Consider the following 1,153,433-nt stretch of genomic DNA (forward strand, 5'->3'; position numbering starts at 1 on the left):
AAACCCAATTACAAAGTTTCTTAAAATCGCCTGGACTATTGATTTCTGCAAAAAAAAATTCACGACAGTGACACTTTAAGTCTTCTGCTCAAAAAATACAAAAAAACTATTAAACTACCAAAGAACCTCCTTACAAGGGAGAAGTATTTGAGCCAACCATAAATAATTAATAAATGATCAAGTTTATTGAAAACAATGATTCCACTCCAACAGAGTTAAAAATATACGTACAAAAAATGGGGGATTACGACAACCGACAAGACAAACACAAGGAAAGGGAGACCACACGACATAAGCATGAAGCGTTAGAGAGAATGTAAGGCTTGCTTTGGCTAGTTAGTATAGATTATAAAGTGCAAACAGTGCAACATGCAATATACCAACATAACACAGACAAAGCATGCACATGTAACCAAAAGATAAAAGGACCTATTTAAATATGGTTTAGTAATCAGAGGCACTGGAGGTAAAGTATATAAGTGCAAAAAGTGCTGAGTATTTAACTAGTAGTCACCTCAGATAAAGACCAAAATCTCCATGTAGGTTACATAGTAAAACACAGAGTACAACCACCATGCATGTCTGCCGTGCGGCTCCCTTACCCACAAAAACACCCAGGGGTGTCACTTGTGGGGGGTTTCCAGTATTTTGGCACCCCAGAGCCTCTGCCAACCTGAAGTCTTACAGTCAAAAATGACCAAATATAACAGAGGCGTTGAAATTCACTAGGCGCTCCTTTGTATGTGAGGCTTGTGGTTGCGTCAAATAGCGCATTAGGGCCACATATGGGGTATTTCTATAAACTGCAGAAACGGGGCAATCAATATTGGGGTGCATTTCTCTGGTAATAGGTTTATAATTATGAAAAATATTGAATTACAATAAAATCTCTGCACAGAAAATTAAGATTTTCAAATTTCTTACACACTTAGCTTTTATTTCTGTGACTCCCCTAAAGGGTTAAAAAACTTTCTGGATGTGCTTTTGCAGAGTTTGGTGGGTGCAGTTTCTGAAATGGGGTGCTTTGTGGGGCTTTCTAACATAAAGGCCCCTCAAATACACTTTAAACCCGAACAGGTCCCTAAAAATATCTGATTTTGAAATTTTACTGAAAATTTGGAAATTTGCTGCTTATTTTTTAAGCTTCCTATTGTCTAAAAAAGAAAGATTGTTTAATAAATGCCGCCAACATAAAGTAGACATGTTGCTAATGGGATGGATAAACTTCTGGCTCCCAGCTCCATTAACGTTCAACTGGCGGCCTATCCCAGTGGAAGATTTCTTCAGGTCCACAAAGTTAAAGACTTCGTTAGAGCCATTACTAACATAAGACCTAGAATTGTGAAACCAGTCACCAGTTGGGATTTGTGCCTGGTACTCAAATAGTTATGCCTTCATCCTTTTGAACTTGTGGGTAATGTCTAGATCAAGTTGACCTTTGAGGTGGCCTTTCTTTTAGCCGTCACCTCAGCCAAACGAATTGGAGAATTACAAGCCTTGAGAGCCAGAGAGTCTGATACCATTTTTTCTGAGGATAGTGACCTTCAGATTTCTACCAGATTTTTTACCAAAATGTGCCACTTATCAAAATATCAGTCTATTGTATTACCTGCCTTTGTTCCTGAGGTCCCTGAGCAGGACAGCTTTGACTATTCATCTTTGAACGTCTGTAGATGTCTTAAGATCTACAGTATCTACAAAGAACCCAGGGCATCAGGAAGGATGAGAACCTTTTTGTTCTGCATTGTGGAAGAAACAAAGGGAAGAAGTCTTCTAAACCTTCTATTGTCAGGTGGATTTGTGACAGTATCAATTTATGTTACACATCCAGAGGGTTTCAACCTCCTGAATTTACCAGGGCACATTCTACCAGAACAGTGTCCACCAACTGGGCTGAGAAATGTTCTGTGCTTTTAGATCAGATTTGTCAGTCTACTACGTGGTCCTCTTATCTGACCTTCATCAAACAATACAGACTTGCTTTTTCGGGTCATGGAACGGCCGGTCTCATACTAGGTGTGACCAAAGCCTAAATGTGCAAACTATCGATTTGAGGATGGGACAGACCCTCCCGGCATGACATTGCACAGGCTGTGCATGTGTAGTCCAAGCACTCATGATTCAGCAGCCATGTTGAAATTAAGCATGGTGAAGGGGTAACAAAAAAATAATAAAAACATTGTATAAACCTAAATAAGACCCTGCTATTATACATCAATAGGCAGTTATAGTTGTAGAAACTGACCAGCTTGCATGTGTAATATTCTAACTGCGTTCACACAAGGCATAAACTGTGATCATCCATAGACAACAGTGTCATCTAGTGACAAAAACGTGTAATGGCAGAAATAAATCAATCACACAAAAACACAGAGAAATGCAACAGCTGACCACAATTGCAAGATACAGACCTAATACAGATATGAAAATCACGTAAAGCAGCCGCCCTCAACTGCTAAAAAATATCTCCATAAAAATAATGAGGCTCCTGGTTACCATTTGCAAATAGTGTTAAGCATCCCACCAATGATAAGGTGGCCTCATGCTGGGATGGGCCTACACTGTACTATGGCTTCTTCATGGCATATAATAAGCCAATGCTCTGGGCATGCAGGCTCCATCTAATACTGGCAGAAATAATAACCATCTGCGTGGGATGGGTGGAGTGCACGACCACGACCCCATCTGGAATAAAGAAATAAAGATAGTCAGCTCTCCTAGAATACCATTTATAATGGGCAGGAGCAAGTTGCTATGGGGGGCTGCTTTTTGCCATTTTCATATCTGTAGTGGGTCTGTATCTTGCCATTGCAGTGAGCCGTTGCATCTCTCTGTGTTTTTGTGTGTTTGCAATTTCAGCCATAGAAATAAATCAAGATGCATTGCGGTGACCCAGAGGTATCCGGGTGGTGTTAGCTAGTTCTAGTTGCAGTACCACTGGGGCACTTGTCACAGGACCTAAGTGGTGTAAGCCTGGGCCACAGACACATTAAACAAATGGTCCCTTGTGGTGTGGTGCGAAGTGAAGAGTACCAGATTACTCAATCACATGGATAACTTTACTTGAAATATTTTCTTAAAGTGTCAGTAAAGTCTTTTGCACAAATAAATACAGTTAAATACAGTAGTGGTTTTGCACTTGAAGATGATTTCCAGTGACATGAGGTAACTAGTGATGACTGTAGTTATTTAACTTGAATAGGAACAGTCTTTTAGTTAGTTAGATTTGATTATAATATACTAGGACTAGGGGGCTACCAATGGGACCTGTCCGAGAAGTACAGAACTCTTTTGAAGGACTCTGGAGACTTCACATAAAAGAAGATACCCGTACTCATGGCTTTTCAATACCGCCTCTTGCCGTAGAGATTAGATAATGCCAGGTCCAGGAACATGGGCCCCTGGCTTTTAACAACTGTGTTGAGGTTAATCAAGGCGATCGAGGGCAGTGGGGCAAGTCGGCTACTTGCTGCTTCTCTAACCACTGGGGGCAATCCTTTGAGACTTTAGGATTTTCTGAGAAGATACTGAATCAGTCCCTCTAGATGTGGGCAGGTGTAGATGTATTCCTTTGCGCTGGTAGTTGCCCCTGCTTTAGGCTTAGCAGGCCATAATTTGTGAGACACACACAGAAACAAAGCATAGACTACCTCTCTTCTCCACTTCTAGTCTCTTACTATCCACCATGAAGGAAGTGGCTTGAGTGCAGGAAGCTAAGACTAGTCCCCCATTGGTGGAGGAAACCCTACGGTAGTACAATATCTCATTGGTTAGAAGGTTCTATGAGCTCACCAGACATAGGCTAGGACTTACAATCAGGCCTTGTGCTAACAAAGTAACAAGTAATAAGCAGGTGCATAACCTCTATCCATTGCAATGTGCTGGCATAATAAACAATATAATCTGTGGTGTCTTGTGGCCAAAAAAGAATATGACAATCTAAAAAAGTTTAGAGAAAAATACAGGTGCAGAAGTGTCAAGAGGAGGCGAAGAACCTTTTGGACAATACTTTCAATGCCAACTGAAAGAGAGTCAAAGACAGTAGTGGCACATTGGTTCCAGGATATCACAACACAAATTGTGTGACATGCTAAGTGCGATGCAAAGAATCCCCCGGAGCCCTAAGCAAAGGGCGACATGACTTTGGGAGGGGGGAACCTATAGCCCCAGCAGTCTTGTCTGTATAATGTTATACATTTAAGCACAGGTGGTTCTGCTTTAAGGGGGAGGGGTATATGCCTAGTGTATTGGTATGAGCAGGGTGAGGTTTAGGAATAGATATAACATCCTGTCTTTCTCTCACGTCCTCTCTTTCACTAGAAGATCTGGAGGAAAACATTTCTCTCCTGCCCTCCCTTTTTTTCCATCTCTAATTTAACACTAACTTTCTTTTGTAAGTGTAATAATGTATGTATTGTAAATATTATGTTTGTGTATGGTACCATATGCAATGACAAAATAGATTTTTGATTAGTTACAATTTGGCATTACGCCTCTAAATCCAATGGAAGGGCAATCCTTCAGCCATGGTTCCCTAGAGGTTTCCTCCACAGAGGGGGTTTCCTCTCCTGATTGCTGAAGGATGACTTTTAAGTTATACGTTCATGGCATTGAATTAAGTGTGCAAAAATGTGTAAAAGATTTTTAAAAAATAAAATAAAATATGCATATTTTATTATCTGTCATAGTTTGGTTAGGCTCAGGAGTCAGGTGGAAGTTGCAGGCAAGTTATGGTGGACTCCTTTTACCTCATAGAGGATGTTAAATGGTGGTGAACAGGCTGAGGTTTGGAAGTGGCCAGCCTTAACCCCTTCGTGCTGCAGCTAGTTTGGGTCTTAATGACCAGGCTCATATTTCAAAATCTGACCTGTTTCACTTTAAGCGCTTTAACGCTCAGTGATGCTTTAACGTATGCTAGCGATTCTGAGATTGTTTTTTCGTCACATATGGCACTTTATGTTAGTGGCAAAATTTGGTCACTACTTTGTGTGTTTTTTATGAAAAACATAAAAATATCATGAAAAATTTTAAACAAATTGCATTTTATGAACTTTGAAATTCTCTGCTTCTAAAAAAAAAAAAAAAAGTCGCAGCACATAAATTAGTTACTAAGTCACATTACCAATATGTCTTCTTTATTCTGGCATAATTTGGTAAACATATTTTACTTTTTTAGGGTATAAACACACACACCGTATAAGCAGCGTATTTACTGCTGCAATATGCAGCAAATACGCAACAAATACGCAGCAGATTAGATCTAAATAACTGAACACAGCATCAAATCTGCACCATCAAATCTGCTGCAGATCTGCTGTGTATCTGCTACGTATCTGCTGCGTATACGGTGTGTGTGTTTGTACCCTTAGGGTGTTATGGGGATTAGAAATTTATCAGCCAATTATCACATCTTTGTGAAAGTTTCCAAAACTGATTTTTTTTTAGGGACCAGTTCTATTGTAAATGGATTTAGAAGGCTTGTATCCTGAAAACTACCATAAGTGACCCCATTTTGGAAACTAGACACCTTACAGAATTAATCTAGGGGTATAATGAGCATTTTAACCCTACAGGGGCTGGAGGAAAGTATTCACCAAAAAAATGTTTCCAATAATATATACATTTAGATTAAAGTTTCTCATTTTCAAAAGGAACATGAGAGAAAAAGAACCCCAAAATTTGTAATGCAGGTTCTCTTGAGTAAAAAGGTACCCCATTTGTGGGCGTAAACCACTGTATGGGCGCACAGCGAGGCTCAGAAGGGAATGAGCGCCAATTAGCTTTTCCAATGCAGATTTTGCTGAAGAAGTTTCCGAGCACCAGGTGCATTTGCAGAGCCCCTGTAGTGTCAGAAGAATAGAACTCCCCCCAAAAGTCACCCCATTTTGGAAAGTTCACCCCTCAAAAAATTCATTTTGGGGTGTGATGAGCATTTTGACCCCACAGGTATTAGAGGAAAGTATTCAAAAGTAAACAGTAAAAATAAAAAAACTCAAATTTTTCCAATAATATGTTCCTTTAGTTTGAAATTTCTCAATTTCACGAGGAACAGGAGAGAAAATTCACCCCAGAATCTGTAACACAGGTTCTTTTGAGTAGAACGGTACCCCATATGTGGGCATAAACCACTGTATGGGCACACAGCCGGGCTCAGAATGAAGGGAGCGCCAATTAGCATTTCTGAGCGCCAGGTGCGTTTGCAGCGCTTCTGTAGTGCCAGTGGAGTGAAACTTCCCCATAAGTCACTCCATTTTAGAAGGTACACCCCTCAAAGAATTCATCTTGGGGTGTGGTGAACACTTTGACCCCACATGTATTAGAGGAAAGTATTCAAAATTGGCCAGTAAAAATGAAAAACTCAAATTCTTCCAATAATATGTTGGTGTAGTTTGAAATTTCTAAATTTCACAAGGAACAGGAGAAAAAATGTACCCCAAAATCAGTGGCAACGTGCGGTGGTCAGTGGTAAGGTGTGGTGATCAGTGGCGACGTGCAGTGGTCAGAGGCAACGTGAGGTGGTCAGTGGCAACATGCGGCGGTCAGTGGCGACGTGCGGTGGTCAGAGGAGATGTGCGGTCGTTGCATGCAATCTGGGGGGTTAAATATAATCTGGGGTGCTTACGGGCAACCTAAAGGTGGTCACTGGCAATTTAGGGTGGTTACGGTCAACGTGTGGTGGTTACGTGTAATCTGGCGTGATTATGGGCAACCTGGGGCAGTTACGGGCAACCTGGGGTGGTTACGGGTAATCTGGGGGGTTACGGGCAACCTGAGGTGGTTAGGGGTAATCTGGGGGGGGGGGGGGGGGAGGGGGGGTTAGGGGTAATTTGGGAGTAAACTGCAATTATTACTATAATAAAAAGTGAGTGTTTTATTTTTTTGTATGTTTGTTACTTTTTGCACTTTTACACATTCATTTTCACTGTATTACTATGATTACTGTGATATTTTCTATCACAGTAATCATAGTTCAGTGACAGAGACCAAATTGGTCTCTAAATTTTCAGAGATGACTGGTTTTGGAGCGCATGCACACTTCAGAAGCAGCCTGGACATCGAGGAGGAAGGACCTCCCTGGATCCGGTGAGAATATGGGGTAGGGGGGGGTGACTGGGGGACAGGGGGTGACTTGAGGGTGGGGGTCGACTTGGGGGGGACTGACACTTCACTTTTTATGGTGACAGGGGATAAAAAGTGCCGGCAGCACATGGCACAAGCGATCAGTGCTATATAGTATATACCACTGATCGCTTGTACCGGGACCCCATAGGGGGGTCCCCGATCACTGCCCCATGCTCTCCGCTACCTCCGGTGGCGGAGAGCATGGGGCTTTGATTCATTTTTACGTTTAGATCACTGTGAACAGACATAGGGGGACATTCATCAAACTAATTGCGCCTGTTTTTAGTCTAATATATCTAGTTTGCGCTCAAAATAAATCTGATATGAATTTATGAAGCTTTTTTAGACAAGACTAGCCAAATTAGATGCGACTTTTTGAATTAGATATTTTGTTGTTAATTAGATCAAAAGTGCGCCAGAATTCTTCTTTAGCTAAATTTATTAATTGCACAATTTTTTAAAAAGTCACATATATTGGCGCATCGCTACGTCTGCTCCGAACCAGGAGAATTTATTACACTAATTAAATGACCATTACTTTTAAGACACATTTACTATGCTATTAGACAATTTACATAAATTTGACTAAACACATTCGGGGATATTTATCATAATTTTAGACCAGTTTGTTTGGAGTGAAAATGTCGCAAAATTTTGCGCACCCGCATAGCTGCGCAAAATTTTGCGACATGTCACTGACTTAGACTGATCATGCCTACTTCAGCTTACGCTGAAAGTAGCCATGATTTATCATGTGCGACTATCTAAAATAGTCGCACATGGGTCGCAAACTCACTTCACACTAGAGGTGGTCTATTTCACCACCTATAATGTGAAGCGAGTTTGCTCCGTGGGTCGGGTGCAGTGCACCCGGTCCACGGAGTGTAAAGGGTTAAGTAGTGATGCAGCAGCATCACTACTTACCCCCTGGGGCTGTACAGTAAGGAGGGGTGCTTAGCGCACCCCTCCTTGCAGTACAGGAGCAGGGAATCCTCTTAATTAAGCCCGGATTCCCTGCCTACAGGGTTTCCCACCCAAAAGCAGAAAGCGTTCAGCTTCTGGGCGGGAAATTTAAAATCCCAGCAGAGAAGCTACAGTCTGGTCCCCAAGGACTTTAGCCTCTGGGAACCAGATTGTTCTGGCACTGCATCTGCACCAGCAAGGATGGGGGTTAAGTGCCCCCCTTCCTTGCTGGGGCAGATGCAGTGCGATCTCCATGGGGGCGGTTACCGGCTGCTGCTTCTTCCTCCTTCATTGTTAATAGCTGTCTCGGGATGTCCTGATAAGCCCCGCCCCCTACATGGGTGTCCCATGCAGAGGGCGGGGCTTACCGCCGCGGGGGGCGGGGCTTATCGGGACATCCCGGGACAGCTATCAACAATGAAGGAGGAAAAAGCAGTAGTAGGTAACACCCCCCCCCTCCCCAGAGCGCACTGCATCTGCACCAGCAAGGAAAGGGGGTACCCCCCTTCCTTGCTGGTGCAGATGCAGTGCCACAACAGTCTGGTCCCCAGGGGGTTAAGTCCCTGGGAGCCAGAGTGTAATTCCAATGCTGAAGGTCACCCAGCTTTCCCAGGATCCTGTAAGGGTTAACCTTACAGGATGCTGGGAAAGCTGAGTTACCTTCAGCATGGGAGTTACACTCTGGCTCTCAGGGACTTAACCCCTTACTTGTTGTTTGTTTTTGCTTTTGTTTTTTCTTTTTTTTTTCCAGATCCCGGCATGCAGAGGATTTCGTCGGAGTCTTTTTGACTACGTCGATGACCGTTGGACTTTACTGTTCAATAAAATGGTCAACGAGGGGCGTGGGGGTGTTTTTATTTGAATTAAAAAAAATTTCTAGGTGTGTTGTGTTTTCTTTCATCACTTTTCAGACTTAGTAGTGGAAGCTGTCTGATAGACGGAATCCATTACTAAGTCGGGGCCTAGTGTTAGCCGGTATAAAATGGCTAACACTAACCCCCTATTATTACCCCAGTACCCAATGCCACCAGGGGTACTGGGAAGAGCTGGGTGCCAGTGGTCCCGGAGCGTCAAAATTGGCGCTCCTGGATCGGGCAGCAGCAGGCTGGTAATATTTAGGTTGGGGAGGGCCTAAACCAATGGCTCTTCCCACCCTGGTGTTACCAGGCTGCTGTTGCTTGGTTTTTAACCCGGCTGGTTATGAAAATAGGGGGAACCCTATGCGGTTTTTTAAATTATTTATTTATTTAAATAGAAAACCGAGTAGGGTTCCCCCTATTTTCATAACCAGCCGGGTTAAAAACCAAGTAACAGGAGCCTGGTAACATCAGGGTGGGAAGAGCCATTGGTTTAGGCCCTCCCCAGCCTAAATATTACCAGCCTGCTGCCGCCCGGTCCAGGAGCGCCAATATTGACGCTCCGGGACCACTGGCACCCGGCTCTTCCCAGTACCCCTGGTGGCATTGGGTACTGGGGTAATAATGGGGGGTTAGTGTTAGCCATTTTATACCGGCTAACACTAAGCCCTGACTTAGTAATGGATTCCGTCTATCAGACAGCTTCCACTACTAAGTCTATAAAGTAATGAAAGAAAACACAACACACCTAGAAATTTTTTTTTATTCAAATAAAAACACCCCCACACCCCTCGTTGACCATTTTATTGAACAGTAAAGTCCGCCGGTCATTGACGTAGTCCAAACGAATCCGCCGTAATCCTCTGCATGTCGGGATCTGAAAGAAAAGGGAGAAGAAAATGCTCATTACCTAGGAAGCAAACCAGGGCCAATGAGACTATTTAGAGACAATTATGAGCCAAACAAATCTGCACCACAGAAAATAGACCAGGCTTATCCCTGATAGTAAATTGCACTTTAAATAGACCAGTCTATACTTGCCAAAGCAGAAATAGACCACACCTAGAAAAATCCCCTGTTAATAAATCTCCCCCATTAGATTGGAAATTATGCCAAAACATCTTTGACAAAATCGTGTTTTTAAATTTGTTAGTAAATATCCCCCATAGTCTGTTCACAGTGATGGCGGCGGCCATCTTGGATATGATGGCCACCACGGGGAGGGGGGTTAGTGATCGCCCTACTAGGGGGGGGGCTGATCTGGGGTCTGAGGGACACTTATTCACGGTGGGGGGAGATGAAAGGCGGTGGCGGCTCCGGCAATGCCCGTTACCGGCGGCCGCCGCTATAACGTTAATAGCGGCGATCGCCGGTATTGGGGGCGTCCGGGATGGACCCCACACACTGCCCCAACCCCTCAGCTACCTCCGGTAGCTGGGGGGATGGGGTGGAGGCCTTCCCGGCCCTGCTATCTTATTCACTGCCATCGCTGTAAAAAGCTGATGGCAGCAGAATAAGGCCCATTAGCGACCGCCGTAAAAAGCCGTATCGGCGGTAACTAAGGGGTTAATGATGTCATAATGGTAACATCCAGGGGCGGGCATGGTGGTTAAACACAGGAGTGAGGATCTTCAGTAGGGTCATTGGGGCTCTTAAAGTAGACTGGCTCTGCTAGAATGGCAGCCAGAATGTGCAGCCCCCCTTTACTGCTGTCTGGTCGAGTGCTGTATGTCACACAGCTGGGAATGAATCCCAGTAACCTAGCACTTCACCTGACTTCTGTAATTGTTTTAGTCCTGTGATTTAAATAAAGCTGTGGCCATCTTAATACCAAAAAGTGTGTTTTGAGCCTTCATTTCATAGTCTGTATTTATTGTTGTTGGAGTGTTTATTAAAGGGGTTGTCCGGCGATAAAAAATTATTCACAGAATAACACACATTACAAAGTTATACAACTTTGTAATGTATGTTATGTCTGTGAATGGCCCCCTTCCCCGTGTTTCCCCCCACCCACGCTAGACCCGGAAGTGTGGTGCATTATACTCACCGCATCTCGTGTCGTCCACGGTCTCCGATCGTCAGCAGTGACGTCTTCTTCGGGAGGCCGGCAGATCTTCCCGAGTGCCGGCCACCCTCTGCAGCGTCATCCGAAGCTCAGCCGCGATTGGCTGAGCATAACTCGGGAAGATCCGCTGGCCTCCCGAAGAAGACGTCACTGCTGAGGATCGGAGACCGTGGTCGGCACGTGACAGGTAATGTATAGCGCACCACACTTCCGGGTACACGGGTGGGGGTGGTGGGACACGGGGAAGGGGGCCATTCACAGACATAACATACATTACAAAGTTGTATAACTTTGTAATGTGTGTTATTCTGTGAATAATTTTTTATCGCCGGACAACCCCTTTAAGGGAAAGCGAGGGACCATCCCATATCCAAAAGTCAAGTGACTGTGTCCAAAATGCTGAAGTGCAGAAAGTGCTGCCCTGAGGATTTATGCTCATGTTGTTGGTCATTTGTTGTGCACCATACTATTTATTATTATTTATTGATTTCTGCAATCTCTATAAAACTATGTGGTTTGGATCAGGTTTTCATTGATCTTCATCACGGCCAGTGTTGGTTGGCTTTTTAAATGTTTTTGCTCTTTTTGTCCTTTTGTGCAGTTCATATTCATAGAGGACATGCCACAGTTTACGTCTTTGCACAGTATACACAGCTGTACTTCCAGCACGGCTGCATAGAGGCATTTATGAAAGGCCCCCACTGTAATGTAAATCCATCGGAAGCTTCCAGTTGCGTTACTGGACTGCTGATGAAGTAGGGGACACTGGCCGACCTCTTAAATGCCATGGTCATGAATTGACTGCAGAATTTAATGGGTTAAACTGCCAGGATCAGGGGTTTCTCTTGTTCTGGCAGGTAGTACAGCATGAACTCATATTGGTCAGAATAGGGCCCATTAGTGACCACTGTAAAAAGACCTATAAGAGGTCACCAAGGGGTTAAAGATTAGATCTTCATCAATAAAGTAAAACTCACTAGTTATTGTAAACACGTCATAGTGATAATTATTTACTTACCTAAGGAAGTGTTAGTGCTGTTATTACAGAGGCTCTTAAGTTCTTCACCTAAATATGTCTCATTGCACATTGTACATACAAGCCTGTAATAAACTGCAAGAAACACAAAAAGGTGAAAATAGACAGGTTTTCTAGCCCCTTAAAGTAATTTTGAAGCTTGCCTACTATTATTATAATGTAATCACTAGTGTATAAAAGATACAAGAAACTTTGTAATAAAACTTGTAAGGGAAGAATAGCATCTTACTTTCTAATCAGCAGCGAACTCTTCCCTACCTACCTGCAATAGCTAAGAAATCTACTCACTACACAAAACGCATCTAGAGGAATACAGTGAGCACTACACAGTGATAGAAGGGAATACAGCCTCAGTACCTGTAATAGATAACAATACAGGACCTGGGCACATATAAATAGCAGTACAATACACAGGACTTACAGTATACTTTAAGTACAGACCAGTGTTTTTGTGTATTCTTCAAAGTGATCCTGTCACCCCCCCTTACTCTTGCTTCATTTCATCAATAGACAATGTTGCAGTGTCCTGGTACGGGTGATCCACTAAGTTTTCTGTCACCCAGGTAAAGGTAACTCTGTCAGCTGTCACACTAGGCGATGAAGCTGCCTTTTTGCACTTTCACCACTTGGTGTCTCACTTTCCCTTATCTTTCTGTTGTAAGAGCACAGTATTTCTACTGTATGTTCACTTTTCAACCAACCAATCACAGGTGCAGGTGCAAACACCAGCCCACCACCAGTAGCGGATTAGCGAATAGGTCCTTTTCAGACGGTAGCCCGGGGCCCTGAGCTCTTGGGGGGCCCATGGCCAACCAAAAAGTTTTATACTTTCATTAGTGTATTGTCTTCTGGCTACAGTTCTGCCATGATTTGCAAAAAAATGCAGTTTTTTTTTACCACAATTTTGCACAAATCAGGGCATCGTGACATTGTGGTGAACCCCTGGTGGTGTTGGTCGGAGGAGCGGCCGGTCACTTACTAGGTGGTGAAGTATGATTCCACGCCGGAGGTAGTTGGCCAAGATACAGCCACATCTTGAGGTGTTAACTTTTGACGCCAGTGCCTGGTGGGCACACAGGTGTGATGGCACGCCTGTTTTATTTAATAAGGTCAGCTGTACCCTTTCCCCTGTGGTCAGTGTCCATCCGGGTTGCTACTGGGTCCCTTGAGATAATATCACGGATGGCCAGAGTGGTGTAATGACCCTACCGGATGATAGTACCCGCCACCCACAGCAAGCGGGAGTGTCCCAAGGTTGCAGTGTGTGCTGTGTAGGTGGGTTGCGAGTAATCACAGAATCTCTTGAGTATAGAATAGCTAGTTTACTATTTGGAGATGTGCGGCAGGTAATACAGAGTCAAAAATATGTGGTTTCTCTGGATAAAGCACTTGAAAACACACTTGACAAAAGTTCCCAATAAATACTTGACAATACAAAGACTTGATCTGTATGATAAGTGCAGTGTAGGATATAGTCGGGTTGGTTGAGTTGTGCTGAGTGATACAAAAGGCAGAGAAGCAGAGAGAAGGATGCCGTGAGAGTCTCATTCCATGTAGTAATGTGCTCTGCCGGGATATTGGAGGAGGAGGTAGAATACTTAGAAGAAGAAGATGAAGAAGAAGAAGAAGAAGAAGAAGAAGAAGAAGAACACCTGCCCCTGTGTATAGACTTTGAGTTAGTCTTCACACCACCTTATGCCCACTAGACTCGGCTGAAACTTCCTAATGGGTGCCACAGGCCCCAGGCCTTGTTAGCCATTATTTATCTTTCTCATCTCCCCCCCCCCCCCCCACCAAATTTTTTTCTTCAGATATAATTTTCTTATTATTATCCGTGACACTTCTTATAACTTGGATAGTAAATTCTTAAGAGAGCAAGCAGATTTGCAGTGGCTAGTCTGCTCCTTGAAGTCTAAAGGAACTTGTACGCTAAAAACTTGTACGCTGCTCTTAAATGAAGCCTTGCTGATGCACGCCTCTTAGTAAATTAGAACCTGCGCCTGTCCGTTTGCAGGCATTAACCATGATAAATTAAATACGGGAGTAGGACACGCCTCCTCTCTACCTTGTTGTCCCCCCTTACCCACCTGTCAGATTTTTCACAAACCTTACACCAGGGGTACAGATGATAAATATAATTTTACATTTCAGATTTTAGCCCCATTTTGGTCTTCGAGGTAGGGTGATCCGCAGACTTCAAAGGAACAGAATCTGATGTGGAGTATAGAAAAATGACCCCAAAGACAGGCTCAGAGATAAAACCAAGATAGCACACCAAGAACCAAATCATAGTCAGAAGCCAAAAAAAAAACAAGCCATATGGTCATACACATACAGTAGTGAGGTAGAAAATCAGGAACTGGGTGCGAAGTCTGAAGAGAGGCAAAGGTCAGAACACTAATAATACACAGGAGAGACAGGAAACAACATGAGTGATACAGCTGAGGACTAACTTAGGCAGCTGTAAGATATATAGTAGCTGCCCTTTTAAATCTCCCACCAGATGTCTCTAAAGAGCCCCAGCAACCTTTCAGGAGCTATGGAGCAATCACAAGTGGCCCAACGCTCTGGAACTCTTGAAAGGTTTCAGCCAGCCTAGAACTCTCCTTGAGGGTGGGTTCATACGTACCAAATCCGCAGCGGATTTCACGCTGCGAGTTTGCAGCAAAATCTGCTGTTGATCCCTCCCTATTACTTTCACCGCTGCGAGTATGTAAAAATCAGCCCCCTTAACTCCTCCGGCCCAGTGCATACATTACCGGGTCCATGCTTCAGCTTGCTTCGGGGGCTCCTGGCATCTCCCAGTGTCTGGATGTCCAGCTCAGCCAATCAGTGCGCTGCAGTAGGGTAGCGCACTGATTGGCTGAGCCCCGGAGCCCCGAAGTGAGCTGGAGCGCGGACCCCGTAATGTATGCACTGGGCAGGAGGGGTTAAGGGGGCTGACTTTTACATACTCGCAGCGGGATAATAATCCTGCTGAGACTATGAAATCTCATTGAACTGACCGTAAAGATATTCGCTGCGGATACGGTACGTGTGAACCCACCCTGATAATGACTGGTTGTCCGATAGCTGATTGTGATGGCTACACATCCGTGACAGCATGATCTATCTTGTGTCATGCTGATGGCGCTGGAATGTGGAAAGGTAAATTCCTGACTAGAATGTTGGCTTCCCCCCATTGCCTTTCCCACACATTACACAATGATAAGACTTTACTAACACTAAAACACTGCAGTCCTCCTATGGAATTGGGAATAATGGGAACAATTTATGCTACATCCATTGATGTCACATTCTGTGTGCTATGGGGTTAAGCATTAGACCTGCCCCGGTCATGAGCAAATTGAAACTTGGAAAACTTCCTGTGGAAGAAGAGGCATAATGTCTGCTGCATAATTCTGTAACAGATCTGCTCATATTGTATGTAAGAGCTATATATAATATGACCTACCCAAATATCCAAGAGCACCACAAAGGAGAACCACGATGAGGATGAGAACTCTGCTGAGACTTTTGTAATTGTACTTAGATGAGTTTTTTTTCTGACTCTCTGCAAAAAATAAAATAATAAATTAAGGATAGTAAAGCTGATCATACATAATAGATATGCATTGGCTAAATTCATCCATATAATGTGTATGAAGGCCCCCTTACTCTCCCATAATAACAGATATTGGATCAGAGAAGAATTTGGCATGTTGGACTTTACCTGTCCAATCCTTTTATATTCTGGAATATTTTTTTTGTAATTTTCAATTTTGCTATCTATATTATAAAATAATCCTTACACTTGTCATTATCACTACTAAGCTGAGACTTCCTGTCTTGTCTGTGATGATACATAGGAGGTTGGTGGAAAGAGATCTGAACAGTATTTGGCTTTGTTCAGACAGTATTTTGATCAGTCTTTTGGGCAGTATTTTTTCAACCAAAGCCAGGAGTTGGTTGGAAATAGAAACTGGGCATATCTTTTCATTATAGTTTTTTTTTGTTGGTTCCCATCCTAATTTTGGCAACAAATACTGACCAAAATAATGACAGAAACTTTGGCCAAAATACTATTTGTGAACATAGACTTACAGTGAATGGTGACACCAGTAGATAGAGAAGACAATAGCAGCTCGGCCTCCCCCTACCTGGGGATTGACCTTTTCACAGGTCACAGAGGTCACAGAGCATGCTTACACGTTTGTCCAATACAATAAATAGGGTTTAGAGATGTTCATTATGTCCATGTCCATGGGGTTTTCTGTGCAACATGTCACTAAATCATGTTCTAAATAGGCAGGAGGCCGCCCTCATAATAATAGGCAACACTTTCACCTTAAGGGTATCTTCACACGTACCTGATTTGCAGCAGATTTCACTCTGCGAGTTTGCATCGAAATCCGCAGCGAATCTATGCAGTGTGAAGGTCTATGGGGTTACATATCCGCATTGGAATTTTCATTCCACTGCGGATATGTAACTTGGCCCCTTTAACCCCCCCCCCCCCCGCCACCCGCAGCCCCGACCTGGAGCATACATTACCTGCTCTGCCCCGCGACTGTGTGAGGCTCCCGACTTCCATCGGTCCCCATTACAGCAGCACTGATTGGCTGACTGCAGCCGTGGCGCCGAGCAGGTAATGTATGCTCCGGACTGAGGGCTGCAGGCGGTGGGGGTTAAATGGGCCGGGTTACATATACGGGTTACGGATATGTAACCCCATAGACCTGGTTAGAGTTTCGCTGCAAACGTGAAATCCGCTGCAAATCCAGTACGTGTGAAGGCACCCTCAGCTGTGTATGTGAACTTACCTGGTTCTGGATCCTCTGCTGGTAAATGACATCGGGATGCGGCTGTCCTAATGTCAGCATACACTACAGTGGGTGAGTCTATGTAAATAAACAATAGACAATAGTTATTACTGGGATTGACATATTTCATCTTCAGTCACTGGATCCCTTCATTCTTTTTTTCAACCTTCTACAATTCTCAGGTAAAGGTCAGGGTGGTCACATCTGTGTTTCTTACCTTCAGCCACTTTGGGAGGAGGCGCCTTATTTTTCTTGAGGTTTAGTTTGCTGTAGGTGACCTGTTCCATATTTCTCCGAGGTGTCACTGCGCTTCTCTATACCCAGTAAGTGAGACTGTGATTTCCTAAAATACAGAACAGATACTATTAACAATCTAATATACAAACACACAAAGCTACAACTTTCTCATTTGGGGTGAGTATAACATGGCTGCATTTCTGTGTCCTTATTATACAAATATGTCAGTGCCGACAAAGGTGTTTCATTTGTTTCACATGTTATTCAGAATAAAAAAAAATCATTATTTTTGGGGTGTGGAACCAATTGTCTGCATATCAGTGATTTCTTATGGGAAGTTTTGCTTTGGTATAAGAGTGGATTTGGATTACAAGCGTGACTTGGTTTAAGAGCATTGCTTTGGTTTAAGAGCTCCCTGTTCTGGGTGGGAGGGGGAGTGGAGGAGGGGCATGGTCTGCATAGCGGAGTCTACATCCCTGTACTCTGACCCAGGAAGTCTCCCTCACCTTCCAAATCATAGCAGATCCACTTCTGGCTAAGGCTTACATCAGGGGACAGGACTGTGGAGGTAATCTCTTCATAGCTGTAACCCCTCTCTCCCCGGACAGAGAGTGCTGCTATACTGTGCCCACATATGTCCTGCTCATTCCTTCATGCTCCCTGCAGTCTCTGTCAGCCCTTGTGTTTCCCATCCTCTCCATTACTGTACAGTAACTTATAATATCACAGATTCTGCTGTTTCATCTGTTTTACATGTTATTCAGAATAATAAATCGTTATTTTTGGGGCGTGGAACCAATTCTCTGCATTTCTATGATTTCTTATGGGAAAATTTGCTTCGGAATAAGAGTGGATTTGGATTACAAGCGCCGTCCTGGAATGAATTATGCTCGCAATCCAAGGCACCACTGTATATATTTTGTTCCCCCAGATACAGTACATTCCTTTAGTAAATTTGCCTCTTTTCCCTCCCATTGTTGACTGTAATTTCTACCATTACCAACCAAAACATAGAAATGCAAATCTTAAACTGTGTTTGAGTATTTTTATACTTATTTGCTGTATAGTGAAGCCTAAGTAAAAAAAAAATAATAATAAATAAATATATATATATAATTTATAAATTAATCAAAAAAACAACAACAAAAAAAAAAGGATACATTAGGAAATATAGCTACAACAAATGCACACAGTACCTTCTTAGATATCTTGGCTGATGGAATGCTTCTTATGGCAGGGTGTCCATGTCACCAGATAGAAGACAATTGCTGTATAATGAGAGCCATATCACGGTGCTTGCAAATATAACACATAATAAAAAAAAAACTAGAAATGAGTCCGTACACAGCAGCTGTCTTATATATACTGTAGCTACATGGCTGATTCTGCGCAATTGTTTTGCCATAATTTCATGACACAACTTCCTCTGTGGTTTTTAAAAAGACATAAAGGGTCAGGCGTGTTACCTAACCTGAAGCAACAATGAGTGACACATTCTTTATCATAGAAAATAATGGTAGTAGAATGATATAGTGGGTAACATTTAGGACCAGAAACAATAAGCATGGGCTACACCATCCTTTTTTCCATGACATGGATTATGTGATCGCTGGGTGGTCCTGTGTTGATCATATTAAGTTGTAGCTAAGGTAAGTAAATGGGGTCATGTTGTGTTCCATGTGTCACCAGGACTGCAACCTATCTCAAATGGATTTCTTGCAAACTGTTTTGGCCACATACCTTACATTAGCTGCCATGCAACATGATCCATGTGGTACCAAAGTGATCTTTGGTCACATGACCCATGTCATTGTCAAAGTCATTGTGTAGCCCTAACCTAAAGAGGGAGTCTAGGCAAAACTAACAGGATAAGGGACAAGTAAGAGATCATGGAGGGTTCGACCTCCGTACATCCCTGCAGATCTCCTTATCGGGCCCTGGCTTCAGTGTAATGAATAGAGCCACGGGTATGGCACATGACCCGGCGGCTCTATTAATTTCTATAGAGCCGCCGGAAAGAGCTGAGACCTCTAGTTCTGTATACAGGTCGTGCTGTGATGTACCCAACATGAACATGCTGATGTGGTGATTGCTCGACTGGTCACTTGCTAGGTGGTACTGTGTGACGCCACTACTGTGGTGGTTGGTCGGTGGAGTATAGCTAAGCCAGGTGGTATGTTGTTGTGACGCCAGTGCTAACTCAGCACACAGTTCTTTGTGGCTGGCTATACCCTTTCCAAATGGTCGGTTACCTGCCGGGTTTTGATGTGTCCCTTGGGCACTTATCATGGTGGTCCAGAGTGGTGTTATTACCCATCTGGACTGTCGGTACCGCCACCCACAGAAAGGGGAAAATGACCCAGGGATGGTGTAGCCTGTGTATAGGTGCTGGTCCAATAACCGCTGAGTCCCAGTACAATAAATAAACTCTTTTTTTTTACTGACAAATCTGCTGTGGTAGAGAGAGAGCTGAGTGCTGAGAGCTGGTAGAGGGACAGAGTAGAATAGCAATGCTGACTTGGTTGCGTGCTGAGAAGAGTAGAGAGAGTCCAGAGGAGTTTGTCTTGAGAGTTCAGAGTAGTGGAGAGGAATAGGTTGTGAGAGTGCTGAGAATACTTGAAAGAAGAATACTTGTGCCCGTGTCTTGACTTTTGTCGCTATGCCACCTTTTGCCCTGCAGTGTCGGGGTACCCGTCCTATCAGGGTGACACAAGCCCTAGTCCTAGTTAGCTAGTTAAGTTGAGCGAAGTGTCTGAAGTTATACCGTGTCACCTGCGTTGCGAGATAGAGTACATAGGCTTTTAGCTGCTTTGTTCTATCTGGATCAGTTCCTCTAGCTTTTAGGATGCTGTCCTGCACTGTGTTTAAGTTGTTCACGACGTGGGTTGGGGTGATCCCTGGCTTGTCCTCTCTTTAGGTGTTTAGCACTGTATTATAGGTTGAAGTGTTGTGTGTGTGTGTGTCTTGCTCCTCCGAGAAACAGTAAAGAACTGACTAAGTGTTGGTCTGCACTTCCTCTCCCCATGTGACTACTTTCTACAGGGTGTATGTAACAACCCCTGTGAGTGGTGTAGAAGAGAGTGTGAGAAGAAAGGAACATAGAGATAGGCAGAAGGGAAGAGCAGCTCTCATTGGTGTGCAGACCAGAATCACCATTGCTGGTGCACGGAAGAAGGAGGGGCGTGAGTCATCCCTTTTGGGATGTTTGGTTATACCCAATTACTCTGTATGAATGTCTCTATCTGGCTTATCTAAATGGTGCGGTTGCGCCTAGAATAGCTGTCACATGTCACATTTTATCATGGAATATGCTATCTTCCTATATGCAGGGCCGTATTTACCACTAGGCACCCGTGGTCCGGTGCCTAGGGCAGCACCTTGCAGGGGGGCAGCACCAGGGAGCAGGTGAAAGAAAAAACATTTTTTTCTGTTTTTATTTTTTCAGTCTCCCACCTCCTGTTCAGACTTGCCAGTAAATCTGGTGTCTTTTCCAGGGGGTGGGGGGTATGGTGGTGTTGGTCAGGTCTGGTAAGGCCAATCGGTGCATGAAGATGGGGCATCTTCAGGTTTAGTGCCTAGGGCAGCAGCAGTTTTTAATACAGCCCTGCCTATATGCATAATCTGACTATTCTTGTATCTGTGACTGTCAGACATCATAGCTAAAGGAATATATATCTTATTAGCATAATAACATCAAGTACTTAATGGCATGACATGGATTGTTGACAGCATAGTGTGTGGATAAAGGGATGTTCACCTGCCACATGCTTCAAGCGTTTATCGGAGGTGTGGTGGCTGACTGCATCTATCCTCCAACACAACAAAACATCCATTGAGTCAAGATCATCCATAGTGGTACTCACTCAAAGGGGTATATATATATATACATCTTAAACCCCCCTTCCCTCTCTATATATATATTCATGTTTATGTTTATTTTTTTGATTATTTTTCCGTGATCTGCTTATCAATGTGGGGTCATCCTACCCGGTTATTACACCATACCTGAGAGTCTCCTGAGGAGCCCGGCCTATGGTCCGGGCGAAACGCATTGAGATGATATTGAGACAGACCAGACTGTTTTATAGGGCCTATTGGTCAATTAGTAATACTGTAGGTTCTTGTTTGTAAATATGAATCTGTGACCCGTATTTACATATCTGTATATCTCTCTGTGTGCCATTTTAGAAAAGGAATTTTTAATTGTAGAAATAAAAGTTAAATTTTAATAAGTGATTCTGTGATTTGTAAAAATATATATTTCACGTTTATGACAATACATTGTGCACAATTATCTGGTGCTACTTCTGTGATCCCCACAAACAAACAATAACCCTTAGTTTACTACAGCTGTGCAACATACATATATAGAAATACACATACTACTGACATCTAGTGGCAAAACTTATACATGACTTCATTACCACTTTGCTTTTGCGTTTCAGGCTCTTAGGGGTGTTCAAACTAGCAACACCCGTGGTGGGTGTTACCAGTAGGGTAACAAATTGAACCCCTTCCTAAAACTTCTGGGGGAACCTACAGTGGGGGTGGAGGGGGGCTTGCCTGAACTCGCCGTGCAGAGGGTCAGTACAAAATGGATGCTGTCTGTCAACAGTACTGGCTGAACCTGGGAGGAAGAGCTCTAGTGGTGCCTCTTGCCCATCAATCTGTGTATGGTCTCCTCTTCTCACACACTACTGCATATTCTCTAGCGATTGCTCGAGGTGAGGAGGACCCCCCGCTGGACATGCAGAGCTTTTAGGATATATGATAGTGCTAAGCTGCCCAGCAGTGTTGTGAGTGACTTAACATCGATAATGTGATACCCTCTTACTGCAGAACAGTCCAGAAGTGCTAAGCTGGGCATTTCTTCTTACCTCCTGTGACCCCCCCCCCCTGCCTTTCTCTCAGCAGTTAGTACCATCGTGGCAGAGGCACTCCAGCATATAAAGCTGTGATATGTAATATGGTAACAGATACAAATGCAGCAATGGCCACTTTTTTTTTTCCAAAAGTGCTCATCTGAATGTTCCAGTACAAAGTGTAAGATAAATATCCGACCACTGACCATAAGTCAGCTACTCCCATAGCATTACTGAAATAACAACTGATCTATTAACTTACTACCACCATAACCAGAAAAGGGTTTCATTATGTCTATGTCCATATAATATTGTGTTAGAAGTGTCAGAAAAACAGATTTTAAGTTAGCAACCATGTTGTGGAGACATTTCTTCTGCTTTATACTTCAGTTCTTAAAGTTATGAGTCTGAGTCCACACTTATATCTATTTATAGCTAAAGAATATTACATGAGAAAAGAGCCACGTCTACTCTGAAAAAGTTCTCCATCTCCTGTTTAGCATAGCTAAACCGACAAACAAAGCAACAAGAGATAGTAGCGATGAGCGAGTAGTGAAATATTCGACTTTCGAGAATTCAAATCAAGTAAGCACCAAGATTCGACTATTCGAACGAATGCTTGATCCCATTATAGTCTATGGGAAAAAAATTCTCGGCACTTAGAAATCCAAATTCGACCACTTGGAGGTCACCAAGTCCCTCATGAAACCTCCCTAAACGATGCCAACACCTCCGGAATGACACTGGGACATTAGGGGGAGCATGCCTGTGCGATGCCCTGGCCCCTGGGGGCCACTTCCGCAGTGCTGGTGTTATGAGCGGGCAATGACCGGGGCAGCTGCAGGGGTTATACTTGTCACGGTATAGGCCTGAGGGCGGCACAGCTGTAGAGCCGGTCTGTGGAATCTGCGGGTGATGATGGGCATGCGATTCCTCGCTGCACTTAGTCAGGGCACCAGTTAGTGGACACCAATGCCAGGGTTCAGTAACAGCGGTTTTATTAAAGTTGAAGTAACTTGTAGTAACGAGTTCATCCGGTTGCAACCGGGTATATAGCAGGCTTTGACAAATAAAGCAGGAGTGGTGCTGCATAGGCTGTGAGAATACGTGCCGGATGACGGGAGTAGGAGTATGAGAGAAATAGCGTTGCTGGGTGGATTAGCTTGAGAATAATACTTGCTGTGAATCCTTGTAGCGATGAGGAGAGATAGCGGAATGACACCCAGATGAGAGAGAAGACTCCGGACACTTGAGCAGGCAGATACAGCCGAAGACTTGAATACAGCAGAGCACTCGATCCACACTTCTAGTGGTGAAGTGGGAGCTGCAAAGAGTCCAACTCCTCTGAGGTAGGAGAGGGACGACACACACCCTCCTTGCTTGGAAGCAGGGGGAAGACTAACTTGTTAGGAGGAAGTGGGAGGTCACATGGTTGCTCCTGGCCAGAGCTAGTCGGCCATTGGAGGAACCATGGTTACAGGGCACTGGCACGGTCACGTGATCAACAGCCTTGCATACCACTGTACAATGTAATAATACACAGGAATACATGAGAATACACATGAGAATGCACATTACCAGAGAATACTAGGGGAAAACCAGCAGCAGTTGCAGTGCAAACACTTACCAGAACAGGCATGGACACAGCAATAGAAATGGCCATAATAGGAGTAGTAGTCCTTGCGTTCTGGGACACTGCATACCTCCCTGGCAAGTTTGAGCCGACCTCATAGACTGGACAATCAAACAACAGGAATGGATGATGAGAGTGAGTGTGATGAGGTGTGTGTTTCCCACGCCTAAGGCACAGGTGAGAAGAGAGAGAATGAGAAACCCTAGTGGCAGGACTTTACCTAGGGGTGCCTAACGTACTCTGGCGACCAGGTAGCTAGTGCGTGAACCATCTGACGTGTAAGCCAGGACAACTTAACTGCTGGCGGGTGACCCTCCATATTCCAGCCAGTTAGACAGTAGGTTTTCTGTTAAATGTGTTACCCTACTGGACGAGAACGTGAAGACCTGTGTACTACCTTGGCGTGTCTGAATAGTGTCTTGGATACCTGGAAGAGAAAAGAACAAAATAATAAAAGCAAACATACATGGGGGCCCCTTACATACCGGTCAATCATACAACACAATAATCCAATAGGCCAAACACACGAAAAGGTATCCAACGTGCGATATGTATGGACAAGTGTGAAGGTTAGGTATGACTATGTGTGATAACTACTGTGTTGGGACAAGACAGAGGTGAACAAATACTGGAAACAAAAGGAAGGGAAACACAAGGGACAACAAATACTGCGAGGTCTTGAGGAGAACTGGCTCACATGAATCTGAATGAAACCTGAGAGAAATTTGAATGAAAATCTGAGAAAAATCTGCATACGAACTGGCTCAACTAAATCTTTCCAGCTATAGATCTGATAATAATACACAATAATGAGACTGGATGAGAAAATACACTCCTACATAACTGGACTTTCTCTGAGGTATATATGGACTGACTTCTCTTACTCAGAGGAGGAGCTATCTGTCTTAGACACTGGAAAATATACTGTTTTACAAAAGAGGCGCTCTACTCTGAGGCAATCTATGTAACCTTCTGCTTACTCAGAGGAGGAAATATAAATGACTCCGATAACACTGGAATGCAATGGTAGAAAAAAAATGCAATAATGAAATAAGTGCAATAATACCCTGTGTGGAACACACAATCACAGGAAAGTGCATTAGGAAGGAATGGGTTAAGTGTCTCTGTTAGGGAGAGTCTCTTTTAGGCAATTAGACATCGTCCATGTAAAAGGCTCTGGGACAGGCACTAGAGAACCTTTTGTTATTGTAAGTGTCCATCAGCTCATGGCTGGTTAGTACAGGGAACTTGGTCAGGAGGACCAGGCACGAACCTTAAACGTTGCAGGAACTAGAAAAAAACAGTTAGACAACCATAAAACAGTTACAGGACTCTGGTCTTGGGAGGACACTTAGCAGAAATGTCCTGGAGGACCCCAAGTGGCCCCTCTCTTCTTTTCCCAGGGGTAGTACCGGGAGGAGGCCAGAGCAGGAATGTCGCTGGAGGCGGTGGTGACCACAATACTTGGGGTCACAGTGGTAACAGGAGAGATGTTAGGGGCCACATGATAGGTGACAGTAGTGGAGGAGACAGCAGCTTTAGCCAAGGCTGTAGAAGAGGCAGTGTTAGCTGCTGTGGTCTGCCCCGCTGTAGTGGAAGCTGCAGGAGCAGCGGTGGGCATGGCGGTCGCAGCTTTAGTGGCAGGCGGCAGGGCAGAGAGGGCCTGCTGAATCTTCTCTATCAGCGGCAGGATCTTTGGCTCACGCCCGAACACCCGTTGCGGAAGGGGCAGCGACTCACGCCCGGGAGGCCGCCACAAGCCCGGAGATATGGAGGCTTTGGTCGAGTTCTCCCCCTTAGGGCCGGGGACAGAAAACAATGGTGTCGGTCCACTTACAATCGCGGTGGCCTCCGGTGATGTGGTCCTGGGGAGGAGGCAGAATCAGAGGAGCTGGAACGGCCAGGTCCCGGTGAGATACTGGTGTCAGATGCGGGAGGTTCCGGTGGCACTGGTACAGCAGAGGCAGGTACGCACCCCCTGCAGGACGCCATCTTGCTGTGCCCTGGCGGGCTTTTCAGGAAGAGAAGGGAGGAGCGCAGAGACTGGAAGCCGGACTCGACAATCTGCCCAGCAACAGTGATGTCAGCGGCGGGAGCCGGCCAATCAGGAACAGTCAATGCAAAGTCTATGGTGCCGGGCGATTCCCGCGCTCTAGCAACATGGCAGTTAACCCCTTCTGGCCCAGAGTATGGCGTAGCAAGGAATAAGAGGAGGCAGCGGCCATCTTGGATACAGTTTAGGGCCTGGGGCACTTCAATTACGCCCATGATGATTCGGGCACAGTCTCAGGAGATAATAATAAAATGTAAATCTTGCACACCGCGTGATGTAAGGATCCTGTTCATGACGCCAAAAATGCGATGCCCTGGCCCCTGGGGGCCACTTCTGCAGTGCTGGTGTTATGAGCGGGCAATGACCGGGGCAGCTGCAGGGGTTATACTTGTCACGGTATAGGCCTGAGGGCGGCACAGCTGTAGGGCCGATCTGTGGAATCTGCGGGTGATGATGGGCATGCGATTCCTCGCTGCACTTAGTCAGGGCACCAGTTAGTGGACACCAATGCCAGGGTTCAGTAACAGCAGTTTTATTAAAGTTCAAGTAACTTGTAGTAACAAGTTCATCCGGTTGCAACCGGGTATATAGCAGGCTTTGACAAATAAAGCAGGAGTGGTGCTGCATAGGCTGTGAGAATACGTGCCGGATGATGGGAGTAGGAGTATGAGAGAAATAGCATTGCTGGGTGGATTAGCTTGAGAATAATACTTGCTGTGAATCCTTGTAGCGATGAGGAGAGATAACGGAATGACACCCAGATGAGAGAGAAGAATCCGGTCACTTGAGTCTATGACTATGACTAAGCGCGCATGCGCGAAACGCGTCAGTCTTTCAGGCCACACAGCATGAGTTGCTCAGCTGATTTTTAGACATGATTCAATAAAATTTTGATTTTTAACTTATCACTTGTAGTGCCGGATCCTTATCACTTCTAAAACTACCCATCTGCCGACGGACAGCCACCGCCAGGAACCGTGCACCCTCCTATATACGCTGGGGACCCCAACAGACACATGAGGAGGTGAGCTGATTTCCACCATTTACTTTAGATACAGCCGAAGACTTGAATACAGCAGAGCACTCGATCCACACTTCTAGTGGTGAAGTGGGAGCTGCAAAGAGTCCAACTCCTCTGAGGCAGGAGAGGGACGACACACACCCTCCTTGCTTGGAAGCAGGGGGAAGACTAACTTGTTAGGAGGAAGTGGAAGGTCACATGGTTGCTCCTGGCCAGAGCTAGTCGGCCATTGAAGGAACCATAATTACAGGGCACTGGCACGGTCACATGATCAACAGCCTTGCGTACCACTGTACAATGTAATAATACATAGGAATACATGAGAATACACATGAGAATGCACATTACCAGAGAATACTAGGGGAAAACCAGCAGCAGTTGCAGTGCAAACACTTACCAGAACAGGCATGGACACTGCAATAGAAATGGCCATAATAGGAGTAGTAGTCCTTGCGTTCTGGGACACTGCACTTGGGTGCATCCAACACCCCAAAATCGCAGTATAATGCCACTCTCCGCAGTTGCGAATGAAAAATATTTGCAAACGCTTTACGAACATTTACGACAATGTTCACACATTTCCTTCTTATTTCTTGAGCAGCGTTACATACATGATTCCAATGTGCGTCCGTAGAGTGTCATGTTATTTGCACGTATTACGCATCATTCAAAGAGGGTAGATGCTGTTTTCGCGCGGCGTGCGTACTCCCAGGGTCCCTCACGGCCTCCCTGCATGGTGATTGGATTTAAGAAAGCGCCAAGTGCGATGGGAGGGCCTTTGAATGTTTGCTGTGTATTCGACACACTACTCAATTGTATTCGAATCTTTCGAATACCGCAATATTCGATCGAATGCCATCTCGATCGAATCTTATTCGCTCATCTCTAAGAGATAGCAATGAAATAGAAAAAAAGGTTCCAGATACGTAAAACATCATACTAAGTGGGAGATGTTAATAGGTATAAATAGAAAGATGGTGAATGGAGATGAGCGAGTACACTCGTTCAAGCTGACTATATGCTCAAGTATCGCAGTACTCAAAAGTATTCAAAACTTGAAAAAAGTACCGCATAGAAATGATAGTCTCCTCCCATGTTTGGTGGCTTTAATCAGCCAATAAACATGAAGTGAAGGGGCTGCCATGTTGGCTGCTGTCATAGCAGTGATTGGCCGGCTGCATCAGGTGACCTAGGTGTATATAGACCCAGGTCTCCAGATGCTGGAATCACTTGTGGTCTGTTAGGTGACAGGAAGAGCTACTGGAGCAGGGACAGAGCAGGTGGAGGATTTAGATTATATAGTCAGGTAGGCAAATAGCTTCCAAACACACCCAACAGTCCTTTCAAGGGCTAGTGGCATTAATTGTGACTGAATAAGCTAATTCCATACAATATACTGATATAGGTAGGAATAGTGTAGTGGTATTTAGGTGTTAGTACTTGTCAGTTACCCCCCCCCCCCCCCCCCCCCCCCCCCCGACGTCTCTACCCCTGACTTGGCTTGATATTGGCAGAGGGCAAGGTGCAGCTGGAGACATGCAGGCAGGACCACAGCAGGACTCAAGGTTGGAACCAGGACAGCAGTCAAGGGCTGGAACCACAGGCAGACAGCAGGAACCACGGGAGAGTTGGGACCAAACACTATGGAAGCATGCAGAGGCTTCCGGCAAGTGCACTCATTTATAGGGAAATATCAGGGAGCAGGGACCAATTAACAATGTACTGATTCTTGAAATTTAACTGACCCAGGGCATGCGCGCTGGCGGCGGAAGAGAGAGCAGGAGCGTGGATCAGGTGAAGCACCCTGTTGGGAATAAGAGATGGTGACAATGGGCCCCTGCACATCAGGACGCTGCTAGGGCCTTGACATTGTCCCTTTCTTAAAAACAAATAAAAAAAATAATAATCTGCCATACAGTATAAGGCTTTGTTCACACTGCGTATGAGTCCGGCTGTAGTTCGTACGCAGCCGTACACGTGCAGCTGAAAGGACGGCCATGGGAAAAATAGACATGCGGCCGGATTGCAAACATGCGGGCGAACCGCGAACATAAGCCCGTAGTACAGTTATGCTCCCCGGCTTGTTTCGAAGCGATCTGAAACAGGTCATTTACTTGGAAATCTTCGCCCAGCCCAAAAAAACACACAGAACCTTTTGGATCTAAAAATCAAGTTCAATTTGGCTGAAATAAGTACTTCATACCGGACCGCATGTAAATCCACGGCCTTGAGTTGGAACATTTCCGTCCTCAAACAATGGTCTTGTTCATTTTTCACGGCGCCGTATACGATTCGCCTGTAAGCTCATATGTAGTGTGAACTGTGCCGCCGGATATCGTATACTTTCAAGCGAACGCATCAACCTCAAAACTACGTGCGTATATTCGTGGTTCGCACTACGGCCGGAAAGATACGTAGTGTGAACATAGCCTAATACAAATGTTATACAGTCTAACAAGTGCCCAAGTGCGACAGTGTAGAGGTGAGGAGTATAAGCCACTGCGTACTCTGGAGTATGCTTTAAAAAAAGAAAGGTTATGTGTTGTTGTGGTCTAGTAAAAAAAAAAACATGGACAAGAATAGTGGGAACAGAGACCGCAAGAATGCCAGGTTCCCTGACTGTGCCTCAAAGTTAACTGCGTTGCGTAGTACACAGTTATTGGGTGCACCGACGGGGATCGAGGATAGCACCTCCAGCAATTTGTCAACCACGTTTTCTGCGCTGTCCAATGTCCCAGCCAACGGACTGAAGGTGGCAATCCTCCATTTGATCCTACTTGCTCCCAACAGGGCCACTCAAAGTAACATACTGATTGCAATCTGGTGGACCCGGAACTGTTTTTGGGTCCTTTCCCTAATTTAGAAGCTATGTTTCAGAAGTCTCCACAAATTATTGTGTTCCCTGATTCACAAACCTTTGAGCTACCTCTGTGTTAGGGTGAGGTGGGATCCGATGATGACGAATCAAAGTTGTCAAGGAGTTGGGGTAGGATCTGGAAGAGAAGGGGTTGGACAACATGGTCTCTGACCCCACATGGGTCTCTGGGACGATGGTACACAGTGGTTTAGAGGGGGAGGAAGCTGCATTTCTCCTTTGGATCATGACGACCTTGTCGCTGTTTTGGAACCGTATTCTCCTTCACAGTCAAAGTATTCTCTTTTAGTTCAGTACCTACTTTTCAGTTTATTAAAAATTTTCATTTTCATTTTTTTTAGGTTTTAGTTTTCATGGGAAACACTGGACTTCCTGTGTTTAGATTCAGGAGACTGGACCTGGATTTCAGAAAAGTATACATTTTACATTTTAAGGCTATGTTCACACTATGTATGTGTGCGGCTGTATTTTATATGCGGCTGGAAATGTGCGGCTGAAACTACGGCCGTGGGAAAAAATAGACATGCGGCTGAAAACATACGGTCATTTACTTGGAAATCTGGTTCAACTAAAAATAACAAATAAAATCTTAAGAAAGTGATGGAAACACCTCTGGATGCATCTGGGAAAGCAGGGAAACAGTTTACATGAATCGCTATTACCGGGGTTTGCGATCCTCTGCACTATAGCCGATGCCTCTCATGTTTAATATATTTAATTAATAAAACACATTTTCGTTGTAATAAAGTCCCTTTTATTGTTCAATAATTAAATTTAAACGAATTTATCATTGTGCAATTAAATATACTGTTAAAATAAATATATATATAAATAAATGTATATTTACATATATATTTTTTTTTTGACAGTATATTTAATTGCACAATAATGGATTCGTTTAAATTAAATTATTGAACAACGAAACTGTTTTTTTTACAACGAAAATGTGTTTTATTAATTAAATATTAATTAGTACAGGAAGCTCCAGTAAGCCGTTAATTCATATTCCCGGCAATAGAGCATTCTGTACTAATCATCACTTTACTTTAATTAAAACATAAAATGTTTTTTCTAATTATGTTATCACAATAGCATTAATAGAAGAAACATTTAGAATTATATGTGCGCTCAGCTGATTGGCTGATCGGCTCAGCGCACATATAATGAGCCGGTCCGCAGTACAGTGACTTCATTGTGCTGCGGACCAGCGAAGAGACAACATCGGGGTGAGTATAGAGCTCTCCCCACCCCCTCCCCAGCACTGCACCCATCCCAGCAAGGAAGGGGGGTCACTTAACCCCTTCCTTGCTGGGATGGGTGCAGTCTGACATCAGTCTGGCCCCCAAGGGGTTAAGGGGGATGCAATACATCCTCCCTTAACCCCTTGGGGGCCAGACTGTAAGCAGCGATCTGTAAAGATGCTGCATACTGTAAGGACCACAACACCGCTCACAATGATGGGTGTTGCGCTCCTGTTTGTGTGTTTTTTTGTGTGTTTCTCCCTTTTTGTTTTTCAGATATCGGTATCCTGTGGATTACGTCGGATTCCGTGGACTACGTCGATGACCAGCGGTTGTTTGGTGTTTTCTTTTTATAATGATGGGAGGGGTGTGGGGGTGTTTTTATTTGACTTATAGACTTTATAGACTTAGTAGTGGAAGCCGTCTAATAGACGGAATCCATTACTAAGTCGGGGCCTAGTGTTAGCCGGTATAAAATGGCTAACACTAACCCCCTATTATTACCCCAGTACCCAATGCCACCAGGGGTACTGGGAAGAGCCGGGTGCCAGTGGTCCCGGAGCGTCAAAATTGGCGCTCCTGGACCGGGCGGCAGCAGGCTGGTAAGATTTAGGCTGGGGAGGGCCTAAACCAATGGTTCTTCCCACCCTGGTGTTACCAGGCTGCTGTCGTTTGGTTTTTAACCCGGCTGGTTATAAAAATAGGGGGGACCCTATGCGGTTTTTTTTTTAAATAAATAAATAATTAAAAAAAACGCATAAGGTCCCCCCTATTTTTATAACCAGCCGGGTTAAAAACCAAACGACAGCAGCCTGGTAACACCAGGGTGGGAAGAGCCATTGGTTTAGGCCCTCCCCAGCCTAAATCTTACCAGCCTGCTGCCGCCCGGTCCAGGAGCGCCAATTTTGATGCTCCGGGACCACTGGCACCTGGCTCTTCCCAGTACCCCTGGTGGCATTGGGTACTGGGGTAATAATGGGGGGTTAGTGTTAGCCATTTTATACCGGCTAACACTAGGCCCCGACTTAGTAATGGATTCCGTCTATTAGACGGCTTCCACTACTAAGTCTATAAAGTAAAGAAATAAAGACAACACACAAGTGAAAAAAAAAATTATTCAAATAAAAACACCCCCACACCCCTCATTGACCATTTTATTAAAAAAAAAAACACCAAACAACCGCTGGTCATCGTCGTAGTCCACGGAATCCGAGGTAATCCACAGGATACCGATATCTGAAAAACAAAAAGGGAGAAACACACAAAAAACACACAAACAGGAGCACAACACCCATCATTGTGAGTGGTGTTTTTCTCCTTACAATATGCAGGATCTTTACAGATCGCTGCTTACAGTCTGGCCCCCAAGGGGTTAAGGGAGGATGTATTGTATCCCCTTAACCCCTTGGGGGCCAGACTGATGTCAGACTGCACCTATCCCAGCAAGGAAGGGGTTAAATGACCCCCCTTCCTTGCTGGGAGGGGTGCAGTGCAGGGGAGGGGGTGGGGAGAGCTCTATACTCACCCCGATGTTGTCTCTTCGCTGGTCCGCAGCACAATGAAGTGACTGTACAGCGGACCGGCTCTTTATATGTGCGCTGAGCCGATCAGCCAATCAGCTGAGCGCACATATAATTCTAAATGTTTCTTTTAATAATGCTATTGTCATAACATAATTAGAAGAAACATTTGATGTTTTAATTAAAGTAAAGTGTTGATTAGTACAGAATGCTCTATTACCGGGAATATGAATTAACGGCTTACTGGAGCTTCCTGTACTAATTAATATTTAATTAATAAAACCCATTTTCGTTGTAATAAAATTAGTTTTGTTGTTCAATAATTTAATTTAAACGAATCCATCATTGTGCAATTAAATATACTTTCAAAAAATAAATATATATATAAATATACATTTATTTATATATATATTTATTTTAACAGTATATTTAATTGCACAATGATGGAATCGTTAGAATTAAATTATTGAACAAGGAAAGGGACTTTATTACAAAGAAAATGTGTTTGATTAATTTAATATATTAACTATTAGAGGCATCGGCATTCAGCATCATTGCCGGCTATTTTTGAAGTACTCCGTACGGACCGCCTGTCAATCCACGGCCGCATTTCCAGCCGCAAACAATGGTCTTGTTCATTTTTTACGGGTCCGTTTACGATCGGGCCGTAGATTCATACATAGTGTGCACTGTGCAGCCGTATATCGTATACTTTCCAGCGTACGCATGAACCGGAAAAATCCGGCCGATGATTTACCGCCCGCAATACAGCCGCACAGATGCATAGTGTGAACCTAGCCTAAAGCATGATAACAAAAAGAAAATAATGGAAGTAAATTTCAAACATGCTTTATTTTACATCCCCTGGTGATTTTGAAAGTTATAACTTCACTGACACTTTAGAAATAAAATATTTGTTAGCTTTTTCAAATAAAATTGTCTTTGTCAAATTATTTTAAACAATTAGGGAATTTAAATTAAATTTAAAGTTGTCTTTCAAATTGAACTTGCAATAAAATTTCAATAATAAAATATACTGTTTTCCCAGAGCGACCACACTTGCCGCCTAATAAATAGTCGTTAAATGATTGAAAGCGTAAACATTCAAATTCCAGGGCGTCTTAGAAAGACTTAATTGTTCATTGTTATTAGTAGAGATGTAGAGAGACTGTTTACAGCAGCGTTGGTTCCTGGTATTAGTCAAATCTAGTCAGCGAAAGTGAACGTAAAGAAGAGAGGGACAGCTAGTAGACAGAGTAGTCTTCAGGAAGGCCAAGGCACTTGATGGGTACCACCTGGCAGTGACAGCACTCAACAGTCCAGCAGTGCACCTGCTAAAAAAGAAAAGAGGGAGCACAGAGGCAGTATTCGTTTTCTCCCCGGAGACAGGGTCCTCCATCAACCAACCGCCCCCGGACCTCAGTCTGCTGCCAGACCTCCCCCCCCCCCCCTCGGCCGGCTGCCCGACACCCCACTCCTCCCCCCACCTCAGCCCAGTGCCAGACCCCCCACCCCCCGACCTTAGTCCGCCGCCCAACACCCCATTCCCTGTCCCCTCCCAAACTTCAGCCCGCCGCCTGATACCCCGTACCCCCAGACCTCAGCCTGCTGCCTGCAAGGAGAGCTGAGCTTGTTCCCTAGTTCTTCCAGGTGGAAGTACTACTACTCCCATTATGCCCTGCTCACAGTTCATGTGAGGGGTTATAGTTTTGCCACCTGCAGCCATCCAGATTGCAGAACTACAACTCCTATCATGTACTATTGGCAGGTCATAATGGGAGTTGAATTTCTGCAACAGATTAGAAGATGACAGTAAAGAAGGAGGGAGGCAGTGGCACAGTAGAACTGCCGCTCCCATCATGGTGTGTGGTTTTTTGCAGGACTACATCACATAATGGGAGTTGTAGTTCTGCAGCCGAGAACAGGTTGACACATGGCATGAGGGGGAGATGGTGACACACTTCACATGGGGGAAGGGGGCACAGTACACAAAGGGAGCACGATACATGAGGGGGGACGCGATGGCACAGTACATGAGGGGGAGATGGTAGCCCAGTACACAAAGGGGAGATGGTGGCAGGGTAGATGAGTGAGACGCAGTGGCAGGGTACACGAGGGGAAAACGGTGGCATGGTACACAAGGGACAATGTTTGTATATGTTGGCATACTAGACCATATTGAATACACTTATTTTTTTCTGATCAGGAAATCCTGAAGGTTTTTCCTGATGGTTTCCTGAAGGTATAAACTGATTACTGTCAGGAAAACCTGATACTTTCCTGATGCCATTTGAGGCCTCCTGATCAGGATTTCCTGACAGTACAGACTGACACGCACGTGTGAATGAGGCTTGATACTTTCCTGATCATTAGGAAATCAGGAAATCCTAAAGACACAACTGATGGTTTCTGAACATAAAAACGGATTACTGTCAAGTTTCCTGAAGCCTTTATTCACACTTCAGGAAAATCTGTCCGTTTTTCTTATCAGGATTTACTGACCCATAGGGCTGCATTGAACACTGACAGCCTTCAGGATTTTTTCTGAAGGATGTTCATTCAGGAAAACAAGTCGGGAAATTATAGAACCTGTCCTAATTTCATCAGGATTTCCTGAACGGGTGCCCCCATAGAAGTCTATGGGAGCTCAGGAAATCCTGATGCTTTCCTGATACGCCCCATTCATATGTCTGTGTCAGTTTTTACTGTCAGGAAATCCTAATCAGGAGGCCTTAGATAGCATCAGGATTTCTTGACAGTAATCAATTTTTAACTTCAGGAAACCATCAGGAAACTCCTTCTGGATTTCCTGATCAGAAAAAAAAAGTGTTTTCATTATGGTCTAGTATGCCATCATACATCACATGTACACACATTGTCCCTAGTGTACCGTGCCACCATCTCCAACTCATGTACTGTGCCACTGTGTTCCCCTCATGTGCCCTGCCATCATCTCCCCCTCGTGTACTGTACCCCCTTCCCCCCCTTGTGTACCGTGCCACTGTGTCACCCTCATGCCATGTGTCATCCTCTAATCTGTTTTTCCAGGCACTGGGGAGATACTGAACAAAAACCCCATTCTAGAACATTCTAGCCTTTCAAGCCATAATGGTTCAGGATCTACATCCACTGTTGGCAACTGTGGTACAAGTTGATGTAACTTTCCCACCTGAGCTCAACTATGGCCAAGTACCACAATAACGGTGAGCCAAGCACATGAAGCCTGTCCCTGGAAAAAAGACTTATGGTCAGGGGACCCTAGAGTGACATACATTGTGGTTACCCTGCCCCTGCCTAAAGCCTGATTGCTTTAATGTTCAAGAACTGTACCTACAAGTTCGATTATTTTGCTTTTCTTCAGTATAAAAACGTTAGGTGCCATAGTGTCTGGCTCCCGTGTTGCTCAAGGTGGGACCTGGAAGAACTACAAGTAACACCATTCTAAGTGCAATCCCCCTTTTACTGTGCTGGCCTACAAAGTGTGAAGTGTCCCAGGAGAAGCCTTTGAGTCAATGTAAGACAGAGGTCATGACTGACTTAAATACAAAATTTAGCCACCCCAAAAACTTTCTCCCTATTGTTTCATCTGTTCATGTTGTAATGTTGTGTAGAATATAATAGAATTCTAGTATGGACATGGCCAGTAGTCAGGCGATGAGAGGTGCAGTGGTTTTTATATAGAGTATAATAGAATTGTGTTATGGCCGTGGTCATTAGTCAGTCATGTTTGTAAGAGTAATGTTTTATGTATAGAGTATAATGTAGTTATATGTAGTGATTTATGTATAGACCATAATAGATTGTATTGTTACCATCTCCAGTTTCAGGTTTTGAAGTTTAGTGTTTTATGTTTCATTTCTTTTTAAAAGGGAAATTCTTGTGGCTGGAAATAGTTGTGGTGAGCAGGCTGTATACTAGAGTACATGGCTGATAATACTGAGGAGATCTGCTTCAAGAAAAACCACACCTTACATAGTAAGCCTCTATATTACTAATGAACAAATGCACTATACACAGGGCAAAATTACCAGTGGTACCATTACATATTGGCTCAATAATTCTGCTACACTGTTGTTGTTATTACTACTACAGTACAGACTATAGATCAGGGGTGTCAAACTTAAATACACAGTGGGCCAAAATTAAAAAAACTGGACAAAGTCGTGGGCCAACCTTGATAATTATTGATGCGCAAATGTGGTAGTGCTGGCACTGTCAGAGCAGTATGCGGCGGTCCTAGCACTGTCAGAGGAACATGCTGTGTTCCTGGCACTGTCAGTTGCCCTGTGCCCATATGGCACATTATGTCCACATGTGGGGTATTTTCGTACTCAGGGGAAATTACCCTACACGTTTTGTGTTCATTTTCTTTTTTAACCCCTTGTGGAAATAGAAAAAATCAAGGCTAGACCAACATTTAGTGTAAAAAATATGTTAATCTTTACACTAAATCATTGATCTTGTCTTGATTTTTTCATTTTCACAAGGGGTTAAAAGATTTAAAAAAAACACAAAATGTTTAGAGCAATTTCCCCTGAGTCCGTAAATACCCCACATGTGGACATAAAGCGCCATGTGGGCACAGGACAAGCCTCCGAAGGGAAGGAGCGCCATTTGGATTTTGGAGGTTGGATTTGGCCAGAATGGATGATGAACGCCATGTCGCATTTACAGAGCCCTCGTGCTGCCAAAACACTGGAAACCCCCCACAAGTGACCCCATTCTGGAAACTACACCCCTCAAGGAATCTAACAAGGGGGGCAGTGAGCATATGGACCCCTTGATGACGGGCACATTTGTACCGTGAAAGTGGAAAAATAATAAAATTTCCCTTTTATGTCACATTGTTCCACATTTGTGCCCATCACCAGTGGGGTCCATATGCTCACTGTACCCCTTGTTAGATTCCTTGAGGGGTGTAGTTTCCAGAATGGGGTCACTTGTGGGGGGTTTCCAGTGTTTTAGCAGCACGGGGGCTCTGTAAATGCGACATGGCCCTTGAAATCCATTCCAGTGAAATCCAGCTTCCAAAAGCCAATTGGCGCTCCTTCCCTTTGGAGGCTCGTCCTGCGCCCGCTTGGCACTTTATGTCCACAAGTGGGGTATTTCTGTACTCGGGAGAAACTGTGCTACAGGTTTTGTGTTTTTTTTTTCTTTTAACCCATTGTAAAAATTAAAAATTGAAGGCTGGAACAACGTTTTTTACACCACATTGTCCTGAAAATCTGTGAAGCACCTGTGGGGTCCAGATCCTCACCGCACCCCTTGTTACATTCCTGGAGGGGTCTAGTTTTGTAAATGGTGTCTCTTTAGGGGTGTTTGTTAGGTTTTAGCACCCCAGAGCCTCTGCCAACCTGAAGTGGTACAGTCAGAAATGACCAAATATAACGCAGGCGTTGAAATTCCCTGGGCGCTCCTTTATATCTGAGGCTTGCAGTTGCGTCAAATAGCGCAATAGGGCCACATATGGGGTATTTCTATAAACTGCAGAAACGGGGCAATAAATATTGGGGTGCATTTCTCTGCTAATAGGTTTACAAACAGATGTCTGGACCACCCATATTATAATCTAATGCGATGGCGGGCCAGATGTTGTTAAAACTCTGAAATGCCTGGTGGCCAAACCTAATGGCATTGCGGGCCAGATTTGGCCCTCGGGGCAGAGTTTAACATGACTAGTATAGATTATATAGATCACACAATAATACTATGGCATTGTACAATAAGATGGTGGCAGCAGAGCCTGGTACCCAGAATGACACTAGGGTGTAACAAGAGATTGTTCTATCAACTGCACAACATAAAGTGTGTAATAGGTGACGCTAATGTTATTTAGAGACGTTTCTAAACTGCATATGCAGCAGCCACTATATGCTGTTCACATGGGAAATGCTCTTACAGGGTCTAATGAGGAACTACCATGTGCAAGGTTCTTGACCTACAGAATTTCTCTGTATGAGACCAGCTAACATTCCCACCCTTAACATTGGAAAATAATAAGAAAATGTATATATTTATTTTAAGCTTGCAGTTTATAGTTTGTCTTTGGTTTTGCAGTCCACCATATTGGTGCTGGTGCACTCACCAGAAGGAACAGAAAGGAATTAAGTTGAATTGTAGCCAAAAAAAAAAAAAAAAACATTTTGCATGTGCAGTGTCCTGGCACCAGTATGCTAGCCTATAATTGTTGTGTTGCTAAGAAATGCCTTGCTAATTATCCTAACCTATATCTGAGTATTATATGTTTCTTGTATATATTGTCATTTTACTTTCCACACTGCTAAACAGCTTGAAGTACTGTATATTGGTAGTAAAAGGGTTAGCATTACTGCTTTGCATTTGCCACACCCAGTGGTCACATGTAAGGAAGTAATGGTCTGGTCCTATGACACTTCCACAGGCAGATCCCAAGTGAAGTGAGCTATGAGGGTAGACTCTAACAGGTCCCCTGGGCCCTGGCTTAAAGCGACTCTGTACCCACAATCTGACATCCCCCCCCCCCCAAACCACTTGTACCTTCGGATAGCTGCCTTTAATCCAAGATCTGTCCTGGGGTCCGTTCGGCAGGGGATGCAGTTATTGTCCTAAAAGAACAACTTTTAAACTTGCAGCCCCGTGCCCAACGGGAGTATCTGTGCCCTAACTTTGCACCACACCTCCGTCCCTCCTCCCCACCCTCTTCATCATTAGAAATGCTCCAGGCAGATTGCCTCCTATTCCCCACCTGTGTGAATACTGAACATGGGCTGGATCATTAAGGACCTGTGCAATGTTCAGCATGGAGAAAATATTTCAGTGGCATTCCTAATGATGAAGAGGGTGGGGAGGAGGGACGGACAGGGTGGTGCAAAGTTAGGGCACAGATACTCCTGTTTGGCACGGGCTGCAAGTTTAAAAGTAGTTTTTTAGGACAATAACTGCATCACCTGCCGCACAGACCCCAGGACAGATCTTGGAGTAAAAGCAGCTATCCGAAGGTACAAGCGAATTGGGGAATCAGATTGTGGGTACAGAGTCGCTTTAACTAAGTAAGAACACTTCTACTGTGTCCTCCAGTTTTTTTTGCTATAGCTTAAGCTTAGATGTTATCCATTTCCCTCTAAGGGCGGGTTCACACTACGGAATTCGCGTGGACAATGTCCACGGAATTCCGTCAGCTGTCCGCCCGCACATCTGGGCACCTTTCCGCCGGCCCCATAGACACCATTCTATGGGCCGGCGTATTCCGCTATACGCTGAAAGAAGTGTCATGTCACTTCTTTCAGCGGATCGCGGAATACGCCGGCCCATAGAATGGTGTCTATGGAGCCTGCGGAAAAGCGCGTGCTCGTGCGGGTGGACAGCTGACGGGATTCCGTGGACATTGTCCGCGAGAATTCCGTAGAGTGAACCCGCCCTTATAAAGCAATAACTAAACTGCAGCATATTCCTGTTACCAGTTCCAGTTGCTACATTTGCATCAGGACAGATTTGGGTCGCAACATGGTGGACCCATGACATCGAGTCAGGAAGTGTCACTCAAGATTGCCTACAATCCACGCTGAGAGTAAAGTTCTACACAAGTACCTATTCCTATTTCAGACAGGGGAACTTTCTAGTCAAGAGAAATAACAGTTCCTTTAGGACTCTCTTACCCAACACTTTGCCAGCATAAGTTGACATCGGTGTTTGGTGGCTAGATGACTGTCATTTCGGCATATGCCATACTGGTAGGACCTTGTCTTTAACATCATCCTTTCCAGTAGTGTGTAAGTTAACTCTATGACCTAACATCACTAATCTGCATATACTACACAAAGGACACTTACAGTGTCCCTGCTGTTATAACTTTCAAAATCTAAATCAACGTGTGTGATATAAAGCAAGTTTGCAATTTACATTACCAACGGTTCTACCCCAAGAGCAAAGAGAAGCAGGGAAAGGGGACAACCCAGCCTCGTCCCTCTACTAAGCTTAAAGGGGTCAGATATTACACCATTGACCATCACGGAAGCTCTAACATCCGTATATAATAGGCGTACCATTTTTATAAACCCTTCGCAAATCCCAAAGCATCTTAACACCTCCCATAGATAGTCACTCCCACCCCACCTCGTCAAACGCCTTAATAGCATCTAAGGACAGGATGGAGTGGGACCCTCCCGTCTCCCAACTAAATATTTATAAATAATCTCTAATATTATACCTTGTCATACGATTAGGCACAAATTCACATTGAACCTCATGGACAAGCTCCCTGATAATCTTGCCCAAGCGCATAGACAGAACATTAGCAAACAATTTGGCATCAATATTAATCAACGAAATTGGCCTATAACATCCCACTTCTAGTTTATCCTTGCCTGCTTTTGGCAGCAGAACAATAGTTGCCTCTTCCATGGAGGCAGGCAGACTACCTCTATTGCTCTTGGGCTAGAGCCGTTGGCAATAAAAATAAGAGTTGAGCCACAGATCTTGGTTTTAGGGCAAGGGGAGGAGCAGACAAAATCTCTCTTTATGCTGACGATTTATTGCTATTTTTTAGAAAATCTGGTCATGGCTATACCAAAAGTAATGGGTCCAGTACAAGTAGGTTAATTCTCCGGGCTTAATTAAATTAAATAATTAAATTAAAGTGACTCTGTACCCACAATATGACCCACCCAAACCACTTGTACCTCCAGATAGCTGCTTTTAATCCAAGATCTGTCCTGGGGTCCCTTCGGCAGGTGATGCGGTTATTGTCCTAAAAAACAACTTTTAAACTTGCAGGCCTGAGTCAAACTGGCGTGGCCTACAAAATCTGTGCCCAAACTTTGCACCACCCCTCTGTCCCTCCTCCCCACCCTCTTCATCATTAGGAATGCCACTGAAACATTTTTTCCATGCTGAACATTGCAAAGGTGCCCTAACGATCCAGCCCATGTTCAGTATTCACACAGGTGAGGAATAGTAGAAAATCTGCCTGGAGCATTCCTAATGATGAGGAGGGCAGGGAGGAAGGATGGAGAGGTTGTGCCAGCCTAATGCATACCCAATCTAAACCCTGGCCATTGGGCACGGAGCTGCAAGTTTAAAAATTGTTTTTTAGGACAATAACTGCCGAACGGACCCCAGGACAGATCTTGGATTAAAAGCAGCTATCTGAAGGTACAAGCGGTTTGGGGGGACAGATTGTGGGTACAGAGTCACTTTAAAGGGGAATTATCAGCCGGAGACGCTGAGGAGGAAGGTATGTGTTTTACCTTCCTCCTTGGAGCCGGTCCCATGCTGTTATTCGGGGTAAAGTCCGCTCCGGAGCACAGTTAGGATCACTGCCTCACCACCACGGTGTTATCAGACCTGGCCCCTTCATTATCATTAGAAGGAGCAAGACGGATGATGCGGCAATGCTCTTAGGAATGCTCCAGAACAGAGTTTACCCCGACTAACAGCACGGGACCAGCGCCAAGGAGGAAGGTAATACACATAGCTTGCTCCTCAGTGTCCTGGGGGCTATAGGGGGCTATCAGCAGGTCAGATTCGTCTAACCTGCTGATAGTTCTCCTTTAACCCCTAGGCGACCAAGGATGTACCGGTATGCCATGGGTGACTGTCCACAGACGACCCTGGGCGCACCAGTACGTCTTGAGCTATGAAGCCCCGCCCCGGAGCGCGCTTCATAGCAGGTGGGGGCTGGCTTCAGTGAGCAGCCCGGCCCTCACCGTTAAAGACAGGCTGCGTTTAAGTGTAAGTGACAGGGTCCTCTCCTGTCACTTACCGATCGCTGTATCGGACTGCTGGAGGTCTTGTACCTTCCTCTGTGCAGTCCGATCGGCGAACTGCTCATTGAGTCTGCCCCAGGCAGGCTCAATGAGCAGAATGCCTATAACACTGATCAATGCTATGCCTATGGCATAGCATTGTACAGTGTATGTAATGTAAGAATTGTATGTAAAAGTCCCCCAGGGGGACTTAAAATGTGTAAAAAGAAAAAGTAAAAATGTCTTTATAAATACCCCAAAGCCCCTCCCCCAATAAAAGTTAAAAATCACCCCCCCTTTCCCATTATATAAATAAAACATATAAAAATAAATAAATAAACATAAAATACCATAGCGTGCGTAATTGTCCGATCTATTAAAATATAACAAGCGTCATCGCGAACGGCGAACAGCGTACATGAAAAGAGAAAAAAAAAGTGCGCGGATTACCAATTTAATGTTACATTATATATAAAAAAATTAATAAAAAGTGATCAAATCCGATCTTCACAAATATGGTATTAATAAAAACTAGAGATCATGGCGGAAAAAATGACGCCCCATAGGTGAAAAAATAAAACCGTTATAAGCGTCACAATAGGCCCATTTTATTAATAATTACTTGCAAAATACAAAGGTTTTCATTAAAAAAATATATATATAACATTAGAGAATCTGTGTAACCTGTATATGGTTGTGTTCGGACTGACCTATAGAATAATAGTATCATGTCGCTGTTACCATATAGTGCATTACGTAGACACAGGAACCCCCCAAACGTTACCATGTTGCATTCTTTTTTACGATTTCACCAATTTATATCTTCATAAATAATATATTTGGAATTCCATCATACATGTTATGGTAGAATGAAAGGCACCATTACACAGTACAACTATTCCTGTAGAAAACAAGCACTTACATGGCCTGTAGATAGAAAACTGAAAGTGCTGGAGCTCTTAGAAGAGGAGGAGGAAAAAGAAAGAACGCAAAAATTAAAATTTGCGCGGTCCACTGGGTCATTTTGGGCCTGGTTCTCAAAGGGTTAAAGAAAGTCAGCAAAAATAAGTTTCATTCTGATTATATGGGCATCTTATTCTTTCACAGGAAAAACACATATGAAGTCAGGTGTTATCTCCAGACGACCACAGTGACATTTCCGTTTCTGACAACATCCACAGCAAGTTATTCACTGGCAGGGAATGTGGTGTGAGAAGTGTGTGTATATAAACCCCCCCCCCCCCCCCCCCCCCCAGACACACACAGGCATCTATAGATACTCACACTTTACTGATGGGTATTGACAAGAGGCCTAGTGAGAAATGTACAAGAACTGAAACACTATAGGGTCCTGCATGGTAATATAACAAAGACATAGAAAAAAAAAAAAAAACGACCAGCAATTTACGAGCTAGGACAAATTGCAGTTTGTGCACTGGCTACAGGACATGCTCCTGCCTTCACTGGCTTAAAAGGGTATCCTGGAGAAAATGAGAACCACACAATGAAAAAGATATGAAAAAGCCCACCCCTTCTGTGGGGGGGGGGGGGTATCCTTAAAGAAGACCTGAAACCCCCCATGCCGGGGTGACAGGCTCCTGACCCCCCGTTACAGCCCCCTATACTCACCTGATCCCGCTTCCTGATCCGGTCGGGTCACGGAGATGTCAGTGCCCGAAGCCCGGCGCGCGCTCTGACAGGAGAGTCAGATGCTCATAGAGAATGAATGGGGAGTCCAATGCTCCGTCATTTTCTATGGGCATCGGACTCTCCTGTCAGCTTCGGGAGCTGATATCTCCGTGACCCGACCGGCTCAGGAAGCAGGACCCGGTGGGATCAGGTGAGTATAGGGGGCTGTAACGGGGGGTCGGGAGCCTGTCACCCCGGCACGGGGGATGACAGGTCCTCTTTAAGATATTACTTCATATATGCATCAACATACCAAAGGACAATTTTTTTAAATATATATATATATATATAAAGGCAAACTGCCATCTCATGATGCAGACAGCGGCACAAGCTAGAATGACATAAAGTCCTCATGATACTGGCCGCTGCACAGGCTACAATAGCACTGACAACTGACCAGAGTAGAATCCCCATAGCGCCACCAGGCTGTACAAAGGTGGAGGAGCAAGCCGACAGAGCTTCGAGTCGATGTGTCCGCCCCCGGCCACAACTTGTCCCCGCTGAATCTGCCAGACAAACATTTTCGTTTTCTCCCTCATACAGTATAGGATTTCTTCCTTCCTTCTGTGCATCCATATAGTAGTTAGGCATCTTTGTGTAGGTAGTATCCCCCATGTGCTATACCGCCTCCAACACACTTTACGGAGGTGAACAAGCAAATTTCAAACCGTGCAATGGTAGCGGCATAGCACACAGCTTACATCAGGGATCGTACTTTGTCTTGTGGGGTTGGTTTCTTATACAGCTCAGAACGGCTCTTGATTTATACTTGTAGCACTTTGCATGACAGGCCCGATTTGGGGTTTGTGCAATAGAAACTTGGCTGGTACCTATAATTACAGCAGTGCCAGGGCAGCGGAGCCCTTGTTTAACTGTAAAGTATACACATCTTTTGTACTTTTGTTCAGTTCCCCACATAGGCAGACAGTATATTCTATGATATTTGTTTAACCCCTTAAGGACCGGGCCAATTTGCATTTTTGCACTTTGTTTTTTTTTTCTTCCTTAAAAGGCCATAGCACTTGAATTTTTTCACCTAGAAACCCACATGAGCCCTTATTTTTTGCGCCACTAATCGCACTTTGCAATGAGAGGCTGAATTCTTTCATAAAGTACACTGCAAAACCAGAAAAAAATTCAACGTGTGGTGAAATTGAAAAAACTGACTTATATGTTCCACAAGTCGTTACGATTACAACGATATGTAACATGTATAACTTTTCTTTTATCTGATGGCCTGTAAAAAATTCAAACCATTGTTAAAAAATATATGTTCCTTAAAATCGCTCCATTCCCAGGCTTATAGCGCTTTTATCCTTTGGTCTATGGGGCTGTGTTAGGTGTAATTTTTTGCGCCATGATGTTTACTTTCTATCGGTACCTTAATTGCACATATGCAACTTTTTGATCGCTTTTTATTACAATTTTTCTGGATTTGATGCCACCAAAAAATGCGCAAATTAGCTTTTTGGGATTTTTTTGCGCTTACTCTGTTTACCGTGCGAGAAAAGGAATGTGATTAATTAATAATTTGGCCGATTACGCACGCGGCGATAGCAAACATGTTCATTTAATTTATTTATTTTTATTTATAACATGGGAAAGGGGGGGGGGATTCAGACTTTTATTAGGGGAGGGGGCTTTTTATTAACAACACTTTTTTTTTTTTTGTTACACTTATACTAGAAGGGTTATTCCCCCTGTTGTTAGAGTTATCCCCCCTGGGGTTAGGGTTATTCCCCCCCTGGGGTTAGGGTTATTCCCCTCTGGGGTTAGGGTTATTCCCCCCTGGGGTTAGGGTTATTCTTGTATAAGTGATCTCTCATTAAGATCTATGCTGTATAGTTATACAGCATAGATCAATGAGACAGGCACTCGATTGCTTTCGGCTGCTGCAGCCGAAAGCATTCAAGTGCCGACCCGGGATCAGCGCCACTACAGCGCAGACCCTGGCCTGGTGAAGGCACGGGGATCGCTTCTCCGGGGCAACGTCTCGGGGGAGCGATCTCTGCCACTAGACCACCACCGATGGGCAGAAGTAAGTAATCAGATGAAGCTGTCAACTTTGACAGCTGCATCTGATTTCTTTATTAGCGGGCATGGCGATCGAACAGGCATCTCTAAGTACCTCCACTGGTCCACAGAATCACATCATACAAAGAAAGAGTAACCCTTTAGTGATCACAGCTGTGCAATACATATATACAAGTTTAGACATAAAACACTGACATCTGGTGGTGAAACTCACAAACACCTTCATCATCACCTTACATTTGAGTACAAGGCTTTTGTGACAGGTGCCAGACAAGTAACACCCGTGATGGGACACCACAGTAGGAATAGATGCTCTTGCTTCAGTATATTACAGGCTTATATTTTCTCCAGCACCTCATACCATGTTTCATGTACCTTACTCTCTTTTATATCCCGTACACATAGAGTTTTCTCTGTTACAAAGTAGTCATCCAACCTCCAAGTCAATCTCAGTCACAAGCAGATCTTCTGGCACACAGGATACTCACTGTCATATGCTTCATCTCATTGCTCTCAATGGTCCTGAAGATCCAGAAGGGATCAGTCACAGCACTTACCATCCTTGTCCTGTCCTTTCTACAGCTTTTTCTAGCACAGTATTTTATTTGTGTTCAGTTCTCAGGCATGTCAGGAGATGTAGTGTTCTAAGTATAACATATAACTGTATTATAGTAGCATCCAGTGGTCGCTCCAGTTATGTTGTGCTTTGTAGTGATCTTTGTATACTTCATTATAGAATTGGATTCTGGTCAAGTCCAGTGATCGGTCATATTGGGGTTGTAGTGTTCTATGTATAGATTATAGATGTATTGTCTTATTTCAGCGATGCGGGCTGGTGGTAGGTTGGCAGCCATGGGCAGGGGTAGCTATGCGGTGTTGTGGCAGCTAGGTGGGTGTAGGGTCACTTAGGCACTTGTCACCATAGCCTGAAGTGCCGTTGTTACCCACCCCTGGTCAGACGAGCTCTGCTTCCACAGGTTTAGATAGCCCAAGTATAACCAGAATAATGTCTGTTTACTTAGTGCTTCAGTGCAGCACACAAAAATAAATATCACTTTAATACCTGCAGGTGCAGGTAGGAGACTGAAGTGGTAGTCTGTGAAATGGAAGGAAAGTGGAGTAGTGAAGCGTCTTGAGGGCCCTGTTCAATGTAGCAATGTACTCTGCCGGGATAGGGTAGCTGAGAGCAGTAGAAGAGATGAGAAGATATTTGTACTCATGTTTACTGACTGGCTAATGCCCTACAGTGTCAGGGTACCCTACCTGTGAGAGTAGTACGAGGTCCCAGGTCCCTGCACTTCCCAGAGCTTTCCAGAATAGCCGTGGAATACGTAGGCTAACTGCACTTTGTTTCACTGGGGTCAGTGTCTAACTGGACACAGGTCACTGTTCTGTACTATGTAGCTAGTATCCCTGGCGTGGACAAGGTGATCCCAAGAGGACATCCTTTCCTCCTGAGGGGGTCTAGCACTGCATGCAAGTAGAGGCTGCTTGCTTAGGGGAACTTTACACAGGTGCTTAAGAAACTTAGTGCAGCACTATATTATGATTATGTCCGGCACTGGGGTTAGGTTCTATGCCCATTTTCAGGTCATGTTTGAAATTAAATGTTTTATGTTTCATTTCTATAGAACTTAGTGGCTGGAAACAATTGTGGTGAGCAGAGTGTATATATCACACTGACCACACAAGGCGAAGGAGACCGGCTTTATTTTGGACACCAGAGAAAAACACTTCTTAAATGTGACTGAAAAAATTCAGATCAACAAATTAAAAATATGAAGTAAAATACATTTAGTAATGAAACATTTATCAGGGAGGATTTTATACAGTGACCGAGAGTTACTAAACCTTTCCATATCTTAGGAAATACAAACTGAGACTAGACAGATTTATGCCCCAGATTTATCACAGGGGCTCAGGCTGCATTTCACATGGTCTAATCTAAGTATCAGTTGCTTACTTTATGCCAAATCATGATGCGGTATTGTTGGCAAATGAAAATGCATTTTAACCCGACCACCTTCTTCTATACACTGGTACTGTCTGGTTGACATATTTTGGTTATCCTTCTTATTCCTCCCTCCTCCTTCCCCCTCCCTGTTCAAGTCTTCCCTTCTCTCCCCACTTCCACCCAACTTTGTTTGCCCTCCCTTCCTGGAGCAGTGTTGTAGCTGTTATGACTGAGCATATAAGGCACATGTCGCCGTGCTACACAATATGATCTTGACATACATTCGTACTACATACATACATATATACATACTACATACATGCATACATACATGCAACATACATACATATGTGATGAGCCCCCGCAGTGCTATGGCGGAGGTACGGCCGGTCACTTACTAGATGGTTGAATGTGACGCCACTTCGGTGGTGGTTGGTCGAGATACAGCCGGGCCCAGTGATGTTATGTCGTGATGCCAGTGCCGGTTCCTCTACCCATGTGACTTCCTATCTCCAGCATATCTAACATCTTCTGTGAGTGGGTGAAGCGTGCATAAGAAGAAGTAAAGAAGAAAGTGATAGGATAGAAGAAGGAGACACTCTCATAGGTTCACCAATCCACGTGACACATAAACAAATGATAACCCTTTCCGCACTTCAGCCGTGCGGCTACTAAATGCATATATCTATAACAGTGACATCTAGTGGCGAAACTTTATCACTACTACATCACCACTGACTTACTATAAGTACAGGCTTTTGCGAGGGGAGTAACCAATAGCCATACCCGTGGTGGGACACCACACATACATACATACATACATACATACTACATACATACATACTACATACAGTGGTTTTAGAGATATAATGTTTTTTCTTAACAACTGAATTGAAAAAAAATGCCACAAAAAAAGAGCTTGAACTTATTTATGGTTCCTAACATGCAAAAAAAAAAAGAAGAAAAAGCTATGGCTCACATTTTCTATGCCTGCTGCACCAGGGTCCTTGCACACCGTGCGTCATTATTGTTTGTTATTGGTTTCAGTGTAAAAATAAAAGCGGCGCATTATAAGCCCAGATAGAATTGATGTAAAAACTTACAGTTACAGTTTGGCACATTTCTAAAATGTGTGAAATTTAATACAGACGGTGATACAAACTGTAACATGCACAGATATAGATGTCCGGTCTAACAGATAACTAGTGAGAAAATATAATTAGCAAATGTTCACCATGTGTGAAGGAAGCCTTACAGTAACTGCTGTTTATAAGGAGGAAGATTAGTTTTAAAGGTGTAGCTGCAACTTTGAACCAGCACCTTAGGCCAAGACACTTACATTAGCTGTGATACAGCACTGGCCTGCAACATGACAGAGTGATCACATGGCCTGTGTTGCTGCACTAGCTGTCGTCTAGCCGCAAAACGGCCAAAAAAGACGTTGTGTGAGCATAGCCATAGGGGAATAGAAATGGCAACAAAAACACCATTGGGGTAGCTTCACACGTACCGTACGGCAGCGGATTTTCTGCTGCAGATCCGCAGCAAATTTGGCTAAATGAATGAACACAGCATCAAATCTGCACTGTCCAATCTGCTCTGGATCCGCAGCAGATTTGATGGTGTGTTAATTCATTTTTTGTCATTTCCCCCCATTTCAATCGAAATCCTTCAATCACATGATGAAAAAATTCACATGACTGGTAATATTCAAGGAATAAAACGCTTGAAAAAAATGCTTATGCATTATATACTAAAATGGGAAAACTACTAGAAAAAAAGAAGAAAAACTTGCAGGCTGTTTCTGTGCAATTTTTTTTAGCCCCCAAAAATGCTGTGCAAAATTTATGCCTGAAGGAAGCCAACCCCTTTGATTTTAGTATAAGGGGGAAAAAAGTGCTCCATTTGTTGGGCCTATCTTTAGACAGTTTAGGTCAGTTGTAGGGAACATTGGCTCTCTAGCTGTTACAAAACTACAACTCCCATCATGCATGGACAGCCAAAGATTTAGATTTGGCTGTCCAGGCATGATGGGAGTAGTCGTTTTGCAATAGCTGGAGAGTCAAGGTTCCCCATCCCTGGTTTAGATTATTATAGTAAGAGATATTGTATGATAGTATCATATTTTATTCTGTGTTACAATGCAATGTTTGAATGATAACCACCATAAAAAAGAATATCAGATACATAGAAGAGGAAAGCAGAGAAATAGTAACAAAGGACCAAGAATTGGATTGAAGAAATGGAAGAATTGATGAAGTGACTGCCTCCTAGTGGCAGCTTTAAGTAGCTGCCTTGAGGAAGCAAAATATTGTAGTTTGCAGGTGATGGGTGAGATGGTGATATTGATATGGGAGCCCTGCAATTATTTATATGGCCAATAACTATGGGAAGCACTGTGCTCATATATGGTACCTGAACGTTATCCAGCTCTGTTTCTGCAGTCTGATTCTTGTTTGGAGATTGCCTCTTTATTTAATTTTAATAGTTGTCATTGAAGTACATAATAAAATTAAATATTTATAATTATTGATATTTATTATGCTATAGAGATGTGTTCACATCTGCGTTGGATTTACAATGTGTTGCAGGTTTTTGCAGACTGGAGCATCTCCTTGTATCTTCCTTTATACAGAGAGATCTGATCAGTATGAAGCCAACTCACAACATTCCACCGCTTTGCTTTATATAACAAAAAAAATATATTAAAAACATCTACATGTTTAAAGTACAAACTATACAAGTCAGTGATTTCAACCTTTGGCAGCTTTTTGATGACATTTAAATAGTGAATTCTTATGGCTTTACCATAAACTCCCATAGACATCCAACCAATTAGGGTACTAACTATTATATTTTAAGTATGTATTGAACAAATCTGGGAACTTTGATTGTGAAAAGGTCCCCTTCTGTTTGACCCTCTCAGGCTTCCATAATTTTGTAATTTCCAAAGCTTTTTGATTGTGCTTTAATTTATATGCTTTTTTTTATATTTTTAGTCATATTTTTAGCTATAATCTTGAAGAATTTTAATAGTTTCTTTAAATAATTTTTGGTTTTTACTTGCTGACAAGTTTTTACGCTTAGCTTAGGCATCTGTCAGGACCGCAGGTAGAGTCCGCCCAGGGATAGGACAGGGTGGGCATAGACCATGAACTCTGAACTTGGCCCGCCCATTTTCCCTGCCTACTTGCCACAAACAGTCCTAATGGACTGCGGACAACCACAAAGATGATCCCTTACCTGGGACAATGTGAAATACTAGACAGAGGCAAGACGAATGAACACAAAGAAGGTCACACAGACTGAGATAAATACCAAATGAGCAGCAAAGTAAAAAAACAGAATACAATAGAATAGTCAAGTAACAGTATATATAGGAGGCCAGGGGTCCAGTCCAGCACATGACCAGAGGTCCAGAATCCAGCCAGAGTGAGTGTAAAGAAAAGATGTCAATCACCTAAGCAAAACAGAGGTGTGTGTGAGATGTGAAGTGGCCAGAGGGAACTCAACAGGGAGGAGATTGGTGTGGTGCACTATAAATACCAGAGCAAAAAGATTTAAGCTGTGTTCACACTGGAGCAAATGAAGCACAGAATAAGCACTAATTCAAGGCCAAAAGCACAGTCTTATGTATCGTATCTTATGTACAGAGGACCGCACCAAGGCAGGTACAGTCATGAAAGCATTCTTTTAATTCACCTTTAAAGCGACTCTGCACCCACAATCTGACCCCCCCACCCCCCAAAAAAACACTTGTACCTTCAGATAGCTGCTTTTAATCCAAGATCTGTCCTGGGGTCCGTTCGGCAGGTGATGCAGTTATTGTCATAAAAATAACTTTTAATCCAGCAGCGCTATGTCTAACGGCCGGGCTTACATTTGTATATGCATTAGGCTGGCACCACCTCTCCGTCCTTCCTCCCCACCCTCCTCATCATTAGGAATGCTCCAGGAACATTTACTGCTGTTTGAGCTTTGCACAGGTGTATTAACGATCCAGCCCATGTGCCGGGCTGACACAGGTGGGGAATAGGAAGCAATCTGCCTGGATCATTCCTAATGATGAGGAGGGTGGGGAGGAAGGACAGAGAGGGTGTGCTAGCCTAATGCATATACAAATGTAAGCCCCGGCCGTTAGACACAGCGCTGCAGGATTAAAAGCTGTTTTTATGACAATAACTGCATCACCTGCCGAACGGACCCCAGGACAGGTCTTGGATTAAAAGCAGCTATCCGAAGGTACAAGTGGTTTTGGGGGGGGGGTCAGATTGTGGGTACAGGGTCGCTTTATTTCAACCATCACTGTGATACAGTGTTAAAACCTAAGTAGTGAGTCTAGTGAGTGAGTAGACTCCGGTAGGACAGGAAGTCACATGGTAACACAGCCTGTCTAAATCATTCTTACATCGTTACTACTATCATTCGTTAAGCTGTACACCCACTATTAAGCACCTTATTATTTGGGGATCGAGTATATAAGTATCCATAAGTTTTAAACACTTTTTATTGCACTATTTATCGCATTGCAGTAAAAGTAAGGTTTTAATATGCGATGCCCTGGTCCCTAGGGGCCACTCCGCAGTGCAGATGTTGGATGGGTGCAGGAATCGGGGCAGCTGTAGGAAGTAGTGGTCACGGTTTAGGCACGAGGGTGCTACAGCTGGAAGCCGGGCTCCTGACCATGCGGGAATACTGGGCATGCGATTCTTCGTTGTCCTTAGTCAGGGCACCAATGATCACACCAATGCCAAGGTTCAGAAACAACGGTAGTTGTATATTTATTGTAACGGTGGTAACTAATAGTAACAGTCTCTCCGGATGCAACAGGGAATAAGGCAATCTTGAATAAAGCAGAGTAATGGGTGATGCTGCAATAGGCTGTGAGAGTAGCGTGCTGAATGATGGGAGTAGTAGTGATACTGAAGCTGAGATGCTGGGTGGAATGAGACTTGAATGAAATACTTGCTGTTGATGATTAGAGAAGATGATGATGAGAGGAACTGAAGAATGACTGAAGAATCGACACCCAGATGAGAATCTTGAGACTTGAGACAGGAACACAGCCAGTGGACTGGAGCAGCAGAGCACACGCAGCCCTCTCTCTTAGCAGGAAGTCACATGGTAACCCCAGCCAAAAGCTCAATGACCATTGGAGTTACCATGGAAGCAGAGGCACAGTCACGTGACATCCAGCCATTGCATCATCACACCATTAGGCATATACAGAGAAATATACATGAGAAGTACCATCCTTGAACACCAAGAGGCGACATAATACCTTTAGACACTGATACCTGAATATACATGCAATAAATGAATGAAATAGCAGACCTGAATACTGCAGGGGTGACACAATAAACGCAGTTTGCAGTGGACCATAGCTTTCCAGAACAGAACTGGTTATAATAAAAGTATGAGCATGAGAAGGGCTGTTCTGGGACACTGCAAATATATTACTGGTCCTCTTAGACTATTGGAAATCGTGTGTGAAGTCTAATGTACCATCCATTAGGACTTAGGGCATCCCTTATGATAAAGGTTTTGTAAGGGTAGCACAGTGGGTGGGTGCAGGTGCAGAGTGTGGAAAGAGTCCACGACTTAATCATAGTATACTGTAGCTTTACTTAGGAAACTCTTCAGTGCAATACAGAGATGCGCACACTCACTGATCCCAGTAAATTGGTATAAGTCAATAGGAGTTTACAGTGCCCAGTGAGTGAATAACCTCTAGTGAGAAGCCTCTACTCCCCTGTCCAGATCCTCCACCACTGCTGCTCAGGTTCTGCCTGTCCTCTTCTTTCTGGAACTTATGATCTTTCATCTGGGAGGAAAATGTCCACTGAGCCCAAAAATTGGTTGTAGGATTTCCTGCACAGAGAAAACATTATAGGAACCAGGAAGAAGAGGAGTGTCCAAATGGCAGGAGTGGGGGATTGAGGCAGGTGAGTATAGCTTCTTTTTTATTCCCTGCAATGAGATATTAAATGGGCATTGACACTTTAAAAACCTTTTGATATGTTATAAAGAGTTTTCGGGATGTTCAGACTCCCATCAATCACTATCTCGAGAAGAAGAAGTGCATGCTAAACATATTCTCCCCCCCCCCCCCCCCCAGCTCTGTGCATGTGACCAAGGCACCTAAGGTGATTCTATGGAACCTTCTCATGTTATATGTCAGGGACAAAAGGGATAATCTCTGCACTTGTCCCTACTTGTTCTATAGATTAGTAGTTGTTTTAATAACCAGGCCATGTCCACATGATATGCCAGAAGATTTTCAAAGTGTTAAAAAAAAAAAACTCTTTACTTGGAAATCTTGAATGGCTTCCCAGCTTTTAATATGTCTTATTCAGAGATTTCAAATCTATTCCTCTACTCTATTCCTATACTACATATTACAAGGATAGTACAAGTTTTAATAGCACTGTCCCCTTACAGAAAGGAATATTGTTTTTAAATGCAATCCCACTTGTGACACCAAATGTAACAATGCCTGGTTCTTAGTGATCCTCGGAAACAATTCCATATTCATTTTCCCTTGGAGCATAAAAACATGAAACATAACTATCAGGTAGGGTACAGGGAAAACACGTGGACAGGTGCAGCCCTAGACTGGCACCCGCCCCAGCTGTCCCTACCTACTTGCCTCAGACAGTACTAAGGATTTACTGCGGACAACTGGTCGACAAACCTTATGGTACTTTTACACGTTGCGATAATTCGCCCGATCGCACGATTTACGATTTTGAACGATGTTTTTTTTTATAACGATCAGCATTGAGACGGAACGATACATCGTACGGAAAATTCGCTATGCGATCGTTTTGCGATCGCTTAAGCCTTTCTCACACATAGGGGAAATCGTTGAAAGAATGTTTACACTGAACGATCTGCGAATTTTTTGCGAACGATCAATGATGATTTAAGAACATGTTGAAAGATCAAAATGAACGATTTCTCACTCGTCGTTTGATAGATTGCAGCGTTTACACGTACGATTATCATTCGAATTCGACCGTTATCGTGCAAAAACGAACGATAATCGTCCCGTGTAAAAGGACCATTACACTGAATAAAGTGCAACACTGAACGAGACAAGACAAACAAACACAATAAGGGATGGTCAGGAAACAAGGTCAGCAACAGATGGGCAGCTAAACTACAAAATCAGAATCCAGGAAGCAAAGTTAGGGTACAAAATCCAAAAGGTCAGAATAACAGCAGCAATCAATCAATCAATCAATCAATCAATCAATCAGAACGCTTAATCCAGGCACAAGGCTCTATCACAGGCAAGGGAATGAGACCAGGGGCTGGGATTTATAGTGGACAGGAACCTAGGTCAGCTGTCAGTCACCATCAAGGGTACACCTGATGCTGATTGACGGGGGTGGTGAAGTCCCAGCCGCGACTACATACAAAAGAAAAACATAGCAGGCTGCTAGGTGGAGCGGAAGAAACACACAAGAGAATCACAGAAATCCAGAGGTGAGGAGACCAGTCAATCACAACACAGCAGAGTCAATTAGTGAATGAGCCACAGCAAGGAAAGTGCAGGGAGAACTGAGAAAACATGGACCGGATCACAGAAGACATAAGCAAAGAACATAATAAAATCAGGAACGGACTTAAGGCCAAAAGCACAGTCTTTGGCGCAGAGGGTGGCGCTGATCTCTTTTCAGGCACGATCAAGACAATAACTCTGTTAAATAGAAGCTTAGAGTTAAGTCTCCTAACAAGATTAGTAGGCAAATGTTTTTCCGCTGTAAGTTCATATCTGTATATTGGGATGCGGATCAGTCCTCGTACCTGCAGGGATTGGATGAAGTAACTGCATCACCCCTATTGACACCTTCCTGACACGCCTGCCATCACTGGTGACACCTCTTTTTCCTCAGTCATATACTGTAGCTTATATCGCTGTTAATAATTTTTATGACTCGTCAATTTGTAGCTAAAAAAACACAACACTTCACCCCCTTGAATTACTACTGAGTTAAAAGCCTGACTAACCACACACTTGTGGTTAAGCTTTGCTCTGCTGCTATGTTGTAATATTATGCTACATGTGTGCGCTAGCAACCATAAGATCAGAAGACCAGACAAAGCAATGGTTACTGCGCACCTGTCACCTAAGAAAAACTGATGACATGTCACAGAGATATCAAAGGTTTTTATTGGTCTTGGTTTAAGTGCTCAGACCACAACCGATCAGAAGAATGAGTGGGGGAAAAGGCTCTCTACCACACTCCTCTCTCCTCTCTGTATCTATGTAAAGAGACGGCTCCATCAGAAATGAGCGAGTAGTGAAATATTCAACTTTCGAAAATTCGAATTGAATAGGCACCGATATTCGACTATTTGAACAAATACTTGATCCCATTATAGTCTATGGGAAAAAAATTCTCGGCACTTGGAAATCCAAATTCGACCACTTGGAGGTCACCAAGTCCCCCACGAAATCTCCCTAAATGATGCCAACACCTCCGGAATGACACTGGGACATTAGGGGGAGCATGCCTGGGTGCACCCAACACCCCAAAATCGCAATATAATGCCACTGTCTGCAGCTGCGAATGAAAAATATTTGCGAATGCTTTTACGTTCACACATTTCCTTCGTATTTCTTGCGCAGCGTTACATACATAATTCCAATGTGCGTCTGCAGAGCGTCATGTTATTCGTGCATATCACGCGTCATGCTGTATGAACGTTACTGGAACAGTATGTATGACGTGCCTTTTTCTGAGCTACTGGAACAATATGTATCACGTGCCTTTTACTGGGAAACTTGCACACTGGGTATCACGTGCCTTTTACTGGGTAACTGGCACACTAGGTATCACGTGCCTTTTACTGGGTAACTGGCACACTAGGTATCACGTGCCTTTTACTGGGTAACTGGCACACTAGGTATCACGTGCCTTTTACTGGGCAACTGGCACAATAGGTATAACATTAACGTGCCCTTAGTGGGCTAAACCAGGGACACTATAAGTCACTTGTAAACACAGGGTACTGGAATGAATACACCTGCAGATGCTGCTGTTGTTATAATCTATTTCTTAGCACCGAGAAGTGCTTTGGATTCAGAGATGACTTTCTCGCTGGATCTTATCCCTGAAAAGGACTTTTGGGTTCTGTAGTAATCCTGCCTGACCAAAACGCTACTAAAACCTATCTCTTCCTGCTGCAAGATCTCTCCCTGACTAGGTTGAAAGCGCATCTGCGGTCGAGAGGCGGGAGCCAAGTATTAAATATTTGAGGTCATGTGGTTCAGCCATCCAATGAGGGTAGACGGCATTTTCGCGCTGCGTGCGTACTCCCAGGGTCCCTCACGGCCTTCCCTGCATGGTGATTGGATTAAAAATAGCACCAAGTGCGATGGGAGGGCTTTCGAATGTTTCCCGCGTATTCGCCTCACTACTCGATTGTATTCGAATCTTTCGAATACCGCAATATTTGATCGAATACCATCTCGATCGAATTGTATTTGCTCATCTCTAATAATAAATAATAATAATATTAACCCCTTAGCGACCCATGACGTATCTCATACGTCATGGCGCCGCGGGGGGTGTTCAGAGCGGGGTCCCGCCGGGACCGCGCTCTGAACGGCGCTGATCCCAGCTGACACGTGCAGCCGGGCAGTGCCTCTGTTAGCCGGCGCGGGTCCCGTTGCCGCGCCGGCTAATTAAGCACTTCAATGCAGCTGTCAAACCTGACAGCTGCATTGAAGTGCTTTATGCACAACATCCCTGGTGTCTAGTGGGTCGGATCTCCCCCCCGCGATGCGATCGGAATGACGCTGATCCCGGCTCGGCAATAGATTGCTATGGCCTGCAGCAGGCCATAGTAATCTATGACCGATCTGATGGATCTTTGCTGTGTATATACACAGCATTGATCTCCATGAGAGATCAGTGCTGTCTATATACAAGTCCCCCAGGGGGGCTTCTAGTCCATTAAAAAAAAAAAGTAAAAAAGTGTTTTTATTAATAAAAAATCCCCTCCCCTAATAAAAGTCCAAATCACCCCCCTTTTCCCATTTTATAAATATAAATTAATAAATAAATAAATAAATAAATAAACATATTCATTATCGCCGCGCGCGTAATCGCCCGAACTATTAATTAATCACATTCCTGATCTCGCACGGTAAACGGCGTCAGCGCAAAAAAATTCCAAAGTGCAAAATTGCGCATTTTTGGTCGCATCAAATCCAGAAAAAATGTAATAAAAACTATCAAAAAGTCGTATATGCGTAATCAAGGTACCGGTAGAAAGAACGCATCATGGCGCAAAAACTGACACCTGACACAGCCCCATAGACCAAAGGGTAAAAGCGCTATAAGCCTGGGAATGGAGCGATTTTAAGGAACATATATTTGTTAACAATGGTTTGAATTTTTTACAGGCCATCCGATACAATATAAGTTATACATGTTATATATCATAGTAATCGTAACGACTTGAGGAACATGCATAACAAGTCAGTTTTACCATAGGACGGACGGCGTAAATGCAAAACTCCCCGAAATCAAAACAAATTCGTTTTTTTTTCAATTTGACAGCGCAAATGATTTTTTTCCGGTTTCGCAGCATATGTTATGGAAAAATAATGCCGGTCATTGCAAAGTACAATTGGTTTCGCAAAAAATAAGCGCTCATATACGTCTCTAGGTGAAAAAATGCAAGCGCTATGGACTTTTAAACTTAAAATGGAATAAGCAAAAGCGCAAAAACGAAAATAGACTTTGACCTTAAGGGGTTAATCTCTATAAGAATCCAGCCAAGGGTTTTAAAGCCTACCTACAGTATGAGGAACTCAACTAGACTACATCTGCTAAACATGAAAGTTGTCAGGAGCTTAACTGGTCTAGCTCAGTAGGAGGCTGGGTTTAAAAATCCTTTGATATGGGTCTTTCCCGCATGCACCTACAAGTGGAACCATTAGATATAACTTATGTATAACTCTTGGTCTAATGATGTGCAATGTTGTTACATTTTTGGCAAGACTTTGGCTCATCTACTTTATGCGTTAATAATTTCCTACTGTTTATTGGTGACTACAGAGATATTTTAATGCAGAACTAGTGTTAAAAACCTATACATGGAAATGCAAATGACCATATAATGCCTATTCCAAGTAGCTGCTGACTGCTAAAGTGATAACAGATCTAATAACTGGCAACTTAACCAGAATAAGGCGCCTCTATGTCTATAGGTTGATATAGTGTCTGAAATATCACAGGAAAAAACACATTTCAAGTCAGTTGTGATCTATTGGTAACCACAGCGGCATGTCCACTCTGTGTGCTGCTATGTGAGAAAAGATTGGCACGTCCGCAAAGAGCGGCTCAATAAACTCTTTTTTTCTCCACCTCGATATCTGCAAAGATTATGTACAGGGTTTCCACCCTTCTATTTAGGGACCATGGATGGTGGTGTCTGTTATTTCTGAATTATAATTGAATTGAGTGAAATACTGTACATTAAATTCAATGGAATGACGCCCACCCAGTACACTTAGAGGACATTTATTAAGTCTAGCGTTTTTTGTGCCAGGCCTAAAAATGTCCCCACAGCGCAGAGGCTTTGAGGATTTATGTAGAGGTGCAACGCCTCCACAAAGTGAAACCTAGGCCAGCTCAGATGGTAAATGTGGCGCATACAGAGGCCGCACCCCCTATTCTGCCCCTTCTCTGCCACTCTCGTGCAAGTGGCACAGATGCGAATAAACCAGTGTTTGTAAATATTTTTACGTGCATCGGGCCCATCTGCACCATAAAGTGTCATTTTAGCTTTATAATAAATGCCCCCAGAGTGTATTGAATGAGAGATTGTAAGATAAATGTTCATGACAATTATTCACAGACTTTTTGACTTTTTTTTGCAAACAACAGACGTTATTTTTATCAACCAAAGAAAAAAATTGCAGAACTAATACGTGAATAAAACATATATCTTTATTTAAATCAATAATAAATTACATAATTATCACCATGAGATACACAAAAGTACAAAACTGGAGAGGGGAATAGATGTCAGTGGGGTATATGTGACTAAGGACAAATGATAAATAAACAGTATAAAGGGGAACACCCCGTGTAAGGCACAGCTATATATATAGATTAGATGACCTCCTGTATGTGCAGGGCCACTATACACACTTGTTTCTGCCCTGTGTGTTGGCCCTGCACATACAGGAGGTCACCTAATCTATATATATATCTGTGCCTTACAAAGGGTGTTCCCCTTTAGGCTATGTTCACACTACGTAAGCTTCCGTCCGTAGTGCGCTCCGTGAATATGCGGCCGGAAACTTACGTAGTTAGCGTACAATGCAAAGTATACGATCCCGGCCGCACAGTTCGCACTTCGTACGAATGTACGCCGGGATCGTATACGGCGCCGTAAGAAATGAACCAGACCATTGTTTCCGGCCGGAAGGCTGTAACTTACGCCGGTAGCGTATCGCGCGAATCCGTACGAAGTGGTGATTTCTTCATTTTTCCACTCTTTTATGCCGATCCAAAAGGTTCTGTGGGGTGTCCGGGGCTAGGCGAAGATTTCCAAGTAAAAGACCGCTGTCAGATCGCTTCGTAGGGGGCTCGGGAAGCGTAAGTAGACTACGGCATACGTTCGCATTGCGTACGCATTGCGTACACATTGCGTACGCATCCGGCCGCACATCGAATATTCGCACGCCCGTAGTTTCAGCCGCACATGTACAGCGCCGTATGAAATGCGTACGGATTTGTACGCAGTGTGAACATAGCCTTATACTGTTTATTTATCATTTGTCCTTAGTCACATATACCCCACTGACATCTATTTCCCTCTCCAGTTTTGTACTTCTGTGTATCTCATGGTGATAATTATGTAATTTATTATTGATTTAAATAAAGAAATATGTTTTATTCACGTATTAGTTCTGCAATTTTTTCTTTGGTTGATATTTAATATTTGAATTGCAAACATATTATTTTGTGGCAGACTTTTTTGGGGGGTTTCAGACATTATTTTTAGTCTTTATGGTTTTATCTATCTGGTCGGTTGTTTTGAGCGGTACAGGACATAACAGAAGTGGTCTCAATGGGGGTTGTAATGTTTTATATATAAAATATAACAGAACTGTATTACGATCTCGTCCGGTGGTCAGACCATGTTCTACCATTATGTCGTGCTTCAGGTCATCTATGATGTTTAGTTTTTAATGTTTTTTTTTTTCACTAAAGTGAAACTTCTGTGGTTGGAAACAGTTGCGGTGTGCAGGATGTATACTACTAGAGTACAAGGCACCGACCGCACAACTGCTTTATGACACACAACACCGAGGTTACGCACCACTTCTTACATCTGTGACCTGAACAGCAAAGGAAAAACTATAAAAAGAAATATACATCACCAACACTGCAGGGTGAGACCAAGTCCTGCCTATTAATATGGAAACTGTCCTCCAGCTGCTAATACCTGTTATTATGGCTATTATTGGGTTATTATCACAGTATTAGTACATGTAGTCCTGTTTATTTCATTATTCATGGAGATTTTTGACTTGTATAGGCTAAGTTCACACTTGTTTTTTTTTTTTTAAAGAACGAAAGAACGGATGCTGATTGCAATGGCCTCACCGTCTGTTCTTTACTGCACTGGCAGCATTGCATTGAAGTCAATGCAATGCCGCCTGCTGTGTTCACATATTGTTACTCTAACGCCCAGTTCTTTAATGTGCCTGTCAATTATTTCCAGATGTTCACACAATGCAATGTGCGGTGGCGGCCGTGAATGGCTAATTGATTAGTGGGCACACCCAACGGTGCCCGCAAATCATTTGTGAAAAAAGAATGTTTCTGCAGCCGATACAGAGGTATAAGCTGAAGGAACGGGCTGAGCGCAGCCCAGCGGCCGGATGTACGAGCATAGCCATAGACAGTATGACAAAGAAAAAGTAACTAAAAATAAATATATAGTAACTAAAAAAAAATGTATAAAATGGCATCATCATGAAGTATGGCTATTCAACGGATGACATTGTGTTAAATGACGAAACGTGTTGAAGGGGAATTTTTTTTATTTTTAAAGAGTATTCATTCCTTGTGTGTGACTAAGGGACTAGGCACTGAGTTGACCTCTAGCCTTAAATTATTAGACTGGTCAGATACACACAAAGAGGACTGTGTTCTTAAAGGGGAATTATCAGCAGGTCAGATTAATCTAACCTGCGCCGAGGAGGAAGGAATGTCTCTTACCTTCATGCTTGGCACCATTCCCATGCATTTCGTCGTTAAATCCGCTGCCCGTAAGCCTTTAGGAGCACTGGGGGCGGGACTACCACCTCCCCACTTTCGATCTGTCCTGCACTCCTTTGGCCTGCTCCATTGATAATCATTAGAATGTCATGTTGCAGGAACTACCTGCTTTACATGACGTCACGGAACGGCCAGTCTCATACAATGTGTGAACGAGGCCTAAGAGCGTAATTTAACTGGCAGAGGTAAGAAGCACTGGGTTCAGAGCGATCTTCTACTTAACTCTGTCTCTGTCCCCTACTAATCCCCAACCGAAGAAATAGAACATTGACTGCAGAAGACCGGATTTAATGGCCACAGTGAATGTTTATTAACAAATCAATAGAACAAGGATGATCAAATATTTTCAGTGACTTTTATTGATCTAACAACACGTAAGGATTCTCACACACGTACGCCACTATACCAGTTACTTGCATAAGTACAAAACTCCTTACAATACATTATACTGCCAAGCAAGGACAGAAAAAAATAAGATAAGTTGCCAGGTGTGAGGTGTCTTAAAGGGGTATTCCCATCCCAGCTAATATAGTAAGATTTGTAGGGCTTATAAAGTTAAATATTTTTTCAAATATAATCATTTACCAAACTTGTCTCCTTCTCCTGATATGCTGTTCTTACTCTCCCATTTCTGAATTGCTGACAGCTAAATGTCTAGGTTGCAGACCACCACTCTGCTCTAAAAGCAGCAGCGGTCTGGCTATCAAAGAGTGTAAAATATATACAGGTATAAACTGCCCACAGCAACCAACCACAGCTCAGCTTTCATTTTACCAGAGCTGAAAGCTGATCTGTGATTGGTTGCTGTTGCAGTTTACACCAGTGGATTTTTTGTACCCTTTTGTAAATCTCCCCCATAGGCTATGTTCACACTGCGTACGAATCCGTACGCATTTCGTACGGCGCCGTACATGTGCGGCTGAAACTACGGGCATGCGAATATTCGATGTGCGGGCGGATGCCTACGCATTGCGAACGTACGCCCGTAGTATACTTACGCTTCCTGAGCCCCCTACGAAGCGATCTGACAGCGGTCTTTTACTTGGAAATCTTCGCCTAGCCCCGGACACCCCACAGAACCTTTTGGATCGGCATAGAAGAGTGGAAAAATGAAGAAATCACCACTTCGTATGGAGCCGCGGGATACGCTACCGGCGTAAGTTACAGCCTTCCGGCCGGAAACAATGGTCTGGTTCATTTCTTACGGTGCCGTATACGATCCCGGCGTACATTCGTACAAAGTGTGAACTGTGCGGCCGGGATCGTATACTTTGCATTGTACGCTAACTACGTAAGTTTCCGGCCGCATATTCACGGAGCGCACTACGGCCGGAAGCTTACGTAGTGTGAACCTAGCCATAGTATGTATATATATATATATATAATACAGTGTATATATCTTGCTATACATCCACAATGTAGCTATATATACATGAGCCAGACCACTGCTTTTAGAGCAGAGTGGTGGTCAGTAACCTACACAACGTGCTGCCAACAATGGGAGAGATTGAGCAGCATACCAGGAGGAGACAAGTTTGCTAAATGAGTGTAATTGCAAAAATATTTTACTTGAAGAGACCTACAGGTATAACTATGTTAGTTGAGATTGGAATAAGAAAAAGTGTTTAGAATGTTCTGCCAAATTTATGACTACACCATTTAGAAACATTTGACTCAATCTGCACCATAAAGGCGATGCATTATATAGAACTACTGATAGATTCCCCCAATGTGCCTAAAATGTGACGGTCAGGAAAGGTATTCGTTTACCAACATTTTTTACAGCTGTATTTTCTTCATGTTGTGATTTTGTATGTGTGTTTGAAGAATATAGTATATGTCCACATTTTAGGGAGTACTGCCATTTATATGCTTTATTCCTTCAGTGATTACAATAAGGGATCTATTCTTCTTTTACCTAACAATATGTTATGTGTTATTATTACACAAGAAAATAAACAACACAAAAATAATAATAAGGGTCAGATGCTGACAGATTTCTTTACACATATCCATCTATTATTATTACTGCATTTGGTTGTATAATAATAAGATCTGGTCACTGATCCGCAGCCTCCTGGTGATGGTGTCTCTATCTGGATCCTGAGTGACAAAAGAATAAACCAGAGATGAGCGGTGATCAGGGGAGGAGAGACCCAGGTATCAGATGTATCCACAGTGTGTGCTGGGGTCAGAGGTCACTTACAGGCTGCTGTTATATTGTTCTCCATCCAGCCATCTCCATCAGGGTGAAGTCCTATCCAGTATAGGTCATCTGTCCGCTGGCTGAGACTTCTCTGTATAAACTCCTGGAACATATAAAATATTCATTTTTATTTGTTAATATTTGCTCCAATCATTCAACCACTGAAATGTGACGATTATTAATGATCAAGTCACTTATATTGTTCTCTGACCTGTCATTCTTATGTGCGTCACCCATTCACAAAGTGCTGTACAGTTACTATGGCAGCCGGAGGCCTTTTCTAGGCCTAAAATCCAGCTATAGCAACTCTGTTGAGTGCTGATCTAACTGATCAATGTAATGCAATAGTAGAGCATTGATTGGTATAAGCAATCTAACAATAGTGATGAAAAAGAAGGAAGTTCCGCAGCTCCAGAGATGTTAACATATATCAGTTTTATGACTTAATTGGAAAAGAATTGATAAGGAACTTAGGGTCTGGCAACATCATGCACCCCCTCTATAGGGGCAGTAATACCTGGTTCAGCTACAAACAGAGCCCATACCTGCTGCTCTTTGTCCTTTATTACCAGTAGATCAGATCCTATCATCTTACACTGATCCCGACTCTGCTCCCATCTTCTCTCTGTTACTGAGAAGTAATAACACTGATCTCCATGGAGAAGCCAATCAGGAGGACACAGGTCACAACCTAAGACATAAAATCATTGACTAAAAATTACTTATGTTCGGGCATGTTATTTTGTTGTCATGCTCTGTGTCATGATGTATAATTTTTCTGTTTAATAAAATTTGTTTGGGAAAAAAAAAAAAAAAAAACCTAAGACATAAAATCCACAAGAAATATCTAAACATTGAATTTATTTCAACATATGCAGCAAAGCAATAAAGTTACAATAAAAATATAAGAAGAGTCTGTGGAGCCTCAAAACACAGGACTAGCCAGACATCCCTCTGTCCAGATGTTAGGAGAATTTAGTGAGTTCATTTAAAATAAATGCAGTAATGAGATTAAACTACAACTGTCATATCGACTTAAAAGGGAACTCCATCCTTTTACATGTTGGATGTATTGTGCACTGAACATAATAATGAGACTATTCCATGCAGGAGGACCCCAGGGGGGTGTGAGGAGGTAAGAATAGCATCTTTATTATGCTCTATGAGTGTATGTATATATATATATATATATATATATATATATATATATATATATATATAGCATTTAAATGGCTGGAGTACCCCTTTAAAGAGGATATGTCACCACTCCTTCCCAGTCTGTTTTAGGAAAAACATATAATACCCATGAAGTTACAACTCTGAATAATATTTCCTTATATCTCTGTGATGTGCCAATTCTCTATTATTCTTACTAGAATTGTATGACTGTATAAAAACAGGGTGTTCCAAATTGGGGGCGTGTCCCTACACTGACTGACACTATCCAATCAGAGATGACAATGCCAGACTGTGTAGAGAAATGCCCCTTTAACTGGTAGCACCCAGTTGACTATTTAGTTGCACATTTCTAGTAAGAATAATAGAGGAACAGCCCAACACAGAGCTATAGGGGAAGATGTTCCAGAATTGTTACTTCATGGGCATGGCAGGTATGTGCTAAAACAGACAGCACAGGAATGGTGACAGGTTCTCTTTAAAGGGAAACTGTCAACCCTTTACCCTGCCCAAAGCTGCCTGTAAATGTTCAGAAAACTCTTCACTTATCCAAAATCAGTCTGTGGTAGAAGAATAAATACTAGAGAGGGAGGAGGGAGATGCGGCTGCATGTAGTAAGGGGGCTGACGGTGAATCCTGCCACCATCTCTCTACCTTAGCCTATATGTGACAATGTATGAGGGAGAAATGGGAAGGGAAGCAGTGATCAAAGACATCTCATGGAGAAGATGGGTTTTAATTTTGTAATAGGAACCTGAAGCAAGAACCTGACTAGTAAGTAGACCCTGGGTATATTTTATTATACTTACCTACAGATGTGTTACGGCTGTTCGCACACAACTCTTCTCTTATTGCAGAGCGCTGAGATTCCCAAACCTGATTATACACTGAAAAAAAAAAAGAGTATAGAAATATACTTATTGGGCTGCTTAGAAATAAAGGAAGTGTCTACAGTGTGTACAGCAAGAACCTGACTGGTAAGTATACCCCGGGTGTATGTTATTATAGCCACCTACAGATGTATTACTGCGGTTCATGCACGGCTCATTCCTTATTGCAGAGCGCTGACATTCCCAAACCTGATTATACACTAAAAAATAAAGCGTATACATCTACCTGCTGAGGCTGAATATAGTTACATAGTAATGAAGGAAGCGTCTACACAAGAGCTATTATTATTATTATTATTATTATTATTATTATTATTATTATTATTGTTATGAAAGCTGCAGCAGCCCAGGCATAGAGACCAATGGTGTCTGCTACAATGACCGGGCCACTAATAGTCATACAGTACCTACCAAATGCTTCAATGATGCGGAGGAGAATAATATTGACTCCTAAGGAGACAGTAATGATGGCTCCTCTCCAGGAAGGCGTCCAGATCTTCCGCTTACCTGAGGATTATATATAACAGATAATCATTATAATAACTGTGGTGAATAATACCCTCCTCATAGGGTTCTAATCCCCCACAATACAGGTTTTATTTTTTATATTTATTCAGAGTCTTTCAGTTTTCACTTATTGGTGCCACAGCCATTAGATTACACATAGTTACATGGTGACATAGTTAATACGGTTGAAAAAAGACACATGTCCATCAAGTTTAACCAAGGAGGGGATGGATGCAGGGAAGGGGGATTTACAAGGAGGGGATGGATACAGGGAAGGGGGATGTACAAGGAGGGGATGGATACAGGGAAGGGGGATATACAAGGAGGGGATGGATACAGGGAAGGGGGATGTACAAGGAGGGGATGGATGCAGGGAAGGGGGATATATGCATTTATGTTATGATTATCTGATTGTATCACAGATAACACAACATTACTGTATCCTGTCATTACACTAGATCTGCATTGTCCAGGAACCATGTCCCACTGTTGGGTATCTGTGTATGGTCAGTCAGCACTCAGATATTTTGTATGGGTTACCTATGCTCTCCTAAATTGTTTTTTTTTTTTTTTTAAACTGCACTTTTACTTTTTAGCCACAAGATGCCGCCACTGTGTATTTGTCTATGTATTGAAGTCTATTGGGAATGTTATGCCTGTACTGAATTGTATTATCCTGCCAGGAATTGATTGGCAGCCACGTCATACACTCCTAGCCTAGCAGGGATACCTTCTAGAAAGTTTCCACCAATGGGATGTTGTGTTACCCCAGTTCTCCCCCTTAAAGGAGAACTCTGGCCAAAAACTATTTTTTAATATGTTATTACATAAGCAAAGTTAGACAAATTCCTAATATACACTAATTATGGGAAATGAACATCTAGTGCTTTTTTCTTCAATTTACTAGATCAGGCAGGCTTCAATTTCTCTAAACAAAAAAAAAACAAAACAAAACAAAGGTGCCGTCATGAATCCCCCGTCTATACCTACAGGGTCCAGCAGGGGACGCAGTATATGTAGACATTACATGTAAGGGCCATTCCTGTGCTTTCTGCTCAAAATTCAGCTACTCGCCCGCCAGCTTGAAACCCCAGCTTTGCAGTTCTCAACACAAACATTGGTGGCAGCAGAGACACTTATGTCGCCCCTCACTCTTGCCAGTCAACAAAAATGTATAAATTTATTTTAATGAAGTTATATTACAAAGTAATATGACTTTACTAAAGCAATGTATTAAAAAAAATGGGAAAAAAAATCATTCCTCTCTGGAATATCCCTCTATAGCAAATCATTTTAAAGTTTTCTTACCTGCTGTCTCCATGTGTTTAGCTTTCGGAGTGCAGCTCCTGGGGTGTGTTGGTCACAATGCTGCTCATCCTGTCTATGGTCTCACAGTTACATTATGTTACAGATCAGGAAATGAGAGCAGTGGTCAGTAACCACAGTCCGCCCTTACACAGCAGGGAAGTCTGCAGGCTACAATGATTTATATGGGTTTAAACATTAGAAATCATCAGATTGTCCAAAGAAGAAAAATTGAGGCTGCGTCTGACTCTCCATTTAATAAAGTACAAGATGTAGAAGCTCTTTCTTTATATGCAAACAATCATAAAGTGCAACATTTGCCCCTAGTGGGCAGACCAGGAACTGCAGGGATGGTGGACGCAGCAGGAGAGTGACCAGCACAATATTTTATGCTTTATTAAGTTGTTCCACTAGGTGTCAGTATTATGCTGCTTTTTTATCATCTCATCTTTTTTGTATGATCACTTTATAATTTTATAATCCATGTTTTCTTTTATTTTTCCATTAATGCAGTTTGCCGTGTGGGATAATGATGTGTTACCTTTTTTTTTTTTTTTTTCATTATATTTTGTTAAACTTTTTTAAACTTTTTTTTTTTCTTAGTCTAACAAGTAGACTTTCACATGAAATCTTCTGAATGCTTACATATTACACTCTGCCACTATGGAAGACCAGCGACACCCAGTGATCATGTCGTCAGAATGGTGATTGGGACACAGAAACTCCAGAAAATCCTTATCCAGTATGTTATGGTCACAATTTGACTGTAGCATGTAAGTGGCTAAACTGATGGGATCGGAGACTTCTCTGGTCCTGGCAAGCAGTGTGGGAGCCCAACTGCCATGACCACCCAACAGCGCCCCACAATGGTGTCACAGGGAATCAGGTGGCAGATGGTTCCTGATGTGAAATTACCTAGATGCAGAAGTCACTACTGATCCAGACAACTAAAGGGTTAAACATTCAAGTTTAGAGTTATCTCTGACCGTCACCGCAGACACCACATAATGGAGCTCTGAGCTCACTCTATACATCCACCATTATGTACATGTATGACATGGGGCATTAAGGGGTTAAGGGATGTACTGAATTGAAACAATTTAATAATAAATAATAATGAAATGTAACTTGGTGAGGCCTTCTGTTTCAATGAATCTGTTTCTATAGTATTAACTCTTTTCATTTGAGCTCTTTTTATAAAGCAACTATGTATATTATTAGCTAAGCTCCTATTTATTGCCTTGCTTGTATATTATTTATATTTTTAGTATCTGAATTATATTTATTGGATAACCCTGATCAGGGCCAGGATGGGGCCTATTCCAGAAATGTCTTCTTGAATAAACATTACAACGTATCTGTTGTAGATACAAAATGCTTTTTTTTTTTTTTTCTTTTTACAATTCAGCACATTCAATACATTAACCTGAGGTGCTAGCAAGACTCTTATCAGGCTGCAACTCACATCCCGACCACTGGGTGGCCACGTACAGCAAATACTATACACTGTGATAAATGGTTGTGAACTAATGTTTATTAATAAGCTAGTCATTGTGGGCTATGTTCAACCATAAATAGAGAAGTCCGGCTTCAAGGGGTTAAAAAAAGGCAGGGACACGGGGGGAATTAAGAGAGTATGAACTGTATGGGAAAAAGACTGTGAGGGGAGGGGGACCTGCAGTATACCTGAGTTGGGCCTGTAAGTCTGGGGCTGGGAATTACTGTCACGTCATTGCCGAGAGATGAGATAATATAGTATCAGTGTAATGTATTATATGTACAGTATTTTATTATACCGGTGTTTCTGGCAGGTCTGGAGATGAATTACAACTGCGACACACCTTGCAGCAGTGCCACCAATGGTCACCTGGGTGTACTACATCAGTTAGAATGAAAGTGTAGCAAGGGGTGGGGCTATGCTAATGAGCTCCTCATGAAAAGGCAGTTGTTACCCTGATATATGGTTTCTACACCTGCACCTCACCAACACCAAGAACATCACCGCCATATTGTCACCAACCAGGCAGAAGTATCAGGGAGTTTGCCTCGGGGAACCACAAAGCACCTCATTGACTGCCGCTATTACAAAAGACCTGGCTGCACCAGTGACAAGGTAGTATCAGCTCCATCATCCCTGCAGGTCTGGGTATCAGTCTTCACTATCGTTTCAATCAAAATCCCATCATATTTGAGTTGAGGCGCTGTATACAAGTGGTGCCTTGGATTAGGAGCATAATTCGCTCCGGGACGGCGCTTGTAATCCAAATCTACTCTTATACCAAAGCAAATTTTCCCATAAGAAATCATAGAAATGCAGACAATTGGTTCCACACCCCCCAAATAATGATTTATTATTCTGAATAACATGTAAAACAGATGAAACAAACATTCAGAAACAGCAAAATATGTGATAGTATAAGTTACTGTACAGTAATGGAGAGGATGGGAAACACAAGGGCTGACAGAGACTGCAGGGAGCATGAAGGAATGAGCAGGGCAGATGTGGGCACATACATGCAGCTCTCTCTGTCCGGGGAGAGAGGGGTTACAGCTATGGAGAGATGACCCCCACAGTCCTGTCCTCTGATGTAATCCCAAGCCTGAAGTGGATCTGCTATGATTTGGAAGGTGATAGAGACTTCCTGGGTCAGAGTACAGGGCTGTAGACCCCGCTATGCAGACCCTGCCCCTCCCCCACTCCCCTCCCACCCAGTACAGGGAGCTCTTACACCAAAGCAATGCTCTTACACCAAGTCACAATTTTGAAAAACTGTGAGCTCTTAAACCAAAACGCTCTTAATCCAAGTTACTCTTAAAGCAAGGTAACACTGTATTGTCTACTTCCACAACCACCATCATCATCCCCTCTTCTTCTCTTCATATATCTGCTTTGCTGCAGACCAGACATTAGAGGAAGCTGTGGGCATGTGCCAGGCAGCTGAACTCACCAGACAGCGGCTCATAGCAGTAAGAAAGCAAGATATAAGGGAAGTACTATGTCTTCTATGACAGTGACTCTTAAAGGGGTTGTCCGGCGATAAAAAATTATTCACAGAATAACACACATTACAAAGTTATACAACTTTGTAATGTATGTTATGTCTGTGAATGGCCCCCTTCCCCGTGTTTCCCCCCACCCACGCTAGACCCGGAAGTGTGGTGCATTATACTCACCGCATGTCGTGTCGTCCACGGTCTCCGATCGTCAGCAGTGACGTCTTCTTCGTGAGTCCGGCGGATCTTCCCGAGTGCCGGCCGCCCTCTGCAGCGTCATCCGAAGCTCAGCCGCGATTGGCTGAGCATAACTGTGCTCAGCCAATCGCGGCTGAGCATAACTGTGCTCAGCCAATCGCGGCTGAGCGGCTGATGACGCGGCCACGTCATCAGCTGCTCAGCCGCGATTGGCTGAGCACAGTTATGCTCAGCCAATCGCGGCTGAGCTTCGGATGACGCTGCAGAGGGCGGCCAGCACAGAGGGCGGCCAGTTGCGTTCTTTGTTTGTGTCTTCTGTTATCCGGTCCATGTTTTTCGGTTTCCCTGCACCTTCCTTGCTGTGGCTAACTCACTGATTGTTTCTGTCTGTGTTCTGATTGACAGCTGACCTGGCCAGTTAGCTGTCAGCACCTAGGTTCCTATCCACTATATAATCTAGCCCTAGGCCTCAGTCCACTGCCTGTGAAAGAGCCTAGTAACCCTAGTGTATCTTGAGCTAGCATTCCTCTGTCCTGTTTATCCTGTTTTCCTGACCTCCGGCTTTTGGACTTCGACTATTCTTTTTGGACTCTGATTTTGTACTGTGGTTGCCCGTTTGTTGCCGACTTAGCTTTCCTGACTATTCTCCTTTGTGTTGTTTGTCTTGTCTCGTCCTGTGTCTCACTTGCGTCAGTTTAAGGAACGTCGACAAGTTGGCCGCAGTGTCCCTATTAACTGTCTGAGGCAAGCAGGTAGGGGTAGCTGGGGTGGGTGCGAGTTGCAGTTGTCTTTTGTTTCCCAGTACCCTACCTGACAACGTTCTTCTGGGCCAAAACCTTTCCAGGTTTGGAACCCTGTACCCATCGAGAGCTTAAAATCATTTCCACCTTGTACTCCAACTCACCCTGAATGATGAGCGGAGCAGGTGGAGGCGACGGGGTCACTGGAGGAACATACTTCTTTAATAGAGACTTGTGAAGTACACTGTGGATACATAGAGATACAGGGAGTTTCAATCTGAACGTGACAGGGTTAATGACCTCCAAAATAGTATATGGTCCAATATATTTGGGTGCCAGTTTACCGGATTGTACTTTATTTCTGGTCGAGAGCCAGACCTTATCACCCAGTACATACTGATGGCCAGATATGCGTCTTCTATTAGCATGACGCTAATAGATTCTCCACTCCGGGCAGTTTAACCCGTTAAATGCCCCTGTCAAAGCATGACAGCGGCATCTAACGGGTTCTGGTGGGTCCCGGTCCAGTCCAGTCCCCCGATGTTGTCATGGTAACTCCGGGGGCCTAATGAAGGCCCCCGGGCTTACCATACATATGCCATCCAGTACAGGCCGGACTAGGGGCGCAGCCTAAGGGGAGGCCTGCATGACTGGGCTTTGGTGGGACTGGGAGCAGGTGGCAGGGGTTTGTTAGTGTGATAGAGGGGGTTATTATGGTTAGAGCAGGAGTGGGGAGGGGAGGAGGGATGAGAGGGGTGGGGTAGCCGGGTATAGGGGTTTAGGGATTAGGGGTGGGGGCTAGAGGGTACGGCAGGCAGGGGATTGGGTAATAGTTAGGTTGCTAGGGGTGGGGGAAGGCAGTATATAAGGTAGGAAAAGGGTGGGTGGGGGGGTCATAGCCAGAGAGTAAAGAGGATTGCATCGGCCACAGCAGCCGTTTTATTAACAAAATAATAACATAACATGCAAACAATTTAAACCCGGACCTCCACCCTCTGAGGTCCCCCTCCCCCAACAAGAATCCTTACACCAAGAAGGAGGTCCTCGAAGCCCCAAACAGGCGGTCCCAAATCTAACCCCTACAGACTCACACACAGGTTCTACCTCCAACCGAGACGCACTTGGCTCGGAGGCATGTCACTGAAACCCCTGTGTGCCCTCCAATTCCACTAGCTGCCCCTCCGGGCCGAAGCTCCCCCACCAGACAGCCCTGGTTACCACAAAAAACCGCCATGCCCTCCTAAGTTAGGGAGTCCAGAACCACCCATTGGTTCCCCCCCTTTTTCCAGTGCCAATGTGCCACTCCGACTTCGAGGACCCCCCGCTCAATCCGACGACTGCTGCGAAAAGGACTCACAAAATCCGGCAAAGCAAGAAAAAACCACCTCCCCCATTGCAGCTGCTAACCAACGCTTGCCATGCTCCAACCACAACCCCCCCCCCTCCCCCCTTTCCCCGGCCCCCACCGTACCAGGGAGGGTGGGTGGGAGATTCTCACTCTTTGCTCTCTGGCAGAAAAACTGGCTATGACCCCCCCCACCCCCTTCCTACATATACTGCCTCCCCCCACCCCTAGCAACCTAACTATTACCCAATCCCCTGCCTGCCATACCCTCTAGCCCCCACCCCTAATCCCTAAACCCCTATACCCTGCTATCCCTCCTCCTCTCCCCACTCCTGCTCTAACCATAATAACCCCCTCTATCACACTAACAAACCCCTGCCACCTGCTCCCAGTCCCACCAAAGCCCAGTCATGCAGGCCTCCCCTTAGGCTGCGCCCCTAGTCCGGCCTGTACTTTACTGCAGAAGCAGTGCAGTGTATTGTATAAGGTGATCAAAAGTGTTACACTAGTGTACAGTAATGTACATTAGTGTAAAAGTAAAAAAATGTGCACCAAACACACAAAACACCCCCCAGCCCCCCTCCCCCATAATAAAAATGCATTACATTCCCCATACACAATAAACCATTAGATAAAACAGATCAAAAACACAAATCTTATACATACAGTATTTGGTATCGCTACATCCGTAACAACCCAATCTATAAAACTATATCAATAATTATATCGCACGACACACGCTGTAAAAAAAAATAAATAAATAAAAAAACAGTACCAGAATAGCTGTGTTTTATCAATCTGCTTTAGAAAATACGTCATAAAAGAGATCAAAAAGTCATATACATATAAAACTTGGTATCAATAGAAACTACAGATCTTCCTGCAAAAAATAAGCCAAAAACCAGCTCTGTGGCACAAACGATAAGAACGCTATGGATCTTGCAATGTGGCGACAGTTTTTGTGGGTTTTTGCTAGGAAGATAGTTTCTGTTACGCAAAAGTGGTAAAAGTAAAAAAAAAACTACAAAAATGTGGTATCGCCGTAACCGTAGCGACCCAGAGAATACATGTATTATGTTATTGGTGACCGCTGATACAGATTTTTACGGCGATCACTAATGGGCTCTATTCTGCTGCCATCAGCTCTTTATGGCGATGGTGCAGAATAGTGCAGCAGCACCGGTAATGCCCGCAGCCCCCTCCTCTCAGCTACCGGAGGTCGCTGAGGGGTTGGGGCAGAGTGTGGGGTCAGTCCCGGCCGGTCCCCGCACCGACGATCGCTGTTATTACCAGTATAATGACGGGCAGCGGTAACGGGCACTGCATGCTTTCATCTCCTCTCACCTTGAATCCACAGTGAGAGGAGATGAATGCCCCCCCCCCCCCCCCCCCCGTCCTTCCCCGGAATAACCTTAGTGTTCACAGTGATTAATTCCTTAGGGTACAAACACACTTGCCGTATCCACAGCGAGTTTCTTGCTGCGTATTCACAGCGAGACTCGCTGAGGATCCCGGCCCTGTGTACTCAATGGCAGACAAACTCTGAGTTTGCGGAGTTTGTCCGCAGCCCGCCTCATTAACCCCCCAGCTGCCGGAGACTATACGTCACCTCATCCTGACTCCGGCTTCCTTCGCTGATTCCCAGCACGTCCCACTCGGCCAATCAGTGTGCTGCCCCACCGCAGCGCACTGATTGGCTGAGCGGGCTGTGAAGACGTCGGGAGCCCCGAAGCAAGCCGAAGGAAACCGGAGCCGGGATCAGATGACGTAAAGTCTCCGGTGGCCGGGGGGTTAATGGGGTGGGCTGCGAACAAACTCACCATTGAGTACACAGGGCCGGGATTCGCAGCGAGTCTCACTGCGAATACGCAGCCAGAAACTCGCTGCGGATACGGCAAGTGTGTTTGTAGCCTTAAAAAAAGATCAAACTCTCATTCTCTCGGAGAGCATGGGGCATTGATCAGGGACTAGCCAATGTGGTCCTGGTACAAATGATCAGCGGTATACCACTGGTGACTGGATAAAAAGTCAAGTGCCCCAGATTACCTGTAACCACCCCGGATTACCTGTAATCACCCTGGATTACCTGTAACCACCTCGGATTACCTGTAATCACCCTGGATTACCTTTAACAACCCTGGATTATCTGTAATCACCCCAGATTACCTGTAACCACTCCAGATTTCCTGTAACCACCCCGCATTACCTGTAAACACTCTGCATTACCTGTAACCACTCCAGATTACCTGTAACCACCCCAGATTACCTGTAATCACCCGCATTACCTGTAACCACCCCGCATTACCTGTAACCACCCCAGATTATTTATAACCATTCCAGTTTACCTGAACCGCTCAGATTACCCGCAACCACCCCAGATTGCCACAGACTGCCCGTAACCCTGCCCCCCCCCCCCGCCGATTGTCCATCACCACCACAGATATCCAGTAAACACCCCCTCATTGTCTGTAACCACCCCAGATAGCCAGTAAACACCTCCAGCTGGCCTGTAACCACCCCAGATTGCCACAGGCTGCCCATAACCACTACAGATTGCCCCAGATTGCCCGTAACCACCACAGATTGCCCATAACCACCCCGGATTGCCTGTCACTCCTCCCCCAGATTGCCCATCACCACCCCAGTTTGCCTGTGCCCCCCCCCCCTAGACTGCCCGTCACCACCCCATATAGCCAGTAAACACCCCCAGATTGTCCATTACCATCCCCAGATAGCCAGTAAACATCCCTAGATAGCCAGTAAACACCCCCAGATTGCCCATAAACACCCCAGATTGCCCATAAACACCCCAGATAGCAAGTAAACACTCCCAGGTTGCCCGTCACCACCCCACATTACCTGTTATCACATTAAAAAAAAATTTTTTAGCAACTGCGCTATTCTAATAACCGATACTAGCTGCGGTTTTGCTCCAGCAAAATGACGCTCCTTTCCTTCTGAGCCCCGCTGTGCGCCCATACAGTGGTTTACACCCACATATAAGGTACCGTTGTACTCAGGAGAACCTGCGTTACAGATTTTGGGGTGTGTTTTCTCTCCCTTTAATTGTGAAGTTGAGAAATTTCAAACTAAACAAATATATTATTGGAAAAATTCAAGTTTTTCATTTTTATTGTCTAATTTTGAATACTTTAATACCTGTGGGGTCAAAATGCTCACCGCATACCAAAGTGTATTCTTTGAGGGGTGCACTTTCCAAAATGGAGTGACTTATGGGGGGTTCACTCTGCTGACATTACAGGGACACTGCAAACGCACCTGGCGCTCAGAAACTTCTACAGCAAAATCTGCACAAATCTGTCAAAATACTCACCGCACCCCAAGATGACTTCTTAGAGGGGTGAACTTTCCAAAATGGGACTTTTGGGGGTGTTTCTCTTCTGCGGACACTACAGGGGCTCTGCAAACGCACCTGGCGATAGGAATCTTCTTCAGAAAAATCTGCACTGCAAATGCTAATTAGCTGCACATAGCAACCGGGGACCGTGGGCTGCAGAGAGGGCTCACGCCGGGAGCCCTCTCTGTTTACCCTTAACGGCCGCATGACTGGTATACCCGTCATGTGTTGTTAAGGGGTTAAGCAAGATCACTTCTTTTAGAGCAGAGCAGCGGTCAACAAGGAGAGGAAGAGAGCAGCAATAAAATGTTGTAATAAGACCCTATGGCACAAATACATTTAAATGGGGAACTCACATAGAACTTTCTGGTTAGTAGGAATACAAGACAGGGATGTTCTTTTTCTACACTACGTCTAGAGGAAAGAAGGTTTCACCCTCAGTACAGATTGGGGTTCTGTACTGTACGAGTAGTGAGAACTGGAACTCTCTGCCACACCGTAACTCCCACAAGAAGGCATGGAGATTAGGAGTGACCGGATCATCCCGATCCCACAGTGGTGTTGCCAAGGCCTTCCCCTCAAGGAGGTTGATGACAAATGCCACCTTGGAACGCTCGATGGTGAATTGATTGGCCATGGGCATGGTACACTGAGAGACAAACCCCCTGCACATCTTGGGATCACCACCATGTTTTGACAGCAATGCCAGGCAAAGATTCAGCCCAAGGGGAGACGATACCGGCACAGGAAGTGATGGAGGTGCTGGTTTAACCTGTTGAGCCGAAAGGAGCTGCTGCAACATGGTGCAACTGCTGAAGCTGCTTTGACTGCTGTGCAATCTGGTTTTGCTGGACGACCACTGGACGCGCGTTCCGGGCAGAGGAGAAGCAGACAGGATTGGGGACTGATGAGGTGCCTGGGGAGGCCTAAGAGATGGCGGCACCAGTCCCTTGCACATGGGCTCTGGCATCCGCCTGACACTGACCGCAGGGGGAGTGAGTTCGGCAGCGGCCCGGAGCATGGAACGCCACCATATCACCCACTACTCCAGTGGACTGGACTTTTTAGCATGGAAACAGAAACATCAGAGATTTCTATCAATAAATTAAAAGTTATACTGAATCTTTGCCCATAAACATATACAGTTTATCAATCCACTCAGCTCCTTTTGCTGTGTTTTTGTGTGTTTGCAATTTCAGCCATAGCAACGTGCCCCTGCCTAGTGTGAATGGTGTTCTAGGAGAGCTGACCAAACTTGTCTTTTTTTTTTTTTGTAAACACAGAATACCAAATATGGACATTAAAATCATGGGTGTGTCTAGGTCTTACTGAGTCATGCCTTACTGAGATAGCGGTTGCCAGGTAACTACACCTACGGTATTTTACAGCCTCAGGGGGTGTAAAAACTTGTTGTGTTAGAACTTATGACTTAAGAATTTGTGATATGCAATACGCTTCTATACTTATTAATACAGTTAAAAAACAAAAACAAACAAAAAAAAAACATTTATCTAACATAACACACGATGACGTTACTGAATAGTTTAAACCTTTTTTATCATGACTGGGTAAAATTAATACTATAGAAATGATAATACTAAAACTATTGTACTATATGTTTTCAGGACATTTTGAAAATATATAGTCCCAATACACATACTGAAGGTGTCTTCCAAAAAGACTGGATTTGAGTAGGTAGGAAAACCTGATGTAATAAAGGGACTATCCTATCAAATGATTGTAATGGGAGTTACCTGTCTAGCACTTCAGTAATCAGACTTTGCTCTGGACACTCTGTTTAGCAGAGTATAAGGTAGCAGGTATACAGGGCCGTATTAACAGCTGCTGCTGCCCTGGGCACGAGACCTGAGGAAGCCTCTTTTTGGGAGAGTGGTTTCGGCCACATCCGTTTCTCTACATGGAGAAACATTGTCTGAATCGCGTTTTTCATGGTTTTTAATGACTTAAAACATTAACAAATTTCCACATTGAATCAATGATTAGAGCCGTCTGCATATTGTCTGAGGGAATTCTCACCACAGGATTGATAGATAGGTAGGTAATAGCTCCAGGCGTCACATTTACCACCGCAACACCAGACCTGACCAATACCGCCATACTGTGACTGGATAACACCGCCACACCAGACCTGACCAATACCGCCATACTGTGACTGAATAGCACTGTCATAGCAGACCTGACCAATACCGCCATACTGTGACTGGATAAAACTGCCATACCAGACCTGACCAATACTGCCATACTGTGACTAGGTAAATCCGCCACACCAGACATGAACAACACCGCCATACTGTGACTGGATAACACCGCTATACCAGACCTGACCAATACCGCCATACTGTGACTGGATAACACCGCTATACCAGACCTGACCAATACTGCCATATTGTGACTGGATAACACCTCCACACCAGACCTGACCAATACCACCATACTGTGACTGGAAAACACTGTCATACCAGACCTGACCAACACCGCCATATTGTGACTGGATAACACTGCCCCACCAGACCTGACCAACACCACCATACTGTGACTGGATAACACTGCCATACCAGACCTGACCAATACCGCCATACTGTGACTGGATAACACCTCCACACCAGACCTGACCAATACCAACATACTGTGACTGGATAACACCGCCACACCAGACCTGACCAATACTGCCATATTGGATAACACTGCCATACCAGACCTGACCAATACCGACATACTGTGACTGGATAACACCACCATACCAGACCTGACCAATACTGCCATATTGGATAACACTGCCATACCAGACCTGACCAATACCGCCATACTGTGACTGGATAACACTGCCATACCAGACCTGACCAATACTGCCATACTGTGACTGGATAACACTGCCATACCAGACCTGACCAATACCAGGAGAGTAAAACAATAAAAACAAACAAAAATTGTTTCCTTCCCCTTGCTCCCTGGTGCTGTCCCCCTGCAAGGGGCTGCCCTAGGCTTCGGACCACAGGTGCCTAGTGGTAAATACAGTCCTGCAGGTATATGTACCCTTTAGGGCCATACAACAATCTAGACTTTACTGTTCTGTATCCCTAGGCTGATGGCTAGCTAAGGGAACCTGGAACTCAGGATATACAACAAAGCCAAAACAAAATGCATATACATGAACAAGAGAAAGCTGCGTCAAACCAGGAGAGCTAAACAAAAACTAACGTGCCCAAAAAGAAAGTACTCTGGATGGTATATGTATATGCAAAACAACCTCTAAAGGGCCAAAAGCCCAAATCACATCCAGCAGTACCTTCCACTAGAGTAAAACATAACTTTTATTGGCTCTTAAATAACATATAACAAAAGTAAATGTTGTGAACTTAAAAACACACTGCTCCTAGTAGTCATCATATTATCACGTTATCCATCCCTATAGTGATAGTAGCTGCAGTCTACTCACTACCTCAAATGTATTACTGTCTAACTAAACTAATAGCGCAGTGAATTAAAATCTAGCCACAAGCCCCTCAACTAGTTTCACCCACACTTGGGCTTCATCAGGAGGAGGGCTTATATGGAGGCGGCGCCCATCTAGGGTCTTATTTATAGTACTCCCCTTTAATCTCATCACTAGGCGACCATTTTCAGCCAATACCAACGAGTATCTGCCAGAAACCAATCGGTGGTCGCCACCTCAGACGCTATGTTAGCGCCAAAAATGCATCATCCAACCCCTCTGGCGCTTAATGATGCAATCATACCCCATAACCAATCCACTCACCCCTCCAAAAATGCTCTTTCCAGCCCGCAGGTTACACTTCCGGGTTCTATCACTGTCATCATCTTAAGTCATGTGGCCCGATCACGTGACCTCACATCCTGCTCACCGGTCCGATCATGTGACACGTCACTCGCCCACACACACTGAGCTCATCGGTCCGATCATGTGACCACACCACGTGTCTCCTCAGGCCTACGTAACATCCATCATATAGTCACATGATCGCTTTATCAATATACTGTGTTTGATTTATTTATTTATTTATTTAAAATCACATAACTTATAGCAATCATGCTGTATCTAAATTATTTTATTTATTTATTTATTTAGAGTCACGTAATCACTTATACTAAGATACTGTATTTAAATTATTTATTTATTTATTTAAAGTCACATGATCGCTAATTTATTTAAAATCACATATTCATTTATAACAATGATGATGTATTTAAATTATTTATTTATTTAAAGTCACATGATCGTTTCTTAGTGATGTTACTATATCTCTCCAATATTTGACAGTTGGTAAGTATTGGTAAGTAGATAGGCGAGATAGGTAGAAATATCAAGTGTTATAGATATATAGGGTCACAAGGATAAATCCATCCATACTTTGAATGGCTCTCAGACATATATAGCCTATATTCTAGTAATCTAACCATAATTATTCACCCCAAAGGGACCATCTAAGATAGTACATACTGTCACCAAATAAACTAGAGCTGCTCAGAGGGGTAGGAAAAAGGGGAGGGGGGGGGGGAAGGGGGGAGGGAAAAGGAAGGGGAGGGAGAAAGGCAAAAATGTGCCATCTCTATCAGAGAAAAATTATTACCAGAAAATAGAAGAAAGAACAGGGGGAACATAACACAACATAATCATAAATGAATTAAAGAAAAGCCAAGAAGGAAAAACCTTCATTGAGTCCAACTGGACTCATACTAGCCAGACGGTGTATCCATCTCGCTTCCTCCCTCAACAGTAGTCTATCCAGGCACCCCTTTCGAGGTCCCAATCTCGGTTGGGCAATTCCAATGAATTGTATAGCATCACAACGTCCTTCATGGAAAAACCGGACATGTCTAGAAAGTGGGGTATCTTCGGCATTCCGAATGGTACTTAAATGTTTCCCTATTCTCCTTCTGAATTCTTGAATCGTTTTGCCAACGTAAATCTTAGGGCAATCACACCGTGCAATATAAATAACCCCTTTCGTTCTACAGTTAATAAACTGTCGAATCTGATAGATCTTTGCGTCACTTGGGTTAGTAAACTCTTTCATGGTAGGTATAAATTTGCAGAATTGGCATCTCCCACACGGGTGGGAGCCAGTCAATCGCGATCTCAGCCAATTTCCTCCACTTTCATGTTGGTAATGGCTGTGTACTAGTAGGTCACGGAGATTTTGTCCTCTCCGATATGTCACGCTCGGTCTTGGGGAAATCACTCCTTTGAGATCTTCATCACCCAACAGAATTTTCCAATGCCTTCGTAAGACTGTCATGATCCTTGATGCATTAGCATCATAAGTGCCAATGCACCTTATCACCTTAGGGGCAGAGCTCGCCATACTTATCCTCTTCTCTTCCAACAAGCTGACTCTATTCTCACTCATGGCTCGATGGTATGCCCTCTTAATAGGTTTCCTTGGATATCCCCTATCTCGAAATCTTTTCGAGAGATTATCACATTCTTGTTGAAATAGGGACTGCTCCGAACAGTTCCTGCGCGCCCGCAGGAACTGTCCAATAGGGATCCCTCTTCTTAGGGGCTCTGGATGCCAACTAGTCCAATGCAACAAATTGTTGGTGGATGTACTCTTTCGATATATATTGGTTTGTAAATTTAGGTTCTCATCAATCCTTATAGTCAGATCCAGGAAATTGATCTCTTGTGTCTGAAACTCTCGTGTAAAGAACATCCCCAAATCATTGGTATTTAGAATGTCAACAAAGTTATCAAAAGTGTCCCTATCCCCATCCCACAAAATCAAAACATCATCTATAAATCTCCCCCAGAAAAGAATGTGACTTGTGAAAAAACTTAAATCATCAGAAAAAACGTGCTCAGCCTCCCACCACCCCAAAAACAAATTAGCATAACTGGGTGCACAAGTGCTCCCCATCGCCGTACCTCGTGTTTGGTGAAAGAATTTATGATCAAAAAGAAAAAAATTGTGCGTGAGTACGTATTTCAATAGATTAAGTACAAAGCAATTGTGTTCCTGTAAGTGTCGACTTCTAGTGTTCAAAAAATAAGAAACTGCCCCCACACCAAGTTCATGTTGAATATTAGTGTAAAGGGACTCTACGTCCAGACTAGCTAGATGTGTTGTAGGTGTCACCGTGATATCAGAAATTTTACGAACTGTGTCTTTAGTGTCCTTCAAAAAAGACGGAAGTGAAGAAACAAAAGGGTGCAGAATCTTATCTACATATTTGCTGGCTCCTTGTGATAGACAGTCGTTGCCAGATACAATCGGGCGACCCTTTAAGGGGGAGAGTGATTTATGCACCTTGGGAAGTGCATAAAAAGTAGCAGTAGTGGGAGTGGGGTTAAAAATAAAATTATATTCGTCACAAGAGATCAATTTCCGTGTCTTAGCGTCATCCAGTATCCCCCTAAGATCATTTAAATATTCAGTAGTGGGGTCCCTATCCAGAATTTCATAGGTGTCCCTATCATCCAACAGAGCCATCACCATCTGTACATATTTTTGTCTATCCAGGAGGACAATATTACCGCCCTTGTCTGATATGATGGATGTTACGTAGGCCTGAGGAGACACGTGGTGTGGTCACATGATCGGACCGATGAGCTCAGTGTGTGTGGGCGAGTGACGTGTCACATGATCGGACCGGTGAGCAGGATGTGAGGTCACGTGATCGGGCCACATGACTTAAGATGATGACAGTGATAGAACCCGGAAGTGTAACCTGCGGGCTGGAAAGAGCATTTTTGGAGGGGTGAGTGGATTGGTTATGGGGTATGATTGCATCATTAAGCGCCAGAGGGGTTGGACTATGCATTTTTGGCGCTAACATAGCGTCTGAGGTGGCGACCACCGATTGGTTTCTGGCAGATACTCGTTGGTATTGGCTGAAAATGGTCGCCTAGTGATGAGATTAAAGGGGAGTACTATAAATAAGACCCTAGATGGGCGCCGCCTCCATATAAGCCCTCCTCCTGATGAAGCCCAAGTGTGGGTGAAACTAGTTGAGGGGCTTGTGGCTAGATTTTAATTCACTGCGCTATTAGTTTAGTTAGACAGTAATACATTTGAGGTAGTGAGTAGACTGCAGCTACTATCACTATAGGGATGGATAACGTGATAATATGATGACTACTAGGAGCAGTGTGTTTTTAAGTTCACAACATTTACTTTTGTTATATGTTATTTAAGAGCCAATAAAAGTTATGTTTTACTCTAGTGGAAGGTACTGCTGGATGTGATTTGGGCTTTTGGCCCTTTAGAGGTTGTTTTGCATAAACCAGGAGAGCAGAACAAGAGCACAAGCAAACAATGGTCAGCCAAAAGTCAACACCAGCAAGACAAACAAGGGTTAATCAAGAGGAGTAGTCTAACTGAAGCTGGGTCAGAATAAAGAGGAAAAAAACAGTAGAGCAGAATAACAAAAGCAGAGCAGAGGCATGCAGGGCACTATGGACAGCAGGAACTCCACCAGCACTCCAAACTTAAAGGGGTACTCCAGCAGGGGGCTACTTTTTTGCTGGCACCGGGGATGAGGTGGCTGAGGGAAAAGACGTCCACTCACCTTCCTGGTTCCAGCGGTGCCCGGTTCCCGGCCGCTTCCTGGTGTCTGACGCAGGCCCGAGACGATACGTCCGGGGAGGAGGTGGCTGAGGTCTCAGGTCCGCTCAGCCAGTCAGTAACAGAGGCGGGATCAGAGCAGATTTGAAACGGATCCCGCCTCCTTCACTGACTGGCTGAGCGGACCTGAGACCTCAGCCACCTCCTCCCCGGTCCCAGCAAAAAAGTGCCCCCCCCCCCCCGCTGGAGTACTCCTTTATTAGCTCCCATATAGTGGTGCTCTGCAAGCTCAGCAAACAGGCAATAGTCTCTCTAGTTAGGTATTCCAGCGGAAGAAAGAACCTGCATCATTCACTAAAATTTATCTCAACCAACTTTATTTTTTAGGCAGCTACAGATGTGCCTCTACCTAAATCCAGGCACACCTGAGACTGCCCATGATGATGGGGGATTACTTAACACCCACATATAGTGGGGTCCCGCCTCTGCCGCTAAATTGCTGAGCGGGCTTGAAACGCCATGACTCAAGCCACATCACGGACCAGGAATAGGCCAGTGACCAGAGACTGGAGCAGCGCAATGCAAGACTAAGCACTGAAACCAGGGAAGTAACAGGACGTCAGTGCTTTCATCCGCCCCCTCCTCGGCCATAGTCGAAAAAGCCTTTCTGCTCAGAGTACCCCTTTAAACAGTATTGGCCAGTTTACAGAAGAAAAAAAACATCCTTTCCTGAATATAGGAAACCAGAGTAGGCCACTTAAAAAGTGTTGGCCAGTTTATTGGAAAAAATGGCAACCAGAGTGGGTCTAATTTGTCCAGTGACCACAAACTTTGTCTTGGCTAAACTGATGTGTTATATCTGCATATTTTATCTTGTTAAGTTATGGACTGTATACGGAAATGTCTACAAGTTGACAGTATTGCCAAATCAATTAAATTTTAGATAAATGTGTTGAATGAATTTTAAAGGCAGCAGATGATGGTATGTGTCTACATTGAACTACTGGAGTGTCAGTGCCACTTCTAAAAGGGGCCTCAATGTTATAAGGACCTTGCGGACCATTCCACTGGGCCACAGCGGCCAATCCACTACCCAGGAAACTGTTTATCGAGGAATGTTCGGACCTGACATCTATTATCTGATGGTGCACCATCTTGCTGGAAGAACTCACGGAATGTTCCAGCTTCAGAGCACAGAGAGGGAAGCACATCATCATGTAGCAATTGCAGATAACCAATGGAATTTAAGTTTCCATTGATGAAGAATGGCCCCACTATCTTTGTACCCCATATCATCAGTTTTTGTGTTCCAACACATTTGGAGGGATCTGCGCAGTGTGGGTTACTGTCGGAGCAGTAGCGGTGGTTCTGTTTGTTAACCACTATTCACATAAAAGTTTGCCTCATCACTGAGCAGAACCTTATTTGTAAACTGTGGGTGCTGTTCCAGTTGTTGTGTTGGCTAGAGATGAGCGAATAGTGAAATATTTGAAAATTCTAAATTCTATTCGAATAGCTCCCGATATTCGTATATTGAAACGAATATGAAATTCCATTATATTCTATGGGAGAAAAATACTTGGGACCTGGAAATCAATATTCGACCACTAGGAGGTCAACAAGTGCACAATGACACCTCAGGAAATTATGCCAACACCTCTGGATGCATATGGGACAGCAGGGGAAGCATGCCTGGCTGCATGTAAAACTAGTGATGAGCCAACAATACAATTTTCCCAAGTGTACGCCAAAGATTCACAAACAAATTATGAACGTAAAGTCGAAGCGTATGTTTCGGCCTAATGGTACACACTTACGTATGTATCAGGTGCCGTGTAAAATACGTAATAACGAAAATTAACAATGACTACAAATCAGTAGTAGCAAGGAAACAGGTACTATCCCACACTCAAAGTATACCGCCGTATACCGGATATATAATTGGTTTTACAACAATAGAATGAAAGGGCTCTTCAACACCTTTACAGGACGCAGACTGTGCAAATCAGTAGTAGCAAGATAACAGCTATTATCCCACACTCACAGTATACAGCCGTATACACTATCAGTAGATGTCTGAACACACTGCCTGTCTCACAACAGCTTCTAAATCTCTAGTTTTTATACTTTTAGCCCTAACAAGAGCTTTTCGGGGTCCCTTCTTACCTAACTTCACCTAAAAGCTCTCTCTCCTTGGTATACAGCCTGTCCCTCTCTAGCTCCAACCAGCAAGTAACACAAATCTGAAATCACTATTCATTTATTCAGCAGGTCACATGGTTTAGCCAGCCAATCACAGTTAGATGTTTTTTTTTTTAAGTCCTGCCTATTCCTAGTGCCTGTACCTCCCCCCTGCATGTTTATTGGCTGGAAAAAAGCACGGTGGGGGGGGGGGGGGATGTTACTGCGTTTTTGTTCGAATATTCGAACGCAATCGAGTAGCTCGAATAGCATACTATTAGATCGAATAGCTGTTTGATCGAATACTATTTGCTCATCAGTAGTGTCGGCCACTCTCCAAACTCAACGTGCCGGTCTGGATCATCCTCGGTGAGATGTTGTAAGGGTGCACTCTGTATGTAGCCAGTATCAAATGGACATTGGACTGATGCCACACTTCGGGGACATACGTTGAGTACTACGTTTTAGCCTTTTGGTAAATGTTGCCAAGACAGCCATTGATATTTGGTCCTTGGTGACAGTTTTCAAACGTCCAGATTATCCAACATCGAACCAGTACCACACAATTTGGGGAGCAGTTTTCTAACTGTGGCATGGAAGATAAGTGGTCTTGCAGGGTTTCTTCCATTAAAGTCTGCTACAATGCCCCGGGTGGTGGTGCCTAGCCCAAGGCCAAGGCCTTCCTTGGAAAGTTCCATAGTGAATTAATTGGCCATGTGCATGGTACACTGAGAGACAAGCTCCCTGCATATTTTGAGATCACCACCATATTTTGACAGCAATGCCAGACATAGATTTGGCCCAAGGGGAGAAGCTACTGGTACTGGAAGTGCTGGTGGAGCCTGTTGAGCTGAAAGGAGCTTCTGCAACATGGTGCAACTGCTATTATACCTTTAATTCCACCTGGATAGTTACCAATAATCTCAAATTACCCCAGTTTAAAATCCAGGATATATCCAGTTTTAAATTTTATAGCAAAAACATAATGAGGCATGGTACAACTGCTGTAGCTGCTGTGTGATCTGGTTCTGCTGGACTGGACCACTGGACGTGTATGCTGGGCAGAGGAGAATCAGACAGGATTGGGGACAGTTGAGATGCCTGGGGAGGCCGAACAGATGGCAGCGCTGGGCCCCTGCACATGGGCTCCGTCGTCTACCCAGCACTAACTACAGGAGGAGCGAGTGCGGCATCGGCCGAAGCATGGGATGCCGCCATGACACCCACTACTTAAAGCTTGATGTTTGCCCACTACTGTTTCAAGTCAAGTCTAAAGTAATTTTCAAGTATTCTCTGAAGTACCCAGCTCAACCAAAGGGGTCTCAGTCAAGTCTGCACTATTGCACCTATTGAAAGAGACTGTTATATTGTGTACTGTCACTTTAAGATTATTCAAGTAAACATTTTCCCTTGTTAACTGCTGGACCCTGTGGTTCCTTTCGTTCTAACAAAGAATGTGTGTTGGTACATCTAGGGGTGGGCACATACCACTCCTGGCCACCGTGATAAGTACCCTAGCAGTACACTTGCCCCCAGCTTAATAGCACCTGGCTGCCTTGGGTTACCTGCCCTGCAGGTTGGCTACATGAAATCTAAGTAATGTATAATGTGTCAGTTCTTTGTATCATCGAATGTTTTTCCCCTTGCTTCCCTGTCTTTTTTTTTAGCACAGCTTGGACGGGGATCATATACATAAGATGGCTGGACACGGAGGAACTTGTGATGTCACTTTCTGTTCTCCATTTGCATCATTGTGCCTGCTTAGGGACATTTAGTTTTACTCAGGCTGAGGAATTACAGAAATGCAGTAAATCAGAGTACAAATGTCATACAAATTGTTTTTGTCAGAAAGCGTGCACGCTACAGACTTCTGCATTATTCTCATTCTATTGTGGATGTTTTTCACTTCTAATCTCACCACTTTGTAGCAGTTAACCTTTGTCCGGCTGACTAGGTACAATTGTACCTTTTTCGTTTTAAAATTGCAATAACTTTTTGTTCGAAAAGCCGTAGAGGGGTGAAATTTCGTGACATCTCTGCAGTTTTGGTCCAGAATATATTGGCCAAATTTCAATAAAATATCTCCACCCCCTTCCGAGATAAGGGGTCGAGATATTTTTGCATCCATAACAAGCTGCATAGGTACAAATGTACCTTCATATATTTTGAATGAAGATAATGCAAGGAAAAAAGAATAATATATTTTTTTTAATCATAATGCTATTTTATTATTATAAACAAGTAAAAAAACTGTTCATTTACATTATATGCTAGGTTCACACTAGGTAAGCTTCCGGCCGTAGTGCGTTCCGTGAATATGTGGCCGGAAACGTACGTAGTTAGCGTACAATGCAAAGTATACGATCCCGGCTGCACAGTTCACACTTCGTACGAATGTACGCCGGGATCGTATACGGCGCCGTAAGAAATTAACCAAACTATAGTTTCGGGCCGGAAGGCTGTAACTTAAGCCCTAGCGTATCGCGCGGATCCGTACGTAGTGGTGATTTCTTCATTTTTCCGCTCTTCTATGCTGATCCAAAAGGTTCTGTGGGTTGTCCGGGGCTAGGCGAAGATTTCCAAGTAAAAGACCGCTGTCAGATCGCTACGTAGGGCGCTCGGGAAGCGTAAGTAGACTATGGACGTACGTTCACAATGCATACGCATCTGGCCGCATATCGAATATTCGCACGCCCGTAGTTTCAGCCGCACATGTACGGCGCCGTAAGAAATGCGTACGGATTCGTACGCAGTGTGAACATAGCCTAAAAGAAAATGTAAGAAACTTTTTTATTGATTTTCTTCGCAAGTAATGCATGTTGTCTTTGCTACCGAGTGTTCATCGCAAATGGGTTTCACACAAACAACACAAGACTTTCTAGTTTTACGTTGTTTTTGCCTCAGGTCTGAGAAACTACCAACAACAGGGGAGGGTCCGCGACTACCATGAGGTACTTGAGGGCCAGCTGCTGCTTGCGATGCTACCACAATGCATCGTCCAAGCACCATTTCTACTGCACCTCGAAGAAAATGGTTTCTCATCATCATTCGTTTTGTACTATGATCTTCAATTGCAGGCATACACAGCTGATTGGCCAGATCTTTCAGGAACTTTCTTTGTTGATCCTTTGTCCTGAAGCTTGGATTGTGTTCTCTGTAGACGATGTAGGATGCTAACCCAGTGACGTCAATCATATTGTAGAAAAATGCCAGAGGCCAACGTAATGTTCGTCGTTTCACAGTGTACTCTCCCAACGTTTTATCCATAACATCAACTCCGCCTTTTGTTTTGCTGTAGTATTTTTTTATCTCTGGCTTGGCTGCTAGTGTCTCTTCAACTTCTCCCGTCATGTGTATAGATGATAGAAGCATGACTGATTTGTTCTTCTTTGGTACATATGAACAGACTGTTGCATCATGATTGTAGGCAAAATTTGTCGAGTTTACAGGCCTTTCTTTGGCCGGCTGCATGTTGCTAGGTAGGAACCTTTTGTTTGTTTTTTTCACTGTACCAACTAGTGTCATGTTCCAGGAGTTCCATACCTTAGCTAGTTCCATGGTTGTAAAGAAGTTATCGGTGGTGACATTTCTTCCAGAGCCTTTATACGAGCTCACTAGCTCCAATATTGTTCGTTCACCAATTTTTACCTGTCGAGGACCATCAGTTGGTTTCCCAGTGTAGAGCTGACCTTGTAATGGGTAGGCGTTTGACGAGTCACAAGCCCAGAAAATCTTTATGCCATATTTAGCGGGTTTTGAAGGTATATACTGGGTAAATTTATACTGGTATATACTGGGTAAAATATGCACATGAACAAAATAATGATTATATCTGGGAAGAACAGCACATTTGGAGCTGAATGAACTTTAGTTTCTAAAATCCAGTAAAGGAGAAAGTCTTCCCACAGTGGATTTATATGAAGGTACAATTGTACATCTCTAGCCTCTTAACGTTGTAAAATTATGCAGCCTGACAAGGGTTAAAGGAGTCATCCAGAATAAGAAAAAACTTTTTCTTGCAAAACACAGCACCACCCCTGTCCATCAGGTTGTGTGTGCAAAATCTGGAAGGGCACAGGTCACACAGAGATTATTTCTGTAGATCCTCAGACACGTGAACTGTTGATGTACTGACCAGAGTCAATGAATGTAAGCAACCAGGAAGTATGTTTCATTTTTCCAGGCATTGGGGCGTTCCTCTACACCATATGCAGGTATGTACAAAACGTAGCTCTCACTCCTCTTCTACCTCGGCAGCTGGGAAGGTTACCTGGCATATACAGCCATTACATTATATTTAGTAAATTGTAGAATCTTTTTTAAGTTATGCAGAACTCGGAAAGAGACAGCGCTTCTGGACACAGCGACACCATCAAAACTGGTAAGAGCTACAGGCTACACTTATGCTTTATATAAGTTATTATTACAATATTTTCCTTCTCTTGCTCTTTCTCCCCCCCCCCCCCCCTCTTGCTTTGCTTATTAGAGGTGCACCCCTTATAGTACACCTTGGACTGTCTCTAATATTCTGTCTCTAACTAATATACTGTCTCTAGCTAATATACTTATAGGGTTCGTCAAGTTCTATATTTTTGTATTCATGCAGCAAATGTGCCTCCTTCTCCTGATATTCTGCTCCTTCCCTCCCATTGTTGACAGCTCTTTGTCTAGGTTATCGACCACCACTCTGCTCTAAAAGCAGTGGTCTGGCTGGTAGATGGATAGATAGATATTATACAGTATATATGCACTATACGATCACTGTAAGAAAGAGGAGGGAAAGAGAAGCAGATCAGGAGAAGGAGACATGCTTGCTAAAGGAATGAATGTATGTGGCAAAATGTTTAACTTGACGAGTCCAAAGTATTACTGCAACTTTCAGTGTAGTAAATTTTCCTGATCATTGTTAGCATACCTCCCAACTTTTGCTCGGAGGAAAGAGGGACAGTCACGGCAATGTGACACGCCCCTATGGCCACGCCCCCATTACCTATTACCATTATATAGGAAACAAATATTACCACCAGATCTTCACCACATAGTAACTTATCCCCCCTTATACTATTACTGCATAACATCCACTATACACAATGGTAGTAATCACCTCCCCAGTTAATCCCAATGTAGTATTCCCCCTCCCCAGTTAATCCCAATGTAGTAATCCTCCTCCTCAGTTAATCCCAATGTAGTAATCCCCCTCCCCAGTTAATCCCAATGTAGTAATCCCCCTCCCCAGTTAATCCCACTGTAGTAATCCCCCTCCCCAGTTAATCCCACTGTAGTAATCCCCCTCCCCAGTTAATCCCAATGTAGTAATCCCCCTCCCCAGTTAATCCCAATGTAGTAATCCCCCTCCCCAGTTAATCCCAATGTAGTAATCCCCCTCCCCAGTTAATCCTATAGTAGTAATCCCAGTTCATCCCAATGTTGTTATCCCAGTTCATCCCAATGTAGTAATCCCACTGCAGACCCATGCCTGAAATAATAAATCCCAGAAAATAATAAAAACTACATATACTCACCTAGTCAGGAGCAGTCAGATCCCAGCTGGCTGTCAGTCTTCTCCCAGCTGGTCACAGGTCAGGGACACTGCAGGAGAGGAGCAGGCAGCCTGACACACAGCTCCTGCCCCCACAGCTCCAGCCCCGCGGTATCTGCTTTCCTCTTCTGTCCGACCTGTCCCTGACCTGTGACGTCACCAGCAGCAGCCGCGGCAGCAGACAGGAGAGAAGAGGAGAGCAGGTACCGCGCGGGGCTGGAGCAGAGAGCTTCCGGGGCAGCAGCTGAGCTGTGTGTGAGGCCGGCTGCTCCACAAGCTCTCTGTTTATGCAAACCACTTCCCTGAAGCCACCTGAAACTGTCAGCAGCCGCAGGAGCCGCTCACACTGTCAGATGGCTTCAGTGATGCGTGCGGGACACAGGGGAACCTTCCCGGGACAGCGGGACATCACCCCCAAATCGGGACCGTCCCGCTAAAACCGGGACGGTTGGGAGGTATGTTGTTAGTCATATAACTTCCCACTTAACATCATCTAGATATAGATCTATCTATCTATCTATCTATCTATCTATCTATCTATCTATCTATCATCTATCTATCTATCTATCTATCTATCTATCATCTATCTATCTATCTATCTATCTATCTATCTATCATCTATCTATCTATCTATCTCCTATCTATCTATCTATCTATCTATCTATCTATCTATCTATCTATCCACCATCTATCTATCTATCTATCTATCTATCTATCTATAGATAGAAGATAGATAGATAGATAGATAGATAGATAGATAGATAGATAGATAGATAGATAGGAGATAGATAGATAGATAGGAGATAGATAGATAGATAGGAGATAGATAGATAGATAGATAGGAGATAGATAGATAGATAGATAGATAGATAGATAGATAGATAGATAGATAGATAGATAGGAGATAGATAGATAGGAGATAGATAGATAGATAGGAGATAGATAGATAGATAGATACATACATAGATAGATAGATAACAGATGGATTAACTTTACCATAGGCCCGGGCTGTTCAAGCCTGGGCCCCCCCACCTCACTGTAACTATAGCAACACTAGCCTAGCGTTCATAGTACAGGATAGATAATGTCATGATGTCCTGATTTGTGCAAAATTGCCATAAAAAAAACTGTGATTTTTTGCAAATCATGGCGGAAGTGTAGCCAGGAGACAGTACACCACTGAAAGGATAAGTCTTTTTGGGTGGTCATGGGCCCCCAAGAGCTCAGGGCCGGATCGATAGATAGATAGATAGATAGATAGATAGATAGATAGATAGATAGATAGATAGATAGATGATAGATAGATAGATAGATGATAGATGATAGATGATAGATAGATAGATAGATAGATAGATAGATAGATAGATAGATAGATAGATAGGAGATAGTTGGATAGATAGATATAGATAGATATAGTTATATATATATTTATTAAAAAAAAAAAAACCTGGAAGACCTGAAAGAAGTGGCATATAAATATATATGCAAATGAGGTGTATATCATAATGTGCAACTGTTAAATGCCAGGAGAGTTGCACAAATCAGTATTTATTGTACAGTATTCTGGATCTGTTTTTTTAAGTATACAGTAAGTCAATATCCTGAAGCAATATCCTACCATACAGACATATGTATGCAATACCCATGATGGCAAACTGGTTACTTCTTCTTTAAACTTCCTCTTTTTCAGTAGCGTAAGGAGGTAGGTGGGGTGGTGGGAATAGCTGCCCCCAGTGTAAGGCTAGAAGAGTGTCAACAGTGCCAGGAAAAGGTGTATGTAGGGTGCAGTCACCAATACAGGACACTTATGGGTTAATTGCCCCTCTCCCTCCCTTTGCATTAAATTTTCCTACCACTTCCTCATAATAAACTGCTGCTGCTTCTGCTGAAATGTGACCCCGGCAGCACCGTCACAGTGACTCATAGGTGGGGAGTCTGTTTTTTTTACCCCTGGGGTGCTAGGTTGTGTTTTTAAGGGAAGGTGTTGCATTATCGCTGCGGCACTTGACACGGGACTTGGAGTGGTATAAGCCCTCTCTTGTTCCCAACACATTCACATTTAATAGGTTCCCTGTGTCCCCAGTAGTCTGCTGATGCAAGGCAGTAAAGTACAGAGTCCAGGATGAACTTAAAAGGGAACTCCGGATAAGGAAAACTTGTTTTCTATTAAAAGTACATTAAAAGTTATATAGATGTGTCTATATAATGTATTACTGTATCTGTACAGTTCTGCCACACTGGTAACTGATAGAAATCCAGGAAGTGAAGAAAAATGGCCTCTGTACCAATCCACATTGTTTCCTGCTCCTTCTCCTCTCCCACCTTAGGAGACAAATATTCCAGGCCTCTGTCTCACATTGTGGGTGTTTGCTAGACACAGGCTGATGATGCAGAGAGGGGGCAGGGTGGGATTCACCATCTCTGACCGGCCAGAAGCAGGTGTTTCAACTTCGCTGATTGTGCAAAAGTCTACAGAGAAATTAGGGCTGTGTTCACACATATTGGAGTGTCATTGCAGTAATGCAGTATCTGCACAAAAATGATGCAGTAGTACAAATAGATAATGCTAAACAGCACAGAGGATCAGAGCCAGCACTGCCAATCCCACCTGCACAAAAAACAAGGCATGAATAGTATATACCATGTAAGATAATATCAAATAAAGTACTATTTGTGGGAATCAGCTTCAAAGATAAAAGATGCTTGATCATAATATGTGTGTGGGAAAGAAAAGAAAAATAAAAAAAATAAAAAAGGTTCTTTGCTTTATTCCAATATCAGCATTACAGGTAGAGAATACAGCGCAAATACTGCAAATAATTCAGTAACACAATGAAACTGCAATGTGTGAACACAGCCTAGATGTTCTGCAACAGCTTTGGGCGGGGAATGTGCAGGGTGGGGGGCTGTGATGGAACAGCGGAGGGAAAGCATTGCATTCTGGAAACTGTAGTACTGAGTACATCTGCTCAACCAGGAAATACAGAAACACAAAACAGAACAAATGGATTTTTGGTAGTTTGAAAACTGGGATAGATAGGTAAGTATTGTTATATGTTTCTGCAGAAGTTTATTTTTTTTTTCCTCTACCCGGAGCTTCCCTTTAAAGAGAACCAATCATGGATGAAAATATGTATATAATTATTTTATTAATACTTGTAAATATAATTGATTATTTTTTCGGCCGCGTTTTTGAAATATTTACTTTTTACTTTCCTGTTTCGCGCCGGCTCTTTTCAAAAGAGCCGACGCGAGACAGGAAGCTCCCGTCATGCAGAGCGGCAGCAAGACCGAGCGCCGCCATCTTGATGATGTCACTTGCGTTCCACCGCTGGAACACAAGTGACTAAATCAAGATGGCGGCCCCTGGCCTTGCCGCAGTGGACAAGAGGATTGGGTAAAGGATAAGATACAGACTGCAAAGGCAGTCTGTATCTTCATAAATAGACTTCATAAAGATACAGGGGGAGATTTATCAAACATGGTGTAAAGTGAGACTGGCTCAGTTGCCCCTAGCAACCAATCAGATTCCACCTTTCATTCCTCACAGACTCTTTGGAAAATGAAGGTGGAATCTGATTGGTTGCTAGGGGCAACTAAGCCAGTTTTACTTTACACCATGTTTGATAAATCTTCCCCACAGACTACATTTGCAGTCTGTATCTTATGCTTTACCTACTCCTTTATTCTGGTGCAGTAATGCCGGCCGCAGCCATCTTGATGATGGTCACTTGTGTTCCAGCGGTGTGTTCCAGCGGTGCGTTCCAGCGTGACGTCATCAAGATGGCGGCGCCCGGCATTACTGCACCAAAGAAGAGGATTAGGTAAAGTATAGGATACAGATTGCAAAGGCAGTCTGTATCTTCATAAATAGATATAGGGAGAGATAACCTTTGATAATAGGGACAGTGAGTTTTAGGTGATAGGTTCTCTTTAAACAGAATAAAAGTTTCTTAAAGGTGAATTACAATAAATACATAGGGTGAGATTTATCAAACATGGTGTAAAGTGAAACTGGCTCAGTTGCCCCTGTCAACCAATCAGATTCCACCTTTCATTTTCCAAAGAGTCTGTGAGGAATAAAAGGTGGAATCTGATTGGTTGCTAGGGGCAACAGAGCCAGTTTCACTTTACACCATGTTTGATAAATCTCTACCATAATCCCTGTAATTGCAAAGTGCAAAAAAGTAGCTTGAGCAGTTGGCTGGTCAGGATCCCTATTAACGCTGGAGGTCCCTCTTTTTAGCAGGTATACTAGGTTTGAATCAGGATACTTTCTAAGTTTATGTATTTACTTTTATTAGTTTATATTTTCTCTGCAACCATAGAAGTAAAAGCAAAGAATACCATAGTAAGATAGTTACAATACACTCTTCCATATTACAAATTAACTATTTTAAAGGAGAAAAAAATTCAAAAGTCAATTTTATGTATATATCCACCCATCCCCCTCATTCCCTCAGGGGGAAAAACACACACACAACACAAAGGGGGACATTTATCATTTGCACCTTTTTTTGCGAATATTTTTAGCACTGTGCACTGGCTTATATGTTTGCAGCCTAGTGAGGTATTTATGAACATTCACATGTTGGTTCATAAATCACCTGCTATAGCTTCCCTGGCGCTGTGCATTTTACTGCAGGTATTCATGAATTGACCCTGGTTAAAAAAGTTCCGCTACCCTGGGACTGGAGTACAGATGCGAACGAAAATGCGAAAATTTCAAAATTCTCACATGATAAATCCCGGCTGAGAATATTCTTACGGATAACCACGCCCACAAATGTCAAGAAGGCAAAAAACTGGAGTAAGCTGTCATATTCACACATACACCGAGCTACACTGTTTAGTAAATCTGACGAAGGGCTGTGCACATCACACTTACGCCAAAAAATACTAAGGAGCACAAGGTACACTGCTTGATACATGTCCCCCAAAGAGTATATATATTTTACCTTACTATGGGCCCTACTACGCTAAACGATTACCGTCCATACTCGGTGCACTTGTTTGGTGCAATAGGTCATGTTCATGTTAAAAGACCACGATCAGCTGAGGTGCACAAAGTGGGTTAATCAGGTCTTTCAGCATGTTGAGACACAATGTTAGAGACAAAATCTCATGAACAAAGAAAAAACTCAGCTCACCATAGGTGGTTTGTTGTTTGATGGTGGACATTCAGGCAGGAGCAAGTGGAGTGGTAGCCGGCCGCACCCGGTAATAATGGTAAAAAGGAGGAGAAGATCCACAGGGTCCAAAAAAAGGTTTGTTGTCTTTATTATGAGGCATATAAAAAGTTACAAAATATAAAAACGTAGGCCTACATGTTTCGGGGAAGCACACCACCTTGATCACTGCCGTGATCAAGGGGGTGTGCTTCCCCGAAACATGTAGGCCTACGTTTTTATCTTTTGTAACTTTTTATATTCCTCATAATAAAGACAACAAACCTTTTTTGGATGCTGTGGATCTTCTCCTCCTTTTTACAATGTTAGAGAACAATCTGAACTTATGGCTATGAAGATCCATTTATTGCCGGTCAAGGGCACTGAGTGACATGACCAGTATTACAGTGAGCCAGCCGTCAGTATAATTCTTAGGTCTTGGTGAGTTGCAGCAGGGTAAGTTGGCATAGTTGCTCTTTCCCCGGCTTGATACTGAAGCTCCTGTTGAACTCAATGTGGATAGCATTGCACGCGAGGATGCACCCGCATCCGAATTCAACCGAAATGAACATCATCCGGTTGGTACTGCAGTACCGGCTGGGATGATCTTCATTAACACCTGCCGTTCTGTGATTCAGCCTGGTCACAGAACGGCTAGTTTCTTACATAGTGTCACCAGGCCATACAATGCATACACAGCTTCTTGTATATATTCTCACCAAGAAACATTGGACCTAGAAAGGAAAGACAAACACATTTACATCATAAGATACAATCCCTATGGGAAGTAAAGTCATTATTACTAACAGATACAAAGAATTCACTGCTATGCCTTCTACTGGTGAAATCTCTTTGTTTTCCATTGGAGAGATCACTGTTCAACCTTCATACAACTTGTCTTCACACAAGAAAATTAACCCTTCCTCTTCCATGCTGTCACACAGATTTTCCAATTATAGACCAAAAATACAAATCCTCCAAACAGCTAGACATTTCTTTCTGTCTGGGAGCTATAAATCTTTAACCCTAAGAACCATGCACAGATCATACTTTGTACTCAGGGCCATAGTAACAGCTGCTGCCGCCCTAGGCACTAAACCTGAAGACGCCACATCTTGGGGAGCGTGGTTTCGGCCACGTGTATTTCTCTATATGGAGAAACATTGTCTGAATAACATATTTCATGGTTTTTAACGGCTGAACACACAAACAAATTTCCAAATTAAATCAGTGATTAGAGCCGTCTGCATATTGTGTGAGGGAATTCTCACCACAGGATTGGTATATTGGTAGGTAATAGCTCCAGACGTCACATTTACCACTGCCACACCAGACCTGACCAATACTGCCATACTGTGACTGGGTAACACCGCCACACCACACCAGACCTGACCAATACCACCATACTGTGACTGGATAACACTACCATAACAGACGTGACCAATACCAACATACTGTGACTGGATAACACCGCCACACCAGACCTGACCAATACCACCATACTGTGAATGGATAACACTGCCACACCAGACCTGACCAATACCACCATACTGTGAATGGATAACACTGCCATACCAGACCTGACCAATACCGCCATACTGTGACTGGATAACACTACCACACCTGACCTGACCAATACCACCATACTTTGACTGGATAACACTGCCACACCAGACCTGATACCACCATACTGTGACTGGATAACACCACCAATGCCCCCATACTGTGACTGGATAACACTGCCAAACCAGACCTGACCATTACCCCCATACTGTGACAGGGTAACACCGCCCCACCAGACCTGACCATTACCCCCATACTGTGACTGGGTAACACCGCCATACCAGACCTGACCAATACCACCATACTGTGACTGGATAACACTGCCACAACAGACCTGATACCACCATACTGTGACTGAATAACACCACCAATACCACCATACTGTGACTGGATAACACCGCCATACCAGACCTCAACAATACCATCATACTGTGATTGGATAACACCACCAATACCGCCATACTGTGACTGGAAAACACAGCCAGACCTAACCACCACCACCATACTGTGACTGGGTAACACCGCCATATCAGACCTGACCAATACCACCATACTGTGACTGGATAACACTGCCATATCAGACCTGAACAATACCACCATACTGTGACTGGATAACAGTACCATAACAAACCTGAACAATTGATTATTCGATTCGAATTCTCGAAAGTCGAATATTTCACTACTCGCTCATCTCTAATAAGGATATATAGTTATTCATAAATGTGCTTAAAGGGGTAGTGCGGCGTTCAACATTTATTCAATAAATAACACACATTACAAAGCTATACAACTTTGTAATGTGTGTTATTTACGTGAATGGCCCCCTTCCCCATGTTCCCCCACCCCGGAATTGTGGTGCAATATACTCACCGCATTACCGTCGACCCCAGCCGCCATCTTGGGACAATGACGACATCATGGCTATGTTGCGATTGGGTGAGCATAACTAAGCTCAGCCAATCGCGGCTGAGCAGCTAATGACACGGCAGAGGGGGCCGGCAAGAGGGACGTCTAGGGCGGTTCGGCCGGCCTCCCGAAGATGTCGTCATTGTCCCAAGATGGAGGCCGGGGTCGACAGTAATGTGGTGAGTATATTGCACCACACTTCCAGGGGGGGGGGGGGGGGACATGGGAAAAGGAGCCATTCACGTAAATAACACACATTACAAAGTTGTATAACTTTATAATGTGTGTTATTTAGTGAATAAATGTTGAACGCCGCACTACCCCTTTAACACATCTCATTAACACATCTATTTAGAGTCCTTTTACACAGATTTATCTGACAGATTTTTTTTTAAACTAAAGCCAGGAACAGACTATACACAGGAAACAGGTCATAAAGGAAAGCCTGAGATCTCCCCTCTTCTAAAATCCATTCCTGGCTTTGGCTTTACAAATCTGTCAAATCTATCTAAATAGACCCTTAGGGGGAGATTTATCAAGGACTTTGCACCTATTTTTAGGTGAATAATTGGATTTTTCACCCATTTTTGGTCTAAGTTCTATTTATGAATCAGTATTTGGCAGGCCAAAATTTTTTAATCTGCCTGTTTTCAGTATTCAGACAAAAGTTTGCATAATCCGTGATTAGCGCCCCAATTTATCAATTGCGACTTTTAAAAAAGGTCGCACAAACAGCTGCAGGCCTATGTCATGTCAGTATCGGGTAATATGCTTGCGCAGCTGTTGCGACTTTTTACATAGATAAATTCTAGAGATGAGCGAATAGTGAAATATTCGATTAGATTGGATTTGATTCGAATAGCTCCAGATATTGAATACCATTATAGTCTATGGGAGAAAAATCCTTGGGACCTGGAATCAAGATTCGACAAATCGGAGGTCACCAAGTCCAAGACATCTTTAGAAAGTGATGCAAACACCTCTGGAATACATCTGGGAAAGCAGGGAAGCAGTATTACAGGGAAAGGTATTACCGGGGTTAGCAATCCCCGCCAATAATGCCGCTCCCTGTAATGGTTAATATTTAATTAATAAAACAAATTTTTGTTCTAATAAAGCTATTTTCGTTGTTTAAAGCGTAACCGTCATTTCAGGGTCATTTTTTTGAAAACATTAAATATCAACAGTTCAAGCGATTTTAAGAAACTCTGTAATAGGTTTTATGTACTGAAAGAGTTAACTTCTGGACTAAAAAAGCAATCTCCCAGCCCCCACCCTCACTGCAAAAGAAGCAGGATTTCTCTGTCCATTATGTGGCTATGGAGAGGGGAGGGGCTGTTAGGAGTGACTGAGCACGGAGGAGTCCTGCACAGCACAACACCCTGCAATCTTCTCTCAGTAAGTTCATAGATAAGCACTGACCTTTCTGACCCCTGAATCCTGCGGTTTAGGTGCCCAGAGAGTCTACAAACAGCTGACCGTCATGTCACCTCTTCCTGCTCCCTCATCTCCCTCAGCCCCTCCCCCCTTCATAGGCTTACAATAGAGAGAGCAGAGCCCGTCTTCACTGGCTTCTCTGTAATGAAGACGGATTTGCCTGATAATGCACAGATAAGAAGTCAGGGGGGGAGGCTGGGAGATTGCTTCTTGAGTACAGAAGGAGGCTTTTTTGGCTGATAAAACCTATTACAGAGTTTCTTAAAATCGCTTATACTACTGATTTCTGCAATAAAAAAAAACATGACAGTTACGCTTTAATAGCATAATTAAAACGAATCAATGCTTTTGCAATTAAATATACTCTTAATAAAAAAAAATGTATATATATATATATATATATATATATATATATATATATATATATATATATATTTACGGTATATTTAATTGAAAAAGCATAAATTTACTATACCAAAAAAGTGAATTAAAAGCAGATAGAGAAAAAAAGCATATAAAATAATATCGATAATGCAGAATAAATGGATTAAAACAATGATTATATATATGTGTGCAAACTGAGCAAGAAAAACCCCTTAATGTCAGTGGAGTATAACTCCCATCATAGATTGAACTGCCGGCAAATGATGGGGAAGTAGTCCAGTGGGGAAGTGATGAAATGATGATAAGTAGCAAACTATGAAAAATAAAAATCTGACTGACAATAAATAACCAACACCGCACTACTCGAGTAATATAATAGTCCATGCACATCAAGCGGATTCCACCAAATCCGTTATATAGCAACGATACTTATAAAAAGATGTGTACAATGTGCGAGAAATACCTTCAAGTTGCAGCTTTTCAGTGTTCACTCCATACGATCAAGGAGAATACTCACACAGATGCAGACTTTTGCGTTATTTTTATTTTTCATTACACCGGTATCTCGTACAGGACTAAATCCAATGCTCACAGGCTGGCGTGTTCCAATCTCAGTCCAAACCATCCAACCTCGCGGCGGACGTTTCGGAGGACAGGCTCCTCCTTCCTCATGCGCGAGGACGTACAGGTGAGGAACGCCTTAAGACTTAGACAAAGATCATGTGATCCAACACTACCTGGATCATTACGGGTGAAATACCCAATATATGTATACAACTTTATGATAATACACATAGTACAGACGCATGATGCATAATGGAGGAAAATACTGAGCTTAATAAGATATACGCATGCGCATTAAAGAAATGCTCTGAAGCTGCATACCTCATTCAGTCCAACAGGACTGAGAGTCTCCAGCTTCAGAATCCACCATGTTTCCCTCCGGAGCAATCGCTTACGATTCTCCTCCACATCGCTACAAGACTCAAGTTGTTCCAATATTTGCCATCTAAGGTCACATACATTGTGGCGATTTTCAAAGAAATGACGTGCCACAGTAGTTTCTCCGAATTCCTTAGTATCCTTTTTACCCTTATTGTCGCTGAACTTCCTAATTGCTGACTTATGCTCATTCAAGCGAATTTTAATTTGTCTGCTTGTTTGGCCGACATAGCCAAGCCCACAAAAATATGTAGGTAAATGTGAGTTCATAAATTGATCTTATTCATTCACCAATATGATGGCTGATATCGTGAGTTAGAAATAGCGATCAGTAGTTGGATTGTAGCAGCAGTATAAACAGGTATTATGGCTTGCATTAATTGAATAATTCATTAAGTGGCAATTCATGCAATTGATAATGAGTTCATAAATGATAAATAATGTTGTTTAGATAGTTAATTTATAGATACAGATAGATACATGATTTATTGTTCTGTGATACTTCCATTGACTTTTCTACAACACCTTCCAACATGGAATGTTTACTTTTTTTTTTTTTTTTTTGCAGATAACCCAAGGAAGTCATTGAAGAGGTTAAGTTTGATAGGTCCCTCCCTTTCGAGGAACAGTTCAGGTAATCCATTCATCCATCTCTTTTAGAACATGAGTTAGGGTTATGTTCCCCCTTTCTTTCTTTTTTTGGGTCGTGTTCCGGCTGTCATTTTTCGACGACTGTCATTTTAAAAGAAAGTAATCCTGATAGTAATTTGCATAATACAGACGTTACTTTGCCTCAAAATGACAGCCGTCCAGAGAGACTGATGTGAAACTGCCAAGGAAAAGCGATCTGGAAATATAGCCTAGATGTGTGGGCTGGCTGAGTACAACAGGTTGATCCCTTTAAGGTCAGTTTCACATACGCCTGTTATTTTAAGGGAAAATAGCAGGTGGTGAATAAAAAGTGTGACTATTATTTGGACGGTCGTAATCAATTACAATATTCTATATGGTGTGTGCACTGCCAGACAATTTCCCATTGATTTCCATACAGTACATTATTATATTGGAACTACAGACATATTTTACGGTGTGTAAACATAACCTAAAGAAAAGGCATCATCAGAAAATGACCCAATGTTTAAATAAAGTTTTTATGTTTAAGGTAATTTATAGGAATTGTTGGTAATGTTTTTCCTACTCTACCATAATCATGCCTGATACATTATATACATGTACCTTGTTACATTCGGGTTTTCCGGACCTAGGGAGGCGCAGACAACACCCAGGAACTTGCAGAGTGTAAATAGGCAAATCGAAATCCAAACAAATTTCTTGTCTTGAAGCACTCAGTCCCATAAAATCATAGTCCTTTATTTAAAATCCAAAAACAGTCCACGTATAGAGCATGTGTGTGCAGCAACGCGTTTCGACGTGTCTCTCTTTAGTACATGCTGTGATAAAGACACAAGTCAAAACGCATTGCTGTACACACATACTCTATATGTGGACTGTATTTTACTTATGGATTACCATATTTTCCAGCGCATAAGACGACTTTTTAACCCCGAAAAATTTACTTAGAAGTCGGGGGTCGTCTTATACACCGGGAACAGTCGTCATATACGGTGGGGGAGCTCAAAAATCCCCACTGTATGCGCCGACCCCTGTAAAAAACAAATAGTTAACTCACCTGTCACCTGTTCCCAGCAGTTGCGCATCTCCTGTCCTATTCCCGGCGCAGGCAGTGTAAAGCACACTGTCTGCGCTGGAGATTCCTGAAGCTCTTCCGGGCAGCCGAGCACCTCATGGGAGAAGCTCGGAGACGCTCGGCTGTCTAGGGGGGGGGGGGGGTTTGGGAGAATGATGGAGGCTCCGGAAGTCCCCAAAGCCTCTTTCATTCTCCCAAAGCTCTCCCGGTGACAGGTGAGTTAACTGTTGTTGTTTGTTTTTTTTACTTTAACTTCAGTTAACCCCTGCCTGACCGTAGCAGAGCTGCAGCGAATAAACCCTACTGCGGTCAGGCAGGGGTTAACATTTTTCATTTTTTTCAGACAATCTTCTTGAAAGTCAGGGGTCGTCTCATACTATAAGCAGATGATGGGAGGAGTAGTACTGTATATATGTGTCTAGCACCGAGCAGGGAGGGAGGGGGGAGGTAGATGCACAGACACCTCTCTTCCTCCCTGCTCGGTGCCCTCCAAATGTATTCATTGAATACATTTACAGGATACTTTGGGGAGCAAGGACACTTGCTCCCCAAAGTATTCCATAAATGTATTTAATCAAAAGTACTGTACAGTCATGGCCAAAAGTTTTGAGAATGACACAAATATTATATTTTCACATGATCTGCTGCCCTCTGGTTTTTATGTGTGTTTTTCAGATGTTTTTATCACATACAGAAATATAATTGCAATCCTATTATGAGTAACACAAGCTTATATTGACAATTAGAATGAGTTACTGCAGCAAGTCAATATTTGCAGTGTTGACCCTTCTTCTTCAGGACCTCTGCAATTCTCCCTGGCTGCTCTCAATCAACTTCTGGACCAAATCCTGACTGATAGCCGTCCATTCTTGCACCATCAATGCTTGCATTTTGTCAGAATTTGTTGGTTTTTGTTTGGCCACCTGTCTCTTGATGATTGACCACAGGTTCTCAATGGGATTAAGATCTGGGGAGTTTCCAGGCCATGGACCCAAAATCTCTATGTTTTGTTCCCTGAGCCATTTAGTTATCACCTTTGCTTTATGGCTCCATCATGCTGGAAAAGGCATTGTTGATTCTTTATTCATGGCTGTGTTTTTAGGCAAGACTGTGAGAGAGCCGATTCCCTTGGCTGAGAAGCAACCCCGCACATGAATGGTTTCAGGATGCCTTACAGTTGGCATGAGACAAGACTGGTGGTAGCGCTCACCTCATCTTCTCCGAATAAGCTGTTTTCCAGATGTCCCAAACAATCGGAAAGGGGATTCATCAGAGAAAATGACTTTACCCCAGTCCTCAGCAGTCCACTCCCTGGACCTTTTGCAGAATATCAGTCTGTCCCTGATGTTTTTTTCTGGAGAGAAGTGGCTTCTTTGCTGCCCTCCTTGAGACCAGGCCTTGCTCCAAGAGTCTCCACCTCACAGTGCGTGCAGATGCACTCACACCTGCCTGCTGCCATTCCGGAGCAAGCTCTGCACTGCTGGTAGCCCCATCCCGCAGCTGAAACACTTTTAAGAGACTGTCCTGGCGCTTGCTGGTCTTTCTTGGGCGCCCTGGAGCCTTTTTGACAATAATGGAACCTCTCTCCTTGAAGTTCTTGATGATGCAGTAGATTGTTGACTGAGGTGCAATCTTTCTAGCTGCGATACTCTTCCCTGTTAGGCCATTTTTGTGCAGTGAAATGATGACTGCACATGTTTCTTTAGAGATAACCCTGGTTAACAGAAGAGAAACAATGATGCCAAGCACCAGCCTCCTTTTAAAGTGTCCAGTGGTTTCATTCTTACTTAATCATGACAGATCTCCAGCCCTGTCCTCATCAACACCCACACTTGTGTTAATGGAGCAATCACTGAAACTATGTTAGCTGGTCCTTTTAAGGCAGGGCTGCAATGAAGTTGAAATGTGTTTTGGAGATAAAGTTAATTTTCTAGGCAAATATTGACTTTGCAAGTAATTGCTGTTAAGCTAATCCCTCTTTATACCATTCTGGAGTATATGCAAATTGACATTTTAAAAACTAAAGCAGTAGACTTTGTAAAAAATTTATATTTGTATCATTCTCATAATGATATATTTGCATCATAACATTTTTACATACACATCAATTGATTCAATAGAGTGTCCAGCAGAGGCGCACTATATATAGAAGTCAATGGTACTCATTGACATATATATATATATATATATATATATATATAGTGCGCCCCCTGCTGGACACTCCATAGGATTTACACCCTGATTCGTGACATCACGGTTTCTGAGAGAATTCTAACACTCCATGATCTACTAAATTAAGGGAAATAGCAGTATATGTGCATCTCCTATAATTAATGTACATTAGAAATTTGTCTAACTTTCCATAAGTAAGTACATATTAAAAAATACTTTTGGCCGGAGCTGTCCTTTAATCCAGGACGACTGTCTCAGGGTCCTATATGCTGTTACACTATGCATAGAGATTCACTGTGCTAATTATTTAATTGATAAAACCACACATAAGGCCTAATCCCTGTAGAACTTGTAAATTTGCTAAAAAAAAAAAAAAAAAAAGGCAATTTGGTAGACTGAAAGTCTAATAATATATGAGAAGAATGTCATTCATCCTCTCTACTCCACCACCCATGCTCCAGAAGTTTGGCACCTAGAATATGACAGGCAGCAGTCTCCGGCTCCACTCTCTTTGACCTTTACACTAGGCTCCTGCTATCTCCTGGTCTCACCAAGTAAGAGCCCATTCATTTCTCTGGGTGAGAAGCTTACACCACCTATAACTTGGCCAAAAGTCCACCAGAATTTTCAGCCAGATTCAGATGCATTTTTTGGTGCAAAGTAGGCCACACCCCTTTTCACAAACCATGCCCCTTTTTTTGCATCTGAAAGTGTCTAAAATGCAGAATAAATGAATATTACAGCCAAAATTTTGGTGGAGATGCATTAGTAAATCTGGCCCATTGTGTAAAACATAAGCCTAAGGGGCATTACCATCTCAGCTTGTTATATTCATTTCATTCATAAGAATTAGGTCCAGGCATGATACTCAGTGGGCGTTGTATAGTGGCTTTCAGTCCAGCGTGCGGATACGGCTCTTAATGTCGTAGCGTGTGATGGTGGTGTTTGGGGGGGTTGGTGGGGCACCAAACTAAATTTTTGCCCCAGGTGCAGGAAAATCCGCGCAGCTGTGTCACTACAGTAGTGGGAAGATTTGAAAAGGTTTGGAGCGTGATAATAATACATGATGCCAGGAGTTCCTGATGCCGGTCTTCAGCTTAACACTCCATAGCATCCATAATCTACAGACCACGAGCACACAGCCTTACATATCTTTCTGCTTCAGTCTTTAAACCTGTTGTATACAAACTCCATCAAGTCACATATGTTAAGGTTATGCTTGTAACAATGGAGTTTCATTGCAGTAATTCAAAGAACAACGGCCGGACGGCAGTCAAATGATTAGTTACTACAATGAAATGATGTAATAATGCAATGAAAATTCAATAAAAAAGCATGTGTGAACACAGCCTAACATTAGATTTTAGTGATTCTTTTTAGTAACTATCACATACTACATGATTTATTGTTCTGTGATACTTCCATTTACTTCTCTAAAACACCTTCCAACATGGAACGTTTACCTTTTTTTTTTTTTTTTTGCAGATTACTCAGAGAACCCATTGAGAAGGTTAAGTTTGATAGGTCCTTCCCTTTCGAGGAACAGTTCAGGTAATCCATGTATCCATCTCTTTTAGGACATGAGTTAGGGTTATGTTCAACAATTTTTTTTAATTTTTTTTTGACGGTTGTTATTTTAAAAGAAAGTAATCACGATTGTAATTTGCATAATACAGACGTTACTAAGTCTGAAAATGAGAGCCGTCCCAAAAGACGGATGTAAAACTGCCAAAGAAAAGCGATGTGGAAATATAGCCTAGATGTGTGGGCTGGCTGAGTACAACATGTTGATCCTTTTAAGGTTAGATTCACATACAGTAAAATAAATGCTAAATATGACTGTTATTTTAAACAGGACCTGTCACCCCCTGTGTCGGATCAGAGCCCGGCTGACCCCCCGCTAGAGCCCCTTATACTCACCTCGTTCCCGAAGTCCCGCTTCTTCAGCCGGTAACGGGATAGAGATATCACCGTGGGAAGCCAGGCGCGCGCTGCTGAGATGAGTCCGACGCTCATAGAGAATGAATAGCTCCATTCATTCTCTATGAGCGTCGGACTCACCTCAGCAGCGTGCGCGCCGGGCTTCCTGCGGTGATATCTCCGTCCCCGGACCGGCTCCAGGAGCAGGACTTCGGGAACGAGGTGAGTATAGGGGGCTCTAGCGGGGGGTCGGCCGGGCTCTGACCCGGCACGGGGGGTGACAGGTTCCCTTTAAGTGAAAATAGCAGGTGGTAGATAATAAGTGAGACTATTATTTGGACGGTCATAATCAATTACGGTATTCTATCCAGTGTGTGCACTGCCAGACCTTCCCATTGATTTCAATACAGTACATTATTATATTGAAAATACAGACATATTTTACGGTGTGTAAACATAACCTAAAGGGAAGGCATCACCAGTAAATGACCTGATGTTTAAATAAAGTTTTTATGTTAAACATAATGTTTTTCCTGCTTTTCCACTTCTATTTTTCATCTGTATTATAAAATAATCCTGAAGTCTTGCAGTTTGTATTCTGGCCACTAGGCTTAAAGGGAAACTATCAGGTTTGAAGTATCTAACCTGCTGATATTTCCCTATAGTGCAAGAGGTGCTGAGCATGAAGGTACGTTTTTTTACGTTCCGTGATATTAGGAGTTTAATATGTATGCTAACAAGTCATTTTGGTGCACCAAAGCCGACCCAGGATGGCCCACCTCTCCTAATGAACATCAGTAGAACAGGCCATGCGGGGTTGGTGCAGCCTGTGGGGTATCGGTGCACATGGGGGCACCTGCCTCCAGTGCACTATAATGACTTATTGGCATACGTATTAAAAACTTAATATAACAGAAACAGCGCCAGGATGAAGGTAAGAAACCTACCTTCATCCTCAGTGCTCCATGCGCTATAAGGTCATATTAGCAGGTTAGATTCATCTAACTTGTTGATAGTTTCTCTTTAAAAATAAGCTGACACTACCTATTCTGTAGAGAAAACTTTCTAGCATTATCTTCACTATCACAGGCGGGATGTATAACAGTGAAAGGTGACACCAATATATAGATAACATGCAATCAGGCCATTTACATTACAATATGTCACAGTTCCTCTTCTCTCCCTCATCCTGTCAGATATTGCCTGTGCTTAGAAATTACATATCTTGTAGATCCTGCACAATGGTTGGCTTGCCATATGTGTTCAATTGGTGAAAAATCTGGTGACCTGGCAGACAAGGAATTGTTGCAATCTGAAACCCTTGTGTGTGTGTTGAAGGAACATAATCCTGCAGCTGAAAGCCATGAGAGATCCAGAGCCTGGTTATATACAACACTGGCAGTGTTATATACAAAGCCTGGTTATATACTACATTGGCAGTGTAAGACAAAGCCTGGTTATATACAACATTAGCAGTGTTATACAGAGCCTGGTTATATACAATATTAGCAGTGTTATACAGAGCCTGGTTATATACAACATTAGCAGTGTTATACAGAGCCTGGTTATATACAACATTAGCAGTGTTATACAGAGCCTGGTTATATACAATATTAGCAGTGTTATACAGAGCCTGGTTATATACAATATTAGCAGTGTTATACAGAGCCTGGTTATATATAACATTAGCAGTGTTATATGGAGCCTGGTTATATACATTATTAGCAGTGTTTTATACAGCCTGGGTATATACAGCATTGGCAGAGTTATACAGAGCCTGGTTACATACAGCATTGGCAGTGTTATACGGAGCCTGGTTATATACAACATTGGTGGAGGTCCTGTATACCTGTTCTGTATAGTTCGGGGGGTCTTTTATACCTATAGTGTTTAGTACGGGGAGTCCTGTATTGCTGCAGTATATAGTTATTGGAAGTCCTGTATACCTGTACTGTATAGTTTGTAGGTCCTGTATACCTGTGGTATATAGTTGGTGGAGGTGCTGTATACCAGTAGTGTATAGTTGATGGAGGTCCTGTATACCTGTAGTGTATAGTTTGGGCATCATGCAATACCTGTAGTGTATAGTTTGTGGAAGTCCTGTATTACCTGTAGTGTATAGTTTGGGGGTCCTTTATGCTTGTAGTATATAGTTGGTTAAGGTCCTGTATACCTGTAGTGTATAGTTTTTAGGGATCCTGTATACCTATAGTGTATAGTTGATGAAGGTCCTGTATACCTGAAGTATATAGTTTTGGGGTCCTGTATACCTGTAGTGTATAGTTGGTGGGGGTCCTGTATACCTGTAGTGTATAGTTGATGGGGGTCCTGTACACCTGTAGTGTACAGGACCCCCACAGCCACAGCCGCAGCCGCTCACTCCATAGTGTGCACTGACATGTTTTTTTGCAGCCGCTATTCACTGAATAGCGGCCGCAAAAAACCTGACATGTCAGTTGTTTGCGGCGCCGCTAGGGGTCCCGGCCGGAGCATATACTATGTGTATACGCTCCGGCCGGGATCCCATAGATGGCAAGGTAATGTATATTTTTGTAATAATCATGGCCGTTGTACAACCGCCGTGGTTTTACGAAAACATACATTGTGTGAACATAGCTTTAAGTGACATGCTTTACAGCAAGCCTCAAGGACAAAGATGACAATAGACAGGACTTATACCCTAGAGATGAATGTGAAACATTTCTGAGCGTACTCTGTGATCTTTGAAGAGGTAATTCCACAGGTAGCTGCTATTGTCTTATACTGGTATTATACTGCTATCTACTGGTGTCACCTGTCGCTGCAATGCTATACAGATCACTTTACTGCAGCCTTCTCTTTATCACTACAGATAGAACAGGAGGTCTCAGAATAAACTAAAATCCTGTTGCTTTTAATCCAAATCCACTCTTAAACCAAAGCAGCTGTGCAGGAGAACAGTGACAGAAACTTTATATACAGCAGTGTGAATGGCTGAGTGTAAGTGCAGGCACAGTATAGCAGCAGTGTGTATAGCTGAGTGTAAGTACAGGCACATTATAGCAGCAGTGTGTATAGCTGAGTGTAAATGCAGGCACATTATAGCAGCAGTGTTTATACCTGAGTGTAAGTGCAGGCACATTATAGGAGCAGTGTGTATAGGGGAGTGTAAGTGCAGGCACATTATAGCAGCAGTGTATATAGCTGAGTGTAAGTGCAGGCACAGTATAGCAGCAGTGTGTATAGCTGAGTGTGAGTGCAGGCACATTATAGAAGCAGTGTGTATAGCTGAGTGTGAGTGCAGGCACATTATAGAAGCAGTGTGTATAGCTGAGTGTGAGTGCAGGCACATTATAGCAGGAATGGAAAGGATGGGAAACACAAGGGCTGACAGAGACTGCAGGGAGCATGAAGGAATGAGCAGGGTATACTGTATTTGGGAACAACTGCAGCACTCTCTGTTTGGGAAGGAGGGGTTACAGCTATTAAGAGATTGCCTCCACAGTCACTTAAAATCACCTGTACTATTAATTTCTGCAAAAAAAAAATAAAAATTAAACAACAGGTACACTTTGAGGCTGGATGTACATCCAATGTATGGAGCAGTCCCACTATGTATAGTCTCCTGCAAAGCAGTAGCATGGGCAGAGAATGGTGTAAAGTGGCAGTATTGTCACTACAAGCAGCCCCATGTACTACAGTATTAGGGATAGAGGAAGAAAGAAGTGGGGTGCTCCTTTAGCTTATTGCGCAGGCTCAGCTCAGCCAAACCAGCGAGCCAGTCTGCCTGTTGACTTAATCACTTACTTCAGGCGCCTCAGGTACAGTCTGTGATCAGTAAAATTGAATGGGAAGGGGCAATGTGGCACAGAGTATGTGTGTTAGCCTGGGGGTAAAGTGTCCAGTGACCAGTGGCCCAGTGAGTATGATGGAGATGGTGGTGATAGTATGACATTGTTCTCTATAGTCACAGTTAGTGAAGGCCTATGGTGAATTGGAGGGTTTCCAGGGCCAAGATGAGGATGTATTTGCCTGTAATAGACAGATCCGTCCAGAACTTCTTTAGCAGCTTATTCATGAGGAAGGCCACACGGGCTTTGTCTGACATGATAAGGTCTGTAAAATTATTTGATACAATTGTGATGACCAAAAGTCTTAAGAGGTCCGAGAGACAGACGTAGCCAAGGGATGAAAACTGTACAGAGGTCCAAAGCACAGGTACTAACATGTGACATTTCTTCAATGACAGACACCGGAACTCAACTAGAAAAACAGAAGTTGACAGGAGATTTATCAACCCAGTCCAGTGAGTCACAAGTTCCTTTTGGATAACTTTTCTTCAGAAATAAACCTGTAAAACTTGTTTCGTGTTTTCCATACAGGCTTTTTCATGTTTCTTTATGGTGAAAGTGCCCTAAGAGACCAATTAAAATCCATTTATCAATGCATGTGTGGTGTCCCACCACAGGTGTTTTGTGTCTCTCCTTTGCACTTTTCCAAAAAGCTTCTTACTCCAGGTTAAGTGGTGATGATTCCACGGGCTGAGGAGAGCCCAATCAACTACGTAAACGAGCAGCGATCTGCTAGATCGCCGCTTGTTTACTGGGCCTGTTCCACGGCCCGATGAGCATTGAGCGAGGGCTGCAAGCCCTTGCAGCATCATAGATTACCTGTCCAGGCTTCTTCTCCGTGCTGTCTTTGTCCCCGGGTTCCGCGCGCTCTATCTTCAGTATGGCCGGTCAGCTGAAAGGCCACACTCAGACAATCACAGGCCGCGGCGGTCCCGGCCTGTGATTGGCTGAGCGCTCCGTCAGCTGATCGGCCATTCTGAAGATAGAGCGCTTGGGACCCGGGGATGAAGACAGAGCGGAGAAGAAGTCTGGACAGGTAATGTATGCTGCTGCTGCTTGTCAAATCGTCGGTCGCCCGCCGCGAACCGCTATTCAACCGTAGCGATGCGGGGTGGGGGAATGATGATTTTAGGTCTGGCCCTAAATGAACGATCAGCTGATGACACGATCATCGGCTGAAAGTTCTCTCTATTTCACCGAACGACAATCGGCCGAGTCGGGCCAAATGGGGCCGATCCGGCCGATTATCGTTACTGTGGAATAGGGCCCTAAGTCTTCTTATTTCATGCACAGCCGAAGTTAGGAATGGGTTACTGTTTTATGTGTACCATGTGCTCTTGCTGACCTATAGAAGGTGCTCTTTCCTAACCTATTATCTTTCTTCTTTCTTTGCACACACTCCTTTCCACCACTCACAGGGTAGATTGCTTAGCCCTGTAGGAAGTAGTTACTTGGTGGGGGGAGGTGTAGCTTCAGTTTTAGTTGGATTCTTGAGGGAGAAGGACACACAGAGCAAACGTCCCTGCTGTAGCCCAGCCAGGGCCTGGTTTCTGCCAGGATCCTTGTCCGGGACAAGAAGTCAGTTGAGTCTAAGAGACGAGTGTGTATAGATGCAGCTAGAGACAACCAGTTCTTTTAGTACTTCTACTCTATCTAATATGCAGTGCTAAACACTTTAAAGTGAGAAGAGTCTAGGAACATCCTAGCCCACGCTTAGAACCAGTCTAAAAAGTGCAGGGCAGTATCCTGATATACAAGAGGAACTAGTCTGGATAGGACAAAGCTACCAAGAAGGTCTATGTATCATATCTTGCAGCACAGGTTACTGGGACACCCCCGTTAGCTTCACCCAGGTAACCACAATTAGAGCTTGTATTACCCTATGAGGACGAGTCACTTGACACTGTGGGGCAGAAGGTGGTCAGACTAAAGTCTATACACGGGTACAAGTAACTTCTCACTCTAAAGTATTCTCTCAAGTTCTGGCAGAGTACATTGCTACATGGGTTAGGACTCCCTCAACAAACTCTTCTCCTCTATGCTACTCTATTCTACTTTCAAGTCCTCAAGCACTGCTACAACTACTGTACTTCTACTCTATTCTACTTCTTTAAGCATCTCCTCAGCACAAACGAGTTCAAGCACTAAAGTTTGTGTAAAGATTTATCTATTTGCTACAAAAGTGTATTGTACTTCTCAGAGACTGTACAGTAAAGCTGTTATATTTTTATATCACTGGGACTCTTTTTCTACGCACCAGTACCTATACACACACTAACCGCACACCTTGGGTTCTTCTTCCACTTTCTGTAGGTGGTGGTATGGCTAGCCGGGTGGGTCAATTGACACTCAGGACTATAGGGATAAGAGCCCAAGGGACCCATCACAACCCGGCAGGTCACCGTACTGTACAGGGATCCAAAACATAGGTACTAATATGTGACATTCCTTCAATTACAGGCATACAAGATCTGCAAGTAAACGTGACATCCTCAGCGTCATGCAGTGCAATATCAACCCTACCCGGTGAGTCACAAGTCCCTTTTGGATAATGTTGCTTCACAAATAAACCTTTAAAATCTACGTACTATACTAATACTAATACTCAGTGCGGATTTTACTTAATAGTGAAAGTGCTCCTTAGGCCGCATTCACAGAACGGTGCATTTCCATAAAGTTCCCCCATTTCAAGCATCATATCAAAGATGCTGCCCGTGTGTGTGTGTGTGTGTGTGTGTGGGGGGGGGGGGGGGGGGGGGGGGCGGTGGTGCATGGGGCTCTGTTACAGGAGGTATTGTTGTAATATATAAAGTGCTAGGGCATACCCTATACCTACATATTGCAGAGATCCAAATAACCCCACACATAGTCTAACTACTATATTACCTCTGAAATGTGACACTATATTTACCAGGAAGGGGCAAAGCCATCCAGAGCTCTTCTTTTGCAGTGTTTCCATGAGTAAGGCTGCCTTTACACAGAGAGATTTATCCAACAGATTTTTGAACCCAAAGCCAGGAATGGATTTAAAAAGATGAGAACTCTGTCTTTCCTTTATGACCTGGGGAAAATGAACTTTACCATAGGCCCCGGGCTGTTCGCCAAGCCTGCCCCTATACCCCAACCCCACTCACCCACTGTAATTTGTGCAAATCATGGCAGAACTGTAGCCAGGAGACAATACTCCACACAAAGTATGTCTTTTTGGGTGGTCATGGGCCCCCCAGGAGCTCAGGACCCGGGGCTACCGCCTGAAATGGACCTTTTATAATTTGCTACTGTTTATGACCTGTTCTTTGTTTATAGTCTGTTCCTGGCTTTGGTTTCAAAAATCTTTCAGATAAATCTCTTTGTGTAAACACTAGGGATGGTCCGAACCGAGTTCGGTTCGGGTTCGTACGAACCCGAACCCTCAGTAATGATTCCCGCTGTCTGCCCGCTCCGTGGAGCGGGCGGATCCAGCGGGAGGACCACCTGGAAAACTGGGATACAGCCATAGCCATAGGCTGTATCCCAGTTTTCCAGGCGTTCCTCCCGCTGGATCCGCCCACGGAGCGGGCAGACAGCGGGAATCTGCTGCCGAGCGTTCGGGTTCCTGTCCGGCAGGTTCGGACCATCCCTAGTAAACACACCATTAGACCATGAGGATTCTTTTGTCTGACATGGTAAGTTCTGTAAAATAACTTGAAACACTTTTGATAGCATAAGTCTAAACAGGTTCTAGAGGGAGAAGTAGCCCAGGGATGAAATCTGTATAGGGGTCCAAAACACTGGTTTTAATATGTTGACATTCCTTCAATCACAGGCACTGAAGATCAACAAGAAAAAAAGACAACTTCAGGGAAGTCAAGCTTTGGTGAGTCACAAGTCCCATTTTAATAACCTTTCTTCACAAATAAAACTATAAAACTTATGTTTATTATTTTGCATAATAGTTAAAGTGCCACAAGAGACCACATAAAACCCATATATCAATAGAAGAACCACCGGTAAAAAAAGCAAACAAACAGCATGTTCAGATACACACTATGAATGCTAGAAGGCATGCAAAGATTTATCTTCAATTCAGTCCTTTGAATGCCATAGTTAGGTTTTAAATAAACAAATTTATTGAAACCATAGAGAAACATTGAATTAAATCATAATGAGTAATTTATGGTCCATCGGTGAGCTGTTTAAAGCAGAATGTATGGGAGAAGCAATGCCTGTCCTCAAAAAGGAGTATTGGTAGCACATTCCAAATGTGTGTAGTCTACCTTGATGACCCTAGGGATTAAATCATTCTCACCCATGTCATCCATTTAAGGTCAGAAGAACATTACAAAGAAAAAAAGTTAGGCTATGTGGGTACATCTGGTAAAGATAGGGATAATGAACACATCCGGAGAAACCCCACGGAGTGGACCTCTGAGCTCCTAGCATCATGAATAATTATGCCATGGCCTGGGTCACTGGATACTGGTGTTGAACCAGCCCGTGGGCTCTGATGTTTTGGGGGCACTTCTCACGGTGGCCAGGAGTGGTAACATCCACCCCTAGAGGCATGGGCACTGGACCTTAGGTAAAGCTAGTGTTAGGTGTAGGGTGCGGCGACAGAGATGACCCACTAATACAACGCTTAACCCCTTCCCACATAAGGGTGTAACTGTACGTCCTGATGCGGGAGGGGGCGTTCAGAGGGAGGCCGCGCAGCGACCCTGCTCTGAACTGCCGCGATCCCGGGTGCTGCTTGTAGCCCGGGACCATGGCAATTAGCGGGTGCGGTCCGAACGCCCGCTAATTATACTTTAAAATGTAGCTGTCAAAACTGACAGCTGCGTTTAAAAGTATGTTGTGCAATTAGTGGCGCAAAAAATAAGGGCTTATGTGGGTCTGTAGGTGATAAAATGCAAGTGCTATGGCCTTTTAAACACAAGGAGAAAAAAACGAAAATTTGCCTGGTCCTGAAGGGGTTAACTTTACTTGAAAATAACATTGCTTTGGTACTGACAAAAAACAAAAGGTGCAACAGCAACCCACAGGTGCAAGGGCTTACCGTATATACTCCTCCCAGCGTACACACGGTAAACACCTGCTCTGTAGATATTAAAAATAAAATATTATTTATTTATTTATTTTTTTTTTTAGAAAAGTGAGGATCTTAGCAAACTATTTGATCAAACAGAGTGTACCATGTCGCCACGTTAAGGCGTCCTCGAGACGTGGTCAATACTCTAGCATTTTTACACTAGCAATGGCCTCTCCTGGGCTGAATAAGCCTACAACTGGGCAGAAAGGAACCAAATGATCTTTTTTATAGTAGTCTTGGGACATGGGTGGAGTGCAGGCCAACAGGAGGTAGCCACACCCCCCACATTCAACAGAAAAAAAGGGAAATTTTGGCAGCACATCTATGACTCTTTTCACACTGCAGGTTGCACGCTGGTTGTGGCTTAAGTACAGACAAAAAACAAAAGGTGCAACAGCAACCCACAGGTGCTATAAAAAAAAATATATATATATATTTTTTTTTATTTTATTTTTAATATCTACAGAGCAGGTGTTTACCTTGTGTACACTGGGAGGAGTATATACAGTAGTCCCTTGCACCTGTGGGTCGCTGTTGCACCTTTTGTTTTTTGTCTGTACTTAAGCCACAAGCAGCGTGTAACCTGCAGTTTAAACAGAGTCATAGATGTGCTGCCAAAATTTCCCTTTTTTTATTGCTTTGGTACTGTTATAGTAGATATCACAACTGTGAAAAAATCTGTAGCAGTAGATAGGGGCTAGATAGGAGGTCTTTGCCAAATTAGCCTTGTACTGGCAGGGATTAGGTTGCCATGGACAGTTATGGCACAAAAATGTGAATCTTCACACAGAGTCTTCCTATCTACCTTCTGGAATGTTCCTTGTTCTGTGTATGTGCATAAGGCTAGGTTCACAATTTGTTTTTGCAATACGTTTTTTTCATCCATTTTTTTGCAAAAAACAGATGAAAAACAGATGCATTTGTGTGCATCTGTTTTGATGCGTTTTTCCATTGACTTCCATCATTTAAAAAAAGGGATCAAAACTGAACCCTACTTTTGTGTCCGCAAAAAAAAAAACAATGGAAGTCAATAGAAAAACGAATCAAAACAGATGCACCCAAATGCATCCTTTTTTTGCAAAAACGTAGTGTGAACCCAGCCTAAGCCGTCACTCCTAGCCACACCTGACACAATACACTCACTCAATAGGAAAATATTATAGCACAGTATAAATACATAAAACACAGGTAAAACAAGACACTGACTGGATGTTACCAAACAGAAAGTCTGCAAAGATGCCTGTGAGACACTGTAGATCAGGGGTGGGGAACCTCCGGCCCGCGGGCCGCATCCGGCCCCTGACACCTCCGGATGTGGCCCGCGGCTCCCCTGTGACATGCGCCGCTCTGGAGGAGAAGGAGCCGACACACACGGCATCCTCCTGTGTCTGTGACAGCTACCAGGAGGATGCTGTGAGTGCCGGCTCCTTCCCCTCAGAGCGGTGCACATCTTCTGACTCCTGCCCTCCTGTGACGTGCGCCGCGCTGGTGAGGCAGGAGCTGGCACAGACACAGGAAGATGTGTTGTATGCCGGCTCCTGCCTCACCAGCGCGGCGCAGAGCGGCGCACGTCTTCTGACTCCTGCGGGCCGCGCGCAATGACGTCATTTCATCGCGCGCCGCTTGCAGGAGAAGACCGGCACAGAAGAGAGGAGGGAGAAGAGGACCTGGACAGCGTGGGAGCGGAGGAAAGGTGAGTGGGATGTTTATTTTTTTCATTTGGGGCAGACACTGGGGGTCAACTAGGCCACCAGGGACATGACTGGGGGGGGTTAACTAGGCTACCAGGGACATGACTGGGGGATTAACTAGGCCACAAGGGACATGACTGGGGGGTTAACTAGGCCACCAGGGACATGACTGGGGGGTTAACTAGGCCACCAGGGACATGACTGGGGGGTTAACTAGGCCACAAGGGACATGACTGGGGGGTTAACTAGGCTACCAGGGACATGACTGGGGGGTTAACTAGGCCACTAGGGAAATGACTGAGGAGTTAACTAGGCCACCAGGGACATGACTGAGGAGTTAACTAGGCCACCAGGGACATGACTGAGGAGTTAACTAGGCTACCAGGGGCATCACTAAGGATTCAAATCAGGTACAAGGGGCATCACAGAGGGTTAACTACAATAGCAGGGGCATTAGGGGAACAATACTTTGCCTTGTTCGGGTGCTGCAAACCCCCGCTACTAACTGCCGCGCACGGTATAACATTGAGTGCGGCCCTCGAATGATTTTATTAAGGCCCGACCGGCCCTCGACATGGAAAAGGTTCCCCACCCCTGCTGTAGATGAACCTGGAACCTGCTCTGCTCTCTTCTTTGGGAAGGGTTATTGGAGGGTCAAGATGACAATATATCAATATGACAATTTACCAGGAGGGGGCAAAGCCACCCAGAACCCTTCTTCTTCAGTGTTTCCATGAGTAAGGCCATGAGGATTTAGTCTGACATGGTAAGGTCTGTAAAATAACTTGAAACACTTGTGACAGCATAAGTCTAAACAGGTCTGAGAGGCAGAAGTAGCCCAGGGATGAAATCTGATAAGGGGTCCAAAGCACGGGTACTAACATGTTACCTTCTTTCAATCACAGGCACCGGAACTCAACAAGAAAAAGTAAACAACACAACCTCAAGGAAGTTAAGCTTTGGTGAGTCACAAGTTCCATTTTAATAACTTTTCTTCACAAATAAACCGGTAAAACTTATGTTTATTATTTTGCATACAGGCTCTAACAGTTTTTTGATGGTGAAAGTGCCACAAGAGACTACATAAAACCTATATATCAATGGAAGAACCACTGGTAAAAAACAAAACAAAAAACAAAAAGCAGGTCCATGGAGGAGTAAGATCTGTTATGTAGGTCATTTTACCTAAACAGCAAGATTGCACTACATTAAATACTGTATAATGTGGTAAAATTCTGATTTTACCAACGTTGCTTTGTGAGAATCCCCCTTTACGTTTGTCAAGAGATTTCTGTGTAGGCGTGGTAATAGGAGATGATGACCTAAAAACATTTGGATTCTCTGCCAATACTAGTAGATGTCACCAAATATGTAAGTAAAAAATGCAAGACATGATTTCTCTGATGAGGTCTAGATGTGACTTTTCTTAACCAAGGTTGTCCCTGGTGAAAAAAATACAGTAGCAATTCCACGAGCCCTGCTTAGAATATTTGGGAGTGTATCTTTAGCAAAGTAACCCCTGTGTAGTAGTCACACCCAGAAAGAAACATAATCACTGTCTAAATTGCAATACCATTGAGCACAAACATACTCTCCAGTCAGAAGATTGTGGACCACATGCTAAACCAGTGCTTCCCAACCTTTTTCACATTGGGGCACCCCTATCAAATAATGTTGTACAAAACCCTTCAGTGACTCACAGGTGACGTCTTCTTTGATCTGAGACATCACTTTCCTGTTTCTCTCCATCTAGCCCAGACCACCATGATGACTTCTTGCAGTTACAATTCATCCCTTTAGAACCTGCAAGACAACCATTTAAGGCTCCTCACATTGCTATCAATTTTGTTTCCTCTCTCCCTCCTATAGGGTCTAAAGACCAGGAAACATGGCGCAATTCCGCGGCGAAGCTCTCCGCCGCGGAATCCCGTCGCGCTCAGTCTGCTGCTGTAAGTGAATAGGAGAGTGCGCGCTCGTCCGCTCCCTCTCCTCTCCGATCAAAGAACTAACATGTTAGCGCGCACTCTCCCATTTCGCCGCGTAATTGCACCATGTCTTCTCAGTGTGAACTGGCCCTTAAACTGTAGTAATTGTGCTGTTTGGTGTCATGCGCAGTCAAGAGAGTAGGTATGTGGGTTTCCCCCTGTATGTCAGTTCCTCAGCTGTTCCCCCATATACTAATAATGCCCCCTGCTGTGCCCTCGATATAAGAATAATTCCCCTGCTGTGTACCCCTATACAATAATAATAATGCCTCCTGCCATGCCCCACATATAGTAATAATGCCCCCTGCTGTACCCCCATGTATTAATAATGTGCCCTACTTAGCCCCCATATGGTGGTAATGCCCCCGATGTACCCTCCATATAGTAATAAAGCCCCCGCTGTGCCTTCATATAGTAATAATGTCCCCTGATCTGCCTTCATATAGTAATAATGTTCCCTGCTGTGCCTTCCATATAGTAATAATGCCCCCTGCTGTGCCCCCATAAAGTAATAATTCACCCCTGCTGTGCCCCTTATAGTAATAATGCCCCTTGCTGTGCCCCCATATAATAAAAATGTTCCCTGCTGTGCCTTCCATATAGTAACAATGCCCCTGCTGTACCCCAATATAGTAATAATGTCCCCTGCTGTCCCCCGTATATAGTAATATTGCTCCTGCCATGCCCCCTATAGTAATAAAGCCCTATGCTATGCCCTCCATATAGTTATAATGCCCCCTGCTGTTCCCTAAATAGTAATAATGCCCCCTGCGGTGCCCTCCATATAGAAATAATGCCTTCTGCTGTGCCCTCCATATAGTAATAATGCCCCAGCTGTGCCCCCATATAGTAATAATGCCTCCTACTGTGCCCACCATATAGTAATATTACCTCCTGCTGTGCCCTCAATATAGGAATAATGCCCCTGATGTGTGCTCCATGTAGTAATAATGCCTCCTGCCGTGCCCACCATATAGTAATAATATCTCCTGCTGTGTCCTCCATATAGTAATAATGTCTCCTGTTGTGCCCCCATATAGTAATAATGCCCCTGCTGTATTCCCATTTAGTAATAATGCCCCCCTGCTGTGCCCTCCATATAATAATAATGCCCCCTGCTGTTGCTCCACATAGTAATAATGCCCCCTGCTGTACCCTTATATAGTAACTGTCCCCTGCTGTGCCCCATATAGTGATAACGCCCCTGCTGTATCCTCCATATAGTAATAATGTGCCCTCTATATAGTAATAATGCCCCTGCTGTACCCCCATTTAGTAATAAGGCCCCCTTTTTGTGCCTCTGTATAGTAATAATGTCCCCTGTGCCCTCCATATAGTAATAATGCCCCCTGCTGTGCCCTCCATATAGTAATAATGCCCCCTGCTGTGCCCCATATAGTGATAACACCCCTTCTGTACCCTCCATATAGTAATAATGTGCCCTCTATATAGTAATAATGCCCCTGCTGTACCCCCATTTAGTAATAAGGCCCCCTTGTTGTGCCTCTATATAGTAATAATGTCCCCTGTGCCCTCCATATAGTAATAATGCCCCCTGCTGTGCCCCCCATATAGTAATAATGCCATCTGCTGTGCCCTCCTCATAGTAATAATGCTCTATTGAGGAGGACATTGTTAATAGATTGTGCATCCACATACTGAACAGATTGCTGGGAATAGACATATCTAATTTCCCACCCACCAAGTAACATACAAGTTCGCTAATGAAGGGGAAAAGTAGACGCCCACCGGGCAAACCTGCAACTACAAATAATAATAATAATGGTGGACCATAATAGAAATCCCTTTAATTGATCAGAACAATCACTGTATTTGTCACATGCATTCCAGACAGGTATAGTTTTGGCATGTGGTTTTGCTGTATACAAAGAGGCAAATCTATGTACAGTATATCTGGGGCATGTAACTTTGCTTACTGTCTTTGCAATTCTTTATAAATCCAGGATGTAAAGACACAAGTGTCAATCTTTACTTTTTTTATGCAGAGCGTTTGGTAAATGTTATTTTGCTGCTGGTGATAATCGGATTGATAGTAGTGGTCATTATCGTTGCCATTACTTCAGGTAAGTATCGATATTTACCTTTACTTTTAGCTCTGATTGATTCACTGTTTGAAGTCTGTACTTTAACCCCTTGGTGCTGCAGCTGGTGTGGGCCTTAATAACCAAGCAATTTTTTCTAAATATGACCTGTCTCACTTTATGGGGTTATAGCTCTGTGATGCCTTAACGTATGCTAGCGATTCTGTGATTTTTTTTCCCATGACATATTGTACTTGTATTGGGGCAAAATTTGGTCACTATCTTGTGTTTTTTTGTGTGTGTAAAAAACCTCAAAATATCATGAAAAATTTGGAAAAAATTATTTTTAAATATTAAACTTACATTATTCAGTATGTGGTAAAAATAACATAATGAATGTATTCTCTGGGTCACTAGGATAATAGCGATACCAAACCTGTATAGTTTTTTTTTTACTATTACCACAATAGAAACCATCTTCCTAAAAAAAAGATAAAAATGACAAAAATTTGCCACACTGCAAGATCCCTAGTGTTCTTATCTTTTACATGACAGAGCTGTTTTTGGCTATTTTTTTGCAGGAAGATGTCTAGTTTCTATTGATACTAAGTTTCACATGTATATGAATTTATGTTTTTTGACAAAATACAGAAATTTTGGTGCTGTTAGGTTCCACCCACCAGCATTTGAAGAACTAAAACTTACAGATTAACTTAGGCTACTTTCACACAACATATCTTCTGCATTAATCACGGCCGTTGTTGCAAATTGCCCTGAAAGTTGCAAGTGGCCTTGCATTAGTATTACTCCTCCACCGTGCAGCCCCTTTTTAATATTAGTCCCCCTCTGTGCAGCAGTGAAGCCCCCATAAAGTTTTAGGCTGGCGGGTATGCAGCGAGTCCCCTCGCTGCGTATTCGCAGCGAGACTCGCTGCAGATCCCGGCCCTATACTTTTAATGGCAGACAAACACGCAGCAGGGATGTACATCCCTGCTGCGAGGTTGTCTGCAGCCCACCCCATTAACCCCGCCGGAGCTGATAGTTCACCTGATCCCGGCTCCGGCGGTTCCCAATGTCTTCAGCAAGCCGGAGCGGGGACCAGGTGAAGTATATGCTCCAGTCAGCCGCCCGCAGCCCCGGTCGCCCGATCGCCCCCCCGCAGCACCGATCGCACGCCCCCCGCAGCACCGATCGCACGCCCCCCCGCAGCACCGATCGCACGCCCCCCGCAGCACCGATCGCACGCCCCCCCCCCCCCGCAGCACCGATCGCTTGCACGCCCCCCCGCAGCCCCGGCCGCTCGATCGCCCCCCGGCAGCACCGATCACCCCCCTGCAGCCCGGCCGCTCGATCGCCCCCCAGCAGCACCGATCGCCCCCCTGCAGCCCCCATCGGGGGGGGGCGATCGGGAGGCCGGGGCTGCAGGGGGGCGTGCAAGCGATCGGTGCTGCGGGGAGGGGGGGGCGATTGGGGGGCGTGCGATCGGTGCTGCGGGGGGGGGCGATCGGGCGATCGGTGCTGCGGGGGGGCGATCGGGCTGCCGGGGCTGCGGGCGGCTGGCTGGAGCATATACTTCACCTGGTCCCCGCTCCGGCTTGCTGAAGACATTGGGCGGCCGGGGCGTTAATGGGGTGGGCTGCAGACAAACTCGCTGCAGGGATGTACATCCCTGCTGCGTGTTTGTCTGCCATTAAAAGTATAGGGCCGGGATCTGCAGCGAGTCTCGCTGCAAATACGCAGCGAGGGGACTCGCTGCAGACCCGCCAAGTGGGTTTGTAGCCTTAGGCCCCCTCAGTGCAGCCCCAATACATGATTAGGCCCCTTTCCCTGAGTATCCTTCATATGGTTTTAGTCCACCTCTTAGCCGATACTTTTTAAATATTAGTCCCCTTTGTGAGTCCCCCTCTGTGCGTCAGTGATGCTCCTATAAAGTATTACCCCCCCCCCCCTCATTGCAGCCCAAACACATCATTAGGCCCCTTCCCCTGTGCATCCCTCATAGCATTAGGCCCCTCTGTGTAGCCCCAGTATAGTATTTGGGCCTTCAGTGCAACCTCTACAAAGTATTAGGCCCCCTCTGTGCAGCCCCAATATAGTATTAGGCCCCACTTTGCAGTTTCCATAAAGTATTAGACTACTTCTGTGCCCTTGTGTAATATTATTCCCACCTCTATGCCTCCATACAGTATTAAGCACCCTCTGTGCTCCAATACAGTATTAAGCCTCTCAGTGCAGCCCCCATATAGTAGTATGCCTCTTCTATGCCTTCATAACATTTTAGTTCCACCTCTATGCCTCCATGCAGTGTTTAGCCCCATCTGTACCCTCATACTGTATAAAGCTTCTTTGTACAGCCCTTATATATTAGGCCCCCTCTTTGCAGCCTCTATATAATATTAGGCTCCCCAATACAGCTCTACCGTACCGGCCAGGATAAACTTCACTGACACCAGCCGTTCTGTGACACGACCAGGTTACAGAACGGCTGGTGTCATACGTTGTGTGAACCTGGCCTAAAAGTGGCAGAACTATATTTTTTACAAGCAGTGAATTCCAAATTTCAAAAATGCAGAGTTTTCCAATTTGTCATGAAATGTGGGGATTTTTACAAATAATTGCTTAGTATGTAAACCACAAAGTTCAATGTGTTACAAAAAAAAATGATCTCAGACTCACTTGGGTAAGTTAAAACATGACAAAGCTATTAGCACATAAAATGAGATGGGTGAAATTTGAAAAACTGGCCTTGTACATTATAGTGGTAAAGCTCTAAAATGTATTTCTTGACACATCTACCCTTCCTGTATTGTCTATATCAGTGTTTACCAGCCTTTTCCACCTCAAGGCAACCCAACCAAATAATGTTCTAAAGAAAAGAAGAAAAAAAAATGTTATTCAGTGACTCACGGGTGATGTTTGCTTTAATCTTAAAGTTGTTCACTTTTCCCTTTTAATCTCTGTCTGGCCCAGACCATCATGACGATTTCTTCTAACTAGAATTCATCTCTTCAGTACCTGCCAGACAAATATCTTAAGCTCCACATATTTCTAGCAACTGCCTTCCCTTTCTCCCTCCTATAGGGTCCAAAAGTGAGTAGGTATGTGGGTTGCCACCTGTATGTAAGATCACCTGCTGTGCCCCCATATAGTAATAATGGCCCCCTGCTGTGCCCCTATACAATAATAGTGTCCCCTGCTGCAACCTCCATATAGGAATAATGCCCTCTGATGTGCCCTTCACATGGTAATAATGCCCACTGCTGTGCCCTCCACCGCCCTCTTCTGTGCCCTCCACAGTAAAAATCCCCCTGCTCTCCCCCCCCCCTATATATAGTAATAATGCCACCTGCTGTTCCCCCATGGTTCCCCCCACCATATAATAATGCCCCTTGCTTATCGCCCCCATAGTTTCACCCTCCATATTTCAGTAATGCCCCTGTCTGTGCACTCCATAGTATGATGCCTTCTGCTGTGACCTCCATATAGTTATAATGCTGTGCCTCTCATAATAACAATGCCAACTGCTGCACCGTCTATTATAATGCCCCCTATATTAATATTACACACCTGCTGTGCCTTCTATAGTAATACCTCCCTTCCTTGAGTGCCCTCCATGTTAATACTGTCCCCCCTGCTGTGTCATCCATAGTAATAATGTCCCCTGGATCTGCCTTTCATAGTAATAATGCCCTTCTTGTTGTGTCCTTCATAGTAATAATGTCCCCTCTACTGTGTCATTCATACAAATAATGTCCCCTATGCTATTCACCTCATAGTAATAATTCCCCTCATGCTGTGCCCCTCAGTAATAAAGCCCTCCTCATATGGCCTCTTCTTGTTGTGCCATGCATAGTAATAATATCTTTCATGTTGTTCCCTCCATATATTAATAATGACCCTTGCTGTGCCCTCAATAGTAATACTGTCCCCCCTGCTGTGCCCAATCATAGTAATTATGTCCCCTAAGCTGTGCCCCTCATACTAATAATGTCCCCCATGCTGTGCCCCTCACATTAATAATGTCCCCCATGCTGTGCCCCTCACATTAATAATGTCCCCCATGCTGTGCCCCTCACATTAATAATGTTGTCCTTGCTGTGCCCCTCTTAGTAGTTATGTAGTCCTTGCTGTGCCCCTCATAGTATTAATGTAGTCCATGCTGTGCCCTCCAGATTAATAATGTCATCCTTGCTGATCCCCTCATAGTAATAATGTTCCCCCACCTGCTTTGTACCAATAAAAACAAACAAACATCACAATCGCCTAATTCTGGCTGTGTGAATGTACAAAGCAGATCTTCTCCATCTTCTGTCCTCAAGCTTGTGAGCCCCTGGGACGGATCCTGCAGCAGACATGATGACGTCATATCATTGTGCCTGCTGGAGACATCATGTCCCGGCATCCCATAGGCTGTGGGCATAAAGTGCTGACAGCCTATGGGATTGAATGGAGGAGCAGGAAGCTGACAGTTTCTGCTCCTACTTTCTGTTCACTTCAATGTTAAGGCCGCTCACCCCGCGTTACAGTGAGCGGGCGGAACATCAAAGTGAAAGGTGCATCCCTAAAAGCTGCACGGCCACAACTTTTAGGGATGCTTAAAGTGACAGTGCCACAGTTCCCACCGGGATACGGCACACTTGGCAGGTTCTCGCGGTACCCCAGTTGGGAGCTGCTGGTCTGTATGAACAGTGCAACAGGGTGTGTGCTTTATGGCAGCTGGAAATTAACTGACAAAAGGTGGCCATACACTAACAGTCTCCAGGAAGTGATAGAGTTTAGTGCCCTTCCCCCTGACCAGTGGACCTGTATACAGAGCCTTATCTGTGTATGTGTGTAGTGTTATATATCCTTCCTACTTTGCTGAGCATCAGTCAGTAGAGAGTGGCTTGCTGGCACTGTGCTCTAATGCAGGTCCAGTCTTTATAGTCCTTGCCTTTCTCTAGGTGGATGACTGTTCTGTGTCTAGTTGGATCCAATAGGCAAGGGGGGAGACTCCCTTGTCTCCGGCTTCCCTGGAGGTCTGTACTAGTGACCTATAGAGGTTGGGTAAGTAGCTGGTCTGGAACAAACTATATACACGTTCTGCCTGGCCTGTAGCCCGGCACTAACTAAGTGAACTCAATAGAAGTTGTTACTATAGAAGGAGAAATGTGTGTGTGTGTGTGTAGCTGAACCTGGGGGACTGCAGCTTCTACTGTGAAGAAGTGTGACATCTAGCGGTTGGAGTAAGATACAGCAGCCTCTTGACCCAACTTGTGATGCTAGAATGAGACTTTTACCAGAGCCTTATCTGTATATAGTGTTAATATATATATATATATATGTACTGACACAGTGTTTGGTCCTTATTGCTTTCCCATTAATGACATAAATCACTGACGCATAGGGAAATATAAAATATACCTTTTATTCCTCTTGCTTTAAAATTGTAATCAAAAATAGAAGTGTATTCCTAATTAATCAAAAACACACAAAAAGGTGACCTACAAAAACAGAAAACAAAAGTTCATGTGTACTCTATTACATTATATTCTTCACGGCCATCATCTCACTACCAATTATTTACAGGTAGTAAAAGAGCGTCATATCACTGTAGTCTGGTGCGCCACTTGCATTCGGCTTACACCAGAAACACAGTATATTGCTGAATATCTCTATTGCACTGTTAGTTATTATCTTATTATTATTGCACTCTTGTATTTTTCTTATTGCACATATAGTTATTGCACTTGTTTTCTGTTTTCCTTATTGCACATAACCTCTTCTTTCATTGCAACAGATATAATGCTAAGGTGCAAGATCCATCTTTATATAATTTCATTATACGATACAGACAAAATAAATTCTCAAAAAATTTTTCTTTTTAGAAAAAGACTTCCCTTATTTTCATTGGAGTCCATTCATTCATTTGTTTGATACCCTACGCGTTTCCTGTGCGATAAATCTTCCGGGGTTAGTTGCGCTTTGTATCAGATGGATTCACTTGTGAACAGCACTGATGATGGCCGCACACTGACTTCTGCTTCACAGCCTCCTTTTATATTGTCCATGATCCCGCCTCTCCTTTTGATGGACGTTCTAATCAGCCACTCCGCAGTTACACACTCCTCCAGTCAGCGTGAACACGTCAGAGCGACGTTAATGTTCCGTCCGGGGTCCTGATCATGTGACTATTACGCAGTTTAAATCATGTGATTCTACCCTGGAACGCTATTTGCGTTCCAAGTTCCGCTTACGACTTGATGTTCTTTTACTCTGGATAGATCATGGTTAACCGATGAGGTAAGACTTCTCAATATATTTATTTTAGAGCAAACGTCCACAGTTTCTTTCATCCATTCAGTGGTATAGAGTTACAGTAGTTTTATAGCTTTTTGACACTTTCTGACACATCTCATTTAAAGCACATATATGATATAAAATCATTGAGGCCTTCTGGCTTCACCGTGTTCAGTCTGAAAGTCCATTGGGCCTCCTTCTGCAATAACAACTTGTTGTAATTCCCAAGGCGTCTTGTCCGCTCAATCACTTCCAACACCTGACATTTCAGTCCATCCACCTTTCCATCATGTGCCTCCAGGAAGTGTAGTGCAACTGGTGTCTCCCTTTTGTTTTTAATATCTCCTATATGCTCACTGAGTCTTTTCCTTAGCGACCTAAATGTTTTGCCCACGTATCCCTTAGGGCACGGGCACGTGAGCAAGTACACCACTCCTTCTGTGGAGCAATTCGCAAAATTCCGCATCGTATATGTTTCACCCGTAGTAGTAGATGAGAATGTTTTGCTCTGACTGACATATTTGCACATAGTGCAGTGTCCACACTTATAGGTGCCTCTCACTTCCACTTCTCTTCTTTGTTCCCCTTCTTTAGTAGGTAGATAGCTGTGAACCAGTCTCTCCTTCAAATTTCTCCCTTTTCTATACGTGACTTGAGGATAATCGGGAATAAGGTGAGAAATTACCCTGTCTGATTTCAGCAATGGCCAGTACCGTACCAGTATCTGTCTGACCTGTTCTGCCTTTTCATCGTATGTACCAATTATTCTTGTAGTGGCTTCCTGATTTGTGTCCACTATCCTTGGGGGCTGTAATAGTTGATTCCTGTCCCTCATTAATGCCTTCCAGTAGGCTGATCTCAGCACCTTTTTGGGGTACCCCCTCCTCAGTAATCTATCTCTCAGATCCCCTGCTTTTTCTTTAAACTCGGCCACCGTGGAGCAATTTCGCCTCACACGCAAATATTGCCCCACCGGTATGCCGGTTTTTTGAGACCTGGGGTGGCAGCTGTCCCATTTGAGGATGGAATTGGTAGCGGTTTCTTTTCTATAGACTGTACTCATGAGGTCCCCTCCTTCTCCAATCCAGATTTTGAGATCCAGAAAAATCACTTCTTTATCACTGATGGTCTGAGTGAATCTCAAACCCTGTTGGTTGGCATTGAGGCATCCCACAAATTCATGAAATTTCTCCACCGTTGACGTCCATGTTAGCAATATGTCGTCTATAAACCTTACCCAAAGGCCTATATGGCAAGTCCATTCCAGCATCTCCTCTCCGAAGACGACCCGATCCTCCCAGCAGCCGAGGTACAGATTAGCGTATGAAGGGGCGCAGGGACTCCCCATCGCTGTACCCCGCTGCTGGTGGAAGAGGTCGTCTCCGAAGAGGAAATAATTGCTGGTAAGTATAAAATCCAATAAATCAAGGACAAAATCATTATGGGCCATATATTGTGTACCTCTAGAATTGAGAAAGAATTTTACAGCCTGCTTTCCCCCTAAATGGGGCATGGAGGAGTACAACCCCCCTACATCCAACGAGGCAAGATACACTCCACCATCCACTTGTACTCCCTCAATTCTCCTGAGTACATCAGTAGTGTCCCTTATATAGGAGGGTAATGATTCCACAAATGGTCTCAAGATGACGTCCACATACTGGCTAGCATTCTGGGTAATATTTTCTATTCCCGCCACTATGGGACGTCCTCTTAGGGGGGGTACCCCTTATGAATTTTAGGGATGCTGTAGAAACTTGCAATTTTCGGGATATCAGGTTTTAGATACTTAAATTCATTTTCATCAATCAGTTTTTTCTGCTTGGCCTGGTCAAGTATTAAACCAAGTTTTTCTTTATATGCGTCAGTCGGATCTGATCTCAGCTTTTTATAACAGTTTTTGTCACTTAGTAGGTCAAGACACATAGCGTCATATTCCTCCCTGGCCATCAATACAATATTGCCCCCTTTATCGGATGGCTTATCCTCTCAATTCTCTTGTTACCACCTCAACAAACGCATCAATATATCCGTAATCGCCAATTGGTGGTGTTTTGACATTGATGGGCTTAAGAGTCAGAAAGTGTCAAAAAGCTATAAAACTACTGTAACTCTATACCACTGAATGGATGAAAGAAACTGTGGACGTTTGCTCTAAAATAAATATATTGAGAAGTCTTACCTCATCGGTTAACCATGATCTATCCAGAGTAAAAGAACATCAAGTCGTAAGCGGAACTTGGAACGCAAATAGCGTTCCAGGGTAGAATCACATGATTTAAACTGTGTAATAGTCACATGATCAGGACCCCGGACGGAACATTAACGTCGCTCTGACGTGTTCACGCTGACTGGAGGAGTGTGTAACTGCGGAGTGGCTGATTAGAACGTCCATCAAAAGGAGAGGCGGGATCATGGACAATATAAAAGGAGGCTGTGAAGCAGAAGTCAGTGTGCGGCCATCATCAGTGCTCTTCACAAGTGAATCCATCTGATACAAAGCGCAACTAACCCCGGAAGATTTATCGCACAGGAAACGCGTAGGATATCAAACAAATGAATGAATGGACTCCAATGAAAATAAGGGAAGTCTTTTTCTAAAAAGAAAAATTTTTTGAGAATTTATTTTGTCTGTATCGTATAATGAAATTATATAAAGATGGATCTTGCACCTTAGCATTATATCTGTTGCAATGAAAGAAGAGGTTATGTGCAATAAGGAAAACAGAAAACAAGTGCAATAACTATATGTGCAATAAGAAAAATACAAGAGTGCAATAATAATAAGATAATAACTAACAGTGCAATAGAGATATTCAGCAATATACTGTGTTTCTGGTGTAAGCCGAATGCAAGTGGCGCACCAGACTACAGTGATATGACGCTCTTTTACTACCTGTAAATAATTGGTAGTGAGATGATGGCCGTGAAGAATATAATGTAATAGAGTACACATGAACTTTTGTTTTTTGTTTTTGTAGGTCACCTTTTTGTGTGTTTTTGATTAATTAGGAATACACTTCTATTTTTAAATACAATTTTAAAGCAAGAGGAATAAAAGGTATATTTTATATTTCCCTATGCGTCAGTGATCTATATATATATATATATATATATATATATATATATATACATTTATTCAAAACTGACCTGTAATTTGCATATTTAGCAATGAATTCTTTTATTCTGGCCATAAATAGGTAAATGTACAGGACTAACTGAAACCAAGAGCCACAAATCTGCTCCATGTGATGGTGACTGGATACAGTACAGAGGAAAGTGTTATTACATTTCTACAGAATATGACACCTGGAGCAACAGCGAGAGATTCTGTAGCTCCCATGATGCATCACTGTCGATTATAGATAACAAGAAGGAGCTGGTGAGTAACTCACATATAATATATGGAAGAAACATGGAGTGATTAACTGTATTACCAGTATTTGTCCACACAGGATTGTATACAGTATAATAACTGAGATCTATTTTTATTATTGGCAGCATTTTTTGTTCCGGATTAAGGGTAAAGAGAACTGCTGGATCGGCCTCAGACGTACAGACGATAATAAGGCCTGGATATGGACTAATGGAACACTGTATGATGGGAGTTTGTAAGTCTCATTATAATTATACTACATAGGGCTAAACAATTTCCTTAAGGGTGGGTTCACACGTAACGACTCGCAGTGGAAATCTCGCTGCAAGTTTTGCAGTGAGACCCGCTGCGAGCCGAGGTCCTGGCAGGTCACAGTAACTACATACTTGCAGCGGTCTGATGCGAGTATGTAATGCAGCCACCCCCTTAACCCCTTCCTCCGCTCCTGCCTGGCTCCCGCTCCGCCCTGTATACAGTACATTACCTCTCTCTTGCTGCACTGGTCCCGGCGTCCTGCTCTGCCGCCCAGCCAATCAGTGTGTTGCCCAGCTGCAGCCACTGATTGGCTGGGCGGGAGAGCAGGACGCCGGGACCCGTGCAGCAAGAGAGAGGTAATGTATACAGACAGCGGGACCAGGCGGGAGTGGAGGAAGGGGTTAAGGGGGCGGCTGCATTACATACTCGCATTGGTCTTTCAGACCGCTGCAAGTATGTAGTAACTGTGACCTGCCAGGACTTCGACTCGTAGCGGGTCTCGCTGCAAAACTCGCTGCGAGATTTCCGCTGCGAGTCGTTACGTGTGAACCCCCCCCCCCCTAAAGGGGTACCCAATGCAGTTTAAAAAAAAGAATTGCAAAAGCAGCCCTGTTGTACTCACCGTGTCCCCCTGAGAGTTTTGACACTATTCTTGCATTTCTGCATGCTTCTGGTCTCCATATCAAAGTTTTTAAAATTCTGTCATGCTTTTCAATATGGCGCTGGCCAGGAGACTCCAACTCCCAGCATGCACCACACCTCCTATGTCTCCCTCCCCCCTCCACAATCAAGCCTTTACTGTCCTGTGTCTCTGCAGTGGGCTGGGTTAGCAGCAGTAAATATTTACACAACCCAGCCCAAAACAGAGACAGAGGACATGTGACCTCGTCTTGTAAACAAGACAGAGAAGTCTCAGTGTAACAGCATTTTTGTGCTGACATGGGATGAGACACCTAAAAATGATCAAAAATGGTGTAGGTACTTTTTAGGTACTATTAAATATTGCAAAGAATTTTTTTAGTGGAATACCTCTTTAGGCTATGTTCACACTGCGTACGATTCCGGCCGCATTTCGTATGCCGCCGTACATGTGCGGCTGAAACTACGGCCGTGGGAAAATTTGACATTCGGCCGGATGCGTTCGAACCGCGAACATACGCCCGTAGTACAGTTATGCTTACCTAGCTTTTTTCGAAGCGATTTAAAAGAAGTCATTTACTTGGAAATCTTCGCCCAGCCCAATAAAACTCCATAGACACCATTCAATGGGCAGGCCGATTCCACTATCCGCCAAAAGAATGGACATGTCCGTGCATAGAATGGTCTCTAGGGCACGGGCAGAGAAGCGCTGCCGCGAGCGGGTACGAGTAACGGAATCCACAGGAATTTATCCGCGTGGATTCCGTAGTCGGAACCCACCCTAAGTGTGAAGAAAGTCCAATGCTTTAGTGTTTGGAAATTGTGACACCGACACATTAGTACGTCTGGGCTACTGTTTTCGTTGACTTACCCATGACTATGATGACCACAGGGAGAAAATCAAAAGTTTTTGAGATCCATTGGGGTAATGGCATACAGTTCACTTTAGCAGTGGCAGGGACAAGACGGGGCGGAGCATGTGAGCGTAGCGTAACGTGACGACGCTCACCAGCGCAGCTCCGACATGTGGTGACGTACAGGCACATGCAGGCATGAGGAGGAGGTCTGGTCTGGCTGAGCGCGTACATTATGAGGTTGAAGGCTGAGGCGCGGGATCGGAGGAGGGACGGACGGAGTGGAAGGCAGGCAGCGCGGATTGGAGGAAGTCGACCAGGTGGCAAGAGGGCGAGTTCGGGACGAGCAGTGGAGGTGAAAGGTCGGCGTCCGGAGGTGCTTCCTGGGAGCAGAGTCACCGCGGAGAGGAAGGAGGATTGTTGGAACTTTGACAATACAACAATAAGGAGAAGAATTTGGGTAGAGCTGGACGATCCTGTAGGGCTGGACTAATGCAGTATATGGTCTAATTCATACCCAGGAGGGAGGAGGGGTGTGAACTGAGTCTGGAGGGCCGAATAGTTAGTACTGTGTTGGGGCAAAGGAGAATTAGTATATGGGGTGCCCCCATATACTAATAATGCCCCCAGAGGTGCCCCCATATACTAATAATGCCCCCAGAGGTGCCCCCATATACTAATAATGCCCCCAGAGGTGCCCCCATGAGCTAATAATGCCCCCAGAGGAGCCCCCATATACTAATAACGCCCCCAGAGGTGCCCCCATGAACTAATAATGTCCCCAGAGGTGCCCCCATGAGCTAATAATGCCCCCAGAGGTGCCCCCATGAACTAGTAATGTCCCCAGAGGTGCCCTCATATACTAATAATGCCCCCTGCTCTGCCCCTAAAAAAACAAACTTCCTACTCACCTCATCCGCGCTGTGTGGCTGCAGGCAGCAGCTCATCCTCCTCTTCGGGCTTCATCTTGCCTGCCGGAGAGGTCACGTCCCGGCGTCCCATAGGCTGCTGGTATGAAGTGCCGGCAGCCTATGGGAGGGAATACAGGTGCAGGACGCTGACAGGTCCTGCTCCTGTATTCTCATCGCTTTAATGTTCAGCCCGCTCACTGTGCAGGTGGAACATCAAAGCGATCTGTGCATCCCGAGAAGCTGCGCAGCCGCAGCTTCTCAGGATGCTCAGAGACAAGTGGCAAGGGGGGCCGTGCGGGTCCCCCTAGCGTAGGGGCCCGGTCGCCATGGCGACCGCTGCGACCCCTATAGCTACGCCACTGAAGGGGGGATATTTTTTTAATCAGAGAAGATCTGGGGTAAATAAGGGAAAGAATTGGGGAGGTGGAACAGAGGCTGAGTGACATGGAGGACAAGACCACTGGTATGGGGAAAGAGATAGAAAGATTGTCACTTCTACAGAAGCAGACTCTAGAGAGGGTGAGAGAGTTGGAGGACAGAAGTAGACGGTGTAATTTAAGAATTATTGTATTTCCAGAAAAAGTTGAGGGTGAAAACTGTTAAGTTTATGAAAAAAATTGTTTTTGGAAAATTTCCCCAATGAAGGATTGTCAGAAGTGTTTGGAATAGAAAGGGCCCACAGAGTTCCCTTGAGGGAGGGAGGAGGGGAGGGAATTTGGGGGGGAGGGGTGGGTGTGGCAGAGAAGGTTGGTAATGTTTTGTAGTTTCTTAGGGGTTTTGATGGAGGGAGGAGGGTGGGGAAGGAAGGTTGGTAATTTTTTGTAGTTTCTTTTTTCTTTTCTTTCGGGACTCTCTCCCTTACTTGTTCCTAATTTTTGATGGGGGTTGGACACTTGGACAGAAGCTCAAATATGACTCTAAGGATCACAAATGAGTATGCAATTGTTGTACTGGAATGTTAGGGGGCTAGTGGATAGGGTGAAACGGGCGGCAATTTATAAGGTTATATTGAAACATCTTCCAGGGATCATCTGTTTGGCAGAAACACACTTGGTAAAGGAGAAACGTAATCTGCTGGGTTGGAAGTGGATCGGCAGGGCATTTCACTCTACGTTTTCTTGTTGTGCTAGGGGTGTAAGTGTGTTAATACACAAGTGGGTTCCTTGTGAGATACTATCTTATAGGGTGGATAAAGAAGGAAGATTTGTTTTTTTTATATGTATAACAGATGGTAAACAGATGGTGCGGGCGTTTATTTATGTGCTGCCCCCCTTTTCTGCTGCCCCTATATTAGACCTATGTAAGTTCTTGGAGGACAAGGGAGATGTCCCAGTGTTGGCCTTGGGGGATTATAATTGTGTGATGGAGGAGGTAAGGAATAGAATCAGATTGAATAGAGAGAGTAATATTAGAGGTGAAACTCCTTTAGGGAAGTACGTTGAGGGATTGGGGTGGCTAGACATCTGGAGGCATTGTAATCCAAATGGGAAATCATATTCATGTCAATGATTGATCTGGTGTTGAGCTCTAGAGGAATGATCTCCTGGGTGCAAGAGGTAAAATACGAGCAAAGGAGTATTTCGGATCACTCCCCTATCCTGGTAAGGTTGAAAAGAGAGGAGAGGGGAGGAGTGGGGGATTTAGATTAAGTCACTACTGGCTGGAAGTTTGGGGAGAGGATTCCGAAATAATTAATAATATACATGTATTTTTTTTAATCAATCTGGGAACAACGGCAGAAGATATAGTTTGGGATACAGCAAAAGCACATCTAAGGGGAATCTTTGTGGAGCGTATAGCAAGGACTAGGAAAAAAGCTAGAGCAGAGGAGGAAGAGATAAAAGATCAGTTAGAAGAAGCAGAATGGCAGTATGTACTTACTAGGAAGGAGGAAGATAAGGTTAAGTGGGAAGTTGGGATTAAGATATAGGGAGATGATGGAGGCGAAGTCACAACAAACAATATTTTTCGACGATCAGCGGAGGTTTGCGGAGGGAGGGAGGCCGGGTAGGTTTCTGTCAAGGATGATAAAGGAAAACGAGGGTCAGATAGGTATTTCTGCAGTTAAAGCTAAGGATGGGGAGGTAATTAAGGAAGAAGAAGGGATCAAGAAGATATTCCTTGAGTATTATAAGAAATTATACAAATCGCAGCTGGAGGTAGAAGAAGGAGAGATTGAGGAGTATTTGAGAGCGATTGCGTTCCTCAGATTATCATTGGAAGCAGCAAATGGTTTAGAGGCAGAAATTAGTGAAGAGGAGGTTTGGAGGGTAGTGAGAGCGGCTCCTCGAAAGAAAGCGGCGGGACCGGACGGCCTCCCTTTTGAGGTATATAAAAAATATGGAATAGTATTGGTCCCTAGATTGTTATCATTATTTAGACTTATTCAGACACAAGGCAGAATGCCACATTCTATGTATGAGGCCACAATCTCGCTCATTGTCAAACCAGGTAAAGAGGCAGCAGATCCCGGGTCCTATAGGCCAATCTCATTGCTAAATACAGATATGAAAATCTTGGCGAAGCTGCTTGCAAATAGATTGGTGAAGGTAGTTCCCTCTTTAATCTCGGATGATCAGTGTGGGTTTAGGGCTGGAAGGTCGGTGATAGACAATACACGTAGATTGTTTGGTAAATTGGAAAATGGGGAGGGGCGGGACCGCTCCATTCTGTCGCTGGACGCCGTTAAAGCGTTTGACAGAGTGGAGTGGTCCTTCCTGTGGCAACTCCTGAGGGAATATGGATTTAAAAAAAAAGTTCATTAGTTGGTTGCAGCTGATGTATAGGAGTCCTATGGCCTCAATCCTTATAAATGGATCCCAAACTGAAAGGTTTCCTTTATTTAGGGGAACACGTCAGGGTTGTCCTCTCTCTCCCCATATCTTTGCCCTCTTCATCGAGCCCTTGGCAAATAGACTCAGGGCAATGGAAGAGGTGGAGGGGTTTGGATGTCAGGGGAGAGAGGACAAGATATCGCTCTATGCAGATGATGTTCTCCTGTACGTGGAGAATACAAAGAATTCCCTGGATACTATAATAAATACAATAGAACGTTTTGGAGCCTTGTCGGGACTTAGTTTTAACGGGGCAAAAACAGTCTTAATGCCACTAGATGGAGAGATTTCCAATAATAATTTGAGGTGTTTGAGACCAGGAGAGACCTTTAGATACTTGGGGGTGTTGGTGGATAGGGACACTCATAAGTATATGGAATTAAATGTAATCCCAACTTTACAAAGAATAAGATCTGAAGCAAAAGTGTGGATGGGTCTGCCAGTAGGTATGGCGGATAGGATAAGTCTAGTGAAAATGATCATCCTCCCACAGATCTTGTTTGTTTGGTCCAATAGTCCAATATAGTTAGGGGAAAGAATATTTAAGCAGCTAAAAGCTATGGTGAGGGATTTGATCTGGAGGGGCAGAAAGCCCAGGATAAAAATGGAGCACCTATATAAGGATGAGGATAAAGGAGGTTTGTCGGTTCCGGATTTTAGGATTTACTTCTTGGCTGCTCAATTACAGTATATGAAAAGATGGAGAGAGTTTTCAGATATGAAGAATTTGGTGGAGCAGAATAAATGGGGATTGAAGGATATATGGGAAATTGCGGAGTCAGGACAGTTTGGTCGAAGGACTAGAGAGAGATGGCCATTGTTAGACTTGTTGCACAGAGTTTGGGAAAAAACTAAAAAGGCACTGGGTTTGGAGTGAGTATTTAGGTGTACCCCAATGTTTAATAATTTTAGGTTTAAAGAGTTGGGAAGAAATCATGAATGGAGGTTTGGGGAAAAATATAATTTGAGGTATGTGACACAGTTTTTTAAAGAGGGGTGATTGCGCTCATTAGAAGAATTAAAGGGTGAATAAGGGATTGAAGGAAATTGTTATTTTTATTTTTTTGCAACTGAGGCAAGTTAGTATGGAAATAGACCACATGGATAATCTATTAGAAGAAGATTCACAGTGGATTGATTATATGATAGGGGACACTTCCAAAAGAAGGGTGATGGCTAGGATAGTTAAGTTGGTAAAGGAGGGAAAGGAGTTAGTCACTCATGCAAGTAGAGCTAAGCGGGAAGTAGATATAGGAGAAATTACATAAGAAGAATGGGAAGACATATGGGGTATAGGAAAGAACATATCACTTAATGGGTCGCACAAGATTACACATTTTTTTTTTAAGGGGGGGGGAAGTAGTATTAAGACCATGTCTGGGCACCTCTGATAATTAATATACAGAAAAGTGTAATAGGAGAGATGTTATTTGTAACCGGAGGGGGTGGCTCCTGAACGCCAATCTCAGGGCGGGAGGTTTGTGGGGGTCTGGACCTGTGTCTCATGACTCAGAGCCTATGTCGTGAGACTCAGGCTCCGGTCTCAGCTGGAGGAAGAGGATGAGTGTTGTTTTGCTGTGCGTTTTTTTTTCTTTTCTGTTTTTTGTTTTATTTAGTTATTATTTTATTTTATTATTATTTAAATTGGCGGTCTGTTGGTTGATGAGTTAATGTGAGACATCAAGCTGGAGCGGGAGCAATGAAGGGTTCCTTTGTTGGTGTCCAGACAGCCTGCCCCATAGCAACACCACAAGTCTATATAATATATGTGGGTGGTGGTGTTGGAGTGTTTGGGAAACGCTCCACTGGTGGCTCGGTACCCTGGAGGGCTGAGCTCCCAGATGGTATGCATTATGAATGAAGTATGTACAAGGCCGGACACAAGAAAAATACGGTTTATGGTTATTTATATTTTTATTTTATTTTATGTTTATTTGACGCTGGTGATTGCACTCCTTCTCGTTCTGGCGGAGGCAGGAGCCGAGGGGGGGCGAGTGGGACACCCGAGTATGTGGGGGCAGGTTCTGTTCTCCTGCGGTCCCCTGCACGGTGGAGGAGACCGGCTGGGACATGAAGGTCTAAAGTGCAACTAGTTGAGGGGAAGAGAAAACAGAGATGTAATGAATTGATGGCGTCCATGGATAGGCACCCTCCGGGAGGAGATATGATGTGTTAACTCTCTTTTGAATTGTCATGAGGCGAAACGCCTAAGATGTTTGGCTTAAGATGTAGAAAAATAGCGGTGGTATCCAGACATGGATGGATTGTTTTTTAATGTTTGTATGGTTAATTCTTTAATAAAAGGGAAAAAAAAAGTTCACTTTACCAATATTCTACACTTTTTGTTTGTTTTTTATTGGTTTAGGTGTTAAAGGGATGAGTCTTAGTGAGTGTCAGTCAGTAGAGAGTGGCTTTCTGGCACTGTGCTCTAATGCAGGTCCAGTCTTCATAGTCCTTGCCTTTCTCAAGGTGGTCGACTGTCCTGTGTCTAGTTGGATCCATAGAGTAGGCAAGGATGACGACTCCCTTGTCTCCGGCTTCCCTGGAGGTCTGGTCTAGTGACCCATAGAGGTTTGGTAACTAGCTGGTCTGGATCAAACTATATTCACGTTCTTCCTGGCCTGTAGCCAGGCACTAATTAACTAATGGGAAGTTGTTACTATAGAGAGAAGAGTGTGTAGCTGAATCTGGGGGACTGCAGCTGTGCAGTGTGACATCTAGTGGTTGGAGTAAGGTACAGCGGCCTCCTGTCCTAACTTGTGACACTAGAATGAAACACTTTTACCAAGGTGTAAGAAAAGAAGAAACACGTTGTGGGACACTAGAAATGGTTAGCCTGGTTACCTGGTAGTGTGGGAGTCCTGAAACCCACCAAGGATAACAGATTTAGCATGTATGTTTCTTTTTCCCCCATTGTTTGTATGGATTTTGAGCAGACAAATATGGACTGCAGTTAACAACCTTTTTTTTTAATCTATAAACCAATCTTATATCCACAAATCACATGAGATCAAACAATTAAAACCACTCAAAATATGATCAACTTCCTACTACTGGCCAAAGTAAGATGCAGTGTAGCCACGTTTACCTTACATGGTGTATAAGGAGAATATGTTCCACATATATGGAATAAACAGTGCAATACTACAATGTAATTCAGTACACAGCATGGAATGCGGGACAGCATTGTGGGCACCATCTTTCCCGAAGGCATTCAGCCTTAGCATAAGCTCAGATACGAAATATTATAGCATAGGGTATGATTACCACAGCCAAAATGGCAATAGCAGTAAGTATAGTAAAAATAAAAGGGAAAGAACTAAAGAGAAAGAGAGGGAAGGAAAAAAAAAGAAATATAATAAATGGATGTATATCAGGACGCATAACAGACATTCTGTAACAAACGGAGTCGTGGATCTGCTGTACCTCTGCTGGTGATGGTGTAAGCCGCACCAAGGGACAAAGTCTAAGGGGTTGCTGGTTTTCACCAGTGCCCACTGAAAGGCTGGATTGGAGTTGCTGCAAAGGCCGGTGAGGTGCAGCTGGAGACTTGATAGGCAGGCAGGAACACAGCAGGACTCATCTCTTGAACTCGAATAGCAGTCACAGGCAGGAACCACAGATAGCTGGAACCAGGAACGGCAGCAATCACGGGCAGGTATCATAGGCGATCTGGGACCACACACTTATGGGAAGCATGCAGAGGCTCCAATGGGGAATGTCAGAACAGGTGCAGCTTTATAGGGGAGGTGATAGGTTTCAATTAGGGACACACTGTCCCTTTAAATCTGAGACACCCAGTGCATGTGCCCTATGAGACGGGGCCACGCACGTCGGACCAAGACACGGAGCCGGGGAAGACAGGAGCCAGGGCTGGTGAGGTGCCCGAGAGGGCTGAGGGATGGGCCCCTTGTTTTAGTAGTCTGAATGCTTGTTGTTTTTTTTTGTTTTTTTTAATCATTTATTGCATCCTTAACAGATGTAGTAAACCACATTGGTTTTCTTCTATTTCTACTACTTTTATTCCCAATTGGTATGTGTCATTCACAGTGCCGGTCTTTGGCACCAAGCACCCCAAGCGATCGCTTGGGGCCCCCAACATCTAGGGGGGCCCCCACGCCCCGCTCTTGTGCTCAAGACCGCTGGACAGAGCCGCTGCCCCGCTTGCTGCTGCCATCTGAACTGTAACTATGAGCACTCGTAATGAGCGCTCATAGTTACATGCAGCAGCACTGACAGGGCGGGAGACATTGGCTTCCTTCCTGTCAGTCACTCTTGTGGCCGCAGGAAGGGTTTTCCCTGCGGTCACAAGTGGCAGCTTTGTCCTTGTGGTGTTGGCACTCCAGTGACATCACTGGAGCATCGGCGCCAGGACAAGGGGAGTGCGGCCTCTTGTGATCGCAGGGAAAACCCTTCCTGCGGCCACAAGAGTGAAGAGAAGAGGAGACGCCCAGACCCAGGTGAGTATAAGTGTTTGTTTTATTGTATTATATACTATATGGGAGAGGGAGCACACAGGGGTCTGTTTAACTGGGGGAGCGCACATCGGGGGTCTATATAAATGGGGGGAGCACACAGGGGAGCTATATAACAGGGGGAGCACACAGGGGGGCTATAGACTACTGGGGCTTCACAAAGGGGTCTATATACTACTGGGGGCAGCACACAGGGGGTCTATATACTACTTGGGGCAACAGAATGGGGTCTATATACAACTTGGAGAGCACACAGGAGGTCTATATCCAAGTGGGAGAGCACACAGGGGGTCTATATACTACTGGGGGAACCTACAGGGGGTCTGTATACTACTTGTGAGGCACACAGGTGGTCTATATATAACTGGGGGAGCACACAGGGGTCTGTATTCTACTGGGGCAGCACACAAGGGGTCTATATAATACTTGTGGGGCACACAGGGGGTCTATATACTACTGGGGGAACCACACAGGGGGGCTAAATACCCCTGAGGGAGCACACAGGGGGCCTATATACTAGTGGGGGAGCACACAGGGGGTATATACAACTGGGGGCAGCACACAGGGGGTTTATATAATACTAGTGGGGCACACAGGGGGTCTATATACTACTGGGGCAGCACACAAGGGGTCTATATAATATTGGGGGAGAACACAGGAGGTCTATATCCAAGTGGGGGAGCACACAGGGGGGCTAAATACCCCTGAGGGAGCACACAGGGGGCCTATATACTAGTGGGGGAGCACACAGGGGGTATATACAACTGGGGGCAGCACACAGGGGGCTTATATAATACTGGTGGGGCACACAGGGGGTCTATATACTACTGGGGGAACCACACAGGGGGTTTATATACTACTGGAGGAGCACACAGGGGTCTATATTCAAGTGGGGGAGCACACAGGAGGTCTATATCCAAGTGGGGCAGCACACAGGAGGTCTATATACTTCTGGGGGAGCACACAGGGGGGCTAAATACCCTTGAGGGAGCACACAGGGGGCCTATGTACTAGTGGGGGAGCACACAGGGGGTATATACAACTGGGGGCAGCACACAGGGGGTCTATATACAACTGGGGCAGCACACAGGAGGTCTATATACTTCTGGGGAGCACACAAGGGGGCTATATATAACTGGGGGAACACACAGGAGTCTATATACTACTGGGGGAAGCAAACAAGGGGTATATACTACTGGGGGCAGGACACAAGGGGTATATACTATTGGGGGCAGCACACAAGGAATATATATTACTGACAGTAGCGCACAAGGGGTATATACTACTGGGGGCAACACACAGCGGTCTATTGTTTTGGAACGCGTGTTGAGGGGGGGGGGGGAATAGACATAACTTCGCTTGGGGCCCCAGAAATGCCAAGACCGCCCCTGGTCATTCACAAGATCTACCCAGGATGCTGCTAAATGTGTCCCATTTCTCTTGTGCACTTTTATTTCTGAAGGCATTGTCCCACGTCCCCAAGGTCCTCTCTTATTTGATGGAAATTAGTCTTCCTGAAATGTAATGTTTTTGTAGCCCCTCTCCTTAGTATTTTATTAAATTATAAATGAAAACTTATTATGTTGTGGTCACTATTACCTAGGTGACCCCCTACCTCTACCTTTGATAATCTGTCCGGCCTATTGGATAAAATTAGGTCCAGAAGTGCTCCCCCCTTCCTTTGTTGGTCCTTGCAATAGTTGTAAAAAAAATAAATAAATAAGTAAAAAAAAATTGCTGTTTTTAGTATACGGCCATGTTCACACTATGTGTAACACCGGCCGTTCTATGACCCAGATCACAGAACGGCCGGTGTTACTGAAGATCATCCCAGCGGGATGATCTTTACTTCTGGTGAATTCGGATGTGGGCGCACATGGGTGCATCCCCATTCACCACTGCACACAACGGAGTTTTTCAGTTTATCAATGTCCGTTTTTTTTATACCAGGCTTACAAATGTCCCCGCAGCTCCAGAGCTCAGAGGATTTAGGTAGAGGCGCACTGCCTCTACATAAATCCCATGTGCACCGAACCTGTCCGTGCGATTCAATTGAAAACCAGTTTCACCCTACAAATAATATATTTTTGTTTTGCTGTACATATGCTAAAATTAAAGGCATCATTACAAAGCAGCTTTCAGCTCTGGTAGAAAATAAGGGGAGCTGTGATTGGTTGCTGCAGGCAGTTTACACCAGATGTATATTTACACCCTTTCATAAATCCGTGTCCAAAATAATTTTAGATGTTAAAGAGGACCTGTCACCCCCCGTACCGGGGTGACAGGTTCCTGACCCCCAGCTAGATCCCCTTATACTGACCTCATCTCGCTGAGTCCCGTTGCCGGAGCTGGTCCCGAAACATAGATATCCTGGTCAGAAGACGGCGCGTCCGGTGATAGCGGGGGGTCGGGAGCCTGTCACCCCAACACGGGGGGGTGACAGGTCTCCTTTAACAATAAGATAGCTACACAGTGAGCTTCACTTTATAACATCACCAAGCAGTTTACAATAAAAATAGAAATTATGATAGCATACAGTGATGAATGTGATAAAATGCGCTAATTCAAACTGTCTTCTTTTCCAGATTCCAAGTTAAAAGAGCGTTAAATGAAAGCGTTGACTATGTGTTTCTGAATTCTGATGATGTTAGAAGTGAAGAAATTGCTAAATATAAAGGAATATGCCAGAAGAAAAAAGAGAGAATATATTAGTATTCCAACACAGTTCCAGGGGCTGCAGCACTGGAAGAAGCTGGATAACTGGAGAAGGAAGCATTGCTGTCGGAGATATATTACAAAGTTTCTTATATTTGTTTGTTGACCTATGTAAAGTTTTCTGAAATGGAGGAACAGAATGTGGCAGCAGGCCTAAGCACAGGCCCGTATGACTGGAGTTTGGAGGTTGAGCCAGACACATACTTAGGGCTGGAGAGTGGCTAAGGGTGTCTAGTTATCTGGGGTCCTGGGCGGCAATCATCCTGGTGGGAGTCTTCAGAGCCATTCAACCGTCCCTTCCTTTTTGTATTGTGCGATATTTTGGAGTTGTAGGCATTTTAGTCTTGTAGGGTGTTCATAAGGGACCATACTCTACAATATCAAAGTGATGACAGCGACAAGTAATAATAATAATTTTTATTTATATAGCGCCAACAGATTCCACAGCACTTTACAATTCTGGGGTACATACATAGACAAAAAACAGACATTACAGACATACATATGTAATAACCAAGCCAAGCAAGAGGAGTGAGGGCCTAGACTATGAGGAGAGGTTGGAGACAAAAAGCACAGGGGGAGCCAGTGTAGTGACTGGCACAGGGGGAGGTATCAGTGTAGTGACTGGCACAGAGCACAGGAATCAGTGTAGTGACTGGCACAGGGGGAGGCATTAGTGTAGTGACTGGAACGGGGGGAGGCATCAGTGTAGTGACTGGCACAGGGGGGAGGCATTAGTGTAGTGACTGGCACAGAGCAGAGGAATCAGTGTAGTGACTGGCACAGGGGGAGGCATCAGTGTAGTTACTGGCACAGGAGGGAGGTATCAGTGTAGTAACTAGCACAGAGGGAGGCATCAGTGTAGTTACTGGCACAGGGGGAGGCATCAGTGTAGTGACTGGCACAGAGGGAGGCATCAGTGTAGTGACTGGCACAGGGGGGAGGTATCAGTGTAGTAACTAGCACAGAGGGAGGCATCAGTGTAGTAACTGGCACAGGGGGAGGCATCAGTGTAGTGACTGGCACAGAGGGAGGTATCAGTGTAGTGACTGGCACAGAGCAGAGAAATCAGTGTAGTGACTGGCACAGGGGGAGGCATCAGTGTAGTGACTGGCACAGAGCAGAGGAATCAGTGTAGTGACTGGCACAGAGGGAGGCATCAGTGTAGTGACTGGCACAGAGCAGAGGAATCAGTGTAGTGACTGGCACAGAGGGAGGCATTAGTGTAGTGACTGGCACAGAGCAGAGGAATCAGTGTAGTGACTGGCACAGGGGGAGGCATCAGTGTAGTTACTGGCACAGGAGGGAGGTATCAGTGTAGTAACTAGCACAGAGGGAGGCATCAGTGTAGTTACTGGCACAGGGGGAGGCATCAGTGTAGTGACTGGCTCAGGGGGAGGCATCAGTGTAGTTACTGGCACAGAGGGAGGCATCAGTGTAGTTACTGGCACAGAGGGAGGCATCAGTGTAGTTACTGGCACAGGAGGGAGGTATCAATGTAGTAACTAGCACAGGGGGAGGCATCAGTGTAGTTACTGGCACAGGGGGAGGCATCAGTGTAGTTACTGGCACAGAGGGAGGCATCAGTGTAGTTACTGGCACAGGAGGGAGGTATCAATGTAGTAACTAGCACAGGGGGAGGCATCAGTGTAGTTACTGGCACAGGGGGAGGCATCAGTGTAGTAACTGGCACAGAAGGAGGCATCAGTGTAGTAACTGGCACAGGAGGCATCAGTGTAGTGACTGGCACAGGGGGAGGCATCAGTGTAGTGACTGGCACAGGGGGAAGGCATTGGTGTAGACAAGAAGATTATCCTGGCTGCTGCATTAAGAATAGAGTGGAGGGGGGAGAGTTTAGAGTAATGCTGGGTTTACACAAAGCGATAATTCGCCCAATCGACCGTTTAACGATTTTGACGCAACAATTTGGTTTTTATAATGATCAGCGTTTAGACTAATAAATTGTTAGAAAATTCGTAAGAAAAATCGTTATTGCGATAGTTTTTAAGATCACTTAAGCCCATCTTTTACATAGAGTCAATCTTTGAAAGACTGTTTACACGAAGCGATCTGCGAATTTTTAGCGAACTATGAACGACGATTTGAGAACATGTTGAAAGATCAAAATGAAAGATTTTTCGCTCGTTGCTTGATCGTTTGCTGTGTTTACATGGAACGATTATCGCTCAAATGTGATCCTTATTGCGAAAATTCGAACGATAATCATTCCGTGTAAGCGCAGTAAGGAAGGGACGGATTTTAGAGATGTTTTTAGATGCAGGTGACAGGAACGTGAAAGAGATTGAATGTGAGGAGTGAAGGAGAGATCCGAGTCAATCATAACCCCAAGGCAGCGGGCTTACTGTGTAGGGGTTATGGTCGCACCACAGACAGAGATGGAGATGTCAGGTGGAGGTCGGTTAGCAGAGGGAGGGAATACAAGAAGCTCAGTCTTAGCAAGGTTTAGTTTTAGGAATAGGGAGAACTATAAAGCACTGCAAATCCTGTGTTGGGTTGAGTATGATGTAGTTTGAAGCAAGAATAACAAAGAATGAGCCCAAAGAGCATTAAGGAATTAGATGTCATGGCGTGCCCTAGGTCTGGTGTCTATGTGAATCATCGGTAGCTGCCCAGTGTACCAACTTTAGCTTGGTCTGAAGGAATCTTTCTTTTGCGGTCTTTGAAGGGGGATCAGCATGATATGTCTCCTAGTCTAGAAAGATAATCATTTACACAACTCAGACAACTTCTACCACTACAAGCCAACCAGCATGATTTCCATTACCCCAGGAACTAGTTTAGAATACCTACTGCTGAAACAGAAACCTGCTAAGGAACCATGTCTCCATCTGTGGTTGAATAATTTGTTACAAGTAAAGTAATATTTTGAACTACATCTCTTTCCTGGCTCATTCTTTCATCTCCAGGTGATCTGGCTACTGCTGCACTTACTTAAAGGGGAACTCCAGTTTAAGAAAATTGTATTTAAATTAACCCCTCAATGACCAAAGGTATACAAGTACACCCTCGATATTTGGGCTTTCCCGACCAAGGGCGTACATGCACGCCCTTCCAGTGTATAGTGCTATGAAGCTCTTTATAGTGGGTGAAAACCGGCTTCTATCAGCAGCCAGGTCCTCACTCGCAAGGATAGGCCGCCATAAACCCCTTAAAGGCATTTAAGGTTAAGTGTCCCTTAATGATCAGGACCTCCGAAGTGTGCGGGAATCCTAATAATCCTGGATCGGATAGTCCTGTATTTGGTGTTCTTTTCATATAGTCCACTAGAGGCATGCTCTATGAGAAGAGAGCTGGCATAGCACGATCAGTGTATGCAATTCAATGATTGCATATAATAGTCTCCCAGGGGGACTTTAAGGCTATGTTCACACTACGTACAATTCCGTCCGTAGTGCAAACCGCGAATATACGCACGTAGTTTTGAGGTTGATGCGTTGGCTTGAAAGTATACGATATACGCCCACACAATGCACACTACGTATGAACTTACGGCCGGATCGTATACAAAAACATGAACATGACCATTGTTTGAGGACGGAAATGTTCCAACTCACGGCCGTGTATTTCTATGTGGTCCTGTACGGAGTACTTATTTCAGCCAAATTGAACTTGATTTTTTGATCCAAAAGGTTCTGTGTGTTTTATTGGGCTGGGCGAAGATTTCCAAGTAAATGACCTGTTTCAGATCGCTTCGAAACAAGCTAGGGAAGCATAACTGTGCTACGGACGTATGTTCGCGGTTCGTACGCATCTGGCCGCATGACGATTTTTCCCACGGTCGTATTTCAGCCGCACATGTATGGCGGCGTACGAAATGCGGCCGGAATCGTACGTAGTATGAATATAGCCTAAAAATGTAAAAATAAATAAATAAATATGTCAAAGCCCCTGCCCTAATAGTAGTTTATATCAGCCCCCTTAGTAAAACACTAGAAAAGCTATGTAAAAAAAAAACAAGTCATCAATAGTATATCCAGTGTAAGGGTATGTGCACACTGAGGAATCCGGGCAGATTACCTGCAGCAGATTCCGCACCTTGCGCATCTCCATCAGTCCCATCAGTGAATGTCTTTTACACACATATCTTATTGGACAGTCAATAGAAGATTAAAGGGTTTATCCTAGAAAGAAAAAATACTTGAGAAAGGCTTACTTTCTCAAAGCCGAAATGTTGTTTTTTTGCATGCAATTGCCAGAACAAAGTAAAGAATCTTTTGTATTGAAGAGATGCTGTCCTCACGTTCTGTTTTTTTTGTGGATGAAATCAGTGGCAATACCACTGTTCTTGCCGTGGCCTGAGGTGCTGGAAATGTTTCTTTGGGGCACTTGTCACAGTGGCCAGGAATGGTGTGGTGCAGGTGCAGCAAGAAAAATTAGCACAAAGTCCAGCACTTAAACAAGGAACAGCTTTACTTGCAAACTTCAGTGCAATACAGGTTGGTAAAAGTGAACAGCTCGCTAGGTGCAGGTATAGATGAAGGGTGTGCTTGAGGTAGAGCCTTAGAATAGAAGGTTGAAGACATATGCCTGACTAAAAGGTGCTGTAGGCTGTCTTCAGGACCTTGTCTAGTTAGTACAGTACAGTACTCTGCGAGGATGGTGTGACTTAGTGGTTTTGTAGAAATCCTTGTACTCACTGCTAAACTGAATAGAAGACTGCCTTTTGCCAAACCAGTCAAGAGACAGGTGTCAGGTTGGCTAGCACAAGTCCCAGGCTTGAAGAACTGGGCAAAGCTTACTCCTCTAGATTACCCAAGGAGGTGAAGCAGATACCAGTAGGACACCTCACCTTAGGCCTTTTGTCCTACTGAGGATTAATCCCTTGACTATAGATTGTCCTAACTTAGAAAGAAGGATCCCAGGTATAGGCAAGGTTGACCCAGGTGACAGTTACCCCACTGTTGGGTTTAGCAGTGTATCTTTTGCTTAAACTCTCTCACAAAGGAAAATCTGTAGCTGTGTCTGTGTCTATCTCTCTCCACCATCCACTAAGGAAGACCCTCCCACCAGTAACTAATTGACTTATATAGGTGTGACTGGGTCTAACCTCATATTGGAGGGGAAAGTACTGAAGAGAGGAGAAGGAAGAAGCATAAAAGGAAAGACTGAGATTTCTCCTCTTTTCAAATCCATTCCTGGCATTGCCTTAAAAAAATCTGTCAAATAACCTGTTGGTGTAATAGGGCCCTTAGGATTTTTTTTTGTTCATGCTTGAGGTACACCATACATATCAGCTTGGCGTTCTCTTTGAAGTCCTTGTTATGGCTAGTCATGAAAATTTATAATGAAGCTATGACCTAATCAGCCTAGATACTCTTTTTCCAAGCTTTAAGCCCCAGGTGTCCTTGATCACGGGAGAGATAAGTTTACATTAGTTTATGAATATACATTCTGTTTTGTTCCACTTTATTGGCCTTATATGTGTGTGTGTGCGGTGAGGTGCAGGGAGTGTTTGCTTGGCGTCAACACCCTCTCGGTCAGCTGTTATGTTGGTATGGTAGCTGAGTGGGTCTTGGGTCACTTGGGCACTTGTCACGGTAGCCTGGAGTTAATGAGAATTAAGACAAGTGTTTGGATGTGTGTACAGGTGCGGAAGAGACACACCAGAGTCCAGTGCTTTAGCAATATTGAACAGTTACTGGCAGTAACCGTACTGCAGTATTAACGAACACTGGTAGCAACATTACAATCCAGTGCAATACAGTAGTTACAATCTTGTGATAACTCTGGAGCTAGTAGTTGAGGTATACATCAGTTGCTTGTAGTAAGGAGGTGTTCTGGAGTAGAGAGAGGAGAGGAGTTGCCAGAGGAGTCCTACCCAATGTAGAAATGTACTCTGCCGTAAAATTGTGTAGAAGAAGAGAATATAAACTGGTTTCTTCCGTTATCTTTTGGTTCTTCTGACCCCGGCTTTTTACCCCAACTATCCTTGTTATCTGGCTCTCCTGACCTTTAGCTATCGTGACCTGACTTTTCTGTGGATTCTGATTTGGCCCCTTTGGCATCCCTAGTGAGACGTTGACCAGAGATGACACCAGTTGGTGTTTATAACACTTGCCCATTTAACTCCTCCTCCTCACCTTCCTCAACCACCATTATTTCGTCCCTCTCCAGGTTCAAGTTCAAACGGTAGACCGTAGCAGTGCTCCTCTCGGCAATGATGTTCCTCAAAGCCGTCTCTATGACGGGAAGCAGGGGGATGATGCCACTTACACTGTAATTGTTGCGGCTGACCAACAGAGTAAATACCTTAAACAGTGCAAGAAATCACATCATCTGCCAATGAGTGTTCTGGAATTTGCAGTTCTGTGTGATCCTGCCAGAATGCGTGATAAGGAAGCCAGAGACCACCGATCTTGGTGGGTACAGCCGATCCAACGTGTGGAGAAGCGAGTTCCATGAGCGTCGACACATGGCATATCCGCCGATGTTGTTACAGTCCTGGCAGAGGGCGTTATGTGCCACTTTCCAATGGCTGAAGTGGCTAAAAGTTTTCCTTGCCATCCTCACGAGTCCATGGAAGGACAGCCTGACAGTGCAGAGCTTGGCAGCACTGATACACCACTGAAATAGGGTCTGTTTTAGCGCAATGACCAGACAAGGTGGTGGAGGCAGATGATGAGGTCTCTGGATGATGTCCACACAGAAATCTAGGAGGACATAGAGGTGGGACCTCCATTTCTTGCTGCTGGCAATGCAGCTTTCCTGGATGGACTGTTGTCCAGTGTGCAGTCACGGACATATACTGCCCCTGGCCATAGCTTGAACTCTAGGGGGGACATTTATGAAGCTTGCGCCCGGAGCGTAGGCCAGGGAGAATGTGCACATTCTCCCCTTCTCCCTGGTGTATGCATGCTGTACACCTCGCTTACCCGATGGGTGGGCTGGAATAGCTTTGGGGGGCATGACAAGGCAGGGAGGAGGCATGGCCTCCTCCCGTGCCTCATTTATGTGCCTCATTTATCATGATGCTCGCAGGCGTAAATCATGATCCAAATCTACACTTGCTGAAAGCGCAGGTTTGGGTGCCCGGCCGGCCGGATTCACTAAGAGGCGTGTGTCTCTTAGTGAATGCTGCCGGGGGAAAGGGGGTGGGGCCTAATATAAGTCTTCATAAATCCCCCCCTATGGCTTCCAACCAAGGCTGCATAATCCTGACCTGCAGAGATGGGGCTGCGCGATGGTATTTGCAGCCGTTGTTTGCAGGAAAAAAGTGGCATGGTGACCATGGTTCTTCCAAGCAATGGTGTGGTGGTGTTCCATGTGTTGAAGCATAGAAGCAGTACCTGGGTTTGAACCCAAACCCTACCCACTTTATGGTCACAGATGCTGCAGATAGTATCATCTTTTCTGCCGCCAACATGGAAAAACTGCCACACTACAGATCGCAGCGGATGGTTCTTTGTAGTAGGCGCACTGGTAGACTGTTGTTGAGTCCCTTTTTATCCCTTGAGTGCCTTTGCCTTCCTGAACAAGTCTGGCAACTAGCTGACACTGTATTGGTCCCCTTTTGACCGACGAGCTGTGGATGGGACCTGACGCTGGCTCAATGAAACAAATACATCATCATACCTTGATAATAACGATGCGGGGATCGAGACTCCACGTGTGGTCTGCGACATTATCATCGTATTTCGAGACAGTTATGCTCTCCTAATCTCTCTTCTTTCAGTGGCATGCTGTCCTGACTGCTTTGTGGCCTAGAAACCCCTGGAGTCTCAATGCTACATTCCAATCGCTGACCTTCGGGACTTTCCTCCAAAATATCTTCAGAGTTCATCGGCTGAGACTAAGTGCTAGGCTTAACAGAAGCTCTTTTGTTGTTTAAGAGATAAAAAAGGAAGAATCGGGGGAAAAAAGAGAAAGTCAGGGAGATAAAAAAAAGGCAATCTAGGAGACAAAAAGTGAGTCGGGGAGAAAAAAAAGGAAGAGTCTAGGTGAAAAAAAAAGAGAGTCAAGGAGAAAAAGAGAGTCCACTAGAAAAAAAGATAGTCGGTGAAGAAAGGAAGAGTAGTTAAAAAAAGAGAGAGTCAGGAAGAGAAAAAAGAGTCTGGGAGAAAAAAGAGAGTCAGAGAAAAAAAGGTCGGAGGGCAAAAAAGGAGAGTCGGGAAGAAAAAAGGAGAGTCAGGAAGAAAAAAGGGAGAGTCCGGGAGAAAAGAGTCAAAGAAAAAAGGCAATGTAGTTGAAAAAAGAGAGTCTGAGAAAAAAGGCAGAGTTGGTGGGGGAAAAAGTCAGGGAGAAAAAATTAGCGCTTGTAAGAAAAAAAAAGTCATTAAAAAAAGGGAGAGTCACTGAAAAAAGTCAGGGAAAGCCAAAGTTTTAAAAGCTTTATTAGGTACAAGGGATACATAGAGGAAACTGTGAGGAAAAGAGTACTAGACTCTGTGTAGCTTGGAAAATGCTGCAATCACTTTGTGTGTCTGTACAAGGTGTCCAGTGCTGTCCACAGATCTCCTGGGTGATTTTAACCCTTTGATTCACCAGTCAGGTCACATTCCCAGTCCTTTTCATCAAATTGTTTTTGGCAGTATAATACCCATGTAATAATATTTGACAAAGTATGCAAAGTGTTGTGAAAACAAATACATTTTGGCCATCGAATATATAGTGTCCCGGTACAGGCCCCTAGGTTCTGTTGCACCTGAGTAAGGTACCTCTCTCGAGGTACACACGTGGGATGAGGTGTTTGCTGTACTTGGTGTTTTTTCCACTAGGTATTACTACTGTGTTCATGTGTAACCTGTCTTTGGGCACAGCTGTCTTCCAGGGGTTAACTATTGTATGTCACATGTTGCCTTTTGTCCACTCACAGGTGCACATGCTTTCCTTACATTCTCTAACCTATCTTTTTTTACTCTCTTCTCTGCACACACAGCCCAACAATCACAGCAAGGGTTAGATAGATCCCTGTGGTTAGGACCTAGTTCCTGATGGGAGGAGTTAGTGAGTTCTCGTCTATGCAGTGCTAAGCTTTTGCAAAAAAAAAAAAAAGAAATCTAACAGGGATCACCTTGCCCACACCGTAAACCTCTCTAAACCGTGCAAGGCCTTTAGCTTCAGAGTAATAGGAACTGACCCCAGTAGAACAAAGGTACGGAACGTTTACATATTCCACTGCACAGTGCAGGACAACTAGGAAGACTCAGGAGTCTACTCAACCCAGATAACAAGGCCTGGGGCACTAACCACAGGGATCTATCTAACCCTTGCTGTGATTGTTGGGCTGTGTGTGCAGAGAAGAGAGTAAAAAAAGATAGGTTAGAGAATGTAAGGAAAGCATGTGCACCTGTGAGTGGACAAAAGGCAACATGTGACATACAATAGTTAACCCCTGGAAGACAGCTGTGCCCAAAGACAGGTTACACATGAACACAGTAGTAATACCTAGTGGAAAAAACACCAAGTACAGCAAACACCTCATCCCACGTGTGTACCTCGAGAGAGGTACCTTACTCAGGTGCAACAGAACCTAGGGGCCTGTACCTAGGGACACTATATATTCGATGGCCAAAATGTATTTGTTTTCACAACACTTTGCATACTTTGTCAAATATTATTACATGGATATTATACTGCCAAAAACAATTTGATGAAAAGGACTGGGAATGTGACCTGACTGGTGAATCAAAGGGTTAAAATCACCCAGGAGATCTGTGGACAGCACTGGACACCTTGTACAGACACACAAAGTGATTGCAGCATTTTCCAAGCTACACAGAGTCTAGTACTCTTTTCCTCACAGTTTCCTCTATGTATCCCTTGTACCTAATAAAGCTTTTAAAACTTTGGCTTTCCCTGACTTTTTTCAGTGACTCTTCCTTTTTTTAATGACTTTTTTTTTCTTACAAGCGCAAATTTTTTCTCCCTGACTTTTTCCCCCACCAACTCTGCCTTTTTTCTCAGACTCTCTTTTTTCAACTACATTGCCTTTTTTCTTTGACTCTTTTCTCCCGGACTCTCCCTTTTTTCTTCCTGACTCTCCTTTTTTCTTCCCGACTATCCTTTTTTGCCCTCCGACCTTTTTTTCTCTGACTCTCTTTTTTCTCCCAGACTCTTTTTTCTCTTCCTGACTCTCTCTTTTTTTAACTACTCTTCCTTTCTTCACCGACTATCTTTTTTTCTAGTGGACTCTCTTTTTCTCCTTGACTCTCTTTTTTTTTCACCTAGACTCTTCCTTTTTTTTCTCCCCGACTCACTTTTTGTCTCCTAGATTGCCTTTTTTTTATCTCCCTGACTTTCTCTTTTTTCCCCCGATTCTTCCTTTTTTATCTCTTAAACAACAAAAGAGCTTCTGTTAAGCCTAGCACTTAGTCTCAGCCGATGAACTCTGAAGATATTTTGGAGGAAAGTCCCGAAGGTCAGCGATTGGAATGTAGCATTGAGACTCCAGGGGTTTCTAGGCCACAAAGCAGTCAGGACAGCATGCCACTGAAAGAAGAGAGATTAGGAGAGCATAACTGTCTCGAAATACGATGATAATGTCGCAGACCACACGTGGAGTCTCGATCCCCGCATCGTTATTATCAAGGTATGATGATGTATTTGTTTCATTGAGCCAGCGTCAGGTCCCATCCACAGCTCGTCGGTCAAAAGGGGACCAATACAGTGTCAGCTAGTTGCCAGACTTGTTCAGGAAGGCAAAGGCACTCAAGGGATAAAAAGGGACTCAACAACAGTCTACCAGTGCGCCTACTACAAAGAACCATCCGCTGCGATCTGTAGTGTGGCAGTTTTTCCATGTTGGCGGCAGAAAAGATGATACTATCTGCAGCATCTGTGACCATAAAGTGGGTAGGGTTTGGGTTCAAACCCAGGTACTGCTTCTATGCTTCAACACATGGAACACCACCACACCATTGCTTGGAAGAACCATGGTCACCATGCCACTTTTTTCCTGCAAACAACGGCTGCAAATACCATCGCGCAGCCCCATCTCTGCAGGTCAGGATTATGCAGCCTTGGTTGGAAGCCATAGGGGGGGATTTATGAAGACTTATATTAGGCCCCACCCCCTTTCCCCCGGCAGCATTCACTAAGAGACACACGCCTCTTAGTGAATCCGGCCGGCCGGGCACCCAAACCTGCGCTTTCAGCAAGTGTAGATTTGGATCATGATTTACGCCTGCGAGCATCATGATAAATGAGGCACATAAATGAGGCACGGGAGGAGGCCATGCCTCCTCCCTGCCTTGTCATGCCCCCCAAAGCTATTCCAGCCCACCCATCGGGTAAGCGAGGTGTACAGCATGCATACACCAGGGAGAAGGGGAGAATGTGCACATTCTCCCTGGCCTACGCTTCGGGCGCAAGCTTCATAAATGTCCCCCCTAGAGTTCAAGCTATGGCCAGGGGCAGTATATGTCCGTGACTGCACACTGGACAACAGTCCATCCAGGAAAGCTGCATTGCCAGCAGCAAGAAATGGAGGTCCCACCTCTATGTCCTCCTAGATTTCTGTGTGGACATCATCCAGAGACCTCATCATCTGCCTCCACCACCTTGTCTGGTCATTGCGCTAAAACAGACCCTATTTCAGTGGTGTATCAGTGCTGCCAAGCTCTGCACTGTCAGGCTGTCCTTCCATGGACTCCTGAGGATGGCAAGGAAAACTTTTAGCCACTTCAGCCATTGGAAAGTGGCACATAACGCCCTCTGCCAGGACTGTAACAACATCGGCGGATATGCCATGTGTCGACGCTCATGGAACTCGCTTCTCCACACGTTGGATCGGCTGTACCCACCAAGATCGGTGGTCTCTGGCTTCCTTATCACGCATTCTGGCAGGATCACACAGAACTGCAAATTCCAGAACACTCATTGGCAGATGATGTGATTTCTTGCACTGTTTAAGGTATTTACTCTGTTGGTCAGCCGCAACAATTACAGTGTAAGTGGCATCATCCCCCTGCTTCCCGTCATAGAGACGGCTTTGAGGAACATCATTGCCGAGAGGAGCACTGCTACGGTCTATCGTTTGAACTTGAACCTGGAGAGGGACGAAATGGTGGTGGAGGAGGAAGGTGAGGAGGAGGAGTTAAATGGGCAAGTGTTATAAACACCAACTGGTGTCATCTCTGGTCAACGTCTCACTAGGGATGCCAAAGGGGCCGAATCAGAATCCACAGAAAAGTCAGGTCACGATAGCTAAAGGTCAGGAGAGCCAGATAACAAGGATAGATGGGGTAAAAAGCCGGGGTCAGAAGAACCAAAAGATAACGGAAGAAACCAGTCAGCCCCACATTCAAGTCTCCCTCCGGCAGCAACTGAAATTCCAGTTGAGTCCTATTTGGAGTGACCCTTGCCCCTAAATATTTTTGATCGGATGCCGTTCTATTTTTGATCTGGCTGCATCTGGCACAGTTCGCTCTGACCATGCTGTCTTGCCATAATCCACTAGGAATTACACATAGTTAATTGGCACACATTTAAATATTTACTGGCCATGGTGTAGACCAATTTAACAATTTTCAAAACAGGCATATATTTTCTACAACAGCTCAATGACTTGACAAAGTGCACCATGAGACCCGTGCCACAAAAACATTTTTACCCAGGCACAAATCTTCATGACTATGTTTCTCAAAGAGGACATTTCCCTTCTTGTTACCATAGCCATGGGGTTTTTATTCCCTGTGCCAAGGAATACTAGAATTCATGTCCTATTTTACTGACATGCATCGTGACTGGCTGATAAATGTTTTTGGCCACAGAGCAACCACAGACTGGATTCACGGAAGACTGGCTTCAAAGCACCCACACACTGGTTTGAATGGAAATTATCTTCACTGCAGATCCAGCAAGACAAACCTCCGCACATGCCTGTGCTCGGCTTAATCTCCACTGGGGGCAGCTGGTCGGCTTATCCTTCCACAGGACACTACTGGATGGTGCTTAGCCCACTTGAGAAAAGTCTCTGGATACATGCAATAAGAGCAAAGATGATGCAGCACTCATCCAATACTGCAAATCGGTGTTTGTTTTCACATGCTCGTGGATACAAACAAGTAACAATAGGCTACGATCACTTTGCGCTCTCACCGCGCTTTCTCTCGGGCCATGGGGGTATGGGCCAAGAGGAAGCGCAGTGAGAGCGCAAAGCGATTGTAGCCTAATGTTACTTGTTTGTATCCACGAGCATGTGAAAACAAACACCGATTTGCAGTATTGGATGAGTGCTGCATCATCTTTGCTCTTATTGCACATTATCTTCACTGCACCCACAGACTGGTTTGAATGGACACTGGCTTCATAGAACCCACAAACTAGTTTTAATGTACACTGGCTTAATAGCACCCACGCACTGGTTTGAGTGGACACTGGCTTTACATCAACCACAGAATGGTTTGAATGGATACTGGCTTTACAGCACCCACAGACTGGTTTGAATGGATACTGGCTTTACAGCTCCTACATAATGGTTTGAATGAACACTGGACTTATAGCACCCACACACTGGTTTGAATGAACAATGGCTTTCCAGCACCCATAGACTGGTTTGAATGGACACTGTCTTTACAGCAACCAGATACTGGATTCATAGGAGACTGGCTTCAAAGCACCCACACATTGGTTTGAATGGACACTATCTTCACAGCACCCACAGACTGGTTCGAATAGACACTGGCTTCACAGCACCCACACACTGGAATTAATGGACACTGATCACTTCTCCCACACACTGGTATAACTTGATCCACAACAGCCACCCACAATGGACTTTGCTATCCTCTCGTCTCTCTTCCTATCTCTCTTTATTTTTCTCCCTGCTTTGCCCTAAATGCCTGCTGTGATCCTTCTCTCCTCTGCACACACAGCCAACAGCCCACCTCCGGGAAGTGGATCACACACTTTATACAGGGTGAAGGGGAGGTGTTGACATAACAGTGGGGTTTGTAGGGGATTGGATGGCTGCAAGGGATTATGGATAATCCCTTTCCCCTGCCAATACTGTAACAAAACATGTGCGTCCATCGTGTTTATCGAATTTGTTAACAAATCACACGGAATTCGCTTCGCTAACCAAAGCAAATTAACAGCACGATTAGCAGGGAATCCTGCTTCGCTCATTTCTACTAGAAACTGCCTAGGCATATCAACCTATCATTAACCTAATTTCCACATGTGGTCTTCACTCTCTGTCATGCTCTTTGCCTTCATCTCTTTAATGCTTAGTTGTACAGATGCAATGCAGGGTTATTATTTGCAAGTTTTTATTTAATGATTTACAGTTTTACAGTAGCTTCATAAAAATCAATTATTAAGTGAGAAACCTCAGCACTTATAAAAAAAAAAAAAAAAAAAAAAGAAAAACTGGAGGGTGAACACTCAGTAGGACTTTGGGCCATATTAGATGGACCACTGAGCAGTATAAGCTAATGCTGATCTGCTAAATCGGCGTTTGCTTACTAAGCCTCAATAATTGTGCAGCAAGGGCTGTATATATATCATTAGTGATGTCCGTGCAGCCCTTGCCTTTAAATGTAGAATAATACACCTTATAATAAACCTGTTCTTCTAGCTTTGGCCAGCTCCTCGCAGCTGCCGGTGGAACTTCTGAGCCAGTTTTTGAAGTGACAGGCCGCTTAGCCAACCACTGGCTGTGGCACTGTCCCATCTCGGCCAGTGATTGGCTAAGCAGCCTGTCACTTCAGAGACTGGCTCAGAAGTTCTATTGACAGCTGCGGGGAATGGGCAAAAGCTAGGAGAACACTGGGGTTTAATAGTTTTTTTACACATTAATCAGTCGTTGTCTGCGTATGACACGTAGCAATGTGAGTTCAGCGGCCCATGATTTTTCAACAGCCGATTACCGTTTCTTCAGCTAATCGTTTTTATACGGAGCGATAATCTGCCATTTTGGCCTAATTGGGCAGATTATGGCTTGGTGTAATAGGGCCTTTTCTTAAAGGGTAACTATCAGCAGGTTAGACAAATCTAACCTGCTGATAGCCCCCTATAGCGCTCTGGATGCTGATAATCAATGCCATTTTCCCCACACACTTCTCTATAAGACAATGTTCAAACATATTTTCTTTACTGTATTTTGAGGCATTAAATGCTTTAAAAAATGAAACAAAAAAAAAATGACAGTTGTCTACCACATCACATTAAATGTCCGCAATTTACCCGTCCGTAAATTTACAGCAGAGACCTCGCTTACATAAATCATCTTAAAACGATGCTCAGTAATGTTGATGGTCAGATCCTTACAGCTTTCTTTAGACATATCCATCTTCTTGCAGACATACAGTTGCTCTGTAAACGACCAGATCTGGCCATTAAAACACAGAGTTCTGATGATGATAAGGAGGAGGATGGTGGTGCCTCTATCACGAACCTGAGCAACAAGAGAGTAAAATATGATGGAATCCCCAGAAATCAGCGTTTAAATGGAGGAAAGACATGTTATCAGATGTAGCCATAGTCACAGTCATGACCAATAAGTTAAAATTATGAAGCCAGCTCTCCATTTCAGGTCACTTGCTGTGCCCGTAACCCTACTCCAATATGTGACAAGAAATATCAAAAACATGCACAGGGGCTCACTGTTGCAGTGAAACCAATCTTGCTTTATTTGTGACTCAATATCAATTATGGGTGACATAATGACATACTATAAGGATGCCAATGGGTTTCCAATATGGAACGTACCCTTATTCATCATTATAGAAACAATGCCTAGTGCCCCTATACGCAGGGACTAGAGATAAGCGCAACTAGAGCATGCTCAGGTCCAATTGGTCTCCATTGGATGCAGCCCTAGGGAGTCCTGGAAAACATGTCATAATCCTTCAAATAAGCAGCAGGTCACCACATGGAACCAGAAAATTGGTTGCAAAGAGCATCGACCGAGGTTCAAGTAGCAAAAATGTTTTCTTGTCTGCCAATGTACCCAGACAAGGTGAGTGCTTAGTTGATTTGTAATGGATTTCAGTTTGGTTTTCAGGAGCCTGTACTTGAACCTAACATTTTAATACCATATTAAACAGTGCAAAGCAATACAACTGTGAATATAGACCACTTGCACTTCCCCCCTATTAAATTGTCAGGAGTCACTTACAGGCTACTGTCATATTGTTCTCCATCCACCCATCTCCAGCCATCTCCATCATGGTAAAGTCCTATCCAATATGAGTCACCTGTCCGCTGGCTGATAGTTCTCTGCATAAACTCCTGTAATATATAATTCTTCCTATTAGATATATACATAGTTATGTACATACAGTAGCGTGGGGCCGGTTCTCTATAATATCCTTATACACGGACACAGAGCCCATACCTGCTGATCCTTGTCCTTTATGACCAGTAGATCAGATCCCATCATCTTACACTGATCCCGACTCTGGTTCCAAGTTTTTCTTGTTACATCATAATAGAAATAGCAGTGATCTCCATGTAGCAGCCACTCATGAGGACACAGATAACAACCTAAAAATACATTTTAAAAAAAGCGCACCAACGTTTTTACTGCTGTATTTGACATTCATAAAATGGCTGAAATTTTGCGCCATCTTTTTGGATGGCTGCCATTTTATATTAAAGACTCCAAGGTCCCTGAATTAACCCCCCCCCCCCCCCCCTGATAAAGTCATATTGACTGAAATGGGGGCGAAAAGTTATGTAACACTCTTTCCTTAAAATTTACCTGTGGAGAAACCAAACAGGAAAACAAAAAGAAAAAAATATCCTCCTACACTCCTTAAAGCGTAACTGTCATGTTTTTTTTATTGCAGAAATCAGTAGTATAAGTGATTTTAAGAAACTCTGTAATAGGTTTTATCAGCCAAAAAAGCCTCCTTCTGTACTCAAGAAGCAATTCCCCAGCATCCCCCCTCCCCCCGACTTCTTATCTGTGCATTATCAGGCAAAGCTGTCTTCATTACAGAGAAGCCATTGAAGACGGGTTCTGCTGTCTCCATTATATCCTACAGAGGGGGGAGGGGCCTTGGGAGATGAGGGAGCAGGAAGAGGTGACATGAAGGTCAGCTGTTTGTAGACTGTCTGGGCACCTAAAACCCTAAATTCAGGGGTCAGAAAGGTCAGTGCTTATCTATGAACTTACTGAGAGAAGATTGCAGGGTGTTGTGCTGTGCAGGATTCCTCCGTGCTCAGTCACTCCTAACAGCCCCTCCCCTTTCCATAGTCACATGACCCGGGTAAGGCAGATTACGGGGTAGAAGAACAAACCCCATACCCAGCGTTACACCTCACTTTAACAGTTCCCTTTTTTACCCACCCCCACCCCAATAACGGACACCACACTGAGTAACATTGGAAAATACTGGCCACAGCAGCCTCTTTATTAAGTAGAAAACATAAATAACTGTAAACATTATATATATAACTTTCAATTGCACTTTGTAAACATAGCCACAAAATGGGGAGGTAACGGATAGCCCAACCAAGCAGTACAAGTGTAATCTATAGAACCCCCAGTCGCACCGCGCCGGCTCAGGGATGGCAAATATGCCATGTACTGCTATCCACCTGGTTCCTATGGAACCTCAGAATAACCGCTTAAGCGGTAACCACCTGCACCAAATCCCAAACCGAACTGCAGATAACAAAACAGGGGTTTCCCATCACTATAAATGGGCCCCTGAAGCCAACTCACTCAGGGCCATCCGTGACCACCCCTCCGCCACCGCGAGCAAGCCCGACTCCTTGGGGTTGCGAGTCCCTCCACACCTTTAACGCCGCCTCAATGCCATCCTGGAGATTAGACGACCAGAGGTCCATGCCGACCTCGTTGAGGTGAACACCATCCCCGTCCATAAATCCCCATTTTGGGACCTCAAAGTCCCTGTGCCGGACTACAATTCCCCCATTGCGCGCCACGAAGCGGGAGACTTCCCTATTTACCCGCCCCCTAGCACTATTGAGCCGATCCACGGACCGGGCTTGGCGCCACTCAAAACGCGCCGCCATCTCGGACCATACTACGATGATACCCGGGAACAGGGACCACAGCCGAAGCAGATCAAATTTGATGTCTCGTATGAGGTCCCTGGAGGAACGGGCACCCAAGTCGTTCCCTCCAACATGCAATGTTAAAATATCAGGGGCACGATCTAACCGGGCATAAAAATGAATTTCCGGTAAAACCCCCCGCCACAACATCCCCCCGATACCGATCCATCGAATGTGCGCCTCGCTTCGTGGGAAGCCTAACTGCCGGCCCCCGGGTCGAATGTCAGCGCGCCGGGCCCCACGACGCACATATGAGTGACCGAGTATCCACACCAAGCAGGCACCATCTAAAAAACAAAACACACAACACGAATACAAGTATGGGGAAGAAAAAACACAAAGCTATCACAGCAAATCCTGACGAACATACGAGCGGAACCGTGAAGATTCCCACCGCCCAATTCGCCGAACCACACACTCATCCAGACCACATCTGACTGCCTCTGTCGCCGCTCCAATCCGGAAGGAATGGGAGGCAAACTCACGGGACGGCAAGCCCAGCCGCTCCAGACCCTGTCGGAATACTGCAATAAATTGAAAACGGGACAGAGCCCTGCCGTCCTGATGGACGAGCAAGGAGCCGCCCCGCCCCCGGGGCCTCAACCCCAAGTAATCACCCACACAACGGACTGGGCAGGCGGGGGAGCCGTCAACCGGGTAAAGTACCACCGTCTTACCTCTCCCAGCCTGGTCAGTCTTGGAGCGGCGAAGCAAGCAGGACACCCGATCACATGCCCAGGAAACATCCGCACACAACATACCATTATCAGACAGACACGACCGGCTGATCAGCTCGCTGATTCTAAACGCCCCAAAGAAGGCTAAAGAAAAAGCGGCCCGAAACAACGCACTCTCAAAACCATTCGTACACAAGCCATCCAACACGCCCAGGAGACTCACCAAAATACTAAAAGACACCGGTCGTCTAACATCCCGCGACATTCTAGATTTTTTGTACCCGGCAACCGCTTGCCGCACCACAAAGTCCCTCGTCACATCATGCATTCCCAGCAAACGAAACCAATAAGACAGACCTGAAAGCTTTCGAACCAAACCGGAGACCGAAATCCCTTCACTAAAAGCATCTCCCACAAACATCAACAAAAGCGGCACAAGATCCCCACTCAGACCATCCGATCCCACCGTACTGCAAAAACGCAACCATTCTTGCCATGCCGACACACGACCCTTCCATGTAGAACTGCCAACCGCACGTTCAATCAGACAGAAGGCGTTCCTGAGACTATGCTCCACAGGCAATCCGGGCAGGTCCTCCCTTGCTGATCCGCTCCCGGGGCCAACTCGCGGAAACGATCCCACTGTGAACGAGAAAGCGAATCAGCAATGGAGTTCTGAACACCCGGCAGGTGACGAGCAGAAAGCCACGCATTCAACTCAAGCCCACGCAAAACCAAATGGCGCAATAAGTTAACAACGGGCGGAGAGGAGGCGGACAAGCTATTAATCGCCTGGACTACCGAGAGGTTATCACAGCAAAAACGAACCTTCCTGCTGCGAAACCGAGATCCCCACACCTCCACTGCTGCCACAATCGGGAATAGTTCAAGCAAAGTCAGGTTCCGGCTGAAGCCACACTCACGCCAAACCACAGGCCACTCTCCTGCAAACCATTCTCCCGCGAAGTAAGCACCAAAACCGACGGAACCTGACGCGTCCGTAAACAGCTCCATATCCACATTTTCCACCCAATCATCCATCCACATCGAACGGCCATTATAGCGCTCCAAAAACTCTGACCACACTTGCAGATCAGCGCGATGATTAGCTGTTAACCGGATGAAATGAAGGGGGGAACGGACGCCCGCCGTCGCGAAGGCCAAGCGGCGGCAAAATATGCGCCCCATCGGCATGATGCGGCAGGCAAAATTAAATTTGCCCAACAAGGACTGAAGCTGGCGCAAGCGCACTTTGCGCAAACCCAAAAAATAGCCCACTACCGTTCTTAAGTCCCTCAGCTTATCCTGGGGTAGGCGGCATTCCATTGCAACCGAGTCAATCTCGATGCCCAAAAAACGAACAACTGTCGCCGGGCCCTCGGTTTTGTCCGGTGCCAATGGAATGCCGAATCTAGCCGCCACACGTTCGACTGTATGTAGCAGAACAGAACACACAGTAGACCCTGCCGGGCCGACGCACAAGAAATCGTCCAGGTAATGCAAGACGGACTGCAAACCCGACTCCTCGCGTACGACCCACTCGACAAAAGTGCTAAAGGCCTCGAAGTAGGCACAAGAAATCGAGCACCCCATTGGTAGACAACAATCCACATAATACTGCCCCTCCCACATACAGCCCAACAAGTGAAAACACTCCGGATGCACCGGTAACAACCTGAAAGCCGCCTCAATGTCCGTTTTGGCCATTAGTGACCCTGGTCCGCACCGCCGCACCCAGGCAACCGCCCGATCAAATGAGACATATGAAACCGAACAAGTGTTGTGATCAATACCGTCATTGACCGACCCCCCAGAGGGGTAGGACAAGTGATGGATCAGCCGGAACTTGTTGGGCTCTTTTTTGGGGACCAAGCCTAAAGGAGAAACCCGCAGGTGAGGCTACGGCGGATCCACAAATGGGCCCGCCATACGCCCCAGGGCTACCTCCTTTGCCAGTTTTTCACTCACCAGGTCGGGCCGAACCCTGGCCGACTTCAGGTTTGGTGGGCAGAAAATTGGTGCTCCAGGAGAGAAAGGGATCCGGAAGCCAAACTGAAATCCTTCACGCAAGAGTAGGGCCGCCGACCGGTCGGGGTACCTACTTAGATGAGGCAGCATCGCCTCGATATTCACTGGCGTCCGACCCTTTGCGCGAAGCCTCAGTGGGCCGCCCCTTTGGTCTCTTGAAACAGCGGGACTGGGGGTGATTACCCCCGCAGATACTGCATTCATGTTTGAATTTACAGTCTGCGTTGAAGCGGCAGCGGCCCTCGTTGAACTGCCAGCAGCACCCTGGACGCTGAGAGACCGAGTTCCCGGCCGAAGTGGCCGGTCCCCCGGTCCCCCAACGAAACGGCTGGGACGGCGCGCGTGCCGCCGCCATGAGCCGCATCCATAAAGCAATATCTTTATGGTCCCAGCGCAGCGACGGGCGAACAGCTTTTCGTTGCCGAAACTGCTCGTCGTATCTCAGCCAGGCTGTACCCCCATAGACTCGATAGGCTTCGCCTATCGAATCCATGTAGCAAAACAGAGCCGAGCAATTCTGAGGGGCCCTTTCCCCAACGACACTGGCGAGGATGGCGAAAGCCTGCAACCAATTGGAGAACGTGCGGGGTATCAAGCGATACCGGCGCTTCTCCTCCTCCTCCTTTTTGCTTTCGTCAGCCTTGCCCTTGTCGATGTTAAACTTCTCCAGTGGGAGAAGGGAGAATATTTCTACATATTCATCGCGCCAGATTTTTTCGCGGACTTCTTGCTTTAGGTGCGCCCCCAAGGGGCCATCAAAGCAAACGTATACTTCACCCCTGGCCGAATCATCCAGCCGGAGTGAAGCATCCGCTCCCGTAGTTGAAACCGCGGGCGCCGCCGAAACCGCCGAACCCGGTACCGCACTACCCCCGAGCCACGCGGAAGCCGGTGTCGCTTGACTTGACACCGCCTGCCCCGAAGCCGCCTGTGCAACAGGACCTGCCTGCGTACTAGCCAACACCTGCGCCCTAGGCACCGCTTGCGTGCCAGGAACCGCTTGCGCGCCAGACACCGCTTGCACGCCAGGAACCGCTTGCGCGCCAGACACCGCTTGCGCACCAGACACCACATTCGCGCCAACAACGACCGGCACGCCAGGAATTGCTTGCGCACTCCCCCCAGGTACTAGCAAGTTAGCTTGAGGGTTAGCATTCTGCACCAATTCACGCATGCTCACCAAAAACTGAACCACCGCCTCACTCACACCCGGAAACAGACCCCCACTCACTACCCCCTGACCTCCTAACACACCACTGCCACTCATTCCAGACACAGCTGAAGACAAGACAGAAGACACGGACATAGGGAGACACTCACCAGGCTGACTCTGGACAGGAGCCGGAACAGCCGCGACCGTGGAATCCAGCAGCGGGACGGTACTGGGCGAAACTTCGCCTTCTTCCAGGCTCTCAGAGCCACTTCCATCGGATTCGGGCCCCACGACAACCCCGACTTCAAGCGCGACAGGAGAGGCAGATCGCCGCCCCTGCGCCTGCACATTTGGGCGGACGCTGACAGGAGAGCGGGCTGTGGGAGGTTGCTCTTGTTCTGCACAGGCTGCAGATCTGTGGGCCCCCCCTCGTGCAGGCACTGTTGGTAAGGGCGGAATATTAACCCCCCGGCTTTCAGGAACAGGCACAGGGAAGGTGGGATCACGTGACCGGGCTAAGCCCCGCCTCCCCTGCCTGTGCTGCTTCCGGGAGCCAGTCTCCCTGCGACTCACATGCCGGACTGCCCCCTGCTGGCGCTGCTGTGAAGGGCCAGCCGCAACTGCTCCGGGTGGTGATGCCGGCACAGAGGAGGAGGAGGGAGCAGGGTGAGCCCCCCCCCGCCGGCCGGAAGCCCGACGTGCTGAGGGATTCCTCCCAGCCTCCCTCCCGGGCCCAGGAGCTGCAGGCTGGTCAGAGGGGGCTTGAGGGTCCTGTGGAGGGCTCCCTACACGCCGGGAGCGGCGGGGCGCATCAGGACTGAGCCGCTCCGGCGGGCGCCGGCGGCGTGCGGGCGGTCGGCCCCCCCCGGTACCTGGACCTACCCCCGCCTCCTGAATGGCTTGTCTGAGCTGCTCCTGCAGCCAGGTAGCCCCGTGACGTGCCGCAGCATCCCTCAAGGATGCTTGGAAGGAAGTTTCCGCGCCGGATGGACGTGACATGGTGCTCCCTGTCTCGGGTCCGGACGCTGCTGACTAAGGTAACTCCTCCCCCCCCAACCTATTTCTACCCCCCAGCCATGGCCCTCCCCCACGCTCCTAACACTACCCCTATTGGTCCGTTCCTAAAGCCCCGCACTTCTGACCGGCTGCTGCCCCCTCACTATAGCAACCCTGCTCGCCGTCAGCTTCCTTAGCTTAACCCCTTCCTACCCACCCTGTCATGTACGGGCTGCACTATACTGCGCCCGTTTCGCCCTCCCTTAATGGACACAGAAATCCTGCTTTATCTGATGTGAGAAGGGAGCTAGAAAAACTGCTTTTCCAGTACATAAGGAAACTCTTTTGGTAATAAAACCTATTTGTCAGGATGGTATCTTTGCGGAGCGTTATGTGTCCCTCTGCTCGTGCTGTGCGGCCGAGAAGGCGCTGATATTCTCTTATTCTGTTCTGTGTTTTGTTTTGCTGTGTCTGAACACTGGTTTATTTGCTCTCTTTGGGAGACACACCCGACTTCACCTGCTGAGTTCTGTCTGGCCATGTCAGGGTTAATCTGTGTTCTGGTTCTGCTGTGACTGACAGATCTTCCTGCCAGTGGATCTGTCTTCTTCTCAGGTGTCTGTGCTTGGAGATCAGGGGGATGGTCCAATTACGTTCTGGACCAGAGCCCTGGTCTCCTATATAACAAACCTCAGCCTGTGCACTTATTGCTGGTTATTGACTTAGTCTCTGCCTGCTTGTGTGTTCTGTTTTCTCCTGATTCCTGCTTTGTATCTCTGACCTCGCTTGCTTGCTGCCTGCCCCCAACCATATTGCCTGTTATTTGACTACTCTTTTGGATCCTGATTTTGTACTTTTGCTGCCAGACTGTTGTGACCCGGATTGCTGACCATTCTTCATTGTGTTTGTTCGTTTTGTCTTGTCCATTGTTTCACGTATCCAGGCCAGGGATCGCCGCCAAGTTGTCCGCTGCCATTTTAGGGCAGATTGCGGCAATTAGGTAGGGACAGTGGGAGGGGCTGAGCTTAGGCTCACTGTCTCTGTTTGTTTGGTGTGACGGGTCCTGACACTATTACAGAGTTTCTTAAAATCGCTTGTACTATAGATATTTATTGTTTTTCAGAAAAATGACCCTGAAATGACAGTTACGCTTTAAAACCTGGCCCATCTCTCACCTAAGTTCTTATTATTTCAAACAACAATCAATGCCATAGACGAGAGGGAACTCAAACTACTCCCACCGGTTACTGTCATTGTGTGTGTGTGTGACATGGTCAGACCAATCTTGTTTAAATTTTGAAGTATGCCCCCATAGACTCCAAATGCAAGGGCTGCCAAAATTTTAAAGTAAAGTGAGAATCCCATACACCCTTCATTACACACGAAGGACGTCCTCATGTACACACTGTAAAAATTGTGTGCAAGAGCCTGGTAGTGACTAGAGATGAGCGAACCGGTTCGGCCAGTTTTTTTTTTTTTCTTGCAGGAATTGTTCCGAGCGGGAAAAGCGCTTTCACATGATGCCCGGAAAACATCCAATCAGCAGGGATCTTGCACTAGCTCACCCCCTGTGTGATGTGGTATTGCTTTAAGAGGAGCGGTCACATGACCGCACCACGCAGTCTGCAGAGAGAGAGGAAGGAGTCTGTTGCTGCACACAGCTCGTCAGTGATAAAACGCTGCTGCTGCTGTACGCTGCTGTACTGACTACTGAGAAGATATTTACAAAAGCAAAGACCACAAGATTATTAGGAAAGTGGAGAGGAGAAACATATAGTGATTGAGAGAGAAAAATAGAGAGAGCCAAAGATAGAAAGATTAGGCATAGGAGAGCAAAGGGTGCACAGAAGACAAACGTGCTCTACAGATACAGTATATAAGTACTATACTGTCACCCTTGTGAGAGTGTATATGACATAGGTGTTATCCTGAGGCACAAATATACCTCGTGCATTTGTGGAGAATAAAACTCAAAAAAAAAAAGTCTCTACAGATATTTCAAGTACAATAGTTGGCTCCTTGTGAGAGTGTATATGACATACGTGTTCTCCTAAGACACAAATATAGCTCGTGCATGTGTGTAGAATAAAACTCTAAAAAAAAGTGCTCCTGTACTGGCCTCAAATGACTTTTGCTGGACCTCCACTGGCCTCCAATGACTACTGCTGCTCCTTCACTGCATTTGTGACCTTTACCCTACATAGACCCTGTAATGGTGAATTTCCTGCATAGACCCTGTAATGGTGAATTTCCTGCATAGACCCTGTAATGGTGAATTTCCTGCATAGACCCTGTAATGGTGAATTTCCTGCATAGACCCTGTAATGGTGAGTTTCCTGCATAGACCCTGTAATGGTGAGTTTCCTGCATAGACCCTGTAATGGTGAGTTTCCTGCATAGACCCTGTAATGGTGAATTTCCTGCATAGACCCTGTAATGGTAAATATTGAAGTCTAAAAAAAAAAAATTGACTTTGAGATATTGAAAAGATAATGATGTTACTGACATGTAGAGCCCTACATTCAACCAAATACACTACCCCCGTATCATACAGATGCTTTAAAGTATGAAATCCGAAGAAATCCGAAATTCAGTCGAACCAAACTTTTCAAAAAAATCCGGAAGTTCGATCGGACCGAACTCTTGAAAAGTTCGTTCATCTCTAGTAGTGAACCTCCTTATAATTTGGGATGAGAGTCTGGTTGTGACCCCAATAAAAATTGTGGGTAAAAGCCTGTTGTTACCCTCCTTATATATGTAAGTAAGAGCCTGTTGTGAGCCTGTTAAAAATTTTGTACCAGATCCTTCTGCGACCCTGTTAAAAATTGTGTGCTAGAGCATGTTGTAACCTACCTTATAATTGTGGCTAAGAGCCTGTTGTGACCCTGTTAAAAAATGTGTGACTCTTATATTGTGGAATGGGGATATATCTGACGAAAAATAGCTATACATCAGTATACTATTCCTTACGTTTTTGGTACATTGTATGGAATTCACTTTTATTAACTAGATACTCAGAGTACTAGTCCTAAAAAGGACTTTAGGATAGTTGTGGAATATGGATATAACTGACTAATAATAGCTATATAAAACTATATTATTCACACTCACTTATTACTACTACTAGCCCTTAAAAGGACTTTTGGGTATTTTTATAAGCTAATCGCCTACCTAACTATCCAATTTAAGCCCTGCACCTGCTCTGTCCCTCCAACAAGATATATATATTAAATAGAGAAAATAGGGTACTAAGCCTAATAAGGAGTCAGAGAGCTCTTGGTACTCACCTCTAGACAGGTCAGTGCTGTTCATACAGAGCTCCTTCCTAATTGTAGAGCGCTCAGCATAAGAAAGTTCATGATAAACTACAAGAGGAAACATACAGTATATATTTATCCCGGGTAGGTTTACATTCCTGTACTATAAATCTACTATTCTTTCAGTAAAAAAAATCATTCGTCCATCTGGTGTTCTTTACCTCTCCTTTGCACCTCTCAAAAAAGCCAGGTTACTCCAGGTTAAGTGATGATGAAGTGCACTTTAAAGTTTCACCACTAGATGTCAGTATTTTGTATGTGTATGCTCCTATGTGCTTATATGCTGAAGTTAGGAATGTTTCTTTGTTTCTTTTACGCACACTCCTTTCCACCACTCACAGAGTAGATTACTTAGCCCTGTAGGAAGTTACTTGGTGGAAGGAGATGTAGCATCAGTTCTTACCCAGATTCTCGTGGGAGAAGGACACAAAGAGCAGACGTCCCTGCTGTAGCCAAACCAGGGCCTGGCTCTGCCAGGACCTTCGTCCGGGACAAGTCAGTTCAGTCAAGTCTGGTCTAGCCTCAGACACGTGTGGTCACATACAACTAGAGACACCTAGTTCTTTCAGTACTTATACTATATCTTCTATGCAGTGCTAAACACTACAAATGGAGAAGAGTCTGTGAACATCCTAGCCCAAGGGACCGATCACAACCTGGCAGGTCATCGACCATTTCTGGGGAGTACAGCTAGCCACAACATAAAGCAGGTACCAACATCACACCTGTGTGCTGGACTAGCACTGGCATCACGAAAATACCACCTTTGGCTGAGCTGTACAGCAAAACCAACAACCTAGTGCTACACCACACATCATTCTTGTAGTCCATCCTAGGACTATTTTGCTGATCACCTACGTTATTTAGATAAACAGGTGGATGCCGGGCTTTTCCCTGAGAGCACCACTTAGCTCGTTTTCTGGAACTTAAGGCCCTATTACACATAAAGATGTTTTACAGAAGCAAGCGCCAATCCGTCAGCTCAGCCTTCACTTCCACCTCGTTCCATGCTCGCTGCAGTGTGCTATTAGATGCACAGATAGCAGACGGAGAGCAGTGGGATTGTGCTTGATCCTTAGATCGTTCGAGCAGCCCATTGAAGTCAGTGGCGGTCTACTGCCACCACTCCTATTACACGGAGCGACACGCTGCAGACCATCACTGATTTTTCAACATGTTGAAGGACAACAATCAGCCGACGTTGTGCATGTCGGCTGATTGTTGCCTTTCAAGATGAGCTATTACACTGAACAATAATCTTCTGACTGGTCAGTAATTGTTCTATAAGCACTGCAGCATAGCTTCCAACATTTTAAAATTTTCTCAAAGGACACTTTATCATTGACAACAAGGGGTGTGATTTGCGGGGTGTGGCTTGTCACCAGTGGTTTTTTTTTTCCTGAATTTTATACTTGCAATTTTACAGTCAGAACAGCACAAAAAGAGCATGACAGAGCCCAGTATCAGGTCCCCAACATATTATACACCCCATTATCAGTTCCCCAGAATAATACACACCCCAGTATTAGGTCCCTAGTATATTACACACCCCAGTATTAGGTCCCCAGTATATTACACACCCCAGTATCAGGTTCCCAGCATATTACACATCCCAGTGTCAGGTCCCCACTATATTACACACCCTAGTATCAAGTCCCCAGTATATTACTCACTCCAGTATATTACACACCCAGTGTCAGGTAACCAGTATATTACACACCCTATCATCAGGTCCCCAGTATATTACACACCCCAGTGTCAGGTCCCCAGTATATTACACACCCCAGTGTCAGATCCCCAGTAGATTACACACCCTAGTATCAGGTCCCCAGTATATTACACACCCCAGTGTCCGGTCCCCAGTATATTACACACCTCAGTGTTAGGTCCCCAGTATATTACACACCCTAGTATCAGGTCCCCAGTATATTACACACCCCAGTGTCAGGTCCCCAGTATATTTCTACTGACTGACTATATATACTGGTAGTTTGTGCCCATATGATACAGCTGTACCCCATATTATCATACTACTACCCCCTTCATCCTCCTGCCCCTCTATCATCATACTACTACCACCCCTTCATCCTCCTGCTCCTCCATCATCAAAGTACTACCCCTTCATCATCCTCCTGCTACTCCATCATCATACTGCTACTTGCTTCATCATCCTCCTGCTCCTCTATCATCATACTACTACCCTCTTCATCCTCCTGTCCCTCCATCTTCATACCACTACCCCCTTCATCTGTTATTAAAACAAAAACAGCTATACTCTGCTCACCTGTATGGTTTCTCTAGTACCCCAGGAACTCCTCTCTTTACTTCGCATGAGAAATGTTACTCATTCGCTCATTAGTGCTTGTCACTCATTAGTGCTTATAGCTAAAAGCGTTGGAGGCGGATCATATTGGGACATGTACGGGACCTGGTTTTGCTGGGACTGTCTGGGGCTGGGATTGTCTATGCTATAGTTGTTCAGTGTAATAGGTCCTTTAGACGTCCCTCGACTAAATAGTTACATTTGCATAGCCCACACCCTGTGTGGACAGGGTAAAGAAATTGTTATGCGACACAGATATAATACTCTTGTTTGTACATTGAGGGCTAACCTCTACATGCCCATAATACCTTGGAGGCTAAAACTTAACTTTTATTTTACAAATAATTCAAAAATATATACAAGTGCTCAGACGTGTACGTGAAGTGCATTAAAAGTATGCTAGGGTACTATATTCCAAACTGTGCGGTAAATAGGACTACATACACTACCATGGGGATATAGAGCGGACGACTATCGATAGTACCGTGGCCGTGGGTAGTAAACTGAGAAACTCTTGTTCTATTGACTAACAATACGGGGTCAGTCAGTGATAACCTCAAGACACACTGCAGCTGTAGATTAGAGATGAGCGAACTTTTCAAAAGTTCGTTCCGACCGGACTTCCGGATTTTTTTGAAAAGTTCGGTTCGACCGAATTTCGGATTTCTTCAGATTTCATAGTTTAATAGTTTAATGCATTTTTCCAACTTTGGAACTTTTCTGCTTATACAGAAAATGGTTATGCCACATAAATTATATATCAAATAGCATTAGCAACATGTCTACTTTATGTTGGCTGCATTTATTAAACTATCTTTCATTTTTTTTTAGACAATAGAAAGCTTAAAACATTAGCAGCAATTTTCCAAATTTTCAGTAAAATTTCAAAATCAGATATTTTTAGAGACCTGTTCAGGTTAAGCTGGGTTCACACTACGTATATTTCAGTCAGTATTGTGGTCCTCATATTGCAATCAAAACCAGGAGTGGATTAAAACACAGAAAGGCTCTGTTCACGCAATGGTGAAATTGAGTGGATGGCCGTCATTTAATGGCAAATATTTGCTGTTATTTTAAAACAACGGCTGTTATATTAAAATAATGGCAGTTATTTACCACAATACTGACTGAAATATACGTAGTGTGAACATAGCCTAAAGCTTCTATATGATACGGGGGTAATGTCAGTAACATCATTATCTTTTCGATACCTCAATGTCATTTTTAGATGGAAAGATCTTTGCGGAATACTCTGTGGAGAACCTCCCGAATGAAGGATCTTTGAGCAGGAGAAGTTCCATATCCATCTACATGCTCCTCGCTAACTGCGGCCGCAGATACTGCAAACACAGAGACTTGGGACTGGTGAGAGGTGTACTTATACTGCTTTTATTCTATTTTAACTGTATTACCTCTGCATATACGAGAATAAGTGATATAATATATCTCAAATCAACTAACAGAGGAACAGTTCTATACTTACCATAAGCACAGTGACTACAAACCACTGCGACCTGCAAGGGCCCTGCAGAGTCGCATATGGACAAGATTGTACTGCTATAATCGTTTATGAAAAATTGTCGTTTATGAAATATACTACACAAAGATACTTTTTTTTTTAATGAAACATCCTTCAAGCTTTGCTATGTTTTTTATATGTGTTTTACACTTAGAATTTCAATATCCTGTGATTATCATACTATGAAGATATATACTGATATATATGCCTATAGAGCCTTATGAATCTTGATACAGGTGTGTTTTTTAATTTTGCTTGTATTTTTCACTGGTTAATTTTATTTTTTTATTTGTTTCATCTTATGAATATAAAAATTATTTATCTCTATACACAATTCTGACTTATTATAATCAATCATTTATGATATAACCAGAAACGATATATATCTAAGACTATACACATTAACTTGGATAATTTAAGGGGAGTTACGCTAGAGAGCCTACTACTTCTATTACTCATATTTGCTGGTTCTTGGTGCCAACCAAGTAGTGCACTCGCTGTACACCCCTCTTCCTAACAGTACTGTTAGGTTGAGTTCTTACACTAGAATATTTCATAGCTGTTATATAGCAGCCTTTAGGAGACTGGACCTGGATACATTAAGTAGAGCTGTTATTTAGCTGCCTTCAGGAGACTGGATCTGGATACAGGTAAGTATTGTAACGCCCGGAGTAGTGGATCCACTGGACCGGCACCAGCGATGGCACAAACCTCACCAGGGAGCGGAGTCTAAGGGGCCGCTGGTTTTCACCAGAGCCCGCCGCAAGGCGGGATGGACTTGCTGCGGCAGGCGACCCCCAGGTCGCTACCCCTGGCTTGGTTGCTGGTGTCGGCAGGCGAGGCGTGGCAGGAGATGGCACAGGCAATAGTCTGCAGATGAGAGAGCACGTGACAGGCTGGACACGGGAACAGGTGGAGTGACAGGGGAACAGGAACCAGGAACGGGGACTTGGGACCAGGTAACGGACAGGACTCAGGAACAGGGACTTGGGACCAGGTAACGGACAGGACACAGGAACAACAGGGAGCTGGGCCAAACGCTATGGGAAGCATGTAGAGGCTCCAACACAGGGAACAGGGCAAGCTGGGATTTATAGGGGAGTGATTAGGTGCAACTACCAATTAGGAGCGCACTGCCCCTTTAAATCTGAGACAGCCGGCGCGCGCGCCCTAGGAGGCGGGGACGCGCGCGCCGGCCGGCACAGCGGGAGACAGGAGCGTGGAGAGGTGAGGCGCCCCCCGGGGCCGAGGTGATAGCAGCGCCGGGTCCCCGACTATGGACACCGGCTGCTGCATGGGGCTGGAAGCGGTCGCGGCGGCGGCCCGGAACGCGGGCCGCCGCCGCGGCCGTGACAGTACCCCCCCCCTTTGGCCTCCCCCTCTTTCTTGCCTGCAGATGGCACAGGAAGCCACAAAGTCTTTGACATCTTGAAACAAACTGGACCACCAGTAGTGGCGAGAGATCCGTTGGCCGGTCTTACGGACTCCAGGGTGCCCGGCCTCCAACGAGGAATGACCCCACTTCAAAATACCTCTTCGAAGCGCAGGGTGAACATGAGTCTTTCCGGGGGGTACTCTCCGAAGCGAGGAGGTGACGACTGGTGCTAGGCGATCAGGCGGTAAAACATGGCAAGGGACTGTGGGTCTGTGGACGAGGACCTTCTGTAAGTTCTCCCGGTGGTGAGAGGACCCGACCTTAGTCTTGGGTACGGAGAGAGGGTACACCTCGGCAGAGAAGGCATCCGCCGAGTCTTGGTCTTCTGCCGGTAGGTCGGATAGAGGCTTGGCTGGGACAGGAAACGACATAGTACACTTGGTCTGAGGTGACCTGAGACACTGGTTGGAACAGTCCTGACCCCAACTGAGAATCTCCCCGGTTCTCCAGTCCAGTTGAGGGGCATGTTCTTGCAGCCACGGGAGTCCCAGGAGGACCGCGGGGGAAGAATGGGGCAGGAAGTAGAAGGATATCTTTTCTTGATGTAAAGGACCCACCTGGAGGACTAAAGGTGCGGTCTGGTAGTACACACGGTCGGTAAGAATTTCGCCTGTGACCGAGGAGATAGTCAGGGGCCTGGCTAGTCGGGTCACGGGTAGCCGCCATCTTTGGACCAATGTTGCCGCAATAAAACTGCCTGCTGACCCAGAATCGAGGAAGGCAGTAGTCTGATGATTTCGTCCTGAGAGAGTCCGGATGGAAACTGGCATAGACAGATTTGGAATGGTGGCATTCACACCTAGGGACACCTGTCCCACCGGACCTAGGTGCGAGCATTTTCCGGATGTTTGGGGACGTAGGGGACATCCCAGCCGGAAGTGATCGGAACCCCCGCAATAGAGACAGAGATTCTGCTCCAGGCGCCGGATTCTTTCATCAGGCGTCAGGTGAGCCCGTTCCACCTGCATAGGAATCTCAGGAGAGGGTTGGGACATCGAAAGGTCAGGATTCTGGAAAACCGGCGCCAGCTGGGGATGGCGACGGGAACGGGTTAGTAAATGTTCATGCGGAACCTCCTCCTCCCTCTCCGAAAAACGAGTATCAACTCGGGTGGCCAGTAGAATGAGTTCGTTCAGGGAGGTAGGCAGGTCTCGGGCAGCGAGCACGTCTCTCACACGACTAGACAGGCCCTTCTTGAAGGTGGCCAATAGGGCGGCCTCGTTCCAGTCCAATTCGGCTGCCAGGGTGCGGAACTGGATGGCGTAGTCACCAACAGAGGAGCTGCCTTGAGAGAGGTTGAGGAGAGCAGTCTCGGCTGAAGAAGCACGGGCAGGTTCCTCAAAGACGGAGCGAAACTCGAATAGGAAGGCCCGGACATTGGCAGCAACTGGATCATCACGGTCCCACAGTGGCGTGGCCCAGGCCAGGGCTCTACCCTCTAATAGGCTGATGATGAAAGCCACCTTAGAGCGCTCGGTGGAAAACTGACTACTCAAAAGTTCAATGTGCATGGTGCACTGAGTCAAGAATCCTCTGCACAACTTAGAGTCCCCAGAGTACTTGCTTGGGAGGGCCAGTCGGAGTGAAGAAGAAGCGTCAGGAGGTGGTGTGCGCTGGGCTGTAGTCTGCTGCTGTAAGGCGGCAGTGAGTTGCTGGATCTGCTGTGACTGTTTCTGGATTTGTTGCGTCTGCTGAGTGACCACTCTGGCGACGTCACGGAGATCGGGCACCTCGCCGGGATCCATGGTTGGAGCCTACTGTAACGCCCGGAGTAGTGGATCCACTGGACCGGCACCAGCGATGGCACCAACCTCACCAGGGAGCGGAGTCTAAGGGGCCGCTGGTTTTCACCAGAGCCCGCCGCAAGGCGGGATGGACTTGCTGCGGCAGGCGACCCCCAGGTCGCTACCCCTGGCTTGGTTGCTGGTGTCGGCAGGCGAGGCGTGGCAGGAGATGGCACAGGCAATAGTCTGCAGATGAGAGAGCACGTGACAGGCTGGACACGGGAACAGGTGGAGTGACAGGGGAACAGGAACCAGGAACTTGGGACCAGGTAACGGACAGGACTCAGGAACAGGGACTTGGGACCAGGTAACGGACAGGACACAGGAACAACAGGGAGCTGGGCCAAACGCTATGGGAAGCATGTAGAGGCTCCAACACAGGGAACAGGGCAAGCTGGGATTTATAGGGGAGTGATTAGGTGCAACTACCAATTAGGAGCGCACTGCGCCCTAGGAGGCGGGGACGCGTGCGCCGGCCGGCACAGCGGGAGACAGGAGCGTGGAGAGGTGAGGCGCCCCCCGGGGCCGAGGTGATAGCAGCGCCGGGTCCCCGACTATGGACACCGGCTGCTGCATGGGGCAGGAAGCGGTCGCGGCGGCGGCCCGGAACGCGGGACGCCGCCGCGGCTGTGACAAGTATAGCTGTTATATAGCAGCCTTCAGGAGACTGGACCTGGATACAGTAAGTATAGCTGTTATATAGCTGCCTTCAGGAGACTGGACCTGGATACAGTAAGTATAGCTGTTATATAGCAGCCTTCAGGAGACTAGACCTGGATACAGTAAGTATAGCTGTTATATAGCTGCCTTCAGGAGACTGGACCTGGATACAGTAAGTATAGCTGTTATATAGCTGCCTTCAGGAGACTGGACCTTGATACAGTTAGTATAGCTGTTATATAGCTGCCTTCTGGAGACTGGACCTGGATACAGTAAGTATAGATGTTATATAGCTGCCTTCAGGAGACTGGACCTGGATACAGTATGTATAGCTGTTATATAGCTGCCTTCAGGAGACTGGATCTGGATACAGGTAAGTATAGCTGTTATATAGCAGCCTTCATGACACTGGACCTGGATACAGTAAGTATAGCTGTTATATAGCTGCCTTCAGGAGACTGGACCTGGATACAGTAAGTATAGCTGTTATATAGCTGCCTTCAGGAGACTGGACCTGGTTACAGTAAGTATAGCTGTTATATATATATATATATATGTTCAATAAGTTTGGATATTAGTTAGAAGGGGGTGCTGGAGAGGCGGGGGGGGGGGGGGGCAGGCTTGGGCCTAGCGGCTTCTTGGTCCGGCTAGACGATGGGGCCTTTTGTCCTATGTCAGGATCTCATGTTTTAATAATAAGCTTTATGGATTACGTAAAGGAGGAGCATAAGTAAAAACTGGGGAGAGGATAGTATGTGGTCAAGTGAGTGGGCTGGGGCTGATATAAGTGATCAGTGTGAGATGTGTGCACTGTCACCGTAACGTGCCTCAGGAAGATACCCCTGGTTTCCACTGATTATGGGGACCAGAGTGTCAGAATGTATGAGAACTTTCAGTTTCTGGGGGGATGGGCCTTAACAGGGTTCATTCTCATAGGAAGAAGGAAGGACGGTATGGATTATATCTAGTAAAGAACACAAATGAAACCATACGGGATAGTTCCAACATATGCTCCTTGAGTTAGTTATAACGTATTTATTTTATTTTATTTTTAAATATGTGGGATGGTAGAATATGGGACGTGGGTTCCTACCCGTACTGGCGGGCTGGGGGGGGGGTGCGTGGTCCGGGCCTGTATCCCCTGCTGCCTTCTTCAGTGCCTCCTTTATCGAATAGATTAGATGGTATTATTGAGTCTTTTTTTTTTTTTTCTTCCTTTTGGCATCGGGAGGAGATATACCTCATTGTAATCTAATAGTATGTATTTTATTGTTGAAAAAATTGTGAATATTTGAGATAATTATGATATATCCTTATGGGGTCTAGGGGAAGGGTTGATTCTGAAGATTCTGCTATTTTATTTGTTTTGTATAAGATGGAATTGTTAATAAAGTTTTTTTTTTCTCTCAGAAAAAAAAAAAAGTATAGCTGTTATATAGCTGCCTTCAGGAGACTGGATCTGGATACAGGTAAGTATAGCTTTGTTATAAAGCATGAGAACTAAAATAAATAAAATAATAAATGTAAATTGCAATCCTGCTTTATATCACATATACTGCTGATTTAGGTTTTGAAAGTTATAATGACACTTTAATGCTTGTTTACTGTAATTGTATATACTGTTGTTGCTTGTATATTTTCAATAATAAAAAAAAAAAAAGAATCAGAGACATATTAATAACATCAAACAGAATCAGACTAGGAAAATCCTTCAATGTCTTCACCGCAGGCAGCAGCAGGGGTCACAAGTCCTGGCAGATACACTTGACTCAGATAGCAGTAATAAGAGGTACAAAAACACTAGTGAGGTACTTCAAAGCCTAATGGTCTGGCAACTTTGGATTCTAATTTTAGACCGGCTTCCCTATCTCCTAGTACAAGGGTAGGAAACCTTGGCTCTCCAGCTGTTGCAAAACTACAACTTCCATCATGCCTGGACAGCCGAAGCTATAGCTTTAGCTGTCCATGCATGATGGGAGTTGTAGTTTTGCAACAGCTGGAGAGCCAAGGTTTTCTATCCCTGTTCTAATGTGTCGATCAGCCCATAGGAATATCCTCCTCATGACAATATTTCTTTAAAAATGCACCTTGAATGAAAAAAAAACAAATCAAAACTGCATGTAATAATGTGAACCGACATCAACCTATGTATGACTCTCCGCAGTTTAGGTTGCTGGGTGGTACACTGCAGCCAGATGATTTGGTTGATCTCATTAGATGAGCTGCAGGTAACCTAACATTGTACTCACCTCCAGACATGTCAGTGCTGTTAGTACAGAGATCCTTCTGCATTGTAGAGCGCTCGCCATTAGAGAGTTCACGGCCATAAACTAGAAGAGGAAACATAGAAGCTCAGTAATATCATCAGTGACAGTGGCCGGACCCTCACTACCTATAATAGTCCGTACTCACCAAGTGCTTCAATAATGCGGATGAATACAATATTGGCTCCTAGGAGGACAGTAATAATCACAGCTTTCCAGGAAGGAGTCCAGGACTCTGTGTTACCTGTCAGCAGTATAAGGAATGAGGAGTATACATCCATATATAATTCTGTGGAAACAGGAGGGGCTCCCTGTTCTCGGACAATATATCAGCCTGAGGATTGAGTTAGGTGTCTAATTACATGAGTTCTGAACTTTTACATCCCCACCCCACCTGGGGAACTTCAGCTGTAGGTCAGCCCATGCATTGTCAATGGGAGCGTCGGAGATAACCAAGTCAGACCCCATTCTGAAGATGGGGGTGGGGGGGTGGTGGTTTCCTACCTTTAATCTGACCTGTGAATAGGTGGTTGAATTCTCAGGGACTGGAATATCCCTTTAGGCTATGTTCACACTACATTCACACTACGTAAAACTATGGCCGTAGTTCTCACCTAGTTATCGTAGTTTTGCGGGGTGGAACATAGCCTTATCTTCAATGGCATCCCAGCCGGAGCGTACACACATCGTATGCGCTTCGGCCGGGATCCCATGCGGCGCCGGAAAAAACTGACATGTCAGTTTTCTGCGGCCAGAATTCAGTGAATTCCGTCCGCAGAAAGACGCTTGCTTCACTGTGGGCTATGGGAAGCTCTGATGCGGGCGCATGCTGATGCGCCCGCATCAGAGGTCCGCGGCCGGAAAGATCACCCGGCCGGTACTTAAGTACCGTCCGGGATGATCAGGGCTAAGACCGGCCATTCTGTGACCCGGCCGGGGTCACGGAACGGCCGGGTGTTCATGTAGAGTCAACATAGCCTTAGGGTACATTCACACGTACCAGGTTACCAGTGGACATTTACACTGATTGCCTGAGTGGCTGTCAGTGACCCAGGAGCCGGAGAAGCAGATAGGAGCATGGGCAGGTTAAAGGGGTACTCTGGGCCGGGGGGTATTTGGGGGATCGCCGGGGAGGGGGTGGAAATTGAAGCCGAAGATGACTTACCTCCCCGGTTCCAGCACCAGTGCCTGGATCGCGCCGCCCCGTACTCCCGTCCCGCGGCCTCTTCCTCTGCCATTCAGCGGCCGAGATGGGACCCCGCTACGACCGCTGAATGGCAGAGCTGCCTTGAGACATCACGTCTCAAGCCGCAGCTGGGGGCTATGTTCACACTACGTAAGTCTCTGGACGTAGCGCGTTCCGTGAATAAGCGGCCGGAGATTTACGTAGTTTGCGTATAATGGAAAGTATACGATGTATGGCTGCACAGTTCACACTACGTACGAACTTACGTGAGGATCGTACGCGCCGCCGTAAGAAATGAGCCAGACCATTGTTTGAGGACGAAAATGCCGTAACTTATGCCCGTAGCGTAACATGTGGTCCCGTACGTAGTGGTGATTTCTTCATTTTTCCAGCTTTTTGTGCCAATCCAAAAGGTTCTGTGGGGTGTCCGGGGCTAGGCGAAGTTTTCCATGTAAAAGGCTGCTGTCAGATCGCTACGTAGGGGGCTCGGGAAGCGTAAGTAGACAGCGGGCGTGAGTTCGCACTCCGTACGTAGCCGGCCGCAAGTAGCATAAATCCCCGGCCGGAGTTTAACGCGTATGTGTCCGGCAGCGGAAATATGCGGCCGGACATATACGCAGTGTGAACAGTGTGCCCTAACCAGGAAGTGGCCGCAGGACGGGAGTACGGGGCGGCGCAATAAGGCACCGGAGCTGGAACCGAAAAGGTAAGTGACCTCCGGCTTCAATTTCCACCTCCTCCCCGGCAATCGCCCAAAATACCCCCCACCCGGAGTACCACTTTAAGCATTATTTTGTTTAAGGGCCAGCAGCTAATTAGTTGAGTAGACAATGTCTACATTCTTGCAGCAGAATAAAAATCCACTGTGACATCCACTGCAAACTCGGTACATGTGAATGTACCCTTAAAGGGAACCAATCAGTTAAAAAAAGGGAATACAGCTAAGCAAACGTGCTGATACATCAGCCAGTACACTTGGCAAACATATACAGTACAGGTATCCAGTGTCCCTGCCCGGTATAACCCGCAAACTTACTTTAAAGAATGTACTGTATGTTAATGCAAGCCAACTAGTCATCTAGGCATTGTTTGTGGGCCAAGTAGAGACAGTCACCGGGTCTTCCATCATGTCAGTGCTCTGACATCTTCATTACAGCATACACGTGCAGTACAGCAAGGATAGGACGCTGTTGTACTGTACATGCGGTGTCTCACCACGGGTGTTCTTTTTCATGTACACCTGTCGCAAAAGCTCCTTACTCGTTCAGTGGTGATGAAGGTATTTTATAGTTTCACCACAAGATGTCAGTATTTTGTATCTATGCTCTTATGTATTTCACAGCCGAAGCTAACAAAGGGTTACTGTTTTATGTGTGCCACGTGCTTTTGCTGACCTATAGGAGATGTTCTTTCCTTCTAACCTATCACTCTTCTTTTTTCTTGCACACATTCCTTTCCACCCCTCACAGGGTCCCTTATATAGCCCCGAAGGAAGTTACTTGGTGGGAGGAGGTGTAGCGTCAGTTCTACTCAGATTCTAGTGGGAGAAGGACACACAGAACAAACGTCCCTTCTGTAGCCAAGCCAGGGCCTGGCTAAGTCAGGACCCTTGTCCGGGACAAGTCAGTTAAGTTTAGTTGAGTCAGTGTTCAGTCCGGTCTAGTCTAAAACACACGTTTATGCAAATGCAGCTAGAGACAACCAGTTCTTTCAGTCTATCTACTATATCTACTATGCAGTGCTAAACACTACAGAGGGAGAAGAGTCTGGGAATATCCTAACCCACGCCGTGAACCACTCTAAAATTGCAGGGGCAGTATGCTGATACACAAGAGGTACTAGTCTGGATAAAACAAAGCTACCAAGAAGGTCTACGTATACTATCTCGAAGTGCAGGTAACCAGGATGCCTCGGAAGCTTAGCTTCACCCAGATAACTAAGGCTGGGGTTTATATCACCCTATTAGGATGGGAAGCTCGACACTGTAGGGCAGAAGATGATCAGACTGTAGCCTATACACGGGTACAAATAAACTTCTCACTATAAAGTATGTCATTTCAAGTTATGACAGACTACAGTTCTAAATTGGTTTGGGACTCCCTTGACAAACTCCTCTTCTATATACTGTTCTGCTCTGCTCCCAACTCTTCAATCTACTCTACTTCTGCAAACATTTCTTCAGCACAGTTTAAGCACTAAAGTCTGTACAAAGATTTATCTATTTGCTGCCAAAGTGTTTTGTACTATTAACCCCTTACGGACAGAGACAAGTTTTATGAATATGACCTGTGTCACTTTAGTCACTAATAACTTCGGGATGCTTTTACCTATCCGGCTGATTCTGAGACTGTTTTCTTGTGACCTATTGTACTTTACATTTCTGGTAAATTGGAGTCGATACTTATAACGAATCTTTATAAAAAATAAAAATAAAAAAATAACGAGAAAAAATGCATTTTTCCAACTTTGGAACTTTTCTGCTTATACAGAAAGTGGTTATGCCACATAAATTATATATCAAATAGCATTAGCAACATGTCTACTTTATGTTGGCGGCATTTATTAAACTATCTTTAATTTTTTAGACAATAGAAAGCGTAAAACATTAGCAGCAATTTTCCAAATTTTCTGTAAAATTTCAAAATCAGATATTTTTAGGGACCTGTTCAGGTAATTAAGGCTATGTTCACACTACGTACGAATCCGTACGCATTTCGTACGGTGCCGTACATGTGCGGCTGAAACTACGGGCGTGCGAATATTCGATGTGCGGGCGGATGCGTACGCAATGTGTACGCAATGCGTACGCATTGCAAACGTACGCCCGTACTCTAGTTGCGCTTCCTGAGCCCCCTACGAAGCGATCTGACAGCGGTCTTTTACTTGGAAATCTTCGCCTAGCCCCGGACACCCCACAGAACCTTTTGGATCGGCATAGAAGAGTGGAAAAATGAAGAAATCACCACTTCGTACGGATTCGCGCGATACGCTACGGGCGTAAGTTACAAGCCTTCCGGCCGGAAACAGTGGTTTTGTTCATTTCTTACGGCGCCGTATACGATCCGGTCGTACATTCGTACGAAGTGTGAACTGTGCGGCCGGGATCGTATACTTTGCATTGTACGCTAACTACGTAAGTTTCCGGCCGCATATTCACGGAACGCACTACGGCCGGAAGCTTACGTAGTGTGAACATAGCCTTAAAGTGTATTTGAGGGGACTGTATGTTAGAAAGCCCCACAAAGCACCCCATTTCAGAAACTGCACCCCCAAACTCTGCAAAAGGACATCCAGAAAGTTTTTTAACCCTTTAGTGGAGTCACAGAAATAAAAGCTAAGGGCCACATGTATCATCCGGCGAACGGATGATTTTCGGCGGAAAGTGCCGATTTGCGTATTATTTTATACGCAAATGGCCGATTTGCGAATAAAATATGCGCAAATCGGCACTTTCCGCCGAGTACGCCAAGGGGGCAGAAAGGGGGCGTGTAGTGGTCGGAACGGAGGGCGCGGACTCAGAGTCCGCGCGATTTACCATCCGTTCCGCCCAAATATACGCCGAAAACCTACTCCAGGTTTTCGGTGGTGCGCAACGGCGCGCACAGGATTTATGTAGAGGCAGTCCGCCTCTACATAAATCTCCGTAGCGCCGGAGCTGCGGAAGCATTTTTAAGTCCGGCGTAAAAAACGCCGGACTTAATAAATGCCCCCCTAAGTGTGTAAGAAATTTGAAAATTTTAATTTTCTGTGCAGAGATTTTATTGTAATCCAATATTTTTCATAATTATAAACCTATTACCAGAGAAATGCACCCCAATATTTATTGCCCCGTTTCTGCAGTTTATAGAAATACCACATATGTGGCCCTAATGCGCTATTTGACGCAACCACAAGCCTCAGATTTAAACGGAGCGCCTAGTGAATTTAAAAGCCTCTGTTTTGTTTGGTCATTTCTGACTGTACCACTTCAGGTTGGCAGAGGCTCTGGGGTGCCAAAACATAAAAAACACCCCTAAAGGGACACCATTTAGAAAACTGCACCCCTCAAGGAATGTAACAAGGGGTGCGGTGAGCATCTGGACCCCACAGGTGCTTCACAGATTTTCAGAACAATGTGGTGTAAAAAAGGAAAAATTCTTTTTTTTTATACTAAAATGTTGTTCTAGCCTTCAATTTTTCATTTTTACAAGGGGATAAAAGAAAAATAAAACACCAAACATATAGCGCAGTTTCTCCCGAGTACGGAAATACCCCACATGTGGACATAAAGTGCCAAGCGGGCGCAGGACAAGCCTCCAAAGGGAAGGAGCGCCAATTGGCTTTTGGAAGCTGGATTTCACTGGAATGGATTTCAAGGGCCATGTCGCATTTATAGATCCCTCGTGCTGCCAAGACACTGGAAACCCCCCACAAGTGACCCCATTCTGGAAACTACACCCCTCAAGGAATCTAACAAGGGGTGCAGTGAGCATATGGACCCCACTGGTGACGGGCACAAATGTTGAACAATGTGCCGTGAAAGGGAAAATTTTCATTTTTTCACTTTCACGGTACAAATGTGCCTGTCATCAAGGGGTCCATATCCTCATTGCACCCCTTGTTAGATTCCTTGAGAGGTGTAGTTTCCAGAATGGGGTCACTTGTAGGGGGTTTCCAGTGTTTTGGCAGCACGAGGGCTCTGTAAATGCGACATGGTGTTCATCATCCATTCTGGCCAAATCCAACCTCCAAAATCCAAATGGCGCTCCTTCCCTTCGGAGGCTTGCCCTGCGCCCACATGGCGCTTTATGTCCACATGTGGGGTATTTACGGACTCGGGGGAAATTGCTCTACACATTTTGTGTGTTTTTTTCTCTTTTAACCCCTTGTGAAAATGAACAATTTAAGGCTAAACCAACATTATAGTGTAAAAAATATAATATTTAATTTTCACGCCATATTGTTCCACATTTGTGCCCGTCACCAGTGGGGTCCATATGCTCACTACACCCCTTGTTACATTCCCTGAGGGATGTAGTTTCCATAATGGGGTCACTTGTGGGGGGGGGGTTCAACTGTCTTGGCAACACAGAGGCCTTTTAAATGCAACATGGCCCTCGAAATCCATTCCAGGCGAATCCAGCCTCCAATAGCCAAATGGCGCTCCTTCCCTTCGGAGGCTTGCCCTGCGCCCACATGGCGCTTTATGTCCACATGTGGGGTATTTCCGTACTCAGGGGAAATTGCTCTACACATTTTGTGTTTTTTTTATTCTTTTAACCCCTTGTGAAAATGAAAAAATCAAGACAAGATCAATGATTTAGTGTAAAAATTTTACATTTTTTTACACTAAATGTTGGTCTAGCCTTGATTTTTTTCCATTTCCACAAGGGGTTAAAAAAGAAAAATGAATGCAAAACGTGTAGGGTCATTTCCTCTGAGTACGAAAATATCCCACATGTGGATATAATGTGCCATATGGGCACAGGGCAAACCACCAAAGGGACAGAGCGCCATTTAGAGGCTGGAATGGAGGATGAAGGCCATGTCGCAATTACAAAGCTCCTGTGCTGCCAGGACAGTAGAAATTCCCCACAAGTGACCCCATTCTGGAAACTACACCCCATAAGGAATCCAACAAGGGATGCAGTGAGCATATGGACCCCACTGGTGAAGGGCACATATGTAGAACATGTGCCGTGAAAATAAAAAATACAATTTTTTTTTTCATTTTTACAGCACAAATGTGGCTGTCACCAGGGGGCCATATCCCGGCTGCCCCCCTTGTTAGATTCCTTATGGGGTGTAGTTTCCAGAATGGGGTCACTTGTGAGAGGTTTATACTGTCCTGGCCGCACAGAGGCTTTGTAATTGCATCATGGCAAACCTCTAATGGGAATGGCGGCCATACCTATTTAGCTGGGGAAAAGGTCCATCAAATTCAACCTGTGTTGATCCAGAAAAAGGCAAAAAACCCTCGTGAGGCAGACGACAGTAGTAGGACAGGTGTCACACTGGAACATGGTGTCCTTCCTGATCCCCCTGTTACGCCACACTCTGCACTTCTTTTGGGGTCTCCTGTTTTCCAGTGTGCGGGACGTCACCTGGAAAATGTTGCCCTGGTGCGATACGGGGTCCTTCATATTCAGAAGCGCTGGGTCCTCTCCATGGCTGCTAAATATTAGGGCTTTATTACTGCTTCTGATATTTTCGGATTGTGCCGCAAGCTACAGTAGCTCGGGCAGCGAGGGACCGGAAGAGGGGGCGCTGGTATAAAAGTTATCCCCGTACAGGTGGTAACCTTTATCCAGCAGTGGGAAGATCAGTTCCGGAACGATCTTCCCACTAACTCGGAGGATGGGGGGGCATCTGGGGGCTGGATATTCGGGTGTCCCTTCCTTCATACACTCCAAGGCTAGGTTCACACTACGTAAGCTTCCGGCCGTAGTGCGCTCCGTGAATATGCGGCCGGAAACTTACGTAGTCAGCATACTTCGTAGTCGCACTTACGTAGTCGCACTTTGTACGAATGTACGCCGGGATCGTATACGGCGCCGTAAGAAATGAACCAGACCATTGTTTCCGTCCGGAAGGCTGTAACTTACGCCCGTAGCGTATCGTGCGGATCCGTACAAAGTCGTGATTTCTTCATTTTTCCACTCTTCTATGCCGATCCAAAAGGTTCTGTGGGGTGTCCGGGGCTAGGCGAAGATTTTAAAGTAAAAGACCGCTGTCAGATCGCTTCGTAGGGCGCTCGGGAAGCGTAAGTAGACTACGGGCGTACGTTCACATTGCGTACACATTGCGTACGCATCCGGCCGCACATTGAATTTTCGCACGCCCATAGTTTCAGCCGCACATGTACGGCACCGTACGAAATGCGTACAGATTCGTACGTAGTGTGAACATAGCCTAAGGGTACGTGCACACTGCGGAATGGTGAAGGATAACCCTTTGTGCATTCCGCAGCTGCCACCTGCTGGCGGACTGATGCAGGCGCGCGTCTCCGCTCATGTCACACTCCATTCTATGTACGGGCGGATTCCGCCCTCTGTCAAAAGAATGAACGTGTTCATTCTTTGGACGGACGACGGAATCCGCCCGTGCATAGAATGGAGTCTATGACACGGGTGGAGACGCGCGCCCGCATCAGTCCGCCGGCGGGTGCCAGCTGCGGAATGCACAAAGGGTTATCCTTCACCATTTCGCAGTGTGCACGTACCCTTAATCTGTAAGTGTACACTGAGGTACTCTTACAGAGTTTGTAGAATTTCACGCCATACCGTGATCTCTTATTGGGACGGTACTAGCGGAAAAGACGTGTCTGGGGGGCAGCGTGCGCTACGCTACCCCCAGACACGTCACTGGATGATGAGGATGAATGGAGGAAAAAAGGATCCCCCCCCATTCATCCTCACTGGCTGTTTCTGTGTCGGAGGCAATAATAACGTATGCGTCCGACGCCAAAAACACCCTGGGGGCCATCTTTATACGGGGACTAGTATATGGGGTATGTAAATGTGTAGTGGTGTAGTGTAAGGGTATAAACACACACACCGTATAAGCAGCGTATTTACTGCTGCAATATGCAGCAAATACGCAACAAATACGCAACAAATACGCAACAAATACGCAGCAGATTAGATCTAAATAACTGAACACAGCATCAAATCTGCACCATCAAATCTGCTGCAGATCTGCTGTGTATCTGCTGCGTATCTGCTGCGTATACGGTGTGTGTGTTTGTACCCTTAAACTTTATTTTGTGTAGTTTGGTGTAATGTAGTGTTTTTACGTTTTTTTTTTCAGTAAGAAAAAAATATACCTACGCCAAGAAAGAAGCTGCTGATAAATGCCGCACTTATGTGCGCTACTTAGCAGACAGTGGCGATAGGATATAGGGGGGAAAAATTCCCCTACGCCAAAAAGGAGGAGTTGCTGATCAGCGGCGCACTTACGTGCGATGCTGATCTGCTCTCAGCAGCGTTAGGGCGCATAAAAAGGAAAAAAAACAAAGCAACTGATAAGTGAATGTAATTCACTGATCAGCCGCTAGGGGGCAGTAGAGCGACGCTGCCGAAGACTTCCGAAGCCTGCCGAAGCCTGAAGAGCCGAACATTTTCGAAGATTTCCGAAGTTAGACGACGCTGGACCCGACCAAACCCAGAAGCAACGCGAAGAAGAAACGAGGACACGCGGATCGCCGATCGCCGCTCCGGACGCCCAGATCAGGTTAGTATAGTGCACCTACACTAAACACACCTGTTCTGCACCCCTTAGCTACCTAGCTGAGGGGTGCAGAACCCGGGGACACTGTTTTTTAACACTGTCTCGGACAGCACCAATCGCCATTGCTTTCCGGGTCACTGGGTTACCGATGACCCGGAAAGCTGCATTTAGCTGCTATATGCTGATCCGTATTGATCAGCATATAGCAGCGACCGTCGGCACAGGGGGGGGGGGGTTAATCACCCCCCGTGCGGACAAGCAGGGATGGCCTGCTCGGGCGTAAATGTACGTCCATTTGCGATAAAGCCCACCCTGCGGGGGCGTACATTTACGCCCGATGTCGTTAAGGGGTTAAGAGACAATACAGTAAAGCTGTTATATTTTTCCATCTCTGGGATTCAGTCATCCTTTCCTCCGCACCAGCACCTTTACACACCAGCCACACAACTTGGGTTATTTTTCCCCTTTCTGTGGGTGGCGGTGCTGATAGTTCGGGTGGGTCAATTGCCACTCAGGACTACCATGACAAGAGCCCAAGGGATCCATCTAAGTCCAGCAGGTCACCGACCATTTCTGGGGAATACAGTCAGCCACTATACAAAGCAGATACCAACACCTGTGTGCTAGACTAGCACTGGTGTCCCGACAGTAACATTTCTGACTGTGCTGTATTATACCACTGATAAGATTCATCTACCAGTAGCATCTATCTCACTTCCATAGACCAACACATACATATCCAATGTAATGAAGATGCTGGAGCACTGACGCAATGGAAGACCCTCCTCTTGGTATCATTGCTGATACAGTGCTATCAATCACGCCCACAGGGGCATGATTAGACCGCTGGCACACCCAGTGACACAAACAACGCCCGGATAACTAGTTTTCCCGCATTCACATACAGTGCAGAAATTTTAAACAGTAAGTTTGCTGATGTCACCAAGATGGTGGTGTCCAATGGAACAGCAGTGGGACACAGGATTAAGTAAAGAACTAGATACAGACCACAAAGGCAGTCTGTATCTTTATAAATAGACTTCGGGATAGGCACACTAAGTCCGGGCACACTAGATTACAGATACTGATTGTCCAGGACATTGCCGCAAACCCACACCCACTGGGACCCCCTCGCCCCGCTGCTGTCCTCTCTCCGTGACTTCTGCGGACACCGTTTCTTTGATACATTAGTAATTCGATCAGGAAACAACAGTTTGTTAATGGTTTAGAGGTGCAAAGAAAATTAGATGTAAAAATGAGTAAATAAAATAGAAGGGACGATGCAACAGATGCTAAATTAGAAATGTACTTCAGGTGTCCCCCCACAGGTGTTACTAGTCTGAACACACCTCACAAAAGCCTATAACTCATGTTTAAGTGGTAATGAAGTCATGTATAAGTTTTGACACTAGATGTCACTATTATGTATATCTATGTCTGTACATTGCCCGGCTGTAGTGAATCAAGGGTTTTGTTCAATATCTGCACCACCAATGAGAACTGTTCTTTCCTTTTGCCTATTTCTATCCTTCTTTCTCTTTGCACTCTCTTCTCAACCACTCACAAGAGCTGTTGCACGCCCTGTGGGGGGTTGTCACATGGGGAAAGAAAGTGTAGTCACACACTTAGTGAGTCTTAGCCAAGTTTCTGTAGAAAGAGGACACAAGACAAGATGGTTCCTGCTGGAGCCCAGCTGGGCTTTGGCTCTGCCAGGCACTCCACTTAGTCCTTCCAGAGTAGTTTAGTCTGTAGTGTGGTAGTGGACAGATGCTCATAGGAGACTTTCTTCATTAAAGCAACACTTCTACCTCTAATGCAGTACTAAACAACTAAGAGAGAGAACAAGTCAGAGATCACCCCAATCCACACCATGAACATCTCTAAAAGTGCAGGACGGTATTCTATAGCAGAGGAACTGATCCGGATAGAGCAAAGTTGCTACAAGCCTACATACTCTATCTCGCGATGCAGGTGACACCAGGTCACCCTTGGATACTTTGCTCAACTCAGGTAACTAGGACTGGAGTTTGTGTTACCCTAGTAGGACAGGTCACCCGACATTTTAGGGCAACAGGTGGTTATAGCTACAAAAGGTCAAAACACGGGCTCAAGTATTCTTCACAAGTATTCTACTTCCGTCAGAGCACGGTCCTACATTGGGTTGGGACTCCCAAGACAGACTCCTATCCACTACTCTGGACTTTCACAACCTACTCTTCTCCACTGCCCTCAGCTCACTCTATTATTCTAAGCACGCAACCAAGTCAGCACTGCTACTCTACGTTCACTATTTCTTCAGTTCTTGGTGCAGAATTAGTCCAGTCAAGTCCAAAGTACTGTATCCTTGTATGCCAAAGTACTCGTCAGTAAAGGAAAAGGTTATTTATTCTAGGGACTCCGTGATTCTTGCAATAGCACCTACACAGCAGCTACACCGTCCTTGGGTCATGTCCCCTTTCTGTGGGTGGCAGTACCGACAGTCCGAGTGGGTCCTAACTCCACTCCGGACCACCATGATAAGCGCCCAAGGGACCCATCACAACCCGGCAGCTCACTGACCATTGCGGAAAGGGTATAGCCAGCCTCAAAAACCAAAATCAGGTGTGCCTCTATACCTGTGTGGTGATTCAGCACTGGCGTCACAACAACCTACCACCTGGCTGAGCTATATTCCGCCGACCAACAACCACAGTAGTGGCATCACACATCACCATCTAGTAAGTGACCAGTCGAGCACACACACCACAAACTGACCATATAATTCAATGGATTATTACAGCACATGCTTTTAAATGGCTTATAGTAAAATACAGTTTACCCAGTATACTGTTGACAATATTCTAGAGGTTCTATCAAATCACAGTTTACAATATTGTTACATGATTGGTAGAATAATAATCAATCTTACCAGGGTTCTCCATGTATACAGCAGGGGTGAGTGATTCATACAGCACTATACAATGGCGTGAGGACTTCAGTATATGATACTTATCAGGTCTTTGCACAGGATGCTCGCCTTCCCTGTGTTTGGTTTAAACCAAAGAACATACATTTATCACACACCTCTGTAAAACGACAGTGGTCAGTGCAGACGTACAGAGCAGGCAGCACATTGAAGGCTTCCTGACCACAAGTTGTTTCCACTTGTAAAAGGGTACTTTGCAGAAAAAAAAATTCTTTTAAAATTAACTGGTGAGACAAAGTTATTCTAATTTGTAATAAAAAAAAAAAAAAACAACAATAAAAAAGAACTCTAGTATTCCAGTACTTATCAGCAGCTGTATGTCCTGCAGGAAGAGATGTGTTCTTTCCAGTCTGACAAATCGTTCTCTGCTGCCACCTCTGTCCATGTCATGAACTGTCCAGAGCAGTAGCAAATCCCCATAGAAAACCTCTCCTACTCTGGACAGTTCCTGACATGGGCAGAGGTGGCAGCAGAGAGCACTATGCCAGATTGGAAATGAATGGTATATTGTGATGAATGGTGTATTCATATACTGTATATTAATATAGTTAAATTACAACATTTTGCTAAATAAAAAAAATAAAATAACTCAGGAACTGTCCAGATCAGTAGCAACACACCATAAAAACCCTCTCCTGCTCTGGATTTGTCTGCAGTAATCAGATGTATTTGTGGACATTTACATTTTACCTACACTTTTCTTTTTTAGAATATTTTTCACTATTTAAAGTGCAGTAATGTGCTGCTCACAACAAGCATGTGGGGGACAGAGGACACTTAGAGATTCCTATATGGTAAGACCTATTTAAAAATATACAATACAAAGGTTCAGTTTATGCAATGATACATACTGTATGTGTGTGTGTAAGATTTTACAAGATTTATTAACCTCTTAAGGATGCATGATGTACCCGTACGTCATGCGCCCGTAAGAGGTGTTCAGAGCGAGGCCACGCGGCGACTCCGCTCTGAGCCGCCGCGGTTCCGGGTGCTGCTTGTAGCCCGGGACCGCGGCTATTAGCGGCACGGTTCGATCGCCGTGCCCGCTTATACAGTAATCAGATGCAGCTGTCAAACATGACAGCTGCATCCGATTACCGGATGCAGCACTTCCCTGGTGTCTAGTGACGAAGATCGCTCCTCTGGGACGTTGTCCCAGAGGAGCGATCTCCGTTACTGCTGCCGGCCGGGGACCGCTCCAAGATGGCGCCGTCCTCGGCTCGGCACCAGTTTGTTTTCGGCTGCAGCAGCCGAAAGCAAATGAGTGCCGATCTCATTGATCTTTGCTGTATAACTATCTCAGTGAGAGATCAAAGTGTATGTCCCCCAGGGGGGCTTCTAGTATATGTGTAAAAAAAAAAAAGTATTGTTATTAGTAAAAAGCCCCCTCCCCTAATAAAAGTTTGAATCACCCCCCTTTCCCCAGGTTTTAAATAAAAGTAAATAAATAAGCATGTTTGCTATCGCCGCGTGCATAATCGCCCGAACTATTAATTAATCACATTACTGATCTCATACGGTAAACGGCGTAAGTGCAAAAAAATACCAAAGTGCAAAATTGCGCATTTTTGGTTGCATCAAATCCAGAAAAATGTAATAAAAAAAGCGATCAAAAAGTCCTATATGCGCAATCAAGGTACCGATAGAAAGTAAACATCATGGCGCAAAGAATGACACCTGACACAGCCCCATAGACCAAAGGATAAAAGCGCTATAAGCCTGGGAATGGAGCGATTTTAAGGAACGTATATTTGTTAACAATGGTTTGAATTTTTTACAAGCCATCAGATACAATATAAGTTATACATGTTATATATCGTTTTAATCGTAACGACTTGAGGAACATGCATAACAAGTCAGTTTTACCCCAGGGCGAATGGCGTAAAAACACATTCCCCCCAAATAAAAGAAATGCATTTTTTTTTTCAATTTCAACACACTTTGAATTTCTTTTCTGGTTTCGCAGCGTACTTTATGCAAAAATTCCGCCTGTCATTGCAAAGTACAATTAGTGACGCAAAAAATAAGGGCTCATGTGGGTTTCTAGGTGGAAAAATGCAAGTGCTATGGCCTTTTAAACACAAGGAGGAAAAACCGAAAACGGAAAAACGAAAATTTGCCCCGTCCTTAAAGGGTTAATGTAGTGTCCCACTATGTGTTTTTCTTTTCTTCTTACACGTTGGTAAAATTGTCTCATTCTAGTGTCACAGGTTAGGACAAAGGGCCGCTGTTTCTTACTCCAATCACTAGATGTCACACTTTCACAGCACAGCTGCAGATAACATTAGGTCTAGTTACACACACACTTTCCCTTATAGTGACTACTTCCCTTTAGCTATGAAGCAGTTAGTGCCTGGCTACAGTATATAGTTGTTCCTGCATCAAGCTACCCAACCTTCATGGGTTGCTAGACCAGACCCCTAGAGAAATTGGAGAAAAGGGAATCTTCACCCTTGCCTACGCCATGGACTTACTTGCTAAAACAGGACATTCGTCCACCTTAGAGAAAGGGACAGATAACTCAAGACTGGACCTGCAGTAGAGCACAGTGCCAGCAATCCGCTGTCTACTCACAAGACGCTCAGCTTTGTAGGAAGGACACTACACACCAGCTCCACCCAGAGCGGAGACCTGGGACTCGTACTACCCCAGAGGACGGGTTACCCAACACTGTGGGGCAGAAAGCGGTTAGGTGAGATAACTAAGACTCATCCATACATGAGTATGAGTATCTTCAAACACTACACTACATCCCGGCAGAGTACATAGTACATTAGGCAAGGGGCCCTCCTATCCCGTCCCTGACACTGACTTCTGTTTTTCTTCTATCAACTCGCCTGTTTTGCCTGTTGGATTGCTATTGCTGACTATTTTTTCACTAAGTACTTGAGCACTGTTTGTAACTGTTTTGCACTAAAATCCATTTGATAAGTAAAGTTTGGATGTTGCTTAAAGTAGGACGCTGTCATATTTGTTGCCGCACTTGCACCTACACCTCGCACAGGTTGCCATGTGTCCGGGGGTGGGTGTTACCACTCTTGGCCTCCGTGATAAGTAGCCACCAAAACCCACCAGCAGGTTCAACATCTGTTCCAGCAACCCGGGCCACGGCATTAATAAATTCAAGAAATAACTTAAAATCAATACTTGTAAATTACAATGGAAGATTGCAATAAGTGGCAAAAAAAAATAAATTAGATGAACAAATTTACCAATGAAGGAAGAAATACATGGCAACATCCAATAATAGTTGAAACCAACTGTGTTAATGTTTGATTTCAACTGTCCACATAATATTGGTGCAAATTGTGGAAATTGTGGACCCCTTTAATGTTACACTCCCAGACTCATAAGTCTTTACGTGGCCAAGGCTGAGCCAGGGCCTGATTCTTCCCCTACTGGGCTCAAAAACAAAAAGGACATCCAGGAGAGGGTATTGAAAGAATAAATGAATGGCCTTGATAAGTGTGATGGCAATCTCCAATGGGAGATGCTTGAAAGCTGGAGAGATGCTGGCAATCACCATTGTTCAATGAATAGTGGACACACAAAACTGACAGGTCAGTTTTATCTGTGGCCGCAAGGAAACTGGACGGAGTCTATACAGAGTGTATACACTCCGGCCGGGATACCATAACAATCAATGTAATCGGCAATTTCTTTAAATAACGGCTGTGGTTGCAAAACTGCAACTATGGCCATTGTTTAATGAAATTATATGTTGAGTGAACATAACCTCACTGTATAAGAGTAAAGTTGCCTAACTGGTGTACATTGTGCCAAATATATTGGATCTTGGTAAATATTTATGTTTAACAAGTTTATTTTGTGCCCTCTGCAGATGATGTGACAAGGAGGTGTGGCTTACCTTGAGAGCTCTTTGCCCTAACGGGGAGGGGTGTGGCCTAAACATGACATGCTTTTAGTTGTTGATTTTTAAGCCAACCTTAAGATGGATATAGCTATAGTATATATATATATATATATATATATATATATATATACACACACACACACACACACATACACAGTGGTGCCTTGGCTTAGGAGCATAATCTGTTCTGGGGTCCAAATCACTCTTAAACCAAAGCAAATTTTCCCATAAGAAATCATAGAAATGCAGACAATTGGTTCCACCCCCCCAAAATAATGATTTATTATCTTGAATAACAAGTAAAACAGATAAAACAAACATTCAGTCCAGGGAGAGAGGGGTTACAGCTATGTAGAGATTACCCCCACCGTCCTGTCCCCTGATGTAAGCCCCAGCCTGAAGTGGATCTGCTATGATTTGGAAGGTGAGGGAGACTTCCTGGGTCAGAGTACAGAGCTGTAGACCCCGCTATAAAGACCATGCCCCTCCTCCACTCCCCCTCCCACCCAGTACAGGGAGCTCTTAAACCAAAGCAATGCTCTTAAACCAAGTCACAATTTGGAAAAACTGAGCTCCTAAACCAAAACGCTCTTAAACCAAGTTACTCTTAAACCAAGGTACCACTGTATACAATGTACAGAATGATGGTTGGCACAAAGAGGGAAGAAGAAGAAATAAGAAGAAAGAAGGAAGCAGAAGAATTCCTTTATTTAAATACAAATTATTTTGTAACACTGTACATTGCATGTCTTCACTCAAATCAGTCACTGTTCCCATTATGGCTTACTATTAGTGATGAACGAATACTGTTCGATCGAATGAATAGTGAGATATTCGAATATTCGATATTCGTCCGAATATCCCGCGAATATTCGATAAATATTCGATAAGCGTTCAAATCCCCCAGCTTCCGGTTTCACCCTCCAAATGGTCAAATAGATGTTTTTAACTAATCGAATACTTGTTCCCATAGACTTTAATGGGATCAAATATTTGATCGAATATTCGAATATTCGCGGGATATTTGACGAATATCGAATATTCGAATATCTCACTATTCGCTCATCACTACTTACTATTTGAATTCCAAATTCACTTATCTGTATGTTTTGGAGTGTGGGATAAAACCAAAGTACATGGATGAAACCAATGTAGACGTGGGGAGAACATACCTAAAACAACAACAAAGCCTGAGACAGATGAAATATTTATGTACATCCAGGTGTCATAAAATATAATATTAAGCAAATACACCAAACACAGTCTGTATACAGAAAGTAACACCTAAAGGGAGATAAAGATCCATCCCTGCCTTATAAACCAGAAATACGCATATATACAATACAATGCATTACAAAGCCTCTTTCCCCATGTAGAATAGAAAATACATAAATATGACTGGTGAGGGCATCCACACCTCTGAACACAATAAAGATGTTACCAAAACCAATAAATCAATGATGAAACATAAATATAAACAAACATACAAATAAATAATGACGTACCAGAGTGCAATAATAGTAGTCTGATCACTGTACATGGATGACATGGTAGAGAAAGTATAGTCGCAGCACACAGAACAAAAATACATATAGGAGAAGGAAGAGCAGTCCTGGCACAACCCTTTCCCACGCGTTCCATCCGTCCAAAACTGACTTCATCAGGGGATTCTCCGTATTTTGTTAGGGAGAACATACAGACTTCCTGCTTACAACCCTGAAGAGGTTGTGTCATCAAGAAAACTCCAGGTGGTGTAAATTGATGAATTATGTGAAATTAAACACAATTAAAATGTCCGGGGGGTTGAGATAATATGACAGTCACATCTTCAATGAGTTCAATGAATATCGGATGTGGTGTTTCTCTTCCTGTTACATATCCATTTAGATGCGATGGTTCCTTCTGTACTTCTTATACTTTTATGAATCAGGCAAACATGGTCGATGTCTTCATCATTCGCTCTTCTAATTGTGAATCTGTAAAAGAAATCATTTTGTGTAGTTAAGCAGCACATCAGCTTTTATTATATTTTACCCAGATGTAAACTACTTGGCGATGTTATACACCGCCGCTCACTGTGTTACTATTTCACTGTTAAAGCGGTACTATAACATTTATGGGTAAATACATTTTCTATCTGCTTTCTGTATTACTTGATCCATAATTTCTCCCACTTCTATTTAAAACCTGTGCTATCTAGTGATGTATTTGTTTGATCCAGGCAGTTTTTATGTTGTGGAAGCATTTAAAGGGGTTGTCCAGATTTATAAAAACATGGCTGATTGGCTGATTTCCTCCATTCTTGTCCTCAGTTTGGGTGTGGGGTTTTAGCATCTTAGTTCCATTGAAGTGAATGAAGCTGAATTGTAATACCACACAAAGCCTGAAGACAGGGGTGGGGCTGTTTTTAGGAAAAAGTAGCTGTGTTTCATCTAATCCCAGAAAACATCTTTAAGATTTTTATTAAGCAAGCAAATTGGCTAGTCATGAACTGATTTAAAGGGGTACTGCGGGAAAAATTCTGCATTATAGGGGAAAAGTAGGAGGTTGCGGGGATCTGACGTCTAAACGCCGTGATCTCCGTATCGGGCCCTGCAGGCTCCGTTATGAATAGACCCCCTGGGCTGTATTAATTTCTATGGAGTGACGGAAAGAGCAGAGTACGCCGGAAGAGCGATGTACGCAGCTCTTTCCATTGCTGCATAGTAATGAATAAATCTGCGGGTCACGTGCCGACCCGGGGTTCTATTCATAACAGAGCTGGCAGGGCCTGGTATGGAGATCGCCAGGGGGTTTAGGGGTCGGACCCTCCGCGACCTCCTTTTTTTCACCTTTCCTATAGATAGGGAAAAGTTATTTTTTTCCCCAGAATACCCCTTTAACTTCAAACTACCTATAAAATTTGGGTAATTGAAATCTTATTTTTTGGGGGGGACAGGAAAAGAGATTCCTGTCAAAGGCAAGAAAACTTGCATTGAGAAGCAAGGCTTAAACCATATGCCTGCTAGTTAAAATTCACTGGGCTGGGCATGCAAAACCATTTTCATCTCCATAGTTCTCTCTCTAGTCCTCTCCATCAGGAAAATTAAGCCATTTTGTTAATATCCATTCAAGGCTCGAATGCCTAAGTGGCGTTTTCCAGCATGGCAAGAACCCAGGTAAGTCCAACCTTCTTTATTCTCAACCCACAACTTTATTATATCTATAGTCCTCATTTCGATGACAGATACTAGATAAAGAGAGCATGGGCTGGACTTACCTGGGCTCTTGCTGTGTTGGGGAACACCTCCTGGGCACTTGAGACTAATTTGCATATTAACAAAATGGTTTATATTTCACTCATGGAGAGGACGATTGAAACAAAACAGGGTATACCAAAAACCAGTGTACAGCGCTTGGCTCTCTTCTGCTGCTTGGTAGGATAGGATACCCCTTTAGTGGGTCAGAGTTTAATCCACCAGACTTAAAGTGTTACTGTTATTTATAATTATGATTCCTGAGACCTACAAACCTGCAATCCTAAGCTATAGCCAGGGGGAGTGCGCGTCAGTGTGCTCCATTCCCCAGACAGCCAAAGATTTGATCGTAGAAAGAGTCCATTATATTGATAAAGCGCAGTAGGAGTAAAGCGGTGTTACACCTTGCCACACCTTAAAGAGCTCGGGAAAGACTCTCTGACTCTTTTGTACTAAAGAATTAAAGCATTTTTCTACATTCTGGAAGCACAGACAGATATATGGAAGGTACCATCTGTCTCCTTGTGCTAACAGCATCTAACAGTGTCAGCATTTTGGAACATGAATTACAAATAACAGATTCCCTTTAAGGCCACCCCCATAGAAGATGAGTTTGTTGTACAATATTGGGGGGTTGTGTCAAAGAGGTTCCCCTGTGAATTTGAATTATATCCAATGAAGTGACTTACAGGCTTTCATCATACAACGTTCCATTAGTCCACGTCCAGGCCTTGTTATCCTCTGTTCGTCTAAGACCGACCCAGTGTCTTCCTAAACCCATATATCGTAGCAAGAAATCCTGCCAATGATAATGAATCTCAGTTATTATTAGAGATGAGCGCAACGCAATTATTCTTGAGTTCCTCCGAACCCGGAAGTCTCTGCATTTGATTACTGGTGGCTGAAGAAGTTGGATGCAGCCCTAGGGAGTCCAGGAAAACATGTGTACAACCATAGGCCATAGGCAATAGACGGTATCTATGCTTTCCAGAACTCAATAAGGCTGCATCCAACTTCCTCCGGGTTCGGAGGAACTTAAGCATACTCAAATGGTGCTCATCTCTGGTTATATATAATTCTGCATGGACAGAGAGTAGGTATAAAATCTAGATATATCATACGTGAGTTACTCACTAGCTCCTCCTTGTTATCTATCAGCGCCAGTGATGCATCATGGGACCTACAGAACTTCTCGCTGTCCCTCCATGTTTTCTCTATTGTAGAAAAGTAATAACACTTTCCCTGATACCAGATCCAGTCATCCTCACACGGAGCAGATCTCTGGTTCTTGTCTTTAACCACATCATCTATGGATACAAATAAATATTAGAGCTTGATTTGGTAAAACAGGGGTAGGGACCCTTAGAGAGGTGGAGAGCTACTGTCGTGAATTCGAAGGACTGTAATATCTAATTGGTTGTGACAGGACCATAGGGGGAATGGTGTATAAGTTTTCAGGGGTGTTGCTAGGACATTTGCTGTCCTATATATCCAGTACTATACTACAAATAATATGGACACCCAATAGGTGGTGTACTTTTTTCTTGTCAAACCAAACTCTAACCATGCCCATTTCCCACTAATTCCAAGAATTCTCAGTAGAGCATCAATGGCCTCTAAGTCTCCATCACATGTCATTATGGCACTCTCCTCAAGGAGAATTATCATCACTTTGTGCCATGACAATAGGCCTCTCAATAGACAACCAGCACCTGGCTCTGTATTCATGAGGGCAATAATAAATATTACTATCAGTATGGTACCATGACAATAGGCCTCTCACTAGCCAGCCAGCACCCGACTCTGTACTGAAACAGATGCCGACAGATGGGTGATCTCTTCGGATGGAGACACCATTGGCTTGGCATATACCCCCAGTCATGTTTTAAACTCCCAGTTGGAGGGAGACATTGACATTAAGGGGAAGACACCTTGAAAAGGTGGAGTGAGAGTTGCTTTGCATAGCCTTTCTTCCCATAGTTCCCAACCAAGCACACCCAATCATGCCCACAATGACTCTACAAATTGGGCAAAGAGTGAAGCACCTCCACATGTCAAAGGAAATTGGGGCTGGGGAATATATATGTAAGGGAGGCAAAGGCTAGGTTTTACATCTATGCTTCATCTGCTGCATTACCGTAGTATGCTTTTGGGTGGCATAGGTGATCGGGAAGGGTCTAGATATGACAGAGGTCATAGCAGCTCCTAAAAAGGTTGTAAGCCCTGTAGGACCATTTTAGGTGCATATGACTTCTATACGGCTAATATTGTCATGGTCTTTTCAGTGGCTGATCATATGGACTTCGTAGCTCACCCCAGGTACAGAAGTCATGTCATTGTCAGCCAACCCATACAGATAGTTACCAAGACATTTCAGCCACCATCATGTCAACCTTTAGCGCCATCACGTCACCTCCATGCAGCACTACAGTGAAGCCTTTCACTCACCAGAGACTCTCCCAGTACTGATTCACCAGAGCTTGGGTAGCTTGCAGGAGCTGGTGGCTTACAGCAAACCCAATGCAGTCGGTCAACAGAGGTAGAAGGAGAATCCAACTCTCTCTTGCTGATTGACAGTGCGAGTGATGCGGTCAGGACACTGTGTGCATCGGCCCAGCCATGCAACCTCCTGATGGACACCAGTGTCAGGACCTTCTCTCTTCTATACCCAGCATGGGTTAAGAAGAAGACAGTGATCTGAACAGGAGGCTCTTTTGCACCTTCAGCGTTGCGCGTTAGCATTGCCATATCTTCAGTTTTGTCAAACTTGAAAGAAGTAATGGGTAGATATTGACAGTTTTCACTGTGACAGTTTCATAGGTAGAAATAGGGTATATCAACCCTCATAATCGTCTCTTTATTTATTCTTCATCATTCATCATTTGATGGTCATTGCTTTCGACAGATGCTATGTCACGCTTCACCTCTGACGCAACCTTGTGGCAATGGCTCCCCCAGTGATTGCAGCGGGTACTTCACATTCACAACAGCTACTGAGAGGGGCATCTGCTTCAGTAAAAGGGGTTCTCCAAAGACCATCTCTTTACTATAATGCTCCTTTACCCTTATATATCTGATGCTTAGCTATCCTATATAACTATTCTCTGTTTTCACTGTTAATTTCCCTGACTAATGGCTGCAGCTAGAAGAGCAGAAAGTGAAGGGGATGGGACAAGAGAAGTAGATGGAGAAGCCAACTCTTCGTTGTTGAGGATTTGGATAAAGTTGAAAGAACTTAGATCTACTGGGACATGTAAGCCATAGACGTGTAGAATATACTTGACATATTGCTTATCTATGGGAAATATAGTTAGAAACACACAAAACGGTGTCAGTATGGAATAAAAAGACATGAAATATACACATTGAAGAATTTGTACATAACCCCTTTGGTTGCAGTTGGAAGGAGCTGAATTTTATCAAATGAAAATGAAATTGATAAGACATTCATTATAAAGAATATAAGATAATACAATACAGTATGTACATAATGGTAAGGATAGATAAGGCCTTCCTATCTCTATGTATGGTGTATCTAAAGAGAGTAGAACCTTTGAGGACAGGTGACCGGTGACAAAATAAAGTAAAAAAAAAAAAATGGTGATCGGGGCGGCGGGGGTGGCGATCAGAGCGGCGGCGGGGGCGGCGCAGGGGGCTGCGGTTGACCATGGGACCGGGCTGCGGATGAGCGGAGGGCCAGGCTGCGAGCGGGGGGCAGGCTGCGGGCGGGCTGGGCTGCAGGCGCAAAAGATTTTTTTGTATGATATATCGTACCGTCTAAACGCTGATCGTTATAAAAAAAAAAATCGTTGCTGCGAAATTGTTAATCGTACAATCGGGCCAATAATCGCCTCGTGTAAACTTAGCATTAGGGTGCGTTTACACAGAAAGATTTATTTGACAGATTTTGGAAGCCAAAGCCAGGAATGAATTTGAAAAGAGGATGGATCCCAGTCATTCCTTTATGACCTGATCCCTGTTTATAGTCTGTTCCTGGTTTTGGCTTCAAAGCTCTCTCATATAAATCTGTGTAAACGCACCATAGGAGTCTAATATTCATTCTCTATGGACCTGTGCCCCAGCAGTTAACCTGTACACTCCTTTAGTAGATCTATGTCTTTCAGCCAATCACCTAAGCTAGTTAATAGTACTCTCAAACATACACTTATTATATTCTTAAAGCGGTATGATGGTATAAGAAAATTATATTTAAGTAAAATTATCACCCCAATATATAAGTTACTAATATAGTGCTATATCACTAATAGTACTGGCTGCAGCTTACTTTACCACTGACAGGGGGGTGAAAATAGAAAAACTACATGTGTGTGTGTTGTCTCCAGCTCCCTGGAATCATCCTCTGATGAGATCAGGCCTGGATCTGGCCTCAGGGCTGGATCAGGACTCTCTGTGCAGGTAGCCCCCCCGAGTAGGCAGCATCCCCGTGTGGCTACACCCCCCTGTAAGTAGTATTTCTCCGCGTAGGCATGCCCATGTAGGTACTCCCCCTAGTAGTTAACCCGCCCAGTAGGCATCTCCCTCTAAGTAATCCTATATAGTTAGCACCCCCCTGTAAATATTTCCCCTTTGTAGTTAGCCTCCCCACAGGTATACAGTATCCCCCATGTAGTAAGCTATCTCCCAGTTAGCCAACCAGGCAACTCCTATCCTATTAGTAAGCAACACAACTCTGTGAACTCTGTGATCTCTGTGATCGGGCCTGTGGTCACATATAACAGAGATAGCTGCAGCTGAATCTCACTTCTGTTTCTTGTCTGGACCTAAATACATTCTATCATTTACAGGATCTGTCAAGCATTTTCTGTACAGCCATATCCAGTCATACTTACCTGTATTAGCCGCAGTTTCTGTGTTTCATTCTTCATTACTAGATACATCAGATTTATCATGGTGTAAAGTGAAACTGTCTCAGTTGCCCCTAGCAACCAATCAGATTCCACCTTTCATTTTCCAAAGAGTCTGTGAGGAATGAAAGGTGGAATCTGATTGGTTGCTAGGGGCAACTGAGACAGTTTCACTTTACAGCATGTTTAATAAATCTCCCCCGTTGGCTACAAATTTCAACCTGAAGCTAAGAGAATAAGTGATACCACTGATACATTGTCTTGCCTGCTGGAATGAGGCTGAGGTTCCGTTGACTTTGCTTATTACTCACGTCACACGATGTTGAACCTAGAAAGAAATGTATATGATCTTTATTAATATAGATGTCTTTCATCTTTTCCTATAGTAGCAGCCAGGCACAGCAGTAATGCTTCCTCTCGAGGACAGGAGTGGGGAAGCAACTAGTCATCTGGGCGGTCTGACCCAGATGATTAGTCGAAGACGGTGTCACGCCCACATGACTAGTTGCCACCCCTCTCCCATCCTCGTGCAGCAAAATAATACAACTTTTTCCCCGCTGTAAGGCCCTGTGCACACAAAGCAAGAGAGGCGAATTCGGTGGCAGAATTGTCTGACATGGAATGCCGCCAGCCTCCGTGTCATAATGACAGTCAACATGTTCATTCTCCAGCGTGGAGAGAGGAGCGGCGCGAGCCTACCACAAAGGGGGGGGGGGCGCATGAACCAATTGGCTACGGGGACCAGGAGCCTAAGATGCGTCTGGAGCATGGACCAGGTAAAGTATGCTCTGGGCTGCGGGAGGTTAAAGGGGCCATCATTTACATACTCACAGTAATGTAATCTTAATAACGTGACAGGGAAAGTATCAGCAGCGGATTTCTCTGTGAACTCGCAGTGTGAAATCCACTGTGGATATAGTAAGTAAGAACCCACCCTAAAGGGATTCTCCAGTGCTATAAAAACATGGCCACTTTCTTCCAGAAACAGCACCCCTCTTGTGTCCAGTTCAGGAGCGGTTTGCAATTAAGCTCCATTCAATTCAATGGATCTGAGTTGCAAAACCTGCACCCAAACTGGAGACAAGAGTGCTACTTTCTCTGGAAGAAAGTGACCATGTTTTTGTAGCACTGGATAATTCCCTTAAGGCTATGTTCACACAACGTAAGAGACCGGCCGTTCCGTGACCCCGGCCGGGTCACGGAACAGCCAGTCTCTGCCTGGATCATCGCGGCCGGTACTTAAGTACCGGCCGGATGATCTGTCTGACCGCACAGCTCTGATGCGGGCGCATCAGCGCGCGCCCGCATCAGAGCTTCCCATAGCACACAGGGAAGCAAGCGGCCGGAGCCGCTTGCTTCACTGTGTGAACTGACAGGGCTTTCTGCGGAAAACTGACATGTCAGTTATTTGCGGCAGCGTATGGGATCCTGGCCAGAGCGCATACGATGTGTGTACACTCCAGCCGGGATCCCATTGAAAGTAAGGCATTGTTCCACCGCGGTAAAAGTACGGCCGTTGTTGCAACATAGCCTAAAGATGTTATTAAGTACTGCACAACTCTTCTGGTCTTTTGCTTGAGACATTTCTTAGACGATATGCTTCTGCATAACAAATGTATAAATGCACATACTGTGTGTATATATATATATATATATATATATATATATATATATAATGTGTATGTGTGTCATATCAAATATCCCAAATGTTTAGAAAATTTCAGCTTGAGATTATGGATTATTAATACTTACGTGTAATCCTGACAGCGATGAGCACCGATATAGATCCGGTTACCACCAGCAGCACAACACCAATCAGGATACATGCTGCATGAAATAACGTGAAGACTGATTGATATTCATGGAAGAGAAGACATTTCCTCATACACAAATGTCACTGATACTACCGTGCAATATTTGCACAGTCCAGGAACATACTGTATGTGCCACTGCTGAGTGTACCGAGGTATTGTTTCACTTGTATTGCCTATGTAAACGTTTCCTATCTACTGTATTCACGTTTGAATATACACAAAAAGGTTCGGGATAGGGAGAATGGAGTGATCTATAAAGAACTGGGCTGCAGCACTAAACTGCACCACTAGATGTCCCCCTCTCTCTACTAAAAGAACCCACTAAGGGTAAATTCACACAGGTGGATCCGCAGCAGAGGCTCCCGGCGTCTTCACTTACCGTTCAGCCAATCAGTGGCTGTGACGAGGCAGTGCACTGATTGGCTGAACGGGAAGTAAAGACGCCGGGAGCCTCCGAAGCAAGCCGCAGCGGGGGAGAGGTAAAGTATGCTCTGGCAGGCGGGGGTTAATTGCACTCACCCATGCTGCTATACACCAAGCAGCCGTCCTTGGTGCTGGAGGTTATACTAAAAGTTTTTTTCACAGCAGCAGCACTTTAACTGAATTATAATTGCTTACACCTGTTCTATAATTTTATGTTTTACCTTGTGGTCATTTTTTAATAGTCATTTTTATTTCTAATATATTTATATATTATATATTATAATATATTTTTAATTTTGTAATTTTTAAAATGCATTATAAAAAGACTATTTGATTTGTATGAACTATGTCCATTGCTCTTTTGTGTACTGTAGAGATGAGCGAGTAGTAAAATATTTGACTTTCGAGAATTCGAATCTAATAGGCACCGAGATTCGACTATTCGAACAAATGCTCGATCCCATTATAGTCTATGGGGAAAAAAAATGCGGCACTTGGAAATCCAAATTCGACCACTTGGAGGTCACCAAGTCCCCCATGAAACCTCCCTAAATGATGCCAACACCTCCGGAATGACACTGGGACATTAGGGGGAGCATGCCTGGGTGCACCCAACACCCCAAAATCGCAGTATAATGCCACTCTCCGCCGTTGCGAAGGAAAAATATTTGCGATGCTTTACAAACATTTATGGCAATGTTCACACATTTCATTCGTATTTCTTGCGCAGCGTTACATACATGATTCCAATGTACGTCCACAAAGCGCCATGTTATTCTTGCGTATCACACGTAATGCTGTACGAACGTACTGGAACAGTATGTATGACGTGCCTTTTTCTGGGCTACTGGAACAATATGTATCACGTGCCTTTTATTGGGCTACTGGAACAGTATATATCAGGTGCCCTTAGTGGGCTAAACCAGGGACACTATAAGTCACTTGTACACACAGGGTACTGGAATGAATACACCTGCTGCTGCTGCTGTTATCATCTATTTCTTAGCACTGAGAAGCTTTGGATGCAGAGATGACTTTTTCGCTGGATATTAGCCCTGAAAAGGACTTTTGGGTTCTGTAGTAATCCTGCCTAACCAAAACACTACTAATACCTCTCTCCCTGCTCCAAGATCTCTCCCTGGCTAGGTTGAAAGCGCATCTGCGGTCGAGAGGAGGGAGCCAAGTATTCAATATTCGAGGTCATGTGCTTCAGCCATCCAATGAGGGTAGACGCCGTTTTCGCGCTGCATGCGTACTCCCAGGGTCTCTCACGGCCTCCCTGCATGGTGATTGGATTAAAAAAAGCGCCAACTGCGATGGGAGGGCTTTCGAATGTTTGCTGCGTATTCGCCACACTACTCAAATTCGAATCTTTCCAATACCGCAATATTCAATCGAATACCTACGCGATCGAATCATATTCACTCATCTCTAGCAATTACCAGAAGAGGGGACAACACCGGTCGATGTCGAGAGAGACTGATTGACTGTCTTCTCAGGAAATCCTACAGTTCAAAGGATTATCCCCAATGGTTGGAGAAGCAGCAAGTAAAGCCGGGTTGCCCCACTGATGTTTGCCCAATTGCCCGTGTTCCTGGATCCTAGCCCAAATTATTTCTCACCAGGGAGGGCCAGAAGCACACAGGGAAGGCGGGGAGGGTCGGCAGCACACAGGGAAGGTGGGGAGGGCAGGCGGAGCAGTCTGCAGAGGGAGCAGGCCAGCATCAGACATGCCGTGTGGATCAGCTTGGCACCTCCTTCTTTATAGTTGCGATGGCATCCACATTAATTACAATAGCACCTAGGGCAGTTACGGTACTGTGTTATTTAATTAAAAATGTTGCCATGCCGTGTGAATGCACCCTAAGGCTATGTTCACACTACGTAAAAGTACGTCTGTTGTTGCCTGTTGTTCTATAGGATCCTATACGCCGCCGCAAACAACTGACATGTCAGTTTTCTGCGGCCGGAATTCAGTGAATTCTGGACGCAGAAAGACCTGTCAGTTCACACAGTGAAGCGAGCGGCTCCGGCAGCTAGCTTCACTGTGTGCTATGGGAAGCTCTGATGCGGGCGTGCGCTGATGCGCCCGCATCAGAGCTCCGCGGCCGTAAGATCATCCGGCCGGTACTTAAAGTGACACTGTCACCTCCTTTTTGCATTCTGACATCTCTTCACAGGTGTAAAGGGTAAATTTAGCGGTTTTCATACCTTATTTTATATCATACGTTATGGTGCTTGTTCAAGTAAAAAGTCATCTTTTATCAACTGCAGATTGTGTTAAGTGGGCGTGGCCTCGCGACATTAGTGCCACTTAGCCCCGCCCACAACTACACATTTGACCCCGCCCCCTCACCGGGCATTGGAACAGGCTGGCCAAAAGGTGCCGTTGTGGGCGGGGCTAAGTGGTGCTAATACCGCGAGGCCATGCCCGCTTAATACAATCTGCAGTTGATAAAAGGACACTTTTTACTTGAACAAGCACCATGACGTATGATATAAAATAAGGTATGAAAAACGCTAAATTTACCCATTACACCTGTGTAGAGATGTCAGAATGCACAAAAGGGGGTGACAATGTCACTTTAACTACCGGCCGAGATGATCCGGCCAGCGACCGGTCGTTCCGTGGCCCGGCTGGGATCACGGAACGGCTGGTCTCTTACGTAGTGTGAACATAGCCTAAGGGTTAATAAATCACAAGGCAGATTGCAGGTGTAAGGATTAGGTGGTGACCTGTTTTGCAGGATGTAACTAGAGCCTTCAGGAGAGACATATAAGATACAACAGCTATTAAGTAAACATTAGCCTAGAACGTGTTTACCCCGGAGACGCTGAACACTCGGGACTTTCCGATGATTGCAATCAGCCCCTGGACTTTACATTTTTTAAAGCAGAAATGTCTAAGCGCACGCAACACACACATACGGCATTGAGCAAGGGCACCCTGAGGCGTACCTACACATATGGATTCAGGCTACAATCCAGACAACATGGATACCATACCCCAAGTTCTCCCCCAATAGCCACTTGTGATGTTGTCCTGATAATCAGCAACATTGTGCGGCTATTGGGAGGAGAACTGGGGGCGTTTTCCATAGCGTTTGGATTGCAGTCTAAGGAAGGGGGTATCATTAGTTTTATTCATTTTATTACAGTGAAAAACATGTTTTCAGCCCATTGAAAAATTCTACAGTCATCTTTTTTTTTTTTTAACCCACACCTACATATTAGTATCCTATATAGAGTTAGATACGTTAGATATTACCTTTATGCTTTTTCAGGAGAGGATATATCTTCCTCCATACAGTGTTTGAACCATCTGCCAAAAGAAAAAAAAGAAAAAAAACGCTGTAAAAGTTGCATATAGGGAAGGAGTTATACCAAAGAAAACACAGAGAAAACAATAAATAATAGTATGGTATAAAAATATTATCCATCGCCCATCCATGTCTTACATCTCTTGTGCCTGACATAGAGTTGCCAATTAAGGGTATGTTCACACTGAGTAAATCAGGCGGAATTCCACGGCTGAACTTTCTGCCGTGGAATCATGCCTGCCTCAGTGTGCCATAGCCTGTTTATAGGAGAGCTCGCGAACCTCTACTGCCGACGCTCTCCACTCAAAGAATTGACATGTTAATTTCTAGAGAGTAGAGCGGCGGCAGCAGAGGCGCGCATGCCTCCGCCTCCTGATTTACTTAGTGTGAACATACCCTTATACTGCATTTACAGTGGTGGTGTGTAAAATAGTAAAACAAACAAACAAACAAACAAAAACGAAGGCCCCAAACACACTATTAGGCTATGTTCACACTACAAATCTTTCCGCCGTAGTGCGAACCGCGAATATACGCCCGTAGTTTTGAGGTTGATGCGTTTGCTTGAAAGTATACGATATACGCCCGCACAATGCACACTACGTATGAACTTACGACCGGATCGTAAAATGAACACGACCATTGTTTGAGGACGGAAATGTTCCAACTCACGGCCGTGGATTGCAATGCGGCCCCTTACGGAGTACTTATTTCAGCCAAATTGAACTTGATTTTTCAATCCAAAAGGTTCTGTGAGTTTTATTGGGCTGGGCGAAGATTTCCAAGTAAATGACCTGTTTCAGATCTCTTCGAAACAATGCACACTACGTAGTGTGCACTGTACTACGGGCGTATGTTCGCGGTTCGTACGCATCCGGCCGCATGTTGATTTTTCCCACGCCCGTAGTTTCAGCCGCACATGTACGGCGGCGTATGAAATGCGGCCGGAATCGTACGCAGTGTGAACATAGCCTTAAATATACAGTCTGTGCATTGACAGTATACTGTGGACCAGGCCTGCGGCATCAGCATACAGTGTGATACCAGGAGCTCCAAAATGCTTGAATATTCGCACTACTGTACTAATAAAACTGCAAGGCTGTGTCAGTACAGTAGCGTGAAGATTTACACAGTTGCAGAGCTCCCGGCATCATACTGAATAATGATGCTGAGAGCTCGGTACGCAGTATACTGTCCGTACATGGATTGTATATTACAGACGTGTGAATGGCCCCTAATTGTATAAAAGTCTTACGGGTGCAGCCTCTGTTGTATAAGTTTATATTTAGCTTGTAGTCTACAGCAGTTCCAAAGTTAAAGGGGTTTTCCAGACAAAGTTTCTTGTTAGCATATCCTATAGAAAGGTCATCAGTATCAGACTGGTGAAGGTCAGCATCCACTGAAGTGAATGGGACACTACAGAGTGGATAGTGCTGTCTGCTTCCTGCTGAGTGTTACTGTATATACCAGCAGCAAAGCTCTGCCAAACAGGGGTGCGTTGGTTCTTTAAAATAGGGCAAGAATAAATTCTGGGTGGGGGTGAGAGAGAGACTGCAGCAAGTATGTGGAACAAGAGAAGATCAGGTAGAGGAGGAGACAGAGGAGAGGTACTAAGCATAGAGAGGGAGAGAGAAAGACACTGTAATAAGCAGTGACCTAAATACCATAGAGGCAGTGAAGGCGGATGCTATGGGGCCCGTGGAGGGAGGGGGCCCAGGGAAGATAAGAGCCTCCTGTGTCCTTTTGCTTAACCCCTTATTTACTGCAGTGTGTAAGGGACCCAGTGTTCTCATACATGCTGCAAAACAAAAAAAGGATTAATACAGAAGACAATTAGCTCTCTGCCTCACTACTCTGATAACCTCTGACCTCTGAGTTCCTGCAGAGGTCAGGGGTTATCAGTGCAGGAGTAGTGAAGGAGAGAGCTAATTGTCTCCTGTATTAACCCTTTTTTGTGTTAGCATGTAAGAGAACATTGGGTCACTTACATACTGCAGTAAATAAAGGGTTAAGCAAAAGGTAGTCTGCTCCTGCACCTATGTATATAACCATAGGATTCTGCCTCTGGCCACAAGAGAATTTATTTTTGGCCACATCAACATATATATGTTAGTGTGTAGGGGAGGGGGGGGGGCCCCATACAGTTTTTTGCTACGCTATTTTCTAGCTACGCCCCTGGTAATAAGTACATGGATTATAGGTGGCCATACACCTTCAATAAGGTTATTGGGGAGGGAAAGGCTGTCAGTGGAGTCCTGGGAGACCCCCATACACTTTATACTGATGGCTGAATCTGCCACAAACAGGTTTACTTATAATAATGGGGTGTATTTTTCGTGGCACTATAGAGGGCAATGGAAGGAGATAATCAATTCCACAAAAGCTATATTGGTGGGGTGAGTAACATTTGTACTTTTTTATGTAATCAGTAAAAATAAATCTAGGTGATACAATCCCTTTAAGGAACGTCAACATCTTCCTTCTCTTAACAGGTTTAAATAATCCACACTCCAAGATAAAACCTTCAATAAAGAAGCGTTATGTATCAGATTCTGGGGAGAGAGACACAGTGAGAAGGAGAGAGAATAAGAGAACAAAGAGAAAACACAGAGAGGGCAGGGTACGGCTGTGCACAACATACAGTATCAGGTCTCTTCTCTCTATGTTACTCTCGTGTATGTAGAACAGGATAAGAAATATTAGTACAAGTGTAAGCAACAGCAGCAATTAATAATATGGATCTTACCAGTTGGTTTATCAGCACTTAGGAATGGATCATACAGATGATCAGGAGGATTGTCTTCTGGAGTTTTCATAGTGTCAATAATTTTTTTTTTTCTTATAGAGTAGGGTGACGTCTGTGTTGTCCCCAGTGTTGATCTCTACTCAGTGACCAAAGAAGAAGGAAAGTGAATTCTGGGTTTAACAACAAAGCAGCTTCATAGCAGGAGAACGCCCTCACAGTGCAGGGGGAGTGCCTGGCTATGTACACACACTTTTTGTTTTTAAAGGGGTATGCTACAGACTCAGGCCATGTTCCCACTTTGTATGAAACCGGCCGTTCCGTGACCCGGTGTCAGAAAAGATCATCCTGGATGGCAATGCAGTACCGGCCCGATGATCTTTACTGCTGTGAATTTGCATGCGGGTGCATCCGTGCTCAGCTCGCCCGCATCTGAATTCCCTGCTGCACGCAATGGAGAGTGCGGCTGGAGCTGGAGCTCCATTGTGCAAACCGACAGGGTTTTCTGCGTCCGCTATTCATTGAAAAACTAACATGTCAGTTTCTTGTGGCGCCCCTAGGAATCCCAGCCGGTGTGTATACCATGTGTATAGACTCTGGCCGGGATTCCCTCAGCGGTAGCACTACGTAAGTACCGTAGTATTCGCGGCCATGATCACTACGGTACTAACGTAATGTGAACATAGCCTCAAGGTTATGTTGCTTCGTAATATAACTTCATTAAAATAAATGTATACTTTTTTCTTTATTTATCTTCTGTTGTGGCAGCAGTAAGGATATATCTCGGCCCTTCAGTTCCTGGTCCTCTGCCCTGATCAAGCGCTACTGATACAGAGCAGGGAACCTCCCGCAGTGTACTGTATATTCTTATTATATATACAATACCCGGGGGAAGGCTGCCCATCACTATCGCTGAGTGCAGCAGTGCTAGTGGCTCTGTAGTAGAGTGAGTGGAGAGCCTGCCGCGCTCTGCTATAGTGACAGGCAGCCCAGGGTACATATCGCTGTGCGGCAGTACATTATCAGAGCAGGGGAACTGCAGGGCTTAGAGAGTTACCCACACAAATGTTGGTGGCAGCAGAGGGATCCGGGTCACCCCTTACTGTTGCCAGTCAAGAAAAAAGTATTCAATTATTTAAAAAGTCTCTGTAGTACCCCTTTAGGTCTCAATTTGAGGCTCAGAAAGAGGCTGGTATGTCAGGCCTCATCTGTTTTTGAGAAAAAAAAATTTCTTTTAGTCCATCTTTTGACTATTTGGAACTGTTTGGGGCAGGGGCAGACACAGACTGCAAAGGGCCCCTGTGCAAAAAATGTGTTTAGGCCCCCATAACCCATTCGTTTCTCCATCTTTCTGCCTTGAAGGTGCACACATATGTACACCCGGGTATCCGGTACATGTCGTGGTTTCTCAAGAGGGCCCTACAGCACAGATGCCAGGGCCCACTAAAGGACTGTACTGCAGTCTGTGCAGGCCTTAGTGTGGGACTGGGGTACCTGCGGCCACCAATAAAACTGATCATGGGGGCAACCAAATAAAGAAGCCGTCAACCCGTCAGCAGCTTGAAAGACACACTGACAATAATCACTTACTGTCAGAGCTGCTGTTGTTGCTCCTCTTCAGCCATAACCCTGCAGGATCTCTCCAGCCTGTCACCATATGCTTTCTCTCCTCCTCACACAAGGTATGCCAGACAGTGGGGTACAGGAGGTGGTGTCAGCAGCAGCAGCATGCAGGAGGAGAGGAGAACCAGCCCCAACGGGGCACAGCATCCAGTCACTAAGTGGGCCCCACAGGAGCATGGGGCCCGCACTTCCCGGGTGCTGATGCTGCCTGGGGGGCCCACTACAGACAAAGGCCATGCTGAGCTGACACTTTAGAGTCTGAGCCTGGCGGGCCCCTCTATTTGCCTGGGCCCCTGTGCAGCTGAACAGGCTGCACAAGCGATAGGTCCGCCTCTGGTTTGGGGCTACAGCAAAACTTATAGCCCAAATGGGTACAGGGATAGAGGGGGAGCGAGGAAGCGGTACAGCCTTAAAGGGAAACTATCATCAGGTTAGACAGATATAAACTGCTGATATCTCCCTTTTGTGCATGAGGATGAAGGGGAGTTGCTTAAATTCATCATCGGTGCAGTTCCTGTGCAGTTAGTAGTTCCTTATAGTAACTCCTTATGCTAATTGGGTGGTTTGGAGCCCTGGGGGTGTGGTGCAGTGTCCCAGAACATGCAGACTACTACTCCTATTGTGCTCATTTCTATTGCTGTGTCAATGCCTGTTCGGGTAACTGTTTGCACTGCAACTGCTGCTGGTTTTCCCCTGGTATTTTCTGGTTATGTGTATTCTCATGCATATTCTTATATATTCCTGTGTATTATTACATTGTACAGTGGTATGCAAGGCTGCTGATCATGTGACCGTGCCAGTGCCCTGTAACAATGGTTCCTCCAATGGCCGACTAGCTCTGGCCAGGGGCAACCATGTGACCTCCCACTTCCTCCTAACAAGTGAGTCTTCCCCCTGCTTCCAAGCAAGGAGGGTGTGTGTGTCGTCCCTCTCCTGCCTCAGAGGAGTTGGACTTATCGCAGGTCCCACTTCATCACTAGAAGTGTGGATCAGGTGCTCTGCTGTATTCAAGTCTTCGGCTGTATCTGCCTGCTCAAGTGTCCGGAGTTCCTTCTCTCATCTGGGTGTCATTCCGTTGTTTCTCATCCTCGTTTCAATTCACAGCAAGTATTATTCTCAAGTTTATCCACCCAGCAACGCTACCTTCTCTCATACTCCCACTCCCATCATCCGGCACGTATTCTCACAGCCTATGCAGCACCACTCCTGCCTTGTTTGTCAAAGCCTGCTATATACCCGGTTGCAAGCAGACAGAACTGTTGCTACTAGTTACCTCATCTATAATAAAACCGCTGTTACTGAACCCTGGCATTGGTGTCCACTAACTGGTGCCCTGACTAAGTGCAGCGGGGAATCGCATGCCCATCATCACCCGCTGATTCCACAGACCGGCCCTACAGCTGTGCTGCCCTCAGGCCTATACCGTGACAAGTATAACCCCTGCAGCTGCCCCGGTTATTGCCCGCTCATAACAACAGCACTGCGGAAGTGGCCCCCAGGGGCCAGGGCATCGCACATGGATCCGGCCCAACCTGGCAGGCTGGCTCTGTTGATCTTCATGACAGGAGGCAGGGTGACTGGGGTGGATCGGTGCTCTGGGGGTGATAGTCTCGCTCCCAGTGCTCCAAACTGCCCGACTAGCATATGGATCTACTATAAGGAACTACTAACTGCACGGGACTGGTGCCGAGGATGAAGGTAAGAAACTCCCCTTCATCCTCAGCACCCTGTGCGTAAAAGGACATATCAGCTATTTCTCTTTAAGCACTTCAGGAGCTTAGGAACGCCTCTCTGACACCATAGAATAATAGCATTTTTCTTCTGGAAGCACAGATGGATATATGAAAAGCTCCATGTGTCTTTCTAACCTAACAGCACCTAACAGTGTCAGCAGTTTGGAGCCTGAAATACAGCAGACAGATTGCATTTAGGGTTAAGCCCACACATGGCTGATGCGCAGCAAAATCTCAATGGCTCAATTTTGCAGCGTTTATGTTGTGAATTGATCTGTCTTATAATAAGATTCTCCTTGTTGCCCATAGCAACCAATCACAGCTCAGCTGTGAGGAACATGAGAAATGAAAGTTTAACTGTGATTGGTTGCTATGGGAGCTGTGATTGGTCGCTATGGGCAACAAAGCGAATCTTACTATAAGACAGCGCCCTAAATCTCCAGAGTAAAGGAACATCACCAGCATCTCTGCAAAGGGGTCCATCAAGCTTTCCCATATTCTTTACACAAGATAAAGGGGGGGGGGGGCACCCAACTTTCCCAGGAATGTAGAAAAAAAAGACAAATTTGGTCATCTCTCCTAGAACACCATTCACACTAGGCAGGAGAAATGCAACAGGACCTGGCCTCGGTTTTTCCCTTGTCATTACATTGACTTAGGGCCACTTAATATGGTGGTTTTAGAAGTTTCCCTACAGGAGCACCAATAATTAAACCAATGCCAAGGTTCAGAAACAACCATAGTTGTGCATTTATTATAACGGTGGTAACTCGTAGCAACAGTCTCTCCAGATGCAACCGGGTATAAGGCAGACTTGGATAAGGCAAAGCAATGGGTGATGCTCCAATAGGCTGTGATGGTAGCGTACTGAATGATGGGAGTAGTAGCACTGAGGATAAGATAGTGGGTGGAATGAAGCTGAGACGAATACTTGCTGTGGATGATAATGGGAGATGATGAGAGGAATGACTGAAAAATCGGCACCAAGATCTTTAAATGAAATGAGAGTCTTTAGAACTTGAGAAGGAAGACACAGCCAGGTCCCGACTGGACCAGAACACTTCTAGTAAGCTGGAGCAGCAGAGCACACATGTCTCTCTCCTGACAGTGGAGAGAGGACACACACAACCTGTCCCCTTGAAGGTAGAAGACAGGACTGAGGTAGAGAGGAAGTCACATGGTATCCCCAGCCAAGGCTCAATGGCTATTGGGGTTACCATGGCAGCAGGGGCAGTCACATGACATCAAGCCATTGCATGATCACACCATTAGGCACGTTGGACTGAATATACATGAGAAATGAGTGAAACAGCAGACCCGAATACTGAGGGAGTAAGTTAAAATTCAAAAACTTTTATTAGAACATGTCTAAAAAACAGCTCGTGCTGTGTGGCCTGAAGGACTGACGCGTTTCGCGCATGCGCGCTTAGTCATAGTCTAGTGGCCAGTGTATGGCCGAAGATTTAAAAACAAGTAATGGCCAATAGGAAGTTTTCCTGTGCACGTGTGTGCAAGTGGGATGAATGTGTGCAATCAGTGATATGCTCCTGCTTGAACTATGCTTAATTGGCACTACGGTCAGTTCACATTATAAGAAATAGGTTCACCGAGTGTGATGATACGGTGTATGTATTATCAATAATGATGTAATGCGGGAATGAATAGTGGAGTGTGGTTAACACATGATCCACATTGGAGCGTGTTTGGCGGCCAAGTTATATGTGAATATAATAAAATGCCACGTTCTATCGCATGTGAAGCAACTAAGCCGCACAGTGTGAACACCGCTCCTGGGATAGAATCCACACAGGCCGGTTAATGTGCATGTCGCAAGCCCAGTACTTGTCTTTGGACTCGCCATGTTGGCGTGCATGAATGGCAACTCTCCATGTACATAAAGCTTTACTATGACCTGATAGTGGGATCTAGGGTATGTGAATGAATAATAAAGTGTGCACATGTCCACAAACACTTGAATATGTAGAAGTGTGGAGATGTGCACACAATAATCATAATATACTACTTAGTAATGAAGGGCTATATATACTGTAATAGTAATAAATGGTAATATTGTTATGATATGCCCATAATACAAAAATAAAGATGTATGCAAAAAAGTGGAGATGTGCACACAATGACTATAAAATACTACCTAATAATGAAGGATTATATATACTGCAAATGATAAACGACAATATTGTGATATGCACATGATGTAAAAGTAATGTAACAGTTAATGTATGTAATGGTATAAAAGATCATTCTTGTAATTAAGACCAAGGGGGCTTCTTGTGTCCAATTTAAAGATATATTCAGCTTCCTTGTTGCGGAGTAGTTCTTGTCTGTTGCCTCCTCTCTGGGGTGCAGTAATGTGTTTGATCCCGTAGAAAATGAGGTGTGAAGTGTTCCCATTATGTACATCTATAAAGTGCTTCGCTGCGCCGGAACAGTGTAGGTTAGAACCCTTTCTGATGTCAATTAAATGTTCACTGATCCTCTTTTTTAATTTTCTTGTCGTGCAGCCGACATATTGTAATTTACAAACTCCACACTCTATAATATAGATGACATGGTCCTTTTCACAATTAATGAAGTCACCAATGTTATATGTTTTTGTATTAGTACTGTTAGTATATTCTTTAGTGTTTTTGCAGTGTTTGCACATATTGCACCGGGATAAGCCACACTTATAGTTTCCTTTAGGTTTGTCTTTTTCATTCATAGGAGTCTTCGCTGTGGGTAAGGTGCTGGGGGATAACTCATCCCGCAAGGTGCGTCCCCTACGTGCTACACAGCGTATGCCTTCATCCAGTATTGCACTAAGTGTTGCGTCTTGTCTTAAGATGTTAATATTCTGTTGGACTATTTTAGTAATTTCCTTGTATTCCATCGAGAATCGTGTGGAGAAAGTTACGGGTATTTGTGTTGTTTGTTCTTTGTTTTGTTCCTCTTTTCTTCTTCCTCTTAATAAATCAGATCTGTTTTTTGTTTGCACAATTTTTTCTGCTCTTTCCAAATGGTTTTTTTTATATCCTCTATCTTTCATCCTGGCACAAGCCTCTTTGGATTGTTCAGAGTATACATCAGGTTCAGAGCAGACCCTCTTAATGCGGGTGAGTTCGCCCACTGGTATTGCTTTAACTGTGTGTAGAGGGTGACTGCTCTCGGCGTGTAATATTGTATTGCCCGCCGTGGGCTTACGAAATAGGGATGTATGGACCAAACCTGTGTTCACATCTGCCCTTAGATGGATGTCCAAAAATGATATACATGTTGGATTCGTGACATAAGTAAATCTGAGATTGTTATCATTTTTGTTGCAGTATTCAACAAAGGCGGCAACATTAGATGTTCCCCCCTGCCACACGATGAGCACGTCGTCGATGAAACGACCGTACCACCGTATGGCAGGGGAAAATGGGTTGGAGCTGGTGAATATGAATTTTTCTTCCCACCACGCGACGAAAAGTCCAGCCAAAGTGGGTGAGAATTTGGCCCCCATGGGGGCGCCCCTGATTTGCAGGAAGAATTCCCCATTGAAGGAGAAATAATTGTGTCGCAAAAGAAATGATGTGGCTTCCAATATATATTCTCTCAAGTCACAGCTGTGAACTGACCGTAGTGCCAATTAAGCATAGTTCAAGCAGGAGCATATCACTGATTGCACACATTCATCCCACTTGCACACACGTGCACAGGAAAACTTCCTATTGGCCATTACTTGTTTTTAAATCTTCGGCCATACACTGGCCACTAGACTATGACTAAGCGCGCATGCGCGAAACGCGTCAGTCCTTCAGGCCACACAGCACGAGCTGTTTTTTAGACATGTTCTAATAAAAGTTTTTGAATTTTAACTTACTACTTGGAGTGCCGGATCCTTATCACTTTTGCAACTACTTACCCATCGACGGACAGCCACCGCCAGGAACCGTGCACCCTCTCATATACGCTGGAGACCCCAACAAACACACGAAGAGGTGAGCTGATTTCCTCTGTTTACTCTTGTTCACCATACTGAGGGAGTGACAGGATACACAGTTTGCAGTGGACCACAGTTTCCAGAACAGAGGCAATAAAATACTGACTGACTCAGATATAAGAATACACTTTTGAGAAAAATAACAAGAGGAGAAACTCTGTTCTGGGACACTGCACACTTACTACTGCATCAAGGCTTCACTTCCTGGATAACATGGTGATGTCACTTCCTGGATAACATGGTGATGTCATGACCCGACTCCCAGAGCTGTGCGGGCTATGGCTGCTGGAGAGGATGATGGCAGGGGACACTGAGGGACACAGGGCACTGGAGGGACACTGAGCATCCCTCTGCCATCATCCTCTCCAGCAGCCACAGCCTGCACAGCTCTGGGAGTCGGGTCATGACATCACCATGTTATCCAGGAAGTGACATCACCATGTTATCCAGGAAGTGACATCACTATGTTATCCAGGAAGTGACATCACCATGTTATCCAGGAAGTGAAGCCTTGATGCAGTAGTAAGTGCAGGGAGAAAAGCACTTTATGTGCATTTCCCGTAATAAGTGTATATTGGGGATTTGTATAACTTTTGGGGGGCAATACAATACTTTAATTAAAATTTTCTCCGGACTTCTGCTTTAAGGTTCTCTTTCTTGAAAAAAAGAAAAGCTTGGATTTTCATGTATTCTTTACAACTATTTGATGGTACAAGCAGTGGCATAACTATCATGAAGGCAGGCCAGGCAGCTGTTATGGTGCCCGTGCGGCGGGGGGCCCGATAGAGTGTGGCCTGCCTCCATGGTACGGCCAAAGCACCCCCTCCCCCGGGAAAGAGCAGCTTTCACAGCATCCCAGTGCACCCCCTCCCCTGGGCAGTGCAGGTCTGTGAAAGCCGCTCGAGTGTCGCTCTGAGGGGAAGGGTGTTCTTTGATCGCTGTGCCTTTGGTGGGAGAAGTGCTCTGGAGGCCAGTACCATCCCTGGGGGTGAGAGCCTCTCTGAAGACCTGTTGCCGTCCCGGGGGTGAGAGCCACACCATTTGGGGGGAGAGGGGGTGGTACATACACCGCCCCCTAGACACTAGGATTCATGGGGTCCATACTGTGTTTTGCTATAGGGCCCCTTGAATCCTAGTTATGCCCCTGGGTACAAGATCAGAAATCACAGACAGAATATTATCAGAATTCCCTATTCCTTCTCTAAAATACCAGATACTATTCAGGGTATTGTGTTTGCGGTCAGCATTCCTTACTTCTAGTTTTTCTGGTTTTAAAACAAATAAGACAATAAAATGTAACTTTCCCACAAATTGTGCTGCAAAGCAAAAAATACTACTTTGTGGGGCGAAAAAAAAAAACAAATAACATGATTGTTCAATTATTCAATTTTGTTTACTAGCAATGGCATAGCTGGAGAAGTTGCAATAGTTGCACTTGTGACCGCCCCAACCCCCCATCACCTCATTATATGCAGCTGTACAGACCCAGCCATACAGGTAGCAGCTTGCCTGCTATTAGGAGCAGCCAAACAGGGAGAAAGACGGGTAGGATGGAGGAAGGGGCCACAGTTTCCGTTTGCCCTGGCAGCCACCCAGGAGACGGAACACAGCTGTAGAAAGGAAGAAGCCTGCCCCTTCTCCTCTCTTTAGCTCTGTGTGTCAGCCTGAGACCTGACATGCTGTTCCTGTTGGTAGGGACTTTCCAAAGCATGTAAATAATCTGCTGGACTTTTTTTTTTTTTTTTTTTAATTATTGTAGTCTTGCAAAATAAAAAAGAAGCAATGACGGTATGTGGAAGCTTGAGCCTTGTGCCTCCCATGTACTGTGCCTCTCTTGTACTGTGCCTCCCATGTACTCTGCTCCTATGTACTGTGCCTCCCATGTACTGTGCCTCCCATGTACTATGCCTCCCTTGTACTGTGCCTCCCATGTACTATGCCTCCAATGTACTGTGCCTCCCATGTACTGTGCCTCCCATGTACTATGCCTCCCATGTACTGTGCCTCCCATGTACTGTGCCTCTCTTGTACTGTGCCTCCCATGTACTCTGCTCCTATGTACTGTGCCTCCCATGTACTGTGCCTCCCATGTACTGTGCCTCCCATGTACTGCCTCCCATGTACTGTGCCTCTCTTCGACTTTGCAGTGTCTGCATACAGCCCCCACAACATTACAGCAGCACCAGTAAGCTGTAGAATGCATTGGAGACAAGAAGCCTTCATGTATCTGCAGGACAGATTGCATGGTCGGATGCTGCTGTAATGCTATGGGTGGTGTATTCAGTTATTAGGAAGCCCATGAAAGACACAGTACATTGGAGGCATGAGGCACCCCCACCAGTCAGATGTATAGATATTGCTGTAGTGAGTAGGCAGCAATATGAAAAGGGGGCACAGACACACCGGGCAGAGTCCTCCGTCAATGCCAGTGTACAAATGTTGTGCTGATAACTTCCGCAGATGAGACGCAGGAACATATTGCGGGTATTGCGTGGAGGCGAGGTTTCCCTATAGCTTCCTGATGTTGCCACAACAATATTAAAATCAGTTTATACACAATAGTTCCAATGGACACAACAACAGTATATTGGTCTCTGCCTAGCAGGGTTAATTAACCACATTAAGTTCTGTCCAAAACAAGGGGACAACCAGGTTCGATACATTTCCAACTATAATGAGAAGTGGGAGGTCATGCGAAAAATAATGGCTAAACATTGGGCAGTTTTAAAAACTGACCCAATTCTAGCAAGGAAAGTGTCTGATGCCCCCCTTATGACAGCCCGGAGGGGGAGGAATTTAAAAGATCTCCTAGTAAGGAGTCACTACAGCCCGAAGGTCACCAATCCATTTATGGTGAGTGGGAATCCACGCACAGGATGTTACCCATGCGGTGATTGTAGAGCATGCCCAAACATTGAGAGAACAGACGTGTTTGAGTCAGTAGATGGACAGAAACAATATAGAATTAGAGATTACATCTCATGCTCTACTCGTTATGTCATCTACTATGCGACATGTGGTTGCAACATGGTGTACGTAGGACTCACTTCAAGGGAACTAAGGGTCCGGGTAAGAGAGCACGTACGAGGTATTGTGGCAGCGAAAGAATGTGACGATATTCATCAGCTGAAAACAATTCCTCGTCATTTTAAGCTGCACCACAACAGTGATCCAAGGTCCCTGAGAATTAGAGGGATTGAAAAAGTTACGGGCGGCATCAGAGGTGGGAATCAAAAGAAGATTTTAGCACAGAAAGAATGTCGATGGATACATATGCTAGGTAGTCTGACCCCCCACGGGTTAAATGAACAGCGAAGCTTTGCTTCATTCTTGTAGTTTTCTTGTTGCATCTATTTTAATAGCATGTTTTTAACTTCTGTGTTTTTGTATTGTATTTTATTTTTAGTTATGTGGGAATTTGTGAAGCAATATGATGTGGATTCCTAATCATGATGGGGGTAAAGAGGAGGAATAAAAAAAGATCCAAGGCGAAGAACAAATGAATTATGGAAAGGAACTAATGTAATACGGTTATGTAAAGGGAAAATGTATTGACATGGGATAATGTGAGATTTACCATTGCGCCATTATAGCACTTTATTCATTCTCTAATATTCTCTAATATCACTTTTATGGTATAGTATATATTGCACTTTACATTTAACAATATAATCATGTATTGAATAGCGTTCACTTTGTATGTTTTTTGTAATTCGTGTTTTATTTGTGTGTTTTTTTGATTATGCAGTGAAATAAGTATATGGATAGATTGAATTTTTTCTTGCACATAGCACTTTTCATTATTCACATGTTTACATTGAGATGGTAATTACTGCACTTTATTTATGAATTGGTTGTTGGTTGCAATTGATGTAAGATGCGTCCCATCTGTACAGCACTGTGTAAATACATGGCCTCGTAACAGCATATATTACGTTCCTTCCTTGTACGCGGGTCCTGGGAGAATCGGGCATAGGTGCCCTTCCGACATGGCCTCAATAGTTCGCTGTGCGCATGCCCGCCTGCGTTCCACCGGCGGGCGTGCGTTCCAGTGACGGAGGCCGGGAGGAAGTTGCGTGATTCCTGGCCCCTCCTGTGACCTGCGTCGCCACCCGGAAGGAATCCCCATTCACATCATAAATAGAGCGAGATACAGGAGTTAGACACGCACCTTGAGAAAGCGATCTTACGCGAAACGTGCGTCGGGGTTACAGACACCAGAATCCACTATGGGTAAGAGACACTTACATTTTGGATAGATAGTCTCAGGTTGTGCAGGTTTGCAGTTGCGACCCTGAGGCCATGTGGATACACTGCATGTGCTGATATCTACATTTTGGAGATGCTTGCCCATAAACATGTAGATTATCATATTACTGTAATACTGTGGTTTCGTTCTGTCTTTGCTGGATTCCTTTTGCACTATGAAATGTTTTGAGATTTTTTAGTCCTGTTAATAAAATGTATATATTTTTAAATGTTTAGCCTTGTTGTGTGTAAATATTAAAATCAGGCAGCTATTGGTTATTGCCCACAATTTGCTCCTGCTTCCCTCTCGCCAGAAGTTATTGGCAAAGACGGGCGGTGGGAGGGAGTAGGGCGCTGGGTAACAAAAGAGGCAGGACCTTTTCAGCTTTCTGCTTTTCTAACCCCTTCAACAGCCCATCTGTGAACAAGGCCAGCAGGGCCAACTAGGAAGTAGTCAGACCACCAATCAAGGTTGTCAATAAGACTGTCCACGACCATGCATAAATTTATGCAGCATGTTGGGGGTTGAAATCTATGAGAGACTGTCCAAAAGGTACATTATTATTGTACCTTTTAGACAGCCTAGCATGGATTACAATACCTATCACGCTGCATGATATTTTATTGCACGTATAGTGCACCAGTACAAGTGTACCACTACGTCTTGTCTATCACCTGTCCAAAGGTATCTCTATCCGGTGTCACACATTGGGGTGGTGGGTGCCTTTTTCGCACTTTCACCACTTGGTGTCTCACTCTCCCCTGTTTGTTCTCTCTACAGCTAAAGGTCTAAGGATTAACTGCTGGTTACTGTATGTTCTGATCTGTCCAATCACTGGTGCAGGTACCACACATGCCGAAACCTATTACACTTCTTCCTTCTGCTCTTTTTAGTATGTTACCCACAATAGGAGGTTATACCCGGTCACCCCTATTTAAGCTAGTTACTTCCTGGTGGGAGGATCTTCTTTAGTGGAAGGTGAAGACACAGAGTTCCTGCTGCAGTGTTTACCCGGGCCTGGCCCAGGGCCCTTCTCAGGAGTCACAGCCTCCAGAAGATTTATGAGAAAGACTTTCAAGTAACTATCCACTGCTAAGCCCAAAGGTGGGGTAACTGCCTACTTCACAACTTTTTGGATGGCCAAAGAGAAACACTTGTGGTTCGGATGCAGTAGATTCTGTATGTGTGAATGCACCCTTATGTTCCATTCAAACATCAGTAACCTTGTCTGAACCCAACTGCGGAAAAGATTACGAATATGTTTCAGTAACTGTCCACATTTGCAAGGACCGCTGATTCAAATAGGTGACATGGACCGTACAATGGTTTAATCAATTTTTCATGACACGGATCATGTCCCCAAAATGGAACGCTAATACCTAGAGATGTGTGTATGGGGCCATAGAAATCAATGAGTCTGCATGTGTGAAATGATGTGTGACAGGGGCCATAATGTCATGATTCATCTGAATATAACAATTTTTAGGATCCAACTTGCACTATATGATGGAATAAAATGCAAGTTTGGGTTATTATAAAGTAAGAAACCAGACACTTTCTAAAGCAACATAGAAAGCTTATGTCTAGATCAAAAAGAGGGACATGTGAGGAGCAAAGAGGGACAGAGGGACGTGGGTCAAAAGTTGGGACCGTCCCTCCAAAAGAGGGACACTTGGCAGGTATGGGTAACTGTCACCTTGTTTCAACCTTGCCTACACCTGGGATCCTTCTAACAAGTCAGGACAATCTATAAAGTCAAGGATTGATCCTCCGTCAATAGTCCTGAGTCAGCAGAAATGACTTCCTGAAAAAACAGTAGAGCAGGGGTCCTCCCCTGGTGGGAGCGCACAGGGGGCTATATACTACTGGGGAGTGCACAGGGAGGCTATATACTACTGGGGGGAGCACACAGGGGCCTATATACTACTGGGGGAGCACACAAGGGGGCTATATACTACTGGGGGAGCGCACAGGGGGGCTATTTACTACTGGGGGAGCGCACAAAGGGGCTATATACTACTGGGGAGTGCACAGGGCGGCTATATACTACTGGGGGAGCGCATAGGGGGCTATATACTACTGGGGGAGCGCGCAGGGGGGCTATATACTACTGGGGGCGCACAGGGGGCTATCAACTACTGGGGAGTGCACAGGTTGGCTATATACTACTGGGGGAGTGCACAGGGGGGTACATACTACTGGGGGAGCTCACAGGAGGACTATATACCACTGGTATGTTGTTCAGCTCGGACCTTCACCTGACAAAAGACCCCGGTAAGTGGACCTTCACTAAAAGTTGTTGAATACCCCTGCAGTAGAGTAAAAAACAGTCTTCTTAGACATAGAGAGGTTTGAGTCCCCCTTTAGTGTTAGTTGCCCCTCTTAGTGTTTAGCAGGCCATATATCAGTTCAGATGCTTGTAGAAAAGAAACATTTTGAATGCACACTGGCACCTGGCTATATAAATATATATACATGTTTTTTAAATATCTGAGTGTCATGATCGTGCCTGAAAAGGCATCAGGGCCACCCTCTGCGGGGAAAACCCGACCTCTGCGCCAAAGACTGCGCTTTTGTCATTAATCCATTCTTGGTTTTACTGTGTTCTCTACTTATGTCATGTGTTCCGGTCCATGTTTTCTTAGTTCTCCATGCACTTTCCTTGCTGTGGTCTGTTCACTGATTGTGTCTGCTGTGTTGTGATTGACAGGTCTCCTCACCTCTGGCTTTCTGTGATTTCTTGTGTTTCTCCTGCTCCACCTATCAGCTTGGAGTCCGGGACTTCTGATCCCTTATACCTGTGCCTCTCCCTTCACTCAGTGCTCTTGATAGCATTGTTCTGCTTGTCTGTCTGCTAGATCCTGCCTTTCCTCAGATTGTCTGTGTTCCTGGTTTCCTGATCCCTTGAGTGTTTATTACCTGCTTTTGTCTTTTGGTTCAGTGTTCCCTTTAGTCCTCAGTGTTCCTTGCCTTGTCCTCTAGTTACCTGGTTATTGTCTCTGGTGTCTGTTTCACCGTGTACCTTGTTTACTGTCTGTTATTGCGTATAGTTCCTTGTACCTTTTCCTTGTATCTCTGTTCTGTGTTTATTAGTATTTCTGACCTGGATTTTGTGACCTCGACTTTGCTTGTGGATTCTGACTCTGTACTTCTGCTGCCCGTTTGTTGCCAACCTTGCCCGCCGACTATTTTTTATTGTGTTAGTTTGTCTCGTCTTGTTTTGTGTTTTGCACTTACTGCAGCATAGGGAACGCCGCCCAGTTGCGGACGGTCGTTTAGGACCTGCTCTGCAAGTAGGTAGGGACAGCGTGGGGGTCTTAGCCATAGGGCCCACTTGTCCTGTGTCTTTATTCCCTGGGGCCCTGACACTGAGGTTTTATTGTTTAAAGGTTCTTTGTAGGTTATTTACTTATAGGCTAAGGCTACGTTCACACATAGCAAAACTGGCGGAATGCCGCCAGACTCCATGTCATAATGAGAGTCTATGGGAGGCGCGCACTGCTGCCCTATCTGCGCTGAAGAATAAACATGTTTATTCTTCAGCGCGAAGAGATGTTGTGAGAACAGCAGCGCACGCCTCCCATAGACTCTCATTATGACATGGAGTCTGGCGGCATTCCGCAGCGGACAATTCCGACAGTTTTGCTATGTGTGAACGTATCCAAAGGCTGGGCTAGTTCCCTATTGATGGAGCACAGCTTGAGGTATCTCGGTACCTGATAGGTTAGAACTGGTAGGCTGAGAGAGCGGGAAGTTGCAGTCAATCATTCTCTGGCACTGACAGTGTAACATAGTTTAAAATGCAATTAACCCCTAATGCCTTCAATGTGCTGGCAGATGTATGAAGAAAATATCTGACATCTTGCAGTCAAAAAGTAGTGCTCCATCTCTCAGAGATATTTAGGAGAACCCAGAAGCATATATACCTCAGTGTGACTAATATAACAGGAACCTAAAATGGATGCAGCCCGAGGCTATGGTCACATGCTGTCTGAGACCGGCCATTCTGTGTCCTGGCCGGGTCACGGAATGGCCTGTCTCAGATAAGATCATTCCGACCGGCACTGCAGTACCGGCCGGATGATCTTTAGGGCTGCAGAGTTCTGATGTGGGCGCATCCGTGCGTGCCCACATCAGAACACCCCCTGCACACTATGGAGCAAGCGGGCGGAGCCACTTGTTCCATTGTGTGAACTGACATGGTTTTCTGCGGCCACTATTCAATGAATAGCGGACGCAGAAAACTGACATGTCAGTTTTCTACGGCGCCGCTAGGGGTCCCAGCCGGAGTGTATACTATGTGTATACACTCCGCCCGGGATTCCCTTAAAAGGCAGCACTACGGAAGTTCTGTGGGAATCACGGCCGTTGTAACAACGCCCGTGATTCCCACGGACCTTACGTTGTGAGAACATACCCCAAGAGTGCTTTTATATTGACTGTGTGCTCCGAATTACAAGTTATAAAGTATTATCTCATGTGCATGGAGAAGAATTACACTGACACCTCGTATAGAGCAAAGCAAATCTGATTTATTAAAACATAGTAAGCAGTATATATCTTCAGGAGGGGCGCCCCCCCCCCTGAGGTCCATATCATAGTTTCATCGGCTAAAGAATAACAGTAATCATTTGCTTAAGCATTCAAACTATAAACATTTTAGCAGGTCAGCGCCGTATTGTAATGGCTTTACAAAATATTAACCGCCCTTTGACGTATATCCCTAAGCTAAAGAGCTAGCAATCTGTTCCATTGTGTGTTCTGAGATTTTCACCATTTCGGAGACAACCTCTCTCTAGTAGATAGATTCCCTCTTAATGGACTTACACAAAGGAAAGTCAGATTCTAGTCTGTCCTTCCTTAACATGAAAGATAAGGCAGAGATCAACAACTTGCCCACCTCTGTCGTAACACGTCATCCACTTAAAATACGCCATAACCTCAAAGTCACCAGTTTTTGTAGAACTACGTCTAGATAAGTAACCGTACTTATCAGGGCATGATTGTTGTTTTTTACCAGATAGAAAGAATAAAGTTTAGGATTGCTGTAGTATCGTTGTATTCACACTTGCCACTGTAATGAAACAGCCGCGTTATTTTGGTGCCAAAAAAGTGTCAGTTTTATGCGAATTATGGCTGTAATTGCATTTTGGTGCCATTTTTGATGCAAAGGGGAAAAAAAACAGCGAAATGGCCAAAAAAAGATGTATTGAGAACATCACTATACTCTAATATATATATATATAATAGTCTATTATAGGTGTGTGTGTGTGGGGGGGGGGGAATTCACCAAAAAATATGTGTATGCAGGGTTTCTTGTAAAGAGTTTAAAGGGTCATCCCATCCTTAAGTGATTCATAAGAGAGAGGATTAAAGGGGAACTATTCAGCAGGTTAGACCAATTTAACTTACTGATAGCTCCCTATGTTTCTTACCTTCATCCTCAGCATCTTTCCCTTGCAGTTTTAATGTAATGCTCTGTACGGTAAGGCAGTTGGGAGCACTGCTCCACCCCCAGAGCACCGATCTGGCCCGCCCCCGATGGCGTACTCCATTGATAATCATTAGTAGGGACAAGCCGCCCGGTGGCGGGTCAGCGCTCTCTGGAGGCAAGGCAGTACTCCAAGCAGCCTTACCGTATGGAGCACTACATTAAAACTGCACAGGAACGACGCTGAGGGTGAAGTAAAGAGACTTATAGCCATCCTCAGCGCCTCTTGAACAATAGAAACATAACAGCAGGTTAGATTCGTAGTTCCCTTTTAACAAATATATGATATGATGTCTCTTAACATAAAACATAACTAGTTATGACTTATAACTACATATAAATTTTGTAGCAATAGTATCTGTTCCACTTCTTACATCTTCATGATTCAGATACACATAATCAATAATTTCGACATTCGATCTGCTGATAGCGAATCTGAAAAAGAAAACATTTATTGTAGTGAATCAGCACATCAGCTTTTATTACATTGTACCCAGATGCAAACTACTTGCCAATGTTATACTTTGCTACTTAATACTTGATTGTTAACACTTAAGGGGTGCATTTGAGTAGATACATTTTGAGTATCGATTTCATTAGTAATTATTTATGGTTTCTCTGTCATCATTGATGACAGAATATACATTTTTTTTCTCTGGATATGACAGAGGAGCTCTCCATCGTCTACTCTACTCATCATGCTTGGACAGCCAAAGATTTAGCTGTCCAGGCATGATGGGAATTGTTGGTTTGTACAAGTTTGTCATTTACTTTTTTCATGTCAGTGTTTCTCGATTTTGTGTTATGTTCTGCATGTGTAATGCTGTTACCTTTAGAAGGGTTATCCAGCAAAATATTTTTCTTTTTTAATCAACTGGTTTAGAAAGTTATATAGATTTGTAATTTACTTCTATTTAAAAATCTCAAGTCTTCCCATACTTATCAGCTGCTGTATGTCCTGCAGGAAGTGGTGTAATCGAATACACTTTTGACTTTATTGCTGCAACCATCACCTCTTGCTAAACCATTTCTACTTTGCTTGACTTTTTGAACGGTGGAAAAGAACATAAATACAGATGAGCAAACCTGGAGCATGCTGGAGTCGATCCGAACCCAAACTTTCGGCATTTGATTAGCGGTGGCTGCTGAAGTTGGATAAAGCCCTAAGGCTATGTGGAAAACATGGATATAGTCATTGGCTGTACCCATGTTTTCCAGACAACCTTAGAGCTTTATCCAAGTTCAGCAGCCCCCGCTAATCAAATACCGAACGTTCGGGTTCGGATCGACTCGAACTCAAACCCGGTTCTCTCATCTCTAAACATAAGCAAACTATAGTGCTAACATGGCATGCGGCTTAATTTGTGACTTTTTTATACTATTAAAAGTGTTGTAAATGTAATTATAAATACCTTCCATTATTCTGACAACTACAGAAAAATAAAAGGAATAATGTAGTTACATAAGGGGAAACCTCTCCAAGAGACGACCAGTTATGCCCTGTAATGTTACTTACAAGCTTCCATCATATAAAGTTCCATTAGCCCATCTCCAGGCATTTTTATCCTCTGTGCGTCTTAGACCGATCCAGTGATTTTCTAAACCCATATACCGGAGCAAAAAATCCTGCAAATAATAAAAATATCAGTTATCATATATAATCCAGTATATAGGACAAAAAAAAGGGGGATCTTGCATCAGGTGCTACACCAGGGAATAAAATAATATATAATCCAGAGTAGAGAGATACAGGTTACACAAATATCTACTCCCTGTTTCTTCTATACATTATATGTGAGTTACTCACCTTTTCCTCCTTGGTATCTATAATCGCCAGTGATGCATTATTGTTCCTGCAGAAGCTCTCGCTGTCGCTCCAGGTTTTCTCTATTGTAGAAAAGTAATGACACTTTCCCCGGTACCAGATCCAGTCATCCTCACACGGAGCAGATCTCTGGTTCTTGGTTTCAGCAACATCAGCTATGGATGTAACAAATGAAAAATTTGAGCTTGATTTGTTAAATCAGGGGTAGGGACCCTAAGGGGCCTTTTACACACAAAGGAGGACATTTATGAGTGGCCTCCTCCTGTGCCTCATTTATCATGATTTACGCCTGGAAGCAGATGTACCTTTCTTACACTGGGCGCAAAGTTGGGCGCCTGGCCGACCAGATTCACTAAGAGAAGTGCGCCTCCTAGACCAGTGTACACCAGTCTTGATAATTCCCCCCCCCTCCCCCCCCAAAAAAAAATTCTTTTCGGCTGTGGGGGAAGGCTTTACATGACATGGGAAATTGAGCCGATGGGCTGCATAAATGATCCTTGTATCATTTATACAGCAGAGGGAATTGTATTAACCCCTCAATGACTGCCCACTGTCTTTTGATGTTGTTGTAGTAGAGGGGGTTTTGCAGCTTCAACGCTTCTACTTTAAAAAGAAATGGAGTTGTCACATACAGGTCCAGTTCTTTGGCATCCTCCGGAGCACAAGCAAGAACCTCCGATCCTGTACATTCAACCCAGGGTCGGCGTCAGCACACAGGGCCGGCTCCAGGTTTTTTTGGGCCCTTGGGCGACAGAGCCTTAACAGGCCCCTCATCCATCCATCCACAATACACAATCACTTGAGACACCACTAACATACACAAACATTCATTGATACAGACACTGACAGGCTGACACTGACTGACTGACAGACTGAGACACACTGACTGACTGACACTGACACACAGCACTTACAGCCAGAGGCGTAACTAGGAATGGCCAGGCCCCATAGCAAACTTTTGATTGGGCCCCCCTGACTGACCACTAAACCGTCAAGTGTGGTCATAGCAGTTTAAGGGATATTTGCAAAACCCCGGAGGCCAGCTCTGCCACTAGGTGCTGTAAATGATGACGGCTCAGGGGGCCCAGTGTATTGCAGGAGCAGGCCATGGGGCGGCCCCCGGATGTGGTGGGCTGCTATGGCTGCTATAGTGGTAGTTACGCCCCTGCTTACGGCTCAGAGTTCTCCCTCTTCCTCTCTGTCAGGCTACTTTCCATACTGTAAGGTACAAGACCTTCAGGTCATTTGACCAGGTCCTTCACCCTTTTCTCTCTCTGTCCTGCTCCTTGTCCTCTGTCTTCTGATGTTCAGCCCCTCACCTTGCACTACAGTGACCAGGCTAAACATTCCCACACGGGGCCCTCTCCCTCTATGGGCCTCTAGAGGCACTGTGGGCCCTGGCACTTGGTACGCCCTGTCGCCCAAGGGCCCATAAAAACCTGGAGCCGGCCCTGATTCAACCCTTTGAGTCCATGACTGCAGCATGATCAAACAAGATTTCCTCTGGTCAGGCAATGGGGAAATGCCCTTTTGTCAACTCTGGGGACCTAGGAACTACCCAAGGGTTGTCTTTTTGCTGTGCCTACTGCTAGGGCGCAATAAGTATATATAGAAAAAAAATCCCTCCTCTTCCTCCAAGTGACATCGCTGCTGCTGTACGGGCTGGAGGGAGGGAAAGAGGGAACTGTCAGCATGCTCTCCTCACTGCTGATCTTCCCCGTACAGCAGCAGCGATGTCACCTGGAGGGGGAGGAGGGAACTCTCATCATGCCCTCCAGCCCGTACAGCATCTGGGGTAGGAGGGGGGCTTCCTATGTCTGGGGTCTGAATGAGGCAGCATGGGGAGATTGCCGCTCAGCCCCTACGGCATCTGGGGTATGTAGGGGGTAGGAGGGAGGCATCCTATATGTGGGGTCTGTATGGGGCAGTGTGGGGGCATCTGATGCCACTCTCCCACTCTTGTACAACTACAACTCTCAGCAGGCGCTCCTAGCTTCTGCTCAGCCAGCACAGGACAGAACGGGAGGGAGGGGGGAAGGTAGTTAGATGCATCTCTCTCCCCTGCTGCCCCTTGCCGTGCGGGCTGAGCAGCAGCCAGGACATAGGAGCCTGCTGGGGGTTGTAGTTGTACAAGAGTGGGAGAGCTGCATTTCCTAGAGATCTGTTGGAGCCTGTGTACATCTTACATCCCTCTCTCTATTGTGAATACATGCAGGCTCAGCTAGACACTACATTACACATTGACTTCTACTTATAAGGCGCCCCCTGCTGGACACTTCATAAGAAATACACCTGATTTGTGACGTCACGGTTTTTTAGAGAAATTGAACTTTAAACTTTAAATAAATTTATACCTGATCCCTTTATAGGGGGCAAACCATCTACTAGAGGAAACTACATACATGGGAAAATACATACAGTGGACATCAGCATATTGGGGGAATACCTACGGGTGTGTTGGTTGGGGCGGGGGGTATGGGATGCCGGCTTACTAAGGGAAACTACCTACCAAGTCCGCTCAGATCCCGCCTCTGTCTGGCTGAGCGGACCTGAGACGTATCGTCTCGGACCCACGTCAGACACCAGGAAGCGGCCAGGGACCGGAGCGCCACGATGCGGGACTCGCCGCTGGTATCGGGGAGGTGAGTGGACGTCGTTTCCCTCAGCCACCTCCTCCCCGGTCCCAGGAAAAAAAATATCATATGTGTGATGAGGTAAGTGTGCTGTGTTATATGTGATAAGGTTAGGAGTGTATGACGTGTGATGAGGTAGTGTGCTGTACTATGTGTGATGAGGTGAGGAGTGTATGATATGTGTGATGAGGTAAGGCGTGTGCTGTGCTATGTGTGATGAGGTAGTGTGCTGTACTATGTGTGATGAGGTGAGGAGTGTATGATATGTGTGATGAGGTAAGGCGTGTGCTGTGCTATGTGTGATGAGGTAAGTGTGCTGTGTTATGTGTGATGAGGTGTTGAGTGTATGATATGTGTGATGAGGTAAGGAGTGTATGATATCATACACTCCTTACCTCATCACACATATCATACACTCCACACCTCATCACACATAACACAGCACACTTACCACATCACACATAGCACAGCACACCTTACCTCACCACACTTATCATACACTCCTCACCTCATCACACCACACATACAGTAGCACACTTACCTCACCACACTTATCATACACTCCTTACCTCACACATACAGTAGCACACTTACCTCACCACACTTATCATACACTCCTTACATCATCACACACAGCACACTTACCTAATCACACATATTATACACTCCTCACCTCATCACACATATCACACACTCCTTACCTCATCACACATAGCACAGCACACAGGGCTGGCTCCAGGTTTTTGCGGGCCATTGGGCGACAGAGCCTCATCACACGTATCATACACTCCTTACCTTATCACACGTATCATACACTCCTTACCTCACCACACTAATCATACACTCTGTTAGGGTGACACGTAGAATAAAGTCTTCCCGCTATACCTGGGTGCTGCCTTATACTGCAGCTGGTCTGGTCTGTGGGTCTCTGAACCATAATTCTACCAGGTTTGGGTGTCGTCAATGCAGATATGATGCCAGTCCCATCTGGGGTGCCATTAACTGTGGGGGAAAACACCCACCCCCAGTCTTAGCGGGACTCTAAATTATCATTGGGTATTTTTACAAGCTTGGGAGACATGACACAGACACAGGATTCTGTGAATCAAGCTCATCATTTATTGGACAAAAACACATATTTATACATAAAGAAAGTTGGCGTCCAACGAAGAAGGACATGGGCAATGACCAAGCTCCTATTGGTTAGATGTTACATACATAGTAATTCTTGTTCTGATTGGAGTGAGTGTCAGTTATGTATCTATTACTCAGCATGTGAGGGGCGAAGATTAATTAAACAACTTCTTATTTTCAAGGGATCTGAACCCTGGGTGTTTACATATCTTGCAAGAGCTACCATGATATTTGTTTCCAGCTGTCCTCGCCCTTATCTATACTGGGGCTAGGTTCACACTTCGTAAGCTTCCGGCCGTAGTGCGCTCTGTGAATATGCGGCCGAAAACTTACGTAGTTAGCGTACAATGCAAAGTATACGATCCCGGCCGCACAGTTCGCACTTCGTACGAATGTACGCCCGGATCGTATACGGCGCCGTAAGAAATGAACCAGACCATTGTTTCCGTCCGGAAGGCTGTAACTTACGCCTGTAGTGTATCACGCGGATCCGTACGTAGTGGTGATTTCTTAATTTTTCCACTCTTCTATGCCGATCCAAAAGGTTCTGTGGGGTGTCCGGGGCTAGGCGAAGATTTCCAAGTAAAAGACCGCTGTCAGATCGCTTTGTAGGGGGCTCAGGAAGCGTAAGTAGACTACGGGCGTACGTTCGCAATGCGTACGCATCCGGCCGCATATCGAATATTCGCACGCCCGTAGTTTCAGCCGCACATGTACGGCGCCGTAAGAAATGCGTACGGATTTGTACGCAGTGTGAACATAGCCTTAAAAATCCTCAGACTCTAAAGTAAAGAACAAATTCTACTAGCCATAAACCTAGTAAATAAAAGAGCCAAGGGAAAAACAAGTTCTCCTTGTAATAAAGATGGTAGATAGACAGAGCGGGGGCCTCTTGACTTAAGGTATTGCTGAGTTCCTTCAGTCTACCTTATCCCAAATCCACCCACCTTGCCTTAACCCTTCACCACCCCCTTTCCCCAGAAACTGAGTACACTCCATTAGCGTTGGAAAAATTGGCCTCTTATTAAAGTGCTTCAATTAACAATTTATTAAATAACCATAAATAACAGTAATGATAATCTGTAATATATAACATGTCTAGGGAGGTCTGGCAGAGCCCCATCTATCAGTGCCAGTAACTAACTATCCCCCAGCCGCACCTCGCCGACTCGGGAGCTGACACCTGGCACCACACCACCTTCTCTCCACAATTACCACTAACCAAGCGGGGGAGTACCATCCCTCATACGGGTACCCCTCCGAGTAACTCCACATTTAAGTGCCCTGCAAGACCTCCCTACCGCAGGCTGTCATGACAAGAGAAAAACAAAAAAAAAGCCCACACCCGAACACCAAGTAACCTACGCAAAAAAGGGGCGGGCGGGCTGAATCTGGTCCAGCAGGAATGAAGCTCCACCTCTTCTCCACCTCTTCTTATATATCAGCGTCCGTTGGTAAGTGACTCACCTAGCAACTCCCGCACTTTCCTACAGCTCCTCTCCCCCTCCCAACTGACCTACACTTAACCCCTTACTGTCCCACTTACTCTTTACCTAAACCCCTAAGACTTACACTCCCAGCTAACCTAGTCATGCTGGGCCTCCGCTAGGTCTGCGCCCCCGCTCCGTGCCCGTCCTTTCCCAATAGTTGCATACACAGCATTATACACATTTTAAGACTATAGAATGGAGGAACAGAGACAAAATGTCCTTTCAACTCCACACACTCCTTACCTCATCACACATAGCATAGCAGACTTACCTCATCACACATATGATACACTCCTTACCTCATCACACACAGCAAAACACACTTACCTCATCACACATACAGTAGCACAGCACACTTACCTCATCACACATACAGTAGCACAGCACACTTACCTCATCACACATACAGTAGCACAGCACATTTACAAAGAAGACAGTGATTGGAGCTCTGGGGACGCACATACGGTGGGAATTTCAAGCAAAGATGGACCCAGAAGTGATGGTAAGTAGGGAAACTGTGTGTTGGTCTGTTTTTTTCTTTTCATCACATCAGAGTTGTCCTTTAAGGTAATATTATATATTATACTTACTTTGAGTCATTGATTACAAATGGCCAATATTTCTAGATAATGTAGTGTAGAAATTTAATATATAGTTAATTTATTTAAAGGGAACCTGTCACCCGAAGCCGTGAGCGCGCTGTATGCAAATTAGCAGAGATGAGTCCGATGCGTGATAGAGAATGGGTATCAGACTCATCTCAGCGGCGCACATGCACGGTATCGGGCAATGATATCTTCATCCTGGGAATGGGACTCGTCGCAAAGGGTAAGTATCCAGGAGTTGCACCGGGGCAATGGCGTAGCTAACATAGAGGCAGGGTAGGCAGCTGCTATGGGGCCTGTGCAGGAGGGAGGCCCAGGGGAGAAGGTAAGAGCCACCCTGTGTCCTTCTGCTTAACTCCTTATGTACTGTTGTGTGTAAGTGACCCAGTGTTTACTTACATGCTGCAACACAAAAAAGGGTTAACAAGCAGAAGGCAAAGAGATCTCTGCTTCCCTGCACTGATAACCCCTGACCTCTGCTCTCCAGTTCAATTAAGTAGGAAAATGTGCAGAGCTCTGTGCAGAGGTCAGGGGTTTTCAGTGCACCAGCAGTAAAGCAGAGATCTCCTTGTCTTCTGAACTTTAAGTCACTTACACACTGCAGTAGATAAGGGGTTAAGGAGAAGGTAGTTCGCTCCCGTACCTATGTATTTAACCATAATGACTCCTAATGGGCCTTTATAGTTAAAAACAGTGGACTGACAGAGCAAGCAGCCATTGGCTCTCTGCTCTGCCAGTCACTCTTATGGCTGCAGCCAGGATTCTGCAGTACTTTGTGTTGTCCATAGGGGAGGGGGGCCCCTCACAGTTTTTTGTTATGGGGCCACATGAATCCTAGCTATGCCCCTGCATCGGGGGTCTGGCGGGCTCTGTGCCCGCGTCCCCGGTGACAGGTTCCCTTTAAAGGGGTAGTTCGGACATTTAAAACATTGCTTTATGGTGCGTTCACACCTACAGGATCTGCAGCTGATTTTCTGCAGCAGATTTCAGTTAAATAACTGAACACAGCATCTTGATGCTGTGTTCAGTTATTTAACTGAAATCTGCTGCAGAAAATCAGCTGCAGATCCTGTAGGTGTGAACGCACCCTTAAAGGTATATTATGGTATAGTTTTCTATTTACATATATGTCAGAGTTCATTCTGTATGTGGGAATTTGGCTGGAAGAACCAGCCAACGCCCTATCTTTCTGCCAGGGGGTTGACACGCTGTGTCATGCCTTCTCCTGATTCTTCCTCTCTGGTGCTTTTGGGGTTAAGCCTTCAGGTGTTGCTGGGAGGGCTCCCTGGCTGCTATTGGTCTCCATCACTGCAGTCAGATTCCTTGCTTCTATCAGGGGCTGGGGCGGGAGTTCTGGCAGCATTTAAGCTGGTAGTCTACACCCTGTAGTTGCCAGTGAACCAATTGTCTGCATTTCAATGATTTCTTATGGAAAAAAATGCTTTGGTTTAGGAGTGGATTTGGATTACAAGCACAGTGCTGGAACAAATAATGCTCTTAATTGAAAGCACCACTGTACACCTGTCTGTGTGCTCTTTCTACCATCCTGTAACCCTAGTTACCCTAAGGACTGTCACCCAGTTGCTGCCCTAGGCAAAGTAGGAAGGGACAAGGGTAGTGGGGGTCCAGAGAAGGGACTGCCATCTTCACAGACCCCAGGACTCCCTGACATATATAGTTCAGTTGACTGGTGGCAGTAAGGGGCGACATTGGCCCCTTTGTTGTCACCAAAATTTGTTTCACTTAGACAGCCCTGCAGTTTTGATCCCTTGCTCTGATCTAGTGGTGCTGCACAGCGATATACAGAGTACTTTCCCAATTCCCCCTGTGTACTGTATATTCTGCAGAGGTAGTAGTGACTGTTACCACTGCCTGCTCTGCTAGTTCATGCACAGTGAGCAGTGACAGCAGTTACCACTCACTTTGCAAAGGCTTCTGAATGCAGCAGTCGTGATGGGCTTAGACAGCCCTGCAGTTCCCAATACAAACATTGGTGACAGCAGAGGGGAAGGTGTTGCCCCTTACTGTGCCCAGTCAATGAAAGTATAGCTGTAAATAAAACCATTACATGTATTTGAATAAAGTTATACTATAAGGTAATATAACTATTAAAACAATGTATTAGTAAACAAACAAGTCTCCAGAGTACGTAATTAAAATGAATCTATCAGTGGTGATTCAGATTCTAAACTCCTGACACTGTTAGATGTTGTTAGAGCAAGGAGGCACATGGTACCATTTATATATTGTCTGTACTTCCAGAACATAGAAAAATGCTTTTGGCTGCTGATGTGCTGCAAGCTGGAAAGGCTCCTTACTCCTCCTCCCATCCATGATCCTACTTGGAGGGCAGCTTTCAGCTGACTGTCAAACAGGGATAGTTGGAGGAAATTCCAGCTTGTAGCATGTCAAGAGCTTGGTTACACCTTTTTGACTGTAGGTACTATAGAATTAAAGCATTTTTCTACATCCTGGAAGCACAGTCAGATATATGAAAGGTAACATGTGTCTCCTTGTTCTAACAGTATCTAACAGTGTCAGCAGTTTGGAAAGTGAATTACAGCTGACAGATTCCCTTTAAACGATATAATAGCTTTGGCACAGGACACCTTGTTTTGTTGGTGGCAAATTACAACTTGAAGCTAAAAAAAAAAAAAAGAAACTGTGAAACCACATATAAAATTTTACCTGTTAGAATGAGGCTGATACTCCCTTTACTTTTCCCCTTAGCTATATCGCATGATGTTGGACCTAGGAAGACAAATATAAAAATAGTAAGGATATTGCAGGGAGTTTTATTTTTTATTATAACATCCCAAACAGAAAAAAATAAAAATTGCCTTCCTTGCTACAATCAAAGCCCCAGGCCCTCTGCACAGAACTTACAGGCTCATTCATACAGAGTCAGGCTATGTTCACACTACGTACGCTTCCGGCCGTAGCGCGCTCCGTGAATATGCGGCCGGAAACTTACGTAGTTAGCGTACAATGCAAAGTATACGATCCCGGCTGCACAGTTCACACTTCGTACGAATGTACGCCGGGATCGTATACGGCGCCGTAAGAAATGAACAAGACCATTGTTTCGAGCCGGAAGGCTTGTAACTTACGCCCGTAGCGTATCCCGCGGCTCCGTACGAAGTGGTGATTTCTTCATTTTTCCGCTCTTCTATGCCGATCCAAAAGGTTCTGTGGGGTGTCCGGGGCTAGGCGAAGATTTCCAAGTAAAAGACCGCTGTCAGATCGCTTCGTAGGGGGCCCAGGAAGCGTAAGTACGCTACGGGCGTACGTTCGCAATGCGTACGCATTGCGTACACACTGCGTCCGCATCCGTCCGCACATCGAATATTCGCACGGCCGTTGTTTCAGCCACACATGTACGGCGCCGTACGAAATGCGTACAGATTCGTACATAGTGTGAACATAGCCTAAAAGTGGCGGAAGTTCAGCGAGGAGAGACTAACCTCACAACATGGAAATCAGGTTGCTGAGGTAACATGTCACACCCAGAGAGTTTTGTGCACAACAAACCCTATTCTACTTAACCCCTTAGGGACCAAGCCTATTTGAGCCTTAATGACCAGGCTTATTTTTCAAAATCTGACCTGTCTCACTTTATGCGCTTATAGCTCAGTGATGCTTTAACGTATGCTAGCGATTCTGAGATAGTTTTTTTGTAACATATGGTACTTTCTATTAGTGGCAAAATTTGGTCACTGTCTTTTGTGTTTTTTTTTTTTAAACATACAAATATCATGAAAAATTTGAAAAATTTGCACTTTACAAACTTTGAAATGCTCTGCTTTTAAAAAAAGAAAGTCGTATCACATAAATTAGTTACTAGGTCACATAACCAATATGTCCTCTTTATTCTGGCTTCATTTCGTAAACATATTTTACTTTTCTTTGGTGTTACGGGGCTTAGAAATGTATCAGCAAATTATCAATTTTTCATGAACTTTCCAAAACTAATTTTTTTAGGGACCAGTTCTTTTTTTAAGCGTGTTTAGCAGGCTTGTATACTTGAAACCCCCATAAATGACCCCATTTTGGAAACTACACACCCTAAGGAATTAATCTAGGGGTATAATGAGCATTTTAACCCTACAGGGGCTGGAGGAAAGTATTCACAATTAGGCCAAGGAAAAATGGAAAATAGAAATTTTCAAATAATATATTCGTTCAGATTAAAGTATCTCATTTTTACAAGCAACAGGAGAGAAAAACCACCCCAAAATTTGTAAGGCAGGTCCTCCTGAGTACAATGGTACCCCATATGGGGGTGTAAACCACTGTATGGGCACACAGCGGGGCTCAGAAGGGAAGGAGCGCCAATTAGCATTTTCAGTGCAGATTTTGCTGTACAAGTTTTCAGGCGCCAGGTGCGCTTACAGAGCCCCTGTAGTGCCAGCAGAGTGAACCCCCCCCCCCCATAAGTCAGCCCATTTTGGAACGATAACCCCTCAAAGAATACGTCTTGGGGTGCAGTGAGCATTTTGACCCCAAAGGTATTAGAGGAAAGTATTCAAAATTAGACAGTAAAAATGAAAAACTAGAATTTTTCCAATAATATGTATGTTTAGTTTGAAATTTCTCAATTTCACAAGGAACAGGAGAGAAAAGGCATGCAAAAATCTGTAACGCAGGTTCTTCCGAGTAGAACGGTACCCCATATGTGGGCATAAACCACTGTATGGGCACACAGCGGGGCTCAGAAGGGAAGGAGCGCCAATTAGCATTTTCAGTGCAGATTTTGCTGTAGAAGTTTCTGCGCGCCAGGTGCATTTGCAGAGCCCCTGTAGTGTCCGCAGAGAGAACCCCCCCATAACTCACCCCATTTTGGAAAGTACACCCCTCAAAGAAGTCATCTTGGGGTGCAGTGAGCATTTTGACCCCACAGGTATTAGATGAAAGTATTCAAAATTAGAAAGTAAAAATGAAAAAAAAAAATTAATTTTTTCAATAATATGTTTGTTTAGTTTGAAATTTCTCAACTTCACAAGGAAAGGGAGAGAAAGCGCACCCCAAAATCTGTAACGCAGGTTCTCCTGAGTACAATTGTACCCCATATGTGGGCATAAACCACTGTATGGGCACACAGCGGGGCTCAGAAAGGAAGGAGCGCTAATTAGCATTTGCAGTGCAGATTTTTCTGAAGAAGTTTCTGAGCGCCGGGTGCATTTGCAGAGCCCCTGTAGTGTCCGCAGAAGAGAAACCCCCCAAAAGTCACCACATTTTGGAAAGAGCACCCCTCAAAGAAGTCATCTTGGGGTGCAGTGAGCATTTTGACCCCACAGGTATTAGTGGAAAGGATTCAAAATTAGAAAGTAAAAATGAAAAAAAAAAAAAATTTTTTTCAATAATATGTTTGTTTAGTTTGACATTTCTCAATTTCAAGTAAAACAGGAGAGAAAATGCACTGCAAAATCTGTAACGCAGGTTCTCCTGAGTACAACGGTACCCCATATGTGGGCATAAACCACTGTATGGGCACACAGCAGGGCTCCGAAGGGAAGAAGCGTCATTTTGCTGGTGCAAAACCGCAGCTAGTATCGGTTATTAGAATAGCGCAGTTGCTAAAAAATTTTTTTTTTAAATGAGATTACAGGTAATGTGGGGTGGTGACGGGCAACCTGGGAATGTTTACTTGCTATCTGGGGTGGTGGCGAGCAATCTGGGGTGGTACGAGCAGTCTGTGGCAATCTAGGGTGTTTATGGGCAATCTGGGGGTGTTTACTGGCTAAGTGGGTTGGTTACTGGCTATCTGGGGGTGTTTACGGACAATCTGGGGGTGTTTACGGACAATCTGGGGGTGTTAACGGACAATCTGGGGGTGTTAACGGACAATCTGGGGGTGTTTAATGGCTATATGGGGTGGTAACGGACAATCTGGGGGTGTTTACTGCCTATATGGGGCGGTGACGGGCAATCTGGGGGTGTTTACTGGCTATCTGAGTTGGTGACGGGCAATCTGGGGGGGGGTCACAGGCAAACTGGGGTGGTGATGGTCAATCTGGGGGAGGAGTGATGGGCAATCTGGGGTGGTTACAGGCAATCTGGGGGTGTTTACTGGCTATCTGGGGTGGTTACGGGTAATCTGAGCGGTTACAGGTAAACTGGAGTGGTTATGAATAATCTGGGGTGGTTACAGGTAATACGGAGTGGTTACAGGTAATGCGGGGTGGTTACAGGTAATGCAGAGTGGTTACAGGTAATCTGGGGTGGTTACAGGTAATGCGGAGTGGTTACAGGTAATGTGGGGTGGTTACAGGTAATCTGGGGTGGTTACAGGTAATGCGGGGTGGTTACAGGTAATGCGGGGTGGTTACAGGTAATGCGGGGTGGTTACAGGTAATGCGGGGCACTTGACTTTTTATCCCATTACCAATGATTTTTGGTGACGGGACAAAAAGTGCCGGCAGCATTTGGAACAAGTGATCAGTGGTATATAGTATATACCGCTGATCACTTGTACCAGGACCACATCGGCTAGTCCCTGATCATTGCCCCATGCTCTCCGCCACCTCTGGTAGTGGAGGGAATGAGAGTTTGATCTTTTTTTAAGGGTACAAACACACTTGTCGTATACGCAGCGAGTTTCTGGCTGCGCATTTGCAGCGAGACTCGCTGAGGATCCCGGCCCTGTGTACTCAATGGCAGACAAAGTCGCAGCAGGGATGTACATCCCTGCTGTGAGTTTGTCCGCAGCTCGCCCCATTAATTCCCCGGCCGCCGGAGACTATACACCAGCTAATCCTGGCTACGGGGCTCCCGACGTCTTCACGGCCCGTTCAGCCAATCAGTGCTGCGGTGGGGCAGTGCACTGATTAGCTGAGCGGGACGTGCCGGGAATCAGCGAAGGACCAGGTGATGTATAGTCTCCGACGGCCGGGGAGTTAACGGGTCAGCCTTTGGACAAACTTGCAGCAGGGATGTACATCCCTGCTGCGACTTTGTCTGCCATTGAGTATACAGGGCCGGGATCCTCAGCGATGCCGATGCGGCAAGTGTGTTTGTACCCTAAGGAATTAATCACTGTGAACACTAAGGTTATTCCGGGGGGACAGGGGGGGGGACATGTATTCATCTCCTCTCACTGTGGATTAACGATGAGAGGACATGAAAGCATGCAGTGCCCGTTACCGGTGGCCGCCGTTATACTGGTAATAACGGCGATCGTCGGTGCGGGGACTGGCCGGGACTGAGCCCACACTCTGCCCCAACTTCTCAGCAACCTCCAGTAGCTGAGAGGAGGAGGCTGCGGGCATTACCGGCGCCGCTGCACTATTCTGCACCATCGCCATAAAGAGCTGATGGCAGCAGAATAGAGCCCATTAGTGATCGCCGTAAAAATCCATATCGGCGGTCACTAATAACATAATACATGTATTCTCTGGGTCACTACGGTTACGGCGATACCACATTTGTGTAGGTTTTTTTAACTATTACCACTTTGGCGCAATAGAAACTATCTTCCTAGCAAAAACCCACAAAAACTGTTGCAACATTGCAAGATCCATAGCGTTCTTATCTTTTGCGCGACAGAGCTGGTTTTGGGCTTATTTTATGCAGGAAGATCTGTAGTTTCTATTGATACCAAGTTTTATATGTATATGAGTTTTTGATCTCTTTTATGACGTATTTTCTAAAGCAGATTGATAAAATGCAGCTATTCTAGTACTGTTTTTTTTTGTTTTTTTTTACAGCGTGTGTCGTGCGGTGTAATTATTGATATAGTTTTATAGATTGGGTCGTTACGGACATAGCGATACCAAATATGTATATGATTTGTGTTTTTGATCACTTTTATGTAATGTTTTATAGTGTATGGGGAATGTAATGCATTTTTATTATGGGGGAGGGGGCTGGGGGGATTGTGTTTGGTGCACTTTTACTTTTTTACACTAGTGTACATTACTGTACACTAGTGTAAGACTTAGATCACAGTATACAATACACTGTACTGCTTCTGCAGTACAGTGTATTGTATCATGTGACCATCCTGCTGACAGGCAGTAGCAGAGCCACCCCTGTCAGCAGGATGGCTTATCCATGGTAAGCACGGGGGCCTTCATTAGGCCTCCGGAGTTACCATGGAGACGTCGGGGGGACTGGACGACCGCGGGACCTCCGATCACGTAAGTGGACCTGCGGCGCCGTCCGGTACACACCAGAACCCGTTAGATGCCGCTGTCATGCTTTGACAGCGGCATTTAACGGGTTAAACTGTCCGGAGACGAGAATCCTCCGCTCCGGGCAGTTACAGGAGGGGGTCAGCTGTCATACTGACAGCTGATCCCCCGCAATGCCGCCGCCGTCGGGCGGCAGTTCGTTCCGATGCGTACGCCGTTAAAAGGCCGTTAAAAGGCGTACGCATCGGAATAAAGCCCATTAGTGGCCGCCGTGAAAAGGCAGCATGGCGGTCACTAAGGGGTTAAAGGGGTAATTTAGTGAAAATCTTTTTCTTTCAAATCAACTGGTGTCAGAAAGTTATATAGATTTGTAATTTACTTCTATTAAAAAATCTCAAGTCTTCCTATACTTATTAGCTGCTGTATGTCATGCAGGAAATGGTGTTTTATTTTCAGTCTGACACAGTGCTCTCTGCTGACATCTCTGGCCGGGACAGGAACTGTCCAGAGCAGAAGAGGTTTTCTAGGGGGATTCATAGAAAACCAACACAGAGTTGATGTCTCGGCCAGAGATGTCAGCAGAAAGCACTGTGTCAGACTGAAAAGAAAACACCATTTCCTGCATGGTAATAAGTATGGGAAGACTTGAGATTTTTAATAGAAGTAAATTACAAATCTATATAACTTTCTAATATCAGTTGATTTGAAAGAAAAAGATTTTGATTTAATACGGCTTGTGCATGGGCCTTGCCAGGCATGGGGTTAGGGTTAATTACTGGTTTTACAAGTTCTATGACAGATCCATTTCAGTCTTTTGATGGATCATGACTGGTCCCAATATGTCCCATTGATTTTTTTAAATTAAGGTACATTCACAAGTCTGCTATTTCTGTGCTCAGCTCCCATGCCAGGGCTGTGATCGATGCTGCAAAAACCGTGGTTTCTCACGAATGCCATTCACCTATGAATGCACATCCATAGTGTTGTCTGTAGCTGCAGGTCAGCAGCAATGGACAGCACCAGGGCCGGCGTCAGCACCCGGCTAAGTGGGGCAAATGCCGGGGCCCCCAGCTCCTCTAGGGGCCCACTCCCGTTTGTTATTACATTTTTTTTGTTAGTAAAAAAGAAAAAAAAGTGTAGTAACAAAGGGGACTGGGCCCCTAGAGGCCGCATGTGACAGTTAGGGGCCCACCGATCCATACTGGGGCCCCCGAGCACCTGTCTTCCATCACAAATCTTCCCTACAGCCGAGTAGGAAAGAGGACCTTTGAGTCTGAAGGACCTTTGATGATGTCACGGGTCATGTGATCGGACACATGACCTGATAGAGGGCAGCACAGTAGGCTCTGCAAACTAAGTGTCCTGTATGTGCTGGTTCTTCTACTTGTTTTGTGTATAGAGGTCCTGCTGTAATATATCTATATCTATTACAGCAGGATATATATATATATATTACAGCAGGACCTCTATACACAAAACAACTAGATATCTGTATCTATCTATCTATCTATCTATCTATTTCCCTATCTCCTATCTATCTATCTATCTATCTATCTATTTCCCTATCTCCTATCTATCTATCTATCTATCTATCTATTTCCCTATCTCCTATCTATCTATCTATCTATCTATCTATCTATCTATCTATCTATCTATTTCCCTATCTCCTATCTATCTCCTATCTATGTATCTATCTATCTATCTATCTATCTATCTCCTATCTATCTATCTATCTATCTATCTATCTATTTCCCTATCTCCTATCTATCATATGAACATGGTGAGACCTCTAGTTCTCCTATATTCAGGCCCTGCAGTGATGTGTGTGTGTGTATATATATATATATATATATATATATATATATATATATATATATATATATACACACTGTATATCACTGCAGGGCCTGTATATAGGAGAACTAGAGGTCTCACCATGTTCATATTATAAATAAATAAATATATATATATATATATATATATATATATATATATATATATATATAATGCTGGTGCTGCTAGTTCTCTAGTATACAGCTCCTGCTCTGTGTGTGTATGTATATACACACACACACAGAAGGAGCTGTATACTAGAGAACTAGCAGCACCAGCATGATATATATATAATCCTGTCATTGGGTCTGACTCCTCCAGAGTCCTGACTACTGCAGAGATCAGGAGATACAGGAGGAGAAAGATATGCAGCAGCCGCATGTTTCTTCTGCTGCAAATCTTTCCTCGTCTGTCTCTCCATGATTTGCTCCTCAAAGGGGCCCGCCGAGGCTCTGTCGCCCAAGGGCCCACAAAAAGCTGGAGCCGGCCCTGGACAGCACTATGGACATGTAAACTTGCCTTAAGTCTGCTAGGGGTCTGTTCTTCACTGTGGGTAAAACACAGCAGCAGGCTACATTATACATACAGTCACTGAACCCTGGAGCCAAATATCAGTCTGAACAAAAATTGTAACTACAGAGTAATTTCTGACTCTAGATCTAACTACTATAGAAAACTTTACATTCAGTCCAAGATATTTACTGCATTTTCCTGTGTATAAGACTACTTTTTAACCCAGGGAAATCTTCTCAAAACTCAAGCGTCGTCTTATACGTCGGGTGTCGCCTTATAGGGCGGGTGCTGAGAAACTTTGGAACTGGAGAATCTGTGGTCGCCGCATACGGTGGGGGAGCTCAAAAATGGCCACATACCCGCCATATGCGGCGACAGTATAAAGGGCAGAGCAAGCTGCAGGCGTCCGGGGTATGGAAAGAGGAGATACGGTAGAGTGGCGCTGTGCCCAGAAAAATACACCTCTTGTATCCTACTGATTTTACCACACCTCCTTCTATGCTTCTCAAATCTCGCTGCTGTCTGATGTTTTTCTTTATAAATTTTTATTTGATGTGCGTTGGAGGAGAGGTAGTCTTATAGGGCGAGTATATACCCAAATTATGTATTTTAACTGGAAAAGTTTGGGGTCGTCTTCTATGCTTATATGCGTCTTATATTTTTTTTAATTCAGTTCACTTTAGGTCCGCCGTGTATTATGTTAAAGGAGAAGTCAGGTGAAAAATTTTTATTATAGTATTGTATTGCCCGCCAAAAGTTATACAAATCACCAATATACACTTATTATGGGAAATGCTTATAAAGTGCTTTTTTCCCTGCACTTACTACTGCATCAAGGCTTCACTTCCTGGATAACATGGTGATGTCACTTCCTGGATAACATGGTGATGTCACTTCCTGGATAACCATGGTGATTTCACTTCCTGGATAACCATGGTGATGTCACTTCCTGGATAACATGGTGATGTCACTTCCTGGATAACATGGTGATGTCACTTCCTGGATAACATGGTGATGTCACTTCCAGGATAACCATGGTGATGTCACTTCCTGGATAAAATGGTGATGTCACTTCCTGGATAACATGGTGATGTCATGCCCCGACTCCCAGAGCTGTGCTGGCTGTGGCTGCTGGAGAGGATGATGGCAGGGGACACTGAGGGACACAGGGCACTGGAGGGACACTGAGCATCCCTCTTCCATGATCCTCTACAGCAGCCACAGGCCGCACAGCTCTGGGAGTCGGGTTGTGACATCACCATTTTATCCAGGAAGTGACATCAGCATATTATCCAGGAGATGACATCACCATGTTATCCAGGAAGTGACATCACCATGTTATCCAGGAAGTGACATCACCATGTTATCCAGGAAGTGAAGCCTTGATGCAGTAGTAAGTGCAGGGGAAAAGGCACTATATAAGCATTTCCCGTAATAAGTGTATATTGGTGATTTGTATAACTTTTGGGGGGCAATACAATACTTTAATAACATTTTTCACCAAACTTTTCCTTTAAGTGGTTTTCTAATGTACATTGCAGAAAACTCCCCCGTTGCTCTTTGCTGAAGAATACCGAAGACAATATGATTCTCCATCAAAGAAAAATATTTGACATGTTTATATCATTTCAGCTAAAGATTATAGATTATTGATACTTACGTGTAGTACAAACAATGATGAGCGCCACTATCAATCCGATCACCATCAGCAGCAACACAATATGCCCTGCATAAAGGAAAAGGTGAAAACAGAGTGAGTACAGTATTGTCATAACCAAGATCATTTGTTTTCTGTTATAGCCTGTATACCAGTTCCTCAGCACTTTCGCCTTGAGATACCAATTACACTGTTCATCCTCCCGGTCTAAAGAGACATTGAGGAAGTACAAGAGAGCACATACAGCATACCCAAACTATATTACGGGCTTCAAACTTTTTTCGCCTCTTTTAACATTTCCCAAAAAATCCCAACATATCTACCAACAAGGCAGACTCAGTACTCAGTGGTGACTTGTGTTGCAGTTACCTCTTTGGAGAAGCACATACACCACTATACCTCTTAACCCCTTTATGGCTGAAAGTCATTGATGCACAGATGTCCAGGTCAAAATGAAGCAGTGTTCTCCTCACCTTCTTATTTTTCCACCTACAGGGCTGGTTAGGGTGTCATTTTTTTGTGCCATGATCTCTAGTTTTTATTAGTATCATATTGGTGTAAAAGAAAAATTTTGATCACTTTTTATAATTTTTTTTTTCTCTGAAATATAATTTTAAAAAATCAGCAATCCTAATTTTTTTTCCTTTTTATCGTTTGCACCATTCACTGTGCAGGAATAATATTTTTAATTTTTTAATAGATCGGACAATTCCACAAGCTACAATATATAATGTTTGGGGTTTTTTAAATCCTTTTTTTAAACAGTGTCACTGTCATTATAACTTTAAAAATCTAAATCAGCAGTAAATGTAGTATAAAGAAAGTTTGCATTTTACGTTCATTTTTTTTTTTTTTTTTTAAAGCTATGGAAAACACAGAACTTCCTGTTTTCTCACTTTTTTTCTTCAAAAAATAGTGAGAAAACAGGAAGTCCTGTGTATCCCAGGCCATCTGAGCGCTCACAGAGAGAAGGCAGTCATGTGATTGATGGACACCTTGAGCTGTGACTCTCTGTACTGGTCGTTATTCCTGTGTTTAGTCTGTTTTTTTTTCAACCAGCACAAGTCAGAAAATCTGCCTTGTTTTACAGCTGCTTGAAATTCTTCTTGAATTCCGCTAGCATTCCGCTCGAATTCTGCTCCTATTCTGCCAGAGCAGAAAAGGAGAGGAATTTCAAGCTGAAAACTTTAGGGTACGTGCACACTACGGAATGGCGCCGGAAAACCCATTGCAGATTCCGCAACTCGTACCCGCTGACGGACTGTGGCAGGCGCACACGTCTCCGTCCGTGTCATAGAACTCCATTCTATGCACGGGTGGATTCCATTGTCCATCCAAAGAATGAACAGGTCTATTCTTTGGACGGACGACGGAATCCGCCCATACATAGAATAGAATCTATGACAAGGCTGGATACGTGTGAGGCCGACAGAGTCCGCGAGTGGGTACGAGCTTAAGAATGTTGTAGGAGTCACAATAGGACAATTTTAATCATAATTACTTTCCCCAAAAAAGTTTTACTGAAAAAAATAAATAAATAAAACATTAGAAAAGCTATATAAACATGCATATTGTTGTGTTCAGGCTGATCTAATAAAGATATCAGATGTCAGTTTTTCTGTAAAGTGCATTATGTAGACATGGGAACTTCACTGGCGGCTGCCATTTTAGAAAGCAAGAAAAAAAATAATAAATTCGGAGCGGACTTTCAAAAAATCCGAATCCGACCAGACTTGGACTTTTGGAAAAATCCGGACCGGATTCCATACCGGCCGAACTGGTTCGCTTATCTCTAATACATACATGTGTACATTTATCTGTAAGGTCTCAGAACAGGACAGATGTGATATAAAGCAGCGATTGTGGAATCAGAGAGCTTCCTGGACACTCTGTATGCATTCTCTCTAATAACCTCTGCAGTCAGCCTTTTTTTATTCACCCCCACGGCCAACAGACATACAGTATGTGCAGAATATATGTATTACCTTTATGCTTTAGAAACAAAGATCTTATACGATATTTTATACTTGAATTACCTGCAAAAAGAAAACAAACAAAAACAAAGCTTAAATTTGTAAATAGTTAAAGCATTGTAACAGAGACCACTAATGAAAAAGTTCCATATATAGGGCGCGTTCAGACTGAGGAATTCTCGCGGAAAATGTCCGCGGAATTCCGTCAGCTGTCCGCCCGCACATCTGGGCGTCACTTCTTTCAGCGGATCGCGGAATATGCCGGCTCATAGAATGGTGTCTATGGAGCCGGCGGAAAAGCGCGTGCCCCTTCCCGGCGGACAGACAGCGGAATTCCACGGACATTTTCCACGAGAATTCCTCAGTCTGAACACGCCCATATAGTTTATATTGGACCCTCTCTACTGGTTTTTTACCACCCAAAGTTACAAAATAGAAAGAGATCTTTGTATTTGTAGATCAGAACAGTAGATGGAATAGACTCACTGATCACAGAACACTGTCTCTTGCACAAGTAGAGGAAAAAGTTGCTAATGGAAAAAAGGATGTTTTTATAAAATTCATAAAATTATATTATACCTAAACAGACGGTGACATCATGAGAACAATGACAAGTAATAGTTAAAATACTATAATCCTGAATAATGAAACAATAAAACATCTCACAATGAGGCACCCTTACCGAGATAAAGTATCAATGCTATCGAAGGGAGACTACAACACTCATCACCCCACTACTTCTGTAGTTCAAGCCCCAGCTGCAAGAGTGGTCAGAGGCGGATTTACATCATTAACAATATGATAAAATAACTAAAACTCCTGTATCATATACGAACTTCCGCTATTATGTATGACTCATACAAAATTTAATTCTGTCTAACAATTGCTACTATCAATAATGGATATACAAATTAGTAGCAATATACAAATTCATAGCTCGTGCAGCCATTATAGTCATTCATAATCAACAGCTAATAAATTGTATGCAAGAGTAAACTCCTCTTTCCCTTACGTCCCATTGGCATCACAACATATGGGGTAAATTCGCCCCTGCGAGCCCCTGGGACGAAGGAATATTTAATGAAAAAATAACAATTAAATTTTAATCCCCTCCTCCATGAGGTATAAATAGGCTCCACCTCCCCCTAGACCTCAGTCTTTTTTTACCTCGTTGCTGTTAGCCCTAGGGGACTTTGTCCCTCCTCCGTTTTTATGCTTTGTTAACCTGTTGCATTCAGGTTTTCTCTCCAGGTAATGATTGCTGGGATGCCGCTGCCGGTGTCCAGGTAGTATCCTGATATTTGCTTCTGCAGGTCTTAGCTTTTAAGTTTTTCTTACCTAGTGCGTCTTGGAACGCACTCTGCGTGTCACCCGAGCCGCTGGCTTTTCTTCCAGTCGCGTTCGACTGTGGAACGCATCGGCGCTGCGTGCGTCTCAGCACTACGGCGTCGGCGTCATGTCACTTCCGGGGGCCGGCAGCGGCGCGTGCTCTCTGCATGCTGGATTAGCTGTCTATTCAAGGCAGAAGGTAAGCTGTTGCTACCTCTAGGTCTGGCTGTCTTCCTCTGGAAGGATTTTCTGTGGCTCATTTGGATCTAATAGAAAACATCTGAGTGCAAAGTGCTGTGATCTCTCTTCTATATACTTAAAAGTAAGTGTTGCTGCCACCTAGTGTCTCTTTCCGATATCACTCTAGCCAGGCTAGTGGTTTATATGTATTGTAATACATTGATTATTTGCAGATGTCTGAAATGGAGACCAGTCCTACTGCTGGCAAAGGACCTTCTAAGGAAGCACTTCATGTGCCGAGTGTGAGACTCCTCTACCTGACGGCTATGGATACCGCATGGAGAACATAAGATAGGAGGATCATTTTTTCCAGATAAGATTCCTCCTTTCTTTCATAAAAATATTTATGAATGCCTAAAAATATTTATAATGCCTAAGTACGCTGTCCTTCATGCAGACCTAAACCTATGAGGAGCCTGATGTTCAGGATGTAGTTGTATGGGTCAAGGACTATGTGCAAAAGACTTTAGCGGCTAATGAGAATCGCCGCCCGTGTCCTAAGTTAAAGACCAAATGGAGCATTTCTCTCGCTACTCCCAGCCTTTGAGTATATTACTTTATGGCTGTAGGATTATGGTCATTTTCAGTTTTACTGTGATTGATGAAGTTAACTCATCATCTTCTTCTGAAACCTCTTCTACTTCTGAAGATGAGAAAGAATTATTCAGGGGGTATTTCACAGCTGATAGAATTCACAAGCTCTGCTAAGCTGTGCAAGCTGAAATACACCCTGAGGAAATAGAAGAGGATAGGATTGGTCCTCCTCAAAAAAGCCTAGGGCTTTTTCTGTGGGAAAGACTTCATTGTCTATGTTACAGGCGGAATGGAAGGAACCGGAAAAGACTCCGGGTTTGAGCAAGAGGTTTAAGACCTTATATGTTCTCAAGAAAGAACAATGTAAGGATTGGATTGAGCCTCCAAAGGTGGACCCGGCCATAGCCAAACTGTCAAAATGTACTGTGCTGCCTGCAGAGGACGGATCCAATCTTAAGGATCCGATGGATAGAAGGGTGGAGGTAGCCCTCAAGAGATCATATACGGCAGCGGCAGCCCAAGGGGCAGTCTCCATTTCTTCTTTAAGGTTTCTAGAAGCCTAAGAAGATGGCTGACCAAGGTCCAGGAAAATTTGGAAGCTAGAGTTAGCAGGGACAAGGTCCTTCGCTCCTTAAAAAAGGTCATTATGGCCATTGACTTCCTCTGCGATGATGCATCTCAGGGAACCAGGTTAGCGTAAAAAAACTAGTACGCTCTCAACCACTGCCGAAGGGCGCTATGGTTAAAACCCTGGGTTGGAGATGCTAACTCCAAAATTCAGCTCTGTAATACGGAGTTCCAGCCAGGTAGGCTGTTTGGCTCTGAGCTGGATAAATTAATGGAGGAATTGTCTGACAAGGAGGGGAAGTCCCTACCATTGTCCTATAAGAGCGGTGATTCCTTTCGCAGAGCAAAATCTCCTCAGCGAGGCAAAGGGAGATACCAGTACAGAGGTCGAGGAAGAAACTATTCCAGAAGAGGTTCCGGGAAGCAGCAGAATAAGGACACCAACAAGAAACCAGACTTCTGACGCAGAAGCTGTCCAGTGGGAACACGTCTGAGTTTGTTTCTCCTTGCCTGGGAAGAATTAAGAAAAGATCACTGGGTGTTAAATATTATTCAAAATCGTTATGTCCTTCATTTATCAGCTCTTCCTCCTCCAAGATTTCTTCTGTCAAGAAATCTTAAGCCAGAAAGACACTTAGTCCTAGAGACAGAAATTCTTTACCTCTTTTCCATTGAGGCTCTAGAGGATGTTCCTCTATCTGAGATCGGTCAGGGAGTTTACTCCCCAGTGTTACTAGTGCTGAAGCCATCCGGAAATTGGAGGCTTATTATAGATTTGCGATATCTCAACAGGTGCATTGTAAAGAAGACGTTCCACATGGAGAACATAAGATCGGTAAAATCTATCCTCCAGGAGGGAGATTTTATGGTCACCATAGATCTACCGGATGCATATCTTCATGTACCGATTCTGAAGGCTCACAGGAGAGCCTTCGCCATCCAAATCCAGGGGAAGGTAAGACACTCACAATTCAAAGTCCTTCCATCCGGAATACCTCCGCACCCTTTGTTTTCACAAAGGTAGTGTCAACATGATGGTTCGCTTCCGTTTATAGGGGATAAAGTTATCCCTTACCTGGACGATTGGTTGATTGTGACTCAGACTCAGGATCTTCTGAGAGTTCAGTTGAACTATGTCCAGGACATGCTTCAACAATTAGGTTGGCTTATCAACATAGAGAAATCAGACTTAATTCCTAATTCCTCCTCGTCAGGTATCCATAAGAACATAAATGCGCTTTCTAGGGCTCCTTGCCTCAGCTGCGGACGCGGTGCCATGGGCATTATGGCACATGAGATTTCTTCAGAGAGAAGCACTAACAGTATGGAACCGAGAACTGAAGGACTTGGATGCGATGCATGTTCTATCGACTCAAACAAGACATTCTCTAATGTGGTGGAGACAAGTCAAACATGGAGTTTTATTTTCAGAACCACACTGGATAACCATCACGACAGATGCTTCAGGAACAGGTTGGGGAGCTCATCTGACAGTCATCACGACTGCAGGATCTTGGAGTCAACAGGAATCCGCTCTGCCCTCCAACGTGAGGGAGCTCAGAGCAATTTACCTAGCTCTTCTTCATTTTTCCTCCTATTTTACAGAGAGCAGTCAGAATCCGGATGAACGACATGACCTGTGTGGCGTACCTAAACAGGGAGGTACCAGATCCCCTTCTCTCCTCAGGGAAGTAGAGAAGATTTTTCTGTTGGACAGAAACCAGAATAACCAGACTCTCTGCGATTCATATCAGGGGTGTCGACAATATATTGGCGGATCGACTGAGTTGAGGCCTGACATTACCGGGGGAATGGTCTCTCTCAAGGAGAGTGTTCATTCAGTTAACCCAGAGGTGGGGGCTTCCTCAGAGAGACCTCATGGCATCAGCAAGCAACGCCAAACTGAGGAATTTCTGTTCCCTTTACAGGGCAGACAATCCCATGGTAGTGGACGCAATGACAATACCATGGACATACCAGCTGGCGTATATCTTTCCTCCCATAAGCCATGATTCCCAGAGTTTAACGAAGATCAGTCTAGATCAGTCGTCAGTAATAATAATAACTCCCTTCTGGCTGAAGGGGTCATGGTTCACCCTGCCCATGAATATGAGCAGAGGGGAATTTTGGAGATTACCTCTGCATCCGGATCTTATATTCCAGGGTCAACATCTGTGCAGGAATCTTTCCAGCCTCAGCTTGACAGCTTGGAGACTGAGAGGACCGTATTAGACTCTAGTTTTTCTGAGAAGGTATAGTATACTCTTTCTCACGCTCGTAGTAGCACTACAAATAAATCTTATGCACGTATTTGGAAGATTTTCAAGATTGGTGTGCAAGCAAGAGTATTGATGGACTTAAACCTTCTACTCCACAGTCATTGGAGTTTTTACAGGAAGGCTTCTATAAAGGATTAAAAACTAGTTCCATCAAGGTGCAGATAGCAGCCCTCTCTGCACACCTAAACTCACGTTTCTTTCAGATCTTGGAGGTAAAGAATTTTGTTAAGGCTAGACTAGGCCTAACCTGGTTAAGCAGGTAGACCCATGGGACTTATCCTTTGTGTTGAGACGCCTGTGTCTTCCTCCCTTTAAGCCTTGGGAGGAAGTAGACTTCAAGTTAACATTGAAAGTTTCTCTTTTACTAGCCATTACCTCTGCTAAGAGAGTTGGAGAACTTCCAGCCCTTGGCTCCGCACCTCCATACGTGATTTTTTTCCCAAGACAAGGTTATCCTTGGGTTCCTTTCAGGATTCCTGCCTATGGTGGCTTCATTTGCCAACATCAACCAGCCAATAGTATTGCCTGTATTTTCTCCTACTGGATCATCTAAAGAAGACTTGGATCTTTCTTTATTGGACGTATCCAGAGCTATCAAGATCTATCTACATAGAGTAGGTGATTTTCGTAAAGACGAGAATTTCTTTATCCCTTTCGCACGAAAGAACAAGGGGAGAAAGGCTTCAAAACCTTCAATATTCAGATGTATCTGTGACTCCATTGCCTTATGTTACTCCTCTGCAGATCTGGATACACCAGAATTTACCAGGGCTCACTCTACTAGAGCTGTGGCCTCCACTTGGGCAGAGCGTGCCGCTGTGCCACTTGAGGACATATGCCAGGCAGCTACCTGGTCGTCTTTGACTACCTTTGTGAGATATTTCAGGCTGGATACTTCTTTCTTGTCAAGAACAACCTTTGCAAGATCTGTTCTTAATGCGGACGTAATAAATAACCCGCCCATTGAGGATAATGCTTGCTAATTCCCCATATGTTGTGATGCCAATGGGACGTAAGGGAAGCTAAAATTATTATGTTAATTTGTTTTCCCTAAGACCCATTGGCATCACAAGACTCCCTCCCTGTGTTTTATGTTTCTTTATAATTAGACTGAGGTCTAGGGGGAGGTGGAGCCTATTTATACCTCATGGAGGAGGGGATTAAAATTTAATTGTTATTTTTTCATTAAATATTCCTTCGTCCCAGGGGCTCGCAGGGGCGAATTTACCCCATATGTTGTGATGCCAATGGGTCTTAGGGAAAACAAATTAACATAATAATTTTAGCATATACAACTAATTTATATACATTGCAATAAACATTCTTATATAACTATTTACAAAATTATAATTGCTGCACCTGAGCAAGACTGTGGATGTAAATAGAAGACTGGATATCTATTTTTACTGCTGCATTTTTTCTACTACACTGACCATTGTTTGCAAGGGCTCTGTAACTCTGGTCGGACTTAGGGAACTATTACACGGAACTATAATCGGACGATTATCGTTCTGTGTAATAAAGACAACAATCAGCCGATGATCGTTGTCATCGGCTGATCGTTGATATAGGTTCTGACCTATAATTGTTGGGCGCCGACCGCGCACCGCTACGTGTGATAGCGGTGCGCCGCTGGTGACTGACCATATACATTATCTATCCAAGCTGCAGGGCTCCTCTTCCTCTGTACTTCTCCTGCGCGCTCCAGCTTCAGGGTATAAACCCACACACCGTATACGCAGCGTATTTACTGCTGCGATACGCAGCAAATATGCAGCAGATTAGATCTAAATAACTGAACACAGCATCAAACCTGCTGCGTATGTGCTGCGTATTTGCTGCGTATCTGCTGCATATACGGTATGTGTGTTTGTACCCTTAGAGTGGCCTGTCAGCTGACAGGCCGCTTAGCCAATCACTACTTAAGCAATTTCCTTGTAAAATTTATGTGTACACAGTGTACGGCTCTGTGAGATGTTTTATCGTTTAGGATTATAGCATTTCAACCATTACTTGTCATTGTTCAAAATATGTTATTATAATTTTTACGATTATTTTATTTTACATTAAATTGAGCGCCAACCGTTTCTCCATTTGCAGCTTATAAAATTAACTGCTTGTATAAAAAAAAAAAAATCTGTTTCTATTGTTTGAGTTAATAGTTTGTATGAGACAGCAGTTTCATAAGGCTGGCAGAATAAGAGACGGTGGGGAGGGAGGAGAGGGAAAGACACAAACTGTGAGAGAGACACACACATAGACACCGAAATGTTCAGTGCAGCCAAGCATTGCTGTGTTTCCTATGTGGAGGGGAGGGTTAAACTGCAGTCAGACCTCTCTTATCTTTCTGTAAACAAAGGGGTTGGGCAGTGATTTTTCATCACATCAGATCCCTATCTCCGCCAACATCATCTGTCTTTGGACCATTGAGAGAGTCACAAACACCTTACTGACAGCCGGACCTGCTGCGAGCAATGGGAGCGACAAAAGAATAAAACGTATGGGGGCCTTAAGGCTGCATTCACACGTCTGTACTGTATGGTCCGTGCACAGCCGTGTTAGTACAGTAGTGCAAAGATTTAACTCTCTCAGAGCTCATGGCATCATAATAAAACATAAAAGAACAAAATAGCATAAAGGCATTTGTAAGAGTATAAAATTTACCCCTCCATTCATCGCCTACTTTTTAAAACTTGACGGACAAGTGTCTTTTTTCCCCCTCCTCATAGTAACTAACTTCCAAGTTCTGGTCCGTAGCATACAGTATGTGTACATACCATAAGTACGGCATACAAGAGTCCCTAAGGCTGTCTTTAAACCCATGCTAATATGCGTACTGCTCAATGTGCAGCTATGTCAACTATGATTTTTGGGGTGGAAACACACATTATAATTTCTCTTTGTCGATTCCACTCCTGATTTTGGCTACAAAAACTGTCTAAAATACTGACAGAAACACTAGCCAAAATACTACTGTATATGTGAACATCGGCTATATGTACACTCATAAGCCATTTTATGATTGTGTTCAAAAGAAATCAATTGAAAAACAGACAAAAAATACATTATGTGAACATGGCATAATATAAAAAAAAAAACTGAGAAATTGACAGAACAGGAACTATGAGGAGGGGGAGATAAGTAAAGAGAGACGGACATTTTGTGCCTTTTATGGCATAAAAAGTGGATGAACACTATAATAACGCCACTAATTGGAAATTTTCTCACCTGAACAAGTTTAAAGCCAGAATATGGTCAAATCTATACTAGTTTAAAGGGGTATTCCAGGATATTTTGACATTTACTCTACAGATTAGTCTTGTAATAAAATTAATTTGTCTCATTAGTTTCTATTACGAATTTTGTCTCTTTCTCGCAATTTTTACATGAGTCACGTGGTCCTGTGACGTCACCGAACCGGAAGAGTACTGACTTGCCGACTCAGCCGGCCTCTAGTTAGTTATTCACTTAGCAGGCTTCAGAGCCTTACAAACGGCCCTCCCTGAGCACGGGACGTCACATGACGCCCTGTTCCAGAGCAAGCCTGTCAGTGTAATCACCTCAATCCTCCCGGCCCCCCTCCCTGTGTAATGATTGCGGACCCCTCAGCCCCGGCCCCCCTCTCTCTGTAAATCATTGTGGACCCCCCGGCCGCGTCCCCCGACCCTGTGTAATAATTGCGCCCCCCTCTCCCTCTCTGTAATGATTGCGGACCCCTCCTGGCCGCGTCCCCAACCCTGTGTAAACATTACGATATACAGATCACTCACCCCCTGGTGTAAGCCTGTTGCATCGCTGGACCCGATTTCGGCGCCTTTTTCAAGCAGCTATCCTCAGCTGACAGGCGCTCTGTGTGAGGCAGGAGAGATTCCTTTCCTGCTCCGTACAGATCGCCTATAGATCGCCCAATACAACTCAGCTGACAGGCGCTCTGTACGAAGCAGGAAAGGAATCTCTCCTGCCTCACACAGAGCGCCTGTCAGCTGAGGATAGCTGCTTGAAAAAGGCGCCGAAATCGGGTCCAGCGATGCAACAGGCTTACACCAGGGGGTGAGTAATCTGTATATCGTAATGTTTACACAGAGATGGGGGACGCGGCCGGGAGGGGTCCGCAATCATTACAGAGAGGGGGGGACGCGGCCGTGGGGTCCGCAATGATTTACAGAGAGAGGGGGGCGCAATCATTACACAGGGAGGGGGGCCGGGGCTGAGGGGTCCGCAATCATTACACAGGGAGGGGGGCCGGGGCTGAGGGGTCCGCAATCATTACACAGGGAGGGATTGAGGTGATTACACTGACAGGCCAGCTCTGGAACAGGGCGTCATGTGACGTCCCGTGCTCAGGGAGGGCCGTTTGTAAGGCTCTGAAGCCTGCTAAGTGAATAACTAACTAGAGGCCGGCTGAGTCGGCAAGTCAGTACTCTTCCGGTTCGGTGACGTCACAGGACCACGTGACTCATGTAAAAATTGCGAGAAAGAGACAAAATTCGTAATAGAAACTAATGAGACAAATTGATTATATTACAAGACTAATCTGTAGAGTAAATGTCAAAATATCCCGGAATACCCCTTTAAGGTAGGTGTAGAATTCATTTTCTATATTTAGGACAGGTCCGAGATGTGCCAAAGTATTTAATCATAAAGGGGGTTATCCAGAATTAGAAAACATGGCAGCTTTCTTCTAAAAACAGCGCCACCATTGTCCTTAGGTTGTGTGTGGTATTACAGCTTAGCTCCATTCTTTTTAGTGGAACTGAGCTGGAAAACTACATGCAGTGTGTGTGTGAACATAGCTGTACGTGTCCTGGGAGAAAAAGTAGTGTGATTCTGGGGAAAGAGACACACAGGTAGAAGGAGAGAGAATGAGAGAGCAAAGACACAGAGGAGTTGACGATACTGCCGTGTAGACCGTATCAGTTCTGTTCTCTATATGTTACTTGTTATGTATGTAGAACAGTATATGAAATATCAGTATAGGTAACAGCAGCAGTCATATTAATGATTAGAGATGAGCGAAATTACAGCAAGTTCAGTTTTGCAATAAGACGGATGGAGCCCAAGAGCTGCCTGGAAAACATGGATATAGCCTTAGGCTTTATGTTTTCCAGGCAACCCTTGGGCTGCATCCATGTCTTTTTTGTCCTTATGGAATCACAAGAACAACATTAATCTTCTTCAGGCATCTGGATTCTAATTTATATGAACCCAAATTTACTGTAAATCCACTCATTTCTATTAGTAATATTAAAACACAGGATAAAGTTTATAGGTAAAGGTTCTTACCAGTTGATCCCTCATGATTTATGAAGGGATGACGAGGAGTATTGCCTTCTTCAGGAGCTCCCATAGTTATTATAAATATTTTGCAGACAATAAAGTAACATGTGCATTGTCTACAGTATAGATCTTTGTGAAAGAAGAGAGTGTTCAGTTTCACTTATAAAGCCTCAGTGCTGGGAACGCCCCCATACCGTCAGAGCAGGAAAACTTCTAGAAACGCTTGGTTATTTCTAGAAACGCCTGGCTATTTGTTTAGCTGGAGAAAAGATGTTGGTATACTGCTTAAGCACTTGTCACAGTGGCCAGGAGGGGTATGTGCCCAGCCCTTTATGTACCAACACACAGCTTTTTGAATAGAAGAGTTTGTAGTGCAGGTGCTCATGCAAAGAAAAGACAGAGCCTTATGCTGCGTTTACACGTAACGATTATCGTGCGAATTTGCGCGATAACGGTCGAATTCGAACGATAATCGTACGTGTAAACGCAGCGAACGATCGAACGACGCACGATAAATCGTACATTTTGATCTTTCATCAGGTCATCAAATCGTCGTTCATCGTACGCAAAAAATTCCATTCCGTGTGAACAGTCGTTCGCCGATTTAACCAATGTGTGAGATAGGCTTAAACGATTGCAAAACGATCGCAGTGCGAATATTCGTACGATATATCGTACCATCTAAACGCTGATCGTTATAAAAAAAAAATCGTAAATCCGACATCGCTAATCGTACGATCGGGCCAATAATCGTTACGTGTAAACGCAGCATTAGGCAAACTTACACAGGTGCAATACTTTACTGAACTTCTTAAAGTCACAGTACACATTGTAACAGTTCTCTTTCAATAAGGTGCAGATTATACAAGAAATACGTTTGTTCACAGTTTCTCACTGGCGGTATAATACTTTTACTGAACAGAGCTTCCTGCTGGCAATTACAAGAGTCTTAGCCTCTCACTGGTGGAATAGATACTGTATATACTTGAAAAGATCTCAGCTTCTCTCTGGTGGAATATAATAGACACAAATGGGAAAAATGTGGAATAGAACCAGTCTCTGGTTGCTTGGCTTTATGGTCCTTTTACACGGTATGATAATTCGCCCAATCGCACGATTAACGATTTTGAATGAACGATTTTTTTTTTTTAGAACGATCGGCGTTTAGACGGAACGATACATCGTACGGAATATTCGCATTGCGATCGCTTAGCCCATCTCACACATAGGGGAAATCGTTAAAAGACTGTTTACACTGAACGATCTGCGAATTTTTTGCGAACGATCAACGATGATTTGAGAACATGTTGAAAGATCAAAATGAACGATTTTTTGCTCGTCGTTTGATCGTTCGATGTGTTTACACGTACGATTATCGTTCGAATTCGACCGTTATCGCGCAAATTCAAACGATCGATCGTTCCATGTAAAAGGACCATTACTCTGTCATGAGACTCAAAGGTGGTGACATTGACAGTGTTCTCAGAGGTGGTTACACAACTGAGAACAATTGGTGAATGAATAAAAGGCAGTCATATTGCAGCCCTAATGTTATGCAGGTTATCTAACACATACAGTGGATAAAATACAAGACAATGTAACAAAGAAAACAACAGGTTTCAAAGGTGGACAGCTGATGACATCGTAACAAAATAAAGATTATACTTACCTCTTCTTCCCTGGTGTTCAGCAGCTTTTTCCCTGTGTTCTCTGCTCACCCTGATGCTTCTGCCCTTTTCCCTTCAGTGACAGGCCTGTGATTGGCTGAGCAGGCTGTCACTGAAGAGATGGGGGCCAGAAGTGTTAGGGTGAGCAGGGAACACAGGCATAAGGCTGCCGGAGACCGGGGGACAACAGATAAGTATAAGCTTTATCATTTTTCATGTGCTGTAGTATATTGGGGCTAGATATCTATTTGTGTGCATTGCTTTACCCTCTGGTGTTTTGCAGCATTGGTTTTCATGCACCAATCTCTATTTAACCAGCTAACTAAGATCACAGCCTCACATTCTACTTTAGCATCCTTTAAGCCCAGTGTATGACGTGGCCGCTTTATTAAATTTCCACTTCTTGAACACATATACAATTATTAAGCACTTCCTCTGTGTACAGCGTCTAAGGCTAGCTTCACAGCTGTAATGGAGGCTCAGTTAGCGGCCTCCATCACAGATTCCATTCAGCAGTCTGACCTGCTGCGCGACTGACATCAAGGGAAACCAACAGACCCCATCAACTTTAAAGGAGTCCAATCCTGTTTCCCACTGATGTCGAGGATCCCTTTTTGTTGTCATGAAGTCATATATAGTTTCATAACTGAGATGCTAAGTGTACAGATTTACATTGTCACTTCTGTATCTATGTGTAGTCTGGGACTGGAGTGGCTTTTGCACAAGAAACATGAGAAGGGTTTGTAAGCAACCACAAGCGAGTTTTACCTGTCTGTTTTACATGCTTTGTAAAAAATCTCAAGCATTTTCGCAACAAGTTGTGATAAGTGTTCACAAAGTGTACAACAATGATATATCCTCCTCCCCTTCTATGTTTCTCTGTTTGCTGCAGAATTGTTACAGTGCTTGAAAAATCCCTATATTGTAATCCGTATTCTTCTTCTGTTTCTTCCGTTTCCGTTTCTTCTTCCAGCCATTTTTCTTCGCGTAATACAGCCCGAACCGGTTTGCGCACAGACTTTATTCAAACTGCGTTTCGAAGCCCTCGGCGGTGTGTGGTGTGCTATCTATTTTTCGTTTCGATTGGAATTGTCGTTTTTAAAAAATTTACGTTTAAAAACCCCTAATTTCCCATAGAAAATAATGGCCCATTGCAAATAATGGCCACCCTCTAACCGCTGACAGCCAATCACAGCACATATGCAAATAGCTGAAATATAGCAGCCAATAGGAACTCTAAGGTCTCGTCATGCATTATATCACACCATCCACAGTCACATGTCCATTATTGGCCAATAGAAGATGTAGAAGATGGAAGGTCCTTAACGATTTTGTCTCACTGACATGAGTAAGATTGTCATGGTAACCGAGCAATGATCTTTACCATTATAAGTAGCAGAGGCGCTCTTAAAGAGACCCAAGTCGATCTTAAAGGGGCACCATCTGCTTTTAAAGGGACCCATGTTCCTCTTAAAGGGACAAGACAAAAGTCGCTTTTAAAGGGTCTCAGGTCGCTCTTAAAGGGACCCAGGTCGCTCTTAAAGGGACCCAGGTTGTGCTGTTCTCCTCACTTATCTGTATGTTATTCAGATGTTTTATAACTGCATTGTTTTCATTCATTCCTTGTTGTATTCATTACATGTATTCTTGTTGTGCTGCCATCTGCTGGCCAAGAGTTTAGACTCCCCTCCATTTTCACATTTTTTGGTTCGTCCCTTAGTGGGTGTGTCTTATAGCCCAGTCTCCACGTCACTTCCTGTAGCAGGCATTCTTCATCCTGCTTCTGACTGGAGAAGTAGTGCTTGCTTGGGCTTATCAGAGTCATAATCTTCTGACCAGAAATTACAAGTGTCAGCAAGGTATCTTCTAGGAAAGCAGCAACAGCACAATATAACTACTATACCACATCTGTGACTAAGCTGTATGTGACGTTATTAAACTACGTTCTGCTCAATTTCCTACTCTACCTGACGCTTATTCTGGTTCCTGTCTGCCTCATATGCTGGAATACAAGGTAGGAATCTCCAGTCAGGCCCACTAGTCAGATAAACCTTCACTCGCCGCATGTGGGGACAGAACAGTCAGAAGATTCACTTAAAAAGCCCAAAATCACAGCTAGAAATTGCCTGTAACCCAGACCAGTCAGAGGTCTCCATAGCAACAAGCACATGGTCAGCTAATCTGAGACAGCACGTCTAGACAGGCCTCAGGACAAGCACAGTGTGTGTCTGCTATATTCTACACCTGCATAAAGTCTTCCACAAAGCATCCCAAGCTGTTTCTCATATCTTACATGAACCTTTCATCACTCAGTAGAAGAACAGTTTGTGTGTGAAGCTCCCTCAGACCATACCCCTCCTAAGAGACTTGCTGCATACTACCTCCCGTTGGTCTGGCCACCCAGACTTGAAAACCCCACAAATCACTCAAATAACGCTGGGAATCATATCGGGGTGTCCTAAAGAAGCTGTGCTGCGATTTTCAGACCCCAATTCCAAAGTTAATTTTCTTAAAGAGACAGTACACTTCAAATCAAAATGGCCGAAAAGCATCCCGAGCAACTCCCCAGTGATAAAACACAGCAAGGACAAGTCGATAGTGATGATTTGGAACAGCAGGAAGCAGGACTCACACTTCCAACAGACCAAGTTGTCCGACCAAGACGCTCTCTCAAACCGACACTAAAAGTAATTGAAAATTATCATACTGCTAAAAATGAGCTCTGTGATGACCTGGAAGAGAGATGGGAACGAGTTACCTCCCTCATGGCAAGTTTTCAATCCTTCAAGGGTGACGCAGAGAGTCAACAAGATGCTGTTGCACGGCTGAATACAGAGCATGAAAGATATAAGAGACTGTTTGCAAAGTATATTACCTTCTTAAAAGCCTCTAATATCGATGAAGCCTTAACAGAGCTGATCAAGGCAGAATCATCAGAAATAGAAAGAGACGCCATGGTGCAGAATGCTAAAGACAAAGCGGAACTCCGTATCTCTCATCTACAAGAGACTAGATCGCACAGATCAAATTCATCTAAACGTTCATCACGGTCATACAGATCCTCGTGCTCAAGAAGCTCAGTCCTGAGTGACAGAATACTAGAGGCCCGCATAGATGCAGAGCAATCCAAAATAAGACGTGCCTTCAGAGGAAAAGTAGTAATGGCAGAGGCTCAGATAAAGATCCTTCAAACAGAGATGGAAGAGGAAATTGCATTGGCCAAAGTAAAGGTACTTGAGCAAGCAATGAGCCAAAGTCTCGATCCAGTTTGCTTGCCACAAGAAACAGACAATCCTGTCGATCGCACCAATGACTATGTGCTGAATCAGTTACCTGCAGCCCCCCTATTTCTAGCACCATTCAAGCTGACAACACTGAAATCTCCAAGTCAGCTCTACCTGCAGCTACGGTGCCACCTATAGCACCCGCACGAACTGATGATCATCACCCAGATGTGCCTTCTCAAGGACAACTATCACAGGAAGATGGTTACCGAGTGTTTTCTGGCCTAGTCGCGCAGCACAAGCAGCGGTCGTCAGAACTTATAGAGGCTAAACCACAGCTCAACCCTGCAGCGACATCATTCTACCCTGGAACATCTCACCCTTTCACGCCAACCAACCCATACGCCCAAGGGGTACAACGAGTTGACACGGCAACAAGAAGTGAGAAAACAGATATATCTGAGTTCGCAAGGTACATGGTTAGCAGGGAGCTGATCAACACCAGTCTCTCCAAATTTGACGACCGCGCAGAGAGCTACAGAGCCTGGAAAGCAACCTTCAAAGCTGCCATCGCCAACCTCAACCTTACCGCAGAGCAGGAGCTTGATCTCATGGTCAAATGGCTGGGCCCTGGCTCTACAAATCGCATCAAGAGCTTAAGGACTGTCTATGTGGGACAAGCTGAAGCAGGTCTTGCCGCTGCCTGGCAGAGACTTGAACGTACCTTTGGCAGTGCCGAAGCAATAGAGAAAGCCCTATTCAAGAGACTGCAGAACATCCCAAAGATTAATCTGAAGGAAGTCCACAAGCTTCAGGACTTAAGTGATCTGCTCATGGAACTGGAACTTGCTAAAAGAGATCCTCGTCTATCTGGACTATGCTATCTGGATACCGCCCATGGGGTAAACCCAATCGTCACAAAGCTGCCATACAGTTTGCAGGAGAAGTGGGCAACATCAGTCTCAAGATATAAGAGAGCACATGATGTCACCTTTCCACCATTCATCCACTTCTGCAGGTTCATCGACGAACAGGCCCAGATGAGGAATGACCCCAGTCTTGACTTCCTGGAGCTCAACATTCCAGCTGCATCATCATCAAGGTATGAAGGTGTCACACAGAAACACAGAGACTTTAAGAACTGTGCGAGTGTTAGAAAAACTAACCTGCCACCACCTGCAGCATCCACGGGTAAACACCAAACTAACTCATCAAGAGACAAGTCCTTTAATCGTGAATGTCCCATTCATAAAAAACCTCACTCACTAAATAAATGCAGAGGCTTCAGGTCCAAACCCATACAGGAACGCAAGAAAATCCTCACTGAGCTAGGAGTATGTTTCAGATGCTGCGCCTCATTGGAGCATATGGCTAAGGACTGTAAATCTGCCATTAAGTGTGAGGAGTGTCACAGCGACAGACATGTCACGGTTATGCACCTAACCCCACTCACCAGCGATTCATCGGCTGCAGTTACCAGTATCCCCACTACAAGCCATGGCGGGGAGCCTCAGAATCGTGCTAACTCTACCACTGATGTTTCCTGTTCATGCTCGGAGGTATGTGGGGAGAGCCAAAGGGACAAATGTTGTGCCAGAATATGTCTGATCAAGGTTTACCCAGAAGGACAACCAAAAAAGGCTCTAAAAATGTATGCAATCATTGATGACCAGAGCAACCGGTCCCTAGCCGGACCTAAATTCTTTGAAGCCTTTGGGATCGAGGGACCCACAAAACCCTATACCTTAAACACCTGCTCAGGCAGCATAGAGACTTGTGGCAGAAGAGCACAGGGATTCACCGCTTCTCCCATCAATGGAGACACAGAGATACCCTTACCTACACTGATTGAATGTGACCAAATACCTGATCACAGGGATGAGATTCCTACCCCAGAAGCTGCATTTCACCAACCACACCTAAGGCACCTGACCAGTGTTATCCCACCCTTGGATATGGACGCTGAAATTCTACTCCTGCTTGGCAGAGACAATCTAAGGGTACACAAGGTGCGTCAGCAGTGTAACGGTCCTGACTATGCCCCATACGCCCAGAGACTGGACTTGGGATGGGTAATCATTGGGAATGTATGCTTGGATCAACCAGGAATTGACTCCTTTAAGACTTACGTGCACAGGGACGGACGCACATCTTGCATCAAGCCGTGCCCTCATCACTATAAAGTCAAAGAGAAACCGCCAGACCTCATACAGCTGCCTGACGTCATTCCCTCCCCCTATGCTGACAACTTGGGGAGATCAGTGTTCCTCACAACGAAGGATGACGATAAAGTAGCATTGTCAGTAGAGGACAGAGACTTTGTCAAGATAATGGACAGTGAATTCTCTAAGGAGGAAACCAATCACTGGGTTTCTCCACTACCGTTCAGAGCTTCCAGGGTAAGACTCCCAAACAACCGGGAACAAGCTTTGCAAAGATTTAACTCTCTTCAGCGTTCCCTAAACAGCAAGCCTGAAATGAGAGAACACGTTGTCACGTTTATGGAAAGAATATTCCGGAACAACCATGCAGAACCAGCTCCATCTTTGAAGAAGAACGAGGAGTGCTGGTACTTACCTTCATTCGGAGTATACCATCCCAGAAAACCTAATCAAATTAGGGTTGTATTTGACTCAAGCGCCAAACATCAAGGTGTGTCTCTTAATGACGTCCTTCTCACAGGTCCCAATCTGACAAATAACCTTGTCGGAGTCTTGATGAGGTTCAGAAAAGAGCCTGTTGCCATCACCGCTGATATTGAACAGATGTTCCACTGCTTCATAGTCAGAGAGGACCACAGGAACTTCCTCAGATTTCTGTGGTACAAGGACAACGACACCACCGAGGAGATGATGGAGTACCGCATGAGAGTACATGTATTTGGGAACAGCCCTTCACCTGCTGTAGCGACTTATGGCCTTCGCAGAACCGCCAAAGAGGGAGAATCCCAGTATGGAAAGGATGCCAGAGACTTTGTAGAAAAGGACTTCTACGTAGATGATGGACTCAAATCATTACCTACTGAAGAAGAGGCAATTGATTTACTTAAAAGGACTCAAAACATGCTGTACCAAGCCAAACTACGGCTACACAAAATCGCTTCAAACAGCCTGGCTGTCATGAGAGCCTTCGAGTCAGATGATCATGCTCCTGGATTCAAGGACATAAACCTGGGACAAGACGATCCACCAGTGCAAAGAAGCTTAGGCCTGAGGTGGGATCTGTCCGCCGATTCCTTTGGCTTTCAAGTAAGTCGTGCGGACAAACCCTTTACAAAACGTGGTGTCCTGTCAGTTGTGAACAGCCTATACGATCCACTGGGATTTGTAGCGCCCATTACCATACAAGGTAAATCCCTACTGAGACAGCTTTCTGAAACCATCAAGGATTGGGATGCCCCCCTTCCTTCTGATAAAGAGCAAAAGTGGGAAGCCTGGAAGCAATCTTTGTATGCCTTGGATCAGATCCACATCCCAAGATGCTATGTCAAAGCCTCGCTTACTGCCAGCAAGGGAAAGGAACTCTACGTGTTCTCGGATGCTTCCATAGAGGCCATAGCAGCCGTTGCTTACCTCAAGGCGACAGAACCCAACAGTCAAGTTCATATTGGGTTCGTTTTTGGCAAAGCCAAGTTAGCCCCCAAGCCTGATCACACTATTCCCAGGCTTGAACTTTGCGGAGCTGTATTAGCAGTGGAGATTGCAGACTTCATACAGCAAGAACTGGGTGCTGACATAGACGAGGTCCGATACTACACTGACAGTAAGGTCGTTTTAGGTTACATCTACAATCAGACCAAGCGGTTTTATGTGTACGTCAGTAACCGCATTCAGAGAATCAGGAGGTCCTCCAAACCTGAACAATGGCATTACGTACCATCCGAGCTTAATCCAGCGGATCACGCCACCAGGCCTATGTCTATAGGTTCCTTTGCGAACTCTTCATGGCTTACAGGCCCAGAATTTCTGCTGGAACAGACAGAGGAACATGTTCAGGAGGTCTACAGCATCCAAGATCCAGATAATGATCCAGAAATCCGCACTGAAGTCGGCGCATTAGTCACTGGAACAAAGCCACCTTCCAACCTCAATTGTCAACGTTTTGAACGTTTCTCCAGTTGGATGAGACTTGTTAGGACTATTGCAAGGTTGGCGCATATTGCAAGATGCTATCACCATACGCCTGGAGATCACGATTGTCGCGGCTGGCATGTCTGCCATAAACCCCTCTCTGCTGAGGACATTTCTCATAGTGAATCCCTTATAATACGTCATGTACAGCAGGGGGAATTCAGTGCTGAGTGGAAGTGCTTGTACAACAAACAGCAGGTTCCAGTGAAAAGCCCTATTGCTAATTTGAATCCATTTATGGACAGTTTTGGTTTGCTAAGGGTTGGTGGTCGACTCAATCAAGTTGACCTAGGAGTTGCAGAACAAAACCCTCTCATCATTCCCAGCAAACATCACATTACCACCTTGCTGATCCGGCACCACCATGAAAGGACTGAACACCAAGGAAGGCAAATAACTGAGGGTAAGTTACGTTCTGCAGGCCTTTGGATTCTAGGCATGAAGAGGCGTGTGGCGCACTTACTGCATGACTGTGTACATTGTCGTAAAGCAAGGGGAAAACAGTTATACCAACAGATGGCTGACTTGCCTGCGGACAGACTAAGTACTGAGCCACCATTCACCTATGTTGGCCTAGACGTCTTTGGGCCATGGATGGTGTCTGCACGCAGGACCCGTGGCGGCCACGCTAACAGTAAGCGTTGGGCCGTACTATTCACTTGCATGAGCGTGCGTGCCGTTCACATAGAGGTGATAGAATCCATGGACGCATCCAGCCTGATTAATGCTTTAAGACGCTTCTTCGCAGTCAGAGGACCAGTGAAGCAGTTGAGGTCTGACCGTGGAAGCAACTTCATTGGAGCATGCCGAGAACTGAATATTGGCACCAAGCCCATCCAAGATCAGCTGGCAGAGAAGGGTTGCACCTGGATTTTCAATCCCCCTCATAGTTCCCACATGGGAGGCGCCTGGGAAAGGATGATCGGGATCTCACGCAGCATCTTGAACTCTATGCTTATGGATGTGAATTCTTCAAGACTCACACATGAGACCCTGGTTACTCTTCTTGCTGAGGTTTCCACCATCATCAACTCAAGACCCCTTGTTCCAGTATCAATGGATCCTGAAGCACCAGCTATACTGACTCCAGCTACTCTTCTCACCCAGAAAACTGGGAATCAACTGACGCCAAGTAGAGAGTACACTCATGGAAACATCTACCAAAAACAGTGGAAACGTGTACAACACTTAGCGGATTACTTCTGGAACAGATGGCGAAAGGAGTATCTTGTGATTCTTCAAGGAAGAAGAAAATGGCAACACCAGAAACCAAACTTGAAAAAAGGAGACCTCGTATTGATGAAGGAACAACAAACCGAGAGGATGGACTGGCCTATGGGACTAGTTACAAAAGTTCTTCCCAGCAAGGATGGCAAGATCCGGAAGGTGGAGTTGAAGATCTCCAGGAAGGGTGAGACCAAAACGTTTGCAAGGCCTATCAACGAACTGATCCTGATATTGCCTGTTGAGGATGTTCCTGGCGGATGAACAGGACTGAACTTTCTTTAAAGAACTTTATTCCTCAGTTATGAAACAGGATTATCTCACTGTTTATATTGCATATTAACATGTTTTGTTTCAGGTTTTGCACTATATTTCATAGAAATTAGTTTATAGTGAAATCCCCCTAAGGGAATTCCAGACGGGGAGTGTGCTGTTCTCCTCACTTATCTGTATGTTATTCAGATGTTTTATAACTGCATTGTTTTCATTCATTCCTTGTTGTATTCATTACATGTATTCTTGTTGTGCTGCCATCTGCTGGCCAAGAGTTTAGACTCCCCTCCATTTTCACATTTTTTGGTTCGTCCCTTAGTGGGTGTGTCTTATAGCCCAGTCTCCACGTCACTTCCTGTAGCAGGCATTCTTCATCCTGCTTCTGACTGGAGAAGTAGTGCTTGCTTGGGCTTATCAGAGTCATAATCTTCTGACCAGAAATTACAAGTGTCAGCAAGGTATCTTCTAGGAAAGCAGCAACAGCACAATATAACTACTATACCACATCTGTGACTAAGCTGTATGTGACGTTATTAAACTACGTTCTGCTCAATTTTCTACTCTACCTGACGCTTATTCTGGTTCCTGTCTGCCTCATATGCTGGAATACAAGGTAGGAATTCTCCAGTCAAGGCCCACTAGTCAGATAACCTTCACTCGCCGCATGTGGGGACAGAACACAGGTCGCTCTTAAAGGGACCCAGGTCGCTCTTAAAGGGACCCAGGTCGCTCTTAAAGGGACCCAAGTCGCTCTTAAAGGGACCCATGTTGCTCTTAAAGGGACCCATGACGCTCTTAACCCCTTAGTGGCCGCCATGCTGCCTTTTCACGGCGGCCACTAATGGGCTTTATTCCGATGCGTACGCTTTTTAACGGCGGACGCCTGGCGGCGGCTGCAGGACATGTGATCAGCGGTCAGTGTGACCGCTGACATCCTCCTGTAACTGCCCGGAGCGGAGGATTCTCCGCTCCGGGCAGCTTAACCCGTTAAATGCCGCTGTCAAACCATGACAGCGGCATCTAACGGATCCCGGACGGCGCCGTGGGTCACTTACGTGATCACGATGTCCCGCGGCGCCGTCCGGTACTCCGATGTCTCCATGGTAATCCCGAGGTCCTAATGAAGGCCCCCGGGGTCACCATGGAGATGCCTCATGCAGACAGGGGTGGCCGAGGCTATTGCCTGTCAGCATGATGCATGATACAATACACTGCAGTACATTAGGTACTGCAGTGTATTGTATCAGTGATCTAAGTATTTTACACTAGTGTACAGTAATGTACACTAGTGTAAAAGAAAAAAAAAGTGAAAAAAAAAGTGCACCAAACACAACACAGCCCCCCCCAGCCCCCCCCCCCAATAATAAAGATGCATTACATTCCCTATACCCAATAAAACATGACATAAAAGTGATCAAAAACACAAATCCTATACATATTTGGTATTGTTACGTCCATAACGACCCAATCTATAAAACTATATCAATAATTATATCGCACGACACACGCTGTAAAAGAAAAAAAAAAACAGTACCAGAATAGCTGTATTTTATCAATCCACTTTAGAAAATACGCCATAAAAGAGATCAAAAAGTCATATACATATAAAACTTGGAATCAATAGAAACTACAGATCTTCCCGCAAAAAATAAGGCCAAAACCAGCTCTGTCGCGCAAAAGATGAGAACGCTATGGATCTTGCAATGCGGCGACAGTTTTTGTGGGTTTTTGCTAGGAAGATAGTTTCTATTGCGCCAAAGTAATAATAGTTAAAAAAACCTACACAAATGTGCTATCACCGTAACCATAGCAACCCAGAGAATACGTGTATTATGTTATTAGTGACCGCTGATACGGATTTTTACAGCGATCACTAATGGGCTCTATTCTGCTGCCATCAGCTCTTTATGGCGATGGTGCAGAATAGTGCAGCGGCACCGGTAATGCCCACAGCTCCTCCTCTCAGCTATCAGAGGTAGCTGAGGGGTTGGGGCAGAGTGTGGGGTAAGTCCCGGCAAGTCCCCTCACCAGCGATCGCCGTTATTACCAGTATAACGGCGGCCACCGGTAACGGGCATTGCCAGCGCAGCTGAATGCTTTCATCTCTTCTCACCGTGAATCCACGGTGAGAGGAGATAAGAACATGTTCCCCCCGTCCCCAGAATTAACCCTAGTGACCTGGTCACTGACCCTCCCCTCCCAGGGCGGCCATCTGATCCAAGATGGCCGCCACCATCTCTGTGAACAGACTCTGTTCACAGTGATGGATTCCTAAAAATGATCAAAGCTTCATTCTTTCCACCACCGGAGGTGGCAGGGAGCATGGGGCAATGATCGGGGACCACCCGGTGTGGTCCCAGTACAAGTGGTCAGCGGTATATACTATATACCACTGATCGCTTGTTCCAAATGGTGCCGGCACTTTTTTACGCCTGTCACCAAAGTCAAGTGCCCTGGATTACCCGTAACCACCCTGGATTACTTGTAACCACCCCAGATTACCTGTAACCACCCCAGATTGCCTGTCACCACCCCAGATTGCCCGTCACCACCCCAGATTGCCTGTAACCACCCTAGATTGCCTGTAATCTCCCCAGATTGCCCGTATCCCCCCCAGATAGCTCATAACCATTCCAGACAGCCCGTAACCACCACAGATTGCCCGTAACCACTACAGATTGCCACAGACTGCCTGTAACTACCCCAAATTGCCTGTAACCACCCCAGATTGCTCGCAACCACCCGATTGCCCGTCACCACCCCAGATTTCCCGTCACCACCCCAGATTGCCCGTTGCAACCTCAGATAGTCAGTGAACACCACCAGATTGCCGTCACCACCCCCAGATAGCCAGTGAACACCCCCAGATTGCCCATCACCACCCCAGATAGCCAGTAAACACCCCAAGATTGCCCATAACCACCCCATACAGCCAGTAAACACCCCCCGATTCCCCGTAACCACCCCAGATTGCCCGTGACCACCCCAGATTGACCGTAACCACCCCAGATTGGCACAGACTGCTTGTAACCACCCCAGATTGCCCATAACCCCACCAGATTGCCTGTTGCCACCTCAGATAGCCAGTAAACACCCCGAGATTGTCCATTACCACCCCAGATAGCCAGTAAACACCCACATATTGCCTGTAACTAAAATGACACTTCTTCCGTTCTGAGCCCTGCTGTGTGCCCATACAGTGGTTTATGCCCACATATAGGGTACCATTGTACTCAGGAGAACCTCTGTTACAAATTTTGGGGTGTTTTTTTCTCCCCTGTTCCTAGTGAAATTGAGAAATTTCAAACTAAACAAACATGTTATTGGAAAAATTAATTTTTTTTTTTCATTTTTACGGTCTAGTTTTGAATACTTTCCTCCAATACCTGTGGGGTCAAAATGCTCACCACACCCCAAGATGAATTCCTTGAGGGATGTACTTTCCAAAATGGGGTGACTTTTGGGGGGGGCTCTATTCTGCAGACATTACAGGGGCACTGCAAACACACCTGGCGCTCAGAAACTTCTTCAGAAAAATCATGTACTGAAAATTCTAATTGGCGCTCCTTTCCTTCTGAGCCCCGCTGTGTGCCCATACAATGGTTTAGTACCACACCGTCGGCACTTGCTTGGTGCTCGTGGACCAGAGCACGATTCCAAAACAAATAAATTCCCGGCACTCCAACAGCACTTCAGATGCAAAGTGATTTATTCACAAGACGAGGTGCACATACATATAAAGTCAGGACGCGTTTCGGCGTTACCGCCTTTCTCAACTGCCTAATACACACTAGAGCGCTATCTCTACTTATGGGAATCCCACTCATAATGATGACGTATCACGCCTAACGTGCGGCGCTCCAAGATGACGTCAGTTCATGTCTTGACGACATATAAACAAGTCCAAGTACCCAGTTCCATAGGAAATTAAGTCATAACCGCAACTGGCAATGTGAACAAGGGTTAGTAAATAACATATCATATACAATATACACAAACAATAATAATGAGAATAAAGGCCTACCTCACAAATACTTCAGTCTCTTATAGTAACCTGTAATAAATAGATAGAAAAGATAATACTTAAAAACACATACAAAAGTACAAAAATTACAAAAGTACCAAAAATTCTTAATCTACATCAACTCAGTGTAAAACATAGATATACATAGTATCATAGGACATTCCTACATCAATGCTGAAAGCTCATATTCGCGGTTTAACCCTTGAGGCTCCAGGGTCCGCAACTTGTGAATCCAGTAAGCCTCTCTGCGACGCAACAGTTTTTTTTATATCACCTCCTCGTTTAGGTGGATATACTTTCTCGATCACCTGGAACTGTAATTGTGAGATATTATGGTTGAAGTCCTTAAAGTGCTGTGGGATGGGTAATAACATGTTGCCGCATCTAATTGTAGATTTATGTTTCGATATTCTATTTTTAGGGTACGTTCACACTTACCGGATCCGCAGCGTATTTTCTGCTGCGGATCCGCTGCGCAGATTTCATTTAAATAACTGAACACAGCAACAAATCTGCACGATCAAATCTGCTGCGGATCCTGTAGGTGTGAACGCACCCTAAATGGGCTGCATCGTCTCACCCACATAGAGCTTACCACATGGGCACCTGATAAGATAGATCACATTCTTGGTGTCACACGTGTGGTAACCTCTAATCTCATAGGATCTACCTGTCTGGGGATGAGAAAGCCATCTACCTTTAATGACATTACTACACTGCGCACAGCGCAGACATGGGTAAGTGCCTTGTTTGCCTGGAATCAATGTAGTCTGCACACTTCCACTCTCTCACACCGCTCTCTGCTCTCACTAGCGTATTGCGCAAATTAGGGGGTCTCTTGTTACAAATAAGTGGGGGACTTTCAAATTCCTCTATCTGTGGGTAAGCTTGTGTCAATATGTGCCAGTGTCATCTGACAACCTGGTCGACCTTATAGCTTAGAGAATGGAACTCTCTAACAAAAGGTATCCTATTCTTCTTACCTCACTGTTGGTGGTCTGAACCTGGCTTGCTTCTTCTAAAATCCTCTCGGGGTAACCCCTCTCTCTAAATCTCTGTTTCATCTCATCTATCCTGTTTTCACATATCTCTGGATTATTTACAATTCTTCTTGCTCGTTGAAATTGGGATCTAGGGATGGATCTTTTTGTTGATATAGGATGGGCACTTTAAAAATGCAAAATGCTATTTCTATCTGTCTTTTTTCTGAATAAATCCGTGTCAAGACCACCCCTGCTGTTCTTTTCCAGTAGGACGTCTAGAAAACTCACTGTTTTTTTATCCACCGTTACTGTAAATTGCAATTCCCTCCAAATGGAATTAAGGTGTTTCATAAACTCCATAAGGCTCTCATGTGGCCCACCCCATACGCAAAAAATATAATCTATAAATCTACGCCATATTCTGGCGTGTGTCTGAAATAATCGATGGCCATAAACAAAAAATTTCTTCAAAAAATGCCATATAACCATTTGCGTATGGGGGGGCCACATTCGAGCCCATGGCCGAACCCCTCCTCTGTAGATAGTATTCATCCTTATACATAAAATAATTTTCATGTAGGACCAACCGTAACAGATCAAGAGAAAAAGTTTTTTGTTCCACATTGTATGTACTTTGGTCAAGCAACCACTCAGTAGATCTATATCCCTTATTGTGTTCTATAGAGGTGTATAAACTTGTGACATCAATAGTCACAAGTAGATCCTCCTCTTTAATGTCAGTCAGACCTCTCACCACTGTAAGGAAATCTGATGTATCCACCAGATAAGATCTTGTAGTTTTCACCAATGGTGTCAATACGCTGTCCAGAGTCTTAGATAGTGGCATCAGGACCGAGTCCACTGACGCCACTATGGGTCTCCCTGGCGGATCAATTAAAGTCTTGAGGACTTTAGGGAGAATATAAATCACAGGTGTAATAGGATTTTCTTTTCTCAAATAATTAGCCATTTTCACATCTATGACCCCTCTCTCCACATTGGTTTTCACTAAATCCTCAATCTTTTTTTGTATACCTAAGAGAGGATTACCTGGTAATTTCTCGTAGGTTTCCCCATCCGTGAGCTGGCGCATGACTTCTCTGTCATAAGCAACGGCATCCATAACGACTATGGAGCCTCCTTTGTCGGCAGGCTTAATTACAATTTCAGTATCACCAGCCAGCTCACGGAGGGTTAACCTATTTGGTTTAGACAAATTATGGTTGATTTCAAATTCATTTTTACCTATCCTGTCCATAATGTTCTCAACTTGACTCTGAACAAGGTGTATATATGTTTCAGCAGGGTGATAGAACTTTGGTGGATTATATGTGCTTTTCAGTCTTAACCCAAACATACTAGGACTGAGTGCTTGACTCTCCACAGGTGCCTCATTCACACTCTCCGTTGAGGCAAAATGCGTCTTCAGGCGAATGTTCCTATAAAATCTATGTAAGTCCATGTCCAATTGAAATGTATTATACCGGGCTACAGGACAAAAGGATAAGCCTTTTTGGAGCAAGTTCATCTGATCAGCTGTCAGTGTACGGAACAATATATTAAGGACTATTGATGTCTCCCTACCTGGGATCCCTACTGTAAGAGACTGAAGTATTTGTGAGGTAGGCCTTTATTCTCATTATTATTGTTTGTGTATATTGTATATGATCTGTTATTTACTAACCCTTGTTCACATTGCCAGTTGCAGTTATGAATTAATTTCCTATGGAACTGGGTACTTGGACTTGTTTATATGTCGTCAAGACATGAACTGACGTCATCTTGGAGCGCCGCACGTTAGGCGTGATACGTCATCATTATGAGTGGGATTCCCGTAAGTAGAGATAGCGCTCTAGTGTGTATTAGGCAGTTGAGAGAGGCGGTAACGCCGAAACGCGTCCTGACTTTATATGTCTGTGCACCTCGTCTTGTGAATAAATCACTTTGCATCTGAAGTGCTGTTGGAGTGCCAGGAATTTATTTGTTTTGGAATCATACAGTGGTTTATACCCATGTATAAACACCGTACCGTTCTACTCAGGAGAACCTGCGTTACATACATTGGGGTGAGTTTTCTCCCCTGTTCCTCGTGAAATTGAGAAATTTCAAACTAAACAAACATGTTATTGGAAAAATTCTATTTTTACTGTCTAATTTTGAATACTTTCCTCTAATACCTGTGGGGTCAAAATGGTTATCAAACCCCAAGATGAATTCTTTGAGGGGTGTACCTTCCAAAATGGGGTGACTTTTGGGGGGGTTCTCTTCTGCTGACACTACAGGGGCTCTGCAAACACACCTAGCACTCAGAAACTTCTTCAGAAAAATCATGCACTGAAAATGCTAATTGGTGCTCCTACCCTTCTGAGCCCGTTGTACTCAGGAGAACCTGCGTTACAAAATTTGGAGTGCATTTTTTCATGTTTATTATGAAAATGAGATACTCTAATCTTAACAAATATATTATTGGAAAATTTCTATTTTCCATTTTTGTCCGGCCTAATTGTGAATACTTTCCTCCAGCCCCTGTAGGGTTAAAATGGTCATTATACCCCTAGATTAATTCTTTAAGGTGTCTAGTTTCCAAAATGGGGTCACTTATGGGGGTTTCCAGTATACAATCCTCCTAAATCAACTTAAAAAAAGAACTGGTCCCTAAAAAAATCAGTTTTGGAAATTTCATGAAAAATTGATAATTTGCTGATACATTTCTAAGCCCCGTAACACCCTAAAAAAGTGAAACATGTTTACGAAATGAAGCCAGAATAAAGAGGACATATTGGTCATGTGACTTACTAACTAATTTTTGTCATGTGACTTTCTTTTTTTAGAAGCAAAGAATTTCAAAGTTTGTAATGTGCAAAATTTTCAAATTTTTCATGATATTTTGATGTTTTTCACAAAAAACACACAAGACAGTGACCAAATTTTGCCACTAACATAAAGTGCCATATGTTACGAAAAAACAATCCCAGAATCGCTAGCATACGTTAAAGCATCACTGAGCTATAAGCACATAAAGTGAGACAGGTCAGATTTTGAAAAATGAGCCTGGTCATTAAGGCCCAAATAGGCTTGGTCCCTAAGGGGTTAAAGGGACCCAGGTCGCTCTTAAAGGGACCCATGTCGCTTTTAAAGGGACCCATGTCGCTCTTAAAGGGACCCATGTCGCTCTTAAAGGGACCCATGTCGCTCTTAAAGGGACCCAGGTCGCTCTTAAAGGAACCCAGGTCGCTCTTAAAGGGACCCAGGTCGCTCTTAAAGGGACCCAGGTCGCTCTTAAAGGGACCCATGTCGCTCTTAAAGGGACCCAAGTCGCTCTTAAAGGAACGGGACACAAGGGACCCATGTCGCTCCTAAAGGGACCCATGTCGCTCTTAAAAGGACCCAAGTTGCTCTTAAAGGGACCCAAGTTGCTCTTAAAGGAACGGGACACAAGTCGCTCTTAAAGGGACCCCGGTTGCTTTTATAGGGACCCTTGTCGCTCTTAAAGGGACCCATGTCGCTCTTAAAGGGACCCATGTCGCTCTTAAAGGGACCCATGTCGCTCTTAAAGGGACCCATGTCGCTCTTAAAGGGACCCATGTCGCTCTTAAAGGGACCCAGGTCGCTCTTAACCTTTGTCCGGCTGACTAGGTACAATTGTACCTATTCCGTTTTAAAATTGCAATAACTTTCTTTCAAAAAGCCGTAGAGGGCTGAAATTTTGTGATATTTCTGCAGTTTAGGTCCAGAATATATTGGCCAAATGTCAATAAAATATCTCCACCCCCTTCCGAGATAAGGGGTCGAGATATTTTTGCATCCATAACTGCATAGGTACAAATGTACCTTCATATATTTTGAATGAAATAATGCAAGGAAAAAATATTTTTTTTTAATGAAAATGCTATTTTATTATTATAAACAAGTAAAAAAACCCTGTTCATTTATTTACATTATAAAAGAAAATGTAAGAAACTTTTTTTATTGATTTTCTTCGCAAGTAATGCATGTTGCCTTTGCTACCGAGTGTGCATCACAAATGGGTTTCACACAAACCACACAGGTCTTTCTAGTCTTACGTTGTTTTCGCATCAGGTCATAGTTACATAGTTACATAGTTACATAGTTAATACGGTTGAAAAAAGACACATGTCCATCAAGTTCAACCAAAGAGGGGATGGATACAGGGAAGGGGGAGGGGTAATAGGTTCTATACATATGCATTTATATTATTTTGGTCTAAGAACTTGTCTAGCCCTGTTTTGAAGCCCTCTACTGTTTTTGCTGTGACCAGATCCTGTGGTAGACTGTTCCACAGATTCACAGTTCTCATGGTAAAGAAGGCTTGTCGCCTCCGGAGATTGAACCTTTTTTTCTCCAGGCGGAGGCAGTGCCCTCTTGTCCTTTGAGGGGGTTTTACCTGGAACATCTTTTCCCCATATTTCTTGTAGGGGCCATTTATATATTTAAATAAATTAATCATATCTCCCCTTAAACGTCTCTTCTCCAGACTAAACAAATGTAATTCTTTTAATCTCTCCTCATAACTAAAACATTCACTGCAAAGAATTTGTGGTGTGTGTCAATCTAAAACATAACTTTTACTAATTCATTTTAAAATTCATTGACATACAAGACAACATAAATTAGAAAACTCTGCCACATTACTCTCAATGACCACAAATAATTAATAACGCAGAGTAGGGATAGGGACAGTATAACTTACGGTTCTGAAGTTTTCAAGGTCAGCCGACCCCAAACTTAGTGATGGTCTGGGAAACAGAAAAAATCCCACAGTGAGTCACATTGATTACTGTACCTCAAAAATTAAAAGAACCTTGATAGATGGGAAGATGCCCTAGTCAACCCTCAATTAGGACCAGGCTCTCCCTTATCTGTCCCTGTCCCTGTCCCAAGACACAAGGCCACTGAAAAAAATCCTAGTAGGGCTAATGTAGATGGGGATCACATCACAATGTATTGATAGACTGTTACCCCATCTAGAACCCGTGTTTGACCTCTACGCGTTTCCCTCCCCAGCAATTATATCTCTGGGAGTTCATCAGGAGGCTATTCAAAAGGATATACGTCCCTGGGATAAGATACGGATAGCAATCCACACCGGGACCTGGCGCCATGGATGGAAGGCAGCCTCCTCATAACTAAGATGCTCCATTCCCCTTATTAGTTTAGTTGCCCGTCTTTGTACCGTCTCCAGCTCTAGAACATCCTTTTTATGAATCGGGTTCCAAAACTGGACAGCATACTCCAGATGAGGCCGCACCAAAGCTTTATAAAGCGGTAATATTATATCCCTGTCCCGAGAGTCCAAGCCTGTTTTAATGCATGACAATATCCCGCTTCTCCATCAGTGACTCTCCCAGAGTAACACCCCCAGGTCTTGGCAGATATGGGAACTACCAACAACAGGGGAGGGTCCACGACTACCATGAGGTACTTGAGGGCCAGCTGCTGCTTGCGATGCTACCACAATGCATCGTCCAAGCACCATTTCTACTGCACCTCGAAGAAAATGGTTTCTCATCATCATTCGTTTTGTACTATGATCTTCAATTGCAGGCATACACAGCTGATTGGCCAGATCTTTCAGGAACTTTCTTTGTTGATCCTTTGTCCTGAAGCTTGGATTGTGTTCTCTGTAGACGATGTAGGATGCTAACCCAGTGACGTCAATCATATTGTAGAAAAATGCCAGAGGCCAACGTAATGTTCGGCGTATCACAGTGTACTCTCTCAACGTTTTATCCATAACATCAACTCCGCCTTTTGTTTTGCTGTAGTATTTTATTATCTCTGGCTTGGCTGCTAGTGTCTCTTCAACTTCTCCCGTCATGTGTATAGATGATAGAAGCACGACTGATTTGTTCTTCTTTGGTACATATGAACAGACTGTTGCATCATGATTGTAGGCAAAATTTGTCGAGTTTACAGGCCTTTCTTTGGCCGGCTGCATGTTGCTAGGTAGGAACCTTTTGTTTTTTCTCACTGTACCAACTAGTGTCATGTTCCAGGAGTTCCATACCTTAGCTAGTTCCATGGTTGTAAAGAAGTTATCGGTGGTGACATTTCTTCCAGAGCCTTTATACGAGCTCACTAGCTCCAATATTGTTCGTTCACCAATTTTTACCTGTCGAGGACCATCAGTTGGTTTCCCAGTGTAGAGCTGACCTTGTAATGGGTAGGCGTTTGACGAGTCACAAGCCCAGAAAATCTTTATGCCATATTTAGCGGGTTTTGAAGGTATATACTGGGTAAATTTATACTGGTATATACTGGGTAAAATATGCACATGAACAAAATAATGATTATATCTGGGAAGAACAGCACATTTGGAGCTGAATGAACTTTAGTTTCTAAAATCCAGTAAAGGAGAAAGTCTTCCCACAGTGGATTTATATGAAGGTACAATTGTACCTCTGCAGCCTGTTGGGGCTATGTTCACACTATGTACGAATCCGTACGCATTTCATACGGCGCCGTACATGTGCGGCTGAAACAACGGCAGTGCGAATATTCGATGTGCGGGCGGATTCATACGCAATGTGTACGCAATGCGTACGCATTGCGAACGTACGCCCGTAGTCTACTTACGCTTCCTGAGCCCCTACGTAGCGATCTGACAGCAGTCTTTTACTTGGAAATCTTCGCCTAGCCCCGGACACCCCACAGAACCTTTTGGATCGGCATAGAAGAGCGGAAAAATGAAGAAATCACCACTTCGTATGGAGCCGCGGGATACGCTACTGGCGTAAGTTACAAGCCTTCCGGCTGGAAACAATGGTCTTGTTCATTTCTTACGGCGCCGTATACGATCCCGGCGTACATTCGTACGAAGTGTGAACTGTGCAGCCGGGATCGTATACTTTGCATTGTACGCTAACTACGTAAGTTTCCGGCCGCATATTCACGGAGTGCACTACGGCCGGAAGCGTACGTAGTGTGAACATAGCCTAACGTTGTAAAATTATGCAGCCTGACAAGGGTTAAAGGGAGCCGGGTCGCTCTTAAAGAGCGACCTGGGTCCCTTTAAGAGTGACCTGGGTCCCTTTTACCTCTTGAGGACGGAGCCAATTTTCGTTTTTGCATTTTCATTTTTTCCTCCTTGTGCATAAAAGGCCATAGCACTTGCATTTTTCCACCTAGAAACCCACACGAGCCCTTATTTTTTGCGTCACTAATTGTACTTTGCAATGACAGGCTGAATTTTTGCATAAAGTACACTGCAAAACCAGCAAAAAATTCAATGTGTGGTGAAATTAAACAAAAAAAAACACATTTTGTTTATTTGGGAGTTTTTGTTTTTACGCCATTCGCCCTGGGGTAAAACTGACTTGTTATATATGTTCCTCAAGTTGTTACGATTACAATGATCTGTAACATGTATAACTTATATTGTATCTGATGGCCTGTAAAAATTCAAACCATTATTAACAAATTATTATTAACCATTATTAAAACCGCTCCATTCCCAGACTTATAGCGCTTTTATCCTTTGGTCTATGGGGCTGTGTCAGGTGTCAGTTTTTGCGCCATGATGTGATCTTTCTATCGGTACCTTGATTGCGAAGATACGACTTTTTGATCGCCTTTTTATTACATTTTTTCTGGATTTGATGCGACCAAAAATGCGCAATTTTGCACTTTGGGATTTTTTGCGCTGACGCCGTTTACCGTGCAAGATCAGGAATGTGATTAATGAATAGTTCGGGCGATTACGCACGCAGCAATAGCAAACATGTTTATTTATTTATTTACTTTTATTTAAAACATGGGGAAAGGGGGGGTGATTCAGACTTTTATTAGCGGAGGGGGCTTTTTACTAATAACAATACTTTTTTTTTTACACTTATACTAGAAGCCCCCCTGGGGTTAGGGTTATTCCCCCCTGGGGTTAGGGTTATTCCCCCTGGGGTTAGGGTTATTCCCCCTAGGGGACTTCGAGTATATACACTCTGATCTCTCATTGAGATCTTTGCTGTATACTTATACAGCAAAGATCAATGAGATTGGCACTCGGATGCTTTCGGTTGCTGCAGGGACAGGGGTCCCTTTATGAGCGACCTCTGTCCCTTTAAGAGCGACCTGGGTCCCTTTAAGAGCGAGCTCTATCCCTTTAACCCCTTAGGGACCAAGCCTATTTGAGCCATAAGGACCAGGCTCATTTTTCAAAATCTGACCTGTCTCACTTTATGCGCTTATAGCTCAGTGATGATTTAACGTATTCTGAGATAGTTTTTTTTGTAACATATGGTACTTTAAGTTAGTGGCAAAATTTGGTCACTGTCTTGTGTGTTTTTTGTGAAACACATCAAAATATCATAAAAAATTTGAACTTTACGAATTTTGAAATTCTTTGCTTCTAAAAAAGAAAGTCAGATGACAAAAATTAGTTTGTAAGTCACATTATCAATATGTCCTCTTTATTCTGGCTTCATTTCGTAAACATATTTCCCTTTTTTAGGATGTTACGGGGCTTAGAAATGTATCAGCAAATTATCAAATTTTCATGAAATTTCCAAAACTGATTTTTTTTTTAGGAACCAGTTCTTTTTTAAGTTGATTTAGGAGTCTTTTATGCTGGAAACCCCCCAAAGTGACCTCATTTTGGAAACTAGACACCTTAAAGAATTAATCTAGGGGTATAATGAGCATTTTAACCCTACAGAAGCTGAAGGAAAGTATTCACCATTAGGCCGGAAAAAAATGGAAAATAGAAATTTTCCAATAATATATTTGTTAAGATTAAAGTATCTCATTTTCATAATAAACATGAAAGAAATAGCACCCCAAAATTTGTAACGCAGGTTCTTCTGAGTACAATGGTACCCCATATGTGGGCATAAACTACTGTATGGGCACACAGCGGGGCTCAGAATGGAAGGAGCGCCTATTAGCATTTTCAGTGCAGATTTTTCTGAAGAAGTTTCTGAGCGCCAGGTGCGTTTGTACACTCCTCAAAGAATTCATCTTGGGGTGTGGTGACCATTTTGACCCCACAGGTATTGGAAGAAAGTATTCAAAATTAGACAGTAAAAATGAAAAAATAGAATTTTTCCAATAATATGTTTGATTAGTTGGAAATTTCTCAATTTCACAAGGAAAAGGAGAGAAAACTCACCCCAATATATGAAACGCAGGTTCTCCTGAGTAGAACGGTACCCCATACTTGGGCATAAACCACTGCATGGGCACACAGTAGGCCTCAAAAGGAAAGGAGCGCCAATTAGAATTTTCAGTGCATGATTTTTCTGAAGAAGTTTCTGAGCGCCAGGTGCGTTTGCAGAGCCCCTGTAATGTCTGCAGAATAGAAGCCCCCCTAAAGTCACCCCATTTAGGAAATTGCACCCCTCAAAGAATTCATCTTGGGGTGTGGTGAGCATTTTGACCCCACAGGTATTGGAGGAAAGTATTCAAAACTAGACCGTAAAAATGAAAAAAAAAAACAGAATTTTTCCAATAACATGTTTGTTTAGTTTGAAATTTCTCAATTTCACTAGGAACAGAGGAGAAAAGCACCCCATCATTTGTAACGGAGCTTCTACTGAATACAATGGCACCGCATATGTGGGCATAAACCACTGTATGGGCACACAGCAGGGCTCAGAAGAGGAGTGTCATTTTAGTTCCAGGCAATATGTGGGTGTTTACTGGCTATCTGGGGTGGTAATGGACAATCTCAGGGTGTTTACTGGCTATCTGAGGTTGTGACAGGCAATCTAGTGTGGTTATGGGCAATCTGGGGTGGTTACGGGCAATTTGGAGTAGCTACGGGCAGTCTGTGGCAATCTGTGGTAGTTACGGGCAATCTGTGGTGGTTATGGGCTGTATGGGATAGTTACGGCCTGTCTGGGACGGTTACGGGCTGTCTGGGATGGTTACAGGCTGTCTGGGATGGTTACGGGCTATTTGGGGGGTTACGGGCAATCTGGGTGGTTACAGGCAATCTGGGGTGGTTACAGGCAATCTGGGGAGGTGACGGGCAATCTGGAGTGGTGATGGGCAATCTGGGGTGGTTACAGGTATTCTGGGGTGGTTACAGGTAATCCAGGGCACTTGACTTTGGTGACAGGGGTAAAAAAGTGCCGGCACCATTTGGAATAAGTGATCAGCGTTATATAGTATATACCGCTAATCGCTTGTACTCGGACCACACCGGGTGGTCCCCGATCATTGCCCCATGCTCTCCGCCATCTACGGTGGTGGAGAGAATGGAGCTTTGATCATTTTTAGGAATCCATCACTGTGAACATTGTCTGTTCACAGTGATGGCGGCAGCCATCTTAGATCAGATGTCCGCCCAGGGAGGGGAGGGTCATTGACCAGGTCACTAGGGTTAATTCTGGGGACAAGGGGGGGACATGTTTTAATCTCCTCTCACCTTGGATTCACGGTGAGAAGAGACGAAAAGCGTTCAGCTGCGCTGGCAATGCCCGTTACCGTTGGCCACCGTTATACTGGTAATAACGGCGATCGCCGGTGAGGGGACTGGCCGGGACTGAGCCCACACTCTGCCCCAACCCCTCAGCGACCTCCGATAGCTGAGAGGAGGGGGCTGCGGGCATTACCGGCGCCGCTGCACTATTTTGCGCCATCGCCATAAAGAGCTGATGGCAGCAGAATAGAGCCCATTAGTGATCACCGTAAAAATCCATATCGGCGGTCACTAATAATATAATACATGTATTCTCTGGGTCACTACGGTTACGGCGATACCACATTTGTGTAGGTTTTTATAACTATTACCACCTTGGCGCAATAGAAACTATCTTTCTAGCAAAAACCCACAAAAACTGTCGCAACATTGCAAGATCCATAGCGTTCTTATCTGTTGCGCGACAGAGCTGGTTTTGGGTTTATTTATTTTTTTTGGGAAGATCTGTAGTTTCTATTGATACCAAGTTTTATATGTATATGACTTTTTGATCTCTTTTATGACGTATTTTCTAAAGTGGATTGATGAAATACAGCTATTCTGGTACTGTTTTTTTTTATTTTTTTTTACAGCGTGTGTCGTGCGATATAATTATTGATATAGTTTTATAGATTGGGTCGTTACAGATGTAACAATACCAAATATGTATAGGATTTGTGTTTTTGATCACTTTTATGTCATGTTTTATTGGGTATAGGGAATGTAATGCATCTTTATTATTGGGGGGGCTGGGAGGGGCTGTGTTGTGTTTGGTGCACACTTTTTTTCACTTTTTTTACTTTTACACTAGTGTACATTACTGTACACTAGTGTAAAATACTTTGATCACTGATACAATACACTGCAGTACCTGATGTACTGCAATGTATTGTATCATGCCTCATGCTCACAGGCAATAGCCACGGCCACCCCTGTCAGCATGAGGCATCTCCATGGTGACCCCGGGGACCTTCATTAGGACCCCGGAATCACCATGGAGACATCGTAGGACCGGACAGCGCCGCGGGACATTTCAATGACGTAAGTGACCCACGGGGCCGACCAGGACCCGTTAGATGCCGCTGTCATGGTTTGACAGCGGCATTTAACAGGTTAAACTGCTCGGAGCGGAGAACGCAGTTACAGGGGGGGCTCAGCTGTCACACTGACCACTAATCCCCCGCACTGCTGCCGCAGCCGGGCGGTCATTTATTCCGATGCGTACGCCTTTTAACACATCGGAATAAAGCCCATTAGTGGCCGCCGTAAAAATATGTGCCGTGGTCACTAAGGGGTTAAGAGCGAAATGGGTCCCTTTAAGAGCGAAATGGGTCCCTTTAAGAGCGAAATGGATCCCTTTGAGAGCGACTTGGGTACCTTTAAGAGCGACCTGGGTCCTTTTAAAAGCCACCTGGGTCTCTTTAAGAGCGACCTGGGTCCCTTTAAGAGCAAAATGGGTCCCTTTAAGAGCGACCTGGGTCCCTTTAAGAGCGACTTGGGTTCCTTTAAGAGCAAAATCGGTCCCTTTAAAAGCGACCTTGGTCCCTTTAAGAGCGACCTGGGTCCCTTTAAGAGCGAAATGAGTCCCTTTAAGAGCGACTTAGGTCCATTTAAGAGCAAAATCTATCCTTTTAAGAGGGACCTGGGTCCCTTTAAAAGCGACTTGGGTCCCTTTAAGAGCGAAATGGGTCCCTTTAAGAGCGAAATGGGTCCCTTTAAGGGACCCAGGTCGCTCTTAAAGTGATCCAAGTCGCTCTTAAAGGGACCAAAGTCACTCTTAAAGGGACGGAACCCATGTCACTTTTAAAGGGACCCAAGGTACTCTTAAAGGGACGGGACCCAAGTTGCTCTTAAAGGGACCCAGGTCGCTCTTAAAGGGACAGGACCCATGTCGCTGTTAAAGGACAACTCCCGCGGGACCCCAAAAAAAAAAAAAAACACAGACACACACAGACACCATACTCACCATCTCTCCGGTGACGATCGCCACTCGATTCGCCCGCCGTCCGCCTCTCCGTCGCCGCCTTCCGCCATCCAGCGATGTCTCCAACTTCCGGGTCCAGGGGATGGAAAAGGCTGCCAGTGCGCTTGCGCACCGGCAGCCTTTTCATTGGCTGGAGCGCATCACATGGCTTCCAGCAAGCTCAGCCAATCAGGGCTGAGCAAGCTGGAAGCCATGTGATGCGCTCCAGCCAATGAAAAGGCTGCTGGTGCGCATGTGCACCAGCAGCCTTTTCATCCCCATTCACTTTGCATGAAGACGCCGAGGAGGAAGAAGACCCGGACCGCCCCTCGGCTCTGACGTCGTCGTCACCAGATGCCGCCCCGGAGAAGAGGACCGTGACGATCGTAATAGGTAATGTATACATTCCTTAACTTCCGGGGTGGGGGGTCGGGGGTCCGAAAGTGGGGGAAGGGGGCCAGGCCGGGTATTTAACCACATTACAAAGTTATATAACTTTGTAATGTGTGTTAAATGAGCAAAAAAAAATTTTTGTGGGAGTTGTCCTTTAAAGGGACCCATGTCGCTGTTAAATGGACCCAGGTCGCTCTTAAAGGGACGGGACCCGGGTTGCTCTTAAAGGGACGGGACCCAAGTCGCTCTTAAAGGGACGGGACCCAAGTTGCTTTTCAAGGGATGGCACCCAGGGTTAAAGTTTCTCTTAAAAGGAAATCACTGTTAAAGGGGCACTCTTTCAAGCACTATGTATTTTCTTGGAAATGCAAATCTAGTTTCCAATGGGCCATTATTTTCTGTGGGAAATTCAGGGTCTTTAAACGTAAATTTCTTAAAAACAAAAAATCCAATCGGAATGAAAAATAGCACACCTTAAACTGCCTATTGGCCAACAGTGGACATGTGACTGTGGATGTTGTGATACATTGCCTGACAAGACCTTAGAGTTCCTATTGGCTGCTATATCTCAGCTATTTGCATATGTGCTGTGATTGGCTGTCAGCAGTTAGAGTGTGGCCATTATTTCCAATGGGCCATTATTTTCTATGGGAAATTCGGGATCTTTAAACGTAAATTTCTTAAAAACGACAATTCCAATCGAAACAAAAAATATATCGCACACCTCACACCGCCAAGGGCTTCGAAACGCAGTTTGAACAGAGTCTGTGCGCAAAGCGGTTCGGGCTGTATTACGCGCAGAAAAATGGCTGAAAGAAACGGAAGAAGAATACGGATTACAATATAGAGATTTTTAAGCACTATAATTAATGTATCTTTGGGCAGCCTTACAAGGATTACAACCCCACAATGCATACTGTACATGTAATGCAGCCCCTGAATGAATATCCAATTCTTTCGGCGGATAGCAGAATCAGACAGCCCATAGAATGGTGTCTATGGAGTCGTCGGAGAGGCGCGCGGCCGTGAGCGCGTACAGGCAACGGAATTCCGCGGAGTTTATCTGCGAGAATTCCGTAGTCTGATCGCATCCTTAGAAAAGCTTGTTGCAATTTTAAAAACACCTCTAAGGCCCAGCTCTTACTAAGTAAACATGGGGGAATTCCGCAGTGGAGGTCTCCGCCGCAGAATCCCACTGCTTTGAGTGAATGAGAGGGCGCGCGCGTCCGCTTCATCCCCTCTCCGCTCAAAGAAGTGAGATATTTCTATGAGCAGCGACAGTGGACGCACGCGCCTTCTCATTCAATCAAAGCAGGAGTTCCGCCCTGTTTGCTCAGTGTGATCTGGGCCTTAATGTGTAAAACACCAGGACCAAGAACATTATTTGGACATGGTGTTTACCCCAAGCTAACAAATATGTACCTGCAGTGTTTTCTAGATAAAGGTTTTTTTTTTTTTTATGTTTTTTTTTTTTTAAAAATGAGCCTACAGCAGTTCTTAACCTCAGGCTTTCTATCTGGTAAAGAATTACAACTACAAGCATGCCCTGATAGGTATAGTCACTTTTCTAGTAACATGATTGGTAGGGCGGCTTGGAGTTGTAGTTCTATAAAAACTGGTAAACTTGAGGCTGCTGTAAATTTAAAGGCAGATGACGTGTTGCGCGCCAAACCTGCTACTTGCTGTAGACATTCACACTATGTATGTCATACAGCTGCTGTCTCTCTGCACTGTTCCAGGGCTTTTGCTCGGACGTCATTGGTCCACCTCATGGAATTAGGGGTGTTCCCTTCTCTATAAATAAGCTTCAAAGTGAAACCAATTTCTCACTTTGCGTCGTCTTCAGCAGAGAACATTACTGTGAAGAATCTACTGCGTAGATTATATTATACTGTAAAAACACTAGGTGATCTTTGTTAAAACAATGGAGAAGGAAAGCTGTCCTGCTGCACTCAAGGCCAATGAAGGAACTGGTAAGAATCATATACCTTACCTTCTATCTTCTACTTTTATATTTGTTACGTTTTTACTATAATAGTCATTGTTGATATTATTCCTTATACAATACCGTTCCCTCTTTCCGATGAACATATAGACAAAGTAATATCTTTTTTAGCCTTTCTTTTTACTCTTCTTTGCCCTGTTTGTATAAATCACATCTCTCCTGTCTTCTGTCTTAGGCTGCATTCACACGTTCCGGGAAATTGTCCGTGTTCACGGATCCGTGCGCACGGACAATTTTACAGCCTATTGCTTTCTATTGGGCTATTCAGACATTCCGTGATTTCACAGATCCGTGATCCGTTCCGTTTAAAAATAGGACATGTCATAACTGGGAACGGAAAAGGCCGTCTTGAAGCACTCAGGATTGTAATAAAATAATTAAAAAAAAAAAAAAAAAAAAAACACAAAAGAAAAAAATACTTTTTTCTTCTGTCTCCTTGTTTTTGTTTGCTTTGGGCGATTTAAGATTTACATCTGCTGAGCAGTCACTTAGTTATTCATTTGTTACTTGTCTCCTTTCTTTGCGTGGATGGTTTTATAAGGAAAATCAAGATTTTTCAAATGTAAAAGGGATGGGAAAAAAAGGCGCCAAGTATATCTCCCTTAGGTATATGGTAGTGTACGTTTTTGCAAAACAAGTCGCCGCACCTTCCTGACCCCTGCTGGTCTGTCTTGTAATCACTTAACCCTTAACACATTAAAAAGTTGTGTTATACTTACTGTATAAGTAGCTGTATATATGTCCCGTGCTGTGACCTTCCAGATAAATGTACACACACACACATATATACATATATATATATATATATATATATATATATATATATATGTAACTAATATCATCTGCTCCCCTTATAACAATGCTGCATGTTTTAAGACGCTTATTAGGTGCTTTTCCTTTAAAAAAGAAAAAAAGTTGTCTGTCTTGAAGCACTCAGGATTGTAATAAAATAATTTAAAAAAAAAAACACAAAAAAAAACAAAACAAGAAAAATAATACTTTTTTCTGGCCTCCTTGTTTTTGTTTGCTTTGGGTGATTTGAGATTTACATCTGCTGAGCAGTCACTTAGTTATTCATTTGTTACTTGTCTCCTTTCTTTGTGTGGATTGTTATATAAGGAAAATCAAGATTTTTCAAATGTAAAAGAAATGGGGAAAAAAAGGCGCCAAGTATATCTCCCACATTAGGTATGTGGTAGTGTACGTTCTTGCAAAACAAGTCACCGCACCTTTCTGACCCCTGCTGGTCTGTCTTGTAATCACTTAACCCTTAACACATTAAAGTTGTGTTATACTTACTGTATATAAGTAGCTACCTGACTCTTTTACACACACACACACACACACTTTTTGTAGCTAAAAATAAAAAAATGTTGAGCTTCCTGCACTGTTGTAGTTTTTCTCTTTTGGCTTTTTTTGTGTTTGTTTCTATTAGTTTTAGTACATGTGTCTTTTGTGTTGTTTTTTCTAGATATTTGTACATGTTGTTTTTATTTTAATAAAGATTTTAGGTTAATGTCCCAAGGGGAATTAAATAAATCCATAGAGTCCCAGTTACCTGACCAAAGCCAAAAATGCGTCACTTTGCCCACCCTTCAAAATAATAGGTTGGAGTTTGCCAGACAGAATAATGGAGACCGTGCTATTCTATCCATTTGGATACCACAAAAAAAAAAAAAAAAAAAAAAAAACAGCAATAAAGTATCATATAAATTTTTTGTTTTGTTTGTGTAACATGGGTCTCTATGTAGGAGAGATGCCATTATGTGGTATATATCCTGCACATACATCAGAGGTATACATCTGGGACTCCCCTTGACGTACACGTTTAATTGACACAAACACATTGTCAGCTTAGCCTAAAAGCTGCAGTTTTTTAAGTGCATCTATGTGGCTGGGCGAGGTTGTGTGTACCACTGAGGCACTTATCATGGTGGCCAGGAGTGGTGTACACGGATACATTGTAACTTGAAACAGTATCTTTTACTAACAGAGTCTTTTACTGAAATCTTTGAGGAGCAATGCACGTTATACAGTCTTTTCCAATACAAGTGCAAATGTTACAGTAGATAACACTTGTGCTGACTGAGATCCCTTGGATGGGGTTATATACTTGAATAGGCTTTAAGGATATGTTGCAGCTAGACACCATTAGGCATATAGGTAGAACTTCACTTTAAAGAGGTTGCCCAGGAAAAATTAACTTTACCCCTATCCACAGAAAGAAGCCATGGGCCTATAAGAAGATCCGCGGGGGGGGGGGGGGGGGGGGGGGGGGTTGGGGGTTACAGAGGTCGGAAGCTCCACAATTTTTTTTTACTTTTACCCTATCCTGTTGATAGGAGGAAAGTAAATTTTGGCCGACAGTAAATTTTGGCCGACAATCTGTTTAAATTTAGTGTGGCTTCTTAACAGAAGGGGGCTTATGCAGACCCGAAGGTACTCAACTAGCGAGGGCTCTGACCACCTTTAGAGTGACAAGGAACAGTACCTGTGCCCATGGGCACCAAGTGATCCCACGATTAGGAATGCGGTCCCCAAACCTGGGCTGACAGGCAAGTTCTACCAGCAGAGTTTTCGGCTCAAAGTTGCACTTCGCTAACTGCTAGCTTGACTTGACTTGTAATCCTCCTGGAAACTCCTCCAATAGCCCCTTTGTGTGGATAAGATGTTCCCCTACCTCTTTCACCTCATTAGTACACATGGCTAGTTCTGGAACTCTTTTCAATACTAAATATCTTACTCACTGGAACCTGACAAGTCTACTCTCCTTCTACTCCTAAGACTAGGCACTCGTAACTAGGTAACTGACCAAAGTAGAATTTACTTTTTCTCCTATATCCCCAGGGAGCTCTAGGATTGAGGGAAACACACCCTGTCACACAGGTAGGCTGGGAGGTAGCGGAGGGCTCTGCATTAGGTACCCACGACAGGGTTTGGATGTAAGTCAGCTTACAAATTATATATATATATATATATTCATAACAGTTAACCTTTAGTATAGTTTAGTATAGTACTGTGCTAGTGTAATAACACCAGGTGCCATCAGGTGGTGGGACTGGCACACTACAGACTTCAGACTCAGAGCATACGAATACATAGTACCGACCTATACATGCTTACAGAGAAGAAGTTAACAACCTGGGCTTATGCCTCCATGAACCGAAGCATGTTCTTTTTCTACAACCACCACCCAACCACCTACCTTGGTTCCCTATCTACACATTCACCTCCATATGTAATATACTCCAACCTCAAGCACCCTGTCTCCTACCCCACACATTTCCCCCATAAACTACAGAGTCTCTGCAATAGAGGTTCCTGCATGGACCCTCTGACACAGTGTGGACCTGGTCTGATCTGGCAAAAAGAAAAAAATATATATTAAAAGAATGTTTACAAATTTACTCCTTCCACATTGATACTCTGATCCTTTCTGTCATCTTTGTTCAAATGGCTCTTCTCCTTACGAAAAAGGGGTACTCCTGAGACCCAATTTATTTATTTTTGCTAAAACGCTTTTATTTTTAAAAAAATGTAAAAAAGAGAAAAAAAGTTAAAAAAAAAGTTAAAAAAGAAAAAATTAAGAAAAAAAGCCAAAAAAGAAAAAAAAAGACAAAGACAAAAAAGAAAACAAACAAAAAAAAAGAAAAAAAGTAAGAAAAAAGACAAAAAAAATGAAAAAAAAAAAAAAAGATGGAAAAAAGACAAAAAAAAAGACAAAAAAGGAAAAAAGAAAATGAAAAAAAAAAAAGACACAAAAAAAATGATTTTTTTTTTTTAATAAGAAACCTATATTACTTTGTAATGTAATTCATTAAAAACAGCAATCACAGCTGGCTTTGCAGAGGCTGCAGGACACAGCGATAGTGTCAGTCTTCTCCCTGGGTACTGTATATAAGAATACACAGTGTGTAGGGGGAACAGGACACTGATGTGTATATTGCTGTGTGGCAGCACTTAATCAGAGAAGGAATTGGGAATTGCAGACCTAGACAGTCCTGCAATATTGGTGGCAGCAGAGATACCGTGTTGCCCCTTTCAACCGAAGTGAACAGTAGATTAAAAAAAAAAAAAAAACATTTTAAAGGCGATCTCCAGATCGGTCCCCGGCTCATTTGTTTTGAATAGAGCTGCCGATACGGCACGTGACCCACAGCGCTATTCATTCTCTATGGAGCCGCTGAGGAGAGCCAAATACAGCACTCAGCTCTTTCCAGTAGCTTCATAGAGAATGAATGGAGCTGCGGGTCACGTGTCAACCAGTGGCTTTATTCAAAACAAATGAGCCCGGGACCGATCTGGAGATTGCCGGGGTGATCGTTGCGGACCCCCCACAATTTCCTGTGGATAGGGGAAAACTAAGTTTTAATCAGAAAACCCCTTTAATGCAATTATATTACAAAGTAATTTTTTTGTCTCTGGAGTACCCCTTTAATCCTCTTATTCAAGGGTTTTTCTTGTATCAGAAAATCCTATTTAAATGAAATTGTCACCTCAAGACATATAACTCTAGTATAACACTAATGACTCTAATAACACTAGTATAGAGCAATCTTTTATAGTACTGGCCTCTGTGCGGTATTTCATCATTCACCACTGACTGAATTTGGAAATAGAAGAACTACAGATGTGTATTGTCTCCAGATCCCCGACTTCTCTCTATCTCCTAGGAGAACATATCATCCAGGAGGCTTGGTTGCATCTTGTCTTGACCTCTAGCCCCACCACCTGAGTGACGTCAACTGAGAACAGCCCCTCCAGCCGACATCACCATCTCCCTGTCATATATACTTATCCATATATCTATCTTTATTGGGACATTTGAGTATACAACATGCTGCATGGTGGTGATTGATGCTAGAGAAACAGCAGACTTTTTATGTGATGTTGGAGTACACCTTTAACAACTTCTTCAAGGGTTAATTGGAAACTTTTATAAATTTATCAGACATTGAAGTTGGAAGTGTGAGTTACCAGAAGTGTTGCCCATTATATAAAGTTACACGATGTCTGCCCTTTTGGAGTGTGAACTGCGCCTTAATGCAAGCAACTTACAGAAGATGTCAGGAGGGAGCTGGAAAGGCTACAACCACATTGCTAGAAGCTTGGCTGTACATCAGTCCACAAACACTCTACTTATCTGTGTTATGTATTATTTTTGATGAATTTGTATGTGACTTCTGTACTACATACACTGCCCGGACATTTTCAAATAACAGAGAGAATAGTCCTAAGATTAAGGAAGAAGTAGGTGATCACCGAGGGAACACAGTGCTAAAGTTGTAATGTATTCATTGGTACTGTACATTTTATTTTCTGGTATAGGCACACTCAAACTATTGAAAGCTAAGGTTCCCATTTAGACTTCCAAAATGTCATTGAGACATGCCATAGAGTGGTAATGGTGCCAGACCCACAGCAACGTGAATATACTTTGGGGAACAAGTGGCTCTCATCAAAGGCCGCCCGCTGTACCCCTTCCTTGGTAGATGCAGTAACCCAGTGCTTTAATAAAAAACATATATTAATGCAGAACTCAGTGGAGGTGGAAAGCATTATGCTGCAGGTCATCTGGGGGTAGTAGTGTGGTAGTGTGTGGTGTTTTGGCACTTGGGTGATAGATACAAGTAACCCTGTGGTCCCTGGTGAGTCCAAGAAGCATTTGTCAAGGAAGCTGTTGCAGTGATGCAAAGTGCAGGAAACAGGTCTTTGGACTTGAAAGTCTTGCACATAGACAGAACAGCATCGGCGCAATAAAGCCAGTGCTGGGGTCCATCTTTTGAACCACATCCCGGGTCCCGTGTATGGTGCTATTCTATTCTCGGGGAACTGGACAGGGCTGAAGCACTGAGGGGGGCCTGCCCTTCCCCAGTGGGGGAAAACCCCCAACCCTCTATGACGTGGATCCATTAGAATCAATGGAGCCACATCTTAGACAGGCAGAGGTTTCCTCTCCCTTCGGGCGGGCCGGCCCGCCTCCAGAGCTTTAGCCTTGGCCAGTGCCCGGGTATAGAACGGCAACGTACGTGGGAACCGGGCCACGGTTCAAAAACAGGACCTCAGCATCGGCTTCCCCGCCCTGCTGCTGTTCTATCTATGTGCAAGACTTAAAGGGTTTGGCCACTTTATAGTGGAACGCAAGACCCAGGTGATGTGAGCGGAACGCAGGCCTTTCAATCACACCCCTCTGGGCGTGATTACAGCGCTTCCAACCTCCCAGGACCGTGACTAGATACGTCCACCATGACTACTTGCTAGAAATTTACATACAGTGCAGGAATTGATCAAAGTAAGAATACTGACTAATGGGGGGGGGGGGCACGGAGGGAACAGGGGGGTGTTTGGGATGCGTGCTGACTGATGTGCCAACACGTTTCCTTATCATTAGGGGGATTTTCGCCGTGATTGGTTCCCTTTAAAGCAAATGTGCAAAACTTTTCCCCTGTCCACGGGATGAGGGACAAGTATGAGGTTTGGGGGGGCTCCGACCGCTGGGTCCTTCGGGGATCTATACAGTGGCGCCCTGACTGTTTTGTTTTTAATAGAGCCACGGGTCGGCGCATGACTCCATTCATTCTCCATGGAACCACCAGAGGTATCAGAGTACACCACTCGGCTCTCTCCGGCGACTCTATAGAGAATGAATAGAATGATGGGTTGGGGTGCCGCTGTTGAGATCCCCGGGAGGCCAGATGTTGAGCCCACGCAAAAAAAAAAAACTTTTAACTCTTTACTGACAGTCTCTGTGTAATAATTCAGGCAAAACCTCTGTTACGGTACAAAATGTAAAGTACAAGACTTGCAGTGAAAAGTAAGGATTTGGTCACAGTTCCCTTTAGCATTTGCCATTCAAGCTGTTTTACTGGAATACAGACTATGAATGCTTTAGAACACTTAAAGCTATATACACATTTTTGACACATGTCATATCTTCATGAAAAGTCCCCCAGATGCAGGTCCCAACCCTGGGACATCCACCTATCTTCAGATTGGGATTCACTTCACACTGCAGCTGTCTGTAGAAGTGTCATGAGACCAGAGCTTTAGTTCCTTACAAGTGACCATTGGGTATGGTACAGATAAAGCAGTAATATTAACTTCTAAAGTTGAAGATACCCTGAAAAGTAACAATTGAAAAATTGAAAACAAACATTTCTTTATTTTTGTAATATAATCACCAAATGACATATATCCAGTGACTCACAGGGGGGGGTTTCTTCCCCAGGAAGCGATCCTCCCCGGTAGTAACCACCCCCACCCCCCTTTCCCCTGTAGGTAGTCCCTCTGGAAGTTGCAGGTAAATAAATAAATAAAAGCACATACTCACCTGGCTCCAGTGCAGTTTTCCAGCAACCCCTCTTCCTTCAAGCTGAGTGAGCGCACGAGTGACATCACTCTTGCCCAGGGAGCTGAAGGGAGCAGCCTCTTGTGAGCAGAAGCAGAATGCTGTCTATGGCCACAAGAGTGATTGGCATAGTGGGGAGTTGTTGGTTCTTCGCTTTGTCAATCAGAGCGCCGCATCATTACAAACCCCTTATAGTTAAAAGGCCGGGCGCAATACCCAGTGGTTCAGTGAACCCCCAGGAGGCAAGTTAAAACATTAACAAGATGATAACCAACCAGGGGATCCCAGTGGTTCACTGCATATTGACCCTCTGAAGGTAAGCCATCCTATGAGCTTTGGTTGAGTGGATGACAAGGCCTGTATAAGAACTGTTAGGTGCAATGCAATAATAAAAACAGCGCACAAACATCATGTAAATACTGTATGTCAACCAGATATAAGAATCTAACAGTCTTTGAGGTAAATTTGTAGAAGGCAGCCCATAAAGAGTCTCTTTGACATGCGACTAAAGAGGTAAGTTGTCTATAATAACTTATGCCTAGTGGATGAAGTGAATGTCTAAACTGCTGAAAATAAAATAGTCCACAGTCCATGAAAGGGGAAACAGATCTGATATGCATCGCAAAGAAATGTCTGTTCATGGGTATGGATAATCAGGCAAACATCAGCAAGCATCAGGGACAGTACCTGAGAAGCATCTTGGATGTCATACTTCTTACTGACCTCCACAAAGTGATGGCCAGGTCCTCGGCAGCAGCAAGCTGATTAGAGTCCATCTGTTCTTCGGGGCCAGTGTCAATCTCTACAGAGGATGATGCAGAAGCAGGTTCACCTGGGATAAGCTGAGGAGAGTGGAGGTGGGAATCTTCTTTATGGCAGCTGGTAACACATAGTCAGCTTTATATTTTTATTGTTATGTAGCTTTATGTTTTTCCAGGCAGGTTTACATTCACTTACTTTTGATTCTTCAACCACATCTGCTGGAAGTTTGTTTCATATATCTACTACATTTTCAGTAAAGTATTTTTTTATGTTGCTTCTGATTCCCCCCTCCCCCCAACTAACCTCAGGTTGTGCCCCCTTGTTCTTGTTTCTCATTTCTTATTAAATGGGCACCTTCACGTGTCATAAAGATAGACCAACACACTACAGAGACACCATCACATGTTTCTCAACGTCAGTGAGCTAGCCAGACCTTCCTCCGGAAAGGAACGACCGAGCCAAGGGGGAATCCAGTCAAAGAAACCAACTTCCAACATGCCACAATAAAAAAAGGACAGCTGTTTTGGGGTACTTGCCCCTCATCAGTGTGGAGTAGGATTCTAGCAAGTGAGAGCAAAGCCTAGTGCATTGAAGAGAATGATGGTTGACCTCAGGGAGATCAACCAGTGTTTTGGTTGATCTCCCTGAGATCAACCATCATTCTCTTGGATGCACTTACTAGGCTTTGCTCTCATTAGCCAGAATCCTGCCCTCACTGATAAGGGACAATCTCCCGAAACAGCAGTCTGTGGATGGATACCTAGCTGGGGTATTTCACAAGTCCTGCCATTTTTTGATGTGGCTTGTTGAAAGGTGTTTTCCTTGACTGGAGACCCCCTTGGCTTGGTTGTTCCTTCCCTAAGGAAGGTCTGGCTAGCTCACTGATGTTGAGAAATACGTGATGGTGTCTCTGCCGTATTTTTGTGCACAGACATGTCAAGACTTTTGACTGTGAACTCACAGCCCTTTGGTTTGGGGAGGTCGGCACAAGGTGAAAAGTTGGACAGAAAGAAAGAAAAATCTAATCTGTTATGTTCCTATAGTGCAGGAGATACTGAAGAAGAAGGTAGTTTTCTTACCTTTTTGTTCAGCATTTTCCTGCAATCCTGTATTTTATTAATATGTTAATTAGGTGGTTTGGGGCACCGGGGGCGGGGCTACAGTGCATTTGGGGCCGTATCCTCTCTCCAGTGCACCTAATGGCACAATTGATATATTCAAAAAATGGAAGGATTACTGGAAAACAGTGCTGAGGATGAGGGTAAGAAAACTACATTGTTTCCTTCTAAACCTTCTCTTATGTCACTCAAAAATGTTTTAAAAAGAATAGGAACCAGAACAGACCCTTGTGGCCACCACTTGTAACCAGTCTCTGCTCGGATTATACACCATTACCAACAACCGTCTGATATCTGTCCTTCACCAACCACAAATCCACTGAACTATCCAGAGTTTAAGTTCAATTTTCTGTAACTTCTCTATTAGCTCTTTATGGAGAACTGTATCAAAGGCTTTGCTGAAGTCCAGATGGGCAATATCCATAGCACCGCCTTTATCCAGCACTTTTGTGGCACAATCAAAGAATTCAATGAGATTAGTCTGACATTATGTGCCCTCAGTAAATCCAACCTTGGATTCATCAGGTTGTTGATTTTTAAAGGGGACGTACCACCAGGTACATCCTCTTTAACCTGACAAACGGATCGAATGGCGCCGTCACAGGGAAGCCGGTGACGCGGTCCATTTTTCAAACCGCGGCACGGTTCCCATGCACGGCACCGTTCTATGCGCTTGAACCTGCCGGTGCTCAAGCACTGGAGGCCGGCCGGCCCGCCCCCGGTGGGTGGGAATTCCCTCCCCTCTATGACGCGGCTCCCGTAGAATGAATGGAGCCGCGTCATACAGGTGAGGGAATTCCCTCCCACTGGGGGTGGGCAGGCCGGCCTCCAGTGCCTGAGCACTGGTGGTTCCGGTGCATAGAACGTCCGGTGCATAGATCCGTCTGTCAGGTTAAAGAGGATGTACCTGCACTCTTTAAGTGATCCAAATCATTTTAACTACTACAGATGTCAAGCTAACTGTCCTGTAGTTAAAGGGCTATTCTCTACTACCCTTTATGTGGATGGGTATAACATTGGCCGTTCTCCAATCATCAGGAACATTTCCTGCTAGGAAAGATTGGTTATAAAGCAATAACTGATCTTATTGATCTTATCACTGTAACCAAGCAAGGTTTCCTAAAACACCATCCTCTAAAGACATAGGAGCTGTACGTCTACTACAGAACTAGACTAATCTCCACCTTATCTCTATCAATATAGGTTCTATATTTAAGGCATTTCTCAATTACTGTTACTATTTTTTTATTGCCAAGTTGTCATCTTTCAGTTAATAATATACTGTAAATATCTGGAGATGGTTTTATTCCCCTCCATAAAAGGGTTATCCAAGCTTGAAAAAACATGTCCACTTTCTTTCAGAAACACCCCTCCTTTAACCCTTTACCAGTTTTGGTGAGTTATTCCTCTTTTGGGGCTTTAACAGCCTTTATAATCTGCTTTACCTCATTCTGTCTAATTTTATCCCCTCTCTGTAAACTACATTTCCTACTGTAAGATAGCGATTAAGGGATTATGTTTTGGTCATTCTTTGAGAGCCTCTAACGAATAGCAAAAAGTTCATCAACTTTTTGGATGCCTCTTTGAATGTCTTCACAGTCTAGGTAACAGACTTGGACTATTCTCCCCTGAAGAGATATAGCTGGATGTTTAAATGAGCAACTGTGATGAGGCATGGGAGGGGTCATTCATAAAGCTCCTATATTCTTCAATGGGAACCTTGCTGAAAAGAAGTGACATGTCACTTTTCAACAAGGGGGTTTGGGCAGTAATAGATGCTGTTTTGGATGCAGAAAATCAGCACGTTGCCCTTTTGATGTGTATTGCGTATAATATTTTATACACAACTATTTATGCGCACCCATTTATATACAATTCAGTCTACACTCCCAACCAGCATCAGATCTACTGCTAGACACACGTCTGTCCCCTCCTACAAATGGGGCAAATGGGCTATTACAGCACCCATTAAATAATTGGATGACCCCGTAATAAATGGTTGTGCTATGTTCTTCACAGTGAGGCCCCTGCTCTTTGCTATGGGTCATAATTTTGCCTAATAGAGTACTGTACTTATTACATTATTGCAGATAGGCTATACTCCTTCATGGTAGTGGGATTCCCTAATGGCCGTGGTTTTTTTTATCAGGATGTTGAGCCCTGTCACATATCAAAAACTGATCAAGAATGGTTTGATGAACATGACCAAGAGCCTAAAGTATAAAGAAACAAAAACTGTTGTACCATGTCCTAAGCTTCCAACAATGTCACTGGGTCAGCTTTTTTTTTTTCTTCTTCTCATACTCACATTTCTACACGCCAAGAATGAACCTCAAAGAAATTTGCCCCTTCCTGAATAAACAGGTTTGATGGGTGCTGTATATCTTTGCACCTACAACGCATTAGACTTTGTGCCTGTATTAGACAGGAGTATACAGGCACAGCTCTTAATGGACCACACTTTGTTCTACTATTAGGGTATGTTCACATGCAGCATATATTCTGTATTGAGTTTTTCATTTACATTGAGTTACATGGCATAAAGTTTGCAGTGTATATGCTATGTGTGAACATACCCAGCATGACCCAATTCCCTGCAGTGGTGCATAATGCTTACTGCTCCATAAGTAAAACAAGGACTAGTATCTAGTAGTATAGGGGTGCCACCAGGCAAATTTGGGGTTGTTACTGCCCTAGGCTCACACCCCAAACTGATGCTCCCCAGGAATAGGGAAGTGGAAGTGTTGGACCCACTTGTAGTTCACAACAACATGTGGCAGCCTCTAGAGCAGCAGAGGAGAGCATCCACCTTTCCTTCAATTACTGTGCTGAGTGCACTTGTGGAAGGTCAGGCAGCCATATGCAACGGTAGTTTGTGCGCTGCTGTGGCAGCTTGGTGGGTCACTTGGGCACTTGCTATGGTAGCCCTGAGTGGTGTTGAAACCCACCCCTGGACAAACAGCACTGCCTCCGAGATTTCGGATAACCCAAGTTTAAACCTGGTGTGTATGTGCAGGTGCAGTAAAAATAGACCAATAGCTTAACCAGAATAACGTCCATTTACTTAAGATCTTCAGTGCAATACAATAATACTTTGGCAACTGTAGGTGCTGGCAAGAGGTAGTAGTAGTAGTAGTTTGTAGGTAAGAGGAAAGTGGAGTAGAGGAGTGTCTTGAGGGTCCTGTCCAATGTAGCCTTGAACTCTGCCGGGATAGCGTAGTGAAGAACAGAAGAAGATACTCGTACTCACGTATAGATATCGTTGATCTGGCCGCCTTATGCCCTATAGTGTTGGGATACCTTTCCTGACAGGGTAGTACGAGGTCCCAGGTCCCTGTGCTAACTCAGGTATGCTGCCCTGTGTCATGTAGATAGTATCCATGGCGTGGACACGGTGATCCTCATAGGACATCCTTCCTCCTGAGGGGTCTAGCACTGCATACCAGTGGTGTTTAACAGCATAATTGACAAGTTCTCTCTCTCTTTCTTTCTCCCTGTTGCTCTCTAACTGACTCAACTAGAGAACTCCACTCACCAGGAACGCACTTTTATAGGGGCAAACTAAGCCTACTGGCCATTGGTGGGGCTTTGTGTGCAAGAAAAATAAGAGCTAGGATAGGAGAAAGAAAGGAGGGAAAATACCTGCAGCTATGATTGTATGAAAACAAATGTGATAAATACAGTTAACTCAATGCTTTCTTCAGCTGTGCACCATACAATAAATAGCAAAACACAGACAGTGACACCTAGTGGGGAAAGCAAACAGTACACTCCTCCTTCATCCCACTGTGAAAACTTGAGTGAGTCCAGGGGCATAAAGAACTTAGTGGCACACCTGTACTGGGACATTACACACTCCCCCACTTGAAATAAGCTGTCCACGGTGTAGCACCTATTGGATAGTCATAAAGGAAGGTGAGCACAGCATGGGTTTCTTAAATAAGGATATATATATATATATATATATATATATATATATAATACAAAAGCACATGAAACTTTAAAGGCAAAAGGCAAAAATTAAATCGTCCATAGTGCAAGGAGCTTGAAACTGGAACTTGGGTGGAACATATTTACAAGAGTAAAATGTCATTAGTCCATGGCTTATGAACAAAACTCTAACTAAGGTCAAGGTTTTCAAATTTCAAGGTGAAGTACGATTTAAAAATCTCTATAATGGACAGGTGGATGTCCCTTTGTGGTCTTTTTGGACCTTCTGAGGGGGATGTTTTCATGAAGGGTGTCAGAGTCAATGGGATACGGATCCGCCAGAACATTGTTGACAGTTGTTCTTGGCGAACTTTTGGGAACCCTTTTCTGCGCAAGAGCAGAAATGAACATGGGAACAGGAGAGTTTCCGCGCTGAAGAGGACATCTCCAATAGTAGGAATCCTGTAAGGTTCTGCAGCTTCCTGATTGTACACTGGGGTTACCATTGGTGGAGGTAATTCTTCACGGCAGCAAAACTTCAGCCGGTTGTGATGTACGTTCACTGGGGTTCGGCCCTGTTTCTTAATCTGGCACACTCCAACAGTTGCATGGGTTATAGCCGTAATTACATAGGGCTCTTATTCCCACAGGAGGTCTAGTTTCCCTGATCTTTTGTTGTTCTTCAACCAGACAAGATCTCCAACCTTCAGGGGTTGAGTGTTGGCATGCCTGTTGTATTCTTCCTTTTGGCAACAGCGAGTTTCCTTCATTTTATTTCCCACTATCTCTTGCGCCTCTTGGATTCTCCTCTGATGTTCTTGTACCCAGTTAGTTAGAGGCAAAGGTTTAGTGAGTCAGGTATCTGGATTCCTAGGGCACGGTCTTTTAGTAGTTGGCCTTGCCGCCCAAACGTCAGATAAAAGGGTGAGTATCCAGTGGAGCAGTGAGTGGTATTATTGTAGATTTCAATGAGCTCTCCAAGGAGTTCAGACCATTCACCTTGTTTAGAGACGTCTGCAGTTCTCAGCATGTTGATGACAACGTGGTTAATTTCCTCACACAGGCAACTTCCTTGTGGGTGGTATGCTGTGTTTCTGAGTTTCCTGCATTCATGGATCTGATAGAGTTCTTGAAAGAGTTGCGACTCAAAGGCTGAGATTTGGTAGGAGAGGACTGCTTCAGGGCAACCGTAGTGTTTCACATTGTGATAATAAAACATCATGGCGGTTGTCTTTGCTGTCAGGTCTCTCAAAGGTAGAAGAATGGTCCACTTGCTGTAGTGGTCTATCTTGGTAGGGCATAGCAGTACCTGGATCTGGTTGGAGCCAGTTTCACATGGTCTAAAGCCACAAGCTCGTTCGGCCTGGAAGTACAAATAGGATGCAAGGGTGCACAGGCATACTTCTTTCCAACCTTTGCAAGGTTGCAGGCAGGGCAATTCTGACACCAACTCTGGATATTTGCTCACATTCTGACCAAATAGAATCTTCAGATTTTGGATTCTGTTTTGTAGATCCCAAAGTGGCCAGACTGGTCATGATAGGCGTCTAGTATGAGCTTGGCGTCTCGCCTGGGGATAAGGATCTGCTGTTTCTATTCGCCTGTTTGCTGAAATTATCCCTTCATGGACAAATCAGTCTTCAGTCTTCCCACTGGTCTTTGCAGGGTGGTTCCTCACCTGTTTGTAGGCAGGCTAACTCATCAGTGTTGGTATTGGCTTCTCCGCTGTGGTATTTGATAGTAAAGGAGTAGTTCACCAGTCGAGAAGCGCATCTTTGCTCTAAGGCACCAAGTTTGGAAGTGTTCAGTTGTAACAAAGGGTTATTGTCTGTGAAGACTGTGAAGCTGGAGGCTGGCAGGTAATCTTTGGATTTTTAAGTTACAGACCAGAATAAGGCCCGGAGCTCTAGTTTAAAAAAGCTATACTTCTGGTGGTTTTTCTCACTCTCTATGAGGCTTCTACTTGCGTAGGCGATGACCCGCTCCTTATTCTCCTGTACCTGCCACAGGACAGCTCCAAGACCTTGGTAGCTGGCATCTGTGTACAACTGGAGTAGCTGTGTGTAGTCTGGGTACGCCAGAATTGGGAGTTGTGTCAGCAAGGCCGTGAGGATTTGGAAGGCTTCTTCTTGCTCTTCCCACCAGTCAATGGTGAGCTTCTTACCAGCAACTTTTCTAGAACATATACACAGCAACTCAGTCAAAGGTGCAGCAATCTGTGCAAAGTGCAGGATAAAGTGGCAGTAGTAGCCTGCAAATTCCAGGAAACTTCAGACATCTTTAACAGTTCTAAGAGTTGGCCAGTTTTCCACAACCGCAGTCTTTTCTGGGTCGGGTTGGATATCAGTCGAGCTGACAGCATGGCTCAAGTAGATGACACAGGCTTTTAGTAGGGCTTGATCTTTAAGCAGTAGCGTAACAACAGTACAGCAGAACACTCTAGAAGTTGACATGGCCCAGACATCATTCCATGAGGCATTGGAAAGTTGCAAGAGCATTAAACAGGCTGAATAACATTCCTGTGAACTCAAACAGTCCCATGGAAGTTGTGAACACTGTCTTCCCCCTGTCTTCTGGAGCTACGTGGACATGCCAGTATCCACTGGTGAGTGACTCATCTATGCATGGTAGAGGAAAGGAATCCTTGTTGTTGAGCTTCCGATAGTGAACACAGAAGCGAATGGCACCGTGTTTTTTCTTCACCAGGACTATAGGTGAAGCCCAAGGACTTTGGCTGTCTTGAATCACCTTTGCATTTTTAATCTCTTGGATAATCTTTTTTACTGGCTGGCACATTGCTGGAGCCAGACGGGCGATAACACTCTTTGATAGGCAAGTGGTCATTGGTATCTTTATGGTGCTCCAGCAGGATATTTTCCCATAATCCAAAGAGTTCTTGCTGAATGACTGATGGTGTTTTTTCACAAGGTTCAGGACTCCTTTCATGTGCTCTGTAGGAGTGTTGGTATCTCCTACGTTCAAGTCAGATCATCAGGGGGTGCCAGACTCAGAAGCTGAATGTGCTTTGGCTGACCACTGGGTTGCCTTGAAGCCCTCTGTTAACACATGTTCGGGGTTCAGCCGGCATAGCTCGGCCACCGGGTGGTACTTGGGTAGCTGGGCAGGGCTGTCACTAAGGTTGTCAAGTTGGATGGGTACTCACCCGTTAGAGACAGTGACAAGGCTGCGTGCTGCTTTCACCAATGGGTGTCCAGTCACATTAATGGGGTGAAGCTAGGCTTCATAGTCTTCAATTCCTATACCTGGTCATGCTCCGCACCAAATTATTATCTCGAGTTAGCCAGCAGAATCACCGGTGTAACGTCTGTGACTCTAACTCTGCAGATCTCTTCTTGTGGGGATTGGCAAACTTCTGTTGACCACTGAGCTTCCGGATGGCTTGTTGGACGGTACGTCTGGCAGAGGGAGGAATGGAAGAAATAGAGGCATGCAAAGCTTCAAGAAAATCAGAAAAATAATTACGTACAGTATATCACTCATGCCTATCACAATATCAGAATCAGTTCCACTATACGTTTCAGTTACGATAATACCTTGACCGGAAATTTTACTGCTACCTAACTGTATAGTGGCTTCCCACCTGAGGGATAGTAGTACCGTTACTAGCAATAAAAGACAAACCACCTAGGAGTCACTGGAAAGTTCGGAATAGTCAAACTCTGTAAAGGGTAAGACAGTTTTCTGCTTAGCTAAATCTCTGAGTCTATCTTGAGTGGAACTGGAATCTATGTCTTCTATAAACCTGTCCAGAATTACATGCAGGTGTGAAAGTGTCTATCTGGTGTACAGCTCTTAATGCAGCGTGTAGTGCAAGTGCATGCATTGTCAGACTGGAGTATCTGGGGCCTACCAGAGGACTAACAGACACCAGACTCTACTTTCTGTCCGGACCCTCTGCACTTTCTGTGTAATTGTGGAAGAGCCATTAGCTCCACTCTCATTACACAGCTTTCAGACCTGACCAGAAGAGGCCAGAGCACCGGAACAAAGCAGGGGATAAATATTATGAGGGCAGCTATGCAGGCTGCAGAAGAACAAACCCAACATGTTTTGCTGACAGTTCATGATGGGAGTTGTAGTTTTGCAACAACTGGAGGGCCACAGATTGGGTAACAATGAATTGGGTATAGTAGCATAGTACATTAGTGAGGACAGGGAACAGTTCTTTAGTGGGGGGAGTAGTATAGTTTGTTTGGGCATGGTGGTACATCATTAGGGGACAGTGGCACAGTTGAACTAGGGCTAATTCTAGCTTTTCTGCCAATTCTTCCCAACATTAAATATTATGAAAAAAAAAAAAGTGCAGAAAATCTGTAGCATAAAGGTTCTGCACCCTACATAACCTACATATTAGGCTACGTTCACACAGAGCAAAAGGGGCGTATTACGAATCTGCATGCATTCAGCGCTGAAATTCAGCGAGTATTTGGCGAGTAAACTAGACTATACCAGAACATATACTAGAATCCTCCCCCCCCCTTTTTTCCCCCATTTCCGCGCTGATTCATCGCGTAATTTCCGCTTGTATTACGCTTGTATTCCGCGCTGACACTGAAAATCAGAGCCCCATTGGTTTGTATAGGCTTCTGCTAGCGGAAGAATGAACATGTTCATTCTCCTGGCGGAAAGCGGATTAGTTCAGTGCGGAAATTCCACCGTGTGAACTGCAGAGCAGACTTTCCATTCAACACAATGGAAATTAGCTCTGCACCTATTTTAACAGCTGAAATTTCAGCGCTGATTCAGCGCAAAAAATCATGTGCTTTTGCTTTGTGTGAACGAGCCCTTAGTCAATCCAAAAGAATAGTAGGCTCTCTAAAAACACGTAACAAATGTAGATATTAAATTCTTAAATTTATGTTAGCAAAAATAAAATAAGGTAAAAATAAAATAGAATGGAATCAAAACATAAATGTTAATAGAGATATTAAAAATCTTTTTTGGCCCCCCGCTAGCCGCTGACATGTATACTCATGGAAGATGATCGATGTCCCGCGGCGTAGCTTCGTTCCTGTCCCGCGGTGCCATTCAAATCCTGCGCGCGCTCACTTCCGCCGCTGCTGTGACTCCTCTTCTCTCCCTTGTAATTTGAACACCGGAAGTCACGCGCTTCCATAGAGAATGCATGGAAGCGAGTGACTTCCGGCGTATAATGACAGCTCAGAGAAGAGGACTCAAAGCATCGGCGGAAGTGAGCGCGCGCCGGATTTGAACGGCACCGCGGGACGGGAACGGAGCTACGCCGCGGGACATCGATCATCTTCCGTGAGTATACATGCCAGCGGCTACCGGGGGGGACCAAAAAATTTTTTTTGTGAACTGCTTCTTTAAAGTAAAATACAAAAATGATAAACAAAATTATATAGAACAATCCCTAAAACAAATCATAAATCTACAAGTTAAAATACATACATAGTGACGATATTACAAGATGTAACAAAATGGAAAAAAATTTACCGATATTACTAGACATAGAATTGTAAATAAAATCATATAGAAATGTGAATAAAATCATATATAACTGGCCACTTGTTAAAATGTTATATTGTGGTGCATGGCCCTTGCTTGCCACCATTAACCCCTGCAGTGCACTCTTATGTCTCTACTGACATGAAGGGGTTAAAAAACTTGTAAGCTTTACTTGAAAAAGGGATCTTAGTGCAAACAATTACAAACAGTGCTCAGGTACTTAGTGCAAAAATAATTAATACAAAAGGCCAACAGGTAGATAGGTGAATTGATTGAAGAAACAGTAACAGGATATAGAGACCATATAGGAGGTCCCTTGTACAGGAGGGCCCTTGCCTAGTGTACTTAGTACTCTGCTGGGATGTGGTAAAGTGTTGAAGAAGTGTTCTGAAGAAATCCTCGTACTCACACATGGATGAGTCTTAGTTTTCTCACCTAACTGCCTTCTGCCCCCCATTGTCAGGTTTCTGTCCTATTGGGTAGTATAAGTCCCAGGTCTCTGCTGTGGGTGGAGCTGGCTTGTAGTGTCCTTCCTACAAAGCTGAGCATCTTATCAGTAGAGAGCGGCTGAACTTGCACTGTGCTCTACTGCAGGATCAGTCTTGAGTTTGTCCCTCCCTTTTCTAAAATGACTGTCCCGTTTTGTCTAGTCTAGACCTCAGCATAGGCAAGGGTGAAGCCTCCCTTGTCTCTGGTTTCCCTAGGGGTCTGGTCTAGAAACCCATGAAGGTTGGGAACAACTGAATACATGTCCTGCCTGGTCTGTAGCCAGGCACTAACTGACTAAAGGAAAGCAGTAACTGTAAAAGGAAAGTGTGTGTATAGCTGAACCTAGTGTTATCTGCAGCTGTGTTGTGAAAGTGTGACATCTAGTGGTTGGAGTAATGAACAGCGACCACCTGTCCTATCCTGGGACACTAGAGCAAGGGCCCTATTCCACGGAACGATTATCGGCCGTATTCGGCGGAAATCGTCCGTTACAGACGATAATCGTTCCGTGAAACAGAAGGCAACAATCCACCGACATCGTTCATGTTGGCTGATCGTTGCAGTTGTTTGTTTTTCAACATGTTGAAAAACAAATGACTGTAATAGCAGCGATCTCCTGCCGTCGCTCCTCTATGGGCTGCCCGGATGATTAGCAATCACCTGCTCGCTGTCGCCACTTGGAATAGCAGCAGTAGCGAGCAGGAAACGAGGAGCAAATGAGCGCTGACAGTGCTCGTTTGCTCTTCTAGGTCGCCCCGTCGAATAGGGGCTTAATACAGTTTACCTAGGTGTAAGGAAAGAAGGAAAAAAAACACGTAGTAAGACACTACAATACTATGTGCCTAAGATCTGTCTGTACCTATCCCTCCTCTTTCCTGCAGTAACCCCTCCCCATGCCTTAGAGGCAGAGAGACGGAAGCTATCAGTGTCTGTTTACTGGCTCCAGTGTACCTAGAGGAGACTGCCACAATCTGTATATACTGTGGCAGTGCAGGAGATCTATATACAGCACCAAGCCCAGCACAGTGTTAATGAAGGAGACTGCCACAGTATATACAGACTCTGTATATACTGTGGCAGTACAGCATGGTTATATACAGCACCAGGCCCAGCACAGTGTTAATGAAGGAGACTGCCACAGTACATACAGACTCTGTATATACTGTGGCAGTACAGCATCGCTATATACAGCACCAGGGCTGGTATAGTGCACATAAAGGAGACTGCCACAGTATATACAGACTCTGTATATACTGTGGCAGTACAGCATGGCTATATACAGCACCAGGGCTGGCACAGTGTACACAGAGACTGCACTACTATAGTATATACAGATTCTGTATATACTGTGGCAGTCTCTTTCATGTACACTGTGCTGGACCTTAAGTAACCTACAGGTTAGCGGCTGCTGATAGGGGTGCCGGCGGCCTAGAGATTTGTACCCTGAATCCTGGTAGCGGTGTCCCTGGCAGTGGGGAGAGAGGCAGGGTTTTTGAATCTGGCATGAAGGAGGATGATGGGCAGCAGAGCATGCAGGTGGAATGGTAGAGGTGTCTCCCAGGGCAGGGGGGAAAGCAGGTGCGGCGGTAGCAGGGCAGGGTGAGCAACGGCCGGGCAGAAAGCAGCGCCATATTCTCTTCCTGCAGGGCCCCTCCTGGGTTGGCACCTTCTCCTGGTATTGCATCTGAGCGGTGGCGGCGGCATGTGTGCATCACCTACTGCAAGCTGGAAGCCGCGGGTAACAGTGCCGCTCAGGCAATAAGCTCCGCTGTTCCCCTGCAGGGGGAGCAAGCACTTTTTTTTCTTTGAAAATCAAATCAATTATGAATATGAGAATCGATTTTCATATTCTGGACGAATTAATCGAATTAATTTGATTAATCGCCCAGCCCTACACCACACATAATACCAACATACTGTTACTGATCAAAACCCGCTGTACTAAGACCAACATTCGAAAAATACTAAATAATACTGCCACATAATGACAACATATTACCACCACCTACTGACTAAATATTGTCACCATACTGTTATTGAATGAACCCAGTACACCGGAGCCATTATTATTTTAATTTAAACAACTTACAGCATGGGGGGGGGCAGTATAGGAGGGAAGGGTGCAGTAAATGAGAGGAAGAGGGTACAGTGTAGGAGAGGAGGAGGGCACAGTAAATGAGAGGAGGAGAGAACAGTATAGGAGGGGAGTACACCGATTAGGGGAGAAGGAGGGCACAGTATAGGAGAGTTGGACACAGTATAGGAGGGCACAGAATAAGAGAGAAAGAGAGAACAGCATAGGAGGGGAGTACACAGATTAGGGGAGGAGGAGGGCACAGTATAGGATAGTTGGGCGCAGTATAGGAGGGGAGGGCACAGAATAAGAGAGAAAGAGGGCACAGTATAGGAAGGGAGGAGGGTACAATATGGGACAAGAGGGGTAGGGGCACAATATAGGAGGGGAGGGCACAGTATAGGATAGTTGGGCACAGTATAGGAGGGGAGGGCACAGAATAAGAGAGAAGGAGGGCACAGTATAGGAAAGGAGGAGGGTACAATCTGGGACAAGAGGGGGAGGGGCACAATATAGGAGGGGAGGGCACAGTATAGGATAGTTGGGCACAGTATAGGAGGGGAGGGCACAGAATAAGAGAGAAGGAAGGCACAGTATAGGAAAGGAGGAGGGTACAATCTGGGACAAGAGGGGGAGGGGCACAATATAGGAGGGGAGGGCACAGTATATGATAGTTGGGCACAGTATAGGAGGGGAGGGCACAGAATAAGAGAGAAGGAGGGCACAGTATAGGAAAGGAGGAGGGTACAATCTGGGACAAGAGGGGTAGGGGCACAATATAGGAGGGGAGGGCATGGTATAGGGGAGGAGGAGGACACTTTATCCACTATTGCCTCCAGATACCCAGTTTTCAGGTTGTGTTTTGTTTACATCTTTAATATCTTTGTTACACTGAATGTTGACATTATTATACAGTATATACATGTGTACATGCTCGATATTTCTGGGTCCTAGTCCCATTTGAGGAGTGTATATATATTTTTTATCTCTTAACAACATGGGGTGCTCATCCTGTTATCTTGGTATGTGCATGTATTTATTGTCTGTTTTTAGTGTTTTTAATCACCGAGCCTGATTAATAAAGTATTGTTTCACATCCATTGGTGTGCACAGTATTTATGCTCCAGTTCCTTTTCTTTCTTTGGTTGTTTAATATATTCTATATCTATCCGTGAGTGTCTGTAGCACCCTTTCTGCATGTTTTATATATCAGTGGTGCAAACCTTTCTATATATATATGGGAGGAGAAGGACACACTATAGGAGGGTTGGGCATAGTATAGGAGGGGGGCTGGCACAAAATATGAGGAGGAGGGTACAGTTTAGGAAAGGAGGAGGGCACAATATGGGCCAAGAGGGGGGCACAATATAGGAGGGGAGGGCACAGTATAGGAGAGGAGGAGGCAAAGTATAGGATAGAAAGAGGCTGTGCGCACCACCTCTGCTGTTTTAGAGGCAGCAGAGGACAAAACTCGGGAGCTTCTGTTGTACTGCGTCCCTCAGGGACTCCGCATTCTGCCGTCTGAGGCAAGTAACTCATCTTGCCTCATGTTGCCTTTGTTTTCTTCACTCCTCCAGTGTTTTCAGTGTTTGTAAATAATTATTCAAGGGGAAAGGGCTAAGAAATTGGGCTACACAAGAAACCATATACAACAATACTGTATTGTACCTTCAAAGAAATGATGCTGTGTATATTGTATTCTCTTCCACAAGTATCACTCAGTCTTTACATTTTCTTTTATACAGAGCTTTTAGTGATTGGTGTCTTGCTGCTGTTCATAATTGGATTGATAGCGACGCTCATCACTGTTAGTACTATGCGTAAGTATTGATATTTCATATTAATCTATAATCTATTACTTTAACTGAAATGGTACAATTTTGGGTGGGGGTTTACTTTAATTTGTAAAAAAAAAAAAAAAAAAAAAAGCTGTATTAAAGATATTTATTGGGCGGAGTTTACTAATAATGTCTAAGTCTGCAATTTAGGTTCCATAGTGCTTACCCTGTTAGGGCAGGACACATGGTAACTTTCATTTATCTGCCTGTGGCTCTACAATAGAGGATACATTTTTTTTCAATGTTCTGGAAGCACAGACAGATATATGAAAGGTACCATATGTCTCCTTGTCTTCACGACATCTGAGGCCGCATTCTCATGCTCTGTGATCCGCAGAAGCTATGGAGCGTGAAGTTGCACGGTGAAATAACAGACCTCCCCACAAGAAGCCACAAAGGTTTTTAAATCTTTGCGGGACAGTACTGACATAGCATGTGGGTGTGTACGGCACTCCTGGCATCTTATTGATACACGACGCCGGGAGGTCCGTAGCCTCCGTGAATCACAGAGCATAACAATTAGCGCAGTTTAGAAGTTTATTCCAATTATTAGTTGACTTCCTTTACACAAAAATGATATGCCAAAATGTTGGTACATTGAATCGCCTAATAACCCTCTCCCCCCATGCACTGTGCATAATAAACTGGTCTAAGATGTACACTACAACTGTGGGCCATTGTGTATACTTGTGTAATGTGTTTTAGAAAGTCTCTTTAAAGATGTTCTCCAGGCCACTTAAAAAAAGCACCACCCCTGTTCTCAGTTTGTGTGTAGTTCTACAGGTCAGTTCCATTTAAGTGAATGGAGCTGAATTGTAATACCACACACAGTGGACAGATAACCCCTTTAACTTGATACATGATGGATGTAAAAGAGAGAACTAATATTTTGAGCAAATATCTGGAGATGAACATAAAAAGGTTTTCTTTAGGACTGACCAATACAGTGGTGCCTTGGAATACGAGCATAATTCGTTCCAGGACCGCGCTTGTAATCCAAATCCACTCTTATACCAAAGCAAATTTTCCCATAAGAAATCATAGAAATGCAGACAATTGGTTCCACACCCCCAAAAATACTGATTTATTATCCTGAATGACATGTACAACAGAGGAAACAAACATTCAGAAACAGCAGAATATGTGATTTTATAAGTTACTGTACAGTAATGGAGAGGATGGGAAACACAAGGGCTGGCAGAGACTGCAGGGAGCAGGAAGGAATGAGCAGGGCAGATGTGGGCACATACATGCAGCGCTCTCTGTCCGGGGAGAGAGGGGTTACAGCTATGGAGTGATTACCTCCACAGTCCTGTCCCCTGATGTAAGCCCCAGCCTGAAGTGGATCTGCTATGATTTGGAAGGTGAGGGAGACTTCCTGGGTCAGAGTACAGTGCTGTAGACCACACAATGCAGACCATGCCCCTTCTCCACTCCCCCTCCCACCCAGTACATGGAGCTCTTAAACCAAAACGCTCTTAAACCAAGTAGTTCCTTAGAGATTACACTATGTGATCCCACTTTACTGCTTTGTTCACACCGATTGGCTGCATTTCTCCCCAGGTTTCCATCGTTCTATGATTAATGTAGCTTGCGGCCCTATATTCTATCCTATTCTGACTGTGGCTGCCAAGAATTGCTACTCAGCATCCTTTTCTGGATCTTGGACGTCACTGACAAAGTAAGTATGAGATCCAGAAAAGGATGCTGAGTAATGATTCTTGACTAGTGATGGGTGAACATGTTCGTACAAACATTACGCTTATTGTTCCTGTTCGTCGATCACAAACAATTTGTTAGATGATCGGAATGGTTACAACAATCATTTTCAAACATATTCGAACTTGCAAACGTACGCAACTGCGTAATTTATGCTTTGCATCTGATAATCTGTACCAGTGGCATAACTACAAATGGCTGGGCCCCATAGCAAACTTTTGATTGGGCCCGCTCCCAACTGACTACTAAGCAGTCAAGTGTAGTCATAACTGCATAACTGCAAGCGCTGTTCAGGAGTGCTCACAGTTAAAGGGACATTTTTAGCACCTAGGAGTCCCACTCAGTCAAGGGGTGCTGCAAATGATGATGGCTCAGGGAGCCCAGTGTATTGCAGGAGCAGGCCATGGGGCCCCCTGATCCGGTGGGCCCTGTAGCAGCCGCTATGGCTGCTACAGTGGTAGTTATGCCCCTGATCTACGTGTGTAGACCGAAATGTACGCTTCTACTGCAAGTTTGTTATTTGTTCTTGAATGTTCCAGGTCTGAACCGAACATCAGGATGTTCACTCATCACTATTCTTGACATCAGCACAGTCAGAAGCACACAGAGAATCCCACATGCGCCTGTCTTCGACCTGAGCTTTTCCTTACACATGCGCCGTAGCAAGCGACATTACTATGCATATATGAATATGCATAGTGGGTGGCGCGAGGGGGTGCCCCGGGAAGACGGGCAATGCCCATAATGCTCCTAAGGCAGCGATTACCATATGTGCAATTATCCAAACACAAGGTCATAGAGAAATAACAATTACACCACTGCGGACATAATGTAAAAAGCTGCTGGGGGATATCAGCAGATTCATTGGCCCAAACCTGCTGACAGTGCTGCTTTAAATCAACACACTACACTGTACTGATACAGCATCTATACTAATAAAGATATAACATATTGCTTTTTAGCTCCAGTATCATGTCCGGGAGATAATACAGACAAGAATACCAGTCACAGTCCATCAGGTAAGCAGTGTAGTTCCTTGCTCAGCACTCGCTTCCTCCACGTTCCCTCTGTAGAAAAGAGCGGCGGTCTGCTGCCGATGTTCCTGTTACACGAAGCGACGGCCAGCAGAGCGTTGCTATCGTTATCGTTTTGAACATTGCCTACTAACATCCTATTATACCACACAATTTTTGGCCGGAACGGCCTGTAATTGGCCAAGTACGGACGATAATCATTTGATCTAATAGGATCCTCAATATTCATTATTTGCATTTTTTTTATATTGTACTAACCTGTAATGTAATGATTTAATAAATCAAACAATAAATTCTTTTATTCTGACCATAAACAGGTGACTCTGCACATAAAGTAACTGAAACCAAGAACCAGACATCTGCTTCATGTGAGGATGACTGGATCTGGTATCGGGGAAAGTGTTATTACTTTTCTACAGGAAATAAAACATGGAAGGACAGCGAGAGATTCTGTAGGTCCCATAATGCATCACTGGTGATTATAGATAACAAGGTGGAATATGTAAGTAATTCACAGATAATGTATAGAAAAGACATGGAGTGATGAATGTATACTGTAACTAGTTTTTGTCTGCAGAGGACTGTAACTTTCATAGTAACTGGTTTTTAATATTTGCAGGATTTTTTGTTCCAGTTTAAGGGTTCAGAAAGTTACTGGATCGGTCTAAGACGCACAGAGGATAAAAGAGCCTGGACTTGGATTAATGGAACATTATATGATGGAAGCCTGTAAGTCACCTCATGGGATATAATTATTATTACATAAGGCTATGTTCACACAACGTAAGTAAATTATTAATCACGGCCGTTGTTGCCGATTTGCAACACGGCCGTGATTAATTCTCTACCTACGTAGTGCTGCCTTCTGAGGTATCCCGGACAGAGAGTATACACATAGTATACACTCCGGCCGGGATCCCTAGCGGCGCTGCAAGAAACTGACCTGTCAGTTTTCTGCGGCCGCTATTCAATGAATAGTGTCCGCAGAAAACCCTGTCAGTTCACACAATGGAGCGCACTGCTCCGGCCGCACGCTCCATAGTGTGCAGTGGGGAGTTCTGATGTGGGGGAGCGCTGATGCGCCCACATGCGAACTCAGCAGCGCTAAAGACCATCCAGCCAGTACTGCAGTACCGTCCGGGATGATCTTTTCTGAGACCGACCGTTCCGTGACCCGGCTGGGTCTCATACTAAATGTAAAAATAACCTTAAGTGTTAACAGTTAAAGCGGTTGGCCACTTTATAGTAAAATTGTTTAGTGTACATGACTAGGGTAGTTGCCAAGGCCCTTCCGCCCTACTAAGGCCCCCCTTTCTACCACTCTGTCCCCTTCCCTTCCCAATAACCACAGACACCGTTCTGGAATTAAATGGCCACAGCAGCCGTTTATTACACCAAGTAAAAACATATCAAACTGTAACATATTTATTTTGACGGGGCGGTCCTCGGAGCCCCAGAAATCCCCTCAGGTGGCTTATTTAAACTTGACCCCAACTGCACGCAGGATTTGCCTCTGGCCGACGGGCCCCATAACCCAGAGGCACCAACTAAGCACCTGTGTGCGTATAACTGTACCCCTTTTAATGGTGGCTAACTACAGCCGCCCAGCCCAATAATTGCATTTCCTTTTCCCGGGAGTCCGGAACCACTCCGAGGTCCCCTCCCACCACGACCAAGTCCACACCAACCCCGAGGACCCCCACCGCCATACAGCTGCCATGACGAACTCAACAGCCCCAAACCCCACCACCGCTGCTGGACACCCAAACCCCAGAACTCCAAACAAAAAAAACGTAACAAAGGGAGGGTGGGTGGGCGATTTCTGCCTGCTAAACCACAATGGGTGACCACCCCCACTCGTGGCTAACTTTTATACCCCGGCCCCTTAGCTACTCCCCCCTCTTCCCTCTGACCAACCACCTCCTCTGTTTACTTCTTCACACTCACTTTTTCTCCTCCCCCCTTGTGCACGTGCTCCCCACCTGCTCACCCTGAGCCTGTTGCCCCCTATCTGACCTGCTACTGGCCTGTCAATCCCTGTCATGAGGGACTCCCCTTATGCTGCGCACTAGTCCGTCCCCACTTGACTAGGGTAGTTGCCAAGGCCCTTCCGCCCTACTAAGGCCCCCCCCTTTACCAATCTGTCCCCTTCCCTTCCCAATAACCACAGACACCGTTCTGGAATTAAATGGCCACAGCAGCCGTTTATTACACCAAGTATAAAACATATCAAACTGTAACATATTTATTTTGACGGGGCGGTCCTCGGAGCCCCAAAAATCCCCTTAGGCGGCTTATTTAAACTTGACCCCAACTGCACGCAGGATTTGCCTCTGGCCGACGGGCCACATAACCCAGAGGCACCAACTAAGCACCTGTGTGCGTATAACTGTACCCCTTTTAATGGTGGCTAACTACAGCCGCCCAGCCCAATAATTGCATTTCCTTTTCCCGGGAGTCCGGAACCACTCCGAGGTCCCCTCCCACCACGACCAAGTTCACACCAACCCCGAGGACCCCCACCGCCACAGACGCCAACTCCTGACCCCTTAGGTGTTGGCGTCCCGCCACACTCGGAGCCCCACATCAATCCCGTCCCGGACACCCAGCGACCACATGTCGGTGCCTACGACGTTTAGGTGTACCCCATCCCGCCTCCAGTATGCACCAACACCTGCCTCCAAGTCCATATGCCGTATAGCAACCACCCCATTACGCGCCATAAATCTCCCCATGGCCCTGTTCACTTTAACGCGTGCTTTGTTAATCCGCGCTACCGGGAGCGCCCCCCCCCCCCCCCGCCACACCTTGCGCGGCACTATGTCCGACCAGACCGTCACTAGCTTCGGAAATTGAGACCATGACCGAAGAAGGTCAAACTTCATGTCGGCCACCAGCTTCCTGATCGGTCGGGCCCCTAAATCGTTCCCCCCTACATGAAGAAACAGCACATCCGGTTCCCTATCCAACCTCACGTAACGATGGAATTCCGGAAGCACTCTCCTCCACGTCATGCCTCTCTCCCCCAACCATCGGACCACCGCCTCCGCGCGTGAAATGCCAAGTTGCCGTCCGTCCGGCCGCACCGCTGCACGCAACGCTCCCCAGTATACAAAAGAATGTCCAAGTATCCACACCAAACGCGCAAAAACACACAAAACAGATAACCAACAACATGCACAACACCCCATAACCAAAACAATCAACTCCCCTTCATCCACCCCCATCCCCTAACTGCCTGTTCCCTCCAGCCGCCCGAAGCGGATGTAGGAACAAAAGCGTTCCGATTCCCATCGCCCAATGTGGCGCACTACCTCCTCACTCAGGCCCCACCTTGCTGCACCAATCCGGAACGAATGCCCACAATACTCCCCCGGACAAAATCCCGCCGCCCCTAGACATTTCCTAAATACTGCTATGAACTGCTATGAAAAGGTCTCAGTCCATACGCCCTCAGACATGCTACCGGGCAAACCCGAGACCCCGGGACTGCAAAAAGCACCACTCTCTTACCCCTACCCCTCTGGTCCATCTTAGAACGGCGAATCCGAAACTCCACTCTATCCTCAAACATCTCCACATCCTCACCACGCAAACCCCCCGGTACCTTGACCGACGGGCTAACCAGCTCCCCAGGCGGAGCGCACCAAAAATGCCAACGAGAAAGCCAACCTAAACAACCTAGCTTCACTGAGCGAGCGACACAACAACCCTACCTACCCCCCCAATGATTCCAAAACACCAAATGACACCGGGCGACGCTGATCCGCCACCCTGTAACCCCTCCGAAAACCCCTCACCGCCTGACGCACCAAAAAGGCCTTCGTAACATCAGGAGGCCACGCAACTTGCAGCCAAACGCTACCCCCGCCAACATCCTGATCAGCCTCGGGACCGTCCAGCCCTCCTCCCGGCAATTGCCAATCAATAACAAAAACACCCATTCCCCCTCCCCCAATCGTCCCCAGGTATTCTGCCACTCCACCCAATGCGACCAGGCCGCCTCCTAACCTCGCAGGTGTTCTGTGTTACCGACTCTCTAATCAGGCATTCAGCAGACCGAAGGGCAGCCTCCACAATTCCTCCGGAAACGGATCCCCCCTCTCGTTCGCGTCCGGAACCAGTGACTGGAAACGATCCCACTGTGAACGAGAGAGAGAATCAGCAATGGAGTTAGAAACGCCGGGCACATGCACCGCGGTCACCCAAGCGTTCAACGACAAACACTGCAATACTAGATACTGTAGCAACCGCACCACCGGGGGGGACGATGCCGACAACCCATTAATTGCTGAAACCACACTCATGTTATCACAGTAAAATCGCACTTTCTTGTTCCTGAACCTGTTCCCCCAAATGGTAACCGCCACCACTATGGGAAACAGTTCGAGCAACGTAAGGTTCCTTACCAGCCCCGCCCTCTGCCACGACTCCGGCCACAAGCCCCAACACCAACTCCCCTGCAAAAACGCCCCTAAACCCCTAACCCCAGCCGCATCGGTAAACAAATCCAAGTCTGGCGCCTCCACAACCAAATCCATCATCAGTGACCTCCCATTATATGACGCCAGGAACGACTCCCACACCCCCAGGTCGTCCCTCAGCTCTCGCCGCAGCCGCACACAATGATGGGGGCATGTGATACCCGCCGTCGCCTGGGCCAGGCGACGACAGAAAACACGCCCCATTGGCATGATCCGACACGCAAAGTTAAGCTTGCCGAGGAGGGACTACAACTACCTGAGCGTCACCTTCCGCAACCCCTTTACTCTCCGCACTGTCGCCCTGAGGTCTACCAGCTTATCCACCAACAAGCTGAACTCCATGTGCACTGTGTCGATCCGTATTCCCAGAAAGTTCAAAGCCGTAACCGGACCTTCTGACTTTTCCACCGCCAGGGGAACCCCAAAATCCGAAAAAACACCCTCCAATGTACGCAACAACACGGAACACACCCTCGAATCCGCTGGGCCAATGCACAAAAAATCATCCAGGTAGTGGATGACCGACCGGATGCCAGCCACGTCCCTCACCACCCACTCCAAAAACGTACTGAATGCCTCAAAGTAGGCACAGGACAGCGAGCATCCCATCGGCAAACAGCTGTCCACAAAATAAGCCCCCTCCCAAAAACAGCCCAACAATGGCATAGAATCTGGGTGGACCGGAAGCAGCCGAAAAGCTGCCTCCACATCCACCTTTGCTAACAAAGCCCCCCTTCCATACAGCCGCACCCACCGTAACGCCTCGTCGAACGAGGTATACACCACCGAGCAAAGCTCCTACGGGTCTATCCCGTCATTCACCGAGGAGACCTTGGGGTATGATAGATGATGAATCAACCGAAACTTGTTCGGTTCTTTCTTCGCCACCACCACCAAAGGTGAAACCCGCAGACCCGCACACGGGGGCACTCCGAACGGACCCGCCATCCCTCCCAGAGCCACCTCTTTCCCCAACTTTGCCGACACCACCCCTGGGTGAGCCTCTGCCGATTTCAAGTTACGCCGCCCCGCCGCCCCCCCTCGAATGAGACTCCGAAAGACGGAATACGAAACCCCACCGTAAATCCCTCTTCCAACAAACCAGCCGCAGCACGATTCGGGTATCTACTTAGAAACCCCCGCATTGCCTCCAGACGCACCGGCGTCACCCCCTTTTCCAACCGTGTCCCTCCCTCCTTGCTGTCTGCTTTTCTTAAAACAGCGCGTCGCCCCATGGGTACCCCCGCAGAAGGAGCACTCGTGCTTGAACTTGCACTTAGCTCCGTACTTACAACTTCCCTTGTTAAAGAGGAAACACAGCCCCCGTTGAGCCGCCATCGAATGTCCGGGCTGGCTAGGACTTCCGACGGACCCTGGAAAGGACTGGGACCCCACCCCCGTGCGTACCGGCGCCGTCACCCGCAACCACAAGCTGATAATCTTGTGATCCCAACGAATGCTGGGTCGCAAAGCCTTCCGCTATCTGAAACCCTCATCATAACGGAGCCAAGCCTGGCCCCCATACACCCTATAGGCCTCGCCTATCGCATCCAGATAGCAAAAGAGGCCTCAGCAATGCTCCGGGGCCTTCTCCCCAATAACACTGGCCAGGATGGAGAAAGCCTGCAACCAGTTAGTAAAAGTTTGAGGTATCAACCGATACCTCTTCTTTTCCTCCTTGTCCTTTTTCTCCTCATCTCCTCACCTTATCTAGGTTAAATTTCTCTAGTGGCAACAGTGAGAAAATCTCAACATAATCCCCCCACCATATCTTCTCCCGCACTTCCGGCTTAAGGTGCGCCCCCAACGGCCCCTCAAAACACACATACACCTCCCCCCGAGCCGCATCCCCCAATCTCACATATTCCCCCTCCCCGTCCACCTCCGTCTCTCTGCCCTGGGCCCTACCCAACCCCCCTCTTCCAAACCTGTCCCACTCCCACTAGGCCCAGCCACACTGCCACTCACCCCCCGGACCCCCGTCCACGCAGGTACTGGTGATCCTCCCCCGCTCACTCCCGGGCCAAACCCGGCCAACAACTCCTTTAGCCCATACAGCAATGTCCCCAAATCCCCCAGCTGCGCATTCCCCAACCCCCCCAACGCAGGCGCTGCTACAGCTGCACACTCACCCAGCTGTCTGGGACCGGCGGGCCCAACAGCGGCCGACCCTGGATCCAGACGCACGGCTTCTCCCCTCTCCTGGGCCTCCGGTCTGCGTCGGCTGGCTTCCGGCGACTCGCGGCGGGCAACATCCGGCATCACCTGACATCTGGCTTCTGGCGGCTGACCCCGGGGCACTTCCGGCTGAGGCTGATGACGTCGCTCGTCTACGTCACTCTCGCGACGCTCCGAACTCGCACGGCTCCGCCCCCTCACCTCCACTGGCGAGTGGCGCCGATCATCCCGAGCCTGACCATGGCTGCTGGCATCCGAACCAGGGGAACCCTGTTCGCAGTCCTCCCCACGCCGAGAGGCCGCCGACTGCGGCCCCCGCCTCCTGCCTCTGCTGCTTCTCACCGCAGCGGTCCCCCGCCGAGCTGGCGCTCTTCTCCCTCCAGGCCTCGCTGCACCAGCCGCTCCAGACCTCGATCCACCCGCGACGGCATCTGAAGGATGGGAGAGGACTTCTTCCCTCGGCTGCGAGTCCCGCCTTGTAGAGGGATTCCTCCTGGATCCTGCACGCCGGGCGTAAGCGGCCCTGCCCGCGGCAGAACCCGGAGGGTCCCTAGAGGGGCTCCCGATACGGCGCCGGACCCGGGGGGTCACTTCAGGGCTAAGGCGCTCAGGAGGGCGAGACCTCCTAGTCCGTCTCGGAGGGGAAGAAACTGGCGGCGGCGCTTCCCCAGACCCCAGCAGACCTTGGAGTTGGGTCTGCAGCCATTCCTGGCCCCGCTCATCGGCCATCCTCCTCAGCCTCTCCATCAGAATCTCTGAAGACATGAGGCAAGTAACACAGTGCAGCAGTACAGGTAAGCAATTTCTGCCTGCTAAACCACAATGGGTGACCACCCCCACTCGTGGCTAACTTTTATACCCCGGCCCCTTAGCTACTCCCCCCTCTTCCCTCTGACCAACCACCTCCTCTGTTTACTTCTTCACACTCACTTTTTCTCCTCCCCCCTTGTGCACGTGCTCCCCACCTGCTCACCCTGAGCCTGTTGCCCCCTATCTGACCTGCTACTGGCCTGTCAATCCCTGTCATGAGGGACTCCCCTTATGCTGCGCACTAGTCCGTCCCCACTGTATTAGGCTATGTTCACACTACGTACGAATCCGTACGCATTTCGTACGGCGCCGTACATGTGCGGCTGAAACAACGGGCGTGCGAATATTCGATGTGCGGGCGGATGCGTACGTAATGTGTACGCAATGCGTACGCATTGTGAACGTACGCCCGTAGTCTAATTACGCTTCCCGAGCCCCCTACGAAGCGATCTGACAGCGGTCTTTTACTTGGAAATCTTCGCCTAGCCCCGGACACCCCACCGAACCTTTTGGATCGGCATAGATGAGTGGAAAAATGAAGAAATCACCACTTCGTACGGAGCCGCGAGATACGCTACCGGCGTAAGTTACAAGCCTTCCGGCTGGAAACAGTGGTCTGGTTCATTTCTTACGGCGCCGTATACGATCCCGGCGTACATTCGTACGAAGTGTGAACTGTGCGGCCGGGATCGTATACTTTGCATTGTACGCTAACTACGTAAGTTTCCGGCATATTCACAGAGCGCACTACGGACGGAAGCTTACGTAGTGTGAACTACGTATATTTCAGTCAGTATATGTATATTTCAGTCAGTATTGCAACCAAAACCAGGAGTGGATTAAAAACACAGAAAGGATCTGTTCACACAATGTTGAAATTGAGTGGATGGCCGCCATTTAATGGCAAATATTTGCTGTTATTTTAGAACAACGGCCGTTATATTGAAATAATGGCAGTTATTTACTGTTATATGGCGGCCATCCACTCAATTTCAACATTGTGTGAACAGATCCTTTCTGTGTTTTTAATCCACTCCTGGTTTTGGTTGCAATACTGACTGAAATATACGTAGTGTGAGCGCAGCCTTAGTAAGTGTATACAATGACAGCAGGTCCCTATGTACTCACAGCACTTACTGACAGCAGCTCCCTGTGTACCTCATAGAGCTAATATCAGACTCCCCTCCTCCAGGCTGGGCTGCCCTGCTCTGTTTTGTTTCTGTCCATAAGATGGCTGACATGGAGGAGCATGTGACCTTGTCCCGCCCCCAGTGTCCTCCATAGACATATGCAGGCTCAGCGGTGGACCCAGGGGGGCGGACATGGTCACATGCTCCTCCATGTCAGCCATCTTATGAACAGACTCACCACAGAGCAGGACAGCTCAGTCTGGAGGAGGGGAGCCTGATATTAGCTCTATGAGGTACACAGGGAGCTGCAGTCAGTATATACAGTGAGTACACTTACTATTACTATACACTGAACTATTTTACTATAAAAAGGCCAACCCCTTTAAGAATCTGTGCAGTAATCATTGGTGTATAACTTTGCCAAGTAGTTTACATCTAAGTTAGTAAAATATGATAAAACCCATGCTGATGTGCTGATTCTCTAACAAAGTGTCTCCATTTCAGATTCCCGATTGAAGGGTCATCAGAAAATGGGAAGATTTACATGAAGTTGAGTTCTGATGGCGTAAAAAGTGAAGAAGGAATTATTCATTACAGATGGATATGTAACAAGACATAATGCGGTTGATGATATCAGGCACTGTTCTTATTTTATATGCTGTTTGTACTCTTTTTGGCTGAGAGTATGTGGGCCCGTTCAATTACGTGACCCATAGCTAAACATTGGGAACATTCTAAACTGTGTCCTGCCTTTCTCTCCCCTAAAAGAGGAAGTGTGGCTGGAGGGTTGTACAGTAACTACCGTACCTACAATGGTTCTTTGTGGCCTTTTCCTATCGTAGACCTTCACAGTTTTTTAAATTGGTGGATGACCCACAATGAGCAGGCTTGCCCTGGTGGCATCAACAATTGCTCCATATACAACAACTCCTGGCTACTATATAACCATTTGGATGTCACTGGGGAAACCGACAGCGGCATTTTAATGGCCTTAACTTACCTCATTGATGGCAGGATTCGTTGTGAATATGGACCGAGACCCCTGCTAGGCCTCCCGGCAGACTAAAGCAATAAAATACGGGTAAATGAATCAATGCATTACACATGTTCAACTGATTGATACTAGAAGTCCCCTAGGGGGAGTGCAAAAGTGTTAAAATAAAATATAAAATATAAACAAATCTATCCCCTAATAAGAGTTTAACCCCCCCCCCACCCCAACCCTTCGTATTTTTTAAATAAATAAAATGTATCACGAAGTCACATACCACGAAAGTGATACAGATAAAAACTACCGATCAGGAAGCAAAAAAACACAGTCTTCACACAGCAACATAGATTGGAGTCAGAATAGGGCAATATCAGCCACATCCATTAAAAAATAAATAAATAAAATAGCTTTTTTTTTTCAATTTCACCTTACAAATATATTTTTTCGTTTTCTGCTTTGGCGGTGCATATTAATCACCGAAAAGTGTTTGGTTTTTTTGTGTTGTATAGTTTATATTTTTTTTTCTATATGGTACACATTCAACATTAGATAAACTATTAAGCTATTAAATTATTTTTTTTAATATCCTATTTATTTTTCCATACGTGTTTTATTTAATGCATTTATTTATTTATAACATTTTTTTTCTTTAATCCAAATAAGGGATAACCGTGTTATAACATTATCTTGTATGCTAATACTTTATACTTAGTTTTATTTTGACATGGGCTGCGGCTAGGGCTACACTAGCAGCAGGCACAGCACACAGAAAGCCCAGATTAGCAGACAAATAGGCTAGAAATCTATGCCGCTCTGAGCTGGCATAGATTTTTTAGCCTGTTTTGCAGCATCTCCTGCTACACTGGATTTATTGTGAGGCGTGCATCTCTTGATAAATACAGTGGCGCAAAACCGGGGAAATGTAAAGTTAGTGCTGCGCAAATAAAGGGGTCATTGATAAATGTGTCCCTATGTTTTTTTATTCCTGCCACATGTGCATTCCACTTACTCCAGCCAAACCATGACTGTATTACTTGTAAGATTTTGTTTTATTTTTTAAATAAAAGACAGTGCTATATTTCCTTTACAGTTGTATCTTGTTTATTATCTGCACGGTTAACACTAAGGGGCGCCGCACATTATTGTGTCTTTTATCATTACCATTTTGCTGTCCCTCCCTGTACTGTATTAGCGTAACCCCTTAGGGACCAAGCCTATTTGGGCCTTAATGACCAGGCTCATTTTTCAAAATCTGACCTGTCTCACTTTATGCGTTTATAGCTCAGTGATGCTTTAACGTATGCTAGCAATTCTGAGACTGTTTTTTCGTAACATATGACACTTTATGTTAGTGGCAAAATTTGGTCACTGTCTTGTGTGTTTTTTGTGAAAAACATCAAAATATAATGAAACATTTGAAAATTTTGCACTTAACGAACTTTGAAATTCTTTGCTTCTAAAAAAAGAAAGTCACATGACAAAAATTAGTCCGTAAGTCACATTACCAATATGTCCTCTTTATTCTGGCTTCATTTCGTAAACATATTTTACTTTTTTAGGGTGTTACGGGGCTTCAAAATGTATCAGCAAATTATCAAATTTTCTTGAAATTTCCAAAACTGATTTTTTTAGGGACCAGTTCTTTTTTTAAGTTGATTTAGGAGGCTTGTATACTGGAAACCCCCATAAGTGACCCCACTTTGGAAACTACCCCACTTTGGAAACTAGACACCTTAAAGAATTAATCTAGGGGTATAATGAGCATTTTAACCCTACAAAGGCTGGAGGAAAGTATTCACAATTAGGCCGGGAAAAAATGGAAAATATACATTTTCCAATAATATATTTGTTAAGATTAAAGTATCTCATTTTCATAATAAACATGAGAGAAAATGCACTGCAAATTTTGTAACGCAGGTTCTCCTGAGTACAACGGTACCCCATATGTGGGCGTAAACCACTGTATGGGCACACAGGGGGCTCAGAAGGGAAGGAGCGCCTATTGCCATTTCCAGTTCAGATTTTGCTGAAGAGGTTTCTGAGCGCCAGGTGCGTTTGCCCCTGTAGTGTCAGCAGAATAACCCCCCTCCAAAAGTCACCTCGTTTTGGAAAGTACACCCCTCAAAGAATACATCTTGGGGTGTGGTGAGCATTTTGACCCCACAGGTATTAGAGGAAAGTATTCAAAAGAAGACAGTAAAAATGAAAAAATAGAATTTTTCCAATAACATGTTTGTTTAGTTTGAAATTTCTCAATTTCACGAGGAACAGGGGAGAAAACTCACCCCAATATATGTAACGCAGGTTCTCCTGAGTAGAACGGTACCCCATACATGGGTATAAACCACTGTGTGGGCACACAGCGGGACTCGGAAGGAAGGGAGCGCCAATTAGCATTTTCAGTACATGATTTTTCTGAAGAAGTTTCTGAGCGCCAGGTGCGTTTGCAGAGCCCCTGTAATGTCTGCAGAATAAAACCCCCCCAAAAGTCACCCCATTTTGGAAAGTACACCCCTCAAGGAATTCATCTTGGGGTGTGGTGAGCATTTTGACCCCACAGGTTTTGGAGGAAAGTATTCAAAACTAGACCGTAAAAATGAAAAAAAAATTTAATTTTTCCAATAACATGTTTGTTTAGCTTGAAACTTCTTAATTTTACTAGGAACAGGGGAGAAAAAGCACCCCAAAATTTGTAACGGAGGTTCTCCTGAGTACAATGGTACCCCATATGTGGGCATAAACCACTGTATGGGCACACAGCAGGGCTCAGAAGAGAAGGAGTGTCATTTTAGTTACAGGCAATATGTGGGTGTTTACTGGTTATCTGGGGTGGTAATGGACAATCTCGGGGTGTTTACTGGCTATCTGAGGTGGGGTTATGGGCAATCTGGGGTGGTTACGAGCAGTCTGTGCCAATCTGGGGTGGTTACGGGCAATCTGGGGTGGTCACGGGCAATCTGGGGTGGTTACGGGCAATCTGGGGGTGTTTACTGGCTATATGGGGTGGTTATGGGCAATCTTGGGGTGTTTACTGGCTATCTGGGGTGGTGACGGGCAATCTGGGGTGTATACGGGCAATCTGGGGAGATTACGGACAATCTGGGGAGATTACAGGCAATCTGGGGTGGTGACGGGCAATCTGGGGTGGTGATGGGCAATCTGGGGTGGTTACAGGTAATCTGGGGTGGTTACAAGTAATCCAGGGTGGTTACAAGTAATCCAGGGTGGTTACGGGTAATCCAGGGCACTTGAATTTGGTGACAGGCGTAAAGAAGTGCCGGCACCATTTGGAACAAGCGATCAGTGGTATATAGTATATACCGCTGATCACTTGTACTGGAACCACACCGGATGGTCACCGATCATTGCCCCATGCTCTCCGTCACCTCCGGTGGTGGAGAGAATGAAGCTTTGATCATTTTTAGGAATCCATCACTGTGAACAGAGTCTGTTCACAGAGATGGCGGCGGCCATCTTGGATCAGATGGCCGCCCTGGGAGGGGAGGGTCAGTGACCAGGTCACTAGGGTTAATTCTGGGGACAAGGGGGGGGGACATGTTTTCATCTCCTCTCACTGTGGATTCACGGTGAGAAGAGATTAAAGCATTCAGCTGAGCTGGCAAAGCCCGTTACCGGTGGCCACCGTTATACTGGTAATAATGGCGATCGCCGGTGAGGGGACTTGCCGGGACTGACCCCACACTCTGCCCCAACCCCTCAGCTACCTCTGATAGCTGAGAGGAGGGGACTGCGGGCATTACCGGCGCCGCTGCACTATTCTGCACCATCGCCATAAAGAGCTGATGGCAGCAGAATAGAGCCCATTAGTGATCGCCGTAAAAATCCGTATCGGTGGTCAATAATAACACATGTATTCTCTGGGTCACTATGGTTACGGCGAAACCACATTTGTGTAGGTTTTTTTTAACTATTATCACTTTGGCGCAATAGAAACTATCTTCCTAGCAAAAACCCACAAAAACTGTCGCTGCATTGCAAGATCCATAGCGTTCTTATCTTTTTGCGAGCTGGTTTTGGGCTTATTTTTTGCGGGAAGATCTGTAGTTTCTATTGATACCAAGTTTTATATGTATATGACTTTTTTATCTCTTTTATGAAGTATTTTCTAAAGTGGATTGATACAATACAGCTATTCTGGTACTGTTTTTTTTATTTTTTTTCACAGCGTGTGTCGTGCGATATAATTATTGATATAGTTTTATAGATTGGGTCGTTACGGACGTAACAATACCAAATATGTATAGGATTTGTGTTTTTGATCACTTTTATGTCATGTTTTATTGAGTATAGGGAATGTAATGCATCTTTATTATTGGGGGGGCTGGGGGGGGATGTTTTGTGTTTGGTGCACATTTTTTTTCACTTTTTTTTACTTTTACACTAGTGTACATTACTGTACACTAGTGTAAAATACTTAGATCACTGATACAATACACTGCAGTACCTAATGTACTGCAGTGTATTGTATTATGCATCATGCTGACAGGCAATAGCCACGGCCACCCCTGTCAGCATCAGGCATCTCCATGGTGACCCCGGGGACCTTCATTAGGACCCCGGGATCATCATGGAGACATCGGGACACCGGACGGCGCCGCGGGACATCGCGTAAGTGACCCACGGCGCCGTACGGGATCCACCGGGACCCGTTAGATGCCGCTGTCATGGTTTGACAGCGGCATTTAATGGGTTAAACTGCCCGGAGCGGAGAATCCTCCGCTCCGGGCAGTTACAGGGGGGTGTCAGCGGTCACACTGACCGCTGATCACCCGTCCTGCAGCCGCCACCGGGCGGTAATTTATTCCGATGCGCCCGCCGTTAAAAGGCGTACGCATCGGAATAAAGCCCATTAGTGACCGCCGTGAAAAGGCAGCATGGCGGTCACTAAGGGGTTAAAGCGACTCTGTACCCACAATCTGACCCCCTCAAACCACTTGTACCGTCAGATAGCCGCTTTTAATCCAAGATCTGTCCTGGGGTCTGTTCGGCAGGTGATGCAGTTATTGTCCTAAAAAACTACTTTCAAACTGGCAGCCCCGTGCCCAATGGCCGTGGCCTAGAATATCTATGCATTAGGCTGGCACACCCTCTCTGTCCCTCCTCCCCGGCCTCCTCATCATTAGGTATGCTCCAGGCAGATTGTCTCCTATTCACCACCTGTGTTAACACAGCACATTGTCTGGATCGTTAAGGCACCTGTGCAATGTTCAGACAGGAGTAAATGTTCCAGTGGCATTTCTAATGATGAAGAGGGTGGGGAGGAGGGACGGAAGGGTGGTGCAAAGTTAGGACACAGACACTCCGTTGGTCACGGGGCTGCAGGTTCAAAAGTTGTTTTTTAGGACAATAACTGCATCACCTGCCGAATGGACCCCAGGACAGATCTTGGATTAAAAGCAGCTATCCAAAGGTACAAGTGGTTTTGGGGGGGGGGGGGGCAGATTGTGGGTACAGAGTCACTTTAAAGAGTGTGAGATTACCGTGCGCCATGTGACAGAAGCTACCGAGACTGTGACTGACTGTGACACAACTGTTCCCAGCTATACTTTGAGCTATCCAAACTGAACTTTCTGAAAAGTTTAAAGATGTTTGGCAAGATGGCGCCACAAAAATAAATAAACATATTCTCACTTGTCCACTGTCCTATGGTGTCTTTCTGGTCCTGTCCTGGCGTATTGTGTGTTGAAGTCCCGCTCAGCCGGGATTTGAGAGCATGATATGATAGTATAGGTTGCCTAATATTTTCTGTGCAGCCCCAGCAAAAATAAAAGCTGCATGCCCGGAGTACCCCTTTAAAATATGTTTCAACAAATGCTGCAAAAATGAGAGAGAGATTCCAGAAACACACATCATACTGGTAAAGCATCTAGTCAGAAGGTCTCCGGAGCAGAGACGAGTACAATACAGCGCAAGATTTGGGTTAAAGAGTGTGTCTTGCCATAAAGAGACAGCTAAATGGCAAGACATTGAACATCTCCTGGAGAAGAAGCCAAGTATCACTGTGAGTAGAGTGAGTATCTGAGGAAATGGGGGGGTTGTCACGTACCCGGCTCTTCCAGCTGCAACGTCATAGGCCGGATGGGCAATTGCCCACTCAGCCAACCAGTCACTGGGGCGAGCAATTACTCAGCCGGGTACGTGACATTGCACCTAGAAGAGCTGCACAACTTTCAGTGCAAAGAATCCAAGAGGAAACTGAGCTGTGACTGACAATCAAGCAGGATCAGGGATGAGATGGGGTGAGGGGTGTTACAGCATGCAGTAGATCAGGAGCTTGGGAAAGCTTCTTTAACCCTTTGCACTGAAGAATTAGTGCATTTATTTTACATCCTGGAGGGACAGACAGATAAATGACTGATACCCCGTGTCTCCTTGCCCTAACGGCATCTAACAGCGTCAGCAGTTTAGAATGTGAATTACAGCTGACAGTTTCCGTTTAACTAACTACTGGAACATCTGAGTTATTCTGTTTCTCAAAAAGTCACGTCTTCTCTGAATGAATGAATGAATGAATGAAGACTTTAAGATGTTTTTACACCACCACAAGCTCTGCAAGGAGCCATTCTATACAGGGAACTATGGAGATGGTAAAACCAGAAACTGAGAAACATAGCTAAAGTGAAAAAACTAACCAAGTTAGACAATGAATAGTAAGCAATGGAAAGAGGAAAATGCTAATATATATATATATATATATATATATATATATATATATATATATATATATATATATATATATATAAAATCATGTCCACTGGTCGGGTTATGTTTCACCATTAGTGTATTATGTTTCATTCTTTTCTGAAAGGGAAACTTTTGTGGTTGAAAACATTGAGGTGTATAGGATGTATACTAGAGTACATGACACTGACCACACAACACTGAGGAGATCAGCTTCACTTCAGACAACACACACATTCTGCTATACATTCTTTTGTTCTTATTTTTTTTTAATGTCTGATTATAAATGTTTTTTTCTATTTTGTGTACATGATTATTGGGGCGATCATTTTACCTGAGCAGCTTGCATTTCAAGAAAATTTACAGCTGTTTTTTTCATTGATAGTCACTAGATTTTTTTAAGTTATAACAATAACAATGCACATCGAAATAGGCAATGTTACCAAAATCAATATATATATATATATATATATATATATATATATATATATATAGTATATATAATCAAGTCACACTATTCGCTCGAGTACCACGGTACTCGAAAGTACTCGATACTCGAATGAGTACCATGCGGTGCTCGGATCAATTTCACAGTCTTCAAATCACTTGCAGTCTGTTAGGTGACAGGGAGAGTGGCTGGAGTAGGGACAGAGCAGGTGGAGGAATTAGATTATATAGCTAGGTAGGTGATTAGCTTCCAAAACATACTCAACAGTTCTTTTAAGGACTAGTAGTAGGAATTAGTAAGTGTGACTAAATGAGCTAATTCCATAAGATATACCAATATAGGCAGGAATAGTATACTGGTATATAGGTGGTAGTAGTTGTCAGTTATATCCACATTTCACAACTACAGCTCTGTAGAACACTGATAGGTCCTGCTTCTCTGTTCCTCTTCTGATGTTCAGCCCACTCACCCTGCACTACAGAGAGCTGAACATCACAGTGTTGGGCCCCTCTTCCTCTCTGGTCCCCTGTGCAGCCAAACTGGATGGGCTTATGCTGTATGCCCACTGCTGGTTGGGGGGAGGGGAGGTGCTGTCGGTGGCATTCCATGAAAGCTATGCCACTGAGACTGCGTATAAGCGGCTGTATACTGTGGAGTACAATTTAAAAAAAGAAGGTTATGTCATGTTTAGTCTGATAGTAACAGAAACATGGGCAAGACTAGTGTGGAGGGACAAGGATGTGGGCATGGTGAGACATGGGCTGCTGCTGAGAGACCACAAGAACGCAGCTTAACTAGGATTCCTGACTTTGTACCCCAGTTAACAAGTTCATGTCGTACACCAGTATAAGCAGGTGATGACATGGGTGGCGGATAACACCTCCTGCAATTTATCAACCACGTAAACTTTTGCATTGTCCAATGTCCCTAGCCAACAGACTGGATATGGCAATAATCTATTTGATCTCCTTACTCCCAACAGGGCCACTCAGAGCAACAGGTTGATTCTATTCTGGTCAACTCCCTGGAACTGTTCTCGGGTTTTCCCTGATTCGGTAGCAATGCTTTAGATGTCTCTGCAAGAGGTTGTAGGTCCTGATGCACAAACCTTCCAGCTTCTTCTGTGTCAGGGTGAGGAGCAGGGCCGTATTTACCACTAGGCACCCGTGGTCCTGTGCCTAGGGCAGCACCTTGCAGGGGGCAGCACCAGGGAGCAGGGGGAAGGAAACTACTTTTTATTTTTTTTTTATTTTTTAGTCTCCCACCTTCCAGCCAGACTTGCCAGTAAATCCGGTATCTTTTCTAGGGGTGGGGTGGGGCGTTTATGGTGGTATAGGTCAGGTTGGCGGTGTTACCTAGTCACAGTATGGCAGTACTGTTTAGGTCTGGTATGGCGGGGTTAAATGTGATGCCTGGAGCTATTACCTACCAATCTACCAATCCTGTGGTGAGAATTCCTTCAGACAAAATGCAGACGGCGCTATTCATTAATTCAATGTGGAAATTTGTTTATGTTTTAAGCAGTTAAAAACCATGAACCACTCTCCCCCACGCTCAACAAGATGGGGCGTCTTAAAGTTTAGTGCCTAGGGCAGCAGCAGCTGTTAATACAGCCCTGGTGAGGAGGGGTCTGATGATGATGAGACACAGTTATCAGTCCCTGATTTGGTGGTTAGATCAGAGAGTAATGCTGGGTTTACACAAAATGATTATCAGGCGAATTTTCACGATAACGATCGCATTGAGCGATAATCGTTCTGTGTAAACACAGCAAACGATCAAGCGACGAGCGAAAAATCGTTCATTTTGATCTTTCTTAAATCATCGTTTGTCGTTCGTTAAAAATTTGCAAATCGCTTTGTGTACACAGTCTTTCAACGATTTACCCTATGTAAAAGATGGGCTTAAGCGATCTTAAAAACGATCGCAATAACGATTCTTCTTACGAATATTCTAACAATTTTTCTAACGATTTATTCGACTAAATGCTGATCGTTATAACAGCCAAATCGTTGCTTCAAAATCGTTAAAACATCGATTGGGCGAATTATCGCTTCGTGTAAACCCAGCATAATGGTGCGTTTACACAGACAGATTTATCTGACAGACCTTTGAAGCCAGAACCAGGAACAGACTATAAACAGGGATCAGGTCATAAAGGAAAGACTGGGATCTATCCTCTTTTCAAATCCATTCCTGGCTTTGGCTTCCAAAATCTGTCAGATAAATCTTTCTGTGTAAACGCACCCTTAGGCCATGTTCACACTACGTATGTCTCCGGACGTAGCGCGTTCCGTGAATAAGTGGCCGGAGACTTACGTAGTTTGCATACAATGGAAAGTATACGATCTACGGGTGCACAGTTCACACTACGTACGAATTTAGCGAGGATCGTACGCGCCGCCGCAATAAATGAGCCAGACCATTGTTTGAGGACGAAAATGCCGTAACTTACTCCCGTAGCGTAACATGCGGTCCCGTACTTAGTGGTGATTTCTTCAATTTCACAGCTTTTTTTTCCGATCCAAAAGGTTCTGTGGGGTGTCCGGGGCTAGGCGAAGCTTTCCAAGTAAAAGACCGCTGTCAGATCGCTACATAGGGCGCTCGGGAAGTGTAAGTAGACTACGGGCGTAAGTTTGTGCTTTGTACGTAGCCGGCCGCAAGTAGCGTAAATCCCCGGCCGGAGTTTAACGCGTATATGTCCGGCCGCGGAAATATGCGGCCGGACATATACGCAGTGTGAACAAAGCCTTATAAAGCAGAGAAATTAAGGAAGGACCTGGAAGAGGAGGGGTTGGACTATGAGCTCACTGAGCCCACCTGGGTCACTTGTGAGATGACGGTACACAGCGGTTCAGAGGGGGAAGAAACTGCATCACCGCCACAGGCTAGAAGAGGCTGTGGGGTGGACAGAGGGAGAAGGCAATGTAAAAGAACCTGCAGTGTCCCAGTACAGGATATATGTGTGTATAATATTGCCTATAGGTACTGGAAGGAGTTAATGGCCACTGCAAAGAGCTCAGCTTGTATTACGCCTATGTATATTAATTTGTATGTGTTTCTTTGTCACATGGTGTGATGATGCAATCGGCCTAGTGTCACGTGACTTCCCCAGCTGCCATAGTAACCCCAATAGCCGTCGAGCTTTTGGCTGGGGTCAGTTTGTCACTTTTCTTCCAGTTGCAGTTTCCTCCCTGCTCCCAAGGGAGAAGGTTGTGTGTGTTCCCCCTCTACCTACTCTAAGAGGAAGGACGTGTCCGCTGCTGCTCTTCAAGACAGGCCGCAAGTGTGATCCTCTCAAATATCTCAGAGACAGATTCCGGTCCAGTCCTGACCAGTCTCATCTTCAAGATTCTCCCTTCTATTCAAGATCTGGGTGCCGTTCTCAAGTCGCTATCTTCTTCTCATCCTCAACAGCAAGTATTCTATTCAGTATCATTCTACCCAGCACCATTCTCAGGGAACTACTACCCTCATCCTCAGTTAAGATTCCTCTCACCCAAAGTAACGCTATCACACTACGGCCTATTGCAACATCACCCATCTGCTCAGTTGTACCCAAGTTTGCCTATTACTGGTTGCATCCAGAGAGACTGTTGTTATTGACAACCACTGTGTTAATAAATGCACAACTCCCGTTGTTTCTGAACCCTGGCATTGGTCTAGTTATTGGTGCCTTGACTAAGGGCAATGAAGAATTGTCCTGGGGTTCCCCCTGCTCAAGTTCTCGTGGTCTAGCCCTGCACCCTCGTGCCATAACCGTGACCATAACATCTAACAGTGGCAGCCCGGGTACCGCTAACATCTACCTCCCCAGCGGGTTACTCCAAACCCCCTTGCATCAAGCTAATGTGCAGTGGGGTTGTTCTTCCTTGGTTTGGCACTTTTTTAGGAAAGCTACAAATATAGGTACATGGGGGGGGATTTAAATTAGGCCCCATCCCCTTTTCCCCGGTTCTTAGTGAATTCGGCATGTAGATTTGGATCATCATTTACACCTGCAGCATTGAAGGCCTCAGTCATGAAAAGGTTAAAGTGAAACTGTCATCACAACAAAACACCAGTGTTATAAAAACATGGCCACTTTCTCCCAGAGACAGCACCACTTTTGTCTCCAGTTCAGGTGTGGTTCGCAATTAAGCTCCATCTACTTCAATGGAACTAAGTTGCAAAACCTGCACCCAAACTGGAGACAAGAGAAGGGCTGTCTGTGGAAGAAAGTGGCCATGTTTTTCTAATGCCGGATAACCCCTTCAAGTACTAGACACATATATTGGAGTGGAAAGTCGTGATCAGCAATGTACAGTCTATTTATTGTTACCAGCAGCAACATCTCTGCTTTCATGTTCACTACAAATCATTATAATGGAGGGACCAAATATTAGCTTTGCAGCCTCCATATTATGTCAGGCAGCCCTCACATTAAAGGGGTTGGACACGTTATATTAAAATTGTTCAGTGTACAGTATTAGTAAGTTTATTCACTATATATACTGACAGCAGCTCCCTGTGTACCTCATAGAGCTAAAATCACACTCCCCTCATCCAGGCTGTGCTGTCCTGCTTTGTGGTGAGTCTGTCTATAAGATGGCTGACGTGGAGGAGCATGTGACCATGCCCCACCCCCAGTGTCCTCCATAGACATATACAGGCTCAGTGATGCTCCTCCATGTCGGTCACAGGGACCGATATAGAGGAGCACAGGGAGCTGCTGTCAGTATATACAGTGAATAAACTTACTAATACTGAACACTGAACAATTTTAATATAAAGTTTCCAACTCCTTTAAGATTTCCCCTCACAGATTGAAAGTGACTGTATATTAGTAAACGAGAAGTCAGTGTAAGTCACAGGGCTTTTTCTTTGGACAATCTAGTGATTACTCTTTTAAAGCCATATAAATCATTATAATCGGCGTGTAAAGGCAGAATGTGGTTACTGACCACTGCTCTCATTTCCTGACTTGTAATATCATGTTCTGACACCATAGACCGGATGAGCAGCATTGTGACCTGCACACCCCAGGAGATGTACACTGAGGAGACTGACACCCCAGGAGCTGTACACTGAGGAGACTGACACCCCAGGAGCCGTACACTGAGGAGACTGACACCCCAGGAGCTGTACACTGAGGAGACTGACACCCCAGGAGCTGTACACTGAGGAGACTGACACCCCAGGAGCTGTACACTGAGGAGACTGACACCCCAGGAGCTGTACACTGAGGAGACTGACACCCCAGGAGCTGTACACTGAGGAGACTGACACCCCGGGAGCTGTACACTGAGGAGACTGACACCCCAGGAGCTGTACACTGAGGAGACTGACACCCCAGGAGCTGTACACTGAGGAGACTGACACCCCAGGAGCCGTACACTGAGGAGACTGACACCCCAGGAGCTGCACTCTGAATGTTACACGGCTCAATTCATGGAGACACCAGGTAAGAACTGATAAATTGTGAAAAATTGCAAAAGCTTAGTTAAGGTATGTTCCCACACGTTTCATTGCAGTAACATAATGAAGAACGTCTGGATGGCAATTAATTATTATTTACTGCAATGAAATGATGTAGTATTGCAATAAAAATGTATGTGAGAACACAGTCTTAGGGCTCATTCACACGATCCATGCCACGATCCGGAGGAGAATTGCGGCACGGATCCCCTAGCCGGAGACCACCTCCACCGACCACCACAGATCTCCCCCCCCCCCGGCTGCAGAGATGACAGGATCCACACCAGGACATGTCCTATTTTGTCGCTGTGCGAGTCGTGGCACGGATCATGTGAATGGCTGCATTCACTTCAATGGTCCTTAAAATTGTTTGTGGTCGCAGATCGGCAAATTTTACGGGACACATGAATGCAGTCTTAGGCTAGGTTCACAGTACGTATATGTCCGGCCGCATATTTTTCGCGGCCGGACATATACGTATGAAACTCCGGCCGGGACTTTACGTAAGTTGCGGCCGGATATGTACGGACCGCGAACTTACGCCCGTAGCGTACTTACGCTTCCCGTGCGCTCTTCGTAGCGATCTGACAGCGGTCTTTTACTTGGAAATCTTCGCCTAGCCCCGGACACCCCACAGAACCTTTTGGATCGGAACAAAAAGCTGAAACAATGGTCTGGTTCATTTTTTACGGCACCGCATACGATCCGGGCGTAAGTTCGTAAGTAGTGTGAACTGTGCGCCCGTAGATCGTATACTTTCCATTGTACGCAAACTACGTAAGTTTCCGGCCGCTTATTCACGGAACGCGCTACGGCCGGAAACTTACGTAGTGTGAACGTAGCCCCCGGCTATGTTCACACTTAGTATGAGACTGGCCAGATGATCTTTAGCGTCACTGAATTCTGATGCGGGCGCATCCGTGTGTGCAATCTCTGCAGCCCGTCATTAACAGTGATGGCCTGTCTGCTGATAGCAGCTGGTCCTTACCAGCTATAAAGCGAGCTTAGCATCTGAGCTTGCTTCATAGCTACACAACGCTCAAGTGCTCAAGTAGAAAACCCCATTAGTTAATAGGAGACTCAAGCATTTTCTCAGAAGCCTCCTATTGGGCAGAGAGGAGGGTGTCTGGTGCACCTAAAAACCTCAGAAAGTGATAGAAACGCCATGGAAATGGAACAGCAGGGGGAGCATGCATGGATGCATTAAAGACTCTCAGGTTGCTGTATTAAAAGGACTTTTGGATGCGAGGGGGCAAAATTGTAGACCAGCCTGTGCTGGAGGACTACATAAGATCTGTGCCCAGAACCAATCAAACTATTATTGCCAGGTCATGGGCCACACCTTCTGGCATTACTCCTACAACACCTCCTTGCATGATTTCTCCTATACACTACAGATATGGCACATACTATATATTGGAATAACTTTTTAACTTTTTATACTGACGTATTGCTGCCTAGCATCAGGAGACCTGGATCTATATACACAAAGGTCATCTGATGCAACCGACAAATCACTGCCATGACAGCAGCCAACATAGGTGCTCCCATAGCAGGACCTCCCAGACGATTTCCCACATATTTATTGGCTGAATAAAGCCACCAAACATGCGGAGTGAAGACCATTTTTACTCGAGCACCACGCGGTACTCAGTCAAATAGTGCATTCAAATTCCCCAATACTCGAGTGAATAGTGAGCTTAAAGGGAATCTGTCAGCTCCCGGGCCCTACCTAAGGTGCTGACAGTGTGCTGTACCTCCCAGTCCCCTAGTGAAGTGTCAAAGAGGAGTTGTGTGTGCCACACTCTGGCACACCTCACCACTCTTTCCTCCTCCTTCTACTTCATGAATAATCAATGCTGTCCAGCCTCCTGCTCTCTCAGCTGTCAGCCAGTGTCTCTGATTGCAGATCAGTCCTCTGTAGGCAGCTCATGTCTGAAAGAAACACTCATGTATAGTTGAATCTCTGTGGTCTAGGAGTAACTCACCTGTCTGGAGACCTGCCAGAAGTTTTTCCTCTGGTAAAAAAAACTCCCCTGATAAAAATGAAATAGATGTCTTTATTAATTATTAATAATTTTCCCCTCATTATTGTGTCATCTTAAGGCTATGTTCATACATAATATTTTTTTCTCAGTATTTTGTTAAGTATTTTGAAACCAAAACCAGAAGTTGATTAAAAACAAAGAAAAGCTATGTTCTCACTCTGAAATTGAGTGAAGCAGCGTCATTTGATGGCAAATAATTATTTTAAAAACAACGACTGTTATTTGCCATTAAATGGTGTCCATCCAAACAGTGTGTGAACATCGCCTTTCTGTGTTTTAAATCTACTCCTGGTTTTGGTTTCAAAATACTTACCAAAAATACTGTGTGTGAACATAGCTTTAAAAATGATACAATGATGTGGGGAAAAAAATAAAGACCTCTCTGTCTTTTAGATCAGGGGATTTGAACCAGAGAATGAACTGCTGGGAGTTCTCCTACACATTTGGAATCAGAGATTCAACTATATCTGAATGTTTCTTTCAGACAATCAGACAATAACTGCCTACAGAGGACTGATCTGCAATCAGAGACACTGTCTGACAGCTGAGCGAGCAGGAGGCCAGGCAGCATTGATTATTCATGAAGAAGAGGGAGGAGGAAGGAGTGGAGAGGTGGAGAGGTGCCAAAGTGCGACACAAACAACTCCTCTTTGCCTCTTCATTACAGTAGGAGATGTGAGATTGTACATAATCCACTGCATGGAAAATTACCAAAAGGCACCATGCTCACTAGGGGACTGCAAGGTACAGCACACTGTCAGCACCTTAGGTAGGGTCTGGGAGCTGACAGATTCCCTTTAAAGTAGCATGTTCACTAATGTAGATTTTCTGTAGTGAGTCTACCAGAGTTTCAGCAAAGTGGATGAAACATTAAGAAACCTCCCCACTCATTGTGGGAAACATCAGTGCGGTGTTCAGCCTGCAGTGAGAATCCTACCTCCACACCATGGCAAGTTATTATATACTGTGGATTTGTTATCATTTTTGCTGTTGAACATGAATAACTCGACAATTATATTATAAGGTTTAGGATTCTGCGGTGGATTTTATCTGTATTCACTAACATTATCTACTCTAATAACCTGCAGCAAGAAGACGTCACCAGGCAGTGATGAGCAGTGGGGGGCTGGGCATCATCCGGACTGCAGAGGAGGGGAGCAGGGCAGGTGAGTATTCCCCATAATACCTAACAGGTGGTTAGTGTAATCCACTATTATGCCATCTCCTCCAGGGGAAAAGATGCCCCTTGTAGCTGCCCCTCTCACCGGCTAATAGATAAGGGTCTATCTTATTCCATAATGGATGTATACTCCTCATTTCTTATACTGCTCACAGGTAAAACAGAGTCCTGGACTCCTTCCTGGAAAGCTGTGATTATTACCGTCCTCCTAGGAGCCAATATTGTATTCATCCGCATTATTGAAGCACTTGGTGAGTACAGACTCTTATAGGTAGTGAGGGTCCGGCCATTGTTACTGATATTACTATAATAGCTTCTATGTTTCCTCTTTTAGTTTATAATCGCCACCTTCCTAATGCTGAGTGTTCTACAATACAGGAAGATCTCTGTCAGAACATCTCTGCCGTGTGCAGAGGTGAGTCCAACAATTATTTTGACTCTTCACTGTGATAATTATTATTAGAGATGAGCTAATTTTTCTAAAGTTTGCTTCAAAAGCCCTGATGCAAGGGGTTATCCGTAATAAAAAAACAAACAAAAGATAGGCGCAGCTCACTAATATTCATGCAGCAGATGTCGAGGTATATTGGTAGATGCACTACCCAAATGCCCAAAACAATCTAGAATAAAGAATAAGTAACCAGTCCTCCAGACATCATGCTACTACTGGCCCCATGATATGTAACAACTAATAAAATAAAATGCAACTGACAGTATAACATCATAAATATATATAACCCACAGGGCCCTTGTGGTCCACTGGATAAATTGCAGTGAAATGGCAACAATTCCCGGTGGGATAAGATTAATAAAACAGTGATTGTAAAGTGACTTCCGAATATACAGTTCACAATGAGTGGTATATAGCTCATAAGTCCCAGAGTATCAGTATTTTAACAAATGCATATAATAATAATAATAATAATAATAATAATAATAATAATAATAATAATAATAATAATAATAATAATGTTACTTGACTAATAAACTTTAGACTTTAGCTAGTGGAAGAGGACTGACAGCAGACTCTGGGTGAATGGGGCCTAAGGTATATAGCTGTAGGGGCTTAAGGAAAAAGTACCTACTCCCACGGGTATGAACATACACCTAATGCTGTCTGTGGGCACCGACTGACAAGAGATCAAGTGACGTAGGCCCCACTTAATGGGTACAGCTAGCCATCAGGGGGACCACTAAGGAAAGTGGTTTTCTGCATTAGTTTTCTGCTTTAGTTGCGCTCACCCAGCTACCGACATTTAAAGTACCTCCTGCAGACTATTGCAGTGTTTGACGAAGAGAAGACAATAACCACTCAGTGTGCATATGGATTCCTGTTGTCCCTTGTTACCGCAGGCACACCACTTTAGGACTCTAACTGGACATGACTGAGGTAAAGGTGCTTGGAAAGTCTCTTATATAGTCCCCACAATGGGTCCTGGATTCAAGGCCAGACCCTGGAATAAACTGCAGCAGAAACACTCCCTCTCTGAATACTCTCCCTCTTAATACTGTACTAGAACTGGCCCAAACTAGCTCCACCCCCGCTATATATCCCTCTTAGGGGACAAATCTGCAATTTTGTTTCATGTAATTCCACATGTGGTGATACCAAACATGTTTTTCTTTTAATTTTATTTATAAAATGGGAAACGTGGGGTCATTTAAACTCTTATTGTGTGATGGGATTTTTTCTTAATAATGAAAACTCCCATTACAGTAACTTTTAGTCCCCCTGGGGTACCTCTATGATTACTGCAGTTATCTATCATAGAGATCAATGCAGTATACTGTACTGTATATGTACTACATTGATCTATGACATCAGTGCTCGATTACTGTGGGCTAATCGAGCCCATAGCAAACGATTGCTGAGCCAGAATCAGCATCATTGCAGCGCTGACCCCCAGCCCAGCCAGAAGTAGGGATCACCGCTCTGTGATCTCATTGTGGTAGGACAATCCATACACTAGACCACCAGGTGAGGGGTTCTGGACAGCAGTTTTGAACAGCTGCATTTAAATGGTTTATTAGCTGGGCTTGGTGATTGGCCTGCAACTGTATGTCGTGGTGCCGGAAGGGGTTACATTTTTTAAAGCTTATACATATGTCATGCTGTATATGGACTGATAACAGAGTTATCTCCTGATTCAGGGTAAGAAGTCCTGTTCCACACTGCCTTTACTTTAGTCAGGAAAAAGCTGCTGACAGGTCTGCTTCATATTGCAGCCAGTGCTTGCTCCTGACCCCTAGACAGCAGGTCAGGGACTGCAGGCAATAGTGGAAGCAACAGGAGAGTTCCCAGGGCAAGAAATTGGAATCAGCCAATGGGGAAGTGGGACAGAGAATGTGGGCTAGAGATGGTGAGTGCCTGGACACACTGTATACCAGAGGGTGCCAACAGGACATGCACTATACTTGCAACTTCTAATTCATGACACTGTCTGTGTTTCTTTTAGATGTTCCCTGTCCATGTGAAGCAGAGACTGATCCGATGAATATAGTGAAGCAGCTCTGTGTGAACAGTGGTGACAGATCTTCAGGTAAGTTTCACACTTTAGTGCTACAGGATGCAGTACATGGAGCCATCACAGAGCGACGTCCTACAATACAGCACAGATGGATAATAGTGCGGGGAAACTAGAACACGTGTCCTTCGGTCCTTCAGGTCTAGATTACGATGCACATACAAATAAACACAGGAATAAAGTACATTAGTACCAAATGGTACAAATGTAAACTATAATAACTGCTCAGGTACTTGTTGTAATAAAAAACATGGTAACAGTGCCAGTAAAGGCTCCCACAATGTACCATGTACAATGTATTTACCAATGTATCCTGTGACAACAAAAAGGTAACAGTAAGAGATCAAGTAACCCAATGCCGGAATCCTACCTTGACCCAGACGCGCATTTCACCCCAAGCGGCTTCAAAGGGAATTAATCCTGTTAAAGCCATTTGGGGCAAAAGACGCATGGGGGGGGGGGGGGGGGGGGGCATGTGGTTTCCTGTCCAGGTGCCATGATGTAAAAACTATTATTGTTTCTAAGGCTATGTTCACACTACGTATATTTCCGGCCATAGTGCGAACCACGAATATACGCACGTAGTTTTGAGGTTGATGCGTTCGCTTGAAAGTATACGATATACGGCCGCACAATGCACACTACGTATGAGCTTACGACCGGATCGTATACGGCGCCGTGAAAAATGAACAAGACCATTTTTTGAAGACGGAACTGTTCCAACTCACGGCCGTGGATTTCCATGCGGTCCCGTATGAAGTACTTATTTCAGCCAAATTGAACTTGATTTTTAGATCCAAAAGGTTCTGTGTGTTTTTTTGGGCTGGGCGAAGATTTCCAAGTAAATGACCTGTTTCAGATCGCTTCGAAACAAGCTAGGGAAGCATAACTGTACTACGGGTGTATGTTCGCGGTTCGTACGCATCCGGCCGCATGTCTATTTTTTCCACGGCCGTAGTTTCAGCCGCACATGTACGACTGCGTACGAACTACGGCCGGACTCATACATAGTGTGAACATAGCCTAAAAGTTACTGTATATTCTGGGTTAGTAGCAGCACAGACAAGCGAGAAGGATGGTAAACAACTGGCGGGGGATCGGTTAGTGCACCTATATGTTTTTTATGCATTTTATTTTTCTATGGGATCACTGGAGTTCCCCTTTAACTCCTTAAGGACCCATGATGTACCGGTACACCAGGTCCTTGCTGTTAATTACAGGCCGCCGCAATCGTGCAGCCACCTGCCATTAACCCTTTCAATGCTGCAATGCACCATCTCAATGTTAGTGACAGGAGCTCAGCTCCTGTCACTGTCAGTTCAGGACCCCTGCAGTATAACTGCAAGGTCACGATTATTTCCCCTGATTGCCAGAGCTCCCTGACTTACCTCCAGGCAGTTAGTCATAGAGTATCATACATGCAAAAGAACACTGCAGATTCACCATACATCTACTCCATAGATTGTCACCCTCTTCTAAGCTAACTACTAAGCAGTTTGGGTCATCTTTTATAACGGACAGTTTCCCTTTAAAAGGCTTGTCTCTTGTTTGTAAAGGGATATTTACCTATGCTGCCAGGGCTGTTGGGACTGGTAAGTATACATCACTGACAGCCCATAGCAAACGATTGCTGAGCCAGAATCAGCATCATTGCAGCGCTGACCCCCAGCCCAGCCAGAAGTAGGGATCACCGCTCTGTGATCTCATTGTGGTAGGACAATCCATACACTAGACCACCAGGTGAGGGGTTCTGGACAGCAGTTTTGAACAGCTGCATTTAAATGGTTTATTAGCTGGGCTTGGTGATTGGCCTGCAACTGTATGTCGTGGTGCCGGAAGGGGTTACATTTTTTAAAGCTTATACATATGTCATGCTGTATATGGACTGATAACAGAGTTATTTCCTGATTCAGGGTAAGAAGTCCTGTTCCACACTGCCTTTACTTTAGTCAGGAAAAAGCTGCTGACAGGTCTGCTTCATATTGCAGCCAGTGCTTGCTCCTGACCCCTAGACAGCAGGTCAGGGACTGCAGGCAATAGTGGAAGCAACAGGAGAGTTCCCAGGGCAAGAAATTGGAATCAGCCAATGGGGAAGTGGGACAGAGAATGTGGGCTAGAGATGGTGAGTGCCTGGACACACTGTATACCAGAGGGTGCCAACAGGACATGCACTATACTTGCAACTTCTAATTCATGACACTGTCTGTGTTTCTTTTAGATGTTCCCTGTCCATGTGAAGCAGAGACTGATCCGATGAATATAGTGAAGCAGCTCTGTGTGAACAGTGGTGACAGATCTTCAGGTAAGTTTCACACTTTAGTGCTACAGGATGCAGTACATGGAGCCATCACAGAGCGACGTCCTACAATACAGCACAGATGGATAATAGTGCGGGGAAACTAGAACACGTGTCCTTCGGTCCTTCAGGTCTAGATTACGATGCACATACAAATAAACACAGGAATAAAGTACATTAGTACCAAATGGTACAAATGTAAACTATAATAACTGCTCAGGTACTTGTTGTAATAAAAAACATGGTAACAGTGCCAGTAAAGGCTCCCACAATGTACCATGTACAATGTATTTACCAATGTATCCTGTGACAACAAAAAGGTAACAGTAAGAGATCAAGTAACCCAATGCCGGAATCCTACCTTGACCCAGACGCGCATTTCACCCCAAGCGGCTTCAAAGGGAATTAATCCTGTTAAAGCCATTTGGGGCAAAAGACGCATGGGGGGGGGGGGGGGGCATGTGGTTTCCTGTCCAGGTGCCATGATGTAAAAACTATTATTGTTTCTAAGGCTATGTTCACACTACGTATATTTCCGGCCATAGTGCGAACCACGAATATACGCACGTAGTTTTGAGGTTGATGCGTTCGCTTGAAAGTATACGATATACGGCCGCACAATGCACACTACGTATGAGCTTACGACCGGATCGTATACGGCGCCGTGAAAAATGAACAAGACCATTTTTTGAAGACGGAACTGTTCCAACTCACGGCCGTGGATTTCCATGCGGTCCCGTATGAAGTACTTATTTCAGCCAAATTGAACTTGATTTTTAGATCCAAAAGGTTCTGTGTGTTTTTTTGGGCTGGGCGAAGATTTCCAAGTAAATGACCTGTTTCAGATCGCTTCGAAACAAGCTAGGGAAGCATAACTGTACTACGGGTGTATGTTCGCGGTTCGTACGCATCCGGCCGCATGTCTATTTTTTCCACGGCCGTAGTTTCAGCCGCACATGTACGACTGCGTACGAACTACGGCCGGACTCATACATAGTGTGAACATAGCCTAAAAGTTACTGTATATTCTGGGTTAGTAGCAGCACAGACAAGCGAGAAGGATGGTAAACAACTGGCGGGGGATCGGTTAGTGCACCTATATGTTTTTTATGCATTTTATTTTTCTATGGGATCACTGGAGTTCCCCTTTAACTCCTTAAGGACCCATGATGTACCGGTACACCAGGTCCTTGCTGTTAATTACAGGCCGCCGCAATCGTGCAGCCACCTGCCATTAACCCTTTCAATGCTGCAATGCACCATCTCAATGTTAGTGACAGGAGCTCAGCTCCTGTCACTGTCAGTTCAGGACCCCTGCAGTATAACTGCAAGGTCACGATTATTTCCCCTGATTGCCAGAGCTCCCTGACTTACCTCCAGGCAGTTAGTCATAGAGTATCATACATGCAAAAGAACACTGCAGATTCACCATACATCTACTCCATAGATTGTCACCCTCTTCTAAGCTAACTACTAAGCAGTTTGGGTCATCTTTTATAACGGACAGTTTCCCTTTAAAAGGCTTGTCTCTTGTTTGTAAAGGGATATTTACCTATGCTGCCAGGGCTGTTGGGACTGGTAAGTATACATCACTGACATGTACCCCACAGCCTTGGAAGCATAGATAATTATCACTATTGAGGACAATCCTTTTAATTATAATTATGGTTGTGCTGGATGGGATTATACATAAAGTCCCCTAAATGTAAAACATTCACACCTTACTCCTTACATAAATTGTTTCCTACTTTTACTAAAACTCTTAATACTTGAAATCTTGCAGGATGTCACCTGTGTCCCCCTAACTGGCTGCAACATGGAGATCAGTGTTATTACTTCTCAGATGTAACAGAGAGAACATGGCAGCTGAGTCGGGATCAGTGTAAGATGATGGGATCTGATCTACTGGTCATAAAGGACAAGGAGCAGCAGGTATGGGCTCTGTCTCCATGTATAAGGATATTATAGGACTAGAAGAGATCAACCTGTTTTTATAGATAATAAAATGCTCTTATTTACTACAGGAGGTTATAGAAAGAACTAAGGCAGTGGCAGCTCTGCATAACTGCTTATTATTTATTGCAATAAATGATGAGGATTTATTGATTGCAAAACAAGTTGTCCTTTTTAATGTTAGTCTTTAATTCATTATACAATGTACTGTGGATAAAAGGAATACATAAGTAAAAAAATATATAGATGTACTGATGCATCTTGGGATTGATAATATAGCACAGAGGGGCAGGGATCATGTCCGAGCTGTTGTTTGATCAGTAGCAGAGCGGAGGCTGATCTGCAGAGAAGTGACGTCCAGAGTGTGATAGACAATAGGACGGACAGCTGTGTTTCTCTGGAGGCTTCTTTATGTGACGGCCATCCTGTAACCTGAGGGAACTGCACTTGGTCTAAGATAATCTTTATTTGTTACAGGAGTTCATACAGAAGAGACTCACCCAGTGTACAGGTGACACATACTGGATAGGACTTCACCATGATGGAGATGGCTGGAGATGGGTGGATGGAGATCAATATACCAGCAGCCTGTAAGTCAGGGGTGGGGAACCTTTTCCATGTCGAGGGCCGGTCGGGCATTAATAAAATCATTCGAGGGCCGCATACCGTGTGCGGCAGTTAGTAGCGTGGGTTTGCAGCACCCAGGGCAAGGCAAAGTATTGTTCCCCTAGTTCCCCTGCTATTGTAGTTAACCCCCAGTGATGCCCTGCTATTGTAGTTAACCCCCCCAGTGATGCCCCTTGTAGTCTAGTTAACCCCCAAGTCATGTCCCTGGTAGCCTAGTTAACCCCCCCGGTGATGCCTCTGGTAGGCCTAGTTAACCCCCATCAGTGATGCCTCTGGTAGGCCTAGTTAACCCCCATCAGTCATGTCCCTGGTAGCCTAGTTAACCCCCATCAGTCATGTCCCAGGTGGCCTAGTTAACCCCCATCAGTCATGTCCCAGGTGGCCTAGTTAACCCCCATCAGGCATGTCCCTGGTGGCCTAGTTAACCCCCATCAGTCATGTCCCAGGTGGCCTAGTTAACCCCCATCAGGCATGTCCCTGGTGGCCTAGTTAACCCCCATCAGGCATGTCCCTGGTGGCCTAGTTAACCCCCATCAGGCATGTCCCTGGTGGCCTAGTTAATCCCCATCAGGCATGTCCCTGGTGGCCTAGTTAACCCCCATCAGGCATGTCCCTGGTGGCCTAGTAAACCCCCATCAGGCATGTCCCTGGTGGCCTAGTAAACCCCCATCAGGCATGTCCCTGGTGGCCTAGTTAACCCCAACAGGCATGTCCCTGGTGGACTAGTTAACCCCCATCAGGCATGTCCCTGGTGGCCTAGTTAACCCCATCAGGCATATCCCTGGTGGCCTAGTTAACCCCCATCAGGCATGTCCCTGGTGGCCTAGTTAACCCCCATCAGGCATGTCCCTGGTGGCCTAGTTAACCCCCATCAGGCATGTCCCTGGTGGCCTAGTTAACCCCCATCAGGCATGTCCCTGGTGGCCTAGTTAACCCCCATCAGGCATGTCCCTGGTGGCCTAGTTAACCCCCAAATAAAAAAAATAAACATCCCACTCACCTTACCTCCGTTCCCACGCTGCCCATGTCCTCTTCTGTCCCAGGTTCTCTGTGCCGGTCTTCTCCTGCAGGCGGCGCGCGATGAAATGACGTCATCGCGCGCGGCCCACAGGAGACTGAAGACACGCGCCGCTCCGCTGGGGAAGAAGCCGGCATAGACAGCATCCTCCTGTGTCCGGCAGCTGTCACAGACACAGGAGGATGCTGTGTATGCCGGCTCCTTCCTCCTCCAGAGCGGCGCGCATCACAGGGGAGCTGCGGGCCGCGGGCCGCATCGGGAGGTCTCAGGGGCCGGATGCGGCCCGCGGGCCGGAGGTTCCCCACCCCTGCTGTAAGTGACTCCTGACACCAGCACACACTGTGGATACATCTGTACCACGTGTCTGTCCTCCTCTGATCACCACTAGTTTTTGGTTGTTTACTCTTGTTTAATTCTCTTGTTAAGGCCTTATTACACAGCTCAACTGGTAAGTGACCTCAGATCTGTTAGATCAGCGCTCGCTTATTAAGTTTTATTACACGGCTTGATGGATATGTGTCAGGGACGGTGTGAGGATCTGATATTGACACTAAAATGTACAAAAAAATGTAATAAAATCTAAATATACTTGTGATTAGGTTTAGTACAGTATGTGCCACAGAGGACTGGAGTAGGTTTTCGGCGTACATTTGGGCGGAACGGATGGTTCCGTTCCGCCCACTACACGCCCCCTTTCCGCCCCCCTGGCGTACTCGGCGAAAAGTGCCGATTTTTTTTTTTACTCCTTGTGTCCTCTACTCCACGATCTCAGAGCACTCTCCTCATAGAGGAAACAGGAGAGGGGGAATCAGAGAACAAACACTGCTCTGTGTCAGACAGCAGATCAGCTTAGTCATCCTATGGTGAGGAGATCTCACCAGGCTTAGGGTCTTGTTACAACTGTAACCACAGCGCCCCCTATAGTTACATCCCTGCACACACCGGCCATTACTGTGACTGTGGATACATCTGTAACCTGTGTCCGTCCTCCTCTGATTTCTCATCATTTCCTTGTGTTTTATTCTCTTGTTACTCAGGTTCCGGATAGAGACACAACCATTAGGACGCTGCGTATCAGTGACCAGATCTTATTATTATCAGAGCAGCTGCAGTTCTGCATACAGATGGATATGTCTAAGGAAAGCTGTGAGGATCTGACTAGTACTATTGTCACTGTGGTAAAGAAACAGCACGGAGCCCGACAAGACCCGGACATTATACCATAAGGAATGGGCAGGATACCATGGGCGTCTAAATAGATCAGGTTGTCTTTGTATACAGGGGGATCTTTGGAAGTTGTCGAGGCGTAGTCTGGGGTGGCACAGGACAGCACATCATGCCACCCCAGACTACGCCTGGACAACTTCCAAGCGGGCCGAATACATCCATATACTATCTACCGGGACATTATCCCATTGGATCGTGAGAGCCGCCATCAGTAGGGTGAGAGGTGGATTCTCCACCACCACTTATTTTACCATAACATATCTGTTTACTAAAACAGGTATTGCCTGTACTGAATAAGCACCGCCTGACTGTATGGGGTCCGCTATTTCCATTACAGCTATTTAACTTCTTAATGATAAGAGAGCAATAAGACTCAATCATTACAAAGCCGTATGAATTATATAAGACGCAAAAGAAAGGATATTGTGCCGAGTTTTAAACGTGATCACGATAACCATATACAATTGATACGAGCTAATATCCGGCACAGGGACTCGAGAATAATACATACTGCAACTGTGTGGATTGTCTGCGCTGGGCCCGGCGCAGCCAACACCACTGGGCTCATTTCTTATTTTTCATTTTTTATTTTTATTGTTTGTATTTTATCCATTATGAATTTTATACAAAATATTTGTTATCAATTTCATTCATAAGAATATTTTAGTATTGCCGTTGGTCACCCAGATACTGACCAATCATCCCACATATGTTTTAGTACTATAATAAATGCTTTACATTAATTCATATTATTTACCTGAGTATATATTCTTTTTATATCACATCACCCTCTTCTAGAGAGCCTACTACATTTTTCTATTCACCAGAACTCAAAAAATAAATGCTCACATTTATAACTCCACAACTATTAAAGAGGCAAACACTGCTCACACCGAACAGACTTTACTACGTAACAATAGTACGGTAAGAACAAACAAGGGGGAAAAGAAGAAAAGGGGGAATGCCAAGGCGCTCCTCAGAAAACCAAAAGGGGATAACAAGGAGAAATACCAATAAGCTAAAAGCACAAAGTATTCCAGTGTACAGCTAAAGATTCAACATGCGATAGAACATAAGATATTCTTACTGTAATGTAACTAGTGATGAGCAGACCAGTCGATATTCAGGTTCAACTGGTTTATTCAAACTCGGAAAAAAAAGTTTGAAGACCCAGATTTTTATCCAACGTCTGCACAGACCTGAACCACATTGAAGTCAATGGTGACCCAAACTTTAGGCCACAAAAATGGGTTTAGAAAGGGGTTAAAAGCTTCAAATGCAACCAAAATGTGCGTTAACAACAGGACTAACTAACTAAAATTAGTACTCAAAGTACTGAAGCGAATACCGAGTGGCGCTCGAATGAAATAGATCCACTCCTCCCCTCCTTTCCTCTTTATCTAAAATGAAATTGATTTGGCAATACGGTCAACTGGTAGACATTTCAGTATACATAAACTTGCCAAAGTTTGTGGTCAATGGTCAAATTAGACACACTCTGGTTAGCATTATTATTATCATTTTGCATTAAACTGGGCAACATTGTTTAAGTGGGCCCCAACTCTTTTCCATTCGCCCAGCTGTATTATTTTCCTGCGCCATATAGTTTTTATTTGTAAAACACATGACAAGAATATGTAAGTGGCCTCCCGACTGTTTTCCATTAGCCTAGCTGTGTTACTGTCATGCAGCATAGACTTTTTTTTTTTTGGCAGTACACTTGAAAAAAACTTTGTTACTGGCTTCTGACTTTTCAATTTAAAGAAGAATCCTTTTATTTCTTGTCTACAGAGAAACAAATGATGTTTCTGGCCTCTGACTTTTCACAATAAGCGCAACTGTGGTTCAATTTAAAGAAGATCCCTTTGTTTTTTTAATTTAGAGAACCTCAATACCGACCTATGACTGTTAAAGGGGTTGGCCACTTCTTAAACATAATAACCCATTCAGACTTATTATGAAAGGGGTTATTACATAGCCCTATCTTCCCCTTCTGGCAAGGTGCTCCATCCATACATTACATTGTGGGCGTCCACACTGTGAAGAGGGTGGATACAGTGGGAGGACCGCCTGGAAAACTGGGATACAGCCTATGGCTATGGCTGTATCCTAGTTTTCCAGGTGGTCCTCCGGCTTTATCCACCCTCTCCACGGAGCGGGCAGACAGCGGGAATCAGAAGCAGAGAGTTCAGGTTCATACGAACCCGAACCTTGGCAGCTTCGCTCATCTCTAATGATAACCTGCTAAAAGATGCTGTGTGTCTTTCTGAGGTCAAAACCGTTATATACACATTTCACCCACCGTACAGACTCTACAGCTGAACCCATAAAATGGGAAGCTATGAAATGCATGGTTCACGCCTCAAGAAAGCAAACTTTTAGAAACTGTTTCAGGACTTGGCACTTTTAAAGGCCCAGAACAAAAAAACAAGCTAAAACTTCAAGCTAAAAATTCCTCAATACGTCAACAGATGCTCTCTTGCTTGGTCAAGAAGTCTTTGTATACAGGACAGAGTCCATTTGGGGCTTTTTTGAATATGCCGAAAAGAGCCGTTCCTGGCTAGCCAGAGCCTTACATTCTAAAAAATATCCTCTACATACATCCTGTCCCTGAATTCCTCTACTCTTATGGATATTTATACCATCTTAAAGGCAAATATGTAGAACTTTCACCTACATGCTTAAGAGATAAGATTCAGTCCTATTTCCTCAACAATAAACTCCCTACTTTGCCTAAAGATAGTTGGTCTGCCTTGGAGTGGCCCATGGACCCTGAGAAGGTGGAACTGGTCATTAAAAATCTAAAAAATGGTAAATTCCCTGGCCCTAATGGGTTTACAGCACATTTTATAAGGGGTTCTGTGAATCCCTTACGGCCCCACTGCTAGACATAAAACTCCATAACACAGAGCCCCCATAAGCCCTGGTAATTACAGCAGATTCAGGGGACCCCCACTCTGGAGCATGGTGGGGACGCAGAGCACTAAACCCTGGTTGGCTACACGCTACCAAGCCAGTCAGGGTTCAGTGCTCTGCTGCTAATAAGAAAGAGAGCCGGAGGCAGGCCGGGTATGGTGACGTCATCGGACCGGAAGGACAGAGGAGTCGCAAACTGGAAGATCACGTGACCGGACCGGAGATCTCCTTGGGGGGGACAATAAAGGACAGGTAAGTATATTAGGAAAGGTTTACCTTGGTTAACCCTTTCCGTTACCAATTTATTGATTTTCCCTGGAATACCCCTTTAAGATCCAATCTCATAGTATAAGATACTTGGGGGTAAATATAATTATTTCCCCCCATTGCTGCAAACTTTTGAGAAAGACCTGAAGACATGGTTTAACCTCACACTTTCATGGTTTGGTAAGATGGCAGCCTTGAAAATGGATATCTTGTGCAGAATCTTATAGTTCATGCAGGCCCTACCCATGGCTTTTCCAGGATCCTTTCTGGCTAAACTTAAGTCTTTGATTACTTGTTTTATGTGGTCTCCCAGAGGTCGTTGCATCAGATACCAACTCTTGGTGAGAGCTAAAGAGAGGCAGGGTAGTTCTCCCAGATTTTAAGTTTTACTACTATGCGGCTGCTTGTATGCGTATTTAAGAATCGTGCCATCACCTGACCAAGAAACAGTGGGTAGCTTTTGAAACCTCCATCTCTCCCTTTAGCCTTACCATCCATCCTTTAGCCTTACCATGTATTCATTTCGCAGATAGTCCCTACGCCACTGCACTCCCTTATATTACTCTTACCCATTTAGGACTCTATGTTCCAAAAGTTGGGACTATCTTTTAAGACAGGCGCCTTGACCCCATTTTATAGTAATCGCCAATTTCCAATAGCCCTCAACATACACTCTATTTTGGGAATACTATAACAAGATAGACCTCGCCTAAACACAGGTGATTTCTGGATCGAAATAACACTCCCTCTTAGAGGATTCCGCACCTCCTCCCGGGGCAGGGTTTATTAATGGTGGATTGCAACATTTCTATAACTCTCTTTTACCTAAATCTCAAATACAGACCTCACATATTTTTAACCCTTGTGTACTCAGTCCTCACCCTCCTCTCTTACTGTGTCCTTAAAGAGTCACTGTCGTATTTTTTTTTTTTGCAGAAATCAATAGTCCAGGCGATTTTAAGAAACTTTGTAATTGGGTTTATTAGCCAAATCTGCCATTATCTGCATGTAAAAAGCCTTTTCCCAGGTCCCCCCCCTCCTTCTTCTTTTTCATCCACTCTGAAAAATCTGAAAATTGTGACTTGTTGCAGGAGACGTACCCTGTCTGCTCTAGGGAGAGGGGAGGGGGGAGGAGGAAGGAGGGAGTTAGCCGGCAGCAGAAAGCAGATAACAGAGGATTACAGGCACGGAGCTGGGTGACAGCTGTAATCTGAGCTCAGACAGGTCACTGGTGACTGTCACAGGAGATATCCCGTGAGGGATTTGTAGATTAACTCTTTGTTGTCCTGTTTTGGTCTTTTCTTTAGCTCTCTCCATAGGAGAACAATGAAGACAGGGGGGGGAGCTTCAAACTGCTTTTTCATGATAAAAATGCATTTTTCGGATAATAAACCCAATTACAAAGTTTCTTAAAATCGCCTGGACTATTGATTTCTGCAAAAAAAAAATTCACGACAGTGACACTTTAATCTACGAAGCGCTTAGAGGTAGCCTGGAGGTGAACCATAAACCTTCCTATATCCTGCAGTGGTAAAAGGACTTAAACAGAACCTTCTCAGAAGAAGACTTGTCTAAGATCTTTCTACTCACCCATAAGGCATCCATCTTGTGCTGGATACAGGAACGTAACTTCAAGGTGCTAAGCAGATGATACAGATATCCAGAAAGGCTTCATGCAATGTTTCCATCTGCTTCCCCCACATGTCTGAGGTGTGGAGGAGCCATTGGCGCATATCTCCATACTTGGTGGGATTGCCCAATCATCCAGCTATTCTGGGCCTCTGTTTTCCAGATGTAGAATATGGTCTGCTTGACTTCCGTGGCTGCCACCCAGGAAATTACTCTTTGTCACTTATACTTGGCTCCCTATCTAAAGCTAACAAGGAGTTATTAAGACACTTTTTAGGCACTGCCAGGGCGGTTATACCATGACTATGGAAACAGACACAGTCACCTTCCAGAGTGAAATTTGTAGCGACTCTGAACTAAGTGAGGAGGATGAAGGAGATGGTGGCGGCTGACATGGACAGACATATTCCCTCTAACCATACTTTACGTACCTGGGATATGTTCAGAGAATCTGCTGACTTAATGGGATTGTCGAGTGATTTTTTTTTCTTTCAAATCAACTGGTTTTAGAAAGTTATATAGATTTGTAAGTTACTTCTATTTAAAAATCTCAAGTCTTCCCAAACTTATTAGCTGCTGTATGTCCTGCAGGAAGTGTTGTTTTATGTACATTCAGACACACTGCCCTTTGCTGACATCTCTGGCCGAGACAGGAACTGTCCAGAGCAGGAGAGGTTTTTTATAGGGATTTGCTACTGATCTGGACAGTTCCTGACATGGACAGAGGTGACAGGTGGAATTCTGTATAGGAAACACATAAAGATCACTGTAAATACATATAAAGAATATAATCAGCACAAAATATTCTACCTAAAATAACATTAGGATCAAAATTGTAGATTTCTGTTAAGGTCAAATGTTTTCTGCTTATTCACTGTGTGTGGATCAATCTAGGCCCCATATATTCTGTATGAATTCCTCCATTGTCATAAGAATGTTTTGTTTAATACTCTTCCTCTAACTTCCCTTTCGTTTTAGAGGCTTCCAATGACACGTACAGTATTTGTGACCTGCATCTATATATGTTGGATGATTCAGCTATTCCTTTTCTGTTGGGGCTGTCATTGGAGACTGTCCTACAACATGGTGTTAACTCATCTAAATATACTGTATGTTTAGAATAATCTTTATTGTGATGACCACCATACTGAATAAAAAAAAACTTTTTTTTCTCTTTCTTTTTTTTTTTTTTTACATTTTTTAACCCCTTAGTGACCATAGAGTGGTATTATATGTGGCATGTTTTATAGGTATTGGTGTAGTGGATATTTTATAGATAGTAATTGATATTTTATAGATTGAGTGTAATAGCATTTTGGTGCAGGCCCATAGCTGAACCAAGTTAATCATATGCAATTATTGATAAGCTTGGAGTCAGGCCGTCTGTTTACCCTTTGTAAAAGACCAAAAGGCTCTCTGCAGGGGGCAATAAAGGACATAGTCTGCATAGCGGGGTCTACAGCCCTGTACTCTGACTCAGGAAGTCTCCCTCACCTTCCAAAGCATAGCAGATCCACTTCAGGCTGGGGCTTACATCAGAGGACAGGACTGTGGAGTAATCTCTCCATAGCTGTAACCCCTCTCTGCTGCATGTATGTGTAGTCTCTGTCCGCCCTTGTGTTTCCCATCCTCTCCATTACTGTACAGTAACTTATAATATCACATATTCTGCTGTTTCTGAATGTTTGTTTCATCTGTTTTACATGTTATTCAGAATAATAAACCATTATTTTTGGGGTGTGGAACTATTCTCTGCATTTCTATAATTTCTTATGGGAAAATTTGCTTTCGTGTAAGAGTGGATTTGGATTACAAGCGCGGTCCCGGAACGAATTATGCTCGTAATCCAAGGCACCACTGTATATATAATCATCGACTGAGTTAACTGTGAGATCTATGTTGGTTAGGTACCACCAAGAATATGTATATAACTAGCTACTTATAGCTTCAATAAGGCTCCGTTCACACGTAGTAAAACTGGCAAAATTTTGCGGCAGAATCTCGACAGCCTCCGTGTCATAATGACAGTCTATGGGAGGCGCACAAGCCTCCCGTGGATCCCTAACAGAGCTAATTGAACCAATCCTCTAGACCAGCGCTTCTCAAACTTTTTCTACTGGAGCCTCACCCACTAGACCAAGGCAATGCCGGGGCCTCACCAGACTGACCAATAGGGCGCCGGGGCCTTACTTTCTGTGGTGAAAGTCCATTTAAAAGATGAAAATAATGCTAGGGCTACCTATCATCGTCCACTAAGCTCTATATACTAATATAGAAAGTACAAAACTTAATAATGTTGCTAAAATGGAGATTTTTGCAAACAGCAAAAGGACTGTGCAAATCCTAGTTACTTTTGTGTAAACTAACTTCCCTTCTGGGTCTCACCAACAACTAGGGGGCGCCTCACAGTTTGAGAAGCACTGCTCTATGGGATATATAATCTAATGGTATGTTTACACAGAGAGATTTATCTGACAGATTTTTGAAGCCAAAGCCAGGAACAGACTATAAATAGTGATCAGGTCATAAAGGAAAGACTGAGATCTATCCTCTTTTCAAATCTATTCCTGGCTTTGGCTTCAATAATCTGTCCTAAATCTCTCTGTGTGAACCCACGCTAAGAGGCAAAGTAAAGTAAAACATATTACCAGTCACATCTGTCAAGTATTTATGGCCATTAGGGTAAATTCACACAGACTGATCCGCAGCGGATTTTACGTTGAGAATTTGCAGCAAAATCCACTGCGGATCCTATTCCGATGACTTTCAATGAGAATACATACTCACAGTGGGATTAACATCCTGCTGGGAGTATGTACGTGACAACACCATTAACCCCCCGCCGGCCAGTGCATACATTACCTGCTCCGCGCTACGGCTTGCTTCAGGGGCTCCCGGTGTCTTTCCCTCCCGTTCAGCCAATCAGTGGGTGCGGCAGGGTAGCGCTCTGATTGGCTGTGCGGAACTTCAAGCTGAGAACCTCTGAAGCAAGCCGGAGTGCGGAGCAGGTAATGTATGCTCTGGCTGGCAGGGGGTTAATGGCGCTGTCACATACATACTCCCAGCGGGATGTAAATCCCACTGTTAGTATGTATTCTCAATGAAAGAAATCAGAATAGGATCCACAGCAGATTTTGCTGCGAATTGGCAGCGTAAAATCTGCTGCGGATCCGTCCATGTGAATTTACCCTTATGGTCTGTATCTATAGGAGAGGAAGAACTGTTGAAAATTTCCCTGCATGCAACAGGCACTGGATAAATGTACCAATGCACCTCCCTTATTGTAAAGGACTAAATCCTCATTAGGGCCCGTTCACACTATGGAATCGGTTTAGATTACTGCCTGCTATCTGTCTGAATGGGAGGCAATTCTTTGAGCGGCGAGGCGCAGAGCGCGGAGACCTCCCATTCAAACAGATAGCAGGCAGGATTCAGCGCCAAGTTCGCGTGTGCAAGTTCCGCACGGAAGTTCGTTGCTGATTCCAGGCCCTTATGGAATACTATATCATCAGTGCACTATCATAGCTTCACAACAATCAAGACAAGTAACCTGTAGAGGGAAGACATGCATGATACAGTATGTATTATCATAGGACATGGACATAGCCACATTACCACCTATCCCGATTCATAGAATTTCATAGTCATGGCCAAAAAGGGCCTAAGTGATCCAGGAGCACATAACAATCACAAAAAGCATGCAAAGGACAATTTTTCATTAAGATCCCTTGGTTGCACTGTTTTCAATGTCATAATCCATTTACTTACAATTTGTAACAAACATTTGATGAGATCACCTCCTCTAATGCCCAAATTTGCATGATCTATGCCTTTGACCTAGAGGCCTTGATGGTCGCTTTGGTGTTTCTGTCTTGCAATTGGCTTTAATTTCTCCACCTCCATGGTATCCAATGGCTTTGTCCATTTGATATCTCACATTTTGCAACATATGGACCTTCAACTGTCGGGATATCATTCCGATATACAGTATAGCAGCCTACAGGGGCAAGATGCTTAATAGATCACCCTTTCTATTGTAAATGTGATATGATGGATCGCCTTGTATTCCCTCTCTCCTGTTGAATCAGAAAAATCGTCACTAGAGCATATATGTGGACGTGCTGAGCAGTTTTTACAGGCAAAACAACCCTATTTTGGCCCCTTAGAGTCAAATAGGTATCTCGAACATGGTGCCCAGGACCGATTCTAGGTTTTATGCTGCCTGAGGCGAAACCTAAAGTGGCGCCCCCCAGTGCCCACACCATCCCATCAGACACGAGCCATACAGACCACTACGGGTACACACGGCAGGACCACAAATCCTTAGCACAACTACTGAGCGTAGCAGACCAGGCATGGATTCTTGGGCTCGCCCGATGTTCTGGGGGGCTACTCTGCTGGATTGATGCGGAGTATCCAAGAGGACACGAGGGGACCGATGAGAGGTGGACATCCACTATATTTACTATTTTTAATGCTATTACAAAGTGGCAAACTAAGATGAACTGCCATATAAAAGATTGCCAAGGTTATTCTATTCACATTTATTACATGGTTTTTGTATTTTTATATTTTATTTTATATTTTTTTATTTTACATTTCTTCATTCTTTTCTAATTTTATATATTTTCATTGTGTCTACAAACTTCTGACCTATTGTTGTTAGGGCCCCTGGGAACACAGAGACACAGGACAAGTGGGCCCTATGACTAAGACCCCCCCACACTGTCCCTACCTACTTGCAGAGCAGGCCCTAAATGACCGTCCGCAACTGGGCGGCATTCCCTACGCTGCAGTAAGTGCGAATACAGACAAGACACAGTACAGACGAACAAGGTAAATGGTGGAGCCAAAGCCAGAGATACAACAAGGTAACGGTGGAACCAAAGCCAGAGATACAACAAGGTAACGGTGGAACCAAAGCCACAGAATGTAGCAAGATGAACTGGGGACAGCACAAGGAACACTAAGGACAAGCAAGGCACACTGAGGACTAAACAACACACAGAACCAAAAGATAAGGATCACAGAAAACCAGAGGTGAGGAGACCTGTCAATCGGAACACAGCAGAGACAATTAGAGAGAAGACCTCAGCAAGGAAAGTGCAGGGAGAACTAAGAAAACATGGACTGGATCACAAAAGACATAAGCAAAGAACCTAAGAAAACCAGGCACGGACCTAAAGCCAAAAGCGCAGTCTTTGGCGCACAGGTCGAATCTTAGCAACAAAGTGTGGCACTGATGCCTTTTCAGGCGCCATCATGACAATTGTATTAACAAGACTAGTTCAAATAGCCACATTTATTTTTTTTTTATATCAAGTCCAACTTCTTGAGAGCCTACTTTATAGATAAATGTTTTATTGCAATTCTTTGGGGTGCAAAGACAAGTAGTGCACTCGAAGTTAGAGACAGACATAATATTTATCCCTATATACCATTGTTGAAGTTGGGAGCAGCTTACACAATGCATTACTGTATATAATTACGTGTTACAGATATTTCTCTGCCAAACTCAATGCAGTAAGTTTCTTTTTCTAGAAAACAAAAGTACCAGTCATGATTTCTTTGAAAACGAAACTTAACTTTTTATTAGCAGGAGGGATGACAAATGTGACCGTCACAGGAAACTACATGAACATTGCATAATGTTTACTAAAATAGTAAGGGGTATAAAAAAAATATTCTCATCATAAACCCACATTGATTATTGCTAGAGAAGAGTGAATTTACAGTATCAGGCTGCGTTCACACTATGTATATTTCAGTCAGTATATTTTAGTCAGTATTGCAACCAAAACCAGAAATGGATTAAAAATACAGAAAGGATCTGTTTACACAATGTTGAAATTGAGTGGATGGCCGCCACATAACAGTAAATAACGGCCATTATTTCAATATAACAGCCGTTGTTTTAAAATAACAGCAAATATTTGCCATTAAATGGCGGCCATCCACTCAATTTCAACATTGTGTGAACAGAGCCTTTCTGTGTTTTTAATCCACTCCTGGTTTTGGTGGCAATATGAGGACCACAATACTGACTGAAATATATGTAGTGTGAACCCAGCCTTATACTGTAAATTCGCTCTTCTCTAATTATTGCAATTCCACACAAATTTTCATGCAATCTGTAAGTATCAGGCTATGTGCACACTTCATTTAACACCGTCTGTTGCTATGTAACAGATGGTGTTATACACAACATTGGTAGTTGTCCAGCAGTAAAGGAGTTAACAGGCAGATGTGTGCCGTGCATGCTGGGAAAGAGGAGGGGCACAGAAGTATCTTGTGTGGAGATCCAGTCAGTGTGAGTGCTCTGAGGTAAAAAGAAGCAGGATTCTGTCTTGTGGGAAAGACAGAAATAAACAAGATCCTGTTGTGTTATGAGGTAAAAACACTGACGGAGAAAGTCAGATTTATATAAAGAGCCAGAAATAACATTACAGACCAAGATTTACCTCAGAGAGAGACTCGAGCTCAGTGGGAAGCAGAGGGTTTTACAGGATAGGACTGAATAACTCAGGCAGGGCAGGTTCTAGGTAATTTTGGCAACAGGGCAAATTGTGATAAAAGCACCCCCGGGACCTTACCTAGTTCAGCGCTGGGGAAGGAGGGGGGCTTTCATATAGATTAGGGTTACTAGGAAGAAGCAGTGTGTGTATTACACCATAGAACGGTGCAATGCCCCTACCAAATAATGTTCTACCAAATACAAAAACAGGAGGCGGCTTCTTTGCATGAATTGCAGGCGATGTTTTTGATATTATATTCAAGGTTGTTCGCTTTTCCTTTGGCTACATCTGACTCTGACTATGACTCGTTTCAACAGGATCTCCCCTGTAGTGTAGCCCCCTCTATGCAGCCTCTGTGTAGTATAGGCCTCCCTGTTGTATTGCCCCTCTCCGTAGTGTAGCCTCCTCTATGCAGCCTCTGTGTAGTATAGGTGCCTCTGTTGTATTGCCCCCCTCTGTGGAGTGTAGGCTTCTCTATTGTATCACCCCCCCCCCCCCTGTGTGTTGTAGAGTCCTCCCTCCTCTGTTTAGTACAGACCCATGTGCATTATAGCAACCCCCCCATCATACTGATTACAAGATTCTGGGAAAGCTGGGTAACCTCTATTATACTGAGTATAAGATGCTGGAAAATCTTGGTGATCCCAATATACTGATTACAGGATGCTGGGAAAGCTGGGTGACCTCCATCATACTGAGTATAAAATGCTGGGAAAGCTGGGTGACCTCCTTTACACACTAGCTGTCGGCTCCCTGTGTGGTGGCCCGACCCTAGAAACAGCCCTGAACTCAGGTACCTCAAACATACCCTCCCTATGGGAAGAAATCAGGAAGCATATCAACATTGTTCTCTGTGATGTTTTATTGCTGATGAAATTTTACTGTATGGGGAATGTACCAGAATAAAACCAGTTAAACTTCACAACAGTGGAATCCGCTTAAAGGGGTTATCTAGCGCTACAAAAACATGGCCACTTTCCCCCTCTCTTATCTCCAGTTCAGGTGTGGTTTGCAATTAAGCTCCATTTACTTCAATGGAACTTGAAACCCCACCCAATCTGGAGACAGGGGGAGGGGGGGGGAATTTGGCCATGTTTTTGTAGCACTGGATAACCCTTTTAACAAGTGTGCTATAGAGAAGATACAGTTAAAGTGTACCTGTCATTATAACATTAAAAATCTAAAATAACAGTATTTGTGATATAAAGCAAGTTTGCAATTTACATTCATTATTTATTTTTTTGCTGTTGATTTAGATTTTGAAAGTTATAACGACAGGGACACTTTAAGAGACCTGATGCAGACCCCCATTCAATTCCCTCAGAATCTCAAAGAACTCACATACCCCATGCTGCGATATCATAAGGGCGGTGTGTGGATAACAAGTAGTTTTATGAAGGCTACATTTTTTTAGCCAGATAGAAGGAATCAGCAGCACAGCAAGAAAGTTCCGAAACAGGTGTTGTCAGGACTGTACCTTTGCGCTCCTCAGTTCGGGCTGTGTGGCGGAGAAAGCGCTGAATTCCTGAACCTTGTCTAAAAAAATAAACAGCGCTCCATTGTATAGATCATTATGACTCATTAGGTGAGTACGGGTACAAACACACACAACGTATACGCAGCAGATCTGCAGCAGATTTGATGCTGTGTTCAGTTATTTAGATCTAATCTGCTGCGTATCTACTGCGTATCGCAGCAGTAAATACGCAGCGTATACGCCACGTGTGTTTGTACCCTAAAAGATGGAAACTCTCACCTGGGTCAGTTGTGCAAACCGAGGTACAATACTCTCAAGGAAGGATACCAAACAATGCTGAACCGCAGCCACTTCCGTACAATCCTCCAGGGATAAGAACAATAAACAACTCTCCTCCACACCAGTACGGGTAACGGACGTGGGTCCAGATAGGATACAGCTAGGGATGGTCCAAACCCGCCAATGTTCGGGTTCGGATGAACCCGAACGCTCGGCATCGGATTCCCGCTGTCTGCCCGCTCCGTGCAGTGGGCGGATACAGCGGGAGGACCGCCTGGAAAAATGTGATACAGCCTATGGCTATGGCTGTATCTCATTTTTCCAGGCGGTCCTCCCGCTGGATCCGCCCGCTGCACGGAGCGGACAGACAGCGGGAATAATTACCGAGGGTACGGGTTCTTATGAACCCGAACCGAACTCGGTTCAGACCATTCCTAGATACAGCATGTTAATTTAAAAAAATATTTTATTTTTTAGACACAACACTTTTCAAAGTTTCTCTGACCTCTTCATCAAATGTCATACACAAGTATAATAACATCAGTGGTATATATAAGAAATAGAAATTAAAAATAAAACCAATATACAACCCGCATCATATATTCACTTTGTGTTCTCAATAGATTTGTTTAATCCATATGGTGTTAGTGTGGACAACTTAAAAATCCAGAAAGAGTCTTCTACCAGAACATGTTCTAAAATAGTTGATCTCAGACAACTTGGATTGCACTGGTACACAGAAAAAAAAAGACAAAATTGGTCAGCTCTCCTAGAACACCATTCACACTAGGCAGGAGCGCGTTGCTATGGCTGAAATTGTAAACACAAAAACACAGAAAAATACAAGAGCTCACAATGGCAAGATACAGACCCACTAGATTGCATTGGAGGTTTAAAAATTAAGAAATGTTTCGATACAATTTAAAGCAAAAAAGCTTTATATTTATATTTTTTTTCAATTTGCTACACAGTTTATCGAAACATTTCTTTTTGACCCACCAATGCATTTCAAATGTCCTGCCTAAACCTACTGTATAATGTCCCTTTCTCTCGCTCTCTTTGTTCCTTTTTGCTCTACACAGTAGGGATGCACGATGCACCGAAATATCGATACTACTATCGATATTTCGGGCAGAAAAACGGTTCGATACCAGGATTTCCTGGTATCGATACTTTATGTTAATTTGCATAATATCGCAGTTTAACATAAAGTATAGAGCAGAGAACACGGCAGGCGGCTAGCTGAGCGCCCGCCGTGTTCTCTGTATGCCTCTCCCTGCTCCCGCCTGTCACTTCCTCCGCGCTCTCTCTCCCTCCGCTCCCACCAATTTCAAATAGACAGCACATAGCAATTGCTAGTGCCGGCTATGTTGTGTTGATGCCGCTGTCACACTGACAGTGGCATTAACCCCTCCTGAGCCGCTCCGTATGCAGCAGGGGCGGCTACTGTGTGTAGCAGACCCCCGCTGCCGGTGTCTGTCTGATAATAGAGTCCGGCTCAGCCAGACTCTGTTATCAGAGAGATGATTTATGTGGCATGTGGATCTGCACGGAGGAGAGCGGGAGGTCCGGGAGAGGAGGACAGAGAAGGCTGGAGGTGAGGAAGCTGAAGAGGGAGAGCGGGAGGACGGAGGAGAAGGCTAGAGGTGAGGAGGGAGAGCGGGGGTCGGGGAGAGGAGGACGGAGGAGAAGGCTGGAGGTCAGGAGGAGATGCGGCCACTCCATCTGGCTGCACTGTGAGGTGGGGGGCCGCAGGACTGTGACGAGGAGCGGCCGGGGCCCTCAGAACTCCCGGGCAGACATCAGTGGGGGAGGGGGGCTGTAACCTGCAAATTACCCTGCCGCCCAAATCCTGGTCACCATGCCCTGAAAGAAGGGAAAAGTGCAACTACAGCCCTCATCATCCCAATAACTGAAGTGTGTGTGTTACATGACTACAGCCCCCACCATCCCCCTGGTAGCTGGTGTGTGCTACATGACTACAGCCCCCACCATCCCCCTGGTAGCTGAAGTGTGTGTTACATGACTATAGCCCCCACCATCCCCCTGGTAGCTGAAGTGTGTGTTACATGACTACAGCCCCCACCATCCCCCTGGTAGCTGAAGTGTGTGTTACATGACTACAGCCCCCACCATCCCCCTGGTAGCTGAAGTGTGTGTGTTACATGACTACAGCCCCCAGCATTCTCCTGGTAGCTGAAGTGTGTGCTACATGACTACAGCCCCCACCATCCTCCTGGTAGCTTAAGTGTGTGTGTGTTACATGACTACAGCCCCCACCATCCTCCTGGTAGCTTAAGTGTGTGTGTGTTACATGACTACAGCCCCCACCATCCTCCTGGTAGCTGAAGTGTGTGTGTTACATGACTACAGCCCGCACCATCCTCCTGGTAGCTTAAGTGTGTGTGTGTGACATGACTACAGCCCCCAGCATTCTCCTGGTAGCTGAAGTGTGTGTGTTACATGACTACAGCCCCCACCATCCTCCTGGTAGCTTAAGTGTGTGTGTGTTACATGACTACAGCCCCCACCATCCTCCTGGTAGCTGAAGTGTGTGTGTTACATGACTACAGCCCCCACCATCCCCCTGGTAGCTGGTGTGTGCTACATGACTACAGCCCCCACCATCACCCTGGTAGCTGGTGTGTGCTACATGACTACAGCCCCCACCATCACCCTGGTAGCTGAAGTGTGTGCTACATGACTACAGCCCCCACCATTCTCCTGGTAGCTGAAGTGTGTGCTACATGACTACAGCCCCCACCATCCTCCTGGTAGCTTAAGTGTGTGTCTTACATGACTACAGCCCCCACCATCCCCAGCTAGCTAGTGGTACATGACTTCAATTTCTATTCTTGTGGGGTTTTTTATGTAATTTATTCAGTATCGAATTGGTATCGAGCATTGAAAAAAAAAAAGTTGGTATTGGTATCGAACTCAAAATTCTGGTATCGTGACAACACTACTACACAGATGCTTCTCTTCCTCACTCCAGCAACTGAATGACGACTTTCTGTACTCTGCTACACTATATTGAAGGGAAGTGGCCATCAATAGGGGGAGACTCTAAGCAGAAATGACACTGAAGAAAAGTTTAGGGCTATTCCCATGCTCATGCCGCTGTCCTAAAACATCTTAAAACGTTTTAAAACACCATTTTTTAAAGGTTCAATCGAACACAGGTTCAACAGGTTCGGTTCACTCATCTCTAGGGCTAACATGTGCTTTATCTGGCTGTAACTAACTATTGCTGGGGTCTTAGCACCTTTAACCCCTTCATGTCAGTAATATGTAGATATACGTTCCTACTGCACATACCCCCTGAAGTAGGAATGTATATCTACATTCCTGACTTCAGGGGCTGACTGATGTGTGCGGGATCGCTGCACTGAGAGCGGTCCTGCACACATCAGTATGTCCGAGACCGCTCTCTATGGCATAGCACAGATCAGTACATGCAATCTAATAATTGCATGTTTTACAGTAAAAAAAAAAAGTGTAATAAAAAAAAAGTTTTTAAAAGTATTGAAAAACCCTTATAAACCCACTCCCCAGGGCCGCTTTAACCAGAGGGCACATGGTGCACGTGCACCGGGCCCACTGGTTAAAGGGGCCCCCCCCCGAGCAGGCCGGCCGTTGCTATGTGCGACCAAGGCGGTCGCACAGGGCTCCGGCCACCAGCCTGTCAGGGGGGAGCGCCATGGATGGGTAATCTACTTACCCCTCCATGGCGCCCCCTGCAGGGCCCCCCCGGCGATCACCGCTGCCCCCGCCCGCTGCTGCTGCGGCTCTTCAGCGCTGCAGCAGCAGCGACACTGACAGAGAGAGAGCCATTGGCTCCCTCCCTGTCAGTCCCTCTTGTGGCCGCACTTCCTGCAGTCACAAGAGGCCGCACTCTCCCTCTAGCGCCCGACGTCACTGGAGCGTCGGCGCGAGGGTAAGGGGAGTGCAGCCTCTTGTGACCGCAGGAAGTGCGGCTACAGGAGGGAAGAGAAGAGGAACGCGTGGACCCAGGTGAGTAACAGTGTTTGTTTTTTTCAATGTTATATGGGAGGGGGAGCTATATACTACGGGGGGGGGGGGGGGGGGGGCACAGGGGGCTATATACTATGGGGGGGCACAGGGGGCTATATACTATGGGGGAGGACGGGGCTATATACTATAGGGGAGGACAGGGGGCTATATACTATGGGGGAGCACAGGGGGCTATATACTATGGGGGAGCACAGGGGGCTATATACTATGGGGGAGCACAGGGGAGCTATATACTATGGGGGAGCACAGGGGAGCTATATACTATGGGGGAGCACAGGGGACCTATATACTATGGGAGAGCACAGGGGACTATATACTACTGGGGAGCACAGGGGTCTATATACTATGGGGAGCACAGGGAATCTATATACTATGGGGGAGCACAGGGGGCTATATACTATGGGGGAGCACAGGGGGGCTATATACTATGGGGGAGCACAGGGGGCTATATACTATGGGGGAGCACAGGGGAGCTATATACTATGGGGGAGCACAGGGGAGCTATATACTACTGGGGAGCACAGGGGAGCTATATACTACTGGGGAGCACAGGGGAGCTATATACTATGGGGGAGCACAGGGGACCTATATACTATGGGAGAGCACAGGGGACTATATACTACTGGGGAGCACAGGGGTCTATATACTATGGGGAGCACAGGGAATCTATATACTATGGGGGAGCACAGGGGGCTATATACTATGGGGGAGCACAGGGGGGCTATATACTATGGGGGAGCACAGGGGGCTATATACTATGGGGGAGCACAGGGGAGCTATATACTATGGGGGAGCACAGGGGAGCTATATACTACTGGGGAGCACAGGGGAGCTATATACTACTGGGGAGCACAGGGGAGCTATATACTACTGGGGAGCACAGGGGGCTATATACTACTGGGGAGCACAGGGGGCTATATACTACTGGGGAGCACAGAGGGGCTATATACTATGGGGAAGCACAGGGGAATATATATTATGGGGGAGCACTGGGGAGCTATATACTATTGGGGAGCACAGGGGACTATATACTATTGGGGAGCACAGGGGAGGTATATACTATTGGTGAGCACAGGGAGCTATATCATATTGAGGAGCACAGGGGTCTATATACTATGGGGGAGAGCACAGGGGGGCTATATATTATGGAGAGCACAGGGGGGCTATATACTATTGGGGAGAGCACAGGGGGCTATATACTATTGGGGGGAGCACAGGGGGGCTATATACTATTGGGGGAGAGCACAGGGGGGCTATATACTATTGTGGGAGAGCATAGGGGTCTATATACTATTGGAGAGCACAGGGGGACTATATACTATTGGGGGAGAGCACAGGGGGGCTATATACTATTGTGGGAGAGCACAGGGGGGCTATATACTATTGTGGGAGAGCACAGGGGGGCTATATACTATTGTGGGAGAGCACAGGGGGGCTATATACTACTGGGGAGAGTGCACAGGGGGGCTATATACTAATGGGGGAGCGCACAGGAGGGCTGTATATAACTGGAGGAGCACATGAGGGTCTATATACTACAGGGACACCTTAAAACTATGGAGGCACAGAGGGGTGTAACTATGTAGGAGTACAGAGGGGTGTAACTACTGTATAGGGGTACAAGGGACCTAACTACTGTATGTGTTGGAGCCTAAAATATTTGTCTGGCAGATTCTGGAGAGAAGATTCACAGCCAGGAGAAGACTTCAAGGTGGCCCAGGCTGGATGGAGAGAAAAAGAAAAGGTGACAGACTCTGATTGGAGAAAACGCCCCCGGTGAGTCACTGGATGTAACTGCACTCTGTTATAGGATTGTAGTGTTAGGGGTCATGATGTGGCGGTATTATGTAATGGTATCATTGGTGATATCTTTCTGTTTTGTTTAGTGCAGTTTTTATGTAATATGTAATCACTGTATTGTGGAAATAGTGTTATAAGGTAACTACTGTTTGTATTGGGGCTCTTGATACAGTGTGGGGGCAAATTCAGTACATTATACAATGTGCGAAAGGGAAGGGGGGGCCCACTCTTGAGGGCTGTGCACTGGGCCCACCAATGTATTAAAACGGCTCTGCCACTCCCAATAAAGATTTAAAATACCCCCTTGCCCATTATAAAACTAAAAATATTTAAATAAATAAATAAACATATTATATATTGCCGTGTGTGGAATTGTCCGATCTATTAAAATATAACAATATATATAGCACGGTGAACAGTGTAAATGGAAAAAAAAAAAAAAAAAAAACAAGATTGCTGATTTATTTAAAAGTATATATCAGAAAATTAATTAAAATTAATAAAAAGCGATCAAAATTTTTCTGTACATCAATATATTATTAATAAAAAATAGAGATCATGGCACAAAAAATTATACCTCAACCAGCCCTGTAGGTGGGAAAATTAAAGCGCAATTGATCCGGACATTTGGGCATCAATGGGCTCGGTCTTGTAGGGGTTAGTGTAATTCCTGATGGTGGTCCTGAGTAGAATGATCTTCGCCACTCCAACAATGTCAGTTGCACTCAAACGTGAAAATTTATTCCATCACAGCAGGATACAAGGTGCAACACAAAACAGCATCACAACATTTCAGCAGTACATCTCATGATGTCTTTTTTTCCAAGACATCTATCTTTTTATAAAGACGAACGTCATTATTGATCATGACCATTAATGATGTCCGTCTTTTTAAAAAAGATGGACGTCTTTCACGTAAAAACGCTTTTTTTATGTAAATGAAGATGTAGTAGGGACATTGCCTTTCAATTGCATGTAGGCTGCTTATTTAATGTGAACACAGCCTTACCCCAAATATAATAAATGTATGTGTTATAACAAGATTCATAGATGAGGTGAGGGTTACAATTCTGTTCATAAAGTATCATAAAGCAAAACATGAGCCCAGATTCAGGTTATGTAAATGTTTTATTTTACAGCCATCACATTCTGTACAGCGGCATAACATGGACTGGAAAAACACCGAGCATAAGCACAGCCCATAAGGAAGTAAAAGTAGACTTGTTTGTCTAGCTCCTAGTGTCCTCCCCCTGTGCTGTATGTAACCTCATTGAACGAAGCCAAACACACATTTCTCTTCCTCTTCAGCACAATTTGTTACTTTGGAGGGTGATTTTAGCTTAAAACAATGCTGTTAACTGAAAAAGATCCTAAAGAAGCGTCTAAGGATGAGCTCATGTTCATCAATGTGGCGAAACCTGGTAAGAATCAGAGGCCACAGGCTTCATTTTTCATATTACTGTTCTTATGATGATTATTGCCATTATTATTACATACTGCTATTTCTCACTTATTTCCTATGCTGTTTTAATGAAAAAAGAAACATGTTTTCTCTTCTTGTTGTTACATTTATGTTTCATCTATCTCCCATCACAGGTTTCTTTCTTTCTGGTCACGTTTGCTCTCTTGCACTGTCCTTCAGTTTTTTCCCCATTGTTTTTCTATGTTGGTCTCTTCTCTGTGTAAAGCGATGTTGTTGACACTGTGTAAAAAATTACCAAATTCTAGTTGCTATTTTTTCTCCCTCAAAATAGTGTCCGTCATTTAATTTTTTTAACCGCTCGTCATTACAATGATGGTTGTGGTACATTATTCTAGTTCAGGCCCTTTTGGGTTTTGTTGGTTTTTGAATATCCATTGAATTGAGTAGGAAAGACAGTGAAAGGACGTTAAAAAGAAAATCTGTGTAAACAACTAAAAAAAAACATCCAACATGCAACATTGATTTGACATCCGCGCAAACAAGTTCATTATTTAATACACTGGATTGGGTGGATTGGGCGGCAGTCATTGCATTGACTTCAATTATAATTTGGTAATAATGAGCAATTTTTTTTTTTTTTTAAATGTGGACGCCTTTTATCTTTTTTTTTTTACTCAGTTTGAACATAGCCCATGACAATTATTCATCTACTTAAAGGGGTTGTCCAGCGAAAAATTTTTTTCTTTCAAATCAACTGGTTTCAGAAAGTTAAATAGATTTGTAATTTACTTCTATTTAAAAATCTCAAGTCTTTCCATACTTATTAGCTACTATATATCCTGCATGAAGTGTTGTTTGTTTACATTCAGAAACATTGCTCTCTACTGACATCTCTGGCGGAGTCAGGAACTGTCCAGAGCAGCAGCAAGTCCCCATAGAAAACCTCTCCTGCTCAGGACAGTTCCTGACTCCGCCAGAGATGTCAGTAGAGAGCACTGTTTCTGAATGTAAACAAACAACACTTCCTGTAGGATATATAGTAGCTTATAAGTATGGGAAGACTTGAGATTTTTAAATAGAAGTAAATTACAAATCTATTTAACTTTCTGATACCAGTTGATTTGAAAGAAAACATTTTTTCGCTGGACAACCCCTTTAATTTTGCAAACGACAGACGTTATTTTAGTTGTTTCCCCCACTGTCCTTTCACCATCTTAACTACTCATGTACCCTCAAAAAAGAACCACACCCAAAAGGGCCTGAACGTCTGTCTTCTGATAATGACGGACATTATTAATGATCATGATTATAAAAGGACGACCGTCATTATCAAAAGACGGAAGTTTTTCATGTAAAAAAGACGTTGGGGGAACATAGCCGAATAACGTACCAAGGCCGTCATTGTATGACGGGTGCAAAAAACATGAAATAACGAACATAATCTGGTATTCAAAACGACGGATGTCATTTTGAGGAAAAAAAACCTTCAGAAAAAATGTCTATATGTCTGTCTCTCCTTTCCTTTTTGTCTGTGGGCTTATTGTAGCCTCTGTCTCTCTCAGTCTCTTTCCCTCTCCCAGTACACAGGACCTCTCGTCTCTCCCCACTGTCTCTGATGTTTGCACATTGCTCTCTACTTTAACCCTTGGGACTCCTGTGGGCGCCAACCACACACTAGACCATAGACTTTTCTATCAGGTATTGTTCTACGTGACAGCTTTTTTCTTTGATACAAGATGATCTTATGTGCAACTTTTCTTCTTTTTTTTTTTTTTTTTTTTGCAGAATATTTAAAACATAAAGCAAACAAGACACATGGTATCCTTCAGAGATGTAAATTAGGTAATACATACAGGATACACAGTTTAAACTGTTTATGTTACTATTGTCTTGTTATTATATGGGAAAGGCCGGGTTCACACTGTGTTTTTGCTCTCCGTTCAACAGATCAGTTTTGGTTAGTTTTAGCGTAGAAGGAAAGTGGTCAACCATGTTTTCGGGCCCCCCCCCCAAAAAAAAAAAGACAGCAAACAACTGCATCCGTTTTTCCATCTCCCCCCCCCCCCACACACACATAAAACGGATACATTAAACAGCATGAATACAGTGTGAACCCGGCCTAAAAAAAATACTGAATGTGCTGTAGAGTTCCTTACAGGGCTGACTAACAAGAAAACCCAGAAAACACTTTCTGGGAAAACTCTCTTTCCCATGATCACTTCTTTATATGAGACATCTCCTGTGCTCTGAGCTTCCAGATAAATGTAAATGTATACATGTTTATATGTAGTGGATATCAGCTGCTTCTCTTATAATACCGGAGGGATATCTGGCTAGTCCTGTGTTTTGAGACTCTTCAATGAGGCTCCACGGGCTCCTCTTTTGCATATTCATGTTTCCCAGGGGGCAATGCACCTAGGACTTCACTGCATTGAGCGCTTTCACTAGCAGCCGGCAGTGTTGTCGTTTGGCTGGTCTCCCTGAGTTCAGCAATCTGTTTCTCTTATAATACTGACACATATGAGCTGCCTATTAGCTGCCGTCTCTTTAACCCCTTAAGGACCGGGCCAATTGTCACTTTTGCGTTTTCGTTTTTTCCTCCTCGCCTTCTAAGACCCATAACGCTTAAATTTTTCCACCTGCAGGGCCATGTGAGGGCTTGTTTTTTTCAGGAGCAGATTTACTTTGTAATGGCATCTTTCAATCTGCCATAAAATGAATGACGGAACCCCCAAAATATCATTTATGGTGTGAACTTGTGTCAAAAAATGTGATTCTGCAAATTTTGGGGGGCTTCCACGTTTACTTAATGCACTCTATGGTAAAACTGGCATTTTTCCTTTATTCTATAGGTCGGTCTGAACACGGCGATATGCAGGTTTACTAGGTTTTCTTACGTTTTACTATTTTTATTAGCAGTAAAAACTTTCTTTTTTTTTTTTGCAAATAGGCATATTTAAATGGCCCTATTGTGACTCCATTAGCGCTTTTATTTTTTCACCTACAGGGTCGTATGGGGTGTCATTTTTTGCGTCATTATCTCTAGTTTTTATTAGTTACATTTTTTTCTAGATCAAATGTATTGATCGCTTTTTATACATTTTTTTTATACATAAAATGTCATAAAAAAAAAGCAATCTCTGCGTATTTTTACCGCTTTTTTATCACGCCGTTCACCGTGCGGGAAAAGTATTGTTTTATTTTAATAGATCGGACGATTACGCACGCTACGGTGTATTATATGTTAATTAACTTTATTACTTTTTATGTGTTTTATGTGTGCAATGGGAAGGGGGGTGATTTTCACTTTTATTGGGGGAGGGGCTTTGGGGCACTTAGCAAAACTTTTATTTATTTATTTTTTTACACTTTTATAGTTCCCTTAGGGAACTATCACTTACATATATTGGATTGCTAACACTGATCCCTGCTATGCCATAGCATTGCAGGGATCAGTGTTATCTGTGATCTTCTGATTCAGCCTGCCTGTGGACTGCACGGAGGTAAGCAGCAGACCTCTGGCAGTCGGGAAAAGCTGCAACTCGCTGCGGGGGTCCCGATCGCTAAGTGACCGGAGATGCTCCGGTCACCTATACTTAAACGCTGCGGCGCGATTGCAGCGTTTAAGGGGTTAATGGCGGGCGGCCCGCTTTTGAGGGTGAGGGCCTGGCTGCAGAGGGCAGCCGGTCCTCACCCGGTATGGCGCGGGCTCAGTTCGTGAGCCCGGTCCATAGCCCGGGACCGCGGCAGGGCGTACATTTAAGTCATCCTGCATTAAGTCCCATGCAGTGAGGGCGTAAATGTACGTCCAATGTCGTTAAGGGGTTAAGGGCTGTGGGTGTGTACGTGCTTCCTCTGCAGGCTATAATTAGACCTGCAAAACAGGTTTTAGCTGGTCACACGGGTTAACCCTGAACCTAAACGCACCCATTACATTTCTGAACCTGGTGTTTGTCACACTTTGTCACCCCCCCCCCCCCCCCCCCCCCCGCAACTGAGATTAGACTAGCCTCACACTCATGGCTTTTTTTTTAAATTGTATAAATATATATATATATATATATATGGGTTTATCAAACATGGTGTAAAGTTAAACTGGATCCCCCCCCACATCCGGCACCGGCCGGTGTCTGCGCCGTAATGGCGCTGATCTTGGTTCGGCACTCGATTGCTTTCGGCTGCAGCAGCCGGAAGCAATCCAGTGCCTATCTCATTGATCTATGCAGAATAACTATACAGCATAGATCTCAATGAGAGATCAGTGTGCATATACTAGAAGTCTTCCAGGGGGGAATAACCCTAACCCCAGGGGGAATAACCCGAACCCCAGGGGGAATAACCCTAGCCCCATAGGGTATAACCCTAAACCCAGGGGGAATAACCCTAACCCCAGGGGGGAATAACCCTAACCCCAGGGGGAATAACACTAACCCCAGGGGGGCTTCTAGTATAAGTGTAAAAAAATAAAATAAAGTGTTATTATTATAAAAAAAATCCCCTCCCCTAATAAAAGTTTGAATCACCCCCCTTTTCAAATGTTATAAATAAAAATAAATAAATAAACATGTTTGCTATCGCCGCGTGCGTAATCGCCCAAAATATTAATTTATCACATTCCTGATCTTGTACGGTAAACGGCGTAAGCACAAAAAGATCCCAACGTGCGAAATTGCGCATATTTGGTCGCATCAAATCCAAATAAATTGTAATAAAAAGCGATCGAAAAGTCGTATATGCGCAATCAAGATAGAAAGAACACATCATGGCGCAAAAAATGACACCTCACGCAGCCCCATAGACCAAAGGATAAAAGCGCTATAAGCCTGGGAATAGAGCGATTTTAAGGAACATATATTTGTTAACAATGTTTTGAATTTTTTACAGGCCATCAGATACAAGAAAAGTTATACATGTTACTTATTTGACGACTTGAGGAACATGTATAATAAGTCAGTTTTACCCCAGGACGAGCAGCGTAAAAACAAATACCCCCCAAATAAAAGAAATGCTTTTTTTTTTTTTTTTTTATTTCACCACACTTTTATTTTTTTTCTGGTTTTGCAGTGTACTTTATGAAAAAAATCAGCCTGTCATTGCAAAGTACAATTAGTGGCGCAAAAAATAAGGGCTCATGTGGGTTTCTAGATGAAAAAATGCAAGTGCTATGGCCTTTTAAACACAAGGAGGAAAAAAACGAAAACGCAAAAATTTTAATTGGCCCCGTCCTCTAAGGGTTAAAGAACTGTAAACAGTTATGATTAAAGTATCTGCCATAGCTTTCCTGTAAAGACAGACTACAGGAGCAGTCTACTTCTCTGTTGAATCAGGTCAGTTCAGCAGATTATCCCTCTGTGCAATAAAGGCAACGATTAGCTGAGGACAACGATCATTGGCTGATCATGTCTTTTGATCCTACCTAAAAATCATCGGCTGCAGACCACATATCGCTACGTGTGATAGTGATGCACATCTGACGGCTGATGACTGTGTAAAATAAAAATAGTAAACTTTACATATACCTCTCCATGCTTCCTGGTGTTTTTCTCGCTTTTGCCCACTCCTCACTGCTGCCACTGAAGCTAAAATTGCTATTTTGGGGGCACAGGAAGGAGGGGCATTATTGCTATTTGGGGGTTAAGGAGGGGGATTATTGCTATTTATATGGCAAAGAAGGGGGATTATAATAGTGTGGGGGATTATAATAACAAAGGATCTTATTGAGTGTTAAGGCAAAAGGGGGGTATTTAGAGCATGGAGGAACAGAAGGGGCTAATTACTCTGTGGGGGTCAAGGAGGGGAAACTGTTCATGTTTAGGGCACTTTAGATGGGGTATTGTTCTAGCATTGGGCAAAGTCCCGGGCACCAATCACTGCAGCTCACCTTCCAGAAGCATCCGGGGCAGTGCCTGATGACACTGCTAGGGAAAGGAAAGAGTGGTGGTCATTGGTGCTCCAGCCACTGCTCTGGACCAGCCCGCCCTCTCCAGCCCCTCCTACCAGCCCAACTCCTTTATTACACAATATCCACGTATGTGGGGATACGGGCAGTGTACTCTTACCCTATGCCGCAGGGAACATACTAGACCGCATAAAGGGGCATACTAAACAGCAGAGGGCATACCAGACCTCAGGGAGACATATGAAATGGCGAACGGGGGGAGCACACCAGACCATTCGAGGGGAGAGGGTGCAAACCAAGCAGCAGGAGGGGCATACCAGACCACATACTGTGTGTGTGTGTGTGTGTGTGTGTGTGGGAGGGGGGGGGCATACAGCTACAGAGGGGTCATACCAGATGGCATGAGGGCATAACTGACAACTTTAGGGGGGGTATACCAGACCAAAGAGGGGGCATACCTAGGTGCGGGGGGGATGTTCGTAATACCAGATGGCAGGGGGTGGGGCATAATTGACCACAGGGGCATACCAGGCATACCTCACAACAGGGGGTATAGCTGGGTACAAGGGGCACATCCATGTTTAAGACACACATATGGTGGCAGGAAGCATACTTGATCACAGGGGGCATATCCAGCTGTGGGAGGCAAGCCTGGTTTTATGGGTCATACCTGGCTACTATGGGAATATCTGGCTGAAGGGGAGCACATCTGGTTGCAGGGGGCACACCTAGCTACAAGGAGCACATGATCTAAAGAGAACCACTCCCGTGACAAGCTTGTCTCATCGTTGACAGCCCACTCATCCAATAATTGGCTAAGATGGGACAGCGCCAGATAACCTTTTTTACAACGTGTTTTTTGGCAGTTTTTTCACTAAATTTTTAATGCTTTTTTATTTCCAAAATGCACCACACATTCCCCTATCCTATAGGCATATCAATAGGAAATAAACACCAACACCATACATACCCACAGCATGCTGCATTATGAAAATGTATTACAAAAAGTGATGACACATCTCTGGTATATATATATATATATATATATATATATATATATATATATATATATATATATATATATATATATATATGCCTTAATCTAACACAGTAGAAATTAATCACATACCACATATGCCACAAACTAAATTGCTTCATACCTCAGGTGCAACTAACATACCGTATGTGTCATTAACAAAAATATTATTATCTGCTGGGAGGGAAAGAATATCAGTGGCTGCATAAGGCTGGCTCCTCCCCTGCATTGTGCTGTCTGTGAAGTGCAGGGAGGTTGTGTAGGGAAAGAGGAGACTGGCCCATTCGGCACAGCGGCCCCTCTGGCATTTGCCCCAATTGCCAAAAGCCCAGTCCGGCCCTGGTCATAAGCCTGTAACAAGTGGAAAAAATATTTTGACGCTTATGAGAAGTAAACTAGATTTGCATTTCCAGGGAAATACATAGTGCTTGAAAAGAGCGCCACTTTACCAGTAACTTCCTTTTAAGAGAAACTTTAATCCTGGGTGCCGTCCCTTTAAGAGCGACATGGGGCCCTTTAGGAGCGACCTGGGTCGCTCTTAAAGGGACCCAGGTCGCTTGTAAAGGGACCCAATTTGCTCTTAAAGGGATCCAGGTTGCTCCTAAAGGGACCCAGGTCGCTCTTAAAGGAACCCAGGTCGCTCTTAAAGGGACCCAGGTCGCTCTTAAAGGGACCCAGGTCGCTCTTAAAGGGAACCAGGTCGCTCTTAAAGGGACCCAAGTCGCTCTTAAAGGGACCCAGGTCGCTCTTAAAGGGAACCAGGTTGCTCTTAAAAGGACCCATTTTGCTCTTAAAGGGACCCATTTCGCTCTTAAAGGCACAAATTTCGCTCTTAAAGGCACCCATTTCACTCTTAAAGGGACCCAGGTCGCTCTTAAAGGGACATATTTCACTTTTAACAGGGACCCAGGTCGCTCTTAAAGGGACCCAGGTCGCTCTTAAAGGGACCCATTTTGCTCTTGAAGGCACATATTTCGCTCTTAAAGGGACCCAGGTCGCTTTTAAAGGGACCCATTTCACTCTTAAAGGGACCAATTTTGCTCTCAAAGGGACATATTTTGCTCTTAAAGGGACCCAGGTCGCTCTTAAAGGGACCTAGGTCGCTCTTAAAGGGACCCAGGTCGCTCTTAAAGGGACCCATTTCGCTCTTACAGGGACCGAGGTCACTCTTAAAGGGACCCATTTAGCTCTTAACCCCTTAAAGACAGAGCCTGAAATGGCCTTAATGACAGAGACAAATATTATGACTATGACCTGTGTCACTTTATTCATTAATAACTTCGGGATGCTTTTACCTATCTGGCTGATTCTGAGACTGTTTTCTCGTGACATATTGTACTTCACATTTCTGGTAAATTGGAGTCGATACTTATAACGAATCTTTATGAAAAAAAACCAAATAACGTGAAAAATTGTGGAAAAATGCATTTTTCCAACTTTGAAACTTTTTTGCTTATACAGAAAATGGTTATGCCACATAAATTATATATTAAATAGCATTAGCAACATGCCTACTTTATGTTGGCGGCATTTATTAAACTATATTTCATTTTTTTAGACAATAGAAAGCTTAAAACATTAGCAGCAATTTTCCAAATTTTCATTAAAATTTCAAAATCAGATATTTTTAGGGACCTGTTCAGTTTTAGGCTAGGTTCACACTACGTAAGCTTCCGGCCGTAGCGCGTTCCGTGAATATGCGGCCGGAAACTTACGTAGTTAGCGTACAATGCGTATACGGCGCCGTAAGAAATGAACCAGACCACCGTTTCTGTCCGGAAGGCTGTAACTTACGCCCGTAGCGTAACGTGGGGATCCGTACGTAGTGGTGATTTCTTAATTTTTCCACTCTTCTATGCCGATTCAAAAGGTTCTGTGGGGTGTCCGGGTCTAGGCGAAGATTTCCAAGTAAAAGACCGCTGTTAGATCGCTTCGTAAGGCGCTCGGGAAGCGTTAATAGACTACGGGCGTATGTTCGCAATGCGTACACATCCGGCCGCATATCGAATATTCGCACGCCCATAGTTTCAGCCACACATGTACGGCGCCGTAAGAAATGCGTACGGATTCGTACGCAGTGTGAACATTGCCCAAAAGTGTATTTGAGGGGCCTGTATGTTAGAAAGCCCCACAAAGCACCCCATTTCAGAAACTGCACCCCCCACACTCTGCAAAAGCATATCCAGAAAGTGTTTTAACCCTTTAGGGGAGTCACAGAAAAAAGCTAAGTGTGTAAGAAATTTGAAAATTTAAATTTTCTGTGCAGAGATTTTATTGTAATCCAATATTTTTCATAATTATAAACCTATTACCAGAGAAATGCACCCCAATAATTATTGCCCCGTTTCTACAGTTTATATAAATACCCCATATGTGGCCCTATTGCGCTATTTGATGCAACCACAAGCCTCAGATACAAAGGAGCGCCTAGTGAGTTTCAACGCCTCCGTTATACTTGGTCATTTTTGACTGTACCACTTCAGGTTGGCAGAGGCTCTGGGGTGCCAAAAAGTAAAAAACACCCCTAAAGGGACACCATTTAGAAAACTACACCCCTCAAGGAATATAACAAGGGGTGCAGTGAGCATCTGGACCCCACAGGTGCTTCACAGATTTTCCTAACAATATGGCGTGAAAAAAGAAAAATTTATTTTTTACACTAAAACGTTGTTCTAGCCTTCAATTTTTCATTTTCACAAAGGGATGAAAGGAAAAAAAAAAACACAAAATGTGTAGCGCAGTTTCTCCCGAGTACGGAAATACCTCACATGTGGACATAAAGTGCCAAGCGGGCGCAGGACGAGCCTCCAAAGGGAAGGAGTGCCAATTGGCTTTTGGAAGCTGAATTTCACTTAAATGGATTTCAAGGGTCATGTCGCATTTACAGAGCCCTCGTGCTGCCAAGACACTGGAAACCCCCCACAAGTGACCCCATTCTGGAAACTACACCCCTCAAGGAATCTAACAAGGGGTGCAGTGAGGATATGGACCCCACTGGTGACGGGCACAAATGTAGAAAAATGTGACGTGAAATTGATATGTACCCCGTCATCCAGGGGTACATATCCTCACTGCACCCCTTGTTAGATTCCCTGAGGGGTGCAGTTTCCAGAATGGGGTCACTTGTGGGGGGTTTCCAGTGTTTTGGCAGCACGAGGGCTCTGTAAATGCGACATGGCGTTCATCATCCATTCCAGCCAAATCCAACCTCCAAAATCCAAATGGCGCTCCTTCCCTTCGGAGGCTTTCCCTGCACCCACATTGCGGTTTATGTCCACATGTTGAGTATAAACGGACTCGGGGGAAATTGCTCTACACATTTTGTGTTTTTTTTTTTCCTCTTTTAACCCCTTGTGAAAATGAAAAATTCAAGGCTAGACCAACATTATAGTGTAAAAAATGTAATATTTCATTTTCACGCCACATTGTTCCACATTTGTGCCCGTCACCAGTGGGGTCCATATGCTCACTACACCCCTTGTTACATTTCCTGAGCGGTGTAGTTTCCATAATGGGGTCACTTGTGGGGGGTTTTCACTGGCTTGGCAGAACAGGGACTTTTTAAATGCAACATGTCCCTCGAAATCCATTCTACCGAAATCCAGCCCCAAAAAGCTAAATGGCGCTCCTTCCCATTGGAGGCTCGTCTTGCGGCCGCTTAGTGCCTTAAGTCCACATGTGGGGTATTTCCGTACTCGGGGGAAATTTCTCTATGCGTTTTGTTTTGTTTCTTCTCTTTTAACCCCTTATGAAAATGAAAAAACCAAGTCTAGATCACTGATTTAGTGTAAAAATTTTACACTACATGTTGGTCTATACTTGATTTTTTCCCTTTTCACAAGGGTTTAAAAGAGAAAAAAAGCTCAAAGAGCGTAAAGCAGTTTGTTTCGAGTACGGAAACACCCTACATGTGGACATAAAGTGCCATGCGGCCGCAAGACGGGCCTCCGAAGGAAAGGTGCGCCATTTGGCTTTTGGAGGCTGGATTTGGCTGGAATGGATTTCAAGGGCCATGTTTCATTTACAAAGACCCTATGCTGCCAAGACAGTGGTAAACCCCCACAAGTGACCCCATTCTGCAAACTACACCCCTCAAGGAATCTAAAAAGGGGTGCAAAGAGCATATGGACCCCACTGGTGACGGGCACAAATGTGGAACAATGTGACATGAAAGTGAAAAATTTAATTTTTTCACTTTCACGGCACAAATGTGCCCGTCATCAAGGGGTCAATATCCTCACTGCACCCCTTGTTAGATTCCTTGAGGGGTGTAGTTTCCAGAATGGGGTCACTTTTGGGGGGTTTCCACTGTCTTGGCAACACAGGGCCTTTGTAAATGCGACATGGCATTCACCATCCATTCTAGCCAAATGGCGCTCCTTCCCTTCGGAGGCTTACCCTGCACCCGCATGATGCTTTATGTCCACATGTGGGGTATTTCCGTACTTGGGGGACGTTGCGCTACACATTTTGTGTTTATTTTATCTTTTAACCCTTTGTGAAAATGAAAAAATAAAGACTAGATCAATGATTTAGTGTAAAAATTATAATTGATTTTTTTCATTTCCAAAAGGGGTTAAAAGAGAAAATAAACGCAAAACGTGTAGGGTAATTTCCCCTGAGTACGAAAATACTCCACATGTGGGCATAATGTGCCATATGGGCACAGGGCAAGCCACCAAAGGGACAGAGCGCCATTTAGAGGCTGGAATGGAGGATGGAGGCCATGTCGCAATTACAAAGCTCCTGTGCTGCCAGGACAGTAGAAACCCCCCACAAGTGACCCCATTCTGGAAACTACACCCCTCAAGGAATCTAACAAGGGGTGCAGTGAGGATATGGACCCTACTAGTGACGGGCACATATGTAGAAAATGTTGTGTGAAGATGAAAAATACTATTTTTTCACTTTCACAGCACTGATGTGGCCGTCACTAGGGCTCCATATTCCCGATGCCCCGCTTGTTAGATTGCTTACCGGGTGTAGTTTCCAGAATGGGGTCACTTGTGGGGGGTTTCTACTGTCCTGTACTGTCTCTAATGGGAATGGCGGCCATGTCTATTTAGTTGGGGAAAAGGGACAATTGTTAATTTATTTGGGGGGTATTAGGCCAATTATTAGTTTATGAGGTTGAAAATGACAGGTGTCCATCAAATTCAACCTGTGTTGATCCAGAGGAAGGCAAAAAACCCTTGTGAGGCAGAAAACAGTAGCCTCATCACAGGGGAAAAATTCCTTCCCGACTCCATGATGCCAATCAGAATAATCCCTGGATCAACGTGACCCCTGAAATAAGAATAAGGGACACAATATTGAAAATTTAGAACTCCAATGACGTGTGGTACGCCTTGAAGCGATCCAGTATGCAGAGGCCGGGGTGATCAGAACAGGTTTCACACTGGTAAGTGGTGTCCTTCCTGATCCCCCTTTTGTGGCACACTCTGCACTTCTTTTGGGATCTCCCCTTTTTTCCAGTGTGTGGGACTTCACCTGGAAAATTTCGTCCCTGTACGATACGGGGCCCTTCATATCCAGAAGTGCTGGGGCCCGCTCCGTGGCTGCAGAATATCAGGGCTTTGATTACTGCTTCCTGGAAATCAAGGAATTTCCCCGGGTGGCCAGACATCGGTACAACACAAAAGCGTTGTACATCGCTGTCTGTACCAGATGTACGGCCACCTTTTTGTACCACGTTCTTGTTTTTCGAGTGGCGTTATATGGTTTAAGGACTTGATAAGTGCGTACGCCTCTTCCACCGAATACCGTTTCTGTGACATTTTTATACGGGGATTGTGGTAGGGGGGGTATGTAAATGTAATGTGGTGTAGTGGTGTAGTGTAAAGCTTTATTAGATGTATTGTAATGTAATGTGTGGTACCATGGTCATTGCTGATCACTCTAAGTGCTGATCAGTCAAAGTGTCTAGATGAATTAAGCCAGAATTGAACCAGAAGGGAACTGCATTCCATATACTCCTCTGTTCTACAAAAATGTTCACCTTTGCTATCACTTTTGCTTCCCTAATACTCAAACTCTGCTCCAAACCCCCAACTCCTATATCAAGCAATAGTATATTTATCTCTTCTTCCCTTCTACCTGCTGATCTAACCCCCCCTGCTGTCTTTTTCCCATACAATAAACCATTTCTTCCCATTCCCTCCAAACATCCTCCCTCCCTCTCTTACTCACACCTGCTATCTCTATCTCTGCTCCTGCTTACTGCTGGAGACATCTCTCCTAACCCTGGTCCTCCAACCTTTAGTAACAGCTTCTCTTCATCGGCCACCTACAGAAACCCTTTTAACCTGATTAAGATTCCCTGCATGCCAGACCCCATCTCCATTAACTGTGCTCTATGGAATTCTAGATCTGTCTGCAACAAACTCACTGAAACCCATGACTTATTCCTCAATAAATCGCTCAACCTGCTGGCTCTCACAGAAACATGGCTACAAGAGTCAGACACAGCCTCACCTGCTGCTCTGACCCATGGAGGTCTTCAATTTTCCCATACTCCTAGACCTGATAACAGACATGGTGGAGGAGTGGGTGTACTTCTCTCTCAGGACTGCACTTACCAGGTCATTCCCCCTGAGCCCTCCCTCTCATTCTCCTCTTTTGAGGTGCACACCATTAGACTCTTCCGGCCCTTTTCCCTGAGAGTCGCAGTCATATATCGCCCCCCTGGTTCACAACTACGCTTTCTTAACCATTTTTCTACCTGGCTTCCTTACTTTCTATCTTCTAACATTCCCGCCCTCATCATGGGCGATTTTAATATCCCTATTGACAAACCACTTTCCCCATCGGCCTCTCAGATTCTTTCCCTAACCTCCTCCCTTGGCCTCTCCCAGCATTCTGACTCTCCAACCCACAAGGGTGGGAATACCCTGGACCTTGTCTTCTCCAGACTTTGCCCAGTTTCTCGCCTTAATAACACTCATACCGGGCTCTCGGACCACAATCTTCTCTCCTTTTCAATCACTAATACTCATTCTCCTCCTGACACCCCAACCTTGGTCATGTACAGAAACTTACGTGCCATCAACACCCAACAACTTACAGACTCTGTACAGTCATCACTGCCTCCTATCTCTTCGCTCTCCTGTCCCAATCTGGCTGCCAAGTGCTATCACGACACCCTCAAAACAACCCTTGACAAAATGGCACCCCTCACACCTCAATCAGCAAAACGCAGACGACCACAACCCTGGCACACACCTTCAACTCGTTTTCTTAGACGGTGTTCTAGGTGTGCTGAACGTTCATGGAGGAAGTCTAAAACTGATGCAAACCTCCTACATTACAAATTTGTGCTTAGAAGCTACTACTCCGCTCTTCATTCTGCTAAACAATCTTACTTTACCTCTCTCATTTCTTCTCTATCCCATAACCCAAAACGTCTCTTTGATACCCTCAACTCCCTCCTCAAACCCAAAGTTCAGACACCCGTAACTAACCTCTGTGCTGAAGACCTAGCATCCTACTTCAAGGAAAAGATAGATACTATCCGTCAGGAGATCACCTCCCAGTCCCAAAGAAGTGTTGATCCCCTTCCCTCTTGTATTTCCTCCTCTTCCCTCTCAGTATTTGAACCTGTAACAGAGGAGGAAGTCTCCAGACTCCTCTCCTCATCTCGTCCCACCACCTGCCCTAGTGACCCTATTCCCTCACACCTTGTCCAGTCTCTCTCTCCTGTTGTCACTACTTACCTTACTAAAATCTTCAACCTCTCCCTCTCCTCTGGCATCTTCCCCTCGGCTTTCAAACACTCCATTATCACTCCCTTACTGAAAAAAAACTCCCTAGACCCCTCCTGTGCAGCCAACTATCGACCTGTCTCTAATCTTCCTTTTATCTCCAAACTGTTGGAACGTCTGGTCTATTCCCGCCTAACCTGCTACCTCTCTGACAACTCTCTCCTTGACCCCCTTCAGTCCGGTTTCCATCCTCACCACTCTACAGAAACTGCCCTTACTAAAGTCTCTAACGATCTCCTCTCCGCCAAATCTAAAGGTGACCATTCACTTCTCATCCTCCTGGACCTATCTGCAGCTTTTGACACTGTAGACCACCAGCTCCTCCTCTCCACGCTCCGCTCTATCGGCCTCAAGGACTCTGCTCTTTCCTGGTTCTCCTCCTATCTCTCCGACCGCTCCTTTAGTGTATCACTTTCTGGCTCCACGTCATCTTCTCTCCCCCTTACAGTTGGGGTTCCTCAGGGATCAGTCCTGGGCCCTCTCCTTTTCTCACTTTACACTTTACCCATCGGACAAATCATCAGCAAGTTTGGTTTTCAGTACCATCTCTATGCTGATGATACCCAGCTATATACCTCCTCCCGTGATATCACCCCCGCACTTCTACAGAACACCAGTAACTGTCTGTCTGCCGTCTCCAACGCTATGTCCTCCCTATTCCTAAAACTAAACCTTTCTAAGACTGAGCTTCTTGTCTTCCCTCCCTCTGCTAACCACCCTCCACCTGACATCTCCATCTCTGTCTGTGGTGCGACCATAACCCCTACACAGCAAGCCCGCTGCCTTGGGGTTATGTTTAAATCAGATCTGTCCTTCACTCCTCACATTAAATCTCTTTAACGTTCCTGTAATCTGCATCTAAAAAACATCTCTAAAATCCGTCCCTTCCTTCCTGTCGAATCTGCTAAAACTCTCATTGTCGCTCTGATTCATTCCCGTCTTGACTACTGCAATTCCTTACTAATCAGCCTTCCTTCCTCTAAACTCTCCTCTCTCCAGTCCATTCTCAATACAGCGGCCAGGCTCATCCCCATGTCCAGCCGTTATACTGATGTCTCCCCCCTGTGCCAGTCACTACACTGGCTCCCTGTTAAACACAGGATACAATATAAAGTCCTCCTGCTCACCCACAAGGCTCTCCACAGTGCTGCACCTCCATACATCTCCTCCCTCATCTCTGTCTACCGCCCTACCCGTGCCCTGCGCTCCTCTAATGACTTACGATTAACATCCACCTTGATCCGCACCTCTCACTCCCGTCTCCAGGACTTCACCCGAGCTGCACCAGTTCTATGGAATGCATTACCCAAGACTGTCAGACTCACCACCAATACACAAAGCTTCAAACGTGCCCTCAAAACACATCTGTTCAAACAGGCTTACCAGGTTCCCTAATTTTGACTCAACCCTCAACCCCCCCTCCACACACACACACACACACACACACACCTACACACACACACCTCCACCACGCACACAGACACATACATACACGCACACACACACACACACCAAGCATTTAAGCACTTAGACCTGTGCATGCAGGCATTGGCTGGTGACAGGTTCACCCCCCCTTACCCGCACTGCCTTATTTATAAAGATGGCTGGACCATAAGAACAACGATGCACTTTGCCCCTCTGCCATTTTGTCTCGCACCCCCTCCTGATAGTATGTAAGCTCATGCATGCGAGCAGGGACCTCACTCCTCATGTATGGATAATTATATGTATCTCTGTAATGTCGATTTTTTGTCTATGTATGTACCTCCAGAATTGTAAAGTGCTGCGGAATCTGTTGGCGCTATATAAATAAAAAATTATTATTATTATTAGTGTAGTGTTTTGTGTTTTACGTGTTTTTCACAGTAAGGGGGGGGGGCCCTACGCCAAAAAAAGAGTTGCTGATAAATGCCGCACTTATGTGCGGTACTTATCAGCAAACAGTGGCGGTAGGATATAGAAAAAAAAGGGGGAAAAAGGGCGAAAAAAACCCTACGCCAAAAAAGCGGAGTTGCTGATCAGTGGCGCACTTACGTGTGATGCTGATCAGCACTCAGCGGTGAAAGGGCGCAAAAAAAAAAAAAAAATTGAGGGAAAAAAAATAAATGCTATTTCTTCACCCCAAAGCCACTGAATAGTGTATGATATACACTAACCAGCCGCTAGGGGGCAGTACTACGTACCTGAGGGAAATAGCCGAAGATCTCCGGAAGAAAACGAAGTTACCCGATAAGAGCCGAATGAAGACGCAGAGAGAAGCGGACTCCACGGGATCGCCGATTCGCCGCACCGGACGCTGCGATCAGGTGAGTATGGTGCACTACACACCACACACACCTGTTCTGCACACCTCAGCTAACCGACTGAGGTGTGCAGATCAAAGTAAAAATATTTATTTTTACTTTGATCACCGCTATTGGTCGGCCAATAGCGGCAATCAGGGGGCTGGCACCGTGCCCCCCCCCCCCCCCCCCCCACTCTAAACACTAATGATGATTGGTGCTGTCTCGGACAGCACCAATCATCATTAAATTCCGGGTCCCCGGAACCGGAAAATCACTGTAGTTGGCTGATTTGAATAAATCAGCCAATTACAGCGATCGTCGGCACGGGGGGTGCCCCCCCCTGGAGGCTGGCTAGGCCACTCCAGGACCTTGAAATGCTTCTTAGGAAGCCACTCCTTCGTTGCCCTGGCAGTGTGCTTTGGATCATTATCATGTTGAAAGACCCAGCCACGTTTCATCTTCAATGCCCTTGCTGATGGAAGGAGGTTTGCACTCAAAATCTCACGATACATGGCCCCATTCATTCTTTCATGTACCCGGATCAGTCACCCTGGCCCCTTTGCAGAGAAACAGCCCCAAAGCATGATGTTTCCACCCCCTGCTTTACAGTAGGTATGGTGTTTGATGGATGCAACTCAGTATTCTTTTTCCTCCAAACACGACAAGTTGTGTTTCTACCAAACAGTTCCACTTTGGTTTCATCAGACCATAGGACATTCTCCCAATACTCTTCTGGATCATCCAAATGCTCTCTAGCAAACTTCAGACGGGCCCGGACATGTACTGGCTTAAGCAGTGGGACACGTCTGGCACTGCAGGATCTGAGTCCCTGGCGGCGTAGTGTGTTACTGATGGTAGGCTTTGTTATATTGGTCCCAGCTCTCTGCAGTTCATTCACTAGGTCCCCCCGCGTGGTTCTGGGATTTTTACTCACTGTTCTTGTGATCATTTTGACCCCACGTGGAGCCCCAGATCGAGGGAGATTATCAGTGGTCTTGTATGTCTTCCATTTTCTAATTATTGCTCGCACAGTTGATTTCTTCACTCCAAGCTGGTTGCCTATTGCAGATTCAGTCTTCCCAGCCTGGTGCAGGGCTACAATTTTGTTTCTGGTGTCCTTTGACAGCTCTTTGGTCTTCACCACAGTGGAGTTTGGAGTCTGACTGTTTGAGGGTGTGCACAGGTGTCTTTTTATACAAGTTTAAACAGGTGCCATTACTACAGGTAATGAGTGGAGGAAAGAGGAGACTCTTAAAGAAGAAGTTACAGGTCTGTGAGAGCCAGAAATCTTGATTGTTTGTAGGTGACCAAATACTTATTTTCCACCATAATTTGCAAATAAATTCTTACAAAATCAGACAATGTGATTTTCGGGATTCGTTTTCTCATTTTGTCTCTCATAGTTGAGGTCTACCTATGATGTAAATTACAGACACCTCTCATCTTTTTAAGTGGGAGAACTTGCACTATTGGTGACTGACTAAATACTTTTCTTCCCCCACTGTATACAGTATACTCCATATGTTTTTTTTTTAAGTGTGGACTTGAAATGAGAGATTAGTACATACAATTTACATAGTTTTCCAGGTTGTATTTTCTGATCACAGAAGTACCTATTATACTGTAGTACTATATAAACATTCATTAAGACCTAACGGGGCAGAATTATAAATTCTGTCTTAAAGTGTCGCTGTTGTTATAACTTTCAAAATCTAAATTAACAGTAGATGTGATATAAAGCAAGTTTGCAATATACATTTATTATTATTATTATTATTATTATTATTATTATTATTATTATTATGCTGTAAAACAAAGCTGAACTTACCAGAAATTTAAGTCCAGTCTCCTGAAGGCACCTACATAAAAGCTATACTTACTGTATCCAGGTCCAGTCTCCTGAAGGCAGCTATACTTACTGTATCCAGGTCCAGTCTCCTGAAGGCAGATATATAACAGCTATACTTACTGTATCCAGGTCCAGTCTCCTGAAGGCTGCTATATAACAGCTATACTTACTGTATCCAGGTCCAGTCTCCTAAAGGCTGCTATATAACAGCTATACTTACTGTATCCAGGTCCAGTCTCCTGAAGGCAGCTATATAACAGCTATACTTACTGTATCCAGGCCCAGTCTCCTGAAGGCAGCTATATAACAGCTATACTTACTGTATCCAGGTCCAGTCTCCTGAAGGCAGCTATATAAAAGCTATACTTACTCTATCCAGGTCCAGTCTCCTGAAAGCAGCTATATAACAGCTATACTTACTCTATCCAGGTCCAGTCTCCTGAAAGCAGCTATATAACAGCTATACTTACTGTATCCAGGTCCAGTCTCCTGAAAGCAGCTATACTTACTGTATCCAGGTCCAGTCTCCTGAAAGCAGCTATATAATAGCTATACTTACTGTATCCAGGTCCAGTCTGCTGAAGGCAGCTATATAACAGCTATACTTACTGTATCCAGGTCCTGTCTCCTGAAGGCTGCTATATAACAGCTATACTTACTGTATCCAGGTCCAGTCTCCTGAAGGCAGCTATATAACAGCTATACTTACTGTATCCAGGTCCAGTCTCCTGAAGGCTGCTATATAACAGCTATACTTACTGTATCCAGGTCCAGTCTCCTGAAGGCAGCTATATAACAGCTATACTTACTGTATCCAGGTCCAGTCTCCTGAAGGCAGCTATATAACAGCTATACTTACTGTATCCAGGCCCAGTCTCCTGATGGCAGCTATATAACAGCTATACTTACTCTATCCAGGTCCAGTCTCCTGAAGGCAGCTATATAAAAGCTATACTTACTGTATCCAGGTCCAGTCTCCTGAAAGCAGCTATATAACAGCTATACTTACTCTATCCAGGTCCAGTCTCCTGAAAGCAGCTATATAACAGCTATACTTACTCTATCCAGGTCCAGTCTCCTGAAAGCAGCTATACTTACTGTATCCAGGTCCAGTCTCCTGAAAGCAGCTATATAACAGCTATACTTACTGTATCCAGGTCCAGTCTCCTGAAGGCTGCTATATAACAGCTATACTTACTGTATCCAGGTCCAGTCTCCTGAAGGCTGCTATATAACAGCTATACTTACTGTATCCAGGTCCAGTCTCCTGAAGGCAGCTATATAACAGCTATACTTACTGTATCCAGGTCCAGTCTCCTGAAGGCAGCTATATAACAGCTATACTTACTGTATCCAGGCCCAGTCTCCTGATGGCAGCTATATAACAGCTATACTTACTCTATCCAGGTCCAGTCTCCTGAAGGCAGCTATATAAAAGCTATACTTACTGTATCCAGGTCCAGTCTCCTGAAAGCAGCTATATAACAGCTATACTTACTCTATCCAGGTCCAGTCTCCTGAAAGCAGCTATATAACAGCTATACTTACTGTATCCAGGTCCAGTCTCCTGAAAGCAGCTATACTTACTGTATCCAGGTCCAGTCTCCTGAAAGCAGCTATATAACAGCTATACTTACTGTATCCAGGTCCAGTCTCCTGAAGGCTGCTATATAACAGCTATACTTACTGTATCCAGGTCCAGTCTCCTGAAGGCAGATTTTCTGACTTGTGCTGGTTAAAAAAAACAGACTAAACACATGAATTCTGGCCAGTACAGAGAGTCACGGCTCAATGTGTCCATCAGTCACATGACTGCCTTCTCTGTGAGCGCTCAGATGGCCTGGGATACACTGGACTTCCTGTTTTCTGACTATTTCCTGTTTTTTGAGAGAAAAAAGTGTCCGAAAAAAGGAAGTGCCGCGTTTTCCATGATAACAAAAAAAAATGTACATTGCAAACTTGCTTTATATCACATCTACTGTTGATTTAGATTTTAAAAGTTATAACGACAGGGACACTTTAAGTTTGGTTGAAAAAAACTGGTGTCTTATGGTGCGTTTACACAAAACGATTATTGGCCCGATCGTACGATTAGCGATGTCGGATTAATGATTTTTTTTCAGAACGATCAGCGTTTAGACGGTACGATATATCGTACGGAAATTCGCTCTGTGATCGTTTTGCGATTGTTCAAGCCTATCTCACACATAGGTTAAATCGGCGAACGACTGTTCACATGGAATGATTTGCAAATTTTTTGCGTACGACGATTTGATAACCTGTTGAAAGATCAAAATGTACGATTTATCGTGAGTCGTTCAATTGTTCGCTGCGTTTACAGGTACGTTCAAATTCAATCGTTATTGCGCAAATTCGCACGATAATCGTTACGTGTAAACGCACCTTTAGAGTCTTCAGAGACTAATGGTGCGTTTACACAGAGATTTATTTAACAGATTTTTGAAGCCAAAGCCAGGAACAGACTATAAACAGAGAACAGATCATAAAGGAAAGACTGAAATTTCTCTTTTCAAATCCATTCCTGGCTTTGGCTTCAAAACTCAAATAAATCAGATAAAATTTCTCTCAGGTGAATCTCTCTGTGTAAACGCACCATAAAACATTGCCCCTAATGCGGCTGCTGCTTTACAATGTCTACTGCTGTCCTGGGAAAAGGACTCATTTTATGCTGCTGATCCACCAGCGTCTAATGATGCCCATAGAGAACATGTGATTTGTCGCCCCTGATCCAACAATGTCCACTGCTCTGCTGGGAGAAAGCGTCATTTGATGCCGCTAATTTAGCAATGTCCACTGCTTTCCTAGGACAAAATTGAGTTTATGCTGCTGATCCAGCAATGTCCACTGCTGTTCATGGTGGAAATTATTGACAGGCTGTTTGACATTTAAAAAAAAAATAGACATTTTCAAACTTTGGACACTATCACAGCAACAGCTGTTGAAAAATCCATAAGTCTGTAATAGTCCCACTATTGTAGCTACTCTAGTTTGCCTGTTTTAAGGAGATTCGTTTGGATGTGATTTCGGAGTGATTCACTCATGTCTAGCTTTAAAGAGTCACTGTCGTATTTTTTTTTTTTTTTTTGCAGAAATCAATAGTCCAGGCGATTTTAAGAAACTTTGTAATTGGGTTTATTAGCCAAATCTGCCATTATCTGCATGTAAAAAGCCTTTTCCCAGGTCCCCCCCTCCTTCCTCTTTTTCATCCACTCTGAAAAATCTGGAAATTGTGACTTGTTGCAGGAGACGTCCCCTGTCTGCTCTAGGGAGAGGGGAGGGGGGAGGAGGAAGGAGGGAGTTAGCCGGCAGCAGAAAGCAGATAACAGAGGATTACAGGCACGGAGCTGGGTGACAGCTGTAATCCGAGCTCAGACAGGTCACTGGTGACTGTCAAAAGAGATATCCCGTGAGGGATATGTAGATTAACTCTTTGTTGTCCTGTTTTGGTCTTTTCTTTAGCTCTCTCCATAGGAGAACAATGAAGACAGGGGGGAGAGCTTCAAACTGCTTTTTCATGATAAAAATGCATTTTTCGGATAATAAACCCAATTACAAAGTTTCTTAAAATCGCCTGGACTATTGATTTCTGCAAAAAAAAAAATTCACGACAGTGACACTTAAAGTTTTTGGAAATCACGTCACTTGGGATGTGGTCCCCAAATGATGTGGGACCCTGTGAATTTTAGTTAGGCCCCACTATGATGCACATAGTTTTGGGGCATACCCCTTTTTTTTGGACTTCTAGCATCTCCAGAGTAGGATGATGAACACTGTAATTAGTAATTTAACCCCTTAACAACACAGAACGGGTATACCCTTCATGCGGCCGTTAAGGAGAAGCAGAGAGGGCTCCTGGCATGAGCCCCCTCTGCAGCCCGTGGTCTCCGGTTGCTATGTGTAGCCAGGGACCGTGGGTATCGGCCACGGCCGGCAAATTAACTATTCAAATGCAGCTGTCAAAGCTGACAGCTGCTTCGAAAAGCATCTGTGCCCCCTGTCCCTGGTGTCTAGTGGGGATCTCCCCTCTGCGATGCGATGGCGGAGGGGAGATCCGTTGTAATGAGCCGGCTGGGGCTCAGCGTTGGAATGACGCTGATCCCGGCTCGGCAATCCATGTAGATGGTCTGCAGCAGACCAGTATAATAGAGCAATGATCTAATGGATCATTGCTCTATTATACACACAGCATTGATCTCAATGTGAGATCAGTGCTGTATATATAGAAGTCCCCCAGGGGGATCAGTGCTGTGTATATAGGAGTCCCCCAGGGGGATCAGTGTTGTGTATATAGAAGTCCCCCAGGGGGATCAGTGCTGTGTATATAGAAGTCCCCCAGGGGGATCAGTGCTGTGTATATAGAAGTCCCCCAGGGGGATCAGTGCTGTGTATATAGAAGTCCCCCAGGGGGATCAGTGCTGTGTATATAGAAGTCCCCCAGGGGGATCAGTGCTGTGTATATAGGAGCCCCCAGGGGGATCAGTGCTGTGTATATAGGAGCCCCCAGGGGGATCAGTGCTGTGTATATAGGAGTCCCCCAGGGGGATCAGTGCTGTGTATATAGAAGTCCCCCAGGGGGATCAGTGTTGTGTATATAGAAGTCCCCCAGGGGGATCAGTGTTGTGTATATAGAAGTCCCCCAGGGGGATCAGTGCTGTGTATATAGAAGTCCCCCAGGGGGATCAGTGCTGTGTATATAAAAGTCCCCCAGGGGGATCAGTGCTGTGTATATAAAAGTCCCCCAGGGGGATCAGTGCTGTGTATATAGAAGTCCCCCAGGGGGATCAGTGCTGTGTATATAGAAGTCCCCCAGGGGGATCAGTGCTGTGTATATAGGAGTCCCCCAGGGGGATCAGTGCTGTTTATATAGAAGTCCCCCAGGGGGATCAGTGTTGTGTATATAGAAGTCCCCAGGGGGATCAGTGTTGTGTATATAGAAGTCCCCAAGGGGGATCAGTGCTGTGTATATAGGAGTACCCCAGGGGGATCAGTGCTGTGTATATAGGAGTCCCCCAGGGGGATCAGTGCTGTGTATATAGGAGTCCCCCAGGGGGATCAGTGCTGTGTATATAGAAGTCCCCCAGGGGGATCAGTGCTGTGTATATAGAAGTCCTCCAGGGGGATCAGTGCTGTGTATATAGAAGTCCCCCAGGGGGATCAGTGCTGTGTATATAGAAGTCCCCCAGGGGGATCAGTGCTGTGCATATAGGAGTCCCCCAGGGGGATCAGTGCTGTGTATATACAAGTCCCCCAGGGGGATCAGTGCTGTGTATATACAAGTCCCCCAGGGTGCTTCTAATTACTGTTGGTGGAAAAAAAAATAGGTTTTTATTAATAAAAAGCCCCCTCCCATAATAAAAGCTTGAATCACCCCCCTTTTTCCCATTTTATAAATAAGCATAAATAATTTAATAAAAAAATAAACAGATTTGGTATCTCCGCGCGCATAATCGCCCAAACTATTAAATGATTACATTCCTGATCTTGCACGGTAAACAGCGTAAGCACAAAAACCTGCCAAAGTGCAAAATTGCGCATATTTGTTTACATTAAATCCAGAAAAAATGTAATAAGTGATCAAAAAGTGGCATATGCGCAATCAAGGTACCGATTTAAAGAACAGATTGCGGCGCAAAAAATGACACCTCACACAGCCCCATAGCGCTACAAGGATGGGAATAGAGCGATTTTAAACACATTTAGTTTTTTTTTAAAAAGGTTTACATTTTATAAAAGCCATCAAATAATATAAAAGTTACACAAGTTACATATTGTTGTAATCGTACTGACTTGAGGAACATAGGTAACATGTCAGTTTTACCATAGGGCGAATGGCGTGAATATGAAACCCCTTGAAATAAAAGGAATTGCACCTTTTTTTCAAATTTCACTGCACATAATTTTTTTCTGTTTTTTTTCAGCATATTTTATAGAAAAAGTAAGTCTGTATTTGCAAAATATAATTGGTGTCGCAAAAAATTAGGGCTCATGTGGGTCTGTAGGGGGAAATATGCAAGCGCAGTGGACTTTTAAAAATGATGAGGAAAAAACGAAAGCGCAAAAATAAAAACTGGCTCTGTCCTTAAAGGGTTAAGGAAAAGGGCTGACATGACAATACTGTGGCTTCTGTGATACCTAGAAATGATGCTGTGTATATTGTCTTCCTTCCATAAGTATCACTCATCTCAGTCTTCTTTTCTTGCATGCAGGGTGTTTGGTGATTGGTGTTTCACTGCTGGTGATCGGATTGATAGCAGCGCTCATCACTGTTACTATTACATACAGTAAGTGTTATTATTCTACAGTCTTTAGCTAAAATGATGTAAACATACAGTAGGCCGGGTCACACAGAGATTCTGACTATGACAGGGGTCACATAACCAGATACCAGCTGTGTTTCTTCCTGTATAACATAGTGCATCACACCAGGTAGATGGGGGTGTGCTCAACAACATCCATCTCCTACAACAGAACAGATGCAGATAAAGGTGTGAATCTATCTTTGTGCATGTAGTATATAGTGTTACTGTCCATTACTACTACTATGTCCTTTTATTCCATACTGACCCTGTAATGTTATTATTATTTAGATCAAGCAGTAAATTATTTTATTCTTATCATAAACAGGTAAATGTACAGCTGATATAACTGCAATCCAGAACCAGAAATCTGCCCCATGTGAGCATGACTGGATCTGGTCCCGGGGAAAGTGTTATTACTTATCTCCAGTATCTGACACCTGGAACAACAGCGAGAGCTTCTGTAGGCCCCATAATGCATCACTGGCGATCATAGATAACAAGGAGGAGCTGGTGAGTATCTCACATATAATATATAGACAGGGGCCGATTAAGGACACCATGGGTCCTGGGCAGTTCAGAAATAGTGGCCCCCTGCTAACTACATGCTTCCTTGGGGGGGGGGTAGTTGTCCTATCGATCACTGCTGAATTAAGGTGGGTTCAGGTGTACCGTATCCACAGTGGATTTCATGCTGCGAGTTCGCAGCTAAATTTGCTGCAGATAATTTCCCTGTCATTTTCAATGAGAAGACATACTCGCAGCGGGATTGTCATCCCACTGCAAGTATGTAAACGCCCTCCTTAACCCCTTAACGACAAAGGGCGTAAATTTACGCCCTATTGTCGGTAAGGGGGTTCAGAATGGGGCCATGCGGCGACCCCGCTCTGAACCGCAGCTATTAGCGGGCACGGTCCGATCGCCGTGCCTGCTAATCAGGTAATCAGATGCAGCTGTCAAAGTTGACAGCTGCATCCGATTACCGGATGCAGCCATTCCCTGGTGTCTAGTGGCGGAGATCGCTCCCGTGGGACGTTGTCCCGGAGGAGCGATCTCCGTGTCTGGTGCTGGCCGGGGACCGCTCCAAGATGGCACTGACCCCCTCTCGGCACTCGTTTGTTTTCGTCTGCAGCAGCGAAAGCAAACGAGTGCTGATCTCATTGATCTTTGCTGTATAACTATACAGCAAAGATCTCAATGAGAGATCAGAGTGTATATACTAGAAGTCCCCCAGGGGGAATAACCCTAACCCCACGGGGGAATAACCTTAACCCCAGGGGGAAATAACCCTAACCCCACAGGGGAATAACCTTAACCCCAGGGGGAAATAACCCTAACCCCACGGGGGAATAACCTTAAACCCAGGGGGGGGGATAACCCTAACCCCACGGGGGAATAACCCTAACCCCAGGGGGGGAATAACCCTAACCCCAGGGGGGGAATAACCCTAACCCCAGGGGGGGAATAACCCTAACCCCACGGGGGAATAACCCTAACCCCAGGGGGGAATAACCCTAACCCCAGGAAGAAAAACCCTAACCCCAGGGGGGCCTCTAGTATCAGTGTAAAAAAAAAAAGTATTTTTATTATTAAAAAGTCCCCTCCCCTAATAAAAGTCTGAATCACCCCCCTTTTCCTAGGTTATAAATAAAAATAAATAAACATGTTTGCTATCGCTGCGTGCGTAATCGCCCAAACTATTAATCACATTCCTGATCTCGCACGGTAAACGGCGTAAGCGCAAAAAAATCCCAAAGTGCAAAATTGCGCATTTTTGGTTGCATCAAATCCAGAAAAATTGTAATAAAAAGCGATCAAAAAGTCGTATATGTGCAATCAAGGCACCGATAGAAAGTAAACATCATGGCGCAAAAAATGACACCTGACACAGCCCCATAGACCAAAGGATAAAAGCGCTATAAGCCTGGGAATGGAGCGATTTTAAGTGACATATATTTGTTAACAATGGTTTGAATTACAAGCCATCAGATACAATATAAGTTTATACACGTTACATATCGTTTTAATCGTAATGACTTGAGGAACATGCACAACAAGTCAGTTTTACCCAAGGGAGAATGGCGTAAAAACAAATACCCCCCAAATAAACAAAATGCGTTTTTTTTTTTCAATTTCACCACGCATTTATTTTTTTTTTGGGTTTCGCAGTGTACTTTATGAAAAAATTCAGCCAGTCATTGCAAAGTACAATTAGTGGCGCAAAAAATAAGGGGGTTTTCAGGTGGAAAAATGTAAGTGCTATGGCCTTTTAAGCACAAGGCGGAAAAAACGAAAACGCAAAAATCGAAATTGGCTCCGTCCTTAAGGGGTTAAAGCAGATTGCCTCCTATTCCCCACCTGTGTGTATAATGAACATGGGCTGGATCGTTAATACACCTGTGCAAAGCTCAAACAGCAGTAAATGTTCCTGGAGCATTCCTAATGATGAGGAGGTTGGGGAGGAAGGAAGGAGAGGTGGTGCCTGCCTAATGCATATACAAATGTAAGCCCCGGCCATTAGACACAGGGCTGCAGGATTAAAAGTTGTTTTTAGGACAATAACTGCATCACCTGCCGAACGGACCCCAGGACAGATCTTGGATTAAAAGCAGCTATCTGAGGGTACAAGTGGTTTGGGGGAGACAGATTGTGAGAACAGAGTCGCTTTAACCCGCTGTCTGGAACATACATTACTTGCTCAATGCACCGGCTCTATGTGAGGCTCTCGGTCCCCGTAGGTCCCACTCAGCCAATCAATGCAACGTGCCGCCGCAGTTCCTGATTGGCTGGGTGGGACCTCTGGGAGCCTCAGATGCAGATTAGGTAAAGTATGTTCTAGGCGGGTTAAAGCGTAACTGTCATGTTTTTTTTTATTGCAGAAATCAGTAGTATAAGCGTTTTTAAGAAACTCTGTAATTTATCAGCCAAAAAAGCCTCCTTCTGTACTCAAGAAGCAATCTCCCAGCCTCCCCCCCTGACTTCTTATCTGTGCATTATCAGGCAAATCCGTCTTCATTACAGAGAAGCCAGTGAAGACGGGCTCTGCTCTCTCCATTGTAAGCCTATGAAGGGGGGAGGGGCTGAGGGAGATGAGGGAGCAGGAAGAGGTGACATGAAGGTCAGCTGTTTGTAGACTCTCTGGGCACCTAAACAGCTGGATTCATGTGTCAGAAAGGTCAGTGCTAATCTATGAACTTACTGAGAGAAGATTGCAGAGTGTTGTACTTTGCAGGACTGCTCCGTGCTCAGTCACTCCTAACAGCCCCTCCCCTCTTCATAGCCACATAATGGACAGAGAAATCCTGCTTCATCTGATGTAAGGGGGGAGGCTGGGAGATTGCTTTTTCAGTATAGAAGGAAACTCTTTTAGTACATAAAACCTATTACAGAGTTTCTTAAAATCGCTTGAACTGTTGATATTTAATGTTTTCAAAAAAATTACCCTGAAATGACGGTTACGCTTTAACCTCTTAATGGATCACCGTCACTTAAGGACCCATGACGTACCGGTACGCGGGTCCTTTAAGAGGGCGCCGCGGCCGGCCGGGTCCCGATCGGGGGAGATAGCCTGCTATAATACATAGCAGGCCATCTCTCCCTGTCGGCATGGAGGGTTGTTAACCCCCCCATGCCGACGATTGCCGCTATTGGCTGATCAGCCCATAGCGGCGATCGAAACCTTTCCGGGCCATCGGTGGCCCGATGACCCGGAAAAAATGGCGGTCGGTGCTGTCTGAGGACGGCACCGACCGCCATTACTGTAAAAAGTAATGGTGGTCATGGTACCACCGTCCCGATCACGGCGATCACAGTCCCCACAAGTAATAAATACCTGCTCCGGACCCCTCAGCTAGGTAGCTGAGGGGTCCAGAGCAGGTATTTGTACATTACTCACCTGTACCGGGGTCCTGATCGGCGTCTTCCGGGTTCGCGGCGTCCTCCGTCTTTCTGTTCGGTCTTCGGGTCTTTCCGGCGGTCCCCATCGGCTTCTTCCGGCTATTTTCGGCTCCAGCCTCGGCTTTTTCCGTATTTTGCGCTCTGCTGCCCCCTAGCGGCTGATATGTGTAATACATGTATCAGCCACTATAGGGATGTTCAGAATGTAGAAAAAGTTTTTTTTTTTTTTTCCAAATTTTTTTTTTCTATTTTCCGCACCCTATCGCCGCTGCGTGTTGATCAGCATCGCACGAAAGTGCGCTGCTAACCAGCAACTCCTCCTTTTTGGCGTAGGGTGTTTTTTTTCTATATCCTACTGCCACGGTTTGCTGATAAGTGCGGCATTTATCAGCAACACCATTTTTGGCGTAGGTTTTTTTTATACTTACTGTAAAAAAACACGTAAAAAAACACTACATTACACCACACTACATTGAATAAAGTTTTACACTACACCACTACATACCCCATATACCAATCCCTATATAAAAGTGGCCCCCTGCGTGTTTTCGGTATCGGACGCATACGTTATTATTGCCTCCGACACTGAAACAGCCAGTGAGGATGAATGGGGGGATCCTTCGTTCCTCCATTCATCCTCATCATCCGTACGCTGCCCCCCAGACACGTCTTTTCCGCCAGTACCGTCCCAATAAGAGATCACGGTATGGCGTGAAATTCTACAAACTCTGTGAGCGTACCTCAGGGTACACTTACAGATTTCGGGTACGTGCACACTGCGCAATGGCGAAGGATAACCCTTTGTGCATTCCGCAGCTAGCACCCGCCGGCGGACTGATGCGGGCGCGTGTCTCTACCCGTGTCATAGACTCCATGTTATGCACAGGCGGATTCCATCGTCCGTCCAAAGAATGAACACGTTGGACGGAGAGCGGAATCCGCCCGTGCATAGAATGGAGTCTATGACACGGACGGAGACATGCGCCCCCATCAGTCCGCCAGCGGGTGCCAGCTGCGGAATGCACAAAGGGTTATCCTTCGCCATTCCGCAGTGTGCACGTACCCTTAGAGTGTATGTAGGAAGGAATTCACAGAAGGGGGTGCACAAACAATATATAAAACCTAACGTTTATTTAGATACCAATAAAAATATACCCCACTTAAACAGATCAATACACAACACGAAACAAAAATTAATCTGCAATCACTGTTATTAATGGTATACACCCAGAACCATAGACAGTTGTCTAAATATTCTGTTTCAGCTATGGTTGTGGGTTTCCTAATAACACCAGGGTAGAAGGATACATACGAGGTAGGGACCTTGTAACCCTAGTATGCCCTAACCGAGTGATATGTATGTACTACCCCTACTCGCACAGGGGGGAGCGGGGCACTCGCCCTAAAAAGGGCGACCCCTACCCTGGTCTACCCCTTGGTGAATCAACACCCTGGTATGCCCTAAAAGCAATAATGCTGGTCCCTTACCCTCCGACGCGTTTCCTCCAGGTGACTGGATTTCTCAAGGAGGCAAGGTACAATACAGGGAATAGTTATGGCTGGGGCTTAACTGTCAAAGCAAGAAATACAAACACAGTATAAGTACACTCCATTCGTCATAAACAGACTGGCAACAACATGTTTAGAGAAGGGTACACTCACCGGCTGCTGCAGTGGCAGACGAGACCGTGATACACTCCGTGCAGGTGTGCACGCTGAGTGTGTGTCTAGGAGCAGTGGCTGCAGACATGTGCAGTCCTGGTCCGGGGGGTGATATACGCCATTGCCGTGCGCTTCTGCCTACCCGCGACGTCACTTCCGGTCATGTGACATGCCACGTCGGTCAGCTGAGCGCAGCGGCATTGCCCTGGTTACGCTGTAAACAATGTAGCAGCGTTCCTGGGTCAATGTAAAACCGCTCAAATGAGGAGGATTAGTATAGTGGTTTAGATGCTGTATCAGTGCTCTATCGCTAATAATCACAGAAACGAGGGGGAGAGAGGCTGGAGATGTAGATAGCGACCCACATTAGCACTGGAGAACTATGCAGTTATATATAAGCAGTGCATTATTTACAATATTTACAAAAACAGTAAAGCAAACGGGATACTCTATATTGACCCCAAATCATGGTTTGGTTTACATCCGGGGGGGGGGGGAATCACAGAAAACAAGCAAAGTTTAATTGTTCATTAAGCCCCATAGGAGCTGTGGTCTTCATCCTGAAGATCCATTCGCATTCCTTTTTAAGGATCAATTTGTCCCAGTCCCCTCCTCTCACTGGGGGCCTCACCAATTCCAGGCCCACAAATGACATTCCTGTCACCCTGCCCATATGACGTGCATTGATATGGCGGGCTATGGGTTTGTCTGTCTTGTTAATCACATCCCTCAGGTGTTCCCCTATCCTTCTACGGAATTCTCTAATCGTTTTACCGATGTATTCCATACCACACTCGCATGTGGCCTTATAGATCACCCCACGAGATCTACAGTTAATGAAATTTCTTATTTCATACTCCTGTCCTGTGATGTTACTTTTGAACACTCGTGTGCGTTCCACGTGTTGGCATGCAATACACCCACTACATCGATGGCACCCTGGTTTTTGACGGGTTAGCCATGTTTGTCCTGTGTCGGGGGGAGTGAAGTGACTCTTGACCAGACGGTCCCTCAGACTACGTCCCCTTCTGTATGTTACTTGGGGGGTTGTTCCTATTTTATCCCTGAGGTCCGGGTCGAGTCTCAGTATGTCCCAGTGTTTTTGTAATATCTGCCTCACCTGTGTAGCTCCTGAATCATATGTGCCAATAATGCGAGTTACATTGTCACTGCTGGGTCTAGGTCGTGGTGTCAAAAGTCCGGCTCTATCTCTTTCCTTAGCCTCCCTATATGCGGGTCTCAACACCCTATCGGGGTACCCTCGTGCATGAAAACGTCTCCTAAGGTCATCAGACTGTACCTTGAATTCATATTCTGTAGAGCAGTTGCGCCTCATGCGCAAAAACTGGCCTTTTTGGTATGCCCGTCCGTAAAGATCTTGGATGGCTGCTTTGCCATGCCAGTAGGGAGTTGGTCGCTGTGGGCTTCCGATGCACAGTAGTGCTTATGTTGCCTGTTGCATCCCGCCTGATAAGTACGTCCAGAAATGCCAATTCATCCTTATGAATGTCATAGGTGAACTTTAGGCCTATCTGATTGGTGTTCAGTGTCTGTATGAACCGCACGAAGCTTTCCTCTGGCCCGTTCCATATGATGAAGACATCATCGATAAAGCGGGCCCAGAGGCCAATGTGATCCGTGAACTGGACGTTTTCCTCATTAAAAACCATCTTTTCCTCCCACCAGCCCAAAAAGAGATTTGCCACCGTGGGGGCACAAGGGCACCCCATGGCAACTCCCCTGAGCTGGTGGAAGAGATGGTGACCAAACAAGAAGACATTCTTGGTCAGCATGAATCTCAACAACAAACGTTAGGTTTTATATATTGTTTGTGCACCCCCTTCTGTGAATTCTATGATACAATAATGGGGTGCAGCTGAACACACTCCCCGAGTGGATATGTGTACTGTGTTTGCACTTTTGTATGTAGGAAGGGACACCCGAATGCAGCCCCCAGATGCCCCCTCCCCCCCCATCCTCGGAACAAGTGGGGAGATCGTTGGGGAACTGATCTTCCCACTGCTGGATAAAGGTCACCACCTGTACGGGGATAACTTTTATACCAGCACCCCCACTTCCGGTCCCTCGCTGCCCGAGCTACTGTAGCTTGCGGCACGATCCGAACATATCAGAAGTAGTAATAGTGCCCTAATATTTAGCAGCCATGGAGCGGACCCAGCGCTTCTGGATATGAGGGACCCCGTATTGCACCAGGACAACATTTTCCAGGTGACGTCCCCCGCACAGGAGAACGGGAGACCCCAGAAGAAGTGCAGAGTGTGGCGTAACAGGGGGATCAGGAAGGACACCATTTTCCAGTGTGACACCTGTCCTGATCACCCCGGCCTCCGCATACAGGATCGCTGCAAGGCGCACCACACGTCACTGGGGTTCTACATTATCTAAATTCTGTCCCTTATTCCTATTTCAGGGGTCACGTTGATCCGGGGATTATTCTGGTCGCCATTATGGAGTCCGGAAGGAATTTTTCCCCTGTGATGAGGCTACTGTCGTCTGCCTCACGAGGGTTTTTTTTTTGCCTTTCTTTGGATCAACACAGGTTGAGTTTGATGTACACCTATCTTTTTCAACCTTATAAACTAATAATTGGCCTAATACCCCCAAATAAATAATAATTGTCCCTTTTCCCCAGCTAAGTAGGTATGGCCGCCATTCCCATTAGAGGATGCCATGATGCAATTACAAAGCCTCTGTGCAGCCAAGACAGTAGAAACCCCCCACAAGTGACCCCATTCTGGAAACTACACCCCATAAGGAATCTAACAAGTGGGGCAGCGGGTATATAGCCCACTAGTGACGGCCACATTTGGGACGTGAAAATGAAAGAAAATGGTATTTTTTATTTTCACGGCACATGTTCTACACATGTGCCCATCACCAGTGGGGTCCATATGCTCACTGCACCCCTTGTTAGATTCCTTATGGGGTGTAGTTTCCATAATGGGGTCACTTGTGGGGGGTTTCTACTGTCTTGGCAGCACAGGAGCTTTGAAATTGCGACATGGCCTCCATCCTCCATTCCAGCCTCTAAATGGCGCTCTGTCCCTTTGGTGGCTTGCCCTGTGCCCATATGGCACATTATGTCCACATGTGGGGTATTTTCGTGTAGGGGTATTTACCCTACACGTTTTGCTTTTATTTTCTTTTTTAACCCCTTGTGGAAATGGAAAAAAATCAAGGCTAGACCAACATTTAGTGTAATTTTTAAAATTTTTTACTCTAAATCATTGATCTTGTCATGATTTTTTCATTTTCACAAGGGGCTAAAAGAAAGAAAAAAACACTAAATGTGTAGCGCAATTTCCCCTGAGTACGGAAATACCCCACATGTGGACATAAAGCGCCATGCGGGTGCAGGGTAAGCCTCCAAAGGGAAGGTGCGCCATTTGGTTTTTTGAGGCTGGATGTGGCTGGAATGGATTTCGAGGGGCCATGTTGCATTTAAAAGGCCCCTGTGTTGCCAAGACAGTTGAAACCCCCCACAAGTGACCCCATTATGGAAACTACACCCCTCAAGGAATGTAACAAGGGGTGTAGTGAGAATATGGACCCTACTGGTGACGGGCACAAATGTGGAACAATGTGGCGTGAAAATGAAATATTACATTTTTTACACTATAATGTTGGTCTAGCCCTGAATTTATCATTTTCACAAGGGTAAAAAGAGAAACAAAAACATAAAATGTGTAGAGCAATTTCCCCTGAGTCCGTAAATACCAAGTGACCCCATTCTAGAAACTGCACCCCACAAGGAATCTAACAAGGGTTGCAGTGAGGATATGGACACCTTGATGACGGCACATTTGTGTCGTGAAAGTGAAAAAATGAAAATTTTCCCTTTCACGTCACATTTTTCCACATTTGTGCCCGTCACCAGTGGGGTCCATATGCTCACTGCACCCCTTGTTAGATTCCTTGAGGGGTGTAGTTTCCAGAATGGGGTCACTTGTGGGGGGTTTCCAGTGTCTTGGCAGCACGAGGGCTCTGTAAATGCGACGTGGCCCTTGAAATCCATTCCAGTGAAATCCAGCTTCCAAAAGCCAATTGGCGCTCCTTCCCTTTGGAGGCTCGTCCTGCGCCCGCTTGGCACTTTATGTCCACATGTGGGGTATTTCTGTACTCGGGAGAAACTGCGCTACATGTTTTGTGGGTTTTTTTTCCTTTTATCCCTTTGTGAAAATGAAAAATTGAAGGCTAGAACAACATTTTAGTGTAAAAAATACTTTAGTCTTTTTTCACGCCATATTGTTTGGAAAATCTGTGAAGCACCTGTGGGGTCCAGATGCTCACCGCACCCCTTGTTACATTCCTTGAAGGGTGTAGTTTTCTAAATGGTGTCCCTTTAGGGGTGTTTTTTAGGTTTTGGCACCCCAGAGCCTCTGCCAACCTGAAGTGGTACAGTCAGAAATGACCAAATATAACGGAGCCATTGAAATGCACTAGGCGCACCTTTATATCTGAGGCTTGTGGTTGCGTCAAATAGCGCATTATGGCCACATATGGGGTATTTCTATAAACTGCAGAAACGGGGCAATCAATATTGGGGTGCATTTCTCTGGTAATAAGTTTATAATTATGAAAAATATTGGATTACAATAAAATCTCTGCACAGAAAATTAAAATTTTCAAATTTCTTACACAATTAGCTTTTATTTCTGTGACTCCCCTAAAGGGTTAAAACACTTTCTGGATGTGCTTTTGCAGAGTGTGGGGGGTGCAGTTTCTGAAATGGGGTGCTTCGTGGGGCTTTCTAACACACAGTCCCCTCAAATACACTTTAAACCTGAACAGGTCCCTAAAAATATCTGATTTTGAAATTTTACTGAAAATTTGCTGCTAATGTTCTAAGCTTTCTATTGTCTAAAAAAAATGAAATATAGTTTAATAAATGCCGCCAACATAAAGTAGACATGTTGCTAATGCTATTTAATATATAATTTATGTGGCATAACCATTTTCTGTATAAGCAGAAAAGTTTTAAAGTTGGAAAAATGCATTTTTTCACAATTTTTCACGTTATTTTGGTTTTTTTCATAAAGATTCGTTATAAGTATCGACTCCAATTTACAAGAAATGCGAAGTACAATATGTCACGAGAAAACAATCTCAGAATCAGCCGGATAGGTAAAAGCATCCCGAAGTTATTAATGAATAAAGTGACACTGGTCAAATAAATTTGCTCCGGTCCTTAAGGCCATTTCAGGCTCTGTCCTTAAGGGGTTAAAGAGTCACTGTCGTATTTTTTTTTTTTTGCAGAAATCAATAGTCCAGGCGATTTTAAGAAACTTTGTAATTGGGTTTATTAGCCAAATCTGCCATTATCTGCATGTAAAAAGCCTTTTCCCAGGTCCCCCCCTCCTTCCTCTTTTTCATCCACTCCAAAAAATCTGAAAATTGTGACTTGTTGCAGGAGACGTCCCCTGTCTGCTCTAGGGAGAGGGGAGGGGGGAGGAGGAAGGAGGGAGTTAGCCGGCAGCAGAAAGCAGATAACAGAGGATTACAGGCACAGAGCTGGGTGACAGCTGTAATCCGAGCTCAGACAGGTCAGTGGTGACTGTCCCAGGAGATAAGGGGTGAGGTATTTGTAGATTAACTCTTTGTTGTCCTGTTTTGGTCTTTTCTTTAGCTCTCTCCATAGGAGAACAATGAAGACAGGGGGAGAGCTTCAAACGGCTTTTTCATGATAAAAATGCATTTTTCGGCTAATAAACCCAATTACAAAGTTTCTTAAAATCGCCTGTACTATTGATTTCTGCAAAAAAAAATTTCACGACAGTGACACTTTAAGGGTGCTGGCAGTTACATACTGCTGCGAATATGACTTCTCATTTAAAATGACAGGGAAGGTATCCGCAGCGGATTTTGCTGCGAACCCGTAGCGTGAAATCCGCTGTGGAAACGGTACTTGTTAACACACCCTTAGGGTTATGTCTGAATACAGGATAGGGTAGCTTCACATCACCTACCAGTGCGGGCTCCTACTATATAATAAGGTACAAAAGCAGACCAGGGATTGGAGGGTTAATCACAAATTATACCAACAGCCACAGAGTGGCCCAAAAAGACCCTAAATTTCCCAATACACCTACTTAGTGTTTTTATACCATATACTTTGTTATTTATTCCTTAACAAAACACACGTGTAAAAATGCTCTGCACCAGTCTGCAGCCGGGTTAGGCAGGATATATAGCTGCATGTGGCCAGCGTTCGTTCTGTGTATATGGCCGAAAGTACCACTGTTTTTTCAGATTATGATATACTATGATATACATGTGTGTTTTGGTAATGAATATCTAGTTTAGGGTCTTTTTTAGGCCACTCTGAAATGGCTTCTAGTATAATGGCTCCTACTACATAACACCTGGCTCTGTGCGGACAAACCAAACTTAAAATACTTTCCATTTGTCTCTTGTGGGGTCTGAAGCACATGATAGAACAGGGTTCTCTGGCTGTTCCTCTGACACACCCCACCCGGCCGCCCCACCCCCAGTGGGAAGAAACCCCAGCCAGGGGCGGATTAACTTTACCATAGGCCCCGGGCTGTTCACCAAGCCTGGGCCCCCCCACCCCACTGTAACTATGGCAGCACTAGCGTGGCGTTCATAGTACAGGACAGATAATGTCATAATGTCCTGATTTGGGCAAAATTGCCATAAAAAAACAGTGATTTTTTGCAAATTATGGCGGAAGTGTAGCCAGGAGACAGTACACCACTGAAAGTGTCTTTTTGGGTGGTCATGGGCCCCCAGGAGTTCAGGGCCCCGGGCTGCCACCCGAAACGCCCCTATTATAATCCACTACTGACCCCAGCCCCTCCATGACGTGGCTCCATTAGAATCAATGGAACCCTATCATAGAGGGGCTAGGGTTTCCTCCCACTAAGGGTGGGTCGGCCGCCTCCAGTGCTTCAGCCTGGGCCTGGTGGTACAGTCACTTTAAGCTGTGCAGCTGTCCGTGTAGGGGTTAATAAATCTGCTTGATCTTCAGCTTTGGCTCTGGCTGTAGCTGTGCTTCCCCTGGCCTCTGCTGTCCTCCAGCATCTCTACTGCAGTCACGCTATCAGCACTTCACAAAAATTGAGTCACGCTATCAGCACTAGGAATTGCAGTGCTCTTTTATACCATGTTTTATGGTAATAGCCAGGACTAGTTAGTTCCAGGCTTCTAAATGTGCCAGGTAGACCACAGGGTGACACCTACATGTAAAGAATGTCAACTCTTAACCACTTCAGATCCATTCACCCACTGTTAACCCCTTCAGATCCAAAACTGTTTAATTCCCTTACTGTTAACCCCTTCACATCTACTACAATCTAATTCATCCACTGTTAACCCCTTTAGATCCACAACACTTTAATTCATCCACTTTTAACCCCTTCACATCCACTACAGTTTAATTCATACACTGTTAACCCCTTCAGCTCCGGGATTATTTTATTTTTTCTAACTATATGTTGAATAATCCTAAAATTTTAATTTACATCTATAAGAAAATAAATGTGTTTTGCTTCATTCATGCACTTTTAACTGCCTTAGGGTAGCTTCACATGTACCAGATTCGCAGCGGATTTCACGCTGCGAGTTTGCAGCGAAATTCACTGTGAATCCTTGTACTGTGACGTTAAATGGGGTTACATACCCGCAGCAGAATGTTCATTCATTTAACATCCCGGCAGCCCGCCACCCAGAGCATACATCACCTGCTCGGCACTGCGGCTGCATGTGAAGCTCCCGTCGATCCCGCTCAGCCGATCAGTGCACGGCCGGCAGCACTGATTGGCTGAGCGGGACCAACAGGAGCCAGAAGCCTCTCATGCAGCCGCAGTGCCGAGCAGGTGATGTATGCTCGGGTGTCGTGCTGGGGAGGTTAAAAGGGCTGGGTCATATACTCGCAGCAGAATGAAAATTCTGCTGCAAGCATGTAACCCCATGGAACTTCACAGTACCAGGATTCGCAGCAAATTTCACTGCAGACTCAAATGCGTCATCGCGCATGGCAGACAATCACTGACGGAGGGGCGCTGTCCAACACCCTGTCAGTGATTGGCTGTCATGCATGGTGACACGAATGACGTTTTAGCACGGTGCCAACAATGAAAAAGCCTTGGGTGGGATTCCCCTATGCTGTGGTGTGCTGGGAGCAATGGAAGGTAATAAAAACATTGTTCTTTTGTTCTTATCTCCTTGCTAAGAGTATTATATATTTTTAAGCTTGTCCTTTAATTCTTGCATTGTCAATATAAAAATCAAATTGTTATTCAATCACACTACCATATCCTAGAAGAGCGCTTAGGGCCCTATTCCACCGGACGATTATCGTTTGCATAATCGTTAATGATTAACAATCTCAAACGACCGCTATTGCGAAAGACCTGAAAAAGTTCACTCATTTCCATGGAACAATAATCGTTAGTTATGATCGTAATTGCGATAGTTTTTTCTTCGCTATTTATTCGCTATTGCGTTCGTATCTATTGCGAACGACCGAACGATGTCTTATTCAATGCGAGCGATTTGCGAACGTTTTGCGAACGAGCAACGATAAAAATAGGTCCAGGTCTTATAAAGCGATCAACGATTTCTCGTTCGGTCGTTAATCGTTAACTGCATTTCAACCGAACGATTATCGTTTAGATTCAAACGATTTAACGATAATCTGAACGATAATCGTCCGGTGGAATAGGGCCCTTACTCTTATACAGATTCTGTGATTTTCAGACATTTTTACTGTAGGAATTTGGAGTAATGTGTAATTTTATTGGACTTCAAAATGTGCCACATATAGCCCCAAATAGATACTTTCCCATTACATTACTCCAAATTCCTACAGTAAAAATGTCTGAAAATCACAGAATCTGTACGAGTAAGCGTTCTTCTAGGATATGGTGGTGTGATTGGATAACAATTTGATTTTGTGATTTTATTGGGCTTCAAATAGTGCGACATATAGCCCCAAATACTATTACATTACTCCAAATCCCTACAGTAAAAATTATTCTTCTATATCTAAGACAAATGAGCGAAATAAATTGAAATGAGCCGGGTTTTCAGGTGTTACAAATTATGTGGTGAAATTTAATGCATCACAAGAAAGTGCAAGTAATCAGGTAAATAAAGAGCTCTCCTATCGCCATACTGACCAGAACATGAAAGAATTAGTAAGATTAGAAGCCAAAGGCAATAAACAAAACAAAGATGCAACAAATAAAAAAAGGTCCTTGTCCTAAAGGGGTTAAAATTTTATGAATGAAGCTAAAAACATTTATTGTCCTATAGATGTATATTGAAATTTTTAGGATTGTTCTACATATAGTTTGAAAATTTAAAATAGTCCCGGATCTGAAGAGGTCACCAGTATATAAATTGAACTGTTCTGGATTTGAAGGAGTTAACAGTGGATAAGTTAAGGTGTTGTGGATGTGAAGGGTTAATAGTGGATGAAGGGGTTAAAAGTGGATGAATGTTAGTTTTACATGTAGGTGTTGTTAGGGTGGTCTTCAGGTAAGACCTTCAGGTATATTGGATGGTAGCCAGATTGAAGGGGCATCTTGGCCAAGAAGGATGCAGACAACTCGAGATGGTTCTGAGTAGCAGCATGTTTATTGCAACAAAGTCATCTTCTTTTATACCCCTTGCGGGGTGTACACTTCATTAAACATTAACACAGAATCTTTAGGTATTTTCCATAGATGAAGTCATGTGATTATATCCGGTCATGCGCAGTGTGATCAATATGAGTAAACATCTTATTTGCAGAGTAAGGGAAATTAATAAGAATAACATCCAATCATGGTTGGTTGAAGGTTGGTATCAATCGATTCCCCGTTAATCAGTTTGTTACTGTTTATTCAATCAAGTTATCTTCAATTATGATGTCTCTGTAGCTCTCTATCAATGTTCTGTAAACCAAAACACAGATAAGTGTCCTGAGGATGGGTCAGAGTGACCCACCCTGACAAACAACATCAGCATTTTGTAAATCATGTGTTATTGAGAATTATATTAACACTATCCTCTCTGTGTCCCAGAATTAAACCAAAGCCCCTCATCCCTGACAGCTCCCCCTTTTGTGATTAAGTGATGATGTCCTCCATCCCTCCTTCAGGTATCTCACATGCCCTAGCGGCACATGCAAGACTTTCCTAACCTCTTCACTTGATTCCCTTCAGGGGGCGTTAGACATCAACACTTTATTCACAATTTCATGAATTACTGTATGCATGATTTGATATTAGTATTGTCTCTTAAACAAGTTCGCAGTTCTCGTCGTTGCAGGGGGTGATTGTCATATACATGGTTTTGTTGATTGAAGCATCAATCAGCCGTTGGATGAGGCCTCGAATGCAGGGGATACAGCAACATCCGCAAGTTACCAAAATCGCCGCCACGATTGCCACAGAGATGAATAGGCTGGATACGAGGTGGCTCCATTTCCCAAACCACGATTCCAGCCACTCAGTGAAAGGGTTATCGATCCCAGAATTCTCCGCCAGTTCCTCGGATAGGGTTGTGAGGCCAGCAATCGCTTTTGTGACACTTCCGTCAGGAGCTGTGTTGTTGGGAATAAAAGTACAACAATAAGTTCCGAACATTTTACAAACACCTCCCTTTTCTGCAAGTATCATGTCTAGGGCCATTCTATTTTGCCAAGTCATCAGAGAGGTTGGCCCTATTTGCTCAGCCAGTCCTCTAAGTGCGTCTCGTGTGAAATTTATGAATCTCTGTTGGTTATAATATATATAATTTATCCAGTCTACATTTTTATTAACTGTGGACCACCAGAAGAAAACGGATTCAAATCCTGCGGCTATCTGATTTCTGGCCTTAAATTCATCCGGAACCCCTCTAGGAACCCCAATGCTGGCTATATAGACCCTTGAATCAAAGGATCCTGCTGGGGACTCTTCACGCTTTCTTATAGATAAGAGATTACGTCTGCGTCTGGCCCGTCTACTGCGTCTTCTAGGGGTTCCGTCGAGGTTGGTTGTACCCAGGCTGTCAATTCTAAACCCGTTTTGCTTCCCTCCCCCGGCCCCTATTGAGGAGATTATTTGGAATGGCATCAGTACTTGAGTTAAAGTACAGCTGCCCGTCAAGGCTGAAGGAAGTCTTTGCCGTAGCTTCATGTCGCCACATAACCACCACACGTCAGTTCTGGCTGTCCCTTGATTCACAAACCATTTAGCCTCATATCCATCTGTATTCTGCAATTCTACAAAAGTCAAAACGGAAAGTTGCCGTTGGGTGTGAAGTATTGAACCACATTATCATGGACATGGATCCAGTTGGGTTTTCCCTCGAGCTTTACTGAAGTGGCCGTAGTCAGGAGGACCTGGAATGGACCGTCAAATCTTGGCTCCAGTGGTCTCCTAGTGTGCCGCTTCACGACCACCCAATCACCTGGTTGGAGGGAATAAGCTCCTTCTCGACTGTCGGGATCTGGAATAGAATCATAGACTTGTTTATGCACAAACGAGAGTCTTTTCTGGAGACTCTGGACATAACTGGTGATACTGTCGCACTATAAGTGTAGTGTTTGGGGGAAGTACAGTCCAAGTCTTGGTGCTGAGCCAAACAGTATTTCAAAGGGGGACAGTTTGGTCTTTCTATTTGGTGTATACCCAATGGAATATAGTGCTACTGGCAAACATTCTGTCCAGGGTTTCCCTAATTCTTCACAGGCCTTCTGGATCTTTAACTTAAGTGTACCATTTAGTCTTTCAACTTTCCCACTGGCTTGTGGGTGATAGGGCGTGTGGAATGCTTGTGTTACCCCTAGCATCTGCATTGCATTTTGCATTACCTCTCCTGTGAAGTGGGTACCTCTATCGGACGCTATGGTTTCTGGTAGTCCGAACCTGCTGAAGATCTCACTCATCAGTTTTCTAGCAGTCTGTTTTGCATTTGCTCGTGCCATCGGAAAGGCTTCGACCCAACCTGAGAAGAGATCAACACACACAAGGACATATTCATACGTGCTTACCTTTGGCAGCTGTATGAAGTCAATCTGCAGTCGTTGAAACGGGTAGAGGGCTTTTGGTGTGTGTTTTTGTGGTACCTTCACTACACTACCGGGGTTGTGTTGTGCACAGGTGAGACAGGACTGGGCAAGTTTTGCGGCAATAGTTGTGAAACCAGGGGCGAACCACTGTCTGTCTATCAGAGCACACATAGCGTTCTTTGAGAGATGAGTTGGACCGTGAGCAGCTTGTGCCATCATGGGGTACAGGGACCTTGGCAGACACACCCGCGTCTTTATTCTCCACAGACCATAAGCTTCCCGAGCTCCAGCCTTAGACCAGCTCCTTTTCTCTTCCCCGGTGGCTTGCCGGGTTAGAGCCTGCAAGATACTTAAGTCCATCTGGTTATTCTCGGTACTCACCATGGTTAGCAGAGGCAACGGGGTTTCCCTTTCCCTCGGTTTCCTCGCTGCCTCTTTAGCTGCTCTGTCCGCCTTATCATTCCCTCGCGCTTCTTCGGTGTCAAGTTTTGTGTGTGCTCTGACCTTTATTATGGCCACCTCGTCTGGGAGCATTAAGTCCTCCATTAGTTCTTTAATGAGGTGTCCATGTTTTATGGGGGTACCTGCTGATGTAAGAAAATCTCTTGCCTTCCATATGGGGCCATAGTCATGAGCCACCCCAAAAGCATACCTAGAATCAGTGTATATGTTGCCGCGTTTTTCTTCTGCCCCTCTAAGCGCTTCAATGAGTGCCCTCAGCTCCGCCTCTTGTGCAGACACATGAGGGGGAAGTGGTTCCGCTTTTACTACCTCATGCTGTGTGACCACCGCATACCCAGTGTAGAATCGTCCGTCCACTCCGATGCTCCTTGAGCCATCTACAAAAAACTGAACATCTGGGTTAGTAATGGGAACATCGGAAACATGTGAGAACCCTGATGTTTCTTGGGCCATGAGGGCTATGCAGTCATGTTCGTGGTGTATGTCATAAAGCTCATCTTTCGTCATGCCTTGTAGGAACATTGGCTTTTTGGCTGCTGTCCCTGTCCCTTCCCCCTTTGAATCCTCCACGTCAATGGGAATTAGAGTGGCTGGATTCAGAGTCATACAGCGCTTTAGGGTCACATTTGGGGGCATGAGAAGGGCACACTGAAGTCTCAGCTGTCTGGCAACAGAGATGTGTTTCACCTGTACTTGGCTTAAAATGTTGTGCAAGTCATGTGGGGTGTAGATTGTAACTGGGTAGGTAAGCACAATCTCTGAAGCTTTATCTAGAAGTAGGGAGACAGCTGCCACCGCTCGTACACATGAAGGGGCGCCTCGTGCAACTGGGTCCAGTCGTGCTGAATAGTAGGCAATGGGCCTGTTCTGTTGACCATGTTTCTGGACTAGGACCGCAGTAGCGTGTCCTGACATTTCAGTGCAGTACAAGGAGAATGGTTTGTCATAGTCAGGTGTGCCTAGCGCCGGGGCTGTCATGATAGCCAGTTTCAAAGAGTGGAAACTTTCTATCGCTTGGTCTGTGAGGTGGAAGGGTTGTGTGTCCAGACAATCATAGAGCGGTTGCATGAGCATGGATGCTGAGCGGATCCATGGCCTGCAGTATGACACCAGGCCCAGGAAAGTTCTGAGTTGCCGGATCCCCCTTGGGGGATTCAGCAAGTCAATCGCCTTCTTCCTGTCTTCAGTCAAGTGTCTCACCCCCGCAGATATGCAATGTCCTAGGAACACAACCTTCTCCTCAGAGAACTGTAATTTCTCCCTAGATGCCTTACATCCTTTGGAAGCAAGGTGCATTAGTAGTGAAATGGTACATTCCCTACACACTTGTTTGTTGGGGGCACAAAGGAGGTCATCAACATACTGCAGTAGCACCACCTCTGGGTGTTGAATGACCCAATCCTGCAGTACTTAATGGGTATTGTCTGATCTGAGTTAATCATTACAGGCGGCACAGGCATGCGGCCAATATCAGTTTTGGACGTTGCTCACAGACAGTCAGGCACCTGTGCTAGGTCAGGATGGTCTGTGAAAAAGATAGAGTGAGAGTTAGTTACAAGTGTGGAAGCAAAAACTCTACAGAGATCTTCTTCTGGGACACCAGATGTTAATCCTACTGTACCATCTGGGTGATAAACAATATGTGCTTGAATGGCCTGTAACACGCCAGAGCCTAACAGATTTACAGGTGATTTGTCACTAACCATAAGTCTGGTGATACATGTATGGTCGACAAGGCGAAGGGGGAAGGGACCTTAACTTTTTTCTTATACTTAACACCATCTGCATTCTCTTCTCTCTGCCAACAACCCTCATTGTACATCTCCTTTGCTACCTCAGACCAAGCCTTTGCTTGCATATTCAACCCATTATCATTGATCCACCCTTTACTAGTTGTCATAGCGGAATACCACTGTGACGGGTCTAGTGGATCACTGCACATACTTAGCCCTTTTTAACAACTTGCTTGAACCTTTTACTGCCATCTTTCCTTTCCTCTTCTTAACTATTTCTACAGCATCCCACATCTCCTCCTCACCCTGTGGAGCTTCCTTCCTCTTGGCACTAGCTGACTTCCCCATATTGGGTGTGCTGCTACCCCTGTGTCTCTCTGGCTATGGGTATGTCCCCTATCAGCTTATTAGAATTATTGTCACCACTCTATGTTCCTAGCCGCTATCTGTGGTGTTTCCAGACCGCCTGTCGCTTCAGCGTGTCTGGATCACCTGGGATTCTGGACCGCCTGTCGCTTCAGCGTGTCCAGAATGCCCCCCCTCTGTGGTGTCTCTGGACCGCCTGTCGCTTCAGCGTGTCCAGATCACCTGGTATCCTGGACCGCCTGTCGCTTCAGCGTGTCCAGAATGCCCCCCCTCTGTGGTGTCTCTGGACCGCCTGTCGCTTCAGCGTGTCCAGATCACCTGGTATCCTGGACCGCCTGTCGCTTCAGCGTGTCCGGGATACCCTCCCTGTGGTTGACGTGTCTAAGAACGTCAACCTAGTCCTACAACTTATTACCTAAGTACTGACTATAGTGCACTGATCAGTTATAGGTGTGGACTTTATATGATTTAGGACCTGATCAGGCGGACTCCCCCAGAGTCCTGTCACTAAATCCCCTTTTGCCCTGAACCAGATATGGTACATACAAGGTGTTTACTTTAGCATACCCATAGATCTTATACATTAACCAGAGAGCAAAACAAACTATAGCCAATCAAACAAGCACAACCCAAACCTTCTTCAGACTTTCTACTATCCTGAACATGACATGTGAGGAGCGTGGTTACGATGCTGACCTCCTAAGCTAAAGTTCAACAGAGGGAAAAGTACAAACAAACACACACACACAAACTCCGATCCAATATACCTTTGATTATCACACGGATATTCTACGGTTCTTTGCCAAAAGAAAGTTTAGACGTGGCGTACAGAAAGCAAACTATACTTTACCCCAGACCCGGCTGAGTTAGAAGCTTATGAGGGGCACAGAGCATGTAAGTAAGCATCAAATGTCTTACCCTTCACCGGTGAATTGCGCTCTGTGATCCCCAAAGCCTCTTCCTCCTTCCCGGATCCTCAGGTATGTGGAACCTTCTGAGTAGCCACGCCCACCCAGGGACGCCAAAATGTTAGGGTGGTCTTCAGGTAAGACCTTCAGGTATATTGGATGGTAGCCAGATTGAAGGGGCATCTTGGCCAAGAAGGATGCAGACAACTCGAGATGGTTCTGAGTAGCAGCATGTTTATTGCAACAAAGTCATCTTCTTTTATACCCCTTGCGGGGTGTACACTTCATTAAACATTAACACAGAATCTTTAGGTATTTTCCATAGATGAAGTCATGTGATTATATCCGGTCATGCGCAGTGTGATCAATATGAGTAAACATCTTATTTGCAGAGTAAGGGAAATTAATAAGAATAACATCCAATCATGGTTGGTTAAAGGTTGGTATCGATCGATTCCCCGTTAATCAGTTTGTTACTGTTTATTCAATCAAGTTATCTTCAATTATGATGTCTCTGTAGCTCTCTATCAATGTTCTGTAAACCAAAACACAGATAAGTGTCCTGAGGATGGGTCAGAGTGACCCACCCTGATAAGCAACATCAGCATTTTGTAAATCATGTGTTATTGAGAATTATATTAACACTATCCTCTCTGTGTCCCAGAATTAAACCAAAGCCCCTCATCCCTGACAGTGTCACCCTGTGGTCTTCCTGGCACATTTAGAAGCCCAGAACTAACTAGTCCTGGCTATTACCGTAATACATGATATATAAGAGCACTGCAATGCCTAGTGCTGATAGCGGGACTCCATTTTAGTGAAGTGCTGATAGCGTGACTGCAGTGCATCTCTGTGGTGGTATCAGCTGTAGTTGGTAGGAAGCCAGAAGCAGGGCTGAGGAAAGAGTAGTCCTCCCAGCGTCTCGTCAGGGGAGGGAAGTTCAGTCTCACAGACACAGGATCTGTGGGGCGCAGGCTGAGGTCATGTCTCCTGCACAACACAGCACCAGCTCCAATGCACAGCTGGTCTCTATGCAGGGGCACTGCTACTGCTGCTGCTAAGGTGGGAGAGTGTGAGGGGTGGGGGTGGGTTTGTTTGGGCTGCTACCAGCATCCCTTGTGTATGCAGCGACATTATAATGGGGGCAATCTCGCTGGGACCCCCTGTAGCTCAGGGCCCCAGGCGGTTGCCCACATTGCCCTCTTTATAATCCGCCTATGTATATAGAACAGGGATTAAAGGGATTGTCCGGGCACCTACACCCACCTGTTGCGCCACCACCAGTATCAGTACAGCTCTGTGTCTGCTGTGTGTTTTAATCTGCATTCTGGGGTTGTAATGTAATGCTAAGTTTACACGGAGCGATAATTCGCACGATTAACGATTTTGAAGTAACAATTTTTTTTTATAACGATCAGCGTTTAAAAGGAACGCTATATCGTCCAGAAAATTTGTTTTGCGAACGTTTTGCGATTGCTTAAGCCTATCTCGCACAGGTAAAATCAGTGAACGACTGTTTACACGGAACGATCGGCGAAGTTTTTGCGAACAACGAACGACGATTTAAGAACATGTTTAAAGATCAAAATGAATGATTTCTCGGTCGTTGTTCGATCGTTCGCTGTTTTTACAAGTACGATTATTATGCAAATTCACACGATAATCGTTTCGTGTGAACGTAGCTTTACAGGCCCCCACAACAGATCAACAGCTGCAGCGGGACATGGAGGTGAGTGCAGGTTATTGATTTCAATGACCCTGTCACCAGGCATAAAGGTAAAATATAACTTGCCTGTCCAGAATACCCACACACATTATAAAAAAAAATCTTACTACATTTTCCATAAAAAGTTCCAATAAAAACTATAGAACAAGGATATACAGCATGTCCAGATAAACAAAAGAGAAAATTGTATAAAAAGGTATAGATAAGGCACAATTGTTCAATTGGATAATGCATAAAATCGATTACACACATGTCCTCTAACTGCTTTCAACCACCTCCCTTCACAAATGCAGAGCACTCATAGATTTAAAATGCACTATGTCATGCGACCAGGGATTTTTAAGCATCCTATTTATTTATTTATTTTATTTAAAAAGTTATACAAATCACCAATATACAGTTATTACGGGAAATACTTATAAAGTGCTTTTCCCCTGCACTTACTACTGCATCAAGGCTTCACTTCCTGGATAATATGGTGATGTCACTTCCTGGATAACATGGTGATGTAACTTCCTGGATAACATGGTGATGTCACTTCCTGGATAACATGGTGAGGTAACTTCCTGGATAACATGGTGATGTCACTTCCTGGATAACATGGTGATGTCTCTTCCTGGATAACATGGTGATGTCTCTTCCTGGATAATATGGTGATGTCACTTCCTGGATAACATGATGATGTAACTTCCTGGATAACATGGTGATGTCACTTCCTGGATAACATGGTGATGTCACTTCCTGGATAACATGGTGATGTCACTTCCTGGATAACATGGTGATGTCTCTTCCTGGACTTTCTCAGAGCTGCAGCTACTGGAGAGGACAATGGCAGGGGGACACCGAGGAACACAGGGCACTGAGCATCCCCCTGCCACCATCCCCCCCAGCAGCCACAGCCCGCACAGCCACGGGAGCCAGGCTGCGACACCACCATGTCACCCAGGAAGTAAAGCCTTTTTTTTTTATTAAATGTTTTTCCATTTTTACAATACAATGTGAGACAAATAAACAGAAATACAATAAAAAGGACTAACAACACTAACAGGGCCAATTTACTGTAAATAACCTAAGTGCATTAGCATGAGAAAAAAATATAAAATATAAGAAGAGGCAAAACCAACAGAACCACATGTAAGTCCTAATTGGACACCAAGTGACAGCTCCCCACTATGTTATAAATAGATAGATGAGTGCTAGCTAATACTACTTGTAATCATAACAAACTTATTAACTATTTACTGAGAGTCCTGAAAAGCCCTCAATTTTTCCCAATATTTGGAGACCTTACCTAGGTAAGCATCCTAATGAGCCAAGTCATGTTGCGATAACTCAGAGGAGCCAGGTTGTGTTTAGCTGGCAAGAAGATGTTAGTATACCGCTTAGACACTTGTCATGGTGGCCTGGAGTGGTATGTGCCCATTCCTGGATGTACTGACACATGCCCATTAATAGGTGTGCTGTAATGCAGGTGTTTTTGAAGAGGAACCACAGAAACCAGCAGATAAACTGGTCAAACTGCAGATTTGGCAAAACAGCAAAAGACCATAAAAATGCCAAAATGCCTAGAAAAATAAACCAAAAAAACATGCTCTGGGTATTTTTTTATATTTCCCCACTGACTCCCAGATAACATCTTTCCGCAGCTTATAAAACAAAAAACGCACAAATTTTGGCTTTTCTATTGGCCTGTTTTTTAAAAAAAACACATTTATTAGTCGAAAATGCCTTTTTTAGGCACAGACGGCCCCTTATCTATTTGCAAATATTTTTGTGCATCAAGCCGATCTGCGCCACCTTCGCCAGTGGGGTGGAGAGGGGGTGTTATTGGGGGTGCGACCGCACGCAGAGGGGGTGCGGCCTCTGCATGTGCCGCATTTATCATTTTTTCCTGGGGGAAAATGATGATACTGATACCTTTTTCAAATTATTCGCACGGACAGGCTCTATGCGCACGGGATTTATGTAGAGGCAATGCGCCTCTACAAAAATCCTTTGAATTCTGGAGCTGCGGGGACATTTGTAAGTCCGGCGTAAAAAAACGCTGGACTTCATAAATGTCTCCTATTGTATTGTGATGTTGTATTTCGCTTACAGGTGATCGCCTAGACTAGTTACAACTGTCCACTGCTGAGATAAGAGTAGAGCTAGCAGGGGCGTGGCTTAGCCTGCAATGTGAGCAGACGTGTTTCAGTGAGCTCCGCCAGTGAATCCTCCAAATATCCTGGGCATCCTGCCACTTACTACATTTTCCTGCCTCAGATCGGGTGGACTATTGATCGGCTCTCTGCTGAACCGGGAATGAGCCATAAAAACAAGAACGCCAACAAAGATAAGACGAGGAAGGGTGGAGGAGCGCAGGGATCTGCTGTCCCGGCGCCATCTTCGCAGACGGACACAACAGCGGCTATTACCGGGTGGCTCAAGAAATACACCCGTGTACAAGGACAATCTACCTCTGCTGACGACTGGGGAGATATCGGGGCTGCACAAGCCGAGTGGCTATCGCCTGGAACAGTGAACCCCGGGAAGGCGGCGGAGGCCCCCGCTCCCAAGATGGCGGCTGCACCTGAGGTGAGCGCGGGAAGGACTGGGGAGGAGGAAGCCGGGGCCTCAGACCAGACTGGAGCTACCCCCACTTTGCAAGACGTGCTCACAGCAATTGCTAGAGGTAATAAAGACCTCACGTTACTTTTGGGGAACATGAGAGAGGACATTAACCTACTCCGTCATGACCTACAAAAAGTCTCTGAAAGGATGGGAGCAGTGGAGGAGAGAGTGGGAGATATAGAGGACCAAGTAACCCCCATGAAAAGGGACATGAAAAGGGTAGTGACTGGTTTATCGGCATTAGCAGCCAAAGCTGATGACATAGAAAACCGGCTGAGGCAGAATAATGTGCGCCTTATAGGACTACCAGAGAGAGTGGAGGGGAGAAATCCGGGAGAATTCTTCAAAACATGGCTGCTGAACACTTTTGGCAAGGAGGCCCTGACGCCCCTTTTCGCTGTTCAACGAGCGCATAGAGTGCCATCTCGCCCGCTACCACCGGGGTCCCCTCCCAGAGCAGTCCTAATCAGGATATTGCACTACAAAGACCGTGACATAATCCTGTGCAAAGCTAGAGAATTGGGGCGCATTACTCAGGACGGTCATAACATCTCCGTGTTTCCCGACTTCTCGGCAGAAGTGCAGAAGAGGAGAGCTAAGTATATTGACATAAAAAAAAGAGATTGCGCTCTCTGGAAGTCCCCTATTCGATGCTTTATCCCGCTCGTCTGCGGGTGGCTGCATTGGGCAGCACGCATATCTTTGAGGAACCGGCAGCGGCCCTATCCTGGCTAGATGAGAATGAGAATGGACTTCGCAACTCCAATAGGCGTGGATCGGACAGAGATTAACTTTACAGATAGTGACAATGCTGTGACGATACCCTGCTCTGCAGCTGATCTGCGGGGAACCTTGAGTGCTCCTGTCTACAATATAGATGGGCGATGTAGTAGTCTACGGCTATCATTGTCACAAGTTAATATGTTGGGTTGAGGATGCTCCATATGTCCTGTGAATGTTCTTTAAGCTACTGTGCAGGAGGAGAGATAGGCGGTGACACCCAGGGTTGCCCATGGGGGAAATGGGCCACAGTACTTTATATTCTTCCTTTGTATTCTCCACTATCCCTGTCTCCCAGTCTCCCTTTGTACTGTGATCATTCTTTTATTCCACTGATTACTGTTATTGTTGGAGTATAGTATATTATATGCTTTGAAGTGAATATAAGTTCAGCAACTGTTCTTACAGCTACTGTGCAGGAGGGGATAAGTGTTGAGGGCTGAATTGCTCTGACATCAATTCTTTATGCTTTTTTTGATTTCTTCGCTATCCCTGTCTTCCCGCCTCCCCTTGTATTGTGTCCACCTTTCTTTTCCCCTTTTTATTTTGGACCACCGCTGTTCCTGGGGCAAGGTACTAGGAACTACTAAAGATGTACTACAGGTTTTGTATTTGTTCTTTAGGCCGACAAATGGGAGGCAATGTATGCTATAATGGCTGGTATATCCTAAGGGAGGGACGGGCCATACCATCTTATTTCTTTTCTATTGTCTTTCGGCTATCCCTTTCCCCCCGCTTCCCTTTGTATTGTGTTCATCTTTCTTCTTTGTATGTAGTGGCAGGGCCCCAAATTTACTAAGGGCCTCAGCAGAAGTCAATGCAAACACATGCTGTGGTTACTAGGACTGGATTATATACTGCTCTATTGTTGGGTCTTTTGTTCTGACCCCGTTAACCGCCAATTGTGGACATGTTTTCTTGATAATTGTTATTTTTCTGAAAGATGGCTACTACGTTGGAGGGCTACCATGTATTATACTTACTCTAGTATAACCCTGGTATTGGAGACTACATATATGTGTAATTATTACCTAATAACATCCATATGGCACATCAACTAACTATTATAGCATGGAATGTAAGAGGGTTGGGCTCGCCCACGAAGAGGTTAGCGGTATTTCAGGCTCTACACAACTTCCAACCTGCAATACTATGCTTATCTGAAACACACCTTACAGATGACACTAGAGACATTCTTAATAAATCCTAGGTGGGACATGCCTATCACTCTACCTATTCCTCACACGCAAGGGGGGGTCAGTGTTCTGGTGCATCGGACTCTGATGTACAAAGAACTCAAATCCTTGGTGGACTCTGAGGGTCGATATGTGTGTCTTTACTGTGAGATCTGTAGGGTCCGATATGTCCTCATTGCGCTGTACATTCCCCCCCCCCCCATATTCTCACGCCACGCTACGCAATATACTTACCTTTATAATGACAGTGCCTGAGGGACCTACACTTCTGATAGGAGATTTCAATAATGTCATGGATTTACACCTGGATAAGCTACATGTCTCATATAGTGGTCCGGTGCCCCATCCCTCGGGTATGTCAAGGGTGTTAGGGGAGTCGGGCTTGCTTGACCTATTGGCGCGTGAAACACCCACAGGGTACCCAGTTCTCCTGCTACTCCGCATCGCATGGGACACTGTCCCGCATTGATCTGGCGATAGGGAACAGCCTAATGAGGCAGGTTACCCTGAGGGTGGAGTACTTACCTCGCGGCCTGGCTGACCATTCCCCCCTAAAAATTGACGTAGGGAACGGCACCCCATTGGGTGCTCTAAGAGCCCCCTGGAGGTTAAACCCGTATTGGCTTGAAATTATTGGTTCAACCTCCTTAATAGCTGCTGAAATGGAATCTTTTCTCCTTATAAACAGGGGTACCGCGTCTCCCTTAATAATATGGGATACCCTAAAGGCATACATCCGAGGTCTCCTCATAAAAGATATAAATACCTGTAAAACTAAATCAAAACTCATCCACAACCCACTGCAGAAACGAGTAGTAGAAACTGAACGGCGGTTCATTAGTAGCCCCTCAGAAGCTACGAGGAAGACATGGGATGAGGCCCAAACAATCTTTAGAGAACACATAGAACACACCGCGGACAACAAAAGATTCTTCCAAAAGCTAGCATACTTTGAAAGTGGGGAGAGCACAGGCAGGCTACTTGCTAGGATAGCCTCGGCACAAAGGGGACCATCGTTTATAATACAACTGGATGCAACGGATGGTGGGTTAATTACTGGGGACAGAGATATTTTGCAGGCAATGGTGGAATTTTACAAAGAAACATACTCCTCTACATTGTTGCCTACCTCTGGTGAAATCATGGAATTTGTCTCTAATATTGATCTTCCCTCGTTGACACAGGCGCAGAGGGACCAATTAGATGATCCCCTGACGGTGGAGGAGTTGGAGGGGGTGCTACAGGACTTTCCCAATGAGAGATCTCCTGGGTCGGATGGCTTACCCAGTGAATTTTTCAAATTACACAGTGAGTGCCTATTAACACAACTCTTGGCCACCTTTGACTCCGCCACGGTAGAGGGTGTATTGCCTGCTTCTATGAGGGAGGCGATAATAGTCCTTATTTCCGAAGCCAGACAAAAACTTGCAACAAATGGCCGATCTAACTATTGTGCGTAGATATTAAAATCATAGCTAAGGCCCTGGCCAATAGGCTGATTCGGGTTATCTCTAGTCTGGTCCATGGAGACCAGACTGGTTTTATGCCTGGAAAATCCACTGCAGATAATATAAGACGTGTATTCTTTAATGTACAGGTGCCGGCTGAAGGGGGGGGGGGGAGGGGCGGCGGGCGCTGCTCTCACTCGACGCTGCCAAAGCATTTGACAGCGTCGAGTGGGACTACTTATGGTGTGTGCTCTCTCACATGGGTTTCGGTCCTAGATATATCTCATGGATTAAATTACTTTATACTGAGCCATCTGCGCGACTAAGAGTAAATGGTCTGCTGTCCGAGTCGTTCCTTCTCCAACGGGGAACGAGACAGGGGTGCCCCCTCTCTCCATTTCTTTTTGCACTGGCTATTGAGCCACTGGCGTGTATGATTCGAGCCTCGAATGGCATCGTAGGCTTTAAACATGGCGGGATGGAAGATCGCGTTGTGCTGTATGCCGACGATATGCTCCTGTTCCTAAGTGATGCAGCGAGTTCTCTGCCAATAGTCATGGATCTTCTCTCTACATTTGGCAAATACTCGGGGTTGACAATCAATTGGGCGTTACTGCCCCTGGATGCTCCCCCGGAACATTTCCGGTTGTCGGATGCAGTTGTCCCCATTGTTTCTCAATTCAGATACATGGGGGTGCAAGTTACTTCTGATACTTCTAAATATCTATCACTAAATCTGTCCCCTCTAATAGTACGATCGGCCAGTAAGATAAAAATATGGCGCAAGCTCCCCCTGTCACTTGTTGGCAGATCTAACTTGACAAAAATGACACTGATGCCGCAATTTTTATACGTATTGCACAACTCGCCAGTATGGGTGCCTATGATATATTTTAACCATATCCAGTCCCTATTTAGAGAACTGATGTGGGATGGAAAGACACCTAGAATTCGGTTAGATACTATGCAGAGGGGAAAGGACCGGGGAGGATTGGCGGTACCCAACCCATACCTGTACTATTTAGCAGCGCAGCTACAGCAGCTTAGGGGATGGGCCGGATTGGGGAACATGGCTCCCACGGGCTTATTGTTCAAAAGTGTGGCAGAGGGGCGAACTCCCATATATCTGCTAGAAAAAGCATCACAAACGAGACCGCCGGATGTACCTCTCATTTTGCCAATGCTCAGAAAAGTCTGGTCACAGATTATATGCTTCTTGAACTGTACTTCATACACTAAATATACCCCTATATGGCATAATGCAGATTTTCCTTATTTGTGCAACTTAGATGGGGCTACCTTCTGGGAAACAAAGGGGGTACGTACACTTTCACAACTATATAGTGAGGGAACCCTGAAATCATATGCCCAACTCCAGGCTGACTATGACCTGCCACACTCTGCCTTCTATAGGTATCTGCAACTACAACATGCCTTGGAGGCGCAGTTTGGTAGGACGGAAGTCGCTATATCCACGATACCAATATTGGACACAGTACTCGCTGCATCAGATTCCAAAGGTCTGATATCAGTAACTGCTAGAGGCCTATCTCTCAAGACGACCCCTGGTGGTTAAAGAGCAATGGCAAGCAGACATAGGCCCAATAACGGATGAACAGTGGACGGAGGTACTTGCCTTAATTCCCAAATTGGCTGTGTCTGAGACGCATAGATCCTCTCAATTGTTTTTGATACATCGGGTATACAGGACGCCCAAATTCCTACACAGGATTGGTATACGTGCTGTTTCTAATTGCCTCAGATGTGGCCTGGTAGATGCACATATTATACATCTGATGTGGAGTTGTACTAAGCTGGAGGAATTCTGGAGGGAGGTGGTTGCACTCATACGAAGGGTGTATGGAGTTGCTGTGCCAATGGAACCCCTAAAATGCATATTGGGCCTAGTGCCTGAGGAGGACGAGCCCACTGGTGTTGAATTAGCTATGTGTAGGATTCTATACCAGGCACGTAAATTAATCGCTCGCCATTGGATACGAGCGGCTGCACCCACCATTGCAGAACTCATTGCCAGACTTAATGAGGTTATACGTTTGGAAAAAGGGGTATATCAGAAAAGAAAAGCATCTAAGAAATTTGAAAGTATATGGGGCCCTTGGCTTGATGCGCCTGGGGTACCGTCCAGAAATCTTCGGTGCAACCCCATGGAAGCCCTCTTGCTTGAGGCAGATCGTAATGCTGTAACTAATAGACGAAATGGAACACAGGGTGGGAGGGGAGATATTGCATGATAGACGGTAGGGTCATCCTGATGGTGGGTGCCCCGGCCTATCCGCTGGGTTCTGAATGGGGAGACTCCTATCCATGTTATTGACCATACTGCTGTGCCTTATTATTATTATTATTATTATTATTATTATTATTATTATTATTATTGTATAATGGTTGACATTGGGGTGAGTTGCACACCCTTTTTTCTTATGATGACAGCCCTTGTCGAGGTAGCCTAGCCAATGTTGATGCTTCCAATACCATATTATTTCTTCCCTGTGGAAGGGATGCTGGTTGGTGGGTGGGGGTGGGGGTGAGGGGGTTATATCTTATATGTTTTTGTTGGAAAGGGGGAGGGTGGGGAGTGTGTTTTGTTTGTAAAAAATATACACGTTTTGTGTGTAAAAAAAACTGTTTAATAAAAATAATCTGATTTTAAAAAAAAGAGTAGAGCTAGCATATGGGCCCTTGCACACTGAGGAATAGGTGAGAAATTGAAGACGAATCTGCTGTTAAATTCCTCCCGTAAAATATGTACAGAGCAATGTCCTATTGTGTTCAATGGGATTTCTGCTCTGTTGTTCTCACTGCAGAATTTTCTGTCGCAGATCCGCTTTCTGTCCAAAGAATTGACATGTCAATAGATTAATTCTGTTAGAGGAATCCTACAGAAGTCAATGAGGGCCTAAATTCTGCTTCAATTCTGCTCGAATTCTGCTTGAATTTTGTTCCTATTCTGCCAGAGCTTCATAGGTGAGGAATTTCAAGCAGAAAACTTTCCTCCTTAATTCCTTACTGAACACTTGCCTATTCCTCAGTGTGAACATACACTTAACATACCCAAAGAATTGACATGTCAATTCTTCGGGTGGATTCTGCTAGAGGAATCCTATAAAAGTCAATGGGGCCTTAAATTCTGCTTGAGTTCTGCTCCTATTCTGCCAAAGCTGAATAGGTGAGGAATTTCAAGTGAAAAACTTTCCTCTTCAATTTCTTGCCTATTCCTCAGTGAGCCCTATGAATGTAAAAAATGTTTTCATTTACTGAGAGAAAACAGATCTGGCAGAAAAACAAAGGGGTACTCTGGAGAAAAAAATGTTTTTAAATCAATGTGCAAAACACATATACAGATATGTAAATTACTTCTATTTAACTCAAGTCTTTCAGAACTTATCAGCTGCTGTATGTCCTGCAGGAAGAGGTGTATTATTTCCAGTCTGACACAGTGCTCTCTGCTGCCACCTCTGTCCGTGTCTATGGGGATTTGCTACTGCTCTGGACAGTTCCTGATATAGACAGTGGCAGCAGAGAGCACTGTGTCAAGCTGGAAAAAAATAAACGTCATGCAGGACATACATCAGCTGATAAGTACTGGAAGGTTTTATTATTATTATTTTTTTTATAAAAGTAATTTTCAAACTGGCACCAGCTGATTTGAATTTTTTTTTTACTTATTTACATAAATGTATTTATATAAAATCAGAAAGCCCCTTTGATGAATTTCATAACTAGTTTCTGTGCAAAATTATGTATATTAACTAAGATTGATTTTATTATTGTCAGGAGTTTTTGCTCCAGGTTAAAGGTTTAGAAAATCACTGGATCGGTCTAAGACGTACAGAGGATAATACGGCCTGGACTTGGATCAATGGAACATTATATGATGGAAGCCTGTAAGTCACCTGAAAATATATACCACTATATTACTCATCTATCAGTATGTTATACTCATTAAGGCCATGTTCACATTTAGTAAAACACCAGCCGTTATTAAACCAGGCTGGATTACAGAACGGCCGGTGTCAGAAAAGGTCATCCCGGCCAGTACTGCAATACAGGCTTAATGATCTTTATTTGTTCTGAATTCGGATGCGGGCGTACCCGTGTGCATCCGCATCCGAAGTCACCGCTGCACACAATGGAGCGTGCCGCAGAAAACTGACATGTCCATTTTTTGCAGCGCCGTTAGCGATCCCAGACAGAGTGTATATATTAATACTTTACTTACGTTGTGTGAACATAGCCTAAAAGTGTTACTCTCAATAGCGCGTGTGAATATAAACAATTTAGCAATATACTTATCTGTGTGTATGTGTGTATATATATATATATATATATATATATATATATATATGCATACAATTACAGCACTCACACCTGGGCTTTAGCGCAAAGTTAAGTAGGTGTACGCTCCCTTTTGTTATAGAATTATGAAGCTCACCATCAAAGACAGACAGCACTGATCGTATTGCCGCCAGACATTAACTCCTCAAATGCCGGGGTTACATCGAATAAGGGTCCTATTCTACGGGCCGAGCAGGGCCCGATCAACGATGTAAACGTTTACTGGGCCTATTCCACGGCCTGATTATCAGTTTAGCAAGGGCTGAAAGGACATCGTTACCGATGTCCTTGCAGCCCTTGTTTCATACATTACCTGTCCAGGCGCAGGTCTCCTCCTTCTTCCTCCCGGTCCCGCGCCGCAGCAGCTTCGGAGCGGCCTGCCTGAACTGACAGACCACTCAGCCAATCACTGGCTGCGGTGATCCCGGCCAGTAATTGGCTGAGCGGTCTGTCAGTTCACACAGGCCGCTCCGAAGCTGCTGCAGCGCGGGCCCGGGAGGAAGAAGGAGAAGACCTGTGCCTGGACAGGTAATGTATGGTGCTGCCGAAATCGTCGGTCACCGCTATTCCACATAGCGATGCGCGGGTGGCGACCGATGATTTTAGGCTTGTTCTCTCTATTCCACGGACCAATAATCGGCCGAATCGGGCAACCCCTGTCACTGTCTAATTGTGCCTTCACAGTGTGACTGCGGGGATCTTGATCAGTATCCCTGGCTGCTGGCGGTAAAATACTTACCTCAGTGTACTCCTCAGGCAGACTATATGCAGAGTGCCGATATAACCAATCAATGCTATGCAATGATATAGCATTGCCCAGTGTAAGGGTGGTATTCCACGGGCCGATGGGGCCCGATAAACGAGCGCCGATCTGCCTATTCCACGGCCCCGATTATCATTAAACAAGGGCTTCAAGGACATCGTTACCGATGTCCTTGCAGCTTTTGCTTAACTAGTATACATACCTTTTCATGGTGCAGGGCTCCTTTTCTCCTGCTTCTCCTGGGTCCCGTGCGCTCCTCCAGCGTCAGGGCGGCCTGTGTCAGCTGACAGACCACTCAGCCAATCACTGGCCGGGACCGCCGTGGCCTGTGATTGGCTGAGCGGCCTGTCAGCTGACACAGGCCGCCCTGACGCTGGAGAAGTGTGTGGGACCCGGGACCCAGGGAGAAGCAGGAGAAGAGGAGCCCTGCACCATGAATAGGTAATATATTCCACATAGCGGTGGGCGGTCGGCGCCCGACAAAATAGGTCCGGTGTAGCAGGCCAGATTAACCCCCGTCCAGATTATACCCGGGTATAAAATGACCTAGGCCAGAGTATACCCCGGGGTATAAAATAGCCTAGGCCAAACTATACCGCTCCAGGCCAGAATATACCCCGAGGTATAAAATAGCCTAGGCCAGAGTATGACCATCCAGGACAGAATATATCCATCTAATGTCGAATGAGGCCACAGTATACCCCTGGGGATAAACCCTACACTTTAGGGTGTAAAGCAGCCTAGGCCATGCTTTATCTCTCCGGGCCATACTGCATATATTTTCATACCCAGGGGTGTAATATAGTCTAGGCCATACTATAAACCTGGGGACAGGCTAGCCCAGGCCACAATATACCCCGGGGGATAAACTCTATATTTGGGGGGGTGTAAAACCAGGCCAGACTATATCCCTCCAAGTTATCATGTCATTGGTTTTCTCAGTTCTGGCCCAGGCTACAGTATACCCCAGGGGATATATTCTCTACCAGGGGGTATAAAATAGCCTAGGCCAGAATATATCCCTCCAGGTCATAATGTTATCACTTCACTGTTTTTTTCACTTTATCTCTAATTTGTTGAAAAGTGCGTAGATTTATTTTTTTTTTAAAATCATACTCTGACACAGCTGCTTCCTCTTGTTGAGAAATACAGTACAGTGCTTACACTGAGCTGACAGTAGATGGCGCTGTCCCATCACTGCATCGTCTGCACTATTTAAAGGGGTATTTCCCCCAAGAGCTAAAAAAATTAAATGCTCCCAAACCTAGATGTTCTTACTCACCAAGTCCCCCTGAGTATTTTGAGCCGTCTCCCATCTTTCTAGCTGCTGCCATTCCCGAGAAAGTTTTTCTAAAAGACGATATATATGTTCAATATGGCGCCGTCCAGGAAACTACATTTACCAGCATGCAGTGCTTCGCACTGTTTGCTGCTTGCTGGGACCTGTAGTTCTGTAGAAGCTCTGTGATCTGATATATTGTGATGTGGATGGATAGCAGCTTGCTGGGACCTGTAGTTTTACAGAAGTTCTGTGACCTGATATATTGTCTAGAACTACAGGTCCCAGCAAGGGAGGGGGCGAACGGGCGAAGCCTAGTGGCAGCCCGGACATGACTGTGAGAGCAGTAGGGGGTGATGGAGGCAGCTGGAGGTTAAGGGGTTAATGGCCAGGGCAGAGGCACGTGGCGGAAAAACAGTTGGGATAGGGAGGGGGTTAAAGTCGGGTGGTTAGATGGGGATAGCCAATTAGAGGAGACAGGGGAGGGGTTTTTGGATGGGATGTAAAAGGAGGGGAGGGGTTACTCACTTGCTCCTTATCCGGACCAGCGAACGGCCCGCCCGCCCTTTAGTTCTTGGCCGGTGGGTGGTGGCTGGAGTGATTGTCGCGGCAGCTTGCGGAGGGGAGGTCGGGGATGGCGCAGATTAAGGAGGAGTTTGGATGTAACTTGGAGGAGTAGCAACCCCTTGTTGGTTACAGGGCGTGGAAGCGGGGAGGGGTTGCTACTGGTTACTGCTCAGGCGGTGGTTATCACATGGTCCTTGGAACGGGGTAGGCAGTATTGTGGCACATTTGCCCCTCCCTGAGTCGGCGCGTTGCGACATGGGAACTTGTTTTTCATACTGCCAGAAGTGCCATCCTCTACCTCCCAGGGTATGTTTATAGTCATATATATGTTATACATATAAAGTTTTAGGTTTATTGTTAATTGTTCTGGTTGGACATTTGTATATTTAATAAAGAGGCTGCTGTGGCTAATTTTACAATTTAATGAGTGTCAGTGTCTGTTTTCGGTGGGGGCGGGAGCTACCTTAGGTATGGGGTGTATGGGGTAAGTTTACACCCCCGTAATCTGCAATACACCAGTTCAAGCGGCTATCCATCCACATCAAAATATATCAGGTCACAGAGGTTCTTCTGATGCGGATGGATAGCAGGCTGGGGAGAAGCTGACAGCGGTGTTTGTGGGGGGGTTGGGTGTCTTAGTGCGGGGGGGGGGGGGCGATTTGCGGTAGTATACATGTATTGGCCGTAGGAGGGGGACTGCAGGCTGGACGGCTCCAGTGGTGTGTGCTGGCCGCCCGCACCAGTCCCCCACCGCCTGGGGCACACACTGCGGGTTATCGACTCACCCGCAACCCCAGCTGCCCCCACGTGTCCCGCCACCTCCAGTGATGTGTGCTTCCCGCCCGCCCCGGTCCCCCACTACATATACACTGCGGGTAAATGCCCCCCGCACCAAGACCTCACACAGTCAGTTCCGTCCCAGGCGGCAGGGATTACGGGAGCTGACTGTGTGGGGTCTCGGTGCGGGGGGCATTTACCCGCAGTGTATATGTAGTGGGGGACCGGTGCAGGCGGGAAGCACACATCACTGGAGCTGGCGGGACACGTGGGGGCGGCGTCTTGGTGCGGCGCGGGACACGTGGAGTCGATTACCCGCAGTGTGTGCCCCGGGCGGTGGGGGACCGGTGCGGGCAGACAGCACACATCACTGGAGCCGACGGGACAGCGCTGTCAGCAGCGTCTCGGTGCGGGGGGCATCTGCTGTTGTGGGTAAGTCGATTACCTGCAGTGTGTGCCCCAGGGGGTGAGGGACCGGTGTGGGCGGGCGGGCGGCCGGGACGAAGCTGACAGCGGGATGTTGGGCAATTAGTTCCAGTGTATATGTATGGCCTGGGGGTGGGGCACTGGTGCGGGTGTCAGGGATCACAGGAGCGGGCTGACAGCAGAATTGGCAGGGTCTCCGTGCGGGGTAAGGGGGGCCAGGGAAGGACAACGAGTGAGACGGCCAGCTGTGTGCCTCTGGAAAGGGGGCGGGGGGAGGGATGCCGGTGAAGTAACAACTATTATCCCTCTCTTCAGTGGGCAGGGTTATAATCGCTAACCCTGCCCGTTGAAGAGATGGAGAACACCTGACCCCGTCACGGAGGGTGGGGGCCAGGAGTAGGGAGCAGAGTTCTGATGATTTTATATTATCAGAGGGAGTGAGTGCACATAGAAAACAGCAAACCTGTGCAGAATCCACAATACATGTATATTGGAAAGATGAAAAGCTATGGGTGGGCAATTTATTAAAGCAAAAATAATTTTGGGGGGAATACCCCTTTAAGCAGGTGGAGGTTTTTATGGGCTGTGCAAAATTTTACGGTTGTTGCGCAAAAATCATCATTAGACGCAAGTGCCTTTATACATCTTGCAAAATTTATTGCACAATTTATGCGTTTTTTGCAGCCTGTTTTTTTTCATCCTTTTTTGCAACAACAAAAAAAAAAATGGATTGAAAAACGGATCAAAACGCATTTCTTTTTAGTGTACACAAAAATGCGGTCAACCACAGTATTTGTGTATGCTAAAAAAATTATGCATTTTTATCCGTTTTTTCATTATGGAATGGTGCCTCCATTTTGATCAGTTTTTCCATTAGGGTAGCTTCACACGTACCAGATCCGCAGCGGATTTCAGGCTGCGAGTTTGCACCGAAATCCGCTGCGGATCCTATACTGTGAAGCTGAATCAGTCTCATACACTCAGCGCATCGGATTCGTGTATGGGACCCGCCCCCTTTACCCCCCCGCCACCGCCCGCCCACAGCCCTCAGCCCCGGCCCCCTTGCTCCCAGTGGTGCCTGATTGGCTGATGGGGAGCGAGGGGAGCGGGGAGCGTCGCACACAGCCACGGCACCAAGCAAGTTATGTATGCTCGGGGCCAGGGCTGAGGGCTGTGGGCGGCCGGCAGCGGGGGGTTAAAGGGGACGGGGCTGCAGGCGGGCGGCCGGGGGTAGGGGGGTTAAAGGGGCCGGGTCCCATAGACACGGTGGATCCGCTGTGTGTATGGGACCCATTCAGCTTCACAGCACAGGATCCGCAGCGGATTTCGCTGCAAACTCGCAGCCTGAAATCCTCTGCGGATACGGTACGTGTGAAGCTAATGGAAAAACTAATCAAAATGGAGGCACACTAACGCTTCCTTTTTTTCTCATCCATTTTGCATAAAACAAATGGGAAAATGCAACAACACTATGTGAACCCAGTCTAAAACAGCTTGGCTACAAAGCTACGCTAGGGGAGGATTTTGCAAAAACAAAATGAAAATTTGCACTTGACAAATTTAATGAAAACTAGTTAATAGAACAACCCCCCTCCCTCTTGCATACATTGGAAAACAGTGCAGGCATTGCAAACTGATGTAAAATAGCGCAAAACCCCTAATAAGTCTTAGACAGGTATTTATGAAGTTTACAAAATGTCCTTATTAGCAAAAAAACAAAAACATAATGATAAATGTCCCCTATGGGGGAGATTTATCAAACATGGTGTAAAGTGAAACTGGCTCAGTTGCTCCTAGCAACCAATCAGATTCCACCTTTCATTTTCCAAAGAGTCTGTGAGGAATGAAAGGTGGGATCTGATTGGTTGCTAGGGGCAACTGAGCCAGTTCTACTTTACACCATGTTTGATAAATCTCCCCCATGTTTGTTAAGTGAAACTGGTTCAGTCGCTCCTAGCAACCAATCAGATTCCACCTTACACACCTCACAGACTCTTTGGAAAATAAAAGCTGAATTGGTTGCTAGGTGCAACTGAGCCAGTTTCACTTTACACCATGTATGATAAATCTCCCCCCATGTTTGGTAAATCTCCTCCTATGTGTTTAGATTTTTCAGATTTACATCAGCAGCTTCTCACTAAACTCAGCAGACAAAGCCGAATCCCCAATAACATGGTTGAAAAATTAAGTATTTCTTGTGTATATCACTCACTGCTGCTGATTTCATGGGGGTATAAAATGGCCTGAGGGGGTATGAATTCTAGCCTAGGCCATTTTAACCCCGGGTATAGTCTGGGCTAGGGGTATACTCTGGCCTGTTACACCGGACCTATATCAACGATCAGCCGATGACAACGGTCTCTAGTCCACGGAGCGATAATTGGCCGAATCGGGACGATTCGGCCGATTATCACTCCGTGGAATAGGGCCCTAAGTCCTGGGTTCAAACTCCAGGGCAACATCTGCAAAAAGTGAATTTAGATTGTGAGCCCTAATGGGGACAGGGAGCAATAATTGGCTAAAACGTAAATGTAAAAGTGCTATGGAATCTGTGTGCGCTATACAAATAAGTATTATTATTATTATTATTATTATTATTATTATTATTATATTCCCAAATAAAAGCTGAAATCACCTCCCTAACCTATTTTACAAATAGAACACGTAATACAAAATAAATAAACATATTTGTTATCATAGTGTGGTGCCCAAACACCGTCATGATGTTACGCTGGTGGTGGTGGTACAGCTCAGGCAGTGGTGGTACTGTCGTGACGCTAGTTCTAACTCAGCACACAGGTGTGATGGTATACATGCTTTTAGTTTAGCCAGAATCCTGCTCCACACTGATGAGGGGCAACACCCCTAAACAGCTGTCTGTGGATGGATACCTGGCCTTTGTTTTCCCCTTGTCATTACATTGACTTATAGGGCCACTTAATATGGTGGTTTTGGTGGTTTCCCTACAGGAGCCCCCCCTTGGCTGGGTCCTTCCCGGAGGGATATCTGGCTAGTCCTATGTTTCGAGACTCTTTGATGAGGCTCCACGGGCTCTTCTTTTGCATATTCACGTTTCCAAGGGGCAATGCACCTAGGATTTCATTGTTTGGCTGGTCTCCCTGAGATCAGCGATCTGTTTCTCTTATGCTTTTAGTTGTGGCTGGCTATACTGCTCCCCAATGGTCGGTGACCTGCGGGGTTGTGATGGGTCCCTTGGGCTCTTGTCACAGTTGTCCGGAGTAGGGAGATGACCCACCTGGACTGTCTGTGCCTCTACCCACAGAAAGGAGATAGTAACCCAAGGAGTGTGTAGCCTGTGTATATGGGTGCTGGCAGGGCAGTTTCTAGGCCATTTTGGCAACAGGGCGACTCTGAAAAAAGCGCCCCCCCCCCCCCCCCCCACACACACACACAAACTGCTTCTCTATATGGAACATGTGTCCTGGAGGGATGCTGCTGGGGGACACCTACAGAAGGAACCAGTGATAAGAGACACCATAGCTTCATTGAATAACAACTACAACTCTCAGAATGCCTTACACTTATGAAGCTCTCAGGGTATGCTGGAAGTTATAGCTTGTGAGATGACAACACCCAGGGCCGGTTTTAGACTAGATGTGGCCCTGGGCAAAGTTGAAGGTGGGGCCCCAAGTGCTGAAATATTTTAGCAACAATTTAAGGTCCCCATACATTTTACTCTTTTGTTGGTGGTACCTGTTGCTCCTGGTGGGTTTGGCCATCAGTGTAAGGTGTATGGGGCTCTCTGGACAGTCCTTTGACAGATGATATCAGTGGACATAGGGGGTCAAGCTTGATGGAAAATCAACGCCCAACCTCTTTGTTCTCAGAGAGATAAGCCGCCATCAGATCTGTATGGCTATGGCTTTCCCCTTCCATAGAGAACACAGGAACACTCAGATGTGCCAAATTTCTGTGTATGGGGAGGATGGGACCGGATGGGACAGATAATTGTCAGCTGAAGGATTGTTCAGCCAGCAGTTATTGGAAGTGTACGGCCACTTTTAAGGCCGTATTACACGGCCTGATATTCTGCAGAAATGAGCGCCAATCTGGTAGAATGGAGCTCGCTTAGAGAGCCTACTACATGGCTCTTTTATGATGCAGCAAAAGCTATGGAGGAGATTTATCAAACTGGTGTAAAGAAGAATTGGCTCAGTTGCCCCTAGCAACCAATCAGATTCCACCATCTTAGAATGTGAGTAATGAATGGTGGAATCTGATTGGTTGCTAGGGGCAACGGAGCCAGTTTCACTTTACACCATGTTTGATAAATCTCCCCCTATGTGTATATATACAGTATATCATTATTGATGTGTGTGCAATCCTTGCTGTATAAAGTAAACAATAAAGATATATATACTACCTGATCACGTTCCCCAGTGTCCTCAGGCCTTGACTGTGAAATATACTACCTGATCACGTTCCCCCGTGTCCTCAGGCCTTGACTGTGATATATACTACCTGATCACGTTCCCCAGTGTCCTCAGGCCTTGTCTGTGATATATACTACCTGATCATGTTCCCCAGTGTCCTCACAGAGCGATAGCGTCCTGATTCGGACGATTTTCGCTCCATGTATTAGGCCCCTTACTCAGTTCAGAAGGTTACATGCCGGGACTGCCGCTATATGCCAGGACTGCCCCTACATGTCAGGACTGCCCATACATTCTGGGACTGCCGCTACATGCCGGGACTGCCCCTACATGTCAGGACTGCCGCTACATTCTGGGACTGCCGCTACATGCCGGGACTGCCGCTACATGCCCGGACTGCCGCTACATGCCGGGACTTCCGCTACATGCCGGGACTGCCACTACATGTCAGGACTGCCCCTACATTCTGGGACTGCCGCTACATGTCAGGACTGCCGCTAGTGGTGTAAACACAAGAACTATTTATATGAATTGCTTTAAAAAAATAAAATAAAAAAATTACTATAATCAGGACCAAATATTACCTCCATACCGTTATTGAAGAAAACTTTACTATATATAGGCCAATATTACCACCATAAAGTGACCGCCCCATAATGACTCTATATATACACTATATACAGACCAATATTACCACCATAAAGTGACCGCCCCATAATGACTCTATATACACTATATACAGACCAATATTACTGCCATAGAGTGACCACCGCATGACTGTATATACACTATATACAGACCAATATTACCGCTATAGACTTTCCACTGTATAATGAATGACTCTTTATACACTGTATACAGACCAATATTATGTGGCTGCACTCTATGGCTGTACTTTTGGTCTGTATATAGTGTATATATAGAGTCATTATGTGGTGGTCACTGTATGGCGGTAATATTGGTCTGTATATAGTGTCATTATGTGGTAGTCAATCTATGGCAGTAATGACTATATATACACACTATATACAGAACAATATTAATGCCAAAGAGTGACCACTGCATAATGACACTTTATACAGACCAATATTACCGCCATAGAGTGACCGCCACATAACTCTATATACACACTATATACAGACCAATATTACCGCCATAGATTGACCACTGCATAATGACCCTGTATCCAGACCAATATTATGTGGTGGTCACTCTATGGCTGTACTATTGGTCTGTATATAGTGTATATAGTCATTATGTGGTGGTCACTGTATGGCAGTAATATTGGTCTGTATATAGTGTCATTATGTGGCAGTCAATCTATGGCAGTAATGACTATATATACACTATATACAGACCAATATTACCAGCATACAGTGACCACCACCTAAGGACTGAATACCACCTTATTTTTTTCTCAATAAAATACACCGTATTGCCTTATATACATAGGAGCTGCAGCCAATCAGCGGCCTCAGTGGTCATCGGCAGCAACTGATGAGGCCAGAGAATGGCTGCAGCTCCTATACACAGTCTATTCACCTCAACACTTGGGAGTCAGCAGTGCTAACTCACACACTAATATATATATATATATATATATATATATATATATATATATACACACTCACACATCCATGAAAACACATTATACAGATACAAACCATCCAGTCCATACACTATACACAGGACATGTAACACACACTACATTCATCCATTATACACTTACATTCATACACATTACACACTACATATACAGTATACTTACTCTGTCTAGCATGCTGGGTGTAGTGGTGAATCCCCCTCATGTACCATGCAGCAGGCTGTCATCCTCTCCTCCATCGTCCCGACAGCTCCACACCAGAGGAGGAAGTCACGTGCAGTAAGAGGAGCTGGAGGGAGGGGGAGGGGGAGCTACACACACGGAGCAGACACCAAGCAGCGTCCTGCAGCCTCTGCGTGACCCCTGATAGCAGCAGCCGGGGATCACTGCCAGACGCTGCAGGACGCTCTCCTACTGGAACTGCGGGAGGGGGCCCCTGGGGGATGGGGGCCCTGGGCATTTGCCCTGCTTGCCCCCCCCTAACGCCGGCCCTGACAACACCTTAAGGTGTCTGTATATTTGTACTTCAACTTCCAGCATATTCTGAGGGCTGTGGACTGTCAGTACATGCTGGGAGTTGTAGTGTTTGCAGCTGTTGTAGTTGGAGGTGCATTGGTTTATCGTGATTTATGCCTGCAAACAGGTGTAACGCAAATCTACAGCTGCTCCGGAGCAGGCCCCTCTGAATTTACTAAGGCTGGGTTCACACTACTTTTTTGTGATGTTTGTTTTCCAAATTTTCCAAAAAAATGTATGGAAAAATGGATGCTCGTGTGTATTCGTTCTGATGCGTTTTTCCATTGACCTCTGTTTTTTTACATACACAAAAACGCAGTAGACTGAATTTTTGTGTACGTTAAAAAAAAGGATGCGTTCTGAGATGACTGACATAAATAGAGGCTTCTAACCGACCTCTTTTCCTGTTAGTCATCCCGCAGAGCTAGTCACAGCCCAGATTACTAGTTCCCGGCTCTCTGCTTGTATCATGCGCCAAAATAATAGACCGTTTCAGCAGCTAGACGTTCTACAGAAGACATAGAACACAGGGTAAGGAAGCATTTTGGCATCTTCTGGGCGCCGCTACTAGCGTTAGGGTGGTATTACACAGGCCGATGGAGGCTCGATAATACTGTAAACGAGCGCCGATCTGCTAGATCAGCTGACAAGCCGCTTTGAAGCTAGAGCGCACGGAGCGTGGATAGGTAATGTATATCGTCAGTCGCTGGCCGTGCACCGCTATTACACGTAGCGATGCGCGGTCGGCGCCCGACAAATATAGGTCAGAATTTATATCAATGATCAGCCGATGATAGTTGTCATCAGCTGATCGTTGTATTTATTACATGGAGCAATATCTTTCCGTGTTAATAGTACCCTTACCGGGAAAATCTAAGTTAATGGTTTGCTTTCTCTTTTACAAGTCTATGGCACTATACATTCTTCCAGAGGAATGAAAATCCGCCACAAGAATGGAGCGCCATAGACTTGAATAGAAATCAGTATCGCAGCAGATTTCACTGTGATACTCCCAGCATGAAATCTACTGCAGATATGGTATGTGTGGATGTACCCTTATAAACCTATGGTAAGTTTGAACCTGAACCAGAATCGGATGGTGTAGCTGTATCTTTTTATTTTTCCAGGCTGCGTTATCAACAGCTGCACCATAAGGGTCTGGTTCTGGAACTTACTGTAAGGCTACAAACCCACTTGGCGGGTCTGCAGCAAGTCCCCTTGCTGCGTATTTGCAGCAAGACTCGCTGCGGATCCCGGCCCTATTCTTTCAATGGCAGACAAAATCGCAGCAGAGATGTACATCCCCGCTGCGATTTTGTCTGCAGCCCGCCCCATTAACCCCCCCGGCTGCCGGAGATTATACATTACCGGGTCCCCGCTCCTGCTTGCTTCGGGGCAGGAGCGGGGACCCAGTAATGTATAGCCTGGCCGCCCCCCTGCTGCCCCGATCGCCCCCTCAGCAGCACTTATCACCCCCCCCGCAGCCCCCTGCCACACGATCCCCCGCAGCCCCCGGCCGCACTATCGACCCCCCCCACCCGATAGGGGGGATATCATGTGGCCGGGGGCTGCGGAGGCGATCAGTGCTGCCTGGGGGGGGTGATCGAGGCAGCAGGGGGGCGGCCAGGAGCGGGGACCCGGTAATGTATAATCTCCGGCGGCCGGGGGGTTAATGGGGCGGGCTGCAGACAAAATCGCAGCAGGGATGTACATCTCTGCTGCGATTTTGTCTGCCATTGAAAGAATAGGGCTGGGATCCGCAGCGAGTTTCGCTGCAAATACGCAGTGAGGGGACTCGCTGCAGACCAGCCAAGTGGGTTTGTAGCCTAAGGGTACAAAAACACACACCGTATACGCAGGATATTTACTGCTGCGATACGCAGCAGATACGATCTAAATAACTGAACACAGCATTAAATCTGCACCACCAAATCTGCTGCAGATCTGCTGCGTATACGGTGTGTGTGTTTGTACCCTCAGGGTGCGTTCACACCTACCGCATCCGCAGCTTATTTTTCCGTGGAAATCCGCAGGTCTGGTAGTGCAGATTTCAACCTGTGAGAAATCCGCGTATGTGTGCGTTTTGCGGTTTTTCTGCAGCAAGTTTATCGCAACTGAAATGTCAGTTTAGAATGAGAGACATTTTAAACTGACATTTCAGTTGCGATAAACTTGCTGCGGAAAAACCGCAAAACGCACACATACGCGGATTTCTCGCAGGTTGAAATCTGCACTACCAGACCTGCGGATTTCCGCGGAAAAATAAGCTGCGGATGCGGTAGGTGTGAACGCACCCTAAGGCTGGGTTCACACTATGTATATTTGAGGCTGTATTTGATTTGGTCCTCATGTCAGGTCCTCATAGCAACCAAAACCAGGAGTGGATTAAAAACACAGAAAGGCTCTGTTCACATAATGTTGTAATTGAGTGGATGGCCGCCATATAACGGTAAATAACTGCCATTATTTCAATACAACAGCCGTTGTTTTAAAATAACAGCAAATATTTGCCATTAAATGGCGGCAATCCACTCAATTACAACAATATACAGCCTTAAATATACGTAGTGTGAACCCAGCCTTTGAGGGTACAAACACACACAGCAGATACGCAGCAGATTTGATACTGTGTTCAGTTATTTAGATCTAATCTGCTGCGTATCTGCTGCGTATCGCAGCAGTAAATACGCAGCGTATATGCCGTGTGTGTTTGTACCCTACGGGTACAAACCCACACGCCGTATACGCAGCAAATACGCAGCAGTTTGATGGTGAAGATTTGATGCTGTGTTCAGTTATTTAGATTTAATCTGCTGCGTTTTTTTTGCGTATTTGTTGCGTATTTGCTGCGTATCGCAGCAGTAAATACGGTGTGTGGGTTTATACCCTAAGGGTACAAACACACACGACATATACGCTGCGTATTTACTGCTGCGATATGCAGCAGATACGCAGCAGATTAGATCTAAATAACTGAACACAGTATCAAATCTGCTGCGTATCTGCTGTGTGTTTTTGTACCCTTAGTGTAGCTTCACACTTACCGGATTCGCAGTGGATTTCAAGCTGCAAGTTGTGGGTATGTAACCCCATTGCAAATCACACTACCATGACCCGGGTATTGCAGATTACGGGGATAAGAATAATTCCTTAACGTCCCTTCCCTTTACCCCCTATACACCCCCTGTAATAAAACGCCAGACACTATATGAAATTGGAATAATGGCCACAGCAGCCTCTTTATTATTAAATAACAGGGATATCAAATATATATACCAACTCTGTAATAAACATATTACATATAAACTTCTATAACCAACCCATTATCATAACAGTAATAAACCCGTATCCCGGGGAGGTCACGGATGGCCCATCCATAGCAGTACAGATAAAAACAATGATCCCCACTCGCTGCGCACCGACTCAGGGCTGACAAATCTGTCACGTACTGCCAATCACCACATCACCCCACTTAAGTAGTAACCACATTCCGTACCCCAACTAGTTGCCAGATACACACGGGGGTTCCCCATTCCTCCACCGGGCCTCCTGATAACCACCTCAGTCCGAGCCATCGATGACCCCCCCCCTCCGCCACCACGAGCAGGGACGACACCTTGTGCCTGCGAGTCCCTCCACACCTTCATGGCCTTTTCAATACCCTCTTGCAGGTCCGAACACCATAGATCCGTCCCCACATCATTCAGGTGAACCCCGTCTTTATCCATAAAACCCGATCCAAAAGGTTCTGTGGGGTGTCCGGGGCTAGCCGAAGATATCCAAGTAAAAGACCGCTGTCAGATCGGTATGTAGGGCGCTCGGGAAGCGTAAGTAGACAGCGGGCGTAAAAACGCGCTCCGTACGTAGCTGGCCGCAAGTAGCGTAAATCCCTGGCCAGAGTTTAACGCGTATATGTCTGGCCGCGGAAATATGTGGCTGGACATATACGCAGTGTGAACATAGCCTTAATATGGAAGTCAATGGAAAAAAACTGATCAAAACGGAGGCACACAAGTGCATTGCAAAAAAAAAACGATAAAAAAAAAACGGTCTGCAAAAACGCAGTGTGAACCCAGCCTGAAACAGCTTGGCTAAAAATCTACACAAGGGTAAGATTTTGCACAAAAACTGAAAATATGCACATGATAAATATAATGAAAGTAGTTAAAGTGACACTGTCGCCCCCTTTCTGTATGAGGACTTCTGCACAGAGCTGCAGGTTTTCATACCTGTCTTTATTTTAGATTTCTTGGCGCTTGGTCCAGTTAAAAATGCTTTTTATCATTGATGGTTTGTGACACTTAGCCCCACCCACATCGGTGCTATGGGCCCCACCCCTCAGTGACATAATTGTCATCTAGGCCTCGCCACCTTGGTGCTAATTGGAAAGGCCATTCCAATGTCCATGAAGGGGGTGGAGCCTGGACGGCGATGCCATCACAGAGGGGCGGAGCCTACAGCGCCAATGTGGGCAGGGCTAAGTGGTCCTGCGGACATGAAGCCCTTACCAGGTGGCAAAAACCACCAACGATAAAAAAACATTTTTCACTGGACCAAGCACCAAGAGATCTGTTATAAAGTAAGGTATGAAAACTACAGAATGTAGGCTTTACAGCTGTGTACAGAAAGGAGGGGACAGTGCCACTTTACTAGAAAACCACACCCCTCCCCAGTGCAAACACTGATAAAAGGTGTAGGCGACGACTGATGTAAAATAGCGCAAAACCCTTTATAAATATTGCATATTTTTTTATGAAGTGCACAAAATCTCATTAGCCAAAAAAAAAAAAGAAATGAGTGCAAACGCAGTGATAAATGTCGCCGATATGTTTAGACTTTTAAGATTTACATCAGTCAACTTCTCACTTAAAGTGTCACTGTTGTGTTTTTTTTTTTGTTTGCAGAAATCAATAGTCCAGCGATTTTAAGAAACTTTGTAATTGGATTTAGTAGCCGAAAAATGAATTTTTATCATGAAAAAGCAGTTTAAAGCTCTCCCCCTGTTTTCATTGTTCTCCTATGGAGAGAGGGAAATAAAACACCAAAACAGGACAACAAGAGTTAATCTACAGCAACATTACCCTCTATCTCCTCTGACCAGTGGCGTAGCTACCATGAAGACAGGGAAGGCGACTGCTATGGGGCCCCTGCAGGAAGGGGGCCCGAGGAAGCCTGCCCTGCCTTCATGCTAGGTACCGACCACTGTACCCCCAGGGGTCCAGAGAGGAAGAGGGACCCCCACTGCACTGTTCAGCCCCGTCACTGTAGTGCCGGGTGAGCGGGCTGAACAGAGGAGCAGGACCTGCCAGGTCCTGCACGGCACAGGAGAGGGATGAAGGACCTTTGGGTCACATAGGTCCTCAATACTTCTATGTGAAGATCAGCCCGGACTACAGGAGGAGGAGGGGGAAGCCTGGGAGCTGTAAGTGCTGTGTATGTGTGTCAGTGAGTGTATGTATGTATGTATGTATCTGTGGGTATATGTATATGTCAGTGTGTGTATATATGTATCTGGGTATGTGTGTCAGTGTGTGTATATATGTATCTGTGTATATATTTATATGTCAGTATGTGTATGTATCTGGGGCTATATATGTGTGTATGTATGTCAGCAATGTCTGTAGCACTGGTGTATATGTGTGTATGTATGTCAGCAATGTCTGTATCACTGGTGTATATGTGTGTGTTTGTGTATGTCAGTAGTGTCTCAAGTGATTGACAGGTTTGCTCCCAAAGATGTTCTGCAGCAGCTTTTATTAATGCTGGGCTCTAATAAAAGAACCCACCATTAATATTTGCTGCATTTTCTCTTATTTCTGGCTCAGTATTTCTTATTACACTGTCTACTCATGGTGTATACATCAGCACTAGTGTCATCACATTACAGCGTATATATGTGTGTATGTCAGTGGCGTATCTGTATATATGTTAATGGTGCCTCTGTGTGTGTATATGTGCGTCATTGTCTGTGTTTGGCGAGGGAGGGGGGGGTAGGGGAGCGTACAGGATTCATGGGGCCCCGTACAGTTTTTTGCTATGGGGCCCCATGAATCCTAGCTACGCCCCTGCCTCTGACGGTCAGCACTGACCTCTGAATACTGCTGTCACCCAGCTCCGTGTTGTGTAATCCTTTGTTCTCAGCTTTCTGCTGCTGTCTAACTCCCTCCTTCCTCCTCCCCCCTCCCCTCTCTGTAGAACAGACAGGCTATGTCTAATGCAACAACTCACAATTTCCTGATTTTTTGCAGTGGATGACAGAAAGGAGAGGAGGGGGGGACCTGGGAAAAGGCTTTTTGAATGCAGATAATGGCAGATTTGCCTAATAAACCCAATTACAAAGTTTTTTAAAATCGCCTGGACTATTGTTTTCTCCCCAAAAAAAATTTCACAACAGTGACTCTTTAACTTTACAGACAAAGCTGGAAAATTCAGTAATTCTTGTGGATATCACTTAATGCTACTGATTTCATGGGGGTAAAATATGGCATGAGGAGATAAAATCTATCCTAGCCCATTTTATCCTCGGGTATAGTCTGGACTGGGGGTATACTCTGGCCTGCTACACCAGATTGAAATTTGGGCTTTGATCCGGGTTCTTGAACTTTTTTTTCCAAGTTCATCCAAACCTTTTGAGACCATTGAATTTCCATGGATCCACTTATCACTAATAGCGAGCAGAAAGTTTATAATATTGCTAAGCAGTTAGTTTTGCTAAAAAGTAGTAAAAGTATGTAAAAAAAATTTACTGATTTTCTAAACAGATTTTTTTTTCTTTTCCAGATTCTCAATCAAAAGAAGGTCCAATGACACTATTGAATATGCTTTTCTGAATTTTGGAGATGTGAAAAGTGAACGTTGGTCTGTTCAACACAAATGGATATGCAAGAAAAGTGATGCATAGCCCCCTAAATAGGGGGCAATGCATCAATGGAGACTCTTACACCAGTACTCCATTGGCTTTTTTGTGTTTATGTATGTAATGTGTTTGTCCAAACACTAAGCTGAACACACCTTTGCCAGAAAGGAAGGGATTAAGTGACCCCCCTTCCTTGCTGGGACAGGTGCAGTGTGTGTGTGTGTGGTGTGTGTGGTGTGTGTGTGGGGGGGGGGCATCATCCTCACCATAGATGTCTTTCTTCACCATACATCAAGCTTAGTGTGCCAGGCTCTGGCTCTTCAAATGTCCGCTCTCTGTGAAACCAGCCTAACAAGAATGGCACAACCTTTAACCCCTTCCCACTCTGCACCATACATGTACATGGAATTCTTGTTGTGTGGGCTGAGAAGCTGAGCCCATGTGTAAGACCTATTTGTCAATCACAGCCACACAGCTGCCTAAACCAATACTTGGGTCAGTCCTGGCTGGGTTTTAGGCTGTGTGGTAAACATGAGGACCTGCAACAAGTGGTGAAGTGAAGGGCCAGCTTGCTGCAGTAGGGCATTGTTTTCACGGTATTGAGTGCTTTTACTAGCAGCCTACAGTGTCTTCTTTAACTAGTCTCCCTGAGAACAGTGATCATTTTACTGTGGTGGTCTACTAGGCATTGCCCCTGCCTGCCTACTGAACACTAATAAGGGGCATCACCCCAAAAAAGTTGTTTGTAGATGCATACCTGGCTGCTGGGGGATGTCAGCAGGTTCATTTACATGAACCTGCTGATAGTTCCGCTTTAATACGGTGGTTTTGGTGGTCTCCTTACAGGAGCCACCCCTTGGCTGGGTCCTTCCCTGGAGGGAGATCTGGCTAGTCCTGTGTTTTGAGACTCTTGAATGAGGCTCCACATGCTCTTTTTGCATATGGGTATTTCCCAGAGGGCAATGCACCTAGGTTTTCACTGTGTTGAGCCCTATTACTAGCAGCCTACAGTGTCTTCTTTAGCTGGTCTCCCTGAGATCAGTGATTGTTTTACTTTTTGGCTAAGATCAAGTGTAGTATCCATTTTTATGGAGCAGAGATACACAGATGGAGAGAGGGCTCATCTGGATCTGGCCATGAAGTTTCAAGGGGGTTGAGAGTCGAGGTGCAGAAGTGCCCTGGGAGTGGTGACCCCAGGGTGCCGGAACTCACTGGGAGTGGCAACCCACTGAGAGATGGCACTGTGCACACACTTCACATTCACACCCCTTTGAGCACACACCTCTAGTTTTCCGGCGTCTGGCTATGTGAGAACTGCAAGGAAATTTTATAGATCCGGCCAGATGTCCGGGCTGTATTTCACGGTGCACATCTATTTTTTTTTTCTTTTTGTCACTGTGTGTTCACTTTACATGTTTTGTCACAAGGATTCTTTGGGTTGCAGTCGCCCTTTTGGGGACTCCCCGGAGGTCTAGGTGATGCATGTGTGGCCATCTGTGTTCCTTGCCTCCTTGTACCCCTGGTTCTCCTTTGGGAGTTACCATCTTTTTTATTGAAATGGCGAATGGTGAGCGCTTAGGTTGACGCCTGGGTGTTATCAGTAGACGTTTCTGGTCTTCTCTTGGCTTTGGCTGAGAGAGGACATCTGTCCTGGACCTTTGCAGGTGCATTCTGGCCCGGAAGGGAAGGGAAAATTGGTATGTTGGGGGCTCATCTCTTTTCAGAGTGGGCTCGTGATAGACCACATCCTTGTGCACTTTTTTGTGTGGCACGCTACACTTTTTTAGCGCACTTGGGTGATGAGAGCACTCGACTCTCAATTGACTGAAAGGACCACTTAATATGGTGGTTTCCATACAGGAGTCACCCCTTGGCTAGGTTCTCCACTGGAGGGAGATCTGGCTAGTCCTGTGTTTCGAGTCTCTTTAATGAGGCTCCACAGGCTCTTTTTGCATATGGGTATTTCCCAGGGGGCAATGCACCTAGGTTTTCACTGTGTTGAACCCTATTACTAGCAGCCTACAGTGTCGACTTTAGCTGGTCTCCCTGAGATCAGTGATCATTTTACTGTGGTGGTCTTCTAGGCATTGCTCCCACCTAGCCAGAATCCTACTCCACACTAATGAGGGGTAACACCCCAAAACACCTTTCTGTAGATGGATACCTGGCTTTGGTATTTCAATTGTCATTTTCTTACACCTGTAAATTGAGTTGGATATTGACTGAAAGGATGACTTAATATGGTGGACACCTTACAGGAGCCATCCCTTGGCTGGGTTCTTCCCTAGAAGGAAATCTGGCTAGTCCTGTGTTTCGAGACTCTTTAATGAGGCTCCACGGGCTCTTTTTGCATATGGGTATTTCCCAGGGGGCAATGCACCTAGGTTTTCACTGTGTTGAACCCTATTACTAGCAGCCTACAGTGTCTTCTTTAGCTGGTCTCCCTGAGATCAGTGATTGTTTTACTGTGGTGGTCTACTAGGCATTGCTCCCACCTACCCAGAATCCTACTCCACAGAAATGAGGGGTAACACCCCAAAACAGTTGTCTGTAGATGGATACCTTGCTTTGGTATTTCCCTTGTCATATTCTTACACTCGTAAATTGAGTTGGATATTGACAGGAATGCCTAATATGGTGGTTTTGGAGGTCTCCTTACAGGAGGAACATAGGGTGGAAACATTTTTTATTGTTTGGGAAACTTTTATTCTGACATTACACCCCAAGTTCAATATCAGGAGCACACAGAGACCCCCCCATCCATTGTTCCTACAATGTAGCTTTGGTGAAGAAGAGCGAGCCGAGCCTCCAGAACCCAGATTCGTTCTGAATTTTGAAAAAGTTCGCTTTGCTACCGAACAGATCTTTTTGCAAAGTTTGGCACAAGTTTGGGGAGATGGCAACTGCACACCTAAAAAAAAAATATACAGTGGTGCCTTGGATTACGAGCATAATTGGTTCCAGGACCGTGCTTGTAATCCAAATCCACTCTTAAACCGAAGCAAATTTTCCCATAAGAAATCATAGAAATGCAGACCATTGGTTCCAAACCCCCCCAAATAATGATTTATTATTGTGAATAACATGTAAAACTAATGAAACAAACATTCAGAAACAGCAGAATATGTGATATAAGTTACTGTACAGTAATGGAGAGTATGGGAAACACAAGGGCTGACAGAGACTGCAGGGAGCATGAAGGAATGAGCAGGACAGATGTGGGCACATACATGCAGCGCTCTCTGTCTGGGGAGAGAGGGGTTACAGCTATGGAGAGATTACCTCCACCGTCCTGTCCTCTCATGTAAGCCCAAGCCTGAAGTCGATTTGCTATGATTTGGAAGGTGGGGGAGACTTCCTGGGTCAAAATACAGTGCTGTAGACCACGTTATGCAGACCATGCCCCTCCCCCACTCGCGCTCCCACCCAGCACAGGGAGCTCTTAAACCAAAGCAATGCTCTTAAACCAAGTCATAATTTTGAAAAACTGTGAGCTCTTAAACCAAAACGCTCTTAAACCAAGTTACTCTTAAACCAAGGTACCACTGTATATATAAAAAATAATTATATATATATTTCTTCTTCTGTTTATTTATACAGATGGAGCGAGGACCTTATACTCACCTTTCCAACTGAATTTTCTTCAATCCTTATCCAAACCATTATCCAGTCCTTATCTCAACCACCTTTGGGTCCGTGTGAAACTAATGTGGGACAAAATTTGTAGGAATCTAGGGGAGGTCGCTCTAAGAAGAGTAGTCATATAAGGTAATTTGGCAGTCCTTGAATCTGGCAGAGCCCGTGCGCTCAGGAGAGTGATGAATTCACCGTGAAGAGTGTGGCACTGCTGCGACTGCTTTAGACACCTCGTTTATGACAAACTCCATTTTGTGAGCATTTTTTGCTTCCCCCCTTTTCCTACTAGTCCTGCAATATACCTCTTTGACATTTGTAGGAGGTATGGGCGATGGAAGATGCTGTTACCTTTCCCAAGATGGCGCCCGATGTATCACACGGACATCCTGCACATGCGCGCGCTGGAAGGTGTTGTTACCTTTCCTAAGATGGCGCCCGCTGTATTACATGGACTATTTGCGCATGCGCATAATTTATCACGTGATCGTTACCGGACTGTGAGCAGATGACAAGCCACATGACATGCCTACATCCGGATATGCGCAGATGCTCTGTTTACAAGCGGTATGCGGCATGCCTTCAATACAGTGGGATTGGCCGAACGGACGGAGGGTGAGTCAGGTCCGACCTCCATCTTAACCCTTGATTAGAAGGAAGAATATGTTTTAGTGATTATATATGGATTCGGGGAGGAATTTCATATGCACTTGTTATGCACTGAAATGTATATACACTATGTAATATGTATGATATATGATTATTGAATATTTTGGCACTGATGAGTAGATTAACACTTCTATACCTATGTTTACATTATGATGTCACTAATTGAGATACACACCTTGGGGGTGTTCCCCCTCATATAAATATCACCATGATACCACTTTGTACTTGCTTGAGAAAGACTCATGTTAGAGTCGAAACGTCGCTGCTTGTGATTGGGTGAATAAATCCTCACTATACACTACTGGAGTGCCGTCCTCGTGTTCTATTTTTGCTATATATATATATATATATATATATATATATATATATTCATTCTTTTCGTCACCTTTCTGTGCTCCCCTGGTGTCCTCTTGTGGCTCTCTACAGCTGCCTGTAGAGTGATGGACCACTTAACCAATTACTGGCTGCGGTGCTGTCCCATCCCAGTGAGCCTGTGATTGGCTGAGTGGACTGTCATTCATGAAACAAGACTAGGAAGGGACAGCCCCTGCGGCCAGTGTTTGGCTAAGCAGACTGTCAATCTAGAGGCAAGAGTAACAGCCCGCTTAGCCAATTATTGGCAGTGGTGCTGTCCCGTCCCAGTCAGCCTGTAATTGGCTGAGCGGGCTGTCACCAGGGATGACCTTTTGGAACCGCAGTAAAACAGCTAAAAACCTGCAATCATTTATCTGCTTTAGTACGGTTTGTTAAAGTTCAGGTTCAGGACAAACCTGAACTTTACATTAAAGTTTGGCGAACCTGCCAAAATTAACTGTTTAAAAGTTTGCTCATCTCTAATCTTTGGCAGTAATAATGGGTTTTTTTTATCTGTTACTACCGTTCCTTATGGCTCTATGGTGCAGCCATGCCTGTTAAAAGCCGCTAACCAACAAAATGTCTGACGTTGAAAAAACTGTGCATGTCACTTACTTATATGTAATAAACTGTTTTAATCCTTGTAATGCTTTAATTTCTTTGGGCTATGTGTCTATTTAATATGTCATTTGCACCATGATCTGTACGTTTTATCAGTATCTTTCTTGTGTATATGTGACTTTTTGATCTTTTTTTTTTTTTTTTTTTTTTCTTCAAATTTTTACGGATTTAATGCAACCAAAATCAGCAATTTTGCACTTTGGTGGGTTTTTCCACTTACGCCATTTACTGTGCAAGAAGAATGTGACAATTTAATAGTTATATGGGTTTTTTTTGTTTGTTTTTTTTAGAAAATGGGGAAGGAGGGGAGGTGAGTTAATCTTCTTTTAATATGCAATGGGATTTTTTATTAATTAAAAAAAACAAAAACAGAGGTCTATGTACTAATGGGGAGTGCACAGGGGGCTATATACTACTGGGTGAGCGCACAGAGGTTTATATACAACTGGGGGAGCGCACAGGGGGCTATATACTACTGGGGGAGCGCACATGGGCTATATACTACTGGGGAGAGCACGGGGGGGGGGGCTATATACTACTGGGGGAGCACACGGGGGGCTATATACTACTGGAGGAGGGCACAGGGGGGGCTATATACTACTGGGGGAGCGCACAGGGGTCTATATACTACCGGGGGAGCAACAGGGGTGCTATATACTACTGAGGGAGCAACAGGGGTGCTATATACTACTAGGGGCAGCCATCCCCTTTGTACCTAATTTCAAAGGGCTGGTGAGAGAGAAAAAATGCCAGTTTTCCCACTAATCATCAATTCTGTATGTAAAAACTTCACCAATGTTTGTGAAAAGTTAAGAAAACAACACGTTTCCTACTGATGTTCAGCTCGGACCTTCACCTGACAATAGACCCCAGTAAGTGGACCTTCACTAAAAGTTGTTGAGTACACCTGGTTTATAGACTACATAGTGTGTGGGAGGTAAAGTTCATGAGCGGTTCCAATAAAACTCTTTCTACTGCTATCTTACTTACTAGTCACTATCACTTAGTGGGAGATGGTAGTCGTTTAAAATGGCAAAAGTTCCTTCTACCCTTATATGCTCCATGTATATGTATTCTTCTGGCAATATGACAGTCTGGGCATATCTTTTTTTTCACACAAAAAAGCATGCTGCATTCTGAAAAAATACCATGGACCTGAAAATTTCTTTCAAAAAGTGATAATGATAAATCCAAAAATAGTGCCACAAAGAACGCCTAACAGATAACCAACAAGATTCACTGAGATAGGGTATATAGAAAAAAGATCTAAAATGTAACTTTTAATAATCTTCATTAAAAATAACTAACCAAAAAATGAAAACCAGATATGAACCAAAAAGTGCCAAAACTAGGAAAATGTTTATCTTACCGCTCAACGGTGGCTGCTGAGTCGGGATAACTGGAGAGGTCGTGGATCATTCACATCGCCATAGCTGTCCTTGATCTTGAATGAACTCCACGTAGGCGGCTGAGATCTCCCGGTAAGGTGAATGGGAGAAAACACAGTGAAGTGTATACACAAATGGGAGATAGGACAGCCGGTCCCTGACACTGTCCTATTACACCCTATTAGATCTGTACCTCCAGACAGAGCTCCCGCCCTAAGAAGGGCGACTCCGCCATACTCACTCCTAGGGTCCCTAGTTAAACCCTACTAATATACGTGGCTGCGTCCCAATGCATTTCATCTCCCGTAGGGGGAATCATCAGGGGATCAAAAAGATATTAGAGTGCCACTAAACAAAGAAGAAAAGAGAAGGGAAAAGACTGCACGTATGGTGCCAGCCGCGCGTATGGCGTCCCCTTACTAGTATACACACATACTGGTTTAAATACACATAGCTCCGCCCCTTCTGGGTTGCGGATACACACCTGATAACTAGCTTGCTTCAATGTTGCTATAGCCCCCACGTGTGATGTATTCCAGTCTTACTAACAGTACTTCCGGGTTGTTCCGTCACGTGACTGGGGAGCTCATTCCGTCACGGCTACGTAGTAGTCACCTGATCGCAGCTAGTGCGTCCCAGTGCTATCTGCACTTCCAGGTTGTCCCGCCCCCGTTACGTGAATGAAAGACTCATTCCATCAGAGCTACGTAGTGATCACCTGATCACGACTCATGCGTCCCAGTCAGCTGATACCAGATTTGGAACGCAGAGTGACGTAGGTTGGAACGCATGTCTATTCAACCATCCCGTACCTTTTTAGGTGAAGTGCAACTAATCAAGATGATAATTGTAAGTATCAACAAACCAGTTGGGTCAGAGTTAAATGATAAAGAGCAGATAATTATCCACCTTACCCTACCGCTGTGTACAATCACACAACCTGTAGATAAACCATTTATGACAAAAGTCAAGCTACATAGACCCCAAGTAAAATCATCATATTGCACTATCCCAGAAGGTATGACTGCAGTGTTAGTCTCAAAAATTAAGATAGATCAAACCAAACACACATAACTAAATCAGAGCTAAAGCAAATGAGAAGCAATAATGATGTGTCTGTTTAACACAAATAATGAAATGATGAAATGAGATTAAATGCATTGGGACGCAGCCACGTATATTAGTAGGGTTTAAGTAGGGACCCTAGGAGTGAGTGTGGCGGAGTCGCCCTTCTTAGGGCGGGAGCTCTGTCTGGAGGGACAGATCTAATAGGGTGTAATAGGACAGTGTCAGGGACCGGCTGTCCTATCTCCCATTTGTGTATACACTTCACTGTGTTTTCTCCCATTCACCTTACCGGGAGATCTCAGCCGCCTACGTGGAGTTCATTCAAGATCAAGGACAGCTATGGCGATGTGAATGATCCACGGCCACTCCATTTATCCCGTCCACCGTTGAGCGGTAAGATAAACATTTTCCTAGTTTTGGCACTTTTTGGTTCATATCTGGTTTTCATTTTTTGGTTAGTTATTTTTAATGAAGATTATTAAAAGTTACATTTTAGATCTTTTTTCTATATACCCTATCTCAGTGAATCTCAAAAAGTGATAATGTATCAATGGGAAATATACATGCCTTTACATAATGCACTAGAAATTAATCACATACCACATGTGCCACTAACAAATACTTATGTTACTATCCCCCATGATGAGGTGCGGGTCTGCTGGGGTCCTGTAGAGGAGGAATATCAGTGGCTGCATAAGGCTGGCTCTTCCCCTGCATTGGGAAGAGGAGACCGGCCCACTCAGCACGGCGGTCCCTCTGGCATTTGCCGCAATTGCCAAAAGCCCAGTCTGGCCCTGGTCATTAACCTGTAACATCATTGTTCTTTTTTTAGTGGAAAAAATATCTTGCCGCTTATGAGAAGTAACTTATGGCTGCAGTACTAAGATTAGTCACCAGATTGCCTATTCAAGGGCTACTCCACATAATAAAATTTAACCCTGTTCAATCCTCACCCATAATCTAAGCTTTTTTTGTAATAGGTTTCTATTACATGAATTGGACTGTTTGTCTGAAGCTCATCCTGACTTATACCCTGAAGCTGCTGAAAATCCTCCCAGCCTGGTCCACATGGTCTCGGCTCCACTGTCCTCCCCCTCCCTTCTGAGACCAAAGTCACATGGACTCGGTCTCTTCTCTTGTCAGGCAAGCTGTAACACCTTCTCTTTAACCCTTCCCACCATTGACATCACACCAATCAGTGAGCACCTGGCCAAGGGGCGGGGAGACAACAGAAAAGTGATAGCCTCCTCTTTCTAATCTATCTATGTAGATGGATATGTGGCCCAGGCAGGGCAGATTCTAGGTTTTCTGCTGCCTGAGGCGAGACCTGAAATGGCGCCCCCCCCCCCCTCTCATGCCCACACTGACTCATTACCCCCCCCCCCCCCACCTATTGAAAAATATTAGGCGGGTGTGCACAAAACCTGTAGCTTTTATTAATATGTGCATCCTGTATACACAATCCAGCTCCACCATAAGTCACCCTGTCCCAGCACTACCCTCCATCCTTAGTGAGGACAAGACAGAAAAAGTTTCCAATTCCACCAAAGTGTAAACAATTCTTCAAGGGTAATGATTTAACCCCTTAAGGACAGAGCCTGAAATGGCCTTAATGACAGAGACAAATTTTATGAATATGACCAGTGTCACTTTAGTCATTAATAACTTCGGGATGCTTTTACCTATCCGGCTAATTCTGAGATTGTTTTCTCGTGACATATTGTACTTTACATTTCTGGTAAAATGGAGTCGATACTCATAACAAATCTTTATGAAAAAAACCCAAATAATGTGAAAAAATGTGAAAAAATGCATTTTTCCAACTTTGAAACTTTTTTGCGTATACAGAAAGTGGTTATACCACATAAATTATATATTAAATAGCATTAGCAACATGTCTACTTTATGTTGGCGGCATTTATTAAACTATCTTTCATTTTTTTTAGACGATAGGAAGCTTAAAACATTAGCAGCAAATTTCCAAATTTTCAGTAAAATTTCAAAATCAGATATTTTTAGGGACCTGTTCAGGTTTAAAGTGTATTTGAGGGGCCTGTATGTTAGAAAGCCCCACAAAGCACCCCATTTCAGAAACTGCACCCCCCAAACTCTGCAAAAGCATATCCAGAAAGTGTTTTAACCCTTTAGGGGAGTCACAGAAATAAAAGCTAAGTGTGTAAGGAATTTGAAAATTTTAATTTTCTGTGCAGAGATTTTATTGTAATCCAATATTTTTCATAATTATAAACCTATTACCAGAGAAATGCACCCCAATAATTATTGCCCCGTTTCTGCAGTTTATAAAAATACCCCATATGTGGCCCTATTGCGCTATTTGACGCAACCACAAGCCTCAGATATAAGGGAGCGCCTAGTGAATTTCAACGCCTCCGTTATATTTGGTCATTTTTGACTGTACCACTTCAGGTTGGCAGAGGCTCTGGGGTGCCAAAACCTAAAAAACACCCCTAAAGGGACACCATTTAGAAAACTACACCCCTCAAGGAATGTAACAAGGGGTGCGGTGAGCATCTGGACCCCACAGGTGCTTCACAGATTTTCCGAACAATATGGCGTGAAAAAAGAAAAATTTATTTTTTACACTAAAACGTTGTTCTAGCCTTCAATTTTTCATTTTCTTAAAGGGATAAGAGGCAAAAAAAGACAAAAAATGTGTAGCGCAGTTTCTCCCGAGTACAGAAATACCCCACATGTGGCGATAAAGTGCCAAGGGGGCGCAGGACGAGCCTCCAAAGGGAAGGAGCGCCAATTGGCTTTTGGAAGCTGAATTTCACTGAAAAGGATTTCAAGGGCCATGTCGCATTTACAGAGCCCTCGTAATGCCAAGACACTGGAAACCCCCCACAAGTGACCCCATTCTGGAAACTACACCCCTCAAGGAATCTAACAAGGGGTGCAGTGAGCATATGGACCCCACTGGTGACGGGCACAAATGTGGAACAATGTGACGTGAAAGGGAAAAATTTCATTTTTTCACTTTCATGGCACAAATGTGCCCGTCATCAAGGGGTCCATATCCTCACTGCACCCCTTGTTAGATTCCTTGAGGGGTGTAGTTTCCAGAATGGGGTCACTTGTGGGGGGTTTCCAGTGTTTTGGCAGCACGAGGGCTCTGTAAATGCGACATGGCGTTCATCATCCATTCTAGCCAAATCCAACCTCCAAAATCCAAATGGCGCTCCTTCCCTTCGGAGGCTTGCCCTGCGCCCACATGGCGCTTTATGTCCACATGTGGGGTATTTACGGACTCGGGGGAAATTGCTCTACACATATTGTGTGTTTTTTTCTCTTTTAACCCCTTGTGAAAATGATAAATTCAAGGCTAAACCAACATTATAGTGTAAAAAATGTAATATTTCATTTTCACGCCACATTGTTCCACATTTGTGCCCGTCAACAGTGGGGTCCATATGCTCACTACACCCCTTGTTACATTCCTTGAGGGGTGTAGTTTCCATAATGGGGTCACTTGTGGGGGGTTTCAACTGTCTTGGCAACACAGAGGCCTTTTGAATGCAACATGGCCCCTCAAAATCCATTCCATCCAAATCCAGCTTTCAAAAACGAAATGGTGCTCCTTCCCTTCGGAGGCTTACCCTGCACCCGCATGGTGCTTTATGTCCACATGTGGGGTATTTACAGACTCGGGGGAAATTGCGCTACACATTCTGTTTTTTTTCTCCTCTTTTAACCCCTTGTGAAAATGATATATTCAAGGCTAAACCAACATTATAGTGTAAAAAATGTAATATTTCATTTTCACGCCACATTGTTCCACATTTGTGTCCGTCACCAGTGGGGTCCATATGCTCACTACACCCCTTGTTACATTCCTTGAGGGGTGTAGTTTCCATAATGGGGTCACTTGTGGGGGGTTTCAACTGTCTTGGCAATACAGGGGCCTTTTGAATGCAACATGGCCCCTCGAAATCCATTCCATCCAAATCCAGCCTTCAAAAACCAAATGGCGCTTCTTCCCTTCGGAGGCTTACCCTGCACCCGCATGGCGCTTTATGTCCACATGTGGGGTATTTCCGTACTCAGGGGAAATTGCTCTACACATTAAATGTTTTTTTTTATCTTTTAACCCCTTGTGAAAATGAAAAAACATGACAAGATTAATGATTTAGAGTAAAAATTTTACAAAAATTACACTAAATGTTGGTCTAGCCTTGATTTTTTTCCATTTCCACAAGGGGTTAAAAAAGAAAATGAACACAAAACGTGTAGGGTAGTGTCCCCTGAGTACGAAAATACCCCACATGTGGGCATAATGTGCCATATGGGCACAGGGCAAGTCACCAAAGGGACAGAGCGCCATTTAGAGGCTGGAATGGAGGATGGAGGCCATGTCGCAATTACAAAGCTCCTGTGCTGCCAGGACAGTAGAAACCCCCGACAAGTGACCCCATTCTGGAAACTACACCCCATAAGGAATCTAACAAGGGGTGCAGTGAGCATATGGACCCCACTGGTGACGGGCACTTACGTAGAACATGTGCCGAGAAAATAAAAAATACAATTTTTTTCATTTTCACGTCCCAAATGTGGCCGTCACCAGGGGGCCATATCCCCGCTGCCCCCCTTCTTAGATTCCTTCTGGGGTGTAGTTTCCAGAATGGGGTCACTTGTGGGGGGTTTCTACTGTCCTGGCCGCACAGAGGCTTTGTAATTGCATCATGGCATCCTCTAATGGGAATGGCGGCCATACCTACTTAGCTGGGGAAAAGGGACAATTCTAATTTATTTGGGGGTATTAGGCCAATTATTAGTTTATAAGGTTGGAAATGACAGGTGTCCATCAAATTCAACCTGTGTTGATCCAGAGGAAGGCAAAAAAAAACCCTCGTAAGGCAGACGACAGTAGCCTCATCACAGGGGAAAAATTCCTTCCTGACTCCATAATGGCGATTAGAATAATCCCCGGACCAACGTGATCCCTGAAATAGGAATAAGGGACAGAATTTAGATAATGTAGAACTCCAGTGACGTGTGGTGCGCCTTGGAGCGATCCAGTATGCAGAGGCCGGGGGGATCAGGACAGGCGTCACACTGGAAAATGGTGTCCTTCCTGATCCCCCTGTTACGCCACACTCTGCACTTCTTCTGGGGTCTCCTGTTTTCCAGTGTGGGGGACGTCACCTGGAAAATGTTGCCCTGGTGCGATACGGGGTCCTTCATATCCAGAAGCGCTGGGTCCGCTCCATGGCTGCTAAATATTAGGGCACTATTACGTCTTCTGATATGTTCGGATCATGCCGCAAGCTACAGTAGCTCGGGCAGCGAGGGACCGGAAGAGGGGGTGCTGGTATAAAAGTTATCCCCGTACAGGTGGTGACCGTTATCCAGCAGTGGGAAGATCAGTTCCCGGACGATCTTCCCACTAACTCCGAGGATGGGGGGGGGGGCATCTGGGGGCATCTGGGGGCTGCATTCGGGTGTCCCTTACTTCATACACTCTAAGGCTGGGTTCACACTATGTATATTTCAGGCAGTATTTGGTCCTCATGTCAGGTCCTCATAGCAACCAAAACCAGGAGTGGATTGAAAACACAGAAAGGATCTGTTCACACAATGTTGAAATTGAGTGGATGCCCGCCATATAACAGTAAATAACGGCCATTATTTCAATACCACAGCCGTTGTTTTAAAATAACAGCAAATATTTGCCATTAAATGACGTCCATCCACTCAATTACAACATTAAGTGAACAGAGCCTTTCTGTGTTTTCAATCCACTCCTTGTTTTGGTTGCTATACAGCCTCACAAATACAGCCTCAAATATACATAGTGTGAACCCAGCCTTAGGGTACGTGCACACTGCGGAATGGCGACAGATAACCCTTCGTGCATTCCGCAGTTGGCACCCGCCGGCGGACTGATGCATGCGCACGTCTCCACACGTGTCATAGACTCCATTCTATGCACGGGCGGATTCCGCTCTCCGTCCAACGTGTTCATTCTTTGGATGGACGACGGATTCCGCCCGTGCATAGAATGGAGTCTATGACACGGGTGGAGACATGCGCCTCCATCAGTCCGCCGGCGGGTGCCAGCTGCGGAATGCACAAAGGGTTATCCTTCGCCATTCCGCAGTGTGCACGTACCCTGGATCTGTAAGTGTACCCTGAGGTACTCTCACAGAGTTTGTAGAATTTCACTCCATACCGTCATCTCTTATTGGGACGGTACTGGCGGAAAAGACGTGTCTGGGGGGCAGCGTACGCTATGCTACCCCCAGACACGTCACTGGATGATGAGGATGAATGGAGGAAAGAAGGATCCCCCCCATTCATCCTTACTGGCTGTTTCGGTGTCGGAGGCAATAATAACGTATCCCTCTGACACCGAAAACACCCTGGGGGTCATCTTTATACGGGGATTGGTATATGGGGTATATAGTGGTGTAGTGTCAAACTTTATTCAATGTAGTGTGGTGTAATGTAGTGTTTTTTACGTGTTTTTTTACAGTAAGTATAAAAAAAAACCTACGCCAACAAAGGAGTTGCTGCTAAATGCCGCACTTATGTGCGGCACTTATAAGCAGACCGTGGCAGTAGGATATAGAAAAAAAACACCCTACGCCAAAAAGGAGGAGTTGCTGATTAGCAGCGCACTTTCGTTCGATGCTGATCAACACTCAGCGGCGATAGGGTGCGGAAAATAGAAAAAAAAAAAAAAAAAAAAAAATTCTACATTCTGAACATCCCTGTAGCTGCTGATAAGTGTATTACACATATCAGCCGCTAGAGGGCAGCAGAGCGCAAAATACGGAAAGAGCCGACGCTGGAGCCGAAAATAGCCGAGAGAAGCCGAACGTGACGTCACGGAAGAAGCCGAAGACCCGAACGAAGACGAGAACGCCGCGAACCCGGAAGACGCCGATCAGGAGCCCGGGACAGGTGAGTAATGTACAAATACCTGCTCTGGACCCCTCGGCTACCTAGCTGAGGGGTCCAGGGCAGGTATTTACTATTTTGTGGGACTCTGATCGCCGTGCCACCGGCCCGGTCGCCGTGAACGGCCGGCCGGCCGTTCACGGCGATCAGGCCGGTGGCACGGCGATCACCATTACTTTTTACAGTAATGGCGGTCGGTGCCGTCCTCGGACAGCACCGACCGCCATTTTTTTCCGGGTCATCGGGTCGCCGATGACCCGGAAAGGTTCCGATCGCCGCTATTGGCTGATCTGAATTGATCAGCCAATAGCGGCGATCGTAAGCACGGGGGGTGTTAACCACCCCCCGTGCCGTGAAGCTAAGATGGCCTGCTATGATTTATAGCAGGCCATCTTCCCCGACCGCTGTGTGTGAACACGCAGCGATCGGGGAAACATCGGGCGTAAATTTACGCCCTGATGCGCCAAGTACCAGGGCGCGAGGGCGTAAGTTTACGCCCGATGTCGTTAAGGGGTTAATTACCTCTGTCTGTCAGAGAATGCCAGAAGTGCCAACACACAACATTGCTATTTGTCCAGTATTGAGAAAATTAACAGTAATAAGAAAGGGAGTCCAGTAAGTGTTCTGTGAGTTAAAATGAAGCACAACTGTGGCAGCCGGACTGTGTTGGTGCTAGGAAGCATTTCCTCACTGTCATCACTGAATATTTCTTTCTGTTGGAGTTAGCTGTATATACCTGTATAAATCCTGTTAAACTTAACTACAATGGAGTCTACATAACTTCATGAATTGTGCTGTAGAGAGGATACATTTAAAGTGTCACTGTCGTGAAAATTTTTTTTGCAGAAATCAATAGTCCAGGCGATTTTAAGAAACTTTGTAATTGGGTTTATTATCCGAAAAATGCATTTTTATCATGAAAAAGCAGTTTGAAGCTCTCCCCCCTGTCTTCATTGTTCTCCTATGGAGAGAGCTAAAGAGAAGACCAAAACAGGACAACAAAGAGTTAATCTACAAATCCCTCACCCGTTATCTGTTCTGACCATCACCAGTGACCTGTCTGGGCTCGGATTACAGCTGTCACCCAGCTCCTTGCCTGTAATCCTCTGTTATCTGCTTTCTGCTGCCGGCTAACTCCCTCCTTCCTCCTCCCCCCTCCCCTCTCCCTAGAGCAGACAGGGTACGTCTCCTGCAACAAGTCACAATTTTCAGATTTTTCAGAGTGGATGAAAAAGAGGAAGGAGGGGGGGACCTGGGAAAAGGCTTTTTACATGCAGATAATGGCAGATTTGGCTAATAAACCCAATTACAAAGTTTCTTAAAATCGCCTGGACTATTGATTTCTGCAAAAAAAAAAAAATACGACAGTGACTCTTTAAGGGATGTGACCCAAGGCACCTCCCGACCCCTAATTCCCACAGAATCTCAAAGAACTCACAATATCCCATGCTACCATACCATAAAAGTGGCTGGGTAACAGATAAATTGATAGATACTTTATTTACAGTGTAAAACAGAATCAGATTGAGCTAGCCATGGGCAGGTACCCTGAGGTGCAATGCATGCTGAGAAATGTAGTTCCCTGGCTGGTGCCATCTTAAATATAGATTTTCAGCTTTTAAAAAAACTTGCAGCTCAAGAATGGAACATGTCTCATGGCCAGAGCATGGATGAGGTAAAGTATCTTCCCAGTGGCAGGGGGTTAATTGGGCTGGCACTCACTTACAGTACATAATCACATTGACTCTGACAGGAGAGGTATCCGCAGAGGATTTCGCTGCAAACTCACAGCGTGAAATACACTGTGGATACTGGCCGTGTGACCGCACCCTTAAAGTCTGCTCAGTCTGTCTGCATAATCTGTTTTGTCTGCAGCACATCCTGACTCACATTATGAAGCTGAAGAAAATCCTCACTGACTGCTCCACTCTTTCTCCACTCCTCTGTACTTACCTGTTAAGGTTAAATTTATATGTTGACCTCTCTCTATGGAGAGAAGCCAAAAACCCAGGTAAAGGATGGTTTTATAATTATATCTAGAGTTGGAATCCTGCAGTATTACCAGCTCGTTACTTATACGTCATGGACACAGATAAGACATTGTATCATGATTATAAGCCTGGAGAAAATGGCCCAAGTTTTATTATGGTAATCACATTTTATAGACAGATAAAATATAGGGTGGTAACAAATGCTAATAAGACATAGATGAGGCGGTGCTAGTGATTTAGATATTCAGTCATGCGCAATGGCATCTATATTAGTATCCATTATTATTATTCAAAAAGGTCAAGAAGGGTAGAACAATACATTCTGTGCAATGATACTTTTTCATGAATCCAAGAGCACAATGTATTTGTTTTCCATAAATTGTTTATAGATAAGAGTCTCTGGGTCCTTGGGGATTGTGTCTACAAATGATAACTTTCCAGGAGTTGTTCTCAGTGACGTGCTTCCAGCATTCCTCTTCTTTATCCAGAACATCTCTCTGTCACCCTCTGATCACGCTCTCATCACGCTCTGATCATCTCCAGTCTCTTAAGAGGGCAATATATATAGGTGTAGTCATATAGGTACGGTGCAGGTAGGTAAAATCGTATCGCTGGCCTTATCATTCCCCCATTTGACATCCGTGGAGCCTGGATATGGTTCATCACTGGTGGTTGGGTCGTCGCCGGAGGTTTTAAGGACTCTACCCTCAGCCGCAGGTTGATCAAGGGACCACAGGTGAAAACATCCTCCAAGTACTAGTACAGCATCCAACCTCCAGAAATGTCCAGGCGGCACAGATTCAAGAGAACCGATAAGAGAAAGAAAGCATAGTAACGTTAGTCTCTTATATGAGGGTGAAGCTTCTTCCTGTTTGTCGAGGTTTTATACGAGAGAAAATACACATGAACACTTTTACTGAAAAACAGATCAGTATTGTGCATAAGACCACTTGGAAGAGACCCTGAAGGACTCCCATTAGTTTATGGGCATCACCATAGGATAGACAAAAATAGTACTATACGTTTTATTGAAAGTTAAAGATGGCGGAACAAACTTACAGCAGATGAGGTAGGAAGATCTGCAATAACCGAAAGAAAATACTAAACAATGGGTGAGTCTGTACAGTATACATCAATATACAGCTTAGTTACAACAAAACAAATAAAAGCTTATTATCAATACTCAAACAATCATATATATATGACAAATACCTCTCCGGATTTTATCAAAATAACCAAACCTTATTGTCTCATCACTCCTGTCCCTAAGATTTGTCCCTATTCTTGACTACAGATGTAGCCCCCTTCTCTAGGTCCCTTTACCGTAGGACTGCTTTAAAGGTAAGACAATCCTCCGTCCCGAACCTAACTAGTCTCCTGTCACTCCTACGTCTCCCTGTGACACTGAGTGATCAGACAATAAGTTCTTCACTGTATATAACAGACGTGACTCTATCACAAGGACTCTACCACTTAGGCATCATGTGGGTATTGGAAAGTCACAAAAACTAACTTTAAAAAGTTTCTGAAAATAAAAAGTTTTGATGTGAGCAAATCTTATCTCATGGCAAAAGCAAAATGAAAAGTTGATTGATACATAAACCAAAAACAGCACAACAGATAAATGCAATAAATCTCCACAATGTGACCTACTATGTAACCATTAGATTCACTTATAATAACCAATTAGTGAATTCACAATCTTCAGTAAGGGATTCTCAAAATTTCCACTTCTTTTTAGTCTATTTACTTCATTTTGTACCTAGAAAACGTCTTTATGATTAGATCACACAGGACTAATGACTGGTCGCATGGTCACATCTCTTCCTGTACATAATCATGTAATATAATACATACACCAATAATATGAAGTAACTGGGCGCTTATTACTGATATAATATTTGGATCCTACTGAATTGTCTCTTGTTTCACTGAGATCATCACATATTACACATAAAATAACCACCATAGAAATAAAAGCAAAGTGTAAACGATACATCACCTAAGGTTTCAAAGCCTTTTTATGAGAATAATATATCATATGATCCTTTTTGTAATAGTAACATTGGTATGGATCCTTTATCCTTAAACCCATCTTTTGACTGACAGGCCTCTTTACAGACACTTGGATTCTTGGCCTCAGTTATATCGCTTCTTTTAAGGCCACTAGTATCACCTCAGACATTGGCTTTGTTGTCTCCCATAGTTTTGGCTGACCTGTAAAGAAGACACCAATACAGACAAGGACATACCTATATAGGCCACTTGTGGCAGGTGGATGACGTCCACTTACATTCCCTGAAACAGGCAGGAAGATGACAGACTATGCAGACAGGCACTTTACGGTGTTACTTACAGTAGGTTATGACAGGTGTAGACAATACAGCCGTACACAACCCTCTCTGCTATATTTGTTGTCCCCTGGGCCGCCCAATGTGAGGATACTACATCACATTACACATGGCTTCCTTCTGCTGGTTTTGTCAGATAACTTACAGTGGGATACAAGGCTGTCGGCAAATAGTTATTGGATGCCATCTTTACCCTGTACCTTCTCTCCATCCGCTGGTCTCTCAGCTTGTTGCTGATTGTCTCTGGAAAAGACTTAAAAACAAACAGATCCACATCTCCTCCTCCACCTGTACACTATGTACGGTTACCTCAGGAAGAGACCGGAAACATCTCCCCATCCCTTGTACGCTTTGTACGCTGTTACCTTGGGAAGAGCACAGAAACCACCGCATCACCAGCTTCATCCATCACCATTTAGGCTTCAGGGTTTGTCTGCGTGAACGTTGCGTCAGCCACTCTATGGCAGCTTTTCTTCTTCTTTGAACAGTTTTTTTGAACGCTTCTTTGAAGTGTTTTTGGTAAGCCCAGGGACCAAACAAATCTCTAATTTGCCAATTAACCCATAATAGTGGGCTTCATATAGACATCTGCACAGTTACCTTCAACCATCCTACATGTCTCAGTGATTGTCCTCACCTCCAGCTTATGGCAGGAGCGGTTTCTGCAGTGGAACGTCACGCTGCATGGCGGTCACCATATATCCTTGCGTCTTGTGTCATCCATCTTTGAAAAGTCTGGGATAATCTACAATGAAAACTTTTAAACTTTCATTAATATTTGGGCTTTCAATTACATTTTCATCTTTCACAAATTAAAATATCAAACACAATAAGTAATAAAAACATCCTTATTCAAAAATAAAAAATTTGTACGGTGTTTAAAAAAAAATTTAAAACATCAAAATTGGCTACTCCATCAAAATGGCTGCTCCCATTTCCATTCACCTCCATCCCCTCCCCCATTTGAATCTACATCAAGAGGCAACAGAGATGCTGGATTCAATGCACTTAACACAAAATATATATATATTGGGGGGGCATAAGGAGTGCAGACTGGAGCCATGGACATGGGTTTGGTTTTTACTAGGGATAAAAGTACATATATATTCATGAGCTAAGTTTGCTATAATCATCACAAAACTGTTAACCCTAAAAATAAAAACATTAAAAAAATTAAATGAATCCGCTGAAATGAATATTCCTTCAATACGCTGCTCTTATCAGTAAACAGAACGCTCTGTTCCTCACTTCTAACCTTGAGCAGTGAGCAGTAAAATCATAGATACAAGAGTTAAAACTTCTTGGAAGTTTTTTTTTTCTAACATCCTTGAAGTTACAGAAGATATCAGCGCTGTGCTCTTATGCACCAGACTGTAACCTTGGACAGTGGCACACATACTTATAACTTAGTAGGAAAAAAAACAATTTGCGTAGAACTTATTAGGATAGTTGTGTACACATGTATACACATATATATATATATATATAAAGACTTGTTAAATAAAGTTACATAGAAATATATATTACAGTAGTAAGTTACTACTCCTTAGAAGTATATATATTTTACTGTAGTAAACTACTTATTCTTTGAAATATCATACGTTGGGGACACACACTTAAAGAAAATCTGCTTACAATATATATTGGGATACATATATATACCTACAACATACTTTTTAAATACAAATGTGTAAGTTACAGTAATAAGTTACTACAGGCTCCTTATACCATTGGGTTCTTAATAAGTGCACAAAATTCTGCGTTTGATCTTTACCAATTATCACTTTTCTCTTGACATTCCTAATAAAACGTACTTTTTCTCTCTGACTCCTCCTACTGACACTTCCGTATAACAATCTTATACACTAATAGGTCTAATAGACCCAGCTCCTTCAAACAGTCTCATTGCTTTTCCCTCCAACAAACCTTTGTCTAACTTTCTTCACCATCAGGTAATAATATTCATTAATAAATGTGCAAAACAGTTGTTAGACTCTATCGGAAAGTCCTGTGCCCGCCCCCTCAGTGACACTAAGCAGTATGGGCGGAGGACAGAAATGCCAGGAGTTAAAATGGCCTCCGGACTAGATAACCGGATATAGGGATGTTGGCTTAGGGCATGGTTTTGAGACGTCACAATTATAATACAGACGTGGATGATATGTGGGAGTGGTTGGCTTTCCGTCGCCATCTTTGAGGGCTGATTACAGAAAAGTGGCGTAGCTAAATAAGCAAATGTTCCACGGTCGGGACAACAGAAAATGATCAACATTTTTTTTAACACGTAACATACTTCTAAAGGGGAACACCAGCTTAGTAAAACTGGCTGAAATACAGTATAATGTAGGAGCGTACATTACATTATACTAACAGCTCTGATTCTTTTTTTTTTCTAATGCTGCTTGCATGTGATCTGCAGCCCTCAGAGCTGGTTGATGGCCTTGTACAAAACATAACAAATAACACACATTATGTACTTTGTATGCTGCTTCACTACGCAGCATTAATTAACCTCTATTCAGCTCTCTCAGTACTGTATCTAGCAATGAGCTGGACTGTTCTCCTTGTCTGAGTATGTGGCATTGTACTTAGACACTTATATGGCACTGTACACTATTTGAGGTTAGGCTGCCCACCTCCACAAAGGCATTGGTCTTACTATCAGGTCAGGGGCACTTTAAATCAAAGTAACTACTTCAACAGCCGACCAAGAGGAAGATTCCTGCAGAACAAAGGGTCTATACGCCACCATTGGGGGTAGGTTGGCTTTTTGCAGGATCTGGGGTTTGTATACAGATATAAACTGGGTACAATGATGTAACATAATGATGTGGCTTGGGTCTGCCACACACACTACAATATTCTGTCTTATCTAGATATTGTTGGTCACCGGCACATGACATGTCCACCCAGCTGGACCTGTGCTTCCCACCCATTATCCTAAATGTTTTCCTTCTGTCCGACCCTCTGGCTCTCATCTCTCTATCTACTTCCCACCCTCCCCTCTTAGAACTCTAATCCTTGATTCCCCCTTAGGGATAGTACTTCGATTAACCCCCAAGGTTCCTGGAAATTCCAAGGACCCATTTGCCCTGCATGTTACATGTAGGTCTGGTTACCTACCCACAAGGCAAAAATAAGTGTGCACAGGAGTGTAAGGGGTTTCCCAGGTGTTGGTCAGAGAGCCAGAGGTTGGTGGGGCTAAGGCATGTATCTGCCTTCATATCAAACCTCCTACAGATCTGTTCTAGATCTTGCACTGCATCTTCTCATGCCCATCGCTAACTATCTTCCTTAGCTTCACATCAGCTTCACATAAACTTCTTGTGGAGACTGGGGATCCCTTCTTTTAGAGAATAACTGTCTCATCCTTGCTCAGCTAATCCCTAGGTAGCGTATTGGGGAACGAAACCTAAACCTTAGGTTTTAACAAGCACAGCCGCTATAGGCCCAGCCGTCACAGTGACACACTATGGCGACGCACTACAGCAACCTACTGTCCCTCGTTGCTAATTCCTCCTAGGGGGCAAGGGGGTAAGTCACAGATCTTCTGACCTGCTCTCTACCACAGTACAAGCACAAATAATGGGATCAATACAAGTATTGTTCCCGCTGCTCGAGACAGATATCACTTATCAGGAACCCGTTCACTCCAAAAGTTATATGCCTACTGTCTGTGACCTCGCAGCTGTTCTCGATGCCATGCTGTATTACAAGGGTTAAGCATTAATCACAGCCTCCCCGTAAGGACGCAGAAGTGATCATGTTCGGCAATCCCTTTCCTTAATTCAGCATAAATACAGCAACAGCTTATCTCAATCACACAACAGTTTGCGACGGCAATGCAGCACTTTAACCTTGTCCTATCCTGGGTTACAGAGTTCTTTGTCTAACAATTAGACTCAGCTTTACAAACATATATAGAGAACGCAGGTGTGACGGGAATCTGATTAGATCCGTTCCCCTGAGGCACAGATAGTACGTAAGAAAGGAAAGTCTTTCTTACCTGGCCAGTTATATCTGCGCGTCCGATGACGGATAAATCACCACATCCCGTCTGTCTGCGTTCTGGTTTGCAAGAGGCTGAGTCCCTGCCAAGGGCGCCAAATGTTAAGGTTAAATTTATATGTTGACCTCTCTCTATGGAGAGAAGCCAAAAACCCAGGTAAAGGATGGTTTTATAATTATATCTAGAGTTGGAATCCTGCAGTATTACCAGCTCGTTACTTATACGTCATGGACACAGATAAGACATTGTATCATGATTATAAGCCTGGAGAAAATGGCCCAAGTTTTATTATGGTAATCACATTTTATAGACAGATAAAATATAGGGTGGTAACAAATGCTAATAAGACATAGATGAGGCGGTGCTAGTGATTTAGATATTCAGTCATGCGCAATGGCATCTATATTAGTATTCATTATTATTATTCAAAAAGGTCAAGAAGGGTAGAACAATACATTCTGTGCAATGATACTTTTTCATGAATCCAAGAGCACAATGTATTTGTTTTCCATAAATTGTTTATAGATAAGAGTCTCTGGGTCCTTGGGGATTGTGTCTACAAATGATAGCTTTCCAGGAGTTGTTCTCAGTGACGTGCTTCCAGCATTCCTCTTCTTTATCCAGAACATCTCTCTGTCACCCTCTGATCACGCTCTCATCACGCTCTGATCATCTCCAGTCTCTTAAGAGGGCAATATATATAGGTGTAGTCATATAGGTACGGTGCAGGTAGGTAAAATCGTATCGCTGGCCTTATCATACCCTTCCTCCTGTCTGAGACAGAGGTCACATGATCACTGTCTCTTCTGTTGCAAGGCAAGCTGTGACACCTTTATGTAACTGACTCACACCTACCAGTGATCATTTGGCCAAAGCAGAAGCAGAATAAGCTAGGTGTGGGCAAGTACCAGGCAGTTGGCTCTGAGATGCAATGCATGCTCGAAGACGTAGTTTCCCAACCAGGTGCCATTATGTAAAACTGGGATCATTTGTAAAAGTTTCAATCCAGGGCTAGGAACAGTGTAGAGAAGTGGTAAATGTGTGAAAAAAACCTGTGGGGGAATCGGTGAGTTTATCTATATGCTTTTTATGCAGACAGAATACCCCTTTAAATTTTAGATAAAGCTAGGCTAAACAGGTAGAAACTGCTGACTTTATCACAGTGGTGAATTCAGTATGATAACTATCTAGATTTTGGACTCAAACTACCTCTTGTGCACATTAATATTTTGCACCAACAAATAGTGGGCACTGGTAATGTTTAGAGATGAGCGAACCGGGTTCGAGTCGATCCGAACCCGAACAATCGGCATTTGATTAGCGGTGGCTGCTGAACTTGGATAAAGCTCTAAGGTTGTCTGGAAAACATGGATACAGCCAATGACTATATCCATGGTTTCCACATAGCCTTAGGGCTCTATCCAAGTTCAGCAGCCACCGCTAATCAAATGCGATCGTTTGGGTTCGGATCGACTCGAACCCGGTTCGCTCATCTCTAGTAATGTTGCATTTCTTTGTGTTTTTGTGTGTTAGTGAATTCAGCCTGGCAACGTGCTCCTGCCTAGTGTGAATGGTGTTCTAGTGCAGTGTTTCAAAGCGGGTGTGGTATTTGATGTTTCTTGCCCTCCTGTAAGTCTCTACACTATGAAACATATTCCCTATTTATTACCTGCATTTATTACTTGTGCCTGCAGTATTTATTTATTTCCACTAGATGTCACTGTGCCAGGTGAATTGTAGGCTCAACTGTAAGGCAAGGGTTAACTACTAACTGTCGATTATGTATGGTGTGAGAGTTACTGTCCAATCCCTGAGCTAGGTGCCTCAGGCGACCTAGCCAATCCCTGTACAGTATTAGGTCCTTCCAGTCTGTGTTCAGCGAATCAGGGATTGGATTATTCCTCTGAGAGACTTAGATGGATTTCCCTGAGGGAAATCAGTGGAGTTCAGTCACGGTTCTCTATGGGAAAGGACTACAACACAGACAGCTCCTGCTGAGGTTTTCTGTCAGGGCCTGGTTTAGGCCAGGTGCCCTGTGCAGGGCTATGAGTACCAGGATTATTTTATTTTATATTATCTACAATTGCTTCAGTCCATCCAAGTCTGGCTAACAACATCCAAGGAGGCTGAGGTGAAACAAACTAAAGGGATACCCTACCTACACTGGGCGGCCATCTTCTCTCCTGATAACTGAGACAGGAGTAAAACGACAGTGAGTAGGTAAAAGCGATTAAGCTGAAAACTACACTGCACTCTGCTAGGTTCCTTAGGGGTCGCCCCGACGGCTAGCTCTACCCACTAGGTGGGGCCTACGCTCCTGTGCTATGTCACTAGGTGCCCATAGACAGCAATAGGTGGAAGAATAATACCCATGGGCGTAGGTATCATCTCTTAAAAGCCTTCAGTTGAGTACTTTAGGGTCTAGGTAGGCCCAAATAAGTCCAGAGTAACCCTCAGTCCTCGCCTCTTGCTAAAGCCAATCAACCTATATTATTTAAAGATTTTGTAACAAACAAGTTATTTCAAGTATTATTCCTCCAGCGAGAAGCTGTGCCTAAATAAACTAATTACTTCAAGTATTATTCCTCCATGGAAGCTGTGCCTAAATAAACTAATTACTTCAAGTATTATTCCTCCAGCGAGAAGCTGTGCCTAAATAAACTAATTACTTCAAGTATTATTCCTCCAGCGAGAAGCTGTGCCTAAATAAACTAATTACTTCAAGTATTATTCCTCCAGCGAGAAGCTGTGTCTAAATAAACTAATTACTTCAAGTATTATTCCTCCAGCGAGAAGCTGTGTCTAAATAAACTTATTACTTCAGGTACCTTATTTTTTGGTGTATAAGACAACTTTCTAACCCCGAAAAATCTTCTTAATTTTTGGGGGTCGTCTTATACGGCGGGTATGGTCAAAAATGGGGGGGGGGGCTCAAAAATGGCCGCATCCCCACCATATGGGGCGACCATTTAATAAAAAAAAAAAAAAAACAGAAAACTCACCTGGGCCCCGTTCCCGGTGTCCGTGCGTCTTCTCCGCTCCCTGGCGCAGTCATAGTACGTCACACTGGCTGTGCAGGGGGTTGCCCTCCGGAGATGCTAGGCTGCTCGGGAGAGCTTCGGAAGAATGACAAAGGCTTCGGGAGGCTCCGGAAGTACCCAAAGCATGCGTCATTCTTCCGAAGCTCTCACGAGCAGCCTAGCGTCTTTGATTAGACGCTGGCGGCTCGGGAGAGCTTCGGGCATCCCTGGCGCAGCCAGTGTGACGTACACTGACTGCGCCGGGGAGCGTAGAAGACGCGCGGACACCGGGAACGGGGCCCAGGTGAGTTAACTGTTTTTTTTTTTTTATTAACTTAGCTGCAGTTAACCCTTGCCTGACCGCAGCAAGGCTGCGGTCAGGCAGGGGTTAACATTTTCCGGCGTATAAGGCGAATCCCTGACAATCGAATTAAAAGTCAGGGGTCGTCTTATACGCCCAGTTGCCTTATACGCCTGGAAAATACGGTATTATTCCTCCAAGCTGTGCCTAAATAAACTAATTACTTCAAGTATTATTCCTCCAGCGAGAAGCTGTGTAAACAAATCTACAAGTACCACATTCAAGGGATTGGACTACATATATATGCATTGTACTTTTATTCAAAGAAAGAGATTGTTTATTCTGTATTGTGGACAAAGGATTTTTAGTAAAGATTGTTTTCTTGTTTAACTTCAAAATTGACTCTTTATTTATCTGCACACCCATTTCCATTTTATTTTTCAAAAGTGTTTTGTTAGTGTACCCAGGGGTGGGCAAATACTACTCCTGGCCAACGTGACAAGTGCCTCAGGAGCACTACCATCAAGCCCAGCTACATACCACCTAGCATCCCCTGGTCACCACACTAGGAGAGCTGACCATATTTGTCTTTTTTTCTGTGTTCCAGATGGGGAAGTGGCTGCCTCTACTTGGTCGTGCACTTGACCCATCTCACCCAGGTACAATTACTTTTGCCGGTATAAGATGGATCCTGCATGCCCAGAGCATAGGCGTATTACATGCCATGGAGAGGCCATAGTACAGTGTAGGATCTGCCCTGGTATGAGGCCACCCTATCATGGTGGGGTGGTTTACACTGTTTGCAAATGGTAACAAAGAGCATTTTAATGATTTTCATGTCTGTAGTGGGTCTGTATCTTGCCGTTGCGATGAGCTGTTGCATTTTTTCTGTGTTTTTTGTGTGTTTGCAATTTCAGCCATAGCAACGTGCTACTGCCTAGTGAGAATGGTGTTCTAGGAGAGCTGACCAAATGTGTCTTTTTGCCTGTGCACCAGTAATAAATCTGCCGCATTTTACAATCTCCATTAGCCACACCAATTTTTCAGACACGAGTCAGTGCGAAAAAAGTTTCTGAAGCAAGCATGTAACTGTAGTTCTAGCAACCATGTGGATTCTCTGATGTACTTTAGTATTATCCAAACCTTTATTTTTGCTATTTGTGCTATGGCTTCTGGGGACCACGTCACTTTGCTATAGGACCCTATGAATTTTGGTCAGGCCCCAAGGTGAAGCACATAAGTTTGGGACATACCATCTCGAGAGAAGGATGATCAACACTGTAATTAATTTGAGGGGAAAGGGCAGAGAAGTCAGAAATAGTGATGAATGAACAGCAGAAAAATGCCTGGGTGTTTATATTCAGCCATGCCCGTGCACCCGGACATTTTTCCGATATTCACTTGTCATTCATCAAAATTTGGGCAATAATCCCTGATATGACAATACCGTAGCTACATTGACATCCGGAAATGATGCTGTGTATATTGGTTTCTCTTCCACAAGTATCACTCAGTCTTCTCCTTTTCTTTTATGCAGTGTGTTTGATGATTGGCAGCGTGGCTCATCACTTTTTTCAGTGGTACACATAAGTAATAATATTCTATAGCTTTTACCTAAAATAATGTAAACATTTAGGCCGGGTCACACAGAGATTCTGCCATGACAGGGGTCACATAAGATAATGGTGCATCACACCTAATGCAGGTAGATGAGGTTGTGCTGTATCCTTAAAGTGTTAGTGACCACATCCCAACAAAATCCATCTCCTCTGACAGAACAAATAAATGCAGATGAAGGTAGTGCATAGTGTTACTATCTATTTCTACCATGTCCATTCATTCCATACTGACCCTGTAATATTATTATTTTGATCAGGCAGTAAATTATTTTATTCTCATCATAAATAGTTACAGTTACAAATGAAATACCTGAAGACAAGAACTGTAAATCTGCTCCATTTTATGATGACTAGATCTGGTACCGGGAAAGTGTTATTACTTATCTCTAGTATCCAACACCTGGAACAACAAAGAGGAGCTGGTGAGTAACTCACATATAATGTATATAAGAAACAAGGATAAATAGGGTTGTCTGAAGAGGGGGTGATTAAAAAAAAATCACTTACAGGTTTAAAAATTACTTCTATTTATAAATCTCCAGTCTTCCAGTACTTATTAGCTACTGTATGTCCTGCAGGAAGTCGTGTATTATTTCCAGCACAGTGCTCTCTGCTGCAACCTCTGTCCATGTCAGGAACTGTCCAGAGAGCACTGTATAAGGCTGGGTTCACACTACGTATAACATTGGTCATTTTGTGACCCGGCCGTGTTACTGAAGATCATCCCGGCCAGTACTGCAGTACTGGCTTGGATGATCTTAATTTCTGGTGAATTCAGATGCCATCCCAATTCACTGCTGCATACAATGGAGCGTCACATTCTTCATTGTGTCAACTGACCTGTCATGTGCAGCCGCTATTCAATTAACCCCTTAAGGACAGAGCCAATTTCGATTTTTGCGTTTTAGTTTTTTCCTCCTTGTGCTTAAAAGGCCATAGCACTTGCATTTTTCCACCTAGAAACCCACATGACCCCTTATTTTTTGCGTCACTAATTGTACTTTGCAATGACAGGATGAATTTTTGCATAAAGTACACTGCGAAACCAGAAAAAAATTCAAAGTGTGGTGAAATTGAAAAAAAAAAAAGCATTTTGTTTATTTGGGGGAAATGTGTTTTTACGCCATTCGCCCTGGGGTAAAACTGACTTGTTATATATGTTCCTCAAGTCGTTACGATTAAAACGATATGTAACATGTATAACTTATATTGTATCGGATGGCCTGTAAAAAATTTAAACCATTGTCAACAAATATACGTCACTTAAAATCGCTCTATTCCCAGGCTTATAGCGCTTTTATCCTTTGGTCTATGGGTCTGTGTCAGGTTTCATTTTTTTACGCCATGATGTGATCTTTCTATAGGTGTCTTGATTGCGCATATACGACTTTTTGATCGCTTTTTATTACAATTTTTCTGGATTTGATGCGACCAAAAATGCGCAATTTTGCACTTTGGGATTTTTTGGCGCTGACGCCGTTTACCGTGCGAGATCAGGAATGTGATTAATTAATAGTTTGGGCGATTACGCACGCGGCGATAGCAAACATGTTTGTTTATTTATTTACTTTTATTTATAACCTGGGAAAAGGGGGGTGATTCAGACTTTTATTAGGGGAGGGGGCTTTTTACTATTAACAACACTTTTTTTTTTACTTTTACACTTATACTAGAAGCCCCCCTTAGGGGACTTCTAGTATAAGTGCTTTGATCTCTCATAGAGATCTCTGCAGCATAGATATGCTGCAGAGATCCATGAGATCGGCACTCGTTTGCTTTCGGCTGCTGCAGCCGGAAGTAAACGAGTGCCGAGCCGGGGACGGTGCCATCTTGGAGCGGTCCCCGGCCGGCTTCTGAAACGGAGATCACTCCTCCGGGATAACATCCCGGAGGAGCGATCTCCTCCACTAGACACCAGGGAGATGCTGGATCCGGTAATCGGATGCAGCTGTCATGTTTGACAGCTGCATCTGATTACTGTATTAGCGGGCACGGCGATCGGACCGTGCCCGCTAATACCTACGGTCCCGGGCTACACGCGGCACCCGGGACTGTCGCGGTTCAGAGCGGGGTCGCCGCGCGGCCCCGCTCTGAACTCCCTTACCGGCATCAGGGCGTAAATTTACGCCCGATGTCGTTAAGAGGTTAATAGCAGCCTCAGAAAACTGACATGTTTAAACACTCCGGCTGGGATTCCATTCATCCCAATACAACGTATGTTTTGTATAAATGGCCGTTGTCGCAAATTTGTTTGCTCCAGGTTAAAGGTTCAGAAAACCACTGGATCGGCCTAAGACGCACGGATGATAATACGGCCTGGACATGAACCAATGAAACATAATGTGGTGTCCCACCACAGGTGTTGCTATTGGTTACACCCTTTGTAAAAGCTTGTACTTAATGTAATATTGTAGAGTACCAGAGTTTACCACAAGATGTTGCTGTTATAAGTAAGTATCTCTAGCTATTGCACAGCTGTAGTACCTGAAGGGTTATTGTTTGTTTGTGTACCACATGGGTCTGCACGCCAATGAGAGTTCTTTTCTTCTTCTCACCTATCCTATTCCTCTTTACATCTATGCACACATTTCTTACCCACTCACAGCTCACAATAGATGCACTGTAGGAAGGAAGTCAAGTGGGTAGAGGAAGTGTAGGGTCTTTAGTTGTTGTATTCTTAAGAGGAAGGACCTAAGCCAGAATGCTCCCTGCAGTTTCTCTTCAAGCAACCTCACTATACACTATGCAGTGTTAACTCCTATTAGAGAGAACAACCCATGCTGTAGACCAGGAGAGACACAGTGCAGGACAGTCTCCACAGAAATGTCAAGGAACTGATCCGGATAAAGCACAATTACTAGAAGCCTAGGAACCCTATCTCGCAGCGCGGGTGTAAGCAGGGAACCCTCAGCATTCCGTTCATCCCAGGTAACAAGGTCTGGGGCTTGTGTGACCCTCTAGGAAGGGTCACTCAACACTGGTGGGCAATAGATGGTGCAAAGACCAAAAAGTCAAAACAGAGGCATGTCACAGCCGCGGCGGCGTCCCGCGTTCCGGGCCGGGGCCGCGACCGCTTCCTGCACCCTGGCAGCAGCCGGTATCCATAATCGGGGACCGGGTGCTGCTATCACCTCGGCCCCGGGGGGCGCCTCACCTCTCCACGCTCCTGTCTCCCGCTGTGCCGGCCGGCGCGCGCGTCCCCGCCTCCTAGGGCGCGCGCGCGCCGGCTGTCTCAGATTTAAAGGGGCAGTGCGCTCCTAATTGGTAGTTGCACCTAATCACTCCCCTATAAATCCCAGCTTGCCCTGTTCCCTGTGTTGGAGCCTCTACATGCTTCCCATAGCGTTTGGCCCAGCTCCCTGTTGTTCCTGTGTCCTGTCCGTTACCTGGTCCCAAGTCCCTGTTCCTGAGTCCTGTCCGTTACCTGGTCCCAAGTCCCTGTTCCTGGTTCCTGTTCCCCTGTCACTCCACCTGTTCCCGTGTCCAGCCTGTCACGTGCTCTCTCATCTGCAGACTATTGCCTGTGCCATCTCCTGCCACGCCTCGCCTGCCGACACCAGCAACCAAGCCAGGGGTAGCGACCTGGGGGTCGCCTGCCGCAGCAAGTCCATCCCGCCTTGCGGCGGGCTCTGGTGAAAACCAGCGGCCCCTTAGACTCCGCTCCCTGGTGAGGTTTGTGCCATCGCTGGTGCCGGTCCAGTGGATCCACTACTCCGGGCGTTACAGTAGGCTCCAACCATGGATCCCGGCGAGGTGCCTGATCTCCGTGACGTCGCCAGAGTGGTCGCTCAACAGGCTCAACAGATTCAGCAGCAGTCGCAGCAAATCCAGCAATTGACTGCCGCCCTACAGCAGCATACTACAGGCCAGCGCCCACCACCACCTGCAACCACTTCGGGACTCCGATTGGCCCTCCCGAATAAATATGGAGGTGATCCCAAGTTGTGCAGGGGATTCCTGACTCAATGCACAATGCATATTGAACTGTTAAGTAGTCAGTTTCCCATCGAGCGCTCTAAAGTGGCCTTTATCATCAGCCTATTGGAGAGTAGAGCTCTGGCCTGGGCCACGCCACTGTGGGACCGTGATGATCCTGTTGCTGCCAATCTCCGGGCCTTCCTATTCGAGTTTCGCTCCGTCTTTGAGGAACCTGCCCGTGCTTCTTCAGCCGAGACTGCTCTCCTCAACCTCTCTCAAGGCAGCTCCTCTGTAGGTGACTACGCCATCCAGTTCCGCACTCTGGCAGCCGAATTGGACTGGAACGAGGCCGCCCTATTGGCCACCTTCAAGAAGGGCCTGTCTAGTCGTGTGAGAGACGTGCTCGCTGCCCGAGACCTGCCTACCTCCCTGAACGAACTCATTCTACTGGCCACCCGAGTTGATACTCGTTTTTCGGAGAGGGAGGAGGAGGTTCGGCATGAACATTTACTAACCCGTTCCCGTCGCCATCCCCAGCTGGCGCCGGTTTTCCAGAATCCTGACCTTTCGATGTCCCAACCCTCTCCTGAGATTCCTATGCAGGTGGAACGGGCTCACCTGACGCCTGATGAAAGAATCCGGCGCCTGGAGCAGAATCTCTGTCTCTATTGCGGTGGTTCCGATCACTTCCGGCTGGGATGTCCCCTACGTCCCCAAACATCCGGAAAATGCTCGCACCTAGGTCCGGTGGGACAGGTGTCCCTAGGTGTGAATGCCACCATTCCAAGTCTGTCTATGCCAGTTTCCATCCGGACTCTCTCAGGACGAAATCATCAGACTACTGCCTTCCTCGATTCTGGGTCAGCAGGCAGTTTTATTGCGGCAACATTGGTCCAAAGATGGCGGCTACCCGTGACCCGACTAGCCAGGCCCCTGACTATCTCCTCGGTCACAGGCGAAATTCTTACCGACCGTGTGTACTACCAGACCGCACCTTTAGTCCTCCAGGTGGGTCCTTTACATCAAGAAGAGATATCCTTCTACGTCCTGCCCCATTCTTCCCCCGCGGTCCTCCTGGGACTCCCGTGGCTGCAAGAACATGCCCCTCAACTGGACTGGAGAACCGGGAAGATTCTCAGTTGGGGTCAGGACTGTTCCAACCAGTGTCTCAGGTCACCTCAGACCAAGTGTACTATGTCGTTTCCTGTCCCAGCCAAGCCTCTATCCGACCTACCGGCAGAAGACCAAGACTCGGCGGATGCCTTCTCTGCCGAGGTGTACCCTCTCTCCGTACCCAAGACTAAGGTCGGGTCCTCTCACCACCGGGAGAACTTACAGAAGGTCCTCGTCCACAGACCCACAGTCCCTTGCCATGTTTTACCGCCTGATCGCCTAGCACCAGTCGTCACCTCCTCGCTTCGGAGAGTACCCCCCGGAAAGACTCATGTTCACCCTGCGCTTCGAAGAGGTATTTTGAAGTGGGGTCATTCCTCGTTGGAGGCCGGGCACCCTGGAGTCCGTAAGACCGGCCAACGGATCTCTCGCCACTACTGGTGGTCCAGTTTGTTTCAAGATGTCAAAGACTTTGTGGCTTCCTGTGCCATCTGCAGGCAAGAAAGAGGGGGAGGCCAAAGGGGGGGGGTACTGTCACAGCCGCGGCGGCGTCCCGCGTTCCGGGCCGCCGCCGCGACCGCTTCCTGCCCCATGCAGCAGCCGGTGTCCATAGTCGGGGACCCGGCGCTGCTATCACCTCGGCCCCGGGGGGCGCCTCACCTCTCCACGCTCCTGTCTCCCGCTGTGCCGGCCGGCGCGCGCGTCCCCGCCTCCTAGGGCGCGCGCGCGCGCCGGCTGTCTCAGATTTAAAGGGGCAGTGCGCTCCTAATTGGTAGTTGCACCTAATCACTCCCCTATAAATCCCAGCTTGCCCTGTTCCCTGTGTTGGAGCCTCTACATGCTTCCCATAGCGTTTGGCCCAGCTCCCTGTTGTTCCTGTGTCCTGTCCGTTACCTGGTCCCAAGTCCCTGTTCCTGAGTCCTGTCCGTTACCTGGTCCCAAGTCCCTGTTCCTGGTTCCTGTTCCCCTGTCACTCCACCTGTTCCCGTGTCCAGCCTGTCACGTGCTCTCTCATCTGCAGACTATTGCCTGTGCCATCTCCTGCCACGCCTCGCCTGCCGACACCAGCAACCAAGCCAGGGGTAGCGACCTGGGGGTCGCCTGCCGCAGCAAGTCCATCCCGCCTTGCGGCGGGCTCTGGTGAAAACCAGCGGCCCCTTAGACTCCGCTCCCTGGTGAGGTTTGTGCCATCGCTGGTGCCGGTCCAGTGGATCCACTACTCCGGGCGTTACAAGGCACAAGTATTCTCTCTACTCTCAAGTCTTCAACTATTTCTACGTCCAAAGTCCTGGCAGAGCACAGTACTACTTGGGTTGGGACTCTCTCGACATCCTTCTCTATGCTTCTCTGATCCTCCCTTTTACCTTTCATCACGCAAATTAGTCAGCATGACTGTACACCTCCTTTCTACTCTCTTGTCAAGTGTAAAGTGTTGTGTCGAGATAAAGCTGTATGACTTGCTGCACATTTCCAAAGGTCTCCAAAGTAAACTGGCTTATATTTATACTAAGCACTGGCACACACACACTCCTTGGGTCATCTCCAGGGCCGGACTGGGGCTTAAAATCAGCCCTGGCACTTGAACCCAAGCAGCCCACATGCTATATTCTCTCCAATATATTACGAACAGCATTGCCATGCTGCAGTGAATTCTGCTTCACTACTCCCTTAAATATGTGGGAGTAAGATATAACATAACCTGCTGTGGATTTAATGTTATGTACCGATTAAAGTCAGCAGCATCAAATCCGCAATGCATTAGGTATGAACATGCCCTTAGTGAATCAGTGAGGTCAATACCAGGTACACAGCTGTATATCCTGGCATAAAGGTGTGGGAGATATAAGAGATAGGGCCTTTGGTCCAGTTTAAACTTTTGTATTCATCCTTTGCCTTACTAGCTGAAGTGTCAGGGAGGCGGAGCCAAACCACAGCAGCACCATTTGCCCCCCCCCCCCCCCATGCCCCTTTCTGCTGTGACTGACTGACATACAGGACGGCGCTGTAGCTGTCACTGTGACACTTTAGCTGTTAATAAAAAGGAATATTATAAAAATTTACACTAGACTAAAGGTCCTGTCTTTTATATCTCCTCCACACCTGTATGCTGGGTTCTATAGTGGTGTAACTGGTATGTACCTCACGGATTCCCTTTAAAGGGGAAATATATAGCCACTTTCTGCCAGAAACAGTGTCACTATCCTCTTCAGTTTGTGTGCTGTATTGCAGCTCACTTCCATTGAATTAAATAGAGCCAAGTAGTAATATCACACACAGCCAAAAATAGCCCAATACAGGGCAGGTATGGTGCTATTGTTGGAAGAAAGTAACAATATATTTTTTAATCCTCTTTATTTTATCTCTGCCTACATATAACGGCAGCATAGATAATAAGCTTTTAATCATTAAAGGTGACACCTGATTGTGTCGTCATGTAAGGATCTTACATGTATGTGCAATCCAAGATACATTATGAGCTGGTTGATATCATATGAGCTGGTCTATCATCTATCTATCTATCTATCTATCTATCTATCTATCTATCTATCTATCTATCTCCTGCTCAGTCGCCCCTAGCAACCAATCAGATTCCACCTTTCATCCCTCACAGACTCTTTGGAAAATGAAAGGTGGAATCTGATTGGTTGCTAGGGGCAACTGAGCCAGTTTCACTTTACACCATGTTTGATAAATCTCCCCAATTGCCTCTTTGGAAGTGAGGCAGCAAACTGGATGCTATATTTTTTGTCCATAGTTACTAGTACACTACAGAATGCTCGGGCTATTAAAGTTTTACAGAGCAATACCTTGGTGAGCAATCCTGATGTAGAGCAGCAACTGAGCCTGAGAACAACTCTGTAAACAAAGCATAAGATGGTGCAGGACAAAAACAGAATATATGACAGGAGACACCACACACATATTACATATGTATGAGGTGATGGGGTGAGAAGCCAGCAGGACGCTGCTGAGCACTGTACACGATTAGTATGCCCAGTGGCGAAGCTTTTCCTGCATCCGGAGCAAACATTCAGTTTTCATTCTGCAAGTATGTACAGCCATAGAAAATGACGGGACACAGTATTGTAGCGGATTTAGCTGCGGAACTCACAGCATTAAATCTGCTGCGGATTCCTGGTACTGTCAATTTGAATGGATTTACATACTTGCAGCGGAATTTTTATTCCACTGCGAGTATGTACACTCCATCCCCCTTAACCAACAGCTGACAGGAGAATACTTTACCCATCCACTGATTGGACATCAGGGAGCCGGAGAAGCAAGCAGGAGTGCGGACAGGTAATGTATAAGCCCGGCGGCTCTGTGTTAAGTGGGACTGGGCTTTACATACTCGCAGTGGAATGTAAAATCTGTGGAATACAGAATTGTGGGTATATAAAGCCAAAGAAAATGATAGTACCCAGTATCAGAGCGGATTTTGCTGCAGAACTCTGTTGAGATACTGTATGTGTGAAGCTGGCCTAAAGGGGCTGTCTGGGCAGGATAATTATATATCAGAGAATTGAGGGGAGAAGAAAGGGGGCAAAAGGTTTGCAAATCCACAGACAGGCCTGTGATGTTGCAGTGTCCCAGAACATGCAGACTACTACTCCTATTATGGCCATTTCTCTTGCTGTGTCAATGCCTGTTCTGGTAAGGGTTTGCACTGCAACTGCTGCTGGTTTTCCCCTAGTATTCTCTGGTAATGTGCATTCTCATGTGTATTCTCATGTATTCCTGTGTATTATTGCATTGTACAGTGGTATGCAAGGCTGTTGATCACGTGACCTGTAACCATGGTTCCTCCAATGGCAGACTAGCTCTGGCCAGGAGCAACCATGTGACCTCCCACTTCCTCCTAACAAGTGAGTCTTCCCCCTGCTTCCAAGCAAGGAGGATGTGTGTCGTCCCTCTCCTGCCTCAGAGGAGTTGGGCTTCTTCTCTGCAGCTCCCACTTCACCACTAGAAGTGTGGATCAGGTGCTCTGCTATATTCAAGTCTTCGGCTGTATCTGCCTGCTCAAGTGTCCGGAGTCTTCTCTCTCATCTGGGTGTCATTCCGTTATCTCTCCTCATCGCTGCAAGGATTCACAGCAAGTATTTTTCTCAAGCTAATCCACCCAGCAACGCTATTTATCTCATACTCCTACTCCCATCATGCGGCACGTATTCTCACAGCCTATGCAGCAGCACTCCTGCTTTATTTGTCAAAGCCTGCTATATACCCGGTTGCATCCGGACAGAACTGTTGCTACTAGTTACCTCATCTATAATAAAACCGCTGTTACTGAACCCTGGCATTGGTGTCCACTAACTGGTGCCCTGACTAGGTGCAGTGAAGAATCGCATGCCCATCATCACCCGCAGATTCCACAGACCGGCCCTACAGCTGTGCCGCCCTCAGGCCTATACCGTGACAAGTATAACCCCTGCAGCTGCCCCGGTCATTGCCCGCTCATAACACCAGCACTGCGGAAGTGGCCCCCAGGGGCCAGGGCGTCGCATTTTTGGCGTCACGAACAGGATCACGTACACCCCGCGGTGTTCATATTTGCTACCCCTCATCATCCTCAGAGACTCTGCTATTGCCGCGCTGCGGCCTGCTAAGGGGTCGAGTCAGCTGGTGACGCACTGTCTTCGCGCGTGCGCGCGCTCCGCTCATGCTCCGGCCCGGCCCTGCAGTACCCAAGCCTCTGTTGCAGGAGGGAAGAAGATTGTGCCCGGGCCGCCGGAAGTGTTGGTGCTGACTTCCGCCCTATCCCTCTCCGGTCTCGGACACCCTGCCTATCGGTGCCTGCTGTTCCCGCGAGTTCTCCTCGTCTCTGCTCCCTTCCAGGCGCCTTACACCGGAACCCTTCATCATGTCCACTGGCCATCACAGTGACTCTGACGGGTCCGGCAGTCCGCCGATGGCCCGGGCGTCACCCGTGGCTCCCGTTGCTATGGCTACCGCAGCGGTTCCGTTCTTCATTGGGCCCAACAATCTCCCCAGCTATAAAGGGGAACCCCACACGTTGGCTGCTTTCAAGGAAAAAATTTCCCGCACCCTTGAACTTGTCTCACTCTCTCCCACTCAGCAGGTGCAGTTACTGCTAGGACAACTTGAGGGTCCCGCTGCAGAGGAGGTGCGATCCTGGCCAGCTACGGAGAAAGCTAATGTACAACAGATCCTGGCCCGGCTGAGTAAAGAATTTGAGGTACAGTCACCCACGGAGGTCCGCCTTAAGTTTTATGACCGACAACAAAGGCCAGGTGAGACCCTCAGAGACTATGCACTAGCACTCCAATCTGCCTACCGGGCCCTGAGACAGGTTGATACCATAGACCCCTCGGCCGTGGAGAGTATGATCACTGACCGCTTCATAGAGGGGGTGGACTCTAGACTCATCCAGAGCCAACTGCGTATGCTGGCTGCCCAAAACCCTACAATGCCTTTCCTGGACTTCAAGACTCTGGCTCTAAGGGTGGTTGGCATTGACAATCCCTGTGCCGGCCGTACTCCGGGTTCAGATTCCCCGGACCCGGTGGGACCTATACCCTCACCTCCAGTGCCCACTATGGTTCCGCCGGTTTCCGCTATACAAGCTGCCCAACAGTCTATCCCGGCTAGCTCACCAGCGATCCCTGCTCTCCTTACGCAAGTGGTTGACTCCCTCTGCCAAGCCCTAAGGGGGCTACAAGGGGCCTATCCAACACTTCCACCACCACAGGACCCCTGCCCTGAGTATTCAGTTCCTGATCGGCCTCCTCCACAGAGACTTAGATCCCCTGAGCGCCCCTATTGCCGCCACTGTAGGCGACATGGACACTACCGCTCTCAGTGCTATCAGTTAAACGGGCTAACCCCTGGGTCCGAAGGCCAACACCCAGGAGGTCGAGATCCAGACCCGCAGGAAGCACAGTGGTTCTCAAGGTTCCTCTCACAATGCCCGCATGTGACTCTCTGGGTGGACGGAGTCCCCCTGGAGGCTCTGGTAGATACAGGTTCCCAGGTTACCACTATCCCGAGGCATGTGTTTGAAGAACATTGGGATCTGAGAACCCTAGGTCCGGTTGAGAAATACCGTCTGAAACTTATTGCTAGTAATGGTCGTCCTATTGTGCAACTAGGTTACTGGGAACCCACTGTCTGCATAGGGAAGCGAGAGCTAGCACGTCAGGGTATCATTGTTACTGAGGCTCAGGGAGATAGTGGGACTGTGGTATTAGGCATGAATATTATCCGTCATGTATTCACTGAAGTGTTGGATGCCCTGAATGCCTCTATGTCTTGTGCTTCTCCTCAGTACAGGCAAGCCGTCCAGAAGACCATTAAAGTGCTCACCGCTCAGCGGAAGTTTGCCAATCCTCGAGGAGAAATCTGCCGTGTCCGCACTAGAGATGCTCGTCCGATCACCATCCCAGCTAACAGTGAGTTCCTCATCTGGTGCAGGGTCCGTCCGGGCCTCAACAATGCTGACTATGTGGCCCTTCTGGATGCTATTGAAATTGAGGGGCAACCTCTTGTCAGGGCCGCTAGAAGCCTGGTGACCGTCTCCAATGGTCAGGTCCCTGTCCGTCTGGTGAACCTTGGAGACTCCCCAGCTGACCTACCCAAGTTCACCACCGTGGCCATGCTATACCAACTCGATCCTGAGGACATCGTCTGTGAGGAAACCATCGCCTATCAGAGATCCATCCGTGGCACTCAAAGGGACTCAAACAGGGCTCTCGCCCCTTGGTGGGACGAACTCCATATTGGCGATGCCAATACCCCACTTGAATACCTCCACGGCATCCTCAAGGTGGCCAAAAGGTATCACGAGGCCTTCAGCAAACACTCCCTCGATTTCGGGAAGACCAATCTGGTCCAGCATCGGATCAACACTGGGGACCATTTGCCTATCAAAGAGAAACATCGGCCAATCCCTCCTGCCAGCTATCAGCAGGTCAAGAAACTGCTCAAGGAGATGAAAGACTCTAACGTTATCCAAGAAAGTCAGAGTCCGTGGGCTGCCCCTATTGTCCTCGTGAAAAAGAAAGACGGTAACATCCGGTTCTGCGTGGATTATAGGAAGATAAACACAATCACCCACAAGGATGCCTATCCTTTGCCCCGGATCGAAGAGTCTATTGCTGCTTTGGGGTCAGCCGCCTACTTCTCCACCTTGGACCTCACCAGTGGGTACTGGCAGGTGCCCATGGCACCCGAAGACCGTGAGAAGACGGCCTTCACCACCCCCATGGGGCTCTTTGAATTCACCAGCATGCCCTTCGGTCTGTGCAACGCCCCCGCTACCTTCCAGCGGTTGATGGAAAGGTGTCTCGGCCATCTCAACTTTCAGAGTGTCCTGCTATACCTAGATGATGTGATTGTCTATTCACGTACCTACGAAGATCACGTCCATCATCTGGCTGAAGTGTTCCAGGTCCTAATCGATCACGGCCTGAAAATCAAGCCTTCCAAGTGCCACCTTCTCAAATCCCAAGTGAACTATCTGGGGCATGTTGTGAGTGCTGAGGGGATACGACGCGATCCAGAGAAGATCTCGGCTGTGGAACACTGGGATACCCCTAAGACCGTCAAGGAGGTGAGAAGCTTTCTGGGATTTGCCGGCTACTACCGCCGCTTCATTCCCCACTTTGCCCAAGTGGCCGAGCCCCTCAATGAGTTACTCCGGGGTTGCCCTCGAGAAAGCTACAACCGATGACTCCCCGTCGAGTGGTCCGAACGGCAGGAGGTTGCCTTTCAAACCCTGAAACGCCTGTTGACCACGCCTCCTATCCTGGCCTACCCGGACTATAACCTTCCTTTCCGGCTCTACACGGACGCCAGCTTCCAAGGCCTGGGAGCTGTGCTGTCCCAGGTTCAAGATGGCCAAGAGAGAGTTGTAGCTTATGCCAGCCGGAGTCTTCGGGGCGCTGAAAAGAACGACAACAATTATAGCTCCTTCAAGTTGGAGTTACTAGCCCTAGTGTGGGCTGTCACCGAAAAGTTCAAGGACTACCTGGCTGCCACCCCTGTTACCATCTATACGGATAACAACCCGTTGGCGCATCTCAACACTGCTCGGCTGGGCGCCCTGGAACAGCGGTGGGCTTCTCGACTGGCCAATTTCCAGTTTGAAATTAAGTACCGCAGTGGCAAGGCTAACGTCAATGCAGACTTCCTGTCCCGACTACCCAGGGCGAAGAGGCCCCAGAGGACAGCGATTGGGAAGATGTAGAAATGCCTCCCTTCTATCAAAGGTTCGCTACCCAGAGTGCTATTGATGCAGCTAGGCCTGAAACGCCTACGCCTCCACCTAGGGCCCCGCAAGACTTGGCCAGGTGGCAGACCATCCAGGAAGAGTCCCGTGTCCTGGGGGAGATCTATGACTACCTCTCTACTGGTCGGGTCCCCATGCGGATAAAGAGGCCCTATCCTGATGTCGAGCTAAAGCGACTCTGGAGGCAAAGAAAGAGGCTCTTCCTACAGAAGGGACTGATCCTGCGGAACTCTCTTGACCCGGTCTCTGGGGAGAGGTGCCACCAGATCCTCATTCCCCGACGAGATGCTAAGATGGTGCTAGATGCCTACCATGACCGGTCCGGTCATTTCGGGGTACACAAGACGGAAGCCTCTATCCGACAGCGGTTCTACTGGATCGGGATGAGGGCTGACATCGAGAACTGGTGTGCTGAGTGCCCTGCCTGTAATATCTCCAAAGCTGGGGGAAGAGAAGTCAGGGCCCCTTTGCATCCAATCACCTCCCACCGGCCGAATCAGCTAGTCGCCCTGAACCATGTGAAGCTGGCCCCTACAAGATGAGGGTATACCTACGCCCTCACCATGGTCAACCATTACTCCAAGTGGGTAGTCGTGGTACCTGTCAGAGACTTGACCGCCAAGACCACCGCCCTTACTTTTTACAAGGAGTATGTAAAGCACTATGGGTGCCCAGAGTCTCTGCTGACGGACCGGGGTCCGGCCTTCGAGTCGCAACTTTTCCAGGAGCTGTGTGCCTACCACGAATGTAAGAAGCTCCGTACCACGGCCTATCACCCTCAAGGGAATGGTCTGTGTGAAAAAGTTAACCAGGTCTTTATCAACATGCTCCGAACGGCTTCAGTGACGAAGAGAGTAGAGTGGCCCCACTTGTTGGATGAACTGGTGGAGATCTATAACAATACCACTCATTGTTCCACTGGCTACTCCCCGTTCTACCTGATGTTCGGCCGCCAAGGCCAACTTCCTCAGGACCGTGCTCTTGGAGTCCAAGCTCCTGACACCTTCAACCCCCTACCTGAAACTGACTGGGTTCGGGAGCATCAGAAGAGAATCCAGGATGCCCGGGAAATTGTTGATCGGAGGATGGGGGAAGCTCAGCAGCGCCAAGAGGATGCCTACAACCAAAGGGCGAATGCCACACCACTACAAGTGGGAGATAAAGTTTGGCTAAAGAAATATCATCGCTCTCACAAACTTGAAAGCCTTTGGGAGCCTGAGCCCTATGTTATCTCTTCTATCCCTTACCCAGAGACTGATGTGTATGAAGTCAAAAAGCCAGGGCTAGCCCCACACACGGTGCACCGGAATAGGATAAAACGTTGCACTAAGGAGGACCTACAGGGCCTTACAGCACCGTGTCTGTTACCTGAATCTACGCCTCCGGTTCCCCCAGCAGCTCCAGCTAAACCTCTCTCTCTGGAAGAAATGTTCCAAGTTGAACCGTTCCTCATGGCCATAGGCTATCCAGCTGTCCCTGTACCCATTCCAGTGGCCCCTCCACTTCCAATTGTGCCTCCAACAACTCCATCTCTACAACCAGACGCTGGGGGTGATCTTCGACCTGTACCTGCACCAATCACTGTTGAAGAGGATCCTCCGCTGAGACGGTCTGAGCGCTCTACCAGAGGAATTCCTCCACTCCGCTACAGAGACCAGAGCCCTTAAACTGTTTTGTTATCTAACTGTTTTGTTCCAGTTCCTGCAACGTTCAAGGTTTGTGCCTGGTCCTCCTGACCAAGTTCCCTGTACTAACCAGCCATGAGCTGATGGACACTTACAATAACAAAAGGTTCTCTAGTGCCTGTCCCAGAGCCTTTTACATGGACATGTCTAATTGCCTAGAGACTCTACCTAACAGAGACACTTAACCCATTCCTTCCTAATGCACTTTCCTGTGATTGTGTGTTCCACACAGGGTATTATTGCACTTATTTCATTATTGCACTTTTTCTACCATTGCATTCCAGTGTAATCGAAGTCCTTGTATTTCCTCCTCTGAGTAAGCACAAGGTTACATAGATTGCCTCAGAGTAGAGTGCCTCTTTTGTAAAACAGTATATTTTTCCAGTGTCTAAGTCAGATAGCTCCTCCTCTGAGTAAGAGAAGTCAGGTTACATATACCTCAGAGAGTCCAGATTATGTAGGAGTGTATTTTCTCATCCAGTCTCAGTATTGTGTATTATTATCATATCTATAGCTGGAAAGATTTAGTTGAGCCAGTTCGTATGCAGATTTTTCTCAGATTTTCATTCAGATTTTTCTCAGATTTTCATTCAGATTTTTCTCAGATTTTCATTCAGATTTCTCTCAGATTTTCATTCAGATTCATGTGAGCCAGTTCTCCTCAAGACCTCGCAGTATTTGTTGTCTTTTGTGTTTCCCTTCCTTTTGTTTCCAGTATTTGTTCGCCTCTGTCTTGTCCCAACACAGTAGTTATCACACATAGTCATACCTAACCTTCACACTTGTCCATACATATTGCACCTTGGATGCCTTTTCGTGTGTTTGGACTGTGGAGTGCTTGTGTGTGTGATTGAGTGGTATGAAAGGGAGCTCCCCATGTATGTTTGCTTTTATTATTTTGTTCTTTTCTCTTCCAGGTATCCAAGACACTACTCAGACACGCCAAGGTAGTACACAGGTCTTCACAGTTCTCTTTTCCAGTAGGGTAACACATTTAACAGAAAACCTACTGTCTAACTGGCTGGAATATGGAGGGTCACCCGCCAGCAGTTAAGTTGTCCTGGCTTACATGTCAGATGGTTCACGCACTAGCTACCTGGTCGCCAGAGTACGTTAGGCATCCCTAGGTGAAGTCCTGCCACTAGGGTTTCTCATTCTCTCTCTTCTCACCTGTGCCTTGGGCGTGGGAAACACACACCTCATCACACTCACTCTCATCATTCATTCCTGTTGTTTGATTGTCCAGTCTATTCATGTTTGCTGCCTTCTAGATTCGCCGAGGTCGGCTCAAATTTGCTAGGGAGGTATGCAGTGTCCCAGAACATGCAGACTACTACTCCTATTATGGCCATTTCTCTTGCTGTGTCAATGCCTGTTCTGGTAAGGGTTTGCACTGCAACTGCTGCTGGATTTCCCCTAGTATTCTCTGGTAATGTGCATTCTCATGTGTATTCTCATGTATTCCTGTGTATTATTGCATTGTACAGTGGTATGCAAGGCTGTTGATCACGTGACCTGTAACCATGGTTCCTCCAATGGCAGACTAGCTCTGGCCAGGAGCAACCATGTGACCTCCCACTTCCTCCTAACAAGTGAGTCTTCCCCCTGCTTCCAAGCAAGGAGGATGTGTGTCGTCCCTCTCCTGCCTCAGAGGAGTTGGGCTTCTTCTCTGCAGCTCCCACTTCACCACTAGAAGTGTGGATCAGGTGCTTTGCTATATTCAAGTCTTCGGCTGTATCTGCCTGCTCAAGTGTCCGGAGTCTTCTCTCTCATCTGGGTGTCATTCCGTTATCTCTCCTCATCGCTGCAAGGATTCACAGCAAGTATTTTTCTCAAGCTAATCCACCCAGCAACGCTATTTCTCTCATACTCCTACTCCCATCATCCGGCACGTATTCTCACAGCCTATGCAGCAGCACTCCTGCTTTATTTGTCAAAGCCTGCTATATACCCGGTTGCATCCGGACAGAACTGTTGCTACTAGTTACCTCATCTATAATAAAACCGCTGTTACTGAACCCTGGCATTGGTGTCCACTAACTGGTGCCCTGACTAGGTGCAGCGAAGAATCGCATGCCCATCATCACCCGCAGATTCCACAGACCGGCCCTACAGCTGTGCCGCCCTCAGGCCTATACCGTGACAAGTATAACCCCTGCAGCTGCCCCGGTCATTGCCCGCTCATAACACCAGCACTGCGGAAGTGGCCCCCAGGGGCCAGGGCGTCGCAATGTCACAACCCCAAACGTGGAACTGGCCCAAAGCAGCATAATACATAGAACAATACAGTCTCCTTTAGGAAACTGATCACTGATTATACACCTGTATATTCACACACAGAGAAATGCACATTATATAAATATGCAGACACACACGCACACTGCAAATGATTGCACATTGAATGTGTACCTGTATATTACCCAAATATGCACAATACATTGATATACAAAGATATAAACGCACACACACACATATACAGTGCACACAAATGGACAATACACAGAGCACATACACACACAGTACATAGTACCCACACATATGGACCATACATATATACATACAGTACACACACATATGGACCATACATATATACATACAGTACACACATGGACAGTACATACTCACATACATACTTTTGTACACACATATAGACTTACCCTTTCTGCAGGGAGGGCCCACATAATGAAACCTCTTCAGTTCCAGGCCCTGCTGACATCTGCTGACAGTCTCTCCTCCTCCTGTGTCCCGACACAGGGAAGAAGCATAGAGTGCAGGGGGCTGTGTGAGGACGCTCAGGGGTGGGGGAGGGGCGCTGCTTCTCTCCACAGTACAGTCTCCTGTCTGCCTGTCATGTGTACCAGGGTCAGGGACCATAACTTCACATCAACATCCCCCTCACCAAGTGCCAGGCCCTGCTCCTTCCTTGCCACCTGTAACACCAGCCCTGCCTCATGAAGAAAAAGCACAGCAGAGAGGACAGGTGTTTGCAGGGAGGCTGGCACCCTCCACTAGCCTGGCCCCCCCTGCTTCCCCCCTCACTACGCCATCTCCGGTACTTACCCTCTCTGCTCCAGTGCACAGCAGCTATTCTCTGCTGGAGCTGTCGGCATCCCCTCCTTTGATCTCCAGGCTCCTCTGCGGCGCGGCCGGAAGATGACGTCAGCCGTTGGGTAGGGTTCAGCAGACGTGCCTGCGCGTAGCACGTCTGCTGTACAAAGGATTTTAAAGGGGCGGAGCGGCCATAAAGCGGCAAGCGGCCCTTAGGAGTTTTTGGGGGGCCGTTGAGGAGGATTGGGAGGCGGGGACCGGACCGGAGCCAATAGTGCGGCGGCTGGCCACTCTGTTCACTCGGCCTCTGCAGAGGGCCGATGCAGATCTGCGGGAAGACAGGCGGCCCACTGATTGGTAATCTGAACGGCCCAGCAGGCATTTGCCCGCTAGGCCAGATTACCAATCCGGGCCTGGTCATCTCCCCTTTCTGTGGGTGGCAGTACCAATAGTCTGGGTCGGTCACTACTCCACCGTGATAAGTACCCAAGGGACCCCACAACAGCCCAGCAGGTCACTGGCCACAGGGGAACAAAGTATAGCCAGACCTTTAAACTAAAAGCAGGTGTGCCACCATATCTGTGTGCCCAACCGGCACTGGCGTCACAACAAATTACCATCACTGGGCCCGGCTATATCTCGGTCAACCACCATAGAGCTGGCGTCACACTTCACCATCCGGCAAGTGACCGGCCGTACCTCCACACCAGGTGTCACCACAGATTATATGATGAAACCTTGTAAGTCACCTGATAATTAGGATTGTAATATGGCTTTAGGCCATATCCAGTGGTCAGGTCAGCTTGGTGTTTGTAGTGTTTGGTTGATAGCGTATAATAGAATTGCATTATGGTCCAGCAGTCATGTTGGGGCTGTAGTATTCTAAGTATAGGGTATAAACCATCTGTATTATCCTCATGGGTACTTTCCGGTCAGGTCATGTTGTGGGTAGAGATGAGCGAACTTTTCAAAAGTTCGGTCCGACCGGACTTTCGGATTTTTTAAAAAGTTTGGTTCGATCGAATTTCGTATTTCTTCGGATTTCATAGTTTAAAGCATCTATATGATACGGGGGTAGTGTATTTGGTTGAATTTAGGGCTCTACATGTCAGTAACATTGTTATCTTTTCGATATCTCAAAGTCATTTTTTTTTTTAGACTTCAATATTTACCATTACAGGGTCTATGCAGGAAATTCCCCATTACAGGGTCTATGCAGGAAATTCCCCATTACAGGGTCTATGCAGGAAACTCACCATTACAGGGTCTTTGCAGGAAATTCACCATTACAGGGTCTATGCAGGAAATTCACCATTACTGCACCAGGTATTTTTGTCTGTCAGGATAAGGCGAATGTGATATACACGCTATCAGAAGGGTCCAAGTATAGAAATTTTCTTTATGTATAGCACTTATTTTAAGACTTTTATGCTATACACCTGCACCAGGTATTTTTGTCTCTCAGGATAAGACAGATGAGATATACACACTATCAGAAGTATAGGACTTGTATATCTGTAGAGCACGTTTTTGTTCTGTGCACCCTTTACTGTCCTATGCCTAATCTATCCATCTTGCACCCTCTCTATATTTCTCTCTCAATCACTAGATGTTTCTCCTCTCCGCTTTCCTAATCTTTCCTTTCCTACAATATCTTCTCAGTAGTCTGTAGTACACAACAGCATCAGCAGCTTTTTGTCAATGACGATCTATGTGCACCGCTAACAGTATGCTTTCTCTCTCTCTCTCTCCACACTGCGTGGTGCGGTCATGTGACCGCTCCTCTTAAAGCAATGCCGACGTCACACAGGGGGTGGGCTAGTGCAACATCACTGCTGATTGGATGTGTTCTGGGCATCATGGGAAAGCGCTTTTCCCGCCCGGAACACTTCCTGCTTTCTAGAATGGCGGCTGCCATTTTAGAAAGCAAGAAAAAAAAAATCTGAGCGGATTTCCAAAAATCCAAATCCGATCGGACTCGGATTTTTGGAGAAATCCGAACCGGATCCCATACCGGCCGAACCGGTTCACTCATCTCTAGTTGTGGGTTGTAGTATTCTATGAGAATAATTGAATAGTATTATGATCATGTCCACTGGTCGGGTTATGTGTCACCTTTAGCGCATTATGTTTCATTTCTTTACAAAAGGGAAACTTTTGTGGTTGGAAACATTGTGGTGTGCAGAATGTATACTAGAGTACATGACACTGACCACACAAGACTGAAGAGATCAGCTTCACTTCAGACAACGCAGAGGTAACAAAACCACTTCTTACTGGGAATGTATCACCTAACCTACTTTTCTTCATGTATAGCAGTTTCATTGATGTCTCCAGCATCGTTGGCAGACATAATTTGTGCGTCTAGTCAATATAGAACAGCCATAGACTTTGTGAATGGTTTAGTGACAGCACATACTACTTAAATAACATCAGTAATCTAGTCATTGTGCCTCTGCATGAACAACACAGCCACCTAATGTCATCTTTATGGAAGACACATGGAGCAGCTGCTGGAGACTGGGAGACCTCAGATGGCACCACTACTGGAGACTGGGGTACCTCACATGGAGCAGCTGCTGGAGACTGGGGGACCTCACATGGAGCGGCTGCTGGAGACTGGGGGACCTCACATGGAGCAGCTGCTGGAGACTGGGGGACCTCACATGGAGCGGCTGCTGGAGACTGGGGGACCTCACATGGAGCAGCTGCTGGAGACTGGGGGACCTCACATGGAGCGGCTGCTGGAGACTGGGGGACCTCACATGGAGCAGCTGCTGGAGAATGGGGAGCTCACATGGAGCGGCTGCTGGAGACTGGGGGACCTCACATGGAGCGGCTGCTGGAGACTGGGGAGCTCACATGGAGCGGCTGCTGGAGACTGGGGGACCTCACATGGAGCGGCTGCTGGAGACTGGGGGACCTCACATGGAGCGGCTGCTGGAGACTGGGGGACCTCACATGGAGCGGCTGCTGGAGACTGGGGGACCTCACATGGAGCGGCTGCTGGAGACTGGGGGACCTTACATGGAGCGGCTGCTGGAGACTGGGGGACCTCACATGGAGCAGCTGCTGGAGACTGGGGGACCTCACATGGAGCGGCCACAGGAGACTGGGGGTCCTCACATGCAGTGGCTGCTGGAGACTGGGGACCTCACATGCAGCGACTGCTGGAGACTGGGGGACCTCACTTTCTCCAGACCTGAATCTCAAAGAAAACTTGTAGGATCAACTGAGCCTCGCCATGCAGAGGCTCTTAATTGTGTATCCCAGAACCTCAATGACCTGAGGGGCGCCCTTGTCTGTCTCAGCAATATGAGATGGCAATATGATGACTTGTGAAGACAAGGTCAATGTCAAGCTGTAATTGACGCTCAACAGCACATGGCATGTTATTGAGACAGTGACATTTTTTGTTGGTGACATACCCACCACTGGGGTTGGCTTTTAAAAAAAAAAAAAAAAATACTGTAGTTTGATATACAATAGATAGTTCTCAATGGAGCATTTTTAATATGTTCCCACACAATCTTTTTCTGGCCATTTGATTATTCAAATAACGGTCATTATGAAATAACGGTCATTATTTGGCTGCAAAATGTTTCAACATAGGCTTAGGGTGTAACTAACAGTTGCACAAGAGGTCCCTAGGAGATGGGGGGCCTCAGGCAATTGCCTTGCTGCCCCCCCCCCCCCCCACACCTCTCTCTGATATTATAGCATTAGGGACACCATTTTAACTTTTAATCAGGGCCGCACATAGCTGGAAACCAGTCCGTTTCATAGTGTGGACACATTTATCTACATGCAGGTATCTTCATATACTTACCATATCTAAAAGGACCAAATAGCCACAATTCTTGTCCTGAACACTTAGGAAGAGCCTAGGGTGCCCTTGCAAGTAGTGGCGCAGCTCCGTGTAACCATGAAAAACTCCAAAGCTGTCTCCTTTGTGTCTGGGGAAGGGATCTACAAATTTCCTTTTTCACCCTCAGATATATCCACCATCTTGGCTGCCAAACCTTGTTTCACATTGCATTCAGCTCCAGGAAATTGACCTCAGGATCATCGCTTTCCTCACTAGATGAGAAATCCCAAATTGGGAACATGAACAAAATAAAGAATCTTTAATTTGGTTCAAGGAGAGGGGGCTGGATGAGGGAGGAGCATGAGGCGTAACTGAGGTGCGCCTCGCCCGGTGTTCCTTCGCAGATCCTGAATTGAACCGAGGTGACCAGAGCCTAGCCGCATTAGAGTGAAGGAGACGGCTGGATAGTGGTCTGAGACCGGCAGACGTCCGAGGTGGAGCAGCCCTGATATTTGCACCTGGGGCGTTTATGGTAGCAGGGGACGCCGTTCCGATTGATCACGTGCCCTTACACTGATAAAGCATATGCTGTGAGTGATCGGCGTCTTCTCCTCGGAACTCACCTGTGGCGTGCCGGATTAACTGGACAGTGGCAGCCCGCAGTTCGGGGACGCCGCTCTGGCTGTTGCTATACCGTCCGATGCGCCGGAGCGATACGGCATCGTAGGATCCTTAAAAGACCGGTGAGAGCGGCCCCTGGGACAAGGCGAGGCAAGAGAAAGAGGACGGAGGCAAGAGACCCTTGAAAGTGGAGGGTATTAAGTCCTGGAGTGACGCGGCAGCGTTTGAGCTCTGTGGGATCGGTGCGGACGCAGGGATGCGGCAAGGACGCCAGCCTGAGAAGAAGGATGATCGGAGTCTCCCAGAGGGAGGGTAACGTGACCGGCTGTGTGATTGTTGGCCCTACGGAGCGACTTTAAAATTGTACTGTTTGAAAAGGCTGCTTGTGTCTTGGCTCTGTCGGCTGAGCTTTATTGCTATCTACCTTTTACTGAAGAAAGCACTAATATCAATAACCGCACTTTTGATACTAACATTACTGGATGTGCAGGCTGCGTCCTAATAGTATCATAACAACATAAACTGTGTTTGAATTCTGTGATACTAATTATCATCGGAGAGACTGTTGGCCTTGCTGTTTGACTATTGACTGTGCTGAAGGAAAGGGCTGGTTGTGCTTTGGCTCTGTCGGCTGAGCTTCATTCCTTTCCACCTTTTACTAAAGGAAACCCTAATATTAATTACTGTAACCGCACTTTTGATAGCCATAAGCCGAGACAACTTTGCTATTAACATCACTCAATGTGTAGGCTGCGTCCTAATAGTATCATAATAGCCATAGACAGTGTTTGAAGCCTATGATACCAACTATCATCGGAGAGATTGTCAGTCCTGCAGTGTGATTATTGACTGTGCGGAAGGAAAGGGCTGCTTGTGCTTCGGGTCTGCCGGCTGAGTTTTTTTTTTTTCTTCTCTTTTTTGTTTGGGACTAACTCATTACTAACTGACCCCCTGTTATTAACAACTGTAGCCTCATCACATATCACAGTGTTGTAATACTGTAGACTGAGCCTGAATTCATTTCCCCTTCTGGATGGTTCACTTCTTGTTTGGTGGGGATTGGCTGTGATATTATTGTTCTTACCGAGTAATTTTTTTTTTTTCTCTTGGGGGGGGGGGGGGGATTTGTGTTTTTGTGTTGCTATATTGTTACATTCTGATCTTTAAAGTGTGGGGCAGAAACGTGGTGCAGGGAAAATGACGAGGAAAACGGGTAATGCTGCTAAGGAGGCTAAAGACATTAAGGCTTCAGGGAAGATAGACAAAATATTTAGTCCCCCAGGTGTCAGCAGTAAAACTGGAGGAATAAATAAAGGACCTGACGACAGTATGGAGACCAGTTTTGCCGGGAATAGCTCCATGGAACAACCGGGTTGGTTGGGGGAAATTCTAACAGCCATCAAAAAATGCGATGGCTCTATTGCCGTGTTGAGTATGCAAGTGGGATCTATTGGATCCGACATTACTTTGCTCCGAGCAGACATGAACCTGATCAGGGAAAGATTCACTGGGGTGGAGCAAAGAGTTAGCGATTTGGAGGACGAGCTATGTAAGATCAAAAAACTGACTGAAGAATCTGTTAGCCAAAACCTGGAGTTGCGAAAGAAACTTAATGAGATGGAGGACAGAGATAGAAGGAAAAACTTAAGATGAATTGGTCTCCCTGAGGGAACAGAGAGAGCAGGGATTTAAATGATTGGATGAAAACCTGGCTGGTTACTACCTTTGGGAAGGACAAGTTCTCTTCAAACTACAGAACGAGTACATAGAGTGCCGGCTCGGCGACCTCCGATTGGAGCTCACCCTAGACCTATTGTGATGAAACTATTGTCCTATAGGGATAGAGATATGATCTTAAGAGAAGCCAGAGGCATGGGAGAATTGAGTTATAATAACAATAAGATATCTTTCTTTCCTGATTACGCACACGACACTCAAAAGAAAAGAAGTGAGTTCTTCCAGATCAAAAAGAGGCTGAGAGATCATAACATTAAATATTCCCTTCTGTTCCCGGCAAGACTGAGGATAGTATACGAGGAACAGGCACGTTTTTTAAATTCCCCTGGTGAAGCTAATGAGTGGCTAGAGCAGAAGGGTTACTGAGGTTATAATGCTGATTCAATATTACTGATAAGAAGGAACCAGGGTTTTTGCTGAGGTTAAGAGACTCCAATGGGTTTTTCCTTTTGGGGTCAAAGGGGGGATAGGGGGGAGGTAGGGAGGGGCCGCTGGGGGAGGGAGGGGATTATTCATTTGTGTTTGCTCTCATATGGTAAAAATTTTGTGTTGGAATGTTAGGGGGTTGGGGGACAGAAACAAAACGTTAGCAATATTTCAATATATAAAAAATGATTTGCCGGCGGTTGTGGCCCTAACTGAAACGCATTTTACATCTGAGACTGCCTATAAGTTTACAAAGGGATGTTGGTCTGCTCAGTATCACTCACTTTACTCTAATTACTCTCGGGAGTAGCTATTTTTGTACACAATAAAATTAATTGGGTGTTAAAAAACAAAAAAGTGGACACTGTAATAAAAAGAAGAAAGAAAATGAACTGCACTCACCGCTAAAAATTGTCTTTATCTTTATTTATCCATCTTTGTTAAAAAACACACTGGACAGGGTGCTGGACAAAGTGCAGATAGTGCGGCGGCAGACGCCACGGAGGTAAGGTGACAGGCTGTTTCACGCCTCTTTTCCGGCGCTTCTACGGATCACCCTCCTTTCTACGTCATCACGTTATTTAAATATCATAGCTTACTGTGACGTCAGAATCATGTGATAGTGATTAGTGAAAACAAACAAATATACATAGTATATATAATAAAACCAAAAAACCCGTTGTACCGATTGCACATAGATACTAAAGGAGGTTCCGATCTACTCTTTCATTCAAGCCTCCAGGGCCTTCCGCCTCTGTACGTATAATCCACAGCAGTTCAGTACTTAAGAGTATGCGTTGTCTATCTTGCCCTACCTTACCAGGGACTCTTTCTATACCAGCATATCTTAAGACTGAAAAATCATTATCATGGCTCTCCCTCATATGATTAATAAGTCTCGTAGCTCCTATACCCGTTTTTAGGGAGTAAATATGCTCCCTAAAGCGAGTACACATGGCTCTTCTAGTTTGGCCGATATAGAATCGGCCACACGGGCAGAGAATACAATATACCACAAAGGTGGTTTTACAACAAATGAAATCTTTTATGGTAATGTCAACCCCATTTAGGCAGAGGTGTTTGCCTTTTATCATAGCTGGACACCATTTACATGAACCACACTTATAATTCCCTACTAGATCATTTCTTAACCATTTGTCCTTTTTAGAAACAAACTTACTGCGGACAAGATTATCCTTTAAATTAGCGCTTCTTCTGAAGGTAACATACGGTTTATTGTTAACCCATTCTCCCAAACTGGGATCCCCTTCCAACATACCCCAATATTTGTTTATTACGTTACGGATTTGGGGGGCCATGGGTGATAATTTGAAAGAGAACGCAAATCTGTCACTCTTCCCTTTCTTTTTTCTGTTAGTTGCTTCTTTTAGCAGAGTAAGTCTATTCTTCATTTTAGCTTTGTTATAGGCTTAATCTAACAGCGATTCAGGATATCCTCTCTGGAGCAGGCGTTGGGTCAAGTCGTCCGCCTGCCGCAGAAAGGACTCCATATCACTGTTGATGCGGCGCAATCTCAAGTACTGGCCGTAGGGAACTGCCTTCTTTGTAGACTCTGTATGATAGCTGTTATAATGAAGTAGTGTGTTAGAAGATGTAGGTTTTCGGTAGCCCTCTGTTTTTAGACCCTCGATATCTTTACGCACCAGAACATCTAAGAATTCCAATTGATCAGTATCCATTTTAGAGGTAAATAACATATTCATATCATTTGTGGTATTGAGCATTTCTACATATAATTCAAAATCATGTGCTGATCCCAACCAAATTAAGAACACGTCGTCCACATAACGTACGTATTTGTATATGTACTTGCCAAACTCATTAGTAGAGGAGAAAATATATTTCATTTCAAAAGCAGCCAAAAATAAATTTGCTACACTACAGGCCACCGGAGTGCCCATGGCAACTCTGGAGACCTGTAGATACCATGTTCCGTCAAATTGGAAGGCATTATTGGAAGACATGGTATCTACAGGTCTCCAGAGTTGCCATGGGCACTCCGGTGGCCTGTAGTGTAGCAAATTTATTTTTGGCTGCTTTTGAAATGAAATATATTTTCTCCTCTACTAATGAGTTTGGCAAGTACATATACAAATACGTACGTTATGTGGACGACGTGTTCTTAATTTGGTTGGGATCAGCACATGATTTTGAATTATTTGTAGAAATGCTCAATACCACAAATGATATGAATATGTTATTTACCTCTAAAATGGATACTGATCAATTGGAATTCTTAGATGTTCTGGTGCGTAAAGATATCGAGGGTCTAAAAACAGAGGGCTACCGAAAACCTACATCTTCTAACACACTACTTCATTATAACAGCTATCATACAGAGTCTACAAAGAAGGCAGTTCCCTACGGCCAGTACTTGAGATTGCGCCGCATCAACAGTGATATGGAGTCCTTTCTGCGGCAGGCGGACGACTTGACCCAACGCCTGCTCCAGAGAGGATATCCTGAATCGCTGTTAGATGAAGCCTATAACAAAGCTAAAATGAAGAATAGACTTACTCTGCTAAAAGAAGCAACTAACAGAAAAAAGAAAGGGAAGAGTGACAGATTTGCGTTCTCTTTCAAATTATGACCCATGGCCCCCCAAATCCGTAACGTAATAAACAAATATTGGGGTATGTTGGAAGGGGATCCCACTTTGGGAGAATGGGTTAACAATAAACCGTATGTTACCTTCAGAAGAAGCGCAAATTTAAAGGATAATCTTGTCCGCAGTAAGTTTGTTTCTAAAAAGGACAAATGGTTAAGAAATGATCTAGTAGGGAATTATAAGTGTGGTTCATGTAAATGGTGTCCAGCTATGATAAAAGGCAAACACCTCTGCCTAAATGGGGTTGACATTACCATAAAAGATTTCATTTGTTGTAAAACCACCTTTGTGGTATATTGTATTCTCTGCCCGTGTGGCCGATTCTATATCGGCCAAACTAGAAGAGCCATGTGTACTCGCTTTAGGGAGCATATTTACTCCCTAAAAACGGGTATAGGAGCTACGAGACTTATTAATCATATGAGGGAGAGCCATGATAATGATTTTTCAGTCTTAAGATATGCTGGTATAGAAAGAGTCCCTGGTAAGGTAGGGCAAGATAGACAACGCATACTCTTAAGTACTGAACTGCTGTGGATTATACGTACAGAGGCGGAAGGCCCTGGAGGCTTGAATGAAAGAGTAGATCGGAACCTCCTTTAGTATCTATGTGCAATCGGTACAACGGGTTTTTTGGTTTTATTATATATACTATGTATATTTATTTGTTTTCACTAATCACTATCACATGATTCTGACGTCACAGTAAGCTATGATATTTAAATAACGTGATGACGTAGAAAGGAGGGTGATCCGTAGAAGCGCCGGAAAAGAGGCGTGAAACAGCCTGTCACCTTACCTCCGTGGCGTCTGCCGCCGCACTATCTGCACTTTGTCCAGCACCCTGTCCAGTGTGTTTTTTAACAAAGATGGATAAATAAAGATAAAGACAATTTTTAGCGGTGAGTGCAGTTCATTTTCTTTCTTCTTTTTATTATACTGCACTGTCTAACCTGTTTTGAACTAGCACCGCCGTGATTACTGCTGCTCCATACTATGCAAGTCTTGGGCTGGGATTAGTAGTGCCACCATGAACTTCTGTTTTACGATAAAAAAGTGGACACTGATGGGAGATTCATTTTTTTACACGGAATGTTAGAGGGGGTTGAGTGTATAATCGCTGTGGTTTATATACCTCCTCCTTTCAAAAGGCAAGTCCTTGAGCTGTTGTTTAAATTCACTAAGGAATATATGGGTTGTCCGGTCCTGGTGGTTGGAGATTTTAACCCCTTAACGACCGCGGGCGTAAGTGTACGCCCCCAAAACCCGTGCCTTAACGCAAACGGGCGTACATTTACGCCCGCGGTTTCCCCGATCGCTGCGTGTACACACGCAGCGATCGGGGAAGATGACCTGCTATAATGTATAGCAGGCCATCCCTGCTTGTCGGCACGGGGGATGATTAACCCCTCCCGTGCTGACGATCGCCGCTATTGGCTGATCAATACAGATCAGCCAATGGCGGCAATCTGCAGCTTTCCGGGTCATCTGTGCTGTCCGAGAACGGCACCGACCGCCATTACTGTTAAAAGTAATGGTGGCCACGGTGCCACGTCCCGATCGCCGTGAACGGCCGTCCGGAACCTGCCGGCCGATCACGGCGATATAAGTACCCCATGAAAGGGTTAAATACCTGCTGTGGACACCTCAGCTAGGTAGCTGAGGCGTCCAGAGCAGGTATTGACCCATACTCACCGGATCCAGCGTCCCTATCGAGTCTTCCGGGTCCCAAACGCGTCTTCCGGGTCCCGATCGGGTCATCGTCATCGTCGGCGTCTTCGTGTTTTTCCGGCGGTCCCATCGGCAATCATCGGCTCCAGCGTCGTCAAACTTCGGCAATTTCCGGAATTCGGGTCCTACTGCCCCCTAGCGGCTGATAAGTGTATATAATACACATATCAGTAGCTATAGGGTTGAAGAATTTATTTTATTTTTTTTTCCAATTTTTTTTTTTAATTTTCCGCACCCTATCGCCGCTGAGTGCTGATCAGCATCGCAAATAAGTGCGCCGCTGATCAGCAACTCCTCCTTTTTGGCGTAGGGTGTTTTTTTCCTATATCCTACAGCCACGGTCTGCTGATATCGGCAACTCCTTTCTTGGCGTAGGTATATTTTATACTTTATGTTAAAAAAACATGTAAAAAACACCATTACACTACTATAAACTTTTACACTACGCCAGTACACATTTACATACCCCATATACCAATCCCCGTATAAAGATGGCCCCCAGGGTGTTTTCGGCGTCGGACGCATACGTTATTATTGCCTCCGACACCGAAACAGCCAGTGAGGATGAATCCTTTTTCCTCCATTCATCCTCATCATCATCCAGTGACGTGTCTGGGGGGTAGCGTAGCGTACGCTGCCCCCCAGACACGTCTTTTCCGACAGGACCGTCCCAATAAGAGATCACGGTATGGCGTGAAATTCTACAAACTCTGTGAGAGTACCTCAGGGTACACTTACAGATTTAGGGTAGGTGCACACTGCGGAATGGAGAAGGACAACCCTTTGTGCATTCCGCAGCTGGCACCCGCCGGCGGACTGATGCGGGCGTGTGTCTCCACCCATGTCATAGACTCCATTCTATGCACGGGCGGATTCCGTTGTCAGTCCAAATAATGAACACGTTCATTCTTTGGACAAAGGGCGGAATCCGCCCGTGCATAGAATGGAGTGTGACACGAGCAGAGACGTGCGCCTGCATCAGTCCGCCGGCGGGTGCCAGCTGCGGAATGCACAAAGGGTTATCCTTCGCCATTCCGCAGTGTGCATGTACCATTACAGTTTATGAAGGAAGGGACACCCAAATCCAGCCCCCAGATGAACCCCCTCCCCCCCTCCCGTCCTCAGAGTTAGTGGGAAGATCGTCCGGGAACTGATCTTCCCACTGCTGGATAAAGGTTACCACCTGTATGGGGATAACTTTTATACCAGCACCCCCTCTTCCGGTCCCTCGCTGCCCGAGCTACTGTAGCTTGCGGCACGATCCGAAAATATCAGAAGTAGCAATAAAGCCCTAATATTTAGCAGCCATGGAGCGGACCCAGCGCTTCTGGATATGAGGGACCCCGTATCGCACCAGGGCAACATTTTCCAGGTGACGTCCCCCACACTGGAGAACGGGAGACCCCAGAAGAAGTGCAGAGTGTGGGGTAACAGGGGGATCAGGAAGGACACCATTTTCCCGTGTGACACCTGTCCTGATCCCCCCGGCCTCTGCATACTGGATCGCTCCAAGGCGCACCACACGTCATTGGGGTTCTACATTATCTAAATTCTGTCCCTTATTCCTATTTCAGGGGTCACAATGATCCGGGGATTATTCTGATTGCCAATATGGAGTCAGGAAGGAATTTTTTCCCTGTGATGAGGCTACTGTCGTCTGCCTTACGAGGGTTTTTTGCCTTCCTCTGGATCAACACAGGTTGAATTTGATGGACACCTGTCATTTTCAACCTTATAAACTAATAATTGGCCTAATAGCCTCAAATAAATAATAATTGTCCCTTTTCCCCAGCTAAATAGATATGGCCGCCATTCCCATTAGAGGATGCCATGATGAAATTACAAAGCCTCTGTGCGGCCAGGACAGTAGAAACCCCCCACAAGTGACTCCATTCTGGAAACTACACCCCATAAGGAATCTAACAAGGTGGGCAGCGAGGATATGGCCCCCTGGTGACGGCAACATTTGTGCCGTGAAAATGAAAAAAATTGGATTTTTTATTTTCGTGGCACATGTTCTACATATGTGCCCGTCACCAGTGGGGTCCATATCCTCACTGCACCCCTTGTTCGATTCCTTATGGGGTTTAGTTTCCAGAATGGGGTCACTTGTGGGGGGTTTCTACTGTCCTGGCAGCACAGAAGCTTTGTAATTGCGACATGGCCTCCATCCTCCATTCCAGCCTCTAAATGGCGCTCTGTCCCTTTGGTGGCTTGCCCTGTGCCCATATGGCACATTATGTCCACATGTGGGGTATTTTTGTACTCAGGGGAAACTACCCTACACGTTTTGCGTTCATTTCCTTTTTTAACCCCTTGTGGAAATGGAAAAAAATCAAGGCTAGACCAACATTTAGAGTAAAAATTTTTACATTTTTATACTAAATCATTGATCTTGTCTTGATTTTTTCATTTTAACAAGGGGTTAAAAGATAAAAAAAAAACACAAAATGTGTAGAGCAATTTCCCCTGAGTACAGAAATACCCCACATGTGGACATAAAGCGCCATGTGGGTGCAGGGCAAGCCTCCGAAGGGAAGGAGCGCCATTTGGATTTTGGAGGCTGGATTTGGCCAGAATGGATGATGAACGCCATTTCGCATTTACAGAGCCCTCGTGCTGCCAAAACACTGGAAACCCCCCACAAGTGACCCCATTCTGGAAACTACACCCCTCAAGGGTCTAAAGGGGTACAGTGAGGATATAGACCCCTTGATGATGGGCACATTTGTGTCGTGAAAGTGAAAAAAAGAAAATTTTCCCTTTCACATCACATTATTTCACATTTGTGCCCGTCACCAGTGGGGTCTATATGCTCACTGCACCCCTTGTTAGATTCAGTGAGGGGTGTAGTTTCCAGAATGGGGTCACTTGTGGGGGGTTCCCAGTGTTTTGGCAGCACAATTGCTTTGTAAGTGCGACATGACCCTTGAAATCCATTCCAGTGAAATTCAGCTTCCAAAGGCCAATTGGCTCTCCTTCCCTTTGGAGGCTCGTCCTGCGCCCGCTTGGCACTTTATGTCCACATGTGGGGTATTTCCGTACTCGGGAGAAACTGTGCTACATGGTTTTTGGGGTTTTATTCCTTTTAACCCTTTGTGAAAATGAAAGGCTAGAACAACGTTTTAGTGTAAAAAATAATTTTTTCTTTTTTCACGCCACAATGTTCTGAAAACTGTGAAGCACCTGTGGGGTCCAAATGCTCACCGCACCCCTTGTTACATTCCTTGAGGGGTGTAGTTTTCTAAATGGTGTCCCTTTAGGGGTGTTTTTTAAGTTTTGGCACCCCAGAGCCTCTGCCAACCTGAAGTGGTACAGTCAGAAATGACCAAATATAACGGAGGCGTTGAAATTCACTAGGCGCTCCTTTGTATCTGAGGCTTGTGGTTGCGTCAAATAGCGCAATAGGGCAACATATGGGGTATTTCTATACACTGCAGAAATGGGGCGATCAATATTGGGGTGCATTTCTCTGGTAATAGGTTTATAATTATGAAAGATATTGGATTACAATAAAATCTCTGCACAGAAAATAAAAATTTTCAAATTTCTTACACACTTAGCTTTTATTTCTGTGACTCCCCTAAAGGGTTAAAAAACTTTCTGGATATGCTTTTGCAGAGTTTGGGGGGTGCAGTTTCTGAAATGGGGTGCTTTGTGGGGCTTTCTAACATACAGTCCCCTCAAATACACTTTGGGGCTATGTTCACACTACGTAAGTTTCCGTCCGTAGCGCGCTCCGTGAATACGCGGCCGGAAACTTACGTAGTTAGCGTACAATGCAATTCACACTTCGTACGAATGTACGCCGGGATCGTATACGGCGCCGTAAGAAATGAACAAGAGCATTGTTTCTGGACGGAAGGCTTATAACTTACGCCCGTAGCATATCCTGCGGCTCCGTACGAAGTGGTGATTTCTTCATTTTTCCGCTCTTCTATGCCGATCCAAAAGGTTCTGTGGAGTGTCCGGGGCTAGGTGAAGATTTCCAAGTAAAAGACCGCTGTCAGATCGCTTCGTAGGGGACTCAGGAAGCGTAAGTATACTACGGGCGTACGTTCGCAATGCGTACGCATTGCGTACACACTGCGTACGCATCCGCCCGCACATCGAATATTCGCACGGCCGTTGTTTCAGCCGCACATGTACGGCGCCGTACGAAATGCGTACGGATGCGTACGTAGTGTGAACATAGCCTAAACCTGAACAGGTCCCTAAAAATATCTGATTTTGAAATTTTACTGAAAATTTGGAAATTTGCTGCTAATGTTTTACGCTTTCTATTGTCTAAAAAAAATGAAAGATAGTTTAATAAATGCCGCCAACATAAAGTAGACATGTTGCTAATGCTATTTAACATATAATTTATGTGGCATAACCATTTTCTGTATAAGCAGAAAGGTTTCAAAGTTGGAAAAATGCATTTTTTCACAATTTTTCATGTTATTTAGTTTTTTTTCATAAAGATTCGTTATAAGTATCGACTCCAATTTACCAGAAATGTAAAGTACAATATGTCACGAGAAAACAATCTCAGAATCAGCCGGATAGGTAAAAGCATCCCGAAGTTATTAAAGACTAAAGTGACACTGGTCAAATTCATAAAATTTGCCTCGGTCCTTAAGGCCATTTTAGGCCCGGTCCTTAAGGGGTTAATACTGTTATGGATGAACTGATTGATAGGAGGAGAATTAATGATGTGGGAAAACAAACACTAAATAAGTCACCTTTAGTTGATATTGCTAGGGAACACGGGTTAATGGATGTTTGGAGGATGAGAAATCCTGATGGTAGGGCTTACACTTGTTGGAATAGAACAAATAAGATATTTTCGAGAATAGATATGATCTTAGTTAATAATTACATGATTAGAAGGATAGGGAAGATAGATCACTTAGTAAGGAGTTTATCTGATCATTCACCTATTTTAGTTGAGATAGTCACGAGTACTGATAAAGTTATTAGGCCCATTAGATTAAATAGTCATTGGTTGGATTTGATTGAGCAAAAGGGCGATATTGGGAAGGAATTTAAAGAAATTTGGGAAATAAATAAAAACACTGCTTCACCTCACATTGTTTGGGATATGCTTAAGGCCTATACTAGGGGTAAATATTTTGGGGTAATTAGTAAATTAAGGAAAGATTTTAGGAACAGGGAAGAGGGGCTTAAAAAAAAGGTACAGGAGAGTGAGGAGCAATATATGAGCAGACCAACCCCAGAACTGAGAAATAAATTAACTGAGAAACAGGAAGAACTGCATAATTACTTATTCCAAAAAGCTAAAAATCAGGCGGGTTTCCTTTGGCAGAGGAGATTTTTAGGAGCAGGAGTGCCAAATAAGGGCCTAATGGCGATAATTAGGAACCAGGAAGCGAATAGGTATATATCTGCGATTAAGACTCACTCTGGGCAGATAGTGAATGGCAGAGACATACTTACACAGTTTGAAATTTTTTTAAAAAACTTATACCACTCAGAGGTTGCATATGAGAAGAAGGACTTGTTGGAATATCTGGAGGAGATTGAGTTGCCTAGGGTTACGGAAGAACAAAGGGAGAACTTAGATAAACCCCTGAATTTAGAAGAGCTGAAAGAGGCCCTAGAAGGTGTTAAGGTTGGTTCATCCCCAGGAATAGACGGTATTCCTTACAGTTTGTATAAAGAACATAAAGAGGAGTTGCTCCCTCCCCTCTTGGAGGCCTTAGATTACTCAATCGATGTGGGTTATTTATCGCCCTCAATGAGAGAGGCTTTAATTACACTAATTTTAAAAAGGGGGAAGGATGGTCTGTTGCCTGAGTCGTATAGACCAATATCATTAATAAATACTGACGCTAAGATCTTCGCAAGAGTTCTGGCCAAACGACTAAATAATATTATGGGAGAGCTTGTTCACGAGGACCAGTCAGGGTTTATACCTGGGAGAATGGCCAAGTTCAATGTTAGAAGGGTATTTGAAAACATGCAATTACTGGAGGCTCCGACTTCCCACTCCATCCTGTCGTTAGACGCAGCTAAGGCGTTCGACAGGGTGGAGTGGGAGTATTTGTGGGAGGTTCTTAATAAGTTTGGATTTGGGCCAAAATTTATAGGAATGATAAAAATACTCTATGCGGATCCTAAAGCTGCAGTCATGGTTAATGGCCAGAACTCTTCTTGCTTTCAGTTAGAGAGAGGTACTAGGCAGGGGTGTCCTCTCTCCCCTCTTCTCTTCGCCCTTTGTGTGGAGCCTTTGGCCTCCCAGATAAGGGGTGATTCAGTGATAGAAGGATTTGGGGCGAGGGGCGGAGGGGATAGAGTGACACTCTATGCCAATGATATTCTTTTCTTCCTTAAAGACCCGGTGAGAGCGGTTCCTAGGATTATAGAGTTGATTCAGATCAATGGGAGATTTTCAGGAATGTTAATCAACTGGGATAAATCTATTCTTATGCCGATGGGCTCTGATTTGCATTTCGGAGATCTCCCAGTGAGACTGCTCAATAAGGATGAAGGGTTTAAGTACCTGGGGATCCATATATCAAATAGGATTGACCAGTTTAATGAGTTAAATCTTAAGAGGGTGATAGGTGAACTGGAGAGAAAGGTGTTAGTATGGCAAAGGCTGCCTCTTACTAGAATGGATAGGATTGTTCTGTTAAGAACTATCCTCCTCCCCAAGTTACTGTTTATCTTTGGGGTAGCTCCCACCTGGATAGGTGAGAAAAACTTCAGGAGAATTAAAAAACTGATAAATGATTTAATTTGGGGGAGAAGGAGAGTCAGAATAAAACTGGATGTCCTTGCCATGCCACTTGAGAAGGGAGGGTTGGGTATCCCAGATATGAAGTTATATTATTTAGCATCCCAGCTTTATTGGTTTACTAGGGATACCACAAAGGGGTTTCTTGGCCAATTGGGAGGGAGTGGGTATTGGAATGAGTTAGATATAATACAGAAAATGGAAACGGGGATATTAGCCCAAGACAAGTGGAAGAAGTGGGTTATGGTTAGGGATATGTGTAGGGTTTGGAAAGTAGTAAGAAGGATGCTGGGGATTGAGGAGTTTTTTGGGTTCACCCCTCTATGGTTAAATGATTCTCTTGGCACGAATGGGTTTGGTATAAGTACGGGTCTGTTTAATGCGGGAGTACGGAATCTATCAGATATTATATGGGAGGGGAAGCTTAAGAAATGGGACCGGATACAAGGAGAGTATAACGTGCCAAGTAAACATTGGTTAGAATATGCCCAATTACATTCTGCCCTGGAAGCAGGGCTGATTCTAGCTATTCTGTTGCCTGAGGCGAAAATAAAAATGGCGCCCCCCCACCGCACTCTTGATTGACACCAGAATCAATTGTGTATCAACTATTCCCTGCTATCAATAAACATATTTTGTCATTGTGTATTAAGAGGTTCTGCAACAACTGAGGTGTTTTATGAGGTTCTGCAGCAGCTGAGATGTATTAGGAGGTTCATTACACACCTCAGCTGCTGCAGAACCTCATCTTAATACACCTCAGCTATAGATAGATAGGAGATAGATAGATAGATAGATAGATGATAGATAGATAGATAGATAGATAGATAGATAGATGATAGATAGATAGATAGATAGATAGATAGATAGATAGATAGATAGATAGGAGATAGATAGATAGATAGATAGATAGATAGATAGATGATAGATAGATAGATAGATAGATAGATAGATAGGAGATAGATAGATAGATAGATAGATAGATGATAGATAGATAGATAGATAGATAGATAGATAGATAGATAGATAGGAGATAGATAGATAGATAGATAGATGATAGATAGATAGATAGATAGATAGATAGATATTGAAGTAGATTCAACGGCACTCCAGGGTGTAGTGAAAACAAAACTGTGATTTATTCCAGTGTTCAAATCGTACACAGCACAGCAATCATAGAGGCCTCTATGATTGCCGTGCTGTGTACGATTTGAACACTGGAATAAATCACAGTTTTGTTTTCACTACACCCTGGAGTGCCGTTGAATCTACTTCAATATTTAAGAGTTCGTGGTTGGAACTACAACAGGCACCCACTCACCAGACGCTTTGTGCTGCTGACATACTCTTAGATAGATAGATAGATAGATAGATAGATAGATAGATAGATAGATAGATGATTGATTGATAGATAGATAGATAGATAGATAGATAGGAGATAGATAGATAGATAGATAGATAGATAGATAGATAGATGATTGATTGATAGATAGATAGATAGATAGATAGATGATTGATAGATAGATAGATAGGAGATGGATAGATGAGATAGATAGATAGATAGGAGATAGATGATTGATAGATGGATAGATAGATAGATAGATAGATAGATAGATAGGAGATAGATAGATAGGAGATAGATAGGAGACAGATAGATAGATAGATAGATAGATAGATAGATAGATAGATAGATAGATAGGAGATAGATAGGAGACAGATAGGAGTTCAGTGATTGTTGTGTTTTGTTGGTCTATTTATCATTGCCCCAGTAGCCAGAATCCTGCTCCACACTGACGAGGGGCAAATACCCCGAAACTGCAGTCTGTGGATGGATGCCTAGCCTTGGTTACCCTTGTCTTATGTCGTTATACTCGCCACAGAGTTAGACTTTGACTCACAGGGGCCACCCTGGTGTTTCCCTATTTGGGTCCTAAAGCTCGCAACAGAGTGAGGACCTGAGGGACTACGTATCAGGGTGGTTTGGTGCTCTCCCCACTAGGAGGCACCCCTTGGCAATGGGTTTCCTTCTCTGGAGAGAGGGATATCTGGCTATTCCTGTGTTTTGAGACTCGTAACTGAGGCTCCACGGACCCCTTTTTTGCATATTCAAATTTTGTATGGGACAATCAATGGACACTCGTAAATGAGTACTCCATTGGAATTTTTCACTGTTCTCCCTGAGTTCAGTGATTGTTGTGTTTTGTTGGTCTATTTATCATTGCCCCAGTAGCCAGAATCCTGCTCCACACTGACGAGGGGCAAATACCCCGAAACGGCAGTCTGTGGATGGATGCCTAGCCTTGGTTACCCTTGTCTTATGTCGTTATACTTGCCACAGAGTTAGACTTTGACTCACAGGGGCCACCCTGGTGTTTCCCTATTTGGGTCCTAAAGCTCGCAACAGAGTGAGGACCTGAGGGACTACGTATCAGGGTGGTTTGGTGCTCTCCCCACTAGAAGGCACCCCTTGGCAATGGGCTTCCTTCTCTGGAGAGAGGGATATCTGGCTATTCCCGTGTTTTGAGACTCGTAACTGAGGCTCCACGGACCCCTTTTTTGCATATTCAAATTTTGTATGGGACAATCAATGGAGACTCGTAAATGAGTACTCCATTGGAATTTTTCACTGTTCTCCCTGAGTTCAGTGATTGTTGTGTTTTGTTGGTCTATTTATCATTGCCCCAGTAGCCAGAATCCTGCTCCACACTGACGAGGGGCAAATACCCCGAAACTGCAGTCTGTGGATGGATGCCTAGCCTTGGTTACCCTTGTCTTATGTCGTTATACTCGCCACAGAGTTAGACTTTGACTCACAGGGGCCACCCTGGTGTTTCCCTATTTGGGTCCTAAAGCTCGCAACAGAGTGAGGACCTGAGGGACTACGTATCAGGGTGGTTTGGTACTCTCCCCACTAGGAGGCACCCCTTGGCAATGGGCTTCCTTCTCTGGAGAGAGGGATATCTGGCTATTCCCGTGTTTTGAGACTCGTAACTGAGGCTCCACGGACCCCTTTTTTGCATATTCAAATTTTGTATGGGACAATCAATGGAGACTCGTAAATGAGTACTCCATTGGAATTTTTCACTGTTCTCCCTGAGTTCAGTGATTGTTGTGTTTTGTTGGTCTATTTATCATTGCCCCAGTAGCCAGAATCCTGCTCCACACTGACGAGGGGCAAATACCCCGAAACTGCAGTCTGTGGATGGATGCCTAGCCTTGGTTACCCTTGTCTTATGTCGTTATACTCGCCACAGAGTTAGACTTTGACTCACAGGGGCCACCCTGGTGTTTCCCTATTTGGGTCCTAAAGCTCGCAACAGAGTGAGGACCTGAGGGACTACATATCAGGGTGGTTTGGTGCTCTCCCCACTAGGAGGCACCCCTTGGCAATGGGCTTCCTTCTCTGGAGAGAGGGATATCTGGCTATTCCCGTGTTTTGAGACTCGTAACTGAGGCTCCACGGACCCCTTTTTTGCATATTCAGATAGATAGATAGATAGATAGATAGATAGCTTAGATGGATAAGGAGATAGATAAGAGAGATAGACCGACAGACAGAAGAAAGAGGGCATAGACAGACACAGACAGACAGAGGAGAGGACATAGGCTTACTTCAAGAATTAGCAGGGACACAGGTGGGCATGGAGGGAGCCAGAGGACGCTGCACAGGAAGGAGGACACACTCCTTCCTGTGTAGAGATGCAGCTGCTCCCACATACAGCCGACTGATGATTCCTGAGGCAGAGTTCAGCCCTGTGTGTCAGGGCTGCTGTAGCCTATCTCCCAGGGCCGATTGTGACCACACACTGCACTGTCCTGTCCTGTCGGCTTCCTGTGAGAGGAGCCGACAGTCTCTAACTGCACAGCCCTGACTTAGAGAGAGGAGACAGAAGAATCAGCAGGCTTACAGCAGGGACAAAAGATCGTGGACGCTGCACAACATTTCTGAGGAAGAGGGAGGACGCACACCGTCGGGGCAGAGTGGCCTGCGGTACAGAGAACTTCGCAGCCGTCTGATTTATGTCCCGATGACCTGTCCAGCACACAGCAGCCGCCCCGTGCACCCCCGCCATCCCCATAAATTCCAACTCTCTAGGCACAGGAGAGTCTGTGGCAGAGGAAGGACTACAGCGTGGTGCCGCAGTGGCCAGCCGCTGCACACTCAGTCACTCACATACCCGCTCTATACGAGGACTTCCGGGTGACTACACTGATCACTCGCAGAGATACAGCCGCTGGTACCTGTGGGGGGCGGTGAGGAGCCGACCAGGTCAGGGATGGAATACTGGTAGGAGGCAGGAGCAGCTGTCATTTTAGTTAAATTAAACTTAACTAAAATGACAGTGACTGGGAAGATTCTGCCGCCCCCTGCAGGACCGCACAATCTGCCGCCTGAGGCGGAAGCCTCAGTCCGCCTCATGGCAGAAGCGGGCCTGCCTGGAAGAACTTGCGAACAAGCGGGGATTGGGGATAGAGGCAGATGGGTTGGTAGATAAGATCAGGGGCTCCCTAATCAAATGGAAAGTGGTGTCTATTATTTATGGATATCTGTTATCAAGGAAAGAGGTTTCCAGTGGGAGTAAGGGAAAATGGGAGCAAGAAATTGGACAAATAAAGGAAGAACAATGGAGGCGGATATGCCTGAATATAAAAAGAGTATCTAAATCAGGGAATCATCGTATGATACAATTTAATTTGGTGCATAGGCTGTATTATACTCCTAGGCTTTTAGCTAAGTTTAAGGAGCAGGGGTCATGCCGGTGCCCGAGGTGTGAGTACTCTAAAGCGGACTTTGGACACATGATGTGGACCTGCCCAGAATTAGATAGATTCTGGAAATCTGTACTTCAAGAGATACCAAATAAAGAACAAATCGTAGTACCCTGTTCTCCAGTTATTATTATATTAGGAGAAACCTCTGGAAACTAGGCAGGTTACTATTTTATGCCAGGCTCGTGATTGTAAGAGGGTGGATGTCCCCACAGCCTCCAACTTATGAGAAATGGAAAGCATGTGTACAGAAATATGAGATGCTTTATATTAATCCTTAATTTTTTTTTTTTGTTTTGTTTTGTGTTTTGTTTTTTCTATCCCGCAGCGGCAAAGGGAATAGGGAGGGTTGGGAAGGGAGGGGAGAATATGGTATTAGGTGATTTTTTGTATTTCCCTTTTTATTGGGTGATTTTTTGTATTGTATTCTCGTTTAAAAATAATAAAGATTATAAAAAAAAAATGGTTCAAGGAGAAACCAGTTCCTAAATTATTATGGCTCCTCGAATTTTGTCTGGAAAACCTATTTAAGGGTGCGTTCACACCTACAGGATCTGCAGCTGATTTTCTGCTGCAGATCCACAGCAGATTTCATTTAAATAACTGAACACAACATTAAATCTGCACCATCAAATCTGCTGCAGATCCTGTAGGTGTGAACGCACCCTTAATAAAACTCTGCATACCACACCATCTCAGTTGTGATGTACACTGTGTGGTGACTGAGGCCAGTCCGGCTGGTCTTGGACAACTCCTTTTACTTCCATGTCTACAGAAATTTTCCCTGACCAAAGGTGGTTTATAACACAATATACTGCCGAGCAAGTCCTCCAGAACTAAGGTGAATCCTGTAAGTCCAAAATGAATATTTATGAGATCTATCAAACCTCATGCAGAGATGTAGTGAAGAAGTTGCCCATAACAGCCAATCAGATTGCTTCTTTAATTTTTGAAAATATGAAATCTGGAATCTGATCCACTGCCTCTCTCCCCATATCTTCTGCAAAGATTTATCCACTCCTTACTGTTTGTAGAAGAAAATAGTTTAAAAAAAACCCACACACCTCAATATAATAGCGAGCGGACACAAGTCTATGCATTACCATAGCTGGGGATTTGTTGATTTTATCTTAGAGCCCTAAGCAAAGAAGGACATCACTCTGGAAGGAGGAGACTTATAGCCACATGCAGTCTTGCCTCTATAATAGTAAACATTTAAAGAGGACCTGTCACCCCCCGTGCCGGGGTGACAGGCTCCCGACCCCCCGTTACAGCCCCCTATACTCACCTGATCCCGCCCGGTCCCGCTTACTGATTCAGCCGGGTCACGGAGATATGAGCACCCGAAGCCCGGCGCGCTCGCTCACAGGAGAGTCCGATGCCCATAGAGAATGACGGAGCATCGGACTCCCCATTCATTCTCTATGAGCGTCGGACTCTCCTGTCAGCACGAGCGCCGGGCTTCGGTCGCTCATATCTCCGTGACCGGATCGGGAAGCGGGACTCGGCGGGATCAGGTGAGTATAGGGGGCTGTAACGGGGTCGGGAGCCTGTCCCGGGGGTGACAGGCCTCCTTTAAGTGCAGGTAGTTTAAGAGGGAGGAGTATATGTATGCCTAGTGTATTGCTATAAGGAGGGTGGGGGTTAAGAATAGATATAATTTTAGGTCTTATTTCTCCTTTCTCACACAAGAAGATCACGAGAAAAACATTTCCCTCCCACATTTCTACAACTGGCTCTTTTTTGCAAGCATAATCTTATCAGTTTGTGTATGGTACCAGATATTCAATGACAATATCAATTTTATTTTCAGTTACAGTTTGGCATTAACCCTCTAAACTCAAGGGAAGGACAGTCCTCTAGCCATGCTTCCCTAGAGGTTTCCTCCACAGGGTTTTTTCTCTTCTCTTGCATACTCTAGCAAGATATCAAGGATTAGCTTTGTTAAGCAAAAAAATTTTTTTGTTTTGCCTGGACTCAAAGTGCCAAGTTATATATTCATGGTATTGAATTAAGTGTGCAAAATATGTAAATAGAAAAAAAATACATGGCATATCTTATTTACTGTCACAACTTTGGTTTGGTGGTTCAGGAGTCAGGCGGAAGTTATGGTGGACACATTTCTTTCACAGGCTGTGTTTACTGTGGTTGGAGTTGCTTGGAGGGAAAGTGAGGGTCTATCTTGTATGGGTCCCATGTTTAGGGTCAGAGCCTCACAGATTTCTTTAGACATATCCATGGGTATGAAGAACTGCAGTTGATCTGATAATAACCGGATCTGGCCATTAATACACAGCGTTCTGATGATGATGTCTTTATCTGGATCCTGAGTGACAAGAGAATAAACCAGAGATAAGTGGTGATCAGGGGAGGAGAGACCCAGGTATGAGATGTATCCACAGCAGGGGCTGGCTGGCAAATTTTAGCCTGGGGGGCAAGCACACAGCACTGGCCCATGAGTAGCCGCCTCGCGGCCCATCCTTCAAGGACCACTGTAGGCCCTCACTTATTACGCTCCCCACATCAGTGCAGGGAAGGTAGATGCCACCCACTCCAATACTTCCTCCAGTAGCACTGTTCTCACACTTCGGATAACACATTCAGCCCTTCCAGTCATTTGTAAACAGGGAATTCCTACTGCTCGCTGTGACGGGGTCGGGGATCTCTTTACTGTATAAGTATATGGGACGGCTCAGCGCTGACACGGAACCATCCCATAGACTTACATTGACAAGGTGACTTCTGGCCCCTTCACACAGAGCAGTAGGAATTCCCTGTCACAAATGACCAGAAGGGAAGGAGATGTTACCCCAATGGTTGGAACATCGCCGCTGGCAGAAGTACAGGCCTGGGGTGCCATCTACCGTCCCTGCACTGATGTGGGGTGGGTAATAATAGGTATGGGCTGGAGTGCTCCTTAAAGGGAACCAATTAGCACAATTGTGGTGATATGGTTTTCAGCTGCACAGTATAGATATACTATGCAGCTCCCCGAGGCTACCAGCCACTGAGTATAAGATGGTGGGAAAGCTGGGTGACCTCCATCTTACTGAGTATAAGATTGTGGGAAAGCTGGGTGACCATAATTTACTGAGTGAAAGATATTGGGGAAGCTGGGGGACCTCCATTTTACTGACTACAAGATGCTGGGAAAGCTGGGTGACCTCCAACATACTGACTAACATACAATATGCTCCAAAATACCCTACAAAATGTGTATATTGTTCTGTATGAGTGCGTATTGTTCTGTATGGGTGTATATTGTTCTGTATGAGTGCGTATTGTTCTGTATGGGTGTATATTGTTCTGTATGGGTGTATATTGTTCTGTATGGTTCTGTACAGGTGTATATTGTTCTGTATGGGTGCGTATTGTTCTGTATGGGTGTATATTGTTCTGTATGAGTGCGTATTGTTCTGTATGGGTGCGTATTGTTCTGTATGGGTGTATATTGTTCTGTATGGGTGCGTATTGTTCTGTATGGGTGTATATTGTTCTGTATGAGTGCGTATTGTTCTGTATGGGTGTATATTGCACTGTATGGTTCTTTATGGGTGTATATTGTTCTGTATGGTTCTGTATGGGTGTATATTGTTCTGTATGGGTATATATTGTTCTGTATGGGTGCATATTGTTCTGTATGAGTACGTATTATTTTGTATGGGTGTATATTGCACTGTATGGTTCTGTATGGGTGTATATTGTTCTGTATGGGTGCGTATTGTTCTGTATGGGTGCATATTGTTCTGTATGGGTGTATAATGTTCTGTATGGGTGTATATTGCACTGTATGGTTCTGTATGGGTGTATATTGTTCTGTATGGGTGCCTATTGTTCTGTATGGGTGCCTATTGTTCTGTATGGGTGCCTATTGTTCTGTATGGGTGTATAATGTTCTGTATGGGTGTATAATGTTCTGTATGGGTGTATATTGCACTGTATGGTTCTGTATGGGTGTATATTGTTCTGTATGGGTGCATATTGTTCTGTATGGGTGTATAATGTTCTGTATGGGTGTATATTGTTCTGTATGGGTGCATATTGTTCTGTATGAGTGCGTATTGTTCTGTATGCGTGTATATTGTTCTGTATGGGTGCATATTGTTCTGTATAAGTGCGTATTGTTCTGTATGGGTGTATATTGTACTGTATGGTTCTGTATGGGTGTATATTGTGCTGTATGGGTGTATAATGTGCTGTATGGTTGTATATTGTACTGTATGGTTCTGTATAGGTGTACTGTATATTGTTCTGTATGGTTTTGTATAGGTGTATATTGTTCTGTATTGGTGTATATTGTTCTGTATGGTCCTGTATGGGTGTATATGGTACTGTATGGTTCTGTATGGGTGTATATTGTTCTGTATGTGTGTATATTGTACTGTATGGGTGTATATTGCACTGTATGGTTCTGCATGGGTGTATATTGTTCTGTATTGGTGTATATTGTTCTGTATGGGTGTATATTGTTCTGTATCGTTCTGTATGGGTGAGTATTGTTCTGTATGTGTGTATATTGTACTGTATGGGTGTATATTGTACTGTATGGGTGTATATAGTACTGTAAGGTTCAGTATGAGTGTAAATTGTTCTGTATGGGTGTATATTGTTCTGTATTGGTGTATATTGTTCTGTATGAGTGTATATTGTTCTGTATGGTTCTGTATGGGTGAGTATTGTTCTGTATGTGTGTATATTGTACTGTATGGGTGTATATTGCACTGTATGGTTCTGTATGGGTGTATATTGTTCTGTATGGTTCTGTACAGGTGTATATTGTTCTGTATGGGTGTATATTGTACTGTATGTTCTGTATGGGTGTATATGGTTCTGTATGAGTGTAAATTGTTCTGTATGGGTGTATATTGTTCTGTATGGGTGTATATTGTTCTGTATAGGTGTATATTGTTCTGTATAGGTGTATATTGTTCTGTATGGTTCTGTATGAGTGCGTATTGTTCTGTATGGGTGCATATTGTTCTGTATGGGTGCATATTGTTCTGTATGGGTGCGTATTGTTCTGTATGAGTGCGTATTGTTCTGTATGAGTGTATATTGTTCTGTATGGGTGCGTATTGTTCTGTATGGGTGTATATTGTTCTGCATAGGTGCGTATTGTTCTGTATGGGTGCGTATTGTTCTGTATGGGTGCGTATTGTTCTGTATGGGTGTATATTGTTCTGTATGGGTGCGTATTGTTCTGTATGGGTGCGTATTGTTCTGTATGGGTGTATATTGCTCTGTATGGTTCTGTATGACCGTATATTGTTCTCTATGAGTGTGTATCATTCTGTGTGTGGGGGCACAGCAGTCTGAAATGTGTGGGGGGGGGGGGGAGGGGGGGGGCAAAGCAGCCTGAAAAGGGGGGGGGACCGCAGCCTGAAGGGGGGGCACAGCAGCCTAAAAGAGGGGGGAGGGGCACAGCAGCCTGAAAGGGGGGGGGGGGGGGAGAGGCAAAGCAGCCTGAAGGGGAGAACACAGCAGTCTGGGGGGAAGGCTCACACGGCAGCCTTAGGAGGTACATATCAACTACAGGTGCAGAGGGGCAATGCAGCCTGTGGAAGAGGGTGCAGCTATAGGGGGTAAAGGGCAGCAGCTACAGGGGGTTGGGGGAACAGATGCTAGTGTGTGTGTGTTTGCCTCTGTCAGCCCAGCTCAGCAGACAGCCCTCTCCTCTCTGTCCCGACCTCCCTCCTATCTACAACCCGAAGTACCTGCATTATAGCTGCTGAGCAGAGAGCAGGACAGGAGGGGGATGGTCAGGGAGCAGGAGCCTGGAGCTGGAGGACGCTGTGTAGCTGGAGGTTAGCAGCAGCCAGCCTCCTCCTCCTCATCTCCACACTGTGTAATACAGGAAGTCCCGGGCCAGGAGGAACATGGGACGGTACACAGGGGGCGGGGCTTAACGGGGGCGGGGCTTAACGGGGGGCGGGGAGCAGCTTCAGCTGCAACTGGCATCACAGAGCGGCCCTGCAGCACAGGCAGAGAGGAGAGCGCTGGGGCGGTAAGCAGCCTCAGTGCGGCCCTGTAATGTACTGGGGAAGGCCGGCCCGGGGGGCAGATGCCACCCTGCCCCCCGGCCCAGCCCGCCCCTGATCCACAGTGTGTGCTGGGGTCAGAGGTCACTTACAGGCTGCTGTTATATTGTTCTCCATCCACCCATCTCCAGCCATCTCCATCATGGTGAAGTCCTATCCAATGTGTGTCATCTGTCCGCTGGCTGACAGTCTTCTGTATGAACTCCTGAAAGAAATATTTTTGCCTTTTTATGTTTTATTTAAATATTTGAATAAATCACATTCTAAAGTTTGAATTTGATGTTAATACCCAGATACATGGGCTCTACTTATCTATTGCTGTAGGTGCACTTTGGTACTATTCACTTTGCAGAAAATTCCTTTTTCTATGTCAACTACAGATTATGTAACATTTCAGAGATGCTTCAAATCCTACACACTCTGCTACTGCAGGACCTCATAATACCCCATTTGTGTAGGCTGTGCCTGCAGTATCTCTGTGTGTTCCCTAAACACCGCAAATCAGTAGGCCCTGCGCCTCTGAAGGTCCCACCCGCTATGGAATAACTCCCAACTATCCTTATAATAATATTTACCCCCTTTACACACACACTTTACACACACCCCAAACCACTTGTACCTTCGGATAGCTGCTTTTAATCCGAGATGTGGCCTGGGGTCCGTTCGCCAGGTGATGCAGTTATTATCCTAAAAAAACTTTTAAACTTGCAGCCCTTTGTCCAACGGCCGTGGCTTGGAGTATCTGTGCCCTAACTTTGCACCACCCCTCAGTCCCTCCTCCCTCCTTCCCACCCTCTTCATCAGTAGGAATGCCACTGGAACATTTTCTCCTGTCTGAACATTGCACAGGTGCCTTAACGATCCAGCCCATGTTCAGTATTCACACAGCTGATGAATAGGAGACAATCTGCCTGGAGCATTCCTAATGATGAGGAGGACGGGCAGGAGGGACAGAGAGGGTGTGCCAGCCTAATGCATACACAATCTAGACCGGGGCCGTTGGACACGGGGCTGCAAGTTTGAAAGTTGTTTTGTAGAACAATAACTGCATCACCTGCCGAACGGACCCCAGGACAGATCTTGGATTAAAAGCAGCTATCTGAAGGTACAAGCGGTTTGGGGGAGGGGGAAGATTGTGGGAACAGAGTCACTTTATTTTTTTTAATTTTTTTTTATTAAAGTTTATTTGTTATTCAAACAAATACAAACTATAAACAGTTATAAAAAATGAAAGAAGAAAAAACATCCACTATACCTCCCCTATATCCTCACCCCCTCCCTTCAAAAAAGAAAAGAAAAAGAAAAACCCCACCCCTAATATGGTCCTAACCAATCATATTATCGCATACAGATGAACTTACAAATCTATTCCAAGGTTCCCAAATCATGTCATGGGACTCCAAGTTGTCATCCCTTTCAGCTATTAATTCCTCTAGCCGCCTAATATTATTAACTTCATGTACCCATTCCAAAAATGTAGGGGGGGTTTGTTTCTTCCACTTCCTGAGCACAACTGCTCTGGCGGCTATTAACATTTGACTAAACAGATTTCTACTTAACAGCCTCCTGGGGAACATGTATATTAAAGCGATTTTAGGTGAAAAGAGGAGATCCTCCCCCAATATATATGCACAAGCAGAGAACACATCCATCCAAAATGATTTTATTTTTCCACAATCCCACCATACATGCAACATTGACCCCCCTCTCCCTTTCACACCGCCAACATAAACCCGAAACACCGGGATACATTTCATTGAGCAATGAAGGACACCTATACCACCTTGTAAGTAACTTATAGCTTTTTTCTTGGTCTAAACTCTGCTTTCTCTTCAGATCGCATAAATCTTTAGCCTTTTACAGAGTCACTTTAAATTCACACAGAGACAACTACTGGGGCAGCAACCTGGGGATTCACCCTGGGAAGGACTTTACTTTATTCACAGGACGCTTAGGATGTGGCAATACTGTGTAATAACTTCACTAATCATAATAATACTTCCGGTGTAACTACACATGGACCATACCTGCTGCTCCTTGTCCTTTATGACCAGTAGATCGGTTCCCATCATCTTACACTGATCCCGACTCTGGTTCCATGATGTGCTCATCGCACTTGAGAAGTAATAACAGTGATCTCCATGTAGAAGCCAGTTAGGAGGACACAGGTGACATTCTAAAAATATATAAATATATAAAGTGAAGAACAAATAGCTAAATGTTATTTCTTTTAAATGCAACAAAACTTGCAGAGACATGTCAAAAAGTTTGATTAGTTCAGGGCAAACAAGCTGGAAGGAGAGGGGCACTTCCATCCCTGCTTTCTAAGCCTGTGTGGTGCCCTTAGCGCGCTCTTCTTCCACCTCATTCTGAGCACTCACTCCCGATCAAAACTTTTGATTTGACTTTATAACATATCAAAGTGACAGCGCCTATTATGCTACTTACAATTAACAATAGGTGAGCGAAGTAGCCAGATGGTAAAGTAATTTTAGCAAATTGAATAAATGCAGGAATTACGTTAAACTATAAGTGGGCTCATGTGGTTCAGGGAAGAAAGTGCGCTCATACATATCAGCCTCTGCTATTGTATGCTCCCTTTAAAATCAGCTGTAATCAACTATAATATATCTTACTGGCACAAATTGACATCTTCACCTTCCAGCAGCCTGTAGTTCACTTACCCTACCAGCAGGCTGTGTAAAGTAGAACAGTATACTGGGATGGAGAGGAGTAAGGAGATGCAGCAAAGTGTGTGCCTCAGTCCATGTGTATATGACTACATGAGGTAGAGAGAGGAGAGGAACAGCAGGTAGGGATAGAGATGCTGGTATGGGTCGACCCTGGGCATTTTCTTTATACTTACCTGTAGATGTGTTACTCCTCATCAAGCAGAGTTCCTTAATGGCTGAACAATCACATTCTGAATGTGGAGATTCACAACTCTCACAATCTCTCTTCATAAACACTAAATATGAGAAAATAAATTATTAGATTGTAGTCTTACAGGTTCTTATAGATAACACTTACATGAGAGTTCTAGGATATAGAGCACAAGGTGTGTGAAAGTTACAGTATGTGCAAGAGAGAATCTTTGTATTGTCTGTAGAGATGAGCGAACTGGTTCGGCCGGTATGGGATCCGCTTTGGATTTTTCCAAAGTCCGATTGGATTCGGATTTTTGAAAGTCCGCTCCGAATTTTTTTTTTCTTGCTTTCTAAAATGGCAGCTGCCATTTTAGAAAGCAGGAAGTGTTCTGGGCGGGAAAAGCGCTTTCCCATGATGCCCAGAACACATCCAATCACCAGGGATCTTGCACTAGCCCACCCCCTATGTGACGTTGGTATTGCTTTAAGAGGAGCGGTCACATGACTGCACCAGGCAGTCTGCACAGAGAGAGGAAGGAGACTGTTAGCAGTGCACAGAGCTCGTCAGTGACAAAACGCTGCTGGTGCTGCTATACTACTGACAAGATATTGTACAAAAGCAAAGACCAAAAGATTAGGAAAGCGGAGAGGAGAAACATATAGTGATTGAGAGAGAAAAATAGAGAGGGCGAAAGATAGATAGGTAGATAGATTAGGCATAGGAGAGCAAAGGGTGCACAGAACAAAAACGTGCTATGCAGATATTTAAGTACTATACTTGGACCCTTGCGAGAGTGTATATGACATAGGTGTTATCCTGAGGCACAAATATATTTTGACCTTTTTCCTGCATAGACCCTGTAATGGTGATTTTCCTACATAGACCCTGTAATGGTGAGTTTCCTGCATAGACCCTGTAATGGTGAGTTTCCTGCATAGACCCTGTAATGGTGAGTTTCCTGCATAGACCCTGTAATGGTGATTTTCCTACATAGACCCTGTAATGGTGAGTTTCCTGCATAGACCCTGTAATGGTGAGTTTCCTGCATAGACCCTGTAATGGTGAGTTTCCTGCATAGACCCTGTAATGGTGAATATTGAAGTCTAAAAAAAAAAAAAAATTGACTTTGAGATATTGAAAAGATAATGATGTTACTGACATGTAGAGCCCTAAATGCAACCAAATCATAAAGATGCTTTAAACTATGAAATCCGAAGAAATCTGAAATTCGGTCGAACCGAACTTTTCAAAAAAATCCGGAAGTTGGGTCGGAACGAACTTTTAAAAAGTTCGCTCATCTCTAATTTGTCTGTGTCCGGCATATATAGGGATCTCTGACTATTTACCAAGAGCCATAATACACCGGATAAGAATAATATTGATTCCTAAGGAGACAGCAATGATGACACCTCTCCAGGAAGGCATCCAGATCTTCAGGCTATCTGTGGAATGGATAAGGCACAATCATGAAATCTCTTCCATTTGTTCTTATCTTTATTCTTAGATTTTACATGTATTACAAAAACTCTATGAACTGCAGAAACAAAGGATATAATATAGGGCTGCCTGTTAATGCTACCCTGAACCCACAATCTGCCCCCCCCCCACCCCCGCCAAAAAAAAACCTTTTGTACCATTGGATAGCTGCTTTTAACCCCTAACTTTCGTTTTTGCGTTTTAGTTTTTTACTCCTTGTGCTTAAAAGGCCATAGCAGTTGCATTTTTACACCTACAGACCCACATGAGCCCTTATTTTTTGCGTCACTAATTGAACTTCGCAATGACAGGCTGAATTTTTCCATAAAATATGCTGCGAAACCAGAAAAAAATTATATGCGCAGTGAAATAAAAAACAAAAACACAATTATTTTTCTTTGGGGGGGCTTCATTTTTACGCCGTGTGTTCTATGGAAGAACTTACTTGTTATATATGTTCCTAAAGTCGTTACGATTAAAACGATATATAACATGTATAACTTATATTGTATCTGATGGCCTGTAAAAAATTCAAACCATTGTTAACAAATAAACGTTCCTTAAAATCGCTCCATTCCCATGCTTATATCGCTTTTATCCTTTGGTCTATGGGGCTGTGTCAGGTGTCATTTTTTGCGCCATGATGTGTTCTTTCTATCGGTATCTTGATTGCACATATGCGACTTTTTGATCGCTTTTTATTACAATTTTTCAGGATTTGATGCGTCCAAAAATGCGCAATTTTGCACTTTGGGATTTTTTTGCGCAGACGCCGTTTACCGTGCGAGATCGGGAATATGATAAATTAATAGTTCGGGCGATTATGCACGCGGTGATAGCAAACATGTTTATTTATTTATTTATTTTTATTTGTAAAATGGGAAAAGGGGGGTGATTCTGACTTTTATTAGGGAAGGGGATTTTTTTATTAATAAAAACACTTTTTTTTACTTTCGCTTACAGTAATATGAAGCCCCCTGGGGGACTTCTATATACACAGCACTGATCTCCCATTGAGATCAATCCTGTGTATATAATAGAGCAATGATCCATCAGATCGGTGCTCTATTATAATGGTCTGCTTCAGACCATCGGAATAGATTGCCGAGCCGGGAACAGCGTTGGAGCGACGCTGAGCCCCGGCAGGCTCAGTACAAGTGATCTCCCCTCCGCGATCGCATCGCGGGGGGGGGGGGGTTTGGGGGAGATCCCCCACTAGACACCAGGGACAGGGGCCACATACACTGTTCAAATAATAGTCCAACAATAGTCCAACTAGTAGAGTCAACTCGGCACTACAGCTCCTGTGTTAGTAGTAGCTATATAGACATACTCAATACACGTCCGTGCGGTGCTCTGAGATAATCAGATAGTGTCCATAAATATATAAATTAGAAAAGAGATCAGGCACTCACCCATCAACGTGTCATTTTTCTTCTTTATTGATCATGGAAAATCATAAAAACGCAGGGAGAGGGAGCATGGCAAACAGGTCTCAGCGACGCACGTTTCGTGTCAAACAAACACTTCCTCTAGCTGATGACTGACTATCAGCTAGAGGAAGTGTTTGTTTGACACGAAACGTGCGTCGCTGATACGTGTTTGCCATGCTCCCTCTCCCTGCGTTTTTATGATTTTCCATGATCAATAAAGAAGAAAAATGACACGTTGATGGGTGAGTGCCTGATCTCTTTTCTCATTTATATATTTATGGACACTGTTCAAATGCAGCTGTCAGCTTTGACAGCTGCATTTGAATAGTTAATTAGCCGGCAGCGGCGATCGGCCGCGCCGGCTAATACCCGCGGTCCCTGGCTGCACATAGCAACCGGGGACCACGGGCTGCAGAGAGGGCTCACGCCGGGTATACCCGTCATGCGTCGTTAAGAGGTTAATCCAAGATCTGTCCTGGGGTCCGTCCTGCAGGTAATACAGTTATTTTCCTAAAAAACTTTAAAACCTTTAAACATGCAGCCCTGTGTCAAATTAGTGTGGTCGAAAGTGTCTGTGCCCTAGGCTTGCACCGCCTCTCCATCGCTCCTCCCCACCCTCCTCATCATTAGGAATGCTCCAGGCAGGATTTCTCCTATTCATCACTTGGCTAAGCAGTGCACATGTGCTAGACCGTTAAGGCAAATGTGCACAGTGATGAATAGGAGAAATCCTTCCAGGGGCTTTCCTAATGATGAGGAGGGGTGAAGAGGTGATGAAGGCCTAGGGCACAGACACTCTAGGCCATGCCAATCTGACACAGGGCTGCAAGTTTAAAAGTTGTTTTTTATTTAGCACAATAACTGCATCACCTGCCGAGCGGACCCCAGGACAGATCTTGGATTAAAAGTAGCTATCTGACGGTACAAGCGGTTTGAGGGGGGGTCAGATTGTGGGTACAGAGTCACTTTGAATAATGCCACTATAAGAACAACATCATGGCAGCCACAGTCCATAGTAGATAAAGTTTTAAAAAAGAAGAACCCATCCAGTTACACCTTTTACCCTACTGTTTTATCCTGTAGAAGGCAAGAAAACCTTTATGCGGCAGGTGTCAATGGACCCATACCAAGGGAAAAAATCCTTTCTGACATTATTGTTCAAGAAAAGCATCCAGGCTGCTTCTAACATCACATCATGTGGCAGAGAGTCCCATAGTCTCACTGCTCTTACAGTAAAGAACCCCAGGTCAGCACTCCGGCTGTGCAGATAGTTATCTGACTCTTCTAGAGCCAAACTAAAGCAAGCTGAGCCCACCTGATTCTAGTTCCATCTCTTCACCCAGAGATAGAACTTTAGATCCTGCAGTTACCTTTAGGAGAAGGAGACAATAAACTAACAACTAAATTCAAGCATGCTACTTGTGTTTTTTATGGTGTAAACCCCTCAGCATTGTGTGAAATATTATTACAACCCGAATTTACTTCCTGTCCATGGTGAAGACACATCGCTAAAAAAAAAATTGTGAAAAACTGGTCTTAACCTTGAAGAGATAAAGTGAACAATTGTCCTCCTCCGACTACTAGTATATTAATAGGCCAGTGTCATGTGACCTCCACACCATGAACTTTATCCGTAACCGCCCTATACATTGTGATAGGGAATTGTACTGCAAAAACTGTAAGTAACTCAAGTCGTTCTAAGCTCTCCTTTTAATGAAGCAAGAATGAGCTCCAAAATTTGCATGAGGCAAATCTGGATTTGTTGAAGCAAAATCTGGCAAAATTACCCTGATATTCACTCTTACCTGGTGTCCCCATATGTTAGGCTGTGTATTGTAATTCTTGTTCTCAGCCTCCTCAGAGTGCAGCTCCTGGGGTGTGTTGGTCAGATCTGCTTATCCTGTCTATGGTCTCAAAACATCATATTATAAGTCAGGAAATGATGATGATGATGATGGTCAGAAACCACCGGCCGCCCCCACACAGCAGGCAGGCATCTTTTCCACTGAGGTTCACTTCATCAGTCCACCCAGTATAATGGACAGATGTTGAGGATGGAGGTGTGATATGTCCTCCCTACTTAACCCCTTCACGACCAAAGGTCATTGATGAACAAATGTCCAGGTCACATTGAAGCAGTGCTCCTCCAAGAGCCATAAACCTTTTTTTTTTTTTTTACACCTACAGGGCTGGTTGGGGTGTCTATGATCTATAGTTTTTACTGATATCATATTGGTGTAAAAGAAAAAATATAATTGCCTTTTATAAAAAAAAAAAAATTGTATATATATAATAAAAAAAATAAATCAGCAATCTTTTTTTTTTCCTTTACGTTTTTTACTGTGCGAGAACAATATTGAAAGTTTTAATAGATGCCACAATTCTGCATGCTAAGATACCAAATATGTTTACTTAATTTAAAAAAAATTTTTTTTTACACTGTATAAGTCCCCCTAGGAGACTTGTATATGCAATATTTAGATTGCATATACTGATCAATGCTGTGCCACTGCATAGCATTGATAAATATTATTATTGCTCTTTTCTGAGGCAGACTCTATGAAAAGATCACCGATCTGAGAGGATGAAGGTAAGTATTCTTCCTCCTGTCACTGACTCCTTTAAATGCGGTGATCGCTATAGATCATGACATTTTAGGAGTTATTGGCAGGCAGCTGTGTGATCACAGCTGTCTGTCACTATCCCCAGCCCCTGGGACACTAATGTGTGCAGGGCTGATCACACTAAAGCAGACCCACACACATTAAAGGGAACCTGTCACCCCCGTGCCGGGGTGACAGGCTCCCGACCCCCCGCTAGAGCCCCCTACACTTACTTGATTACGCCGGGTTCCGTTTCTTGAGACGGTCCGGTGTCGGAGATTTCAGCGCCCAAAGCCCGGCGCGCGAGCTCCTGAGATGAGTCCGACGCTCATAGAGAGCGTCGGACTCACCATTCATTCTCTATGGGCATCGGACTCATCTCAGGAGTGTGCGCCGGGCGCTGAAATCTCAGTCACCGGACCAGCTCAAGAAGCGGGACCCAGTGCAATCAGGTAAGTATAGGGGGCTCTAGCAGGGGGTCGGGAGCCTGTCACCCCGGCACAGGGGGTGACAGGTCCTCTTTAAAAACCCCTTATGTCAGATATATATATATATATATATATATAATTTTCTTTCTTTTTACTGCACGGGGCATCAGCAGTAGGAGCTGTATAGCTGACATGAAAGGTAAAAATAAGTTCCCCAGGCCGTGAGAGCTGTAAATGTTTATGAAACTCTGCCTGCTCTGATCTCAGTCTGGTTGACTACATAGACTACATTTTTTTTTTTTATTTCATCTACCCCTGACTCTCTAGGAGCCATAAGAATTTTATATTTATATTATTGCATATTATAAATTGTGCTTCTATTTTCAGATTGTATTTTTATTTCATTTTGTACATTGTTATGGGAGCTGCAATTTAGACATATGCTTTACAGCAAGCCACTTGGACATAGTTAACAATAGACAGATGTTGTTTTACTGATATAAACCGAAAATGTTACTATGACTTTGAAGAGATCATTCCACAGGGAGGGGAAGGCTGAGCTGTGAGTTTCAGCTATTGTTTTCTCTTTCTACTGGTGTCACCTTTCACTGTTCTTCTATACAGATCACTTTTCTTATCTTCCTAGGCTGAATAGGAAGTCTCAGCTTAGTCTTAGGCCTAGTGTTGAGAATGAAACCTGCAAGATGTTTTATAATATTTTAATATAGGTGATAAAATGGAAAACTGGGGGGAAAAATTGCCCTTAAATAAATCTCACTAAACACTAGATTAAGCAACAGGCCATTTTCTGATGATACATTCCCTTTGAGTCTCCCTGCATTGATCACTTCAATTGATGCTCTGCTAGCCCAGACTGACTGAGCCAGGCTACAAAAGCAAACCTTTAGCTGCCATGGTATTCACTGTGGCACCCTGAGGAAGAGCTCAAAGGACACCCAATGTCAGCAGCATGTTATTTAGCATAATTGGCACAATTGCCCTTGATGCCCAATTTAAGTGATTAAATGACCGACATCAGTATTATCACTGATATCGGTCATAAAAGGTTGGCTGCTATAGACCATGTTCACATGATGTTTGTATTGCCCCTCAAAAAGACGACTGCTACACCAATGTGTGAACATAGACCTGATATTCTGGGCAGATTTTTTTTTTTTTAGTTCACAATCTTTATTGAAAGATATGGGTTGTACAAAATATTAAACTTGATTTTTACATTATATGCAAAGACAAATAGTAAAACCTAAGCTGTAGTAGACAGTAATTTTTGCAAAGATAAACAGAAAATTGGGAATATTTCTCAACAACACCCAATCTTTTCATGAAACATTTATTTTCCACATTAAACTGTATGCACCTGGTGACACTAGATATAACAAGGGTGTATAGTCAAGAGCAGCAAGTAACTTCAGTGTAGAAACTTTACTGTAACAGTCAAAACAGTCAACTGTAGCTAGTTGTTTTACTTTCTGGAGGAGATGTTTTGGGGAAAAATGCTGCATTTTTGTGAAGTTTTTCCTGGAATTTCTTCATAATTTTTTCACAATAGCACTGCTTCCAGATGTTACTTGAAAGTCTATGATAAAAAAAAAATGTAAAAAAAGAAAATAAACAAACAAAAGAAAACAATGTTTTTGCTTGTTTTTCTGTTTTTGGGGTCAGCAGCATTTTTTTTTCTTTCAGAACACAGCTTTCTCTAGGTATAAGATTTTCTTGGGTCTAAAAGACCTGCAAAAAAGCAATAACATGCAGGTTACATATTACATATGTATGAAACAAACAAGTCTAGTAAAAAAAAAAAAAAAAACACATGTAATTTCTCTCCTTTTCTCCTTGTCCGTATTTTACGTTTCTCTCTTTTCTAAGTGTTTGCACTCCTCCTGGTAAGACCCACGTGACCCCAATCAGCAGGAGGCACCTGTGTGCACATGACTAGTACCTCCTATTTTTCCCATTCTACCTGCAGGAGCAATGGTGAGTGATAAGATCATGTTCACACTTTTGTTGCTTGGTGACAACTTTTTCTGCCGGCGGTGCCCAGGGCCGTCTTACCCATTGGGCATGGTAGGCGGCTGCCCGGGGGCCCTTGCGTCCTAGGGGGCCCCTGCCCGCTGTGACAGCGGGCAGAGGCCCCCTAGGACGCAAGGGTCCCCGGGCAGCCGCCTCCCATGCCCAATGGGTAAGACGGCCCTGCGCGCCCCCCCTTCCCCTTCTCTTGCGACCGCAAGCACTTTCTTGCTTGCGGTCGCAAGAGGAAATCCGGCCCCGGCTGATGCGTCGCTCCCCGGGGGATTCTCCGGGAGCGCACGCATCAGGAACCTCAGTGCGCTTCGCTGGGGCTTCCTGTACCGGAAATCCCGGCCTGGGCGCACACTGAGCTTCCGGATGTGTGCGCTCCCGGAGAATCCCCCGGGGAGCGACGCATCAGCCGGGGGCAGAAGAGGAGAGGAAGCAGCGACGGGGGAGCGCTGGTAGGTGAGTTGGGTGTTTTTTTTTTTATCTGTTGTGCAGGGGGGAGCCATCTATAAGGGGGGAATACGGGGGAGCCATCTATAAGGGGGGAATATGGGGGAGCCATCTATACGGGGGGGGGGATAGAGGGGGGAGCCATCTATAAGAGGGGAATATGGGGGAGCCATCTATACGGGGGGGATAGAGGGGGGAGCCATCTATAAGGGGGGAATACAGGGGAGCCATCTATAGAGGGGGTACAGGGGGGAGCCATCTATAGGGGGGATACAGGGGGAGCCATCTATGGGGGGGATACAGCGGGAGCCATCTATAGGGGGGGATACAGGGGGGAGCCATCTATAGGGGGGATATAGGGGGGAGCCATCTATAGGGGGGGATACAGGGGGGAGCCATCTATACGAGGGGGGGAGATACAGGGGGAGCCATCTATAGGGGGGGATACAGGGGGGAGCCATCTATACGAGAGGGGGGGATACAGGGGGGAGCCATCTATAGGGGGTGATACAGGGGGGAGCCATCTATACGAGGGGGGGGGATACAGGGGGGAGCCATCTATAAGGGGGGATACAGGTGGGAGCCATCTATATGAGGGGGGAGCCATCTATAGGGGGGGATACAGGGGGGAGCCATCTATAAGGGGGGAATACGGGGGAGCCATCTATAGGGGGGGATACAGGGGGGAGCCATCTATAAGGGGGGAATACGGGGGAGCCATCTATACGGGGGGGGATACAGGGGGAGCCATCTATACGGGGGGGGGGGGGGTACAGGGGGAGCCATCTATAAGTGGGTAATACAGGGGGGAGCCTTCTATAAGGGGGTAATACAGGGGGAGCCATCTATAAGGAGGTAATACAGGGGGGAGCCATCTATAAGGGGGTAATACAGGGGGAGCCATCTATAAGGGGGTAATACAGGGGGAGCCATCTATACGGGGGGGGGGGTACAGGGGGAGCCATCTATAAGGGGGGGGATACAGGGGGAGCCATCTATAAGGGGGTAATACAGGGGGAACCATCTATAAGGGGGTAATACAGGGGGGAGCCATCTATAAGGGAGGGATACAGGGGGAAGCCATCTATAAGGGGGTAATACAGGGGGAGCCATCTATAAGGGGGGGATACAGGGGGGAGCCATCTATAAGGGGGTAATACAGGGGGAGAGCATCTATAAGGGGGTAATACAGTGGGAGCTATCTATAAGGGGCCAATACAGATGTGCAGTGTGTAGAGAGATGAGGATGGTGACAGAGTGTGGAGCCTAATATGTCTGTCTGGCAGATTCTGTGGATTCGTGGCTCGAAGAAGTTCTCATAACGGCACAGGGCAAATGGAAAAGAAGATGAAAAGGGAAGAACTCCGATCAGAGAAGACGTCCCATGTGAGTCACTTGATGTATCTGCACTGTAATGTATATGGTGTACAGAACCTGTGTAGAGCTGGGTACCTCTATATGACTGGATGAGGTGATAGTGATCTGTGTACAGTGGATTAGTCAGTAGCAGCGGTGGTGTTAGTCAGTATGCAGTGGTAATATTTGTTGCTTGTTATCTGGCATATATATAGAGAAGGGCAAAACAACATGTCTCATAAAGACAGAGGAACAACAACATGACTATTATATTATATATGAACCATGTTGTTTCCCTGTATTCTGTATACAGGGAAACAACATGGTTCTCATATATAATATAATAGTCATGTTGTTGCCCCTCTGTATATATGAGACACTAGAAAATGTACCCGGCGCTGCCCGGGTATAAAGTGTCAGTGTGTTAATTAGATTTGTTCTAAGGTGCCCAGGAGGCCAAGCTAAAGGTATTGTTTCATCTGAGTTAATCAGTGGAATTAGTGTATACCTGTAGTGCATAGTTGGAGGGGTTCTGTATACCCACAATGTATAGTTTTTAGGGGTCTCGCATATCTGTAGTGCATAGTTGGGGGGGCTGTATACCTATAGTGTAGAGTTGAGGGAGGTCCTGTATACCTGCAGTGTACAGTTGGTGAAGGTCCTGTATACCTGTACTGTATAGTTCGGGGGTCCTGTATACCTGTAGTATATAGTTGGTGCTGTATACCTGTAATGTATAGTTGGTGGAGGTCTTGTATACCTGTAGTTTATAGTTTGAGGGTCCTGGATACCTGTAGTGTATAATTGGTGGAGGTCTTGTATACCTGTAGTATATAGTTCGGGGGTCCTGTATACCTGTAGTAAATAGTTTGAGGGTCCTGTATAACTATAGTATAGAGTTGGTGGAGGTCCTGTATACCTGTAGTGTATAGTTTGGGGTCCTATATACCTGTAGTATATAGCTGGTGGAGTTCCTGTATACCTGTAGTATATTTGGGGTCCTGTATACTTGTAGTATAGAGTTGGTGAAGGTGCTGTATACCTGTATTATAGAGTTGGTGTAGGTCCTGTATACCTGTAGTGTATGGTTTTGAGGTCCTGTATACCTGGAGTGTATAGTTTGGGGTCCTATATACCTGTAGTATATAGTTGGTGGAGTTCCTGTATACCTGTAGTGTATAGTTTTGGGGTCCTGTATACCTGTAGTGTATAGTTTGGGGTCCTGTATACCTGTAGTATATAGTTGGTGGAGGTCCTGTATACCTGAAGTATATAGTTGGTGGAGGTCCTGTATACCTGTAGTATATAGTTTTGGGGTCCTGTATACCTGTAGTGTAAAGTTTGGGGTCCTGTATACCTGTAGTATATAGTTTTGTGGAGGTCCCGTGCACTTGTAGTGTATAGTTTTGGGGTCCTGTATACCTGTAGTGTCCTGTATACCTGCAGGGTTGTATTTACCCGTATGGCAGTGTTATTCAGTCACAGTGTGTCGGTATTGGTCATGTCTGGTATGGGGGTGTTATCCAGTCACAGTATGGCGGTATTGGTCAGGTCTGGTGTGGCGGTGTTATCCAGTCACGGTATGGTGGTATTGGTCAGGTCTGGTGTGGCGGTGTTATCCAGTCACGGTATGGTGGTATTGGTCAGGTCTGGTGTGGCGGTGTTATCCAGTCACGGTATGGTGGTATTGGTCAGGTCTGGTATAGCGGTGTTATCCAGTCACAGTATGGTGGTATTGGTCAGGACTGGTGTGGCGGTGTTATCCAGCACAGTTTGCCGGTATTGGTCAGGTCTGGTATGGCAGTGTTATCCAGTCACAGTATGGCGGTATTGGTCAGGTCTGGTATGACAGTGTTATCCAGCACAGTATGGCGGTATTGGTCAGGTCTGGTATGGCAGTGTTATCCAGTCACAGTATGGCGGCATTGGTCAGGTCTGGTATGACAGTGTTATCCAGCACAGTATAGTGGTATTGGTCAGGTCTGGTGTGGCGGTGTTATCCATTCACAGTATGGCGGTATTGGTCAGGTCTTATATGACAGTGTTATCCAGTCACAGTATGGCGGTATTGGTCAGGTCTGGTATGACAGTGTTATCCAGTCACAGTATGGCAGTATTGGTCAGGTCTGGTGTGGCAGTGTTATCCAGTCACAGTATGGCGGTATTGGTCAGGTCTGGTGTGGCAGTGTTATCCAGTCACAGTATGGCGGTATTGGTCAGGTCTGGTGTGGCGGTGTTACCCAGTCACAGTATGGCGGTATTGGTCAGGTCTGGTATGGAGGTGTTATCCAGTCACAGTATGGCGGTATTGGTCAGGTCTGGTATGGAGGTGTTATCCAGTCACAGTATGGCGGTATTGATCAGGTCTGGCAGTGTTATCCAGTCACAGTATGGCGGTATTGGTCAGGTCTGGTATGACAGTGTTATCCAGCACAGTATGGCGGTATTGGTCAGGTCTGGTGTAGCAGTGTTACCCAGTCACAGTTTGGTATACCTGTTGTACCCTGTATATACATGTACTGTATAGATGGAGTAGGGGGTCCTGTATATACATGTACTGTATAGATGGAGTAGTGGGCCCTGTATATACATGTACTGTATGGATGGAGTAGGGGGTCCTGTATATACATGTACTGTATGGATGGAGTAGGGGGTCCTGTATATACATGTACTGTATAGATGTACTGTATAGATGGAGTAGGGGGCCCTGTATACATGTACTGTATAGATGAGTAGGGGGCCCTGTATATACATGTACTGTATAGATGGAGTAGGGGGTCCTGTATATACATGTACTGTATAGATGGAGTAGGGGGCCCTGTATATACATGTACTGTATAGATGGAGTAGGGGGCCCTGTATATACATGTACTGTATAGATGGAGTAGGGGGTCCTGTATATACATGTACTGTATAGATGGAGTAGGGGGTCCTGTATATACATGTACTGTATAGATGGAGTAGGGGGCCCTGTATATACATGTACTGTATAGATGGAGTAGGGGGTCCTGTATATACATGTACTGTATAGATGGAGTAGGGAGTCCTGTATACATGTACTGTATAGATGGAGTAGGGGGCCCTGTATATACATGTCCTGTATAGATGGAGTAGGGGGTCCTGTATATACATGTACTGTATAGATGGGGTAGGGGGTCTACCAGTTATTACTGTGGATGTTGTGAGGCAGCTTCCCTAGCAACCATTGCTCCCTGTGAAAATGAAAGCAGTAATCCTATTGGTTGCTAAGGCTCCAACTGCCGTATCTGCTGCAGCTAATTATATCACCTGTGTTTGCAGTGAGGAGATTTTCCCATTCATCTCTATGGGGCGTCTCTCTTTCCCCTCCCCCTCCCCTCCTGTACATCTGGCGGGGATGGGACCTTCGCAATAACCTTCCCGGGCACCCAATGTATCTGTGTGCCAAATTTGGGGTCAAACGGTTCAGGCGTTTGGAAGTCTATAGAGGACAGACAGACAGACAGACTTTGATTTTTATGATATAGATGTTGTTTTGCCCTTCTCTATATATAAGCCATGTTGTTTCCCTGTATATTGTATTATACAGTATACGTACAGGGAGACAACATGGTTCCCATATATAATAGTCATGTTGTTGCCCCTCTGTATATATGAGACATGTTGTTTTGCCCTTCTCTATATATAAGCCATGTTGTTTCCCTGTATATTGTATTATACAGTATACATACAGAGAGACAACATGGTTCTCATATATAATAGTCATGTTGTTGCCCCTCTGTATATATGAGACATGTTGCACTGGTGTGACAATAAACCCTGCAGATTGCTGATGGAAGTGCTGTCTCCATTGCGTTTTTTGAATACTTTGAAGCCAACCTGGCCTGGTTTGGTGAGGCACGCACCGTTATTTTTTGTTTTTGCGCTGCTGAGAGACTGTGTTGTGAATTAAAGTTTATGTTAACAATAATTTGTATTTTTTATTGTACGTACTTGTACTGGCTAGGGGCGGGGTTGCAAAGATAGGGGGTTTTGATGGCGGCGGCCGCGGGGGGTGGGGCCCAATTCGCACCTCTGCCCAGGGGCCCATAATGCTGTTAAGACGGCCCTGGCGGTGCCTGCTGGGTTTTGGGGGGGGACCTTGGGGATTGGTCCTTTGACATTGGGGTTGCAGGGCCATTCTATGGCCTCCCTTTCCTGCTTGTGCTCGCCTTGCGGGGTTGGTGGTCGCTGACTGACACGGTGGTTAGTTAGCGTAGGGACCCTAGTGAATCAGGGGACCTGCACGTGGTACATGGGGCAATATGGTTTGATCAAATTATATACTAACATCCTGGAGTTGGTTTTTAAATGTAGCTGAGAAGCATTAGTGTCAGCCATAGGTGTTAGGTGCAGCGCTCTGTTCTCTCCATGTCCGTGCATGTAATTTCTTAGCCTTTACCTTAACCTAGCACAGCTGACGAAAAAGTAACTAAAGGGTTAACTGTAAATGGTATTTTCTACTGTAAATGCCACTGTATGTGTAACTGACTGGAAACCATTTCCTGAGCTGGGTGCCTCACAGTGCCTCTTTTCTACCTGTGTCACCTATCACAGCCTACCGCCTTAGGGCCCTATTCCACCGGACGATTATCGTTCAGATTATCGTTAAATCGTTCGAATCTAAATGATAATCGTTCGGTTGAAATGCAGTTAACGATTAACGACCGAACGAGAAATCGTTGATCGCTTTACAGGCCTGGATCTATTTTTATCGTTGCTCGTTCGCAAAACGTTCGCAATTCGTTCGCATTGAATAAGACGTCATTCGGTCGTTCGTAATAGATACGAACGCAATAGCAATGAAATAGCGAAGAAAAAACGATCGCAAATACGATCATAAGTAACGATTATCATTCCATGGAAATGAGTGAACGTTTTTAGGTCTTTCGCAATGGCGATAGTTTGAGATCGTTAACGATTATGCGAACGATAATCGTCCGGTGGAATAGTCTCTGGAATTCCTTCCTGCCCTTCCCTCCCTGGGGTATATAGTGTGAGGTATAGCTGTGAAGGGTGGATTCCAGTGCAGTATTTTGAGAGAAAGAGTACACAAGAGAGTTACTGCTGAAGTGGGGCCAGGACCCACAGTGGGTATCTCATAGGCGGATTATAATGAGGGCAATCTGGGCTACCGCCCAGGGCCCTAAGCTTCAGGGGGGCCCAGTGAGATTGCCCTCATTATAATGTCACTGCTGCTGTCGGTGCTGTGCCGGGATCAGAGACGCTGGTGCAGTACAGCTGCAGAAATAGAGGGCTTATGGTACTTTTACACTGTGCGACTTTTGCAGCGTTTACACGTACGATTATCGTTCGAATTCAACCGTTATCGTGCAAAAACGAACAATAATCGTCCCGTGTAAAAGGACCATAATGGTCCTTTTACACAGAACGATTGTTCATTCGTTTTTGCACGATAACGGTCGAATTTAAACGATAATCGTACGTGTAAACGCAGCGAACGATCAAACGACGAGCAAAAAAATCGTTCATTTTGATCTTTCAACATGTTCACAAATCATTGTTGATTGTTCGCAAAAAATTCGCAGATCGTTCAGTGTAAACAGTCTTTCAACGATTTCACCTATGTGTGAGATAGGCTTAAACAATCGCAAAAGGATCGCATAGCGAATTTTCCGTACAATGTATGGTTCCGTCTAAATGCTGATCATTATAAAAAAAACATCGTTCATTCAAAATCGTTAATCGTGCGATCGGGCGAATTATCGCACCGTGTAAAAGTACCATTAGAAGGGAGCTCCACCGATCGGGCACTGAACACACACCATCACATGACCAGCCCCCACCACTGACATGCAGGAGGGTCATATGATCATCAGCAGCTGTGGCCTCCTGGGCTCATGCTGTTCCTAGTGAGAAGAATGGCAGCTCCAGCATCCCATCCAGGGGGGCTACCACCAGGACCCCCAGTGCACTGACTGACTGACTGACTGACTGAGCCAGGACCAGGAAAGTGAAAGGATCCAGGCTTTCCAGGAGTTTTAGATGCAGACAGCCCAGCAATGAAGGGGTCAATTAACTCTATGCTTTCCTAGTCAGGTTACCATAATGTAAAGTTCACATTCTGAGTTATGTGACCCCAGAACCCAGTGAACACAGCTGCAGAACTTAGTTGTAGTACTAGTTAGAGGGATATATATATGTAACTGGGTCAGGTATCTGCAGCTGTAGCAAGACTACCACTCTCATCATGCTCTGGAAGTGAAACCATGATGGGAGTGGTAGTCTTGTTACAGCTGCAGATAACTTGGTTGTACTAATATATTCCTGTATCTACATCTGTAATAAGGTCTGCTATCTGCAGCAAGACTACAACTACCTTTATGCTCTGAAAGTGAAGGCATGACTGGAGTTGTAGTCTTGCTACAGCCATAGAGAGAAAGAATAATGGGACGTAGTGCACACTATACTTGACATAAGTTTTTTATCATAATATATTGCCCCTATTTCTCTACAGTGTCTGCTTCTAACAGCCTTCGGCCCCTGTCCCTGATTAGCTTTATGTTCATTAGTTAGAATGGGGGTGGGGGTCACACTTTAGGGTGGGTTGAGGGTAGTGAGTGGGGGTGTGGTTATCAGGCAGGGTTAGTTGGGGTGTAGTTAGTGGGGTGGGGGCAGGGCTAGAGAGGGTGTGGTTTGCAGGGGGCCCGCAATTTCTAAACAGCCCGGGGCCCATTGTACCCTTAATCCGCCCCTGGGTATCATATATGAGAGACTTTACTTATTTCTCAAGTACCCCAACCCTAGTCATGTCGGGCTAGTAAGCTACACGGTGAGGCTGCTGTAGGCAGGTAAAAATGTGAACCCTATCCACACTGGGTGTCTATCCTTCAGGCCCTGATAACTGAGAGGTGAAAAGACAGCAGTTAGGTAAGCACACTTAAAGTGTTGCTGTCATTATAACTTTCAAAATCTAAATGAACATTAGATGTGAGATAAAGCAAGATTGCTATATTCATTTATATTTTTTTTTTAATCATGTTGTAAAACAAAGCTGTACTTACCAGCAATCCAGGTCTAATCTCCCGAATGCAGATTTTCTGACTTGTGCTAGTTGTAAAAAAAGAGACTAAACACATGAAGTCCATCCAGTACAGAGAGTCACAGCTCAATGTGTCCATAATTAACTGACTGCCTCCTTTGTGAGCGCAGATGACCTGGGAAACACGGAACTTCCTGTATTTAGACTTTTTGGGGAAAAAAAGTCAGAAGACAGGAAGTGCCGTGTTTTCCATGATAACTAAAAGAAAAAAAATAATGAATGTAAATTGCAAGCTTGCTTTATATCACATCTACTGCTGATTTAGAAAGTTATAACGACAGGGACACTTTAAAGCTGAGAACTCTCAGACAATCACTGACTGACTACGACTGTTAAGTTTCCTTCAGGGTTGCCCCGACATCTAGCTTAGCCCACTAGGTGGGGCCTGTCACTCTGCACTTACAGGCTGGGTTCACACTACGTATATTTCAGTCAGTATTGTGGTCCTCATATTGCAACCAAAACCAGGAGTGGATTAAAAACACAGAAAGGATCTGTTCACACAATGTTGAAATTGAGTGGATGGCCGCCATTTAATGGCAAGTATTTGCTGTTATTTTAGAACAATGGCTGTTATATTGAAATAATGGCCGTTATTTACTGTTATATGGCGGCCATCCACTCAATTTCACCATTATGTGAACAGATCTTTTCTGTGTTTTTAAAGGACAACTCCGGCGGGACCCCCAAGAAAAAAAAAAACACAGACACCATACTCACCATCCCTCCGGTGACGATCGCCACTCCATTCGCCCGCCGTCCGCCTCACCGTCACCTGCGTCCGCCGTCCAGCGATGTCTCTTGCTTCCGGGTCCATGAGAGAGAAAAGGCTGCCAGTGTGCTTGCGCACCGGCAGCCTTTTCATTGGCTGGAGCGCATCACATGGCTTCCAGCAAGCTCAGCCAATCAGCCTTTTCTCTCCCATTCACTCTCAATGAAGACTCCGAAGAGGAAGAAGACCCGGACCGCCCCCCAGCTCTGACGTCACCCGTCACCAGATGCCGCCCGGGAGAAGAGGACCGTGATGACCGTAATAGGTAATGTATACATTCTTTAACTTCCAGGGTGGGGGGTCGGGGGTCGGAAAGTGGGGGAAGGGGGCCAGACCGGGTATTTAACCACATTACAAAGTTATATAACTTTGTAATGTGTGTTAAATAAGCCAAAAAAAAATTTCGCCGGAGTTGTCCTTTAATCCACTCCCGGTTTTGGTTGCAATATGAGGACCACAATACTGACTTAAATATACATAGTGTGAACCCAGCCACAGACAGCAGTAGACGGATGTACATGCCCATGGATTACCTCTCCCCTGGATTACCACATTTATGTTTGCCATTAATTGTGCAGATATGCGGCCATTACCTTTATACAATGTTATATCTTATATACCACGGTGATAATAATACTGATGGTCAGATCCTCACAGCTTTCCTTATACACATCCATCTGTATACAGAACTGCAGCTGCTCTGATAGTTATAAGAACTGGTCACTGATACGCAGCGTCCTGATGGTTGTTTCTCTACCCGGAACCTGAGTAACAAGAGAAAAAAACACGAGGAATGATGAGAAATTAGATGATCAAAAACTGATGATTTTTAAAGTTATAACAAGAGTGACACGTTAATAGAGAAGAAAAAGTAAAATGAATGACTTCAATTACAAAAGATGTATATCCAGAGACAAGGTCAGATCCTCACAGCATCCCTGACATATATCCATCTGTTGTTGTTGTTTTATTTTAGTTGTAAAATAATTAGATTTTTTAACTGTAAACTGGTTTGTGGGAACCTGGGGAATTGGTAGTGTACCACTCTGGCCTGTAACATAGCCGTGACACTACAACACCCAGCTAGCCCTGCACTATTACACCTTCTGCAGCCCTTCCAGCCCACCATAGTAGGACCGACCCAGGTATGAGATGTATCCACAGTGTGTGCTGGGGTCAGAGGTCACTTACAGGCTGCTGGTATATTGTTTTCCATCCACCCATCTCCAGCCATCTCCATCACGGTGAAGTCCAATCCAGTATTCATCTTCTGTCCGCTGGCTGAGAGTTCTGTGTATAAACTCCTAGAATATATAAAGAACATTTATTGTGTAGCAATGTGAGGTTACTTTCAGCTAGTCCTCCTTTTAAAAATAAGATTATAATAGACCGAGTGCAGTTTCTTCAGGCCCTTAGATAAAGAAGTCTCCAATGAGAACACAATTGTCCATCTTATTGTCATCAGACGCCATCTTGAACTTTGGATTTCACTCTGATTCCTGCTCCTCTGTGCTATATTCTCAATCCCAAGATGCATCAGCACAATATTATATGGCCGCCAGAGCCAGAACCATCGCTATCTGCTGAGAGAGAGAGGCCCCTCCTAACACGGCTTCGGCAGCAGCTTACACGGAGCACTGCCATCCACCCGCATCCATCTCCAAACTCTCCCAACTGCAGACATCTGAGCAGTCACCCTGATGTTTGCTCTGTGATTTTATCGAGTATATGGTAGATTAAAGAGTTAAAACAATATGTCCCCATCTGGTTTGTTAATTAAAAATAAATAAATAAATAAATAAATGCAGTTATACGGGGCTGACGCTATCTGACTTCATTAATTCCTATAGGAGATTATAAAAGGAATACACTCATACATGGACACAGAGCCCATACCTGCTGCTCCTTGTCCTTTATGACCAGTAGATCAGATCCCATCATCTTACACTGATCACGACTCTGCTCTCATCTTCTCTCTGTTACTGAGAGGTAATAACACTGATCTCCATGGAGCAGCCAGTGAGGAGGACACAGGTGACATCCTGCAAGATTTAGGAATAGTAGGAAACCATTTACCTTCCTGTTCTGTGTGTAAGGAGTAATGTGCCGTGTTATACAGTCAGGGGGTGGGAATCATTGAGGGCATCTATACCTAATACACCCCCTGACTATATAACCCCACCCACCACCTTATAGTCACTCCTATTATTTACATTAAGTGCACACCCACTTGACTATTAACTAAATTGACAAAGAAAAAAAGATTCACAAATGGATCACAAAGAGTACAGGACAATCATCAATGTAACAAATAAGATTTTATTTATTTAATCCATAGAATTTGTTATAAAAACATTAAAATGGAGACGTGGCAACAGTACCATACTCATAGGAATACAGTGGGGACAAAAAAATAGAATTGATATAGTTATATATTGCACATGCTCAACAATAGATAATAGATAGACAATACATGCAGCCATCAGTAGATGGCACCCAATTAATATAAAAAAAGTAAAGAAAAATAGATGAATAGAAATATATACACGGGCAATCTACAAAAATAAGCAGTGTTTGCGCCAATAGGTTCAAGTCATATAGCAAACAGATGCCACAAATAGAATAACAGAGAACGTAAAAAAACCCAATAAATTTAACAAAAAACTACCCGTGTTTCGCGCTGCTTTGTCAAGCAGATTGCATATGTATATATTTGTATTCATCTATTTACTTTACTTTTTTTTTATAATATTTGGGTGCCATGTCTGCATGTATGGTCATACACTTATATCTAATGTTGAGCATGTGCAATATATAACTATATGAATTCTATTTTTATGTCCCCTTAATGTATTCCTATGTGTATGGTTCTGTTTCTATGTCTCCATTTTAATATTTTTTAAAAACAAATTCTATGGATTAAATAAATAAAAGCTTATTTGTTACATTAATGATTGTCCTGCACTCTGTGTGATCCTTTTGTGGATCTTTTTTCTTTGTTGATTTGTATCTTTCATGCGTGAGGACTAGAGATGAGCGAACCGGGTTCGGGTTTGAGTCGATCCGAACCCAAACGATCGGCATTTGATTAGCGGGGGCTGCTGAACTTGGATAAAGCTCTAAGGTTGTCTGGAAACATGGATACAGCCAATGACTATATCCATGTTCTCCACATAGCCTTAGGGCTTTATCCAAGTTTAGCAGCCACCGCTAATCAAATGCCGAAAGTTCGGGTTTGGATGGACTCGAGCATGCTCCAGGTTCGCTCATCTCTAGTGAGGACGTGTTATTTTAGGCAGTTTTTGAGTATTTTTTTTTAACTAAATTGTCAAAATATAAATTCATAGATCTCAGGAATGGGAGGTCATATCAAGAAACTGCAAAAAAGTGAATACTCATTATGTCCTGGGCTATTTAGTGATATACATCTCATCTGTGGGTGGTGTGGGGTGGGGCTAAATTAAGCCATAAATCATTACAGGAGAAGTGTATGCGGGAGACCTGGAGGCCATGTGTTCTGGTTTCCCTGTATCTCAGTATCCATCAGTGCTGTATTGTAGGACATCGCTCTGTCATGCCTCCATCTATCCTGTAGTGTATTGTAGAACATCGCTCTGTGGTGTCTCCATCTATCCTGTAGTGTATTGTAGGACATCGCTCTGTCATGCCTCCATCTATCCTGTAGTGTATTGTAGAACATCGCTCTGTGGTGGCTCCATCTATCCTGCAGTGTATTGTAGGAACTGTCCAAAGCAGTATCAAATCCCCATAGAAAGCCTCTCCTGCTCTGGACAGTTTCTGACATGGACAGAGGTGGCAGCAGAGAGAACTGTGTCAGACTGGAAAGAATACACCACTTCCTGCAGGACATACAGCAGCTGATAAGTACTGTAAGATTTGAGATTTTTAAAATAGAAATAAATTACAAATCTGTATAGCTTTCTGGCATCAGTTGATTTGAAAACTATTTTTTTTCCTCTGGCGTACCCCTTTAAAAATAACAAAAAATTCATGTTTCACAATGGAAATGCTATTGAGTCGGCAAATATAATCAGTATACAACATAAACATTGTATCATGGGAATATAATATCCATCCAATGAAGTGAACAGGTGGATAGCTATAGATCTCCTTGTACTCACCTCCAGACATGTCAGTGCTGTTAGGACAGAGATCCTTCTGCATTGTAGAACAATAAGCATTAGTGAGTTGTAGTTTATAATCTAGAAGAGAAACCATAGAAGCTATTATAGTAATATCACCAGTGACAATGGCCGCGTCCTCACTACCTATAAGAGTCCGTACTTACAACGTGCTTCAATAATGCGGATGAATACAATATTGGCTCCTAGGAGGACAGTAATAATCACAGCTTTCCAGGAAGGAGTCCAGGACTCTGTGTTACCTGTGAGGAGTATAAGAAATGAGGAGTATACATCCATTATGTAATAATATAGACCCTCATCTATTAGCCGGTGTGAGGGGCAGCTACAAGGGGCATCTCTAGTGGGTTACACTGACCTCCTATTACAGGGAATCTGTCACCACCCACCACCCGCACACAATGTCACAAGGGGGGGGGGGGTGGATTACAGCATGGGAACAAGGCAGGTAGAAGGGGACTCTATGGCAGAGAAGCCCCGCCTCTGTGACACTAGCCACCAATGATAAAAATCTTTTTTTTTTTTTACGCTTTAGAAGCCACAGATATAACTAACAAAGGAACAGTAGATCTGAAATACGGCTGTTGCTCCTAATGTTACCTGTGTTTGCACAGGGGAGGATATCACTTTAAATTTTATGAGGAATACTCACCTGCCCTGCTCCCCTCCTCTGCAATCCGGATGATGCCAGGCCCCATGCCACTCATCACTGCCTGGTGACGTCTTCTTGCTGCAGGTTATTAGTGCAGATTATGTTTGTGAATAGAGATAAAATCCACAGCAAAATCGTAAACCTTATATTATCATTGTAGATTCAATGGGGAAAATCTATAACGAATCCTCAGCATATAATAACCTGACATGACATGAGGTAAAATCCTCACCGCAGGATGAACACTGTACAATGTATGAGGAGATTTCCTAATGTTTCATCCACATTACTGCTACTTTACTACAATCAGGATTAGGGCCTGTTCACACTGAGTAAAATTGGTGGAATTCTGTAGTGGAGAATCCCGCCTGCCTCAGTGTCAAACAGTGTCTCTATGGGAGGGCTCGCGCATCTTCGCTTCCTCAGCTCTCCGCTCAAAGAATTGACGTGTCAATTCTTTGAGCGGAGAGCTGCGGGAGTGGAGGCATGCAAGCCATCCTATAGAGACACTGACACTGAGGAAGGCGGGATTCTAAACAACTAAACACCAGAAAAAAAAAACGCGCCCCTGTAGATATTGCATTTCACATTTCTCCGCTGACACCTAAATAACATCTGGCTGAAGCAAAAGCCATGTGGCAAATATGCAATTTTTATTTTTTTTTTCTCCTCTGCAGGTTGATTACTTTTTGTTGCTCAAATAAAACCATATTAAATCTATTTTTTTCCCTAATTTAACCCATTCGAGCACCACGATGCACAGTTACGTTGTGATGCCGGTAAAAAGGAGGTCAAGTCCCTTTGGGTATTAGCTGGCACAGGCCAATTGCCTCGCTCAGCTATTCAGTTATTTAAATGCAGCTATCAAAACCGACAGCCACATTTAAATACTCAAAGGACCCCTCACCTGGTGGTCTATTGGCTGGATCTCTATGGTTTTTTTAAACATGAGGAAGAAAAAAACAAATGTATAAAATGCTGCAGAATGTGGATTATGGCTTAGGTCACATGTCACATTGTAAATGGATGGAATATTACTAATCTCATCACATCATCCCTGTCCGTGAAGCAGCAATGTGATCCACAGTGATTCCACAGGAAGATCCTCAGCAAAATCCACACAGAACACCTGTAGATTGTGCTGTGGACTCTGTGATGGGAAAGTCTGCTGCATGTGGACTGATGAATAAATTGCATTATTATATATAGTTCTTACCTGGTGTCTCCATGTAATGAGCTGTGTAATGTAATTATTATTATGCTGAAATGGGGTGTCAGTCTCCTCAGTGTACAGCTCCTGGGGTGTCGGTCTCCTCAGTATACAGCTCCTGGGGTGTCAGTCTCCTCAGTGTACAGCTCCTGGGGTGTCAGTCTCCTCAGTGTACAGCTCCTGGGGTGTCAGTCTCCTCAGTGTACAGCTCCTGGGGTGTCAGTCTCCTCAGTGTACAGCTCCTGGGGTGTCAGTCTCCTCAGTGTACAGCTCCTGGGGTGTCAGTCTCCTCAGTGTACAGCTCCTGGGGTGTCAGTCTCCTCAGTGTACGGCTCCTGGGGTGTCAGTCTCCTCAGTGTACGGCTCCAGGGGTGTCAGTCTCCTCAGTGTACAGCTCCTGGGGTGTCAGTCTCCTCAGTGTACGGCTCCAGGGGTGTCAGTCTCCTCAGTGTACAGCTCCCGGGGTGTCAGTCTCCTCAGTGTACAGCTCCTGGGGTGTCAGTCTCCTCAGTGTACAGCTCCTGGGGTGTCAGTCTCCTCAGTGTACGGCTCCTGGGGTGTCAGTCTCCTCAGTGTACGGCTCCTGGGGTGTCAGTCTCCTCAGTGTACAGCTCCTGGGGGGTCAGTCTCCTCAGTGTACAGCTCCTGGGGGGTCAGTCTCCTCAGTGTACAGCTCCTGGGGTGTCAGTCTCCTCAGTGTACAGCTCCTGGGGTGTCAGTCTCCTCAGTGTACAGCTCCTGGGGTGTCAGTCTCCTCAGTGTACAGCTCCTGGGGTGTCAGTCTCCTCAGTGTACGGCTCCCGGGGTGTCAGTCTCCTCAGTGTACGGCTCCTGGGGTGTCAGTCTCCTCAGTGTGCGGCTCCTGGGGTGTCAGTCTCCTCAGTGTGCAGCTCCTGGGGTGTCAGTCTCCTCAGTGTACAGCTCCTGGGGTGTCAGTCTCCTCAGTGTACAGCTCCTGGGGTGTCAGTCTCCTCAGTGTGCAGCTCCTGGGGTGTGCTGGTCACAATGCTGCTCATCCGGTCTATGGTAACATAATATTTCTAGTCAGGAAATGAGCGCAGTGGTCAGTAACCACATTCTGCCTTTACACAACAATTATAATGATTTTTATGGCTTTAAATGTCAGAGTTATAAAATCACTAGATTGTCCAAAGAAAAAGCTCTTTCACCTACTCTGACTTCTCAGTTGCGAAGATACGGTCACATTCAACCTGTGAGTGGAAATTGTAATGTGAGGGTGGCCTGACATAATATAGAGGCCATAGAGCTACTATTAGGTCTCCTCATTAAAAAACAACAAAAAAACAACAACTTTGTAGTGGGTTTAAAGCAGAGATAAATGCTGCTGCTGGTACCGAAACCTGGACTTTATATTGCTGTCACTACTTGGTCCACTACAATGATGTGTCTAGTACATGATGGATGGAAATTGTCAATTCCACTTGCTTAAGAAACTTAAAAAAAAAATTGAATAATATTGCCTTATAGTTATTGCCACTAGGTGTCTCCCTTCTTCTATAATTGTGGTCCACTGCCCATCACTACTGTGATTCTGTCTCAAACAACCATTCTACTAAGACAGAATGCAGATAGGACCTGTCCTCCCCTGTGGGCACTCCGGCTGTCACTCACCTACCAGCAAGAGGGAGCGAATACATGAGGCAAACCGTGCACACTCTTACAGCAGCTACACACAGTCACACTCCTAACCAATATTTTGGTTTTCATGTGATGACAGCTACACTTTCACCTTTTCATAGCTGAGGCCTCAAATAAAATTTCAACTTTTTTTCCCCTTTTTTTATTCCTTGGTCTCAACCTGAAAACACCCTGAGCCTTTTATATATAATATTCTAGCTGAGATGCTTTAATGTTGTAGATGTTATGAAAAGTGATCAAAACATGAAGAAAATAACTTTTTCTATTTTTTCTGTTCATTTTGAAGAAAGTTTAATCAATAAATAATTGCTACTCCAGAAGGTCGTTGTCTTATCCTCCTGTGCATAGTAGTGCTGTACAATGTTTTTGGAATAAATATTTTTAATGTATTGTATGCATATGTACTGTATATGCAAATGTTTGTATGTATATGTTCTTTAAATGATGTAGTGTAATTTGTAATGTTTTAGGTAATGACTGTTTTGGTTATTTTGGGGGTGGCAGGTAGCTCTTATTTCCACACACACCTTAAGGCCATGTTCCCACTGCGTAAAAAACTGGCCTTTCTGTGACCAAGCCGGTTCACAGAACGGCCGGTGTTTGTTAAGATCATCCCGGCTGGTACTGCAGTACCGGTCGGATGATCTTCCTTTGTGCTGAATTGGGATGCGGGCGCATCAGTGTGCACCCACACCCCAATTCACCATAGCCGACAATGGAGCGTGCGGCCGGAGGCGCACTCTCCATTGTGTGACATGTCAGGCTTGTACGCCTGCTATTTAATGAATAGCAGCCGCACAAAACTGACATGTCAGCTTTTCATGTGGACGCTACGTATACACTAGGTATACACTCCGGAGTGTATACACTCCAGCCAGAATTCCCTCTGCACTCCACATGAATTCAAAACTTACTTTGTGTGAACGTGGCCTAAGGGTGCGTTCACAAGAACAGGAATCGCAGCAGATTTGCAGCAGATTTGATGTTGCAGATTTCAGGCTGTGTTCAGTTATTTATATCAAATCCGCTGTACGGTACGTGGGAAGCTACCCTAAAAATGTACCTTTTCCAATAAAGCCCTACATTATTCCCAAAAAGTGATAAAAAAAAAACATACACCATTGGAATTGTTACATTAGTAAGAATCTATGCTAAAAAACTATTATGTTGTTAATCCAAACGGCGAACACCAGAAAAAATATATATACATCCATAGAATTGCTGATCAACTCCACACTCGATCATCAGTCTCTATCTGGCTGCACACCATCATCTAACACAATCATTCTACAGATGTACTACAGGTGCAGGATTATTTTTTTGCAAATTTCTTTAAAAAAAAGGGAGTTATTTATTTTGTTCAGTATGAGGTGATCACAGCGGAGAAGGCCACAGAGATAGTGTGTGTGTGTATATATATATATATATATATATATATATATATATATATATACTGTATATACATATTATACAGTCAGACAATATAGGGCTTATATATCACTAAACGTTGCAGTAATCTGTGACAATATACGCCGTATCTTGGTAATTTGGTCACATCCTCACAGCTTTCCGCAGACACATCCATCTTCTTGTAGAGTTGCAGTGGCTTCCATAATAATCAGATGTTTTCACTGATCCGCAGCGTCCTGGTGATAGTTCTGTTATACTGAACCTGAGGAAAAGAGAATAAAAGGAGAGGAGGTGATGAGGGGACATGTCCGTTTTTTCTGCAGGAATCCCAGCCAGAGTGTGTACTATGGGGGAGATTTATAAAACATGGTGTAAAGTGAAACTGGCTCAGTTGCCCCTAGCAACCAATCAGATTCCACCTTTCATTTTCCATAGAGTCTGTGAGGGATGAGATATGGAATCTGATTGGTTGCTAGGGGCAACTAAGCCAGTCTCACTTTACACCATGTTTGGATAAATCTCCCGCTATGTGTATACACTCTGGCTTGGATCCCTTTACAATCAATGGAATAACGGCCATGCTTGCAAATTGACAACTAGGCCCATTGTTTATTGAAATAATACTATGTGTGAACTTAGCCTTAAACCAGAACTACCTGGTGTTACCCATAGCAACCAATCGCAGCTCAGCTTTCAGAGTTTATTAAAGAAAGCTGGGCTGGTTGCTACGGGTAACACCAGTTTTGGTGTCAGTCTGTTGGATACATCTGGGTCACAATGACAGCTCTATCCGGACTCCTCTGCTGTCTCCTCGGTGTCATGAGGCAGGACCCCTGCATCGCCCAGAAGCTGCAGGGTTAGATACTGAATGTTATTGAGCTAAAAGCACTGGGGGAGCAGAGAGAGGTTAGCAGATCACCCCCTTAAATTAGTGAGAGGAGTCACTTACAGGCTGCTGTTATATTGTTCTCCATCCACCCATCTCCAGCCATCTCCATCAGGGTGAAGTCCTATCCAATGTAATTCACCTCCCCCATGCTTGCTGAGCATTCTCTGTATAAACTCCTGTAATATGTAAAGAACATTCATCCTATTAGATATATACATAGTTATGTAGATACAGCAGCCTGGGGCTGGTTCTCTATAATATCCTTATACTCTGTGCCCATACCTGCTGATCCTTGTCCTTTATTACCAGTAGATCAGATCCCATCATCTTACACTGATCCCGACTCGGCTCCCATCTTCTCTCTGTTACATCTGAGAAGTAATAACACTGATCTCCATGGAGCAGCCAAACAGGAGGACACAGGCGACAACCTAAAAATATAACTTGACACATTTTCTTTGCTTTATTGATGAGGAGCAGCTATCTGACATTATAAAATAATTAACAGGTGACTTGTTGCCCCTGGAACGTTCTCCAGGTTGACTTTCCTGGCCGCTTACAGAAACCATACACTGTATCAGATAGAAGGTTCTAGCAAAAAAAAAAACAACTGAAGACATTGGCTGTTAAAGCAGTGATATAGCCTGAGGCAGAGTACATGGCATTTAGTATTACTATACATAAGTGTGAGGATTATTTTGTACCCTTAATGTATCTATTCAGTAAATTGCGAATTATCCACACTGAACTTACAGAGGAGCCTTGTGCTGCTGAGAGGAGTAAGGGAAAACACATTTACATTTAAATAAAAAGCTTCCCTTACATCCTATCAGCGGCACAATAATAATGTCTCCGCCCTGCAGACTGATAGGTCAGATAAAGATAATAATAATAATAATAATAATAATAATAATAATAATAATTACAGCGTACTATAAGAAGAGCCCCCAAACTCCACCTACTGTATTTTTTTCTGTCCTACCAAGATAAGACAGGTGGACTTAGATCTGTTCAGGACATCCCTCTCAGGGGATCTTCTTACTACATCCCTATCATTATTATTATTATTATTATTATTATTATTATACTACAATATATTATTATTATTATTATTATTATTATTATTATACAATATAGTGTGTGACCATAGCCTCAGTAACATTAATATATTTGGGAACAAAAGGCCTTCTCACTATACGGTTCAATTGATATTTTTTTTTGCCTATTTCTTAAGCAATTTTTTGGCCCAAAAATGTGTGAACTTCCCGATGCTTACTAGTAACTTTTAGGTTATGTTCTCACTTCAGCAACATAGTGGAGAAAGGTGGGCATATAGTAATATAGACAGCCCCAAATAGTCTTAGAGAGTTTATATTATCGTTTTCTAATGTAAAGATGTAAAAACTTTTATTCATCTGTTTCCTTGTGATGAGGAGAGGAGAAAGATGATGGGTCAGAGATCTCCTTGTACTCACCTCCAGACATGTCAGTGCTCCTCACACAGAGCTCCTTCCTCATTGTAGAGCGCTCAGCATCAGAAAGCTCCCAAAGTTGTCTATAAACTGGAAAAATAAAAACATAATTACACACAGTGGTCAGACCCTTGTAGACTGTGAGAGTCTGTACTTACATGCTTCAATAATGCGGATGAATACAATATTGGCTCCTAGGAGGACAGTAATAATCACAGCTTTCCAGGAAGGAGTCCAGGACTCTGTGTTACCTGTGAGCAGTATAAGGAATGAGACAAGTGCATTATAAACAGATATCTTCGGTGTCATCTGAATAATAAATATTATCATTATGCATTATTAAAATCTTTAAACCATTCACCCTAATTATTTTGGCAAGAAAGTCACATTTTGTAGTTTTCCCAAAAATGTAAAATTCTCCAGAATGTGAATCAATTTAAACTAGATGTCCATTTCCAGGAAAAAGTACATAGAGCAGGAAAAGAGCGTCCCTTTAACCCCTTCCCGGCCCATGACATAGCCATACGTCATGGCTCTGACCCAGGCTGCTCTCGGCTGCTATCAGCAGCCAGTGATCATGGCTAATAGCCAGCACAGTCCGATTGACACACCCAGCTAATCAACCATTTAAATGTGACTGTCAAAAGTGACAATGGCATTTTAATGGATATAAAAGGCTATACCTGGTAGTCTAGTGGCCGGATCGCCATACCCCTCCTTCCCCCATCATGCCCCATCATGCAAGGTAAGGGGTGATCCATGATTCTGGTCAGGCCAGGATTGTAATCCCGCTGCGCGTATGTTAAACTCAGTGCCATTAACCCCCGCGGCCTGGGAACATACTGTACCTGCTGCACGCTCTGGCTTGCTTCCGGGGCTACCGGCATCTCCCGGTGTCAGCCAATCAGTGCGCTGCCCTGCCGCAGCTGGAGCATAGAGCAGGTACAGTATGCTCCCAGGCCGCGGGGGTTAATGCCGCTGTCATGTACATACTCACAGCGGGATGTAAATCCGACTGCAAGTATGTATTCTTATTAAAAGGCATAGGATCCACAGCGTATTTTGCTGTGAATATGCAGCGTAAAATCCCCTGCGGATCCATTACGTGAAATTGGCCTAAACAAAAATTTCTTAAAGAAGGCAAATCCAATCGAATCCAAGAATACTTAGCACACCTGTCACTGTCGAGAGTTTTGAAACACAAAGTGGTTCTGGCTGTGTTATTTGCAGAAAATCAGGAGAAGGAGAAGTAGAAGTAGGAGAAAGAAACAGGATTACAGTATAGGGCTTTTTCAATCACTATAATAATTTTAAGTTTTATTTAAAAATCCCATATGTAGACCAACTAATTTAGATTCTTATATGATTTTTTTCACGGTTTATATGATTCAATAATTCCGTTACTTTACATAATTCTTACCTGCTTTCTTCATGTGTTCAGTCGTGTAATATAATTCTTATTATTCAGCTTTTGGAGTGCAGCTCCTGGGGTTTGTTGGTCACAATGCTACTCATCCTGTCTATGGTCTCACAGTTACATTATGTTACAGATCAGGAAATGAGAGCAGTGGTCAGTAACCACAGTCCGTCCGTACACAGCAGGGAAGTCTGCAGGTTACAATGATTTATATGGGTTTAAATGTTAGAAATGTAAAATCAATAGATTGTCCAAAATGTTTAATATTTCACATTTACTAAGGAATGGACATTTTATGGGTGGAAATCCTATAATAGGGGGGGGGGGGGCTGAGTAGTACAGCAGGGGCACATCTAAGGTGATCTCTACTGTGGTTGGCTGACCCAAGGATGACGGCTCTATAACACGGAGCGATAATCTGCCGAATCAGGCCGAAGAAAATGATCATCAGAAGAACCAATTATCAGCTGATCGTTGATGTTTAAAAATCATTGTCCGCTGACTGCAAATTGCTACATATAATGGTGCTGATGACAGGGTAAAAATAATAAAGAGACCAAAAGCATGCAATTGCAAGAGATAATCCAGCTCCAGCCAGTGCGATAAAAATCCAAAATTTATTCACATGTAGAAAAAATACATAAATTTAAAAGACATGGACGTCCATACATGAAAACACCGACGCGTTTCAGAGTCTAAGCTCCTTAGTCATGGCTGACTTTCACTGAGTGAATGCTACTATATATATCCATTGATCATGATAGCACCTGGGGCTTGGTACCGCCCAAAAATGGGTTGTACCAAAGCCTCATCACAAAGCAGACTATGTGGCATGAATGGCAACACATATAAATAAGAAAATGAACAGAAAAAGGAAAAGAACAAGAACAAGACATAGCATAATAATAATAGAAAATTGACATTCCAGTACGTTAATAAATATAAGCGAGATCATTTTTCATATTAAGGCCTCTGGGGTTGCGGGTGTCCAGCTCCAGTATCCAAAACGCCTCTCTCAGATGAAGCTGCCTAGTCCAGTCTCCACCTCTTACAGGAAATTGTACCTTTTCTATGCCACATACCATAAGGGAGGAAATGTCCCCAGAATGGCAATTCACGAAATGTTTGGTGAGACCGGAGAAAGATCTATTTGAGAGGAGTCTGGAGGCCGCAGAGACATCCGAGATGTGTTCAGCGAGGCGTTTTTTCAACTTTCTAGAAGTACATCCCACGTATTGTAAAGAACACTTGGTGCATTCTGCAAGGTAAATAACATATTTAGTATCACAGTTAATAAAAGATTTTATGTTAAATTTCTTGCCATTAGCTGTAGATCTAAATATCCTAGATTTCGGAATGACTTTACATACAGAGCATCTACTAGATGCACAGGGGAAACAACCTTTAATGGATAACCATGTATCCTGATGTGTATCTGAAAGGACACTAGGGGACAGAACATTTGCTAAGGTCTTGCCACGTTTGGCTACACATTTTATGCCCCCAGACAATATAGAAGTGCAGTCCTGATCACTCATAAGAACCGGTAAGTGTTTATGAATAATATTACTGATGTTATGGAACTGAGCACTGAAAGGGGTAGAGAACACTAAAGGGCCTGTGGATTCCAATGTCTTTTCCCCTGATTGTTCGCGTGCAGATCTATCCTGTAAGTGATAGTCCCTACTGTGAGATTCTGCAATAGCCCGAGCTCTACATATGATACCTTCTTTGTAACCTCGGTTTTTCAATCTCATATGTAAATTTCTAGTGACCGTTTGGTAGGCAGTATCTGAAGAGCACGCACGGCGAGCTCGAATAAATTCGCCAATGGGCAAATTGCGTGAAACATGTGGCGGATGACCACTAGATGCGTGAAGGATTCCGTTGCCCGAAGATGGTTTGCGGAATAAGGATGTGGAAATACCTGTTTCATTAGCTGTAAATAATACATCCAAAAAGGAAATGCGACTTGAATCATGTTCAATGGTAAACCGTAAGTTAAAACAATTATCGTTCAAATATTTATGAAAATCATGAACATTGGCCACACCCCCTTGCCACACTAGGAGGAGGTCGTCTATATACCTGCCATACCAAAGGATACAATCCAGAAATGGATTATGGCAGGCATATAGACAAGTCTCCTCCCAGTGGGCCATGTACAAATTAGCGATGGATGGTGAACATTTAGATCCCATTGGGCAACCTTCAATCTGAAAATAATAACATGACTTGAATGAAAAGAAATTATGTTTCAACAAAAATTCCGTAACCACCAGCATGTATTGTTTTATTGGCTCTGCATAATTGCTGTACTTGTTTAAATGGAAAGATAGTGATAGTAAAGCTAGGTGGTGAGGAATGCATGTGTACAATGCAGATACGTCACATGACATCCATACACATGATTCATGCCATGGGATACGATCAGCCACAGCCAAAAGAGACTTGCTGTCTCTGATGTATCCAGGTATACGTGACACCAGAGGTTGCAAAAGGTTATCAAGCCATGAACATAACCGCTCACATAAGGATCCTACCCCAGAAATGATAGGACGTAAGGGGGGTGGAAAAATACCCTTGTGAACCTTGGGTAATGCATGGAACACAGGAGTGAGGGGATGTTCTACCAAAAGGTAATCATGTTGTTTCTGACTTAAGACCTGCATCTTTAAACCCATCAATAGTATACTCTTAAGTTTGTCTCTAACGATATTAGTCGGATTATAAGATACAGGTCTATATGTACGTATATCAGATAACATATGTAAAATTTCACGCTCATATAGCATACGATCCAATATGACCACAGATCCTCCCTTGTCCGAGTCACGAATCACTATGTGTGAATTGTGACTGAGATCATATAAACCCTTACGTTCACTGGGAGATAGGTTATCTGCATCAATTCTAGCCTGAGTTTGTAGCTCCCGTAAGTCAGCCTCCACTCTTTGTTGGAACAAATCCATGCCATCCGCACGGGATTGAATGGGGTAAAAGTTAGTATTAGGAATCCTCAGGCGATTAGACGTAGTGCTCACCTGCTGTTCCTCTTCAGTAGTAATGGACTGGAGGTCTGTGAGTAACTTCACCGTGGTCTGTTCCTGAAAGCTTAAGTCCAATGGAATAAAGCCGGAACCTCTGGGATTCAGATCCTGCTTAATAATAGGAACATGATCATTCTCTGGTATGTCTGATGAATGAAAAAAATGTCTCTTGACTGTTAGAAGACGTACAAATTTGTTAACATCTCTTAGTGTCTGATGAATATCAAAAACCGCATTGGGCACAAAATTCAGTCCCTTTGACAATACACTGAGTTGTGGTTTGGATAGGATACAGGCAGAGAGGTTATATACGTCCATTGCATCAGATGTGGAACATGCATTCAGTACCTGTTTTTCCTCGGTTGGCTCTTTCCTCCTTTTGTGGTGTTTCCTGCCAGCTCTGTGTCTCCTTGTCCGTTTTTTGAAGCCAAAGCCACATCCGATGTTGTCGGATTTTCAGTAGCAGACCTAGTATTAGGACGGTTGCCAGGATTGTAGTACTTACGATATTTTCTGGTCTTCCTAGGCTTAGTGTGGCAAGGGGGTGTGGCCAATGTTCATGATTTTCATAAATATTTGAACGATAATTGTTTTAACTTACGGTTTACCATTGAACATGATTCAAGTCGCATTTCCTTTTTGGATGTATTATTTACAGCTAATGAAACAGGTATTTCCACATCCTTATTCCGCAAACCATCTTCGGGCAACGGAATCCTTCACGCATCTAGTGGTCATCCGCCACATGTTTCACGCAATTTGCCCATTGGCGAATTTATTCGAGCTCGCCGTGCGTGCTCTTCAGATACTGCCTACCAAACGGTCACTAGAAATTTACATATGAGATTGAAAAACCGAGGTTACAAAGAAGGTATCATATGTAGAGCTCGGGCTATTGCAGAATCTCACAGTAGGGACTATCACTTACAGGATAGATCTGCACGCGAACAATCAGGGGAAAAGACATTGGAATTCACAGGCCCTTTAGTGTTCTCTACCCCTTTCAGTGCTCAGTTCCATAACATCAGTAATATTATTCATAAACACTTACCGGTTCTTATGAGTGATCAGGACTGCACTTCTATATTGTCTGGGGGCATAAAATGTGTAGCCAAACGTGGCAAGACCTTAGCAAATGTTCTGTCCCCTAGTGTCCTTTCAGATACACATCAGGATACATGGTTATCCATTAAAGGTTGTTTCCCCTGTGCATCTAGCAGATGCTCTGTATGTAAAGTCATTCCGAAATCTAGGACATTTAGATCTACAGCTAATGGCAAGAAATTTAACATAAAATCTTTTATTAACTGTGATACTAAATATGTTATTTACCTTGCAGAATGCACCAAGTGTTCTTTACAATACGTGGGATGTACTTCTAGAAAGTTGAAAAAACGCCTCGCTGAACACATCTCGGATGTCTCTGCGGCCTCCAGACTCCTCTCAAATAGATCTTTCTCCGGTCTCACCAAACATTTCGTGAATTGCCATTCAGGGGACATTTCCTCCCTTATGGTATGTGGCATAGAAAAGGTACAATTTCCTGTAAGAGGTGGAGACTGGACTAGGCAGCTTCATCTGAGAGAGGCGTTTTGGATACTGGAGCTGGACACCCGCAACCCCAGAGGCCTTAATATGAAAAATGATCTCGCTTATATTTATTAACGTACTGGAATGTCAATTTTCTATTATTATTATGCTATGTCTTGTTCTTGTTCTTTTCCTTTTTCTGTTCATTTTCTTATTTATATGTGTTGCCATTCATGCCACATAGTCTGCTTTGTGATGAGGCTTTGGTACAACCCATTTTTGGGCGGTACCAAGCCCCAGGTGCTATCATGATCAATGGATATATATAGTAGCATTCACTCAGTGAAAGTCAGCCATGACTAAGGAGCTTAGACTCTGAAACGCGTCGGTGTTTTCATGTATGGACGTCCATGTCTTTTAAATTTATGTATTTTTTCTACATGTGAATAAATTTTGGATTTTTATCGCACTGGCTGGAGCTGGATTATCTCTTGCAATTGCATGCTTTTGGTCTATTGGTTTTGGATGGGAGTCGGCCCATCTTCATCCGTGCTCCACCGAGGGTTGACACACACTGAATAAGGACATTTGGGTGAGCTGATTTTTCTTTTTGTATGTTGCCATTTTTAAAAATAATAAAGTTTATATTTACCTGCTCTAGACAGTTCCTGTCATGGACAGAGGTGGCAGCAGAGAGTACCAAATCAGACTGGAAACAATACAACACTTCCTGCAGGGCATACAGCAGGGGATAAGTACTGGAAGACTGGAGATTTTTTTTTTTTAATAGAAGTAATTTACAAATCTCTATAATTTTCTTATATCAGTTGACTTGAAAACAAATGTATTTCTCCAGAGTACCCCTTTATCCATTACTGTCACACAGACATATAGGATTGGCCACATTATAGTAATATTGTTCAGTGTAAACTATTGGTAAGTGTACTGACAGCCCTGACAGCTGCTCCCTGTGCACCTCAAAGAGCTAAAATCAGACTCCCCTCCTCCAGACTGTGCTGTCCTGCTCTGTGGAGATTCCGTCCTTAAGATGGCCGGGATGTGACCATGCCTCACCTTCTGCGTCCTCCATAGAAAAATACAGGCTAAGTGGTGTACACAGAAGGTTAGGGTCATATGCCTCCGTAATGGACAGAATCACCACAGAGCAGGACAGCACAGCCTGGTTACAACCAAATATTAAATGGGGTATGAAGAAAGTGGTCTTGTGGATTACACTGGTGTTTCCACATAAATCTTTTTTTTTTTCCCCCAGGATGCCATCTACTGCTAATCCATCCTATTTTTTAATTAAAGAGTGTGTTGTGCATAAAATGAGAGTCAGTGCAAATGGCTAATTGTTGTTATAAGTATTTTGCGCTGGGTTTAGATGTGTTAAAATTGGCACATTTGCTTTACTCCTCGGATGATCATGAGACATTTTTTACAAGCGTGCACTCCAGTGAATTGGGAAGGCGTGGTTCCATGGATAAATCTCTACCCAAACAGGGAGATGGCAGTAATGCTTATTAAGGTTTTTTTCTGAGGGTAATTTTTTTGTCCCGAAATGATGTTAGGGTGGCGGGTCCATTTTCTTTCACGTTTTCCAGATTTTTGGATCTCCCCACTTGGAATTGTGCCTAAAAAACGACCCACATCAATATTGCTGGATCCATCTTACTCAGAGAAAAAATCCTTAAAGAAACAGTTCACAAAAAAATATTATTGCCCCCCCCCCCCCCGGTAGGCGCTGACACGTATACTCTCCGCAGCTGATCGGTGTCCCATGGCGCGTCTTAGCTTCGGTCCCGCGGCTTGCTTCAGCCTCTGCAGTGAAGTCACATGCTTCCATACAGAATGCATTGAAGGATGTGAGGTCCGGCGTATAATCACAGGACAAAGAAGAGGAGTCACGGCAGAGGCGGGCGTGAGCGCTCGCCGGATTTGAACGTCACCGCGGGACACTGATCAGCTGCGGTGAGTATACGTGCCAGTACCTACCGGGGGGGGGGGGGGGGGGGGCAATAATAATTTTTTATGAACTGCTTCTTTAAAGTGCTGCTGTAAAGTGATCTGTAACAGCATTGCAGTGACATGTGACACCAGTAGATAGAGGAGACAACAGCAGCTACATGTGGAATGACCTCTTCACAGGTCACAGAGCGTGCTCAGTAATGGTTCACATTCATCTTAAAGGGACAGAGTCTGTCAATTGTCTTCTTTGTACATCATCTTGCTGTAAAGCATGTCACTAAATGCTGTTAAGAACAGTCCAGGCAATATGTACAAAATATATAATTGAAAAAATTACAGTTAGAAAATAGAAACAGATTTCAACTGGCAGAATTCCGCGGCAGAGAATACCCTCAGCCTCCCTGCCATAATGACAGTCACGTGCCTTCTCTCTCTGCGCTGAAGAATGAACATGTTCATTCTTCAGCGTGGAGAGACGGTGAAAGAGGAGGCGCGTAAGCCTCTCATAGACTGTCATTATGACAGGGAGGCTGGCGGATTTCTCTGCCGCAGAATTCTGCCAGTTTTGCTCCGTGTGCATGAAGCCTTGATGTTCCTTTAGTGATAAAGAAAATGGTATTTCTTTGGGAATTGAGTTTTTAGGTATTTTAATAGATGCTGAACTAAAAGAGTTTCGTTTACCAGAAGAGAAATGAGTTAGGTTTTTGGCTTCTCTTGATAATATTTTGTCTGTGAAGAAAACTACATTAAAGGAACTTCAATTGTTATTGAGCTTGTTTGTTTTTGGGTCAAGAATAATACCAATTGGTTGTATATTTTCCAGATTTTTTTAATGGAATCCCGTTTTTCTCATATTAGAATACTTAGATTGATGAAAGATAATTTGTTGCTGTGGAAAGATTTTTTTGTTAGTATTACGCTTAGGTGCAAATATATTTTAGGTGTAATTGTGTCAGGAACTTACCTGACCGCGCTCCAGCGACGTCCATCATGGCTGGAGCACAGCGCCGTCTTCCCAGCCAGGGCCGGGTTACGTCATGGAGACCCAACGGCATCCCTGGTTACCAGCGAGGCCGCGGGCTCCAGTCACGTGCAGCCGCTCAGCTGAGCAGAATAGTACTCAGCTGAGAAGGAATTGGCTCAGGCTGAGTGACAGAAGTTCCTGCCACTCGGCTTGCAGCCTCCACATGTGTCTGAGATCAGGACTCAGGAGTCCAGACCAATCACGTTCTGGTCCAGGCTCCTGGTCCTGTATTTAAAGAGCCAGCGGTCATTTCCTGATCGCTGGCTATTAGGTTAATACCCTGGTCCCAATTCCCCTGTGTCTATTCCTGCGAACCCCTTCCTAATTCCCGCTGACTGTTTGCCTTGTTATTTGACCTCCCGCTTGACCTTTTGACTATTCGATTGTATTGCTGATTTTGTACTGCGTTGCCCGTGTGGTTCTGACTTGGCTTGCTTACCATTCTTTATTATGTTTGTCTGTCTGTCCTGTTTCGTGTTCAACATACACAGTATAGGGAACGCCTTTGTGGTTGTCCGCGGCTGCTTAGGGCCGACTGAGGCAAGTAGGTAGGGACAGTGGGTGGGTTGAGACCTAGGGTCCACTGACAAATTGGATATGTTTTTTTTCCACTGGTCAGCCATGGTGTGATGTGTGGAAAGAGAAGGGGGTCTTGAAGAATTTTGTTCTGTAAGAACTCTTTCCTGTTGTGGTGTCATTAGTTATTTTGGAAGGAATGGTTTCAGAATTAGAGATTGTTGTTACATACCGATAATAAAGGTGTGCCATTCACTGTAAATTGGCCATTTATTTCTAGTGGTTGTGGTTGAAGTTCTACATTTCTTGACTCTTAGATGTTTACAGATTCTATCTGGATTACAGCTAAATATATAGCTAGTAAAGAGACTTTTATTGCTCTTTGTAGCACTCCCATTGGGACAGGTTTTTCAGGTTGGCCCTACAAGCAGAAAAGGAAGGGGGTAGAGATGAGTACGATCCAAGCATGCTCAAGTCCGATCGTTTTGGATTTAAATACAGGTGGCTGAAGACGTTGGATGAAGCCCTAGGGGTTCCTGGAAAGCATGGATCCAGGCAGCCTTATGGATGCATACAATCGGTATTCAAATGCTGAACGATCAGACTCGAGCCTTGTCCCTAGTTTCTATGGAACCTTATTTTGGATTGAATGCAGGCATCCCTATGAAGTCTTTAGACCTTTTAGACTCGGAGTCTAGAGGGTCAGCTTTCTGCAATAACTAGAAGGAATGGCATTTTGAGTCTGATATTGTTTTAGCTTTTTCCTTCTATGTGATCTTCATGAACAGGACTTAAGTCGGTCGGCTATAGCTAAAATATTGGCTGGTATGTATCTTCTCAGGTTGTGGGGAAGTCACCAGCCTAGGCTGGGTGAAGGATTTAACTGATAGGTAAATTTGATTAGCTATGAAATGTTGATATATATGTTTTATCGGTCAGTGTTTTTAACCCCTTATTATAACCCCAGTATTATAAAATACACAGCCTTATTTCTTCCACAATATGGTGTCTATCTTATTAATTGATTAAGACTTTAGCTATTTAAGTTTGGTCGGGTGATGGGTGTGATACCATGATTTGGGGCCAAGGCAAACTCAGCATTGGCCCCTCATGGTATTGTCCCATTCCCTTTCCTTTTTATTATTGGTCGCATGGTTTATCTGCTAAATATATATTCATTTAATGATATGCTGAACTGATTTATTCCATGGGGATGTTAACATTTGGTTTATTCTTGTTCTAGATTCCCTCTTCTCCAGTCATTCTCATCTTTACAGGATCAACTGTGATTGGGTAAACAATGCCCAATGGCGTGCATAGGTGACAAGTTAGATATCTGTAGAATCTCCAAGGGAAGACTTTGTTATGATTGGCTAAGGCTATTCTGCCAGGCTTGCCAGTGGATTTTAATTGAACGGATGTCTGAGAGAGCTGGAGTTTCAGACATTTAAGGAGGCTCATGCAAGGCTATATTTCGGTCCTGTGGGACACCGCTCCAGTTGCTGATTGGCTGAGTGCACAATTCATCAGCCGGGAAGGGCATTTTCCCATCACAACTCTGGGGAAAATGGCTTCCGATGGGGTTACTGGAGCTGGTCAAGCTTCACATCGCGGGCATGTGGAGTGATAAGTAAGGACTGGTGATTACATTCCCTTCGCCTTTGCTGGCTGCCCATTTTTGAAAATGGCCGGATTTCTTCTTTAAGGGCTGTATGCTGACTAGAGGGTCAACAGCCTAGGCTGGTTGAAGGAATTAACTGGTGTGTTTATTTTATGAGTTATAAAATGAGTTTTAAAAATACACAGCCTCATTTTATCCACTTTTTGGTGTCTATCTTATTAAATTAGCTATTTAAGTTTGGTTGAGTAATGGGTGCGATACCATGTGAAGGGAAGGTGTAGCCATACAGCTGCGACACTTGTGTGGTTGGTATATGCCCTCCATGGGTTCCAGCACACACCGGTTTAAGGTATAGGTGTAGTTCCTGATGTTCCCTATGGTGTATTGGTGCAGTTGAGTAACCACATAGTCCGGATCACTTAACCAGTTAATGACTTTTACTGGAAGACTTGTTAAAGAACAGTACAGGATAACTTTAGGAACAAGTCTAGACAAAGCTGTTTGCCCTTGAATATGATTGCCAATTCCTTGTAACACTGAAGATAGGTTTTCCTTGAGTTGCAAAGTCTCTTAGGGAGGTTTCAAACAGAAGACTTGTATAGTGGATAGGGGAAGGACATCCAGGGAAGGCTAGGACATCCGGGTAAAGCTAATCCATCCAAGGTGATCGAACAATATCAGCGGGGTAATGTGGCTTGTAGCAATCTTAACCAATACGCTGGAGACAGTCCAGGTCAGCAGAAGGGCTTTCTTAAAATACATGTGTAGAGAACAGTCACTCCTGACGTAGACAGGTGGCGGACCTCTTAATGGTAGTTGTCCCACTAAGGGTTTAGTAGGTCATAATCCTGCTGACAGTAACTTCTAAGGAAAAGCTTTGTAACACACACTAGACTATAACAAACTAGAATCCAGAACTTACTAACAGGCAGTTTTATACGGGTAGCTAGGACAAGTCATCCATTGGTGGAGGAAAGGTGAGGCAACTTGAAATCCTATCGGTGGAGGAAAGGTGAGGCAACTTGACATCCCATCGGTGGGAACTCTCCAGAACATGTCTGTGATAGGCCGAGAGTTTGGGACATGTCTGACAATCATACTCTGCATATATATAGTAACAAATAACATAATGCCATAACTCCCATAGTCTCCAATGTGCTGAAAATTACATAGAAAATAATCTGGCGGCATCTTGTGGCCAAAATGTAATAATGCAGTTTTGAAAATAGAATATAGGAATTCCGTTGTACAATAAAGTAGTGTTGACTGAAAATTCACAGACACCTAGCAGTGGCACATGGGCTCCTGTACACTGCAATAATATCCAGGTCCAGTCAGGCTCTGTGCTGTTTTTTGTCCAAATATAAGGCCATTACCTTATAATGGCCTTATGTTATTTCTTTACCACAGTGACAATAATACTGATGGTCAGATCCTCACAGCTTTCCTTATACACATCCATCTGTATGCAGAACTGCAGCTGCTCTGATAATAATAAGATCTGGTCACTGATACGCAGCGTCCTGATGGTTGTGTCTTTATCTGGAACCTGAGTAACAAGAGGAAATGATGAGAAATCAGGGGAGGACAGACACAGGTTACAGATGTATCCACAGTATCTGCTGGTGTCAGGAGTCACTTACAGGCTGCTGTTATATTGTTCTCCATCCACCCATCTCCAGCCATCTTCATCAGGGTGAAGTCCAATCCAATATCGGTCATCTGCCCGCTGGCTGAGAGTTCTCTGTATAAACTCCTGGAACAAATAAAAAACATCTATTTTGTAGCAATGTGAGGTTACTCTCAACTGGTCCCCTATTTGTAATAATTAGTTTATTATTACATTATTATAGACCAAGTGCAGTTCCCTCAGGTTACAAGGTGGCCATCACATAAAGAAATGCTGTGGCCCGAGTGTATGCAAATGTTATGGCAGCTGTTGGTCTCTGTTGTTTGGGGTAGCTTTGTCACGATGGCCAGGAGTGGCAATACCCAACCCCGGACACACGGCACTGGTAGAACTTTAATGAGGTGTGAGGGTGCAGGTACGACGCACGAAGGTGACAGGAGTCTCTGGGCATAGCTAACTCCTCAAGTTCCCCAAGGTAGTTGAGCATAGTCAGTGGGATACTTCGGCACTCAGCAACTTTGTTCTACTGGGGATCCCTCTTCCTTTCCTTTAGGGGTTGACTGTCCTGACTAAGAAGGATCCCAGGCTTAGACAAGGGTTTACCCAGCTCACGGTTACCCCACTTCTAAGAGTCTAGCACTGCATACTAGTGGTCTCAGACTCTACACTGAACTGTACTCCTTTCAGACTAGACTGAACTCAACTGCACCTAAACAGGAAAATCCCTATCCTATATAGGGTTGTGTAACAGGAAAAGAGGAGTGTAGAGAGTGCTTAGTGTAGAGTGACTACACCTGTGATTGGTCAACACACAACAATTAAGCTAAACCTTTACATACTGCAGCTGTGCACAGGGAAAAAAGTGAGACACCTAGTGGTTGGAGTGGAAATCACAGCTCCTAGCTCTTGGTGTGACGCCTGATACTTTACAAAGGCGGTTAAAAGCTTAGTGAACCACCTGTACTGGGACACTACAGAAGTCTCCAGTGAATTTGTCCGTCCTATTGTCTATCACACTGTAGATGTCACTTCTCTGCAATTTAGTCTCCGCTCTGCTACTGATCAGACAACAGCTCAAACTTTGGATTTCAACTTGATTCCTGCCCCTCTGTGCTATATTATAAATCCCAAGATGCATCAGCACAGCATTACATGGCCGCCAGACAGGGGTGATTCTAGCCTCTCTGCTGCCCGAGGCGAACTATAGAATGACGCCCCCCCCCCCCCCCCCGTCAATCCGCCCACATTATAATCCACTACTGCCCACCCCCCCCACTGCTGTCCCCAATAAACATAATGTTTGGTCCCTTTCTGCACAGAGGATGTCAGGAGAGGAGGGGGCTAATCCTATAGGAGAGGTCCCAGCAGCACAGAGGATGTCAGGAGAGGAGGGGGCTAATCCTATAGGAGAGGTCCCAGCAGCACAGAGGATGTCAGGAGATGAGGGTGCTAATCCTATAGGAGAGGTCCCAGCAGCACAGAGGATGTCAGGAGAGGAGGGTGCTAATCCTATAGGAGAAGTCCCAGCAGCACAGAGGATGTCAGGAGAGGAGGGTGCTGATCTTTTAGGACAGGTCACAGCAGCACAGAGAATGTCAGGAGAGGAGGGTGCTGATCTTTTAGGAGATGGTCCCCCTCCTCCCCCCTTATAGATGGTCCCCTTCTTCCCCCCCTTATAGATGGTCCCCCCCCCCCTTATAGATGGTCCCCCTCTCCCCCCCCCCTTATAGATGGTCCCCCTCTCCCCCCCCCTTATAGATAGTCCCCCTCTCCCCCCTCCCTTATAGATGGTCCCCCTCTCCCCCCTCCCTTATAGATGGTCCCCCTCTCCCCCCTCCCTTATAGATGGTCCCCCTCTCCCCCCTCCCTTATAGATGGTCCCCCTCTTTCCCCTCCCTTATAGATGGTCCCCCTCCCCCCTCTTTCCCCCTTATAGATGGTCCCCCTCTCCCCTCTTTCCCCCTTATAGATGGTCCCCCTCTTTCCCCTCCCTTATAGATGGTCCCCCTCTTCCCCCCCCCTTATAGATGGTCCCCCTCTTCCCTCTCCCCCCCCCCTTATAGATGGTCCCCCTCTCCCCCCCCTTATAGATGGTCCCCCTCTTCCCTCTCTCCCCCCCTTTTAGATGGTCCCCCTCTCCCCCCCCCTTATAGATGGTCCCCCTCTTCCCCCCCCTTATAGATGGTCCCCTCTCCCTTATAGATGGTCCCCCTCTCCCCCTCCCTTATAGATGGTCCCCTCTCCCTTAAAGATGGTCCCCCTCCCCCCCCTTATACATGGTCCCCCTCTCCCCCCTCCCTTATAGATGCCCCCTTATAGATGGTCCCCCTCTTCCCCCCCCCTTATAGATGGTCCCCCTCTTCCCCCCCCCCTTATAGACAGTCCCCCTCCCGCCCCTCCCTTATAGATGGTCCCCCCCTTATAGATGGTCCCCCTCTTTCCCCCCTCCCTTATAGATGGCCCCCCCTTATAGATGGTCCCCCTCTTTCCCCCCTCCCTTATAGATGGTCCCCTTCCCCCCCCTATAGATGGTCCCCCTCTCCCCCCCCCCCTTATAGACAGTCCCCCTCCCGCCCCTCCCTTATAGATGGCCCCCCTCTTTCCCCCCCCTTATAGATGGTCCCCCCCTTATAGATGGTCCCCCTCTTTCCCCCCTCCCTTATAGATGGTCCCCTTCCCCCCCCTATAGATGGTCCCCCTCTTCCCTCTCCCCCTCCCTTATAGATGGTCCCCCCTTATAGATCGTCCCCCTCTTCCCCCCCTACCTTATAGATGGTCCCCCTCTTTCCCCCCTCCCTTATAGATGGTCCCCCTCTTCCCCCCCTACCTTATAGATGGTCCCCCTCTTCCCCCCCTACCTTATATATGGTCCCCCTCTCCCCCCCCCCCCCTGCACAGCAGATAAAACAAAAACAAAAAACAGCACACAACTCACCTGCCCTCCGTTCCCCCGTCGAGCCTCTCTGGTCTGGTCCCGGCTGATGTGCGGCTGCCCGGGGTATCCCGTCCTGTCCCCGGCAGCGCGCGCATCAGAGAGCTCCCCGTGTGCCTGTGGCTGTGACTTCCGGCGCACGGGGATCTCTCTGATGCGCGCGCTGCTGGTGACAGGACGGGACACCCCCGGCAGCCGCACATCAGCCGGGGGACTAAGGCTGCATTCCCACGTTCCGTGATCCTGACGGATCACGGACGTGGAATGCATTTACCGGAGTCCCCCCGCGCCCGGACAGCATCTGTAATGAGATGCTGTGAGCGGGGGAGACTGTGTTCATAAGCGCCGCGCTGTAGTAACAGCACCGCGCGGCTGATTCATTACAGCGCGGCGCTTATGAATACAGTCTCCCCCGCTCACAGCATCTCATTACAGATGCTGTCCGGGCGCAGGGGGACTCCGGTACATGGTACAATCAGTGGCGGATTATAATGTGGGCGGCCGCCCGAACCGCTCATATTATAGTCTGCCACTGAATGCCGCAGGGCCGTTTTAATACATTGGTGGGCCCAGTGCACAGCCCTCAAGAGTGGGCCCCCCCTTCCCTTTCGGCACATTGTATAATGTACTGAATTTGCCCCCACACTGTATCAAGAGCCCCAATACATACAGTAGTTACCTTATAACACTATTTCCACCATACAGTGATTATATATTACATAAAAACTGCACTAAACAAAACAGAAAGATATTACCAATGATACCATTACATAATACCGCCACATCATGACCCCTAACACTACAATCCTATAACAGAGTGCAGTTACATCCAGTGACTCACCGGGGGCGTCTTCTCCAATCAGAGTCTGTCACCTTTTCTTTTTCTCTCCATCCAGCCTGGGCCACCTTGAAGTCTTCCCCTGGCTGTGAATCTTCTCTCCAGAATCTGCCAGACAAATATTTTAGGCTCCAACACATACAGTAGTTAGGTCCCTTGTACCTCTATACAGTAGTTACACCCCTCTGTGCCTCCATAGTTTTAAGGTGTCCCTGTAGTATATAGCCCCTCATGTGCTCCTCCAGTTATATACAGCCCTCCTGTGCGCTCCCCCATTAGTATATAGCCCCCCTGTGCACTCTCCCCAGTAGTATATAGCCCCCCCTGTGCTCTCCCACAATAGTATATAGCTCCCCTGTGCTCCCCCATAGTATATAGCCCCCTGTGCTCCCCCATAGTATATAGCCCCCTGTGCTCCCCCATAGTATATAGCCCCCTGTGCTCCCCCATAGTATATAGCTCCCCTGTGCTCCCAAGTAGTATATAGCCCCCTGTGCTCCCCAGTAGTATATAGCTCCCCTGTGCTCCCCAGTAATATATAGCTCCCCTGTGCTCCCCCATAGTATATAGCTTCCCTGTGCTCCCCATAGTATATAGACCCCTGTGCTCCCCAGTAGTATATAGTCCCCTGTGCTCCCCCATAGTATATAGCTCCCCTGTGCTCCCCCATAGTATATAGCCCCCTGTGCTCCCCCATAGTATATAGCCCCCTGTGCTCCCCAGTAGTATATAGCCCCCTGTGCTCCCCAGTAGTATATAGCTCCCCTGTGCTCCCCAGTAGTATATAGCTCCCCTGTGCTCCCCCATAGTATATAGCTTCCCTGTGCTCCCCATAGTATATAGACCCCTGTGCTCCCCAGTAGTATATAGTCCCCTGTGCTCCCAAGTAGTATATAGCTCCCCTGTGCTCCCCCATAGTATATAGCTCCCCTGTGCTCCCCATAGTATATAGACCCCCTGTGCTCCCCATAGTATATAGACCCCTGTGCTCCCCAGTAGTATATAGTCCCCTGTGCTCCCCCATAGTATATAGCTCCCCTGTGCTCCCCAATAGTATATAGCCCCCTGTCCTCCCCCATAGTATATAGCCCCCTGTGCTCCCCCATAGTATATAGCTCCCCTGTGCTCCCCCATAGTATATAGCCCCCTGTCCTCCCCCATAGTATATAGCTCCCCTGTGCTCCCCAGTAGTATATAGCTCCCCTGTGCTCCCCCATAGTATATAGCCCCCTGTGCTCCCCCATAGTATATAGCCCCCTGTGCTCCCCCATAGTATATAGCTTCCCTGTGCTCCCCATAGTATATAGACCCCTGTGCTCCCCAGTAGTATATAGCCCCCTGTGCTCCCCAGTAGTATATAGCTCCCCTGTGCTCCCCAGTAGTATATAGCTCCCCTGTGCTCCCCCATAGTATATAGCCCCCTGTGCTCCCCCATAGTATATAGCCCCCTGTGCTCCCCAGTAGTATATAGCTCCCCTGTGCTCCCCAGTAGTATATAGCTCCCCTGTGCTCCCCCATAGTATATAGCTTCCCTGTGCTCCCCATAGTATATAGACCCCTGTGCTCCCCAGTAGTATATAGTCCCCTGTGCTCCCCAGTAGTATATAGCCCCCTGTGCTCCCCCATAGTATATAGCCCCCTGTGCTCCCCCATAGTATATAGACCCCTGTGCCCCCCATAGTATATAGCTCCCTGTGCTCCCCCATAGTATATAGACCCCTGTTCTCCCCCATAGTATATAGCCCCCTGTGCTCCCCCATAGTATATAGCCCCCTGTGCTCCCCAATAGTATATAGCTCCTCCTCCCATATAACATTGAAAAAAACAAACACTGTTACTCACCTGGGTCCACGCGTTCCTCTTCTCTTCCCTCCTGTGGCCGCACTTCCTGCGGTCACAAGAGGCTGCACTCCCCTTACCCTCGCGCCGACGCTCCAGTGACGTCGGCCGCTAGAGGGAGAGTGCGGCCTCTTGTGACCGCAGGAAGTGCGGCCACAAGAGTGACTGACAGGGAGGGAGCCAATGGCTCTCTCTCTGTCAGTGTCGCTGCTGCTGCAGCGCTGACGCGCCGCAGCAGCAGCGGACGGGGGCAGCGGCGGACGGGGGGGGGCCCTGCAGGGGGCGCCATGGAGGGGTAAGTAGATTACCCATCCATGGCGCTCCCCCCTGACAGGCTGGTGGCCGGAGCCCTGTGCGACCGCATTGGTCGCACATAGCAACGGCCGGCCTGCTCGGGGGGGCCCCTTTAACCAGCGGGCCCGGTGCACGTGCACCATGTGCCCTCTGGTTAAAGCGGCCCTGGAATGCCGCCCCCATGAAGACAGCTGGTGGCGCCGCCTGAGGCAGACGACTCAGGTCGCCTCATGATTGCGGCGCCCCTGCCGCCAGAGCCAGAACCATCTCTATCTGCTGTAAGGATGCTGTAAGAATTCTTTTTTCTATATTCTGCTAGATTGCCATTTGCTCCTGTGGCTATATTAATATATTTAGCATTTACTCTTCTGAGCTATTAGAATCTAAAGTTATTTCTTCCACATAGCAAACACCTTAAACCACAAAGAATACTCAGAGCTAGAATTACATTTCTATGATCACATCTCATTCCAGAAGATCAAAAAATCTCACCTAAAAAGAAAACCAATAGAAACTACAGAACACTACAAAAAAAGTCCTCACTGAGTCTTCACTATTGATAATGGGCAACAGTAATCACACTATCACCCGCCATTTAACCCTTAAACACAGCATTTAAGTTTAAGTGAAAGGAGCGAATCCTGTCACTTTCCGATTGGGACCCCTGCAGTGTAATTGCAGGGCTCCATATAATTGCCCCTGACTGCCGGAGGTCTCATACTCACCTCCTCCATACAGTCTGATCCACAGATAACACTGATCAATGCTATGCAATGGCATAGCATTGACCAGTGTAAGCAATTTAATCATTGCTTATAAAAGTCCTCTAAGGGGACTTAAAAAGTGTAAAAAAAAATCATTTAAAATGTTTTAAAAAGTATTCCATAGCCCCTCCCCCAATAAAAGTTTAAATCACTGCCCTTTACGAGGCAGAAGTGTGGAAGTTGTATCCCTGAAGTGGAAAAAAAAACATGCGTATTGCTCCCCAACGGAGCTTCTTCAGGACTCCTGACAACATTTTGGTGGGGAGCGATACCCGATACTCCAGGGATACAACTTCCACACTTCCTTGAATAGGTTTTATTCCCTTATTTACAGATACCTAGGTATTATGGCTTATACTAGGAATTGTACGGAGTTAGAGATCTAACTCTTGCCCACTGTTTTCAAAGCCTGCCAAGATCTTTCGCCTTTTTGCAGTTTTTTAAGTGTTTTTATTGTTTGTATCTGGCTCTTTGTTTCTATGTTTTTCACTGTACGGTCTGATCACCCTGCTATTTGATGCAATAAAAATTGATTTTTATTAATATTTATTGTGGTGTGCAGCCTTTATGACACATAGCTTTCCTTCTTTGTTTTGTCTATCCTTTGCCTTTGACACAGTTGACCATTCCTTCCTTCTACAAACTTTTTCATCCCTTGGTGCCACCAGTTTGCCCCTCCCTGGATCTCCTCTTACCTCTTCAACTTCACTTTTTGGGTCTCCCGCTCCCACACCACCACCTCTCCTTCCCCCTCACTGTTGGTGTCCCTGAAGGCTCTGTTCTAGGGCCTCTTTTCTTCTCCATCTATACTTTTGGCCAGGGACACATCATGAAATCCCACCTCTATGCCGATGACATTCAAATCTACCTCTCCGGCCCGGATGTCAACAAATTTTAAATTGTTGACCATAACATCCAAGGCTGCCCACAACCTGTTCCCTCCGTACATCTCTGACCTAATATTCCGCTACCATGCCTCACGCAACCTCTGATCCTCTAATGACCTTCTTATGTGCTCTACCTTGTTCATACCTCACACAATCATCTCCAAGATTTTGCCTGAGCCTCCCTCGTACTCTGGAACTCAGTACCCCTAAACAAGCTATGGGTAAGGTTGAGAGACTGAAACGCGTCAGCTTCTGTCCCTGAGTTTGTTATTTTTGCATGTAAAGATTTAATAAAGACCAAATTTTGGACGTATCCCAGGATTGCCGGCTTTAATCCTATCTTTTGTTGGTTAAGCTTGCACTACCGTGCACCGGGCGGCAACTGCTACAGGTGTGGTGAGCTGAATAATCCTTACTTTGTACACTACTCCGACACATATGGTTCTCATCCACCATCAAGACCGTTAAAAGCAACCTGAAAATCCATTTCTAGTCTACAACCCACAAAAGTTCTGCACCACACTTTGACTAGCTGCTTCTCACCTACTGTCTCCCTCCCCTTATCTTACAGATTGTAAGTGCTCGGGGCAGAGTCCTCTATCCATACAGTATGTACCAGTCTGCCATTTACCTTAACCCCTTCCCATCAGTAATACATATATATATATACGTTCCTACTGCACATACCCCGTGCAGTAGGAATGTACATATATATGTTCCTGACAGAAGGGCTTACTGATGTGTGCTTGACTGCTGCAGTGAGAGCGTCCCCGCACACATCAGTGTGTCCGGGCCGGAGGTAATGAGAGGCAGCTGCAATCCAGCAGCTGCGTCTCATTAACCCCTTTAACGCCGCAATCTATAGCGCTTGCAGCGTTTAATGTACTCATTGACAGAACAAGCTTCTGTCACTGAGTGATCGGGACCCCCTCAGCCGTGCTGCGGGGGTCCCGATCGCATGTACCGATGTGCAGGGGTAAGGCTCTTACCTCTGTCCTGTTGGTTCGGCGATCTGTGCATAGAGTCTGCTCTTACGCAGGCTCTATACACAGATCGCCGATAACACTGATCTATGCTATGCTATGGCATAGCATAGATTAGTATATGCATGTTTTATAGTGAAAAAAGTGTAAAAAAAAGTTTTAAAGTATTAAACACCTTATAAACCCCCTCCCAATAAAAGTTTAAAATATCCCTCTTGCCCGTTATAAAAATATATATAAAAAAATATCGTAGTGTGCGGAATTATCCAATCTTTTAAAATATTACATTATTGTTCCCGCACAGTGAACAGTGTAAATGAAAAAAAAAACAAAGACACACCAGGATTGCTAATTATACTAAATTATACATCAGAAAAAAAATAATAAAAAGTAATCAAAATTTTTCTGTTACACCAGTATGATATTTATAAAAACTAGAGATTATGTTGCAAAAAATGACGCCCCGTACAGCCCTGTAGGTGGAAAAATAAAGGCGCTGTGGCTCTTAGAAGGTGGGGAGGAACATTGCATTAATTTTACCTGGACATTCGTGTATCAATGGGCTCGGATTTGAAGGGGTTAATAATGAAACACTTTTTTATTTTGGAATGTTCTGTTTGTAATGTACTTAATAAGTAAATAATAAAAAAAACAACAATAAAAAATAAGTTAAATTAGTTAAAATAGTTAGGCTGCTGCTGTCTGTTAGGCTGCTGCTGTTTTATAACCTCCGGTAGAACATAAGGAATACATTTATACATGGACACAGACCCCGTACCTGCTGGTCCTGATCCTTTATGATCAGCAGATCAGATCCCATCATCTTACATTGCTCCTCACTTTGGTCCCATGTTCTGTCTGTTACATCTGAGAGGTAATAACACTGATCTCCATGTAGGAGCCAACTGGGAGGACACAGGTGACATCCTGCAAGTTTTAAAATATTTAAAAAGTTTTAGTAAATGTAAGAAACCATTTACCTTCATGTTACACGAGTAAGGATTAATGTGCATTGCTATACAGTCAGGGGGTCTCAAACTGCTTACCTGTCTACACGGCTATGTAAGCAGCGAGACTATCTATATCTTCACTGTAGTTGTCTGAGGCTGCAGTCACCTGATAAAATGCTTTTTATTGAAACTGAAGTGTCGTAGAGGTGTGGCCAGGAAACTGAAGTGCAGTAACATCCTCTAGCCACGCCTCCCTGACACTTTAGAGGTGCAGTAAAAACATTTTTTTAGGTGATTGCAGCCTTGGACAACTACAATAAAGGTATATATAGTCTCACTGCTTACCTGGTTATATAGCCATGTAAGCAGTGTGGGATGTCTTTTTTCTAGTTTCCCGGCACTATTCTCCTATGGTGTATTTTAGAACGTGGAGTATTTATGACCTGTCATAGGGATAATTCTGTACTTACCTGAAGATCTGTCACTGCTGTTCACACAGAGCTGCTTCACTATATTCATCAGATCAGTCTCAGCTTCACATGGAGGAGGCATATCTGAAAGAAACACATACCGTGTCATAAAGTCATGAAGTCAAAGTTTTATGTACATTACATGTTCCCAGTGATCCCTATAAACTGCGGCTGTTGTGCCGTCACTATGGCGGTATTACATGTTATACTAAAGTCTATGGTGGAATATAACACACCAGGTCTTGGTTTGTAGCATCTCTGTGGCTTTTTTTCAAGGGGAATTCAAAGATAAAACTAACTTGTTGTATATCCACAGCATAGGGGACAAGTAAGAGATTGCAGGGGGTCAGACTTCCGCACCTATCCACAACCGCAGGTACAGCTGGCACATGACCCACAGCTCTATTCATTTTCTATGGAGACACTAGAAACAGCCAACTGCTGTACTCGGATCTCTCTGACGGCTCCATAGAGAATAAATACAGCTGCGGGTCATGTGCCGTATCTAGTGGCTTTATTCAAAGCAAAGGAGTTGTGGGCCAATATGGAGATTGGTGGGGGGTATGAAAGTCGGACCCTCTGCGATTTCTTACTTGTCCCCTATCCTGCCATGCTTAGTACACAAGAGGTGCGACTACCGCCTGAGGGAACCAGTCTTTTCACGCTGAGGGGGTCTTTTTTTACAAGTCGTCAAAGTCCTGCATTCTGCAGTAATGCCATTTCCAGTCAGAGGTTGGAGAAGTGCTTCTCGCCTGCGTGCCCCTCTGCAAGCCGCTGAGTCCTATCGGCCAAAGGGTTGAAGGTCAGCTCCTATCTGTATTCTGGCTGGTGCCTGTATTTCTGGATGTGCCGCTCTGCATACTCATCACAGCTAGATGAATTTTTCACTGTGAGTACAAGTTTATTCTGTCAGTCTTACAAGCAACTGATTGCAAGATTGTCAGGACCCCCTTCCAGCAGAGTATCTTACAAATTGAACAGTTCCCCACTAGGTAGTCCGCCCTGTTTTTATTGCTAAAACTTACCTAAAGTATTTTAGTTATAAGACTGTAGAAAGCTTATCTCAAAACCCAGTCATCCAAGTGTTCTTAAAGGGAAATTCTGACAGACCAAATCTCAAGCTAAACCGCACCTTGTGATCAGGGACTTTGATTGTAAACTGTACTGTACCTTTAAAGAACTGTTCGGTAAAGTTATTGTTGTAGAAACACTCCTGAACTTCCTGTGCATCATTGTACTGTAGGAAGGAGTGCTGGGAACATTTTGTGTCGGTATCAGAGGAGAGCTAGCTACCACTCAGGCCCCGTGCCGCAGCGGTACCACAACATCTACTAGCATCTGCACTACACCATCAGGTTTACTAAAGATTGGTTAGTGGGGGGTTAGGGGGGAGGAGTGGTAGACTAAGGATACTATTACACGGAACGATAATTGGCCGAATTGGCCCTATCCGGCCGATTATCGTTCCGTGTAATAAAGACAACGATCAGCCGATGATCATTGTCATCGGCTGATCGTTGATATAGGTTCTGACCTATAATCATCGGGGGGCGACCGCGCACCGCTACGTGTAACAGCTGACGATATGCAAAGAGGAATACATACCTATCCAGGTTGCAGGGCTCCCCTTCCTCCATGCTTCTCCCCGCGTCCCACGCGCTCCAGCTTCACAGCGGCCTGTCTCAGCTGACAGGCCGCATGTCCAATCACAGGCCGGGACCACCCGGCTGCAGCGCACGGGACCCGGGGAGAAGCAGCCTGGATAGGTATGTATACAGTTTAAGGCTATGTTCACACTACGTAAGCTTCTGGCCGTAGTGCGCTCCGTGAATATGCAGCCGGAAACTTACGTAGTTAGCGTACAATGCAAAGTATACGATCCCGGCTGCACAGTTCACACTTCGTACGAATGTACGCCCGGATCGTATACGGCGCCGTAAGAAATGAACCAGACCACTGTCTCCGGCCGGAAGGCTTGTAACTTACGCCCGTAGGCTCCGTATGAAGTGGTGATTTCTTCATTTTTCCACTCTTCTATGCCGATCCAAAAGGTTCTGTGGGGTGTCCGGGGCTAGGTGAAGATTTCCAAGTAAAAGACCGCTGTCAGATTGCTTCGTAGGGGGCCCAGGAAGCGTAAGTAGACTACGGGCGTACGTTCGCAATGCGTACGCATTGCGTACACATTGCGTACGCATCCGCCCGCACATCGAATATTCGCACGCCCGTTGTTTCAGCCGCACATGTACGGCGCCGTACGAAATGCGTACGGATTCATACGTAGTGTGAACATAGCCTAAGGCTGCGTTCACACTACGTATATTTCAGTCAGGATATGTATATTTCAGTCAGTATATTTCAGTCAGTATATTTCAGTCAGTATTGCAACCAAAACCAGGAGTGGATTAAAAACACAGAAAGGATCTGTTCACACAATGTTGAAATTGAGTGGATGGCCGCCATATAACGGTAAATAACTGCCATTGTTTCAATATAACAGCCGTTGTTTTAAAATAACAGCAAATATTTGCCATTAAATGACAGCCATTTAATGACGTAGTGTGAACCCAGCCTAAACAATCGATGTCCCTGCAGCCCTTCTTTAACGATTATCGGGCCGTGTAATAGGCCCAGTAAATGAGCGCTGATCTAGCAGATCTAGCAGGTATTATCGGGCCCCCATCGACCCGTATATTATCATCCTAAGTGAACAAATCACAGAGTTTTCTGTGAATTGAGCACGAAGCATGTCAGAACTGTCTGCTATACCATTTTTTTTATAAGATAATGGATTATTGATACTTACGTGAAGTACTGACAATGATAAGCGCCACTATCAATCCGATTATCACCAACAGCAAGATAACAATCACCAAACACACTGCATAAAAGAAAGGGTGAAGACTGAGTGATATACTAAGATAATATACTGTACACAGAATCATTTCTAGATGTCACTGATACTACCGTATCGTCATGACCGAGATTATATGGGGGAGATCTATCAAACATGGTGTAAAGTGAAACTGGCTCAGTTGCCCCTAGCAACCAATCAGATTCCACCTTTAATTTTCCTTGAGGAATGAAAAGTGGAATCTGGTTGCTAGGAACAACTGATTTTACACCAGTTTGATAAATCTCCTCCTATGTGTGTATTATAGCCTGAGTGACAGTTTCTCAGCACTTTCGTATTGACATAACAATCATCCTCCTGGTCTAAAGAGACACTGAGGAAGTACAAAAAGGCACATACAGCCAGGGCCGGCCCTGCATACAGCATGCCCAAACTATATCATGGAATTTGAACATTTAAAAAAAAACATTTCCAACAAGGCAGGGCAGGTGTCAGGTGTCAGGACTGAGTGGTGACTTGTTCTGCAGGATGTTATTATAGAATCACATACACCACCAGGCCTCTTAAGCATACAGTAAGCGCATGGTCTTCATTGCATTCCTCTTACATTCTTAAATGCATATGTAGAAACCTAGCCTAAAAGAAAGACTGTGATTTCTCTTTGTACTGTAAATCCATTCAATAATTGCAGTTAATCTCCAGGTTTGTCCAGGCTTAGAAAAACATGGCCGCTTTCTTCCAGAAACAGCACCAGTCTTGTCCTCAGTTTTGGTGTGGTATTACAGCTCATTGGGGCTGAACTGCAATACCACGTACAACCGTACAAACTGGGGACAGGGTTGATTGTGGAATCACAGAGCTTTCTGGATGTTCCCTCCGTTCTCCGCTTGAAGAACTCTGCAGTCAGCCTTTTCCATTCACCCCCACAGCCAACAGAGATATAGTATGTACAGTATATATGTATTATTACCTTTAGAATTCAAAAGCCAATGAGATGTTTTCTTTGGTACATTGTTTGAATTACCTGCAAAAAAAAAAAAAAAAAGTTTAAAAAGTTGCATGCAGGGAAAGCATTGTAACAGAGAACAATAATAATAATAATAATAATAATAATAATAAAAATTATAGTTTATATTGAACCCTCTCCACTGCTTTTACCATAAGATGTTAAAAGCAGTGGAGAGGGTTCAATATAAACTATAATTTTTATTATTATTATTATTATTATTATTATTATTTTTTTTTTTTTTTTTTTTTTTTGTTCTCTCAAATACTGCCTGAAATATAATGTGTGTGAACCCAGCCTCAGGCTATGTGCAGACTATGTATTAGACTGGCCGTTTCCACGGCCTCACGGAACGGCCGGTCTCTGAAAAGATCATCCCAGATGGTACTGCAGTACCGGCTGGATGATCTTTTTGGCCGCAGTGTTCTGATGCGGGCACATCCGTGCGCGCCCACATTAGAACTCCCCACAGCACACAATGAAGCGTAGTACTCCATAGTGTGCACTGACAGGGTTTTCTGCGTCTGCTATTCAATGAATAGCGGCTGCAGAAAACTGACATGTCAGTTGTTTGCGGCGCCGCAAGAGATTCCTAGGCAGCAATGGACGTATGTTTCCACATAAATCATAAAATGGTTTTACAAAAATATACAGTGTGTGAACATAGGCTAAAGTCGCAAAACAGAGAAGTCAGAACACTCACTGATGACATGTACTATGGCTTTGTTATAAGAAACGTAAAGATTTGCACCTTCTTCTGTATTTTGGACCTCCTCCTGGTTCTGGTAAAAATACTGACCGAAGTGAGAGCCAACATACTGTGTGTGAACATAGCTCTATGTGTCCAGGGAGAAAAGTAGTGTGATTATGGGGGAGAGAGACACCGAGAGAAAGAGAAAGAATAAGGGTCCTATTACACGGAGCGATTTTTAACGATTAACCATAAACGATCCCGAACAAAATTGTTTATTGTTAACCTGAAATCGTTCACCATATTACACAGAACGATGGTCGTTAGTTACGATTGTTACCACTATAGTTATTGCGATCGTTACTATGATAGTTTACTCCATCTGATCCCAGCAAAACAATGAACAATGTGCAATTACACTGAACGATTAGAGAATAAGGCCCCTATTACACGCGACGATTATCGTGCGAAAAATCGTTATATCGTTTGAATTTAAACGATTATCATTCTGTGTAATTGCAGGCAACAATCGAAAAATCGTTCATATGTCGTTGATCGTTGATTTAGATTTGAACCTAATGGTAGTTTTACACAGAGCGATAATTCGCCGGATCGCACGATTAACGATTTTGAATGAACAATGTTTTTTTTATAACGATCAGCGTTTAGATGGAACGATACATCGGCCGAAAAAATTTTTATGCGATCATTTTGCGATCACTTAAAGGGAGCCTGTCACCGGGGGCACGGGCACAGAGCCCGCCCGACCCCCCGGTGCAGCTCCCGGATACTTACCTATTGCGATGAGTCCTGTTCCTGGAGCCGGTCCCGGGACAAAGATATTCGCGGCCGAAGCCGTGCGCGCGCTGTATGCAAATAAGCAGAGATGAGTCCGATGCCCATAGAGAATGACGGCTCCGTCATTCTCTATGAGTGTCGGGCTCATCTCAGCGGCGTGCGCGCACGGCTTCGGGCGTGGATATCTTCGTCCCGGGACCGGCTCCAGGAACAGGACTCATCGCAATAGGTAAGTATCCGGAAGCTGCACCGGGGGGTCGGGCGGGCTCTGTGCCCGCACCCCCGGTAACAGGTTCTCTTTAAGCCTATCTCACATATAGGTGAAACTGTTTAAAGAATGTTTACACGGAACGATCTGCAAATTTTTTGCGAACGATCAACTACGATTTTAGATCATGTTGAAAGATCAAAATGAACGATTTCTCGCCCGTCGCTTGATCGTTCGCTGCGTTTACACGTACGATTATCCTTCGAATACGATTGTTATCGTGCAAATTCGAACGTGTAAAATCACCATAAATTATCGTTAATTGCTCGCTGTAATTCCGCATTTGTTCAATAATCGTTCAGTGTAATTGCACATTGTTCATTGTTTTGCTGGGATCAGAAGGAATAAACGATCATGGTAACGATCGCAATAACGATGGTAGTAGCTAACGTCCATCGTTCTGTGTAATATGGTGAACTATTTCAGGTTAACGATAAACAATCTCGTTTGCGATCGTTTATCGTTCAGTCGTTAAAAATCGCTCCGTGTAATCGGACCCTAAATGCGGAACTTGAGCAAACGAATGTGGAATTACAGCTAACGATTACTGAACGATTAACGATAATTTTAGGTTCAGATCTAAATCAACGACATACGAACAATTTGTCGATCGTTGCCTGCAATTACACAGAACAATTTTCATTTAAATTTGAACAATATAACGATTTTTCGCACGATTATCGCCCCGTGTAATAGGGTCCTAAGAGAAAAACACAGAGAGGGGAGGATACAGCTGTGTAGAACATATCAGGTCTGTTCTCTATATGTTACTGCTATGTATGTAGAACAGGATAAGAAATATCACTCTATATATACTCTATATATTCATAATAATAAAACAGGATAAAGCCTATAGCTTATGGTTCTTACCAGCTTTGTCACCACTTATGAAGGGATGATCAGGAGTATTGTCTTCATCAGGATTTCCCATAGTTTATATAAATATTTTGCAGAGAATAAGGAAACGTGTGTGTTCTCCTCAGTAGTGATCTCCGCAGAAGAAGGAGGGGAGTGAGCACTTGGTTACAATTACAAGAAGCTTCAGGGCAGGGGAACGCCCATATACTCAGGGCAGGGGAACATTCCTGCTGTCCACAGCAGCCAATCACAGCTCAGCTTTCATCTTACCAGAACAATGTGAGAAATAAAAGCTGAGTTGTGATTGGTTGTTATAGGCAACAAAGAGAATATTATTATAAGACAGCGCCATAATCTTCACCTTTGAAAATGATGACTTTAGGAGTTAATGGTAACAGCATTTTCACAAGAAATAATCACAATGTAGGTTCAAAAGTCCACCAGAGTCTCACTGTACTATGGTGACAATTTCTACAGCCGTCAATCAGATTTATCTCACACTGTAATCCACTGGGGATTTAGTAAAAAATGCAGCAAATCCAACCCAATCTAATTGTACAATCATAGTCCACAACTTCTGGCCCACCACCAAATGTAGTAAGAAGCCACCGTGCATAGTTGCCAACAGTCCTGGTTTTGCCGGGAGTGTCCCGATTCTGAGGAGACAGCCCCGGCAAAACCATGTCCCGGGAAGCCCCGCCCCTTCTAGCGCGAGTGATGTCACTCATGCAGAGCAGGGAGAGGAGTCCCTAGGGGACTTGAGGAACCATACTGATGAGGTAAGTATAGCTTTTCTTTTTTTAAATACAGATGAAAGGACAAGAGGATGCTGAAAGGGGTACTGGTATGATGATGAAGGGACAGGAGGAGGATGAAGGGGGAAATAGTATGATGAAGAGGATAGTAGTATGATAATGGAGGGGCAGAAGGATGATAAAGGGGTAGTAATATGATGATGATGAAGGGGGTGGTAGTATGATGATGGAAGGGCAGGAGGATAAAGGGGGTAGTAGTATGATAACGGAGGAGCAGTAGAATGAAGGGGGTAGTAGTATGATGATATGGGGTGCAGCTGCATCATATGGGTACAAACTACCAGTATGTACAGTCAGTAGAATGCTATCTCTGAGTCTCAGCCTGCTCTGAGTGGGGTATGTAATCTACTTGGGACCTGAATCTGGGGTGTGTGATATACTGTGGACCTAATACTGGGGTGTGTAATATACTGGGGACCTAATACTGGGGTGTGTAATATACTGGGGAACTAATACTGGTGTGTGTAATCCTTGTGTGTTGTTCTGACTATAATTTCTAACTGGAAAATTTTGAACCCACATCCATGATAGGCCACACCAAACAAGACCACACTCACAATAAGCCACACCCCTTTTTAACGCGAAAAATGTTTTAAATATTGGCAACTATGCACCTTGCAGTAATAACCCCCCCCCCTCCATCAACAGGTTGAAAAATCCCAATCACATTAGCGACTGTCTGTTGCATGTCGCTCCGAGTAATGGGAACAGGAGCAGCAGACTGTCACTCTCCAGGTCTCTTCGATAGCCAGCCCAGATCTAAGGATCATCCGGGAATCCCCTCCCCCAGCTCCCCATGACCCCTCCCACTCGCTCTCTGTCCGAGACAGATTGCGAGCTGAGCTGTGTAGTGAAATGGCTGCCACTTGCTTCCCCCGGTAATATCTGGAGATCAGTGCTGGTCCTGCACAAAGACTCCGACTAATCAAAGCCTTTGATGTGTCTTTCTGGGGTTTATACTTAGAAAACTTTTTTTTTTAACTTATCTTTTCCCCTGTAGCTCTGATGGACTTTAATAGGGTCCAATGTGGCTAAATGTTTTGTTAAAATTTGTATTGCACCATTTTAATTCACTTCTATTTAAAAATCTCCACTCTTCCAGTACTTATCATCTGCTGTATGTCCTGCAGGAAGTGGTGTATTCTTTCCAGTCTGACAGTGCTCTCTGCTGCCACCTCTGTCCATGTCAGGAACTGTCCAGAGGAGTAGCAAATCCCCATAGAAAACCTCTCCTGCTCTGGACAGTTCCTGACATGGACAGAGGTGGCAGCAGAGAGCACTGTGTCAGACTGGAGAGAATACACCACTTCCTACAGGACATACAGTTAGGGTCAGAAATATTTGGACAGTGACACAAGTTTTGTTATTTTAGCTGTTTACAAAAACATGTTCAGAAATACAATTCTATATATAATATGGGCTGAAAGTGCACACTCCCAGCTGCAATATGAGAGTTTCCACATCCAAATCGGAGAAAGGGTTTAGGAATCATAGCTCTGTAATGCATAGCCTGCTCTTTCTCAAGGGACCAAAAGTAATTGGACAGTGGACTCTAAGGGCTGCAATTAACTCTGAAGACGTCTTCCTCGTTAACCTGTAATCAATGAAGTAGGTAAAAGGTCGGGGGTTGATTCCAGGTGTGTGGTTTTGCATTTGGAAGCTGTTGCTGTGACCAGACAACATGCAGTCAAAGGAACTCTCAATTGAGGAGAAGCAGAACATCCTGAGGCTGAAAAAAAAGAAAAAAATCCATCAGAGAGACAGCAGACATGCTTGGAGGAGCAAAATGAACAGTCGGGTACGAGAAAAAAGGAATTGACTGGTGAGCTTGGGAACTCAAAAAGGCCTGGGCGTCCACGGAAGACAACACTGGTGGGTGATCGCCGCACACTTTGGTGAAGAAGAACCCGTTCACAACATCAACTGAAGTCCAGAACACTCTCAGGGAAGTAGGTGTATCTGTCTCTAAGTCAACAGTAAAGAGAAGACTCCATGAAAGTAAATACAAAGGGTTCACATCTAGATGCAAACCCTTCATCAATTCCAAAAATAGACAGGCCGAAAAACACCTCAAGAAGCCAGCTCAGTTCTGGAAAAGTATTCTATGGACAGATGAGACAAAGATCAACCTGTACCAGAATGATGGGAAGAAAAAAGTTTGGAGAAGAAAGGGAACAGCACATGATCCAAGGCACACCCCATCCTCTGTAAAACATGGTGGAGGCAACGTGATGGCATGGGCATGCATGGCTTTCAATGGCACTGGGTCACTTGTGTTTATTGATGACAGCAGACAAGAGTAGCAGGATGAATTCTGAAGTGTACCGGGATATACTTTCAGCCCAGATTCAGCCAAATGCTGCAAAGTTGATGGGACGGCGCTTCATAGTACAGATGGACAATGACCCCAAGCATACAGCCAAAGCTACCCAGGAGTTCACGAGTGCAAAAAAGTGGAACATTCTGCAATGGCCAAGTCACCAGATCTTAACCCAATTGAGCATGCATTTCACTTGCTCAAATCCAGACGTAAGACGGAAAGACCCACAAACAAGCAAGACCTGAAGGCTGCGGCTGTAAAGGCCTGGCAAAGCATTAAGAAGGAGGAAACCCAGCGTTTGGTGATGTCCATGGGTTCCAGACTTAAGGCAGTGATCGCCTCCAAAGGATTCGCAACCAAATATTGAAAAAAAAATATTTTGTTTGGGTTATGTTTATTTGTCCAATTACTTTTGAGCTCTTAAAATGTGGAGTGTTTGTAAAGAAATGTGCACAATTCCTACATTTTCTATCAGATATTTTTGTTCAACCCTTCAAATTAAACTTTACAATCTGCACTTGAATTCTGTTGTAGAGGTTTCATTTCAAATCCAATGCGGTGGCATGCAGAGCCCAACTCGCCAAAATTGTGTCACTGTCCAAATATTTCTGACTCTAACTGTACAGCAGCTGATAACTATTGAAAGACTTGAGAATTTTAAATAGAAGTAAATTACAAACAGGGCCGCTTTAACCAGAGGGCACATGGTGCACGTGCACCGGGCCCACTGGTTAAAGGGGCCCCCCCAGCAGGCCGGCCGTTGCTATGTGCGACCAGTGCGGTCGCACAGGGCTCCGGCCACCAGCCTGTCAGGGTGGAGCGCCATGGATGGGTAATCTACTTACCCCTCCATGGCGCCCCCTGCAGGGCCCCCCCGTCCGCCGCTGCCTCCGCTCGCCCGCTGCTGCTGCGGCACTTCAGCGCTGCAGCGGCAGCGACACTGACAGAGAGAGAGCCATTGGCTCCCTCCCTGTCAGTCACTCTTGTGGCCGCACTTCCTGCGGTCACAAGAGGCTGCACTCTCCCTCTAGCGCCCAACGTCACTGGAGCGTCGGCGCGAGGGTAAGGGGAGTACAGCCTCTTGTGACCGCAGGAAGTGCGGCCACAAGAGGGAAGAGAAGAGGAACGTGTGGACCTAGGTGAGTAAGTGTTTGTTTTTTTCAATGTTATATGGGAGGGGGAGCACATATACTATTGGGGAGCACAGGGGGCTATATACTATGGGGGATCACAGGGGGGCTATATACTATGGGGGAGCACAGGGGGCTAAATACTATGGGGGAGCACAGGGGGAGCACATATACTATTGGGGAGCACAGGGAGCTATATACTATGGGGGAGCACATGGGGCTATATACTATGGGGGAGCACAGGGAGCTATATACTATGGGGGAGAGCACAGGGGGGCTATATTCTATGGGGAGCACAGGGGGCTATATACTATGGGGGAGCACAGGGGGGCTATACACTATAGGGGAGCACAGGGGAGCTATATACTATTGGGGAGCACAGGGGAGCTATATACTATTGGGGAGCACAGGGAGCTATATACTATGGGGGAGCACATGGGGCTATATACTATGGGGGAGCACAGGGGAGCTATATACTATGGGGGAGCACAGGGGAGCTATATACTATGGGGGAGCACAGGAGGCTATATACTATGGGGGAGCACAGGGGGCTATATACTATGGGGGAGCACAGGGGGCTATATACTATGGGGGAGCACAGGGGAGCTATATACTATGGGGGAGCACAGGGGGCTATATATTATGGGGGAGCAAAGGGAGCTATATACTATGGGGGAGCACAGGGGGCTATATATTATGGGGGAGCACAGGGGAGCTATATACTATAGGGGAGCTATATACTATGGGGGAGCACAGGGGGCTATATACTATGGGGGAGCACAGGGGAGCTATATACTATGGGGGAGCACAGGGGAGCTATATACTATGTGGGAGCACAGGGGAGCTATATACACTATGGGGGAGCACAGGTGAGCTATATACTACTGGGAATCACAGGGGAGCTATATACTATGGGGGAGCACAGGGGGCTATATACTATGGGGGAGCACAGGGGGCTATATACAATGGGGGAGCACAGGGGGCTATATACTATGGGGGAGCACAGGGGAGCTATATACTATGGGGGAGCACAGGGGAGCTATATACTATGGGGGAGCACAGGGGGGCTATATACTATGGGGGAGCACAGGGGGCTATATACTATGGGGGAGCACAGGGGAGCTATATACTACTGGGGAGCACAGGGGGCCATATACTACTGGGGAGCACAGGGGGCTATATACTATGGGGGAGCACAGGGGGCTATATACTATGGGGCAGCACAGGGGAGCTATATACTACTGGGGAGCACAGGGGCTATATACTATGGGGGAGCAAAGGGGGCTATATGCTATGGGGGAGCACAGGGGAGCTATATACTATAGGGGAGCTATATACTATGGGGGAGCACAGGGGGCTATATACTATGGGGGAGCACAGGGGGCTATATACTATGGGGGAGCACAGGGGGCTATATACTATGGGGGAGCACAGGGGAGCTATATACTATGGGGGAGCACAGGGGAGCTATATACTACGGGGGAGCACAGGGGAGCTATATACTACTGGGGAGCACAGGGGGCTATATACTACTGGGGAGCACAGGGGGCTATATACTATGGAGGAGCACAGGGGGCTACATACTATGGGGGAGCACAGGGGAGCTATATACTACTGGGGAGCACAGGGGGCTATATACTATGGGGGAGCACAGGAGGCTATATACTATGGGGGAGCACGGGGGCTATATACTACTCGGGAGCACAGGGGGCTATATACTATGGGGGGGGCACAGGGGGCTATATACTATTGAAGAGCACAGGGATCTATATACTATGGGGGAGAGCACAGGGGGGCTATATACTACTGGGGGGAGAGCACAGGGGGGCTATATACTATTGGGGGGAGAGCACAGGGGGGCTATATACTATTGTGGGAGAGCACAGGGGGGCTATATACTATTGTGGGAGAGCATAGGGGGGCTATATACTATTGGAGAGCATAGGGGGGCTATATACTATTGTGGGAGAGCACAGGGGAGCTATATACTACTGGGGAGAGTGCATAGGGGGGCTATATACTAATGGGGGAGAGCACAGGGGGGCTATATACTATTGGGGGAAAGCACAGGGGGGCTATATACTACTGGGGAGAGTGCATAGGGGGGCTATATACTAATGGGGGAGCGCACAGGAGGGCTGTATATAACTGGAGGAGCACATGAGGGTCTATATACTACAGGGACACCTTAAAACTATGGAGGCACAGAGGGGTGTAACTATGTAGGGGTACAGAGGGGTGTAACTACTGTATAGGGGTACAAGGGACCTAACTACTGTATGTGTTGGAGCCTAAAATATTTGTCTAGCAGATTCTAGAGAGAAGATTCACAGCCAGGAGAAGACTTCAAGGTGGCCCAGGCTGGATGGAGAGAAAAAGAAAAGGTGACAGACTCTGATCGGAGAAGACGCCCCCGGTGAGTCACTGGATGTAACTGTACTCTGTTATAGGGTTGTAGTGTTAGGGCGGTATTATGTAATGGTATAATTGGTGATATCTTTCTGTTTTGTTTAGTGCAGTTTTAATGTAATATGTAATCACTGTATGGTGGAAATAGTGTTATAAGGTAACTACTGTATATATTGGGGCTCCTGATACAGTGTGGGGGCAAATTCAGTACATTATACAATGTGCCCAAAGGGAAGGGGGGGGGGCACTCTTGAGGGCTGTGCACTGGGCCCACCAATGTATTAAAACGGCCCTGATTACAAACCTATATAACTTTCTGAATCCTGTTGATTTGAAATAAAAAGATTTTTGCCAGAGTACCAAGAGATTTTTTTTGCCAAAGATTACAAAAAAATAGAAGGTATCCTAGGAGAATGACTGAGAGGTTGGTTGTGACAAAGGCAAATAGCTAAAAGATGGGATAATCAGAAGAAAAAGAAGAAGCTTTTAGTCTATCCCGTCACCTTGGACTAACATGCTGCCCTGGATAGGATGATAATCCTCATATACTGAGATACTCTCCGAGGTGATACCACATTGGATCAACAGTGTTTGCATATGGAAAGAGCACGAGGCAGCGGACAAGAGGACGTGGGCTGCAGAGAGAATGTGAACTGTAGCTTAGGGCCACTACATGTTATTCTCCTGGAGGTGACTGAGGGAATGCAGAGTATGAGGACACAGAGTAGTCAGACAGGTTGGGTAGGCGTAATCCAGTGAGTGATGGCAGAAATGTATCCCAGAGCTGAGTAGAGCGGGGTCTGCATGATCTTGTGTTATTCCCTGTAGTACAGGGGAGGAGAACAGCTGCTGTGGTCTGGTACGTGGGAAACGGTTCACACAGGGGCTGCTTTTCATATCCCCCGTGGTGGGGCCGGGGTGGGGGCGGGCTGACGCGGGCGACATGCAAGAGCAGAGAGCGGCGGCCAGATAGTGTGAGGAACGGGGCGTGCGAACGGGCGGGAGGGAGTCAGCGGCCGGCCGGATAGTGAGGAGCGGCGCGGACGGCGGGGAATCAGCGGCGCGATAGTAAGTTTGAAGCCGGGAGGAGGAGAGGGAGCGGCCGGGGACATGAAAAGCAGCCCCTGTGTGAGCTGTGGTGGCGGTGGCGCGGGCGGTGATAGGGATAGCAAAAGGTACTACTCCCCCATTATCTGCAGATAATGGGGGAGTAGTACTTTGTATATGTTCCCAGCACCGAGCAGGGAGGGAGGGGGGAGGTAGATGGCAATTCTCTCCCTCCCTGCTCGGTGCCCAGCAAATGTATTCATTGAATACATTTATGGGATACTTTGGGGAGCAAGGACACTTGCTCCCCAAAGTATTCCATAAATGTATTCATGAAGTCACAAAAGTACAGTGCATAACATTACATTACATACACTGTAATTCCTATGGAGTGTCCAGCAGGGGTGCACTATATATAGAAGTCAATGGTACTCATTGACTTCTATATAGAGAGCACCCCCTGTTGGACACTCCATAGGAATTACACCCTGGACGTCACTGGTTTTGAGAGAATTCTAACACTTCCTGATACACTAAATTAAGGGAAATAGCAGTATATGAGCATTTCCCATAATTAATGTACATTAGAAAATTGTATAACTTTCCATAAGTAATAACATATAAAAAAATAATTTTGGCCAGACTTCTCCTTTAAGCATATAACAAACAGCTGGAAGACCAAAGAAAAGTACTACAGCGCTCCTGCTTTTTGACGTTCTCTGGAGTGCTACAGCACTTTTCGTTGGGAGTATCATCTATGTTTCTATGAGTGGGGTCAAAAATACAGTCATCAGAAGCCTCTAAGACAAGGGATCGGGAAGGAGAACATTCTGCCGGACTATCTTAAGACAATAAAAAAACAGGTCATTCAGGTCATGGACACAGTAAGGTGAGGAGAAGAACAATAGTCTGCAGAGGTGACATAGTTACATTACAGTAAGAATATCCTATGGTCAGACATGTTATGTTTTTCCTGAAAAGACAACCTAATCTATTCATAGACGCCCATGGTATCCTGCCCATTCCCTGTGGTATAATGTCCAGGTCCTCTCAGGCTCCATGCTGTTTCTTTACCATAGTGATAATAATACTGATGGTCAGATCCTCACAGCTTTCCTTATACACATCCATCTGTATTTAGCTCTGCAGTTGTCCTGATAATAAGATCTGGTCACTGATACGCAGCGTCCTGATGGTTGTGTCTTTATCTGGAAACTGAGGAACAAGGGAATAAAACAAGAGGAAATGATGAGAAATCAGAGGAGGACAGACACAGGTTACAGGTATATCCACAGTCACAGTAATGGCCGGTGCGCAGCCGGGGTGTAGCCAGGATTCATGGGGCCGCATAGCAAAAAAACTGTACAGGGCCCCCCCTTCCCACACAAAGCACTGCATATATTGTGTCCCAGAGCGGGATCCGCTGTCTTTTTCTTAACAAGTATAGGTCGGTACTATATGTCTATGTTATATATATTGGGATGGGACTAATGGGTCAAAAGTTTTCAGTTTGTAGAATTGTAAGTGTATGAAAGGGTATATTTACAGAGAGCCTGCTGCGAGTATTCTTCCAGGCCCAGCAGGACTCCTTCTTCATTTCTTCTAACTCCAGAGATCCTAACTATATCCGGATAGAGCTCCATGTGGAATATGGGACCAACCTTTTCATGCTGGGGAACTATTTCTCTTCTGCTACCTCTGAAGGATTGTACAAGTAACTGAGGTACAAAGCAAGTCACTAGTGCAAAGGCAGAGTCTTCTACTGAAAGTTGCTAGTGAGGGTCTCCCAGATAACTAGCTCTTCCACTAGGTGGGCCTGAACTCCTTGATCATGTGTCATTCCATGCCCATGAGGTATTGTAGGCGGATGTGTATTTTCCTGTGGATTCAGGACTTTTCTCTAACAGCCCCAGCTGAACCAGTATCTGAATAGGCCCCCTAGTCTGTAGCCACAGCATCCTAAGTTACCCACGTTGAACCACTGAAAGTCTATCTTTGCTAACCTATGTTTTGCTTTGCTAACCAACTCAACTGCTATCATCCAAGTGAATCTCAAGCAGCTATTGTACTTCAAGTGTATTTCAGTATTTTAAACAGCTATTGTCTTCTAAAGATTGTCCAAGCTCTTATCACTATTCAGTGGATTCTAGATTTGACTTGATGTGTGAGAATTCTATGAGTATTATCTCCTACGAGAGTGGTTGTGACCTTAAACAGAAGTCTATTGTATTCACGAGATATTCTGTGATATTCTGTACTGTTCTTCAAAGTGATACAGTAAACTATTTTCTGTTTAAGTTTCTTAGTGCCTCTTTCATCACTCATGTTAAACACCTGTGGCTCTACAGCACAAACTACTCATCTGCAGCAACTACAACTCCTTGTTTTTGTGGTGGTGCCAAGCCAGTGTATCCAGGGATGGACAGCTGGTCCCACCCCTGGCTCACCATGTCAAGTGACCGCGTGGTGCTCCCCAATATCTGACTCCTGGGTGGTAGACTGTGCCCCGGTACACTATATATATATATATATATATATATATATATATATATATACTTGGTGATGTAGACAAAAAAAAAAATCTCCGTATTTAACTATAAGGACCAATTAGGAGCTCTTATTGTTAAATACATAGGTGCAGGAGCAGACTACCTTATGCTAAATTCCTTATGTACTGCAGTGTGTAAGTGACTTTACTTATGTACTGCAACACAAAAAATTATTAAAAAGCAGAAAACATGGAGATCTCTGCTTTAATGCTCCTGCACTGATAACCCCTGACCTCTGCATGGAGCTCCCCACATTTTCCTAATTGATTGTGGCAGCCTGAGAATAGAGGTCGGAGGTCATCAGTGCAGGACCTGTGAACCAGAGATCTCCTTGTCTTCTGCATTTTAACCCTTTTTTGTGTTGCAGCATGTAAGTGAACTTTGGATCGCTTACACACTGCAGTACAAGAAGGATTAAGTAGACAGACACAGGATGGTTCTTACCTTCTCTATGCGTCCCTGAGGGCCCATGGTACACTAGAGTGCAGGAGTCGATGAGGTAGTGTCTCTGTGGGGGTGGGTGGATTGTGCCGGAAGGGCTGTAGCTACTATGGAGGCAGGCCATGTTTTGCTGAGTGGGGCCTGGACCTTCCTGCTGTATGGGCCCCATAGCAGTTGTGTGGTCTGCTTCCATGGTATCTATGCCACTGGTATGCAGGGATGTAACTATAAGTGGTGCAGTTGTCACAATTGCAACGGCCCCTAAGCCTGGCTATGTAGGCCTATCTTTATTTGGCCCCACTGTAGCTCTGTATTGGCTACACACACCAGGCTCTGACTCTGACTTTTTTTTTTTTACATGAGCAGGTTTCCTTGCCTATACTTTCCTTACTGAGCTACACAGATTCCCTAGGCCATCCATATGGTCTCAACAACAGTACTGACTTCCTGTCTGCCTGCCTCTATATATATATATATATATATATATATATATATATATATATATATATATATATATATAGTCTAAGGGGAAGATTTAAGGGTGTAAAATTTAGACTGGTGCAAACTGCCCACAGCAACCAATCACAGCTCAGCTTTCCTTTCAGCACTGCCTAAAGCTGAGCGGTGATTGGTTGTAGTGGGTAGTTTGCACCAGTTTAAATTTTACACCCTTTGATAAATCTCCCCCTAAGTGTTATAGAGGTAACCATTAGCACATTATTTTTATTGGATTATATAAAGTTTGTTTAAAGCAATTTTCAACGTAGTCAGAAACAGTGTAAAATGTAACAATACAATTGTGTATGGGGTAAATGTAGATTGCTTGCAGTTTACTCCACCTTAGGGTGCATTCACACCTACAGGATCTGCAGCAGATTTGTTGGTGCAGATTTAATGTTGTGTTCAGTTATTTAAATGAAATCTGCTGCGGATCTGCAGCAGAAAATCAGCTGCAGATCCTGTAGGTGTGAACGCACCCTTACACTGGTGTCAGGAGTCACTTACAGGCTGCTGGTATATTGTTCTCCATCCACCCATCTCCAGCCATCTCCATCATGGTGAAGTCCTAGCCAGTATTTTTCACCTCCCCCGTGTTGACTGAGAATTCTCTGTATAAACTCCTGTAATAAATAATTCATCCTATTAGATATATACATGGAGTTGGTTCTCTAGTCCTATAATATCCTTATACACGGACACAGAGCCCATACCTGCTGTTCCTTGTCCTTTATGACCAGTAGATCAGATCCCATCATCTTACACTGATCCCGGCTCTGGTTCCATGTTCTCTCTGTTACATCCGAGAAGTAATAACACTGATCTCCATGGAGAAGCCAACCATGAGGACACAAGCGACAAACTAAAAATATAACAGAAAATGTACAATTCCCCCCTGTATTCATGAGAAATATTTATCTAAGTAACAAACACGATAATGCTAACAGGTAAGTGGTCATATCGTTCTGAAGGTTGTGTTAATACATTTATTTGGTTAAAAAAGTTACATTAAATGTAAAAAATATATATAAAGTAACTTCCATTTCTCTTATGTAAAACTTCTGTACACTTTGATAAAGGGGAAAAAAAGCATTTTGCTAAAGTACTGTATAACATAAGGAAACATATTCATCCTTAAAGGGACTCTGTACCCACAATCTGTCCCCCCCCCCCCCCCCCCCCAAACCACTTGTACCTTTGGATAGCTGCTTTTAATCCAAGATCTGTTTTGGGGTCTGCGGTAACCAAGCCCCAGGTTGCCACTTGCAGTGTCTATTACACTTTTCCAGCACTTAAACTAACAGAATACTTTTAAAAAGAAAAGAACCTATGAGCTGGGACACTGCAGGTCCGTTCGGCAGGTGATGCAGTTATTGTCCTAAAAAACAACCTTTAAACTTGCAGCCCTGTGTCAAACTATCATGGCCTAGAGTGTCTGTGCCCTAACCTTGCACCACCCCTCAGTCCCTCCTCCCACCCTCTTCATCATTTTTCCTATTCCTCTGCAGTGAACACTGCACAGGTGCCTTTACGATCCAGCCCATGTGCAGTGTTCACACAGGTGATTAATAGGAGACAATCTGCCTGGGTCATTCCTAATGATGAAGAGGGCAGGGAGGAGAGACAGAGAGGTTGTGCCAGCCTAATGCATAGTCACTCTAGGCCATGGCCGTTTGGCACTGGGCTGCAAGTTTAAAAGTTGTTTTTTAGGACAATAACTGCATTACCTACCGAACGGACCCCAGGACAGATCTTGGATTAAAAGCAGCTATCCGCAGGTACAAGCAATTTAGGAGGTGACAGATTGTGGGTACAGAGTCGCTTTAAAGGGAAACTATCAGCAGGTTAGACAAGTCTAACCTGCTGATAGCCCCTTATAGCATCCGAGACGCTGAGGAGGTATGTGTGTTACAGCCCGGGACCAGTGCCGAGGAGGAAGGTAAGACACATACCTTTCTCCTTAGCGTCCCGGGCACTATAGGGGGCTATCAGCAGGTATGATTAGTCTAACTTGCCGAAAGTTCCCCTTTAAGTTGAAATCTAGATCCAGGTAACTTGTACCTGATGTGTCACGTGGCGTGCAGAGAGGTAGTGTGGCACTTGTAGTGAACACTTCCGAGGAGCTAGTGTGGTGCAAGGAGGTTTCAGTAGACGTAGATAACATAGATGAAGTTTAATAGCATATAGGCAACGCGTTTCAAGGCTACAATGCCTCTTTTTCAAGCCAGAAAATGATTTGGAGTGTTAACATGACATTCTTAGTTGAGGTAGTAAAACGGTAGTCGTGCTGGTATCTGCAGCAGCATCATAGTACACTCGTCTGTGGATGGTGTATAATACTCATCATAATAAAGTCAGCAGGATAGGAGTCAGAGATCTCCTTGTACTCACCTCCAGACATGTCAGTGCTGTTAGTACAGAGATCCTCCAGCATTGTAGAGTGATCAGCATCAGAAAGTTGTAGTTTATAAACTAGAAGGGGAAACAGAGACTAGCTCAGTAATATGACCAGTGACAATGGACCCGGACCCTCACTACCTATAAGAGTCCGTACTTACCAAGTGCTTCAATAATGCGGATGAATACAATATTGGCTCCTAGGAGGACAGTAATAATCACAGCTTTCCAGGAAGGAGTCCAGGACTCTGTGTTACCTGTGAGCAGAATAAGGAATGAGGAGTATATATACATTATGTAATTCTTCAGATCTGTTGAGAACAAGAGCAGCTACAAGGGGCATGTCTCCTGTGTTTTAGGCTGTGTTTACACAGACAGATTATCTGACTGATTTTTGAAGCCAAAGCTAGGAACAGACTATATACAGGGAACTGGTCATAAAGGAAAGTCCGAGATTTCTACTCTTTTCAAATCCATTAGCCTGGCCTTTGCTTAACGAATATGTCAGATAAATCTCTAAACGCACCATTACACTGATAACTTAATTTTTGTTGAGAGTTGTGTAATGCTTCTTCCTCCCTGTGGAGGCGCTGTAGGGAGATTGGACACTTGCTGCTGCTCTATACATGTAGCTAATCACTGGAGTTTGTTGGTGGACTTGTCCAAAACTAAGAACTTTCAGTCTCCTTAGAGAAACCTTTCCACAATGTACACTACACCTGATCTGACTCAGTATTGGAGAATATTGCACAGATTTTATTAATGTTTTCATCAACTGGAAACCATCAGATTACTCACATTTTTTTAGAGTAGAAAACTATGTTTAATGACTGTAATATGGGAACCTTAATGTAAAATGTGGTTTTATCTGGGGATCGGAGGTGGAGGGGCAGCAGAAATATCTAACACATCTTGCTTCATCCTTTACCTCAATCTTTTAGAATTTTTTTTTTCATCTAATAAATTCCATCATTTTATATAATTCTTACCTGGTGTCTCCATGTAATTGTATTGTGGTGTCAGTCTCCTCGGTGTACGGCTCCTGGGGTGTCAGTCTCCTCAGTGTACGGCTCCTGGGGTGTCAGTCTCCTCGGTGTACAGCTCCTGGGGTGTCAGTCTCCTCAGTGTACAGCTCCTGGGGTGTCAGTCTCCTCAGTGTACAGCTCCTGGGGTGTCAGTCTCCTCAGTGTACGGCTCCTGGGGTGTCAGTCTCCTCAGTGTACGGCTCCTGGGGTGTCAGTCTCCTCAGTGTACAGCTCCTGGGGTGTCAGTCTCCTCAGTGTACAGCTCCTGGGGTGTCAGTCTCCTCAGTGTACGGCTCCTGGGGTGTCAGTCTCCTCAGTGTACGGCTCCTGGGGTGTCAGTCTCCTCAGTGTACGGCTCCTGGCGTGTCAGTCTCCTCAGTGTACAGCTCCTGGGGTGTCAGTCTCCTCAGTGTACAGCTCCTGGGGTGTCAGTCTCCTCAGTGTACAGCTCCTGGGGTGTCAGTCTCCTCAGTGTACAGCTCCTGGGGTGTCAGTCTCCTCAGTGTACAGCTCCCGGGTATCAGTCTCCTCAGTGTACAGCTCCTGGGGTGTCAGTCTCCTCAGTGTACAGCTCCTGGGGTGTCAGTCTCCTCAGTGTACAGCTCCCGGGGTGTCAGTCTCCTCAGTGTACAGCTCCCGGGGTGTCAGTCTCCTCAGTGTACAGCTCCTGGGGTGTCAGTCTCCTCAGTGTACAGCTCCCGGGTATCAGTCTCCTCAGTGTACAGCTCCCAGGGTGTCAGTCTCCTCAGTGTACAGCTTCTGGGGTGTCAGTCTCCTCAGTGTACAGCTCCTGGGGTGTCAGTCTGCTCAGTGTACAGCTCCTGGGGTGTCAGTCTCCTCAGTGTACAGCTCCTGGGGTGTCAGTCTCCTCAGTGTACGGCTCCTGGGGTGTCAGTCTCTTCAGAGTGCAGCTCCTGGGGTGTCAGTCTCCTCAGTGTACAGCTCCTGGGGTGTCAGTCTCCTCAGTGTACAGCTCCTGGGGTGTCAGTCTCCTCAGAGTGCAGCTCCTGGGGTGTCAGTCTCCTCAGTGTACAGCTCCTGGGGTGTCAGTCTCCTCAGTGTACGGCTCCTGGGGTGTCAGTCTCCTCAGTGTACGGCTCCTGGGGTGTCAGTCTCCTCAGTGTACGGCTCCTGGGGTGTCAGTCTCCTCAGAGTGCAGCTCCTGGGGTGTCAGTCTCCTCAGTGTACGGCTCCTGGGGTGTCAGTCTCCTCAGTGTACGGCTCCTGGGGTGTCAGTCTCCTCAGAGTGCAGCTCCTGGGGTGTCAGTCTCCTCAGAGTGCAGCTCCTGGGGTGTGCTGGTCACAATGCTGCTCATTCTGTCTATGGTTTCAGATGAATATCATGTTACATGTCAGGAAATGAGTGCAGTGGTCAGTAACCACAGTCCATCCCTAACATACCGATTACCAGTGGCGTCGCTAGGCATAATCATTCGGGGCCTAAGCCCCGAATGAATTTTGCCTAGCCCCGAAAGTTTTTTTTGACGCCAGCGCCGAATTAGCACTAGCAGCAGCCGTGACCTCTGACGTCTGGCCTGACCCGCACCTCGGATTGGCCGCGCTGGTACCGCTGAGACGTAGCTTTAGTGACGTCACTCGTCACTTGTGCATCATTGGATGCGTGTGCCACAGCCGTCCACAGCGGTGCCACGCTCCTGTCCAGCCTCTCTTCTGCCCCCGACAGTCACCCGGCAAGCTCCTGCCCAGCCTCTCCCCTGCCACTGACAGTTACTGCAAGTTGGTGAGTATTGTAACCGGGGTGTGCGGGCGGGCCAGGTGGTGTAGTACAGCGCAGGTTGAGGGGGTATGCAGAAGCTGTGCTGGGAGAAGTGCGGGAGCGGCAGTGAAGGGTCTGAAGGCGCACATGTCTGTGCACTGTGCCTCAGCTACCCTGTCTGCTGCAGCAGCGTGAGGCTGGTGGTGGGGAAGGAGGAGGAAGCTGTGTGCTGCGGTGCAGAGACTGTAGCAGCTTCCTGTGGGCTGCGCTGCGGGCTCTGCACTGCGGGCTCTGTGTGTGGGGGAGCTGAGGAGGCACAGCGGCTGCTGAAGCATCTGGCCGACAGGTGGCCGAATCTGGACTTGAGCGAGGAGGCCAGGGAGCACCACCACAGATGCAGGTAGTGGGGTTGGGGTTTAAGAGGGGGGGGGGGGAGTTGCTGAAATGCTGGGGGGCCACTGACCGAGGATTTACTTCCCCCTGGCTGGTCCCCGGGATATCCAGACAAGCCCCGCCCCCTGATGACAAGCCCCGCCCCCTGGCGACAAGCCCCGCCCCCAGAACCGGCTTGTCACACAGTATACTGTATAAGTGAGGTCTCCCAGCTATCCAGTATATACTGTATAAGTGAGGTCCCCCAGCTATCCAGTATATACTGTATAAGTGAGGTCCCCCAGCTATGCAGTATATACTGTATAAGTGAGGTCACCCAGCTATCCAGTATATACTGTATAAGTGAGGTCACCCAGCTATCCAGTATATACTGTATAAGTGAGGTCCCCCAGCTATCCAGTATATACTGTATAAGTGAGGTCCCCCAGCTATGCAGTATATACTGTATAAGTGAGGTCCCCCAGCTATGCAGTATATACTGTATAAGTGAGGTCACCCAGCTATCCAGTATATACTGTATAAGTGAGGTCCCCCAGCTATCCAGTATATACTGTATAAGTGAGGTCCCCCAGCTATCCAGTATATACTGTATAAGTGAGGTCCCCCAGCTATCCAGTATATACTGTATAAGTGAGGTCCCCCAGCTATGCAGTATATACTGTATAAGTGAGGTCACCCAGCTATCCAGTATATACTGTATAAGTGAGGTCACCCAGCTATCCAGTATATACTGTATAAGTGAGGTCCCCCAGCTATCCAGTATATACTGTATAACTGAGATCACCCAGCTATCCAGTATATAGTATAACTGAGGTCACCCAGCTTTCCCAGTATCCTGTTATCAGTATGTTGGAGGTCACCCAGCTTTCCCAGTATCCTGTTATCAGTATGATGGAGGTCAACCAGCTTTCCTAGTATCCTGCTATCAGTATGGTGGTCACCCAGCTTTCCCAGTATCCTGTTATCAGTATGATGGAGGTTACCCAGCTTTCCCAGTATCCTGTTATCAGTATGATGGAGGTCAACCAGCTTTCCTAGTATCCTGCTATCAGTATGGTGGAGGTCACACAGCTTTCCCAGTATCCTGTTATCAGTATGATGGAGGTTACCCAGCTTTCCCAGTATCCTGTTATCAGTATGATGGAGGTCAACCAGCTTTCCTAGTATCCTGCTATCAGTATGGTGGAGGTCACACAGCTTTCCCAGTATCCTGTTATCAGTATGATGGAGGTTACCCAGCTTTCCAAGCATCTTATACTGAGCATGATATGGCCACCCAGCTTTCCCACCATCTTGTAGTCAGTATAAAGGTTTTTGCATTTTGTAGAATCTTATCTGGTATAAGTTCCCTGAAGTAGAGAAGGTTGGGAAACACTGGTCTAGAGGATAGAAGTTAGGGCAGACCTTCCAGAGGCTGTGTGCACAGGGGGAGCTGTGAAGGAACTGCCTGCTTCTGCTTAGCTTCAGTTATTATGAGTGGCGGTGGCAATAGCGGTCATTGGGGTTACTAGCTTGTGCACTGGGCTCCTTCGCTAACCTCTTATGACGGCACTCAGAGGGCTCGGGCCCCGAATGTTTTAGAACCCTAGCAACGCCCCTGCCGATTACAATGATTTATATGGCTTTTAATGTTAGATAAACATATAATTTTAAATTATAAAAACAAATTATGGACTTTGATTAATCAAAATGTTATATTTTTGGGCGGAACATTACTCTATAGTTATATCCACTAGGTGTCTCCCTTCTGCTGTATTCATAGTCCATTGTCCATTACTACTGTGATTCCTTCTCTAGCAACCGTTCTACCGAGACAGAATGTAGACAGGACTTCTCCTCCTCCATGTGCTCTTCCCCATCATTCAGGCAAAATGACCCTATTCTTGTTTGGGGCATAAAGAAAGCTGATGAATGAACCTCAAGCATGTTGGGGTCCAAGCAAACTGCAGTGTGCGGCATTTGGTTAGAGGTGGCTAAAGAAGCTTGATGCGGCCCTAACTTTGCTTGGAAAACATGGATACAGCGTATGGCCTTCGGATAACCCTGTAGACACTCAGTTATTATATTTATTATTTCGAAATGGAACTGAAATCCTTACATGAAGAATTCAATTTTCCATACTTTTATGGTAGTCAGGGTGTGTGTCCACAAACAAGGTCGCTCATAACTACAGTTTCTATATTTTGCAAATAGTAGAGACTTTTTCAGAGTTTTCAAAAATTATTGCTGCACGTACTTTTATTTCTGTACGCACTTATTTTTTATTTAACTACTTTCCACTCCAAGAGGTACAGTAAATGCACATCCTAATGATCGGGTGGCCTCAGTAGCCGTAAGTCACAGTCCGTGATCCCACCACAACTGGAGACGCTGTGCTGGTGCCGCTCTTTGCAGTTTAACCCCTTAGCCAAAAAGGGCGTGAATGTACACCCTTGCGTCGTTAAGGGCGTTCAGAGAGGGGCCGTGCGGTGACCCTGCTCTGAACCGCCGCAAGCCCAGGTGCTATCTGCAACCCGGGACTGTGGCAATTAGCGGGCACGGTCCGATTGCCGTGCCCGCTAATTAGCCTTTTAAATTGTTGACAGCTGCTTTTAAAATGTGTATTTTCCCCATCCCTTGTGTCTATTGACCGCAAAGGAGCGATTCCCGCATCTTTACCGGGTCGGGGGCTCAATGAGAGATCAGTGTAGTTATAGTAGAAATCCCCCAGGGGGAATAACCCTAACCCCAAGGGGGGGGGAATAACCCTAACCCCAGGGGGGGGAATAACCTTAACCCCAAGGGGGCTTCTAGCATGTGTGTAAAAAAATGTTTTTTTTTTAATTAATGAAAAATCCCCTCCCCTAATAAAAGTTTGAATCCACCCCCTTTTCCCCATTTTATAAATAAATGTTTGGTATCGCTGCGTGCGTAATTGGCCGAACTATTAATTTATTTCATTCCTGATCTCGCACGGTAACCGTTGTAAGCGCAAAAAAATCCAAAGTGCAAAATTGCGCATTTTTGGTCACATCAAATCTAGAAAAATCGTAATAAAAAGCGATCAAAAAGTCGCATATGTGGAAGGGGGAAAAAGTATGTATGTATGTATGTTGTCAGTCATGTAGCTTTAGGTAAAAACTGCTCCATTTTTATTATTTTTCACCAACTCCACATATGAACCTTCTTTTTGTGTCTAGCTCCGCACCATCATCTCACACAATCATTCTACAGATGTGGTGCAGAATTATTTTTTGCAAGTTTTATTAAAAATATTAAAAAACATAAATACATCTATAAAAGAGAGTTCTTATTCTCACAACAGAAAAGGTCACAAATATATTATACATTCAAAGTAAACTGAGCCAATATCCAGTGTCCGGGAACCACACAATCTTTATGGTAGAACCTCAGGAGGGAGTGATAGAGAGTTCAGAAGACAACCTCGTTGTCATCACCCCTTATAATCTAGTCTGCTCCACATGGGCCACTGATGGATTCCCCTCTTAGTCCAGTCGGCCCTGGTGGATGGTTACTGGAGTAATATAGTAGGTTTTTGCGATCTGTGGGTTTATGGTAAAGGTCGATACTGAGAGTGCCTAGGTTGTCTTTCAAAACAGTGGTGTCCAGAAAGTGCATGGTGCAGGGATTATAGTGTATCGTGAACTGTAGTTCTGAAAAAACGGAGTTAATGTAGGAGTGGAAGAAGAGAAGGGATCTGATATCACCCCTCCATATGCAAAAGATTTCATCTATATAGCGGTTCCATGCGTGTACATGTTCGAGGAACAAGGGGTTGTTATAGACATGATCGGTCTCAAATCAGTCCATGTAAATGTTTGCATATGGAGGGGCTTCATTTGACCCCATGGCTGTACCTTGGATCTGTAGGGACAGCTGGTCACCAAACATGAAAAAGGTATTACGGAGTACAGTATCTAGTTATTCTAGGAACTCTTGTTGGTTGGGGGAGAAATCATTCTCCTGGAGGCATTTTTCTACGGCCAGTATACCCTTGTCGTGTTGAATGGATGTGTATAAACTCGAGACATCCTACGTGACCAAACGGCTGTCTGCCGGGATGGGTGAAATGCGTCTGACGTTGAATAGACATTGTGAGGTGTCGAGGAGAAAGGAGCGTGTTTTTTTGAAGGGGGTCAATATCTTCTCTAATATGATGGACAATGGAGCTAGTAGGGAATCAGTGGAGGCTACTATGGGTCTGCCTTGAGGATGGTCGAGACGTTTATGAATCTTGGGTAAGACATAGAAAACCGGTGTGATGGGGTGTTGATTGGTAAGGAATTCTTGTGTCTTAGTGCCTATCAGGCCCATAGTATAATACTTCTCACTGATATGTTGGACTATTGTTTTGAGAGAGGGGGTGGGGTCACGTTCCAGAGGTAAGTATTTCTGGATATCAGATAATTGGCAACGTATTTCTTTTATATAGTCTGCTCTGTCCACCCTTTGTCGGCGGGTTGAAGATCAGGTCTTTCGTTGTTTCCAAGGTGTGGAGAGCTTTCTGGTTTTGTCCTCTCTGTTCCTCTACTTACCATGGTACTAACTACGTTTTGGTCATATGTCCACTAGATGGCACTAATATACCATATTGTATACCTGTTCAATTCAGTATGTCACTTATCTTGCCTTATGCATCCTACTACTATGTGAGTTTATTTAGCCTCCATAGTCTTCAGCCCCCCTGCATCTATGTATATATATATATGTAAATATTTCATATTTTTTGTGTGATTTATCACTTATTTTGAATTTGATGTCCATCCGAATCTGTATAAGTTATATTGTATGCCATCATATGTCATGCATCATTGTGAGCAGCGGGGAATTCGGATGCGGGCGCACACTGATGCACTTTCATCAGAATTCAGTGGCAGTGAAGATCATCCGGACGGTACTGCAGTACCGGCTGGGATGATCTTTTCAGACACCGGCCGTTTGGTGACCCGGCGGGGTGACAGAATGGCCGATGTCTTACCACGTGTGAACATAATAAGATAGTGAGATAATGCCATTTTGTGGCAATTTCACCAAATACACAGCAAAATTCCGACATTAAACTGCCAGAAACCAGCACCACCAAAGGAGGATAGAAGACTGATGCCAAAAGTACCAGCTCAGCCGCTACAGTTACACATCAGCAAGTTCATATGTACAAACTTGTTGATTTCCTTTTAAATGACCAACATCAGCGTGCTTGCTGATGTCAGTCATTTGTAGCAAGTGCCTGCAGCATATAGGAACCAACATCCACATGTATGAAACAAGCAAATTTTCAGAGCCAGATCCATACATCTCTTCATAACTGAAGGAGTTCAGCAGTAGTAGTTGAGCCAATGCTGGATGTGCTGTGTTGACTCTGCAGTATCAGGACTAATCACAAGTATATTTATATTTTTATTCATTTTTCTGTACATTTTCCATCTGAGGTGTGTGCTCATCTGGGTACCTATTGAGTTGTTCTGGGTGACGCCACTTCTATGGTAGTTGGTCGGTGGAGTATAGCTCAGCCAGGTAGTATGCTGTCGTCAGGGCCGATTCTAGGTTCTATGCTGCCTGAGGCGAAAATTGAAACTGCGCCCCTTCCCCCGCAAACACAACTATATACCAGCAGTGAACATTGCATATATAACTACATACCAACAGTGCATACAGAACTATATAACAGAAGTGCATACACTAAGGGTATGTTCACACTGAGTAAAACAGGTGGAATTCCGCGGTGGAACTCTCCGCCGCAGGATCCCGCCTGTCTCACTGTCCCATAGCCCGTCTATGGGAGAGCGCGCGCTCCTCCGCAGCCGCCGCTCTCCGCTCGAAGAAGTAACATGTCACTTCTTTGAGCGGAGAGCGGCGGCTGCAGAGGAGCATGTATAAGTGCCAGTCTTAATGGTGGTGACATATGGGGAGCCAAGTGTTAGAGACCCCCAAATAGTATAGGTCTCAGACGGCCTAATACTGCCAGCTTCAGACACTCAATAATACTGTTAGCCTCAGAGACCACCTTACCCATATCATCATACTACTCCCCCCTTCATCCTCCTTCCCCCTCCATCATCATACTACTCCCCCCTTCATCCTCCTGCCCTATCATCATACTACTACCCCCACCTTGATCCTCCAGACCCTCCATCATCATACTACGACCGACTTTATCATCCTCCTGCCCTTCTATCATCATAGTACTTCCCCTCTCATCCTCCTGCCCTTCCATCATCATAGTATAACCCCCCTCATCCTCCTGCCCTTCCATCATCATAGTATAACCCCTCTCATCCTCCTGCCCATCCATCATTATAGTACTACCCCTCTCATCCTCCTGCCCTTCCATCATCATACTACAACCCCTCTCATCCTCCTTCCCCCTCCATCCTCATAGTACTACCCCTCTCATCCTCCTGCCCTTCCATCATCATAGTATAACCCCTCTCATCCTCCTGCCCTTCCATCATTATAGTAATACCCCTCTCATCCTCCTGCCCTTCCATCATCATACTACAACCCCTCTCATCTTCCTTCCCCCTCCATCATCATAGTACTACCCCTCTCATCCTCCTGTCCCTCCATCATCAAACTACAACCCCTCTCATCCTCCTGCCCTTCCATCATCATACTACAACCCCTCTCATCCTCCTGCCCTTCCATCATCATACTACAACCCCTCTCATCCTCCTGCCCTTCCATCATCATAGTACTACCCCTCTCATCCTCCTTCCCCCTCCATCATCATAGTACTACCCCTCTCATCCTCCTGCCCTTCCATCATCATAGTACAACCCCTCTTATCCTCCTGTCCCTCCATCATCATACTACTACTACCCCTCTCATCCTTCTGCCCTTTCATCATCATAGTATAACCCCTCTCATCCTCCTGCCCTTCCATCATCATACTACTACCCCTCTCATCCTTCTGCCCTTCCATCATCATACTACTACCCCTCTCATCCTTCTGCCCTTCCATCATCATACTACTACCCCTCTCATCCTTCTGCCCTTCCATCATCATACTACAACTACCCCTCTCATCCTTCTGCCCTTCCATCATCATACTACTACCCCTCTCATCCTTCTGCCCTTCCATCATCATACTACTACCCCTCTCATCCTTCTGCCCTTCCATCATCATACTACAACTACCCCTCTCATCCTTCTGCCCTTCCATCATCATACTACTACCCCTCTCATCCTTCTGCCCTTTCATCATCATACTACTACCCCTCTCATCCTTCTGCCCTTCCATCATCATACTACTACCCCTCTCATCCTTCTGCCCTTCCATCATCATACTACTACCCCTCTCATCCTTCTGCCCTTTCATCATCATAGTATAACCCCTCTCATCCTCCTGCCCTTCCATCATCATACTACTACCCCTCTCATCCTTCTGCCCTTCCATCATCATACTACTTCTCCCTTCATCCTCCTCCTGTGCCTTCATCATCATACCACTAGCCCCTTCATCTGTATATAAAACAAAAAAAGCCATAATCACCTCACCAGTATGGACCCTCTGGTCTTCCAGGGACTCCTCTCCCGCTCTGCATGGGTGACATCACTCGCGCTCGGCAGGGGGCGGGGCTTCCCGCGGCAGGGGGGCGGAGCTTCCCGGGACATGGTTTTGCCGGGGCTGTCTCGTCAGAATCAGGACAGTCCCGGCAAAACCTGAGGGCCCCCACCTGCTCCCCTCCTCACCATCCGGACCGGGATCCACCGCTTCTCCTTTCCCTGGCAGGACGCCACACAGGACCCTTCCCCAGGCCAGGTCACAGCGCCATACACGCTCTCTGTTGTACAGCATTGTGACCTGGCCTGGGGGAGGGGCCTGTCACCCAGCGGATGCCGTACAGTACAGGGGAGAGGATTATAGTGTGAGTGGGGGCGTCTTCTCCTGTCACCGAGGGCCCAGAGTCTGACGGCAGTGCATCCCTAGAAGCTGCAGAGCCGCGGCTTCTAGGGATGCGGAAAGGGGGACACCTGAGCGGGCGGCGGGCCCCTGTGCGGTGAGTCAGATGACAGGTCAGAAGTTTCCGCCCCTAAAGGGACCCCAGAATGTGCCGCCTGAGGCGGAATACTCATTCCGCCTCATGGTAGAAGCGGCCCTGGTTGTCGTGACGCCAGTGCTAATGGAGGCACAACTGCTTTTAGTTTTTTTGTGGCTGGCTATACTCTTCCCCAATGGTCGGTGACCTGCCAGGCTGTGACCTGCTTCGGGCGCTTATCATGGTGGTCCAGAAAGGAGTTATGACCCATCCGAATGACTCAAGGACGGTGTAGCCTGTGTGTAGGTGCTGGTGCAATAACCACTGATAGGAAAAATAAACTTGTTTTTTACTAATAGATCTTCTGTGATACAAGTGAATCATATAATACAAACTTGACTTTGCTAGATTTACACTCTGAGCTGGTTGAGGTAGCGAGAAGAGTAGCAGTGCTGACTTTGTTGTGTGCTGAGAAGAATAGTAGAGAGTTCAGAGTAGTGAAGAGGAGTAGGTTATGAGAGGCCCAACCCAATGTAGTACTATGCTCTGCCAGAACTTTAGAAGAAGAATACTTGAGAATACTTGAAAGAAGAAGATTACTCGTGCCTGTGTTTCGACCTTTGCCGCTATAACCACCTTTTGCTCTGCAGTGTAGAGTTACCTGTCCTATCAGGGTGACACAAGCCCCAATCTTAATTACCTGAGTTGAGCGAAGTGTCCGAGAGTTTCCCAGTGTCACGTGCGTTGCGAGATAGGGTACATAGGCTCTTAGCTGCTTTGTTCTATCTGGATCAATTCCTCTAGCTTTTAGGATACTGTCCTGCACTGTGTTTAATTTGTTCACTGCATGGGTTGGGGTGATCTCTGACTTGTCCTCTCTTTTTAGTTGCTTTAGCACTGCATTGTAGATAGAAGTGTTGCTTTAAGAAAGAAAGTCTCTGTGTCCTCCATAAAGATACACTACAGCTGGTCTGTCCCAGACAGGGAACCTGGCATGGCCAAGCTCCTGGCTAAACTCAGCAGGGATGCCTGATCTGTGTGTCTCGCTCTTTCGAGAAACAGAAAGAAAATGAACTGAAGTGTAGGTCTATACTTCCTCTCCCCATGTGACAACTTCCCACAGGGTGTGTAACAGCTCCTGTGAGTGGTGAAGAAGAGTGCAAGTAGAAAAGAGGATAGAGATAGGTGGAAGAGAAGAACAGCTCTCATTGGTGTGCCAATCACAAACAAAAACAATAACCCTTAGTTCACTACAGCTGTGCAACAGTTACCAATATACAGACAGTGACCTCTTGTGGTAAAACTAAAATATACACTTCATTACCACATTGTTCCTTATAGTACAAGGCTTCAAACTAGCAACACCCGTGGTGGGACAACACACATCTACAAGGTCAGATCCTCACAGCTTCTCTGGCACATATCCATCTATTATTACTATAGCATTTGGTTGTATAATAAGAAGATCTGGTCACTGATATGCAGCTTCCTGGTGATGATGTCTTTATCTGGATCCTAAATGACAAGAGAATAAACCAGAGATGAGTGGTGATCAGGGGAGGAGAGACCCAGGTATCAGATGTATCCTGAGTGTGTGCTGGGGTCAGAGGTCACTTACAGGCTGCTGGTATATTGTTCTCCATCCACCCATCTCCAGCCATCTCCATCATGGTGAAGTCCTATCCAGTATGTGTCATCTGCTCGCTGGCTGAGAGTTCTCTCTATAAACTCCTGGGACATATAAAGAACATTTATTGTGTAAATTATTTTTTTCAAGTAATAAAACATGACAGAAACAATTCACCTCACAAAGATTTTTTTTTCTGTTTCACAGTAAATTTATGTTTCACAGAAATCCAGGTTACCCCATTTAGAGGTTCTCTGGTGTCAGGAATATATACAGATTTGTAAATTACTTCTATTTAAAGGGATTATTAGGGAAACAGAAAAGGTCCTACCTGTTCCACTCCCCGGTGTTATACTGTTCTCACTGGCCGCCTTGGGTATACTTCTGAGATAAGAGGGGGCCGGGTGGATGTTCAATAGCTGTCCGATGTTACTGATGTTGTTGCAACATTGGGCAGCCAGACATTGTGGTTTTGCCCACATGGGATCCTCACAACTTGCATCGAGCCCCACAGATAATGGGTGGAAGCCGTGTACTAGAGGGCAGAATAGGTTGGATCTTCTCTGTTCCCCAGATTACCACTTTAAAAAACTAATATGTTCCAGTACTTATCAGCTGCTGTATATCCTGCAGGAAGTGGTATATTCTTCCTAGTCTGACACAGAGCTCTTTGCTGCCACCTCTGTCCATGTCAGGAACTGTCCAGAGCAGGAGAGGTTTTCTATAGTGATTTTCTACTGCTTTGGACAGTTCCTGACATGGACAGGGTTGGCAGCAGAGAGCACTGTGTCAGACTGGAAAAATAAATACACCCGCAGGACCTACAGCAGCTGATAAGTACTGGAAGCCTTGAGATTTTGTTTAAATAGAAGTAATTTACAAATCTATATAAGTTTTAGACACCAGTTAAAATGTAATTTTTATCACATAGTGGAAATAATTGCTCAATTTTGTATATATATATATATATATATATATATATATATATATATATTACATAACCTGTCCTGCTAACAATAAGCTCTCACACAGTAAAATTAACCCTTTGAGGACCAGGCCCAAAATGACCCAGTGGACCGCGCAAATTTTGATCTTAGTGTTTCCGTTTTTCCCTCCTCCCCTCCTAAGAGCTCTAGCACTCTCAGTTTTTTATCTACAGGCCATGTAAGGGCTTATTTGTTACAGGAATAGTTGTACTTTGTAATGGCGTCTTTCATTTTACCATAACATGTATGATGGAATTCCAAATATATTATTTATGAAGATATAAATTGATGAAATCGCAAAAAAGAATGCAATATGGTAACGTTTGGGGGGTTCCTGTGTCTACGTTATGCACTATATGGTAACAGCGACATGACACTATTATTCTATAGGTCAGTCCGAACACAACCATATGCAGGTTTACACAGATTCTCTAATGTTATATATTTTTTTTAAATGAAATCCTTTTTTTTGGCAATTAATTATAAATAAAATGGGACTATTGTGACGCTTATAACGGTTTTATTTTTTCACCTACGGGGCTGTATGGGGCGTAATTTTTTTCCGCCATGATCTCTAGTTTTTATTAATACCATATTTGTGAAGATCGGACGTTTTGATCACTTTTTATTAATTTTTTTATATATATAATGTAACATAAAATCGGTAATCTGCGCACTTTTTTCCCTCTTTTCGTGTACGCCGTTTACCGTTCGCAATGACACTTGTTATATTTTAATAGATCGGACAATTACGCACGCTACGGTATATTATATGTTTATCTATTTATTTATTTTTATATGTTTTATTTATATAATGGGAAAGGGGGGTGATTTCAACTTTTATTGGGGGAGGGGTTTTGGGGTAGTGTATTAGTGTTTTTAACTTTTTTTTTTTTACACATTTGAAGTCCCTTTGGGGGACTTGTACATAGATTAGTTTGATTTTTACACTGATGAATGCTATGCCATAGGCACAGCATTGATCAGTGTTATCGGCGCTCTGCTCATTGAGCCTGCCTGTGCAGGCTTAGAGTAGCAGAGCGCCGATCGGACCGCATGGAGACAGGTAAGAGACCTCCAGCAGTCCGTTATACCGATCGGGACCCCCGCAGTCACACTGCGGGGGTCCCGATCGGTAAGTGACAGGGGACTCCCCCTGTCACTTACACTTAAACGCCGCGGTCGCGCCGTGATCGCGGCGTTTAAGGGGTTAATGACACGCGGCAGCGCGATCGCTGCAGCGTGTCATTGCCGGTGAGGTCCCGGCTGCTCACTGCAGCCGGCCCCCACCTCCTATGAAGCGCGCTCCGCTCCGGAGCGCGCTTCATAGCGGGAATAACACCCGTGACGTAAGGTTACGTCATGGGTCGTCTGGGGACAGACTTCCATGACGTAACCCTACGTCCAGGGTCGTCTAGGGGTTAAAGAGTCACTGTCATATTTTTTTTTTGCAGAAATCAATAGTCCAGGCGATTATAAGAAACTTTGTAATTGGGTTTATTAGCCAAATCTGCCATTATCTGCATGTAAAAAGCCTTTTCCCAGCCCCCCCCTCCTTCCTCTTTTCCATCCACTGCAAAAAATCAGGAAATTGTGACTTGTTGCATGAGTCACACTCTGTCTGTTTCTATAGAGATGGGAGGGGGGAGGAGGAAGGAGGGAGTTAGCCGGCAGCAGAAAGCAGATATCAGAGGATTACAGGCATGGAGCTTTGTGACAGCTGTAATCAGAGCTCAGAGAGGTCAGGGTCAGTGGTGACTGTCCCAGGGGATAACGGGTGAGGGATTTGTAGATTAACTCTTTGTTGGCCTGTTTTGGTCTTTTATTTAGCTCTCTCCATAGGATAACAATGAAGACAGGGGGGAGAGCTTCAAACTGCTTTTTCATGATAAAAATGCATTTTTCGGCTAATAACCCCAATTACAAATTTTCTTAAAATCGCCTGGACTATTGATTTCTGCAAAAAAAAAAAAAAAATTCACGACAGTGACACTTTAAACATAAACAATTATATGGAGCTTCCTGCTAAGACTTTTTCTATAATCTCCTGTAATAGATAAAGAGCATGTTATTATCTATAGAAGCTGTTATATTGGTCTCTAGTCCTATAATATCCCTATACATGGACACAGAGCCCATACCTGCTGCTCCTTGTCCTTTATGACCAGTAGATCAGATCCCATCATCTTACACTGATCCCGACTCGGCTCCCATGTTCTCTCTGTAACATCTGAGAAGTAATAACACTGATCTCCATGTAGTAGCCAATCAGGAGGACACAGGTGACAGCCTGCAAGATTTCAAAAAGTTTAAGGGTTTTATGAAAAATATTCACTAAAAATGACAAGTGGATACAAATGCTGCCAGTCAGCTAAGTTGTTTGTCTAACTGTTTCTGTACCTGATAATCTTCTCTGCCCTCTATAGCTGCAACTAATAAAGTGTTCTGCCCCTTGTTACTGTACCTGATATTTGCCCCCTGACCCATTACTGTACCTGATATTCGCCCCTGTCGCCTGTTTTTGTACATGATAATTTTCCCTGTCCCCTGTTTCTGTACCTGATAATTTTCCCTGTCCCGTGTTTCTGTACCTGATAATCTTCCCTGTCCCCTGTTTCTGTACCTGATATTCTTCCCTGTCCCGTGTTTCTGTACCTGATAATGTTCCCTGTCCCCTGTTTCTGTACCTGATATTCTTCCCTGTCCCGTGTTTCTGTACATGATAATGTTCCCTGTCCCGTTTCTGTACCTGATAATCTTCCCTGTCCCCTGTTTCTGTAACTGATAATCTTCCATGTCCCCTTTTTCTGTACCTGAAAATCTTCCTTGTCCCGTGTTTCTGTACCTGATAATGTTCCCTGTCCCCTGTTTCTGTACCTGATAATCTTCCCTGTCCCGTTTCTTTACCTGATAATCTTCCCTGTCCTGTTTCTGTACCTGATAATCTTCCATGTCCCCTGTTTCTGTACCTGATAATCTTCCCTGTCCCCTGTTTCTGTACCTGATAATCTTCCATGTCCCCTGTTTCTGTACATGATAATCTACTCTGTCCCGTTTCTGTACCTGATAATCTTCAATGTCCCCTGTTTCTGTACCTGATAATCTTCCATGTCCCATGTTTCTGTACCTGATATTATTCCATATCGCCTTTTTCTGTACCTGATAATCTTCCCTGTCTCGTGTTTTTGTACCTGATAATCTTCCCTGTGCCCTGTTTCTGTACCTGATATTATTCCATGTCCCCTTTTTCTGTACCTGATAATGTTCCCTGTCTCATGTTTTTGTACCTGATAATCTTCCCTGTCCCCTGTTTCTGTACCTGATATTATTCCATGTCCCCTTTTTCTGTACTTGATAATCATCCCTGTCCCCTGTTTCTGTACCTGATAATCTTCCCTGTCCCGTTTCTGTACCTGATAATCTTCTATGTCCCCTTTTTCTGTACCTGAAAATCTTCCTTGTCACGTGTTTCTGTACCTGATAATGTTCCCTGTCCCCTGTTTCTGTACCTGATAATGTTCCCTGTCCCGTTTCTGTACCTGATAATCTTCCCTGTCCCCTGTTTCTGTAACTGATAATCTTCCATGTCCCCTTTTTCTGTACCTGAAAATCTTCCTTGTCCTGTGTTTCTGTACCTGATAATGTTCTCTGTCCCCTGTTTCTGTACCTGATAATGTTCTCTGTCCCCTGTTTCTGTACCTGATAATCTTCCCTGTCCCGTTTCTGTACCTGATAATCTTCCCTGTCCCTTTTCTGTACCTGATAATCTTCCCTGTCCCCTGTTTCTGTACCTGATAATCTTCCATGTCCCCAGTTTCTGTACCTGATAATCTACTCTGTCCCGTTTCTGTACCTGATAATCTTCCATGTCCCCTGTTTCTGTACTTGATAATCATCCCTGTCCCGTGTTTCTGTACCTGATAATGTTCCCTGTCCCGTTTCTGTACCTGATAATGTTCCCTGTCCCGTTTCTGTACCTGATAATCTTCCCTGTCCCCTGTTTCTGTAACTGATAATCTTCCATGTCCCCTTTTTCTGTACCTGAAAATCTTCCTTATTCCGTGTTTCTGTACCTGATAATGTTCTCTGTCCCCTGTTTCTGTACCTGATAATCTTCCCTGTCCCGTTTCTGTACCTGATAATCTTCCCTGTCCCGTTTCTGTATCTGATAATCTTCCCTGTCCCCTGTTTCTGTACCTGATAATCTTCCATGTCCCCAGTTTCTGTACCTGATAATCTACTCTGTCCCGTTTCTGTACCTGATAATCTTCCATGTCCCCTGTTTCTGTACCTGATAATCTTCCATGTCCCATGTTTCTGTACCTGATATTATTCCATGTCGCCTTTTTCTGTACCTAATCATCTTCCCTGTTTTGTGTTTTTGTACCTGATAATCTTCCCTGTGCCCTGTTTCTGTACCTGATATTATTCCATGTCCAACTTTTCTGTACCTGATAATGTTCCCTGTCTCATGTTTTTGTACCTGATAATCTTCCCTGTCCCCTGTTTCTGTACCTGATATTATTCCATGTCCCCTTTTTCTGTACTTGATAATCTTCCCTGTCCCCTGTTTCTGTACCTTATAATCTTCCATGTCCCCTGTTTCTGTACAGATAATCTTCGCTGTCCCTTGTTTCTGTACCTGATAATCTTCTCTGTCACGTTTCTGTACCTGATAATCTTCCATGTCTCCTGTTTCTGTACCTGTTAATCTTCCATGTCCCCTTTTTCTGTACCTGATAATCTTCCCCATCCCCTTTTTCTGTACCTGATAATCTTCCCTGTCCCCTGTTTATGTACCTGATATTATTCCATATCACCTTTATCTGTACCTGATAATCTTCCCTGTCCCATGTTTTTGTACCTGATTATCTTCCCTGTCCCCTGTTTCTGTACCTGATAATCTTCCCTGTCCCCTGTTTCTGTACCTAATAATCTTCCCTGTCCCCTGTTTCTGTACCTGATAATCTTCCCTGTCCCCTGTTTCTGTACCTGATAATCTTCCCTGTCCCCTGTTTCTGTACCTGATAATCTTCCCTGTCCCCTGTTTCTGTACCTAATAATCTTCCATGTCCCCTTTTTCTGTACCTGATACGTTACCCTGTACCCTGTTTCTGTACCTGTTACTCTACCCTGTTCCCTGTTTCTGTACCTGATAATCTTCCCTGTCCTGTGTTTCTGTACCTGATATTCTTCCCATGTTACCATATGTGATAATAACTCCTGTTACTGTACCTATTCATCACCCCTGTTAAAGTATCTTATTGTTGCCGCTGTTACTATACGTGAAATACTATATTTGAAAGCCCTATACCAACCAAACAATGCCGACACAGAGCAGACATTTTGTAAATGTTAATTATTATCTCATTTGTGTTACATGACTTTGTTACATGGAGAGAATTTCAAACCTACAGAAATGCAAAGTTTTTCACACACAAAAATTTAATATATAAACAGAAAATGACTAGTGCTTTCTGCTGCCACCTCTGTCCATGTCAGGAACTGTCCAGAACAGGAGAGGTTTTCTATGAGGATTTACTCCTGCTCTGGACAGTTTCTGACATGGACAGAGGTGGCAGCAGAGAGCACTGTCAGACTGCAAACAATATACCACTTTCTGCAGGACAAGTACTGTCAGACTTGATATTTTTTTAAATAGAAGAAAATTACAAATCTGTATAACTCTATTGCTATAGATACACCAAATACAAGATGGCAAAATAATATTCTTCAAAATGAAGTCAGCAGGTGAATAGTCAGAGATCTCCTTGTACTCACCTCCAGACATGTTTGAGCTGTTAGTACAGAGATCCTTCTGCATTGTAGAGCGCTCAGCATTACATTGTTCTCTACTATAAACTAAAAAGACGAAACATAGAAACTATTACATTAACATCAGTGACAATGGACGGACCCTCACTACCTATAAGGGTCCGTACTTACCAAGTGCTTCAATAATGCGGATGAATACAATATTGGCTCCTAGGAGGACAGTAATAATCACAGCTTTCCAGGAAGGAGTCCAGGACTCTGTGTTACCTGTGAGCAGTATAAGGAATGAAGAGTATATATCCATTATGTAAGATAGACCCTATGTAAGATAGACTATGGGGAATACTCACCTGCCCTATTCCCCTCCTCTGTAGTCTGGCTGGTACTTGGACCCCTACTGCTCATCACTGCCTGGTGACATCTTCTAGCTGCAGGTTATTAGTGCGGAATATAATATAATATATATATATATATATATATATATATATATATATATCATTCTTTTACTCCAAACAAATTTTTATTATGGAAAGATTATAATGTAAGAACCTGATTATATTCTAGAATTATTGTAGAATTTGAGAGTGGGAATTTTTTTCCCCGACACTTTTTATTTCTTGTAACATTTCCCTGCATATCCTGTGCAGTGTGATCTATAATGTATACTGTATACTTTGTATTGGTCAAATTGTACCAAATAAAATCTGTTTAATTTTCTCAATTCACTATCAAATGTTATTTCCTTCACAAATATGTAAAATGCAGCAGAATGTGGATTACGGCTAAAGTCACATGTTGCAGATTTATTGCAGATTTTCCTGCAGATTTACCCCAACAAAATCCACACATAAGGCTGCATCCATATGTTCTGTGTATACAATCTGTAAGCAGACTGTATGTCACAGACCGAACTGTCAACATGTATGATGTTGCCAGAATCATACATTATGATACCGTGATCTCCCAAACTATTAAAGCTCTGCGCTACTGTACTGACACAGCCTTGGCAATGTAGTAGCGCAGAGCTTTAACTGTTTCACAGCTCACTGCATGATAATGGATAATGATTTGGGGGATTCTGACAGTTCTGTCCATGACATACATTTTGCTTACGGATTGTATATATGGAATGTGTGAATGTAGCCTAACACCTGCAGATCGTGCTGTGGACTTTGATAAATATGTGACGGGAAAATCAGTTTTTGCTATTACAATGTTTTCACAATTTATAAATTTCATTATTATATACATTGGGGAGATTTATCAAACATGGTGTAAAGTGAAACTTGCTCAGTTGCCCCTAGCAACCAATCAGATTCCACCTTTAAGTCCTCACAGACTCTTTGGAAAATGAAAGGTGGAATTTGATTGGTTGCTAGGGGCAACTGAGCCAGTTTCACTTTACACCATGCTTGATAAATCTCCCCCATAGTTCTTACCTGGTGTTTCCATGTATTGAGCCGTGTAATGTAATTCTTATTATGCTGTAATGTGGTGTCAGTCTCCTCAGTGTACAGCTCCTGGGGTGTCAGTCTCCTCAGTGTACAGCTCCTGGGGTGTCAGTGTCCTCAGTGTACAGCTCCTGGGGGGTCAGTCTCCTCAGTGTACAGCTCCTGGGGTGTCAGTCTCCTCAGTGTACAGCTCCTGGGGTGTCAGTCTCCTCAGTGTACAGCTCCTGGGGTGTCAGTCTCCTCAGTATACAGCTCCTGGGGGTGTCAGTCTCCTCAGTGTACGGCTCCTGGGGTGTCAGTCTCCTCAGTGTACAGCTCCTGGGGTGTCAGTCTCCTCAGTGTACAGCTCCTGGGGTGTCAGTCTCCTCAGTGTACAGCTCCTGGGGTGTCAGTGTCCTCAGTGTACAGCTCCTGGGGTGTCAGTCTCCTCAGTGTACAGCTCCTGGGGTGTCAGTCTCCTCAGTGTACAGCTCCTGGGGTGTCAGTCTCCTCAGTGTACAGCTCCTGGGGTGTCAGTCTCCTCAGTATACAGCTCCTGGGGTGTCAGTCTCCTCAGTGTACGGCTCCTGGGGTGTCAGTCTCCTCAGTGTACAGCTCCTGGGGGGGTCAGTCTCCTCAGTGTACAGCTCCTGGGGTGTCAGTGTCCTCAGTGTACAGCTCCCGGGGTGTCAGTCTCCTCAGTGTACAGCTCCTGGGGTGTCAGTCTCCTCAGTGTACAGCTCCTGGGGTGTCAGTCTCCTCAGTGTACAGCTCCTGGGGTGTCAGTCTCCTCAGTGTACAGCTCCTGGGGTGTCAGTGTCCTCAGTGTACAGCTCCTGGGGTGTCAGTCTCCTCAGTGTACAGCTCCTGGGGTGTCAGTCTCCTCAGTGTACAGCTCCTGGGGTGTCAGTCTCCTCAGTGTACAGCTCCTGGGGTGTCAGTCTCCTCAGTATACAGCTCCTGGGGTGTCAGTCTCCTCAGTGTACGGCTCCTGGGGTGTCAGTCTCCTCAGTGTACAGCTCCTGGGGGGGTCAGTCTCCTCAGTGTACAGCTCCTGGGGTGTCAGTGTCCTCAGTGTACAGCTCCCGGGGTGTTAGTCTCCTCAGTGTACAGCTCCTGGGGTGTCAGTGTCCTCAGTGTACAGCTCCTGGGGTGTCAGTGTCCTCAGTGTACAGCTCCTGGGGTGTCAGTGTCCTCAGTGTACGGCTCCTGGGGTGTCAGTCTCCTCAGTGTACAGCTCCTGGGGTGTCAGTCTCCTCAGTGTACAGCTCCTGGGGTGTCAGTGTCCTCAGTGTACGGCTCCTGGGGTGTGTGGGTCACTGCTCATCCTGTCTGTGGTTTCAGAATAATATTTTGTTGCATCAGGAAATCTGTGGTCAGTAAGCTAGGGCCGCCCTTACATGAAAGAACAAGTTCTCTGACAATACCTTACTCCATATACTAAGCCATGGTTGTTTAGTTTTATTAGAAATGTAAAGTGTGTGATTTAGTTCATTTTAAGTTTCCCCAAAAATCTCAGGTCTCTTCAAACATTTAGTTTGATATGTTACTGGACAAGACTATGATGAGTGTCTAGTCTAGTACTTCTACTTAACCCTTTGATGACTTTTGAGGATATTTTGAGCAATGATGCTCAGAGCTATGTTCACACAACCTAGCTTTTTGCCTGTTTTGTAGACTTTTTTTTTGGACGTCTGTCATTTTGGCACCAAAACACCTTTATGCAAATGATGGTTGTTATTTTCTTAAAATGGACGCGTGTATACACCAAAATGACGGCCGCCCAAATATCGTCCATAAAACAGCCAAAGACAGACGTTGTGTGAACATACCTTATTTTCCAGCATATAAGGCGACCCCTGAATTTTAAAAAGATTTTTAGGGGCTTGCCTAATAAGCCGGGAAATGTTAACTCCTGCCTTACCACAGCAGGGTTTACTAGCTGGAGCCTTGCTGCAGTCAGGCAGGGGTTAACTGAAGTTGAACAGTAACAAACCCGTTGCTGCCAGCCGTGCGTCTCCCATCACATTCCCGGTGCAGGCAGTGTGATGCACACTGCCTGGGCCGGAGGTTCTCGAAGTTCTCCCGGCAGCTGAGCGTCTCATTGGCTGAAAGCATCGGGAGAATGACAGAGGCTTCAGGGCACGGCTCTTCACATTGACACAGAGTGGGGAGAGGAATGGTAGTAAAATGCAAGTGCAGGATTATTTTTTGCAAGTTTTTTTTATTTAAAGTCTTAAAATTTAACAAGTGATGTTAAATATAGTAAAAATATATGAAGAAAAGCAAGATCTTAGGTTTTCATCTCAATGGAGAAGCTCCTTTACATATACATTCATATAGGTCAGCACAATGGGGCCTATTCCTCAGCTATGGTATGAACTGACTAACATGTATCACATATTGGAGCATTACTATTATTATTTCCAGCATTGTATTATGTATGTAACCCACTATGTGTGCTCCATGAGACAGAGTGCGGCTTAGCGTGAGGAGCCATGACCGCACAGGACGGGATGTGGCGTATAATGTGACACTCGGCCACAATGCCCCACAGTTTATGTTAGGGCTGGGCGATATGGCCAAAAAATAAAATCTCGTTTTTTAAAAAAAATCTGGACGATTCTCGATTTAAATCTCGATTTTTTTTTATTTTTATTTTGCTAAATAAACAAAATTTTTCTCACAGCGTCAGATACTATTTTAATGATGTTTGAGACAACAACTTTATTGCTTCCCAGTGTAACAGTGCTCCCCTGTGACTGAGGGGGACTGACAGTGACTGGGGCAGCTGGGGATGACTGACAGGGACTGGGGATGACTGACAGGGACTGCGGATGACTGACAGGGACGGGGGCAGCTGGGGATGACTGACGGGGGCTGGGGCAGCTGGGGATGACTGACGGGGACTGGGTCAGCTGGGGATGACTGATGGGGACTGGGTCAGCTGGGGATGACTGACGGGGACTGGGGATGACTGATGGGGACTGGGGCAGCTGGGGATGACTGACGGGGGCTGGGGCAGCTGGGGATGACTGACGGGGACTGGGTCAGCTGGGGATGACTGACGGGGACTGGGTCAGCTGGGGATGACTGACGGGGACTGGGGATGACTGACGGGGACTGGGGATGACTGACGGGGACTGGGGCAGCTGGGGATGACTGATGGGGACTGGGGATGACTGACGGGGACTGGGGCAGCTGGGGATGACTGACGGGTAGTGGAGATGACTGAGGGGACAGGGGCAGCTGGGGGTGACTGACGGGTACTGGAAATGACTGAGAGAGAGGTGGGGGTGACAGAGGGTGGACTGGAGATGACTGGGGGACTGGAGATGACTGGGGCAGCTGGGGGTGACTGGGGGGACTGGAGATGACTGGGGCAGCTGGGGGGGACTGGAGATGACTGGGGCAGCTGGGGGAGACTGGAGATGACTGGGGGGGACTGGTGCAACTGGGGGTGACTGGAAGGGGACCGAGGGGGGGGGGGGGCTGGAGGTGACTGGTGCACATAGCCCTCCTTCTCTCACCCCGGCACACAGCGTCCCACTCCCCTGTCAGCCACAGTTACAGCTCCCCGGTCTCTGGAGGAGACAGCAGGGACTGCAGCATAGTGTCATTCCTGGAGCTAAAACAAGAATGAAGGACAAGGCACTACTAAATCTGTAAAATGGGGTGCTCAACCCAATATGACATGAGAAAATGTTACAAATAAACAAACAAAGAAAAAAGCCATGTCACACATGCAAGGGCGGCACTTCCCCAGGAAAAATTGAAATAGACTGCATGTGACAGTGAAAAAATATATCAAATTTTATTAGTACACAGAGACTACAAAGTGCAAGACATACATGATAAAATCAATTAAAACCACAACGTACAAAGGCCCATGTTAAATGGACATGGAGCCAGGACACACCGACATGTATAAATATTATGACCCCCCCTATGGCTAATGATATTGACTCACAACAAAAAATGAAAAATGGTGTAAAAATGTGTCAGAGTATAAACAATGATGTCTATGTAAATAACTAAACTCTATGGACACAAAACAACCAATAATAACAAAAGAAGGGAATAGAGAAAGATATAGGAGTCGAATAAATAAATCAAATATCACCAGAGGGGGAGTCCATGTCAGGGTCCGAGAAACCCTCTCGGACCCTGACATGGACTCCCCCTCTGGTGATATTTGATTTATTTATTCATTCCTGGAGCTGTACAGTGGGATCTGACCCCGCTGTACAGCTCCAGGACCAGCAGCGACACTATCACCCTGCAGTCTCTGCTGTCTCCTCCAGACACTGGGGAGCTATAACTGTGGCTGACAGGGGAGCGGGACGCTGTGCTGGAGGACGCCCGCGCCGTATAACTCCGGACTGCCCGCCCCTCGCCTCACTCCAGCGCTCGCCAGCACCATACTGCCCCTCTCCAGACTGCCGGCCCGATCCGCCCCTCTCGGCCCCGCCCCGCACCGCCCCTCTCCAGACTGCCGGCCTGCCCTGCACCTCACTCCAGCGCTCGCCAGCCCCATACTGCCCCTCTCCGGACTGTCCGCCCGCCCGCGTACTGCACCGTCCAGCCCGCAATGATTTTTTGTGAAAATCGAATTTACGATTTTCACAAAAAATCTAATCGATTCAAACACTCTGGGCGAATTAATCGAATTAATTCGATTAATCGCCCAGCCCTAGTTTAGGTGCAAGAGTTTAGGTGCAAGAGTTTAGGCCGACCTCATGTTATCTTCTATAGAGAAATCTCATAGTGAAACTAGAAAGTCTGAGGATGAGCCCGATGTATCACAGCCCGAGCCGAGAGGTAAATCATCCTTACACTTCTAGCTGCAGTCTACACCGGCTAAGAAATAGAAATATTAATAAATCTAATGTCACATCATTATTAACCATAAAAAAGACACAGAATAATCATGATATAAATATATATATATATATATATATATATATATATATATATATAATATTATATAAAGTAGAAAACCGCAGAACTCCAAATAAATTAAAAAAACTGTGGTATTTATTTTCACCCAAAAACTTGCGACGTTTCGCTCTCGCTGAGAGCTTTATCAAGCAGTGTGTAACATATGCTCAAGACATGGTATAAATGTGTTCTCATACAAATAGGATGATTGAGAACACATTTATACCATGTCTTGAGCACATGTTACACACTGCTTGATAAAGCTCTCAGCGAGAGCGAAACGTCGCAAGTTTTTGGGTGAAAATAAATACCACAGTTTTTTGAATTTATTTGGAGTGCTGCGGTTTTCTACTTTTTATACACTTTGCACGATTGGTCCCTACTGTTAGCCACAGACAGGGTTTTACAGCTGCAGACACTGGTGCTGGGGGGAGATGGACTACATATCCCAAGAACACTTGCTCCTTTCTGTTCTCTCAGCCTATAGGAGATAGAACAGGAGGAAGAGTGACTTGGCTGAGCAGGGAATTGTTGGAGAAGGCTGGAGAAGGAGGAGGAGACTGCAGCCATATTGGGGAGATCAGCATGGCACAGAGAGACTGAGGGATCCCCTCTGGCAGGAGCAAATGCTGTCTCCAGGCAGACAGGAGAGAGGGACTGCTGCAGTCAAGAGACCGCATCCTGCAGTGAGGAGAGAGAGAGAGAGAGAGCCCAGCAGCTGCATCATCTGTACAGAGCAGCAGAGTCCTGTGCTATGTATCTAAAGGATCCTGCTGGTGACCCCACAGCCCCCCAAGCTCCTGGAGTGCATCACCCTTGCTGGATTTACAGTCAAGACAGAGTAAGTGCACCAGTGAATCACCACAGCATCCATGTGTGCTGAGTTCTGCGGCAACTGTCAGACTGCAACAAACCCCTGTCCAGCAGACTATATTAGAAAGTCATAGGGGTAGATAGTGAGGATAAGTGTGCTATTTGGCCTTTTGCCAGAGCCTGTGTGGGGTTGTTAGTACTTGGAAGTGTTATGTTTGCATTAATGCACATTGTATTATCCCTAATGTTTCACCATTGGGGTCTCCCTTATGCTGAGTTGTAATCTGTTCAATCCCTGTTTATTTCTTTACCCAGACAATATCTTCCTGTGTTCCCCTGTTCCCTTATTAAATCTGTTAATCTGTTACCTCTTTTCTGGAGTGAGTGTGTATGTGAGCTGGGCAGGGATTTCCCAAGTCGATCCCTGGCAGAAGGAAGACAACCTGCTGAGTACCCAAAGAGCTGCAATAAAGATTTGGGTGGAGGCAGTGCTCTATAGTGAGGTGAGAACCACATTACCGCACATCCTGCCTACAGAGGTTGGCCCAAAGGGTGAGATATATATATATATATATATATATATATATATATATATATATGTATATTATATGAGGCCTAGATTGATTCCCACACAATGTAGGAAACAGCCGACCTTAAGGCATTACTGTTACTTAAAAAAAAAAACTTCTGATATGTGACATTAAAGATCAGTCATGATGACATGTCAAAAGTGATTTACAGGGACAGGTACACTTTATGGGGGACAAAAGTACAAGAATGTATGTGTCAATCATGCAGCTTTAGGTAGAAACTGCTCCATCTTTATTATTTTTTAACAACTCCACATGTGATCCTCATTCTTTATCAGGCTCCGCACCATCATCTCACACAATGCTGCAGGATTATTTTTATAATTTTAGTTTTATTAAAAATCCTAAAAACAGAAATACATGTATAAAAGTGAGTTCTTATTCTCACAACGGAGAAGGTCACAAAGATATTATTCATTCAAAGTAAACTGGGTCAATATGCAGTGTCCGGAACTCATAGGCCACTGATGGTCCCTCTCTTAGTCCAGTCGGTCCTGAAGGTATTTTACAATTGGATTCCTATATTGTATTTTTAAAGCTGCACTTTTACTTTCTGGCCACAAGATGCCGCCACTGATTATTTCAGTATGTAATTTCCAGCACATTGAAGTTAATAGGGGGTTATTTCATTGTCTGTATTATGTGATGTTTTGCACATGGAAGAGTAGGATTGCCAGACACATCCCACACTCCCAGTCTATCCTAGGCGTCTTCTGGAAAGTTCCCACTAATGGGATGTTGAGGACAATTATTTTTTGTTCTGATATATTTAAAGGGAACCTGTCACCCCCCGTGCCGGGGTGACAGGTTCCCGGCCCCCCGTTAGAGCACCCTATACTTACCTAATCCCGCCGGGTCCCGCTTCTGGAGATGGTCGGGTCCCGGAGATATCAGCCGCTGCAGCCCGGCGCGCACGCTCCTCAGATGAGTCCAACGCTCATAGAGAATGACGGAGCGCTGGACTCTCCTGTCATTCTCTATGAGCGTTGGACTCATCTCTTAGCACGCGCGCCGGGCTGCAGCAGCTGAGATCTCCGGGACCCGACCATCTCCAGAAGCGGGACCCGGTGGGATTAGGTAAGTATAGGGTGCTCTAACGGGGGGTCGGGAACCTGTCACCCCGGCACGGGGGGTGACAGGTCCTCTTTAATCTTTGAGAGAAGATCTCCCGTATACAAAGACAACCTGATCTATTCATAGACCCCAATGATATCCTTCCCATTCCCTATGGTATAATGTCCGGGTCCTGTCAGGCTCTGTGCTATTTTATGTCCAGATATGCGGCCATTACCTTATACAATGTTATATCTTATATACCACAGTGATAATAATACTGATGGTCAGATCCTCACAGCTTTCCTTATACACATCCATCTGTATGCAGAACTGCAGCTGCTCTGATAATAATAAGATCTGGTCATTGATACGCAGCGTCCTGATGGTTGTGTCTTTATCTGGAACCTGAGGAACAAGAGAATAAAACAAGAGGAAATGATGAGAAATCAGAGGAGGACGGACACAGGTTACAGATGTATCCACAGTAGAGATGAGTGAATAGTGAAATATTTGAAAGTTTGAAATTCAATTTTAATAGACCGGGATCGAACCCCATTAAAGTCAATGGCAGAAAAATGCTTGAGACTTGGAAATTAAATCTCAATGAATAAGAGGTCGCCAAGTCCATAATAACACCTTTAGAAAGTGATGCAAACACCTCTGGAATGCAACTAGGACAGCAGGGAATCAGTATTACAGGGGATGGTATTAGCAGTCCCCGGCAATAATCAATCCCTGTAATAGTTAAAGGGGTTGTCCAACAAATTTTTTTTTCTTTCAAATCAACTGGTGTCAGAAAGTTATATAGATTTGTAATTTACTTCTATTTAAAAATCTCAAGTCTTCCCATACTTATCAGCTGCTATATGTCCTGCATGAAGTAGTGTTTATTTACATTCAGAAACAGTGCTCTCTGCTGACATCTCTGGCCCAGTCAGGAACTGTCCATAGCAGTAGCAAATCCCCATAGAACACCTCTCCTGCTCTGGACAGTTCCTGACTCGGCCAGAGATGTCAGCAGAGAGCACTGTTTTTGAATGTAAATAAACAACACTTCCTGCAGGATATACAGCAGCTGATAAGTATGGGAAGACTTAAGATTTTTAAGTAGAAGTAAATTACAAATCTATATAACTTTCTGACACCAGTTGATTTAAAAGAAAATAATTGTAACTTAACAACCCCTTTAATATTCAATCAATAAAGCAAATTTTCATATACAACAGCATAATTGAAATGAATAAATGCTTTTTCAATTAAATATACTGTTAATAAAAAGTAAATATATAAATAAATGTGTATATATATATATATATATATATATATATATTTACAGTATATTTAATTGAAAGAGCATTTATTCGTTTCAATTAATGCTGGGATACCGCTAATACCGGTAATACAGCTCAATGTAATACTTAATATTTAATTAAAACAGCAAATGTTTCTTCTAATTATGCTATTTTATTCACAAAAGCAACATTAGAAATGTTTTATATGTCCGCCCAGCTGATTGGCTGAGCGGACATATAAGGAGCAGGAGTCGGCATACTGAACCTGGAGGGTGAGTAGAAAGTTGATACCCGCATGACACAGCAGAGCTGAGTCAGTGTTGTACATAGATGATACCCACATGACACAGCAGAGCTGAGTCGGTGATGTAGCAGAGGTGAGTCAGTGAAGTAGCAGAGGTGAGTCAGTTATGTAGCAGCGGTGAGTCAGTGATGTAGCAGAAGAGAGTCAGTGATGTAGCAGAGGTGAGTCAGTGATGTAGCAGAGGTGAGTCAGTGATGTAGCAGAGGTGAGTCAGTGATGTAGCAGAGGTGAGTCAGTGATTTAGCAGAGGTGAGTCAGTGATGTAGCAGAGGTGAGTCAGTAATGTAGCAGAGGTGAGTCAGTGATGTAGCAGAGGTGAGTCAAAATAGCTCTTAAAGTGATAGTACCAAAGTCATTTTTAAAAGAGTGGTAGCAAAGTCACTCTTAAAGTGCCAGTATCAAACTCTCTCTTAAAAGGCCGGGGCCACATTCGCTCATAAAAGCAAACTACCAAAGTCTTTTGTAGAGGGGCGGTACCAAAGTTTTTCTTAAAGGGAATATACCAAAGTCGCTCTTAAAGGGACATTACATAACTCTTAAAAGTACAGTATTAAAGTAGCTTTCAAAAGGCAGTACCAAAGTCACTCTTAAAGGGACGGCACATAAGTCACTCTTAAAGGGACAGTACATGAATCACTTTTAAAGGGACGGTACATACGTCACTCTTAAAGAAAGTATTAAGGCCACTTTTAAAGGGACAGTATTAAAGTTCTTAAAGGGCCGGACCAAAGTCACTCTTAAAGGAACAGCACTAAAGTTGCTCTTCAAAGGGTGGTACCTAAGTCACTAAGTTTTTCTTAAATGGAAGTCACTGTTAAAGGGGCGTTCTTTTCAAACACTATGTATTTCCCTGGAGATGCAATGGAGCTATTTTACAGTTAGAGTTTGATATTTCATTTTGCAGTTACCGTAAGATAGTAAGATAATGCCATTTTGTGGCAATTTTACCAAAAACTCAGCAAAAATGCATCAAAATCGTATAAAAAGCAACATGTGAACATATTTTATTTACATTTTTTATTTTTAAACTTGGAAAATAGAGAGATTTGTATTTTTATTAGTTTAGGTTTATATTTATATTTAAAATATTTTTTTACACTTTTATGTCCCTCTATTGCTTCTATAGCTCAATACTATTACATTACAATGAACAGTGACACTCTGCTAGTAGAGCAAAGCCAATATGGTCAGCATGGAGTTCTAGTAAAGGTCTCTGTCACAGCTGCTGCCGCTCTCCCCGCACCCAGTCACCAGTGGACGCTGGTCCCTGCATGCAGGGGTTCGGCACCACTGCTTTTGTCTGATCTTCACCGATTTGTGCTGCGTTTACACGGGATGATTATCGTTCGAATTTTCGCATAAACGATCGCATTTGAGCGATAATCGGCTCGTGTAAACACAGCGAACAATCAAGCGACAAGAGAGAAATCGTTCATTGTGATCTTTCAACATGTTCTCAAATCGTCGTTGGTCATTTGCTAAAAATTTGCAGATCGCTTTGTGTAAACAGTCTTTCACCCATTCACTCTGTGTGTGAGAACGGCTTAAGCGATCTTGAAACGATCACTATAACGATTTTTCCAAACGATATATTGTTCAGTCGAAACACTGATCGTTATAAAAAGCACATCGTTAATCGTTCGATTGGGCAAATTATCGTTCCGTGTAAACGCAGCGTTACTCTTACTCCTTCCCTTTCTGTGCTCTTTGTTGGTCTTCTGACTTGTCTTTGTTTGTCTTAGTCTCCCCTTATATGTTATTGGTGTACTTGCTTTTTCATTATTTATTTATTTACTTATTTTAGAGATCATACAAGCCTGTTAATGGTCATTTACAAAGATGTCAGTTGAGCAATTTTTATGACAATTTTGCGTCGAGTTGGTGACTTTCCTTCATCTCCACCAGTAGTTATAACTGCTGGGCATTGTACCTTATGACACCCATTTGTCTTATGATGATCTTAATATGTCTTTTGCTTTGGATGGTATTGTGATTTTGGCTATTGTCTACTGAAGTTGTTATTTTGCGTATGTTTTTTTTTAAATTTTTAAATAAACAATTGCTTAAAAAAAACAAGGATTGAAGGTACAGACGAACCTGCTGATATGTACCTGTAGCGGCTGAGCTGGTAATTACACCCCCGATCTTATTTTTCCCAAAGTGGTCCAATTTTCCGGTAGTCTTATTCTGAAACCAATATGTAAATAACTCCATTTAGTGCACTGGGGTCGTTCCTCTGCCCCACAACCCCCCCCCCCCCCCCACTGCCTGCTTCATCCCTCCTACTCTCTCTGTATGTAGACTTGGCTACTTATGGAAAACAAAACAGGGTGGCTCAGCTCACCTTGCTCCTGGAAAGTTCATGGTAATTGCAAAGGTGGAAGTGGGTGCACAGATCCCAACATTAGCCGGACGTGGATTCACACAAGGGGATTAGAAGGGTAATGATTTTCGATCCAGCACTCCAGGCGTGTAGATAATGATATTAAATTAAAACATAACTTTTATTAGTCCATAAAACTTGTTAAAACCAACGCGTTTCGCGCAATAGCGCTTACTCATGGTCACATAAAGAAAATGTATGAATAGACCTCCTTAAAAGCTAGTCGTAGCCGATCCCAATTATGCACGTGACTGTGCATATATGTGGGTTAATGAATGAATCTACACATATTACATGTTAAGTCCAATGACTGTGAATCGTATCTGGTAAACACAACAATAGATATGATATAATTTTATTATATTATATCATATCTATTGTTGTGTTTACCAGATACGATTCTCAGTCATTGGACTTAACATGTAATATGTGTAGATTCATTCATTAACCCACATATATGCACAGTCACGTGCATAATTGGGATCGGCTACGACGCGCTTTTAAGGAGGTCTATTCATACATTTTCTTTATGTGACCATGATTAAGCGCTATTGCGCGAAACGCGTTGGTTTTAACAAGTTTTATGGACTAATAAAAGTTATGTTTTAATTTAATATCATCATCTACACGCCTGGAGTGCTGGATCGAAAATCATTACCCTTCTAATCCCCTTGGCTACTTATGCATGTATAAGTAGGAGGGGAGGTAGGAGTTGGCGGCCAGGCGGTACAGAGCACTGACGGGCTGAGGAACGCCCCCAGTGCACTAAACGGAGTCATTTACATAATGTTTTCAGATTGAAATACAAGAAACCAGCCCCACCAAAGGAGGAAAGAAGGCCAGTGCCATAATCCTCAGCTCAGCCGACACAACTACACATCAGCAGGATCATATGTACAAACCTGGTGATTTCCCTTTAAATGACCAACATGAGTGTGATTGCTGATGTCAGGCTCAGTTCTGGAGTCAATTCCATAATCCCTTCATGCGATTAAGGGTAGTGAAGGGGTTCAGCAGCAGTAGTAGTTGAGCCAGTGCTAGATGTGCTGTGTGGACTCTCTACAGTATCATATCTAATTACAAGTATATTTATAATCAGATGCTCACAGCTTCCCTGACACATATCCATCTATTATTATATCTGCATCTGATTGTATAATAATAAGATCTGGTCACTGATCCACAGCCTCCTGGTGATGGTGTCTCTATCTGGATCCTGAGTGACAAGAGAATAAACCAGAGATGAGTGGTGATCAGGGGAGGAGAGACCCAGGTATGAGATGTATCCACAGTGTGTGCTGGGGTCAGAGGTCACTTACAGGCTGCTGTTATATCGTTCTCCATCCACCCATCTCCAGCCATCTCCATCAGGGTGAAGTCCTATCCAGTATGTGTCACCTGTCCGCTGGCTGAGAGTTCTCTGTATAAACTCCTGTAATATATATAGAAGATTATCATAGATCAGTGCTTTTCCCTCAGGTTACAGGATGGCCGTCACATAAAGAAGCCTCCAGAGAAACACAGCTGTCCGTCCTATTGTCTATCACACTCTGGACGTCACCAGGCCTGTATTTAGAGTTCATGCTGCCCTAGGCACTTTGCACGCAGAGGCGCCCCCCCTCACCCCCCCCCCCGCCGTTACTGTACATGCATGGTATATACCCTGGCACTTGGGTGCCGCTCTGCTTGATGCCCGCTGTTCTCATCAAACAGACGTGATGGAGGAAGGAAGGAGGCCGGGGGACTGGTTCTGTCCAGTGTTGGACTGGGGTACCTGGAGCCACCAATATACAACCAGTGAGACACGACATGCTGACCCCGCTCCTTTCCTGAATTCATCTGTATCTGTGACAAATCTCAGAACACCCTCCATTTATACAGCTCTTAGGGTATGCTGGGAGTTGTAGTCTCTGAGAGGACAACCCTGTAATAAATCACTGTGTGCAGAGTCCCCTGGTGGCTGCAATCTGTGGGTGACATCAGCCCTGAAGGTCCAGTAATACATCTGTCTACAGCGGCAGTTATCATAGGATTGTACTACTGTACTACAACTCCCAGCATATCCTGAGGGCTGCAGACTGTCAGTACATGCTGGGAGTTGTAGTGCCTGCAGCTGTAGTAGTTGGGTCCTATACACTGAATGCTTTGTGGCATATAAGAATAAAGAGATCTGTGGGGGCTCAGTGCAGGGAAGTGACCCCAGAACATCACTAATAGGGGATAGAACAAAAACATCTCCCCCTATCCCCTATTAGTGATGTTCTGGGGTCACTTCCCTGCACTGAGCCCCCACAGATCTATGTATTCTTATATGCCACAAAGCATCCAGTGTATGATGCACCTAGGACCCAACTACAGCAGCTGCAGGCACTACAACTCCCAGCATATCCTGAGGGCTGCAGACTGTTCTGGGAGTTGTAGTGCCTACAGCTGTTGTAGTTGGGTCCTGGAGGCGTTGCGGGAGATCAGAATACATAGATCTGTGGGGGCTCAGTGCAGGGAAGTGACCCCAGAACATCACTAATAGGGGTAGGGGGAGATGTTTTTGTTCTATCCCCTATTAGTGATGTTCTGCGGTCACTTCCCTACACTGAGCCCCCACAGATCTATGTATTCTTATATGCCACAAAGAATACAGTGTATAATGCACCTAGGACCCAACTACAACAGCTGCAGGCACTACAACTCCCAGCATTTACTGACAGTCTACAGCCCTCAGGATATGCTGGGAGTTGTAGTGCCTGCAGCTCTTGTAGTTGGGTCCTAGTTTAAAAGTTTGCACTAGTGTACTGTAGTGACCGCAGGGCTGTGTCAGTACACTACCGCAAACAATAAACTGACCCTTATAGACCCCAATGGTACACAGGCTCTGCACACTATAGAAGTAATTACAGTGCAGTTACTAATGACTCACAGGTGACGTCTTCTCCGATTGCCGTCGCTAACTTTTTGCTTTCTTCTCCATCTGGCGCAGCATCATGATGACTTCTCCGACCACAACTTGTCTGTAGGCGGGCAGAGCAGGGTGACTGGGGAAGGGAGGCAGCTGGGGGGGGCTGGGAAAGGGAGGCAGCTGGGGGGGGCTGGGAAAGGGAGGCAGCTGGGGCGACAGGGGGACTGGGGAAGGGGGGCAGCTGGGGGTGACAGGGGAAGGGAGGCAGCTAGGGGTGACAGGGCAAGGGAGGCAGCTGGGGCGACAGGGGGACTGGGGAAGGGAGGCAGCTAGGGGTGACAGGGCAAGGGAGGCAGCTGGTGGGGGACTGAGGAAGGGAGGCAGCTGGGGGAAAGGGAGAGCAGCTGGGGGAAAGGGAGAGCAGCTGGGGGAAAGGGAGAGCAGCTGGGGGGCAGGGGAGAAGCTGGGGCTCAGGGGGGGCTGGGGCTCAGGGGGAGAGGCTGGGGGTCAGGGGGAGCGGTAGGGGGGCAGGGAAGAAGCTGGGGTTCAGGGGGGGCTGGGGCTCAGGGGGAGAGGCTGGGGGTCAGGGGGAGCGGTAGGGGGGCAGGGAAGAAGCTGGGATTCAGGGGGAGAGGCTGGGGGTCAGAGGGAGAAGCTGTGGGTCAGGGGGATGGGCTGGGAGGCTGGGGAGCAGCTGAGAATGCAGGGGAGAGAGGCTGGGGCAGGGGAGAGGCTGAGAATGCAGGGGGGAGAGGTTGGGACCAGGGGAGAGAGGCTGGTGTCAGGGAAGAGGCTGAGAATGCAGGGGGGAGAGGCTGGGGACCAGGGGAGAGGCTGAGGGTTAGGGGGAGAGTCTAGGGGGGGCAGGGGAGAGGCTGGGGGGGCAGGGGAGAGGCTGGGGGGCAGGGGAGAGGCTGAGGGTTAGGTGGAGAGGCTAAGGGGTTAGGTGGAGAGGCTGGGGGGGCAGGGGAGAGGCTGGGGGGCTGGGGAGAGGCTGGGGAGCAGGGGAGAGGCTGGGGGGCAGGGGGAGAGGCTGGGGAGCAGTGGGAGAGGCTGAGGTTTGGGGGGAGAGGCTGGGGGGCAGGGGAGAGGCTGGGGGGCAGGGGAGAGGCTGGGGGGCAGGGGAGAGGCTGGGGGGCAGGGGGAGAGGCTGGGGAGCAGTGGGAGAGGCTGAGGTTTGGGGGGAGAGGCTGATGGTTAGGTGGAGAGGCTGGGGGGAGCAGGGGAGAGGCTGAGGGTTAGGTGGAGAGGCTGGGGGGGGGCAGGGGAAAGGCTGGGGGGGCAGGGGAGAGGCTGGGGGGGCAGGGGAGAGGCTGGGGGGCAGGGGAGAGGCTGAGGGTTAGGTGGAGAGGCTGGGGGGGGCAGGGGGAGAGGCTGGGGGGCAGGGGGAGAGGCTGGGGGGCAGGGGAGAGGCTGGGGGGCAGGTGAGAGGCTGGGGGGCAGGTGAGAGGCTGGGGGGCAGGTGAGAGGCTGAGGGGCAGGGGAGAGGCTGGGGGGCAGGTGAGAGGCTGGGGGGCAAGTGAGAGGCTGAGGGGCAGGGGAGAGGCTGGGGGGCAGGTGAGAGGCTGGGGGGGCAGGTGAGAGGCTGGGGGGCAGGTGAGAGGCTGAGGGGCAGGGGAGAGGCTGGGGGGCAGGTGAGAGGCTGGGGGGGGCAGGGGAGAGGCTGGGGGGCAGGTGAGAGGCTGGGGGAGCAGGGGAGAGGCTGGGGGAGCAGGGGAGAGGCTGGGGTGCAGGTGAGAGGCTGGGGGGGGCAGGTGAGAGGCTGAGGGGCAGGTGAGAGGCTGGGGGGGCAGGTGAGAGGCTGGGGGGGCAGGTGAGAGGCTGGGGGAGCAGGGGAGAGGCTGGGGGAGCAGGGGAGAGGCTGGGGGAGCAGGGGAGAGGCTGGGGGGGCAGGGGAGAGGCTGGGGGGCAGGGGAGAGGCTGGGGGGCAGGGGGAGAGGCTGGGGAGCAGTGGGAGAGGCTGAGGTTTGGGGGGAGAGGCTGATGGTTAGGTGGAGAGGCTGGGGGGAGCAGGGGAGAGGCTGAGGGTTAGGTGGAGAGGCTGGGGGGGGCAGGGGAAAGGCTGGGGGGGCAGGGGAGAGGCTGGGGGGCAGGGGAGAGGCTGAGGGTTAGGTGGAGAGGCTGGGGGGGGCAGGGGGAGAGGCTGGGGGGCAGGGGGAGAGGCTGGGGGGCAGGTGAGAGGCTGGGGGGCAGGTGAGAGGCTGGGGGGCAGGTGAGAGGCTGAGGGGCAGGGGAGAGGCTGGGGGGCAGGTGAGAGGCTGGGGGGCAGGTGAGAGGCTGAGGGGCAGGGGAGAGGCTGGGGGGCAGGTGAGAGGCTGGGGGGGCAGGTGAGAGGCTGGGGGGCAGGTGAGAGGCTGAGGGGCAGGGGAGAGGCTGGGGGGCAGGTGAGAGGCTGGGGGGGGCAGGTGAGAGGCTGGGGGAGCAGGGGAGAGGCTGGGGGAGCAGGGGAGAGGCTGGGGGGCAGGTGAGAGGCTGGGGGGGGCAGGTGAGAGGCTGAGGGGCAGGTGAGAGGCTGGGGGGGCAGGTGAGAGGCTGGGGGGGCAGGTGAGAGGCTGGGGGAGCAGGGGAGAGGCTGGGGGAGCAGGGGAGAGGCTGGGGGAGCAGGGGAGAGGCTGGGGGAGCAGGGGAGAGGCTGGGGGGGCAGGGGAGAGGCTGGGGGGCAGGTGAGAGGCTGAGGGGGCAGGGGAGAGGCTGGGGGGAGGTGAGAGGCTGAGGGGGCAGGGGGAGAGGCTGAGGGGGCAGGGGGAGAGGCTGAGGGGGCAGGGGAGAGGCTGGGGGGCAGGGGAGAGGCTGCCCCCCAGCAGGGGGGCAGCTGAGGATGCAGAGGGGCCGGGCAGACGCTGTGGGGCTGGGGGAGACGGGGCGGCCGGGAGCAGGATGGGCAGGCAGGCTGGTTCCCTCCCCCCATGCAGCGCCGAGGTCCGAGGTCCGGGGTGCGATGCAGGGGGTGAGCTTCCGGCACACACAGTCTGACAGAGGCCGGAAGCTCACAGCTGCAGCCCCGCGTTCCTGGATCTCCTCTCCTGCTAGGCGATGACGTCACATCACGTGAGCGCCGCCGAGCAGGAGAGAAGATCCGGGACCGCGGGGCTGCAGCTGTGAGCTTCCGGCCTCTATATAATGAAACAATAGGACCAAACACAACTATATGTTTGGAGAGCTTCCGGCCTCTGTCACACTGTGTGTGCCGGAAGCTCACCCCCTGCATCGCACCCCGGACCTCGGACCTCGGCGCTGCATGGGGGGAGGGAACCAGCCTGCCCACCAGCCTGCTCCCGGCCGCTCCGTCACACCTCCCCCCCCCCCCCCCCCGGCGCGGACTAGGCACCCGTGGGCCGGTGCCTACGGACGTTTTTTTTTTTTTTTTTTTTTTTTTAATAATAAAAAAAGTGTTCCCTGCGGGTGCCGCCCCCCCCAGGGCGCCGCCCTAGGCACCGGACCACGGGTGCCTAGTGACAAATACGGCCCTGGACGTCACTTCTCTGCAGATCAGCCTCCGCTCTGCTACTGATCAGACAACAGCTCGGACATGATCCCTGCCCCTCTGTGCTATATTATCAATCCCAAGATGCATCAGCACAATATTACATGGCCGCCAGAGCCAGAACCATCTCTATCTGCTGGAAGGACCCGTAATAATTCTGTATTATCTCCTAAATAATCTAATAGACCATATGACAGGAGCCGACACATCCCCATCAGTAACTGTGATAGGAGACGCTACTGCCCCCTATGGGGATATTCCTCTCTGGTACACTGCATGCAGATTCATCCCCTCTGAGATGGTGACCCCCATGTCAGAAACAGGAGCACAATTGTATTTGGGTGATGCAAAGTAATTGAAAGGTATAATACTGTTTATTTCTGCTTTTTTCCACTATATTTTTCCCACTTTTTTCCACTATATATATATTTTTTTTTTTCTTTACTGCAATACATTTAATAATAAATTAAAAAGTAACATTAAAAGGGAGAACTTGTCCTGCAAACAATAATCCCCTATACATAAAAAAAAACAATGACTAAATGAATAAATAAGTAAATAAAAGTTCTATTGTTATACATGGCTGCAGCTGTCTAGCTGCTTTCTATAATCTCCTGTAAGGCTGGGTTCACACTGCATTTTTGCAATCCGTTTTTTTTTTTATCCGTTTTTTGCAAAAAAAAAAAAAAAAAAGGATGCAATGTTTTTGACGGGCACAAAAACGTAGCTGATACTACTTTTGTGTCCGTTAAAAAAAACGAATCCGTTTTGATCCGTTTTTTTTTTTTTTTACAATGGAAGTCAATGGAAAAACGGATCAAAACGGATGCACACAAATGCATCCGTTTTTTTCATCCGTTTTTCATCTGTTTTTTTGCAAAAAACGGATGAAAAAAAACGGATTGCAAAAACGCAGTGTGAACCCAGCCTTATAAATACAGAACATGATATTATCTATAGAAGCTGTTATATTGGTCTCTAGTCCTATAATATCCTTATACATGGAGACAGAGCCCATACCTGCTGCTCCTTGTCCTTTATGACCAGTAGATCAGATCCCATCATCTTACACTGATCCCGACTCTGCTCCCATCTTCTCTCTGTTACTGAGAGGTAATAACACTGATCTCCATGGAGCAGCCAGTGAGGAGGACACAGGTGACATCCTGCAAGATTTAGTAATAGTAAGAAACCATTTACCTTCCTGTTCTGTGTGTAAGGAGTAATGTGCCGTGTTATACAGTCAGGGGGGGGGGGGGATGTTTTATATTGAGGGAATCTGTGGCTAATATAGCCCCAACTGTATAATCCCACCCATCACCTTATAGTCACTCCCATTATTAAAAGTAAAGGGGAAACTGTCAGATAGAAAAGCAATCCAAAACTCCTTACATGTCTATATAGCTATATAAGCAGTAATCTTTGAAGGGTCATAGAGGCGTGGCCAAGAAACGAAAGTCCCCTGGCCACGCCTCTCTGACACTTTTGCCTCAGACTACAATAAAGGTATGGATAGTCTCCCTGCTTACCTAGTTATATAGCCATGTAAGCAGTGTGGGACGTCCTTGTTCTAGTTTCCCTGCACTATTCCCTTGTGCTGTATTGTAGGACGTCACTGTCTGAAGACTCATAAGGATAATTCTGTTCTTACCTGCAGATCTGTCACCGCTGATCACACACAGCTGCTTCACTTCATTTATCAGATCAGACTCAGCTTTACATAGAGGAGGAACATCTGAAAGAAGCACAGACATTGCTGGGCTTGTGCAGAACAGGGGAACACCCCGTGAGCTTTATCTCCTGAATCAGGGTAAGAAGCCCTATCATACACTGCCTTCACTCTAGTCAGCAAGAAACTACTGACAGGTCCGCTTTAAAGGGTCAGTGCCTGTGTCTAATGTGTCCTTCACCTGTCCCATCCCGGCATAATCTATTCACAGTGATACTGTCATCCCAGGTTTCCTGTGTGCTGTCATTGGCTCCATCAGTTACAGACAGTGTCACTAAGGCGGGGCTTAGTGTCCGGCTCCCTGCCTCGGTACAGTGCTGGTATCCATGCTCCCCCAGTGATGAGGCAGGGAGGGGGTTAACAGACGCTAAACTCCGCCTTAGTGACACTATCTGTACCTGATGGTGACAATAACAGCACACAGGAAAGCTGGGGGGAAAGTATCACTTTAAAGGGGAAGACCGGGCAAAATAATTTGACAATATGTTATTGTCCAACAAAAGTTATGAAAACTACTAATAGACACTTATTATGGGAGACGCACCTATAGTGTATTTTCCCTGCACTTACTACAGCATGGTGGGTTCAGGTCTCTGTAAAGTTGGTGATGTTACGTCACATAAACGTCTTTCACATAAACGTCTGTCCCACCACTGCAGCAGGAGTCGGCAGTTTATGTGACGTGACATCACCAACATTACAGGGATCTGAACACGCCATGCTGTAGTAAGTGCAGGGAAAATGCACTATAGGTGCGTCTCCCATAAGTGTCTATTAGTAATTTTCATAACTTTTGTTGGACAATAACATATCTTAAAATTATTTTGCCCAGATTTCCCCTTTAAGGCTGCTCTCCCTGCTCACCTGTGCCTGAGCAATATGGTGGATCCGCCATAGAGAAGGCGCGTGTTCCTGCTATCCTGCATCTGACCTCTGCCTGACTCTTGTGTACACTGCTTTAAGTCAATGGTCAAAAATCCCCAATATATCTGCACTATGTCAGTGTGAGGCCATGTTCACACAACGTTTTCAGAGGTGAAAACATGGCCGTATTGTGATATTCATGGATGGAGACATAGAGCGTTATCTAATTTGATGGCTGTAATTATCAAAATATGGTCTTATTTTCGCCTCAAAAAAACATTGTGTGTACATACCCTAAAATTCAGTGCATTTTATGCCCCCCCCCCCCCCCCCCCCACACACACACACAAATTTAACAAATACAATTGAAGTTGTCGATATAAACCTTAAATGGGACATTCAGGCATGTCAGAATGCCAGAAATAAAATAAAAACCTGTAGCTATTGTATTACATATTTCCCTTTTGGTGCCCAGTAACATCTAGCTGCAGGTTATTAGCCAAAAAAAGTCATGCTGAGAATATGGCTATATATATATATATATATATATATATATATATATATATATATATATATATATATACATTATATATAATTAAAATCCTGATTATACACCCTTTACAAAAATATATAAGGCTGCGGAATGGAATTTTTTACATTATTTAATTTTCTCTAATTTAATATCAGATTTTATCCCCACACAAATGTGCACAATGCAGCAGGATGTGAAATAATATGAACCTGTCATGAAAAAAAAACATTTGAAAGAAATAACTAGGGATGAGCAAATTTACAGTAGGGACGAAGCAAAGCACTTTGTCTCTATCTGTATGCTGCTCATCGGCTTGCGGCGCTTTGAAGTCTGCTCCGCTCCGCGCCGCTCCTTCCCAGGTTCTGGGAAAAGATGGATCCAGACCTGGGAAACTGGGAGAAGATTCCCAGGACGGGATCCATCTTTTCCCAGCACCTGGGAAGGAACGGCACGGAGCGGAGCAGACTTCAAAGCGCCACAGCCCGATGAGCGCCATACAGATAGGGACGAAGTGCTTCGATTCTTCCCTACTGTAAATTCGCTCCTCCCTAGAAATAACCAAAGAATGGTGTCCTGCAGCACCTGGAACTAGTCCGGGAATTGGCAGATAGTGATGGGGATGGGAGCTAGAATGTTTTTTTTTTCTAGAAACAGAAACACTCTTGCCCTCAGTCTGGGTGTGGTGTTTTTGTAGCTCAGTTCCATTGAAATGAATAGAGCTTAATTGTATAATACCACACACAAGCTGAGGACAGGGGTGGTGCTGTTTTTGCAAGAAAGTAGCTGTGATTCATCTAATCTCGAATAACCCCTTCAAGACACAGCTTCACTATTATTACGGCTAAAGTGGCTAAAATACTGTAAACTGTAGATAAGTTTCCTGTTACTGGTGGAGAAGCTGCGATGTGATGCTTTCTCACTCTGCTTCTTATACCACTTCTCTAATCTTGTATTTATTTTTAATACTTTCCTGGCTGATAAGTGTTATGCTGGGTTTACACAAAGCGATAATTTGCCCAATAGATCGTTTAACAATTTTGAAGCAACGATTTGGCTGTTGTAACGATTAGCATTTAGACGAATAAATAGTTCGAAAAATCGTTAGAATATTCGTAAGAAAAATCGCTATTGCGATCGTTTTTAAGATCGCTTAAGCCCATCTTTTACATAGGGTAAATCGTTGAAAGACTGTTTACATGAAGGGAACTGCGAATTTTTAGCGAACGACAAACGATGATTTAAGAACATTTTGAAAGATTAAAAAGAACGATTTGATCGTTTGATCGTTTGCTGTGTTTACACTGAACAATTATTGCTCAATGCGATCGTTATCGCAAAAATTCGCCCGATAATCGTTCCGTGTAAACCCAGCATTAGGGTTCATTTACACAGAAAGATTATCTGACAGATTATCTGCTAAAGATTTGAAGCCAAAGTCAGAAACACTATAAACAGGTCATAAAGGAAAGGTCATAAAGGAAAGCCTGAGATTTCTCCTCTTTTCAAATCCATTCTTGGCTTTGTCTTCAAATCTTTGGCAGATAATCTGTCAGATAATCTTTCTATGTAAATGGACCCTTAGTATAGCTGACATGATGTTATGTAGATGCATGAAAACCCAGTCACAAAGGAAGTTAGTAAATTCTGTCCCTTATAGAGGTGAAACACTTAGTCACATAGACTCCGTAAGCGACCGATCTGAGTGATACAGCATACTCACTGTACTGAGTAACAGGGCACATACTGAATCCCTCACTGCCAATGATGTATAAAGCATAATCGGATTACCTGTGACCAGCCGTACACTATACTGTAAGTGGTGATACATAAAGCATTGTCGCTTACTATAGAGTACACAAACAGGGTCTCTTTTCTTTTGACAGGTGTCCCTGCTCTTGTACTTTCCACAGTGCCCCACACTGATAACATAAGATGCTATGGAAAGTACAATGTAAGTGAGAGGCGAGATACAAGGTACTGTAGTATACATTGTAGTATGGAGATATAATACTTATCAAAATAAAGTCAGCAGGTGAAGAGCCTGAGATCTCCTTGTACTCACCTGTAGACATGTTGGTGCTGCTTGTACCAAGCTCCTCCAGCGCATTATAAAGTTGTAGTTTATAAGCTAGAAAAAACATAGAGACTAGCTCAGTAATATGACCAGTAACAATGGCCGGACCCTCACTACCTATAAGAGTCCGTACTTACCAAGTGCTTCAATAATGCGGATGAACACAATATTGGCTCCTAGGAGGACAGTAATAATCACAGCTTTCAAGGAAGGAGTCCAGGACTCTGTGTTACCTGTGAGCAGTATAAGAAATAAAGAGTATACATCCATCATGGAATAAGATAGACCCTCATCTATTAGCCAGTGTGAGGGGCATCTACCAGGGGCATCTCTTCCCCCGGAGGAGCCGGCATGTTAGTGGATTACACTGACCTCCTAGTAAGAGTGTAATTTTCCACTATTAGTGTCTTGTGCTGGGATGATGAGGTATTCAAAAGTTTCACCACTAGGTGTCAGTGTTTCTTTTACTTATATTTATGTATTGCAGAGCTGCAGGAAGGTTATGGGTTAAATGTTTGTTATACCATGTGTCTATTACTGACCTATAGGAGGTGCTTTCTCTCTTTCTACCTATCCCCTCTACCCACACTCACCCCTGTAGGAGGAGTTAGTTAGCTCTGTGTGGGAGCACAACCAGTTCCTTTACTACTTCAACTACGTTTAGTATGCAGTGCTAAGCACTAACCGGGGAACACCCTGACCCATGCTGAGAACATGTCAACACAGAGCAAGGCAGTATCCTGAGCACAAGAGGAATTAGCCTCGATAGGACAAAGCAGCCAGTACTGAAGGCCTACGTATCCTATTGCACAGTGCAGGTAACTGGGACACCCCCGCAGAGGCAGATTAACTTTACCATAGGCCCATGGCTGTTGACCAAGCTTGGGCCACCCCACTGTAACTATGGAAGCACTAGCGTAGTGTCCATAATACAGGATATATAATGTCATGATGCCCGTTTTTGTGCAAAATTGCGGTAAAAATTTAAGCGATTTTTTGCAAATCATGGCAGAACTGTAGCCAGGAGACGATACACAACTGAAAGTATAAGGGAATGAAAAGCTAGAATGTAAGTGCGAGATCAACTGTCTATTAAGCCTAACGAGGTTAACCTGAAGGGGCTCCTATACCCTAGGAGAGATGAGCAAACAGAAAAAGAATGATATAGCCAGGTCCTCCAGAAAGACAGAGAGGTAGGTATGTATAAAATTTAAGTGTTTATTCAACAGTATTATAAACTAGATAAAAGATACACTAAAAACAATAATTGATAACAATAATTGATAAAGACCTGCAAAACAGACAATAATAAACATATAACATTGATGAGTACTCTATGCATGCAAAATAAGAATGAGAAAAATACTGTAAAAGGAAAGAAAGAAAAAATGTGTGATGAAAAATGAAAAAATGGAAAAATATATGGATGAATAAAATAAAAAATAATAAAAAATAAAATAAAAAATGTAAAAATAGATAAATAAATATATAGGAGTTGGTCTGTTTATGGGTGTTGACCAAGTAATACAGCAATATTAGTAGTAAGAAAAAATATTAGTAGTAAGAAAAAATATATTTCTGGAAATGGATATTAGTTCATATTCCGTATCCTGATGTTATATTTGTGCCCGCAACCACAAATATAACATCAGGATACAGAATATGAACTTATATCCATTTCCAGAAATATATTTTTTTCTCACTACTAATATTTTTTCTTACTACTAATATTGCTGTATTACTTGGTCAACACCCATAAACAGACCAACTCCCATATATTTATCTATTTTTACATTTTTTATTTTATTTTTTATTATTTTTTATTTTATTCATCCATATATTTTTCCATTTTTTCATTTTTCATCACACATTTTTTCTTTCTTTCCTTTTATTTTTCTCATTTTTATTTTGCATGCATAGAGTACTCATCAATGTTATATGTTTATTATTGTCTGAAAGTATAAGGGGCCTATTCTACGGACTAGTTGCAGGTGCTGCAGTACATCATTGATTAGGCCCTGGTCGGCCCGTGGAATAGGACCCTAAGTCTTTTTGGGTAGTCATGGGCCCCCCAGGAGCTCAAGGCCCCGGGCTACCGCCCGAAAAGGATTTATTGTAATCTGCTACTGCACCCCCGGACACTTAGCTACACCCAGATAATCACGGCTGGGGCTTGTATTACCCTGACAGGACGGGTAGCTCGCAACTGTAGGGCAAAAGGTGCTCAGACCAACATCTATACACAAATGCAAGTACACTTCACTACAAAGTATTTCTCCAGGTTCCAGCAGAGTACATTACTACACTGGGGTGTGGCTCCTCTGGCCAACTCCTCTCCTCTACTCTTCAAGTACTGCTACAACTAGCCACATAAACAAGCAGGTATCAACATCACACCTGTGTGCTGGACAAGCACTGGCATCACGGCTATAACATCACTGGCTGAGCTGACGAAACACCAGTATAACCACCACAAGGGAATCTGTCTCTAGGTTTACACTTCATTAAATGAGGGCAGCATAAACTAGTGACAGAAATGCTGTACAGGGGGGTGTATTACTTCCATCATACTGTTCTCATGATAAGTAGGAATATGCACTTTGTCCCGCACCGCTCCCCCCGACCACCGGCTGCTGACTGACAGCTGTCGGACAATACACATGTTTTTTCAATGTAACATTTTTTCCATCTGTGTTTTTCTATTTATTACTGAAAAAAAATCCACATGTTTTTACTGTCATTTAACCTACAGAGGTCTATAGGAGGAAAAAACACAAAATCAGGAGAAAAACAAAACGCAGCCAGAGCTACGAATCCAAATCAGTCATCCTAAAAATGCAGAAGGGTAAAAGAAAATGCCAGAAACAAAAACCCCTGTAGTAATTGTATTTCATATTGCCCATTTAGTGCACATCTAGCCGCAGGTTATTAGCCAAAAAAAGTCATTCTGAGAATATGGCATTTTTTCCATGTTTTTTTTTTTTTTTATGTGATTCCAGCCTAATATATATATATATATATATATATATATATATATATATATATACAGTATATATATATATATATATATATATATATATATATATATATATATATATATAAAACATTATATATTATACACAATTACAATCATGATTATACAGCCTTTACAATTACATACATTTTTTTTTACATTATTATTTAATTTTCTCTACATTAAAATCTGATTTTATGCCCTATACAAATGTGTACAATGCAGCAGGATGTGAAATATTGTGAACCTGTCATGAATAAAAAAAAAGTTTGTAGTCACATGATGCAGATTTGTTGCATATTTTACCCTCATATTTACACAGATAAAATCCCCAGAGAATTATAACACCCGGTAAGTGGATACAATATTACTGATCTCATCACATCCAATTACTGTTGTGGATTGTCACATCATCCCTGTCCCTGAAGCAGCTGTGTGATCCACAGTGATTCCACAGGGAAATCCTCAGCAAAATCCACACCGAATACCTGCAGATTGTGCTGGGGACTGCCTTATACTTTAGACTTAGAGAGTTTTTGCTTACATTTTTTACCTAATGAATAAATTGCATAACTGTATATAGTTCTTACCTGGTGTCTCCATGTATTGAGCCGTGTAATGTAATTCTTATTATACTATAATGTGGTGTCAGTCTCCTCAGTATACAGCTCCTGGGGTGTCAGTCTCCTCAGTGTACAGCTCCTGGGGTGTCAGTCTCCTCAGTGTACGGCTCCTGGGGTGTCAGTCTCCTCAGTGTACGGCTCCTGGGGTGTCAGTGTCCTCAGTGTACAGCTCCTGGGGTGTCAGTCTCCTCAGTGTACAGCTCCTGGGGTGTCAGTCTCCTCAGTGTACAGCTCCTGGGGTGTCAGTCTCCTCAGTGTACGGCTCCTGGGGTGTCAGTCTCCTCAGTGTACAGCTCCTGGGGGGTCAGTCTCCTCAGTGTACAGCTCCTGGGGTGTCAGTCTCCTCAGTGTACAGCTCCTGGGGTGTCAGTCTCCTCAGTGTACGGCTCCTGGGGTGTCAGTCTCCTCAGTGTACGGCTCCTGGGGTGTCAGTCTCCTCAGTGTACGGCTCCTGGGGTGTCAGTCTCCTCAGTGTACAGCTCCTGGGGTGTCAGTCTCCTCAGTGTACGGCTCCTGGGGTGTCAGTCTCCTCAGTGTACGGCTCCTGGGGTGTCCGTCTCCTCAGTGTACAGCTCCTGGGGTGTGTTGGTCACTGCTCATCCTGTCTTAATACTTTGTTGCTCATCAGGAAATGAGTGCAGTGGTCAGTAAGCTAGGGCCGCCCTCACAGGACAAATTACAATGATTAAAGTAGCAACAAATAACTTACAGAATAACAGATTTGTCAAATAAAAAGTTTTCTGACAATTGTTTTGTTTGACTGAAAATGTAAAGTGTGTGATTTAGTCCGGCAGCTGCAGAGTTAATTACAAGTTTCCCCAAAAATCTCAGGTCTCTTCAAACATTTGGAGGAGTCAAGTTAAAAGTGGAGATATGTGGTGATGCTGGTACTAAAAACCAGACTGTACTGTACAAGGCTATGATGAATGTGTCTAGGACTTTCTTTGATTAATTTTTTAGGTTTTTTTTGGCCAATGGTGCTCAGAGCTATGTTGCCACAATGCCTTTTCTGGCTGTTTTATAAACATTTTTTGGATGACTGTCATTTTAGCTCCAAAGTGTGGACGTTTTATTGTTTTATTATGCTCATTATTTGCGTAAAATGGATGGTTTTTTTTACCCCAAAATAAAGGCCGTCCAAAATAATGTCCATAAAACAGCCAAAGAAAGACATTGTGTGAACATAGCCTCATTGTGTGTTTCCTCTGTGTGGTTGTAGAGTGGAGTCTTAGGGGCACAGTACTCGGGCGGTTCCTCTTTCTATTAAAACTTTGCTGATGAATCTCTCCACTCGTCTTCCCTTGATAAAGAATTTGTGAAAGAATTTATAAACAGTAACAGCAATGCCAGGAGGGAGCCATGTGGTCGTGTGAGGGATGAAGACCAGTAATACAGGTAATGACAGATGTGTAATTGTGGATTGGGTCTTCTGGAGAAGCTCAGAAGTTCATGAAATTAGTGTCAGACCTTTGTGTTTGGGTGACCATGAGATGATGAGAGTCCATTTCCCTCGTACTATGTGGAAATGGTGTGGAAGTGTAGTATCCCACCACTGGTGTTTTTCCTCGGCACCTGCCCTTAAGTTTTCTCTCAGGTTAACCAGTGGGAGATGAAGTACCTTATTTCCCACTCTAGGTGTCACTACTGTTTTAAGTCTTCTATGCACGGCTGTAGAGCCTAGGGTTACCTGTTGTAAGTCATGTGTTGTGTGCTGACCAGTTACAGGTGCTCTTCTTTCTTGTCCTATCCTGTTCTTCTTCTCTCACCCACAATCAGTCCCACCACTCACAGGAGGCTTTAGAGATAACCCCTGTAGGAGAAGATAACGTGGTGGAGGAAGTGAGTCAGTCTCTAGCTAGTTTTCAGTGAGAGAGCACAACAAAACCAGTTCTTGCTGAAGTTAAAGGGGTGCCAGGCCATGACTTTGGCCAGGACCCCTGTCAGAGACGAGACAGCGAAAGACTTTATTCCTTATGTAAGCTACTATACAGTTATGCAGGGTTAAGCTCCATGCAGAAGAGAGAAGCCACTTAGGATCACCCTAGCCCATGCCAGGAACCTCTCAAAAACATGTAGGGTGGTCTCCTGAAAACAAGAGGATCTGACCCCAAAAGGACAAAGCTACCAAGATCTACCAAGGTCTATGTATCCTACCGCGCAGCACAAGGCGACTAGGTAATCTTTGAAGTCTGCTACACCAAGATAACCGACACCTTGGGCTAATGCTACCCACCTAGGACAGGTTGTACACAGCTAGGGGGCATAAGGCCCTCAGGCCCCTCCCCCAGGTATAGACTCACCTCACCCAGGTATTGTTTCCCCTCCCCCAGGTATTGTATCCCCCCCAGCTTTTTGTGTTGGTTTATATTGTGGGATATAGTGGTTTGTCCCGCTGATATCTGTGTTTCTTTCTCCACCTCTTCTTGTCTTATTGCAGATGGACTGCCTGTTCTGGAGCTTTCTCCAAAGTGAAACTCTATGAGACATGGCTCTGCACCCTGACACAGAATGGGGAAAGGAATAGTAGTAAAATGCAGGTGCAGGATCATTTTTTGCAAGTTTTTTATTTAAAGTTTTAAAATTTTAGTGATGTTAAATATAGTAAAAATATATGAAAAAATGCGAGTTCTTAAGTTTTCAGTATGAGGTCATCACAATGGAGAAGCTCCTATAGATATTATACATACAGGTCAGGACAATGGAGAAGCTCCTATAGATATTATACTTACAGGTCAGGACAATGGAGAAGCTCCTATAGATATTATACATACAGGTCAGGACAATGGAGAAGCTCCTATAGATATTATACATACAGGTCAGGACAATGGAGAAGCTCCTAAAGATATTATACATACAGGTCAGGACAATGGGGAAGCTCCTATAGATATTATACATACAGGTCAGGACAATGGAGAAGCTCCTATAGATATTATACATACAGATCAGGACAGTGAGGAAGCTCCTATAGATATTATACATACAGGTCAGGACAGTGAAGAAGCTCCTATAGATATTATACATACAGATCAGGACAGTGATGAAGCTCCTATAGATATTATACATACAGGTCAGGACAGTGAAGAAGCTCCTATAGATATTATACATACAGGTCAGGACAGTGAGGAAGCTCCGATAGATATTATACATACAGGTCAGGACAATGGAGAAGCTCCTAAAGATATTATACATACAGGTCAGGACAATGGGTCCGGTCTATCACTGTGTCTATTCCTCGGCTATGGTATAAACTGAGCACCATGTATGACATGTCGGAGCATTTCCATGTAATCTCCATGTATTATGTATATAACCCACTATGTGTGCTCCATGAGACAGAGCGGCTTAGCGTGAAGAGCCATGACCGCACAGGACCGGATGTGGCTTATAATGTGACACTCAGTCACAATGCTCCACAGTTTAGGCCGACCTCATGTTATCTTATATAGAGAAATCTCATAGTGAAACTAGAAAGTCTGAGGATGAGCCCGATGTATCACAGCCCGAGCCTCTGAGGTAAATCTGCCACATCCTTACCCTTCTGGCTGTAGTCTACACCGGCTAAGAAGTAGAACAATTAACAAATCTAATGTCACAGTATTGTTAACCATAGAAAAGACACAGAATAAAAAAAAAATTATATATATATATATATATATATATATACCCTTTTCCCCCACTATAAGGCATCCCTTAACGTAAGACCCCCGCTGCCACCCTTTGGCACCAGGGTTATGTCTGGTTATGCTGGTTTGTTATGACAACTACTGTATAGTATATAATAAATGTTCATTCTTTTGTTAAATTTTTTTGTAAATTCTTCATGGAAAAATAAGACATCCCCTAAAAATAAGACATAGCGCATCTTTGGGAGCAAAAATTTATATAAGACACTGTCCTATTTTCGGGGAAACACGATATATATAATGTCCCCCTATAATATATGAGGCCTAGATTGATTCACACGCAATGTAGGAAACAGCCGACCTTACAGCATTACTGTTACTTAAAGAAAAACTTATGATATGTGACATTAAAGTCCAGTGACAATCTTCTCTCATTCTCTATCAGGCTCCGCACCATCATCTCACACAATGCTGCAGGATTATTTTTGCAAGTTTTATTAAAAATCCTAAAAGCATAAATACATTTATAAAAGCGAGTTCTTATTCTAACAATGGTGAAGGTCACAAAGATATTATACATTCAAACTAAACTGTGTCAATATGCAGTATCCGGGAATCCATGGGCCACTGATGGTTCCTTTCTTAGTACAGTCGGCCCTCAAGGTATTTTACAATGTTATGTATTTTTTTAAAGCTGCACTTTTACTTTTTGGCCACAAGATGCCACCACTGATTATTTCTGTATGTAATTTCAAGCACATTGAAGTTAATAGGGGTTAATGCATTGTCTGTATTATGTGATATCCAGATATGCAGCCATTATCTTATACAATGTTATATCTTATATACCACAGTGATAATGATACTGATGGTCAGATCCTCACAGCTTTTCTTACACACATCCATCTGAAAGCAGAACTGCAGCTGCTCTGATAATAATAAGATTTGGTCACTGATACGCAGCGTCCTGATGGTTGTGTCTGTATCTGGAACCTGAGGAACAAGAGAATAAAACAAGAGGAAATGATGAGAAATTAGAGGAGAACGGACACAGGTTACAGATGTATCCACAGTCACAGTAATGGCCGGTGTGTGCAGGGGTGTAACTATAGGGGGCGCCATAGTCCCTATAGTGATTTGGCCTCAGCCTGGCAGCTCACAGATCCCCCCCCCCTCACCATAGGGTGACTGGCACAGAGTGATGCTCCTACTCCGACTGCCTCTTCCCTGTCTGTTCTCTATGTGAGGAGATCGCTCTGAGGGTCTGAAGGGAAGGAGACAAGGAAGGAGGAGGCAGGATACCCGCACTGTGCTGTGAGAGTCTACGGAGATAGATATTTCATGATGTTTTCACTGGGACACTTTATTACTGTGAGGCACAATGGAGGTACTAATACTGTGAGGGAACAAAATGGTGGCACTCACCAATCATTAGAGTCTTCCTACCATTATTGGTGCCACATAATCCCAGCATGTGGGGAGGGGTGTACACATTGCAGAGTTATGGACCATGGCCGTATCATGCAGGTTTGTGCAGAAATACTTGGCTGGAAGACAAAACACAAAACGGCCACTGCCAGTAACATGGCATCTATACGCCTCCCCTTCCCCGCATGCTGGGATTATGTGGCATCGATACAGATAAGACGACTCACAAGATCAGTGAGTGCCGCTACTTTGCTCTCTTGGAAATCTATCCAGGTGTCATCATGGTGATCTGCACGGTTATACCCTGGTTTAATGTCACAAGTGCTCACTACTGTATATTCAGTCACTGTCTATGAGACGGCTGGACATAGGGGAGTATGTGCTATATCTGTCAGTCCCATAGACAGTGACTGGAGCGCCAGTGGGCACAGGTGGAGGTCATAGTGGTCACTTATCACCTACACTGTGGATAGATAGGGAGTGTTGTTCCTTTATTTCTTTTACTATTATGTCCACCTAATATATGGTTATCTATGTTATTTCTAATCACATACATATCCATATGCATATTATACATGTAAGTGATATAAACCCATACCCAGGACGCGTGATTACTCCGGGTCCTACAGGCCAGAGATCATACATTCGGAGCTGGTATCTGACCACTATATGGTGTCTGCATTATACAGAGATATATAACCATACAAAGAGCTCAGCCGCTGTATCTAAGCTAGATTTGTTAGGAAATGATCGAAGATTTATATATATATATATATATATATATATATATATATATATATATACCAGAGCCTCTAACCCAAGTATGAACCCAGCCTTGGATCTCAGTGATGGTTCACGATCTGTCAGCTGTAATTCATATTCCAGACTGCTGACACTGTTTTTACACAGGGCAATAATTCGTCCAATCGATCATTTAACGGTTTTGAGACAACAATTTGGTTTTTTTACCGATCAGTGTTTAGACGAAAAAATCAATTGTTTGAAAAATCGCTATTGCGATCGTTTTAAGATCGCTTAAGCCCATCTCACACATAGGGTGAATCTTTAAAAGACTGTTTAGACAAAGCGATCTGCGAATTTTCAGTGAACGACCAATGATGATTTGAGATAATGTTGAAAGATCACAATGAACGATTTTTTGCCCGTCGATTGATCGTTCGCTGTGTTTACACGAGCCGATTATCGCTGAAATGCGATTGTTATTGTGAATCGTTTACCGGTAATCGCTTTGTGTTAATGAGGCTTTTCCAATGTCCTTTAGTGCTGAGGGCTGTAACACCTCCATAATCCCCCTCCCATTCCTATTCCTGCTTGCTTGACAGAAGGCTAAGCCATGTTTCCAAATTTGGAAACAGGGATTGAAGGGGAAGTAAGGAGGCGTTCAAGCCTAAATTACACTTTAACCCCTAGACGACCCTGGACATAGGGTTACCTCATGGAAGTCTGTCCCCAGACGACCCATGACGTAACCCTACGTCCTGGGTGTTTTTCCCGCTATGGAGCGCGCTTCATAGCAGGTGGGGGCCGGCTGCAAACAGCAGCCGGGACCTCACCGGTAATGACATGCTGCAGCGATCGCGCTGCCGCGTGTCATTAACCCCTTAAACGCCGCGATTGCGGTGCGACCGCGGCGTTTAAGTGTAAGTGACAGGGGGAGTCCCCTGTCACTTACCGATCGGGACCCCCGCAGTGTGACTGCGGGGGTCCCGATCGTTGAAACGGACTGCCGGAGGTTTCTTACCTGCCTCCGTGCGGTCCGATCGGCGATCTGCTACACTGAGCCTGCACAGGCAGGCTCAATGAGCAGATCGCCGATAACACTGATCAATGCTATGCCTATGGCATAGCATTCATCAGTGTAGAAATCTAAGTATTGTATGTACAAGTCCCCCAAAGGGACTTCAAAAGTGTAAAAAAAAAAAAGTTCAAAACACTAACACACTACCCCAAAACCCCTCCCCCAATAAAAGTCTAAATCACCCCCCTTTCCCATTATATAAATAAAACATATAAAAATGAATAAATAGATAAACATATAATATACCGTAGCGTGCGTAATTGTCCGATCTATTAAAATATAACAAGCGTCATTGCGACCGGTAAACGGCGTACACGAAAAGAGGGGGAAAAGTGCGCAGATTACCGATTTTATGTTACATTATATATTAAAAAAATCAATAAAAAGTGATCAAAACGTCCGATCTTCACAAATATGGTATTAATAAAAACTAGAGATCATGGCGGAAAAAATGACACCACATACAGCCCCGTAGGTGAAAAAATAAAACCGTTATAAGCGTCACAATAGGCCCATTTTATTAATATTTAATTGCCAAAAAAAAGGATTTCATAAAAAAATACATATATAACATTAGAGAATCTGTGTAACCTGCATATGGTTGTGTTCGGACTGACCTATAGAATAATGGTATCATGTCGCTGTTACCATATAGTGCATTACGTAGACACAGGAACCCCCCAAACGTTACCATATTGCATTCTTTCTTACGATTTCACCAATTTATATCTTCATAAATAATATATTTGGGATTCCCTCATACATGTTATGGTAAAATGAATGACGCCATTACAAAGTACAACTATTCCTGTAAAAAACAAGCACTTACATGGCTTGTAGATAGAAAACTGAGAGTGCTAGAGCTCTTAGAAGGGGCGGAGGGAAAAACGAAAGCACTAAGATCAAAATTTGCGCGGTCCACTGGGTCATTTTGGGCCTGGTCCTCAAAGGGTTAAGAGCTTTGATTTTTTTGCATTAACTATAAAAGCATTTTTCTATGTTCTGGAAGCGCAGACAGATATATGAAAGGTCCCATGTGTCTCCCTGACCTAACCGCATCTAACAGTGTCAGCAGTTTGGGAAGTGAATTACAGCTGACAGATTCCCTTTAAGAGACCCAATGATGCAGGTGAAAGCGACACACAGGCCATGACCAGTGGGTATGAGGGTAAAATGGGGCAGGGGGGAGATGAATATTTACACCAGGGCTGAAGAGACCTTAGCTGGGCCCCTGAGTGTGTGCTAGTGTGACCGGCCAGAGGTAAGAAGCTGTTCTCTCTACACAGGACAAAACGATATAAACCAATGGATATTTATTGGCGTCTATAATAACCATTAATAACATTATTAAAAGGCAAAAAAGTAACAACATGGAAGCTGTGTTCATACGTTTCATTTTAGCTGTGTTTTTGCCTCGATAATTCCATGGGGCGATTTTACAGTTATAGTTTGCTATTTTATTTTGGTGTTACTGTAAGATAGTACGAGAATGCCATTTTGTGACAATTTCACCAAAAACTCGGCAAAATCAGAAATGCATAAAAAAGCAACATGTGAACACATCTATAATGCGTATATAGCTCAATACTATCACAATGCAAGGGTCAGTTAGATTGGTACTCTGCTACTAGAGCCTGCAAGGCTTCATGAGCAGAGCCGATTGGTCTATCTAATAATCGTCTCCTTCTGCCATATTCACTGATCAGCAACTGATCTACATATTTAATTTTGCTTTTTCAATGTTGTAATCACCAAAGGTCTCTGCATTTTAAGGAATAAAGGTAAATATGAAACTGCTGATATGTATCTGTAGCGGCTGAGCTGGTGTTAAGGTGCCGGTCTTCTTTCTTCCCTCAGTGGCGATGTTTTCTCACCAGTAGACGGGCGCTACCATGCAACAATGGGCTGAGCGATGCCCCCAGTGCACTAAACAGAGTCATCTTCATATTGGGTTCAGATTAAAACCGGAAAATGGCGCCAACGGGGTAAGAAAGAAGAATGTTGCTATAATCACCAGCTCAGCCCCTACAGGTACATATCAGCAGGTTCATCTGTACAAACCTGGTGATTTCCCTTTAAATGACCAACATGAGTGTGATTGCTGATGTCAGTCTTATGTAGTGAGTGTCTGCGACATATAGCAACCAACATCCACAGGTATAAAACAGGCTCAGTTCCATACATCCCTTCATGGCTATAGATGGTTGTGAAGGGATTAAGCAGTAGTAGTTGAGCCAAAGCTGGATGTGCTGTGTGGACTCTCTATAGTATTAGTTCTAATCAAAGTATAATTATATCAGATCCTCACAGCTTCCCTGACACATATCCATCTAATATTATTACTGCATTTGGTTGTATAATAATAAGATTCGGTCACTGATCCGCAGCCTCCTGGTGATGGTGTCTCTATCTGGATCCTGAGTGACAAGAGAATAAACCAGAGATGAGTGGTGATCAGGGGAGGAGAGACCCAGGTATCAGATGTATCCACAGTGTGGGCTGGGGTCAGAGGTCACTTACAGGCTGCTGTTATATTGTTCTCCATCCACCCATCTCCAGCCATCTCCATCAGGGTGAAGTCCTATCCAGTATTCATCATCTGTCCGCTGGCTGAGAGTTCTCTCTATAAACTCCTGTAATATATAAAGAAGATTATCATAGATCAGTGCATTTCCCTCAGGTTACAGGATGGCCGTCACATAAAGAAGCCTCCAGAGAAAACACAGCTGTCCGTCCTATTGTCTATCACACTCTGGACGTCACTTCTCTGCAGATCAGCCTCCGCTCTGTTACTGATCAGACAACAGCTCGGACATGATCCCTGCCCCTCTGTGCTATATGATCAATCCCAAGATGCATCAGCACAATATTACATGGCCGCCAGAGCCAGAACCATCTCTATCTGCTGGAAGGATCCTGTAAGAATTCTGTATTATATCCTAAATAATCTAATAGACCATATGACAGGAGCCGACACATCCCCATCAGTAACTGTGATAGGAGACTCTACTGCCCCCTATGGGAATGATCCTCTCTGGAACACTGCATGCAGATTCCTCCCACCAGACATTGTGCTGACTGAGATGGTGACCCCCATGGCAGAAACAGGAGGACAATTGTATTTGGGTGATTCAACATAATTGAAAATTAATTTGTAAATTAAAAAAATCATCACTAAATAAATAAAGTTCTATTATACATGGCTGTATTTGTCTGACTGCTTTGTAAAATCTCCTGTTATAAATACAGGACATGTTATTACCTATAGAAGCTGTTATATTGGTCTGTAGTCCCATAATATCCTTATACATGGACGCAGACCCAGGGGCGGTATTGGCATTTCTGGCATTTTTTTCTCCCACCAATTAACTTCCTACAGGGGCTCAGTAAGGTACCCTGTGAGTGGTTGAAAGGAATGTGTGCAAGAGAAAGAAGAAGAGTGATAGGCTAGAAGTAAAGAGCACTTCCTATAGGTCAGCAAAAGCACATGGTACACACAAAACAGTAACCCATTCCTAACTTCAGTTGTGCAATACATAAGAGCATACATATAAAACACTGACATCTAGTGGTGAAACTTGAAGGTGCGCTACATCACCACTTAACCTGGAGTAAGGAGCTTTTGTGTCAGGTGTACAAGAAAAAGAACACCCGTGTTGGGACTCCACATCGCATATCTGTTTGTCACACGTTGTCTATCTGTATATGACTCTCCTGTTTGTCACATACTTGTTGGTTTGTCTCTCCCTTCTCTATCTTTATCCCTGATACCGCAGCTGCACCAATACTCATCTTCTCCTCCTGGATCTTTCTGCTATATAATAACTCAGCTGAGCACACACTCAGCAGGAGCACAGCCACACTTCAGCTCCTAACCGTAGAAGACTAATATGGAGAATGCCCTCCTGGCACATTTTTACTTAAGTGATGTCAGCAGCACATCTCCCCTCCCACTCCCAGCTCTTTAATGGCTGAGCGGGGGATGAGAGTGGACAGGGCTGAGCACAGCCACAGTGAGGCCGGCCCGCACAGACAGAGATCTCGGCAGAGTGGCGTAAGTCGAGCGTTCTTGGGCACCAGGGAACACTGGCACGAGAGCAGGGCATGGGGGCCTCCCTGGATGTCGGGGGCACTAGGGAAATTGCGTAGGCTGCATGGTGCCCAAGGCTGCTACTGCACAGACCCCATACCTGCTGCTCCTTGTCCTTTATGACCAGTAGATCAGATCCCATCATCTTACACTGATCCCGACTCTGGTTCCATGTTCTCCTTCTTACATCTGAGAAGTAATAACACTGATCTCCATGTAGCAGCCAACCATAAGGACACAGGCGACATCCTGCAATATTTCAAAGAGTTTTAGTAAAAGTAGGAAACCATTTACCTTCCTGTTATGTGTGTAAGGAGTAATGGGCAGTGTTATACATTCGGGGGGGAGGGGGGTGTCGACCACGTTTTTTGATCCGTTTTTTTTTTTTTTTTATAATGGAAGTCAATGGAAAAAACGGAGGCACACAGTTGCATCCTTTTTTTTCCATCTAATTTTCATCCGTTTTTTGCAAAAAACGGATTTAAAAAAACGGATTGCAGAAACGTAGTGTGAACCCAGCCTTACATGTATATATATAGCTGTATAAGCAGTGAGACTATCCATAACTTTATTATAGTTGTCTGAGGCTGCAATCACCTGAGAAAATTATTTTTATTTAATCTTTGAAGTGTCATAGAGGCGTGGCCAAAGATAAAAAGTAGAGTAAAGTCTCCCGGCCACGCCTCTCTGACAGTTTGCTTTAGACTACAATAAAGGTATGTTCACACTGAGTAAAATAGGCGACGAATAATACAAGAAAGGATACGCTTAAAATGAATTTTATTGTATCAAAGATTAAAATACCAAAAACAAACAAATAATGTATCTCCAAAATATCTCCAAAAATATGCGTAGTCACTAGGAGGTCACGCTGCCAGACTTTCCCTACTAACATCGGGGAACTCCGTTCAAGTCCAGTATGCCGTCACAGGTCCAATACCAATACAAGGGTAGTCGGGACTCACTAGTGCCCCCAAGCTGCTACAAGTATACCAATAATCAAGACAATAGTATACCAGTTATTACAAACAATACTGCTAAATATCGCTGAACCGTATTAATCCAGTTCAGGTCGGTCAAGGAGAACAGACAGACCACCTAGGCCATAGCCCAACGCGTTTCAGCACCAATGTCGGAATGCATCATCAGGGGCCAAACTGGTCAACAGGTCAAAAAAAGTCTGTATATAGTAAGTATTGCTACACAAAAACATGTGACAAATGGCAATTTTTACTCCATTCTGCAACATATGTATAGTGTAAAACACCACAACAATAGCATCAGAACATATATGGCAAATTTCCGCCAGCAAATGATGTCAGTGTGGTGGGATATAGTAAGCGCTGCTGTCCTGTACTCACTGTACTATTCTCCAGGATCTCACATCGGATCACTGTCCCACCCGATAGCGCCGGTGTAGAGACACTACATAAAGTAAGACACTCAGATAAGTATAACCACTCGGCGAATAAATAACACCTAGGTAAACAGAAAGGTGTACTCACAGGGTCCCTAATAATGATCAGTATGGGTACAGACAACTCTGTAGGTGTAAATATGAATGTAATGTAAGGACAGTGCAATTACCCGTCAGTACAATATATGGAAACCAGAGTGTACACTACAATAGTTAGAGAAGGTTACTCACAGCAAGCGCTTCTATCAGGAGATGTTCTCCCGTGCTCCAACTTCGGGGAAGTGCCGGGAGTGCCGGCAACAGCGGACAGAATAGCCGCTGTCCGGCTGTGGCGCGTCTGACGTCACTGCATCTTTGGAGAGCGCGCCACGAACGGGGAACCTCCCCCCTGCTCGCCCAGGGGGAGTAAACGACTCCCAATAGTATGTAACGATAGGATACTACTAATAATAGTCTATATGTACCCAAGTGTCTGCGCTGTCGGCATAGATGTGTAGGGTACACTGAAAGGACAAAGGCTGCCCCTATATGGAATAAGTCGGATATGGGCCTGACCATCCCTATTAGGCCCTATTCTAAGTCCCTATGCCTATGTGGCATGGCCGTCCTAAAAAGGACGGTCCCACTCAGGAACCTAGGCTATCTTACCCCAATATTCCCTGTATCCTAGGACTGGCTGTTCTATCTCCTACCAGGTCCACTAGGACCTTCCCTCACTACCTGGTTCAGCCAGTTATCAACCGGACAAGGATGGGAAGGGACGAACAATAGGGGGTATGCAGAGACAGGTAGGTATAGGGCAGGGAAGCAGATAAATCAATGGTGAATAACGAGAAGGATGGGGATAACGTTTAGATGTAACATGCAAAATTCAATGTTTAATTTAGACCACCCGGTGCGATGGTCTGCAGGATATAAATCCACCTGGTTTCTTTTTGGAGGATTAATCTATCTAAATCACCACCCCACGGGGACGGTTTTAGGCCCTCTATACCAGTGAACCTGATAGTGTTTAGATTCCCTCCATGGTCCATGCTGTTCATGCACATGTGTTGCCAAGGGAGTGTTTCTCTTGTTTCTTATGTCCCCTAGGTGTTCAAGTAGGCGCTTGCTCCATTCCCTGATGGTCTTACCGACATATTGTTTGCCACATTCACAAGAGGCTAGATACACAATAGCTTTCGTGCTACAGTTAATGAAGGATCTAATGTCATAGGTCCTTCTGGTCTGCATACTCGTGAATGTCTTAGTCCTATAGACACTCGAGCATGCCCTACAGTGTCCACAACAATAAGAACCCGTCACCGGTTGTGTATGGAGCCAAGTCCTATGCATCGGGGTAGGTGGCAAATGGCTCTGTGTCACTCTATCCCTTTGGTAGCCGTCGGTTTTCTGAAAATTGTCATCTCCAAATAGCCCTGGGGGCTTTTTGTTATCCTGACATCAAGAAATGTCAGTGTCACCTCATCTATCTCATAAGTGAATGTAAGTCCAATAACATTAGTGTTGAGCAGGTCTAAGAATCGGGAAAAGTCTGCTTGCGTCCCTTCCCACAGGATGAAAATATCACCTATGAAACGTGACCATGATAGAACCATGTTGCCAAAGATCTCTCTCTCATTAGAGAATACCATGGAAGCCTCCCACCAAGCCAGGAGTATATTTGCGTATGTGGGAGCACAAGGGCTCCCTATCGCAGTACCCCTGAGTTGGTGGTAGTAGAGACCGTCAAAGAAAAAGAAATTCCTCGTTAATATGAATTCAAGTATGTTACCTATATCCCACCACACTGACATCATTTGCTGGCGAAAATTTGCCATATATGTTCTGATGCTATTGTTGTGGCGTTTTACATTATACATATGTTGCAGAATGGAGTAAAAATTGCCATTTATCATATGTTTTTGTGTAGCAATACTTACTATATACAGACTTTTCTTGACCTGTTGACCAGTTTGGCCCCTGATGATGCATACCGACATTGGTGCTGAAACGCGTTGGGCTATAGCCTAGGTGGTCTGTCTGTTCTCCTTGACCGACCTGAACTGGATTAATACGGTTCAGCGATATTTAGCAGTATTGTTTGTAATAACTGGTATACTATTGTCTTGATTATTGGTATACTTGTAGCATCTTGGAGGCGCTAGTGAGTCCCGACTACCCTTGTGTTGGTATTGGACCTGTGACGGCATACTGGACTTGAATGGAGTTCCCCCATATTAGTAGGGAAAGTCTGGCAGCGTGACCTCCTAGTGACTACGCATATTTTTGGAGATATTTTGTAGATACATTATTCGTTTGTTTTTGGTATTTTAACCCTTGATACTATAAAATTCATTTTAAGCGTATCCTTTCTTGTATTATTTGAGTTTTGACGCAAGGATTAGTTGGTCCGGGGTGGTGCACCCTAAATTACACCATTGATTACATAAAATAGGCGACGTCACTTAAATGAGCGGAGAGCGGCGGCAGAGGATTCTCCCATCGAGAGGCGATAACACACTGAGGCAGGTGAAATTCTGCAGCGGAGAGTTGCGCCACGGAATTACGTCTATTTTACTCACTGTGTACATACCCTAACCCAGGTGAATAGTCTCTCTGCTTACCTAGTTCTATAGCCATGTAAGCAGTGTGGGACGTCCTTGTTCTAGTTTCCTTGCACTATCCCCCTGTGCTGTATTGTAGGACATCATTGTCTGAAGACTCATAAGGATCATTCTGTTCTTACCTGCAGATCTGTCACCGCTGATCACACACAGCTGCTTCACTTCCTTTATCAGATCAGTCTCAGCTTTACATGAAGGAGGAACATCTGAAAGAAGCACAGACATTGCTGGGCTTGTGCACAAGAGGACAACACCCCGTGGGCTTTATCTCCTAAGGGACAGTTTACATGGAGTAAAAGTGGTGGAATTCAGCAGCCGAACTCTCCACTGTGGATTCCCATCTGCCTCCGTGTCAAACAGTCTATCTATGGGAGAGCTCACGCGCCTCCCCTGTCCGGGCCTCTCCGCTCAAAGAATTGACGTAATTTCTTTGAGCAGAGAGGCGCGGAGAGAGGAGGAGCGTGAGCTTTCCTATAGACAGAATGTTTGACTTGGGTGCAGGTGGGATTCTCCTCCATTTTTACTGTGTGAACTGGTCCTAAATCGTTGTAAGAAGCCCTATCATACACTGCCTTTACTCTAGTCAGCAAGACGCCGCTGACAGGTCCGCTTTGAAGGGTCAGTGCCTGTGTCTAATGTGTCCTTTACCTGTCCCTCCCGGCATAATCTATTTAAAGTGAGACTGTCATCCTACGTTTCCTGTGTGCTGCTATTGGCTTCATCAGTTACAGTGTCACTAAGGCGGGGCTTAGCATTCATCTCCCTGCCTCGGTCTATTGCTGTTATCCACACCTCACCTGTAACGAGGAAGGGAGACAGACGCTAAGCCCCGCCTTAGTGACACTATCTGTAACGGATGGCGCCAATAACAGCACACAGGAAAGCTGGGGGGAAGGTGTCACTTTACAGCTACTCTCCCCACTCACCTGTGCATGAGCAATATGGTGGATCTGCCATAGAGAAGGTGCGTGTTCCTGTTATCCTGTATCTGACCTCCACCTGTTCCCTGTTCTCTCTGTCAGTCTCTGTGTACACTGCTGACTCTCCTGTACATTAGCTTTGGCTGTCCAGGCATGATGGGAACTGGCACAGATTGTTTAAAAAATGAAAGGTGGAATCTGATTGGTTGCTAGGGGCAACTGAGCCAATTCTACTTTACACCATTTTGATGAATCTCCCCCAATATCTGCACTATGTGAATTTAAGGCTATGTTCACACAAGGTTTGTGGATTTTGATATTTATGGCTGTTAATATGGAGCATGATCAAATTTTATAGCTGTAATTATCAAAATTTGGTCATATTTTCCTCTCAAAAAAAGTTGTGTGTACATACCCTAAAAATCAGTGCATTTTATATCTTTTCCCCCACAAATTTAACAAATACAATTGTTAATATAAACCTTAAAGGGGTTTTCCAGGCTTAAGAAAAACATGTCCACTGCTATTCTAGAAACAGTGCCACAGTCTGGGTGTGGGTTTCGTAGCTAAGATCGATTGAAGTGGAGATGACTTGTAATACCACACACAACCTGAGGACAGAGTTGGCGCTGTTTTTGTAAGAAAGTAGCTGTATCTAATCCCGGATAACCCCTTCAAGACACAGCTTTACTGTTAATAAAGAAGTGGCTAATATAAACTGTAGATAAGTTTCCTGTTACTGGCGGAGAAGCTGTGATGTGATGTTTTCTCACTCTGCTTCTTATACCACTTCTCTAATTCTTGTATTTATTATTAAAGGGGTAGTGCGGTGCTCAACATTTATCCACTAAATAACATACATTACAAAGTTATACAACTTTGTAATGTGTGTTATTTAAGTGAATGGCCCCCTTCCCCGTGTTCCCCCCACCCCCGGAAGTGTGGTGCATTATACTCACCGCATTACTGTTGACCTCGGCCGCCTGGGGTCCAGCCGGCCTCCTGAAGACGACGCCCTTGGTCGACAGTAATGCGGTGAGTATAATGCACCACACTTCCAGGGGTGGGTGGAACACGAGAAAGGGGGCCATTAACTTAAATAACACACACAACTTTGTAATGTGTATTGTTTAGTGAATAAATGTCGAGCACCGCACTACCTCTTTAATGCTTTCCTGACTGATAAGTGTTAGTATGGCGCACATAATGTTATGTAGATGCATGAAAACTCAGTCACAAAGCAAGTTAGTAAATTCTGTCCCTAATGGAGGTGAAACTCTACGTCCCATAGACTCCATCAGCTACCGATCCGAGTGATACTACAGCAGGTATTTTTGTTACTATTATTATTACCCAATCACAGTGGCCAAAAAATTCTCGAGGGTGGGATATCCAACCCCGTGTATACCTCCAATAGTCCAAAAAATGTAATCACAGAAGGGGGTAAATTTTAAATATAACCTTTAATGATACTGCTATATAAAATACATAATAATCCCCACAAAAAACAAACTATAAATATTGGCTCAGGGAAGAAACAGAGTGCTGCACCTCACACCTATGGCTGATACTAGTGCCGCTTGGCTAAATAAAAAACACATCAGAATTTTGTGTATGAATTGATCAAGCCATACTGCCCCATGCACCTCGTGCCGGTATCTGATACACATGGGTCCCTACACTAAGTCCACACCGTGCCAGTCAGTGGCCACCAACCCCGCAGGCGTGCACAGCCAGGGAACGGGGGCCATGGGACGGCCCTGCGACCCCCATGCCACAGGACCAGACCCAAAAACACCACACCAGAACCCGGCCAGCACCGCCGGCGGAGAAGGTCGCCCCCAAGCAGCACAAGTCTGGATAAGGTATTGCGCTCACCATAGCTGCAGCAAACAGAATGGGAAAAAAAAACAGGAGGGATTAAAACCATGTGCACTCAGGTGTCTCCTGCTAATTGCGGTCATGTGGGTCTCACCAGGAGGAGTGCAATACACGGAGAAAAGAGAGAAACAAAATGTGGCTCAGGGAAGAAACAGAGTGCTGCACATCACACCCATGGCTGATACTAGTGCCGCTTGGCTAAATAAAAAACACATCAGAATTTTGTGTATGAATTGATCAAGCCATACTGCCCCATGTACCTCGTGCCGGTATCTGATACACATGGGTCCCTACACTAAGTCCACATGGCTTGATCAATTCATACACAAAATTCTGATGTGTTTTTTATTTAGCCAAGCGGCACTAGTATCAGCCATAGGTGTGAGGTGCAGCACTCTGTTTCTTCCCTGAGCCACATTTTGTTTCTCTCTTTTCTCCGTGTATTGCACTCCTCCTGGTGAGACCCACATGACCGCAATTAGCAGGAGACACCTGAGTGCACATGGTTTTAATCCCTCCTGTTTTTTCCCATTCTGTTTGCTGCAGCTATGGTGAGCGCAATACCTTATCCAGACTTGTGCTGCTTGGGGGCGACCTTCTCCGCCGGCGGTGCTGGCCGGGTTCTGGTGTGGTGTTTTTGGGTCTGGTCCTGTGGCATGGGGGTCGCAGGGCTGTCCCATGGCCCCCGTTCCCTGGCTGTGCACGCCTGCGGGGTTGGTGGCCACTGACTGGCACGGTGTGGACTTAGTGTAGGGACCCATGTGTATCAGATACCGGCACGAGGTACATGGGGCAGTATGGCTTGATCAATTCATACACAAAATTCTGATGTGTTTTTTATTTAGCCAAGCGGCACTAGTATCAGCCATGGTTGTGATGTGCAGCACTCTGTTTCTTCCCTGAGCCAAACTATAAATATTGCTCGCTCTGGACCTGCACATTTAGGGGTATAAATAGACCAAGCAGAAGCACATGTGAATGAGCCCTCGGCGGTGCAAGAAATATGATAACAGCTGTGCATGTTGTCTTTGCCTGGTGAAATTCAGAAATCAGTACCCAGCTTTCCTAGGGTCCTGAAAGGTAATAGGGAGGAAATTAAGCCCTGATGCACCCCAGTGTGTAAGTAGGCCGGCTCTCCCTACTCGCACAGGGTCTGACGGGGCGCTCATCTTAAAAAGGATGACCCCTAGCCCTGAGCTGCCCTTTTGAGAACACCCTAAAAATGAAATAAAAAAAAAAAAACAATTATAAGACCCCTACAAAAGTCCTGCTCCTATTATTATTATTAGTTGCTGTATGAGTCAGAAATATCACCTATCAGGGTTTCCCGGCAGTAACAGGAAGTTTATCTAAAGTGGAACCATATAGAGATGTAGCCGCCACCCAGGGCTGGGACAAATGGCAAATGGCACCGCATAGTGTATAGCCCCCACACAGTGAGTAGCCCCCTACATAGTGTAGCCCCCACAGTGTTTAACCCCCACACAGAGTATAGCCTCCAAATAGAAAGAAAAGCCCCCTTATAGCAGGGTTCCCAAAACTTTTTACACAGGGGGCCAGTTCACTGTCTGCCAGAGCGGTGGAGGGCCGGACTATATGCTGCTGCTATATCTGGTACGCGGGAAGCTGTTGCAGCTGAAGGATGACACTGTTTCTGCTCATGAGGAGGAGGTGGAGTGGAGGATCATACTGCTCATCTGTCTCTGGGCCGGGAGAGGAGTATTGGGGGGGCTTAGGATGGTAGAGTTGTAGTTCTACCACAGCCACACAGGATCATGCTGAGAATTGCAGCTCTACCACAGCCACATGGGAGCATGCTGGGAGTTATAGTTCTACCACAGCCACACAGGAGCATGCTGGGAGTTGCAGTTCTACCACAGCCACAGAGGATCATGCTGTAAGTTGTAGTGCTACCACAGCCACACAGGAGCATGCTGGGAGTTGCAGTTCTACCACAGCCACATGGGAGCATGCTGGGAGTTATAGTTCTACCACAGCCACACAGGAGCATGCTGGGAGTTGCAGTTCTACCACAGCCACAGAGGATCATGCTGTAAGTTGTAGTGCTACCACAGCCACACAGGAGCATGCTGGGAGTTGCAGTTCTACCACAGCCACATGGGAGCATGCTGGGAGTTATAGTTCTACCACAGCCACACAGGAGCATGCTGGGAGTTGCAGGCTGCAGGGACATGCCTGGGGGAAAGGAACTTTCTCCTTGCTGTGTCTCAGCAAGGCTGCTGCACAGAGACGGGGGCCGGATGAATGAATTACGCCCCCTGTAATTAACCACCAGATGGCACCCTAGGCCATCGCCTACCCCTGCTTACCCTTTGTCCCGGCCTTGCCGCCACCAACTCCACCATCTGTCACACGGCACCCGACACTGCTGGCAAATTGTCACATAGAAACTTTATTAAATAGCAGGGACTCCTGGTAAAGACACAAGCCCCTGCCCTCTGCTTACTGTACTAAGTAACAGGGCACATAATGAATCCCTCACTGCTTATATACTAAGTGATGCCAATGATGTATAAAGCATAGCCGGATTCCCTCTGACCAGCTGTACACTATACTGTAGATGGTGACATGTAATGCATTGCTGCTTATAGTACAGTAAATAACCAGGGTCTCCTTTCTTTTGACAGATGTCCCTGCTCTTGTACTTTCCACAGTGCTTCACACTGATAGCATGGGGTGCTATGAAAAATACAATGTAAGTGAGAGGCGAGATATAAGGTATACATTGTAGTATGGAGATATAATACTCATCACAATGAAGTCGGCAGGTGAAGAGCCATACATCTCCTTGTACTCACCTATAGACATGTTGGTGCTGCTTTTACCAAGCTCCTCCAACATTGTAGAATGCTCAGCATTACAAAGTTGGCGATTATAAACTAGAAGAGAAAACACAGAAGCTATTATAGTAATATCACAGATAATGGCCCCGGACCCTCACTACCTATAAGAGTCCGTACTTACCAAGTGCTTCCATAATGCGGATGAATACAATATTGGCTCCTAGTAGGACAGTAATAATCACAGCTTTCCAGGAAGGAGTCCAGGACTCTGTGTTACCTGTGAGCAGTATAAGAAATGAGGAGTATACATCCAGTATGGAATAAGATAGACCCTCATCTATTAGCCGGTGTGAGGGGCAGCTACAAGGGGCATCTCTCCCCGGAGGAGCCGGCATGTTAGTGGATTACACTGACCTCCTATTACAGGGAATCTGTCACCCGGTTTATAACACCTTATATGATGTATTACTTCCATCATACTGTTCTCCTGATATGTAGGAGTATATACTTCATCCTGCCCCCTCCCCCCGTCCTCCGGCTGCTGACTGACAGCTGTCGGCCTATACACACGTTTTTCCAATGTAGAATTTTTTCCATCAGCATTTTTCTATTGAAGGACAAGAGAAAAAAACTATTTTTTTCTCTAATTTAATATGAGATTTTATGCCCTACACAAATGTGTACAATGCAGCAGGATGTGGATGAGCTCTAGTTATGAAGAAACTTTTGACATATCAGGAGCGACATAAAATATCGGGGTCCTGCAGCTTCTGGAACTAGAACCGGCCACTGGCAGATAGTGATGGGGATGGGAGCTAGAATGTCACTATCACCATATTGACAATTATGGCCCAGAAAGGAACCGACTATAAACAGAGAACAGGCACCCATAGAAAATCGAGGAGTCCAACAGCATCCAGAATGTAATCAATTGTCTATAAGTTTTATTGTAAACCATAAGCATGGCGGAGACTGCAATCAGTATATATGTCTTACCTGATGTCTCCATGTACGGTGTTATAATGGAATTCTTAATATGCTGTATTGTGGTGTCAGTCTCCTCAGTGTACAGCTCCTGGGGTGTCAGTCTCCTCAGTGTACAGCTCCTGGGGTGTCAGTGTCCTCAGTGTACAGCTCCTGGGGGGTCAGTCACCTCAGTGTACAGCTCCCGGGGTGTCAGTCTCCTCAGTGTACAGCTCCTGGGGTGTCAGTCACCTCAGTGTACAGCTCCTGGGGTGTCAGTCTCCTCAGTGTACAGCTCCTGGGGTGTCAGTCTCCTCAGTGTACGGCTCCTGGGGTGTCAGTCTCCTCAGTGTACGGCTCCTGGGGTGTGTTGGTCACTGCTCATCCTGTCTAAATACTTTGTTGCACATGAGGAAATGAGTGCAGTGGTCAGTAAGCTAGGGCCGCCCTCACAGGACAAATTACAATGATTAAAGTAGCAACAAATGACTTACAGAATCACAGATTTGTCAAATAAAAAGTTTTCTGACAATGCCGGACTCCATATACTAAGCCATGGTTGTTTTGTTTGGCTAAAAATTTAAAGTGTGTGATTTAGTCCGGCAGCTGCAGAGTTAATTTCAAGTTTCCCCCAAAATCTCAGGTCTCTTCAAACATTTGGAGGAGTCAGTTTAAAAGAGGAGATATGTGGTGATGCTGGTACTAAAAACCAGACTGTACTGTACAAGACTATGATGAATGTGTCTAGGACTTTTACTTAACTTTTTGATTATTTTTTAGGGGTTTTTTTTGCAACGGTACCCAGAGCTATGTTGCCACAATGCCTTTTTGGCTGTTTTATTTTTTGGATGACTGTCATTTTGGCACCAAAGTGCAGCCATTTTATGCAAATTATGCTCATTATTTGCGTAAAACGGATGTTTTTTGACCCCAAAATAAAGGCCGTCCAAAATAATGTCCATAAAACAGCCACGGAAAGACGTTGTGTGAACATAGCCTCATTGTGTGTTTTCTCTGTGTGGTTGTAGAGTGGAGTCTTAGGGGCAAAGTACTCGGACGGTTCCTCTTTCCATGGAAACTTTGCTGATGAATCTCTCCACTCGTCTTCCCTTGATAAAGAATTTGTAAAAGAATTTATAAACAGTAACAGCAATGCCAGGAGGAAGCCATGTGGTCATGTGAGGGATGAAGACCAGTAATACAGGTAATGACAGATGGGTAATTGTGGATTGGGTCTTCTGGAGAAGCTCAGAAGTTCATGAAATTAGTGTCAGACCTTTGTGTTTGGGTGACCATGAGATGATGAGAGTCCATTTCCCTCGTACTATGTGGAAATGGTGTGGAAGTGTAGTATCCCACCACTGGTGTTTTTCCTTGGCACTTGCCCTTAGGTTTTCTCTCAGGTTAACCAGTGGGAGATGAAGTACCTTATTTCCCCCTCTAGGTGTCACTACTGTTTTAAGTCTTCTATGCACGGCTGTAGAGCCTAGGGTTACCTGTTGTAAGTCATGTGTTGTGTGCTGACCAGTTACAGGTGCTCTTCCTTCTTGTCCTATCCTGTTCTTCTCTCAACCACAATCAGTCCCACTACTCACAGGAGGGTTTAGAGATAACCCCTGTAGGAGAAGATAACGTGGTGGAGGAAGTGAGTCAGTCTTTAGTTAGTTTTCATTGAGAGAGAACACAACAAAACCAGTTCTTGCTGAAGTTAAGCCAGGCCCTGACTTCGTCCAGGACCCCTGTCAGAGACGAGACAGATGCAGCGAAAGACTTTATTCCTTATGTAAGCTACTACTACAGTTATGCAGTGTTAAGCTCCATGCAGAAGAGAGAAGCCAATTATGATCACCCTAGCCCATGCCAGGAACCTCTCGAAAACATGTAGGGTGGTCTACTGAAAACAAGAGGATCTGACCCCAAAAGGACAAAGCTACCAAGATCTACCAAGGTCTTTGTATCCTACCGCGCAGCACAACTCGACTAGGTAATCTTTGAAGTCTGTTACACCAAGAAAACCGTCGACTTGGGCTAATGCTACCCAACTAGGACAGGTTGTACACAGCTAGGGGGCATAAGGCCCTCAGGCCCCTCCCCCAGGTATTGACTCACCTGACCCAGGTATTGTGTCCCCTCCCCCAGGTATTGTATCCCCCCCAGCTTTTTGTGTTGGTTTATATTGTGGGATATAGTGGTTTGTCCCGCTGATATCTGTGTTTCTTTCTCCACCTCTTCTTGTCTTATTGCAGATGGAGTCCCTGTTCTGGAGCTTTCTCCAGAGTGAAACTCTATGAGACATGGCTCTTTACCCTGACACAGAATGGGGAAAGGAATAGTAGTAAAATGCAGGTGCAGGATCATTTTTTGCAAGTTTTTTATTTAAAGTTTTAAAATTTTAGTCATGTTAAAAATAGTAAAAATATATGAAGAAATGCGAGTTCTTAAGTTTTCAGTATAAGGTCATCACAATGGAGAAGCTCCTATAGATATTATACATACAGGTCAGGACAATGGAGAAGCTCCTATAGATATAATACATACAGGTCAGGACAAGGGGGAAGCTCCTATAGATATCATACATACAGGTCAGGACAATGGAGAAGCTCCTATAGATATTATACATACAGGTCAGGACAATGGAGAAGCTCCTATAGATATCATACATACAGGTCATCACAATGGAGAAGCTCCTATAGATATTATACATACAGGTCATCACAATGGAGAAGCTCCTATAGATATTATACATACAGGTCAGGACAATGGAGAAGCTCCTATAGATATTATACAAACAGGTCAGGACAATGGAGAAGCTCCTATAGATATTATACATACAGGTCATCACAATGGAGAAGGTCCTATAGATATTATACATACAGGTCAGGACAATGGAGAAGCTCCTATAGATATTATACATACAGGTCAGGACAATGGAGAAGCTCCTATAGATATCATACATACAGGTCATCACAATGGAGAAGCTCCTATAGATATTATACATACAGGTCAGGACAATGGAGAAGCTCCTATAGATATTATACAAACAGGTCAGGACAATGGAGAAGCTCCTATAGATATTATACATACAGGTCATCACAATGGAAAAGCTCCTATAGATATTATACATACAGGTCAGGACAATGGAAAAGCTCCTATAGATATTACAAAAACGAAAATCCGCAGCACACCAGCGTCAGGTGAAAAAAGTTGGTATTTATTGCATGTGGCAAAAAAATAACAGAGAGGATGCTATGTTATTTTTTTGCCACATGCAATAAATACCAACTTTTTTCACCTGACGCTGGTGTGCTGCGGATTTTCGTTTTTGTACCTATTGGGATCCCTAGCCAAGGGACTTACTCTGCATAGCACCCGCTGCTTGGATTTGGAAGTGCGGCCTTTCTCCTGTCTCCTATAGATATTATACATACAGGTCAGGACAATGGTGCCGGTCTATCACTGTGTCTATTCCTCGGCTATGGTATAAACTGAGCACCATGTATGACATGTCGGAGCATTTCCATGTAATCTCCATTTCCCTTACGTCCTCAGCAGCAGCACAAATGGGGAAGATCCTATCTTCCTGCAATGGTAGGACAGATGGTACTAATAAAAGATTGATTAGGAGCCCTATAAGAAGGCCATACAGACCCCTCCTCCTTGTGTTTTTTTCTGTCCTCCTGTGGGACAGGTGGTAGGAGAGGGAAGCAGGCTCAGGCCTATGTTTGTGTCTGCCTTTCCTTTCCAATGATTCTTCCTTTCCACATGGTCGTGTGGAGAGGGGGAGTTTATAAAAATGTTGTTTTTCCTGCTCTGCTGTATCAGAGAGGAGATTATTTACTTTTTAGTAGAGTTATCACTCAGCTTCTCTGCTGTATTGAGCCGCTGTGTGAGGGAAGCCATGAAGCTGCTGCAGTAAGTATCATGGTGCTGCCAGATCTGTGTCCTCACCTGGGCGGCTGCTAATGTTTCTTGATACTTCAGCAAGGTAAGATATGCTGCTTTTTCTTTTGAGCTGGAAGCCTGGCCTGTGTGTCAGGAGGATTATTGTATATATATATATATATATATATATATATATATATATATATATAGTATGAGGCTTTTACGCCTCAAATGTTTCGTTTCAATGCCTTTCAATTTTTTTAACATTGGTTGTGCAAGTCCTGTTAGACTGCTTCACTATATGAGTGACCTATGTAACTATAGTGTGTATACATGAACACAGCTTTAAAGCTGCTAGTTGGGTATTTAGTACACCTGCTGTCTCATTATTTTCTCCAGTACTGCTAAAATGAAGCTATGAAACTGTGTGTGTGTGAACACAGCCCTAGAGCTGCTAATTGTGTACACCTGTTGCCTCATTACTTTCTATAGTACTGCCATCAGATGATGCAGTGAAGCTATAAAACTGTGTGTGTGCAAACAACCCTAGAGCTGTTAGTTGTGCAGTGTGCACACCTGCTGCCTGATTACTTTCTATAGCACTGCTACCAGATGATGCAGTGAAGCTCTGAAACTGTATGTTTGTGTGTGCACACAACCTTAGAGCTGCTATTTGTGCATTGTGAACACCTGCTGCCTAATTACTTTCTATAGTACTGCTACCAGATGATGCAGTGAAATTGTGTGTGTGAACACAGCCTTAGAATTGTAGTTGTGTAATGTGTATACCTGCGGTCTGATTACTTTTCCAGTATTTCTATCAGATGATACAATGAAGCTATAAAACTGTGTATGAACACAGCCTTAGAGTTATTGTGTAGTGGTAGATACACCTCCTGTCTAATAACTTTCACTAATACTGCTAACAGATGACGCAGTCACCCTATGGAGCGTCTGTGTGCTACTCCAGTGCTGCTATTTAAGAATGCAGTGAAGCTACTGTGTGTGAACACTGCCTTAGAATTTAGTTGTGTACTATGTACACCTGCTGGTTAATTACCTTCACTAATACTGCTATCAGATGATGGTTATCATGTGGACCTTCTGTGTGCTGCTATTTAAGAATGCAGTGAAGCTACTGTGTGTGAACACTGCCTTAGAATTGTAGTGTACTGTGTAACACCTGCTGTCTGATTTCTTTCACTATACTGCTATCAGATGATGCAGTGCCCTGTGAAGCTACTGTGTGTGAACACAGCCTTAGAGTTGCTAGTTGTGTACGGGATACATCTATCTAATTACTTTCCCTAATGGTGCATTTACACAGAGAGATTTATCTGACAGATTTTTGAAGCCAAAGCCAGGAACAGAGTATAAACAGGGTGCAGGTCATAAAGGAAAGACTAAGATTCCCTGTCTTTTCAAGTCCATTCCGGACTTTGGCTTCCAAAATTGGTCAGATAAATCTGCCTGTGTAAACGCACCATAATACTGCTATCAGATTATATAGTGACCATATGGAGCTATGTGTGTGAGCACGGCCTTACAGCTGCTGGATGTGTACTGGATACACCTGCTATCTGATTACTTTCCCTATTACTGCCATCAGATGATGCAGTGATTCTATGGAGGTTTTTTTTGCGCTGCTCCAGTGCTGCTATTTAAGAATGCAGTAAAGCTACTGTGTGTGAACATGGCCTTAGGATTGTAGACGTGTACATCTGTGTACTATCTGATTAGTACTGTTATCAGATAATGCAGTGACCTATGAAGCTACATGCTTAGAGATGCTGGATGTGTACTGTGTATACCTGCAGTATAATTACTCTGTAATACTGTGTACACCTGCTGTCTAGTTACTCTCTGTAATACTGATATCAGATGATGCAGTGACCCTATGGAGCTTCTGTGTACTGAAGGATGCAGTAAAGCTATGAAGCTGCTATGTGTGAACACCGCCTTAGGATTGCTGGTTGCATATTCAGTGCACCTGTGTGTCTGATTCCAGGCACTCTGCACTAGTCTGTTAGTCGGCCGGTCAGTCTGGCACAATTTCCATCCTTGGATGTAGCAGGATTCTGGTAACAGAACTTCTGGAGGGGAAAAAGCTTTCTTGGCGTACAGATCCTGCAAGATTCCACTTTCAGGTGGCAGGGAATTCATTTGTGGATTGCAACTTTTTCTCAGAAGAGACAATGACTGCTTAAGATTTTACATCTGAATGATAATCTACAGGCTGAACTGGATGGAGTCAGAGGTCATGGCTCCTTCAGACGCACAAAAGACCTTGTTCAAAAAAAAAAAAAAAATTCTTAGTAATTTTCAAAAAAAAAATAAAAAAATAAAAATAAAAATAATAATAATAATGAATAAAATAAATGTCTATATTACTATAGCTGAGCAGTATACTTGGCTGCCCGATCCCCACGTTTTGGAGACTGGTCCTTTGTTGTAAGGGGGCAGATGTTCACTCCAATATAAAGAGAGTTGGATCTGTATTGGGACATTCTCATGAAAGTCCTTTTTTTCTTATGATCAGGTCCATTATCTGCCCCAGTCTAATAAGAGGAGAAGGAACTTCTACTTTTGTTCCCCATTCCGTAGGAATTCTAGTACGGAAGGTAAAGGAAAGAATCCTGCACAAGAAGGACCAGACGTCTCGGAGGCCTTGGGGATGGGGACAAGAACTTGTGACTACGTCTTTTCTGACAATTTATTTCCATAATGAGAGAGGTCTGTACCAGTGTTATATGATAGGAAAGGCTGCCATATTGAATTTTGATCTGTGGGTCCCTCCTAGAGGGATGTTATCTGACCGTGTATACCTGTATTCAGCCTCCTCTGAGGAAGGTGCTGTATGTAGGATCTATGATCTGTGGGTCCCTCCTAGAGGGATGTTATCTGACCGTGTATACCTGTATACAGCCTCCTCTGAGAAAGGTGCTGTATGTGGGATCTATGATCTGTGAGTCCCTCCTAGAAGAAGGATGTTATCTGACCAGGTATACCTGCATGTACCTGTATACAGCCTCCTCTGAGGAAGGTGCTGTATGTGGGATTTATGCTCTGTAGTTCCCTCCTAGAAGAAGGATGTTATCTGACCATGTATACCCGCATGTACCTTTCTACAGACAAAAGCTGCATATTCCTTTACATCAAGACCTTTTGTACAAGGCAATTGGCATTTTTTTCAATTTACAGCCCTTCTGTCTGGAATCATCTTGGCTCCATCTACAGTCACCAAGCTGATGTCTATTGTACTTTGACTGTCTGAGAAAATTGAAGCTCATCATTGTTTCTGGCATGGAACAATTCCTAGGGAGGAGAATAGATCCCCAGTCTGTGACTTTCTTCCTCCAGAGAGATTACAGAAGTTGACACAAGTCGGGGTTCTCGGCACTCCCCAGTTGCTGTCACTTCATCTGATACCCTTGGGTCTTATGTCTACACTGGAAATAACACCCAGAGACAAGGATAGCTTTTCCTGCTCAATGGCAGCAGTCTCCCAATGAAGTGGGTAGAGAAAACCATTGATGTATCACGCAGTGGGGCGCTTGTATGCAGGAGCAACGAGCAAAGGAGCCTTAATCCCCATTAGAGATGTTGCTGGCATCCAACATATGAAGGGAATACTAGTCCACTCCAGCACATCAATCTATGGTAAGCTATCACTATAAGATCAAAACCGCATCTAGGATGGCGCTTATCGATCTTTATAGGGGCACTAAATCAGTAGCATTACTACTGGAGGCAGGGGCATTTTGTCTGCTGGCAATCTCTGCTGCGATGTAACCCTGTCGGAGGAACGGTCTCTGGACCAGAAGCTTTCTGGTAAATCGCATGGAGAATAGACCTATTCCTATTCAAGGTTCAAATTGGAAACCCTTTTTTCCTCACTCCTAAAAAGCCCAGAGTCTTGCAGAATCTGAGACAAGGTTGGGCCTTGGTCAGCCTCATTTGCCCCTATTGACCCAAGAGGGCATGGTTCACAATGGTGAGCCCCCTGCCTAAGAATCTTCTGGGAAGTCTCCCAGTCTCCCCAGCTACTGACACAGAGTAGCAGAGATTACTGCCAGCGTCCCTGCCAGGTGTGGGCAGAGTCTAAAAATCTTGCAAGTAGCAAGTCTCTGGTTTCATGATGGCCTCTTATTATCTAAAAGCATGGCGCTAATTCCATAGGAATAATCTGAAGGCTTCTGTATACCCTCAGTTAATAACTCAAGAGGGCAGGCTTGTCCGAAGCTTGACTGCCGTCAACAAGGTGGGAATTGATATGCTGTCAAAGTGGTGACCACTCTTCTGCAGTCCAGAGCCACAACTGCCTACAGAACCTACCTGAAGGTAAAGAAGATGTTTGAAGCCTGGTGGGTGAAAGTCTCTTCCACATCTCCATTGTGACAATCCATTACTCCTGCCAACACGGGAGAGAAGGAGCTTCATCCCTTAGATGTGGGAAGGGCTTGGAGCATGTATATTGAACGGGCAAACTCCTTCAGGAAATCTAACCACTTGTTTTTATCCTTTGCAGGGAAAAACAAAGGATGCAAGTCATCCAAAGCTTCTCTGTCCAGATGGATAAGGGAAGTCATCTCCATATGCTACCAAGAAGCTGGATTACAGGTACCTGGTGCAATCAAGGCACATTCAATGAGGGCAATATCATCCACATGGGCTGAAAAAAGATCTGTACCCTTGGAACAAATATGCAGGACTGCTTCATGGTCGTCCGTCAATACCTTTGTCAAGCACTATAGACTAGATATTCACGAGTCAACCAGTTTTTTGCTCAGCCATTCTGTCTTCTGTAATGTAATGGCCCTCCCTAGTCTGTTTTCATAGCTTGCTATATCCCCATTTGTGCTGCTGCTGAGGACGTAAGGGAAAGGATAATTTTTTTACTCACCGTAAATTTTCTTTCCTGTAGTCCGAAGCAGCAGCACAGACTTCCCGCCCTGATTTAAACAAACTATTATTTATGCAGCATACCTTGATTGTTTTAATGCCTTATTAACTAAGATTTTATTATGAATTTTAAATTATTTTGTCGTTAGAATTGACACAAGGAGGAGGGGTCTGTATGGCCTTCTTAGGGCTCCTAATCAATCTTTTATTAGTACCATCTGTCCTACCATTGCAGGAAGATAGGATCTTCCCAATTTGTGCTGCTGCTTCGGACTACAGGAAAGAAAATTTACGTGAGTAAAAAATTATCCTGTATTATGTATATAACCCACTATGTGTGCTCCATGAGACAGAGTGCGGCTTAGCGTGAGGAGCCATGACCGCACAGGACCGGATGTGGCTTATAATGTGACACTGGACCACAATGCTCCACAGTTTAGGCCGACCTCATGTTATCTTATATAGAGAAATCACATAGTGAAACTAGAAAGTCTGAGGATGAGCCCGATGTATCACAGCCCGAGCCTCTGAGGTAAATCTGCCACATCCTTACCCTTCTGGCTGTAGTCTACACCGGCTAAGAAGTAGAACAATTAACAAATCTAATGTCACAGTATTGTTAACCATAGAAAAGACACAGAATAAAAAAAATTATATCTCTTTTCCCCCACTATAAGGCATCCCTTAACGTAAGACCCCCGCTGCCACCCTTTGGCACCAGGGTTATGTCTGGTTATGCTGGTTTGTGATGACAACTACTGTATAGTATATAATAAATGTTCATTCTTTTGTTTATTTTTTTTGTAAATTCTTCATGGAAAAATAAGACATCCCCTAAAAATAAGACATAGCGCATCTTTGGGAGCAAAAATTTATATAAGAGACTGTCCTATTTTCGGGGAAACACGGTATATATATGTCCCCCTATAATATATGAGGCCTAGATTGATTCACACGCAATGTAGGAAACAGCCGACCTTAAAGCATTACTGTTACTTAAAGAAAAACTTATGATATGTGACATTAAAGTCCAGTGACAATCTTCTCTCATTCTCTATCAGGCTCCGCACCATCATCTCACACAATGCTGCAGGATTATTTTTGCAAGTTTTATTAAAAGTCCTAAAAGCATAAATACATTTATAAAAGCGAGTTCTTATTCTAACAACGGCGAAGGTCACAAAGATATTATACATTCAAATTAAACCGTGTCAATATGCAGTATCCGGGAATCCATGGGCCACTGATGGTTCCTTTCTTATTACAGTCGGCCCTCAAGGTATTTTACAATGTTATGTATTTTTTTTAAAGCTGCACTTTTACTTTTTGTCCGCAAGATGCCACCACTGATTATTTCTGTATGTAATTTCCAGCACATTGAAGTTAATAGGGGTTAAAGCATTGTCTGTATTATGTGATATCCAGATATGCGGCCATTACCTTATACAATGTTATATCTTATATACCACAGTGATAATAATACTGATGGTCAGATCCTCACAGCTTTTCTTACACACATCCATCTGAAAACAGAACTGCAGCTGCTCTGATAATAATAATATCTGGTCACTGATACGCAGCGTCCTGGTGGTTGTGTCTGTATCTGGAACCTGAGTAACAAGAGAATAAAGCAAGAGGAAATGATGAGAAATTAGAGGAGGACAGACACAGGTTACAGATGTATCCACAGTCACAGTAATGGCCGGTGTGTGCAGGGGTGTAACTATAGGGGGCGCCATAGTCCCTATAGTGATTTGGCCTTAGCCTGGCAGCTCACAGATTCCCCCCCCCTCACCATAGGGTGACTGGCACAGAGTGATGCTCCTACTCCGACTGCCTCTTCCCTGTCTGTTCTCTATGTGAGGAGATCGCTCTGAGGGTCTGAAGGGAAGGAGACAAGGAAGGAGGAGGCAGGATACCCGCACTGTGCTGTGAGAGTCTACGGAGATTGATCTTTCATGATGTTTTCACTGGGACACTTTATTACTGTGAGGCACAATGGAGGTTCTAATACTGTGAGGGAACAAAATGGTGGCACTCACCAATCATTAGAGTCTTCCTACCATTATTGGTGCCACATAATCCCAGCATGTGGGGAGGGGTGTACACATTGCAGAACACGAACTGGAGAGAATGGAACCGCTGCACATCCCATCTATGGCTGATACTAATGCCGCTAGGCCTATATTAAAAATCAACACCAGAGTGTCTGTATATGAATTGATCAAGCCATATTGCCCCGTGTACCACCGCGCAGGTCCTCTGGTCCACACGGGTCCCTACAATAACTCCACACCGTGTCGGTCAGCGACCGCCAACCCCGCAAAGCGTGCACGTGCAGGGAAGGGAGGCAATGGAACGGCCCTGCAACCCCAATGTCACAGGACCAGACCCAAAAAGCCCCACCAAAACCCAGCCAGCACCACCGGCGGGGAAGGCTGCCCCCAAACGACACAAGTATGGATATGGTATTACACTTACCATTGCTGCTCTTACAGAATGGGGAAGACATAGGGTCCAGACATGTGAGCACAGACATATCCTGCTAATTTTGGTCATGTGGGTCTTATAAAGGAGTGCGAGCTGTTCAGAGAGGGAGAACTGTAAAACACGAACTGGAGAGAATGGAACCGCTGCACATCCCATCTATGGCTGATACTAATGCCGCTAGGCCTATATTAAAAATCAACACCAGAGTGTCTGTATATGAATTGATCAAGCCATATTGCCCCGTGTACCACCGCGCAGGTCCTCTGCAGAGTTATGGACCATGGCCGTATCATGCAGGTCTGTGCAGAAATACTTGGCTGGAAGACAAAACACAAAACGCCCGCTCCCAGTAACATGGCATCTATACGCCTCCCCTTCCCCGCATGCTGGGATTATGTGGCATCAATACAGATAGGACGACTCACAAGATCAGTGAGTGCCGCTACTTTGCTCTCTTGGAAATCTATCCAGGTGTAATCATGGTGATCTGCACAGTTATACCCGGGTTGAATGTCACAAGTGCTCACTACTGTATATTCCGTCACTGTCTATGAGACTGCTGGACATAGGAGAGTATGTGCTAGATCTGTCAGTCTCATAGACAGTGACTGGAGCACAGGTAGTGTCGGACTGGGGTACCTTGGCCCACCAGGGAAATTGATTCTTGGGGCCCACCCGACATACACAGACAAAGGCAATGTTCACACTATGGAGGAGACCGGCTGTTCCGTGACTCCGGCCGGGTCACGGAACGGCCGGTCTCAGCCCAGATCATCACGTCCGGTACTTAAGTACCGGCCGGATGATCTTTCCTCCGTGGAGCTCTGATGCGGGCGCATCAGCGCGCGCCCGCATCAGAGCTTCCCATAGCACAGAGTGAAGCAAGCGGCCGGAGCCGCTCGCTTCACTGTGTGAACTGCCAGGTCCTTCTGCGGACCCATAGCAAACAATGCTATGTTCCACGCCGCACATCTACGGCTGTAATTCTGCGGCGAGAACTACGGCCGTAGATTTACGTAGTGTGAACATAGCCATAATCAGCGGCAAACCTTTCACGTTACTACAGTGACTTTGCATTGAGCTGTGTATGTGAGCAGCAATGCTAGTGCACTGCCAGTCACTTGTACAGTTGTTACTGGTTTATGCAGTTACGGTAAAACAGGATTATTTATGTAGAAACCTAAATGAAATTTCAAGAATATTGCTGCAAAAACATATGAAAAATGTCATGTGTGAACACAGCCTCAGAAGATGAAGGAGAAAATGACCATCTAGTCTTCTCTTCTATTACAATTTCCAGCAGAGGAGACCCATAACGGTTCATTCTAGCCTCACCACAAGCTGTTGGGCTAGAATAAGACTTTTAAGGACCTTCATGAATGGCATATCAGTGGTCATTAAAGCGTTAAAGGGGTTATCCGGTAAAGAAAAAACAATTTTCAACTCTGATGTCAGAAGTTACAGATCAGTAAATTGCTTTACTTGGTGTATTCTCTCCAGTCTGACACAGTGAGACTGTCCAGAACTGTCTCAGAACAGCAGCAAATCCCCATAGAAAACCTCTCCTGCTCTGGACTGTTCCTGACATGGACAGAGGTGGCAGCAGAGAGCACTGTGTCAGACTAGAGAGAATACACCACTTCCTGCAGGACATACAGCTGCTGATAAGTACTGGAAGACTGGAGATTTTTAGTTAGGACCGGAAAAAGCAGATGGGAGTGCACCAGAGGATTCTGCCCCAATTCACTGAATTGCGGCGGGCGAAAACTGACATGTTCTTTGCGGCGCAGTATGGGATCCGAAGTGTGTACTCTCCGGCCGGGATCCCATAGCAGTAAAGGCAGTGTCCTACACCGTACAGAGTACAGCCGTTGTTGCAAATGGCAACAACGGCAGTACTTTTACATAGTGTGAATCTAGCCTTATCAAGGTGTGATCTGCCATTGTATACATGTACAAGGAAATGGCAGAGAACACCATAAGGCGCACATGGCGTATTACTGCAGAACAGATTTGTGCCAGTAGCTAAACTTGCTGCTCCCCATGTGGGCTACAAGCCCAACACTGCCAGTCACTTTAGTGGTGGTTTATACACCTTGACGCCATCTGCAGCCCTTTCAACACAACCAGGAGACTCGGTACAATTATTCCGCAGGAGAGACAGCACCAAAGTGACTTTATTCACTCCCTCTTGTGCGACTAAAATTAAAACATCACACAGAGGGTTTGAATAAAGTCACAAAATTTTTTTACTACTTCGGTGCTGTCTCTGCTGCTTTTTTAAAACTCTGTTCAGATGGAGTGCATTATCCTACCTGCGTCTACTGCGGCAGCTGATGCTGCTTATATATTTATTTTTTGAGTCGGTGCAATAATTGAGAAGACGTTCGCCTTTTGGAGGTCCCAGTTGTGCAGGAGATCTGTGAGGCTTAGGCACCGATCAGCTGATTGAGGATTCTCACATCAAAGATGATAGGAGTTGTAGTAGACGTAACAGTAAGACTTTAATCAATGGATGTTTTGAGGGGAACCTTCTTTGTCAAATCTATTGAGGGTTTTCTACAAAACACATTATCCATTGATTAAAGTCTTACTGTTACGTCTACTACAACTCCTATCATCTTTGATGTGAGGATCCTCAATCAGCTGATCGGCGCCTAAGCCTCACAGATCTCCTGCACAACTGGGACCTCCAAAAGGCGAACGTCTTCTCATCACATACACATACATACATACATACACACAAAATGACATACTGCAGAGATACACAAACATGCAGACACAACACACCTTACATATATACATACATCTAATCATACTAACACACACAGACACAGGACAGACAGATACAAAAGCATGCAGATTACATATATACAATAAAATATCTATAGAACTACATTACATAATATACACTATAAACATGGTAGATGCACACACACACACACACACACACACACACACACACACAGGCACATTACATAGATATAACACTCACATGCATAAACACATGACACAGATGTACAAACACACACAGATGACAAAGACAGACAAATATACAGTAAACAAAACTCACATGTTAAGCAGGGCAGGAAGCTCCATGGAGTCATTTGGTCTCCATCTTCACTTCCTCTTCTCCCAGCCAGACCCGGCAGCCTGCAGCCCCTCCCCCTTCTCTTCTGCACCGACAGCACACACAGTGGCAGAAGAGAAGAGATGTCACTGCAGAGGGGAGGGGGATGGAGGGGCCCTGCAGCTGCTCCTTCTCTCTGCATCTTCCTGATAACAAGCAGGAAGAGAGCAGTGCCGGGAGCTGGGCCACACTGACTGAGTGCAGGGGGAGGGGAGGGCCCATGATTAGCTCACCGGGCGGTGCTGATGCCGATCTTTACTCCCCACAGCAGTGTGGGAGCCAGCAGGGGGCCCCCTTGAGCTCCCCATACTAAACGGGATCTAAACAGGAGGCCCCTCTCCGGCTCAGGGACAGGGCCCAGCAAGAGGGAGGAGGGGGCGGGGCCCATCGGGGAATCCCCCGGCTCCCCGGTGGCCCAGTCCGAGCCTGGGTGGAGGTCATAGTGGTAACTTATCACCTACACTGTGGATAGATAGGGAGTGTTGTTCCTTTATTTTTTTTTTACTATTATGTCCACCTAATATATGGTTATCTATGTTATTTCTAATCATATCCATATGCATATTATACATGTAAGTGATATAAACCCATACCCAGGACGCGTGATTACTCCGGGTCCTACAGGCCAGAGATCATACATTCGGAGCTGGTATCTGACCACTATATGGTGTCTGCATTATACAGAGATATATAACCATACAAAGAGCTCAGCCGCTGTATCTAAGCTAGATTTGTTAGGAAATGATCGAAGATTTATATATGTATGTGTGTATATGTATATATATATATATATATATATATATATATATATATATATATATATATATATATATATATAATATGCACCAACCAGAGCCTCTAACTCAAGCATGAACCCAGCCTTGGATCTCAGTGATGGTTCACGATCTGTCAGCTGTAATTCATATTCCAGACTGTTGACACTGTTATGGTCCTTTTACACAGAGCAATAATTTCTCACTCGTCGATTGATCGTTCGCTGTGTTTACACGAGCTGATTATCGCTGAAATGCGATTGTTATTGTGAATTGTTTACCGATAATCGCTTCGTTTAAAAGCACCATAAGATATGTGTTTGGTCAGGGAGACACATGGTTCCTTTCAAATATCTGTCTGTACTTCCAGACATTGAAAAATGCTTTTATGCAAAGTGTTAATGAGGCTTTTCCAATGTCCTTCAGTGCTGAGGGCTGTAACACCTCCATAATCCCCCTCCCATTCCTATACCTGCTTGATTGACAGAAGGCTAAGCCATGTTTCCAAATTTGGAAACAGGGATTGAAGGGGAAGTAAGGAGGCGTTCAAGCCTAAATTACACTTTAAGAGCTTAGATTTTTTTGCATTAAGTATAAAAGCATTTTTCTATGTTCTGGAAGCGTAGATAGATATATGAAAGGTAACATGTGTCTCCCTGACCTAACAGCATCTAACAGTGTCAGCCGTTTGGGAAGTGAAGTACAGCTGACAGATTCTCTTTAAGAGACCCAATGATGAGGTGAAAGCGACACACAGGCCATGACCAGTGGGTATGAGGGTAAAATGGGGCAGGGGGGAGATGAATATTTACACCAGGGCTGAAGAGACCTTAGCTGGGCCCCTGAGTTTGTGCTAGTGTGACCGGCCAGAGGTAAGAAGCTGTTCTCTCTACACAGGACAAAACTATATAAACCAATGGATATTTATTGGTGTCCATAATAACCATTAAAAAAATAATTAAAAGGCAAAAAAGTAACAATATGGAAGCTGTGTTCATACGTTACATTTTAGCTGTGTTTTTGCCTCGATAATTCCATGGGGCGATTTTACAGTTACAGTAACACCAAAATAAAATAGCAAACTATAAGATAGTACGAGAATGCCATTTTGTGACAATTTCACCAAAAACTCAGCAAAATCAGAAATGCATAAAAAAGCAACATGTGAACACATCTATAATGTTTTTTTTCTACACTTTTAAATTCCTCTATTGCGTATATAGCTCAATACTATCACAATGCAAGGGTCAGTTAGATTGGTACTCTGCTACTAGAGCCTGCAAGGCTTCATGAGCAGAGCCGATTGGTCTATCTAATAATCGACTCCTTCTGCCATATTCACTGATCAGCAACTGATCTACATATTTTATTTTGCTTTTTCAATGTTGTAATCACCAAAGGTCTCTGCATTTTAAGGAATAAAGGTAAATATGAAACTGCTGATATGTATCTGTAGCGGCTGAGCTGGTGTTAAGGTGCCGGTCTTCTTTTTTCCCTCAGTAGGCGATGTTTTCTCACCAGTAGACGGGCGCTACCGTGCACCGATGGGCTGAGCGATGCCCCCAGTGCACTAAACAGAGTCATCTTCATATTTGGTTCAGTTAAAAAACGGGAAATGGCGCCAACAGGGTAAGAAAGAAGAATGTTGCCATAATCACCAGCTCAGCCCCTACAGGTACATATCAGCAGGTTCATCTGTACAAACCTGGTGATTTCCCTTTCAATGACCAACATGAGTGTGATTGCTGATGTCAGTCATATGTAGTGAGTGTCTGCAACATATAGCAACCAACATCCACATGTATAAAACAGGCTCAGTTCCATACATCCCTTCATGGCTATAGATGGTTGTGAAGGGATTAAGCAGTAATAGTTGAGCCAGTGCTAGATGTGCTGTGTGGACTCTCTATAGTATTAGATCTAATCACAAGTATATTTATATCATATCCTCACAGCTTCCCTGACACATATCCATCTATTATTAATATTGCATTTGGTTGTATAATAATAAGATCTGGTCACTGATCCGCAGCTTCTTGGTGATGGTGTCTCTATCTGGATCCTGAGTGACAAGAGAATAAACCAGAGATGATTGGTGATCAGGGGAGGAGAGACCCAGGTATCAGATGTATCCACAGTGTGTGCTGGGGTCAGAGGTCACTTACAGGCTGCTGTTATATCGTTCTCCATCCACCCATCTCCAGCCATCTCCATCAGGGTGAAGTCCTATCCAGTATGTGTCATCTATCCGCTGGCTGAGAGTTCTCTGTATAAACTCCTGGAACAAATAAAGAAGATTATCATAGATCAGTGCATTTCCCTCAGGTTACAGGATGGCCGTCACATAAGAAGCCTCCAGAGAAACACAACTGTCCGTCCTATTGTCTATCACACTCTGGACGTCACTTCTCTGCAGATCAGCCTCCGCTCTGCTACTGATCAGACAACAGCTCGGACATGATTGCTGCCCCTCTGTGCTATATTATCAATCCCAAGATGCATCAGCACAATATTACATGGCCGCCAGAGCCAGAACCATCTCTATCCGCTGGAAGGACCCGTAATAATTCTGTATTATCTCCTAAATAATCTAATAGACCTTATGACAGGAGCCGACACATCCCCATCAGTAACTGTGATAGGAGACTCTACTGCCCCCTATGGGAATAATCCTCTCTGGTACACTGCATGCAGATTCATCCCACCAGACATTGTGCTGACTGAGATGGTGACCCCCATGTCAGAAACAGGAGGACAATTGTATTTGGGTGATGCAACATAATTGAAAATTAATTTGTAAATTTAAAAAATCATCACTAAATAAATAAAGTTCTATTATACATGGCTGCATTTGTCTGACTGCTTTGTATAATCTCCTGTAACAAATACAGGACATGTTATTACCTATAGAAGCTGTTATATTGGTCTGTAGTATTATAATATCCTTATACATGGACACAGTCCCAGGGGCGGTATTGGCATTTCTGGCATTTTTTTCTCCCACCAATTAACTTCCTACAGGGGCTCAGTAAGGTACCCTGTGAGTGGTTGTAAGGAATGTGTGCAAGAGAAAGAAGAAGAGTGATAGGCTAGAAGTAAAGAGCACTTCCTATAGGTCAGCAAAAGCACATGGTACACACAAAACAGTAACCCATTCCTAACTTCAGTTGTGCAATACATAAGAGCATACATATAAAACACTGACATCTAGTGGTGAAACTTAAAAGTGCACTACATCACCACTTAACCTAGAGTAAGGAGCTTTTGTGTCAGGTGTACAAGAAAAAAAACACACGTGGTGGGACTCCGCATCGCATATCTGTTTGTCACACGTTGTCTATCTGTATATGACTCTCCTGTTTGTCACATACTTGTTGGTTGGTTTGTCTCTCCCTTCTCTATCTTTATCCCTGATACCGCAGCTGCACCAATACTCATCTTCTCCTCCTGGATCTTTCTGCTATATAATAACTCAGCTGAGCACACACTCAGAAGCAGCACAGCCACACTTCAGCTCCTAACCGTAGAAGACTAATATGGAGGATGCCCTCCTGGCACTGTTTTACTTAGGGTATAAACCCACACACCGTATACGCAGCAGATATGCAACAAATACGCAGCAGATTTGTTGGTACAGATTTGATGCTGTGTTCAGTTATTTAGATCTAATCTGCTGCGAGTTTGCTGCGTATCGCAGCAGTAAATACGCTGCATATACGGTGTGTGGGTTTATACCCTTAAGTGATGTCAGCAGCACATCTCCCCTCCCACTCCTAGCTCTTTAATGGCTGAGCGGGGGCTGAGAGTGGACGGGGCTGAGCGCAGCCACAGTGAGGCCGGCCCGCACAGACAGAGATCTCGGCAGAGTGGCGTAAGTCGGGCGTTCTTGGGCACCAGAGAACACTGGCACGAGAGCAGGGCATGGGGGGCCTCCCTGGATGTCAGGGGCACCAGGGCAATTGCGTAGGCTGCATGGTGCCCAAAACCGCTACTGAACAGAGCCATACCTGCTGCTCCTTGTCCTTTATGACCAGTAGATCAGATCCCATCATCTTACACTGTTCCCGACTCTGGTTCCATGTTCTCCTTCCTACATCTGAGAGGTAATAACACTGATCTCCATGTAGCAGCCAACCATAAGGACACAGGTGACATCCTGCAAGATTTCAAAGAGTTTTAGTAACAGTAGGAAACCATTTACCTTCCTGTTATGTGTGTAATGAGTAATGTGCAGCGTTATACTTTCGGGGGGAGGGGTCGACCACGTTTTTTGTCCGTCAAAAAAAAAAAACGGATCTGTTTTGAGCCGTTTTTTTTTTTTTATAATGGAAGTCACAGGAAAAACGGATGCACACAGTTGCATCCTTTTTTTTCCATCCAATTTTCAGCCGTTTTTTTAAAAAAAAAAAACGGATTGCAAAAACGTAGTGTGAACCCAGCGTTACATGTACATATATAGCTGTTTAAGCAGTGACACTATCCATAACTTTATTATAGTTGTCTGAGGCTGCAATCACCTGAGAAAATTATTTTTATTTAATCTTTGAAGTGTCATAGAGGCGTGGCCAAGGAAACAAAAGTAGAGTAAAGTCTCCTGGCCACGCCTCTCTGACAGTTTGCTTTAGACTACAATAAAGGTATGATTACACTGAGTAAAATAGGCGACGTCACTTCTTGGAGCGGAGAGCGGTGGCAGTGGATTCTCCCATAGAGATGCTATAACACACTGAGGCAGGTGAAATTCTGCGGCGGAGAGTTGCACCGCGGAATTACGTTTATTTTACTCAGTGTGAATAGTCTCTCTGCTTACCTAGTTATATAGCCATGTAAGCAGTGTGGGACGTCCTTGTTCTAGTTTCCCTGCACTATCCCCCTGTGCTGTATTGTAGGACGTCACTGTCTGAAGACTCGTAAGGATAATTCTGTTCTTACCTGCAGATCTGTGACCGCTGATCACACACAGCTGCTTCACTTCCTTTATCAGATCAATCTCAGCTTTACATGGAGGAGGAACATCTGAAAGAAGCAAAGACATTGCTGGGCTTGTGCACAACAGGGCAACACCCCGTGGGCTTTATCTCCTAAGGGACAGTTTACATGGAGTAAAAGTGGTGGAATTCAGTGGCCGAACTCTTCACCGTGGATTCCCATCTGCCTCCGTGTCAAACAGTCTGTCTATGGGAGAGCTCACGCGCCTCCCCTGTCCGGGCCTCTCCGTTCAAAGAATTGACGTCATCTCTTTGAGCAGAGAGGCGCGGAGAGAGGAGGCGTGCGAGCTCTCCTATAGACAGACTGTTTGACTTGGAGGCAGGTGGGATTCTCCTCCATTTTTACTGTGTGAACTGGCCCTAAATCGTGGTAAGAAGCCCTATCATACACTGCCTTTACTCTAGTCAGCAAGACGCCGCTGACAGGTCCGCTTTGAAGGGTCAGTGCCTGTGTCTAATGTGCCCTTCACCTGTACCTGCCCGGCATAATCTATTTAAAGTGATACTGTCATCCTACGTTTCCTGTGTGCTGCTATTGGCTCCATCAGTTACAGTGTCACTAAGGCGGGGCTTAGCATCCATCTCCCTGCCTCAGTCTAGTGCTGTTATCCACACCTCACCTGTAAGGGCTCGTTCCCACTGAGCAAAAGCAGCTGAATTTCTGCGCTGAATCAGCACTGAAATTTCAGCCGTTAAAATAGGTGCAGAGCTAATTTCCATTGTGTTGAATGGAAATTCTGCTCTGCAGTTCACACAGTGGAATTTCCGCACTGAACTAATCCGCTTTCCGCCAGAAGAATGAACATGTTCATTCTTCCGCTAGCGGAAGCCTATACAAATCAATGGGGCTCTGATTTTCTGTTTCAGCGCGGATTCAGCGCGGATTCAGCGCGGAATACAAGCGGAATACAAGCGGAAATTACTCGCTGAATCAGCGCGGAAATGGGGAAAAGGGGGGGGAGGAGGATTCTAGTATATGTTCTGGTATAGTCTAGTTTACTCACCAAATACTCGCTGAATTTCAGCGCTGAATGCATGCGGATTCAGCGCGGATTCCTCGAGTATTCCGCGCTGAATTTGTCAAGAGCTGATTACGAGCTGAACACTTTCCTAGCAGAATACGCAGGGATTCTGCTTGCATTCTGCTTATATTCTGCTCGGAATTCAGTGTCAGTTGATTTCAGGCGGAAATATTTCCTTGCGTAATCCGCTCCTTTTGCTCTGTGTGAACGTAGCCTAACGAGGAAGGGAGACAGACGCTAAGCCCCGCCTTAGTGACACTATCTGTAACTGATGGGGCCAATAACAGCACACAGAAAAGCTGGGGGGAAGGTACCACTTTACAGCTACTCTCCCCACTCACCTGTGCCTGAGCAATATGGTGGATCTGCCATAGATAAGGTGTGTGTTCCTGTTATCCTGTATCTGACCTCCACCTGTTCCCTGTTCTCTGTCAGTCTCTGTGTACACTGCTGACTCTCCTGTACATTAGCTTTGGCTGTCCAGGCATGATGGGAACTGGCACAGATTGCTTAAAAAATGAAAGGTGGAATCTGATTGGTTGCTAGGGGCAACTGAGCCAATTCTACTTTACACCATTTTGATGAATCTCCCCCAATATCTGCACTATGTGAATTTAAGGCTATGTTCACACAAGGTTTGTGGATTTTGATATTTATGGCTGTTAATATGGAGCATGATCAAATTTTATAGCTGTAATTATCAAAATTTGGTCATATTTTCCTCTCAAAAAAAGTTGTGTGTACATACCCTAAAATTCAGTGCATTTTATATCTTTTCCCCCACAAATTTAACAAATACAATTGTTAATATAAACCTTAAAGGGGTTTTCCAGGCTTAAGAAAAACATGTCCACTGCTATTCTAGAAACAGTGCCACAGTCTGGGTGTGGGTTTCGTAGCTAAGATCGATTGAAGCGGAGATGACTTGTAATACCACACACAACCTGAGGACAGAGTTGGCGCTGTTTTTGTAAGAAAGTAGCTGTATCTAATCCCGGATAACCCCTTCAAGACACAGCTTTACTGTTAATAAAGAAGTGGCTAATATAAACTGTAGATAAGTTTCCTGTTACTGGCGGAGAAGCTGTGATGTGATGTTTTCTCACTCTGCTTCTTATACCACTTCTCTAATTCTTGTATTTATTATTAAAGGGGTAGTGCGGTGCTCAACATTTATCCACTAAATAACACACATTACAAAGTTATACAACTTTGTAATGTGTGTTATTTAAGTGAATGGCCCCCTTCCCCGTGTTCCCCCCACCCCCGGAAGTGTGCTGCATTATACTCACCGCATTACTGTTGACCTCGGCCGCCTGGGGTCCAGCCAGCCTCCTGAAGACGACGCCCTTGTCCCAAGATGGCGGCCGTGGTCGACAGTAATGCGGTGAGTATAATGCACCACACTTCCAGGGGTGGGTGCAACACGAGAAAGGGGGCCATTAACTTAAATAACACACACAACTTTGTAATGTGTGTTGTTTAGTGAATAAATGTCGAGCACCGCACTACCTCTTTAATGCTTTCCTGACTGATAAGTGTTAGTATGGCGCACATAATGTTATGTAAATGCATGAAAACTCAGTCACAAAGCAAGTTAGTAAATTCTGTCCCTAATGGAGGTGAAACTCTACGTCCCATAGACTCCATCAGCTACCGATCCGAGTGATACTACAGCAGGTATTTTTGTTACTATTATTATTACCCAATCACAGTGGCCAAAAAATTCTTGAGGGTGGGATATCCAACCCCGTGTATACTTCCAATAGTCCAAAAAATGTAATCACAGAAGGGGTGAAATTTAAAATATAACCTTTAATGATACTGCTATATAAAATACATAATAATCCCCACAAAAAACAAACTACAAATATTGCTCGCTCTGGACCTGCACATTTAGGGGTATAAATAGACCAAGCAGAAGCACATGTGAATGAGCACTCGGCGGTGCAAGAAATATGATAACAGCTGTGCATGTTGTCTTTGCCTGGTGAAATTCAGAAATCAGTACCCAGCTTTCCTAGGGTCCTGAAAGGTAATAGGGAGGAAATTAAGCCCTGATGCACCCAGTGTGTAAGTAGGCCGGCTCTCCCTACTCGCACAGGGTCTGACGGGGCGCTCATCTTAAAAAGGATGACCCCTAGCCCCGAGCTGCCCTTTTGAGAACACCCTAAAAATGAAATGAAAAAACACAATTATAAGACCCCTACAAAAGTCCTGCTCCTATTATTATTATTAGTTGCTGTATGAGTCAGAAATATCACCTATCAGGGTTTCCCGGCAGTAACAGGAAGTTTATCTAAAGTGGAACCATATAGAGATGTAGCCGCCACCCAGGGCTGGGACAAGGAGTTTTTGTGACTTAGGCAGTGGGGGCAAATGGCACCGCATAGTGTATAGCCCCCACACAGTGAATAGCCCCCTACATAGTGTAGCCCCCACAGTGTATAACCCCCACATAGAGTATAGCCTCCAAATAGAAAGAAAAGCCCCCTTATAGCAGGGTTCCCAAAACTTTTTACACAGGGGGCCAGTTCACTGTCTGCCAGAGCGGTGGAGGGACAGACTATATGCTGCTGCTATATCTGGTCCGTGGGAAGCTGTTGCAGCTGAAGGATGACACTGTTTCTGCTCATGAGGAGGAGGTGGAGTGGAGGATCATACTGCTCATCTGTCTCTGGGCCGGGAGAGGAGTATTGGGGGGGCTTAGGATGGTGGAGATGTAGTTCTACCACAGCCACAGAGGATCATGCTGAGAATTGCAGCTCTACCACAGCCACATGGAAGCATGCTGGGAGTTATAGTTCTACCACAGCCACACAGGAGCATGCTGGGAGTTGCAGGCTGCAGTGACATGCCTGGGGGAAAGGAACTTTCTCCTTGCTGTGTCTCAGCAAGGCTGCTGCACAGAGACGGGGGCCGGATGAATGAATTACGCCCCCTGTAATTAACCACCAGATGGCACCCTAGGCCATCGCCTACCCCTGCTTACCCTTTGTCCCGGCCCTGCCGCCACCAACTCCACCATGTCACACGGCACCCGACACTGCTGGCAAATTGTCACATAGAAACTATATTAACCCCTTAGTGACCGCCGATACGGCTTTTTACGGCGGTCACTAAGGGTCCTTATTCTGCTGCCATCAGCTTTTTACGGCGATGGCAGAGAATAAGGCTGCGGGGCCGGGACGGCCCCCACCCCATCCCCCCGGCTACCGGAGGTAGCTGAGGGGTTGGGGCAGTGTGTGGGGTCCGTCCCGGCCCCCCCCCCCCAACCGACGATCGCCGCTATTAACGTTATAGCGGCGGCCGTCGGTAAAGGGGATTACCGGTGCTGCCGCCGCCTTTCATCTCCCCCCGCTGTGAATCTACGGCGGGGGGAGATGAAATAAGTGTCCCCCAGACCTCAGATCAGCCCCCCCTAGTAGGGCGATCACTAACCCCCCTCCCCCGGCGGCCATCATTTCCAAGATGGCCGCCGCCATCGCTGTGAACCGACTAATGTCGGTTCACAGCGATGGAAAAGTTAAAATGAATGAAAGCCCCATGCTCTCCGCCACCGGAGGTAGCGGAGAGCATGGGGCAGTCATCAGGGACCCCCCTGTTGGGTCCCGGTACAAGCGATCAGCGGTATATACTATATACCGCTGATCGCTTGTACCATGTGCCGCCGGCACTTTTTATCCCCTGTCACCATGAATGATTGGTGACAGGGGATAAAAAGTGATGTCCCCCCACCCTCCAAGTCGCCCCCCACCCCCCCCAGTCACCCCTGTCCCCCAGTCACCCATCCCCCCCCCTTCCCCATATACTCACCTGATCCTGGAGCTCCTTCCTCCTCGACGTCCTGGCTGGTTATGAAGTGCGCATGCGCTTCACAACCAGCCAACTCTGAAAATTTAAAGTGACAGAGACCAATTTGGTCTCTGTCACTGAACTATGATTACTGTGATAGAAAATATCACAGTAATCATAGTAATACAGTGAAAATGAATATGCAAAGTACAAAAAGTGACAAACATACAAAAAAATAAAACACACACTTTTTATTATAGTAATAATTGCAGTTTACTCCCAAATTACCCCTAACCCCTCCCCAGATCACCCGTAACCACCGCACGTTGTCCGTAACCACCGCACGTTGCCCGTAACCACCGCACGTTGCCCGTAACCACCGCACGTTGCCCGTAACCACTGCACGTTGCCCGTAACCACCGCAAATTGCCAGTGACCCCCTCCCGATTGCCCGTAACCACCCCAAATTACATGTACCCACCCCAGATTACCTATAAGCACTTCAGTTTATCAGTAACAATCCCAGATTGTCTGTAACCCTTCCAGGTTGCACATAACCCCCCCAGGTTCCCCGTAATCATGCCAGATTACATGTAACCCCCCCAGATTGCACGTAACCACCGCGCGTTGCCTCTGACCACGCCACGATGCCTCTAACCACGCCACGATGCCTCTGACCACCGCACGTCGCCTCTGACCACCGCACGTCGCCTCTGACCACCACACGTCGCCTCTGACCACCACACGTCGCCTCTGACCACCACACGTTGCCTCTGACCAACACACGTCGCCTCTGACCACGCCACGGCGCCTCTGACCACCCCAAATTGCCAATTACCCCCTCCAGATTGCGGTGCCCATGCCAGATTACAGGTATCCACCCCAGATTGCCTATAAGAACTTCAGTTTATCCGTAACCACCCCACATTGCCCGTAACCACCCCACGTTGCCCGTAACCACCCCAGATTGTCAGTAAGCACTGCAGGTTGCCCGTAACCACCCCACGTTGCCCGTATCCACCCCACATTGTCTGTAAGCAGTGCAGGTTGCCCGTAACCACCCCACGTTGCCCGTATCCACCCCAGATTGTCTGTAAGCACAGCAGGTTGCCCGTAACCAGCCCACGTTGCCTGTAACCACCCCACGTTGCCGTAACCACAGCAGGTTGCCCGTGACCACCACACATTGCCCATAACCACCACACGTTGCCCATAACCACCCCACGTTGCCCGTAACCACCCCACGTTGCCTGTAACCACCCCAGGTTGCCGTAACCACAGCAGGTTGCCCGTGACCACCCCATGTTGTCCGTAACCACCCCAGATTACCTGTAACCACCTCAGGTTGCCCATAACCACCCCTGGTTGCCCGTAACCACCCCACATTACCTGTAATCTCATTTTTTTTTTTTTATTTTAGTAACTGCGCTATTCTAATAACTATTACTAGCTGCGGTTTTGCTCCTGTAAATTGGCGCTCCTTCCCTTCTGAGCCCTGCTGTGTGCCCATACAGTGGTTTATGCCCACATATGGGGTACCGTTGTACTCAGGAGAACCTGCGTTACAGATTTTGGGGTACATTTTCTCTCCTGTTCCTCGTCAAATTGAGAAATTTCAAACTAAAACCAACATATTATTGGAAAAATTCGAGTTTTTCATTTTTACTGGCCAATTTTGAATACTTTCCTCTAATACCTGTGGGGTAAAAATGGTCACCACACCCCAAGATGAATTCTTTGAGGGGTGCACTTTCCAAAATGGGGTGACTTTTGGGGGGAATCTATTCTGCAGACATTACAGGGGCTCTGCAAACGCACCTGTCGCTCAGAAACTTCTTCAGAAAAATCTGCACTGAAAATGCTAATTGGCGCTCCTTCCCTTCTGAGCCCGGCTGTGTGCCCATGCAGTGGTTTATGCCCACATATGGGGTACCGTTCCACTCAGGAGAACCTGCTTTACATATATTGGGGTGACATTTCTCTCCTGTTCCTCGTGAAATTGAGAAATTTCAAACTAAAGGAACATATTATTGGAAAAAATCGAGTTTTTCATTTTTACTGTCTTTACTGTATTTACTTTTGAATACTTTCCTCAAATACCTGTGGGGTCAAAATGCTCACCACACCCCAAAATAAATTCTTTGAGGGGTGCACTTTCCAAAATGGGGTGACTTATTGGGAGATTTTACTTTGCGGACACTACAGGGGCTCTGCAAACGCACCTGGCGCTCGGAAACTTCTTCAGCAAAATCTGCATTGAAAAAGCTAATTGGCGCTCCTTTCCTTCTGAGCCCTGCTGTGTGCCCATGCAGTGGTTTATGCCCACATATGAGGTACCTTTTCACTTAGGAGAACCTGCGGTACAAATTTTGGGGTACTTTTTTCCTCTTGTTCCTCGTGAAATTGAGAAATTTCAAACTAAACGAACATATTATTGGAAGAATTCGAGTTGTTCATTTTTACTGTCTTCTTTTGAATACTTTCCTGTAATACCTGTGGGGTCAAAATGGTCACCACACACCAAGATGAATTCTTTGAGGGGTGCACTTTCCAAAATGGGGTGACTTATGGGGTTTTTTCTCTCTGCTGACACTACAGGGGCACTGCAAACGCACCTGGCGCTCAGAAACTTCTTCAGCAAAATTTGCATTGGAAAAGCTAATTGGCGCTCCCTTCCTTCTGAGCCCTGCTGTGTGCCCATACAGTGGTTTACGCCCACATATGGGGTACCGTTGTACTCAAGAGAACCTGCATTACAAATTTTGGGGTGCTTTTTGTCTCATATTCCTTTTGAAAATGAGAAACTTTAATCTAAACGTATATATTATTGGAAAATTTTAATTTTCCATTTTTTTACTGCCTAATTGTGAATACTTTCCTCCAGCCCCTGTAGGGTTAAAATGCTCATTATACCCCTAGATTAATTCTTTAAGGTATGTAGTTTCCAAAATGGGGTCACTTATGGGGGTTTTCAGGATACCAGACTTCTAAATCCATTTAAAAAAAGAACTGGTCCCTAAAAAAAATCAGTTTCACGAAAATGTGATAATTTGCTGATAAATTTCTAAGCCCCATAACACCCTAAAAAAGTAAAATATGTTTACCAAATTATGCCAGAATAAAGAAGACATGTTGGTAATGTGTTTTTTTAGAAGCAGAGAATTTCAAAGTTCATAAAATGCAAATTTTTTAAATTTTTCATGATATTTTGATGTTTTTCACAAAAAACACACAAAGTAGTGACCAAATTTTGCCACTAACATAAAGTGCCATATGTCACGAAAAAACAATCTCAGAATCGCTAGGATACGTTAAAGCATCACTGAGCTATAAGAGCATAAAGTGAGACAGGTCAGATTTTGAAAAATTAGCCTGGTCATTAAGGCCCAAACTAGCTGCAGCACGAAGGGGTTAAATAGCAGGGACTCCTGGTAAAGACACAAGCCCCTGCCCTCTGCTTACTGTACTAAGTAACAGGGCACATAATAAATCCCTCACTGCTCATATACTAAGTGATGCCAATGATGTATAAAGCATAGCCGGATTCCCTCTGACCAGCCGTACACTTTACTGTAGATGGTGACACGTAAAGCATTGCTGCTTATAGTACAGTACATAACCAGGGTCTCCTTTCTTTTGACAGATGTCCCTGCTCCTGTACTTTCCACAGTGCTTCACACTGATAGCATAGGGTGCTATGAAAAATACAATGTAAGAGAGAGACGAGATATAAGGTATACATTGTAGTATGGAGATATAATACTCATCACAATGAAGTCGGCAGGTGAAGAGCCATACATCTCCTTGTACTCACCTATAAACATGTTGGTGCTGATTTTACCAAGCTCCTCCAACATTGTAGAATGCTCAGCATTACAAAGTTGGTGATTGTAAACTAGAAGAGGAAACATAGAAGCTATTATACCAATATTACCATAACAATGGCCAGACCCTCACTACCTATAAGAGTCCGTACTTACCAAGTGCTTCCATAATGCGGATGAATACAATATTGGCTCCTAGGAGGACCGTAATAATCACAGCTTTCCAGGAAGGAGTCCAGGACTCTGTGTTACCTGTGAGCAGTATAAGAAATAAAGAGTATACATCCAGTATGGAATAAGATAGACCCTCATCTATTAGCCGGTGTGAGGGGCAGCTACAAGGGGCATCTCTCCCCGGAGGAGCCGGCATGTTAGTGGATTACACTGACCTCCTATTACAGGGAATCTGTCACCCGGTTTATAACACCTTATATGATGTATTACTTCCATCATACTGTTTTCCTGATATGTAGGAGTATATACTTCATCCTGCCCCCTCCCCCCATCCTCCGGCTGCTGACTGACAGCTGTCGGCCTATACACACGTTTTTCCAATGTAGAATTTTTTCCATCAGCATTTTTCTATTGAAGGACAAGAGAAAAAAACTATTTTTTTCTCTAATTTAATATGAGATTTTATGCCCTACACAAATGTGTACAATGCAGCAGGATGTGGATGAGCTCTAGTTATGAAGAAACTTTTGACATATCAGGAGCGACATAAAATATCGGGGTCCTGCAGCTTCTGGAACTAGAACTGGCCACTGGCAGATAGTGATGGGGATGGGAGCTAGAATGTCACTATCACCATATTGACAATTATGGCCCAGAAAGGAACCGACTATAAACAGAGAACAGGCACCCATAGAAAATCGAGGAGTCCAACAGCATCCAGAATGTAATCAATTGTCTATAAGTTTTATTGTAAACCATAAGCATGGCGGAGACTGCAATCAGTATATATGTCTTACCTGATGTTTCCATGTACGGTGTTATAATGGAATTCTTATTATGCTGTATTGTGGTGTCAGTCTCCTCAGTGTACGGCTCCTGGGGTATCAGTCTCCTCAGTGTACAGCTCCTGGGGTGTCAGTCTCCTCAGTGTACAGCTCCTAGGGGGTCAGTCACCTCGGTGTACAGCTCCTGGGGTGTCAGTCTCCTCAGTGTACAGCTCCTGGGGGGTCAGTCTCCTCAGTGTACAGCTCCCGGGGTGTCAGTCTCCTCAGTATACAGCTCCTGGGGTGTCAGTCTCCTCAGTGTACAGCTCCTGGGGTGTCAGTCTCCTCAGTGTACAGCTCCTGGGGTGTCAATCTCCTCAGTGTACGGCTCCTGGGGTGTCAGTCTCCTCAGTGTACAGCTCCCGGGGTGTCAGTCTCCTCAGTGTACAGTTCCTGGGGTGTCAGTCTCCTCAGTGTACGGTTCCTGGGGTGTCAGTCTCCTCAGTGTACGGCTCCCGGGGTGTCAGTCTCCTCAGTGTACAGCTCCTGGGGTGTCAGTCTCCTCAGTGTACAGCTCCTGGGGTGTCAGTCTCCTCAGTGTACAGCTCCTGGGTTGTCAGTCTTCTCAGTGTACAGCTCCTGGGGTGTCAGTCTCCTCAGTGTACAGCTCCTGGGGGGTCAGTCTCCTCAGTGTACAGCTCCTGGGGGGTCAGTCTCCTCAGTGTACAGCTCCTGGGGTGTGTTGGTCACTGCTCATCCTGTCTAAATACTTTGTTGCTCATCAGGAAATGAGTGCAGTGGTCAGTAAGCTAGGGCCGCCCTCACAGGACAAATTACAATGATTAAAGTAGCAACAAATGACTTACAGAATCACAGATTTGTCAAATAAAAAGTTCTCTGACAATGCCGGACTCCATATACTAAGCCATGGTTGTTTTGTTTGGCTGAAAATTTAAAGTGTGTGATTTAGTCCGGCAGCTGCAGAGTTAATTTCAAGTTTCCCCCAAAATCTCAGGTCTCTTCAAACATTTGGAGGAGTCAGTTTAAAAGAGGAGATATGTGGTGATGCTGGTACTAAAAACCAGACTGTACTGTACAAGACTATGATGAATGTGTTTAGGACTTTTACTTAACTTTTTGATTATTTTTTAGGGGTTTTTTTTGCAACGGTACCCAGAGCTATGTTGCCACAATGCCTTTTTGGCTGTTTTATTATTTGGATGACTGTCATTTTGGCACCAAAGTGCAGTCATTTTATGCAAATGATGCTCATTATTTGCATAAAATTGAAGTTTTTTAGCCCCAAAATGAAGGCTGTCCAAAATAACGTCCATAAAACAGCCAAGGAAAGACATTGCGTGAACATAGCCTCATTGTGTGTTTTCTCTGTGTGGTTGTAGAGTGGAGTCTTAGGGGCACAGTACTCGGCCGGTTCCTCTTTCCATTAAAACTTGGCTGATGAATCTCTCCACTCGTCTTCCCTTGATAATGAATTTGTGAAAGAATTTATAAACAGTAACAGCAATGCCAGGAGGGAGCCATGTGGTCGTGTCAGGGATGAAGACCAGTAATACAGGTAATGACAGATGGGTAATTGTGGATTGGGTCTTCTGGAGAAGCTCAGAAGTTCATGAAATTAGTGTCAGACCTTTGTGTTTGGGTGACCATGAGATGGTGAGAGTCCATTTCCATCGTACTATGTGGGAATTGTGTGGAAGTGTAGTATCCCACCACTGGTGTTTTTCCTTGGCACCTGCCCTTAAGTTTTCTCTCAGGTTAACCAGTGGGAGATGAAGTACCTTATTTCCCCCTCTAGGTGTCACTACTGTTTTAAGTCTTCTATGCACAGCTGTAGAGCCTAGGGTTACCTGTTGTAAGTCATGTGTTGTGTGCTGACCAGTTACAGGTGCTCTTCCTTCTTGTCCTATCCTGTTCTTCTTCTCTCATCCACATTTAGCCCCACCACTCACAGGAGGCTTTAGAGATAACCCCTGTAGGAGGAGTTAACCTGGTGAAGTAAGTGAGTCAGTCTCTAGTCATTTTTTTAGTGAGAAAGGACACAACAAAATCAGTTCCTGCTGAAGTTAAGCCAGGCCCTGGCTTTGGCCAGGACCCCTGTCAGGGACGAGACAGATGCAGAAAATGACTTTATTCCTTATGCAATATACTACTACAGTACAATTTAAAGCTCCATGCAGAGGAGAGAAGCCACCTAGGATCACCCTAGCCCACGCCAGGAACCTCTCAAAAACATGTAGGATGGTCTCCTGAAAACAAGAGGAACCGACCCCAGTAGGACAAAGCTACCAGATCTACCAAGGTCTACGTATCCTACCACGCAGTGCAAGACGACCGGGTAATCTTGAAAGTCTGCTACAACCAGATAACCGACGACTGTAGCTAGGACCTACCTAGGACAAGTTGTACGCAACTAGGAGGCAGAAGGCCCTCAGACTGTAGTGTATACAAGAGTACGAGTATCACTTGCTTTTCCTTATCTACACTTCGGTTCCGGCATAGTACAGAATCTACATTGGGCAGGGCTCCTATGGCAACTCCTCTCTTCTTCCTTCTCTTCACAAAGCACTTACTACTACAAGCACCTATCTCTACAAAGCACTCTACGGTCAGCAACCACTTTTGTCAAGATTTGCACTACCTGTATTGAGTGTACTGTTCACCTGCAACATTATCTAGTAGAGTTCAATCTTTTATACTAAATGCACGGAACTCTGTCTTGTCTTCCCACACCTGCACCCACACACACAACATGTCTACCTTGGGTTATTTTTCCCCTTCTCTGTAGGTGGCGGTACCGACATCCCAGGTAAGTCTACTACCACTCCAGGTTGCCGTGACAAGTGCCCAAGGGACCCTCAACACTCCTGGAGGTTACCAACCATTTTGGGACAACAAACCGGCCAAAACAGGTATCAACATCTGTGCACAACTACAGTACTGTACAGTACAAACAATATAACACCACTGGCCGAGCAGCTCACCACAGAAGGGTTACTAGAGTGTCTTGAAAATGGGATCAAAAAAATGTCAGCCCCCCCCCCCCAGCTGGTGTATTCCCCCCCCCAGCTTTTTGTGTTGGTTTATATTGTGGGATATGGGGGTTTGTCCCGCTGATATCTGTGTTTCTTTCTCCACCTCTTCTTGTCTTATTGTAGATGGACTGCCTGTTCTGGAGCTTTCTGTCTTCAGGCAGTTTTCGGGTGACAGCTGTGGATTGGTGGAGGCAGATTATCCACATCACGTTCGTAGGAGCACCTGCAGTAGCATTTTTTATGTTTAATTTAACCACTTTCCCCTCCAGTAGGTAAATGCACATCCTGATGATCAGTTGGGCTCAGGAGCCATCAGTCACCGTGGCCATGGTGCCGCTCTCTGTAGGTCAACTCTGTAGATGTGGTCGACAGTAGTGACCGCGTCTGACTCAGGCACCGTTGACTTCAATGGGCGGCCCCTCCCGCTTCTCACTGTCCATCTAATAGCACAGGCAGCGAGTGGGGAATGGTGGGAAGCAAATGCTGACAGGACGGCACTTGCTTCCCTGCTGCATCAGGCCGTGTTTCCAGTCAGAGACTTAATAGTGTGTGTGGGGGGAGCCTGCATAGTGGAAGTCTATGAGACACGGCTCTTCACACTGACACAGAGCGGGAAGAGGAATAGTAGTAAAATGCAGGTGCAGGATAATTTTTTGCAAGTATTTTATTTAAAGTTTTAAAATGTTATTTAAATGATGTTAAAAATAGTAAAAATGTATGAAGAAAAGCAAGTTCTTAGGTTTTCAGTATGAGCTCCTATAGATATTATACATACAGGTCAGGACAATGGAGAAGCTCCTATAGATATTATACATACAGGTCAGGACAATGGAGAAGCTCCTATAGATATTATACATACAGGTCAGGACAATGGAGAAGCTCCTATCGATATTATACATACAGATCAGGACAATGTTGCCGGTTTATCACTGTGTCTATTCCTCAGCTATGGAGAAATCTCATAGTGAAACTAGAAATTCTGAGGATGAGCCCGATGTATCACAGCCCGACCCTCGGAGGTAAATCTGCCACATCCTTACACTTCTAGCTGCCATCAACACCGGCTAAGAAGTAGAACCATCAACAAATGTAATGTCACAGTATCAGTAGTGGATTATAATAGGTGCTTTTCGGGCGGCAGCCCGGGGCCATGAGCTCCTGGGGGGCCCATGATCACCCAAAAAGACTTATCCTTTCAGTGGTGTACTGTCTCCTGGCTACACTTCCGCTATGATTTGCAAAAAATCACTGTTTTTTTATGGCAATTTTGCACAAATCAGGACATCATGACATTATCTATACTGTACTATAAACGCCAGGCTAGTGCTGCCACAGTTACAGTAGGGTGGGGGGGCCCAGGCTTGGTGAACAGCCTGGGGCCTATGGTAAAGTTAATCCGCCCCTGCACAGTATTGTTAACCATAGAAAAGACACAGAATAATATATATACCCTGTTTCCCCCAAAATAAGGCATCCCCTGAACATAAGACCCCCTTTGGCACCAGGGTTATGTCTGATTATGCTGGTTTGTGATGACAACTACTGTATAGTATATAATAAATGTTCATTCTTTTGTTAAATTTTTTTTGTAAACTCTTCATGGAAAAACAAGACATGGCCTAAAAAAATAAGACATAGCGCATCTTTGGGAGCAAAAATTAATATAAGACACTGTCCTATTTTTTGGGAAACACGATATACAGTATGTATGTATAGAGATATATCTATATATATATTGTCCCCCATAATATATATGAGGCCTAGGTTGATTTCCACACACAGTCGACCTTAAGGCATTACTGTCACTTTAAAAACAACTTATGATATATGACATTAAAGGGGTTGTCCTGCGAAAATCGGTTTTCTTTCAAATCAACTGCTGTCAGAAAGTTATATACCATATTTTTCAGCGTATAAGATGACTTATATGCCGGGTATGGTCGCCGCATACGGTGGGGGAGCTCAAAAATGGCTGCATCCCCACCGTATGGGGTGACCATTAAAAAAACAAAGTTAACTCACCTGGGCCCGTTCCCGGCCTCCGTGCGTCTTCTTCTCCGATCCAGTTTGCTCTCCCGAGGAGCCAAGCATCTAATCGGAGACACTCGGCTGCTCGGGAGAGCTTCGGAAGAATGACAGAGGCTTTGGGAGGCTCCGGAAGTACACTGCCTGCGCCGAGGAATGGGACCGGAGAAGCGCGGAGGCCGGGAACGGGCCCAGGTGAGTTTGTTATTTTATTTTTATTTAGCTGCAGTTAACCCCTACCTGACCGTATCAGGGCTGGGGGGCAGGCAGGGGTCAGGGGCGGTCTTGGCATTTCTGGGGCCCCAAGCGAAGTTATGTCTGGGGCCCCCTGTCGACACGCACTCCACAACAATAGACCGCTGTGTGCTGCCCCCAGTAGTATATACCCCTTGTGTGCTTCCCCTTAGTAGTATATACCCCTTGTGTGCTTTCCCCAGTAGTGTATAGACGCCTGTGTGTTCCCCTAGTTTTATATAGCCCCCCCGTGTGCTCCCCCAAAAGTATATAGACCCCCTGTATGCTGTCCCAGTTGTATATAAACCCCCTCTGTGCGGCTCCCAGTCGTATATACCCCGTCTGCTGCCCCCAGTTACATATACCCCCTGTGTGCTTCCCCACTTGTATATAGCTTCCCTGTGTGCTCCCTCCGTGGTATATAGCCCCCCTGTGTGCTCCCAAACTTGGATATAGACCTCCTGTGTGCTCCCCCACTTGGATATAGACCCCTGTGTGCTCCTCCAGTAGTATATAAACCCCCTGTGTGGTTCCCCCAGTAGTATATAGACCCCCTGTGTGCTCCACCAGTATTATATAGATCCCTGAGTGCTCCCCCAGTAGTATATAGACCACCGTGTGCTCCTCCAGCAGTATATAGACCCCTTGTGTGCTGCCCCCAGTTATATATAGACCCCTGTGTGCTCCCCCAGTTATATATAGACCCCCGTGTGCTCCCCATTATATATAGACCCCCTGTGTGCTGCCCCCAGTAGTATATAGACCCCCTGTGTGCTATCCCAGTAGTATATAGCCCCCCTGTGTGCTCCCCCAGTAGTATATAGCCCCCCTGTGTGCTCCCCCACTTAGATATAGACCTCCTGTGTGCTCCCCCAGTTGTATATAGACCCCATTCTGCTGCCCCAAGTAGTACATAGACCCCCTGTGTGCTGCCCCAAGTAGTATATAGACCCCTCTGTGAAGCCCCAGTAGTCTATAGCCCCTTGTGTGCTCCCCCAGTTATATATAGCCCCCCTGTGTCTTCCCCGTTATATAGCCCCACTGTGTGCTCCCCCCATTTATATAGACCCCCGCTGTGCACTCCCCCAGTTACACAGGCCCCTGTGTGCTCCCCCTCCCATATAGTATATAACACAATAAAACAAACACTTATACTCACCTGGGTCCAGGGCGTCTCCTCTTCTCTTCACTCTTGTGGCCGCAAGGGTTTTCCCTGCGGTCACAAGAGGCCGCTCTTCCCTTGTCCTGGCGCCGATGCTCCAGTGATGTCACTGGAGCACCGACACCACAAGGACAGAGCGGCCACTTGTGACCGCAGGGAAAACACTTCCTGCGGCCACAAGAGTGACTGACAGGAAGGGCGCCAATGGCTCCCACCCTGTCAGTGCTGCTGCTGCATGTAACTGTGAGCGCTCATTACGAGTGCTCAAAGTTACAGTTCAGATCACAGCAGCGAGCGGGGCAGCGGCCCTGTCTAGCGGTCTTGAGCACAAGAGAAGAGCGGGGCGTGGGGTGCTTGGTGCCAAAGACCGCTACTGGCAGGGGTTAACATTTTCCGGCGTCTAAGGCGAATCCCAGACAATCTCATTGAAAGTCAGGGGTCATCTTATACGCTCAGTCGCCTTATACACCGGAAAATACGGTAAATTTGCTTCTACAGTATTTAAAAATCTAAAGTCTTCCCATACTTATTAGTTACTGTATGTCATGCAGGAATTTTTTTCATTTTCAGTCTGACAAAGTGCTCTCTGCTGACATCTCTGGCCGAAACAGGAACTGTCTAGAGCAGGAGAGGTTTTCTAAGGGAATCCCCATAAACACCAAGGGGGACATTTATGAAGTCCGGCGTTTTTTTACACAGGGCTTATAATGTCCCCGCAGCTCCGGAGCTCAGGGGATTTATGTAGAGGTGCACTGCCTCTACATAAATCCCCATCGCACAGAGCCCGTCCGTGCGAAGATCTTGTTTCAGTATCTTTTTTCCACCGGAAAAATTATAAATTCGACGCACGCAGAGGCCGTGCCCCCTTCGTGCAGCCGCACCCGTAACGCCCACTTTCCACCCCACTGGCAAAGGTGGCGCAGATAGGGCAGATGCGGAAAAAATATTTGCAAAAATACCATTTGCGAATATTTTTACGCCGATCTGCCCCATCTGCGCCTAAAAAAGGCATTTACGCCTTTTCATACATGTCCCCCCAAATCTATATAACTTTCTGACACCAGTTGATTTCAAAGAAAAAGATTTTCGCTGGACAATCCCTTTAAAGATTACAAGAGTATAAGAAAGTCATGTAGCTTTAGGTTGAGACTGCTCCATCTTCATTATTTTTCACCAACTCCCCATGTGATCCTCATTCTCTATCAGGCTCCGCACCATCATCTCACACAATGCTGCAGGATTATTATTATTTTCATTATTTTATTTTTTTTAAGTTTTATTAAAAATCGTAAAAACATAAATCCATCAATAAGAGTGAGTTCTTATTCTCACAACAGAGAAGATCACAACGATATTATACATTCGAAATGAACTCTATCAATATGCAGTGTCCGGAGGAAAACAATGGGCCACTGATGGTACCTCTCTTAGTCCGGTCGGCCCTCACAGTATTTTACAATGGGATTCCTATATTGCATTTTCAAAGCTGCACTTTTACTTTTTGGCCGCAAGATGTCATCACTGATTATTTCTGTATGTAATTTGCAGCACATTGAAGTTAATAGGGGGTTTAAAGGGTTATTCAGCGCTACAAAAACATGGCCACTTTTCCCCCTCACTTGTCTCCAGTTCAGGTGCGGTTTGCAATTAAGCTTCATTTACTTCAATGGAACTGAGTTTCAAAACCGCACCCAAAGTGAAGACAAGAGTGGGGGAAAAATGGCCATGTTTTTGTAACCCCTTTAAAGCATTGTTTGTATTATTTGATATCCAGATATGCGGCCATTACCTTATACAATGTTATATATATAGTCTTATATACCACAGTGATAATAATGCTGATGGTCAGATCCTCACAGCTTTCCTTATACACATCCATCTGTATGCAGAACTGCAGCTGCTCTGATAGTTATAAGATTTGGTCACTGATACGCAGCGTCCTGATGGATGTTTCTCTATCTGGAACCTGCGGAACAAGAGAATAAAACAAGAGGAAATGATCAGAAATCAGAGGAGAATGGACACAGGTTACAGCTGTATCCACAGTCACAGTAATGGCCGGTGTGTGCAGTGATGTAACTATAGGGGGCGCCATGGTGGCAATTGAAATGTGGCCTCAGCCTGGCAGCTGACAGACGCCTCCTCACTATAGGGTGACTGGCACATAGTGATGCTCCTACCCCCGACCCATTCTTCCCTGTCTGTTGTCTATGCGAGGAGATCGCGCTGAGACGTTGGAGTGAAGGATGGAGGAGGCAGGATACCCGCACCGCGCTGTAAGAATCCGCAGAGATAGCTCTTTTATGATCTTTTCACTAGGACACTTTATTACTGTGCGGCACAATTGTGGCACTAATACTGTGTGGGAACAAAATGGTGGCACTCACTGATCATGAGTCTGCCTATCATTATTGGTGCCACATAATCCCACCATGTGGGGAGGGAGTTGCAGAGTTATTGGCCGTGGCCGTATCTTGCAGGAATACTTGTCTGGAAGACACGTTCTTCTGCACAAAACGCCCACTGCCAGTAACATGGCATCTATACGCCTCCCCTTCCCCGCATGCTGGGATTATGTGGCATCAATACAGATAGGACGACTCATAGGATCAGTGAGTGCAGCTTCTTTGTTCTCTTGGAAATCTATCCAGGTTTCATCATGGTGATATGGACAGTTATACCCTGGTTTAATGTTTCCAAGTACTCACTATTGTTCTATTCACTGACTGCTGGACATAGAAGAGTATGTGCTAGATCTGTCATTCCCATAGACAGTGGTCACAGGTGGAGGTCATAGTGGTCACTTATTACCTACACTGTGGATAGATAGGGAGTGTTGTTCATGGAATAAAACCTTTATTTTTTAGTATTATGTCCACCTATGTAATATATGTATAACTATGTAATCTCTAATCATTTACCATATTGTTAATGTATGTGATATAGCCCTGTACCTATGTGATTGATCGGGGTCCTAGAGACCATAGAGATGACACATTTGGAGCTGGTATCTGACCACTATATGGTGTCTGCATTATACAGAGATATATAACCATACAAAGAGCTCAGCCGCTGTATATAAGCTTTATTTATTAGGAAATTTGTTGAGATTTTTAATGTAAACCTTTATGGAGACATCAACCAGAACTTCTAACATGTGTGACCTCAAACTATAACCCCAGTGATTCACTTAAAGGGAATCTGTCAGCTGTAATTCACTTTCCAAACTGCTGACACTGTTAGATGCTGTTAGGACAAGGAGACACATGGGACCTTTCATATATACCATGATGTAGAAAATGCTTTTATTCTGTGGTACAAAGAGTATTGTGGCTTTTCCAACCTCCTTCAGTGCTGAGGGCTGTAACACCTCCATAACCCCCTCCCATTCCTGTTCCTACTTGATTGACAGGTTTATATCTCTATTTAAAATAGATTTTTTTTTTACACCATATTAGTTCTATAGCTCAATACTACTACATTGCAATGAACAGCTAGTAGAGCAGAGCCAGTATGGCGAGCATGGAGGTCTAGTCATGGTCTCCTACTGCCATATTCACTGATCAGCACCAACGATTCTGTTACATTTGATTGAGTCACCTACGTATTTCAATTTGCTTTTTCAATGCTGTGATCACTATTGATCTCTGCATTTAAAGGATTAAATTACATATGAGCCTACTGATATGTAGCTGTAGCGGCTGAGCTGGTGATTATGGCGCCGGTCTTGTTCTTTCTCATAGTGGCGCAATTTTACGGTAGTATAATCTGAAGCCAATATGTAAATTACTCCATTTAGTGCACCCGCTGCCTGATTCATCCCTCCTACTCTCTCTGTAAGTAGATTTGGGTACTCAAAACTGAATATGCATGAGTAAGAGGGGAGGCAGGAGTCGGATGGGAGTGTGCTATAGTGCACTAAACGGAGTCATTTACATATTGGCTTCAGATTAAACTACCAGAAACCAGAACCACCGAGGGAAGAAAGAAGACCTGCGCTGTATTCATCAGCTCAGCCGACACAGCTACATATCAGCAGGTTCATATGTACAAACCTGGTGATTTCCCTTTAAATGACCAACATCAGTATGATTGCTGATGTCAGTCATATGTAGTAAGTGTCTGCAGCATATAACAGCCAACACCCACATGTATGAAACAGGCTCAGTTCCCTACATCTCTTCATGGCCATAGATGGTTGTGAAGAGGTTGAGCAGTAGTAGTTGAGCCAGTGCTGGATGTGCTGTGTGCACTCTCTACAGTTTCAGAGCTAATCACAGGTATATTTATATTATATCCTCACAGCTTCCCTGACACATATCCATCTATTAATAATAATAATAATAATAATAATAATAATAATAATATTATTATTATTATTATAACTGCATTTGGTTGTATAATAATGAGATCTGGTCACTGATCCGCAGCCTCCTGGTGATGGTGTCTCTATCTGGATCCTGAGTGACAAGAGAATAAACCAGAGATGAGTGGTGATCAGGGGAGGAGAGACCCAGGTATGAGATGTATCCACAGTGTGTGCTGGGGTCAGAGGTCACTTACAGGCTGCTGTTATATTGTTCTCCATCCAGCCATCTCCAGCCATCTCCATCATGGTGAAGTCCTATCCAGTATGTGTCACCTGTCCGCTGGCTGAGAGTTCTGTGTATAAACTCCTGTAATATATAAAGAAGATTATCATAGATCAGTGCATTTCCCTCAGGTTACAGGATGGCCGTCACATAAGAAGCCTCCAGAGAAACACAGCTGTCCGTCCTATTGTCTATCACACTCTGGACGTCACTTCTCTGCAGATCAGCCTCCGCTCTGTTACTGATCAGACAACAGCTCGGACATGATCCCTGCCCCTCTGTGCTATATTATCAATCCCAAGATGCATCAGCACAATATTACATGGCCGCCAGAGCCAGAGCCAGAGCCATCTCTATCTGCTGGAAGGACCCTGTAATATTTCTGTATTATCTCCTAAATAATCTAATAGACCTTATGACAGGAGCCGACACATCCCCCATCAGTAACTGTGATAGGAGACTCTACTGCCCCCTATGGGAATAATCCTCTCTGGAACACTGCATGCAGATTCATCCCACCAGACATTGTGCTGACTGAGATGGTGACCCCCATGTCAGAAACAGGAGGACAATTGTATTTGGGTGATGCAAAGCAATTGAAATAATCCTTAATTTTGCTTTTTTTTCTATGTATATATATGTGTGTGTGTTTTCTTTTTTTTTTTCTTCTTCAATACATTTAATGGTAAATTAAAAAGTAATATTAAAAGAAAGAAAACTTGTCCTGAAACAATAATCCCTTATACAGCTTAGAAGTTTAGTTGTACCTGTGTATAGACTATAGTCTGACCACCTTCTGCCCTACAGTGTCAAGGGGAGAAGGTGGTACAAGCCCGAGCCGGTTCCTGCCCGGTTCCTGCACTGCGAGATAGGATATGTAGACCCTCTGGTAGCTTTGTCCTATTCAGGCTAGTTTCTCTTGTATATCAGGATACTGCCCTGCACTTTTTAGACTGGTTTGCGGCGTGGGCAAGGATGTTCCCAGACTCTTCTCCCTCTGTAGTGTCTAGCACTGCATAGTAGATATAGTAGGAATACTGAAAGAGCGGAGTGTCTCTAGTTCCATCTGCATATATGTCTTAGACTTGACTCACTAAACACACTCTGAACTGGAAAAGGGTCCTGGTAGAGCCAGGTCCTGGCTTGGCTACAGCAGGGACATCTGCTCTGTGTGCCCTTCTCCCATGAGAATTTGGGTAAGAACTGACGCTAAACCTCCTCCCACCAGGTAATGTCCTACAGGGGCTAAGTAAGGTACCCTGTGAGTGATGGAAAGGAATATGTGCAAGACAAAGAAGAGGAGTGATAGGCTAGAAGTAAAGAGCATCTCCTATAGGTCAGCAAAAGCACATGGTACACACGAAACAGTAACCCATTCCTAACTTCAGATGTGCAATACATAAGAGCATACATATAAAACACTGACATCTAGTGGTGAAACTTTAAAGTGCGCTACATCACCACTTAACCTGGAGTAAGGAGCTTTTGCGTCAAGTGTACAAGGAAAGGAACATCCGTGGTGGGACACTGTTCTGTTTGTCACATACTGTCTATCTTTATATGACTCTCCTGTTTGTCACACACTTGTTGGTTTGTCACAATAGTTTAATATGGAGGATGCCCTCCTGGCACTGTTTTACTTTCCTCCCCTCTCCCCTTCCACTCCCAGCTCTTTAATGGCTGAGCTGGGGCCCTTGCTGCTGATCATCACTGGAGAGGAGGGAGAATGATGGCAGGTTACTGCGCCTGCCCAGTAAGTGCACCACGGGGGGTCCCAGACTCCCAGCTCTCTATTGGCTGCACAGGGACACGCAGATTGCAGCCATTCTTTCCCTGTGCGCGCTCACCGCCCCCCGAGTAAGGAAATTTGTAGCATTCTGGCTGCTACACACTTCCTGACTTGAGAGTGGCTGTGTGAGCTTGTGTTTTGATGTGCGGGCCAACCTCACTGCTGCTGTGCTCCGCTCTGCCCCGCCCTCTCCCGGAGCGTCCTACTACACACTTCCTGACATGAGAGTGGGCAGGGCAGAGCGGAGCCACAGTGAGGCCAGCCGCACAAACAGAGATCTCGGCAGAGTGGCATAAGTTGGGCGTTCTTGGGCACCAGTGCACACTTGCACCAGAGCAGGGCATGGGGGGCCTCCCTGGATGTTGGGGGGACTAGGGCAATTGCGTGGGCTGCATGGTGCCCAAAACCACTACTGCACAGAGCCCATACCTGCTGTTCCTTTTCCTTTATGACCAGTAGATCAGATCCCATCATCTTACACTGATCCCGACTCTGGTTCCATGTTTTCCTTTCTACATCTGAGAGGTAATAACACTGATCTCCATGTAGCAGCCAACCATAAGGACACAGGTGACATCCTGCAAGATTTTAAAGAGTTTTAGTAAAAGTAGGAAACCATTTACCTTCCTGTTATGTGTGTAAGGAGTAATGTGCAGTGTTATACAGTCGGGGTATAAGGGTGTAAGGCTCCACAACATTTAGTGCTGGTGCGAGTGAGCAGAAGTAGGCGGCACTACTAATAGCAGTTCGTGATATATGGCTGGCTCCCGGTATAACAAGAGGAAAGACACTGGTGGTGCTAACTTGAAAAGACAGTCATATGAATTATATCACAGAGAAAAGAAGGAACAAGTTGCACTCACCATCTCAGTCTTCTTAAAAATGTATCTCTTGCATAAAAAAGCAAAAATAAACAGTGCGGACATACCAGTGAGCGGACGCTGAAAGCTGGGGTAGGCCTTTTGGAGTTTACATTACTGCCCCCTGCTGCTTCCCACCCACTAAGCGTTTGACCACTGACAAGAAGTTTTAACACCCTCCCTCCCTTAGATTTGTTTTCTTTGTGAGAGGATGTTATTTATACACTTTTATTAGTACAATGTTACTAATACAATAGATTATGGATATTCCATTCCATATGGGTTTGCAAGGCTCCCTCCTTATTCTTTCCTCTAAGAAACTGTGTTTGTGCTTTATTTCAGTTATTGTAATGTTAGGGGTTAATGATAAAAGTTGTCCTGAGGGACTGGTCGCAGTTATTGCTCACACAGCTTTCATCACAGTCTACTGAGGGGCGTCTTTGCCTAATATAATCCCCCCTCCCCTTTCGACTGTATAATCCCACCCAACACCTTATAGTGACTCCCATTATTAAAAGTAAAGAGGAATCTGTCCTAAACTCCTTACATGTCTATATAGCTATATAGGCAGTGAGACTATCCATAACTTTATTATACTTGTCTGAGCCTGCAATCACCTGAGAAAATTATTTTCATTTAATCTTTGAAGTGTCATAGAGGCGTGGCCAAGGAACAAAAGTAGAGTGAAGTCCCCTGGCCACGCCTCTCTGACACTTTTACCTTGGATAACTACAATAAAGGTATGGATAGTCTCACTGCTTACCTAGTTATATAGCCATGTAAGCAGTGGGAGACGTCCTTGTTCCCCTGCACTATCCCCCTGTGCTGTATTGTAGGACGTCACTGTCTGAAGACTCATAAGGATAATTCTGTTCTTACCTGCAGATCTGTCACCGCTGATCACACACAGCTGCTTCACTTCATTTATCAGATCAGTCTCAGCTCCATTTGGAGGAGGAATATCTGAAAGAAACACAGACATTGCTGGGCTTGTGCAGAGCAGGGCAACACCCCGTGGGCTTTATCTCCTAAGGGCCATTTTAAAAAAGTAAAAAGTGGTGGATTTCAGCAGCCGAACTCTCCAACGCAGATTCCTGTCTGCCTCTGTGTCAAACAGTCTTTCTATGGGAGAGCTCATGCGCCTCCTCTGTCCGCGCCTCTCCGCTTAAAGAATTGACGTGTCATTTCTTTGAACAGAGAGGCGCGGAGATAGGAGGAGCCTGAGCCTTGACTTGAACGCAGGCGGGATTCTCCGCCATTTTTACTGTGTGAACTGGTCCTAAATTGGGGTAAGAAGCCCTATAATACAATGCCTTTACTCTAGTCAGCAAGAAGCTACTAACAGGTCTGCTTTGAAGGGTCAGTGCCTGTGTCTAATGTGTCCTCCACCTGTCCCTGCCCGGCATAATCTATTTAAAGTGATACTGTCCATCCTACGTTTTCCTGGGTGCTCTTATTGGCTCCATCAGGTACAGTGTCACTAAGGCGGGGCTTCCTGCATCGGTCTAGTGGCGTTATCCACGCTTCACCTGTAACAAAGAAGGGAGACAGATGCTAAGCCCCGCCTTAGTGACACTATGTGTAACTAATGGTGCCAATAACAGCACACAGGAAAGCTGGGGGGAAGGTATCACTTTACAGCTACTCTCTTCGCTCACCTGTGCCTGTGCAGAACCAATCAGATTCCACCTTTCATTTCTCACAGACTCTTTGGAAAATGAAAGGTGGAATCTGATTGGTTGCTAGGGGCAACTGAGCCAGTTTCACTTTACACCATGTTTGATAAATCCCCCCTATATCTGAACTATGTGAATTTAAGGCTATGTTCACACAATGTTTTCTGAGGCGAAAATATGGCTGGATTTTGATATTTATGGCTGTAAATATAGAGCATGATCAAATTTTATGGCTGTAATTCTCAAAATATGGTCATATTTCTTCCACAAAAAAAGTTGTGTGTGCATACCCTAAAATTCAGTGCATTTTAGGTCTTCAAGATACAGCTCTACTATCAATACAGAAGTGGCTAAAATACACTGTAGATAAGGTTCCTGTTACTGGCGGAGAAGCTGTGATGTGATGTTTTCTCACTCTGCTTCTTATACCACTTCTCTAATTCTTGTATTTATTAATACTTTCCCGGCTGATAAGTGTTAGTATGGCGGGCATGATGTTATGCAGATGCATGAAAACTCAGTCACAAAGCAAGTTAGTAAATTCTGTCCCTAATGGAGACGAGTCACATAGACTCTGTCAGCTACCGAGCCAAGTGATACTACAGCAGTTATTAATAATAATAATAATAATAATAATAATAATAATAATAATAATATTATTATTATTATTATTATTATTATTATTATTATTATTATCTGCTGTATGAGTCAGAAATATCACCTCTCAGGGTTTCCCGGCAGTAACAGGAAGTTTATGTAAAGTGTAACCATATAGAGATGTAGAGATGTAGCTGCAACCCAAGTGCCCTAGGCAGTGAGGGCAAATGGTGCTATCAACCCCCCCCCCAACACACACACATACACAGGAAAAAAATAAATAATAAATATATATATATACACACATTAAAAAAGACATATATACACATTTTAGAATACAATAAGTTCAGGTTCACACAAACATAAAAGCTCGCTATTTGAATGCTGATGGTTGGAGAAGATGGATGCACAAGCTGGATCATGCTGGGAGTTGTAGTTCTACCATAGCCACAAAGGATCATTCTAGGAGTTGTTGTTCTACTACAGCCACACAGGATCATGCTGGGAGTTGGACTTCTACCACAGCCACACAGGAGCATGCGGGGAGTTGTAGTTCTACCACAGCCACACAGGAGGATGCTGGGAGTTGTAGTTCTTCCACAGCCACACAGGAGTATGCTGGTAGTTGCAGTTATACCACAGCCACACAGGATCATGCTGGGAGTTGTAGTTCTACCACAACCACACAGAATCATACTGGGAATTGCTGTTCTACCACAGCCACACAGGATCATGCTTGGAGTTGTAGTTCTGCCATAGCCACACAGGATAATGCTGGGAGTTGTTCTATCACAGCCACACGGGATCATGTGGGGAGTTGTATTTCTACGACAGCCACACAGGAGCATGCTGGGAGTTGCAGTTCTACCACAGCTACACAGGATCACGAAGGGAGTTGTAGTTCTACCACAGCCACAGGTGTATGCTGGGAGTTTTTGTTCTACCAAGGCCAGACAGGATTGTGCTGGGAGTTGTAGTTCTACCACAGCTACACAGGAGCATGTGGGGAGCTATAGTAGTATCACAGCCACCATCAGAAACCATAAAACAAAACTATATAAACAGAAATCATATTAAATAGCAGGGACTCCTGGTAAAGATACAAGACCCTGCCCTCTGCTTACTGTACTGAGTAACAGGGCACATAATAAATCCCTCACTGCTCATATAATAAGTGATGCCAATGATGTATAAAGCATAGCCGGATTCCCTCTGACCAGCTGTACACTTTACTGTAAGTGGTGACACATAAAGCATTGCTGCTTACTGTACATGACCAGGGTCTCCTTTCTTTTGACAGATGTCCCTGCTCTTGTACTTTCCACAGTGCTCCACACTGATAGCATAGGGGGCTATGGAAAGTGAGAGGCGAGATACAAAGATATACATTGTAGAATGGGGATATAATACTCATCACAATGAAGTCAGCAGGTGAAGAGCCAGAGATCTCCCTGTACTCACCTCCGCACACGGCAGAGATGTTCATACAGAGCTCCTCCGCCATTGTAGAGCGCTCAGCATTACTATGTTCTCTATTATAAACTAGAAGAGAAAACACAGAAGCTATTATAGTAATATCACAGATAATGGCCTCGGACCCTCACTACCTATAAGAGTCCGTACTCACCAAGTGCTTCAATAATGCGGATGAATACAATATTGGCTCCTAGGAGGACAGTAATAATCACAGCTTTCCAGGAAGGAGTCCAGGACTCTGTGTTACCTGTGAGCAGAAGAAAAATGAGGAGTATATGTCCAGTATGGAATAAGATAGACCCTCATCTATTAGCCGGTGTGAGCGGCAGCTTAAAAGGGCATCTCTCCCTGGAGGAGCCGGCATGTTAGTGGATTACACTGACCTCCTATTACAGGGAATCTGTCAATTACGCCCTATTCACACATCCTGTTCCTGTCCGCAATTGCGGATCCGCAGAAAAATAGGACCAGTGTATTTCAAAGGACCCATACACACATCCGTGTTGTTTACTGGGCTGCAATCCGTTCCGCCAAAAAAAAAAAGGACAGGCCCTAGTACGGACAGTAATTGACACACCCAATACAACTCTATGGGGTCCGTATTTTTTTACGGATGCAATATGGACTGAATTTGCGGATTGTTACTGACTGAAATTTGCGGATTGGAAAAATATACTGACGTGTGAATAAGGCATAATACCACCTTAAATGATGGCAACATAAACTAGTGACAGAAATGCTGTACAGATCAGTGTATTCCTTCCATCATAGTGAAGAACATGAGGGGAAAAACACTACAAGAAAACTCCACATATACGTCCACATGTGTTTCACTGACTTTTAACCTATAGAGGTCTATAGGAGGAAAAAACACAAAAATGGAAAGAAAAAACATATTTCCCTTTCGGTGCCCAGTAACATCTGGCTGCAGGTTATTAGCCAAAAACAAAAAACAAGAATATGGCTTTTTTTTTTTAAATGTGATTCCAGCCTGATATACAATATATATAATTATACACTATATATTATACACAGTTACAATCCTAAATTTTACAGTCTTTACAAAAACATAGAATTCTGCAGAATGGGATTTTTGTTACTATGTATTTTTTCTCAAATTTAATATGAGATTTTATTCCCTACACAAATGTGTACAATGCAGCAGGATGTGGATGAGCTCTAGTCATGAAGAAACTTTTGACATATCAGGAGCGACATAACAAAAGATCGGGGTCCTGCAGCATCTGGAACTAGAACCGGCCACTGGCAGATAATGATGGGGATGGGAGATAGAATGTCACTATCACCATATTGATAATTATGGCCCAGAAAGGAACCGACTATAAAGACAGAACAGGTCATAAAGGAAAGACTGAGTTTATTCCTCTTCTTAAAAAAAAATCCTGGCTTTGGCTTCAAAAATCTGTCTGATAAATCTCTCTGTGTAAAGGCAACCATAGAAAAGTCCAACAGCATCCAGAATGTAATCAATTGTTATATTGCAAAGCATAAGCATGGCCGAGACGTATCAACTGCAATGAGTATTTTTCAAGCAGAGTATACTGCCATGTTTATCGGTTCATAACTATATATATGTCTTACCTGGTGTCTCCATGTACGGTATTATAATGTAATTCTTATTATGCTGTATTGTGGTGTCAGTCTCCTCAGTGTACAGCTCCTGGGGTGTCAGTCTCCTCAGTGTACGGCTCCTGGGGTGTCAGTCTCCTCAGTGTACGGCTCCTGGGGTGTCAGTCTCCTCAGTGTAAAGCTCCTGGGGTGTCAGTCTCCTCAGTGTACGGCTCCTGGGGTGTCAGTCTCCTCAGTGTACAGCTCCTGGGGTGTCAGTCTCCTCGGTGTACAGCTCCTGGGGTGTCAGTCTCCTCAGTGTACAGCTCCTGGGGGGTCAGTCTCCTCGGTGTACAGCTCCTGGGGTGTCAGTCACCTCAGTGTACAGCTCCTGGGGGGTCAGTCTCCTCGGTGTACAGCTCCTGGGGTGTCAGTCACCTCAGTGTACAGCTCCTGGGGTGTCAGTCTCCTCAGTGTACAGCTCCTGGGGTGTCAGTCTCCTCAGTGTACGGCTCCTGGGGTGTCAGTCTCCTCAGTGTACGGCTCCTGGGGTGTCAGTCTCCTCAGTGTACGGCTCCTGGGGTGTCAGTCTCCTCAGTGTACGGCTCCTGGGGTGTCAGTCTCCTCAGTGTACGGCTCCTGGGGTGTCAGTCTCCTCAGTGTACGGCTCCTGGGGTGTCAGTCTCCTCAGTGTACGGCTCCTGGGGTGTCAGTCTCCTCAGTGTACGGCTCCTGGGGTGTCAGTCTCCTCAGTGTACGGCTCCTGGGGGGGTCAGTCTCCTCAGTGTACGGCTCCTGGGGTGTCAGTCTCCTCAGTGTACAGCTCCTGGGGTGTCAGTCTCCTCAGTGTACAGCTCCTGGGGTGTCAGTCTCCTCAGTGTACAGCTCCTGGGGTGTCAGTCACCTCAGTGTACAGCTCCTGGGGTGTCAGTCTCCTCAGTGTACAGCTCCTGGGGTGTCAGTCTCCTCAGTGTACAGCTCCTGGGGTGTCAGTCTCCTCAGTGTACAGCTCCTGGGGTGTCAGTCTCCTCAGTGTACAGCTCCTGGGGTGTCAGTCTCCTCGGTGTACAGCTCCTGGGGTGTCAGTCTCCTCGGTGTACAGCTCCTGGGGTGTCAGTCTCCTCAGTGTACAGCTCCTGGGGTGTCAGTCACCTCAGTGTACAGCTCCTGGGGTGTCAGTCTCCTCGGTGTACAGCTCCTGGGGTGTCAGTCTCCTCAGTGTACAGCTCCTGGGGTGTCAGTCACCTCAGTGTACGGCTCCTGGGGTGTGTTGGTCCCTGCTCATCCTGTCTATGGTCTCAGAAGAATATTTTGTTGCACATCAGGAAACGAGGTCAGTGGTCAGTAAGCTAGGGCCGCCCTTACATAGCAGCGAGGCTTCCAAATTACTAATGATTTAAGTAGCAACAAATGACTTGTTAAGAAAACATTCTCTGATGTGGATTTCTGGATTTTGTGGATTGAGACACAGTACTCGGGTGGATCGTCTTTCCTTGGAAACTTGGATGATGACACCCCCCCCCAATGTATTGTTGACCCTTCCCCAGGTATTGTATCCCCTCCGCAGCTTTTTTGTATTTGTTTGTATTGTGGAATATGGTGGTTTATCCTGCTAATATGTTTTTCTTCCTCCCCCTCTTCTTGTCTTATTGTAGATGGACTCCCTATTCTGGAGCTTTCTGTCTTCAGGCAGTTTTGGGGTGACAGCTATGGATTGGTGGAGACATTTCGAGTGGGAGCATCAGGAAATCAACAAGTGATTGGTCAGGAGGCAAACTATCCGCATCACGTTCATGTAATAGGAGCAGCAGGTCACCGCTGACTTTAATGGGCCGCCATTTTTTATAAAACCACTCTCCCCTCCAGGAGGTAAATGCACATCCTGAGGATCAGGTGGACTCAGAAGCCGTCAGTCACATTCACAATCCCACCACAACTAAAGAGGCTGCATTGGTGCCGCTTTCTGTAGTTCAATCCTGTAGATGTGGTGGACAATAGTGACTGCAGCTGACTTCAATAGGCTGCCTGGACAATGGGTGGCCCCTCCGACTTCTCCCTATCTGTCTATGTAAAAGCACAGAGGGGAATGGAGGAAATGCTGAGCTGACAGGACGGCACTTGCTTCCCCGGCACATTAAGACGCATTTCCAGTCACCAGGTTTTAATAGTGTGTGTGAGGGGGGGGGGGGGGGGGGGGGGAGCATAATGGAAGTCTATGGGGCATGACTTCACATTGACAGAGTTGGGATTGTAATGGTAGTAAATTGCAGGTGCAGGATTATTTTTTTGAAAGTTTTTTCATTTAAAGTTTTAAATTTTTTTTTTGTGAAGTTAAAAATAAAAAAGAAAAGCAATACTTATTTCAGTATGAGGTCATCACAATGGAGAAGCTGCTATAGATATTATAAATACAGGTGAGGACAATGGAGAAGCTTTTATAGATATTATACATACAGGTCAGGACAATGGAGAAGCTCCTATAGATATTATACATACAGGTCAGGACAATGGGGACGGTCTATCACTGTCTATTCCTCAGCTATGGTATAAACTGAGCAGCATGTATGACATGCCGAGAATTTCCATGTATTCTGTATGTAACCCACTATGTGTGCTCCATGAGAGAGTGCAGCGTGAGGAGCCATGACCGTACAGGACCGGATGTGGATTATAATGTGACACTGGGCCACAATGCTCCACAGTTTAGGCCGACCTACACTTCTAGCTGCAGTCTACACCGGCTAAGTAGAAACATCACCAAATCTAGGCTGATGCTCTAGAATAGTTTATGGTCACAGCAGAGGAATCCACACATAATGTATGAGGACGAGACTGATCCACAAACAGTGTACAATTGGGAAACAGAGGACAATATGGTATGTTTACACAGATTTGACAAAAAATTTTAAGCCAAAGCCAGAGATGGATTTGAATAGAGGAGAAATCCCAGTCTTTCCTTTATGGCCTGTTCTCTGTGTATAGTCTGTTCCTGGCTTTAGCTTTAATAATTTATCAGAAGAATCTGTGTAAATGCACCACTAAAGTCCATGCATTACTGCCACACAATGAAAAGTTTCTCCGATTTCTCTATTAAAAAAAAAAAAACACAGAACTGCACATACATTACATGGTACATGTATACAAAAAAAAAAAAAAAAAAAAAACTTACCACCCCAAAATGCTTGAAATGTATAAAGATTTTTACAAAGAAAAATTGAAAAGTATAAAGGTATAAAATGTACAACAGTAACCCACAGGTGCAAGATCTTACTGTATATACTCCCCCCAGTGTACACATAATTAAACCTGCGCTGTAGATTTAAAAAAAAAAAAAAAAAAAAAAAAAAGGAGGATCTTAGCAAGCTATTTGATCTAACAGTGTACCATGTCACCACGTTAAGATGTCCTCAGAGACATGGACCCTACTCTAACATTTTCACACTAGCAATGGCCTCTCCTGGGCTGAGGAAGTCTACAACTGGGCAGATAGGATCCAAAGGATCCTTTTCCCCCCCCCCTATAGAACAGTGTTTGTCCTCTTGCAGAGTTCCAAAACCCATGTGCCACTGCTGGTTCTGTGTACATGTAAGGTGGACACTGGGAGTAGAATACTGAATACATATCTGTGGATGAAGTTTAGTAGTACTGCATTTTAGTCACTAGGTGTCTGTATTTTTCTCCCATTGTAAAGCACAGTTGAAGGTTTATCTGTAAAGGGTTAAAGGGGTATTCGAAATAAAATTGTGTTTTTCTAACAAACATGCTTTGCTGCAACATAAATTTTCCTAATTAGCTTCAATTATGAATTCAGACTTCTATTACTCTGAAAGCTGATCACGTGACCGTGCAATGTCACCGACCCAGCCCGGCTTTAGTGATGGTGGCAGCAGGTGAAAAGAGGTTCTTGTGTTCATCTTATGCCGTCCCCCCATCCAGTGCTTGTAGTTGTAGAGAGGGGTGCTTACTGCTGCCTGACGCTGCTCTGAGATCAAGTTTTCAGAAGTTCCAAGAGCAGCAGCACTTTTCACAGTATACAGATAGCAGCAGGGAAGCCTTTCCTGCTGCCCTGAAACACAGCCATACAGTATATTGCAGTAGATTGGTATAAGCGCCAAATACACAAGGGCTAAAACCTGCACAGACCTTGTGTATTACACAGCTACAGCTGAGTTACTGCTGTATCCTATCTAGGCAGTCTACTCCATCTAAACATATTAGCGGCACAAATCTTTGTTATTGTATCAGTAGTCCTGATTCAGCTCTCGGAATAGTGTAGACTGGGTACAACTGCAAACCCTGATCTGTTAGTATAAGGTCTGTATGGTCACCAACAGGAAGGACAAAGAAAGAAAAATCGACACAGCAAATGATTAAATACTGAATAATTTATTGCATCTGTTATCATACATGTGTATAGATTATGGCGGCCATCAGTATGGGAGTAATGTAGGAGGCAAGACATTTTTGCAGGTGAGGATCCTTCATATCCTGTGTGCAAAGAAAAAAAAAATAAAGTTAATATGAATAACCCAATACACACAGACCATGATTCACAGTAGGATTAGTGGGGCCCATGTGGTCAGTAAATCTACCATAATACTCCAAAGTTAAACTGCCATTTTTATATTTGTATATTTTTAGTAGAGCATGGGCAGGTGGCTTAATGGAGCTCAAGGGTAGGTTCTCACATTGCAGCTATGTAGTGACCCGAAACAGGTCCCCAAGTTCTGTTGCACCTGGGTAAGGTAACTTTCTCGGGCTCACACAAGTGGAATGAGGTGTCAACTCTTAACGAGCGCACAACCACCCCACACACAATAGGTGTCACTATGTTCCTGTTTAATTTTATGCACGGCTGAAGTCTTCCAAGGGTTAACTGTTGTGTGGCTTTTTTTGACCACTCACAAGCTAGAGAAAGCATCTGCACCCATCTACTTCACTTGTTCCTGCTCACACACAGACCACCTACCACATACAGGATTAGATAGATCCCTGCAGTTAGTTCCTGGTGGGAGGAGTTAGTCAGTCTAGTTTTAGTGTTTGAGGCAAAAAAAAAAAAAAAAAAAAAAAAAAAAAAAGTGAGCCTCTGCAGAAGCCAAGCCAGGGCCTGGCTTTGGCCAGGTCCTTTTAACAGGGACATAGCAGCTAGCAAGTCACAGTATCTTTTAGGATTGCATAGCAGTTCTAGTGCTCATAGCTCTTCACAAGGGGAGAGAATCACCTCTCTGAAAGTAACTGCACTTTTTAGAGTAATAGTACCTTTGTTCCACTGGGGTCAGTTCCTAAGGAAAGTCTATGTATTCCACTGCACAGTCAGGGCAGTATTAACAGTTTATGCTGCCCTAGGCACTCAACCTGAAGCCCCATCTTCACCCCTGACCAATTCTGCCATACTGTGACTGGATAACACCTGCCACACCAGACCAGAAAAATACCACCGCCATACCAGACCTTACCAATACCACCATACTGTGACTGGATAACAGCCATACCAGACCTTACTAATACCATACTGTGAATGGATAACACTGTCATAACAGACCTGACCAATACCACCAAACCTCCACCCCCCTCGAAAAGACAGATTTACTGGCAACTCTGAACAGGAGGTGAGGGGGGGGGGGGGGGAAGAGTTGTTCCCTTCCCCCTACTCTCTGGTGCTGCCCTAGGCACTGGACCACGGGTGCCTAGTGGTAAATACAGCCGAGTGCAGGACACCTGGGAAGGCTCAGAAGTCTGCTCAACCCAGATAAGGCCTGGAGCTTGTATTACCCACCTAGGGTAGCTCGCAACTAGGGGGCATAAGGTGGTCAAGACTAGAAGTCATCCGTGATAACGAGTATTCTCCTCTTCTACACACCTTTACTGTTCCAGCAGAGTAAACTTCTACCTTGGGCAGTGCCCCTCTGGCAACTCACTACTCAGGTGCTTATAGTGAGAAGGTGCTTTGCATTAGAGTATTTACAAGTTGTAAGTACTGTATTGTACTGGACTGTATTGTTGCCACCAATATTCTTTTGTATTACACAAGGGTATCCTAGGTAAACTGTTCTATTTCCTAAAGCATTGGACTCTGGACACCTTGGTTAATTCTTTTTCAGTGCAGGTGAGGCGCCAGATGTTCGGGGTGGGTCCTATAACACTCAAGGCTACCATGACAAGTGCCCAAGTGACCCTAGACCAAGTAAACTAGCTCACCAATGTAACAGCTGACCCAGCGTCATTTTCCCCCCCAAACCAACAATCCCCGCACCTCACCGCAGCTACTGCCTACAGATAAAACAGTGCCTTGATGTAGTGGCCCATGGGACAATGATTTTTCCAGTAATAAGGCAGGTCTACTGTTAAAATCGGTGTCATTGGCCATCACAAGTGGTGCAGTAGCTGAATGTCCAAATTGGAGCTGGTCATGGGTCAGACTACAGAATCCACCCCTGGCCAGTTGTTTATTTGGGAGGTGTTAGCAGAAGTTACCATTGCCTAGTCACTGGTAGACTACATTCAGTCCATTGATCTCACTGAGCGTACAAGGGGTAACCCATTAAAATAAAAATCTTTATATATTAACAGATCAGAATTAGATCATTGAACAGAATACTGTGGTACCTGGTGAGTAAGATTGTGTTAGCTAGGGTCGTTTAGGTACCTCTTCAGCTCTTGTCCTGGGGCCTGAGTGGTATGTGCCTTCCCCAGGTACCAGACAAGTCTGTTAAAGTTGTAGTTCCTCTGCACTGAAACTCAGAGTTCAGGACAGATTTTACCAGTTGGGCCTTATTATACGAAGATTCTTGTGCCAAAAATTATATTGTTCAAATGCAAGTGATAACCTTTTCGTGTGTATACAAGTAGTCAAATGACCAACAAATGTGCACGTATGTCATTGGTCACATATTTTAAATTTGCCATAAAATCAATGTTAATTGTTCCCCTCACTGAATAAGGCTAGCCTTGTCTGTAGTAGCCTCACCACAGGTGTTAGTAGGCCAGCATGGCTAGCATTGGAACTCTTCGTAAGGTACTCAAGTCAAGGATTAGATGTCAGTCAGCTTTAACAGGCAGTGGCATACACAAAAATACACAACTTTAGTCATACACAGCTAACCCTTAGTAAACCATCCTTCAGCTGTGCATACAATATATAGTGAGACATCTAGTGGTGGAGTGCAGAATGCGACCTTCAGCCCAGACCATAGATGGTAGACAGCAGCGGCACATCTGTTCTGGACACTGCAATATTATAAAGCAACACTAATTTTATCACATTGATGGCCCCCCTAAAAATTCATGACATGACCTCACCTCCATAGTGTATAGACAGAAAAATAGTGACTGTCGCAAAGTATTGTGCACTCAAAGATGCAAGTTAGTTCTTGTATCTCGTTATAAAATCAATACCACCAAAACATGGTTAAAAAACACTTAAAATGAAGCCATGAATGGGCCCAGTAGATCCAGGTGCACCACCAAAATCTTTGGGGTATCACAAAACCACGAAGGGCTGTAATATATGCCCACAAAAATTGCTACAAACTTACCATGCAAAAAAACACAAACAAAAAAAAAAACAGAACAAAGGAACAGTAACCGAATCACGGAGGATTGCCCAGGTACACAAAACCAATATAGTGCTGAACAAATCAATCTTTGTGAGATGTCACCTAAACCCCATGTATTTCGTTACGTCCCCTTACTAACTCCTGATGAAGTTATGGGGACTAACTGAACGCGGGGACGCACCTGTATCTACTGGGGCTGTTCATGGCTTCATTATGACCAGGTTGTGGCGCTATGGATTTTGTAATAAAGATGGTTATTTCTTGTATCTTGAGTGCACAATACTTTCCAACAGTCTTTTTTCTGTCTATACCATATCGTTGGGCTTGGTGCAAATATCTGTGCCGACCCCTGTCTCACCTCCATTGTGATCACCGCTTAGAGCAGGGGTGGTGGAAGACCGCTATGCCATTCTCATCTGAAAAAAAAATAAAAATAAATCCAATGTGTACAGCCAGCTAAAAATTTTGTCAGTCAATGCCTGCTGTATTTGGGGGCATCTGGCCTATCCACTGATATCAGGAAAGATAAGGGTCCATGTCCTTGGAGTGTACTGAAGAGTTGTTTCAAGGCTAAGGCTAATGTTTATTATAGAGCTGAGGTAGAATGGTATGTGTAAATAGCATACCTCCCAACTGTCCACCGATTCCGCGGGACAGTCCCGTTTTCGGGGTGCTGTCCCGGAACGGCACCCAGTGTCCCGCATTATATGTGGCCCCACCGGAAAAAAATAAACCAGTAACTCACCTGTCGGCTGGCCCCAGCAGCTCCTCTCCCGGCAGAGCGCGCACTCCCGTCATCCTCCGGGGCGAGCAGCGGGGTATACAGACACTGACTGTGCCAGAAGTGACCTGCAGCCTCCTTTATGAATCACTTGGGCGGGCAGCTGGGTTCAAGTAAAGTCACTGTTGCACCTCGAGACCTTTACTGTGCACCTCACCAACACCTCAGGCAGCAGTTATGATAAACCTTGTAGTTCCCCCTAGGGCTTCACCATCACCAACCATTAACACCTACAGTAGGTGCAGCCACTTTTGTTCACATTTAGGTTGTTCTAAGTGATGTTGCCTAGAAACCATGTGACTTCCTCTGAGTGACCACCACTTTAGTGCAAGCAGCCATGTGCAGGAAAGTGGTCACAGGAAGCTCAAATGCAAATTGAATTTTTTTTTTTATTTTTTTTTTTATAAATCAGATTGAAGTCTGTTGTATGACAAAATAGACTTTCTGCCTGTCAGTAAGATGTCCCCATTTCAAGCAAGAACAGAGAAACTTTATAGAGCAGAGGTCTAAGAAAAGCTGCTCTAGAGTAGGAATTTCATAGAGGAATTTAAGCATTTAATAAATTCTGTATAAAAAGCGGTTCTGCAGCAGCTGAGGTCTGTTAGTGAGTGCTTCTTACCTTTCTCATAGTAATCCCAGACTAAAACATATTTTTGTTGTAAGTTCTGCACCCTTGAAGTTAACTGTAGCGTCAGCTTCAAGGTGATGATATCTCTAGAGACCTGCAACCATAAAGACAGAAGTGTCAGCCCAGTGTATAGTCCGGGATCAGCCTTACAATCAGGTACAAAGACCCTGACAAGTAGACACTGCTACACACAGCAGATATGCACAGGGGTGTATGTCCATAATTAATAGTTTAGAGAAAAACAGTGCCCCTCTCATTGGCCATGTCTGGTATTGCAGCTTAGCCTTTGAATGTTGCAATACCAGACACAGCCTGTAGGCTCAAGCGGCGCTGCTTCTAGAGAGAATTGTGGCAAAAATAAAAATTAAAAGTGATCCTCCATTTCCACAATCAGACCAACATGATCCAATATTATAGATTTAGCAGAACCAAGTTAGTGACAATGGATTGAGAAGTATGTTACACACAGGACACCTTATCAGATCCATTCCTGAAGCCTTAAGAAACCTGTTGACAAGTGACCGGTCCTAAAGTGGGGTTTATTATTATTATATCAGACCACGGAGGAATTCTCCGATTGACCCGTCTGACATTACGTATCTGGACAGGAAAGGCAACTCACACTTTCGAGATAGATGATGACGTGATTGTTCTTCTGCTCCACTTTGGGCACGTTGCCTCTGAGCTGTAAGAGAAGCCAAACCATATAATAGATATTCCTTGAGGAGCAAATACAAAGCATAGTAAACCATAAGGATACCTCTACTAGAGACTGATATTCCACTGTGTATCCAGAGGGCAGAGCCAGGTCTATTAAAGCCATGTTGGACGCGTTCCTGAGGCCATTATAACTGCAAAGAAAACAAGAGATGATGATGAGGTAGGCTGGGGCAAAGGACACTTTACGGTAAATATCAAGGCGACACCTTCCCCCAGAGTCAGTCAGGAGAGGATACAGCTTTACCCAATGGAGACTGGTCTTTAGGACTAATAAAACCGGTGATGTAACAGGAAAATGGTCTGAAGTTTCCACAAGACGTCAAGTGTATTTTACTATAACTAGTGATATCAGGCTGACACTCCCTAACAATGCCGATAGGATGACAAAGGATTAGATTCTTCCATCAGAAATCTCTGCTGTGTAGGTGCCATATTGCCAAGATTCCTTGATGTGGATTAAAATATTTACCCACTCTGAAAAGCATAGGGTGAGTTATACAAAATATTTACCCACTCTGAAAAGCATAGGGTGAGTTATACAAGTATATATCTGGTCATCTATGTATGTGTTTGTTGATCAGGATCAAGGTCTCTATGGCTGCATCTAACATCATAGTGATGTGGCCCGGGGCGCTGGATACTGGCGTTGAATCAGTCGGTGGGCTTTGGTATTTTGGGGTGACTTGTCTTTGTGGCCAGGAGTGGTAATATGCACCCCCAGACACAGGCAGAACAATGGTGAGGTGAAGGTGTGGAAACAGATGACACTCACTTAAACAAGGCTGTAGCTTTACTTGAAAATATATATCTTCAGTGTAAAACAGCAATGTAATTGTGCTTTGGTGCAATACATACTAACAGTAGCTTGAGATTAAATAGAAAACTTTCTAGCAGTAGATAGGGACCTGATAGGAGGCCCTGTACTCTTCCGGAACGCGTGTGAAGTGTGAAACTCCTTGTACTTTGTTATCTGACCGCCTTCTGCCTCTCAGCATCGGTGACCACCCTGCGAGGTAGTACATAGTCCCAGGGCTCTGCCTCTAGGTAAAGCTAACCAGTAGTAACAGTCCTACATAGTAGAGCATGGCTTACTTGCATCTGTGCTCTACTGCAGATCAGCCCTTTTTTCTCTTAGGGGGGTGACTGTCCTGAAGTAAGGAATCCACAGCATAGGCAAGAGGTTACTCCTGTAACTCCGGTTACCCTGGGTTAGAGTCAGCAGTGCACGACTGCTGTAGTCTCTCACACTGGGAGACTAGGTCTTCTCTTCTCTGGCCAAACCAATACTAAACCGAGCTACTCCGGAAGGGAGAGTGACAGACTAAACCTTTCTACGTGAACCGCAGCTGTGCTCAGGGGGAGAGAGACCCCTAGTGGCTAAAGTAGGGCACAGCAGCTACATAGCTGTAATCTAAAACTAGTTTAATGAGTTAAGGGTGTTTAGATTATAGATTACAGATGATTACAGATGATTTTGTCTATTTGAGAACTGTAAAAAAAGGGGGCGATTTATAAACTTACTACGGAAGGGGCTGTGTCAGTCTTACATTTTAGATTCTGCACACATGACCAGACTGCTGATCAGAGTGCAGAAGTATTAGACCTCTGGTCAGGGAAAAACTATCAGGACCCCCGCAGTCACTCCAGGGATCCAGATTGGACAGTGACAGAGGATGACAGAGGATGAGGACTGGCTGCTAACTGTCCGATCCCTATCCTATGAAGCGAGCTCAGGAGAAGAGCTTGCTTCAGAGCCCCTCCAGTGTATGATGTAATTGTAAGCTATATGTCCTTATGTGACAGGCTTCCATGGCATACATTTACGTCATATGGTCGGGAAGGTTTGATGCTACATACCTGACATTCATGGTCACAGGCAAGGTGTAGGCCACACCATTCACACAGCTCTCAGAAGGAATATCAACGGCCAGAAGGAAAGCAGAATCTTCAGCATTTACTGGAATATTGGCGTTTACAATAGTCTGTGGGAAGACGTAGTGAGGGCAAACATTAGTCTGGCATTTCTTTGAGCTTATTTGTAACTTGGAATGAGAAGAGCCATTAAGATGAGGAGGCAGGTACCATGCGATCACTGCATGTGGGTATAGTTTTATCCACATGCAGCGATATCCATAGCTCTGCAATATTGCATGCGAACTCCTATGCACATGCGCAATCCAATACCTGCAAAATGATTGACGAGAGGGTGCAGGTACCAATTCACAAAGTTTTTTGGGACAAAATCAAGGGTTATGACATCTTATAACATCTGTGGTCTACAACAGAGATCCACACACATTACCTGCACTAGGACGCAGCCATTCCCATGGACCATTATACTGAGGTTTCCAGGTATGCTGGGGAGAGAGTGTGTCTGCAACAAGGTCCTGTTCTCAGGGTCAAGGTTAAACTGCTTAAGGACTGTATCTCCATTATTAACTTCAACAGTGTTACTGGCATCTTTTTGGTATACCAAGGCCCCATAACTACACAAGGCTTGTAGAGCCACCACAGTGTCCTGAGGAAGACAATGGCAAGAGATCATCAAGAGTCAGACTTACATGTTTTCCTGTAGCATATATTTTTGCAGAAATTAGAGGTCTGCTCTCCATAAAGATTTAAGAAACTACTCAGTACAAAACATTGGATCTAAAAACAGTATGGATGGATATGTGAAGTTGAGGTTCTAATTGTGGTTCTAATTGTAACATGTAAAAAAGGCATGGTGCCAAAATCTGATGCCACCAAAGTTACATATAAGCCCAATATACACCACATTAAATGATCTCATCAAGCCAGTGTATTACCGCTGTAGAACTGTACGATCCATAGGCATTCTGCTGCCGAGATAACCAGAGAGCAATCTGGGACAAGTAGCTGATGTCCGTCAGGGGTGCAGATGGTCCTGTGGTTAAGCCCTGTAATATATAGGCTGTAATCTCTATCTCCGCAGATGCCGCTTGTGAAGAGAATACATAGGATGTTGGCTTGTTTGGTTTGTTGGGACGCTCCCAGTGAACAGCACCATCTGTAAGATATTAGGAACACTTATATCAGTTGTTATGCACTCGGTATGAACCATCTTATGCTGCCTTAAATGAGAGCAGCATAAACTAGTGACAAATGCTGAACAGATCGGTGTCTTACTTACATCATTGTGTTCAGCAGTTCTCCTAATGTGCAGGAGAAACAGATTCTTGCCACCGCTCTCCCCCCACACTGCCTATACATATCATGGGTAGACAACTGCAAATCAGCAACTTGGGTTGAGTTATCCACTTCATGAATATTGAGGACTACCGGGTATGCACATAATGGAGAGGACTAGCAGGGTATTTGCTCCAGGTTTTGGATGCTAGGGGGTACCTAAAGACCACTCCACAAGGGTATGAGCATTTCAACACAGGTCTATAGTAAACTGAAATAGCCTGGCTACAATTGTGTAGTATCTACAGGCCATGTCAGTGGGCAGCATTACCTTCCTCAATCTGCAGCTCTTTCAGCTTTGAAAACATGGCTTCACTCCTCTCTTCATTACCAGCCACCCGGAAGACATAAAACAGCAAAGCCATATTGTAGAGACTTTGGTCTCTCCGAGACGCAGCATCCAGGAAGCTCATGGCTTCACGGAGCAGTGTGGGCTGAGGAAAAAAAAAAAAATATATAGTTTAGTATCAGGATAAAAGTGATACAGCTATATGGACACACACACACACGATTAAGGAAGTATTCGGTGGTGACCACAAGTCAGTTTTCCCTTTGTCTAGGACATATTCTAGCCTTAAAATAGATCTGATATATCCTATTCACATGCTAGAACTACAATGCTGCAACCCATTGGATCCCAATGCCCAAGTACAAGCCAACAGGAGTACTATGTAAAGAGGTGTATGTAGTGACTTACAGTGGCTGCATAGGAGGTCTGGAGCAGGTAAGCCGCCATCGCTGCAGTAAAGCTGACGTCATCTTCCGCACCGCCCTGAAACATGATACAAAAGTATCATTGGCAAAGAGTTTGGCTGAAATACATACAGATGTCATGGAGCTGTACAATGTATGGAGTGAGATTCTGCATTTCTGGGGTGGAAGTAAAATTATATTTACCTTTATTGCATTGTTAAACAGAGTCCCTTGTGGTTTGAACCCCCCGGTGGTCTTATCTTTCAGTCTTTCTAGATACACCAAGCCTTGGTTCAGTACTTTTTCTTCTACCAGAGTGAATGGCTTAATGCGCTCAAAAGTTGCCATTGTTTGGAGAGTCAACCTGGAGACAAAAACAGATCAACCAGATGTTTAAGTAATAAGGGGACGTGTTAAGATCTGGATTTAGAGTGTAACTTCACTCAAAACTATAGTACATGTCACTGTTATGACATGTCAAGGTTTTTTTTTTTAAAATTATAAGTTTTTATGTGTCGGTCTCACGATCGGTCACTCTGAGCCTGACTTTGGTCCAGCCTGAGTGTTCATTCATTACGAGTCCGAACAACAACAAGTATGAGGGTAGTCTCGGCTCTGAAAAGTTACCTGCGTACTCTCACGAGTATATCATCTACTAGTTACTAACATCTATCTAGTTATATTATGTCTGCTGGTTTGTCAACATGAAATTTGTGCAGGTAGCATGTTTGACCGATACATTGTTCCATGTTAATATATAGATGAATGTCCTTAATATATACTAAACTTTCTAAACATGCCAATTACTAGCCATATTTGTATATACGTGGAAGATGAATCAAATACCCTACAAACATCAGCAAAAGTAATCCGTTTCATATGTATAACTTCATTGATTGCTATTATATATTTAAGATAACCGGCTAAGAAGGGTCATTCTGTGAACAAAACGTTCCACCTATCGTATACAATCCTAGTAAGAAATAAGCTGTGCCAATGTCGGGAGCATCTTTTCTTGTATGTACATGAACTTAATTTTTATGTAATAGACTCCAGAATCCTCCCTCTTTCCAGCACTATAGGTAGCACCTATAGGTGTAGTGGCCTGGGTAAGGTTAACTCCCTCAGGTTCACACTGATGGTGGTGGTGGGGGGGGGGGGTTGGATGTATCCACTACAGTTGTGTTTTTAGTGAAACCTAGTGGGGAAAACACTTATCTTATGAACTAAAGGGTTAACTATTTCACATGTAATGTTTGGTCCACTCACAGGTGCTTTCCCTCCAGGTTTTGTCCTATTCTCTATCCTCTTTTGCACAGACAGCGCCACCAATCACAGGAAGGTTTGGTTAGACCCCTGTTGGAAGGAGTTAACTCCTGGTGGGAGGAATCAATCTTCAGTCTAGAGTCAGTTTGTGAAGAGGCAGCAAGGAACCAGGTTTCTTCAGAAGTTAAGCCAGGGTCCATGACAGAAACCCCAGCAAGCAAGACACAAATTCTCCCTATGCAAGCCACAGCAACTATGTAGTGCTAAAAGGTACACAGGTGGAGAGCAGCCACAGAAGGATCACCTTGTACACACCAGGAACCTCTAAAAACTTGTAGGGCAGTTACCTAGGAATCACCGGAACTGACTCAAGTAAAAAAAAAAAAAGTTACTTCTAGTCTAGGTAATCCACTGCGCAGTGCAAAACGGCCAGGGAGTGTTGGAAATCTGCTAAGCTCAGATAACTAGGCCCAGGGATTGTACATGTAGGACTACCTCAACCACCTGAGCAACTTCAAGTCCTGTATTGTACTGAACTGTATTGTTGCTCAGCGCACGACTGTATTGAACTAAGTTTTGCCAGTAAACTGTTCATTTTTCAAGTGTTGGACTCCAGGTTACCATAACAAGTGCCCCTACAACCACTCAGATACCAGTTCTCCGTACCAGCTGACCCGGCAGTAAAACTATCACCGGTGCCTCACTGCATAGGGTTAACCTCCAAGCTCCAGGCAAGTGCTCAGCTATCACTGACAGCTGGGTTTTCCCCAGAGAAGAGACACGGGCACAGCTTCTTTGCCCAGGTCAACCAAGTCATGTACTGGCACATTCATCTGCCGGAACGGCATGCACAATAGGACATGCCTGTAAGTGATTTTGCAGAGGGGTGGGGGTGTTTCAGATCTAAACCAGCATTTAGCGCACATGCTTAGGGAGTATACTAATTAGGATATAGCTCATCTTTATCATAGAAATGGATTCTAGGAGATTTAGAATTTACCCATAGGTGTAGAGATGAGCAAACTTTGAAAGTTTGGTCAGACAGGTTCACCAAACCCCACTAAATGATTGCAGGAGTTTAACCGTTTTACCTTTACTACGGTTCTAAAAGTTCTCAACATACATACCGGTCCACGCTCCACTGGTGTCCTTCTCCGCCAACAGCTAACTCAATGGTCGCAATAATGGACACTAGAGAACAACAAGACGACACCGGAGAAGCAGGACACAGTTTCTTAGATGCGTGGCCGCCATCTTCCCAAACGTTGCAAAAAGTTTGCTACAAATCTTTACTTACAAAGTTTGGAAAGAATCTAAGTTCAGGAGGCTTGACTCACTCATAGCATTCTTCAATGGCACAATTACATTTTAGCTTGCTCTACCAAGAGGAAAAATCTCCAGTTTGATTCCTACCATGAGCTTCCACTTGACCACCCTGATCCAAAAGCGCTGAAACTGCCATCGGAATTTCTGTATCGGAGCTGTCTCCTGTAACCTAGAATAAAAGGACACTTTCAAAATCTTTTCTGCTGAACCAATCAAAATCACATTCCAAACACAAGTACACACATAGCCATAGGGCATATGCTGGGTCTCACAAAGACCTACAGGGCCGAAAGTATCAAGCTGTACTGTCTCTTTAAGATGGTCCTTTAGGTTTACACTACAGTTACCTGCTGGACTCAGAGTTTCCCCTCACTCCTATACCTATTCTATTTAAAAGATTGTGTTGGTTCATCCAGGGGTAAGCATATACCACTCCTGGCTACTGTGACAAGTGCTGCAACACTTGGCCTTAAATATTCCATCTAGCAACCCCGGGTTACCACAAGTAGACAACTGGGTATATCAGAAATGTACTGTAGGACAGATAGTTTACCATTCCCCATAAACTCTACAGCTAAAAATTTAATGTCATCCGTCAGGCGACCAGTTTTATTCAGGTAGTCAACGACCAGAGGTATTGGCATCAAGGTGGCGAGATTCTGTTCCCCACATCCTGTGACATCCGCAATCAGAGACTCCGGGTTGACCAATGCACGACCCAAAATGTCCCCTGGAAAAAATTAAAGTAAAAATCAGGGAAGGGACATCAAAAGCATTTAAAATGGGATATGCATATAAAAAGAAATGGCCACTTTTGCGTTTAGGTTGTGTGGGGTTTTACAACTCTGTGCTTGAGTTTCATTACAATGTGTGGAGCAATCGCACTGACGACTAGAGTCACCTTTTCTGGAAGAAAGCAGGATTTTGTTGATTTTTTTGTTCTCGCCTCCATAATCTTTAAACTTCTAGGTATGGTAAAAAAAATAAAAAATAAAGCTGCGCACCTGCTCACCAAAAACTTGGGCATCCCATTTACTCAATGCATTTCCAAATCCACAGTAAAGAATCCCCTCCATAACAGAATGTTCAGACTGAGGAATCCTGAAGTTCCTGCTGATTCTGTCGATAGTCTCCAAGCATCTCTGTCCATGTTATAGACTACATTCTATGCACGGGAGGATTCCGCCGTTTATGCATAGAGTCTATGGCACAGGCGGAGATGTGGATTCCGCCGCTCAAAACTGCGCAATCCACTGGAACTTTTCTGCGTTCACCCCTCGTAATACTACATTTCACTAGTAGTGGCTGCACAAGAGAATTCCGCTAGGCATGGCGTCCCCGTAGGAGTTGTCCATCATTTTCTAAATTCTGGGAGAAGGGAAGTTGATCACAAGTAGTAACTTACCTCCTCTCTACTGGAAGTCATTTAGCCCCCTCCCCCGAAGGTTGTGTTGACGCCCAGCCAGTCCATCAGCCAAGTCGTGACATGGACACCAGAGCCCAGCAGGGGGTCCCACGGCCACAAGGAAGGAGAGTTACCACTTGTGATCAATTTCCCCCCGCCATTGCCGGCTGCTGGGATTTTTGCTGGCTTTTTGGAGAACTAATCAGTGCTCACCTATTACAGAAACTTTCGCCGTTACTGTATCTTTCACTGGATGTCCATCAGGCTCAGTGTTGATTGGAAACAATACACTTGTATCTAAAATAAACAGATAATAGTAAATACATGAGAAGCATGAAATGTTACACACAAAATAGTGACTATGGGGCCCAAAAACTGACAAAATGCAGCAGCGCCGATATTGGTCCATCCTTTTCTATTGCTTTTTCTGGAGTTCTCCTGTTGCCAAATTCCCACCCAGCTTACATCCACCATACTTTGCATCATGAATGGATTATTCTTACTAAAAGAAATAATGTGGCTTACTGGGAGGTCTTAAAAGGGAATCTGTCAGCACCAATGGAGTGGTGATTGTTATGTGCCGCACTTGGCCCACCTCACCACTACCTCCTCCTAGCTTCTATTGAATATTCATGGCGCCAGTCCCCCTAGCGACGACATCTGTAGCTTTCAGGTTCATTGGTAGTGCTCGTACGCTCCTGCGGCGTGATTCACGCATGCGTCGGAGTGGCACTGGGCGAAGCCATTGAGGGCATAGCCCCTGGCCCTCAGTGCGCCTGCGCCGCTCCGACACTATAGCGCATTCCTCGGGAGTGTGCGCGCACTACAATGAACCAGAAAGCTACAATGCCGTTCCTAGGTCGCTGGGGGACGGGCACCATGAATATTCAATACAAGCTGGGAGGAGGTAGTGGCGAGGCGGGCCAAAGTGTGGCACAAAGCCATTACTATTCTTCCCCCCCCCCCCATAGGTGCTGACAAATCCCCTTTAAAGCATTGTTTTTAGTCCTGGTCATACATTTGTTACATTCATAGACTGAAGTCAGTTCACCCTATTCACCCCCCCACCCCCTATGTTCGTTCTTACCTTTTACACATACTAGGGTGCTCCTGGTTATCTCAGTGGGTACCCCCTCTGCCTTAAAACAATGAAAACAAAGTTAATACAGTACATTTTCTGATTACCAGTTTAATAAGGTTAAAATGTCAATATTTGCTTTTGAATATGATTTTAAAAGGGGCACTCAAGGCAAAAACCAAAAATACAGTGCAAACAGGGTGTTGGGGGGGGGGGACATAGAGTTTATACTTACCATTCCTCATGCCCCCGCAGTGCCGAATCATCAGGCTTCTGATCCTTGCCAGATTTAGTTTCTGGGTGGCTTCCTGCTGTGTCACTGCCTGGGGGGGGGGGGGGCAGATGGCCCACATACACAATATGCCCATTCAGGGTTCATGTCAGTCATTTTACGTGGTGATCATCATACATGTTTACCTCTACAATAAGGGTCTGTACGACAGTATCTTTATAGTTAGGCTCATTGGGGTCAGCAGGACCATCACATGAATCTCCAATGTCAAAGGCTTCCCCTGTTATATTGACTGACACCACACCTGCGGGAAGAGGAAGCACAGACCATCACAGGTTGAGGAGACTGCATTGTAACATTCGTGGCTCAATATGAACACATAAAACATTAGGAAAAAATATTCTTATAATAGGAAAGTTGTAATAAGACATTCCCTTTTCCAAACCCCCATTAAGCCATTGCAATGGCTCTACACTCGGGCTTGTAGAGTCCTTTCAAACAGTTGACCCTATACACCCATCTATTGTATGGCAAACCAAACAATTCAATGGGCGGGGGGGGGGGGGGGGGGGGGGAGGGAATTATGGTTTGTTTAGATGGGACATTTCCTTAAAAGCAGAAGAGCTGGACCATTGGGGGCTTTAGTGTCCCTATGTAAAACACACTAATGGGTAAGGGTGCGTTTACACAGATTTATCTGAGATTTTGGAAGCCAAAGCCAGGAATGGATTTGAAAAGAGGATCGATCCTAGTCTTTCCTTTATGACCTGTTTTCTGTTTATAGTCTGTTCCTGGATTTAAAGATCTGTCAGATAAATCTGTCTGTGTAAACGCACCATTAGTCACAGGAATGGGATCCAAGTTTCAATCCACACAGTCATTCAATGCAGAGTTGTAGTGTCCCGGTACGGGTGTGCACCAAGTCTTAGGCTGCCCGATTAAAGTTACTGTCAGGTGTCACTCTGGGATGGTGGGTGCCTTTTGTACTGTCACCACTTGGTGTCTCACTATCCCATTTGTTCGAGCACAGCTAAAGTCTAAGGGTTCACTACTGTGTTTCACTGTTCGACCAGTCACTTGCACAGGTACCTCACACACAAACCACCAACTACTACTTTCTCCTGCGCTGTCTGCACCAATAGGTGGTTAGACCTGGTCACCCCTATTTAGGGCTAGTTAGTTCCTGGAAGGTCGTGTCTAGAGGTTGGGGGAAATTAAGGCACATCTATAAGTTTAAAAGTCAAGAGACTGATCCACAGTAGGACAAAAAGCCTAAGCAAACATACTCGGAACTCTGAAAAGTCTCTGACTCTACTATAGAATAAAGCTTTTTGTACAGTCTGGGACACATAAGGTACAGTGTGGCTTCCTGATCCAAAACTGCTTACAGTTTAAGAACATTACAGTTGACAGATTCCCTTCGATGACTGATCACTAGATTAATTTAACCATAACCAGCTTCCATCTAATGTGTACGGCCGTTCTAACTTACCCACAGATTTGGCATTTAACGTGAAGGAGAACGCGGCTCTTTTCCCAGAGCAAATGCATTTGACATTTTGATAATCCATTGCTTCTACGGTGTAGTCATCAGAAGAACTTATATTTGCCCGAACCTGCACAAAAATAAAGAGACTTGTTATGGCTACACCAACATGGTATAAGCAAAAGCTGCTCAGTACAGGATTGTATGTCTCTACACTGCACCTATACACCAACCTAGAGCAATAGCAATGCCTTCTGTCAATTGAAGAGGATTGGGAGACGGCAGGTTTCTCAATGAACTGACAAATTACCACAAGTGTAAATAGATAACAGCAAATCCTCACCTTGGCACATTTGGGTAAGGAACTGGTCACAATAACTCTCACATCAAGGAGCTCTCCTCTGACCATGGAATAAGGAAGAGACTCGGTAACAAAGAAGTCCTGGTAGGAGGTCAAATTGGCCGGATACTTGGTCATTGTAAAACCAGTGTAAGAGTCCAAACAGAACATTTCACCTCTCCATTCAGTGATGGTGCCGGGCACCTCCAGAGGTAATCTGGTGGAACCATTCTGGCTAGAAGAGAATACAAAAAAAAAAAAATAAATAAAAAAAAAAAAAAATACTGGATGTCATACAATATATCACTAGTAATGCAATAAATTGGACAATATTACAAAGGATAGTTGCACCAGGATTCTGCAGTCATTGTCAGAGGTTTGTGTTCAGGCTAATTCTGCACCACCTGCCAACTTTGTTGTCATGAATTGGGCGTCACTGTGAAAGACTAGACAGATAATCTATATAGCTGGAACTTGCACCTGTATAATACATTGCATTCAGCAAAGCATCTCCCCCTTCCCCTGTCTACACGCTCTTCATAGAAGTTCAAATGTAGAGCAGGGATGGGGAACCTTTGGCCCTCCAGCTGTTGCAAAACTACAATTCTCATTATGCCTGGACAGTAGAGATGAGCGAACCGGGTTCGGGTTCAAGTCTATCCGAACCCGAACATTTGGCATTTGATTAGCGGTGGCTGCTGAACTTGGATAAAGCCCTAAGGCTATGTGGAAAACATGGATACAGCCAATGACTATATCCATGTTTTCCAGACAACCTTAGAGCTTTATCCAACTTCAGCAGCCACTGCTCGTCAAATGCTTAAAGTTTGGGTTCGGATCGACTCGAGGTTCGCTCATCTCTACTGGACAGCCTAAAAAGGTTCCCCACCCCTGATGCAGAGTAGCAGACTGTACACTATTTAGAGGGAAGGGGGATAGGAGGGAGATGCAACTGCAGAGGCCATTATTCAGGTGACCATTCCTGTTAAGTGGGGAAATGAGTTAAGTGGGGAAATGAGTTGAGTTTTAGTAGTGGCATCCCACCAGGATTATATAGTTAATACGGTTGAAAAAAGACATGTCCATCAAGTTCAACCAAGGAGGGGATGGATACAGGGAAGGGGAATATACTAGGAGGGGATGGATACAGGGAAGGGGGAGGAGTGATAGGTTCATATAGGTTCTATAGGTTCTATACATAGAGCAAAATAATATAAATGCATATAAGAACTTGTCTAGCCCTTTTTTGAAGCCCTCTGTTTTTGCTGTGACCAGATCCTGTGGGACTGTTCCACAGATTCACAGTTCTCATCTGGGAGACAAGTTGAGAAAGGAGGTCTTCAAAAGTAAAAAGGGGAAAAATAAAAATTAGGTTAGAAAGATATATATCCTACAAATTGATCAACACTACAATCAAGTAGAACAGAAAAAGCCAGGCCACAAGTGTTACACACCAGTTTGTGGAGTGATAACAGTATTTGATTAAACAGTACTCTGGCTTAGTCTGCTGGCTACATACAATGCATATAGAGCTTCATGCCCATCTGTGACTATAGCCTTTACACCGACATCACAGAAAGGGGGAAAGAAAAAGGTGGGGGGGGGGGGGGGGGACACACAAGGCAGCACTAAAAAGCCAGGAATTTTTTTTTTTTGCAAAGGCATTTTAAAAAAAAAACCATTACTGTTGCCTTACTCAACCCAAGACCCCTTGAACCGCCCAACACACACTTTTTACACTTCCACGCTTTGTCAGTTTAGTTACTAAACTTTCCAGTTTCGGATTCAAACTCTTACCCAATAAACGTCCGATCAAAGAACCACACTTCAGGAAAGCTCGTCCGCACGCTTTGGATTTCAGCTACAAGTTTCGATTCGACAGAAGCAGTTTCAAGCGGTGAAGGCCTTAATGCTATTTAAACAATAATTTTACACATTTACAATAGTTTTAATAGTAATCACAGTAATGGAGCCAATGTTTCAGTGAAGGTCGAGTTACCTGCCGTACTAGCGAGACCTGGAGTATTTGTAGTTATACTATTAAGAATAACCGGCCGGCCATGACTAAATCCCCCACACAATGTAGGTTTCGTTAAAGTTGTATTTGTGATAAATAGGATGCCAACACTCTGAAAGAGGCAAATGCACATTGTAATGATATAAAAACGAACAACAAAACAGACATACAGTACATTTCACCACTATTAAGGGGCAAATTCATCTGTCCGATAATATCTATGATATTAATGGAAATTCCCATTGATGACATGCTGAGAATATTGGACATCCCAAACATGGTTGTGCCTGGTACTATCCTAAAGACCAGAGCCCTGAGGTGCAAGACCCAGAAAGTTAGAATACCATCAGCACCCATGTTAACCCCAATCATAGGTCACCAGACAGGCAGGTGCCTACCTCTGCCATTACATAGCTTTGTGGAGACAGTAGGGAAAGCTAGTCATATGCTGGGCTGTATAGCTAGAGGTATAACCAGTAGGGAGAGGAGATAGTGATCTCACTGTATAGAGCTCTGGTGAGGCCACATCTGGAATACTGGCCCCAATTCTGGAGACCTCGCCTACAAAAATATATTGATAAAATGGGCCCAAAGACTGCTACAAAAATGGTTGATGGCCTGAAGCATAAAACCTCCCATTTTATACTTGGGACATGTGATAATCTGTCCTGACACTGTTGGATACTCACACTCAACTGCTGGAAAGCATCTTCTTCATACTGGTAGTCCACAGGAGAATAGTACAAGCCATCGATCAGGACTTGTTTATTGGCATTGATACAAGGAGGATCGGGTGGAGCTACGTTGTATCCTGCTATGTAGTATCCATTCAGACTGTTGTATTGTAGAGATGAGTACACCTAAAAAGACAAATTTTAAGAAAATTACATTTGCCATGTTATTGCTTATAATTTGTCGTAGTAAAAGCATTGACTTATCTGGTTGGATGTCGGTCAACGTCAGCCAGAGGCCATCAATCTACAAACCATCTTCCATATACACACACACTCACTGGGGTTATACATGCAGGACATACAGTATTATCTATTCTGCTTCAGATCCCAATGGCAAGTAGTTGGCTCATCATTGGGTTGTCTTCTGTTAGACTTTTTGGGCCCAATATTACATTAGAGCCTGGGCCTACTACAGTATTCTTTGGTACAGTGCTGGCCAGTTTGACCACAATTTCATATGGAACTTAAAACAAAAAGGTCCTTGCAGAAAGCCCAAGACCGGATTTTGCTTACATCTGGTGGGGGTGAACCCATAAATATTTGTCTTGAGATGCACTTTTAAGAGTATGAGTCAATGTGAAATATATATAACAAAAAAGCATGGTCCTCTTCAGGGTCATATAATCAGCAATGGTTTATCGAACAATCAGTCCTATTACCTAGTGACTTGTACTTGGCAGCAATGCCAAAAGAGATTTTTATGGAGACAAGACCAAGAGGAGTTATGCAGTTTATGAGAATTGTCCTGTGCGGACACATTGTACATGTCTGGGGGTTGGGGAGTCACAGTTATTAACAATCTCTCATCTTTTCAAGAAAGATCCTAGTGGGGGGATTGAAGAGAACTACCATGTACGCCCTACCGTTGCAGGTGTGAGAGGCTCATCTTGTTGTAAGAGTAAAAGTCTTGAATCGTAGAGCCTCACGAAACAGCCAGAAAGTGACGCGGATATCATTTCCAAGTTAACAGTGGACCCAGGTTTCGCCTTTCTTTCAGAGAACTGCAGAGATACCTGTAGAGGAAACACCGTACTCCAGCTCAGAAAGTCACTTATTACAGACAAATAACCAATCTCCATTCTCTATCCCTTCCAGGCTGAGTTTACTGGAATCCAGTCACACTTGTTCGGGATAAGAGTACAGTGGTACCTTGGTATAAGAGCTCAGTTTTCAAAATTGTGACTTTGTGTAAGAGCATTGCTCTTGTGTAAGAGCTCCCTGTACTGGTGGGGGGGGGGGGGGGGGGCATGGTCTGCATAGCGGGGTCTACAGCACTGTACTCTGACCCAAGAAGTCTCCCTCACCTTCCAAATCATAGCAGATCCACTTCAGGCTGGGGCTTACATCAGAGGACAGGACTGTGGAGGTACTCTCCATAGCTGTAACCCCTCTCTCCCCGGACAGAGCGCTGCTATACTGTGCCCACATCTGCGCTGCTCATTCCTTCATGCTCCCTGCAGTCTGTCCGCCCTTGTGTTTCCCATCCTCTCCATTACTGTACAGTAACTTGTATTATCACATTCTGCTGTTTCTGAATGTTTGTTTCATCTGTTTTACATGTTATTCAGAATAAATTTTGGGGTGTGGAACCAGTTGTCTTCATTTATGGGAAAATTTGCTTTGGTTTGAGAGTGGATTTGGATTAAAAGCACCGACCCGAACAAATTATGCTCAAAATCCAAGGCACCACTATAAAATGCAAATGTGGGAGGGGGAGGGAAGACCTGCTCTCCAAGTCAGGGTACGTGCACACTACGGAAGCTGTATCATAGCCTTCATTCTATGGTTTAAGAGAAACATCGCTGATCTCAGGGAGACCATCCAAAATGATAACACTGCCGGCTGCTAGTGAAAGTGCTCAATGCAGTGAAATCCTAGGTGCATTGCTTGAAACATGAATATGCAAAAGAGCCTGTGGAGCCTCATTGAAGAGTCCACAGGCTCTTATTTTGCATATTCATTCTAGGGTTTGCCAGATTCTGCCGTCCACCCATAGAATAAACCCGCCTAGCGGTAGTGAGCTGCGGGCGATCCACGCAGATTCCGTAGTGTGCACATACCGTCAGGCTAGGCTCAGACTAGCTTCACACCCCCTTAGGGGCCTATTCCACGGGAGTGATAATCAGCCCGATCATCACTCGGTGGAATAGAGAGAACGATCAGCTGATGATCGAGTCATCAGCTGAGCTTTCATTTAGGTTCAAACCTAAAATAGTTGTTCGCCACCCGCACATCGCTATGGTCCGATGATCCAAGCAGCATACATTACCTAGCAGGGCTTCTCCTGTGCTCAGTCTTCCTCCTCAGGTCCCACACCCAGCACCAACTCAGAGTGGCCTGACTGAGCTGTCAGACTGCTCAGCCAATCACAGGCTGGGACCGCCGCAGACAGTGATTGGCTGAGCGGTTTGACAGCTCAGTCAGGCCGCTCCGGAGTTAATGCTGTGCCGCGAGACCCAGGGAGGAAGACTGAGCACAGGAGAAGCCCTGGTAGGTAATGTATGCTGCAAGGAGATCGGTAACCATGTCCCTGCAGCCTTTGCTAAACGGTCAGGGCCGTGGAATAGGCTCACTAAACGAGTGCCGATCTAGCAGATTCGCGCTCGTTTACATAGTTGCTCAGCCCGTGGAATAGGGCCCTTACTCTTGGGAAAATTTTTTTTTTTTCGGGGTAGCGTTTCTCTCCTTGGTGGCATGCTGAGGGTTTGGTGTTTTTTTTTTATATACACATTTCTTCAATGTGAATGTCAGAAAACACAAAAAAAAAGTGGATTGCATGTTTTACAAATCCCTGTCCATTGTTATGCTTACATTTTATGGATATGCAGGAAAAGCTGTCAACTCACTTTCTGAATGCATGTATAGCCTCTCATTGTCAGAAGATCAAAAAGTGTGATCTACCACAATAAGAGATATATATATATCACACACACACATACATACACACACGCGTTATTCCATCCTATGGAGTCCAAGAAAAGATTCTATATGTCATTCAGTGGCTTCCATATAAAGATACTCTGTTAACAGCTTATGCATTTAACAGTGGTATCCCATCACTTATGTGATATTTGTCATCATAGCCTATAGTTTATGGCATTTGCACACCCATGGATTGCATAGAATTGCTCTTTACCTGGCTCTTGAAGCACTTCTCAGTATTGAGGTGGATGGTGGACGCGACAACCTCTTTCTCCAACATGTAGTAGACAATGACGCCAATGCCCGGAGCATGGTCCGCAGTTATCTGTATAGTCATGGCGACTTCTCCTTGTAAAGCTGTGATATAGAAGAATTAGCGGGTCAATAGATCATTCTCTGCTGGAAGTGTCTGGGAAAGGGTTAAGGTGGGCATCCCAGGCATCGGAGAGCCTTCATATACAAGTGGCCTCTTGTATTCTATTTTACATACTGAATTTCTTTAAATCAAATACTCAAATAATCAAATAGTAATACTTACATGTAGACAGATCAGCTGGGATTTTACCAGTCTCTATAATCTTTGTTCTTGACATGATCTACAGTGAAACATAAGAGTCATAGAAGTGATGTGACAGTGGATACAGCATTTAGAGATTAGCAAAGCCGCCAGAAGTTTCATGAGTCTTGCAAATTTTGGGTCAAACTCATTAACCCTTAGAGGACTGGGCCAATTTCAATTTTTGCCTTTTCCCCTCCTTGTGCTTAAAAGGCCACATGAGACCTTAATTTTTTGCACCACTTATTGTACTTTGCAATGACTGGATGGATTTTTTCATAAAGTACACTGCAAAAGCAGGAAAAAAATTCAGAGTGGTGAAATTGAAAAAAACCACCACATTTTTTATTTGGAGGTTTTTTTTTTGTTTTTTTTTGTTTTTTTTTTACACCATTCATCCTGTGGTAAAACTGACTTGTTATATATGTTCAAGTTTTTACGATTACAATGATATTTAACATGTATTGTATAACTTATATTATGTGATGGCTTGTAAAACATTAAAACCATTGTTAACTAATGTTCCTTTAAAATTTTTCACTTTGGGATTCTTTGGCGCCTACGCCTTTTACCGTGCAAGATCAGGAATGTGATTAATAGGTCGGGCGATTACGCACGCGGTGATGCAAAACTTATTTTTATTTATAACATGGGAAAGGGGGTGGGGGGATTCAAGCTTTTATTAGGGGAGGGTTATTTTTATTTTTTTATTAACACTCCTGGGAGACTTCTAGTATAAAAACATACTGCTCTCTCATTGAGATCTATGCTAAAATAGTTATACAGCATACATCAATGAAATAGGCACTATCGCTTCCGGAAGCAATTGGAGTGCTGAGCCGGGATCAGAGTCATTACGGCGCAGACCCCGGCTTGGGTCGGACGTGTGGAGTGGTCCACCCCACTAAACAAGGGAAGGGCTGCATAAGGTAATCTGATGCAGCTGTCAAAGACTAATTTGTTTAAGCATGTTATGGTTAAAGAAAAATGTATATTTTAATAAATTATATATATATATATATATATATATATCACACATATATATATATATCTAGTAAATCATTAAATTTCCATCATTCCTCTCTCCCACCATCCTATTGTCTCCACCGCACACAGTTGACTGACATCTCCATTACGGAACCACCTTAGTATTGGATGGGCGCTAGGGGTTATGGTTAATCCATTTCTCCTGGCCAGTGACGCTCCACACAGCATGTGCAGCTGCAATTTTTTTTTTTTTGCAAATGCACAGCGCAATTGGCAGCAGATCTTTATTTGCTTTGCTCATCTCTTATAGTCCATCATGGTTCATACTTTCCCCCTGACATATCAGAAAACAGTTGGAGGAACCCCAAGACATCTTAGATAGTAGATAGTCCTGCCATCCTATCTAATGTATATGGGAACTTTTACTGAGTAGGTCCATGTCCAATATTTGTAAAGTTTCCACCATGAAGTTTGGTCAATGGTATTTGCAATTTGTGTAAGGGACTCCATTTGAAAGGCAATATCTGCCATAGTGAAATTATGGAATGTCTATAGAGGCCCCATTAGACACTGCAAATGGGTCATAGACCATAGTAGAGACCAATTCATTCTGACATGGCCAGCTGGACAAGGAAACCATTGTAACAGGAAATATTGGACACAAGATGTTTCTGGTTCATCTATCTAGGAATTTTGACAACTAGGAAACAATTGGAGCCCCAACAGCAGATTTTCAGATCTGCAAGAATACAATACATAGTCCCCATGGCCATCTGGATGCCTCAAATTCAAAGAATCAGCCTCCCGATTTTTTAATAGGTAGATAAATAGGGGCAACAACTAACATTTAATTCACATTGTATATAGAGCCTTAAATCTTGCAGTTTTTATTCTGACCACTAACCCTTATAATAGTCAAACTACCAGCACTCACCATGTAGCTGAAATTTGCTGTAGTTTCACCTTCTTGAAGACCCAATTGACTAAATATGTATCTGGCTGTAAGAGAATAAGTTTGTCCACATTGAAGCTCCTCTTTCGGTCCTTGTATCTGCACAAAGCTCCCAGACCGAGAATAGGCGCGTGTGATGGAGTAGTAGTCATTGGAATAAGTCGGAATAATAAAGTTGGAATCATAACATTGTTCAGGATTCTTGTAAATGAGCTGGAAAGAAAGAAAGTTATTGCCGCGTGAAGACTGCAAAATAGACATTTTACTTATTTTGACGTCTGTCGGAGTCCCGGGCTTACATGTAAATATGCAGGGCTGGACCCAGGTAAAGAACTTTCTATTAACTTCACCATATACAAGGTGAATATATAGAGTGCCAGTAACCTTTTGATTTGAACTGTTATCGGCTATGAAATACAGAATGAGTGCAACCCAAGATATCTAGGCCACTAGAGGATCGATGACCCTAGGGTTGGTCCCATCTCCACAAGTTAAGAATTTCTGTATGCATAAAACAGCACCACAAAGTCTCAGACTGATATTGTGCAACAACGTCTAATATTTAATATAGTAATGAAATGCCTACACCAACCCCTAAACGATGGTCACATCTCACCTGTATACCGATTATTGGTTGATCCAATTCAGATGTATCTAAAAAATCTGTAGCTTTGCCATTGGCATCGGTGGTCAGATTCTTAACAGTTACTCCATCTACTTGCAGTTCTATTACTTGGTAACTCAATGGACTTTGACGACCATCCTCGGCAGTAATCTGAAATAACGCATATACAGTGTTATGGCTATGCTTCTATAGGAGTTCTGGGTAAGGTTCCAGGTATACTCATATGGAGTTCCTGGTACACTCCTATAAAGTTCCTGTGATCTAATTTACAATAGAGCAGCAGTCAGTCAGTGACTGATGCCACCAGCATCATCGCTTTTTCTTAGGAGAGGATAGCCACCATTTCCCTTTCATTCCCCTTTGCCTTTGTTTGAATTGGAGTGTATAATTTTAGAGGTTCATACAGACAGTACAAAACAGTGCTGTGGAATATATTGGCAGTATACTGTATAAGCTGGAAGCGAGGAGTCAGCTGATTCATTGCCCAACTCACCTCTACATAGTAGGGAAGTCCTCTTTTGTAATATCCCTCCATGTTCTCACGATTAAAGTACACTTGACCCAACTGGTTATTAATACTGATGACCTTAGACTCCATCACTTGGATTCCTGTTGAAGACAAAGTAATAAAAAAAAAAAAAAAAAAAAAAAAAAAAAAAAAAAGTATAAAATCTGAAAGCTGTAGAAAATTGGAAAGATTTGATTAAAGCATTTGATGCCAACAGGGAAGCCAGGCAAGACATTGGCACTGATCAGACATTTACCTGAACCAACTTCAGTCACTGTTAACTGCATAGCAAGTGACATGCTGTATCCTGACCGATCCAGCTGGAAAGGGGTCAAGTCAAGCTCTCCACTGAATGTACCATTGGAATCCAACTGCAAGGCAAATTTTTATTGAGATCTAGTGTCAATTTCATCACTCAAATCTGTCTCTAGATCATATTCTTAGGGTATGTTCACACTGAGGAACTGAGGAATGTTTTCCCGCTTTCAATTTCCTCTTCCGCTCTGGTGGAATAGGGTTGAAAAGTAGAAATTCAAAACCCCCAATGACTTACGGGATTTCTTGAACAGAATGCATCCGAAGAATTGAAATGTCAACTCTTCAGGTAGAAAGTAAAATTTGTGGCGGAACATTGTGTGTAAATTCCGCCATGAGAACAGAGCGGAAATCCCGTTGATCGTGATGTGTGTATTCAGCCTGTAAAATATGTACAGGGCAATAACCCAATTAAGCACAGATTCAGCAGATTCCTTTTGCAGTGCCTGTAGAAGATGCGATCAGTCGACAAGTGGGCTTTTTCTACCCCCACTTCTCAGCTGGTAACCGATCGGCCAAGGAGAGTTTCTAGCAACGCTCCTTGACGATATATCGGGCTGTGTAAGAGAGGCTTTAGTCAGAAGCTGGTAGAACTTGCTGACAGATGGGATGAACCAAGCATTCTAATGTGTATGGAGACCTGACTCTTTCCTATTAGTCCGATATACTGTATACTGCACACAGACAAGGGTAGATAATGTTGCCATATGGTGGCCAAACATCCATTGGGTCCCATAAATCCTACATCACTAATGATGGAGTCAGTTAGCAACGCATACCCCTGTATATAGAGACTTCCATCAAAGGTAGACAATATGCGAGCACTAAAGTCTAAGCAAACATGAGTATATGGATTGTTTTGTTCTTCATTACCGCTATATCTATTATACTTCTACATGTGAGGTTATTGACCAGCTTGGTTGAACTTATCTGCCACAACAAATATGGCACAAATGCTGTTTAAATATGGATTTTAGAGTATGCAAACATTTAAGCACTGACAGTGCTGCTGCAGTGTGAATAGAGCCCAACAGTGCCATGTAGTTTCCTAGAAGGTCTGCACGATCAATGAACTTAGAATGCAGCTATATGTCTGGTCACAGGTTTTGGCCCCATGTATAACTGAAACTACAAGCTGGAGAAGTCCAGGCCATCAGATCCAGTGGTGTCCACATGGGAAGTGAAGGTTTCTTGTACACATACCCCCATCCTCATATATGGTATACATCAAATAAGTTATAAATGAGACTTACAGTTCCACTCAAATAACTACACAAACCATCCGGGTTCCTGTTGCAGGCATTTCCCTGGTAAAAATTTATTGGTGTCCTGCACACTCTACCGGCAACCTTCCCGGGAACTCCCTGACCATAGGTGTACCTAGGACACAACACAGAAAACATGACTAGCGTGTGTGATATAAATGATACAAACTATGAACCTGGTTCACACACTGCCAATTTGAAGAGTATTCCTAGTAGTGCTGAACGAACACCAGAAGTTTGTCTGGGTCCCCAAACCAGACGTCTGGAGAAACTGGATGCCGCCCTGAGGAGTCATGGAAAACATGGATATAGCCATAGGTTGTATACATAGGTTGTGGCAGCCTTAGGATGGCACCAAATTTCAGGTTTGGCACCCAGAGAAATTCCTGGTGTTTGCTTAGCACTACTAGTAGATTCAGATAAGATTTTACTTATGGACTCCATGATTTGGTATGTGGTGAGGCAATGCATAATTACTAGAGATGGAGCGTTCCAACCAGACTTCGAAGTTCTGTTTTTAGATTTTATAGTTTAAAGCATCTTTATGATATGGGGGTAGCGTATTGGTTGAATTTAGGGCTCGCTCATCTTTAATAATTACTTGTCCAGCAGAACTTACATCTACACACACACACTATTTTATTGGTGAAGTGTTCCCCTTGTAAGATGAAACATTTGACATGGCTAAAGTTTAGAATTGGGGTCCGAGTGTTCAAAGCCAGGATCAGTGTGGTTGCCCGCACCACTCCCCAACGTGCTGTGATCTCCGTCTTTATGAGCATAAGATGCTCCATTATAAGCCTGTGCAGGTTGGTGGGGAATGAAGAGCACAACTGCATGCTTCTCAGCTTTAAAATTTGGATTGGTTGAAGACTGAATGTTCAGTCCCCCAAATCTAAAGACTTAAGTCTTTGCTTTTTTAGGGCACTTACTTGGCAGTAACAGTGTATGATAAGGTCTGGTCCAGGATAGTGATGGAACTGGGAGCAGATAGCTCCACTCCAAAATTAGGCAAAACTGAAGGGAGAGGAGACAAAAAAAGTGTGAGACAATGGAATGGAATGAGGATTTTTCTGTTAAGCTTTTTTGGTCTGTATTATCTTTTTGTCTGGGTCAGCCTGACAGACATGTTGTATGTTTCTTATAAAAGCCATTTTTCCCTGGACCCTGTGAGGTCAACATTGACATTGAGTAGAGGCATTTATTGGCGATTCTGTAAACGAACATGTCCTCTGTCCTTGTGGGCCGAATGGTAACTTCCTTCGCATAGAATGTAACAGCTATGCTGCAACTTCTGATTCAACAAGTCTCTCCTGCAGGGGCGTAACTACAAGTGGCTGGGCCCCATAGCAAACTTTTGATTGGGCCCCGCTTCCTTCCCGACTGACCCCAAGCTGTCCACCTGGTGCTGAAAACTATGACAGTTCAGGGGGCCCAATGTATTGCAGGAGTGGGCAATGGGGCCCCCCTGATGTGGTGGGCCTCATAGCAACAGTTATGGCTGCTATAGTGGTAGTTATGCCCCTGCTCTCCTGCTTTATAGGAAGAGGCAGCACTCAAATATATAGATTTTTAAAAAAATAAGTGATTTATTCACACGATGCACAACGTTTCACTCTCTCAATAAGATCTGTTTAAGGCAGCCTTGAGCAGCACTGTGCCGATCTGCAACCTAGTCTCTTGCTTAATACCCGTTTCATAACCCAAACAAAAGCAAGTGCAGCTGCATCCCCCTCTCCCCGTCTATCCGTTACTGTTTTACTCTAGAAGGATTGTGTGTGTGTTGACTGAGGTTTCTAAACGTTTACAGAGAGTCCACTGGCAGGAAAAGGAGCAGTTTGCTATAAAACTTATACATGAGGTGAGGAAAGGTTACTCAAAAAAAACCAAAATAGTCAATTACTGTAGCAAGGAGATTCTATTACATTGGCACATACCATACTCCTCAACCCTGAAGGATTTAGAAACTAGGTTTGTAGACTCTTTTTCAATCTGTATTGTGTATGTTCCAAAGTCAGGATCATCTAGTATATCAAATGATAAGGAAAGAATACTGATGGCTGTACTTTGGTCGTTCCACTGATAGAGACGGTTTCCAGAGGGATCCTATATGTACACAAAATAAGTAGGTATGCACAAAAACTATAAATACTGAACTACATTATGCCAAACTCAACATGGCCATGCCACCCCCCACAAAAAAAAAAAAAAACCCACACAATGTACCAATTTGTAGAGATGCATAACTAGGCAATATTCTTTGTTTTATACACTTGGGGACACGCTGATACTACAAAGATGCATGAGGCTTGGGGTATAAGAGCTTGATGCACATTAGGGAGCCCATCGAGAACTGGGTAGGGGGTTCAACCTGTAGCCTCTTATGTCTGGGTGCCAGGAAATTAATAATGGGCTCCCCCAGATTTTACAAGCCAAGGACATAGCCCATTCATGCATAGAACACACATTACTTACCTTTACATAAATTAGTGGATACTAAAGGAAAAGGGAGAAAAAAAAAGAAATTGTTATAATGGGTAAAAATGTTAAACTAATCCTATTGTCACTAGGAGAAGGGGGGGGGGGGGTTAAAAGCCTAAAAGGTTCCCTTTGGACATGCCCCAGTGGTGGAAATCGTCGGCTCCTATATACATACACACACACCATAACTACTATAATACTGCTCCTATATACAAGAATATAAAGACTATAAGGCCATGTTCACATAGCGTAAGACCGGCCGGGTCACAGAGCAACTGGTCTCTGCAAAGATCATACCTGCCTGTACTGCAGTACCATCTGGATGATCTTTCCTGCCGCAGAGTTCTGATGTGGGCGCACGTCCACATCAGAACTCCCCATAGCACATTATGAAGTGTGCAGCCGCTCTCTTCATAGTGTGCACTAACATGGTTTCCTACGTCTTGCTATTCACTGAATAGCGGCTGCAGAAAACCAACATGTCAGTTCTTTGCGGCACCGCGAGGGGTCCCGACCGGAGCATATACTATGTATACGCTCCGGCTGGGATCCCATAAGACACCCAGCCAATGTATTTTTTTGTATTTACAAGCAGTTGTCGCAAATTATGGCAACAGCCATATAAATATGTTGTGTGAACATAGCACAATACTGCTCTATGTACAAGAATACTGCTCTGTGTACAAGAATATAACTAAGACATGGAGAGAAGGGAGCGGCAGCACATCCCACATACTGTATGGCTGATACTAATGCCGCTAGGTCTATTTTGAAGACACCAGGATGTCGGTATATAATTTGATCAAACCATATTGCCCCATGTACCACATGCAGGTCCCCTGGTGATGAGTGGTGCCGGCTGGGTTTTGGTCCTGTGACATTGGGGTTGCAGGTCCATGGCCTCCCTTCCCTGCATGTGCATGCTTTGTGGGGTTGGCGGTCACTGACTGACACACTGTGGAGTTAGCGTAGGGACCCATGTAAACCAGGGGACCTGCACATGGTACACGGGGAAAAATGGTTTGCTCAAATTATATATACAGACATCCTGGCATTGGTTTTTAAAATAGGCCTAGCGGCATTCGTGTCAGCCATAGGTGGGATGTGCAGCCGCTCCCTTCTCTCCATGACATTTTATAACTACTATACGCTTTATACATAAAATAAAGCTATAATATAGCCCCTTAACGTGAAGACAATACAGACTGACAGATTATACTCACATTCCTATCCACTGGCTTTAAATTATTATCCAATTCAATCACATTAAACCGCACTGTAGAATAAAGTGAACAAATTGTCATGAAAACAAATGTTAAACCTCATGTCGAGTGATGAGTGTCGAGTGATGAGTGAACAGTGGAAGAGTGTCTGGTTTGGCCAGGACTATGGCTGTATCCATGTCTCCCAAGACTCCCTCCGACACCATACAATTTCCAGACGCCGTGAGTTGAATGCAGAGTGTTTGGATTCAGCCACGCAGCCAAACCCGCACATTTTTCCGCTGTTCACTCATCACTACTCATGTGAATTGTTCCTGATTAAACTATTCCATAGTTAATGGTATGTCTGCAAGGCTATACAGGGATTGTATCCTGCTACTTTGTTAGAATCCTCCCCCCACCTGACAATCCTTACTGTAATAGCCATTGCTTGTTCTGGTTTACTCTGATTTTTGCATTCAGTTTTGTTCCATGGCCATTTTGACAAAAAGCAGTGCAGCGATATTGGCTGCCACTTTGGAACAAACTACCCCGATTCCAGCGTGTTCAATCAATAATAGTGACAGTAGGGAAAAGAAACAAACAGGGGACAATCATAGAGCTTCTTTATATTAATTTTGCAAGAACGTTTGTTGCAAACAAATAAGATACCCGACAGGTCCATTAGAAATCAGTTACAAAAGCAAGTTAGAAGTGTAAATGTACCTTTCTGTCCAGGTTTGTAGATGGACCTTTCCAACTGGATTATTGTGCCTTTGCCTGTAGGAGCCACCACCACGGCCCTGCGAGCTGTATAGGTGAAATTGGTGGCAATGGCAGCAATTGTGAGAAAGACCGGAACGGCATCAGTTACTCTTGGGACCTGAAGAGAATTAAGGTGAAAATGAAATTCTAAATAAAAAGGGAATGAAAACTCAGTGGATCTCTATAGGAGGTCTTTGCATTTCAAGGGAGGACTGGCCTAAACTACAAAATTTGTTATCATAAAACTTTCAGATTGGACCTTGCTTTTTATCAAAGATTATAAAATTCAAGATCCGGAAACCAACCTGGAATTCCAAACATCGGAAAGTGTCCTCAGCCGGGATCTGCTCGTTGAGGATTGTGAGGTTCACACCGCTGACCTCAAGGATAATAGTAACATTGACAGGTTCTGAGTGGCGAAGAACCTCCAAGCATCCTTTGGCCACATCTTCACTCATCAGAAGTCCGGGAATGGAGAAGGCGCATTGTCTACAGAGAAGCAAGACATAGGAAGGGATTTGGAGGAAGGGATTTGGAGGAGAAGCGAGACATAGGAAGGGATTTGGAGGAGAAAAAAAAAAATAATAATAATTATATATGTATATATATATATAACTTTGGATATGAAATATGAGTATGATAAAAAGAAAAAAAAAAAACACAACAGCTTTTCCCACATAATAGTCTCCTCTTAGGCAAGTAGTATGGCAAACTCAAGAACTGAATGTGAAGTTGGAGTGTAACAAAGTAGAATCCATTACTTCTTTACAAGTTTTGGAGTTAACAGCTTTCACACGTACAGGATCCGCAGCAGATCCCGTACGCGTGAACAAACCCTTAGGCTACATTCACATTACGGTGTTACTGAAGATCATCCTGGTCAGTGCTGCAGTACAAGCCAGATGATCTTCACTTCTGCTAAATTCTGATGCACCAGTGGGTGCCCGCATCCAAATTCACCGCTGCACACAATAGAGCGAGCGGCTCCGCCCACTCCATTGTGTGAACAGACATGTCATCTGCGGACGCTATTCAATGAATAGCAGCCGAAGAACACTGACATGTCTCTTGCGCGGCCGGATAAAATCCTGGCGGGAGCGTATACAGTGAAAGGGTTGTATAAATCACCATGCAGTTAGTAGTTGAATACATGCAATACACACCATTAAGAACACTGCCCCACTCACATTGCACCAATCGGGCCCATCCGCTCCATTGATCATCATTATTAGAAGGGACAGGTCTGCTTGGCACAATTTGGGGAGCAGGGGGGGGGGGGCAGTGCTTGGGTTCAGCTAACCTGCTAGTCCTGCTTCTTACAGCAAAGGGTAAAGAAAACAGTAAGGGCGCATTCACATGTTCCGCAATCACAGTCCATGCATTGAAGGTGTGCTACAGACAAGAGTACAGAACTCTCAGCATCATGTATCATGATTAGGGATGAGCAAATTTACAGTAGGAGCAAAGCGCTTTATTCCTATCTGTATTCCGCTCATCAGGCTGTGGGGCCTCCCTGTGTGATAGTGCCGCACTGTGTGCAGAACGAGGAGCTCCTCTATAACTCCCTGTGTAATTGGGGCTTTAGTGGTGTAAAGTCAAACTGTAGGTTGCAGCACATTGACTTCACTTGTGCAGCTGAGAAACAAGACCTAAACTAAGTATATCAGATGTCCTGCTGATAAAGACTACAATGGCCGACCATGATCTTCCAGGAGACCCCTTTCTGGTACCCATAGTGTCATTGCACTGCTGTGTGGGGAAATACAGTATCTTCAGTGTAAAGAGCAAGGAGCATGGCTATGGCCCTCATCACATCATCCAGTCTCATGGCCACATTTGGCTCTGAGCACTAGAATTTTAGTCATCCCGTCCCCCCCATTTCTATTCTCAGGGGACATTTTTCTAAGTCAAAGCACACTCAGGTTATGACTGCCCCCCCCCCCCCCCCAACCACAAAACAACAAAAGTCCAAAAAACAATGAATTTTGGTCACAGTCCAGAAAAGCTACAGGTCATGGTGCAAAATGATGCACACCTAAATAGATGTAATACTAAGAGGTCAGTACACAGAATGTTATTAAAACAATAAAAGTTATTCACATACTTAAGCTGCCATCATACCCACCCATACAATACATTTGGCATGTTGGCTTTACCGTATAGTGAAAAAAAAAAAATAGCTTTTTTTTAATTTTGGGATTTGGAATGCAATATAGGCCAAGCTAGTGGATACCAATGAGAAGTACAACTTGTCCTGCAATCCAGCAGGAAAAAAAAAAAAAAAAAAAAAAAAATCTTACAGGTCTTAAAAAGGAGCAAAAAACTTATAGCAAATACTTAAGAAGGGTTGAAAGTGAGCATGGTTTAGCAGGTGGGGTATGAAGTCCAACAGACAGATCTACCATACCTGCAACCTTCAGAAATGGACCTAAGTTGTGGCATAACACTACACCTGCTCCTGTACCCCACTTATTACCAAACTTGTAAATCTTACTACGAGATGACTTACGGCTCTGCTCTCCCTCCAGCGATGAAGCCCAGGAGAGCTGCACTCAGGATTATCACCTTCAGGTACATGGCGATAGACAGGCTGAGCTCTCACCTGCTGCAGCACATTGCTCCCCACCTGTCTATATACACCTGGGAGGGGGCGGAGACTCCTGGTTACTGTGTAGAGACCTCCTACCAGAAGCCTTGTTAGTAGAGAGCATCTGTTCTGGTCATTAGTAATGGTGCGTTTACACAGGCAGATTTATCTGACCAATTTTGGAAGCCAAAGTCAGGAATGGACTTAAAAAGACAGGGAATCTCAGTCTTTCCTTTATGACCTGCACCCTGTTTATAGTCTGTTCCTGGCTTTGGCTTATAAAATCTGTCAGATAAATTTCAGTGTAAACGCACCATAAGGGTCCATTTACACAGAAAGATTATCTGACAGATTATCTGCCAAAGATTTGAAGCCAAAGCCAGAAACAGACTATAAACAGAGAACAGGTCATAAAGGAATGCATGAGATTTCTCCTCTGTTCAAATCCACTCCTGGCTTTGGCTTTGGCAGAAAATCTGTTAGATAATCTTTCTGTGTAAATGGACCCCAAGAGGCTGATGGAAATATCACAAAAACAAAGCTGCAGTGAACTGGCGTCTTTTATGACTGCCCCAAAATTATTACATTTTATTCAGGAAACTGGGTGAGAGCCAATATTGCAACAGAAAAGAGTGCCGGGTGTGGCGCATAGCCAGATGGTACTAGGGCGGATATTGTGGCATGAAGCACATGTGGGCGTGCTGGGCTTTGTTGTTCCCCAGCCTTGTTACTGGTGCACATGCAGGAGGGATCCCAACAGGTCTTCTCTGAACTTATGATGGTGTCTAAACTCGCCTGTCCTGTTACCTGACAGATTCAATGCGTCACCATTGGGGGCATCGTATCATTATCCTTGCAACTAGCTCTGATGGTAACAGGCTTGGTCGGACTTCGGGTGGGTTCACATTGAGGAATTCTCATGGATAAACTCTGCAGAATTCCGCCGTCTGTACGCGCCCACGGACGCGCACCTTTCCGCCGGCTCCATAGACACCATTCTATGGGCCCCTGATTCCGCATTCTGCTGAAAGAATTGACATGTCAGTTCTTTCGGCGGAATGCGGAATCAGCCGGCCCATAGAATGGTGTCAATGGAGCCGGCGGAAAGGCGCGCGCACAACCGAGGGAATTTCGTAGAGTTTATCTGGGAGAATTCCTCAATGTGAACCCATCCTCTCAGAGAGCAGAGACAATCAGACTCAGTACTGGCATCCCATGCTGGACTGTGTGTTTAACACTTTCCCGACCCCACAATTTAAGATTTTTTGGGTTACCTTTTTACCTAGAACAAAGCAAAAAAAAAAAAAAAATATATATATATATATATATATATATATATATATATATATTTCTAGGGGAAAAAAAATGGAGTTATGCAAATTTATGCAACAATCACCCTGGATTTACTTTACATTTCAGTACAAATCCAACAATACCAGACTATGGCTATGTTCACACACTGTATTTTTGAACCAAAACCAGGAGTGGATTGAAAGCACATAAAGACTATGTTCACACATTTTGGAAATTTGGAAATGATGGCCATCATTTAATGGCAAATAACGGCAACAGTGATTGTTTTAAAAGAACAGCAATTATTTGTCATTACATGATGACCATCCACTCAATTTCCAAAATGTGTGAACATAGCCATTCTGTGCTTTCAATCCACTCCTGGTTTTGGTTCAAAAATACTGATCAAAATACTGCGTGTAAACATAGCCTTGAGAAGCATTTGTTCCGTGTTACTATACAAATAAGAATAATAAAAACTTTATCTTACCATGTTCTGACAGCTATAGCTTTTTATTTTTCTGTCTTATGCTGCATTTACACGTAACGATTATCGTGCAAATTTGCGCAATAACGATCGAATTTGAACGATAATCAGACGTGTAAATGCAGCAAACGATCAAACGACGAGCGAGAAATCGTTCATTTTGATCTTTGAACATGTTCTCAAATCGTTGTTGATCGTTCGCAAAAAATTCGTAGATCGTTCCGTGTGAACGTTCGCCGATTTAATCAATGTGTGAGATAGGCTTAAGCGATCGCAAAACTTTTGCAAAACGAATTTTCCATAAGATATATCGTACCGTCTAAACGCTGATCGTTATGGAAAAAAAAATCGTTACTCCGACATCGTTCGGGCCAATTATCGTTTCGTGTAAATGCAGCATAAGGGGCTGTGTTAGAACTCTTTTTTTTATCTGCAGGGTTTTTGTTTGTTTTTTTACACCTTTGTGAAGATGTGATTTTTTTTATTCCTTTTATTTTTCATTTACATCATTGACCTGTGGGATCAGGAATGTGATAATCTAATAGTTCAGAGAGTTCAATTTGGTTGCATGTTTCTCTTTTTATTTGAAAAATGACAAAGGGGAGGGTTGTTTTCACTCTGCACCATGTCGTTTTTGAATTAATCATCTTTTTGTGGTTAAGGTGTTTTTTCTCTGCCAATACTTTGCCTCTTGCACGCCACAAAAGGTGACAAAAACCTCAGAAAAATAAATGCTATTTTTGCACAGCAATGGCATTTTTGAGACAACCAGAACAATCCCAATTAAAAAAAAAAAAAAAACACCACACCCTCTGCATGCTAGGTTTTGGAGAAACAGCTACAATACAGTTTGTAGTCTGGTCCATAGTAACTTCATGGTCGTATAGTGACAAAAACATTAGAAATTCTGTATACAGGTCTCTTCTCAGTTGGTTCTCCATCATTATCACTCTTGAACCAGGTCAATTATTTCAGCCTATAGGGGCACAATCATTATTGTCTTTGCGCCTTAATTTGGGCTAATTTGGTGTTTTTGTGCAGAGCATAAAATTTTAACCCCTTCAGGACCGATACAGATACTGCCTTGAGGATCAGGGCCCATTTTTGAAATCTGATCGGTCTCACTTTATGTGGTTATACCTCCGTGATGCTATAACTCTTGCTAGTGATTCTTAGATCCTTTTCTCGTGACATATTCTTTAGGTTAGTGGTAAATTTTGGCTGATATCAGTACTTTGAAAAATGATCACATTTCATGAAAAAAAAGACAAAATTAGCATTTTCTTTTTATTTATTTTCTGTGGTTACCGTGCGGGTTTAATCATGTGATAATTTTATTGCCAGCATCACAACGCACACAACGATACTAAATATGTGTACTTTTTCCCCCTACATTTATTATTGCATTGGGGGCTATGGGGATTTTATGTGTTTTGTACTTTATAAATCTTTTTATTTATGTGTGTTTTTTTACTTTCCCACCAAGGGGACTTCCCTATAGGGATTGCCTGATGACAGGCAGGTTACAGTACAATGCTGATCTGCCTCATGAGCTTCCATAGCTATAACACTGGAGGCCTTAGGGAAGCCTCCTGTTGTCATAGCAACCATTGGGCCTGTACAATCACTTCCACACAGCCCCGATGGTAAGCAGAGGGAAATCCTTTTAAATCAATGGGACAGGCAGAATTTCTAGCGGCATTGACGTTGCGGGCTCCGCTTGAAATTACCGCCTCTTTTGCTCTGTTGTGAACGGGCCCAAACCCTGTTAATCGAGATTAAGTTCCAGGGAATTAACTAGTTAACATCTACTGTGCAGCCCCTCTACTTCACAATTCATTGTGGTAACAAAGTGGACCCTGAGATTCATTGTGCCACTCACATCTGACAACTTTGGCCTCTCCGCCACAGAGCAAGTGGGACTACAAGTATCAGGGGACCCTGCCACCAGGGCTTTTCCACTGAAACACCACAGTTTGGCCTGAGCAAGGTAGCACCCTGACTTTTATGAAATTTGGGGGTTCATAAATTTCTCTCCTGCTCAGTCTCTTAGGAGTTAAAGAAGCGAATAAAAAATAGGGGTACTTTTTTTTTTTTTTTAAAGGGGTGAAGGCCAAGCAAAACTCTTGATTCTTGTTGTTTCCCAGACACCTTACAGTTCCTAACTTTGGGGTTTCGGCAGACAGTTGCAGCTATTCAGTGTCCCACAAACCCTACTTTTGTGCTTTATATTGTATTTATGTGTAAAATGTTTACTGTATTCCTTTCTCTCGGGTTTCCATTCACTGGCTGGTGACCCATTTTCTCCGGGGAGGGGTGGTCTCTGTAAGCCAGTCTGTCAATTCCTTGATTATTATCTCAAGCCTTGAGCGTAGGATCTACTCTCATACATTAGAGATTTAGGTGAAGAGAGAGTGATATTAAAACAGGATATGGTGTCATGTAATGTAGAGGCCCTGTATACATGTATTGACCATGAACATGGTCTGAAGGCCTTACAATTTTTCTTGCAAATTAGAGGCCTTGATCAGTAGTGAATTATAATAGGGTGGTGGTATTGTCTCCTGGTTACAGCTCTGCCATGATTTTCAAAAAATTGGTGCTTTTTACTGCAATTTTGCACAAATGAGGTCATCATGACATTATCTATCCTATACTATGAACGCCACGCTAGTGCTGCCATAGTTACAGTGTTACAGTGGGGTGGGGGGGGGGCAGACTTGGTGAACAGCCAGGGCCTATGGTAAAGTTATTCCACCCCTGGCATTGATTCACACTTAGTGGAGTGGCTTTTGGTGTTGGATTTTGTTCTTCACCACAATTTTTAATTTATTTAGGGACAGGCATTTACTTGAGGTTGGGGATGTGGCCATGGACGTGACTGGCATCTCTTTGAACTCGAATTTATTTCTTGGATACTAGGAGAATTAGAATATCTTGACACATCACGTTATGGACAGGTAACTACCGGGATGAGATTTATTGATGATGTGCTGTTTTTGTGGCAGGGGACTCATGAGGTATTGGAGGACTTCCTTAGGGGCCTCAATGAAAGCAACCTAAACATCAAATTGTCCCATGTGATCAAACAAGACTGCATTGATTTTCTTGATTTGCGCATATTTGCGGTTACCGATAGATCACTGCATACAACTATCCATAGGAAGACAACGAATGATAAATCGTTACAGAATTTATGATACCAAGGAATAATTTGAGATTTAAAGGGGTTATCCAGCACTACAAAAACATGGCCACTTTCCCCCCCTCTCTTGTTTCCAGTTCAGGTGTGGTTTGCTATTAAACTCCATTTACTTCAATGGAACTGAGTTTGAAACCCCACCTAATCTGGAGACAAGAGAGGGGGAAAAGTGGCCATGTTTTTGTAGCGCTGGATAACCCCTTTAATCTAGAGACATGGAGAAAAGGTTCAAATTACATGGATATTGAGTGAAGGATATTGATGCGGGTATTGTGAGAGTTGGCATGCAGAATTGATCTATTGGTACCTAAGAAACAAGAGGATTTTTTAACATCTATTTGTCCTATCACCAACTTCCACACAAGATGGGTGAAATGAGTAATATTGTAAGAAAGCATTGGCCTATACTATCGCACAACCCTGAAATGAAGATGATCCTGTCCTCCCAACCACTAATCACTCCGAAACAAAGCCAGTCTCTTCGTGATTAGTTGGTACGTATTCAGATATATTCGAGGTATGCTCGATCCGTCCATATGTTGTTAAAACCAATTGTTTTTCTGATTCACAGAACTCTAAGGATTATCGCATTGTACTGTCGAATGGATGGAGTAATTTATTATGCTACATGTTCATGTGAGCTGATATACATTGGGTTAACAACAAGAGAGCTCAAAATTCTGTTTCAGGAGCATATTAGAGACATTAATGGGGCTATGGCAACGTCCCTTGAGGATAACAATGTTGTACGCCAATTAAAACCTCTTGCACGTCACTTTTGGACAATGTACAATGGACGTTGGCAAGATCTCCATGTGAGAGGGATTGATCGAGTTGTTATAGGATCGAGGGGAGGAGACCTTAAAAAACTATTGTTACAACTGGAGTGCAAGTGGATGACAAAACTTAAAACTGTTTCACCAGATGGACTTAATGGACAGTGGAGTTTTTCGAGTTTCTTGAGATCATGGCCTGATCAGAAAAATTATCACAAAATTCCTTCCTTTTTTAGTGACTGGGGGAGGGAGGTCCCCTTGGGAATCTCGAAAAAAAAGTTTGTTAATGGTTGTGGGTTGTATTTGTTTGTTTTTAAACTCGCATTTTGCGCTCATTCACACTTTTATATATTATTTTCACACACCTTATCATTGTGTTAGATTTTTACACAACACCTACCCACTTTTTAATTTACGTTTACATTTTTTGTTGCCTTCATAATATTGCAACATATGCACTTTTGCATTCTTGTAGAATTTGCATATTATTGCGTATCTTTTTGCACATATTTATTTGCTTTAGTCACTTTTTTCATTTGAACTATTTCTCTATACAGATATTATTAACACATGATTTGGTTGGATTGAGCAAAATTTAGACAGTTTAGGTAGGATCGTTCATGTAGACAGGGGGAGTGACCTCAGTCCAATGTAGAGCTCACTTTTCCCTTAAAGACATGACACTAGGGCTCAGGTATGGTACTCCTATATCTGAAGCTGTCAATCATTTACAAAAAAAAATTCAACCAACAGATTTGGATAAGAATTTACTCATGGATAACATTACATTCTATTCATCCTGTGAACCCTTCATGACTTGGAAATTTTGACAAGATTTGAACACAAGGATTTGTATAAAAAGCATATGTCCGCTTTATAGGGCACTTATTTGGCAGTAAGTGAGTATGAAGCGTTCTCGTCCAGGATGGCGATGGAAGTGGGAGCTAATATTTCTGCTCTAATCTCCATGAAGAACTGAAAGACAAAGAGATGAGACAATGAAATGATAAATCAAGAATTCCAATCTATATAGAAAATAGACAAAGTTTGGAAACTATAAAAATGGCTGCGTCCTGCTGGCTCAACCTCTTCCATAGCTCTCATGGACCTCAATGGAAAGCATGTCCCCCTTTTATTGAATCAGAACTGGTGTCACTACACCCCATTAACTTGTACCTGTGGTATTCTGAACGCCAGGGACAAACCAACTTAAATGGTCCCTTTGTGTGTTAGCCCACTGGCCCACTTTTGTAGACAGTGGTGTAATTTTTCCAAGTCTCGTAGTCCTGGGCCCTTATACTATACAGTTACAGTATTTACCTGTGTGTAGCCACAAAACAGTTGCCAACCCTGCCAACACCTTGTAATACAATCATTATAGCGCTCTCTGCTGGTGTTGTACCACCCACATTCCTGAACAGCGATATGTGGTGTCCCACTGGGGGTGTTACTATTATTCACACCTTTTGCAAAAGTCTGTACTTTTTGTGGTCCTAGTATAGCAAAAGTAGTATAAAAAGTTGACCACTAGATGTCGCTGTATTGTGTATTAACTTGTGGAAGCTCCACAGCTGAAAGATCGCAAAGGGTTATTGTATTTGTGTGTACCAGAATCTGTGAACCAGCAGGATTTCTGCTTTCTTCTCTCCTATCACCTCTTCTCTCTATTCTTCTGTTGCACTCTGTTCACCTAATTACAGCGCACCCTACACGGGGTAGAGGAAGTGAGTCACGCGGGAAAGAGGAAGCGCAGTTCAGTCTTAGCCAGTAGACCACATGGGAAGGGCGCAATACAGTGTATCTCTCACAACTTTACTACTAGTGATGTTACCAAGCACTATGCAGTGTTAAACCTCTTAGGAGAGGACCAGCCAAAACCTCAAACCACGCCATGGATAAGGAGAAGTCACAGTGCAGGACAGTATCCACTATAGAGCCACAGAGCTAGTAACTGATCCGGGTGGAGCAAAGTTGCAGTAAGCTTACGTACTCCATCTCACAGCGCCGGTATCAGCAGGGAACCCTCAGCATTCTGCTCAGCCCAGGTAACAAGGTCTGGGACCTGTGTCACCCATTAGTACCGTTCGGCTAACGCTAGTGGGCATAAGGTGGTGTTTAGACTAAAGTAAAGGTTAATACACGGCCACAGGTGTTCTTCTTCTTCTACAAGTATATCCTCCAACATCCCAGCAGAACACATTTCTACACGGGTTAAGACTCTCACGGCATCCTCCTCTCTGCTACTCTACCTCAGCACAATTCTACCAACACAGCTATCTCCTACTCCGCACTTATCGCACAGATCTGGTTGTTTTATGTTCAAGTCTGTACTGGAACTTTGGTCAAGTGTATAACGAAGTCCTTCTGTATTACCTGATGCAGACTTGTCTGTGATCATTCATCACCACCTGCACAGCATATACACTGCAGCCTTGGGACACTTCCCCTTTCTGTGGGTGGCGAGTCCTACTATCCGGGAGGGTCATTACACCGCTCTGGCCATCTGTGACTATATCGTCCGTGACATTATCCCAAGGGACCCGGTAGCAACCCGGCAGGACACTGACCACAGGGGAAAAGGGAACAACCGGCCTTACACCCTAAAAGGAGGTGTGCCATCACACCTGTGTGCCCACCTGGCACTAGCGTCACGTGACAAAACAGTAAGGTCCCCTGTATCTCGGCCATCCACCACTGGAGTGGTGTCACACTACAACACCTAGCAAGTGACCGGCCGTCCCTCCGATATAACACCTCACGGGGCGCACACCACAGATACGATGTGGGCGCTGACTGTGAGTGCGTCAGGAACCCCTCTCTGTTACACTGCATCCCCCTCCTCCCTATGTATTATTTACTGTTTTACACTAGATGGACTTTAGTTGACTAATGAGGTTTCTGATTATCTACAGAGTCTGCCTATGGGGGGGATAACATACTTCTACACAGTGCTATTCCCCCAATAAGATATGACTCATGCTGCAGGATCCAGTCGATAAAGTCAATAAGAAAGTAGCCAACCTACGCTTTGAAGACTACACCTAGGCCATATCTACAAGCTGATACATACCAAACTCTTCAACAGTAAAAGCTGCGTGAAAACCTGGAATGCTAAGATCGACGTTGTCCGAATCATCTGGATCATCTGGTATATCTAAGGAAGAGAAAGGGATTCTATTCACTTTTTCTTGGTCATTCCATTAAAGGCGACATTTTCTTTTGGGATCCTATAACGTGGAGCAGAACATGTATGCGCATAAAAGAAACATCATCAATATATCATCACTACTGAACTACAGTATGTGCACAGTATGGAAGCACTCTTTGTATAAAGTATACTGTGACATGACCATGTTTATTCATATTCTAATAACAGCACATGTAAGATGAGATATATAGATATACAGTAGGTACACGCAGTCTATGTAATTATACCTTTGTATCGCTCACAATCTTAAACTGGGACGTCACTATGACACATTGTTTTCTTACATTATACATGTCTCGCAAGAATTCTTTTCCGTAAATGTAACAGCACAAAACTTACTGAACACCAAAAGATGTTTGTCAAATTTTTCGGCTGTAGACATAATGCGGTATTCGAGCGTTTTTAAGCTGATTACTTGAACTTCGTCCTAACTATTGCGGGACGTAAAATACGCCCCCGCGTATTTTAGACAATAAAAGACGCACCAAATGTGATCAATGTTTCAGGGACACCACTACCGGCTGAATGTGAACGATTACTAAGCAAAGGTCTGAATTTTGGCCTAACGGAGGACTTCTCCGCCACAACGTTTGACATTGACCTTTTCAAGGGAGTGCGCAAGATAAACCTTACTAAGCATTTTGCCAATAATAATAAAAATTCTTTATATGAGCAGCAAAATAATTGTGAAGCCTGATGTACTGTCGGCCCCCTGGGTTTTCAAGTCCCCACTGAATTCACCAGTCAGGAAGTTGAATGTGTACGTTTCTTAGCGGGCATGAGCCAAGATCCATCACCTGATACCCTGGGTTTAAGGGATCCCTTTAAGGGTGCGAATAAAACGACCTAGTGCCCTCAAGTCACACCGGGTGGCCACATTGATACCTTTCAAAAATTTGTTAGCCAAGAGGTAAAAGCCCTAATATACCCAAAAGCCACTAATAACTTAACAGCATCCGAGAGTAAAGCATTAAGATGGCTTAAGAGTCGCCCTGATCTCATAACTAAAAGGGCAGATAAAGGGGGAGAGACAGTGGTTCTGTCACATACATATTACCTAGAGGAGGCCATGAGACAACTTGGCGATAAGTCCACTTTTAAACCCCTTACAAAAAGCCCTGTACAAGTACGTAGTTTACTCCATAAGTACAGCAATAAAGGTGCGATTAATAAACGCACAGCAGAAAAATTGCTGCCACCAGCTCCTAGGGCGCCCAGGTGGTACTTCCTTCCCAAAGTCCATAAGAATTTGGACAAACCACCTGGGCGTCCCATAGTGTCAGCTATCGGCTCCGCCACTGAATATTTGTCCCAATTCCTGGATTGGTCACTTGGACCACTTTTGGCCGAAACCCCGGGCTACCTAAAAGACTCTTGAGATTTCATTAACATGCTCGGCTCTATTCACCTCAGTGATGGTTGCATATTAGCTTCTATTGACGTCAAAAGCCTCTACACCCGCATCCCACATGATGCGGGTGTAGAGGCGATAGACTGGTTTGTCTCTAGATGCAATCAACCCCCTATTTTCAGAGAGTTTGTCAAAGAGGGCTTATATTTCATTTTACGTAATAATGTTTTTCTTTTTGAAGACCAATGGTACGTGCAGGAGGTCAGCACAGCAATGGGTACGCGGGTCTCCTGCACGTACGCTAACCTGTTCCTAGCCAAACTCGAGAATGACCTGGTGTTTACTACCCGTAACCCACACATCAGAGGCATCAGGGCATACTTTCGGTATGTCGATGATGTCTTCGTTGTGTGGGACGGTGATCATGAAGGATTTGCTGCATTTGTTTCCTATCTGAACACCAATAATGGTGTTAACATGCTGTTCACACACAAGATAGGGGGAGCATCTCTTGATTTCTTAGATGTGCAAGTCACCATTAAAGACAATGAGTTTGTGACTTCTGTCTTTAGGAAAGAGACTGTAACGCGCTTCTACACTACTCCAGCTCCCACACTCCCCATATAAAGGACTCTATTCCCTTCAGTCAGATGGCGCGTTTAAAGCGCATCAATAACACCTCTGCACTATTCAACCAACAGGCTCAGGAACTCGAACATAGACTACTAGCTAGAAAATATCCAGTAGGGGTGGTTAAAAAAGCTAGAAAAAAAGCTGATAATTTGTCAAGATCTGATTTATTAATGCCTAAAACTGTCACAAATAATGATACTAAAAGATTTACGTTTGCCTTCCAGAATTCCCCTCTAAACAGAGTCATTGCCAATAGTATTCGCAGGCAAAACCAAAAGACCGATGTGGACGAGATTAAAAGAACATGCCTACTCGGTGAGGACGGGGAAAGGTGTCCCCCGACTCATTGATCATGTGAATTCCGTCCACAAAGGCGAGACCAACTGCCTGCGTTTCCTAGGTTTAAAAAAAGTAGATAACAATGAAAGGGGAGGCGATAGACATCAATACCTCCTCAGACGGGAAGCTATATGGATTTCTATGTTGGATGCAACCGGAGAGAAATGATTGGAACGTTTTTCTGTAAGAATATGCAATATGTATATATATTACTTGTTTTTCTTTCTTTTTCTTATACAAGAATATAACTACTATAATACTGCCCCCTATCTATAAGAATATAACTACTATAATACTGCTCCTATATACAAGAATATAACTACTATAATACTGCTCCTATATACAGGAATATAACTACTATAATACTGCTACTATATACAAGAATATAACTACTATAATACTGCTACTATATACAAGAATATAACTACTATAATACTGCTCCTATATACAGGAATATAACTACTATAATACTGCCCCTATATACAGGAATATAACTACTATAATACTGCTCCTATATACAAGAATATAACTACTATAATACTGCTCCTATATACAAGAATATAACTACTTTAATACTGCTCCTATATACAGGAATATAACTACTATAATACTGCTCCTATATACAGGAATATAACTACTATAATACTGCTCCTATATACAGGAATATAACTACTATCATACTGCTCCTATATACAGGAATATAACTACTATAATACTGCTCCTATATACAAGAATATAACTACTATAATACTGCTCCCTATATACAGGAATATAACTACTATAATACTGCTCCTATATACAGGAATATAACTTCTATAATACTGCCTCCTATATACAGGAATATAACTACTATAATACTGCTCCTATATACAAGAATATAACTACTATAATACTGCTCCTATATACAAGAATATAACTATTATAATACTGCTCCTATATACAGGAATATAACTACTATAATACTGCCCCCTATATACAAGAATATAACTACTATAATACTGCCCCTATATACAAGAATATAACTACTATAATACTGCTCCTATATACAGGAATATAACTACTATAATACTGCTCCTATATACAAGAATATAACTACTTTAATACTGCCTCCTATATACAGGAATATAACTACTATAATATTGCTCCTATATACAAGAATATAACTACTATAATATATAATATATATATATATATAATTATACAACGGCCGGGATTATTAAGGAAATATACGTTACATAGCCGTCTATGGGATCCCGGTGAGAGCTGATACACATAGTATACGCTCCGGCCGGGATCCCTTGCGTCTCTGCAAAGAACTGACATGTCAGTTTTCTGTGGCCGCAGAAACCCATGCCAGTGCACACTGTAGAGCGAGCGGCGGCGGTCGCAAGCTCCATAGTGTGCTGTGGGAGCTCTGATGCGGGCGTGCACGGATGCGCCCGCATCAGAACACTGCGGCCAAAAAGTACCTGCAGTAACGGCCGGGATGATCTTTTCAGAGACCGGCCGTTCCGCGAACCGACTATATTCTTCTTTCTTCTTTTTCTTCCATCTTCTTGGTATTCTTCTGCGCTTAATACAGCCGGAACCAATTTGCCCACAGACTCCATTCAAACTGCGTTTTAAAGCCCTTGACGGTAAGAGCTGTGCTAAGTATTTTTACTTTTGATTGGTCATTTTTGAGAAATTTACATTTAAAGGGAACCTGTCACCCCCGTGCTGGGGCAGAGCCCGGCCGACACCCCCGTGCAGACCCAAATACTTACTGCTTCCCACAAAGTCCCGGTCCCGAAGCCTGTGTAGCTTCCAAGAAATCCTGGTCCGAAGCTGCGTACGCGCTCATCAGAGATGATTCCGACGCCCATATAGAAAGACGGCTCCAGTCATTGTCTATGGAAGTCGGACTTATCTCTGGTGAGCACGTGCGCAGCTTCGGACAGGTATTTCTCAGCAGCTGGACGGGCTCCAGGACCAGGACTTCGTGGAAGCGGTAAGTATATGGGTCTGCCCCCGGGGGGGTCGGCCGGGCTCTGACCCGGCACGGGGGGTGACAGGTTCTCTTTAAAGACCTCTAATTTCCCATAGCAAATAATGGCCCAGCAGAAACTTTTACTAAAGTCGCTCTTAAAGGGGTAGTACAAAGGGTGGGGCCACATTTTATCTTAAAGGGACAGCACTAAAGGCACTCTTAAAGGGGCAGTATATGTCGTTTTTAAAGGACTGGGGACAAAAAAGCTCTTAAAGGGATCGTTCCAAAGTTGCTCTTAAAGTGGCAGTACCAAAGTTGCTTCTAAAGGGACTGTACTGTATTAAAGAGTTTAGGCCAGGTGCTCTCAATGCTTGAGCAGGGAGCACCTGTCCCAATAGGCCCTTAAAGGGGTTATCCAGTGGTACAAAAACATGGCCACTTTTTCCCCTCTCTTGTCTCCAGACTGGGTGGGGTTTGAAACTTAGTTCCACTGAAGTAAATAGAGCTTAACTGCAAACCACACCTGAACTGGAGACAAGAGAGGGGGAAAAGTGGCCATGTTTTTGTACCACTGGACCACCCCTATAGGTATTGTGTGAGTTCACGTGTGGGGATTAGCAGAAGAATTATTGTGTACTTATTAAAAGGAATAGGGAAGTCAAAACCCACAGCAAATCACAGGATCATTCTAAGTCAATAGGAGCCTTTATAATCAGTTACAAAAGTGTATTGTAAGTGGAAAATTAATATACCTTTCTCTTGTAAATGGACCTTTCTGTGCGGAATAATGGGGTTTTACCTGTTTGAGCCACCACCACATCCCTGCGTTCTTCACAGTTAAAATTGTTGCCAACAGCCGTGATTGTGAGGAAGGCCGGAACATCACCAGTTACACTGGGGGCCTGAGGAAAAGAATAAAGAATAAAAAAAACTCAGTTGATCTTTATTAGATTTATTCCTATGTTAAAGTGTCATTCATTGTTATATATATTTTTTTAGCTTTAGAACAAAGCTATACTTACTTGTATCCAGGTCCAGTCTCCTGATGGCAGGTTTTTAGTCTTGTGCTGCTTGAAAAAAAAGAGACTAAATACAGGAAGTCTCAGTCATCTGCGCTTACAGATAAGGCAGTCATGTGATTGACAGATACATTGAGCCGTGACACTCTGTAGTGGCTGGGACTTTATGTGTTCAGCCTCTTTTTTTATTTTTTTTTCCAACCAGCACAAGACTAAAACGCTTCAGGGGACTGGACCTGGATACAAGTAAGTATAGCTTTGTTTTAAAGCATGAGAACTAAAATAATAATTAAAAAAAAAAAACAATGAATGTAAATGGAAAACATGCTTTATATCACATCCCCTGCTGAGTTAGATTTTGAAAGTTAAAAGGCTTCTCCAAAAACTTTCTATGACAAAGTCATCGAACATGCAAAATACTGGCAATAGGAACCCCCATCATTCCTGAGCATGAGCCAGCGGGAGGGTGATTGATCCCAGGTTTTAATGTTGGAACGACCTCTAGACCAGATAGGCTTCCAGTTTCTTGATGACCTAAACTACCAAATTCTTTCAGGTTGAACCTTATATTGTATCATTGATAAACGAATTAAGATTTAAACTTGGAACAAACCTGGAAACTAAAACACCTCAAAATGACATCAGCTGGGATCTGCTCATTGAAGACTTGGTGGTTCACACCGCTGACCTTAAGGATGAAATTAACATTGACGGGTTCCGAGTGGCCCTTGAGCATAAAACATACTTTCTCCGTCTCTCCGCTCTCCAGCAGTGAAGAAATAGTAAAGGTGCATTGTCTACAGAGAAACATATACATTTGAACATATGAAGAGGTTTCAAGAAAGATCCATGTTATAGCATTTGTGTATGAGATTATGATGTAGAGAAAGTTTTCTTTCCATTGGAAATGTTGCTTTCCCCATGACTGTCTCTAACTTTTAACTACACTACAACAAATGGGGAGGTTGATGCTCATCCAGAGGTCAGAAATCAAGGTTACAGTATGTTGGTGAAACCACAGAAAAAAAAACCCCAAAACAAATATATAACGTATATGGAAGGGGAATATGTGATGTTGCAAGGAGGTGGCACTTCAAGGGATTATGGAAACTGTGAGGAAAAGTAGCAGTGGAATCTGTGTAGCTTGGAAATTGTTGCAGTTACTTTGTATGAGAGTACATGGTGTTCACCACTGTCCACAGATCCCCTGGGTGATTTTAACCCTTTGATTCGCCTGTCAGGTTACATCCCAGTATTTGAATCAAACAGTTTTTGGCAGTATAATACCCGTGATTGACCAAACCGTGTCTGGCTGTATAGTACCTGTGTTTGTACATCAGTAATCCACCGCTGTTGATCCACCCTTTTAAATCACAGTTACATCTTCAGTTCTTTAGTAAAAATGTGTCTGGTAACATAATAACCGTCATTATATGTCAATTATCCACCAACGTCCTACTACTTTCACCATAAACCAGATGTTCTAGGCCCAACTAGAACGTTGAGAGTGCTGACACTGCTACTGCTTCCATTTTGAAATTTCTATCCTTGGGGTCCATATGGGGTCACCTACACTGTGGCTAATGCAGCCAAACCTCCTACGGGGCATGTAAGGGCTAAGTAAATCTGATGCCTGTGTGTCTGTTAGGTCACTGAGACCAATGGTACCAGTTATTACTGACACCCGCAGTAATACTCTGTAAGGGCTTATTCACACAGTTATTAACCCTTAGGGGACACAGCCAGTTTTCCTTTTTTCTTTTCTTTCGTTTTTTCCTCTTTGTGTATATAAGGCCATAGCACTTGCATTTTTCCACCCAGAGATGTGTGGTGAAATTGAGAAAAAAAAAAAAAAAAAAAAAAAAAAAATATATATATATATATATATATTTTTTTATTTATTTTTTTTTTTTTTTGGGGGGGGGGGGTTACGCTGTTCACCCTAGGGTAAAACTGACTTGTTGTTCCTCAAGTTGTTGCGATTACAACGATATGTAAAAATGTAACTTGTATAACTTTTATTTGATGGCTTTTAAAAAATTTAAAACTTAAAAAAAAATATGTTCCTTAAAATTGATCTATTATCATGCTTATAGCGCTTTTATCCTTTGGTCTATGGGGCTGTGTGAAGTGTCATTTTTTGCGCCATGATGTGTTCTTTCTATCGGTACCTTGATTGCACATATGCGACTGTTTGATCGCTTTTTATTACAATTTTTTGAGATTTGATTTGACCAAAAATGAGCAATTTTGCACAATTTTTTTACACTTACGCAGTTTACCATGCAAGATTGTGAATGTGATAACCTAATAGTTCAGTCGATTATGCACGCGACAATACCAAACATGTTTGTTTATTTATTTATTTTTATTTATAAAATGGGGAAAGGGGGTGAATCTGACTTTTATTAGGGGGAGGGATTATTTATTAATAAAAAAACATCTTTTTTTACACACATACTAGAAGTCGCCCTGGGGTTATGGTTATTCCCCCTGGGGTTAGGGTTTTTCTACTTGGGGGACTTCTAGTATGACTGCTCTGATCTCTCATAGAGATCTATGCAGTATAGATATACTGCATAGATCCATGAGATCTGTGCTCTATTGCTTTTGGCTGCTGCAGTGCCGAATCGGGATCAGCGCCAAAAGCTGTTTTAAGCTTTTAAGGTTTAGTACGGAAAAACGCGAATTGTATGTCAAAAGTTTGTGAAACTGAGTTGAGTAAAGAGGGTCACATTTGTCTGGCTTCTTGACCAATGAATGTTCCTGGAAATGTTCAATGTTCTGGCTCCAGAGATGGTTCCACAATTTTTTTTAGAGACAGTGTGCTGTCCCTATAGAAAACATTATAATTCTTACCTAACCACGCTAACCTTCTCCTGGTATTCTGCTCTTTCCCTTCCATTGTTGACTGACCACTCATTGTCTAGGTTGCCAACCACCACTCTGCTCAAAAAGCAGAGGTCTGGCCAATGTGTATATAGTTATAGTAAACACACACACACATGAAAATAACAGCAAAGGGCGAGGAATTTATTCCAGCAAACCTTACACCCTTTCTACAGAATTTAGAGAGGCGTATAATGATTTGGAAAAAGCTGCCAATCTCGATGGCAGACCGACTGGTCATAATAAAGATGGTAATTCTCCCCCAGTTGCTGTTTTTGTTTGGGGCGGCTCCAGTATGGATAAGTGATAAATGGATTAAGAAAATAGAAGTACTACTAGGTAGTTTGATCTGGGGGAGAAAGCGGGTTCGTATTAAATATGAGAAATTTAGTGTTCACAGACACAAGGGTGGATATTCAATGCCAAATATTAGAGTATATTTTTTGTCTTCACAGATGGCGGTGCTGGTTAAGGACCAGAACAACTCACTTACAGTATTCGTTATTTAAGTTTAAAATATAAGGTACACAGTATATTTGAATTATAAGAGTCCAGGAGGTTGAATTTAAGTCCCCCGCCTGACTGCACAATAGAACGTTTATTTATGTTGGTTTGGAAATCACTGAAAGTTTTATGTAATATACTGTAGATGGGCATTTAGCCTGCACCCCAATTTGGGATAATAGTAATTTTCCGGAGTTTGTGAAAATTCAAAACAAACAATTTTGGGTAGATAGAGGTCTTAAATGGGCTTCACAATTATTTCACCAGGGTAAAATCGAATGTTTAATGATATTGCCGAAGAATTTCGGCTTAAAAACAAGTATGTTTTTTATTATTTACAATTGGTACATGCTGCGAGCCAGACTGTGAACAGAAGTGTACTCAGCTTGTCTCAGAGTATCGTTATACACACACTAATGGGAATGGTGGTTATGAGAAGTGGTCTATCGCTTATTTATAAACGCATAATGCTAAATATTGAGATGAAGTCAGATTCTGGATGCCGCTCCAGGTGGAAAGAGAATTGGGGGGTAACTCCGGATGAGAATTGGGATAACATTATTCAGAATATTGGTAGAGTCTCACTATGTAAGGAACATAAATTAACTCAGTTTAGAATTTTATATAGGAGTTATTACTCTCCAGCCTGGATGCACAGGATGCAACTTAGGGACACTTTGCTTTGCCAGCGCTGTACTAATCCAGAGGCAGATATAGCTCATATGTTCTGGGATTGTCCAGCAATTCAACCATTCTGGAAGGATGTAGTAGGGTTGTTAGTATCTAAGCTGGGCTATGATTTCTATCTAACTCCATATGTAGCTATTCTGGGTGCAACTCCTATATTGTCGGAGCGCGATGACATTATATTAGTTCTAAGAACTTTATTCTATGCTAGATTAATTATTCTGAGAAATTGGGTGAATGTTGCCCCGCCCTCGTCAAAAGAATGGGCGAATGTAGTGGCTAAAGTAAAGAAATATGAGCACACCTGGTATGCTAGAAAAGGGAAAAAGGGAGAAATGACATATCTGCGGACAGAAATGGTAGTGTTTTGTTTTTTTTTCTCCTCACAAGCCGAGTCGTGGGGGGGTGGGGGGGGGGGGTTTAGGGCGGGAGGTTGGGTTAGGGAAGGGGAGGGATAGGAGGTTTATGGAAATTATAAAAATATAGAAATATTATAGAAATTATAGAAATAGTTCTAAAATAATAATGGTATGTGATAATAATGTTTATTCCAGATGATGGATTTTAAGACTTATATATAAATAAAAAGTTGAATTAAAAAACACACACACACACACACACACACACACACACACATATATATATATATATATATATATATATATATATATATATATATATATATATATATATTGTAGACATGTCACGGGAGAAGTGCTCGAGGGGATGTACATCTCACCCAGGTTAATACGGAGCGTGAGATGGTAAGTCCAGGAGGCATTTGTGCTCAGCAGTGTTATGCTGCTGAGCTATTATTTATTATCGCGGGGCTGGACTTACATGGAATGGCAGATAGGTTTTGGTAGTGGGACTTGCCATTCCCTCCCCCCGATCCAGGTCAGGTTTTGGGGTTAGGTGTCTCTGGCCGTAATCAGCCTGACAAGGTAAAAGCCCTGCAGAGGATCCAGTGTTGGCTCTCAGCCAGGAGTGAACAGCCTGCATGCTGTGTTTGCTGGGAGCTGGGAATGCTGCTGCTGCTGGGGCTTATTCATACCGTGCGGTACCGCTGATCGAAGTGTCAGATAGGTGACCTGTTGGTTAGTAAGCGCCCAGACGGGCAAGACCTTTTTGTTTTGTTCTTAAAAGCACGGTGTTGCTGTATTTATGTTTTCTGGACTGTTTATGCTGCAAATAAACGCCAAGCTGTTATTTTACAAAGCCAAGTCTGCTGTGAACTGTGTCCAAACACACCATCCCCGGGGAAGATCCCTACAATATATATAAATACATACACACACACACACACACACAGTGGTATCTTGGTTTAAGAGTAACTTGGTTTAAGAGCTCACAGTTTTTAAAAATTGTAACTTGGTTTAAGAGCATTGCTTTGGTTTAAGAGCTCCCTGTACTGGGTGGGAGCGTGAGTGGGGGAGGGGCATGGTCTGTATAGCGGGGTCTATAGCACTGTACTCTGACCCAGGAGGTCTCCCTCACCTTCCAAATCATAGCAGATCCACTTCAGGCTGGGGCTTACATGAGGGGACAGGACTGTGGGGGTCATCTCTCCATAGCTGTAACCCCTCTCTCCCCGGACAGAGATGCTGCATGTATGTGCCCACATCTCCCTGCTCATTTCTTCATGCTGCCTGCAGTCTCTGTCCGCCCTTGTGTTTCCCATCTTCTCCATTACTGTACAGTAACTTATAATATCACAGATTCTGCTGTTTCTGAATGTTTGTTTCATCTGTTTTACATGTTATTCAGAATAATAAATCATTATTTTTGGGATGTGGAACCAATTGTCTGCATTTCTATGATTTCTTATGGGATTACTCGTAAACCAAGGTACCACTATATATGTAAAGGTGGATGAATTCTAGAATTATAAATATGTTATTTGAGATGGAAATACAACCTTGGGGGCCAACATATGAACTCTAAGTAAATTCCCCCAATATATTTAAGCATTTTTTGTGTGCTATTGTGTATCTAAGCCTATATGTGTGAAATTGCTATTCAAGAGTATCTAAGCTTTTTGTGTGGGATACAGTGGTGCTGAGCCTGTGTCTCAGAGAACCATATGTCACCACATTCCCTATTATATCATAGAAAGTGACAGAGTAATCTCCAGGGATTTCTAGCTCTACGAGATGACTTACGGCTCTGCTCTCCCTCCAGCGATGAAGCCCAGGAGAGCCGCGCTCAGGATTATCACCTTCAGGTACATGGCGATAGACAGGCTGAGCTCTCACCTGCTGCAGCACATCGCTCCCCACCTGTCTATATACACCTGGGAGGGGGCGGAGACTCCTTGTTCTTCTTCGTACTGTGGGAGGGAAATCCTGTATGAGGAATGTGTAGAGACGTCCTGCCAACACGAGGAGGATCCTGACAGAAGACGCCTTGTCATACAGGGAGCATACTGTTCTGTTTACCAGTAATCTTGCACCCTTTCCCTGTTTTGTTTTCTCATTCTTATCGTTTTTGGATGTGTAAAATCCTCTACTCTGGGTCCCCTCTGACCACACTCAGCTCCCTCTTCCCCCTCCCTTTCTGGTGACACGACATGTGATCTTCCCCCTGGGTTAGTTGTCTATTGACTTGGTAACCCAACCCCCAGAAGACATCTTCTCCATGCACCTGTGCTGCTTCCATAAACTTACATGTGTCCCTGAGCCTAGATTTCTGTAAAATGAAACATTATCGTCATATCTTTGCTTGCTGTCAGTGAATGCAGGAACTAGAATGTTTCCATTTGTGGTATCCCACCACTAGTGTTTCTGTTTTGAACACTCCTCGCAAAAGCTTTGTATTTTGAAAGTAAAGTGTTGATAAGGTTATGTATAAGTTTTGCCACTAGATGTCAGTAGTATGTATACTTCTGTATATAGGACACAGCTGTAGTCATTCAAGGGCTACTGTATTGTATTTTGGGATTCTGTACACCTATAAGAGATGCTGTTCTTTTTCTACCTATCTCTATTCTCCTTCCTTCTCACTCTCTTTTCTCCACCACTTACAGAGGTTGTTACATACACCCTGTAGGAAGTTGTCACATGGGGAGAGGAAGTGTAGGTCCAGACTTAGTCAGTTTTTCTCTGATTCTCGGTGGAGCAAGACACACAGATCAGGCATCCCTGCTGAACTTAGCCAGGAGCCTGGCTCTGCCAGGTTCCCTGTCTGGGACAGACAATACGATTAAAATGGTATTTAATTTATATCACTTTTATTTTATCTGACTGCTTTTAAAAAATTAAAACCTTTTTAAAAAAACTAAATGTGTTTAAAATTGCTTTATTGCCACCCTTTTATCCTTTGGTTTATAGGGCTGTGTGAGGTGTCATTTTTAGCACCATGATCTGTTCTTTCTCTCTCTGCACCTTGCTTGCGTATATGCGACTTTTTATGCGTATAAGCGATTTGATATGGCCAAAAATGAGCAATTTTACACTTTGGCGGGTTTTTGTGCTTACGTCGTTAACCGTTAAAGATCAGAAATGTGATCATTTAATAGTTTGGGCAATTACGCAAACGGCAATACCAAATATGTTTGTTTGTTTATTAATTAATTTTTATTTATTAAATGGGAAAAGGGAGGTGATTCAGACTTTTATTAGGGGAGGGGATTTTTTTTTATTAATTAAAACACTTTTTTTTTAAATTGTATACTGTAACTTTTAGTCCCCCTGGGGGACTTTTATTATTACTGCAGTGATCTCCCATAGAGATCACTGCAGTATACTTAAAGGGGTTATCCAGCACTACAAAAACATGGCCACTTTCCCCCTACTGTTGTCTCCAGATTGGGTGGGGTTTTGAAACTCAGTTCCATTGAAGTAAATGGAACTTAATTGCAAACTGCACTTGAACTGGAGACAACAGTAGGGGGGAAAGTGGCCATGTTTTTGTAGCGCTGGATAACCCCAGCAATAATCGATTCGATCATTGCTGTATTACTCTGGTCTACAGTAGATCAGCCTCATCGATTGCCAAGCCAGGATCAGCATTAGTGCGACGATGAGCCCCGGCCTGGGAAGCAGAATGGATCGCGGAGGAGTGATCCCCCCACTTAACACCAGGGTAAGGGGAATATAGCAGCCGGGATCGCAGCGGTTCAAAGCATGGTCGTCGTGCGACCCCTCTCTGAACCCCCCCTCCCGCATCTGGACATACAGTACATGTACTCACTAGGGTTCATATTATGCCTGCATTAACTGGACTTCTACTACCATAGAATCATAGTATGGACGCAAAAATGTATGCATTATAACTCTATGGGTTCCTTTATTTACAGAAAATGAAAGACAATGTGGAGGATATAGAAGAAAAGAAAAGGAGGAGCAGGTAGTGTGCCAGCATGAGGAATGGCCAAATTTGTGAATATCAGAGATGAGCCAGTAGTAAAATATTCAAAAGCTCGAAAATTTGTTATGAATAGACCATTTCAATATCGAACCCCATTAAAGTCAATGCACTCACCAAGTCCATAATCAAACCTCAGAAAATGATGCCAACGCCTCTGGAATGCAACTGGGACAGCGGGGGAAGCATGCCTCGGTGCAATTAACATGCCCAAGTTGCAATATTACGTCACTATCACAGGCTTGCAACAATGTACTCCAAACAAAATATGATAGTATAACTGTAGAAAAAAAGTTGAAGGGGGGAAAAAAAGGAAACCTTCTTTCCTCGACATTAGAATGGACAGAAAACCAAATTGTAAGCAAAATAATTTTTTTCCTGCAGCCCTTTAAAGTGACTTTGTACCCACAATCTTTCCCCCCAAACCACTTGTACCTGTCCCCCCCAAACCACTTGTACCACTTTTAATCGTTCAGCGCTGTGACTGACGGCCGGGGCTTACATTTGTATATGCATTAGGCTGGCACACCCTCTCTGTCCTACCTCCCCACCCTCCTCATCATTAGGAATGCTCCAGGCAGATTGCTTCCTATTTCCCACCTGTGTGCATAATGAACATGGGCTGGATCGTTAAGTCACCTGTGCAAAGCTCAAACAGCAGTAAATGTTCCTGGATAATTCCTAATGATGAGGAGGAAGGACGGAGAGGTGGTGCCAGCCTAATGCATATACAAATGTAAGCCATTAGACACAGCACTGAAGGATTAAAAGTTGTTTTTAGGACAATAACTGCATCACCTGCCGAACGGACCCCAGGACAGATCTTGGATTAAAAGCAGCTATCCGAAGGTACAAGTGGTTTGGGGGGGGGGGGGGGGTCAGATTGCGAGTACAGAGTCGCTTTAAATCACGTTGCCTATGAAAACCACAGATAACATAGGCAGGGGGGGAATCAAACTGCACCCACCCCAAACTGTCTTTGTGTGTGATGTGGCCAGACATGTTTTGTTTAAATTTTGAAAGTCATCTGGCACTTCCATATGCCCTTCTTTACACATAAAGAGATGTGGGTCTCAAGGAAAGCCCTTAAAATGAAGCTTGAGGCCCTCTAGGTCAGCCCTCCAAAAATGGAGTGCGACGCCTTTGAGGTGAGCCCTCCAAAATGGAGTTAGAGGCCTTTGAGTTGAGCCCTCACAAATGGAGTTAGAGGCCCTTGAGGTGAACTTTTCAAAAAAATGGAGTTAGAGACCCTTGAGTTGAGCTCTCCAAAATAGAGTTTTAAACCCTTGAGGTGAGGGCTGACTTCAAGGACCTCAAACTGAATTTTTGGAGGGCTTTATAAATTGAGTTTTAGTCCCTGGAGGTGAGACCTTCCAAAATACCCTAGCACTGTCAGAGAGAACGCTGGCGCAGGCCAGCACCTTCAATGCATAACAGTGACAGTTGAAGCCATGTTTCCAGCTCGGAGACCCAATAATTGTAGGGAGCAGAGGGATCGGGGAGGACAGGGTTACAGTTGGACAGGTACTCCCTCACCATTAAAGGTATTAACGTTAAAGAAAGCATGTTGGTCAATTCTGAGGGATCCAAGGTGGCTGAGAGCCTGGTGGTAACCCTCCTAAAAATTCTTGGAGGTAGTGATGAAGTAATGACAATACAGTCTTCCTAAGAGGAATTTGAATGTTGACATTTGAAATCCTTTAAAAATTATCTAAGAGATGGCAAATGCGGTAGCCCTGGCAAACCAGGGTATACTGAAGAAAACGCTGAACCACTAGGTTAAAAAAAAAGGGGCCTGGGCATTTAATTGAAGTTTTAATCAAGTTATTGAAATTATTGAAGCAGCTCATTTTCCACAGAGGATGATTCCATGATACTTCTGTTGGAATCAGCGCATGTCTTCTTTAACAATTTTGTGTTTTGCAACAACAGTGCCAGCTTTGCACTTCTTGTCAGCAATACTCAATCCAGGTCCCCAAGAAACCCATAGAAATACAGCCCATACATTCCCAGATCAATGTGCCCCTGGATCCCAAAGCCAAAGTTTCCTGCGTTAGACAAGTTGTCCTGCATCAGTTCCTATTCTCTGACCTTAAAGGGGCACTCCAGCAAAAATATTTTTCTTTCAATTCAACTGGTTTCAGAAAGTTATATAGATTTGTAAAGTTTTCCCATACTTATTAGCTACTAGCAGTAAATGTTTTATTTTCAGTTTGATACAGAGAAGGAGAGGTTTTCTATGGGAATCCACACATGCTGGTGCAAGGTGAGGACGGCACAGCGGGAAAAGTAGTGATGGCTAGGGACAGAATTGTGAGGGACCTTCAGGTCTCGGAAGCTTCTTTCTCAACAAGCCTCAACAGCAACATCTCCAGGGCCAGCAGTGTCTGTTGTTATAACTTTCAAAATCTAAATCATAGATTTAATATATATTCATTATTTTTTGTTGTTGTTATCATGCTAAAAAACAAACTGACCAGAAATCCAGGTCCAGTCTCCTGAAGGCAGATTTTCTTAGGCTGATTAAAAAAACAGACTTATCACAGGAATTCCGGCCAGTACAGAGAGTCATGGCCCAGTGTGTCCATCAATCACATGACTGTCTTCTCTTTGAGCGCTCAGATGACCTAGAAAACACAGGACTTCCTATTTTCTGGATAAAGTAAGTATAACTGCCTTTAGGAGACTGGACCTGGATTTCTGGTAAGTACAGCTTTGTTTTACAGCATGATAACAACAACAAAAATAAATGTATATTGCAAATTTACTTTATATCACATCTACTGCTGATTTGTTTTTTTTAAAGGTATAACGACAGATACACTCGCTCATGACATGACAAGCAAGTTGCTGGTGCCCACCACCATAATCACCAGGAGATGGAGGATGCTCCGGCATTTGGGCATCAATACACACAATATCCTCAGGTAGCTCCTGCGATTATTCCAGTACTTGCAAGGAGTCAGATTCAGGAAAAGGACCTGAGAAGAGCTCCTGGGAGTTGACGCAAGGGCGGGATCACTCATTTGGTAACATTGGGCAGGGTGGGAGGGTCAAAGTGAGGTTGCTGCTTTCCAGACTCTTGGCTATCAACGGGACTGGACTGTGTGGACGACTCAAAGCTTTATCTGCTATCCATTTGACCACCTGCTCCGGCTGCTCTGGCTTCAATAGGGGTGTGCCCCACCCCCGCTTAATTGGCCAATGAAATCAGAGGTGCTGGAAGAACATAATCCTGGGCCCCTTTAGCAGCAGGCATTGTTTCCACAAGCCCTTGCCCACACCATCATTTTTCATCCTAGTCCCTTTGCTCCAGCCTTCCGCATTGCAAAAGTTATAACTTTACACAAAGTTCCGGGATAGTGTTGTATTGTAACGAAATTAACTATAAAATGTCCTGAAAATATTTAGCAAAAACAGGCAAATGTATTAGCAGAATAACCTGTCCTGCAACATTTTTTATCCAACAGGTGTGGAGCTATAACCCACCAATCTACCAATCCTGTGGTGAGAATTCCTTCAGGCAATATGCAGACTGCTCTAATCATTGATTCAATGAGTAAATTTTTTTATGTTTTTTATGTTTTAAGCAGTTAAAAACCATGAAAAACACACTTCAGACAATGTTTCTACATGTAGAGAAATGCACGTTGTCGAAACCACTCTCCCCCACACTCCCTAAGATGGGGAGCCTTCAAGTTTAGTGCCTAGGGCAGCAGCAACTATTAATATGGCCCTGGCCCTAAGAAGGACTTTCGGAGTCTTGTCTGACTAAAATCTGTGAAAATCCTTACTGTCCCTACTCCAAGATCTCTCCCTCAACTTCTCCTGCAATAATTAGAATGTAGGAGCAAATAGATTCAGTAAAGTCTATTCACAATATGCAGCAGCTGCCTGCCTGTCTGTGAGAATAAGCAGCTGATGTGCAGGTAGCCAGCCTATTCACTGTATATCAGGAGGTATATACTGTGCTGTGTATTTTAATAGACCTAAGAAGGGCTTTTGGGGTCTTGCCTGCCTACAATCAGCTAAATCCTCACTTTCCCCACTCCAGGATCTCTCCATCACCGACTCCGAACCGGAACAATATTAGGCAATGGGGTGTTCATTAGTGATGAGCGAACATGCCCCTCCGAGCTTGGTACTCGTTCGAGTTTTAAGGTACTCGAAGGTGCTCGATGCTCGGACGAGCATCTGGCGATTCTCATGAAAATGGCATCCTCCTTTTCCTCCAAGTTTGGGCACAATTTCTCAGCCAATAAACATGCAGGAGACTCTTTGGTACATCCTGCGATCACGTGGGACCCATACATGTCGATAGCAGCGATTGGTTGGCCAGATCAGATGACCCGGGCATATAAGAATCTGGGCCGGCAGTGCTCGCCTCACATGCATGCTGCAAGAGATTAGGGACAGAGCTGCTGATTGTCAGGGAAAGCGTTAGGGAGGGAATTAGCGTTCCTGTAGGCAGGGAATACTATACAAAGAACCCAACAGCCCTTGTAAGGGCCTAAAATCTTTTTTTTTTGAGTACTCCAGACTGCTGGCTGAGACTTGCAGTGCAGCTACCACGATCTTTGCTGCACACTGTAGTGATCGACTGCACTATTGTCTTGAGGTTGACCACCAGGCTGGTGCCCAGAATTTGGCATAATGGTGCGATTAGGCATGCTGCCCCTTCCCTTACGCAACCTTCCCTGGGCCGAGCTTGGGTCCCCTGCAAAAATGCTCAAGTTTCCCATAGACTTCAATGGGGTTCGTTACTCGAAACGAGCAACCAAGCATCGGGAGCATTTTAGTACTCGCTCATCACTAGTGTTCATCCCATATCAAAAAATCATGAGTCCATATGGGACATTGTTCTATATGCTTGAGAGTTAAGTAACATGAGATCTGTTTGTTCTATTGGCAAAGGTTCCCAGTCTTTAATATTGTCTCTGGGTAAGCAGTTACACTTCAATCGCTTCTCCATCTTCATGATCTGTAGAGGACAATCTATGCCTAAGGCTTTTGTGCTACAGTAGTGATGATAGATTTTGCTAGACTCTCTCACACTGTCTAATAAACGATACTAGTATTATAAATGTCACATGGTAGGTGTGTAGGGTGTATGTGTGTGGGGGGTTAGTTTTGCATTGGAGACCAGGATCATTCAAGTTTTGCCTATTTCTGTGTTTTCCAAAAATGTCTGCGAACCAATATGGTGGGCAGTGCAGGACCTACAAGGGTTGTCAGGCAACTTTCCAACATTTTCAGGAGTTGCTAGACAAGTAAACTATATGGAAATACAGGATGCAGCTTCCAGGAAAATAGATTTTTAGGCTTTTGTGAGCTGTAATGGTGGCCATAATGGTTGTCCATGTTACCTAAATGGTCATTTTCATTTCGAGCAATTTTGCTCCATGTGATAGCGGTTGTGCCTGTATTTTCTATGTTATAAGTCTATACCCTGGTAAGGGGAACTTTCTATGCTGAAGACTGCAACATCTCTAAGACTTTGTTAGGCTTAGCCAAGCCAAAAGCATTGCCGTAAAGGTCCCAATATATCCCCTATAGGTGATATTGCCAAATGATCTCCCACGACTGGCCTTCATTCTCCATACATAGGAAAGTGTGACAAGACCAAGCGTTTCTGTGCTCTCTATGGGTAAAGCTGCAGCTAGGGAGCTCTGGCTTATCTCTTCCGGAACATTTCTTCTGTGATTTTTTTTTTATATGCCTGACCTCTGTGTCCACTGGAATAATCTGCTAGTGGTCATCGGGAGAGCCCCATAACCCTATGCCGCGAGCGTTGGGTACGGCCGACATAAGTCCAAGTTTCTGTCCCGAGACATGACCATGACACATACCTTTTTTAGGATGACTTTTACAAACAAAAAAGAGATAAATCAATGATATTTACTAGAGATTTTAGTAGATCTTATGATGTACATATAAGTCACAGACCAGAGTGTGACTGATCATGGACTTACTTATCCCTTAAAGGGGTTATCCAACCTGCGGCCTTTTTTTGGGGGGGACCGGGGAGCAGGTGGCTGAAATAAAAGACGTCCACTTACCTCCCCGGTTCCAACGCTCCGGTGCCCGGTTCCCGGCTGCTTCTGGGTGTCTGACGCCGCCCGAGACGCTACGTCTCAGGGCCGCTTAGCCACTCAGTGAAGGAGGCGGGATCCGTGTGAGGTCCGCTCGGATCCCGCCTCCTTCAATGAGTGGCTAAGCGGATCTGAGACGTAGCGTCTCGGGCAGCATCAGACACCCCGAAGCGGCCGGGCACCGGAGCGCCGCGATGCGGGACCCGCCGCTGGTACCGGTGAGGTAAGTGGACGTCTTTTATTTTAGCCACCTCCTCCCCGGTTCCCCCCAAAAAAGTGCCCCCAGGCTGGATAACCCCTTTAAGGACAACTTTAACCCCACATAGTTACAGGTGTGCAAAGGTTAAAAACAACATAAGAGCACCAAGGCTCCCGGAGTCCACCAAAGAGATACAGGTCATATGGTCATAGTTGCACCTGCTGCCTATATGACCCCTCTGTTTCCTGCACCACCTGGTAACACATTCAGATTGAGGTAATTTTTGTTTCAATGTTGAATAAGGGGAAGATATCCGACTCCTGAGACACATTTAAAGGAATCTGTCAGCTGCAATTAATGTTCCAAACTGCTGACAGTGTTACATAGCTGTTAGTTTAATGAGACACATGATACCTTTCCTATGTCTGTCTGTGCTTCCAGATCAATAATGCATGTGGTGCCATATGTACAAGAGACGTTCGCAAGCTCCTGAAATGCTGAGAGCTGTAAATCCTCCCCATCCTATCCCTGACCCTAGTCCTGTTTCTAAATCACACACCTGGTGTCAGGACAGGGGAGGCAGGGACAAGACACGACAGTGAGACCTGATGCTGAACTCACCAACTGTCCCTGCCTATTTGCCTAAAACGGCCCTAGGCGGCCGTGGACAACCACAAAGACGTTCCCTGTACTAGATATGTGCACACAGAACAGACAAACAAACACAATATCGGATAGTCAAACAAGCAAGGTCAAAACCAAACTGGCAGCGTAGTACAAAATCAGGTAATAATTGTATAGTTAAAAAGTCAAGCAAGAGGTCAGATAACAGAGTCGAGCAAGCAGAGGGATTAAGTACGGGGATCGCAGGAATAAGGAGGGGGGAGCTGGGATCAGGGTATGAACAGAAATAGCCAGCGCTGGGACTCTGCCTCAGCTTTGTTTTATGCTGACCAAGAGCCCGGTCTGGATCCACATTGGACTGTAGCTCTGATCTTCCAGGTACAGACAGGCAAAGAAACCAATCAATCACAGAAACAACACGGGTGTGAAATCAAGTCCAGTAGCTTAACAGCTTAACTCCTGTATAGCCGGAAGCTGAAAAGCAATCGGGTGTGGAACACAAAAGCAAACACTAGGTCCAGTTCACACCAGGGTACTGCACATTCCTGACACCTGGGCACCGTTTTTTTTTTTTTTTTTGCTTAGCACAAGAATGAGATTTGGAAAGAAAGCTTGACTTCCAGCTGTCTGTCAATCAAGCAGGGACAGGGATGGGAGGGGGAGCAAGGAGGCATTACAACACTCAACACATGAGGAGCTTCAAAACATCTCTTTAAAACGTTGCACAAGAAAACAAAACAAAAAAAAAAAACGATCTTTTTGTGTTATGGAAGCACAGACTGATATTTAAAATATAACATGTGTCTCCTCATATGTGTCTCCTCATGTCTCCTTAACCCCTTAAGGTCTGAGCCAATTTTCACTTTTGCGTTTTCGTTATTTCCTCCTCTTGTTTAAAAGGCCATAGCGCTTGCATTTTTTTTTACAGACCCACATGAGCCCCTATTTTTTGTGGCACTAATTGTACTTTGCAATGACAGACTTAATTTTAGCATTAAATATGCTGCAAAACCAGAAAAAAATTATTTCCGTGGAGTTAAAAGTTAAAAAAATTAAGCATTATTAAAAATGACTTGGTATCTACGTTCCTCAAGTCGGTACGATTACAATGATATGGAACTTGTATAACTTTTATTTCATTTGACAGCTTTTAAAAAATTTAAACCTTTAAAAAAATTAAATGTTCCTTAAAATTGCTCATGTCCCATGCTTATAACGCTTTTATTTTTTGGTCTATGGGGCTGTGTGAGGTGTCATTTTTTTGCGCCATGATCTGTCTTTGCTATCGGTACCTTGCTTGCAGATATGATATTTTTTTAAATTGCTTTTTGTGACGATTTTTCTGGATTTGATGCAACCAAAAATGCAAAATTTTGCCTTTATACAAATAAAGAATCCTGCAAACGGCTCTGCTTCCACTTTGGTCTCTGATGTGACCTTGAAGCTCCATTTCGGAAGTGTTCACCCATCCAACTTTGGAATTCTTTTGTGCTTACACCGTTTACCGTGCATGATTAGGAATGTGATAATTTATTAGTTCCGGCGATTACGCATGCGTCGATACCAAATACGTTTAATATTTTATTTATTTAGTTTTATTTAGAAAATGAGAAAAGGGTGATTCTAACTTTTATTCGGGGAGGGGATTTTTTTTTATTACATTTTTTTTTCTACATTAACATTAATTAAAAGTCAACCCTGGTGACTTCTAATTAAATTACACTGATCTATCATATAGATCAGTGTCGTATACATAATACAGCACCGATCCATTAAATCGGTGCTGTATTATTCTGGTCTGCAGCAGACCATATACATCCATTGCGGGTCCCTTGGGCTCTTGTCACGGTAGGCCTCAGTGTCAACTGAACCACCCAGACTATTGGTACCATCACCCACAGAAAGGGCCAGTTCACACTGAGGAAACACGGCGTAATTCCGCGGCGGCGCTCTCGCGCTCAGTGTCCTGCTTTGAGCGAATGGGAGAGCGCGCGCTCGTCCGCTTCCTCTCCTATCTGCTCAAAGAAGAAACATGTTAGTTCCTTGAGCGGAGAGCGGCGGCAGCGGACGAGCGCGGGCCTCTCCATTCAATTACAGCAGCACACAGAGCGCGGTGGGATTCCACGGTGGAAATCTCCTCCACGTAATTCCGACGATCTTGCTCAGTGTGAACTGGCCCAAAGGGGAAAAATAACCCAAGGTGTGCGGTTCATATGTATAGTTGCTGGTGCCTATAGAAAATGACAGAGTCCCAGTGAAGTAAAAATAGAACAGTTTTAGTGTCAAGTTCTTCAGGATAACAACACACTTTTCACTGAATAGATAAATCTTTACACAGACTCTTAGTGCTTGACCTTGTTGTGCTTGAGAAGGTGCATGAGAGTAGCAAGAGAGAAGAGAGGTAGTTGTAGTGGTGCTTGAAGAGTAGAGGAGAGAAGTTAACCAGAGAAGCCCTAACCCAATGTAGCTGTGTACTCTGTGAACCTGAAGAAATACTTTGTAGTGAAGTGTTTACTTGTATTTGTGTGTTTAGACGTTGGTCTGACCACCTTTTGCCCTACAGTTGCAAGTTACCCATCCTGTCAGGGTAATACAAGCCCCAGTCGTGGTTATCTGGGTGTAGCTAAGTGTCCGGGGCTGTCCCATTTACCTGCACTGTGCAATAGGATATGTAGGCCTTTGGTATTGGCTGCTTTGTCTTATCAAGGCTAGTTCCTCTTGCTTCAGGATACTGCCCTGCTCTGTGTAGACATGTTCTCGGCGTGGGTTAGGGTGTCCCTCGGTAACCTTTCTCTTTAAAGTGCTTAACACTGCATAATAAATATAGTAGTAGTTGTGAAAGAACTGGTTGTCTCTTGCTGCATCTATACACTACTGTGTCTAGACTAAACTGCACTCGTTGTCCCTAGGGGTCCTGGCATTAGACAGGCCCTGGTTTGACAATAGCAGGAACATTGTTTTTTGTGTCTTTCCTCTCTGAGAATCTGGATAAGACTGAACTGCAATTCCTCCACCAGTGAAACTCCTCCTACAGGGGTCTACATTGAGCCTCTCTGTGAGTGGTGGGGATGAATGTGTGCAGGAGAAAGGAGAAAAGAGATAGGCTAGAAGTAAAGAGCACCTCCTATTGGTCAGCAATAAATACATGGCACACATAAAACATTAACCCAATAAAAGCTGCATAGGGGAGAGAAAAACACCTGTGGTGGGACACCACACTATTGTATAGAAAGTAGAGATGAGCGAACCGGGTTCGGGTTCGAGTCCATCAGAACCCGAACGATCAGCATTTGATTAGGGGGGGCTGCTGAAGTTGGATAAAGATCTAAGGTTGACTGGAAAACATGGATACAGCCAATGACTATATCCATGTTTTCCACATAGCCTTAGGGCTTTATCCAACTTCAGCAGCCACCGCTAATCAAATGCCGAAAGTACGGGTTCGGATGGACTCGAGCATGCTCCAGGTTCGCTCATCTCTAAAAGAAAGACTTTGGATTTCTGACTGAGCTGGAATAATATTAGGCAAATGGGTGGTCATCCCATATCCAAAAATCATGAGTCCATATGGGACATTCTTCGATATGTTTGTGAGTTGCATAATGTAAGATCTCTTCGTTCTTTTGGCAAAGGTTCCCAATCTCTAATATTGTCTCTGGGTAAGCACTTACACTTCAATCACTTCCTCATCGTCATGATCTTTAGAGGACAATCTATGCCCGAGGCACTTGTGGCATTTTGCCAATGTCATATGATTTGTGACAGTAGTGATGATGAGACCTTCGAAGGGAAGATGTTCTCTGAAGGTTGTGATTTTGCTAGACTCTCTCACCACAGTTCTCCACTGTAGCTTTAGCAGTCACACTCGATGACACCCGATAGAAGTCACACTGTCTAATAAAAGATACTAGTATCATAAATGTCCCATTAGTTTGCATCCATCAGTTTTTCCATTGTCTTCCATTATTAAAAAAAATGATTAAAACGCATCAACCACGTAGTTGTTTAGGCTAAAAAAGGATGTGTTTTGATAATTTTTTAAATATTTTTTTTCAAACAGTGAAATGTGCAGGAGAAAAGGCCCAGGCACCTCCTGTATTACATTAAAGTGTCATTGTCGTAATTTTTTTTGGCAGAAATCAATAGTACAGGCGATTTTAAGAAACTTTGTAATTAGGTTTATTAGCTGAAAAATGCATTTTTACCATGAAAAAGCAGTTTGAAGCTCCCCCCCCCCCCCCCCCCCCCCCCCCCCCCCCCCCCCCCCCCCCCCCCCCCCCCCCCGTCTTCATTGTTCTCCTCTGGAGAGAGCTAAATAAAAGACCAAAACAGGACAACAAAGAGTTAATCTACAAATCCATTGCCCTTAATCTCCTCTGACAGTCAGCACTGACCTCTCTGACCTCTGATTACAGCTATCACCCAGCTCCATGCCTGTAATCCCTTTGTTCTCAGCTTTCTGCTGTCGGCTAACTCCCTCCTTCCCCCTCCCCTCTCCCTAGAACAGAATGGGTATGTCTGATGCAACAAGTCACAATTTCCTGATTTTTTGCAGTGGATGGAAAAGAGGAGGGGGGGGGGGGCGCTGGGAAAAGGCCTTTTAAATGCAGATAATGGCATATTTGGCTAATAAACCCAATTACAAAGTTTCTTGAAATTGCCTGGACTATTGATTTCTGCAACAAAACTAAAATAAAAAAATACGACAGTGACACTAAGTATGGAAGAAAAAAGACTGCTGCAATACTGCTCACCTATTGCCTCTTGAGTAACAACCCTGACCAGATATGGGGTACTTTGGAATGCAGAAGTGTAGTTCCAAGACTGTAGGGACTGCACAGGATAACTGTACCAATGGACTGGATACTCCCAGAATGGGGCCCATGTAATGCAGTAAATAATAAAAAGTTAAAGGGGAACTATGAGCAGGTTAGGCGAATCTAGCCTGCTGATAATAACTGGTACCGTTTATTTTAGGTATCCCGATTATTGTCTGGATGTTCATATATTCCTTTGTATTTTGGTCGGAGAGGAGGGCAAAGGTCAGAGATTGGACACGAAATCTGAACTTATTGGTTTGGCTTCAAAGGCCTTACCTGGTCTAAAGTGCCGGATAAACTCAATAAATTGAAGGTGGCGTTCCCAGGGTACAAAACTTAAAGACACAGCTCACAATTGAAGACTGAATAATTATTTATTAAATATATAGGGTCCAGTTATCCTACACATAGCTATAAGAGATGGCGGCCATTAGTAGGTGAGTAATGGAGGCCCGAAACTCTAGAAGAGAAGATGCTTCATACACTCCTGTGGGCAAAAAGAAATAAAAATAAATATAGATACCCCACTAGTATGCAGAACAGGGTTCTGGATGACAATGTATCAGATGTAGCAGCGCTGAATATGTCATTTATCTAGGTGGGGGCTGTGTTACTTCTGAATTATAAGTAATGGAGATTTTTTTGAAGATATGATATAAATGGCTGGGATATACAGTACTGCGAGCTTTTGACCTGTGAAAATAGGTTTTTATCATTAGAAACCCTCTTAAAGGGGGTGGCTGGAAAAAAAGGGCACCAAATGAGGGGTTAAAAGGGTAGTTCAGAAAAAATAAATATGCCTTAAAGTACTAGAGATTTATAATTTACTTCTATAAATGGAAAGTCCAGCCTTCCAGTACCTATCAGCTGCTGTATGTCCTGCAGGAAGTGGTGTATTCTTTCCAGTCTGGAGAGCAGAAGAAGTTTTCTATGGGGATCTGCTACTGCTCTGGACAGTTCCTGACATGTTTTTTTTTTTCGTAACTACCCCTTTAGGATGGGTTCATACTAAGGAATTCTCGCGGATAATATCTGCGGAATTCCATCGGCTGTCCGCGCCATGGGACATGTCACTTCTTTTGGCGAATAGCGGAATACGCCGGCCCATAGAATGGTGTCTATGGAGCCGGTGGAATGGCGCGCGGACGTGCGCGCGGACAGCCGACGGAATTCCGCGGATATTATCCGAGAGAATTCCTCAGTATGAACCCACCCTTAAGGTGGAGAACAGCAGGATAAGGTAAGGGATATAATACTGGACTGGTGGATAAGTATCCTGCCTCCTGACCAACTAATCATTAGCACTCACTGAGCACCTACCGCTTTGGTAACAGTCTATGGGCTATGGGAAAGCAGATTCTGGCTCTGCCCTGACGCTGGCAGCCAATGCTGGGTCACTGTTCTGCCAGTGTATCCCTGAATGTTGGCTAGTTACTAGATATAAGAAGCTTTATATTCATTCTTGATGCACTAGCAGGTAACCCTGGATATTTAACATCTATTAAAATATAATATATTAGAATGGGTTGTCCTGAATTAGCAAATGGCTCAGCCACATCCACCTGAATGCTGCAATACCACATGCAGCCCATGGTTTGGTGGGGCGCTGTTTCTAAAAAGAGAAAAGAAAACATAAACTAATCCTGGAAACCCCTTTGACTATTGATGGAACAGATGATGTCCGAGAACAATATAAGGTAACATTGTAATTTTATCCCATTGATCGGCCCCTACTACATATTCATCACATGACCTCACCTCCATAGTGATCACTGATTCGAGCAGGGGTGTTGGAGGACCGCTATACCGTTTTCATCTGGAAAAGGGAAAAAATTAAAGGTTAGGTGGCAATATGGACTAATTTTATGATTTTTTTCTCTCCTTATATTTCAGACTGTATAAGGACACGCCCCATTGACAAGGGGAATGGTGACGCCCAGTTGTCAATGTATTTATACCTTTTCAATAAGAATATCATGTTATGCCATATTTAAGTATGTGGTAAAGTGGATACATCTGAGGTGCTCTATATGAAGCTGTTCTGCAGCAGCTGAGGTCTGGTTGTGAGCGTTTCTTACCTTTCTCATAGTAGTCCCCGACTAAAATGTATTTTGATTGTAAATTCTGCACCCTTGGGCCCATATGTAGTTTAAAATCCAAGGAGGTAATATTTTTGGTGACCTGTAACCATAAAGACAAAAGTGTCAGCTCAGCGTACAGTATACAGTCAGCTTAATGATTCAATGTAAGGACCCGGACAAGTAAAGTAGAAGACATTTCTTGCTGCAGCCAGGCACAAGGATAAAGAAACAGTGCCACCTTTCTCCATTGACTATGTCTGGTATTGCAGCTTGGCCTCGTATGCATGAATGGTGCAATACCAGAAACAGCCTGTGGGCTATGGTGGCGCAGTTTCTAGGGAAAAAAAAATATCCTCTCACATTTATTCCTAGCATATAGACCAACTTGGTCTAATATTACAATTATATTAGAGCAAGGTTAGTAAGATACGGTTCAGACATATGTTTATAAAGGGAAGGTAACTCACGCTGTTGAAATAGATGATGATGTGATTGTTCTTCTGCTCCACTTTGGGCACTTTGTTTCTCAGCTATAACAAAATATATAGATATAATAAACCATAAGAATGAATAGTGAGTATAATAAATCTTCCTGGCTGTGAGATTCTATTCAATCTGCTTGTTGGCGTCAGGTGGATGTTAGTGGAGACCTCTGCTGGACTCCTTTAGTAATGACATGCAATATACTGGTACGGTCTTGTCTCCAGCCCCCGTTACTAAGTCAAAGCTTCTAACAGTATATCTACAGATGTAGAAGAGCTGAGTTTGTCTTTTATTTCGTTAAGTAAAATTTCATGGTGTCACGATGAATCAATGCAGATGCCAAGTTCAGCTCTGCTACATCTGTGCCTGTATGGAGTAGATTGTAGGGACTTTACCTCCACTAGAGACTGATATTCCATCGAGTATCCAGAGGGCAGAGCCAGGTCTATTAAAGCCATGTTGGACTCGTTCCTGGGACCATTATAACTGCAGATAGAGGAAACCAGAGATGTGTCAGGTAGATCAGAGCAGTAGTACCGTTTCAGAACAAATTAAATGGTTCATTTGACTTTTCTTCTATTATACAATATAAAATCCAAAAAAGTAAAATACGGTATGAAAAGGGAAGGTCTGCAAGATACTGAACAGAAGACTGTGGCCTAGAGAAGATGCATTCAGCCCCATTAAGGCCGGGTTCACATGCTGTATGACAGAGGCCGTTGTGTGACACGGGCGTGTCACAGAACGGACTCTGTCTGTGAAGTTAATCTGCAGTACCGGCCAGGATGAACTTCATAGACAGCATCCGTTCTGAACTTCGTTTTTTTTTTTTTATTTGGAATGCGGGTGCATTCAGGTGTGCCTGCGTTACAATTACCCATAGCAAGCAATGTAAAGTGCGGCCGGAGCCTCACTTTACATTGTCTGCTCTGTCAGTTTTGTGCGGCGGCTATTCAATGAATTACGACCACACAAAACTGACATGTGGCTAGCACTCGTTCTGTGTAAGACCCATGTGATCCAAATTAGCAGGAAGCACCTGTGTACATAAGGGGAGGATCTCCTAGTATTCTCCCATTCTACCTGCAGAGGAATGGAGAGAGGTAAGAGCTTGTTCACACTTGTGTTGCTTGGCGTCCACTTTTTCCGCCGGTGGCGCCTGCGGGGTTCAGGGGTGCCCTTTTGGGTCTGGTCCTGTGACAATGGGGTTGCAGGGACATTCCGTGGCCCCCCTTCTCTGCTTGAGCATGTTTTGCGGGGATTGTGGTTGCTGACCGGCACAGTGATGTTTTTTGGTTAGGGACTCATGTGTATCAGAAGACCTGCACGTGGTACATGAGGCAATATGGTTTGGCCAAATTATATACTAACTTCTAATGTTGGTTTTAAATGTAGCTGAACAAGCTTTCGTGTCAGCCATGGGTGCGATGTGCAGCCATTTCTGTCTTTTTGGCTTGTGCATACATCGTTTTTTTTGTGCGGCTGCATGGAATCCCTGAAGGAGTGTATACAGTGTGTATACATTCCGGCTGGGATTCCATAGCAATTAAAGTGATCAGCAAATGGCCGTGGTTGTACGTTGTGTAAACTTCCGTTCCTGTGCAGTTTGTAGTGTTGTCCTGTGTCCAGTTGGAGTAATGGGGATGGGGCTACCCGATCTAGTCCACTTCAACTGTCCCGCTTCACTGATAATAATTACAAGGGGATTCCACTACAAATTGCAAGGGAACAGTGCTGAGGATGAAGGTAAGAGACATATCTTCATTCTCAGTGCCCCGTGCTCAATAGGAACATATCCGCAGGTTAGATTAGTCTAACCTGCTGATAGTTCCTCTTTAAAGAATAGGATGCTACATACCTGACATTCATGGATACAGGCAATGTGCGGGCCACGCCATCCACACAGCTTTCAGAGGGAACATCAACAGTCAGAAGGAAAGCAGAGTCTTCCTCATTGACTGGAATATTGAAGTATACGCTGGTCTGGGGGAAGACAAGGTCAGAGGCTGAACATTAGTGACATTAGTGACATTAGTGTGTTGGCTCTTTCTAATACAGAGATTGGGATTGTTTGGCCTTCCAGCTGTTGCAAAACTACCGTTTCCATCTTGACTGCACAGCTACGGTCCTATCCAGGCATGATGGGAATTGTAGTTTTGTAACAGCTGGAGGATTCAGAGTCCCCATCCCTGTTCTACGAGAAGACAGTCTTATTACAGTTATAGCATTTAATGGGACCTTTCTTATTTATTATCTGTGGTCTACAATGAAGATCCATACATAACATTACCTGCACTAGGACGCAGCCATTTCCACTGACGGTAATGCTATAGTCTCCTGGTACGTTGGGCAGGGCTTGAGTTTGCAGCATGTCCCTGTTTCCAGAGTCGAGGGTGAATAGTTTGACAACTGCATCTCCGGATTTGACTTCAACGGTATTACTGGCGTCTTTTTGGTGGACCAAGGCACCGTAACTACACAAGGCCTCTAGAGCCACCACAGTGTCCTGAGGAAGACAATGGCAAGAGGTTACCAAGGGTCGCCAGAGTGATAGAGCCAATAGAACTATGGTATATGGAGCTCTGGCCTCTATAAAAAAAAGTTTTCATTGTAAACTATGGAACAAGGCATGGTGCTAGAACCTGCTGCTACCAAACCTACATATGTACCCTATATATCACCACATCACAAGACCCAATCATCAGTGCTAATGCCAGTGTATTACCGATGTAGAACTGTAGGATCCATAGGCATTCTGCTGCCGAGATAACCAGAGAGCAATCTGGGACAAGTAGCTGATGTCCGTCAGGGGTGCAGATGGTCCTGAGGTTAAGGCCTGTAATATATAGGCTGTAATCTCTATCTCCGCAGATGGTGCAGGGGGAGAGAATATGTAGGACTCTGCTTTCTTTGGTTTGTTGGGTCGCTCCCAGTGGATGCCGCCTTCTGTAAGATATTAGAGGAACCATTGTATCATATAACTTCAGTACCATGAAAATAAACCATCTGTCTTGTTTAACGGGGCAACAAGATTTACAGGATTGGAAAAAACTTGGCTGATTCTCCTACAAACAGCGTCACACCTGCCCATAGGCTATCAGCTCCATTAAAAGTGATGCCATTGTACTATAGACAAGGTGTGGATAGGTTTGATGATATATTGGGAAGAAGGCAGCCATGTTTTTCTAATCCTGCGCTACGATTGTGCAGTATCTACAAGTCATGTCGGTGGTCGGCATCCTTACCTTCCTCAATCTGCAACTCTTTCAGCTTGGCAAACATGGCTTCACTCCTCTCCACATTTCCAGCAACTCGGAAGACGTATAACAGCAAAGCCATATTGTAGACGCTTTGGTCTCTATGAGATGCGGCATCCAGAAAACTCATGGCTTCACGGAGCAATGTGGGCTGAGGAGAACAGAAAGAAGAAGTTGTGTTCAGGATCATGATATAAATGACTCTACTACTATGTAACACAAATTATAGTGCTATAATAATACAGCTATACACTATGGGGGAGATTTATCAAAGGGTGTAAAATTTAGACTGGTGCAAACTACCCACAGCAACCAATCACAGCTCAGCTTTAGGCAGTGCTGAAAGGAAAGCTGAGCTGTGATTGGTTGATGTGGGCAGTTTGCACCAGTCTAAATTTTACACCCTTTGATACATCTCAATGTTTACACTACGTAAGTTTTGTAATAATCACAGCCGTTGTTGCCACTTTGCAACAACAGCCGTGATTACTATGGAACTTAGGTAGTGCTGCCGTCTATGGAATTCCAGCCAGAGTGTATACACACAGTATACATTAAAAAAAAAAAAGAAAAGCTAGACACATACTGAGAGTGCACTCCACACATGTATTATAAATCACAAATTTTATTGAAAATCACATAGAACACCACAAAACCTGATTAAAAACATTTAAAAGTTCCAATTGGGAACACAAAAATAGTATACACTCTGGTCGGGATCCCTAACGGCGTCGCAAAAAACTGACATGTCAATTTTCTGCGGTTGCTTTTCATTGAATAAAATGACATGTCAGTGCACACTATAGAGCGTGCGGCTCCAGCCGCACTCCCCATTGTATGCAGCGGCAAATTGGGATGGGAGCGCACACTAATAGACCCGAATCTCAATTCCTCAGAAATTAAGATCATCCCGCTGGTACTGCAGTACCGTCCGGAATGATCTTCTCTGACACCGGCCTATTTGTGACCCGGCCAGGTCACTGAACATCCGGTGTCTTACGCCATGTGAACATGGCCATATATTGTATACTCAAGTACAAGCCAACAGGATATATGTAGTGACTTACAGTGGCTGCATAGGAGGTCTCGAGCAGGTAAGCCGCCAGCGCCGCAGTAAAGCTGACATCATCTTCAGCACCGCCCTGAAACATGATACAAAAGGATAAATAGGCAGTATAATAATCTATCTATCTATCTATCTATCTATCTATCTATCTATCTATCTATCTATCTATCTATTTATCTATCTATTATCTATCAATCCATCTATATCCCCTACCCCCCTATATCAGCACATAAATATATTACACAGAACTATGTCATCCCACCAAAACTTACCTTCAGTGCATTGTTAAACAGAGTCCCTTGTGGTTTGAATGCCCCGGTGGTCTTGTCCTTTAATCGTTCTAGATATACCAAGCCTTGGTTCAGTATTCTATCTTCTACCATAGTGAATGGTTTAATGCGCTCAAAAGTTCGCATTGTCTGGAGAGTCAACCTGAAGACAAACAACGAAAGCAACCAGACTAGTGAGAACTGGATTTAGAGGTGTACCCCCATCCATAAAGGCCATTATAACCTGTGCTCCCCTGAAGACACTGTATTGTGAAGTGAAACACATATTAGTTGTTTAAGCAATCTTATACATCTAAGATATTTTTTTTGTAGGTAAACAGGGCTCTAGGCCCGACATAAGTCCCGTTTGGATATCACATTTATGTTCATAGAAGAGAGACAATTGTAGCAGATATAGAAATGTAATTGGGCCACTGAAGAAGTCTAAAGGAATATACTATACATTCTTCTGCCAAGCTTAAAGAGGATGTACCATCAGGTACATCATCTTTAATATGACCCACAGTTAAACTGCGGCACCACGGGGAAGCGGGTGCCGCGGTCCGTTTTTTGAACCGTGGAATTCCCTCACCTCAATGGAGCCACGTCAGAGAGGGGCGGGGGATTCCTCCCACTGGGGTGATCCTGTGCTTCAGCCCCGGCCTGGTACCCATTGATAAAACGGTGCTGTACACAGGAACCGGGCAGCGGTTCAAAAAATGGACCTCGGCACTGTCTTCCCCGTATCTGATGGTACATCCTCTCTTTAACATTCTCCCTCCCGTTTTATGTTCTTACCATGAACTTCCACTTGATCCTCCTGATGAAAAAGCGCTGAAACTTCCATCATAATTTCGGTAGCGTAGCTGTCTTCTGTAACCTACAATAAAGGAGGCGGTAATATTTAAAGGGGACCTATATGGGGTTTGTTGGATTAACCCTTCAGAGTCTTGAGAAGGTGATTTCTGAGCTCTCACTGCTGCTATTGAGACCCTGAGAGTCTACAGCTATTTCTCATTCTCTCCATTTCAGGGTACCAAAGCCTGGCTTTTTTCCATCAGCAGTACACACACCTGGATGTTCTTTCCTATGCTTCTTAGGTCTATCAGTGGACAGCACCAACTCTTCTCTGCTATGTTATGACTATGGCTATGCAAAATAAGAGCCCGTGGAGCCTCATTTAAGTGTCTCAAAACAAAGAACTAGACAGATATCCCTCCGGGAAGGACCCAGCCAAGGGGTGGCTCCTGTAGGGAAACCACCAAAACCACCATATCAAGTAAAAACCGGGGTGTTGCCCCTCATCAGTGGGGAGCAGGATTCTGGCTAGGTGCGAGCAATGCCTAGTAGAGCCATAAGAGAAACAGATCGCTGATCTCAAGGAGACCAGCCAAAGATTGAGCGCTTTAACTAGTAGCCGGCAGTGTTATCTCTACACCAGGTGTAGATTTGTTACGCCAGGCGCAGGTTCGGGCGCTAGGCCATCCGGATTCACTAAGAGGCATGCCCCTCTTAGTGAATTTGGATGGGAAAAGGGGGCGGGACCTAATTTAAGACTAACATATGAGTATGCTGGTCTTCATACCCCCCCCCCCCCCATGTGAATATACTGTAGCTGTACACATAAAGCACACATAAATAGATTACCATTCCCCATAAACTGCACGGCTCTAGATTTAATGTCATCCGTCAGGCGTCCGGTTATGTTCAGGTAGTTCATGACCAGAGCTATTGGCATCAAGGTGGCGAGATTCTGTTCACCGCATCCTGTGGGATCCTTGATCATAGACTCCGGGTTTTTCAAAGCACGACCCAAAATGTCCCCTGTAAAGATAGAAAAATGGAATAAAATAGTACATAGAGGGGGTGAGATCGGTTGGGTTTGATTCTCTTTCTACCAATGCATTGGGAAATGTGAATATATTTGGCAGCTGGGTGATCTGTGGTGATGTCTATGGTAATCTAAATCTGCCAATATTTAGCAATAAAACATATTTGTGTTCATCAGCATTGCTTTAATTTTGATCCATTTTGTTCCTTTCTGTGGTCCTAAAAGAGTCACCCCATTTATTAGATTGTAGAACAGCAGGTTATACATTTATAGGAATGTAATTCCACATTTCACCAGTAGTGGCTGCTGTAAAGATGATGTGAGGCTGTACAGGGCTAGGGAGGGCTTTCATGTAAGAAGGGGTGGACCAATTAGAGTCTAAGAGGGGGTGGATCAATTATACTCTAAGAGGGGGTGGTCCAATTACACTCTGAGAATGGTGGTCCAATTACAACTTAAGAGGGTGTGGTCCAATTACACTCTGAGAAGGGTGGTCCAATTACACTCTGAGAAGGGTGGTCCAATAATAATCTAAGAGGGGATGTTCTCATTTTAGCCTTAATAGAAGGGGTGATCCAATTAGACCTTAAGAGGGGGAGGTCCTTTTAACTATTGCACTTTATGAAGAACTAATAAATTCTAAAGTGCTTAGTATTATAGCATCTAAACGGTTGGAGAAGAGCGGCAATACAGGACACAGCCTGTAGACAAGGGTGGTGCTGTTCTCGGGAAAGTAGACCCATTTTTTTTATCCAAATTACATAGATTAGGACCAAGCAATGGAACATATAGAGACCCACACATTGCATCTATATATCTTTTATCTGTAGTTCATCCATGCTCACCTATTACAGCAACCTTCGCGGTGACTGTATCTTTTACAGAGTTTTCAGGAGGTGAAATCTTGACGGGAATTATTTGGTTTGTATCTGAAATAAAGAGCATAGTAAATACTCAATGAGTGGTATAAAAATTTAGGTACATAGCTGTTATAGTAGTGGCTTATTGGGCCCAGCATCTGGGGTAGCCTAAGTCTAAATTGGTAAAGGCGTCCAAAAAAGGGGTTAAAGGTTAAAAAAAAACAAAAACAACAGTGGTGCAGTTATCCAAAGGTCATGCGTGATACAGCAACTTACTCCCATCCACTTCAATGGAGTAGACTTCAACTAAGCTGCAAGACCAGACGCAGCCCATGAATACCTATGGCGCTGCTTTTTTGTTGTTTGTTTGTGTGTGTGTGTGTGTGTGTGTGTGTGTGTGTGTGTGGGAGGGGGGGCAGCCATGTTTTTATAATCTTGTACAACCCCTTTAAAGTGACATTGTCACCCCTTTGGGCATTCTGACATCTCTACACAGGGGTAATGGGTAAATTTAGCAGTTTTCACACCTTATTTTATATCATATGTTATGGTGCTTGTTCAAGTAAAAAGTCATCTTTTATCAACTGCAGATTATGTTAAGTGGGCGGGGCCTCGCGGCATTAGCACCACTTAGCCCTGCCCACAATGCCACCGTTGGGGCGTGGCCAACAGTGGCGTTGTGGGTGGGGCTAAGTGGCACCGATGCCGCGAGGCCCCGCCCACTTAACATAATATGCAATTGATAAAAGATGACTTTTTACTTGAACAAGCACCATGACGTATGATATAAAATAAGGAGTGAAAACTGCTAAATTTACCCATTACCCCTGTGTAGAGATGTCAGAATGCACAAAAGGGGGTGACAGTGTCATTTTAAGGAGACGAAGTTGCGGCTGGAAGAGGAAATGTGAATCATTCTGTGTATTTGAGCCTTGCTTGTTAAGGGACATAATATAGCAGAAAAGCTGCCAAATAATAAGTAGTTAGACAACAGTATTATAAGATATGAAAAATGGATCAAACATCTTGAGCCGCTGTGATAAATCTGGTGCATTCTTAGATTGTCTAGTCTAATATTAAACTTAGACTAGACAGTATGAGAATGCACCTGATTTATCTTCTCTAGTTTACCCTGTTTTAGTATATTATCATTTTAGTAAATCTGGGCCATTGTTTTTCTTACAGCATTGTTCTATATTACTAGTAATATAATCTTACCTTTCACACATACTAGGGTACTCTGGGTTGCCTCGTTGGGGATACCCTCCGCCTTAAATAGAGGTTAATGAAGTTAAAACAAGAAATTTGTGTATATTCAAAAATAAACCAACACAATTTAAATAAGACTATGGGAGGCATTTATTAAGTCCGGCGTTTTTTACGCCGGACGTAAAAATGCCCTCGCAGCTCCGGCGCTACGGAGATTTATGTAGAGGCGGACTGCCTCTACATAAATCCCGTGCGTGCCGTTGCGCACCTCCGAAAACCTACGCCAGCTGAGGACTGGAGTAGGTTTTCGGCGTACATTTTGGCGGAACGGATGATAAATCGCGCGGACTCTGAGTCCGCGCCCTCCGGTCCGCCCACTCTCCGCCCCTTTTCCGCCCCCTGGCGTACTCGGCGGAAAGTGCCGATTTGCGAATATTTTATTCGCAAATCCGCCATTTTTGCTTAAAAAAAGACGCAAATCGGCACTTTCCGCCGAAAATCATCCATTCGCCGGATGATACATGTGGCCCTAAAGATTTACTCATCTACTGTTGAATATGAGTATATGTGAGGCTTCGCCATGTCTCATTTATGAGAGCTGCATAGGATAGGACTGGATGGTTGGAATCAGGACTCTCAGGCTTTCTCTAAGAGTATATGGGAGACTCAGGACTCTTAAGCTTTCTTTATAAGTGGGCAGGAGAATCGTGACTCACAGGCTTTCTCTATACTAAATCAGCATTTCCTTTGTTATTCTGCTTTTAGATGTGAGACAAGACACAACCCCTTCTGCGGTTTATGCAGAAATGTTATATTATTCTTTCAAGGCGACAACTCTCTGCAAATAGTAATGGCCTTAGGAAACGGGTTATTATTAATATAGCAGACATAACCATCTGTCATGGCCGGGAGCACGGGACGCCGCCGCGACCGCCCTCTATCCCACGCAGCTGCCGGCCGGCGCTGCGGTCTGTTCGGCCCCGGGGGGCGCCTCACCTCGTCCCGCTCCGGTCTCCGTCTGTGCCGGCCGGCGCGCGCGTCCCCGCCTCCTAGGGCGCGCGCGCGCCGGCTGTCTCAGATTTAAAGGGCCAGTCCGTCCCTAATTGGTAGTTGCACCCAATCACTCCCTATAAATCCCAGCATGCCCTGTCCCTCGTGTTGGAGCCTCTATATGCTTCCCATAGCGTTTGGCCCAGCTCCCTGTTGTTCCTGACCTTAGTCCTTGTCCCTTGTTCCTGTCCTCAGTCCTAGTCCCTAGTCCTTGCCCGCTGCCTTCCCATTGTTCCTGAGACCTGTCCGCCACCTGCAAGCACATATACTATCCTTCGCCTGCACTATCTCCTGCCTACTGCTCCTGTCACGCCTCGCCTGCCGTCACTAGCAACCAAGCCAGGGGTAGCGACCTGGGGGTCGCCTGCCGCAGCAAGTCCATCCCGCCTTGCGGCGGGCTCTGGTGAAAACCAGCGGCCCCTTAGTCTCCGCTCCCTGGTGAGGTCAGTGCTGTCGCTGGTGACGGTCCAGTGGATCCACTACTCCAGGCGTTACACCATCTAGATTATCTACATGTATAAATATCCACTTACGCTCAGGGTCCATGTGATATAAACATTTCTATTTTGCATTATTAAACAGAAATGTAATTACCTCTACAATGAGGGTCCGTACGACAGTATCTTTATAGTTGGGCTCATTGGGGTCAGCAGGACCATCACATGAATCTCCAATGTCATATGCTTCCCCTGTTATATTGACTGACACCACACCTGCGGGAAGTTGACACAAAGACAGTTACAGGTTGAGTAGACTTTGTAACATCCAACATTTTAAATCATCAACATATGATGTTGATCCGTCAAGCAACTGTTCATCCGTCAACCGACTTCTATCTAATGTGTATGGCCATCTTACCTACTGTTTTAGCATCCAGGGTAAAGGTGAACGTTGCTCTTTGTCCAGAGCAAATGCATCTGATATTTTCCTCATCTGTTGCTTTTACGGTGTAGTCATCAGAAGGACTTATACTTGCACGGACCTGCACAGTGAGCAGGTGACACATGTTATGGATGGAGTTGCCAGGATGTAAGAAAAAGCTTGGTGCAGAACTGTCGCCGTAATATCAAGATCAACCACAAATTTTACACAATAACCCAGAGTCATGGCGAAATGTTCTGAATGTAAGGTTAAGCTCTCATAACTCTGCTAGTTTTCTGCAGGTGCCCTATACATGACCCAGTACATGCCCAGTGGCTCCTTAGCTGCCCACTAGTCTTACCCTTCTGATTTTAAATCAATGTTGACTGACGTGAAAAGTTTCTTTAACTTTTTTCTTGCTGCGAGTTATTGGAAACAATTGGGGAGTTGGATTAATACTCCATATCTGCTCATTTTTACAGTAGATTGGGGATCAGGTAGATTATGTGCCCATATGGCCACAAATCACTCTATTCTACCAGAGATAAATCTTGAACCAAAACCGCACCAATCTAGACTTATCCCATAATCCATAATGAAAGAAGTATTGTGTGAAATACTGCCTCTTAACTCTTTCATCCACCCCCTTTGCACTCGGTAACTTGAGCATATGTCCAACCAGGTCCCCTTTCCTTAGCATGAACAGTAAAGAACAGATGACAGCAAATCCTCACCTTGGCACATTTGGGTAAGGAACTGGTCACAATGACCCTCACATCAAGTAGCTCTCCTCTGACAATGGAATAAGGAAGAGACTCGGATACAAAGAAGTCCTGGTAGGAGGTCAAGTTGGCCGGATACTTGGTCAATCCAAAACCGGTCTCAGAGTCCAAACAGAACATGTCACCTCTCCATTCAGTGATAGTGCCGGGCACCTCTAGAGATACGGATGCAGAGCCGCTATCACTAGAAGAGAGAAAAAAAACATCTGTTGAGCTCTGAGTGCTAACACTAGCAGGCCAGAAGAAAGTGACCCCTACTCGAGAGGCATCTGTTTTACAAAATATTCACCTACAACTGCTTAACCCTTACGCAACCTTGCAAATTAATTTATTTTCTTTTACCAAAGCCTAGGGCTGCCATGGGGGGGGGGGGGGGGGTACAGGCCACTGGACCACCAATAACAAAGGTAAAAGATGTATGATGTGATCTCAGCCTTCAAAGAGTTAAATGACTGACACTGTATTGATGTTAGTTATAGAGATGAGCGAGTAGTGAAATATTCGACTTTCGAGAATTCTAATCTAATAGGCACCGATATTCGACTATTCGAACGAATATTCTATCCCATTATAGTCTATAGGAAAAAAATTTGCGGCACTTGGAAATCCAAATTCGACCACTTGGAGGTCACCAAGTCTCCCACGAAATCTCCCTAAAGATGCCAACACCTCTGGAATGACACTGGGACATTAGGGGGAGCATGCCTGGGTGCACCCAACACCCCAAAATCGCAGTATAATGCCACTCTCCGTAGTTGCGAAGGAAAAATATTTGCGAACGCTTTACAAACATTCACACACATTTCGTTCATATTTCTTGAGCAGTTTTACATACATGATTCTAATGTGCGTCCGCAGAGGGTCATGTTATTCGTGCGTATCACACATAATGCTGTACGAACATTACTGGAACAGTATGTATGACGTGCCTTTTTCTGGGCTACTGGAACAATATGTATCAAGTGCCCTTAGTGGGCTACTGGAACAATATGTATAACCTGCCCTGTGGTGTTAAACAGGGACACTAAAAGTCACTTGTACACACAGGGTACTGGAATGAATACACCTGCTGCTGCTGCTGCTGTTATATCATCTATTTCTTAGCCCTGAGAAGAGCTTTTGATTCAGAGATGACTTTTTCGCTGGATCTTAGCCCTGAAAAGGACTTTTGGGTTCTGTAGTAATCCTGCCTTACCAAAGCACTACTAAAACCTATCTCTTCCTGCTGCAAGATCTCTCCCTGGCTAGGTTTAAAGCGCATCTGCGGTCGAGAGGCGGGAACCAAGTATTTAAGATTCAAGGTCATGTGGTTCAGCCATCCAATGAGGGTAGACGCCGTTTTCGCGCTGCGTGCGTACTCCCAGGGTCATTCACAGCCTCCCTGCATGGTCATTGGATTAAAAAAGCGCCAACTGCAATGAAAGGGCTTTCGAATGTTTCCCGCGTATTCGTCACACTACTTGATTGAATTCGAATCTTTCCAATACCGCAATATTCGATCGAATACCATCTCAATCGAATCCTATTCGCTCATCTCTAGTTAGTTATTATTAACAGTTGCCGTCTGCCGTCTCTGAGCCTGCACCTATCTCTCTCACCATAAATGTATGGTAAGAGTAGGGAAAAGCTTAAAGGGAGTTGCACAGGATTGCATACTTGTGTGGCACTCTGCTTGTTAGGGAGCAGCCATGTTTTATCAATCCCTTAAAGGGGTTGTCCTTGGTTAGAAAAACATGGCTGCTGCAAACCATACCTAAATAAAGGACAAGAGTGGTGCTGTTTCTACAACACCACTCTTGTCTTCAATTTGGGTGTGGGGGATGTTTTCAGCTCAGTTACACTGAAGTGATTAGAGCTGAATTGTAATACCACACACAACCTGAAGACATGGGGGGGGGGGGGTGCTGTTTTTGCAAGAAAGTAGCTGTGTTTTTTCTAATCCTGGATAACCCCTTTATCCAGCGCTACAAAAACATGGCCTTTTTTTCCCCATCTCTTGTCTCCAGTTCAGGTGTGGTTTGCAATTAAGCTCCATTTACTTCAATGGAACTGAGTTTGAAACCCCACCCAATCTGGAGACAATAGAGGGGGAAAAGTGGTCATGTTTTTGTAGCGCTGGATAACCCCTTTAAGTTTTATAACAACAGATGACCTTTAGTTAAGTTTCAGGGATTGGACAACTTAATTGAGGACAGATCCTATGACTTATCACTCTCTTACCTAGTATATGTCCGATTGAAGAACCACACCTCAGGAAAGCTTTTCCGCACACTCTCGACCACCGCAACAGGTGCAGATGTAGCTGTGGGGTCATTAGCTTCCTCAGCAAATATTGTAGCCATCATTGGTCTGCCTGCCATTTGAAAGAACATTTTACAAGTCATTTATTAAAATAATTTTGCCATTGATCATAAAGTAACAGAGGCATCTAAGGTTTCAGTGAAAGTTATGTTACCTAAGGGGGCAAAAGAACCTGAGGAGGCAAGAAAAGGTTGTGGTTGTATAAAAGATCTCCCACCACACAATGTAGGCTTCTGTATTGTTGTATTTGTGATGAAAAGTATGCCGACACTCTGAAAGAGACAGAAAGACGTCACCATGATATAAGGACTATAGCACATATGGTACATTTCACCATTACAAAGGGGTGATCTCAGCTGTAACCGTCCAGGATATTACTGATATTGGACATTCATAGCCTACGCTGAGGAGAGACCACCATGTGTGATTTTGGGGTCCAACCCCTGTAGTCACTGCAGCTCATCCCTATGTGTGGCTGTGCTTAGTAGGGCAACTTAGCCTTATATATTGGTGGCCTATACAAGGGCAAAGCCATGATGTCTTTCATCAACATATTTTGAGTTGAAAAGCACACAGTGTGCCGTTTCCAACATTCAACGCCGATCATGGCCATTTCACCATATCAGATGGCCCTACACTTTATATTAGGTATGGGGAGCCTTCATCTCTCTAGCTGTTGTGAAACTACAATTCAAAGCCAAAGCTTTGGCTGTCCAGACATGATAGGAATGGTATTTGACCAACTAAGGGGCCTATTCCATGGAGCCATAATCGGCCGATAATCAACCACGCATCGCTACGTGGAATAGCGGTGCGCGGCGGGCGACTGACGATTTCAAAACATCATACATTACCAGTCCAGGCGCAGGTCTTCTCCTTCTCCCGGGCCCGCGCCGCAGCAGCTTTGGAGCGGCCTGTCTGAACTGACATACTGCTCAGCCAATCACTGGCTGGGACCACCGCAGGTAAAGTATGAAACAAGGCTGCAAGGACATCAGTAACGATGTCCCTGCAGCCCTCGCTAAACAATTGTTGGGCCGTGGAATAGGCCCAGTAAACGAGTGCCGATCTAGCAGATTGGTGCTCATTTAAATCGTTGATCGGGCCCTGCTCGGCCCGTGGAATAGGACCCTAAGGTGTATGGGTCTTGGTTAGGCGTAATAGATTTTCACTGCCCAACTTCTTTGTTCTTGGAGGGACAAAATGGTGCCAGAGCTGTCTGGCCGTGGCTTACCCCTCCCCATAGGGAATACATATGTATGAGGAGGCCAGGAGAGATAACAATCAATTTGGCCAAAAGTTTTTGAAGGTGTATAGAGACCTTTAGATGAGAGGAGAGACTCCCCTATGTCACCCATCTAGTCCTTTGTGACTATATCACGGAGAGTCAAGAGGTTAACATGGCAGACAAGAGCCATAAATGTCCCTAGGTATTTATTGACCGTACTTCTAGTATACCCTGCCAGAAGCTTGGCATCAGTAGTGGATTATAACAGGGGCGTTCGGGCGGCAGCCGGGGCCCTGAGCTCCTGGGGGGCCCATGACCACCCAAAAAGACTTATACTTTCAGTGGTGTACTGTCTCCTGGCTACACTTCCGCCATGATTTGCAAAAAAAACACTGTTTTTTATGGCAATTTTGCACAAATCAGGGCATCATGACATTATCTGTCCTGTACTATGAACGCCAGGCTAGTGCTGCCATAGTTACAGTGGGGTGAGGGGGCCCAGACTTGGTGAACAGCCCGGGGCCTATGGTAAAGTTAATCCGCCCCTGCTTGGCATACTAGGATTTGGGTTGGCATTCCTATGTTCAAGTCCCCTACCAGAAGAAACCAAATTAATAAAAATTTTAAAGATTTAAAAAAATATATAAAAATAGGTAAATATTTATGATATAAAAAAACAATAAAAAAACATAATTTGGATCTCCATAAACATAAAAGTCCAAAGTTATAATGTGAACTACGAAAAAAAACATAAAAGAAAAAAAAATCCAATGCTAAATTTTCTCTTTGACACATTGCTACAATGTATATCAAAGTTCAACAGCTATAAAGCAATAAAACATATATGAATATCATATAGCATGCAGCCCTGTGCCCTATACATGCTCCTTAAATTTATAACTGTTTATTTCATACTTGGGATCCCAGATGATATTCCCATGTCGGATACTCACGCTCAACTGCTGGAAAGTATCTTCTTCATTCTGATAGTCAACAGGTGAATAGTACAAGCCATCAATCACGACTTGTTTATTGGCATCGACACAAGGAGGACTGGGTGGAGCTACGTTGTATCCCGCTACGTAGTATCCATTCAGACTGTTGTATTGTAGAGATAAATACACCTAAAAACATAGATATCCTTTTAATAATAAAGTATAGTTTCTATATTAGTGGCTATGGATGCATTTACTATAATGTGATAAGATGGTGGTCAAAGCAAAGATAAGGGTAAAAAGTAGTGTGTTGTATAGAGCTGGAGATATAAAGGCATAGCGTGAAGAATGGATCGAAACACATGGTTTCCAATGTACAAAATAGCTCTAATAGTCGAGAGTTAGAATCCAACTTTTTTTGCTATTGGTTTTCTCATTTTGATATGTTTTCCTCTATATTGTATGTCTCACCGATGCAGCTGTGAGAGACTGGTCTTGTTGTAGGAGCAGAAGGCTTGAATCGTAGAGCCTCACGCCACAGACGGAACGCGGTGCGGATGTAATATCCAAGTTAACGGTGGAACCGGGTTTTGCCTTTTTTTCAGAGAATGCCAGGGATACCTGTCAAGAGAAGACACAACATTCCAGTTCAGAAAGTTGTCACTTTTACTGGAGGCGACCACCTAAGACAGTGACATCCACTGGGCAAACATTTACTAGAGGAAGAGGTGCTTCACCAAGGTATACCCGCTACTAGGTGGATGTTACAATATGGAGAGAGGACCACACTGGATGCTAACACATCTCACACTTACCTCTACCAGTCTTCTATCTGGTTGGGATTATAATGTAGATGAAATCTATAGTTGGGGGCCAAATTTAAGAATTTAAATTGTAGAAAGTATCTAGGGCCTGTTCACATCATATTGTTTTATGGTTATGCTGGGAAAACTGCCACCATATACTCAAAACGCATCTATTGGCGTCCATTGACAGGTGCTAACCAAAGACAGTACACCCCAAATAAAGATATGGTATAGCATTGTATGCTGGGCTATTCCATCCAGTGGAGTCCAGGAAAAAGTTACACACTAAGTCCCAAAATTATTTAAGGGTATGTTCACACTGAGTAAATCAGGCAAAGGAGTGCGCTTTCCCATAGACAGGCTATGACACACTTAGGAAGGAGGGATTCCGCGGCTGACAGTTCTGCCGCAGAATTCCGCCTGATTTACTGATTTAGTGTGACTATACCCTAAGGTATCCGCGGCCGTAAAAAAAACATGTCAGTGCACACTGTGGAGCGAGTGGCTCGGGTCGCTCGGTCATTAGTGTGCTGTGGGGAGTTCGGATGCGGGCGTGCACGGATGCGCCCGCATCAGAACTCTGTGGCCCGAAAGATCATCCGGCCAGTACTGCAGTACCGTCCGGGATGATTTTTTCAGAGACCGTCCGTTCCGTGACGGAAAGACCGGTCTCTTACGCTGTATGAACATAGCCAAAGGGTGTAAAATATTTACTGGTGTACACCACCCACGGCAACCAATCACAGCTCCTCCTTCATTTAACTGGAGCTGAAACCTGAGCTGTGATAAGGTTACACCACTGAATATTTCACACCCTTTGATGAATCTCCCCCTAAATGGTTGGAAGCCTATGAGTGACGCCATCTTTTTCTTTACCTGGTTCTTAAAGCAATCCTCAGTATTGAGGTGGATAGTGGATGCGACAACCTCTTTCTCCAACATGCAGTAGACAATAACGTCAATGCCCGGAGCATGGTCTGCAGTTATCTGTAGAGTGATGTTGAACTCTCCTTGTAGAGCTGTGATATAGCAGAAAGATTAGCCAGTCAGATAGAGAGATAGATAGACAGATAGATAGATAGATAGATAGATAGATAGATAGATAGATAGATAAATAGGACATAGATAGATAGATAGATAGATAGATAGATAGATAGATAGATAGGAGATAGATAGATAGGAGATATATAGGAGATGGATAGATAGATAGATAGATGATAGATAGATAGATAGATAGATAGATAGATAGATAGATAGATAGATAGATAGATAGATAGATAGGAGATAGATAGATAGATAGATAGATAGAAGATAGATAGATAGATAGATAGATAGATAGATAGATATTGCATTTCTTTGAATCAATCCAAAGTAGCGATACTCACATTTGGACAGGTCAGTTGAGATTTTACCAGAGTCTATAATACTTGTCCTTGACATGATCTACATCGGAAGGAAGAAGAAAAATTAAAGTTAGAAATAAAGGCTCATAGAAAATATACTTTGTGACCCAACGCTTTAATAATATAATTAGTAGAGATGAGCGAATCTCGAGTATGCTTGAGTGCGTCTGAACCCGAAGGTATCAGCATTTGATTACCGGTGGCTGAAGATGGATGCAGTCCTAAGCCTGTCTGGAAAACATGAATAGGCTTATGTCTGTATCCATGTTTTCCAGGACTCCCTAGGGCTGCATCCAACTTCAGCCACTGGCTGAGACTCCCGGGTTTGGTCGCACTCAAGCATTTTCGAGATTTTCAAATCTGTAATTGTTGGCTGCAAGTGAAAGTCAGAGGAACCTCCAAACATGTTACACAGTTTTCTAGTCCTAACAACTTTATTTTACTGTATATGAGGACCTTTAACATCCTGGCCACTAACAAGCCTAACGACAGTCTAACCCACAGCTGCCCGTACTCACTATGTGGCTGAAATCGGCAGTGGTTTCACCTTCTTGAAGGCCCGATTGACTAAATATGTATCTGGCTGTAAGAGAATAAGTTTGTCCACATTGAAGCTCCTCTTTCGGTCCTTGTATCTGCACAAAGCTCCCAGACCGAGAATAGGCGCGTGTGATGGAGTAGTAGTCATTGGAATAAGTGGGAACAATAAAGTTGGAATCATAACATTGTTCAGGATTCTTGTAATTGAGCTGGAAAGAATGAAGAAACAAGTTATTGATGTGTGAAAACTGCTAAAAAGTTCATGAACTTCAGAATTAAAAGTTTTGTAAACCTGAGGCCCAGGCTTATATGTGAGTGCCTAGGGCTGGACCTGCTGTGTCGTCTATTGAAGGCTCCACTTGATGAACCATATACAAATATATCAGTCGATTAGTCTGACATGGTTCCAACAAAACACAGCAATCAGCAGGGCCACCCTGGTATTTCCCTATTTATGTTCCAATACACACAAGCGAATGGGACTAAAGTGGCTACATATGAGGATGGTTTGGTGATCTCCGTACTGGGAGACACCCATTGGCAACAGGTTTTCCTTCCCTGGAGGGATGTATGGCTATTCCCGTGTTCTGAGGCTCACAAATGAGGCTCCACGGACCTAAATTTATAGGGGCATTATATCAGTAGAGACTCTTGAGTGAGTACTTTGTTGGATTTTTTGTCCCTTATCTCCCTGAGCTCAGTGATTGCTGTGTTTTGTTGGTCTACTTTTCATTGCCCCCGTTAGCCAGAATCCTACTCCACACTGAGGAGTGGAAAATACCCCAAACAGCTGTCTGTGGATGGATGCCTGGCTTTGGTTAACTCTTGACATGGCACAATACTCGCAACTGAGTTAGATTTTGATGCAAAAGGGGCCACCCTGGTATTTCCTTATTTGTGTCCTAATACTCGCAACCGAGTGGGACTTAGGGGACTACATATCAGGGTGGTTTGGTGATCTCCCCACTGGGAGGCACCACTTAGTAACAGGCTTTCCTTCCCTGGAGGGATATCTGGCTATACTCACGTTTTGAGACTCACAACTGAGGCTCCACGGACCCTTTTTTGCATACTGACATGGTTCTATTTTTATATTTTGCATCATACTCAAGGTTTATATTTTGAAAAGGTTTAGATGTATGAGGGTGCATAGCCACAATAAAGGCTCCTAGAAACTTACATGATGGTTAAAGGGTATTCCCAGCTGATAGTGGGAAAGCATTACTGCTGGGGTCCCCTGCTCCATTCATTCTCTATTGGAGCTGTTGGAAACAGCCAAACACTGTACTTTACTGTTTCTGTGGCTCCCATAGAGAATAAATGGAGTGGTGGTGAGCATTCAGGACCCCCTGTTCCATTTTAACGGGAGACCAGGGTCTCTGTTCAAAGATTAAAGGGGACCCCAGTGGATTCTGTGGATAAAGGATAGCTTGCTAATCTGGGGAGTAGTTGACTTTCTGACATGGAAATTCTTTAAGCTACAATTAATAGACAAAGTAGAAAAACTCTTTAATTTCTTAAAGGGGTTGTTCATGTTTAGAGAAAAAAAAAAATCAGTTCTTTTTTTAAATAAAAGTGTCACACCTGCCATTAATTGTGCCCATTGACAAAGTTCAATTTCATTGAATATACAAAATAAGCACACACTGTGGATAGTGGTGGCGCCATGCACCAAATCCTAACCGGGAGTATTGCTATAGATGGTATACAGCTGCATCTGGTCCAGGGCATGTGAAGGAACCCCAGGCCCTTCTGCCCCATAGGAAGAGACCAGTAATATAGAGGGTGGGAGACCTTTTACAAATTCTGCATAGGCCCGAGGAGTTTTATGTTATGGCCCTGAATTAACAAAAAGTTTTTTTTTGTTTTTTGTTTTTTTCACTTCCAGGTAATCCTTACAGCCATTTCCTTATAGCAAAACCTTGATAATCCATTGTTAAATTTTGCTCACCTGTATACTGACTGTTGGTTGACTGAATTCAGATGTATCAATAAAATCCTTGGCTTTGCCATTGGCGTCTGTGGTCAGATTCTTAACCGTTACCCCATCTACTTGCAGTTCTATTACCTGGTCGATCAGTGGACTTTGACGACCATCCACGGCAGTAATCTGAAAAATTACACGGACATTAGATATTACAGAAGTTGAAAAATATGTTAAACAAATAGTGTAAAGGGAGGAATAAAAGGTCTAAAATAATAACATAACTTTGTCATCCATGGACTTCTTAAGTTGTACCTGCAAAAAAGTTGCGATCATATGCAGTCCTGGGTATGCTTCTATTGGGTTCTGTGTAGGCTTCTATAGAGTTCCAGGTTTGTTCTAATCAAGCTCTGGATATGAACCTACAAAGTTCTTCCTTTACGCCTACAGAATTATAGGTGTCTTTCTATAAAGTACCAGCTATGCTTCTTTTGAGTTCCAAGTATGGTCCTACAGCTATCGTCCTATAGGGTAGTTAAAGCTGTTATCCTATATTCTATATAGTCCTATCAATGAATAAATTGTGGGTATTGAGTTTCTGGTATACTCCTATAAGGTTTGAGTGATATAATTCACAATAAAGAAGCAGTCATGGTTAGTGAATGATGCCGCCACCACCACATCTACTTCTTTAGGAGATGATAGCCATTTCCTCAGGCTTGATGTTAGAGATGAGGAGTCAGTAAGATGGTCATTGCACCCCTGCAAACAGAGAGGGTCTTTAAGAACCAACTCACCTCTACATAATAGGAAAGTCCTTTTTTGTAACTCCCCTCCATGTTCTCACGGTTAAAATACACCCGACCCAACTGGTTATTAACACTGATGAACTTGGACTCAGTCACTTGGATTCCTATAGAAGAGAAAGCAGTAAGAAGATGAATAGGTAATAAATGTAAAATAATATATCTCAAAGCTATAGAAAAAAAAAGATCCTAAAAATATGGATCAATGCAATTGATACCAACAACATGGTGGCCAATGAATGACAAAACTTTACACTTTACATTTCATTTACCTGAACCATCTTCAATCACGGTTATCTCCATATTAAGTGACATGCTGTATCCTGACCGATCCAGCTGGAAACGGGTCAAGTCAAGTTCTCCACTGAATGTGCCATTGGAATCCAACTGCAAGACAGGTCAAGAAAAAGACTCTATTATAATGTTTCTGAACTTACATCAGTCTTATACTCTAAGGCTATGTTCACACTACGTATATGTCCGGCCGCATATTTTCGCGGCCGGACATATACGTGTTAAACTCTGGCCGGGAATTTACGTAAGTTGCAGTCGGCTACGTACGGACCATGAACTTACGCCCGTAGTCTACTTACGCTTCCCGAGCGCCCTATGTAGCGATCTGACAGCGGTCTTTTACTTGGAAATCTTCGCCTAGCCCCGGACACCCCACAGAACCTTTTGGATCGTCACAAAAAGCTTGCAAAATAAAGAAATCACCACTACGTACGGGACCGCATGTTACGCTACGGCTGTAAGTTACGGCATTTTCATCCTCAAACAATGGTCTGGTTAATTTTTTACGGCGCCGCGTACGATCCGGGTGTAAGTTCGTACGTAGTGGGAACTGTGCAGCCGTACATCGTATACTTTTCATTGTATGCAAACTACGTAAGTCTCCGGCCGCTTATTCACGGAACGCGCTACGTCCGGAGACTTACGTAGTGTGAACATAGCCTAATACGCCTGTGCCATAGACTCCATTTGAGGCACAGACGGATTCTGCCATGTCAATTCTTTCGGCGGACAGCGGAGTCGGCCTGGCCATAAAATGATGTGTATGGCACGGGCGGAGATGCGCGCCACCGTGAGCGGGTGCGAGCGTCGGAATCCACTGTGGATCGTAAGAGCGGATTCTGTAGTGTGCATTCACCCTAACTGAGAATTAGGAACGGTATCACGTGTCTCTTTATACATTTTGGCACCATGTATGAAGCTGTAGAAGTCCAGGTCATCCAATCCAGTGGTACCCCCTTCAGAAGTGAAGATTTATTGACCCTAAGTTGCACATTTGTTCTGCGCCCACATTCCTACAAAATACTTATAAATACTGAGCACTGCATTACCATGAGTTTATAAGTTAGACTTACCACTCCGGTGATGGGAACGCAGAGACCCTCTGGGTTCCTGTTGCAGGCATTTCCGGGGTAAAAGTTTATTGGTGTTCTGCACACTCTACCTGAGACCTTCCCAGGGACTCCCAGGCCATATGTGTACCTAGGACATGAGAAACACAAGAAACTTTAGAACTAGGGAACAGCATATGTGCGATGCAGATACAAGATAATATGATCTGTTAGTGCTGAAAAAGTGGGTGTATGGGAGGCGTACGCCAGGGAGAAGGGGTGAATAAGCTTTGTAAATCCTCCTAGGTGTAATAAACTTATCTGCCTCCACACCAGGAGCATTGCACCGTCTCCTCTTTATCCTGCTCTGGCATCAGGAACCCATATCAGGGCTGGCTGGCCAATCAAAGGGCAGGGATCGGACTTAGCACCAGGGTCCCAATGCTCTATTTAAACTTAGAGATAAAGCACTCCTATGCTTTCTGTTTCCTGACTGTTACTTTTGTTTTTGAGCTCCTTGGTATTGTTTCTTAGATTTCTGACCCTTCTGCTTTGCTTCTTACCCACTGGCTTCTGTATTGTGTTTTGGATAGAAGTGACCTCGGTTTGTGACCTGGCTTGACCACAAGTATTGTACTTGGACCTCATTCTGTTCTGATGTTATTCTCTGGTTCTCACCCCTGGCCTGACTGGCTGATCGATGTGGGGCCACCGTTTAGGTAGGATTGTCCAGGTAGGCAGGGATAGTGACTTGGATTTGATGTAGGGTTCACTGTTAAAGACACTAGGGCTCGGGTATGGTCACTACCTTTTTACCCCCTACTGCCAGTCATTTAGAAAAACAATTAAACTCAGAGTTTTGGATAAGAATTTGGATAACAATACATTCTATTCATCCTGTGGACACTTCATGACATAGACATTTTGACAAGAGAACAAAATTTGTCCGCTTTGGGGCACTTACTTGGCAGTAACTGAGTATGAAACATTCTTGTCCAGGATGGTGATGGAACTGGGAGCTGATAGTTCTGCTCCAAAAGTGGGCAAAACTGAAAGACAAAGAGATGAGACAATGAAATGATAAACCAATAATTACAATCTATATAGAAAATAATCAACGTTTGGGAACTATAAAAATGGCTGCGTCCTGCTGGCTCAACCTCTTCCATAGCTCTCATGGACCTCAGTGGAAAGCATGTCCACCTTTCTGTGAAGTCTATGGCGAATACATTGGTTGTGAATCAGAACTGGTGTCACTATACACCATTACCGTGTACCTCTGGTATTCTGAACGCCCGGGACAAACCAGCGTATATGGTCCCTTTGTGTGTTAGCCCAATTTTTTCCAAGTCTCGTGGTCCTGGGCCTTTATACTATTCAGTTATAGTGCTTATCTGTGGTGTACCCAAAAAACAGTTGCCAACCCTGTCAACACCTTGTAAAAAAATCATTATAGCGCTCTCTGCTGGTGTTGTACCACCCATATTCCGGTACAGCGATACGATGTGGGCACTGACTGTGAGTGCGGCAGGATCCCCTCTCTGCTACACTGCATTCCCCTCCTCCCTATCTAATATTTGCCATTTTACTCTAGATGGACTCTAGATAGTTGACTTAGGAGATTTCTGAATATTTACAGAGTCTACCCATAGGGAAAAAAGGATAACATACTTCATATTCCCCCAATAATATATGACTCATGCTCCGGGGTCCAGTCAATGAGGTCAGTAAGAAGTAAGAAAGTAGCCAGCCAATGCTTTAAAGAATACACCTAGGCCATATCTACAAGCTGATACATACCATATTCATCAACACTAAATGATTTAGACACAGTGCTGCGGGAAACTCTTTCAATTTGTATTGTGTACTGTCCTAGGTCTGGATCTTCTAGAATATTGAAGGATAAGGAAAGGATGCCATTCTCTGTTTCTTGGTCATTCCACTGAAAGAGACGGTTTCCAGAGGGATCCTATAATGTAGAACAAAACAAGTATAAAAGAAATATCATCAATATATCATTACAACTAAACCACAGTATGTGCACAGTATAGAAGCACTGTCTATATACAGTATACTATGGCATGACCATGTTTATTCACATTCTCTTGAGAGCATGTATAGAGATGTATAGATACACAGTGGGTACATGCAGTCTATGTAATTATACCTATGTATCTCTCAAAATCTTAAACTGGGACGTCACTACAATACGTACTAAACACAAAAAGATATTTGTCAAATAATTCCAAAGACACACACACACATACTGTATATATGAGAAAACATTCATATTATTGTTATAATTAGTGAGTGCTCTATTTTCTTACCGTTACATAGATAACAGGATACTGAAAGAAACAAAAAGATTCATATTATTGAGTGCTCTGATTATAACACAAAAGAAAACTAGTAAAACGCTGTGATTCTGCTTCCTAAACCAAGAATATAAGGAATTTAATACTGCTATAGAATGTAACTATTATAATACTTCCTCCTTTATACAATACTATAACTACTATAATACTGCTCCTATATACAAGAATATAACTACTATAGTACTGCTCCTATATGCAAGAATATACTACTATAATACTGCTCCTATATACAAGAATATAACTACTATAATAATGCTCCTATATACAGGAATATAACTACTATAATACTGCCTCCCATATACAGGAATATAACTACTATAATACTGCTCCTATATACAAGAATATAACTACTATAATACTGCCCCTATATATAGGAATATAACTACTATAATACTGCTCCTATATACAGAAATATAACTACTATAATACTGCTCCTATATATAAGAATATAACTACTATAATACTGCCCCCTATATACAGGAATATAAGTACTATAATACTGCCTCCTATATAAAAGAATATAACTACTATAATACTGCTGCTATGTACAAGAATATAACTACTATAATACTGCTCCTATATACAAGAATATAACTACTATAATACTGCTCTTATATACAAGAATATAACTACTATAATACTGCTCCTATATACAAGAATATAACTACTATAATACTGCTCCTATATACAAGAATATAACTACTATAATACTGCTCCTATATACAAGAATATAACTACTATAATACTGCTCCTATATACAAGAATATAACTACTATAATACTGCTCCTATATACAAGAATATAACTACTGTAATACTGCTCCTATATACAAGAATAAAAGTACTATAATACTGCTCCTATATACAAGAATATAACTACTATAATACTGCTCCTATATACAAGAATATAACTACTATAATACTGCTCCTATATAAAAGAATATAACTACTATACTACTTCTCCTATATACAAGAATATAACTACTATAATACTGCTCCTATATACAAGAATATAACTACTATAATACTGCTCCTATATACAAGAATATAACTACTATAACGTGAATATTGGAGAAAACAGAAGTGGCACTCACCAGGGCAGGTCGAATTGTAGCTTTATTAGAAACGTGGAGCACTCAGCAAGGAAGGGGGAAGATGGAAAAAGCAGGTAGCGTCACAGACCAACGAGCTCGTTGGTCTGTGATGCTACCTGCTTTTTCCATCTTCCCCCTTCCTTGCTGAGTACAAGAATATAACTACTATAATACTGCTCTTATATACACCAATATAACTACTATAATACTGCTCCTATATACAAAAATATAACTGATATCATATTGCCTCATATGTACAAAACATAACTATTGTATTTCAGCCCCCTTTTAACATGAAGACAATCAAAACACAGACTGGTAGATTATTCTCACCTGGTCTTCCACTGGTTTTAAATTATTATCCAAGGCAATCACATTAAACTGCACTGTAAAATAAATGAACAAATAAATAGTTAATTGTGAGAAATAGAAATCTTAAATTTAATGTTAATTTTTTGTTATTGTTGTTCAAATTCTAGTATTTTTCCTATTGCTTTCCTGGTCTCCAGATATAGATATACAGCGATACAACCCTGCCACTCTATTGAAGAGTTTAGCTAGGAGGAGGGGATGATGGGTCAGGTGATCTCTGTGCCTGAGCAGGAGGCATCTGTCCCAATAGGCCCTTGGCTATTGTGTGAGTTCATGTGAGTGGATTAGCAGAAGAATTGTTGTGTACTTACTACAAGGAATAGAGAAGTCAATACCCACAGAAAACTACAGGATCATTCTAAGTCAATAGGATCAGTTTAAATTCCAAAAGTGTACTGGTCAAGTGTAAAATTAACATACCTTTCTGTGCGGGCTTGTAAATGGACCTTTCTGTCTGGACCAATGTGGTTTTTCCTGTTGGGGCCACCACCACGGCCCTCCGTGCTTCATAGTTAAAATTGTTGCCAACAGCAGTAATTGTGAGGAAGACCGGGACAGCATCAGTTACATTGGGGACCTGAGGAGAAGAATAAAGGGGGAAAACTCAGTAGATCTTTATTAGATGTCTTCCTGTGTCAAAGTGTCCCTGTCATTCTAATCTAAATCAGCAGATGTGATATAAAGCAAGTTTGCCATATACAAATAGCTTTATAACAAAGCTATACTTACTTGTATCCAGGTCCATTCTTCTAAAGCTTCTTAGTCCTGTGCTAGTTGAAAAAAGAGACTAAACACTGGAAGTCCAGGTCATCTGCGCTCACAGAGAAGGCAGTCGTGATGGACACATTGAACCAAGACATTCTGTACTGGCCGGACTTAATGTAGTTAGTCTCTTTTTTTTAAGCATCGCAAGACTAAAAAGGTTCAGGAGACTGAACCTGGATACAAGTAAGTATAGCTTTATTACAAAGCATGATGACTAAAAAAAATAATAATTTTGAATGTAAATTACAAACATGCTGCCAGGAGCCGGCGCCGGTCATGGCGCTTGGCTCCTGACACTAATGCTGGCGGAGTGTCGGAGGGATGCTCCGACAGCCAAACTAATTACCTGCATATACTTGGCAACCAGTCAGCCCTGAGTTTGTGTCTGAAGGTAGAGGTCCCTGCCCCAAACAGGACTTGGGGCTGGGACTTCACCTCCCTTTGATGGTCTTTGATGGAGTTTCTTGATGGCTTAACTTATCAAAATCTTTCACATCGAACCTTACATTGTATCATTGATAATCTGATTAAAATCTTAACCTGGAACCAACCTGGAAATCCAGACACTTGAAAGTGTTCTCAGCTGGGATCTGCTCATTGAGGATTGTGTGGTTCTCACCGCTGACCTCGAGAAGGATATTAACATTGACGGGTTCTGAGTGGCGCTTGAGCTCCAAACATCCTTTAACCATCTCTCCGCTCTTCAGCAATGCGGGAATGGAGAAGGCGCATTGTCTATCGAGAAACATATGAATATGAACATATGAAGACATATGAAGAGGTTTCGAGAAAAATCTATGTTATAGCATTTGTGTATGAGATTATGATGTAGAGAAAGTTTTCTTTCCATTGGAAATCTTACTCTCCCCATGAGAGTCTCTACTTCAGAAACCAGTTGAGAATGGGGAGGTTCATGCTCATCCAGAGGTTAGAGATGAAGATTATGGTGGTGAAACCACATGGAAAAAAAATAAAACAACATAAGAAGGTTACAGCGCAGTCCTGTGCAGTACATAGAAGGGGAATATAAGTGAATATTATGTAAAAAAATTTGCTGCCAAACCGAGCTTTTAAAAAGTTAGCTCATCTTACATCCCTATAGAGTTGGGTAGAGAGGGTCACATGCGTGTTGCTTGTTATCCAATTAATGGTTATTGAAGGTTCTGGCTCCAGAGATGTGGTGAGGACTCCATAAAATTTTTGATATTGTGCTGTCCCTATATAAAACATAATAAACATCTTATTCTAATGTAACCATGCTCCCCCTACTGTTCTCCTGTGGTATCTCCAGGTCCCCCATTGAAGGCACCTGCCGCCACTTTTGAGGCAAATTCGTGACAGCAGTGACAGTCCGCTTACCCAACGAGACAGCTCCACGACCAGTGATCGGCTGAGTGGGCTGTTACTGACTTGATGAGTTTGTACTGGAAAGTGGCGTCAGCTGCGTTTCTTGGGGGACCCTGAAATGGTGCAGAAGGACACCCATGGAGCGTCTAGAGGTAGCAATAGGATGTTAATTTTGCTTCATGTAAGGGCAGAAAAATATCAAAAGTTTTTAAGTACTGGAGTACCTCTTTAATCCAGACCTAAACCAAAAACAAAGAATCTGCAATAAACCTCCAATGTATTATTTAACTTTTAATAAAATCAGGTAGTGGGTTTGACCACTTCCTCTGGACCCTCTATAGCTATGTCTGGGAATAGTAGACTTCAAAATGTTTTCTTCTGGATGTCCCAAGCAATCCTAGAGCAACATTGTGTAAGGTAACCTGGTAAATCGAGTGTGATGAGATCTTCTCATAAAAAATATATCATTATAAATCATTGGAGACTCTGTGAACTATTATGTAACTGAATTTCTCGGAACATCAGTCATTCCATAATGAAAGCATGACACATAATACCCAGCTGATTTCTATATACGTATAGTACACTACTGATGAAGGGCAGGGTGCTACCTCTTATAATTAGAATAATTTACACTGAAGCCATAAACTCCGTCATTGCATTAATAGGTGTTCTTCAGTGTAAGAACAAGTTTCCTGCACGTAAATCGTATAATGTTTCAGATCTGTACACTCACTTTATATTCTGCAATTACTAAGCAAGTTTAGTATCCCACAAGTTCATAGTAAAAATACTCAATACTCAGTGATTCACGGTATAGACGTAGGTGGGGAAAAGATTTAGGCTTCTGCATAGGGATAGCAACATTGGGGTCTGAAACTCTACTCCAGCCAAGATGGCACATGAATAAAAGTTACTTCTAAAATAATAGTCTAATAAAGAAGTCAAAATAGATAGGAGATGAGTTAAATGAAGTACAAGAAAATGAGAAAAATCCAGCGGATGATTCTGAATAATTCTTTTCATGTGTTCGGGACATAATAGTTTCCATTGAGAGAAATCTTACATTCCATCTTGTTCACTGTCATGTTAAAAGATCCTCCTTTCATCAGACATGAGTTCCTACAAGGCAGCTGAAACAGGACATTCACTGGCTAGACTGTCTAATAGGAGACCTTGTTATTTACTACCTGTCTGGGAACCAAGTGCTTTCAAAAATCCAAAGATATAGTTGGAGACAACTACTTGGGATGAAAACACTAAAGGCCCTATTCCACGGGTCGTTTAGAGGAGCAATATCGTTCGTATTCGGCCGATATCGACCGCTACGAACGATATTCGTCCCGTGGAATAGAGTGCAACGATCAGCCGACATCGTTCATGTCGGCTGATCGTTGCAGTTGCTTGTTTTTCAACATGTTGAAAAACAAGCGACTGATATAGCAGCGATCTGCTGCCGTCTCTCCGTTGAATAGGAGCATCGGCAGCAGGCGCTGCTGTATCCTATGGGCTGCCCGGACGATCAGCGATCCCCCGAGCAGCCCCCCCAGCAGCTCCCCGCCGCCCCTCCCGCACTCACCCGCTCGCTGACGCCACGTTGAATAGCGGCGGCAGCGAGCGGGGAACGAGGAGCAAACGAGCGCTAATAGCGCTCGTTTGCTCCTTCAAACGACTCGTGGAATAGGGGCGTAAGAAACACTTGGAAATACAAGGAAACAAGGTTAGGATGTAGGTGTGAAGAGTCTCAATAACAATCCAGAAATAGGGGGATGGAGACGCCAACTATTTAGTCCGCAGAGGACACCCTGGTTGGCATCCATTACTATTAGTTGGTGGCAGTAAAACATTTTGACTAGATTAAGTAGATCTCCGAACTCTATGAAACCTTCTCTAAAACCACCACTGATACATCGATGTACATAATCCACTTATCCTATGAGTAATGAAGACCCTCATACCATTTATAGTAAAACATTTTACCCTAGGGGTAGCAAGGAACTTTATCTATTTGGTAGTGACAAAATGTATTATATGAGTGATGTAGAACCTTATCTCCTAAGTGTTGAAGAATAGTGATGAGCGAATTGTGAAATATTCAAATATTCAATATTCGTACGAATATCTCCCCAATATTTAAATATTTGATCCCATTAAAGTCAATGGGAACAAGTATTCGATTCTTGAAAAACATCTATTTGACCATTTGGAGGTAAAAACCGGAAGCTGGGGGATTTGAATGCTTATCGAATATTTATCGAATATTTGGTGAACTATTCGATAATATTCGATAGATCGAATACCTTACTATTTGATCGAATATCTATTCAATCGAACAGTATTAGCTCATCACTACTGAAGAACCTTATCACCTAATTGATCAAGAACCTAATCTGCTGTTTAGTGAAGAACCTTATCTGTTGAATGTTAAAAACCTTATCTGTTAGTGATAAAGAACCTTATCTCCTTAGTGGTGAAGAACCTTATCTGTTGAAGAACCGGTGAAGAACCTTAAATGCTGAGTGGTGAAGAACCTTATCTGCTGAGTGGTGAAGAACCTTATCTGTTGAAGAACTGGTGAAGAACTCTATATTGTGAGTGGTAAATAAATATATCTGCTGAGTGGGGAAGAACCTTGCCCACTGAGAAATAAGAAATACACTCTATGAGTATTGAAGAACCTTTTCCTGTGAGAAGTGAAAAACCTTATCATACTGTATGTATACTGAAAAGACTTATGCCAATTGATAGTAAAGTTGTATGGCCCAGATTTATCAATCTATTTAAAACAAAATCTAGTGCAATTTGCCAAAGGCAACCAGTCACAGATCAGCTTTTATTCTACCAGAGCTTGTTAAGATATGAAAGCTGAGCTGTGATTAGTTGCTGTGGGTAAATGACACCAGTCTTTGTTTTACACGGATTGATACCTTAGGCCATTTCCTTTTTTTGGGAATCATGAGCAAGTAGTGATGAACCTTACTCTATGAGAAATAAAGAACATTAGTCTGTGAGAAGTCTTCCTTATTGTAAGAGCAATGGAGGTCTTTATTTTATGTAGAGTGAAGAATTTGAAGACCCATAAGAATCTTATCTTATGGGTGGTTAGAGCTGTTGCCTTGTAACTCTGGGCACCTGGGTTCAAGTCTCACCAAGGGAAACATCTGGGTCAAGTAGTTCAACAGTGGGTGACAGATATGAAACATATGAGGAAACATATGAGCAAGTTACTCTGTTAGGGGGCGTTCACACCTACAGGATCTGCAGCAGATCTGCAGCAGATTTGATGCTGTGTTCAGTTATTTAAATGAAATCTGCTGCAGAAAATCAGCTGCAGATCCTGTAGGTGTAAACACACCATTAAAACAGAATTTTTGCCTTAAAGGGTTATTCCTATTTCAACTAATATAGTTAAAGCGACTTTGTACCCACAGTCTGCCTCCCCAAACTGCTTGTACCGTCAGATAGATGCTTTTAATCCAAGATCTGTCCTGGGGTCCGTTCGGCAGGTGATGCAGTTATTGTCCTAAAAAACAACTTTTAAACTTGCAGCCCTGTGTCAAATCGGCGTGGCCTAGAGTACCCATGCCCTAGGCTTGCGACACCCATCCGTCCCTCCTCCCCGCCCTTTTCCCCATTTTTCCTATTCATCACCTGTCAGAACATTGCACAAGTGCCTTAACGATCCAGCTCATGTGCAGTGTTCACACAGTTGAGGAATAGGAGAAAATGTTCCAGGGGCATTCCTAATAATGAGGAGGGCGGGGAGGAGGGATGGAGGGGTGTCCCAATCCTAGGGCATAGGTACTCTAGGCCACGCCAATTTGACACAGGGCTCAAGTTTAAAAGTTGTTTTTTTTTTGCATAGTAACTGCATCACCTGCCAAATGGACCCCAGGACAGATTAGATTAAAAGCAGCTAACCAAAGGTACAAGTGGTTTGGGGGGTCAGGTTGTGGGTACAGAGTCACTTTAATCTAGTTAAATATTTTGGCAAATATATTCATTTAGCAAACATGCTTCCTCCTTCTGATATTCTGCCCCTTCTCTTCCATTGCTGATAGCTTGTTGTCTAGGTTACCGACCACCATTCTGCTCTAAAAGCAGTGGTCTGGCTGATAGATATAGCTATAATATATATATAGTTATATATTATAATATTTATACATTAGATTGAATGAATGTATTTGCAAAAAAGTAAAAAATCTGGATGAATTATAGAAGTATAAATATATACCCCTTTAAGGCCAGCATATGAACAGCGCTGCTGAGGCTGTATCTCAGAGAACCATACAGTACATCACTACATAGAAAGTGACAGAGTAATCTCCAGGGATTTCTAGCTCTACGAGATGACTTACGGCTCTGCTCTCCCTCCAGCGATGAAGCCCAGGAGAGCCGCGCTCAGGATTATCACCTTCAGGTACATGGCGATAGACAGGCTGAGCTCTCACCTGCTGCAGCACATCGCTCCCCACCTGTCTATATACACCTGGGAGGGGGCGGAGACTCCTTGTTCTTCTTCGTACTGTGGGAGGGAAATCCTGTATGAGGAATGTGTAGAGACGTCCTGCCAACACGAGGAGGATCCTGACAGAAGACGCCTTGTCATACAGGGAGCATCTTGATCTGTTTACCAGTAAGAAGCTGAAGGAAATATCACAAGATTTACTGAAGCGTCTTTTATCAGCGGCCACAATGATTACATCTCATTCAGGAGAACTGGGTGGAAGCCAACATGGAACCATAATGGCTCCCAGAGGGGTTCACACAAACATACAAGGAAATCTGGCATCAATACGTGGAGAACAATTTTTGCTAACAATAACATATACTGTAGGGTCATGGCCCTGGAACAGGGGGCACAGACTGAGGTACCTTGATCCTACCTCCTACCCCAGTTTGGTGTTCTTACATCTACACACATAGAGGAGATTTATCAAACATGGTGTAAAGTGAGACTGTCTCAGTTGCCCCTAGCAACCAATCAGATTTCACTTTTCATTTTCCAAAGAGTCTGTGAGGAATGAAAGGTGGGATCTGATTGGTTGCTAGGGGCAACTGAGCCAGTTTCACTTTACACCATGTTTGATAAATCTCCCCCAAAGGCCAAATCCAGATCCAGAAAAAGGTAGCCTAGGACCCTTAGGAAACCTGCACTGGACCCCTATCCTATATGTTGACCCCATCACAGTATATATAGGAGAGGTGGCCCTCTCTACCTAAATGAATGGTGTCACAAAGCAAAGAAGGTAAAATCAGACGTGTACCACATACTTATATGTAACTGAGAACAAATGTGCTTTTTACTTCCTGGTTTTCTCTCTGAACTGTGACCCCACGGTTGCCAGGCAACAGTGTAGACACTTTCCCACAATCCCCCTTGCTTGCATGTGAAGTGAAAACCAACTGCCAGTACTATTGGGACAGATCATGTGACTGGGATGTAACTGAGCATGAGTGACCCAAGGTAGTGGATGCCTGGCGGGCCGTAACTAAGGGCAACCGGTTATGAAACAAAGCAGCACAAATATCTCTCAAACTATACATTTTAAGAAATGCTTGTAAATTTGAAATATGTTTCATTTAACATAATGCAGTATAGACCTAGTTTTCTTTAATATTTAATGGGCGCTATATATAGTTTTTTTCTCATATGGGGCTTGTACCCCATCTTACATCTATTGCACCAAGAGGTAACCCCCTCCACTGAAGTCATTCAATGTCCCAGAGACAGTTGATCTCACTGAGCTTTGTTGGTAGGCTACCATTTTTAAGTCAGAGCCTGGGACCAATAAATAGTCCTATGTTCTAGTAGGTCAGTCTTAGGGTAGGTTTACACACAAAGGATCCGATGGATTTCTTGCTGCGAGTGTGCAGCGAAATCTGCTGCGGATCACAAAGTGTCATCCCGATGCAAGTATGTAAATGTGCCCCCCTAAACCCACCGTTGCCCGGAGCATACTGTACTTAGTCCGGGCTCCAGCTCCATCTGAGGCTCCCAGCTCCCGTAGGTCCCGCTCAGCCAATCTGTGCACGGCCCTGACACAGTCACTGAGTGGCTGGGCGGAACCTACTGAAGCTGGGAGCCTCAGATGCAGCCGGAGCATGGACCAGGTATGCTGCTCCGGGCGACGGCGGGTTAAGGGGGCCGGCATTTAAATACTCGCAGCGGAATGACTTTGTAATCTGACTGAAAATTACAGTTTGGGATCCGCAACGGATTAAGATGCAAACTCGCAGCGTCAAAACCACTGCGGATCTGTCCTGTGTGAATTTAATCTTAACCTTGGTTCACACTATGTTTTTTTCATCCGTGTTAAAAAAAACAAACGCAATTCTGTGCATCCGTTTTGATCTGTTTTCCCACTGGTTTCTATTATTAAAAAAAGATCAAAACTCATAAATTTTTTTAACGCACATAAAAATGTAGTCGACCAGATTTTTTGTGGAAGTCAATGGAAAAATGGATCAAAACGGATGCACACAAATGCATCCGTTTTCCCATCTGTTTTTCCATCCATTTTTGGTAAAAAAAAAAAAAAAATGTATGAAAAAAAGTAGTGAGAAACCAGCTTTACCCTAAGTAGGTGATCGTGGAAAAATGGGCTATAGAGATACCCTTTAAGGGGTTGTGTCAGTACAGGTGTAATCCAGGCTTTAAAAAAATACGGTCACTCAAAACAACAGCACAGTCCTCAGTTCAGTTCAATTGAGTTCTATTGAGTTCTATTGAGCTTCAAGGAAAACCCCTTAAAGAAAACTAGGTGTTAACTAATGTATTATGTCAACTTAAAATAAATTTCAAATGTTCAAGCATATCTGATAATATCCTGTATGAGAATTTCAGATTTACTAACCCCAATGTGCCTGCATTGTTTGATAACCAGTTACCCCTAGTTGTGTCCCACTAATATGGTCAGGCATGCTCAGTTCAGCTCCAATCTCCACAAAGTACTGGCAGTTGCTCTCCATTGGTTTTCAATGAAAATAATTGTCAATGTGGAACCTTGATTCAATATATACAGTCAGTTTCTGCAAATAGGGTTCATATTATGCCTCCAATAACTGGACTTTCTCTACCATAGAATCATAATATGGAGGGAGAAATCTAGCCTTGGTGGGTTGGGTGAATCTGGGTGTAAATACATTATAACTCTATGGGTCCATTTATTCACAAAAAATGAAAGATAATGTTGAGGATATATAAGGAAGGAGGAGGAGCAGGTAGCATGCCAGCACAAGGACAAATAAATAAAGGAATGGCCAAATGTGTGAATATTTCCTTTGGGTGCCAAACAAGTGAGTGACAAAAAACAAGCACAATAGTATCATTGACACAATTGGCTTATACCGTCACATACTTCCCCATTGTATGGAAAGACTTTAGATTTCTGACTCAGGACCGGAACAATATTAGGCAAATGAGTGTTCATCCCATATCCAAAAGTCAAGAGTCCATATGGGACATTGTTCTACATGCTCGTGAGTTGCGTAACGTGAGATCTGATCATTCTGTTGGCAAAGGTTCCTAGTCTCTAATGCCTTGAGTTTAGCAATATCTTCTCTGGGAAAGCACCTACACATCAGTCACTTCCTCATCTTCATGACCTGTAGAGGACAATCTATGCCCGAGGCACTTGTGGCATTTTGCCATTGACCTATGATTTGTGACAGTAGTGATGATGAGACAGCAGGAGGGAAGATGTTCTCTGAAGGCTGCGATTTTGCTAGACTCTCTCACCACAGTTGTCCGCTGTAGCCTTAGCAGTCACACCCGGTGACGCCCGATAGAAGTCACACTGTCTCATTAACGATACTAGTATCATAAATGTCATTAGCATTGATCATGTTTTGCCTATTTTTGGCAAGATTCAAGTTTTGCCTATTTGTGTTTTCAAAAAATTTCTGCCAATCAGTGGAGGCCAGTGTAGGACCTGCAAGGGTTGCCATGCAACTTTCCAACATTTTAAGAAGTTGAAAAACAGATAAACTATGAGACATACAGGATGCAGGTTCGAGGAAAATATATGTTTGGTAGAGATGAGCGACCATGCTTGTCCGAGCTTGGTACTCGTTCGAGTATTAGGGTTACTCATACGAGCATCTGGCGATACTCGAGACAATGGCATCTTCCTCTTCCTGTTTGGCGGATTTTTTTCAGCCAATCACCATGCAGGAGTGTCTTTGGGAGCTCATAGCATCACGTGGGAACCCTACATGTCGATAGCAGCGATTGGCTGGCCAGATCAGATGACCCGGGCATATAAGAATCAGGTCCTGCGGTGTTCGTGTCAGACACAGGCTGGAAGAGATTAGGGAGAGAGCTGCTGTCTGTCAGGGAGAGCGTTAGGGAGGGAATTAGTGTGCGGTTAGGCAGGAATCTGACACGAAGAACCCAAAAGTCCTTCTAAGGGCTTAAAATTTTAAAAACATATCTTTTTTTTGCTACTCTTGGCTGCTGGATTGGACTTGTAGTGCAGCTGTCAGTAGTCAATTTGTCCTGTTGCTGACATTCTCTTGGCTGGCTGGGATCTGTAGTTCAGCTATACCTATCCTCACTGTGCTGTGTCCTGTGCAATGGGTGTCTTAAAAAAAAAACAGCACCAGTTACACACATACCAGCACATGTGCCTTGCCCATCTTGGTCTGGGTCAGCAAAACTGTATTGAGGGCCACCATCCTGCTGTTGTCCATAATTTGGTGTAATCTTGCAATTAGCCAGTCCAGAGGCATCCATGCATGCTGCCCCTGCTGTTTCCTGTCCATTTCCATGTTATTTCCATCATTTTCTGAGTTTTCTGGAAACCTTCCCTGTGCAAAGCTTTGGTCCCCTGCAAAAAAATGCTTGAGTTTCCCATTGACTTCAATGGGGTTTATTGCTCGAAACGAGCAACCGAGAATCGGGAAATATTCGTCTTGAGTATCGAGCACCTGAGCATTTAATACTCGCTCATCTCTAATGTTTAGACTTTTGGGAGCTGTAATGGTGGCCATAATGGTTGTCCAGTCATTGTCATTTCACGCAACTTTCCTCCATGTGATAGGCTGTGTGTTTCCTGAGTTCACAGCCTAAGTGGTTGTGCTTGGGTTCTCTATGCCATAAGTCTAAACCCTGGTGAGGGGAACGTTCTATGGTGAAGACTGAAACTTCCCTAAAGCTCTGCTAGGCTTATCCAAATCCAAAAGCATTGCCGTAAGGGTCCCCTTATATCTTCTATAACTGATGGCCCTCGTTCTCCATATATAGGAAAGTTTGACACGGCCGAGCGTTCCTGCACGCTCAAAGTGGGGTTTACATCACAGCTAGGGAACTCTGGCTGTGGCTCATCTCTTCCAGAACAAAGTGGTCAGACTGTGATTTTCCATGATGTCTGACCCCAATGTCCACCAGCATAACTTGCCAGTGGTCATTCAGGAAAGCCCCATATGCCGCGAGCGTTGGATACAGCTGATAAAAGTCCAAGCCATGACCATGTCGCATACCTTTTTAGGATGGCTCTTAACAAGAAAAGAAGAGATAAAACAATGACATTTACTGGAGATTTTAGTAGATTTTATGATGTACATATGATTCACAGACCAGAGTCATGGACTTACACGTCACTTAAGGATAACTTATCCCCTACATAGTTACAGGTGTGCAAAGGTTAAATACAATATGAGAGCACCAAGGCTCCCGAAGTCCACCAAAGAGATACAGGTCACATGGAAGATTGCTGCTAGATGCTGTTAGGTCAAGGAAACACATGGTACCATTCATATATCCACCTGTGCTAACAATAATGCTTTTTTTCTGTGGTGCCATGTGTACAGGAGACGTTCTCAAGCTCCTGAAGTGCTGAGAGCTGTACCGCCTGCCCATCCTATCTCTGACCCTGCTTGACTGCCGCCTGTCCTGTTTCCAAATCACATACCTGAGCACAATATTTTGCTCACAGCAAGAATGAGATTTGGAAACAGAACTTGGCTTCCAGCTGACTTAAGGTGCGTTTACACGTAACGATTATTGTGCGAATTTGCGCGATAACGAAGTCGAACGATAATCGTACGTGTAAACGCAGCGAATGATCAAACGACGAACACAAAATCGTTCATTTTGATCTTTCAACATGTTATCAAATCGTCGTTCGTCGTTCGCAAAAAATTCGCAATCGTTCCGTGTGAACAGTCGTTCGCCGATTTAACCAATGTGTGAGATAGGCTTAAGAGATCGCAAAACGATCGCAAAACGTACCGTCTAAACGCTGATCGTTATGAAAAAAAAAATTGTTACTCCGACATCGTTAATCGTAAGATCGGGCCAATTATCTTTTCGTGTAAACGCACCTTAAAAATCAAGCAGGGGCAGGGATGGAAGGGGGAGCAAGGAGACATTACAAAATTTGGCACATCAGGAGCTTTGAAACATCTCTTTGACACTTATAAAACAGATACAGTGGTACCTTGGTTTAAGAGTAACTTGGATTAAGAGCGTTTTGGTTTAAGAGCTCTCAGCTTTTTAAAAATGTGACTTGGTTTAAGAGCATTGCTTTGGTTAAAGAGCTCCCTGTACTGGGTGGGAGGCAGAGTGGGGGAGGGGCATGGTCTGCATAGCGGGGTCTACAGCACTGTACTCCCACCCAGAAAGTCTCTCTCACCTTCCAAATCATAGCAGATCTACTTCAGGCTGGGGCTTACATCAGGGGACAGCACTGTGGAGGAAACCTCTCCATAGCTGTAACCCCTCTATCCCTGGACAGAGAGCGCTGCATTTATGTGCCTATATATACCCTACTCATTCCTACATGCTCCCTGGAGTCCCTGTCAGTCCTTGTGTTTCCCATCCTCTCCATTCCTTCTATAATGTACCTGCACTTTAACTCACTGCACTTACGTTTCTGTCCCTGTCCTCCTGCACAGCTCTGTAATTCTCACTTCTTGATTGGTCCATGCTGAACACACACCCCTCCCCATTGTTGTCATGTGACCACACAGACCTCTGACAGCAGCCCTGCTTCTCAGGTTTATGCACTTTTTATACATTATACACCAAATGTTGATCACTATACTGTACAATAACTTATAATATCACATATTCTGCTGTTTCTAAATGTTTGTTTCATTAGTTTTACATGTTATTCGAAATAAAAAATTATTTTTGGGGTGTGGAACCAATTGTCTACATTTCAATGATTTCTTATGGGAAAATTCGCTTTGGTTCAAGAGTGGATTTGGTTCAAGATTTGAATTACAGGCACGGTCCTGGAACGAATTATGCTCGTAATCCAAGGCACCACTGTATAAAAAATGCAACGTGTATCTCCTTAAAGGGGTACTCAACTGGTGCCAGAAAGTTATACTGATTTATAAATTACTTCTATTTAAACATCTCAAGTCTTCCAGTACTTATCAGTTACTGTATGTCCTGCAGGAAGTGGTGTATTCTCTCCAGTCTGACACAGTGCTCTCTGCTTTCACCTCTGTCCATGTCAGGAACTGTCCAGAGCAGGAGAGGTTTTCTATAGGGAGTTGCTGCTACTCTGGACAGTTCCTGACATGGACAGAGGTGGCAGCAGAGAGCACTGAGTCAAACTGTAAAGAAAACATCACTTCCTGCAGGACATACAGCAGCTGATAAGTACTGGAAGACTGGACATTTTTAAATAGAAGTAATTTACAAATTACCAGTTGACTTGAATAGTTTTTTTTCCAGAGTACCCCTTTAACAGCTATCTAACAGTGTCAGCAGTTTGGAATATGAATTGCAGCTGACAGATTTATTCTAATGCTACGTTTACACGGAGCGATAATTCGCCCAATCGATCGTTTAACGATTTTTAAGCAACGGTTTTTATAATGAGCGGCATTTAGACGAATAAAAATCGTTTGAAAATTCGTAAGAAAAATTGTTATTGCGATCGTTTTTAAGATCAAACAGCGTTCTTGTCATAAAAAAATGTGTTGTTTTCAAGTCAAGGCAAACAACAGCCGTTGTTCACACAACGGCCATTGTTTGGTACAGCTGTGGAAATGATTGACATGTCAATTATTTCCATCCGTTGTGTATTGAAGTCAATGCAGTTTTCACTGCAACTATGGCCGTTGTTTGACACCCACTACAACGGCCGTTGTTCGTACATTGTGTGAACATAGCCTAAAGCCATGCTTCTCACAGGTAAGGTGCCTCTAGTTCCTGGTAATGTACAATACAGCTGAGGAAGCAGTTTTTGACAGTGTTTAAAGTAATCATGACTTTCCGCATGACTTGGTCATGGTTGCACCAATCTTTGGTTTGGCTTTGCACCATAATGGTTAACAATGGTGGCCGTGATGATGAATGGAGCAACTTAGACAATATGATGTTCTCGCCGGTGAAGCTCTAGTAAATAACACATTGAGATGCCCTGCCTCAAAGTATAGGTTCAGCAAAGGTGATTACTCAGTGTCTCAGTCTGACAAGGAAGCTGCGAGGATTTCCTTGTTCCTTCATTTTCCTAGTATGAGATGACTCCTAGACAATTATGATGGAGGACATACATCAAGATATTGACATAATTGCTAAATATAGTTTTTCCAAAGGTCACAGGCGACGTTGGTTTTAATGCAGTTTAATTCTAAGTGATGTCATTCTGTAGGTCTAGAAGCCCATGAAATGACTCCCTATCTATGATTCTCAAACTTTTCCAATAGGAAGAATAGGAAAAAGTTCAAATTTTATCTCCCTCTTGGCAGCAGCATAAGAAAAGAAGCCGGAGTACTCATCCGGTTGCGGTGGTCGAGTGCTCCGGCTTCTTATGCTGATGCCTAGAGGTTATTCTCTGATTCCATGCTTGTGAGCAGTGTTGAGTCCCTGTTCCGTGGTCTGATGGTGGAGAAGAGTGGTGCGGGGGATTTTACCCTGGTGAAGCTGCTTAAAATTTATCTACCACTTGTGTTGCAAAAATCGCAGACGAACCACAACCGACAGTGGACATTACCACCATCTGATGGCCAGCAAGTCAATTCACAAGTCCTGTTCATCAGAAAAAGACTTATGCATGGAACTTTCCGGGCCTTGACCCAATAACTCTGCTGCCCAGTAGAGCAGAGTTTATGGAATTCCAAGGTTTCCACTCTTTAACACCATTAAAGGGATCTGCACGGAATCACCTAACAGCTCAGATGAGACAATCCGAGGTCAGGGCAAGCAGTGGTTGCTTACTAATTGTATATGTAAGGTCTGAACAGGTGGCAGAAAGATCTCTCCCTCCCTATTTTTCCTCTTTACTTTACAACTGATTTTCTTTTGGCAAGTGTAATAATGCATGTGTGGTTAATATTATCTGTTTGTGTATGGTACCATATGCAATGACAATATTATTTTCATTTGATTAGTTACAGTTTGGAATTAAGCCTCTAAGCCCAAGGGAAGGGCAACCATTCAGCCATGGTTCCCTAAAGGTTTCCTCCACAGGGTTTTTTTCATCTCCTGAGTGCTGAAATATGACTGAGTTGAGTATGAGTTGAGGTTTTGCAAAATTTTCATAGTTTTGCTGGGACTTGTAGTCCTAAGTTATGTGTTCATGTCGTTGAATTAAAGGGGTTATCCAGCACTACAAAAACATGGCCACTTTTCCCCCTCTCTTTTCTCCAGATTGGGTGGGGTTTCAAACTCAGTTCCATTGAAGACAAGAGAGGGGGAAAAGTGGCCATGTTTTTGTAGTGCTGGATAACCCCTTCAAGTGTGCAAAACTGTGTAAAGGATTAAAAAAATATATGTAAAGTAATAATAAATTAAAAATAAATAAAAAAATGTATATATATATATATATATATATATACTTTTCTGTCACAGCTTTGGTTTGGCAGTTCAGGAGTCAGGTGGAAGTTGCAGACAAGTTATGGTGGACTCCTTTGAATTCATAGAGGATGTTAAATGGTGGTGGACAGGCTGAGCCTTGGAAGTGGCCAGCCTTAAAGAGGATGTACCATCAGGTACATCCTCTTTAATTTGACCCACCGATAGAACGGCGCCTACACAGGGAAGCTGGTGCCGTAGTCCGTTTTTCGATCCACGGCCCGGTTACAGTGTACACCGCCGTTCTATGCATGGGTACAGGGCCGGGGCTTAAGGACTGGAGGCTAGCCGGCCCGCCCCCAGTTGGAGGGAATTCCCTCCCCTCTATGACGCGGCTCCTTTAGAATCAATGGAGCCGCGTCATAGAGGGGAGGGAATTCCCTCCCACTGGGGGCTGGCCGGCTGGCCTTCAGTGCTTGAACACGAGCACGGTATCCATGCATAGAACGGCGCCATACACGAGAACCGGGCTGCGGATCGAAAAACGGGCCGCGGCACCGGCTTCCCCGTGACGGCGCCGTTCTATCGGTGGGTCAAATTAAAGAGGATGTACCTGATGGTACATCCTCTTTAAGGATGTCAGAATGGTAATTTCATCCTGGGGTGGGCACAGTGGTTAAGCACAGGAGTGAGGATCATCAGTAAGGCCTTTGGAGCCCTTAAAGTAGGTTGGCTCTGCTAGAATGGCAGCCAGAACATGCCGCCCCCCCTTTGTTGCTGTCTAGCCGAGTTCTGTATGCCATACAGCTGCACATCTCACAGTATCCGTGAATCCCAGTGACCTAACACTTCACCCGCCTCCTGTGATTTAAATAAAGCTTTGGCCATCTTATGACCACAAAGTGTGTTTTGTGCATTTATTTCATAGTCTGTATTTATTGTTGTTGGAATGGTTTCAAGGGGAAGCGATGGTCCATCCCAGATCCAAAAGTCAAGTTCTTTGAGAATTCTCTCCCCAGGGATTTATACCCACTGCAGCTTTATCACGCCTTCTATGCTGCCACATTTAAGATATATACGGTATGGTCAGATATACAGCACTTCTCCTCAAGTACAGACATGGCAGCTTTTTCTGAAATGACAAGAGGGCTTTGGATTTCCTGGGGTAATTGTCTTCCAGCAAGAAGAGAAGACTGGTGAACAGTTCTTACTACGTTCTTTCTCATCAGAGAGGAGGTATTAGAAGAGACATGCTTGGAAATCCCTCATAAACACAGAGAAAAGTAAAGCACATAATGATACATATGTTTCTAACCAGTAAATTATACAGTCTTTTTTGTTCTCTTTTATTATTTGACAGTATTGTTTCTGCTGGTGGCTTTTATCTCTATGACAGGTGTCAGGCTCCACCCTTTAGACTAATTCCTTACCTGTACTCTGGTTTTACATGGAATGTTCACATAGTTGTTCCTTTGCAGTTGATTTAAGAAAGTTGTAGAAGATGGCAGATATGTGGCCATTATTGTACGATTATGAAAGGGGTTGTACACCAAAAAAAAAAATTCTTTCAAATTAACTGGTGGCAGAAGGATGCCGTAAGTCCCAACCCATGTAGTAATGTGCTCTGCCGGGATGTTGGAGGATGAGGTAGGATACCTGTAAGAATAATAATAATAATAATAATAAGAAGAAGAAGAAGTATTGACCTTTGACTTCAGTTGTCACACCACCTTATGCCCACTAGACTCGGCTGAACCTTCCTAATGGGTGGCACAGGCCCCAGATCTTGTTACCTGGGATGAGCGGAATGCTGAGGGTTTCCTTGCTGACACCCGCGCTGCTAGACAGAGTTCCTAGGCTACTGCAACTTTGCTCTGTCCGGATCAGTTCCTGGCTCTATGCCTCTGTTATGGATACTGTCCTGCACTATGACTTCTCCTTTTCAGCGGCATGGGTTGAGGTTATCTCTGGCTAGTCCCCTCCTAAGAGGAGTTTAACGCATAGTGCTTTAGAGGGTAAAGAAGTTGATGACAGTGTGCTGTCTTGTGTCCTTCCCATGCGGGATGCTGACTAAGACTGAACTTGTAGGTACAGAGACCAGGCAGAGGGCCAGGGCCCAAATAGGATCACTGTAGAGAGCTATATGGCTCGTGTCCTTCCTCCACAACATCCAGAATGAAAAGCACCCCTATGCTCCTTCTCCACCCATGTGACTAACTTCCTCCCCAGTGTGTAAGGTGCGCTTTGAGTGGGTGAAAGATTGCAACAGAAGAAAAGAGAAGGGAGATGATAGGAAAGAAGAAAGCAGAAATCCTACTGGTCTACAAATTCTGGTGACACATAAAAACAATAACCCTTTGCGATCCTTCAGCTGTGCAGCTTCCATATACACATACACAATACAGTGACATCTAATGGCTAACTTTTAGTACTACTTTCATCACAATAATAATACAAGAAGTACAGACTTTTACGAAAAGTGGAAACTGGAGAGAAAGGAATGGCTGCACATCCCATCTATGGCTGATACTAATGCCGCTAGGCCTATATTAAAAATCAACACCAGAGTGTCTGTATATGATTTGATCAAGCCATAATAGCCCCATGTACCAACGTGCAGGTCCTCTGGTTCACACGGGTCCCTACGCTACGCTAAACACTCGGATAACATATATCTAAGCCTCCTTCCCAACATGTGTTTCACCTCAGGCTTCATCAAGGTGTCATCTCGATGTTATTTTGTTCCCTTTTTGTATATGCGATTTCTGGAATGATTAGGTGTCTACTGTCCTATAGAAATGCATGGATTTAGGTAAATACGAGTGCAGAGCAGGGCTGGATGAGGGTCGGTGCATGTAGTGTTACCCCTTGTGTCATACAGTAGAGAGAGAATAAGGCTACAAACCAACTTGCCGGATCTGTAGTGAGTCTTCTTGCTGCGTTTTTGCAGCGAGACTCGCTGCAGATCCCAGCTCTATACTTTCAATAGCAGAGAAACTCGCACATCCCTGCTGCGATTTTGTCTGCAGCCCGCCCCATTAACCCCCCGGCCGCCAGACATTATACATTACCGGGTCCCCGTTCCTGCTTGCTTCGGGGCTCCCGGTGTCTTTACGGCCCGCCCGGCCAATCAGTGCACTGCGGCGGGGCAGCGCACTGGTTGGCCGGGCGGAATGTGCCAGGAGCCGCCAAAGCAAGCAGGAGCCGGGATCAGGTAAGGTATATACCTGCCCGCCCCCCTGCAGCCCCGATCGCCCCCGGCCGCACCATTGTCCCCAGCCCCCGGCCGCACCATTGCCCCCGGCCGCACGATCGCCCCCGGCCACAATATCGCCCCCAGCTCCCGGTCGCACCATTTCCCCCAGCCCCCCAGCCCCCGGCCGCACGATTGCCCCCAGCCCAGCAGCCCCCGGCCGCACGATTGCCCCCAGCCCCGCAGCTCCCAGCCGCACGATCGCCCACAGCCCCCCGCCAGGCGATCGTGCGGCCGGGGGCTGCGGACGATCGTGCGGCGGGGGGCTGAGGGCAATGGTGCGGCTGGGGGCTGCAGGGCTGGGGGCGATCGTGCGGCCGGGGGCTGGGGGCAATGGTGCGGCCGGGGGCTGCGGGGCTAGGGGCAATGGTGCGGCCAGGGGCTGCGGGGCTGGGGGCAATGGTGCGGCCAGGGGCTGGGGGCGATTGGGGCTACAGGGGGGCGGGCAGGATATACATTATCTGATCCCGGCTCCTGCTTGCTTCGGCGGCTCCCGGCACATTCCGCCCGGCCAATCAGTGGAGAACAGGTTGAATAAAGAACAGTTTTGCTTTAGGCTACAAACCCACTTGCCGGATCTGCAGCGAGTCTCCCTTGCTGCGTTTTTGCAGCGAGACTCGCTGCAGATCCCGGCTCTATACTTTCAATAGCAAAGAAAGGGATGTACATCCCTGCTGCGATTTTGTCTGCAGCCCGCCCCATTAACCCCCCGGCCGCCAGACATTATACATTACCGGGTCCCCGTTCCTGCTTGCTTTGGGGCCCCCGATGTCTTCACGGCCCGGCCAATCAGTGCGCCGCGGCGGGCCGTGAAGACATCGGGGGCCCCAAAGCAAGCAGGAACGGGGACCCGGTAATGTATAATGTCTGGCGGCCGGGGGGTTAATGGGGCGGGCTGCAGACAAAATCGCAGCAGGGATGTACATCCCTTTCTTTGCTATTGAAAGTATAGAGCCGGGATCTGCAGCGAGTCTCGCTGCAAAAACGCAGCAAGGGAGACTCGCTGCAGATCCGGCAAGTGGGTTTGTAGCCTAAAGCAAAACTGTTCTTTATTCAACCTGTTCTCCATTATTTCCTATGGAGCTATGACACAAGCTCAGGAGAGGGTGAGGAGCGGCGGCTATCAGCAGTCTGGCCCTCACCATTAATGACCGGCGGCAGAAAAGCTATGGAAAACATGCATATCGCTGTGTTGGGACAGATGTATAGAATAAAGATATGAGGTCACTTTTACCATAAAGTGCATTACGTAGACGCATGAAACTCCCAAATGTTCCAAAATTGCAATTTCACCCCATACATTTTTTTTGCGGGGGTGATTGGGGGGGGGGGGGGTTATGTCATACATTTTAAGGTACAGTAGATTGGAAGACGTCATTACAAAGTAAACTTGTTCCTTACATGGCCCCCAGATGGAGAAACAAAAGTGCATTTATTTAGGCCATTTTGGCCTAGGTCATGAAGGGGTTAATACTACTGAAAGTGTCTGGGCAAGTGCCCCCTCTATCATCTAAACCTGGTGCAGGCAAAGCTATTCACATCAGCCAATCAAATCAGGGTTTTAATAGTCTGACACGTCCTGGTCCTTCCAGTATTTGTGGGTTTTTTTCTGCCTTTTTTTTATACATTAAATAGACAGTAAATATTTACTTTTTAGATTTCTTAATATGACTGTATACAGTATGTTCTATTATAATTATAGGAAACAACGCACATATATATACACAATACCAGGGATACAGCGTGTAATTATAGAGATGACTCTGCTTCATTGGGACATGGACAATAGCTGCATTCAGGATCTGATTCTTCTTCTTCTGGATAAACACATAATGACTTTAGATAAGGCTGCAATTAGTACTTGGTGTAGTAATACAATAGTTAAGTTCTAGCTCATACTCTGCAATGATTAATATTCTCCACTGTAATGATGACAGTATTAAACTATAACCTGGCTGCAGCTATGCCATAGTATGATCCTTTATTGTAATATTATGTGGCCGCTAGAGTGGGGAACAATGAGGTATTTTCTATGTAGACCTACGGTGAGAGCCCTGAACTGCTTCCCTTACTTGCCGTGCCGTCAGCCCACAACAGCCTCTAGAGGGTGCTCACCACATAGACATTTATGCAGCTGTATACAGTAAATCCATTTGCAGTAGCTTCCACCATAGGGCAATGCTAGGATCAAAAAAAGATCCAGGGAACAAGCCCCAATGTCTATGCTTCATAGATTCATCAACTCTGTGTCAAATAAGTAAACCCGTCATGACCACTAACCAATATATACAGTAACAGCATATAATAATACACTAATACAGTACACACCACACATAACCAATAATTGTACCATACAGTGCTCTATAGTGCTCACATAGGGACAGGGACGTAACTAGAAATGGCTGGGCCCCATAGCAAACTTTTGATTGGGCCCCCTCCCCTGACTGACCACAAACCCGTCAAGAGTAGTCATAACCATTAACATTTAACTGCAAGTGCAGGTGCTGCAAATGATGATGGCTCAGGGGGCCCAGTGTATTGTAGGAGTGGGCCACCGGGCCCCCTGATGCCGCTGGCCCTGTAGCAGTCGCTATGGCTGCTATGGTGGTAGTTACCAGCTCCTTGTTTCCAGCTCAGTAACAGTGCTTTATTATTTTCCACCAAGTCCGTACATATACAAGTGTACGTACATGTGTCCCCTCAGTAGTAGTGTAAAGTAGTCCTTCGCACTGTTTCCATGCCACCCACCAGCTGATAGCTCCCGATCCCCCTATTATATTGAAATGCAATGTTCAGAGCCTCAAAAATTAGCAAATTAGCCATTTTTTGTAAACAGAGCCAAAAAAGTTAAAAAAAAAAAAACATCCCTAAAGAAGTACCCAGTGCTTAACCCCTTCAAGACAGAGCCCTTTGATGCACAAACGTCCGGGTCAAATTAACGGAATGTTCTTCCCCGCCTTCTAAGAGTCATAGCGCTTAGATTTTTCCACCTAAAGGGCTGGTTGGGGTGTTATTTTTTGGGCCATGATCTAATGATAATATCATATTGGTGTAACAGAAAATTTTTGATCTCTTTTTATTAATTTTTTTTCTGATATATAATTTATAAAAATCAGCAATCCTGGTGTTTCCTTTTTTCGTTTACGCCGTTCACCGTGCTGGAACAATAATGTTATTTATTAATAGATCAAACAGTTCCGCACACTACAATATATATGTTTATTTTTTCAATTTTTAAAAATATTTTTATTTTTATTATAGGCAAGGAGGTATACTAAACCTTTACTGGGGGCGGGGGTATAAGGGGTTTTTTAATACTAAAAAAAAAAAAAAAAATACTACACTTTTTTTTTCACTGTGAAAGGCCTCCTTTTACCTGGCCGCCGAAACGCGCTGTGTTTCTTAAATAAAACTTTTTTTTATGGAATAACCACGCTATCCTGTGGTCCACTAAACACCAGCGCCCTACACAAGCCGGGATCCCCATGGTCCTGTAGCCTCTGTACGACTCCCTTGACATACCCCGGCAGGAGCTGCGGTGTCTCTCCATCCACGCTTCACATAGAGTTGTGCCTATAACCTAGCACAACTCTACTAGGGGAGTGCTACTCATCCTCTCTTTCCCTGGATACCTTTGCTGACATTTATTGCACTAAGAGGCGCCCCCGCTCTCTCTCTCTCTTTTTATCTCCTCTGTGTTATTGCTGAGATATTGCTGAGGTATTGCTGTGTTATTGCTGAGATATTGCTGAGGTATTGCTGTGATATTGCTGAGGTATTGCTGTGATATTGCTGAGATATTGCTGAGGTATTGCTGTGATATTGCTGTGATATTGCTGAGATATTGCTGAGGTATTGCTGTGATATTGCTGAGATATTGCTGTGATATTGCTGTGATATTGCTGAGATATTGCTGAGATATTGCTGAGGTATTGCTGTGATATTGCTGAGATATTGCTGAGGTATTGCTGTGATATTGCTGTGATATTGCTGAGGTATTGCTGTGATATTGCTGAGATATTGCTGAGGTATTGCTGTGATATTGCTGAGATATTGCTGAGGTATTGCTGTGATATTGCTGAGATATTGCTGGTCAGAAATCGATGCCTTCATAAGCCCAAGAACAAGTGTGCCGCCTGTCTCACAGTGAAATGGTACCAAAATGGTACCTCAGAGCAGGTAACTAGGAAACAGAAGCTGCAAAACAGGCCTAGTTTGAAAAAACTTAACTGAAAAAAACAAGAGCAAGCACATACAAATTCTGTCCAGCAGATGGCAGCATAGGAAACACTACATAAAACAGAAAATACAAATGAATCCTACAGCAATATTAACATCTGAATAACAGTATATATAAGGTAAGAACAGCACAATCTTATAAACCAAAGCTTCATGTATCTTTTTATTTATTTATTTTTTTGTGCAGATTTTTTGTAAGTTTTATTTATATAATGGGAAAGGGGGGTGATTTTAACTTTTATTGGGGGAGGGGCTTTGGGATACTTATAAAAACATTTTTCCATATTTTTTTTTTAACACATTTTAAGTCCCCCTGAGGGACTTTTACCTGCAATACTTAGATTGCAGACACTGTACAATGCTATGCCATAGGAAGAGCATTGATCAGTGTAATAGGCGTTCTGCTCATTAAGCCTGCCTGTGGCAGACTCAATGAGCAGAAAGCCGATCGGACCGCACGAAGGAAGGTAAGAGACCTCTGGCGGACGATACAGCGGACTGCCCCTGTCACTTACACTTAAACACTGCTGCCACTGCGTTTAAGGGGTTAATGAGGTGCTGCAGCGCGATGGCTGCAGCCTGTCATTAACGGTGAGGGTGGGGCTGCTCATTCATAGCAAAGGACGTATCGGTACGTCCTTGGTCGCCTAGGGGTTAATATATAGTCCCCAGATAGGGGACGTATCAGATATTAGACTAATAAGAAGAGATGCTACACAAAAGGCGGAGAAGCGATCATTCCTGTGTCTTCTATAATGTGATCACCTGATGGCCCTGTTTTAGTAGATTACAATTTGCTCTTCATTGCGTGACCTGCGCTCGTGCTGTTTGTAAATCATCTCCGTCACGGATGACGTTTCATTCTGGGAGTTTAGTAATACTGTGTACGGGGAAACACCGGGGTTATTCATTCCTCTTTGACACCTCCACAGGACAATCTGTGCCTCGGGCGGTTGTGACATTCTGGCAGCGCTTTCCGATTCTGTGGCAATAATGAAAATGAGAAAGGAAGTACATAGCGAAACTAAGACGAGGAAATGAATGTAATATAGAAAGCAAACACGCAAGGAGGATGCAACTGCAGCCTGCACCAACATGGGGCCTGACACTACTGTGTGCAGAGAGCTCAGACTGCTGGTATACAGGGAGAGCCACAGGGGAACAAGACTGCCCTGCAGACGCCAGGATATGGGATGACTTTATAGAGAAGCAGTCCCCATACATACTGTATGAACCTAGAATTATTTGCATTGGGTTTTTCTAGATGTCTCCATATATAGAGAGAACACAACAAAAGCCAAAAATACATAAAAACATATTAGGTTGGTTTGGCAACTTGGTTTGACCATAATAAAACCATGCTGGTTATCACGCATAATACTACTACCCTCTAAATATTCCTATATGTAGTCCCTTGCAAGCCTCTCAAATAGTTTTCCCACGATGGATATTAAAAGGGTACACCTGCGAAATTCTTTTTCTTTTAAATCATCTGGCTTCAGAAAGCTATATAGAGTTGTAATTTACTTCTATTTAAAAATCAAGTCTTCTCATGCTTATAAGCTGCTGTATGTCCTGCAGGAAGTGGTGTATTCTTTTCAGTCTGACACAGTGCTCTCTGCTGCCACCTCTGTCCATGTCAGGAACTGTCCAGAGAAGGAGAGCTTTTCTATGGGGATTTGCTACTGCTCTGGACAGTTCCTGACATGGACAGAGATGGCAGCAGAGAGCACTGTGTCAGACTGGAAAGAATACCCCACTTCCTGCAGGACATACAGAGAAGACTTTACATTTTTAAATAGAAGTAAATTACAAATCTGTATAACTTTCTAAAAACAGTTGACTTAATATAAAAAGATTTTCACCGGAGTACCCCTTTAAGTTTTCCAGTTATCACTGTTGCCCCATACATTTTGGCTTCTTAGGATTATAGCAATAATGAATACTGAATATTGTTTCACATATCACCTGTCATACTTGACAAGAGAGGAGACAAACCGACTTATACTATGAATCAGCAATTGTAGGCAAATGTGCATCCAACCCTGGATCCATGGGTGGAGCGTGAAGAAGAATTTAGAGCCGTTGCATAACTAGTGTATTACACAGAACAATGTATTATAGTGTCACGGTCATTATAACTTTCAAAATATAAATCAACAGGGGATGTAATATAAAGCATGTTTGCCATTTACGTTAATTCCTTAAAGGGAAACTATCGGCAGGTTAGATTTCTCCCTATCGCACAGGAGGCGCCCAGAATGAGAGTATTTCTCTTACCTTCATCCTCGGCGATGTTTTTGTGCAGCTAGTCGTTTACTCCTTGGTCCAGTAACACCTTTTGGAGCACTGCGCCGCCCCATAGCGGCAATCCAGTCCACCCCCGGCCGGACCCCTCCATAGATTATCATTAGAAGGGGCAGGCCAGCTGGGGGTAGATCGGAGCAATGGGATGGGCAGTGCTCAAAACAGTCTTAGCGGACCGAGGAGTAAAAGACTAACTGCATCTATAAGATCGCAGAGCTCGCTTAATAAGCCCCTGGTCCTTCAGGGGTTAATTTATTTTTTTTTTTTTTAAGTTAATCTGCTTTATAACAAAGCTACTGTATGCCAACTTGTATCGAGGTCTAATCTCCTGAAGTTTTTTAAGTCTTGTGCTGGTTGAAAAAAAGACACTAAACACATGAAGTCCCGGCTAGTACACAGTGTCATGGTTCAATGCGCCCATCAATCAGTGCCCCATAGCAACTGCCTACCCTGCCTCTATGGTAGCTACGTCAGGTGGTTCCAGTACGAGTCTCTGGGGCCACCGGAAAAAGGTAATTGACAACTACTGCACGTTTCTCCTCGCTTGATCTCCTGATCATTGGGTTTCAAGCAGCAAGAAAACTTTCACCATGTCCCTATGACATGTCAAAATATTTTTAACCCCTTCACGTCAGCAATCCGTATATATACGTTCCTACTGCACATACCCCGTGCAGTAGGAATGTATATATACATTCCTACATTGACAGGGGCTTTATCATGAGAGCGAGATTGCTGCAGAGATAGCGATCCCACTCTCATCTGTGTCCAGCGCCGCAGGTATGATCCCGCAGCCGACTCTCATTAAGCCCTTAAACGCCGCGATCTACAGCGATCGCGGCGTTTCAGGTGCTCAGTGACAGATCAAGCATCTGTCACTGAGTGATCGGGACCCCCGCAGCCGTGCTGCATGTGCCAACAGGCGGGGGTAAGCTCTTTACCTCCGTCCTGTCGGTTCGTCGATCTATGTGTAGAGTCTGCTCTCAGGCAGGCTCTATACATAGATCGCCGATAACACTGATCTATGCTATGCTATGGCATATATACTCCTATCTTGACCACAACAAGGGCTGGTCCCTCAGCCCAATGCACTATCTCCTACAAAAAGGACACTATCATATTCAATATCAATAATCTTTATTTGTCAAATTTCATAAAAACGTGATTATAATTATGTTTTTATGAAATTTGACAAATAAAGATTATTGATATGCTATGGCATAGCATAAACCAGTATATGCAATCTAATGATTGCATGTTTTACAGTTAATTAAAGTGTTAAAAAAAAAAAGTGTAATAAAAAAGTTTTGAAAAGTATTAAAAAAAACCTTATAATCCCCCTCCCAATAAAAGTTTAAAAGACCCCCTTGCCCATTATAAAAATAAAAATATAAATAAATAAACAAACATATTACATATCGTAGCATGCAGAATTGTCCGATCTATTAAAATATATCATTATTGTTCCCGCACGGTGAACGGCGTTAACGGAAAAAAGAAAAAAACAGGATTGCTGATTTTATCAAATTATACATTACAAAAAAATGAATAAAGAGCAATCAAAATTTTTCTGTTACACCAATATGATACTAATAAAAACTAGAGATCATGGTGCAAAAAATGACACCTCAACCAGCCCTGTAGGTGGAAAAATAAAAGCGCTATGGCTCTTAGAAGGCGGGGAGGAACATTGAATTAATTTGACCCGGACTTTTGTGCATTAAAGGGCGCTGTCTTGAAGGGGTTAATGACAGATGCACTTTAACTTTTGTGCAGGGGACGTGTACGTACCCATTGCAGTACCTTAAGCAACAAACATTAAGTACTGGGATCTGCAACCTGAAAACCTTTACAATAACACTCTATGCTGAAGACATTAAAGTTTTTTTTTTTTATAAGGAAACGATTCATGAGTACTATAGGTATATATGATGAGAACTAATAGGAATCTGGAAAAAAAAAAAAAAAAACACAAATTTTTATTTTCCACTCCAGTAATTTCCCGTTCCGCGTGTCATCTTCTTAATCCTTTATATTCCTGAGGCAATGCTTAGATGACTGTATATTTATATCAACAGTAATATCAGTAAATATTTGTTCAGTGGAGTATGTATAGTGAAAGGAGCATTTTTTTTTAAGTTATATAACTTTTTTTTAAAATGTACCTTTTTAAAATAAAGATTTATTTATTTATTTTTTACATTTTTACATTGAGTGACAGCAATAAGGGGCACCACAGCCCCTCTGCTGCCACCAATGGCTGTGTTTGGAACTGCAAGGTGACTTAAAGGGACGGTGTCAAAAAGAAAACTAGATCTATAGTGATGCATTAACATATTCCAAATGTACAAGCATTTCTTAAAATGGATCGTTTGAGAGATATAGACTCAGTAATAGCCCACCAGGCATCCACTTTCTTGGGACACTCATGCTCAGTTCTGTCCCAGTCACATGATCTGTCTGATTAGTACTAGCAGTTTGTTTTCACCTTCCGTGGCACAATGTAGCATAAGGAGCAGAGCAATCTGTCACTCCCTGCTTACTTTGCTACACTTTGCTGCAGCACTACTGACACAGACAGCTCCCCAAAGTGTAAAAGAATGTGTATTCTAATGCTAACATGTATTATATCGACATCAGGGAAGGCTCGGTATCAATAGTGCTGCATTGAAAAGCGCTAGTGACATGTAATTGTGCTGGAACCAAGGATTGAGCAGCCCTGCAGTTCCTGACAGTGCCATTGGTGGCAGCAGAGAGACCATGTCACTCCTTATTGCTATCATTAAATATCTGAACTTACAGCGTAGACATATCCACCCAGTCAATCTCTAATGCATCAGAATTCAAATTTGTTATAAATGGCATGAACCAAGTAGCTGCACAGGTTTCATAGTTTACTTGTGGTCTAGTTTTCCCAAGATATAATGGGGGAGATTTATCTCATTGGTGTAAAGTAGAATTGTCTTAGTTGCCCCTAGCAACCGTTCAGATTCCACCTTTCATTTTCCAAAGAGGCTGTGAGGAATGAAAGGTGGAATCTGATTGGTTGCTAGGGGCAACTGAGCCAGTTTCACTTTACACCATGTTTGATAAATCTCCCCCTATGTCTATTATTTTACCCCGATGGCCCACACAGATCTCATTCCAGACAATGGTAAAGAAACTTGGCTCAAAAGGGTTATCCAGGGCTACAAAAACATGGCCACTTTCTTCCAGAGACAGCACCACTCTTGTCTCCAATTCAGGTGTGGTTTGCAATTAGGTTCCATTCACTTCAATGGAACTGAGTTGCAAAACCAACACCCGAACTGGAGATAAGAGTGTGGCTGTCTCTGGAAGAAAGCAGCCATGTTTTTGTAGCACTGATAACCCCTTTAAGGCGAACTATCAGCAGGTTAGACAAATCTAACCTGCTGATAGCCCTCTATTACACAGGAGATGCCAAGGATGAAAGTATGTCTCTTACCTTCATCCTCGGCGCTGTTCAGGTGCAGTTAGTTGTTTGCTCCACGGTCTGGTAAGGAGCACAGCCCCGTCTCCATATTGACAATCTGGCCCGCTTCATTGATTATTAGAAAGGGACGGGACAGCCTAGATGGATCAGCACTGTGGGGCTCCTAACGGTGCCCTGGTGCTCCTAACGGTCCTACCTGACCATGGAGCAAACTATTAAAAGGGTTATCCAGCGCTAAAAAAACATGGCCACTAGAGATGAGCGAACCGGGTTCGGGTTCTAGTCCATCCGAACGAGAACAATCGGTATTTGATTAGCAGTGGCTGCTGAACTTGGATAAAGCCCTAAGGTTGTCTGTAAACAGCCAATGACTATATCCAGGTTTTCCACATAGCCTTAGGGCTTTATCCAACTTCAGCAGCCACCGCTAATCAAATGCCGAAAGTTCGGGTTCGGATGGACTCGAGCATGCTCCAGGTTCGCTCATCTCTAATGGCCACTTTCCCCCCTACTGTTGTCTCCAGTTCAGGTGCGGTTGGCAATTAAGCTCCATTTACTTCAATGGATCTGAGTTTCAAAACCCCACCCAAACTGGAGACAACCGTAGGGGGAAAGTGGCCATGTTTTTGTAGCCCTGGATAACCCCTTTAAGTGCATGGAAACAGTGCTGAGGATGAAGATAAGAGACAATCCTTCATCCTCAGCGCCTCCTGTGCAATAGGGAGCTATCATCAGGTTAGATTCCTCTAACCTCCTGATAGTTCCCCTTTAAAGAACAAATCAATTAAAATAAAGGCGACCCCGAAACTATCCACTTGAATTTACTACACATCGATGTCAACATTATTCTGGCTCCGTCTACAGAGAACACAGGATGCGGCCGATTGATAAACCGGCCCATACAACTAATAGGATACAATCAATACAAAGCTTTTTGGCCGACTACGAAAGGAACTTTGTGTTCCAGACTTCATCCTGATAAGTCGGGTGTGAGACTATTTACCTGTGAAGAGGATGATTGATGGATCTACAAATTAGGCTGTTTTGCTATCACTGCCTCAATGGCTCATGCTCCTGCCAAAGAAAGAGAATAAACTTCAATGGCCCTGGGCGCGGGAGATTGCTGCACATCATGGAACTGGTTTTACATGGCGTTTCTTAATCTCTTGAATAATTTAGACCACATGATATTTTACCATTACCTTCACTCCGCAGATTTATCTACTAAAAGCGATATCTCAGCAGATCCCATGCTGCAACTGGAAGTTTTACCCATGGTGTGCCAACTGGTGCACCAATAGGACATCATCGGTCTTAAGGTCTTAAGTGATTATCGGCCGTATTTGGCCAATTATCGCCCATTATGGCCGATGATCGCTTTGTGTAATAAAAGGCAAGGATCAGCCAACATGCACGATGTCGGCTGATCGTTGTCGTTCAATTTTTTCAACATGTTAAAAGACTAACGACCAGGATAGCAACCTGGATAGCTTGCTCGCACTGATCACGCTATCTAATAGGGGCTTCAAAGTGTCACTGTCGTTTATTTATTTATTTATTTTTTTGCAGAAATCAATAGTACAGGCGATTATAAGAAACTTTGTAATTGGGTTTATTAGCCGAAAAATGAATTTTTTATCATAAAAAAGCAGTTTGAAGCTCTCCCCCTGTCTTCATGGTTTTCTATGGAGAGGGGAGGGGTGGAGGGAGATGAGGCACCAAATCAGGACAACTAAGAGTTATTTTACAGCTACATCACCGGGCTATCTCCTCTGATGTCAGCACTGACCTCCCTGACCTCTGAATACTGGCTTTCACACAGGTCCCACTGTGTAATCCTTTGTTCTTTGCTCTCTGCTGGCGACTAATCTCTCTCCTCCCCCCTCCCCTCTACATAGAACATACAAGGCCCTACTGATGTAAAAGTGTTGAGATTTCCTGATAATGAATAAATAATAAACCCAATCACAAAGTCGCCTGGACTATTGATTTCTGCAAAAAAAAAAAAAAATGACAGTGACACTTTAAGGTCTGTAATGGTAATTGGCCAAAAAGCAATTTCTAGCTGCCTTCTTTAACTTTGCAACATTGTGATCCTGTAATTGCTTCTACTCTTTAGTTTCTTGGACTTTACATAATCTACTAATATCTCTATTTTTTTTTATTTTTTTTTTTCACTTTTTATTGGATATTCTTGTTTCTTGTTTTTCTGGGGGGAAATGTCCTTATGTCCTTAGTTTAAAGGGGTACTCTAGAGAAAAAAATGTTTTTAAATCAACTGGTGATAGAAACTTATATAGATTTTGTAAATTACTTCTATTTAAAAATCCTAAATGTCTTCTAGTACTCATCTGCTGCTGTATGTGGTGTAGTGGTTTATTCTTTCCAGTGTGACACAGTGCTCTCTGCTGCCACCTCTGTCCATGTCAGGAACTGTCAAATCCCCATAGAAAACCTCTCCTGCTCTGGACAGTTCCTGACATGGACAGAGGTGGCAGCAGAGAGCACTGTGTCAGACTGGAAAGAATACACCACTTCCTGCAGGACATCCAGCAGATGATAAGTACTTTACAAATGTATATAATTTTCTGACACCAGTTGATTTGAAAACATTTTTATTTTATTTTCATATCGATGTCAAAAGAAATATAAACCCTCTGTTAACAAGGTGGTTGTCCAATCCATTTCACCCCTACCTCTAGAAGCTGAAGAAACATGTCATTTTGGAACATGGAGTAAAATATTTATTGTGGAGTTATATAACATTTGAAGGACATTACTGAAGCGTCAGGAGCTGCTAAATTGTGGAGTCAGATCACGTATTATTATCATTAAAGCCGAGAGGCCATGGGTGTGAGGTGCAGCCACTTCTCCTTCTCTCTAGGTTCGTACAATTATCATTAAAACCTGTCAGCGAGGGTAGTCTTAAAAAAAAAATCATAAAATATGAAGTGTTTTACTACTGTGAACTTCACAGGTAGATCGACGAGAAAGGCTGGTGAGGAAGAAACTAGAGATGAGCGAACTGGGTTCGGGTTCGAGTCCATCCGAACCCGAACGATCGGCATTTGATTAGCTGGGGCTGCTGAACTTGGATAAAGCTGTAAGGTTGTCTGGAAAACATGGATACAGCCAATGACTATATTCATGTTTTCCACATAGCCTTAGGGCTTTATCCAAGTTCAGCAGCCACCGCTAATCAAATGCCGAAAGTTCGGGTTCGGACGGACTCCAGCATGCTCCAGGTTCGCTCATCTCTAGAAGAAACCTCAGCAGCTCATGTAACATATGATCTATGGGAGATTGTTGCTCTTAGTGATAGAAGGAGCTGTTAGAGATGAGCGAGCACCAACATATTTGAATGCTTGTTATGGTGCATTAACACGGAACAATTATCGTTAAAATTTTCGCAAAAATAGTGTAAACACAGTAATCGATCAATCAACGAGCAATAAATCGTTAATTTTGATCTTTCAACAAGTTCCCAAATCATCGTTGGTTGTTCACTGAAAATTCGCAGATCGCTTCGTGTAAACAGTCTTTCATCGATTCATCCAATGTGTGAGATAGGCTTAAAGGAGAACTCCAGGTAGAGGTTAAAAAAAATGAAACTTCTGCAGAAGCATAACACATTACTTACCTATCTATCCCAGTTTTGAAACTACCAAAAATCCATTTGTTTGGGGTTTTTTTGCTCTGTTTTGTGTTTCTGTTCTTTCTGGCTTGGCATTTCCCAGAATGCAATGCTTTCCCTCATGTGACCATCACAGCCCCCTTCCATTACAATCAGTAAAATTAGTGCTGCACCTGCTTCTGTTCGGTCATAGATGGTGAATCACTCAGCGGATTGGGGGATCCACCCCCGCCTCCTGTGACATCACGCCCTGCCCCCTGTCTGCATCATCAGCAAACACACAGAATGTGAGACAGAGGCATGGAAGATTTGTCTCCTGGGGGGGGGGGGAGCAGAAGGAGCAGGAGACAATGTGAATTGGTACAGGGGCCAGTTTTTTTCACTTCCTGGATTTCTCTCAGCTACCAGTGTGGCAGAACCGTACAGATACAGTAATACATTGTATAGACACATCTATATAACTTTTAATGTACTTTTAATAGAAAACAAGTTTTTCTTATCCGGAGTTTCCCTTTAAGCGATCTTAAAACGATCATAATAACGATTTTTCCAAACCATATATATCTTTACGTTACGCTGATCTTTATAAAAAAAACACATCATTATTTCAAAATTGTTAATCGTTCGAATGGGCGAATTATCGCTCCATGTAAACGTACCATTACTCAGGTCAATTATTTTTCAATACTTGATTGCTTGAGTAACAAGCCCCATTGAAATCAATGGGAAACTCGAGAATTTAACAAGTGGCCCCCTGCTTAGCAGAAAGTAATCGCCTGGCCCCGTAGGGGGATAATTGAACCCGCTGGGGGCCAGACTATGCTCTGTTGGTGGGGAGGGGAGGGGGGAAATTATACTTATTGCTCGGGTCTTCCATCTGTCTTCACTATCGCAGCTCAGCCAATCAGCAGCTGAGGCGGGGCACAGTCTCTGCAGCCTCTGATTGGCTGAGCTGTGATAGTGAAGCCAGAAGTCTATCACAATTATAACTTACAGATCAGCGGAGAGATACTTTGCTAATCCGGAAGATCAGGTCTCCAAGGATAATACATTATTGTCTGATTGCGTCTCCGTCTCCAGATTAGTAGAGGATCTCCCCACTGATCCAGAAGATCCAATAGTGACAGGTATACTTTACTAAGGCTGTACAAATGTATTATGCTCAGCAGCCTCTCAGCAAGCCTTTTGTACATGAGCACCCGAGCAACATGCAGTACCCGCTCCAGTATAAAGTATTTCCGAGAATACTATGCGGAATAGAGCACGCTCGCTCATCTCTAGTAGCAAGGACCATAATGCTAAGGGTAGCAAATGCAGAGGGTCCAAAGGTGGGGTCAGGAGAGGGGCAGGAATTTATAGGGAAGTACTCACTGCAGTTAATTAAGGGTTTACTGTGGTGATTCTGTCCATAAGATGGCCACCATAGAGAAGTGTGTGACCATGCCCCCCCCCTCTCCAATGCCCAGTGTACACGGCTTAGCCTGTATATGCCTATGGTGGACAGTTAGGGGTGTGGCATGGTCACATGTTCCTCCATGTCAACCATCTCATGGACAGAATCACCACAGAGCAGGACAGCACAGCCTGTGGGAGGGGAGTGTGATTTTACCTCTGAGATACACAGGGAGCTGCTGTCAGTATATACAGTGAGTACACTTACTGTACACTGAACTATTTTACTATAAAGTATCCAACCCCTAAAAAATTGATATAAACAATTGGGCATTTTTCGACCAAACATTTCCTTCAAGAAGGGCAGCTGTACACTAAGAATGTTGGGAATACAATCCAAACCTGTGGACATGACCCATATTCTTATTGCTCTATCCAGCTCATAAATAGAATAATATGGACATGTAACCAGTTATTTTGCTTCCTCCCAGGTATATATTTTTATAGGAATCAGGTTATGTGCAACCAGTGTCTGTGCTTCCGTGTTTTGCGATACAAGGTGCCCAGATTCGTGTAGGTGGACACTAACAAAAAGACTAGGGCAGACAAGCTAACTAGATTACATAAGACTTGAGTCTTTATATTATAACACCCCTTTAAGGCTCATGGGCCACAATAAAAAATCTGCAACAAGGCCCCCTGCCTGTCATGTCCTATATCTATCAGAGGAGCCTCCTCCACTGTCTCACCCACTAGATGACTGTCCTAGCCATTAAAGTTTAGATTGTGTCATTGACACTTAGAAGGTCAGTCATGTTCACTTTCCCTCATTTTTTTCTTTCTGTCTTTATTCACTTACAATTAGAAGAGTTTGGAAAAGTCCTAATGCATTCCGTTATTCATCCATCACATTTTTATGGTTCTTTTCCATTATGGTTCTTTTCCATTTTGCATGTTAATGACCTAGTTAAAAAAAAAAAAAAAATACATCGTCAATATATCAAACATTCAAAATGTTTTCATTATACTGTTATGCTTTATTTTACTACAGGTATCATCCATACATACGTGTCCATACATAAATATGTGTCCAGTTCTGGAGACTTCACCTAAAAGTGCATATTGATGGGCCACAAAAATGTGGATGGTGTCAGGCATAAAACATATCAGGAAAGACTTAAGGATTGGAATCTGTATAGTCTGGAGGAAAGAACAGAAAGGGGGGACATGATCAAAACCTTTATATATGTTACAGGTCTATATAAAGTTCAAGAGAGAAGGACATATAATAAGAAAAAAAAAAAAAAAATATATATATATATGTATATATATATATATATATATATATATATATATATATATATACACTCAAATACTATATATACAAATACTAACAGGGCAGACTAGATGGACTAAGTGATCTTTTTCTGCCTACAATCTTCTATGTTACTGTGTATTGTCAAATATTAAATAGATACAAATTGAAAAGAAATATGTAGGGTAGGCATGACTAATAAAAACAGAAAAAAATGCAACAGCTCACCACTAATGGCAAGATACAGACCCAATACAGCTACTGCATAGGAAATCTCCATAAAAATAATGAGGCTCTTGGTTACCATTTGCAAATAGTGTAAACCATCCCACCACAATAAGGTGGCCTCATGCCGGGATGGGCCCTACACTGTACTATAGCCTCTCCATGGCATGTAATAAGCCTATGCTCTGGGCATGCAGGGTCCATCTTATACTGGCAAAAATAACCACCTGGGTGGGATAGATGGAGTGCACGACCAAGGAGAGGCAGTCCCCCCATCTGGAACACAAAAAAAAAGACACATTTGGTCAGCTCTTCTAGAACACCATTCACAAGTAGGAGCACATTGCTATAAGATACAGACTCAAAACAAATATAATAATAATAATAATAATAATAATAATAATAATAATAATAATAAACAATTTTGTTTATTGTACTGTAAAATTTATATTTATTTCTTGTACATTATTGCAGGAGCTGCCATCTTGCCTCAGCAGTTTTGAACAACATTTAGAAATTTGCTTTAAAGCTCCATGGACATAGGGCAGGGGCTGCTCCTTTTTTATTAATCGGAAAGGTTACTGGGCATACTCTGTGGCCTTTGCAAAGGTCATTCCACATGGAGGGGGAGGCTGAGCTGTGAGCTTCATCGATTGTCTTCTCTATCTACCCGTGTCACACTTCACAGTAATGCTGTTGCCAACACTTTACAGCAGCCTCCTCTGTATCATCAGAATAAGAGAGAAAAGGAAGTCTTATCTTAGTTTTAGGCCTAATGGACTGGAAACTGCAAAATTTCAGGATTATTTTAAAAATTAGGGAGAAAAATATATTATTTTAAAAAAAAATTGTATTTACCATAAAGATTTGATTTAAACCATAAGTCAATTTCTGAGGACAGTTTCTCTTTAAGCTGTAATTTTAAGATTTTCATGATCTCTATTGATGCCAGTAACAACATCATAATAACATTTCTAATAAACCCTTGAAGTTATTGCAGGTTTTGCAAGTCAGAAGAATGTCAGCTTTTATTTTATTTTATTGCCCTTTATAACAATTGATGCAACTGCCATAAATTAAATAGAGCGGAACAGACGTCTTATTTGGAGTCATCCCAGACATAACATGACCTAGATTCTAAAGAGAAAAAAAGGGAAAAAAACAGGCACCGGCGCCCCGTGTGATACCAGAGGGTGATGGTTAAAAACTGGAGTAAGGTATTGCGCCCACCTTATAGCCCCTATATCACCCTTAAAAAGGTACTCAATCAGTTTGGGTCTCCGACTGGAGTAGGTGAAGGTGACAGTGGCTGCTAGGCTAGACTTATTGTCTGATGGGATACTACCTTGGTAAGGGCCCGTATCGCAGATAAGAGATAAAAATAAAAATAGGTACAAAAGTTCCAGCGCTGCCACTGAAGACCAACAAAGGACTCAAGGAGCAATTTTTAGGATTAATGACTAACGATAAATAGAGATGAGCAAACCGGGTTTGGGTTCGAGTCCATCCGAACCCGAACGTTCGGCATTTGATTAGCGGTGGCTGCTGAAGTTGGATAAAGCTCTAAGGTTGTCTGGAAAACATGGATACAGCCAATGACTATATCCATGTTTTCCACATAGCCTTAGGGCTTTATCCAATTCCAGCAGCCACCGCTAATCACATGCCGAATGATCGGGTTCGGATGGACTCGAACCCGAACCCAGTTTGCTCATCTCTAAATAAACTATCGCAAACGAGATTGTTTATCGTTAACTTGAAATCGCTTACCATATTACACAGAACGATGGTCGTTAGTTACAATCGTTATTGCGATCCTTACTATGATCGTTTACTCCTTGTGATCCCAGCAAAACAATGAACAATGTGCAATTATATACTGAAGGATTAGTGAACAAATGTGGAACTTGAGCGAACGATTAACGATAATTTTAGGTTCAGATCTAAATCAACGACATGAGAACGATTTGTCGATCGTTGCCTGCAATTACACAGAACGATTATTGTTTAAATTCGATAATTGTCCCATGTAATAGGGCCTTAAAGGAGAAGTCTGGCAAAAAATTTTATTAAAGTATTTTATTGCCCCCCCAAAAGTTATACAAATCACCAATATACGCTTATTACGGGAAATGCTTATAAAGTGCTTTTTTCCCTGCACTTACTACTGCATCAAGGCTTCACTTCCTGGATAACATGGCGATGTCACTTCCTGGATAACATGGTGATGTCACTTCCTGGATAACATGGTGATGTCACTTCCTGGATAACATGGTGATGTCACTTCCTGGATAACATGGTGATGTCACTTTCTGGATAAAATGGTGATGTCACGACCCGACTCCCAGAGCTGTGCGGGGTGTGGCTGCTGGAGAGGATGATGGTGGGGGGACACTGAAGGACACAGGGCACTGGAGGGACACTGAGCATCCCTCTGCCAACATCCTCTCCAGCAGCCACAGCCTGCACAGCTCTGGGAGTCGGGTCGTGACATCACCATTTTATCCAGGAAGTGACATCACCATGTTATCCAGGAAATGAAGCCTTGATGCAGTAGTAAGTGCAGGGAAAAAAAACACTTTATAAGCATTTCCCGTAATAAGTGTAAATTGGTGATTTGTATAACTTTTGGGGGGCAATTTAATACTTTAATAAAAAATTTCACCGGACTTCTCCTTTAAGATATATCCAGGGTTTAAAACTGGTAAAAGCCCACCAAACCCGACCACCAGTGGGAGGGGGAACGAGAACAACAAATGTCAGAAATGGAAACGCAATAATACCTTTGTGAAAGACGGCCGTCAGTGATGTATAGACCCAACGTCATCATCGTACAGAGAGGGCAGTAGCTCCTACTCGTGATCGTAGGTAGTTGTCAGTATCCGGGGATTCGACAGCCTGTCTAAACTTTTGTACCTATTTTTTATTTTTATCACTTATGACCTAGATTCAACACCGAATATTTCTCTAAGACAGCTTATACTTACAATGATTACAAACCATTTTATACATTTCTGCAAGGAATTGTCAGGGTGTTTTAACTACAAACTCTAGCCTTAAAGGGATTGTCTGATGATGAAACCTATATTCGGCTCTTTAATAAATGAACATATATTGGAAATTAAAGTTATTTTACTACTTTTCTGTTTAGTTCTACGCTGTCCTCCTGCTTTCAATGTCTTCCCTGTTGTCTTCAGTTCAATGTCCTGTCTGGTGTATATTCTATAATAGACTTCATGTTTCTGTGTACAGGACGCTCTAGCTAGGAATTCAGCCAACTCTATCTTATTAGACGGTAGAGGATATAGTTAAGTAATCCTAAAAATAGGATATTGTTGGCTAAATTCTAGGCTAGAGTGTCCTGTACAAAGGAACAGAAAGTATGTTACAGGATGTGTACCAGACAGGACGTTGGGCTGAAGACAAGTGGTTTTTGGTAATATGAAATCCCACCTTGCAGTACCTTGTAAGGTCCCATTCCTTGCCTATATATTATCCTCTTTAGACTCTCCCAATTCAATTCCCATGTTTCCACCAATACTTTAACTTCCCTCAGGCTACACCTGTGGCGACATCCAACCTAGAACCTTCTATAAATACTTTAACCTCTCAGGCAAGGGAGGATACTGGTTTCCCAATTATAACCAAATGCCATAAAGCCAGTCACCTAAACAGAATTGCAGACAAGATTAGGCGTCCATCTCATAAACTTTGGATTTGCATAGTAGTTGCACAAGGCTCCTGGAGACAATTGGGGGAGATTTATGAAAGGGTGTAAATATACACCTGGTGTAAACTGCCCACTGCAACCAATCACAGCTCCACTTTTGTTCTACCAGAGCTGAAAGCTGAGCTGTGATTGGTTGCTCTGGGCAGTTTACACCAGGTGTATATTTACACCCTTTCATATATCTCCCCCAATGTCTTCTCTAAACCATTGTTATTATTTCCTCCTTTTATAGCCTAGTATTCAGATACAGAACCATCCTCTTCCCATATGTTCTCTTACTAGTTTACAGCCTGATCTCTTATAGGGGTACTCCGGTCAATTAAATCAGCCCCCTCCTGAAGACTAACAATTTGTTCCATACTTGTTAATATCTTTTCAGTCTCATTCCCCCTGTTCTGAGTCTTCTGCTTTCTTTTAAAGATACACAAAACTTTGTGAGCTATTTACTCCGTCTCTGCTCCCCCCTCCCTTCCAAGATGGCTTATGTAAACCATGTCCCTAGCCGGCTGTCTCTGGACTCTGTAATGCCGGGAGAGTTGATTACAGTGAGTTGACCAGCAGCCTAATTTCAGATTGACCCTCCCGGCATTACAGAGTGAGGAAACAGCTGGCCAGGGACATTGTTTACATTAGCCATCTCGAAAGAAAGGGAAAGGAGGGGAGATGAAAAGAACAACTCTCATACAGTTTTCTTTGTCTTCAGTAGAAAGCAGAAGGCTCAGAACTGGGAGAAGGAGACTAAAAAGATATGTGTATATATATGGTATAAGTATGGAAGGAAATTGTTATTCTCCAGTAGGAGGGATGATTCAACATGTATTTTACCTGACCGGAATACATCTTTAAGGTCCCCACCTTAGACCAGTGCTTCTGAGACTCTGAGGCAGCCCTCACCAGTGAGGCGCCCCCTAGTTGTTGGATGATACACAGCTGGGGAGGGCGGTTTCACAAAAGTGGCTGTAAGCTGCACAGTTCTATCCCTGGCTGCAACAATATCATCTTCCCTTTAAGCTCTTTATCTATGACTCTACCAATACACCTTAACTTGCCCCCTTACTTTTCCAGTTGCCATTTTTTTTACTGGTTCTTTCCTTATATTTTTGGTGTGTTATCTAATGTCGGTGTTACACGCTGTGTTGTACACTCCTAATTGTAGCCCTTCTGGTAATTCCATATATCCTGCTTTACAGCCTTATAAGTTATAATAACTGTTACTTTTTACAGCTGCCATTATACACCCTGCATGGTGTCTCCCAGTCATGCTCACTAAGTGTAATTACATTGTTCTGATAGAGTTACACCTATTTTATTATGTAGTGAGGCCCGAAGATACAGGGTGGAGGCCAAGCAGTGTGTCCTGCCAGATTACTGGACGCCAGTCTGGTTATAGGGGATGTGACCGCAAGCAAGGGCGCTGGCATAATGCCACAAATGTCTCTTTACTGAAATCAGAATAAAAGTCTCTCTTTTAAAGGTTTTTTGGGGCATATGATTTTTTTTTTTACACGGGAGTGCTTTATAAATAATAAGAAGGTATACTCACCCGCCCTGATCCCCCTGCTCCTCATCACTGTTTCTTGATTCCAACGGCATTTTTTTGTGCAGAAAATGCCAGCTTAGCCAATAAACAGCTGAGCAGGTCATTGCTATGGCTAGTAACTAGCTGAGAAGGAATATTCTATAGCAGCAGTGGAGATTGTGAGATGTTGTAATAGCAGGGGATTGGGGTAGGTGAGTAATTCACCAAAAAACTAAATTTTGCTCTCTCTCTATATATATATGCTTAAAGGACTCTTTTTGGCTATATGTCAAAGAAGGGGGTCATTGAAAGAAACAACATGTACTTATTTTGCTAGTTCCCACACTGTCACCGAAACGCGTTGGTTCGCAATAAACATCTTCCGGTTATACCCGTTTTGAGGTGTTGGGAGTGTTTTATATAATGTATTTAGCTCATTCAGCAGACTTAAAGGGAATCTGTCACTAGGGGTATGGTGTCTCAAATGAGGGCAGCATAAACTAGTGACAGAAATGCTGAATAGATCGGTGTATTACTTACATTGTTCTGTTCAGCTGGTCTCCTAATATGCAGGAGAATAGGATTCTTGCCACACCCCTCCCCCCGCCCTCCAGCTGCTGATTGACAGGTGACTGCCTATACACAGCATGGATAGATAACTGCCAATCAGCAGCTGGTGGACGGAGTTTTCTGCTTCTCATGAATATCCAGGACTACTGAGCTCATGCACATGATGGAGAGGACTACTTATTGTTCATGTTATTCAGGAGGATATCTCCGGATCAGCTGCACAGAACAATATAAGTGATGCATCATTCTGTTCAGCTTCTCTGCACTAGATTATGCTACCCAGAGATAGGACGGCAGAAAACTGTTGACAGAGTCTCTTTAAGTACATTAGACTTCCAGAGCTCCGATTATGAAAATACAGTGGTGCTTCGGATTAGGAGCATAATACGTTCCGGGACGGCGCTTGTAATCCAAATTAAGTCTTAAGCCAAAGAAAATTTTCCCATAAGAAATCATAGAAATGCAGACAATTGGTTCCACACCCCAAAAATAATGATTTATTATTCTAAATAACAAGTAGAACACATGAAACAAACGTTCAGAAACAGCAGACTATGTGATATTATAAGTTACTGTACAGTAATGGAGAGGATGGGAAACACAAGGGCTGACAGAGACTGCAGGGAGCATGAAGGAATGAGCGGGACAGATGTGGGCACATACATGCAGCGCTCTCTGTCCGGGGAGAGAGGGGTTAAGGCTATGGAGAGATGACCCCCACAGTCCTGTCCCCTGATGTAAGCCCCAACCTGAAGTGGATCTGCTATGATTTGGAAGGTGAGGGAGACTTCCTGGGTCAGGGTTCAGTGCTGTAGACCCCACTATGCAGACCATGCCCCTCCCCCACTCCCCCTCCCACCCAGCACAGGGAGCTCTTACACCAAAGCAATGCTCTTAAAGTCACAATTTTGAATAACTGTGAGCTCTTAAACCGAAACAATCTTAAACCAAGTTACTCTTAAACCAAGGTACCACCGTATTTCCCTGTCGTTGTCTTTGCTTCCCACTTCCCACTGCTCCAACAGTAGAACAGTCATTGATAATAAGGAAACTGCACTGGTAGCTGCTGCTGGGGCACAATGTGATGTTTGCAGTCAGGTGACTCATTGTTTGACTTGGATTCTAATTATTTGACAGTAAAGTAATTAATTTTACTGTATATACAGATGTAGCAGAGCTAAATGTGTGAAAGGAAATGTTCATATAAAATGTGTAGATATCTGCCTATATATCAACATGTGATGAAGTGGCGCACTATGCAGTGCTATGGTGGCATACTCAACATCTGTAGTTACTCTATATTTACACTATTGTAGACTACTAAAAGAGGAAAATTCTTAAAGGAGAAGTCCAGCCATTTTTAAAATTTGGCGGCCGGCAGGGGCAGGCGGCACTCAGTGGGGATGATTGACAGGCAGACAGGTGCCACTGCCTGTCAATCATCCCCGCCAATGCGCTCACAGTGGCTGAACATATTATTGGCTCCTGCCATTATTGTTTATGGTAGTTCTAGTAATAACTGGGATCCTCTAATCTTCTAATCCATGGTGTACTCTTTTAATATGTGGTGTCCCACCACAGTGTTTTTTATCCCTCCTGTGCACCTCTCAAAGGGTTACTGTTTTATATGTATACCGTGTGCTCTTATTGACCAATAGGAGGTGTTTTCTTCTTCTGACCTGTCTCTTTCCCTCTTTCTTTTACACACAATCATCCCCACCACACACAGGAAAGTTCTCTTTAGGCCCCTGTAGGAGGAGACATTGGTGGAGGAAGTGTAGTGTTAGTTCTAGACAGATTCTCGTGGGAGAAAGACACAGAGAGCAAGCATCCCTGCTTTGGCCAAGCCAGGGCCTGGCTTAGCCAGGACCCTTGTCTGGGACCAAAGCGGTTCAGTCTATTCTGAAACACAGAGTGTGTATAGATGCAGCTAGAGACAACCAGTTCTTTCAGTACTTCTATACCTACTATGCAGTGCTAAGCACTTAAAGGGAGAAGAGTCCAGGAACACTCTAGCCCATGCCGTGAGCCAGTCTAGAAAATGCAGGGCAGTATCCTGAAACACAAGAGGAACTGGCTTTGATAGAACAAAGCTACCAGAGGAGGTCTACGTATCATATCTCGCGGTGCAGGTGACCGGGAGGGCTCGGAGGCTTGGCTGCACCCAGATGACCGCGACTGGGGCTTATATCACACTTTTGGGACGGTTAAATCAACGCTGTAGGGCACAAGGTGGTCAGACAAAAGTCTAAACACCTAAACACATGTACAAGTAAACCTCTCACTATAAAAGTATTTCTTCAAGGTTCCGGCAGAGTACACTGCTGCAATGGGTTGGGGCTCACTCGGTAAACTCTTCTACTCTACTCTACTCTTCAAGCACCGCTACAACTAACTCTCTTCTACTCTACTCTTCAAGCACCGCTACAACTAACTCTCTTCTACTCTACTTTTCTAAGCACCTCCTCTAAAGTCTCTAAAGTCTATTTGATGATTTATCTATTCTACAAAAGTGTGTTGTATTGCTGAAAGACTTTCCAGTAAAGCTATTTTATTTTAATATCACTGAAACTCCATCATACTTTGTACGCACCAGCACCCACACACACACACCGCACACCTTGGGTTATTTATCCCCTTTCTGTGGGTGGCGGTACCAATAGTCCAGGTGGGTCAGTTGCCACTCAGGACAACCGTAACAAGAGCCCAAGGGACCCACTACAACCCGGCAGGTCACCGACCATTTGGGAAACACTACAGACCGGCCACGCTAAAAGAGATACCAACATTACACCTGTGTGCTGGACTAGCACTGGCGTCACAACACTACTATCACTGGCCAAGTAGTGCACAGCCGACCACCACAAAAGTCACGTCAACAGTAATATAGCACGTCACCAGTCGAGTACCACAAATACACCATATATGTGGTTAGGAAATGTCACATAAGACTGAGTGCACCAATAGACATCAGCTGTCATATATCACAAACATCTAGTCAATGGGCTACATCTTATATTGCACTAGGGCTCTCATAGTCACATTGCCAACCATCTTATTTACGATCCGCCACTCTGAAACTATCTATTGTTAGCAGGGCACCACTCTTACTAATGGAGGAGGTGGTGAGTTCCTGAACAAAACACAACCTGAATTTGTTCTATTCCTTACCAGAACATTACTGTAGAAGAACGATACATACAGTACAACTCTGCTGTGCAAACAGAGGATATGTATCTACAGCTTCAGGCTCCAGGTCTCGCTCAATGTTTTAGCCCATGACAAAATTAAATATGGAAATGAATTTCCTTAATTATCGCTTCTGCTTGGATCTGGATCAACGTATTGCAAAAGGCATTTATTACTTTTATACTATTAAACAGTCATTGTATGATACAAGCCGATGATTCAGAGGGCAAAAATAATATATATAGAGAGAAGTAACTGTTTGCAACCAAAGTGCTGCCACCTTGTGGTTGGATAGCTGCATGACACCCTACAGAAAATTATATGTGGACCAATAAGGGGGGGATTTATGGTTTAGATTTGGGAGGGCACTGTGACCCCTCACCACACATACTGTACTTCAGCCTGGCAGTGGGGGTTGAGGGAGAATGATGCTGCACCACCCACTCACCAGTACAGTGGACAGGGGCACCTGCTACACTCACAATCAGCGCCCACATCAAAGTTCAATATGGGAATGTACTGTGTGATATGGATTGTACCAACAGAAAGTGGATTCTTCAGCACTATATTTGTATAGTATAAGGACATTTCTTTTGATTGAGGTCATGTGATGTGCAGAAAATAAAAGCCTGTGGAGTCTCATTTAAGAGGACCAGCCAAATATCCCTCCAGGAAGGACCCGACCTGGGGGTGGCTCCTGTAGGGAAACCACCAAAACCACCATATTAAGTGGCCCCATAAGTCAATGTAATGACAAGGGAAAAACCAAGGCCAGGTATCCATCCACATACAGCTGTTTCGGGGTGTTGCCCCTCATCAGTGTGGAGCAGGATTCTGGCTAGGTGGGAGCAATGCCTGGTAAAGCCACAAGGGAAACAGATCACTGATCTCAGGGAGACCAGCCAAAGATAAGACTGCTGTTTTTTCCCCTTGTCATAACATTGACTTATAGGGCCACTTAATATGGTGGATTTGGTGGTTTCCCTACAGGAGCCACCCCTTGGCTGGGTCCTTCCTGGAGGGATATTTGGCTAGTACTGTGTTTTGAGACTCTTAAATGAGGCTCCACAGGCTTTTTTTTTTCTGAATATTTATGTTCCCCAGGGAGCAATGCACCTAGGATTTCACTGCATCGAGTGCTGTAACCAGCAGCCGGTGGTGTTATCTTTGGCTGGGCTCCGTGAGATCAGTGATCTGTTTCTCTTATGTGATGCGCAGGTCATGGAGGAAGATAAGAGATAGGAGGAGACAAGCTAAATAAATACTACTCACAAAAAGGTTGGGATATTTGTTTTATGGGTGAAACTTATGAAAATCATATAAAGACCCAGTGATATTATATCATGGGGTATGTAAGTAGATAGCAGTATTGGGGATTTCCACATCTCAAAGAATTTATTGAAACAAAAGCCCCAAAAGTTGGTTATGCTCAAACATCATGTCATTGTCTCTATAACCTATCATGTGTCCTTGAGCATCAATTACAGCTGGCGACATCTCCTGCTGTTCACAAGTCGCCCTTATTGTCTCCTGAGGCATGACATCCCACTCTTTTTGAAGGGCGGCCCTCAGGCCATTGAAGTTCTGGGGTACAGAGTTACAAGCCTCTTTATTGTAAATCAGCTGATCCCAATAGTTCTTTATGTGATTCAAGTCTGGAGAAAGTGCATGCCACCATATGAGGTCCCCCAGTCTCCAGCAGTAGCTCCATGTGAGGTTCCCAATCTCCAGCAGCCGCTCCATGTGAGGTCCCCCAATCTCCAGCAGCCGCTCAACGTGAGGTCCACAGTCTCCAGCAACCACTCCATGTGAGGTCCCCCAGTCTCCAGCAGCCGCTCCATGTGAGGTCCCCCAGTCTCCAGCAGTAGCTCCATGTGAGGTCCCCCAGTCTCCAGCAGCCGCTCCATGTGAGGTCCCCCAATCTCCAGCAGCCGCTCAACGTGAGGTCCACAGTCTCCAGCAACCACTCCATGTGAGGTCCCCCAGTCTCCAGCAGTCGCTCTATGTGAGGTCCCCCAGTCTCCAGCAGTCGCTCCATGTGAGGTCCCCCAGTCTCCAGCAGTCACTCCATGTGAGGTCCCCAAATCTTCAGCAGCTGCTCTATATGAGGTCCCCCAGTCTCCAGCACTAGCTCCATGTGAGGTCCCCCAGTCTCCAGCAGCCGCTCCATGTGAGGTCCCCCAATCTCCAGCAGTCGCTCCATGTGAGGTCCCCCAGTCTCCAGCAGTCACTCCATGTGAGGTCCCCAAATCTTCAGCAGCTGCTCTATATGAGGTCCCCCAGTCTCCAGCAGTCGCTCCATGTGAGGTACCCCAGTCTCCAGCAGTCGCTCCATGTGAGGTCCCCCAATCTTCAGCAGCTGCTCTATGTGAGCTCCCCAGTCTTCAACAGCAACTACATGTGAGCTCCCCAGTCTCCAGCAGCCGCTCCATGTGAGGTCCCCCAGTCTCCAGCGGTCGCTCCATGTGAGGTCCCCCAGTCTTCAGCAGTCGCTCCATGTGAGATTATCCTGTCTCCAGCAGCAGCCAATCCATGTGAGCTCCCCAGTCTCCAGCAGCCGCTCCATGTGAGCTCCCCAGTCTCCAGCAGCCGCTCCATGTGAGCTCCCCAGTCTCCAGCAGCCGCTCCATGTGAGGTCCCCCAGTCTCCAGCAGCCGCTCCATGTGAGGTCCCCCAGTCTCCAGCAGTCGCTCCATGTGAGGTCCCCCAGTCTTCAACAGCAGCTACATGTGAGCTCCCCAGTCTCCAGCAGCTGCTCCATGTGAGGTCCCCCAGTCTTCAACAGCAGCTACATGTGAGGTCCCCCAGTCTCCAGCAGCTGCTCCATGTGAGGTCCCCCAGTCTCCAGCAGCTGCTCCATGTGGGGTTCTCAGTCTCCAGCAGCCGTTGCATGTGAGGACCCCCAGTCTCCAGCAGCCGTTCCATGTGAGGCCCCCAATCTCCAGCAGCCGCTCCATGTGAGGACCCCCAGTCTCCAGCAGCCGCTCCATGTGAGGTCCCCCAGTCTCCAGCAGCCACTCCATATGAGGTCCCCCGGTCTCCAGCAGCCGCTCCAGTTGAGGTCCCCCAGTCTCCAGCAGCCGCTTCATGTGAGGTCCCCCAGTCTCCAGCAGCCGCTCCATGTGAGGTCCCCCAGTCTCCAGCAGCCGCTCCATGTGAGGTCCCCCAGTCTCCAGCAGCCGCTCCATGTGAGGTCCCCCGGTCTCCAGCACCAGCCGCTCCATGTGAGGTCCCCCAGTCTCCAGCAGTCGCTCCATGTGAGGTCCCCCAGTCTCCAGCAGCCGCTCCATATGAGGTCCCCCAGTCTCCAGCAGCCGCTCCATGTGAGGTCCCCCAGTCTCCAGCAGCCGCTCCATGTGAGGTCCCCCAGTCTCCAGCAGCCGCTCCATGTGAGGTCCCCCAGTCTCCAGCAGCCGCTCCATGTGAGGTCCCCCAGTCTCCAGCAGCCGCTCCATGTGAGGTCCCCCAGTCTCCAGCAGCCGCTCCATGTGAGGTCCCCCAGTCTCCAGCAGCCGCTCCATGTGAGGTCCCCCAGTCTCCAGCAGCCGCTCCATGTGAGGTCCCCCAGTCTCCAGCAGCCGCTCCATGTGAGGTCCCCCAGTCTCCAGCAGTCACTCCATGTGAGATTATCCTGTCTCCAGCAGCAGCCGCTCCATGTGAGGTCCCTCAGTCCCCAGCAGTCGCTCCATGTGAGGTCCCTCAGTCTCCAGCAGCCGCTCCATGTGAGGTCCCTCAGTCTCCAGCAACAGCTTCCTAGTGATGCTGTGACCTGATTTTGAGCATTGTCCTCCATGAAGATGACATCAGACAGCTGTGCTGTTCATACAGAGGCACAATGACTGGATTACTGATGTTATACAAGCATTATGGGCTGTCACTGTACTATTCACACAATGTAGGGCAGTTATGTATGGACTAGACACACCTGCCCTGTACACTGTAACACCACCACCACTAGATACAGCTGCTGTGTACCCTGTAACACCACCACTAGATACAGCTGCCCTGTACACTGTAACACCACCACCACTAGACACTCCTGCCCTGTACCCTGTAACACCACCACCACTAGATACAGCTGCCGTGTACCCTGTAACACCACCACTAGACACACCTGCCCTGTACACTGTAACACCACCACCACTAGACACACCTGCCCTGTACACTGTAACACCACCACCACTAGACACTCCTGCCCTGTACCCTGTAACACCACCACCACTAGACACACCTGCCCTGTACACTGTAACACCACCACCACTAGACACACCTGCCCTGTACACTGTAACACCACCACTAGACACACCTGCCCTGTACACTGTAACACCACCACTAGACACACCTGCCCTGTACACTGTAACACCACCACTAGACACACCTGCCCTGTACACTGTAACACCACCACCACTAGACACACCTGCCCTGTACACTGTAACACCACCACTAGACACACCTGCCCTGTACACTGTAACACCACCACCACTAGACACACCTACCCTGTACACTGTAACACCACCACTAGACAGACCTGCCCTGTACACTATAACACCACCACCACTAGACACACCTGCCCTGCACACTGTAACACCACCACCACTAGATACAGCTGCTGTGTACCCTGTAACACCACCACTAGACACACCTGCCCTGTACACTGTAACACCACCACTAGACACACCTGCCCTGTACACTGTAACACCACCACCACTAGACACACCTGCCTGTACACTGTAACACCATCACCACTAGACACACCTGCCTGTACACTGTAACACCATCACCACTAGACACACCTGCCCTGTACACTGTAACACCACCACTAGACACACCTGCCCTGTACACTGTAACACCACCACCACTAGACACACCTGCCCTGTACACTGTAACACCACCACCACTAGACACACCTACCCTGTACACTATAACACCACCACCACTAGACACACCTGCCCTGTACACTGTAACACCACCACCACTAGACACACCTGCCCTGTACACTGTAACACCACCACCACTAGACACACCTGCCCTGTACACTGTAACACCACCACCACTAGACACACCTGCCCTGTACACTGTAACACCACCACCACTAGACACACCTGTCCTGTACACTCAGGGCCGATTCTGGGGTTTCTGCCGCCCCCTCACACCCCCCCCCCCCCCAACCCGCCGCCGTACCCGAATCACCCGCGCCTGCAATCGCGGCCCCCGCTGACCCCGGGCACTCACAACTCGCTGGAGGGCGATGACAGCTGCTGACTGACGGTGCGGGACAGCGGTAAGCGTTGGCGGCGCGACGGGACGGCTGCGGCAGGACAGGCGCAGAATCTGCCGCCTGAGGCGGAATACTCATTCCGCCTCATGGCAGAAACGGCCCTGCGTACACTGTAACACCACTAATAGACACACCTGCCCTGTACACTGTAACACCACCACCACTAGACACACCTGCCTACACTATAAACATCACTAAAGGTAACAGTGGTTGATGCACACTGTAGCTCTCTCCTTGATAGGATGCCTAAGCAGACAATAATATCCCTGTAGCAGGAACATCCGTAACCTTTTGTGCGTTGTGTATGTGGTATGTATCAGCATTCATCTTGGTTTATCTGAATCCCCTAAAAAGTTCGCCTACTGTATACCCCAGTACCTGTCTGCTCCATCCTGTAAACTGCACAGATTCCGGACGGAGTACAATTGTGTCATCACTACAATATAATACTGGTGTGGTTGTTCTAGAGAAATAAGGAAAATAAATCCGGGCATGGTGCCACTTCCTTGTTGTCTGAGCTTCTTTGTTGACCCTTTTTCCTACTAAGTAAAGGTTCCGTATTACATAACAGGTTGAGCAAACATCTAATGCCTGGTAGTTGCCCCGAGCGGTCTGGCTCCTGCACAGCATGGAGGTGGGAAGGAAGCAGTCCCATATATAAGAAGATGATTCCATAGCGTTGGCCTCTCATCATCCCTTCCTGTCACAATGTGGGTGAGAAGTAGGGTAAATCAGTGTTGCACACCTCTCGTTTTTGGTTGGTGCTTTGGTGCTCAGTGGGTTATGGTTCTTCAACCATGCACATCCATAAGAAGTAAAAATCCACGGCACTCAAAATAATGCATAAGTGATAGTTTATTATACAGTGATTGAGTAAGTTTGTATACTCCGACCAGTATGAAATATATAAGTAGTAGAGATTGTGACTATAAAGCGAGCTTTCGGCCCATCCCGGGCCTTCCTCAGGCTAGTAGATCTCTGTAATGAATGAACATAGTATAAATCCAAAGTGTACATGACATTGGGAGTATACACAAATAAGTCAAATGAAAATGAACAATAAAAATAGATGGGAGATATAAACAATATACGGGACAAAAGCATATATACATATATATACAATGGGATGCTGAGGAGCTAGTAACAGGCAGTTAACACATTGCATCCAGGTAGACGATCCTATTAACTGATCAGCACATAGGTAAGAGGAGGTACCAGGTAGGTATAGAGAGACAGAATAGGGTAGGTGGTACCTAGTACATGTGAAGGAGATGGTATAGGGAGCCAGGAGAAAAGGACAAGGATTGGGGTGGATAGGACATGGATAACAACAAAGAAGTAGGGGCTATAATAACGTGGTGTAAAGCTAGAAAATAGGATGGGATAGGGTAGAGGTAAAGGGAGATAAGGATGGTAAGAATGGAGGGGATATAAGAATAAGTTAGATACAATGAGGGAAGCCCTGAGGAAAAGAAGTAGAGGGCAAGTGTGAAGACACACACCATCCTGGATCGAACATGGAAGGCACTGTGGAGGTAAGCGATGGAGAGAGCTATGGGTAAGGTGTTAGAGGATGCTAGTGTATGAGGGTAGAGACTTACCACTAGGAGTGCATGCGTCCAAGATCTCGGTGGAGTGTGGGCTGAAGCGGCCGTGCGCGCTATAAGAGCCGCACTTCCGGGGTCACATGATCGCGCGTCATAGTCACGTGGGTACGTGCGTCTGACGTCATCGCGCATGGCGCGATATGCGCTAGAGGAAGGCGGAACTGGAGATAATGACGCTGTATGTGATAGAGCTAAGGGCAAGAAGTGTGGGCAAAAAATAGGTGAAGGGAATATGGTAGAGAGAGTATAGGAGCCTACTGAGAAATGATGAAATGTTGGATAAGAACACAGTGTATGTGTATAAAGCAATAAGTATCCTGACAGGTGGAAAAAGGATAGGAAGAGAGAAAGAAGGTAGAAAGAAGAGGCAAATCAAGCGGAAAGGGGGGGAGGAAGGGAGGGGGGGAAAAAAGGGCGAAGGAACCGGGGATAAGGTAATACATCACATAGGGGGAGGACAATGGGAGGAGACACTAGGGGACAACAGGCGAAGACTGGACATAGACAGTTACCATAGTTACCATATCAGTGTAAAGGATGCTATCATGGGAATATATTCTAACCCTGGAAAAATGTAATAAAGAAAACGTCAGTACATGGTAAATGTAGGTAAAGTACGTCGATCAGTCGAACCTGTGAAATAGCATAAAAAATCTACACATCTGTTAGTTTAGATGTTGTACACCCTATCGTACGCTCGGTTTAATCCATGTGGTTCAATGGTGTGGAGCGTATGTATCCAAAAGCCTACTGGTCACCTGGGACGTCTCCAGTCTATATACATCCATCAAACATAGGAAAGGCCTCACAGCTGTCCAACGTCTTCTACTGAACAACCAATTCTCCCCTAACGAACAGGAATTCTGTCTAGAATTATTACATTTGATACTCCACAACAATTTTTTCATGTTTGGTGATCAGCTGTACCTACAGACCCAAGGTACAGCCATGGGGTCGAATGTTGCCCCGCCATATGCAAACATCTACATGGACCGCTTTGAAAACGATCATATATACAATCTTTCATCCTTCCAGGAATATGCACATACATGGTACCGCTATATAGATGACATCTTTTGCATATGGCGTGGCAACACCGACTCCCTCCTGGCTTTCCATACACACATCAACTCCATCTACCCGGAACTCCAATTCACCATACACCATAATCCCACTTCCATAGACTTTTTGGACACAACAATAAACAAAGACCCGTCAGGCTTTCTTCACATAGACTTATATCGCAAACCCACTGATAGGAACAACCTATTACATTTCTCCAGCAATCACCCACCTAACGTAAAAAAATCCTTACCCATCTCGCAATACAGCCGGGTGAACCGTATTGTTAGTGACCCTCTCATACGACAAAACAGATTAGAAGAAATGTCCCTAAAATTTCGAGAACGCGGCTATCCAGACAGGATCCTCTCTAACACTGTACCCACACCTAGACCAGAGACCCATAGCACACCACGTCTACCGTTCGTGCATAAGTACCATCCTAGTAGCCCTAGAATTGTGGGTATTGTCCGTAAACACTGGCCTATACTTGAGAAATGCCTTCCCCAAGGTAGACGTATTCCAATCTCGCCCCATGGTTTGCCATAAGCGGGAGAGAAACCTGCGAGATCACCTAGTACGTGCTGACATTGGTAGTTTCATCACGAAAAGACAACATTTTTTGGGTCCCCCCAAGAAAGGTACATTTCCCTGCCTTCATTGTGCTCAGTGCTCAGCCATCACTAGGGGGGAGCACTTCTCGCATCCTCTCACAGGCAAACAATTTTCCATTCAAGGCTTCTATACCTGTGATTCCAGTTTTGTGGTATATCTGATTAAGTGTCCATGCGGTCTCGGATACGTTGGGGAGACCACCCAGCGCATCCGAGACCGCATTTCCAAACACAAATCCACCATACGTTGTAAAAACCTACTGCTCCCCATCCCCGCTCATTTTCATGCAATGGGCCACACGATAGCCCAACTACGGTTTCAGGTCCTCGAAGAAGTAGAGCAACCAAGGAGAGGGGGCAATAGGGTGGAACTCCTCAAACGGAGAGAAGCTTTTTGGATACATACGCTCCACACCATTGAACCACATGGATTAAACCGAGCGTACGATAGGGTGTACAACATCTAAACTAACAGATGTGTAGATTTTTTATGCTATTTCACAGGTTCGACTGATCGACTGATCGACGTACTTTACCTACATTTACCATGTACTGACGTTTTCTTTATTACATTTTTCCAGGGTTAGAATATATTCCCATGATAGCATCCTTTACACTGATATGGTAACTATGGTAACTGTCTATGTCCAGTCTTCGCCTGTTGTCCCCTAGTGTCTCCTCCCATTGTCCTCCCCCTATGTGATGTATTACCTTATCCCCGGTTCCTTCGCCCTTTTTTCCCCCCCTCCCTTCCTCCCCCCCTTTCCGCTTGATTTGCCTCTTCTTTCTACCTTCTTTCTCTCTTCCTATCCTTTTTCCACCTGTCAGGATACTTATTTCTTTATACACATATACTGTGTTCTTATCCAACATTTCATCATTTCTCAGTAGGCTCCTATACTCTCTCTACCATATTCCCTTCACCTATTTTTTGCCCACACTTCTTGCCCTTAGCTCTATCACATACAGCGTCATTATCTCCAGTTCCGCCTTCCTCTAGCGCATATCGCGCCATGCGCGATGACGTCAGACGCACGTACCCACGTGACTATGACGCGCGATCATGTGACCCCGGAAGTGCGGCTCTTATAGCGCGCACGGCCGCTTCAGCCCACACTCCACCGAGATCTTGGACGCATGCACTCCTAGTGGTAAGTCTCTACCCTCATACACTAGCATCCTCTAACACCTTACCCATAGCTCTCTCCATCGCTTACCTCCACAGTGCCTTCCATGTTCGATCCAGGATGGTGTGTGTCTTCACACTTGCCCTCTACTTCTTTTCCTCAGGGCTTCCCTCATTGTATCTAACTTATTCTTATATCCCCTCCATTCTTACCATCCTTATCTCCCTTTACCTCTACCCTATCCCATCCTATTTTCTAGCTTTACACCACGTTATTATAGCCCCTACTTCTTTGTTGTTATCCATGTCCTATCCACCCCAATCCTTGTCCTTTTCTCCTGGCTCCCTATACCATCTCCTTCACATGTACTAGGTACCACCTACCCTATTCTGTCTCTCTATACCTACCTGGTACCTCCTCTTACCTATGTGCTGATCAGTTAATAGGATCGTCTACCTGGATGCAATGTGTTAACTGCCTGTTACTAGCTCCTCAGCATCCCATTGTATATATATGTATATATGCTTTTGTCCCGTATATTGTTTATATCTCCCATCTATTTTTATTGTTCATTTTCATTTGACTTATTTGTGTATACTCCCAATGTCATGTACACTTTGGATTTATACTATGTTCATTCATTACAGAGATCTACTAGCCTGAGGAAGGCCCGGGATGGGCCGAAAGCTCGCTTTATAGTCACGATCTCTACTACTTATATATTTCATACTGGTCGGAGTATACAAACTTACTCAATCACTGTATAATAAACTATCACTTATGCATTATTTTGAGTGCCGTGGATTTTTACTTCTTAACAATGTGGGTGAGAAGGCTTCTCCTGGGCATCACCCTGCTGGGTCTCCTCAACGGAGCCAAGTCAAGAATGTAAGTTATAGGCTGGGACCTGGTAAGAACAGCAAGATATATCATATACTGTATTACTCAGTTCACATCATGAGCAGTCATCTGAGCCAGGACAGACCACTTACCCAGACACATTAGACATTGTGATTTTCTGTGGGTCAGGCTGGGGATCACATGGCTCAGTTACAGCAATGAAATGCATGGATGCAACTGTGCTGGAGTAAAATAGATGGCACTGTAGGGGCAGTGATGGTGCCTGTAGCAAACTTGTCTCCAGTTATTGCTCTATAGCTTTTTAGAGGAAAGGGGTTGTGACTGAAGGGTCAATGAGGCTGGCAAAAGATTTCAGGGTTTTTTTTAACTTGTTTTTATTAAGGATAAGCCTGTTAGACATAACACAGGTACATTAGTAATATATACATATATATCACAATTATAACCAACACATTTACAGGAGTAAATTCCAGCATACGCTATTCATTTATATATATACAGAGGTAAGACCAAACCATAGGTCAACTCTCAAACCTAGGACAAGTCCTTCTATATAAAAAACAACAAGAAGACAGAAGATGGAACTCAATTGTCAGTCTTATTCGTCGGCATAAGGAACATATGAGAGAACTGAACAGATGAGGCCATCTAGACCCCGAATGTAGTAGAGGGCTTTATAGAGATCTTATACTACTCTATGAAGAACCATTAGCCGATGGTGGGGGTGTCGTTAGAGGAGAGTGGGACCAAACATCTAAGACTCTGTTCAATTCCTTAGGGCATTTTAGGTCTATATAAAGGACTTATATAAAGGACTGCAACTGTTGGAGGATGGGCTCCATCCACCTAATCGCCATTGACTTTCTTATAATTTTTATTTATTTTTTTTGGCATTTTATTGACCTTTCCTACAGTTGTATACATTTTTTTTGGTTTTTTTCCACCCTGATTTATTATTTTCTCTCTACAGTGGCAAGCTAGCCCCCCTGTTGCCATTTCCATCTGAGTTTGAAGTCCTAGATACCAGGTACTGGAGATGTCGGGTTTGGGGAGTTTTATCTATTTGTTCTACTTGTATCTTAATAGTTTTATGTTTTCTGCTGAACATAGTAAAGTCCATCAATACAAATACGACTACCTCCCCACCACTACTCTGGAGTTATCCCCAACTCTGAAAGTTATGATCCACTTACAGTATAGGAGATAGGTTGAACAATAGGGGTCTGACCACTGGGACCCCCATCGATTAGAACAGCAGAAAACTGAATGAACTGAGGCCAGTATTCTATTATTTCTCAGAGTGTTCCAGAGTGCTGGGCTTAGCAATGTGCAAAAGCCCCCATATAAAATAAATAAAGCACCAGACCCAGCGCTTCTCTCCCCACTTTGGGGGTCAATTTATCAAAGGCTCTACCGGCATCCTTCTGGTAAAGGGGCAGATTGTTGTACAAACCAAGTGGTTGCCAGAGAGAACACATTATAAATGATATATTTCCTTCTTATAGCGTCCCCAGCAAACCGACCAACTGCAGTCACATCCTGGCCGTGCCGAGTGTGCTCCGAAGTGGGAAGACAGGAAAGGTCTGCGTCTTCCTTGACTGTGAAGAGACTTTAAAGTTGGACGTTACGCTGGAATACCAACTCACCAGCGTTCCTATATTCAATGATAAGATCGGTTCTCGTTTTTTTGACTGCAGAGATTTTCCAGTAAGTATTATATATATAAAAGTAATATTAGGAAATATTAACATGGGGGTTATATGAGAGTAAAAAAAAAAAACTCTTTATGCTTAAAGTGTCACTGTCGTTTAAATTTTTTTTTTTTATTTCCAAAAATCAATAGTACAGGCGATTTTAAGAAACTTTGTATTTGGGTTTATTAACCGAAAAATGCATTTTTGTCGTGAAAAAGCAGTTTGAAGCTCTCCCCCTATCTTCATGGTTCTCTTATGGAGAGGGGAGGGGTTGAGGGAAATGAGGCACCAAAGCAGGACAACAAAGAGTTAATTTACAGCTACATCATCGGGCTTTCTCCTCTAAAGTCAGCACTGACCTTTCTGACCTCTGAATACTGGCTTTTACACAGGTCCCACCATGTAATCCTTTGTTCTCTGCTCTCTGCTGGTGACTAATCTCCCTCCTACCCCTCCCCTCTCCATAGGTTACACAGGGCCTGACTGATGTAAAAGAGTCGAAATTTCCCGATAATGAGCAGTGAATGAGAGAGGAGGGGGGGGGGGGACCTGGGAAAAGTCTTTTTGAATGCAGATAATGGCATATTTGCCTAATAAACCCAATTACAAAGTTTCTTTAATAAAGCCTGTACTATTGATTTCTGCAAAAAATAAAAAAAATAAAATAAAATACGACAGTGACACTTTAAAGGTAATTTGCTGTAATTTGTGGAGGAGAAAGAAGGGGCTCTCTGGTACAGCAGGAGATAGCTGGAGCCTGGGTGGGAGAGTAACCACCAGCTCACCAGGGACATTACAAATAGTCCCTACGTACAGATTTCCTAGAGCACTAAATATTTTATTTATTACCCCAAACCACCAGAAATGTTACCCTTGAACATAACACTTGGACCATAGATAATGGACCCATTAATCACTTCATTGCCCTAGACCACCAGGGATTCAACCATTGAACATAATACTGCCCTGTTCCACTAAAGGCTAAACCATTGGCCACTTCATTGCCCCAGACATTAAATCTTACACTCCTTTGTACTATAAAAGATTAACCTATTGGACATTTCATTGCCCTAGACCACCAGAGATTTAACTAAATATTCAAACTATAGAGTTGGTTATAAATGTCTGATAGATGGGTTTCTGTCTACTTATATAAGTGTATACCTTACATTAATATAAAAGGGATATTAAAGCAATTTGGATTCTTGGCTTCTCAGGTCCCCACGGTGGACACGGCACAATTGGCTTATGTGAGCTTTTCAGCCATTGGAGGTACATTACAAATAAGGGAACGTAAGGGGGTCGCTATTGATAACATGCCGGAGGCTTGCTATGTCCAAATGGAAAAGAAACTGTACAGACCCGGAGACACAGGTGAGGAAATGACGAGTTTGGGCCAACCAAAAACATGAGGAAAAAATAATGGTTTAGTCCGATGTTGAGGAACAAATTATGGAATCACTTCTGGGTCTTTTTACTTTCTTCTCCTGCCAGGATTTTTTTTTTTTTTACTATTGATGAAGCATTGTGAGTGTTTTTGCAGGTTGATTCTTAATTAGTACTATTTTAGGGCATATTTAATTTATTGGTTAATGTTTTTGGATTAACCCCTTGTTTTTGCATTTTCAGTTTTTCCTCCTTGTGTTTAAAAGGCCATAGCACTTGCATTTTTCCACCTAGAAACCCATATGAGCCCTTATTTTTTGTGTCACTAATTGTACTTTGCAATGACAGGCTGAATTTTTGCATTTGGTACACTACGAAACCAGAAAAAAATTCAAAGTGTGGTGAAATTGAAAAAAAAAAAAAGCATTTCTTTTATTTGGGGGAATTGTGTTTTTACGCCATTCACCCTGGGGTAAAAGTGACTTGTTATGCATGTTCCTCAAGTCATTACGATTAAAACGATATATAACATGTATAACTTATATTGTATCTGATGGCCTATAAAAAATTCAAACGATTATTAACAAATATACGTTCCTTAAAATCGCTCCATTCCCAGGCTTATAGCGCTTTTATTCTTGGGTCTATGGGGCTGTGTGAGATGTAATTTTTTGCGCCATGATGTGTTCTTTCTATCGGTACCTTGTTTGCGCATATACGACTTTTTGATCGCTTTTTATTAAATTTTTTCTGGATTTGATGCTACCAAAAATGCGCAATTTTGCACTTTGGTTTTTTTTGCGCTGACGCCGTTTACCGTGCGAGATCAGGAATGTGATTAATTAATAGTTCGGGCGATTACGCACGCGGCAATACCAAACATGTTTATTTATTTATTTGTTTACTTTTATTTAAAACCTGGGAAAAGGGGGGTGATTCAGACTTTTATTAGGGGAGGGGGCTTTTTACTATAAACAACACTTTTTTTTCTTTTTTTTTACACATATACTGGAAGCCCCCCTGGGGTTAGGGTTATTCCCCCCTGGGGTTAGGGTAATTCCCCCCTAGGGGACTTCTAGTATATATACTTTAATCTCTCATTGAGATCTTTGCTGTATAGATATACAGCAAAGATCAATGAGATAGGCACTCGTTTACCTCCGGCAGCCGGAAACAAACGAGTGCCGAGCCGGGGACGGCGCCATCTTGGACGAGTCCCCGGCCGGCATCAGACAGGGAGATCGCTCCTCCGGCACAACGTCCCGGAGGAGCGATCTCCCCCACTAGACACCAGGGAACGGTTGCCTCCGGTAATCGGAGGCAGCTGTCAACTTTGACAGCTGCCTCCGATTAGCTAATTAGCGGGCACGGCGATCAGACTGTGCCAGCTAATAGCGGCGGTCCCGGGCTACACGCGGCACCCAGGACCGCGGCGCTTCAAAGCGGGGTCGCCGCGCGGCCCCGCTTTGAAGTGCTAATGAGGACATATGACGTACGGGTACATCATATGTCCTTAAGAGGTTAAAAGAGAAGTCCAGCGAAATTTTTTTTATTAAAGTATTGTATTGCCCCCCAAAAGTTATACAAATCCCCAATATACACTTGTTACGGGAAATGCTTATAAAGTGTTTTTTTCTTTGCACTTATTACTGCATCAAGGCTTCACTTCTTGGTAACATGGTGATGTCACTTCCTGTATAACATGGTGATGTCACTTCCTGGATAACATGGGGATGTCTCTTCCTGGATAACATGGTGATGTCACTTCCTGGATAAAATGGTGATGTCCCAGAGCTGTGCTCAGTGTCCCTCCAGTGCCCTGTGTCCCCCTGCCATCATTCTCTCCAGCAGCCACAGCCCGCACAGCTCTGGGAGTCGGGTCGTGACATCACCATTTTATCCAGGAAGTGACATCACCATGTTATCCAGGAAGTGACATCCCCATGTTATTCAGGAAGTGACATCACCATGTTATCCAGGAAGGGACATCACCATTTTATCCAGGAAGGGACATCCCCATGTTATCCAGGAAGTGACATCCCCATGTTATCCAGGAAGTGACATCACCATGTTATCCAGGAAGTGACATCACCATGTTATCCAGGAAGTGACATCACCATGTTATACAGGAAGTGAAGCCTTAATGCAGTAGTAAGTCTGGGGAAAAAAGCACTTTATAAGCATTTCCTGTAATAAGTGTATATTGGTGGTTTGTATAACTTTTGGAGGGCAATACAAAACTTTAATTAAAAAAAAAAATCTGGACTTCTCCTTTAAGAAATAACGAAAACCACCAATTCTGGTGGAGTTTTACTTTGTTTTGATCATTACACACAGGAAAGATCAATGAGATGTAATAAATGATTTGTTATCATCCCTTAAGAAATAGATTCCAGTCATCAGTCCCCTCCAGTGCTGTTTCTGCAGAACTCTTTATGCTTATTATTTCACAGCCATTGCCTGCTGGACCATAGTTACTAACATATTGAAAACCAAGAGCAGTGAATTTAAAGGGATATTCCAGCACTGAATAACTCATCTTCTATTCACACTTTCTGATCATGAGGGAGGGTGGGGGATTGTCCAACTACCGCAACTACTGCAGTGATCTGAACAGGGATTGGATTTCTTAAGCTGAATGCAGAAGCAAGAGGAGCGTGCATGGTACTGCTTCATTCATCGACAATTGTTAACGCTGTACTTGGCTCCATAGAGAATGAAGGGAGCGGCAGTGCACATGCTCATTTTGACAATCCATTCAGCCATTAGAGTGTGGACCTTGTTTAGAAGATCATGGGGGTCCCAGCAGTCAGACCCCCTGCAATCTTATAAATACAGGAGTTATTGAAGGAGGAATAGAGAGTTATTGAGTGCTAGAATACCCCTTTAAGTCTTGCTTTGAGATTGCCCAGTATCACCTCGAAGTATCTGGGTGTCTCCACTTTGGGTGGGATTTATATAAACCCTTTTGAGACCCAATTTATTGGATTGTCCCTGCGTCATCAAGGGTGTTTGGAAGAATGAGTCTGACCTGAAAGTTATCATTCTCCATCTGTTTTCTTGTGTTTTCATTTCAGTGAGAAGCAGAGTGTTTTGTCTGAATTTCAACCTAAAGCCCACAGAGCAAAATGTAAGACGGAGTCCATTGTCTTTACATAATTTTCCTGTAAAATAACTACATTAAATTTTTCATGTCCATAAATGATTGTTTATAGCAAAAAAAAAGTTGAAGTATGAAGATTTGGCGTTATCCTTTAAGTTAAGATTTGACTTGTAGCCTTGCAGATCTCGTAAATCAGCTGCGCGTGACTTTAGGCCACACATTATACCTCTACAACTCTTCAGATTTGTTCTGTACGTTTCTTAATGATGTATTCTTATTGTTTTGCAGTTCACCAGGGTCCGAATGATGGTAAGAAATGAATCATTGTATAAGATTATTATTTGTCAGGACACATACACACATTCTTTATCCTTAAGTCATGGTGGGGTTGTTTGGTCCACCAGAGGAGATCATTCTGTGCCCTCCTACCCTATACATTCACTTTTAATGCATCATAATCTGTTCCTATCATGCTATGCATAGGACATACCATAGATATGATCCAATAGGTTATTTGTGCAACATCCCATAACAAATCTACGCTTTTGGAAAGTGGTTGACTGCAATTTCACTTCCAAATGGGACTCTTGGGGACCATCATAGGTTAAAGCTTGGGCCCATCAGGGAATAGTCTGTTAAACAAGCTAGCCACCCCAACCCCTTAAATTCAGATTGCGAGACCACCAAAACGTCATCTAAACTGCCCTTGATGTGGCTATCCTGTAGGTCAATATCTTATTCTATTCATTAGTCTCCTTACCTTCTTATTGGTTTTCTATTAAAGAGAGTCACTCAACAAACCAGACCAGCCAGTTCTGGTTTGGTCCTATGGACCTGATCTAACAGCAAACTGGTGTTGTTGGTGTACTACTCAAATTTGAAAGAAATCTCATAGTCAAATGCCACCTATTGGAGGGCCGTCCAAAAGGAAGTGGACCCATCTGTAGACAGTTGTTTCAGGGTTGAGTCCTCTACCTTTTGGAGGCTTCCAATTTGGCTGATTCTGATTTATATTTTCCTCCAACATCCAGGAAACATTCATTGATATAATTCATTGAACTTTCATCCTCTCTCTGTTGTTTCCAATATCATATGAAAATTGATCTCACATAGGTTATCAGTCACCCTCGTTCTTAAAGGGGTTGTCTACTTTTTTCAACCCCCTTTTGTTAAAAGGATAGTCTAAAGAAGAAGGTGATTGTAGGTTGTCCCAACACGCGTTACATTTCCCGGCCACACTACCACAGAAAAAAAAAAAACATTACATGGTGCCCATTGAAATCAATAAGCCATCTGTGTCATGGATGGATGTTCTTGGTGCTCTGGAGAGAGGAGTCCTGCTATTTTACTATAAAATGTATCTCTCTCTCTCTCTATATATATATATATATATATACATATATATATATATATATATATATATATATCTGCTCTCTATATATATCTGCTAAGACTGTATCATTGTTGACTTCTCCAGGAACCAAGTGGGGCAGTTGTGCAATTGGTGGATCTGCTGTCAGACCCTTATGTGGCATCGGTGGAGTTGGACCTGAATGCTGATGCAGTTCCTGGCGGGTACAGACTCATATTTGAGAGGGAATCTGGAAGTTCCGTGGAGAAATATTTCACAGTGGAAAGATACAGTATGTATTCCTCACGCTCAGTACATGGTGTTGATGTTGGTTGTTCTATTACTCTTTGACTTTTTCTCTATTTTCTGAATTCTCATCACCAGCTCTTAATTTATCTTTCCTTCTTGAATTTGGTAGACCATTTTTATAGCCAGACATGAAAGGGAATCTATTTTATAGACCATACTGCATGCCAGTCTTAAAGGGATTGTGTAGCAGGTATAACTTTTTCTTAATTTTTGGCACTCCATCTTGCGCTTATCTTGAAAGAATACCTTCCATGAGGAGATGAGGCAGAGACCATATCATGTCATGTCATGCTATGTGAAACCATGCCCACATGCGATGACCATTAGCTGCCATCGGCAAAACTTCAGGAGTTTCACCCACATGCAATGATCTCGATAGGGTCCCTTCTTGTCTAGGAGTGCAAGGTGGAAGTGGAATACTGGGAACAAGAAAGAGTAATACCTTTCCTGCTCACGGGACTTTAGGCTAAAGTAAGTCGGAATAAGATGTGGAAAGTTTATTAAGGGAACCCCTCTTAATACATTTGTCCTATCAATAACTATTTATGAACAAGGAACCCATATAATGCTCCTGCTCCGGGGATGCAAGTTGAAGTCCACAGGCTTACATTATAGGCTGATCACAGTGTACGGGAGTGGTATTACCCATGATACAACTCTGTGCATCTGCCATAAGGAGCTCTCTTCATCATTTTGATCAGGTTTAGACACCGTAATGTTATTTACCATGTGATCACTGGATATCACGTGCTGTCTCTATAAGCCTTCAACACTGTGTATATCTGACCAATGTTTCCATTACATTGCAGTACTACCAAGATCTGATTCCACAGTGACCTGTCCAAGTTCAATTTCAGTTCTGGATAAATATGCAAAAATTGAGATATCTGCTAAGTACGTAACAATTTTTTTTTTTTTTTGGGGGGGGGGGGGGTCATTGTCATTTACTTATTTGCACGGAACAGAATAGCTTTTTGTCTATAATAGTCTATAGGGCTACACGCCCCGCTGTCCCTACCTACTTGCGTCAGATTCTCTAAATAGCTACGGATAACTGGACAGAAGACCGTGTTCTCAACTAGGTGTAACACAGAACAAAACAAGACAAACACACACAATAAGGCAATGACAAAGGTCTGGGTCAATAACAAACGAGCAGCGCAGTACAATACAGAATCCAAGAGGGTCGTAGAATAGTCAAGAGCCAGAAGTCAGATAACAAGAAAATCAATGCAGGGAATGTTAGGTCAAGTTACACTAGTAAACTAAGCACTATCGCAGGCAAGGGACAATTGAGCGGGGAGGATACTTATGGGTCTTGGAGTGCCAGCCCCAGGTGTGATTGGGGCTAAGACTCCAGCCCCAAGACACATACCACAGATTCATTGGTGGTGCCGGCCGCCAATCACTTCAGCAAGACCCAGACCAGCTGTGCCACTCAGCCTGGGGCAGGCAGTCTCGGCTGCAGCATAATGCATGGATGCAGACACCCCCCCCAACAACCAGGCCGACTGATAGGGACATGTCAGTGTAACCCTAGCAACCGGCCAGGCCGATCACTAGGGACACCGTTGGCTCCCCTGTCGGGCTGGCTGCGTGCGGCACGGTCTCTGACAACTTCACTACGAAAAGATGGCTAGTAAAGATGGCTATATGTACTAAAATCTACTACTATTTTTTATTGATTTGCATTTTAGACTCAATTGTCTTAAAGTGGTCTTCCAGTACTAGAAATAGCTGCTGTAAAACTTCAATTCCCATTATGCCTGGACAGCCAAAGCCTTGCTGGAAGGCCACATGTGTGACACTACAGTAATGTCATTACTAATAGTATCCATGCTTGAATTACTCTGGACAGGAAGTTGTGTAGTCCTTTCCTTTTGAGGTTTTGTGTTGTCTTAGCGGTACTATGCGGGATACTGGGCATGCGATTCTTCGCTGTACCTAGTCAGGGCACCAGATAAGGGACACCAATGCCAGGGTTCAGTAACAGTGGTGGTTACAAGTTTATTGTAACTGAGGTAACTGGTAGTAACAGTCTCTTCCGGATGCAACCGGGTATATAGCAGGGTTAAACAGACAGAGCAAAGGTGGTGCTGCATAGGCTGAGGTGAAGCGTGCTCGATGATGGGAGTAGTAGTGACAGAGGAATAGAGAGGCTGGGTGGATTATAGTACTTGCGGTGAATATCTTGAGTTGATGAGGAGATGGAGAGCAGGAACGACACCCAGATGAGAGGATACTCCAGGCACTTGAGTAGACGGACAGCCAGGAACTGTTACAGCAGAGCACAGAGTCCACTCTTCTGAAGGTGAAGAGGGACACACACACACACACGACCTCCTTGTTTTGAAGCAGGGGCCGGAACACATCCGTCCTCTCAGAGGTAGAGGGCAGAACTCACACAGACAACCTATCCCCTTTGTGGCAGGGAATAAACTGACTTGTAAGAAGAAGTCACATGGTAACCCCTGGCCAAAGCTCGACGGCCATTGGAGGAACCATGGTTACGGGGCATGGTCACGTGATCACCAGCCTTTGCATACCACTGCACATAGTTATGCACACAAGATATACACATGAACCTGAGAGTAATAGGGATTACACAGTAAACAGTTGCAGTACATATAGTTTCCAGGACAGGCATGGCCATAGCAATAAAAGTAAACTTAAAGTGAGAAACTGACAGCCTGTTCTGGGACACTGCAGGTACATTTAGGTAAGAATGAGGTTTGTGTACAGAATGCTGCCTTGTGCTGAACAATGCCACAGGCATGGGAGCAGACAGGGAATAAATGCAGCAAGTTCTACAAACTTACTGATTACAGAGCAAAAGTCTGCTGTGTAATGTAATGTTCTGCAGTAGTTCTGGATGGGGATCTGGCAGGAGTGGTTTGGGAGGGGGTCAGCAGGGTGGGGAGGGAAAGCAAAGCATTCTGGAAATTGCTGGACAACAGCTTAACCAGGAAATAGTGAGGGAATATGGCAGGGGATATGAATATATACCCACAAAATGAATATTCTCCCAGTGATCTCAGAAGATACTTACTTTCTGCAATATTTTTAATGTTTCAACCTAAGGTCAGAGTACCCCTTTAATGTCAAAAGATTTGGTTCAAAAATAGGAAGGTCCCTAGATTACAAATTTTCTTGCCTCTACTGGTTTCTTTGTGAACACATACGATTTTTGTCTGCCTGATAACTTGGTTGCTGTTCTGCTCTCTTTCAGGTATGTATATGGTAAGCCATTGCCCGCCACCATCACCGGAAAGTGCTGCCGGGACGTGGCCTACTCTTATGGCAGAGTACAAAATTGTTTCAGGGGTTTGGAAGAAATTTGTGAGGAATTTACTGGAGAGGTAATTTATTTTATTCCTAGTAAGATCAACTTTCATTCTTGATACCATAGCCATTTGGAATCCTGAAGCTTCTAGAACAACTATGTGCATGAGGTATATGGCGGCACATGAAGTCCCAATGGTTCTGTGTTACAGACCTACAATACATGACCCACCATCTGGTGAATCCCTCCAGGGTATGGCTAAAAATTGAAAAATGGTCTAGAAATGTCTATGGTTGCCGTATTGCCACAAGTCGAAGGTCTAAAATTGCCATGAGGCCCTATAGCAGGGGTGGTAAATCTGCGGCCCTGCAGCTGATGAAAAATTACAATTCCCATATTTCTTAGTTAGCAGGATTTCCAGGCAAGATGGGAATCGCAGCCATGCAACAGCTGGAGCCCCGCAGGTTTGTCGCCTCTGGCCTCTGGCGTAAATGTCGAATGTCCTATGTTATCTAAAAAAAAATTATATTTTCCTATTACGTCCACAGCTGGATAACAATGGTGCCTACACTAAAGAAATGAACTTGGACACTTTTAAACTGCAGTTTTCAGAATGGGACAATAGCCTGCGGTGTATGTTCACAATCAAAGAAGATGGGACAGGTAATAACAAAGTGTATCAAGTTCAACCTACAGTTTTTTTTTACTCTACACTGGTTGAAAACAAAATAAAAGCATTACTCATCTTTCAGCTCCACTGCTGATGCTGTTCTGACACTGCCCGGTCCCTGTTGAATTCCACTTCTCGATAGCTGGTCTCATCACATAGGAAATGGCTGGGAATAACTGCTAAGCCACTAATTGGGAGTGGCATGTTTGACTGGTTGAGTGAGCACTGGCTGAATATCAAGTCCAGGTATGAGGAAGTGACCATCAGCGAGGACCAGAGCAGTGTCAGAACAGCAGCAGCGGGACAATGGGGAGGTAAGTACGGCTTGTTTTATTTTGATTTAACCAGTCTATTAAATAAAAAAATATATATAGGTAGGCAATCCCTTTAATAAAAGCTGCTAAATATTCACTCTTATTCATTTCACAGGGGTCCTGGATAACAAATACTGCTACATGTACATCTCCAGCCAACCTATTAACCTGCAGCTTGATTATTCCTATAGTTCCCAGTATTATAAACGCGGCCTGGATTATCCATTTGCAGTAAGTATAAATATTCCTATAGATAACACTATATTCCCCTTACATGTGTCTCGTATATATGGTATTTAGATTGGTTTGTGGCTAATGCTTCGGACTAGTTTCCATGTATTTCTCCACTCACCCATGACCCGTTCCTGTTTTACAGGTCACACTAACAGATGAAAAAGGCCAACCCCTGGCCAACGAAGAAATTACCATAACTGTCGATGGAAAGAAACTCAAGACAATAACAACAGATACTGACGGGAGGGCGGAATGTGCGATCGATACCACACCATACGCTAAAGCAAATTTCACCATCCGTGTATGTATATCTATGTAGATACAGTATACCCATGGTAATAAAATGCAACAATACAAAGATTGATCACTAAAAAAGTCAAACTATATATATATATATGTAAAAAATATGTCAGTGGTATGGCGGTAGGGGCAGTATATCTTACATGTATATATTTTTCTACCCCACAGGCCAGCTACTTAGATGAAGAACAATGTTATATCCCGACTCAGAATCCCCGGTGGTCCTCAGTGTTGTATGATAACAATGATCCCGGCTATCCTTCAGCTGAAAGACTTGTCTACCGCTTTTTCTCGGAGTCGGACAGCTTTTTACAAATAAATAAGTTATCAGGAGAACTCACCTGTTTAGAGACGCATACCATAAAGGTGGACTACAAAGTGACGGAAGACGGAGTCGGGAAAGGCGTAACTTCAACCTCTTTCTATTACTTGGTAGTTTGGATTGAAAGTACAGGGCGATTTGTGACCACCTTGGTTGTTCTTGGGTGTGTCAAAGGTCTGTCAAGACATGAAATGCTATGTGACGTCCCATCGAGGTGCTGGTGAAGGTCATTTAACTCTCTATAGAGTATAAAGTACCTGGATATAGGTCAAATAGCATTAGGCCCATAAGGCAACGGACAGAGGTGATACTGTTAGACTAGGGCCGGTCGGGGAACACCAGAGGATAAACCATAAGGTTCATACTACATTTTTGCAATCCGTTATTTTCATGTTTTTTGGGGGGTTTTTCATGTTCAATGAGAATTAACAATAACTCTCTACAGTGAGATATTTGTCTCCTGTGATGGGGCAATTGGCATCTGTCTCAGAGGCTTTTTGCCTTCCTCTGGACATCAACAGTAGGACTCTTGTCAACTTTATTAACTATAACTATATCAGATTTCCCCATACACATGATAGATTGCCCCGACCTAGTGTGATATTGGTGCACGACCCCCTATTACCACTTCTGCATGTAACCACCCCCCACCCCCTCCTCTGTGCTGGTGGTCACAACAATGGAGCACGTCCCTGGTGTCTCCTTCTTCCCAACACCTAACACTTGCACCATTCGGAGACACATTGCAATATGTTTTTGGATCATGAAATACAAAAATGGGGGAACATACTTTACAAACTGCATGTGATTCCAGACCCCGATACTGCAAGGCACCATGACTATATCTGAATGAGTACAGATGGTTATTGGACTTCCATTTCGTTAAAATGTAGGAGTAACCAAAGTTACATCTTTCCATGATGTTTTTTTTTTAACCTAAACTTTTATCTTTTTTCTGCCTTTTAGATCAAAGCAAGAGAAGCAATTGTATTACACGGCCAACAAGATGTGGATCTGACCAGCAGTGAGTATTCCCCCTACAGTCAGTGTATATAGATGTAGTAGCTGTAGACAGGGCCTATACATTGATAACATACCTGCATTCATCTACTTTGTCAGTGATGTTAGGCCACAGAATGTAAAGGGGCTATAGAGAGTATTATATATAATACGGAGACCTTTATTTGAGTAAACGATAAGCAGAAATATATGTTATTAGACTGTATAAGGGAAGATGACTTTGTATTGTATCGTACAGGCTGGAAAGGATCCTTCACTATAGACCTGTTAGTCACTCCTGAATATGCGACTAGTGCTGAAATCCTGGTTATGGGAGCAATGAAAACTGAAATCATCTCAGACTATCTACAAGTGTCTGTAGAGAGCTGCTTCAGCAATCAGGTGGGTGCAATGCAATGCTGTACAATGCACTGCAATACAATGCAATGCTATACAATACACTGCAGTAACATAAAATGTTATGCTATATAATACAATACACTACAATACAGTACAATACAATGCTATACAATACACTACAGTAACATAAAATGTTATGCTATATAATACATACACTACAATACAGTACAATACAATGCTATACAATACAATGCTATATAGTACAGTACAATGCTATATAATACTATACTATACAATTCAATGCTGTACAATGCACTACAATACTATGCTAAATAATACTATACAATACAATTCTATATAATTCAATACAATACAGTACAATACAATTCAATACAATACAGTACAATGTAATGTTATACAATACAATACATTACAACACAAAACAAAGCTATATAATACAATACAGTACAATGTAATGCTATACAATACATTACAACACAAAACAAAGCTATATAATACAATACAGTACAATGTAATACTATACAATACATTACAATACAAAACAAAGCTATATAATACAATACAGTACAATACGATACAGTGCTATATAATACAATACATTACAATACAAAACAAAGCTATATAATACAATACAGTACATTACAATACAGTACAATACGATACAGTGCTATATAACACAATACGATATAGTACAATACAATACAGTGCTATATAATACAATACAGTACAAAGTAATACTATACAATACATTACAATACAAAACAAAGCTATATAATACAATACAGTACATTACAATACAGTACAATACGATATAGTACAATACAATACAGTACAATACAATACAGTGCTATATAATACAATACGATACAATGCTATACAATACATTACAATACAAAGCAAAGCTATATAATACAATACAGTACAATATACAGTAATACAATGCTATACAATACACAACAATGTTATAAAATACAATAGGTGGGTACATTCATGTACAGAACATGTAAAAAAATATGTATAACTTAAAAAACAACTTGATTAAAACAGTAGTTAATTTTTTTACGTCTCATGACAATCTTCATTTTCCTTACTTTGGTGACATTGTTTTTTTCTTTCAAATCAGCTGGTGTCAGAAAGTTATACAGATTTGTAATTTACTTCTATTTAAAAATCTCCAGTCTTCCAGTACTTATCAGCTGCTGTATGTCCAGCAGGAAGTGGTGTATTCTATCCAGTCTGGAGATCAGTGGAGGTTTTTTATGGGGATTTGCTCCTGCTCTGCACAGTTTGGGACATAGACAGATGTGGCAGCAGAGAGCACTGTGTCAGACTGGAAAGAATATACATAAAATTTGTAAAGTACAAGTCTGTATAACTTTCCGACACGAACTGATTTGAAAGACAAACAATTTTGCTGGAGTACCCCTTTAATTTAACAAGTCATGACAGTACAGTGGGTAAAGGTGTGACCTGCACACTCATCATTACTGAGGAGGAGGAGGGTGCGCTGTCCCGCTTTTGGCCCGATAGTCTATGCTAAGCCCATTCTTCTCTCTTCTATGTTGATATCACTATTACCTATTATCTGTCTGTAATTTATTATGTCTCCAGGTTTCTTTGACCTTCACAGAACCAGAGGTGGAGCCCGGCTCCGAGGTTCAGCAAGAACTGACAGCAGCTCCGGGTTCTCTCTGCGGGTTACGAGCATCGGATGCCAGTCTGGATATACTCCGATCGTACGACAGCCTCAACCGTGACTCTGTAAGAGCCCTGACTGTGCGCAGATCTGATGACGTCCATTATATACAGTGTTAGCGACACTTTCCTCTCTTGCATGAAGAGAAAATGTGGCTTATCCAAAAAGGGGGTGGGGTTAGTTTAAAACAGTGGGTGTGGCTTAAAGGGAACGTTTTACCTAATTGAAGCCAGATACAGTTTTTTTCTAACCTGTTTCTATTTTTTTATTTAAAGGAGAAGTCCAGCGAAATTTTTTTAGTATTGTATTGCCCCCCAAAAGTTATACAAATCACCAATATACACTTATTACGGGAAATGCACATAAAGGGCTTTTTTACCTGCACTTACTACTGCATCAAGGCTTCACTTCCTGGATAACATGGTGATGTTACTTCCTGGATAACATGGTGATGTCACTTCCTGGATAACATGGTGATGTCACGACCAGACTCCCAGAGCTGTGAGGGCTATGGCTGCTGGAGAGGATAATGGCAGAGGGTTGCCTAGTGTCCCTCCAGTGTCCTGTGTCCCTCAGTATCCTCCTGCCATCATCCTCTCCACCAGCCACAGCCCACACAGCTCTGGGAGTCTGGTCGTGACATCACCATGTTATCCAGGAAGTGACATCACCATGTTATCCAGGAAGTGACATCACCATGTTATCCAGAAAGTGACATCACCATGTTATCCAGGAAGTGACATCACCATGTTATCCAGGAAGTGACATCACTATGTTATCCAGGAAGTGACATCACCATGTTATCCAGGAAGTGAAGCCTTGATGCAGTAGTAAGTGCAGGGGAAAAAAAGCACTTTATAAGCATTTCCCGTAATAAGCGTGCATTGGTGATTTGTATAACTTTTGGGGGGGCAATACAGTACTTTAGTAAATATTTTCGCCGGACTTCTTTTTAACAGGATTCACACGGTTATTAAAACCCACACTTTTTGGAGCAGTTTTTAATGTGTTTTTCGGCATGTTTTTGCCTGAAAATGGGCTTTTTGATACCTTGAACAAGCACAAATGCTCCTAAGACATGACAATGTCACTAAGCATGGCTGTCACATTGGCAATTTAGACACTTCTACCATTGAAATCAATGGGACATGAAACAAAAAAAACAACAACAAAAACACTTTTTTATAGTCCCACTATTGTTTAGTTATTTCAATTCTGTTTAAGGTTCGGTTTAGACAAATCCGAACTTTGTGACAAAGTTCGATGAACCTGCCGAATTGAACTTTTCAAACTTCTCTACCAAGCGGTTATTATAAAAACAACACAGATTATTTTAGGATTATTTTATAATATAGATAGTAACGTGTAAAATTAGCAAAAATATATTTTATATAAAGGACTACGGCAATGGCAGACTTATGCTGACACCCTTCTGTACAACATTATAAGGCTATGTTCACACAGAGTATTTTTGGTCAGTATTTTGCAACTAAAACCAAGAGTGGATTGAAAACACAGAAAGGCTCTGTTCACACACTGCTGAAATTCAGTGGATGGCCGCCATATAATGACAAATAATTGACGTTATTTTAAAACTACAGCTGTTGCCATTAAATGACGGCCATCCACTAAATTTCAACAGTGTGTGAACATAGGGGGAGATTTATCCAACATGGTGTAAAGTGAAACTGTCTCAGTTGCCCCTAGCAACCAATCAGATTCCACCTTTCATTTTCCAAAGAGTCTGTGAGGACTGAAAGGTGGAATCTGATTGGTTGCTAGGGGAAACTGAGACAGTTTCACTTTACACCATGTTTATTATGCTCTATTTAGGGCAGCAATATATCAAACATTTTAAATGGCTGGAGTACCCCTTTAAGGAGTTGACCTGAGCTCAGGCTGGAATCTTATGTGTTTATTCCACAGTCTAACTCTTAATCTCCCTGTAATAACCCGCCCTTCTATCTCTCTGACAGATATACAGCTATCTGACCTATTATAGCTATGGCTTACAAGTTCAAGATTTTAACTTAGAAGATCCCGAGCCCCCTTGTGAGAGTCCAGACACAGAAGTGTTCTGTCATGGCAGATATTATCGGCCTTTCAGTAGTCCGACAGATGGAGATACCTACTAAAATCTCAAGGTGAGTGCAGTGGGTCACATAAAATTGGAAAATAGTCATGCTATGTTTATTTAAAGGGTTAGTCTGAAGGCAAAAAAAGTACCTTGAAGATTACTTGTATTTAAAAACTTCATCTTACCAGTACCTATCAGCTGCTGTATGTCCTGCAGTCTGACACACAGAGAGCAGTGTTTAAGATTGGAAAGAATACCGCACATCCTTCAGGACATACAGCAGCATGGGATTTTAAAATAAAATATTTTTTTATGAATCTGTATAACTTTCTGGCATCAGTTGATCTGAAAGAAACATATAAAGATATGGATGGATGGATGGATGGATGGATATATCAGAAAAATACCGCAGCACTCATGGGATAGAATTCAACACAACGTGTTTATTTCCCCAAACCGCGATGTTTCGCTCTCCACACTGAGAGCTTTTTCAAGCAGTGGCCCACTGCTTGAAAAAGCTCTCAGTGTGGAGAGCGAAACATCGCGGTTTGGGGAAATAAACACGTTGTGTTGAATTCTATCCCATGAGTGCTGCGGTATTCTTCTGATTTATATTACCTATACTGGGTGGTCGCTGGTATATACCGCCTGGCACCACATTCATCGCTACACGAGTGCTGCATTCATTCTGAATTTCTTAGATAGATAGATAGATAGATAGATAGATAGGAGATAGATAGATAGATAGATAGATAGATAGATAGATAGATAGATAGGAGATAGATAGATAGATAGATAGATAGATAGATAGATAGGAGATAGATAGATAGATAGATAGATAGATAGATAGATAGGAGATAGATAGATAGATAGATAGATAGATAGATAGATAGATAGATAGGAGATAGATAAATAGATAGATAGATAGATAGATAGATAGATAGATAGATAGGAGATAGATAGGAGATAGATAGGAGATGGATAGATAGATAGATAGATAGATAGATAGATAGATAGATAGATAGATAGATAGGAGATGGATAGATAGATAGATAGATAGATAGATAGATAGATAGATAGATAGGAGATGGATAGATAGATAGATAGATAGATAGATAGATAGATAGATAGATAGACAGGAGATAGATAGATAGATAGATAGATAGATAGATAGATAGAAAAACATGGCCACTTTCTTCCAGAGACAGCACCACTCTTCTCTCCAGTTTGGGTGGGGGGTTGCAACTTAGTTCCATTAAAATGAATGGGGCTTAATTGCAAACCACATTTGAATGGAGAAAAGAGACGTGCTGTCTCTGGAAGAAAGTGGTCATTTTTTTATACATATATTTAATAAATCACTTTGCTATAATAAATAACTTTACTATAGAAAATCTTCGTTGTTGTTGTTATTATTATTATTGTTATTATTATTATTTATACACAGTTCCTCTGCTGCCACCAATGGCTGTGGTGGAGACTGCAGGGCTCCACAAACCCTGGTTTCAGCACAGTTACATATCACTCATGCTCCTGCAAGTAGATGAATCAGGACCAGGGTTTGTGCCACCCTGCAGTTTTCACCACAACCATTGGTGGCAACAGAGGAGCTATGTCGCCATTTACTGTTACCAGTCAATGTATAAATGTAATAATAAAACATTAAAAAAATAAATAAAGTAATGATACAAGGTAACATATGCCAGAGAAGTAAAAAAAAAAAAAAAAAAAACATAACTGCATAAAGAACTGCATAAAGTCAATACTGTCAGTTGAACATCTCTGTAAAGGTAAGCTCATACTAGAAGGATGGCACAACAGATTAAAGGGTAGTAAAAAAAAATCTTGTCTGATCCTGCCTAGTGTGCATTTACCCTTAAAGGGGCAGCATGTGACCTTCAGTGCATCTGCATTTAACAGAGATTGGAAAATCACTGACTTTCTTACCCTTGAAGGGACCTGGCATCATTGCAAACTAATGAAACTCTGATCCATAATTGAGAATCTTCAGATAAGAGTTCACACGGAATTTAGTCTTTGTTACTTGGCTGCTGCCGTCTGTGAACAGCGCCCCACCTCTCCCTAGACTGACTCGGGTATTGCAGCTCAGTTCTGTGAGATTGAACCCGTCTGGGCTACAGTCTGGATGTGACTCTGTTTTAGAAAGAAATCTCAATGTTTTTCTAGTACTGGATGACCCCTTTAAATATAGTAAAAAAATCTTACAGGAAAACACTTCATTACTGTTTCATCTCCTCCTTTCAGTCCATGAGTCTGGTTGTTGCCAGCGGCCTCAGAGTGAGGAAACCACAAGTCTGTGGCATGGAGGCCATTGATGTTCCCTCTCCTGTCTTTGGTAACTATTGGGATTTTTATCTTTTTGTTAAACTGGTCGGAGTACAGACCCTGCTTCTTAGCCTAATGGCCGCTATACACACTAGTCAGCCATAGCCTCTGATCACTCGGGATCAGCCCACTGTCCATTGTGTATGGTGGTTGCCCTTCTCTCCCATATTAGATTTGAACTGCCCGATCCTTTTGTTCCCAGACGTTGAACATTTGGCCAATCTTACGTGAATCCTATTTTCTAAGCGTTTTGTCCTCAAAGTGCATTAAAGTTGGGTTGCGTAGCAATTAAAGTGACTTTAAAAACCAATTGACGTGGCATAGAGACGGCAAACGTTTGAGTGTTCAAATCCAGGTCAACTGCTAGAGCAAGTAATATGGGATTCGAACGTGTACCTGAATGTAGATGGGGCTGAACTGTGATGAGAAAGTACACTGACAAGAAAATGAGCCTTGTATGACAAAGGGGTGGGGCTTATCAGGCAAGTGACATGACACAGCAGAAAGGGGAATGGCTATGGGGGCCCCTAGCAACCAATCAGATTCCACCTTTCATTCCTCACAGATTCTTTGGAAAATGAAAGGTGGAATCTGATTGGTTGCTAGGGGCAACTGAGCCAGTTACACTTTACACCTTGTTTGATAAATCACTTACTATGTTCCATCAATAGATCCATTTTTGTAGTCCTGTTTGCCCTAAAGTAAGGCAAAAAATTGTAAACTATCTTCCTTTCTATTTCACATCTATCTCCTATCTATCTATCTATCTATCTCCTATCTATCTATCTATCTATCTATCTATCTATCTATCTATCTATCATCTATCTATCTATCATCTATCTATCCATCTATCTATCTATCTATCTATCTATCTATCTATCTTCTATCTCCTATCTATCTATCTCCTATCTATCTCCTATCTATCCATCTATCTATCTTCTATCTATCTATCTATCTATCTATCTATCTATCTATCTATCTATCTATCTATCTTCTATCTTCTATCTCCTATCTATCTATCTATCTATCATCTATCTATCTATCTATCTATCTATCTATCTTCTATCTATCTATCTATCTATCTATCTATCTATCTATCTTCTATCTATCTATCATCTATCTATCTATCTATCTATCTATCTATCTATCTATCTATCATCTATCTATCTATCTATCTATCTATCTATCTAAAAGAAAAATTCATGAAGCAGCACTACTCCTAAGTAGGTTGGTGCCTGCAGATTGCTCCTGCCAGCCTCAGTCAATATAAATCCAAAAAGTCCGCAGCACTCGTAGATGCATGAAAAAAACTCAGTGGTTTATTAAATCACAACTCCATGTGAACAAATAAGTGAGTAACAGGTGCGGCAAAAACACGTAAATGCATTTACGTGTTTTTGCCGCACCTGTTACTCACTTATTTGTTCACATGGAGTTGTGATTTAATAAACCACTGAGTTTTTTTCATGCATCTACGAGTGCTGCGGACTTTTTGGATTTATATCTATCTATCTATCTATCTATCTATCTATCTCCTATCTATCTATCTATCTATCTATCTATCTATCTATCTCCTATCTATCTATCTATCTATCTATCTATCTATCTCCTATCTATCTATTATCTATCTATCTATCTATCTATCTATCTCCTATCTATCTATCTATCTATCTATCTATCTCCTATCTATCTATTATCTATCTATCTATCTATCTCCTATCTATCTATTATCTATCTATCTATCTATCTATCTATCTATCTCCTATCTATCTATCTATCTATCTATCTATCTATCTATCTCCTATCTATCTATCTATCTATCTATCTATCTATCTATCTCCTATCTATCTATCTATCTATCTATCTATCTATCTCCTATCTATCTATTATCTATCTATCTATCTATCTATCTCCTATCTATCTATCTATCTATCTATCTATCTATCTATCTATCTATCTATCTCCTATCTATCTATCTCCTATCTATCTATCTATCTATCTCCTATCTATCTATCTATCTATCTCCTATCTATCTATCTATCTATCTATCTATCTATCTATCTATCTATCTCCTATCTATCTATCTATCTATCTATCTCCTATCTATCTATTATCTATCTATCTATCTATCTATCTATCTCCTATCTATCTATCTATCTATCTATCTATCTATCTATCTATCTATCTCCTATCTATCTATTATCTATCTATCTATCTATCTATCTATCTATCTATCTATCTATCTCCTATCTATCTATTATCTATCTATCTATCTATCTATCTATCTATCTATCTATCTATCTATCTATCTCCTATCTATCTATCTATCTATCTATCTATCTCCTATCTATCTATCTATCTATCTATCTCCTATCTATCTATCTATCTATCTATCTATCTATCTATCTATCTCCTATCTATCTATTATCTATCTATCTATCTATCTATCTATCTATCTATCTATCTATCTATCTATCTCCTATCTATCTATCTATCTATCTATCTATCTATCTCCTATCTATCTATCTCCTATCTATCTATCTATCTATCTATCTCCTATCTATCTATCTATCTATCTATCTATCTCCTATCTATCTATCTATCTATCTATCTATCTATCTCCTATCTATCTATCTATCTATCTATCTATCTATCTATCTATCTATCTATCTATCTATCTTCTATCTCCTATCTATCTATCTATCTATCTATCTATCTATCTCCTATCTATCTATCTATCTCCTATCTATCTATCTATCTATCTATCTCCTATCTATCTATCTATCTATCTATCTATCATCTATCTATCTATCTATCTATCTATCTATCTATCGTCCAAAAAGGTAGCGGCACTCCAAGGTAGTGATAAACAACTTGGAATTTTTAATGTTCAATCATATGGCGGAGCTAGAACCGTTCAAGTTTGCCTTGATTTAGTTCAGTTCATCGTTATATGGTTATAGATCTCTATGCATACGATTATGTTGGTGGGCGTTCCCCATAGACTGGTCAGAGACACCCTTTAGCGCGATTGGTCCATGTTTTGCGCATGCGCAATCCACACTTACACGCATTTGATTGCGTTCCAAATGGGTTTGCGTTCCCCACTCGCGTTGACTCCTCTGATGTATCAGCGCGGTTTTCCGATCATTGGGTGAGCGATCTTGCATACTCCTTTGTGTTTACCTGAATTTATATGAATTTTAATACAATACTTAACACTGTATTTATTATCACAGATATATCACCTTGTGTGTATATATATTTGTAATGGGACTGGGTCCCTCCGATCACATGTTTTGTACACGTCACTATGTTCACAGCTGAATGTACTAATTGTTGCACTGTTTGAGATAAATACCCCTAGAGCAGGCATGTCCAAACTTTTTTCGAAGAGTGCCAAATTTGATGAAGTGAACATGTGCGAGGGCCGACCATTTTACATGCTACATGCTATATGCTTTATAACACAGGCAGATAATAGCAAGCTGGATACCTGGGGGGCCGTAAAAGTTCGGAACGCGGGCCGCAAATGGCCCTCCGGACGGACTTTGGACATGCCTGCCCTAGGGGGACACGTGTGTGTATCTGGCTTGAAAAAAGACCACAGTTGTGGTCAGAAACGTCGCTGCTGTATATTGCATGGGTTGTGAATAAATTATCATGTTTATCACTACCTTGGAGTGCCGCTACCTTTTTGGACTCTATATTACATAGCCTGGAGGCTCCCTGGCTTATTAGCCGGCACCCACCTTCATCTATCTATCTATCTATCTATCTATCTATCTATTATCTATCTATCTATTATCTATCTATCTATCTATCATCTATCTATCTATCTCCTATCTATCTCCTATCTATCTATCTATTATCTATCTATCTATCTATCTATCTATCTATCTCCTATCTATCTATCTATCTATCTATCTATCTATCTATCTATCTATCTATCTCCTATCTATCTCCTATCTATCTCCTATCTATCTATCTATTATCTATCTATCTATCTATCTATCTATCTATCTCCTATCTATCTATCTATCTATCTATCTATCTCCTATCTATCTCTCTATCTATCTATCTATCTCCTATCTATCAGCTATCTATCTATCTCCTATTATCTATCTATCTATCTTTCTATCTATCTATCTATCTATCTATCTATCTATCTATCTATCTATCTATCTCCTATCTATCTATCTATCTATCTATCTCCTATCTATCTCCTATCTATCTATCTCCTATCTATCTATCTATCTATCTCCTATCTATCTCCTATCTATCTATCTATCTATCTATCTATCTATCTCCTATCTATCTATCTATCTATCTATCTATCTATCTATCTATCTATCTATCTATCTATCTATCTATCTATCACCTATCTATCTCCTGTAAGCAAAGGTAAATTATAAAGTTCTGGCTGTTTTGTGTTTATTATAAATAATATGTAAGTGTTTTATTTCTCTCTTTGGCAACTCTAGCAAAAACAGCTTTGTTTTCGGCAAGCTTAGCGAGAGGAGCAGGTAGGCTTTATATACAATATGTTGTACCAAAATCTCGGTATAATTAAACAAAATTGTTAGTTTTAGATACAGATTCAGTTATTTCACATATAACGCTGCTGTTATTCCCTTAGTGCAGTGTTCACTCAAGTCATTAACTGTAGTTATTGAATGCAAAGTTTCTGAACATCCATGACATGTTAAAGGGGTTATCCAGGCTAAAACATGTCCGCTTTCTTCCTGAAACAGCAGCTCTCTTGTCCTCAGTCTGGGTGTGAGTTTGCAGCTCAGTTCTATTGAAGTGAATGGAGCTGAATTGTGATACCACACACAACCTGAGGACAGGGGTGGTGCTGTTTTTGCAGGAAGGTATAAACCCTTTTAAGAGAGTTTATTTGATGCACTTTTTATTGACACCCTTCATTTTATAGTATATCATAAAATTGGGGGGGGGGTTGCTCTGTTTTACTACTCGTACGATTTACTTTACATTTCCACATTCTGACCCCTGTAATTTTTTATTTTTCGTTCTGCAGTACTATGCGAGTGTTCATTTTTTTGTGGGGTGATCTATAGTTTTAATTAGTATCCTTTTGACTTTTTAATAATTTTTTTATTCCATGTTTTTGGAATGTAGTATGACAGGAGAAAAAAACTACAATTTTGGCATTGGGTATTTTATTTATTTATTCTCATGGCATTCACCTTGCAAGATCAATAGCATTTCATTGTAATAGTTCAGGATATAAAATGTGTTATTTTTTTGTATTTTACACTTATGTTTTATTTTTAAAAAAGGGAAAGGGAAGAGAATAAATTTTTATATGTATTGTTTTTTTGTTTTTTTTTTTAGACGCATTTTACTTTTTCTTTTTAATATTTTTTTCAGTCCTCCTAGGGGAGAATCATTCCATTGATTACATAGTACACTGCAATAATGTTGTATTGCAGTGTACTCTTTGACCAGCACTCTGCTACCTTGTTTAATACCATATGGGTTTTTTTCTCTGAAGAAAAGGCTAGGACTTATTTTTGGGGTAGTTCTTATTTTCAGGGAAACATGATGTGCACCTACACTGTAGCCCCAATCTACACAGTAGTTAGCCTTGTTACTGTATGTCCCACTGTTGTTACGTTCCTAGGCTATGTTCACACTACATAAAAGTACGGCCGTTGTTGCCGATGGCAACAACAGCCATACTTTTACCGCGGTGGAACAATGCCTTACTTTCAATGGGATCCCGGCCGGAGTGTACACACATCGTATGCGCTCCGGACGGGATCCCATACGCTGCCGCAAATAATTTTTTTGCGTCCGGAATTCAGTGAATTCCGGCCGCAGAAAGACCTGTCAGTTCACACAGTGAAGCAAGCGGCTCCGGCGGCTTGCTTCACTGTGTGCTATGGGAAGCTCTGATGCGCCTGCATCAGAGCTCTGTGACCGGACAGATCAGCCAGGCAGTACTTAAGTACCGGCCGCGATAATCCAGGCACAGATCGGCTCTTCCGTGACTCAGCCGGGGTCACGGAACGGCCGGACTGATACGTTGTGTGAACATAGCCTTGTACTGTAAGTTGCCCCGTGGTTTACCCCCTCTGTAGTTCTACTCCCATTCTTTATATATTCCACCTTTTCAGTAGGACCCCTAAATACTGTATACCTCAACCCCCCCCCCTCTGTAGTTGCTCCCCCATACTGGAAACTTCCCCATCTGCAGTAAGGCCCCTCATACTGTATACCTCCCTTCTATCACCCATCGCCCAAGCTGTATACATCTCCCTTCTGCAGTAAGGCCCCCCATACTGTATACCCTCACCCCCTGGAGGCATTAATTGTGTACCTGTTTCCCCCCTCTGTAGTTGTTCCTCCATACTGTATACCTCCCTCCCCCTCTGTAGTTGTCCCCCCCCTGTCTGCAGTAAGGCCTTTCCTTATTTTATTCCTCCCTTCACCTCAGTAGTTGTTCACCCATACTGCGTAAATCCTCCATCTGCAGGTAGTCCCCATACTTTATCTCTCCCATGGCCCATGTACTCCCCATCCCCCCATGACACCCATAGTCTAAGTGCCGATTGCAATCAGAACAGGGTGGTGCCTGTCAAATAACTGAATTGAATTGTGACCATGGCATCTAGGGAGCTAAGCGACCAGTTCTGGACTGAACTCCACTGATGGTGGTTGTCAGCCGCAGATAGCTGTCAGACCCCGGGGGTATAGAGAGGGCTTAGCTCCTGAACTTACTCTGTACTCCACCAGATAGTTATGTAAAAAATTGCCATACTAGTAACGATTTTAGCACAGAAATTTTTGACCTTTTTACCCAATAATCACTGCTTTCCTATCCACCAAATAGTGAGTAACCAATGAGACCCCCATGATCTCGAAAACGAGACTCTCAAAGCATGGTTCAGCTTTTGGCTATCTTTGGCACTCTAATAGACAATAAATAAGGCTAACCTGTAAGACCAAAGAGATCAACTACAAACACCTCTTTTACAAAGTGTCTCTAACTCTGGAGCACCTGATATGTTCAAGCATTACTCGCACAGCCCATTGTGTAATGCTTCATTTCCCCTGCAGAGGCGCTGCAGAATAATTGAACGCTTGCTATTAGGTTTTGCCCCTGATCATTAGTGATATAGGTATTAGTAGATCCTGTGATCATCTGATTATTAAGGGACATCTCTGACAAAAGGGTAAAAAACAAGTGAACAATCTGCAATTTCCTCTCTTTTCAGGGTCATTGTCCGATGGGGCCGGCGGTATTGAGACTTTCCGCAGCAATTTTGGTGAAATGTTTGGATGGCGCACTGTGATCATAGGGTACCGGCTCGTTATACTTATAATATTGCACAATAAAATGAGTAAAATTACACTTAAAAATGGACTAGATGGGAGGGGGCTTGTACACGTTCACGCTTTTTAGAGGGGTGCTATTATAATTTATAGACCCAAAGACCAGAAAGACAAAGATGCTCGTAACATTTGCTTCTTGATGTTTCAGCAATAATTGTTTTGTATTTTCCTATTTTGATCCTGACACTATTGATGTTCATTTATCTTACTTTTCTATCGCCAGAGATTTGCTGTTACTTAGTATTCATTGAGTTTGGCTGCCTGCCCCCCCCCCCTCCCTTAGAATAAAGTGAAGTGTTGTTATATTCTAGATTAATCACCCTAATAACCCCCAGTCCTATGCGTAATAGCGATTAAATAAATCTCAGTGATGAGCCTATAGTTCCTCTACAGATTTATGTGTCTCCATGGTAACAGACTACAAACAAATCCTTATGTAGTCAGGTCAGCGCTCGCTTCCTCTTCGTTCCTCGCTCGCTGTCTGTGCTATCGCATGCACAGACAGCGAGCCAGGGGGCGTAGGGAGCTGCAGGTGGGGCTGTCCAGACAATCTAAGGGTGGTCCATAGAAAAGAGCGACGGTCTGCTTCCTCCCCTCCTATTGCGCAGGGCAAGGGGCAGCAGACTGTAGCTATCGTGATCAGGATTTTAGAACATGCTAAAAGACAATGATCAGCTGACATCCAGCATCTCTGATCATTGCCCTTCAACATGAGCCATTATGCAAAACCATTATTGTCCGGAAAAGTCGGTAATCGGTTAAGTACAGACGATAATTATTTTGTGTCTTAGGGTCCTCCCCTCATGTATTACTACATATCTTCTGTCTTATTGATATTGTATAGGCAGCATTGACCTGATTGGTTAACACTATGTTACTCAAATTCTCAATGAACCTTAGGTCCGATGGTAAAGGAACTGCAATATCCACCATTCCGGACACCATCACCGAGTGGAACAGCGACATGTTTTGTGTGTCAGAAACTGAAGGCGTGGGTTTGACCAACCAGCCCGCAAAAATCCGCACATTTTTACCTTTTTTTGCGGAACTGACAATGCCGCAATATAGTACCAGAGGGGAAAGGATAATATTAGTCACCACTGCCTCAAACTACGAAGAAGACTGCAAGAAGGTGACTAAACCTTTATCTTGTTTAACAGTAATAATGTCACCATTGCTGTCCCATATAGTAGAATGGGTAAGTGGTTTAGGGGGGATGGAGAGGTAGGTGGATTGTAGAGGAGTAGGTAGACCCCCACCCATTGAGTATGGTAGGTTCTCCTGTTAGATAAGAAGGTTGACACAGTAGATAAAAAGACCCTTCCGTTAGCTAGGTTTCCCCAGTAGATGATATCCACAATTTGATGGACCTTTGTAGAGGACCTACACCAATAGTTGGGTGACCCACTGTAAATAATATGCTCATTGGGTAGGTAGTCCCCGTAGCTAATTTCCATTGTTAAGCCGGTGGTTAGGTAGGTACAATAGTTCAAGCAGATAGTTTCCCACTGACCAGCTACTTCACAGTCCACCAGCATCTTCTCTTCCTTCTGCGCCTCATTGTAGGGTGCACAATGGGTGACATCATGGGGCATACCGGGCACAAAAGAAGGAGACTCTTTCAGCCTCTAGTGGCTGCAGTCCCATCTTCTACGAGTCTGGCCTTCTAACTGGGTGCAGCTTTTATCTGTACAGGTAAAAGCAATTCTACATTCCCCCCGGTGTGCCGCCACCCGAACTGGGTCATTGTGCTGTTTTTCTGTTAATACTCCTGGAAATGTAAAGCTGGGAGATACCATTTATTGGCATGCACGCCTGCAGTGTTCCTTCCACTCTTCAAGCATAGCCAAGCAGCGCTGCTGCCTGTTTTTTTTTAGAAATTGGTGGTGGTGTGTGTGTGTGTGGGGGGGGGGGGGGGGGGGGGCTCAGCATCTGGAACGCCACCAGTCAAAGCTGCTTACATGTTTCTATCACATGTCAGAAGATTTTAAAGCCCTCCTCTGTTACCTGTTTGCCCTCCTCCCCCACCCCATAGCATCATAACATGACAGCTGAGGGCCAAACAGTATGTGTAATAGGTGATTGGTGAAATAATAATATATTACAAATGCAGTATATTACATAAGTGAGGAAGCAAAAGCATAATCAACTCCCCTAGGGAGTGATCAAAAAGTCATAAAAAAAAACTACAGCCCTACCAGAAATAATAAAATACATAAATAAAATAGAAAGTAGTAAATCACAAAAATGTATATAAAGGTGGTGTCACTGTAATCATGCTGACTCCCAATATACAAAGTGTAGTGGGAGGGAGATAGTGTTGGCTGAATTCCCGCCTAGAGTGTCATGTACACAGGAACAGGAAGTCTTTTACACAATGTACACCAAACAGGAAGTTGGGCTAAAACAGACAGCGGTAGAAGGAAAACATGAGACCCCAGAAAGACAGTGTAACTGTATTTACAAATATATGTTCATTTACTATTCAGTTGACCATTAGTTTCATTGTCGGATGACCCCTTTAATGTCAGTACTTATGCATTTGCTCAGGTCAGTTTCACGGTCACAGTTTCTGATGGGTCCCAGCCGACTTCCCTGAATGGTGATGATGAGCTCTGTATCTGTAAAGGAGAAACTGTCTCCAGGCAGTGGAGCATGGACTTTATTGCTTTAGGTGGGATCTTTTCTTCTATTTTGTACTTTTAGTACCTTGACAATTCTGATATCTCTGCTTTATTGGAAACGTTTATTGTAATTTAAAGGTGACATATCCATCAACGCATCTGCCTCAACAACACACATCTCCGATACATGTGATGGGCCCAACGATGACTCAAAACCATTCCGTAAAGACACAGTAATGAAAACCATTATTGTAGAGGTAAGGGATCAGGGTTCTCTGATCGGCAGTATTTTTATTATAATAATTTTTTGTTTCTCGAAAATACATCCTAAGGCTATGTTCACACTACGTAAAAACATGGCCGTATTTCATAACACTGCCCGTAGTTGTGTTAACAATGGCCATTATTTTAAAAATAAGGGCCGTTGTTTGCACAACTACGGCCGGAGTTATGAAATACGGCCGTGTTTTTTATGTAGTGTGAACCCGGCCTAATATATTCTACTTATAAGAAACTCTTATTACTGTACACCCCAAGAGCTTGGATTTCCCTCTTCTCTGCCTGTAGAATCCTACTTCTAGGATTTAGCACAAACCAGTAATTGGAATACATGGAAGGGGAGAGGAGGGAGATGCGGCTGCATTGTTGAGCAGACATTGAATTAGAAAAATATATATATTTACCTGTTTTTTACAGTAAAGGGGTATTCCACTCAAACATAACTTTTCATAAGTTGCTGTCCTTGGTGACACTAAAAATTCCTTCCATACTTGTTATTATCGATTTAGTCTCTTTCCCCCAGTTCTGAGCTGCTGTTTTCTGCTGAAGACACAAAAAAATGTGTGTGAGCTTTTCTCTCCATTTGTCCTCCTCTCTTTTGAGAAGGCTGATGTGAAGAAGTCCCTACTAGAGATGAGTGAAATTGGCGCCCATTCACGCACAGCGGCCCTGATACATGTATTCATCCGCAAGATCCTGAAGGCAGCCATTCATATATGTTGGTGTCAGCTAACTGCCCAATCAATCACCAGCTATCTATCCTCATCTCCTCAATGTAAACCATTGTGAAGGCATTTTCAGCAAAATGTAGGATGATTATAATTCAGTGTTTGAGTCTCTTCTTTTATTCTTAAGGCTGAAGGAATAAGAAAAGAGTCACATTCACATCAATAAGTCACATTCAGTCACCTGAGCATTGTAGAAGGTAAGAACATACCTGATGTAAGGCTTGTGGATAGATGGAATGTTTTAGTATTGAGTAATATTATATCAGGAAGATGTTTTTTGTAACTCTATTTTTTTAGGTATTATAACATTGTATTTCTGCAGCTGCTGCCTGGCATTGAGCATCACTTTTTAAAAAAATGTTTTTATTATTTTTACCCGTTTACAGGGGATATCTTAGAATCTTTTGGCATGTATAAGGATATACCATTATAAGCTAAGATATACTATAATAGTGTCATCTAGGATTATAATAGTGTCTGAGCTCTGGGATAATATTGAGGACTGACACAGTAACAAATCCCCATTTATTTAAAGGTACTGTGGTCTCTTTATATTAAAGGGGTTATCCAGCGCTACAAAAACATGGCCACTTTCCCCCTACTGTTGTCTCCAGTTTGGGTGGGGTTTTGAAACTCAGTTCCATTGAACTAAATGGAGCTTAAATGCAAACCGCACCTGAACTGGAGACAACAGTAGTGGGAAAAGTGGCCATGTTTTTGTAGCGCTGGATAACCCCTTTAAGGGTCCCGGCAGTCAGCAAGTAACAACTAGAGATGATCGAACATTGGGAAATGTTAGGCTTGATGGAACTCGAACCTTCAGCATTTGATTCCCGATGCCTACCCGTTCCGTGGGAACAGTGGAGACTGCCCTATTACCACCTGGAAAACAGGGATACAGCCTAGGTAATAGACTGTATCCCTGTTTTCCAGGCGGTACTCGGGCTGTCTCCACCTTCCCCACGGAACGGGAAGGTATCAGGAATCAATGCTGAAGGTTTGAGAAGGTTTGAGTTCGATCGAACCTAACATTTCCTGATGTTCGATCGACTCTAGTAGCAACATATCTGGTGACAACTAATTTTTTGTGTATTTTTTTTTTTTTTTTAAGATTCGACTGTTGAAAATGAAGTCGACATTGAAAGTCCAAATAACTTGGTAGAAGATTCCTTTGAGTTATACTTCACTGTCGTAGGTGAGTTCCGTTTCACAGTTCTCCTTATTTTCTCCTCGTTTTCCTCTTTGGAGAATGAATTATATATTAATATATATTATATTAAGAACTGTTTTAAAAAAAATCATATTTTCCAACGACTTATTTGGTTATTTCTGTTCGGCCATACATATATGATGACATCTTCTTCACACCTACAGGTGACACCGTGGGACTCATGGCCGAAAATCTTGCCAATTTGCTGAAGCAGCCGGACGGATGCTGTGAACAGAACCTCGCCAGACTCCTTCCCGTTGTGCATTTGCTGGAATATTTCAGCCATACAGGAGATCTGGATGATGAACTTTTTGAAAAAGCAAAAAGTTATCTCAATGCCGGTAAGTAAGACCTCAGACACAAAGGGTGGCAGCAGCGCGAGGACCAGCGGCCCCTTACCCAAGCATACATATGGCTAGCTGTTTGGTGGATGTACATTGCCCTACATGACATTGCATGAAATGTGTAGGGCTCTTTAGCCCAGCAATGTACAGTATAGCCACCATGCACTGCCATGCAGGTTTGGTCAGACTATGTAGGAAACCTCTGTGGAATCCAATGTATCATGAGTTTTTATCTGTGGGATTCAATATGAAACCTCTGTATAACTCCATATGAAATCGGATAATACATAGATGTCCCAGGTACTATTGTAGAAGCCTTATGGCAATATAATACAAAGCCTTAGAGGAGAAGTCTGGCGATAATTTTTATTACAGTATTGTATTGCCCCACAAAAGTTATACAAATTACTAATATACACTTTGCTTTTTCCCTGCACTTACTACTGCATCAAGGCTTCACTTCCTGGATACCATGGTGATGTCACTTCCTGGATACCATGGTGATGTCACTTCCTGGATAACATGGTGATGTCACTTCCTGGATAACATGGTGATGTCACTTCCTGGATAAAATGGTGATGTCACTTTCTGGATAACATGGCGATGTCACTTCCTGGATAACATGGCGATGTCACTTCCTGGATAAAAGGGTGATGTCACGACCCGACTCCCAGAGATGTGTGGACTGTGGCTGCTGGAGAGGATGATGGCAGAGGGATGCTCAGTGCCCTGTGTCCCTCATTGTCCGCCTGCCATCATCCTCTCCAGCAGCCACAGCCAGCACAGCTCTGGGAGTAAGGTTGTGACATCACCATGTCATCGAGGAAGTGACATCACCATGTTATCAGGAAATGACATCACCATTTTATCCAGGAAGTGACATCACCATGTTATCCAGGAAGTGAAGCCTTGATGCAGTAGTAAGTGCAGGGAAAAAGCACTTTATAAGCATTTCCCGTAATAAGTGTATATTGGTGATTTGTATAACTTTTCGGGGGCAATACAATACTTTAAAAAAAAAATTCGCCAGACTTCTCCTTTAATATGGATTTTTTACAGCTATAGGCCATTTATTTTAATTGTTATTCACATTTTTGTTTTGCATAGCATTCATTGGACTTTTTGGGCGTGTTTTATGGGTGTTTTTTATTATTATTATTTTATTTTTTTTTTCCCAAATCAGTTCTTCGCCTGGAATTTTTAATTATTTTTTAATGTCTGCACACATGAAGACAGCAGCAAACAGAATGTTCTTTTTTTTCTTTTTAAAAAGCCTTCATTAGACTGTATTACATCCAAAACATAATAGATCCTGAACTATGCTGATGTAAGTTGACGTGTATTACAGCAGTTTACATAAGCTTTGTGTGATGATGTAGTATGAACAAATCCTTGGCACACAAGGTTAAAGACCAGGCACACTTTGAGCAAACTAACAGCTGGTCTAAACTTGGACTAGACAGATGTGCTCACCTTGGCCCAGATGTAGTAGAACTTTCTGACAGACGCTTTTTCATACACTTTAATTATTAAATCAATATCAGAAGGAAAAAGCAAAAGCTGCCCATTTGAGAATTATGCAAACAATTTACGGCTGTAGTATGGTTAAAAGAAGGATGATTTGACAGCGTGTAAATCAAAAAAAAATATTTGTACTCTGTTTTCAGAGTTTTTTTTTTTGTTTCTCTTTGTAGGATACGCTCGACAACTCGCATGTAGAAGCTGGAACGGCCAGTATTCTGTCTTCCGCAATTCGCTTGTGCTGAATTCTTGGTAAGGACAAAGTCACACGTTTATCCCAATGTCAGTGTTCTGCATCAGAATGGTCAGGACTGGTGTTGGGCAGACTTGACAAATAGTTCGGGTTCGGAAACATTCGCTGAACACAAACACTCAGCATTTGACTCCCGGCATCTGGAGACGTTGAGCTGCCAGGAGAACATGAAACCGGCTATGGATACAGCCTGTCTATCCATGTTTTCCAGGACAAAATGGAGATTTAGTGGCTGAAACGGCATTGTTGTCTTTGTTTCAGGTTGACTATAAACACGTTCTATGCATTTGAGCTAAGCAAAAAATATACTTACGTGGATAAGAACATCCAGCAACAGATCCTGTTACAACTGGGGACCACACAGGACTTGAACACCGGCTGCTTCAGCCACACCGGGTCACTGTTCACCGTCCAGGTAACTGGTCATATCATAGAATTACCGATGAATGGGCAAAAAGTTGCTGTCAGACTCCTCTAGATATTAGATGGTTGGGCAATCCCACTGAAATTAGTAGGTATGGATGGCATAAATAATAGGCAGCTTTATTTAAAGGGCTTTTATATAATTTTGAAAAACATAAAGCTTCAGGCTACGTTTACACACACTCTTTTGGATCATTATTGAGCCAATAATTTCATTTTTACAATTCAAAATAAGTCCCCAAAACAGCAGTTCTGTTAAACTTTTTGATCATATGACCATAACTTCTGCCTTTGGAACATTTTTTCATATATTTTTGTGACATAAATGGCTGAAAAACATTTCAAATGCCAGAAAAAAAACAAAGTTTTCGTGCACTCTCTGGTGTGAAGGGTGAAAATTCCATTATTTTTGCCAGTGATTGTAGGAGGAGGGGGGCAGGGGAGAGAACTGCTCAGCTGATCTCTTCTCCCTGCTCATTCTAGTGATCTATGAGGGTATTTTCACCCTTGGACCTTGGCCAATTAAAACTCTTGACAAGTCTCTGTGTCATGTTAAAAGTTTTTATTATATGATGGCAATACTCCATCCCTTCTACACAGAATTAAAGGGGAAATTGAGATTTACAGACGCTCAGTTGGTTGTTAATGAATGTTATGTTCTCTTTAAATTTCTCAATAATGTTCTTCTTCTCCTAGGATGGTTATGATAGGAATAGTACTATCCGTTATACAGCATATGTGGCAAAACGGTTACTGAAAACTGAGCTATACGGAATTGGGGTGAGTACTAACACTCTACGAGAGACGCGATGATATATTAAAAGGGCAGAGAGTAATATAAAAAACATACAACATATTGAAAAAAAAAAATTTATATATATATATATATATATATATATTATTTTTACTTCTCTACTATTATACATTAAGAATCAAACGTAAAGAGCGACCTAGACCTCTCTATCCCTGTTGGCCGCCTCTTATATTGTGTCTTACTTTTCTTATAGGATTCATTGTTAGAAGGTGCTCTGCGGTGCATCCAGGATGTGGATTACAATACTCTGGACACTTATACTCTTGCTTATGTATTGGAAGCTGCAGCTCTGGCTAAACTAAACATTTGGGATGACTTGTATCACATAGTGCAAGGACGGGCCATTAGCGAAGGTATTGTAATACAACATAATGTACAGTAAAGAAAAAAAAAAAAGATAGAATCCCTTCTTCAGGCTTTTCGACAAGATGCCTTGACCAGTGAAGTGGAGTTGAGGGGCGGCCATAGCTCTATTTACCTTGTATGGATAATTGACTGGGTCCTGGTCTGTCCACAAAAGTCCTGGGTCACAATGGAAGAGGACCTGGCACCCAGTATGCACCCCAATTACCCACCGCTCCCCCTCAAACTTGTCCAAGGCAACACCTTTATCAGCGCCCTACTTATAACTACTAATGCCCGGAGGTCATATCTATAAAAATATCTTGACACCAGATTCCCTTCCCCTCTATTACAATTAAAGGCCTTTTTACACGAAACGATTATTGGCCGTATTTGGTCGATATCGGCTGTTACGGCAGATAATTGTCCCGTGTAATAGCAAACAATGATCATCCGACATCAAAATGTTGAAAGACAAACGACTAATATAGAAGCAATCTGCTTCCGCCACTCAGACTACTGCTATCTGCTATGGGCTGCCCGGACGATCTAGTGATCACCCGGGCAGACCCCCGCAGCTCCCGCTGTACTCACCCGCTGACAGCGCTGGTTTGCTCCTCTCCGTCGCCCCGTGTAATAGGGGCTTACGAAGCATTTTGGATAGTGCAAATTTGCTGATTTGCTCTTATCTAACCTTCTCCACCTCTCTACATGACAGCCATGTTCCATTATCGTGCTGGTTCCAGTCACCGCTGCAATGCCAATTCACACAGCGCCTGCTGTGTGGATTGGAGGCAGCAGACTTGCTCATAGACTTCCAGTCCAAACTAGAGATGAGCAGACTCTTCGGATTTCTGGTTCGTGAGAGCCAGAACGATCGCCAATGATTCCCACTGTCTGCTCGCTCCGTGCAGCGGGTGGATACCTCCTAAGGAACGGCTGGAAAACTGGGATAAAGCAATTGCCAATGGCTGTATCCCAGTTTTCCAGGCGTTCTATAGGAGGTATACACCCGCTGCACGGAGCGAGGAGACAGCGGAAATCCGACGCCGATCGTTCTGGTTCTCACGAACCAGAAATCTGAAAAGTCCGCTCATCTCTAGTCCAAACACGAGCCCCAGTGTCAATCGGCTAGTCGTGATGGGTTGCAGCAAGAACGGGAAGTAGTTCTCAGTATCTGCTCAGTATCTAGAGGACAGCAGGGCGGCCACTTACTCTCACCACCCTTTTGCTTACAGGGGAAAATACCTATATCGCTGAAATGTTCTTTTAAAGGTTTTACATTTCACTAGGCTGGATCTAAGAAACATTTTCTTATTAAAAATCATTTTTGTTTTTTTAAATAAAACAACTGCTTTTGACCCATTTTACATCTCACATAACCTTAGCTAGGAGCATGGAGAAAAGCCCGTAGCCTATTATGTGAATTCCATATGGAGAAGGTAAAAATGGAATGGCTAAGATATCTGTCTTACCTACAGGTCGTACAGTACACTGGAGACGTGAAAACATACGCCCAGGAAAGCCATATTACTTTGTGCCCATCAGGTACGCTTCCGCAGAGGTAGACATTACTGCAAGCATTATGTTGGGTATTTTGCATGGCCCTGAGTTAGACCAGGAGAAGCTGGGTTACCTTGGCCAAATAGCAACATGGTTGTCTTCCACTCAGAACGCCAATGGTGGATACTCATCCTCACAGGTAATCAGAGGGCTACCATACACCTATCCCGGTATATATTTTCACCATTCTAGAGACCCCAATTGGAATGATCAATGTTGCCTCTTTTTATTAGGATACAATATCTGGCACTGAAGCCATCACTGAGTATGGTAAATTGGTTTTCGTTGGTGAGCCCAATGTAGAAGTTGTTGTGAGTCTAGGAGATAATGAAGTCGCCCGTGTGAAGGTGAACAAAGACAACAAGATGCTGGTTCAGAGGAAAAAGTTGCCTGTTGCATTTGGGAAGTACAAGTTGATTGTCACCGGAACGGGCAACCCCCTGGTACAGGTAAGATGTGACTGTATTCACACTGCTATAAAAAAACAAAACAGAGCCCAGTTTATGGTTGAAAGCTGCATCCTCTTATCTGTTGACATTTTCTCTGACTCTTCTATCTGGCTAGTCCTGTGTTTTGAGACTCTTACCTCCACCACCAATCTTGTAGTATCCCTGTATCCCAGTCCTTTAAAGCGACTCTATACCCACAATCTGTCCCCCCCAACCACTTGTACCATCAGATAGCTGCTATTAATCCAAGATCTGTCCTGGGGTCCGTTCAGCTGGTGATTCAGTTATTGTCCTAAAAAAACAACTTTTAAACTTGCAGCCCCGTGCCCAACGTCCGGGGCCTAGAATATCTGTGCCCTTACTTTACACCACCCCTCCGTCCCTCCTCCCCACCCTCTGAACCTGAACTTTGCACAGGTGCCTTAGCAATCCAGCCCATGTTCAGTATTCACGCAGGTGGAGAATATGAGACAATCTGCCTGAAGCATTCCTAATGATGAAGAGGGTGGGAAGGAGGGACAGAGAGGTTGTGCAAGCCTAATGCATAGACATTCTAAGCCCTGCAAATTTAAAAGTTGTTTTTTTAGGACAATAACTGCATCACCTGCTGAACGGACCCCAGGGCAGATCTTGGATTAAAAGCAGCTATCCGAAGGTACAAGCGGTTTGGATTTGGATTTTGGTGGATCATGGGAAAATTGTGAATATTATGTTTGTTTGTTTTTTGCAAAAATGTTTCCATGAAACAATCACAGAAGGGCGGTGCTAATGCAAATGTGCCCAAAAGAGGGAAGCTAGGAGAGTTGTTCTTGGGTTGCCCACGGTGATCTAAAGACAAAAGGTTAGATTGTTCTCTAAATAAGGATTCACATGGGTGATATAAAAGTGTCAATCACCAATAACATTTCATAGACCCTGATTTCTCTAATATGATGTCCATATGTTTCTTTCTTTGTAGTTAACAGGCATATTCAACACCAAGGTAACAAATGAAGGCAGCGCATTCGCACTGACAGTAACTACACGGACCGAGTCCTGTATTGAAGGTGTGGCGCCAGTTATTCACACCGACATCTGTGCCAGGTAAGTCTCCTCAAGCCCACTCTTACTCTAATCTGAATGACTGGATTTAAAGGGGTTGTCCACTATGTCTCCATACATAAAATGATTACAAGCCGCCATACTGTCAGGACTCCCAGCAATCATCTTCACTAAGTGGAGAAAGAAGAAGTGTTCATCACCACAACAAAGAGGAGGGACAAAAAACATTGGTTCGGGTACTCCAATGTCACAGGACCAAGCCCTCAGAGCCAGGGCTGCACCACCCCGCTGACCCCTACACCGCCTCCTGCTAATTGGTAACATATGGGTCTTAGTCTCTAATTTCTCATCCATTTCTAGGCACATGTGACTACTGCAGCCAATCAGTAACAAGCAAACAATCAGTTTAAGAAAAAAACTAATATTTCTAAAAAAAATTATATGGGAAAGTATTAAAGTTGCCCTCCTGACTACAGTTTTGTTGCAAATATGTATTACAATGTAGCCCAAGATTATAGTGGCTAAAAAAAACAACAAATAGCCATGATCCCATTATTTTTCAGTTACAATGGAATCCAAAGTGAATCCAACATGGTCTTAATTGATGTCAAACAACTGACTGGGTATTCCAATGACCGCGGATCAACCTACAAAGTGAGTGTCAGTAGATTGCATGAACTCAGGGTAATGGAAGCCGTGAGGTGTGCTATTATGTAATATAACTTTAAATCATCAGAAAATTCTTATTTTAACCCTCTTTAAAGAGGGATTTCCAGGAAGAATCTACATTTTCCCAATCCTGTGGATACGGTAAAAGTTTGAGATTGTGTTGGGTCTGTTCTCTGTACCCCCTGCCAATCTCCATATTTGAGATAGAGACAGTGATCAGCCAATGTAACGATCATCAGCTGATCGTTGGCTTAGCTTTGGACCTAAAATCGTCACTACGTGCAATAGCAATGCGGCTGACTATTGCCCAAATACCTAATACCTTACCTCTCCCCGCTCCTGGTCTTCTCTGCTGTGCTAAGCAGGAATAGGTAAGGTATCAGGTGTTTGGGCAAGGGCTGCAGGAACATCGCTAACGATGTTCATGCAGCCCTTACTGCTTAATTATCAGGCCGTCTAGCTCCAGTAAAGGAGCGGTGATCTAGCAGATGATCGGGCTGTTGTCAGCCCGTGTAATAGGACCCTTATCCATGCATTATCAAGCGAGTCTATTTTAACCTATGGAGGTGGAAGGGGTTGATGGGGATGAGTGAGCAGGGAGAGAAGAGATACAGCATTACAGTTTTGAGACTGTCTGGGCACTTAAAACGCTGTATTCAGAGGTCAGAATAGTCAGAGCTTATGTGGGAGCTTGGTGAGAGCAGATTGCAGGATGTTGTGCTGTTCAGGGCTGCCTTTTCTCCTCTCCGTGCTCACTCACGACCCCCTCCCCTCTCCATAGAGCATAATGGACACAGAAATCCTGCTTCTTCTTAAGTGAGGGGGGAGGTAGGAAAACAGCTTTTTGGGTACAAAAGTAAACTCTTTTGCTTAATAAAAATCTATTACAGACTTAAAATCGCTTGTACTATTTATTGATTTCTGAAAAATGACATGTAAATGACAGCTACACTTTAAAGAGGTTGGCACTTTATAGTAAAATTGCTCAGTGTACAGTATTAGTATATACAGTGAGTACACTTACTGACAGCAGCTCCCGCGGTACCTCATAGAGCTAAAATCAGCCTCCCCTTCTCCAGGCTGTACTGCCCTGCTCTGTTGTGTTTCTGTTCATGAAATGGCCGATATGGAGGAGCATGTGACCATGCCCCCTCAGTGTCCACCACTAAGCCTGTATAATCCTATGGTGGACACTGGGGGGCGGGGCATGGTCACATGCTCCTCCATGTCTGCCATTTCATGGACAGAAACACCACAGAACAGGACAGCACAGCCTGGATGAGGGGAGTGTGATTTTAGCCGTATATGGTACACAGGGAGCTGCTGTCAGTAAGGCCAGTGAGTACACTTACTAATACTGTACACTGACCTATTTTACTACAAAGGGGCCAAACCCTTTAAAGGGAATCCGTCAGCTCCCGGGCACTACCTAAGGTGTTGACAGTGTGCTGTAGCTTGCAGCCCCCAGTAAGCATGGTGTCTTTTTGGTAATTTTCCGTGCAGCAGATTATGTACAATCTTATGTCTCCTACTGTCACAGAGCTGTTGTTCGTGCCACACTTGTCATGCATCCTCCTCCCTCTTCATGAATAATCAATGCTGCCCGGCCTCCTGCTCGCTCAGCTGTTAGATTGCAGATCAGTCCTCTGTAGACGGGTTATGTCTGAAAGAATCTTTCCTCTGCAATGTGTTGGAGCTGTGGTCTAGGGGTAACTCATCTGTCTAGAGGCCTGCCAGCAGTTTATTCTCTGGTTTGAATCCCCTGATGGAAATTAAATAGATGTCTTTTTTTTTCCTCATTATTGTATCATTTTTAAGGTTATGTTCACACACACAGTATTTTTGCTCAGTATTTTGGTCAGTATTCTGCAACCACAACCAGAAGTGGATTGAAAACACTGAAAGGCTATGTTCACACACTGTTTTAATTGAGTGGATGGCTGTCATTTAATGGCAAATAATTACTGTTTTTTTAAAACAACAACCAATATTTGCCATTAAATGACAGCCATCTGCTCATTTTCACCAGTGTGAGAACATAGCCTTTTTGTGTTCTCAATCCACTCCTGGTTTTGGTTGCAAAATACTGACCAAAATACTGAGCAAAAATACTGTGTGTGAACATAGTCTTAAAAATGATACAATAAGAGAAAAAAAAAAGACATCTATTTAATTTCCATCAGGGGATTCAAACCAGAGAATGAACTGCTGGCAGGTCTCTAGACAGGTGAGTTACCCCTAGACCACAGCACCAACACATTAGGGAGGAGAGATTCTTTCAGACATAACCTGCCTACAGAGGACTGATCTGCAATCCGACAGCTGAGCGAGCAGGAGGCCGGGCAGCATTGATTATTCATGAAGAGGGAGGAGGATGCATGACAACTGCTCTGTGACAGTAGGAGACATAGGATTGTACATAATCCACAGCACGGAAAATTACCAAAAAGACACCATGCTCACTGGGGGACTGCCAGCTACAGCACACTGTCAGCACCTTAGGTAGTGCCCGGGAGCTGACGGATTCCCTTTAAGGTTTTATTTTATGTAAGGTTAAATCTTAGGAACTGGTTGGCTCCTTCTGCGTCCTCAGTAAAGACATTGAAAATATGGCGACTCAAGTAAAGGGTTATGAGTACGCTTGGTAATCAAAAAGGGAGAAGGGGATAAGTAGATATCAGCACACCTGGAAAGACTGGTGATTTGTATTGGTTGTGCTGTCGACCCCACACACATACACATATACATACTCTCTTTCTCTCCCCCCCCCCCCCCTCCCTTTCTCTTCCTTCAGCATTTTGCTCCATGCTGGATAGGTGGGTAGGTGAAGGGTGGGCTGGGGTGGTTGGTGGGTCAGCACTGATGGGGTGGTTTTCGGTCAGCAGTAATAAACAATAAACACAACATGGCAAGAAGTTACATTTTCTTATTGTTTCTCGTCCAAAATGACAACTTAATAAATAATGAATTAAAAAATGAATCCTGTGTATAGAAATACTGTACCTATGCAAGGGCTCTTTTAAAGCACTTCACTATAACTTCCACTAAAACTCCATTATCCTTTCTTCTTCCTTTAGATTTTGACCCCAGACAGTATTTCTGATGTTGATTTTAAGAACAATCATGATTATTTTTACCTGAAATCCGTGAGTATTTGGGAACGTTACCTCTTGCCGCCTTCTTTTCTGTATTCAAAGTAAATCATAACTTAATCATATCATAATTCCTGATACCCTAATGTCACTGTTACCTTGTACAGATGAAAGCTGGCGCTGAGGTCTGCTTCACAGTCACATCATACATGGACCAGAGGGCCCAACTGTATCAGAGCAGCGTTGTTATCATACAGGATTATTATAACCCAGGTAAGGCTTGTTAACTGTATGTGTAATATTATATAGTGCACTGTAGGTAGATATACAGGGAAATCCAGGTCCACCTGAGAATCCTTCATTAGGCTAAGGTTCTGATATAATAATAGGTCAATAATAAAACAGAACCTCAAAGATCCGGCTGAAGACAATCCCGGTGACTGAGAAATAAATCACTTATGACTAGGGTCTACTTCATATGGGTTGGTCACATGTAATAGAGTCTCCCAAGACTTATTGTAGGACTGATTTAGCAAATCTTGCAGATTAGCTTTGGATTTAGATTCAGAAGTTCCCTGATTGCTGTGATTGCCATCACAATGTATGAACAGGAGCAGGGACCCTTTCAAAGACAGATGTCCCTGTCTCCTATACAGTACACTAAGCAGCCATGCCCAGAGCTTTGCTGCTTTGCTCTAGGCCTCTCAGTGAACAGAAACAGTCACTAAACTAAGCTGAAACACAATCACAAAATGTTTGGATTCTTAGGGCCATATTAGACGGTACAATATTTTCCTGTAAGGGTATGTGCACACTACAGAATCCCAACTGAACACCCGGCGCAGATTCTGCAGTTCGCGGCCGCACGTGTCTCCACCCGTGCCATAGACTCCATTCTATGCATTGGCGGATTCTGCCGTCCGTCCAAAGTATGAACCAGTTCATTCTATGGACAAATGGCGGAATCAACCCATGCATAACTCACTTACCAAGCTTATACACAGCTTGATGATCATGCATGAGGGCTGTAAATATATTGTTAAAGATGTCTGTGCAGCCCTTTTATACATAAAAAATAATAAAGTGTATACTTACCTATTCTCCCCCGGTGTCCTGCAGCCTTTGCCTGTGTTTCCTGCTCACCACCTACACTTCTGGCTCCATCTCTTCAGCTACAGGCCACTCAGCTAATCACTGGTCGAGACGGGACAGTACCCCAACCAGTGCTTGGCTGAGCAGCCTTTTGCTAGAGAGACTGGGGCAGTAGCGTCAGGGTGAGCAGGGAACACCGTAAAAAGCCGCAGGACAGTGGGGGGAGCATAGGTAAGTATAAGCTTTAATAATTTTACACTGTCATCAGCCATAGGATGCACACTAGAACACAGCAATTCTACATGTTTAAAAGACAATGATCAGGGATAATCTGCCAAAAGGGCCTGATCAGACAGAGTATCACTCTGTAAAATAGAACACATACAAATCCTTTTTTTTTTTTTTTTTTTTACATTTGTGCTGGATTTGGTTGCTACCTACTAAATAATCTTTTTATAATTATTCTGAGAGCATTGTGCAAGGCTTAATAAATGAGATTTCTTTTCTCATCTAACTTTTTTTTCCTCCCAACTTCAACAGAGGAATCAGCCTATGCAGACTACACCTACCCGTGCTCCCCTTTCCCTGTGGTAAGACAATACTGAATGTTTCTGCAGTGCCTTCTATCAATGCTCATCTGTAGGAGAGCCTGGGTATCTTCTATAGGTGACAGTATCAGTAGGCTGCCTCCATGAGCAGTGTCATTTGGGTTGCATAGCCCCGAACGATGCATACTGTAGGGTTATACATAGTATGTTGATTGTATGAGTTAGTTTCCTTTAAAGGGAACCTGTCAGCCCATCTGCATGCTAGCGGCAGACATAGGCTGTGAGATAATGGGGTATACTATTTTATTTTTTTTATTTTTTTTAAAGTGGTTGGCATCTTCGGAAGTTTTAAAATCAATCAGTCTTATGTTGCAGGCTCAAGTGCCAAGGATGTGGGGTCAACCCCTAAAGTGCCAAAGCACATGCTTGGCTCACTGCACCGAGCCCTGTATACAAATCTTATGCCTGCATTATCTTACTTATGGAGGTGATCCTGAAGTGAACTGAGACCTAATACTATTTGTATTTAAGTCTTTGCTCTGGAAGCCAAGCCTGTACATCCATCGCAAAGGGCAAAAAGACAGGGGAAGCTAGGAGGGGAGAAATGCTGTGGCCTTCAGTGGCTTGGCCCCGCCTCTTTGACATTTGAGCCTAGTGGCTTGGCCCTGCCTCTTTGACATTTGAGCCTGGGACAAACAGCTGATTTGAATCCTTTAGCTTCACATAAAGTTATGATCCATTTTATTTTCCCATCATCTGTGGGCCCATGTCTACAGCTCATAGCATGTAAATGAGCTGACGGACTCCCTTAATCTGTCTGACTGGATATATTTCTTCCTCTAGGTGTAATCTTGGTGGCCAAAGTATAGGATCACATGTCTGGATATTGGCCATTTGGAAACCTGTAGATCTTAGCTTGCAAGACTGAAAGATCAATTTTCAGATGAACCTAAAAGTCTTATTGAAGAGTTAAAGGATTCCCGGCACAGAGCGGTTGTATCTGCGAGTCTTTAGCATCAGAAAAAAAAAAAATTCATTTGACTCCGGTTTTACAATCAAATGGACATCATAATCCTTCTGTAATTTTATTCATGAAATAAAGTAAAATACTTCATACAGCATTCTGTCCAACTTGCTTTTGTTCAGAAAACGTTTTGAGTATATAAGTCTCTCCAGGCCAGAGCAAGGATGGGCAACCTGCAGCCCTCCAGCTGTTGCAAGAAGGTTCCCCATGCCTGGTCTAGAACTATACAACTCCACACTTACAAGTGAATGGGGGAGCAACATCAACTCTGCAGTTGCAAGAAGTCCATCCAGCCTGGCATCCTGGAGTGGGATAAAGGATATGAACTAGAGATGAGTAAATTTATAGTATAAATGAAGCGTATAGCTTCGTACTTTGGCAGTCGGCTTATACGACGGCTGCCTTTAAACTCTGTTGCTCCGGGTGTCGGGAAAAGCTGGATCCAGTCCTGGGAAACTGAGAAGTTCGAAGGCAGCCAGCTAATAAACCAACAGACGAGCTATCAAATCGATTTTCTTAATTTATACTGTAAGTCTTTCATCTTTAAAAAAAAAAAAAAGCTAGGGAATACTTAGGGCCTAACACTGGAGCGGAGTCTAAGCCAAACCTGTTTAGTAGCAAAGTGCGACAGATACTGCATTTTACAGAAGGGAAGGAGCCCCAAAGTATTTAAAGGGGTTATCCAGCGCTACAGAAACATGGCCACTTTTCCCCCCTCTCTTATCTCCAGATTGGGGGGGGGGGGTTTGGAACTCAGTTCCATTGAAGTAAATTGAGCTTAATTGCAAACCACACCTGAGATTGAGACAAGAGGGGGAAGTGACCATGTCGTTGTAGCACTGGACCACCCTTTAAGATTAGCCCTTAAGATAAAAAACACACACAACTTGTAATTACCTGCATTGTCCCAAAGATGTCCAACTCACAAAAAGATTAGGAAAGACAAAGTTTATTCTGTATGGGCACAGAGTTAATGCGTTTCAGGAGTGAATCTCCCTTCCTCAGAGTAGAGTGCGATTTTAGGTCTTTTAAACCAGTCTATGCTCAATGTTTGTCATATGTTTCAGGAGTAAAACTCCCTTCAGAACAAACTCTGTGCCCATACAGAATTATCCTATTTTTAACCTATTTGAGTTGGACATCTTTGGGACAGTGCTGGTAATTACCTCTTATATTTATGAGTCCCTGTGGGGAGCACCTTGTATAAGGTGCCACCAGCTTTTTGCAGTCCTTTTATTATCCTGCCTTTCCTTCAGCCAGGGGACATAGCAACAGAATTGTACCCCATCTTTATGCATATCACCCAGCATAAAGATTTAGCACAAGCTTAGCTTTGTAGATAAGGTGAAGGACTTCATAGCACTAGACTAGGACCTTTCAGGGACAGGACAGTGTAGCGTGGCATCCATTTGGTAAACTACAGAGTGTTGGACCCTGAATATAACTAGGACTAGTGGACTACAAGTTTCAGGTATCTTGGTACCAACACAGTCATCCCATACATAACCTTACTGTTTCAAGCCACTGTTCGTCCAGTCTATTAGAGATAGTATTACAGTGCTCTCCTATCCTGGAGATAAACCATGTGGCAATTAAATCAGATGCACCGAGTCTGAATTTTAGATCTCAGAAGATGCTCAAACCTGTTTAAAAGAAGGCTGTAAGTCATTAATCTATCACAGTTAATGATCCTACTAGCCACATCCTTCCAGATTTAGGCCATGCTCAGACAGCGCAAGACACTGGCCGTTCCGTAACCCGGCCGGGTCACGGAACGGCCGGTGTCAGAGAAGATCAACCCAGCGGGTACTGCAGTACCGGCCAGATGATCTTCACTGCCACTGAATTCTGATATGGAGTGCATCCGTGCACGCCCACATCAGAGTTCCTCACTGCACACAATGGAGTGTGTGGCCGGAGCCGCTCACTCCATTGTGTACACTAACAGGTTTTCTGCGGCCGCTATCCACTGAATAGCGGCTGCAAAAAACAGACATGTCAGTTTGTTGCGGTGCAGTTAGGGATCCCAGCCGGAGTGTATACACATGGTATTCCTTAGAAGGCAGCACTACATAAGTACCGTAGTAATTACAACCGTTGTTACGATTATTATGAAACCGAAATGTGAACATGGCTCTTGTCCTTGCATAATAAGGCTAACAAGACTTATAATACTTCATCGGGTTCTCTCTGCCTGGGGCAAATATACAAGAGTTGACCGGGAGATGTATTACTACTAGATATGAGCGCGAGTCATTGCTCATCTTTAATCATTACCAATAGTGAGTAGGCCAACACACGGCACCTCACAAGATGAACAAGCCTTCACCTCTATCAGAGAGGTCGCCCAAAGTGCACACCTGACATTCACCAGAAGACTATTGAATATCTATAGATAACATGTAACATTAAGGTACAAAACACTGACCAAAATGCTGGGTGGGAAAATAGGCTAAAAAAAGTTCTGTTAACCGCCTACAGGCATAGCAAGGAAAAAATATATATATATTTAAAAATAAATAAAATCACCACACAAATATAGATTTTTGATTAGAAACATTTATTTTTTTCTCTCCTTTAAGAAGTTCTTTGAAAGATGGTGACACGGTGCTAGATGGTCGGGGAAGTCTGAGTCCTTTTTGTGGAGCAGGCCATCTTCTCATGAAGACGCTAGAAAACAGAAGTCAAACATTAACAAGTGCAGGTCAAACTTCCTTAACCCCTTCAGGACTGGGCTAGTTTTGGCCATAAAAAACAGAGCCCATTTTTCAAATCTAAAGTGGTTCTAGCTTTGTGACCCTTTAAAAGGGGAACTATTAGCAGGTTACACAAATCTAACCTGCTGGTGTGTGCATGAGGGGTCGAAGCACCAGGGATGAAGGCAAGGACCTTACCTTCATTCTCAGCACAACATTCTTGTGTACAACATTCTTGTGTACATAAGGGACATAGCAAACTTATCCAGCCTGCTGATCATTTCCCTTAAACTCATCCAAGTGATGCCAAGATGGAATATAGGAGACAGGCTTCTAGGCTGCAGAGGTCCGGCAAAATTCAGACCCTACTCCCCTATCAAGTTTAAAACCCACTCCGTTTACATTGAGCCATGGACCATGTTGCTGGACTTTTGCAGCCATCCCCACACACCATTGGCTTTTATCTCCTAATTTGAATAACATTTCTAAAGCTTATATCACAGCACTGAGTAACAGATTATATAGATAACTTACTGTACACATTAGTCAGCAAAAAAGTATCTGCTTTACTACAGCAACACAGGACTGGATGGTTCTCCCTAAGGGCAGTAACTAATAAGGTTTTGTGCCCTGGCATGTTCCCCCTATTTGTTATTGGATTCTGCTTCTGGAACTCCTGAGTCCAAGGGAACTGGCATAACATGTTCAAAGCATTCATTGACCGGAGTGGCATTTTGGCTTGTTTGGGTAGTATCTGCAGGGTTTGGTGGGCAAAATGGCACAGAAACAACATCTTTGCTGTTCCACTAAGCAGAAACCATAATAGTATATCTTAAAACAGCACTATGTATGATAGAGGCCAATAAGTGGTATAGGTATATGTGGGGGGGAGGGTCACAGCCTGTAACGTCAGACAGGGACAGTGTGATGTCAAGCTTATAGACTCAATTAATAAAATAGAGAACACACGTATACCTGCTGGAGGACAAGGATGTTGATAGGTTCCATAACCGTTCTCATCTAGAGGGGGGGGGGGGGGGGGGGAACAAAAAAAAAACAAAAAAAAACGCATTAGTGTAAAGTTTTGACCACGTGTAACTGAGCTGATGAAGACTGCGCCAAGATGGTGGCACCTAAAAGTCCCAGCCACCTTAAGTGTGGAAAAAGTACAGTGTAACATGGCACTATAAGGTCTGTTATCTCAAAGGGTTCTTTTACAGTCCTGGATGTTATAACCGGAGACGTCATTGTGGAATTCCCTTATTGGTCCTTTCTGGTCGGCTTTACCCAATTAGCACAGAATCCCCACAAGGGTCCCCCGAAGAAGTTACCTGGTTCATAGTAACTATAGACCACAGCAGTACTGCTCTTCATGTTCAGGACACGCTGGCCCATCAAAGCTCTGAAGGAGAACTTAATAGGTTCACTCATAACCTGACAAGGGGAAGGGAAAAAAATAAATAAATGAGATTAAATTAGACTGAATCATTCTTATAGTCCACATTGTGGTTGGTGTAATCTGGTGTATGATATTGCAGCTCAGTTCCATTGATTTAAATGGAGCAGCTCAGTTCCATTGATTTAAATGGAGCAGAGTTGTAACACTGCACAAAACCTGGAGCACAGGTTTTTTTTTGAATGGAGGGAAAAAAAACTAAAGTCATATTTTTCCTCCATCTTGGATAAACCCTTAAGATGACTCAAAATTTGGTCATTAAAAGCAGAAGTCCAGAGATTTTAATTACTCCTACTCTCCCCTCTCCCTGCGAAGGGCCTGAGACCCCCGATGGATTACCATTACCCCCCCCCCCCCCCCCCCCCCCCCCCCCGATCTGGCTGATTGACTGCCATCAGCCAGTGACTGCAGTGATGTCCCACCCCTGTGACTGACAGACTGGCCGAGTGGGCAATTCAACTGGGTTGTGACACTCCAGCCCAAGGGCATCCCGGAGCCTGGTGGTGGTCCTGGAGTGGTAAGCCAGCACTGCAAAGCTGAGGTGAAGCGAGTAACACTTGTTTATTTTGTTCTTCCCTGTAGGCTGAAAGTTTTGAACATTTCCAGACTTCTCCTTTAAAAAAATTTATAGATTGCTTGCTTCCCCTATTCTTTGCTGCCAAAGTAGTTCTATACAAAGCATGACAAAAATATAGAAAGAGCAGGAAAGTACTGAGGTAGGACCATCAAATAAATAAAATAGGTTGTAGGAGTAATCTGTTATATTGGAGGGAAAAGTGAACATAAATAAAAATTGAGCTCCAGCAATGACAAGTCCTAGAATGGAGTTCTCTAAAAGGGAGACTATTTTGCTCACTTACATTTTCTAGATATAAGATGACTTCTCCTTTTGGAGTCTCTTCAAATTTGGAAATAACTTTATCATCAACCAACTGCAGGAGGAGAGAACATACATATAGTCAATGGAAAAATATAAATATGAAGAAATCAGCACATTAGACCACTAGAGCCAGTCCTGTATGCATGCATCACTGAGAACTGGCCAAGCAAGACACTAGATCAGTATTATACAGAGTTTAGATGGCATGTGGGATGGACGTAATGCATATAAAACTGGTGCAAAAAAAAAAAAAAAAAAAAAAAAAAAAGCTTTGGCCTTAAAGGCAGCTTGGTTCTGCACAGAACTGCATTTGAGGTCCGTGCCGATCCGCCCCCTAGTGGCTGGAAAAGCTGGATCCAGTCCTGGCAGAAATTGTTCAGTACTGGATCCAGCATTTCCAGCCACCTGGAGTGGAGTAGCACAGAGCAGCATGGACTTCAAGAGAAGCAGATTGCTGAGCTAACAAAATAATTTGCTTCGTTTATACTGTAAATTCTCTCATCTCTAGTTACTGATGTGCTGGGTTTGCAGATGGCACGTAAAGTAGAAGGGGTTACTGATGCACTGGATTTGTAAAGTGTTAAGAGCACAAATGAAAGGGCAGTACAGTACAGTGCAGAAAGGAAATAATGTGTTACAGAGCACTATACATAAAGCAGAGGGTGCTCTACAGAACTGCACGGGTGACTAGGATCATAGGAAACCTGGACTTTCAGGAAACATTGGGGATCTGGAGCAGACAGCTTCCAGTTACATGCCCAAAAAACACCTCCTGTAATCCATCCTGGTCTGTTACTAGACAAGTACTTTGCTTAAAACACATTATCCAGAACTAGAAACAGCCACTTGCAAACACTGCACCACCCCTGTCCTGTGGCATAAAAATTAACTTCCATCCTTTTCAGAGGAACAGAGCGCCAATCTGGAAGAAAGCGGCCATGTTTTTCTAATCCTGGACAACCCCTTTCCAACAGGAAGTGACAGCAGATTGCAGCGACCCCTAGTGGTTATGACACTAGTGCTTGTTCCTGTGGGTAAGGAGTTGGTTAAACAGTGACCCTTTATAGGTATAAGTGATTAGATACCAACCTGACGTAAAGAGGAGTATTCAGCACTGTAACCAGTTAACAACCTGACATTCACAAGCGTCATGCCGGACTCTCTACCTGTATAACTGGGGAGGGGGGGGGGGAAAAGCAAAAACACATTTTACATCTCACATTTTTTTCTGTGTAATTACAAGATGTAGAGAGGTTTTCTAACAAAGCTGCACATGTACAACCCTCCCAGCCCCAAAATGGTTAAGGGTGGACCTGCATGCAGTTTGTGGCAGAAGTTTCCGTGAATGACCCATTCATCTCAATGGGTCTTCCAAATACATTCACGCTTGTTGCTGAATCCCCCATTCACAGGAAGTTTCTGCTACACTATCTACCATGTGCAGATCCACCTTAAGTGGGTTTTCCCTTATCCAGAGATTAAAACTTGTCGTATAATAGACAGGATAACCAGGTGACGGGTAGGTGCTCAACTGCTCATGGATTGAGACAACGGACGGCAATGCAGATTGCTTATCCATTGACTTAGGGAATAGACCTAAGGCCCCATTACACGAAACTATTAACGTCCACATTCGGACGATAATAGTCTTGTGTAATAGAAGAGAATGATCAGCCGACATGAACGAAGTCGGCTGATCGTTGTCTAACATGCTGAAAGAAACGACAGTGATAGCAGCCCGTCGCTCTGTGGAAATAGAACGGTGGCAGCAGACTGCTGGATCGTCCAGGCAGCCCATAGGAGATCGCAGCGATCACTCGGACCCCCCCCCCCCCCCCCCTGCAGCTTTGCTCCTCTCCATCGCCCCATGTAAAAGGGGCTTTAGCCATTGTTGGGAGGGGGGTGAGGTCTCAAAAAGGTTAGACCCACGGAGATCAGCTTGTTACCCCTTACCCTCAGGATCAGGGACAATCCCTTTAAATTGAACACCCATTTTATTTGGGTGTGTGTGTGTGGGGGGGGGGGGGGGTTCCAAACAAAGCATTAGTCCGAGCATTAGTACCTGAGTTCGACATTAACTGTGTAGATGTAAGCTATTCCATTGACGCAGCTATCTGAAGAGGCAGATATGGCTAATGAGAAGGCAGAATTTTCTTTGGGCACCGGAGTGTTATACCCAACAGTAGTCTATAAAACATGGGGAGAAAAAAAGTTACCATCAAAGCTAGAAGACATAAAAACATTAGATTTTTTTTTAAAGTTATTGGGGGAGATTTATCAAACATGGTGTTAAGTGAAACTGGCTCAGTCTCCCCTCGCAACCAGATTCCACCTTTCATTTTCCAAAGAGTCTGAGGAATGTAAGGTGGAATCTGATTGGTTGCTAGGGGCAACTGAGACAGTTTCACTTTACACCATGTTTGATAAATCTCCCCCTTGGCTTTTATATAAAAAGGAATAAACAGCCAATCGAGGTATTCTCCCCCTCAGTCTTACTCTGGAGGACCCAGCATGTACATGTTTTATAACAACCCACTGTTTTTAATTGTCTTTGTGCAATGCTTCTGTTCACCAACAGGAGCACTGCAAGAGAATTAACCACTCGCAGAGTTTAGTGGGTGTTCAAAGCCCGACCAATCAGGAGAACGAGCCAAGAACAGTCCACACGTGTTCTGTCCCAGCTCTGTCACGTGTAAGACACTAGGGACTAATTTCGATCAGGAATATCACAAATACATTGGAAATACTATGGAAACACCATCTATTATGTTAAAAAGGTTGTGCCATTAAGAAAACTAAGTTATGACCCACTAAGGTGGCCAGGCATGCCTAGTCTCCCGGAAGTACTAACAGATGGTCTCCACTAAGCATTGTGGGAAAGTATGTACACCGTCACATGGCAATAGCACAGTCAGAGTTAAGAGAAGAAACCAGGAATGATCAGATCCATAAGGGAGAAAAACTGTACAGCGAGACATAACTAAAAAGGTTTACAGGCCCTGATGCAAATACTTGGCAACATACTGTAGCAGAAGAGTTACAAAAATTGAAAGTCACCTGTATCATGCACCATCCCGACCCGCTGACGTCAATGACGTATTCTCCACTGGTGTCCGGTAGGGACTCTCTCTGGACTACTAGTCTGTTGTCTTTGTTTAGATTAAATGTGGTCACTTCTCCATTGCCCCTCCGGACCACTACAGTTTGATGAGAATCAGGAGTGTAAAGTTGTTTGGCCATGGCAGAGAGAGCCTGGAGGCCTACAACCGTGTCCTGCAAGACAGAAGAGGCAATTGTTGACGGTACAATTAGAAAAACCAGAATTACTTACGGTAATGATGTTTCCATAAGCCCATGACAGCACCCCTGGAGAGGACCTCCCACCGCTTGACAGGAAACCTGAGAAGATAAAAGCTGACACACCTCTCCACACCTTCAGTTCATATAAAAGTACTCCAGCGGAGCAAACATATCATATGATATCATAGAAAGAGAAATGAATAAGGTAAAGTAAGATCAGTAGGGTGGGTATCCCGGAGGGGTGCTGTCATGGGCTTATGGAAACATTACCATAAGTAATTCTGGTTTTACCCAGACGCCCTATGACAGCACCCCTGGAGGATAAGCAAGTAAATGTATCTATTAGGGTGGGACAACAGCAGAAAGAACCTTGCGCCCAAAGGATAGGTCAGAAAGAGGATTCAGTTGGAGTCTATAGTGACGTAGAAAAGTGTGAGGAGAAGACCATGTTGCAGCCCTACAAATCTGATCTAGAGAGGCGTTTCTCTGCCCAAGATGTGGCTACTGCTCTAGTGGAGTGTGCAGAAAAGTATGCAGGCGGGTCTTTCCCCTGAGAAGTATAGGCTAATGAAATTGTATCTTTAATCCATCTGCTAATGGTAGGTCTAGAGGCTAAAGTCCCTTTGTTCTTGCCTGAGAACTGAACTAGTAGGTTCTCTGATTTCCTAAAGTCCTTGGTAGACTCTAAATAACTTATCAAGCATCTCCTGACATCAAATTGTGAAAGCTCTTTTCTCTATCATTCTTGGGGTTGTTACAAAAAGACGGTAGAATGATATTCTGGTTCTTATGGAATTCAGATACCACTTTAGGAAGAAAGGATGGTAAGGTCTTCATTGTTACTCTATCCTCCAGGATAATGGTGTGAGGAGGAAAGGCTGATAATGCCTGGAGCTCACTAACTCTCCTAGCAGAAGTGATTGCTAAAAGAAAGGCGAGTTTAAGGGTTAGCATTTTTAATGATAAAGACTCTAACGGCTCAAATGGTGGTTTAGTCAACCCTGACTGATGGATTTGACTGCCCCTGTGATGAATCTTTTTATTAAAAGGTTATCTGCTAGCTTATGGTTCAGCAATGTACTCAGGGCTGAAATCTGAACCTTGAGGGTGCTAGGCTTTAAGTTTTTATCCAGCCCTGCCTGCAGGAAGCTAAGAATTAATGTGATGTTAGTTTCTCCTAGGGGGTCCTGTTTTCCCTGAGAAAATTTTAAAAAGGCCCTCCATGTCCTTAAATAGATAGAAGTTACTTCCTTCCTACTTGCTAGCATTGTGTTTATGACATAGTCTGTGAGGCCCCTACCTCTGAGGATTAACCTCTCAGCATCAATGCAGTCAAGTGCAAGTGTGGTCAGACCGGGTGCTGTACTGGGCCCTGGGAGAGGAGATTCTTCTCCAGGAGAATCCATGGCTGAGCAACTGATAACTTCCTTAGCCGCGTGAACCATGGTCTCTTTGGCCAAAATGGAGCTATGAGAATGACATGGGCTCTGTCTTCTATTATCTTCCTCAGAACCCTGGAGATCAGTTTGAGAGGGGGAAAGGCGTAAGCGATCTCTCCCTTCCAACTCAGAGTGCGTCTACTGCCGCTGGGCAGTCTCCAGGGCTGAGGGAGTAGAATTTTCTGACCTTCCTGTTGGCTCGGGTCGCGAATAGGTCTACTGATGGAGTCCCGAATCTGCTGATGATTTGCCGAAACACCTTCTCGCTGAGGGACCACTCTGATTGAGTTATTTTCACTCTGCTCAGAAAGTCTGCCTGGATGTTCTGGTCCCCTTTGAGATGAACCGCTGTTAATGATAGAAGGTGTTTCTCTGCGAATAGAAAAATCTGGGATGACAGTTCCAGCAGAGTCTGGCAGCGTGTTCCTCCTTGTTTATGTTTATATAAGAGACTGCTGTGGTGTTGTCTGAGTATATTAACACATCCTTTGAGGACACTAAATGGACTAGGTCTTGTAGGGCTTGAAAGATTGCATACAGCTCCTTGAACTTGGAAGTCTGCTGTCTCAGATGAGGAGACCAACTGCCCTGGATAAAGGTATTTTCCAGGTGCGCTCCACAACCCCAAGGGCTGGCATCCGTTGTTAACCTCAGTTGCTGTGTAGGAGACCAGCTTACTCCCTTCTTCAGATTTCTGGGGTCCGTCCACCAAAGAAGACTTATCCTTGCTCTTGAAGATAAGTGGAAGGTCTGGTTTAACATTCTTTGGCTGCCATTCCATGCCTGAAGAATGTCCCACTGTAAGGCTCTGGTTTTGGACTGGGCCCAGAGAACTGACTGGATACAAGACGTAAGCAGGCCCAATACCGACATGGCCTGTCTAACACCAGCTTGGGACAGAGAAAGTTCTTCTGCTCTCCTGATAACTACTTCCCTCTTTGGAGGAGGAAGAAGGGATAACTGTTTCTCTGAGTCTAACAGGGTGCCCAGAAACACGCACTGCCTGGAGGGGCAAAGATTTGATTTTTTCAGGTTTATGTTCCACCCTAGTTTCCTGACAATGTCCGACACTAGCTGGATCTGGGCTTGAAGACGAGGGATCGAGTCTGCTATCAGCAAGAAGTCGTCCAGGTATGGTACTATGAGGATATCCTGTTTTCGGATATAAGATGCCATATCTGCCACAATCTTTTTGAAGGCTCTTGGCGCCTGAGAGACTCCAAATGGTAGAGCTCTGTACTGGAGGCGAGTCCATTTTCCTGCTATACACACTGCCACTCAGAAATTTTCGATGTATCGGATGGATGGGAACATGATAGTATGCGTCCTCCAGATCTATGGACGCCATGACGCAATTTGGGGACAGATTTATTGTTGACTTCAAGGTCTCCATACGGAATTTCTTGTATAGTAAGAACTTGTTTAGACCTTTTAGATTTATGATGACTCTGTAAGAGCCGTTTGGTTTTCTTACCAGGAACAGTAAGCCGTTTTGTTTTCTTACCAGGAACAGCGGGGAGTAAAACCCCTGTTGACGCTGTGATGGAGGGACTGGGATCAAAACATTCTTTTCGATCATAGACAAAACTTCTCTCTCTATAATTATCTGTTTTGTCTGATCTGACAAGATTCTGGTGGGGAGGAACCAGTCTACTGGTGAGCTTTTGAACTCCAGAAGCAGACCAGAGCAAGTTGAATTGAGGACCCAAGGACTGGGAGATATTTCCCTCCAGGCCTGGGCAAAAAAAGACAGGCGCCCCCCCCCCCCCCCCCCACACCACCACCACCACCTGCATCCCATCATTGTTGAGGGGGTTTAGACTTATCATCCTTTGAATTAAACAGGAATCCTCTGCCTTTCCTGTTGTCCTGGTTTGAACGAAAGGGTCTCCTGGACTGTCTTCTGCCACGAAAGGACTCCTGTTTGGGGGGAGCTGGAAATTTCTTCTTGTCTGACGCCTTTTCCAAGAGAGAGTCTAGAACAGGGCCAAACAATTCACCATTGCATGGAATACCACATAATTTCCCTTTTGCAGCTACATCCCCCTTCCATGATTTGAGCCAGAGTGCTCTTCTTGCAGAATTAGACAGTGCCGCCGCTCTTGCTGACATTTTTATGGTGTCTGTAGAGGCGTCTGCCAGGAAGTCTACTGCCTTAGCTATCACTGGTAAATCCTCAAGTACCTTAGTGGTATCTTGATAGTTAGTTAATTGAGTCTTAAGTTTAGTTAACCACATTCGCAAGGGTCTTGCCACACAGGTTGCTGCTACACTGGTTCTTAATGCACCCGTTGCTGCTTCCCAAGTTCTTTTGGAAAAATAATCAGACTTTGTCCATGGGATCAGAAAGAGTTCCAAGATCGTCAAAGGGAAGGCTATTTTTTCTTGCAATTTTTGCTACCGGTGCATCAATAGCCGGGGCTTTATTCCACGAGCTACATTCACCTTCATCAAAAGGATATTTTCTTTTAGAATACCGGGGAATGAAAAAATTTCCGTCTGGGTTTTGCCACTCATTGTCAATTAAAGCTTTAATACTCTTATGTATAGAGAAGGCATGCATCTTTTTGGGGGCTAACCCTTCATAAAAGGCATCCTCAGGTGACAGACACCTCTTCCTCCATTATATTCATAGAGGATCTGATTGCTTTAATAAGCTGTTCAGTGTCTTCTGTGGGACAGAGGGCTCTAGAACTGGAAGGTTGCTCCTGATCATCATTTGAAGAAATCAAATGTACTTCTCCTTCCTCTTGATCCTCACTTGGTGCCATAACAGGTTCGGAGGATAATGAGAACACAGGAGCAATAAGTGGGGCTTCTACAGCTGGTCTATCCAACCCTAGATTTCTTAGGGAAAGCTGCACTTCATCCCTGACCACTTGTTTTAAGTTATCAGCCAGGGAAGAGGCTTCCTGAGCCACCAACTTATCCACACAATATTGGCAAAGTGATCTAGTATAATCATCCGGTAGCAAATTTCCACATTCCCCACACTCTTTATGATGGTGTTTAGATGATCTCTTCCTATGGGATCTATCAGATGCCTATAAAGCAACAATGCAATGCAGAGTTAGCAAGATAGGAAAAAAAGGGGGGATACTCTCACCAACATGCCCCTCGCCTTCAGGTACCTTTCACGGTCTTCCCTGGAAGATCTGGATGACTTTTCATGGCGTCCCCGCTCTCTCCTGCCCGAACTCTCAGACATACTGTCGGCAAGGCAGGTTGTTATCTCCAGATAACTGTATGCTGGCTGGGTGAGTCCTCCTCCTGGACGCTTAAGAGCATGGACGAAGTGCTCGAGTGCCCCTGGCCCTATATACCCCCGGATCAGCCTCCTCCACCCCTGCTGGATGCGGCGTCCGGGCGTGTGACGTCATACGCCAGCGCCGCGCACTGACACGTCACGCCGGACGAGTACGCGGCGTCTGACGTCACGATGCGTGCGTACGCACGTAATCACGTGACCCGGAAGCGCCGCGGCCTACTGCACCGCGGCACCCCGAGCATGGCGGCAATGCGCCCCGTGAGCGGGCTGGTGGGACAGACACGGCCTACCCAGACCACAGTCCCCGGAAGACCCCCACCCGGAAGCGGAGGCCCCCCGGGAACCGCAGGAGCTCTCCGCACCCTCCAGGGATCTCGGACCCAGACTTATCCGGCTGCTGTTCGCAGACAGACTTCTGCCTCCAGGGAGCCCCAATACATACGATTAACGACGGGGGACCTGCAGCCAAAAAGGTATGGAGTTTATGCCATCTTCACCCAGGATGGGCTCTTCTGAGGCCTCCTATCCGCAGGACAGGAAACCTGAACTGAGGTGTGGAGAGGTGTGTCAGCTTTTATCTTCTCAGGTTTTCTGTCAAGCGGTGGGAGGTCCTCTCCAGGGGTGCTGTCATAGGACGTCTGGGTAAAACTGGTTCATTGAGTTCATAGTTACTGCTCAGTTACCTGTGTGGAGCGGAATCCACCATGGGAGTTTTGCTGGCGAGTGAGCCAAATGCCGACCTCGGCCGCTTTTGTAAGATCCTCTTGAGAAAGGTTGGGAACAGAGAGCATGCTTAGCAACATATAGGCTGTCATCTCCACGTTGGCCGAGCGACTTGGAGGCAGGAAAAATGGCACTGGTCTCGGAGTCTTCTTCAGGTCACCTTCCCAGTGTATTGTGCCACCTGTATTCAGGAAAAACATACAAAGTTTTTAATATTGGATGGATATATGCAATGAGAACTTCCAGTAGGATCTAGAGTAGCAAACCTTCTCTTATGGACTTTTTCATCAGACTCTGAAGCAAGGGTTCTCTGTATTCTGGAAGATTGGCCAATGTGAAGGCGTAGAGCATGAGGACTTGGTCAGCGGTTTTCTGCTCATAGTTGGAAGCGTTCTTCAGGCACTCAAGAGCACCGTTCAACAAAGTAGCCTAAACAAGGAAAACACCATTTACCTTAGCATAAAGGCACCCATAATCCTTCAATGGATGTTCAGTAAATGTTGTGTTCCATCTTACAGCCACCTCTCTCTCCCTATTCACATGACCATTTAGCCCAGTCAGCCATGTGTTCTTCTTGGGAAAAGGGGATAAGCAGATTCCACACATCTCCATCAGAACAAAAGGGTAAAAGTAGTCGGAATCCAAAACCCCTGGCCCTTCTTACTCAAACTGCTAGTTTGTTTTACTGGGAATGTTAGGTTTGATTGGCTTGAAAACTCTCCAATCATTATATAATATATATTTATAATATAATGATTGTCTTGGAACTCTCCAATCATTATATAATATATATTTATAATATAATGATTGGAGAGTTCCAAGACAATCAAACCTACCATTCCCGGTGAAACAAACTAGCAGTTTAATGAGTAAGAAGGGTCAGGGGTGTTGGATCCCGACAAAGTTACCCTTTTGGTCTGATAAAGCTGCAGTCTTCCAGAAACAGCACCATCCTCTTCAGTGTGTGTGGTATTGCAGCTCACTTGAACTGAGGTGAATGAAGTAGGGTTGTGGTGCAGTTTCTGAAGACAGCAGCTTCTCTTATCCTGGATAGCCCATTTAAACAAGTATTCCCACTCAAGGAAAATATAAAATAATCCTACTATTAGAGGCCGGGGCGTAACTAGAAATGGCTACACCCTCACCTCTCCCAAACACGTACACATACTCACTGAAAGCAGTTACAGCTCAGTCTTGCCCCTCTTCCCCTCAGGCTAATATCTCCATACAGCTAGTTTAAGGACCTGAGGGTCATGTGACTCAGGTCCTTAATTCTCTCCCTCTGTGCAGCCCCTGGAGTGCCTGTTCAGCAGTATTACAGGAGTCTGAAGTGCCAAGCCCCTCTAGTGTGATGGGTGGGCATGGCTATAGTACACACCATCCCTGGTTAGCTAGTTTCAGGATGAAAGGTCCTTAATGGATAACCAGGGACATTACAGTCCTGAGCAGACAATCTGATGTGGTAGTTCTGCCCTTGAAAGGGTTACATTGGGAAAATCCTACACCTACTATGGAATGTACCAATGGAAATGTGCACACATAAAAGTAAGTATTTTATATATTTATTGCCAGGCATGTTACTTACTCCCAAACTGTACTTAGATTCCAAAAGGGCAATGGCGAGGTAAGCCGTGAAGTGGAGATCGCTGTCTGAGTCCTATTTAAAAATAGAATTAAATAAAAATGGCAATTATATTCAACTCACATGAAAAATAAGATTTATAAGAATTTGAAGGAAATATCAGTTTGTAAAGAAATACATTTTATTTAAGAAAAAATAGCCATATAATGTTTACAATATATACTGTAAACAGGGGTTATTCAGGCTTAGAAAAAGATGGCCGCTTTCTTCCAAGAAGTGCACTGGTCTCCAGTTTCGGTTTTGCAGCTCCGTTTCATTGAAACAAATAGAGCAGAGTTGTAATACCACATACAACCTGAGGACAAGAGTGGGGCTGTTTTCTAATCCTGGATAAACCCTTTAATACATGGATTCTCACCTGAATTGTAAAGAGTTTTCCTTGGGCACTAAAGCAGCCATTTTCTAGTTTTTGGGCGTTCTCTAACCAGATGAGCGATTGCTGTTGTCTGTCTTCATCAATGTAGACGTACTTTTTGATCTGTTCCAATGTCTTAAAGGTATAGGCGGTCAGCCTGCGGAGATGGACCACCATGTTTAGGATTTAGATAAGCTACCGATTTCTAGAGTTTATGACCTTCTCAACCACAGCCCTTTAGGTGAAGCCCAGCATCTTAACCATGCACATAACACATGTATTGCCATAGAGCAGCCTCCCAGCTGTTGCAAAAATTACAACACTTGTCATGCTAACATAGGATCTACCCCCCCTACCCCTGTACAAGATTTTTGTTAAACATGTAACTCCTCACATGCAAAACAGACATAACTCTTAATTTTTCCATATTAACCGTATGAGGGATATTTAATGATATCCTCCATTTTATCATAAAACATACTGTAAAATAGAAAATCTATATCTAGGTTGACACACAGCAGTTTTGCACCTACATTATTCACTTTGTGATAAAGCAGGTAAGCAATCTTTCAATACAGCTATAGGCAGTTTATAAACTTAAAAAAAAAAAACTTTACGTTCTCTTTAATCACTATATAACCTTTTTCGTGTACAGAAAGATGAGGATTTTTTGCTTTATATGATTTTTAGTTTTTAAAGCGCCCTCAATTCCAGAGTGTTATCCAAGCAATTGGGGGGGGGGGGGGGGGGGGGGGTTAGGTTGTAGGGTGACAAATGGAACATTGCCATTTACCTTCATATGTAGACTGGTACATAGGAGGACCCCGACTGCGGGGGTTTACAATCAGTTTAACAGTACGAGGCTTAGGGTCCTATTACACGGTGCAATTTTTAACGATTAACAACTAACGAGAAACGATCGCAAACAAGATTGTTTATCGTTAACCTGAAATTGTTCACCATATTACACAGAACGATAATTGTTAGTTACCATGATTGTTATTGTTACTATGATCATTTACTCCATCTGATACTAGCAAAATGATGAACAATGCAATTACACTGAACGATTAGTGAAAAAATGCGGAATTACAGCGAACGATTAACAATTTTAGGTTCAGATCTTAAATGACATTTGAACGATTTTTTGATTGTTGGCTGCAATTACAAAAAAGGATTGTTTAAATTCAAATATAACGATTTTTCGCACGATAAGTCCCGTGTAATAGGGCCTTTTACTTTAAATGCTGTAATAGGGACAAATACTTTAAATTTCACCAAAAATTAGTAGAAGTTCTTGAGTTTGGTGTTTAGTTTACGCTGATCACCGCCCAGGATCAATAATCTGAAAATTCCACTCGACAGACTTCATTTGAAAAGGTGGTAATGTAAAACCTAATAGGGAAAGTTTGTAGGTTTTTTTTTCTTTTTTTAAGGCTATAATTTGCAATCATTAGATTGCATATACTGATTAATGCTGTGCACTGCCTCTCTTACCCCCCAGCAGCCCTAGCAACCAATCGGTATCCCCGTTCTTTGCTGCAGGGTGGCGATCAGACTCCTGACAGGTCCGGCACCTGCGTTCAATACAGATGCTAAAGCTTTGGCTGTCCAGGCATGATGGAAATTGTAGTTTTGCAAAAAATGTCACCTGTGGACTCTATGGTAAAATCAAGATGCAGAGTGTCCAGTCTTACTTACCAAGAGTTTGGTTCTATGGCGCTGGTAAACATTCGATAAGCTCCACCAGAAATGAATGAAAGTTGTCGATAATATCCTAGAAACCAAAGACACCGGGAGATTTATAAACATTGAGATAATCAATTTTAGAGAGAGTTTTCCTGTGAGATCTTGTACTGTAGCTGTAAGACAAGGAGCCCCGGGACTCACCTTCAGACATGTAATTCTTTGCCTTCTGGAGTATCTCATCGGTGAGCTGTCCAGTGACGTTAAGATAATCTAGGACGTATGGGATGGGGGCCACGCGAGCAAGGTTCTGTTCTCCACAGCCATAGGGCATCTTCAACAGATCCTGGAGGCTTCGCAATGGGATGGCAAAGATATCAGCTGTATTGAAGATGAGAAGACATTGAATGTGAGATTTAGAGTATCCAGGAAGGATATACACAAAATAAAAAATTCCCAAAGATAAAGTTTCTTAAATTTTAACTTTTTCCCTTTCGGGGCAACGAAGCCGCAAGAGCAGAATTCATCTAATTCTAGAATACCAAGAACCCAGAAATACTTACGAACAGCTGTCACATGGGCAGTAGCTGAGTCAGGCACCACCGCCTCTGGAAGAGTTATGGCGACCGGTAGCTGAATATTGTTGTCTATGAAAAAGGTAAAGAAACCAGTAAGTTATCTGGATGGGCGAAGGGGGGGGGGGGAGAAGAAAAAAAAAGAAAAAAAAAAAAAAGGGGGGGGGGGGTTATAACTTACTCTGCACAAATACCAGATTACTTGAGGTCCTTTCCTGAGGGATTCCTTCAGGCTGTAAGACAAAAACAAAAAAAAGATAGTTTGATTAATTTTCCCAAAAACATGAAATTACATAATATGAAGATAAAATTACAGTACCAACACATCATCCCTATGCCCCCCCATCTTTTTAGTGTAATTTGTGTTTTCAGTCAGGGAAGGGGGTCTTCCAGTGCCATTAGGTTATGCTATATCTTCATTACCAGCATGGGTTAGATGTCTGCCTCCCCCACACATCCTAATGAAGACGCCAGAATGCTGTTTCAGCACTGCAACCTCTTGTCATTCTGTACACAGTGTAGCCCTGGCCATACTCTAATGGGGTATGTGGCACAGCTCCAGTCAAGAGATCTGAATGCCTCGAAAGGCCAAGGGGTAGGCAACAAAGCTGAATTAAACATGGACTTTAGGATGGGTGGCACCCAAACCATAAGTCTATGTTAACACAGCAGATTGCTCGTTGACCAGAGAACTTATTAAGCATAAAATCTGACTTTTCTACTGAATCTAAAATTTATTAAATTTGAGTATAGAGGGTTGACCAATGGGGGAGTGGAGGGGGGGGGGGGGATGGACTAGGGCAATGGTAAGTTTGTTTTCTTCTAATAGTCCACTAGGAAATGAGGCACTTGGCCAGCTTGCAGAAAAATCTGCAGTTCTTTTTACAGACACAGATTCTACACTGAAAACTTGGCACTAGACTTCTGAAGGTGTATAGGGTCTTAGCAACTTACCTCCACAATAAGGGTTTGCACAACTGTGTCACTGCGGGGAGGTTGGGACGCATCATTTGGCCCATCACAAGACTGGCCGATGTGAGTGGTCTTAGCAGACACCGTAAAACTGATCTCACCTAAAGTAAGAAGGACGAACCAAGATGTGAAATATGAATGTTAACTGGGCGTAGAATTAGTAATGTAGGTTGCCATCAAAACCTTACCGATGTTCTTTACTTCTACTTCCCAGGTGTAGGAAGCTCTGCCATTGGCGCACACACAAGCCTCCTGCTTGCCTTCCTTCAGTACAGCAGTAAATGCGTTGGAGTTTTCCATGGTTACACTGAGCTAAAGTGGCAACAAAAGCAAATGTTTACAGGACCACCACCACATAGTCACAAGTGTAATACCTACTATTGTTATATCAAGATATGACTGCCCCCAATAGGACCATCAGGCACTTTGACATCAGTCCTAAATTGTGTTCACAAATTCAGCTTTTCAAAAACACCCTTCCAAGAGGGGGGCGGCGGCATTCTGGTTCAAGTCCCAATTACGTGTGGACTAAACCACACAATGATCAAGACTAAGACCCCACCACCATCTCAGAAGAAATACTTCACCTTGATGCACTGCTCCAAGTAGTTGCGTACAACTCCAATGAGGACCAAGGTTTCTCCTCGAATACAAGAATATGGCATGGAGAGCTCAATGAAGAATGGCTGGAATGTTGTAAAGTTAGCCGGAGATCTGATCATACCAAAGCCGGTTTCTTCAGAGGTACAGAAAGCAGATCCTTCCCAGCTTGTGATTGTGTCGGGAACATTCTCCGATATAGTGGCCCGGCCCTCAGTACTAAAGAAATAAAGGCAGTGGATCAAGAGGTGATCAGGTGGAGAAAACAAGAGGTACATTTCTAAACTGGAAATCAGTCTATGGTTGATAAGCAAGTGTTCAATGATCTATGCAATTCACAAATACAAAATTACAAAATAAGTTTCCTATAAGATGTATAAACTGGTCTATCGAACCTATGGAATATAATGGTGTTAACCAATTTAAGTCAAAAAAATTTGGTTAAGAATTCATATGGTGGTAAAATCTGGACATTTTTGGTAAATTTTTGTAATTAGTCAAGGGATTAGAATAAAAAGGATACTTACTCAATAGGGACAATGACCCACAAGAACGTCTCTGCAAAGTTGGTCCTTACAGTTTCGATTGGTGCAGCAGAAGCAGATTTTGCTAGAGCATTATCACCTGCAAATCCACTAGCACCACCAACAAAACTGTGAGCTGTGTAAAGATAGGAGGTGTATTATTGCCTAAGAAATTCCAGGATAAATAAAAAAAAAAAAAAAAAAAAAAAAAAAAAAGACACACCACACACACACCACACACACCTATTCCGGCACTTTCCAGAGGCATGACAATTGGTTGAGGTGGATTTTTATCACAGACCTCTGGCTTTCTTAGTCTGGCACTTGTCCCAACCACCAGCCCTAGGGACTGAAAGATAATGTGAATTTAATGGTAAACCACTAAAATTGTCACGAGTTAATTTTTTTTACTCTATTTTGAAAAACTAGATTGACATGTACCAAAGAGAATTTGAAGGAGAGGGGGGGGGGAACACATTCAAACATAGTTGGAAATTTGCCTTATTAGACCATAAAGAGGTAGGAGATTTTTTCTAAGACTTAATGTAAACCTAGCCATAGATGCTTCTCAAGTGATGGAAATCTCAAGTCTATGATGAAGAACTTTGTACTTACCCTAAGATTTTTATAGGAGTCACCATCAGATGTGCTGCTCACAGGTAAGTAGTATCTTCCCTTGAAGAAGACCAGCTTGTCTGGGTCCTCACAGGGGGGAGCTGGGTCCTCAACGTTAAATCCAGCCACATTGTAGCCATAGAAATAGGTCCGAACAGAGCTGTAAACCTGCAAGATATACAGTAGAGTTTGATATGGTCTCAGACTGTCTTAGAACACATAAACAGTTATTCCTAGACCATTAGAACCGGGTGGGGGGGATAATCAAGACTCTCTCGATCCACTTACTCTGTCTGCTGAAAACTGTTCATAGGGGTTAAGAAGCAGCAGGCTGGAATCAATCACACGCAGTGCACAGTGGGAATTCGGGGTTGCAGAAAGTTGTACATCAATTGAGGATCCTGGAGCGACTTTTTCTTCTGAGAAAGTCATAGACACCTAAGATGAGAGATGTACGTAAGGACAAACGTGCAATGAAGACTGGGCCGAAGACTGGTAAAGTCCCATCCAGACTGTGGCACTAGCAGGTCCAGAGAGGTCACTACCAAATGAGGTCATAAGTGGCAAAAGATATTTAGAGACAAAGATTTTGAGCAAAATTTTGTTTTTGAGCCAACTCCATGAGGCTACTAGACAAAATTTTTTAGCGGTTTGTGAAATTGTGTATTCAACCTTTTCTGGTGGAACCAATTTCCTTTAGAAGTCATAGGCTTTGTAACCTGGAATCCTGCTGTGTGCACTATAAGTGTCACATGGTCTGTCAGTATATACTTCTGAGAGGGACCAGAGGCTGCAACACTTAAGCAAGAGGCACCAATAACCCAACACCTTGAAGACCAAGGAGATCGCTATAAGTCCGGGACAAAGTTATCCATTCCAGTTGGTCCACTGGGGATCATCAGGATTTGAACACAGTACCACAACAAATCTATCAAGAGATAGCTGCCCACCACTACTCCCAGACCAGTCAAGGAGGACATTAGTCAAGAGACCAAAAGTAACCCTGAAGCTGTAGTGTTCCCAAGCAGAGACTGGAATATCTGACCATACAACCACAACAAGCCATAAAGTCTAGAGTTTTACAGCCAAAAATAGAAAGACTCATTTGGAGTTTGCCAAAAGGCACGTGGAAGTGTCCCGAAACGTAGGTAGGAAGGGGCTCTGGTCGGAGAGACCAAGTGTAAACTTTTTTTCCACCAAGGAAAATGCCATCTGACGCAAAGACCAACATCTCCTCATTCCTAGACCACCACCCCCCACAGTGACATTGTGGTGGTGGGCTCAGCAGCAGGGACTGGGAAACTGGTCCAAGCCAAGGAGGAAGATGGATGGTGCTAAATACAGCAACATTCTTGAGCAAAACCTGTCCCATTTGTGGCTTGTTTTACAACAAAAAAACCAAAAAGTTGATGACATGTTCTTTACATGGAATGATTGACATCCAATTCAATTCCAGGTTACACAATTCAATTCCAGGTTACACAACAGGAAAACATGGGGAAAAGAAAAAAAAATTCTAAGAGGGATCATTATTTTGGCAAGCCATCTGTACAAGAACGGACTTCGTGAATTGGGTGGGAATAATATGGGGCCAGACAAGTAATTGATCCATTTGCCACATTTTCTAGAGAGTAACAAAAGTCCACCTACCTGATTTTTGAAACACTTTTCTACGTTGAGACTGGCTGTATCAGTTATCAGTTCTTTCTCCAGAATACTGTACACCACCAAGTCAGCATTGGGGGCCAGGTCAGGCGACACCACAAGATCGATGGAGAAGGAACCATTCCTACCTGCATGGAGACAATACAAGTTTTTATATTAGTGCTTCAACATTGAAAATTAACAACGTCTTGTTACAGGCCCCAAAAGCCCAAGTCTTGACAGACAATAGGTCTTCTGGTTAAGAGGGGTACTCCAGAAAGTGATAGAATTATATAATTTCTTTAAGATCTCCTGTGTCAGAAAGTTAAACAGATTTGTAAATTTATAAAATTTCGAGTCTTCCAGTACTTATCAGCTGCTATATGTCCTGCCGGAAGTAATGTATTCTCTCCAGTCTGACAGTGCTCTCTGCTGCCATCTGTCTCTATGTCAGGAACTGTCCAGAGCAGTAGCGAATCCCCATAGAAAACATCTCCTGCTCTCCAGACTAGAAAGAATACACCACTTCCTGCAGGACATACAGTAGCCTATATGTATTGGAATATTTGAGATCTTTTTAAAGAGTAGTAAATTACAGATATCTGGCGCCAGTTCATTTGAAATTAAGTGATTTTTTGTGAACTACTCCTTAAATGAAAAAAGTGAAATCTGACTGGTTGCTAGGAGCAAATAAGACAATTCTACGTTATACCAGTTTAATAAATCTCCCCCTTAGCGTTCCTTTACATTGGGGCATGATGAGCGGACGTTTCCCCACTCCTTGGATGATCACCCGACATTTACACAGGCGGACTGTTGGCGTTTCTAAGGGTGCCTTTACACAGATCTGATAGATTTTTTTAAGCCAAAGCCAGGAATGGATTTGAAAAGAGATCTTTCCTTTATGACCTGTTCATAGCTTTGGCTTCAAAAATCTGTCAGATAAGTCTGTGTAAAGGCACCCTAACACTTTAAAACTAACAGGACCACAGATCCCAACAAGGGGAGATCAGTTAGAAGTGCCTCTTGACAACAAACAAGTGTCTAAAGTGCTACGACTAATCCACACCATTAGCATTCCCCATAGTTACACCATTAGCATTCCCCATAGTTACTAAGTAAATCACATTAAAAATAGAATTTGGACTCATATTACTACATTAGAGCAATAGAGATTCAACTTACCGCTGCTTAAGTCAACATCTTTCTGACCACTCTGAACAATCACAGACTTCGACAACACCTTAAAAAAACAAAACAAAAAAATATTTTTCCTGGGGGTTGTAAACTAAATACTTTAATTTCTTTGCACAGGTGTAACATTGTGCACCATAGTGTACCGAGCTGTACAAACAACTCAAGGACGCCATGCTGCAACTTTAATATGAAATGGAATGTCGAGTGTGCAGCTATGAGAGGCCGCATGATGCCACTTGGCAGAGCAGCAGCCAAACCTTAAAGGGATAGTCTCAGCTCAAATAGTTATACTTGTAAGACTCAAGACTCTTCCCCTGCAATGACAGCTTGTTGTCTAGGTTACTGACCAACCCTGTATGTATGTATGTATGTATGTATGTATGTATGTATGTATGTATGTATGTATGTATGTATGTAACACACACACACACCTTTAAGAGTAGAGTGGTAGTCCGTAACCTAAACAAGCTGTCAATGGAGGGGAAGAGAAGAAAGTTTGCTAAATGAAGATTTGCTAAAATATTTAAAGTGGTTTCTCTCAAATCAACTAGTGTCAGAAAGTTATATAGATTTGTAATTTACTTCAATTTAAAAATCTTCCAATACTTATAAACTGTTGTATGTCCTGCAGGAAGTGTTATTTTATTTACATTCAGAAACCGTGCTCTCTGCTGACATCTCTGTCCAGAGTAGTAGCTAATCCCCATAGAAAACCTCTCCTGGTCTGGACTGTTCCCGACTCGACCAGAGATGTCAGCAGAGAGCACTGTGTCTGAATGTAAAACACCTCCTGCAGGACATATAGCAGCTTATAAGTATGGGAACACTTGACAATTTTTAAATAGAAGTAAATTACAAATCTATATAAAAGTTTCTGACACCAGTTGATTTAAAAGGGGGGGGGGGGGGGAAATTCCCTGGACAACCCCTTTAATTTTACGAGCCCTACAATTATAATTACATCAGCCGAGATAGAAATACTGCTTTAACTCTTACATCTCGTGAACCAAGTTGAATGGAACGGTCATACTCATCAATAGAAGTTTATTGAGCTATGCTCTACTGGAGAAAATCACTAAGCAGCAATGCTATTTGTGTGGCCTTTTACAAGGAACCGTATGGTGGCACATAGGTTCCATGCTAAGGAGTTGTAGGCAGTCCCTTATGCATGGGCTTAATAGGAAGCACTAAACCAAACTAGAAGTCCTCATACATTGTGTACTAGCCACTTAAAGTATAAGGTGTATGAGGCTCTCTCCCAAAACATGCTATCTGACATATGGCCATAGGGGGTCAGGTGTGATGGAAAGTCACTACCTGACCACTTTTGTTCTGGAAGAGATAAGCCGCAGCCAGAGCACTCTGGCTGTGACTTAGGACACAAGAACACTTTACCTTGCCAAGCATTCCTGTTTATTGGCAGAGATAACAGATGGCTAAATGATGGTTCAGCCGTCAGTTATTGGAGCTGTTTGGCCACCATAAGTTTTTGGAACAACAGTCTATAGCCCACACTCACCAAGTAATAGAAGGTGACTGAGTTCCCTCCAGTTCCTTCAGGGCTTATGATGTAAGATACATCGATACTGTGACTCTGTCCGCAACTCAGTTCTTCTTTAGGACTTTTTGCTTGTATGAAGCTCTCAGAATAGGAGTAGAAGCGGTAAACTGTGTATTCCGCACTGGGGTAGTCTTTTTCAGACCATTCGGAGAAATAGCACTGATCCTCATTCTTATAACTGATCTGTGAAGTTGAGAAAAGTTAATTTAGGAAAATATATAACAAAACCTGAAGTTATCCCCAACGTAGATAAGACGTCTAGTAGGGTCAGACATACCTACAAGTTACTGTGTAATAGATAATAACCATAATATGGCATATGAGTTGTAGGTGGAGGCATCAATCGCACAAGACTTCGTACAATGTGGAGTTACTGGTATCAGTACAATGTGGAGTTACTGGTTATCAGTACAATAAATTGGTCACAGCACATCGCTTCACTCACCCGCATAGTAAAATTTGGCTTGATCATATCGGAGGTGTCTAGTCTATATTCAATCCTGCCCTCAGAGTCAGTGACCGCTTTTGCAGGTTCACCGTCATCAATCTCTATCTCGATTTCTTGATTTGGCATTGGTTGGTCTTTCTCATCTGTTAGTTTTGCCTAGATGGGAAAAAAAAAATTATATATATATATGTAGGGATTTAGTTTTTGTATAAAGTTCTATGGTTGTTATCATGGTGTTATGCTTGGTTTGCGCAAAAATCTGTGGCTTTTTCCCAGACGTACAACCTGGTCGTCTAAAGGACGGGCAGGGGGCGCAGCAGGTGTAAGTTGTAAGGTGTAAGGAGGATCTCCACCATCTCAGAGCTGGGGTAGAATTCCAGGACTGCCGCCAGATGCAGTAAATCCAACATGGCGCATTATGTTGGATAAACGCCCACCAGTGTACAGAGCTCGTATATAGACACGGTGTGTGTGGGGGGGAAACGCATCTATTAAAGTTCCGGCAGGGGCGTACACCAGGGAGAAGCAGATTCTCCTTCCTGGAGTACGCCTGCCGTATCCCTCCCTCCTTGACCAATGGACGGGCACGGGGAGCGCGGCAAGGAGATCTTGTGCCTCATTTATCATGATTTATGCCTGCATACAGGGCTGGGCACCCATGCACCTCTTAGCAAAACTGGTGGGGCGCGGCCTAATTCAAGACAGTACACTGATCTTGATAAATCCCCTCATGGAGTCTTATTAGGACTGTAGGCCACTGTACTGTGCATTTTTTTTTTTTTTTTTTTAAGATAATCTCTTGTGTAATTCACATTTCAAACTGCAGACACTGTTTGGGCCAGGAGACACATGGTATCGGTCATAAGTCTGTACTGAGAATAAGTTTTTTTCTGCATTCTGGAAACAGTCAGGGAGACGTTCCCGAGCTCCTGATCTGTTGCCATCTGGGATGTCTTACTACCCCTCCCATACCGCACCCTGCTCGATAGATAGTTAGCTGAGCTCCAACCAAGTTCAGGGATGGGGAACAAGGAGGTTTTCCAGCAGATCTAGAGTGTAAAAATGTTTGTCTTTTTTAAATCCATGACTAAACAACCCTTTTAAAGTGTACCAATCTTCATCCGGAAATTTTGGTCTCCATTGATACAAACACGCAATGTGTGACCCACACTGGATCAGAATGGGGGGGGGGGGGGGGGTCGAGGGCTTTGTGTGTTCACAGAAACCCAAGTTTCCAGAGGTTGAGAAAAAAAACACAGCAGCAGTCCGCCATGACCGGTACGCTTTAAATAATAAGTCTAAGCTAGCTGTACAGAAGAATTATATTTTTTACAGACTACTGGAAACCCAGACAGCAATTGTAGGATCAGCCCTGAATCTTCATCATCCAGTCAGCAGTTCCTGAAAGAGTCTGCACTTTAATTGTAGGATTAGTAACCACTCACCACAACCAGGTAATCCAGACCCCGCTTATAATACTGGTTTAGAGAAGCGTATTCATAACGGAGATTAGCCGGTTGGCTGGTAACATAGATGTAGCGAGATTCTGTCACCTGGATTCCTGGGGGGAGGGAAATTATAATTTCTCAGGTCAAATCAATATATATCATGTCCAAGTTTGCTAGTTATCTCCAATTGTTGTAGATAGTCCACCATTCTGGTTACCTGTTCCTGCTTCAGTCACGGTAATGTCCATATTGAAGGATCCGCCTCTCACAGTCCTCATGAATGAGGAGTACAGGTCAATGACCGCATTGTAGCTGCCATCTGGGCCGAGCTGCGGAAAAAGGGCCATTAAAGGGGTTATCCAGTGCTACAAACACATGGCCACTTTTGCATCACTCTTGTCTCCAGATTGGGTGGGGTTGAAACTCAGTTCCATTGAAGTAAATGGAGCTCAATTGCAAACCGCACCTGAACTGGTGGAGTGCAGCAAAAGTGGCCATGTTTTTGTAGCGATGGATAACCCCTTTAAGATTAGGTCTTAAATAACAGAAGTGAAGCCAGTGACTAACGCTTTTTGAGATGGGGCACACAAGCTTATAGTTAGTTCCAATAGACGCTTGATTTACACTTGGGGTGCGTTCACATGTACAGGACTCGCAGGAGATTTGATGGCACAGATTTGAAGTTGGAGATTCAAAGCAAATCAAGTCTAGCCCATCAAATCTGCTGCAGATCCTGTACGTGTAAACGCACCCTTACAGTGCGTAATTAGCTGTGGATGGGACTATAATGAAGGCAATAGGAACCTCTGGCAACGATCTGCCCCAGCCTGCCCACCCCTTCTAATGAATATTGGGGTGGCACTATGCAGTGACATCACTACAGAACACCGAATGACTATTAGAAGGGTCGGACTGGTGCACCTTACCGCCTCATTTGCATATGAATACATCTACACAATGAAAGAACATGAAAATGGTAAGAAGCTTGTCGCCGGAGCCAAATCGACCGTCCCAGTATCACCGTGGTACTGACCTTTGCTGTCATATTGGTGCAGGAGCCGCTCTTATCATTAAAGCAGTTTTGTCGCCTTCCATAGTACGCCGGCTGCTTGCAGAAGCGAATGGTGACAGAACCGGCCAGGGGCTCACCATAGGTGTACCTAAAGGGGCATAAAAAGTCATTTATTGCTTATAAAATGCAACATAAAAGCCATGCACACCCAACAACAGCATTACTTACATGCCAGAAACATTGACATTTACAAACTCATCCAGCACAGAAGCCGTTCGAGGAGCATCCACATTCATTTTAAATCGGGGCAGCACTGAAAAACAACAAAAAAACAAAAAGTATATTATTAATAATTAAAAGACTGAAAGTAGCGATTGCATACATAGGGCTATAACCACTTCACTATAAGGGTATGTGCACACTAATTGTAACGGACACTCTCTCGCAGAATTCTCAGCTCACGCCCGGACTGCGGCAGGCGTGCGTCTCCACCCAGTCAGACTCCATTCTATGCATGGGCAGACACACTCCAATAACCTTCAACATGTATCAAAGCTAAACAAATGGGCTATAAAAAAAAAAAAAAAAAAAAAGAAATACAGTATGGTTGGCCATAGTCATTGAGTCAGACAGTTTTGTTTTTGTTTCGCAAGTCTCAAATGTATATAGGGGAGCCCAAATAGCGGATTTTGATGGAAACAAATGGGCTCTTTGGATATAAATATGCCATGAGAGAAGTCAAATAAAGTTGATCAGCCAACGTAGGCCAATGGCTCGATACTTGTAATCTGAATAGTCCTCTTACACATTAAGAATAAATGAAAGTATGGATTACCATATTGTTCCACTGTAAACCACTGATTTATAGGATACCGGAAGTCACCGTCTGCTACTATTACATAGGAACCAGGAGGAGCGTCACTGATCAGCTGGAATTCCAAGGAAATTACGCCATGATTTGGCTCTGGAAGAAGCCACTGGGAAAGCTTGGTTCTTGATGGATCCTGTAGATATAGACTTGATAAGCAAGGGACTAGGAGGAGTCAAAGAAACCCCCCCCCCCCCCCCCCCCCCCCGAAGGCTAGCCAGTCATAGCTAAGTATTTTGTTTGCCATAGGAGATGTTATTTACAGAGTTTTTTTTATTTTTTTTGTTACTGAGGAGTACCCATTGAGAAACAAGGGCCCAGCACTGTATTGCTTACCTGAAGGTAGATGGCTGTGACCTGGTGGAGAAACAAAAAAAAGTTATGTAATATTCATAAATTAGGCACAGGTAAGTGCTGTAACCAATGACAAAAACACATACATCCTTATTGTTAAAGAGGTAGTCCGGTTTTAAAGTAACATTTAGCACTAATGGACTATTCCTTTATCAGTTGAATCTCCACCACAGGGCTGTATTTCCCACTGGATACTGATAGTCTACTGCCTAAGGATATGTTCACACTGAGCAAAAGTGGGCCAATTCAACACCTATTTACCACCAGAAAGTGCTGAGCAATTTCCCATTGATTTCAATGGGATTTTCGCTCTACTGTAGAATTCTGCACGCAATATTCCACCACGGATGGCCTTATTGCCCAGATGTATTAACAGGGTGGACTGCGTTAGAGGAATCCAATAGTAGCAGGGATTCTTTTGCATGCTCACAGGGACCCCAACAGATACAGCCACCCACAGCAGAGAGGAAGCGCAAGCCTCCACCTCAGAGCTGCTGAGAGCTACTACATGCAAGTTGCTGCTCTTCTGTTAAGGCCGAGATGAGGGGGCCAGGTATCAGATGTTTGAAGAGTCAGGAATGGCAGCAATCAGATCCCATCTCAGAAGTCAATAGACACTTGGTTTACACTTATGCAGCTTAATTTAAATGGCTGCAGCTAAAGTCGGTCACCGACAAGGACACCAACAATGTGCTTGTACTTTGGCTGCACATGAGCCTTTTCATGCCCCTTATTGAATTGGGGAAAGACGAGTAAAAAGGTGCCTAGAGCTGCATGTAACCCCTGCCGCAGAGAAAGTACTGGTACTGTTAGCTACAGACAGGGTTTTACAGCTGCAGATACTGGTGCTATGGGGAGATGGACTACATATCCCAGGAACACTAGATGCTTTCTGTTCTCTCAGCCTATAGGAGATAGATCAAGGAGGAGGGGCTGGGCAGGGAATTGGGGGGGGGGGGGGAGCAGCCATCTTGGGGAGATCAGCATGGTACAGAGACTGCGGGATCCCCTCAGGCGGGAGCAAATGCTGTTTCCAGGCTGACAGGAGAGAGGGGCTGCAGCAAAGAGACCACATCCTGAGAGAAGAGAGAGCCCAGCAGCGGTGTGATCTGTCCAGAGCAGCAGGGTTCTGTGCTGTGTGTCTGAAGGATTCTGCAGGTGACCCCACAGCCCCCTCCCCCAAGCTCCTGGAGTGCATCACCCTTGCTGAATTTACAGTCAAGAACAAGTAATTGCAGCACCGTATCCATGCAAGCCAAGTTCTGCAGCAACTAGGCCCCAACTGTGAGACTGAACTGATAGCCAGCAGCCAGCAGACTATATTAGAGAGTCCGAGGTATATAGTGAGGACAAGTATTCTATTTGGCCTTTTACCAGAGATTGTGTGGGGTCGTTAGTAGTGGCATGTTCGCATTACTGCATATATTATCACTATTGTTTCACCACTAGGGGGGGTCTCCCTTATGCCGAGTTGTAAGCTGTTCAATACCTAGTTATTACTTTATCCAGACAATAGCTTCCTGTGGTTCCCCTTTCCTTTAATAAATCTGTTACCCCTTCTCTGGAGTCAGTGTGTACGTGAGCTGGGCAGGGATTTCCCCAAGTCTATCCCTGGCAGAAGGAAGACAACTTGCTGCATACCCAAAGAGCTGCAATTAAGATTTTGGTGGAGGCAGTGCGCTATAGTGAGGTGAGAACCACATTACTGCACATCCTGCCTACAGAGGTCAGCCCAAAGGGGTGTTAAATGCATGAGCTTCAAATACTGTCATGCCCCAGCAAATTGGGAGAATGAGGAGGACATAGGGCTGCTCTGTAGGCAAACATCAAGTGACCCAGCATTGCTACAGTACTAAGTTACCCTTTGTTCCCATGATCAGAGGGCTCCAATTCCTAGACTGCCAATAGTCAGTTAGGAAGTGATGGCGCATATACACACACACACGTTATTTTGTAATGTCCGTAATTTCAAAATAATGGTTGTGAACTTTGCCAAAGGAGCACCATTCTCTGGTTAAGTTCTGTTATGAATGGACATAACACCCCCCCCCCCAAAAAAAAGTGCCCCTGCCTTGTTAATCGGACCTTCTCACAGGATTTGCTTTGCCCACCCCCAGCATGTACTTATAGACTGGACCGCCATGTTGTATGTGTTCTAATAGTAGTCACTCACCTTCTTAACCACTGGCTTTAGCTGAGAGTTTAGACAGATCAGACGGAAAAAAACTGCAAGACAAAAGTAACTGTATTGTTTATTCTTCAAAATGAAGTAACCCCCTCCCCCCTCAATACAGCGTCAGACGTCCACAGAAATATTACAGAGATCCAACACAGCGCTTCTCCCTTTGTAATGGTTTGATTTAATGAGGGCTCGAATATCAGAGTAGAGGGCTGTGTGTTGGTCTCTAATGCCTGCTAACAGTTTTGGTGGGACAACCCTCTGGAAGGTGTTTTCATAGGCTTTTTGGCTCATTTTGGGGTGGGGCATGAATGGTGAGACATCACTGACTGCCATATATTTCTAAGACATACTCATTTTGCCTTGTTGACAGTGATTCACTTAGACTAAAGCAGCAGGGTGGTCATTCTAGGCCATTCTGACCCAAGCCTTTAGGAGAGGTGGTTATGTAAAAGGCACACATGGTGAACAGACAGACATACCCATCACCAGTAGAGAGAATATTTTGATCTGCCATCACCCCCCCCCCCTCCACTAAGACCACCAACAGCTAGTCAACGTCTCCTTTGCTTGCAGTGCTGCTGTGAACGAGGAACCTGGAATACTATGGACTGGAACCATCTTTAGGGATTAACCCAGGTTCTTATTTGACAACCAACTTGAGGACTTGGCCATGGAGAGACACTGCCCCAACTACCAGATCCCCCATTCTTGGGATTGGTGGGGGCCTGAACACTGGGTCCCCTACCATTCACATATCCCGTATCCTGCATATAGGCTGAGTGTTCTTAGTCTGAAAACCCTGGGCATTTTATTCCTGGTCTACTAGAGCAAGAAATTCTTTGTAGCCATTGTTTTGGCCAATAAATGTCCAACTCAATTTATAATAGGACAATGGGGTCTCTATACCATGTGCCATTAAGTATAGGCATAATGATAGTGTTGAGCGACCCTGTCAAAATGTTTGTGTTCGGCAGCGTTATCCAAACGTGAAAACTCCATGTTTGATTCCCCGTGAATAGGAAGCCACCCTAGGGAGTCCAGCCTATGGCAGTATCTATGTTTTCCTAGCAGCCCTAGGGGGGGTATCCAACTTTTGCAGCTGCGTGGAATAAAATGCTGAGGAATCAGGTTTGAACAACTGCCAAACAGGATTTTGGTAGGTTTGATAATCACTTATGGTGACCCCTAATGGCACAGTATATGAGAGACTTATTGAAGACCTATATCACCAGTGCGTCTCACCTTTCTGACCAGGCTTGTATATGGGCTTGTCCATCTGAAACATACAGTTATCTGAAGCAGAGTTAATCACCACCGTTTTACGTTCCCTCAGGTCTGAACTTGACCCAGTTGCGGTAAAGATGATGGCCACAGGGACTGCATTGCTGACAGAGGGAACCTGAGAATAACCCATGCATTTGTGTCATTGGTCACATTTCACCAGTCAATGTACATAATTACACATCAGCTATGAAGATTTGGCAACCATACTCGCAGCCTAGCTATAATAGGCTTAGACGCTGTTCACCATCAGTCATGCATGAAAACTAAGTCAACAACAGTGTTTATTTAGCAGATTAATACAGCGGACGTTTCTAAGCCAGATACTGAATACTGTAATGGGAATATAATAGGTCATTCCTACAAAAACATCATCAATATACCTATGTAATAGAATTAGGATGTTTTAATCCTTGCCCTATGTCATGGACACCTTGCCATATTTTGATAGATTTCATTAGTTTCTACACTTGTTTCTACACTTGTCCATGACAGTATGGTATTCTAGCTCACTCCTATTTAAGTGAATAGAGTTGCAATAAAAGCCATGACACTGTCAAAATGAAAGCTGACCATGCAGTAAGACCCTTACCTCAAAATCATTGCACTGAAAATACTTAGGTGGTGTGACATCCTGTGCAAGGATGCTGGTGTTCTTCCCATTGTGTTCCAGCAATATGGAGACATCTAGGGGTTCGGTGCTGCCCACAATGTTTATACAGACTTTTGCTGTGTCTCCGCTGATCATCATAGCAGGTGTGCTGAGGACATATTGTCTAAAGGAAAGAAAATAGGTTTGTTTGTTTTTTGTTTTGTTTTTTTAACTCCACTCTCCAAAAATTCAATATTCATCCTATAAGTCCAATATAGCAAGAGTCCTATGTAACTGAATAGGCAGCCAGTCAATGTAGTGGCAACATGCCAACCAGCTCCTACTAGCCAATTGTATCCCTAGTACTTCTGGTCCTCGATAACATATGGGCAAGTAATAGTGTTAAATAGAGATTGTATCAAGGCTAAAATGTAGATCACATCTGTGATATGTATTCGATGTAGAATACGATGTATTCGATGTAGAATACAGACTGGTCTGGCTGTCCAAGCCTCCCACATCACCGGCAGGGCCGCTCTGTCCATCAGGCAGTGAAGTCTGTCAGGGGGAGCTCTGCCGAAACTAAAAGTAGGGCAGCAATACTGCCTCCAGCCTATACTCCTGCACACAGAGGGAGGGTGATGAAGGACCTTACTCACATGACCTACAGGTCCCAAAAGTTACAGTGTGGAGCAATGTCAGCCTGCAGGGGAGAGAGCTGGAAGTGCTGTATCTACTGTATCTGTGTCAGTGAGTATGTACTCTACTATAAGGGGGACTATGCAAAGGGGCAGCAGCAACACAGGGGGAGGGGCATCTACTAAAGGGGCAGAGCCCAGATTGGGCAGGCAGTCTGGGGCCCATTTAATCCACCCCTGCATCTGCAGGCAAGAGAGTTTAAAGTGTGGGTGAGGCCCTAGATGACCTAGGTGCTTAATATTTCTTTGTCAAAGCCTAACCCTGAGGCCTTATGCATGTAAGTGGTTACAAGAGCCAAATCACACACCCATAATACAGTGCTAGGGTTCATGCACATAGCTGTATTACAGTACATGGTGTGATATAGCTATAGGTTATGCAGGTTCCACTCAATGTTTTCAAGCTGTATTGAGTGCCTCTAGAGCAGAACTCTTTACTAAAACCATTTAATTTCATACACAGTATTCCAGGTCACTTGCTCCTTCCATGAAGCCAAATAGAGAGGAAATGTTTTTTTCCCCCCCTTTGTATTTCTGGTTTACCCAGCCGCAGAGGACTATAGGCCAAGGCAATGTAAACTCACATAATCCCAAATCCAGAACAATCCAGACAGGGATGGCCAATACACACAGTGTGGCTGCCAATACACTGAGCGCAGCCAAAGCCAGAGTTAATTCTGCGTGTTAGCACCTGAGCCGTCGGTCAAGACATCCATCTGAATCCTGAGCTTTAATAGATGTCAGTGTGACATTAATAGAGGAGACTTGCTCACTAACAGACATGGGTGGTTTTTAGCAGCCTGTAAGAGAGCTGCAATACTATTCACAACCTTAGGACAAGGGTGGTGCTGTTTCTTGAAACCACCTATGTTTTTATACTTCTGAATAAGCCCTTTATTGGCGTTCTCCATTGGAAACTTTTCTCAAAATGATTTCAGAAAGTTATATGGATTTGTTATTTACTTCCATTTAAAAATCTCCAGTCTTCCATACCTAGCTGCTGTATGTCCTGCAGGAAGTGGTGTATTCTCTTCAGTCTGACAATGGTCTCTGCTGCCACCTCTGTCCATGTCAGGAACTGTCCAGAGCAGGAGAGGTTTCCCATGGTGATTTGCTACTTCTCTGGACAGTTCCTGTCTCAGACAGAGGTGGCAGCAGAGAGCACCGTGCCAGACTGGAAAGAATAAATCACTTCCTGCAGGACATACAGCAACTAATAAGTACTGGAAGATTGGGGATTTTTTTTTTTAAATAGAAATAAGTTACAGATCTATATAACTCTCTGAAACAAACATTTTGACTGAGTACCCCTGGTCATATGGTCACACCCAAACACTACCGGTAATATACACGGTACATGGTAGGTGGGGGCCCCATCACACCTAGGCGTTAAAATGGCAGCAAAGTAATAACTCCATATCCAATACCCTATAATTGTAACTAAACAGCCAAGCACATTATAAAACACAACTTCATATGAAATCACACATTAGAGCTGGAAGTAATTATAGCAATAAAGCCGTAATCTCTATCCACCTGCAAACTAGCCCAGAAACCCCTGAGGCTGGTATTGTGCAGAGTGCGCTCAGGACCAGCACAGACAGTGTTTATACCGCCACTAGTGATTCAGGCTCGGATGGTCTCCGGTGCACAGACTAGAAATCATGAGCTGATGTGGGAATCCTTCACCCTGTCATTCTATAGGAAGACAGACCTGCAAAACAGGAACACTGGGTGGAGGGGGGAAAGGATGAGCTCACCGCTGGGCTGGGACCATAATAGTAATTCTGCTAAGACGACTAATAGTCTGTTATACACACACAGATTACAGGGCTGAAACATGAGGAGGTTTTATTCTATTACCGTGATATAAAAATGAATTCTAAGTAAGCAAACTAGCAGTGCCCGCAATCTCCTATGGAGCTTCTAAGGAGAGGGGGAACCAAATAGCTAAATATTTAGGTAATTCTCTGGAGAAAAACACGGTAGCACATCCATATACATATGACTGATCTCTATATCCTACTATCATGTGTTGTCACATTTTGATCAAAGTCAAAGCAAACACACCTTGACGTGGTGTGTGTGTGTGGGGGGGGGGGGGGGGGTTATGCACGATGATCAATATGTGACTAACACATGATGTTGGTAGTATACAGAGCTGAGAAGAAGAGAGATCAGTCATAAGTATATGGAAGTGCTACCATGTTTTTTCACAGAGAATTATTAAGGACAGTGATGCATAACCTTCAGCCAATGCAGAACTACCATTCCCATCATGGCCGGACTGTCAGAGGCTGTCCAGGCATGATGGGCATTGTAGTTTTACAACAGTTGGAGGGATAAAGGTTGTGCATCATTAACGTCAGAATATGGGAAGTTTGTCTAGGATCTCCCAAAACTACTTTCCTAAGACCACATGAGGGCAAAAAGCACAAGACAAGACCAATGTGATCGCTCATGGTTCATATAGTATCTGCAGGACAACAAACACAGGGCTGTAATAGTGTTCTGCAAAACAGCGCAGTCAGGAGGTTATGCAATATCCCTCAGTCTCACGTAGAGGCAGGTTGTGAAACTCATTTTAGATCCCATGCTGTAGTTTATTGCTGAGGAATTCACCAACTTGCAGCATGTGAATTAAGTCTAAGGGTGGTATTACATAGGACGATTTTTCGGCGATTTATGATCTCAAGTGACCGCTATGACAAACGATCTTAAATCGTTTATTAAGCAGGACGATGATAGTTACTTTGGGTCCATTTACATAGAGAGATTATCTGACAGATTATCTGCCAAAGACTTGAAGCCAAAGCCAGAAACAGACTAAACAGGTCATAAATCCATTCCTGCTTCAAATCTTTGGCAGATAATCTTTGTCAGTCGTTCTTGTGCTCGTCCGTTCCATGCTGATAGACCAGGGAACGACATATTACACCGAACGACATTCAAACAATTAACGATGAAAATAGGTCCAGATTCTACCAAACGATCAACGATTTCTTGTGGGTTGTTTAATCGTTGCATGCTATTACCCACAACAATCATTGTTCAAATCTGAACGATCCAACGATTTTTCGAACGATAGTTGTCTAGTGGGATAGTTGTATGGCCCTAAGGGGGACATCAATAGGCGCTTTTGTGTGCTGTACTAATTTAAAGGGAACCAGTCACCAAGACTTATAGAGCAGGATGAGATGAGCAGATTGATATCTATATCTTTGTGGGAAAAGATTCAATACAACTTTAGTGAAATCCCTGTTCATTCTGTGTTAAGGAGTCCAGTGGGCGGGGTCACTCAATGGACTGGACTCTTTAGTATGGAAACAGATTTTATTCTATAAATCACAAGTTATACTGAATGTTTTCCCATATAGTTATATATTAATCCGCTCAGCTCCTTCTGCTCTATAACTTGATGCCAATAGCTTAGGTAGCATTTTCATGGTGACAGGTCCCCTGTACTTATCAAGAGACGCACACGTCTTCATAAACCCAGCAGAGTGGAGGCTGCTGCATAACAGGCCCAAAAGAAAAAGGGGGGAGAAAAAAAAAAAAAAAAAAAGGGGGGGGGGGAGCCTGTTTTCTGGCTACATTTTGTGTAAGGGGAGGACACACTTCCCTACAGCACTAGACTGACTTTTCTATAAGTACTTTATTGTTTTTTGTCTCAAGATTTTTGCACCAAAAACTGATTGCAGCCACAGGGCCCAGGGCACGCACGCCACCTCCGCAGCCACAGGGCCCAGGGCACGCACGCCACCTCCGCAGCCACAGGGCCCAGGGCACGCACGCCACCTCCGCAGCCACAGGGCCCAGGGCACGCACGCCACCTCCGCAGCCACAGGGCCCAGGGCACGCACGCCACCTCCGCAGCCACAGGGCCCAGGGCACGCACGCCACCTCCGCAGCCACAGGGCCCAGGGCACGCACGCCACCTCCGCAGCCACAGGGCCCAGGGCACGCACGCCACCTCCGCAGCCACAGGGCCCAGGGCACGCACGCCACCTCCACAGCCACAGGGCCCAGGGCACGCACGCCACCTCCACAGCCACAGGGCCCAGGGCACGCACGCCACCTCCACAGCAGGGGGTTTCTACAGTCATACGTCTGTGTGGATTTTGTTGCAGGTTCTCACTGGTTCTACGACCTCCAATGATAAAACTTTGATCCAGGCGATTGCTGGAGGTCAGCAGGGATCAGGGCCACCAGAGTGGTAGTAAGGTGAATGCACTGGGTTATAGATTACACACACTGTTGTGAAACACATTTTACCTTATAAACCGATCGCATGCACATTTACACTAATGGCTCCCTAGTCTATACTGATTTACACTAAGTAGAAAAAGTAAAATATCAAGGAAACTTCAGGCAGTTAAAACAGCTTAAGCCTACAAACACACAGCAGATTTGATGGTGCAGATTTGATTCTGTGTTCAGTTACTTAGATCTAATCTGCTGCGTATCGCAGCAGTAAATACACAGCGTATATGCCATGTGTGTTTGTACCCTTAGGGTGCGTTCACATACAGGATTTGCAGCAGATTTGATGGCACAGATTTTAAGCTGCAGATTCAAGGCAAATCAATTCTGGGCCATCAAGTCTGCTGCAGATACTGTCCGTGCGTTCGTGCATTCACACGTGCAGGATCTGCAGCAGATTTGATGGCCTAACATTGATTTGCCTTGAATCTGCACCATCAAATCTGCTGCAGATCCTGTACGTGTGAACGCATCCTAAGTGTACAAACACAAACAGCGTATATGCAGCAGATTTGATGCTGTGTTCAGTTACTTAGATCTAATCTGCTGCATATCGCAGCAGTAAATACATAGCGTATACGCTGTGTGTGTTTGTACCCTAAAGCAGGGTTGGGAAACCTTCAGCCGTTGCACAACTACAGTTCCCATCATGCCACACACCCATAGCTTTGATTTTGCACCAGCTGAGGAGCTGCAGGTTCCCCACACTTGCTTTAAGGGTATGTTCACATTTACTATATACTCCATCCTGCAGATTTTCTTCCTGTCGCACATACAGTAGGTATATACAGCTTTAGTCCAGGGCTATAGGGTTATCTGCAACTTTTTGTAACACTGCAAGATTGATTTTAACTATTGAACTGCAGTCCACAGCAATACACAGTCTCATGTAACCCTGCAGACTCTTAATGGTTACAAGCTTAAAAAAAAAAAAAAAAAAAAAATATTTGACACACACTAATATATATATATATATATATATATATATATATATATATATACACACACACACACTACAGCTAGTCTTGCCAGGTTCAAACCCAAACACTTGTCATGTGGAGAAGTTGGATGCCACCCCAGGCAGTCCTAGAGAACATGGACACAGTATGATCATAGCCCAGGGGAGGGGGACATGATGGGAATCCCTATTGGAGAGAAGGTATTCCACTCCAAACCCCCATCACTTTGTACACAACCCCCTCCAGCATTATCTCCAGAGCCCTCTATAGTAGTAAAGTCCATGTAACAGAGTCCAGGTATACAACACATAATATAATGGGATCAACTCTATAAACCCAACTAAAAGTTTATGCATTACTCCTAGAATCAATAGTTTTTATGTCTATTGACTTTTAAAGGGAGTTTTTCCAGGAGGTTACCCAGGAACCTGAGCTCCTCAATCCGCCCCATAGTTAGCAGCTAAACACATAGTGATATATAGAATTAGCCTGACAATATAGCCTGACAGAGTGTGTGAGTGTATGTATATATATATATATATATATATATATATATATATATATATATATATATATAAAATCACCTATAGGTAGAGAGACTTACAGTTCAGCTGTGGCCCTGCAGACCAGGCAGAGGAGAGCAGCACACAGCAGTAACCTCCCCATAGTGGCAGCTCACTGACAGCCTCCCAGCTGCTCTGGGCTTTTATAAGCTGACACATTGGGCAGGAACGGTTCCTTATTTGCATTGTTTCCTCATTGCACTAATAACATGTTCACATAGGAAGCAGGAGGGGAAGGGAGGGGAGGGGTGCAGGCAAAAACCCAGGGACATCACTGGCTTCAATCACTGGACTTTAGGTTGTTTTTGGCCAAGTTTTTGGAGCCAAAGCCAGAAATGATTTCAAATGGAATGAGAAATGTACAGGAATGGCTGACGCCTCTCCATCCTGCCGGATCCACCTCAGGGTTTAGATCATACAAGTTCAAGAAAAGCTGAGCCAGAAATGATGCAGGTGATTCCAGCCTGAAGGGATAATAGAGGATTTATTGCAAAAGTAAACAATGATTTCAGCTCCGCAGCATTGTATGTAACGTATTCCTGAGGCTGCGGGATAGTGGATGGGATCGTGCCATGTCATGTATTCTTCATACTAGATAGGCGAAAACTTGCACACAAAATTGTGATTGTTTATTTTTTTATTTTTTTTTTATCTAAAAAACGGTAAAAGTGTAAGGCTACAGTTACGTTGTAAATCGGACAAATTTAGGACCCATTGAATTCAATTAGGCTGTTTATCAAACATGGTGTAAAGTGAAACTGGCTCAGTCGCCCCTAGCAACCAATCAGATTCCACCTTTCATTTTCCAAAGAGTCTGTGAGGAATGAAAGGTGGGATCTGATTGGTTGCTAGGGGAAACTGAGCCAGTATCACTTTACACCATGTTTGATCAATCTCTCCCATTGTCCGTATATTTACGCCTCCGCAATCTGCATAAATTACTGACAGGCTCTAGTACAAACCATAATTGCAGCACAGATTTTCCCATACGCGTCTTTGGGAGTGTTCGTAATTTTCTTCGAAGGGGCGGTAACATCCGCAAATCCATAAAAAAATATGGATGAGTTATCACATACAACTATTCCCTCTTGTTTAACCATTACTTTCCCCTACTTTGCTGATCCGCAAGAAATACGGATGCAATACAGACACAGGCTAAGGATATGTTTACATTGTTTAAAGGGGTACTCCAGCAAAAATCTTTTTCTTTCAAATGAACTGGTTTCAGAATTTTATAGACTGCAGTCAGGTAAGCTGTAAAACCCGGCACTGTGCTACCCAAGTAATGGTTAATAACAAAACACACAACCACTTTTAACCTTTTGCTGGACGAGGGTCGGCCACAGCATTTATTATTTTGTCTTAAAGTTAAGGCACTCAAACTCTCTCCAACGTGGAGATATTGTAACCAGGCTGAACGCGGTGTGCCGGCCGCCGGACTCCCAGCGGGCACCTCGTACGTACAGGCTCTCATCTCAGAACTCAATCCACCATAACCGCCTGCTGTGACTTAAAGAAACAAGCATTAACTTCAATGTAAAGCATGCCATAACAAACATTATGCAAACACTTTAAGATATTGTTTCTATTTTTTTTTTTTTTTTTTTTTTGGGAGGGAGGGAGGGACAGCTCGCCTCCGGAATCGCAAGAGGAAGAGGTAGGCTAATCCCAGGGGTAATATGCCCCATATAACGCAAACTATTGGTTGGCCAGGTCATGTGGGCCAGAAGAAGGGGTGGCTAGGAAGGAAGGGAGGGGGAACTCTGCCTAAAGGCTGGCTTGTGTTGCACTATGCCGCACCCACCCAGCAACGGACCGGCTACAGTCCCTGGGCACCCATCCTATCTCGCCTGTGTGCCTCCATAGACTGCAGTCAGGTAAGCTGTAAAACCCGGCACTGTGCTACCCAAGTAATGGTTAATAACAAAACACACAACCACTTTTAACCTTTTGCTGGACGAGGGTCGGCCACAGCATTTATTATTTTGTCTTAAAGTTAAGGCACTCAAACTCTCTCCAACGTGGAGATATTGTAACCAGGCTGAACGCGGTGTGCCGGCCGCCGGACTCCCAGCGGGCACCTCGTACGTACAGGCTCTCATCTCAGAACTCAATCCACCATAACCGCCAAGGAGGAGACCTATAAACCTATACTGGGCTCCGACCCCCGCCAAGCAAGAACATGGCCTGCTCTATGCCATCCTGAAGGCCAGAAATAAAAATATCCGCACCTATGTCTGATAGGTGCACCCCGTCAGGCCGCATAAGGCGGCTGTTATCACCCTCCAGCTGCCTGTGCCTGACTACCACCCAGGATCGTGACCTGACAAATCTGGAGACTCTGGAGTTGATGGACCTCCGAGCCCGCTCCACCGCCTCGGCTTCGCGAGCCCCTTGCCATACCACCCGGGAGACGATTTCCGACCAGACCAGAACAATGTCTTTAAAGAAAGTCGGGAACCGTTCAATATCAGCCCTCATCAATGTCATCAGGTCGGCCATCCGCATAGAACACAGGTCGTTTCCTCCCGCATGAAGCACCAGGATGATCGGACCGGATACCCTAGTGCTGATATCCACCACTTCTGGCAATACTTGGGGCCATCGGAGACCACTGATGCCACGCCAGTGGACCTCGGCTCCAAGGAAACCCAAATTGCGACCTCCAGGCCGACACTCCGCCCGCTGTAGGGCTCGGGCGACATAAGAGTGGCCCAATACCCATATTGCCGGCCTAAATAATTCATGCCTGACAGGACCTGTAATACAAATTAAAATTAACACCACAGCAGATTTACAACAACAAGTCAGGCCGGATGTATCTCGCAAAACACGCCGAACGCCACCGGCCAATTCGCTGAACCTCGGATTCCGAGAGACCCGCCCTGGCCGCCTCCGTAGCGGCGCCAATTCTAAAGGAATGGGATGCAAATTCGTTTGCAGGGGCACCGACAGCAGTTAGGCAACGTCGAAAAATGGAAACAAACTGGTATCTTGTAACGGGACTAGAGTCCGCATGGAGGAAAAAATTGCTGCCCTGAGGCCGCATGGCCAAATAAGCGGCGACACAGCGCACGGGGCAGACCGTGCCTTGGACGCCCTGAATTGGTATCCAGGTGCCCTTGCGATATTGGTCGGTTTTTGAGCAACGCAGACGCAGGCGCAGAGAGCTATTTGCGAGCACTACATCTTCAAATAGCAGGCCCCCTTGCTTGTATCGTGAAGGTGGCAGGAGCTCGCCGACACGCAAAGCTGCAAAAAAGGCTGTGCAGAAACATGCCGAGAAAAGGGATGCCTCAAATGATGACGCGCAGACAATTTGGCATGCGTCAACTAACCGCGTAAGCAAGCTATAAGACACTGGGCGCCTCGCTTCCCGACGTACGTGCTCTTTTCTCCAGCCCTTTAAAGCTTGCCTGATTATGAAATGCTTGGTGACGTCGGGCCAGCCGTGCAGCTTGAGAAAAAACGCCACGCCGGAAAGGGAGCGCATTGCGACGGAGCTAGCGACACCGGAGCCACGTAGGTGTAACAAATATTCGATGGTTACTTGTAACCTGACAGCCTCGCTGGAATCTGTCTGTCTCGAACCCGCTATACGCAACCACGTAGCCCATGCCTTACCATGCCTCTGCCAGGTTGGAGGTGTCACCGAAGAACTGATAAGGGTCATGAGCTGTTGTCCACTATGCGCCAGAGGTGTGGAGGGCATGAATGGCCATGGATATCCGCTGTGGGGAAGAGAGTTCGGAATTCCTGCCAATGACAACGGGACAGAGCATCAGCAATTAAATTCTGCTTACCGGGAACATGGCGTGCTCGGAAATAAATGTTGAACTGTAAACAACGCAATACCAGATGTCTCAACAAAGATAAAACAGGAAGAGAGGAGGAGGACAAACGGTTGATACAGTAAACGACACCCAAATTGTCAGTCCAAAAACATATTTGCCTGTTGCTGAATTGAGAACCCCATATTTCAATGGCTACTACAATGGGAAAAAGCTCCAGAAGAGTTAAATTCTTAAGTAAGGAAGACCTCCAGTGTTCCGGCCAGGCGGAGAAACACCATGCCGTCTGGAAGACGGCACCAAAACCGCAAGCACCAGAGGCGTCCGTGAAAAGTTCAAGCTCGCAGTTGCTGCATTCAACTCTCCTGAGACATGTTCGGCCATTGTAGGAGGCTAAGAATGATTTCCATACCTGCAAGTCGCTTTTCAGCTGTGTGGTGAGCCGAATGCGATGCCCAGGGGCTCTAACTCCTCGGGTGGATAACGACAGGCGACGGGAGAAAACCCTGCCCATCGGCATCACCCTGCAAGCAAAGACTAAAAGGCCCAACAGGGACTGCATCTGACGTAGGGTTACTTTGTGAACTGCACAGAAACCATCTATTAACTGGGAGAGTCGAAGAAGTTTGTCGTGGGGGAGCCTGAAGACCATTTGGACTGAGTCTATTTCAATGCCCAAAAAGGACAGCGTAGTTGTTGGGCCCTCCGTTTTTTCTTCAGACACCGGAACACCGAAACGCTTCATAACGAAACGAAAAGTGTTCAGTAGGTGAAGACATTTGCTATCGCCTCCAGGAGCCACAAAAAGGAAGTCGTCCAAGTAGTGGGTTATCGCCGTAGAGGCCGTCTCATACCTCACCACCCACTCGAGAAATGAACTAAACATCTCGAAATAATGGCAAGATATGGAACAGCCCATAGGGAGACAGGTGTCATAGTAATACCCCCCTTCAAAGTAGCAACCGAGAAGGTGATAGCAATCGGGATGTACCGGGAGAAGACGGAAGGCGGATTCTATGTCAGACTTTGCCATTAGGGCCCCTTGCCCGGCTTTTGCAATTAACATGACCGCCCGGTCAAAGGAGACATAGGATACAGACGCGTCTTCCGGGGAAATACCATCGTTCACCGAAACACCTTTCGGATATGAAAGGTGGTGGATGAGACGAAATTTGCCAGGTTCCTTCTTGGGGACAACACCCAAGGGGGAAACTCTCAAATTCTTAAAAGGGGGGGAATCAAAGGGGCCCTCAATTCTGTTCAGCAAAACCTCTTTTCTCAATTTTTCTTGGAGGACCTGGGGCTGGTCCTTGGCTGATTTTAGGTTCTCTGCAAACAAAGGGGTGCGATTTAAATAAAAGGGGATGAAAAAAAACCATATCGGAAACCGTCCCTTAGCTGTGTTGCTGCCTGCTCATTGGGATACTGGCTTAGCCAGGGCTCCATCGCGGCTACGCTCACCGGAGTCCTTTCCGTCACCCACGCCTGGACGTGTTTTGAGATTGTGTGGTTTACAACGAATTGCGGGATGGTTATTGCCACAGGTTGAACATTCATGCCGGTATTTGCACAAACCGGCAAACCTGCAGTGCCCTTCGTTGAACAACCAGCAGGAACCTGGTCTCCGCACGGCCACTGTCCCCTGGGCTGCTGCCCCGGACACAGTGGCCGCGGGCTGAAAGGGGTACGGACGTTGGGGTGCCGTCATGAGCCGTAACCACACATCAGTCGCTTTAACCCCCCAGCCGATATCAGGCTGGAGGCTTAAACGACGACGAAATTCTTCGTCATATCTCCACCACGCAGAACCCCCATGTGTCTTGTAAGCTGTGTAAACCGTGTCCAGATAAATAAAGAGTTCCTGACAGCGCTCCGGGTGCTTCTGCCCCATCACGCATCCCAACACAGCAAAGGCCTGTAGCCAATTGTTCATTGTTTTTGCAGGTTTTGGCCTGCGCTCATAAGGTCTGGCGTCAGCGAGACGCCGTTCCTTATCAACAGTGAACTGGTCTACTGAAATGAGGGACCAAATGTCTATATATTGATTACCCCAAATCTTTTCTTTTACCTCTGGGTCAACATGTGCACCGAGCGGACTGACCCCACAGAAAAAGGAGTCTTTTTGTACCCCCGCGTGTGGACGTGGGCTGTCCTTCGTTGCACCAGCAGACCCAGAAGCAGGAGAAGGGGACTTATCCAATAAAGATTTCAGTAAATTTAGTATATCCCCATGACCTGCCCCCCAAGCGTTAGCATAAGTAAACTCACCAGCAGCCGCAGATGAAGGAGGAGCAAAAGGAAGCACAGGTGATACAGGTGGAGGAAGCACAGGTGGGGTAGGTGGGGAAGGGAGGACAGGAGGGGCGGATGGAACAGGAGGAGGCGGGGGGAATACAGCAGGTTCATCTTGTACAACCAGGCTACGTGTCCTGGACGGCGGAGGCTCCTGCCTCATACGTGCATGCGACCGGCCAGTTTCACCGGAGGACCAATCAGAGGTGGACGGAGATCGCCAGCGAGACGATCTGGATCTTCCAGACCGTCTGGATGACCTGGGTTGACGGCGGGAGTGGCGACGCCGAGAGCCACGGTACCCGCGGCTGCCAGAGTCTGGGGAGGAGGAAGAGGAACCAGAGCGGTGGCGGGGTCTGTGGGATCTTTTGTGGGACATGGCAGCAGGAGGATCTGTCTGAGGCAGGTTCACTGTAGCCTCAGATCCGTGTGCTGCAGATGATGGGGGGGCAGGGGCAGGGGGGGGGATGGAGGAGACGGGAGCACAGACTGCCACAGACCCAGGGACCTGTGACAGGGCCGACATAGGGGGCTGGCTTGCCTCCGGAGCAGGTCCGGCAGTCTGCACTGCCTCATCAGCTGCTGGTCGGGTGAGGGGTGGTGATGGAGGGCGCTCCGATGAGGAGCTGCGGCTGGCCTGACCTCCCATGGCAGTGCTGTGTGGCGGGAAAACGGGACCGCGAGGTGCCGCGCGCAAACCGGAAGTGACGTCAGCGGCACTTCCGGTCCGGCGGAGGGACTCAGAGGGAGGGGGGGAAAGACGGGAATGGCTGCGGCGGCGACCAGAGGGGGGAATAGAGCCCGGGCTGAGCCTCGCCGGTGGGCGTGACACCCGCGCGGACCGGCGGCTCCCTGTGCTCATGTCAGAAGGGGGGGGGATATTACCGGCACCATGGGGAGAATTAAGGACCGCAATTAAGCGGTCCAGGAGACCTTCATCAGCCTGCAGACGGGTCCTGATGACCTGCAGCAGCTGCTCCTCAGACATCGCTGGGCTCTGGAAGTCACGGACGGCAAGATGATGTGCACAGCTCGCCTCCGGAATCGCAAGAGGAAGAGGTAGGCTAATCCCAGGGGTAATATGCCCCATATAACGCAAACTATTGGTTGGCCAGGTCATGTGGGCCAGAAGAAGGGGTGGCTAGGAAGGAAGGGAGGGGGAACTCTGCCTAAAGGCTGGCTTGTGTTGCACTATGCCGCACCCACCCAGCAACGGACCGGCTACAGTCCCTGGGCACCCATCCTATCTCGCCTGTGTGCCTCCATAGATTTGTAATTTACTTCTATTAAAAAATCTCAAGTCTCCCCATACTTATTAGCTACTGTATGTCCTGCAGGAAATGTTTTATTTTCAGTCTGAGACAGTGCTCTCTACTGACATCTCTGGCAGAAACAGGAACTGTCCAGAGCAGGAGAGGTTTTGTATGGGGATTCATATAAAACCGAGACAGAGTTCCTGTTTCGGCCAGAGATGTCAGCAGAGAGCAGTGTGTAAAGCTAAAAATAGAACAACATTTCCTGCAGGACATACAGCAGCTAATAAGTATGGGAAGACTTGAGATTTTTTTAATAGAAGTAAATTACAAATCTATATAACTTTCTGATTTCAGTTGATTTGAAAGAAAAAGATTTTCGCTGGACAACTACTACAGCCGTCCGCCGGGCAGCATTCAGGACGTTCCTGTAGCCAATACCTCTGTATCAGTTGCAGGAAGATTCTTTTTTTTACCATTGACTTGCGGGCACCATCCAGTGTGCCAGCAAATCAATTAGGCATTTATCACAATGAATGCACCGCTGCACATTACATTGTGTGAACAGCTATTCACACAAAAATAATAGGCAGGTACATTATTTTAATGCTCGTTCTAAAGAACGGACGTTAACATAACGCTGTGTGAACACATTGGATGTATTCACTTACAAAGTCTGAAGCAGGCCCGCTTCTGCCATGAGGCGGAATGAGTATTCCGCCTCAGGCGGCAGATTTTGCGCCCCTGCAGGGGGCGGCAAGATTTTCCCCGCCGCTGTCATTTTAGCTAAGTTTAACTTAGCTAAAATGACAGCCACAGCACAGACTCACCAGACCTCGCGAGTCGCGCTGCTCACGGTCACCACCGGCGTCTCCTCGTCGTACCGTCGGGCCGGCCATTCCGACGTCACCCCCCGTCACGTGACCCGGCTTCCTCCTTCTGATTGGTTAAGTGCCTGCGCCACGGACGTCCGCCGCGGCGCTACTCAGCTGAGGTCACGAGACGTGTCCAGGAAGAAGAAGTGCAGTTCGGGTCTTCGTCTGCGGAGGAGAGGTTGCCGTGCGACTTGGTAAGTTCCTGGGGTGGGAAGGGGTTTGGATGGGTGGCGGGCGGCTTGCAGAGGTGCGGAGGTGCGGGGGTGGGTTGTGGGGGGACCTGTTAGTTTTTTCCCATGTTGGCAGTCTATTGTCATTATGAGGAGGTCTCTGCATTGAGGTGGTCAGGGCCTCTGCAGAGACCTCCTCATAATGACAATAGACTTAATGCTGCCAGGGCCTTTGTTTGCTGCTTTTTCACTTTTTTTTTTTTTTTTTTTTAACAGGTACAGACTGGACTACTTCGAAAGAAGATTTTTACATTTTTTATTTAATAAAAGGATCAACGAGGTGTCTCTGGGGAGTTTTATTTCAATAAAGAGCTTTTTGAAATTGTTTTATTTTTTTTTTTTTACTTATTTTTGGCTTGGTAGTGGAAGCCATCTAATAGATGGCGTCCATTACTAAGCCAGGCTTAGCGTTAGCCAGTAAAAGGGCTAACACTAACTCCCCACGCTTATTACCCCGGTACCCACCACCACCAGGGGTACCGGGAAGAGCCAGATACCGTCAGGCCTGGAGCACCAGAAAATGGCGCTCCTGGACTGGGCGGCAGCAGGCTGGTGTTATTAGGTTGGCAGTGGCCAAAATAAATGGCCCCTGCCACCCTGATAGCGTCCGGCTGCTGTTGCTTGGTTTTGTATCTGGCTGGTTATGGAAAATGAGGGGGACCCCACGCATTTTTTTTTTCGATTTATTTATTTATTTATTTAATAAAACATTCATGGGCCCCCTTATTTTCTATAACCAGTCAGATACAGAACCAAGCAACAGTAGCCTGACACTATCATGGTGACAATGGCCAAAATAAATGGCCCCTGCCACACTGATAGCGTCAGGTTGCTGCTGCTTGATTTTGTATCTGGCTGGTTATGGAAAATGAAGGGGACCCTATGTATTTTTATTTACTTATTTGATAAACTAATGCATGCTTTCGCCCCTTCAGTTTCCATAACCAGTCAGATACAGAACCAGCCAACAGCATCCTGACACTATCAGGGTAGCAGTGTACAAACATAAATGGCCCCTGCCTTCCTGATAGTGTCAGGCTGCTGCAGCTTGGTTGGTTATGGAAAATGAGGGGGACCCCACACATTTTATTTATTTAATAAACTAATGGCTGGGGTCTCCCCTATTTTCCATAACCAGACAGATACAAAACCAAGCAGCAGCAGCCTGACACTATCAGAGGCAAGCGCCATTTATTTTAGTTATTGCCAGCCTAATAACGCCAGCCTGTTGCTGCCTAATCCTGGATCATCATTTTCTGGCGTTCCAGGCCAGACAGTATCTGGTTCTTCCAAGTACCCCTGGTGACAGTAGGTACTAAAGGTAATAAGCATGGGGGTTAGTGTCAGCGCTTATAATAGCCAACACAAAGCCCTAGCTTACTAATGGATGCCATCTATTAGGCGGCTTCCACTACTAAGCCAAACATAAGTAAGAAGAAAAACAATTTAGCAAAGCTCTTTATTGAAATAAAATACCCCCAAGAACCCTTGTTGACCCTTTTTCATTAAAAGTAAGAATCTTCTATCTGAAGTAGTGCAGAATGAAAGTATTAAAAAATGTAAACAAAATAAAATGATACTTACCTGCCCTTGGTCCACCTTTATCAGTCCCTAAGGGTCCATTTACACAGAAAGATTATCTGACAGATTATCTGCCAAAGATTTGAAGCCAAAGCCAGGAATGGATTTGAAAAGAGGAAAAAAATCGCAAGCTTTCCTTTATTACCTGTTCCCTGTTTATAGTCTGTTTCTGGCTTTGGCTTCAAATCTTTGTCAGATAATCTTTCTGTGTAAATGGACCCTAAGGGGTCATTTACACAGAAAGACTATCTGCCAAAGATTTGAAGCCAAAGCCAGAAACAGACTATAAGTAGAAGTCAGGTCATATAGGAAAACCTGAAATTTCTCCTCTTTTTAAATCCATTCCTGGCTTTGGCTTCAAATCTTTGGCAGATAATCTGTCAGATAATCTTTCTGTGTAAATGGACAAATGTGACGATTTGCAACACCAGTAGATTTTGCCAGACAATCCAGGCTGTGTGTCAAAATCTGGTGCCACCTTTTGCTCTTTGCTTGAGGCATTCAGCAGAAGTACAGCAAACCTCATAGAGCTGTGCCCTGTAGCCAGCGCAACGAATTTGCACTTGGTGAATATAACCATGTACCACATGGTTATATTCACTGCTGTGGTGTGGTTATGCATTTGGTATATTTACTGCTGATATATATATATACACAGTGGTACCTTGGTTTAAGAGTAACTTGGTTTTAAGAGTGTTTTGGTGTAAGAGCTCCGCTTATTACGTCATATCTACGGTCAACAATGACACAAGAAAGACTTGTTGTTCTTGGGGGGGGGGGGGGGGGGCGCCATTTAAATTTTCGCCTCAGGCAGCAGAAAAGCTAGAATCGGCCCTGGTCTGAAGAACGCCTGGGTGGACCTGGTATCTTATCACTATATGGTTTCTGTATGGTAACAATATACAAAGTAACAATATACAAAGAACTATGGGGGACATTTATTAAGGAGTCTAATGTGAGCAACTATTCTAATGGGGATTGGTGTGTATTTTGTTCCAATAGCTTGTAAATGATTCATTAAAATGTAGCACTGCCATAGTGAACGTGTCTAAGTAAAAAGTCGCAAAAAAAGGTTGCAAAAATTGCGCAATCATATTCACCGGGTACTGACTAAACGTAAGCCTGCACCTGTTTGTGCGACTATTTAAAAAGTCGCAAATGATAAATTGGGCGCCAATCCTGGATTATGGGAACTTTTGGGTGAATACTCAAAACAGGCAGATTAAAAAAAAGTTGCATCTAAAAAATATTCACCTTTGGAATACTGGTTCATACATAGAACTTAGACCAAAAATGGTCAAAAAATCCAATTATTCACCAAAATTTAGGTGCAGAACTCTTGATAAATTTCCCCCTATGTGCTGGTAATATTAGGTCATAGTGTGGCGGTATTACTTGGACCTTGTAAGATTATGGGAAAGTTGGGTTCTGATTGGCATCAGAAGGATATTCAAACCGTTTGAAAAGTTTATAAAGTTTTATTTTACAGACAACACGTTTCAAGGGTTATCCCTCTTTGTGAGGATCTGATGTAGGAAGTTACCCCTCGAAACGCATTGTCTGTAAAGTAAAACTTCATAAACATTTCTGGCGGCTCCAATATCCTTCTGAAGTCGCACCCACTCCTCACACCGACCACCGCCTGACTCCTGGCACTGACCACCGCCTGACTCCACAATCTTTATTGGAGATACTAGTCTTTGTGTAATGTGTCCCCCCCACACATATACATACACAACAGTATGGAGGTAATAGGTAATTACTGTAGGATAATGATAGTATTTGGTGTTTGCTCAGCAGTACCCCCATCTGATGTAGAGATGGCCCTGAACACACTTATGGTGTTTGCACGTGTCTTCAGTTCTGGAGAGCTGCCGTAGACGGTAAGGGCCCTATTCCACCGGAGGATTATAATGCCCCTATTCCACGAGTCGTTTGGAGGAGCAAACGAGCGCTATTAGCGCTCGTTTGCTCCTCGTTCCCCGCTCGCTGCCGCCGCTATTCGACGCAGCGTCAGCGAGCGGGTGAGTGCGGGAGGGGCGGCGGGGAGCTGCTGGGGGGGCTGCCCGGGGAATCGCTGATCGTCCGGGCAGCCCATAGGATATAGCAGCGCCTGCTGCCGATGCTCCTATTCAACGGAGCGACGGCAGCAGATCGCTGCTATATCAGTCGCTTGTTTTACAACATGTTGAAAAACAAGCGACTGCAACGATCAGCCGACATGAACGATGTCGGCTGATCGTTGCACTCTATTCCACGGGACGAATATCGTTCGTAGCGGCCGATATCGGCCGAATACGAACGATATTGCTCCTCTAAACGACCCGTGGAATAGGGCCTTCACTTGCATAATCGTTAACGATTAACGATCTCAAACGACCGCTATTGCGAAAGACCTGAAAACCTTCACTCATTTCCATGGAACGATAATCGTTACTTATGATCGTAATTGCGATCGTTTTTCTTCGCTATTTATTCGCTATTGCGTTCGGATCTATTGCGAACGACCGACTGATGTCTTATTCAATGCGAACAATTTGCGAACGTTTTGCGAATGAGCAACAATAAAAATAGGTCCAGGTCTTATAAAGCGATCAACGATTTCTCGTTTGGTCGTTAATCGTTAACTGCGTTTCAACCGAACAATTATCGTTTAGATTCGAACGATTTAACGATAATCTGAGCAATAATCGTCCGGTGGAATAGGGCCCTAAGTGTCTTCTGGCGGACTTGATTGACCTTTGATCTATTTCGATCTTATATAGTGTTGTAGTAGACTCGAACATTGTGCAATTTTTGATCTTTATTTGCATAAATGTGTCTTTAAACAAATACTGAACAGTTGTGCCATCTCTATCATTTCCAGATCTCTTTCATCACATCTATTTCTGTGTATCTGAATGACTCTTCTGATGATCATCATCCAGGGTAATAAGTAGCTGATGACCTTGGTGTTTTCTCAAGTCTTCCTGCTTCTTAGATGTTTCTTTATAGTTCACACTAAATAGAGGACGTACCTGTTTAATTGCTGAGGTAATAGCTGCAAATTAGCTTACTGCATAGCGGACATCCCATGAACAGTCACTTATCAAGTCCATGTCACAGTCACACCTTTGTCAGTTTCGCGCTTATGTAGACCGTCTAGTCTGAAGTTCTGTTTTAAGTTTAGATTAATTTGTTTTTACACCCCCGATCCACTTTAGCTTCCTTTTGTAGTGTCCCGGTACAGGTGTGCCACCATGTCTGTTATACCACCTGTATAAAGGTAACTTTGTCAGTTGTCACACTCTGGAATGATGGGTGCCTTTTTGCACCTTCACCACTTGGTGTCTCACTCTCCCCTGTTTGTCTCAGGCACTGCTGAAGGCTAAAGGGTTAACTGCTGTTTTCTGTGTTTCGTGATGACTAGAGATGAGCGAACCTGGAGCATGTTCGAGTCCATCCGAACCTGAACTTTCGGCATTTGATTAGCGGTGGCTGCTGAACTTGGATAAAGCTCTAAGGCTGTGTGGAAATCATGGATATAGTCATCGGCTGTATCCATGTTTTCCAGACAACCTTAGAGCTTTATCCAAGTTCAGCAGCCCCAGCTAATCAAATGCCGACTCGAACCCGACTCGAACCCGGTTCCCTTATCTCTAGGGATGACCAATCACTGGTGCAGGTACCTCACACACTCTCCTGCTATTACATTCCTTCTTTCTCTTCCTTTTAGCACTCTTCCCACCAATAGAAGGTTAGACCCAGTCACCCCCATATGAACTAGTTAATTACTGGTGGGAGGGTCTTTTGTCTAGTTCGCTGCAGTGAGGAGACACAGAGAGAGAGTTGCTGCTGCAGTCTACAGCCAGGCCTGGCATAGGCCAAGGCCTTGGTATGGGTCTTCTGTAGTGGAGTTGGTGAGAGACAGAGAGACAGTTTAGCCTGTTTGAAAAAGTGATTATGCAGTGCTAAACCCAAAGATGAGGTAACTGTCACCTGTGTCAACCTTGCCTCCGCCAGGGATCCTTCTAAGCAGTCCAGACAATCTACTAAGCTAAGGATTGATCCACAGTGGAACAAAGAGACTATGCCGACGTATTCCACTGGTATCTGCTCGACCTTCTTGGGAAGTCTTGAGAGGTTAGCTTTGAGCAGTAGTTCAAGCCTGGAGACTCGTACTACCAAACCTGACAATCACTAGACTTGTTTAGCAAAAGACGGGTGTTTACTTTATGTATCCTAACCATGAGTGCGAGGATTTCTTCTCCAACACTAGGTCACTCTTCACACTATCCTGGCAGAGTACTGTACTATTTAGGCAAGGTCCCTAGGACAGTCTCTGAACCAATTCAAGTCAAGCAACACTTCTTCTACTTCTACCTTCTACTACTAAACACTACCTCAGGCACTATCACCACCTGTACCTGCACCTATCAAAGCTCCTCCACCTGTATTGCAATGAAGTGTCCAAGTAAAGCTGTTCCTTGTTTAAGTGCTGGACTCTGTGCTCATTTTTCTCCCTCCATACCTGCACCTGCACCCTTTATAAAGCCCAGTGCCATTGTTTCCGGGGGGTGGGTAACGACACTCCTGGCCACTGTGACAAGTGCCCCAGTGAAACACCAGAGCCCACTTGCTGTCTGCCATCTCAGCACCCTGGACCACGGCACAATCACTTCCACTGATCTTCTTCCTTCTTCCAAGATGAGCCCCCCTGGATCAGAATCTGCAGGTTTAGCCAATCACTGGCCAAAAAGTTTGGTACATTTGTGATGCACAGCATCGCCATTCACTCCACATCCTCTTTCCACCCTCTTTGCCCATTGTCAGATAAGGCGCAGTTTCTGTTCTTTTTTCAAAAATTTTTCAAAAATGTTGCTCATAATTTTGGTGCATTTAAGGATAAAATTGCAGGAAGAGCGGCCTTGGTAAATCTGGGCCAGTGTTTCCTAATTAAACCTCTCATTACAGACATGGACTAGTGTTGCTTATTTTCTTTTTTTTTTTTTTTTTTTATACTATCCCGCCAGTCTAAGTCGATAATATTCAACCATGACGCATTCAACCTGAATGGCTTACTTGGCCCCCTTCCTTTGCTTTCTACCTCTATCATCAGGGGTATATGGTCAGAGAACCCCTATGGCCAAATTTAGCCCTCTTAACATACTCAACCATCTGTCTGTCGCCCAACACCAGATCTATTCTAGACATACACTTATGGGATTTGTTCACACATGAGTAATCCTCCTTATCTCCATTTTTAATCCGCCATATATCATGCCAATTCAGTTCTGCACAAATCTTAGCCAGTTGTGATTTACCCTTCCCCTTGACCCTTTCCCCCGTATAGCATCTATCTCTCTCAATATCAAATACTTTGTTGAAGTCCCCCAACCACACTTTTGGGCACTCTGCCATCCTATCCAGGGCCGTATTTGTCACTAGGCACCCGTGGTCCGGTGCCTAGGGCGGCGCCCTGGGGGGGGCGGCACCCGCAGGGAACAATTTTTTTATTATAAAAAAAAAAAAAAAAAAACGTCCGTAGGCACCGGCCCACGGGTGCCTAGTCCGCGCCGGGGGGGGGGGGGGGGGGGGGAGGTGTGACGGAGCGGCCGGGAGCAGGCTGGTGGGCAGGCTGGTTCCCTCCCCCCATGCAGCACCGAGGTCCGGGGTCCGGGGTGCGATGCAGGGGGTGAGCTTCCGGCACATACAGTGTGACAGAGGCCGGAAGCTCCCAGCTGCAGCCCCGCGGTCCCGGATCTTGTCTCCTGCTCGGCGGCGCTCACGTGATGTGTCGTCATCGCCTAGCAGGAGAGAAGATCCAGGAACGCGGGGCTGCAGCTGTGAGCTTCCGGCCTCTGTCACACTGTGTGTGCCGGAAGCTCACCCTCTGCCTCGCACCCCGGAACCGGGACCTCGGCGCTGCATGGGGGGAGGGAACCAGCCTGCCCACCAGCCTGCTCCCGGCCGCCCCGTCTCCCCCCAGCCCCACAGCGTCTGCCCGCCCCCCCCCCGGCCCCCCTGCATCCTCAGCTGCCCCCCTGCTGGGGGCAGCCTCTCACCTGCCCCCCCAGCCTCTCACCTGCCCCCCCCCAGCCTCTCACCTGCCCCCCCCCAGCCTCTCACCTGCCCCCCCCCCAGCCTCTCACCTGCCCCCCAGCCTCTCACCTGCCCCTCAGCCTCTCACCTGCCCCTCAGCCTCTCACCTGCCCCCCAGCCTCTCACCTGCCCCTCAGCCTCTCACCTGCCCCTCAGCCTCTCACCTGCCCCCCAGCCTCTCACCTGCCCCTCAGCCTCTCACCTGCCCCCCAGCCTCTCACCTGCCCCCCAGCCTCTCACCTGCCCCCCAGCCTCTCACCTGCCCCTCAGCCTCTCACCTGCCCCCCAGCCTCTCACCTGCCCCTCAGCCTCTCACCTGCCCCTCAGCCTCTCACCTGCCCCTCAGCCTCTCACCTGCCCCCCAGCCTCTCACCTGCCCCCCAGCCTCTCACCTGCCCCTCAGCCTCTAACCTGCCCCTCAGCCTCTCCCCCTAACCCTCAGCCTCTCCCCTGCCCCCCAGCCTCTCCCCTGCCCCCCCCAGCCTCTCACCTGCCCCTCAGCCTCTCCCCTGCCCCCCAGCCTCTCCCCTGCTCCCCCCAGCCTCTCCACCTAACCATCAGCCTCTCCCCCCAAACCTCAGCCTCTCCCACTGCCCCCCAGCCTCTCCCCCTAACCCTCAGCCTCTCCCCTGCCCCCCAGCCTCTCCCCTGCCCCCCCAGCCTCTCCACCTAACCCTTTAGCCTCTCCACCTAACCCTCAGCCTCTCCCCTGCCCCCCCCAGCCTCTCCACCTAACCCCTTAGCCTCTCCACCTAACCCTCAGCCTCTCCCTTGCCCCCCAGCCTCTCCCCTGCCTCCCCCCTGCCCCCCCCCAGACTCTCCCCCTAACCCTCAGCCTCTCCCCTGGTCCCCAGCCTCTCCCCTGGTCCCCAACCTCTCCCCCCTGCATTCTCAGCCTCTCCCCTGCCCTTAGCCTCTCTCCCCTGCATTCTCAGCTGCTCCCCAGCCTCCCAGCCCCTCCCCCTGACCCCCAGCCTCTCCCCCTGAGCCCCAGCCCCCCCTGAACCCCAGCTTCTCCCCTGCCACCCTAGCTGCCCCTCCCTGCTGGTCCCCTGCCCCCCAGCTGCTCTCCCTTTCCCCCAGCTGCTCTCCCTTTCCCCCAGCTGCTCTCCCTTTCCCCCAGCTGCTCTCCCTTTCCCCCAGCTGCTCTCCCTTTCCCCCAGTTGCCTCCCTTCCTCAGTCCCCCCCCAGCTGCCTCCCTTGCCCTGTCACCCCTAGCTGCCTCCCTTGCCCTGTCGCCCCAGCTGCCTCCCTTTCCCAGCCCCCCCCAGCTGCCTCCCTTTCCCAGCCCCCCCCAGCTGCCTCCCTTGCCCTGTCGCCCCAGCTGCCTCCCTTTCCCAGCCCCCCCCAGCTGCCTCCCTTCCCCAGTCACCCCCAGCTGCCTCCCTTTCCCAGTCACCCCCAGCTGCCCCTGCAGACAAGTTGTGGTCGGAGAAGTCTTCATGATGCTGCGCCAGATGGAGAAGAAAGCAAAAAGTTAGCGACGGCAATCGGAGAAGACGTCACCTGTGAGTCTTTAGTAACTGCACTGTAATTACTTCTATAGTGTGCAGAGCCTGGGTACCATTGGGGTCTATAAGGGTCAGTGTATTGTTTGTGGTAGTGTACTGACACAGCCCTGCGGTCACTACAGTACACTAGTGCAAACTTTTAAACTAGGACCCAACTACAAGAGCTGCAGGCACTACAACTCCCAGCATATCCTGAGGGCTGCAGACTGTCAGTACTTGCTGGGAGTTGTAGTGCCTACAGCTGTTGTAGTTGGGTCCTAGGTGCATTATACACTGGAGGCTTTGTGGGAGATCAGAATACATAGATCTGTGGGGGCTCAGTGCAGGGAAGTGACCCCAGAACAGCACTAATAGGGGATAGAACAAAAACATCCCCCCCCCCTATTAGTGATATTCTGGGGTCACTTCCCTGCACTGAGCCCCCACAGATCTATGTATTCTGATCTCCCGCAACGCCTCCAGGACCCAACTACAACAGCTGTAGGCACTACAACTCCCAGAACAGTCTGCAGCCCTCAGGATATGCTGGGAGTTGTAGTGCCTGCAGCTGCTGTAGTTGGGTCCTAGGTGCATCATACACTGGATGCTTTGTGGCATATAAGTATACATAGATCTGTGGGGGCTCAGTGTAGGGAAGTGACCCCAGAACATCACTAATAGGGATAGGGGGAGATGTTTTTGTTCTATCCCCTATTAGTGATGTTCTGGGGTCACTTCCCTGCACTGAGCCCCCACAGATCTCTTTATTCTTATGTGCCACAAAACATCCAGTGTATAGGACCCAACTACAACAGCTGCAGGCACTACAACTCCCAGCATGTACTGACAGTCTGCAGCCCTTAGGATATGCTGGGAGTTGTAGTACAGAAGTACAATCCTCTGATAACTGCGGCTGTAGACAGATGTATGGCTGGACCTTCAGGGCTGATGGTTGTCACCCACAGATTACAGCCACCAGGAGCCTCTGCACACAGTGATTTATTACAGGGTTGTCCTCTCAGAGACTACAACTCCCAGCATACCCTGAGAGCTGTATAAATGGAGGGTGTTCTGAGATTTGTCACAGATACAGATGAATTCAGGAAAGGAGCGGGGTCAGCATGTCGTGTCTCACTGGTTCTATATTGGTGGCTCCAGGTACCCCAGTCCAACACTGGACAGAACCAGTCCCCCGGCCTCCTTCCTTCCTCCATCACGTCTGTTTGATGAGAACAGCGGGCATCAAGCAGAGCGGCACCCAATTGCCAGGGTATATACCATGCATGTACAGTAACGGCGGGGGGGGGGGGGGGGGGGGGGGGCGCCTCTGCGTGCAAAGTGCCTAGGGCAGCATGAACTCTAAATACAGGCCTGATCCTATCCATTATTCCATCTATCTCCACAAACAGCTTCCTTGTAAACGGTGGGGGGCAGTATACCGTACAGAGAAGGAACTCCAAATCCTCACAGACTAAGTGTATTATAATAAATCTCCCAAAATCGTCCACCCTTTTCTGTAGTACCTCCACCTTTAGAGCCCTATGGATGAGCACGCTCACTCCTCTAGAATAATTAGAAAAAATGGAATGGAAACTAGTATCTACCCATCTTCTATTTATGCTATTCAGAGACTCCTGTGTCAAATGGGTCTCCTGGAGACATATGATTGCCGGCAAGTATCCATGTAAGGCATTAAAGATAGCAACTCTTTTCTCTCTACTCGCCAAACCCCTTATGTTCCAGGTCACAATTTTAAACTTGCCCATCCTCCTTTCTGGCGCCCTAATCCACTCCCTCTTTTCCTCCTCTTTCTCCTCTTAATTGGATGAAGAAACCCAGGTAAAAAAAATAAATAAATCAATAAGTAACCCTCCCTCCCCCCAGCCCACCCTCCTGTAGGGTAAGGTCGCATGGGGACTCTATGGGCCCTCTCTATCCTGAAAAATTTTGACAGGGTATCCATTCCGCAAACGGACAATAACCAGTTGTAGATGAAGGATACACAGTCCTCCCCCTCTGCCTTCTCAGGAAACCCCACCAATTTAATATTAGCTCTTCTCTGTCTATCCTCCATATCCAAAATTTTCTTCTGGTTCGAATCTACAGTTTTTTTCAGTTCCTGCACCTCTTTTTTAAGGTTGTTTTGTTCATCTTCTACCTGTGATATTCTATTTTCCGCCTCCCCCACCCTTTCTCTTATCTTACTTAGTTCATTTTTTATAATGGACACATCCGATCCCATACTTCCTGTTTGCACCAAGACTTCCTTAACTGCTAAATCCAATTTCTGAATCATTGAGACCATTGCTGACATCTGGTCCATATTTCCCACCACCAACTCCCCCTCTGCCTCTAGTGATCCAGACCGTGGGCAACCCCCCTCTATTTCTTCACTTTCCTCCTCAGGGCCCTCACCCTGTATCACCGGGGTAACTTTTAATGACTTATCTTTCGTTGATGGGGATTGCAAGAATCTATCCATTTTCTGACCACTCAATTTGGACTGGCTTCCAGTCCCCGACCCCACTCCCCCTGATCTTCGCACATTGGGATCCTCCTTAGCCTTTTTAGGGGCCATCGCTAAAGAGATTTTACCAGCTCTAAGCTATAATTCCACAGTGAACAATACACCCTCCCAAAAAAAAAAAAAAAAACCTTTCTGACAACCTCCCCTACACAAGTCAATCTACTGTTTCTTACTCTCTTAACAACAACAGAGACCCCCCAGTTATGGCATATAAAATAAAGTGGAGGGAGAAAAGAGAAGAGGGAGACGATAACAGGCAAAGTCACCTATCGCTATCTATTTATATTGTGAATCCTTCCATCCCAATCCACTACAGCTCTTTATTATAGGCCCACTTTACACGGAGTTCAAAGTTCTACGGACGGACAATGTGCAAACACAGTAAGTATAACCAGACTCTGATCTTTCCAGCCAAGTTCTACCGGCAGACAGCCTGCGGCCACAGTTTATATGCCAGTCTCTAGTCCTTCCAGCAGGCCAAGTTTCAGACAGGTAACCAACTAGTACGATAGAGGGGTCTCCTGTCCACTGAAAACGCAATACCCCTCTAACCTTCCCCTCAATAGGTTTACGTTCTGGATCTTAGGTCTGAGACCCCTCCTTGCCGGCACTGATCCGCCACTAGCACCTTCATCCACTAACTCAGTTCAGCAAGTATTTTCTATGTGGCATCTATCCTCCACGTGTCTAGCCCCCCTTCAGAAAGATCTCACCCGGTGGCACAGTTCACACTCCAGTCCTCCACGAGCTCCTCACCGACACCGCCAATGCCCCTGCGTCGCTCCGTCCACGCTCCGTTCCTGGCTCCCGCCTTGCTTCACTCCGTTGCCTGCCACGCCTCTTCCTCGGTTGCGTTCTCCCTCTATCTACTGCCCCGTGGTGGGTGATCCGCGTCCCGCCGTGCCTCAGACACCTCTCAGCTCGTCCTCTCTCCGCCTCTCGAGCCGTCGTCTGCTCTCTCCGTCACAGCTGCGCGTCTGCCTCAAGCTCGCCCGCCGCAGTTCCTCCTCTCTACACCTCCTCCATCACCCTCGGTCTCGTCGGTCAGGTCAGGGGGAGGGTGGGCGGACGCTACGTGCTCACGTCCGCTCACATGTTGCTTATTAGTGAATCGTTTAATACGTAATGTCATTATAAAAACGACAAGACGTGTTTAGTCATTATCTCAGGATAGAAGGCAATTAACGCGTCACTAACAACATGACATAAGGAAGTTACACTTTTGTACATTGCAACACAGTGATTGGAAATATCATTGACGTAAACCAGTCCTACTTATAATTGGCCAAACTAGGCCAAGCCTAATCTTATGCATGGTATGGCTGCCGGCCAAACTGTTCTAACTTCCCGTAATGGAGTGAGGGCATCACCAGAAGGGTCTTCCATGGGAGCTTGTTGGGCATGTAAGAATCCAATATGCCCAACCTTTCCTTCTATTGGTCATCTAGGGACAGTTGGCAGGCCACAAGACTCTGACATAACGTGACATACTGTACAATGTCACAGGCCCAATGTAAACTCTGTAATTGGGCTTCCATCTACTGTATATTATAGTATTTATAGTACTGGAGCCTTCTTATATCAGGGCCTATGTGCCTCCTACCCATGTGCCCCCCAGCTGTTGCCAAAATCCACTTTCCATCTTTTGATTGTCCACTTATGATGGGAATTGTAATTTTGCAACAGTTGGAGGGCCAAAGATTTTGCACCACTACCCTATATCTACAACCTTAGGTTACATTCACACGTCAGTATTATTTATCCGCTTTCACGGATCTGGAAATATTGAATCCTTTACAGCCCATTAATTTTAATGGGTCTATCCATACATCCACTAAATTTGCAGATCCACAATCCGAAACGGAAAAAAAAAAAATAGGACATGTTGTAATACGGTCCTTGATTACAGAATGGACACCTCCATAGAAGTCTATGGAGAGTGCAAAATTTTCAGAGGGTAAATTTAAATCCGCAAAATCGTCCATATCACGTATCCGTTTTCTATGACATTACAAAGCTCTTCCTGCCAGAAATATCTTGCCTGATAAAAATGACTGTAAAATGGCCCCCAGACGACCATGTGACCATTTTTGGGGGGTTGGGACAGCTAATGATATCATTTTTGCCTTCCCCTTTATTTTTCTTCACTACACTTTTCTTTGTGGAGCCGCAAAAAAACAGATTACAATAAGGAAGACACTATGGATGCAAAACGGACAATTTTTTGCGTATTGCATATAAAAATGAGAGGATACAGATTTTTTTCCTTGAACAGACGTGTGAATGTAGCCTTATTCTGCCAAACTAGACTGTCATAGTACAGTGAAAAATTACAGCATTTTACTCCAACCGTTGTAGTAAGAATAAGAAAGTAAGAGACCATGTGAGTGAGCAACGTTTCGGTCCAACCAGGACCTTCCTCAGGCTTACCTCTAACCTTGGTTGAAGAACCTGTTGACCACTGAGCACCTGCCCTAGTGGCCAGTGTATATCTGGCAAACTGCTGAATAGTATAGGAAACAGACCTGGAAACTATGGGGTGCTCCATAAAAAAAAAAAAAAATATCTGGATATTTTACCTTCTGAATTTTTATCGAAGACACAGTGAGTGAGACCTGGAAAATTCAGATGACAAGTTTAGATCCCTTTTTAAAACACAAAAGTGACATTGTTTTACCCTCCCTGTTTAATCTTGTAGTCCTTGCTGAGATGTTGACCTTTTAGGCCTAAATTCTAGAGTTTTTACCTTGAGATATATATATATATATATATATATATATATATATATATATATATATATGTGTGTGTGTGTCCGTGAGGTCAGGTTTATTAGTTAAGTCTGGTATGTAGCTTGTCTCCATCTACCTGACTACTGCTATAGTACCCGGTACAGCCCACGGATAGAAGCTCCTGGCCAGTTTTGTTTGTTTTTTAAGTTTCCCCAAAAGTAAGGCAGTGTCTTATATCCATTTTTGCTTCTAAAGATGCGCTAGTGCAGTGTCCCAGAACATGCAGACTACTACTCCTATTATGCCCATTCCTCTTGCTGTGTCAATGCCTGTTCTGGTAAGTGTTTGCACTGCAACTGCTGCTGGTTTTTCCCCTAGTATTCTCTAGTAATGTGCATTCTCATGTGTATTCTCATGTATTCCTGTGTATTATTGCATTGTACAGTGGTACACAAGGCTGTTGATCACGTGACCTGTAACCATGGTTCCTCCAATGGCCGACTAGCTCTGGCCAGGAGCAACCATGTGACCTCCCACTTCCTCCTAACAAGTGAGTCTTCCCCTTGCTGCTGAGCAAGGAGGTTGTGTGTGTCGTCCCTCTCCTGCCTCAGAGGAGTTGTGGATCGAGTGCTCTGCTGTATTCAAGTCTTCGGCTGTATCTGCCTGCTCAAGTGACCGGATTCTTCTCTCTCATCTGGGTGTCATTCCGTTATCTCTCCTCATCGCTGCAAGGATTCACAGCAAGTATTATTCTCAAGCTAATCCACCCAGCAATGCTATTTCTCTCATACTCCTACTCCCATCATCCGGCACGTATTCTCACAGCCTATGCAGCACCACTCCTGCCTTATTTGTCAAAGCCTGCTATATACCCGGTTGCATCCGGACAGAACTGTTGCTACTAGTTACCTCATCTATAATAAAACCGCTGTTACTGAACCCTGGCATTGGTGTCCACTAACTGGTGCCCTGACTAGGTGCAGCGAAGAATCGCATGCCCATCATCACCCGCAGATTCCACAGACCGGCCCTCCAGCTGTGCTGCCCTCAGGCCTATACCGTGACAAGTATAACCCCTGCAGCTGCCCCGGTCATTGCCCGCTCATAACACCAGCACTGCGGAAGTGGCCCCCAGGGGCCAGGGCATCGCATTTTTGGCGTCACGAACAGGATCGCACACCCCGCGGTGTTCATATTTGCTACCCCTCATCATCCTCAGAGACTCTGCTATTGCCGCGCTGCGGCCTGCTAAGGGGTCAAGTCAGCTGGTGACGCACTATCTTCGCGCGCTCGCTCCGCTCAAGCTCCGCCCCAGCTCCGCCCCGGCCCTGCGGTATCCAAGCCTCTGTTGCAGGAAGGAAGGAGATTGTGCCCGGACCACCGGAAGTGTTGGTGCTGACTTCCGGCCTATCCCTCCCCGGCCCCGGACACCCTGCCTATCGGTGCCTGCTGTTCCCGCAAGCTCTCGTCGCCTCTGCTTTCTTCCAGGCGCTTTGCACCAGAACCCCTCATCATGTCCACCGGCTATCACAGTGACTCTGACGGGTCCGGCAGTCCGCCGATGGCCCGGGCGCCACCCGCGGCTCCCGTTGCTATGGCTACCACAGCGGTTCCGTTCTTCATTCTGCCCAACAACCTTCCCAGTTATAAAGGAGAACCCCACACGTTAGCTGATTTCAAGGAAAAAATTTCCCGCACCCTTGAACTTGTCTCACTCTCTCCCACTCAGCAGGTGCAGTTGCTGCTAGGACAACTGGAGGGTCCCGCTGCAGAGGTGGTGCGGTCATGGCCAGCTACGGAGAAAGCTAATGTACAACAGATCCTGGCCCGGCTGAGTAAAGAATTTGAGGTACAGTCACCCACGGAGGTCCGCCTTAAGTTTTATGACCGACGACAAAGGCCAGGTGAGACCCTCAGAGACTATGCACTAGCACTCCAATCTGCCTACCGGGCCCTGAGACAGGTTGATACCATAGACCCCTCGGCTGTGGAGAGTATGATCACTGACCGCTTCATAGAGGGGGTGGACTCTAGACTCATCCAGAGCCAGTTGCGTATGCTAGCTGCCCAAAACCCTACAATGCCTTTCCTGGACTTCAAGACTCTGGCTCTGAGTGTGGTTGGCATTGACAATCCCTGTGCCGGCTGTACTCCAGGTTCAGATTGCCCGGACCTGGTGGGATCTATACCCTCACCTCCAGTGCCCACTATGGTTCCGCCGGTTTCCGCTATACAAGCTGCCCAACAGTCTATCCCGGCTAGCTCACCAGCGATCCCTGCTCTCCTTACGCAAGTGGTTGACTCTCTCTGCCAAAAGGGGCCTATCCAACACCTCCACCACCACAGGACCCCTGCCCTGAGTATGCAGTTCCCGATCGGCCTCCTCCACAGAGACTTAGATCCCCTGAGCGCCCCTATTGCCGCCACTGTAGGCAACATGGACACTACCGCTCCCAATGCTATCAGTTAACCTCTTAAGGACATAGGACGTACCGGTACGTCCTATGTCCTCACTTGCACTTCAAAGCGGGGCCGCGCGGCGGCCCCGCTTTGAACTGCCGCGATCCCGGGTGCCGCGTGTAGCCCGGGACCGCCGCTATTAGCGGGCACGGTCTGATCGCCGTGCCCGCTAATTAGCTAATCGGAGGCAGCTGTCAAAGTTGACAGCTGCCTCCGATTACCGGAGGCAACGTTTCCCTGGTGTCTAGTGGGGGAGATCGCTCCTCCGGGACCTTGTCCCGGAGGAGCGATCTCCGTTACTGATGCCGGCCGGGGACGCGTCCAAGATGGCGCCGTCCTCGGCTCGGCACTCGTTTACTTCCGGCTGCAGCAGCCGAAAGCAAACGAGTGCCGATCTCATGGATCTCTGCAGCATATCTATGCTGCAGAGATCTCAATGAGAGATCACAGTGTATATACTAGAAGTCCCCCATGGGGGCTTCTAGTATATGTGTAAAAAAAAAAAAAAAAAAGTGTTGTTAATAGTAAAAAGCCCCCTCCCCTAATAAAAGTCTGAATCACCCCCCTTTTCCCAGGTTTTAAATAAAAGTAAACAAATAAATAAATAAATAAACATTTTTGCTATCGCCGCGTGCGTAATCGCCCGAACTATTAATTAATCACATTCCTGATCTCGTACGGTAAACGGCGTCAGCGCAAAAAAATCCCAAAGTGCAAAATTGCGCATTTTTGGTCGCATCAAATCCAGAAAAAATGTAATAAAAAGCGATCAAAAAGACGTATATGCGCAATCAAAGTACCGATAGAAAGATCACATCATGGCGCAAAAAATGACACCTCGCACAGCCCCATAGACCAAAGGATAAAAGCGCTATAAGCCTGGGAATGGAGCGATTTTAAGGAACGTATATTGGTTAACAACGGTTTGAATTTTTTACAGGCCATCAGATACAATATAAGTTATACATGTTATATATCGTTTTAATCGTAACGACTTGAGGAACATGCATAACAAGTCAGTTTTACCCCAGGGTGAATGGCGTAAAAACACATTTCCCCCAAATAAAAGAAATGCGTTTTTTTTTTCAATTTCACCACACTTCGAATTTTTTTCTGGTTTCGCAGTGTACTTTATGCAAAAATTCAGCCTGTAATTGCAAAGTACAATTAGTGACGCAAAAAATAAGGGGTCATGGGGGTTTCTAGGTGGAAAAATGCAAGTGCTATGACCTTTTAAACACAAGGAGGAAAAACCGAAAACGTAAAAACGAAAATGGGCCATGTCCTTAAAGGGTTAAACGGGCTACCCCTGGGTCCGAGGGCCAACACCCAGGAGGTCGAGATCCAGGCCCGCAGGAAGCACAGTGGTTCTCAAGGTTCCTCTCACAATGCCCGCATGTGACTCTCTGGGTGGACGGAGTCCCCCTGGAGGCTCTGGTAGATACAGGTTCCCAGGTTACCACTATCCCGAGGCATGTGTTTGAAGAACATTGGGATCTGAGAACCCTAGGTCCAGTTGAGAAATACCGTCTGAAACTTATTGCTACTAATGGTCGTCCTATTGTGCAACTAGGTTACTGGGAACCCACTGTCTGCATAGGGAAGCAAGAGCTAGCACGCCAGGGTATCATTGTTACTGAGGCTCAGGGAGATAGTGGGACCGTGGTATTAGGCATGAATATTATCCGTCATGTATTCACTCAAGTGTTGGATGCCTTGAATGCCTCTATGTCTTGTGCTTCTCCTCAGTACAGGCAAGCCGTCCAGAAGACCATTAAAGTGCTCACCGCTCAGCGGAAGTTTGCCAATCCTCGAGGAGAAATCTGCCGTGTCCGCACTAGAGATGCTCGTCCGATCACCATCCCAGCTAACAGTGAGTTCCTCATCTGGTGCAGGGTCCGTCCGGGCCTTAACAATGCTGACTATGTGGCCCTTCTGGATGCTATTGAAATTGAGGGGCAACCTCTTGTCAGGGCCGCTAGAAGCCTGGTGACCGTCTCCAATGGTCAGGTCCCTGTCCGTCTGGTGAACCTTGGAGACTCCCCAGTTGACCTACCCAAGTTCACCACTGTGGCCATGCTATACCAACTCGATCCTGAGGACATCGTCTGTGAGGAGACCATTGCCTATCAGAGATCCATCCGTGGCACTCAAAGGGACTCAAACAGGGCTCTCGCCCCTTGGTGGGACGAGCTCCATATTGGCGATGCCAATACCCCACTTGAATACCTCCACGGCATCCTCAAGGTGGCCAAAAGGTATCACGAGGCCTTCAGCAAACACTCCCTCGATTTCGGAAAGACCAATCTGGTCCAGCATCGGATTAACACTGGGGACCATTTGCCTATCAAGGAGAAACATCGGCCAATCCCCCCTGCCAGCTATCAGCAGGTCAAGAAACTGCTCAAGGAGATGAAAGACTCTAACGTTATCCAAGAAAGTCAGAGTCCGTGGGCTGCCCCTATTGTCCTTGTGAAAAAGAAAGACGGTAACATCCAGTTCTGTGTGGATTATAGGAAGATAAACACAATCACCCACAAGGATGCCTATCCTTTGCCCCGGATCGAAGAGTCTATTGCTGCTTTGGGGTCAGCCGCCTACTTCTCCACCTTGGACCTCACCAGTGGGTACTGGCAGGTGCCCATGGCACCAGAAGACCGTGAGAAGACGGCCTTCACCACCCCCATGGGGCTCTTTGAATTCACCAGCATGCCCTTCGGTCTGTGCAACGCCCCCGCTACCTTCCAGCGGTTGATGGAAAGGTGTCTCGGCCATCTCAACTTTCAAAGTGTCCTGCTCTACCTAGATGATGTGATTGTCTATTCACGTACCTACGAAGATCACGTCCATCATCTGGCTGAAGTGTTCCAGGTTCTAATCGATCACGGCCTGAAAATCAAGCCCTCCAAGTGCCATCTTCTCAAACCCCAAGTGAACTATCTCGGGCATGTTGTGAGTGCTGAGGGGATACAACCCGATCCAGAGAAGATCTCGGCTGTGGAACACTGGGATACCCCTAAGACCGTCAAGGAGGTGAGAAGTTTCCTGGGATTTGCCGGCTATTACCGCCGCTTCATTCCCCACTTTGCCCAAGTGGCCGAGCCCCTCAATGAGTTACTCCGGGGTTGCCCTCGAGAAAGCTACAACCGACGGCTCCCCGTCGAGTGGTCCGAACGGCAGGAGGTTGCCTTTCAAACCCTGAAACGCCTGTTGACTACGCCTCCTATCCTGGCCTACCCGGACTATAACCTTCCTTTCCGGCTCTACACGGACGCCAGCTTCCAAGGCCTGGGAGCTGTGCTGTCCCAGGTTCAAGATGGCCAAGAGAGAGTTGTAGCTTATGCCAGCCGGAGTCTTCGGGGCGCTGAAAAGAACGACAACAACTATAGCTCCTTCAAGTTGGAGTTACTAGCCCTAGTGTGGGCCGTCACCGAAAAGTTCAAGGACTACCTGGCTGCCACCCCTGTTACCATCTATACGGATAACAACCCGTTGGCGCATCTCAACACTGCTCGGCTGGGCGCCCTGGATCAGCGGTGGGCTTCTCGACTGGCCAATTTCCAGTTTGAAATTAAGTACCGCAGTGGCAAGGCTAACGTCAATGCAGACCTCCTGTCCCGACTACCCAAGGGGCGAAGAGGCCCCAGAGGACAGTGATTGGGAAGATGTAGAAATGCCTCCCTTCTACCAAAGGTTCGCTACCCAGAGTGCTATTGATGCAGCTAGGCCTGAAACGCCTTCGCCTTTACCTAGGGCCCCGCAAGACTTGGCCAGGTGGCAGACCATCCAGGAAGAGTCCCGCGTCCTGGGGGAGATCTATGACTACCTCTCTACTGGTCGGGTCCCCATGCGGATAAAGAGGCCCTATCCTGATGTCGAACTAAGGCGACTCTGGAGGCAAAGAAAGAGGCTCTTCCTACAGAAGGGACTGATCCTGCGGAACTCTCTTGATCTGGTCTCCGGGGAGAGGTGCCACCAGATCCTCATTCCCCGACGAGACGCTAAGATGGTGCTAGATGCCTACCATGACCTCTCCGGTCATTTCGGGGTACACAAGACGGAGGCCACTATCCGACAGCGGTTCTACTGGATCGGGATGAGGGCTGACATCGAGAACTGGTGTGCCGAGTGCCCTGCCTGTAATATCTCCAAAGCTGGGGGAAGAGAAGTCAGGGCCCCTTTGCATCCAATCACCTCCCACCGGCCGAATCAGCTAGTCGCCCTGGACCATGTGAAGCTGGCCCCTACAAGATGCGGGTATACCTACGCCCTCACCATGGTCGACCATTACTCCAAGTGGGTAGTCGTGGTACCTGTCAGAGACTTGACCGCCAAGACCACCGCCCTTACTTTTTACAAGGAGTATGTAAAGCACTATGGGTGCCCAGAGTCTCTGTTGACGGACCGGGGTCCGGCCTTCGAGTCGCAACTTTTCCAGGAGCTGTGTGCCTACCATGAATGTAAGAAGCTCCGTACCACGGCCTATCACCCTCAAGGGAATGGTCTGTGTGAAAAAGTTAACCAGGTCTTTATCAACATGCTCCGAACGGCTTCAGTGACGAAGAGAGTAGAGTGGCCCCACTTGTTGGATGAACTAGTGGAGATCTATAACAATACCACTCATTGTTCCACTGGCTACTCCCCGTTCTACCTGATGTTCGGCCGCCAAGGCCAACTTCCTCAGGACCGTGCTCTTGGAGTCCAAGCTCCTGACACCTTCAACCCCCTACCTGAAACTGACTGGGTTCGGGAGCATCAGAGGAGAATCCAGGATGCCCGGGAAATTGTTGACCGGAGGATGGGGGAAGCTCAGCAGCGCCAAGAGGATGCCTACAACCAAAGGGCGAATGCCACACCACTACAAGTGGGAGATAAAGTTTGGCTAAAGAAATATCATCGCTCTCACAAACTTGAAAGCCTTTGGGAGCCTTAGCCCTATGTCATCTCTTCTATCCCTTACCCAGAGACTGATGTGTATGAAGTAAAAAAACCAGGGCTAGCCCCACAGACGGTGCACCAGAATAGGATAAAACGTTGCACTAAGGAGGACCTACAGGGCCTTACAGCACCGTGTCCGGTACCTGCTTCCACACCTCCGGCTCCCCCAGCAGCTCCAGCTAAACCTCTCTCTCTGGAAGAAATGTTCCAAGTTGAACCGTTCCTCATGGCCGTAGGCTATCCAGCGGTCCCTGTACACATTCCAGTGGCCCCTCCACTTCCAATTGTGCCTCCAACAACTCCATCCCTACAACCAGACACTGGGGGTGATCTTCCACCTGTACCTGCACCAATCACTGTTGAAGAGGATCCTCCGCTGAGACGGTCTGAGCGCTCTACCAGAGGAATTCCTCCACTCCGTTACAGAGATGAGTCCTTAACTGTTTCTGTGGTCTAACTGTTTAATTGTTTCAGGTTCCTGCTATGCAACGTTCAAGGTTCGTGCCTGGTCCTCCTGACCAAGTTCCCTGTACTAACCAGCCATGAGCTGATGGACACTTACACTAACAAAAGGTTCTCTAGTGCCTGTCCCAGAGCCTTTTACATGGACGATGTTCTAATTGCCTAAAAGAGACTCTACCTAACAGAGACACTTAACCCATTCCTTCCTAATGCACTTTCCTGTGATTGTGTGTTCCACACAGGGTATTATTACACTTATTTCATTATTGCAATTTTTCTACCATTGCATTCTAGTGTTATCGAAGTCTTTGTATTTCCTCCTCTGAGTAAGCACAAGGTTACATAGATTGCCTTAGAGTAGAGCGCCTCTTTTGTAAAACAGTATATTTTTCCAGTGTCTAAGTCAGATAGCTCCTCCTCTGAGTAAGAGAAGTCAGGTTACATATACCTCAGAGAAAGTCCAGTTTATGTAGGAGTGTATTTTCTCATCTAGTCTCAGTATTGTGTATTATTATCATATCTATAGCTGGAAAGATTTAGTTGAGCCAGTTCATATGCAGATTTTTCTCAGATTTTCATTCAGATTTTTCTCAGATTTTCATTCAGAGTCATGTGAGCCAGTTCTCCTCAAGACCTCGCAGTATTTGTTGTCCCTTGTGTTTCCTTTCCTTTTGTTCCCAGTATTTGTTCACCTCTGTCTTGTCCCAACACAGTAGTAATCACACATAGTCTTACTTAACATTCACACTGGTCCATACATATTGCACCTTGGATACCTTTTCGTGTGTTTGGCCTATTGAGTAATTGTGTGGTATGATTGACCCGTATGCATGGGCGCCCAGATGTATGCTTGCTTTTATTATTTTGTTCTATTCTCTTTCAGGTATCCAAGACATTTCACAAACACGCCATGGTAGTACACAGGTCTTCACGTTCTCCTCCAGTAGGGTAACACATTTAACAGAAAACCTACTGTCTAACTTGCTGGAATATTGAGGGTCACCCGCCAGCAGTTAAGTTGTCCTGGCTTACACGTCAGATGGTTCACGCACTAGCTACCTGGTCGCCAGAGTACGTTAGGCACCCCTAGGTGAAGTCCTGCCACTAGGGTTTCTCATTCTCTCTCTCTTTTCACCTGTGCCTTGGGTGTGGGAAACACACACCTCATCACACTCACTCTCATCATTCATTCCTGTTGTTTGATTGTCCAGTCTATTCATGGTTGCTGCCTTCTAGATTCGCCGAGGTCGGCTCAAACTTGCTAGGGAGGTATGCAGTGTCCCAGAACATGCAGACTACTACTCCTATTATGCCCATTTCTCTTGCTGTGTCAATGCCTGTTCTGGTAAGTGTTTGCACTGCAACTGCTGCTGGTTTTTCCCCTAGTATTCTCTAGTAATGTGCATTCTCATGTGTATTCTCATGTATTCCTGTGTATTATTGCATTGTACAGTGGTATGCAAGGCTGTTGATCACATGACCTGTAACCATGGTTCCTCCAATGGCCGACTAGCTCTGGCCAGGAGCAACCATGTGACCTCCCACTTCCTCCTAACAAGTGAGTCTTCCCCTTGCTGCTGAGCAAGGAGGTTGTGTGTGTCGTCCCTCTCCTGCCTCAGAGGAGTTGTGGATCGAGTGCTCTGCTGTATTCAAGTCTTCGGCTGTATCTGCCTGCTCAAGTGTCCGGAGTTCCTTCTCTCATCTGGGTGTCATTCTGTTATCTCTCCTCATCGCTACAAGGATTCACAGCAAGTATTATTCTCAAGCTAATCCACCCAGCAACGCTATTTCTCTCATACTCCTACTCCCATCATCCGGCACGTATTCTCACAGCCTATGCAGCACCACTCCTGCCTTATTTGTCAAAGCCTGCTATATACCCGGTTGCATCCGGACAGAACTGTTGCTACGAGTTACCTCATCTATAATAAAACCGCTGTTACTGAACCCTGGCATTGGTGTCCACTAACTGGTGCCCTGACTAAGTGCAGCGAAGAATCGCATGTCCATCATCACCCGCAGATTCCACAGACCGGCCCTCCAGCTGTGCTGCCCTCAGGCCTATACCGTGACAAGTATAACCCCTGCAGCTGCCCCGGTCATTGCCCGCTCATAACACCAGCACTGCGGAAGTGGCCCCCAGGGGCCAGGGCATCGCATTTTGTCTTATTTTCAGGGGATTTTTCCATGAAGAAGAATTCACGTCACATGCACAGCAGGGACAGAGTTTACACTATGGCCGCTTCCGGCCACCAGGGGGCACTTATCACAGCACACTGGTACAGCACAGCAGGGACAGTGTACAGTATGGTGGGTTCCAGTCACTAGGGGGAGCTCATCATAGCACATAGCACAGCACGGACAGCATATGATATGGAGGCAGGCGACAGGATAACAGCAGACTGTGTGCAGCTCTACATCTGGGGACAACAGGGATGGTGGCAGGTGACGGGCCTCTTGATGCCTTGCCTCAGGACCTGGACAAGGAGTTTTGGTGCCCTAGGCAGAGAAGGCATATGGTGCCCATCAACCCCCAGTGTATAGACTCCACATACAGTAATGCCTCCTGGCTGCCCCCACATAGTGTATAGTCTCCACACATCCCCACATAGTGTAGCCCCCACACACAGTTTAGCCACATAGTATATAGCAGGGGCCCCCAAAGTTTTTACACAGGGGGGCAGTTGACTGTCCCTCAGAGCGGTGGAGGGCCGGACAATATACTGCTGCCATATCTGATCCGCAGGGAGCTGTTACTGCTGGAGGATGACACTGTCTCTGCCCATGAGGAGGAGGTGGAGGGGAGGATCATAATGCTCATCTGTCTCTCATCCAAGGAAGGAGCATTGGAGGTGGCTTAGGATGATAGAGTTGTAGTTCTACCACAGTCACACAGGATCCTGCTGAGAGCTGTAGTTCTACCACAGCCACACATGAGCATGCTGGGAGTTGTAGTACTACCACAGCCACGCAGGAGCATGTTGGGAGTTGTTGTTCTACCATAGCCACACAGGATTAGTGCTGTGAGTTGTTGTTTTACTACAGCCACATAAGATCATGCTGGGAGTTTTAGGTCTACCACAGCCACACAGGAGCATGCTGGGAGCTGTAGTTCTACCACAGCCTCCAGGAGCATGCTGGCAGCTGTAGTTCTTCCACAGCCACCCGGGAGCATGTTGGGAGCTTTAATATTACCACAGCCTCCAGGAGCATGCTGGCAGCTGTAGTTCTACCATAGCCACACAGGAGCATGTTGGGAGCTGTAATATTACCACAGCCACACAGGAGCATGCTGGGAGCTGTAGTTCTACTACAGCCACACAGGTCATGCTGGGAGTTGTAGTTCTACCTCAGCCACAAATGAGCACTAACACACACATCCATTAGCACACACATTCCACTAACACACACACATACACACACACACACACACACACACACACAGATACATACATATACTCACCCACAAAGCAGTAGCAGTGGAGGATGACACTGTCTCTCAGGGGAGGATCAGACTCATCATCTCTCTCTTTCGAGAGGGGGGGGGAAGTTGTCTCTGCACTTCTCCCCTCTCCTGATTGGCTCAGGGCGTAATGTGACATTTGCCATAAGCTTTTCTTAAGCCTCTGAGCCAAGCAGAAGAGAGGAGGAGAGTAGGTCCTCCGGCGCGGGGCTGGAGCCTTCAGCAGTTTCAGGGGCAAAGCGTGGGAAGGATACTGCCGCCGGTGAGGTCGGGTGGGAGGATTTTTTCTTGAGGATACATTGTTCCCCCTATAATTCAGCAGGAGATGGCGGCCTAGGCCATCGCCTACCCTGGCCTACCCTGGCCTACATAAGTGACAGCCGTGGAAGGGAACCTCAGGGTTGGTTGCAGGTGATGGTCATCATGTCCTGCATGCAGCTGCTGTGGGCTAAAAAGTATGCCCTGGTGTCCTGTTTGGCGGTCATGCTACCAGAACAAAAAATTGGCCAGGTCTTACTTTCAGGGGAAGCCTTATATTTACCAATTCAGCAAAACCTTTACTAGGTCTTATTTTTGAAGGGATGTCTTTTTTTTTTTTTTTTTTTCTGAGAAATGGGGTATATTTGAATACGGTTTTTTTTTATTTGTAATTTTAGTATAGAGACCTTTAGCGTGGGTTTTCAGCTTGTGTATTTTGGACGATATATCAACTAATACCCATGTTTATCATGTAAGCAGAAGTAGTGCTGGGCAGCCTGCCTGATCTAATAGTTTTGACATTATTCGTAGGCTGTAAGCCAGCATGCTCACACTCAATGGCCCAAGGGAAGAAACAGGTGGGAGGAAAAGTCCTGCGTGACCACAGCTCCATTCTGATGAGAGACTTAGGGCCCTATTCCACTGGACGATTATCGTTCAGATTATCGTTAAATCGTTCGAATCTAAACGATAATCGTTCGGTTGAAATGCAGTTAACGATTAACGACCGAACGAGAAATCGTTGATCGCTTTATAAGACCTGGACCTATTTTTATCGTTGCTCGTTCGCAAATCGTTCGCGTTGAATAAGACATCGTTCGGTCGTTCGCAATAGATACGAATGCAATAGCGAATAAATAGCGAAGAAAAAACGATCGCAATTACGATCATAAGTAACGATTATCGTTCAATGGAAATGAGTGAACGTTTTCAGGTCTTTCGCAATAGTGGTCGTTTGCGATCGTTAATCGTTAATGATATGCAAACGATAATCGTCCAGTGGAATAGGGCCCTTAGCATCCTGTGAATAGGGGATACGTTTCCATGGTGGGACAATCCCTTTGGTGGCACAACCCCAGCACTGATGGCTAATAATGGACATCAGTGATCATGCTGATGTCACTCATTTAACCATCTATAGGTTGTGATTAATAGCAATCATGGCATTTAAATGACTCCTTGACCTGTAAAATTGGTGTTCAGTAGCCATTTGGCACCTCCACAACATGATCAAGGAGGGTGAACAGTTGTTATGGCAGCTGAAGGCTTTCACTAGGCCTCCATACCAGACATAGTGTCTCTGCTGATTGAGTATTGCTTATGTAAATAAAAGTCTTTTTTAAAAATTTATTAAAAAAGCACCTTAAATTTTAACTCACACCTCTTTTTCCATTGTTTCAAACAAAATCTTATATATATATAATCACATTTAATAACATCATTGAGGAATTGTCCACACTATTAAAATATAACATTATTGATAGAGCATAGTAAACGCCGTAAATTTTTTTAAAAAAATTCTGAACACCAAAATTGCTGAATTCTCACATGGGTCTGTAGATGGAGAAGGAGGAGGAAATTAAAATGCAAAAATGAAAAGAAAAAAAAGGAGAGGTCCGGGCAGACCTCTTTTTTTCACAAGTTCCAGGGAGGGGGATAAAAGAAATAACCTCACCTCCCTGCACTCCAGCGCTGGTGGCCACATCCTACTGCCCCAGTTCCCGGATCCCCGGCCACTTCCTGTTGTGATGTGTCAGGCCCGCTTAGCCAGTCAGCAGCCCAGGCGGGAACCCGCTGCATGCGGAAAAAAAAAGAGGTCTACCACTGGTATGGGGAAAGAAACATGCTGTAAAGAGCTTGAATTCTCATTGTTGGCGATGGAGCTCCAGGTGTTACTATGAAATGAGAAATACAGTGTAATGGGAACTCCTCGTTTTATTGTCCGACTTCTCCTATTACAGGTTTATCCTTGTATTTAAAAATATATCGTTTTCTTCTTTGTAATTTCTATTGCATAACAAAAAGGTTTTGACATTTTTTGTGCACACGCCAGTCTGTTTCGTACATGAAAGTTTTGCAATATTAACAAATCTAAAGTCTACAGAGCCCACCTACACACAAGGCAAAGGTAGAGAAGTTCACGTCCTGTCTAAAGTCAGGAGTATTTTCTCATCTGCACAACAAGGTTACATTTTCACATCTGTTAGATTGATTGGGAAAAACACATATGAAGACTGTGACGTAGACAGAGAGGTTGCAACGGCCGCCATTGTGAACCAACAGCCCCCCTCACTACATGCTGTCACTGTGCAGGACTCCTAAATCGGCTGTGAAAATAACAGCTGATTCTGGAGAACTGCGGTGAGGAGCTCCCTCCCTGTATTCAACTCAGTCAGCATTCACTGATACAAGTGAATAGCCGCGTGGAAGGAGAGTGAAGCCCTGTGCTCCCTGTCCTGCCACTTCCTGTGTAATGCAGAGCAGTGTGATTAGCTCCGCCTATACTACACATCCAGACAAGACTAGAAGAGATAAGAGCACTGGAGCACAGCCGGAGCCTGGAAAGGTGAGCACTACCCGGGGGAAACTAAGATGGACTGTGCTCCCCAGCCAGCAAGCCCCGGAGCAACACGTAGTATAGTACAGGGAGCACATGACTGGGATCTCCGGGATCTCCAGCAGAGCAAACGTCACAACTTGGCTGATGGACTGGTCAGTCAGTGATTGGGGCAGGACGGCACTGCAGTCACTGATTGGCTGAGCGGGCTGTCCATCAGCCAAGACAGGCTCCCCCCCCCGTCATGACATCATCACACGCTGCTCTTAACAGGCATGGGGAGACGTAAGCAAAGGTTGCTGGTTATTTTCTCCCCTGTCGTCTGTCACATCTTTGCCAGGGCCGGACTTCTCCTTTAAATGAAAGAATTCACACATCAAAAAAATCTGTGCTGATTACCTGACCCATAGGGTTGGATTGATTTTTCTGGATTTTTCCTGAAGGGTGTCCGCTACGGAAAATAGATCAGAAAATTATAAGACCTGTCCTATTTTTGTCTGGAATTCCATTACGGATGCCCTGATAGAAGTCAATGGGAGCGTCCAGAATTCCAGACGCTTTCTTAATCTGCTTCTAGAAATTATCTGGAATTTTAGATGCCACAATCTTGAAAGCACTCCTGATGGTTTTCCGATATAGTATTTAGGCCCTCTTTAGGCTCCTATTTAGTAGCCCTTTGGGCTTCTATACAGTAGTTTGGCCCCCTGTAGATAGTATCCCTTCCCTCCGTCCGTTAGTTAGTATCCCTCTGGTAGTCAGTGTGCACCCAGACTTAGACTCCAAGTAAAGTTTCTGTCATGTCCTCTCTCCGCACTGTCAGTTCAAGTGCACATGAGTAATACTTTAATATTGTAATAAAGTATTATTGGGAAAGCTGGGGACTTCTTTGGGATGTGACACATAGTAGTAGCATGTGGCTGGCAGTCTGAGGAGATTGGTGATAAATGAGGTATAAATAAGGCTGCCGGCTGCCCAGTAGAATTGTCAGTGCTGAGAGAAGAGATGAGAGATCTTGTGCAGTGAGACACAGAAGTAGCTGGAGAAACTATGAAGGTTACCATACTTTTACCGCCGCATCTTACATGGTCTCCAAGAGCTAAGCTGGGAATGGGCTGGCCATCAGCCGGGGGGGCAAAAGAAAATTCTGCACAGGGCGCCATCTACCCTAAGGCTGGCCCTGATGACCCCTCTGCTTGTAGGCATCCCCTTGGCTGTGTCTTTCCTGGAGGCATATCTGGCCAGTTCTGTGTTTCGAGACTCTTTGATGAGGTTCCACAGGCTCTTCTTTTGCATATTCATGTTTCCCAGGGGGCAATGCACCTAGGACTTCACTGCTTTGAGCGCTTTCACTACCAGCTGGCGGTGTTGTTGTTTGGCTGGTCCCTGAGATGAGTAATGTGTTTCACTTATGCCTCCTCCATGTAAGTATCCTCACTTAAGATAATCGTCCAGTTGACAGCAAACCCCATGTAGGCTTTACCCTGTAGATTATACCCCAGTAGGCAACTCCTTCCCCATGTAGGCATTTCCCTGCAGGTTATCCCCCAGTTGGCAGCCCCCTATGTAGGAATTCTCCCCCAACCCCCTGTAGATAATTCCCCAGTAGGTAGCTCCTTCCCCATGTGGCTTCCCCCCTGTAGGTTATCCCCGAGTTATCTGTTTCCTCTCCCAGCTCTGTAAATGCATGAGTGACATCCTTATGAGCTAAAGAGCCAGGTGCAACAGACACTGGACCAGCCCCCCGCCCCCCATTCTAACAGCAGAGGGCACCATCTAAGACTACCACTTCAAGTGGCCTTAGGGCAGATGCGATGCGGTTCTCCAGGTTCTTCTAACGGCTCATGATGGGAGTTGTAGTTTTGCAATAGCTGGAGAGCCTCAAAAATTAGGAAACAAGATTAGAGGACAGTGGTACAGTACATTAGAGGACAGTGACACAGTACATTAGCGGGGGCATTGGTTCAATACCTTAGAAAACAGTGGTACAGTACATTAGAGGACAGTGGTACAGTACATTAGAGGACAGTGGTACAGTACAGTAGAGGGGACAGTGGTACAGTACATTAGAGGGGACAGTGGTACAGTACATTAGAGAGGACAGTGGTACAGTACATTAGAGGGGGCAGTGGTACAGTACATTAGAGGACAGTGGTACAGTACAGTAGAGGGGACAGTGGTACAGTACATTAGAGGGGACAGTGGTACAGTACATTACAGGGGACAGTGGCATAGTACATTAGAGGGGACAGTGGTACAGTACATTAGAGGACAGTGACACAGTACATTAGCGGGGGCATTGGTTCAATACCTTAGAAAACAGTGGTACAGTACATTAGAGGACAGTGGTACAGTACATTAGAGGACAGTGGTACAGTACAGTAGAGGGGACAGTGGTACAGTACATTAGAGGGGACAGTGGTACAGTACATTAGAGAGGACAGTGGTACAGGACATTAGAGGGGACAGTGGTACAGTACATTACAGGGGACAGTGGCATAGTACATTAGAGGGGACAGTGGTACAGTACATTAGAGAGGACAGTGGTACAGTATGATGGAGGGTAGTAAAGTATCTATGTCAGGTATCACACAGAGGGGATGAAGGAGATGTCAGTGTGTATTTTCCCCACTAGGTGTCACTATAGTATTCTATGTTATGTATAGAGCACAGCTGAAGGTGGAATGGGTAAACTGCCTTATGTCACATGTTCTGTTTTATCCTGTCATAGGTGCAGGTTCTTTCCATCACTTTTTCCTCCTATCATACTTCTTTACTCTTCTCTTTCCACAGCCCACCAATCACAAGAGAGCTTAGTTTACCCCTATAAAAGGGAGGTTAGTTCCTCATGGGAGGTCCTTATAGTCTTTTGTCAGTAGAGGTGGGAGAAAGACCAAGACACTCAAATGAGCTAAATATGCTAAAACCCTCAGGAGGAATAGCTGTCCTCTGAGGAAAACCTTGTCCACGCCTGGAATACTTCTTTGCCAAAGGGCAGTAACCACTACAGTTAGGTACTGACCCCAGTAGGACAAATAGCAGGTAAAGCTGACATATCCTACTGTCTTCACAGCTCTTCTGGCAAGTCTTTGAAAGTCTGCTACACCTAGTAGTAAAGTCCGAGGGCTCATCCTACCCAACCTGGCACTCGCTGAATTGGTTAGTGCAGAAGGTGGTCAGATAGCATATCTAAACGTGAGTACAAGTATTCTCTTCTGCTAATGCTACACACTATCACGGCAGAGTACACAACTACCTGGACAAGGAAGACACATCACTACTGTATTTTTTCCATTAAATCCCTCTTGCCTGCATCTGCACCTCAATTATAACTGTGTTGTATTGCACTGAAGTTTTCCAGTAAAGGTTATCCTGGTTAAGCTATTGTCCTATTTGTGTCGCACTTGCACCCACACTTTACACTTGGGTTATCCTCCACCTCAAGCACAGTGCCTGTCTGACCAGGGGTGGGTTCCAATGCCACTTCTGGCCACCATGACAAGTGCCAAAGTGACACCAACACCCACCTAGCCGGTGGCTGGGATACAGCTCAGCCAATGGCGGTATAGTCATGATGCCAGTGCTAACTCAGCACACAGGTATGGTGTTGTACCTGCTTTTGGTTTATGTGGCCGGCCGTATTGACCTTAATGGTCGGCGACCTGTCGGGTTGTGATGCGTCCCTTGGGCTCTTATCACGGTGGTTTGGAGTGGAGAGATGACCCACCTGGGCTGTCGGTACTGCCACCCAAAGAAAGGGAAAAATGACCCAAAGGTGGTGTAGCCTGTGTGTATAGGTGCTGGTGCAATGATCACTGAGTCCCAGTAGAATAAATAAACTAATGTCTTGCATTACAGGATAGTAGGGTAACAAGTGACTTCTGAGATACAGACTTGAGTTCACTGAATCTGTGCTGAGAGATGCTGAAGTGCTGAGGTAGGATAACAGGACTGGTTCAGTAGAGTGTTGAGTAGAATAGAAGAGTTCAGAGGAGTTTCTCGGGAGAGACCCAACCCAGTGTAGTAATGTGCTCTGCCGGAACTTGTGAGAAGAAATACTTGAAGAAGAAATACTTGAGAGAAGAATACTTGTGCCTGTGTGTCAACCTGAATGTCTCTAAACCACCTTCTGCCCTGCAGTGTCAGGTTACCCGTCTTACAAGGGTAACACAAGCCCCAGTCTTTGTTACTTGAGTTCAGCTAAGTGTCCGAGCGTTTCCCGGTGTCACCTGTGCTGCGAGATAAAGTACGTAGACGTTGGTTACGGTTGGTTTGCTCTATCCAGGTCAGTTCCTCTGCTTTAGGTTACCGCCCTGCACTGTTTCAAGAGGTTCACGGCGTGGGCTGGGGTGGTCTCTGACTTATCCTCCCTTAGCTGTTTAGCACTGCATAGTGTCTGTAAGTGTAGCTTTTAGAAAGAAAGTCTCTACATTCTCCATACATGTCTGTCCATGATGACAGCTGGTCTGAACACCTGGCTAAGTTCAGCAGGGATGCCTGATCTGTGTGTATCCTACTCCTCAATGAATCAGAGAGGAACTAACTAACTAGGTGACGCTACACTTCCTCTCCCCAAGTGACTACTTCCTACAGGGTGTGTAAATGTCCCTGTGAGTGGTGGAGTAGAAAGTGTACAAAGAGAAGAGAGAAGAGATAGGTACTGTAGGAAAAAAAGAGCATCTCTTATTGGTGCACAGAATCACATAATAAGACAGTAATCCTCTAGTGACCAAAGCTGTGCAATACATACAAAGTGATACATAGTGACATCTAGTGGTGAAACTTACATCACTACGCTACTTTAAAGTACAAATTTACCTATATGAGAACCCCAAACTATCATCACTTAACCATGTTGAGATTTTTACATACATCACCTAACCTACAAAAAACTCAAAAAATTCAAAACAAACTGATTTAAAAAATTTTTTATATATTTTATTTAGACGTAATCAATCCCCCATAAAACCACATACACTGAAGATAAGTTAAAAAAAATACTGTTGAAGAGTAAGGACACAATTATTATCTATTGGTATAGCAATAGAATGTGGGAACAGATAAATAAATACATGAATGGAATGTCAAACATGACTAGCAGCACAATACTACTTGTACAAATCCAAACACAATAACAAAATGGGGATATAGCAGCACAGATAATATCTACATATATTGCACAGTCTGAATACAGTACTAAGATAAAATTGTAGCAGCAACAGTTGGTGCATATATATATATTGCCCAATTTGTCTGATAATCTGGATACAGTACCAAGATAAGATATAGCAAAATGGTATATATATATATATTTATATTGCACAATTTGTCTGATAATCTGGATACAATACCAAGATAAGATATAGCAGCAAAGATTAGTGTATATATATATATATATATATATATATATATATATATATATATTGCACAGGTGCCATAAATAATTAAATTAATGAGTAACTATGCCTACCATATGTAAATATACTACCTAAATCCCAAACAGACATCTGATGCAGAGTGCTGCTGTGCACATGTTCAATTAGACTGCACTATCCGATCTGATATTCACAGCTCCACCACCTCCATGCTCCAACGCGTTTCGCTTCCGCTTTCTCAAGGAGGGATAGAGTGGGAGAGTGGGGGCCGTCTTTTATGGCAAAAAATCCTACCTGGTGGCCAATAGTATCTGTCCTGGTGTCAGTTAGTGGCGTGCGTCCGGAGTCCGCCATGTTCCTGGCATCCCTGGCATCAGGATACCCACACATAGAAAATATGACAATCTTACTAGGAATGAGCGAACTTTTGAAAAGTTTGGTTCGGTTCGATCCGGCGAACCTTCGTGAAGTTCGGATTCGTACAAACCGAAGCTAAAACGAACCTTGCTATAACGGCTGAATAATTGCAGCTACAATAGTGGGAGTCTCATAGGGTATAGTTTTGTTTAGTTGCAGTTGCTATTACAATGAAAAAAGTGAAAAAAATCAAAGTGCAAAAATAATGAATAAAAAATAAAAAATATAAAAAAAAAAAAAAATAATAATAATAATAGTAATAATAATAATATATAGTGAATAAAAGTGCAAAAATAGTTGAGGAGGAGGATGCGGCAGCACTTGATTGCACCCAGGCCAGTATTGTTGAGAAGAGACAAGTTAAGGAGCAGGAGGAGACAGCAGTTGATTGCTCGCCTCTCAGGCCAGTATTTTTGAGAAGAGACAAGTTGAGGAGCAGGAGGACGCAGCAGTTGATTTCACCCAGGCCAGTATTGTTGAGAACAGAAAGTTGAGGAGGAGGACGAGGCAGCATTTAATTGCACCTAGGCCAGTGTTGTTGAGAACAGGCAAGTTGAGGAGCAGTAGGAGGAAGCACTTGATTGCACCCAGACCAGCATTGTTGAGAACAGACAAGTTGAGGAAGAGGAGGATGAGGCAGCACTTAACTGCACCCAGGCCAGTATTGTTGAGAACAGACAAGTTGAGGAGCAGGAGGAGGCAGCACTTGATTGCTCTTAGGCCAGTATTGTTGAGAACAGACAAGTTGAGGAGGAGAAGGATAAGGAGGTAGCACTTGATTGCACCCAGGCCAGTATTGTTGAGAACAGATAAGTTGAGGAGCAGGAGGAGGCAGCACTTGATTGCACCCAGGCCAGGTTTTGTGGGGTGCTGACTTAGCGTCAAACTTTATGGAGGGCTTCAATACGTTTAGCTGCTATATATTACTTCACCTATAACAGCTTATGAGAAAAACTTTTGGTTGCGGCTAAACGGGGTTGACGGCACCCAGCAAAGAAGAAATGGACAGGTTTTGTGGGGCGCTGACCTAGCGTCACACTCTATGGAGGGCTTCTATAAGTTTTGCTGCTATAGGTTACTTCACCTATAACAGCTTATGAGAAACAAACTTTTTAAAACTTTTTTGGTTGCTGCTAAACGGGGTTGACGGCACCCAGCAGAGCAGCAACATGTAGCATATACTCTCAGTCACGGGACAGGAGCTGGTTCAATGCTACCTGCCCTGACCCTTTTCTCACTTTTCTCTCCCTATATCTCCCTAACTCTCCCTAACTCTCCCTATTTTTTTATTTAGATGCCTATCTCTCCCTCTCTCTACCTATCTCTTGATTTCTCAGCCTCTTTCCCTATGTATCAGCTTATCTTCTATATCCAACTTTCCCTGAATCTTGCTATCTTTTTTTTCTCTTCCTCTCTCCTGCTTCTCTCACCAACACTTTGTAATCCTTATCTACCTCTCCCTGTATCTATTTAGTTTTTTGGCTATCTATCTGTCTCTTTTCTCTCTCTATCTACTGTGGAGCTCCTCTCTCTCTGAAGTCTTGCAACCAAATGAGAAGCTGCTGGCGTGCTGGGGAGTGACACATCTTGATTTTCACAGAAAACTAGGATACAAGGGATTATAGAAGTAATAATCCCTTGCATCCTGGTGTATTCTGTGAAAAAAGTACAATTTTGCATCGCCGTTGTTATTTTTAGCAGATTCGTAACAAACCGAACTTTTCCCAAAGTTTGTAACGAATCTGGTTCGTAACGGTTCGGTTCGCTCATCCCTAAATCTTACGTATAAACAAAAGGAGGGCATTAAAAGAGTTGAAACATATGAGAGATGTTGTGGTTTGGCCAGTAGAAATGTTCGAGACTGAAGCCTTCAGACAACTAAAAGATGTAAGGTGTTATAGACAACTACAAGAAAATCCAGTACACAAATTATAACTGTGGCTGGTACAAATTTTGGAGAAAGCATTAGAGAGGGGAATCATTTCCAAGTGGATTTTTGATGGTCTGATCGTTGAAGTTCCAGTGACTCCAACTCTTTATCTATTGCCAAAGGTTCACAAAAATATTGAAATCCCCCCAGGCAGACCAATAGTCTCGAGGAGGGGTGGCATATGTGAGCCAACATGCAGATTTTTGGATTACTATTTGAGGCCATGCGTTCAAGACCTCCAATCGTACATCAGAGACTCTGGGGATGTGTTACAGAGATTAGATGGCGTAATGTTGGAAGAAGACATGTACTTAGTATTATGTGATGTTGAATCTTTGTACACTTGCATTAACCATCAACATGGTCTGAGAGCAAGATACTTCCTACAAGGGAGGGGCATAGAACCAGATTTATTGGAACTACTTTTGCATCTACTTGAGTTTGTACTTCATCACAACTTTTTTCTCTTCAAGGACAGGTACTTTCTCCAAACAAGAGGAGTAGCAATGGGGGCGACCTGCACCCCATCGTATGCAAATTTATTTTTGGGATTTTGGGAGGAGCATGTCCTCTCGTACGAGACGTCTGTGGAAGGTCAAGTGGTGTCATGGATGCGTTTTATAGATGACGTTTTGTTAATTTGGCAAGGTACAAGTGAGTCATTGAATATCTTTTTACAGGCCTTGAACAACAATCATTTAAATAAAAAGCTGTCTCATGTTATCATTAAGAAGGAAATTGAGTGTTTGGACATCAAAATCTATACGGATACAGATGGAGCGATACATACCACAATGTTTCGTAAACATACTAGAGTAAACTCTTTGTTACATGCAGGGTCATCTTATCCTGGTCATACTGCCAAAGGGACTCCAGTGGGACAGTTTTGGAGGACCCGTAGAATTTGTGATCGGGAGGAGGATTTCGAACAACAAGCATGCGATTTGCAACAACGTTTCTTGAAAAGAAGGTATAGACCAGATCATTTCGCCAGAGGCTATACAAGGGCCAAGATGAATAACAGAAAGGATGTTCTGAAACCCAAGGAGTGGAAAAAAGCGAACAATAAAGTCAGATTGATAACCAACTTCCACACAAGATGAAATGAGGTTACTAACATTGTGCACTATTGGCCTATCTTGAAACAGGATCAAGAACTGAAGAGAGTACTACCCTACCGTCCGCAAATTACAGCACGACGAAGTTATACAATTAAGGACATGTTGGTAAAGAGCCATTATGTGGCACCCAAGGGAAATTTTATCTTTTCATCAGGTGGACCAAGGTGGGGGTCGAGATCCTGTGGAAATCGCTCAGTTTGCAATCAAATCACAAAGACAAGAGTCTTCCATAGCTCAGATGGGCAGAAGGAGTACCGTATTGTTCATTTCATCCATTGTAGATCTACGATGGTGATCTATTATGCGGTCTGTCCATGTGGATTAATTTATGTAGGCCAGACAAGCCGTGAATTGAGGATTCGCATAATGGAGCATAACAGAGACATCAAAGCAGCACAAAAAATCTAATTAACAGACTCTGAAGGGCTTAGAAGATTAAAAACCTATCGCAAGGCATTTTCGGCAGGTACATCCAGGCCAATATCAGTTGTTGAAGTTCAAAGGGATCGATACATCTGGGATCAAGAGGTGGTGATGACAAGAAGAAACTAGCACAGGTAGAGTGCAAATGGATTTGTACGTTAAAAATCATGTCTCCCCAGGGTTTAAATAAAGAACTGAGTTTCTCCAGTTTTTTGTAATATAGAGTAAGGGGTCCCTGATAGTTGATATCTGTTGAGTGGGGATGGGGGTGTACAGATATCAATATCTTCTCAAGTGGTCGAGGGAGGACTCTTTTTTCTATTTTTTATTCATATTCTACTGTTAGAACGTGATGGTTTCATCTGGATATGTTGGCGAGGAAGAAAACGGATCGACATATGACCATTTAAGGAATGACATGGAATTTTCACATAAAGTTTATTTATTTATTTATTTATTTTTGGTTGTTTTATTTTTTCATTATCATTGGGATTGGTACAATAGAACTTAATATTTATCTGGTTACATCAAAACATTCCGTTCATAGCATCAATTTTATTTTCTTTACGTTTATTTATATGGTTTATTTTTCAGTTTCTCCGGCATCCCTGGTTACCGAGGGTGCCGCAAGCTCCAGTGACGTACGGCCGCCCAGCTGAACGGTGTAGTGCTCAGGGCTCCTGGTCCTGTATTTAAAGAGCCAGCGGTCATTCACTGATCGCTGGCTATTAGGTTCATACCCTGGTCCCAGCTCCCCCGTCTCTATTCCTGCGATTCCCTTCCTAACTCCCCTTGCTTGCTCGACTTGTTATCTGACTTCCTGCCTGACCTTTAATTATCCGGTTGTTTGCTGACTTTGTAATGCGTTACCATTTGGTTCTGACTTGGCTTGTTTTCTATCCAATATTGTGTTTGTCTGTCTCATTTTGTGTTCCACATACTCAGTATAGGGAACGTCTTTGTGGTTGTCCACGGCCGCCTAGGGCCGATTGAGGCAAGTAGGTAGGGACAGTGGGTGGTTTCAGACCTAGAGCTCACTGTCGTGTCTTGTCCCTACCTGTCCCATCCTGACAGAATAGCCAGCCTAACTGTTTCGGGGTCACGGACGCCAGGGACGCCATGACAATGATAGCGGACCGCATGCAGCAGCTCAATACCTCGGTCCAGGAGCTTGCCGAACGGGTCCAAGTACAAGAAACTGTTCTCCGACAGCTTACCATGACCTCCCTGATACCTCCTGAGCCTCCCAGAGAAATTCCAGGGGGACAGGAAAAGCTTCTGCACCTTCCGGGAGGGTTGTAAACTGTTTTTTAGACTGGGTCCTCGTTCCTCAGGAAACGAGGCTCAGAGAGTGGGTATTGTTATATCCCTTCTCCTGGGACCCCCTCAGAAGTGGACTTTTTCTTTGTCACGTGGCTCCTCTTACTTGCAGACAGTTGACCAGTTCTTCTCTGCATTAGGACTTCTTTATGACGACCCGGACAGTGCAGCCAATGCTGAGCGACACCTAACTATGCTACAGAAAGGTGACCAACTGCTTGAGGACTACTGCTCGGAGTTCTGGCAGTGAAGTGGTCCTTCTACGTGGAATGACTCAGCCCTCCAGTTCCAATACCGGGCCGGGTTGAGCGACTGGCTAAAAGACCTGTTAGTGGCCTACCGAGTCCTGGCACCCTTGAGGAAAGCATGACCTTGGCCATTAGGGTAGACTGACGATTGAGGGACCGACCGCAGGAGAGGGGTACCCTAGTCCATACCAGAACCTCCTTCCCTAAAACTTCCCCACCTGTGATACCCACTCTGAAAGAACCCATGCAGGCAGATGCCAAGGCCAGACGAGCTCACCGTCTTCAGAACAACCTCTGCCCGTACTGTGGCAAGGCTGGGAACTATGTAAGAGGATGTCCTTCCAGGCCGGTATCCCCTCCAGAAAACTCCAGGCGCCTGAGCGACTATCGAGGGGGTCACTCAGGTGCACAGGTAACCTTTACCAAAAAGAGCAAGCTTTTATTGCCTATTTCTCTGATGTTGGGGGGGAATGTATTTCTTGGTATGCCCAGGTCGATTCTGGGTCTTTTGCGAATTTTATTAACCCCATGTTCTGGTCAGGTTTAGGGGTATGTCCCCTGCTGTTCAAGTGTCCAGTTGAGACCCTGGATTTTCTTCTCATGCAAAATTTGTCTTCTGATGTGATCCGAGGTGGGGGGTAGGTCTCAAGGGTCCTGTCTCAAAGGTCAGCTACTCTTACCAACCTCCGACCCATTGCTTTCTTCTCTAGGAAGTTCTCTAAGGCAGAATGTAACTATGATATTGGGAACAGAGATTTACTAGCTATAAAAATAGCATTTAACGAATGGAGACACTTCCTAGAGGGGGCAAAACATAAGGTGGTGGTAATCACCGATCACAAGAATCTAATGTACTTAGATAAAGCTAAACGTCTCACACCAAGGCAGACCAGATGGGCCTTGTTTTTTACCCGCTTTAAATTCAAGAATACCTGTCGGCCTGGCTCCAAAAATGTCAAAGCTTATGCCTTGTCTCGCAGCTTTGACCTCCTGTAGGCCACCTGAGGGTCTTTTACATCCTCTGTCTACGAGACCTTGGACGCACATTTCGATGGATTTTATTACTGACCTGCCTCTGTCTAAGGGAAAAACTGTAAATTGGGTTGTTGTGGAGAGGTTTTCGAAGATGTGCCATCTCATCCCTCACCCATCCTTTGTTAATTACATTTTGCACCTACATGGTGTTCCTGAAAACATTGTGTCCGACCGGGGTGTTCAGTTTGTGACAAAATTTTGGAGAGAGTTCTGTGGGTGGTTGGGAATCTCCTTGTCCTTCTGGTCCACCTTCCGCCCGCAGATGTGAAGGACAATATACTACATAAGGTAGTATATTTACATATGGTAGGCATAGCTACTCATTGATTTAATAATTTATGACACCTGTGCAATATATATATATATATATATATATATATATATTAATCTTTGCTGCTATATCTTATCTTGGTATTGTATCCAGATTATCAGACAAATTGTGCAATATAAATATATACATATAGACTAATCTTTGCTGCTAAATCTTATCTTGGTACTGTATCCAGATTATCAGACAAATTGTGCAATATATATATATATACACCATCTGTTGCTGCTACAATTTTATCTTAGTACTGTATTCAGACTGTGCAATATATGTAGATATTAACTGTGCTGCAATATCCCCATTTTGTTATTGTGTTTGGATTTGTACAAGTAGTATTGTGCTGCTAGTCATATTTGATATTCCATTCATGTATTTATTTATCTGTTCTTACAATCTATTGGTAAACCAATAGATAATATTTGTGTCCTTACTCCTCCACAGTATTTTTTTAAACTTGTCTTCAGTCATTGTGGTTTTATGGGGTAATTGCTTATGTCTAAAATATATGAATTTTTTAAAATCAGTTTGGTTTGAATTGAGGTTTTTTGTAGGTTAGGTACTTTAAAGTACAAGACTTTTGCGACAGGTGTCTAAACTAAAAAACACCCATGGTGGGATACCACACAGTGACATTAAATTACATAAGGGGGTACTGTGACACAAGACAGTGATGTGAGGGGGTAAAGTAACACATTTAGTCTCTTCAGTATACTATTCTCATCTGTTTCATCGCTGCCATGTCCAGTGCTCTCACCCTGTTTCTCAATGCCACCTTTGTTTACTTCCCTACAGATATGGGCTTGAGCAAGGAGACAAGCAGGCCCGTATTTACCACTAGGCACTCGTGGTCTGGTGATACGGCCATGCCACCTGTGACATGATGATGTGTTGTCTCGGCAGACAAGGAGGAGCTGGGGAGCCTGAGACAATACCACACTATGAAGATCTTTCATTTTCAACTTCCTGCTGGGGGTTAATCAAGCAAAAACATGCTGAAGCCAGAACTATTACTGATAACATTATATACGTGTAATAAATCTTGTGATAACTGATAACCCTTTAACATATTTCAGTATAGCTTAGATTATTCAGTCTATCTCCCCTGTTGAAAATCTATGGATAGCGCACTGTATGTAACCTCACATTGTGCTGCATCAGTATAAAGCTACAATCATTACGTAAGTGTTTTGCTGACTCACGTTGCTTGCAATGCCCGGGCAGAATAAATGGCTCTTCAGTAGGAAATATATAACCCTGTCCAGTTTCTGCTCCTATTATGTATATTGCAACACACCGTGCCCCGGTTCAAACAAACAAGTCTTTACTCAGCTAAGAGGGTGGATCAGTAACACCGATGTCACCCAAGCTATATCTTCTCTCACGCAAAAGTACAAATACAGAATCATCTAATTAAAGACTGTACAACTAGACTGCTGATATAGGGGGACTCCACACTACACAGCCAGACTGCTGTTATAGGGGGGCTCTAGACTACACAGCCAGACTGCTGATATAGGGGGACTCCACACTACACAGCCAGACTGCTGTTATAGGGGGGCTCTAGACTACACAGCCAGACTGCTGATATAGGGGGGCTCCACACTACACAGCCAGACTGATGTTATAGGGGGGCTCAGCACTACACAGCCAGACTGCTGATATAGGGGGGCTCCGCACTACACAGCCAGACTGCTGTTATAGGGGGCTCTATACTACACAGCCAGACTGCTGTTATAGGGAGCTCTATACTACACAGCCAGACTGCTGTTATAGGGGGCTGCACACTACACAGCCGACTGCTGTTATAGGGGGCTCCAGATTACACAGCCAGACTGCTGATATAGGGGGCGGTCAAGACTACACAGCCAGACTGCTGTTATAGGGGGCTCCAGGCTACACAGCCAGACTGCTGTTATAGGGGGCTCCAGACTACACAGCCAGACTGTTGTTATAGGGGGCTCCGCACTACACAGCCAGACTGCTGTTATAGGGGGCTCCAGACTACACAGCCAGACTGCTGTTATAGGAGGCTCCACACTACACAGCCAGACTGCTGTTATATGGGGCTGCACACTACACAGCCAGGCTGCGGTTATAGGGGGCTCCAGACTACACAGCTAGACTGCTGTTATAGAGGGCTCCAGACTACACAGCCAGACTGCTGTTATAGGGGGCTCTATACTACACAGCCAGAATGCTGTTATAGGGGGGTGCTCCAGACTACACAGCCAGACTGTTGTTATAGGGGGCTCCACACTACACAGCCAGGCTGCGGTTATAGGGGGCTCTATACTACACAGCCAGACTGCTGTTATAGGGGACTCCACACTACACAGCCGACTGCTGTTATAGGGGGCTCCAGACTACACAGCCCGACTGCTGTTATAGGGGGCTCCGGACTACACGGCCAGACTGCTGTTATAGGAGGCTCCACACTACACAGCCAGACTGCTGTTATAGGGGGCTCCGCACTACACAGCCAGACTGCTGTTATAGGGGGCTCCAGACTACACAGCCAGAATGCTGTTATAGGAGGCTCCACACTACACAGCCAGACTGCTGTTATAGGGGGGCTCCACACTACACAGCCAGACTGCTGATATAGGGGGCTCCGCACTACACAGCCAGACTACTGTTATAGGGGCGGTCCAGACTACACAGCCAGACTGCTGTTATAGGGGGCTCCAGACTACACAGCCAGACTGCTGTTATAGGGGGGCTCCAGACTACACAGCCATACTACTGTTATAGGGGGCTCCAGACTACACAGCCAGACTGCTGTTATAGGGGCTTCACACTACATAGCCAGACTGCTGTTATAGGGGGCTCCAGACTACACAGACAGACTGCTGATATACGGGGCTCCGCACTACACAGCCAGACTACTGTTATAGGGGCGCTCCAGACTACACAGCCAGACTGCTGTTATAGGGGGCGGTCCAGACTACACAGCCAGACTGCTGGTATAGGGGGGCTCCACACTACACAGCCAGACTGCTGTTATATAGGGCCGTCCAGACTACACAGCCAGACAGCTGTTATAGGGGGCTCCAGACTACACAGCCAGACTGCTGTTATAGGGGGCTCCAGACTACACAGCCAGACTGCTGTTATAGGGGGGCTCCAGACTACACAGCCAGACTACTGTTATAGGGGCGGTCCAGACTACACAGCCAGACTGCTGTTATAGGGGGTGGTCCAGACTACACAGCCAGACTGCTGTTATAGGGGGGCTCCAGACTACACAGCCAGACTACTGTTATAGGGGGCTCCAGACTACACAGCCAGACTGCTGTTATAGGGGGCTCCGGACTACACGGCCAGACTGCTGTTATAGAGGGCGTACAGACTACACAGCCAGACTGCTGTTATAGGTGGCGGTCCAGATAACACAGCCAGACTACTGTTATAGGAGGCCCCAAACTACACAGCCAGACTGCTGTTATAGGGGGCTCCAGACTACACAGCCAGAATGCTGTTATAGGGGGGTGCTCCAGACTACACAGCCAGACTGCTGTTATAGGAGGCTCCACACTACACAGCCAGACTGTTGTTATAGGGGGCTCCACACTACACAGCCAGGCTGCTGTTATAGAGGGCTCTATACTACACAGCCAGACTGTTGTTATAGGGGACTCCACACTATATAGCCAGACTGCTGTTATAGGGGGCGGTCCAGACTACACAACCAGGCTGCAGTTATAGGGGGCTCCAGACTGCTGTTATAGAGGGGTTTCAGACACCAGATGAAAGCTCAATATAATAATAATAATAATAATAATAATAATTATTATTATTATTATTATTATTATTATTATTATTAGCATAGCGCCAACAGATTCCATAGCCCTTGAAATGTACTAATATACTGTTGTTAAGGAGTTAAATATCTCCTCTAGATATTCGGCACACTGTATGCAACAAGTGACATTCAGCAATCACAAAATCTTATTATTTATTCTAATAGCATGTTTCTTCTTGCTGCTTGTTGAGTCAGGTGAGAACTGCTTATATAATGTAGGACGGGTGGGGACTGGAGCCAGAGATTTCCTCATGTTTCGTATAGCATATAATCATCTTTATACCCTTCCTAGATACCAGATAACATTCTGAATGCTCTAACCTTTATATTCTTTCTAGGTATGTTTTCTGTTGTACGCTTATCTATGATCAAACAATAAAGCTGCAGCATTGTGTCTCTAATATAAAGCTAATAAAGTATAGAATATAACGTAATCTATGAATGTTGAAAAAGTCTTTTTTTTTGTGGTTTTTTTTTTATTTTTGCAGTAGCGAGTAGTGAAATATTCAACTTTCGAGAATTAGAATCAAATAGGCACCGATATTCGACTATTTGAACGAGTATTCGATCCCATTATAGTCTATGAGAAAAGAATTTGATAATCACGCATCATGCTGTACGAACGTTACTGGAACAATATGTATCACGTGCCTTTTACTGGGCTACTGAAACAGTATATATCAAGTGCCCTTAGTGGGCTACTGGAACAGTATGTATTATGTGCCCTTAAAGGTGTTAAACAGGGACACTATAAGTCACTTGTACACACAGGGTACTGGAATGAATACACCTGCTGATGCTGCTGCTGTTATATCATCTATTTCTTAGCACTGAGAAGCTTTGGATGCAGAGATGACTTTTTCGCTTGATCTTCGCTTGATCTCTCCCTGCTCCAAGATCTCTCCCTGGCTAGGTTGAAAGCGCATCTGTGGTCGAGAGGCGGGAGCCAAGTATTTAAGATTCAAGGTCATGTGGTTCAGCCATCCAATGAGGGTAGACGCCGTTTTTGCGCTGCGTGCGTACTTCCAGGGTCCCTCACGGCCTCCCTGCATGGTCATTGGATTAAGAAAAGCGCCAACTACGATGGAAGGGCTTTCAAATGTTTCCTGCGTATTCGACTCACTACTCGATTAAATTTGAATCTTTCGAATACCGCAATATTCGATCGAATACCTACTCGATCGAATCGTATTCACTCATCTCTAGTATTCACCGCTATAGTGACATCACAAATCTGATATATTACATGACCATCCTAGCCAATCATGACCCAGCTTAATAATATAATGTTTTTTTATTTGTATAGCGCACACAGATTCCGCAGCGCTTCACCTATTTGTATGTGGGAGGAAACCGGAGTACCCAGAGGAAGCCCACGCAAACACAGAGAGAACATACAAACCCTTTGCAGATGTTGCCCTTGGACTCCGGACTCCAGCGCTGCAAGGCTACAGTGCTAACCACTGAGCCACCGTGCTGCCCCTCGGTTTACCGAGGATGTAAATGACTTAGTAACTGGCTGAGTGATAGGAAAAATAGGGAGGTCATTCATGGAACATACTCCGTTTGGGTCACAGTTGCTGTTGGGGTACAGTGTTGTGTCTTTGTTTTTTTAATATTTTTATTATTGATCTAGTAGAGGGGCTACAGAGTAGAATCTCCATATTTGCAGTTGATACCAAACTGGGTAGAGTAATTAGCACAGAGGAGGATAATATCATATTACAGAGGGATTTGGAGAAGCTGGAGGCTTGGGCGGAGAAATGGCAAATTAAGTTTAATGTGGATAAATGTAAGGTTATGCATTTGGGTCGTAGAAATAATAAGTACAGTTATGTGCTAAATAATAAAACATTGGGTAAAACTGCTTCTGAAAAGGACCTGGGGGTATTGGTGGACAGGAAACTCAACTTTAGTGGTTAGTGCCAGGCAGCAGCTGCCAAGACTAATAAAATAATGGGATGCATCAAAAGAGGTATAGATGCTAAAGATGAGAACATAGTTTTACCACTTTATAGATTACTGATCAGACCACATATGGAATACTGTGTACAGCACTGGGTACCAGTATATAAGAAGGACACAGCTGAACTGGAACGGGTGCAGAGGAGGGCAACAAAGGTCATTAAGGGAATGGGTGGGTTACAGTACCAAGACAGGTTATCAAGCTTGGGGTTATTTACACTAGAAAAAACGTCTTAGGGGCGATCTGATCACGATGTACAAATATATGAATGGACAGTACACAGATCTTTGCAGTGATCAAGGGAGGCCTGAATGCTTTTCTTGAAAAATATATTACAAGTTATGGGCATAAGCAGGGGCGGATTAACTTTACCATAGGCCCCGGGCTGTTCACCAAGCCTGGGCCCCCCACCCCCCTGTAACTATGGCAGCACTAGCCTGGGCCCCCCACACCACTGTAACTATGGCAGAACTAGCCTGGGCCCCCCCACCCCACTGTAACTATGGCAGAACTAGCCTGGGCCCCCCCACCCCACTGTAACTATGGCGGCACTAGCCTGAGCCCCCCACCCCACTGTAACTATGGCAGCACTAGCCTGAGCCCCCCCCACCCCACTGTAACTATGGCAGCACTAGCCTGGGCCCCCCCACCCCACTGTAACTATGGCGGCACTAGCCTGGGCCCCCCCACCCCACTGTAACTATGGCGGCACTAGCCTGGCGTTCATAGTACAGGACAGATAATGTCATGATGTCCTGATATGTGCAAAATTGCCATAAAAAACAGTGATTTTTTGCAAATCATGGCGGAAGTGTAGCCAGGAGACAGTACAACACTGAGAGTATAAGTCTTTTTTGGGTGCTCATGGGCCCCCAGGAGCTCAGGGCCCCGGGCTGCCGCCCGAAACGCCCCTATTGTAATCCACTACTGGGCATAAGATGGCTTCTGCCTCATAATGGTTTTTGCCTTCCTCTGGATCAATACAGTAGAGTTTTTGTAGGTTAAACTTAACTCTTGTCCTTCTTTCAACCTTATTAACTATGTTACTAACAGCTGAATTACTGTAAGTTTTACACCTGTGTGCTAGATCACGATCCTTCGAAAATCCAGAATACAACCCATGTGGGACCTATTACGTGTCACTATCTTTTACAATATGAGCCACATAGATTTTATTGATAATAGATAATAGGAGCCAAATTTATACATTGGACAAGTACAGTATGTTTCATTCCAATATCTTGCATTGATAGAACCAAATATATCCTTTCACTAAGTAATAAGGTGATGTGAGGATGTATGGGTCCCCTAAGCCTCCTTGACTATTGCATATTGGTCACAATGAATGCTTCTCATCACACCCAGTTTTGCCGTTCATTGTTACATTGGTTGACTGTACCTCGCCCAAGTATTGTTGATCTAGAGCCCATTGGGATGTACGCGATTGCACCAACATAGATCATCTACTCAGACAGCTTGACAGATGTAACAACTAAAGAGAACAAGGAAGGTTAATAAGCTGCCAAGTCTGTAGTAACAATATGACGATAGCACCAGTCACAGCCGCTTACACAGACCAATGACTGTGCCTACAGCAATAATCAAGTGTTATTGTACCAACCCTAAGCTTGGCCAATAGGTACACACCCACCCAGGATGCCTCCTCCTACCAGAAGGATTGGGCACAATGGTCAATGTTTGCTAGCAACAAGGGAGCACATGCCCCGAATCCCCAGTGAGCATCTCTTTGAAGCTGTATCTGTATCCTAGGCCCCCTTCCCCATCACTTAAGGTTCCCATACATCTTCAAGAACTATCAACTAAACAATCATTCGGTGAATAGTTATCTCTCCTGGCTTCCCTGCATGCATGAACACTTAGAATTGGCAAATTTCTCAGAGTTCCCAATAGGGAGAGGTAAGCCACAGCCAAACTTCTCTGGTGCCAGCTTATCCCTCCAAGAACAATAATGTAGGGCAATAAAAATCCATCACTTCATTCATCTCTTCACCAATATTATCCGTCAATGAAGATTCAGGACTCCCCCATGATATTGTCGGCTTATCCCACTGGCAGTGGTGGTTTCAGCCAATTTGTGTATAAAGAGTATGGACACCTTTACTCTTGTTTGCTTTCTTTCTTTCTTTCTTTCTTTTCTTTTCTTTTCTTTTCTTTTCTTTCTCTCTTTCTTGGTTCCTACCTACCTACTTACCAAATGGGGGGGGGGGCTACCTAAAATATATCTATCTAGTACATGGAGGCTTACCTATCTAGTAGATACCTACTATATTAGGGCTATATCTACCAGACAGGGGGAAAAAGAAACCTTAAATATACCAAATTTGACCAAATACTGTCCATATACCCCAAACCACTTCTCCTTCCGCCTTTCCTCTCCACGGAGTACTCCTCATAGATCTTAATCAGGTTGACTCAAGCCTCCCATTCATTACCTGATATAGCGGATTGAGATAACCAGTACGTTCTGGTATTAATATGCCAAAATATTAGCCACTTCAGCCCAGAATGATGATATTACTTTACATGACCAAAAAAGATGCATCAATCCAGCTTCTTCCCTTCCGCATCTGTTACACTTAGAGCTATCCTTCCAGCCTATTCTCTTCAAAAATAACGGAGTATAATAGATTCTATGAAGTATTTTAAATTGTGTAAGTCTGTGTTCAGAGACCTTACATATACTACGAAGGACATTGTCCCACCTTTCCTCCACAGCTGGACCAATATCCCTTTCCCATTGTCTTCTATACCCAAATGAGACCTTGTCGTACTTCAGCTCAATTAAAATTTTATATATCCTAGAAGTTATAGGAGTATAGAAGTTAGAATCTATTTGGAATCTGTTAGATCTTCTTGAACCATTTATCACTCACCTAATGTCAGGATAGGGAAAGGGAGACACAAGGACAGGTGAGCCCTGAAGCTGGCACCTGCCCCACTGGCCCTACCTACTTGCCCCTGATGCCCTAGGGGGCAAACGGACAACTGGACGGCAGTCCCTGTACTGCTAGGGTGCAACACGAAACAAAACAAGACAGACACACACAACAAGAGCGAGGTCAGAATTCCGGGTCAGCAACAGTCTAGCGGCGAAGTACAAAAACGAGTCCAAGGGATAGTCAAAATACAAGCCAAAAGGTCAGGTAAACAGGAATAGCTAAGTCAGGGAAAACGCGAGGTCAAGAAACACTAGGAGTACTAGGCTCTATCACAGGCAAAGTACTGGGATAGGGGATGATACTTACAGGGGCTGGGCTCCTAATCCCAGGATAACAGGACTATCTGATTGGCAGTGTTAACTGTCAATCTCCCTTTGATCACACAGCTGTGCCGCTCAGCCAGAGAGGCAGGAAAGCCCTGGCTGCAGCAGATAACTAGAATGAACTGACACGCCCCTCAGCAACCTGGCCTGCCGCTAGGGACGCTGTCGGCACTGTCAGAGCAGAGAGAAGAGCGCGCAGCTCGGCCACTAACACCTAATCTCGGGGGGCACACAAGAGGAAATTAATCTGGGGGAGAGCAATCATTTTAATCAAGGACAGTCTGGCCGAAATTGACAGTGGCTTTGCCCCCAAATTTTCACTTTGCTTTCCAATTTTTTAAGTAGAGGAGAAAAATTATATTTCGGATAACTACTAGGATCCAATGAAACTGTTATACCCATATACTCCAGGCCTCCCCCTTTAGTGAGAACCTTTAAATCTCCACTCATCTTTCTTACGTCCCGATCAAGGGTCAATACTGACGACTTGGTACAGGCGGCCCAACTTACGGAATCTTTCCACAATAATTGGTATCTTTATTTCAGGGCTGGAGACAAACAGGAACAAGTCGTCGGCATATAACAACAATTTCTCATGACTGCCTCTTACCCCAAACCCCTCATATTGGCAACATGACCGAACCCGCTCTGCCAGGAGCTCTACATATAAGCAGAACAACATCGGGATAGGGGTCAGTCCTGCCTAGTGCCCCTCTCTATCTCAAATAACTCTGAGGCGGATCCATTAACAATAACTGGGGTTTCCGATCCGGTTTCTTTCCACCCAACCACAGCGCACCACACTCGCTGGATAGGAAGTTAGTCACCTGGGTAAAGGAGGAGTCATAGTTGAGCTTCGGTGGAGAAAGGACGCAGCTCAAATAGCTCTCCACAGTGGTTCTACCTGGGCCCTGGCCCTCTGCCAGGTCCCCTCTACAGAAGAGTTAGTCTAAGTCAGTACCCTGCATGGATAGGACGCAGGACAGTGCCCTCTTACAAACTTTTTCCTTAAAGTGCCTATACCCTGCATGATGCAGTGCTAAACCCTTCAGTAGAGGACTAGCCAACAGATCATCTCAACCCATGCTGAGGACTAGGAGTAACCACAGTGCAGGACAGTATCCACTAAAGAGCCAAAGAGCTAGGAACTGATACGGGTGGAGCAAAGTTACATAAAATCTATGAACTCCATCTCTCAGCGTGAGTGTCAGCAGGAAACCCTCAGCACTCTGCTCATCCCAGGTAACAAGGTCTGGGGCCTGTGTCACTCATGAGTACTGTTCAGCCAAAGCTAGTGGGCATAAGGTGGTGTGAAGACTATAGAAAGGTCAATAAATGGACACAGGTTGTCTTCTTCTTCTACAAGTATTCTTCTATATACTCCAACATCCCGGCAGACCACATTACTACTTGGGTTGAGACTCTCACGGCCCCCTCCTCTCTACTACGCTACTTCAGTACAACTTTATCAACTGTACTATTATCAACTGTACTACATCCTTCTCAGCACTTACAGTATCAAGCAGATCTGGTGGTTTTACGTCTCAGTATTTATTGGAACTCTGTGAAGTGTATAGCTAAGCACCTCTGTATTACCTGCTGCACATTCGCAAATAGTAAAATAAGTCAACGTTATCCACGGAGTTTGTGATTATTCACTACCACCTGCACAGCACTACACCGCAACCTTGGGACATCTTCCCTGTCTGTGGGTGGCGGGTCCTACTATTACTCGACCGCTCTGGCCACCTGTGACTACACTATCCCAAGGGACCTGGCAGCAACCTGACAGAACACCGACCACAGGGGAAAATGGTACAACCGGCCTTACACGATCTGGGTTCACACTACATATATTTGAGGCTGTATTTGTGAGGCTGTATAGCAACCAAAACAAGGAGTGGATTGAAAACACAGAAAGGATCTGTTCACACAATGTTGTAATTGAGTGGATGGCCGTCATTTAATGGCAAATATTTGCTGTTATTTTAAAACAACGGCTGTTATATTGAAATAATGGCCGTTATTTACTGTTATATGGCGGCCATCCACTCAATTTCACCATTGTGTGAACAGATCCTTTCTGTGTTTTCAATCCACTCCTGGTTTTGGTTGCTATGAGGACCTGACATGAGGACCAAATACTGCCTGAAATATACGTAGTGTGAACCCAGTATGGCTGCGTTCACACTACGTATATTTCAGTCAGTATATTTCAGTCAAAACCAGGAGTGGATAAAAAACACAGAAAGGATCTGTTCACACAATGTTGAAATTGAGTTGATGGCCGCCATATAACAGTAAATAACGGCCATTATTTCAATATAACAGCCGTTGTTTTAAAATAACAGCAAATATTTGCCATTAAATGGCGGCCATCCACTCAATTTCAACATTGTGTGAACAGATCCTTTCTGTGTTTTTAATCCACTCCTGGTTTTGGTTGCAATACTGACTGAAATATACTGACTGAAATATACATATACTGACTGAAATATACGTAGTGTGAACGCAGCCTTAAGCAGGCGTGCCATCACACCTGTGTGCCCACCAGGCACTGGTGTCACGTGACAAAACCTTAAAGGGGCGCTAAACTTTTATTCACAAAATAACACACATTACAAAGTTATACAACTTTGTAATGTGTGTTATGTATGTGAATGCCCCCCTTCCCCGTGTTTCCCTGCACCCACGCTAGACGCGGAAGTGTTAATGCATTATACTTACCACATTTGTGTCGACCCCCGTCCGCCATCTTGTGACAATGGCGTCGTCTTCGGGAGGCCGGCCGAACCGCTCCAGCCGTCCCTCATGCTAGCCCCCTCTGGCACGTCATCAGCTGCTCAGCGGCGATTGGCTACAGTAGTGGCGTCACACTTCCATCTAGCAAATGACCGCCCGTCCCACCGCTACAACACCATCCGGAGGCTCACCACACTTGTACCATTTTGCTGAAGGTCACTCAGGTTCCTAGCCTTTTTGAGGATGACATCCCTATCCCCAGCGCATAAAATTTTAGCAAGGAGCATTCTAGGCTGGGGGGGTAGGAGGGCTCCCGGAATCCTGTGAGCACGTTCTACCCCAAATAATGGAGATAGACAGCTGTCCCCTCAGATTTCTTACAGCCATTTTTGGATGGAAACCTTTATGTTGTTGCCTTCGGGTAGCCCTACCACTATGCCCTTCCTCTGATGCCCTACCACTCTGATACTGCATCTCCTATAGTGTTTTTTATACTTCAATCATCGGCTGTCAGCCTCACATCCCTATAACCTGACGCCCGATGATTTTAGCTCCAGACCTTAAGAAACGATCAGCAAATGATTGTTTCATCGGCTGATCGTTCTCTCTATTACACAAAGTCATAATCAGCCAAATCGGCCTTATTTGTCCGATTATCGCTCAGTGTAATTCCACTAGGTAGGTAGATTCCATTTATTAGGCAGGTCCCTGTATTGTAGCTGGGGACCTACCCAACTTAGTATATGCCTAATGCATACTGGGAACAAGTGGTGCCGCCATTTTGACTTCTCTATAAAGTGGCTTATTGCTTTATGGAAACTATAATAAGATTGTTTCACATACAGCACAGTCCTATAAAAGCAAACAGTAATATCCAGTATAATAGCATTCTACACCCATAGTGAGCCATTGTTGCTGTAGTCTGCATTACCTGATGCTGTGTTTTACCCATAACTACTTTAAATACAATGGAGAGAGATATTAAAATCTTTGTTCTCTGACCAAACCCTCAATCAGGTCCATGTTAACACAGTCATTTGTACCATCCACCTATAACCACTCCCAGCTTCTTGGCCTTCCTCCATGCAGTACAGTACATCCTGACAAGGTATTCCACTTGTAAGCAACTTATTACAAGGGTATTTGGGGTGAAATAAATAAATATATATATACCGTATATTGTATATAACAAATATTTTCTCATCCGTTTTTTGCAATAAACGGATGGAAAAACTGATGCATTTGTGTGCATCCTTTTTGATTCGTTTTTCCATTGAATTCCATTATAAAAAATGGATAAAAATGGAAAAAAAAATTTTTAAAGCACACAAAAACAGTTGACCTAATTTTTGTGTCCGTTAAAAAAAAAAACTGATCTGTTTTATTCCTTTTACTTTTATAATGGAAGTAAATTGAAAAACGGATCAAAAAGGATGCAAACAAATGCATCCGTTTTTTCCATCCGTTTATCATCCGTCTTTTGCAAAAAATGGATGAAAAAAAAAAAGGATTGCAAAAATGTAGTGTGAACCCAGCCTAACCCACATCTTTTTCCCCTTCTGGTCCCCTGATGAAAACTGCATCATAATGGGGAAACACGTTGGGACTATTGTATTTTATGCTGTCATGTTTTGGTTGGATCCATCGCTCTTTCTTTTTGAAATTTGTTCGAATCTTGTAACTGGTATATAAGTTTAGATACTAAGATAGGCTCAAAGGGGTAAATTTATCAAACATGATGTGAAGTGAAACTGGCTCAGTTGCCCCTAGCAACCAATCAGATTCCACCTTTCATTTTTCAAAGAGTCTGTGAGGACTGAAAGGTGGAATCTGATTGGTTGCTAGGGGCAACTGAGCCAGTTTCACTTTACACCATGTTTGATAAATCTCCCCCAATAGAAATTGGTGTAAACTGCCCATACTAACCAATCACAGCACAGCTTTTATTTTACCAGAGATGAAGGCTGAGCTGTGATTGGTTGCTATGAACAGTGTTCAAGGGTTTCTATTTTACACGCTTCTATAAATCTGGGCCAATGCTTTAATGCATAACCAATGAAGTTTATATCTTTTAAAAAACATTAAGTGATATATTATTTTTCTACATCACTAGTAGGGAACCTTGGCTCTCCGGCTGTTGCAAAACTACAACTCCCATCATGCCTTGACAGCTAAAGCAAAAGCTTTGGCTGTCCAGGCATGATGGGAGTTGTAGTTTTGCAACAGCCGGAGAGCCAAGGTTCCCTACTAGTGATGAGCGAACATTTGGATGTTTGGTTCGGAACATTAAAAAAAAACTGATCGTGATTGGTTTGTGTTCGCCGAATATTCGCAAACAAGTAACGAACGTACAGAAGAAGCGTACATTTCAATCTAGTGTAAATTACTTCATTGCGAGATAAACGTTCACATGTTCAAATATGCTCGAAAATGATCGTTATAACCATTCCGATCATCCAACATATCGTACGTGATCGGCAAACACGATTAGCGTCATGTTCATACGAAGATACAAACACTTGCTCATCACTATTCCCTACCCCTGGTCTACATGTGCTACAATCTGTCGACTACCAAGTATCTCTCTATGTTACCTGTAAATTTAACATGGGCTCTGGAGACATTTTATTGAATGAACTGGTTTCAGAAAGTTATACAGCTTTATGACTTACTTCTACTTAAAAACCTCCAGTCTTCTAGTACTTATCAGCTGCTGTATGGCCTGCAGGAAATGTTTTCTTCTCAGTCTGACACAGTGCTCCCTGCTGCCACCTCTGTCCATGTCAGGAACTGTCAAGAGCAGGAGAGGTTTTCTATAGGGATTTGCTGTTGCTCTGGACAGTTCCTGACATGGACAGAGGTGGCAGCAGAGAGCACTGTGTCAGAGTGGGAAGAATACACCACTTCCTGCAGGACATACAGCCGTTGACAAGTACTGGAAGACTTGGGCTTTTTAAAGGGGTACTCCGGCCAGGACCACTTTTCTCACAATCTGGCCGCGTCCTGGTTGTGATTGGACTTGAGGAGTGACAAGGGCATGCCTGCTCAGCCATTTAGCATGTGGGCCAGGGCAACATTACTGCTGCTAAATGGTTAAGCAGGCCTGAGATTTCACATACCCCTTAAGGGTAGTTTCACACCTAACGGATCCGCAGCGGATCTCACGCTGCGAAATCGCAGCGCAATCCGCGTATCTGTGCCATATACCCTCTATGGCAGACAAACTCACAGCGGGATGTACATCCCGCTGGGAGAATGTCTGCAAGCCGCCCCGTTAACCCCTCCTGCCCCCGGAGCTGATACTGCACCTGATCCCGGCCCCTGCTTCCTCCGGCTTGCCTCAGGGCTCCCAACGTCTTCATGTCCCACTCAGCCAATCAGTGCACTCTGATTGGGAGAGCGGGACGTGCCGGGAACCAGCGAAGCAAGCCGGAGGAAGCCGTGGCTGGGATCAGGTGCAGTATCAGCTCCGGGGGCAGAAGGGGTTAACGGGGCGGCCTGCAGACATTCTCCCAGCGAGATGTACATCCCGCTGTGAGTTTGTCTGCCATAGAGGGTATAGGGCACAGATCCGCAGGGGATCACGCTGAGAATTCACAGTGTGGGATCCGCTGCGGATCCGTTAGGTGTGAAACTACCCTTACCCGGGTGCGTTCACACCTACAGGATCTGCAGCTGATTTTCTGCAGCAGACTTCAGTTAAATAACTGAACACAGCATCAAATCTGATGCTGTGTTCAGTATTTAACTGAAATCTGCTGCAGAAAATCAGCTGCAGATCCTGTAGGTGTGAACGCACCATTAGGCTGGGTTCACACGCTGTAACTGTGCGGCTGTATTTTTTATGCGGCTGTAAATGTGCGGGTGAAACTCCGGCCGTGGGAAAAAATAGACATGCGGCTCAAAACATACGGTCATTTACTTTGAAATCTGGTTCAACTAAAAATAACAAATAAAATGTTAAGAAAGTGATGCAAACACCTCTGGATGCATCTGGGAAAGCAGGGAACACAGTTTACATGAATCGCTATTACCGGGGTTTGCGATCCTCTGCACTATAGCCGATGTCTCTCATGGTTAATATATTGAATTAATAAAACACATTTTCTGTCTAATAAAGTCCCTTTTATTGTTCAATAATTAAATGTAAACGATTCCATCATTTTGCAATTAAATATACTGTTAAAATAAATATATATATAAATAAATGTATTTATATATATATATTTATTTTTTGACAGTATATTGAATTGCACAATGATGGATTCGTTAGAATTAAATTATTGAACAAAGAAACTGTATTTATTTAAACGAAAATGTGTTTTCTTAATTAAATATTAATTAGTACAGAAAGCTCCATAAGCCGTTAATTCATATGCCGGCAATAGAGCATTCTGTACTAATCATCACTTTACTTTACTCAAAACATCAAATGTTTCTTCTAATTATGTTATGACAATAGCATTATTAGAAGAAACATTTAGAATTATATGTGCGCTCAGCTGATTGGCTGATCGGCTCAGCGCACATATAATAAGCCGGTCCGCAGTACAGTCACTTCATTGTGCTGCGGACCAGCGAAGAGGACACATCGGGGTGAGTATAGAGCTCTCCACACCCCCTCCCCAGCACTGCACCCCTCCCAGCATGGAAGGGGAGGTCAGTTAACCCCTTCCTTGCTGGGATGGCTGCAGTCTGACATCAGTCTGGCCCCCCGGGGGTTAAGGGGGATGCAATACATCCTCCCTTAACCCCTTGGGGGTCAGACTGTAAGCAGCGATCTGTAAAGATGCTGCATACTGTAAGGAGCACAACACTGCTCACAATGATGGGTGTTGTGCTCCTGTTTGTGTTTTTTTTGTGTGTTTCTCCCTTTTTGTTTTTCAGATATCGGTATCCTGGGGATTACGTCGGATTCCATGGACTACGTCGATGACCAGCGGTTGTTCTTTGAATTTTTTAAATAAAATGGTCAATGAGGGGTGTGGGGGTGTTTTTCTTTGAATAAAAAAATTTTTAAACTTGTGTCTTGTCTTTATTTCTTTACTTTTTAGACTTAGTAGTGGAAGCCGTCTAATAGACGGAATCCATTACTAAGTTGGGGCCTAGTGTTAGCCGGTATAAAATGGCTAACACTAACCCCCCATTATTACCCCAGTACCCAATGCCACCAGGGGTACTGGGAAGAGCCGGGTGCCAGTGGTCCCGGAGCGTCAAAATTGGCGCTCCTGGACCGGGCGGCAGCAGGCTGGTAAGATTTAGGCTGGGGAGGGCCTAAACCAATGGCTCTTCCCACCCTGGTGTTACCAGGCTGCTGTAGTTTGGTTTTTAACCCGGCTGGTTATAAAAATAGGGGGGACCCTATGCGGGTTTTTTTTAAATAAATAAATAATTAAAAAAAACTCATAGGGTCCCCCCTATTTTTATAACCAGCCGGGTTAAAAACCAAACGACAGCAGCCTGGTAACACCAGGGTGGGAAGAGCCATTGGTTTAGGCCCTCCCCAGCCTAAATCTTACCAGCCTGCTGCCGCCCGGTCCAGGAGCGCCAATTTTGACGCTCCGGGACCACTGGCACCCGGCTCTTCCCAGTACCCCTGGTGGCATTGGGTACTGGGGTAATAATAGGGGGTTAGTGTTAGCCATTTTATACCGGCTAACACTAGGCCCCAACTTAGTAATGGATTCCGTCTATTAGACGGCTTCCACTACTAAGTCTAAAAAGTAAAGAAATAAAGACAAGACACAAGTTTAAAAAATTTTTTATTCAAAGAAAAACACCCCCACACCCCTCATTGACCATTTTATTTAAAAAATTCAAAGAACAACCGCTGGTCATCGACGTAGTCCATGGAATCCGACGTAATCCCCAGGATACCAATATCTGAAAAACAAAAAGGGAGAAACACACAAAAAAAACACAAACAGGAGCACAACACCCATCATTGTGAGCGGTGTTGTGCTCCTTACAGTATGCAGCATCTTTACAGATCGCTGCTTACAGTCTGGCCCCCAAGGGGTTAAGGGAGGATGTATTGCATCCCCCTTAACCCCCGGGGGGCCAGACTGATGTCAGACTGCACCCATCCCAGCAAGGAAGGGGTTAACTGACCCCCCCTTCCTTGCTGGGAGGGGTGCAGTGCCGGGGAGGGGGTGGGGAGAGCTCTATACTCACCCCGATGTGTGCTCTTCGCTGGTCTGCAGCACAATGAAGTGACTGTACTGTGGACCGGCTTATTATATGTGCGCTGAGCCGATCAGCCAATCAGCTGAGCGCACATATAATTCTAAATATTTCTTCTAATAATGTTATTGTGATAACATAATTAGAAGAAACATTTGATGTTTTCATTAAAGTAAAGTGATGATTAGTACAGAATGCTCTATTGCCGGCAATATGAATTAACGGCTTATGGAGCTTCCTGTACTAATTAATATTTAATGAATAAAACACATTTTCTTGGAAATAAATTCAGTTTCGTTGGTCAATAATTTAATTCTAACGAATCCATCATTGTGCAATTCAATATACTGTCAAAAAATAAATATATAGATAAATATACATTTATTTATATATCTATTTTTTTTAACAGTATATTTAATTGCAAAATGATGGATTCGTTAGAAATAAATTATTGATCAACGAAAATGTCTTGATTACAAATAAAATGTCTTTGATTAATTTAATATATTAACTATTAGAGGCATCGGCATTCGGCATCATTGCCGGCTATTTTTGAAGTACTCCGTACGGACCGCCTGTCAATCCTCGGCCGCATGTCCAGCCGCAAACAATGGTCTTGTTCATTTTTTACGGGTCCGTTTACGATAGGGCCGTAGATTCAGAGATAGTGTGCACTGTGCAGCCGTATATCCTATACTTTCCAGCGTACGCATGAACCACCAAAAATACCGCCACACAATTACAGCCGCACATACAGCCGCACTCTTACAACGTGTGAACCGAGCCCCCAGCAGTATATGAAATATACCTGTTTCAGAGCTACAAGTACGCCGGTCTTGATAAATGTCCCCCAAAGGGCTGGAACACTGGAGACAATATGCCATATTCATGCTTGTACAAGGACGGATGGAGTAACCACCCTGAAAAGGACTCCCCAGCCCCGATCTTTCTCTGCTATGCCTAAACAATGGATTTCTTCTACATCATACTGCCATCTTGTGGCATATCGCAGCCATACCTGACAAGGTTCTCACCGGCATCAATAACTATGGGTGTATTATATTGTATTGATGAAAGTAATAGTGCTGTTGCCTTATTGTTCTTCTCCTTCTCCTGCTTAGGCTGGGTTCACACTATGTTTTTGCTAACAGTTTTTTTCATCCGTTTTTTTTTCCAAAAAATAGATGAAAAACCGATGAAAAAAACGCATGCAATTGTGTGCATCCACTTTGGTCTGTTTTTCCATTGACTTCCATTATGAGGTTAACTACGTTTTTGTGTATGTAAAAAAAAAGGATCCGTTTCCATCCATTTATTTTTTTTTTATAATGGCAGTCAATGGAAAAACGGATCAAAATGGATGCACACAATTGCATCCATTTTTTTATCAGTTTTTCATCTGAAAAAAAACTGATTTAAAAAACGAAGTGTGAACCCAACCATAGTAAAATTCCTTAATACCATCGGTGAATGTCCAGTCTATATAGCACAATATACAACTCCCTTTGTGTGTATGGGAAACAGAATTGTTGCTCTGTACCATTGCCTGTGGCTCCCATGTTATATAGCACTACATTGAAGTGCCAAGTATGAACCCATGAATGGTGTGCTATAATCATAAACCCCTAGAATTACAGGCTGACAGACAGGGTCTCATAAGGGGCACTCTGCAGAGAGCTGGGTGACATAGACATCCAAGGGTGGTCAGGAGCACATTCTATGAAAGGTAGAAGCTTAGTGGTCAAAAAAACCCGGATAGGTGCTATGCAAAACAAGTCAAAGTGGCTGATGCAACCACATGAGAAATGCGTACGTGACCAAGGTGTGGCAGGAGATTTCTGGAGACCCACAGGTTAATTGTGGTGTCCCACTAGGGGTGTTGCATATATATACACCCTTCGCAAAAGTCTGTACTTATTGTGTTATTATGGTGATGAAATTAGTACTAAAGTTCGCCACTGGATGTCGCTATATTATGTATATGTATATGGAAGCTGCACAGCTGAAGGATTGCAAATGGTTATTGTTTTTTGTGTGTCACCTGAATCTGTAGACCAGTACGAGTTCTGTTCTCTTTTTTCCTATCATCTCCCTCCTTTCTTCTTCTGTTGCACTCTTTCACCCACTCACAGCGCACCTTACGTGCTAGAGAGGAAGTAAGTCACATGGGTGGAGGAGGAGCAAGGTCTTTTTCGTTCTGGACATTGTGGAAGAAGGACTCAAGCTAGATAGCTCTCTACAGTGATCCTATCTGGGCTCTGGCCCTCTGCCAGGTCCCGATACCCCAAGGTCAATCTTAGTTACTACCGCGCATGGGAAGGATGCCAGTCAGCATGTCTCTCACAACTTTCTCACAAGTAACACTCCAAAGCACTATGCACTGTTAAAGAGTCTTAGGAGAGGACTAGCCAGAGGCAACCTCAACCCACGCTGTGGACAAGGAGAAGTCACAGAGCAGGACAGTATCCACAAAAGAGCCAAAGAGCTAGGAACTAATCCGAATAGAGCAAAGTTGCCGTAGCTTATGAACTCGGTGTCACCCATTAGGAAGGTTTAGCCGAGTCTAGTGGGCATAAGTCAAAGCCAATACACGGGCACAGGTGTCCTTCTTCTTCTTTAAGTATTCTACCTCATCCTCCAACATCCCGGCAGAGCACAGTACTTCATGAGTTGAGACTCTCATGGCATCCTCCTCTCTGCTACTCTGTTTCTATGTACTACTCAACACTACTCAGTCAAAACGACTATATCCTACACTGCACTTTCACTACAGATCTGATCGTTGTATTGTCAAATATTTATTTGGAACTATTGTCAAGTGTGTTTTCAAGTGTGGGTGGCGGGTCCTATAGTCTGGGAGGGTCACTACACCGCTCTGGCCATCCATGATCACCTTATCCCAAGGGACCCAATAGCAAATGGCCTTGTAAAATAAAAGCAGGTGTGCCATCGCACTGGCGTCATGTGACAACATCCCAAGGTCTGGCTGTATCTCGCTGTGATCGAGGAGAAGTCACAGAGCAGGACAGTATCCACAAAAGAGCTAGGAACTAATCCGAATAGAGCAAAGTTGCCGTAGCTTATGAACTCTGTGTCACCCATTAGGAAGGTTCAGCCGAGTCTAATGGGCATAAGACTAAGTCAAATCCAATACACGGGCACAGGTGTTCTTCTTCTAAGTATTTTACCTCATCCTCCAACATCCCGGCAGAGCACAGTACTTTATGGGTTGAGTCTCTCATGGCATCCTCCTCTCTGCTACTTTGTTTCTACGTACTACTCAACACTACTCAGTCAAAACGACTATATCCTACACTGCACTTTCACTACAGATCTCATCGTTGTATTGTCAAATATTTATTTGGAACTATTGTCAAGTGTGTTTTCAGTGTTGATCCTGCGGCACATTTGCAAATAGTAAGCCGGCTTAACTACACCCCAAAGACTCTGTGATTATTCGCAGTCCACCTACACAGCACACACCACAACCTTGGGACACTTCTCCTTTCTGTGGGTGGCGGGTCCTATAGTCCGGGAGGGTCACTACACCGCTCTGGCCATCCATGATCACCTTATCCCAAGGGACCCAATAGCAAAATAGTAAAATAAAAACAGGTGTGCCATCGCACTGGCGTCATGTGACAACATCCCAAGGTCCGTCTGTATCTCGGCAAACCACCACAGGAGTGGGGTCACACTTCAACATCTAGCAAGTGACCGGACGCTCCTCTAACCAACACCACCGGGGGTACACCACATAATTGTAGGACGGTCAAAAGAAAACAAATACATCATGGTGGGAAGGTGAAACTGGGCCATACTATAACCACAAATCCTGAAGGAAAGTAGCCACGTCTCAAACAGCCTGACCCTTGGAGGGCCTGTAGACAGTCACACAGTTCCCTAGCACTGGTTGAAGGATGTTCAAAAGAGATAAAAGTGTTAGGCTGGATTCACACTGTGTTTTTGCTATCGGGCTACTTTACATATAATATTGTTGTGTGGCTGAAAAATACTCTTCTTAGTACTTTTAACTGTGTTTGGGTGAATCAGGTGTTCTTTGTGTATACTGCTGTTTTACCTGTCATGCTGCTGGGAGATAATTGCTGATCACTTGTGCATCTGTGAAGGCCTCAATTTATGTAACAAAAATGCAGTTACTGATAAAGCGCCATCTACTGGGGAATTTGTGAAAAAAAATGTTGTTGTTTTTTTTTTTTTTAAAAAAGCACTATATTGTAATCCGTATTCTTCTTCTTCTTCCAGCTATCCTTCTGCGATTAATACAGCCCGAACCGCTTTGTACACAGACTCTGTTTAAACCTACGTGGTGACAGGTGTGCTATCTATTTTTCATTTCAATCTGATTTGTCGTTTTTAATAAATTTACATTTAAAGACCCCTAACAGCACACTTTACTCACACACTAACAGCCAATCACAGCACATATGCAAATAACTGAAATATAGCAGCCATTTCTAAGATCTTGTCAGTCAATGCCTCATAACATCTACGCAGTCACATGTTCACTATTGGCCAATAGAAGATGTAGAAGATGGAAAGTCCTTAACGATTTTGGCTCACTGACATGAGTAAGATTGTCATGGTAACCGAGCAATGATCTTAATCATTATAAGGCTGTGAAACAGTAAAGTAGCAGAGGTCAGTCAGTGAGGAAGCAGAGCTGAGCCAGTGATCTAGCAGAGCCGATAACCGCATGACACATCAGAGCTGAGCCAGTGATCTAGCAGAGCCGATACCCGCATGACGCAGCAGAGCTGAGCCAGTGATCTAGCAGAGCCATTAACCGCATGGCACAGCAGAGCCGAGCCAATGATCTAGCAGAGCCGATGCCCACATGGCACGGCAGAGCTGAGCCAGTGATCTAGCAGAGCAGATACCCGCATGGCACAGCAGAGCTGAGCCAGTGATCAAACAGAGCCAATACCCACATGGCACAGCTGAGCCAGTGATCTAGCAGAGCCGATACCCACATGGCACATCAGAGCTGAGTCAGTGATCTCACAGAGGTGATACCCGCATGGCACAGCAGAGCTGAGCCAGTGATCTAGCAGAGCCCATACCCACATGGCACACCAGAGGTGAATCAGTGAAGTAGCAGAGGTGAGTCAGTGATGTATCAGAGCTGAGTAAGTGAAGTAGCAGAGGTGAATCAGTGAAGTAGCAAAGGTGAATCATGGCACGGCAGAGCTGAGCCAGTGATCTAGCAGAGCCGATACCCGCATGGCACAGCAGAGCTGAGCCAATGATCAAACAGAGCCAATACCCACATGGCACAGCTAAGCCAGTGATCTAGCAGAGCCGATACCCACATGGCACATCAGAGCTGAGTCAGTGATCTCACAGAGGTGATACCCGCATGGCACAGCAGAGCTGAGCCAGTGATCTAGCAGAGCCCATACCCACATGGCACACCAGAGGTGAATCAGTGAAGTAGCAGAGGTGAGTCAGTGATGTATCAGAGCTGAGTAAGTGAAGTAGCAGAGGTGAATCAGTGAAGTAGCAAAGGTGAATCAGTGATGTAGCAGAGGTGAGTCAGTGATGTAACAGAGGTGAAGGTATCAAAGAGAAGGTACCAAAGTCACTCTTAAAGGGGTGGTACATAAGTCACTCTTAAAGGGACTGAGCCAGTCATCTAACAGAGCCGATACCTGCATGACACAGCATAAGTCACTTTTATAGGGATCTGAGCCAGTGATCTAACAAAGCCAATACCCGCATGACAAAGCAGAGCTGAGCCAGTGATCTAGCAGAGCCGATACCCGCATGGCACAACAGAGCTGAGTCAGTGATGTATCAGAGCTGAGTCAGTGAAGTAGCAAAGGTGAATCAGTGATGTAGCAGAGGTGAAGGTACCAAAGAGAAGGTACCAAAGTCACTCTTAAAGGGATGGGACATAAGTCACTCTTAAAGGGATGGGACATAAGTCACTCTTAAAGGGACAGTACAAACGTCACTTTTTACAGGGACAGTTGCTCTTCAAAGGGTGGTACCTAAGTCACTTTTAAAGGGACAGTACATAAGCTGGTCTGAAAGGGACAGTATATAGTTAAATCCTAAAGGGTTGGCACCAAAGTCACTCCTTAAAGGACTGTAACAAAGTCACTCTTAAAAGGACAGTACCAAACTCGCTCTTAAAGGGAGGGTATCAATGGTTAAAGTTTATCTTAAAGGGAAGTCACTGTTAAAGGGGCCCTCTTTTCTATGTATTTCCCTGGAAATGCAAATCTAGTTTGATAAATGGTGAACACATTATCTGAAGTGATGTTAGATTTTAAAGGGGTATTCTGCCAGGGCTATTCTTTCAACCCAGAACAGTGCAGAGACATAAGGCGTGATCCACGTCTCCAAGGGGAGGGACTCTTCAATACACTATCAGCGGTTTCAACAAAGACACTGACCAGCTCACATGAGTGATGTCAGCGGATTATGCATCACTCCAGTGCACAGGGATATAAGCGCTGACTCAGCCCACTGCAGATACAGAATACACGTGATCCACATCTTAGAAGGGAGGAGAAAAGAGAAATAGTAAGACAGAGAGGATTCCGTCCAACTACATTATGGCGTCTAGAGGGGGTGAGTCTGCTGGCAAAGCACTGAAACAGCGCAGAGGCCATGATTACATTCTATAGTAACTAAATAAAGCTAGCGTATACCTGTTAAATGATTAAATGGTGTACGCCTGCTGTATCCCCCGCTCGCCTGATGGGGAGGCAGGGGGCACGGCAAGGTAAGGAGGAGGCGTGGCCTCCTCAGACGTCTGATCATGGTACTAATGTACACCTGCTGGCCAAGTTGGCTTTATTTATGTTGCCCTTTATGTTTTTGAAACTTCCATTTCACAAAAAGGTGTATTCTGTAAGAACACATGAGATAAAACTACAGATGAGCGAACCGAACTTCACAAACTGAGATTCATTACTAACTTTGCAAAAACTTTGGTTCAGTACCAAACCGTACTTTCTGCAAAGTTCACAGTGAACGTGGTCCAAAATAATGGCCACACATATAAATACACATAGAAAACAAAAAAAGGATTTGACCCCCTGCCCTTGTCCCCCCCCCCATGTCCTCCTACAGGTCTCCGGTGTTCCCTGCTGATCTCTGCCGTCTCCAGCCTACTCAGCCAATCAGTGGCTGAGGTGGGACAGTGGCAAGGCCAGTGATTTGCTGAGCAGGCTATCACTCCTAAAATTAGAGTAACAGCTTGCTCAACCAATCACTGACTGAAATGGAGAGCACCACGGTGAGCGAGTGAGTGGGCTGTCACTCTTATATCAGTCAGGAAGTGAAGGTGATCAATTGGGGAGCACTGGGAGATAAGTATTGATAAGAGAACTTGCTAAATCGCACTAAAACAGCTAAACGCCAAAGTTCTGTGAACCCTGCTGAAGCGAAGTCTTAAAACTTTGCGCGCCTACCATACCGTTCCCGATGCATGCAGTGTGACGTACACTATCTGCACCGGAGACGGAGCTCGTCGAACCTCTTTCCGGCATCCGAGCGTCTCATCGGAGAGGCCCAGAGAATGGGAGAATGACAGAGGCTTCAAGAACTTCTGGCACCTTTCTCATTCTTCCGAAGCTCTCCTGGCAGCCGATGAGACGCTCTGCTGCTCGGGAGAGGTTCGGGGATCCCTGGTGCAGGGAGGCGCGATGATGCCGGGAACGGGCCCCAGGTGAGTTAAATTTTTGTTTGTTTGTTTTTTTTTTAAATTTAGCTGCAATTAACCCCTGCCTAACCACAGCAAGGCCGCAGTCAGGCGTTAACGTTTTCTGGCGAATAAGGTGAACCCCTGACAATCTTCTTAAAAGTCAGGGGTCGTCTTATACGCCCAGTTGCCTAATATGTCGGAAAATACAGTAATTTTATAAATATCTACAAGGAGTCCCTAATCTTGGTGGGAACTCATCTGTCTGTACCCACTAGCCTTAGTTTCATGGCACAGTGTTGAAACTTAATTTGTTAGATCTCCACCATTGAGTGTTAGCCCAAGTTAAAAGAACCAGTAGTAGAACCAAGAGAATAAACAATAAATAAACAACAAAAACCATACGATTATAGGATAGTGTGCAAAATTTATTTCAAGGAAAAAGGGCATCCTCAAAAGGGTGAGAATAGATTGAAGAAATGCAGAGAATGTGACGGTGACCATATTGGCATTGTGGGATGGAGCTGTGGAAATATCTTTCATCCTGTGGTTCAACCTAATAGAAAGAAGAGTAACAATTGTTACAATTATAAGACCATCGAGGATCAGCTAATGACAGGTTAATGGAAAGTCCTTAAAGGGAACCATTCACCCCGTGGCCCCCATTAGAAACAGACATACAGTGACATAAAGGTCAATATACTTACCATATCGCTCCCGGTCCCGTCCCGGATCTCGTTGTTGACACGGAGAAATCGCTGATTCTTCTTCTCCCGCCCATTATGGTAATGAGCTGAGATGAGTCCAACGTCCATAGGAAACGACGGACGAGTCCAACTTATTCATGAGGTCCTCTTCTCGTCGCCGCCCATCCACGCCTCCTGGAACTTGATTGACGTCTTCAGTCTTCAGTCTTCTGCCGAATTCCCGCGCAGGCGCCGCTGCGATGGTCTCGTCACCTCTTCTGCGCCTGCGCGGTAAACAGGATGCGTGTTCGAGCCAATCGGCGCACGCGCAGTAAACAGTGGAGCTGCAGAGCGGCTTCAATTGTGAACTGCGCATGCGCCGAAAACGACCGTCACGGCGCCTGCGCGGGATCCGGCGAGAAGAAAGAAGACGAGGAGGAAGAAGACCCGGCGTCAATCAAGTGTCGGAGGCGGGGAGAAGGCTGGACTTCGGGCCGGCGGCGCTCATTACCATAATGGGCGCGAGAAGAAGAATCGGCGATTTCTCCGTGTCAACAACGAGATCCGGGACGGGACCGGGAGCGATGTGGTAAGTATATTGACCTTTATGTCACTGTATGTCTGTTTCTAACGGGGGCCACGGGGTGAATGGTTCCCTTTAAGTACTGGGATAGTTCTATACGGTCAAAAGTATGTGGATGTCCCCCACCCAGGAATTGCCCGCTCAGCCCAGTGACTGGATAGACCCACCCAGTTGCCGCCCACAAGAATCATCACTGGAAGAAGAGGACCACAGCAAGGACCGGAAGAGTTCCCATTGTGTGGGGGGCTGACAAAGTGACTATGTAATCTAAGTAATATTTTTGCCCAGAAAGGCCATTTAAAAAATTCATTTCAAAACTGAGTTTTTCTGACCCATATTTCTGAATTTTGAGTTTTTCCATATCACTTCTAGGCACAAGGGTGGCGGTAGGAGGCAAAACCATTTTCAGCTGTAGAAAGAAATCAGAAATGTTAAACCAAGATTATATTCATTACAAAGTACTAATATCCTGTATGCTGCATAGAGATATATCAGATGTATATCTTTATAGTATTTGGAGTATACTAAGGGTAGTATTACATGGGCCGAACTGTTTACTGGGCCTTTTACACAGCCAGATAATCGTTTAACAAGGGCTACAGGGACATTGTTACCAATGTCCTTGCAGCCCTTGCTTAAACTGTATACATTACCTATCCATGCTGCAGGGCTCCCCTTGCGCTCTACTTCTCACCGGGTCCCGCGTGCTGCAGCTCCAGAGCGGCCTGTCTGAGATGACAGGCCGCTCAGCCAATCACTGGCCGCGCCGGTCCCACCCAGTGATTGGCTGAGCGGCCTGTCAGCTCAGACAGGCCACTATGAAGCTGGAGCACGCTGGACCCGGGGAGAAGCAGAGCGCAAGAGGAGCCCTGCAGAATGGATAGGTAATGTATACAGTTTGGAATCATCAGCCACCGGACGCGCACCGCTATTACACGTAGTGATGCGCGGTCGGTGCCCGACAATCATAGGTCTAAACCTATATCAACGATCAGCCAATGATTGTTGTCATCGGCTGATCGTTGTGTTTATTACACCGAGCGATAATTGAGTAGAATGATAACAATTTGATTCTCCCCACACAGATATAGGCGACCAATTATGAAGTTTGTATTCATATTAAGAAGCAGTAACATATTCTTGACTGTTTTCATTGGAAGATGAAAGAAATTTCGTATTCTCTATAGCTTCCCTTAGGCCAGGGTTCCATGACCTCTTGTGTTCACACATTGGTTGACTTAGGGTCCTATTACACGGCCGATGGGGGCCCGATAATACCTGTAAACGAGCGGCGCATTTACTCGGCCCATTACACAGCCCGATAATTGTTACCGCGGTCCGCTTCTCAGCGGGTCCCGTGCCGCGACCTGTTATTGGCTGAGCGACCTGTCAACTGACAGGTCGCTCTGAAGCTAGAGCGCGCGGGACCCGGGGAGAACACCGCAGGAGCAGCCCTGCAGCCTGGATAGGTAATGTAAATCGTCAGTCGCCGGTCGCGCACAGCTATTACACGTAGAGATGCGCGGTCGGCGCCTGACAAATATAGGTTCTAACCTATATCAACGATCAGCCCATGATCGTTGTCATCCGCTGATCGTTGTATTTATTACACGGCACGATAATTGGCCGAATCGGGCCGATTAGGCCGATTTTCGTTCGGTGTAATAGTACCCATAGACCCTGTTCTTTTCACATTTTTCCTATACACTCAGGGTATATATCGGCAATCTGCCAGAAATTATTGCACACATATAATGATCTATTGATTTAATGGACTGAATGTATTCGACTAGCGACTCTGTTCGGGCATTCAGAAAATGGACTGGCCGAAGTTACTAGATGACCATGTTCAGTGCGTTAGGTTTAATGGGCCTAATTTCCCCATACCGTGATATACATCGGCAACCTTTTCTGACAGGTTGGTGATATCTGCTAAATCGGAGCTCGCTTATGGTTAAACTAAGTTATACTTACCTTTCCAGGCTTCCTCAGTGTCCTCCTGGCTTCTTCCCTGCTTACCTAATACTTCTGACACATCTCTGCAGTGACTGTCTGGTCAGGCAATCACTGACTGAAAGAGGACAGTGAATGCCGTGGCAAGTGATTGGCTGAGCGAGCGACCTGTCACTTCAGAGACGGCTTTAGAGACTTCAGCGGGGGGCTGCAGTGACTGGAGAAGAAAGACAGGACACCAGGAAGCCTAAAAAGGTAAGTATAACTTTATTGATTTCTTTCAACTTAATTATACTTGCCTATTTTTCTAAATTGTAAATTGGCAAATGTGTTCTGGGAGCATCTCTACAATCCTGCTGAATCCTGTAGATGCCAGAATAAAGGAGCCACACTATGTATACATAGTATAGTTTAAAAGGAGCCTTAAAGGGATATTCCACTAAAATATAGCTTTTGATATGTTGCTGGCCATGGTGAGACTAACAATTCCTTCCATACTTGTTGTTATCTATTCAGTCTCCTTCCCTCAGTTCTGAGTTGCTGCTTTCTGCTGAAGACACAAAAATCTTTGTGTGAGCCTTTCTCTCTGTGTCACATTACAACGAAGCCACGAAGTTGCAGACAAAGCTAGTCGGGGACTTGTTTACATCAGCCATCTCAGAAAGGAGGGGGGAGGACACAAACTTCTGTGTCTTTAGCAGAAAGCAGTGTCTCAAAACTGGGAGAAGGAGACTGAAAAGATAATAACAAGTATGGAATGAATACCCCTTTAAGGAAACATACATTTTGAAGCCAAAAAACTCAAGTTGTCTACTCCTATAGACATCAAGGTCCTACCATTCTTATCTACTTCCATTGAAATAGCACCTATAGAGTTACCTGTCTCATAGGAATCATACACATAGATGCCACCAGTCTTCACATTAAGCACCCTATTGCCCATCACAACACTGAATGAGAGGTAGGTTGTTCGATTAGAAACCTAGAGGAGATACAGATAAAAGAAAAAACTCAACACATTCAGAGTGGATCCATGTAGAGACCCAAGAAGGACATATAAGCGTCTACTCACAGATTCCAGATACAGGTACACATGATTGTTCTTGATGACAGTGTTGGAAACCAAATTTGCTCTCACCAACTATAACAACAATAAAAACAAAATTCTTAATTTTTATAATATAATATTTCAAGGGCAACGACCTGCAAAGTCATAGAAACCTAGGACTCCTATACAGGAAACATATTATACCTTACTCAGGGTGTGAGGGTGTGTATGGGGGCTTCCTGTGTGGCCTTCTTCATCGGTGCATGGGGCTCTATGTATGATGGAAAATCGCTGCCCAACCACTTTGTTCTCAGATAGATAAGCCGCAGTCAGAGCAGTCTGGCTACATTTTATGGGAAGGACAGTGGAGATAACTGACGGCTGAACGATTGCTAGACCAGAAATTATTGAAAGTGTATGGCCCCTTAAAATCTAACCAATAAGATAAACAACACATTCATGGTTGGGGGTTCATAGTACAAAATCTTTAAAGTCCGAGGGTCTTCTTATCACGCCTTCTTTATTACAACTTGAATTTATGGAAGACTAATGTTTCTCTACTCAAGTCCCTGCGACAACACTTCCTACGTCTCCAGGTTAAGGTTTGCCTATGGACATTCTAATTACCATCCACATCAATGTCAATTTTCTACTCTGAATAGGGCAGCTATAGGTGTGCATGTGTGTATGCTCTAATCTGATAGGGTGGAACAAGGCCCTGAAGATATCAAGACGTGGTCCTCTGGTCTGTAACTAGAGGTGTATAATGGGCATATCCCATTAAAATCAATGGGAGTTACTTAAAGTGGAGATGGACAGGAAGCTCATTTGGCTTCCTGTCCATCTCCAGCTAGTGTACACATGCCTGAATGGGGGCTGACTGAGGAGCTCTCGTTCTCAAGGTCCCAGTCCCAGATATATATGACATATCCTGTGGATATGCAATAAGTGCTGCGATAGGAACACCCCCTTAAAGTGTCCCTGTCACGATGGGCGCATTAAAGCCTGGCTATGTTGAGTGACTAATGTAATATACCTCTTGTAGCAACCATGAATCTGCTTGGTATCCTGAAAGCATTGCAATATCGATAACCACCATGTTGGTTTGGTTTCGTTTTCCTCTATAGCTGTAAGAAAACAAAAAGAAATATAAAAAGTGAAGATAACACAGTCCAAAGTCCAAATATCCTGATGGAGTTAGTAGTACCTGACACTGATGCCAATATTAAAGGAGGATGCCACTCCGCTCACACAGTTTTTGGAGGTGTTTGCAGACACAAGGAAAGAGGAGTCCACCTTGGGCACAGGGAGGTTGTACCGCACAGTAGCCTGCGGAGAACAAAGGGAAAGATGGAAATGAAGAGCTTCCCTCATTAGATGACCTCATTATACCACCTCCATATACCCCACAGGTCACCTATGGTATACAGAGGTTGCATAGGGAGGTCATCTGACAAAGAGCCCTTAATAGAGCACAGAGGCACTGCACACATGCTTATACCCCAGAGGACTGTTGGAGCCATTTACTGAATATACTGTAGATTAGGGATGGTCAGAACCAAGTTCGGTTCGGGTTCGTACAAACCCGAACTCTCGGTAATGATTCCCGCTGTCTGGCAGCTCCGTGCAGCGGGCGGATCCAGTGGGAGGACCGCCTGGAAAACTGGGATACAGCCATAGCCATAGGCGCTATCCCAGTTTTCAAGGCGGTCCTCCCGCTGTATCCGCCCGCTCCACGGAGCGGGCAGACAGCGGGAATCTGATGCCGAGCGTTCGAGTTCATACGAACCCGAACCTCGGAGGGTTTGGACCATCACTACTCTAGATATATCGTGACCCTAACCCAACAGCCAAACAAAAGGTGACTATGTGGAGTTCCTCTCAATGGCTGTCTAGTTCTTCAAAGACACAAGCTCCATAAAAAGTATAATAAAGGATGCAACTCGGGATCAGTACAGGATAGGTAATATACAGTATGTACACTGTGACTCCAATAGCAGAATAGTGAGTGCAGCTCTTGAGTAAGCTTATTAGAGGCTAGTCCCACAGTCTCCCAAGGTCCTCTTCACCAACCAGTAAGCTCCCAGAGGTGTAAGGGTACGTTCACACCTACAGGATCTGCAGCAGATCTGCAGCAGATTTGATGCTGTGTTCAGTTGTTTAAATGAAATCTGCTGCAGAAAATCAGCTGCAGATCCTGTAGGTGTGAACGCACCATAAATATATAAGTAGAGCAGGCCATGTGGAGAGACTAAGTTAGTTCTAGTTCTCAGTTAGTCAATACTAGCCAGAGCAAAAGAAAGTATGTCCTGCTGAGAGACTTTCCAGGGCCTGGCCTACCGACCAGGACCCCATGCGGGTCAAAGGATACATGCAGATCCTAATGCTGTCAGGGTCCTTTTCTTCAAGCACACCCACACCCTAGCCATGTCGGGCTAGTGAACCTGCGATGCGGCTACTGTCGACAGGGACAAAGACTTGTCCATACTTAGGAGCTATCCTGTCCTTTATTATCTTCTAAAAGCCCTGCAACTTCACCAGGAGCTTCACTTAGCCAGACGTTTGCGAGAGCATGTAAAGCCTCTCTGTGGCAACTTGCTAGGATCTAAGTGGTCGCCCTGGTGGCTAGCTTAGTCTTCAGTGGAGCTCGTGTGCCTGGATTGTGTCACTCGGTGCCCTTGAAAAGCAAAAGGCGGATCATCATAGCTGTGGATACAGGACCTTCTCTCAAGTATATCACCAGCAATCCAAAGTAAGTCCCTTCCAGCAGAGCACTTAGATATAGATGGATAGATAGATAGGTCCCTCTTAAAGTGTACCTGTTGTTTTACAAAGGTTTGAGTACACAGACCTATAATGATCGGAAGATAGAACGGGGAGAGGACTGCAGCTGCAGCGCAGTTAAACAAAAAAAAGTTGCGCTTCATAGGAGCTCTTTATAGGTCTGACTCTTATAATTCAGAGAGGAGAGTGGATGTACTGCATACATAGTACAGATGCACAATCACCATTCTAAGGGGCTCTGGTAGCAGGGTTTGCCATATACACAAGTTTTAGGGGAGCAGTGAGGGGGCTGGGTGTTTCTGTGCATGAGACAGGACTATGGAGTGTTCACTGCCCTGATCCTGTTCTTTCAGGTCTGTCTGGCTAAACCTACAAAGACTGTAAGGGTATGTTCCCACTACGGAATAGGCGCAAAGAGGCCAGTTCTGCCTTTTCCTTTGACTCAATGATATTTGCTCGCGAATTTCACCCAACATCCACCCAAAGAATCTCCAATCTTCCAGCACGTATCAGCTGCTGTATGTCCTTCAGGAAGTGGTGTATTCTTTCCAGTCTGACACAGGGCTCTCTGCTGCCCATGTTAAGAACAGTCCAGAGGATGAGCAAATCCCCATAGAAAACATCTCTTGCTCTCCAGACTGGAAAGAATGCATTGCTTTCTACAGGACATACAGCAGCTGATAAGTATTGGGAGACACTTTTTTTTTACATAAGTAAAGTAAAAATCTGTCATTTTCTGGAACCAGTTGATTTGAAGAAAAAAAATGAATAAAAATTGCTGAACTACTCCTTCAAGCATATTCTGACCAGTTCACTGGAAGGTATTGGCATTCCCAGTATGTTTTTGGAATTTCAAACGGAATGAGAATACCCAAATGAAATTGGATTAAGCCGTGGTATAACATACAGACTGGATATGTAGTTTTTTTTCTCCAGTTATGTTAGAACCAGTGATGAGCGACATTAGAGCATGCTTAGGTCCATCTGAGCCCCGATTTGCATACTGGTGGATGAAGACATTGTAAGGCTGCCTGGAAAACATGGCTCCAGCTATAGGCCATAGGCCGTTTCTCTAGTTTGAACCCATAATCTCAAGACTACAAGGATGAGCTAAAGGTGTCTTTCCTTACCTGTACAAGACAGCAGCCTGTCCCATTGATGCCAATAATGTATTGATCAGGAACACGGAATGGTTTACTCTGGACTACAAGTCTGTTGTTGTTATTGACTGTTATCGTTGTTTCAATAGATGTTGATTTAAGGACCACGATCTGTTGGGCATTAGGGTTAAAAACCATTTTTCCAAAGGTAGAAAGAGCTTGAAGAGCCACTACGGTGTCCTGTAGGAGACAAAACAGATAGATAGATAGATAGATAGATAGATAGATAGATAGATAGATAGATAGTAGATAGATACATAGATAGATAGATAATTGATAGATAGATAGATAATTGATAGATAGATAGATAGATAGATAGATAGATAGATAGATAGATAGATAGATAGGAGATAGATAGATAGATAGATAATTGATAGATAGATAGATAGATAGATAGATAGATAGATAGATAGATAGATAGATATAGTACGAGGCACCAAAAAAATATTAATTTCACCTGTGTGGACCGAAACCCCCCGTATGAATTCTGTTGTCTGATCAGCCAGACGGAGACTTTCGCCATGAAGGTCATTTCCTCTTTAGTAACATTGGGGCCCTTAGCAATGGCCATTAATATGTATGAAGTCATTTCCACTTCACCCGGTGAATACAGAGGATAGAAAAAGTCGAGCGGCCGTGCTGGGGGTTTGTCTTCACGTTCCCAGTGGATTGTCCCAGCTGAGGCTGAGAAGGATATATATGTTATTCTACTGGCATAAAGTCAACTCATTATTACTTGCCGATAGAAGATGCATAAGAATACGTTTGTGCAATCTCCTCAGTCACTGAGGGTAACGTGTAAATGGCCACCACCATAAGCTCACCGTCCGAGATGGCCTTCGGTCTTAGTGACTTGAGAAGAGTACATCTCCTGTCCCAATCCTGAGCAAGGGTAAATGCATAGACCATAAGGGCTTTGTTGTATATACTTTGGTTGGTCTGAAGGGCGTTCTGAAGACAGGTCAAGCAACCACTCAACAAAGTTGCCTGAGGAAATATAAGACAATGTTTTAAGGCTCTGGAATCCAATTGCAATGCTTTGCCTCATCCATACCATGGCTTCATCTCTTATAGGTTAAGTTTCTTCTTTTTCTTACCACAACTGTCTTTAGTACGGGTAAATACAGAAAAATACTGACACAGAACTCCTTCTGCTTTATCTTTGGCTGATAGGCAGCTTGCTGTAACAGAACTCCTCCTTACTGGTCCTGTCTACACTGCAGGCTTATCAAGGGTTAACTATATCCATTTTTTCCCTATATCCATGATAATTGCCATGTAGCCAGTAAAGGATCTCTCCTTGTTCTCCACAATGTAGTCCATGATCCGCCTTCATTGCTGTGCCCCTAACTGAAGTTGCTAGCTATACCCATAGGGTACGTGCATACCCCCTCCCTTCCTTCATCTTAGGCTAGGTTCACACAGCGTTTTTGCAATCCGTTTTTTCATCTGTTTTGTGCAAAAAACGGATGAAAAAAACAGATGCATTTGTGTGCATCTGTTTTGATCCGTTATTCCATTGACTTCCATTGTAAAAAAAAACGTATCAAAACAGATCCTTTTTTTTTTTTACGGACACAAAAACGTAGCTGACACTATTTTTGTGTCCGTTAAAAAAAACGGATCCGTTTTTTTTACAATGGAAGTCAAAGGAAAAACGGACGCATAAAAATGAATCAGTTTTTTTCAGCAGTTTTTCATCCATTTTTGCAAAAAACAGATGAAAAAAACGGATTGCAAAAACGCAGTGTGAACCTAGCCTTAAAGGGCCAGCTCATGCACCCAGATCCTTCCCCAGCCTATTCCTTTACAAAACCAGGTATATTAGGCAACCTCATTAACCACATCAATCAGGTTTGTAGCTTATCCTGACAAAGTTTTCTATTTGCTGATCTAGCTTGTTGCTGGGCCTCATCTATGTGCTGTATCTCCCCTCTCTGGCCTGACCACTGAAGCTGTGGTACCCACCCAGACTGATTGCCTGCCCCCTCAGACTCTGCCTGTCTTTACCTGAACACCTCTTTTATTTGACCCCTTGGTGCTTTGCATGAGTGTTTCTTGGCCCTTAATGCCAGCTACCATCTACATCAGGGCCACTCCTAGTCATGGGAAACTGTTGGTTCCCGGTAGCAAAATCCAGATCCCTGTATAGAGGGTTAAAAGGTGAAAACCAAAGGACCACCTAGGCAACACCTGCTGGTTGTTACAGTGGGGTATGCCTAGCATCTGAGTGGGCGAAGTATGTTGTCGGGATGCCATATTCTGTGCTCTGCCCCATCAGTTTTTTCTCCGAACTCTAAAGTTTCCATAAGTTATAAGACAGAAATAAACCTTATATGTAAAAAAAATAAAAGCAGCATAATCTAAATTACCCCAAGACTGTAGTTAGACTCCAGAAGTGCGATGGTAAGGTAGGCCGTGTAGCTGATATCGTCATCTGCACCTCCTCTCTGGGAAAAAGAAACAGAAATTGAGTCTCTATCTACAATATATATATATATATATATATACAGTATATATATATATATATATATATATATATATATATATATATATATATATATAATTTAGCTGACAGTTTAATGTCCCTGCAGAACCAGTCATTGATACCACTCTAGACCCCAACTATGGAGCAAGGACAGAAGAACATCTATCTACTCCTAACAATATAAAATAGTCTTTCGTAGGTTACATGCCTCCTCTAAACAAAGGTGGGACTTATCCAGTCCGGGTCTCCTCTCTCTAAGGCTATGTTCACACAACGTAAGTTCTGCGGTAATCACAGCCATTGTTACAACAGCTGTGATTTCAGCGGTACTTATGTTTTGCTGCAGGCTGAGGGAATCCCGGACGGAGTGTATACCCTAGCGGCGCTGTGAGAAACTGACATGTCCTGTCAGTTCCCAAACCCTGTCAGTTCACACAATGGAGTGTGCGGCTCCATTGTAAGCAGTAGGGAATTCTGATGCGTGCGCGCATGGATGTGCCCGCATCAGAATGCAGCGGTGCTAAAGATCATCCGGTCGGTAAAACAGTACTGGCCGGGATGATCTTTTCTAAGACCGGCCGTTCCGTGACCTGGCCGGGTCACGGAACGGCCGGTCTCTTACAACGTCTAAACATAGCCTAAAGGTTCCAGTAAATCAGGCTGTATATTTGATTGGAACACTTGAAAAGCACTGACAGACCTCAAGGAGAAGTGTACCTGGTGGACCTACCTCTTTAGGTGTAAAATACAATGTGGAATGAAAAAGAAAAAGAACCAAAAGAGTAGATAGGAGATGCAAGCAGGTCTCTTCACAGACAGTAGGGGGCGCTGCTTCACTGGATACCACAGGTACAACAGAGGGTGTGAATATTGATCAGATTGATATGCTCCATGTTCATTGTGTTTCAGTGCAAGAAAATGGTTTGGGCCTTGGTGATAACAATGAATTTGACTTCACTAAATTTGAGTAAAATTTTCATATAATTTCAAGAAAAATTAATTTGCACATAAAGCACTTGAGGGGATGTTAGTCACTCAAGTGCCTTGTGTGCAAATTAATTTTTCTTGAAATTATATGAAAATTTTACTCAAATTTAGTGAAGTCAAATTCATTGTTATCACCAAGGCCCAAACCATTGGCTAACATCCCATGAAGATGTGGTATTGAGACTGGCAGACAAAGGCGCAACGTTGTTTCCACAATTTAGCCAATAGGACAAATAAATATGCAAAAGAGTCAGCGGAGCCTGGATGGATATTTGGCTATTCCGGTGTTTTAATTGAGGCTCTGCATACTCTTTTGCAGAGTTACCTAGTGTTTTCTTTAGCTGGTCTCCCTGAGATTAGTGATTTGTGTGAGTTGTCTACCAGGCATTGCTCCCGCCTAGCTAGAATCCTGCTCCACACTGATGAAGGGCAACACCCTGAAACAGCTGTTTGTGGATGGGTACCTGGCTTTGGTATTTCCCTGTTCATATCCTTAGATTCCTTAGTTGGATATTGACTGAAAGAGCCACTTAATATGGTGGTTATGGTGGTCTCCTTACTGGAGCCACCGCTTGGCTTGGTTTTTCTTCCATGCTCCCATGGTTATCCTTATTCCATATCAGACTATTCCCATGTTTTAAAACTCTTACAGAACCCATCACCATGAAAATGTTGTCTAAGCTATCGGTATCATGTTAAAGAGCAGAAGGAGCTGAGCAGATTGATATATATCATTATGGGAAAAGATTCAGTATAACTTGTAATTTATTGACTGAAATCTCTGATGTTTCCATGCTAAAGAGTCCAGCCCATTGAGTGACTCCACCCACTGGACTATTTATCACAGAATGATCAGAGCTTTCAATCAAATTACAAGTTATACAAAATATTTTCTCACAAAGTTATATATCAATCAGCTCAGCTCTTCCTCCTCTATAACATGATGGTGATAGATTAGATAGCAACATTTTGGTGACAGGTTCCCTTTAATTGAGGCTTTGTGGGCTCTTTTGCATGTATATATTTCCCAGGGGGCAATATACCTAGTTTCTCTGTGTTGAGCCCTTAAACACGCAAATAGATCCCTGAGATCTATGATCGTTTTGTCTGAACAGGAGATATAAAGCTGAACCAATATGACAGTCAATAGTGACTCTCACCGATCTCATAAAGGGATCTCCGGCGGCTCGGAAGCAGCCGCTCTTCAGTTGCTGGGAGTTTTGCAGCCAGATCAATGTTTGCTGTTGAATACTCTGATCAATGTAAATGTATTTCTTGCACTTTTCAAAAGTCTTGAAGACATAGGCAGCCAACCTGTAATGTAGAATACATAATACATAATATTTTAATCGCGTTCCCAACTCATACCTGACCTTTGTGGTAATGTCTAGTACTACGGCCCATCACACAGAAGCTACTAGGGTACGAATGAGTCCGCTACCAATCATACATCTATGGCCTACATCATTTTGATGGTTCCCTATTAGAACATCAGATTTATTTAAAAAATATAGTAATACCCCAATAGTGTCCCCCAATGAAAGGGCTAACGTGCACACTTACCATGAGTTTTCCTTACTCAGACCCCGAAATAAGCTGTAGGCTCCTGACCATAATCGATATCCGACCACTCGATAATAACCTTAAGTAAAACAAAAATGACTAAAGACTGCATTATAGGTGGGATTTATACAAGTCACCAAAAGTGGATGTTCCATAGGAGTTCGTAGCCATTTCTGGGGATGGGGCTTAAAGGGTCACTTTTGCAATGTCCTAGGCTAGGGAGATGTCAAGGTCAGGGTCAAAAGTTGTAATTGTTCAGGGTCAAGAGTCTACTAGATCACTAGAATGAGCCAGGAAAAGACCGTACTAAGTCATGTGACCAAGACAGAATCATAATGTAACTCTATAAGGCGTCTTGGGGAGCGTGGAGAAGCAGCACTCAGTTGAGTGCTTCTCACTTCTAGCTCTAGCGATCAGTCAGGGTCTGAACATCTAGATTCTGGTCAGTCTAAACTTTCGAAATGTCAAAGTTTTTTTTTATTAAAAACTTGGGTTCCCTTTAAATGGTCAATTTTGGCATATGATATGTTGGAAAGTACTCTATATTTTTTTCTGGAAAATCCTTACCATCGGTCATCAGCTGAATCGCTTTCTGGCGAATCTCGTTTGTGAGTTGTTTGGTGGTCTCGAGATAGTCTAGAACATAAGGAATGGGGGCCATTCGCAGCAGACTGTGTTCACCACAACCAAACGGCATCTGGAGCAGGCTGTCAAGGTTTTGCAGGGGGAGACCTATAACATCTCCTGGAAAAAGAGAATAAAAAGTTATAAGAAAATTGCCAAACTCTAAGTATAGTAATACCCATCACCTACCATGTGAAATACTAATGTCTTCTTAATGTCTTCAATCAGATGGGTGTACTGTAATTAAAGTGTCACTGTCGTTTAAAGTTTTTCAGCAGAAATCAATAGTCCAGGCGATTTTAAAAAACTTTGAATTTGGGTTTATTAGCTGAAAAATGCATTTTTATCATGAAAAAGCAGTTTGAAGCTCTCCCCCCTGTGTTATGGTTCTCTATGGAGAGGGGAGGGGTGAAGGGAGATGAGGCATCAAAACAGGACAACAAAGGGTTAATTTACAACTACATCACCGGGCTCTCTCCTCTGACCTCTGAATACCGGCTTTTACACAGTTCCCACTGTGTAATCCTTTGTTCTCTGCTGGTGACTAATCTCCCTCCTCCCCCGTCCCGTCACTATAAGTTACACAGGGCTTGACTGATGCAAAAGAGTTGAGATTTCCTGATAATGAGCAGTGAATGGGGGGGGGGGGGGGCTGGGGAAAGTCTTTTTGAATGCAGATAATGGCATATTTGCCTAATAAACCCAATTACAAAGTTTCTTAAAATCGCCTGGACTATTGATTTCTGGAAATAAATAAATAAATAAATAACAGTGACACAAACATTTAGATTCTAGATAAGACAATCATGGAGGTAGAAAACAGGACCTATAGAATAACCAGTGTTTTACATGCAAAATACAGGAACTCACCCAGTACTGTAATGAACCCAGATGCCGAATCGGGAACCAGATTCATTGTGTTTGATAAGTCCATTTCAATGAATTGTATTTGAGGCTTTTCCCCTAAAAAGAAAGAGAAGAATTGTAATCAATTCAGGAAACAAATCCCCTGCATTGTCCTAGAGGTGAACAATGAAAATCTAGCAGCTTGTAGACAGCAGCACTCCTACTAACCGTAACTTAGAGAGAGATTTATCTGACTGATGCCAAAGCCAGGAACAGACTATAAACAGGTAACAGGTCAAAAAGGAAAGACTGAGATTTCTCCTCTTCTCAAATCCATTCCTGGCTTTGGCTTCAAAAATCTGTCAGATAATCCTCTCTGTGTAAACACCATTAATCTTTATCTTATTATTCTATTATTAATGCTTTATAAGTGATTTTATTACCTTGAGCACAGATTAAGTTGCTGGATGTTACTTCATTCTTTACCCCCTCAGCCTAAGAGGAGGGAAAACAAATCTGCATGAGATAACTGTATCAATCGCTATGAAGATATTTGAATTTCCGACCACGTACTTTTTTTTTTTTTATCAGGAGAGGACTTATCATCGTTAGACTTAAAGAGGTACGCCAATGGAAAAAAAAAATCTTCCAAATCAACTGGTGTCAGAAAGTTATATAGGTTTGTCATTTACTTCTGTTTAAAAATCTAATTTCTTCCAGTACTTATCAGCTGCTGTATGTTCTGCAGGAAGTGGCGTATTCTTTCCAGTCTGACACAGTGCTCTCTGCTGCCACCTCTGTCCATGTCAAGAACTGTCCAGAGCAACAGAGGTTATTGCTACTCCTCTGCACACTTCCTGACATGGACAGAGGTGGCAGCAGAGAGCACTGTGTCAGATTGGAAAGAAAAACTTAACCTGCAGGACATACAGCAGCTGATAAGTACTGGAAGACTGGAGATTTTTAAATAGAAGTGAATCACAAATCTATATCACTTTCTGAAACCAGTTAATTTTAAAGAAAAACTAGTTGGATACTTAATTTAAGTGATTAGATCATAAGACTAAAAATGAAATCTATATTGTTCACCTCAACTACAATACTTTGTATGACAGTATCTTTTCGGGCAGGTTGGGAAGGGTCATTGGTTCCATTACATGTCTTAGCAATGTAAGTAGTCTGAGCCGTCAGCGTAAAACTGGTGACCCCTGGTGGAAAGAAAAGAAGAATTAAAGTGGATATATTATACAAGAAAAAGGATACAAGCACCTTACACAGATATGAAAAAAGGGTTTCTATCAACATTTCAAGGGGTCCACTTCTTGTATCTATAAAGGTTTATTCCGAGCTTCTATGTCACGTGCTACACTGTCCCTCTTATAGTCATTTAGGAGAGCTGCTAGCTCAGGGGTGTACAACTTGTGGCCCTCCAGTTGTTGAAAGACTACAGTTTTCACCATGCTTGGACAGCCAAAGCTTCAGCATTCCAGGCATGATGGGAGTTGTAGTTTTGCAGAAGCTGGAGGGTAGCTGTTTGACACTTGTGCTCTATCTCCTCCTGCTCTGGAGAAACCATCAAGTTTGTTTAGACATCACATAATCACACATTCATTCAGAAAACTGCACTACATTTCCCCAGTGGAGGCTGCTATAGAGAAAGTGCAGCTGGTCCATTTATATTGAAAGAGCACTGGACAAGAAAACAGCTACTACATTGCTTCCCTCCATGGTAAAGAAAGCAACCACTATAATACTGCCACTATGCACAAGAACAAAACTACTATAATACTGCTCCTATATACAGGAATATAACTACTATAATACTGCTCCTATACACAAGAATATAACTACTATAATACTGCCCCCTATATACAGGAATATAACTACTATAATACTGCCTCCTATATACAGGAATATAACTACTATAATACTGCCTCCTATATACAAGAATATAACTACTATAATACTGCTCCTATATACAGGAATATAACTACTATAATACTGCTCCTATATACAAGAATATAAATACTATAATACTGCTCCTATATACAGAATATAACTACTATAATACTGCCCTCTATATACAAGAATATAACTACTATAATACTGACCCCAATATACAGGAATATAACTACTATAATACTGCTTCTATATACAAGAATATAACTACTATAATACTGCCCCCTATATACAAGAATATAACTACTATAATACTGCCCCTATATACAAGAATATAACTACTATAGTACTGCTCCTATATACAAGAATATAACTACTATAATACTGCTCCTATATACAGGAATATAACTACTATAATACTGCTCCTATATACAAGAATATAACTACTATAATACTGCCTCCTATATACAAGAATATAACTACTATAATACTGCCTCCTATATACAAGAATATAACTACTATAATACTGCCTCCATATACAAGAATACAACTACTATAATACTGTTCCTATATACAAAAATATAACTACTATAATACTACCCCTATATACAAGAATATAACTACTATAATACTGCTCCTATATACAGAAATATATAACTACTATAATACTGCCCCCTATATACAAGAATATAACTACTATAATACTGCCCCTATATACAAGAATATAACTACTATAGTACTGCTCCGATATACAAGAATATAACTACTATAATACTGCTCCTATATACAGGAATATAACTACTATAATACTGCTCCTATATACAAGAATATAACTACTATAATACTGCCTCCTATATACAAGAATATAACTACTATAATACTGCCTCCTATATACAAGAATATAACTACTATAATACTGCCTCCATATACAAGAATACAACTACTATAATACTGTTCCTATATACAAAAATATAACTACTATAATACTACCCCTATATACAAGAATATAACTACTATAATACTGCTCCTATATACAGAAATATATAACTACTATAATACTGCCCCCTATATACAAGAATATAACTACTATAATACTGCTACTATATTATAACTACTATAATACTACCCCTATATACAAGAATATAACTACTATAATACTGCCCCTATATACAGAAATATATAACTACTATAATACTGCCCCCTATATACAAGAATATAACTACTATAATACTGCCTCCTATATACAAGAATATATAGTAACTACTATAATGTGTGTAAGTAGAGTGTAGTAGGTACTGCTGCAGTGCAGCTAAGCCTGCTCTCAGTAGGAAGAAATAAGCATACATATAATGCTGTACATAAAAGACAGTGGAGCACTGTCACGGCCGCGGCGGCGTCCCGTGCTCCGGGCCGCCGCCGCCACCTCTTTATGCCCCATGCAGCCGCCGGGGTCCTTGTGCACGGACCCGGCGCCTCTACCTGTTCAGCCCCGAGGGGCGCCTTACCTCGCCCCGCTCCTGTCTCCGTCTGTGCCGGCCGGCGCGCGCGTCCCCGCCTCCTAGGGCGCACGCGCGCCGGCTGTCTCAGATTTAAAGAGCCAGTCCACCCCTAATTGGAAGTTGCACTAATCACTCCCTATAAATTCCAGCCCTGCCCCACTACAGGTTTTGGAGCCTCTGCATGCTTCCCATAGCGTTTGGCCCAGCTCCCTGTTGTTCCTGACCTTAGTCCTTGTTCCTTGTTCCTGTCCGCAGTCCTTGTCCCTAGTCCCTGCCCGCTGCCTTCCCATTGTTCCTGAGTCCTGTCCGCCACCTGCGATCACGCATACAGACCTCTGCCTGCATTATCTCCTGCCTACTGCTCCTGCCACGCCTCGCCTGCCGTCACTAGCAACCAAGCCAGGGGTAGCGACCTGGGGGTCGCCTGCCGCAGCAAGTCCATCGGCGGGCTCTGGTGAAAACCAGCGGCCCCTTAGACTCCGCTCCCTGGTGAGGTTAGTGCCATCGCTAGTGACGGTTCAGTGGATCCACTACTCCAGGCGTTACAAGCACTCGCCGAATCTTCAGGCTTGTTACTCTTTATTCAGCACATCACATCAGAAGGGGACAGGAGGAGAGGTGAACTTGTGGGCACGCACACCCTCGGGACACCTATTTCACGCCCACTGGTGCTTCCTCCTGCCGAGGAGTCACTTGGCAGGAAGAAGCACCAGTTGGCATGAAACAGCTGTCCCAAGGATGTGCGCGCCCACGAGTCCACCTCTTCTGATGTGATGTGCTAAAGAGTAACAAGCCTGAAGATTTGGTGAGTGTCCCGCTATCTTTTATCGCCAGCACTATATATAACTATATAACTATAACTATATAATAAATAACTATTTTATACAGTATGTTATATATATATATATAAATATATATATATATATACCCCAAAGCAAATTCTCCCATAAGAAATGAATGAAGTGCCGACAATTGGTTCCACACCCCAAAGATTTGTTTGTTTGTTTGTTTTTTTTTAAATTCTAAATAACTTGTTAAAAAAATTAAACAAACATTTAGAAAACTGGAGATGTCCTATTATAAGTTACTGTACAGTATAGCAACCAGCATGTGGAGTATAATGTATAGTAAGTGCATAAACCTGATAACACTGCAGCAGCTGGATATGTGATATATAAGTTACTGTACAGTATAGCAACCAGCATGTGGAGTATAATGTATAGTAAGTGCATAAACCTGATAACACAGCAGCAGTTTGTAGATACAGGATGGGACTGCAAATCCCCATAATGCAGTAGTGTAGTACAACAGGCTAGAATAGAGAAGCTGCTGTCAGAGGTCTGTGTGGTCACATGACAGCAATGGGGAAGGGGTGTGTGTTCAGCATGGACCAATCAGCAAGTGAGAATCACAAAGCTGTGCAGGAGGACATTGACAGAAACTTTTCTATACAGCAGTGTGAATAGCTGAGTGTAAGTGCAGTAATGGAGAGGATGGGAAACAGAAGGGCTGACAGAGACTGCAGGGAGCATGAAGGAATGAGCAGGACAGATGTGGGCACAGTATAGCAGCACTCTCTGTCTGTCTGAAGAGAAGTTACAGCTATGAAGAGATAACCCCCACAGTCCTGTCCCCTGATGTGAGCCCCAGCCTGAAGTGGATCTGCTATGATTTGGAAAGTGATGGAGACTTCCTGGTCCAGAGTACAGGGCTGTAGACCCCGCTATGCACACCATGCCCCTCCCCCACTCCCCTCTCACCCAGTACAGGGAGCTCTTACACCAAAGCAATGCTCTTACACCAAGTTACTGTTTTGAAAAACTGTGAGCTCTTCTTACAAAACACTCTTAGTCCAAGTTACTCTTAACCCGAGGTACCACGGCTGCACATCCATATACTTATCACTGATCCTTCTGACTCTCAGCACTATAAACTACTAACATCAGGAGTTAGTTACAATGTGACCAAAGTGCATACACACCAGTTCCTGACCCTTGTGGGTCCCTAACATCCGTGCAGCAGCCATAATTGCAGTAGCATGGCATCTTTTAGGTGGTGTGGCCCAGAGCGCAGGGGGGCTATGTCTGGCAGCATTGGGGTTGCTGGACAAATGGGTCACTCCCCCCTCTGTCTCTATTGTTGTTGTGGTGATGGTCTCCGCTTGGAGCTGCACCATTTTTTTGTGTTAGGCACCCACATGTATCAGGAACCTTGAAGCGGTGTGTGGGCTTATGCACTTTGATTAAAATGTGTCTAACTCCTGATGTTAGTATATATAGTGGTGAGAAGCAGAAGGATCAGTGATAAGTATATGGATGTGCGGCCATGTCTGTTTTTATCCCCATAGAATAAGTATTATAATACTGCCCACTATGCACAGAAAGTTCCCTACCTAATGATAATGCATTAACGTTCCAGCTATAGGAGGCTCGCTCGCCTGAGCAGATGCATGCGTCTTGTTTTACTGCTTGGAGTGTAGCCGAGTAAGCAGCAGACGGGGATAACGTTACATTGACCTGTATAATGAGAACAGAATGAGAGAGAGGTACAGTATGCAGCTGGGGGACCTTCAACCCCTTCTAAAAACCCTAAATTCATAAATCTACAAATATTATAAGTAAAAGTAAAATTTTTATAAAAGTAAAACTTGGGGAGAAATAATAAAAAAAAAAAATAGTGGACATCTCTTTAAAAGTTTTTTCTAGTAAATTTTTGTAGCCTCTCAGTTTCCCACATGGCCATTGGTGGCAGAAGAGAAACTATGTCACCTCTCACTGCTGTCCCTAAATGTTATTTAAAAAAATTAAATATTATAATAATAATAACAACAACAACAACACATTTATTCAATAAAGTTTGAAATTAAAAAAAATCTTTTAAATCAACTGATGCCAGAAAATGCCAGAGATTTGTAATTTACTTCTATTAAAAAATTTCAAGTACTTCCAGTACCTATCAGCTGCTGTATGTCCTGCAGGAAGTGGTGTATTCTTTCCAGTCTGCTGCCACCTCTGTCCGTGTCAGAAACTGCTCAGGGTAGCAGCAAATACCCATAGAAAACCTCTCCTGCTCTGCAGACTTGAAAGAATACATCACTTCCTGCAGTACATACAGCAGCTGATAAGTATGAGAAGACTAGAGATTTTTTTAATAGAAGTAAATTACAAATCTCTGGCATTTTCTGGCACCAGCTGATTTGAAAGAAAAATATGCTGAACTACCCCTTCAATAAAAAAAAAAAAAATCTAAAGAAAAAAAATTATATTTAATATATATATATATATATATATATATATATATATAATTTGCTGGAATACGCCTGTAAATTATAGGTTTTTTTTTTTTCTTTCTTTTTTTTTTCTTCCTAACTTTAATTTGTTTCTGAATCCCGATATATAGCAAGCGAATAAGCCTGCACCAAACTCCACTTCAGACCTTCACACACTGCAGCAGATAGTTGGCCACAGAGGCGGTCAGGACAAGTGTTTCTCCTCTAATGAAGGAATAAGGCAGAGACATCTCTACAAAGAACGGCTGGAAGGTTTTGAAGCTTGACAGACTCTTCGTCATCCCAAACCCATCCTTCTCCGACGTGCAGATCATGGAGCCCTTCCACTCGGTGATGGTATCTGGAGCCTTCTGGGATAGCACGCCATAGCCACTAGAGCTGCGGAACATACAGAGAGAAGTCTGCTGAGTAGCTGTGGGTCATGGGGAACAGGAACTGAGATACATCATGAATCTTAGATACATACCACCAAAGTCTATAGGTAACTGTAACTTATAATGTGCATTCACATGTTGCCCAGACAGCAGGGTCTCAGTTCTGGGTCCCACTGTGATCATGAATCATTAGCAGGGAAAGCGTAGAGAAGTTTGCTTTACTCCTCAATCAAACCCGTTTTCCAGGATTCATCCAACTTCTTCAGCCACTGCTGAATGATCTTGAGCTAGTCATGATAGGTTACTCACCTGAGCTGCAGTACCCCAACATGGCCACTACACAATGTATGGAGCTGTCTGCTTCCAACACTGTTCTCTGTATCAGCAGGTGCCATGGCTTTGGCAAATAACTGATCATCGGGGTGCTGGGTGTCAAAACTCCCACCAATCAGATATACCCTGATGATAATCAATCAATACTAAAGTCCTGCAAAACCCCTTAATAATTGATCTGTGGGGGTACAACTACTGCAACCTTTGCCAATCAGCTGAATGAAGAAGCCTCGGCTCACAGGCAGACACAGCCGCAGTAAAATGTAAGACACCTCCTGTTCCTGGAGTGCTGCAGCCCCTTCATTCAGATGACACATTGAACTCAATAATAAAACTGAATGCTGAAAGCTCCCCCTAGTGGCAGCTGTAGACAGCCAGAATTTTATTATTTGAACAGGTTGTGTCACAAGGACAACCCCTGTCTGTAGGCCTTATTAGGCCATATAGACATTATGTTCACCAACAAATCCATTCTGACTTAAAGTGTCCCTGTTGTATTTTTTATTTTTTTTTCTTTAGTACAGGTGATTTTAAGAAACTTTGTAATTGGGTATATTAGACAAATCTGCCATTATCTGCATTCAAAAAGCCTTTCCCCAGGTCCCCCCTCCCTCCTCTCTCTCATCCACTGCTCATTATCAGGAAATCTCGACTCTTTTACATCAGTCAGGCCCTGTGTAATCTATGGAGGGGGGAGGTGGGAGATTAGTCACCAGCAGACAGCAGAGAACAAAGGATTACACAGCGGGACCTGTGTGAAAGCCGGTATTCAGAGGTCAGAGAGGTCAGTGCTGACGTCAGAGTAGATAACGCGTTGATGTAGCTGTAAATGAACTCTTTGTTGTCCTGTTTTGGTGCCTCATTTCCCTCCACCCCTCCCCTCTCTATAGAAAACCATGAGGACAGGGGGGAGAGCTTCAAACTGCTTTTTCGTGATAAAAATGCATTTTTCGGCTAATAAAACCAATTACAAAGTTTCTTAAAATTGCCTGTACTGGCTAGAAGAGTCAGACCTCCAGAGATCAGCAGATGCTGAAGAGCCATGTCTACTTACTTAGCAGACACTATTGTCCACACCCAAGTGTCCGTAAAGTTTGTTCTAACTGTTACAATTGCTTCGTTTCCATCCGATGTAGAAAGCGCGGCAGTTTTCGCTGCCGACTTTTTTGGGGTCGTTGCTAGAGGAACTTAACAAGAAAAATACAAGGCGTCAGTATAAGAAACCGTACATGAGTTAGCAACTTGTTGACACCTCATCGTGAAATGCTTAGCTAAGCTACTATTAGTTTAGAACACTCATACCCCGACCAATGAAAACTTTTGACATGTGTCATAATTTTTTGGTGGAACAGTGCCCCTTTAAGACTGCTTCATACATCTCCCCTAGAGTTAAAGGGGTAATCAGTCGAAAATCTTTTTCTTTTAAATCATCTGGTTTCAGAAAGTTATATAGATTTGTAATTTACTTCTATTTAAAAATCTCTAGTCGTCCAGTACTCATTAGCTGCTGTATGTCCTGCAGGAAGTGGTGTATTGTTACTAGTCTGACACAGTGCTCTCCGCTGCCACCTCTGTCCATGTTAGGAACTGTCCACAGCAGGAGTAAATCCCCCTTAAATACCTCTACTGCTCTAGGCAGTTCCTGACATGGACAGAGGTGGCAGCAGAGAGCACTGTGTCAGACTGGTAACAATACACCACTTCCTGCAGGACATAAAGCAGCTGATAAGTACTGGAAGGGCTTATCACTGATCCTGAGATCAAGTATGGATAGGGAAGAGATAAGCAGAGAAGAGAATACCCCTTTATTAGGAGTTAGGCGGACACTCCTATGGTACAAAAACTTACAAAAAACTTACAAAAACTGAGCAATAGAGCAGGTTTGGTTCCCTGCCTCATAATAATAATAATAATAATAATAATTATTACTATATAATTTCACCATATAATTGATAATACCACCTTAATGTAAAAGGTCCGTAATTACCTAGTGGGTACACGAGTCCTTCCTGACCGCACACAACGGGTTTCCTCACAGTGGCGTCCGTCCCCACAACTAACCCTATATTCTAGAAAGAAGACCAGGAGTTAGCGACTTGAATAAAGAAAAAAAATATTGCACAAAAATTCTCAGAAAATAGTTTTTATGTTTTTGTTCACTTCGGCTAAAGTTATTGTTTTATGTTCCATGTTTCCATTTTGGGAACAAAACCATCTCACCCTCCAGTGGTTGCTCCATTGCCGATCAATGCCTTATGGGAATTTTTATCAGGTTAACCTCTTATTTTTCAAATCAATTGGTGTCAGAAAGTTATATAGATTTGTAAACTAATCTAATCTAAGAAGTAGTCAAGTACTTATCAGCTGCTGTATGTCCTGCAGGAAGTGATGTATTCTTTTCAGCCTGAGTCAGTGCTCTCTGCTGCCACCTCTGTCCATGTCAGGAACTGTCCAGAGCAGGAGAGGTTTTCTCTAGGGATTTGCTCCTGCTCTGGACAGTTCCTGACATGGACAGTGGTGGCAGCAGAGAGCACTGTGTCAGACTGGGAAGGTTACACCACTTTATGTAGGACATACAGCAGTTGATAAGTACTTAAAAAAGTAAATAAAAAATCTGTGTACTGGCACCTGTAATTTAAATATATACTTTTTCCCTTTAATGTTTTTTTGGGGGGATGTGAAGTGACCATAAAACTACAATCATGTTTAACAGTTTCAGCACAATATCCCTACCAATTACTGTATGGTTATTGTTTTGTCATTTTAATAAAAAATAAAAAATAAATGGGACAACGGGTATTTTCAGTCATGAATCTAGTCATGAATTTTTTTAAAAAAAAACTTTTCTTAGACCTTTTTTTCTATTAAAAGGTAGGCAAGGTGTTCTGTATCAATAAAGAAGACTGTATCTGTAAAGAAGGGGTTAATCAGTTAACTCTCTCTTCACACAAAACTCCCCAGGTGGCTGCAAACTTGCTGGTGCTGGTAGCTGCGTGTAATAGTGTCGGCTGCCTGGCTCAGCTATTGGTAAAGGCATTAATTTAGAGGTCGGAGGGAAGCAGTTGTGACGTGGATAGGTATCGGAGGAGAGTCGGAAGGCATCCGATCCTCGACAGAGTTGATCAGGTAGAAGAGGGTAAAAATTAGAGGAATTTCTACCCAGTACAGTATGAGCCCATGTTCCCACTTAGTATAACACCAGCCGTTCTGAGACCCGGCCGGATCACAGAACGTCCGGTGTTACTGAAGATCATTTACTTCTGCTGAATTGATATTTGGGCACACACATCTGAATTTACTGCTGCACACAATGGAGCGTGCAGCCGCAGCCGCAGGCTCCATTGTGTGAACTGACGGGTTCTCTGTGGACGTTATGCAATAAATAGGGGCATGTCAGTTTCTCGTGCGGCCGGATGGAATCCCGCCCGGAGTGTATACTATGGGGAGATTTATCAAACATGCAGTAAAGTGAAACTGGCTCAGTTGCCCCTAGCAACCAATCAGATTCCACCTTTCATTCCTCACAGACTCTTTGGAAAATGAAAGGTGGAATCTGATTGGTTGCTAGGGGCAACTGAGCCAGTTTCACTTTACGCCATGTTTGATAAATCTCCCCCTAGGTGTATATGTACCGGCCGGGATTTGATTCATTCCAATAGAATGTATGTGTTGTATAAATCATAGCTATTTTATACGGACCTGATTTATACAACATATACGGTGAACATGGCCTTAGGATGGGGACCGGGGACATATTAGGAAATGTTGCTCATTTATTGAGTTACATTTTGTCAGCAAAGCACTCTCAGACCAAGTTACTTGTAATCCGAGGTTTCACTGTATACATGCACCAACAAGGTCTCTATACGTTCTATACAGGACAGTGCGACGACTCACCTTGATATTAGTGTATGTGTCTCCTTCAGAATCACTACTCACAGGAACATAATATTGCCCATCATAAAATATCTGCTTGTTTGGATCCTCACAGGGGGGTTCTGGCAGCTCAACATTGAATTCTCCAACTTGATATCTATAGAACCAGTTCTGCATAGAGTAATATATCTGAGGAGGAAAGGTGAAAGAAAAAAGAAAAATTTGTTAAAGTGGTACTCTGGCGATAATCTCTTTTTCAAATCAACTGGTTTGTAATTTACTTCTGTTTAAAAATCTCAAATTTTCCCATACTTATCAGCTGCTGTATGCTCTGCAGAAGTGGTTTTTTTTTTTTTTTTTTTTTACAGTCTGACACAGTGCTCTCTGCTGCCATCTCTGTCCATGTCAGGAACTATCCACAGGTTTTCTATGGGGATTTGCTACTGATCTGGACAGTTCCTGACATGGACAGAGGTGGCAGCAGAGAGCACTGTGTCAGACTGGAAAGAATACACCACTTCCTGCAGGACACACAGCAGCTGATAAGTACTGGAAAACTGGAAATTTTTACTGGCATACCTCTTTAATATAAAACTGAGTGTCCTATATGGGCAGGTGTGTCATAGACTCAACCAAGCTTAGAAATACACAGATCTCTGTGAATATACAGAATGCAAAGGAAAGTGGCTCTATTAAATTTAGTGAATGACTTGGGTATCCAGGGGCTTACTAGATAAAATAATTGTGATTGCTAACCGAACAGCTACATAGCTAGGAAGAACAAGTATGTCTACATGATATAATGACCAGTCCGAAACCAAATCTGCTAGATTGTTTCTGGTCCTGGAGGACCCGAGACGTCCATGCATAAGCCACACTACCCAGTGCTTTCAATGAGCAAAATGTAATGCCCCTTTTCTCCTGTAGGAGTGCTATAGAGTTATGAAACACTCTCTATGAGACAAAAGGCTGATTGCTGGTGATTCTAACAGGCCACGGCCTCAGTTTGTAACTAAAGCCACAACTCATCAACTTTAATGGGGGTCTGTCTGGATTCTAGAATTTTTCAAAGCTAGAATAGTACGGAGGACATACTAATTCAGGGGTCAAGGCGTCGTCTGATCTGAGGAGGAGTACACTGGAGTCGATCACTTTGACTGCACATAGAGACCCCGGAGATGCTGTTATCTTTAGGTTGACACTGGAGGCCGGAGGTCCAATCTCTGTAGAGAAATTGAGCGAAACCTAAAAAATAAAAAATATCCAGATTTTGTTTATGGTTTTTTGTCTACACCTACTGCACATAAAAAAACAGAATAAGGAAAAAAGAATCAAACAGAAGCAAGAAGAAGCTACAGTATTACCAGAAGCCGGCATCTTTATGCTTATTGCCACTGAATTTAATATCTCAGCATAGACTGCTTGAATGAATGGACTAGATGGACCTGGTGGGTTTTTTCTGCCGTCGATCTTCTATATTTCTGCTCCTTTAAGAAGCTTGGAACATGACTGGGGATTTAAAGGGGTACTCCGGCGAAAATCTTTATCTTTCAAATCAACTGGTTTCAGACAGTTATATAGATTTGTAATTTACTTCTATTTAAAAAATCTCTGTTTGAAAAATTTTAAAAAGTCTTCCAGTACTTATCAGCTGCTGTATGTCCTGCAGGAAATGTTGTTTTCTTTCCAGTCTGACACAGTGCTCTCTGCTGACACCTCTGTCCATGTCAGGAACTGTCCAGAGCAGATGATGTTTTCTATGGGGATTTTCTACTGCTCTGGACAGTTCCTGACATGGACAAAGGTGGCAGCAGAGAGCACTATGTCAGACTGAAAACACCATTTCCTGCAGGACATACAGTAGCTGATAAGTATGGGAAGACTGAAGATTTTTAAATAGAAGTAAATTGCAAATCTATATAATTTTCTGAAACCAGTTGATCTGAAAGAAAAAGATTTTCGCTGGGAAACCCCTTTAATAAGCCAAGCCAAAAAAAAAACGTCCCCAGAAGGTGGAGTGACCCATCTGTGGACAGCTGTTTCAGAAAGAAGAGCAGGGCAGAAAGTCCTATGTTGTGGGACTGATGCAGCAATGTTTCTCCTTAAGGAGAGTACATCAAAGTTAGTTATCCTCCAATGTAGTTATAAACCAGGAAGGGCACGGAGCAGGGCACAGACTTAGCGGAGGTCCAGTATGACCAGGTTACCTGGGATAGGAGGCCTAAGGGGTTAAATGAGGAATAAAAGGAGAGGCAATAAGGGGTTAAGGTTAGGTCAGATGGGGGCCAAGAGGAGCTGGTAAGGAGGGGTGGGAGTTGCTAGGTTGAGTCACTTACCAGGGGGGAGCTGAAGGCCTATATGAGGAGGCAGGGGCCAGGTTCTGATTCAGCCCGCCCTCCCTTGTTGCACTTTAGATTAATGCACTGTTATGACAGCCTGGGGCAGGGAAGTCTTGCAGGGCACTTCAAGGTGGAGTTGTTCTGAGGGGGACTGGTCAGAGACATGGTACTCCCCCACTTCTTTTGGTGATGTTAGTTGTGGAGATACGGTGTGCTTCCCACTGGGGACCAAAATTGCAGCGCCAGGTGACAGGTTTGTCAGCTCCCGAGTCTGCGTGGTGCGCCTCCAGGAAAGTTTAAGTACAGGTGATGCCAGACCGCCATAGGTTTGACTTTATCATGTTATTTAATTTTATTTATATCTAGTTCTAGTACGTTATCTTGGTGCTCTTTAAGTTTATGGGGATAGTTAAGGAAAAGAGGGGGGGGGACTGGTGTGTAAAAAAGACAGGGGGTTTATTAAGAAGGGGTTAAAGGGGTACTCCGGCAAAAGTCTTTTTTTTTTTTTTTTTTCAAATTAACTAGTTATATAAATTTATATAAACATATAACTTATATAAATGTATCATTTACTTCTATTTTAAAATGTCAGTACTTTCAGTACTTATCAGCTGCTGTATGTCCTGCAGAAAGTAGTGTTTTCTTTCTAGTCTGACACAGTGCTCTCTGCTGCCACCTCTGTCCAGGTCAGGAACTGTCCAGATCAGTAGCAAATCCCCATAGAAAACGTCCCCTGCTCTGGACAGTTCCTGACCTGGACAGCGGTGGCAGCAGAGAGCACTGTGTCAGACTGAAAACACCATTTCCTGCAGGACATACAGCAGCTGGTAAGTATGGGAAGACTGGAGATTTTTAAATTGAAGTAAATTACAAATCTATATAACTTTGTGAACTCAGTTGATTTGAAAGAAAAAGATTTTCGCTGGACAACGCCTTTAAGAATAGCGGGAATAAACCCAGCAATACCAGCAAGTCGTGGCTGCACCGCTGTACCGAGTATTATAAAGATTTTAACATCATACTTTTCAAAAGTGCATGTATTTATTGGTGGATGGTGTCAAAGAGAGGTGGCCGTGTATCCTAGCACCATACCCCTCTTACAACTGTTTCTCTGCCTTTGCTCGTCTGCACAATGAGCTACTTGCTAAGCCGTGCCCACATCCTGCTCAGGTGCCATGCTTGGCATCACATACACAATATGGCACAATGCCCACAATGACACACCTCATTTTTGAAGCAGCTTTCGACCCCCAGTGACCTGGTGTCTGTTATGAGCTCTTTCTTCAGAATGGTGTATACAATGAGGTCTGTGCTGAGGGCCATGTCTGACGTTACGGGAAGAAGCAGAGAGAATGTACCATATTTACCTGCGAGGAAAGAAGAGAAGATTTTAGATGACAATAAGTCCTCACATTTTTGTCACTGAGATCATGAATTTCCCATAAGGCCATGTTCCCTCAGTGTGAGACACCGGCCATTCCGTGACCTGGCCGGTGTCAGAGATCATCCCGATGATCTTCACTGCCGCTGAATTCGAATGCGGGTGCATCCGTGTGTGGCTGCATCCGAATTTCCCGCTGCTCACAATGGAGCGTGCAATCAGAGCCGCAAGCTCCATTGTGTGCACTGACAGGTTTTCTGAGGCCGCTATTCAATGAATAGCGGCCGCAGAAAACTGACATATCGTTTTTTTTGCGGTGCCCCTAGGGATCCCGGACGGAGTCTATACTATTTGTATACACTCTGGCCAGGATTCCCTCAGCTGCAGCACAATGTAAGTTCCATAGTAATCACGGCCGCTGTTGCCGATTTTCAACAACGTCCGCACTATCCATGAGGAGATGTGGAACCTTCATCAATGACTTCTCCCTATATTGTATATAACCCAGCCATTAGAGGTGAGGGAAACTACAGTAAGTTCACGTTCATGAAACTGAATGCTCGACATTTGACTCCTGGTGGCTGGAGAAGATGGATGCAGCCCTGTACTTGGCCGATTACTGTCCGCTCTGGAAATAATCGTTTGGTGCACTAGGTCGTGTTAAAAGGCATCGATCAGCCGACATGCACAATTTAACATTTTCAATAAAAAAGATAGCAGCGGTCTGCTGCACGTCGCTGCGGGTAATAGAGACTGCCGCTCTCTTCAATGGGCCAGCCCCTCCCACAGCTCCCTGACTCCCCCCCCCCCCCCCCCCCACACACACACACTCCTCCCACTCGCTGTGTCTGCATGTAATAGCACCGGGAGCAAGCGGGGAATGAGGGGACAGGTCAGCGCTCAAGTCTTAGGGTGGTATTACACGGGCCGATGGGGACCCGATAATACCTTTAAACGAGCGCCGATCTGCTAGATCGTCGCTCGTTTATTGGACCTATTACACGGCATGATAAGCGTTTGACAAGGGCTGCAGGGACATCGTTACCGATGTCCTTGCAGCCCTTGCTTAAACTATATACTTTACCTATCCATGTTCCAGGGCTGCTGCTGCGGTCTTCTTCTCCCCGGGTCAGCTGACAGGCCACTCAGCCAATCACAGGCCGCGGCAGCAGCCCTGGAACGTTGATAGGTAATGTATATCGTCAGTCGCTGGCCGCGCACTGCTATTACACGTAGCAGTGCGCGGTTGGCGCCCTACGAATATGTAGGTCAGAACCTATTGATCGGCTGATTAGGCCGATTATCGTTCCGTGTAATAGTACCCTTACTCCTAATCGGCCCGTTCTTTAGTTTCGCTCATCTCTACACGCCATTTCTGGTGTACAAACACTGGCACCATTTAACTTTTCACTTTAAGGGCCCTATTACACGGGATGATTATCGTGCCAAAAATCGTTATATTGTTCGAATTAAAACGATAATCGCCCTGTGTAATTGAAGGAAACGATCGGAAAATCCTTCATGTGTCATTGATCGTTCATTTAGATCTGACCCTAAAATCATTGTTAGTTGTTCGCTAATCGTTCGCTGTAATTACACATTCATTGGCCGTAATTCCGCATTCGTTCCTTCTTTTGCTGGGATCAGATGGAGCAAACGATTGTAGTAACGATTGTGGTAACTGACGACCATCGCTCTGTGTAATATGGTGAAGGATTTCAGCTTAACGATAAACAATCTCATTCGCGATCGTTTATCGTTAAAAATCGCTTTGTCTAATAAGACGCTGAGCCAGGGGCGTAACTAGAAATAGCTGGGCCCCAGGGGCGGGCTGGGCCGGGGGGCAGGGGGGCATATGCCCCCCGGGCCGGTCTTCCCCCAGCTGTCAGGGCCGCATGGCTGCTGACAGCTGGCTGGAGTCCTCAGTGCCTCCCCTGCTTACAGCCCCGCCCTCTTCAGTCATATTTACCTGTGGCTGTGGTGGATCCGGACTGTGATGGAAGCGGCCGCTGAAGCCCCGCCCCCATGCCGGTAAGCCCCTCCCCCTGTATGGCCACTATGCTTTCTATAAGCCTAAGAGGCTTATGGTATAAAGCAAACTGCTGTAGGCAGTATCTTCCTCCGGCCACCAGAGGCCGCTCTCTCCTTCCAGCTGGTTCTTCTGCAACTGGGCTAGAAGAGCCTGAAGACAGAGAAGATGGTGTCTGCAGCAAGCAAGGTACCTACACAGGAGGAGATCTACACAGCAGGACATAAGGCAGGGGGAGGGAACCAAGGCCCTCCAGCTGCTGCAAAACTACAACTCCCATCATAGCTGGAGAGCGATAGGCTGTCCATGGATGATGGGAGTTGTAGTTTTGCAACAGCTGAAGAGCCAAGGTTCCCCCTCCCTGACATAGAGGATACATATATACAGGAGACCTACACAGGAGGATACATATATACAGGAGACCTACACAGGAGGATACATATATACAGGAGGAGACATACAGAGGGGTACATAGAGGATACATATATACAGGAGAAGACATATATACAGGGGTACATAGAGGATACATATATACAGGAGGATACATCTATACAGGGGTACATATAGGATACATATATACAGGAGGAGACATATACAGGGGTACATATAGGATACATATATACAGGAGGAGACATATACAGGGGTACATAGAGGATACATATATACAGGAGGAGACATATATACAGGGGTACATAGAGGATACATATATACAGGAGGAGACATATATACAGGGGTACATATAGGATACATATATACAGGAGGAGACATATACAGGGGTACATAGAGAAAAAGAAATGGTGTGGAGACAGCATCCATCCAGTGAAAAAATATTTTTACTTTATTTTAAGCCATTGCATATTAAAAGATTACCAACGTTTCGGCTCTAACACTTGAGAAAGGCTCAGGAGTGTTAGAGCCGAAACGTCGGTAATCTTTTTATATGCAATGGCTTAAAATAAAGTAAAAATATTTTTTCACTGGATGGATGCTGTCTCCACACCATTTCTTTTTCGCTATTGAGTATCAGGTGTGGGCCCACCTGACGGAGACTGTGCATCCCTGGGAGGTTCCGCTGTTCCAACCTTGGACTTTACCAGGGGTACATAGAGGATACATATATACAGGAGGAGACATATATACAGGAGGAGACATATATACAGGAGGAGACATACAGAGGATACATATATACAGGAGGAGACATATATACAGGGGTACATATAGGATATGTATATACAGGAGGAGACATACAGAGGGGTACATAGAGGATACATATATACAGGAGGAGACATACAGAGGGGTACATAGAGGATACATATATACAGGAGGAGACATATATACAGGAGGAGACATACAGAGGATACATATATACAGGAGGAGACATATATACAGGGGTACATAGAGGAGACATATATACAGGAGGAGACATACAGAGGATACATATATACAGGAGGAGACATATATACAGGGGTACATAGAGGATACATATATACAGGAGGAGACTTATATACAGGAGGAGACATACAGAGGATACATATATACAGGAGGAGACATATATACAGGGGTACATAGAGGATACATACATACAGGAGGAGACATATATACAGGAGGAGACATACAGAGGATACATATATACAGGAGGAGACATATATACAGGGGTACATAGAGGATACATACATACAGGAGGAGACATACAGAGGATACATATATACAGGAGGAGACATATATACAGGGGTACATAGAGGATACATACATACAGGAGGAGACATATATACAGGAGGAGACATACAGAGGATACATATATACAGGAGGAGACATATATACAGGGGTACATAGAGGATACATACATACAGGAGGAGACATATATACAGGAGGAGACATACAGAGGATACATATATACAGGAGGAGACATATATACAGGGGTACATAGAGGATACATACATACAGGAGGAGACATACAGAGGATACATATATACAGGAGGAGACATATATACAGGGGTACATAGAGGATACATACATACAGGAGGAGACATATATACAGGAGGAGACATACAGAGGATACATATATACAGGAGGAGACATATATACAGGGGTACATATAGGATATGTATATACAGGAGGAGACATACAGAGGATACATATATACAGGAGGAGACATATATACAGGGGTGCATAGAGGATACATACATACAGGAGGAGACATACAGAGGATACATATATACAGGAGGAGACATATATACAGGGGTACATAGAGGATACATACATACAGGAGGAGACATATATACAGGAGGAGACATACAGAGGATACATATATACAGGAGGAGACATATATACAGGGGTACATAGAGGATACATACATACAGGAGGAGACATACAGAGGATACATATATACAGAAGGAGACATATATAGAGGGGTACATAAAAGATACATACATACAGGAGGAGACATACAGAGGATACATATATACAGGAGGAGACATATATACAGGGGTGCATAGAGGATACATACATACAGAGGAGTTAGGGCTGGGCGATTAATCAAATTAATTTGCCCAGAAGGTTAGAATCAATTTTGATTAAAACCGTAAATTCAATTTTCACAAAAAATCATTGCAGGTGGAGCAGCGTAGAGTGACGGGTTGGCGGCCGGGCAAGAGGTGCAGGTCAAGCAGGCGGCGCGGAGGTGAGGTGCATGGCGGGCGGCGGTGCGTGGAGTGTCGGGCCGGAGGTGAGGTGCAGGGCGGTCGGCAGTCCGCCTAACAGAGCCGCGACTGACCTACCCCAGCTATACATATCACGTCCTGCTCCCCTCCCGGCCACACGTGCAGGTCCCCGGTCTCTGGAGGAGGCTGCAGGGACTGTAGTGGTGATAACGTTGCTTCGGGTCCTGGAGCTGAACAGCGGGATCTGCATCCCCCGATCCCGCTGTACAGCTCCAGTAATGGCAGTGACGCTATCACCTCTACAGTCCCTGTGGCCTGCTTCAGAGACCGGGGACCTGCACGTGTGGCCGGGAGGGGAACCTGTGTGCCGGGGTGAGAGGAGGAGGGATATGTGCACTCCTGCCCCAATCACCCCCAGCTGCCCAATCCCTCTAGAGTCACCCCCAGTCTGCCTCAGTCCCCCTCTGTCACCCCCAGCTGCCCCAGTCCCCCTAGAGTCACCCCCAGTCCCCCTCAGTCATCCACAGTCTGCCCAGTCACCCCAGTCTGCCCCAGTCCCTCTCAGTCATCCACAGTCTGCCCAGTCCCCCCTCAGTCGCCCAAGTCTGCCCCAGTCCCCCTTCAGTCACCCCCAGTCTGCCCTAGTCCTCATTCAGTCAACTCCAACTGCCCCAGTCCCGCTTAAGTCAACCCCAGTTTGCCCCAGTCCCCCTCAGTCACCCCCAGCTGCCCCACTCACCCCCCAGTTTGCCCCGTACACCCCCAGCTCTCCCAGTCATCCCCAGCTGCCCCAGTTTCCCCCAGTATGCCCCTGTCACCTCTCATCTATACCTTTATTCCTACTACACCCCTCATCTTTACCTGTACTACTACAGCCCACATCTATACCTGTACTACTAATCCCCCTCATCAGTATTACTAATACCCCCCATATCTATACCTGTACTACCTCACCCCTCATCTTTACCTGTACTACTACACCCATTATCCACTATACCTCCACTACTACACTCTACCTAGATGGAGGCACCATGTGTCCCGCTACCCCCCCCGCCCCCCTCGCTTATCCCGGAAATGCCCCTGCCTGCATGTGTCCCTGCTACATAGAGGATACATATATACAGGAGGGCATAGAGGATACATATATACAGGAGTACATAGTGGATACATATATACAGCAGTAAATAGAGGATACATGTATACAGCAGTACATAGAAGATACATATATACAGGGGGAGGCATATATACAGCAGTACATAGAGGATACATATATACAGGAGGGCATAGAGGATACATATATACAGGAGTACATAGTGGATACATATATACAGCAGTAAATAGAGGATACATGTATACAGCAGTACATAGAGGATACATATATACAGGGCGAGGCATATATACAGCAGTACATAGAGGATACATATATACAGGGGGAGGCATATATACAGTAGTACATAGAGGATACATATATATATACAAGAGTACATAGAGTATACATATATATACAGGAGTACATAGAGGAGGCATATATACAGGAGGACATAGAGGATACATATATACAGCAGTACATAGAGGAGACGTATATACAGAAGTATATAGATGATACATATATACAAGTGGAGACCTACACAGGAGTACATAGAGGAGACATATATACAGAAGTACATCGAGTGATATAAACTATTGTAAAAATACAGTAACCCCAGCTTTCCCAGCATCTTGCGTAGTAGTCAGTATAATGAGGGTCAGGCAGCTTTCCCAGCATCTTGTATTTGTAGTCAGTATAATGGAGGTCACCCAGCTTTCCCACCATCTTATCCTCAGTATAATGGAGGTCACCCAGCTTTCCCACCATCTTATACTCAGTATGATGGAGGTCACCCAGCTTTCCCACCATCTTATACTCAGTATGATGGAGGTCACCCAGCTTTCCCACCATCTTATCCTCAGTATAATGGAGGTCACCCAGCTTTCCCACCATCTTATACTCAGTATGATGGAGGTCACCCAGCCTTCCAGCATCTTGTACACAGTTTTATGGGGGTCACCAGCTTTTCCACCATCTTATACTTAGTATGATGGAGGTCACCCAGCTTTCCAGCATCTTGTACACAGTATTATGGGGGTCACCAGCTTTTCCACCATCTTATACTCAGTAGGATGGAGGTCACCCAGCTTTCCCAGCATCTTATACTAAATATGATGGAGGTCACACAGCTTTCCCAGTATCTTGTAGTCAGTATGATGGAGGTTACCCAGCTTTCCCACCATCTTATACTCAGTATGACGGGGGTCACCCAGCTTTCCCACCATCCTATACTCAGTATAATGGAGGTCACCCAGCTTTCACAGCATCTTATACTTAGTATCATGGAGGTCACCCAGCTTTCCCAGCATCTTATAATCAGTATGATGGAGGTCACCCAGCTTTCCAGCATCTTATACTCAGTATGATAGAGGTCACCCAGCTTTCCCACCATCCTATACTCAGTATAATGGAGGTCACCCAGCTTTCACAGCATCTTATACTTAGTATCATGGAGGTCACCCAGCTTTCCCACCATCTTATACTCAGTATGATAGAGGTCACCCAGCTTTCCCACCATCCTATACTCAGTATAATGGAGGTCACCCAGCTTTCACAGCATCTTATACTCAGTATCATGGAGGTCACCCAGCTTTCCCAGCATCTTATACTCAGTATGATGGAGGTCACCCAGCTTTCCAGCATCTTGTACTCAGTATGATAGAGGTCACCCAGCTTTCCTAGCATCTGTCTATGGGACCGTTCTGTGTCATCACTGAGCCGCCCCATAGACTTATACAGGAAAGTGAGTTCTGACCCTTTCACAGGGCACAGTAGGATATTTGGTCACAAATGACTGGAAGGACCGAAGATGTTATAGGTAAGAGGTAAGAGGCCAGAGTGGTCCTTTAAGGATGGGCTGCCAGCCTGCTACTCATGGGCCAGTGCTGTGTACTTGCCCCCCGGGCTAAAATTTGCCAGCCAGCCCCTGCTGGGCCCCATAGCAAACTTTCCAATGGGGCCCCCCACACACCCCCGGTCAGTCCATACCAGTCATACCGGACCTGATACCGCCATACTTTGACTGGATAATACCATCATACCAGACCTGATACCACCATACTGTGACTGGATAATACCATCTTTCCAGACCTGATACCGCCATATTGTGACTGGATAACACTGCCACACCAGACCTAATACCGCCATACTGTGACTAGATAATACCATCATACCAGACCTGATACCGCCATATTGTGACTGGATAACACCACCATACCAGACCTGACCAATACCGCCATACTGTAAATGGATAACACCACCATACCAGACCTGATACCGCCATACTGTGACTGGATAACACCGCCATACCAGACATGACCAATACCGCCATACTGTGACTGGATAACACCGCCATAGTACCATTTTGGGGTAGATGAATATTATTAGTCTCTCCTTATTTTATAGGATTTGATATGGCTATTAAAAAAAATATATAATAATTCTGGTCCTGAGTACAATGATCAATACACAGGATCCATATGGATCTATTTCCATACATTGTAGGTTTCCACATGTGGTGATCCCAAAAATGATTATTTATCTTTTATGATTTTGATCCCCTCCCCCTCCCTATTTACAAAAATTAAGTAAAATGGGACAATTCATATTCATGAAAGACTATTATGCATAGGGATGAGCTTTTCAGTTCTGCAGGAGCTGCAGTCAAAGGGTAACTTTGTATATAGACTGTGTGGGACTACAACTCCCAGTGTGGTCTCTCTATGCAGTCTGTGCCTCATTTGAGTCTTTGGGGGGAGGGGGCACAGACAGCAGGCCACATTGGGAGTTGTAGTCCTTCACTGTCACAACTCCTGTAGAAGTAAAACCCCACACTTATGCTGCTGACAATAGTTGTGTGTAAGGAGCCACCATGATCTCCCCTCCCCCCCCCCCCCCCTTATCAGTGACAGAATATACTTACACAAGGAGTTGTCACTGTCTGAGGTCTGGCAGGAAAGGGTCAGAGGTCATCCATCCGTCACAGGAAGCCACAGAATCCTCCGTGCAGGCAGATAGCAGAAGCTGCTGCAGAAGAAGAGGAGTCTCTCCTCCAATCAGCGCTGCCGCACAGTGGCCGGGGGAGCGCGGATGGTTATCTCCCTCTCTCTGTGCTCTGTACAGGTGACAGTGATGCCGGGCCCTGTGTGGGTGGCTGTGGGCCGGCTTCTATGCGCAAACTATTCTCCCCTGGTTAGCTGGCTTCAGGACAAACGTCCTGAACGGCTAACCAGGGGACATCACCCAGGCTGACCTGCCCGCCGGGCCCCTTGATGAGGCGGGCCCCATAGCAACGGCTACTGCTGCTATGGCGGTAGTTCCGCCACTGCCGGCTGAGCGTGTAACAATATATAGTTTGTATTGTCGTCTTTTTACATTGGGTTCTTCTCTCCCAATCCAACCAGACACAACTTCTCCATGGAATTTTGATGATCTTCTTGTGTTTGCCTGAGTGTTCCTGAATAACTAGAGGGAGGGAGAGCCATCTTCCAATGGAGAATATAACACAATACTTTGAATAACTCCACATAAAAATGTTTACGTTTAACGGGGTACAGCACAGCGCCATAGACCTCTACTGTGGCTTTTGCTTTTTTGCTGGAAACCTGAGGAACATCCGCAAAACATACCCTGGCTAGGCTCAAAGTATAAACGCTAAGAATAAATAACCATATACAGAATAAAATATATATATAATAAAAATAACTCACCGCGTGTTACGTTAACTTCTTGGTATCCAGACTGGACAATCCGTGATCTTGACATTGTCTGTAAAGGTGTAAAGTATACAGCATAAGCCAGGGGCGGACGCAGACTGCAGGGGGGCCCCTGTGTTTGGGCCCCCATAACCTATTCGTATCTCCACCTTTCTGCCTTGAAGGCACACACATATGTACGCCCGGGTATCCGGTACATGTGTCCTGGTTTCTCCGGAAGGCCCTACAACACAGATGCCAGGGCCCACTAAAGGACTGTACTGCAGTCTGTGCAGGCCCCAGTATGGGACTGAGGTACCTGTGCCCACCAATAGAACTGAGCATGGGGGGGCACCCAAATAAAGTACCCGTCAGAAGCTACATGCAGACCTGGTCCCATCCTGCACTGATGTATCTGTGACCACAACTCCCGGAATAACAATAACTACAACTCTCAGAAGACCTTCTTGGGTGCTGATACCACCTGGGGGTCCCACTACAGACATGTGCCATGCTGAGCTGACACTTTAGAGTCTGAGCATGGCGGGCCCCTTGACTGGCCACTGATAACGGACCGGGAATGGGGCCAAGGTGGCAAGGAGGAGACATACCATCCCCCTCAGCATCCCATGTGGAATAGGGGCTGATAGTTCCCGTTTAAGAAAAGTAAATTGAAGCCTTATCTCATTAATACAACCCGCTTGCCCCCCCAGTCCCTATATGTCCTAGTTGACACCATAGAGGGGTCCTCTTTACTGGGGGACTCTCCTGACTTTGAGCCTAAATGGAGAGTCATTCCAGAAGAGAACCTCCTGTTCTTGTGGAGGGAAGACTATGTATAACACTGGCGGCCATGTATCTGCTATTAACCAAGAGTGTCTCCAAACTTAAAGGGATAGTCTCCGATAATAACTACAGTGTTGTGTAGCCCATGTATGGCTCTTCATCAGGAAGACCAGCCATAACAATTCCTATGTCATAGGTGACACATGTTATAGATATTAGATAATACAACATCTCATCTTTTAGATGTCTTATGGCTTCCATCACGAGAACGTTTATTCTGGAACAACATTCAGACACTCACCAGATAATAGAACGTGGCTTTAGTAGTTCTGGCATCAATCCCGTCAGTGCTCAGAAGGAATTGAACCTCAATGTTCTGATTTTGACCACATCTTAGTGTGTCATTTGGAGGAATGATTTGCAGGAAGCTTCCAGTCAGTGAATAGAAGCGGTAGACTGTGTATTCAGTGACAGGGTAGTCAGGACCTCTCCAGTTTAGAGAATAGCACTGATCTGTATTCGGGTAACTGGCCTGTCAAAAACAAACAAAATGTTACAGTAAGTGCTATATTTATGAAAAATATATATCTCTATAGGATTTTTGTGTTCTTGTAATACAGGTTTTCCAATACACCGTAAGGCTTAAAGGGAATGTGTCAACTAAAAGTTGTTATTTTATTGTGATCTATTTTCTGGCGGTAGTTTTTTTTTTTATTTCACTTTTTGTACATTGCTATGGGGGCGGCCATATTGCCTGGGCTGTTCTTAAAAGCAGTTAGTGATATAATTTACAGGAAGACTCATGGACATAGACAACAATAGACAGACTCTGACCTCTTGAAATTAATGTAAAATGTAAAACATCACTCAGCCTTCTCTGTGACTTTTGAAGAGGTCATTCAAAAAGGAGCTGCTGCAATGTTGTACAGATCACTTTACAGCAGCCTCCTTTTATCACCACAGACACAACAGGAAGTCTCAGCTTAGTTTTAGCCCCTGTGGTCAGAATGAAAACTGCAAGATACCAGGATTATTTTATAATATAGAAAAAAGAAAAATTTGAAAAAAAAAGTCACCGAAAATTCTTAAAAAATATGTTTAACCCCTTTACGTCCATAGGCTATGTTCATACTACGCCGGGATGATCTTTCCGGCCGCAGGGTTCTGATGTGGGCGCATCAGCACGTGCCCGCATCAGAACCTCCCACAGCACACAATGGAGCTTTATTGTGTAAACCGACAGGTCTTTCTGCGGCCGCTATTCACTGAATTGCAGCTGCAGAAAACTGACATGTCAGTTCTTTGCGGGTCCGTATGGGATCCCGGCCGGAGCGTATACTATGTGTATACGCTCCGGCCAAGATCCCATAGAACAACAAACAGTGTTCTACCCCGCACGAAGTACGGCCGTTGCTGAACTTTTGCGTAGTGTGAACATAGCCATAATCTGTATATATACGTTCCTGGACTGAAGGGGCTTTAAATGTGTGTGGGACCACTCCAATGCAAGAGGTCCCACACACATTAGTGTGGCTGGCTCCGGAGCTAATAACAGGCAGCAGCGGTCGTGCACACATTAGTGTGGCTGGCTCCAGAGCTAATAACAGGCAGCAGCGGTCGTGCACACATTAGTGTGGCTGGCACCCTAGCTAATAAAGGCAACTGCCTGTCGTTAACTCCCTTAAAGGGGTTTTCCAGTGCTACCAAAACATGGCCACTTTTGCACCACTCTTGTCTCCAGATTAGGTGGTGTCATGAATGGAACTTTGGCGCAGTCCTCGGTGCGTAAGGTACGACCGAGACTGCAATTTTGGCCATAATATTCCATTTATTCTTTGTTTTGTTTGCCTTTGTTTTTGCCCTGTCTGAACTGTGTCTTATTCCTTCTGATCTGCTAATTGTTTTCCCTGCCCCACCTGTGTCTGTGTTGCTAAGTTTGCTCTGGTCATGTAACAGTTAACCTGCCTTTGCCTCAGTGATTGACAGCTGGTCCCTCCTATCATCTTGTGGACTTGGTTCCTGGTGTCCTATTTAAGATTTCTGTTTCTGCTTGTGCCTTGCCGGTTATTGACTTAGTCTCTGCCTGCTTGTGGTTCTGTTTCTTTGCTTCTCCTGATTTGTGCCTTGTATCTTTTGACCTCGCTTGCTTGCTGCCTGCCCCCAACCATATTGCCTGTTATTTGACTACTCTTTTGGATCCTGATTTTGTACCTTTGCTGCCAGACTGTTGTGACCCGGATTGCTGACCATTCTTATTGTGTTTGTTCGTTTGTCTTGTCTATTGTTTCACGTATCCAGGCCAGGGATCGCCGCCAAGTTGTCCGCTGCCATTTTAGGGCAGATTGCGGCAATTAGGTAGGGACAGTGGGCGGGGCTGAGCTCAGGGCTCACTGTCTCTGTGTGTTTGGTGTGACTGGTCCTGACATAATAACCAGCCCAAAATATCTGCTGCCCCCTCTGGTTCCATGACTACGGTAGAGGATCTTGCTATGCAGGTGGAGGGGGTGTCAGGCCTGGTAGTCAAGCTGGATAACCAGGTCAATATGCTTATAGACATGGACCTAGTCACCCAAGTGAAGGGTTTGGCAGTACTGGTAGCTGAGCTGGCTGATAAGGTTCGTGTCCTTACAGCTAATCAGGCTGGGGCTGTGGCGCCCCCAGTGGTAGAGCAATCTGCTAAGGCCACAATGTTGCTTCCAGACCGGTTTTTGGGGAATAGAGACAAGTTTGAGACCTTTAAGAATTCTTGTTTGCTGTATTTCCGTGTCAATCACTTCCCTACAGAGCAGGAAAAAGTGGCTATTGTTGTCTCATTGTTGCAGGGAGATCCCCAGGCCTGGGCTCTTAAACTCCCTCCTGAGGCTGAGGAGTGGAGCGATTTAGAGCACTTTTTTCTTTCTCTGGGAGCCATCTATGCTCAGCCAGATCATGTGGGTCTAGCTGAGACACAGTTACTGACCATTCGCCAGGGCAAGAGACCAGTCGAGGATTACTGTGCCGAATTTAGACGTCATAGTGTGACTACCGGGTGGTGCGAGGCTGCGCTTAAAGCATTGTTTAAGCAGGGATTGTCTGATGGCATTAAAGATGCCTGGACAGGTCATCCAGATCCCCTTACCCTGAAGCAGGCCATGGTTTTGACGGTACGCATAGACCGCAGGCTCAGGGATAGGCAAAAGGAGAAAGTAGGTCCTGACGTTTCTAAACCTTCTGTCTCTCCATCTCTGTCTTTGAAAAAACCTGTCCTTCCCTCTGATTACATCGAGGCTGAACCCATGCAGTTGGGAGCTATGGGCATCAGGACCAGACGTGAACACCGGAGATTATATGGACTCTGTTTCTACTGCGGTGATGACGGACACTTCATTTGCCACTGTCCCAAGTGTCCCCTGCGGCCAGAACATCAGCGTCCAGGTGACAACCAGGAGAGTCACCTGGGCGCACAGGTACCTCAAAGTGGTGTGGGTGTGCATTGTTGCTCTGCTGAACCTAATGTGAAATCTATGTGTTCACCCAAAAATGACACTGTAATCTTAAATAATTGCAACATGGAAGCTGAGTCGGTGTCAGATGCCAGTAGTATAATTGGTGATATCGAACCTGTCAGTGAACCTTTTAGTTAGTCACCTGGATGCCTCCGCTGATGAGTGGGAGACGGGACAGTGACATCTCCAGTGGTGTTCAAACATGTGTTGTAAGAGGTAATTTTCCACCCACTCCTGGTACGTCTAATGAGGGTCCGGTGGCCCCTCATAAAAGGGGGGGTACTGTCATGAATGGAACTTTGGCGCAGTCCTCGGTGCGTAAGGTACGACCGAGACTGCGATTTTGGCCATAATATTCCATTTATTCTTTGTTTTGTTTGCCTTTGTTTTTGCCCTGTCTGAACTGTGTCTTATTCCTTCTGGTCTGCTAATTGTTTTCCCTGCCCCACCCGTGTCTGTGCTGCTAAGTTTGCTCTGGTCATGTAACAGTTAACCTGCCTTTGCCTCAGTGATTGACAGCTGGTCCCTCCTATCACTTTCTGGACTTGGTTCCTGGTCTCCTATTTAAGATTTCTGTTTCTGCTTGTGCCTTGCCGGTTATTGACTTAGTCTCTGCCTGCTTGTGGTTCTGTTTCTTTGCTTCTCCTGATTTCTGCCTTGTATCTTTTGACCTCCCTTGCTTGCTGCCTGCCCCCAACCATATTGCCTGTTATTCGACTCCTCTTTTGGATCCTGATTTTGTACCTTTGCTGCCAGACCGTTGTGACCCGGATAGCTGACCATTCTTATTGTGTTTGTTCGTTTGTCTTGTCTATTGTTTCACTTATCCAGGCCAGGGATCGCCGCCAAGTTGTCCGCTGCCATTTTAGGGCAGATTGCGGCAATTAGGTAGGGACAGTGGGCGGGGCTGAGCTCAGGGCTCACTGTCTCTGTGTGTTTGGTGTGACTGGTCCTGACAGGTGGGGTTTAAAACTCAGTTTCCATTGAAGTAAATGGAGCTTAAATGAAAATCACACCTGAACTGAGACAAGAGTGGCGCAAAAGTGGCCATGTTTTTGTAGCACTGGGAAAACCCCTTTAAACGCTGTGATGCATAGTGATCGCAACGTGTAAGGTAGTCAGTGACATGGTGGCTGCATGGCTGTGGGGGACCCAATCACTTGTACTGGCAGGCGGGGGTAAGCCACTTACCTCCTTGCTTGGATCTTTGACCTGTGCGTAGAGTCTGCTCTCAGGCAGACTCTATGTACAGATCACCGATAATACTGATCAATGCTATCATCAGTATATGCAATCAGAGCAATGCATACATGATATAAGTCCCTTAAAAAAGCCCCAATAAACATTTATCTTACCGCTTTTCCCACTATACAAATAAAAACATAAATAAATATATTACATATCGTAATGTGCAGAATTGTCCGCTCTATTAAAATTTAACAATATTGTTCCAGCCCGGTAAACAATGTAAAAAAAAAAAGAAAGAAAAATAAAACACCAGGATTGCTGATTTATGAAATTATACATTAGAAAAAAAAAATATTAAAAAACAATCAATTTTTCTTACACTAAGAATTTTACATAAAGAATTTTTTTCTCTTAATCCAGCAATCCCAACCTGACCAATTACAATAGACAGACCCACTGGCAGTCTGGCAGGCTTGCCTTAGAGAGTGGATTTTCTAGGAAGTACAACCCCTTTAAGGATTTACAAGCAAAAATGTTGTTCAAATCTACGCTAAGCTATCCCCACACAAAGAGGGAGATTTATCAAACATGGTGTAAAGTGAAACTGGCTCAGTCGCCCCAACAACCAATCAGATTCCACCTTTCATTTTCCAAAGAGTCTGTGAGGAATGAAAGGTGGAATCTGATTGGTTGCTAGGGGCAACTGAGCCAGTTTCACTTTACACCATGTTTGATAAATCGCCCCCAAAGCGTCTGCTTCCTTCATCAAGCTGCTATATACAACTTACTTTGATTGTAAAGTTTGGTTTCAAGAAACTGGATGTGTCTATATTATATGCGGCTCCTCCATTCACATCTGTTTGTATTTTCTGAATTTCCTGAACACCTTCGATCTGAAGTTCCACCTCTTCACCCACTATAGGGCGACCATTTTGATCCTGAAGGAAAACCTGAACAACATAAACCAAAAACATCAAGATTTAAAAAACATCAATTGTGACAGCCAAAATATACAAAGTTTACAATACTTATCAGCTGCTGTATGTCCTGCAGGAAGTGGTGTATTCCTTCCAGTCTGACTCAGTGCTCTCTGCTGCCATCTCTTTTCATGTCAGGAACTGTCCAGAGCAGGAGAGGTTTTCTATGGGGATTTGCTGCTGCTCTGGACAGTTACTGACATGGCAAAGAGCACTGTGTCAGACTGAAAACAATACACCACTTCCTGCAGGACATACAGCAGCTGATAAGTACTGGAAGACTGAAGGTTTTAAAATATTAATTAGAAAAGTAATTAGAAAAAAGAGATGTAAGGGAGTACCCCTTTAAATTATTTAAAAAAAAAAACATTCACATAAAGTTAGGGCTCCCCTTCGGCTGCTGTCTGGTGATTTTTGCCGCATTCTGCAGCTCTGGTGCCCAGATAATAAGAAATAATGCAAACAGCGCCCCATGGTTTTAGAAAGTAGAGGCTAGGATTAAAACACATAATGGCCAAAATATTTAATGGGAGTATGTTAGAAGATTGTCAGTGAGCCCAGGATCTGTTTAAAAAATAAAAAAAGAGAGAGAGAGAGAGACACTTAAAGCTTCTTCAGTAGATCAGTATGGGATCCTTGTCACATACAGCTGGGTCCTCGCTCACATAACTATAGGTATTTACCCTAACAGAATATGGGAGTCCTCTTTTATAATACTGATTTGTCCTCTCATAATCAAAGGAGATACTGGCAAGTTGGCTGGTCACCCACATGTATTGGGTCTGTGTAACTTGGATGCCTGGAGAAGAAAACAAGAGTTAGTCCCTTCTGTAGGATTTAGCCCACTTTAGTATAAAGTATAAGGCCACCTTAACCAGTAGGATTTGCAAAAAACGGATGCGTTTGGAAAAACGAATGCATTTGTGTGCATCCATTTTGATCCATTTTTCAACTGACTTCCATTATAAAAAAAAAAAAAAAAACAACATTAAAATGGATCTGTTTTGTTTTTTTACGGACACAAAAATGAGGTCGACTACGTTTTTGTGGACGTTAAAAAAACTGATTTGTTTTGATCCGTTTTTCTTTTTAAAATGGAAGTCAAAGGAAAAACTGATACAAAAAACGGATAGGAAAAACATGGTATGAACCCAGACTTACTCTGTCAATTAGTTTAAAGGACAACTCTGGCGCAAAAAGGAAAAAGAAAAGGCAAACATCGTTTCTGTACTGATCCTCACTCCTGGGTCCATTGCTGTTTGAATTTCGCGGGTCTCTGGAGCTCCCGTTGGTAGCATTTTCTTTCCAGCACTTTCTCATTGTTCAATTCGTTGGCTGGCAGCGATGGATGACTGACAGCTTGCTCAGTCAATCGGAGCTGAGCAAGCTGTCAGTCATCTGCTGACGTCTCACAGTGGGGCCAGCCCGCTGTGAAGACATCGTTGACACAAGATGGCGCTGGCTGTGGCCGACAGGGAACAGGTATGTACAGTATGTGTTTTAGAACTCCCGGCTGGGTGGGGGGTTGATAGGAAAGAGCGGGTCACATGAACGATCACCGTATTGTTCATGCGGACATTAAAATATGCCATCTGTTTACATGGGGAGATATGCAGCTTTTAGCGAGAAAGATGCGATCAGCTGAGAATTGGACGTTTTTTTGCACTTCGGCTGATCGCTGCCCCTGTTACATGGGCCGATTTTCACCCAAAGGAGTGTTCGTAGCTACGCTCCTTGACAATATTCAGGCCGTGTTAAAGGGATTTTATCAACTTACTATTAAAATAGGAAAAAAATCATACCTTAAGGGGTTATCCAGTGCTACAAAGATATGGCCACTTTCTTTCAGAGACAACACAACTCTTGTCTCCAGTTCAGGTGCGATTTGCAATTAAGCTCCATTCACTTTAATGGAACTGAGCAGAAAAACCCCGCCCAAGATAGAGACAAGAGTAGGGCTGTCTCTGGAAGAAAGTGGCCATGTTTTTGTAGAGCCGGATAACCCCCGTAAAACAGGCCCACCAGAGAATCCTGGAGAATCTGATTCAATAATGGTCCCAAAAGTCCAGAAGTTAACAGCCCCATTTGGAAGGGACTTTGGGTCCAGCCATTTACCACTAGGGTCTATTCCTTATGGGTGGATTCACAAATAACCTATTAGACCTTAGATATGTATGTTTTTTTGTGTTGACCATCCTGCTACACTGGACATGCAAATCTTTTGGATAAGTCATGTATCTGGACTTCTTCCTAGTTGATGGGAAAGAAGTTCTTGACGTATATGAAGTAATGTTTTTGGATGTTACGAAAGAAAAGAGAAAGAACAGAGAAAAAAGACACGTACCGGTCCCATCCTCTGTGACTGTAACAGATAAATTGAGGTAGGTTTGGGCTCCTGAAAGCTCCATCTGAATGTAAGTCAGATCGATTTTTCCATTATAGGCACCATCTGCGGTTAGCTGGAACATAAACATAAGAACGTGGACAAAGTCATCTCGACATTTCAGGTGAGATTTAGCTCATTGCCGATACACAATAGAGAACTGACTTCTTGTTGACTGAGTCAATATTTATGGGAATGAACAATGCCTCGAATAGTCACTGAAAATTCTGGACTATGACATTATGTCAAGTAGAGTGCAAGAGCTCAGAGACTTCACATGACCAACTAAATCAAAAACAAATACAAAGGACGGGGACAAGTTTTTGCCTGAAAGAACTTAACTTGATCTAGAACGGATCACATGGACAAAATATTCTATTGTTTATTAAGGTTTATTAAAGGGAACCTGTCACCCCCCGTGCCAGGGTGACAGGCTCCCGACCCCCCCGTTAGAGCCCCATATACTTACCTAATCCCGCTGGGTCCCGCTTCTGGAGGTGGTCGGGTGACTGAGATCTCAGCCGCTGCAGCCCGGCGCGCGCGCTGAGAGATGAGTCCAACACCCATAGAGAATGACAGGAGAGTCCAGCGCTCCGTCATTTTCTATGAGCGTTGGACTCATCTCTCAGCGCGCGCGCCGGGCTGCAGCGGCTGAGATCTCCGCCACCCGACCACCTCCAGAAGCGGGACCCGGCGGGATTAGGTAAGTATATGGGGCTCTAACGGGGGGTCGGTAGCCTGTCACCCCGGCACGGGGGGTGACAGGTTCCCTTTAAGTTTTAAGTGTACACCTTGGTCTTCCTCTACTATAGGATATGTTTTTGTTTTGTTTTGTTTTATCGAATATCTGAGGCCATTAGGTTCCTCCCATCTATAAAAGAGACCTGTACAGGTGACTGGATAAAGTGTGACTAAGGGTGTTATTACACAGGCCGATCGACTCTGCTAGATCGGCGCTCGTTTACTGGGCATATTACACGGCCTGATTATCGTTTAACAAGGGCTGCATGGACATCGTTACCGATGTCCTTGCAGCTCTTGTTTAAACTTTATACATTACCTATCCAGGCTGCAGGGCTCCTCTTGTGGTCTTCTTCTCCCTGGGTCCCACGCGCTCCAGCTGACAGGCCTCTCAGCCAATCACTGGCTGCGGCACTGGAGCTGGAGCTTGCAGGACCCGGGTAGAAGAAGACCACAAGCCTGGATAGGGAATGTAAATGATCAGCCACCGGCCGTGCACCACTATTACACGTAGCGATGTGCGGTCGGCACCCAGGTTCAAACCTTATCAATGATCAGCCGATGATCATTGTCATCAGCTGATCGTTGTATTTATCCAAATTTTTTGGACTGTTATCTTAGGTGCAGGATGTTTTTACAATTTCTCTGGATATCCTACAAACTCACTCCTCTGGGCACAGAAAAAGGTACAAAGGCTATGTGTTAACCCAAGGCAATAACTAACCAAAATATTGCTTACCCTCTTCTGTCAATTATTTATAGATATGAGGTTTCTACTCTATTTGCTCCCTATCAAATCTCTTTCCCTCCTGCTCCTCCTCCCCTCTCATAGCATGCTGTCTGATAACAACAGTGAAGACAGGAAACTGCAGCTGCATCCCCCTCCTCCCTCTGTTTTATTTTTGATATTTTTTTTTTATTACTCTAGATTTTTAGATTTCTGACCCTAAATTCTTGTTGGAAAGGAAATGAGGACTACAAAGGAAACCAAGGAAAATAACACTTACCCCCTACTGAGATATATTACAAAGGTTTTATACAGGAAGAGGTTCTAGAATAAAATTGTTGCATGTTCTCTTACTTTTGCCTTCTTGTTATAGCAAGCTCCATTTTTATCCTTGTAGCAATTATTTACTCGTCCATAAGTTGGTGCCCTGCACCATTGTACAAATATATCTCCGGACACAGGCTTCCCGTACGTATACCTAAAACAACACATAGCCTTAATGAGAAGTATCACACTGCCGCTCTGAATGGTCTACTTTACGGGAGAAGCTCAGTCATTTATAGAATATCTGTTTTTTATTCAGTCCTAGTAATATTTCATCTCACATACATTGCAGAGACATTAAATGTCAGGGTCTCATCCAGAATGGATAAAATGCTCTTTGCATCCAGAGATACGGTAAATCTGGGTAACACTAAAACATAAAAAAAAAAAAAATAGAGATTATGACTTTATAGCAGCCTATTGGGGATAATAGAAGGTGCTAAATACCTGAGATCTCAGAGACTGTCTATTGTAGCTCATTTTTACTTAAAAAGACTCTGTCACTGGGTTTACCCTGTCTTATCACTTACATTGTCCTGTGCAGCTGATTTTTTTTGAGATATCCTCCTAAATAACATGGACAATAAATAGTCCTCTCCATTATGTGCATGAGCCCAGTAGTCCTGCATATTCATAAGAAGCAGGAAACTCCGCCCACCAGCTGCTGATTGGCAGTTATCTATCCATGCTGTGTATAGGCAGTCAACTGTCAATCAGCAGCTGGAGGGCGGGATTAGGGGTGTGGCAAGAATCCTATTCTCCCACATATTAGGAGAACTGCTGAACAAAATTATGTAAATAATTCACCGATCTGTTCAGTATTTCTATTACTGGTTTATCCTGCCCTCATTTAAGGTGGAATAAACCTAGTGACAGATTCCCTTTACGCTGTAAGACTGATAGCTACCAAACTATGCATAGCCAACTTTATTCCATACTTTATACTTCAGTCACACCCAGAGTGGCTGCCATTGTTCTTATCAAGCCTTATAACATTGATTGCCTATCCTCAAGATAGGACATCAACATTAGATCAATGGGAATCCAACTCCAGATTCCACCACCATTTGACTTATTCAAGGGGCATCAGTGCTCTTCAGTGTTTGCCAGTGTTCATACTGCAGCATTTCCTCATTCACGTGGGACAAAGCTGAAGTATCTAAAAGTATAATAACGCAAGAGTAACCTCTCTCCATATAATTCTGAAAGCTTCTAACTTTATTCCAGCATGATAGAAATGCTGGACAGTGGAAGAACATAAAAACTGTAACTAAAGCGCCATGAGTAAGAACTGATCTCGGTGCAAAACACGTCGGCATGTCATTAGCAGATTTTTAGGTTCTCATCTGAATGGTATATTGTAAAAAGGCCTGATTAGAATCAAGCATGCTCCATGGAACTCATCAATACCAGTGAGTTGACTAATTTTTTGTTAAGGCAATGCATGGGCGAAAGCTGGTAAACATGTAAGAGGCTGCAGCATTCCGGACTCTCCATTGGAGGATAGTCCATTTATGTAATGTAATGTGTACGCTCTCTATAATTTAATTTTGGACTTTCTGCATCAAGTTCTAAATATTACCTGAGATGAATACAAACCATATTCTTCTACTGTAAACCACTGAGACAGCACGTAGCTAGATGCTCTCTTAGCAGTCAGACTGTAAAGTCCAGGCGCAGCGTCATCTATCAGAAGGAATTCCAAAGATACTAATCCATTCCTTGACCTCTGATTCAACCATTGGATTAAGCGGCTCCCCATTGGATCCTACAGTAAAGAAGAAATCATCTAAGGCCAAAAACAGCCAAATATAATTTACTTATTGTCAATACTATGGATTAACACATTTGGTTTATACACATCATGTGAAGATCTATCTCCCCACCACCACCACCATCTTGACTACTATTTAAAAATGGCCATTTATAAGAGTGTTTCTATTATTTACCACCTCAAAAATAATGGCCCTATTTCTATGAAACAAAAACATAGCAATGATTGGCCTTTCGTATCAGGTGACCTGGATGTATATAGACCCAGGTCACCCGATGCTTGGTTCACTTGCAGTCTGTTAGCTGGTTTCAGGTGCACCAGACACCCTCACCTCTGCCGGAAAGGAGGCCCTTACAAAAAGTATTGAAAAATACTCAACTCGAGTAATGAGCATTTAGGGTGCGTTCACACCTACAGGATCTGCAGCAGATTTGATGCTGTGTTCAGTTATTTAAATGAAATCTGCTGCAGAAAATCAGCTGCAGATCCTGTAGGTGTGAACGCACCATTAACCTGACACAGGGATAGAACAGCGCCGTCACGGGGAAGCCGGTGCCGCGGTCCGTTCTTCAAACCGTGGCCTGGTTCCCATGTACAGCGCCGTTCTATACCGGTTACCGGCCGATGCTCAATCACTGGAGGTAGGCCGGCCCGCCCCCAGTGGGAGGGAATTCCCTCCCCTGTATGGCGCGGCTCCATTGATTCTAATCGAGCCGAGTCATACAGGGGGGGAATTTCCTTCCCATTTGGGGCGGGCCGGCACGCCTCCAGTGCTTCAGTCCCGCCTCCAGTGCTTCAAGCCCGGCTGGTAGCCGTGGATAGAACGGCGCTGTCCACGGGAACTGGGCTGCAGTTTAAAAAACAGACCGTGGCACCGGCTTCCCCATGATGGCTCCGTTCTATCCCTGTGTCAGGTTAAAGAGGACGTACCTGGTGGTACATCCTCTTTAAGCATTTCAGCATTTGCTCATCTCTGGTTACAATTATTATTATTCATTGGCCTGATCTAATATACATTCAGGTTCTGCTTGTATGCCACAATAATGGTGGACATGTGACTATATGGGAAGTACATGGGAAGTTCAAGGGTCCAACAAAAAGAAACATATAATACTTTGAGGGATAACTTGAAGTTTTGGGAGCAGGTACCATAACAGTTGATACATCATATAACATTTGCTGTATTGGTTTTCTTACCGTCAGATAAACCTCGGTATACTGAAAGAGAGAGAGAGCACAATTTAGTTGAGTAGACATTTGGGGGGGGGGGGGGCGCTTTCTCATAATGACCAGCACTCTTCTTGTTAGACAGTATCCCATAAAGCATAGCCTTAGAAGACATTCAATTAGGGTTTGCAAAGTAAAGGTCTAGCAGAGGAGCCAGCCGATTTAGCTGAACATTTTACGATATGGTGAATGTAATATGGAGGTGTTTTAGTGACTGTATTATGAATATAAGTTCTGTTCTGACCATGGCTATAAAGACATTGGGGGGGGGGGGGCGCTTTCTCATAATGACCAGCCCTCTTCTTGTTAATTCATCCCAAAAACAGGTCACCAGGAGACAACTGGACTCTCCAATTCCATAGCTGCTGGAGAGATTCCAACCACCGCCGTTTGCCTGGCCGGCGTCTGAGGCCGGCCAGGCAAACGGCGGTGGTTGGAATCTCTCCAGCAGCTATGGAATTGGAGAGTCCAGTTGTCTCCTGGTGACCTGTTTTTGGGATGAATTTCCCCCGAATTTTGTACAGATGCAGATGCCATGACTAAGAGCCGTAAAGGCTCGAAACGCGTCGGCTATCATTTTAGACGTTTGATATAATAAAGTGGAATTTTATATGAGCTGGAGGAATCCACTTCTTCTTTCTTGTCTTCTTTTGTATATTCATTTACATGGACATAAGTTTAGGGGTTATCCAGCATTAGAAAAATATGGCCACTTTCTTCAGAAACAGCACCACTCTTGCCTCCAGTTTGGGTGGGTTTTTGCAACTCAGTTCCACAGTTCCATTAAAGTTAATGAACTCACGAACTGGAGTCAAGAGTGGTGCTGTCTCTGGAAAAAAGTGGCCATGTTTTTCTAACTCTGGATAACCCCTTTAAATACCAAACACAGCCCAGAGATTGTAAATGTTAATGTAAAACCCTTTTCCTGAACAGCGACTAAAAGCGTATCTTTTTGAGCTTTACTAGCGTGGTTTGCTGGATATAATAGCAGAGACTATTCCTTAGAGCTGGATCCAAAAAACAAATGGATACTGCCAGTATACTGAGTTTTATTAACATAGAACTTTGGGGGAGATTGATCAAACATGGTGTAAAGTGAAACTGGCTCAGTTGCCCCTAGCAACCAATCAGATTCCACCTTTCATCCCACACAGACTCTTTGGAAAATGAAAGGTGGAATCTGATTGGTTGCTAGGGGCAACTGAGCCAGTTTACTTTACACCATGTTTGATATATCTCCCCCCTTATGTATGACGTATTCCGGAGAGATATAGATAGGATCTCCCTGACATTTACCTCTGATAGACACTGCTAGACCCAGCCGGAAACTAACCATAAGAGGACACTCACCAATTCATTAACAGGAAGCAGGTTTTGGTTTAGTGAGACCAGATTGAACAGCACTATGGAGAAAAGATTGGATATTATTAATAAATAAACCTCACAACTTTAAAGACCTTACATTGACAGTACAAAAAATACAGTAAAGGGAAACCTTAGATAATACTGGAATTCTCCATTGGGTTTATACATTAGTAAAGGGGCCTATACACCTTCACTAACATTGAGAAGGTGACAGTCTGACAGTTTTCTCTCCTGTCGCTCCCTACAGACATGAATGTTTGGCACAACTGAATGTTTCTGTGTTCTCTATGGGCAGGAGTGGAGTAAGGGCCCTATTCAGGGCCGTTTCTAGAGGCGGGCGGGCCGGGCGACCGGCACGGGGTGCCGACAGCTTGGGGCCGCTGGTGGTACCCCCGGCCACCCGCCCGCTTCATCACCCGCCCTATGACCGGCCCTGACCACAGCTCCCCCCTCCCGGACTGCGCTCTGCTCCGCCGAGCGCTCAGCACCTGTCAGGCCGCCGCCCCCGGCGGCGGCGGCCTGCTCCTCGCAGGCTGAAGATGAGACAAGGACCCGCTGTATGTTGCAGAATTAAGGTGAGTATAATGTGTTTTGTTTTTTTTGGTGGGGGGGAGAGGTGAGGAGGGGGGGTCGCAGAGCACAAGGGGGATTATTAATATGGCAACAGCATAGGGGGGATTTTTACTATTGGACAGACTATGGGGGGGGGGGGAAGGAATGGGGGCCACAGGGGGATTATTACTAAAAGGGGGGGAGCACAGGGGGGATATTACTATAAGGGGGAGCAGAGGGGGGGTATTACTAAGGGTAGAGCACAGTGGGGATATTACTATAAGGGGGGGGGGGGACATGGGGGAATATTACTAAAGGGCAGAACACGGGGGGGATTATTAATATGGGGACAGCATAGGGTGGATTATTACTATGGGGGGGAGCACAGGGGGATTATTACTTTGGGGGAGCACAAGGGGGATATTACTAAGAGGCAGAGCACAGGGGGAATTATTACTATGGGGGGAGCACAGGGGGGCTTATTACTATGGGGGAGTACAGGGGGGATTATTACTATGCCCGGATGCAGCACAGGGGGGATTATTACTATATGAGGGTACAGCAGGGGATGCTACATACAGGAGCCAACCCACATACCTACTGACTTTACTACACATGACACAAAAAAATGGAAGTTGTTGTAAAAGTGCGGAGCCTAAGATGTTTGTCTGGCAGGTTCACAAGAGAAGAAAAGTAGCTGCAAGAAATCATCATGGCGGTCTGGGCCAGATGGAGAGGAAAAGGAAAGTGACGCCTCAGAACAAAGAAGACGTCACCTGTGAGTCACTGACTTTTTTTTTTGCCCCAAGTTGAACAGGGTTGAATATCACTGCTTATCTCCCTGAGAACAAAGGTGTTAGGCAGTCCTTCTATCTCGGGAGACTTGGAGGTCCCCATACACTAAAAAGCTAACATAGTCAATTGGCCTTAATGTTTTTGCTCTATGAGGACATCCCCATGCAGAAGAATGTGGACACCATTGGAACCTACCTTGCTCTGGAACCACCAACCAATGATATGTAACATGGTCTGAAAATGACTTTAGTAGGAGCCATGTGCCTTCCCATAGTTATTAGGTAGTCAATGGGAGATGCCATCATTTGCCCTGGTCATTTAGTGGTGTCCAGTCTATTGTTGTGCACCCTTTACCCATACATTCTATAGAACATCTTACAATGAGACCTGGATCCAGCTGTTCAGATACTCGGATCTCATGTGGGAGTCGTCCTTGAAGTAACAGTATAATACCTTTCTGTCTTGGTTTGTAGATGGGTTTATCCATTTGGATCAGGTAGATGTTGTTGACCACCGTGATGACCACAGGATATCTCTTTAATATCTCCACACCTCCTCCAGAGATAGAGAGGGTTACAAGGACAGGACTATTAGCTTGCACCACAGGGATCTAAGTGATTCAAAGAGAAGGTCTGGTTTGAAAAAAGGATATACTATCTAAACAAAACTATATGCTCAGGGAGGTTGCTCGAGAGAAGACAAACATGGCTGCTTCAACAAATGATGACCCACTAGTGCATGGGTGGTGCATGGTATAGCAGCTCAACTCAACTGAAGTCAATGTGACTGAGATGCAATACCATCACAACCTGTGGATAGGTGTGGCACTGTTTGTTCAAGAAAGCAGCCATGTTTCTCTTGTATGACCTCAATATGCTGGTAACATACCATGGACCAGCTGACAAAGTGGCAAGGGAATGCCTTTAGGTCCGCGATTAGGGCACGCCATTTGTCGTCTTACTCTATTGTAGAATTCTTATTTAGTGGCATTCTATGATCTACACATTGCATTGTTTGTGATGGGGACATTATTTTAAGGGCAGAGCTACTGGGAGACATGCATATAAATAGAAACTGTGTTGTACAAGTCTCCCTTCTCTGCAATCTGCTGTCCGCTGCCGGTTATTAGGGGAAATCCATCTTTGGTTTCATAGTGACCTGCACAGAATACAGGATGTGTGGGCAGGGCTTAGCTAGTGCTATGTACTACAGAGGTAAGAGAGACATTGGGTTGTGTACCTTGATTTGTCATCCTCTATCCCTCCTCCAGAGGATCCACACTATGCCTGAAAGGTAAATCAATGCTTCTCTCTCAGTGCTTAGTGTAACCCCTTGCTGTGCTGCTGCTGTTTCTATCATTCTGCTCCAAAGCCAATGCATCAGTATTCCCTTTCTCCACCACGTGCCATCTATAGTAGTATTGTAAATCATCCCCCGGCACATTACCAGCCTATTCAGACTGTTTAACAACACAATGTCATGGCATCACAGTATGGAATAATTGATGTTCTATGATTGGCCAGAGAACTGAGAGAAGACGTAACTGGTCACACCCCATGGAGGGGATTCTCAGGGATCAATAACATCAGCGAGAGTCCAAATATCAGCTTGCCACCATTACTTATTGCTAAGGCTTATTAGGCGTAGTACTAATAGTGCGCCCACTATTTTATCTGTACAGCTCCCATGCAGACATATACATCTCTATGGTGGCAGACTACAAACAAAGCTCTGCGTAGTCTGATTCTGCAGTCATATGCCCTCCCATAGGTAAGGCAGAAATGCGACATAACAAAGAGAATGTGCTTTCAGGATTAGAACTTGTAAAGTGGAATTACAGATTATCGAAATAATGGGGGGGATTTATCAAATTGGTGTAAACTAGAAACTAGAGTTGATCCAAACCCAAACGGTCAGCATTTGATTAGCAGTAGCTGCTGAACTTGAATAAAGCCTTAAGGCTATGTGGAAAACATGGATATAGTCATTGGCTGTATCCATGTTTTCCAGACTACCTTACAGCTTTATCCAAGTTCAGCAGCCACCGCTAATCAAATGCCGAACGCTCGGGTTCGGATCGACTCTAACCCGAACCTGGTTCGCTCATCTCTACCTAGCAACCAATCAGATTCCACCTTCCATTTCCAAGGAATCTGTGAAGAATGAAAAGTGGAATCTGATTAGTTGCTAGGGGCAACTGAGCCAGTTCTACTTTACACCCCTTTGATAAATCTCCCTCAATGTATCCAATTTCTGGATATGTGGAAATCCCAGTGTCGGACTGGCCCATCAGAGGACCGGAGGATCTTCCGGTGGGCCCCCATCTTTAGAACCTGCACAAACACTGACTGATGTTGGTTCTCACTGGTTCTTCATTGGTGGGCTCCCAGGATCATTTCCTCTGGTGGGCCCCAGATACCCCAATCCGACACAGGGAAATCCTATAGCTTTGGAGGAGGTCAGTGCTGTTTTTGCATTGTTAATGAACTCTTTACGTGTCCCTCTCCCTTCTTCTCTCCCTTCTGTGCCACTACTGCCTTGTGGTACGGTCACCGCCCAATTCCTCGCCTTCCAAGCCCAACCCATAGCCGGGAAGCTCCTTACAGAATCTGCAGGATAAGTTTGTTGTCTGCTGCCATATGGGAATTCATAGGTAGTATAGCAGATGCATGACAAATGTGGAAGGAGATTTTTGGGGGAAGGTGATGCGCAGTGGCTTTATTTCTTACTGTAGATGCATTGGAGCAATAAGACACTTCATTGTAAAGGTGGGTCTAGTATATATCAACCTTCTCCTAATAGACTGGTACAGGATACTTACATTAAATTTCTGACACTTGAAGAAACTACGAGAGGTAACGTTCTCATTAAATATGGAGGTGGTGTTTTCGCCGTATTGAAGTCCAACACTGAGTTGTACATTTTGATTGTATCCTTGGATATTTATACAGGCTCTACCAGTGTCTCCACTGTTAAGTCTTGCCGGGATGGACAATGCATATTGGCTATAGGGACACATAAAAACAGATATCAATACACTTACTTACCTATGCTCCTACTAATGCTCCAACTTATACTCCTACCAATGCTCCTACCAATGCGCCCACTAATACTCCTACTGATCCTACCAATACTTCTACCAATACTCCTACTGATCCTACCAATGCTTCTACCAATGCTACCACTAATACTCCTACTGATCCTACCAATGCTTCTTCCAATGCTCCTACTAATACTCCTACTGATCCTACCAATACTCCTACCAATGCTCCTACTAATACTCCTACTGATCCTACCAATACTCCTACAAATGCTTCTACCAATGCTCCTACCAATGCTCCCACTAATAGTCCTACTGATCCTACCAATACTCCTACCAATGCTCCTACTAATACTCCTACTGATCCTACCAATACTCCTACAAATGCTTCTACCAATGCTCCTACCAATGCTACCACTAATACTCCTTCTGATCCTACCAATGCTTCTTCCAATACTCCTACCAATGCTCCTACTGATCCTACCAATGCTCCTACCAATGCTTCTACTGATTCTACCAATACCCCTACTAATACTCCTACTGATCCTACGAATACTCCTACTAATGCTTCCACCAATGCTTCTAACAATGCTCTTACTGATCCTACTAATACTCCTACCAATGCTTCTACTAATACTTCTACCAATGATCTTTCTAATACTCCTACCAATGCTTCTACCAATACTCCTACCAATGCTCCTACTAATACTCCTACTGATCCTACCAATAGCTCTACTAATACTCCTATTGATCCTATCAATATTCCTACCAATGCTTCTACTAATACTCCTACTGAACCTACCAATGCTCCTACTAATACTCCAACCAATGCTCCTACTAATACTCCTACCAATGCTCCTACTAATACTGCTACTAATACTCCAACCAATACTCCTACCAATGCACCTACTAATACTCCTACCAATGCTCCTACTAATACTCCTACCAATGCTCCTACTAATACTCCTACCAATACACCTACTAATACTCCTACCAATGCTCCTACTAATACTTCTACCCATGTTCCTACTAATACTTATACTCCTACCAATTCACCTACTAATACTCCTACCAATGTTCCTACTAATACTCCTACCAATGCTCCCACTAATACTCCTACAAATGCTCCCACCAATGCGCCTACTGATCCTACCAATAAATCTACCAGTCATCCTATCAGTATCCGCACCAGCAGTCCCACTGATACTCCTTATTACTACAAATACTTCTACTGATGAATGCTACTACTAATAATTCATCTTGTTTTATTTCTATTAGTACTTGTATCAATACGTTTACTAATGGTCTTATTAATGCTCAAATCAATGGTCCTACCAATGATCCAACCAATATTGGCAATACTTTTACAAATACTCCTCATGATAATTATACCAAAACTGCCAACACGACTACCATTGCTCCTACCAACAATTCTACCCCTACATTTATGAATGTTCTAACCAATTCTCCTGCCATTGGCCCTACCAATAATCCTACAAATAAAATCAATACTCCTACCAATACTTCTAACAATCTTCCAACCAACACTCCTATTAATAATACTACAAATACTTTTACCAATACTCCCACCAATAAGTCTGCCAACAATTCTACCACTACATCTACAAATACTCCTAATACCAAAGGCTCCAACCAATAGCTTTTCAAATGTTACCAATACTTTCATTGAATCTGCCAATAATACTATAAATACTTCAAAGTTCTCACCTCCATTCTATACTCTGTTCTCTACATTTACTAATGACTCCAATCTTATAATCTAGATAGATAGATAATAGATCCCCTTGTTTGTCCCATGGTCTCAGGAACTTACGGATCAGCTGTTCCTGCAGAAAGGAGGCAGAGGAGAAGCACAGTCAGGAGAAGGCTTCTGGCAGTCATGCTGGCTCACTGACTGCTCTAGTGACACAACACTTCTTGATTATATACGGAGGTATTACAATGGGTGACTCCAGTTCATTGTTTTGTTACATCTTGTTGGTGGCTGCATAATTGTGGAGTGGCACACCCAGTCTGTCCTGGCAAAAGAATCAAAACGTAACTTTTTAGAGAATGGCACCATAAAGATCTGTACCTTTACCTGAATTCTCCTACAAGAGCCCTGCTGCTTCTGACTGATTGTGTCACATATGTTATTCAGTCATTTTATTGTAGTTTATTCAAGTTTCAAAACATAGTACAGTATTATAAACTGTCTTAGCTGGGTATAATAGGCATAGCAGAGCTCAATGTGTTTGATTTAAAATACCTGAGTGTATAGAGGAGGTGTCCTGTGTGGTGTAGTATAGAGCATGTGTCCTGTGTGGTGTAGTATAGAGGAGGTGTCCTGTGTGGTGTAGTATAGAGGATGTGTCCTGTGTGGTGTAGTATAGAGGATGTGTCCTGTGTGGTGTAGTATAGAGGAGGTGTCCTGTGTGGTGTAGTATAGAGGATGTGTCCTGTGTGGTGTAGTATAGAGGATGTGTCCGGTGTGGTGTAGTATAGAGGAGGTGTCCGGTGTGGTGTAGTATAGAGGAGGTGTCCTGTGTGGTGTAGTATAGAGGAGGTGTCCTGTGTGGTGTAGTATAGAGGATGTGTCCTGTGTGGTGTAGTATAGAGGATGTGTCCTGTGTGGTGTAGTATAGAGGATGTGTCCTGTGTGGTGTAGTATAGAGGATGTGTCCTGTGTGGTGTAGTATAGAGGATGTGTCCTGTGTGGTGTAGTATAGAGGATGTGTCCTGTGTGGTGTAGTATAGAGGAGGTGTCCTGTGTGGTGTAGTATAGAGGAGGTGTCCTGTGTGGTGTAGTATAGAGTATCTGACCTGTGCGGTGTAGTATAGAGGATCTGACCTGTGCGGTGTAGTATATAGAGGAGGTGTCCTGTGTGGTGAAGTATAGAGGATTTGTCATGTAGCAGTCTGTGGAATCCATAGTGTCTGTCATCCAGTTCGCCTACAATTAATGGTTGATGGAATTTGTGGTCTTTTGATTGATATAAGTGTGGTGTCCCACCACAGGAGTGGTGTCACACCTGTCACACTCTTATGTCACACCTGTCGCAAAAAGCCTCTTCCTCAAAGTTAAGTGGTGATGAAGGTAGTTTATTATTTAGCCACTAGATGTCAGTGTTTATTATGTATGCTCTTATGGATTGCACAGCTGAAGTAAGCAAAGGGTTACTGTTCCTTGTATATTATGTAATTTTATTGTCCATTGGAAATACTCTTCTCTTCTGACCTATCTTTTCTCTTCTTTGCACACATTTCTTTCCACCATTCACAGGGGCTCTTACACATCCCTGTAGGAAGTAGTCACTGTGGGAGGAAGTGTAGCGTCAGTCTTATTTGGTTTCTCGTGGGAGAAGAACACACAGAGCAGACGTCCCTGCTGTAGCAAAGCCAGGACCTGGCTCTTCCAGCACCCTTGTCCGGAACAGTCTAACCTAGATACACGTGTATGAAGCAGCCAGAGACACTCAGTTTCTCCAGTCTATCCACTATAGCTACTATGCAGTGCTAGACACTACAAGAGGGAGAGAGTCGGGGATAAACCCAGCCCACGCCGAGAACCACTCTACAAAGTGAAGGTCAGTATCACATTATACAGAGGAACTGGCCAGGATAAAACAAAGATACTGGAAGGTCTATGTATTCTATCTCGCAGTGCAGGTGACATCGGGAAACCTCGGACACTTAGCTTCACCCAGGTAACCACGGTTGGGGCTTGTATCACCCTATTAGGACAAGAAACTCGACACTGTAGGGCAGAAGGTGGTGAGACCTTAGTCTAAACTTCCTCTAAAGTCTCAAGTATTTCTCTAAAGTTCCGGCAGAGCACAGTGCTACTTTGGTTTTGGACTCCCTTGACAAACTCCTCTCCTCTACACTGCTCCACTCTACTCTAAACTCTCCAAGCAGCGCTACAACAACCTATGCTATATCCAGCACTTTCAAGTATCTCTGCAGCACAGACCCAGTTGAGCACTATTACCTGTACAAAGATTATCCATTTGCTGCCAAAGTGTATTATCCAGAGACTTCACAGTAAAGCTGTTCTATTTATTCACTGGGACTCAGTAATCTCTTACTTCGCACCAGCACCTAAACACACCCGCCACACACCCTGGGTCACTTTTCACTTTCTGTGGGTGGCGATACCGATAGTCCGGGTGGGTTGATTGCCACTCAGGACTACTGTCACAGGAGCCCAAGGGACTAGAGATGAGCGAACCTCGAGCATGCTCGAGTCGATCCGAACCCGAACTTTCGGCATTTGATTAGCGGTGGCTGCTGAAGTTTGATAAAGCCCTAAGGCTATGTGGAAAACATGGATATAGTCATTTGCTGTATCCATGTTTTCCAGACAACCTTAGAGCTTTATTCAGCAGCCACCACTAATCAAATGCCGAACGTTCGGGTTCGGATCGACTCGAACCCGAACCCGGTTCGCTCATCTCTACAAGGGATCCATTACAACCCGGCAGGTCACCGACCATTTCAGGGGTATATAGTTAGTCACTCAACAAAACAGGTACCAACATCACACCTGGGTGCTGGACTAGCACTGACGTCACAACATCTACACCTTTGGCTGAGCTGCATCATACCACTGGTCATAACATCATCACGGTGGTGCACCACTTAAGGTTTTTAAGAGATGACAAAAAAAGAGTCCCAGACATTGCAGCACTCCCTGCTGAGCCGCAATTCCAGCAACAAGCTGTGGACGAAATACAGTAGGCCGTTTTTTTTTTTTTTATTTCAGGGGATGTGCCATTAATTGCATTAATTTTCCCATTTACATAAAAAGAAACATAAACCACAGGCTAATAAATCACAGCAAGGTCACTGTCCAACCCTTTGCAGAATGCCCCGGGGCCTGCGTCTAACACAGGAGGAAGCATGTCATTTCTGATAAATGATATCTCTACATTAGACAAAGCATTTTATTGCTGTACATGCATTGTTATATCATTTCTGACGTCTCAGGAATTGGCCGGCTACCACCGACATAGTTACAACATACAAAATAAGCAGGTGTCTGATGGATGTCAGCTCCTGTTACTACAGGTAGGCCTGAAATCAATTATAAAATACCAAGTGTTTTGCTACTAAGACCTTCAAAGGTAGATAGACCAGAAAAGCCGGTGTGAATGTTGGGATATTCTTAGGCAACATTTCATGTGTTGGAAATATTAGCTATTAGAATGGACTTTTCACTTATAAGTTGCTGGTTGTGTTGGCCCCAAATGGGCCCATGAGGAAAAAAATAAATAATGTGTCACATCAATCCCCCACTGCTCCTCTACTGAATCGAGATTCAGCTGTTCTACTCTCTAAGCTTCTGGTATGGGCAGCGTGGAACAGAGGCTCTGGTTTGTATCACTAAACTGTGTGCACATCTTGAAGGTGCACACACAGTTAAAAGCTACACTTAACTGAGAGAGCCCTACAGCACAGCACAGCAACACCTAATTGGGCCCTTTTCCCTGCACTGGCTATATATCACCATGTCATGTGTGGATGGCAATTCCAAATTAGTTGAGATAGTGTAGTGGCCAGCCTTGGTTACTGCAGTTCTGGTGTCACTCACTTGAATAGGACTTGAGCTGCAGTTACAGGTCACTACCACTACACAGTGAATGGAAACAAACTGCTTCTGGCCCAATTTACTGTGTAATGGTCAATACATTGAGTTTTTATCTTATCACATTTTATTAGTTTAATTTTAATTACAAAAGAAAAAAAAAGTAATACAAAGAAATGAAAAATACATTATGGTCAAAATACAATTTTTTTTAACAATAATCTCTAAAATAATTATTGAAAATATTTCTTTCCCATGAGGTTTCACCTTTAAGTACAAAAAAATGTACACTATTGGATAATGCTGAGCGTTGGTGAGACTCCTCACTGGGGTTATTTATATGAGACTTAGGGTCCTATTCCAGGGGCCAAGCAGGGCCCGATCAACAATGTAAACGAGTGCCGATCTGCTAGATCGGCGCTCGTTTACTGGGTCTATTCCACAGCCCCGATGATCGTAAAGGGAGGGCTGCAGGGACATCATTACTGATGTCCTTGCAGCCCTTGTTTCATACATTACCTGTCCAGGCTGCAGGTCTTCTCCTTCTTCCTCCCGGTCCCGCACCGCAGCAACTTCGGAGCGGGGCTGTCTGAACTGACAGACCGCTCAGCCAAGCACTGGCTGCGGCGGTTCCGGACAGTGATTGGCTAAACGGTCTGTCAATTCAAAAAGCCCCGCTCTGAAGCTGCTGCGGCGCGGGACCCCGGGAGAAGGAGTAGACCTGCAGCTCGGACAGGTAATATATGATGCTGGTGAAATCATGGTCTATGGGACGGGCAGAGAGTCAAATGGGAATGTGCATGGAATCCATGGCAAGTTATCCGCATGATTTCCATAGTAACACATACCCTGACATGGTGGAATCCATCCGAGCATAGAATGGAGTCTATGGGAAGGGTTGAGAGTCAAGCAGGAGCGTGCATGGAATTCGCGGCAAGATATCCGTGTGATTTCCATAGTGTGCACTTACCCTTACCCAGCCTTAGCCCGTCATGGACTGGTCTATTTTGAGCCGTAAGTGTGGTGTCGCCCCGCTAGGAGGCTCGACCGTTCACTTGCCTCCACTAGTGTAGTGGGTGGTCGAGATATAGCTCAGCCAGGTATTATACTGTTGTGACGCCAGTGCCGGTTGGGCACACAGGTATGGAGGCACACCTGTTTTTATTTAAGTGAGGCAGGCTATACCCTTTCCCCTGTGGTCGTTAACCTGCCGGGCTGTTTGGGGGTCCCTTGGGTACTAATCACGTCGGTCTAGAGTGGAGTTGTGACCCACCCGGACTATTGGTACCACCAGCCACAGAAAGGGGAGATTACAAAAGGAAGATGTAATGGCTGTGTAGGTGCTGGGATAAGAATCACAGAGTCCAGTTAAAATAAATAAAATCTTCTTAACTGCCAGAATGCTTGATACAGGGATACACAGTAAGTTTCTGCTTGATAAGTTACTTTAGACCTTAGTGACCAGATCGGTGCTGAGAGCTGAGGAGTACAGACGTGCTGACTGGGTTGCTTGCTGAGAGGTAGAAGAGGTTCAGAGAAGTAGAGAGGAGGATAATGAAAGAGTCCCAAGGCAGTACTGTGCTCTGCCGGAACTTCCGAAGTAGAATGAGTAGAATAATTGAGAGTAGAGAGAATACTTGTGCCCGTGTTTTGACTCTTTTGGTCTTTGCACCACCTATTGCCCACCAGTGTCGGAAAGCCCGTCCTAGAGGGTGACACAAGCCCCAGACCTTGTTTCCTGAGATGAGCAGAGTGATCAGAATTTTCTGGTTACACCCGTGATAGAGTACATAGGCTTCTAGCAACTTTGCTCTATCCGGATCAGTGCCTATTTCTTCAGGATACTGTCCTGCACTTTTCGACTTGTTCTCGGCATGGGCTGGGATGATCCCTGGCTTGTCCTATCTAAGTGTGCATTCAGCACTATATAGTGTGTAGAAGCTTTTTTACCGCAACCCCTTTAACTAAGCTGCAAGATATATAGTATATCTAGCTGCATGATCTAAGTGACCAGGGAATCAAGTTAAAATGAAAGATGTCCCTTCTCCCGTACATAGTTTTTATTGGTGTCTTACACTAAACTACATTGTAAAGCGAGAGTTACTGTGGTGAGCCCCCGGATGGTGTTATAGCGGTGGGACGGCTGGTCACTTGCTAGATGGAAGTGTGACGCCACTCCTGTGGTGGATGGCCGAGATACAGCCGGACCTTAAGGGTTTTGTCACGTGACCCCAGTGCCTGGTGGGCACACAGGTGTGATGGCACGCCTTCTTTTAAGGTGTAAGGCTGGTTGTACCCTTTTCCCCTGTGGTCGGTGTCCTGTCGCGTTGCTGCCGGGTCCCTTGGGATAGTGTTGTCACAGGTGGCCAGAGCGGTGTAATGATGCTCCTGAGTAATAGTAGGACCCGCCACCCACAGAAAGGGGAGATGTCCCAAGGTTGCAGTGTGAATGCTGTGCAGGTGGTAGTGAGTAATCACAGACTCCATAGGTAATGTTGACTTGATTTTACTATAAGCAAATGTGCAACAGGTAATACAGACGTGCTTGGATATACACTTGACAAAGTTCCAATAAATACTGAGACGTAAAACCACCAAATCTGTCTGATAAGTGCGGAGTAGGATGTATTAGAGTTGAGAAGGTTGTACTGAGGTAGCGTAGTAGAGAGGAGGGTGCCATGAGAGTCTCAACCCATGTGCTCTGCTGGGATGTTGGAGTGTAGAGAAGAATACTTGTAGAAGAAGAAGAAGACAACCTGTGCCCATGTATTGACCTTTCTATATTCTTCACACCACCTTATGCCCACTAGCTTTGGCAGAACCGTACTAATGGGTGACACAGGCCCCAGACCTTGTTACCTGGGATGAGCAGAGTGCTGTAGGCTCCCTGGCTGACACTTGCGCTGCGTTCATAGACTTTCCAGTAACTTTGCTCCATCAGTTCCTAGCTCTTTGGCTTTGTAATGGATACTGTCCTGCACTGTTGTAACTCCTAGTCCTCGAGTTGAGATGATCTGTTGGCTATTCCTCTCCTGAAGGATTTAGCACTGCATGATGCAGGCTATCAGTACTTTAAGAAAGAAGTTTGTAAGAAGGCTCTGTCCTGCGTCCTACCCATGCGGGGCACTGACTAAGACTGGGACTTTTAGGGGGGACCTGGCAGGGGGCCAGGGTCCAGGTAGAACCACTGTGGAGAGCTATCTGATTTGCTTCCTTACTCCACAGAAGCTCAGCTAAGACTCCTCCTTCACCCAAGGGACTAACTTCCTATCCAGCGAGTGTGGTGCGTTGTGGTTGGGTGGAAAGAGTGTAACAGAAGAGCAGAAAGGGAAGAGGTGATAGGACAGAAGAAAGTAAAGATCCTACTGGTTCACAGAATCTGGCATACATAAATACAATAACCCTTTGAGACACTTCAGCTGTGCAGCTTTCATACTTTACTATATAACATAGCGACATCTAGTGGTCATCTTAAATACTACTCCTGGCTATAATAAGACCACAAAAAAGTACAGACTTTTGCGAAGGATGTGAACATCAGTAACACCCCTAGTGGGACACCAAATTACTAATCCTGTACAGTAAACAGTGATAGGCGCTATTCAGTTATGCTTACTGTATGGCCCACAGAGGTAAGTGGAGTTGCTATTAGAGATGAGCGCAACTCGAGCATGCTCAAGTCCATCCCAATCCAGAAGTCTTTGCATTTGATTATCAGTGGCTGAAGAGGTTGGATGCAGCCCAAAGGAGTCCTGAAAAACTTGGATAATGCCTATGACTATGGCTGTATGCATGTTTTCCAAGCAGCCCTAGAATGCATCCAACTTCTTCCGCCTCCAGTAAGCCAAGACTTGACGAAGTTTGGATGGACTCAAGCCTGCTGGAGTTGCTCTCATCTCTAACTGCTATGTATCAACACTTAAAGGGGTATTCCCACCTGAGCTTGTTATCCCCTATTCATAGGAGTCAAAGAGTGGGAATGCAGTCACCCTGCAATACATGAAATGCTTTATTTACTGCCGGGAGATGGCACCCCCATTCTTGGGACTGGTGGGGGTCCAAGTAGTCGGACCCCCAGCGATCAGCTTATTATTCCCTATCAAATGGATAGGGGATAACAAGCTCAGATGGGAATACTCTTTTAACTCTTTATACTCCCTGGGTTGGGCTCCTAATGTTCCCCTGACTATGAGAATGTAGAGCCGAATCGAAGTCAGTTCTTGACTCCCAATTTGTGTGACTCCTCCCAAAATAAATTTCAGGAGTTTCACCCATGAATTGCCCATATAATGGTATACTGTCCATGCACACTTGGCAGAATCTGGTTGATTCTTATGAATTTTACGGCAAGTGTTGAAGAATACAGTTCGGAGGTGCTAACAGATGAGAGACTTCACTATAATTCTAAGCAATTACATCACCTAAACTCACACCTCTCATTACTGCAGTAAGTAATTCTGCCGGTGAGAATCTCTGCCATTAACTTTAGTGGGTCACGTTTCTTAAACAACTTTTGCTGAAGCAAGTATAAATGTATAGGGCGACTCATTCTATTGGAACTTTTATGACATAAGAGAACAATGTGTTATCCTCTCTCTAGGATGAGTCCATGCCAAGGACGTCCAAATGTTAACTGTGACTGTAAGCGAACCCAGAAGAACCCATAATGGATGAAGGCTATAAATATAGGCTCCGAAAGTCCTAACCAGGCACCATAGACTACAAATAGTAATGTTGGATGTGCTTGGAAGAATTATGTAGAATGTAATGGACAGAAAGGCAGAGGAAACAGGACTGGTCTACTGTACAGAGGATAGCCAGGCTCTCTTTATTTGAAAATGAGGTTGTCATGCCAAGACCATTCGTTTTTGGTATTTAGAAAAACATTGCTGCTTAAAAAAAAAAAAAAAACAGCGCCAAACAGCACCACACCTGTCATCGGTATGTATGTGATATTGCAGTCCAGGTCCATTCAGTTGTAATACCACACAAAACCAGAGGATAGGGGTGGTGCTGTTTGTGGTAGAGAGCTACGTTTTTATAATCCTGGATAAAATTGTTATTAATATGAAATATCAAGGAAGTTCAAGGAATACATTTTCAAGAAAAACTTTTTTTTTTTGCTTATATGGTGCAGCCAGTGGCGTAGCGACCGCAGTTGCAGCGGTCGCCGCCGCGACCGGGCCCCTACCAAGAAGGGGCCCTCAGGGCCCCCCCTTGCCACCGCACAGCCCCCCTCCCATTCCCCCTTGTGACCGCAAGCAGTTTTGCTTGCGATCACAAGAGGGAGGCTGGGACGGGCCCCCGGCTGATGCGCGGCTCCCACTGCAGTCACGCTATCAGCACTTCACTGAAATGGAGTCACTATCAGCACTAGGAATTACAGTGCTCCTATATACCATGTTTTACGGTAATAGCCAGGACTAGTTAGTTCCAGGCTTCAGAATGTGCCAGGAAGATCATAGGGTGACACCTACATGTGAGACTAACTAAAGAATGTCAACTCTTAACCCCTTCAGATCCATTCACCCACTGTTAACCCCTTCAAATCTACAACTGTTCAAATTCCCCACTGTTAACCCCTTCACATCAACTACAATCTAATTCATCCACTGTTAACCCCTTTAGATCCACAACACTTCAATTCATCTACTTTTAACCCCTTCACATCCACCACAGTTTAATTCATATACTGTTAACCCCTTCAGCTCCAGAAATATTTTATTTTTTTCTAACTATATGTAATTTTTAACACCTGAAAACCAGGCTCATTTTAATTTATTTCTCTTATTTGTCTTAGATATAGAAGAACCATTTTTACTGTAGGGATTCGGAGTAATGTGATGGTAAAATGTCTATTTGGGGCTATATGTCGCACTATTTGAAGTCCAACAAAATCACGAAATCAAATTGTTATCCAATCTCGCTACCATATCCTAGAAGAGCGCTTACTCTCGTACAGGTTCTGTGATTTTCAGACATTTTACTGTAGGGATTTGGAGTAATGTGATGGTAAAGTGTCTATTTGGGGCTATACACCTGATAATATGAACTCCAATAAAATCACGAAATCAAATAGTTCTCCATATTGTTATTATTGTTGGACGCTCTTGGTAGACTACTTCCAATCCCAGGAGGGACCAGTTTCATGGCTGATGGAGGATAACCATTAAGAGACTTTTTTCAGGACTGTTCTTCTTTTCTAGTTTAATAAGTCTATGTTCCTTTTAAGTTTAGGTTAGGGACTCGCAAGAGATTGAGGACCCTTGATGTGGGTTGAAAGCTTACGATATTTCTTGCCTATTTTTTTCTCCTAGTTTTCTAGTCTACTAATACCTCATTGAACATTTTTGTATTGTTATTGTATTGTCAAGTTATACAAATCCCCAATATACACCTATTACGGGAAATGCTTATAAAGTGCTTTTCACCCTGTACTAACTACTGCATCAAGGCTTCACTTCCTGGATAACATGGTGATGTCACTTCCTGGATAACATGGTGATCTCACTTCCTGGGTAACATGGTGATGTCACTTCCTTGATAAAAATGGTGTCACTTCCTGGATAACGTGGTGATGTCATTTCCTGGATAACATGGTGATTTTCATTTCCTGGATAACATGGTGATGTCACTTCCTGGATAACATGGTGATGTCACAACCCGACTCCCAGAGCTGTGCGGGCTGTGGCTGCTGGAGAGGATGATAGCAGAGGGACACAGGGAAATGGAGGAACACTGAGCATCCCCCTGCCATCATCCTCTCCAGCAGCCACAGCCCGCACAGCTCTGGGAGTTGGGTCGTTACATCACCAAGTTATCCAGGAAGTGACATCACCATGTTATCCAGGAAGTGACATCACCATGTTATCCAGGAAGTGACATCACCATGTTATCCAGGAAGTGACATCACCATGTTATCCAGGAAGTGACATCACCATGTTATCCAGGAAGTGACATCACCATGTTACCCAGAAAGTGAAGCCTTGATTCAGTAGTAAGTGCAGGGAAAAAAGCACTTTATAAGCATTTCCCGTAATAGGTGTATATTGGGGATTTGTATAACTTTTGGGTGACAATACAATAACAATACAAAAATGTTGTAGCCAGACTTCTTCTATAAAAGCATAGAAGTCGGCACTGGGGAGGGGCATCAGCATTATTAGATGGCAGAAACAAGACCGTTAGGGCGCAAAGGAGCTGTCAGTCAGTGGCAGCTGCATGGCCCTATAATGCACTGGGGAAGACTTGCAGAATAGTAAGGGTGCTTTCACACACTGTAGATTTGATGCAGATTTTCTACAGCGGATTTGAAACTTCAGGTTGACTTTGGTTTGGCAACAGACAATCTGCTGCAGAAAATCTGCAGCATGTGAAAGCAGCTTTAGTCTAGTGGGGCTCCTTGATGGCTCGATGTCCAATCTTCAATGAGGTATTAGTAGATATCTTTTACCGTTAAAAACTAGGAGAAAAAAATAGGCAAGAAATATCACTCACAACCCACATCAAGGGTCCTCATTCTCTTGCGAGTCCTTAACCTAAACTAAAAAGGAACATAGACTTATTAAACTAGAATAGAAGAACAGTCCTGAAAAAAGTCTCTTAATGGTTATCCTCCATCAGCCATGAAACTGGTCCCTCCTGGGATTGGAAGTAGTCTACCAAGAGCGTCCAACAACAAGAACAATATGGAGAACTATTGGATTTCGTAATTTTATTGGACTTCAAATTATCAGGTGTATAGCCCCAAATAGACACTTTACCATCACATTACTCCAAATCCCTACAGTGAAAATGTCTGAAAATCACAGAACCCGTAAGAGAGTAAGCGCTCTTCTAGGATATGGTAACGAGATTGGATAACAATTTGATTTTGTGATTTTATTGGACTTCAAATAGTGCGACATATAGCCCCAAATATACACTTTACCATCACATTACTCCGAATCCGTACAGTAAAAATGTTTGAAAATCACAGAATCTTTACAAGAGTAAGCGCTCTTCTAGGATATGGTAGTGTGATTGGATAACAATTAGATTTTTTGATTTTATTGGACAGCGCTCTCTGCTGTCTCCACATCCCGTCAGGTCCCGCGATGTCACCCTGCAGCTGTCACGGACCTCCAGGCTGTGATGAGTGCCCGGGGTCAGTGGGGGACGCGCTGGGGTGATCGGGCCCCGCGCGACCCCCACTGACCCCGGGCACTCATCACAGCCTGGAGGTCCGTGACAGCTGCAGGGTGACATCGCGGGACCTGACGGGATGTGGAGAGCGCGGGCGACGGGACAGGTGAGCGCCCGCTGTCACTTTTGTTAAGTGATACTTAACAAAAATGACAGCAGGGGGGACATAATGCCGCCCATCTGCCAGACCGCAAAATCTGCCGCCTGAGGCGGAAGGCTCATTCCGCCTCATGGCAGAAGCGGGCCTGGGGCCATCTATCTGGGTGACAACACGGGGGCATCTATAAGGGGGACTACAGGGGGGTGTATGCAATAGGGCATGTACTATAGTGGACCACACAGAGGGGGGCATATACTAGGGGGGGGTCATATAGAGTCAGCCTACCCACTAAATGAGGGTGTAAAGGGGCCAATACAGATGTGCAGTGTGTATAGAGATGAGGATGGTGCCGGAGTAAGGAGTCTAATATGTCTGTCTGGCAGATTCTGTGGATTCGTGGCTCGGAGAAGTTTTCATGACGGCCCAGGACAGATGGAGAAGATGAAAAGGGAAGAACTCCAATCAGAGAAGACGTCCCATGTGAGTCACTAAATATATCTGCACCGTGATGTATATGGTGTAGAGAACCTGTGTGTAGCTGCGTCCACCTCTATATCACTGGATGAGGTGATAGTGATCTGTGTACAGAGGATTATTCAGTAGCAGCGGTGGGGTTAGTCAGTATGTGGTGGTGTTAGTCAGTAGCAGCAATGGTGTTAGTCAGTATGTGGTGTTGTTAGTCAGTATGTGGTGGTGTTATTTGTTACGTGTTATCTGGTACTGTATTTTATTGGATTTAGTATACTGGATTTGGTCAGTAACAATATGCTGATGATAGTAGTGGTTGTGGTGTGATGGTTATATTTCCCCCTTGTATACTGGTATTATTGGTAACATTGGTCTCAGTATTCAGGGTTTGGTTAGTGACAGTATGGTGGTAATATGTATGGTGACAATATTTCCTATATATTGGTATTATTGGTAATATCAGTCTTGAGATATATGTGTGTGCAGGCTCGGACTGGGCCACCGGGGGGCCGGGGAAACCCCCGGTGGGCCCCGAGCTGGAGTGGGCCCCGCCCCCTGTCAGGGGACACAGGGCTGGAGACTGCAGCCATGTGGTCTCCAGCCAGCAAGCCCAGCCGGGGCCCCGTGCTCCCGGGGGGCCCACTCGGGTGCGGCACCTATCTTTTTAACTGGAAGCGATCGCAACAATCGCTTCCAGTTAAATGTAGTGTGCTGATTGACAGCGCGAGAAGCCATAGGCTTCCCGCCCTGTCAATCACTCTTGTGACCGCAAGCAGCGTTTGCTTGCGATCACAAGAGTGTCAGTGTCACCTCCGCTCCCGCTGCCGACAGATCCGCAGCATCCTGGGGAAGTCCCGGGCAGCACGTCGCTTCTGAGTTCAGTGTGCGCTGCGGCGGCTGGGACTTCCGGCTGGGAGCGTGTACCGGAAGTCTCAGCCGCCGCGGCGCACACAGAGCTCAGAGGCGACGTGCTGCCCGGGACTTCAACAGGATGCGGCTGATCTGTCGTGAAGAGAAAAGAAGACACCCGCGACCGACGGGGGAGCGTGTTGTAAGGTGAGTTGTTTTTGTTTATTTTTAGGGGGACATCAGGAGAGGGCTATATGGGGGATGGACAACAGGAGGGGGCTATATGGGGGATGGACAACAGAAGGGGGGGCTATATTGGGGTGAACAACAGAAGGGGGGCTATATGGGGGATGGACAACAGAAGGGGGGCTATATGGGGGATGGACAACAGAAGGGGGGGCTATATTGGGGTGAACAACAGAAGGGGGGCTATATTGGGGTGAACAACAGAGGGGGGGCTATATGGGGGATGGACAACAGAAGGGGGGCTATATGGGGGATGGACAACAGAAGGGGGGCTATATGGGGGATGGACAACAGAAGGGGGGCTATATGGGGGATGGACAACAGAAGGGGGGCTATATTGGGGTGAACAACAGAAGGGGGGCTATATGGGGGATGGACAACAGGAGGGGGCTATATGGGGGATGGACAACAGGAGGGGGCTATATGGGGGATGGACAACAGGAGGGGGGCTATATGGGGGATGGACAACAGAAGGGGGGCTATATGGGGGATGGACAACAGGAGGGGGCTATATGGGGGATGGACAACAGGAGGGGGCTATATGGGGGATGGACAACAGGAGGGGGCTATATGGGGGATGGACAACAGAAAGGGGGCTATATGGGGGATAGACAACGAAAGGGGGCTGTATAGGGGGATGGACAACAGAAGGGGGCTATATAGGGGTTGGACAACAGAAGGGGGCTATATAGGGGTGGACAACAGAAGGGGGCTATATAGGGGGTGGACAACAGAAGGGGGCTATATGGGGGATAGACAACGAAAGGGGGCTGTATAGAGGGATGGACAACAGACGGGGGCTATATAGGGGGGTGAAAAACAAGGGGGCTATATAGGGGGATGGACAACAGACGGGGGCTATATAGGGGGGTGAAAAACAGAAGGGGGCTATATAGGGGGATGGACAACAGACGGGGGCTATATAGGGGGGTGAAAAACAGAAGGGGGCTATATAGGGGGGTGAAAAACAGAAGGGGGCTATATAGGGGGTGAACAACAGAAGGGGGCTATATGGGGGATTAACAACAGAAGGGGGGCTATATGGGGGATGGACAACAGAAGGGGGCTATATAGGGGGTGGACAACAGAAGGGGGCTATATGAGGGATAGACAACGAAAGGGGGCTGTATAGGGGGATGGACAACAGACGGGGGCTATATAGGGGGGTGAAAAACAGAAGGGGGCTATATAGGGGGATGGACAACAGACGGGGGCTATATAGGGGGGTGAAAAACAGAAGGGGGCTATATAGGGGGTGAACAACAGAAGGGGGCTATATGGGGGATTAACAACAGAAGGGGGCTATATGGGGGATTAACAACAGAAGGGGGGCTATATGGGGGATGGACAACAGAAGGGGGCTATATAGGGGGTGGACAACAGAAGGGGGCTATATGAGGGATAGACAACGAAAGGGGGCTGTATAGGGGGATGGACAACAGACGGATGCTATATAGGGGGGTGAAAAACAGAAGGGGGCTATATAGGAGGTGAACAACAGAAGGGGGCTATATGGGGGATTAACAACAGAAGGGGGGCTATATAGAGGGATTAAAAACAGAAGGGGGCTATATAGGGGGGTGAACAACAGAAGGGGGCTATATAGGGGGGTGAACAACAGAAGGGGGCTATATAGGGGGTGAACAACAGAAGGGAGCTATATAGGGGGGTGAACAACAGAATGGGGCTATATAGGGGGTGAACAACAGAATGGGGCTATATAGGGGGGGGGGGTGAACAACAAAAGGGGGCTGTATAGGGGGATGGACAACAAAAGGGGGCTGTTTTGGGGCGATGGACAACATAAGGGGGCCATATAGGAGGATGGACAACATAAGGGGCTGTATAGGGGGATTGACAACATAAGGGGCTGTATAGGGGGATTGACAACATAAGGGGCTATATAGGGGGATGGACAACATAAGGGGGCTATCTACAGTATATGCGGGATGGATAACACAGGGGAGCCATTTATAGGTGAGACAACACAGGGGGGATGTATATAATAGGGCATGCACAGAGGGGGTCATATACTATTGGGCAGTGATAGGGAACCTTGGCTCTCCAGCTAATGCAAAACTAAAGCTTTAGCTGTGGCTGTCAAGGCATGATGGGAGTTGTAGTTTTGCAACAGCTGGAGGGCCAAGGTTCCCTACCCCTTGTATAGGGGATGCACAGAGGTTGTCATCTACTATAGGGGGACTGCGCATAGGGGGATTTCTACTATAGTAGATGCACATGGGGCCATCTATATGGAAGACTGAACAAGGGACCAGTAAAGGGGCCAATACAGATGTGCAGTGTGTAGAGAGATGAGGATGGTGACAGAGTGTGAAGCCTAATATGTCTGTCTGGCAGATTCTGTGGATTCGTGGCTTGGAGAAGTTCTAATGGCCCAGGGCAGATGGAGAAGAAAATGAAAAGCGAAGAACTCCGATCAGAGAAGACGTCTCCTGTGAGTCACCTGATGTAACTACAGTGTAATGTATATGGTGTATAGAGCCTGTGTAGAGCTGGGTCTGCCTCTATATGACTGTATGAGGTGATAGTGGTCTGTGTACAGAGGATTTTATTCAGTAGCAGCGGTGACGGTGTAAGTCAGTATGTGGTGGTACTAGTCAGTAGTAGCGGCGGTAATATTTCCCCCTTGTATACTGGTAATATTGGTCATAGTATACAGGATTTGGTCAGCACCAGTATAGCGGTAATATGTATGGTGATACTATTTCCCTCCTATATACTGGTATTATTGGTAATATCAGTCTTGGTATACAGGATCTGGTCAGTAACAGTATGGTGGTAATATGTGTGGGGATATTTGCTCTTTATATACTGGTGTTATTGGTAGCTGTATGACTTTTGTATCTGTATAAAGTGTTATCATGCAAAGAAACCTGTCTTATAGCCAATTGCACAGGGCAATTATAGGTAACAAAAGCTCCTAGGAAGCCCCATGTAAAAGTGTCAGAGATCAGCTGACGCGCAAATGCCCGCTAGTCGGCTGATTTGATCTTTTGTGCAGCTGTATAAATCATTGTTGTCGGCCGCACATCTCGGTGTATTCCTGCCCTGCTGATTAGCAATCGTTTGCAGCCCTACACTGCCCCATATCACACCGTGTTAATGGACCCTTATTAATGTTACCATAGATAAGTATAGTGGCTGAAGGGTGGGCCCCATGAATGATTTCCCCTGGTGGGCCCAAGCACTCCAGTCCGACACTGTGTGTGTGTGTGTATATATATATATATATATATACACTCACCAGCCACTTTATTAGGTACACCTGTCCAACTGCACGTTACCATTTAATTTCTAATCAGCCAATCACATGGCGGTAACTCAGTGCATTTAGGCATGTAGACATGGTCAAGACAATCTCCTGCAGTTCAAACCGAGCATCAGTATGGGGAAGAAAGGTGATTTGAGGGCCTTTGAACGTGGCATGGTTTTTGGTGCCAGAAGGGCTGGTCTGAGTATTTCAGAAACTGCTGATCTACTGGGATTTTCACGCACAACCATCTCTAGGGTTTACAGAGAATGGTCCGAAAAAGAAAAAACATCCAGTGAGCGGCAGTTCTGTGGGCGGAAATGCCTTGTTGATGCCAGAGGTCAGAGGAGAATGGGCAGACTGGTTCGAGCTGATAGAAAGGCAACAGTGACTCAAATAGCCAACCGTTACAGCCAAGGTAGGCAGAAGAGCATCTCTGAACGCACAGTACCTCCAACTTTGAGGCAGATGGGCTACAGCAGCAGAAGACCACCCGTTACTAGCATGGTGTACCTAATAAAGTGGCCGGTGAGTGTATATATATATACACAAAAATAGCATCGCCGCTTGGTCGAGGAAGGGGGGGGCCCAAGTTGACCTCTTGCACCAGGGCCCAGGAGACATTAGCTACGCCCCTGGGTGCAGCATAGGCTATTATTAGAGAGTAATGTACAGGTTCTTGTGTATGCCTTGTGATTAACTGTTTTAGCTGATGTGGCAGGCATGGAGTTCTCAGCCATATTGGTTTCTACTTCCTGTCTGAATTTTCTAATGCTGCCTATATTTCCCATGATGCCTCCAGTGTTGCAAAGAAAGGGCGGTAGAGTCTAATTACTACAGTCCCTCTAATGAGATGACCTAATGACATATCTATCACCTGACTACACTCTAGCAGCCAGCAGCCTCAGGGCTCTACTACACAGGATGATTATCTGCTGAATCAGGCAGAATCGGGCAGATATCACCCCATGTAATAAAGACATTACAGTTGAGGAGCCGATGATAGGCTGATTGTTGTCTTTCAACGTGTTAAAAAAACATCATCTGCCAATTGCGCATCACTATGTGTAATAGGTGGTTGAAGAGTAAAGATAATGAGTATGATGCTTACCTCTCCATGCTCCCCCGGTGTCCTCCTGGCTTGTTTCTGCGTTCCCGCTCACTGTAGCCACCGCTTACCCCTCTGAGCCCATCTCTGCAGTAACAGGCCACTCAACCAATCACTGACAAAGAAGGGACAGCGCCACGACCAGTGATTGGCTGAGCAGGCTGTCAATGCACAGAAGAGTTTGGAAGTGCCCGGTCAGTGGGGGATCCCAGAGGAAAGCCAAGAGGACACCAGGGAACCGTGGATAGGTAAGCTTCTTTATTATTTTCTATTGGACACTTTAAAGCAAGGGCTGCACGGACATTGAGCCATCTTATAGGTTTTGTATACGAGATCTGTGATCACTTGCTGTGATCATCGTGCCATGTAATAAGTCCCTCAGACCTGTTATTCTATCAGGAAAGGTGGGTAAGGGTCTAATGTTAAAAACATAGAGAGCATAATGACTCATTTTGAAATATGTCTCTCCCTCTGCTTTCATTGAGAATGTAAGAGCAAATTATTGACCACCCTGCCATGGATCAGTGGCGGAACTACCGCCGTAGCAACGGTAGCGGTTGCTACGGGGCCCGCCGCATCAAGGGGCCCGGCCCGGCCAGCTAGTCCTTGTGTCCTCTCAGAGTTCAGTTTCTCCCCGGTTAGGTCACCCGGGGAGAAACTGTCTGGACTCTGTATTTGAACTTTGGACGGGCCCGCAACTACCCGTACGTACGGGGCCCGCCCCGGCATCTGTCCCCGCCTCTGTCCCCGCGGCCGCCTCTCACGTTGCTTAGTCCCCGGGGCGGCGGGCCGCCTCCGAAGTCACTGCTGAGCCGTCTCCTCCCCCACGTAAGTGCACGCACGCACGCACGCAGGTCCTCTCTGCTGTGCCGTACCGTGGGGGAGGGGGGCGGAGTCACAGGCGCCATTATTGAGGCGGACTGACGGAGAGCAAGTGACTTGGGCCCCAGAGGTATCCCTGCTGCTGCAGCTGCTGAATAGCTGCCTGTCACTGTGTGTGTGTGGGGGGGGGAATGATGATGATGATGATGATGGGGGGGGGGCGGGGGTTGGAATGATGATGATGATGGGGGGCAGGGGGGGGAATGATGATGATGGGGGGCAGGGGGGGGAATGATGATGGGGGGCAGGGGGGGGAATGATGGGGGGGCAGGGGGGGGAATGATGATGGGGGGGCAGGGGGGGAATGATGATGATGGGGGGCAGGGGGGGAATGATGATGATGGGGGGCAGGGGGGGAAAGATGATGATGGGGGGGCAGGGGGGGAATGATGATGATGATGGGGGGGGCAGGGGGGGAATGATGATGATGATGGGGGGGGCGGGGGGGGAATGATGATGATGATGATGGGGGGGCGGGGGGGAATGATGATGATGATGATGGGGGGCGGGGGGGAATGATGATGATGATGGGGGGGCGGGGGGGAATGATGATGATAATGGGGGAGCCAGGGGGGAATGATGATGATAATGGGGGGGCCAGGGGGGAATGATGATGATAGGGGGGGAATGATGATGATGATGGGGGGCAGGAGGAGTGATGATGATGATAATGGGGGGTTACATTATGCTTTCCTGGTATCTGCCCCAATTATACCATCTATGAGTTTTGGACTCTTGCAACCTGTTATTGTAAAAATGATGGGCCTGATTACAGAAGTCTTATATAGTTCATATTCTGTACCCCCTTGGCAGGCACAAAGGGCTTCAGAGGACTTCAGGCTACCATGGTAATGGATATGCACCCTGCAAATCTATCATGATGATGACAGCATCCTGACATATGCAGTATCAATTAATTCACCCCCTTTAGGCTGCAGTCTCTATTAACTGCAGCATCTAGAGGGTTAAACAGATGTAATTGGACTGAATTAAGATCCTAGTGTAACCCCTGTCGCAGAGGAAGCTGGTACTGTTAGCTACAGACAGGGCTTTACAGCTGCAGACACTGGTACTGATGGGTATTGGACTACATATCCCATGAGTAAAGCAGGACAAACACGGGTACTTTGCAAATACTTTCTTGTTTTAGAAATTCATAGTACATGACAATACATCTTCAAATAATGAAAAATTCACCACAATGCTGTAGGGCTTCATGCTGCAATTGCGGCGCTCTTCATATCCTCAAGTCCATAGAGGCTCTCACCCTCCAGGTGGATGGAAGTGATGAGACACGCAACGTTTCGGGATTAACCCTTTCTCTTACGCTTGAAAGAAGCCACTGAATTATAGATGTATTTGTTTCTGTATTCGGCACAGAGCTTTCTTCACCTCCTCATTTTTCAAGCTGTATATGAGAGGGTTGAGCATTGGGATGACTCCTGCATACAATACAGCAAACACCTTGTCCTGGTCTATGGAATAGCTGGACTTTGGCCTCATATACATGCCAAGTACTGTTCCATAAAACAAGAGGATGACTGTGAGATGTGAGGAGCAGGTAGAGAAGGTTTTCTGTCTTCCTTCCTTAGAGTGAATCTTCAAGATTGTTGAAATAATATACATGTAGGACACCAAGGTCATTACTGATGGAACAAAGCCAATGATGGCACTTGGTCTAAGTATTATCATCTCTATAGTATGGGTGTCACTACAAGAAAGCACCATCAGAGGCTTCAAATCACAGAATAGATGGTCTACTTTATGTGACCCACAAAATATACAAGATGCTATAAGAAAAGTATAAAGAATGCTATCAAGGACTCCTATGCTCCAAGATACCAAAGACATCCAGAAACAGACCTGTAGGCTCATGAAATAGGAATAACGTAAAGGATGACATATGGCCACATAGCGATCATAGGCCATGGCCGCCAGGATGAAGAATTCCACTACCATGAGCATCACAAGAAAGAATACCTGAGTGAAACAACCATTGTAGGAGATGACATGGTTCCCAGTTAGGAGGATGTCCAATAACTTAGGCAGAACCATTGTGGTGAAGGACAGATCTATTATGGACATGTTACATAGAAGAATATACATGGGGCTGTGAAAATGAGGATCAAAGCGAAACAGAGCAGTGGTTACTGAATTTCCAACCAAAGTTGTAACATAGATGACTAGAAATATGAGAAATAAACCCAACTGGAAGCTCGGAAACTCATAAAAGCCAAGGAGGACAAAACCATTGTGAGTCAAGTTTGACACCTCCATGTACAGTAATAACAATGAACAGATAATTTTGTTTGAGAGGTAATCACTATAATATTCTACATGGGAGAAATGGTCGCTGAGCCTACGAGCAAAGGAAAGTTGCAATGTGAATTTATAATATTTATTCAGTGGAAATAATCACAAGATGATTTAGCTCACTATTGCTGGTAACGAAGAGTCCTGGGAATGACCGTAAGCAAGTGAAGCCCGTCGGGAATGACAGTAAGCAAGTGAAGCCTCCCGGGAATGACAATAAGCAAGTGAAGCCCCTCAGGAATAACAATAAACGATGTTAGTTAAAGTGTATTTTTATGGTATTAATGATTATATCATCTTAATAAATACAGTCTATGTTAAAGAATTTTAAATTATACATACAAGGCTAAAGAGTCCTAAACTGACTATACACATCATGTGACACAATCATTCATGTGACAATTATCTCTCCCATGTTGGAAACAACATTTAAGAAATGTGCGTGGTCATTACACCATATATGTAGCAGTAAAACTCTCTATTGTTATGGGAGTGGTTCGTTTTTTGGGGGTTTAGTGTGTTAAAAACATGTTACTACTTGCTACTGCCATCTCTTATAAAAGAAGATGTTTGGTGACTATTTTATCCAGAGACTCTAATGGACACTACTTGCTATGTGCTAGAGGACCTGTATCTACAAAAAGGCACTTTTTATTCAAAGCATACTTTTAGAGATGAGAGAGTACTCCAGACAAATATTTATCCATGCTCGGGTGCTCGTTTCGAGCTACGAACCCCATTGAAGTCAATGGTAAACTTGAGCATTTTTGCAGGGGACCAAAGCTCTGCACAGGGAAGGTTGCCTGAAAACCCGGAAGCCTCAGAAAATGACGGAAACAACATAGAAATGGACAGGAAACAGCAGGGGCAGCATGCATGGATGCCTCTGGGGCTACCTAATCACACCATTATGCCAAATTATGGGCAACAACCGGGTGGTGGCCCTCAATACAATTTTGCTGAATCAGACCAAGATGGGCAAGGCACATGTGCTGACACATATTAGGAAAGCACCCAACTAGGTGCAACGAAGCATGGCAGTGACACCAGAGTGACCAAGTTAGACTGAGGTAGCAGCTGAAGCACTCAAAAGAAACATTTTTATGCACCCCTTTTAATCACATTGCCTATGACAACTACAGATGGCCCTGTGACCCCGTACATTTCGAGAAGAAGCTAGGGAGTGAACATCTGTGGCATTCCACTGCTCTCTTATCAACAGGTGCTGTGTCACCCTGCCCAGGACCCACTGCATCGCTCGGAACCCCACACCCTCGTCCTTGAGCCTTAGCCCTGGGGTTCACCATTTTGTCTAGTCAATAGACGAGAATAAAATAGGATAGGTATAGCTGAACTACAGATCCCAGCCAGCCAAGAAAATGTCAGCAACAGGACAAATTGACTACTGACAGCAGATTTTGTACCATCGAGTAGCCTAATACTCAAACGAGTGCCAAGCTCGGATGAGCATCCTCGCTCGTCACTACAAAACTTTACAGTGCCAGAACTCTCATTTTCTCTTGTCACCACTACAGCAGTCACCAGACTCTTCTTTATACATGTTAACATGATAACTATAATATGAACACCTCCCAGCGTACACACGGTAAACATATACTCTGTAGATATTAAAAATTAAAATATAATTTTTTTTTAGAAAAGTGAGGATCTTAGCAAACTATTTGATCAAACAGAGTGTACCATGTCACCAACATTAAGGCGTCCTCGAGACATGGTCCCTACTCTAGCATTTTCACACTAGCAATGGCCTCTCCTGGGCTTAATAAGCCTACAACTGGGCAGATAGGAACCAAATGATCTCTTTTATAGCAGCCTTGGGACATGGGTAGAGTGCAAGCTGACAGGAGGTAGCCCCCCCCCCCCCCCCACATTCAACAGAAAAAAAAGGGAAATTTTGGCAGCACATCTATGACTCTGTTCACACTGCAGGTTTCACGCTGCTTGTGGCTTAAGTACAGACAAAAAACAGAGGGTGCAACAGCAACCCACACGTGTAAGGGCTTACCGTATATACTCTTCCCAGCGTACACACGGTAAACACATACTCTGTAGATATTAAAAATTAAAATACACGGTAAGTATATACGGTAAGCCCTTACACCTGTGGGTTGCTGTTGCACCCTCTGTTTTTTTGTCTGTACCTAAACCACAAGCAGCGTGCAACTGACCGACACAGTGTAGACTTAGTGTAGGGACCCATGTGTATCAGATACCTGCACGCGGTACATGGGGCAGTGTGGCTTGATCAATTCATACACAAAATTCTGATGATTTTTATGCAGCCGAGAGGCACTAGCGTTAGCCATAGGTGTGAGGTGCAGCACTATTTTTCTTCCCTGAACCGTAAAAATTTTTTATATTTTAATTTTTAATATCTACAGAGTATGTGTTTACCGTGTGTATGCTGGGAGGAGTATATACGGTAAGCCCTTACACCTGTGGGATGCTGTTGCACCCTTTGTTTTTTGTCTGTACTTAAGCCACAAGCAGCGTGCAACCTGCAGTGTGAACAGAGTCATAGATGTGCTGCCAAAATTTCCCTGTTTTCTGTTGAATGTGGGGGGTGTGGCTATCTCCTGTCGGCTTGCACTCCACCCATGTCCCAAGGCTGCTATAAAAGAGATCATTTGGTTCCTATCTGCCCAGTTGTAGGCTTATTCAGCCCAGGAGAGGCCATTGCTAGTGTGAAAATGCTAGAGTATTGACCACGTCTCGAGGACGCCTTAATGTTGGCTACATGGTACACTCTGTTTGATGAAACAGTTTGCTAAGATCCTCACTTTTCTAAAAAAAAAATATATTTTAATTTTTAATATCTACAGAGTATGTGTTTACCGTGTGTACGCTGGGAGGAGTATATACGGTAAGCCCTTACACCTGTGGGTTGCTGTTGCACCCTCTGTTTTTTTGTCTGTACTTAGATGTGCTTTTTTGTCATAGATGTGCTGCCAAAATTTCCCTTTTTTTTTCTATAATATGAATACAGTGTTCAATGACATAAGTTAAAAGGGTACTCTGAACAATCATGGGCTCTGTTTACAAGTGCTTTATCAAGGGCTTTAAGAGTGTTTCCAATTGGGCAAAAGACCATTCCACTATATTACTTATGTTTCTATGTATTGTGTTATTTTTGCCTATTCCACTTTATTTGTGAATGCTCACTTATGATGCTGTCATATTGCATAGGAAATATACGTGTGTTATTTGAGAGGGAAATTTGCATTTATCATCCCTTCTCTGTCATGTGGTCATTTTGAAAACACCACAGATAACTGTAAACCATTGTACCTGATGTTCGTGTAAACTTACTGTTGAACTATAGTTGCTTGTCTCCCTGTTGGCTAATTTGTACTGCACCTCACCAACACCAAGGGTATCTCTGTGATCACCTCAAACAACTGTATTAGGAAGTTGGCCCCTGGGGAAACTACAACATCGGTGCAGCCCCTGTCCTAACATTTGTGGCTGATCTCCTCAGGAGAGAGTTACAGGAACCAGCCTGTGACAAAACTTCATTAATGTTTCAACATAATCTCTCCCTATTAACAGGGTTAACTTCACCCAGGAGAGCTGTGGACATTGGAGGATCACTGACATACAATGAGTCATTATACGTCAGTTATCCACCGATATCCATAGCTCTCCTTAATTAATTTAGTTCACCTGTGAGTCACCTGTCAGGTTACGTCAGGTGGCCTGCTCTAAAACCGTGACTGACAGCAGAATAAGTGTCATTGTGAATTACACTGACGCAGGACACTAGAGTGCTTGTGTGCCTCTATTGTAGATGGGCCCCTATGTAGGTCCCCCTATAGTAGAAAGTCCCCTGTGTAGGTCTCCCTATAGTAGAAGGCCCCATGTGTAGGCCCCCCATTAGTAGATTGGCCTCTGTGTAGGTCCCCCTATAGTAAATTACCTCCTGGGTAGATCCCCTTTATAGTAGATGGCCCCCTGTGTAGGTCCTTATATAGTAGATAGCCTCATATGGAGGTCCTAATATAGTAGATGTCCCCCTGTTTAGGCCCCCTATAGTAGATGGTCCTCTTTTTGTAGTTGGTCCCCTATAGTATATGACTTCCTGTTTTGACCCCACTGTGTAGTCCCCCTATAAAGTAGATGGCTCCCTGTGTAAGTCCCCCTTTAGTAGATGGCCTGAGTGTAGTCCTCCTTTAGAAGATGGTCTCAGTGTAGCCCCCCCCCTTTAGTAGATGGTCCATCAATGTAGCCGTCCATTAGTAGATGGTTCCCATTGTAGTCCCCCATGTTAGTATAGGGCCCCCTTCTGTGTAGATCCCCCTTTGGTAGATGACCCCCTCTTGTGTATATTCCCCTTTGGTAGATGGCTTCCTCCTGTGTAGGCCCCATTTAGTACTGTACCCCGAGATGATGATAAAAGATGGGGGGGGGGGGGGGGCAAAAAAAAAACCTCCCCTCCCATACACTCCCCTGTTCTGTCTTCTGCTGTCCTGGCAAGGGGACCCGCCTGAGTATACTTCAATGGGCCGCCGAGTGATGTGCAGTTGCAGATTAAGATCAGATGTGGGGCGATCTACCCACATGATCCACCATTGTTCTCTGTGTTTTCCAAACATTGTCAAGCACTGAACTGAATGAATGGAGCTGTGCCCACATATATGTGATGTTCTCATCACTTATCCTGTGGCTAGAGGCATTTATTGTTTAAGGTAAACTACTGCTTTATAGACACTGGGTAAAACAACATTTAACAGTTGAGGTGGAGCCTCCATAGATTGGACTTGGTTTTTCAGCTTTGGGAATTGGGGGGCCAAGTTAACACTTGAACTCTACAGGATGGGCCATTAGTATGGATACACCCTGATAAAATGGAAGGGGTTACTGATATCACCTTACCGTTTGTGGCCTAGTAGTACATGGGAGGGGGAAAAAATTATTTCCGGGTGACACCCATGGTAGCCATCTGCAAATCCACCATTTTGGATTCAACTTTACTTTTTTCAATAGGAAGTGGGTCATGTGACACATCAAACACATAAAGAATTGCACAAGAAAAACAATGGTGTGCTCATTTTTAATGTAGCTTTATTCATACAATATGGAGCAGTGGAGAATTCGCTGCCTGACACTCTTATACCCGTTTTTTAAATTGTGGAGCCCCTGCAATCTCTTGGGTATCCTGCATTCTATGGATACTGTCACTGTCGTAGATAATTTATCACGATGGAAATACTTTAAACCTATTAGATGCCACAGTGAATTGCAGCCATAGCATCTAAGTAGGGAAGAAGTGCAATCGACTGCTATGGCATTTTGAAGACTGAGAATTTCCTATTATTAGTCAAATTGCACCGTATATTATGTAGTTTACTATGAGAGAAAAAATTACAAAACAAATTATAAGAGAAATCACAACTCCTAATCCTTAAAGGGAACCTTTCACAAAGACAATGCTATCTAAGCTCTCACCATCATGTTATAGAGCAGGAAGAACTGAGCAGATTGATATATAACTTTGTAGAAAAAGATTCAGTATAACCTGTAACAGGTTGATGGAAATCCCTGATCATTCTGTGTTAAGGAGTCCGGTGGGCGGTGCCACTTAGTGCATGGAAAAATAAGAGCTTTCAATCAATAAATGACAAGTTATACAGAATTTTTCCTATAAAGTTATATATCACTCCGCTCAGCTCCTTCTGCTCTATAACATGATGCCGATAGCTTAGCTAGCATTTTCATGGTGATGGGTTCCCTTTAGGCGCCAATTTTCATTTTTGCATTTCCGTTTATTCTTCCTTTCCTTCTAAGAGCTAAAGCGCTTTTATTTCTCCATCTATAGGGCCATATTATTTATAGGGTGAAATTGGAATAAAAACGCAATTTTAGTAACATTTGGGGCAGGGGTGTAGCTAGGATTCTAGGGGCCCCATAGCAAAAAAAAACTGTACAGCCGCACCCAAAAAGCATACTGTGTGTGTGTGTGTGTGTGTGTGTGTGTGTGTATATATATATATGTATGTAAATATATACACATATATATATACACACCCTGTGATTTGGCCAAAGACTAAAGACTCTTGTGGCAGAGCAGAGAGCCAATGGCTGCTTGCTCTGTCCGTCCACTGAATTTAACTATAAGGGCCCGTTAGGAGCCGTTATGGTTAAATTCATAGTTGCAGCAGCAGACTACCTTCTGCTTAAGCCCTTATGTACTGAAGTGTGTAAGTGACATAAACCTCACCTACATGCTGCAGCACAAAAAAGGGTTAAAAGCAGAAGAGAAGGAGATGGCTAGTGCACTGATAGCCCCTGACCACTGCAGGGCTCAGGAGAACAGAGGTCAGGGGTTATCAGACCTTATGGTCATGGCTTATTAACCCATTTTTATGTTGCAGCATGTAAATAAACTTTGGGTCACTTACACACAGCAGTACATGAGGGGTTAAGTAGAAGGACACAGGTTGGCTCTTTTCTTCCATGGGCCCCCCTCCTGCAAGGGCCCCATAGCAGCTGCATACCCTGCCTCTATGGTAGCTACTCCTATGATTTGGGGCATTTCTGTCTCTATGTAATGCACTTCATGGTAAAAGTGACATAATATCTTTATTCTCCACGTCAGTCCGAATACAGTGATATACAAGTTTTTATAGCTTTTCTAATATTTAACAATAAGCCTTTTTTTTTTGCAAATAATTATGATTAACATTGCTCTATTGTGACAATAGAGCAATTATAACAATTTTATTTTTTCACCTACGGGGCTGTATGTATGTCATTTTTTTGCGCCTAGATCTCTATATTTTATAATTATCATATTTGTGTAGATCTGACATTTTGATCACTTTATTTATTTACTTTTTTTTTAATATAATGTAACAAAATAAATCAGGGGAAAAGTTTTTCCCCCTCTTTAAATTTACACCGTTCCCTATGCGGGAACAATATTGATACACTTTAATAGATCGTGTTATACTTTAATAGATCAGACAATTACACATGCTACATTATATAATATGTATATTTGTTTAATTATTTTTACATATTTTGTGATGTGATGATTTATCTGGGACATTTATAGTTTTATTTCATTTCATTGGTGCCCTGTGTTTTTGTTAAGATTGGGAGGAAGTTATGTCTGGTCTGGGGGTCTGCATGTTTCTTGGGGCTGATACTGGTTGGGGTAAAAATAACTTTTATTCAGGCAACGCAGTAAGGTGTCAATGAGGCGGGGCCTCGAGCATATGTGCCCTAGGCCGGCAGCGCCTCTCTCCCCACCTTCATCCAGCCCAGGGATGTACAAAAAAGAAAAAGGGGCAGGGCTAGGGCACGGATGCTCCAGACCCCACCTCCCTGAAACCCTGCTGTGCAACACCACCAGAATAAAAGTTATTTTTACTGTGAATACCGGCCCTAAGAGACAGACTCACCCCCGAACCGGACCTGCCTTGATGAGGACAAAAAAAACAGTACCGGGGATTTGGGGGGCTGTCTGGCCAAATAAAAAAAATGAAGACGAGGAGGAAAAAAAGAAAGCTAAAAGCTAAAACTGGATGTGACTTCAAGAGGTTACAAAAATCTGCTTCTTATATTGTTGTTAGTATTAGCAACACATAGAGATTGACTCTATGTGCAGTACCGTTTTTACCTCTCTTTACATATACTGGCTTATAGAAATGCATAGAGGATGTACATGGAGAACATAAGATAACATAAGAAGGGTAGTTTGGTGGGTACAGTGGAGAAAAAAATTCGAAAAAAATGGGAAACTGGTGTATGCCATGGATCCTTACCCCTTCCATGGAGTATACCAGCTGTAAGCCCCACAGCAAAGCAGGGTGGAGACATGGCCTGTTTGCGCACCTTATTTATCATGGTTTGCAGGCAGGATGAGGGTGACTGGAACATCTGCAGTGCCCTGCTTGAAAAGGGCTCTAATGTGGATCCAAAAAGTTGAATTTTTTTTAATGTTCTGCAGTTTCTTGTATTTTAACAAATACTACCCTCCTTCCTCCTTCCAATACTTAGTTTGTTTTGGAGCGATTGAACAGTATAACCTGACAATTTAGATTTAATTATATAAAATATTTTCCAACATATTGTAAATGTATTTTCCGTACTGTAAGGGTGGTACGATTTAACGATAAACGATCTCAAACGACTGCTATGATGAACGATCTTAATCGCTCACCCTATTACAAAGGACGATGATCGTTACTTGCGTTCGTTCTTGCGCTCGTCCTTTCCAGGCTGATAGACTAGGGAACAAGCGAACGACACGTTATTACACCTAACGATGTTCGAACAATTTGTAAACGATTAACGATAAAAATAGGTCCAGATTCTATCAAACAATCAACCATTTCTCGTTGGTCGTTTAATCGTTGCCTGCTATTACATGTAATGATTATCGTTAAAATTTAACGATTTTTTTAACGATAAGTGTCTACGTATACTCTAATATCCAGGAACTCTGATATAAACAAAAGAGCCCAACAAAACTTATGTAGAGCAATTCAACTGATACACCTGGAAGACCAGGAAAATAATGTATATTTGTCAACTTTTAAGTCTATGCATACTCATTGCAGAGATTTTAACTACTACTTTAAAGGGGTACTCCAGCGACAATCTTTCTTTCAATTCATCTGGTTTTAGAAAGTTATACAGATTTGTAATTTACTTTTATTTAAAAATCTCAAGACTTCCCATACTTATCAGCTGCTGTATGTCCTGCAGGAAATGTTGTTTTCCAGCCTGACACAGTGCTCTCTGCTGCCACCTCTGTGCATGGCAGGAACTGTCCAGAGCAGGAGAGGTTTTCTATGGGGATTTGCTACTGCTCTGGAGAGTTCCTGGCATGGACAAAGGTGGCAGCAGAGAGCACTGTGTCAGACTGGAAAGAAAACACAATTCCCTGCAGGACGTACAGCAGTTGACAAGTACTGGGAGCTGTGAGATTTATAAATAAAAGTAAATGACACATCTATATAACTTCCTGAAACCATTTGATTTAAAAGAAAAAGATATTTGCTGGAGTACCAATTTAAGTATCAAAGAGCCAAAGAGAACTTCTAGAATTGAACTAGGGGTCTGTGCTTGCTGAAAGAAGAAGCCACAGATGCCAAGACTAGGTCATGCAGTTGTTCCATCTTCAGGAATATTAAAGTATTTGTTTCTTTATTTTGCACAGAGCTTTCTTCACCTCCTGATTTCTCAAGCTATATATGAGAGGGTTGAGCATTGGGATGACTCCCGCATACAAGATGGCAAACACCTTGTCCTGGTCCATGGAATAGCTGGACTTTGGTCTCATGTACATGCCAAGCACTGTTCCATAAAACAAGAGGATGACTGTGAGATGTGAGGAGCAGGTGGAGAAGGTTTTCTGTCTTCCTTCCTTAGAGTTAATCTTCAAGATTGTTGAGATAATATACATGTAGGACACCAAGGTCATCACTGATGGAACAAAGCCGATGATGGCACTTGGGCCAAGTATAACCATCTCTATAGTATGGGTGTCACTACAGGATATCATCATCAGAGGCTTCATATCACAGAACAGATGGTCTACTTTATTTGTCCTACAAAATGTACATGTAGATATTAGAATGGCGTAAAGTAATCCATCAAGGACTCCTATACTCCAAGATGTCCATGACATCCAGAAACAGACCTGTAGACTCATGAAATAGGAATAATGTAAAGGATGACATATGGCCACATAGCGATCATAGGCCATGGCCGCCAGGATGAAGAATTCAGTGACCATGAGCACCACAAATAAGAATACCTGAGTGATACAACCATTGTAGGAGATGACATGGTTCCCAGTTAGAAGGATGTCTAATAACTTTGGTAGAACCATTGTGGTGAAGGACATATCCAGCACAGACATGTTGCATAGAAATATATACATGGGACTGTGAAAATTGGGATCAAAGCAAAACAGAGCAGTGGTTACTGAATTTCCAACCAATGTTCCTACATAGATGATAAGAAATATGAGGAATAAACCCAACTGGAAGCTCGGAAGCTCATAGAAGCCAAGGAGGACAAAACCATTGACAGTCACGTTTTTTACCTCCATTTAACAACTTTGAACAAATATTTAAATTGCTTTGAGAAATAAATGGTGCAATCCCACATTTGGCATAAATGGTTATTGCATTTTGTGATAATGGGAAGATGCAATGCATATATATAATATTTCTTCTATGGAAATAGTCACAAGAGGTTTCAGCTGACTGTTACCGATAATGAAGACTCCCGGGAATGACAACAATCAAGGTTAGTTAAAGTGTATTTTTATGGTATTGGTAATTAAGATGTCTTAATCCCATGGTAAAGTTATAAAAGTCACAAGTATTGTTGGTAGAGGCTAGGTGTGGCACAATGCCACAAAAGAATTTGACACAGAAAAATTTCAGTCGTAGATATATTATGAAAAGATACTTGCTGTACAAATACTTTAATAGCAGTGCTTATTCTTCCCAAAGACAGGCACAGGTCTAAAGTTACGTTCCAATCTCACAAGGCTAGTACTTGGATTTGCTGCAGTCCATTGCATCCAGGTGGGCACACGCTCTTGCAACTCTTGCCTGATGAAGCCCTCCCACCCCTGTACCTTCATCACTGCAGTTTGGACAGCGATAGCTGAGGATGGAAGAGTATTTGACCATGGCACCTTGCTCAGCCTACCCATTGTTAGCTTCTTTTGTATAGTGTATTCCTTTAAAGGACATCAAGTGACGAGTATGTTGCATGCTGCTCTAAATAGTCACAATCAGAATCACCAAACTGTGTAAATTTTCTTAAAATATTTACTGCTTAACAAGATTAAGTCTAATCCTTTGTTCTCTCTGAAACCAGTTCTCTGTATGTGCCATATGGGTACTATTTCACGGGCCGAGGAGGGCCAGATCAACGATGTAAACGAGCGCCGATCTGCTAGATTGCCGCTCGTTTACTGGGCCTATTCCACGGCCCAATGATCATTGAGCGAGGGCTGCAGGGACATCGTTACCGATGTCCTTGCAGCCCTTGCAGCATACATTACCTGTCAGGTCATCTGCTCCGCTCCGTCCTCCTCCCCGGGTCCGGCGCGCTTTAGCTTCAGAATGGCCTGTCAGCTGATAGGCCACTCAGCCAATCACAGGCTGCTGGGGTCCCGGCCTGTGATTGGCTGAGCGCTCTGTCAGCTGACAGACCATTCTGAAGCCAGAGCGCGCGGGACTCGGGGAGGAGGACGGAGCGGAGCAGAAGACCTGACAGGTAATGTATGCTGCTGCTGCTGCTTCTCAAATCATCGGTCGCCCGCTGTGCAACGCTATTCAACCGTAGCGATGCGCGGTGGGGGAACAATGATTTTAGGTCTGGCCCTCAATGAATGATCAACTGATGACACAATCATCGGCTGATCGTTCCCTCTATTTCACAGAGCGATAATCGGCCGAATGGGGCTGATTCGGTGGATTATTGTTACTGTGGAATAGGGCCCTATGCCTCACACTGGCACCAAAACACACTTCTATAATCTAATATAATGCCTTCTCCTGTCACAACACTGCTGTACAGGGTTTCAAGTACTGCTCAAAAACAAAAGGGAACTCTCAAATAACACCCCCTTGATCTGAATGAATGAAATATTCTCATTGAATACTTTCTTCTGTATAAAGTTGAATGTGCTGACAACAAAATCAGATAAAAATAATCAAAAATCACATAAAAATCACATTTATTAACCATCAGAGGCCTGGATTTGTCATCACACACAACATTAAAGTGGAAAAACACACTACAGGCTGATACAACTTTGATATAATTCCCTTAACAAGATACAATGAGTATTGTGTGTGGCCTCCACCTGGGCATGCTCCTGATGAGGTGGAGGATGGTCTCCTGAGGGATCTCCTCACAAACCTGGAATAAAACATTCGCCAACTCCTGGACAGTCTGTGGTGCAACGTGACGTTGGTGGATGGAGCAAGACATGATGTCCCAGATGTGCTCAATTGGATTCAGGTTTGGGGAACAGGCGGCCAGTCCATAGCTTCAATGCCTTCATCATGCAGGAACTGCTGACACACTCCAGCCACATGATTCTGGGGTTCTCTGGCAAATGCCAAGCGTCCTGCTTTCAGCGTTCAAGTCGGGCCCTAAGACCATCCTTGTGGAATCGGTTTCTAACCATTTGTGCAGACACTTGCACATTTGTGACCTGTTTCTCCTTGCACAAAGGTGGAGGTAGCAGTCCTGCTGCTGGGTTGTTGCCCTCCTACGGCCTACTCTACATCTCCTGGTGTACTGGCCTGTCTCCTGGTAGTGCCTCCAGCCTCTGGACACTACATTGACAGACACAGCAAACCTTCTTGCCACAGCTCGCAATAATGTTCCATCCTTCATGAGCTGCACCATCTGAGCCATTGTGTGGGTTGTAGAGTCCGTCTCATGCTATTATGAATGTGAAAGCACCACCAACATTCAAAAGTGACCAAATCATCAGACAGAAAGCATCTATCTATCTAAATGTAAACTAAGGCTATGTTCACACAACATATGGAGGCCGGCCGTTCTGTGACTCGTCTGGGTCACTGAACAGCCGGTCTCTGCACGGATGATCCCAGCCGCTACTTAAGTACCGGCCGGATGATCTTTCGGCCGCAGGGTTCTGATGCGGGCACATCAGTGTGCGCCCGCATCACAACCTCCCATAGCACACAGCAAAGCGAGCGGCCGGAGCCACTGGCTTCACTGTGTGAACTGACAGGGTTTCCTACGTCCGCAATTCATTGAATTGCGGCGGTAGAAAACTGACATGTCAGTTATTTGCGGCCCTGTGCAGGATCCGGGCCGGAGCGTATACGATGTGTGTACGCTCCGGCCGGGATCCCATAGAACAATAGGTAATGTTCACCTGTAGAATGTACAGCCGTTGTTGCCGATGGCCGTACTTTTACGTAGTGTGAACATAGCCTAAAAGAGGATGAAGAAATACATGATCAAATTTACAAGAACAGTTTATATTTGGGTCATGTGAACTTGTGCTAAAACAGGTGAATACAGACCATGTTACTAAATATTTTTGTAACCTTTAGATAAAAACAAAAAAGAAAAATACAAGAATCTTAAGGGTATAAACCCACACACCGTATACGCAGCGTATTTACTGCTGCGATACGCAGCAAATACGCAGCAGATTAGATCTAAATAACAACACAGCATCAAATCTGCTGCGTATTTGTTGCGTATCTGCTGCATATACGGCGTTTTTTTAAAATTATTTATTTATTTAAAAAAAAAAAACGCATAGGGTCCCCCCTATTTTTATAACCAGCCGGGTTAAAAACCAAACGACAGCAGCTTGGTAACACCAGGGTGGGAAGAGCCATTGGTTTAGGCCCTCCCCAGCCTAAATCTTACCAGCCTGCTGCCGCCCGGTCCAGGAGCGCCAATTTTGACGCTCCGGGACCACTGGCACCCAGCTCTTCCGAGTACCCCTGGTGGCATTGGGTACTGGGGTAATAATAGGGGGTTAGTGTTAGCCATTTTATACCGGCTAACACTAGGCCCCAACTTAGTAATGGATTCCGTCTATTAGACGGCTTCCACTACTAAGTCTATAAAGTAAAGAAATAAAGACAAGACACAAGTTAAAAAAAATGTTTATTCAAATAAAAACACCCCCACACCCCTCATTGACCATTTTATTAAAAAAAAAACATTAAAAAAACGCTGGTCATCGACGTAGTCCACGGAATCCGACGTAATCCCCAGGATACCGATATCTGAAAAACAAAAAGGGAGAAACACACAAAAAACACACAAACAGGAGCACAACACCCATCATTGTGAGCGGTGTTGTGCTCCTTACAGTATGCAGCATCTTTACAGATCGCTGCTTACAGTCTGGCCCCCAAGGGGTTAAGGGAGGATGTATTGCATCCCCCTTAACCCCTTGGGGGCCAGACTGATGTCAGACTGCACCCATCCCAGCAAGGGGTTAACTGACCCCCCCTTCCTTGCTGGGAGGGGTGCAGTGCAGGGGAGGGGGTGGGGAGAGCTCTATACTCACCCCCATGTTTCCTCTTCGCTGGTCCGCAGCACAATGAAGTGACTGTGCTGCGGACCCGCTAATTATACGTGCGCTGAGCCGATCAGCCAATCAGCTGAGTGCACATATAATTCTAAATGTTTCTTCTAATAATGCTATTGTGATAACATAATTAGAAGAAACATTTGATGTTTTCATTAAAGTAAAGTGTTGATTAGTACAGAAAGCTCTATTGCCGGCAATATGAATTAACGGCTTATGGAGCTTCCTGTACTAATTAATATTTAATTAATAAAACACAATTTCGTTGAAATAAATTCAGTTTCGTTGGTCAATAATTTAATTCTAACGAATCCATCATTGTGCAATTAAATATACTGTCAAAAAATAAATATATATATAAATATACATTTATTTATATATATATATTTATTTTAACAGTATATTTAATTGCAAAATGATGGATTAGTTTAAATTTAATTATTGAACAACGAAAGGCACTTTATTACAACGAAAATGTGTTTTATTATTTTAATATATTAACCATGAGAGACATCGGCATTACTGCAGAGGATCGCAAACCCCGGTAATAGCAATTCATGTAAACTGTGTTCCCTGCTTTCCCAGATGCATCCAGAGTTGTTTGCATCACTTTATTAAGATTTTATTTGTTATTTTTAGTTGAACCAGATTTCAAAGTAAATGACCGTATGTTTTGAGCCGCATGTCTATTTTTTCCCACGGCCGGAGTTTCATCCGCACATTTACAGCCGCATAAAAAATACAGCCGCACAGTTACATAGTGTGAACCTAGCCTAAGGGTGCATTCACACCTACAGGATCTGCAGCAGATTTGATGCTGTGTTCAGTTATTTAAATGAAATCTGCTGCAGAAAATCAGCTGCAGATCCTGTAGGTGTGAACGCACCATAAAGGTTTTTTTTTCCCATGGGTGCCCAAAGCATACACACCTACTTGATCCCCTTCTCCAAAAGTGCTCAGGTTTTTTCCTTGTCATATGTCATCATGAAAGATAAACCCACTTGGCTAATCACTGGCTGAGGCGAGTCACTGCTGAGCAAGCACTCTCTTCCTTTTGGCACAAGAAAGCAGTGAATAGCAAGGATCAGGATACTGGACAGAGGGGGGACATTTATGAAGTCCGGCGGTTTATATGCCGGGCCTACAAATGTCCCTGCAGCTCCGAAGCTCAGAGGATTTATGTAGAGGCGCATTGCTCAGAGCTGGCAAAGGTTTCACTGTCATTTTTAAATGCGGCTCACGCAGAGGCCACGCCCCCTCTGTGTGCTGCCAAACACCCTGTAACGCCCCCTCCCCAGGGTGTTTTTTTTATATTTTTCAAACATCCTAACTCCTTATATCGACCCTAGGAAAGCCTCTTTGGTCTTCAAACCAAACATAAATTACAATAAATGGTTTACATATGACTTTATGCAAGATCACATGAAAGATCCCTACAGGGCACAGGGTGCTGAGAATGAAGGTAATATCCTTACCTTCAACCTCAGCACTGTTTGGGGGATATTTGGAGTTTATTTAATATGCTAATGAGTTATTTTATGGACCAACCTTTCATGCAGCACGGTATTAAATGCCAACCTGGATACACAACATCCACAGCTTCACCAAGGTCCAGTCTATATGCTTTACATCCACAGTCTCAACCAGGTCCAATATAGATACACAGCATCCACATCCTCAACCAGGTCTTACATAGGTACACAACATTTACAGCCTAAGGCTACGTTGACATTGCGAATAACACCGGCTGTTCTGTGACTGAAGATCATCCCTGCTGGTACTGCAGTACTGGCCGGATGATCTATATTTATGGTGAATTCAGAAGTGGGCATACCCGTGTGCGCCCGCATCCCAATTCACCGCTGCTCACAATGAAGCGTCACAGCCTCACCCAGGTCTAACCTCGATACGCAACATCCACAGCCTTAACCAGGGCCAGCTTCAGCTTTTGTGGGCCCTTGGGCAACAGAGCCTCAGCGGGCCCTTCATCCATCCACTATGCACAATCTCTTGAGACACCACTAATATACACAAACACATATTACTGACATACATGTTAATGACACTGACTGACACATTACTGACTGACACACACACACTTACTGACTGACACACACACACACACACACACACACACACAGAACTTACAGCTCAGTCTTCTTCCTCTTCCTCTCTGCTCGGCTGTTCTCTACACTGTAGAATTGAGGACCTTTCGATCATGTGATCCGGTCCTTCATCCCTCTCACTCTGCAGGACGCTGGCAGGTCCTGCTCCTTCTATGTCTTCTGATGTTCAGCGCTCCCTCTGCACTACAGTGAGCAGGCTGAACATCGGAACACCAGGCCCCTCTTCCTCTCTGGGCCCCTGGAGGCACTGGGGCCCCGGCACTTGCCTGGGTAAGCCCTGTGCTGACGCTGACCTTGGCCTTAACCAGATCCAACCTAGATACACAACATCCATAGCCTTAAATATTAGAAATAAACGCAGAGATTTATGTCTTTTAACCAAAATTCTCCTTGTTTTCCATAGCAACCAATCACAGCTCGGCTTTCATTTTACCAGAGCAATGTGAGAAGTGAAAGCTGAGCTCTAATTGGTTGCTATGGGCGACAAGAAAATCTTCCTATATAACAGCGCTATAAGTCTTCTCCCCATTATTGCCTGCAAAACCTGGAGCCGGAGGCCGTCTGAACCGAGTGATTTGTGTACAATAAGGCGTCGACACTATTCTAGTTGGATTAAGCTGGTGACATTGAAAGGAGAATTTATATTACATCTAATCATCTTCCCTGTCATTGGATTTTCCTGTGTAAATACAGTAGACAACTTCTTAATGGAAAAAGTATAAAAATAATAATAATAATAGTAACTAGAGATGAGCAAACCGGCCGAGGTTCGGGCTGGTATGAACCTGAACTCTCAGCGTCTGATTCCCGCTGTCTGCCCGCTCCGTGCAGCGGGTGGATACAGCCTGAGGACCACCTAGAAAACTGGGATACAGCCTATCAGTATGGCTGTATCCCAGTTTTCCAGGCGATCCTCAGGCTGTATCCACCCTCTCCATGGAGCGGGCAGACAGCGGGAATCAGAAGCCGAGAGTTCAGGTACATACGAACCCGAACCTCAGCCGGTTTGCTCATCTCTAATAGTAACATGTTCCTCAGCATTGTACAGAGATTGTCATCACTCATATTGGTCCCTGTCCTCAATGGGACTTACAATCTGAATTCCAAGATGACCTATCAGAATGCTGTGGAGTGTGTGTGGGGAGAGGGGAATTAAACACTGACTTAAATTTTGAAAGATTTATGTTGTACGGACTTCTGCTCCTGTGTGTATCTGTCATTTTGGTATCTGTCATTGGAACCATGAACCATGTCCCACAGTCATCTGCAGGCGGCTCGGCTGTAGGCTGCTTGTAGGTGGAATCCATGGTCACATGCGTTGTCCCATAGAACACAAAAGGTCCGATGTTGGCCACAATTGCGGGTATGTGGACAGCAAATTACAGACATGTAAGGGGCCTATCATGGGCAGCAGATACAGTATGTGCAATGCAAATATATCAAGAGAATACATATGGTATCAATCCAAATGATCCAATAATGACATGCATAGTAACAACCAGAAAAGTAAAGTAGGGAATTTGAACATTTAGATTGCCTGGAACTTGCCATGGACATATTGTATGGATTGCTACCAACTATAGATTTAAGGATTCGCAAAGCATTTGCTTCTTTATTTGGCACAGAGCTTTCTTCACCTCCTGGTTTTTCAAGCTGTATATGAGAGGATTGAACATTGGGATAACCCCTGCATACAGAATGGCAAACGCCTTGTCCTGGTCCATAGAATAGCTGGACTTTGGCCTCATATACATGCCAAGTACTGTTCCATAAAACAACAGGATGACTGTGAGATGTGAGGAGCAGGTAGAGAAGGTTTTGTGTCTTCCCTCTTTAGATTTAATCTTTAAGATTGCTGAAATAATATACATGTAGGACACCAAGGTCATAACTGATGGAACAAAACCAATGACGGCACTTGGTCCTAGTATTATTGTCTCTATTATACGTGTGTCACTACAAGAAAGCTTTATAAGAGGCTTCAGATCACAGAAGAGATGGTCGATCTTATTTGATTTGCAAAATGTACAAGATGATATTAGAAAGGCATAAAGAATGCCCTCAAGGATTCCTATACTCCAAGATGTCCATGACATCCAAAAGCAGACCTGTACGCTCATGAAATAAGAATAACGTAAAGGATGACATATGGCCACATAGCGATCATAGGCCATGGCCGCCAGGATGAAATATTCCGACACCATGAGCATCACAAAAAAGAAAACCTGAGTGATACAACCATTGTAGGAAATTACATTGTTCCCAGTCAGAAAGATGTTCAGTAACTTGGGCAGAACCATTGTGGTGAAGGACATATCCAACACAGACAAGTTGCATAGAAATATATACATGGGACTGTGAAAACGATGATCAAAGCAAAACAGAGCAGTGGTTACTGAGTTTCCAAATAATGTTCCTACATAGATGACCAGAAATATGAGGAAGAAACCCAACTGGAAGCTCGGAAGCTCATAGAAGCCAAGGAGGACAAAATCGTTGATGGTAAAATTGTTTACCCTCATTTAGCAAGATAGAATTTGTAGCATAGAAATGGTTTCTGTACCGACAGTGGTAAAATACAAGGTATATATGAATGATTTATTCATTAGAAATTTACACCAGAGGTTTGAGTTAACTCAAAGTTCTAATAAAGACTCCAGGGAAGGACAACAGTTAAGGTTAGTTAAAACTTCCAGACTTTTAATAATGTTGATGATTTCATTCCATATTAAAACCTCTAAAGTATGGAAAAAAATAGTTTTACTTCTGTCAAAACTATACTAATAGCCCGTATAAGACAAATGCAATAATGGAGTGAATAGGGTCAGAACTTTAATCAAAATCTCCAAAAATATATAAATTATAGTCTACACAGAAAGAGATTAGGTAACAGCAAATAACATTTTGCCCAAATGGTAATGGCAATAAATAAATCCAACAGCTCTGGAGTAGCTTATTGTCCTGAAAACAAAAGGGTCAGGTGGCGAAAATCCAGCATGCCAATGGAGTTCTACTTGGAGTTTCCAAGCATGGACATGAGTGTAGCGTTATTAAAGGGAACCAATCACTTAAAAAAAACACCTGTAATGCTATGGCAATGTGCTGTAGCAGAACCCAGCACACTTCCCAAACATGCTTCTACACCCCCCGTCCCTGGAATGTACAACCTGAAAACTTACTTTATAAACTTAGCGCCCTGTATGTAAATTGCCCCCAAGTAGTCATCTGGGCGGTGAGCCGCGGCTAGTAGTCACTGTCCCCTGGGCATTCCGGAGCGGTAATCACGCCCCTCTGGGCATGATTAGCCTGCATAATTGTGGCGACATCACCGAGAGGCGCGCTGTCCCTAACGTCAGCATGCCTATGTCCTTAATGTGCCGGTCATACGCAGTACAGCGGGTCCGGTCTGCGCCATACTGCGCAGTTTCAAAATAGCCTCAAACTCATTGCCAGATCTCCAGCAATGAGTTCAAGGCTTTCTGCACCTGCGCAGTATGGTGCGGAGTGGACCTGCTGTACTGCGCAAGTGCGGCACAGCAAGAACGTAGGCGTGCCGACATTAGGGACATGAGGGCCTCTCGGTAATGTTGCCACAATTATGCAGGCTAATCACTCCCAGAGGGGTGTGATTACCGCTCTGGAGCGCTCAGGGGACAGTGACTACTTGCCGCGGCTCACCACCCAGATGACTACTTGGGGGCAATTTACATACAAGGCGCCAAGTTTATAAAGTAAGTTTTTAGGTTGTACATTCCAGGGATGGGGGTGTAAAAGCATGTTTGGGAAGTGTGCTGGGTGCTGCTACAGCACATTCCCATAGCGTACAGGCGTTTTTTAGGTGATTGGTTCCCTTTAACAGTACAATGTGTGCCAAGCGGTTAGAGTGATTGAATTTATGTTGATGGAAGTTACTATTTTCTGGGAGACATTTATTAAGCATCTGTGTTAGGGTACTATTACACAAAGCGATTTTTCAACGATTAACGATAAATGATCTCAAACGACCGCTATGGCAAACGACCTGAAATCGTTCACCCAATTACACGGAACTATGATCGTTACTTATGATCGTTCTTGTGGTCGTCTTGTCATCACTATTGTGTTCGTCGCTACTGCGAACATCCGAACGACGTCTTATTCTATGCAAACGATTTGCAAACAATCAACAATAAAAATAGGTCCAAATTCTATCAAACGACCAACAATTTCTCATTGGTTGTTTAATGGTTGTCTGCTATTACACTAAAAGATTATTGTTCAAATCCGAACGCTCTAACTATTTTTCGAACGATAATCATCCTGTATAATAGGGCCCTTACTGTTTTTCCACATCTGCTTGAAGTGGTGCTCTTAAAGAGACTGTGTGCCTTACAAAAACTTTGCTCATACTGTATTGACCATGTGGTGGTCTGGGACTGTAGATGAAAGTGTAAGAGGCCATGGTTTGTCTGAAGGAATTCATTAAGTAGAATCCTAGTGGTTGTGAGAAACCGTTGAGATTCCATGTTGGTTGTATACAAGAGACTGAGAAATACTGTATGCATAGGTGGGCCAGGCTACAGTAGGAGAGACAGCCTTCCCAAAAGCGATAGTAGCACGGTTGGATCAAATGAGAGCTGTCAGCCATCTTATCTTTGACTTTTTCAAAGACTAGTGGTATGTCACACTGTCCTCTATGAAGTTGACCATCTGCTACTCTCATCTGTGTAACAATGCTTATGTATTAAGTTTGAGATACCATTAAGCATATTGTACTTCTTAAAGAATCTGTAACCAATAAGCTTTAGTGCCCATGTATGAGCATGAGACTTTTTTTTTTTCTTACTACCAAAAAGTGTAAAGAACCTAATGCTGGTGGACCATATTTGCTAAGTTGATGAACAGAACCAATATTCAAAAATAATGAAACGTATTAAGGTTATACACGACATTGACCATCATTTCCTCCTACTTTTTCAGGCTCCCTGCACCCCACCCAGGACAAAAAAGTGTACTAGTTATTTAAGCTATTTGTAGTGTTTATGTAGAGATTTAGCTAGGTTCTCTCAGCTCATGTAAGCCATCATCATTTATAACACAGTTGTTAAATGGGCACTATCAATCAATATCCTAGGTATGGGTCAAAAGTTTTAATTGGTCAGCGTCCGGGTGCAGAGACCCGATTGCTAGAACTTTAAAAAGCTTGGTTGGCCGGGATCCTTGGAAGCAATAACTATCATTTCAGTCCCTCTCCAGGGATTAGATTGTCTCTGGGTAACCTCAATGACAGGTTCACGTGAAAGAAAATTGTTTCATTTATGACTTTACTTTCTTGTACTTTTGTGCTTTCAGAATGAAAAGTAGAGTGTATAATGCTTGCTTGTTTCCAGGCATTCTTTATTCTGGCAACTGTGTCACAATGAATGGGTTTATGTGACCTTTAAACAACTTACAAAGGAAGCTAGAGGAATCACAGAGTAAATACAATTTTTCTTCTTCTTTCTTCTTTCTTCTTCTTTCTTCTTTCTTCTTTCTTCTTTATTACTGCTTTTAATAAAAAGAACAATGTTGATCAACACCCAGCCACTGAGGGGGCATTGGCTTAGCCATGCCATGACATTGCTGGGGCAGGAACGGGGGACATGACGTACCCAGTTTCCTGCAGAAGATGACATCCGGCTGTGGCGAACGGGACCCAGCAGTGGCTCTACAAGGCACCGGGGACAGGTGAGTTAAAGGGGTAGTGCGGTGCTAAACATTTATTCACAAAATAACACACATCCCAAAGTTACACAACTTTGTAATGTATGTTATGTAAGTGGCCCCCTTCCCCGTGTTCCCCCCAACCTGGAAGTGTGGTGCATTATACTCACTGCATTCGTGTTCACCCCCGGCCGCCATCTTGTGACAATGACGACATTTTCGGGAGCCAATCGCTGCTGAGCAGCTGATGATGCGGCAGAGGGGGTCTCGCATGAGGGATGGCTGGAGCGGTTTGGCCGGCTTTCCGAACATGTCGTAATTGTCACAAGATGGCGGCCAGAGGTTGACACGAATGCGCTGAGTATAATGCACCACACTTCCGGGGTGGGGGGGAACACGGGGAAGGGGGCCATTCACGTACATAACACACATTACAAAGTTGTATAACTTTGTAATGTGTGTTATTTTGTAAATAAATGTTTAGCTCCGCACTACCCCTTTAACTTGTTATTAGTTATTACCCCTTTAACTAGTTATTTTCAACCCCACCCGCCTGAAGATTTTATAGTATGTAGGACTTCTACTTTAAGGCCATGTTCTCATGTCGTACGGCACCGGCCATTCTGTGACCCGGCCGGGTCACAGAACAGCCAGTGTCAGAGAAGATCATCCTGGCCAGTACTGCAGTAGCGGCCAGATGATTTTCATTTCTGATGAATTGGGATGTGGGCACATCCATGTGCACCCGCATCCTTATTCACCGCTGCATATAATGTGAACTGACAGGTTCATTGACATTGTGTGAACTGACATGTCAGTTTTTCGGAATTCCATTCATTCAAATGCAACATATGTATTGCATAAATGATGGTCGTTGTTGCAAATAGTGCCACTCATGTAGTAATAGTACACCATTAGTCCCCTGCAACAAATATGGCACCCTCTTACTATCCCTACATTGTGATAAAGCTTCAACAAAGGTAAGGTGTAAAATGTCTCTACAAAGTAAATGTGCCCACCCGAGAAATACAATTATTTTCCACCTAACCCCATTTTTACAATGAAGGAACCAGCCGCAGGTTACAGGCTTCTTCTGGCACCGGTGGGGATGATGACCTCAACTGAGGATGTGGATATACTGTAGTTGACAGGTCTGCTAAGGAGTCAGTTTTTACCATACAACCACACTCTTCTTCCTTAGAATAATCCCAGGGAGACAAAGAAGAACTCCATAGCCTCAGGTAAGGATGGTCCGAACCGAGTTGGTTCAGGTTCGTACAAACCCGAACCCTCGGTAATGATTCCCGCTGTCTGCCTGCTCCGTGCAGCGGGCGGATCCAGCGGGAGGACCGCCTGGAAAACTGGGATACAGCCATAGCCATAGGCTGTATCCCAGTTTTCCAGGCGGTCCTCCCGCTGTATCCACCCGCTCCACGGAGCGGGCAGACAGCTGGAATCTAATGCCGAGCGTTCGGGTTCATACGAACCCGAACCTCGGCAGGTTCAGACCATCCCTAGCCTCAGGCAATGTACAGTACTGTAGGTTTAGGCAGGTGTGTAAATAATGCTGCAATGTAAGTTTATTTTTATAAATTAAATGCAAAATTAATGAACAGAAGAGAAACCTAAATCAGGTGAATATTCTGTGTGACCGTCCTTTCCTTTCAGCATCGGGTCTTCTAGGTAGCTTCCACTCGTCAGGGAGATTGTTCCAGACATCTTGGAGAGCTAATCCCAGATCTTCTGTGAATGTGGCTGCTCAGCTCCTTGTCTCTCTTCATATAATCCCAGAGAGACTGGATAATGTGATATCTGGGCTCTGTGGGGGCCAAATCATCTCCTCCAGGACTCTATGTTATTCTTTATGTTAGAGATGGTTCTTCATGTCATTGGCTGGACATTTGGGGTTTTTATCCTTCTGCAGAATAATTTGGAGCCAATAACTTTGTAGTGCTTTTTCCCCACCTACCTAAAACATTTGCACAGTACTCTATATAACTTGTAATATATTTTTCAAGAAAGACCCTTTCAGATAGCTTTGAATGTTAATGTTACTAATGTTCATGATTTTTCATATAATCTTTACTTAAAATATACTTTTTTATTATTCGGCACAGAGCTTTCTTCACCTTCTGATTTTTCAAGCTGTATATGAGAGGGTTGAGCATTGGAATGACTCCAGTATACAATACGGCAAACACCTTGTCCTGGTCCATAGAATAGCTGGACTTTGGCCTCATATACATGCCAAGCACTGTTCCATAAAACAAGAGGATGACTGTGAGATGTGAGGAGCAGGTGGAGAAGGTTTTGTGTCTTCCTTCCTTTAGAGTGAATCTTCAAAATTGTTGAGATAATATAGATGTAGGAAACCAAGGTCATGACTGATGGAACAAAGCCAACGAAGGCACCGAATACAAATATCACCATCTCTATAGTACTTGTGTCACTACATGACAGCTTTATCAGAGGCTTCAGATCACAGAACAGATGGTCTACTTCACGGGATCCACAAAAAATACAAGATGATATCAGAATGACAAAAGGAATGGCTTCAAGGACTCCTATGCTCCAAGATGTCCATGAGATCCAGAAACAGACCTGTAGACTTAGGAAATAAGAATAACGTAAAGGATGACATATGGCCACATAGCGATCATAGGCCATGGCCGCCAGGATGAAATATTCCGACACCATGAGCATCACAAAAAAGAATACCTGAGTAAAACAACCATTGTAGGAGATGACATGCTTCCCAGTTAGAAAGATGTCTAACAATTTAGGTAAAACAACTGAGGTGAAGAACATATCCAACACAGACAAGTTACATAGAAAAATATACATGGGACTGTGAAAATGAGGATCAAAGCAAAACAGAACAGTGGTTACTGAATTTCCAGCCAAAGTTGTGACATAGATGACCAGAAATATGAGGAATAAACCCAACTGGAAGCTTGGAAGCTCATAGAAGCCAAGAAGGACAAAATCATTGATAGTTGAGTTTGTTGTCTCCATTTCCCCAATGGTATGACAGCGTGAACAGAAAAGGTTTTGTGGAGATTGCCGAAGATACATAGATGGCTCAAAGAGAACAAGAGATATCCATTGAGTATTTATACAAGACGGATCTAATGAGATTTCACTGAAGAGGTTTGAGCCTGCGATTGTATAGCACGTGGGAATGACAATTACTAGAACCTGTCCAACAATTACAATTATAAATATATAAATTTATCTATGCACAAAAACATGTGAAGGATGAATATGATAGGAAAAGAAAAACATAAGAAAGCAGTAAACTCATTCCTACCATTCAAGCCAAATGGTCCAGAGCTTCAAACTTAGAAATGAAAAGCAATTCCCTTTTCAGTAACTTTATGGCTGTCCCCTCCCTCTTTTTTAGTCTGGCACTGGGAAAAGTTTCAGGAAAAAGTGCTCCAAGACTGAAAGACCAGGTCAGAAGAGAGAATATAGACTCCAGGGAAGGAAAGCCTGTTGCCAAAAGGTGCCTCCCGGTGGGGAGATCACCAAAGCACCCTAATACGCAGCCCCTTAAGTCCCACTCGGTTGCGAGTATTGGCATATAAATAGGGAAATACCAAGGTGGCCCCTTTTGCGTCAAAGTCTAAGCCTGTGCTGAGTATTGCAACATGACAAGGGTTTACCAAAGCCAGGCATCCATCCACAGACAGCTGTTTCTGGGAATTTGCCCCTCGTCAGTGTGGAGTAGGATTTTGGCTAAGGGGCCAATGAAAAATAGACAGAGTGGAACTTAAGGGGCTAAAAAACAGGGTGGTTTGAAGATCTCCCCACTTGGAGGCCCCCTTTGACAACAGCCTTTCCTTCCCTGGAGGGATATCTAACTATTCCCCTGTTTTGGGACTCGTAACTGAGGCTCCACGGACGCCTTTTTTGCTGCTGTCCAGGAATTAAACTTAACGACAGGTGTGGATAAGATTTGCGTGTTAGGGTTCACTTGACTTTATGTCCTCTACAAAGTTGCAACATACTTTTGTATAAAGTAAAACATCTCTAAAAGACCACTTCTTTCAGAAAACCACCTCCTTATCCACACCAGATTTTATGCATTGGAATTTAAGTGAGCATACATATTGGCTTTATTATTGGATTTACTTTAAGAAGACTACCTATTTTTACATGAACTCCTGATTTTGAAAGTTTTTTTTTTAGTTTTTTTCCTTCAATGTACCCATTTGAAGGTTTATTTTTAGCAGGTTGAGATATATTTTTAATGTCACCATTTTGGCACACATCATTTATTTAAAAAAAATATTAATAAGTTTATTATTGGGGGAATAAAATAAAAATACTTACTTGTACACTAATGATACATAAAAATGGAGAGTTTTGGATGCCAAACTCTGAGAGCCTTAACTTTTTTTTATTTATTGTGTATTTTTCTTACATTTACATCAGAGGGTTATTTTGACTGACACATCCAAAGGTTTAATTGGCCAGAATCAGAGTTTTTCTTGTTTCTGACAGTTAGAGTACATTCACATATACCATGTTATCTGCAGACCTGACAATACAGATTTGCCCCCACAGGTCTGATGCTGAGGATTAAATGCTGTGCTCAAGTGTTTAGTGATAAAATACATAAAAACAAGAGATGAACCAAAATACAATAAATTCGGCTGAACCCAAACCCGAACCTTCATATATGAATTAACACTGCCTGGAAAAGATGGATACACCCTAGGAGAGCTAGGACTGTCATGCTGGACTTTTCCAGGCTGCAGACTAAAGAAATCAATGGCTGAGCCATCTCTAATAAGTACTACAGCATGTAATGTTTCTCCCTCTTAAGCAAACCACCATCATGCCCATTCATTCTATCCTGTCCTATTACCTTAAAGGAATTGTCTGGTTTATATATGTAAAATGTATTACAAAAGCATTTAAATAATATTTACATTTGTAATATTGATGTACTTAAACTTCTGCTCACATACCTTCATATACCAGCATAGTGCTCCCTGTCTCTGAAGCCACAGTGCAATGTAATGTATCCATGGACCAACTGATCAGGACTAAACTCACTATTAGTCATAGTGCAAGTACTGTATGTGGGCATAACTTTAAATACAAGCAAACTAAAAAAAACCTATATCATATTCTATTAATAATAAAGATAACTAGATTTGTATTTCCAGGAAATTAAATAGTGCTTGAAAAGAGCGCCCCTTTAACAGTGACTTCCCTTTAAGAGAAACTTTAACCCTTGATACCCTCCCTTTAAGAGCAACTTTGGTACAGTCCCTTAAGGAGCAACTTTGGTGCCAACCCTTTAAGAGTGACCTATATACTGTCCCTTTAAGACTAGCTTATGTACTGTCCCTTTAAAAGCCACTTAGGTACCATCACTTTAACAGCTACTTTGACTTACCTCTGCTACATCACTGACTCACCTCTGCTACTTCACTGACTCAGCTCTCCTACATCAAACACTTTAAGTGCTGAGTGCACCTCGGATCAGTGGGTGTAATTAGGAGGCTCTAAACTCCACAGCCACAGTCAGATAATGAAAGCACCACGCTATAACTCAAATAGCTTCTTTTTGGAAAGCTTCTTTATTTAAACTTTTTTTTCTATGTATCTCAAACAAACAATTTTTCACATCAACATAGAAAGCATATCACCCAGGTGCTCTTCTGCCCGACATCCTTTACTGGTGGATCATCATATCAGTCCTCTCCAGCTGTATCGCCGAAGGCTGGTGAAGCATGTTATCATGCAGTTGAAAGGACGTTTCGGGAGGCGAGGCTCCCTTCAGCTCTCCTACGTCATTGACTCTGCTGTATCATGTGGGTATAAGCTCTGCTACATCAGTCACTCAGCTCTGCTGTATCACGTGGGTATCAGCTCTTCTACATCACTGACCCAGCTCTGCTGTATCACGCAGGTATCAGCTCTGCTACATCACTGACTCAGCTCTGCTGTATCATGTGGGTATCAGCTCTGCTACATCACTGACTGACCTCTGCTACATCACTGACTGACTACTGCTACCTCACTGACTGACCTCTGCTACCTCACTGAATTATCTCTGCTACCTCACTGACAGACCTCTGTTACTTCACTGACTCACCGCCTTATAAGCGTAAAGAACATTGTTTGGTTACCATGACAATCTTACTGATGTCAGTGAGACAAAATCGTTAAGTACCTTCCATCTTCTACATCTTCTATTGGCCAATAGTGGACATGTGACTGCGTGGATGTTGTCAGGCATTGACTGACAAGACCTTAGAAATTCTATTGGCTGCTATATTTCAGCTGTTTGCATATGGGCTATGATTGGCTGTTTATGCTGTACTGTGTGACCATTATTTCCTATGGGCCATTATTTAATAGGGGAAATTAAGGGTCTTTAAACGTAAATTTCTTAAAAACAACAAATCCGATTGAAACCAAGACTACTTAGCACACCTGTCACTGCCGAGGGCTTCGAAACGCAGTTTGAACAGAGTCTGTGCACAAAGCTGTTCAGGCTGTATTAATCACAGAAGAAAAGCTAGAAAAAGAATTGGAAGAAGAAGAATACGGATTACAATATAGTGCTTTTTCAAGCACTATAATAATATCTTCAAGGGAGGTATAGGGGTAATTTCTGATATGTCTGGTGTCTTCATTTACTAACATATACCAGTGTTTCATAGAGACAGGTCTGAGCACAAGCTGAGTGTTATAAACTGGCAAAGGTGGGACAGAGGAAAGTACTTGCAGTTCACCTTTTAAACTTTAAACTGATTTTGTGTCACCCCTTCCCAACCCTTGACATACCATTACATAATGTATCAGGTAAGGGAGTATGGCGCAGGCTCAGGAGCAGAGTCCACTGCATACCCAGTGTGCGTTGGCTGCTGTCTGCAGATGACACCCACCAACAATGACCGACATTAGAGATAATTCTGATGACAATTATTTAACAGTTTAGTAGCATTTGTAGCATCTAAACAGTTATAAGGCTATGTTCACACTGCGTATGAATCCGTCCGTAGTGCGAACCGCGAATGTACGCACGTAGTTTTGAGGTTGATGCGTTCGCTTGGAAGTATACGATATACGCCCGCACAGTGCACACTACGTATGAGCTTACGACCGGATCGTATATGGCCCCGTGAAAAATGAACAAGACCATTGTTTGAGGACGGAAATGTTGAAACTCACTTTGGCTGCAATTGGACAAACAGGACCTTTATACCATGAGCCCAGCTATGTGCACACTCCTCTATATCTAAAATGCTTTAGAAGTAGGAAGTCAATGCACAGAAGACATGCTATTGTAGCAGCAAGCTTGTCTATGGCATCTGTGTTTTACAAAAACACTTATACCAGCGATCACAGGATTGCATAAATGGTGAACACTGTGCCCAGGCTATATGTTCTATTGCCACATTCAGAAAGGTTTTTTTTTTTGTTTTTTTCAATATTTTTATTATAAAATATAACCATATTACAGCATAAGCATTACAAAATATGTCTATTAAATCCATATTTTCTGATAAACATATTCATTTATAAACCACTGCCCCCCCCAACACCCCCCCCCCCACCCCCCTCCCAACACTGACCCACCCACCCACCTGGGGAGACGGAGAGAGAGAAAGAGAGAAATTGCATGCATCCATCGATAATCCCGGACCCAATAGCTATTATATCTCCACTTCAATAATCATCGGCTGATCGCCAACATCCGCGCCAATCTTTTGATCCCTATTTCTGCGAGTTATATCCCTGGATATCATTCCATTTACTCCATAATTTGTTATATCTTCTTTCTCCTGTTAGACTATTACACTTATTTGTTCATATTTACTTACTTTCCTTGTCAAATTCTCCCATATTTTTATATGCGGGACTTGCCTCGACATCCATAGCTTTACGATTACTACTTTAGCTAGCATTATCAGTTTTAATGTAATTTTATTATGAGTACCCATCCCTATTCTTAATCCCAGTATGACCACTTTAGGATCCCTAGTTATTTTATTACCCAAATTTTTTTCTATTTGATCTAATACCTCTTGCCAGTATTCCTGTATTCTGGGGCAACTCCAAAGTAAATGCAAGTTATTGGCACCTTCTACATTACATTTAGGGCAAATGGCTTTACCCAGTAGTCCCATTTTCTGAAGGCATGGAGAGTAATATAGATGGTATAATATTTTAAGTTGTATAAGCTTATGGTTAGGATTTATAGACACATTTTTAATGCTATCAACAATATCAAACCATTCCTCCTCTGTAATATCACCTATTTCGTGTTCCCACTTCTGTTTAATCCCCCTCAGTGCATTCTCCATCTTAAAGGGGTTGTCCGGCGATAAAAAATTATTCACAGAATAACACACATTACAAAGTTATACAACTTTGTAATGTATGTTATGTCTGTGAATGGCCCCCTTCCCCGTGTCCCACCACCCCCACCCGTGTACCCGGAAGTGTGGTGCGCTATACATACCTGTCACGTGCCGACCACGGTCTCCGATCCTCAGCAGTGACGTCTTCTTCGGGAGGCCAGCGGATCTTCCCGAGTGCCGGCCGCCCTCTGCAGCGTCATCCAAAGCTCAGCCGCGATTGGCTGAGCATAACTGTGCTCAGCCAATCGCGGCTGAGCAGCTGATGACGTGGCCGCGTCATCAGCCGCTCAGCCGCGATTGGCTGAGCACAGTTATGCTCAGCCAATCGCGGCTGAGCTTCGGATGACGCTGCAGAGGGTGGCCGGCACTCGGGAAGATCCGCCGGCCTCCCGAAGAAGACGTCACTGCTGACGATCGGAGACCGTGGACGACACGAGATGCGGTGAGTATAATGCACCACACTTCCGGGTACACGGGTGGGGGTGGTGGGACACGGGGAAGGGGGCCATTCACAGATATAACATACATTACAAAGTTGTATAACTTTGTAATGTGTGTTATTCTGTGAATAATTTTTTATCGCCGGACAACCCCTTTAACCTTAATTATAGCTTTACTTATCTTACTTATTTCTCCTTTCTTTTCACCACTAGTATTCACTAACAAATCCATCACTACATGTGTCTGTATGCACAAATACCGTTTATCCTGTGTGTTTTTTGTCGCGTGTTCTACTTGTTTATAATAAATTAAGTGTTTATCATATACGTTATACTGTGTCTGAATCTGTCTAAACGTTTGCATACCTCCATTCTCCATTATCTGTGACAGTGTATTTACACCCCTTTGTTTCCAAAATTCTTTGTGTATTATTTTTTCTAACTCTGGCAAGTTATCATTCCCCCATAAAGGTGTAAAATGAGTACTACCTTGCACCCTACTTATTTTCTTAACCGCTACCCATGTTTTAAACCACAGATGAGCGAAGGACGATTTATTCTTAAAATTTTTAAGCGAATTTCTCGCCTCCTAAGAAGCACAGCAAGTCAGTATCCTGACCTTGTTGATCTTTCATAATCTGTAATCCTTTCTCCATTATATCTATTCCTGCATATATTCATTAATTGCAGAGAAAAAAAATACACTTCCATATCTGGCATCTGTAGTCCCCCTTCTTTCTGAGCCATTGTCCAGTATTTATAACGTATCCTATTTCTTTTTCCCTTCCAAATTAATCTATTAAATAATAACTCAATCTTTTTAAACCATTTATAGGGAATCCAATTTGGGGAATTTCGTAACACATACATAAGCTGGGGTAGGGCAATCATTTTTATTAGTCCCATCCGATCCATCATGGATCCTGATTTATTGTAATGGCCAGAGACTCTATATATAGTGCGAACAACAATGGTGACAAGGGACACCCTTGTCGGGTACCCCTTGTCAACACAAAAGACCTCGTTAAGTTTCCTTTTATTGAGAGTCACGCCATAGGTGTTCCATATAACATCTTTATCCACTTAACAAACATAGGTCCCAGCCCATACCGTTCCAAAAGCTGCCAAAGAAATCCCTACTTCCACCCTGTCAAACGCCTTAATAGCATCTATAGACAGGATGGAGCGGGGACTTGGATCCTCTATCTGTATGTTCATATATAATCTCTCAATGTTCAGGAAGGTTGAGCGTCCTGGAATAAACCCGTTTTGGTCCTGACCCAACCAATTCCGCCATCCTGTCTCGCAAGTTTAGTAGCGAAATTGGTCGGTAGGAATCTGGGGTCAGTGGGTCTTTACCCTTTTTTTGGAACACCACTATAATGGCTTCCCCCATTGATTGGGGAAGGTAGCCAAGAGTGCAGGATTCATTATAAAGTTCTACTAAAATAGGCAGGAGGGGGTCCATATATTTACAAAAAAACTCTATTGGGATGCCATCTGGGCCTGGTGCTGAACTTTTTTTGGAACATCTTATAACTTGTTTGATCTCATCCCCAGTTATCTTTTGCTCCAAATCACCCATTCCCATATCTTTTAATATTGGTATCTGGACCTCATCTAAATATTGTTGTATATCTAATGCATTACCTTGTTTTTCTGATGAATACAATTTCTCATAGAAAGATATAAAAACCTCCTCTATCTCTTTCTGGTCTCTAATTATCTTCCCCTTAACATCTTTCATCACATAGATCCCTCTCTTTTCCTCCTGCGCTTTTACCACTTCTGCTAACATCTTATTAGGACGCCCTGGCCCACAGAAAAATCTTTGTCCCTGGACAAAAAATTTCTGTTGAGCTTTTTACGCTAGATATGCGGCCAACTCATCCTGGGCTCTCTTTAGCTCCTCTAGGGCGCTGTCAGTATGCATATCATGGAATATTATTTTTTTATTCTTTACTATTTCTTTTGTTCTTTTTCCCTAAACTTTTTTTTACAAATACAGATTTCTTTATATACAATCCCCCTTATAAATGCTTTTAATGCATCCCATACTACATGCAAACTGGCAGTTCCCTTATTTATCGCCCAGAATTGCTGGATCTCATTTGCTATTATGGTGCCATCTTGATCGATTATAGTTAGCCAGTGTGGATTTATTCTGAAGGATTTATTTACTCTTGGCTTCCCCATCTGTAGTTCTAATACCATTGGTGCATGATCTGACAATGACCTAGCTTCATATTTTATCTTATTAATCTTACCAATCGCCTCCTTGTTACATAACACCATATCAATTCTAGAGGCAGCTGCATACGGTGTGCTAAAACACGAATACTGATACTTCTGGGGGTTTGCTTCTTGACAGGCGTCCGCGCAGCCCACCTCCCGGGCAAATTTTGCCAGGGAGGAGGGCCGGGCGCAGACCGTGGCTCCGCTGCTCCTCCTATCCCAAACCGGGTCCATAACTGCATTGAAATCACCACATACATAAAGGGGAATTTCTCCCTTATCCTTTACAAATTCAATCAATTTTTCCAAAACCGCAAGTTTAAAGGGGGGGGAGGGGACATATACAAAAGCGAATATTACTTCATCCTGGAACAGCTTACCATGTAGAAATACATAGCATCCTCTACTATCTACTTTTTTCTCTATTATATCAAAATTTATTTGGTTATGTATCAATACCGTAATACCGGACGAGTAAGAAGAACTACCCGCACTAAACGCTTGTACTGCCCACCTTGTTCTTAATCTATCAAATGTGTCTGCTGTAAGATGTGTTTCGATAATAGACTATCGCGGGTAAATGTCTACTTACTGTATCCAGGATGGCACGTCTTTTTAATTTGTCCCCCAGCCCTCTAACGTTCCATGTTAAAACCTTTGTATTAGCCATATTTCATTATCTGAAGCAGCAGGAAGTAAATAGAGAAAAAAAAAAAAAAAACAGACAAAAAAAGCAAAGCAAATTCTCCTCTCCCCAGGTCTCTCCCCCCTTCCCCCACCCAACAGCCAATCCGTCTCAGCTCTCCTCTGGCACTCTTGTGGGCCTGGTTAGCAAGATTTGTGGCACCGCAGGAATCCAGTCCTCCCGTTCCCTACTCTACCGATGGCGCCAGCGCTGGACGCCTCAGGGTCCTGGCATTCCCAGTAGTCAGCGGGCTTCTTCATTTATGAGCTGCCGACTCCGCAGCATAGAAGTAGGGGGATGGACAGGGGCAGAGGCGGGGAGGAGGAGGACCAGCAAGCACGTCCTACCTCATGACGCACAACCACCTCCAATGTGAAAAAAAAAAAAAAAAAGTCTATTTTTCCCACGCCTGCAGTTTCAGCCGCACATGTACGGCAGCATACGATCTACGGCCGGAAACATACGCAGTGTGAACATAGCCTTAAGATGTATCATTAGTGGTATAATGGGACCAAGGGGCACCCACACAAGATAATCACAGAGTAAAAAAACTGTTGTCATAAAATCCAAATTCCAGCTTTGGCTGCAATTGGACAAACAGGACCTTTATACCATGAGCCCAGCTATGTGCACACTCCTCTATATCTAAAATGCTTTAGAAGTAGGAAGCCAATGCACAGGAGACATGCTATTGTAGCAGCAAGCTTGTCTATGGCATCTGTGTTTTACAAAAACACTTAAGGCCCTATTCCACGGAACGATTATCGTTCGTATTCGGCCGAACGATAATCGTCCGGTGGAATAGAGTGCAACGATCAGCCGACATCGTTCATGTCGGCTGATCGTTGCAGTCGCTTGTTTTTCAACAAGCGACTGATATAGCAGCGATCTGCTGCCGTCGCTCCGTTGAATAGGAGCATCGGCATCAGACGCTGCTATATCCTATGGGCTGCCCGGATGATCAGCGATCCCCCGGGCAGCCCCCCCCCGCAGCTCCCCGCCGCCCCCTCCCGCACTCACCCGCTCGCTGCAGTCGCGTTGAATAGCGACGGCAGCGAGCGGGGAACGCTCGAGAGCGCTCGTTTGCTCCTCTAAACGACCTGTGGAATAGGGGCATTATACCAGCGATCACAGGATTGCATAAATGGTGAACACTGTGCCCAGGCTATATGTTCTATTGCCACATTCAGATAGGTTAATAAGCCACTTAATGATCATGGATAGTCCATAACTACAAGTACAAATGCATTAATTTCTAGACAAGACATTGACTATTGGTCATTCCTTCCTTTATTTATAACACAGTTAATTGAGTCTTTGGTTACAAATACTTTTCTCATTATTCGGCACAGAGCTTTCTTCACCTCCTCATTTTTCAAGCTGTATATCAGAGGGTTGAGCATTGGGATGACTCCAGTATACAAGATGGCAAACACCTTGTCCTGGTCCATGGAATAGCTGGACTTTGGTCTCATGTACATGCCAAGTACTGTTCCATAAAACAAGAGGATGACTGTGAGATGTGAGGAGCAGGTGGAGAAGGTTTTCCGTCTTCCTTCCTTAGAGGGAATCTTTATGATTGTTAGGATAATATACATGTAGGACACCAAGGTCATGACTGCTGGAACAAAACCAATGATTGTACCAAGTCCAAGTATCACCATCTCTATAGTATGGGTGTCACTACAAGAAAGCTTAATCAGAGGCTTCAGATCACAGAAGAGATGGTCTACTTCACGGGACCCACAAAATGTACAAGATGATATTAGAATAACATAAAGAATGCCCTCAAGGACTCCTATACACCAAGATGTCCATGACATCCAGAAACAGACCTGTAGACTCATGAAATAAGAATAACGTAAAGGATGACATATGGCCACATAGCGATCGTAGGCCATGGCCGACAGGATGAAATATTCAGAGACCATTAGCACCACAAATATGAATACCTGAGTGATACAACCATTGTAGGAGATGACATGGTTCCCGGCTAGACAGATGTCCAACAACTTTGGTAAAACCATTGTGGTGAAGGACATATCTAATACAGACATGTTACATAGAAGAATATACATGGGACTGTGAAAATGAGGATCAAAGCAAAACAGAGCAGTGGTTACTGAATTTCCAGCCAAAGTTGTGACATAGATGACCAGAAATATGAGGAATAAACCCAACTGGAAGCTCGGAAACTCATAGAAGCCAAGGAGGACAAAGTCATTGTCAGTTGAGTTGTTGCTACCATTATTTTGAAACTCCTGAAGATACATGAACGGCTTATAGAGAATAGAAGATATCCCCGTGTATTTATATAATATGTATCCAATGAGAATTCACTGAAGAGATCTGAGGTTGTGGTGTGCAAGCTCTCGGGAATAACAATTTTTACGATCTGTTCAACAAAATATAATTTTATAAATATACAATTGTCAAGATACCTTATATAATTACATATAGCAAGAAGGAGAAAATATCAAATTTAATTTGCTTAGGGAACAGGGCCATACACAGTATATTATTTTCCTGTTCTATAATAATATCAAATCACTGTATATGTATATGTGGAAGACAAAAGCAATAAGTGAGAATACATACGCAGTGCGCGCGCACCTGATGGGGTCATACGACACTACTCAGCACTTTGGTATCAAAGGCTGCAGCCTACCACCTCCCGGTAACTCGTCCTGGAGTTCAGTCTCAAACTTGACAAAAGAAAGTAGTGGAAGATTGGTGGTTGTTAAATCACTGCCATTAGATGTAACCATGTGAATGCGACCCTATACTGTATGTTAGACAACATTTGTCCAAACTGCCTTTTTTTGCAAGATCTGTCAACTATGTTATGAATATGGAGGCCACCTCCCTCCCACCCCAACGGTAGACATCTAGAGGAAGAAGTATCTTGCTTGCAACAAGCCAAAACTTTTGTCTCCGTGAGTCATAAGTTCCTGATGTTGGCCTCTTTTTTATTTTTTTAAACTTCACCATTGCAGGTTTAATCAAAAATATCAGAGAAAATTTCACAGCAGTCTATGCCATTGTGTACTGTAAAATGCTGGACACCGGGCCCCAAACCTGACTGAGCTAGTCTATTAGATAGCTATTAGGTCAAGGAGACGCATGGTACCATTCATATATGAAGCTGTGCTTCCAGAACACAGAAAAATATCGGCCGTTTGGAACATGAATTGCAGCTGACAAATTAAAGTTTTCCACCAATATACCTTGTTTGTTACAGGACAAGTTATTTCTTAACTGCAGCATTTTAGAGGAAATATAAATGTTGTTTGTTTGGTTTTTTGGCAGTGAAGAAATAAAGCAAAAATTCTGCTAATGGTTTTAGGATTATAGCATTGTTTGACCAAGACATAATATTGTGAATTCGTATAAAGTCTTGCATTAGATGTGATAAATTTATTACAAGTTTTAGATACTTTTTAGGC

General features: G+C 44.5%; 15 protein-coding genes, 4 long non-coding RNA genes and 2 pseudogenes across 26 annotated transcripts; 4 read left to right on the top strand and 17 right to left on the bottom strand.

Annotated features, from left to right (window-relative positions):
* Positions 1-63,843: 63,843 nt before the first annotated feature.
* On the bottom strand, positions 63,844-532,157 carry LOC138798427 (C-type lectin domain family 7 member A-like). Its single transcript, XM_069978882.1, has 6 exons — positions 532,082-532,157; positions 528,714-528,809; positions 527,366-527,467; positions 526,527-526,675; positions 64,211-64,313; positions 63,844-64,107 (listed from the first exon to the last, which is right to left on the bottom strand). Coding segments are annotated over exons 1-6 (465 nt in total). The 5' UTR covers positions 532,095-532,157; the 3' UTR covers positions 63,844-64,105.
* LOC138799128 (early activation antigen CD69-like) lies at positions 90,676-148,040 on the top strand. 4 transcript variants are annotated; one of them, XR_011364224.1, is made up of 12 exons: positions 90,677-90,832; positions 102,959-103,024; positions 107,756-107,821; positions 112,419-112,475; positions 114,481-114,546; positions 115,826-115,876; positions 119,685-119,741; positions 122,771-122,848; positions 132,286-132,467; positions 132,587-132,696; positions 145,015-146,178; positions 146,332-148,040. XR_011364224.1 is itself a non-coding variant. In XM_069979938.1 (11 exons), the coding sequence occupies exons 1-11, from the start codon at positions 90,778-90,780 to the stop codon at positions 145,139-145,141; spliced, it is 915 nt and encodes a 304-aa protein (XP_069836039.1). In that variant the 5' UTR covers positions 90,677-90,777; the 3' UTR covers positions 145,142-148,040. The 4 variants fall into 4 exon arrangements, 2 of the variants coding, with proteins under 2 accessions (XP_069836040.1, XP_069836039.1); XR_011364223.1 differs by having other exon boundaries at positions 145,015-145,814; positions 145,876-148,040; XM_069979938.1 differs by having other exon boundaries at positions 145,015-148,040.
* On the top strand, positions 318,588-319,895 carry LOC138798908 (C-type lectin domain family 2 member D-like; annotated as a pseudogene).
* On the top strand, positions 349,299-351,917 carry LOC138798426 (uncharacterized). The gene is made up of 3 exons (XR_011364074.1): positions 349,299-349,384; positions 351,162-351,310; positions 351,809-351,917. It is a non-coding gene; the product is annotated as an uncharacterized lncRNA (long non-coding RNA).
* A 2,315-nt stretch (positions 532,158-534,472) lies between the features above and the next one.
* On the bottom strand, positions 534,473-620,349 carry LOC138798430 (killer cell lectin-like receptor subfamily G member 1). Of its 5 annotated transcripts, XR_011364077.1 has the most exons (9): positions 620,194-620,349; positions 619,105-619,182; positions 618,926-619,021; positions 618,761-618,841; positions 615,121-615,269; positions 555,047-555,162; positions 545,597-545,767; positions 544,194-544,239; positions 534,473-535,056 (listed from the first exon to the last, which is right to left on the bottom strand). XR_011364077.1 is itself a non-coding variant. In XM_069978885.1 (7 exons), exons 1-7 carry the CDS (start codon positions 620,204-620,206, stop codon positions 554,239-554,241), a joined length of 654 nt encoding a protein of 217 aa, XP_069834986.1. In that variant the 5' UTR covers positions 620,207-620,349; the 3' UTR covers positions 553,907-554,238. The 5 variants fall into 5 exon arrangements, 2 of the variants coding, with proteins under 2 accessions (XP_069834986.1, XP_069834987.1); XR_011364076.1 differs by lacking the exon at positions 544,194-544,239 and having other exon boundaries at positions 534,477-535,056; XR_011364078.1 differs by lacking the exons at positions 544,194-544,239; positions 619,105-619,182 and having other exon boundaries at positions 534,478-535,056.
* Positions 548,748-551,219, bottom strand: LOC138798431 (uncharacterized). The gene is made up of 4 exons (XR_011364079.1): positions 551,035-551,219; positions 549,819-549,896; positions 549,313-549,408; positions 548,748-549,226 (listed from the first exon to the last, which is right to left on the bottom strand). It is a non-coding gene; the product is annotated as an uncharacterized lncRNA (long non-coding RNA).
* LOC138798428 (uncharacterized) lies at positions 556,454-558,061 on the bottom strand. The gene is made up of 3 exons (XR_011364075.1): positions 557,879-558,061; positions 556,617-556,709; positions 556,454-556,548 (listed from the first exon to the last, which is right to left on the bottom strand). It is a non-coding gene; the product is annotated as an uncharacterized lncRNA (long non-coding RNA).
* Positions 568,007-585,872, bottom strand: LOC138798429 (killer cell lectin-like receptor subfamily B member 1C). The gene is made up of 7 exons (XM_069978884.1): positions 585,659-585,872; positions 582,996-583,049; positions 581,978-582,052; positions 579,175-579,258; positions 578,533-578,681; positions 569,231-569,343; positions 568,007-569,136 (listed from the first exon to the last, which is right to left on the bottom strand). The coding sequence occupies exons 1-7, from the start codon at positions 585,717-585,719 to the stop codon at positions 569,016-569,018; spliced, it is 657 nt and encodes a 218-aa protein (XP_069834985.1). The 5' UTR covers positions 585,720-585,872; the 3' UTR covers positions 568,007-569,015.
* LOC138798898 (uncharacterized) lies at positions 599,259-600,317 on the bottom strand. The gene is made up of 3 exons (XR_011364200.1): positions 600,242-600,317; positions 599,414-599,509; positions 599,259-599,327 (listed from the first exon to the last, which is right to left on the bottom strand). It is a non-coding gene; the product is annotated as an uncharacterized lncRNA (long non-coding RNA).
* A 7,349-nt stretch (positions 620,350-627,698) lies between the features above and the next one.
* On the bottom strand, positions 627,699-639,694 carry LOC138799976 (C-type lectin domain family 7 member A-like). Its single transcript, XM_069981783.1, has 4 exons — positions 639,592-639,694; positions 638,961-639,106; positions 632,883-632,995; positions 627,699-627,989 (listed from the first exon to the last, which is right to left on the bottom strand). Exons 1-4 carry the CDS (start codon positions 639,692-639,694, stop codon positions 627,869-627,871), a joined length of 483 nt encoding a protein of 160 aa, XP_069837884.1. The 3' UTR covers positions 627,699-627,868.
* Positions 639,695-650,878: 11,184 nt separating this feature from the next.
* Positions 650,879-660,385, bottom strand: LOC138799977 (C-type lectin domain family 7 member A-like). The gene is made up of 4 exons (XM_069981784.1): positions 660,286-660,385; positions 657,836-657,984; positions 656,166-656,278; positions 650,879-651,391 (listed from the first exon to the last, which is right to left on the bottom strand). Exons 1-4 carry the CDS (start codon positions 660,383-660,385, stop codon positions 651,271-651,273), a joined length of 483 nt encoding a protein of 160 aa, XP_069837885.1. The 3' UTR covers positions 650,879-651,270.
* Positions 660,386-721,522: 61,137 nt separating this feature from the next.
* LOC138799978 (ovostatin-like) lies at positions 721,523-755,727 on the bottom strand. The gene is made up of 36 exons (XM_069981786.1): positions 755,660-755,727; positions 753,456-753,639; positions 753,112-753,268; positions 752,407-752,459; positions 751,178-751,198; positions 750,640-750,808; positions 749,635-749,719; positions 748,691-748,817; positions 747,379-747,493; positions 747,108-747,223; positions 746,606-746,764; positions 745,972-746,202; positions 744,033-744,090; positions 743,709-743,851; positions 741,436-741,585; positions 740,528-740,698; positions 739,821-739,950; positions 739,619-739,733; positions 737,825-738,056; positions 737,488-737,611; positions 736,181-736,299; positions 735,773-735,824; positions 734,899-734,982; positions 733,834-734,010; positions 733,368-733,449; positions 730,893-731,052; positions 730,693-730,767; positions 730,267-730,429; positions 729,596-729,816; positions 729,091-729,306; positions 728,646-728,770; positions 726,829-726,919; positions 726,691-726,753; positions 726,060-726,162; positions 725,018-725,075; positions 721,523-721,591 (listed from the first exon to the last, which is right to left on the bottom strand). The coding sequence occupies exons 1-35, from the start codon at positions 755,725-755,727 to the stop codon at positions 725,029-725,031; spliced, it is 4,386 nt and encodes a 1,461-aa protein (XP_069837887.1). The 3' UTR covers positions 721,523-721,591; positions 725,018-725,028.
* A 6,654-nt stretch (positions 755,728-762,381) lies between these two features.
* LOC138798432 (ovostatin-like) lies at positions 762,382-776,503 on the bottom strand. Its single transcript, XM_069978887.1, has 5 exons — positions 776,257-776,503; positions 770,628-770,811; positions 769,795-769,897; positions 764,566-764,649; positions 762,382-762,470 (listed from the first exon to the last, which is right to left on the bottom strand). The coding sequence occupies exons 1-5, from the start codon at positions 776,322-776,324 to the stop codon at positions 762,454-762,456; spliced, it is 456 nt and encodes a 151-aa protein (XP_069834988.1). The 5' UTR covers positions 776,325-776,503; the 3' UTR covers positions 762,382-762,453.
* Positions 776,504-790,549: 14,046 nt separating this feature from the next.
* On the bottom strand, positions 790,550-826,544 carry LOC138799131 (ovostatin-like). The gene is made up of 37 exons (XM_069979943.1): positions 826,455-826,544; positions 825,539-825,824; positions 820,385-820,568; positions 819,489-819,645; positions 819,030-819,082; positions 817,557-817,577; positions 817,030-817,198; positions 816,194-816,278; positions 815,254-815,380; positions 814,159-814,273; positions 813,878-813,993; positions 813,108-813,266; positions 811,135-811,365; positions 810,599-810,656; positions 810,090-810,232; positions 808,879-809,028; positions 808,426-808,596; positions 806,399-806,516; positions 806,164-806,296; positions 803,896-804,127; positions 803,159-803,282; positions 802,895-803,013; positions 801,260-801,311; positions 800,027-800,110; positions 798,998-799,174; positions 798,149-798,230; positions 797,354-797,513; positions 797,083-797,157; positions 796,004-796,166; positions 795,484-795,704; positions 795,049-795,264; positions 794,617-794,741; positions 793,154-793,244; positions 792,743-792,805; positions 792,273-792,375; positions 791,953-792,010; positions 790,550-790,681 (listed from the first exon to the last, which is right to left on the bottom strand). The coding sequence occupies exons 2-36, from the start codon at positions 825,604-825,606 to the stop codon at positions 791,964-791,966; spliced, it is 4,392 nt and encodes a 1,463-aa protein (XP_069836044.1). The 5' UTR covers positions 825,607-825,824; positions 826,455-826,544; the 3' UTR covers positions 790,550-790,681; positions 791,953-791,963.
* Positions 826,545-874,271: 47,727 nt separating this feature from the next.
* Positions 874,272-920,186, top strand: LOC138799979 (ovostatin-like; annotated as a pseudogene).
* Positions 920,187-922,694: 2,508 nt separating this feature from the next.
* Positions 922,695-960,105, bottom strand: LOC138799132 (ovostatin-like). The gene is made up of 36 exons (XM_069979944.1): positions 959,998-960,105; positions 953,474-953,657; positions 952,843-952,999; positions 951,592-951,644; positions 949,401-949,421; positions 949,032-949,200; positions 948,425-948,509; positions 948,218-948,344; positions 947,402-947,513; positions 947,182-947,297; positions 945,734-945,892; positions 945,247-945,471; positions 943,716-943,773; positions 942,537-942,679; positions 941,175-941,324; positions 940,887-941,054; positions 940,515-940,620; positions 940,275-940,407; positions 939,735-939,966; positions 939,336-939,459; positions 939,130-939,248; positions 938,357-938,408; positions 938,164-938,247; positions 937,805-937,981; positions 937,616-937,691; positions 935,918-936,071; positions 935,503-935,574; positions 934,184-934,346; positions 933,878-934,098; positions 928,245-928,460; positions 927,250-927,374; positions 926,277-926,361; positions 925,168-925,239; positions 924,183-924,285; positions 923,827-923,871; positions 922,695-922,825 (listed from the first exon to the last, which is right to left on the bottom strand). The coding sequence occupies exons 1-36, from the start codon at positions 960,057-960,059 to the stop codon at positions 922,815-922,817; spliced, it is 4,359 nt and encodes a 1,452-aa protein (XP_069836045.1). The 5' UTR covers positions 960,060-960,105; the 3' UTR covers positions 922,695-922,814.
* Positions 960,106-1,035,270: 75,165 nt separating this feature from the next.
* LOC138799133 (ovostatin-like) lies at positions 1,035,271-1,095,272 on the bottom strand. Its single transcript, XM_069979945.1, has 36 exons — positions 1,095,170-1,095,272; positions 1,093,117-1,093,300; positions 1,090,749-1,090,905; positions 1,088,934-1,088,986; positions 1,087,554-1,087,574; positions 1,086,182-1,086,350; positions 1,084,868-1,084,952; positions 1,084,613-1,084,736; positions 1,082,752-1,082,866; positions 1,081,091-1,081,206; positions 1,080,219-1,080,380; positions 1,075,059-1,075,289; positions 1,073,987-1,074,044; positions 1,064,344-1,064,486; positions 1,061,876-1,062,025; positions 1,060,802-1,060,969; positions 1,058,892-1,058,973; positions 1,057,959-1,058,091; positions 1,056,344-1,056,575; positions 1,055,301-1,055,424; positions 1,050,600-1,050,718; positions 1,049,954-1,050,005; positions 1,049,535-1,049,627; positions 1,048,608-1,048,784; positions 1,048,041-1,048,119; positions 1,047,638-1,047,791; positions 1,045,375-1,045,452; positions 1,043,827-1,043,989; positions 1,043,460-1,043,680; positions 1,042,973-1,043,182; positions 1,040,266-1,040,387; positions 1,040,095-1,040,185; positions 1,039,083-1,039,151; positions 1,038,890-1,038,992; positions 1,036,390-1,036,466; positions 1,035,271-1,035,344 (listed from the first exon to the last, which is right to left on the bottom strand). The coding sequence occupies exons 1-35, from the start codon at positions 1,095,235-1,095,237 to the stop codon at positions 1,036,426-1,036,428; spliced, it is 4,347 nt and encodes a 1,448-aa protein (XP_069836046.1). The 5' UTR covers positions 1,095,238-1,095,272; the 3' UTR covers positions 1,035,271-1,035,344; positions 1,036,390-1,036,425.
* Positions 1,095,273-1,115,377: 20,105 nt separating this feature from the next.
* Positions 1,115,378-1,116,085, bottom strand: LOC138799980 (olfactory receptor 5AR1-like). Its single transcript, XM_069981787.1, has one exon. The coding sequence runs from the start codon at positions 1,116,083-1,116,085 to the stop codon at positions 1,115,378-1,115,380; it is 708 nt and encodes a 235-aa protein (XP_069837888.1).
* A 9,415-nt stretch (positions 1,116,086-1,125,500) lies between these two features.
* On the bottom strand, positions 1,125,501-1,126,427 carry LOC138799981 (olfactory receptor 5B21-like). Its single transcript, XM_069981788.1, has one exon. It carries the CDS (start codon positions 1,126,425-1,126,427, stop codon positions 1,125,501-1,125,503), a length of 927 nt encoding a protein of 308 aa, XP_069837889.1.
* A 7,708-nt stretch (positions 1,126,428-1,134,135) lies between these two features.
* Positions 1,134,136-1,135,080, bottom strand: LOC138799982 (olfactory receptor 5AR1-like). Its single transcript, XM_069981789.1, has one exon. It carries the CDS (start codon positions 1,135,078-1,135,080, stop codon positions 1,134,136-1,134,138), a length of 945 nt encoding a protein of 314 aa, XP_069837890.1.
* Positions 1,135,081-1,151,258: 16,178 nt separating this feature from the next.
* LOC138799983 (olfactory receptor 9G19-like) lies at positions 1,151,259-1,152,260 on the bottom strand. The gene has a single exon (XM_069981790.1). It carries the CDS (start codon positions 1,152,258-1,152,260, stop codon positions 1,151,259-1,151,261), a length of 1,002 nt encoding a protein of 333 aa, XP_069837891.1.
* Between the last annotated feature and the right edge of the window lie 1,173 nt (positions 1,152,261-1,153,433).

The sequence above is a fragment of the Dendropsophus ebraccatus genome, chromosome 8, assembly GCF_027789765.1.
Source record: "Dendropsophus ebraccatus isolate aDenEbr1 chromosome 8, aDenEbr1.pat, whole genome shotgun sequence".
In the NCBI taxonomy this organism is placed as follows: Eukaryota; Metazoa; Chordata; class Amphibia; order Anura; family Hylidae; genus Dendropsophus; species Dendropsophus ebraccatus.

Coding starts and splice junctions, on each gene's coding strand:
- LOC138799128 (XM_069979938.1), top strand. CDS start 90,778: ATGCAGAACTCGGAAAGAGACAGCGCTTCTGGACACAGCGACACCATC. Junction 103,025..107,755: donor CCTTTCGAGGAACAGTTCAG/GTAATCCATTCA, acceptor TTTTTTTTGCAG/ATTACTCAGAGAACCCATTG. Junction 114,547..115,825: donor TGCAATATCAACCCTACCCG/GTGAGTCACAAG, acceptor CTTCAATCACAG/GCACTGAAGATCAACAAGAA.
- LOC138798427 (XM_069978882.1), bottom strand. Junction 527,468..528,713: donor CCGGTGTATTATGGCTCTTG/GTAAATAGTCAG, acceptor TCTCATATTTAG/TGTTTATGAAGAGAGATTGT. Junction 64,314..526,526: donor TAAAGGACAAGGAGCAGCAG/GTATGGTCCATG, acceptor TATATGTTCCAG/GAGTTTATACAGAGAAGTCT.
- LOC138798429 (XM_069978884.1), bottom strand. CDS start 585,719: ATGGGAAATCCTGATGAAGACAATACTCCTGATCATCCCTTCATAAGT. Junction 579,259..581,977: donor TATCATTGTCAGTACTTCAC/GTAAGTATCAAT, acceptor TGTTTCTTTCAG/ATATGCCTCCTCCATGTGAA. Junction 578,682..579,174: donor CAGCAGTGACAGATCTTCAG/GTAAGTACAGAA, acceptor TAAAACTTGCAG/GATGTCACCTGTGTCCTCCC.
- LOC138798430 (XM_069978885.1), bottom strand. Junction 619,022..619,104: donor AGAGGAGGGGAATAGGGCAG/GTGAGTATTCCC, acceptor TACTGCTCACAG/GTAACACAGAGTCCTGGACT. Junction 615,270..618,760: donor CAGCTCAAACATGTCTGGAG/GTGAGTACAAGG, acceptor GAAATCTTGCAG/GCTGTCACCTGTGTCCTCCT.
- LOC138799976 (XM_069981783.1), bottom strand. CDS start 639,694: ATGTCTGTGCTTCTTTCAGATGTTCCTCCTCTATGTAAAGCTGAGTCT. Junction 632,996..638,960: donor TAAAGGACAAGGAGCAGCAG/GTATGGGCTCTG, acceptor TATATATTACAG/GAGTTTATACAGAGAACTCT. Junction 627,990..632,882: donor GAACGATATAACAGCAGCCT/GTAAGTGACCTC, acceptor CTTGTTCCTCAG/GTTCCAGATAAAGACACAAC.
- LOC138799977 (XM_069981784.1), bottom strand. CDS start 660,385: ATGCAGACCAGAAGGACCTATGACATTAGATCCTTCATTAACTGTAGC. Junction 657,985..660,285: donor ATGTGGCAAACAATATGTCG/GTAAGACCATCA, acceptor GAAATATTGCAG/GATGTCGCCTGTGTCCTTAT. Junction 651,392..656,165: donor GAACAATATAACAGCAGCCT/GTAAGTGACCTC, acceptor CTTGTTCCTCAG/GTTCCAGATACAGACACAAC.
- LOC138799978 (XM_069981786.1), bottom strand. CDS start 755,727: ATGTACCTGAAGGTGATAATCCTGAGTGCAGCTCTCCTGGGCTTCATC. Junction 749,720..750,639: donor CTTCAGGGTTGAGGAGTATG/GTATGTGCCAAT, acceptor CTCTCCCTTCAG/TTTTGCCTAATTTTGGAGTG. Junction 744,091..745,971: donor CAGCAAATTTCAGCTACATG/GTGAGTGCTGGT, acceptor GTTTCACTGTAG/ATCATGTCAAGAACAAAGAT.
- LOC138798432 (XM_069978887.1), bottom strand. CDS start 776,324: ATGTACCTGAAGGTGATAATCCTGAGCGCGGCTCTCCTGGGCTTCATC. Junction 769,898..770,627: donor TGAGGTGTTTTAGTTTCCAG/GTTTGTTCCAAG, acceptor TCTTTTCCTCAG/GCCCCCAGTGTAACTGGTGA. Junction 764,650..769,794: donor TGTGGTGGTGGCTCAAACAG/GTAAAACCCCAT, acceptor TCTCTTCCTTAG/ATATACCAGATGATCCAGAT.
- LOC138799131 (XM_069979943.1), bottom strand. CDS start 825,606: ATGTACCTGAAGGTGATAATCCTGAGCGCGGCTCTCCTGGGCTTCATC. Junction 803,283..803,895: donor CCTTACCCAAATGTGCCAAG/GTGAGGATTTGC, acceptor CTCACTGTGCAG/GTCCGTGCAAGTATAAGTCC. Junction 792,376..792,742: donor TCATCATCTATTTCAACAGC/GTGAGTTACCTT, acceptor TTATGGTTACAG/GTCACCAAAAATATTACCTC.
- LOC138799132 (XM_069979944.1), bottom strand. CDS start 960,059: ATGGGGAGGTTACTGCTGTGTGCTGCTCTCCTCTGCCTGGTCTGCAGG. Junction 947,298..947,401: donor CGTGACTGAAGCAGGAACAG/GTAACCAGAATG, acceptor CCCTCCCCCCAG/GAATCCAGGTGACAGAATCT. Junction 927,375..928,244: donor CGGGATGGTGCATGATACAG/GTGACTTTCAAT, acceptor CATGTTTTATAG/ACTACTGTTGGGTATAACAC.
- LOC138799133 (XM_069979945.1), bottom strand. CDS start 1,095,237: ATGACTGCCAGAAGCCTTCTCCTGACTGTGCTTCTCCTCTGCCTCCTT. Junction 1,058,974..1,060,801: donor ACACATACACTAATATCAAG/GTGAGTCGTCGC, acceptor TCTTCTTTCTAG/AATATAGGGTTAGTTGTGGG. Junction 1,049,628..1,049,953: donor CAACTTAATCTGTGCTCAAG/GTAATAAAATCA, acceptor CTTTCTTTTTAG/GGGAAAAGCCTCAAATACAA.
- LOC138799980 (XM_069981787.1), bottom strand. CDS start 1,116,085: ATGGTTCTGCCTAAGTTATTGGACATCCTCCTAACTGGGAACCATGTC.
- LOC138799981 (XM_069981788.1), bottom strand. CDS start 1,126,427: ATGGAGGTAAAAAACGTGACTGTCAATGGTTTTGTCCTCCTTGGCTTC.
- LOC138799982 (XM_069981789.1), bottom strand. CDS start 1,135,080: ATGAGGGTAAACAATTTTACCATCAACGATTTTGTCCTCCTTGGCTTC.
- LOC138799983 (XM_069981790.1), bottom strand. CDS start 1,152,260: ATGTATCTTCAGGAGTTTCAAAATAATGGTAGCAACAACTCAACTGAC.